The sequence below is a fragment of the Paramacrobiotus metropolitanus genome, unplaced genomic scaffold (assembly GCF_019649055.1).
Source record: "Paramacrobiotus metropolitanus isolate TYO unplaced genomic scaffold, Prichtersi_v1.0 Parri_scaffold0000005, whole genome shotgun sequence".
NCBI classification, from domain to species: Eukaryota; Metazoa; Tardigrada; class Eutardigrada; order Parachela; family Macrobiotidae; genus Paramacrobiotus; species Paramacrobiotus metropolitanus.
The window spans coordinates 301,755-1,353,875 of record NW_026570225.1 but is presented as its reverse complement, the minus strand read 5'-3'; the positions used below and the strand labels follow the sequence as shown (position 1 = coordinate 1,353,875).

General features: G+C 42.2%; 199 protein-coding genes, 6 long non-coding RNA genes, 1 other non-coding gene and 1 pseudogene across 363 annotated transcripts in view; 86 read left to right on the top strand and 121 right to left on the bottom strand.

Annotated features, from left to right (window-relative positions):
* LOC129581097 (uncharacterized) overlaps positions 1-1,663 on the bottom strand; it is a 3,476-nt gene extending 1,813 nt beyond the window's left edge. The window contains exons 1-3 of the mRNA XM_055471985.1: positions 1,605-1,663; positions 1,495-1,526; positions 1-351 (exon numbers count right to left, since the gene is read on the bottom strand). The exon at positions 1-351 is cut by the window's left edge and continues 65 nt beyond it. Of these exons, the coding sequence (XP_055327960.1) occupies positions 1-292 (292 nt within the window). The 5' untranslated portion in view covers positions 293-351; positions 1,495-1,526; positions 1,605-1,663. The remainder of the gene's footprint in view (positions 352-1,494; positions 1,527-1,604) is intronic.
* Positions 1,664-2,706: 1,043 nt separating this feature from the next.
* On the bottom strand, positions 2,707-4,229 carry LOC129581378 (uncharacterized). The gene is made up of 3 exons (XM_055472397.1): positions 3,914-4,229; positions 3,406-3,842; positions 2,707-3,090 (listed from the first exon to the last, which is right to left on the bottom strand). Exons 1-3 carry the CDS (start codon positions 3,925-3,927, stop codon positions 2,930-2,932), a joined length of 612 nt encoding a protein of 203 aa, XP_055328372.1. The 5' UTR covers positions 3,928-4,229; the 3' UTR covers positions 2,707-2,929.
* Positions 4,230-4,507: 278 nt separating this feature from the next.
* LOC129581477 (helicase domino-like) lies at positions 4,508-17,635 on the bottom strand. 2 transcript variants are annotated; one of them, XM_055472583.1, is made up of 25 exons: positions 17,524-17,635; positions 17,329-17,353; positions 16,742-17,156; positions 16,453-16,670; positions 16,156-16,341; positions 15,955-16,095; positions 15,614-15,791; positions 15,245-15,556; positions 15,134-15,186; positions 14,670-14,759; positions 14,074-14,388; positions 12,597-14,008; positions 11,966-12,535; positions 11,532-11,646; positions 11,153-11,467; positions 10,896-11,024; positions 9,598-9,633; positions 8,649-8,838; positions 8,126-8,385; positions 7,800-8,042; positions 7,427-7,733; positions 7,063-7,292; positions 5,757-6,167; positions 5,422-5,694; positions 4,508-5,363 (listed from the first exon to the last, which is right to left on the bottom strand). In XM_055472583.1, the coding sequence occupies exons 3-25, from the start codon at positions 17,106-17,108 to the stop codon at positions 4,848-4,850; spliced, it is 6,867 nt and encodes a 2,288-aa protein (XP_055328558.1). In that variant the 5' UTR covers positions 17,109-17,156; positions 17,329-17,353; positions 17,524-17,635; the 3' UTR covers positions 4,508-4,847. The 2 variants fall into 2 exon arrangements, with proteins under 2 accessions (XP_055328558.1, XP_055328559.1); XM_055472584.1 differs by having other exon boundaries at positions 15,245-15,547; positions 17,329-17,630.
* A 1,193-nt stretch (positions 17,636-18,828) lies between these two features.
* LOC129581033 (exocyst complex component 3-like) lies at positions 18,829-22,349 on the top strand. The gene is made up of 3 exons (XM_055471868.1): positions 18,829-19,727; positions 20,163-20,791; positions 21,098-22,349. The coding sequence occupies exons 1-3, from the start codon at positions 18,960-18,962 to the stop codon at positions 21,972-21,974; spliced, it is 2,274 nt and encodes a 757-aa protein (XP_055327843.1). The 5' UTR covers positions 18,829-18,959; the 3' UTR covers positions 21,975-22,349.
* Positions 22,288-27,031, bottom strand: LOC129581032 (synergin gamma-like). Of its 2 annotated transcripts, XM_055471866.1 has the most exons (11): positions 26,864-27,031; positions 26,552-26,727; positions 26,188-26,480; positions 25,734-25,844; positions 25,451-25,643; positions 25,160-25,291; positions 24,815-25,006; positions 24,356-24,630; positions 23,010-24,129; positions 22,707-22,858; positions 22,288-22,599 (listed from the first exon to the last, which is right to left on the bottom strand). In XM_055471866.1, exons 2-11 carry the CDS (start codon positions 26,673-26,675, stop codon positions 22,369-22,371), a joined length of 2,823 nt encoding a protein of 940 aa, XP_055327841.1. In that variant the 5' UTR covers positions 26,676-26,727; positions 26,864-27,031; the 3' UTR covers positions 22,288-22,368. The 2 variants fall into 2 exon arrangements, with proteins under 2 accessions (XP_055327841.1, XP_055327842.1); XM_055471867.1 differs by having other exon boundaries at positions 26,552-27,031.
* Positions 27,032-27,190: 159 nt separating this feature from the next.
* On the top strand, positions 27,191-28,459 carry LOC129581254 (60S ribosomal protein L18-like). Its single transcript, XM_055472223.1, has 6 exons — positions 27,191-27,315; positions 27,373-27,459; positions 27,530-27,637; positions 27,700-27,922; positions 28,160-28,229; positions 28,293-28,459. The coding sequence occupies exons 1-6, from the start codon at positions 27,313-27,315 to the stop codon at positions 28,366-28,368; spliced, it is 567 nt and encodes a 188-aa protein (XP_055328198.1). The 5' UTR covers positions 27,191-27,312; the 3' UTR covers positions 28,369-28,459.
* Positions 28,460-28,985: 526 nt separating this feature from the next.
* Positions 28,986-43,007, bottom strand: LOC129580848 (protein retinal degeneration B-like). 3 transcript variants are annotated; one of them, XM_055471558.1, is made up of 18 exons: positions 42,498-43,007; positions 40,842-41,064; positions 40,218-40,776; positions 37,941-38,514; positions 37,071-37,208; positions 36,662-36,838; positions 36,510-36,599; positions 36,224-36,340; positions 35,470-35,821; positions 34,736-35,406; positions 34,198-34,500; positions 33,514-33,662; positions 33,154-33,270; positions 31,855-32,120; positions 31,129-31,295; positions 30,837-31,003; positions 30,007-30,135; positions 28,986-29,565 (listed from the first exon to the last, which is right to left on the bottom strand). In XM_055471558.1, exons 3-18 carry the CDS (start codon positions 40,293-40,295, stop codon positions 29,203-29,205), a joined length of 3,858 nt encoding a protein of 1,285 aa, XP_055327533.1. In that variant the 5' UTR covers positions 40,296-40,776; positions 40,842-41,064; positions 42,498-43,007; the 3' UTR covers positions 28,986-29,202. The 3 variants fall into 3 exon arrangements, with proteins under 3 accessions (XP_055327533.1, XP_055327532.1, XP_055327534.1); XM_055471557.1 differs by lacking the exon at positions 40,842-41,064; XM_055471559.1 differs by lacking the exons at positions 40,842-41,064; positions 42,498-43,007 and adding an exon at positions 42,189-42,475.
* Positions 43,008-43,624: 617 nt separating this feature from the next.
* LOC129581070 (huntingtin-interacting protein 1-like) lies at positions 43,625-54,525 on the bottom strand. 4 transcript variants are annotated; one of them, XM_055471934.1, is made up of 22 exons: positions 54,096-54,525; positions 53,649-53,781; positions 49,748-50,014; positions 49,591-49,671; positions 49,346-49,422; positions 48,943-49,145; positions 48,734-48,867; positions 48,525-48,653; positions 48,299-48,435; positions 48,061-48,217; positions 47,633-47,711; positions 47,466-47,554; positions 47,332-47,400; positions 47,125-47,262; positions 46,738-46,918; positions 46,513-46,602; positions 46,358-46,435; positions 46,165-46,272; positions 45,405-45,906; positions 44,242-44,471; positions 44,119-44,180; positions 43,625-44,060 (listed from the first exon to the last, which is right to left on the bottom strand). In XM_055471934.1, the coding sequence occupies exons 2-22, from the start codon at positions 53,742-53,744 to the stop codon at positions 43,953-43,955; spliced, it is 3,015 nt and encodes a 1,004-aa protein (XP_055327909.1). In that variant the 5' UTR covers positions 53,745-53,781; positions 54,096-54,525; the 3' UTR covers positions 43,625-43,952. The 4 variants fall into 4 exon arrangements, with proteins under 4 accessions (XP_055327909.1, XP_055327910.1, XP_055327911.1 ...); XM_055471935.1 differs by having other exon boundaries at positions 54,175-54,525; XM_055471936.1 differs by lacking the exon at positions 54,096-54,525 and adding an exon at positions 53,901-54,068.
* Positions 54,526-55,599: 1,074 nt separating this feature from the next.
* On the top strand, positions 55,600-58,789 carry LOC129580989 (nucleolar complex protein 4 homolog). Of its 3 annotated transcripts, none has more exons than XM_055471792.1 (9): positions 55,600-55,754; positions 56,669-56,859; positions 56,984-57,190; positions 57,479-57,590; positions 57,654-57,825; positions 57,930-58,093; positions 58,218-58,300; positions 58,380-58,493; positions 58,565-58,789. In XM_055471792.1, exons 2-9 carry the CDS (start codon positions 56,737-56,739, stop codon positions 58,700-58,702), a joined length of 1,113 nt encoding a protein of 370 aa, XP_055327767.1. In that variant the 5' UTR covers positions 55,600-55,754; positions 56,669-56,736; the 3' UTR covers positions 58,703-58,789. The 3 variants fall into 3 exon arrangements, with proteins under 3 accessions (XP_055327767.1, XP_055327765.1, XP_055327766.1); XM_055471790.1 differs by having other exon boundaries at positions 55,630-55,648; XM_055471791.1 differs by lacking the exon at positions 55,600-55,754 and having other exon boundaries at positions 56,603-56,859.
* A 71-nt stretch (positions 58,790-58,860) lies between these two features.
* On the bottom strand, positions 58,861-64,400 carry LOC129580988 (leucine--tRNA ligase, cytoplasmic-like). The gene is made up of 17 exons (XM_055471789.1): positions 64,061-64,400; positions 63,897-63,984; positions 63,757-63,837; positions 63,546-63,686; positions 63,196-63,357; positions 63,001-63,113; positions 62,598-62,661; positions 62,468-62,535; positions 62,148-62,397; positions 62,002-62,089; positions 61,664-61,740; positions 61,485-61,538; positions 61,270-61,410; positions 61,047-61,210; positions 60,814-60,962; positions 60,612-60,747; positions 58,861-60,416 (listed from the first exon to the last, which is right to left on the bottom strand). The coding sequence occupies exons 1-17, from the start codon at positions 64,171-64,173 to the stop codon at positions 59,093-59,095; spliced, it is 3,213 nt and encodes a 1,070-aa protein (XP_055327764.1). The 5' UTR covers positions 64,174-64,400; the 3' UTR covers positions 58,861-59,092.
* A 1,542-nt stretch (positions 64,401-65,942) lies between these two features.
* Positions 65,943-70,363, top strand: LOC129581267 (uncharacterized). Its single transcript, XM_055472245.1, has 3 exons — positions 65,943-66,747; positions 69,312-69,631; positions 69,695-70,363. Exons 1-3 carry the CDS (start codon positions 66,344-66,346, stop codon positions 70,189-70,191), a joined length of 1,221 nt encoding a protein of 406 aa, XP_055328220.1. The 5' UTR covers positions 65,943-66,343; the 3' UTR covers positions 70,192-70,363.
* Positions 70,364-70,623: 260 nt separating this feature from the next.
* Positions 70,624-75,663, bottom strand: LOC129581094 (solute carrier family 22 member 4-like). Its single transcript, XM_055471982.1, has 7 exons — positions 74,751-75,663; positions 73,301-73,361; positions 73,051-73,220; positions 72,554-72,984; positions 71,567-71,787; positions 71,307-71,500; positions 70,624-71,139 (listed from the first exon to the last, which is right to left on the bottom strand). The coding sequence occupies exons 1-7, from the start codon at positions 75,297-75,299 to the stop codon at positions 70,927-70,929; spliced, it is 1,839 nt and encodes a 612-aa protein (XP_055327957.1). The 5' UTR covers positions 75,300-75,663; the 3' UTR covers positions 70,624-70,926.
* A 7,669-nt stretch (positions 75,664-83,332) lies between these two features.
* Positions 83,333-88,365, bottom strand: LOC129580873 (uncharacterized). Of its 5 annotated transcripts, none has more exons than XM_055471596.1 (6): positions 87,827-88,365; positions 86,211-86,346; positions 85,366-85,520; positions 84,621-84,708; positions 84,493-84,547; positions 83,333-84,308 (listed from the first exon to the last, which is right to left on the bottom strand). In XM_055471596.1, the coding sequence occupies exons 1-6, from the start codon at positions 87,856-87,858 to the stop codon at positions 83,695-83,697; spliced, it is 1,080 nt and encodes a 359-aa protein (XP_055327571.1). In that variant the 5' UTR covers positions 87,859-88,365; the 3' UTR covers positions 83,333-83,694. The 5 variants fall into 5 exon arrangements, with proteins under 5 accessions (XP_055327571.1, XP_055327572.1, XP_055327575.1 ...); XM_055471597.1 differs by having other exon boundaries at positions 86,211-86,328; XM_055471600.1 differs by having other exon boundaries at positions 86,211-86,328; positions 88,319-88,346.
* Positions 88,366-90,296: 1,931 nt separating this feature from the next.
* LOC129580949 (uncharacterized) lies at positions 90,297-92,256 on the bottom strand. The gene is made up of 2 exons (XM_055471720.1): positions 91,771-92,256; positions 90,297-90,827 (listed from the first exon to the last, which is right to left on the bottom strand). Exons 1-2 carry the CDS (start codon positions 92,037-92,039, stop codon positions 90,452-90,454), a joined length of 645 nt encoding a protein of 214 aa, XP_055327695.1. The 5' UTR covers positions 92,040-92,256; the 3' UTR covers positions 90,297-90,451.
* A 146-nt stretch (positions 92,257-92,402) lies between these two features.
* LOC129580946 (CSC1-like protein 1) lies at positions 92,403-97,841 on the bottom strand. 2 transcript variants are annotated; one of them, XR_008689406.1, is made up of 20 exons: positions 97,487-97,841; positions 97,300-97,403; positions 97,134-97,235; positions 96,864-97,049; positions 96,586-96,697; positions 96,167-96,240; positions 95,872-95,952; positions 95,689-95,806; positions 95,456-95,586; positions 95,265-95,390; positions 95,046-95,193; positions 94,882-94,991; positions 94,697-94,783; positions 94,572-94,622; positions 93,876-94,038; positions 93,706-93,808; positions 93,471-93,638; positions 93,298-93,404; positions 92,749-93,228; positions 92,403-92,684 (listed from the first exon to the last, which is right to left on the bottom strand). XR_008689406.1 is itself a non-coding variant. In XM_055471718.1 (19 exons), exons 1-19 carry the CDS (start codon positions 97,700-97,702, stop codon positions 93,091-93,093), a joined length of 2,325 nt encoding a protein of 774 aa, XP_055327693.1. In that variant the 5' UTR covers positions 97,703-97,841; the 3' UTR covers positions 92,403-93,090. The 2 variants fall into 2 exon arrangements, 1 of the variants encoding a protein (XP_055327693.1); XM_055471718.1 differs by having other exon boundaries at positions 92,403-93,228.
* Positions 97,842-97,966: 125 nt separating this feature from the next.
* Positions 97,967-101,242, bottom strand: LOC129580947 (T-complex protein 1 subunit theta-like). Its single transcript, XM_055471719.1, has 10 exons — positions 100,898-101,242; positions 100,617-100,696; positions 100,423-100,554; positions 100,105-100,174; positions 99,916-100,044; positions 99,569-99,843; positions 99,102-99,479; positions 98,923-98,994; positions 98,699-98,863; positions 97,967-98,365 (listed from the first exon to the last, which is right to left on the bottom strand). Exons 1-10 carry the CDS (start codon positions 101,046-101,048, stop codon positions 98,174-98,176), a joined length of 1,644 nt encoding a protein of 547 aa, XP_055327694.1. The 5' UTR covers positions 101,049-101,242; the 3' UTR covers positions 97,967-98,173.
* A 495-nt stretch (positions 101,243-101,737) lies between these two features.
* LOC129581293 (dCTP pyrophosphatase 1-like) lies at positions 101,738-103,321 on the bottom strand. Of its 2 annotated transcripts, XM_055472279.1 has the most exons (6): positions 103,255-103,318; positions 103,100-103,170; positions 102,909-102,973; positions 102,539-102,837; positions 102,354-102,408; positions 101,738-102,268 (listed from the first exon to the last, which is right to left on the bottom strand). In XM_055472279.1, the coding sequence occupies exons 3-6, from the start codon at positions 102,933-102,935 to the stop codon at positions 101,972-101,974; spliced, it is 678 nt and encodes a 225-aa protein (XP_055328254.1). In that variant the 5' UTR covers positions 102,936-102,973; positions 103,100-103,170; positions 103,255-103,318; the 3' UTR covers positions 101,738-101,971. The 2 variants fall into 2 exon arrangements, with proteins under 2 accessions (XP_055328254.1, XP_055328253.1); XM_055472278.1 differs by having other exon boundaries at positions 102,909-102,974; positions 103,102-103,321.
* Positions 103,322-103,470: 149 nt separating this feature from the next.
* On the top strand, positions 103,471-105,886 carry LOC129581010 (uncharacterized). Its single transcript, XM_055471823.1, has 6 exons — positions 103,471-104,244; positions 104,450-104,776; positions 104,841-104,965; positions 105,026-105,108; positions 105,180-105,378; positions 105,448-105,886. The coding sequence occupies exons 1-6, from the start codon at positions 103,874-103,876 to the stop codon at positions 105,609-105,611; spliced, it is 1,269 nt and encodes a 422-aa protein (XP_055327798.1). The 5' UTR covers positions 103,471-103,873; the 3' UTR covers positions 105,612-105,886.
* LOC129581011 (2-acylglycerol O-acyltransferase 2-A-like) lies at positions 103,494-123,200 on the bottom strand. 2 transcript variants are annotated; one of them, XM_055471825.1, is made up of 5 exons: positions 122,207-123,200; positions 121,841-121,868; positions 106,843-107,089; positions 106,129-106,281; positions 103,494-105,766 (listed from the first exon to the last, which is right to left on the bottom strand). In XM_055471825.1, exons 1-4 carry the CDS (start codon positions 122,835-122,837, stop codon positions 106,171-106,173), a joined length of 1,017 nt encoding a protein of 338 aa, XP_055327800.1. In that variant the 5' UTR covers positions 122,838-123,200; the 3' UTR covers positions 103,494-105,766; positions 106,129-106,170. The 2 variants fall into 2 exon arrangements, with proteins under 2 accessions (XP_055327800.1, XP_055327799.1); XM_055471824.1 differs by lacking the exon at positions 103,494-105,766 and having other exon boundaries at positions 105,874-106,281; positions 122,207-123,199.
* A 935-nt stretch (positions 123,201-124,135) lies between these two features.
* On the top strand, positions 124,136-135,820 carry LOC129581330 (intermembrane lipid transfer protein VPS13B-like). The gene is made up of 19 exons (XM_055472330.1): positions 124,136-124,580; positions 124,682-125,010; positions 125,289-126,016; positions 126,144-126,344; positions 126,452-126,686; positions 127,142-127,318; positions 127,382-127,554; positions 127,774-127,950; positions 128,083-128,404; positions 128,462-128,581; positions 128,699-128,845; positions 128,903-131,264; positions 131,363-131,720; positions 131,879-132,055; positions 132,359-132,502; positions 132,660-133,068; positions 133,124-133,302; positions 133,438-134,984; positions 135,203-135,820. Exons 1-19 carry the CDS (start codon positions 124,528-124,530, stop codon positions 135,612-135,614), a joined length of 8,250 nt encoding a protein of 2,749 aa, XP_055328305.1. The 5' UTR covers positions 124,136-124,527; the 3' UTR covers positions 135,615-135,820.
* LOC129581333 (uncharacterized) lies at positions 135,694-137,902 on the bottom strand. 2 transcript variants are annotated; one of them, XM_055472335.1, is made up of 4 exons: positions 137,851-137,902; positions 137,060-137,209; positions 136,255-136,550; positions 135,694-136,111 (listed from the first exon to the last, which is right to left on the bottom strand). In XM_055472335.1, the coding sequence occupies exons 2-4, from the start codon at positions 137,109-137,111 to the stop codon at positions 136,001-136,003; spliced, it is 459 nt and encodes a 152-aa protein (XP_055328310.1). In that variant the 5' UTR covers positions 137,112-137,209; positions 137,851-137,902; the 3' UTR covers positions 135,694-136,000. The 2 variants fall into 2 exon arrangements, with proteins under 2 accessions (XP_055328310.1, XP_055328309.1); XM_055472334.1 differs by lacking the exon at positions 137,851-137,902 and adding an exon at positions 137,496-137,840 and having other exon boundaries at positions 135,698-136,111.
* Positions 137,903-138,052: 150 nt separating this feature from the next.
* On the top strand, positions 138,053-138,772 carry LOC129581335 (uncharacterized). Its single transcript, XR_008689485.1, has 3 exons — positions 138,053-138,162; positions 138,221-138,325; positions 138,398-138,772. It is a non-coding gene; the product is annotated as an uncharacterized LOC129581335 (long non-coding RNA).
* LOC129581334 (40S ribosomal protein S20-like) lies at positions 138,269-139,535 on the bottom strand. Its single transcript, XM_055472336.1, has 3 exons — positions 139,354-139,535; positions 139,136-139,250; positions 138,269-138,694 (listed from the first exon to the last, which is right to left on the bottom strand). Exons 1-3 carry the CDS (start codon positions 139,360-139,362, stop codon positions 138,438-138,440), a joined length of 381 nt encoding a protein of 126 aa, XP_055328311.1. The 5' UTR covers positions 139,363-139,535; the 3' UTR covers positions 138,269-138,437.
* Positions 139,536-139,647: 112 nt separating this feature from the next.
* On the top strand, positions 139,648-142,177 carry LOC129581332 (U3 small nucleolar ribonucleoprotein protein IMP4-like). Its single transcript, XM_055472332.1, has 3 exons — positions 139,648-140,199; positions 140,786-141,109; positions 141,842-142,177. Exons 1-3 carry the CDS (start codon positions 139,786-139,788, stop codon positions 142,010-142,012), a joined length of 909 nt encoding a protein of 302 aa, XP_055328307.1. The 5' UTR covers positions 139,648-139,785; the 3' UTR covers positions 142,013-142,177.
* Positions 142,024-145,958, bottom strand: LOC129581331 (uncharacterized). Its single transcript, XM_055472331.1, has 7 exons — positions 145,597-145,958; positions 145,165-145,384; positions 144,714-144,997; positions 144,222-144,544; positions 142,779-142,822; positions 142,613-142,665; positions 142,024-142,540 (listed from the first exon to the last, which is right to left on the bottom strand). The coding sequence occupies exons 1-7, from the start codon at positions 145,819-145,821 to the stop codon at positions 142,250-142,252; spliced, it is 1,440 nt and encodes a 479-aa protein (XP_055328306.1). The 5' UTR covers positions 145,822-145,958; the 3' UTR covers positions 142,024-142,249.
* Positions 145,959-153,792: 7,834 nt separating this feature from the next.
* On the top strand, positions 153,793-167,304 carry LOC129581058 (uncharacterized). Of its 2 annotated transcripts, XM_055471917.1 has the most exons (6): positions 153,793-155,131; positions 156,721-156,864; positions 157,740-158,220; positions 163,689-163,776; positions 164,224-165,108; positions 166,268-167,304. In XM_055471917.1, the coding sequence occupies exons 1-6, from the start codon at positions 154,985-154,987 to the stop codon at positions 166,503-166,505; spliced, it is 1,983 nt and encodes a 660-aa protein (XP_055327892.1). In that variant the 5' UTR covers positions 153,793-154,984; the 3' UTR covers positions 166,506-167,304. The 2 variants fall into 2 exon arrangements, with proteins under 2 accessions (XP_055327892.1, XP_055327893.1); XM_055471918.1 differs by lacking the exons at positions 153,793-155,131; positions 156,721-156,864 and adding an exon at positions 156,887-157,636.
* An 855-nt stretch (positions 167,305-168,159) lies between these two features.
* On the bottom strand, positions 168,160-174,236 carry LOC129581038 (uncharacterized). Its single transcript, XM_055471882.1, has 9 exons — positions 173,715-174,236; positions 173,379-173,627; positions 172,859-173,103; positions 171,380-171,815; positions 170,557-170,935; positions 169,941-170,244; positions 169,063-169,664; positions 168,738-169,002; positions 168,160-168,572 (listed from the first exon to the last, which is right to left on the bottom strand). Exons 1-9 carry the CDS (start codon positions 173,745-173,747, stop codon positions 168,452-168,454), a joined length of 2,634 nt encoding a protein of 877 aa, XP_055327857.1. The 5' UTR covers positions 173,748-174,236; the 3' UTR covers positions 168,160-168,451.
* Positions 174,237-175,364: 1,128 nt separating this feature from the next.
* Positions 175,365-182,547, top strand: LOC129580951 (protein strawberry notch homolog 1-like). Of its 3 annotated transcripts, XM_055471724.1 has the most exons (20): positions 175,394-175,460; positions 175,626-175,751; positions 176,044-176,177; positions 176,364-176,840; positions 176,901-177,006; positions 177,122-177,275; positions 177,413-177,486; positions 177,561-177,669; positions 177,911-178,017; positions 178,093-178,280; positions 179,497-179,651; positions 179,825-179,956; positions 180,094-180,513; positions 180,587-180,638; positions 180,727-180,833; positions 180,934-180,976; positions 181,056-181,240; positions 181,309-181,607; positions 181,746-181,849; positions 181,960-182,546. In XM_055471724.1, the coding sequence occupies exons 2-20, from the start codon at positions 175,633-175,635 to the stop codon at positions 182,265-182,267; spliced, it is 3,273 nt and encodes a 1,090-aa protein (XP_055327699.1). In that variant the 5' UTR covers positions 175,394-175,460; positions 175,626-175,632; the 3' UTR covers positions 182,268-182,546. The 3 variants fall into 3 exon arrangements, with proteins under 3 accessions (XP_055327700.1, XP_055327697.1, XP_055327699.1); XM_055471725.1 differs by having other exon boundaries at positions 175,365-175,751; positions 180,934-180,971; positions 181,165-181,240; positions 181,960-182,547; XM_055471722.1 differs by having other exon boundaries at positions 175,365-175,751; positions 181,960-182,545.
* A 506-nt stretch (positions 182,548-183,053) lies between these two features.
* LOC129580869 (5-hydroxytryptamine receptor 1B-like) lies at positions 183,054-184,067 on the top strand. The gene has a single exon (XM_055471591.1). It carries the CDS (start codon positions 183,054-183,056, stop codon positions 184,065-184,067), a length of 1,014 nt encoding a protein of 337 aa, XP_055327566.1.
* A 619-nt stretch (positions 184,068-184,686) lies between these two features.
* LOC129580952 (solute carrier organic anion transporter family member 74D-like) lies at positions 184,687-190,248 on the bottom strand. The gene is made up of 15 exons (XM_055471726.1): positions 189,696-190,248; positions 188,770-188,872; positions 188,332-188,648; positions 188,154-188,222; positions 187,970-188,056; positions 187,786-187,889; positions 187,609-187,720; positions 187,425-187,514; positions 187,134-187,233; positions 186,273-186,440; positions 186,059-186,197; positions 185,599-185,885; positions 185,474-185,538; positions 185,082-185,260; positions 184,687-184,944 (listed from the first exon to the last, which is right to left on the bottom strand). The coding sequence occupies exons 1-15, from the start codon at positions 190,006-190,008 to the stop codon at positions 184,810-184,812; spliced, it is 2,268 nt and encodes a 755-aa protein (XP_055327701.1). The 5' UTR covers positions 190,009-190,248; the 3' UTR covers positions 184,687-184,809.
* Positions 190,249-190,969: 721 nt separating this feature from the next.
* Positions 190,970-199,734, top strand: LOC129581496 (coronin-1C-A-like). Of its 2 annotated transcripts, XM_055472616.1 has the most exons (15): positions 190,970-191,122; positions 191,182-191,373; positions 192,755-192,975; positions 195,849-195,935; positions 196,022-196,100; positions 196,161-196,247; positions 196,757-196,935; positions 197,016-197,132; positions 197,499-197,603; positions 197,662-197,703; positions 197,973-198,140; positions 198,225-198,329; positions 198,392-198,496; positions 199,030-199,098; positions 199,266-199,734. In XM_055472616.1, exons 3-15 carry the CDS (start codon positions 192,775-192,777, stop codon positions 199,407-199,409), a joined length of 1,488 nt encoding a protein of 495 aa, XP_055328591.1. In that variant the 5' UTR covers positions 190,970-191,122; positions 191,182-191,373; positions 192,755-192,774; the 3' UTR covers positions 199,410-199,734. The 2 variants fall into 2 exon arrangements, with proteins under 2 accessions (XP_055328591.1, XP_055328592.1); XM_055472617.1 differs by lacking the exon at positions 199,030-199,098.
* A 134-nt stretch (positions 199,735-199,868) lies between these two features.
* Positions 199,869-203,021, bottom strand: LOC129581494 (SNW domain-containing protein 1-like). The gene is made up of 5 exons (XM_055472615.1): positions 202,339-203,021; positions 201,516-201,824; positions 201,042-201,412; positions 200,562-200,746; positions 199,869-200,505 (listed from the first exon to the last, which is right to left on the bottom strand). Exons 1-5 carry the CDS (start codon positions 202,735-202,737, stop codon positions 200,108-200,110), a joined length of 1,662 nt encoding a protein of 553 aa, XP_055328590.1. The 5' UTR covers positions 202,738-203,021; the 3' UTR covers positions 199,869-200,107.
* Positions 203,022-206,126: 3,105 nt separating this feature from the next.
* LOC129580955 (homeobox protein SIX1-like) lies at positions 206,127-209,607 on the bottom strand. Its single transcript, XM_055471729.1, has 2 exons — positions 208,547-209,607; positions 206,127-206,688 (listed from the first exon to the last, which is right to left on the bottom strand). The coding sequence occupies exons 1-2, from the start codon at positions 209,224-209,226 to the stop codon at positions 206,385-206,387; spliced, it is 984 nt and encodes a 327-aa protein (XP_055327704.1). The 5' UTR covers positions 209,227-209,607; the 3' UTR covers positions 206,127-206,384.
* A 6,836-nt stretch (positions 209,608-216,443) lies between these two features.
* LOC129581327 (uncharacterized) lies at positions 216,444-217,693 on the bottom strand. Its single transcript, XM_055472328.1, has one exon. It carries the CDS (start codon positions 217,633-217,635, stop codon positions 216,556-216,558), a length of 1,080 nt encoding a protein of 359 aa, XP_055328303.1. The 5' UTR covers positions 217,636-217,693; the 3' UTR covers positions 216,444-216,555.
* A 2,034-nt stretch (positions 217,694-219,727) lies between these two features.
* Positions 219,728-221,518, bottom strand: LOC129581326 (probable G-protein coupled receptor No18). The gene is made up of 2 exons (XM_055472327.1): positions 220,567-221,518; positions 219,728-220,199 (listed from the first exon to the last, which is right to left on the bottom strand). The coding sequence occupies exons 1-2, from the start codon at positions 221,264-221,266 to the stop codon at positions 219,766-219,768; spliced, it is 1,134 nt and encodes a 377-aa protein (XP_055328302.1). The 5' UTR covers positions 221,267-221,518; the 3' UTR covers positions 219,728-219,765.
* Positions 221,519-223,219: 1,701 nt separating this feature from the next.
* Positions 223,220-227,562, bottom strand: LOC129581210 (uncharacterized). 2 transcript variants are annotated; one of them, XM_055472169.1, is made up of 4 exons: positions 227,054-227,562; positions 225,576-226,933; positions 224,110-224,377; positions 223,220-223,586 (listed from the first exon to the last, which is right to left on the bottom strand). In XM_055472169.1, exons 2-4 carry the CDS (start codon positions 226,812-226,814, stop codon positions 223,354-223,356), a joined length of 1,740 nt encoding a protein of 579 aa, XP_055328144.1. In that variant the 5' UTR covers positions 226,815-226,933; positions 227,054-227,562; the 3' UTR covers positions 223,220-223,353. The 2 variants fall into 2 exon arrangements, with proteins under 2 accessions (XP_055328144.1, XP_055328143.1); XM_055472168.1 differs by having other exon boundaries at positions 225,576-227,562.
* A 3,057-nt stretch (positions 227,563-230,619) lies between these two features.
* LOC129581316 (uncharacterized) lies at positions 230,620-231,990 on the bottom strand. Its single transcript, XM_055472310.1, has 2 exons — positions 231,763-231,990; positions 230,620-231,259 (listed from the first exon to the last, which is right to left on the bottom strand). Exons 1-2 carry the CDS (start codon positions 231,904-231,906, stop codon positions 230,840-230,842), a joined length of 564 nt encoding a protein of 187 aa, XP_055328285.1. The 5' UTR covers positions 231,907-231,990; the 3' UTR covers positions 230,620-230,839.
* A 761-nt stretch (positions 231,991-232,751) lies between these two features.
* On the bottom strand, positions 232,752-234,384 carry LOC129581328 (uncharacterized). Its single transcript, XM_055472329.1, has 2 exons — positions 234,013-234,384; positions 232,752-233,476 (listed from the first exon to the last, which is right to left on the bottom strand). The coding sequence occupies exons 1-2, from the start codon at positions 234,160-234,162 to the stop codon at positions 233,066-233,068; spliced, it is 561 nt and encodes a 186-aa protein (XP_055328304.1). The 5' UTR covers positions 234,163-234,384; the 3' UTR covers positions 232,752-233,065.
* A 1,047-nt stretch (positions 234,385-235,431) lies between these two features.
* Positions 235,432-237,296, top strand: LOC129581289 (uncharacterized). Its single transcript, XR_008689481.1, has 3 exons — positions 235,432-235,910; positions 236,534-236,967; positions 237,062-237,296. It is a non-coding gene; the product is annotated as an uncharacterized LOC129581289 (long non-coding RNA).
* A 2,002-nt stretch (positions 237,297-239,298) lies between these two features.
* Positions 239,299-247,198, top strand: LOC129580987 (sodium-dependent dopamine transporter-like). Of its 2 annotated transcripts, XM_055471787.1 has the most exons (18): positions 239,299-239,764; positions 239,907-240,090; positions 240,169-240,239; positions 240,453-240,491; positions 241,170-241,265; positions 241,815-241,853; positions 241,935-242,289; positions 242,571-242,709; positions 243,721-243,750; positions 243,811-243,915; positions 244,372-244,425; positions 244,738-244,787; positions 244,869-244,943; positions 245,150-245,444; positions 245,798-245,897; positions 246,129-246,229; positions 246,491-246,658; positions 246,734-247,198. In XM_055471787.1, the coding sequence occupies exons 1-18, from the start codon at positions 239,683-239,685 to the stop codon at positions 246,875-246,877; spliced, it is 2,127 nt and encodes a 708-aa protein (XP_055327762.1). In that variant the 5' UTR covers positions 239,299-239,682; the 3' UTR covers positions 246,878-247,198. The 2 variants fall into 2 exon arrangements, with proteins under 2 accessions (XP_055327762.1, XP_055327763.1); XM_055471788.1 differs by lacking the exon at positions 244,869-244,943 and having other exon boundaries at positions 239,300-239,764; positions 246,734-247,197.
* A 540-nt stretch (positions 247,199-247,738) lies between these two features.
* On the bottom strand, positions 247,739-250,102 carry LOC129581336 (uncharacterized). The gene has a single exon (XM_055472337.1). The coding sequence runs from the start codon at positions 249,018-249,020 to the stop codon at positions 248,094-248,096; it is 927 nt and encodes a 308-aa protein (XP_055328312.1). The 5' UTR covers positions 249,021-250,102; the 3' UTR covers positions 247,739-248,093.
* A 16,782-nt stretch (positions 250,103-266,884) lies between these two features.
* On the bottom strand, positions 266,885-268,081 carry LOC129580868 (uncharacterized). The gene has a single exon (XM_055471590.1). The coding sequence runs from the start codon at positions 268,079-268,081 to the stop codon at positions 266,885-266,887; it is 1,197 nt and encodes a 398-aa protein (XP_055327565.1).
* Positions 268,082-286,284: 18,203 nt separating this feature from the next.
* Positions 286,285-293,437, bottom strand: LOC129581180 (serine/threonine-protein phosphatase alpha-2 isoform). Its single transcript, XM_055472112.1, has 6 exons — positions 293,148-293,437; positions 292,241-292,383; positions 288,745-288,975; positions 287,750-288,078; positions 286,950-287,084; positions 286,285-286,782 (listed from the first exon to the last, which is right to left on the bottom strand). The coding sequence occupies exons 1-6, from the start codon at positions 293,186-293,188 to the stop codon at positions 286,651-286,653; spliced, it is 1,011 nt and encodes a 336-aa protein (XP_055328087.1). The 5' UTR covers positions 293,189-293,437; the 3' UTR covers positions 286,285-286,650.
* Positions 293,438-294,719: 1,282 nt separating this feature from the next.
* LOC129581178 (uncharacterized) lies at positions 294,720-308,809 on the bottom strand. Of its 6 annotated transcripts, none has more exons than XM_055472110.1 (11): positions 308,630-308,809; positions 308,317-308,491; positions 307,756-307,868; positions 305,736-307,205; positions 304,994-305,096; positions 304,581-304,827; positions 301,890-302,031; positions 297,422-298,860; positions 296,595-297,277; positions 295,440-295,532; positions 294,720-295,279 (listed from the first exon to the last, which is right to left on the bottom strand). In XM_055472110.1, exons 4-11 carry the CDS (start codon positions 306,511-306,513, stop codon positions 295,030-295,032), a joined length of 3,735 nt encoding a protein of 1,244 aa, XP_055328085.1. In that variant the 5' UTR covers positions 306,514-307,205; positions 307,756-307,868; positions 308,317-308,491; positions 308,630-308,809; the 3' UTR covers positions 294,720-295,029. The 6 variants fall into 6 exon arrangements, with proteins under 6 accessions (XP_055328085.1, XP_055328082.1, XP_055328083.1 ...); XM_055472107.1 differs by having other exon boundaries at positions 304,994-305,117; positions 307,756-308,186; positions 308,630-308,808; XM_055472108.1 differs by having other exon boundaries at positions 304,994-305,117; positions 307,609-307,868; positions 308,630-308,808.
* On the top strand, positions 307,729-310,999 carry LOC129581181 (uncharacterized). Of its 2 annotated transcripts, none has more exons than XM_055472114.1 (3): positions 307,729-307,882; positions 309,247-309,427; positions 310,108-310,999. In XM_055472114.1, exons 1-3 carry the CDS (start codon positions 307,874-307,876, stop codon positions 310,740-310,742), a joined length of 825 nt encoding a protein of 274 aa, XP_055328089.1. In that variant the 5' UTR covers positions 307,729-307,873; the 3' UTR covers positions 310,743-310,999. The 2 variants fall into 2 exon arrangements, with proteins under 2 accessions (XP_055328089.1, XP_055328090.1); XM_055472115.1 differs by lacking the exon at positions 307,729-307,882 and adding an exon at positions 308,682-308,807.
* A 23-nt stretch (positions 311,000-311,022) lies between these two features.
* Positions 311,023-313,652, bottom strand: LOC129581179 (putative tricarboxylate transport protein, mitochondrial). The gene is made up of 5 exons (XM_055472111.1): positions 313,248-313,652; positions 312,831-312,898; positions 312,055-312,392; positions 311,469-311,763; positions 311,023-311,394 (listed from the first exon to the last, which is right to left on the bottom strand). Exons 1-5 carry the CDS (start codon positions 313,449-313,451, stop codon positions 311,283-311,285), a joined length of 1,017 nt encoding a protein of 338 aa, XP_055328086.1. The 5' UTR covers positions 313,452-313,652; the 3' UTR covers positions 311,023-311,282.
* Positions 313,653-318,987: 5,335 nt separating this feature from the next.
* LOC129581215 (uncharacterized) lies at positions 318,988-321,235 on the top strand. The gene is made up of 2 exons (XM_055472175.1): positions 318,988-320,403; positions 320,666-321,235. Exons 1-2 carry the CDS (start codon positions 319,267-319,269, stop codon positions 320,891-320,893), a joined length of 1,365 nt encoding a protein of 454 aa, XP_055328150.1. The 5' UTR covers positions 318,988-319,266; the 3' UTR covers positions 320,894-321,235.
* On the bottom strand, positions 321,214-324,310 carry LOC129581214 (beta-alanine transporter-like). The gene is made up of 2 exons (XM_055472173.1): positions 323,786-324,310; positions 321,214-323,034 (listed from the first exon to the last, which is right to left on the bottom strand). Exons 1-2 carry the CDS (start codon positions 323,900-323,902, stop codon positions 321,421-321,423), a joined length of 1,731 nt encoding a protein of 576 aa, XP_055328148.1. The 5' UTR covers positions 323,903-324,310; the 3' UTR covers positions 321,214-321,420.
* LOC129581216 (uncharacterized) lies at positions 324,145-329,875 on the top strand. Of its 2 annotated transcripts, XM_055472177.1 has the most exons (3): positions 324,145-324,361; positions 324,571-324,633; positions 324,913-329,875. In XM_055472177.1, exon 3 carries the CDS (start codon positions 325,615-325,617, stop codon positions 326,827-326,829), a length of 1,215 nt encoding a protein of 404 aa, XP_055328152.1. In that variant the 5' UTR covers positions 324,145-324,361; positions 324,571-324,633; positions 324,913-325,614; the 3' UTR covers positions 326,830-329,875. The 2 variants fall into 2 exon arrangements, with proteins under 2 accessions (XP_055328152.1, XP_055328151.1); XM_055472176.1 differs by lacking the exon at positions 324,145-324,361 and having other exon boundaries at positions 324,415-324,633.
* An 819-nt stretch (positions 329,876-330,694) lies between these two features.
* On the bottom strand, positions 330,695-334,311 carry LOC129581213 (beta-alanine transporter-like). The gene is made up of 4 exons (XM_055472172.1): positions 333,913-334,311; positions 332,974-333,412; positions 331,677-332,543; positions 330,695-331,535 (listed from the first exon to the last, which is right to left on the bottom strand). The coding sequence occupies exons 1-4, from the start codon at positions 334,027-334,029 to the stop codon at positions 331,060-331,062; spliced, it is 1,899 nt and encodes a 632-aa protein (XP_055328147.1). The 5' UTR covers positions 334,030-334,311; the 3' UTR covers positions 330,695-331,059.
* A 2,109-nt stretch (positions 334,312-336,420) lies between these two features.
* Positions 336,421-340,221, top strand: LOC129581265 (uncharacterized). The gene is made up of 5 exons (XM_055472241.1): positions 336,421-336,854; positions 336,929-337,241; positions 338,481-338,683; positions 339,022-339,163; positions 339,579-340,221. Exons 1-5 carry the CDS (start codon positions 336,822-336,824, stop codon positions 339,737-339,739), a joined length of 852 nt encoding a protein of 283 aa, XP_055328216.1. The 5' UTR covers positions 336,421-336,821; the 3' UTR covers positions 339,740-340,221.
* Positions 340,222-340,272: 51 nt separating this feature from the next.
* On the bottom strand, positions 340,273-343,853 carry LOC129581266 (uncharacterized). 2 transcript variants are annotated; one of them, XM_055472244.1, is made up of 6 exons: positions 343,836-343,853; positions 343,299-343,538; positions 342,679-342,878; positions 341,470-341,660; positions 340,913-341,047; positions 340,273-340,750 (listed from the first exon to the last, which is right to left on the bottom strand). In XM_055472244.1, the coding sequence occupies exons 3-6, from the start codon at positions 342,868-342,870 to the stop codon at positions 340,660-340,662; spliced, it is 609 nt and encodes a 202-aa protein (XP_055328219.1). In that variant the 5' UTR covers positions 342,871-342,878; positions 343,299-343,538; positions 343,836-343,853; the 3' UTR covers positions 340,273-340,659. The 2 variants fall into 2 exon arrangements, with proteins under 2 accessions (XP_055328219.1, XP_055328218.1); XM_055472243.1 differs by lacking the exon at positions 343,836-343,853 and having other exon boundaries at positions 343,299-343,764.
* A 3,244-nt stretch (positions 343,854-347,097) lies between these two features.
* LOC129580963 (Golgi SNAP receptor complex member 1-like) lies at positions 347,098-349,402 on the top strand. The gene is made up of 7 exons (XM_055471741.1): positions 347,098-347,541; positions 347,618-347,750; positions 347,819-347,906; positions 347,976-348,226; positions 348,306-348,335; positions 348,698-348,780; positions 348,960-349,402. The coding sequence occupies exons 1-7, from the start codon at positions 347,496-347,498 to the stop codon at positions 349,079-349,081; spliced, it is 753 nt and encodes a 250-aa protein (XP_055327716.1). The 5' UTR covers positions 347,098-347,495; the 3' UTR covers positions 349,082-349,402.
* An 85-nt stretch (positions 349,403-349,487) lies between these two features.
* Positions 349,488-350,929, bottom strand: LOC129580964 (60S ribosomal protein L30-like). 3 transcript variants are annotated; one of them, XM_055471744.1, is made up of 4 exons: positions 350,814-350,929; positions 350,647-350,756; positions 350,328-350,473; positions 349,488-349,725 (listed from the first exon to the last, which is right to left on the bottom strand). In XM_055471744.1, exons 2-4 carry the CDS (start codon positions 350,704-350,706, stop codon positions 349,539-349,541), a joined length of 393 nt encoding a protein of 130 aa, XP_055327719.1. In that variant the 5' UTR covers positions 350,707-350,756; positions 350,814-350,929; the 3' UTR covers positions 349,488-349,538. The 3 variants fall into 3 exon arrangements, with proteins under 3 accessions (XP_055327719.1, XP_055327720.1, XP_055327717.1); XM_055471745.1 differs by having other exon boundaries at positions 350,819-350,837; XM_055471742.1 differs by having other exon boundaries at positions 350,647-350,903.
* A 106-nt stretch (positions 350,930-351,035) lies between these two features.
* On the top strand, positions 351,036-352,899 carry LOC129580832 (protein TEX261-like). Its single transcript, XM_055471533.1, has 5 exons — positions 351,036-351,467; positions 351,686-351,765; positions 351,875-352,028; positions 352,202-352,384; positions 352,599-352,899. The coding sequence occupies exons 1-5, from the start codon at positions 351,398-351,400 to the stop codon at positions 352,727-352,729; spliced, it is 618 nt and encodes a 205-aa protein (XP_055327508.1). The 5' UTR covers positions 351,036-351,397; the 3' UTR covers positions 352,730-352,899.
* LOC129580831 (peptide-N(4)-(N-acetyl-beta-glucosaminyl)asparagine amidase-like) lies at positions 352,816-355,368 on the bottom strand. Of its 2 annotated transcripts, none has more exons than XM_055471532.1 (5): positions 354,737-355,368; positions 354,445-354,666; positions 353,881-354,192; positions 353,595-353,729; positions 352,816-353,457 (listed from the first exon to the last, which is right to left on the bottom strand). In XM_055471532.1, exons 2-5 carry the CDS (start codon positions 354,611-354,613, stop codon positions 353,159-353,161), a joined length of 915 nt encoding a protein of 304 aa, XP_055327507.1. In that variant the 5' UTR covers positions 354,614-354,666; positions 354,737-355,368; the 3' UTR covers positions 352,816-353,158. The 2 variants fall into 2 exon arrangements, with proteins under 2 accessions (XP_055327507.1, XP_055327506.1); XM_055471531.1 differs by having other exon boundaries at positions 354,445-354,675; positions 354,737-355,367.
* A 771-nt stretch (positions 355,369-356,139) lies between these two features.
* Positions 356,140-358,678, top strand: LOC129580830 (glycerol-3-phosphate acyltransferase 4-like). Its single transcript, XM_055471530.1, has 7 exons — positions 356,140-356,510; positions 356,573-356,819; positions 357,107-357,392; positions 357,494-357,587; positions 357,652-357,823; positions 357,884-358,095; positions 358,165-358,678. Exons 1-7 carry the CDS (start codon positions 356,355-356,357, stop codon positions 358,363-358,365), a joined length of 1,368 nt encoding a protein of 455 aa, XP_055327505.1. The 5' UTR covers positions 356,140-356,354; the 3' UTR covers positions 358,366-358,678.
* Positions 358,679-358,687: 9 nt separating this feature from the next.
* LOC129580829 (elongation factor Tu-like) lies at positions 358,688-361,451 on the bottom strand. Of its 2 annotated transcripts, none has more exons than XM_055471527.1 (10): positions 361,293-361,451; positions 360,902-361,077; positions 360,686-360,820; positions 360,361-360,527; positions 360,255-360,296; positions 359,836-360,187; positions 359,506-359,727; positions 359,405-359,439; positions 359,143-359,291; positions 358,688-359,082 (listed from the first exon to the last, which is right to left on the bottom strand). In XM_055471527.1, the coding sequence occupies exons 2-10, from the start codon at positions 361,047-361,049 to the stop codon at positions 358,851-358,853; spliced, it is 1,482 nt and encodes a 493-aa protein (XP_055327502.1). In that variant the 5' UTR covers positions 361,050-361,077; positions 361,293-361,451; the 3' UTR covers positions 358,688-358,850. The 2 variants fall into 2 exon arrangements, with proteins under 2 accessions (XP_055327502.1, XP_055327504.1); XM_055471529.1 differs by having other exon boundaries at positions 360,902-361,114; positions 361,293-361,450.
* Positions 361,452-362,913: 1,462 nt separating this feature from the next.
* Positions 362,914-367,651, top strand: LOC129581114 (E3 ubiquitin-protein ligase Bre1-like). 2 transcript variants are annotated; one of them, XM_055472008.1, is made up of 14 exons: positions 362,914-363,096; positions 363,236-363,404; positions 363,557-363,724; positions 363,784-364,045; positions 364,168-364,271; positions 364,336-364,575; positions 364,695-364,820; positions 364,882-365,055; positions 365,154-365,289; positions 365,350-365,468; positions 365,532-365,740; positions 365,799-366,312; positions 366,406-366,756; positions 367,126-367,651. In XM_055472008.1, the coding sequence occupies exons 2-14, from the start codon at positions 363,237-363,239 to the stop codon at positions 367,402-367,404; spliced, it is 2,850 nt and encodes a 949-aa protein (XP_055327983.1). In that variant the 5' UTR covers positions 362,914-363,096; position 363,236; the 3' UTR covers positions 367,405-367,651. The 2 variants fall into 2 exon arrangements, with proteins under 2 accessions (XP_055327983.1, XP_055327982.1); XM_055472007.1 differs by having other exon boundaries at positions 363,227-363,404.
* Positions 367,472-369,535, bottom strand: LOC129581115 (charged multivesicular body protein 2a-like). The gene is made up of 4 exons (XM_055472009.1): positions 368,959-369,535; positions 368,718-368,897; positions 368,334-368,464; positions 367,472-368,006 (listed from the first exon to the last, which is right to left on the bottom strand). Exons 1-4 carry the CDS (start codon positions 369,130-369,132, stop codon positions 367,817-367,819), a joined length of 675 nt encoding a protein of 224 aa, XP_055327984.1. The 5' UTR covers positions 369,133-369,535; the 3' UTR covers positions 367,472-367,816.
* Positions 369,536-369,912: 377 nt separating this feature from the next.
* Positions 369,913-372,641, bottom strand: LOC129581233 (uncharacterized). Its single transcript, XM_055472200.1, has 3 exons — positions 372,229-372,641; positions 371,275-371,718; positions 369,913-371,075 (listed from the first exon to the last, which is right to left on the bottom strand). Exons 1-3 carry the CDS (start codon positions 372,561-372,563, stop codon positions 370,361-370,363), a joined length of 1,494 nt encoding a protein of 497 aa, XP_055328175.1. The 5' UTR covers positions 372,564-372,641; the 3' UTR covers positions 369,913-370,360.
* Positions 372,065-377,365, top strand: LOC129581232 (uncharacterized). 4 transcript variants are annotated; one of them, XM_055472199.1, is made up of 5 exons: positions 372,065-372,883; positions 373,243-373,638; positions 374,242-374,898; positions 375,123-375,604; positions 376,266-377,365. In XM_055472199.1, exons 1-5 carry the CDS (start codon positions 372,868-372,870, stop codon positions 377,127-377,129), a joined length of 2,415 nt encoding a protein of 804 aa, XP_055328174.1. In that variant the 5' UTR covers positions 372,065-372,867; the 3' UTR covers positions 377,130-377,365. The 4 variants fall into 4 exon arrangements, with proteins under 4 accessions (XP_055328174.1, XP_055328173.1, XP_055328172.1 ...); XM_055472198.1 differs by having other exon boundaries at positions 373,240-373,638; XM_055472197.1 differs by lacking the exon at positions 372,065-372,883 and adding an exon at positions 372,894-373,149.
* Positions 377,366-377,760: 395 nt separating this feature from the next.
* On the bottom strand, positions 377,761-386,468 carry LOC129580887 (rabphilin-3A-like). Of its 5 annotated transcripts, none has more exons than XM_055471635.1 (14): positions 385,879-386,467; positions 385,591-385,725; positions 384,800-385,106; positions 382,558-382,827; positions 381,203-381,355; positions 380,917-381,049; positions 380,269-380,812; positions 380,053-380,202; positions 379,665-379,994; positions 379,345-379,424; positions 378,811-379,283; positions 378,527-378,608; positions 378,287-378,383; positions 377,761-378,209 (listed from the first exon to the last, which is right to left on the bottom strand). In XM_055471635.1, the coding sequence occupies exons 4-14, from the start codon at positions 382,671-382,673 to the stop codon at positions 378,079-378,081; spliced, it is 2,289 nt and encodes a 762-aa protein (XP_055327610.1). In that variant the 5' UTR covers positions 382,674-382,827; positions 384,800-385,106; positions 385,591-385,725; positions 385,879-386,467; the 3' UTR covers positions 377,761-378,078. The 5 variants fall into 5 exon arrangements, with proteins under 5 accessions (XP_055327610.1, XP_055327609.1, XP_055327613.1 ...); XM_055471634.1 differs by having other exon boundaries at positions 385,644-385,725; XM_055471638.1 differs by lacking the exons at positions 384,800-385,106; positions 385,591-385,725 and having other exon boundaries at positions 379,665-379,991; positions 385,879-386,468.
* Positions 386,469-388,386: 1,918 nt separating this feature from the next.
* LOC129581323 (uncharacterized) lies at positions 388,387-391,322 on the bottom strand. Its single transcript, XM_055472324.1, has 5 exons — positions 390,797-391,322; positions 389,994-390,140; positions 389,607-389,767; positions 389,005-389,245; positions 388,387-388,826 (listed from the first exon to the last, which is right to left on the bottom strand). The coding sequence occupies exons 2-5, from the start codon at positions 390,133-390,135 to the stop codon at positions 388,738-388,740; spliced, it is 633 nt and encodes a 210-aa protein (XP_055328299.1). The 5' UTR covers positions 390,136-390,140; positions 390,797-391,322; the 3' UTR covers positions 388,387-388,737.
* Positions 390,623-394,813, top strand: LOC129581318 (tuftelin-interacting protein 11-like). Its single transcript, XM_055472314.1, has 9 exons — positions 390,623-390,909; positions 390,993-391,189; positions 391,836-391,969; positions 392,044-392,390; positions 392,630-392,888; positions 393,055-393,187; positions 393,299-393,483; positions 393,558-393,936; positions 394,046-394,813. Exons 1-9 carry the CDS (start codon positions 390,801-390,803, stop codon positions 394,646-394,648), a joined length of 2,346 nt encoding a protein of 781 aa, XP_055328289.1. The 5' UTR covers positions 390,623-390,800; the 3' UTR covers positions 394,649-394,813.
* Positions 394,814-394,818: 5 nt separating this feature from the next.
* LOC129581320 (mitogen-activated protein kinase 14-like) lies at positions 394,819-398,895 on the bottom strand. Of its 5 annotated transcripts, none has more exons than XM_055472317.1 (14): positions 398,682-398,895; positions 397,539-397,721; positions 397,093-397,222; positions 396,957-397,022; positions 396,742-396,846; positions 396,647-396,676; positions 396,446-396,539; positions 396,239-396,257; positions 396,127-396,176; positions 395,899-395,970; positions 395,727-395,806; positions 395,488-395,566; positions 395,245-395,421; positions 394,819-395,161 (listed from the first exon to the last, which is right to left on the bottom strand). In XM_055472317.1, the coding sequence occupies exons 1-14, from the start codon at positions 398,690-398,692 to the stop codon at positions 395,121-395,123; spliced, it is 1,137 nt and encodes a 378-aa protein (XP_055328292.1). In that variant the 5' UTR covers positions 398,693-398,895; the 3' UTR covers positions 394,819-395,120. The 5 variants fall into 5 exon arrangements, with proteins under 5 accessions (XP_055328292.1, XP_055328293.1, XP_055328294.1 ...); XM_055472318.1 differs by having other exon boundaries at positions 397,539-397,718; XM_055472319.1 differs by lacking the exon at positions 398,682-398,895 and adding an exon at positions 397,938-398,248.
* LOC129581322 (N-acetylglucosamine-1-phosphotransferase subunit gamma-like) lies at positions 398,386-400,928 on the top strand. 2 transcript variants are annotated; one of them, XM_055472323.1, is made up of 7 exons: positions 398,386-398,844; positions 398,929-399,151; positions 399,437-399,526; positions 399,600-399,693; positions 399,861-400,058; positions 400,115-400,265; positions 400,477-400,928. In XM_055472323.1, exons 1-7 carry the CDS (start codon positions 398,733-398,735, stop codon positions 400,482-400,484), a joined length of 876 nt encoding a protein of 291 aa, XP_055328298.1. In that variant the 5' UTR covers positions 398,386-398,732; the 3' UTR covers positions 400,485-400,928. The 2 variants fall into 2 exon arrangements, with proteins under 2 accessions (XP_055328298.1, XP_055328297.1); XM_055472322.1 differs by having other exon boundaries at positions 400,115-400,318; positions 400,477-400,921.
* A 45-nt stretch (positions 400,929-400,973) lies between these two features.
* LOC129581319 (ATP-dependent RNA helicase DDX51-like) lies at positions 400,974-403,328 on the bottom strand. Its single transcript, XM_055472315.1, has 2 exons — positions 402,141-403,328; positions 400,974-401,907 (listed from the first exon to the last, which is right to left on the bottom strand). Exons 1-2 carry the CDS (start codon positions 403,175-403,177, stop codon positions 401,112-401,114), a joined length of 1,833 nt encoding a protein of 610 aa, XP_055328290.1. The 5' UTR covers positions 403,178-403,328; the 3' UTR covers positions 400,974-401,111.
* A 165-nt stretch (positions 403,329-403,493) lies between these two features.
* On the top strand, positions 403,494-407,141 carry LOC129580908 (U5 small nuclear ribonucleoprotein 40 kDa protein-like). The gene is made up of 7 exons (XM_055471668.1): positions 403,494-403,834; positions 404,446-404,575; positions 404,659-404,752; positions 405,670-405,958; positions 406,151-406,271; positions 406,420-406,668; positions 406,755-407,141. The coding sequence occupies exons 1-7, from the start codon at positions 403,715-403,717 to the stop codon at positions 406,808-406,810; spliced, it is 1,059 nt and encodes a 352-aa protein (XP_055327643.1). The 5' UTR covers positions 403,494-403,714; the 3' UTR covers positions 406,811-407,141.
* LOC129580907 (gamma-butyrobetaine dioxygenase-like) lies at positions 406,470-410,109 on the bottom strand. Of its 2 annotated transcripts, none has more exons than XM_055471666.1 (9): positions 409,622-410,109; positions 409,343-409,471; positions 409,109-409,218; positions 408,788-409,003; positions 407,861-407,985; positions 407,591-407,792; positions 407,341-407,394; positions 407,094-407,267; positions 406,470-406,975 (listed from the first exon to the last, which is right to left on the bottom strand). In XM_055471666.1, the coding sequence occupies exons 1-9, from the start codon at positions 409,941-409,943 to the stop codon at positions 406,868-406,870; spliced, it is 1,440 nt and encodes a 479-aa protein (XP_055327641.1). In that variant the 5' UTR covers positions 409,944-410,109; the 3' UTR covers positions 406,470-406,867. The 2 variants fall into 2 exon arrangements, with proteins under 2 accessions (XP_055327641.1, XP_055327642.1); XM_055471667.1 differs by having other exon boundaries at positions 409,618-409,795.
* Positions 410,110-411,401: 1,292 nt separating this feature from the next.
* LOC129581414 (RIMS-binding protein 2-like) lies at positions 411,402-429,301 on the bottom strand. Of its 4 annotated transcripts, none has more exons than XM_055472459.1 (16): positions 428,762-429,301; positions 428,328-428,414; positions 422,989-423,042; positions 422,291-422,380; positions 417,731-417,853; positions 417,398-417,502; positions 417,280-417,330; positions 416,735-417,059; positions 416,597-416,669; positions 415,955-416,421; positions 415,506-415,883; positions 414,942-415,436; positions 413,982-414,568; positions 412,949-413,737; positions 412,394-412,714; positions 411,402-412,124 (listed from the first exon to the last, which is right to left on the bottom strand). In XM_055472459.1, exons 1-16 carry the CDS (start codon positions 428,876-428,878, stop codon positions 411,744-411,746), a joined length of 4,443 nt encoding a protein of 1,480 aa, XP_055328434.1. In that variant the 5' UTR covers positions 428,879-429,301; the 3' UTR covers positions 411,402-411,743. The 4 variants fall into 4 exon arrangements, with proteins under 4 accessions (XP_055328434.1, XP_055328436.1, XP_055328435.1 ...); XM_055472461.1 differs by having other exon boundaries at positions 416,612-416,669; XM_055472460.1 differs by having other exon boundaries at positions 416,597-416,666.
* A 6,223-nt stretch (positions 429,302-435,524) lies between these two features.
* Positions 435,525-440,974, top strand: LOC129581415 (PX domain-containing protein kinase-like protein). Its single transcript, XM_055472465.1, has 11 exons — positions 435,525-436,478; positions 437,412-437,780; positions 438,033-438,129; positions 438,189-438,340; positions 438,411-438,494; positions 438,566-438,809; positions 439,044-439,168; positions 439,224-439,423; positions 439,482-439,602; positions 439,831-439,920; positions 440,100-440,974. Exons 1-11 carry the CDS (start codon positions 436,182-436,184, stop codon positions 440,355-440,357), a joined length of 2,037 nt encoding a protein of 678 aa, XP_055328440.1. The 5' UTR covers positions 435,525-436,181; the 3' UTR covers positions 440,358-440,974.
* Positions 440,975-441,496: 522 nt separating this feature from the next.
* Positions 441,497-443,718, top strand: LOC129580993 (methylsterol monooxygenase 1-like). Its single transcript, XM_055471795.1, has 5 exons — positions 441,497-441,998; positions 442,356-442,505; positions 442,614-442,817; positions 442,974-443,181; positions 443,246-443,718. Exons 1-5 carry the CDS (start codon positions 441,822-441,824, stop codon positions 443,389-443,391), a joined length of 885 nt encoding a protein of 294 aa, XP_055327770.1. The 5' UTR covers positions 441,497-441,821; the 3' UTR covers positions 443,392-443,718.
* An 18-nt stretch (positions 443,719-443,736) lies between these two features.
* LOC129580992 (uncharacterized) lies at positions 443,737-446,277 on the bottom strand. Its single transcript, XM_055471794.1, has 5 exons — positions 445,678-446,277; positions 445,469-445,499; positions 445,105-445,202; positions 444,808-445,027; positions 443,737-444,716 (listed from the first exon to the last, which is right to left on the bottom strand). Exons 1-5 carry the CDS (start codon positions 445,890-445,892, stop codon positions 444,084-444,086), a joined length of 1,197 nt encoding a protein of 398 aa, XP_055327769.1. The 5' UTR covers positions 445,893-446,277; the 3' UTR covers positions 443,737-444,083.
* A 3,934-nt stretch (positions 446,278-450,211) lies between these two features.
* Positions 450,212-453,728, bottom strand: LOC129581194 (myb-like protein X). 2 transcript variants are annotated; one of them, XM_055472137.1, is made up of 6 exons: positions 452,587-452,629; positions 452,400-452,427; positions 452,203-452,272; positions 452,097-452,124; positions 451,815-452,026; positions 450,212-451,743 (listed from the first exon to the last, which is right to left on the bottom strand). In XM_055472137.1, exons 4-6 carry the CDS (start codon positions 452,119-452,121, stop codon positions 450,541-450,543), a joined length of 1,440 nt encoding a protein of 479 aa, XP_055328112.1. In that variant the 5' UTR covers positions 452,122-452,124; positions 452,203-452,272; positions 452,400-452,427; positions 452,587-452,629; the 3' UTR covers positions 450,212-450,540. The 2 variants fall into 2 exon arrangements, with proteins under 2 accessions (XP_055328112.1, XP_055328111.1); XM_055472136.1 differs by having other exon boundaries at positions 450,213-451,743; positions 451,815-452,037; positions 452,587-453,728.
* A 1,653-nt stretch (positions 453,729-455,381) lies between these two features.
* LOC129580922 (uncharacterized) lies at positions 455,382-465,775 on the top strand. Its single transcript, XM_055471684.1, has 19 exons — positions 455,382-455,762; positions 456,072-456,451; positions 457,096-457,216; positions 457,579-457,964; positions 458,078-458,344; positions 458,584-458,743; positions 458,829-459,034; positions 460,210-460,367; positions 460,495-460,668; positions 460,741-460,874; positions 461,448-461,617; positions 461,706-461,814; positions 462,135-462,199; positions 462,277-462,860; positions 463,200-463,542; positions 463,609-463,790; positions 464,328-465,053; positions 465,128-465,233; positions 465,304-465,775. Exons 1-19 carry the CDS (start codon positions 455,707-455,709, stop codon positions 465,741-465,743), a joined length of 4,767 nt encoding a protein of 1,588 aa, XP_055327659.1. The 5' UTR covers positions 455,382-455,706; the 3' UTR covers positions 465,744-465,775.
* A 2,445-nt stretch (positions 465,776-468,220) lies between these two features.
* LOC129581049 (lysine-specific demethylase 6A-like) lies at positions 468,221-480,854 on the bottom strand. Of its 6 annotated transcripts, none has more exons than XM_055471900.1 (15): positions 480,795-480,854; positions 479,891-480,078; positions 479,760-479,826; positions 479,371-479,539; positions 479,065-479,114; positions 478,898-478,956; positions 472,917-473,092; positions 472,452-472,806; positions 471,884-472,141; positions 471,649-471,826; positions 470,642-471,004; positions 470,095-470,403; positions 469,643-470,031; positions 468,967-469,429; positions 468,221-468,734 (listed from the first exon to the last, which is right to left on the bottom strand). In XM_055471900.1, exons 2-15 carry the CDS (start codon positions 479,971-479,973, stop codon positions 468,549-468,551), a joined length of 3,105 nt encoding a protein of 1,034 aa, XP_055327875.1. In that variant the 5' UTR covers positions 479,974-480,078; positions 480,795-480,854; the 3' UTR covers positions 468,221-468,548. The 6 variants fall into 6 exon arrangements, with proteins under 6 accessions (XP_055327875.1, XP_055327876.1, XP_055327874.1 ...); XM_055471901.1 differs by having other exon boundaries at positions 479,891-480,075; positions 480,795-480,811; XM_055471899.1 differs by lacking the exon at positions 480,795-480,854 and adding an exon at positions 480,161-480,341.
* LOC129581052 (BLOC-1-related complex subunit 8 homolog) lies at positions 480,704-482,144 on the top strand. The gene has a single exon (XM_055471908.1). It carries the CDS (start codon positions 481,184-481,186, stop codon positions 481,757-481,759), a length of 576 nt encoding a protein of 191 aa, XP_055327883.1. The 5' UTR covers positions 480,704-481,183; the 3' UTR covers positions 481,760-482,144.
* Positions 482,134-489,939, bottom strand: LOC129581050 (NAD(+) hydrolase SARM1-like). Of its 2 annotated transcripts, XM_055471905.1 has the most exons (10): positions 488,947-489,939; positions 487,745-488,237; positions 486,740-487,487; positions 485,134-485,493; positions 484,487-484,730; positions 484,090-484,418; positions 483,836-484,012; positions 483,311-483,768; positions 483,042-483,231; positions 482,134-482,663 (listed from the first exon to the last, which is right to left on the bottom strand). In XM_055471905.1, exons 2-10 carry the CDS (start codon positions 487,753-487,755, stop codon positions 482,334-482,336), a joined length of 2,847 nt encoding a protein of 948 aa, XP_055327880.1. In that variant the 5' UTR covers positions 487,756-488,237; positions 488,947-489,939; the 3' UTR covers positions 482,134-482,333. The 2 variants fall into 2 exon arrangements, with proteins under 2 accessions (XP_055327880.1, XP_055327881.1); XM_055471906.1 differs by lacking the exon at positions 487,745-488,237.
* A 137-nt stretch (positions 489,940-490,076) lies between these two features.
* Positions 490,077-494,908, bottom strand: LOC129581051 (AFG3-like protein 2). The gene is made up of 9 exons (XM_055471907.1): positions 494,333-494,908; positions 493,895-494,180; positions 492,979-493,527; positions 492,661-492,901; positions 492,315-492,468; positions 491,563-492,098; positions 491,146-491,265; positions 490,839-491,033; positions 490,077-490,449 (listed from the first exon to the last, which is right to left on the bottom strand). The coding sequence occupies exons 1-9, from the start codon at positions 494,586-494,588 to the stop codon at positions 490,228-490,230; spliced, it is 2,559 nt and encodes an 852-aa protein (XP_055327882.1). The 5' UTR covers positions 494,589-494,908; the 3' UTR covers positions 490,077-490,227.
* A 316-nt stretch (positions 494,909-495,224) lies between these two features.
* LOC129581284 (uncharacterized) lies at positions 495,225-497,319 on the top strand. The gene is made up of 3 exons (XM_055472269.1): positions 495,225-495,661; positions 495,787-496,099; positions 496,699-497,319. Exons 1-3 carry the CDS (start codon positions 495,604-495,606, stop codon positions 497,084-497,086), a joined length of 759 nt encoding a protein of 252 aa, XP_055328244.1. The 5' UTR covers positions 495,225-495,603; the 3' UTR covers positions 497,087-497,319.
* A 7,515-nt stretch (positions 497,320-504,834) lies between these two features.
* On the bottom strand, positions 504,835-509,740 carry LOC129581133 (GPI transamidase component PIG-S-like). The gene is made up of 9 exons (XM_055472030.1): positions 509,504-509,740; positions 509,049-509,309; positions 508,831-508,981; positions 508,584-508,760; positions 506,083-506,336; positions 505,970-506,005; positions 505,423-505,654; positions 505,279-505,336; positions 504,835-505,186 (listed from the first exon to the last, which is right to left on the bottom strand). Exons 2-9 carry the CDS (start codon positions 509,298-509,300, stop codon positions 505,066-505,068), a joined length of 1,281 nt encoding a protein of 426 aa, XP_055328005.1. The 5' UTR covers positions 509,301-509,309; positions 509,504-509,740; the 3' UTR covers positions 504,835-505,065.
* Positions 509,741-511,186: 1,446 nt separating this feature from the next.
* On the bottom strand, positions 511,187-513,013 carry LOC129581297 (uncharacterized). The gene is made up of 5 exons (XM_055472283.1): positions 512,450-513,013; positions 512,085-512,219; positions 511,616-511,862; positions 511,504-511,531; positions 511,187-511,440 (listed from the first exon to the last, which is right to left on the bottom strand). Exons 1-5 carry the CDS (start codon positions 512,737-512,739, stop codon positions 511,328-511,330), a joined length of 813 nt encoding a protein of 270 aa, XP_055328258.1. The 5' UTR covers positions 512,740-513,013; the 3' UTR covers positions 511,187-511,327.
* Positions 513,014-513,295: 282 nt separating this feature from the next.
* Positions 513,296-517,904, top strand: LOC129581209 (replication protein A 32 kDa subunit-like). 3 transcript variants are annotated; one of them, XM_055472166.1, is made up of 10 exons: positions 513,298-514,053; positions 514,148-514,195; positions 514,617-514,714; positions 514,800-514,907; positions 516,151-516,264; positions 516,328-516,513; positions 516,730-516,897; positions 517,044-517,144; positions 517,258-517,364; positions 517,515-517,904. In XM_055472166.1, exons 1-9 carry the CDS (start codon positions 514,020-514,022, stop codon positions 517,337-517,339), a joined length of 939 nt encoding a protein of 312 aa, XP_055328141.1. In that variant the 5' UTR covers positions 513,298-514,019; the 3' UTR covers positions 517,340-517,364; positions 517,515-517,904. The 3 variants fall into 3 exon arrangements, with proteins under 3 accessions (XP_055328142.1, XP_055328141.1, XP_055328140.1); XM_055472165.1 differs by having other exon boundaries at positions 513,300-514,053; positions 517,501-517,904; XM_055472167.1 differs by lacking the exon at positions 514,800-514,907 and having other exon boundaries at positions 513,296-514,053; positions 517,501-517,904.
* Positions 517,905-518,022: 118 nt separating this feature from the next.
* Positions 518,023-533,050, bottom strand: LOC129580960 (E3 ubiquitin-protein ligase TRIM9-like). Its single transcript, XM_055471737.1, has 8 exons — positions 532,034-533,050; positions 529,285-529,880; positions 520,085-520,180; positions 519,665-519,898; positions 519,208-519,498; positions 519,005-519,143; positions 518,605-518,826; positions 518,023-518,486 (listed from the first exon to the last, which is right to left on the bottom strand). The coding sequence occupies exons 1-8, from the start codon at positions 532,446-532,448 to the stop codon at positions 518,170-518,172; spliced, it is 2,310 nt and encodes a 769-aa protein (XP_055327712.1). The 5' UTR covers positions 532,449-533,050; the 3' UTR covers positions 518,023-518,169.
* LOC129580961 (uncharacterized) lies at positions 521,021-522,372 on the bottom strand. The gene has a single exon (XM_055471738.1). The coding sequence runs from the start codon at positions 521,965-521,967 to the stop codon at positions 521,146-521,148; it is 822 nt and encodes a 273-aa protein (XP_055327713.1). The 5' UTR covers positions 521,968-522,372; the 3' UTR covers positions 521,021-521,145.
* On the bottom strand, positions 522,692-523,857 carry LOC129580962 (uncharacterized). Its single transcript, XM_055471740.1, has 3 exons — positions 523,565-523,857; positions 523,313-523,501; positions 522,692-523,164 (listed from the first exon to the last, which is right to left on the bottom strand). Exons 1-3 carry the CDS (start codon positions 523,629-523,631, stop codon positions 522,929-522,931), a joined length of 492 nt encoding a protein of 163 aa, XP_055327715.1. The 5' UTR covers positions 523,632-523,857; the 3' UTR covers positions 522,692-522,928.
* Positions 533,051-534,007: 957 nt separating the features above from the next.
* On the top strand, positions 534,008-541,690 carry LOC129581016 (beta-1,3-N-acetylglucosaminyltransferase manic fringe-like). 14 transcript variants are annotated; one of them, XR_008689421.1, is made up of 14 exons: positions 534,008-534,756; positions 534,818-534,869; positions 535,055-535,109; positions 535,351-535,425; positions 535,710-535,872; positions 535,985-536,153; positions 536,441-536,535; positions 536,847-536,941; positions 537,062-538,030; positions 538,357-538,411; positions 538,713-538,804; positions 538,902-539,521; positions 540,277-541,103; positions 541,268-541,316. XR_008689421.1 is itself a non-coding variant. In XM_055471832.1 (9 exons), exons 1-9 carry the CDS (start codon positions 537,650-537,652, stop codon positions 541,317-541,319), a joined length of 1,170 nt encoding a protein of 389 aa, XP_055327807.1. In that variant the 5' UTR covers positions 537,139-537,649; the 3' UTR covers positions 541,320-541,690. The 14 variants fall into 14 exon arrangements, 2 of the variants coding, with proteins under 2 accessions (XP_055327807.1, XP_055327808.1); XR_008689419.1 differs by having other exon boundaries at positions 538,713-539,521; XR_008689420.1 differs by having other exon boundaries at positions 538,357-538,804.
* Positions 541,567-544,279, bottom strand: LOC129581015 (sulfhydryl oxidase 2-like). Its single transcript, XM_055471831.1, has 4 exons — positions 543,808-544,279; positions 543,170-543,472; positions 542,807-542,962; positions 541,567-542,669 (listed from the first exon to the last, which is right to left on the bottom strand). The coding sequence occupies exons 1-4, from the start codon at positions 544,142-544,144 to the stop codon at positions 541,732-541,734; spliced, it is 1,734 nt and encodes a 577-aa protein (XP_055327806.1). The 5' UTR covers positions 544,145-544,279; the 3' UTR covers positions 541,567-541,731.
* Positions 544,280-548,363: 4,084 nt separating this feature from the next.
* LOC129580901 (uncharacterized) lies at positions 548,364-553,068 on the top strand. 2 transcript variants are annotated; one of them, XM_055471657.1, is made up of 4 exons: positions 548,364-548,488; positions 548,564-548,681; positions 549,299-549,440; positions 549,643-553,068. In XM_055471657.1, the coding sequence occupies exons 2-4, from the start codon at positions 548,677-548,679 to the stop codon at positions 552,637-552,639; spliced, it is 3,144 nt and encodes a 1,047-aa protein (XP_055327632.1). In that variant the 5' UTR covers positions 548,364-548,488; positions 548,564-548,676; the 3' UTR covers positions 552,640-553,068. The 2 variants fall into 2 exon arrangements, with proteins under 2 accessions (XP_055327632.1, XP_055327631.1); XM_055471656.1 differs by having other exon boundaries at positions 548,369-548,681.
* A 1,754-nt stretch (positions 553,069-554,822) lies between these two features.
* LOC129580935 (phospholipase ABHD3-like) lies at positions 554,823-560,317 on the top strand. Of its 2 annotated transcripts, none has more exons than XM_055471703.1 (9): positions 554,823-555,390; positions 556,455-556,621; positions 556,921-557,300; positions 557,480-557,858; positions 558,267-558,322; positions 558,390-558,480; positions 558,826-559,008; positions 559,158-559,372; positions 559,621-560,317. In XM_055471703.1, exons 1-9 carry the CDS (start codon positions 555,277-555,279, stop codon positions 559,914-559,916), a joined length of 1,881 nt encoding a protein of 626 aa, XP_055327678.1. In that variant the 5' UTR covers positions 554,823-555,276; the 3' UTR covers positions 559,917-560,317. The 2 variants fall into 2 exon arrangements, with proteins under 2 accessions (XP_055327678.1, XP_055327679.1); XM_055471704.1 differs by lacking the exon at positions 554,823-555,390 and adding an exon at positions 556,041-556,184.
* Positions 560,318-560,740: 423 nt separating this feature from the next.
* On the top strand, positions 560,741-564,290 carry LOC129580850 (ethanolamine kinase 1-like). 2 transcript variants are annotated; one of them, XM_055471561.1, is made up of 8 exons: positions 560,741-560,921; positions 561,237-561,477; positions 561,920-562,197; positions 562,776-562,916; positions 563,183-563,331; positions 563,463-563,546; positions 563,605-563,845; positions 563,918-564,290. In XM_055471561.1, the coding sequence occupies exons 1-8, from the start codon at positions 560,785-560,787 to the stop codon at positions 563,976-563,978; spliced, it is 1,332 nt and encodes a 443-aa protein (XP_055327536.1). In that variant the 5' UTR covers positions 560,741-560,784; the 3' UTR covers positions 563,979-564,290. The 2 variants fall into 2 exon arrangements, with proteins under 2 accessions (XP_055327536.1, XP_055327537.1); XM_055471562.1 differs by having other exon boundaries at positions 560,741-560,946.
* Positions 564,127-567,128, bottom strand: LOC129580849 (PHD finger protein 10-like). The gene is made up of 7 exons (XM_055471560.1): positions 566,389-567,128; positions 566,020-566,222; positions 565,209-565,918; positions 565,030-565,142; positions 564,720-564,896; positions 564,594-564,655; positions 564,127-564,531 (listed from the first exon to the last, which is right to left on the bottom strand). Exons 1-7 carry the CDS (start codon positions 566,893-566,895, stop codon positions 564,396-564,398), a joined length of 1,908 nt encoding a protein of 635 aa, XP_055327535.1. The 5' UTR covers positions 566,896-567,128; the 3' UTR covers positions 564,127-564,395.
* Positions 567,129-567,264: 136 nt separating this feature from the next.
* Positions 567,265-570,065, top strand: LOC129581136 (negative elongation factor A-like). 2 transcript variants are annotated; one of them, XM_055472035.1, is made up of 8 exons: positions 567,265-567,715; positions 567,818-568,157; positions 568,302-568,388; positions 568,448-568,632; positions 568,695-568,884; positions 568,997-569,190; positions 569,259-569,358; positions 569,439-570,065. In XM_055472035.1, exons 1-8 carry the CDS (start codon positions 567,500-567,502, stop codon positions 569,792-569,794), a joined length of 1,668 nt encoding a protein of 555 aa, XP_055328010.1. In that variant the 5' UTR covers positions 567,265-567,499; the 3' UTR covers positions 569,795-570,065. The 2 variants fall into 2 exon arrangements, with proteins under 2 accessions (XP_055328010.1, XP_055328011.1); XM_055472036.1 differs by having other exon boundaries at positions 567,581-567,758.
* Positions 570,066-571,513: 1,448 nt separating this feature from the next.
* Positions 571,514-577,335, top strand: LOC129580828 (uncharacterized). Its single transcript, XM_055471526.1, has 5 exons — positions 571,514-573,041; positions 573,513-573,794; positions 573,855-574,698; positions 574,877-576,043; positions 576,284-577,335. The coding sequence occupies exons 1-5, from the start codon at positions 572,039-572,041 to the stop codon at positions 576,984-576,986; spliced, it is 3,999 nt and encodes a 1,332-aa protein (XP_055327501.1). The 5' UTR covers positions 571,514-572,038; the 3' UTR covers positions 576,987-577,335.
* Positions 577,336-580,285: 2,950 nt separating this feature from the next.
* LOC129581340 (5-hydroxytryptamine receptor 1D-like) lies at positions 580,286-584,327 on the top strand. Its single transcript, XM_055472341.1, has 3 exons — positions 580,286-580,314; positions 580,471-581,223; positions 583,621-584,327. Exons 2-3 carry the CDS (start codon positions 580,488-580,490, stop codon positions 584,070-584,072), a joined length of 1,188 nt encoding a protein of 395 aa, XP_055328316.1. The 5' UTR covers positions 580,286-580,314; positions 580,471-580,487; the 3' UTR covers positions 584,073-584,327.
* LOC129581341 (lactoylglutathione lyase-like) lies at positions 584,302-586,420 on the bottom strand. The gene is made up of 6 exons (XM_055472342.1): positions 585,954-586,420; positions 585,800-585,882; positions 585,540-585,680; positions 585,299-585,366; positions 585,029-585,118; positions 584,302-584,656 (listed from the first exon to the last, which is right to left on the bottom strand). The coding sequence occupies exons 1-6, from the start codon at positions 586,011-586,013 to the stop codon at positions 584,568-584,570; spliced, it is 531 nt and encodes a 176-aa protein (XP_055328317.1). The 5' UTR covers positions 586,014-586,420; the 3' UTR covers positions 584,302-584,567.
* On the top strand, positions 586,253-587,595 carry LOC129581343 (uncharacterized). The gene is made up of 2 exons (XR_008689487.1): positions 586,253-586,940; positions 587,130-587,595. It is a non-coding gene; the product is annotated as an uncharacterized LOC129581343 (long non-coding RNA).
* Positions 587,596-589,719: 2,124 nt separating this feature from the next.
* LOC129581342 (uncharacterized) lies at positions 589,720-591,111 on the top strand. 2 transcript variants are annotated; one of them, XM_055472343.1, is made up of 2 exons: positions 589,720-589,843; positions 590,154-591,111. In XM_055472343.1, exon 2 carries the CDS (start codon positions 590,318-590,320, stop codon positions 590,717-590,719), a length of 402 nt encoding a protein of 133 aa, XP_055328318.1. In that variant the 5' UTR covers positions 589,720-589,843; positions 590,154-590,317; the 3' UTR covers positions 590,720-591,111. The 2 variants fall into 2 exon arrangements, with proteins under 2 accessions (XP_055328318.1, XP_055328320.1); XM_055472345.1 differs by lacking the exon at positions 589,720-589,843 and adding an exon at positions 589,871-589,891.
* A 10-nt stretch (positions 591,112-591,121) lies between these two features.
* LOC129581338 (oxysterol-binding protein 1-like) lies at positions 591,122-600,170 on the bottom strand. 2 transcript variants are annotated; one of them, XM_055472340.1, is made up of 14 exons: positions 599,689-600,170; positions 597,986-598,215; positions 597,217-597,452; positions 596,273-596,501; positions 595,920-596,028; positions 594,273-594,480; positions 594,050-594,208; positions 593,099-593,344; positions 592,837-592,977; positions 592,725-592,777; positions 592,474-592,597; positions 592,116-592,285; positions 591,775-591,995; positions 591,122-591,718 (listed from the first exon to the last, which is right to left on the bottom strand). In XM_055472340.1, exons 1-14 carry the CDS (start codon positions 599,886-599,888, stop codon positions 591,570-591,572), a joined length of 2,475 nt encoding a protein of 824 aa, XP_055328315.1. In that variant the 5' UTR covers positions 599,889-600,170; the 3' UTR covers positions 591,122-591,569. The 2 variants fall into 2 exon arrangements, with proteins under 2 accessions (XP_055328315.1, XP_055328314.1); XM_055472339.1 differs by having other exon boundaries at positions 597,217-597,455; positions 599,689-600,168.
* Positions 600,171-600,689: 519 nt separating this feature from the next.
* On the top strand, positions 600,690-604,498 carry LOC129580853 (protein unc-119 homolog B-like). 8 transcript variants are annotated; one of them, XM_055471565.1, is made up of 7 exons: positions 600,690-600,846; positions 600,963-601,119; positions 601,554-601,962; positions 602,868-603,149; positions 603,408-603,624; positions 603,728-603,900; positions 604,039-604,498. In XM_055471565.1, exons 4-7 carry the CDS (start codon positions 602,972-602,974, stop codon positions 604,164-604,166), a joined length of 696 nt encoding a protein of 231 aa, XP_055327540.1. In that variant the 5' UTR covers positions 600,690-600,846; positions 600,963-601,119; positions 601,554-601,962; positions 602,868-602,971; the 3' UTR covers positions 604,167-604,498. The 8 variants fall into 8 exon arrangements, with proteins under 8 accessions (XP_055327540.1, XP_055327543.1, XP_055327547.1 ...); XM_055471568.1 differs by having other exon boundaries at positions 600,963-601,123; XM_055471572.1 differs by lacking the exon at positions 601,554-601,962.
* A 144-nt stretch (positions 604,499-604,642) lies between these two features.
* LOC129581295 (uncharacterized) lies at positions 604,643-607,098 on the bottom strand. The gene is made up of 7 exons (XM_055472281.1): positions 606,899-607,098; positions 606,602-606,684; positions 606,450-606,497; positions 605,967-606,173; positions 605,661-605,825; positions 605,276-605,482; positions 604,643-605,052 (listed from the first exon to the last, which is right to left on the bottom strand). Exons 1-7 carry the CDS (start codon positions 606,986-606,988, stop codon positions 605,022-605,024), a joined length of 831 nt encoding a protein of 276 aa, XP_055328256.1. The 5' UTR covers positions 606,989-607,098; the 3' UTR covers positions 604,643-605,021.
* Positions 607,099-607,260: 162 nt separating this feature from the next.
* Positions 607,261-610,053, top strand: LOC129581113 (WW domain-binding protein 2-like). Its single transcript, XM_055472006.1, has 7 exons — positions 607,261-607,548; positions 607,626-607,728; positions 608,057-608,288; positions 608,396-608,551; positions 608,815-608,934; positions 609,008-609,129; positions 609,527-610,053. The coding sequence occupies exons 1-7, from the start codon at positions 607,493-607,495 to the stop codon at positions 609,554-609,556; spliced, it is 819 nt and encodes a 272-aa protein (XP_055327981.1). The 5' UTR covers positions 607,261-607,492; the 3' UTR covers positions 609,557-610,053.
* Positions 610,054-610,725: 672 nt separating this feature from the next.
* Positions 610,726-614,682, top strand: LOC129581300 (uncharacterized). Of its 2 annotated transcripts, none has more exons than XM_055472285.1 (4): positions 610,726-611,180; positions 611,913-612,984; positions 613,634-614,063; positions 614,492-614,682. In XM_055472285.1, the coding sequence occupies exons 1-4, from the start codon at positions 611,097-611,099 to the stop codon at positions 614,634-614,636; spliced, it is 1,731 nt and encodes a 576-aa protein (XP_055328260.1). In that variant the 5' UTR covers positions 610,726-611,096; the 3' UTR covers positions 614,637-614,682. The 2 variants fall into 2 exon arrangements, with proteins under 2 accessions (XP_055328260.1, XP_055328261.1); XM_055472286.1 differs by lacking the exon at positions 610,726-611,180 and adding an exon at positions 611,508-611,588.
* A 455-nt stretch (positions 614,683-615,137) lies between these two features.
* On the top strand, positions 615,138-618,485 carry LOC129581228 (leucine-rich repeat-containing protein 15-like). Its single transcript, XM_055472190.1, has 3 exons — positions 615,138-615,714; positions 616,230-617,031; positions 617,565-618,485. The coding sequence occupies exons 1-3, from the start codon at positions 615,358-615,360 to the stop codon at positions 618,221-618,223; spliced, it is 1,818 nt and encodes a 605-aa protein (XP_055328165.1). The 5' UTR covers positions 615,138-615,357; the 3' UTR covers positions 618,224-618,485.
* Positions 618,486-619,121: 636 nt separating this feature from the next.
* On the top strand, positions 619,122-621,914 carry LOC129581183 (serine proteinase stubble-like). The gene is made up of 5 exons (XM_055472118.1): positions 619,122-619,514; positions 619,894-620,564; positions 620,638-620,768; positions 620,925-621,310; positions 621,370-621,914. The coding sequence occupies exons 1-5, from the start codon at positions 619,316-619,318 to the stop codon at positions 621,717-621,719; spliced, it is 1,737 nt and encodes a 578-aa protein (XP_055328093.1). The 5' UTR covers positions 619,122-619,315; the 3' UTR covers positions 621,720-621,914.
* LOC129581182 (uncharacterized) lies at positions 620,804-625,733 on the bottom strand. Of its 2 annotated transcripts, none has more exons than XM_055472116.1 (9): positions 625,485-625,733; positions 624,906-625,151; positions 624,627-624,753; positions 624,209-624,565; positions 623,551-623,976; positions 623,368-623,487; positions 623,100-623,303; positions 622,906-623,033; positions 620,804-622,848 (listed from the first exon to the last, which is right to left on the bottom strand). In XM_055472116.1, the coding sequence occupies exons 2-9, from the start codon at positions 625,146-625,148 to the stop codon at positions 622,000-622,002; spliced, it is 2,454 nt and encodes an 817-aa protein (XP_055328091.1). In that variant the 5' UTR covers positions 625,149-625,151; positions 625,485-625,733; the 3' UTR covers positions 620,804-621,999. The 2 variants fall into 2 exon arrangements, with proteins under 2 accessions (XP_055328091.1, XP_055328092.1); XM_055472117.1 differs by having other exon boundaries at positions 620,805-622,848; positions 624,975-625,151.
* A 1,329-nt stretch (positions 625,734-627,062) lies between these two features.
* LOC129580825 (wee1-like protein kinase 2) lies at positions 627,063-631,915 on the bottom strand. 5 transcript variants are annotated; one of them, XM_055471518.1, is made up of 11 exons: positions 631,211-631,915; positions 630,834-630,976; positions 629,822-630,139; positions 629,187-629,655; positions 628,852-629,124; positions 628,667-628,788; positions 628,389-628,535; positions 628,226-628,327; positions 627,995-628,158; positions 627,607-627,872; positions 627,063-627,493 (listed from the first exon to the last, which is right to left on the bottom strand). In XM_055471518.1, the coding sequence occupies exons 3-11, from the start codon at positions 630,066-630,068 to the stop codon at positions 627,358-627,360; spliced, it is 1,926 nt and encodes a 641-aa protein (XP_055327493.1). In that variant the 5' UTR covers positions 630,069-630,139; positions 630,834-630,976; positions 631,211-631,915; the 3' UTR covers positions 627,063-627,357. The 5 variants fall into 5 exon arrangements, with proteins under 5 accessions (XP_055327493.1, XP_055327496.1, XP_055327495.1 ...); XM_055471521.1 differs by lacking the exon at positions 631,211-631,915 and adding an exon at positions 630,677-630,775 and having other exon boundaries at positions 630,834-631,167; XM_055471520.1 differs by lacking the exon at positions 631,211-631,915 and adding an exon at positions 630,677-630,767 and having other exon boundaries at positions 630,834-631,167.
* Positions 631,916-632,351: 436 nt separating this feature from the next.
* Positions 632,352-635,068, bottom strand: LOC129580827 (uncharacterized). 3 transcript variants are annotated; one of them, XM_055471525.1, is made up of 4 exons: positions 635,023-635,068; positions 634,695-634,821; positions 634,434-634,491; positions 632,352-632,749 (listed from the first exon to the last, which is right to left on the bottom strand). In XM_055471525.1, exons 1-4 carry the CDS (start codon positions 635,040-635,042, stop codon positions 632,466-632,468), a joined length of 489 nt encoding a protein of 162 aa, XP_055327500.1. In that variant the 5' UTR covers positions 635,043-635,068; the 3' UTR covers positions 632,352-632,465. The 3 variants fall into 3 exon arrangements, with proteins under 3 accessions (XP_055327500.1, XP_055327498.1, XP_055327499.1); XM_055471523.1 differs by lacking the exon at positions 635,023-635,068 and having other exon boundaries at positions 634,695-634,952; XM_055471524.1 differs by lacking the exon at positions 635,023-635,068 and having other exon boundaries at positions 634,710-634,951.
* Positions 635,069-635,341: 273 nt separating this feature from the next.
* On the bottom strand, positions 635,342-636,884 carry LOC129580826 (translation initiation factor IF-2-like). Its single transcript, XM_055471522.1, has 4 exons — positions 636,675-636,884; positions 636,301-636,556; positions 635,782-635,991; positions 635,342-635,613 (listed from the first exon to the last, which is right to left on the bottom strand). Exons 1-4 carry the CDS (start codon positions 636,783-636,785, stop codon positions 635,582-635,584), a joined length of 609 nt encoding a protein of 202 aa, XP_055327497.1. The 5' UTR covers positions 636,786-636,884; the 3' UTR covers positions 635,342-635,581.
* A 2,646-nt stretch (positions 636,885-639,530) lies between these two features.
* Positions 639,531-641,079, bottom strand: LOC129581106 (uncharacterized). Its single transcript, XM_055471996.1, has 3 exons — positions 640,540-641,079; positions 640,070-640,223; positions 639,531-639,945 (listed from the first exon to the last, which is right to left on the bottom strand). Exons 1-3 carry the CDS (start codon positions 640,993-640,995, stop codon positions 639,785-639,787), a joined length of 771 nt encoding a protein of 256 aa, XP_055327971.1. The 5' UTR covers positions 640,996-641,079; the 3' UTR covers positions 639,531-639,784.
* An 862-nt stretch (positions 641,080-641,941) lies between these two features.
* Positions 641,942-644,751, bottom strand: LOC129581276 (uncharacterized). Of its 2 annotated transcripts, none has more exons than XM_055472258.1 (2): positions 644,457-644,751; positions 641,942-642,518 (listed from the first exon to the last, which is right to left on the bottom strand). In XM_055472258.1, exons 1-2 carry the CDS (start codon positions 644,553-644,555, stop codon positions 642,186-642,188), a joined length of 432 nt encoding a protein of 143 aa, XP_055328233.1. In that variant the 5' UTR covers positions 644,556-644,751; the 3' UTR covers positions 641,942-642,185. The 2 variants fall into 2 exon arrangements, with proteins under 2 accessions (XP_055328233.1, XP_055328234.1); XM_055472259.1 differs by lacking the exon at positions 644,457-644,751 and adding an exon at positions 643,269-643,406.
* A 191-nt stretch (positions 644,752-644,942) lies between these two features.
* Positions 644,943-646,552, bottom strand: LOC129580871 (integrin beta-2-like). Its single transcript, XM_055471594.1, has 2 exons — positions 646,340-646,552; positions 644,943-645,598 (listed from the first exon to the last, which is right to left on the bottom strand). The coding sequence occupies exons 1-2, from the start codon at positions 646,428-646,430 to the stop codon at positions 645,258-645,260; spliced, it is 432 nt and encodes a 143-aa protein (XP_055327569.1). The 5' UTR covers positions 646,431-646,552; the 3' UTR covers positions 644,943-645,257.
* A 639-nt stretch (positions 646,553-647,191) lies between these two features.
* On the bottom strand, positions 647,192-652,233 carry LOC129581191 (uncharacterized). The gene is made up of 13 exons (XM_055472133.1): positions 652,113-652,233; positions 651,865-651,899; positions 651,542-651,604; positions 651,189-651,231; positions 651,054-651,132; positions 650,780-650,865; positions 650,589-650,645; positions 650,185-650,248; positions 649,931-650,006; positions 649,688-649,708; positions 649,333-649,353; positions 648,462-649,226; positions 647,192-648,220 (listed from the first exon to the last, which is right to left on the bottom strand). Exons 1-13 carry the CDS (start codon positions 652,204-652,206, stop codon positions 647,480-647,482), a joined length of 2,145 nt encoding a protein of 714 aa, XP_055328108.1. The 5' UTR covers positions 652,207-652,233; the 3' UTR covers positions 647,192-647,479.
* An 807-nt stretch (positions 652,234-653,040) lies between these two features.
* LOC129581192 (uncharacterized) lies at positions 653,041-655,432 on the bottom strand. Its single transcript, XM_055472134.1, has 7 exons — positions 655,397-655,432; positions 654,669-655,265; positions 654,075-654,446; positions 653,880-653,966; positions 653,742-653,774; positions 653,615-653,667; positions 653,041-653,483 (listed from the first exon to the last, which is right to left on the bottom strand). The coding sequence occupies exons 3-7, from the start codon at positions 654,370-654,372 to the stop codon at positions 653,046-653,048; spliced, it is 909 nt and encodes a 302-aa protein (XP_055328109.1). The 5' UTR covers positions 654,373-654,446; positions 654,669-655,265; positions 655,397-655,432; the 3' UTR covers positions 653,041-653,045.
* Positions 655,433-655,499: 67 nt separating this feature from the next.
* LOC129581190 (uncharacterized) lies at positions 655,500-658,203 on the bottom strand. Of its 2 annotated transcripts, none has more exons than XM_055472131.1 (6): positions 657,614-658,203; positions 657,069-657,112; positions 656,451-656,638; positions 655,856-656,228; positions 655,661-655,747; positions 655,500-655,555 (listed from the first exon to the last, which is right to left on the bottom strand). In XM_055472131.1, the coding sequence occupies exons 1-6, from the start codon at positions 657,871-657,873 to the stop codon at positions 655,515-655,517; spliced, it is 993 nt and encodes a 330-aa protein (XP_055328106.1). In that variant the 5' UTR covers positions 657,874-658,203; the 3' UTR covers positions 655,500-655,514. The 2 variants fall into 2 exon arrangements, with proteins under 2 accessions (XP_055328106.1, XP_055328107.1); XM_055472132.1 differs by having other exon boundaries at positions 655,507-655,555; positions 655,661-655,754.
* A 1,729-nt stretch (positions 658,204-659,932) lies between these two features.
* LOC129581112 (glutathione S-transferase theta-1-like) lies at positions 659,933-662,190 on the top strand. The gene is made up of 4 exons (XM_055472005.1): positions 659,933-660,529; positions 660,713-660,808; positions 660,954-661,014; positions 661,507-662,190. The coding sequence occupies exons 1-4, from the start codon at positions 660,315-660,317 to the stop codon at positions 661,861-661,863; spliced, it is 729 nt and encodes a 242-aa protein (XP_055327980.1). The 5' UTR covers positions 659,933-660,314; the 3' UTR covers positions 661,864-662,190.
* A 1,422-nt stretch (positions 662,191-663,612) lies between these two features.
* Positions 663,613-666,550, bottom strand: LOC129581240 (uncharacterized oxidoreductase YccK-like). The gene is made up of 7 exons (XM_055472206.1): positions 666,259-666,550; positions 665,813-666,067; positions 665,439-665,597; positions 665,010-665,188; positions 664,852-664,903; positions 664,525-664,686; positions 663,613-664,006 (listed from the first exon to the last, which is right to left on the bottom strand). Exons 1-7 carry the CDS (start codon positions 666,385-666,387, stop codon positions 663,911-663,913), a joined length of 1,032 nt encoding a protein of 343 aa, XP_055328181.1. The 5' UTR covers positions 666,388-666,550; the 3' UTR covers positions 663,613-663,910.
* A 451-nt stretch (positions 666,551-667,001) lies between these two features.
* Positions 667,002-677,381, bottom strand: LOC129580836 (uncharacterized). 2 transcript variants are annotated; one of them, XM_055471537.1, is made up of 10 exons: positions 677,072-677,381; positions 673,239-673,400; positions 672,224-672,424; positions 671,983-672,108; positions 671,758-671,866; positions 670,160-670,534; positions 669,686-670,041; positions 668,402-668,710; positions 668,082-668,233; positions 667,002-667,730 (listed from the first exon to the last, which is right to left on the bottom strand). In XM_055471537.1, exons 1-10 carry the CDS (start codon positions 677,121-677,123, stop codon positions 667,440-667,442), a joined length of 2,133 nt encoding a protein of 710 aa, XP_055327512.1. In that variant the 5' UTR covers positions 677,124-677,381; the 3' UTR covers positions 667,002-667,439. The 2 variants fall into 2 exon arrangements, with proteins under 2 accessions (XP_055327512.1, XP_055327513.1); XM_055471538.1 differs by lacking the exon at positions 677,072-677,381 and adding an exon at positions 675,489-675,642.
* Positions 677,382-677,779: 398 nt separating this feature from the next.
* LOC129580837 (transmembrane protein 41B-like) lies at positions 677,780-680,162 on the top strand. Of its 2 annotated transcripts, none has more exons than XM_055471540.1 (7): positions 677,780-677,860; positions 678,201-678,685; positions 678,771-678,899; positions 678,974-679,067; positions 679,205-679,309; positions 679,373-679,511; positions 679,689-680,162. In XM_055471540.1, exons 2-7 carry the CDS (start codon positions 678,519-678,521, stop codon positions 679,856-679,858), a joined length of 804 nt encoding a protein of 267 aa, XP_055327515.1. In that variant the 5' UTR covers positions 677,780-677,860; positions 678,201-678,518; the 3' UTR covers positions 679,859-680,162. The 2 variants fall into 2 exon arrangements, with proteins under 2 accessions (XP_055327515.1, XP_055327514.1); XM_055471539.1 differs by having other exon boundaries at positions 677,796-677,860; positions 678,148-678,685.
* A 1,331-nt stretch (positions 680,163-681,493) lies between these two features.
* On the bottom strand, positions 681,494-700,956 carry LOC129580834 (dynein heavy chain, cytoplasmic-like). Its single transcript, XM_055471536.1, has 38 exons — positions 700,780-700,956; positions 700,380-700,716; positions 699,630-699,723; positions 699,327-699,500; positions 698,990-699,245; positions 698,247-698,654; positions 697,957-698,183; positions 697,745-697,892; positions 697,498-697,589; positions 697,138-697,441; positions 696,784-697,071; positions 696,517-696,723; positions 695,140-696,384; positions 693,031-695,050; positions 692,739-692,872; positions 692,517-692,678; positions 692,157-692,362; positions 691,898-692,081; positions 691,612-691,824; positions 691,302-691,540; positions 690,801-691,203; positions 690,225-690,596; positions 689,875-690,108; positions 689,443-689,617; positions 687,608-689,379; positions 687,300-687,387; positions 687,043-687,238; positions 686,399-686,972; positions 685,979-686,163; positions 685,698-685,914; positions 685,064-685,468; positions 684,747-684,988; positions 684,439-684,683; positions 684,214-684,377; positions 683,021-684,016; positions 682,206-682,797; positions 681,890-682,014; positions 681,494-681,832 (listed from the first exon to the last, which is right to left on the bottom strand). The coding sequence occupies exons 2-38, from the start codon at positions 700,639-700,641 to the stop codon at positions 681,671-681,673; spliced, it is 14,010 nt and encodes a 4,669-aa protein (XP_055327511.1). The 5' UTR covers positions 700,642-700,716; positions 700,780-700,956; the 3' UTR covers positions 681,494-681,670.
* Positions 700,957-701,141: 185 nt separating this feature from the next.
* On the top strand, positions 701,142-702,259 carry LOC129581470 (uncharacterized). Its single transcript, XM_055472572.1, has 3 exons — positions 701,142-701,522; positions 701,725-701,811; positions 701,912-702,259. The coding sequence occupies exons 1-3, from the start codon at positions 701,337-701,339 to the stop codon at positions 702,092-702,094; spliced, it is 456 nt and encodes a 151-aa protein (XP_055328547.1). The 5' UTR covers positions 701,142-701,336; the 3' UTR covers positions 702,095-702,259.
* On the bottom strand, positions 702,196-707,055 carry LOC129581469 (sodium/myo-inositol cotransporter-like). 2 transcript variants are annotated; one of them, XM_055472571.1, is made up of 18 exons: positions 707,038-707,055; positions 706,676-706,782; positions 706,501-706,572; positions 706,261-706,336; positions 706,021-706,049; positions 705,737-705,796; positions 705,406-705,510; positions 705,131-705,249; positions 704,915-704,982; positions 704,607-704,815; positions 704,194-704,458; positions 703,955-704,034; positions 703,780-703,868; positions 703,523-703,652; positions 703,414-703,434; positions 703,142-703,336; positions 702,711-702,986; positions 702,196-702,617 (listed from the first exon to the last, which is right to left on the bottom strand). In XM_055472571.1, the coding sequence occupies exons 2-18, from the start codon at positions 706,760-706,762 to the stop codon at positions 702,489-702,491; spliced, it is 2,010 nt and encodes a 669-aa protein (XP_055328546.1). In that variant the 5' UTR covers positions 706,763-706,782; positions 707,038-707,055; the 3' UTR covers positions 702,196-702,488. The 2 variants fall into 2 exon arrangements, with proteins under 2 accessions (XP_055328546.1, XP_055328545.1); XM_055472570.1 differs by lacking the exon at positions 707,038-707,055 and adding an exon at positions 706,874-707,028.
* Positions 707,056-708,196: 1,141 nt separating this feature from the next.
* On the bottom strand, positions 708,197-713,642 carry LOC129580867 (signal peptide peptidase-like 3). The gene is made up of 9 exons (XM_055471589.1): positions 712,891-713,642; positions 711,760-711,837; positions 711,597-711,691; positions 711,217-711,342; positions 711,055-711,136; positions 709,819-709,940; positions 709,386-709,650; positions 708,973-709,166; positions 708,197-708,895 (listed from the first exon to the last, which is right to left on the bottom strand). The coding sequence occupies exons 1-9, from the start codon at positions 712,908-712,910 to the stop codon at positions 708,699-708,701; spliced, it is 1,179 nt and encodes a 392-aa protein (XP_055327564.1). The 5' UTR covers positions 712,911-713,642; the 3' UTR covers positions 708,197-708,698.
* A 4,117-nt stretch (positions 713,643-717,759) lies between these two features.
* LOC129581287 (uncharacterized) lies at positions 717,760-720,214 on the top strand. 2 transcript variants are annotated; one of them, XM_055472272.1, is made up of 3 exons: positions 717,760-718,129; positions 718,461-718,791; positions 719,161-720,214. In XM_055472272.1, the coding sequence occupies exons 2-3, from the start codon at positions 718,462-718,464 to the stop codon at positions 719,809-719,811; spliced, it is 981 nt and encodes a 326-aa protein (XP_055328247.1). In that variant the 5' UTR covers positions 717,760-718,129; position 718,461; the 3' UTR covers positions 719,812-720,214. The 2 variants fall into 2 exon arrangements, with proteins under 2 accessions (XP_055328247.1, XP_055328248.1); XM_055472273.1 differs by lacking the exon at positions 717,760-718,129 and adding an exon at positions 718,136-718,267.
* Positions 720,215-721,715: 1,501 nt separating this feature from the next.
* Positions 721,716-723,858, top strand: LOC129581227 (uncharacterized). Its single transcript, XM_055472189.1, has 2 exons — positions 721,716-722,368; positions 722,839-723,858. The coding sequence occupies exons 1-2, from the start codon at positions 722,087-722,089 to the stop codon at positions 723,499-723,501; spliced, it is 945 nt and encodes a 314-aa protein (XP_055328164.1). The 5' UTR covers positions 721,716-722,086; the 3' UTR covers positions 723,502-723,858.
* Positions 723,859-726,582: 2,724 nt separating this feature from the next.
* LOC129580933 (T-complex protein 1 subunit zeta-like) lies at positions 726,583-730,352 on the bottom strand. The gene is made up of 11 exons (XM_055471701.1): positions 729,990-730,352; positions 729,767-729,830; positions 729,564-729,698; positions 729,063-729,204; positions 728,749-728,995; positions 728,411-728,656; positions 728,180-728,276; positions 727,912-728,059; positions 727,366-727,608; positions 727,206-727,278; positions 726,583-726,879 (listed from the first exon to the last, which is right to left on the bottom strand). Exons 1-11 carry the CDS (start codon positions 730,124-730,126, stop codon positions 726,795-726,797), a joined length of 1,617 nt encoding a protein of 538 aa, XP_055327676.1. The 5' UTR covers positions 730,127-730,352; the 3' UTR covers positions 726,583-726,794.
* A 1,497-nt stretch (positions 730,353-731,849) lies between these two features.
* On the bottom strand, positions 731,850-735,079 carry LOC129581034 (ubiquitin thioesterase OTUB1-like). 7 transcript variants are annotated; one of them, XM_055471872.1, is made up of 8 exons: positions 734,888-735,079; positions 734,235-734,487; positions 733,566-733,867; positions 733,404-733,496; positions 732,767-732,891; positions 732,629-732,701; positions 732,552-732,563; positions 731,850-732,484 (listed from the first exon to the last, which is right to left on the bottom strand). In XM_055471872.1, exons 2-8 carry the CDS (start codon positions 734,284-734,286, stop codon positions 732,080-732,082), a joined length of 1,062 nt encoding a protein of 353 aa, XP_055327847.1. In that variant the 5' UTR covers positions 734,287-734,487; positions 734,888-735,079; the 3' UTR covers positions 731,850-732,079. The 7 variants fall into 7 exon arrangements, with proteins under 7 accessions (XP_055327847.1, XP_055327848.1, XP_055327850.1 ...); XM_055471873.1 differs by having other exon boundaries at positions 734,235-734,431; XM_055471875.1 differs by lacking the exon at positions 734,888-735,079 and adding an exon at positions 734,488-734,842 and having other exon boundaries at positions 734,235-734,275.
* A 1,983-nt stretch (positions 735,080-737,062) lies between these two features.
* LOC129581421 (N-acetylgalactosaminyltransferase 7-like) lies at positions 737,063-741,791 on the bottom strand. Its single transcript, XM_055472479.1, has 10 exons — positions 740,979-741,791; positions 740,380-740,606; positions 739,948-740,114; positions 739,645-739,852; positions 739,008-739,184; positions 738,763-738,929; positions 738,495-738,637; positions 738,328-738,426; positions 738,057-738,116; positions 737,063-737,969 (listed from the first exon to the last, which is right to left on the bottom strand). Exons 1-10 carry the CDS (start codon positions 741,129-741,131, stop codon positions 737,604-737,606), a joined length of 1,767 nt encoding a protein of 588 aa, XP_055328454.1. The 5' UTR covers positions 741,132-741,791; the 3' UTR covers positions 737,063-737,603.
* A 1,389-nt stretch (positions 741,792-743,180) lies between these two features.
* Positions 743,181-744,340, bottom strand: LOC129581425 (uncharacterized). The gene has a single exon (XM_055472483.1). It carries the CDS (start codon positions 744,180-744,182, stop codon positions 743,493-743,495), a length of 690 nt encoding a protein of 229 aa, XP_055328458.1. The 5' UTR covers positions 744,183-744,340; the 3' UTR covers positions 743,181-743,492.
* A 176-nt stretch (positions 744,341-744,516) lies between these two features.
* Positions 744,517-746,374, top strand: LOC129581426 (thiosulfate sulfurtransferase/rhodanese-like domain-containing protein 3). Of its 2 annotated transcripts, none has more exons than XM_055472485.1 (4): positions 744,517-744,644; positions 745,134-745,325; positions 745,734-745,896; positions 745,982-746,374. In XM_055472485.1, exons 2-4 carry the CDS (start codon positions 745,226-745,228, stop codon positions 746,079-746,081), a joined length of 363 nt encoding a protein of 120 aa, XP_055328460.1. In that variant the 5' UTR covers positions 744,517-744,644; positions 745,134-745,225; the 3' UTR covers positions 746,082-746,374. The 2 variants fall into 2 exon arrangements, with proteins under 2 accessions (XP_055328460.1, XP_055328459.1); XM_055472484.1 differs by having other exon boundaries at positions 744,555-744,956.
* Positions 746,375-746,561: 187 nt separating this feature from the next.
* Positions 746,562-768,128, bottom strand: LOC129581419 (N-acetylgalactosaminyltransferase 7-like). 3 transcript variants are annotated; one of them, XM_055472474.1, is made up of 13 exons: positions 767,902-768,128; positions 767,760-767,814; positions 749,843-750,302; positions 749,182-749,777; positions 748,919-749,085; positions 748,502-748,709; positions 748,173-748,346; positions 747,948-748,092; positions 747,852-747,873; positions 747,663-747,793; positions 747,495-747,593; positions 747,313-747,372; positions 746,562-747,140 (listed from the first exon to the last, which is right to left on the bottom strand). In XM_055472474.1, exons 3-13 carry the CDS (start codon positions 750,080-750,082, stop codon positions 746,781-746,783), a joined length of 2,202 nt encoding a protein of 733 aa, XP_055328449.1. In that variant the 5' UTR covers positions 750,083-750,302; positions 767,760-767,814; positions 767,902-768,128; the 3' UTR covers positions 746,562-746,780. The 3 variants fall into 3 exon arrangements, with proteins under 3 accessions (XP_055328449.1, XP_055328450.1, XP_055328451.1); XM_055472475.1 differs by lacking the exons at positions 767,760-767,814; positions 767,902-768,128 and adding an exon at positions 750,962-751,043; XM_055472476.1 differs by lacking the exons at positions 767,760-767,814; positions 767,902-768,128 and adding an exon at positions 750,456-750,932.
* Positions 761,903-765,808, bottom strand: LOC129581424 (ADP/ATP translocase 1-like; annotated as a pseudogene).
* Positions 768,129-768,372: 244 nt separating the features above from the next.
* On the top strand, positions 768,373-773,153 carry LOC129581422 (zinc transporter ZIP10-like). Of its 2 annotated transcripts, none has more exons than XM_055472480.1 (5): positions 768,373-768,641; positions 769,748-770,042; positions 770,373-770,801; positions 771,670-771,871; positions 772,196-773,153. In XM_055472480.1, the coding sequence occupies exons 2-5, from the start codon at positions 769,829-769,831 to the stop codon at positions 772,632-772,634; spliced, it is 1,284 nt and encodes a 427-aa protein (XP_055328455.1). In that variant the 5' UTR covers positions 768,373-768,641; positions 769,748-769,828; the 3' UTR covers positions 772,635-773,153. The 2 variants fall into 2 exon arrangements, with proteins under 2 accessions (XP_055328455.1, XP_055328456.1); XM_055472481.1 differs by lacking the exon at positions 768,373-768,641 and adding an exon at positions 771,939-771,947 and having other exon boundaries at positions 769,156-770,042; positions 772,196-773,149.
* A 136-nt stretch (positions 773,154-773,289) lies between these two features.
* Positions 773,290-779,610, top strand: LOC129581417 (kinesin-like protein KIF9). Of its 7 annotated transcripts, XM_055472467.1 has the most exons (16): positions 773,290-773,544; positions 773,750-774,063; positions 774,493-774,655; positions 774,834-774,920; positions 775,092-775,184; positions 775,328-775,552; positions 775,714-775,860; positions 776,346-776,509; positions 776,659-776,755; positions 777,067-777,396; positions 777,473-777,686; positions 777,898-778,088; positions 778,200-778,308; positions 778,407-778,609; positions 778,704-778,844; positions 779,199-779,610. In XM_055472467.1, exons 1-16 carry the CDS (start codon positions 773,290-773,292, stop codon positions 779,286-779,288), a joined length of 2,823 nt encoding a protein of 940 aa, XP_055328442.1. In that variant the 3' UTR covers positions 779,289-779,610. The 7 variants fall into 7 exon arrangements, with proteins under 7 accessions (XP_055328442.1, XP_055328443.1, XP_055328444.1 ...); XM_055472468.1 differs by lacking the exon at positions 774,834-774,920; XM_055472469.1 differs by lacking the exon at positions 773,290-773,544 and having other exon boundaries at positions 773,912-774,052.
* On the bottom strand, positions 779,167-781,432 carry LOC129581428 (pituitary tumor-transforming gene 1 protein-interacting protein-like). The gene is made up of 7 exons (XM_055472486.1): positions 781,007-781,432; positions 780,842-780,894; positions 780,613-780,730; positions 780,444-780,546; positions 779,868-779,939; positions 779,754-779,800; positions 779,167-779,629 (listed from the first exon to the last, which is right to left on the bottom strand). Exons 1-7 carry the CDS (start codon positions 781,137-781,139, stop codon positions 779,589-779,591), a joined length of 567 nt encoding a protein of 188 aa, XP_055328461.1. The 5' UTR covers positions 781,140-781,432; the 3' UTR covers positions 779,167-779,588.
* A 53-nt stretch (positions 781,433-781,485) lies between these two features.
* Positions 781,486-785,007, top strand: LOC129581420 (uncharacterized). Its single transcript, XM_055472477.1, has 5 exons — positions 781,486-781,686; positions 781,919-782,305; positions 782,543-783,010; positions 783,462-783,978; positions 784,116-785,007. Exons 2-5 carry the CDS (start codon positions 781,953-781,955, stop codon positions 784,551-784,553), a joined length of 1,776 nt encoding a protein of 591 aa, XP_055328452.1. The 5' UTR covers positions 781,486-781,686; positions 781,919-781,952; the 3' UTR covers positions 784,554-785,007.
* Positions 785,008-785,141: 134 nt separating this feature from the next.
* Positions 785,142-787,384, top strand: LOC129581423 (eukaryotic translation initiation factor 3 subunit G-like). Its single transcript, XM_055472482.1, has 9 exons — positions 785,142-785,443; positions 785,543-785,577; positions 785,660-785,748; positions 785,871-785,930; positions 786,006-786,113; positions 786,176-786,245; positions 786,593-786,688; positions 786,750-786,988; positions 787,051-787,384. Exons 1-9 carry the CDS (start codon positions 785,409-785,411, stop codon positions 787,171-787,173), a joined length of 855 nt encoding a protein of 284 aa, XP_055328457.1. The 5' UTR covers positions 785,142-785,408; the 3' UTR covers positions 787,174-787,384.
* A 694-nt stretch (positions 787,385-788,078) lies between these two features.
* Positions 788,079-788,850, bottom strand: LOC129581225 (cytochrome c-like). The gene has a single exon (XM_055472187.1). It carries the CDS (start codon positions 788,696-788,698, stop codon positions 788,363-788,365), a length of 336 nt encoding a protein of 111 aa, XP_055328162.1. The 5' UTR covers positions 788,699-788,850; the 3' UTR covers positions 788,079-788,362.
* A 236-nt stretch (positions 788,851-789,086) lies between these two features.
* Positions 789,087-791,534, top strand: LOC129581441 (splicing factor 3B subunit 6-like). Of its 2 annotated transcripts, XM_055472510.1 has the most exons (5): positions 789,087-789,218; positions 789,301-789,399; positions 789,601-789,719; positions 790,956-791,094; positions 791,176-791,534. In XM_055472510.1, exons 2-5 carry the CDS (start codon positions 789,376-789,378, stop codon positions 791,257-791,259), a joined length of 366 nt encoding a protein of 121 aa, XP_055328485.1. In that variant the 5' UTR covers positions 789,087-789,218; positions 789,301-789,375; the 3' UTR covers positions 791,260-791,534. The 2 variants fall into 2 exon arrangements, with proteins under 2 accessions (XP_055328485.1, XP_055328484.1); XM_055472509.1 differs by having other exon boundaries at positions 789,097-789,399.
* On the bottom strand, positions 789,985-790,090 carry LOC129581505 (U6atac minor spliceosomal RNA). Its single transcript, XR_008689511.1, has one exon. It is a non-coding gene; the product is annotated as a U6atac minor spliceosomal RNA (small nuclear RNA).
* LOC129581437 (X-ray repair cross-complementing protein 5-like) lies at positions 791,512-796,029 on the bottom strand. Its single transcript, XM_055472498.1, has 17 exons — positions 795,764-796,029; positions 795,529-795,642; positions 795,248-795,440; positions 795,075-795,135; positions 794,840-794,968; positions 794,614-794,778; positions 794,300-794,414; positions 794,105-794,243; positions 793,938-794,050; positions 793,463-793,675; positions 793,234-793,385; positions 792,898-793,161; positions 792,645-792,805; positions 792,424-792,539; positions 792,268-792,364; positions 792,014-792,153; positions 791,512-791,847 (listed from the first exon to the last, which is right to left on the bottom strand). Exons 1-17 carry the CDS (start codon positions 795,776-795,778, stop codon positions 791,827-791,829), a joined length of 2,208 nt encoding a protein of 735 aa, XP_055328473.1. The 5' UTR covers positions 795,779-796,029; the 3' UTR covers positions 791,512-791,826.
* Positions 796,030-796,273: 244 nt separating this feature from the next.
* LOC129581438 (dolichyl-diphosphooligosaccharide--protein glycosyltransferase subunit STT3A-like) lies at positions 796,274-800,428 on the bottom strand. Its single transcript, XM_055472499.1, has 15 exons — positions 800,269-800,428; positions 800,004-800,196; positions 799,880-799,930; positions 799,676-799,807; positions 799,347-799,492; positions 799,000-799,197; positions 798,768-798,878; positions 798,512-798,592; positions 798,124-798,433; positions 797,775-798,025; positions 797,515-797,703; positions 797,260-797,298; positions 797,012-797,192; positions 796,635-796,823; positions 796,274-796,577 (listed from the first exon to the last, which is right to left on the bottom strand). The coding sequence occupies exons 2-15, from the start codon at positions 800,176-800,178 to the stop codon at positions 796,432-796,434; spliced, it is 2,199 nt and encodes a 732-aa protein (XP_055328474.1). The 5' UTR covers positions 800,179-800,196; positions 800,269-800,428; the 3' UTR covers positions 796,274-796,431.
* A 503-nt stretch (positions 800,429-800,931) lies between these two features.
* LOC129581439 (uncharacterized) lies at positions 800,932-803,725 on the bottom strand. Of its 7 annotated transcripts, none has more exons than XM_055472502.1 (5): positions 803,673-803,725; positions 803,205-803,461; positions 802,458-803,063; positions 801,722-802,368; positions 800,932-801,515 (listed from the first exon to the last, which is right to left on the bottom strand). In XM_055472502.1, exons 3-5 carry the CDS (start codon positions 802,708-802,710, stop codon positions 801,153-801,155), a joined length of 1,263 nt encoding a protein of 420 aa, XP_055328477.1. In that variant the 5' UTR covers positions 802,711-803,063; positions 803,205-803,461; positions 803,673-803,725; the 3' UTR covers positions 800,932-801,152. The 7 variants fall into 7 exon arrangements, with proteins under 7 accessions (XP_055328477.1, XP_055328481.1, XP_055328479.1 ...); XM_055472506.1 differs by lacking the exon at positions 803,673-803,725 and having other exon boundaries at positions 801,722-801,858; positions 801,931-802,368; positions 803,205-803,499; XM_055472504.1 differs by lacking the exon at positions 803,673-803,725 and having other exon boundaries at positions 802,458-802,716; positions 802,818-803,063; positions 803,205-803,499.
* LOC129581440 (integrator complex subunit 12-like) lies at positions 803,255-806,268 on the top strand. Its single transcript, XM_055472508.1, has 8 exons — positions 803,255-803,797; positions 804,124-804,329; positions 804,417-804,505; positions 804,609-804,952; positions 805,182-805,380; positions 805,599-805,694; positions 805,784-805,874; positions 805,941-806,268. Exons 1-8 carry the CDS (start codon positions 803,760-803,762, stop codon positions 805,991-805,993), a joined length of 1,116 nt encoding a protein of 371 aa, XP_055328483.1. The 5' UTR covers positions 803,255-803,759; the 3' UTR covers positions 805,994-806,268.
* Positions 806,269-806,497: 229 nt separating this feature from the next.
* On the bottom strand, positions 806,498-811,738 carry LOC129581432 (elongator complex protein 2-like). Its single transcript, XM_055472494.1, has 16 exons — positions 811,449-811,738; positions 811,278-811,383; positions 811,059-811,165; positions 810,515-810,743; positions 810,163-810,239; positions 809,881-810,088; positions 809,624-809,719; positions 809,403-809,506; positions 809,183-809,305; positions 808,928-809,089; positions 808,441-808,623; positions 807,986-808,127; positions 807,796-807,926; positions 807,278-807,598; positions 807,058-807,182; positions 806,498-806,966 (listed from the first exon to the last, which is right to left on the bottom strand). Exons 1-16 carry the CDS (start codon positions 811,575-811,577, stop codon positions 806,735-806,737), a joined length of 2,475 nt encoding a protein of 824 aa, XP_055328469.1. The 5' UTR covers positions 811,578-811,738; the 3' UTR covers positions 806,498-806,734.
* A 157-nt stretch (positions 811,739-811,895) lies between these two features.
* Positions 811,896-826,964, top strand: LOC129581430 (UDP-N-acetylglucosamine transferase subunit ALG14 homolog). Its single transcript, XM_055472491.1, has 5 exons — positions 811,896-812,259; positions 812,498-812,646; positions 812,743-812,865; positions 825,633-825,692; positions 825,823-826,964. Exons 1-5 carry the CDS (start codon positions 812,115-812,117, stop codon positions 825,991-825,993), a joined length of 648 nt encoding a protein of 215 aa, XP_055328466.1. The 5' UTR covers positions 811,896-812,114; the 3' UTR covers positions 825,994-826,964.
* On the bottom strand, positions 826,108-827,138 carry LOC129581431 (uncharacterized). 2 transcript variants are annotated; one of them, XM_055472493.1, is made up of 3 exons: positions 827,055-827,073; positions 826,849-826,975; positions 826,108-826,783 (listed from the first exon to the last, which is right to left on the bottom strand). In XM_055472493.1, exons 2-3 carry the CDS (start codon positions 826,905-826,907, stop codon positions 826,309-826,311), a joined length of 534 nt encoding a protein of 177 aa, XP_055328468.1. In that variant the 5' UTR covers positions 826,908-826,975; positions 827,055-827,073; the 3' UTR covers positions 826,108-826,308. The 2 variants fall into 2 exon arrangements, with proteins under 2 accessions (XP_055328468.1, XP_055328467.1); XM_055472492.1 differs by having other exon boundaries at positions 826,849-827,138.
* An 848-nt stretch (positions 827,139-827,986) lies between these two features.
* LOC129581429 (S-methyl-5'-thioadenosine phosphorylase-like) lies at positions 827,987-831,290 on the top strand. Of its 3 annotated transcripts, none has more exons than XM_055472490.1 (9): positions 827,987-828,045; positions 828,346-828,522; positions 828,930-829,016; positions 829,103-829,161; positions 829,396-829,563; positions 829,692-829,794; positions 830,031-830,189; positions 830,287-830,496; positions 830,789-831,290. In XM_055472490.1, the coding sequence occupies exons 2-9, from the start codon at positions 828,508-828,510 to the stop codon at positions 830,957-830,959; spliced, it is 972 nt and encodes a 323-aa protein (XP_055328465.1). In that variant the 5' UTR covers positions 827,987-828,045; positions 828,346-828,507; the 3' UTR covers positions 830,960-831,290. The 3 variants fall into 3 exon arrangements, with proteins under 3 accessions (XP_055328465.1, XP_055328463.1, XP_055328462.1); XM_055472488.1 differs by having other exon boundaries at positions 828,034-828,166; XM_055472487.1 differs by lacking the exon at positions 827,987-828,045 and having other exon boundaries at positions 828,125-828,522.
* On the bottom strand, positions 831,180-832,515 carry LOC129581433 (H/ACA ribonucleoprotein complex subunit 3-like). The gene is made up of 3 exons (XM_055472495.1): positions 832,141-832,515; positions 832,016-832,058; positions 831,180-831,536 (listed from the first exon to the last, which is right to left on the bottom strand). Exons 1-3 carry the CDS (start codon positions 832,192-832,194, stop codon positions 831,436-831,438), a joined length of 198 nt encoding a protein of 65 aa, XP_055328470.1. The 5' UTR covers positions 832,195-832,515; the 3' UTR covers positions 831,180-831,435.
* Positions 832,516-832,680: 165 nt separating this feature from the next.
* On the top strand, positions 832,681-835,112 carry LOC129581134 (RNA polymerase-associated protein LEO1-like). Its single transcript, XM_055472031.1, has 2 exons — positions 832,681-833,497; positions 834,227-835,112. The coding sequence occupies exons 1-2, from the start codon at positions 832,842-832,844 to the stop codon at positions 834,873-834,875; spliced, it is 1,305 nt and encodes a 434-aa protein (XP_055328006.1). The 5' UTR covers positions 832,681-832,841; the 3' UTR covers positions 834,876-835,112.
* Positions 835,113-836,537: 1,425 nt separating this feature from the next.
* On the top strand, positions 836,538-838,701 carry LOC129581273 (uncharacterized). Its single transcript, XM_055472253.1, has 5 exons — positions 836,538-836,746; positions 836,842-837,261; positions 837,667-837,876; positions 838,060-838,176; positions 838,339-838,701. The coding sequence occupies exons 1-5, from the start codon at positions 836,597-836,599 to the stop codon at positions 838,567-838,569; spliced, it is 1,128 nt and encodes a 375-aa protein (XP_055328228.1). The 5' UTR covers positions 836,538-836,596; the 3' UTR covers positions 838,570-838,701.
* Positions 838,702-838,930: 229 nt separating this feature from the next.
* Positions 838,931-843,216, bottom strand: LOC129581118 (FAS-associated factor 2-like). The gene is made up of 13 exons (XM_055472012.1): positions 843,012-843,216; positions 842,084-842,190; positions 841,873-841,941; positions 841,655-841,806; positions 841,168-841,289; positions 841,057-841,089; positions 840,877-840,977; positions 840,638-840,723; positions 840,480-840,571; positions 840,244-840,421; positions 839,683-839,866; positions 839,473-839,616; positions 838,931-839,371 (listed from the first exon to the last, which is right to left on the bottom strand). The coding sequence occupies exons 2-13, from the start codon at positions 842,144-842,146 to the stop codon at positions 839,162-839,164; spliced, it is 1,434 nt and encodes a 477-aa protein (XP_055327987.1). The 5' UTR covers positions 842,147-842,190; positions 843,012-843,216; the 3' UTR covers positions 838,931-839,161.
* A 394-nt stretch (positions 843,217-843,610) lies between these two features.
* LOC129580861 (DENN domain-containing protein 4C-like) lies at positions 843,611-851,078 on the top strand. The gene is made up of 7 exons (XM_055471582.1): positions 843,611-844,101; positions 844,300-846,361; positions 846,829-849,047; positions 849,249-849,774; positions 849,918-850,004; positions 850,084-850,201; positions 850,413-851,078. Exons 2-7 carry the CDS (start codon positions 844,355-844,357, stop codon positions 850,787-850,789), a joined length of 5,334 nt encoding a protein of 1,777 aa, XP_055327557.1. The 5' UTR covers positions 843,611-844,101; positions 844,300-844,354; the 3' UTR covers positions 850,790-851,078.
* Positions 851,079-851,483: 405 nt separating this feature from the next.
* LOC129580969 (BTB/POZ domain-containing protein 2-like) lies at positions 851,484-856,988 on the top strand. Of its 2 annotated transcripts, none has more exons than XM_055471754.1 (7): positions 851,484-852,851; positions 853,519-853,955; positions 854,359-854,481; positions 854,631-854,790; positions 855,160-855,338; positions 855,493-855,625; positions 855,961-856,988. In XM_055471754.1, the coding sequence occupies exons 2-7, from the start codon at positions 853,789-853,791 to the stop codon at positions 856,627-856,629; spliced, it is 1,431 nt and encodes a 476-aa protein (XP_055327729.1). In that variant the 5' UTR covers positions 851,484-852,851; positions 853,519-853,788; the 3' UTR covers positions 856,630-856,988. The 2 variants fall into 2 exon arrangements, with proteins under 2 accessions (XP_055327729.1, XP_055327728.1); XM_055471753.1 differs by lacking the exon at positions 851,484-852,851 and adding an exon at positions 852,919-853,432.
* On the bottom strand, positions 851,602-852,564 carry LOC129580971 (protein mago nashi-like). The gene has a single exon (XM_055471756.1). It carries the CDS (start codon positions 852,308-852,310, stop codon positions 851,873-851,875), a length of 438 nt encoding a protein of 145 aa, XP_055327731.1. The 5' UTR covers positions 852,311-852,564; the 3' UTR covers positions 851,602-851,872.
* LOC129580970 (5-demethoxyubiquinone hydroxylase, mitochondrial-like) lies at positions 855,341-858,338 on the bottom strand. The gene is made up of 2 exons (XM_055471755.1): positions 857,688-858,338; positions 855,341-857,258 (listed from the first exon to the last, which is right to left on the bottom strand). The coding sequence occupies exons 1-2, from the start codon at positions 857,953-857,955 to the stop codon at positions 856,960-856,962; spliced, it is 567 nt and encodes a 188-aa protein (XP_055327730.1). The 5' UTR covers positions 857,956-858,338; the 3' UTR covers positions 855,341-856,959.
* A 216-nt stretch (positions 858,339-858,554) lies between these two features.
* On the top strand, positions 858,555-867,163 carry LOC129581458 (DNA polymerase alpha catalytic subunit-like). The gene is made up of 23 exons (XM_055472555.1): positions 858,555-858,783; positions 858,846-858,949; positions 859,057-859,225; positions 859,405-859,544; positions 859,786-860,393; positions 860,515-860,672; positions 860,740-860,858; positions 860,915-861,067; positions 861,128-861,439; positions 861,520-861,687; positions 861,774-861,974; positions 862,184-862,353; positions 862,474-862,603; positions 862,673-862,964; positions 863,136-863,416; positions 863,479-863,601; positions 863,678-863,803; positions 864,276-864,478; positions 864,593-864,728; positions 864,917-865,429; positions 865,641-865,766; positions 866,277-866,490; positions 866,720-867,163. The coding sequence occupies exons 1-23, from the start codon at positions 858,714-858,716 to the stop codon at positions 866,902-866,904; spliced, it is 4,701 nt and encodes a 1,566-aa protein (XP_055328530.1). The 5' UTR covers positions 858,555-858,713; the 3' UTR covers positions 866,905-867,163.
* Positions 867,113-868,201, bottom strand: LOC129581463 (cytochrome c oxidase assembly factor 3, mitochondrial-like). The gene is made up of 2 exons (XM_055472561.1): positions 867,797-868,201; positions 867,113-867,596 (listed from the first exon to the last, which is right to left on the bottom strand). The coding sequence occupies exons 1-2, from the start codon at positions 867,808-867,810 to the stop codon at positions 867,338-867,340; spliced, it is 273 nt and encodes a 90-aa protein (XP_055328536.1). The 5' UTR covers positions 867,811-868,201; the 3' UTR covers positions 867,113-867,337.
* A 9-nt stretch (positions 868,202-868,210) lies between these two features.
* Positions 868,211-871,209, top strand: LOC129581459 (RNA-splicing ligase RtcB homolog). Its single transcript, XM_055472556.1, has 6 exons — positions 868,211-868,371; positions 868,438-868,548; positions 868,609-869,018; positions 869,531-869,837; positions 870,209-870,394; positions 870,465-871,209. The coding sequence occupies exons 2-6, from the start codon at positions 868,459-868,461 to the stop codon at positions 870,990-870,992; spliced, it is 1,521 nt and encodes a 506-aa protein (XP_055328531.1). The 5' UTR covers positions 868,211-868,371; positions 868,438-868,458; the 3' UTR covers positions 870,993-871,209.
* Positions 871,210-871,264: 55 nt separating this feature from the next.
* Positions 871,265-873,461, bottom strand: LOC129581462 (ubiquitin-conjugating enzyme E2-18 kDa-like). Its single transcript, XM_055472560.1, has 4 exons — positions 873,232-873,461; positions 873,067-873,162; positions 872,746-872,932; positions 871,265-871,766 (listed from the first exon to the last, which is right to left on the bottom strand). The coding sequence occupies exons 1-4, from the start codon at positions 873,256-873,258 to the stop codon at positions 871,615-871,617; spliced, it is 462 nt and encodes a 153-aa protein (XP_055328535.1). The 5' UTR covers positions 873,259-873,461; the 3' UTR covers positions 871,265-871,614.
* A 435-nt stretch (positions 873,462-873,896) lies between these two features.
* LOC129581460 (uncharacterized) lies at positions 873,897-875,794 on the bottom strand. Its single transcript, XM_055472558.1, has 3 exons — positions 875,551-875,794; positions 875,201-875,351; positions 873,897-874,480 (listed from the first exon to the last, which is right to left on the bottom strand). Exons 1-3 carry the CDS (start codon positions 875,741-875,743, stop codon positions 874,027-874,029), a joined length of 798 nt encoding a protein of 265 aa, XP_055328533.1. The 5' UTR covers positions 875,744-875,794; the 3' UTR covers positions 873,897-874,026.
* A 557-nt stretch (positions 875,795-876,351) lies between these two features.
* On the bottom strand, positions 876,352-878,009 carry LOC129581461 (deoxycytidine kinase-like). The gene is made up of 2 exons (XM_055472559.1): positions 877,084-878,009; positions 876,352-876,918 (listed from the first exon to the last, which is right to left on the bottom strand). Exons 1-2 carry the CDS (start codon positions 877,799-877,801, stop codon positions 876,848-876,850), a joined length of 789 nt encoding a protein of 262 aa, XP_055328534.1. The 5' UTR covers positions 877,802-878,009; the 3' UTR covers positions 876,352-876,847.
* Positions 878,010-879,601: 1,592 nt separating this feature from the next.
* On the bottom strand, positions 879,602-882,243 carry LOC129581102 (deoxynucleoside kinase-like). Of its 3 annotated transcripts, XM_055471991.1 has the most exons (3): positions 881,067-882,243; positions 880,176-880,891; positions 879,602-879,998 (listed from the first exon to the last, which is right to left on the bottom strand). In XM_055471991.1, the coding sequence occupies exons 1-3, from the start codon at positions 881,327-881,329 to the stop codon at positions 879,994-879,996; spliced, it is 984 nt and encodes a 327-aa protein (XP_055327966.1). In that variant the 5' UTR covers positions 881,330-882,243; the 3' UTR covers positions 879,602-879,993. The 3 variants fall into 3 exon arrangements, with proteins under 3 accessions (XP_055327966.1, XP_055327965.1, XP_055327968.1); XM_055471990.1 differs by having other exon boundaries at positions 879,602-880,891; XM_055471993.1 differs by having other exon boundaries at positions 879,602-880,891; positions 882,000-882,243.
* A 956-nt stretch (positions 882,244-883,199) lies between these two features.
* On the bottom strand, positions 883,200-891,622 carry LOC129581005 (neuroligin-4, X-linked-like). The gene is made up of 16 exons (XM_055471817.1): positions 891,111-891,622; positions 890,628-890,968; positions 890,077-890,124; positions 889,970-890,013; positions 889,293-889,466; positions 887,711-887,849; positions 887,354-887,539; positions 886,551-886,580; positions 886,437-886,455; positions 885,809-885,841; positions 885,514-885,619; positions 884,962-885,103; positions 884,696-884,892; positions 884,252-884,517; positions 883,921-883,985; positions 883,200-883,676 (listed from the first exon to the last, which is right to left on the bottom strand). Exons 2-16 carry the CDS (start codon positions 890,788-890,790, stop codon positions 883,291-883,293), a joined length of 1,998 nt encoding a protein of 665 aa, XP_055327792.1. The 5' UTR covers positions 890,791-890,968; positions 891,111-891,622; the 3' UTR covers positions 883,200-883,290.
* On the top strand, positions 884,754-885,869 carry LOC129581006 (uncharacterized). The gene is made up of 3 exons (XR_008689417.1): positions 884,754-884,883; positions 885,035-885,136; positions 885,566-885,869. It is a non-coding gene; the product is annotated as an uncharacterized LOC129581006 (long non-coding RNA).
* Positions 891,623-893,327: 1,705 nt separating the features above from the next.
* On the bottom strand, positions 893,328-894,978 carry LOC129581147 (collagen alpha-1(I) chain-like). The gene is made up of 2 exons (XM_055472053.1): positions 893,747-894,978; positions 893,328-893,686 (listed from the first exon to the last, which is right to left on the bottom strand). Exons 1-2 carry the CDS (start codon positions 894,885-894,887, stop codon positions 893,454-893,456), a joined length of 1,374 nt encoding a protein of 457 aa, XP_055328028.1. The 5' UTR covers positions 894,888-894,978; the 3' UTR covers positions 893,328-893,453.
* A 2,068-nt stretch (positions 894,979-897,046) lies between these two features.
* LOC129581325 (heterogeneous nuclear ribonucleoprotein A3-like) lies at positions 897,047-897,859 on the bottom strand. Its single transcript, XM_055472326.1, has one exon. It carries the CDS (start codon positions 897,785-897,787, stop codon positions 897,254-897,256), a length of 534 nt encoding a protein of 177 aa, XP_055328301.1. The 5' UTR covers positions 897,788-897,859; the 3' UTR covers positions 897,047-897,253.
* A 1,020-nt stretch (positions 897,860-898,879) lies between these two features.
* On the bottom strand, positions 898,880-900,935 carry LOC129581376 (uncharacterized). Its single transcript, XM_055472395.1, has 2 exons — positions 900,509-900,935; positions 898,880-900,353 (listed from the first exon to the last, which is right to left on the bottom strand). The coding sequence occupies exons 1-2, from the start codon at positions 900,872-900,874 to the stop codon at positions 899,022-899,024; spliced, it is 1,698 nt and encodes a 565-aa protein (XP_055328370.1). The 5' UTR covers positions 900,875-900,935; the 3' UTR covers positions 898,880-899,021.
* A 465-nt stretch (positions 900,936-901,400) lies between these two features.
* On the bottom strand, positions 901,401-903,907 carry LOC129581337 (potassium voltage-gated channel subfamily A member 10-like). Its single transcript, XM_055472338.1, has 5 exons — positions 903,602-903,907; positions 902,985-903,442; positions 902,222-902,776; positions 901,821-901,961; positions 901,401-901,725 (listed from the first exon to the last, which is right to left on the bottom strand). The coding sequence occupies exons 1-5, from the start codon at positions 903,709-903,711 to the stop codon at positions 901,604-901,606; spliced, it is 1,386 nt and encodes a 461-aa protein (XP_055328313.1). The 5' UTR covers positions 903,712-903,907; the 3' UTR covers positions 901,401-901,603.
* A 1,187-nt stretch (positions 903,908-905,094) lies between these two features.
* LOC129581434 (uncharacterized) lies at positions 905,095-907,603 on the top strand. The gene is made up of 3 exons (XM_055472496.1): positions 905,095-905,746; positions 906,118-906,189; positions 906,911-907,603. The coding sequence occupies exons 1-3, from the start codon at positions 905,141-905,143 to the stop codon at positions 907,508-907,510; spliced, it is 1,278 nt and encodes a 425-aa protein (XP_055328471.1). The 5' UTR covers positions 905,095-905,140; the 3' UTR covers positions 907,511-907,603.
* A 342-nt stretch (positions 907,604-907,945) lies between these two features.
* On the bottom strand, positions 907,946-911,063 carry LOC129581315 (uncharacterized). 2 transcript variants are annotated; one of them, XM_055472307.1, is made up of 9 exons: positions 910,627-911,063; positions 909,905-910,033; positions 909,603-909,834; positions 909,429-909,502; positions 908,898-909,009; positions 908,761-908,795; positions 908,512-908,643; positions 908,312-908,422; positions 907,946-908,181 (listed from the first exon to the last, which is right to left on the bottom strand). In XM_055472307.1, exons 1-9 carry the CDS (start codon positions 910,663-910,665, stop codon positions 908,077-908,079), a joined length of 969 nt encoding a protein of 322 aa, XP_055328282.1. In that variant the 5' UTR covers positions 910,666-911,063; the 3' UTR covers positions 907,946-908,076. The 2 variants fall into 2 exon arrangements, with proteins under 2 accessions (XP_055328282.1, XP_055328284.1); XM_055472309.1 differs by having other exon boundaries at positions 908,044-908,181; positions 908,501-908,643.
* Positions 911,064-911,825: 762 nt separating this feature from the next.
* LOC129580911 (di-N-acetylchitobiase-like) lies at positions 911,826-921,594 on the bottom strand. Of its 3 annotated transcripts, none has more exons than XM_055471670.1 (11): positions 921,210-921,594; positions 914,941-915,090; positions 914,763-914,841; positions 914,591-914,709; positions 914,264-914,328; positions 913,913-914,132; positions 913,674-913,848; positions 913,171-913,268; positions 912,940-913,104; positions 912,757-912,793; positions 911,826-912,257 (listed from the first exon to the last, which is right to left on the bottom strand). In XM_055471670.1, the coding sequence occupies exons 2-11, from the start codon at positions 915,031-915,033 to the stop codon at positions 912,040-912,042; spliced, it is 1,269 nt and encodes a 422-aa protein (XP_055327645.1). In that variant the 5' UTR covers positions 915,034-915,090; positions 921,210-921,594; the 3' UTR covers positions 911,826-912,039. The 3 variants fall into 3 exon arrangements, with proteins under 3 accessions (XP_055327645.1, XP_055327646.1, XP_055327647.1); XM_055471671.1 differs by lacking the exon at positions 921,210-921,594 and adding an exon at positions 915,204-915,241; XM_055471672.1 differs by lacking the exon at positions 921,210-921,594 and having other exon boundaries at positions 912,940-913,101; positions 914,941-915,197.
* On the top strand, positions 915,375-916,853 carry LOC129580913 (uncharacterized). 2 transcript variants are annotated; one of them, XM_055471675.1, is made up of 3 exons: positions 915,375-915,550; positions 915,620-916,181; positions 916,360-916,853. In XM_055471675.1, exons 2-3 carry the CDS (start codon positions 915,636-915,638, stop codon positions 916,417-916,419), a joined length of 606 nt encoding a protein of 201 aa, XP_055327650.1. In that variant the 5' UTR covers positions 915,375-915,550; positions 915,620-915,635; the 3' UTR covers positions 916,420-916,853. The 2 variants fall into 2 exon arrangements, with proteins under 2 accessions (XP_055327650.1, XP_055327649.1); XM_055471674.1 differs by having other exon boundaries at positions 915,375-916,181.
* LOC129580914 (replication protein A 70 kDa DNA-binding subunit-like) lies at positions 917,044-919,918 on the top strand. 2 transcript variants are annotated; one of them, XR_008689402.1, is made up of 7 exons: positions 917,051-917,311; positions 917,439-917,486; positions 917,690-917,756; positions 917,841-917,946; positions 918,037-918,202; positions 918,745-919,264; positions 919,364-919,918. XR_008689402.1 is itself a non-coding variant. In XM_055471676.1 (6 exons), the coding sequence occupies exons 1-5, from the start codon at positions 917,207-917,209 to the stop codon at positions 918,200-918,202; spliced, it is 492 nt and encodes a 163-aa protein (XP_055327651.1). In that variant the 5' UTR covers positions 917,044-917,206; the 3' UTR covers positions 918,203-919,264; positions 919,364-919,918. The 2 variants fall into 2 exon arrangements, 1 of the variants encoding a protein (XP_055327651.1); XM_055471676.1 differs by having other exon boundaries at positions 917,044-917,311; positions 918,037-919,264.
* On the top strand, positions 920,239-923,570 carry LOC129580912 (uncharacterized). Its single transcript, XM_055471673.1, has 5 exons — positions 920,239-920,886; positions 921,155-921,296; positions 921,404-921,474; positions 922,406-922,654; positions 922,775-923,570. The coding sequence occupies exons 1-5, from the start codon at positions 920,785-920,787 to the stop codon at positions 923,402-923,404; spliced, it is 1,194 nt and encodes a 397-aa protein (XP_055327648.1). The 5' UTR covers positions 920,239-920,784; the 3' UTR covers positions 923,405-923,570.
* A 118-nt stretch (positions 923,571-923,688) lies between these two features.
* On the bottom strand, positions 923,689-924,784 carry LOC129581089 (protein mago nashi-like). Of its 2 annotated transcripts, XM_055471974.1 has the most exons (2): positions 924,518-924,784; positions 923,689-924,443 (listed from the first exon to the last, which is right to left on the bottom strand). In XM_055471974.1, exon 2 carries the CDS (start codon positions 924,350-924,352, stop codon positions 924,044-924,046), a length of 309 nt encoding a protein of 102 aa, XP_055327949.1. In that variant the 5' UTR covers positions 924,353-924,443; positions 924,518-924,784; the 3' UTR covers positions 923,689-924,043. The 2 variants fall into 2 exon arrangements, with proteins under 2 accessions (XP_055327949.1, XP_055327948.1); XM_055471973.1 differs by having other exon boundaries at positions 923,689-924,783.
* Positions 924,785-925,388: 604 nt separating this feature from the next.
* LOC129581294 (chitotriosidase-1-like) lies at positions 925,389-928,146 on the top strand. The gene is made up of 7 exons (XM_055472280.1): positions 925,389-925,631; positions 925,794-925,970; positions 926,113-926,354; positions 926,466-926,572; positions 926,972-927,092; positions 927,387-927,692; positions 927,837-928,146. Exons 1-7 carry the CDS (start codon positions 925,553-925,555, stop codon positions 927,966-927,968), a joined length of 1,164 nt encoding a protein of 387 aa, XP_055328255.1. The 5' UTR covers positions 925,389-925,552; the 3' UTR covers positions 927,969-928,146.
* Positions 928,147-933,401: 5,255 nt separating this feature from the next.
* LOC129580876 (1-phosphatidylinositol 4,5-bisphosphate phosphodiesterase epsilon-1-like) lies at positions 933,402-950,509 on the top strand. 2 transcript variants are annotated; one of them, XM_055471603.1, is made up of 19 exons: positions 933,402-933,452; positions 936,152-936,357; positions 936,709-936,854; positions 939,254-939,950; positions 941,029-941,136; positions 941,367-941,799; positions 943,250-943,554; positions 943,653-943,865; positions 944,724-944,840; positions 944,953-945,114; positions 945,791-945,890; positions 946,016-946,293; positions 946,602-946,773; positions 947,575-947,669; positions 947,855-947,882; positions 947,977-948,104; positions 948,738-948,896; positions 949,121-949,223; positions 949,601-950,509. In XM_055471603.1, exons 2-19 carry the CDS (start codon positions 936,190-936,192, stop codon positions 949,927-949,929), a joined length of 3,741 nt encoding a protein of 1,246 aa, XP_055327578.1. In that variant the 5' UTR covers positions 933,402-933,452; positions 936,152-936,189; the 3' UTR covers positions 949,930-950,509. The 2 variants fall into 2 exon arrangements, with proteins under 2 accessions (XP_055327578.1, XP_055327577.1); XM_055471602.1 differs by lacking the exon at positions 933,402-933,452 and adding an exon at positions 935,025-935,373.
* Positions 950,510-950,596: 87 nt separating this feature from the next.
* On the bottom strand, positions 950,597-956,819 carry LOC129580877 (acetylcholinesterase-like). Of its 5 annotated transcripts, none has more exons than XM_055471609.1 (10): positions 956,603-956,819; positions 955,445-956,040; positions 954,773-954,925; positions 954,218-954,548; positions 952,815-953,017; positions 952,563-952,743; positions 952,158-952,354; positions 951,876-952,011; positions 951,238-951,646; positions 950,597-950,961 (listed from the first exon to the last, which is right to left on the bottom strand). In XM_055471609.1, exons 2-10 carry the CDS (start codon positions 955,808-955,810, stop codon positions 950,844-950,846), a joined length of 2,094 nt encoding a protein of 697 aa, XP_055327584.1. In that variant the 5' UTR covers positions 955,811-956,040; positions 956,603-956,819; the 3' UTR covers positions 950,597-950,843. The 5 variants fall into 5 exon arrangements, with proteins under 5 accessions (XP_055327584.1, XP_055327581.1, XP_055327583.1 ...); XM_055471606.1 differs by lacking the exon at positions 956,603-956,819 and adding an exon at positions 956,267-956,596 and having other exon boundaries at positions 955,445-956,058; XM_055471608.1 differs by lacking the exon at positions 956,603-956,819 and adding an exon at positions 956,267-956,596.
* A 133-nt stretch (positions 956,820-956,952) lies between these two features.
* On the top strand, positions 956,953-959,252 carry LOC129580813 (density-regulated protein homolog). Its single transcript, XM_055471495.1, has 7 exons — positions 956,953-957,077; positions 957,168-957,335; positions 957,415-957,434; positions 957,534-957,663; positions 958,255-958,422; positions 958,625-958,764; positions 958,990-959,252. The coding sequence occupies exons 2-7, from the start codon at positions 957,245-957,247 to the stop codon at positions 959,032-959,034; spliced, it is 594 nt and encodes a 197-aa protein (XP_055327470.1). The 5' UTR covers positions 956,953-957,077; positions 957,168-957,244; the 3' UTR covers positions 959,035-959,252.
* LOC129580811 (replication protein A 70 kDa DNA-binding subunit-like) lies at positions 959,120-963,359 on the bottom strand. The gene is made up of 14 exons (XM_055471491.1): positions 963,038-963,359; positions 962,752-962,799; positions 962,592-962,658; positions 962,418-962,523; positions 962,203-962,351; positions 961,981-962,112; positions 961,728-961,920; positions 961,484-961,655; positions 961,204-961,393; positions 960,958-961,097; positions 960,514-960,739; positions 960,139-960,386; positions 959,858-960,052; positions 959,120-959,617 (listed from the first exon to the last, which is right to left on the bottom strand). Exons 1-14 carry the CDS (start codon positions 963,083-963,085, stop codon positions 959,513-959,515), a joined length of 2,019 nt encoding a protein of 672 aa, XP_055327466.1. The 5' UTR covers positions 963,086-963,359; the 3' UTR covers positions 959,120-959,512.
* Positions 963,360-963,424: 65 nt separating this feature from the next.
* On the top strand, positions 963,425-967,949 carry LOC129580809 (kinesin-like protein KIF20A). Of its 4 annotated transcripts, none has more exons than XM_055471490.1 (12): positions 963,425-963,568; positions 963,763-964,264; positions 964,425-964,683; positions 964,788-965,054; positions 965,114-965,347; positions 965,411-965,582; positions 965,653-965,808; positions 965,889-966,060; positions 966,175-966,258; positions 966,405-966,953; positions 967,195-967,546; positions 967,661-967,949. In XM_055471490.1, the coding sequence occupies exons 2-12, from the start codon at positions 963,878-963,880 to the stop codon at positions 967,666-967,668; spliced, it is 2,640 nt and encodes an 879-aa protein (XP_055327465.1). In that variant the 5' UTR covers positions 963,425-963,568; positions 963,763-963,877; the 3' UTR covers positions 967,669-967,949. The 4 variants fall into 4 exon arrangements, with proteins under 4 accessions (XP_055327465.1, XP_055327463.1, XP_055327464.1 ...); XM_055471488.1 differs by having other exon boundaries at positions 963,425-963,656; XM_055471489.1 differs by lacking the exon at positions 963,425-963,568 and adding an exon at positions 963,571-963,661.
* Positions 967,950-968,055: 106 nt separating this feature from the next.
* On the top strand, positions 968,056-970,804 carry LOC129580812 (deoxynucleoside kinase-like). 2 transcript variants are annotated; one of them, XM_055471493.1, is made up of 9 exons: positions 968,056-968,707; positions 968,839-968,898; positions 969,059-969,179; positions 969,259-969,333; positions 969,648-969,701; positions 969,779-969,942; positions 970,025-970,196; positions 970,263-970,340; positions 970,423-970,804. In XM_055471493.1, the coding sequence occupies exons 1-9, from the start codon at positions 968,616-968,618 to the stop codon at positions 970,561-970,563; spliced, it is 957 nt and encodes a 318-aa protein (XP_055327468.1). In that variant the 5' UTR covers positions 968,056-968,615; the 3' UTR covers positions 970,564-970,804. The 2 variants fall into 2 exon arrangements, with proteins under 2 accessions (XP_055327468.1, XP_055327467.1); XM_055471492.1 differs by having other exon boundaries at positions 968,839-968,913.
* Positions 970,805-973,050: 2,246 nt separating this feature from the next.
* Positions 973,051-980,139, top strand: LOC129580833 (inactive selenide, water dikinase-like protein). Of its 2 annotated transcripts, XM_055471535.1 has the most exons (8): positions 973,051-973,454; positions 973,587-973,690; positions 973,909-974,012; positions 978,024-978,173; positions 978,600-978,712; positions 978,783-978,976; positions 979,130-979,339; positions 979,744-980,139. In XM_055471535.1, the coding sequence occupies exons 1-8, from the start codon at positions 973,291-973,293 to the stop codon at positions 979,926-979,928; spliced, it is 1,224 nt and encodes a 407-aa protein (XP_055327510.1). In that variant the 5' UTR covers positions 973,051-973,290; the 3' UTR covers positions 979,929-980,139. The 2 variants fall into 2 exon arrangements, with proteins under 2 accessions (XP_055327510.1, XP_055327509.1); XM_055471534.1 differs by having other exon boundaries at positions 973,051-973,690.
* A 706-nt stretch (positions 980,140-980,845) lies between these two features.
* On the bottom strand, positions 980,846-981,715 carry LOC129581127 (40S ribosomal protein S7-like). Its single transcript, XM_055472023.1, has 2 exons — positions 981,574-981,715; positions 980,846-981,509 (listed from the first exon to the last, which is right to left on the bottom strand). The coding sequence occupies exon 2, from the start codon at positions 981,481-981,483 to the stop codon at positions 980,908-980,910; it is 576 nt and encodes a 191-aa protein (XP_055327998.1). The 5' UTR covers positions 981,484-981,509; positions 981,574-981,715; the 3' UTR covers positions 980,846-980,907.
* A 494-nt stretch (positions 981,716-982,209) lies between these two features.
* Positions 982,210-988,370, top strand: LOC129581045 (protein PAT1 homolog 1-like). The gene is made up of 19 exons (XM_055471894.1): positions 982,210-982,457; positions 982,526-982,703; positions 982,764-982,893; positions 983,442-983,632; positions 983,829-983,915; positions 984,256-984,306; positions 984,374-984,475; positions 984,532-984,771; positions 985,113-985,444; positions 985,796-986,012; positions 986,077-986,185; positions 986,256-986,446; positions 986,517-986,584; positions 986,658-986,817; positions 986,896-986,973; positions 987,073-987,231; positions 987,319-987,413; positions 987,552-987,678; positions 987,848-988,370. Exons 2-19 carry the CDS (start codon positions 982,659-982,661, stop codon positions 987,890-987,892), a joined length of 2,427 nt encoding a protein of 808 aa, XP_055327869.1. The 5' UTR covers positions 982,210-982,457; positions 982,526-982,658; the 3' UTR covers positions 987,893-988,370.
* Positions 988,371-989,141: 771 nt separating this feature from the next.
* Positions 989,142-992,531, top strand: LOC129581071 (probable serine--tRNA ligase, cytoplasmic). Its single transcript, XM_055471939.1, has 11 exons — positions 989,142-989,440; positions 989,519-989,589; positions 989,703-989,789; positions 989,892-990,050; positions 990,352-990,492; positions 990,564-990,719; positions 991,004-991,225; positions 991,291-991,420; positions 991,697-991,854; positions 991,935-992,064; positions 992,162-992,531. Exons 1-11 carry the CDS (start codon positions 989,305-989,307, stop codon positions 992,272-992,274), a joined length of 1,503 nt encoding a protein of 500 aa, XP_055327914.1. The 5' UTR covers positions 989,142-989,304; the 3' UTR covers positions 992,275-992,531.
* A 367-nt stretch (positions 992,532-992,898) lies between these two features.
* On the bottom strand, positions 992,899-994,820 carry LOC129581261 (NADH dehydrogenase [ubiquinone] iron-sulfur protein 3, mitochondrial-like). The gene is made up of 7 exons (XM_055472236.1): positions 994,692-994,820; positions 994,536-994,630; positions 994,340-994,444; positions 993,946-994,067; positions 993,752-993,877; positions 993,399-993,644; positions 992,899-993,287 (listed from the first exon to the last, which is right to left on the bottom strand). Exons 2-7 carry the CDS (start codon positions 994,612-994,614, stop codon positions 993,072-993,074), a joined length of 894 nt encoding a protein of 297 aa, XP_055328211.1. The 5' UTR covers positions 994,615-994,630; positions 994,692-994,820; the 3' UTR covers positions 992,899-993,071.
* Positions 994,821-994,935: 115 nt separating this feature from the next.
* Positions 994,936-998,580, top strand: LOC129580926 (major facilitator superfamily domain-containing protein 1-like). The gene is made up of 13 exons (XM_055471690.1): positions 994,936-995,279; positions 995,345-995,553; positions 995,625-995,692; positions 996,050-996,108; positions 996,190-996,239; positions 996,301-996,499; positions 996,729-996,811; positions 996,877-996,905; positions 996,977-997,140; positions 997,225-997,274; positions 997,489-997,586; positions 998,000-998,112; positions 998,176-998,580. The coding sequence occupies exons 1-13, from the start codon at positions 995,078-995,080 to the stop codon at positions 998,343-998,345; spliced, it is 1,494 nt and encodes a 497-aa protein (XP_055327665.1). The 5' UTR covers positions 994,936-995,077; the 3' UTR covers positions 998,346-998,580.
* LOC129580925 (uncharacterized) lies at positions 998,545-1,000,804 on the bottom strand. Its single transcript, XM_055471689.1, has 2 exons — positions 1,000,227-1,000,804; positions 998,545-1,000,122 (listed from the first exon to the last, which is right to left on the bottom strand). The coding sequence occupies exons 1-2, from the start codon at positions 1,000,596-1,000,598 to the stop codon at positions 998,767-998,769; spliced, it is 1,728 nt and encodes a 575-aa protein (XP_055327664.1). The 5' UTR covers positions 1,000,599-1,000,804; the 3' UTR covers positions 998,545-998,766.
* Positions 1,000,805-1,001,201: 397 nt separating this feature from the next.
* Positions 1,001,202-1,003,768, bottom strand: LOC129581086 (pantetheinase-like). Its single transcript, XM_055471971.1, has 3 exons — positions 1,003,406-1,003,768; positions 1,002,825-1,003,072; positions 1,001,202-1,002,641 (listed from the first exon to the last, which is right to left on the bottom strand). The coding sequence occupies exons 1-3, from the start codon at positions 1,003,468-1,003,470 to the stop codon at positions 1,001,419-1,001,421; spliced, it is 1,536 nt and encodes a 511-aa protein (XP_055327946.1). The 5' UTR covers positions 1,003,471-1,003,768; the 3' UTR covers positions 1,001,202-1,001,418.
* On the top strand, positions 1,003,378-1,006,787 carry LOC129581085 (U3 small nucleolar ribonucleoprotein protein MPP10-like). 2 transcript variants are annotated; one of them, XM_055471970.1, is made up of 5 exons: positions 1,003,378-1,003,561; positions 1,003,772-1,003,848; positions 1,004,264-1,004,846; positions 1,005,339-1,005,725; positions 1,005,986-1,006,787. In XM_055471970.1, the coding sequence occupies exons 2-5, from the start codon at positions 1,003,805-1,003,807 to the stop codon at positions 1,006,529-1,006,531; spliced, it is 1,560 nt and encodes a 519-aa protein (XP_055327945.1). In that variant the 5' UTR covers positions 1,003,378-1,003,561; positions 1,003,772-1,003,804; the 3' UTR covers positions 1,006,532-1,006,787. The 2 variants fall into 2 exon arrangements, with proteins under 2 accessions (XP_055327945.1, XP_055327944.1); XM_055471969.1 differs by having other exon boundaries at positions 1,003,996-1,004,846; positions 1,005,986-1,006,786.
* On the bottom strand, positions 1,006,574-1,008,689 carry LOC129581087 (recQ-mediated genome instability protein 1-like). Its single transcript, XM_055471972.1, has 6 exons — positions 1,008,481-1,008,689; positions 1,008,255-1,008,389; positions 1,007,999-1,008,157; positions 1,007,701-1,007,823; positions 1,007,477-1,007,610; positions 1,006,574-1,007,163 (listed from the first exon to the last, which is right to left on the bottom strand). The coding sequence occupies exons 1-6, from the start codon at positions 1,008,586-1,008,588 to the stop codon at positions 1,006,860-1,006,862; spliced, it is 963 nt and encodes a 320-aa protein (XP_055327947.1). The 5' UTR covers positions 1,008,589-1,008,689; the 3' UTR covers positions 1,006,574-1,006,859.
* Positions 1,006,914-1,008,090, top strand: LOC129581088 (uncharacterized). The gene is made up of 3 exons (XR_008689443.1): positions 1,006,914-1,007,191; positions 1,007,406-1,007,631; positions 1,007,695-1,008,090. It is a non-coding gene; the product is annotated as an uncharacterized LOC129581088 (long non-coding RNA).
* Positions 1,008,690-1,009,453: 764 nt separating the features above from the next.
* LOC129580865 (zinc metalloproteinase nas-13-like) lies at positions 1,009,454-1,013,169 on the top strand. Its single transcript, XM_055471588.1, has 11 exons — positions 1,009,454-1,009,564; positions 1,009,978-1,010,215; positions 1,010,482-1,010,566; positions 1,010,903-1,010,973; positions 1,011,327-1,011,461; positions 1,011,561-1,011,806; positions 1,011,994-1,012,145; positions 1,012,222-1,012,360; positions 1,012,664-1,012,728; positions 1,012,797-1,012,904; positions 1,013,041-1,013,169. The coding sequence occupies exons 1-11, from the start codon at positions 1,009,454-1,009,456 to the stop codon at positions 1,013,083-1,013,085; spliced, it is 1,395 nt and encodes a 464-aa protein (XP_055327563.1). The 3' UTR covers positions 1,013,086-1,013,169.
* Positions 1,013,170-1,013,404: 235 nt separating this feature from the next.
* LOC129581307 (uncharacterized) lies at positions 1,013,405-1,016,430 on the top strand. Its single transcript, XM_055472294.1, has 8 exons — positions 1,013,405-1,013,880; positions 1,014,032-1,014,197; positions 1,014,455-1,014,508; positions 1,014,583-1,014,637; positions 1,014,716-1,014,860; positions 1,014,944-1,015,023; positions 1,015,248-1,015,424; positions 1,015,759-1,016,430. Exons 1-8 carry the CDS (start codon positions 1,013,520-1,013,522, stop codon positions 1,016,137-1,016,139), a joined length of 1,419 nt encoding a protein of 472 aa, XP_055328269.1. The 5' UTR covers positions 1,013,405-1,013,519; the 3' UTR covers positions 1,016,140-1,016,430.
* A 373-nt stretch (positions 1,016,431-1,016,803) lies between these two features.
* On the bottom strand, positions 1,016,804-1,018,021 carry LOC129580864 (rRNA methyltransferase 2, mitochondrial-like). Its single transcript, XM_055471587.1, has 3 exons — positions 1,017,983-1,018,021; positions 1,017,602-1,017,865; positions 1,016,804-1,017,422 (listed from the first exon to the last, which is right to left on the bottom strand). The coding sequence occupies exons 1-3, from the start codon at positions 1,017,994-1,017,996 to the stop codon at positions 1,016,804-1,016,806; spliced, it is 897 nt and encodes a 298-aa protein (XP_055327562.1). The 5' UTR covers positions 1,017,997-1,018,021.
* A 155-nt stretch (positions 1,018,022-1,018,176) lies between these two features.
* Positions 1,018,177-1,020,203, top strand: LOC129581257 (uncharacterized). Its single transcript, XM_055472226.1, has 3 exons — positions 1,018,177-1,018,743; positions 1,019,089-1,019,345; positions 1,019,677-1,020,203. The coding sequence occupies exons 1-3, from the start codon at positions 1,018,401-1,018,403 to the stop codon at positions 1,019,866-1,019,868; spliced, it is 792 nt and encodes a 263-aa protein (XP_055328201.1). The 5' UTR covers positions 1,018,177-1,018,400; the 3' UTR covers positions 1,019,869-1,020,203.
* Positions 1,020,204-1,020,211: 8 nt separating this feature from the next.
* On the bottom strand, positions 1,020,212-1,025,411 carry LOC129581255 (E3 ubiquitin-protein ligase ari-1.1-like). Its single transcript, XM_055472224.1, has 5 exons — positions 1,024,916-1,025,411; positions 1,022,434-1,022,586; positions 1,021,520-1,022,083; positions 1,021,239-1,021,454; positions 1,020,212-1,021,031 (listed from the first exon to the last, which is right to left on the bottom strand). The coding sequence occupies exons 1-5, from the start codon at positions 1,025,108-1,025,110 to the stop codon at positions 1,020,639-1,020,641; spliced, it is 1,521 nt and encodes a 506-aa protein (XP_055328199.1). The 5' UTR covers positions 1,025,111-1,025,411; the 3' UTR covers positions 1,020,212-1,020,638.
* A 192-nt stretch (positions 1,025,412-1,025,603) lies between these two features.
* Positions 1,025,604-1,032,428, bottom strand: LOC129581040 (uncharacterized). 8 transcript variants are annotated; one of them, XR_008689437.1, is made up of 6 exons: positions 1,031,091-1,032,428; positions 1,030,217-1,030,766; positions 1,029,071-1,029,590; positions 1,028,458-1,028,562; positions 1,027,266-1,028,327; positions 1,025,604-1,026,329 (listed from the first exon to the last, which is right to left on the bottom strand). XR_008689437.1 is itself a non-coding variant. In XM_055471888.1 (4 exons), the coding sequence occupies exons 3-4, from the start codon at positions 1,027,309-1,027,311 to the stop codon at positions 1,025,868-1,025,870; spliced, it is 522 nt and encodes a 173-aa protein (XP_055327863.1). In that variant the 5' UTR covers positions 1,027,312-1,028,327; positions 1,028,458-1,028,562; positions 1,029,071-1,029,112; the 3' UTR covers positions 1,025,604-1,025,867. The 8 variants fall into 8 exon arrangements, 4 of the variants coding, with proteins under 4 accessions (XP_055327863.1, XP_055327860.1, XP_055327861.1 ...); XR_008689435.1 differs by lacking the exon at positions 1,031,091-1,032,428 and having other exon boundaries at positions 1,027,266-1,027,454; positions 1,027,834-1,028,327; positions 1,030,217-1,031,074; XR_008689436.1 differs by lacking the exon at positions 1,031,091-1,032,428 and having other exon boundaries at positions 1,025,604-1,026,343; positions 1,030,217-1,031,074.
* Positions 1,032,429-1,032,638: 210 nt separating this feature from the next.
* Positions 1,032,639-1,035,272, bottom strand: LOC129581175 (uncharacterized). The gene is made up of 2 exons (XM_055472101.1): positions 1,033,947-1,035,272; positions 1,032,639-1,033,314 (listed from the first exon to the last, which is right to left on the bottom strand). Exons 1-2 carry the CDS (start codon positions 1,034,758-1,034,760, stop codon positions 1,032,842-1,032,844), a joined length of 1,287 nt encoding a protein of 428 aa, XP_055328076.1. The 5' UTR covers positions 1,034,761-1,035,272; the 3' UTR covers positions 1,032,639-1,032,841.
* Positions 1,035,273-1,035,975: 703 nt separating this feature from the next.
* LOC129581377 (uncharacterized) lies at positions 1,035,976-1,037,071 on the bottom strand. Its single transcript, XM_055472396.1, has 2 exons — positions 1,036,845-1,037,071; positions 1,035,976-1,036,482 (listed from the first exon to the last, which is right to left on the bottom strand). Exons 1-2 carry the CDS (start codon positions 1,036,953-1,036,955, stop codon positions 1,036,297-1,036,299), a joined length of 297 nt encoding a protein of 98 aa, XP_055328371.1. The 5' UTR covers positions 1,036,956-1,037,071; the 3' UTR covers positions 1,035,976-1,036,296.
* Positions 1,037,072-1,037,746: 675 nt separating this feature from the next.
* LOC129581296 (dynein regulatory complex subunit 2-like) lies at positions 1,037,747-1,041,033 on the bottom strand. The gene is made up of 6 exons (XM_055472282.1): positions 1,040,697-1,041,033; positions 1,040,378-1,040,575; positions 1,039,621-1,039,827; positions 1,039,044-1,039,559; positions 1,038,644-1,038,925; positions 1,037,747-1,038,193 (listed from the first exon to the last, which is right to left on the bottom strand). The coding sequence occupies exons 1-6, from the start codon at positions 1,040,787-1,040,789 to the stop codon at positions 1,038,029-1,038,031; spliced, it is 1,461 nt and encodes a 486-aa protein (XP_055328257.1). The 5' UTR covers positions 1,040,790-1,041,033; the 3' UTR covers positions 1,037,747-1,038,028.
* A 1,997-nt stretch (positions 1,041,034-1,043,030) lies between these two features.
* On the bottom strand, positions 1,043,031-1,045,856 carry LOC129581126 (uncharacterized). 4 transcript variants are annotated; one of them, XR_008689447.1, is made up of 9 exons: positions 1,045,547-1,045,856; positions 1,045,142-1,045,281; positions 1,044,586-1,044,642; positions 1,044,403-1,044,497; positions 1,044,254-1,044,310; positions 1,043,899-1,043,940; positions 1,043,594-1,043,641; positions 1,043,479-1,043,536; positions 1,043,031-1,043,409 (listed from the first exon to the last, which is right to left on the bottom strand). It is a non-coding gene; the product is annotated as an uncharacterized LOC129581126 (long non-coding RNA). The 4 variants fall into 4 exon arrangements; XR_008689448.1 differs by lacking the exon at positions 1,045,547-1,045,856 and having other exon boundaries at positions 1,043,492-1,043,536; positions 1,045,142-1,045,496; XR_008689446.1 differs by lacking the exon at positions 1,045,547-1,045,856 and having other exon boundaries at positions 1,045,142-1,045,493.
* A 718-nt stretch (positions 1,045,857-1,046,574) lies between these two features.
* LOC129581270 (uncharacterized) lies at positions 1,046,575-1,048,758 on the top strand. The gene is made up of 3 exons (XM_055472250.1): positions 1,046,575-1,046,982; positions 1,047,783-1,047,817; positions 1,047,911-1,048,758. The coding sequence occupies exons 1-3, from the start codon at positions 1,046,766-1,046,768 to the stop codon at positions 1,048,412-1,048,414; spliced, it is 756 nt and encodes a 251-aa protein (XP_055328225.1). The 5' UTR covers positions 1,046,575-1,046,765; the 3' UTR covers positions 1,048,415-1,048,758.
* A 662-nt stretch (positions 1,048,759-1,049,420) lies between these two features.
* LOC129581404 (uncharacterized) lies at positions 1,049,421-1,050,549 on the bottom strand. Its single transcript, XM_055472438.1, has 2 exons — positions 1,050,228-1,050,549; positions 1,049,421-1,049,970 (listed from the first exon to the last, which is right to left on the bottom strand). Exons 1-2 carry the CDS (start codon positions 1,050,295-1,050,297, stop codon positions 1,049,555-1,049,557), a joined length of 486 nt encoding a protein of 161 aa, XP_055328413.1. The 5' UTR covers positions 1,050,298-1,050,549; the 3' UTR covers positions 1,049,421-1,049,554.
* Positions 1,050,550-1,052,121: the final 1,572 nt, after the last annotated feature.

The following is a 1,052,121-nucleotide window of genomic DNA, read 5'->3' as shown; positions in this document are numbered from 1 at the left end:
TGACACTGCTCCCCGACGCAGACGAATGCTTCGATCCACTGGACACCATCTTGACGAAATTGGCCCTTCCCGACGTCCCGGACGTGGACGAATGACTGGATGTGTCCAGCAAGATCATCTGGACGGGAGCGTTGCTGCCGGAGCTGGTGGAGGGAGCAGCGATGGTCACGGGAAAGCCGCTGAGAAGCGTCGAACTGCTGGGGAACGACTGGGCCATGCTCATCGTCTGCACGCGGGAATGATTGCCCGACGCTATGACGATGCGGGCAGGATGCGTCGAAGATGAGTCCATCGTCAGCCGATCTGAGTAATCAACGGCAGTCAAATCTCCACCACCTACCAGTAACTTTCCTACGACAGCGAATGCAACATGATGCAGCTTGATAACAATAGCGTACTGCGCATGGTGCGTCTCGAAATAAACACGGTATTTCGAAATTAGACTAAGTAATGCAGTCATCCAAAAACAGTAACTAGCAAGTAAAATCGTTCTGCTGCTGCTATATCATCGAAGCTGTTGCCTTACAATGCCACAGAATGTAATAACTATCGTAGCTTAAAGATAACCGTAAGTATGAAGCATCCAAGAACGAGCAACTCAAACTGGCCCAGATTTTCAGCTGTCCAGTCAACGAAGAACCGCCACCAAGACTAAAGTCCCAAAATTATGGTCGTTCGCGTTCTACAGCGTCTTACTTTGCCTCCAAACGCATATACAAGACCAACACAGCAATTTCTGCGATTCTGATTATTCATCGCATAGAAATACTACCGATTTTGAACAGAAATCGGTGTGTAAGGAAATGCATATCCCGCGTTTACATACAATAGATCTCTCATCGTACCAGCCAGAGGTCCATGGCCCAATAACGAACTAGAACTTCCTGAAATCTTTCGTCGAGCTATTAAAACGATCCTACATATGCTGCTCTGTCACATAAAAACACTCCATGAAACCTGGTCACTTTTGTATTTCGCAAAGTCTTTCAAAATTTTAAAAACATTTGAATCAACTAACGCGATTACACACGCAGTCAAAATTACCAACGATTTGCTTCGACGTGGTGGAGCGCGGCGAATACTGTTTTTTGTCCAGTTCCCCCGCTCAATTACTTTCTGCCCCCCTAAAAAGCCTGCTTCGTTCCGGTCCGCATTAGCAAACGTGCCCAGCAATAAAATCGATGCGTCAATGAAAAATATCACTTCCTGTTTCCTACAGTCTGTAGAGAGAAATCTACTCAGTAGCGCGATCGGTACAAAAAAATGTTTCTGTTACTATTGTAAACAAAGAATCAAGCGACAAAGGTTGCTCTAATCATATTAACACGATATTGCACGTTTTGTTTGCGACCGAGATCTAAGACAATGCGGTACATACTGCGGCGTAGAAGGTGAGACCACAATCACTAGTAGAAGACTAGAAGTGCGTACATACTGGTACAGTGCGTTTTAAAGTCATATGGATAGACAGCAGTCTTGTACACAAGCACTTACCAGAAAAATACGCTAAATCGCAAAAATTTAACTAAAACGTAATGTTCTACACTATGTCAGCGCTTAAAAGTTGAATTCCTTTGAGAACCATATGCCTGAAATGAGAAATCCCACGCAAACGAATGCATAAAGGTGAAAGCGAAATCAAAGGGAATACCGCAATCAGTAAAGTAATAAGTACGGTAACCTGAAAAACCTTACGATTAATAATAAGGATCAAAATCCATCGATCCTTCCAGCTTGTGATTATGGTACGTAGGTGGATCTTCTGAAAGTGATTAGGACTGATTGTAGGCGTGGTTAACCGTTAAGCCAATAAAACAATCAAAATCTTATCTTTGCGATTTATGAATGGGTATCAGTATCCATATTTAAATGATTACTTACTTATATAAGCCATGACCTTCAAAATTGGAGAAAAGCAAATCGCATCGTCGCAGTACCAATCACACAGTTAATATGTTTTATTTATTACCTTATGTTTATTTATTTTACTACACTAGTAAAGAATGAATTATCATTACTAAAATTAATGAAATTGCAATCTTTGCTCATACTCAAGGGTAGAGCGCGGCATTTCTTATTAATATGTACACATACAGAGTAGATGTACAATACTCGTACAGGTGGGCCGTAATATGTCACAATTAATTATAATTATCAACGGTTCCTTTTTTGAAATTTCGATAGAAAACAGTAGTATTAAATGCAACCTAAACCGAATGGTATTTTGATGGCGATTTAAGTACTCAGTGCAGCTTAATTACATATTTTGACCCAGAGAATGCGTACGCAGTATAATAATTATGCAGATTTACATATTTAGCGCTTATTGTTAATATACATAGTACAATAGCTACTGTATCGCGTTCTGTGCAGTGCTTGAAACTTTGGTCAATATCAATGCGACCGCTTCTAATGATTAAAAAAAATTTTACGCTGTGACTGCATGTTTGGTGTTGTAAAAGTACTCAGGACCAATTTGGCAGTATTTGCTATAAAATCAGGTTTCTTGCTTCGAATAACCGCTAGTTTATTAAGTAGTTTTTGACGTTAAGGCTTTTAGTTTATCAAGAAATTCTGCAGTACGCATATGAAAAAAATGAAATTTTGTTGCTGTAATCAGCTGTTTTCGTTTTGCAGTGTATCTATTTTTTTTTTAAATAAACTTGAGGTTATTCCGCAGTCAACGCTTTCTTCAATACTTCTATAAGGCGACCACGATAGGGATGTCAGCGCTGATCATAGTGCATGATGAACGATTTTTGTAACTCCAAAATTAGCTGCGAATGTCAATGACTGACACTGTGAGATCAAAATTGTCAATAAATTACAATCAGCAATAAAACAACCGTGAATAACAAAGTTCTAAAAAGTGTACCAACAGATCACAAAGCACACCAGTTAACTGAATGCAATGTAAATTACACTTAGTTTAAATAATGTCCTCACTTAAGACTTCTTTGGAGCGAAAACTGTTGTATGCCACGGGATGGTGGGTTGGAAATAGTAAACTTTCGAAGTATCTGTGCCGTGACTCCAGCATGATGCACAAATTGAGCAGTAAGCCGACTGCGATCGACCCCGTTATTGCTCCTGCAATCGCAATACAAATTAAATACAAATTAAATCGTGGCCATATGACCTCTACTATTTCAGTTGTAAATCAAGAGATGACACCGGGTAATAATAATCGAAATAATAAGCCTAGAAAGAAAAAATAATAAGCGTTACAGAAATAATAAGCCTCTTGCAAACAATTTAACAGATGTTCAGGTTAGCGTCCCATTCTGCCGAACCTAGCACAGGCCCGTGGTATGTTCCTCATAAAACAATTTTGGTTCAAGTCAATTTAAAATGGCAAATGTATGAATCCGGTGAGCGGCACCATTTACGAATACGGTATCATACCGGTAACAAAAACCAATCGCTGTGTGAGGTGAACGGCTGTTTCCTTCCGCTCATCCGGCACACTGGGCTCTCGGTACATCTGCCGGATATTGGACGCTGAGACCATCGTCACCCACGTGAGCGCCACCACGGCCGCCACCAGCAACCCCGTCGCCACGCGGAACATGGCCTCCGAGCGCCGGTCGATGGACACAATCTGCAGGATCCCAATGAGCATCATGACGCCGCCGAAGAGCATCCACAGCAGCGCCGCCCAGTACACGGAAGCGGAGATGTCGCCGGTGACGCCTTTCAGACTGTCGGCGATGACATCGCGGTCGGACCAGTAGATGAGCAGGCCGTTCAGAGCGGAGAACAGCCCGAAACCGCCCAGGAGGAAATAGTACACGCCGAATAGCAGACTGCACACACGGATGCTAATGAATCTCCCGGCGAATCTGCTCAACGACATTACAACGTCAGCCACCCAAATCACGCATGATACGTGCAGCATCCTCCGGATCCTTACCTGATCATTGTCATAACGTGGCATGCTCAGCTTTATGTGTAATATACGAGCACAAACATGCCCGTCCTAGTTAAACAGATGACTTTGTTCATAATGTTGTCTTTAAAACAGTCAGGTAAGTTGACTGTTTATTTGTGAACACAATAACTGTTATAATTATACAGACTAGAAGCAATTTCTGTTAGTTCTGTACTACTACTGTAATTTTCCAGCGCAACCGTACGTACTAGTGGCACGTGCGGCAAACTCGAAATAAGAACCCAAAAATTTAGTACGAATAAAAATTCATATCATTCTCATTTTAAGTGGACTTACGTATCCACGTCTATTCAACAACCTGTGCCGTTAAATCATCCATATGTACAATAATGCAGAGACCAGACGAATGCACCGCGATGCCCTCAGCAACGTCAACCGGTACACAAACTTGCCACACCGGTTTCGCAACTACAGTAACATCAACATCGCCAGTGCACCATTGCATCTGCTCGTACGGTTACACTTCGACAGTGGATCCCACAAAATACGATTGTTCTAACTTGTTTGTCAAAACTCATGACAACGATGTACCCCGCTCGAGGCTCACAAACCACACCGTTGAAACTGATAATTTTTATTCACAATTTGCATACTTAACAAGAAGATTCACCCATCACTGATCAACCTGTCCAGAAAATCCTTTGGTACACAACATAAGCAACAAAAGTACAGACGGAAACATATGATAAACAAAAACAACACGAACCCCCCTAATCACTTCCCGTGGTGCAGTGCGACACCCAACTATCCTGTCGCTTCCGGCTACCACAATCAAAAATCCCGCAAAGTAAAAAAAGATAACAGCCTAACATAACACTATTCCTCAAAAAATGAACAATCAGTAAAAGCGAAAACAACCATCTCCCACTAAAACCCCCTTTCCCCCATTTCCCTCTCACGGTGCCGGTAGTGTCTGGATGACTGGCGGCGTAGCAACGCCTGGTTGCGGCGGCGGTTGTGACGGTGGCGGCAGCTGCTGCTGGACCACCGGCGAGGCGGTGCCGCGTTCGGCAGCGGCGGCGACCGTCGGTTGGGCACTCTGCAGATGCAGCGGCGGCTGCAGGATGAGACTGGGCTGGCTGCTGTTGTTGGCCTGCTGGATGACCAGCACATTGGACTGCCCGCTCTGGTTGGGCACGAAGGTGATGTGCTGCGCTTGCGGCGCACTTCCCGGGGTGGCCGGCGCCACTACCCGCTGCACCGACATGGTGTTGCCGGCGCGCTGGATGCTGTGCCGTCCGGGATACAGGCTCATGATGCGGTTCAGCTGCTCACTATTAACGTGGATAGCCCCGCCGGCCGGTGTCGCTAGACGCAGGTCTGTCGTTCCACCGCCCCCGCTGGCCGGGATGATCTGCACCGGGACGGTGCCGGCCGCCGACTGGATGGGTTTCGATGTGATGGTGACGTTCTGCAATCAGTCCCGAAGTCTCACCAACACGTGTTAACACAATCGACATCCCTCTTACCGGTGGTGCGCCACTAATTACTGGCCCATTTTTCAAAACGGTCACCGCCGGAGCCGAGGCGTTTCTCCGCACGGCCGGCCCCGGACTGCGTCCAACGATCTGCGTTACTTGCGTCGCCGTTCCTGGTGGCGCGGGGTGCAGACTGAGGCTGATGGTGGGGCCTGTTGCACCCTGCCGAATCCCTGCCGCGGCAGGGAGCCTTACCATGGCGGGCGACGAAGGAACGTTAATAGCGATTGCTTTCGGAACGGTTGCCGCCGCTGCCACCGGGACCTACGAAATACATTGAAATAAATTAAATACATTTCCCCACACTTGTCTCGCTGCTAACATACAGCTGTAGGCGTAGTTGCTGTTGCGGCGACGGTCGTGGGAGTTGCGGCTGCCTGGCCGTCGGCCCCTCTCGATAACGATCCCGACCCGTAGGCTTTGACCAGATCGTTGATCTGCTCTGCCGAGAAGACTATTCCGCGGGACGTCAGAAAATCCTTCACTCGGTTGGCATCGATGGCCGTTCCACTTTGGCTCTCCAGACGACGAAACAGTTCGCGCAACTGAGCGATTTTATTAGCGTTACTAGATACAGAAACGGCCGGACGGATGGCGGGACTGGTTGCGGTGGGTGCCACTGTCGTCGTGGCCGCCGGATTTACTGTACTGGAATTTACCAGTGAAGGAACACTGCTAATCAGTTGGTTAATGGCGGTCGATCCAATTGATGGTAATGGACTTCCGGGTGCTGGTGACTATAAAATACATACACATACACAAGTTGTGACTTTTCATGTTTACTCGCAGCTACAGCGGCTCCTATGGAACTGCACCCGCTGATCCGTAAACGCTTCAAAAATCTTGGTGTATTAAAATTAGTACAGTTTTTGTCACAATATTACTACATAAAACTAACTAAAAAACTATGTTTTCCTCGACAAAATATAATAATAATAATAAACTATATTCGTCGCGCACGGGCTTCATCATGGCAGTTTAAGAACAACCATCGGTGCAGAATTCAAGCCAGGTCGACTTAAAAAATATCAATGCTTACTACAAAACACTAATGCAAATCAGTAATATTTCTGAAAGGTTCTGAAGTCAAAAATTGTCACAAAACCCCAGGAAGTCAAGTGTCTTCAGAGCCGATATGTCGACGTCGCCGTGTAATGAGTTCCAAAAACGAAATGCAGATACCACGTAAGGTCGAACAAAACAGTAAAATACGGGCTAAAACGAATAAGATAATGTCAGTCTGTACGAGAAGCTACTAGCCAAATTTGCAGAAAAAAGCTAGCGATGAAGACCTCAAACCATACGTATAAGATCATACACAACCGATATAAAACTAGGCAACTGATTTATGCCCAGCAAGCCTAGTCGAGCACCCAAGAGCAAGCAGAATTCGATTTATCCACCAGAAAGAAATACAGCATGGCAGAGGTTGTCAGTTGCAAACGAAATCAAAACTTAAAACTTAAGATTAGCCGTCAACAATTGAAGAAACAAAAACAAAAGCAAGCTCACGAGACGCTAAAATGACAAAAGACGAAATGATCCAATCAAACAGCACACCATAAACCAAATAAGGACATACAATCTTGCATGACGGCTTTACCACATCTTTGAATTCCTATTGAAACTCACCGCACTTCCTGCATTGAACACGGGTCGTCTGGCCGGACCTCCCAGCGCGAAGACCTGCGGTGAAGGCAAGGGTGTCCGGGGTGGGACGCCCATCACGGAACTGAGAAGCGGGCCCGGCGTGGTCGGTGTCGTGGCCTGCAGAGTCTGCTGCAGTATAGACGGTGCGGGCCGCGTAGGTGAACAGAGAGCGTTCTGCTGCGTCGGCTGCCCATGTGCATCCACCGTTAAACCTAAAAAAGTTTCGTATCTACATAAAATTTTTAAAAAACGAAGTCCTACATAGTATCCGTGATTAAGTAGGTAAAATAATTATCTCCACAACTCAGCAAACAAGCTATATGCTAGGTATATACGCTCCCCTTACCGAGGGACGCGGCCAGTCGTGTGGTGCTTTCATTTATGAAATTTTTGCTCATATTGGAACGATCCTGCCGTCGTTTCAGGATCATCAGAGGATCCAATGCGCCGTCTTCGCCAACGGCTCCGTCACCCGACACCGTACTGGCTGTAGAGAAATTTCGGGATAATGTGCCGGGTTCCCGAATCGGTTTCGGAACGTTGAAAGCGAAATTTCGGAAGGAACTGCACACATCCCGGTACAGTTGGGTTCGAGTCTTGTTATTATCATCCTGCACCGCAAGAGCCACTTTTTTTGGTACCGACATAGGCAACTAGAAGGGAAACATGTTAGATATCACGCTGCCATCGACATGAAACTAAACCTCATCACAACATACTTTATCCAGAGCCGGATTCGGATCGTCCTTATTCCGTTTCTTCTTCTTGGGTACCGGAACAATCTCCTCATTTGCCAGTTTGTCCTCACGCATCCGGATCGCTTTCAAACGGAACTGGCAATCCCGCACCGGACGAAAGCGTGGATTGAATGCGGCGGATACGTACGAGACTAACTCACAGCTGGTGGCCGACGGAGCCGGCGCGGTAGGCGTCGGCGGTGTTCCTTGCACTAGCGTCGATGTCTGTTCCATACAAATAATCAACATACGTCGTACGGTATGAACCAGTGAAACTGAGCAGATCTCGTGCAACAGTACACTCTCACCATGACAATCTGCCAATCCTCAAAGGTACGGAAGTCAGCTGTAGCTGCTTCTAGTTGCGGCAAACTCTCTGGAAAGTCGGCGCCCATGAGGTTTTCCCGACCACCGCTCATATGCGGTGGTAACCGCGTGCCTCTCCCGTTGGCCAAATCAAAACTGAACTGGAAGGGATTGCCCGCTTTCCGCTTGACGCCTTTGGCAGCGGCGGATAAACTCATGTCCTGGTTCTGCTTTCCTTCCTTCTTTGCTTTATTCTTCATATCTGTGCATATTCATATAATGGTTTTAAAGCAAACACTCATGGATTGTCTCACTCTAAGTATAAGTACTGACCGTCTAATCTATCGAAATACATGCGGGACACCTCTGGTGTCGTCGTTACTATTCGAAAGTATTCGTACCGTGCATAAGTTGTACTGCAAACTGCGTATTTGCCTTTCCATTTTAGATACTGGGTCAACAAGTCACAAACCTAACAGTTACCAAGTACCAGGTTCTCTATTTAAACCACAAACATTAACTTACAGCGATTGTTCGCCCGCTTCGACAACTGAGGGATAAATGGCTCGGGCGCTGGATTTCTGTACAATGTGCCCCATTTCTGAAAGTCTCGCACAATATCATCTCGGGCATCGAAAATGTCCAGATAGTTCTCTTTGTCAGCCATGTAACCCTCTCGTAGGTCAAACATGGGCATGTCAGGATCCTGGTGTTCCTAAACAGCCACCAGTCACCAAACCTTTATTCAATAATCAAACTGCGGCCCTCTTTACATGTGTCTCTCAAAACTTTCTAGAACCAACTGCACCTCTTGTTCCTAATTTCTATGTTATAATAATTAGGTAAGTCAGGAATCTAATGCAGAAACTACTACTGCACTGAAAACTGCTTTACAGACACAAAACAACATCATTATTTATTCTTCGATTCCTTGTTCTACAATTAAAAAACATTCCATGAGAAAATGTTAACGGGACATTTTGAGTTTCACCAATTGTGCGAAAAAGACTGTTAATAAGTTTGTAAATTCTATTATGCTACGTCATAGATGCACTGTCAGCACTCATACATCTGGCAAATTAATAAAACCTGCACAATAAAGCTTACAACCTTTTAATTCCAGGAATAAAAAATGTAAATAACTTTGCGTAATATTTAATTTTTGAAATTTTTCAAAAGCAAAAAAATCACCAGTCATTAAGTTTGAGCCTAGAAATTAAAGTAAGCACATGAATGAGGTTTATATCTCTTTACATGTATCTGGTTTATATCTCTGTTATGTTACTACCATTAGGTACGATTAGGTTGCAGTAGACGTTATGAGTTTACTTTGTCTTCTTGCACGATAAATTATGTAGCATTTCCACTATATTAGATGTATGCATGTAGATATAGGAGAGTATGAATGTAGCAGCTACTCCTCCAGTTATCGCCTTACTCGGATGTCTGACAAGAACTACCCTGCGCGTCTTACCTGAATTGTTTCTCCGGTGTCCAGGCTGTGGTACAACTACAAAAATAAGGTCTTAATATTTTCCTTATCCTAAAACCTCGCTAATAATTTCCTCTTCCTGGACCCAGGAAAGCTTTCTCTGGTAAAAAGACATCCGGTGACGAAAAGTGGTAAGGCAATGGCAATTTTCTGACGTGGTTTTCAAAGAGTTTCTCGTTTTGACCCTTCTGGACAAGGCTTGGCAACCCGAATCGCAACTCAAAACCATTTTTCCACTATTACACTTATATTCCGCTTGTCCAAAAGGGAGAACGAGATAAAACCACCCCAAAAAACCACGTCAAAAACCCCACCAAAACGTTTTGCCAAGCTCATTGTCCAGACGCTTCCGAGAAAAACCAAAACAAACCACGTCCGAAAATACAACCACAACTCAAACCCACCAATCATCAACCGTTATCTTTTATTTCCAGATTGTCTTTTCTGTGGTCAGGAACAACAAAAAATCGAATCACACTGCAAGAAAATCTAGCTTCCAAAAAACCTTTTAGCACACTAATTTAGGTATGCCCCCATCAAAAGAAAAGTGAAAGAACTATCGTCGTGATAAAAAAGCAGAGAAAAACCCCACTGAGCAACAAAAAAAGCAATATCCGGCTACAAACATGTCATTTTGCTCTAACAACTTAATAAAAAAACGAAAACGCGCCCTCGTGAAACTACTCGTCAACACGGCCACGACTCCGCGTTCGCATACGTTCCGGGCCCCCATTCCTTCCCACCGTCGCAGACGGACTGGGAGCGGTTGTTTTGGCCGATCGCAGGGCACCCCGACCTATTGGTATTTGGCCGTTGGGTGTCGGAGGTGCCTTTGCCGGTCGGGAAGGTGTCACCGTGAAATCTGGATCACGAGTATAACCTTTTCCCTTCCGCCCGCACCCGTCGCTCTCAGACGAGGATGTCGACGGTTGCGGAGAGTCAGCGGCGCTAAAAACGAATTTCACGGACGGTGCGCCAGGCTCAAAAGGTGTTTTTGGTATTCTCAATCGGCCCCGTGCCGACCGCGTCACCGCCACTTCCCGTAGTTCCGGCTCAACGGGAGCCGGCACCTGCGGGGTGAAAGGGGCGACCACTACCGGCCTTGGCCTTCGTGGCTGAACCTTAACCATTACGGGCGTTTTTTTAATGGGCGCTGACACTGGCTGGTTCTTCTGATGGTTAGGGGGCGTGTTAACGACCGCAGGGGCTTTAGCAGATGATCTCGTAGTAATAATCTTATGTACAACTTTAGGCGCAGGTGGTGTTGCTGCGCTGCGAACCTTTGCGTCCATTAATGTGCGATCCACAACGTATGGGGCAGCGGCTTCCTCTGCAGCTTTGGCTTTTTCGGCTTTGGCGGATTCTAAACGCATCAGTTCCCATTCTTTTTTACGACGCTCTACTTCTTCCTGCAAGTGTGATGCTTTTCGTTAAGAAGCCACATAAGCACGTAGTGCCACGTACCATAAGTAATCGCTAAAAAAACGTACGCCACCGCAGCGACAAACATAAACAACGAAAGTTAGCATTAACATACCCGGTGCTGAGCCAGCTCATCCATCACATCCTGATCCAGCACGTGAGCCTCAGCAAAACGTACGCCATAACACTGAACAGGCGTAAGCAGCTTGGATATAGCTTTAAATTTGATCTCATCGTCGTCATCATCGTCATCGTTCTCCTCATTTTCATCCACCGCCTTGGCTTCCGCTTTGGCTTTTTTAGCTGCCTCCACATCCGCGCTGTCTTCGGCTTTCGAAATAGCATTCTCATAAGCGAGTTCGTTGATGTCTTCATCCATTTCTGCGAATGTTTCGTCATCTTTCAGTCCAAATATGTCCTTGAAATTTTCCTGTGCAAAAATCGGTCAATCAGCAACAACAGTGCAGAAAGCTGACATGTTCGAATTTGATTACCTTTTTCAGGACAGCCGTCGTGAATTCTCCTGATTCTATAGCCATATGGCCTAACAACCGTTTCTGATTAGCCTTGTTAAAAATGTTCTCCTCCACCGTGGACTGAGATATTAGCCTATAATTAAAAAACAACACAAATATCCAAGCGTTTCAAGAGTAATTAACAACAAAAAATATGCGTCTGCTCAACTGTTACACATAAGTATATTAATTAGAAGTAATAACATATTTCCTACAGCATGTAAGCCATTATACACGCATATCCGTAATATTAGCGACGCCGACGGACAGAAATTACGTTACCGTCAACATGGGAAACTGTAAACTAAATATTACCAATGAACATAGCACATATTAAATTTCGTCGCATCGGATATTTTGCATTTGTTATCGCTGAAATGGATCAACCAATCACGCAAAAATGGATTTTTTACCGGTATATGTGCACATCGCGTGTCTGACCGATCCGATGACAACGATCCTGAGCTTGGGCATCCATGGTTGGATTCCAGTCGCTATCATAAAAAATCACTGTGTCCGCTCCGGTCAAATTCACTCCGATTCCACCCGATCGCGTGGACAAGATGAAACAAAAATATCTCGTATCACGATTAAATCGTTCCATCAATATCTGCCGCATTTCCACACCGGTCGAACCATCCAGCCGTAAATATTTATACCCGTGGTACGTCAAGAACACCTCCAGGATATCCAGCACTCGGGTCATCTGGGTAAAGATCAGTGCGCGATGTTTCTCCTCGTACAACTGCTGAAGCAACACATCCAGAGTCTGCAACTTGCCACAATCATACTGAATTAACCGTGTTTCCGGAAATTTCAATATACGCAAGCGTTCCACAGGGTGCAACGGTTCCAATGCAGTTATTAAAGCTGGTTCGAGAATTGCTTGATTTCTGCATACTGAGCCACTTGATCTTTGGTTCAGACTGGACACGGACAACACAGGAGTATTCGTCAAAACGGGCGCAAAAGCCACCGATGCCCTGAATAAAAAACAGCTCAAAAGGTTTTCAGTATCACACGTTTTACAGGTGTGCGGCTTACCGATCAATCCAGAATCTCATGACCGGATCATCTAAAACCGCTGAAGTCGAGCTACCCATCTCCACTAATCCAGCCAAACCAAGACCACGATGACCTATCGCTAGTACATCTTTCTGTGCTGATCGACAATACAGATAACCGCTTGCGAATCCCGAGCTCTCCTCCTCTTCCTCTTGAATAACCGTTAACAGCCGAACCAGATCCGGTGGAAAAATAGCACGCACTCGACATCGTCCACGATTCACCTTGTCCAGCACATCCAGATGTTCCTCGCGCTGGGTGATTTTTTTCTGTGGAATAACGAACTCGGCGAGCTGTTTCGTGGCAAGGCGCCCCCCAGTTTGGACAAATTTCCGGCGTTTTGCGGTATTTTCCCCCGCATCGTCCGGCATGCCATTCCTTTTCGCGTCATTCTTCCGTACTGGTCGAGAGCGCTTGGTTTTTCCGTAATGGATCGTGACAATCTTCTCGATCTTGCGATCATTTGCTGGAACAAACGGTGGCCCATTCGTCAGATCAACCATATCAAACTCTAGCATGTCTAGCGAAACAGAGAGATTTTTCGGATAAGACAACGCCGAATCTCTTCGTCCCGAATCCGGAACGTCCGGAATCTCTTCGATCAACGGTTTCTTCGGCATCAAATGTCGCATACGCGATGAAAGATTCGATGGGAATTCTGACCCAACTGACCAAAAAGGAGCAGTTATCAGTTGTGACAATTCTTCGATCGGCTTCTTACAGATCGCATCAAAAACCAGGGACGGCAACTCCACTGATAACGGGTGCAACACTAATGGCGACAACACCGGCCGTTCTTCAAACAAATTTGGATGATTGCACACTTTTCTCAGCTGCATCAGAATATTGATGACACTTAAATAGTTTCCCAATTTCAATGTTTCCTGAGTCTTCGTGCGCGACATGTAATCCTCATACAAGTAGCGTTGTCGCTTGGAAAGACGACAATTCAGTACGTGTTCATACTTTTTCGGCAGCTGTGTTTCCACTTCGGTCTTCATGCGGCGCAAAATAAATGGGCGTAACACAGTATGAAGCTGTTTCACGATCGCCGTATCTTGAGGCTTTCGTCCTTCGGACATAGCGGTCATAGGATTAGCGAACAACTGCTGGAACATGGTTAATGACTCGAACAATTCCGGTGCCAGAAAATGCAGCAAAGCCCAAACTTCCTCTAAACTGTTCTGCATCGGCGTACCAGTCAACAGCAGTCGTCGTTGACTCGGAAAATCCGCAATTTTCATCCAACGCTGAGATTTGCAGTTTTTAATAGCCTGCGCTTCGTCTAAGATTAAATAGTGCCAACGCATCCGGCGAAATACTGAAGAATCCTGTGTGGCTATCTTGTAAGATGTGATGCAAATGTGAAAAGAATCTGGTTTCGTCCAGCCCTACAAAGAAGACATAATTTCAAATTACAACGAAAAAACAATTCAGTAACCATTACAAATCCTACCGTTCTCAGCTCGGCTCGCTGCTTCTTATTGCCGTAGTAGGTTTTAATAATAAAACCCGGACACCACCGTTTGAATTCCAGCTCCCAGTTGAGTAGCACGGATGTGGGCACAATAATCAGATGGGGACCCCAATTTTGCTCTTCACATGCCAAATGTGCCAGGAAAGCAATGGTCTGAATCGTTTTGCCCAAACCCATTTCGTCCGCAAGAATCCCGTTCATCTTATTCTTATATAACGACACTAGCCAATCCAATCCTACATGCTGATATTCGCGCAATTGTCCACGGAGCAGAAATGGTATTTTGGTAACGACCTATTAGAGATAACCATGTCAACTGAGCCGACTCCACTAACGTCTAACATAATTCTGATTAAACAAAACCATTAAAGCTGCTATGATATCACAGTTAGAACTAATTAATGTACCAAAAGAAGGTGTCCTAGTCGTTGACAAACAAGGGCTAAGAGCATAATCTAGAGGCAACACTGATGTCCGAACTCAGTAGCACCATCTCGATACAAGTACATCTCAACGGTGACTCTTGGCTCGTTTTAAGTTTTTTAGTAGTTCGATGCTTTGTAATCAATGCTCACCTGAGTACTGGACAGCGAATTTCCCTTTGGACGGAGCTTTTCCAGAGCCGCTTCGTGACTTCGGATTTTTTCGTCAAGAACAGAGCTATCCTGCAAATAGGGAAACAAACATAATGTACCATTCAGACTTGTTCATAAAATCTCGTTGCGAGATTTAAAAACAGTTATCCTCATGGAAGCACTATAACCTCTTCGTGAATCCGCTTCGAAGTTATTTCTTCGAGGTGGCAGGACAGAGGTGCAAAAATTTGTAGAAGCAATCCTTATCCACCAAATAAAAAAGTTTACCCTTATCTGCTCAAATTAAAAAAGCCTCGTTTCACTAGCAAAACAAATGCCTAAGTACATTTTAATTCACCAGCAATTTGGGACTGTACATACTGCACAGTAATAACGAACTGGCTTACAAAAATCATTTCAGAAACTGCATTCGCACATTATGTATGCCCTTCAGGGCTACTCACCCCTTGCGAACCTCCCGGAAGCGGTTCATGGGAATCGTTGACCAGAAGCCGCACTAAATACAACATCCGTAACAGATTATGCCAACCAAGAAAAGGTGGAAAAATATTTACGATCATCGTCCATAGGCTCCTCCTGCTTCACCGAGCTAGCCGAGAGAAGCCGGGACCTCGTCCGCAGCCGCTTCGAAGGAGGTTCGTCATCTGGTGATGTGTTGGCTTGCTGCGATAGCAAGTATTCCCGATAATCGGGGGGCAAGGTGCTCAAGAAATCATCAAGGGGGACATTGGCCTCTTCGGCCAATGCGGCGCCCTCATCGCGTGACTGCTCTTCCATCGTAGACTGACTTTCTTCATCCGAGATTGTATCCTCCTCGTCCGCAACAGATTCATCATCATCCAAGCGGAATTCCAGATCTGTTATGTCTAAAAATTAACAGCCATCATTTGAGTCACCGGCATTTTAAAACAGAATCGTCTTACCCAAATCTTCCTCTGCCTTATGATTTTCGGCAATGGCAGTTTGGCTGGCACTTTTGGACAACACTTGTGCCATTCGACTAGAATAATCCTCCGTTTGATCCATTAGGTGCTGTAAATGCAGATCACGAATCCGCTTCTTTTGGATTTCGATTTCCTCCTTCTGCTTTAGCTGCGCGACCTTCAAGAACAAAAGATGGATGCATTTAGGCACTCAGCTTTTGTGAAACTGTCAGTTCAGCTGTCTGTCGATTTTTACGCCGAGGTTTATGCTGGAGAAAAACTGCTACCCTCAGCACGAGCACAGTAATTACTGCTGACACAAGCAGAGACAGTGCACTCACTTTCCGCACTTCCGTCCACCACACCATTACAGCCGATGACACCTGCTTGGCTATTTTCCGTAGCCGTTGTAGTTCTTCTCGCTGCTGCCGCTCCTTCTGCTCTTCCTTTTTCTCATGCCACCGTTTGGCAGCGTATGCCAGCTACATATCGATCGATCGATATAGCATCGTCCAGCACACAATGCTTAAAGAATGGCAAACCTTTTTGGCCATGGCAATCTTTGCTTTCCGTTCTTTCTCGATCAGGGTAGCCACCCAGCACACTTCCTTCGTGAAGTTCTTCACTCCCCGGCTGAACGGTTCCGGGACAACACAGCGGGGAATGCGCGAATCCTCCCATTTTCCCATTTTGCGCAACTCATTTATCCTGGCAAGAATTTTTGCCTCCTATGCGACCAAGCTTATATTGATAAAGCAGTCAGCATCAAACATTTTAAACCGTAAAGCATGAAACTTCGGATGGTTCATGCCGAGACGGAAAGCGAGTGCACGATATACCTGTTCAACGGAAGTGATCGGCGATGGCGCCTTCTTGACGGCATCCACGACCGACCCTTGTCGTGGAGTTTTCAGAGCTTCTGGCCTATTTGGTCCATAGAGATGAGGCGAGATCCTCACATCAATATCACTATTTGGTATCACAGTATTTTTTAGGGGACTTTGGGATGCGGGACAAACAGGCGTGAAAGCATCATTATCAACAACGGCAGTCACACCTGCAAAAGCCCAGCTCAGTCTGTGACGTATCGATCGCACGGCTACGTGTGCTTCGGACCATCGATGCTACCTTTAACGGTGTCTGCAGCAGGAGGATCTATTTGCATCAGTTGCGCATCTTCCTCATCCTTCGTTCTTAACGAGATCTCCAGAGAATGCCGGAGAACTGAGCTGGTCACCGGGTCGAAGGATGAAACCGTTGCATCGGTTCCTGGAAAATTATGGTCGAAGGCGGAGGGGAAGGAGCTGAAATTGATGGCATCTTTTTTGCTCCATGTCACCCATTTTACACGCTTGGATGGACCATCGGGATCCGTTAGGGTGCCCCCCTGACTGGCCAGGGGCTGCCCGGTCGGATCAGGGGGGACCAGTTCAATCTGGCCCCCCTGCCGCCGCTCCACATCCTCCTCGGGGTCTGAATGCCGAGTGGTGTCCATAATCACGTAACTTGTACCAGCGGTGCTGTTGCAATCATTCCCGGTCGTCTAAAATGAAAAGTAAAAATCCCCATAAAAACTTGAACGCTAAGATTCTGTTTTACCAGCTTGACGTTTTAGTTTCCCGCATTTGTTATTTATCACATCTGCACTGTATAACAGGGAATTCCCGCATATGGGCCATGTGTGAAATACGAAGACCCAACCCGGGCCAACGTACCTGGTGCTAATTTACTGGGTTTGCCCTGCAAATTCAAGCATACTCGGTAAAATTGCCCATAACTGTATCAGCGAACTCGGAGGATTGCCAAAATCGAAACGGGTTGAGGTAACAACAGCCAGTTGATTCAGTTTCACTACTTTTCAACAATGTTCTAATTTTTAGTGAACAATCAAAAAATTGTTGTCAAACTACCTCTTAAAAAATCATAAAATACAGCAAATGTGGGGTAGATATTCCAAATACCACAGGATCTCTTCAAGATGGGTGCTGTACGAAAACCTTGCAACCTCAATGTGGAATAACGTTCATCACGTCAAATTTCCATGAAACTACGAGCTCTGCATGAGCTGACTTGTCTGATTTGGTGAGCCGTTTGCCAAGAATTACAGTGCCGGGCTGTGAAGCTTTACATGGGAGAAAGACTTGAAGTGACACTTCACCTTTTTAGAATGCGGTTTATAACATTATTTATTGCTGAAACCTGAAACATGTTAAGGAAAAAAGACACAGCTATAATTTTTCAAGTTAAATTTCATTAATTATGGTATTTTATAGATCATATTTAACATTATTTTCAGTTCTTCACCATTGTTAAATTACTGAATTCGACACCTACGACCTACCCTAGTGTGTAGTATTATGCTTTTTAAAGTTAATCCATTTCGAGGGATTGTAATGCAGTTATTACATCCAAGCGCTGGGACAAATTAAGTTTCTAGTTTAGCCACTTTTATAAGTAATAAGAATCTTCTGCTTAAATTCTCTAGCATTTGTAATCCTATGAAATTTTTGAGTTGTTATTACGTACAAGTACGACGACGGTACTTGTGTTACGTACGTAATTGACTAACTGCACTTTTGCGGCTGGGTCACTGCCGCTAGAGAAAAAAAGTCGCAGAAATTCTGATGCATTCGGCTCACCATTCGCCCAAGATGGCGGTCGTTGCAGTGAGGTTACCCGATATTGAACTGAATTTAATGAACTTCAAGTTGGCAAAGTGCATAAAGTAGCGTTTCCGAATTTGAGAGGACACATCTTCGGAACCACGTTTAAGAGAATTTTCTAATTTTTAAGTAAAATAACCACATGCAATGTAATGCAATACAAGCACAACGAAACTATATAGTAGACACTATGTACTGTCTACTAGACAGTACATAGTTATCATCCTGCAGTCCGAAGCGTCACCGTCAGTCCATGATGTCCATCACTATGCAGTGCGCTTCTTACCGGCAGAAGTCAAATTTTTAATAACAAATTTACAGACAAAGGGTGCTATAAATTATTTACAGATAATTTATTACGCGCAATAGAATTATACACGTTAGAATCCATTTAACTAGTCTCAGTTGTCTGTAACTTTTGTAAACCTCTGCGGAAATTTCCGGTGACGAAGTGGTGTGCTCGAAATGTTTAGAAACGGTAAAAAAAACCTCTGGAAACAAAAACTCGTTCATACTATATGCCACGGGCACAGACTGCCGCTTCCCGTTGGTGGCCGTGGTCAGGTTTCATTTGTGGAAACGGCAACCTACCCTGCATTTTGCTGTACGTTTTCGGGTTAAGTTTGTTAGTAAACTGTAAACTGTTTTTTTTTACTGTGAAACCATGTTTTCCTAATTCTAAAATGGACCAGGCGAAGTGGAAAGTGATTGAAGAATCCATTGCGGATGGGGCTTCGAAGAATGTGGCCGCGCTTTTGCATCAGCCTAAAGATCTGGACGAGATTCTCCGCGCTCGCAACGAGCAGATCACCAGCGAGAAATCCACCATCGACGTCATGATGAAGACCATGTTGCAGTCGCACGTGGAAGGCGTCCAGCTGTCCATCGGCAACATGGACCATGTCGTGGCCAACACCCGGTCCCTGAAGACCAACTTCCAAGGCATCCTGAAGGATCTGAAAGAGATGAAAACCCTCAACAGCCAGTTCAAGGAGATCCGCGAAGAACACAGTCGCCACAGCCAACTGGCGGCGGCCGTGGAGAACGCCAAGCAGATATTCAACGTGGGAGAAATTGCCGACCGTACCCGGAAGCTGATCGACGAGGGAAAACTGCTGTTGGCGCACCAGTCGATCAGTGATCTGGAGCGATCGCGCGATGATCTCATGTTTGAATTCTTCAAGCAGCCGACCACGTCGCATCTGGATCAGGTGCAGTTGGAGAAGTATTTCCAGCCTGTAGAGTCATTGTCGGTGCAGTTGGGCAAGCAGATCTGGGTGCACATGGGCCGGGCGATCAATATTATCCGCAAAGAACCTGCCTTGATTGTGTCGTGTCTGAGGATCATTGAACGCGAGGAAAGGCTGGATGCCAAAGCTTTGGAACGGAAGGCGGCAAGCGGATTTCTCCCGCATAACCGACCAAAACAGTGGAAGGCCAAGTGTTTTCAGGTAAGCAGTTTATATAGTGCGGCTAAAATAACAAGCGGATTATGTACTTCAAAAGGTAACGTCAATGTAGTTGTGGTTCGATAATAATTTTGTTATGGTTACAAGACGTCCTGGTTTTAACTTTTAACTCAAACAGCTGTTGCCGCAGCTCTATCTGCTGGTTCGGTAGTCTGGTGCGGGGCGATTTGCTACCCCCAGTTCAGTACTTGCATATTTGCAGGCGGTGGCCGGTTGCCTACCTAACACTTTTGAGTGATTTTCGTGTTCCTTTTGGCGTGTGAGTTGTATTAAAATATGTACGAGTAGTAACTTCCGTTGGGAAGTGTTTATGTTCAGTAAAAATTATTGTACGATGTGTTAATAAAGTCGAATACTGTATACAGTTTGTAATTTTTAGGTAGTGTCATGGTGATTGTCATTTGCAAGAGTTTTTAGGTTTTGGAACAATCGGTGACAGAAAAAATTGAAGGATCGCAGTTAACCGATGCTAGAGCAGATAAGACGTGGTTGGTGAAACACTTGGAAATTATCCGTCAAGAAGTGTTGAAAGATCTCTCGGTTGTCCGAAGCGTCGCGATTCCCTGCTTCCCACCAGAATACGATATCATGAACGTGTACGCCAAAATGTACCATAAAGCCATTGCGAAGCAGATTGCGGAATTGATAGAGCACGAGAAGATGCAGGCGGAAGATATCGTGACGCTGCTGACATGGTTGGAAGAGTACGAAGGCGAGAACTGTCTCTCGCATCCTAACGTGCAGCTGGACGTGCGCAGTCTGGGTGCACCGCTGTTGGCACCGAAAAAGACGCAGGAACTGGTGGAGTTGTACGTGCAAGCGACGTCGTTGAATGTGGACAACTATCTGTACCGTGCACTAAACGTGGAGAAAGCGGGATGGTCAAGCGGTCAGAAGCCGGACGAAAGTTCACCCTTCTATCAGACACAAACGCCTACCGATGTTTTCCAGATTTTCGATCAAAATATTAATATCGCGGCGAGAATGGGAGATGAGATTTCCAAGAGGATGTACGTGCTGTGTCTGAGGAAATTGGCCGATTTCAGGTACGCGAATCGGGGTTCTTAGTGGGCCAGATGGGGAATCCAAGTTATAAAAAGTCGTGACTTTTGATAAGAGATCTCATTTCCGCTGTTGCTGATGTAATGCACGTTCGAGCCATCAGAAAAGGGCTTTTTTCGTTTTTGTCAGAGCCTGGCTGTTGCCAGTACATATCTTGTAGAATCTCAAATACCGGTATGCATGCCTGCAACGCATTGTGTAAACCGTTTTTTTAGTGCACAGGGTGATTGTTGTGTAGTATTTGCGGTAGGGCGTAATCCGCTAATGGTTGACTGTTGTTTCGTCTGCAGCGACGCATTGAAGAAAGCAGTGACTGAGTTCAAGGTGGAAAAGTTCAAAGATCGCACCCAGTTTATGAATTACACAGACGTCATGATGGCGCTTGTGAATGACTGCAGTCGCTACGTGGAATTCATCCAAGTGTGGGCACAGAAGAAGAGCAATCTGGGCCACAGTGACAAAGTGATGGAATGTTGCAAATGTTTCGAGCATGTCAAAACGGAAGCTATCAGTTGTCTTTTAGAAGAAGTCATACAAGATTTGCTTCCGAATTACATTTCAGAATTTTTCACCGTCAAATGGCTGCGCTCGCAGTCCCAGGCCATGCAGACCGTCCACATGACGCTGATGGATTACTCCAACGACTACAAACGCCATCTCATGCTGCCCAACTATGTCGAGACCATGGAGGTGGTGCAGTTAAAAATTCTGAAGTACTACCTGCAGGCCATCCTGGATCGGAAACTGCGTTTTCGGAGTAATGACGAACGCCAGGATGCGGCCAAACGCATCAAAGCGGACATGGATATTCTGACCAATTTAAATTTGGACTTGCGGTTTGTCAGCGAAGTCGGCGGTCAGACGGACGATAGACGTTCAGGGCCAGATCAGGTGGATTTGATGCTGAGCTATGATATTTTCGAGAATTTTGCCGAGTTGCTCAAGTGCTCAGAGGACATGATACAGCTAGAGCTGAGCACGTTTGTGCAGAAATTCCCCGATGTGACCGCGCAGCAGCTAGCACGTTTACTGGATGTGCGCGGAGATTTGAAGATTGATTTAGGTGATTTAAATAAGAATGATGGGACCAAAGTTTTGGATGTGATGTCGGCAGATTTAGGAAAGATGAAGGTGAAAACGATATTTTCCGAGGTTACCTATCGCTAATTTGATTTGTCTGATAGTGGACATTGTCCGCACCTGCATCTCGGTGATTTTTTAGCCCTTTAAGTTTCTTTGAAGTTCTGTGTTTTTTGTTACACAAGATTGGAAATTTTAAAAGTTTGGCACATTACTTGTTATTGCTATACTTATGATGGTGCATTATTTACTGTATCCAAATACATGTTGTTCCTGATTCACTGGCCGTGGCTGGTGGTCTAAAAAATTCTATGCAGAATAGTAGAAATTTGACGCTACTGTACTTGCACAGCGTATAAGTGCACCAACACCTGATTTTAAGTTTCACTCTTAATTTTTCAGTGGGATTTTACTTCGGTTTTATCGGTTGCATTGTTGATACACACGAAAGGAAAAATACATTACGACAATATCAAGGTTTTCAGAGATAGTTTAGCCGTGGTAAATTTGTGGTAACACAATTAGCCCAAAAATTAGCGCAAGGCGAATGGTAAAATCGACCATTCCACTCAACTTTCATCCCATCTAATGCATTTTTCCGACTTTTACTTTTTCCATCCACATTTAGCAAACAAACACCGCAAATGGCTGATGCGGGGGGAAGTTGCTCGCCAAATTCACAACCTGAGAAATCCATCGAACCGCGTTGTGGCTGAAAAGCAAGCAGACACTTGATATCAGTTTTACACACTTATCAGCTTTAACATCTCTTGACGAATTTCGCTTTAGATTGTCTATCAAAATTCAAGCATATCGCACCTCCAGCGAACCTATGCTCAGGAAAGCTGCGAAATCCGCCCACGCCTCTTCCGTTTCCTTTATTCCGTCAATGATGTCCTTGTTGTCCATAAGATTACAAATTTTAGCTGCTAAATAAATTCGACGAGCCACCCGGTATATTTCGATAATATCTGCGAAGAATGTATTCGCCATTAATCGTGTTTTCAAAAATAACTGAACAACTGCAATAAGACCACTGACTTTTTCTTAAAAGTACTATTAAATACTGTGAAGTTCAAAGACAGTACGAAAAACTGGGTTTAAAAGTCTGCTTCCGCTTACTCGCTATAGCGCTGGATGCGCGTTCCATTACTGCCACAAGGACTTTGCTGTTGCTGACCGAATTCAATATCGTGCATCCCTCCTGAATAGCATCGGCGCAGACTTTTAATGCTCTCTTCCATATTTCCACGTGATCTTCCATTGCCATCTCGTTGAGTGAGTCACTTGTAAGGGATTTCGGCAATGGGGAAGGCTGCCGGTCTTCATCGTCAAAGGTCAACTGCAAACTCAGAGTAGAGATATCCAGAGAGTTCACAGACTGATTATCACCCGAGGGACTTTCCATCCCCGCTCCTAATTTTGCATCACTACTTTCTTCTGACTTCTCCAGCTGTGTGGTGTCCAGCGATGAAAAAACAGAAGCATCGCTATCGATTATCAATTCGCGAAACGCGGAATAAGGATCCTCTGTCATGGCTTCTTTCGCATGCGCTTTTTGTGCGGGCTCTTCCTTCACAAGAGCAGGAAAAATATTGAGACTCAGGGAGGGCAATTTTGGCGAATTGGTAACAGAAATTTGCGTCCAACTCGCCCAGCCGCCATCGTCTTCGGATTGTGTCGAAGGAACTGCATTTGTTTCTTTGGTGGAAGGATTGCTTAAGCTATCGGCAATCAAAGCTGTCTGACCTGATGCAATGACATCCTTGTTGCTCGTTTTAGCAACACTAACACTGGGGCTGTGTCTGAGTGGTGGCTGAATCGATGGGAAAATAGCTTTTTCACCATTTTTTGCGTTAGTGGTACTTTTGCTGAAGTCTCCAGATGGTGGAACACTGTCGCCTCCTTTTTCTAAAACTTTAGGGGAACTTTCTCTCATTATCCACGGTTTCGATAAAACCGGCTGAGGAGCGACAATCGTTTCCGCAGGAACGGATGCCGAAACGAAATCCGAAAACTCGTCTTCGTCCACCGCAGCTGTCTTGGGCGAACTTAAATTATAGAGTGGAATATCCTCAAACTTCTGTGCGGATATCGGCGCAAGAGGCACATGCACAGGTTGAAGTGGTGCAATTGTTGTCGGCACTTGTTGTTGAGGCGGAGAAGCGATAAACTGTGGAATCGGCGGTGAAGGAATGCGTCGTAATACGTCAATCGTTAAATGCTGGACATCGAAATTACTCTGAAAAAATCTTACTACACATCACAACTCGACGAATTACCTGCTGCCGCACTACAGCTAAACAAACAACGGTCGTGGAAAAGCTGCTAAACAAAACCGCAAACGAAAAAAACACAATGAAAACTATCCCACGCCATACGCATTTGTCACCGTCGTAACAACTAACACAGTGTCTCCATTGCGGCACTTCATTAATTTGAAATTCGGAAGACTCATTTAGTCTCACCTGTGCCAATCCAGTAAGAGCTAATGCAGCACACAACTCATCTCTTGTCAACTGATCGGGCCTAGTGCGACTAGCGGTTTCCCAGATTCTGGATAACGTACTGCGGCTCAGTCCAGACTGACCCAGCAGCGCCAAGACCTTATCCTTGCTTATCAATGTTCCTTTACGAAAATGTGTCAAAATAGTATGGTACACAGGAGGCAACGTGCTGGCATCGGCATTGCACCAGGGCGGAAGATCATCTTGAGGACTAACAGGAGAATTCCCGGAACTGCCTAATATTCAAGCATCCGACCAAAAGGTTTATAATAAACTGTACAAAGTTACTACAAACATCATGCATGTCAGTCACAAGTTTAAGGTAAAGTAACTATGGATGCATCAAAATCCTAACCATAAGCTAAGCGAGCTATTTAGCTACCGCAAATCCCATGTCAAAATTATATATCTCAGTCTTACCGGGTATCACAGTTGTGAAAGCGGAAGAAATATCTTCCGGAAGGTTTTTCCAGTCCCGAGCTGCTTGACTAACACTGAAGCTGGCTGCTCGAGCGGCGAATGTGGCTTTCGGTTGCTTGGGCGGCTGGAAGTTCTTGTTGGTCCCGGAAACGTTTGAGAGATCAGAAAATTTCATCATCATGTCGTTCAAGTCTAAAACAGCACTTTATATCTATACTATATTTCGCAGAAAGTTTCTAAGCTACAAACTTCACCCCCACATTGAAATTCATCAAGCGACGCCAAAAACCATGATATAGTCAATTTATCATCCACTAGGATAGGTATTTTACTGTGTAGGCACACCTGGAACAACGGGGCGAGACGGGATAGCGTGAGTTTCATTCGATCGCAAGATTTCTTCTGGTTTTATCTCTGGGCTTGAATCCTTTAATACGGATGCACTTTGGGGTGAAATCATCGTTGGGCTGGAGGGAGCTGAAGCATGCAAAACGCACATGCTGAGCGCGTTAATGAGAGGATCAGAATGAAACCCTATCATAATAGGGTATGCATTTCGGTGTCCGTCCGTCCGTACACTAAGTCACTTACGATTACGAACAGAAACACCCCAAAAACAGAAAGTATCTTGCATACTTGTTGGTCGCGAAGTAGATTCTGGTCGTTTAGGGACTGGGCCGGTGTTCACAGTCTGGAAATCAGCGGCTATTCTGTTCATCAAAGCATTAGCGTCAACAGTTTTGCTGCGTGATGTATGGAAGGACTGTTTGATTTTCTGCTGTTGTCGTTGCGCTTCGAGACGCTTTCGTTCGTCATTTGAATCCAGAGTCTACACACAGGTCATTTTAAAGTGTTACTACTTAGTGTGCCATAATTAAATCAAAGCAATTTCGCATCGACAAAGATAAAACAAACTTACAGCCGCAGAAAGCGGTTGTGGCGAGGAATCTCTTTCCATTCCAATGGACGATTTGCGTGCAGGACCGCCGGCGCCGGGCATCAAGCTGGAAGAAGGATAATAAGAGGATACCTGGAAAATGAAATTTGTCCATGGGTACTCGCATACTGACCATAAAGTGGTAAGCAAGCAAATAATGAAAAATATTTAAAAAGAGAATAAAACGTGCCTTCATTTGATTGTACAGTATTCGCTGAGTAGTGCTAACTTATGTACATACTGCGAAGAAATTTGAGAAATTTGAAACGTGTCTGTACTGTCACCAGCATCTATCCGATCTTTTCTCTCCATAACTCTGAAGCCGAAGGCCGGTGCAAGCCACACAGGCACACTCCGGACTACCGAATGTCATTAAAATGAGTAATATAATACATGTAGTGCAATTCTTCTGCAAAACGCTTATAAAGACACTGACCGGAAGTGCAAAGCCCTGGGAATTGATATTCCCGCTGTAATACGCTGTGCTGGTATCCTGCACCGGAATAGTGGACAACGCAGGCATCTGGGCGGGAGCTTGAAAGCCCCCACCAGGCACACCCCGAAATTCCACCGTGGGAAAAGCCAGCGGCGTTTCGCCTGTCATTCCGAACGAGGACTGTCCCATGTATCCCGAATTGGTCATGCGCGGTGCACTCGCATGCATCGTCATCGGACTGAACTCGTACGCCTGGTTGATGGGCCATTGCGCCGCTGACTGCTGCTTGGTGGCTGCACCAAAATCGTAAATGGGATAAGTTGCAGCCCGCGAGGATTCCTTCGAAATACGGAAACGTTCTTACCATTTTGAATGGGAGGTCGGGCATTCGGTGGAGTGGAGCTTTTTTTAGGCGCTTCTCCAGTCTTCGTGGGCACAGCTGGTGCAGCCGAAAATCGTTGCAGCTGATCCTTGAGAAAGCTATCCATTTTCCCTTTTTGAGGCCCAGGCTGATTCAGCACAAAAACCAAATTGATTAACCTAAAAAATCAAAATCGTGCAAGCATCCAGCCAACTCTCGTTTTATGAGCCGAATCTGAATTTGACATTTTCATTGTGCAGGTGAATCACTGTTTCAGTGTTTCTCATAAAATCTTAGAAATGAGAAAACTTCTACCTCTGCGCAACTTAAAGCCACAGCGGTTCTTCAAAAACGCTTTAATCCTTAGTAATATTACGTCAATTACTTAACAGTCATCAATTAAATTTTACAAAAAATAATGTTTTATGTATTGGTTATGGCAATTACATAGACAAAATTTTGATTTCATATTTTTACTGGACTTAAATCGTATTTAATCAAACGATTCAACCAGCTTCATAAACAGTAAAAACAGATCTGACTCGAGCAGTCTTGAGAACAGTGCTGCGATTGGTGACGTCATCAACACACTGCTTCTACCGAAACAGGCAGAGTCACTGCAGACTGACATGAAGTAGAACTGCTACTTCGAGTCCGATTTGCTAGTCGGGACCTCATTCAGCCTCAGCAGCCACATTCGGGGTTTTGTCAGTTCTTAGGATTTTTATCGAAAATTTATTTTATCTGCGTTTTTACCATCGAAAATGGTAAGTTTGTCGGCATATATGTAATCCATTTATCACAAATTTTTCTTTGGGAAACAGGGTATCGACATTGTCCATAAGAACGACCGGAAGGCTGTGCGTAAAGCCCCGCGGACCGATGATGTCTACATTCGTCTCCTCGTTAAGGTTCGCCGGACTGTTGCCACGATTGCCTATCCCGTATCCACTAACAACAGCGTGATTTTTCGCATTTTAGCTGTACCGTTTCTTGGCCCGCCGCACAGAAGCCAAATTCAATCAGATCATCCTGAAGCGGCTGTGTATGTCGCGCACGAACCGACCGCCGCTCTCGCTGTCGAAACTGGTATGCTACGCGTTCTTTCCTCTGTTGGTGCGTTCAGCAGACTGATTGCGAATGGCGAACAGGTTTCTTCCATGAAACGAATCGGTCGTCAAGAAAAGATCGCGGTTGTGGTGGGGACCATCACGGACGACGTGAGGATCCACGAGATCCCTAAACTGCGCGTCTGCGCTCTCAAAGTCACGGAGCGAGCACGCGCCCGCATCCTCAAAGCGGGCGGCGAGATCATCACCTTCGATCAGCTGGCCACGAAGTCTCCCCGAGGAGAAAACACACAGCTTCTGCAAGGTGAGGCATTTAGTGCTTTTACCTAGTTTCTACTGGTTTTATGGCAGTTCTGCCTTCGCTACTCGGCTTCTCAAAATAATTTTCTTTGAATAATAATAGTAATAATGCATAGTTAATGTTACGAGTTGTCCGTTGTATTGATTTAAAAGCACCATTATAATCCGTTCACAAAAAAAACTGTTGGAAGTCTTGAGTTTAGAAGCTACTGATGTCTAGAATAACATCGTTGTGTTGTAGGCGCGCGTCACTCCCGTGAAGCGTACAAGCATTTCGGTCTGGCACCTGGTGTCCCGAAATCCCATGCAAAGTAAGACTCAACGCTGATTCTGTTTTTTTGTTTTCATTTTTTCATTGGTGCATTGTCTTTCAGGCCCTATACCATCAGCAAAGGGCGAAAATTCGAACGGGCTCGTGGTCGTCGCAAGACTTGTGGATTCAAAGTTTAATACCGTGTTTTTACTGTTTTCTTTACGGGTCATGGATATTTGTCGAATTGTGCAACGGAGACGAGCTAACTGATTAAAAGTCATCACTTTGGTCGGTCGTGCTCAGCTTTTATCATGAAACTTTCATACGCTTTACTTACAACCCAAACAACAGCTTGGTGTTGGAGAACTCCTTACTCGAGGCGATGGATTGTGATTTCGCAACATACCGTTTTAAACGTCATTCAGGGCCACGGAAGTTGCACTCTCACGATTCTTGCTGTCCACGAATGCTTCCTTTGCCAAGAGTGTCCGTTTACCTTGCGAAATGCACTACTTCCTTGCTTTACGAACTGTAATTTGTGGGGCATACATGAATATCATCATAAATCATAATTATCATGCAGTTGCTTGAACTGATGGAAATCTCAAACCGTATCCATTTCACAAATCGCTTCCATTTCACATTCCACATCAGTTTTTTCATTTGACTGAATGATTTCGCTCACTCTAGCTCTTCCTTGATTAATAAGGAATAAATTCAAGTGCTTTTACAAGCACGCAGAATAAAAGCCTATTAAAAATTTAAAACCCAAAAGTGTGTCAACCGAAAGTGTGCAACGAACAACAAAAGTGTGTCAACCGACATCAATTTGATTTTACTTCTTTTGGCTTCAAAACACAAAAAAGCTTTTACGGTAGCACAACCGTATAAAAAATTTGTGACAGAATACGTCATAATAGGATAATTAAAAGGGCTCTGAGGAATGTCACGAAATCGCTACATTTGAACTAATCTCAAAGTGTACAAGCATCACCGGGCCACACCGTCATGGGAGAACAAAAATTATAACATCAAAATCTGGAAAAAAAGCCTTTCCTCTTTGTCGTACCACCTAAGCTGCCTTTCAATGAGACACTGTCATCTTTTGGGGAGGTTTCCGGGGTTTTGAAGGAGAAGCGCGGAGTGTAGGGGGAAGAAGTGGAGCCACCGGAACTGGGGGGCGGGGATTCCGGCGGAAGGTGGCTAGCAACCGTGGCAGTACCGCGAAACGATTTCTGCATGGACTTATGGCGGCGCACTTCCGGTGCACTGGACGGAGTCGGTAAACTGAAGTTGCCACGACGGATGATCATCCGGCCATTACCCTGCGCTGGTCGGGATCCTCCCGGCACACTTAGGGCGTTGAGATGTGCGGCATACCCCTCCGTCAGCATCTGCAGTCATTGTTCAGATATAGGAATTTGATAAAGTTAATCACATGCAAAACAAAATTTCTTTTTACGTGTCGTCTGAACGCGCTGTATAATATTTGAAACAAAGTTTTAGAAAATGAACTTAAGAAGTTGCTGACTATAAAACCTCAATAATAATTCACGATTCTCCTTCATGTGCATATGCAGAGCTTTGCAACCTTGACAAAGCGTCGTTGCAGCAACTCATACTGATACAGGCACTGCTTAGGCACATCATTATATTAACTGTACTTATTACTCAGCTTATACAATCATTCCAGGTTCCGAAAAAAATACGTGCGTTCATCACAGTTCCTTTCGTTTTCTCAGAATATTCAAAGGACAACAATCATAAGTACCGGCACCGGTAAGGTCAACATATCCTTCGTTATTGTCGGAAACTCAAGTGAACGCTTAACATACCGTTGCTCTGTCTTGAAGCTTTTTTGATGCCTTTCCAATGCAGTAAATTTGATCGGGTTTTAGTCCAACAGCACCGTACACCTGGATGTCTTTGCTTGATCCGTACGCCGCGTGGATGATGACACCAGCCTTCAAAGTTCAAACACATCTTGAAACAGTTGTAGTAGCAATCAGTAGTCTCAATACGAGATAGTACAATACCGTACGTAGCTTACCATTAGTTAGTCAGTTTAGTCAGTTAGTTTAGTTTAGCTTTTTTTAGCTTACATAGTTTAGTTTCTCGTACAGTATATCAGAAGAAACTTGACAAATGTTAATAAAATACGCAGAAACAAAGCACAACCTTTAAAATTTAATAAAAAGAATCACATACAGTATTAATTACTTCAGAATATAGCACCCGGACCAATTTAATTTTTATATCAGAAAAATTCCTACTCGGTAGGTTAGTCTGTATTAAAGAAAAAGCATGCGTGCACACCGCCGTGCAGCAGCATATGCATGTACAGTAGCCTAGGAATTTCCGTCTACCCGTTCCATATCAATTTAATAATAACGGGGGCCTATTCTAGAGTCTAGAGGCCGCCATTCCGTACAATAAAAAGGCATTAATAAACTTCTTATTTACAACCTGAACAAACATAAGCGAAGAACGTAATTCATACAGAAATTTGTAATCTTTAGAAACTTTATAACTGAGCAAACAAACTGATTATCGCGTTGTAATCGAAGCCATCTGGCATCAATCTACCGCCGCACTGATACATGCAAGCTGTACAGGACGACATTACCAAAGAGTGCAGACCACCACAATGACAGAAAACCCTCACCTCTTCAATAAGCGCCCGCAGGTAGTTGGTTTTCTGTCTAAGCGGATCGGCCACCAGACCGTCGCAGAACTGTACCATTCCATGGGGGAAATTGTGATGTGCCAGCCAATTAACCACCGCCTGATGCTGCATATCCGGCCGGCCGGTGATGTAAATAATCAGATAACCTAGCCAGTGACATTGTGTAAGCAACCCACATCCCCACGTCATGTCAGTCCCGATAAGAAGGGGATTCGACTTGATCATCCTAGTTAAGGCTATTTGCCGCCCTAGTCAAACCAACGATGCATACCTAATTCCTGCCAGTGACGCACAATATCCACTGCGCCCGGACGGACTTTAGGATCGCGCCCGGTCACGGACACGGAGGCGGTGAAGGAGCCGTCGATACTGAACACCATGCATTCGGTCTTGGCCGGAACTATGGCTAAATAGAAGTCTACCGATGTGTGGTCACCTCTGCAAAGCAGATGAATAGAACCGTGATATGCACCCAACACACAAAATATTCACATACAGAGTACTGCTGCTACTGCTCTCACTGCTCTGATGCATTTATCTTCTGCTCGAAACGCTAAGATAACCAAATTATAATTAGGTATGTACACTATCTTCCTAACCTTACTTTCACACAGAAAAACGAAATATACAATGAACACTTCATCACACCGTCTGAAACTCCTATGCAGAATTAAGAAAGCTTAAGGTTGCGATCAACGACGGTGAGGAAATAGGAACAGGACCGGCATCACCGGTAATTAAGGAAATTAACGACCCATTAGAACATGGGTTAAGACTTAAAAGTTCCGAACGATAAATGCAGCTTTTTGCAACTAGGTTGTAATTCATTTTTCAACAGATAAATTGCTGAACGGAATGAACTATGAAGTGATAAGTTATGATAATTTTTGACAACCATACGGTACTTCAACTTCGGTACTTGGATACTGACAAGAGTTCCCACATCAGTGCCATTTGAATGAAACATCGATTTTCGGTTAAGTACACAGAAACCCACCTGACAATCATTTTGACAGGATACAATCCCAGTCCGAGTTTCTTGTCATGCGGCACAGTGAAGGTGACGCGACCCTGGCTGGATGTGATTTCCGTGCCAAATAAGACCCACTCGCCGGATGGCGGCTGGGTCATGATGTACACATCCACCTTTTCACCGGTCAATGTCAACATATCGAATGGTCCGTACATGAAGCGCGCACTCAACGCCTGCTCGCAGTTCTCACCCACGACCACATCATTTCCCCGGTGATTTGGATGCATATTCTGCATAACAAACGCAGTATTATCGATTAGCTTTTATTTGATTTCTGCTTTAAAAAAATGTCAAATTTAGTCCATTCCACCATTCATTATTAAGTCTGTGACCGCATTTTTCAATGCATCTCGATCAACCGCATTATCCCAACGCGGTTATTCAGTTTCCGTTTTCCGTGTTATAATCAAAGCGTCCTTATAGCCAAAGCGTACAATAAAAATACGTACATATTATACATTTGCTCAGAATTCAGATAACTTCCGAAAAGGCCAACAATCTAACTCACTGTGCGTTTAACACTCACTACCCGCATCTTTATTTAACGAGTTGATTCTCAAGCAGATAAACGGTGTCAAAGCCGGACCGCTGCTTTAGTTAGTGGGTAAGATTGTCATGACGATTCAAACGTCAAAGAGGATGCTCCCCTTTAAGGAGCAATCATCCGCATTAAACTGGAAATTTTATGAAACGTTAGAGGGACAGCGTCACCATACTGCACTTCCGCCAGCCACATTTCCGCCAAAAATAGCACACTGTTAACGTTTTTTTTTGCATTAATGATGACGCAAATACATGACAGAGTGCGTCACGTGCCAGCCATCAAACAAAACTAACCACATTATGTCAAACGATAACAATTACCAGCAAATCGGAATTCTACAGAGTTTCAAGCACAATTCCTTGCAAAACAAGTTGTTACAAGATGTATGACCAAAATATTATTTACAATATCCTCAGTGAATACGTTCTTAGTACAAAAAGCGTTAGAAAAAAAGTAAGTTTGTGTATAAATATGCACTGAGTGGGAAGATCACACTGTCTGACTTTATTTAACCACCGTAATCCGACCAGGCACGAAAGCCCGGCGTTTGACCTTTAACGCGTGTATTATTTACGCCAAGGAGAATGTCAGCGACACGCATTCGCGTCAGACACAGCTGACAAAAACGCTTCAACAGCATGCCAGATACTCACCAACATGACCGCCAACGATACTCTACACACCGTGCCATCGCGGAATGCATTCAAAATTAAACTAACCTTTAGCTTTATCGAGGTCCGCCGACGGAGCCATTTCTCAGTGGGACGTTGTGAGGAAAAGCCCAAGCGGAATGCGTTATCGTCTTCGGAATGGAATATGTTATCCGGTTGGAAAATCTATGAAACAAATTAAGAATTTTTTTCTCATGATGCACAAGGTAATAAATGCTACAGAGTGCTTATTCCAAAATTATTATCAACTTCGCTAACGGAACCCTTACGCTTACAGGCATGAGTAAAGCCGAATTTATGATAAACAATTTTTCGCGAGCAAAAAGAAATGCTAAACTGTCGCTGCTGATAAAGCACAAGCGGAAGCAGAGATAAAATGGCAAGCGTGACGTCATGACTAGTGCATACTTGGCGGATGATAAAAGCCACCACATCCAGGGATTCCCAGAAACTGGCGTGAAAGAGATGCGGGAGAGCGCAGACTGGAAATTGGCTGGTTCCCTCGGGACAATATAAAGCGTAATCGATACGCTTTGAACCCCACCAGTTTCGCGTGACTAAAAAAACACAACCAAATGTACATTTTTCTTCAATGCCACGCACGCAGGCCATCATATCACGCGGCATGCTTGCATACACTGTATCATTACCTTCCTAACGCTCAACAAGCCGCTAGTTTTAAGGAGAAGCAAACATAGTCCCTTTTTTAATATAGTTATCAAGTATCGGTACAATCTAATATTCATCACAGAGAATAGCTAGTTGCGATCCACTACACTACGATTAAAACTGATTTTCATCGCTTTTGGTGTTCACTAAAAATTATAAACGTCAGCATGAAGCTTGTGTTTGAACTCCCATATATGTTACTTTTTTAGCAGATATCTAAATAATTATAAATTTCAGTACAACACAACCAACTCAAGGAAAGCAATCCACACCATTCAAATAATCCCCTTTTACAGTTTCATTAGGTCAAATCATCTGATCTTCTCAAACGTAAAGTGGTTTTCCTGCTCGGTTTAATATGGGTACAAAAAATCCATTAAGAGATTACCATAGATGGAAGCGATTGCACTGGATGGGACTTACTGTGGCTGACGGTGTTGAGGGAGAACGGGGAGTGATCATGATGGAAAACGGCATCGTTAATCGTCTCATTGAGATCATAAGCCGGCCGCGGTGTGTCCTCAAATAAATGCCGACTATTCTGGATGTGTTCATACAGATAATACGATCGTCCATCACCCAGGGGGAATTTCTGATAACGAGGCACCGAAACCGGCTTGATAAAGGAGAATTTAGCGCTGAGAAGCGGCTCGATTCGCAGCGCCGATGGATCGGTTGGATGGAACAGGTTAAACAGCTGAGCACACCATGGACGCAATGGAGGACCTTCAGAAAAAATAAACAGCAACTGAAATCAGGTTCTGATTAAAACCCAATATCAAAGCACTACGACTAGAAAGAAATTTTTAAACTAGGAAATAATCTGCCATCACACAAAGATATATTGCATGTGCCTCGTTGCGCTTCACTTACAAACTGGCTAATACAAATTTACTGGTATTGTTTCTCTCGTACAGTAATCAATTTATACCACAGCGCCTGTTTTTGACACCAAGCGTACCGAATTTATCGTCGACGTTTTCCATACATTTCCGATACGCCAGCACCAACCCCAACGGACATCCGAATAAAAAGACATCTCCCACGTCAAATTCAAAGCGAATACTGGTGTCACTGTTGTCACTGGCTCTCCTCCCTCCAATCTTATCCACCACCGGTGCCGACAAATACCGTCCCGCATCGTTCAAAGGTGCAAAGGTCGGTACAGTGCCGGCGTTAATCGCCATAGGGGTACTGCTGACTCCCGTTCCTGGATTCGACAAACTCCGTGATGCGGGGTGCATGGTAGGTCGCAGGGAAGGTCGAGCCGATGTTGCGGTTGTTTTTGCTGTATCCGGTGGCACGGTTGTCGTCTCGTTCCGTTCCGAAGACAGACTGGACAGTGAGCCTTCATTGGTACCATACCGACACAGGGCATCGTACACCAGCAACCCCGCCGTACCATCCGCAGCGATATACACCGGACCCTTGTAATGCTTTCCCTCGGGGGTTTTCAGGAAATCCTCATATGTCTGATTAGCTTTCTTAACCACTTTGGTAATGATGTCCCGGTAAGCGGGGTTGGATGTGGCAAAAAGCGGCAACGCGCTGAGATGCGTAAAATCCTGTGCCGCAGTGGGGGTGCTGGGGTCCGAAGTGGACGAGGGCAAGTCCAGACTATATGGCGTCAGACTGCGAAAAAACAGCATCTAGAATCTGCTGCATCACGTGAACGTTCAACGAATGGAAACACACCTGGATAAGACGGTCAAGGCTTCGCCGCAGATGGGCGGACACCTGACATTCTTCACCTGCACGTGTCCGTGCAGTGCCGGGTAGTGGGCGTTAATGACAGTGTCGATGCAGGAGGTGAAGGTGGAGATGTCGGCCCGATTACCGGTGAGATCAATGGTGCTGCCGTTGTCGAGGATACTTCCGCCATGGAAGACTATCAGCAAAACCGACGTCCGGCACACTTCCTCCACAACTTCCGCTTCCCCGCTAGCCGGCTGAGCGTCAGCTGCACCGGGCAGGGAGCGGGGCGGCTGTGTCAATACTAGACGCAATCGATTGGAATCTGATTTGAAGCTGGCCGAGAAAATACTGTCTGTAAGCAACGGTGGGTAAATGTTGACAGCTGGCATTCCAAAAACATTAACACACTTTGAAAGCTGATAGTACACTTTGCATACAGGCTTGTCGCTGATTTAATAGTTACTTATATATTTTGATTGGTAAGTTTCAGGTAAATTTCTGTGCCTCATAAGAGTATTCGAGCAATCAGAATAATGTGAACTGCATCGATGTATACTTCTACCTTTAAAATGTGATAATAATGATACTAACACTTAAAGTGCGAAACAGCAAACGAACGGTGAGACTGTTTGTTTGAGACTCCCTGAATATGAAACAAAAACCTCTATTCCATAATTTGCATCTCGATTTTCTTCCCAATACGAACAGATAATCAGGAACAATTCAAAATTGGCAATATCACGAAATACCGTACCTTCTTTGGCAATTTGTCTGTGTTGAGCACTGACTGGTTCATCGTCTTCGGTTAGCTCCATCGAGCTCCATCTGACTAGTGGCTTGGCTTTGGTTTCTTCTGGCTCATTGAAAGTTTCTACAATTATCGTTAGTGTTTCTTTTTCAGTTATTTACTTCGAATTAAAAGTTTCTAGAAAAACATGCACAACCTTTCTCAAACAGCAAATACATAACATAACAGCGCTCAGACACTAGAAATATTTCAGGTATTCAATTACGATAACTAGATCATTTTCCAGCAATACCTGCGGCATCGAAAAATTCATCATCCGATCCGTCATCGAGATCAGTTCGGAGACCCTCTAATACCCAATTATCCTGGGCGAATGAGCCGGCTAAAGATTAGCAGGCTGTTACATATGCTACGAAAGTAATGTGTACAAAAAGGTCAAATTACTTGGTGAATGGAAAGACTGCTTGGATCCGCTACGTGATCGCTCCAACACCGGACCGTTATTGATGTTACCTGCTGGCGCTGATTCAGCTGATAAAACAGTGCTGTTGCGGCGGCTGTTCACGGTGACGGAAGGGGTGGATACACTTAACAACGGACCTGACGGAGGAGCATTCTCATCTGCCAATACGTGCCAAATCACCAATGAAATATTTGCAAAATTCAAAAAATTCATCTAAAACAAGTTTCTAAGGTCACAAATATTTAACGTCCCATTGTGGCAGTTTGTCAGTTTCCAATAGTTAACTTACGTCGCACTAAAAACTGCGGAATAACCACCAAAATTGAACCGAAAAGTACGGCAAAATTCACAAACCACTGTTAACGAAGAAACGATTACAACTAGTCTTGCCTTGTGAGCCCATTTTGGCAGCCAGCGCCAGCTGTGTTTCCCGTTCCAGACGGCGAATGTCGGCGATGGTCAGGCCATGGTATTCGTCTTGCCAACACCAGGCTTGTCGATGAGCTCGGAGCATTGTCTTCCTCATCGCTAATCGGATACACCAAAGTACACCATTACGAACAAACAAATTGCCCAATTTCCATCACGGTTAATCGTTGCACATGCCAGACCGAAGGCAATCAGTCTTTCAATAATCGTTAAAATATTACGGCAAACAAATCTTTAACGAGTCCACAACACACTGGAGTAAGCCCGCTCGAGCGTTTACGCACATGATACTATTTTTAGCAGGTGGAAAATGATATTTGTGAATTCATTTTTTTAACTGACGGCACTATCACGAATGTCCTGCCCTGTTCACAGAACTGGAACGTGTAGTCAAAACCATGTATGCATAATGCATTGCATTACACGGCCATTCAATCGGTCTGGTATCCGTTTTCGCAGCAACTTTTGCAGCACTTTTGTAACATAATAATTACGAACTGGTGATCAGGAATATTATATAAATAAAAACTAACACAATCGTAACAATTTCGGTGGAAAACCTGATCTATGTAGGAAAGATTAGATTTAGTTAGTCCTGTGGTGAGTCGTGTCACACGTGCCAGGTAGTGCCACATGTTACCGCTGGTGTTACCAAAATTTCCCATACATATTTTTTTCTAAGCAGTGCTCGTTTTTACCAAATAAAATGCAATTGTCCTTCGTCTTTCTGGTATTAAGTATAATATGAATGCGCTACTCAAACTTTATGAAAACCGTTTTTCTATCCGAAAGTAATCTTCTAGAAAAATATGAAGCGAAAGCACGGCTTACCGACATCATAGATGAACTTTTCCGTTTTGCTTTGCACTCCCCAGTATTTGAATTCCACCCGACAGAGTTTATAGGCACACATAATCGGGCCTTTCCTGGGATTGCTGACATACTCCTCCAGCCACTGCACACTCAGTGGCCCGCGCTTGGTCTTCTCCGAGACGAATACCTTGGGATCCTCCTCCTTCAGGTATTCGTGTGCCGGCATCGGATCTTTTACCACATCCACCAGGTCGACCGTGCGCTGACGCAGTTCATCCTCCGACAAATTAAAGACATTATCCTGGGTGCCGGGATCAGGATGGTAGACGGTCTCAATGTCAATGTAGAATTTCTCCATAAAGGGCGCCGTGTAGCGCGTCTTCGTGTAGGGATAGGCATTCCAGGCTTCTTCATGCGCCTGGGGAGAAAACTGCTTGGGCAGGATACTGCGCAGGAAGGCCGGCAGGATGCGGTTAATGTGGTAGACTTTGCGAGTGAACTGACCACTGCCGCCCGGGCCACCTTCGTACGGATGGTTTTCAATGATCTCCACGCCGCAGTCGCGTCCTTCCGATTCCAACCGAGATTTTTTCTGCCAACAACTTATTTATTACAATACATGCAAAATCATGTTCCGTGGGCTATATTATTTAATGTAAGTTGCAGAGACTGCGAATCTAATTGCCTACTTCTAGTCTATAATATACTCCTAGTGGCCAAACACGAAATAGTCTAGCTTTTTATCTTCTTTTTTCTGTATCACTGGGCGCTATCGGTGTTAGATAACAAATTACTGGGAGCTTGAATTGTCTGAATCTGTACGATGTATATGAAAAGCATCTTATTTGCGCCATATTTTGAACACTTGGCTGCCGAAATAACAACAACCGAAAGTACAGACAGCATGTATCCAACTACAGTACAATATTATAATGAATTTCTAATTTTTATCACCAATACTCGTATTAATGATCACGATATCCGACCGAGTGTTGTACACGTATTATCTGTACTTGTATTTCTTATGCGTCAAGTTCTGCAGCTACGCTTCGTCTATAACCACCGATCTAATTAGCGCGTAACTGTGCACGCAGAAGCAAGATACCATACAGGAAAGTGGAAACATAGGAAACAACCACACAATCGAGATTACAAGAAGAAACCATGAAATATAAAAAACCCTGGAAAAAATGCTTTCCACACGAGAAGCATGCATTAAAATAATGCTTTCAAGGTTCAATCAATAAGGTAACAAGCAGCCGGTAGGGTATAGCGCACTTCTTGACGATAACGACATATCAATATTTTCTCAGAAACCATAAAGCTCCGTGCAAACATCGTTATTATCGTCGTCGCTTAAATCGATGACATCGTTTGGTACACGAAAAAAAATTGAGCTTCATATTACCCAACTGATTTTACTTCAACGGCAGAAAACATGCTCGTTAATACTGCATAGCGCAAGCCAACACAAAGAGGCGCTACATAATTCCACTGAATCACCCTGTATAGACGTACAGACTCAGGTGAGCTACTTTCTGAAGTCAAAACACCACGGGAAAAGAAGATACAGAAGCCCAAATCGTCAGAACGACAACACCATCATCCTGAAAATAGTGTTTCAATTTTTAACTGTCCCACATGTGTTCGTCACAAACATGTGACACGAACTTAAGAATTTTCTGCAGAATGTACAGTAGTAATGTTAACTTGGGCAGCGGTTGTTATTTGTTATGCGCTGCAATAAGTAATCCCAAAAACATTTGACTCATTAGATCCGCATCTGTCATATTAACGTCACATTTTTTCTTGAAACACTGTTGGTAACAGAAATGTTGGTGCAAATACACACAACCAATAAACCGGCATTTTCCAATACAAAAACAAACGCAAAATGTGGTGCACCATGTGACATCTATGTATAATTATTTATTACAGTACAAGCGTGCAATAATAATATGAACTTCGAGCAATGCAAGTCAGGCTGAGTCAAAACGAAGTCTGTTCAAAAAGAAACTTGGCAAAATATTCTGCAAGTGATTAATCATTGACCACGAACAAATAAGCACTGTAAAGTAGGAGTTTTAAAAATCAATTCACTATAAACCAGGAAGCACATTCCTGCAATTCACGCAGGCAATTTTTCCTGCATCTCGATAAACAAATACATTCGCTTCTTTTTTTTCGGCTACTAACACTTTTCGCATTAATTTTAACACCACTTTCCCATTATACGCCACAATCGGACCAACGGAATGGAAAAAAAGGAGACCATGTTACACTTTGTAGAGGTACCTGTATCATGTACAGCTGCGCTATCCTGTACTCATCCACGCTCATGGGGAGCGGAATCCTGTACTCCTTAATCAGCATCCTCGCAGTCGTCTTCCGCTGCTTCACATAATATCCGCAAGAAAAGCATAAACTCCGCAACAATAATAACCACCAGCAATCCTGGTCGGATACGCTGTGTGCATACTGTGTGACATTAGTCAAACATAATCACCAACACCAGGCGATCGAGGCTGCAGCAGAACACCACAACGATCCCGAGCCGAAAAAACACACGGGGAAGAGATGGACAATCCCAGATGCCAATATAACGCCAGATTCTCACACTCCTCTGCTCGCTCGCTCTGTCTCTCCCTCTCTGTCTCTCGGCTGCGTTTCGCTGTTCCTCGCCGAAATAAAGCAGCCGATCGCGGGATCCACGCGCAGCAGATCGATAAGGTGCCTGTAATCTTGGGAACAAACGCCGCTTGCGCAGGCCCAGAAAACGCTCACATGCCCACTGCGCTCATCAGCAGCTCTTGTACAATGACGTAAAGGTTTTCTTGTCAATTCTCATGGCGCACTACAAATAAACACACGCACATATACAACATACACACTTGAAGCGGAGGAGAAGAACTGCCACACTCGTGTGTGAGAACGTTTGGCGCAACCACGGAGAGAGGCTTGCGGCTGGACTAAAAAAGTAGGCGGACTTCCGCCGCTCCGAGCCGCCACTGCGTGTGAGTGGCGCAATCTGCGAGCGTTAGCGGTAATAGCGGGGATGTCTTCGGCGTCGCCGAGATGGATATTACGTGTTATTTGTGACCATGACATGCCTTTGTGCCGGATCACGCCATAAGGCACAAGGCTAAAAAAGTGACAGCGGCTCGATATTGTTGCTTTATCACGCTAATAATGTAGTGTCTAGTGTCTTCAGCACACGAAACAATTTAACAAGTATAATAAACAAAAAAGTACAGTTACCTTGTTGGCGTACAACATACTTTATGTTCCTATCATTTTACAGCATGTAACGAAAACCTTATTCAGTTTTCAAACGACAATAATATTTGGTAGTTAGATAACTGATAAGCGATAATGTTGGTTATTGGTTAGAGAGATGATAAAGAATTTCTGCATATTTATATATGAAATCTTGATTAAAATGCAAAAACAGACAACAGATATTGAAGCACGGTTTTTCGAAAACCGAAGAAACTATATAAAAAAACCAATTCCCCTTAAAGAGCAGTTAAATGTTTTTTTATAATTTCTAAAAACTAATATTTAATACCCGAAATGTCACGGAAATACATAAAATGTTTTCAAATTTAATGGTGGACCACAAGTTGTGGTACAAATGCGTCACTGAATCTGTATTATTCATTTTGCTTTGTGTTTCAGACTGAAGCATTATGACATTAATAATACAGTACAAACATGTAACAAACGTAGACACCTATAGATTCAAATATCTAGATTATTTAAATTTATATTTAGATATACTCTTATACTATACGCTCGTACCAGTAGTATGCTTAAATGTTCCTTCTTCTGTTCTACACTAGAATGATGATTCTTAATTTCTTATTACTCTGCTTTTTTCTTCCAGGTTATGTACCAGAAGCCTCTGAAGCCACTAAATTTTACGTTAGTAAAAGCATAATACTAATAATTATTAGTAACGCACATACGATTTACCACAGCAAAGCAACAAAGAAAATCCACATGCACGCAAGTATGCAACTAACGATAATGTAATACCTATATACATAAAGAGAAGTTGTAAGAGATATCGATGGCTGCAAGTTTCCAACCCGCAACCTGCAGCCATCCGAAAAACTGGATGGTACAGTAATTTAATTTTTGTTAATGCCAGACGCCAGTAAATGGGAGAAAGTGTTACTACGTAATATGCATTTTCCGCCAACCTCAAGGAAACACTTTCTCTTGTCTGTACGTATCGAATACTTATTAATTAATTACACTCACCACAGTTTTATATTCGAATACTTATTTTTTTCCAATAATATCATATATGGCGCGAATTATGTCGAATGGGCAGTTCGAAAGAAACTAAAAGTACTACTTAACTATCGTCACATTCGTCATACAGTAAACTCCTACCCAACTAAAGAATCTAATAATTATTGTTACCCACAACAAGAAGTTCTTATCAATGTTGAGCACAGTTGCAACTTGCAACAAGTGACTTGCTGCTTCGAAGCATACTAACTAACAAATAATAATTACACTACTCGTGCTGCAAAAGCGAATGTACTGTACGTAATTGACACTTACCATTTCTCCCGAATTGTATTTCACAGGTTTATAACATTTTAATCTGGAGGTAGACTTTATATTATACTACCGCAGCTATCAAAGCAAATGTCCTTAATAATAACCAGAAGAGTGCAAGAATTCCGATTTCCATGAGACTGAAATGTTCCATGAACCGAAGTTTGTCCACAAATTTCTTGTGACAATGACAATCTAACAACCATCAAGGATATGGATCGATTGCATAAATCAAATAAGTACCAGAACCTCTTTAGCGAACATCAGTAAATATAATTCACTTAATATCAACGCTAAAAGCTAGACATGAGTATTTGAAAGTCAGGATTTTGAAAATAACCGTGGGAAAAACGAAAACAGCTGGCGAAGATGTATTATGTTTACTTGCGAGCAAACGAAAACAATCAGTTTTGTGTGTGTGGTGAGTAGCGACCATTCGCGGTATACGAGCATGATGAGCCTGCTCTCGCATGATACGGTACCTGTACATATTGTGTACGCTGTATTGTACAGTGCACTTCTAACAATAAGCCGCGGTCAATCAGCAGCAGGCTCGTAGTCAGGTACCGTAGGAATATTATTTGTTACCGATATAGTTACTACGTAGTTAATTAATAAAATAAAACCTAATTGGCTTAGTACTAGTACTGCACTTCAGTAAAGATAATAACGAGATTTCAGAAGGAAATTGATTGGGTTTCCCACCAAATACGCGCAAGCGACAACTAACACGATAAGATAGTGCAATAATAAATGTATACTGAATTTCTTACTGCTATAATAAATATCTGTATTATTATAACATATCGCAACCATACTGCACGTACGTACCGTACTTACCCGTAACTATTATAAGTGCAATGTGCATGAAATGATAAAGTAGCTTGACATGTTTAAATGCAATAACGAAGGGAACCAACCCATTGCTTCTATTTGCCTGTTTGTTTTATCAATTTAACAATAAGTGCGCCCTTTTGGGGTTTACCAGAAACACCAGATACTACGTGGTTAATGCTTGTACAGAGCACAATTCCGTAACTTGTTATATCTATATTTTACATTTTCAGCAGTGCCTATAAAGTGGCAGTCTATAATACAAATTATTATTATTTTTCGAGGATGTGAACGCACATAATACAGCCTTTATATCTGCCACTGTCAACTGTCCCATAATTGATTAAACCTGGAACAAATATTGCAAAGCATTACTTGCCGAATTTGGTTTGTCATAGTCAGCGCTACCTGCACGCACACTGGTATATGAGTACACCCCCATTTGTAAAATTTTAAAACAGAACAAAATAAAAGAATTGTCAAATCCCGAACAACCACACAGCAACAGCCAACCAATGTATAATCACATAAAAGTATGCTCAACAGACTTTGCGTTTATCCTTCAGTGTACACCGGAAAAAAACTTCAAAAGAAGCAGGAGTGCGAACAAGATAAAGCGGCCGTCTATGACACTTGTCCTTCTTGACCGGCCATGGAGTAATGTTGGCGCCGAATAGCGCTCAGTTTTTCACGTTCACGCGTTAATTCCGTTTCCAGTTCCAGTACTCGCACCTGTTAAAAATTCCACATACAAGTACAAGCTTCATGCATAACAAAAAGGCTTTCATACCTGGGATTCCATTTCAATTTTCTTAATTTTATGGATAGATAATGCGGAAAAATCTAAATCGCCTAAAAACAAATCAGCCATTAATGAAATAAGTACAACATCGGAATTTTGTTGAAATCGTACTCTTTTCTTCAATGAGTTGTGCGCAGTCCTTAGCCGATGCCACGACAGTTGCCGTAGCCTGAGTAACAGATTTGCTGGCCATGGATAATTCTGCCAATGTTTGGCTGTTCTTATCCGCTTTGACTTTTGACGACACCACTAACTGCACGGTCCCTGCTGATATTTCTTGAGACGCCACCACAAGTTCTTCGAACTTGCCTTTCCCACTCACCACTTTGTCAGCGGCTTCCCTGAAAATACAATGGTTCTTAATACACAGGCGTTGCACTGGAACCATCAGTACTGAACAAAAATTTAAGTATGAAAACATCCTTATAAGTGTTGGAGGGTGCAAACCGCTAAGGTGAAATTCTTTGAATGTGAACAAAAATTACAGAACGAACCAGGCAGGTGAGCTTCAGTATCGCAATCATTTATGGTGAAGGCTCGGCATACCACCTTTATACCATCGTTGACTCCTAGTACCACCTTTCACACCACCTTTGGCTTTTAATACCACCTTTTGCACACCACTTTTGACTCCGCATACCACCACTTAATTTTAAAATTTTAAGCAGAAGTTAAACTGCTACTAAGTGAATTTTGTGGTATCAAGAATCGAGATCCAAATCTTTCGGTATACCAGCTGCAAAAAGACGGCAGTTCGAAGGCGTTCAGGACCGCAATCGACGCTATGGAAAAACAGTATCAACACACACCGGAAGTTCTTTTTCTGGATGCAGTCTATACTGTCAACGTTGCAAACATCGCACACTGAAAGAGGTATCCGAAAATGGATAGTGGAGTGTTGTGAAAAGAAAGAACTTCTAACCCTTAAAACTACATGGCGAGCCGGTAAAAATAAAAATCATGATTTAATTTTAAAACCTCCGATGAAGCATTATATGAAGAGCCGATCTTAAACTTGGCTGCACGGGCAAACCAATCGGATGTCCCAGGTACCATTATTATTTCATAACAAACCAACTGGAAAAAACTTAAATGGTGGTATGCGGAGTCAAAAGTGGTGTACAAAAGGTGGTATCAGGAGCCAAAGGTGGTATGAAAGGTGGTACTAGGAGTCAAAGGTGGTATGCGGAGCCTTCACTATAATTTATTACCGCACCGTTCAAAACTCGCACCACTAGTGGCATAGTACTACACACTTCACGCTTAATCCTTACAGCAAAACATTCGCGCCAAGTCCAACAGTTTTCGCGGCCGACAATAGTCCCTCCGTCCACCGATGATTCTTCTTGTAGAATTCCTTCGGAGATGAGAAACCTTTCCCGGCAGCTACAATCTCCTGCTGTAAAGTTCGTGATTTCCTAACCAGGACCCGTATGGCCGCCATCAGCGTAGTGCATGAATCAAGGATTTTGGCGTTCACTTGCAGCTTGATGCCAGAATCCTGCGAGCGAGAATTAACCAGCATCTCTTCGATCTTCAAGGCCGCCTCCTCAATGGCTTTATCCATATCGTGCAGCTCTTTCTCTACCATGTCGGCCACTTCGTCCACTTTGATGTCCTCTACTTTAGGAATGAGAACAGTGGACAGCTGCTGCAGAACCTCTAGGTTCTGTTCCAGAGTGGCCAAAATAGGATCGGCATCCTGTGGACTATCACGGAAGCGGTCAAGATAATCTACGGAATGCTCGCTTATTTCTTTGGCCAGTGCCGAAAACTCTGCAAAACATACAACTCAGCGACAAACTGTTTGTTCAAGCTGCTCACGAGTGAGGGCTTTCGTTGCAAGGTGCATGTCCCAACATATCTGTACGAGACACATTTAACGAAACTCATACCATTTCATCAAAATAATATCTTCAAGTCTCGCATCGCAACTGAGTTGTTCGCAATCAACACCCGGTAAACTGAGGACTACTTTGTTATGCCTCTGTACAGTGTGATTCTCAACAGGAATTTCTAAAATGAGTCACTTACCATCGGTGAGGTCAATGGGAGCCATGTGGGATGTGGCCATGCATTGGATAAGACAGTGAGATAGAAAATGGAATGTTAACTGTAACTCTTTGGCTAATTCCAGCATTCCTTTTGTAAATTCAAAATTTACATTATTTAAAGCTTAATTCAAATCACGATAAAGGAATCATCCAATCAAGACAGCAGCACTTACTCTCATCATCCTTCTCAACAGCTTTCTTCAGCTGCTGAATATGCTCAATTGCAGGATCAATACAGACCAGCAAAAACTCTGCAAGCACCAGCTGTTAATTCATGACAAAACGCTAACTAATGATTCACAAAATGTTGGTTGTTATCCGGTTTTACCAGGTGTGGCGGTTAATGTAGTGAAAGCGGGCTGTTCCCATGTGTGCACAGCATGTTGAATTTCTTCTACAGCCGACGCAGATATCACATCTGAAGATAGCGTTAGGTTTGACTAAATTCTGAATAAAACTGCATCTTTCCAAATACGCTGAGAGCAACGGCGACCACACAGCAAGAAGAATTTCAAAAATATTACGGACAGAATTAGAGTAGTGGATCGCTTACTAAGTAAACTTTGCCGCAAAGCTTTTTTCTGCAGATTGTGTTGGAAATTTAAATCCTCCAGATCCGCTTCAGAGAGCTTGAGCTGCTCTTGCAGTTCGGTATAACGCTGCAGAGCGGCCTGATTTTCCCGGTGGAGGCTTTCTCGTGAATCTCGCAGTGAACTCAATTCCGCATCCAAATCCTGCCATTGACAGCACCACATCAAAACACCAGTGAAACCAGAGCGAAAAGAAAAATTTCGCAGTGTGCAACTTATGTGTAATACATTTTTTGAAATTTCTAAGGACTTTGTGGTGAAGTTTTCTAAATACAACGGAGTTTCTTTCGAACCAAGGAAGTTACCGAAATCTGTTTCACAATGTCATTGTGATGCAAAACAGCACTAACCGCAAGCCGCCTCTCCAGATTCTGAACCGCCGATGTTTTTTCACTGATTTCCCGTTGCGCGTCGCTGGAAGTGGAATTCAAACTTTTCGTTAACTGCTCTTTCTCCATATTAAAATTCATCACTTGAATATTCAGTTCCTGTAAGGGAAGTAGCATCACAACATTAATTATTAGATGCGTTATATTGTAAGCAAATTTCACACTCACGTTTTTCTGTTTTTCGGTATCCTCCAAATTCTTTTTCAGGTTCTTACATTGCTTCTCCGTCTCGCCATTCTGAAAATCGATAAAAATTTGCAAAAAATAAAGAAACCTGACACTGATACTATCAAGGCTCTTACTGCTCGCAGCAAAACCAAATGCTTCTCTCGTAATTCATTGTAAATATCACGCATTTTCTTGAATTTTTCGTCAGCAACTTTGGATCGTCCTAGAACGCAAAATAATTCTTAATTTGTGCAAAACTAACCAATTGGCAGAAAATAATTCAAAAAAATTCATTGCTTACTGTCCATTTCTGCATAATTTGCCATGACTTGTGGATTTCTCGTTGACTCTTCGATTTGTAGAAGCAGTTGTGCCTTTTCCTATATAAAAATAAAACATGAGTACTCGAAGGCGAGCACTGGTCGCCCGTCAACAATAAGAGCAACATTATCCGTGAAGGCGTAATCACTATAACTAAATTTTTGAAAATTACAGAAGAGGATAAAAAACTCTGAGACAAAGTTAAAGCGATCCGGTGCAATACAATTGCTTCGGGAGACTGTAAGGACATCATGATATGTGACAAAACCATAACGAAAAAAGTGTGAAATAAAAAAACAACACTTTTCAAATTTAGATAAATTTGACTAAAATACAATTAAAACACAGAATAGAAAAGATGGCTATGAACAAAACTATCGCAAGAAAATTAAACCGAAAACACCTTACAGTTTCGTGCTGCGCTCTCAGTTCTTCAAAATCACGTTCCAGTTCGACAATCCGATTGCGGAGATCATCGATGACAATCAGATCATCGGATTTAATCCGATCAGTTGCCTTTTCTAAACTTTCAATCCGCTGCAGTAACTCATCGATCATGCGGTCTCTGTTCACATTTAACAAATGAAATTTTGGTAAATGCAAGCGTGCAGTTAACACTGAACGGAATATCACTACTCTCATATACCGTTCCACAATTTCTGCTTGGGGAACACCGAAATTATCGCCGAAGCCATTGTGGTTGTGATGACCATTGGTTTTCGTAGTGGTCACCATGGCTAGAGGTTCTGTACGAAAATCATTGTCCCGATCGTCAAACGAAACCTGGATAAAATACAAAAATGTCATGCCACGTAGTTCTTCTTGTCGGAGACAAAATTTTCAGAGCGGTCATAGAAATTTGTTAGCTTTACCACAGAGCTTGCAGTATCCACAAGGAATCCTCCGCTTTGATCACCTTCAGCTTCTTTGGTTTCCTGTACCTTAGCTACAGGTGTGACGTGCTGATTAATGGCACTTGCCGAAAAAAAATTAGGTGGTTTCTGCAACAAATGGAAGAAGCTGTTAACTAAACTTGAAGAATGCAAACATCAACAGATTGCGAAGAGAGACAAATCCATACTTCCGGTAGCGATGGAATTTGCAGCAGATTTTTGAAAAACTGTAAATTGCTGGAGGAGTAGTACAGCTGCTGCAACAGCTTGAATTGTTTGTTGAATCGTTCCCTGTGTCCCGACAAGACGTCCTGAGGCAGTGCTACAATACAAAGTTACAAACCATTCACACCATGCAATATGCGTACACTGAAGGCAGGAACCTCACAACACTTACAGGAATGTAGTCGAAACATCATCTTGACGATGAAGTCATAAAGCTGACAGGAATCCATGATGCAAGGAATGAGAACAATCAACCGGCATTGTCCGGCATTTGTCATGGAATTAGCCCGGCTCATATCGAACTGCCCAAACATGACATTGGCCAAATCGAGAATTTGCTCCATGTAGTCAAACATTTCCACTGATAACTGGAAACTAGAAAAAGATCATAAATTCTTAACATATAGCAGTCGTAGTAAAGAAGAGCAGAAAAGCAGAGACTTTATTCTGACAGCAAATAAATTGCTACCGCCAGTGAAACGTTAAATGGCCTAAACACCCTAAACCTTTTACTGACTGTAACCTCCTTCGATTCGAATAAAAACTTCTGCACGACAAGACAAACAGAGACTCACTAGTTATTCACGTCATTCTCGGCCACTCTGCCCAGTTCATCGTTGCTGATCTGTAAATTTCCTGGGAATCTGGGATTCTGCAAGGAGAAAACATGAATATATTCCAGTTAGCATGACGTGATCTCCTAAAACGCCGCGGTGCAAAACTGCAGATAAGCTGAATTCGAACGACCATTATTCTGGACCAAAGCTTCAACATTATAATGAGCTTTTATAAAAAAACGCCGATGTCTCTTAAGCCCCACCTTATTGTGGAAATCCAGTTTGACCGTTAGTAGTTCGCAATACTTAGTGATCAGCGGACCATATCCAAGCTTGAGATGGCCCTGAAACGTCACCGCACAATGGATATTTGTTTCGCCACAATGCAACGAACAAGTGCCCATTCAGCAACCGACTGACCCATAATCGACCCACGTCTCCTACAAACTGCCGGTGCACATAGGCTTCTTTCAGAGAACTTGGATGAGCGTCACGCAGGATTCTATGCAGGACATAACAAAATTTCCACGCCACTACGGGATTCCCTTGCACGGGGATACGCGAATTAATGAAGGTCCAGAACGTATGCGCACCCTTTTCTTGAAAAGTGCCGATAATCAATGTGCGAATGTGCTTTTCTTTGGCCGGTACTTCCTCTGGATTGACGGCCTTTTGCAGGGCAGTCATCTGAAAAGTCCGTCAAACAGCATAAATATACGTTTCTGGTTCGACATGTCCGTAAATAACCGTTGACGTGATGTTAGCAGAGCGGTCAGCGACTCAGCACCCAATCATGAATTATTATCAACAAACGAGTATGGTTCCTCAATTTGCGTCACCCGCCATTTTTATTTCAAAACAGAACGCCTCTGCTTTACACATAATCCCGAGAGTTAAGGAAACGAAATACCATAGCACCTGCTAATATAACGCAAGTTTCTAATTAAATTTAGGTGAAGGCTCCGCATACCACCTTTTACCACCTTTGGCTCCTAGTACCACCTTTCATACCACCTTTGGCTCCTAATACCACCTTTTGCACACCACTTTTGACTCCGCATACCACCATTTAATTTTTTTTGCAGCTGTAGTGTTATGAATTAATAAGGATATCTGGGAAAACCGAATGCAGCCGCGTCCAAATCGACGCGCTGCGCTTCATGTACATATATGTTGCATGGAGGTTATAAAATTAAATCCTGGTCTTTTCAAATTACTCCACTACTACCAGCCATTTTCGGATACCGTGTTCGGTGTACAATGTTCGCAACGTAGCGTTATGTACGAACTTTACGGACACACGCTTCCATACAAACAGTACGAAAACAAATTTCCGATGTGTGTTCGTACTGTTTTTCCATAGCGTCGGTTGCGATACTGAATGCCTTCAACTTGCTAGTTGGTACATACCTTTTTCCAGCCGGTACACAGAAAGATTTGGATTTCGTTTCTTGATGTTAATAAATTAAACTACATAAATTAAAAATTTAACTTTAAAAAATTAAATGGTGGTATGCGGAGTCAAAAGTGGTGTGCAAAAGGTGGTATTAGGAGCCAAAGGTGGTATGAAAGGTGGTACTAGGAGCCAACGGTGGTATAAAGGTGGTATGCGGAGCCTACTAATTTATATTATACGCAACTACCTTAGCATCGCAAAAGATGTTCACGTTGATAAAAATAAGAAAATACTATACAATACACAACACAAACGGCTGAAAAATTTGCATTGTTGTTTTCATACAAACACGAAAAACGTGTTGCATTGTTGCATTGTTGTTGCATTGCATTGAAAATTTGCATTGTTGTTTTCATAGAAACACGAAACACTCTTAATACATAAGGACTTAAGCTTATTTCTTTCGTGATTCAATGGGTGGCAAACACCCATACAAGGAAAAACAGTCGGTTACAGTCAACATTTTCTTGCGAAAACGTACAATTTCAAATTTCTCACTGCTGACAGCAAACACAAACAAACTATAAGTACGACTTTTCAGGAACAGTGGCGGCATAATCTTTTACTGCAATCGTTAACACATTAAAAGCTCAGCTGGTTAGTTTTTAAACATATCACTTGCAGCGTTCTCACTGCATAACGCATGTTAGCCTGTGTCCAGCAGCCCCATAACACCTAGTTAATTAACTTCAGAAATTGTTCTAATTAACTTCAGAAAGTGTGTTCTGATTCAAACAGAAACAGATAGTTTCCTAACGACTTATTCGGCTGAAAAAACGCAATTAACAAAACTGGAAATTGGTCACAGCGGAACGCCTCAGAACGCTTAACAAAAATCTTTTTAATCAACGCACAAAAAGTAAGGTGCCGCAGATTCGCAGACATAAACTTAAGTATAAAAACAACACCATAGCAATTAACAGCTGATTCAGCTCGTTCACTTTAGCTTACAGATATGTATACCGAAAGGAGTAATCTTGAATATTGCCTCCAGGGAGGATGGCCATCCTGTTATCTTACGAATATCACAGAAATAATTATATACTGTTCTTATGTCAGGCAAACACTTCTAAAAATTCGGTTTCAAGCTGAAATTTTATATCTCGTTAGACTTGTATTCGTTCATGTACTTATTATGTCAGCATTCATAAGTGTTTGTGGGCAAAACCGCACCGACGAAGGTCCCTACCTCCGCTTTTTTCACTGCAGTCGCCATGATTTTAGTGTTACAGTTGACGTAGACCTTTCAAGTGTTTATGGACAATTCAAGCGGGGTCTGGTCAATCGGAATACCAAATTATCAAACCAAATCCGGCCGGCACGTTGCACAAAGTTTATTCAACCTGGCATAATCCGCAAGCGAAACAGCTGGTCTTATGCAATAACCACTTATCAAAACACACCGCCTCCAATTGTAACGGTAAATATTTCAATGATTCCTCAAAACATGTACTGGCGCATACTGCAGAGCCTTTAGATACACAAATTCCATAGCTTTCATATTTTAATCTTCGTATGCGCGCGATCCATATGTTTAAGCCGCTCATAAAAGTCACAACCGCCACGAAAAACCATGCGCTTTCCAATCTAATCGCTCACGCCGTTCAAAAGAAAAAGAATCGCCACAACTGTATCAATATAAACCGATAACGATTAAATTCGGATTGAACCGATTAATCCTTCACTATTCCAAATTCCGAAATGCCGACTAATAAACACTTAAAAACCGTTAAGCATGCATGGACTGTGCAAAACAGTTTGCCATGTCCTGTCTTCAAGATTTATTACGTCTGTTTTTTTTAATAAAGGCACCGAAAAACTGTATCGTCTAATCAGAACAAGCTATACACAGGTTCACCTACTGCAAAATCCTCTAAAATTAATGGCTTTCATATATCTCACAAATCCAACTGTAAGCATTGCTCGAGAGCAAATTACAAAAGTATTTATAAGCTACATTATAACAACGCTTGTTCTTTACCGTGTGTTAATCTTCCGCTGGTTTCTTTGGTTAATACCTCAATTTCTATCGCGGATAGTTTATTTATAAATTATTCAAATGTACAGCACGCCAAAAGTTTTGCCAAGTCTGGAATCTCGAAAACGATATAAGTCAGCCGCTTTAAGATTTGACCACGAGCCGTTCCAGTAAGTAAACAATGGAGCACTCTCCGCAACAAACGGACGGAACTGTTTACTGAAGCATAAAAAGAATGTAAACGAAATAAGACTAATATCTTTTAGCACAGCCAAGCCTAGAAAGAATGACGGCCGTTCATAAGGTAATGTTTTAATCTCTTTAATGGAATGCAACAAACACACAACTTTACGCCGCGAGCCAGTTTGCCCAAGATATGATTATGGACACTGGAAGATAAATATGCAAATCTACTCAGTGTCTATTATTGTGGTCCTTATCGTTCTAAGATAAATTTTAGCGCTCGTAAAGCTCCAAACAAAGAATGCGCCCGTACTCCACAAAGTTTTATTAATCATTTGAATGACCCGACAGAAGTAAATTAAACGAAACTGAAAAGCTCTGCGCTTCGAGGATTAACATTTTACTTCAAAAACTGCAATGTTTAACCGGCAAACTTTTACGCAAAGTGGAAGGACAGTTTAGATACGCAAACAAAAAACACGAAAAAGTGAAGGTCGAGAAAAATCGAAAACTGAGAGCTGATTTTAAAAGCTTCACGTTTTACCATCGTGAATCAATTCTGCCACTGCGCACTGAACTACCAAAAAAACTGATGTGGAAACAAAAAAAAAACTGAAAAATGCATACCATCGACTTTTTCGTTCTTGATCATTCTTAATGATTCAAGTCGCATAGTGCTGAGAAACAAAATCTGTACAGTGTACCTGAATCCGCTCATATTCTTCCCGTTCGGCTTGAAGTGGATTGGGCCGAATGATCTTCTGCGTAATCGCCCTCGGCAAATTACTCAAGCTCGACATGATGTTCTCCGAGAAATATTATCCGCTGATTAATCCGCTAAATGGAAAACAAAAATCATCACACCTTGTCACATGAGAGTCAGAAAATTCAGAAATAGCTTTTCCTAATAGCTAATGGAATCACAGTTTTTTTAACGGAAGACGATTTCGCCTTACTTTTTAACATTATGCTCAGCACAACATTTTAGGCTTCGGCAATTCGGTGGCATATTTACAGCTTACTAAAGTATTACTGAAAACTATCCAGATTCCAGATGCACTAAAAAGTATCCAAATGCATGCGTATAACTGATAACCAAGCGTAATCCATTTATTAGGAATAAACTGTTCAAGTCGTCAAAAGAAACCTGCCTGATTAATGCTGCGTTGCTGTTCTGGAGAGCATTAGCAAAAGCAGTTGGTAAACGATGAGTCAGGAAGCGTCACGTACCCTTCCCATAAGATGCGCTCGATATTTTGTGGCGGAGCCTGCCCTTCCAGTAAAATGTCGAACGGTTATATGGATGGATCAATCTACTGTATTTTATGGCTTTATAACTGGCACAGATCGGAGAATAAATAAATATCTGTAATGACATCCGTATTTCCTCTCGACACGGCTACCTACAAGCTGCAACAGTCAGTGTGTATAGCATACCACCCGTCAACACAATAGACAATAGCGAATAATCATAAGTATTTCATTTCGCAACCTCTAGAACAACCGAAAAATCAAGAATGAACGTTCGCGTAAGTACAATCCTAACGCGAAAAATAACACAACAAACCAGCTTGGAAAATGTTTCTGCGTTATCGTTTACGAGTCATATAAAGCACCAACTGCTTTGGCAGGCCGTTCTTGGCAAGAACCAAAAAGTATAGCGAACCAAACGAACCAGAATCCTGCACAAGCAGACGTCGAGAGTCTCGAGACTCGAAACATACTTTGTCTTTCGTATACGTACTGTCATAATATTACTATATACTGAGGTAATTAATCGAGCTTGCACTTTGTACGATGACGTCACGGTGGAGGAGACGCACTGTGTGACGCGTGGGCAACCCGTGCGGGTTTTGTGTTTATCAAAACTTTCAGATTTGTGCAATCCGCTCGTAGTATGGCTTAAAAAATGCGGGAAAAAATTTTGAGTTTGTAAAGTGAAAGTTGGTAAGTAAAACGTTGTCAGGAAAAGGAAACTTTATCGATTTACGCAATTCTTGATTGCCATGGAGGTCTTCGAGGCAGCTTGCCATAGACCTCTATGTTAAGCAAAAATCACTTGTTTTGAGTCAGAGACTCAGAATCAAAAGTTGCCAGTTTTAATGCCTTTGGTCGATAGATAAAATTTTGTCTGTTCTGTTTCGATTGACTGATCAGGTTTTGGGCGTTTCGTTTCATCGAAAACCAAAAATCAAAGATTTTCGTAGATTTTGTTTAGCATGGAGGTCTACGGCAAAGATGCCATAGACCTGTATGCTAACGGGAATAAAGCAAACCATAAAAGTTTCGCTTCTCTGACATCGTTTCCCTTACGAACTTTTATTTTTCCCACTCAGAATTTTTTGCTGCATTTTTTGAGCCATAGTACAAACGAATTAAATGAATTTGAAAGTTTTGATAAACACAAAACCCGCAGGGGTTGCCCATGCGTCGCACAGTGCGTCTCCTCCATCATGACGTCATCGTAGTCGATTAGATACCTTCTAGTTTAGTAATATTATGGTACTGTATATAGATATATCAGATTTACCCTGAAAATTAATCGTAATATTTATCGTTAATTTTGTATGCTAATAATCGGGCCGATTGGCGATTACTACCATAATACCATTTTCAGTATTCTGAAAGCGTGAGTTCTTTTGCGACCTTAATTCAGTTAATTGTTAATTATTGGAACGCGGAATGTGCATTCGGAAACTGGGTGGTATCTGAATTTTTGTATCGGCAGACGGCAGTTGGATGACTTGGATCCATTGGCCATTGTTACGATGTTACCGTAGAGACTCTATCAGCGAAAAACCACTTTTCCTGTATGGCCTTAGTCGTATTTCACATAGGCTTGTTTTGTAGAGAAAAAAATCTAAAACTTTTTAGTGTTTTTGAATAAATTGAAAGAAAAAGATTTCTTTTCCAAAAAGCAGGAATGATGGGAATATACGTCCCACAATAGCGTCTACGAGGAACCGCATTTTTAGCCGTGCCAGCCCGAATATGAGCCGATCTCCACTGCATACTTAAAGCATGGGGCCAGCCACAGAAACTCGTGTGCGGTAGCCCTAATGTCTTAATCATCGTGAGAGACGATTTTAGCTCATGTTCTGTGGCTTCCCAAAATTCTAAAAAGATGTAACAAGCTAGACAACTCAAAATTTTTGAATGTATGTATCAAGTTTTATCAGTTTCAGCAAAGCAGACATGCTGAATGCAAGTTTATCAGTATGCCGTTTGCCAGGGAACCTAACGTACAAAACACCAGATTTCACAGTTCGCACTTATTCCAACACCCGGAGTTTCCCGGGGAGATTTTCATCCCAAAACTGAATGAAATCGAAAGATGATAGAGTTTACAAATTTGTGGATTTGGTAAAGTTGTGGTAAATCGTCCTAGTTCAAAAGATAAATGCAACAGAACAGCAACTTCTGTATAGTGCGACTGGGTCTACAACGTTTATAGTGGCTCAATGTAGTGGTACTCTGGATAAGCCATACACCATTCGATAGAGAATTAAATTCTTTTTCTGATTGGGGCATTTTAAAATGAGACCAATGAGAAAGGCGTGGGGCAGGGCTACGACAAGCCGAGGCATGCATTTTCTCGGTACGAAGCACGGGATTCGAGCCGAAATAGTGCACAGTGTGGTGTATATAGTATACCTACGCTGTTGTTGAGTCTCTATGTTACCGCTTTGAAAATTTTGCTACTTTCATTGCTAATTTTTCCAAGGTTCGGTACCCGTATCTGCAACTTGTACAGTACGTGCAGCTTGCCTCCCATCGACAGAGATTTCCAGAATGCCGGACATCGTCCCAGAAGAAATTTTGCGGAATCCGCCGGTTCCTTACAAGGGGTCGCTGATATCGCTGTTTAGATTGCTGCAGGATTTCATTCCGAAGAACGCGGGTTTCGTTGAACAGGTGCTTTGAAACTGAGTTTTGGTTGGTGTTTCATGCCTGTAGTTTGTTCAGCCCACATACGCCTTTCTTACCGTTTCAAGATCTGTCGCTAAGTTTTCAGAAAAACCCCCTGCATCCTTTTTAGAATGAGAATTACCAGATGCAGATTATTAAACTGTTGCATACTGTGAAACTGGGTGGGAAATCGAGGCGAAAAACAGAAATGAAACGCAATGCCAATGGTCGGAAAGAGCAGGACGGAGCAGCTGATGGATCGACGCACTCAAGTGCCCAAGAGAACATCCTTCGTGAGCGTTTTGCACATGTTTTTATGGAGCTTCTTAAGTTGAAGGTTAGCGCTATGACGCTCTCGTTTCTGAACATATTTCCTGTGAACTCACGCCGGTTACAGTCGGCGTGAGTTCATAAACCACTCGTCTTTGGAAGACAGTGACCATAAATCGCAAATTTTCGTAGTGTAGGGGCATTCTGCGGGGAATGCTCTTAGGTTCCATGTAACCATGGTGGTGTACGTTAAACGCTTCAACGATCCCTTTTGAGTTACAGTACTTGTTCATTGTAACTGACTTTTCTGTAATTATTTTGAAGAGTTTATTCGGTGTATATGTTTCTGTTTTAGCTCTCTCGCGCGGTGCATGTTAAGATCTTGCTCCACATCCATGACCGCATTATACCAAACCTTTCCCGGCCATTGTTTTTGGCCGACTATCTGGTTACAATATTTTCCAAAGGTAAATGCCAGAATAAATTGTTGTTTGTGTGGTACGAACAAGGAATCTTGGTTCTTCTTGCAGGCGGTCTGCTTAGCGTCCTCGCGCTGAATGGTCTATTTACTTTAATTCAAACACATCATTTGGATTTCCCTCAGTTTTATGAGCGCTTCTACATGCTTCTGACGAGTCAAATTTTGGAATCCAAGTACCGCGCGCGATTTTTTCATTTGGCCGATTTGTTCATGGGATCCTCGTAAGTCGTATGGATAATACGAATCTGAAAAAATTTTAGCGCTTTAATTAATGCACACTGCTTGAATAACCGTTTTGCTATGTTTATGAATATTATGATTCTAGACATATTCCGGCATACACGGTAGCCGCTGTGGCTAAACGATTATCGCGGTTGAGTTTAACTGCCCCAACAGAAAGCTTACCTTTACTGCTCATCTTTACAATGAATTTATTAATACGACATTCCAGCTTGATTATTATGTTACATAATCCGGACGATGCAAATGGTAAGTTACTGAAGTTCTTTACGATCGCGCACTGTAAAGCAGTAATTGAATTTATAATACAGTAACTGGCACTCTGGCAGTGCAAGAGAGTACCCATTGTTGATTTTCAGTTTGATTTGTTTAGATATCCGCTCTGATCCATATGTGATGAACGAAACCGATATGCAAAAGTGCCGGGCACTGCAAAGTTCGCTATGGGAGCTAAAAGTAAGCGTCGGATTGTGTCGGCCATTGATGCTACTTTTGTTACAGCTGTTATCATCTGATGTTGATTTTGTGATTGTAGACCTTAAAAGAGCATTATAACATGCAAGTCAGAAAACTAGCCGAGCATTTGGATCATCCGTTGCCAGAAACGGAATTTGATATTAATGGGTATCTGGAATTAGACTGTGAGGAGGTAAGTGGTTTTGACTGGTTTTACTGTTTACTGCTGCAGTTCGGAGGCGTTGCATTTGGAAACTATTACAGATGGTCGACATTATCAGAGAAGATGAGAAAGCAAAGGAATCTTCTTTAGGCGAATCTGACAGGAAATTGAAAGCTAACAGTAATGTTTTTGCCCTGTTTCCGACGAACGGTCTTTGTGCTAATGTTTTTGTGATTTAAATTTTTTAATGTTATATGTGGATATCAACAACGGTATTATTATGTATAATAATAAATTGAACTGCGAAATAAATGTAACCATGATGGTGCTTTCAGTTTGTGCACGAATTAAGATTTGTGATGATACAGAGTACTTTGTAAAAATGTTGTGAGGAATATTTGTTTGAATCCTTCCTAATTCTTTATATTATTAAAATACAATGCTAAGCAGCAGATAAATTGTAAAACCAATAACGTAACAACGTTCCCAACGTCATCATACACACCGTTAGAGTGCACGTTACTACGAGTACTAATAATAAAAAACAAATACTCGTATATTTATATAGACATACCCTTAAATCAAGAAAATATGACAAGAACTTGTACCAAAGCTGCCAACCAGCTGACTTAAATTCCGTTAGCAACGACTTCCGACCGAAATACAATCCGCGGCTCACCCGGGCACAGTTCCTCCACCAAATTAGCATCACCAGATTCCCCGGCATATTTCACCTCCAAATCGCTCACCTCCAAGGTCTGTTTCAAATAGTCCATATTGGCCAATAAAGTTTCCCGCTCATCAAACGGCAATTCGGTAGCCAAGCTCTTCAAGCCATCCGTTTCGAATTTCGTTTTCATCATCTGCACAAACGGCATCACCTTTTTCATAAACTTAGCCACCTCTGCATTCCCCTTGAGATCCTTCAGAATCTCTTTATTGTCCGGTAGCTGTCCATTCTTCTCTGCGTACCCCTGGAGAGTCTTCAACACCGCATTCTGCCAGCTGGGATAAGTCTTTGCCACCCACACAATGGCATGCGTCGGTTTACCAGGTGATGGTTTCCCTTTCAGCGGCGTCAGATACGTCTTCAAACGGATACGGAACTGGTGCAACATGTCCACGACATACTGCGACGCCTGCAATAAGATTGCGTCCACCGGTTCTGCCACTGGAAATTGTGCGTTCATAATACTTCCTTCCTTCCCGAGAATCTTCCAAATGTGCTCACAAACATGCGGACAAATAGGTGTTAATAATAAAGTCTGCACTTCCAAAAATTTCCCCAACAATTCCCGATGCATTTTTTGCTGACCACAGAATTCCCGATACCGACTCAAACACATCTGCATTTCATAGAATCCGCTTTTCAAAGCTTCTTTAAACAATGTCTTCTCGTAATTAGCTTCCGTTTCCTGAATTCTAAAATTCATTTCGTTCTTAAATGCTCGATCATTAAATGTCAGTTCCGCCCGGTCGATCAGCGGTAACTGTGCACTGTCCTTCACATATTCCAACCAGGTAAACAAACGTAAAATACCCGCATCAGCCGTTGACTCAGCGAAATTGGCATCTTCCAACCCATCACCGGCATCGGCCAACGCCAGACGCATTCCATCAGCAGAAAACTTCTCTACTGCTTCCTGGAGTGTTAAAAAGTTTCCGGTAGACTTGGACATTTTTTCCGAATTTAAGAGCACATGTCCATTGGCTCGGATACTCTTCGGCCATTTGGTCTGATCCGTGGGCCACATAGCCACATGGTTATACAGAAAATATGTTAAATGGTTAGGAATGAGATCCTTGCCCGACACTCGCATATCCACACCATACCAATGTCGGAATTCATGGCGCATTTTATCCAAGTGTTCCTTGGAAATACCGGTGTGGTCCGGGTATGCAACGTTGTCGAAGAAGATATAGTCCCACACTTCCGGTGTCATCTGTTCTGGCCTGTTAAGAGTTGCAGCACTGATTACAACAGTCAGCGTATTTATGGAGAAAACAGTATGTACTAAAAAATAAACACAAATGCCGGACATTGCAACGTTTTAACACCAGACAGCGCTACATAGTCGACAACAAAAGAAAAGTACCCCGCTGACTGCCCAGAAGCCTGCGTCCGGCACATAAAGTCGGCGAACATACTTAATGCCAAACGGTCCCAGTTGTGATCCATCCAATGACTTCATCAATAAGTGTGCCACGGCGTAAAAAGCCATATAGATAGTGGAATCTGACAGAGATTCGATCAAGTACTGAGGGTCCCATGGCAGTTTTGTGCCTATATCATCACGCGATATGAAACAACTTCTCAATCAAGCAAATTCTGTCGCCAGGTTTAACTTACCAAGCCCATACGACCGTGAGCAGGCATGGTCATGTAACCAATCCAAAGTGGCCAAAAAATTTCGCCGGGCATCTTCGGAGTATGTATCCAACTGCTCCAGGCACTGGCGTGCTTGGTTCTTCCAATCCTCGTCCCCATAATCCAAATACCTACCAAGAGCGATAAAACACACAATTCAGAAATTGTAGCAATCATATTAGAAGCTGCACAAATGCAATGAAACTAAGCCATACCACTGATCACACAGCGCAACGACGCATTCGTCTCCTGAACGGGAAATAACTTCTTTTTCCGGCTCCATGTACACAACGGCTTCACCGTGCTGAACCAGCTCTTGTTGAATTAATTTTTTAACCTCTTGGACTTTCCTGCCAGCGTGCGGACCAACGATCAAGGTCTACAAATAACAGGAGACTAATCGTATTTTTGGGAATCCCAATGCATCACGTCACGCACCCCTTCGTAAAATCCTTTAAGATATACACGCTCCTTCGCTTCGGCCAGCTTATCTTTATCATTCTGACTTTGAATCTTTAAAAGTTCACAGGCAGTAACAGCGGATAGATTCCCATACTCCGGCACTTCGATAATCGGTATCTAGAAAAATTTAAAGATTTGTATTCGTCCCCAGTCCGTTTTATTCTTGACCTTTCGTAGGCAAGAATCCTTACCGGTTCGTACGGGAGAACCATTTCATCCGTTATTTTATACTTCGACCGCATCGCCTGTAAAGATAAAAACACTGTTTCATATCTCTCGTCTAATATGAGTCTTATTGGTATACACATCATTATATCACAGTTTATCAAGTGAGCGTAAGGGAGCTGTCGTCCCGTCGACAATATCTTACCGGCTTGTTTTTCAAATCTCGCAGAGCAGCATAATCATGAGGAGCATCGGACGGAACGCTGGTAACAATACCGGTTCCTACGGCAAGAAATTAAAATATCAGGGTTTCAAATGACTTGTTGACAAATACTGCATTATGTTTCTTAAAGACGAATGTTGCCTTTTTAATGTCATCCACTTTAAACAAAGCGCCCAAACTAATAACGAAGAAACGCTGTGACAAACTGGATGATAATATCGCACGCGCTACCAGGTATCGAATTCCATGATGGAATCGAACTCGTTATGCGTGCCATTCAGGATCATTCAACCGGAGTTCATAAAAATTGCTACCAATACCTTTGTTTCCCTGCACGTCAAACATAGGCAGGACATAAATGTGTGGATAGGAAGTTAATGGTGCTTTCAGTTTCAAACCCAGAAGATCCTAAAACAATTCCAAATTGTAGAGTTCTTTATCGTGGCATTTCAGGGACAAAACGTACCTGTCCAGTTAAAACATTTCCGTCTCCTTTAAGGTTCACTTTTTTGAATCTGCCAAAATCCTCCGTTAAATCCTGATAAGACGCATTCCGCGCGGCTCTCTCAGTGGAAATAAAAACATCTCCGTTCTTCATTTCATATGCAATGTATTTGACTTTGTCCTCGGGCTGCACCCAACAATTTGTTTGTCCGTACATGGTTTCCGGTCGCATCGTACCGGCAACTAGGAAAACTTTTCTGTCGTTCATGTTCCTAGAAAATACCCTATTTATAGTCTAAGTCGGGATTGTCATCGTTCGTATTCACGGGTCAGAAATATTACTTCCACGTCTCAGGATACGGTTCCAGAACCTGCATTTTAATTAAGGTGTATTCCTGTGGTCCAGCTCCCTAAAACACACCAAATCCTGTTTTCCGATTTCGTATACTATTGCAGTTACAAGCACACGGACCTCGCCGGATGCTCGATCATGATCCATGCATGGCTGATTGTCCAAGGGAGCATAAATCGTATATCTGCAAGAATGATCCATAATAAAATTCCAATTTTGACCACAACAACAGCACGATTTTGGTACTGCTTCAGAAACAACAATATGTCGGCTGTAAACATTCTACGTATTCGACAGCCACTGTATATCACAGGACGTACAAAAACTTTTGAAGAAGGATGTTGCAATACTTCAGTTGCATGTGACCGTGCCACCAAAAATTACGAGTACCAGTAAATCGTTTCCACTACGACCTTTTCTGTTTAGTGCAAAACGCCAACAGACAAAAAAAAATTTTCCGAAAACTTTAATTCACTTTTATTCCAAGTCAAATGTATCGAATGCAAGAGTTTTACGGCCATACCGTTTGCCAAACTGAATCCTGCCACGCTCTTTCAGGCGAATAAACTGCCAGCGCACGAAGGAATCATAAAACGGGTTGGCATCCGTTGTAATAAAAGAACGTCGCCAGTCAGCCTACAACAGAATCTTTGACATGATTTTCAAAAGTGTACAGATAGACATTCCGAACATCGAAGGGCTAAGAGGAATAAAGCACCTTCAATCCCATGCTCTTCAAGTCATCCATGGCCAAGGGTGGGAAATACGTTAACCAGTAAGCGGTGTCGGCAAATTTTGCAATTTCTTCATCCTCGATGCCCAAAGCCTGCATGATGTTCCACTGATATTTCGCCGAACCCGCTTTAGCGACAGCTTTGCTCTGCAATCAATCGAGAATTTTCGGGCTGCAACAAATTCACAAATTAAACCCGCAATAAATTCACAAATTAAACATCAGCAAAAATAGTTCGAACAATAAACGGGAAAGTGCAACGGAAAAACCCCCAAAATCGAAATCCGCAATAGAGAGAACAAACTGCAAACGGGGCAGTACGCGTACTTATGTACCTTCTTGCCTTTGGATTTATCAACAATATCACCCTGTCCCTTATCTTCCACGGCTGCATTTTCCTGATTCTCTTCATCGCTGGGAAATACCGGCGGATTTCCATACAGCTCCATCTCCCGTTTCAGCTTATCCGCACAGGCCTACAATGTGCACATTACACAGCATGAGAAAAATTCGGAAGAACCGCAACGAACCCAGTCGACGTGGTACCTTGATGGGCATACCGGTGCAGTGAAAACCGAAGGGAAACAAGCACTGTTTTCCTTTCATCCGTTGGTAGCCCACAGCAAACTAAACACAGCCAATAACTAATGTAAACCAGACCAGAATTTCCATGCGGTAAAGCGCACCTCGCATTTCGATAACGAAAATGTGTGTCCCAGGTGGAGTCGGCCATTCATGTATGGATAAGGAAATGTTACGAAATACTTGGGCTTTCTGTACAAAAAATTAAAAATCAACAATACAAAACCCAAAAATGAGGTCTGCAGTCAGTTCATGGCGACAACTGTACCCAGATTTCTCGGGAGCGTCCTCCTCGAATACACGTTTCTTCTGCCATTCATTCTGGACATCTTTCTCGATTTGCAAGAGCACGTTCACTTTGGTTCGTCCTTTTTGCTCCATGATGGGATGAAAGTAAATTCTCTACGGCAGCTTATCTCACTAGCACTTAGTTCACTTTGTGCCTGGAGAGAATACCGAGCGGAACCCAACAAAAATCCAACTGTCTGGCACAAAGTTTTAATAAAAAAATGCAGATAAGATTTGTGGACGAACACTTCGTCTGCGTCTCCTCTCGCTACAAATTTGCTGATGAAACTTTTTCCGATATATACATGCAGTATTCACGTCAGTTTCATTATGCAGTACTTCTATCAGTTCTATGCACTGTTCTAGAGTACTGTACAATACATCCAGTACTGTACAATAGTCATGTCATGACTGTCATGTCATTAATTTTGAGTTTTAGATGCCGGTTGGGCTACTTCTTTATTGCAGACTTTCCAGGATATGCAGAAGTATTGTATTTCCATATTTTAATATACTTACTTCTGTAGACGTTGATAGCGATGAATCGCAGTTAAAAAATGTCGATTTCTTGCGTTTACCGCACCGCCCGGCACCGGTACAGTAGAATGTGCATTATTAAGCAGCTACCTTGAGGCTTTATTATAATTTACCAAGAAACTGTGTGGAAAGTTACTAGAAAATTAGAAATTATCTACAGTAAATACAGTTGAACTATAATTACCTCAGACACTTTTATAGAAGCTTTAAAGTCCATAAGATCGTCTCCAGAATTTACACCAACAATGTTTTAGAAATTTTATTTTATTATAGTTAGTGCGTTACAATCCATATACAGTAATAAAATCAAGCAAGTGTAGATGGTTCATCTACCTATATATAGTTAAATACTTGTCGCCAGTTGTCGGACATACTTTCGTCCGGCCGGCATCCGTAGAACCCGTGGGAAAAGCAACACCGGGATGGAAGATGAACGAGTGAATGAAAATTAATAATATAAAAGGTAATTACTGTATGTGCTCGCTGCAGCGGTTTGAAAAATGTTCGGGATTTAATAGCGGTAGTTACTCAAAGTAATTTTGCAATGCTTGGCAATAATTACTTAGCATTTCTAGATGAATAATACACAGTTGTTAGTTTATCAACTTTATCAGAATTTCCCTAACGGTTTCTGATGTTACTGATAAGTTTTGCGTTGCCATTATAAAAATACGAGTATATGCAGTACAGTATAATATTAAATACTTTACATTGTTAGTTAATATGTGGCCATGTTGAGTTAAAATTCTATTCTTTTCATACCGCTGTTCATGCAGATTGCATGCTTTCCTAAATTATACAGTACTAGTACAGTCTGTACTTGTAGCTAGTGGGGAGTAGATGGGTTGTAAACGTTGGATATGTATTTCTGTATAATACGGTGTAAACAAACAACAAAAAGAGTTCAATGTGCACGAGGACGCTGCAGTTGGTTTTAATTTTTTAAATTGATGATGAATGTTAAAGTAAGTCCTGTCCAAGCATAGCGCTTGCAGTGCTCACCTCATTACGCGCAGCGATGTGCTGAGTCTATCTCGATTCTCGACTCTCGAGCAAACTCATGTGGCAGCCGACGCGCATTTTTCGTTGTGCAAGTAATACTTACTTTTCCTTTATTTCTCTTTTGCGGTATGATCGCAACACATTGCGGGAAATTTATAAATAGGTCCACTTGCGCAACTGAAATACAGCCGCAACAGTATGCATATGGTCCACTGTGGAGTTGTGAGCAGTTCTGGACGGGCCCGGAAACTAAACTGCCGCCGGCCAAGGAGCAGAACAGATATGAAGAAGCACACCGTAAAACAGCGTCACCATATCTCACGCTGTCGTGTTGCTCATGATCAGGAAAGTTACATCGTTTTATGGTTCTGTTAGGCAAATTTCACACAGCGGGATAGTTTCTAAACGAGAATGTATTCGGCATTACTTGAACTCTTACAGTCGGAACATTTAACATTCTTATAATACACAGAACAGTTTTCGTCGCGACAAGAGCCAGCTTCTAGCTGGAATCAGCGGGACACTGACCGATTATATAAACTGTCGAATCGAACAGCTTTAATGCTGTAATTTTAAATAGTTTTGATTTTTCTGTGTGTGTCAATATTCTACTGGACTGAAATCACTATAAAACCTTAACTAAACCTGTGCTCCCTTACGAATGGAATAACGCGATAAAACCTGCAAAATAAGCACTGCGCTGTGTAGCAGCGATCATGTGCGAATGATGGAATGGAACAAACTTCCCCGATCACAATGGACATCATCCAGTCAATCACGTGCCAGTATGATGAGATTATCTGCCGTGCCGCATCGTCGTATCATCTTCCTGTTGAGCACATGTTGCTGGCTTTTACTGCTGACCCAGCATCGCCATCATTCCGCACACGCCGTCTCCGTAATGGATCTGCTCAACCTGCAGGAATCCGATGTCATAGATCTGACCCATCCTTTCAACAACCAGACGGTCTATTATCCGACCATGGAGCAGTTGGGATTCACCTTCCAGCTGGGAACGGTGTATCGCGGTGTGGATAAGCGAGGTCATTATAGCGCGGCATATTGGTTCCAAGCTGCCGAACACGGCGGCACGCATATAGACGCTCCGCTGCATACACAGGAAAACGGGTACTTGCACATTGCATGACTGATAAGACTAATTCTTGGAGCATACTATACTTCTATGCATAGAGTAAGTAGTGTTATAATTATAATTAACTGATAATGCTTCCAGTATAACAGGCCTCTTTATTTCATGGTCAGCCTACGACTAGAAGTATGGATAATAAGTATTGCCAAAATTACTTATTATATTAATGCAGTGAATTCCTGATGCCGGTTAATCGTTAATGGAGCCACGTTAAATCATATTATTTGAAATGAATGACCTTGCAACATGCTCGTACAATTTATGTAAGCATAGATCCACAGATCCACGGTCAGGCTTTTGCGTAATGTACACAAGGAATATCCTTTCAATCTGTATTGCTTAATGCGTGGTCTTGATGACGCTAACGAAATTTAATATGTACCTTCTAAAGATATATTGAGTAGTAGCAATTTAAGTCAATTGTGTAGCGTTATAATGAAGTGTACAAATTCCATGTCGTTAAAAAAATTTTTAGATTATCATCTAGAGCCGAATTTTAGATGGCAAGCTCTGCCTAGATACAGCCGTATATCTTAACTTATCGTAAAACAGCGTGTCGATATCTTTCCGTCACCTACGTAAAAAGATACGACCTTTATTGCGATTTCGTCCCTATTCTTATAACACATCGAACTCGGTTGGGCTTCTACATCTGCAGGAGTGGACAGGCCGATTTTGAGAAAACCAATTTTTGGTCTATGTATTTCTATGCATGGCTTTTTTATGAATTACTCAAGTCTCCCCGACAAACCAAGAACCGGCTATCTGTCCAATGTTAATTACATAATAGCTATGTTCACAAAAAGCTTTAAAAGGAAATTTTTCGTGATGAAAAGAATCCGGGAAAAAAGGAGAGCCGGGAAAATTTAAATTGTAATTCGCATATTCGCACCTGTTGATAGCCTGTTTAACGTTAACAGGTGCGAATGTCATTCGGATTTTTGTTGGTTGCCTCTCATTCAACAATCAACGATAGGCAATCAACAAAAATCCGACACCTACAACTACAAGCTATTGATTTACGTTAATTTCTAAAAACAATAGCTCGCATTTACTGTGCATACTCTTTCCGGTATATGGATTGACCATTTATATAGTCTCCTACAGATACAATATTTCTTTGACTCAAATTTGCGAACTGTTGCGCGCAAATGAAGTGAGGCACTAATTCTGTAGCAACCTTTCCGATATGCCGAATATCAGTTTCGATGGCCTATATTTTAATTATTTTGGTCTGTACAAGTACATGACTGTGACCAGGCGCTATTAACCAGCTGTCGATTTACTGCCGTCTTACATCACGTCTGAGCAATTTAGAGAGCGGACGTGTCAGTGTTTCCGCCAGGAAGTATCCAAAAAATACGATGACGTAATGCGGGTCCTGCCCGCATTCTAAGGAGCGCTTTGAAATTATTTTACTACAGCTGCGATGTTCTACAGTGGCGTTGTCGAAAACGTCTTGCGTAACTGCTCGATTAATTTCATAACTGACAATTTTAATTATCAAATAAATTATTTGGACTGCGCAATTTGCGCTTTGCTTAATTTAAAAAAAGCGCACTCATAACACATTCATTTAGTACTTGTATAATTAATGAAAATTTTCTAAACACGAATGGAATAATAATAATGAATGAATGAATAATTAATATAATGATTCATTTTTAAAACATATTCATTCATTATTTTTATAGAAATTTCAAAAAGAAATAACTAAGAACTCGTAGAGCGTAGCTCCCCGCCGTAGGGCAACTTTCTGTGTCGAAACCACTACAAAATTATATCTATATAATGTGAATGGCTGAATGCGTAAATACGACGTACTATACATGAACGAGTTCAGTACTTCAAAAATTGAACGAGACCTCGTGCACATTATTTGGCTTAGCATTTGCATTTTCTGTTTGCGCAATTTTGTTTCAATGCGGGCACGACCACGCATTCGGATCTATCAGCAACGATCCACGATAATTTGGAATAGCAGCGCAGGCGAGGTCATCGCTTCATGAGTACATGCATATTAGTGGCCAAATTTTTGAACTGACAGGGAACGTAAAATGATCTGCCGAACTGACGGTCCATCATCTTAATGTTATGACACTGTTTTTTTTATGTAGCTTAAATTATAACCTGTGTGATGGTGTTACAATATATTAGTAGAAATAGTACAATACGGGAATGATACAAATAAAAACATACTTTGTTTTCACAAGTGAATGCCGAAACAGCTTTCTCTAAAGTTGATTTTGTCGTTTAATTTTTTCTTCTTAACTTATCCAATTTCAGTGCTTTACCGAATTTTTATCTGTATTGTCATTATTATGAAAAGTATTATTATTATGTATTATTACGTATTATTATTATTATGCCATTATCATTATATCATTATTATGTATTGTCATTATTATGAAAAGCATCTGCTATCTCTACGCCCAGTTACTTATTGTTAAGTAATTGCACAAGACGTCGAAGAGTATCTAATTAATTATTGCACATAATTTTTCTAAATATTAAACTATATATATCCATTTATTTTGTGCAGGAGTAGCGTAGAAGGGATCCCTGTAACACAGCTCATAGGCGCCGCAGTGGTCATCGATCTCTCTCGAGAAGCCCGCCGGAATCCAGACTACAAGGTGTCCGTGGAGGATTTCGAGAGCTGGGAGGCGCAGAATGGTCGCATCCCGTCCAATTCTATACTTTTGCTCAACTTTGGCTGGGCCCGTCGATGGCCTAATCGAAACGCATTGTACGGGACCAAACATTTTCCCGAAGACACCGTCTTCCGGTTTCCCGGTGTGAGTATACGGGCAGCCAACTGGGTGCTCCGACATCGCACGCCCAAAGCCATTGGCACAGACGGTAAGGTCACCGTAGGCCGCGCCACAGTAAAATGCTGATAAAAACCGAGGTTTGTACTTTCAGCACCGTCAATCGATCCCGGTAGTGAGCAACGACTCTTCCCGGTGCAGCATCTTCTCGGTCGTGCCAACGTTATCGTGATTGAGTTCGTCGCCAACCTGGACCGGATGCCGCCAATCGGCGCGATCGTCATCGGTCTTCCAATGAAAATCGATGGCGGCAGTGGAGCGCCTGTGCGTCTAATTGCCGTGCAGCTGCAGAATGCTTTCTTTCCCTCAGACGATATGTTCACACCGGCCCCGGTAACCAGACGCATTAAAGGTCAACGCAAGAATGCCACGGCCGCACGTGACCGGCTGGCCGTCACCTCCATCGAGCCGGTCAGTCCAACGCCTAACCCGACCAATACACGCGTCACATCCAAGGGATCTAAAGATCATTTGGACAGATCGAAAATAGTCGCGGCCAACAACAACTGCTGGCGTCCTGCTATAAGCAATAATATCATGCGACATTTGATCCTTTTAAGCATCTATTCCATCCTGTTAACAGTCAGATAGTACCCGGCACAGTCTCGTGAAATTTCGAAGCGATTTGTTTCTAAACATTCTTCACATTTTTAACAAATCAGCTGGCCTAGTACAGCGCATACAAGTTGGTACAGATTATTCATTAAAGCCACCGGCTACTGCACATGTTGGAAGGGATCAAGTTGCAGTTGCGTCGCTAAAGAACCTAATTGACCCGCTTTTCCCCCACTACTGGGCACCATATGCGAAAATGCCCGCTCATTTGCAGCAAATAAACGCACGCATTCTGTGGAGCGTGAATTGCGTAACATTATCCCTGCCAGCGGCATTAGCATCCATCGAATTGATGCGGTCTTTATTAGAATACGCTGACACATAAGGAAAATGGGTGATACATTATTATTACGTCGACAAAATGACTGAACAGAGCAGATCAAATGACTGCATGGTTCCGCATTTTTGCCTGGTTGAGAAGTGGTTACTAATTGCAGTCACTTGTGAGGAACTGGTTCAGCGCATTTATCAGTAATTTTATTCAAACAAATGTTAAATTTTCAAAACCATTAAACCTGACTAGATCCAAACAGAAAACAAATCTAATCACTTGGCAAAAAGGGAACGGATAAAACCACTTGCAAAATTCAACAATCGTAAAAGCTGCCATCCAAACAATTTGGCCAATGGAGAGATTTTTAACAAAACTTTAAACTTTACAGGAGAAGAACACTACACTTCTACGTTTCAACATAGGTCGTCTGTTTTTAGTTACAGAACATAAGGACTTTTTGGGTCCATTTCCGGTAAGTGTTCAAAAACAACTTCGTCTTCCAACTGTCCGAAATCGTGTTGTGCCACTGGAGCATGCAGGTGGTCAGCCACGTGAAAAGGCGGATCATAAGGTAACGCAAAAGTCAAGAAGGAGACACAAACGCAAATAATGCCGAACAAGGTAAACTCCACTTCATAATTAAATCGACCCTAAAAAATAAACATCGGTAAAAGGTAGGAAAACGTAAGCAAAAAAGGTAGTCGTTTGCTCTAAATTTCTATTCGTCGACAAAAAGTTAAATCTATGAATAACCTTACGAGGAAAATGTTACAGTAAGTAGTAGCTAAATCTCGCATATCCAAAAGATCCCACTCACCAAATGCACAAACATGGAACCGACTGCTGCTCCTGCCACGCTCAGCCCGCAAAACATCCCCACTGCGCTGCTCCTCACATCCGCTGGCACGGTTCGGAACAGCAATTCCAATAATAACGCCATCGTGGTTCCCATGCCCACCCGCCCCAACAACACTAGAGCGGACCGGGTGATTTCCACTGTACCGTATTTATCTGAATAACCAATTAAGTTTTCATTGGTTTTTCTATGAATTAAGTTAAACAGCGTGTTTACCATACCAAAACCACCAGGTATTAGTCCACCAGCCAATATAAGCAGTCCACTCATGAAAACGCTGACAAACAAAATTCGAACAATGTTCATACGTCGTACAGCCAGCATAGTGCCGACGATGGCCAGCACGTCCAGAACACCGCTAACGAAAACATTAATGTATACTCCGCCTCCCAACAACGGGACGGAAAGTAAAATTCCATAATGCACCATATTTGCGACAAAACTGCAAAGCAAAAAAAATGAATGAGATTTTTAGTTATATAACCGCGTAATTTACTGTTTTGACACACAAAAACGGGATGACTGGTAAGGTAAGCCTTTTTTACTTGACCGCATGAGTGCTAGCAGAAAAGCATAAACCGGAAAAATGTGGCGAGGCTTTCAAGTGGTACTCATAAATAACCGCATAATTTCCCGATGGTAATAACGTTAAGTCAGAATTTGATACGGATATGTTACGACAGGTAATCTTCACTTTATGAAATACTAACGCTGATAGAGATTTAGGTTGTAGCTTTCTTTCTCTTCTTAGTTTTTTTTGGCATCACCAACTGCCTTTGTCCTTTGTGGTACAAGTACTTACTGTACCACCGTATAAAATAACTATAAATATACGTATTCTGCACATGTATTATGTAAATTCTAATCTTTTCGTGCAGACTGTACATTACTATGCAAAACTGTATCAAACAATCTATGCTAGCAGGAATATCGACTTTTGCCCGTTCGCTTTGCACCGAAATGAAATCGTGCAGTGCTAAAAATTGCAAATACGCACTTATTATTAATTCGAACCATCCCGTTACTCTCCCAGGCGAAATTATCGTAGCACCTCCAAACGGTAAATTGTTGCAATACAATAACTATCGAATTTAAACAGATAAACTATGGCCATAGCATGATACCAGAGCAATGTTTTACCAAAAATTCTTAGAACTCCTGGATAGAAAATCAAAAACAATTAACCAATGGGAGAATTTAATGCTTACCAGAGCGTAACAATACTTGCAAATGGTTTTGATATCGACGACGATGACATCAAACTCGTCCATGATCTGCTGTTCTCCTGAGCCTTAGTCATGGTGACTGTGGCGCCACTAATTATTCCGTCAATTCCCGCCGGGACAAACTGGCGGTTGTTGGCTAAAATTTTGTAGAAAACTTGTTGCGCCGACATAGCCTGATTATGGCTCATCAACCAGTGCAAGGATTGTGGCACCATCCAGCGGTACATCATGCCCACAATACTCAGGACGGATGTTGCAATTAGAATATATCGCCAATCGCGAACAGCAAATGCAACACCCGCTAATACTATTAAACCAAATCCAGATCCAGCGGAAATGACCGCGATAGAACCCAGACGCTGCTCTGACGGTAACAAATCCAAAATTAGCCGGACACAAGAGTAGCGAATACTCTAAAGAGAACAACAATAATAATTATTATAAAGAGATATAAAAAAGAGGCAAATTTGTGTGCTTACATGACTAACTGCTCCCAAAAGGAACCTTATTAGAACGAACAGCCAAAACATTCTTTCGAAACCCAGACCGATGCACAGCAGTATGGTTATGCCGAAACGAGCCAGAAAGTTCATTTTATAACCAAACCGTTTGCATAGCATGTCGAATAAAAATACCCCTGCCAACGCCCCTGCAATAAATAATAACACATTACACAACTTCTGATGACAATATACATATATAATCCTACTCAAAATTCAAAACACGCACCTGCGAAATACAGGAAAAGGGAAAACGAATACAGCCAGAATGCATCGCATGACAAATCCCACTGAAAAAGAAACGAACCATTTTACGACATAACGACCTAACTGACTGTGTCTATACTTCGCAATTAACGAAATTACCACGTACATATGGCACGCATGCAATGCATTGTACGTACACTGTCAGTTGTGAATTGTGAGAAACAGAAAAGCCGAATGACAAACATCCATTATCGCCATAAAAATCATAACAAAACTCTCGGAAATATTTTCTAAAAACTCAGATCCAGACTCAGAGCACATAACGGCCTGCATCCAAAAGACGATCAGTGCCACAAAATTCAGCATCTCACTTATTTTTACGTACTACTAGAGCAGGGATCCAGGCAATCCCCATATTTTCATTGCTCATGATCTTCAAAGTCAACAGCAATCGATTATGGCAGTCATAATTCATAATGTCGTACCTAGCCTCTTATCATTGGAAATACTTCACAATTGCTAGTGTAAGTAGTAGGGCCTTCTTAAAACTCAATGGACCCTGACCAAACAGCGAAAGTAAATCGTTCCCGATTAATAAAAGTTTTAGGGTAATCGTACGCGAAATTTGACTGCAACATGACTAACAGTACTCTATGCCTCGCAGATACCGTACTGTAATTAGTCATTCTGAAAATACCTGCACCTAAAAAAATGATTGCTTAATTCTTTCTTAAACTGATATACCGTAATTATCGAATTTGAAGCCCCCCCCAAAATACAAGCCCCCCCCCCGTAATTAGAGCCCACCCCTAAGGTTGTTTGAAAGTTATAAGCCCCCCCCCCCCGAAATAGAGGCCCATGGGCTTAATTAAATACCGTAAACCCCATATTAAAAAATGCCAAAAAGCTGGTTTGAAAAATTGAAGCCCCCCCCTAAATACAAGCCCATGCCCGTAATTGGAGCCCACCCCGTGGGTCATTTGTAATATTTGTAACCCTGGGCTTCTAATTCGATAAATACGGTATTGCACTGAACAGCTAACCGACGCCAGACACTGAAATTTTGTCTGAAAACGTTCAAAAAAGTGATACGTTGCGCATATATTTCCGGAAAATCACCAGAAGTTAAATCAGATCGAAAGATCGCAGATTCAGTTATAAATTCCGATACTGCATCAAAATTCATTAAAATTCTTTATCAAATACTGTACTTAAAGAATTCACATTTTTAATAAAGATTTAACCTAAAGGTAAAGCGGTGATTTCCTCATCGATAATAAGGTACAATGCAGAGTTCCTTGTCCGACCATACCAGAAACTGTCAATGCAAAATAAAAGGAAGCAAAAAAAACAGAGCGGAATTTGACCGCTGAATCAAAGTGTACAATCAAAATCAAAATATAGATCCTTTCACATCGGCATATTGACTGCAATGAGTCAGACAGCAAACCAAATTGAAGCACAAATCTCACCTGCGCCACGACCGTCCACTCCCTCGTATACGACCACTGCCGCTGCACTTCATACTGACAGGCCCACAACGCACACGCTCCTTTCTCCGTCGCACTTGTATTCCCGTTCTCCATGCGAGGCACAATAAAGCAGTAATCGGGATCCATCAAGGCAAGCAAAACCGGATCGCCATCTCGATGTCCCAGGGTCGCATTGACAGAATAACTCTTCTGACAAGGATCCACTTCCCACTTCCCGTTTTTCGTTTGATGTTCGGGAATCACGCAGTATGTCGCTTTGGGTGGTGTGCTGTAGAAGATGGCAGCAAAATCATGGGTGGTTGTAGTAATTATGCCCAGCGAGAGTAAAAAGATGAGCCACATCTGATAACGCCCGGGTGACGCTAGAATCCGCAGAAGGTGATTGTAATTAGCCTCCGCCTTGTGGGATAAATCCAAATGCTCACTGGGCTCGGGATCAATCGATATGGGTTCGGCTATGGTCATTTCTTCGATATTCCCGGTGATTGTTTCCTCTCCACTGGTCAGTATTTTATGATCGGAATTCATTGTAAAAATCACAATGACACAATCTACAAAAGATTTATGGAGATTTAATATGTCAAATTGGAAAAACAAAGATACGAGAAAAACAGCTCGTATAGCACATATTAAGTGGATAAGGCAGGTTTTCGCTTCGTAACCGTGGAGTAGCGTTTTCAGCAATGGTCCTCGCGCACTTCGCACAGCGCCCCGTAGCGCAATCTCACAAACTGGATAGTCAACATTTTGTTGAATTCAAAAGCATAGCCATCCAAAGTCTCACAATCAATTGCGTCGAATACCGATGTGCAGTAGCACTTGCTAGTTAAACTAGGCTGTAAGCCTGTAAATTATGATACGTTTTGGTTGTACCGTTGTAGTATGAATAAAAAGATGACTCATTCAAATCCAAACATACAGTACTGTTTCAGCAAGCAAACGCATGCCATACCCTGTATGATTAAGGATTATGATACACCTTGGCGAAACCACGAAAGGTGCGGGAACGTTATGCGCGTGCAGGCTCCATTTGCATATCGCCCCTAGGGAAATTCGACTTTGAAATATGAAGACGTATTATTATTTAAGGGATTATTTTGTCCAAGACTCCCAAGTGTTTTGTGGTGGCTATTGGTTTACAGTAGTATACTGTATACTCATGGTCAGTTACAGTATACTATAGTTACAGTTACAGTATGCTATAAATATAATCTGCACCGAGCGCGAAGCGCGAGGTGCTACTCTAGGCCTTCGTCAAGCGATGCACGCATTCATAGCATTCCATAGCAGAGTATACGCTTCCCGTAGCAGAGTTTGTCTGTCGCCCACGAAAAGTGTCAGTCACGCTTTTCCAGTTCCACAAATTTTCATTTCCATTGGCAGTGGTGTTTCATAGCGTACGCGCTGTTTCAAGGATGTCATTAAGATCGTTTTCTAATGGTACTGGAAGCGCGCAATAAATACTTGGTGTCGTCAATACTTTAGCACGAAATTTTCTGGTCAGAATTTCGATAAAAACCATTTGTTTTTATCCACAGCGAAAGATTTTTGAATGTTTTCCTAAATGTACTGTAGTGTTCTGTAGTGTTTTACTGAATGTAGTTTCCCTGATTGACAGTAGATCACGGGATCGTAACAATACCGTAGACTGGAACACGCCAGCGCAAAACTTGCACCAGCGAGCTTAAAATTATTACATATACGCTGGTAACCAGCGGCTGGTTACACCATCCCCGAAGAGCGCCACCAGAACTGGGTTCGCGGTGCGCCATGTCGATTCATAGTTTCACAGCGGACCGGCGCTCGCGCTCGGTGCAATGATGTGGTTAACAACCACCACTAGTACGATTACAATACAATTATTTTTTGTGATGCAATAAAGGCCGAAACCATGGCTATTGATTCTATAATAATACAATCATCAAACATACGCAAGATAAAATACATGGTACCGTGACTACTTCTATCGTCATAGCAGCACTAAAGCTTCGGAGAGGAGATGGTTGGCGAACGACCGAAGTGATACGTGCATGTCGAACGAATTACGCGATGCCAATTGACACTATTCCAAAGGCTGGACCAACAATCCTGATTGGTCGGGTAACACGTGGTTTGGCTTGGCGTGTAGATTTCCTATGGTAGTTAACATGGTCTACACGCCAGCACGTGTGAGCTACGTCACAGGGGGTGGAGAGGAATTGTGTCAATTAAAAGGCGACAAGGAAGAAAGCCGGCAAATGGGCTGACGAATGCTGTCCAGGTTTTACTTACTTACAGACAGTTACAGTTAGGCACTTCGGAAGACGATTGATAATTTACTCTGGATTTTTTGTTTGACTGTTGTTAACTTTGAATAACCCAGTAAAATTGCTTACTCTGGATTAGCTGACACGCAAAACCACCCAGTTAATGGCGATTGTTAGTATTACTAACTAGTAACTACGAAGTACTTCCAATTATCTTAATACTTGACGCTTTATTGAGTATACTGCACCATTACATTGTTGTGTACATACTGTAATATACATAATATTATCTTAAAATAAAAAAGGTGCGAAAAGGGGTATCCATATGAATGCCATTTTTTACAGAAATTGCAATATTTATAAAATACAATTCATTTTTATTTGATGTAAGCTGTTGAAACTTGAAATCGGTTACTGGTAATTTGTAAAAAACAAAGCAACAGGTTATACGACTTGCTAATTCCGTAAAATAGAGAGCGACTTGCTAATTCAAGAAAACAATACAGTACTTAATTTATTACTCTGATTACTAATACAGTACCCGTCCTTACCCATAGGTGTTTCACAGTATCTCCTACTGCTTTGCTAGGTAGTACTGACTCGTACAACAAGTAAAAGCTATTAAACTAACAAGCCCAGCACGGATGAATATTGCCCGATGACTATTAAAAACTAAGTAATTCCAAGGATGTGTTGAGATCGCTTACAGACTGTCATAATATTAAAAAACCCGTACGTATGTTTAGTAATATTATGATACAAGTATCGGCCGCGCTAGCGCGCGACCAGTTGTGTTCAAGGTATGGAAGAATGAAAGAAATTAGAAAATATACTTCGTGCAGCAAAAAAATATTTCAAATATAAAACCCCACCGAGGCCAGCTATAACAAAAATATATTAAACACGTAAAAATGCGGACAGCTTTCATGCTTTCCGGTTAAATCGATCAGTTTACAAAAATTATGATAATCTCTGTAATTTTTTTTGTTTGTCTTTTTCATGTTTTTAACGTAACAGTCGTAACTTTATATTGCCGATCTAGCCAACTGAAAACTTGAATTTTTTGGTACGACAGGTAGTATTTAAACGGTGATAAAATGGATGGCGTGGGATCACTTAAACGATGCCCATAAATGATAAAACACCATTCAGCCGATATTTCAGCGCAGAATTAATGGAAACTTGTGGAAAACAGTTAATAGTTGCCTAAAGTGACCTAGCAGACTGCATCTTTAGCTACTAACTGCAAGATTTTCAGCCATTCAGCCAGCTGTTCAGTATTTAAAAAAAATAGGGAAGTGCACCGCTCCTTGCTGGCACTAAAAGACCGAAGCCAGGCTAGAAATATTTCGAAAAGTATTTAGAACTGGGAAAGTGAATTACACGCAGGGATGTCGATGCACTGCGCAGTTTTTCCTTTACTGACTCTAATATCCATAATAGTGACTATCAGAAGACTGCATAATATCAGACACTTTATTGGATTCATTTATACCTAACATCTGCGAATGATATATTATGTATACTTAGTTAAAAAAGCTGGCGCAGGCGTTCTGTTTTAACTGTCCAGTTATCTTTACTTTTGAGCGGTAGCATTTTGCTGCGTTAATGAACTGCAGAAGATTCAAAGGAAAACTCGATCAATCGCCAATCTACCTTAGTTCTTATGCGGGAAAAGCCGACATGGAAATGCCGACATTAGCCCCTCTCGCCGCAGACTTTACATACATTCTGTAACTTCTGTAAAAGTGAACCAAACAATGTTGTAGTGCTGAATCTTACAAAGCGCTACAGAACAACGACACAGAAACTTAAAATGATGTATCCAGTGTCCAATTCCAGTATATTTTTTTATGAATCTATGCTATTTTTTATGAATTACTATTTGAAAAAAACTTTACTCGTACAGTGCCAAATGGCTCAGTTCCGATGCGTGTCATTTAGGCATCATGGTGTCCACTGTCCGGCTTGACCTATTGTCAGAAAAATTATACAAAAAGTGACTTTCGTAATTGACATTTTTGGTCGATGAATATTAACATGCAAGCCTCGTGAGAGCGAGGCCCCGTAATTCACCTTCGGTGAATACCGGCGTCTGTAATAGTAAAGATCGTTCGCATTGATCTCCAGAAGAGCTTTTATCTACTGTTGCTTCATTATTTTTGTTGATCACTAATAATTGAAGTTTTCAAATCCGTGTTCATAAAACTTCTATCCTCATTTTTTCGAATGAGCTGTCGATATCTGACGTTTTCGGATACAATCAGAAAAACTGGTCGAATGCAATAGTTTGTTTCCGATTTAAAACTAAAGCTCAATTCTTAACTTTTTCTTAGAGTTTCACCTTTTAATTTTTAGGTTAAAGAAAACGACACAAAAACTGAAAAAAGAAGAAAAAAACCAAAAAGTCCTTTCGTTTTACTTGCTGTTACGCTCGTTTCGTTGCGCTCGCTCGCGCCGCAGCTTGGCGTCGCCTTCGGCTCCGCCTTCGATTTCGATAAGGTCAGTTGCTTTGGTACCGTTTGCGTAGTAGGTAATGGTAAACTATTACGGTAACCCGTAATGTTAACCCATTACGGTAACCCGTAATTTTAACCCATTACGGTAACCCGTAATGTTAACCCATTACGGTAACGTAACCCATTACGTAGCCCATTACGAATTGGAACATAATACAGTAACCGGTAACAGTGAACATTATGCTAGCAGTGAAAATGGCAAAAGTAAAAATGAAATTCATATTGATAAAAGCCATTTCGTTTAGCTAGCTGCTCCGCTCGCTAAGACAACGGACAATCTAATTAAAACGTAATGGTAACCCACTACGGTGCCCGCAGTGGTACGTTACTACTTTAGTCCACGCTACCACTATAACGCTGGTAGCGTGGGTAACGGTAGCGGTGGCGCCCATGGTGTTTACGGTTAGGTAACGCTAGGTAACAGTGGTAACGCTCGGTAGGACTGGTATTAGTGGTAACGGTAACGGTGGTTGCTATTTCTGACTTTTCGATACTTTTTCCAGTTGTATCCAGTTTCACTGTGATAACACATTACGGTAACGGTATTGAAGTTCAACGGATTGTGGGCGTGGCCTCGAAGTGAACCTGATGAAAAAACTATGTTACCAAATTGTTTATAGACAGTTTTATTCAGTTTTTCTAGCTGATTCTGAAAAACGAAGAATTTTGGTCATGTGACCTTTCTGTACCATGGTTTCGGTCGTCACGTGACCGTTTTCTGCTTATAACTATGTCCAGTGACCTTTCGATGACCTTAAACCTCGATGATCTAAGTCAACTCGATCTGTCCTTCAAAGTGGTTTACTGGTTCAGGTGGTTCGGTTGTTGGTTCACTGCGTTCACCAAAATCCTTGTGTCAGAGTAACCTTTATGAATCTCGAGAATTTCCTCAAAACATATATTTACAACATACCCTCAAAAGTCTTAGAATTTTGCGAATGTTAATAAAACGTTGGTTTCAGCGATAGACGAAGATGCCGTGGGGGGTGATTTTGATCACTATTCAGACATCACTATTACAGACATAATTTTCAGGTGGCTATTCCCACTCCTTCTTGTCCCCGGGGTTAATAGGTTAAAGTGCGCGGCGAGACGGGATGTATTATATATGCGTAAAGTACTGCACTTCTATGTTACTTTGTGTTATAAATTTCTGGATAGAAGAACGTTAGAGAAAATACTTATATTACAGTGCATACGTAATAAGTTTTTAACGTATATGAACTATGGTAACCACTCCGTACACTACCTTTCCTTATCTTCTACTTCGTACACTACCATTCGGCACTACCTTTGTCTGCGTTCGCGACCTTTTATTGTTTTAAATTTCTTCACGTTAACGATATTTCCGGACCTGCCGTTTTCGTTAACAGCTGCCATTGCCGCGTAAGTTCACGCATTATCACCAGTTGTACGTAAGTAACTCTCGGCTCCCGGATGCCGGTTTTTCTTCGCACAGGGCTTGAAAAGTTGGCATTGCCGTTTTCATTTTTGAACGAAGTTTCGACCAGTTTCGCAGGTTTCTCCTGTACTAGAAGTTGCCGCTTGTCTTTTCAACGTACCGGGCGAAAGGCAATGTACGGAGTGAAAGGTAGGTGAAGGTTGCCGCTTGTCTTTTCAACGTACCGGGCGAAAGGCAATGTACGGAGTGAAAGGTAGGTGAAGGTAGTTAAGGGAGTGGTCACCTTAAGTTATTCTGGGTAGCCACGATTGCGCAATAATTTCTGTGTGCGTGACCGACGTTACAGAAAGTCCCGTTTTCTTGCACACAGAGGACCTTCGCTTCGCTTCGGTCGATAAATTAAATACATATTTATTTTAGGTTAATGACTACCAAAGCTGCTACCAGTATTACAAAGTAACGTAGGTTTGTGAATGCCCAAGCTACCACCAGTACCACAGAGCCGCTACGTTGGTGAATACAGTAAACGGGCCGCGGGCCGGCTCTTAGATATTAAGGAATTAGATACTCCTATAAATTAGACACTTAGACCGTGAGATATTCAGATTTCTAGATATTTTAAAATTTAGAAACTCTGGAGGCTAAAAATATGTAGAGGTAACGGCCCCGCTGCGCGGGGCCGAGTCGAAATATTTAGAAATTCTTGAATTGAAAACGCTTTAAAGCCGACTTTGAAGAATTTGTATTTATTTTGAGGTAATCGAACGGATTTAAGAACGTACGTATTAAAGATTTCAAGAATTAAAAAAATAAAATTATGTTTGATGTAATTGGCAATTTTAGCAATTGTTTAGGTTGCTAAGTTGCGAGTTCTCTAAAAGCTAACAGCATTTAAGTACTACAACTTACGTAGTATTACATTAAAGTACTAACAACATTAATTTTAAGTACTCACTACTACACTGCCACATTTAAGTACAACAACATTAAGTACTGTCTGTACTGACAACCCTTAAGTACTACAACTTTCAAAAAAAATTTGAACCTTCTCCAAAACTTGAAATTTTTTTAAAGATGAAGGTAGGAACGTTTATGGGATGCTCTATTTTATAAAATTAACAACTTACTGAAAAAATCAATGCTGATTTAGGAGATAATTTCCAAAACTAACAACCTTTAAGTACTAACAATCCTTAAGTACTACAGCTTTTAAAAATGTTTTTAAACCTTCTCCAAAACTTAAGATTTTTTAAAAGATAAAGGTAGGAACGTTTGTGCGATGCCTTATTTTATAAAATTATCAACTTACTGAAAAAATCAATCTTGATTTAGGAGATAATTTCCAAAAAATAAGGACGTAAGGATATATGAATCTATTGACACTTTACATAAGTTAATCGAAACACGGACTGTTTGCTTGTACATACAGTACGAGTCGTACATAACTTGCAATGATCACTAACGTGATGATGACTAACGTGTTAAGTTACATGAATTTTTACTTTGTACTGTACTCGTACTTATTGTTAAGTAGCAGGTCAGATATTTCTACCGTTCTGGATCAAGTTGTGTTAAAACAGTGTGCATATCTTATCGCGTCCATGGTAACAAGTTGGTGATTGACCACTGGACCTGGACAAACGATTTTGGCAAAAAGCCAACAATCTTGGATCCACCGCTACGCCTAGAGAATTTTGATGTACTTTAAAGCAACAAAATTGGTGAAGTAGAAGCCGAGATCCTTTGCCTCAAAGGACAGGGGCCGAAGTCCTGGCACAGATAATCAGTATTCATATAACTACCCGTAGTCAGTAAGTACGGGCCGCTACGGTATTAATACATTTGAAATGACCTGATAGGGTGATACATAAGAAGTATCATTAAATTGCTAGTAATATTGAGTCTGATATTCTATTAAAGATTATCAATACAATGCCAGCACGTCAGAAGGAAAATTCGACAGTTTCAATTTACCGTACTTTCATTTTCAATTTATCTTTGCCTCTAATATTTCCGTTTTCCACACGCTGAACACATGATTGTATCCAAAAACGCCATACTATTATATAGCTGGCTTCACGATCCGAGACAATACTGCGTTCCTCAACAGAGCGTATAAATTGTTGTGTATGCAATTATGAATCAATTATGTGGTCGTTAAACTTCGCATACGATCGATCGCGGCTGCTTAGAAATCCCGCAATATCGAACAGTGCACCGGGATCGGAGGCCCCTTCGGCCGGCGCCCGCACCATCGGTTTTACAGAGCTTCAGTAACCCTTCAAATAAATCGGTAAAAAAACGACGGAAAAGCTTCTTGAATTCTGTTACAGTGCTTAGCACTGTAGTACGGCGATAATAATCTGTACTCTGTAGTATCGAAGATTCGAACCGTAAGGCATTAATGTATCGAAGTCACTATTAATTGTTATGTTACAGTATCAGGACACCTACAGCAGTCCCAAACAAGAAATTAATACTGTACTTCGATAAGATCTGCTGCACGCAACCAACTAAACGACAGAGAAACAAATCCCGAAGAAAACAAATCACAAACAAAACATTTTGTCGACGGAAGATCCTCAAACATAGAATTTCTGTTTCCCAGCCTAGTTTTTACAACCCTATGTACATAATTAAAAAACGCAGCAGGAAAACCGTACAATTTAGTTACCATCCCAGTCAACACGAGAAAAGAACATCAGGCACAAGGCGACAATACCATCTGTGCCGCTTCTTAATCCTCCAACAGGGTCTCATCTGACACACTTTAAATGGATGGTAATCTGCTTTATCACAGCATTTCGGGGCACTAAGAACTTGAATGATGTCTCGTACGTATCCGAGCTCAGTCCCCCACTTTCGCCGTCGCCTTCATCGTCACTGCGGATCAACCGCGTCAAGATCTCTGGCAGATCATCACTATGTGCATACGATCCGTGACGACTACCGAGTGCTGGAGCAGACGCGGAAGCGCGCGAATGTGGCGGGCCAAAACGCGCCTGGTAGGTCGTCCTTTGCGGCCCCATCATAAAAGCGCGCTTATTTGGCGCTGGGAGACGAATGGATCCATAATTGATATCATAGCGTTGTATCAATTCGCTAGCACTGCCCATTCCCACAGAAGGTGGGAATGGTGGTTCGGATGAGAGGGAGGACCAACCCATTGCAACTGGATGGGTGGGCAAATCACTGTCTTCTGATCGCATGGGCTGCGATCCACTGTCCCTTCTGTTTCGATGCGGATTCGGGGTGAAACCGGGTGAAGAGCGATGAGAAGGGCTCGTTGGACTACTTCCGCTTGGACTCGTTATAGAGCGGAGATCCTCCAGGGATTCGCTGCGGCTTTGAGGCTGCGTTCCCCTTTGATCTACACAGAACAATTTAACATACGATTAAAATTCGAAGGAATAACTGAGGAGTCAAACCCCTTTCGCGTAAGTGACGAAGGGTAAAGCTTTTCTGTAACGTTTCTAATAAACTGATAAACAAGTTCTGCACCCAACAAGAAATGCTCCTAATTAATGAATTTGGGAAAACTAGAAATCACTTACTTGCTAAGTCTCGCATATGGTGAAGCAATTTATCAGCCAAGGCCAAATATTCATCCTGCAGAAGAGGGCAGCGAAATGCCAACTGAGAGAACGGTATTTAGATCTCTCCGGGCCTAGTGTCTACGTACCTGATTGCGAGACTTGTCGTACAATCGGCTTTCAATTTCTTGGCTTCCTTTACGCAGTGGATTTCCGTATGTTCGAAAAATTTTCTCTCTGAAAAAGGATAAACTTTTTGTTACATCGCTGGCACAAGCGGAACATTTTACCCTACATAAGGACCACTCACGAATCACGATTTGTAGAACGAAGTGACGTCACTATAACCAGCCACAGAGACTCAGAGACAGAAGTACAGTACGAGTATTGAACCAGTAAAGCAATGTTACTAATGTAGGCCCAATATCTACAATTATGTTAAGTTAAATTATTTTATTGTACTTAATGCAAAAACTTACTATTAAAGGAAGTATTTAAATGCTCCCCACCGACACAACCATAATATTAATTTCTGAAATTTAGTCATTGACTGAGACTTTCATAACATCAACAACAAGCAATCGACAGCAATAAAAGTGCCGTGATATTTCAATTAATTTTATTAATAACGGCATTATAAGTTTATAACGCCAAAATGGGGAAGCTGTCAGTTGGGGAAGTTGTCAGTTGTGCAGCTGTAGGCTGTAGCGCCACGAAAACTCAACAAAAGTCCGAAAAGTGCAAAGATGGGCATCGTTATTACGTATTAAGATTAAACTCTAAAAAAGCGATAATAATAACTTAGCACACAGGCTCACAAACTGATATTCAGGCCTCAGGGACTGAGTAATGACTGCTGTGAAGCTGCGAACGTCCGCAAAAGTCATAACTTACAACTCATTAACGACCCAAGCCCTACGCTCACGATGTTCTCCAAGATCCATAACATCCGGTGGACTGTCTTGTAGTCCAGGCACAGCTGGTTTGCGTCTGGTTCGTTCTTCTCTTGGAGGCTCTCGGTAGTCCGTGAAATGTTGGGCCCGATCGTTCTGGAACAGTACGCATTTCTTTCGTGGAACAAGAACGACACACAATAGAAATCCACCATGAAACAAAGTCGTACGGACTCGTACCATAGCAATAATACTGTGAACTTATTCGATAAGGATACATTTCGATTACGCTTGATTTTAGCGCAACCACTCCACATAAGCAGAATCCCGAAAATGAAAGCAAATCATATAGATCATATCATAATAATATTATACCGTCATGACAGCATAAATGGATCACCCAATAGCAGCATCTCGTAAGATTCTCCGTTCGGCGCTACGAGCCACTTAGCGGTAACTACACTACAAGGAGTTTCGATTCAGTGGTAAACCGATGAATAAGTACGGCAGAATACGGCAACGTTCACACATCAGCGCTAGCTGTACATGGATTTCAAGGTCACAAATCCAAATCCCCCAAAATCATAAATTTTCCTCATTTTTATGAAAAAATCATGTAATAGTAATTAAATTACATCTTTTTTATAATATTGATTGATAATGAGCCACCGCACACAGTACAGCTAGGGCTACGCTCGGCCGAAGCTTCCCATTTTCTCACACTCGTTGTCTGCTTTCTAGTTAAGAATGGCAACAATCGGCAGTTACCGCTTAGACAGACGGAAAATGCCCACGTATGACGTAGCGCGCTACGCCTACTACGCTAGTACAACACCGCTTACGCACCCAATCAAATACGGCACTGGTGGGCCGTCTAAGTGATATCGTATGGCTTGTACCGACGCTTCGCAGGCAACTCGCTCCCGGCTGCTGGTTGCGGTTTTCGCTGACGGCGTTATTAGCCCTGGAAAAAAGACGAGCTCTGAAATGGGACAGCACACGAATTTTACCAAATGAAAAATCACGAGGAACAAAGTATTCTGCCAAAATTACCAATAGTTCGAAAGCGTGCACATATGACTATAATAATATAGGGGACTATAATTGCAAATAAGAATTCGATCCACAATTCTGACGGTAGGGGGGACGCGTATCGCAACACAAAGGATTTTGAAGAAACTTGTATTGATTGTATCAGTTTGCACGAAATTGTCTCATAGAACTTTTAACTTTAAGCAATATTATAGTCATGTTTCGTGATTCGTGAATACTGACCATACTCCCTGTAATTTGCTCACGGGATTGCTAATTTTAAGCCATGAAAATGATTGCTAATTTTAAGCCGGTGTAGCTGACATTGCTTTTGTGAGGCGGTAAAATCTTATAATTATTATTTATAATTACTACAACATGGCAGCATTTATAATAACCTGAAGGCCTTATTTGCAAAATTGACAAGAACTATAATGAGCCAGCATCTGCATATTTTTATATTTACCTACAACGAAAACTGTCTCAAAGTGCATGCACAATACCACAGTTCTTGTACTACAGTACGTGGAAGCAGAATCAGAATTATGACAGTGATTACATGTACAGTAAATATTACTGTATGACAGTGTATGTAAACAAGTATAATTCATACTAGAACTTGATTAAGAAAAAAAGCGATTGTTTGATATCGGGAAGGATGAAGTTAATAATTCAGCACCAGTACGGTATTTCCAATAAATGCAATCACAGAGCTATGTTGAAAACGAGATTCAGATGGAACATCTATATATAGATACATAGTAACAAAGGTACAATATATCTTTACCACATCCATAATATAAATACTTAACATTTATATTTATATAGATAATACACAGAACTACATATCTATATACTATATTTATAAACTCTGTATATCTATATTACTGTATATAGATATGACTTGTTATAGTGCGGTTTTACATACGACTCGATACGAGCAATGTCGCAAATTTGCTCCTACAGATATAACACAGTACCTATGAAACATGATTAGTTTACGATGTTGTCAGAAACTAAATGCGAATATCTTCAATATATTAAATAACAATTTCACTTATTAGTTATTGTTAGATTGTTCCACAGACCGTAGGTATCATAATTTATAAATTATTTCTTTGGGGTTAAAATGAAGCTTCCCCGTGTCAGCAAAAATATTTTACAACAACGGAGCGCGTTCCTAATATTTATAACAACGACTAAGGGCAAGAATACTATACTATTCTTATCCTTCACCCTAATTAGGGTGAAATACTGAAAACTTACTTATGTATTAATGTACTGTACAACTATTTTTTTGAAATTTCAAAACATCCGCACTGCTCCCTAGTTTCCGTGTTATGCGTAATAACATTATCCATAAAAAAGGATAAAGTATATTAACACATAATGTGATCAAAAATAATAAATCAGCGCTTTCGTTTCCTCACCCGGTTTGGCCGTTCACAACAGATAATCCCATTATTATTTAACACTGAAAGGTATGAATGATTCATCCAGTAGATTTTTCGTGAACACGCAGCGTATAACTATCCGAATTCAGCTTCGCTCTGGTTTAAGTCGTAAAACGGTGATTTCGGATCAACCTATATCCCTACTAGGAATGTCCGCGGGAGGCGAACTTGGAAATTCTGTGTTCTTAATATTTGCTCGATAACACAAAAATAAAATAAAAATTGTAATGGAGCAAATAATTAAATTCGAGAAAGCCAAAAGTACAAAAATGAAATAAAATATAGTGACTGCAGATACGAAGACATTTTCCAACTTCGGCTCGAATTAGGATAGGAAGTTTGAGTTTCAGTGCTCGTATAAGAGTAGAAAACATCAGTTCGTAAGAAAGCAAAGCGCACCGGAAGATTTATGCAAAAACAGCAAAAATGGTGAAAAAATTTGCGAAATGTTGTTGCGAACTTACTTACTTAAAAACGAAAATTTCATAGAGGCACATCGTTTATGTTTTGACGGCTGAATCTTACCATTAAGTATCGTGGTTATACTGTACTACATAGCACCGTACTTTATAATAGACAGTTTACAGTTTACATACAGCGGTGTTTCAAAACAAAGTACAGTATGTATGTACAGTACGTACTGTATTAATTATTTCAATAGTACTTACATGCGACTGCAGTGCCGCTGCACCTTCAAAATAAAGTACTTACTGTACACAGTGCAATTCTTACGTCAGACAACCTGCATATCGTACAGATACAGTCTGTCGCATCCGCGCCCAGATATACGCGTAATTTCACAAGGAAAATCCCACGCGAGATTTTCCGGGCAAACGGTTCTTGGAACGGTTACTGAGGCCATACTGGCTAGTTTGGTTTTAGTTCGCTAGACACTGCCACACTAACCATAAGGGACAACGTTTCGGTTTCACACAAACTCGTGGAACCGTTTATCCCGTGAATGTGACACCCAGTAGGCTTCCTAAATTTCCGTTTCCCGGTTAAATTTTTTATATCTGTCTTAAGTATTTATTAGCGCTCAAATGGTTTTTGTTCGAGCAGACTTTGGGGTTGTCTGCCCTTGTGCCGTAATAATAATAATATAATAATAATAATAATAATAATAGAGTACAGTATTTGTACTTTCATATTATGCTTCTTTCTACCCTTACACTAACCTTCATTTATAAAGTTCGCGCGGCCTGCTAGTAGCGATTTTAAATTAGCCCATCACATCATAATTTTACTTTACGCTAATTAGAGCTAATTACTGTATTAAAAATTAACGAATACACATAAGTTACGTGTTACATAGAATATTGCTGAATAAAATAGATGTCAAACTAATTTTCCGCATTTCATAAAATTAAGTATTGCTGCCGCAAGTTATTATTGCATGCCTAATAAGAACCCTAAATTATTACCCTAACCATAAATTGCTACCGTAAATTATTACCGTGAGTTATTGCTGCATGCCTACTAAAAGTAACTTAAATTCAAAAACTCCATGCCACTTCCATTAACACTTTTGCGGATACGCTACTGTAGTACATGAACTATTTTTTATTTATTTAGTAAAATTAAGCATTCTGCGCTATGTGACATAAGGGCCATCTCATCGCTCCTACTCATCATGGATAATGCAGTTTTATCATAGTCAGTTTCATGGTTTAACAGTTCTAACAAACCGGCAAGCTTTCTTATTGAAAACATTAAGAAACCGTTTTGTTGTCGCAGCATACTCTGTACTTTTGGAAATCGGGCTGTATGTTCAACCAGAAACGATAACGCGTGCTGTGTCGTATGTACTCCTCGTACCAAACTTCCGCACGCACGGTATAAACTGGTAGTTGGTAACAATAAAATCAAAAGGTACCGTACAGTACGTTTACAATGACATGCATGCCGTAATTCTTTGTCTGAACAGGAAAAATACCACACGGAAATTTCTGTATTGCAATATCGCTGTAGCAGTGCTTTAGAGTTTAGACTGCCTTTAGTGATTCTTTTGGCTATTCGCAATGTCTTGGTAAGTGCTTTCACAAGTTCATGCGCATCTGAATTCTGAAAACCGCAATGCACTCTGTCCGTTTAGCTCTTAATTCTCGCTCTAAAATAATTTTAATTAACAGAGTAATTGTAATACCGTAGTAATACAGTACATCGAAACGATCAATTACATCTAGCAATATATCTACATATCTAGCAAACCCAAACATCAGTCCAAACAGCTCTAAAAACAATATGAAAGATTTTCCAGTTTCCATCTAATCCAATTATTTAATCCTGCAAATTCCGATCATAGGCTATGATTCATAGGCCATTGTTTCTTCATAAAAAATTACAAAGTTTAATATCGGCTTTGAAATATTTCTCAGAACCAAGAATTTGTGTCACAAGTTAACTAACAAGTTACTATGAACTAATATCGATATATATTATGGTGTAGAGTATAAGTGCTGTATGGTGCAAAATGTGCGAATTTTAAGGTCAATCGCCTGGTAGTGCATGCTGGACGAAAAAGCGCCGTAGATGCAAAATTGTAAACTTCCCAAAAGGTAAAAAACCAGGCTATACCATCCGCTTGCCCCTAGCGAACCATTAATCTTCCTCCTCCTCATCACTATAAACAACACCACGGGCAGGTTTGACAATTCTAGACCGCGGGTTCACCACACTCATTCCCGGCTCGGTCTTTGCTTTCTTCTTGGGAGCGCGGTGTTCAGTATCCAACATCGCGGACTGGGTAAACACCCGTGCAGCTGATTCCTCCATTGTGCTCTTGGCAGAATCCAGTTCCTGTTTGACATCGGAATATGACCGCCCGAACGCAAGCAACAAATCCCGCACCAAATCGGCTTTCGGTTCTTTGGGCGATAACTCCAGCGGAATCCTACCCGTTTGGCTACTGGAGAAAGATACAACCACACTGGTGGGGGATTTGGTGAAAGTGGCTGATTTGGACGAAACACTTTCCCTTTGAGAAAAAAACACAGCCTTTAATGATGTGCAAAAAAGGCTTGACATTGAATGTTTGGTGTTTGAAGCCACAAGAAACGATTACAAAACGATGGTGTCACGATTACAAAACTGCAAAGGGCAACGGTAAAGGAGCTTACCATTAGTAGTTCCAGTTTCTACATCGTATCACTAACAATACGTTCTAGGGATAGGCTGACTGGGAGTACGGACTGCTACTGAGTACTCACACTTCCTAGTAGCTACTTATAGTTATAGTACAGTACATGTAACGATGTACGTATAACAAGCGATAATGCCCAAAAAAAAGAGGTGCAGAGTCACTATTTTTAATTTTAATTACGTAAGTCACCACTAGAAATCCAAATTAATATTTTAGTTTTCAAGAAGTTCCTTTAGTCGGCAATAGCCAGTTCACGCTCCGATATTATGCGCAGGTAAACACAACAACAATAAAAATGACAGAAATAATTAAAAAATAATTATATAAAATGAAATGATAGAATTAAAATAATAAAAATCTGAGCGTTAAAAAAATTATTTCTACTGTAACTGAAACCAGCTGATATTAAACTGCTTATAAGCTTGGTCATGGTTGTTGCTGCCAATTTCACAACGGAAGTTTCCTGACCATGGTTCATGATTAAAAGTTATTTAAAACAGGAAGTCAAATTCAGATATCTAGGCGAACGACACAGTGGAAAATCAAAGCAAGAACTGTTATTACTCATGAATGAAAAAGTACAGTCAATAACTATGTCAAGTGGTTTTCAAAAGATTCGATTTTTAAATAGAAAACTATTCCAGATGGCTTTTCCCGTCTTATACGATAATTACCGCTTATCCATAAATTCATAATATATGTAAGTTTGCCTTAGTTTGGTAATTTTTGTAGTAAAGACGCGGCGATGGCTTATTACTCACCGCTTTACAATTCTTACCGAAGCGCTTTGAGGAGTTCCACGGGAGTAACCTTCAAATTTCTGCATTCTTCCTTCAGACTCTGTTCTGAGAAACGGACGTGGGAAATGTGGTTGCTATCAATTAGCCAAATGAAGAGATCCGACGAATCAACCTGATAACATAATACAGCATTAAGCTCTGTTGTTGCATTCCGCACCATCGCAGAACCAAACAGATCCAACTTGGCTTCGTTCAACCACTGCGTCAACATCGTGGTTCTCAAGTGATCACTGATCAAAGTGATCATTAATCTGAATCAAGAAACCATGCCGTACACCTGGACCGTGAGTGCGTTGTCAGAAGTTGCAGAAATCCAGAGATCCGGCACAATCATATAGAATTCGTATACACTTTTAACTTGCTTAATCTTAATCAAAATTTTATCGCTCTATAGTAGCAACTAGCAACTTGAGTAGCAAAAAGTAGGAACTAAAAAGCAAGGTATCTTCACTTACCTTGCTTGCTTTTTGTTAAGTGAAGATACCTTGTAGAAAGTAAGAACTTATAAACGAAGTGCGCAGTGGGCAACCCCTACGGGTTTGGGCTTTCTTTAATCAGACATTTCACCTTTACAGACTGAACGCGTCGGCATGAAAAGCCGGAAAGATCCAACTTACTTATTTTTGCCAGGGTATTTCATCGTTATCTGAGTCAGAATTTCTCGAACGATGCACAAAGCAAAGTTCATGCGTATAAATTATAATTAAAATCAGTTTCAATAAGCTTTCGGTGCAGACAATTCTGTATATTCCATATATTGGCAAGCGGCATCAGAAGACGCAAACTTAAAAGTTATAGTATTTTTAGAATTAGAATAACGACATCGTAAAGCGGCGGCAGATGGTAGCATCTCTTAATCGCAGATGAAGAAAAGCGAGATAAACATCACAATCTGCAAATGCATCAAGTAACTAATCCATCGACCGGCAATCGTGCGCAAAAAATTTCATACGTACCGCCGTGCACGATTCCCCTTTTCCTGGTTGACCACATACCGATAATTAATTTTAAAAATTTTGCATTATTTTTAACAAACTTTTAGGCCATTCCATTATCACATTATCCTTATAATAAGCATTTTTCCACCAAAGGACAATCATACAATAAAGGCACCATTAATTAGCTGGCTATTCGGAACAAAACGACAACAGTTTCTTAAGTACAAAGTACTAATACAAATTATGGAGCAACATCAATATTTTGCAATAACTACAGAAACATTTTTTCCTAAATTTATTGTCTATCGCTCCTTTAAACAAAGTGTAAAGCAGAATTCAACAATTTATAAGATGGGATAATTATGTGTCTCTAGCAGTACGTTGTAAAAGTGTTCGGTAATACTGATGGTGGCGTAGAATGGGCTGGACGAAGTCGTTCTTGAGGGCAGCTTCATTGAGAGAGTGATCTGTTGCATCGTTCCCGTCGATATCATCGAACTGTCAAGAAAATAGCATCACATTAACGGGAGGGCTACTGAAACGATTAAGCCTAAACTGAACAATTACCTCCAGAAAAGAATGATGTTTCCATCCGCCAAGCACAGACATGCAGACACAAAAGATGGAGTACAAGACAAAGGCTGCCAGCAATACTACGGCGCAGGCATCGAGACCTAGGTAATGGGCAGTCAAAAATTACAACATCAGCGCTGATTCCAAAACGTTAAGTCAGTGCGTACCATTTCGGAGAATAAATACAGCGGAGATAAGAAGAAGCTGCAGCAAAAGAATTCCAAAAAACTGAATTACCGCGACGGAATGAGCCGCTGTCGGTGCCGGTGAGCGTTTGTAAATATGGCAAAGCATATACTGATCTAGCATGTATTTCAGCAACAAAGCGCCTACACCTGCAAATACAAATTTTCGAAACAAATTCATCAACTAGAAGTACACCCAGAAATACAATTACATTACCAAACACTGTAATAAGAGGGCTTAAAAAGGAATACGCCACTGTCACTGCGAACACTGCGAGGTACTGTGGATATTCTTCTCCATAGGGAAAATACGTATCCACCTGCGAAACAATTACTGTAACTCAGACACGAACTGCAAAAATCTCCAGCCAAAAGAATGTAGGTGACCTTTCCTGCCATAGCTGCCTCCGCATCTGAACGTGCTTTCCAGATACGCCAAAGGAAGCTTAACACAACGCGTGGCCGAAATAAGGAAAAAGCAGTTGACAGGAAGGCGAAGAATATCAGGAAATGAATGTACACAGCGCCGTTATCCGGAAGATACGTGCATCTGCAATTTAATCATCGTATCTTTTGCAAAATTACTGCATACTTTATAAAGAATTAACGTTTCGCGATCTTCAGACCAGAACAGTTTGCCGTAAATGGGGTTGCTCAGCAGAGGTGGTAAAGTGCAGACCGATGTCCGAACTTGGCAACTGAAGGGCCAAGCTGGTCAGTCTACCGCTTGTGTAACCGTCCGTGACCAGACCCCTTTATTGACAAACCGGATAAATGATAAACCATAGACAATATGATGATAAACGATAAACAGTGTGATAGAAATAGAAGGGTGTGGAGGGCGGGTTTTTTCGCTTTCGACGGCAAATTCTTTTCAAACTATTCCGAAATTAAATAAAATACATATCAACTTATATAATTAAGCTTAATATGCCACGTCCATCGGAAGTTCTGCATAGCAACACGGTAAACTTCCGATCGCACGTTAACGACAGTTATTGCTGTAGCAATAACTGACATTGTACGCAACCGAAATTCCTTGATATAGACGAAAACACAATTCGCGATACTGTCTCAACGTACTCAAGTCGCGGAGCTGTGGCTTCCGGTTTGAGGTGGTGATCATTTGAGAGGCTAAAATCCAGAAACATTTTTGAATTCAGAATACCTTCTAAGTATAAAGATAAAGCTAGCCCAAGTGGGCATACATCAGCAACCCGAAAGAAGGCATGAGGAGCACAGCTAGCACTAATGCTGCGAACACATAGCGAATTTCCGCCACGATTTCATTTGATCTGGGAAAGCAGAAAAGTCATTAAACCCTAAATTTTGGTAAAGCACACGCCTTAAATGCGACCTGTAAATATTAGACAGGCCATAACTGTTAACGCACCTAGACCAATAACCAATAACTTTGACACTCCGGGACACCAACCAAGGTCCAGTTTCCAAAATCAGCCACAAAATAAGCGCCGGTAATATTTCACAAAGCCCTTTTGGGCTCTGAAATTATAGCAAAATGGTTTTTGACTTGTGTTTATCAAATGTTTCACTTACTTTTTCGATCAGATTATTGACAGCCGGCAATGCCTTGGATGCCAGCATAACGATGAAAAATGCCAACGCCACAATTAATCCAATTAAAATCAAATTGACTGCGATTGCTCGTGCATACCATCCACAACCATCAGAACTAAGATTTTCCCTGAAAATATTTGTGATCAAGACCGAGATGCAGAGATGATTAGAGGTGATCCGAGGATGCACGATATTTACCAGTACACGCTCGCTGGATGAGGTGCGGCATACGCAGTCCAGCTACTTGTCTTCAGTTCACGCGAATGCCTTGTTTTTGGACGCTGATGGCAATCGCAACAGCGGCTTGAATAATCACGTTTCACCCTCCAAACACACACCAATTTATAATAAATGCTACGGCAAAACAATATCAACCATTTTGTAGTTACTGTTTTGCCTGGTGTTCATTGGCGAACGTAACGAAGAAAACTGGATTGACCTTTTTCCATCGCTCTAATTCTCCGTGCAGCTCCTTGGCTAACTGCATGCGCCGCGTAGTGTAGTAATCGATCCCATCAGTCTGCAGCAATAATCAACAGTTTCGCCATGATTATAGTAATTTTCTACCTATCTAAGCAGGTGACCTTTTTCCCGCAAACTTGGTAGGTATGGACGCACGTACTTTATCAGAACAACAAAGACAGCAGCCACAACAACTGCATGCTCCGGCTTCGACAATAACACGACGAGAGTGATCCGGTAAAGATGCACAATATTCCAAGGCATCGTTCGTCTCTTTTCTAAACCGAAAACAAATAAGCAAATCAAATTAGGTGCGAAGGACTTGCGCTAAAACGTTTCTTACAGCTTCTTGTCCAGATAAACCAAATAGCCAACATCGTAGGTTAGTTCTATGTTAGCAACATCAGCATCAGGATGAGCCTCTCTGAAATGTACGAAGCGATGTTTATAAGTCACTGATTAATTCTAAGAAGAGCTAAACACCAATGGAGAAGTGAGGATTTCTCTGCTATATATATCAGACGAACTATGTTATAATACAACAGTTAGTACTTATATTGCTCAAGGATGGAGATAATAACTTTCATAAACGTTTTTTTTTAAAAATGGCTTCTATATTACAAATATATACGCATTACCGGAAATACTCCCGTAGGATCTGCTTATTCGCTCGATCAGCAGGAAGTCCACCAAACATCAGAGTATTGGAATACTAATTGTAAGAAAGAAAAAACAGTGACTGCAAAAGTTGCAATCCGGTGCAAAGTATTATAATTGGTCAAGTTCAATATCTGCACCGAAACGAATGATCTACCTAACCAAAGCTGGATCCGCTTAAAAATGACTGCGTAAAATTTAACTGAACTGCGATTAGAGAAAAAAACTGCAACTACAGTACCCAGTGGTCGTTTTTGCAAGGGCGAACGCTACTAGCGTAGTATGATACCAGTACTAATAATTATCGTCCAGCTTCCATTAACTGCCGCCGGCAAGTTGCCGGATATCCGATATTGTTGTTATGAGTACTCGTATATATGTTAGCTGTTGACAGATTTACCGTATTTCGGCTGGGATTTCTTTGTGATTCTGATCCATAATCATACATCGCCAGCAGCCCAATGGGAATAAGGGCCAAGGAAAACAACACGTGAATCCACAAGGAACTGGACCTAGAAAAATGAAAAGAAGAATACAAAATTTGTGGTCAACCACGTGATTTTATGCTCTTCCATCACATTCCGAAAGCGTAAGCTGAAAGCAGCGTCCATAGAAGTATACATTTGACATGAACTTAGCTTCCGCAACAACTATCATAAGCAGAATTACTTGACTTACGATGGAGGTAAATTGACCAAAGAAGTCCGCCCCAGAATATCCAGAAATAAATCGCCGGCAAGATTGACCGGCAGAATAATTATTAACGCTATGAGGCAGATCACAACCGCATACCACAGCAAGACGCGCTGGAAGCGCACATAAGCTAATGCAGCCGGTCCACCTCTGGTCAACAGTTCGTAATCTCTACAAGTAGCAACTCTTGAGATACGTTAACTGACCACAGAAACAGAATTGTTTCACGTCTGACTGTTCTTCTTTTGAGCTTACGATTCGGACAAGCCGTTTCTTAACCCTGTGTACCAATGCCAGTTCGTCGCTTCTTCAGCTATCGACTCGAACGTTCTCTCCCCATAGATAACAGTTTTCCAGCTGTAGACAACAAAATTCACAAACCAGGCGGCTGCTAAGGTCAGTTGCGAAGACCTGCTCTTACTGATTTCTTGTTGGATTCACCGTTTTATAAGCAGCGGACAGCGGCCTGTCAACACCTTGATTGAACATTTTCTTTCGCAGTATTGCAAACAACGCAATGGCGATCTAAAACAAAACAGTCGATCGCGAAATCGCGCCGCAGAAGATGCGAGAGGAAAGAACATTCTATTCAATAATTCAATACTGACCGCCAGTAAAATTCCGCAGATAGTCAAATTTAGCCATATTTTGTGGTCAGTTAGCGTTGATGGTGGCCGTAGATAAGTTCCAGTACCGTTCCTTTCGTACACGGCATCGCATTTCGCCAAATATTCGCGCATAAATGGCGGTGACAAAGTGGAAGCGTAAAACTGCTTCAAGTGTTTCTTTTCTTCGTGTCTAGCAATTTGTCGAAGAAGTGCCATCCTGATTATTGTCAACAACAATTAAATCTCTCAGGATTAACCTCCCAATTCGCAATGATGGAGGTACTATACCAATCTATGGGTCTCCCGTCAAAAAGAGCAAAGCAGTAAGTAGCCGCGGGTATAAACGACTCACATAATCGAAAACCAAAGATACTGCACATAAACGATATTAAACAACGGCGAATTGCCTACAGCAGTAAGCCCTGCGTCCTGCCGGAAGGGCTTTCTCTGCCGTTGAACAAAACTGATAACAACTGCATGTACTGGTAGCGGTAAATTCTTTTCTTATATTAACGAAGAGGAAACATATATTGTAATAAAGTTCACGTATACAAAACCCGTAAGTGGAAAACAAATCATTGCTGCACTTAACGCAAACAACAATAAAACACTAAAGCCGGAACTAGTTAAAGGTAAAAAAAGATTACACGAACGAGAACTACCTTGCTGTAACGAACATATTGTCATTTATTCATCATCAGCATCTTGAGGACCGGTCTTGGGTGGCTTGGGTCCCCCGGCTGGTTTCGCCATAACAATCTTGTTCACTTTCAGCAGGGTATTAGTTGCTCCCACCGCTAGCCTCATTGCTGAACTCTTAGTAAGAAACAGATCAAATATTCCAGCTTTTTCGGCGTCAATTATGGCTTCACCATCCTCCTAGGAAGCAAAAAATGCAAGTGAAACTAAACACTACACCCAAATGGCGTAATACTCAGGCCAGCAAGAGCTACTACTTTGGCACGAGTATTCGCACCCTTTTCAAGCCAACCCGACCGTATGAATCACATGCAGTGGTTATATAACAGAGTCAGTCCAATACATGTAGGTAACTTAGTGTATCCAGAATCCAGACAGAAAAATTCGTAATGTAATGTTTCTTTTGTGGATGTTAGATTACTTACTTTGTATCTGCGTACTGGAAATATATGGAAATCAGTTTGAATTTAATTTGACGTTTAACAGTATAGACCCGATAGACAGAAAATGTACCTCAATATTAAATCCAACATTCTTCAGACCTTCTTGATGGGCGGCATGGAGTTTCGCTAAAATTTCCATGGCTTTCACGCCAGCATTTTCCGCCAAAATTTTGGGAAACACTTCTAAGGCCTGGGCGAATTTCTTCACAGCGTACTGCTCCAAACCGGAACGCGTCTACAAGAATCGGCCAAAAAATGAGATAAACTTCAGACCATACCGACAACTTTCCTTACATCCGCAAACTGCGTCAAAAGCCGAGAAAGCTCCACTTCGGTAGCTCCGGCGCCAGGAAGAAGACGCTCATCCTTTAAAGATACGAAACGTACCAAAATTAACATTCTGAGGTTTACACAAAATCAGTCATTCAACGTATATTTAGAGCTAAAAATAACTGCCAATAAGTTCTGCCTACCTTAGTTAAGACTTTAAAGTTATTAACTCCATCATCAATCGCTCGCTCCACATCGTCCATTGAGTTATCCGTGGCTCCGCGCAATATGATGGTGGAAATAGAGCCCTCTTTTTTTTCCTGCTGGAACACTACCACCGATGTATCACCGATCTCGTCCAGATACACTTTATCGCAATGTCCCATGTCATCGGCTGTCGGAGGGATCAGGTTCGTGAGGGCGATCGCACCAACAGAATTAGCCACACGCCGGATGTCGAACTTGGACGTGAGGCGGACAGCCATGAGTTTGTACTTGTTCAAGAAGTGCAGCGCCAAATCACCCACTTTCCCTCCGGAAACGACAACTTTTGCTCCCGTATCAGCAATCGCTTTGATTTGCTGCAAATCAAGCCAAAATAACTGACCATGAGCACCAATCCAATTGTATCACAAAATAATTCCTACAACCGAGCGGCAATTTGTAATACCTTTTCGAGCAAGTCTTCCTCGTCTTTAGTGTAGTTCAATAATTCATTGGCTGTTTTAATAAGAACCGTTCCCTTGGTCTCCGTCTGATTGATGTCGACGGCACAAGCATAAACCACGACCTTGGCGTTCTCTGCTTTGTTGATGTCGCCTTCGGTTTCACGTTTAAAAACCATTCCATTCATCACTGATGAGGAGAGCAAACCAGAACCCAAGAGTTTAATGGTGCGGACACGATCCACATTGAATGATTTGCCTTTTTCCGGCATTAAGGAAACTAGAGCAGAGTTTCACATATGTACCATCATCAATTGGGACTGGAATACAGCGCAAAAAACTATCAACGTACTGCAGGCAGTGCTGATCAATTTGGTCAAAAAATCTTCGTTTCCATACTGCTTGCTGGTGATGGAAGCTTTAATGGCGCGACTTATTTGGTTTTGATCGCGGAAATCCGTTACAGTTCCGCAAACGATCGCTACAACCAAACGCAAGCTAACAAGTGGTGAGTCGATAATAAGGCAAACGCAAGTCGTACTCTCTAACAATTCCAAGGCTTTCTTTAAAGCTAGCTCGTACCCATCCGTAATATCTGCGACCGAAATTCCCTAAAAAATAAATCTCGAAATCATCACTGCATATTACTATTCAACTACAGTAGCCACACTTATTATTATCGGAGACATATGGGTAGGCCAGTGAAACTGTTTAGTCTGATAGTATGAAAAATAAAGTCACACAACAACTTACATACGTAACGGAAGCTGAAGATGAGGACCCAGTTTTTACTTGTATGTATTGTTTTATTTGTATGCTGTTTTCAAATCTGCATTAACACTTGGTTAAAAGAACCTACCATACGAAGAAGCTCTTCCGCTTGATCCAACAGCGCTCCCGCAAATATCAGAGTAAAGTTGGTGGCATCGCCGATTTCCTTTTCTTGCATTTCAGAGGCCATAATCACCAACTTCACACCGGGGTGCTCATTCTACATGACAACGGCAATGCAACAAAAGAAGCCATGAACAAACCAAGCCATGAACAGCGAACCTCGAGTTCTTTGACAATTGTCGCTGCGTCGTTCGTAATGAACATTTTTCCCAGATGTGTCACCACCATTTTGTTCAACCCTACAACATATCCCACGCGAAAGACTTGTAAGTATCTAGCGTCATATAACAGCAGCAACAGCAGTGTAAGGCAGTAATTTACGAAGTGCGATTCAAATACTGTCATTTCGATTACAATGGATTCTAATTATTATACAAAATTTTATTGCGCCACTGGCATACTATTGTTAACGGCGGGTTCGCCACATTAGACCAACTTACCTTTAGGTCCATACGAAGTACTGATAATACGCGTCAATAAGCGACATGCTTCAATACTCCGCTGCACTGTTTCATCCACACCGGAGTAAAATCGGGTTCCTTCTGTGAGCATCTGCGCGAAACCCGGCGCTGAAGGTACGTGCATCGCCATTCTGACACGATTTTTGAATTCAAAGAGCTCCTCAATGAAAACACAGGAACCAAATACGAGATTATATGAGAAGCACTAACTGGGAAATGTTCTCCAATAAAACAATTCCGTTAATATTTCTATTATTCTAAAAAAATTAAAGGAACTTTGTAATCACTCGCCACTCCTATTGCAGATCTACCTATGTGCGACGATGAGCAAGCAGTCCCAAAAAAACGGTACGACCAAAACTGCTCACAGCTCGATTAGCTGACTGCCTCCCAATGGTGGATTATGAATTGTAGCAGACGCGTTCTTCACCAGTGCCGTTTGTCATTGTGCGGCTAACGCCGCCGGCTACCGTATACGGTATTTGCACGCATTATGCAGCAGGTGTTAAATTGTGGTGGCTTGAGTAGCTAGTACTACCTACTACTAGCTTCCCACAAAAAACGGTTCTAGACTTCCTACAAAAAATGATTCCATTCTAGACTAAGAGGTCCTTTCTGTAATAGTCCACGCTGCTTCCTAAGTACTTTAAGTGTGCAATGCACTTCTCCATTGTAACACTAAACAGCACTTCAACGACAACTTACTTGAAAGTTAAAATAGCAAACTACTGTACAGTATGTTAAAACTACAGTTTGTGATATACACTATTTATACAGGTTTTATCTTAAATATAGATATTCCGAAAACTCAGAAACAGCTCGCCGGAATAACAATTTATCAAGGCAATAAATCCCAGAAATCGATAAAATTGGTAAACACAACAAAGAAACGCAGTTTATACTAACTTATTACTAAGGTGTCTCATTTGTGACAATTTTGTGTTCAGAAGTAGTGAACGTATGTACATATCGACTAAAAAGTAACCCAGAGAAGCCTGGCATTTTAATGAACAGTCGTCCAGTAATGATTTTGACAAGAAAAAAACCATTGGGTCAATATTGGTTTTTTGACTGATACTCCGTATATTTCTTGCTAGATCCATAAACCAAATCAGCCGGATATTTTTTGGCATTCAGCTCCATTTTCCGTTCCGTAACCTTTGGCAGATCTATATTACACTTATCAGCCAGTCGCACGAGATAAATCATCACGTCTGCCAATTCTTCACCCAAACGCTCTTTTTCCTTAGCATCCCAATCCGGAAGACCAGCCTGACATTCACCTTTCCACTGGAACAGTTCAGCTACCTCGCCCACTTCACCCACCAAGGCCAGCAAGAGATTGCGTGGCTGAAAACGAGCAACAATTAAAGCCTACCTATGCACGCTGAGCAGTTTAACAAGGTCAAGGTAAAACAATTTCTTACAATCTTACCGTATGGAACTGATTCCATCCGCGTTCCGCCACAAACGCGTCGTGTTGAAACCGACTGCAATCGTGATTTTTTTTGTCAAGCCCGAGTTGGGTAGAAAGTTTCGTTATTGATTATTCCAAACTTATTGTGATTTGAAGAATCGTTAATTAAAAAGTATTAATTCTTGTTTGAGTTATCAACTCACATGTTCTCCAGCGTCGGTTGGTTGCTAAACTGAAAAGACTGTGAGCATTCGGTTCCATCTGCAAGGGCTCTTTCGCAAGATGCATCGTCTACACTTTCGGTTATAATGGCAGGCTCTTTATCCTCGCTTGTGTCCATTTTCGTTGGAGGAAGGTTTTTCGTGCGTTCTCCATTACAAGTCGCTTCCTGGCCAGACTCACCACACATTGTACCGGATGTACCCTTCATCGCGTCCAAACATCCTTTTTGAATTTCCGAGGAAAGGGATACCTCGTCTGGCAAAAAGCCTTCAGCTTCGCGCTGAAACATGTAAACGCGTGAGCCTGCCTTAACCTTGTTGTCGTGAATTCGTGAGAGTACACAAAAGTTACCCTGCGTTTATTCGAGCCACTTTCCATAATCGCCACGTAGCCGGAATAACACTCTTCTAAAAAAACCTGCAACGAATACCAATGAAAAGTAACGAATTCCACTGTTCCATATTCAAGTTTGGTAACTTGGTAGTTTTGGCAGTAATATGTTATATCACAAAAAAACAGCACGCTAATACTGCACGGTGCATACACTTCGGTTGGTCCGTTCTGGGGTGCGAACGCGTAGTAGAAAGTAGAAATATCTAGTCAAACCAACATCCTGCAGATTTGTCAAAACATTTAAAAATCTCAAATCGCAAAGATAAAATTAACTGCAAATAACAGCAGAGTGTCAAGTACATACCAACTGTTGTCTGTTATTAACTATTATTGGGTTCCACCATAAAAACTACGTACTGCCACAATTTATGATTCAACAATCAACAACGTTTTTAAAAATGACGGAGAGACAAAAAATTTCAGTTCACAGGCCGCGACGATAGTTGTCACCCTGGGCGGTGTCAGGCGAGCCAACACTGCTAATTTTACCGATTTGTTAATTTTACTGATTTATCGTTTACACAACTTTGTAAATCAGTAAATTCACTGGAATTCTCAGTTTTATTGTTCTTATATTTCTAGAAAAGAATTCATTTTTTAACGGGTTTGCCGTTTTCACGAGCTGAAATATTCAGTGTGCCGTAGTGAAAGGAGTTGACGCAGATTTAATGATTTTATCTTGTTCCCTAGACCTTGGCCATTACAACCTACACATGTTTCTTTATTTCTCTTCAAATTTGTGTATTGTCGCATTGATTTGACCAATAAAGTCCAGACACCTACACAACGTACCTACTACCTATCATACGAACCGTTGACTCGGGTAGTCAGTGGTTCGCAGAATCGCAGTTGTTATTTTTAGTGAGTATTTAGCTTGTGGCTGGTTGTGACTGCTGAGAGTCTCTCGTGGTGCAAGATTGACCATGGCAACTTTTGGCTCCTTTGGATCACAGCCGGCGACGTCCGCATTTAACTTCGGAGCCCCAGCAACAACGGCCCCAACTTTATCATTCGGCGCACAACCCTCAACTGGATTTGGCTTTGGCGCCGCTTCCACGGCTAGCAAACCCAGTGGCTCATCGTTTTTTGGCACTCCCGCCACAACAGCGTCCACAACCTTTGGTTTCCCTAGCGCGGCCACGTCTTCGGCTTCCAATCTCGCTGCTCAACCGGGATCCGCATTCGGAGCTACCGCCACAGCCAACATATATCAGTTTCCCAAAAAAACTCAAGACCAAAGTACCAGCACGGCAGGGCCATCACAATCGCAGTCAACGACGACAAATGTTAAAGTGTACGTTGCGTGCGGATGATAACAAAAACTGCTTGAACTGCTATGATTATCTTCCGTTTTCCGCGATCAGCGTCTGTGCGCTGTTAGAAACAGTATAGCAGTGAAGTTTTTGAAGTCAAGTGAAGCTTACTGTCTTGTCGTTGCAACGGAGCGGTTATCATGCTCACTGTGTTGTTACTATTGTGACTATTTTGATTTTTTGCAGGGGATTCTCAGGAATGAAGCCGAGGGATCACATAATTGACGATCCCCTCAAATCTGAAGTACTCGAATTGGAAAAGCGAATTAGGAAATTTCGTGACACCCAGAAGGGGGCCGATGCTTACACTCTGCAGGACGCCACCGAATGGGAAGTGGAAATTAAAGACTACGATCGCACGGCCTCGAAAATCCAGAAGAAACTTCAGGAGACTTTCAGTGTGATCGATGTGTTGCGGAAAAATGCAGCGCGTTTGTATTCCAACACGCTTCTCTCCACGCGCCTGAGTAGCAGTCCTTCTGCGTATTACAGTATTGCGTCTGCCATTGAATCGTAAGTAAAATCATGGAGACTATAACATTTGCTTTTAGTCGAAAAATGACGAGGTTGCCTTCAGATATTTCATGGAAGTGATGTCGGGTTTGCGCACGGAAATGGAAATTCTGGAAGATGAGCTGAATCACTTGGAGAATCTCCACGAAGATCTTTTGCGATCGGGAAATGAACGTTATAATCCGCGGGGTATGCTGCGCGGAGCCTCTTACAAACTCTGTACTTTTTTTATGGTTTTGCTTGCTTCAGATTTGCAAGCGACCTACGCGTATTTGTCCAAAATTGTCGGTGGGATTGCCGTAGCTGTCGATGAAATGTTGAAAATTGGTCAGGTAATAGATGCTAGATTATGCATACATCGTTAAATGGTCCAGAATTGATGTACCGAGGCTTTGGTTTACAGGATTTACGAAAAGAAATCCAGATTATGAAAGGAGGTGGTGGACCAGTTGCCGTCCCACAGCAGGCGTTTATGGCACAGGATGTTGCGCAATTGTCCGCTGCCCGATCGTTGTTCAGTGCACCGACCATCGCTGCCTCTGCTACTCCAAAACATTTATCAGCGTTGTCCAAGTCACCTTTGTTGCAACAAGTGAACGCAGGTAGAATTAATAAAATTTCTCTCGGTTGTTCTCAGCATCTGCTCATCGTGCTTTTTCTCCATCGATTAGACCAACAGTTTACGATTTTTAATCCGGCGATGCGCGCTTTGAATCGAATGGACAGTATGAGCACCCCCGCGAAGTCCACCATTCAAAGCAGCTCTACTTCGTCTGCAGGAAATCGCCTGGGGGGATTTGGATTATTTCCGGGAGCGACTTCACCTGGATTTTAACTACAGTGCGAACTTGGAAGCACTGATGCCTTCGTTTGCCTTGAGAAAGGATTTTTTCTGTACCGTATATCCGGCATGGCATTTGCTTGCTTTTTGTACTCGATCCTTTCATAAGTCGATCATACGGTAATGAAATCGAAAAGATTGTCAGCTTTCTACTGAAAAAAAAATTAAAAACGGTTGAATAAATGTTTCCAGTAAATTGGTAATATTTCATGGTGCCTGACGCCTACCATAGAGCAGAGCAGAACTTAATAAACTGTATTGTTTTCTGATTTTAATACAGCAAATAGATATCGTTTCCCAGCTCACACCACAAACCAACAAGGCGAAAAATACTGAAACAGTCCTTGACTGGAACTATTTGTACGTAGTATAGTAGTCTATTTACAAATGCACATAATTAGAAATTTAGTTACACAACTTCCAAATTCTACCCTAGTATTCAAAAAACAAAAGAGAGCGCAAGAGCATGCAGGGACATGTTCATGTTGTGAAATTATGTACAAATACATACAACACAAGGCCTTAATCCAAGCGCCAAAGCAACATCTTTTTGTTATTCAATGAACTCCAACTTGTCTTCCACGTGTCCGTAAAGGTGCTTATGGGTATCGAAGAGCATTCGCAGTTCATCCAAATATCGTCGATGAGTAATATCAATCTCCTCCTGATTGAAAAAGTTAAAAATCCTTAACAGGTATGCTTGTATGCAAGTCAGTACATGCAGATAACGGTACAATGCTTTATGCAGTTTGAAGTATCGTACGAGTACCATTGCACTAACGATAAGTACTAATCGTAAAATATTTACATAAATTTGATTGTAATATTATTTCTGTTAAATTTTATAAAGAACTATGTACAGTGTGCTGCCTGCAGGCTGAAGCCACTTGATAATTTATTCGAATCGGTTCGGGGTTCAAACCACCCCAAAAAAATGGTAAGGTATTGATAAAAAGGGTACATAACGATGTCCGTAATCTTAATTTATGACTAAAGTACATATACAGTCAATTTGAACAAAGTTTTTGTTTATGTCTGAAAGCAGAGTAAAAACAGCTTGAACGTTCAAGTTTTATTTTGAAGGCTTCGCCGCTTCATTTCTTGAACTTGCCAGAGTGCAACGCCGTAGTTATTCACATTCTGTTTTTTCGATAACATGAATCCTTGTAAATTTGTACATTCCTAGTTACTTCGAATTCAGTAACGGCGAACTAACCACAAGTACCTGACTTGGGTGATCATTTTGAACCGTCGGAATCGGTGACCCCACTACGACGGTGATGGGCCTCCGGTGCGGTAAGATTCCGAAAGTGTAATTGAAAACGCCTCTACCGGTAAACAATACGGGAGCATATCCGGATTTGACCTGGAACAATCGTTGTATTCTGCGAGCCCAGGACCCGGGCTGGCTGTTAAACACCAAACGGTAAATATCATTCTCTCCAAAAGCAAACGTTGGAACCAGATGGGCCCTGAAAAAATGATTAGTGCAGCGTCATAATAATCTGGGGCGAAAATTTAATACTGCTGTACTCCCATGACAGCATAGCATTACGTGGAAGCGTGGCTAGTAAAAGACGCAGTCATCCAGCTCACGCCACTGCCAAAGGTCAGTCTCACACGGCAGTGTGAGATCGATCGACCTTTGGCAAAAGACGACTGTGGACATCTTGCAGTAAGCGTAATCAACAACAAACTGGAAAATGATTATAATCATAATAAACATACCCGCACGAACAAATGGAAAAGCAGTAGTACATAGACCCGTTAAGTGCCAATTGTGCGCATCCGTGCATTTGCAAATGCACGGATGCGCATCTGTGCAATTGCGCACATTTGTATTTGCACTGATGCGCACAAGTATATGCGCATGCGCGTAATATTTGCACGCACATATGTGTGCATCAGTAAAATTTATTTGTATACTGACTGCACAACAAGGTTCGCTTTGGTTGAATGGCCATGTACCATGGTACATGGCCATGTACGATAGTACATGGTACAGGTACCGTTACCATGGTAACACGTACCTGGTGCCCAGTACCAGTCGCATATTAACAGATATGCATTCGACTATGAAAATCTAGTTGGAAATTACAAACGTGTGTGCATTCTATCTGAAAGGTACGGAAGAAAAATGTTTTCAGCCTTTGTATACTATCCAATCTTTTTTGAACCATTGCAACTGGTACTGATTTGTTTATGGGTGTTGATATGATATTGCTGTACTACTCTAGGGATTAACCAGAATTGATAACCAATTACTTTCAAGCTCTGACGGAATAACCGGTAAGGGGAAACAGGCAAATGTTTTTTGTTTGGTTTACTTTCGTTTCACCCTGCATTCCTATCTTGCGTTCTCTTTGTGTTTATATTTAATTGCATTCTTTCAAGCTTTATTGCATTTGATGTACCAGCTTTACGTATTATATGTCGTCTTAGACAACTCTGTTTATCATCGCATCATTTTGAAAATCAATAAACCACAATATCAAACATTCTTTCGTCCACATACGTGACAAAAACAATTGGAAACACCACAATTCCAGTTTTTGGATACAAAACGCTTTTATGTGTGAAAAACCAGACTCTGTAAAGTTTGAATTCCAAGCACCCAGGGTGTCATTGATATCAAAGTCCAGCAGTGCTTCCCACTGTTTGCAAGTATTTAAGCACCGTAGATCCGCCCTTTTTGGTGTCGAAGAGCTCCCGAAATACGGAATGGTCGTTATTGCGGACATCGGGTAGCCTCCACATGGTATTCCGGGATCTGCGGTCTGAACAAAGGACTATGAGTTACGTTCTTTGTCTGGGCATCTCGTTTACCGCCTGCTGGCCATCTCTTGCTGCCTCACCTTTTTGAAGAGACGGAACGCAGGATGTGAGTTACAGCGTCATATTTTGTGTTGTATGATTCCAGGAATCACTTTGTAGAACTTTGCCTATTCCTTCCATAATAACTATAGCAGCAAACACTATAAAAAATACCACGTACAGAATCACTAACAAAACTTTTTCGCATTTCTTCTGGACGCCAACGGCGTCCGGAAGCATATGCTGTAACCCAGCCATGTCATGCACCTTGTGTTGTGTTTGCAGTGCTTAAATAGACTCGTTATTGTTTTTGTGCAGACATGAGCATGCACAGAAGAGCGTTCAAGGGTGTGACCTTTTGTGCTGGCGGAAGCAAGGATTACCGATCGAGAAAACTATGTGCGGAGCCGTGGATAGCTCCTAATTTCAACATCAGATTACTTATTTTGTCGAAGACGTCATTTAAGCACGTAGAACGACACTGAAAAAATTATTTTCAAAAATGTATAGTACTGTTAAAGAATATTCGCGCCTCAGTGCGCCCTTTGGGATGTGTATTTGTGGACCGACCATGTCCGGTAAATCAGAGTTTGTTTTCTCACTAATTGAGCAACGGAACCGCATGATTGATAAACCACCAACAAAAATTATCTATTATTACGGTGCTTGGCAAAGTGGATTCGAAAAGCTGCAATCTGCAAACCCTTTTATAGAATTTATTAAAGGATTGGACGAATTCTTTGCCTGTTTTGAGTCACTAGATGAAAAGGTGCCTACATTAGTTGTTATTGACGACTTGGCGACTGATCTCTGCAAAGACGTGCGGTGTGCCAATCTTTTTACACGCGGAATCCATCACAAAAATGTTTCAGTTATCGTGCTTCTACAAAATCTATTTAAGCAAGGCAAGGTCATGCGGGACATTACCCTCAATCTACAGTATCTAGTCCTTTTCAAAAACGTGAGAGATGTAAATCAAATAGCGTTATTGGCCAGACAGACCGGACTGAAGCAACTGGTTAGTGCTTATAATAAGGTCACAACACTACCGTACCAACCTTTAATTTTGGACTTGCGACCAACGTGCCCAGAATACTTACGTATCCGCTCCCATATCTTTCCAAACGAGCACATGAGAATTTATTTGGATCGAAATTCGTCACAACTGCCAAACTGTCGGAATGCGTAAAATCATTAGCACCCTTTATCATTACCCTACAGAATTTAAAACCGCGACAACGACGCGTTCTGATGAGTTACATGAGTAAACCGCAGATGAAAGCTTTGGAAGAAATCGCCGTCAACATTGTAAAAATACTGTCGCACTGACACCATCCCAAATGGATAAATGTAAACGCCATCGCAAAGCATTAAAGCTCATTGCATTGCGACGCTATCCTCTCAAACAAAAACGAATAATCTTACAACAAGGAGGATTTATTGGGGCTATCTTGCCGGTTATTGCTGGGGTCCTAACATCGTTGATTGGAAATGGATGAGTACTATATTGTTCCTAGACGCATTATGGAAGAGCGCCTGCATGAGAAAATACAAGTTAACAAAGAACCACCAGAAGCCAGAGCTGTTGCTTCTTTGGACGAACTTGTTGCCAAAACCTTACGACGAAGCGATATAAACGAGTATGAGAAAGCCGACCTGCTAACAAGCATTCTGGAGCGTTTTTTAGCATTGAAACAAAAAGTCTTACCTGACGAAAACCCTGTGCAATTCTCGGATGAAACCGTGTTACAACCGGCACCATTAGGAGTACAACAAGAGCTGGAAAGGTATCGCAAACGCAAAAGAACTGACGAAGATGAAATAGAACAAGGGCCAAAGAAACCGCGCCCACAATTATTTCCATCGACGTTGCCAATCAAAGGGCAAAAAAGATATCTGGAAGACGATCGCGATGGTCCAATAAAACATGGTCGTGTCGCCTTGTTTCCATCAACACTTCCAACCAAAAGACAAAAGCGCAAAACCGCGGACGATCATGCGAATAGCCGTAAACAACGCCGTGTACCATTGTTTCCATTGTCCATAAGAAAAAGGAAAACGGAAAGTGCCAACGAAGATACCGGTCGGAAATTGCGTTCCCGAACTGTTCAAAGTGGTAGTGGTCGACATAGGATCCATTGGATAACCTTACCATAATGTCCAGCTTTCTTCCTACTGTTTTGCGACTGTGTCGGGTATTTAAGATCAACTGCGTATCCAATTGTTGCAATAATGGAGAAACTCATGAAAAAATATCTGAACCCTCGCGATCCCGGCGGTCTTGGCGGCGTCGACAGGTTCCGAAAAAGTTTAATGACCAGAGCCAACAAACGGAAAGCACAGGCGATCTTGCAGGAGATCGATGCCTACACTGTCAACAAGGAATCACGCAAACGCTTCCCGCGCAACCGCGTCGTAACAACTAACCTCCGCCAACAGTATCAAGCGGATCTGGCCGACCTAGCCAAGTACTCGAAGGAAAACGATGGATACAAATATTTGCTATTTGTTATTGACTGTTTCTCCAAGAAACTCAGTATTCAACCTCTGAAAACCAAAACGGGTGCTGATACCAAGAAAGCGCTAACCAAAGCGTTCAATGATTTGGGAGAGCCGGAAAAACTGCAATATGATAAAGGTACAGAGATGTTGAATAGAACGGTGGCCAAGTACCTGAAAGACAAACAAATTCAGTTCTTCACTTCCGAGAACGAAGACATCAGGTGTTCCATGGCGGAGCGCGTTATTCGAACCATCAAAACGCGGATATTTCGATTGTTTCGGTCCCGCTTATCGATGCGCTATATTGACAAATTGCAAGATCTGGTGTACTCGTACAACCATTCCAAACACCGTGCTCATGGTATGCGACCCATTGATGTACGGCAAGACAACTCGTTGGCAGTGTACGAGGCTTTGTACAAGCCCTAAGACGTCCAGAAGCCACGGTACAAAGTCGGTGATGCCGTGCGGATTGCGGTGCATAAAACAAAGGTGGAAAAAGGGTATACCTACCGTTTCAAAGAAGAAATCTTCTACATCCATCAGGTGATCCCGCATCGTATTCCGGTCTATCGTTTGAAGGATTACCAAGACGAAGTTATTAAAGGAACGTTTTATGAGCATGAACTGTCACCAGTCTCGAATCCACAGCATAAAGAACACGCAATTGATTTTATTGTTAAGCGGCGCGGAAAGAAAGCATTAGTCCGCTGGTTAGGTTACGGACCCGAACACGATTCTTGGGAACCACTATCATGTTTGAAGGAGCGCCTTTCTACATAACCTTACCCAGTGATGTCGCCACAGAGGCGGCCAACACGCCCTCCAACTGGACTACCAAACTGAAACAACCCATTACCCTGAAGGGCAAATGGGAAATGGCCCTGGTGGAACTGCAGTATTTAAATTCTTTCTATGCTCTACCTACCGAGCAAAAAATTCAGCTGGATATTGTCCGCGAATTTCGGGTTAAAAAAGAAGAAGACTTTATTGATAGCGTCAATTACGTTGTGCACCAAGAAATTTTGACGGTTCCTCCCGGAAACTATAAGAATGCCGAGCTTTTACTGCAAACCGTCAACAACTTAGCTCCTACAATCGGACCGTACATGGTGGATGACGCTGTACATCAGGATAAAAGTGCTTTGCCGGATAACAAAGCTTTCAACTTGCAATTTTTAACCTCAACAAACCATCAAGTGAAATTGCTTATTGGCAACGATCGAGTGTCAGTTACGTTTCCCCCTGGATCCGTTACCTTGCAAAAAATACTAGGGTTTGAACAAGCGGAATTTAAACCAGATGTACCCGCAGAAACTCACTCCAATGCACTGGGACCCTTTCCGTTTGTTACCAAAACCAGTAGCATCAAGTACTTGTCATTCCTCAGTAAAGCTCCTCCACCTAAACTGACCACCTTCTTGTCGGAACGACCGGTGAACACCATGCTGGGGAACCAAAGCCTGTTTCTGTACAGTGATGTTGCAGACTACAGCCTGATTGGTGATACTGCCGCGCAGTTTTTGCGCGCTGTACCTATTAGAGGGGAAGTCAACCAAATTGTGGAAGCACGTTTCGACATTCCCCACTATGTTCCCGTATTACGCCAACATTTCGAAACTATTCATTGAACTATTGCCAACGACCTGGGTGACGACGCTAAATTCCAGACGGGAAAATCACTAGTAAAACTACATTTTCGGCCACAACGCTTGTACTGAAAATGCCCCTCGTTGCCTATGTCCCAGACCCGCGACGCTATGAAAACGTTTTCGTAAGCCAAACGGGAGGAAGTGCTCTCATTCGCTATCGTGGCACACTACAAAATGGATCCGGATTCCCACAAATTTTGAAGAATTTATTTGCCAAAATTACCAGTTTTGCCAAACCGATACTACGCAAGGCCGCACCGCATGCTAGAGCTGCTTTGGAAGCCGCCACCCCTCACTTGCAAGATGCAGCAACCGGGGTTATTAAAGAAGCAGGAGCGGCGATTGGTAAACGCCTAGCTTCACAAGAAGGAGAAGGCGTTCGGAAGAAACAACGTGTTAAACGTAAAGTACATCGCATTTAACGTATTCCGCCAACCAGCATTCCGGACTTTTTCTAAACAATGGCAATGCTCATGATGGAACATTCCGAACCGGCCATGCAGCTGGAAAATCAACTGTTTGCCTTGCCGGCTACATTGACGGACCGCTGGCGTACCGAACACGAAAAACTAAACCCAACAACAATTTTGACCGACAATGGATCTGCTGGCGATATATTTCTTTATTCCACCTAGTACAGCTGGTCTGCTCAGTTTGGCAGATATGATATTGGAGTTGGAAGTGGGTATCAAAGTGCGTAAAACTACCGGTGACTGGGAATTGGTAACCGCGGATGATGGGGTGGCACCGGTCAATAATTTCTTGCACTCGCTCTTCTCATCATGTCATGTTACAGTAGCCAATCGACTGATCTCGGATGCCGCCACGTTCTATCCGTACCGAGCATACTTTGAGTCATTGCTATCGCATAGCAAAAAGGCTCAAAGTAGCCAGTTAACTTCGGCTGCTTTCTATTTGGATACACCGGCAAAACATAACGATGAGACCTCCAATCAAGGAGAAAAGAGCCGCAAAGCCTTATTTCAAACCGGACAATATGTTCAACTTTCTGGAAGATTGTTTTCTGACTTGTTCGATCAAAGTAAACCACTGTGCACGGGTGTTCCCGTCAATATCCGGCTAGTAGTAAGCCGCCCTGAATTTGCCCTGCGTATGTGGGATAAAGATGCCACGAAAACGTTTAAGCCCTTCGTTCGCAATGCTCGGTTGTCTATCCGACGCTACATTCCCTCACCGGATTTTCTGACAGCTGTTGCTGGTGAATTGTTAAAGAAAACCGTCAAATATCATGTCGAACGGATAGTTATGCGCGTATCGGACATTCCGCAAAAGACGCAAAGCACCGTGGTCAGCAATCTACAGACTGGGCAAATACCCAAAGTCGTGTTCGTTGGATTTGTCGATAGCGAAGATTTCCACGGATCTATTAAGAAGAATCCGTTCAACTTTCAACATTTCAACATTACGCAACTTAGTGTGGAAGTCGATGGTCAGAGCTACCCTAGCAAACCTTATGTAAGTGATTTTGAGCACAACCTATCCTTGGAGTGCTACGATGGTTTGCTCGATACTTTGGGATATCGACCGAGTTTGCAAGGCGGACTACCGTTCAACCGCACCGAATATAATCAAGGATATACCGTATTTGGTTTTGACCTTACACCGGGACATACTGGCCGTGGACCTTTGACCTTGATAAAACAAGGAAATCTGAGCGTATCAGTTTCCTTTGCGAAACCATTGACGACAACAATCATGATGGTGTGCATGCTGATTTACGACAGCATCATCGAAATTAATCAACATCGCCAGTTAATTGCGGATTTCTCAACATGAACACGGAGCAGATTCACCACTGTCTGCAGGGAAATCCTGTTACTACCCAGCTGTTTCGCGGTGTGATTGCTAGTGACCAAGTTCCGCCATGTTTAGCTCCGTACCCTGGAGCATGTGTAGTTAACACGGACCCCTCTGACCAAAATGGCGCGCACTGGATTGTTTTGCTTCAAACCCAAGCGGGAATCTTGGAAGTGTTTGATTCGTATGGTAAAGCGTTGGAAACGTATTCTCAGCACTTCTCTATGCTTGCTCAGAATAATACTATTGTCTGTCAAGACGAACAGTTTCAGTCCGAATATAGTACCGTGTGTGGTCAATATTGCTTATTTTTTGTTTTGAGACGCGCTAGCGGCGAATCTTTCACTAACATTGTACATTTATTTACCGATAATCGAATAAGCAACGACAAGATGGTGTGTCAGTATGTAAATTCTTTTTTTGATATCAATACAGCACTAGTTGACGGATCTTTTCTCCGTCAGATATGTCAACGATTAATGAAATAAACCATGCAAAAATGATTTGTTCATGACAATAAATAGAAAAAAAACCTTGTTATACTGTAGTGAAAACCAAAAGATGTATTACAGAAATCCTAAGTTACACTTGGTTCAGAGAGCAGTTTACCTGCATACGGATTTGATTTTCATGTGTATCCAAATACTTCACCACATCCAAACTTAAAGCTTGCTTAAAGCTCAGTTCTTCAAAACCAAACAAAATGCCATGCACAAAACCAGCATCCAACAGACGTTGAACAGCATCTTTCCATTCCGTATCCGTTAACACGTCCCGGAAATCGGGGCATCGTTCATGAACTAGTTTCACCATAGCATCAACAATAGCGTCGCACAACTTCTCATGACAAAAACCTTTCTTATCAGCATCCACATCCTCAACGATTTCGTCCACACTGACAATATGTTTAAAGAGAGTGAAATCCCGTATGAGTTCTTTTAACGCTTCGTAGCACTTCTCGTTCAATGAAATCCCGTTTCTCGTGGGCATCAAATCACCTTCCTGAGACCGCTGATAGCGGCGAAGGATGGCAACGTTAGGACGGCTCCAGCTGAAGTACACCCCTCGGTCCAGTAAGAATAACGGAGGCAAATTTCCATTGGAATTATCCGGATCGGCTTTTCCCGTCAGCAGTAACGATACCAAGCGCATGAATCCTCTTTTGGTAAGGCTAATCGTATTCGCCTACGTCTGTTTCCATTTCCCTACCGGTCTTTCCTTCCCTTCACCAATAAAAATTCGAGTTTCTTCCCACTGATAATCGACATGCACAAATTTCTCGTTGCCCAGACGATACACAGGACGGCCATTTTTTGTGAAGGCTAAACGAGAATGAGTCTTCTCGACACTGCACTTAGTCTTGTTGACGGGTGGCATTTTAGGTTTCGTGTCTGAACGGCGGCGTTTTAGAGATGGTTCCATTTTTGTCAGAACAGAACTCAAAAGAAGTGTATTTTGAGCGCACGCAAGTTGTAAAACAAATGTCTGAAGGTGAACTGTGGTACATGGTGCCAGGTAAAGTACCTGGCACCAGGTACCATAACCCGACGCTGTTGCCAAGTGATAAACGAGTTGTTTATTTCAGTCTAGTCTTGACCATGGCTCTGCCATGTATTTTAGATGCTGATTGGTTTATAATTGAGAAGGTCCCATATATCAAACAGTTGGCCTTCTCGTGTTCAGAAAAACATGACAGTGGGCAGTACACCTTCAGCTTACCACGCTCAGCCAGTAAACACGCTCGCGAGTTGCAGAAACAGGCCAAACATTCTCATGGACTTCTCTGGAGCACCTTTGGTGACTATCGATGCAATCAAGTGACAGTTGCCTTGGAAGACATGTTTAACCGTATTGGCCGTCCTAGTGAGCTAATTTTCTATGCCATGGGTTTGGAAAAGTGCCGTTCACTCGAGCGTTATGTGCCTCAAGTGTTAAACCTTGAAGAACTAGGTTGCCCCGTCTATCACCGTCTAACGGATGCGCCCCAAACAACATTGCGCAAAGCTATTCGGTTCGGCTTGTGGTTCTACTGCCATACCAAACATCATGAATGTCGTTGCCGTTGCGGATTTAAACACTACATTCAATCTGAAAAAGATTGAAAAGAAAATACCGATGGCGCAGTATATTCCCCGCAAATTTTCCGGCTTACTCCTTCGTATTCTGTCTCCCTATAAAGCACATTGCCAACTTTATTCCAACGGAAAAATCACGGTCAATGGCGCTCGTTCGGAGTCTGCTGCCAGAGAATTGGTCGACAAGTTTACCAGCATTCTTCAATCAATTGGGTACCGTTGTATCGTTTCGGGATTTCGAATTGTTAACATTGTTGTCAGTCATGATTTTGATAAACGTATACATATTGAGAAATTTAGTCAACATTACAAGTTGGAATATACTCCTGAATTGTTTAGTGGTTTACGTATAAAATTGCCTTGGTGTACTGCTGTGCTCTTTCCATCGGGAAAGTGCAACTTTTTGGGATTGAAAGAAATGCATGACATACAAATATCTGTAGACTTTGTCGGTCGAATGATTGCAATGCAATAAATTTATTCAATTGTTTATCCGTATGGAACAGTATTCCAGTCTTGCGTAATGCGCCGCTTATCATACGTCACTTGCAAACGCTTAGTAATATCGCTATTGGACAAAACAAGTTTTGACTTTACACGTTTAATAACGTCATCATAATGCACATCAATACAACCAGAAGTATGTAGAATATTCATCATGGACTCCAGGTCAATTTTCTCTTTAATCCGATTATTAATGGTGAATCCCTTGATTTTGACTACCGAATGTCCATTGTTTGCCGTGTAGGCATAGGTCTTGGCGCCCAAGCTGACAAACTGCGTAATATGTTGTCCAGGTTTCAGTTCATCGGTTAAATCCCCCAAAAATCGACCAGTAGGAGGGTCAGACCATCCCGGTTTTGACACAAAGAAAATGGAATCTACAGAGCAAATAAACTCAAAACAATACTGTTAAAACATTTGTTACAGTTAAATACCTGTGTCGAAATACAAGAGGCGCTCTTTAACCATATCCATAAACTGGTATAGATGCAGTCGTGCCCAACAGGTGGTAAACCTAATGTAAAAATAGAGTAAACCTCTGTTTGCTGAGCAAAGTTTTTACAAAACTTACGCGGCCAAGACGACATTCGTATTCGGATTCTGCTCGATAAAACCATCTTCTTTGGTGTACGTGATCTGCACGACGTTGTCATCAAAGAGATCCCAGGAATGCACATGATGTTTGCCGGAAAATAGCATTTCATAAAATGTTTTGGGGTCATGGATGTACATGGTATTCAGTTTGTTGTCCTGTATTCCTAGTCGGCCCCAAAAGCTGTTCAGGCATAACTTGGCTAAAGCACGTAGGCCGGGATTTCTTTGACTTTACTGTAATCTAACTTGACTCCTTCTCGTTCTTCAAAATCAGAAATATAATTTCGCTTTTCAATTTCTGTAGTGATACCCGCTGGCCATCCGCTGGCTTCAGTTTTGATTTTCAAAAAGCGGTCAATGTACTCTTTGAAAAGATGATCATCGAATGTTTCGTAATGCCACACTTCGTATATCCTGGTGACAATGTATCCCCGATCCAATGCAGCATGTAACTCTGGCGTACACCACGTTCCCGTTATTTCCCTTTCCAAATCCGAGTGGTCACATTTTTTTGTGTTCTGTTCTTTAACACATGTTGCACATAACGGAAAGGTCAGCTTGCCGTTACAACGGTATGGTAAAATGGGTAACCACAAGTCTCCCGGTGGTAGTACTGTGCAATGGACCAAACCAAAATATTCACGAATGTCTTGAAAGTTCTTAGTTAAAATAATAGGATGTCCTAGCGGATACCGGCGATTTTTGTTGACAAAAGGATATTCACTGTTGACATCAAAATACTTGATCTGTTCATCGGCAGTCACGGTATGCAACAATCGCACGGCATTTGTCCGACCACCATAAAACGCCTCCCGAGGGTTCAGCGGTTGTGTAATTTTTATGTTATTATTGAATTTACGCATTTCGGAATCGATGCGGACGCTAGCATCAAAATCATGTTCCCAAACAGTGGTTACGGGATGACCCATAGAACGGAGGTAGTGCTCGCGGTCTAGCGTCTCCTGGTAGATGTCACGCATTGGTAGGTTCCGAAAAGGGTGTACTGTCTCTGGGTCCATACAGAACGGGCATCCATGGTACCAGCATCCATAAAATTCGTAGATGTGACCAGCGTTTTCTCGGTATCCATCCACATAGTATGGACCGATTTTCTGTTCGGTCCCGGAAACCACAGATTGAATGACGCAATTATCTTCGTTTTCCATCCACCAAATCCATTTCATTGCCTTGACTGATTGCAAGCGATTGCGGGCAAACCGTTGTTGTGGTACCAAACCAATTTGGTTTGGTTTTAGGATAAAAGAGCGCCAGAACAAGTTGCACAGTCCAGCGATCGTCAGAGCGGAGGTGAAGGGACAAAGACCATTGCTGATTTCCATAAACAAAGTACGAAATTGCTGGCAACATATGCGTAAAACGGTGACATCATTTTCGCAGTAAGTAAGGAATTCTTTGCGAAAATCAAAAAGACCGTTTTTGGCGCAAACATCGGCATCATACCACTCTTTAAATGCGATTTGCGCATTCTTGTCCATCGTGCGGAACCCGTATTCATCCATACTAGGATACGGCACAACACGGTCCCAATTTTCTGGGCGGTTGAACTTGTGGGGAAAGGTACCTTTACTAATGTCTGGTAGTCCAAACGTTGCCGGCCATTTTGCTAATTTTTGTGGATTGTAATTTATGCTGTCACGAAAGTGGATATCATAACCCGGGACGTCCAACTGTAGGATCTTTCCACCGTTCATAATAACTTTGGGGGTTATACCGTTTTTCAAGAGCCATTGTAAAATAAAGTATCCATCAAATGCTTTGAAGTTATGGGCGATTACGTAACGTCCACGGTGATTTTCGTGTATAAGAAATTCGCATAATTTGTCAGTAATGTTCGTCAATAAAGGTTCATTGGCAGACGGAAAAGTCCACTGAGTCCCTGCATCATCTTGAACGACTGCCAAGTTCGGCACTAGTTGACCATCATCCCCGACGAACGTCTCAAAGTCAAAAAACAGGCACTGAGCGTTTTAATTCTTTTGCCATTCCTCCGTAGTCACAACATGCGGTTTCATAAAACACTGGTGCGTTTCCGACAAGACATGGATGTTGCAATTCTTGCAGTAGATTTCTCCGCATTGGTGATTATTGGATCCCTTTCGGTTTCGCAGCGATACCACACACTGACACTGTTTACATACTGTTATCGTACTGCACAGGTTTCTTGCATTCTTGCTCTTGGGAACTGCTTTGTGACGCTGAAAGCATTCAGCTCCATGAAAGGTCCGATTGCAATCGCCACAGTACATCGGGTTTGCTAAATCACGCTCGCAATCCGAACGTAAGCACTGATGGCAAATGCTGCTGCAGCGGTGGGTGCGACGGTCGTTGTAACCTTTGTTACAGTGAAAACACCAATGCGATTTTTGAAAAAAAGCCGGTAGCGACAGTAGCAAATCAAAATGCTGACCGTACAGCAGCAGGATAATATGACGGTCTTGAACTTTACCGCTGTAGACGATGCTGCTCCCTTGGTCAAGACTAAGAACGATAATTTGGTATCCAGGCAAAACAGCTTCAAAACGCGGGATGTCTGTCAGATCATACGCTTTTTGCGGTAGTCCGGCTTTTTTTATTAGTTTCTTGGTTTCATTGGGCAGCAGCTTTTTACCCCGACGAAGCCGTCGACACAGTTTCTTGTCATTGTCAGCATAAGCTTTACCAAACACCAGAGCTCGAGCCATACATGTATTATCAGCGTTATTGATATGCACAACCGACTTCATTTTTTTCAACTTGCGGTATAATAATTGTGGAACCAACCGCCGACACCCTCCGCGTGGTAGTTTTGGTGTACTGCACTGATATTTCAAAAGTGTCGTCTAGAACAAAATCTTCGTTCGACTGTAGTACCTTCTCGACTTCGTCCATCCATCGTTGTACGTTTAGTTGTGACCGCTCAATAGGTGGAGTCCAAATCGGCCGATCCAGTGAATGAGAATCAATACGCAGACGAACTAGCTCTTTGTCACTGATATTCCGCAATACAGAATATAAAATTTGCTCCAAGATAAAAGTCAACACAAACGGAATATCCACAAAAGGGACATGATCGAGCTCAGAAACCTACATAAGGCATTATAAAAATATAGACATATTTATAAGAGGGAGTTACACTGTAACGCATACGGCTAATGCTTACTTTAACTGTAAAGCATCTGAAATGAAGTTTGTACTTCTTGGAAAACTTCTACCCAGTTTCCTCAATAGTAACATGCTCGTCGATATCGAATAGTGGGTTAGGGTCTTGATCCAGGTCATCATCCGATAATCTTCGTCCTCCCATTTGGGGAATGGCAACCAAGTCGTCAACTGCTGCTAGGGTATCACAGACGCGGGTATCCGTTGCAGATAATGTGTAGCGTTCTCGATCATCATCGTACACCCAGTCGTCTAAACAAGCTAAGAGTGCACAATCATCTAGGTCTTGTTGGGATAACTGGTCCATTTTGATACAGAAGGCTCCAGAATGAATTAGAAATTCGAACTTTAAAACATTACTATGAAACGTTACTAAGCATTAGAAACAGCTTTCCCACAACGTTTCGACAGAATTCTCGCAGATTCGAGTTTCACAACAAATTAGATTTTCCTGTTCGTTAGCCTTGTTGTGAAGCTGTGAGCGCATGAACGGTACTTGGCACCAGGTACGTGTTACCATGGTAACCGTACATGGACCATGTACCATGATACATGGTTATGTACCATGGTACATGGCCATTCAACCAAAGCGAACCTTGTTGTGCAGTCAGTATACAAATAAATTTTACTGATGCACACATATGTGCGTGCAAATATTACGCGCATGCGCATATACTTGTGCGCATCAGTGCAAATACAAATGTGCGCAATTGCACAGATGCGCATCCGTGCATTTGCAAATGCACGGATGCGCACAATTGGCACTTAACGGGTCTATGTACTACTAAAACCAATTTCACTAATGCACATTGTACTGTTCGTTGTGCAAACTGAAATGATGTCATTCGGCATTAGTGTTGTAGTCATATATTTTTGGTTCTGGACAATTATTCGTGGCAATGCGACGGACATCCTTGCAGCTAAATTTTCCAGGTGTGCTGCACGGCTGCTTTTGTGCAGAACTTTGTTAGGCTACGATACTTATACAGAAAAATATGTACTTAGTAACGGACGAAACAGATGTGAAATAGAATTATGCAGCATAATATGCAAACACAAAAGTTTTTTTGTTTTTTCTAATCTTACGATCGATAGTGTGGCTTACCCGTGCTGAATGGCCATCTTCACAAAACCTGTAGAAATAGTCTTCCGTTATACGTTGCAATATGCATATTGGGAAATTAAATTAAAGGATGTGTCCCATTCCCCGCAATATAAACGATTACACAATTAATTTTCGCAACACCCCGTACATCGTTACAATTTTGAAATTGCAGCCGGTTTTTTACAACCGGTTATTTTGAGAAATGCGAGATGGTTAGTTAAATCAGTCAGTAAATTAACGAATGTTGCGTATACTGTAGTGCGCAATATGAAACAATCGACAGTTTAATTAAAATGTACCGTACTCGTGTTAAAGGTAAAAGCGTGCTAAAATCTTCGTATTAACCAGTCACCGCCGCGCCGGTACCTTTTCGATTTTTCAAAACCAAATTCGTATTGCCGGGTTGTGCATCGAAAACCTCTTTTGCGCCGCCAACCACAATAGCAATGGCTGTTCCCGGTCCCTGCTTCATCAAGTAGTCAATGCTTTCCTTGCTGACATCACACACACCCAACGACATGACGTATTCCCGATACAGCGGCAACTGATGCAGCAGTTTGAGCGACAACAGATGCAACTGGATGCCCGGGAATACTTTACTGAAATCCAACGATTCCGTAACGAACGAGCACAGAAACCCGATGCCCATGATGCCGTGCGGGTGGGCGCCCAGGATGTACTTGTAGCGAGGATCCAGTTCGGCCGTCTTCACCAGCCGCACCGGGAAATAATCGCGCAACCATCGCCAGAGGGTCAACTGACGCACCCACTGAGAACGACGTCCACCACGCGAACTCCGATCCCAGTCGTACACGTACCACACAGCGTAGAGGAGGGACAGCCAGCCAAGCGGCGTGAAGAGGAGCATGAAAAGGAGGAAGGTGCTGGACAATCCCATAAACAGGAAAGTGCTTACGTGAAACAGCACCGCGAGCGTCTGCAAGCGACGCTCCAGCGGCACATGTAACGGCGCCAGCTCAACGCCCAAAACATGCATAATGCTTCGCCTTACTTGTCTACTAGATTAATAATTACAAATGCAAGCGCTAGAACTCACTCAGCCTAGAAGTAGAGACTTTATTAGTTATTAAACATGAAACATAAACCAACTGCGCTCCTCAATAAAGTGCACATAAGTAGTTAAAACTTGTGACGATCCGCTCCATATATATAAGTAGGTGCAAACGAATTACAGCCTCCAACTTCGAAATAATCACTGCATGTACAGACTTCACTCTAATTCATGTGCCTGAATATCATGTACTTGCGATCCAGTTTAACAGATGCCGAACAGATACATGTATGGGTGAAAAGTTCCAAACCGGACTATTGCATTGTTAGACATATGTACCGTTTATACTTCGAAGTAGCCATGCGGTGTGTTGCTGTGCGTATGCAGTTACGAAACAGCTAGGCGCCTTTCACGGAAGTACCGTAATTAATGAGAGACGGTAATTCACCACAGTCAGATAAAATCGTTTGTTTTTATAAAATGCCCCATAACACTGTCCACAGAAAACAACGATTCTACCATATATGTTTGACGAGAATACCAAAAAAAAACAATAGAATACCATAAAAACAATAGTTTGACGAGAATACCAAAAAAACAGTATGTTTATGTGTAAATGGCTTCTGCTTGTACAAGTTGAAAATAATAAAGTTCATAGTTATATCTATATACGGATAGCAAAGGAATCCGAAAGAAGAAGATTATCAGAAAAACGGCTCCATATTTTAATCGGACCCAGTAATTATTACGGTGTCCAAAGTCTAAACGTCTACCCATTCTATAAATAATAAGACTCAGAGTCTTATTATTTAGAGTACGGGTAGTCTAGATCTAGACTACTGGTTGGTAATGTTGTCGAACGAAAATATTTTCGTATTCGTTTTCGTTACACGTACGAATTCAATGCGTGTTTTCGTTTTCGTAACGAAAACGAAAAGTCACATACTTTTACAGGCAGATGCGCTAAGCATTTCTGAGCAATTACGATTCCGATCAAGACTTTCCCTCGAAGAAATTTCTTAAGCGGACAACTTCTTAACCGGTTTGTTAATAAGTCCGATTAAGGAAATTCGCAAATTTTGCAAATCGGAAAATTCTTAATCGGTAGTGATTAAGAAACTTCCCTAGGAGGTGGCCAGAAATTGGCCCCTTAGTTATCGTAACGATAAAAGTACAGTACACGAAATCCTACACGAAAAGGTTTTCGTTTAAAACGAACGGCAACACTAGCCACTTACTTGCATTTAATCGTACGAGTACACGTACGGTGGATTCCATTCCATTAATCCACGGTGGGGATTGTACTGTTTCTAGTTTCTACTTTTTTGTAAGTTTGTAGGTACGGTATTACTTACTGGAATTTTGCTGAATTGCACTTCGAATTGTGCCACGCGAATGCTTGCTGTGGCATGTGTTTCTGTTTTAACTTCTGTTTAAACAGGAGAAAAATTTAATGTGAATTTATTACTTGAACATCATCGAGCCAAATGCGCGTTGACTGGAAATCTGTTGGGATTTTAATTGGCTAAAAGAACTTCGTGTTTTCGAATTCGTATGAAGAGTGAGATCTTGTGCGCGGCGATGTGACATTTGCTTTACATTGAACGAACATTCGTATGCATTTTGATTTAACTACTTGGGTGGACTTCGAGATGTTCTCTGCTATTTGTTCACTATGTTCAAACTAGAATCCTTCGTCACTCCGTTGTTGGCAAACTATCTTAACAAGTAAGATAAAAACAAACCCAAGTCTGTTGTCCCGTGGCATGGTTGGCAGCTGAAGTGCAGTTGTTTTGTTTCTCGCAGTAATTGACGCGTCCGCTTTGCAGGTACATCAAAGATCTGAAAGCCGATGATCTGCAGTTGTCATTATGGAAAGGCGAAGCCGTGCTGAACAAATTGGACTTGCGTTTGGATGCAATCGAGCACGATCTCGGGCTACCGATAACCTTCGTCAGCGGGAATATACAGGAATTGCGCATCAAAGTGCCATGGACGCGTCTGACCGCGGAACGCGTGGTCATCGCCGTCAACACCATGGAATGCGTCATCAAACTGCGCACGACGGCCAGGACGGAGGATTCCGTCGAAAAGGACAGAGCACGCACTGAGAAGAAAGCGCCCGATGGAGATGCAAACGTTGCACCACCTCCTCCAGGTACGATCGACATTCTGCGAAGAGTATTGAATTCGCAAAAACAAATCGTTAAGTGCTGTGCTCAGTGCACTGCTGTAACGAATGCATAGTTTTCTGCATACCTAAACATTTTGGAAATTGTACTGTTTGTGGGCATTCCATAATGCTGCATGATACATCTTATTTGATTTAGTTAACTTGCAATCGTTTTTCTTTTCTTACGTTCGCTTCCTGGTAAACTTTTGGCAAATGCAAAAAAAACTACGTGTTTTCTTTGATTCATGATTTGAATTGTACAGGATATATGGAGTCTTTAACAACACGTGTTCTCAATAATGTTCACATTCACTTCACCAATCTGATCCTTCGGTATGTGGATGAGGATTTCACACTGAACATTCTAGTCAAAAGCGCCAACTATTTCACTGTAAACAATAAATGGGAGAAAGCCTTCGTGGAAGTGGCGCAGCCGGATTTATCTCTCCGTCGCATCCTGGTGTTCCAGGATTTGCATATTAGCCTGAACGATGGACGCAACCCGGAAAGTCAGCCGCTAGTGGAGCGGGCCTTTGTGACGTGTCGTTTTCTGACCAAATTCGACAGTCCCGATTGTCGGGTGGCTTTGAGCTCGGTGATGAGTGCTTTATGTGATGAGTGTCATATCAGTCTGTTGGACGCACAAGTGCCTATGATAAGGCGGCTGGTGGATCTCGCAGTGGCATTTCAGGCTGGCTTACTGGAAGGGCAGGCGAAATCCGAGAAAGAAGACCCGGTCGACGAGGAGAATGTTTTTGTAAATGCTTTGACCCGATTAACGGATGATTCGGCCCCCTCCGTGACTCGGAATGGCGGTAGTTCCAGTTGGACGTCGTGGGCGTTGTCTTTCATTCCCTCTTCCCCTTCTAGTGATCACGTGGAGGATGTTGATCTGGAAGCGGGTATTGTACCACCGAAAAGTCCGCTTCCTACCCTGGCCAAGGCCACAACAGTTGCGCTGTATGGCCGCAAACTGAGCATCAGCTTTGCGGTGAGCTTAGTTAACCCGTTGTTTAGAATATTTGACAGGAATTTACGATTCGTAATAGGTGCGTTTCAATGCAATGCATTTTCTGAAATAAATCGCTTCTGAAGCAAAACCTCTGTTTTCATCACAGATGGCGATTCCTGGCAGGAATTCGGGGCGCAGTGGTCGTCGATCAGTTATGCGACTAGAGATCGAAAATGCGTTTCTCTACAGCAAATCACGACAAGCGAAATTTTCGAATTTTCGTTTGGGCATTGAAAACTGTCGAATAGTTGCCCTAAATGAATGCCCTTGTGGGCGAAACAATCCATCCGAGAATGTCTTGGGACAGGTTAGTTCTTTCTGCTTTTTGAGTATTTATCTGGTTATTGTAAGCATTCTTCCGATTGTTCTAATTATTATGGCGTGATGTGATACCTGACTTCTCGAAAATTTTAGCCGATACTAACTTTCTCAAATTTCGAAAACCCTCCTTCGGATCGGTTAAATTTTTTGGCGGGCTCGTTATTTGGGACAAACGATGATGAAAAAGAGATTACGGATCATAACGCTCCTTTTGATACTTTCGACAGCTACATGGCTTATAACACCGAAGCGGTGTTGTTAAGATCTTTTGGGACCATAGTGGTGGATTCGGTATCTGTTATTGAGCCACCGGCAGATATGGTTGAGAGTAAGCATAAAAAAGCATAAAAATAAGTGCATAACGTGTATCAAGTACTTACTATAGTGTGAGGAGGACTGGTAACCTACCGTTTGACGTCATCACTCTCGCATACACGGGAGGGCGGCTGCCACGGTGACGGATGCCCGTTTTTTACGGTTTTTGTCAGTTTTCTCAGCATATTTCTTTTCTCTTCTATTTCTAGCCCCTCATGTTTGGGTTTCTAAATTCAGTATGATCTGTTAAAATATCAGAAAGCTTTAGAGCAGAAAGGAACTGAGAATATCTTTAAAAAAGGACAAGAAAACTGTGGGCCTATGGTAAGCAATAGCACAGCAGTGCATTCTGTATGCGACAGTGATGACGTAGTCAACCGTTGCAGAGCCGCTTCCCAGTCCTTCTACCTATAGTAAGTTCTTGCGTGTATGTAACACTTCAGTTGATCCTGTTATTGTCATATTTAGACTTACCGACAATCACTCCTCTGGAATTGGAGTACAGCAACTGGAAACAAAATGCGATGCTTCGTGTTCTAGTGTCGCCACCGTTATTGACCCTCGGCAGCTCCGCATTGCATCGAATATTGTACTTTTATCGATGGTTTTGCAATTATAGACCGGCTAACTACGTAGAACAAACAGGTGCAGTGAAGCCTTGCCCTTTTCGAGATTGCGCAATGTATTCAGTGATATTTTCTTATGCAGATTCACCCAACAGATCCCCATTGGCTGCCCTTGACGAGCACCGCCAATTGCTGACTTACATTCCAATGAAGTCCTGGATTATTGTGATATTAAGACCCGCAGCGGTGCTTTTGCCACCCAGTCATCCTCCTTTACCAAGCGGACTACGGTTCCCGTTTTCGTACAGTTCCAGGGTGAGAATATTTGTTGTTTTCTTAAAGCGGTTATAACGATTTCTTTTGGGCAACAACAAAACCAAAAGAGTAATTAGAAGCTGTTTTTGTTGCCAGACGGCATTGATTTCGTGATTGTAATTGAAATATTGTGTACTTTGTTTAAATAAGATGCGAGGGGCAAACGCAGACATCTGATGGCAGATGGCTAGTATATTTACAGTGTATTTTTCTTTATAGGACATTACAGAAGCTTTGGAGAAAGACACGCCAGCGGTTCTTATTCAAGCCGATCGTTTTGAATATCACCAGACTTCTCCCATTTATTTCAACAGAATCTTGGATGTCGCCGTTACTGCGCAAGGCCTTCTCGGCGATACTTTGCGCCATCGGTGCTACATCGATTGTTCAGCAGTTGTAAGTTCATCGTTTTGCAGGCAAAGCGCAGATTTGCAACAGTAGTTGTAATTGATTCACTAGGACTTGCGTTATTTATGTTTGGGCAAGAATAACATAAAGTAATGATAGATCAGTTTCCCTTGCTTGCAGTTTTCTTCGTTGGAATTGGCATTGGTCATGTTTAGAACACAGGATGCTCCCACGTTTCGTGACATTCGCACGCTGGTGCTGCCGGCAAATGTACACTATTCCGCAAAACGTCCAGTAGTAAAAACAGTTTGCGACCGATTATGGGGGCCTCAGAATCACACCGAACTCACTTGTAAATCGATGGAACTGGGCGCAAGTTTGTCTGAGTTGTTATTAGGTCATTTATGCCTTTTGGGATTGTGGAAAGACTGTGGCATGTTCCTGTCCAATGGCATCCTGGAAATTATTATTCAGAATACGTTCAACATCTCGTACGCGTCAGGTAAATTTGGTGGGTTTTATTTCGGAGGAACTAGTTTATTTACGGGTTCTCTTTTAGAGAATGTATTGCGAATCGATATCAAGTGTGGACATGTGGTGCTCAGCATAGCAGAAACTAATTCGGGTGTTTCCCAGTCAGGGAAAATTGGATCCTTGGAAGTATCGACGATTGTTGGAGGTAATTTTGTGCTTTTAAGTTAAAAATAAAAGCACGTAACGTCTGCTCTGCTTATATGACCACGAGCACCCAGCAAAGTCAGCGAAATTCACGCATGAGGATGCTTATGTTTAATAGACGGAAGGGGTTCAGTTTCTCCGTTTTTGCGTGACCGAGCTTTTGGACTGGCTGAATTCGGTTCGGGTACGGTTAATCAAGATGGAAGGATGCGGCTTTCGGCGTATAACATTACCTTGGAGAAAGGAAGCAGTCTTTCCCGTACCGGTAAAAGCGACAGCTGAATTACCAGATTGCCGTTTTTAATGGATTTTGTTTTTTCAGAGTGTATTTATATGCTACGAATGCCGTCGCCTACGAAATTCACGGTTTATTCTAACTTTGTTCGACCGTTAGTGGATAATTTGAATCTCGGTATTGACTACATACAGCAGTTAAACTATGCTGACATTTTACGTTCCGCTACGGTCAACTCGAATGACGAATCCGGTGAAAGCAACCTTTTACCGACTCGTTTCGAAATTCAGCATGAAAAAATATCGATAGACGTCTTGGATGCCGAATGGGAATATCTGTCCGCCAGTGTCCATTCTGGCAGGTTTGTTGCGCAGTCGCATCATCCGAATACATCCTGGAGCAAATACGACACACGTGCTCTGCTGCTGTATTTGGGTCGATCCAGTCGCGATCCGATACTCGGACCGGTGTCAGGATCGGTCATGTTCCAGTCTTTTGGTGTGAAAGAATCCACGGTCAGTTTCTTAACCGCAGATGTTAGCTTGGTACCGTTACGTGTTGGACCCTTAACGATTCCAACCGCGGTAAAGGTGTGGCATGGAATCCAGGAACATACTAAGATACTGCTTAGTAAATTTCATTCTTCGCCAGTGGCGAATGGCGTCCGCCATAAGGAATTGCAAACCCTGAGATTTGTCGTTAGTCAGGATGATCTGCGCACCCAAAAGTGGATGTACCGTGAAATGGCAGATGGAGAGAATGATCCAATTCCTGATGTGCAGCAGATCTGTTTCTGCGAAACGCCTACCAAACAGACGATGGCCTGGAGATACGGGGAATTACGCACAATATCAAGTGTAGCCATCATTCCCATTCCTTTCCAAGTGTCACAGCTCATCAGAGAGTCAAGTCATGAAATTATTTGTACCTTGCAATATTTCAAGCGCCCTGTAAATAAATTTGTTGGTCTGCGGAGCTTTACGCTGATGGAAAGCAAGGAGTGTATTTTCCAGTTTCCGGATTTGGTTCCTGAAGATTTCGATCGACTGCCGATTTCAGATGTTTGGCGAGTCGAAGTCTCTATTGGAATTCAAGGCGATCAGCTGATTCACATGGAATCTGGATTTCTCATGTCTGTAAAGTCTTTGGCCGGTTGCATGAAGATTAATTCAGCTGCAATTTTGGGAGTTCCGAAGGCTGTGCACGCAAGTTTAAACGTTGGAGTGGCGTCCATGGCATTGATCCATCATGTTCCCGTTTTGCCGCGAACCCCGGGTCACAGCTTAATAAGCGGATATACATATGACTCTTCTTATCCGTCGGATCAAGAGTTTTCCCGAATAAAGTTGGATAAAGTAGTACTTCATGGGCGTTGTGTGGGAGAGGAGAGCCGTGCGAAATTTCATCTTGAGAGCAATTTTTGGGTCGCAATAGATTTCGCCAACTATCGTTTCCTCACTTTACAACCTCTGCTGGAGTCCTGCTGTTTTTCGTCATCCGTGTCGTATACAATGGATGACAAAATGTATATGCAAGTCAAAATCGATTCCAAAACACCTCTGGTTATTCACTGTGGCCAAAATGTTTTGCACACCTTCAGCATGGCCAAAATCGGCTGGCACATGGCGCAAACGGGAAATTATCAGTCTTTGCCAGTTATGAATCACCTCATGATCTGCAACGACACCTGTCATGTGGTACGTGTTCGACAGTACAAAACGGATGAATGTATCTACATAAAACCGAAAGAAATGCATCCTTATTCATGGCGCAGTCAGCGAATTGAGCAGAAGTTACAGTTCAGCGTCGAACCGTATCCCAATCTATGGAGCGAACCACATAACTCGGAGGTATCCTGCCAGCTGTGTTCCTTTCCGGGCGTGGATGATTTCGAACTTGGATTGGTTTGCAATATCCGCGCTTTAAATAATATTCAAAAGCAGATAGTTTTGGGCACTCAGCTGATGCTCAACAACCAGCTGGATCACGACGTGGAAGTGCAGCTGTTTGTCGAACCGGACTATGTGATTAATCCCGTTGTGGATTCGCCGCAAGAAATCATGCTGTTGCCGGCCCGCAGCTACTCTTCCACTCGATGTGTTCCTGTTATTAAAATTAAACGGTGTCGGGTACGTTTCTGTGGGTCGGCGTGGTCGGACTTAATCCAAATTGCTAGCAGCACTGATCCCCATGTTGTCGCGATACCATGTATGGACGGAGGGTGCTTAGATGTATGGTCCACACTGGTTGTGCCTTTGGCTCCGTCCGGCAGCCGTTGGTTGGTCCTGTCACCGTTGCTCCGCGGTTGCTGCCACCTGCCTTATCCTTTTAAGATGGAGTTCGAACATGAGAGTGGCGCACGTTTCGAGTTCGCGTTGACACCCGATGTGGATTGTTATTTACCAGTGCGATATAGCACGGTGGACTATCAAGTCCGATGCCGAAAAGAGTAAGCTTGTTTTGCGTTTTCTGAATACCCCTAACTTGCAATTGTTAGCCCTTGTTTTGGTTGTTTTGACGATTATTTTTGAAAGGTAATTATTGTAGGAACTTTCCGCCACAAACGTTTCAGTTGAATTTGGAAAAAACTCTGCAGCAGTTACCAGTGCGACTGCGGACGGTGGACAGTGCGATGAAAATAGAAAGTAACGATGACAGCCCCATCGGCGGCGGATCTAATAAATCACAGTTGGCAGCAGACAACGAATGTGCTATCGCGACATCCAGCTTTCTCGTGCTTCTGCGCCGGGAATTGCCTTATGCCAATACATTGCGGTTTAGCATAATACCGAACGGTGTTTGCCTTCGGAATGAATATGATGACGATCTGGTGATTTGTGGCGTTGATGACGAAGTGCTGGTTTCTATTCCTAGAAAGGATGCTGCAGTTTTGCCGGTGTATAAGGTAAGTGCGGGCAACCACTGCATGCTCTTCGTTGGAACACTGTATGAGGTGATCAGTTATAGTATAGAATTAATTTGTACTCAATAATACTCATCTGTTCAGTTCGATATGGATTTACAACTGCATGTCGTATTAATTTATCTATGTACATTGTACAGGGGCAGTTGCGCTTGGGCGTACAGAGTGAAGAGACAATTTATTTATCCGAATATTTTGGAGTGAAGCCTTCGCAAACGGCCCGACAGAATGCGTTGGACTGCACGAGCATGGCAATACTCCTTTGTGAAGGTTACATGAACATTACGTTCTGGGAAAAACGGGATGGGCAGTACTTGGTGAGAAAAGTAAATGTGGCATTGGAATAAATAGCCTTCAAAGAATGATAGAAACAGAATTAGAATGACCGATAAAGAATCTTCACACTGACAAAGCATACGTTGCGGTATAAAGTACCACAAAAATGAGTTGAAAGTTAACCTTTTGTGGCTGTTACAGTTATTTGTGCTATTTATGCTATTACAGTTGTTTGTGCTATTACAGTTATTTGTGCTTACAGTATTTGTGCTATTTATAGTAATATGCAGTTATGAAGATGGCCACTTTTTCAGGTTACCTGTACGTAAATGTGAGTTTTGCAGATTCATCATTTGACACTGTCCTTGAAAGACGAAAATATGGTCAAAGTGTTGACTATCCGTAGTCGATACGTGGCGGTCAGGACAACCTCTGATGCAGACGACGTCCTGCTTTCGGCATTTATTGTCCCAAAAGTCCATACAAAAGTAAGGACCTGGTGACTTTAATTTGCCGAAAAGTAATACTACAATTACACTAATTCGGACGTTGCGAATTTTGGCTTGTTTTTTTTGTTGTTCGCTTTGGTGAGCTTTAAGAAAGCGGCAATACCTATATGTGATAATTATTATGCTTTATTTTCAGTTAAACTATATGGATGAACTGAGAAAAATTCCTTCAGACAAGCTGACCAGTCGCATTTTTCCCCTATCACCATTCGTCTACGTCTCTCCACCTAACCACCCGGTAGATGTTGATCCAAATCGCGTGCCACACTTGGCAATGTTTGTCTGTGTGGCAGCGGAAACACCAAATGAACTGAAGTGGAGTTATCCTCGGGAAATCCGAGAAGGGAAAAACAGTCGATCATCTGTGGTCACAATTGTCGCGCCAGGACTGAGCAATACGAATGGGTTTTGTTTTAAAGCTTCGGTTATGGAGGACCATGGCATCTGCTATATTGCTTTCGAAAGGCTGAGTTTGCCTAGCCTCATATTATGTAATAATTGCACATACCCTTTATCTTTTGGCGAGTGCACCAAAAAGGCAGCAGGTATTTGGAAATCGTATGGGTTTTTCGCAGTTATGTTGTTACGGTATTTTTGCAGGCATCGTGACGTTTGAAGAGGCAGAACTGTTTCTACCGCTCCCGAGTGTAGGAGCTGGCGAAATGGCATGGTATGCTCTGCCGAGTCGTGATGAAATGTTCCCTGCGGTTTCAACGACGGGAATCAATTACCGCTTTCGCATTGGTCGAGTAGTACGAACCGGAGCAAGTAACAATGTGGTACGTGGTGAGACTTGTAACTAACAAAATGAGTATACAAGACTGATAATTTAGAAGGCATTTAGTAATTGTGTGTGTTTGTGAAAAAAGTGCACTCGTAAATTCAGTTTGGGAGTGGTTCATAAATTCTTACAGGCTGTGTGGAGTTCCACCTCGGTTGACCCATTTTCCTCTTCCAACGACTCTTTTATTTCCATTCCCGGAATATGCTACTTGAAATTGCATTTTGACCGCCAAAACCGTCACACCGTGCGAATCACCATTGATCCATTGAGTCGAGTGGGCACTCCAATCTTGCTGCCAGGCAATGCATCTCCCGCGCTTCCTCTTCCGGATGTGCCTCCTTCGCCATCATCTCATTTCTCCTTCGACATGTCTAATGCAGTTCCATCTTCAGCCGTGAATATTGGTGTGTCCTGTGTGTTGAAAGGCATTGTCATTACCCTGGACGATGAAATCTCCAAAACCGACGCGGTAGCCGAAGTGCTGAGGCTGTCGCTTGATGATCTCTCGGTGCAGTTTTACTGTGACGGTGATAAAGCGAAAACTTACGAATGTGCTATAAATATAAGCGATCTGCAACTGGACAATCAGTTGTACGACTCGGGGTTTTTCGATTTCCCGGTAATTTTAGCCAAGGAGGCGCCTAAAAGGAACGTCCAGAGTGCAGTGAATTTGCTTTGTAAACTGAATCCGACAACATTTCATCCGGAGAATATACATATTTCTTTGGCGCCGATGGCGTGTTTTGTGGAAGATTGCCTGGCTTTTCATTTGTTGCGTTTAGTGGATACGTTTTTAGCCCCGGCCCTCCTGGTATCGGAAGCGAAGGCCAAACCGCTTGTTCCGCGCAGTCCAGCTAGTGTAACCATGGAGCGTATCCACATTGCCCCGTTGGAAGTGTATCTATCCATACACGCCGCACTCAAGATCTTTGTAGCATTAGACAAAACACCGCTGTCCTTTGGAGAGATCGAATGCTACGACCTAAACTCCACTGTGGACGAAATTTGGCGATTCGTTAGTGCGCACTATGTCAAAGAGACATTGTTAAGCGCTGGTTGGGTTATCGGTTCCATGGATATTCTGGGCAATCCCGCCAACCTTCTGCGTTCTTTGACGTCCGGATGCAACGATCTCTTTGTCCGTCCTTTCAGTTCACTCCACGCCGGACCAGTTTCATTCCTGCAGGGTATAGCGGAAGGCGCCTCCGCTTTTCTCACGTCCATTTCCGCTGGCACAATCTCATCGGTGACCAACCTGGCCGAAAGTGTTTCGCGAAATCTTGACCAGATCTCGTTGGATCAGGAGCATATTATGCGACAAATGGAGGTGAAATATCGGCAGCGCCCGGAGGGATTAGCAAGTGGATTACAGCAGGGTTTGGTGGGATTTGGCATGGGCCTGTTGGGGGCGGTGGCGGGTTTGGTAGATCAGCCGATGCAGGCCATGATGCGGCCGAAGATGACATCAGCCCAGTTTATCACGGCCTTGATGTTGGGCGTCACGAAAGGCGTTGTGGGAGCGGTATCTAAGCCGATCGCTGGCGCGGCAGGATTGGTATCGAAAACCGGACAGGGAATTCTGCGCGGACAGGGATTGTTGAATTTTCCACCGAGGCGCTGTGTGGCCGCTCCGAAATACGCGATTGGATTTGTGGAGTCAACGCTGAAGTATATTTGGTACGTTGCTTGTAAAAGTGTATAAGTACGAATTCGTAATAAAAAATCTTTAATGCATTTAAATTCGCTGAATATATGCCCAATGTTATGTTCCCGAGCTCAAAAGTAATTCCTAGTGCCTACATTTATTTATTGTTAAATTGTCCCTCTGTGTGTAAGTTTTGCCCCAGATTTAGATTTTGATGGTCTTGATCTTAAATTATTGTGTGCGTTAACAGGAAAGTGGCGCCGCTTCTTCCAAATACCGTACATACGCTATGTGTTGTCGAAGCTCTGCCGGTGATGAAAACGCTGGATAAGGAAGCCAACGAGCCCATGTGTTTGTTTCTGACCGATAGTGCGTTGTTTGTCATCAGTTCAGCGGATGATGAGTTCCGGCAAGCTTATGCCCTGGCCAAACTGAATATTCGCGTCAGCACACCATCTGATGCACTGTCGCACACCAATCGAGATCTGATGCAGGTAACCCTGCTGATAGAAACCCGTGAGGCGGACGAAGAAATGGAGGAAGAGAACGTCAGCGTGAATGATGGAAAGGTCACACATTTTGTTAAAGAAAGCTATTTGCTGGAATGGAAAGATGCGAGGTTATTTGAAGAGCTGTTTTTGGTGGCAAAGAGCAGCTCGTAAACAGTCGTTTTGTATCGTTGTGAACCCTTCTTTTTATTTTTGTAAATTTAATTTATTGATTGTGCAGAGATGCGTAGACCAGTTCGCCTATTGTGATAGATTGAGTGTAATATCCTGTAAAGTTTGTGGACTTCGGATTTTTTTTATAGTTATAGTTTATGATCTTTTAAGCTTCGAAAGATGTGAATGAAAATAAAATGTGGCAAATGTGATATTTCTATTAGTATCGTAGGCGCTGCGTAAATAAACAGGAGGGATTCCATTTTTCGGGTTTCACAGTCAGTTTTGCAGTCACTGATAGAATTAAAAATCTGTCATGCGCGAAGTCGAAGATTGACAAAAGGAGGTATCCACACTTTTCTGCCCTCTGACGATTGTTCGAGGGGTTACAATTCGGTCTTTATTGGTTTTGCTGCTTCCATCTCTTTTTGATCGTCGCCTACACGATAGAATTCGGCGGTCCCCGTGAACTGCTTTGGATTCAAAACTCGCACTTCCTGTAAAATGGATATTGCGCATACAGTTTCTGTTTCAAATACGCGATAGATACAGTAAGTACTCGTATCTATGCTCGTGAAAATGTGTGTATTTCATTGAAGGTGAGGTTAGAATTTACTTCCATCTACAGTTAATTACGTACATCGTGAAATCCACTTGCATTCGGTTTAAACGTTAAAGAAATTTCGAATTCCGCGGTGTAGGTGCCCATGAAAAAGGAGAAAGTAGCGAGTAAACTGGTTTCCGTAGGCATGGTGTAGTTATACTGCAGGAACCATCCTTTGGGCAGCGGAACGTTATCCGGCTTCCCCAGTACGAATACCATTTGGACATTGTACGCTGAATCATTGCGAATGACAAACTGCTGATACTTCTCACCGTCGTCCGTTTTATTGAACACAATTCGCTCGCCGGCTTCCACTACGGCGGACGGCACTCCTGACGATCGGTAAACGAGTTACCGAAACAAGTTACAAAATTTGAGATCTTACTTGTGGATTGATGTTGTTTGTACGAGTACAATACAACGATTTAGGACGTAAGATATTCAGTTACACGGTTAAAACAGTGAACAAAATTAATATAAATATGAAGACAAAAGTGATTTATTACGTGATAAGCTGATTTATTACTTTGCTTCAGCAACGTAATAATGAATTACTGTATTCAATCTTACAAAATTAATCATCTTTTATTCGGAACCAGCTAGTACATACAACAATACGCCTGGCAGATTTGCACTACAATGTAATTAAAATCTAAAAAATGTATGACTCAAGCAACAAAGGAGGAAAGACGGCAATTTTTCAGGGTTTTATAAGTACTGATATGTATGTACTGTATCTGTATACAGATATCTACTCGGCTGTGTATGCACATAATAGCGTACATCTATAGCAATAAGTGCGAGCTAATCGTTTAGACATTATTTCCTCATCATATCATACCTAAGATATCACCGGAAAATTCTGCTATCATGTTTCTGGATGACATGTCCATATCGTATACTCCCAGAAACGGATCCAGTGACCATAGGCAATCTCCTTCTGCGGAACTTCGCTGACGCGCCGCTGTTATTGAAAAGCTGACGCATAGAACTACGCCAATAAGCAACAATTTAAAAAATATTGCGACGACTTCATAGTTTATAAGCAGGCGCAACTTTTCTAGAATGGTCTTATTATTATTTTGTACTTGTAAATGTACACTTATTGTATTGGCTAAAGTAATTACTTATACCACCGCTTATGATTTAAATGCCTGAATTACATATACATTATTGTATCATGCAGACAGAAACTAAATTTCAGTGCAACCGGATTGATTACAATTGATAAACAGTACAGATAGAAACAGTTAAAACTTCTGCGTTCCGATACTTACAATAGAATAGGGTAATCCCTAATGCAGTATTTGGGTATTCTGTGCGCATTTCGAATTTTCGGCGACTAAACAATTCACTGCAAGTTATGCAACTGACAAAAAAACCGGTGATTTAATATCTTGCCGACAACCCCGTTATATTGTTAATACTCTGGTATTTCAATAACATGAAATTGAACGGCTGCTTAATTTCGACTGGAGCATGTGTACGACAAAAACCACGACAGTAAAAAAGCGAAAACTGACAATAACTAAAACCTTTCCGAATGTTCGGTATGTACTATGCGCACGGAAACAGCTGAACATGCAATCTAAGACTACCCGGCGATGGACGACACTACATATTTGTACTTACTATTAATGGCAAGGCTAAGGACAACTTAGAAATTCTTAAATGGCAAAACGGATCGGTTTTACCTGTTTCTCTACTGATTATTATCTGCAGCAAACCTTTGCATAGCTAATGTGGTTGTCGTGAATTGCCGGAAGCGATCTGTGCATAATCTCTGTTAAATGTGAAAATTAATATCAACCTATGTGCCTGGGTTCACATACAACAGTTATAAATTTGTTTGATGATAAAACAGCGTCTACTGTAAAATTTGTAAATACAACAAAACGTTTCCGGACAGCGAGCGCGCTTCTCTGCCTCCATTTTGCTTATCGTGTAAGTATCCCTGGTCTCACATACAATATTGTAGGTGTAGTTAACAGTTTATGTACAGGCATATTGTCAAACACACTGGTCAACGGGATATACTCGTATCTTACCACACTACATAAACGGCGATTCAAACACATCTGCAAGCTGTTGTTCCTTTATGTACGAGGTAAGTAAGTAAATCGAAATCAGCAAACAAAATAATCACCAAATCCAATAATGCGGTCAGGTTTTATTTTAGAGTTTCCATTTTGCGCGAACAATTTCACGTTATAAATACTCTACTTTCCTTCAATCGACACCTCCACTTCGACACCAGCTTCAATAGAAAAGGAAGTGATCTGCTTAACAGTGTCAGGTATGCTGAACAGATCGATAACTCTTTTGTGAATGCGCATCTGGAATCGATCCCAGGTCTTGGATCCTTCACCGCACGGCGTTTTCCGGGTTGTAATGCGGAGCACTTTCGTGGGGATGCGGACTGGGCCTTTGGTTCGCACGCGCTTCTCTTTCGATTTCTGAATGAATTCCGTACAAACTGCGAAGAAAATGTCATGCACTGTTGCTTTAAAAACCATTTGACCAAAAGATCCAATACCCTTAGAACAATAATAACACTACCGTCCAAGTTGTACCCGCACATGTTACATGCTGATCGTGAGCATTTGAACACAGTACAATCAACTTTCATTACGAACATGAAATTCAGAATGCAAATGAACTTTACCATATAAGCAGAAAACCCATAATCAGGATACAAGTAAAAATTCCCGTTGTTTTGCCATTACCAAGTAGCTAGTATAACTGCATAAGTAACCGAAAAACCAAAGTAACCAAAATCAAACAAACACTAGTAACTGGACAGAGAAAACCCACCATTTCGTTGTTGATAACAGAATAATGCTAATGCTACCAAATTAGTGGCATGAAATCTGGAAACGAAAAACTTTTGCAGAAGAGACCAGACAAGTAATCGAACCTTTTTCGAGTGCGGCTACATCCGTGGAGGTGAGAGTAATCCGGATCTTCCTAACATCCGCGTGCTCGGTATGTTCCTTGCCCTCTTTGGTGTCATCATAAACTTGGGTCTGAGTCTGTAAAATCCCAATGAAACCATCAAGAACCCACAAAGAACGCTCAGCCACAAAACTGTGCGAAGACTTCCACACGCGCAATTCGCTACTGTGTTTGACTTACCGCTGCCATTGTAGTAGAACTGGTATCTTAAAGTCTTACAGGAAAACCAAGAAGTTCAAAGAAAACACTCAAAACAGCCAGTTTGTGGATTTGTGCGTCCAAAGCGTTATAATAACGGACCGGCGGGCCTCGTTAGATTTAATACAGCAAGGAAACGAGAAATTGGAAATGGTATGTCACCGTATGTGCCCATTCCAGTTCCAAGCAAAATAGCAACCCTACCGGCGACCGCCCGAGTTGCCGCATGCTTGTGCTGCGGACAATCGGCAGGAAGACTGCTTTAACCCTGCCAGCTGTTCTATTATAACGTAGGAATTTACTAGATGACAATTATAGAGTTCCCCACGCTTTTATTTCCATTTTATTATTTATCTTGCGGTTTTGCTCACCACTAAAAGAGCGAAGCGGGTATCTTTATCAGCACCACTAAAGATGATGCGCCGACAAGCTCGTCTGCGGCGTGAGTATCTCTACCGCAAAAGCATTGAGGAACGTCAGCGAACCATTCAAGAGAACAAAGCCAAAGTCAAGAACGCCTTGGACAAGAGCCACATCCTACCCAGCGCACTTCGTAAGGATGCTCTGCTGCTAGCTGAGAAGACAGACTGGGATGACGAGGGCGGTCAGGGAATTGTCACTCACGAAGACGACGAGTACCGCTGGGCTGGCGTGGAAGACCCTAATATCGTCATCACTACATCACGCGATCCATCTGCGAAGCTAAAGCAGTTCGCCAAAGAACTCAAACTAATTTTCCCCAATTCTCACCGGATAAATCGCGGAAGTTACGAGATGACGACTCTCTTGGAGTGGTGTCGATCAAAAAACGTCACCGATTTTGTTCAGGTGCGTCTTCTCTTGCAGATCAAAAGCAGATTATCGTAAGTAACGATACTTATACGTACTTTACAATATTTTAACGTACTTTTCATATTACATACTTTTTATAATATGTTTTTATACTTTTAACGTACTTTTTATTTTATTATTAGTGTATTTATAATTTTATACGCAACTTTTATAAGAGTGTATCTTTGTGAGCGACGCTCGTCCCTATATATATCGAAAAAAAATTTCAGAATATTTTATATACCATACTGCATACTGGAGACCGTTATATTGTTAATGCACTGGCTTAAAAAGCGCTTAATAATTTAGCTCACAATATTACACTAGTTTATTTGGATTTTACTTTGACGGGTCCAAATAATTCTGTATATATTATCATTGCACACCTGTTCAGTAGTTATTTTGTTGTCTTCTGAATTGTCAGTATTTTATGAAATATAAGCTTGTTGTGTTATAGCGCGTAATCGAAATTTACCAGCATTTTTTTTATTATAACTAAGGAAAACCGAAAATTGCATAGTTGTTTTCGCATAAACAGGCATTCGAATTTGTTCAAACATTTCTTGTTATATTTTATTTCCAGGTGCATGAACATCGAGGACAGCCGGATACTTTGATAATCAGCCATTTGCCTTACGGACCGACAGCCATGTTCTCCTTGACAAACGTGATTATGCGCCATGACATTCCCAATATGGGCACAATGTCCCAGCAGTATCCACATCTTATTTTTCACAATTTCAAGAGTCGGCTGGGTCAACGCGTTGTCAATATTTTGAAGCATTTGTTCCCGGTTCCGAAGGAAGATTCCAAACGGGTGATAACTTTTGCCAATCAGGATGATTTCATCTCTTTTCGCCATCATACGTACAAGAAAGAGGATGGCAAAAATGTCGTATTAGAAGAGGTATGCGTTAATGAGAGCCCGAAATATTATTTATAGTTTCTGTTATATTTTTTGTTTCAACAGCGCTTCACTTTTTGTACTTCCGAAGTTCATCTTCTTTCTAGAAAATCTGTTCATGCATTAATTATCTACATGAATATTTTAAAATTTTCCACTTTGGAAACTGATAACAGTACGTAGGTAAGTTGAGTACCGTAAATACGTTACGTTTGTCATGATTCATTCATTCATTCATGTATCAGGAGCAGACAACCCGTTTAACAGGACTTCAATGTCTGGTCGGTAATAATTAAATATAATGTGCGGTACCGAAAAAATTTAACATTCGTACTGGATTATTTGATCTAGATCGTCATTACTAAATTATTTGGTTCAGACAGATCTAAAAAGTATTTACTGAATTATTTGGTTTGGACAGGTCTAACAGTGCCTCCATATGAAGACATGAGTGTTTTTCGCTACGAATTTATCCCCTCCTCGTTTTGCTTTTCATACTTCCTTTTGTTTCGTTGCGTACTAAATAGTGTTTTATTTTGTTTATTGGTATTTCCAAACAAATGCATTTCGCACGGTTTGTAAGCCCGCGGTCTATGTCTGACATGAGTTTTGTATTTTGAATGACAGCAGTATCGTTCCTAAGACTAACAGTACTTTACGGAATCCTCCCCGAAGTTTGAACAAGCGCGTTATTAATGAATTAAGATGCTGAAGATGCATGTTATTAATTTTTAGGTTGGTCCTCGAATGGAGATGAAGTTATACTCGATTAAATTGGGCACCGTGGAGAATATCGACGCTGCCGACACAGAATGGCAGCTGAAGCCTTTCATGAACACGAGCAAGAAACGCCGATATTTAAGCGATGATCCTGGATTCCTTACGAAAAACGCTACTGAAGCATGAGATTTTCATGATTTATGTCTCATAGAAAACTTCTTCCTTGTTTTTTTTTAAGTTTGAACCGATGTTGCTTCTGTTACGGCGGAATGCAGATGTTTGATCATGAGAAAGTAGATATCGACAGTGTTATCAAGACTGGAATCGTATTAAAGACTAATCGGAAATGTGCGGATATAGAATTACGCTCGGTTTCGTTGGACGTTGATATTATTTGACTTCTGTAAATGCATAATCTGTGCGTTAAGTATTAACTAATCCACACGCTTCATTTACGCGATTTTTCGGAACTTTGTACTCTTTCCATGTGATACTCCGTTTCTGCAAATCCTGAAACCATTTCGCTCGCGCCACATGCTTCTGGATGACTTTGTGGTGGAAGAATTGCGGATCCAATGCGCGCACTTGAACGAAGTCGCATTCACTCATGTGCACCCAACGCGGACACTCCATCATTTGGTTCAGGTATTTTTCCCGGTCGTCAAAGTCGGCCTTTAACCATTTAGCAGCCGCTTCGTAGACATCAACTTCCGTCTACAGCAACATAAGCAACTGACCTTTATCCATATGACTGATTTATGATTCTGTTACAAGGATCAGACCTACCTTCACACATATATGGTTACTGGAAAGAAGTTCGTATATTTGCTGGGGAGTCACTGCAAGAAAAATAAATCCTCTTGTCTTCAGAGTAATGCACGTAATAACGTTATTAAATTTTTTATCTCTATCGCGATTTTATGTTTTCTGTACTTGAACGCTGTCAACTTACGATCGGATAATCCTTCGGCTAGCATTCCATACAAAGCAGCAGCTCTACAACAGAATCAGATTGAAATTTCACCATAGAGACAACTCCGCAAAGGTAATCTGCAAGAAGGGAGGTGAATATCGCCCACACCAAAGTTAAGGACGCGGTGGTCACCCATTATTCATCAGTACCAGAATTAAATAATTTTCTTGTATACTCGTACACTTAAGAGCAACAACGGCACGGTACAACAGTCTCGCACATCATATAAAACATCATAACTTTGAAATTAAACAAAGAAATTACAACCGAAATTGAATTTCGATGCAGGAGAGTTTTGACAGTATATAATCTGTGAAGAGGTCATGGACAACGGGTTAATTTCTAACGTGCTAACGTTCATCCAGAGCAAGCAGAAGCGGCGACAATCAAACAGCTGCTGGAGAAGTGCCGCGGAAATATGGGAAATACCGAATACTGAGGAGGAGCGGCCGACAACGGAAACGTTGTTCATACCTGGCATAATCCGAACGCCCCGAGTTTTCCGCCTAGACCAACAAGGCAAGTGCGGCCACAGAATTCTGCTGATGTAGCCAACACATGCTGCTTTAGAATCGAAAACAACTCAAGGAATGGAACGAAAAGTATCCGGTAAACCGCGAAAAAATCAGCCCGTATTGACCGCAGACTGTCACGTGTCCGGGAAACTATTTCTTTGACAGCACAGCGACTGTTGATGGCGCTTCCTACTTGTAAGTCGCGCAAGTGCGGCGGCGCATACTTCCTGATTTCCTATTGAAGCCTTAACAGTTTAGTCTCAGACCTGGCGCTCACATTTTGATTGTTGGAACTTTCTGTTGTGCCTTTCCCAGAGCGAGGAGGATGTCCAAAATGTCCACTGTCAGTCAAAAGACGAAGTTCTAATGTACTTGTTTAGGGCAGCCGCCGGTAAGCAACAATTGTTTATTTTTTTCGTGTAGGCATGTAACACGCTGGTGCGGAAAAAACATCCAGACTGCCAATTGTCGCCCTGACAGAGAATTTCGACCAGGATACAAATACAGCTAGTGCAATGACAAACTGCCGCATGATTAACTGAACATACGCATATTTTTTTTACTGGAATTTTCAGTATTCTATAGTTACGGAGTTTGACATGGTAAAGGTGTCGTGCGGCTGAAAAAAAGCAGTAGAGATATGCACAGAGAAAAATGCCAGCAACACAAGCGGCAAACATGCCAGTCAAAGGAAAAGTCATAATTTTATGAACATGCATTACCCTGTCCATATAAATTTCGTTATGTTGGTTAAGTCTTACGTTAGTTACCTCAATTTTGTATGTTAGCTTTTGAGTCCTTAATTAATGGTCCAGAGTATTAAAACAAGAACCTCTCGCGTATAGGGCTTATCTATTAGACTTGCGACGCTTAGCTATGTTTTTAAAGTAAAAAGAATGGTTCTTACCCAAATTTTTGAGCCTTTCGGTGAACGCGAATCCTTTCCTGTGGAATGCGTATTTCCGGTTTGTCCGGCTTACCCGCGCTGTTCAGACCGTCCTCCGTTTTGCTGATCAATTGCGCAAAACTGGATTTACGTGTGAGCTTAACCAAGGCTTCGCTTGTTCTCTGCGCTGAATACTTGGGATCACATTCCATGGCGGGAAGACTGTCCGCTGATGGCTTTTCAAAAGGGTCTACTTCTTTCGTGCCATGGACGCTACCGCGACCATGACCTTCCTTCTCATTAACCGCGCGTGACAGGTATGGCATATTTAAGCACTGAGCAATCTGTAAAATGTGTAAATGAAGTCTTTTATTTCTTGATTAGTTAACATTTTTTGTAAGTTCCCGCTTTCGGCTAAATGCGGCATCGCATCTTCTAAAAATGTGAATAAATGTTGATCGCTTTGGCGGTAATTTATTGTTGAACGTGACACATAGCAGTTTTCGTTCGTACTTGCCGTATTTGCTCACTTTGGTCGCTAAGTTTTATATTGCCCGTGTACATCCACAGGATGACCTTTTGAAGAGCTTTAGGATCGGCGCTGATATGGTGCACGTTATCTTGTAAGCTTTCCACTTCGTTTGTCGATTTGCTAGTGTACAGCCGTGATAGTACACTGGAGAAGGCGGCGAGCACTGCTTTATGACCAACGACGGTTTCTCCGCCGATGGACAGTTTAGCATCGCAATTATACGTTTCCTTTTGTTGAACGTACAAGCTGCGTCCCAATTTTGTCGCTGAAAGAAAATATTACTCTACTCTAAAAACTTTTGATAGGCGCAAATTTTTAAAATAAATGCAAAGGACAGTAAATTTATTGCGTAATAACACGCTTTACTTTTTTAATAAATTATGATACACGTATCAGTTGTGCCACTGTGTGCAAGTAGGAATTTAGTTTTACCATGATCAGCCACTTCGTTTTCATTATAGCCTAGTGTGCCACGCAATGACAGCACCTGTGTGGTTGTAAATCGAGTGCCTGGATTGATGCTTCCGATGGGAATAAGGAGGAGGTTACTGTTGATGGGGTCTTCATTCAATGGCTGACAGAGTGTGTCGAACTGTGCTAACTGCGCTGGTGGTTTTGTTCGCTTTTTATTGAAGACTTGGTTGATGGTTTCCTGCAAGCCAATATACAGTATATTGTATTTTATATAGAATGCGCATACCGTACTAGCGAACGCTTTAAAACAGCGTGATAACCACATTCATATTAACAGCAATTTACTCATAATTGATAATTGCAGATAATAATTAATAAATTTAAAGCTAGAATTACAAATTATCACTTTAATGCCAAAGTAAAATGTAATCACAGTGTTTGTCTGCCAACCTCGGAGACAGTCTTCTCCAGCAGGTTTTTTGATTTTCTTAGTGCTTCCACCAGTTCAGGGTCATCGTTGAGCAAGACCTCCTCCACGTAGCAGGCACGGTTGGTGGCACCTTCCTTAAATGTAGCTAATCCCGATAGTTTGTGGTCGGATTTGATGACCTTAGTTGTGATCTTCTCCTCGACCTTGTGTGGCAGTTCTTTGACCTTTTTATTCACAGCTGCCATGGTTAATTTCTGCAGACTGCTGCTACGGAGTATTATTCATCAGTTGTCGTATACACCCTTAGAGTCGCAGTCATTTTTTGTGAATGTTTATTACAATTTAACATACGCTGCGTTTTGACACCTTTTAAAATGTAGTATTATACTTCCAGTATTTTGTATCGCAGTCCGACGCTGCGAAATTACCACGGAAACTTTCGAGTTTCCCTGTCATAGCATACATACGGTTAGCACTTTAATAAGTTGTAGTACTGCACTAGTGTTACACAGCCAGAACAGTTGTATACACTACTGTCACGGTCCCAGTAATTTAAAGAGAAAGCTTAAAGCATGCACACAAGGCGGTTCAACCATTATTATTAATTATTCAAACATTACTTAAAATTAACTGTACACGTAGAGTAAGTACAGTAATCCCACGATCAGTACTAGTGCATTAATTACTGCGATTATTTCGGCTTTTCTAACAAAATGATACTACGCTAGCCGGTAGCATCTACAGTATAATAATTTAAGCAAGTATTTTTACGCTCGCCTAGGGCCGAGAGCAAATAATGCTGCGTACAACGAATACATTATTGAATTTACCTTCAGAATGCAAATTTAGATGAGCATTAACTACGTGGACGTGTACGAGAATGCCTCGCACTTCCAACATCTTCCACTTTGTGCTTCGATCAAGCGCACGGACATTAACTAAGTTCCGTTTACCTGATTTTGGTACGTACTTAATTCGTATTAACTTCCAAGGTTCTGAATTCCTTTTATAAATAACAAAAAAGTAGTTTGATTTATAACTTATTGCTGTTATTACTATTATTATTCGTAAGTGACCGTGACACCGTGAACAAGCACTTATGTCAAAGACTCAAATTTATTTCAATGAAATTAACGAGTAACGGAGTAAGTATAACAGACAAAAAACTAAAGTTTACACTGTGCCCTTCCAAAATAACATTCTTTAAATTTAGTACAGAAGTCTTTATGCAAGCTGCGAGCGCTGATAGACGTAGTGCCCAGAGTACTGGAAAAGTGCCATAATTCGACGCGGATGAGTTGATATGTTTAATTAATTGGCATCGGATATCCGCTTCCAATGGTCCAGTCGCAATTTCGCCGGGGCAGCATTCTGTCTGCCACGTCAAATTATCAGCCAGCACATGGCCACGGAGCTGTACAAGATGCAGCATTACTTATGTTACTGGCAATGGGGAGGAAGTGTTCAGATACACTGGGTGATGAGTACAAAGCGTTTCGCCACTCCGACCCGAGGCACTCACTGCGCGGCATCGCATTCCGCAGCGATCGCCCTTCCATAACAACATGACGGTATTTCTGGCCCGCCGCGCTGACGTCACTGGCAACCTAATTTGTGAGGAAAAATATTTCAATAATTCCAGCTGTTTTTTTCCTAATAGTACCACTCTGTAACGTGTCTAAATCTGTCTCATACGATGAGCGCATACGCATCGAATGCCGACTATTTTTAGTGTCACTCAAGTTTTTGACTGCCAGCTAGCACTTCGTGAACAGCTTCGCACCTTACAACACTATTTTCGATATTTTGTAAATACATTTAACTTTAATTAAAATAAGCTCTCTGCAGGAAAATTGTTTTCTTAGCAAAATTAAAAGCAGCGCGCGGCTTTTCGGTATTGAACTTCAAGTTTCGGCCGCATGTTGTTAATATGCAGTGCCATGAAATGGTGCAAATTGCGAGTACGACCTTTGCAAAGTGGTTCTTTATGCTGATGATCTTGTCGATTGCGGTGCTGTAACTGCAACGTCTGTCTTAAGGGAGACCGCGGCGCAGCGACCGTTGACTTTAATCGCAACTTAATGATTTTTTCGGGAAGAAAATGGGAAACGTGGCCGTGATGTATCTGTGTGTCTGTGTGGCGAACGAGATAGTGTGGGAGAGAAAGCGAAATACTGTTGCAAAGGCTAAACATTTGACAGGAAGGCTGTGATTAATAGTCGGCTGGGTAATTACAGAACAGCACCATAAATAATCAGATTTCATGTTACACTGCTTTTCCTTGCTGTATCAGTTGTAGCAACTTAGAGCCCAGTCCCGCCAGAGAGATAAATCATTTTTTCGATGAAGACTTCTACGCGACACACACATGCACGGCGCTTATGCAACAACACCGTCATAGTGTGTGCCATTCAGTATGCGAACGCTTAACGCCAGCGCATTAAGAGTGTCACTGCTTAATCATTGCTATTTTTTGTGGATCGTATCGATTTACCTAACAGATCAATTATTTTCAAAATGTTGAGCCAGTTAATTAAGATGTTCATATTAAGTAATTCCTTATTACATGCGCAACGCTGAACTTTATAGCCCCAAATTTTATTAGTTTAGAATTGATTGTTTTCTGTGCAGGCTAGCTACGAAGATGTAAAAGATGTAACGGCAATACAGTAAAAGCAGATCCTTGTTCTTCATCAGTTACGGTAAATCATGAGCTAGTCAAAAGTGAAATTATTCCAGTATTCGGCTAGCTTTTCGCAAAAGTTTCAAGTAGGATAACCAGAATGCGCTTTTACGCGGCAGATTTCCGATTGAATTATTGATTTAAGATCATAGCGAAAAGAATATGCGTAACGCACACTCAGCAAACTAACAAATCCAATAAAACAATCGACGAAAGGGGTAGACCGACTAGTCCATTTTACTGGCCATTAGCATTTTAATTATCTGCACTAAAACAAACCCATCCGGCGTCTTTAATTTCCTTATTTCGCGTCAAAGCGAGACTCTGTTTGCCGTGTCAACAGGGAAAATGCTGGCGTCGCGTCGATTACAGAAATGTTTACCCTTGCATGAACCAATGTGCGCAAACCGTATGCGCCATTTTTTCTGCCCAACAATACGGAATTTACGCGACATTAATTGTTCAGTGCAACACACTGTGCTTTCCTTTACCCAGTTGTTTAATGGAATAAATTTACGGCGGGCCGCCGTGTATGCAGCGTCTTTTCAGCCTGTATGGGCGGGAAGCTGATCCTAATCGTTTTATACGTTAACTGCCACGCTGACGTCAATGATCGCCAGACTATTGGGCCGGCGCGCAGTGTTGTGTTGAGGATGCGGATCCCATTCGGGGCAGCGCTGAGTTGGAGGCTTGTTGTAAAATATTGTTATGTCATGGTGAAACCATTAAGTCAACTTGCTTTTCTCATCCAATTTTCCTTCCGACCATTTAATCGTTGGTTTCCTTAATTGCATTCTAACCATCACATGTGTGCGAAAAGCACTACAACTGTGTCACCATGCAGTATAACTATGGGTGTCAAAACAGCGTGACCTTTGTTCGATCGATACAATAGCATAGAGTTTCATGATTCGATGGTACATCAAAATTAACTAATCTGGACTCCAAGGTTTTACACACATTCAACTATGAAATTTGTTTCATTTTGTGCTCCAGCGAACTCTGTACTGCAAATTTACTAGGTTCAGTTCAATAATTTAATAAATCTAATATTCATATAGAGTAAGTACTTAAAGTTTTTTGATTGATGCAAAATTCTATCCTAATCAGAAAAACACATTCGTGACAATTCCTCCGTAGAGGAATTGAATACGTAGGCGGTGGTTATATCATTATTACATAATAAAAATATGCAGTGAAAAATTTGAAAAAAAAGCTAAATTTTACCGTCTCACCGAATTTCTTTTGCACGACTGCAGTATTTTACAAAGGAATTCTAAATAGATCGAAAAAGTGCACCCATACCACCGGACCATCGCTTCCAGTGTTCCCTTTCATTATGGCTACACCGGTGACATGGGTGTAGTTTTTCGATCTATTTGGGCTTCCTTTGTAAAACACTGCAGTCGTGCAAAAGAAAGTCGGTGTGGATACTGGATACTGAAGAGGAAAATACACATTTCACTGATGCCAGTTAAATCGGAACCATCCGTTCATCTGCGTATGAGTTGTCTAGTTCCAACGTGGATTTTCTAGGGTAGAATTTCGGAATGCCTGAACTATTCTGGTGTATAGCAATACGTTATTTTGACATGCATTGTTCATCCTGGACACAGCATTCTTGTCCTGGGAAACAAGCAATTAAGTGTTCCAGTTCAATAATTTTTTTCTGAGCGCAGATAGACTGGAGAGTGAGGTGAGTCATCCGCTAATACTGTCGCAGGACAATAAGAATGCAAGCCTGCTGCCCTACCTGTATGATTGTTGTTGGAATACCGACCGTCTAGCTTTGCGATACATGTACTGAGTGCGATATATGTACTGATGTTCAGCATCTCTATGTACAGCGATACATGTACTGATGTACAGCATCTTCACTACTCAAATGGGAATCCGACAGAGAATCGGCAGCTGAACAGACAGGATTGAGGCTAACCTTTAGTGTCCTTTACTTTCCATCTTTTCCCCGTTAGAGGATAGACAGACGCAAAAGCTCAGAACAGACAGAATCATTCTGACCTTTCACTTAGATGGTTCTGACCTTTCAGTTACACGCTGGATCCTATACTAATATAATATATAGACAGACTACGTCTGCCATATGTTATATTAGGCTTGCCCGTTTCAACCGTGCAGCGCCTACGTAAAACTCCAGTAGCAACTGCATTAATATCATTGGGTCGCACTCACCGCCGCAGAATATAAAAGCACGTCGCTGCGTGTTATCATACAGTACCCAAATGCAGATATCTTACGTAGTAATCCTACGATTCCTATCTATGCAGCAAGCAAACCTGCCGGTGTTTTTAATATACAGTAATGTGATGACTGCCGCACACATGTGTTGGTTTATATATGTGATGGTTTTTAATATTCTTTGTATTACGCACAAATATTTTGCACATTCTTGTCAATGCACAAAACTAATATAATGTATAATCGTTTTATGGAACATCATTCCTTAAATAAGGCAGCAGTCATAGCTGGCTGAAGGTGACAAAGCAGTCCACGTCAATATTTCACACTGATTCTTTGTACTACAAGTTCGCATGTGATCGACTCAAACTATTTAGCGCTTTCAAAACCTCTCAAAAACGCAGTTTATCACTATTTGCACAGTTTAACAAAATTTATCCACATGCTATGTATCGTGTACCGTGCATACATGAATGCTTGTAATTGTGATTTTTGTTTCTCATGATCAGGGAATATTATTAGTACATGCAGATGCAAATCATTTCGTTGTAAACCGCACGTGGCGGATTTCTGTCAGGCCCACGAAAACCGCACTTGCAAAAATAAAACAACCATCATCATGGCAACTTATAAATAATGTTCTTAAGGAAAGTAGATTCTTAAAGAACATGACCCAGAAATGCAGACAAGCTGTAAACATTTCGAAACCACGTCGCTTCTTTTGTAAATTAAGACACTGTCAATATTTATGTTACATATTTCATGCTCTTTTGGAAGACTTCGACATACTCGCTGGTCTTGGCGCCATAATTTTATCCTTTAGCGTTTCATTTGCGCGTCACATTGTACGTAACTATTTAGTATAATGCTGAAATAAAAAAGATGCTGTAGTTATTCTGTATTACCAGGGCTGACGTAAAATAGATTAATTCATTGTCGCTTGAACAGTTGGCAACAGTAACCGATTGTTAATCGCTTTAGAAACCGTCCTTACAAGGAAAGATTTTTGTACGATATTATGTAAATGTGAATAATTTATTTCTTTGTTGTCTCGCTTAGAGGAAAAAAAGAGCGCCTTGAGGAAAGGAACGCTTGACGATTGGCATGGTAGAAAATGCCAAAGACCGGCCGGAACAACAGCGGGCCAAAGAAACATTTTCTCTTGAATATGATTAACAAGATAACAAGCGCCAGTGCACACACACAGAACCGTCTCGGGCTAGTCGGATTGCAGCTTCCGGTTCGTATTGAGCCAGCTCAGTGGCCTTATCGGATGATGGATCGGATTGCCGTGGCAGCGACAAGAAGCCATAGTTCCTGTCCTGCTGCGGCCACTGCCGGCGTCTTCCCCGTACACACACATATTTAATATCCCCCGCGCACGCTCGCACTTCTCCACGGCGGAAGTCACTAGCCCGGCCCGGCTATACAACACAGATATGTTTTTTGGAGAGTGCGCGACCGAACAGTGCGCGCATGTGCCCATCTCCACGAAGATGCTATTGAAAAAATAAAAATAGACACTTCGCCATGTATACCAGCTTAATGGCCTTTATAAAAACAAAAAACCCGTCCAGGGCGTGTGAACACGCGCCGTGCGGCTCCATTCACTGGCAAGCGAGTGGGCGGTGCTGGCCAGAGCCGTGTTCACTAGAGTGCACATTTTACTGACGGACGCCAATTGCCATTTCCGAAGTTTTCCCTCGTCACCCACTGCGCTAGCATGCGCGGCCGGAATGTGTTTCGCATGGAAGCAGTTTTTTGTGCTCTTTGCCCGTAGTTGACTCATAGTGGTAACTGGTAGCATGGAGGATTCCTCGAAGGAAAAACTATACGGCTCCATAAAGTACGTCATGGATAGATGCATTTGGCACTTCCGAAACGTCACCTGTGAAACGGGATCCGCGCACTCGCGGGCATTTCTAGACATCTTACTTTCTGGTAATTGCAAGTTTGACGCTGATCTATGCATCACACCAAAAGGGCTCCGAAACTGGCTATTCAGCACAAGCAAAAAAATAGTATCGAAATTTTATAGCAAAGAAAACTGCTTTGTAAGATTGGGTAAGGTGATTAGCGTGACCTTGATGGGTGGTCAAATTTACTCTGAATCGAAGCGAACGAAACGTTAACCGGAAGGAGGCGCCAGCTGTCAAATTCGATTGAAAAATAAAGTTGTTAACAATTTGGACATTATTTTGCAAGTGCTCTGTGCAGTGTACACTGTAATGCAATGCAGAGCCAAATCCGCGGCGGCATTTCGTTAGCTGATGGTGCGATGTGATATCGTTTAGGAATTTGAGCGTAAATGACGCCCCGGCTTTTCTTCCTCATTCTTCGTGGCTTGATGAGCGATACGGACGATTCTGATCCGGCCTAACTCCTTGGATCGGAGAGTGCGCTGGTTAGGCGCAGGCGCGGGCCGAATATTCTTAGTTCCTCATCCTTCATCGCTTAGCTTCTGCTCAAGATCAACGCTCGCTGTGCCGTACACGCATAGTGCGAGGCAGCCATGCGATGCCATCTCCCACCAGTACGCATCTCACTTTCGGCAGGGCACCCGCACACATTCACAATTACCCTGTTTGGCATACTGTCCTTGATAAGTCGCTGGCAACATTAGTGTTCTGGTTCGAGAAGAAAGCCAGTTGTCAGTTTGTGATCGGACGATGAAAGTCACAACGCGAATGTCGAAAATGCATTTAGTAAAGCATTGTGAAAAATATAATATTACGTACTAAAGTTGACCGGTTATACGAGTACAAACAAGCCGGAAAGATACAGAGTTGTTTTCTTCTAAAATTTACTAAAAACATGAGATGTGTACTTTCTTTCTTGTAGCCGGATTAACGGTCATACAGAAGAGGGCTTGGTGTGCTTAGTCAGACATTTGTTTTTCATGGAGTTATCTACAAATATTCATATAGATATAACTACAACAGAACAGAAAATTTCTGTTAAAAAGGTTAAGTAAGACAAGCGACGATAGCTGTAAGAGCGGCTAAAAGGAAAGTATGGAAACCTGAGTGTCTTACATATATACAACGCAACAATCACTATAAATGGACGAAGAAATGAAATGAATGAATATGCATTGAGACAGCGAGGCGTCCAGTACATGTACAGTACAGATATATCGTCTCGATTATGCTACTCACGATCGGAAAACATTCATTTATTCGCGGATCCTCCCAAAGAGTGGTCCGGAACCGGGCTGGATGGGAAATGAGCTAAGTAGGGACGTATGTATGTACCTTATAACACACAACATACTGGCGAGTGGTGCGATTTGAGAGACGATCTCGGAAGAGCGAGAAGAGAGTGTATGAAACTGCATCTGAAGCACCACTAGTTGGCCCGATCGGGCAGCTAGCTGGTAGCGTAACTTCTCCACCGGTACGTATCAATCCATCCTTATTGTATTTGCCAGACGGAAACCGGGCTTTTTTGCCAATTATAACTCCCAGCAACCGTCTTATTCGTACGCCCGCCGTGCCGATTCCGATACATGCCGGCATTTTGCTGTCATTCTGTTCTCCCGTGTATACACTCTTGGTAACTCTTTTTATTGCGCATCCTCCTTCCCATCCAGTTCTCCGTCGCCGCCGTCTCGTTACTGTCCATCGCGCGGCAGCCCAGTGCGTTATTGAGTCTTCTTCGTTGTTGATTCGCCGCCCGTGTGTATGCACCGCTGATCCGTCCCGGACCGTGTTGTATGTGTGTTTTGGATATTATATGATGATATGTGTGCCGCTGCTGCGTTAACGTTGCACCTTGACATGTGCCGTCGACGACCCGGCACTGGCGACATCCGCATGGATAATTAATTAAGACAAAGCGCTGATTCAAGTGAAATCTATGGGGACCAGGTGTGCTTTATCAGCTGCCAATGTCAGTATGGACCCTTTCTTGATCTGCATCCCGTCACCCTTCCCGCTTCTCTTACAGCGTTGCCACATGTTGCCGTCGCTCCTCATAAGGTTAAATCACTTTGCCGTGTATGATTCCATGCGCCCGGGTACACGTTGTCGTGGCTGCCAGAATTGTTGATTTGTGCGTCCCCGCGCTGGCGTTGCCTTGATGCCGGCATTTAGTATTATTATTATATAGATTTCCCATGAAGACCTTTTTGTCAACCCATCGACATTCGGCTTTCAGTATCCTAACGGCCGGCAGCGACACCGGCTGGTGGGGCGCTGTGCATCGGCATCCCGCGTGAATGTCTGCTGTACATAACGGCACATTGACCGGAAACGATCTACGTTCGCTATTTGTCCAGGCGCGCGCCTTTTCTGTGTGTCGCGCGCTCGGCATTGTCCTGGTTATGATCATTGTTTATCTGGATGAGTGGGATCAATGCGGCCATTTATACTCTCTCTCCCTCTCTATGCACGGATCCGACCATCCGCCCAGCGGCTTAATCTTTGATTAAGGGAGCCGACGTGTACTCACCGTATTCCTGTTTTTTAATGCCGCGTTCGAAGTAGTCTGCACCCGATCTCGTCTGTACTGCGTCTGCCTCGAATACAATGCGGAAATTCTCTGCCAACGACAAATGCATGAAATGTCGCTATTATTGCAAGAAGTTCATCGCCTTTCTATTTTCTCATATTGGATTATGTGGCCTGGTGGTGGCATATGTCATACTGGGTGCGATTACGTTTTCTTCTTTAGAGGTTGGTCTGCACGGCAGTGCGCATTCGCTCTGGATATGCGAAAGTAGTGCATAAGCGTACCGCGTAGCATTTAAGGCTGATCGTTGTCTTTAAGGATTGCAAATCGTCAAAAATAACAACATGCTCCTAAACATAATTATCCGCTGCCGTATCCAGGCCCAGTCAGTGTAATCGTACATGGGAGACAACCGTTGTGAAACTATTGCGCTTGATAGCATTTTCAGATGACCGCCATTTCCAATTATAACTGTTCCGTTTATGTCAAATCATCTTCGTCGAACAACAGTTTCTCACTAGAATAAAAATGTGAAATATTTGTCATAAAATATTATTTATTTAGACATAAACTAAAATCTCACGAAAGGTAATTTAACGTGTATTTAACCTTTGTTGTGGTTGTCTGTTCTGCTTAAAATTCTCAATAACTGCTCGTAGTAGTCTACACTTAATTAAGCAGTTGAGCGGCATGCATACAGTGAAATGGATACTTTCAAAATAAGAAAATGATAATTTTAATGCAATGTGTTTATGTTATGAACCTCACAAACTGCTTAACACATCCATTTATATTCATGGCGATTATGAAAACTGGGATATGGCGAATAATGATGTGGAGGATGTTGCGCTGGCATTGTTAGCTTAATTCAGCATGTGATTCTTGGCGCGTACGGATCGGTGCGGAGCCGGGACGGCGAGCGCGCAGGACTCTTGAGTTATATAGCTAACACATTAAGACCGCTATTTATTTAAGCTAAAACTCGCCCTTTTATTCCACTGTACTCTCATTCAAATCAGCCAGAAATTTTCCACTATTCCCTGTTTGTTGAAGCCCTTGTGTTTTATAACAGTACACACGGCCAAGCATGCAGCATGTGAATTACTTGCTCCACTGCTCGTTTCAACGTTGTCCACACTTCAGGGAATACTACGCCGAAAAGAACACTATGGTGTCAAAGGAAATCCCGCGTTCCCCCTTATCAAATTCTGACTTACAGAATTAGAACTATGTGCACAATTTAAAAATCAGGAAAATATATAAGCTCGTGAAATGATACATCTTTCTTTTGATTATAATTGAGTCGTACACGCAATTGCTTGTAAATAATTTAGCTTGTACTGTTTTTATAAAAAAAAACAATTATGCTTGCGACACAGCCACAGCAGTTACTTACGGTAGTTAATACACTACAAGTAATTAATTACAGTTTAAATAACTAATATTTTGAATTACATAACAGAACTTTCTAGGGTTATGTTAGCGGTTAAACATACAGATAAAGTGATAGGGCGGATGATAAGTCTTACGGATTCAGTTAGATATCGCAAAATATTAAATATCTCAAGTTGAAAATCATATCGGCCTGTAGTTTACGGTACTTAGAAATGCATCGTTACATTAGCAAATTTGCGCTAATAGAACTATAAATACAAACTGTATGTATTGTACATACATGTACTTGCAATCGCTTCGGTATTAATGTAACGAAGGAAACTGTGTTTTCATGATGAAATCTGTATAAGGTCACATTCTGACTGAGCTTTTGACTGTTTTTACTGCTTCAGTATTTGGCCTGTTTGCGCTTTTGCAGGCTGAGGAGGAACGGCTGACAAAAGTCCGTGTACAGGAACTACACAATCGGACGTTAGACGACTTTTGGAACAGCACCGTGGAGGAGTGGAACAACCTGAGCCTGGTCCCAGCCGACGACACAGGAAGGGATTATTATGAGCAGGTAAAAGCCCGGCTGACACCACTTCCGGTGGCCGACTAAATAAAAGCGCCACGGTAATTGTTGCCGTGGAGTTGATTGCAGTGGACAAGCCAACATGGAAGGGTGTTGTAATAACAGGAAATTGCGTGTGTAAACCTTGTCAAAATTATCCTACAGTTGTGTTGGCAGGACAGCCAGTTAGACAAGACAAAAGCATCCCGTTAGGATGTCAGTGCACACACTGCCTTGTGTATAATGTAGTATATTGGACAATGTTCCCGGATTTTTCCTAACAGAATTACTGTCATCAAGGCTGGCATCATCGTCAATTAGTAGATCATTCTACAAATCAAAATCGATACTTTGTCTCTGATGCTGTTTCCGCCTTTTCATCAATGGCGATACATCCATACATACTTCTGCATACACCCAACCGAAGATGTGCGGGCAAAAAACAAATGCTTGCTAACTAAATGGACCAATTGAATTTGCTGTGCAAATCGATTATGGAGTGCTGTGTGTTCTACAGCGCTAACGAGAAAGGAAAACGATCATATTCCTTTGTTGGCTCATATTCAACAGGGCTTTTTCTATTGTTCATTCAGTGCGACAGAAATCATTGATCTCATTAATTCCCTGCTCAAATATCACAGCATTTACGCTGACAATTTTCAGGACTTTTTCAATTACGTTCTACGTAAACAATAAAGCAAAATGCTGTCTGTATCATAATCACTTAGGGTCTGTGTCAAAATCATGCGACAAAAAATCGTTAGACGAAAGTGGACTTTAGGTAAAACGTTGTAAGGAATTGCGCATACAATCGAATTTCATTTACATAAAATTAATAAGGACGGGGCAGTTTTTTCGGCTGAGAACGTTGTTATATCTCACAGAGGCCACTTCAGCCCGTTACCAGCAGCAGTGCGACACCAACCATCAATCCGGCCCAATTAGACCGCTTACGGCGGGACGTTACGCGTGACCTTTGGAATATCACATTAGAAATGAATGTGTTATTTGAGAAGAACTGGACGACGCTGGTCAATGAGCGGATAATACAGTATCAGAAGGAATTACTGGCCATGTTGTTGAACGATACTTTGCCGTTGAAGAATGCCTCCTCATCGGCATCCATGCCTAATAGTAATAACAATCTTGTCATAACGCCCAATTATACGTCCATTCAGCACGGGGATTATGCGGCTAGCGGTGCACGAGTAAAGGACTCTTTACGGTCTAAACTGTATGCTTATGAGGCGGAAATCTTCAAGGAAGTCCGACAGCATGGTTATGACGGGGATGCCACGGATGCCTCTATGCAGTGGTCAATTCCGGGTGGACTGCTCTATTCCCTGACCGTAATTACCACCATCGGTAAGCGATCATATGTCCAGATAAATATTTGCTCTGACCCAATGAAAATTCAATCTTCCGTTCAGTTTTCCATGTATCCGCTAAAAACTTTTACTGGAAGTTTATTTTGCTCATGAATTTTTGGATATCACAAGGAAAGCTAGCTTTGCTATTCAATATGCAATATCACCAGTACCATCGCGGTAACGCTACATTGAAGGAAAAAATCCCCGGGCCCGAAATAAGGCACACTACGGCGTCAGGAGTTATTTTCGTTGCTAGTACTAGTACTGAAGCTTTCGGAGTAATATATTAATTTTATGAGACGATTTATGCAGGTATCAAGAGGCGCTTTTAACTGTTTACGCGTGCAGTGGTTATTGGGTAAACAAGCAGTAAATGCTTAAACTAATTACCGGTTGCGATTATGCAACGCAGACCGTATCGCAAAATCCCCTGCAATCCGGGGCTGCCGTAAATTACCAGGGAAAGTTTGTGCTATGACGTCAGGAGCAAGAGCGCTTAATCGTGTGATATAACCCGTGTGAGTGTGCATGGCATATGGTCAATATTAGCCAACACTAATATTGTTGGTTTCGATCTTCTTAATCGAGCTTTTTTTGCATTATGCTGCTCCTTCACTCGAGACACGAAAACTTCCCCGGACATCCAGGGATACTATCGATTAGCTATCTTTCTTGTGTATGTTTTCTTTTGCAACAAAAATGCACTAAACGCGCCTTGCGCAGCGAATCAGTGATACAGAGCGATAATATTTCGGAACCAATGTGATACACATAATTCAGTGACCTTTGCTAGCTGTAACCCTGTACGCTGAGTTCTGGTTTATTTTGTTAGTTATTCAAGGGAGCGTTTACGAATGGTAATTTTGAATCCACGGGAAAAACTTCTGAATCACACTTTTAAAATTTCCACAAATTTTAATGCGGGAAACTGTAAATGTCTGTAATCACACTCGCACAAATCAGAACCGATTTCGTTTCACCGAGCGCGTGCTTCTGTTCTGCATACATCGCCTAAACCTTGCTCCAAGATTTTTTCGCATTCACTTCGTGTTATCCATGAATGCATCTTTTAAAATAAATATAAAAAAATGAAAGTGCCAAGCACCTCAAAATTTTGGAGCTTTTCGAAATTACCAAAACTGAATGCTAAAATTATCAAAATAATGTTTTATTAAAACTGCTATTACATATTACATAAGTACGTAGTCGAGGGAACCGATTTTGCACGATGAAATAAAACGCTTTTATAAAATTTACACTTCTGCGTGGACAGTTCGATTTGAGTTTAATATGGCAAGAATTTTTTCCTTGCATTACTGTCAAACGAACCATAAATCTACTGTCGAACTGCCTGTAAGAATCCCACAGGTTTTAGCGGGAAATAGTGTGGAATATGGGACAAGTTAACGGAAAACTCCTGCTGGGTGTGATTTGGCAAATCACTACTGGAGCAAGTTGCACCAGTTAATTCTGCCCGAATGGCCATCCATCATGCGGTTGTTCAGAGGGGTTAATTAACGCCGTATTTTTCTTTTTTCCTCCCCGATCATGATCGCTGCGCATTTTGCATTACTGCAGATACTGCATTCACAATACGAGTCTTCCATCGCCATTTTCATTTGCATCGTGTCACGCGATCGAGCAAATTTTTCCAAGAAAATTGAGATGTCTTGATGATTTGATAATGGATTTCATACAAAAAAATCGCTAACTTGACTTGTTCTGGAAACTCGTTTTTGTGAGTAACACTTATTATTGCGTCCAACTTCGCTAAGCGCACGCACATTTCAAATCTGAACAAATCAAAATTTTAGAATCTTGTTCTGTATTTGTATGATATAACCGGTGGTTCTAATTATTTACTTGGTTCTAAACGCGTAAAAATACAACATCCACAATTTTTTAATTTTATCATTGTGTATTCATGAAAAAATAGTTTAACACTTGGAAATGGAACAGATATGTCAGATCACTAACCATAAGCACCTACGGTATCCATACTGGACCGTATATGCTTGAAAAAGATGAATTACTGCTAATAGAAGACAGCGCGATATATTTCATCACATTGCTAGTATTACACGACCGTCCATTATAAAATCGCTCTGAGCCTGAGTTGTCGAGATTGTGCTTGGTCAAACTGCACAATTATTACTGGCAATCAGTATGAAAAGGCATGGAACTGTAATTTAATGAACGATGACATTCCCTTCCTTTTTAAGCGGAGCTGCAGAGCCGCGCGTTCCCACTAATAACAAATCGTTATGCTTACGGCCATCAGTTATGGCTCGACATCTATCTTTACCAGCAAAACGTTGTCGCACGACCGTGTTTTTGGCTGTGCACTTCTTCCGACCCGGCATGCCGAGACTTGATTTTTGCTTCTGGATTATCTCGCAAACTAGAGCGTTACTAATTTTCTCCAACCGTTATATAAACGATGCTCGTTGTTTTGGAGTCTCACTTCCTGTCCATTTTAATTGTTTCACTACCACACAACACCAACAGCTTACATAGTTCTCCAGCATTGCGATAAAATTTAGGTTAAATTGTTAGCTTTTCTAATTTCCATATATCTGCAACCAAAACCATTTGTATACTGATTGTGATATGATCATGTGCACTAAAAACAGACGCTTTGATTTTAAGGTTAGCTGCAAATTTGCCGTTTAAAACTTAGCAGCACTTCCGCTTGTGTCAAAAATCCCCAATTTTGTTCAATGAAAATTAGAATTACCAAAAACAAAGAAAGAATAAAATTTGTGCTAGAATTGAGATCCTACCAGGTATCGTTGCGCTTAATTTTTTATGGGCCATTACACTTCTTACTGCTTAGCTGTTGCTTATCAGTTTCTGCTCTCGACCCAAACGGGAAATCCTTTCCCAACCAGTATAACAAATGCTGGAGATCGGCAACCCAGGGAGCGGGTTATTTCATGTGCCGGCGAAAAACGAATGGCCCGCTAATCGACTTAAGTTTGTTTGAATAAGGTCATGGTGATACAGCTGTTATTAGCATATATACCACCAATATTCATCATGCGTGCGTTATGTGCACATGTGCTTACCGTAAACATCTAATATATGAAACATAACTATAAATATATAAAACAGGGTATAGGGATATCGGACATTACATTATAAAATATCCGATATCCATATAATATAGACCCTGTATTATTGTTGAGTAATGATTCGAGTTCGCTCGCTCTGTTTTTGTCATGTGCGCCCTTGAACGACTAATGGGTTGCTGCACATGGTTTTCCGGAAACAATATCAATTTCCTATTACTAATTTTGATAATTGTAATGTGCGAGCAGTGCTGCGGAATATATACGAAAAATCGCTGTAGCTTAATCGACCGTTAATGTCGGCATATTCCTGATTATTATAGTGCCTTTCGTGTCTATCCAAGAAGAAAACTGATAATTGTCATGAAAGACGAAATGGCTGAATTTGAAAAAATATGATATAAAGAATTTAATTTTGTGTGCGGGATGTCGGGGTTGAATAAATCTTTTACAATGGTATTCAGCTGTGCTTGTTGGAAAACTTTTACAGCATTATTGCTGTATATAGACTGATTCCTTGCGCCATCCTTTTAGAGAATGCTCTACGAATCGAACTTCCACAAAGTGTACTTGTAGAAAATTTTGTATATCAGTGCTTTATTAACTTAAATTTTTTGTATTTCTAATTTACACAATTTGCATTCACTGTGAGATGCGTGCCTATCTGTACTTACAACATTAATATGAATGACATATTGCTAAGTATGTGTATAGTGCATAATATTCAAGGCTTGTTAGTGGCATCCTCCTTTATTCGCTGTTATTAAACATGCATTTCGGATAATATTATCTGAATCAAATATTTGCGTATCCCTTCCGGCACGTGAACAAGTACATCATGCCAGCCTATTGTGCCGGCGAACAACACGAATGATTAAATTGGAAGAATCGTGCAATGACCGGGGATAAAAAAGCAGACATTGCTTCTTGGTTGTATGTTGTGCCCAAGTAGAATGTTGCTGCGTATACGCACTGCCAGCTCAGTGCAGGAAAGGCAAAAGAAGGGAATTGCTCGATTATCTATCTGTCTAGGGACGGGAATTGAAAAGGAATGAACGATGCATTTTGCCGGAGTGTTCTGTGTTGCAATAGCTAGCAGCATTACAATCTGGCTTGACATGGCGTTTGTATGGGAATACGTATATGGAGACGCAGTCTATAATGTACATGTCGTCCCGATTGTGCCTCCATTGATTTTCCCTGGCCTGTCTCTATCTCGCTCTCTCTTGGCGGCGCACAGCAATTCGGCTTTTGACCAGAGCATTTGCATTTTAAAAAACACCCAGGACCCATGTCAAATCCTGCCTTTCAACAGCCAACAAATACCCGCTCCCCGGAGTCAACTTTCAAAATTCACATAATATAATCAAGGCTGATTTTCCTCCCTTACACATTTGGCCAAATACATAAATAAATCATTCCACTTAATACCCAGGCAAAAATTTTCTTTCACTCGTGTACCAATGTCGAAACCCGGCAAACGACTGAAAATTTACGTTGTTACTGTTTAATTATACAAAAATTGCTCTTGTAAAATGAACAAATTTAGCAAATAGCAAATAAATTTTGATATTTTAAACTCACAAATTATTTATTCACAAGGCCGTACATCTTGGCATTGCAATATTCTACTTTTATAAATTAAACAAATTTACAGTATAAAAGCGGTACACGTTATCAACATAACTTCTGTGAACATGCTACAATTCCATACCTGTGCAGCTTTCACATAAGTGTTATTTATGGGCACTAATATAAGTGCACGTATGCTTTACCGGCGATCGGGACTGTGAATGTCCGAGTCAGGGTTTGACCTAAAAATCTCGATTTGTAGACATTCGATGCATCAATTAGTAGTTTACAGGGAATTAAAATTGAAAATACCGTCTAGCGTAGTTGACGTATTTACAACTTGCCGTTACGCACTTGGCCGGAATCCGGCCGACTATGCGGCGTTTGGCACGAAGTAGCATTCCATGAGAAAATTTACATGATTAATCATTCCACAAACTTAATAGAGATGTATTGCTAAAGATACACTTCGTGCAAGCCGCGCAAATAGCATAAACAAGCAATTACAGCAGCACGTAAAATTTTGATTACAGATCCAGCATTTGTATCGTCTTAAAGCAGTGACCACCAGCTTGACGGCTGTTGTTTTGTTAAATGGCTTTTTTTGCCGCATCCAGTTCAATTTGTACCACGTAAAGTGCGTTGACAAAATGCATTTGCAGTCATTTTTTGCCACTATAACAAGAACTATGCTAATAATAAATTCTACATCAGCATACTGAAATTTTAAAACAACGCTAATTTAGATGATGTGAACGCAGCGCGTTGCCTTTTGCTAAACATACTGAATTAAAAGTTACTAATTATATCATGTTTGCAGGTTATGGCCACATTGCTCCGAAGACTGTCTGGGGAAAGTTAATAACAATGCTGTACGCCATTATGGGCATTCCTTTGATGCTGCTGTGGTACGTAGCGGGATCTGATTTTAACACAAAGCACGAATTTTTATTGATATTAGTGCAGGCATTTGTGATTTTGGAGGTTGCTACGAATATTTTGAGCAAAAAAGAAGCAGCAACACAATTATTTTGTTTTTGAATGGGAATTACCTTGAAAGGTCAATGGGTAATCTGTACGACAAAATTATCTGTGCGACCAGGATTATTAGCGCATTTTGCAACTGGAATAGTTATATGACAATTTTATAGCTGCATGGTTGGTACGTACTGCTACGTTTGAAGTACGAGCATGGATTAAGTTTTATTACTTTAATAAATTATTGAAGTGACGAGCCAGTTTCACAGCATAGTGGACAGACTGCCTGGCACTGCATAAGCGGTCGCACATGCTTATCTATGGAGCTAATAGGGATACCTTTTTCTGTTTATGATAACAATTCCGTTGCGTTACAGTTTAGCCAATATTGGCGACGCTCTCGCTCATGCCTTCAAGTTTTTCTACTGGAAAATTTGTTGCCTATACTGTGAGATTAAAAAGCGCCGGAAGCGCCTAATGCGCATCCAGAGCGTACGCATGTCGCGCAAATCAAACCGCTCCCCGGTGGCGTCCATGGTCAACAATGTGGGCCTGCACAGTATGCACTCCAGCTTCAAAACCAAACCCCCCTCGGTCATCACCAAGCCGCCTTCCGTCATCATACCGGAGAAGCCGACGGAGCTGCTGCTGCCCAACACCCACAACAGCACCCTCATCAAGATCAGCTCCACACCGGAGAACCGCTCCCTGGACGATAAGTCGCCCAGCTCACCCGACGCGTCGGCGACCACCACCGAGGTGGCAACCACCAGCGTCAACAATGACCCGGCGGCCACCGAGCGCGACGCAATGATCAGCACGAATGGCAGCGATAACAATAATAATCAACTGAGTAATAATCCTTCCGTGGTGGTGCGCGAAGTGCCCATTGCCGTGGCCGACGACACGGACATCATCATCGACCAGCAGGACGACGGCATGACCATCAGCCTGCCGCGGGCGGGTGACCGGAAGATGAGCGTGTGCAATATGCCGCCGGAGAGCATCGACGGGATTGACTACGTGGACGAGTCGCCGCAGCCGTCGCCCACCCATCTCTCGCCGGATGAGACGACGGCCGTGATTGTGCACGATGTGGTGGACGACGATGACCAAATGGGAGGGGATTTTGAGCCGCGCTACGAGAAGCAGTCGGTGCCGGTGTACGTGTGTCTGTTGGTGGTCTTTGGTTATATTGTCGGCGGAGCGATATTGTTTGGATTCTGGGAAGGCTGGGAACCTTTAGATGGTGCCTATTTTTGGTAAGTTGCACATGTCCGTCGCATGTGTATCATGCTGGTTACAGCGTTAGCCGACTCTTCACCTCACAGATCGAGGGCGCCGACAGTACATTTAATCCAATCGGATTTCTCACCCATTTACACTTTACTGAATAGGTTAAGATCGTCTGAGCTTTGTTATCGAAAAAGGACAATCTGTTTTTGTTACTTCTTTTACTGAACGTTAGTGTTTTAAAAGAAAAATATTGTTGAAGATATTTTTTTCGGGTGTACGTCGTTGGAAGATTAATTTACTCAAAAACTGTATTTGGATCGAGCTACATACGTGTATTTTACAGTTCTCACTAGTACTTCTATACTTTACAAGAAAACGTTTTCGATAGTGATCGATGTCGGGTAGGCTTCGTGTCGCCGCTGATCTACCACCAACATTTCTTTAGTTATTCGGAAATTCTTAAGGAGTTGAGCCGTAGAAAGTAAACAATTGTATGCATGCGTTGGTCGCTCAAGCACATTTTTTTGCCCAGTAAATTTATGCCGGTATTGCACATTGACCCGCTTTTCTCCGTCTGCGGTCCCAATGTTTGTCCATAGTTGACATTTTGGAGGGTGAGCTGGTGACGTAAGCAGGGGATGAAGTGTGCATACACAGTTGGATTGAAGAGCGAAATGTGAGCTGGCGCGATGGACGCTCAAGATATAAGGGCGCAATTAAGGCGGCTGCCAAAGGGAGCCTGGCATGGCGTGTTGGGCGCCCTGTTTATAGTCGGGCCGCCGACTAACGACCTTTTTCCGTGCGGCACACACAGTACAATGCGGCACGGGACAGTTTCCGTGCTGACAACGCCTTCTTTCAACGATGTGCATGCTGTTCGCCATAGGGAGAAAAAACACACCGGGTCGCCCAGTTGAATGCAGAGGAAATGTTTACGATAGGGAAGGTCGTGATTCTATTCATCCCTATTTTTATCCATAAAGTTGGCAAAACTTTCATATATAGCAAGCTATTTTCGGAAAATCCATAATTACTCGCGGACCGGTAGGCCGTTGCACGTTGAATTACAGAATTACTAACCGGCAAACCGGGTACTATGTAATTACATGTACAGTAGTCGACAGGTCAATGTGCCGGCAGTTCCTTTTTTTAAGGAATGTAGCTTATTTAATTGTTTCTTTGCAGTTTTATTACATTGACTACAATTGGATTTGGTGATTTTGTGCCGGGTGTGAGCTCGAGCGGACGCAACGTGAATAGCAACAGCGAGGAGAAGTTGACCTTATGTTCCCTGTATCTCGTATTCGGAATGGCGCTGCTGGCCATGAGCTTTAATTTGGTCCAGGAAGCGGCTACGGAGAAGGCCAAATGGATAGCCAGAAAAATTGGGATATTGTCCGATGATTCCGAAGAAGAGGACTAATCCTTCTCAGTATACGAGTATATTCAAAAACAACAAGTCCTTCCTTGCCAAATACACACCATCGCCAATATTACCTGTACATATTTGGCGCATGCATGAAGAGTCTCTGTTCGTATAATTGACAGAGAAATGGATACTTGCAATTGTGATCCACTTTGGCCGCTCAACAAAAAAACCTGGACACTGTGTACAGAGAAAATGAACATTAGCGCATGAAATGCCACATTCGGGGGAAACTTTATCACCGCGCGAGATTGAGACGAGAGAGCAGCACACAACACACGGCAGTTTAGCCTTTGACCGCTGTTTCTTTTCAATGAATCTCCTTTGCTTTCGATGACAAAAAGCATTATTGATGGGGGGAAACGAGTGGCGGATGCCGCTGATGAAGAGAAATGATCCCTCTTTTTTGCCGGCTCTCGTGCGAGACTGTGATCGTCAATCACGGTATACAGATGTGTGCAACTGCCCAACCAGCACACACACAAACTGCATACAGCAACACATACATCTCGGCAAACTCCATTCTCCCGCTAATCGAACGTTGTGTCTGGGATTTTTTGAATCAAAAACACAAATGCTTTGTACATTTGATCTGTCCTACTGCAGTCTGGCTGTTGTGCACACACTGTAGAGTGGCAGCATGTCAAAGCGCTTTGAATACTTCATGTTGTTCATTTGGCCCAAATGATCTTCAGGTTGTATAATAATGACGGTCCTGTACTCACACCTGCTACAATGATACGCGACATCATATGCTATTGTCGGTTGATAATGGCAGACATAAAATGGGAATTAAAACAAAAAACGTTTGCCTTTGCAGCTCGATTTCATCAGATGTTCGTACGTCCGGTTGTCAACAACAATATTGTTAATTAACATCCGCTCTGAGTCGCTCATCTTATACAAATACTCGTACGCGATTTCTTACAATTATCAAGGAAAGGGTCCGTACTACGTAGGCCTCCTCACCGTTTGGAGATCTCACTAACCAAAAATTCCGCCAACCAAAACGCCACTATCAGAACGGCCATAGTCGAGTATTGCGTCTGATGATTTCTAAATACGCCCGCTCAGAATCGTGCCGACGTGATGCTGCAGTTCGCTCAAGGTGACCTTAACAGTAGGAGAAAGTTGTTGAAGGAACTTTATACTTTGCGCAGATATAACGGTAAAAATAAAAAAAAGTATCACCGGCGAGGGATTAACGAATGAAAACCTTATTTCTTACTTTGTTTAGCTAAAGCCACAACCGAAAAAACAACCCAGACACTAATCACAGCTATGAATTTTTTAATACATGCAATCCACGTTTTCCTTTTGAAAACGTTTTCAGTTTAAGAAAACTCACAAGGATCCCGTGGTGTAGGACTGTGTGTATTAAGAATTAATTCTAAAACAAAATTTCAGTTCAAGAACGTTTACAAGAAACCACGGTAGCGGTATGCGTATCTGGTTCTTTTTTACACCTTTCTGAAAAAGATCAGAACCTGATACAAAGGTAACAGAGTTTATGGCATATTATATGGGTAATAAACAAAATGGCTGATTCAAGGAAATTACGATTATTCTAATGATCTAATCAACGGTAAAGATATGCAACCTGGAAATTTTTACTATTAGTAACTACTTTGGATTTCTCAATACTTTGTCACAGCAGGTGATAAGTCGCTTCGCAAACTGATCATACTCAGTACATACCACGTTCAATAATTTTTCGCTGAAATACGTACAAATAATTACTGTACAGTGTAAACAAGCATAAAAAATGGCTGACAGAGTTTCGATTACAAAAATTATAAAAATTTGCAGTTTTAACCTTCGAAGCACATATTCATCATAGCTGAAGCATGCAATATTGTACAACACAGAAAACATTCAACAAAATCTATTGTGCAAAAATTAAAAATGTTCAAAATTGTTCAAAATCACGGGCCACTTCAGGGTCAGTACGAACGCAACGGCTTTCCTCCTGCCAACTGCGATAATTCGACAAAACGGTATCCTTTCTCGAGGGCATCCCTCAAATCTCCCACTATTCGACCACGAATAAACGCCATAAACTCTCTAAAACAAAATGTAAAAAGTAAGTTTTCAGCTATGCTTTTTTTGGAAAGCCAAGGATGCGACAGCTAAATAGACAGCACGCAAAAACAGGACAAATTTTAGCGCACATAATCGCCAACATCACAATTACTTCCAACATGCTATCAAGCAACGTATATAACTTACAAACAGTCTGGCGTTGAGTCCATCGGTATGAAACGCAGACGAATATCGTCGGTAACTTTGTTGGATTTGGTATCGTTGATTTTCACAAAGAACCGGAACGGCTGGATGACCGCGGAAGGCGATTCGCGAATCAGCTGGCCAATCAGTTTTTCCTGCTCCCATTTTCTGCCTTCTGGAGCATCACCACCGCCATCTCGGCCTAATGATTTTCCTATTTCCACACGGTTCCTCCAAGTAGCATACTTTACTGTGTACCACTGTCCAGCTACAGCAAGATAGCAACGATTATCAACACATCACAGTTGCCCAACAGCGCATTCTTTACCATTATGGAAGTTGATTGCATTTTTCATATGCTTAGCGGTATAATTCAGCCGCTCGCAGCAGTAATAATCCTCCAGCATTGCAAACACACCAGGCACTGATTCCCGAAAGAAGTATGTCAGCGGCAAATCTCGCACGCGCAGCGGAACACAAGTATACGTGGAAACTTTAAAATCATTCTCCAACGGACCAACTGATGCTCTGTCATTTAGTCGAGCAAGAACATCAACTGTTTTCTGCGTAGAGTCACTTGCAATCTCCTGGCCGCTTGAGTCGCTGCTTGATGGAGACCGGTCCTCATTCCTCAAAGTTTCTTTAACATCCTTAGTATCATGACCTTTCGCAATAATCTCAATCTCTGACTGCATTACGATATCCGGCTCACTTTCGCTGGATTTCAAATCGGGAGGCGCACTGCCATTTTCCTCTTTCGATTCGGAAGACTTCGACTGAGCGGGAGGTGGATTAACGTAGAACGATTCGCCATTCTGGAGACGATGAAAAAAGTCTCGTGCTGCCTCCATATCTTCCACGGTGAAAGCACCGAACAGATTGTTCCCAAACAACTTGGGAATATTCTTCTGAATGTATTTGGCGAGGTCCCTTAAAATACGCATAAATACACAAAAACCTTTATACAAAGTATAAGTACAAAAATATGAATAAACAAATATACGTGCATAAATACGCAGAAATAAATACAAAATATAATATACGGTATGCATAACACACATACATAAATACACAAATACCCTTAAAATACACACTATCACGTTAATCGATTAAAAATGTAATATTGTGGATAACGCAATATCAACACAGTCCAGTTTTAGTCCAGCAGTAACAGTAAACAAATGAAATCACAAACCAGAAATTTACCGAGATTTTGGGCTGTCGGCTTTGAAAAGCACTCCCATGTACAGCGAATGCCAATCCACAAAATGATTTATGAGAACAATCGAGAACTCCAGTTCGAACTGGCCGTTACTTTTCTCGTGGAGAGCTTGTCCCACCAACATTTCCATAACCCATTTTTGCAGCTTTTCCGGAACTCCTTTCAACCGGTTGTCGTTTATCAGCCGTGATTTGTCACGCGCTGTCCAGGAAGAGTTTGTTGCTTTACAGTCGTACACCGCATAAACTTCGAAAGAATCCGGAAGACTCACATCAGAGCCATAATTGTCTAAAATTGGAGCAGTAAAAAGCTAAATGTCATCAACACCAATGATCGAATTCCAATTCTAAGATACAACTTTGATCATCCTACCGATACAAATAAAACTAATTAAAAACTGCTAAAACAAAATGAGGTAACATAGTAGAAAAATTTTGTATGGATGCATCTCATAGTTTTTGTAGGCCTCGGGAAAAAAATTAGTATAAACCGGCATGCATTAAACTTCAACACGAATGAATTTGCAAAACCGCATTCTGCTCTATCAATCCCACAAAGCAACGCTTTCAAAAATTAAAAGTCTGCAAACTCAGCACTCACCAGAAATGTCTCGTTCTACAATTTCCCACTTGAAGAAATCCTCCAAAATATTTCTACAGATCTTCACTTTGTTACCCAAATAATCCACGATAAGGTCCGCATCTGGACATTTGGAGCGCGACAAGCAGTAATAATTCCAAGAGAGATCTCTATGCTCCACATGATCGCGGACAAACTTGCTTCGGGCCTGCGGCACTTCGGGCGCAGCCACTACCGGATGAACTCGTGTCAGCAGTCTGGTCAATGAGGGAGCTGGGCTGGTCAAGATCTGGATAGCTCTTTTCATCTCATCGTGAAAAGACATAAAGGTGAAAAAATCCACCGATTTGGCAATATTGTGGCTTAAATCGAAAGGATCCTGTACGTTGATGTAGGCCCACTAAACAAGAAAAACACCGGTTTAATTTCAATAATAATTTAAGTACCGTGCACGTGCAATGAGCGCATGCCAATATCCAGTATTAAACGATTACAGCATTAAACGAAAAGTGCTAAACCTGAGAACGGAATCATCAATATGCAACGTCTCAAGCGTAAAACATGCACGAATATGAGTTTAATGCACAGCGATACGATGAATATAAAGTGCGCCATTTTAAACAAGCGGTAGAAGTATATACTGCGATGTGCAAACTATGAGCAAAAGAAAAACATACGTTACGCGCATTATGGTTTTGATTTACATTCTGTAGCTTTTACCGTTCTTTTCGTCTATTAAAAAGTATGATTATACAGTTACGCCATCATACGGTTACTAAGAAAAACGCATCACTGTATCCAAATCTTGAAAACATGCAACATATTCAAATTACTCTGTACATACCTTAAAATCATTCGGCCCGCGAAAATCTTCGGGAAGAAGGATTTTTCCCGATTTTATCTCGATAACACATTGTGCAAAATTGATGTCGGAATAAAACTGGAAAAATCGAAGCAGTAACTCTGAGCAAGTGGCTCCTTGGATGTCTCTAGAATTTTTTCTCCTCTCCATTTTTCGTCCCTGCACACTTTCCGCAGGCGTCGGATCGTGCGCTGTAGGCCGATGAGTCGCTAGAAGGGCATCAGGCGTGGGAAATATACCAGGGATTTGATCACAAAGAAAAAACATAACCAGCATTGTTACACAGTAGCTGGTCAGTCCTGCGGGGCCATCCAACTGTTTATCTGCTATCCAGCGGCGCACAGTGAACACGAGTGGACGGACACGCCAGTCCAGACTGCTGTAATGCCGCAATAGACCCGTATTACGTAGAACCAAACTGCAAAAATAAGAGCCTACTTGAGAAAACTGTGCGGAAAATTACGCAAAAACTGGAATACGAATTATCGCTGTTGTGTTAAATATTGTAATCAATGTACAAAATAAAATAAAATGGCGGGATAATAGTTCAGTGGCCACGGAGCATTGACAGAAAAGAAATTCAGTGATTCGCACTGATCGAATACGGGCATCACACTACAACGTACTAGAACTCGTATTAATAAGACAACCAATACACGATCCCAAAATATCATCGTTCAATGATTAACTCATTAACTGCAAAATCATAAACTAACAATAAGCTAGAGATGGCAACGGCTGGCTTAATGGCTTATCGGCTGGCTGCGGCTGGCTAAAATAGCGAGCCGGCTCGAAAGTATCGGCTCACCTACCTGAGCCGGCTCTAACGGCTCGGCTCTGAGCGCAAGCCGGCTAAGCCGGCTCCGAGCCGGCTTAGCCGATAGTTTTTTAGCGCGGGAAAACACAAGTACTTTTTCACTGAAAAGCACTTTTTCCTGTTCTCTTTTAAGCAAAAACTGTTTTTGATCAGTTTTTATTGGAAAAAGTGGTCTCCGAAACAAAAATTCAAAATTTTTTTATAGGATCATCGATTTTTCAAGTCTCTAAATCGGCTTTGAACGGGCCAAAAGAGCTAAAATTAAACTTTCCAACACATTTTCGCACACAATGCGCAAGCCGTTAGCCGACATCAGCTTACGGCTGGCTCGCGGCTGGCTGAGACTCCGAGCCGGCTCAATCGGCTCGGCTAGTATCGGCTACGGCTTCAATTTTGGGTCGAGCCGGCTCAGCCAAAGCCGGCTTAGCCGCGGCTCAAACGGCTTCGGCTGAGCCGTTGCCATCTCTACAATAAGCCTTTCTAATGCCAAAAAAACTTGACAAGCAATGCAAAGCGAATAATTCTAACTTTATTACACCAATCACAAACCGGTTAAGTTAAGCTATTGCTTAAGCATGAGTAAAAAGGCTTTTAAAAGTACACTATGTACAAGCAGAAAAGAAAAACATTATTTTAACAGTTACCCTCGTCCGGTGAAGGAAATATCCACACTCAATCCGGATGGCCTGTGCAGCATCTTAACAATTGGCGTCCGCGCATGGGGAATTGGCACAACGTCGTAATATCCCGAAAAATTGAGGATTGTGGCTAAATGCATTGTGACTTTATCTTCGGTTACGAAACACAAATCCACTGGTGAAAGCAATGGTGCTCGGCCTTCCAGAATACGTCCGAAAAACTCCATTCCTTTCCGTTTCGACAACTGATTCTGCACAAACAAAAAAGGTGGTAACTCTGCCAACATAAAATGATCGAGCCAAGTGAACAGTCAAGCAAAGTGAATCACCGCAAAAATAATCCGCAAAACTGAAAACCAGTACGTAAAAAAACCGCTTGAAACAGTAACTGGTGGCATGAAGATATAATCTGCTATTCCACTAAACCAGATGTATTAGGACCAGCAAATTTAAAAAAAATCCATCTCGGGCCGGAAGCTGAAGCCTGCGATGCGACCTGCAGATCAGAGCTGGCTTGAAAACTAACCAAAACGTTGGCAACAGGCGGCCGCATGATTCTTTCTCCGGGAAGGGGCAAATGCAGATCCAGATAGAGATCCATATCGCAGCCATGGCAGCCGAAGGTGTTCACCGAGGAACCGTACAAATACAAGTGGCAGGCTTGAAAGACATAGCGCAGCTCCATTTCCAAATCGGCTCGCAATACCTCGCGGAGCTGCACTTCTGCCGGCGTCAGCATCTGTTTCTGCGTCAGATCCACCATTTCGGCCGTAACCTGCATGGCAGATATTCCAATCATTAGTTTCTCAAAGCGAAAACATCGAGGAGATATAAGCAGTCTGCGCCAAGCTCCCACACATACCTGGTCAACTTGCGTACTCGGCAAAGGATCCATGTTCAACACTCTACTGGCAGCAAACCTCTACTTTGTAGCAGTCAAACGGGAATGGGATCACAGTATAATTTATCAACAAATATCAAATTGACACCACATCGGCGCTATTATCAGTGCTCCGACTCCGACCTGCCAGCAGATTAACATTTCCAGATGATTCAGCAAAATCCCTGATCACGTGGCGAAAATGGGATACCAACGTGTTGCAAATTCAAATCCCGATTAACGTTCGGTTTACTACAGCAGAAGTAGCTGCTGTACCTATAATCTACTGCAGTTGCAAAGTACTTGCAGCTTGCTTTACAACAATCACGTTTTCCAAAGAATCCAAGTGTGGTCGACTGACTCGACTGCCTGTTATCCAAGATTCTGAGATGGGATACTTGTGGCTGAGACGTGATGGTAGGACGCCATAACCACAGACAAACAGATAAAATAAAATAAAATTACTGTACTCGTAGTAATTTTGTTGTACTATACGCGGCGTTTTCTAAGCAGATGTAATCATCATTTAACCAAAAGGACCAGAAGTGCGATCGGTCCAAAAAATAATTTTTGCCGTATAAGACTTGGTACAATTTTCGTTCCAAGAATTTAAATTTGAAATGTGATCAAATATATCCCACTTTTCTGGCGTAAATTCGACCAGAAGTGCGAGTTCGCATCACCGTGTACAGTAATTTCAATTTTCTTCAAGAAATCGAACAATGAATAATTAACTCTCATTATTAAGAGGCTCATTATTCCTGTGACTCCTGTGATATTTCACAGAACTGTTTACAATTTGAGTGGTTTTTGGTCACTACTTCACATTTAAAAAAGTACAAGTTGCACTTGGCTGTAGTTTTCCAGAAAATAATTATGCAGAACTGTAGTACATCAAAACTAATTCAAAATTAGTTTGATGGTGAACTAATTCTTTCTGTGTAGAAGAGCGGTACAGCCAAATTAGAAGTACGGTACTCGTACAGCCAAAGTCATCAGAATTGAATTCTGAGAATTCATACGATCTGCAAACTGCGCTTCGATCTGTAACAACCAGCATCCGAGAATCTGCGACCTCACACAGAAGTAATGTTTCGCTTGTTCAGCTAGAGTAGGAACTGAGTATTGCAGAATTAAGCATAAAATTTACGTATGGATTTGCGCCATGTTCCCTGGAATGTTTCTCAGTTAACCTTTTGGACCAGCAAAAACAGGCAATTATATTATTTCAAAATTTCATATTTATTTATTAATACTTGCATATCTAACTAACAGATATGCATGTATGGACACATAATATATAATATTATGTGTCCATACAAACATAAAATCAGATATTATCTGATGGTGAGCACGATCGATGGCTTGCGACGGCGACAAATTGTGACAGTCTTGCAAAAAAAGCACAGCCGTACTGTACTTTGCGATTGCTTTCTTCGGCTACGAATAGTTCTTTCGAAAGTACGCGTGGTCGAAGGTCAATTCTCATGCATGGTTCCGCGCACGTCCAAGTGATATGCAAAGTAGATTGTGTGAGTGATAGTGTATAGATATTACGATTAAATAGATATACGGTATACCTATATACCACGTACAATAACAACCATAAATTATACAGTACTGTACTCTGCGGCACATAAAAATATGTTTTTTTCCGGCATGTGGAATGTTGAGTTTGTGGATTACAAGTTTCGCATGTCTTATCGACTTGGCTGACTTCTGATAATAGTAGGCTTGTGATTTGTGTGCAATTAAGTTCTATGTACAATAGTCTTAACGCCTTAATTGTAAAATTATTCGTAATCCTGCACATTCTTTCGCTAGCAGTTTGACAACTAGCAGTAGTTACTAATGAATTGATTTAGTAATTTGCCGTTGCCCTTGAATGTGCAGCACCGTAATGGCTGAAATATTTTCTCCATACGAAGCAGTAAAATGGAATTCTGGCAAAAAACATCCTGATCCTCTCGTGGAAACGACATCCCTTCGGAGTGTCTGCCCGCCGGACATCCAGTCTTTGTGAGCAATCGTTTTTCGTTCTACATATCAGATGAAGGCATTAGCAGCCCTTCTATAAATATTACTTACAGTTTGTAAACTTAAATGTTTGTAAATATGCCAGTTTACTAATAAATATGTATAATTTTAGCTTGCAAACTAAAATACATTTGTAGTTTGTAATTTAGGTAGATGTAAAGTTACTCATAAGTAAATTAGTTTAATTATGCAAACCTTACGTCATTTATACTAGGGCGGGCAGTATATGGATTTCGTCTGATAATACACGTTGTGTTTTGTTGTCTGCTTATAGCAATTCCTTGAAGTTACCCCAACGAACTATTGATGAAGGGTTACTCTCCATTGTCCAGCTGGAAACCGTCGCCTACGCCTGTCAAATGCATCGTTCGTTTCTGCCGGACGGCTATCGCGCTGGATTTTTAATAGGTCTGCCTTTTGTATCATTAAAATTTCGAACGTTACCTTTATTCGTGCACACTTTAGGGGGTGCAGGATCGTATCTCCAACGCATATAATATTACGAAACGTAAAACTACAGCTACTGATTTAACTACCTATTCGGAGCAGTTCATTTTAAGCCCTATATTTTAATATCGAATACGGATGTCGCAGGCGATGGGGCGGGCGTGGGAAAAGGCCGCACTGTAGCCGGAATCATCCTGGAGAATTTCCTCCGAGGAAAACGGAAGTTCCTCTGGTTTAGTGTATCCACCGACCTTGCAGCTGATGCCGAACAGAGCCTGGAGGAAGTCGGCGCCAGCCATATTCCCGTGCACCGACTGGAGAAGGAGTCGTACGCGTACAACGCACTTGGCCAAAAGGAAGGAGTTATCTTCGCCACATACAGCAGTCTGACATCGGGAACCATCCAGCGAAAAGGCATGTTTCGTAGTCGGCTACGCCAACTTATATCGTGGTGCGGCGCGGACTTCGACGGAGTCATAGCGTTTGACGAGTGCCACCGGGCGAAAAATCTTTATCCCCCACCTGGACGAAGCAGGCACACAAAGCCGACAAAAACTGGATTATTTGTAGCTAAACTTCAACGCGAACTGCCAGAGGCTCGAGTGGTTTATGCTACGGCTACTGGTACGTGTAAATTTCAGCATGGCGGTTCTCCATGACCTTTCTCTAATCCGGTTGCACTAGGGGCATCTGAACCGCGAAATATGGGATATATGACTCGTTTAGGACTGTGGGGCGAGAGTACAGCTTTCAAGAGCTTCAAACATTTTGCAGAATCAATCGATAAACGGTTTGCCGTCTTCACTTCATTAGACGTGGCTGAAAGCTGCTTCGTATTAAACTGCTTCGTAAATGTATGTTTTTTAATTATTTATGTTGTTTAAAATAAATTGTGGTTTTTCTAGCGGAATAGGGGCAATGGAAGTTGTAGCGATGGATATGAAACGCAAAGGACTTTTTCTGGCTCGTCAGCTGAGCTTTGAAGGAGTGACCTTTGAAATCCATCATGTTCCGCTGACCGAAGATTTTATAGCACTTTATAATCAGTGCTCCCGGCTTGTATGTACACCTGCAGTGTCTAGATTTTTCGTTTATTGTAGCTTAGTCCATCGGTGTTTGTTTGTATTAATCAAACTTACTGATTGTGTATTTTTACATGTAAAAACGTATAAGTACTCGTAATTTGCGCTTTATAGTGGATTTGCGTTAGAGAAAAGTTTATGGAAGCCGCACTGATTGCCACGTGGAACTACAAGACATCCACTCTGTTGTAAGCGTTATCTGAGTGCGAAGATTGTTATTTCTTCGAGTACCTGAATCTTTTTTTGTTGGTAATTCATAAAGTTGGATGCGATTTTGGAACGTGCATCAGCGATTTTTTAATTGTTTGTGCCTGTCAGCCAAAGTGGAGGCAGCGGTAGCAGTGGCTCACAGTGCTATTCAGCAAGAAATGGTGAGCGTATATAGTTACTGTATGGTGTTATGTATTGTACTGTACTTTAGATATATTGACCTTTTTCCATTTTGACGTGAACGTGTTTTGTGCTTAATCTTAATGTGCGTTATGATTATCTGAAAAAAAACCAAAACAAATATAAGTTTGTAAAACCGATACAATAATAATTATATGAATGTGTGTACCATACAAAATACGAAATAATTTATTAGCGTAGCGTCTGTAAAGTATGTTGCAGTGTGTGGTTATTGGTCTGCAATCAACCGGGGAGTCCAAAACCAATCAGTTGCGTCTGGTACTCGAAGGAAAGGATGACGAAGCGACTGATTTCGTATCGACGGCTCAGTACGGTTTCAGTGATTTTTCATAATTTGTGGTTTCCTGCAGCGTAATTTTTCTCCAATTTCCCCTTACCATTAGAGCCGTATTCATGGACATTATGGATTGTTTCCCTCTTGTGGCTAATTCTTTTCCTTTTGGAGCGCACCACTGGCAGAGATATGGTTCGGATAACGAAAGTGTGGATAACAGTTTTACTGATGACGAGTATGCGGAGGATTTCTTAGAAGAACGGAAGGATCAGTTTAGGGAAGCCGGTCTCGATGAAAGTACGAGCAAAATTAATTAAGCTGTTCGGTGTTTTGGTGATAATAAGAGGTACAAGAAACCGCTGCGGCTTCGCCTCCGCGTTTCTTGTGATCCACGGCCGCTTTGAACAAATAATTTCATTTAATTCGTTAGCAAATTCACTAACTGACTTCGACTTAGCAGTTGTTGTAAAACTTCTTTAGGCAAGGAGTCTAGCTCGGTCACTTCCTCACCTAGAAATTTTGTTCACTGGACAGTGGGGGTAGCTCGGTCACCCACTAATCTAGCAATTTTGTTCAGGGGGCAGTGGTGGTAGCTCGGCCACTCACTCACCTAGCAATTTTGTTCACTGGACGGTAGTGCTAGCTCGGTCACTCACTCACCTACTCGGGTAGAGATTTTGTTCACCTAGCGATTTTTTGTTCACTGGACAGTGGTGGTAGCTGGGTCACTCACTCACCTAGCAATTTATTCACTGGATTTTAGTCCCTTCGAAACCTGGGCTAATTTAAACATGGTTCGGAAATCAAGTTGTTATTTTTATGCATTTGAACACTCTAATTTGATTTACAGCAATCCGGCTATTAAAATTTAGCATGTTTGCAAATAAAATATTTACATTTTTATTATAGTGCATACTTAATACTTTAGTTAATGTTCTAAGCAACTGGCACTGCTATTATCCTCAAGTCACCTTGAAAGCGTTACCGAAGCCCGTTTTGCCGGAACCGGCATCGGTCCGGTGGGACGGGTTCAAATAATTATTTTAAAAAATAAAATCCATGTGACACAGTTTCTGAACATGCTGAATCTAATGGCCTTTACAGTTTTTTTGATTATGTTCTGGTTTTTCCGATCTCGATGTGTCAGCTTTTTTTGTAGTTATATTATAGATCTAGTTCCTTGATAGTGTATCAGCTACCATTGGATGAGTTCTCTTGCGTTATTTCCTGCTGTATGAGTAAATTATTATTTATTGGTTATGGTTGAATCTCATGTTAATTGCAATCACTCGTATATAATACTATATATACTGCAGTATGGAGTAATGCACGTGTGCGTACAAAGTAATGACAACATCATTACCAACAATTGTAAATGTAAGAGCTTATAGGAGATTTACATACCGCCTACTGAATACGAGTATGGAACATCGCACATTTGAAAGCTGGGAGCAAATATTTGCTCCCATCGACCACTTTGAATGTAATCCATGGTTATGGTATCAAATTTTAGAACTCGTACTGGCTAAACCTGCCGAGGTCGAAGAAAAACTGAAAGAAATGAAAGAAACTCTGCTAGCAGAATTCGAAAGCTTTGCTGATAATTTACCGAAAAATGTACTGGATGAGTTGATCCATCGCCTTGGTGGGAGTGAGAAAGTTGCCGAGGTGAGTACCTGTACACAAAGATAAACTAAAGTAATCGGGAGCGAAGGATAACTTCCTTCGTTCGGTGTTGCACCGATAATGTAATAGTTTTTAGCTACATGATATGGAAATATCGATTTTGCATATCTCCTCTAGCGGATTCGGGAAAATTCACTTCTTGAATAAATTTCCAGATGACGGGGCGCAAAGGGCGAATTCTCAAAGATCCAAACGGACTGGCTAAGTACCATCAGCGGAAACACAGTTCTGGCACTGCTTCCATAAACTCCGAAGAAAAAGAAATGTTTATGAGGGGAGAAAAGTTGGTTGGTATTGCAGTAACTACATGCGTAGTGTACACGCGCAACTAACCGTAAGCATATACAGGACTTTAATTATACACTGACTGCTCAAGTTATCCGGCTAAACAAGTGACCACAACCGTACGGTACATTTTGTTTAGATCGCCATCATTAGTGAAGCTGCTAGCAGCGGCATTTCGCTTCAGGCCGATCGTAGAGTCCCCAACCAGCGTCGTCGGCTGCACATCACCTTGGAGTTGCCGTGGAGCGCTGATCACGCTATCCAGCAATTCGGGCGAACACATCGGGCCAACCAGACATCAGCGCCAAAATACATCTTCTTGATCAGTGATGTTGTCGGCGAAAAGCGTTTCGCTAGCGCAGTAGCCGCCCGACTAGAACAACTGGGGGCGTTAACGCACGGAGACCGTCGCGCGACGAGATCTTGGGGACTGACCCAGTTTAACATAGTTGGCAAGGAAGGTAAAATAGCTCTCAAGAAGATGATGAAGGCATTCACTGATTATGATGAAGACATTCTTGGAGATCATTTCGATGTGGATTTGAACGAAGTAAAAAAGGCAAGCAGATTGACCAGAACCGTAATTGACCGTGACTATAAGATATATAATCAACAATTTTGTTCTTACGCAGGGTTTACAAGGTATCGGCCTTCTTGACAATTCCGGCTGTTACCGCCGAAACGGTACGCTAAGAGAAGCAGATACAAACTACAGTACATTCGCAAAACTGCATAAGAACTTTAGGACATGATATCGCCCAATATTCTTTAGTTTCGTCCGTTAGTCTTATGCTGAATCGGATTCTTGGAATGGAGATTTTGATGCAAGAAAGAATTTTTCAGTATTTCATCAATTTTTATGACAAAGCCATCCGAACTGTGAGTGACACCTGTTATCTGTACACCACTGATTTTACGCTGCCTTTAATTAGTGTTAAAGTGATACTACATAGTTTCATCGTCAGTATTATACGCACAGGCGAAAAGGACTGGAAAGTTCGATTCAGGACTGAAAGAGTATGGTACGCTACTGCACATGATACCATTGTACATAATAATGTAACTATTTTATTCCACTGCGAAATGTTTGGCGTTATGTAGGATCATGCTCACATCCGGCGAAACTCATAAAGCGTTTGACCTTTAAAAAGGATCTGAAAGATGCAAAAACGACCAACACTTCACACGTCTATTCTTTTGCTTTCGATAGAGGAATGTCCTTTGCCGATGCCGAAAACATCTGGAAGGACAATGCTGGCCTTTCTAACGGTTTCTACGTCACAAAGGTAAATAATGATACCGCAGCACTACTCTAGATCCATGTGAAAAATGGATTAAATTATGTTGCTTGAAGAGTCGTGGACGGAAGTATGTATTTTTGGCGGTGCATTCGAAAACTAGACACGAACCTGGCCAGCTGGCCGTTCAGCAGTTTTTTGACATTTATCGGCCAAACACCGGCTACCAGATTGGCCAACGTCTTCAGAACCTGAAAACATCGAATATGGTGGATATCGATTATGCGCGGCAACTGTGGACCAACATTTACGACGATATGGCTAAACGGTGCAGTCATGTTTTTGAAAAAGGGTGGTGCGAAAATGGGCCGCGTTGTGGTATCGGAAAAAGACATCTTCGTGGTCGAATTTTAAGGTGCCGGTAATAAAAACATGTTTAAACACTTTGGGATTTTTTTTTGCATTTAATGATTATCTTGAAGAAAATTCTAATGCGCTATCCCAACAACTATTAGACTTACTGCATATACATCTCTATTTTTTTTGTTTCCAGTGGAAACATATTGAGCGTGTGGAGCACCCTGGAATCATTCGGGACACCATACGAAAATCGCGTAGAAATCGTTCGTGTGGTATTCAGCGCACAGACAATAATTGGTGCGAGTGTGTGTATTAATTATCTGCAGCGACAAAAACTTAGAGCGATCAGAAGCATTCAGAATTTCGTAATTAGTATACGAGCTGCTATATTTCTCTGTACATTGCAGGAGTTTGGTTGCCAGAAACCAAACACAACGATATAGTGACATCACTAACTGAGGTGCTCGGTCAGCCAATAGACGATACGGCAGCTTGCGTAGACGATCTGATTGCGAAAACAGGGCTCGGCACACCATGTCTCAAAAGGTCATGCAATGCCGAAATCTGCGACACTAAACCGGACGACAACGCTCCACCCTACTCCAAACGATTCTGTGTTGGTGAAATAGAAGCAGAACCAAACACAGTTTCTCACCAAAAAAGGGAAATAGAGTTGATTTGTCTGACGTCATCGGATGACGAGGATGTGCAGTAATGGGATGAGTGAGAGACTGCGGAATATGAGCAACAAAAACCACAAATAGCACACACTTTTCTACAGAAAAGATTACCAGCATTTCATTTGCAACCTGATCAATGTTTTTCGCATCGAAGTCGGTGTACAAATATTATTGTGATTGAGCTTCTGTTAAAGTATTAAAGATGACCTTGCCCATAGATGGGCGTGTGCGTGATGTAGGATGTTTTTTTATGATGATCAGCTACAGTACTGCGTAAGACTACATGCATATGCAATATGCATTAACATCGGCAGTGCAATTATGACGGAAACCACGCACGGTGATGTGCAGTTAGTGTACGTATACGAGTGACTGGTGAACGAAACATTACAGTGTTACGGTGTCTTAATTAAAAGAGCTTGGGTGCTCATTACCGCGGTTGGGTACGGAAATTGATGAAGCACAGCAGTCATTACAATATTCCAGCGTATGGTTTCGCAGATTTGCTCAGTTGATAATCATGAGGCGCTTTATCACTAGAGGACGCGGAACGACCTGGTAGTGGTATCATGTAACCGCTCACTAATCAGTTTCAAGCAATTTTTCAAATGCCAGTACCAAATCACCTGTGCATATTCAGAAACATACTGAATCTTGCAGAATCTAACTGATTTCATAACAGAAAAGGGCACGCTAAATCGCAACTTCGGTGTTTCTTTACTGCCCGTAAATCCACTTTTCACCAAAATTCGGACTACTTTGCGTTGGTCGGCGATCTGATTGTCTGTTCATCAGTTTCAAAAACTTCACCGGTCTTCATCATGAGCAACAGTAATTTTAGCAATTTAACGAATACCAGTTCCTTTTCATTCCTTTATGCCCTCTCTCCAGCACCCAACTGGACCATAATAATTGGTCTGAAAGCATTCATCGGCGTGGCATCGTTCATTCTGAACGGAGCAATCTTACTCCTGCATATTCTGCGTCCAACACTAATCAACCCCTTCACCATTTATCTGCTGTTCTTATTCACCGCCAATGTATGCTTCCTGATGATCATCGCCCCGTTAGGAACCATCAGCAACCTGTACGGAGGGGAATGGTTCTGGGGTCATCCGGTGTGCGTCTTCTACATCTACGCACAACGCATTGTGACCGTCATCCATGTCATGTCCCATCTCCTCATCTCATTCAATCGTCTGTGGGCCGTCACGTATCCCATTTCGTATCGCGAACGCCACACGAAGCGAACCGCTGTTTTGATCTATCTCGGTATGCTCGGCTACGTGCACATTATTTCGTTGCCGCCGTTCCTTGTGGAGACAATCCGCTATCAGCGCTCCGATGCCGACAAAGGGTGCCATCATATTGCCATGCCGGCTTGGAGCAGAGCGCAGACGATTATACACCGACTGATGCCGCTTTCCTTGGTCATCAGTATTTACGTTTTTTTGATCGTTAAGCGCTGGCAGAAGAAGCGTCGGAGTGCTGTGTGTGTGGGTGCGGTGGAAGAACTACCGGTTGCGTCGGGCAACACAACAGGTACAGTTGGACAAACAAACACCGGCAAACACGAAGAAAGCCGAATGACCTCATCTGGAAAGCCGATTGGAAGTGGTGGTCAACGACAGGTGCGACCGTTTGTTATTCTGACGATCACCACGATCAGCGTAGTGACCTGTTGGCTACCGGAAGACGTGTTCTGGATTGCTGTGGTATTCTGCAATGTTTGGTTCTCCAGCGCTGTCTTTCAGTTTACTGAGATCCTGTATTTTTTGCAAATGGTTTTTGATCCTCTGATGTGGATTGCTAGTTTACGCCGGACCAAAGCATAGCCTGGCAAACCAGTACCACAGAGCGCAAACCTTGTTGCACTTATTCGTGACCTTTAAAAATCAATATGAATGTTCTACATCAGATCATGTATCCTAGTCGTACGAGTTTTCAAATACGAATAATAGTGAGGCAGATGATGGACAGGAAGAGCTGCTAAAAATACATTTCTTGTCAGTGGCTTGAAATACACGGTATCATTATGGTAAAGCCATGTACAATAGACTGGCACAACAACATCCACATACATTAAATTTTGTTCCTGCACGTGCACGATGCCAAGGTGTGATCAGAATTACAGTAACACGCTCGTTGTTACTGTATTACAATGAAGATATCCTGCATCTATCACAAGTCGATGATAACTACATTTTGGCATTTGTAGTAAGGTTTAGTACCTTCTGATTCCCCGCCGGTTTCGCTATAGAAATACTCGTACAAGTCTCGGGTATGACAAATTAAAAGTTAGTGCAAGTTAGGTTTGCACAGTCAGTAGAATACACTAGTGGCAATACGGCAACAGAATATACTGCATAATTATTTTGCAAGTATTAGTACGCTCAGTACAGATAGAACTATATCGTTCGAGCCGAATATTAATTACATTTTAACAGAAAATGCTGCACGAATCACAGATTTATTTACACCACATATTTCAAATAGACGCGAGTTAGTTTTACATTTACGCAGTTATGAAATAACGAAACCGCTGCCAAAAAGTAGGAATACAAACTTTTCCTAAATTTAGTCATAATTCGTAAGATCTCTTGCGCTTCCGATGGTGGCTACAGTGGAAGCCTGCAGTTCGGTTTTCTCCTCATCTTCTTTTCTTTTCTCGGGTTCTCGGTCAAAGGATAAATTTTTCACTTTGAAAATAACCTACGCCAGACAAAACTGCGTGAAAAGTTTGTAAAATTTGTATTATGTATCTAGACAATCTTCAAAATAATTGTAATATAATATAATTGTTTAGAATTGTATAGAATATTGTAGTTGGCAAATAAATATGTGCTTACATAAATATCCATAATGCAGGCCAACGTCTTTATAACTCCAACATAGAGGTGCATTTTGTAGCGCAGACTGTCTAAATCATAGATCAAGCAGGCTCCTCTCTGACCGCACGCTTGGGTGTTCCATAAACGACATGTGGAATCGATGAGTGCTCCCATAATAATCGGACCAGGAATAAAAGCTGCAAGAGCGAAATATTGCAATAAACTTTCTCTAGCCGGTATAAGAACTTGTTCAATCTATTTTGCTCACAAAGGGTACTCAATGCTGAAATATCAGGACGTAATAACATGCAATGCATAAAGTTAAGTGCTACATCTGGATTATTAGCATATCCTTCGTGTCTTACCGGTATATTTTCTTATGTACTGAAAATATATCATTAAGTACACACCGAAAAGAGAAGCGCAAAATGTTTGCAGGGCTTTGGATAAGGCTTTGAGATCCGGTTCAACAATTCTAACAGAAACACGCACAGTCACTTTCATGGGATTCAAAAACAGTCAGAAATCCGTTTACCGGAAGGAAAGCATGGTGTTTCCAGAGAACGGTAGCATCCCGATAAATTTGAAAGAAGCGCTGATGGCCACATAGGTCCAGAATCCACTGCAGCCGCCTTCGCAGAAACCGCGTTTAACGGTGGCGCCGGGGTACTTAACATCTGCCGGTGGACCGTTGACCAGATCCTCCAACGTGGTGGTCAAGCGTGTCCACAGTGACGTGGGAGTTGGACTAGCCGGCTGAATCCATTGAGGTGCCGTAATATTGAGAAGACATTGACAGTTTTCATAAAACTTTTGTCCCATCTGTTAATAATTGAGCTGCAGAATTATTACAAATTTACACACAAGAATATCAGGATAACAGGAATTATTCTAACACGCCGAAGGCGTTCGTATTGCATTTCGGCCTTTTAAAAAAAATAAGATAGCTCAGCAAAAAAATAAGATAGATCTGAAAATGCAAAAGCGGTACTTACGCCACGTGTGACCGTTGCAGTACACCCAGCGTGGCATGGAGAGTAGTAGTTGGTTTGGGTCAGTTCGTCACAAACCGGAGAAAACGACTTCCCGGCACAATTGCACCCATTACTGCACATCGTGTCGACAATCAGCATTCTGAAATTATAATGCGGGTAGCGGGTCAGTTCAATTTGTACCGGCTGTATGATTTCTGTTTTTTTAACTGCTTACTCATCAGGACCGGGGATGCTGTGTAAATTTCGCGGTTCACATCGGATGAGCATGAGGAAAAAGTAACAAATGGAGATCAGGAAGGATGAGATGGCCAATCCTATGGCGATTTGCTTTGGTGTCATCTTGAAACGCCGGACAATCAGCCCGCCGACCGCCGCTCCTAAACTGTAACAACCATGGCATAGTCAGATTTCATGATATGAAAACGCTGCCATTCAATAAAACGTCAAAGCTAATTAAATTTCGAGTACAACTTTCAGTAGTGATTCATATTTACTATGTCACTGGGACAGTAAAAGTCTTTACTAACGGTTACAGAATGATGCAGAAGAAGCTGTACTATACTTAAGTTAACTACAAACCCTATATCTATATATAAGTATCTGCTCCATTGATACGGAGCAGTACAACAGATTTGTAACCGGAAATAGCAGTAGATAACAGAACTACATACAATTCTGAGCAGAAATATTTCGCCAAAAACAATAAGTAGCAGTTTAAAAATAGAATTAGCTAAGCTAATTCCGGTAAACTCAGCGGAGAGGATTGCGAGGCTAGACTACCTGCTTGACCGATGTCCAGCCGAAAAAAGCCATTAGAGTGTGTCGTTGGGATGTACACCCTGATGCTGGATAAGCAATGCATTTTCGATAGTGGAACTGTATGTCGCATAGCGACATACAGTTCCACAGGTTGTACCGGTGACCAGGTTGTACCGGTGACCCGTGTTCCGGTGCTAATGTGTTCACCCAGTGCCCAAATAAAGCTAAATCGTTGCGTGTCGTTGATGTTGTTATCGTAGACTGCGTTAACTGCATATGGTTTTACTCTAATTACTCGTACAGATATCTAACGTACCCCATGGCTAGGATGCTTGATAAACCGCTGGCTTTGCCGGCCTGTGCGGGCGACATACGGAAGTGGAATTCAATATATTTGGATGAAAAATTGAAATACCCTGTAAAACGTGCACAACCTCTAGAATAAAAATCAATAACAAAATTAAAATATTTGTAAATCACGAACAAAAATGAGTAATTCACAGAAATTAGTAATGAGTAATTAGTATTCGTATGCACACAATAAACGAGCTAGCATTAAAGAAATAAACCAAAAGTAAATAAATAATAATATAGAAATCCTACATACCGGACACGACCAGCATATCGATGCAGTCGTTGATTAACCGACACATGAAAACTTTGTTCACAAGCAGCCGCTTCATATCTCTAGGAAGAACTAAAAAGCAGCACCGATTACAGTAAAATTATAATACATAGATAATAGTTTGTTAACAACTGGAAGCTAGCAAACGGGCAGAACTTAAGCTTACCAGCCAGCTTCTGTGAAAGGCTTTGCTCTTGCTGTGATGTTGCGCTAACTCGGGATATTTTCCGTTTGCCATGTTTAACAAGGTATTCATTTGATAGGTGTCGCGGAAAAAACTGGAAGCACAATAACACAAGATGACGGTGGTAGCCGGTAGTGCCCGTTGGTATTTATAGCATACCCAGTATAAAGTCGAGGTCAAACAGACAAGAGATCCTATTAGGACAAATCCCAAATACCATGCTCCCATCCATCTGGGATCGGTTTGCGCAATGTTAGGTTTTTCTACAGTTGATAGATAAACGTCAGAAACTGCATTTGATCACTAGCACATTTTAACTTTTTCGATAACGACCGGGACTTACTGGTAAGGTCAACGTATGTTGAAAGGCTAAACGAGCCCACGAAAACACCAATCAACGGACCAATAAGACGTCCAGCCAGTCCAAGCGCTAAATGAAAGACAGATAAAACATATAATACAATATAATACTTCGAAGTACGTGACTCGCCATACAGATTTAAGAAGGTACAGATAAAGTTGCTCACCAAAATATACAGCGGTATTTTTGGTCTCCACGTTGTCATCGATAAACGGCATCGCCAGCACAATCGGGGCTGTTATGAGTTCACATTTAGATAACATTGTTTTATGTGCAAATTGTTGTATCGTGACTAATTAAGGAATCTGATATCTTTATAAATTCGGTAACATATCGTTTCTCACCAGTTGTGGCGATTCCCAGTAAAACCTGGGCAACACCCAGCAGGATCAAAGCCCACATGTTATCGTTGCGTATGGCCTGTGATTCGGCATCGCACTTATCAGCGGTCTCTTGGGCCTGTGCTTCATTCAGACAAATCTCCTTATCGATACTGGAATTGTCCATACGAATATTCTCGGCATCCCATTTGGGAGCGAAGAGTTCCGGCGTGGCAAAGGTCAGAATGGCAATGCCCAACAAGAGGCTGGACACCGCTAGCCAGCGTGGACGGTGTCCCTTCCCGCAGAAATGTGCAACAAGTAACACCACAGCAATGTGACTACAAAATAATGTTAAAGATAAGCAAGTCCCAGCGCATGCTTCGGTGTTAAGAATAAAATATTCATAATTGTTATATATTGTATTTTTTAATATAAGGATGCAAGTTCTACAGAATTTACCTGACATCGTTAATTGCAGTAATAATCCCCGTAGTACGGCTAGGAATTTGGAATCGTTTCTCAATGGATGACAAAGACATGTTCCAGTACGAATAATACATTCCTTAAACACAAATCACAGTTTATAAATTCTTTGCCTTTTCAAAAGTGTGTAAATTCTTGCATGAGATACACTTTGGTCAGCTGTAAGTTCTTTATGCGTACGTAATAAATAATAATGGAACTGATTTAATATAATTACTTTGTCGTGACTCGTAACCCAGACAGAGCATAGCGTTGAACATCCTGTACACATATAATTACAGATATAATTATAAAATACTTCAATACTGTAAATAACGTATGCATTATTGTATGTACCATTGAAAATTGCATCCTGAAAAACTTTGATTGTTTTATCATGATTTTTCATATCATCTTTCATTGAAGACTTATTCGGACTCTTCTAATTTAAACAAAACTGTAAACTGAAAGTGGTGCTACATATATTCCATAAATGCAAGTATCTAAAGGAACATTCTCACCACCAACTCTGGCGACTAAACACGCTCAAATACATAATTTGAAAAATTTTACTTGTTTAAGAATGCGGATTGATTATAAATTATGCGCAGCACGAATGCATTATATAGCAGTTCGTAATCGGGCGGATATTTTCGTTTATCAATGTTAACGCAACAACAGCGGGAATTTCTACTGAAAATAAGAGAAAAATGATTATTACTTAGACTCTAAGTATTTCTGTAAGAACACACCACAAAACTGTTTATGTTGCGAAATTTTAAATTCGACAAAATTTAGTGTGCTTGCACAGCACATCTTTCGACTTTTGACGGTTAATTACATACTTTCTTAAGTAGAGCACGCAACGACGGTGTGCTTATACCAGCGTAATTTAACGCAAATGTGAACGTTGCTTTGCCTACCTTGCGTTAGGCCGGTAATAATAAACACCAACAAAAACACCTTCATATTGCGCAGTTTCTGCAGCCAGTTCGGTTTGCAGCAGGCTATCCCACACCGGTCTTCATAGGGAATATCAGCCGGATCTATATGATGATGGTGATGTCCGTTCATCGCAATCCCTTCTTCCGGATCGGAGGTGACAAATGTTTCCGTCATCAGCGGTGTATTTTTGCCATTGTAACTGGGCGGTTGCGGCTGTTGCCGGTGCATGGACACATCGAAGACAGTTTCTTCGGCATCTTCCCCTTTATTGTGTGGATTTCCGTACGGCATTTTGTCGATCGAAAAACGAAGCGAATAACATAAAAAAAAGCGGCATCAGTGGTGGACGATGCTTTCCACTAAAATTCTTGAAGCTTGCACCCACGACGATGAGAGTTGGCACTTTTCAGGTGTTGTTGCACTTTGCATATGTAATGGCACAACAACGGTGTTCAACCTTATCAACGGAATTCTGCAGCATGCGCTGTCGTGCAGTGCGTTCCAGTACAACTTGTCAAGCCGTTAATTAATTAGAAATCAACTAGTCCAAAATTATGCGCATTCATGTTGTATTTCGTGGTTAATTGTTTCGCAGAGCCAGATAAGACATTCGTGGAGAGGACAGATTAGGAAACGTTTGCGGCCGGTGCCGTAATGTCGCCGATTTGCTGTAGTGAGTGCACCGCACATAGCATCTGCAGAGAACTGTTGACACTTATCTGACCGGCACATTCAGTCCACTTTTCGCAGTTTTGCAAAATGTGGTATGCATTTAATTTTCTTTGTAATCCCGTTAGGTCATCCATGCTGCAAGTCGTGTACAAGTACACTATATTTTTCGCTGCCATTAAATGGATCGTAACGAATTATAATAAATTTAGAGTGACGATCTAACTGTGCTACAGCTACCTTCGGAATTATTGATATTTTTTTCGATGTATCTAAAACAAGAAAAACATTTTTAAGAAAAGCGCGTTGTTTTGTTCAGAATATTGTATGTGTAATATGCAAGGCTTTGCCGAGCATCATTTACTGTACAATTTTACAGAACACATTGAAATAATAAGAGAACTAGTTCTACATTACTAATTACGAAGTGCAAGTAATAATTATTGTAATTTACCTAACCATTCCTCACAGTCGCACCTATCGGGAAGGCGGTTACGCGTTTGTTGCTAGTTGGCAACTACTGTGAGTCGGCTCCCTTTAAACGATTTCGATTTCGTTTGGCTGTCGTGATTCGATGCATCTGCTCTTCGGTGTTCAGTCACTTCAGTGTACATGGCCAACAAGCTTACAAGCACAAGGTTTCATTTTGAAAGTTTGCTCAACAGCCGAACAGGTCGGTCGTCTGCACTCTGCAGATTGGTTCATCTTTTTATCGGAGCGGAGGCGTTTTTATTCGGTTCGTAGTGTACTTACTAGTTTCCGAAATTCCTTTTGATGTGTGCAATTTTGTTGCAGAAAACGTGAAACGAGGATATCATATTCGGTCCGTCGGGTTGGAGTTATTGTTGGGTATGACCGTAGGAGGAATCGCACCGTCCCAAAGAGCAGCCGCCTAAAAAAAGTCGATCGATAGAGGATAATTCATAATCGTGCGTCATTTGTGACTTGTACGTCCGGCCTTGTTTTTCATCTTTTTGGGCCTTTTTGGTGAGTAAACTATTTTTTGATGGTTGGTAGTTCCCAGGTCTTAATTTGTCTTAATAATTTTTCAGATATCTTGCAAGTCGTGTTTCATTTTGTTGCAAAAGAATGCAGAGTGAAAAATTAACAACCATAATTTCATAATATCATAAAAAATTTGCAGCGGTTCTTGTTACACTTCGCAATTTTTTAGCGCATTGTGCTTATATGTACCACCGCAAAAGATATTGAGTGTCTGTCGTGTTTGCAAACTAGGATCAAATCACAATAGCTCCTGCGATCATATTGTCAATTTTTCCTTTTCTTTGATTGTTGCTACATCAAGTTGTAGAAGCAGTTTGTGATCGCTGCTGAATAGAAGTGTAAAGCATGGAGAACTTTCGACAATTTTTATATTCCCTTATGGAAGTGAGAAGTATTATCGCCAAGTATCGAATTTTTACTGCATTTCTCTCAAGTTTTGCTCACTATTATATATATCATAATAATATATGTTTTTAATATGTTCGCGCTAAGCTGGCACAACTACGATTAGAATCGCTCAGAAATCTACTTTGACTTTGAAATTTATATGATACTTACTGTTAAATTGTCGGAGTTGTTTGAGATTGTCAATAATTTACTTAACCGAGATATCATAATATTAAAATTATGCACTTGCAATTTAGTTGAACGCCACATCGTAATGACATGGTAGAATGATAAATCGGACTTAATAGCGGATTAATGCCCGCATTCAGTGATCGGATAAGGTTTTTATTTATTTGTAAATATCCAATTGTGGTAAATGAATAAATTAAATAATGACTTTAAGCACTGTAAAAATGTGTATTTTTAAAGTTTGATTGGCGCTTATAATGATAGTGCTCGAATTTGTGTTGCTTGCAAATAGTGTGGCTCGATGCTTTGTGGCCTGTGGGACATTTGATAAGCAGTTACTTCCGGTGGCGAGCAGTGGCCATGAGCAGAAGAGTCACTTGTCCATGCAAATTGACGCTTGACTTTACATAATTTTCCTGCATATTGAGGTTTAAGTTTTTAACAAAACTGGTGTAGGTTCCCTCTGTAATTGCTACTTGAAAAGCCGTATCTATGTGTCTTAAACTGTTTTTCTTCCTTTTAATTGTGAGAGTTGAGTATTATGATTGCTGCCATAACATGTAAACATTCTTCTTAGGATGAGAAATTGAACCGGCTAATTTCTTGATCATTTCGGGTTAAAGAATCTGATTTTGAATGTTACAGCAAATTTTATCGCGCGTGATGCGATAGTTTTCGGTTAAGGCTACAGAACTGCGTGGCATTTGCTAGCTTATTTTGTTTACTTATACTTTTATCAATAATAAATTGCGAGTACTACTCTTATTGCCATATTTTTGCAATTTAGGATTTACGGGATACTAGAAAATGTCGGGAGTTCAAGTTGTGCGACAGAGTAAGATGCGCCATGTGTATGGGCAAGTGGACAAGAAGGAATTCTGTTACGATGATATTCGCGTCACCAAGAGTTCATGGGATTCCATGTTCTGTGCCGTTAATCCCAAATTTATTGCCGTTGTGACGGAAGCAGCTGGTGGAGGTGCCTTCATTGTCCTGCCGCTGAATAAGGTAAACTCGGCGGGCCAATCCTAAATTGTTACATTTCTTCTGCTTGACCGGTCTCAAAACTCAGCTCTCTCTGCGGGATAGTTTTGCTGCGTTTTTAATAGTGGGGATGGGCAATAGGTTCTCTTTTGCTGCCATCTGTCGCTTGTTGATTCTTATCGCCTCGCTTGATTTTTCGACCGATTATGCATGAAATTTTATCAGATTGGTTTTTCTATGGTTTTGGGACGATGTAAGTTTTGTAACAATAACATAGTACGAGTAACTTATTTAAAACCTTCGTTATTCGAAGTCGTTATTCGAACTTCGAGCAACTTATTTCGTGTACGGTTACGCACAGTAAGTTAACGGTGTATCTGATCCGGTGGATGATGATGGATCGGTGAGGAGTTGATTTCCTCAAATCCCGACCATCCATCGTTGTGGCCATTGGAAATTTTGGTCTGTGTATTTACACCTTACAAATTTCTGTTTTCTGTGTGTTCGCTCTGGTTTAATTAATAAAGATTTGTCGATTGCACGTTTTCGATTGGCTGTTCCTGTTCTTTTTGTTTTAAGTTTTCTTTGTCGTCCGCTTTTAAAAATCACAGAAATTTGTTGTAATAAAATTTTTCGGGGGTTGATTTTGTTTCGTGAGAAGTACTCACATGTGCCGGAGGAAACGTTTGTTATTTGAGAAGTGTACGAAACCTTGGTTTCATGTGCTGAAGTTCAGCTTGATTTGTAAATATATATTAAGCAGACAACCTATGTACATAGTATGTACGTTAGGTGCCTATAAGGCGATTTGATTTATTGTTGGCCAGTGAGGGTTTCATATTGTCATACATGATAATCATGCCGCATAAATAGCACCCAATATGGCCAAATGCGTACTGTGCTTGCTCATGAAGTGCGAGTGAAAACCAGGTTGTCTGCGCTGTGCAACATCTCGATACAGTTTTGCACTTTGCGTTGTCAGATACGGCAGTTTTTTGTAGCGCACTTCGAGCGATGATTATGATTGAGGTTAAGTTTGTGTTGTGTGTGTGCGGCTTTTTGGCTTGTATGGAGATGATGCTGTGGCAGTTACAGTATTATTCACCGGGAAAAAAAACTAGTTTGCCCTGTCTGCGCACTGCCATTGGCTTTTCGGCCACTGTTTGTTGTTACCTACACGAAGCATGTCATGCTTTCATTTATGATTATGTCGTTAATGCTGTTAATGTTTGTAGGTTGTTCACATGTTACTCTTCACTCAATAATTGCGGCATAAATACTTTTTTAGGTAACTGGTGAAAACAATGGAAATTTGTATTGTCGTTGTGTTTTGCATTTGTTTACTTCTTTTTTTATACTTATGGTTAGCCGTCTTGATTGGTATATTGGTAACTAGTTACTGCAATACGATAAAATACCGAGGAATGTATTTTTATGCAAAGTTGCTCAGAATAAATGACGGATAGTAGTCGGATACCGATAAAATATCGAGTAGGAAGTTGGTTTCGAATTGTGGCTTTTAAATTGTGGCAGTTTTTAAATTTTAAACTTCGGACAGCTGTACATATGTATGCATTGTATTTGTCTAGTTTAGGGGTAGAAGTATAGCATTTTATACCTGTCTGCGATTTTCGCGCGTGCTTGAATTGAAAAAAATCCTTTTTAACGGGCTCTTCTCAGGAGTTAATGGTTACCCTTGGATGATGACATTAAAGGAATCCGGACTTTCAGTAACGTGTTTGTAATCAGCTGCTGTAAAGTGTACAGATATCTTCGTACGATTCTTTGTTGCTGTTTCCAAAATTTTAAGCAATCTTGAGCAACACTTCTCTTGAGAATATTCAAACTAGAAGTATAGATGTTTGAGAAATGTGGTTGCTTACAAAACGTATTCATCCACAGCCGACCGGCTTCTGTGCAGACGGTAGAACATTATTACATAAAAATACGATGCCTACCAATCGCTCAGCTGATGTTGGTATCTTCAAAAAGCAACTAAGACACGCCAGTACCATTTTAAACATGTCGGATGTGTATGTTGATGTTTTCCATGCGTAAATACTCTTTAATTTTAACTTCTCCAAAAATGGGATCCCGCGCGATATTCGTGTGCCAGTGTGATGTGTGTCTGACTCGTGGCTGCAACTGCTGACTCAATCAAACGACACGACCGGAAACGGCAACACACTGACTCATTGTCTTATTAAGGACTGATTCGCGTTTTGATTGAGCTGTCACTGACACTTAACGCTGTTTTTGTTGCAGTTTTCGTCTCGAAAATTATATTGTGTAATCATAATACTCGTATCATTGATTGAACCTGCAATAAATCTTTTCGAGTGCAGTCTGCATGCGTGTTATCAGTTTTTTACGGGCAAAAAATTACGGGTGGAAGCCGTCACGGACTGATTACGAACGCTTTGCAAATTACATATTGCATGCTCTTTCACGCCTGTTTCTTTAAACCAAAGCCCTACGATCTCTTTTTGGAGCGTTTACAGCGAATACTAAAAGGAAATTTTGAAAAACCATACTGAATTTTGCGGGTGAAGAGATGAAATGTAGCATTTTGTGAAGAGGGAAGGGACATACAGTTAAAACAGTCATGAAATTGCACAAGAGGTGTCAAACAAATCGGTGAATGCTGGAGAATATAGATATAGGACACACGATTTTTTTATGGTTAGAAGACGCACATTAATATACTTGATAAATGTTTTTCTGAGTCTTCGATTTTTTGGAAACAGTGCGTGAGACAGTGATTGTTGCACCAAAGCGGAGGATTATCTTGTTGGCTGCATGGGTTTTAAAATTTTTGAACGATTTTTCATGTGCGGAGGAACACAGTTTACCAGCAAATAAACTCGCATTATTTAAATTTTCGGCTTTGTTAATAGTATGGACGCCAGGATAAAGATAGTCCTATAGTTGGTGGTCATAAAGGCGCGGTGTTGGATATCCAGTGGTGCCCCTTCAACGACAATGTAAGAATTATTAAACATCGATTATTCACATATAGTCATTTACGTAATAAGATTCTTGATTCACAAATAATATTTTGATTCATCAGGTTATTGCCAGCGCTTCCGACGACTGCACGATCAAGATCTGGCAGATCCCAGATGGTGGACTGTTTATCAACATGACAGGTAGATTTAATAAATTTTATCGAGATGTCTGTTTTTTTATCATATGATTGTTGTATTTAGAGCCCATTGTATCCTTGGAATACCATCAGAGACGAGTAGGACAGATCCAGTGGCATCCAGTGGCAAATAACATTTTGATGAGCGTTGGTAAGTACAAGTAAAACCAAAGTACAATTGGCTTTTAGGCTTTTTTTGTGCAGAATTCCTTAGTTTGCACCCTTTGTTCAATGGAAGCGTAGCTTTCAAGAATTGTTTATGTCGCATGCTTTATTTAGATTGTCTAAAAGATTTTCTGTCGCTGATTAAGTCGCAAAAGGTTCTCAGAGTACGGTAATGGATGAACGAATCTTTGGCGATCCGCTTTGGTTTTCGCTATCAAAAAACTGCCACCTGTCTTCGCGTTAGTACATTTTGGTATTTCCGAAAGTAGTCCCATAATTATCAGGATTGTGGCTACGTTGTGGAGTATGGACTGTAGACCATTTTGCATGAAAGTGCATTTCCTTACGAGGTTGTTGCGGAGCACGACAGTCTCGTCACGAAATGAATGAATCTATTTAGGACAGAATACTGATGACAGCTACAAACTGCACTTTAAATGTCTGTTTTACCAAAGTTCTGGTTTGTCTGAAACTGAAATTCTGTTTTCCTTGCAGGTGGTGACAGCAAAATTGTGATTTGGAATATTGGTACGGGTGAACCCTTGAAAGTGATCGAGGGTCATCCCGACATCATATTCTCTGCTGCCTTCAATTATAATGGAAGCAAAATTGTCACAACCTGTAAAGATAAGCTGATCCGTGTTATTGACGCTCGGTCTGGCGAAATATTAGAAGTAAGTTTTCTGAAAAGCATTAACGCCCAGGGTGAACTGTGAACAGATATCACCGTGTTGACTGTATGATGTATTGACAGAAAGGCAAAGGTCACGATGGAACGAAATCCTCGCGTGCCATTTTCCTTAAAGACGGAAGTATTTTCACCACAGGATTCTCGAAAATGTCCGAACGCCAGTACGCTCTACGGGATGAGGTAGGTTTCGTGATAACTCTGTAAAACTCGGTAGTCGCCAGCCAGTACAGTATGTAAGCGGTGTTAGTGGTCCGGGTCCTAAATTTGGCAGTTAATTGTACAAAAAACAAAACCACCAGTTTTTATGGTCCTTGCAACCATAATTAACTATATTTAACTTGGATTTTGGAAAAGTATTGCCTTCAGGTCATGTACTGCTTTCTTGCCAACAGCTAACAATAAGCGGAAAATCTCACTGCGGTAACTGGCTGTTCAGTTTTAACATTGGTTTCTGCTTTCTCATGACAAAATAATAACTAACCACTAACCAATAAATTCAATAACTAACCACCATAAAGATATGCTGCTGAAGATCATTATTTTTAGACAATGTTAGATGATCCGATATCGATGATAGAAGTGGACACTAGCAACGGCATATTGGTGCCTATTTATGATCCAGACAGCAACCTTATGTTCGTTACGGCCAAGGTAAGCGATTCCATTCTTTTTTCATCTTCGTGAGGAAAGTATGGGTGTGGTTTTACAGGGTGATAGTCAAATTCGCTACTTTGAAGTGAACATGGAGCAGGTATAGCAAGGCTGTGATATTTATTCAGACATCACATTTTCTTTAATAATTGTAAAAATTAACGGATGAGTACCATACTTCTGCTAAAGTAATGAATAAATGGACTGTGTGGTGGACTTTTGTTGCTGTCACTTTTTTTTGAGTCGTAATAGTTTTCTTATTGTTATTACAAATAGATTTGCTTGTTTGCATATGCCGTTTTAATTGGCCAGTACAGTTTCAGTACTCGTAAGGAATTAAGAAAATAATAGGTTTGTATTTGATTACAGCCACCTTATATTCACTACGTAAACACCTTCCTGAGTTCCGATCCTCAGCGCGGATTAGGCGTGATGCCGAAACGGGGTTGCGATATTGGAGCTAATGAAATTTTTAGACTGTACAAACTTCATGGAAACGGCAAAGTGGAACCTATAAGATTTTTTGTACCGCGAAAGGTACGACTGTTTTCATTTTGTGTATCTTAAAATTTGCGTTGGGTATTAGCAGGGTATAATTTTGTCGTTCTCTTACTTTTACAGTCGGATTCATTTCAAGAAGACTTATATCCAGACACTGCTGGTGATACCCCTGCCCTCTCGGCTGACGAATGGTGGACAGAAAAAAAGGATGCCAATCCAGTCCTGGTGCGTTGCAGGTGTTTTCTGGTCTACTTTATGCGATTTGAATACAATTTTCAATCACGCAGATCTCGTTGAGAGGCGGCTACCAGGCAAAAGGCGCTCAAACCTTACAAGTTACTAAAAAGTCCAATATCCTGGATAAAATGCCTTCGAAGGGAGCTGCGGGCGGGGTGCGTATATACAGATGTTTATTAAGGAGTTGCTTTCAATTTGTACAGCTTTGTTCTTTTTTTGGTTATATCTATATCTCAAGAGCAGTATATTTGCATATCTATATTTGGGCTTAATGGGGATAGAAATGTAGTGGTGAAATACATTAAGCCGTGGCGCATGGGGAGATTTGGTGTTATCGCGTTGGCCGATCTGTATTCCCGTAATATTATGCATTGCCCTTGGAAACGAATGCCGTTTGACTATGCCCTCCGAGCACTGAATTGCCCAGAATGTCACTTTTAAATTCTTTCTTAATACATTTTCATAAAACCTACGAGTAACAGTTAAGTTCCTGTTGAAATTTAACAGTTAACAATGTTTTTATTGCCTTGTCCGTTGAGGAAAGTTCATAACGCATCATTAAAACCCTAATTAGATGTAACCAGTGCCAGTTGTAATTCTGTCCATGATCCAGTTACCATAATAAATTGGATTTTCCTTGGCATTGCATGACCATGCATGAGTGATGTGTGATAATGTTGGACTGCAGGCTGGAAATGAGAATGGTTGCACGGCCGCTGATGGTTCGCAGACTCCGCGTGAACCTGCTTCGCCTACCGTAAGTGCTGCATGATTACTGTGCCGCGGACGCGACATGGGCAGGCAATTGTCTGATTCACTGGCAGCTCGAAATGGGATGCTCGACAGAAAGCTCAAGCTTCCCTTTAATTCATTGTTTCAGTGTAACAAAATTAATTGGTTAATTCTTGACTGTTTTGTATCTAGATTACGTCAGCACAATTCGAAGAGCTACAAGCCGAATTGAAGACCTTGAGGAAACTAGTGATGGATCAAGAGAAGAGAATAAAGATTCTCGAAGGCGGCAAGCCGGAAAGTAATGGTGAAGTCAAAGAGAATGGTCCTCACTAGCGATAATTTGGAATTCTGGTCCTCTCATGAAGCACTGTTTTTTTTATATTTGAAACGAAAGCCGTTCAATTTGGTCCGTGCTCAATGCAGCAGCTTCCGTGGATAACCGTACACTTACTTATTTTTGCCTTTCATCGTGTGCAGTTTGCCTCTATCTTTTATTTTGACCCGTTATAATTCTTACTTTGTATGTCGCGACAGTCGCGCGTTTTCTAAATATAGATTTTTATTTGTTTCGTTTGCTAAATTATACAATGTTTCATGCCTGAAACTCTAAGGTTTGTTTTCTGTATATTATAGAAATAAATAAATTGTCCGGTGAGATCATGGGGATGCGATCATAATTTTTTTCACTACAATGGGCACAACTGCGGAACTTTCGAAAAATCAGAACGGGATTTGTGTGTTCTTTATCGCAACACGAAAGTATCCAATGGTTTTCTTGCGGTTGGAATAAAAATATTATAACCTGCTGTGTACGAATTTATTTTAGTGGCCTGTACCACCAGGAAAGGGGAGAAATAATGAACATTTTACACAAGCACTGCGATAGTTCAGACAGTTAAAATCCCGAACGCCATCAGTGGAGATATCAGCGCAAAAATGAAAACAGTGGAAATCAACAAGGCGTTAAGTACCATACAACGATGACTCATACGATACAATTAACATCATAAGCAAACGAATAAAACCAATTTTTAACTACCACGGCGCTTCTTGCGATCGTAATCGCGGTCCCGCTCCGGGGTACCGCGACGGCGTTCCTCCTCGTTTCTCTTAGCGCCTTTTTTCGCTTCCCCCAAGAATTTATCCAACCCAAAAGGATCGGCTTCCCGCTCGTCCTTGGCGGCTGCCGCGTGTCGTTCAAACTGTACGGGTCCATCGCGTCGCTGGGCACGATCGGCTCCTTCGAATCCTTTATCTGGTACAAAACGATTGGTCTTGACAATTTCATCAAAATCATCACCGTACACCTCCTTATCGACGTTCTTATTCGGGCGATACAGCGACTGGCCAATGTTCTTCTCTGAACGCCAGGCTTTGTCGTAAACGTTGTAACTTTCGTCCTCTCCGCCTCCGAAACCACTATCCATTCCTAACAAAGCAAAGCATAGTAAGAATTCCGAAATGAACAAGAAACTGTATCAATACCTCGACTCTGGTTAAATAATCTCTGATCGAATGCCGAATCATCGCCTTGGTTAACCTTCGCCGGTATACCCAGGGCGATCTTCTCGCTGATGTCGCGCTCGCGCTCCCGCTGCAGCTTCGTGCGTTTATCGGGCGCGGCCCGCTGAATGTTGCGGTCACGAGCACGCTCCTTATGACGATCGAGTCTGCAGTAATAACCGAAAAATTACATTTCAAAAGCCAACAGAAAAAATCCTGATAATTTGTTTAGTACCACTAACAAGCAACAACCTACTGATAAAAAAATTATCTGCTGGGTTCATGTGAACCGAAGTGACAATAAGAAAGTTTAGCTTGAACAATAACAAGATGATACAAACACTACATTCTACTTAAAAACAAGTCTACACACTGTATGATAACCGCAACTCAATACGTGAAATAAAGATCTGTCTTTGAGGATCCAAGTCAGATTTTCTATGCAAAACATCTACTAAGTACCTGAGTTGTTCTCGCTCCCTAACTTCTTCCGCACTAGCTTCTTCCGGTGCCGTTGCCGCACTGCGAATCCCAGCGCGCTCTTCGCGAGCTTTCTGAGCCAGTTGACGAAGATTTTCTTCCTTCCTCTCCTTCTCCTTCTGTGCCAACCGACGCTCTAACTGTGATCTGGCTTCTACAGCTTCACGGGCCTTGCGATCGGCAATATACAGGGCCTCCGCAAACTTGGCAAAATTTTCATTGATATGCACTTGTTGCAGGCCGCGTCCATCGGCAGCCAAGCGTTTATCCAACGGTATTGTGTAGCCTTTAGCATTCTTCCAGTTGGATATGCAAGGAGGGATTTTCCAGTCGGCTTGCTCTTGGACGGTTACCTAAATCGCGGAAAACAACAGCTATGACTCTCACGATTAAAAAACCAAGTTCCGAGCGTTACTTCAGAACGGATGCACATTTAAACAGCACGATGTGACTAACCTTCCGCGGAGGCGAATGCATGACCGGGGCCGGCGGTGAGGGAGGAGGTTTAGGCAGCTTCTTGTTGATTTTGAATTTCGGTGGCTCCATGGGATCATTCTGCTGTTCGACGACGCGGACGATGCGCTGCTTCGCACCCGAATTGAAGTTGTCGCCCTGCTGAGAGGGTGTGTAGCGGACATACTGATCAGGTCCGACGGCTTCTGCTCTCCTAACTGGCATGGCGGCAGCAATTTTGGTGTCAACGCGCACTTGTAGGGCTTGTCTTGTCTCCTCCGCTAGCTTGGCAATTTCTTCCTCGTCGGGTTTCTGTCGAATCAACCAAAACATGGATTAAACAACCTTAATACTGAACGCAAGTTACTTATTCAAAGCAGGGATAAACCAAATCAACCTGTCTGAACAAGAACATAGCCCTATCGATTCAAATACGTATGTAAAATGAACGCCCATATGCATCTCTGCATCTTATGAAACAAGAAATACATTAATTTCAAAGTTTTTCATTCTAAACACCAACTACAATTAAGACGTTATGTACTACTGAGTAGTAATATAAAAACGAAAACAGTGGAAAAAGTTAAGTTTGCTCAGCAAAGAAAGTACCAGAGGAAACATCACAAACAGTATTAAAACCATAATTAAATTTTAAATGTGTGGTGTTGTACGTTTCTAAAGAACATCATCTTGTGTGGAGTTCCAGAGAACTCCCTTGGCTTTACGCAGTCTGTAATACTCGGAGGTTGTATCCAAAGACATTGTGGAATAGAACATCGAAAAACTAATTCAAGCTGGCTAATGAATGGCATAAAAAACTTGTTACCTGCAATTCTGGCGCTGATTCGTTGCGAATGGGTTTGGGCACCAGATCCTGATACTTGGAATGTATGACTTTATCCGCGCGTTGTCCCTGTCGGAGTAGCGCATCATACTTGATACTGCCCGCCTCATCTACCGCCACGGCCAGCGCATTGGTCTTCTCCCCGCGCTTCCGTCCCATCTCCAGGGGATACTGGGCCACGGGGATTTCGGGAAAAGCGCCTCCATCACCGTAATCTTCGGGAATGCGCGGAATGTAGCCACTACGGTGGCCATACGGAGGAATCTGTTTCTGACGCGATACCACGGCTCGCTGCGACTCATTGGCCACACGCTGACGTTCAGCGTCCCGATCGTGAATGATCAGGCTCGGAGGAGGCAGAATGCGACTGAGGCCTGACATCCCTGCCACTTGGTCGTTGGATCGTTGACCAATCTAACCGTGATTTCTGATGTGAAACCAGAAACAGTCACAGGCTTCGAGAAATAGAATAAACTGATTCCTCGACCGTTCTCACACAGTTGGTCAACTGAATAACAGGAGATTCAAGAATGTGCGCGTACTCGAATCCGCAGACGAAATGCCAGCCCGATAGATATGGTACTATAATTATATTTTTAGTTCAAAATCAAATAAGTACTACCTGTAAACCCCGAAACAGATTACAAGCGTGTGGAACTGCAAAAAAAGGCATGCATGGGCCATGGCATGGTCATGGAACATTTGACGTATGTAACAGTAGCCCGAGAGAGGGTGCTGCATGAGTATTATAGCTATTACTTATTACTGGATTGCCGAATTTTTGTAATTTTATTGAAGGATTGCCGAATTTTTGTAATTTTTTGTCATTTATCTGTAAATTATATTCGGTAACCATAATATGTGGTTAATATTAACTGACTAATTATAAATTTTTCAGTGATGCTAACAAGCATAGCTGTTGGAAATATAGCACGATAATTCGTACAGATCAGACCAGTTTAAACGGCTGCTTTCTTGCCTACCCTATGACAGGGGTCACAGGAAGTTCCGTGTGAACCGACCGGCGGCCTTTGTTCACGGTAACAAGGGATCTTTTCCTGGAGATACCGTTAAGTCCAGAACGAATTGAACAAATAACAAGAATAAAACTATACATTACTTATATAGTTTAAGATTATAATTTAACTTGACTTTAACCTATTTTAAATCCTGATTTGCGTTTCAGCAAAAAAAATCAGAATGTTTTATGCAGGATGCACCTTCTCTCTGCCTAATAATAATAGTGATTGTGTCGACCTAGCCGCCGATAATAATGATTGTTTGGTTTTGTAAAAATCGATAAGCATTGTTAGGGGTTTTGCATACGGTCTACCGGTCTTCTACTAGATGCAAAAAGATGCATGCTGATGCACCTGTATATGATGTCCCATGCTACAATACTGTGATGTATACAGTATGTAAGTCATGATCCTTGACGCCCTTGCGCGGCCAGCTATTCTCTGCACGCCACCATTTAACGAGATGGAGCGTCCTTGTTGGATTATGAAATTCATTACCATGTATGCATTCCGAGTCGGAACTTCCAGCTTGTGTGGTAGACCTCGGTCGACTGTATTTTGCTAAAAACCGTTGGATATGTGCACCTTTTATCACGTGTGTGCAGTGATACAGTATATATACAGGGTGCACACGTCAAGTTGTCATCAAACCTTTTTAAATCTTCTAGATTTTCTGATAAAACCGGAAATATTTATTTATCGTTTTTGTGGTTGCTGTTGTTATTCTTATCGTTTGAGCGGCGAGCCATAGACTGTAAACATGCAGTGAGCGTGTTTCGAACAGCAGCAACTAGCAACCGAATATATCAGTTTTTCTGCCATCGCGAAAATCGCTGTTTTTAGCACGTACTTGCTTTGTTACGTTTTCTTCTAGTCGTCCATAATTAACATTAATTCAGGAAAGTTATGTATGTCCCTGTTTACTTTTAAATCGTTCAGAGGGATCCTTGCCTAATTTAACAATCATTTGAACTTTTAAAGGTCTCGGGCATCTGCAAAAAAATTTTCGCCGCTCGTACCGTTAAACATTCGAAAGCCGGGAAAACTTCCAAAAAAATTTACCCTATGTGGTTTAATGATTCCATTGCGTTTATTGTCTTCTTACTTATTCTCAGCGCTTATTTAATGTTTTTTAGCTTATTTAAACTAATTTCCAGCGTGGAAAGTGCTTTCCTGATTTTCTGATAACTTGAGTATACTGACCAGAGAGACACCACCAAATTAAAGATTCCCCTTTGGATCTGCCTTCTGACAGCAGTTTTAGAGCCAACGGTCAGAAACTAATATCAGCAGGCGTAGAATTTAATTCTGGACCAGAAACAAACAAATAAACTTGAGTTGGTGAACTTCTTTCAGTTTTTAAAAATGATTTACTTTTTGGTGACAACTTGGCGTGTGCACCCTGTATATTGTACTTCTGCTGAGGATCGCCGGCTACGATCAGGATCCGATCCTCGCAATCCTCGGGCCGTGGGAAAAGTTACTCCTGTGACCGTAGTGCTTACTACTGGCTCATAATAAACGAGCAGTCCTGTAATAATTTGCCAGTTTTTGCAACAGCGCACTGCATGGCTTCGACATAGGTTTAGGTTTCTGTGGCTGACTACCAAAAATTAAGTGAACTCTTTCTATTGTGAAATCTACTGGTGACAGTAGATTAGCTAGAACTCTAGAAGTTTTAGTTCACTTGTTGTAGTTTTCGGCATTTTGGAGATTTACATTAGTGAATTAGTTTTTTTAAAGGTAGCTGCAGTTTGTATAGCCATGTACTGCATCTTTGTAAGTATTCAGTGCCAAGAGTCGACTATGTTTGTACTCATATCAGTAGTGCATGATGCTGATGCATATGAAGCATAATTATGTTGCTGCATATATTGATGCATATGAAGGAGATCCTTCAAATGCGCTAGCGAGTAGCCACTACGCTGTTTCCCATTCCATAAAGTATTCGACTGATGCATGTGATCGAACTCGCACCGGCCGGCAAAATGCTTTTGCCAGACACTGCACGAACAATAAATGAGACAAATGAGACATTTGTACAAACAAAGCAGCTGCCAATTACCTTATGTGCTCTAATTATCTCCCACCATTTGATGATTTACTATTATGGCATTTAAAGCAAAATGGAATCCTTAACTAAGTGAAATGAGATATAGCTGACTCCCACCGTCAGTCGATACACTCTCGGCCAAACACTGATTTCCCTTTTATCTCTGCAGTCTTCATAATTAGTTCATTAACTGATGGGTTTGCTGCGCTTGTTCGGACACACCTAACTTGTAAACGATTTATTTCCACCCGACTCCATCACTTTGGCGACGTTCATAATCCTGATGCTTTGGGATTCTGCCGAAGTTTTTCTTTTTATTCAAATACTTATCACAAGGAGAGCAACATGTAGCAAAAAAACCAAAAAGCTGTTAGAAAGATGTTTATTTGTGCAGTATCTGTACTATCGTCGCCAATTTTGAAATCATTTTTAAAGCCAGATTGCTTTAAAAATAGGCTTATAATTTATTACGAGTTTGTACGAGTTACAAAGCAAGTCTTTTGTAAAAGCATACGCTCATATTAATTAATACTTGTATACGTCGAATTTTCTTGTGTTTTTTGTATACATAATTTTACAGGTGCTTGCCGACTCATGATCATGATATTATTCCGTATATCAGGTTATAAATTAAACCGAAACACGGCTTCACTACACCTCTGGCAAAAATAATAAAAACCAAATTGATGCACCGCCGGCAGACGAATAAGAAATTTAATGGATTCGGGCAACCGCGAAATGTTGTACGACATCGAATTACAAGATACGCGCTGTACATGAGATAATTTAACAGAACGCACGCGACAAAAGAAAATCATACTTAATTGAGAAAACGGTCGGTGAAATATGAACACGGTACAGAGCAGTCATATAGCGCATTAAGCTGATTTATTACAGGATTGAGATCAAATTTCCAGTTTTTCCACTCCATATAATATCCGCTCTGGGGATGATTGTTACTCCGTTTTAAAATACTGATTATGATTAACTGATGACATTTTGGCCATTTGAATAACAGTACTGTTACTGTTATCCCGTAATCGAAAATCATCCGCCAACGGGTTGAATGTGCCATTCATATTGACACTACTAATGACAGAGCGCTTGCTGTCCACCGGCTCCATGCACAGTGCTCCCGATACGCTTCCCATAGAGCCGATCGATCCCGTTAACGGCCCACTATCGCCATCGTGCGAGGAATCGTCACCGTCGTTCAAATTGGCCGGATCATTCGATGCTGAATTTGAATTCGGGGATGACCTGCAAGAATCAAATATTTCATAAAAACCAGTTTATTTTGACATAATTGTCATGCACATCTCTTCGACATTTTTACAGTACGTCTTCGATAAACATACGGCATAGATTAATTTTTCTATTTTTTCGTTCAGGCGCCACGCTTTTACTCTAAAGTCTACGTACAGTAGTTTGGCCTTTAAGCGATTACAACACAATTAATATAACTGCAGTTTCTGGCGCTACTTGAAATTTTCTTGTGCTAATATAAAAATCAACTATGTATACAGTAGTTCAGCCTTTGCGATTACAACTCCTACTGCTGAAAGACTGACACCTTATTATTTACAACTGTTAGTGATATATGTATATTAAACACTATTAAATGGCTTGCGGGTGTATGTATAAGTGCGGTCAGACTTTAGAGTGACTTTTGCTACGTTATTTTATTACGTAGATAATTATGTAGCTGTGTTGCCTCTGTTGTTTGAAATTCATTACCCATTGCATTGTACATTACTTTACATCTAAAATGCATGTTAGTTTAATTTGCCGATTGACGTTTGTTGGTTTAATTTGCGCAAAAAACGTTAAAGTGCAGCTGTGTATGTTAGTCGGACTGTGGTAGGTTCGTTTGTGCCGTTCGTACAAGTTGCATCTTGTGGGCAAAGGAAGTTCACAAAGAATAGAAAGCATAACAATGACGCGCTCGGACGGAATTAGGCTAAAGTAACTCGCCTATTGTTTGAGCGGTGAAAATAAACAAACAACGACAAAAAATCAAGTGTTTTGAATGCATGCAGCGTACTAAGAGAGAAAGAAACGGGCGATAAGATTTGTAATGCGAGGACAAGATCTCAACGTCTACACCTTGCTCGTTTCAGAAAGATTTGCATATCGTCGACCATTTTGAAAATAGTACGATACAAGAATTCTTAATGCTAAAGATATTTGCATAATACATATTATTCAACAAACTTAGTTAAGCCAAAAAGAAAAAACAAATCATATCGGATTAAAGTTAAAGTTGGGCCTAATTATGGTGTACCGGTGATGCCAGTAATAAGGATTAATAAAGAGATTTAAGAAAAACTGGAAAGAATAACAGTAGGTAAATGTAATAACGCATATGCAAACGACTTTATTATTTCATATGATTGCATATTTATGGCTATGCCGAAAGTATACAGTACAAATACAGATCACTTACCAAATGATATGAAAGGTCACACCACGAACGACAGACGTATAGCCACAGAGACTAGCATATTCTGCGATCACTGCTTTACAGTGCGTGCTTAATATTTCATTTATGGACTAAATGGTCTTCTCGCACGATTTCGCAAGAAAAAAAAATTTCCAAGGGAGCAACAGCATCAAATCCCGACCCATCATAATTAACATGCGGTTTGCCATACAACGTGCCACGGTATAGTCCATGTGCAAACTGCTGTTTAAAGTGATCGGAGAATTTTCAGAAACAGAACGCAATAATGTCTCTCTAGCTTTTGATATCAATCGATTTCGACTTTTTATGGAGCAAGCTGTCAGTTTTGACGAAATCCAATCGTTTAATGTTAAGAAAACTGCTACCAGCTGCAAAACTTGTGCAAGCTAAGACACCCGACTAAAATTTCATCACAAACAATACTAGATCAAGTTGCCTGTAGTGATAATCATGTGTTATGAACAATATTCCATAATATTTGGTTGTTACACCTTTATGTGTCTTGTATACTTTAAAAGTATGTGATAACGCGACACTAATTTTATAATTGTCCTCTTGCTGTATGTCATCATTCTCAAATTATCATTTTTGCGTTCGACTGATCGCAAGAATGTGTTACGGTAGCACCTGCAGATACATACACTGTTGACTTACCGGCCGTCTTTTTCGTTAGCGGCGCGATCCCGTTGCCGTCGATTTTTAAACCAGTTGGACACTTGGGTTGTGGTCAACCCGGTAATTTCCGCTAATTCTCTCTTGTCTCGTGGCGATGGATATGGCTGCGAAGTGTACCATTCGCGCAACACATTCCTGCTCTTTTCCTTAAAGCAGTAACTTGTCTCCTCGCCATCCCAGATTGTCCTGGGCAGCGGAAATTTGCGTCGTACACGGTACTTCCCCACGGCACCCAGTGGACGGCCGCGCAACTTCTCCGCTTCGTTATAATGCGCGCGCATCCACAACTGCTGTAATTTGGGATGAGATTCCGGACTAAAGTGGTGCGACTCCAGTAGCATGTACAGACTTTTGTAGTCATTGCGGTGGAAGTACACTGTTGCTCGGGCCTTCAGTACGCTTTCGTTCTTCTGGATCTCCGGACAATGTGGCGGCAAGGACCAGAGGAAAGATTCTAAGCGGCCAATATTGTTCGAGTTCTGTAGCACGTCGCATACGCATGCCACTTGTTCGCTGGTGAACATGAAGGGCGGATTCATGTTGATGCGGTTAGTCGGCACCCCGACCATGTTGTAGGGATCGCTAACCATTCTGGGCATAAGGTCGGTCGCGGTCATCTGTACAGATGGTAACCCGATTCCCAGGTCACTGCAGGACATGGAGGAAGCGGAGAAACCCAACGCAACACGTTACAGCATTAAGCAATTTGATAACTGCCACGTCGCGGTACGGGAAAGGACGGAATATGAGATTGCGTTGAACGCTAGCTGAGCTAGTTTTACCGATTTGAATATCGCTCGGGATCAAAAGGCTAGATCGCTTTTAAAATACCATCACTGCTCCTCTCTCTCCTCCGTGTGTGCATGTGTCTGATTTAAACAACATGTGTTGGATTAATTTGTAGCTGACACCAGCGCGAAAATGTGCGGTAATAAAATATTGTCATATACACAGGCCGCGTACACACCCAGAGAACAAACGGCCGCAGCTTAAAACCTGACACTATTGGAAATTATCGCCAGTTATTGAGATATTTCAGAGTCAACTGGGTTCACTGAAGGGAACGTGCAGGAAGAGGCGTGACTGGTACGTACAAGCTTTGGTACTGTATAAGCGACGCAAAATGACGGGTATCCACTATGCAGTGTATTAAAGACCTTTAATCATTTTAAATGGTAGACATTGTGTAGCCCCGCCTATTTGTCGCCGCGATTGGCCAATGTTGGACGATGAGTTAATGGAGATTGACAATCTGGTCGTTACGGCTAAACTTAGCTGCGCACTCTCTGTACCATCGGTACCATCGACACAGTAATCGGATATTAATATCCCTGATTAAATCTGAACATGTGTCGGAATCGATAAGTTTTCCCTGAGTTGGTACTGGTAGCTGTCATTTTGATAAAGCAGTTGATAAACGGCACATTTTTCAGCGATGGTTGGCCACCCTCCAGGTCACAAAATGCTTTGTGATTTCGCTTGAAAACTAAGAGCATATTAGCGAGCTAGTTAACATTCGCCATCTTTAAGAAAAGCTAGACAAATTTTTCTTAATAGTGTCCTGCTAAAAGGAAGACACTTAAAAGCATATTTAGACTCGGTTGCTAATCCAAACAGGAGAAAATGGACAGGAAGTCAGTTGTCAAGTGATGCCGGCGCGGTGAGGCCGCATGATCATAGCCAACTGGCGCCTGAATCATTCGTCGGATAAACATTGAGAATTATTGTATTGGGTTAGTATGCGAGGAGGCTTTTAAGGGTTGAGTGTCAATGGATGGTATTGAGAGATTACCAGTCAGAGCTTGGTTTACTAACAATCAAAATCAAATATTGCCTTTTACTCATTCATGAACTGGTGTATACTCATCATGTGAGTAAGAGACCAATAATAATGCCTACTACAGCACTAACAGCAGCGCTGATGCAGTCAGCCGAAATTCTTGTCAATTCCACAATGGATAAGTTAAAGCTGCTGGGATGTGTGTAAGTGTGTACCGAAGTGCTTCCGTATGTTTACTTTGTTTCCGCCAATTCTGCGCATATTTGTCCTTCCAAATGAGAGTACAGGAGAAACAGCAGTCATGCTGAGCACACCCGCAAAACATTTCGAATCTCACAAAGTGCCCTTTTAAAACGGAAGAAAATTGTCTTAATTACCATGGCTTCTTAATTTCTTGATTAATAAAATACCACGGACTTCTCATTATTTTACCGATGCGATTTTTAAATTTCAACTTCTTCGGTTCATTTTCAGGCCTGGGATATCACGCTATAGTTAAGAAATACTAAGAACGCGCAGCTTGCGTTTCCAGTTCAATTTAATCGTAATCAATTATCGCAGTGTCGTGCCTGACTCTTCGTTATCGTTCGTTCAAGGGTTGCGAACAGGCAGAGCAAGATGGCAGGGGAGTTAAGACGGCAGTTTTAATGGGCTTCCTGTCCATTTACAGTCTTCAGACAGACTTTCCTTTCGTTAGTGCAAGTGTCTGGAAGAGTGGAAAGATAAGGATGCCCGTGTCTAAAGCGGAGTGGCAAGTGTTAGGACTGCTCGCTGCTTCTGGCGCAGTGGAAGCGCCGGTCGGTTGCCATCCAAAATGGAAAATGACCGCAGCCGTGTGTTTCTCCCTTCTTGCCTTTTTGTTGACATAGGCAGCTGAAGCCCATCCATCAGTCTCGAATTTCAGCCTGGTGCAGTGGAAAATGACTGGCGTGCTCACGCTGAGAAGGAAATCCGATCTAGCCGTGGGATCCGCATCTTTGCCCTTCAACACCAGCCGCTCATAGCTGTACAGCTCTCACTCTCGCTCTCAATCAGTACACTATTAGGGAGCCGGCCAAATTTTCCACTTGCACCGCGCACTGCTCCCCCAACGCGCAGAAGAGACCTTGCCCAATAACTCGTTGATAACTCGCTTATTAACAATGCAATTTTCACACTTGGAGTTATTCGGCTAAAATGCCATTCGCATCCACTGTCAAGCACATTTGAGCCGCCGACTGCCTCGTTGCAGCAGATTATTTTTCCACCCTACGTTGCATCACGGGGGCGATAAGCATTTTATTTACAAAACGGAATAATTAATCTAAGACTCCAAATGCCGGTAGTTGGAAATTTTTAATAGCAATCAACCGTTAACCGGCAGTGACAACGCTTGTGACATAACATTAACCGGCCGCGGCAGTCCGAAATGGAAAATATTGACAAGACCGTCTTTTTCTACCGCGCGTCCTACCGCTGATGAGAAAGAGGTTTTGAATTTCTCAAACGGGCACCAGTCATATTATCGGAACGTAATCCAATCTGTTGGGCTAACATTTGATCGCGCACTAGGTTCTGTTAGGATAAATAATGTGGACAAAATTGCTTTTCTCTCACTGTGTACCACTGTATCAACATACTGGAAATTCGATGATGATAATTCTTGACGCAAATTTTCTATTCAATAATAGCTTATTCGTTTTACTGACGCGCGCGCATTGGCTCATAAAAATCTGTCAAAGAAATTCTAGATTCCATATTTTACGAAAGCAGACCTAGTTTACGGATATCAACAACATGATTGGCGGATCTCTTGCCAGAATTAAGTAAAACGGATTTTTGCTGAAATTGTACATGTATTCTTTCAACCGAAACATTTCCGGAAAAATCCTACACGGCAGACTGACGTTGCGATATACGAGTACAAAGAGTTTATAAGTTAGAAAACTTTGTCTACAAGTCTTTCAGACTTGTGTAGACAACAAATGTAGCGAATAAAAGCTGGAAAGATGAAACGATGGCTTTCATCAGCTGTTAACTTTTGTACTGTGAACTAATTGCAAGTAATTCACATAGCGTCTGCAGATAGTAACGAAATAGTCAAATAGAAACAGTTCAGAAATTGTTAAACAGTTACTTGTACTAGTTTTCCGTGCCACCGTGTAATACACATACTCACCATAATTGATTTACAAAGTAATTTGATTGTGTTCGTTGCGGTTAGTGTTTGAATGACAAAAGTTAGGACGATTAAGACCACTGATTCGCTTTAAGACAGTAATCAGGTCACTTATTTCCTGTAATTTAACGCGAGCCCATGGAAAGCGATCTAACTACAGAAACCATACTCAGGCAATCTAATCTCTTTAAACTGTTGAGATTACTGTAAGCGAAACTCGCTAAACGTTAAATCGACAATTTTCCGCTGACAAGTTTACTGTATAATTTGATCTCGCTCTTGGGAAACTCATCCGCAATTTGTACTGGATTGTAACGCCACCAAAGCAGTCTATTAGAATTAATAAAGTTCTATTGTAAAGTAATAATCTGGTTGATCCTCGACGCTTTGGTGGTGGTAACCTTTGCACAGTGCATTGTGCAGTCCTGCAACATCATCGATCTGCTTCGTTTATCAACGATGGATGATGCTTCCCATGGAGCAGATTACTGTAGTAATTCGTAATTATTTGACTGATTATCAAAAAAGTTGGTTACTGTACAGTAGTTTTCATCAAAAACCAAATTATTACGCTTTGCCGAGAAGCAAAAGTCATCCTTAGCTCAAACTTAAACTGCTTGGCTAGCGTAAGTTTAAAAGGCCATGATTAGGCAATTTTTTATTTGGACTTGTCATTCTGAAGTGGCAAGTGGAACCGGTTTTGACCATAGTAAAGCATTTAAAGCATGGCTCGCACTGATCGATAAGGTCACCCGGCAGAACGACAGACAACTGATTGGCAGGAAAAATTATTTTCCTGCCAGCCAGCTTCGTCAGTGATCCGCATAACAGGGCCGTTTGGAACAAATCCTACAAAGCGAAACATTGGTCGATTAGAAGAACAGCGCAATTTTGGCACATTCGCAGTTGAAATAACCGATTCATATGCTCTGGTAAGCGGCATTCTACGTACTGCAATTGATTCGAGTAAAAATACGTATTGAGTATAGACGCTTGCTTAAACGGACACGCGTCTAAAGTTTCCATGTGATTTAGTAGCGAGGGAAACTTGATATTAATGAAAAGGACCGTATGTTAGGGAACGGAACGGCCTAGTTGCTAGTTAAACATGTTGGGCACTTCTCGTATTACATTCACGACAGAAATCCTCTCAACTTGTACAACAAGGAAGAACTCGATTGTTGCATGCAATTTTAGGGTCGCGTCCTATTTCATGCCGGTCAATTGGATTTTTCAAACTGTATATTGTTCGCAGTTTCTCACGTGCAGCTGCGGTATTATCTTGGATAATTTATTTGTTTATTGGTATGATGTAGTAATTAATATTATTAACTTCAAAAATTTCAGTTGCCGCAGCAGCAGTACATTGCAGCATTTCTACAGTATATTCCTGCTCGGCAACTGACCAATTAAGCTGCTCCTGATTTGGTTACAGTACTACAATTTGTTCAAGGAAATGTGAATTTTGAAATAAAATCTATACGTATTTATATTGCACAGACACATTAACAGTAATGGTGACCTTGTAATTAAGTAGCCATTAGAACTTTTGTTTCTTCTATGAATCATCATGACCTGTTTTGTTAACTTGACGATATCAAAAACAAATAAGAGCATAGAGCTGTATACAAATAACACATGTATATTATAATATTATGTACAACTGTATCACTATTTCCATTAATTTTATTATCTGTGTAGGCAGAGCTTTCACATTCGCGTCCGTAAGTCCTAATACTCCACTATTCTGTGATCTCCACATGGGCCGAGCATACAACTGTTCGTAATAATTACTTGCATCATCAGCTCTTCTTCGGTCTCGCAAAATCACTTCTCATAATTAATTTCCTTCATGTGTATGGTATGATTAAATACAACAACTTCTGCCACCATGCACTCCTTTTGCTCGACTACTTGTATGTACGAGTAATTTCAAATTTTCAGTTTTTAATGTGCATGCATATAACCAGTCTGTCTAAAGTAGAGGTAGCTGTCCAAGACAGCGTTAGCCATCCATCCATTTGGCGTGAAAGGCCTAAAAGCGTGCCGATGCTGTACTGTACTTCGCTTATTGACATAGTGTAGGAATATTTGTCAAAAACTGCGTGTTGAGCAAGGCAATAAACATGAAAGGTGTTTTCGTTTAAGATCAGCACTTCAGATGTTGACGCATATTAAAATCGAAGCGTGTTTCCGCTGCAACTGTTGGTCGCATCACTGCATGCTGCCTACTCTGTACAATCGCGTGTGGGTCAGCCGCAATGACCCTGTTAATGAATTGCTATGAAAATTAATCGTGATGCACGGGAACAGGAAGCCCTTGCGCTGCTACGCACTATGTGAGCATTCACTAAAGCACGGGTATAAATTTATTCGTTATTAAATTATTACATGTTGATAACAACATTTAAAATTATGACGATTACTTAAATTACGTTGAGCATTCACTAAAGCACGGGTATAAATTTATTCGTTATTAAATTATTACATGTTGATAACAACATTTAAAATTATGACGATTACTTAAATTACGTAATGGGGGAATGATGCAGAAATACGGTTTATACGAGTATACTTAAGTATAAATAACACTGACAACAGAACAAACAGACACTGCGGTGAGCAAATATCTAGCAAGGTGTACAACCTGTGAGGGTAGCGCTTTGTAAATGTTGATAAAATTTTGATAAAGTTTGATATTGTTGATTTGCAAACTTGCAGATCAACAATATGGATACCAGACTTGGGCCGCCTTTTTGCGGAGCGGGAAAATTCTCCGCCATTCCCGCCCCTCCCCGCTTTTTTGGAGGGCGGGAGCGGGCGGAAGTTTTGAGTTTGGAGGGACGGGGCGGGGAGGAAAAAAGTGTGAGCGGGCGGAAGCGGGATTATTTCAAAGGCGGGCGGAGATCAAGCATAAAATAAAAGTTAACATCATTTACTGAAATATCTTCACTATTTTTTATAGAATTTCTAACGGTTTTGCGGCGAAATTGGTTGTTGGCTTCAGCTTCGCGCAAAATTGGCAACTGGTGTGGTCTTTGAACAGACATTTCTGAAAAAGAACACACGGAAAAAAATTAAAAAAGGAAAAGCACCGAAAATTTTTTTCTCAATTTTGGCGGGCGGGTGGCGGGAAATTAAAATATGGCGGGCGGAAGTGGGAAATTTTTTGTTACGGCGGGGCGGAGCGGGGCGGAAAATTTTTAGCAAGAGCGGGGCGGGCGGAAAGCGGAGATGTCGTTGGCGGCCCAAGTCTGATGGATACACATTTCTTAAGAGTTGAGTGTCCATATATAAAGAAATTTCCACCTGATTGTTTTAGGACCTTTATCGCTTGTACAAGTGTGCACAATAGGATAGATTTCTTATGCACTGTGAAACCAAAATCATCCGCGTCAGGCTTGCCTGCACCGCGCTAAAATTTAAAACATCGGATCGTTATATATTTGTATATCTGCATATCTGCATTACATGATGAATCAATAGGCCTTGTTTATTCAACCATGTTTTTTAATGTAAATGTACATTCATCGCTTTTTAAAATTTTATTTAATATCATCTATGTGCACTCTGCGTACACCTCAAAGCCAGTAGTGAGATCGCACGTGAGAAAGCTTTCAATACGGCAAATTCGTATTTAAGATAATATATATAAGTAAAAATATATAATTGCACCAGTACATAATTGTCGCATGTTATTGTCGATGACTCGATACACACTGTGTAGTTATCTCGTCTGGCCATCCATTTCATTGCGTCTGTTCCATTAATAAACCTAGTGTATGTCCATTCACAAGTTGGAGCACAATAGTACAATTGTACATATACCCGTTTTGGGTTTTGTTCGCTAGCGCTTCGGAAAAGTGCAAATTTTTTTATTTGAAAAGTTCTGTATAATTAAAAGAACATATTACGCTTCTTTTTCTGTTTTTAGTATGTTAAGTATAAAAGTACAGTTAAAGTCAGTGAAGCGGTAATTCTAAACCAAGCTTACTAGAAAGAAGTGCAGCTCTACAAGGGAACCAGACTAGGCCAGCAGAGTAAATGTTTTTAACAGCTTCGAGGAGAATGTTTAAAGAACAGCTTCCTGTCCTGGTATTCTGAGGCGACCAACTGGCTCATCAACCACAATTTGCCGATAATCTGATCTCGCCCATCTTCAGTTTTTCTGGCAGCCACCGTGTACAGCAAGGAATTCGGCCGGACTTTGGAGAGGTTAACGCGGTAATCCAATTTACTCTTTGAGTCCCATCCGACAACCGCATTAGGCAGGAAACGGAGGAGTGTCGGCGCTTTTACCTTTTTCGTGTCGGTGCTGACGGCTGCCGCGTCGTACACTGGCAATCGATTTTCATCCAGCGGTCGGTGGCAGTCCCCTCCCGGCAAAAGCTTTAGTGCTTCGTGCTGGACGGTCAAAATTTTGGTGACGTTGGGATCGAGCGAAGCCGGACGGAAAGTGGAGAACGGCAGAGAGAAAACGTTGCGGTCGTCTCCCTGACCATCGGTACCATGGATATTAAAAGTAAAAATGTTCTCCGATGGCTTTCCATCCACGAGCAGTTTCATTGCGAAGGACGGTTTGAAGCTGGGATTGTTGATGTCACAAGGACCCAAAGAAAATCGAATAATTCCAGGAATAAGCGCACCCGCCTTGAACACTCCGGTGTAGGAGGAATTAGGAAATATCTGTAGCAGCACTTTTCCGCTGCTTCCATATGTATGCGTTAGTTTAGGTCGGTCCATGGGGAATTCATCCCCGCTCATTTTGAACGACATGATTACAAAACTCTGATTAAACAACTGATCGGACACTGGAGGTTTGTGACATTCAGTTGGTAGAGCGTTAGACTGATAAGGTTTTGCTGCGATGTTTCTCCAGAGAATCTCTTGCTTAATCCACGCCGGCAAAGATTCGTAGTCGCGGGACAATGGCGACAAGGAAAGTAATCGTGGGAGTGGCAGTGTTGGCGCTACATGTCGGGTAAGGACGGAAAGGTCATCCTGGTAGTCGTTATCGGGGAGCTGATATGCGTCGAGATCCAGTTGCACGGAGAAGACGAACGGAACCCTTCCTATGGAAAAGCCGCATATGAAGAAGGCTTTGCTTAAAACCAAATACAGCGGTACCATTGTGGTTTCATTGACAAATGAAATTTCTGTAGCTTCTGCTCATAAATAAGGAAGAACGACTGAGGTGACTGTGCAAAGAGAGAGGAGATTCAGGGTCTTTATATATCCTGATGTGAGCCTTTTTTGTGTCAAAGTCAAAATGATTATGTTGTGATAACATCCTTTCTGTATAATTTATAGCTTGAAATGACGCGGGGTAACACCCGGACACCTAACATTTGTTGGATAAGTTAAACAGTTTTCCAGGGCCTAACTGCCAGGGATTCCGTGAGTTACCTGGCTCCTTTATATTTGTCCGGTTTATTTTGCATTCCCTTTCCAACGCGATGACGTCGCACTCGACTAGACGGCTGCTCACAAACCGCGTGTCTAGGCAGTAAAACGTTAGGTCTCGTTTGCATAGAATTGTCGTACATTAACTTTATGATCCATGTATTGAGGTGATAACAATTATTCCTGTTTGTATAAGTGCACTTATGCAATATTTACCTTCATTTTGCCACAGGGAAATATTTATAACGTTCATATTCAAACGGTTAATAGTCAAATCAGAGTCATACTAGCTTACTAGTCAAATACTGGACGATAGATGTATGTAACATGGACCGGTAACGATTGTTAAGCAGCAACAGGTACTGCACCGAATCTCCAAATTATTGTGCCTATGGACTATGATTACTGTACAAAATGGTTAGAAAACAATGGCATGACCAAACACTTTACGAAAGTATTCACGATCGATACTTATGCATAAATGGCTATGGGTCAGCGTACCCTCATATTCCCAACGTCGCACCTACCAAGTCCCATAACGTGAAATGTATTTAAAAAAATATAGGTACTGAAGTACAAAAGGTGTCAAAATGGACAGCTGTCCGCTTCATACACAATACAGCTCCTTACCAGTGGAAAGCGCTCTGGTAAATTGTCATGTATTGCTCTGCACCCTGCATCCATCAGCCTCCAAAAAAAAGTCCTCGGATTCCGAGGAACTGTATAACATGTAATGTACTCGTATTGTTCGAGTTCCTGTGTAGTTTACTTTACAGACACACTCACGACCGAAGCGCTCGAACGTTGCGCTGTGGTCATTGCTTTTGACACTGCCGAAGAACACCTCCCATCCACATTTCCTCATTGGCGTAAATTGATGGTGTTCTGTAATGTGATTGCCGGGAATCTCCTGAGCTCGGTAAATATTTCATTGCAAACAGCCACATTCATGAACCGTTTGGCATTTGATGCTTGTTATAATGCAGTTCTTCATTGTCCGGCACTAAAATGAATGGGCTCGAAAGATTACAGCACCCGCGGTGCTATTTTCTTCTTGAACTTAGGGATGACCTTTGCTCTGTCTACATCGAGTGTCGTAATACTGACGAATTAAATTACAGGTGACTGTTACGCTGCTATTTATTTTGACCATCGCGATCCAGCATCCATAGACAGCCAAGATTTTTTTACTTACTTGTTCCAAAAAGCGCAACTTTTTCTTTTTCGTTGCACTCCTCTCACATAGCGTAAAATTAAATAGAAGTCATCAACAAACGCACATCATTCTGCATGTCGTTTGGATTGCCAATTCTCTCCTCTAAAAACGGAAAAGATTGGTATTTGGAGCCTTGTCTCTGATTTTTGTAAAGGTGTGCTGTTAGATCGGTGAAGTGATCAAATTTGTATCCTATGACACTTTAAAATTCAGTTTGTGCATCGCGAAAATCCGCTTCTTACTAGTACTGTTGGGGAGCACAGAATGCTACTGTACTTGTACACCAAGGTTAAAAAGGTTAAAAATGCTGAGGTCAATTTTAACCTTATTACAAATGCGAGTTTTTAACATTTTTCAGTTTTTAGTTTTAAAATGGATAATTTACAGATTTTATCAGCATTTTCGGCGTGCAGATTATTGTGAAAATATATAAAAATTTGTGGGTGCCTTAATTCTGGCAACGTCTGCTGAAATTTTTCAGTGCTTCTGGCCTACACTAGTCGCTAAAACACTCCTGCATACGATAAATTAAAACAAATTTCGTTTATTTTCAACGGATGCCTTTCTGTCAATTCAACCGATGCCTTTCTGTCAACTTTTTTGTTTTATTCTCGATAAGTGTCATATTACTACGTCTTTCGTTAATCGCCTTTGCTGCAGCAGAGACATTTGTAAAATGCTGCTTTAACGAGATCGTTAATGGCAGCGCGCAGTTTGCCCAAACCAACATAAAACAGCAACGGATTAACCCAGGCATTGGTCAAAATGCAGAACTGCTGCACCGCAAAGAATACTGCGTTCCAGTACTTCGTCGTATACACCATGATCCAGTAGACATGATTAGGTGTCCAGAAGACAATGACGGTCAACACAAGGTACAGCAAGATGCGATTGTGGGAACTGGTTCTCGCATGCTTGGCGCGGATCATACTTGACAGTTTGCGTCTTTTGCTTTCCGCCGTGATTCTGTAAACGCGAATTTCGTGGTCCAGCTCCAGGGAAATGCTGACAGAGCGACGCTTCCGGCAAGCAGCAACTGGAGGATCCGGAAAGGAATTTGTAGCACAAACAAAATCTGGAAAGCGGACCACGTTCATAAATGACGTAGTACTAGCAGATGACGTATGTTCACTGCTGTGGCACTCTTAAAAATTACAAACGAGCCTTAAAAATGATAATAATACAACATGTAATATTTGCATTGTTGGAGCAGTTATTACTGAACAAAAGCGCTATATACATTCTCATCTTATTCGTGATTATTGACCAAATCCGCAGGTTTTGTTACTTTTATGAACTGCTGGAAGCTTCGAACTCAGTGCAGACCATAAGAAACATCATAGTTTACATTATACATATAACATATGCATCTCACAACACGTTACCAGGAAATAGCTACATTAGTACATGACATAAATCATCAGATTAATGCAAAATCGTACCTAAAGGATTAAGGTTAACGCCGCTCTCGCTAGGTCGCAAACGCTTCTTGTGTAGTTTCCAGAAAATAAATGGGCAAGGCAGTAACACCATTACCTCCGTTATTGTGAAACTGAATATCTCCACAAAAAGTGCCGAATAATACTGTACACTTGTATTAACTAAGCACTCGATGTCGTACGGGTCCTTCCAAACTCTTCCCCGAATGATCACCGGTAAATTCAGTATATTGACGAAAGCAAATGAACCGGCGATCAAAATTACCGCCAACTTTTTCGTGTGTCGCTCCTTGTAAGCTACCGGGAAGGTCACTGCCCACAACCGATTTATCGCGATTAGGACATGGCCGTAGCGCACCGCCGCACTGAATATGACGTCACAATATAAAAACGCCCCACAGAGGAAATCATTCCACGGCCAGTAGCCGTAATATTCTCTAATTAAATTTCCCGGCATCGACGTAATAGCCAGTGAAAACTCCAAAATACACAGGTTGGCCACATACATATTAAAAGCCGTGCGGACGTGGCGATAGCGGAGGAACACTAAGATGATTAGGGAATTAAATAGCAATGTGGCGAGGCAGGATATTGCCGTGAACGAGAACATTAGCCCGATGACGCGATCCGTGTTCACACCTTTTTGGCTGGATGTCGCATTTGTGATGTACTCCTCGATTTCTGAAGTATTATTGTTCCACATTTGTTATTAGCAAAGCTTTGGTTGCTAAATTTTAAAACTGCTGTGATCTTTCTCGGCTCCAAGTTTTTTCAAAATTCCAACATGCACACTGGAGCTTTAATGACACGTTGCCAATTGAGAAACAATCATACTAAACCAGTATGAAAACAACAAAAACTGTAAGCATCAGAAAAATATAATATATAAAATACTAGTATATGCAAGGTACTTGCATAGTACCTTGCATGCAGTGGTTGATGTGCTGAACGCAAACGCAAAGCAGGTAAATTGCGCAAATTCATTGTCAAAAAGCAGCAATTTCTAATTAATTGCTTTATACAGTGCCGTATAATTGCAAAATCTAAGTTGTAAAACTACGTTTTACTCCGGCAAAAAGCACTGCACATGAATGTGTTTTCGTCCACCGAAAAAACTAGCTGTTGTAAGTGTCAACTTTCCAAACAGAGCTACTAAACAAAATATATGCTCGGCTGCGCATCAATGTTGGATTATATTGGCCGATCATGAAATTTAATTGAGATTCTCAAGTGGAAAGTTTTGCTGTCACCGGAAAAATTGGTAATATGATCTGAGCTATGGTATGGCTTCCAACCCAAAAATGCTCGTTTCCAAGAAATAAAAGGTATGCTTACTGCTTGATGGCCGTTGTTACTTGCTAGTACGCTGGTAATTTCAAAAACTGTCCTTGTCAAGGAAATTCGTTTTTGTAGTGTAATGTTTTTTCATTTACTGTTCTCGTTTATGAATGTATGTAATTGCCCAAGTTTAACAATTTTTGTTGTGTGGGTAAGTATTTAGGCAGATGCACCATATCATAACACATTCAAGTTCTATAAGGTGGCCGATTTTAACGAGATCTTATTCAAGCTCTTACTCCATTATGCAGTTGCGCTTTATGGAATATGCAAAACGATAAGACAAAAAGTTCATTAATTTTAAATTTTCGTGATCAATGAGAAATCAAAGTTAATAAAATGGGCTTTTTAAAAGAAAAACTGTACTACCGGGTGGCTGAACAAAATGGCGGTCTCATTTACACAGTCGCCCTGGGTCCGTCCAATGTTCGATTGCGATAATTATTTCATTCGAAAGAGCAATGTTTACCGCATACAAAAATTAAACTCGGATTACATTAGGCAGAGGTCTGGTTTTATCTTAAATTGTTTTTAAAAATTGGGCAGGTTTTGATGATGTCCTGAAAACGGAAATCTGAAAACACCTATTACAAATTAAAAATTGCTGTTGTTCAGCAGAGAGCGTTAATGTAATTTACGTTGCTATTTCGGGTTTGGGGGTGGTCTCCAGTTCTTTTTATGTAAAGAACTGCTGTATTCCAGCAACCGTGTTTGGCCAATACACGGAATGACGGCGATTGGGCACGGGACAATTTTCATGAAATTCGTCAGCAGAGATTTTGATAGTAAATTTCTGGCCAGCCCTTCAGACGTTTATCTGGTTCAGCACTGCCTCTGCAAGAGCAATACAGCTAGTAGCTACTGTAAGAAGCTAAAACCGGCATTTTTTGGTGCAGTCCGTAATGCGGGCAAAAATCAGATGAAAAATACTCATAAAAATCAATTAAAAAACCAGCATTTTTTCGGAAAGTTACAAATTATCCTAACTGCATAACTACTTCTGTGAATGCACGATGTCTACAACTTTTTTTACAGTCAAAGTAGACGTCATGCTCTAGATAAGACACTGGAGATTTTTCAAATAGTACGTACGGGAAAGCAATGCTACGAGATTCTGGGTTTTGAGACCTGGGACACGAAAAATTTTCACCCGATTTCAAATAGCTCCAGTGCAAACGACCACGACTAAAAATTTTTAAGAACGCTTTGCTGATTTTGGTAGCTGAATAAATTCTCTTTCAGATGAGCTTAAACAGTTTGCGGTGCGACAACTGGCCCGCAAGCAGCAAACGAAAATCCGAGACCGCCATTTTGTTCAGCCACCCGGTATTTGCTCAGCATATGATTGTGATGGGTGATTGATTGATTTTATTTAATAATATCTCCTTTTCTGTAGTTTTATTGCTCAAGCAGTATTAATCGACAACAAACCGTGTGCCGCTCTTAAACAAGCTATACAAAGATTCCCAGTTGCTTAGTGCGGGACAAATAAATACTGTATTTCCATTCCAACAAACCAAAGCATCCCGTTGCAACCAAGAGAAAGGCGAACAAAATGTACACCTGTACAACGACACACACAAACGCTCGTAGAAATAATCCAAAAGCACATCCGGCAAATTTGAAGGCCATCATGAATGAGTATGATCCCGTCCAGTCGTCAGCAAATATCCTGATCCAAAGTCCTTGAACAAAATTTAGTTGCATGCACTGGGAAATTCAATCAGACTCAGTCGCAACAATTAAACTATTTTCTGACTCTATTTTCATGATTTTGATCAGGGATACGTTCTAGGTAAGAAAAATGCACACTTATAATAATATGTAAATCAGTCCATGTAACCAGTAAGCGTAAAGTTGTATACGTAAATTAGCATTATTTATTCAAATATAGCGGTAAAAATATTGATATCTAATGGGAACGTCGTATTACGTGCGACTGCATATCTGTAAGTACTTTTACTAAATGGTTGATCACCAAAGTCTCCAAGCATATTTGTACATAGGCAACAATTATTGTCAGATAATAACTGTAAATTATACAATTATAACTACAGTAATTATAATGATTGTTAATAATAACTGTTGAAATACATTCGGTATATAGTTTCGAATGAGTGCTTGCATAGGTTTTTTTCTGTTAGTAAGAAACTGTGATAGGATCAGGCTAAGAAAAAGCTAAAAAGTTCGTTAGAGTTATCGAATTACCGGTTATGAGGGCCGAGTACGCCCCTTGAGTCAATCCCAAGACACCAGACATAACGAAGAAGACAGGAACATCATGATTTCCGGGCAACCAAGTAGACAATACAATTTCGATCCCAGCTTGAAAGAACGTGATCCAGATCAAAATGTGCACTCGCTTAATCTGACGACTCATTTGATAAGTTACATATAGGGATAATGCCCAACTTCCGGCGTACACTGCCAATGACCAGCCCACATAATCTGCTGTTAATGCACATTCAATAAAGTCCTGCAAAGCACCATCTTATTAGGGAACTGCCTTTAATTCCAGCCGGCGCGGTGCTTGCTATTCTACCACCGTATTCTAGTGATGCCACCGGCCACGTAATTATTAGCTGTACATGTAATTATGAAGAGCCTTGTTACTCAAAAAGCTAATTATTGCAACTACGTAGTAGCTGAACAAGGCAGAAAACAACTGCTGTTAAAAGTAAGTTAGTTGACTTAGATCGACTAGACGACTTGATTTCAATATCTGCTGTGCTGATATTTCAAATCAATATTTTGTGGGATTATTTCATTGTTTGTATTTTGTTTAGCAGAAACCAAAAGGAATACTGTTGAAAATAAAGTTTTGCTATGCCTAATTCTGCGTGCTTGCTATAATTTGTACCAGCTGCTGCGGCAGTAAGCGGCTGTCGCGTACGTTATGACATTAGTTGCACCACTGCTGCTTTTGAAAATATCATAAATGTTGCACTGTGTGATTGTAGAGGGAACGTCATGTATGTTACTCGTACAGTATGTATACTGCAACATTATGGGACGCGGGAAATGTCAGATTGATTGTGGTGGCAGTTAATGGAGACCGGAAACGGTTATAAAATTGCTTCGATTACATATACGGCAGCAATTTTTAATGCATCAGCTGATCAAATGTAATCGGCTGTAATGCCATTTAGGGCGAAACGTGGCCATTTTAAAAATCACCGCTTTTCCGCTTTCTGCACGCCGCACCCGAAAATAAACTACATAAATTCAAGAAAGCCTTGAAGTAATTACTACTTGAACAGCGACATATATGGATAGCTCTCGTCCCAAAATAATATTAATTGAGCAATTACTACTCCGGAAACATTGTTATTGTTCCAATGTGCGAAGCTTCCAGCGTATCCAGGCAAATAAAAGTACGAGTATATTTTTGCAAAAATTAGACTTGCTAAAGCGCAAAATGTATCGATTTGTCGAAAAGTATCGAACTTATTACTGCAATGAAAAATTGTATCATGTCGGCACCGGCAATATTTCACGGCCCCCGGCCCACTTCCATTCTGAGCACCGGAAATGAACAGTACGAAGTAGCAGTCATCCCCCCGCTGCCCATTAATCACCCCGTACTGTGTACACATACATGTACTGTATACCCATCACACTGCAGCGGGAGCACACCATCCATTGCCCATGCCCATCGAAAGATTATTAATTACCTGTGAAAAGCTTGTCAGCATAAAGGCCCAGTGCAGTCCGATGAGAAAACACACCGGGAGGAGCGTCTGTAATTTATGATTGTAGCACAGCAAGTCAACAAGGCCACGTAACTGACTAATGATCGGCGGGGAGTAGTGCTGTTGCAGCGACGTGCACTCACTGCTGTCCGACGCGGAACCACCGGAGAGCAACTCCTCCTCGGCCGGCTGCTGCTCATGTGACACCACCGCGCGACTGCGCCCGCGCTGCTTCCGGTTGTGGTTAATGTTGTTTTGCGCTCTAGCGAAGCACACCATCAGTCCAGCGGCCAGGCTGCCTAGGCCCGCTACGCAGCCAGCCAACAGGAAGAGAATCATGTTCAGATAATCACCGGCCTCATCCATCATCATCGGGTGGTGCAGCCGCGCGGCGACATCGTGCTGGCAGACGTGCGAACCACAGTGATGCTGCATATCAAGCGGATGGACAATTACTCTCTTGAATTCCGAGGGAATCACCCACATCCGCGCCACACTGCAGGTTATGGCGGCCAGCATTATCCCAGTCTGTAGCCACACTTGCGACCACACATACCATTCTCCCGCCGTGGATTTGGCGTCGCTGGTAGCGTTGACCTTCACATGGGCGTACTGGACAGCGAGACCGATGACCTTTTCCCCCTGCCATACGCTCAGCACGCCCAGCATGCCGCCGCACACGGCGTTCACAGGGATCGTAACGTACACCCCCGGGAAAAAGGTCAAACTGACGGCGTACCCGACGGCCGTTGCCCCGGTGACAATGGGAACACGGTCCGGTTTGATCCAGTAGCAGACCAGCGGGTACAAGAATACTGACGATAAAAACGCGGCCGAATAGAAAACAGTGAGATTAGCATACTGGACGGCGAGTTCGCGGTTAGCAAACAAGGCGAAGACAGTTTGTGTCGTGACAATACTGAGATTGATTAATGTCATAACGGCAACATGGCCGGCGTACATGGTGCGAATGACGGTGGGTCCGAGGGGACGGGTGAGCGGAGTGATTTCGCTGATTGCCGGACTCCAGTATGAGCCGTCATAATGCGCTCCATGGGGATTGTGTAATCGGCAGGTCGTCGTCGGCTGAATGCCGGCGGAATGTGCCGCTGGGGGATCGTTATCGGTTAGTGGTGGGTAATGATGCTTGATTAATGATTTGCCGGCTAGATGACCGTCCGAATGGGAGCGAGCCAACATCGCGGCCGGCATTCTTCTCATCCGTCATGAGCGCAACAGCCGCACGGAACCGGAAACCGGCAATTGACAATGGACATTCTTAGGCCACGCCCATGCTGACCGGCGTGCATGGACGAGTGAGGAGCGCTGCAGCGGATTGCCTACAGGAGATAATCCCATTAAAATGCCGGTTGTGTGTGTTTTGGTATGGGCATAAAATCTCTCTGACATGAATACTGAATTGCACGGGGACGGGATGTTTTCGAAGTAAACAGACGTACTGTGTATATCCACCGATGAGGACAATGATTTATCCACGCGGTATCAGAGCGTTCTTCCCGGTCTGCAGGCCACGGCGCTGGCGTATAACTCTCACTCATTTGAAATTTGACCGCAATGACAAAGAACACTGTATCCAAACGCGCGCGTCAGGGTGTGCTGGGCAAAAAGTGCCGGTCTCGCTTTTCCCGTGTACAAACAATGCCGATCGTCCCCGGCCACAGTATACAGTGGCAAGGCAGTTGAATCAATATTGGCCAGATTGAATGGGATGTGTGTTGTGGGGGATAAAAGGGAAATGTCTCATTTCTTTAAGTGATATGTAGGAAAGTGTTCATGCATGTTATTTATGTGTCGAAGATATCTGACTGTCAGTTACCGTGCATATAAATCGGACCAGTATACGGATAAAACAGTAGCGACCGGCGGAGCGTGCATATACCGCGCGTACTGCTACTTATATGGGAAATTCATGGGGCCATAGCCGTGGAAATGTTCCCATAGAGTGCACTGTCAGAATGACAGATTTTAATTGTATGGCTTGTAATGTGTGTATGTAAATACGAAGTCAATGGCTTATAGCCAGAAGCTGTAACTCCGGAAAAGTGGGAGGCGCACGAGTGGGGGATCGTTGGCGGTGGATGAGCGGGATCATCGCCGACAGCTGCTGCCTGGGTCGGGGACGGGATCTTATGGAGATAGATGTGCTGAGTGTGGGGTCGGTGCAGTGCGGTGCAGTGTAGCCGCAAGGGAAGACCACCAGCTGTTGTATAGTACAGTTCCTGATCTTGCCAATCAGCGATAAAATACGATATTTGTCTAATACTTTTTACATTTCTACCGCAAACGAGTTAGACCACCAAATCTTGCAGCATGCAGACGATTATAATTGTGCGAAATTCATTTAGTGCTATGCGCGGGTTAATGTTGTTATGCAGATACAGTTTTTGATATCACAAAATTTGGAGAAACCCATCTAAACAACTTATCACTATACAGATATACTAATACTACAACTGATCCCGGTGTAGCAAAATAAAATGGCCACTACGCTGAACGGACAAACTACCTTTAGACTTAAACTTACATTAAGTTATCAATAAGTACACAAATTCTGTGCATTTATTGGTAACGTAGCACTAGAAGAAGCGCACAATATAAGCCAGTGCCTGATACGTTCTGAAGGTGTTAATTTAACCTGTCAAGAAATAAAAGGAGCCGGAAATTATAACACACTGTACATATTTCAGTGTAATATTATGAGTGTATATATATTTCTTCAGTGTATATATTCAGTGTATATATTTCTTCATCTACACGTGTAGATGAAGAAATAATATTTCAAATAAGGCTGTTTATTGTTTTTTCATGCAGTGTCATGCAGTTTGGAACAATATGCGCTTAAATGTGTTACAAATGCTTTCATTCTGGTGTAATGCGTTTTATCAAGAGCTGCATTAAAGGAAGATGTCGGAAAGCGTGAATCACGTCGCAAGTTATGCTATGGAATGACCCCACCATGCTAGAAAAAGAAAACGTTCTTCCAGAAAAAGAGTTTCTTTTGTTCCGTGGAAGTTAGTTCGAAGCTGTCCAATTAGGGCAAGAAAGTGTCTTACCTTAGTCTTACCGAAGAGAATTAAAAATTTATGACAGGTGACATGAAAAGAAGTTAACTGCTGCTTAATTCCAAGTCAAACGTCCATTTGTCTGATGGAAAATCCATGCCAAGTTAGTGTGCTTGCAATGTCCCTCGGGGATGTGTATTCATCACTTTTATTAGCACAAGGTTTCTAACGTCAGGGATTCCCAGGCAGCGTTGTGGTCGACCACAATATTGGCTTAACTGTCGAGTGGATGTGTGGATGTTTGTGTGTGTCCTGGACGCGCTCACACTGCCGCGTTATCGTACTCACCATTAGGTTATGCTGAGCCGCGGCTTATGTATACACTGCTGAATCTGTTAAGCATACTTCGTACAGATTTCGGCGTGTAATTGGAAAAGCGCAATTGATTTATGCATATGACCACTACTGTTTCTCTCCCTCCATCCGGATGCGGCAGCGTCCCTCTTCCCGGTCGGCCTCGTCGCGGAACGGGACAGCCACTGGAACATGTAAAAAATTAGACTCGTCAAGATGTTGCATATTATACTCTCTTTCTTCTTGCCTGCCTCACTATGATCATTTCTCATGTATATTGATTGCGCATTGATAATGCGCAGTACAGGGCATGGCTTTTCTTAACCACCGAACATTGATTTAACCGGAAGTTCGCATAGTTATGTGTAAGAAACATATATAGAGCGTTCGTAGCCCTAACGAAAAAGCTCATGTATGAAATCGTATTATACTTAAGAAAAGCAGTCTCCTTAATGCCATGTGCGAACATTCACGCCATGACCTTTGTGATATACAGGAAAATGTGTGATAAATATAATAACAAATTATTCTGAATCAGCACGAGCGTGACATGGTTTACTAGTTCAATATCTTGCCATTGGATTTTTTATTTATAAATATAAGCCGCAGGACTTTTTATTTACAAAATATGTAGTAACTGCTGGAAGATATAATCACCATTTGTGGTAATTACAGCTACCGGTATTTGCAACCCTCACATGTCAATACATGTGATACACTACTGTATTTATTTGGCAATAAAGTTCGGCACCAGTAGTTTGCATTTTCTGAACCCAAAAACCTCGTTACGAGCTGAATGTTTAATGTTAACCTGTATTTTTTACTACGCTAATAAATATCGTTGTAGGGTTCTTCATCGAAGCTGCTCATCGGGTGAGCCTACAGATAAAATATTCCTGGATCGAATATCCCTATGGATCACCGGTAGCAGGTTTAGAGCATTCCTTTGATGTCTGTGTACAACTGTACCTTTAATGTACGAGTATACACTGTCTTGCACAGAACTTAATGCGAACATGCAGTATAAAATTTAGCAATAATTTTGTTGTTTTTCCGTTTGGAAATTATTCCAAATGCTGCTTTTGCCCGCTAGTTGGCCAGTTGTTTTAGTACGAGCTCGCTTTGTTTCTAACGTAAGTCGATAATCTTTATCATTCTGTCGGTTTTTTCCCAGGAATCCGTTAAAAGAAATTCTTTGATACAGCATTACAGAAAACCGGGAGTAACGCAAAGGCGACAGCAACCTAATTAAATTTTGCAATTGGTCCTGTGGATAATGATATATTGCTATTTTTTTAACTGCTAAAATTAAAAATAAAACTGAAAACCATTCTGAGGTATCTTTTTCTACAGCTCCCAGTCTGTGAATTAAGAAGATTGAAGCAAACTGACTGTCCGAGCTACATAAAAGTTTTGCATCGATAACATCATGAATTATGGCAGAACTGTGACTGCAAAAGAAGTGTTTGGACCATACTGTAAATTGCTATATAGAATTCTGTAAGCGGGGGTTATACCGTATGTCCATGTAGAAATCCTGTCTATGTGCATAATTACCTCCAGCAGGATGTCCCTCAAATTAACAATGCTTCGATTAACTCAATTATTCGTTGCTGTAATTTGGTTTAGTAGTCATTCTTCCTTAGCTACAATTCCACTCGAATTAATTGAATCACTTTCTTTTCGTCGTTTTATTAAAATACTTAGCTGGGTGTATTTTATGCACAACGGAAAGGTGAAAGAACACACTGTTTCATATTATTATGCAAAAAAGTTGTATAATAACCTTGTGCTTTGTCAGGTGACACATTGAATTCTGCTCAATCCAAGTGTAGCCTAAAAAAGTGTTCCGTTGATGACAGTTGGAATTCAGGGTTTTTTCCCTTTCGGCTTTTCTGGCTTGCCGGCCGGCTTTTCGTGCTTCTCACCAGAAACAGCGCTGCCAATATCCTCCCCAAATTTGGACGCTTTAGCGACCGCTTTATTCCCAGCGTCAGTGAGGTCCTTTGTCAGTGCATTAATTCTGCTGTTAACTGCATTGGTCTGGTTAATGGATTCCTGAATCAAACCTGCACCTTTGACCGTGGTGGTCTGGAAGACGCTCTTGACAATGGAGAAAATTTCGCCGATAAAGGACACCAGAGAGTCTTGTATGGACGATACACTGCTGATTGCGCTGTCCTGGAAGGTCTGGACGTCGTTGTCGGCGGGAAATGGGGGAATCGGCGGGATATTCATCGCATTGTCATCTGGTTTTGCAGCTGGGTCATGTTTGTCGGATCCAGAAGGCTGTAAAACAAAAAAATTTAAAATCTGTTCCAACAAACAGCAACGGCGCCAATATGCCGAAGTGGCTTCCTTGCTGCTGAATGCTTGTGCTTGCAGACAAAAAGCTTGGACTGAACCGGACGCGATACGAACACAACAAAAAATGGTGGCGGCAAATCGGTGCAACCGCATATATAATTAGAATACCGTTATAACCGTTTTATCGTTCCTTTCTGTTTGTGGAAAATGTATACGGTATTTGTGTCCTTGTCTCTAATAAGCTGTTAATACTGCAGCATATATGCAGTTACTACGTTGCGCATTGTAACTTGTTTGACTATACTAGTGCAGGAAGTATCGGTTCTGGTAAAGGTCATAAACGCATTATTTAATTTCGATCTGTCATAAACAAAGTATTACGAATTTTTCAACGCATAGACGAAATAATATGGACGTGGATTAGAGAAGCACTTAACTGAATTCGTTTTTTCTGGGAAAGTATGCTTATTAGTCTAAATGCTTACCTCGGTGGCATTTGATTCACTCCGCGCGTAGGCGGACCGTGCTTTCGCCGGTTTACCAGCTCCTGGTTTCGGTTTCGGAGCGGCAGAGACACTGGCACATCCCCATAATATTAACAGTGCTGCGGTGAGTACAAAGGAATTCATCCTAAAATCAAGGCAGTCTATCAAAAATGTTTGTAGACAGATTCTGTGTACGTATCTGTAAAACTTATAGACGAACTGAAACTGTCGCAGAATTTGCTTGCGCGAGTGCGGTGCAATGGGTACATTATGAGAAAAACAAGACGCCTAAGGCATAAATTGCGCAGTAATGCACTCTTTTAACTGCAGAATTAATACTCAATGTCTGGCTATTTTTTTTATTGAACCTGCTAGTGATATAATGAATGAAATGCAAATATTATATAGGTGCAGCATAGTTGTACAATGTAAAGGCAATGCAACCGATCATCGTGTGCAAACATATTACCGCAGGTTAAGATTTCATTTACCCCGATTTCAGTTATATGCCGTGATTCTGCAGCTGCATTCGGCGTTGCAGCTGATCTTTTTGTTAATTAACTTAGTGTTTTTTGGCTTAAAATTTGGCTCATCAGAAGCGAGATATTCATTAACGGCCAAGACAGAAGATAATATTGTCAGGAAATTAACATTCCCACTTTGATTTGCTTTAAGTTTGTTGGTGCTTCTCATGATCAAATGTTCCACGTAATTATCTCGGCTTACAGGTCAACAATCCCCACTTATCACTTCGCAAGCGTAAAGCATGCATCGCACGAATATCTCATTAATTACACTATCCTACTTGTTTAGCATTATCACAATAAATAAACAGGCTTATTTCTGTACGTTGTACGTCCATTCAGCTTTGTTATGTCGTCAGTATCAATTTTGTTTTAAATAGCAATATAGTTGAGGCTCGGAAACTGTTGCCCCGTTATTATAATATAACGAAATCGGTTTAAAATGCGCCCATGCTTGTTGTTCGTAAATATTATTCGGACTGAAAAACTTTTAATGCGGTCGGTTGTAATAACCGTACGAGACAGTTTGTAATAGATGTTTTCACGCGTACCGCAACCAATAACAATAGTCATAATACTATAAAACCGTATACGTACATGCATGTGAATGCCACGGCTCGGAAAGAGAAGAGCTTATTGTCATCACTAATATCCAAAAATCCAGTTCATAATTATTTTAGAGCAAAACATCTTTTTGGACAATGCAATACGGAAAGATTTAGTTAGATTTTCCGATACCCGGTTTTCATTAAACCGTACTGGAGTGCGTTTCGAACTGTTCAATCGAAATCAACGTCATCCAGCGCTTTTCCTCCACCACCACGCGAAGAAAAAGCCCCTACTAAATTCTTCGTCAGTTTTGTGCTGTTCTTGAAGGACTGGCTGAACGTGTCCACAATTTCTTTTCCGGTCGCCAGATAATCCGCATTGACCGCATTTGTACGATTGACGGAGTCATTAAGAATGTTGACCACTTTTCCGGAGCTAGTTTCAATCACCTTCTTCACGCTGTCAAAGATACCCGAAAGGAAATTGATCAGTGAATTCTGAACGGTTGTTACACCGCCGATTAAGACACTTTGTACATCGTGCACATCCTTGTCGCGAATTTTCACTGACGGAATGCGCAGATCAGGAACTTCCGGTGTGTGATGATCGGAATCTTCAAACGAAGAAGTGTAGTTGTCCGGCTGTAAAACAAACCGGACGTCTTAGATTATTGTTCGTCAAAGGAAGACAATCAACGATGACCTTTCGCATGTATTTCAACAAGCGCATAACTTAATCACAATCTTGCAGTAAACCATAGAACTAATCTTTGGATAAATAAAAATAATATTAACTAATCGAAATGTATGAATCAATGTGTATTAATACTAATAACAATACATGCACCTTTGCAAAAATACTTTTTTAAACAATTAGGTAAGTTGTTTACTAACCTCTGGCGGAAGCAAAAGAAAATTCCAATTAATCTTCATACTCCGTTATCAAACATACTCGTACCCTTAAAAAGCATTAACAATAGAAACCGGCTTCATACTGCTTCATTAAAGGAATTCAAATTAATTATTGGTTTAATATATGGCAGATTGTTTGGTTCGAAAATTTGGATGCAGATGAGTTATTCCAGATACTTCTCATTTATTTTATGACAGTCAAAACCTGTTCTTAATTCTTAAATAAATTTAAGTTGTAGGAACGTACAAGTGTTTTTTGAACCTACATCTGAGTCGTACGGGGTGTCATCAGTGGCAGCCACTGACGAGCCACCGGAAAAAGCAGATGGAGCCGCCACCACACTTGAATATCCCACAATAACAGCCACTGCCACGAACACAAGGATGTTTCCCGGATGGGTTTGAAAGAAGAGCATTTTGAAAAATATCGGTAAAAGTCCAACTGAAAAAGCAGAGAAGCGTAATAAAAGATGCGTTATACGATAACCGATTTGTTTTCTAATATCAACAGCGACGTCTCCATCTAGTCACAGAGCAGATGTACGAAGCTTCTTTGATTGAGATGCAGCACCTCAGGATATAAGCAGCAACGTAACTCGTAATATACCGCGTAACATTTTAATGTTTTCCTTTAATAGGCCGACAGATGCTTTTATGTCAACATGGTCTGTTGAAACTTGACCGGAGTTTTGTGGCAAATTGCGTGTTTTTCGACTAACCTACTGGTTGCACGTTACTATAAAATAACGATAGTTTGTCTTCCGGCAGACACTTCCAGCAGTCTGCCAACGAGAGGTTGCGTGTGTAACAACTTGCATAAACAAATATAATTACGAGTATTACTGTTACTACCAGACGCTTAATCTGCATATTTTGAATGGTTTTGTCACTCGTCGTTTACCGATAATAACAATTTGGAAACGTCCGCCAAATGCTAAGATTGTGTAGAACATCAGCTACACATCAGCTACAGTACTGCAAATCCAAGACAATTAGTGTAGATATATAGGGCCAACTCTAATAACCTAAGGTTTGGTGCTATTTACAGTAATTATGATTTGAGTGCATGGGTTCGGACATTTACATAGATATACATATGATTCGTGTTATACAATGATTGTAATCATTGTATTATTCCCATGCTATTTCTCGGAAATTGCAAAGCTCTCGTAGGTACGGAATAGCGTATTTTAATGACGAAACTAAATATTATTTAGTATCTTGAGAGCTGAGACCCAGTACCCCGAAAAATGTGGTACCTGATCACTTTCAAAATCCCAATTTTGTCTATTGGACAATAGCCAGCCCAATAACAGAAAATCATACGCGGACTCACTTTTCAAAAGTAAAAACCTTCAAAAACTAAACACAAAGTTCAAGTTTGAGGTTACAGATTTCAAGAACGGGGATAAACTGTCGGACTTTTGTCAGCGCGATAAAAAGCATCCCGTTACTAATAATAAATACAGTAGTCAGTAGTTATATCGAAATGGATTGTTATATATAAACTGGAATAACACTTATATATTATAAGTATTTGCAGCTTGTATTATTTAAATGTATCGTTATAGAAAATTAAAAAAACTGTATCTATGTAATATAAAGTCTCCATCCCAACGACAATGCATTTTTTATTTCGCTAGTGTAAATAAAACACTGAAAGAAGGAAAATTTACTGTCGGGATTAGGATGGTTGCTCTTAGCGAGCTGACTTCCCATAACTATAATCTTGTGATTATAATTATTAACATCGATAAGCACTAATGTCGATTGTGCAAAGCGTAATTGCCAGGCAGCATGGGTTGACCATGAAAAATGGTAGTAAACAAATCATGTGTGATATTTTTACTCTGTCCCATGGAGTGACCGAACGTCTGTGCGATGCCGCTTCCGGCGGCGAGGATGTTGTCTTTGATGGCGGCGGTGCGATTGAGCGTATTGTGCACGGCGTCCGCCACCTTGCCCACTTGCTGTTCGATCAGACTTTTGGCGCCGCCCATGACGAAGGTGATTAAGTGCAGCAGGGAGTCACGGATGGCGGTCACACCGGTTACCATCGTGTCTTTGATGGCCTGCAGTTCCTCTTCCCGACTGGGAGGAATGTTTACAGGCCCTGATGTAGCGTTGTGGATGAGTGCTGCACCATCGGCATTCGGGCTGATAGGTAAGCTGTTTGGCTCGGGAATGTTGGTCCAGCTCTACACAAATTCATTGCATGCGTAAATCACATGCTTCAGTCGTCTAAAAATCTTATGAGAATTTTTGTATCTTATGAAAATTTTCGAACAATACACGTGGGTGTACATTATGTATAACGTGTGTTCTAAGTGATCAAAGGTGACATGATATATAGTCGACCTAGCAGTAAGGCACAGCTGCATAATACACTCTAACCGGCGTCATTAATAAATTGAATTAATTTTGGTATCAAGGTACTTTTGTAAAATCTCTTTTTTGTCCGGTAGGTAATTACTGCAAGTTTTTACGTATAAAGTATTTAAAATAGGCGGACTTTACAAATTCAAAAGCCAAGCCGGTGCATATTGCAGGGTTATGCAATTATGAGGTTATGAGGTTAGTTGGTGCAAGTAAAGATTGCTGCAAGTATACTTGTAAAATACCTGGCTGGTCAGTTGTTCAAAAACGGGTGATTCTGTCGATATCACTTGGGAGAAAGTAGGAAACTGCTGCTAGCAAAACAAAAGAGCATGAACATGCCATAATACACACACGGGCAGTTAATTAGGCAAAATTATGTTAGACCTCAGTAACATACTTGATTCGTAGTTTGATCAAAAACTGGAGATTCAGTGAAGGCGGCCTGCGGAAAGGTAAAAAATGCCGGTGGGCTTGTCCAATCGGTTGCGGGAGGCAGGGTGAAATCCTGGGATGACTGCTCCTCGAATAACGGTGCCGCATGGATTATAGCCGAACTGACCATCAAACTGACAAGAAAGTGGATTAGCAACAGAAGATCTTCGCGCCGTATTGACATTGCAGTTAATAAAATGTCTGAGCTTTCGAGTAATAATTTTCCGAACAATATTTCGCTACTGTGGAATATTATTTTAATTAGTAAAAGTGCTATATTCAGAACAAGACCAACATTCGGAAATTGCCAGACTGTCGGACCGAACGGACAGCAGTTGAATATTCTGACTTGCAAATGACACCGCGTTCATGCAAATATTTTTCATTGCTTGGCTAAATAAACTGAGCAGGTATGCGAAAATAACCACTTGAAGACTCCTAATATTTTCCTGCCTATTCATCATTATCATTATTCTGTTGAGCGTCAAGCTGTTATGTTTTTAGGAATTAGGTCTGATGAATTGTAATATACAAGACGCAAGAAGAAGAAGACGCTAGTCCTTTCCGGACTTCTTAGCATCGCAAAAACATTTTCCTCTTGCGGCTAATTTACATTCTAAAAACGTTTGGTATGTTTTGGACGGGAAGGTATTATTACTTATATATTCACATACAAAATACAATCATATTATTGTCTTCAGCGCTTGGTTTACATTCCCTCATCACAACTTATTCTCATTCATCGCACACTCACGCTGTAGCGGCGAATGGTGTTTTTGCGGTTATTAAAGCAAGCGACGAAGCAGTAAATTTGATTTTACATTGAAAAAATCTCGCATCACGCGCGGCCAACAATGCAGATATTTAAAAAAAATCAACATCACCTTGTTATAATTTTTCAATGTTAAATCTATGGGTGTAAAAAAAAGTTGGCGAGCGTACGAAACTCAGAACTAGCCATGGTGTTTGTTATTATAATACATCGCAGTGGTGTCTGCAATTTGAAATTACTTGCTCATGTTTTCGTGACCTTAAACCGTCGTCGACGAAGACGCGATTTACGGCAGCGATGTGTATCATTATCATATATGCGTTAGCCAGCCAACCCAAAGGATAAGGCTTTTAGTGGCAAATGCTTTTAAAACACTTTATCCGGTAGGTGGGCTACTGCCTTCTCGGTGTCAAGCACCGGCATCCTCCGAGGTTCCAAAGCACGGGTGCTAAGTAAATGGCTCCGGGAGGCTGGTTGTTTGCATACAACGTAATGAATGACCAAGAGTGTTAATGCATTTAAGCACTACAGTCTCGTGTTACATGATATCGATACCGAAACACAGATTTTTGTATTCGGAAGCATGCAGCACAAGCATCGAGGAGCGAACATGCACTCGCCAAACATCTGATATCAAGCAGCAGCAGATCCCTTCGCAGTAAATTCAAAAGAATCCTGGACGGATTATTCTGGGCTTTTAAATCTCGGTGATAGATAGGGACAGTTAATGGTATGGCAATTATGGCTAAGTGTGGACAAGCCCAGCCGAACAATGCGGACAATACCATGGCGGATTCTGCCGCTCTATACTGGCCCATAGTATAATCCCGTCGGGATGGTCGCCTGGATTAGGATATTGTTCCAGACAGATGCAATCAACAGATACTGTATTGAGCTACTAAACTCTCGCAAATGCGTCACGAGGAAGATTCAGCTGTCGCAGGTTACGCGGCATAAAAACAGCGGCTTTTCACGTACGTATACGAGTATTGCAGGTATTCCAAGCCGAGTCGAACATTAAATACTACGATTTACTCTATATAGTACGAGTACTAATAATTATAATATTATGTGGGATACTCGTATACACCAGCGTGGATGCTGCTCCAATATGCATCGAAAATGTCAGAATTCCAAAATATATCGAATATTGAATTTTTGGTATTAAAAACGCATGCTGCACCCGTGTCTCAAAAACTAGACATTGTTTGTAGAACAAAGTACCACGTGTACATCAACTATATCTGCAATTCATTCTGCACTGTATGTCCATAGGTGAGAATCGCTCACAGCCTCACAGTAAGAACAATCAACTGCAGTCGCATGTGATTACTGTACTGACACGCACCAAATGTTTAACGGTGCGAACATAACGAAAATTAACTAAAAAGCATAAATTGTTATGAATGGTTGGTAATAGTTATTAATCGTAAAAGATATCTGGGCATATGCACGCGTCTGAGTCTGTTAAAGGTCGAATCATTCGCGATGCTTGTCACCTGCTAGGCAGTGCTACATTTTACGTATTTGTACACACTTGCTCGTTCTTTCTTAACGTTTCACGCGATGCACCGGTTCTCATGACTGTTTTATGTATGCATAATAAAAATATTTCGGGCTCGAAGTGGTTTAGATAAATACTTGGCTCGCTCGTACAAATCCTTTCTACAATCTGTGTCGGCCAGAAAAGGACTGATATAACGGATACAGTTCCAGAAATGGTTATCCGCTGGGAGGCGGCTACGACGCGAAACCTGTCGTCGGGCCGGGTTCCTCAGTAAGGCGGTTTACTTGGGGTTTAGAAGCGATACATAGTGTACGCATCTTTATAAAAGGAAATAAGAGAGGGTGATCAACAGCAACGAAGAGATCGATCATCCTTTGTACGGACACAGGCAACAGGAAGCTGTTTGCCGGCGCTCACTAGTTACAGTAACCTTGCGTAAAGTTACTTTTAAAGTCACTTCCCATTGGGCATAGTGTGTGTGTCGGCTTTTTTCGTATTACGGATACAGTTATACAGACATACAACTGCTGCACATTATCGGCTAAAAGCTTTTCTTACCTACCGTCAACACCTTTGACAACAAACCAAAACTGATTCCTTCCTTTTTCGCGCTTGCACCAGAGCAAGTCTTCCAGCTTTGGTTCCGTTTGGGCAGAAAACCTATCATTGGAGATTATGTAAGGCTAAATGACGACAACGTGCGACAACAGCATGCATGGCTGTCTTGGGATCCTGCTGCAAGAACGCGGCAGACAAGTTGGGACCCGTACGGAAATTGTAATTTAATTAGATGCCACTGTCAGTGGATATTGTTCAACGTATCACTAGTGCGGACTATCACGCATAATGGTCTACCTCACCAAGACACCACTCGGATCACCGGTGGAAGCCAACGGACCGCGCGATTTTACGCAGAATGTGGATGATGGTAATAGGAAGCAGAGTGTGACCTTTCATGTTTCTCTCTTGTTGGCAATCGACAAAAACATTTTGCTTTACGGATATAAATCAACTTCACCTGACAGGTCAAATAAGCATTCTATACAAGACGTTCTAAACATTGGTTATAGAAAATTTTGACGCAACCAGTCCATTAACCAGTCCAACTGCCGCTGCAACACAAGGCAACCTCCTGACCATTCCAGTCAATAACTTACTGGCAGTGCCCAGTCCCGGTGATCCCGTACGTCGACTGAGTTGCATTACTCTGGAAGAGCGCGTTACATGGGACAAGAAAATTGACTTTTTGTTAAGGTTATTCCAATTTATCGCGTCACAAACTGGATTGTGTTTTGCGTCATTCTCAGTATGTTGCTTTTGTTATCAATATAGTGTAATCGGATTTTCTGTGGATTTATCTAATGTTTGGCGGTTTCCTTACCTTTGCTACAAAAATGGCGGGGGTAAGTTTATGAGTTCCCGGCTGTAGTGACCTTACGCTACACGTGCTTACAGACGTGATTTTTGTACAAAACTGGCTCACAGCTGTTGGTTGACTGTTGTTTGCCTATCATTTATTATTCAAACCTATATAATGTAAATATGCGTATGCTGTTTAGTGTACAATAGATTTTTCCTTCTCCCAAATTAACAGGCGTTCTTTACTCTTTTTCCAGGTGCTTTTTTGGTGCCTTACATGATATTCTTTATACTGGGTAAGAGCAACCGTAAACTATTTTTACTGTCTAGCTAGCTGATCTATTGTATACTATCGTGCAATACACATATACAACTGTCTGCATAGATATATTAATGCTTTAGTCAACATAGTGCACCCCTCTCAATATAATTAAATAATTAAGCGGTAATAAAGAGGCAGTATACATCAACTTTGTTGTGAAATTGTTTTTGAAGTTAATGCTGATATAACTGTACAACCACAACCATACCATACGCTATTAATATACGTAAAATATACGTTAATGCATAACTGTTCGCTAAAGCTAATCAATCCTTGTAAAGATAAGAGTGGTGTAAAAAGTTTGGTAATACAGCATTTAGACATTTTTAATATTTTTTAACTTTACAAACGTTGTCGGAGGTACAGTAGCTTTTATTCCTATATGCGACAATACATATCTGTATGCATAGTGCATGTGACCCATGTGCATATAAAATTTTATTTTCCTTTTGAAGTTGTTATTGAAGCAAAAAAATTCGAAGACATCGAACAAACATCTTTTGTGTCAACATTGTGCTTATATTTCCGAGTGGTACACATTATCCGCAGCTTATCGTTAATCAATAAATAGCGGATTATAGCTATTATGGCTTGATTCAGCCAGTGAAAACGCCTTAATTGCAAGTGTGCCGGAAGTTCTAGCCGCTTTTAGGTGGCGTTCCTTTATTCTATTTGGAGCTGGCGTTGGGCCAGTACAATCGGAAAGGCGCTGTGACGTGCTGGGGACGCTTAGTGCCCCTTTTCAAAGGTATAGTTTCTGTTAGCATTTCTTGCCGAATGATCCGCATGATGGCGAAATATTGGTAAACACCGCCCGTCAAAACCACAGATGCGTATATTACGATTCACAGTGCACTGACATGATACTTTTGTATACCGTAAGAGGCATGGCATATGTAATGTTGTTGTGTGAAATGGCAGCACTTGGATACCTACCGCGCGATATAATAGTACTATACTCGTATAATTCTTTTAATTTCCCTATCTTAAATATGGCAGAGGCATGGTAGTGCTGCTCTGCAATATAATATAATACAATAGAATTTCTAACAACATGGCTGTGAGCAATACCAATATTGATATTGTATCAATGTTGCAGCATTGCTATGAACAACTCACGGGGTATATCAGTCTAATATTATAGTTTTTCTTACTGCATTTACTTGAGAATTATTAATAACGTTAACGTTTCCTGCCAAAAATTACATCAAAAAAAGATATATGAAGTGTTAGCAATTATCGCCCGTATGAATATCGTGCATATAACATATGGATTTAATTGTTGTATTTGTTTTAGGAGTTGGTCTTGCCGTTGTTGTAGTTTCGTTTTTTGTTGGTACGTATCAGTTTGCAGTCTTGTTTGTAATTATTGCCGGCCTACATTTTCCTAACAAATGTTTATTGGATAAATTGGCAGACCTTTTCTACAACCAAATCCTAAGCTGGGCATTATACTTCTTTTTTGCTTCCTTTTCTTCGACACTTCCCTGGGCTACTTGTGGGAATGACTGGAACACCGATGATTGTACGGGGGCGTACGATGAAGTCACAGATGTGTCAGGAGTGTTATCGCATTTCAACTGTGACCTTTCGGCACCAGCCACCAGTCTGGTGCCGCAGCAGATCTCTCCATGTCTTCGCTCAAAGCTAGGTTTTAATCTAACCGCCAACAATTTTACACCCTCCGCCATCCTGGAAGCCTGTCTACTGCTTCAGTCTAACATTTCAATCTCAACGAATCATTGCCGATCGTCTGCTGACGAGTATTTTTAGTAAGCGAAGCTTCTTTGACAGCGGCAAAATTTTTAGGTATCTTTTTGTCTATTAATTTCTTGAATTGTTTTTTCTACAATAACATCACTTTCAGCAAAAACACTTATGCATAACTTCATTCCCGTTCAACTAGCCTATTATTTTGTTGCAATAATTTTGCTAATATTATTACTCTATTTATGTCAATACAGTAAAAAACTTTATGCCGGTATGTAGCAGTGATTCGAAAAGACCAAAATTAAATTAATCTTTTTATAATGTACGCATATGTATATTGCAGTCGCTCTGTCTTGGAGGTGCATAAAAGTTCCGGTCTGGATGATCTAGGAATTGTGCTCTGGCCTAATGCCTTGTGTCTATTAGCCATATACATCATTTGCTACTTCAGTTTATGGAAGGGTGTCTTATCCTCCGGAAAGGTATGGCAACTAGATATCCTGAACAGACTCTAATGTAGTACGGCAGTGTGGGGAAGAATACAACTAGTCGCTGTCACTCAGTCCGCGACATTATAATATTAATTAAATAAGTAAAAACTTTTAGGATAAATAGATAAGGTTGCTGGCATTAACATACGTCTCGTATCCAAGAATTACTAGTACAAAGCCATAGATACCTAGTCTATAGTGTTGTGCCAGCAATAATTTTGCCAGTATTTAATTGGCAAAAATTAAAATATTCTAACGAAAACCTGGCTTATCCCTCAAAACGCTTAACAGGGACTTAAACGCTGAGCGGTATTAAGTACAATAAGTCCAAATACTTTGAAGTATGCATTTTCCTTTTCCAGTTGAAGAATCCGTAAGCATATTTTTGTTTCACGGAGTGCAGCAACTCTAGGCAGTTTGAGGCAATCTTAAATTACGCAAAAGGAAAAAAGGTGTGATTGATACATATTTCGATTAAACATAGCGTGTTCGGCTTCCATCGGGTCAGATGGGATAGAACGGAAGTGTTTAAGCAAGTGATTGACGTGATTGGACGAAATTTGCTTGCGCACTACATGAAAAAGCCATTTTCATGCCTAACAATAGACGCGCGCGGTTACGCTTGCCTGCACAGGTAGATGCCTACTGGATGGTAATTGATACTAAGCGCAAGTTTTGACTGGCTAAGTAAAACTACTTTCTCAGCAGGAGCAATATAGTGGATGTAAACGAAGGAAAGAAAAAGGTTCGCAAGTGACAGCAGGGCACATAACGGGAGATCTGTGTATTGGGAATCGATAAAAAATATCCTGCTTTGATAACATTACAGTTGGCCCGTAACCGGCATGATTGCCGGGTAATGGTCAGATCGATACTTAAAGAGTTACGATTAACAACGAGCTAAACTAACGTTAACGTTAGGGAAAAACTACAACTCATGGTACGTGGCACTGTATCGTAAGGGCCAGTATACATATGTTCATGAATCTTGTTTTTTTACAGGTTGTTTGGTTTACAGCCGTCTTTCCTTACGTAAGTTTCCCGCGAGAAAGTGATGTAATTCATCCTTAACAAGCTAAATTATGGCTGCAGATCGGTCTAATTGCCCTGCTAATTCGCGGTGTAACCCTTCCGGGATCATTGGATGGTATTATGTACTATCTTACACCCAATTTCGAGGAATTATACAAGCCATCGGTAATATTCACTACCGAATACAACAGATAAAACAGTAAACCATTACTATTCGGCTTCTTATGGCAAACACTAAGGATTTTGCTATCAAAAATTGTTTCCTTTACTAAGAAATCTGAAAAATTACATCAACTGATTTGCGGTTTTCATTTGTGCGTATTCTTAGTCAAACAGTACGTACCGTTCTACAATGCCAAAAAATTTCTAAAAGCTTTAATAAGTTTCACTGGCATACCGTATTTCGTTAGTTTGGATCCGGGTCACTACGTTTTCGTAAACCTTCCACGAGGAACGCCGAAAGAAACCCTTTGTTGTGTCTTTAAATAAAATTAAAGCGTTGTTTTAACGGGCACAGTTCCCGAAGGAAGAGGGGTTAACTGATAAAATACGTAACTTTAGGCGCACGCGGTTACATGCCGCATTCACAGTCGCACATATTAATTTTTGAAAATTTTGCAGGTATGGGTCGATGCCGCGACACAGGTTTTCTTCTCTCTTGGACCTGGTTTTGGGGTACGCATAGTTCGATTAGCCTTTGCACATACAAACATAAGTACTGCAGCCAAAACTGATAATTTGCGAGTATTTTGGGTAGTTACGTTATACAATAACAATTACTAATCAGATGCTATTAGTTTAACTGCTTTAAGACATCAGTTTTACGATAACGCTGTAGTGTTTATTGCATCTAAAACTAAAGTTATAGTTTGATTTTACGTCTTCCGCGAAATATTCGATTTTGAAACAGAACAGTTGTAGCATGCATACAATCAGTTTCCTAACAGATCTTGAAATAATTAACACAATCTTTTCCGAATGCTTCAGGTATTGTTGGCGTTTGCGTCCTACAATAAATTCAACAATAACGTTTACTAGTAAGTGCGCACAAAAGAGGCCTATAATACAAACTGGATTGATACTTGACGTACAGTCTTTCTTGCTCAAACCGTTTTCAGCGATGCCATCCTAACAAGCTGTATCAATTTGTTAACTTCCTTCCTATCTGGGTTGGTGATCTTCAGTGTGCTTGGGTAAAGTTTCTGAAGTAAAACGGATTTTGTCACTCTCCACTGCCCTATGCAACCTTTCATGACCTTCACATTATTCGCTTTGTTCTTGGTGAAATACAGTGCTAAATTCTCATTAACAAGTGCCATTACGGGCAGCGTGAGAGTGTACAAATTGAATTTAAAAATAAGCACATGCCAAACTTTTAACATGAAATTTAATGTAACAGCTATATGGCATGGAAAGTGCGTAAGAAGGTGGAGGATGTGGCAAAGGAAGGCCCTGGTCTAGTGTTTGTGGTTTATCCGGAAGCGTTGGCCACTATGCCGGGTTCGGCATTCTGGTCGGTGTTCTTCTTCCTCATGCTACTGACCATTGGTCTGGATAGTTCTTTTGCCGGCTCCGAAGCCGTTATTACCGGTGTCAGCGATGAGGTTCCACTATTTGAAAAACATCGGGAGATTTTTGTCGGATGCTTGTTCACTTTCTACTTTTTCGCAGCCGGATTGGCAACTTGCACTCAGGTGAGAACAGTACAGACTGACTTATAAACTATAACAGCATTTTATATCTATATATTTTAGCCAGTACTTCTGCTAAAATATATCATGGTTATCATGGTTAAAAATTATTCTTGAATCTTGATTACTCCTGGTTTGCCTCCCTATATATGGTAATCATTCACCCGAAATCAGTTAACGTGAAGACATATTGCATATCTTCTACTGCTTATTTCGTTGCTTATAAGAGGAATAAGGCCATGACAAGATTACCTATCCCCTTTTTCGATGTTTAATTCTTTAACCTAGCGTCTTTATATTGTCGTTCTAGTGCATGTTGTTTAATAAACCACAAATTAGTTTCTGAATAAATTTAGGGAGGATTTTACATTGTGCAACTTTTGGATTCCTATGCAGCTGGATATTCGCTAATGTTAGCGGTTTTCTTAGAGTGCATTGCCGTATCCTGGATTTATGGTTTGTAAACAAAATTTCAGGCAGTGAAGATGTACTGTAAAAGTAACGATTTTAAGTCTTCTATCAAATGCTGCATTGTAGGATGGGTTGTAACTTGTCAAATGAGACATAACAATTACGTAGTATCGTAGTCTACCTTGTTTATCAATGTTCAATTTGATGCAGCACTAGAAATTACATTTATACACACGTACAGAACCAAATTTCTGACAAGATGGTCCACATATACAGGTCAAAAACGCATATGCGAGGACATTCGCGAAATGCTGGGATTTACGCCTGGGTTATTCTGGAGAATATGCTGGCGCTGGGTTTCTCCGTTAGCTGTTTTGGTAAGCCATTGAAAACACTATTTCGAAATTCCTACTAAATATTAGATTTTGGATTTCTTGGGTGAGCCATTATAATTATGCTTTCGAGGAACACACCTATATCATTATAAGATTCACTTACAACCAAGAAGGAAAACAGAAACAGTTCACATATATATAAAAGTATGTATGGTCGGCATTGCATTTTTTTGTATAACTGAGCCATATACTCTGAGGCACTTGTTGCACAAAATAGTTTTGGCCTGTAACTGTTTTCACTAGTTTATAATCCTGTATGGAATCTACAACTATGAGCCACTGGTGGTCAACGATTATAAGTATCCGACGTGGGCCAACGCGCTGGGATGGTGCATCGCTGCGGTATCGATGTTGTGCATGCCGGTTGTGGCCATTATTAAATTTATCAGGACGCCCGGGTTACCCTTACAGGTGTGCGCGACCTCAGCAACTCTTGTACATATGTAACTTAATTACCGTGCTACTAATGTCAGCGTTGTTTCGCAGCGATTAAAAAAGCTGATCACCCCATACCGGGATACGCATGCGCAGAAGCGTGCGCGGAGTCGTACCGCCAGTATTATGGCCATGGATCTGCACGCTAATGTCAAGAACAACGGCAACCACATTGCAGCTGCTATGCACACCTAAATCGGAGTTCACTATTTGCTGTATAGTTATGAAACTTAAGCTAATGCACGATTACTTCAAATCGTTTTTCCCGGTATTATGCATATTCCTCACAATTTCATAATTACAACGCAAAAGAAATAGTACGTTACTTGTAGTATCCGTACTTGTATTTAGATCGTGTAGTTGACCTGCAGTTGTGTATTGCGGCAAAACAAAGATTCAGTTTGCTGATCGTTGTATCTGTATTAGATTTTGAAATAATTCGATTTAGATTAGGAAATGCTTTGTTTGTGTAGGTATTAATACAAATAACATATATGATGCATCAAGGTTATTTTGAGCGCTGTCATCGTTCTTTATCAGTATTATGGTGTTTTAATCTATTGTACTCTGGATGGCGTCACTTGATTAATTCTAGTATCTGTAGCTGGATTCCTCAAGCTGTTAAAATGTATACAAAATTAATTAGCAAGATACTAGTACTAAGTACTGCAAGCAGGTCTTGTGAAAAATGATATGGACAAAGTCTAAATGAGAAAATTAATGTGTGTGCACAGTTGGACCGTACACGATACACTAAATCAAGCGCTTGTACAACTGAACCGTATGTATTTGAACATATTATTGACTTGCTGTCAGTACAATATACTTACGATATATAAATGTGCTGTAATTAGCATAAAAAACAATATTTTCACTCACCAGGTGTTGCATCCAATGTTAAAAATCCAATGTTAAGGCAACGAACCGAAAATAACGTTTTATTGGTACTTTGGGCGTATGAACGTAGCTCAGGCGTAGGTGACCGACGCAGCGGATCCCATAAGCCCTTTCTACAACAACCCCCCTCCATAAACAACAAGGGGAGGGTGGGCGGGAGATACGATTTGACAATACATACGGTAATGCTGCAAAAGCAACTGAATCACAACGCTACAAGTACATGCCAGAGGAAATCGGCTTATATAGAGTCACATTAACATTAACAGGAAACCACACATAGTGCTATGTCAAATGACCGCTGTCCAACGAGGAGACATAGTCCCGCCTATTCCTCCTTTGCTGCCTTAACAGGAATTAGCTCCGCTAATTCTCTTTAAGGCAGCGCCGGGCACGAACCGGAAATAACGTTTTATTGGTACTTTGGGCGTATGAACGTAGCTCAGGCGTAGGTGACCGACGCAGCGGATCCCATAAGCCCTTTCTACAACAACCCCCAAACCCCAAACTCGAGTCATTTGTAGGGACGAAGCCCCTCTACCGCCCGAACCGATCGGATGTAGCGGGAGTACACTTGGATCTTCCAACGACCGGCACGTTTGATCCTTGTGGGAGAGCATCCAAGCTCCGACGCGACGGTTGCCGCCCCAATACGGAAACTGTGCGGCGTGTAATGGGAGGCATAAGGAATATCATGCAGCAGTAGTTTAAGAGTACCAGCAAATCGAGACCGTGATAAGAATGTGCCATTAGGATACATGAAAAACGGGTAAACATTAGAAAAGCCAATGCCGCAACGCAGTGCATAGAATTTCGAGATAGCGCGGTATGGACAGACGGAACGCTTAGTAGATGAGAGAGATAATCGAGAGCCGCAGGACATCTGATCTGTTTTTGATCTTTTTATGGTCACAATAACAGAATTCCCACCAAGGATAAGATCAGAAAGCAGGAGAGTGCGACCAGCACGAAACGAGTGAGTGTGAGAGACGGTAAACTCACCAGGACGTAAAAAGCCAAAGAATGCAGCATTACAAGCCGCCCAGAACAACACCTTATCATAAGATGCCAGCTGAGAATCATTAAGGCGCGCCTTAATTAATCTCATAACATCGAGAGATATCGGTTGTCTTTGATCACGCTGATTTGGACGGAGCCGAGCAAACCCTTTAATTGCTTGTTCAATAATTAATGTCTTAGTGAAGTCAGTGTGGCCATGTTCTTTCAGCCAGTTAGAGATGCCGGCAATGTAAACACGTACAGTGGAATATGCAATGCCACGATCAAACAGATGGGCAATAAAGCGAAGTAGAGTGGACCGGTGAAACTTGTAGTTATTCGCTAGACAATACTTAGAGTAAGCGGATACAGCCACACTATAGGCAGAGCGCGACGCATCAGAAATGTGATTTCTGAGTAAACGTTTTATTGTCCGATTCATTTTAGATTAAAAACAAATCAACCAAGACATCAGGAATGAGTTCCGCAACAGCATTAGCATCAGGACACAACTCGTAAAACTTATTAAACTGACCACGCGACAGAGTATCAGCAATGGTGTTATCGCAGCCAGAAATATGTTCGACTTTAAGATTAAAGTTATGTTGTGCGGCGATGTAAAATATTTTACGCATTATCCGGTTAATATCAGCGTTACGAGAGGAAAATTTAGACCACGCTTGAACAACTGCAAGGTTATCGGAATGCAACAAAACTTTCTTGCCGGTAATAGAGGAACCCCATAACACGCATGCAATATAAACAGGAATCAACTCACACAAAGCAATACTGCACTTAGAGATATCAACGCTGGCTGGCCACCGCCCGCTGAACCACTTTCCAGCAAAATATCCACCAAAGCCGTAGGATTTCGCTGCATCAGTATAAAAATGTAAAACATCAGAATTAGACCAATCGATATCAATAAACGAGTTGGTACCATTCCAAGTCGGTAAATAATCGCGCCACCATTGAAGATCGGCGTGAAAATGCAAGTCTAACACAATATCTTTGGATATGCACTGAGGCAACAGATTAATCATACGTCTTAAAAATAAGCGGCCAACGGGAATACACTTGGCAGCAAATTGCAACTTGCCGATAAGGCTTTGCAGTTCTGTGACAGTGCACGAGCTGCGATTTACCCAGGAATTGAGTACAGTAATTATATCTTCTAACTTTTTATCTGGCAGAGAAATAGTACCGGAAACAGAATCAAGTTGGATACCAAGAAATGTCAAACAAGTAGCCGGACCTGCCGTCTTATCGGCAGCTAACGGGAAACCAAGCGCTAAACATAATTCACAAAACTTGTTGTAAATGACCTGGCACTGAACAGAGTCAGTTTTCCCAATAAACAGGAAATCATCTACATAATGAAGAAACCACACGTATTTAGTTACATGAAACAGGATCCAGCGTAGCGCTTCTGAGAAAAGACAGAATAGATAAGGTGAAGACCGACAGCCAAATGGAAGAACGACATCAAAGTAAAATTTATTACCAATCCGGAAACCCAGTAATGGCCAATCATGCCGGCTAACTGGTACTAAACGAAACGCATGTTGTATATCCGTTTTTATCATAATAGCACCTTTACCAGCTGCTTTGAAATGTTTAATTGCGTTATCGACAGTACAATACGATACGGTATATGTAGGACGATCGATATAATCATTTACAGAACAACCAGCTGGACGTGAAAGATTATTAATAATTCGATAACCGCCCGAGTCCTTAGGAATAACACCAAGAGAGTTAACAACAAAATTAGGTAGAGGTGGTTGATCGAATGGGCCAACAGAGTGGCCTAACGATACCTCACGCTCGACAGATTTTAACAAAATATCATGATGAGTATGCGCAGACAGAGCATTGCGCACAAACCAAGAACTGCGTGGTCCAGTATAGCCGATATCCGCTCCAAATAAAAGGATATTAGAAATGTGACGTACGAACAGCCGATCAGGATGTTGTGCTAACATGGTAACAAAAACTTCATGGCGCAACGGAGTTACCGGCTTTTCTGGCATTATGCAAGGCAAAACAGCAATACTGGCCATGGCCGCCTGCGCCGCAGTGGAAGCACAAATGCCGCTTTTTGTTCCGGCATGGAGTGGAGCAAGATCTTTCGTTGTACTCGTAGCAGATATCTTTACGCTCACTGCCGGCGACAGCCGGCCGGTTACGAAAAAGTTGGTTATTACGAGCAGCTTCAGCTACGTCACTCACCAGCTTTTCAGGACAATCCCGGGCCATATGTCCGGTAAGTCGGCAAACATGACAAGCACGATAATCAGTATTACGGCGCGGTCGGTAATCGAAAGGTTGCTGCACATGATGTTGTTGCATCTGGGACGACTGGCGAAGAATCTCGTTGTGCGTCTCTTCCCACATAGCCACATTACCTGGCTGCGCACGTGCGTGCGTGCGTGCGTGCGGCCATGCGAAAACGATAGTCGTAATTTAACCACTGGGCAACAGAGTACCCGCTCAGAACAAGATTTGTCACGACACCAAGATATTTCAACATGGGCAACTGCATATACGGGTAATGGTGAGAGCGATGCGCCATGAAAATTACATAGGCACTAACCCACTGTTCGAACGATGTAATCGCGGTAGGCTTGAAAGCAGACTTGTCGTGAAGACCAGCATAATACTGGAAATCAGCAGCTGCTAACAACTCAGTGAAATCAACAAAACGGTCGTTGCTACGGAGAGCAGATTCCATATTAGGATGAACAGCCGGCAAATTCGGATTTGGACCCAACCGATCTTTTACCGGCAATCTGGGAAAACTGACAGGAACTGAATTGTCACTTACAATTATGCTGGGAGAACGACTGGATCCACATGCAACAGGCTTAGCGGATGTCTGGTTCCGGGAGATTCTCTTCAAATTCTCCAGTTGTGCCGTAAGGTCTTGTTGCTTGCGAAGCAATGATTCCACCGATGGGGATCGACTCTGCCGTGTCAGAACACGAGAACGGGACTTCTTCTTGACGGAAGGGGAACGAGACGCATGGCGCTTATCAGCAACAAAATAGCGTGTATTACCAGAATCCTGCGATCCAGTACTGGACGACGAAGATGATGAACTGGAAGATGACGAACTGGAGGATGACAAAGACGATAAATCCGACTGAGCGGATTGAGATGGAGAGCGTTGTTTCCTGAGTTGAGGCATAGTAATCACCCCGCATAAGATAAAGGTCACCGTTTGAGATACACAGCGTTTGAGATGCGATTTGCTACGTTTGATACGATTTGACAATACATACGGTAATGCTGCAAAAGCAACTGAATCACAACGCTACAAGTACATGCCAGAGGAAATCGGCTTATATAGAGTCACATTAACAGGAAACCACACATAGTGCTATCTCAAATGACCGCTGTCCAACGAGGAGACATAGTCCCGCCTATTCCTCCTTTGCTGCATTAACAGGAATTAGCTCCGCTAATTCTCTTTGCCTGCATGTTAAAAAAGCCTCATATCAGCCGGCGTGTTTGTGATCGAGCAAGTACAAATGGCTTGCAGTTGATCACAAATCTGCGTAATACGTGATTGTGTACCGTATGGGTATGACAATGTGTATTCCGAAATGGGACTGGTATTATTAAATTTTTACAGACGAACAATACCAAATTTAGGTAACCATAATAGATCCTGATAACTACTGAAAACGAAGCACTTACATGCGAGGGGATGTTCAATTTATAAATCCGATCCCGATACTTTCTTTGCGGAGCAAGATGCTAGTTATGCAGGAGCGTTAAGTAGAGATTCTACTGATTTCGACCTCTTTTGACTGTTCTCGCTGGCGCAATGCGTGTCCTTGTGCTGCATGATAACTATGCATTGCACCCAACACTATGATATTTTCACTACTTATATTAGAAGTCTAAACTCGGTTTGGTTATTTTAAAGTGTAAAAGTTACTGATTTAAGGTCGTTATTTTGCGGACGCAATAACAATTCAAGCAGATTTTTTAAATTTTTCATTCAAGAACAGCAGTGTGTTCCGTTAGAATGACTAAAGTATTGTGGAGCGATTTTTCAAAAAAACCCACCCGGTATTGAAAAAAACAAACTTTTTGACACCCAAAGTTACTTTATTTTATATTCTATAGAGTACATAAACATTTTCCACAAAAACGCTTCACAATTCTTTTTGAAAATGATTTTTCTTTAGTCTGATCAAAGTGTGAAATTTTCTGAAACCGATGCGAGTTGTTATTGATTTTAGAAGTTGTTTTTCAAAAATTGTTCAGGATGGGACGAAGAACCTTCTTTTGTACTGCGCTTTCCTTTGGTCTTACCGATTCTGCGCTTGCAGTGCCGCCACACTGATTGTGTGCACACCGAAGAGTGGACTTTGGCCACTCTTTCATGTGCACTCACAGGACAGCGCTGTGTCTTTCCATTCTCTAGCGCCAACCATAACAACCACAAGGCATCTTCTCGAAGCAATCTTTCTTTCACTGGTTTTGACCACAGATGGCAGTAGTGTAGAAAAATACCCCAGCCCGCCAAATTGCTCCTGATCGCCAACCAAAAAACTTTAATAACTTTTTTCGTTGCAAAGTAATTTTACTTAACTTCCGCCCAGTAATAGATATAACCCTTCTTATTACAACTGTAGAATTTCGAAAATCTCGTTTTCCATCTTGCGACCATAGTACAAATTCTCCTTAACGACACAATGTGTCGGCAGATTCGGCTCTACGAAGAACTACCCTAGTTCTTACTATTGCTTTATTTCCGATATATTTATATTATATTTATACAAGAAACCGCTGCGGCTTCGCCTCCGCGTTTCTTGTGATCCACGGCCGTTTTGAACAAATCATTCCATTTGCAGTAATTCGTTAGTAAATTCACTAACTGCCTTAGCAGTTATTGTAGAACTTCTTAGGCAAGGAGTCTAGCTCGGTCCCTCACTCAGTTAGCAACTTTGTTCACTGGACAGTGGTGTTAGCTCGGTCACTCACTCACCTAGCGATTTTGTTCACCGGACGGTGGTGGAAGCTCAGTCACTTACTCACCTAGTTTTGTTCACGGGACAATGATGGTAGCTCGGTCACTCACCCACCTGGCGATTTTATTCACTGGACAGTGGTGGTAGCTCGATCACTCACTAACGGTGTCACCTAGCGATTTTGTTCACCGGACGGTGGTGGTAGCTCAGTCACTCACTCATCTAGCGATTTTATTCACTGGACAGTGGTGGTAGCTCGATCACTCACTCATCTAGCAATTTTGTTCACCTAGGGTAGTGATTTATTGCTCGGTCATCACTCAGCTAGTGATTTCGTTTTGTTCACTGGACAGTGGCGGTAGCTGAGTCACTCACTGCCTTAGTAGTTTTGTTCACTGGCTTTTGTTTCCTTCGAAACCTGGGCTAATTCAACCAGGGGAATCGGATTTTTTAGGCATTTAAAAATTGAACATTTGAACAACAATCAGGCGATTAAAATTCAACATGTTTGCAAATACAATACTACAAATTTATTGTAGTACATACTTAACACTTTAATAAAATAAAATGTTCTAAGCAACTGGCATTGCTATTATTCTCAAGGTCACCTTGAAAGCCTTACCGAAACCAGTTCTGCCGAAACCGGCATCGGTGGGACGGGTTTAAATAATTTTTTTAAGAAATAAAATGCATGTGACACAGTTTCTAAACATGCTGAATCTAATGGCGTTTACAGTTTTTTTATTAGGTTCTGGTTTTTCCGATCTCGATGCCTCAGCTTTTTTTGTAGTTATGTTATAGATCTAGTTCCTTGACAAGAAACATCTGCGGCTTCGCCTCCGCGTTTCTTGTGATCCACGGCACCAATCAACGAATAGCTTGGTTACTCATTCATGTAGCGATTTTGAGCACTTGATAGTGGTGGACCGGTGGTAGCTCGGTAACTCAATCAGGTCAATTAACAATTTTGCTCACTGGACGGTAGTGGTAGCTCGGTAACTCACTCACTCAATTAGCGATTTTGCTCGCTGGTCAGTGATAGTGTCTCGGTTACTCACTAGCTCACCTTAAAAATAATAAATGCGGCTCTTTGCTTTTAGCAGTTGTTTAGAAGAGCGGTCTTACCAAAATCGAACAGCCCGATTAACAAACTTACTTGTAACGCACTGTCCGTATAGTCAACACCTACCATTTTTTACAAATGTGCCGACAACGAAAATCGATAAGTTAACTTATGATTACAGATACTTAATTTTGTGGTTGGTGTTGTACGAAAAAAGTTCAATTTATTCTAGTTAATTTGCGTATTTAATAATGCGGCTTGAAACTTGTTGGATCGTTTGCGGCATCGTGCCGGCACGATTCTGATCGGACATATTCAAAAACAAAAGTCATGTGACGCAGTTCTGGACCACGGCCGATTTAACTGTGGTATCAGATTTTTTTAAAAGTTTTTGGTTAGAGAGATCTCCAGACTGTGGGGAGGCCGTGCGCAGTATTGATCTTTTTCTTAACAAGACATAAACTATTACCTGTTTATTCACGATCAGTTAAGACCGTCTCGAGCACTTCTCGTACATCGAAGAACACACTCGAAACAAACGGCGTGTAAGTGCATGAAATGCAGTTGCACTACTTAACAGTTTACGCACACGATACGTTCATATTTTTGTCCTCAACCAAAATTTTTGTCCGAACTCACAAGGTAAATATGACTACAGTAATTATAATTCATTTTCTACAAATTTGTAACTGTGACAGGCAAGCGCAGAGAGCTCACAGAGTGCCTTTATTGTACAAATAAAGTGGAGCAAATACCGCGTGATTGCGGGGAAAGAACAACAAAGCCAATGTCTGGCGTGAAATTAGCAAGTCAAGTTGCTGCGAGCGAGTTCTAACGCGTAATGAAATGTAGAGATTCTCTACATTTCTACATTAGAATGTGCTGGCGGCAACGGCGTCACGCTGTCCAGACACAAGGAATGTGAGTGCGCAGACTGGACTCGTATCCAACGCGAGCGTATAAGCGCTGAGTCATACAGCGAGAGAGAGGAGCGAGAGAGCAAGTATGCTCAGTGAGTGCGCCCGCGGTGTATCCGCTAGGCGGAGAGTGCAGTGCAGCCACTCACGTACGTACAAGAGAGGGCGAATCAGCATGTGTGCGGTGGTACGCAAAGTGGCGTATCTACCACGCAGGCTGTCGTGCCTCTAACATGCCTCTGGGCGGGAATCCGAGCTCCTGCGAGGATGCTCCGACTCAGTACCGCACCAGGATCGCACCTCTCCGGTCGACCCATGTGGGGTCGCCGGTACGCGTCCTCTTCCAGTGGGAGTCCGGTGTCCTGTTGACCGTCCCATCCATCACTTCCAGACCCATGAGAGGCAAGCAACTCACGGCCGCAAATCTGGAAGCCGCTCGGGGTTTGTTGTTGGACCGGTTTCGCTTCTGTTGGCAGGCATCTTGCTTCTGTTGGCTCGCGGAGAAAGTAAAAGAGAAGTGTAATGACGGTTAAACAGCGCGAAGTAAAAAGTAATAAAGTTTAATCACAATTCCAGTGAGCAAAAAGTAAATGCAAACAGATCTGGTTAGAGATTCTAAGTAAAATACAATTCCATTTGTTAGAAAGTGTATAAAAATACTAAAAAGAGATCTGTCCGGGGGCTTATTCCGACTAGGATGACGTCCACGGGTCTTGAGTTTCCACGGGGTCTCCTGTCTAAATGCAGTCCTGTGTGTCGGGTCCGGGGCGTCGGTTCCCGGGTTACCTAACGTAACCGGTAAATTCGTCCGAGGTCGGGTAAGCACGGCTGACACTTACGTCCGACTCGTATTCATCCGTTCCGGAGAGAGAGGCACTGTCGCTGTTGCGAATGCCGAAGCATCCTCTCTAATTAAGGGGAATGGACCAAGGTCATCGGACCAAGGTCGGCCTACCGGTAAGTTAGCCGGCGGCAAGGGAGTTCGGCTAAGTCCCGAATTCCAAAGGTTCAGGTCGGACAAAACCGTACTTGTGTCATGCGACTTATGTGGTCGCCAAGTGGTAATGCCGATGGAATGTGGTCGGTTAAAACCCGTTAAATCTGCTACCACGAGCCTGGTTAAGACTTTTCCGAGGCGAACTGGCTCGAGGGTCCGGTCGGAATTTGTTGCTCCGTCCATCCGCTGATGATTCACTGTTGTCATCCGACCTGTTGTCAGTTGAGATGGATATCCGACCTGAGGTCGGTCACAATGTTATCCGACCTGAGGTCGGTGATAACGCACCTCCATGGTCGACCTCGGTAACTCGTGTTATTTAGGCCCATGTGGGGCCAAACAAGTCCCGTTAGGTCGAATTCGTCCACTTCGAGGTCGTTTCCAATTCCGTTCTTCAATGCTTGAACTTGAACAAAAATTGAACATTTGAACAACAATCAGGCGATTAAAATTCAACATGTTTGCAAATACAATACTACAAATTTATTGTAGTACATACTTAACACTTTAATAAAATAAAATGTTCTAAGCAACTGGCATTGCTATTATTCTCAAGGTCACCTTGAAAGCCTTACCGAAACCAGTTCTGCCGAAACCGGCATCGGTGGGACGGGTTTAAATAATTTTTTTAAGAAATAAAATGCATGTGACACAGTTTCTAAACATGCTGAATCTAATGGCGTTTACAGTTTTTTTATTAGGTTCTGGTTTTTCCGATCTCGATGCCTCAGCTTTTTTTGTAGTTATGTTATAGATCTAGTTCCTTGACAAGAAACATCTGCGGCTTCGCCTCCGCGTTTCTTGTGATCCACGGCACCAATCAACGAATAGCTTGGTTACTCATTCATGTAGCGATTTTGAGCACTTGATAGTGGTGGACCGGTGGTAGCTCGGTAACTCAATCAGGTCAATTAACAATTTTGCTCACTGGACGGTAGTGGTAGCTCGGTAACTCACTCACTCAATTAGCGATTTTGCTCGCTGGTCAGTGATAGTGTCTCGGTTACTCACTAGCTCACCTTAAAAATAATAAATGCGGCTCTTTGCTTTTAGCAGTTGTTTAGAAGAGCGGTCTTACCAAAATCGAACAGCCCGATTAACAAACTTACTTGTAACGCACTGTCCGTATAGTCAACACCTACCATTTTTACAAATGTGCCGACAACGAAAATCGATAAGTTAACTTATGATTACAGATACTTAATTTTGTGGTTGGTGTTGTACGAAAAAAAGTTCAATTTATTCTAGTTAATTTGCGTATTTAATAATGCGGCTTGAAACTTGTTGGATCGTTTGCGGCATCGTGCCGGCACGATTCTGATCGGACATATTCAAAAACAAAAGTCATGTGACGCAGTTCTGGACCACGGCCGATTTAACTGTGGTATCAGATTTTTTTAAAAGTTTTTGGTTAGAGAGATCTCCAGACTGTGGGGAGGCCGTGCGCAGTATTGATCTTTTTCTTAACAAGACATAAACTATTACCTGTTTATTCACGATCAGTTAAGACCGTCTCGAGCACTTCTCGTACATCGAAGAACACACTCGAAACAAACGGCGTGTAAGTGCATGAAATGCAGTTGCACTACTTAACAGTTTACGCACACGATACGTTCATATTTTTGTCCTCAACCAAAATTTTTGTCCGAACTCACAAGGTAAATATGACTACAGTAATTATAATTCATTTTCTACAAATTTGTAACTGTGACAGGCAAGCGCAGAGAGCTCACAGAGTGCCTTTATTGTACAAATAAAGTGGAGCAAATACCGCGTGATTGCGGGGAAAGAACAACAAAGCCAATGTCTGGCGTGAAATTAGCAAGTCAAGTTGCTGCGAGCGAGTTCTAACGCGTAATGAAATGTAGAGATTCTCTACATTTCTACAATAGAATGTGCTGGCGGCAACGGCGTCACGCTGTCCAGACACAAGGAATGTGAGTGCGCAGACTGGACTCGTATCCAACGCGAGCGTATAAGCGCTGAGTCATACAGCGAGAGAGAGGAGCGAGAGAGCAAGTATGCTCAGTGAGTGCGCCCGCGGTGTATCCGCTAGGCGGAGAGTGCAGTGCAGCCACTCACGTACGTACAAGAGAGGGCGAATCAGCATGTGTGCGGTGGTACGCAAAGTGGCGTATCTACCACGCAGGCTGTCGTGCCTCTAACATGCCTCTGGGCGGGAATCCGAGCTCCTGCGAGGATGCTCCGACTCAGTACCGCACCAGGATCGCACCTCTCCGGTCGACCCATGTGGGGTCGCCGGTACGCGTCCTCTTCCAGTGGGAGTCCGGTGTCCTGTTGACCGTCCCATCCATCACTTCCAGACCCATGAGAGGCAAGCAACTCACGGCCGCAAATCTGGAAGCCGCTCGGGGTTTGTTGTTGGACCGGTTTCGCTTCTGTTGGCAGGCATCTTGCTTCTGTTGGCTCGCGGAGAAAGTAAAAGAGAAGTGTAATGACGGTTAAACAGCGCGAAGTAAAAAGTAATAAAGTTTAATCACAATTCCAGTGAGCAAAAAGTAAATGCAAACAGATCTGGTTAGAGATTCTAAGTAAAATACAATTCCATTTGTTAGAAAGTGTATAAAAATACTAAAAAGAGATCTGTCCGGGGGCTTATTCCGACTAGGATGACGTCCACGGGTCTTGAGTTTCCACGGGGTCTCCTGTCTAAATGCAGTCCTGTGTGTCGGGTCCGGGGCGTCGGTTCCCGGGTTACCTAACGTAACCGGTAAATTCGTCCGAGGTCGGGTAAGCACGGCTGACACTTACGTCCGACTCGTATTCATCCGTTCCGGAGAGAGAGGCACTGTCGCTGTTGCGAATGCCGAAGCATCCTCTCTAATTAAGGGGAATGGACCAAGGTCATCGGACCAAGGTCGGCCTACCGGTAAGTTAGCCGGCGGCAAGGGAGTTCGGCTAAGTCCCGAATTCCAAAGGTTCAGGTCGGACAAAACCGTACTTGTGTCATGCGACTTATGTGGTCGCCAAGTGGTAATGCCGATGGAATGTGGTCGGTTAAAACCCGTTAAATCTGCTACCACGAGCCTGGTTAAGACTTTTCCGAGGCGAACTGGCTCGAGGGTCCGGTCGGAATTTGTTGCTCCGTCCATCCGCTGATGATTCACTGTTGTCATCCGACCTGTTGTCAGTTGAGATGGATATCCGACCTGAGGTCGGTCACAATGTTATCCGACCTGAGGTCGGTGATAACGCACCTCCATGGTCGACCTCGGTAACTCGTGTTATTTAGGCCCATGTGGGGCCAAACAAGTCCCGTTAGGTCGAATTCGTCCACTTCGAGGTCGTTTCCAATTCCGTTCTTCAATTTGATGATCCTTCACCGACCTGTTATCGGTGGTTCCTGATGTATGTACGACTCGAGGTCGGTTACCACGTGACTGGTCCGTTCGAGGGTCGTATTTCGGCTAATCCGCTGATGTTCCAAGCGAATCCGAACGATCCGGCGTTGCTAACCGACTTCTGTGGTCGGTTGGACCGGTTATCCGACCTGAGGTCGGTAATAATGTTATCCGACTGGAGGTCGGTTACTCCAAATCCCGGGTCGGTTGAGGTCGATTCTTTCCGTCCGGAAGTCGTTTTCCGTAATCCTCTTAGATGGTGTGTCCATCCACCGACCTGTTGCCGGTTACTTCACATGTCCGATCCGAGGTCGGTTACTACGTTATCCGACCTGAGGTCGGTGATCCCATGATTCCTCATGACCGACCTGTTGTCGGTTATTCCACTTTATCCGACCTGAGGTCGGACATAATGTTATCCAACCCAAGGTCGGTGATTCTTCATCCAGGTCGGTTCCGTCCGTCAAGAGGTCGGTTTAAGCCTCTGGGCGTCCGTCCAGGCTCCGTAAAGTTGTTTTGGAGCGGTGATCCGGCCCGTGCCTCTAACATGCCCTGGTTCGGGTCCGTAACTTTGCCTCTGGACGGGTCCAAGTTCCGTCGAGTTCGGCAATTCCATGGCATCTGTTGGCCATTCAGCATGCAATCCAGGTCGCTTGTGGCATCAAGGGACTTCTGTGGTCCCACTCCACAAGACAGACTCTTTGGTTTCAGACCGGCGTACGGTTCTCGCGCCTCGGCAGCGTTGTGCCTCGGGCCCCGACTTATGTCAGATTGCCCGTTCCCATCCCCATGCAGCATGCAAACTGAGGTAGAATCAGATCTTCGTTCCCTGATTGAAGTTTCTTCATTCCGTTCCGCGAACCTGTGACGCCTTACCACCTCTGTTGGGGAAAGACGCCACACGTCCGGGGTGGGGTCTGTCTGGGGGTGCAAGCCGTGTGTTCTAACACGGTTTGCCTAGGATGTTCCATTAAGACATGGGGAAGCAGGTCGCGGCGGAGTCGTTGGTACACCAGTAGCCAAATCACCGTCGCTGTTCCTCTTCAGGTAATGGCAGCACGGTCAAGCCGCGCGTAGTCGTGGTCACCGGTGAATCGGTTGGTTTATCCGATATCCTCCGGGGGAGACTGCGATTGGACTCCGGGTACAGGTTCCTAGTTGAGAGCCTGTAGGTCTGGGTTCAAACGGAGAATCCGCCCAGACTAAGATCGTGGTTAGATGCCGCGGTCTGCGGTCAACATTACCGACTTCTGTGGTCAGTAGAGGTTGCCGTAAGGCTATCCGACTTGTGACTTCCGTATGCTTCCCTCAGGTCGACGTCAGTTGGTCGAGTGGTAACATTTCTAAGGTCGGCTACCGTTGGCAAGTCGACTTCTGTGGTCGATTCTAGGTAGCAGGTCATAGTTGACACAGTCCGCCTTGTTGCGGTCGACCGGCTTTTGGTTCTTACTTCCGGAGTCCGGTTGCCGGAGTAAGCCATGGGTGCATTGGCAAGCATGGCCTGGAACACGCCGTAATGCCGTGTTCCGGGCCATGCTGGCGGAATCCTCGCTGGTTTCTACTCCGGAGTCCGGTTGCCGGAGTATTTCCACAGCTCGTTCCTCGGATGTAAAGTTAGAACTTCACCGACTTCTGTGGTCGACTAGGTTATCCGAGTCGTAACGAGGAGGTCCGAGTTCTACCTTGAGGTTGGTTGACTTCCGTGGTCAACAAATGTAGTAGATCGAGGTTCTGTGGCACGGTCTGAGCCACTTCCTTTCTTAGTTTGGCTTCCTCGGGAATGGTCAACTTCTGTGGTTAACTGAGGTAGCGAGACATGGTTAAAGTCGCAATCTGCGGAGTTAGGTCTCTGGGCGGGAATCCGGTTCTTCGCTCCTGCCTTTAATTAATCCAATGCGCCATGCATGTCGTAACAGGTCGGTTTTGACTTCTGTGGTCAATTCCGAACCATGTGACATTCCAAACCGATGAGGATACCACTGTCTGCGGTGACGAAAGTTACTGGTCGGTTACCCGGTCCCAAAGTCGGCCACGGGTGCCAGGCAAACACGGTGTGAAACAAGCGCAGAGACGTGTTTCGCACCATGCTAGCGTAATCCTCTCGGTCTGTACTCCAGAGTCGGTTGGCCGGAGTAATTTTCTTCGGTAGCAGAGCGTGGTTCACGATATGCTATGTTAGCAGGCCGGGGCGTCTGTTGTCTCCGGTCAAAGTAGATGTGGTTGTCGATCTGTTCATGCCATGCTGGGGAACTGAGGTCGGTTGCCCAGTTCGTTCCAGGGGATTCCTCGGGGGACGTACCGGTACGGTGAAAGAACCGGAACACCCAGGTCTTGACCACGCGTTTCCGGGTCTGACCGAAGAATCCGGCCAACTTATGTGGTTGGCTCTTCTGGCTTATTCGTGGTTCACATCTGCTGTTAGGATCTGTAAGAAAATGTAAAAAAAAAATTTCCGTTCCATGTTTCCACGTCATTTCTTGACGGTGCTGTTTCTCAGCTGGGCAGGATCTCTGCCAGGTCGATTCTCGACTCTGCCGTTTCTCGGCTTAGTGTCCCTTCCTTGCTGTTGAAGTGGGGGACTCGGGTTCGCATGTGGGAACCTGTTATCCCAAGGGGACTGAGATCGGCGGGTCTCCACCGAAGTAGTCCTCGTCATCTTCGTCGTCAGGTTTCGGTGGTCGACCAAGGCGCCGGAAGACTTCAGGTTTGCACGTTGCCTGCCCACTCTGTTGGGGAGTATCTTCCTGGCCGGGATGTTCCGCTCGCGCCTTCTTGGCTTTCTGGACCTTCCTACGGAGTTTCTGCGCGTTAGGTACTGCGCCGGGTGCCAAATCGTCCGACATCCCTTCTCCGTACGGTCTCGAGGTGAATCCGCTAGGTAGTGCCTTTTCTTCTCGGTACCATTTTACGAATTCAGCCGCATCATCATCAGGGTCTTTAAAGTCCTTTCGAAAGGCGTACCTGGACGCGTGCCGTTCCTGTATGTAAAGGAGGTCGCGTAACCAAACTGCCAAGATGATGCTTCGCATGGGTGAGCCAAGTTGTGCGACGACTGTGTCGAGTTCTGGTGGTATATGGCCGGTTCGGCGTGCTCCCCACAGGGTGTAATGGCAAAAGTAGTTGCCCAACCTTGCTGCGAAGATATACCGTAAAATGGTTGCGTTATGGTCCTCCGGTCCTGGTTCTTCTTCCGGCAGGTACTGCAGTAGGTCCAGGGCCGCTCGAGCTGCTGCGATGACAAATGCCGGGTGGGCGTCGGTGATGACAAACTGAGCCACGCTCTCCAGTTGATCGCGCGAGTACTCCTGAGGTCCGAGTTGACTTAGACTCGTCCTCTCCGGTGTGGACAGAGGTATGTCCAACAGTGCCGGGTCAGTCACCGCTGGCAAGGCGTTTGCTCGATTGATTGGGTGGTCGACATTAGGATGGTCGTTCATGTTGAACTCACCCATCCAATTGTTCAGTTGGAATCGGGTCTGAAATCCAGATCGGATGAGGAACTGACGCAGGTTTTCTACCATCCGCCAAATGTTTGGTCGGTGTTGTTCCTCGTATCCCAAAGTATTCATGATGTAATTCGTCCGTTCGTTCGGATGTGGCATAACGACTTCTACTCCCTGTCGTCGGGCGTTGTCGTAGCGAGGGTCGTCCTGGCTTGGCACTTGCACTGTTGGCATCGGAGCCATCTGATTTGCCACTTCAACATCCATTCCCTCAGGTTGATCTGCCGGTTCCGCCATGTGGGCTTCCGGTTCCTGTTGTTGTTCAGGTGGGACAAAGTTCCGTTTCGACTTGCTAGTTGAGTCGACAACCAGTCCCATACTTGTCTTCTCCGGACTTGACCGTTTTCCAGGTGAAGGTCTAGTCGCTTCACTATTGCCCTGTCCGGCAGAGGCTCGTCGTTCCTCGATTCTATGTCGAGCATCGTGTCCGAGCCTATGGCGAAGGTCATGTCCGGCCAGTGGTTTGGCAGGTCGGCGCTGCTGTTGAGTCGTCGACGGGGCAACTGGTTGTGCCGAAGGTCCAGGTTGAAGAATCTGCTGGGGAACTGAAGGCTGGGTTTGCGTAACCACTGGAACGACCTTCTGTGGGATCGTTGCCATCTGTTCCTCCGTTGCGGGGTAAAGGGTGACCACCTTCATGGTTCCGTCGTCCTGTCGCATCATCATTTGGATTGACGCGGTTTGTAGAGGTCGGTGGATGTCTCCGACTATTACTTCTCGAACGTCGTGAATCACCTGTTCCGTGTCTGTGCGGCCTTCTGTGGGCTGCTGTAACCGAACAGTGATTTCCGGTTCATGCTTCGTTGGTGGTGGATGGACCTTCATTGTGGCAATTCTTTCGTTGACTGCCTTAAGTTTCGCACGGTCCTCATCCTGGCGCCTCAGGTCCTGTTGCTGACGGTATTCCAGAAGTTGGTTAGTTAGTACCGGTGGTGCCGTGTGAGTCCATCCAGGGTCGGAAGCGCGGTTGCGTTGAATTTCCGACAAGTGATCCTGTTCGTAGGCCCGTAACTGGTTAATCAGGCGTTCGCTGCGAGCCAAGCGTCGGTATGCGCTAATGTTTCCAGCGACGACGTTTATGTACAAAGCCGCTGCTTGCGTCGCGTCACGGCGTCCGACCTGTGGGGTATGTTCGTCCGAAAAGAAAATTATGCAGTCCGCGCATGGGAGTCTGTTGCCCTGCGGAGTTGAGTTTTCTCTGCAATGTCGGCAGTCCGTCGTGTACGCCTCCGTTCGCGGCTGTTAAAAGAAAAATTAAACGATCCGTTTCTCGGATTCGTTATCCTATAAATGTTACACCCTATAATTACAACGGTCGGGCCAGGTCGGTTCTCGAGCTGGTCCAAGGCACTATGTGGTGCCTATTGAGGTAGGTCGGGACATTCTGTTGTGTCCAAGAGGAGGTCGGTAATCATAAGTACTTATGTGGCACTTATGAAGGAGGTCGGTTCTGCGACTCCTTCGACGTATTTCACGTCTCCTCATCCGTTCGTCGATTCCACCCGGTTCACCTGGAGAGAGTCGGTTGACTCCTTCTGTTGCTCCAAGGTCGGTGGATGCTTCGGTAAGTGTCCGTATCGATGTACCGATGGTTTAAGGGCTTCGTATCGTTCGCCTTCCCGAGTCTGGTTGATGCCAAATCTCTTCTGGAAGAATCCCTTGTTAAAGACGAAGTCCAGGTCGTCGCCCAGCATGTACTTTTCGCCTCCCTTAATTCTGTTCGTGGGCTTGTACTTCGGGTCGACTAGCTGAGGTTTTTCGGCTTCCCAGCCAAATTCAAACCGAGCGACCAGCTGGTGTAAGATTTCGCCGCGGGTCAATCCTACCGGGTGCCACGACATCTCCATACACGCTTCAATGGCATGTACCCAACCTTCGTAAGTGGTCGGCGCCGGGTCTCGTTTCTCCGGTGGGAACTCGTAATACTTGCGCTTGGTGCTGGTATATGTCCGTATGATTTTACTTTCGTTATACCCAAGGTTACAGTACCGGTATACGTTGCTCTGGCTTAGTTGCCTCCAACCTCCACCGATGTCGCCGATCTTGTGGTGCCTAAGGAGTTGAAATGCGTTCTTCGGTGTCGCAAACTTCGGTCCACAGGTCGCCAGGGCCTTTAAAGCCGCGAAGGTATACATCCATCCCGGGTGGTATTCCGAGACGCGTGGGGGTAAGGTGTGTGCACGTTTGGTGGCTACCTTCAGGTACTTGACGTTTACAGTTGGTAGTCTCGGAATCTCATTCGGTAAGAGTTCCTGAGTATCCTCGTTCCATTCCGTGAGGAGTTGATTCGGGTCGGAATCTGGTGTTAGCCGTACTTGTTGACGGTAATTCTGAGGAACGTAGACGTCACCACTATCTTCTTCCATCGGCTCATCGGCTTCGTTGCTGTTATCGGCCGGTGGGTCATTCTGACTGTCGGAAATCTCCGGTTCACTCTGCTGTTGGGGTGCCGAAGCCGGTGGAGGTTGATCATCGTCATCATCCTCATCTTCCGATCCCTTTGGTGTTTGATAGTCGTCGTCCTCATCTTCATCTTCTTCGTCCTCGTCTTCCTCTTCCGAGGGCGTCTTTTCCTTGGTCTTCGCCAACTTCTTTGTTGACTTGGCCGGTTTAGGTTGACTCTTCCGTGGAGTCTTACCTTCCGGAGCCGGGGAAATTTCCATCGGTGAGGCCGGTGGGAGAGATTGTGTATCTCTCGCGGCAAAGCGTCCTGTTGTGGTCCGACCTGCCTTAGTCGCACTTGCTCGTCCTGGTGCCGGGGCGGTGTTGACATACGTTGCCGGTTCGAACGGTGCCCGAGGTCGGTTAATTGGTAGTCGTTTCTGTGACGACATACCAGATGCTCGTGCAATGTTCAACATATCCGCCGCTTCTCCGGATGGTTGTTCATCCGTCTCGTTGTATTCTTCAACGGTCATTTCGGTACCTTCTGGAGAGCGCTGTCGATTAAAGAAGGACATCCGGAGTTTGAAGTCGCGTCGTTGCTGTTCCGGTATGAACCGAGGTACTGTGTACCGAAGTGGCAAGTCGCGTTCCGCGTTGATCGTTTGAAGAGAAAATTCCGCCACCATCGTTGCGATGACGGGTCGTAAGAGGTCCATTATTACATCGATGTTTCCCTGACTGTTCTCGTACATCACGTTGTATATACGGGCGATGTGCAGTAGGGAGGATCCGCGAGGGTTTCTGGCGTATCCGATGCATCTTACGATTCTCGTCGGGGGTCGTCTTGATTTCTGGCTGTGGCACTTTTGAGCTTCTGGATGATGTCGGGTGCGATCAGCTCGGCGATCCGTCCCCATTGTCGGTGGACCGCTACGGCTAATCCGAAGTCCAAAGCCCATGCCACTATTGCCATCATAAGTTTCTGTGTAAGCCAAGGTGAGGTCCGACCTACGATCCTTAAGTTGGTCGAGAGGTCGCGTACCATAACTGATAGACATCTTTGCCTTCTGTTCGGGCGTTCCTGACGCTTCGGACTATTTCGACGTGAAGTCGTACTGTATGGAATCCGACTGGTCGGTCGCCAGGTTGAGCGTCGGGTAGCCGCTGACGTACGTCATCAGGGGCTGGCCATTCGGAAGCGTCAGTGTCTTCTTCGTGACTCCATTCTTCGTTCCGATCGCCTTTAAATCCTTCGTACGGATCGGCTTCCCCATGGTCGGAGATTCCATCATCGGGTTCCGAAGGTTTTTCTGATCCGTCGTCCGAGTCTTTCTTGGACGTAGAAGCTTCGCTACTTTGACAGGTGGCTTAGGCGTCGGCTTAGACCTTTCGTGTGGTCGTTCGGCCTCTGTTTTAGTTGCCATCGTACCTGCTCTAGCGATCAGTTCTCGCATCCGTTGTTTGGCTGCGTCGTAATCGTACTCCTCCTTGGCGTTCCCCTTGTCCGGCTTATGTGGGCCAGCGTCGGAGGTGTCAAGGTCGTCTGAGGATTTATGTCGTTTGGCCGGGTTAGGTTTCGGCGTTTTGACTGATGTATCCGATTTGGGTTTGGTCGGTTCCTTTGGAGGTTCCTTGGTTGCCTCCTTTTCGGCTTCCTTTCTGGCCTCTTTCTTGGCCTTCTTCTTTTCCCTCCGTGATAACTTAGCCGAGTTAGCCGAGTTAATCACTTTCGAGTCCAGTAACGGTTCGTCCTGGATTTGCACGGAAGGTTCCCTTACTGGTTGGGGATTCTTCATCTTGACGACCAGTTGACGCGTTGTCGTGGAGGTCGTTTTCGGGTCCTGTGCGAAGAGTTTCTGCCGAGTCGTAGCAGCCTGTTGTTGTGCCGCAGGTCGGGTCTTCTCCGCTCGGAATCGTTCTCCCATTCGTTTCATGACCTCAGCCATCCTCTGCGTAAGGCGTTCATGTTCCTTACGAACTGCGTCGGTGTTTCCAACGAGGCTAGCGCGACGTGACTTAAGTGAGTTCCAGAGTTCTTTGTCCTCTGGAAATGCGATGTCAACGCTCACGTCCTGTTCCGACCTAGTCAGGTCCTGAACATGCTTCAAGGCCGGGTCATCGTGAAATTCGCGCGAGAAGTCTTCAGCCGGTTGCTGCTTCTTCTTGCTTCTCTTGCCCGGAGCTGTTGCCGGTTCGTTCGTTCGAGATTCATCAATAACCAACTTGGCTGGTTCCGAGGTCGATTCATTTTGTGATTCAAGTCCGACCTGCTTCGGAGACGTTGTGTCCATCTCCTCCGGGGTCTGCTTTGGTTTAGTTGGAGTATTCCGGGGCGTAAACCTTCGTGGCTATTCCTTCGGAGGTTGACTCGGCATCGTTGCCGGTTGAGACGCTGCCCGGTTCGGTGAGATCTGTTTCACCGGGGATCTACTCCGTCTCGGCGTTGTTTCAGCCGGTCGAAATCCATATGACGACCCGGAACTTGTTTGTGCGTCCATGAGCAGAGTCTCTTGCCACGTTAAGTCGTCGTCATAGGTTGGGTCATCTTCGATCTGAGCACCCTTTTTGTAGCTGTGGTCAGATTCGTCGCTGCTATCCGACATGACCCATCGAATTTTCTCGGTGACTTGTTGACCGGGTTGGGGGGCCAATTCCAAAGTGTAAGCGGCAGGGTTGATGCGGGGGTGCCGAAGTAGTTGGACTGGCTTGATAATGGCCGCATCCAACGGAAGCTGTCGTAATGCCTGTCTTCCGCACCTTATAAACATCGGTCGGCGTAAAGCCTTATCCCTGTCCTGGATTAGCGCGTATATCCGTTGGCCGAGTGCTTGTTGCTCGTCAATGGATAGCTTTCCTAGCCTCAGTCCCTCTGTTAGGTGGGCTTCATTCAGTATCCGTTCCAGGTCGTAATTCTTGGCCTGTCGGATTAACTTCTTATGGACTCCGGACGTGAACACTGACTTTGTTGCCGGGGTCGGTTTCTGTGACTGACCCGACTGTGTTCCATCCGTTGGAGTTGCCTTCAGGAATTCCAACAGTTGTTCCTTCGTTCGGACTGGTGGAGGTGAAAAGAGACGTCTACGCGGACCTTTGTCGTCCGTGTCGTCCATCCCTTTTGTGGGCTCTTTCTGTGGTAGCCCGGGCAAAGTTCCTGGTCGAGCAGGTCGGACAATCGGCTTCGGTTGGCCGTCCTGCGGTGTTACTAGGGTTTCATTAGTGTCCATGTCCACCTGCTCGAATGCTCCGACCTCGAGTTCGTTCCCGAGTGGCGGTACTTCATCCATGGGTTCATTTTGTTGAACCTCCAATGGTTTGACAGGTTGAACCGGCGGCTTAAGTTGCGCCTTAAGCTTCTTCGCGGCAGTTGATTTTTCCATCTTGCGTTCCGCTTCTTGTTGCTTCCGTTTATAGAAGTCTTCCGCTAAGCTGTCAATTTTGACTTTGAGAATCCGTAGCCGATCCTGGTTCTTGACGGTCCGTTGTGTCTCAGGTCGGAGAATGAACCGGACCTCCTTGGCATTGTTCTCCAAGTGGCCCAAGTTGATGTCGATCTGACAGTACTGCGGAGTCTGCGGGTCGGTTGAGTCCCGTAATTGGTAAAGTTCACCAATCAGTTTGTCCGCGGTCTGCAGAGTTAACTGGATTTCCTTATCCGGTATGGATTGTGGAACCGCGAAAGGGTCTTGGTAAGCCGCTGTGCCTGCGCGTGGTGGCGGGATGGAGGCGTCAGGCGGGTTACGTGTCGACTGGATTTATGTGATCCGAGATCGACGGTCCATTTCCTTACGTTCTTGGTCACGGTCCCGTTCTTCTATGTAGTCTCGGACTCGCGTCTCCAACCATGAAAAGGTCCTAATTATATGGCCTCGTATGCCGGGAGTCTTCGGCGCGTCTGGATGATGGAGTTGGCGGAGGAACTTCACGTTGGTTCCCCAAGCCAAAATATCGCGGTCCAAGTCTTGCGCTAACCGGCTGGTAGAATCACAAAAGATTCGACGGGCCCTCATTTCTGTGATGAGTTCTACCGTCTGATTCACCAGGTTAACCAAGTGGGCTGGTGCACTTGTTGGCATCGTCCCTGGGTCCGGTATTGCTGACATTATTCGGGCTTCAGTAACCGGGGACATAGGTCGGTCGCTAGTGTCCACTGGCTTTGGCTGAGCCGTTCCTACTGTTGAGGTCGGTGGGGCCGGTCCAACTGTTGAGGTCGGCTGAGTCGAGCTAGTCGAGGTCGGTGCTGACTGCTGACTTTGAAGCGCGGAGATTTTCGCTGTTAGTTCGCGGACTCGTTGTTGAGAAGACTTCAGTCGGTCTTCGGCCGTCTTCTTGTCGGCTGCTTGGGCTGGATCATTGTCATCCATGCCCGCGAGTCGTACCGTCAGGTTGACGACGATTTCTTCCGCGTAGCTGAGGGCGCTTCGTAACGTAGCTAAATTCTGTGCTGGTGGCTTCGGTTGAGCCGGTCCTCCTGTTGAGGTCGGTTTCTGATTCGACGCTATCCGAGCCATTGTTCTCCGGTGGCTCTCGGTGCGTAACTTGTCAGTTTTGTTGCAAAGGTCAGAGACGCGTATCTGGGAAATCCTTAGCTGGCTTTCCAGCGCTCTCTTCACATTGGCCATGGTTGGGTCGTGACCTTCCATCTTATTAATCTGAACCTGGAGGTTGACCGCAATCTGTTCTGCTCTGGCGAAGTCTGTTTTTAACTTCTTCATTTCGTCCTGGGCCAGTTCTGACTGTGACTTCGTGGGAGCCGGCCCTGTTCGTTGGGTCGGTGGGAGGTGAACCGTCCGTGGATTCGCCTCCAATATCCTCCACAAGTCATCAACTCGCCTGGAGCAGATGGTGTGCTGATGTTCCAGCGCCACTCTCAGACGATCTTCCGATCTATCCGCTGGGTTGAGATCGCGAAGCTGCTTGGCTAGGTTCTCCAGCACATCTACTGCTTCTCGGTACTGATTTTCGACCTCGTCCAGGTTGACCTCTTGTTGGTCTCTGGCGTCTTCAGCGAATTCAAGTCTATCAGCAGGTCCCGGTGATGGGGCTGGAGATGGCTCCGCTTCAGGTGGCGTCGCCTCTCTGGCTGGTGCTTGTGTTGGCACCGGCTGATATCTTTTAACATGGTCGATTATTGACCGAAGGGCTTCCTCCAACCTTTCCCTGGGTTGGCCGCATGTTGGAACACCCCATTCGCTAAGTGTTTCAGCGAAGTCCAGCTCGATCCGCAAGTTTCGGTCCGTTCGTTCGAGGTCAGTCACTTTCGTCGGTGACATCGGTCGATTCAGCTGGTAATTGTAAATTTCGGCTAAGTCCCGACCAGCATGGTTGATTGTTTCAACGTGTTTCAAGACGTCGGGTATCGGCGTCGTCCGTACCAACGTCATCACTGCTGTTGTGGTCGGTGCTGGCCGTTGTGGAGGTAATGGTGTGGCAATCCGAGTACACGACGGTTCCGAGTCGAGGATTTCTGTGATCCTCTCAACTACCGACCTAAGTTGTCGGCTCTCGGTGTCGTTCGGATCGACCTTGTCGAAGAGTTCTTGGGCTTGCTTTAAGTAAGCAGCCAAGGTGTCGATCTTCTGACGTGCCGTTCTAATGGCATCTGGGTCCGTGGGCGTTAAATGTACGTAGGCCCTTTGAAGGTTGTCGGCCCGACATTGTTGTCTGCTGTTAAGGAGAGGAATACGGCGCGTTAGAATTCTACCAACTCCCGTAAATTCAACTGAAGATGTTCCGGTCAACTGAAGAGGTTCCATTTCGACACCAAAGGTCGGCCTATACCTAGCTACTGTTAAGCTACCTATGACTATAACTTATTCTAAGTTACGCCTATGGCCCTATGACTGAGTCTGTTCTGTTGTGACTGCTTGTTTAGGTGTCTTTGATTTTGCTATTTTGACTGGTTTCTCCGAGTCCGCCCGTCCTTCCGAAATTCTATCGAGGATTTCCTTATGGGCTTCGTCTTCAGCGACTTCAGTTTCCTCCAGCACTTGTTGTGCTGTCAGCTTCGGTTTCTTAACAGTTCCGATTTTCTGTTTCGGCTTGGGCGGTTCGACCTCCTGGTCGGATACTTCGACTTCCGTGGTCGGTGCCGCCGGATCGGTTGGTTTAACCGTTCTCTTCTTGTAAGTCCGTTTTGACTTAGCCGGTGCGACCCCCTGGTCGGCTACTTCGACTTCTGTGGTCGGTGCCGCCGGGTCGGTCGTCTTATCCGACTTCTTCTTCCTCGTCGATTTAGTTACCGACTTCGTGGGTTCTTCCAGAGGTTGATTGGATGGCTGAACCAGTGTTCCGGACTTGTTGTCCGACTCTTTTGGTTTCTCCAAGGTCGGTTTGGGCTCATCTGGTATCACGTTCTGCTTCTGCAGTTCCTGCAGGGCTGGTGTCTCGAAGTCCATCGGCGGTTTCTTCCGAGGTCGACCTCGACCTCTTTTCTTAACCGTTACTTCAGGTTGGTCGGTTAAGTCCGTTTTCTCCGATTGCTCGACGGTTACTTCGGGCTTTTTACTCGACTTACTGGTTGCCTTCCCTTCTGTGGGGTCGGTTCCCAGGTCGTTATCCGGTTTCTTTTGACCAGATGACCGAGTTACTGGTCGACGTGCGTCGGCTGGGAAGTGTTTTACTCGGTCGACGGCAACGGTGTCTTCACGTCCGTCTTCACTTCGGAGTAGCAGATTGTTCGGGCCAACATGACTGATGACCGTCCACTCTCCGTCATATCGTTCCATCCTGGCGGGGTCCTTAGTTGGAAATTCCACCGTTACCTTATCCCGTGGTTTGAAGGTTTGTGACGACTTCTTCTTATTGTAAATTTCGGCACTCCGTTCGAAGGCTTCATCGATGTTGATGCGCGCAATTTCATGAGCCCGTTGAAGTCGTTCTTTAATCCGCCTGATGTAATGTTCTTTGTCCGTATACTGCTCCGGTGCGTTCGTTCCGGCTACCAAGTCCTGGGGCATGGTCATTTCTCGACCATACAGCATGTGATACGGTGAATGTTTCGTCGAGGCATGGACTGCTCTGTTCATCCCGCAGACGACGTATGGTAAGGCTCTGTGCCAACGGTGTCCGTCCTTCATGTTGCAGAACTTTCGTATTCCGTCCCATATCGTCTGCATTTGCCGTTCGACTTGTCCTTGACCTTCTGGGTGATAGGCCGTTCCAAGCGTATGTTGGATGCCGAAGATTCTTGCGACCTTAGCGAATGTCTTTGCCGTGAAGTGTGTTCCTCGGTCCGAGTGAATGAAGGTCGGCATTCCATACTTCAGCAGGACATCTTCCACGAAGAACTTTTCGAATTCCTTCGCGGTGTTCGTTTTAGTTGCCCGGGCGATGGTGAACTTCGTCAGCTGGTCAGTTACCACTGCGATGTATTGGTATCCTTTCGTCTGCGTTCGAGGTAAAGGTCCCTTGAAGTCCGCGTAGATGCGATACCAAGCTTCGCCAACCTCCATCTTTTGGAGTTTACCCGGTGGGGGACGTCGGACCTTGTTGGCCAAAATGCACTGTCGGCATTTCCGAATGTATTCAAAGACATCCGTTGACATTCGTTCCCAATAGTAACCCAACTTCAATGCTTCGACCGTCTTGTTACGTCCGAAGTGGTTTCCGGTTTTCCCAGCATGTAGCGACCGTATGATGTTCGTTCGCATGAAGAGAGGTACGACAAAGCATCGTTCCAGCTTGTCGTTGATTGTCTTCAATCGATACAGGAGTCCTTGAGCCATCTGGTAGTGCTCGGTGTACTTCGATTTGTAGTCGAGTTTATCCAGGTTCTCCAGTTCATCGATTATCTTCCGTAAGTGCGGGTCTCGCAGCTGTGCTTTCCGCAGTTCCGCGTTTGTTGACACGGGTGGTACGAGTGTCTCGCCATGTGGGCTTGACTCGTCCGACTCTTCCGCTGTGTTTGCGGTCCGGATGGTTGGTTCCGTTATGTTCGGTTCCGGCGTCTTCGGAGCTGGTATGTTAACGACCCGTACTTCTGTGGTACTCAGGTCATCCCAGTCCGAAATGACGTTGCATCCGGGGAGAGGTGGTGAGAGTGGAATTTCTGGTGATTCCTTCTCATCCCTCTTCTTCTTCTTGTATGCGTTATCCTTCAGACGTCGTAAGGTGCGTACGGTGCAGACTTTAATTTCGTCCTTAAAGTCTTCGAAGTTAGGCACCTGATCCAACTCTTCGTGTCGTCACTGCGTTCGAGTGGCCACCTCGACAAGGCGTCCGCATTGTCGCAGAATACTCCCGGCTTATACTTGATGGTTATGTCCCGTCCTTGTAAAGCCAGTGCCCATCGTGTAAGTTGAGGGTTGATGCCAGGTCGGTTTGACTCGCATCTGAGCAGGTTCTGCAATGCTCGGTGATCCGTTTGTACGGTGAAAGGTCCATGGTCGATGTAGTGCTTGAATTTCTGCACTGCCCATACCACGGCCAAACATTCCCATTCCGTAACTCCATAGTTGAGTTCGGGTCCGTGTAAGACTCTGCTGGCATAGGCGATCGGATGTCCGTCCTGGGATAACACCGCGCCAAGTCCGGCTCCGCTTGCGTCACATTCGATGACGGTCTCTTTTGACGGGTCGAACTTTGCCAGTACTGGCGCTTCTGTTAACGCCTTCTTAATTTCGTTGAACTCAGCCGTGTGGGCCTCTGTCCAGTCCTTTTTGATGTTCTGGTCCTTCCGTAGGAGCTCGTACATCTTCGATGTCTTCTGGGCGTATCCTCGGATGAACTTCCGATAATAGTTAGCCAACCCCAGGAACGACCTCAGTTGGCGTTCCGTCTTCGGGTAGTCGTGTTGAGCTATGGCTGCAACTTTTTCATCGTCGGTTTGGACTCCGTCCTTACTGAGGACGTGTCCGAGGAACAGCATTTTGTCCGTTCCGACCTCGCATTTGGAGGGTTTGATGGTGAATCCGGCATCCCTGAGGCATTCGAGAGTCACTCGGAAGGCCTCGACGAAATCTTCGAATGTTTTACCGAAGAATATGATATCGTCAATGTAAGCAAACACGCCTTTCTTCCGGGCTGATGCCGTTATCTTGTCCATATGCATCTGGAAGGTCGCTGGTCCGTTGCAGACTCCAAATGGCATACGATTGAATCTCCACATTCCTTCGGTGTTACGAAGGTTGTGTAATCCTTGGAGTTTTCATCCATGGGAATTTGCCAAAAGCCGGACTGACAGTCCACTTTACCGTAGTACTCCATTCCGGCGCACTGGTCCAGTAGCTCGTCCGGGTTCGGTAATGGGTAATTATTCTTTTTCGTTACCGCATTCAACTTTATGTAGTTGATGCAGAAACGGGTTCCTACCGTGCCGTCTCCGTTCCGTTTCGCGGCTAAGACGACGGGGAAGCTCCATGCAGCCGATGAAGGTTCGATGACTCCTTGGTCGAGCATCTCCTGCACATGTTTTTGGATGAATTCACGTCCCTTCCAGCTTGTTCTGGTGGGGTTCATCTTGATCGGCTGTGCACCTTGGACGTCAATGGTGTGTGTTACACCTTTGACGTCTCCATATGGTTTCTTCGAGGTTGGGAAGACGGTCCGGTATTCCCAGGCAACTGCCTTAAGTTGGGCAAGTTGTTCGTCGGTTAAGTTCTTACCGAAGTTCATGGAGTCGATGATTTTTCGTCGTTCCTCCTGGGATTCCGCGTCTTCTTCCTCTACTTGAGCTGAGCGTATTCTCGCTTCTTCGATTCTCTGGTCGTCCGTCATCATTTGGAACGGTTCGACTCTGCCCATGGGTTCGCCTTTTCGTAAGGTGACCTCACGGTGAGTATGGTTGGCTACCATGACGGTAAATCGTCTCCCGTCATGTTTCGTTACGCCATCCATCATTTCGACTCCGTCTCGTTGGGGGTCGGATCCACCAAGGTACATTAGTTTCTGTCCGGTGGATACTGCTACATCCATAACGACATGGGCTTGGGTTATCGCCCGAGGTAGGAGTTTTACTTTCCGTTGAGCTCTGACTCCTGTCGCCTCGAAAATTTCAAATTTTGGTGATGGCCTCGGTTCCGGTTTGGGCGGCCATGTCTTGGCGATTCCATGTGGGAGGTCCCACTCGACGTGTTCGTTGTCGATGTCCGGTTCGTACATGTCGCTGTACTGCATGTGGCCAAGTTTTATGCCCTTCTTCAGTATCTTCGGTTGACGAGTTAAGTTCTGGATGTTTATCCAGGCCGTGTCTATCTGAGGTCGGATCTCAATTTTGGCTTCAATCGGTCGGATAGGTCGGTGCTTCCGCCGTAAAGTGTAGAAGTAGATGGTTCTCATCGGGTCCATTGGTTTAGCCGTCCGTACCTTGATAGAACACGTTGAGTATGGTGGGAGAGAGACGCGCTCGCTGTTGAAGACCACTTGTCGGTCTAGCGGCTTCGAGTCGATGAACGGGTCCAGTGCCAAATGGTGAACTTGTGGGTGCTTGTTGCCCAAGTTCAGCTCCGTAATTGAGTTAACTTTTGCAATGGGCGCGGTTGCTCCGACTTCTGTTGGTCAGTCAAGTTAACCGATGTTGGTTGTTCCGTTGTCAACTGCTGGACTACTATCGTCGAAGGTCGGAGATCGTCTTTCTCCGGTTCACCTCCTCCAAATTCTCTCAGAATTTGAAGTTGTTCCAGTTCCGCTTGTTGCTCGGGATCGACTGGCTTTTCCTGTCCGGTTTGTTCCGGAGGAGTGTCGACTATAAGTTCAGTATGGATGATGGACCGCAATGCTTTTGTTAGCCTGACATCATAGGTCGGTTTTTCATCCTCCTCGGAAGAGTCATCCGAGTCGTCATTCCGCGGTTTGTCCGACCTACAGTTCCGTACTGACGGGTCGAATTCTTCATCATCATCCTCTTCGGATTCTTCCGAAGGTTCATTATCGGAGCCCGTGTCCGGTGAATCACTCGAACTTTGTACGTCCGAGCCATCCGAATCGTAGTCTTCGATCTCTATGGCTGATCCACTTTCAAGGTCGACCTCTGGCATGTTACCATGTCCGACTTCTGTGGTCGGTGGCACATTGCTTTTTGCGAGTTCTGAGGTCGGTAGGTCGGCCGTATCCGTCGGTTGGGTCGGTCGACTTTCTCCTTCCTGTTTCTCCAGGTCGGATGGCTGTGAGCTTATGTTGCTCAGCCAATGGTTAGCTACTAATTTAGTTTTCCGGCTTGAGTTTACCTTCCGATCTGGTTGCGGAGGGGCCGGTGACGACGGTCTGCCGTCAACCCAAGTCAGGTCATGATGGGTCTTCAGCGTCCGGATGACTCCATCAATATTGTCGTTGCAAATTATGCAACATTCTGGTCGGTCAGTTTCGCCGATTTGCGTGTTTTCAGTCGGTTTCTGTAGACTGTTGACAAACTTCACATCCTTCGGTGAGTGTTCCATTGTTGCCGGTAACGGGTCGGGGATCTTCCTTGTTATTGAGGTATCCTCGCCGTACCGTTTCCAAAACGCAGATGTTGTGGATTCTCCATACAACTGTACTTGTCGCATGTAACTGAAGAGTGCTCCGCCCAGTTCTTGGTAGGGTATCTCCAGAGGGCGTGGTACAGGAAGTCCGTATTCCATGTACTGCCGGTGAATTGGGACTCGTTCATCTTCCCATTCCCAAGCCTCATCATCGATGTCTTCGGTGAGAGCTATTACAGGTTCTCATGTCCGTTGTGCTTCCTGTATCTGGTCAGTGGTTACCGCTCCGTTCTGTTGCAGAGTGGCCAACATTTCCAACGTCCGTCGGTTGAGGAAATGTTGAATTCCCGTGAACCAAGTCCGATACTTCTGTTGGACTTCTAAGGTGGCATCCGCTTCCGTGGCGGGTGCCTCTGGTATCGGGATAGACCTGACTACCGTCTTAAGTATGCGTTTCTGCGGACGTAGTTTTCCGGTCCGTATCCTCTCTTCGTACGCTTCGATGGCGTTGTGCAGTTGCATTTCCTCGGTCAGAGTACGGTTAGTATCCCGGCAGTCACGGCAAATGTTGTTGGGCGGGGGGTTTGACGGGTGATCAAGCCGACTTATCCTTGCTTCACTTATTACCGTGCCCGATGCCTCTGGTATCGGGATAGACTGCACTACCGTCATTCCTCCAGGTCGTTCTGGATTAGGAATGGGCGTTAGCACGAAGGAAAACTTGGAATGAAGGTAATCGCATCCAAGTAACACTGGGATGTCCGCGTTATCCGGTTGAACGTGGAAAGTGTGATGGCTCGTAAATCCCTGCAGCGTTACCGGTACGGTGCAACAGTGAGTTACGGTGAAGGCAACTTGTCCGCCTACGCCAAGTATCCGAGTGTAATGGCCGAGAGGTTGTATCGGCAGGTTGTTTTGTTCGCAAAACCGTTGTTCGATCAGCAAAGTCTCCGCTCCTGTGTCGAGCATCGCCATTGTGGGCGTTGGTCCGATCTGGATTGCGTGTGTCCAGGCTCTGACCGTCTTTGGTTTCTTGTGAGTCCCTTTTTCGAAGGTGACTTCCCGTACTGTCGGTGTGACGGGGATTAAGGAAACTGGTTCGCCTTCTGTTGGCGTCAGCGTACCTTGAGTCGGTTGCACTTCGGCTGTGACCACTTCCTGCACCTGAGTTCGGTTAGCTACTCCGTCCTCCAGCACGTCGGTGGTTTCGAACCGTCGTGTTTGCTCTCGTATCCGATCTTGCATCGGGGCTTCTGTTGGCCTCAATTGTGACCACATGTAATCGAAGTTTACGAACGTCCGAGATCCGGCTACAGTTCTTGCCGGTTGAGGTTGGAAGAGGTCCGCTTGCTCCGGCCGAGAGTAAGTGGGTACCTGTGCTTCCAGTGGGACTTCTTCCCATATTTCGACTTCTCCTTCCGGTTTTTCGGTGAGGTCGATGGCTGCCATCGTCGCAGCGTATCGATCCGTTGCGCGTGCGGATGATACTCGGGGGTAGTTTCTGTTGCCCCTTTGCGTGAATCGGCGTCCCGGTCCTCCGCGTCTTGGCCCTTGTCTGGGCTGCTCGGTTGAGTTTCTTCTCACCGGCAGTCCGGTCCAGCTTTCGTGGCCGGTCCGTCCTGCGTCACTTTCTGTGGCGGGCGGCGCAGTCACATTGTTTGTGCTGCGTGGGTCGAGCATTTCTTGCGTTCCGACCTCTGACGTTCCAACGCCAAGTTGATGCGCTGGGTCAGGTAGGTCGGGTATTCGTTGCGTTCCGGTCCGGACCTCAATTTTGCCATTGTTGACAAAAATTCCAAGTCGTTCTGCCATTGTTCTGGCCATTGTGGCTTCTTCTGTTGAAGCCGAGAATGCGTTCACGAACTCTTCTTCCGTACTGTTATGGTTCAGACCAAATTGTGTGACCAATGCATCCATCCGTTGGATGTCTACCCCTTCTGTTGTGGGTTCCGGTGATGTCCGGTTAAGGTACGATTGGTTAGTAATGTTATCCTTGTCCGGTGGTTCGGTGGGATGTCGCAGGTCGAATGAGTCACCGGAGCTCATCTACCTTAGGCGTTTTCCGAGGGGTTTCCCCGAGCCGGCCCGTTGTTGGGTGACGGCGCGCCAAAGGGTTGATGTGGCGGTAACTGTTGCCGCTGCTCCGGGGATCCTTGTTGACCCCCGCTATACCTGCGATTTCCGCCGGACCCACTTCCTGAGCCGGTCTGCTGGTTTCCGTTACCAGCGCCGCCCGAGCCTCCTCCTTGTTGGCGTTGGCGCGGGGGTGGCACGATCTGTGCCGAGTTCGGGTTGGCCGAACCCAACGATCCTCCCGTCAGGTATCGCGTATGCCAATCCTCGTATCAGCGGCGATTCGGGTTGTCCTGTACCCGAGTGCCGATGAACGCGCAGCGTGCCTGGGGGTGGTTCCCGAACTTGCAAAAGTGGCAAGTGAAGCTGTCCGCTAGCGTCCATTGAAGGAACAGTTGTTCCATCTTATCCGCGTAGGTAGTGAATTGCCGAGCACTCTGTTGTGCTTGGGAAGGTCGGTTACCCTGTTGGTTTCCGCCTCCGCCGCGGTTACCGCGACCGCGATTTCCGCCGCCACGTCCTTTTCCGCGACCATAACCTCCGCCGCCGAATCCTTGTGTGGGATTCTGACCGTAAGCGGGGTATCCCTGGTTTGCGTTTTGGTTATAGTCAGAATTTCCGTTATTCTGGTTACCTTCAGAGCCAGGACTTGGGCCTCCGTAGTTATTTGTTGGGGCTCCGGCTACTGGTTGGGGTGCTGCCACGTTGACAGCCGCCACTCCGGCCCAGGTCGGTTGCTGGACCGGCGCCATTTGCGCAGGTGGCGTCATTGGTACGGACGGTTGCACGTACGTTGCCGGTGGACTTTGGTATCCCGGCATCATGTATGGCTGGTACACTGTTTGTACTGGCGCCTGCGGTAAAGGAGCTGGTGTCGGCGTTGTTGCTCGGACCCGGGCATAGTCTGTATCCCGTGATCCCTTCACCACGTCGTACATCTCCTTTCCGTTTACGAACTGGCGTATGTAGTCGCGCAGTTCTACCGGAGTTGCCGGCATACGGATCTCCAAGGCTTCTCGTAACTTGGGTTCATGGATGTTATCCTTCAAGTGAAAGAGTGCCATTTGATCCGTTATGGTGTCGCATCGGGACTTGATGTTCATCATGGCGTCATAGTACTGTTCCGGCGTCTCTTGTCCAAAGCGGTACTTTCGTTTGGCCATGGCGGTTACGGCGTTGATTTCCTTGTTTTTGTCTCCGAACCGCTCTTCGAACTTAGCCAACCAAAGGTTGACTGGCCATCCTCCGGCTGGTTCACTGCCGGCGGTGTCTCTGTGCCATTGTGCGGCTTGGCCTTCGAGTCGCGAGATGAGGTCAGTCATGAATGTGTGATCCGATTCATGCCATTCCTGTGCTTCTGCGTAGAATCGACGGATTTGTTTTAACCATCCCTCAAGTTTGTTATGGTCACCGTCAAATTCCGGCAGTTTCTGTGTGCGTCCGCGGGCACATACACGTATCATTGTTTCCTGAAATGCCCGGTTAGCCGCTTGTTGGGCGTCCATGGCAGGCGGTGGGGGAGGGTTTGCTTCCCAACCTTGTTCCGGGTATCCCCGACCTTGTTGGTCAGGATAGTACTGATACTGTTGATCCGGGTATCCATAATTCTGTTGTTGTGGATATCCCCGACCTTGTTGGTCTTGGTATCCCCGACCTTGTTGGTCTGGATATCCGGCCGAGTATGGTTCCGGCTGAGGAGCTGGTGCTCGTGGGGGCCGTTGTGGCTGCTGGTAGAATCCAGCTGGAAGGTCGTTCACTCTTCCATACTGGCCTCTAAACGGCCTTCTTGGTGGTACTCGACCTTCTGTGGGTCGGAACCGAGGCGCGTACTAAGGATCTTCCGGATGAGTAGCGGGAGGACGTTCCGGATTCGGTTGTCCGCCTTGTCCTGCTTGAGGAAGGTCATTATTGTATGACCTGGCTCGTGTCCGCTTATAGTCGGGGTCGCTTATCGTCAAGCGTCCGTAGTCATCCAAGTTTGGATGTGAGCCTGTTCGCTCTCCCAGTCGCCGTCCTGCGCCCCATTGGTTAGGCGTTGGTCCCTTCGGGTGGGACGTGGTGGGCGCTGGCGCATGCATCGATGTGTGAGTTGCATACGTGGTACTGGTGTAGGTACCTGACGTGGCCGTCGTCGTTGTCGGCACGTTTGACGTTGGCACGTGTGGTGCCGCAGTCGAGGTATTCCGTTCCGGTTCTGAACGGAGGGGCAGAGGCTGTTGCTGCGGTGGAGTTCCGGTGAGTGGGTTATTTGTCACCACACCCATGAAGAAGGTCGGATTCTTCTTCTGCTCCTTAGGTTGGATGTCCCACAGGATATCTCGAACAGTTTGCGACGGTTCAAAGTGGAAATCCGTTGCCATCGAAGTCCTGTAAGATGGAGGTTCCGTCCTGGATTGTTCCAGGTGTTTTGTTTCCTCCTGGAGGCACCGTACCTCCGTATCCAAGTCATCGGTGTATTTGGTCATCTCGTCGATATATCGATTTAAGTCATCGATATATTTATCCGCATCCAGACCATAGTTGTACAGGTCGTTTTCGCGGATTTCCAAGTGTGTGATGCGATTCTGTTGCGCTTCATACACTTTCTGGGCTTCCGCCAGGCTGTGTTCCAGCTGTGCTCGGAGTCTCTGTTCCTCCTTCAGCACATCGTTAAGTCCGTAGACCTGGTCGACCAGTTGGGCGTTTGCTTGTTCCAGGTCGGTGATGGCTCTACTTTGGTCAGGTGAGGCAGGTTGCTGGCTATAGTGAGCCATTAACTGTCGTCCTGCCCTGGCCAAGAGAATTTCCATCTCCGTTTCGAGTTGTTCAATACGGTGTCTTTGCCGGTCGACCTCGTCATCGGCCTGCTTGAGTTCGACAATGTATCTGTCGACCTCGTTCCGGTACACTTCAGCCTCTTCGTTGGCTTGATTGAGCTGTTGGTGGAATGTCCCTGCTGCCAGTTCCGATTCAACCAAGGCTGTTTGTGTGTCAGCCAGGTCTTTTTCCACGGTGGCGAGCCGTCTTCTAAGTTCAAAGACCGATTCCACCGACGTCGCAAGTGTACTTCTGAGTCGTCCAACCTCCTCAAAGTCGTACCGACATGGGTTGTCGGACCTCTTGAGGTGGCTTTCCAGATGTTCTATCCGGCGCTGTTGAGCGGCTATGCCATTGTTGGCTTCAGCGAGTTCCTTTTCCCATCGCCTTCGTTCAAGCTTGTGGGTGTCCTCCGACCGAGACATCTGACTCTCCGTCGAGTGAACGATTTGGTTAGCCAGGATGATTTGAGTTATCAGATCCTGGCATCGTTTCCTGAGTCGATCAACGTCTTCGATCTTTTCTGGAGGTGTGGATGCAATCCACTTCCGTGCCGTGTACTCAAGCGTGCTTGCTTGGTACCTATGGTTACCCAAGTGGGGTGCCACTGGCGTTCGGAAGAATCCATCCTTGGTGTTGGGACGTGACATTATCGTTTTGTCGAAAACGTCATCCATGGGTGGTGGCGTTTCACTACCCGAGTCGCCGAGTTCGAACATTGGTGGCGACTGCTTCTTCAGTAAGTCGACAGGTCGACTTGTTGGCGACTTGTCCGATTTCACCTTCGGCTGAGCTTCTGTTACTCGGGTCGACCTGCCTTCTGTTGGCGAAGGTCGACTCAGCGGTGAGATAGCCTTCTCGTTAGGCATCGGTATGTTGGTCGGTGATCCAGCTGGGTAAGGTCCACTTCGTGGTGGCGCCTCGGTTTCTCCCGTTTTGACCATTAGTTTGGTCGGCTGGACTTCCTTATCCGATCTGTTATCCACTGGCTTCTGTTCCAGGGAGGTCGGTTGTACTTGACCAACTTGCCTGGTTGGCGACTGTTGTCCGACCTCAGTTCCTACTTGTGTTGTCGGGTGAGGTCCGACCTCAGTAGTCGGCTTCTGTTGACCGACCTTGGTCGGTGGAAGTGGTCCGACTTGATTGATCGGTGAAACCCTACCGACTTCTGTGGTCGGTTGGATTATACCAACTTCCTTGCTCCGGTAGCCAACGTCCTTGGTTGGTGACGATTGACCTTCCATCCTGTCTGGTTGAGGATAACCAACCTCCGAGGCCGGTGTCTGTTGGCCAACCTTTGAGGTTGGTGAAGCCCTACCGACTTCTGTTGTCGGTTGGACTTGACCGATTTCTGTTATCGGTTGCCTCCCGACCTTCAAGGTCGGTGAAGTCGCTTTACCCGAGTTGGGCGAGGTCGACATCTTCGCATTATCCGTCTGGTTGGGTGATTTGCGTCCAGAGTCGGTGACTTTCATGGTCGTTACCGACTCCTGAGCTTTCTGTGAGCTCAGTTGAGGTCCTTCTGTTGAGTCCAGGGAGGTCGGTACACCATGTGGGTGTTCCGCCTCGGCATGAGACAATGTGGTCTCAGCCTGCAGCTTCTCCGATTCCCCCCCCCCCCGGTCGGGTGGGACGGGGCTGCTGAGTCAGCTTTGGGCTCGAGGAACGTCTTATCGTGGGCGTCCTCGAAGCTGTCATCCGACGTCGGGTTGGAATCGGCGAGGAGGATCCGCTCGTTACGCTTCTCCCGTGCCTCGACCGACTTCGTTGAGTCCGTTGATGACGGCTGACTCTTATCCTGACCGGAGTGCCGAAGTGAGTACGGCGCGGTTGAGGTCAGGCGCCGCGAATAGTCCGTGTTAAACTCTCGGGCGTATTCATTCTTCTTCGGGTTCGACATTGTTGTCGGGTCAGGTCCGTTCGAGTAGAACCGACGAGAGACTTGTGCTGTTGCACAGTAAATTGAACAATCCCTTATGTGGGGATGTTCAATTGAATCAGGAACGTCTTTTGGTTCAGGAACTTCCGAGGGTCAGGATGATCCGACTTGATGTTGTTGTTATTGTTGATGTGTCTGTGTGTGACTCAGTACACAACGTTACAATACAGTACTATGGTACCGTACAGTATGATAAGGTACTACAGTTGAGTACGTCCTATACTACTGTGCTGACCAGTATGACGTCACAGGGTTAAGTGGTCTTGCACTTCACTGCCTACGTCACAGAATGCGAGCCGCGTGCAAAATTTTAAAAAATGATGATTCACGCCTATGTTAAGCCTGTGGGAAGTTTCCCCTGCACGCTGATTGGCTAGCCTCAAAGTACTGAAAATCGAGCGTTCTGACGTCACAAGGAAGTTCGTTGATTTTCGCGCTTATTTTCGCGGAAAAACAAAATTATTTTTAGGTCGATCAGAAATGTTTTCTGGTCGAAATTTTAATTTCCAACCGTTAGAAATAATTTCTAGGTCCTTTAGAAATTTTTCTGACGGTGGGAAATCCGTCAAATCAAACAAGTAAGAGGATGACCGCCCTTTGGTCAGTTACACAGAGTGGTCCGTTAGGTCGGTAAAAGTAACTTTGTAGGTCGGTTTCTCCGACAAAAATTAACTTTTAACCGTAGAAAAGTAAAATTTCTTCGTTAGAAATTACTTTTAGCCGTTAGAAAGTAAGGATTGTAACTCCTTTCGACCTATAACGACCTGTAACCAGGACTTTACCGGTTTGTTACGGTATCCGTGGAGGTCGGTGATCCGCTGTTGGGAGGTCGAATTCCGCTGTTAAAGTTGCGGGTCTCCGTTCAAGGAGAAGGTCCCCGATTGTTGGGAGGATCCTTGCGCGCTGCAGGCTACCTTCTGAGCCTGTCCCGTCAGTTGCGGTGGGGAAGTTCCCGTTCGTCCGTCTGGGGCAGTCAGCCGAGTTGCTCTCCTTGTGTGGGAGAGGCGAAAGATAGGGCAAGCGAAGGTGACAGGGATCGCTTTTGCGATCAACCTGTTGCTACCACAGTCGCAAGACAGCAAAGACCAGGTTGAAGCAGAGGCTGCGTTCGCAGTCAATCTGTTTTCAACCACGGGTTCTTCGAGTTCTCCGCCAATTATGCCTTTACCGTCTCCTCAAAGGATCCGGTGGACAGAAAACCAGACGATCTGCTTACCATGTGACAGGCAAGCGCAGAGAGCTCACAGAGTGCCTTTATTGTACAAATAAAGTGGAGCAAATACCGCGTGATTGCGGGGAAAGAACAACAAAGCCAATGTCTGGCGTGAAATCAGCAAGTCAAGTTGCTGCGAGCGAGTTCTAACGCGTAATGAAATGTAAAGAATAGAATGTGCTGGCGGCAACGGCGTCACGCTGTCCAGACACAAGGAATGTGAGTGCGCAGACTGGACTCGTATCCAACGCGAGCGTATAAGCGCTGAGTCATACAGCGAGAGAGGAGCGAGAGAGCAAGTATGCTCAGTGAGTGCGCCCGCGGTGTATCCGCTAGGCGGAGAGTGCAGTGCAGCCACTCACGTACGTACAAGAGAGGGCGAATCAGCATGTGTGCGGTGGTACGCAAAGTGACGTATCTACCACGCAGGCTGTCGTGCCTCTAACATAACGTTAAGGTGAAGTTACCATTTTCCGTTCAAATGAACAGTGCAGTTGCACTGAAGCACTTACAGTCTTCAGACTTTTAACAGTTGGCAGTTCATTGTACACCGTCATGTACGCAGAAATTTATTAGTTATTGTTAAAAACGAGTATATAGTCGACCGGAGCGTAGCGAAGGTCCTCTTAATTCAGCACCAATGCAAAAATGTATCTGTGTCCGTTACGACAGGTTGTTACAAAAGGTCATTACGAAAATGTTGCTGGCTGGTTATGTTGCTAAGTTGAAATTATTGATTATGTTAATTGTAAGTTAAAATTGATTATCATTTGCACAAGCGAAAAGCTGCATTCTGCGCTCCGGTCTGCCAATGCACGCCAACGTGCATTTTTCCTAGTTTATTGAATTCAGAGTATCAGTACTACGAGTAATATTCTGCTGGTTTCTACGATTTTGTGTATTTCGCCCTTAAATAAATACGGTGTGGGCACTGTACAGGGCTGCACTGGAATGATTGGACATTTGTTCTATATTTGTACCAAGGCTGATCATGACAAAACTAGCCTAACTCATAAATTCCAGTTTATGCAACAAAATCGGAACATCCTTCTTTTATGAAATACCATAATCAGCAAATAGTGGTAATATCAAAATTTAATACAACCATAATGCATCCTGAGCGGCACTCAGAAGCTTTTGAAATCATCATCAAAACCAAACCGTAGTCATACTCATAGCTGACCTTCTCGGGCGCTTTTGCTAAAACTGCCTCTGCTTGCACCGCGCTATGGCCGCAGCGCAAACTTCCTTTTCTTCTGCATGCCTATCATGCTGCATCTAAACTCCAACAAAGAAAATGAGAGAAAAAATCCGTGATTAACAAGAAACATCCGAAATCAGTAGCCTTAAAACACACGCTGACAGATGGACAAAGCAACGAATAGGACAGCCGTTATGAGTTGCAACAGAATAAGTAAGCCATTGTGCCATAGTAAACGACCCTTATTTCTTTTTGCTTGATTTGGCAAAGGCCGCCGTTCCCGCGCGCGGTGGAGTGATCGGTCGCGAATTGGAGCCAGTACCGAGTTGGCTGCCGCCCGGAGGTGATTTCCTCTTGTCCGCTGGCTTCAAGATCTGCAACCAACCAAAGAAATAAGTAATAACATAAGACTAGCTGTCAGCCAGCTGACCAGCTAAAATGACTGAAAAGTGAAAACCATTTATATAGTTTGTCCGGACTGCTAAACAGCAATAGACGAACGCCTAGTTACGAAAAATACCTAAAGGGACGAACTAGTCACCTGAAAAGAGCACATCAGCGTCTCGTCCACACTCATCATGGCACCAGCATTATCGAATTCTCCGCAATAGTTAGGCGCCGAAAATAGTGTCACGAGCTGACGTTTGGCGAAAAATTCATATCCGTCTTCGACAACCTGCAAATAGTCAAAAACTTTAATCAAGAAACATCACCAATATAGTTGGTCCAAGGCTTTCGCATCACTACTTTCTAACAGAAGCAAGAACCCAGTAATTTAATCACCCAGGCTGACAGCCCGGAAAAAACACCACCATTCCGATATCGATTTTGTTCACCAGAGGAAGAGCAATTGCGTAAGTATATTTCATATGCTGGAATCGCAAGCTGCGTCTAAGCACAGCTTGCAATGTACATAGATTTTCTGTTAAAGAAAAAATCGATCCCAGGGAGACAGCTAGGGGGCATTTTGTGCTGCTGGGAAAGCGTAATCGAACTATCCACGCTCAAAACGCCACAATTCTTGGGCCATTACACCATTCACCCATTCATGTTCACAGAAGGTATCGATAACCACAGAAATGGAAACACAAATAATGCCTACGTCTATTCATTCTAATGCTACAAATGCAAAAATCCGACCTCAGCATATTTTCAGAAAATTCATCAAAAGCTGATTATCAAGGCCAAGACAAAATTTTCTGAATGCTTGCGAGCCATCCATTAAAGGAAGAGGTAACTATGCCGCAGGACGCCCGACATTGACACCGTAAAAATCGTAAATCCTGATCTTGACCAACCACACAAAACTGCTGAACTACCCTCTCTCTTTCAAGAACTTACCTGATGGGCTCTGCAGATGAGATCAAAATCGTGCTTATGAAGGAAGCGCGCGACAACGGAGGGTCCAAAGGTGTAACTGACGCCGCGGTCGTTCTCGCCCCAGTCCGTGGTGTCCTTATCGGGATCCGACCACAGTAGATCGCAAAGCAGCCCCGTATCGGGTACGTCGGTGGGCCGCATGATGCGCCGGATCTGTTCCATGGACTGCAGATCGGGACTGAGACCACCATGACAGCAGAAGATCTTCTCATCAATGATTGCCGCCACCGGCAGGCAGTTGAAACAATCCGTGAATGTTTTCCACAGTTTTATTGTGTAACGCCGTTTGCCTAACAACAATCACGTTTAAACAATTACAGTATTATGAACTCAAACAAACAGCATTATGAACTCAAATATACGTACGCAAAGCTCTATGCACAACTTACAGTAAATAACTCACATACTGGAGATTTCTTTGTCTCCATTGAAACAGCATGGTGCTTAAATTTTAAAGAAAAATTTAACTTATTGTTACTCAATGAAATACTTCACAAATACTTTTTATTCACTGCAACAAAAACATTTTCACCGTGCTAGTTTCTCTGTTTGAAGCGTATGCCGCGTGTGCGTTTTCGGGATAACTTAAAACTTTAACTACCATTAATATTCCTTGAACAAAAAAAAAGATTACTCGCGTCAGCTTATGGCCATTTAGATTTTTATATTATCCACGCTCATTTCTTTTTTTGCAAATGCAAATCACGGCAAAACATAATTACAGACTCCAGGCAAAAGTAAAGATTAGAGCTCCGTCAGTGTCTGAGCAGTGAGCACGTACTGCAGCAGGAACACAAAGCCCCGCCGACAGACCAATAGAACCGTCAGCTCGAGGACCTCATTAAAAACAAGCTGTAAAGGAATTTACAGGAAATGCTGATTTAAAAACGGCATGATCGAGCGTTTAGCAGCTGTAAAAGTAAACTGGCTGCTCATAGAGTGTTCTCCTTTCTTACATTCGTCATAGAAGCCATAAATCCGGTTAATACTGGCGCATTCATGATTGCCACGTAGGAGGAAGAAATTCTCTGGATATTTGATCTTATAGGCCAGTAATAAGCAGATGGTTTCCAGGCTCTGTTTGCCACGATCGACGTAGTCTCCCAGGAATAAATAATTGGCTTCCGGGGGAAATCCACCATACTCAAACAGTCGTAACAAATCGTAGTACTGACCATGAATATCACCTGCAAAAGGAGACACGTCATATTTCACCTTTTACATAAGTATTGCAAATAATAAGGGAATTGGAAAAGTGAGAACAGGCATTTCATATAAGGAAAATTTTCACACACATCATAAGCGTTCAACGCACAAATTAGCGTCACCGGTTACGTACATGTAATTAAAAACGAAAAACATACAGCAAGCAGACTGTTTAAACAACAGAGCAATTTCAAATCAACAACTAAAATAAATTCACCATGCTCCTACAAATCAGTTGCAGATCTTGTGGCGCTGAAAGCAGGCAATTTCAAAAATATGCACTTAAAGTGAAAAGAAAGTGAGTAATTCAGCGGTTAAGCATAATAAAGGCACCAAAAAAATATTATTTAATACTTGACTCCACTTTTCTCAGAATGAGGGAAATCGTCGGCAACGTACACCTCAGAATTACCATATTAATTTTTACCAATCAATGTCCCGGGGTAACTATATTTCGTAAGCCCTCTAGAAAGGGTAACGACATTAGCCGACAAAATACGGTAAAAATCTAGTTACAAGTTTGTAACTAAAAGTGGTACATATTATTTACAGTAATTTCCTCATTAAACAACTGTTTTCATAGATAAAATCGAAGCAGTTTGCGCGATATCCTGCGAAAAGAAATAAGCATAAAGGAACAGTAGTTCCTTTTCGCTTCCGGCTGATAACCCTAATAATAATGTCAGTGACAGTGTGAACGAGCAACTATTAGGAATTTAGGGAAGCCTCAATTCAAGGGCGGCAGCGGGATTCAAATAGTGCCTAGTCCTCTATCACTGACGTCAAAAGAAAAGAGCTGATTAACCCGATTCTGCAATTCATCCCCGCTTCTCGATTCCCATTGCCTTTTCCGGTCTGTTTGCGATACCAGGCAATGCCCAATAATGATAACCGCGTTTGCTTGCATTATCGAAATAAAAAGGCAAATTTTACTAATCAAATTGCTCCAAATGAACGGCTCAACAAGCTAGAAACACTGTCCGATCCGAGCTGTCAGCGCCTTACTGATACTGTAGTTTACTGAATAAAGAGCCTCAACCAGATATAATTATGATACGCATTCCCTGAATCTTGAGAATGTCATGTGATACGGCATCGAAAATTCGATTTCACACCAGGCTTGCATTTAGAAAAAATTCCGATTAATGAACGATATTATTTCTGTGGAATCTCTGCATTCTATTCGTTCGAGCCCTCACGTATAAAGCATCATTTGTTAGGATGTCTACTTAAAGGAAATTTTTCCACCTAAAGGTTTAATGTAGTCTCAGGAGAAAAAGGGATTAATTTCTAGCTGCAGCTAATCCCGTTTTACAGAGTACTGTTGTTGCGAAAACAAGGATCATCCTTCCAGTTGCTGACGTCGATCGATCGCACATAATGCCTGCTCACTTCACTGACAGACTCCGTATATGAGCATCGACATTGCAAAAACCGAATGGCTCATGCAGAAATAAAGACCCATAAATTTTCCATCGCTTTTAACAAAGCAATAAATCGTTTAATGCATCTGGGCCTACGTTCATCATTTATTCAAGTCAGAAAGCTCTTCTAACAAATTCAAGGTAACTACTGAAGGTGTAAAAAAGTAATCAGATAACTACTTTTCCCCACTAAACTAGGAATGCTTTACTTTATGGGCGTGTATTAAATGGACTGATACTAACCAAAACAGTCATCTTAAACCCTCCAAAAAACTTTTCTGGTTTTTCTAAGATCTTCATCGTAAAGTGCACAAATGTATAAATAGCCTGGCACGTGCCTACATATAATTTCCAAATTATTTGAGATCCGTACAGCTTCGCAACCCTGATTTCCCTTGGAAGATAGGCACCAGTAAATCGGAAAACCACGTCAGCATTTCCGTCGCTCGTAGTCGTTCTGTACCAATCAATAATCGGCTCGAATGTCGAGGTGAAGTGCACGATCGAATAAATACCGTCTCGCAATGCTGACTAACATCACCACTAACCACTTGGAAGCCGCGGGGGAATGTGGGATAATTTGCCACATACTCCACGTTCAGGCTGGAGTAATTACTGCCACTCCGTCACACCTGTACACTCTGACAGGTTTACCCGTCATTTATCGACTGAATTATATAGGCTTCGAAAAATACTTCTATCTTATCTTTCCGATTGGGCGAGATTTTTGAAAGTCGGCACTCATTAAAATTAGCCACGCTATCTGATACGTAAACTCAATTATTACAACTTAGCTGCCCAGAAAACACAGAGATCTAAACTGACGGCAGCAACTGCTCATTCACAAAAACTGTAAAATTTCTAACTGGTAACTGGTAAGCTGAATTTTAAATGTAAGTGTAAACTTATGGCTGATTCGTTACGCAAAAAAATAAATTACCAAATTCATTTAATATTAGTCGAACGCTAATTAAAAGTAACAATAAATTGTAACCATACTAAGTCTGAGAGTACGGTAGCAAGAAAACATTCAGCTTTTGCAGCGCGCTTATACAGTCACGACGAAAAGAAACTTTGATCACGTTAATTATTGATGCACGAACTCCCGTATCGATCGCCCCTATGGTTCGTCCGACTGCATGCACACCGAACAAAAACCCATCATTACCGATATTTTTCAGAAGCCGCTTTTTCACATCAGAAATGTTTATTTTTATATGCAACCAGTACACAGGAAATGGAATTCTCGGTCCTAACTGAGTAGCACTATTTTGCAGAATCTCCCGGGAGAAAACTGGAGCAAATGTTTTCCCTTTCCAGGTTCATGTGTCTCTTGTAGCGCTTTCGTCTTCAATACGCGTTTCCCCTTTAAGCAGATCTGTCGTTAATTATTCGCAATTTGAACGAAAATTTCGCCAATTTTGGAAAAAAAACTGAAATAATAAACGAGTCAACAGTGTAGTGTTATAAAAGCAAAGACATAACCACAAGGATTTTATGGAAAAACATAACCGGTAACCGAACATTGCGTTAGCGAAGAGCAGATATTGATAACTAAAGGAAAACACAGTAAACAGTCGTTACAAAAGCGAAAATCAACAAAGACAAGATTCTGTGGAAAAAGATCATCAGGAAATAACCGATCTCACGGTGAACTTTTTTCCTCGTATTGTCAATAGTATCGCGGAAGCTGAAAGCGCCGCGAAAAGCGATGGGCAACGATCCATTGACAATTATTGATAACACAATATATTCTCCTTCACGGAAACATGCTGACGGTTGAGGGTTTGTCAGTTGTTTAAGCAGAAAGACAAACACTTACCACAGATTTTCAAGGGGGCTTCCAGCTCTAACAAAATCGGTTGACTGAGAAATATCTCGCGGGTCTTCAGACACAGGCCACGAATTTCGTTTTCCGTTAACTGAACATTTTTCCCCGGTCGTGATCCACGCACTTCCAGCAGCCTAGGTGGAAAACGGAAATTTTGAGAAACACTCTAACATGAAGTACAAGACCTAATATCCGTACTGTACTTCACGACAACGCGTCAATGCAACAAGATGAAAACTTCGTTAGCCAACTGTAGGCATAACTATTTCATTTTGAAAAAGCAAAGTTGTTTCCAAATTATATACAACTACTAAACTCGATTACGAAAATTTATTCTAACATTGTAAGCAAAAACATTATTTAACTGTTTTACAAATAATATTCTATCATGACAACTATGGTTTTGGTTTCTCAGTTTCTGTCTCAAAACTAATCATAAATCAGTAGCCAATTTACTGTAATCCAAATATGGACTCTTTTACAGTACTCAGTTTTATCAGCACATGCTTAGCAAGAAGCACAAACCAGCTACTACAATTTTACACTAATCACTACCGGGTAGTCTTTCAGTTTTCCGAAAAACGCTCATAAGTCAGGAGAGCGAATGGACAACCAGTCAAGGTAGAAACGAAGAAATAGTTCCGATATCAAAACTTTAAAGCGTCAAACGTACAAAATATTTTAAAGCGCATAGCCTAAGAAAAAAGAACACAGCTTAAAGAACTTCAACAGAATGAGTCAGAAGCCAAACAAAAACATTATGCACAATCACATTCACGTCGCTTGAAGGACTGTTCAAGGTCGCTGCCAAGAAGATTACTCAGGTTCCTGTCTGTCTCCCATGCATCACTGGGGTTCAGGATAAACACATACACGACTGTTCAGTTCAGGGTCTTACCTGCTTATAATACTGTCAACGTCAATTTTATCCTGCTCCATGATAAAAGATGTAAGAAAATAGAATATCAGCCAAACAACAGCTTCTCGTCAGTCGTCAGCAGGGTTTCACCAATATTTTTGGTTTTTCTACCCTTTATCTAAGTTGGAGTGCGGAAAATTTCAGCACAGCTACATCTATGTACAAGTACTACAGAGCTCCGATAAATCTCCCATTCTGCATTTGCCACAACGCTACAGACTCATACAACTTTCCACCCCTAACGTCACGCACTCAAGTTGCCGTGCGACAGGGCACCGTACGCGATCAGCCCCAACGCTCACTGCGCTATGAGCAGTGAGCACTGGCCACTGAGGCTCTGACTGGTGAGCACATTCCCGTACGCTGCGTCGTGCGTACAGTGCGGACGCTGCGGTAGTCTTGCAGATGTCAAGTCGGTCGCGCCAAAATTTATTACTAGTACTGTATTTCACTACTCGTACAGTAAAGTACTTTTAGAAGAAGTAAGGGAGCATCCATAAATTAAGAAGTAGCAAGTACTTAAAAAAGGAGAACAGTATTAAGAAAAAAAGCAGCCGCGATGATACAATGTCATACTATATTATATTATTATACTGTACAGTAATCTTCTCAACTGAAAAGTTCAAACGTAGAAAACAGTCAAAATTCTACAGAATTTGTGTTCAAGTAGAGCTATATATTGTACTTAAATAAATAATCGGACAAGTGTTGGTGGAAACAAGCTGATTGTGATCCCGTCCGCTGCTAGCGGTCCAGAATGAATGCACAATTGGACAATTACTTGAAATTAATGTCCATTCATTCTGTACTTTGCAGTCTTTGCTAGAGCGCCTCACTGCATGGCTTAGCAGTTAGCAGCTACAGTAGTCAACTGACCGGCTTCGGTAGGCGAAAAAATGAGCTGAATGAATATATTGCGTATAAACATGATCGGATGCAGGACCATAGTAGAAATTTGAAGATCTCGATATAACAGAGTGCAGTTGAGTGATCACGGCCTACAGGCCACTCGAGAGACAGCGGAGGAGAGTAGGGATAACCATATGTGCGGTCCACCGAATATGTCCGATAGATATCGCACCAGTCTGACTGGAGACGGTCGAGACTCATGAGTGCCAATCAAGTCACCAGATTCACCACGGAGTTAGTGCTCCAGTTTGTCACACGCATCTGGGTCTCCGTTCAGTTTTTTTCCAACAAAGGAAAGCAGTATGATATGTACTTCTATACGTAGAGATGTAGTGATGTACCAGCGGAAGTCCTGTAAGGTATCAATTTAGTGGGATGCAGTGAGCATCGCACCTCACCAGTGCCCAGAACAAACAGATTCAAATTTTTCCGCTTTATCAAGTGCGTTTGGTTGGTCACCCTAGCGAGTTTGATTGGTCATCTAGTGCGGTAGTCGTATTGCGACTTCCGCATAGCATGTCAATATATCAGGAATCAACAACTGTTTACATATTTAACAGAAAGTGAAATGTGTGGTGAGGTGTCTTTAGGGGATGGTTTTCAGCGGAACCTGCCACCAATCTCTGATTGTTTTGAACTGATTCAATCATACTTTCACTGGAATGCAATAAACAGCAAAGTTTTTAAATCGCATATGTTCAAGTCACAAATTACGAAGCACCATTATGAGCACGTAAACGCGCAGGCTGTAGAAAACAATTTCAAGAAAATAAATCAGAAAACGTTCGTTCAGCAAACACAGCCATGAGACGCCTTAAGCGCAAACGATATCCGATATCAGCTGTGATGTTGCTAATATTAGAATTGCAGCAATATAAAACTAAAAATATTGAAAAAGAACCACTCCCGGTTCCTTATGAAGTCACATTAATGATTGGAAAATATTAAACTTTCAACTCGTCAACGAGCGTTGCAGAAGATTTCCGTAAGTATCCAATGCGACAACGGTCATTTTTCCTTTAGACTGTTGCACATCCATATTATAGTCGCTAACTGAAGCCTGCGTCGCATTTAATGGCAGCCCGATACGAAATGTGGTTGGTACATCCTTATCACCGATGAATTCCCAATAGTGCAGTACGTTGCCAGCCATATCACGCAGTTCTACTAAACGCAGTCCGCCGGGCGCGATTAGTGTATCCCTGAAAAGCAAATTAGCAATATCGAAGGATTCAAAGCTGTATGGTTTTGGAAGTTCCCTACCTTCGTTTTCACATCATGCATGCTGCCATGCATAAGTTGATTCAGACAATTATTTTGTGATTGTGCCTGTACAAAAAGAGCGCTTAACTAAACACTAACCCTGACAATTCAGGTACGGCAGTATGACGTTTGTTTAGGACATCGTCATCCAAACAACTTGCCGAAATTGAATTTTGGTTGACGTTGAACCACCTGAAACAAATACATGTATTGGGGCGTTATCGAAATGAGGCGACCTTTCCAGGGGATTATGTTTTCGGACATTGTGCTGTCCGAACTGCTCTTAATTGTAATTTGTATGCGTTACAGCGAACAGATCTGCGAAACGAACTATAAGTAATATATAATTCACAAATCGGACGCTCCCCTCCGCCTGGACTTCCCAGCTGTTGGACCGATCACTTCAATGAAGCTCATCTTTGATCTTTTGATTCCAACAGTGCGCATTGGCTTACATAATTAAGAGTGCTTATTAAAAATAAAAAATAATATTCTGCTCGTTCGCTTTTAAATGAACTTCTCGAAGAAATAAAATTTTTAGAGAGCTAAAGTACGAGGACTGAGACGGTAAGCTATCGACTTAACCTGCGAAAAGGCACGATTTCGATTTATTGCTAACGTGGTCATGAGCGAAACAACCGATCAAGTGAAGTGATTTTTTTCATTTGTAAGTTCTCGACTGCACGAAAGGGCATGTTGCAAAACTCGGATCTTTATTCAAATTCTGCGCGTGTTACTAGAATCACCTGTGCTTAAGTATATTATATTGTGCACATTCACGTCGTATTCCCAAACTAAAGTTAAAAAAGTACTTACGTATAGTCTGACTATAGCTAAAGCCGTAATACTTGTACAGTACATACTGCAATTACGAGATCGAAGCCAAATAAAAACATGTCATTGTTCACATAAGGTGCCACATACACCACCCGAATTGATAGGTCATCGCGAAATACTGTATGATAAGGGTAGAACGTAAGCATACAAGCTTCAGTTGGTTTAATTTCCAAGCGTTAATCAGCAGCTCTACAGTAATCAGAAGTTGTAGTAGGTAGAACAAATAACTGACAGCACAAAGCGCAGCAAAAACAAGCACAGCATGTAGCAAGATAGGCAACAAGAATCTGCATAATATAAGTACTCGTAAGATGCAAAGAAACGTACTTCTGTGGTATTATAAGTACTCGTACTGTAACCGTGCGCCATACCCGCCTAACAGTTGTGGACTGACTTGTAGCAGTGAACCATACTTACTTGTGGTAGTTTAACAGGGTCGCACAACTGCGAGTCCACGAGGGACTGGCGGCATCGTCGCCCATGGCGACCACGCAGCTGTCCTTGACGGGGATCGGTCTGGGAATTGGCAGTCGGTGTGGCACATCCAAGTCCTCCATGACGCTGATACCTGACGGGGTGTTGATCAGACTACTAGCATTCTGTTTGCCCTTGACGCCGCCTCTCTGACCACCACTACTGCATCCACTGTGCTCCGTATCTCCACTGGTGCTGCAGTTGGACGGCATCGACACCGGGCTGGACGTGCCTTCCAGACTTTCCCATTCATCGAGATCCTTGCTCTCTGAATCCATAGTGCCTGCGGCGCTGTGATTGATGAAGTTGCCGAGATTACCAATCGTATCCCGACTGGAGGAACGCCGGCGCATAACGCTGTTTGTTTGCGCTACGTGGACCTGCGTGAAATCCAACCGGCTGGATGGTGTCCGTATTGTGTCGCGTGTCGGTGAATATGTGGTCTTGGATTTAGCGGACGATTTTTGTCCCCGACCGCTGTTGCGGCGCCGGAAGGAACGACGTTTCGTAATGGCTTTCTTCGCTTCTGATGGATTTTCCGAAGCCGGTTTTTTGCGAGCAGGGATGTTTTCTTTATTTCTTGATGATTGTGTTGACTGGGTAGGAATTCTGTTCTGAATTTTTGGCTAAAACACAACAGCTGGTCAATGGTCAGTTAATGTGGCTACCCATAGTTTGTATGCGGCGACGAGCAAAATTTAATATTACAGTGCGAGTTCTTCCTACATGCAAAAAAACGAAAATCAGTACGAGTACTATTCTCTTCATACCCGTGGATTTGCCAAATTCGAAGCCGGGTGACACCCAGGAGCGGTTCGTAGTGGATATTTCAGTTTAGATTGCTTTTTGCCATTTTCAACAGAAGCCTCAGCTGCTTGATTTTCCTTTGCTTTTGTTGACAGTGTTGGCTTCTGGCTGGTGTTGATGGTGCTCCTCTTTTCTGCATTAGAATGGCGGAGTAGAGGCTTTCTTTCTGCCGGAAGTGATTTCCGAGCTGGCTTCTGCTTTTCCGGCTCTTCTTGTGCTACCCTTTTCATAGTTGCTGCTTTCGTATCAAGCATATCCGCTGATGCACTCCGACGAACTGCGCGTTTTTCCTCTAGGCTTTTGGCAGCTTTTCCACTCATTGTTTTGTCGCGGATCAATGTCTCCGTGTCGTCATGATGGCCATCGATGTTTGCCTCGACAGCGTCTGTTTTCGCCAGTTCCATCTGCTCGTCTTTGGAGACCGTGGATCTTGTGCGGACGGTTGGCTGTGGTTTAGCGCTCTTGTTTTCCTTCTTTTCCGGTGTACTCGATGTGTCCGTATGGTCTGGGAGCTCTGCATCATTCGCCACAGCATGATGCGCCGGCTCCAGCTGATGGATTTTATAGACAACATGTTGCGGTAGTGTTGCCTGCACCGGCTGGCAGTCTTCCTTGCTGAACTTAAAGGAGAATTCCTCAAAAGAATCCGGGCTCTTCGGTCGACATGATTCGTCTTCTGATTCAAAGGTCAACCCGTCCACGGAATTCAGTCCGTCGGAGTGTGACGGGTCCGTCGGCTCCAGCGTCGGACCGCTGGTGAAAATGACCGTTTCCGCTCCGGTACGGCTTTCCACAATGTAATCCACTTTATCCGGTGATTTATTCGATATGTCTTTTGTCTCCTTGGCGTCCAGTTCTTCTTCCTTTAATGGATCCTTTTTCTTACGATTAAACAGGCGCTTCCAGGGGGACTTACGGCGGTGATCATGAGCGCCGGTTTCCTCCATTCGCGCCGGCAGCGTGGCCGATTTATGGATATCTTCCTGAGTCACCTGCACATCGCCCATGGACGACTGATACGACACATGTTTGCTGTAGTGTTTCGTTACCACAGAATTCAGTGGTGTAATGTAGTTGATCGTATGTGTCGCTTCTGGATGGACAGTCCGGTCCACCGCCTCACTGTAGCTCTCGGTGGGCGATTTCAGTCCGGCAAACGAGCCTGACAAGCGCTTGTGCCAGTTGCGGGCTTTCTTGGCAGCGGATAATGTGGATGAGGGCCGTGTGGACGCATTGGATATACTGCGTTCGGGCTCGCATAGACTGATTGCACACGAACTAGTGCTGAAGGCATCATCCGGCATCGGTGATTCCAGGGAGTATTTCCGGTGCGATGGCATTTCTTCGGGTTTGTCGTCCTGGTGTTTGGATGAGAACAGTTTGGAGCGAAAACTCCCTGACACTGTAATACACACAACAGTTTTAGTTATTGAGCATTTTCATGGCAGCGTCAGCGTGAGCAACGATATGCAACTCGTTTACTGAATGTCCGCAGATTGTTTTGCCAATTGCGCGGCAAAGATGATCAAAATTTTCCGCTGATCAAGAACTGGTAACAAAATACCGCTACTTTCTGACACCAAACATACGGATAATAGTCCAAAGGAAACGTCAACATCAAAACGGCTATGATGTGCAATTCAAATCACGTACAGCAAGCCAGATTACAATGGAATTAAAGAATTATGCAAGCCCATTCAACTAACACTGAGGTGTTGCAACGCGCGCGTCTCTTTGTTCTTTTTTGAGAAGCGGAAGTTGCTTACAGTCACGGCGCAATTCGCAGCTCTCAACTGGCCTACGCAGTTTCAATGCGCCACATTGCCAAATGATCAATATTAATAAGAAATCACTAATTTATGCAACAATTCACCTACCAAAGGGGAATACTGTTATTCATACCCACATTCTTTCGTATCATGCAAATTGAGAGCAGAAAACAGTGAGAGCACAGGGCTAAAACAGGACGTCGGAGCTACAATCTTTGTTGGAATCACAATATTTCGCATTGTCTTTTTGCCAGATTATTGGTCAGGGCTGCTCATTTAGTCAAGTAATGTTTATGCGGCACATGTTTCTTACGTTGAGATGTGTCAATTTTTGATCAAGAATCGATTACTAAAGTAACAGACGTCTTACATGCAGATTTTCTTAGAAAAGTTTACGCGTTGTGGGGGGGGGGGGGTGAGCTATACGTAGTTTGCTTGTTTACGATCGACTACTCTACTCTAAAACTCTAGAAAAACACAGTGCACAAGGGTCAGCAGCTTCCGTAAACAACCGAGTATGCCGTCGCATCTGTTCGAGGACTGTTTCAATAATTCGCAAAGAGTGTATATATATGTTATGTACGAGGAATACACGTATAACTATACCGTACTTCTCATGGCCTAGTAAAAAAACGAATCAGTAGGTGGTCAATTTACTAGCCGAGTAGGTAGAAAATAGAAAACAGATTGCCTACACAAGAGCCAGTTACATTATGTGACCCGTATTATTGTCTTCTGATTTGACATTGAAATTGATTTATGAATGATTCAGCTATGAGGCGCTTTCTCACCTAGAAGAATACTTGTAACCCACTTTGCAATCAAGACAGCACACAAATAAACAGCTTGTACCAGCAGCATCCACGCGTGCGCGCGCGCGGTTCAGGTTGAGCCGGTGCAACATCTGCATTAATCTTTACGGCTTTGTGCCGGCTCAACAGATGCCCACAACACGGTCAATTGTACCTGTTGAGTACAGCGTGTTTTTGATCAAGTTCACCCTCTGACAACACCCCTCATTCTCATCGTCGGCTGATGGATCGATTATGCCATTAGTCAATTATTATACTGCAGAGTATTAGTTACTATTACACTGGACAAGTGAACAGTTAAATTAACGCGCCAACGTACATGCGCACACGGGCTGGATGTTGTATTTGATAATATAATGCAATTAAACACTGCAAACAATGTCGATGCTACACGCATTCCGGGCAAGAACACTTGTTTGCTGCTTTATCAGGATGTGAGTATCAGAATAATACCCTAGTTTTCTGGTCCAGTTTGGTTTGGTTCGCAGTTGTGTAGGAACATCCGTAATAAATTAGCGCGGTTTCTACATATTTGACCACAAACATCGGTGGATCTATAAATGCTTGCATAAATTAACGGTCCAACGATCGACCGCGCATTTTTTGCCACTTATTACGGTGCAGTTAAAAGAGACAAAAAAAATATTTTTTGTCAAACGGTTGTATATATTTAATTTACATCTTATGCAGCGACACAAAAATATGACAAGCAAGATGCGTTAACTTCAGTCTATTCACATCTAAAAAGCTTAAGCGAACATGACTTTGAACTTCAAATCTGCACTCTTTTTGCTTTTAGCGTACGTCTACTACGTTTCGTTTTTAGAAAAAAATGTACGCTCTTGTGTCAGCCGTGTGCGCATTGCGTTTTTCAAAGAAGTGTTAACAGATCGGGATCAAATGCAATGTATGCAGGAATCACTAGTATAAGTATCTCATTGCATTGTACGAAACAAACATATAATCAGTCATCGGTAGTACTGAGCACAAACAGTAAGCATGCTGATTATCCTTGATGATAGTCTTTAATCAACCATTTACAGCAACACCGGAAAACATCAGGCTAAACTTGACACTGAAAACCATTCTTGTGCATAGCTCTGTGCAGACTCCTGCTGCTTTTCGAAAAGTCAATATCTACCTGACAGATCCGCAAACCTAAATACTTGCATAATAATACGTACACTCCGGCTACTAATGCTAAAGTTATTTAAAATTTCAGCAATCAGCTCAATTTAACTCCATTGCGTTTTGACTCTAGTATCGCATAACAAGCCCTGCTGACCAGTGAAGCAGTTAAAAATGCCGAGGAAGATACCAACTGCAGGTTTCGTACAAAAATAAGTACATTTTTTACAGTAACTGGCATATTAGTTTACATAAAATGATTTGTTTGTTGATTTGCAATCTTAATATGCACTATTTAGCAGCCAATTTAATTACCAAAAGTAATTTAGAGACGACATAAAAAAATATAAAAAAATTAAGCTCATAATGTCATACTCATGAGTCATAACTCAGGTTCTGAACGGTTCTGTATAAAAAAAAGATAGTGTCACGATATTCACTGTTACACTCGATATTCTTCAGCCTATAGTGAATTATACGGTGTCTGCTACAAGCAAGGGAAATTTAACGTAAATTTGTTTCGAGGAATGTTATGTACAACAAAGAAGCCTAAATTTTAGTGGTTAATCAATTTTCTTTCACCCTTTGCTGTTTATTGCAGAGAGCAATGATTTACAAGGATTTACAAGTCGCTCCTCGTTCATTAATTGAAAATGTGCAGGAGGCCCACAACGATGTGTGAGTGCCGTCCTGTACGTAAAAAAAATCCACAAATCACTTACCTCTTGCGAATAAATTTTTCTCCGAAGAGGATTTTTTCAGCGGACCACCTTGGGTTGCGTTTTCTGCACTAAACGAAGGATTCGTAGAAACTACTTCCATTTTTCTTTCGCTTTTTTCAGGTGATTTATTTATCACCTTGACCTAAAAACATTTTCGTGCATATAAATAAATAAAAAGCAAATAATGAACAGTAAATGTTGCTGTAACGTAGAACGTTAATTCGGCACAAAAATAAAAACAATTTGTTCATAGAAACTTTAAAAGATATCGGGAAACAAAACGTTTATACCGTAAAAAGCACAAACACAGACATTCCCAAAAGTTTGCCGAAAAACAGCAGGCTTTACTGGTTTATAGACACTGGGTTTGCGAAGGGAAAAAGCGCACTCAAAGTTCTTATTAAAACCTGATTACTGTATTTGCTTTATTTGCAAATAATTGATTTAACCTATTTACGGTACAAAAAATACTGTAGTTAATGTAATAATAAAGATAATATTTTGATAGGTCATTTTGCTCAACATGCAGCGCTTATCCCGGTTTCACCGACTATATTCAATTTTTTAATTTTAAATTTTAGTCTTCAGTTTTTAGAAACAAATTTAGTGTAATACTCCTAATCTAAGTCACGATATAAAAAAAGCACTTATAATGATATTGTCATATGATACGGATATTAGTAATAATGTTATCATTATTACAGCGTAAGCCAACAAATACTGATAGCAGGTTCATGACGCAATAACAGTTTACCGCCACACTGGTGCATCCAGCACAATACAAAACGATAGCTTGTTTGGAATCTTTTGAAGATTTGCGCAACGTACTCTGTACGTACCGAAATTTTAGAAAGGCACACAGGGTTCCAGAAATATCCAACAGACAAACAGGGTATAATTTATTAAGATAAGGTAGTGTCAGTATAAGGTAAGCTTGGAACACGCAGGTAGTGGGAATGCTGGTAAGGACGCATAAGATGGCTATAGGGTAATTACGATTAGCAATGCACTGTTAAAAATGAATCAGAATAAATTCGAAAAATCGGTACTTTAAAAATAGGTATAACACAAAATCTGTAGACTTTCGAACAATTTTCCGTTTTCGGTAATGGTCATATGAAAGCAAGCACAAATGGATGCGATACCGGTGCGAGAAAAAACAAATAACACTGCCTTAATGTCGTTAGTTCTGGTCAAGCAAAGCTGACGTTGTCAGTATTACAAACCAGGCATTTAGGTTGGCGGGCGGGAGCAAAGACTAACGTCTGTCGCCGCATTGTATTATCGGCGGTATTCATTAGATTATTATGATGGCTATACTACACATACACGAGCCCAGTGCCAAAAACTGACCATCGGTAATAATCGCGCTTAAACATAACGCCAGCAGCACCAAGCCAATCAGACCGTCATATAATTGAAAATCTTGTCATATATTACATACAAAATGCAACTGTCCCATCATTTTCTTTTAGAACGAGAGAGAAATTAAGTGCTTTAAACCGACAGATACTTGACAAAACTGTAACAAAATGCGTAGCTTTTCGAATAGAATTGCGCGAACGATGCCGCTTAAATCCTTCTCTTGAAAGCCAATATAGTTGTCCTCTTCGTATTGTTTTATGTATCTATAGTTGTCCGTCCGTACATTTCACGCATGGTTGGCACCATGAATGACTCGTTAATTACGGAATATTAGAAAGAAACATAAATCAAAAGAATTTTGAACTCGGTGGAATGAAAAAATTACTGCGCGCGCACACGGTACGATGCAGCCAAAGCCTGCAACAGCCCTCGCATCTGCTTTTATCGTTTTACTACATAGAGAAGTACCTAGGATAGTACTTTGATGTTCGGTAGTACAAAACATAGGACGAGCGAGGAGATTTCATTACTTAATTGCAATCGACACCGAAACATTCTGTTTCGGTAATGCTCGATGATAAACGGGTTGTTATTAAGTAATAAATTTCTTAAACCTCAGAAGAAGGTTGTTTCACATGCATTAGCGAATATACCAAAAAGAATAATAATGCATAATTATAAGATTTACTGTTATAGTGAAAGTAGCAGCATTCGGGCGTTTCACGTATACAGAATTTATATTTTGATGTACTACTTAGTGTGACCAAAGTATAAAATATGTAAACTTTCATCATTTCTGGTGCATTATTACGTAATTCTAACGGCAGTAACTCAATTAGAACAGCTGTAAGATGAACTAATCAAGGTTACAACTTACAAGTATCCAGTAGGTGTATTATATATATACCGAAAAGGTCCAAACAAAGATTGGAAGATGACAGTTTCTGGTGTACTTTAGAGTTGTTTCGTTGTAAATGGCAGAAACTTAAGAAACAACGAAGTAATCTTATGAAACCTTTTTCGAATTATACTAACGTTCAATATTCAAAATTTAATATGTAGCTACCACTATCAGAAAAATGTGAGTCTCGGTTTCAGGTTACTTATATTTTGGTTAGTCAATAATCCAGTCATCGTTACATTAGTGAATAGATATATACGGTAGGTCACCGTAGGACGTACAGTAGCTGTACAAACAATGTACATAATCAAGTGTATACATTACATTGCAGAACTCGCGCGACGCGTACGTAATATCTATATAAATATAAAAAGCATATTTCCGGGCAGTCCAGCAGGCATATTAACTCGCCCATGTACGCTTACCGTAACAAACATTTCCCGAGGAGCGGGAACAACGGTTACGGGAAGATGCAGCAACCGAGAATCACCCGTAGGCTCGGAGGAGAGTCTGTTTTGGAAAACTGTTGGTCTTTCGACGGTGAACTCTTTGTAGATATTGTCAAAACCTCGCGCCATAATTCCCACTGGCGTATGGCCCAGATCAAAGGCGTGTCCTAGTTCGTGGCAGGCAGCCCCTAGTGTAGTACTGTAACAAGCCCAACGAGTTCCTCTGCAACAGAACAACGATCTGTATTCCCCGAATGCCAGCAAATAATCGGCACAGCTAGTAAAATCCAGTCATGATCAAATCAACAAATCTATCAAGGTGTCTTCTCAAAAAAAAAATCGAAAAAATACAATAAATAATGATTGCGTGGTTTATGAATTTAATGTACCTGTATGCACTGTCGTCCATAAAATGGTATTGATTAATGGGTCGTTCATCCGTTAAATACCGTTGCAGATCTGCCACATTTTCCGGCCAGGTATACAAGCATCCTGTACCAAGAAGCGCAAGACCTGTCAAAAGGGCAGTGATTTATTACTGTGGCTACTAGAAATCCACCAGTATAATAATATCAACTATGAAACAGACAACGATATAATTATACGAAAGGTGAAGTCAAGCAACTACTGAAAAAGCGGCGTGGTACATATTATATTACAGTTATAATTTTAAGTACACTGTACGCTCCTTTAAACGGTTTTGTTTACAGGTAGGCACAATTGTTTTGCGAAGGTGCAGTGGCTTAGTATATTTTTTACGATAGGATATTGGTCTAAATATTATTATTCGGAAAACGAGATAATAAAGCGGGTTTTGGAAGAGTCACCAAACAAACTTGTGGGCTGCAGTTGGCAGCTCATAATCTGCAGGGAAAGCCAGATTCACTCTATACCGAACACGTCCGAACTCAGACAGTGTGTGTTTTTTGCAAAAATTAAGAACGGCTTAGTAGCGGCTTTCCGCCGGCAATGAGGCATAAATTGCAGAACCCTTTTAACTGCAAATAAATTATAAGTTACAGAAGTCTAACAAAAATAATGTTGTTGCTGCTTAATGCCATAACGCTGGCAGTTCGATGCATCTGTGAACAGTAAAAAGTGTGACGGTATATATAACGATAAGTTGTTTACTTGATCCTCCCAGAGCAACTTGTCCTTTGACATTATGCAAAACATCCTCATAGAGCTGCGGTACTGGCTGATCGTCTTTTATCCGCTGATAGCGTGTGTCCGCCAAAAACGCTAGGAACTTGCATCTGCCTTTCAAACTCGGAAAGCGCCCAGCCAGTTCCTTCTTCAAGTGTCTCCATATATCCACATCTTTCATTGCGTACAATTCTTGAATTTTAAGCCTTGTCCTAAAAATTGTGCACTTTGGTAATCCGGTTTCGATGTCACTGGAGAGTCGGAATGTCTTCCGGGGATATCCTTCGTCAACCAATTTTTCCGCCGTAAAACTCTGCAGTAGCCCGGCCCCGGTGGCGATTCTCCGTACGGCACTGTGCGGCGAATCGTCCTCGTCCGCTTCAGCTTGGAAGGTCCCGTTGGCATCTCGGCATATCACATATAACGGCATCACAAAGCAATCATTTTGAGCGGTGCGGTAAGAAATTTTGAGCAAAGTTGCCATACGCTGGTCGTCGCTTCCTGAGAGGGTTACGGTGAACTTTACCGCATTGCTTCCGAGAGCTAACGGTACGACCCCCCGGAAGTGACGACGGCAGACTGACCACACGGCGTTGAAGGCATTTCTGTCGTTGCTGATTGCAGTCGTCTTCGCAAAGCTCCCTGCCGGATGCGTTACATACCCGCGGATAATAACAAACGGATAGTCAACAACATGCTCTTTTTGCTCGCAAAAATTTGCGATTATGATACCATTGCGAAAGGGTGTTTGATCATACGCCATGTGCGATAATTGATACAGATCTTCCAGACTTCTTACATCTCACGCTTTAACGCATCGCCTCGTCTGCATAATGCTGCGTGCAGCACAATATTAACACTTTCATTTCACAATGCTGCTCACTGTCATGCATGTCCATGCGGAACCAGACATCCATGTTTTTTATTCAGCAATTAACACAAGTGTACATGATACTAAGTAATCCTTGAAAATCAATAGCTACTCCGCATTATAGACCAAGCTTGTGAAACCACATGTACAATGTAGGCGGATTTGAGTGAGCCACTTTGCTCAAAACAAATTTTCGTTCTAAACAAACCGTTTGCATTTATGCCAGGCAGACGTTCAAGATCAAAGCTCTAAAAATTATGGCATCACAACACTTCCGCTGATCCTGTCGCGCTGTCAACACGCGAGGAGAAGGAGCGATTGTGCAATGGCAAATAATAGTCCCTTAATGTATCATTGCATGTACTCGTAGCAGTCCGCGTAATTGTATGATTTTCTGTAGTCTTGAAGCCAGCAAGCAGAAACAATATTGTGATTTGGACACATGCGATAAGCAGCAGGAAAATTACGCTTCCGGGTAATCAAAACCGGTTACTTGTGGCAAGTCGTTGACCAGTGATACACCGATTACGTATGCGGTTGTGAATGCGGCAGCTGCAAATACATTACACCGGTGGATGTTCTCCCTGTAGTTAAAAAACCGAACAAATTAAAACCAAATTAACATTAAAAACGTTGGGAACTCACAAATTACCCCACTAAAATCTGCGTAATTTTCTCTGTAGCCTAAAATTAATCAAGATTTCGTAGCAAGCTCACAAATAAACAAAGCAAAGTTTACCGTACGGCGTACGGTTAGTACTGACATGGAGTTTCTCCATTACGCTGTTAGCCTCATTCACGTTCTAGAATCGAAAGTTTATTACCAGCCAAGATTCACAATTTTAATGTAGGTGATTTATGGAGCACTTTCCTGTTTTTAGTTGCAGACATTACTGTATCGTTAAATAGCTAAGATAATAATATATTTCTACAAAGGCTATAGGAGCTGAATGTAGTGTACAGACGCCAATTTCATCCAGCAGTTACCCTTAATTACCGCCATCCTGTGAATCCATTTTTTGTTCTGTACATGCTGTTCTGTATTATTATGAAGCAATGCGTTAGCGTCTTCCATGTGCCTCATCTCGCCATCCCCCATGGCCGACCATGGCCAGATGGTTCTTAACTTCTTACAATTATTAGACTGCAAATTCCGATGCAATGAATGGCATGGTCTCGCAAGACAGGTCGTTGGAGTAGTTGTTTGATCAGTTCGCATGGATCCATGCGATGATGCCGTGCAGGACCTAAAATGATAACGGTAAGTTGGAAACCGTGAAAATTCGATGAAGCTTAGTCAATTATAATTAATCATTTCCGTTGACGTGCTTGCACACTTTCCTGCAATGTTAGAATCTGAATGTGTTTACTGAAGCTGGTTTTGAGGCAGTCCTTTTTGGCCAAATCATCGTGCTAGCACCTTAATGATAATCTGGACAAGATTATGCAAAGGAACTGGAAGAAGCAATATATATATATATGCGGCTTGAGTGGTGAGCCTCAGCCGGTGACCTCGGGTTTCCGTTCTGAGGCAGCTCAGAAGCTGAAGCCATCGAAGAGATGTACTACGAGTAATATAAAACGCCGAATATTTCTGCGATGGCTTTTTTTAGATTGCTGGAAGTCTTATTGAAATATACGGCTGAAGGAAAGGATTCAGAACATTAATCAGGAAGCAGCAGTGCCAGTACTTACAATTAAATGGAGGTTTTTGCCGAGGGTAGACTCCCGGCATCAATTTCTTCAGTTGGGGCTGATGTTGTTTACTTTGGACGATTGAAAACACTGGTCTCGCTTTTAAAAAAATTGTGCATATTTCTTGAATTGTATTGCCAAGGCATCGTACCATGTAGTTCGCGGACGTGGGCGCCTCCAAAACCAAAACAGTTCAAATGACAGAAAAATTTCGTCTAAATTTGCCGCCGGTGGTGCTTCTCCATTATACTCGTATACTGTACTTATTATACTTCTATCATCTATACATACGAGGTACTATCGAAGTACTTACGATTGGAACAAGTACTCCTCTATGGGGCAGTTTGCCATGCATTTAGCACGGTCCTCGTTTGTCAGACACTTGTATGCTAAGCGCAGTTGATTTAAATCGTTGATATCTCGTTTCTCCGAAAAAGTTTTACTTGCAAACTTTCCGTTTTCCATAAAAAATTTTTTTCTGCATTTTTAAGGTATAGTTTGAACAGATCGAATGAATCGAAGACTCTCGAGAAATACCGAACCTGCAGGGGTTGCCCAGTTCGCAGCACAGGAGGCATCAACCTTAGCACACTTAGGCCTTGTCCCGAATTCAAAGCGAATCTCGCTATGGTACGGTTGCTCAACCGCACGAGGTGGCTGTATGCAGTGGCCACGCCTACAGATACGGTACGCGAAGCCACCTCGCGAGGTGGAGTTGCTGTATCGCAACGAGATTCGCTTTGAATTCGGGACGAGGCCTTATCCTTATAAAATGCTACGTAAAAAGCACTCGCAAGTCACGGCATAGGTAAGGTAGGGCCAAGGAGCGCATACGTAAAGCGCTGGATTGAGTTCTCCCATAATATTTGTTTTTAGAATCAAAATTTTTTTGGTAATATTAAGTGCTTCTTTTGGTTTCCCTTCTTTTAGTTTCACCTGCTGATTTCCTGGATGGAGAAGCTCTCGAAAAGAGAGCACAATAACATCATTATTTTCTTGCACAGTTGCGGACCTTTAGTTAGTTTTGCTCTTGAGTGCAGTAAGACTTGGTTCCTCCATCGACACTGTTGTTTGATTCGAGAGTGTGTGTGGAATTTGACTTCAAAATCAGGTATGATTTTCGGTATCGTTTGGTATTCCATGTTGATGTTGCCATTCTTTTGGATTTTAATGTGGCTTAGCCATTTTAGATATCAGATAAGTATTTGAAAACCTCTGTAAGAACAGACAGTATGATGATTATTTTATATTTATGAATATCTATATGATCACTCCTAAAAGTCTTAAAGGCTTGGTAATTGTAAGTTCGTCATTTATTTTATTGACAGGCTAATATGATGGCACGAGGAGCAAAGTCTACTGAGAAAATAAAAAAATTTTTCTTTTACTTACCATTAGCGATGGAAACCTCTACTTTGCAGTTTGCAGTAGCTGAGAGGTTTCTGATGAAAATCTTGCACTACATAATTTGCTACAGCTGAATAAGCCAAGATTTACCACAACAGCAAAACAATTTTAACGCAGCGAAATACAGCCTACGAGTAGGTTGTGGATTTGTACAGTTTTTCAACTGTTTTTGCTAGCATATTCAGTACTGCACGCCAAATTAGCGACAGAGTGGTTGCTGTATTCCGTGAGAACTGAAAGGCTCGAGTCTTGTCACTTGTCACCTTGTGTTCTGCAGATATACCTTACATGCTACATTTCTGATCGAGTATTTGCTATTTAAGTTACGCTTACGGCTTAATCACGAGATATTATTTCTTGGTTGATATGATCATATGCGTGTAGAGAATGTGACCGAGCATCCCGTTGAAAACATGCTGGAACCGCTGAAAGGCCCTTTTATTGTGGTGCGCGATCAGGTGCCTCGCGGCCAGGAATCCCCAACGTCCTACAGCAGCAGTAACGGCAACGGTGATACGCAGTCAGAAGCTGGTCAGGTGAACAACAACAACAATGGTCCCTCTTGGATCCTCTCGGAACTGGAGCTGGCCATGGAGGCCAATCCGCCCTTCATCATTGTGGATTCGCTCTACGCGGAGGAAGTGGCTAAGAATATCTACCGCGGAAATCTCTGTCGCATGATGGCGGTGACGGGCAGCGTCATCTCGGCTGGTTTGGCCTTTAGCCGTCCCACGCTGCCGGTTGCGGTGCCCATTCTGTCGATGACACTGGCCACTGCGGGATTTTATGGTGTATTCTACATGCGTGATCCCAGTCTGAAGTATCTGGTGCTGGGCAGACGTTGGCGGACGAGTGGCTTCCAGTTGAACAGTGATCATTTTCTCTACAGTGATCAGCCGCCGTTGATCTTGAAAGCCGCTAATTCACGCTTCCGAAAGGCGCTGAGAATTTTACCCACGTTTCTGCCCCTATTGAGTGTGGGAATTGTTGTCTATCGCTTTTGGAAAGTTTTATCGTGAAAGCCTTACGTGTTCTGTATCTTCAGAACCACAGCTTGGTTTGTTCCCTTTCAGTTATATTTAGAGTTTCCGAAAAAATCTTGAATATTCTCGCATGTGTTTGCTCAGAAATATAGATGAAGTTGCTGTGGAAAGTACGTAATGTTACACAGGCAGGTTGCGCTTGATCTGCTGTTGTTTACATAGAACTTGATAGAAGTATGAATAAAATGCTGCTAACAAGTTTTACCATGACGAATAAAGTTTCAAACAAGGCTACTCGGACGAATTAACGTACGTGTAATAACGAACCAGTTTTAATTCCCCTTGTGCTTGGAAGAGGAGCATCACAGTACACAATCTAAGATACAGAAATAAATAAATTCGAATAAATCTCTCGACCACAAAGCCACCGTCAGACAGGAAAAACCCTTTAAATTCCAACATATACCCAAACAACGCGTCATAAAACTCAAAAACAAAACGTTCCCAAAACTTTACCCAACCATCTCAGACGACACAAACATACCACAAATGCCTGCAGACACCGATCACTCATAATCAGTCCTTCCACACCTTATTGAACATCTCCATAAAGGAATCGTAAATCATAAAGGTAATTCCAACATCCAAACAGACACGTCCCAATCGCGGCACAGTTCCTTTGTAAAATCTATTAATCGTAAAAAACAACATTAGTACATTGGAGTTGTTAGGCCAGCATGTCAGCAAGAAGCAAATACATACGCAAATAGCCCTTCTTTCGTTGCAATTTGGTAGGCACAATCCAGAGTGTTTTTGTATTTGCTGGCTTCCAAGCCCTGCATGCGGGTTTTCACTACATCGAGCGGTGTATTACCAAATACAGATGCAGCCCCGGCAATAGCACCAAACAATCCGGTTAAGGGTTTGTTGATCTTCTGTTTGGAATCGCCGCCAGTGTACCATTGTTTCAGGCTTTCCACAACATAAAACCGAATAGCTTGATTGCTTCCCTGTTTGAGAATGGTCGCCGTCAAGCCTTGGTATGTCCCTTTTATTCCTAAGGAATCGAAAACCAAATTTTCCATACCTTTCAGTCATACTATGGAGTATGAACGTTAATAAGTAATAATCACGTTATCATGTTTCAGATGCCTTATCCAAGTTTACCTCGATTATCTACTGTAATACTGTATCACCACAATCCCTGTCATTATTATACACAAGGCAAACGACACCATCTTACCCCTTTACCAGGAATTCGTTAATTATTAAACTGCTATCCAGTATCTACTAGGTGATTACGTGATAAAAGCCGCTCTACATTTCAGAAACATGATGTTGCTCCCACCTTGTTCCCGCACAATCATTCTCACGCCGTGGAAGAAGCCTTTGTACCGGGGCACCGGTTGGTTTTGGTCATGGATGAATTTGACTTTGACGGTTTCCATGGGGGTAACAGCAAAGATCGCTTCACAAATCCCAGCACCCATCCCGCACAGAAGCCGCTTAGCCGGCGTCAGGTTGCCCTTGGCGTCCACATTGCGCTTCTTGAACTCTTCGAAGGCACCGAAGCGCACAGCCGACTTGGGAATAGACCCATACACTAACACACTCAAGCCGCGATACAGACCCGCCACACCATGTCCTCGCACAGTCTGCTTTACACAGTCGATGACTCCAGTGTACCTGTAGCAATAATAAAAGTGGAAACAAAGATTCAACAAATTGCAGGGTTGTCATATTCAGTACAAACTACAAGCACATTCTTTTCACCGTCATACACCGAAATCAAACGCCGAATACACAAGAATCGATCATGACCAAACTTCGCATCATGGTTTCAGTGGCACAAATAATTCTCTTACTAGAGCCAAAATTAGAAACCAATTCATATTTTTCAAATGTCTCTAAACCAGTAATTAATAAGTTATTATTCCAAACACTTTGAAAATGTCAAAAGGGGCAGCGCAACAACGAAAGCGGCGCAGTCCACTTATGCCCCAATTTGCATAGTTATCTCATCCCAAGACAAGAAATCGACAAATCGATTGCACCTAGGCAGCGTCGTCAGCTCTGCCTCTAACCACAAAGAACTGGGAGAAGACGAGCACGACAATCACTTACTTAGGCTTCGCTGAGCGCTCATCCAGTTGTAGCTGAGTCTTAACGTATTCCGTAGGGAATGTAATGCACTGCAATTCAACGCGAAATATTGCTTACACAGGATAACTGCAATTACGAAAGAAATACACCCAGTGTCCTAACAGCAGGAAACTGCCAGCTACAAGAGTTTTGCTAGCAAAACTCACAGCTTACCGCTTTTCTACTCTACACCGACTACACGCAAACCGTAATTCAGGAAATACGTCCATTACTTGAAAAAAAAAAGCAATAAATAGAATAAACTTTTTCGTATGCTAGACGGGGGTGAAATTACACTAGTAAAAATTCAAAATGACAAGGTAACGCAGTAGCTGCTGCAGGGTACTTATTTTAATTTAGAAAACAAAATTTACTGCCTGTCCGTCTTTTTATACGCACAATTTCAATGCCTCCCGTAATTCCACCAGCGATAATTCCCTTCAAAGCCTTGTGGGATGGCGTCAAGGAGGAAAGCAATGACGGCGGGGGTGCTGGAGGTTCGGGCGGGCTAACAAGATTACGAATCTCCGCCACAATATCAGGAACTTGGGGTTGTGGTTGGTCCTGGTCTGAGACCATGGGTGAGCTCTCCAATACGACCATCCCGTTAACATCCACAACCTAATCTCTCCACGAACTGCTGATCAATTTCCAATTGTGCAATCATACACACGCCGGTTCGGATCTTTCAGTTTCCTGCTGTTATGAGAGCTCCCCCAAGCCAAATTAGTCACACACGAACTACGCGAAAAATGGAAAAGACTACCTGCAGCTGCACTGACAAATGACAACCGAACCAAATTGGCAGTAGCAACACTGCGACGTCATACATACACTACTTACGGTATCGACGCACCACTTGCGCAACGAGCTTTGCCTACCGGAAATGATCGATAGTTGAATTAAAACGATTTGCAGCCTGCCCATAGCCCAATTGTTTGAGGAGCAAAACGGAAGTAGCCGGGATGACCACTTGTTTTTACTGGCTAGTAGTGGCTACCAAACTGTAATGAGATTATCCATGATCTTTGCATCCGGTAGTGATAAATGTTGAAATACGTCCTTGACAAAATCTTGAAAATTAGAAATGACATTGTACGTAGTTTAGTTTGGTTTATTCATTGAGCAGACAAACCCTCGAGGCACTTTCAGGTCTGGTCAGTACAATACTTGGACAAAAACAGAAAAATAAGAACTACAAGAAATTTTTTTGATTTCAACAAGAACAGGAAAGTCTTAGCAGATCCACAACCAAACAACGCATTTCCACTTCCCACTACTTTGTTAAACAAATCTTTCAGCCTCATCGCCAGGGTTGTCTATCCAATTCGTAGCTTTGCCGCAGGTACATCCAAACGTTCTATCCGGCGGAAGTCATACCTCGCGCTAATGTCCTTAAATGGAACAAGGTCACACATCTATGCTGGCACGTCAAAACTGTCGCGGTTTCGGATCTTATACAGCCACACTGCTTCCAATTCTGGCGCCATCGCTAGACTGCCGGTACTATGCCCAGCTGCTCGTACAGTTGCGGTGTTACCCGAACCGTATTGTAGCGATAGAAATTAGATGTACCGCCAGTAGGAGTGTTAATTGCATTTCTCTACCGTTTATTGGTTGTTGTGTTATGAGGATCAGAATCCTAGTTTTCCTACTTTCACCGACCGCATCTCACGGTCAGAAACATCTTGAAATTAGTCTTGCTGCAGCTTGCTCCGAATCTTGCTAACGCGCCTTCCGCGCTTCTTGCTCAACGCTTATGCGTCTTGCTCCTCAGCTTGCGTTGCTCGCCGAATCTTGCTTTGTGTACTTGCTAATAAACTCATGCGATGACCTTGTGTTGTGTTGCGTAATCGCCATGGGATGATCGTGCATCTCCCATCATTGCCACCATGTAAACGGTAGTCAGCTTCCGGTCAGCATCGCTGCCGACCGTGCCAGCCTTTCCCACACTAACAGCCGACAGATCGTGGTAAGGTGGATTAACCAACCCACTAGAACAGCAGTCAAACCGGCTGCTGTTACATGGCGCTCCTGGTTTCCGAACCAACCCGACAGGATACCAGGAAGCCGACCGACGCCATCATTTTGCCAGTTGTCGTTCAGTGAGTTGTTACTTTTTGTAATCATCGGTAGCAGTGAGCACTATTGCGAATTTTCGATTTTAGTGTATAATTCTGGCCAAATTAGACATTTGAATTGCATAATTCCCATTTTGCCGCTGTTTTTTGCATAATCGTACATAACTTTCTGAGTGGCTTTTGTGCAAAAATATTAACATAAAATTTCGAAAGTACATTAGCGAAATTATTTACTAAATTAAAATTGCGAATAGATTGATTACTGTAACTGTTTGGCTCTTAAAAAATTGTTGGAAATCATATTATTTTGGCATTGCCGATAATTTTGCCACACCCTGTCCTTTGTCTACAGTACATATATACAGTACATACTGTAGCAAAATTATTGAATGCCATTGTGTTCCCGCATCCGATGAGACTGTAAGAGCACAGACAGATCTTTTCTCCATGGGAAAGCATTAAGCGTTCCGCTCCAGCAGATCCATGGAATCTTCAGAGAAGATTCTTCTCCTGTCTCTTCTGAACTGTTCGTCAAAGTCAGAGCTGCGCTGGCTTAGCGAACAATTCAGTCTAAACATTAACAAAGCGAAGAAGAAACAGCATTTTGTGGAAAAATTATCTGCATACATATCGGCAAATAATATTCCATTGTCAAGTGTGCAGCAGCATCTGTTACAAGCAACAACAGATGACCCAAAGCAGGCACACCGAGAGATTTCCTTGCACACTCTTCCCGTGGGCAGTCAGACAGCCGTAGTCACAGGCACAGACAGTACACAGCCACAACCCGTGCCTGCAAGTTCCCCCGTTTCCAGCACAGTGAGCGAGACAGAACAGACCACTGAATGGCTAGTGCAGCGTAGCATCTTACAGTCTCTTCCCTGTGAACCTGAGCTGTATAGAGAGAAGTACCAAAATCTAAGTCGTTCGCTAACGGAAGAAAAAAACTACTTTCTGGATAACGCAGTGCTTATGCAGATCCGCCGTGCTGCTGTATCTAGCATTCAGCAGATTGACGACAACTCAGTCATTGCACAGCTATCCGCTGCCCAGCACGCAGCCAACTTTATGCAGTGGCTTAAGCAGCCCACCACAGAAGCACGCACAGATAGCACTGCATGCGCATCAACGGAAGCGAAATTATCTGCGCATACACACCGCGCCCATATTGATAATACGAGTACGAGTAAAATTAACGCCGGTAAATTAAATGTGCGCAGTGCACGCATATTATCAGCTGTTCCATCAGAACCTACATTAAATGAACTGGAAGATTATAAAGCAACCAAATTAAAAGTGCTGCGTTGCAAAAAGTACACAGACGGTACCGATATTAATGATTTCTTTAATGAAATGGAGAAATTATTTTATGAAATTAATCCTGATATGCCGGAAGCACAAAAAGTCGAAGAAATACACCGTGCATTCGACTACAAATTAAAACACCGAAAATTTATGATCGGTTTGAACTTTGAACACTGTTCACAAAATACGATTGATGCTCATAAGATTAGACAAGTTTGAGCATAAAGAACAATCTCGTTTACCACCAGACCCGGTTGAGATTATAACGGCTAACCAACGGGATGATGACTACGACTACACTAGTCATCGGTCAGTACGTGCACAACGCCACTATGCACCTGACCAGCAAAATATTACAATGGAACGTGGTTTTGACCGTTACCGCGACGCCGACGACTATCGATACGAGCACCACACTCCAAAGCAAAGGAACTGTTCTGTGTGTGTTCCCAAAATTACCGAAGAATCCATCCTCGACATATCGACTTCGACAGCTACAGACTGAAGAATGGAAAGCTATTTTGCCCGAAATGCAAAGATTTCCTGCATTCATATCGAGAATGCACAGAAGCCGACTACGACGATAAATACAGTATTCAACGCATATGCCCGGACCATGTCAAAGCCAGAGTACAAACTGCATATGACGACTACATCTCCTACATGCTCTGGAAATATGGAGACGACTTTTGGTTCACCGCTCAAGGAAAACGGATGAGACGTTACGGAAAAGGAGGTCCATATGGACGTGACTACGTTCCACCTGTCTGCTACACTGAAGCCGAAGTTAAATTATATAACCCTCAACGGGATGCCACTACACCACGAAGTACACGAACATTAGGCCAGCGTGTACGGATGCCGACTGTGCATTTCAATGTGTCCGAACCGCTAATTCCTCGGACACCGTACATTAAAACTGATCGCCGTCACTCTTCCAGTGCGAGTCCAAGTTACAACAATGACTCACAGTATCAGCCCACTACGTCAACACCAGAACCTTTGGAAACATTAAGCCCTACACCGCTCGCCGGCACCAGGAACAACCCGCCGCTACTTTCCATCATAAAGTCTACAGTGGACACAATGGATGCCACCGTGACCGCTTCGCCGTCTCGCCGCGACCAGCCGACGTTGCGAAAAGTTAATTCGAAAGCATCGTTATCACCGCTGAATACAATAAGACCTGAAGTGCTAACGCCATCCAGCTGCATTTCCTCTGATTCATGCATCTCACCTTCCGATTCTGAATCGCCGGTAAATGATCCCTACAGACCGCAACCGGCATGCGATTTAACCAGTTGTACAATGGAAAACATTAAAACGGAGAAAGCCGGTACACCACAAAACGGCTATGATTTCGTCACAATCCCAAATGTGCATAAAATTAAAACTGCAAATGCACCCATGTCATCATTACTGCGCCATTTCCGTGCTACACCATGCCACCGGATACAAGCGGAAAATTTTCGGATACCGTGAGGGACACATTTCCCATCCAGTACCACACCAACCTACCACCGCTCACATCGATCGCAGAATCCCGATCGCCTAACATTAGCGATTTCCGTGGAAGATTAACCCAACACCAACGGATCCGCCACGTTTACTTCAGGACCATTACTGGACTCCTACAGCTAACTTCTTAAACTTTTCTAAATTAATTTCAATTTTTTACTATTTTTTAATTAACACTCCCTAATATTATCTTGATGAGACAAGTATATCTCATCGCTACCGTGAGGGATGTAGCGATAGAAATTAGATGTACCGCCAGTAGGAGTGTTAATTGCATTTCTCTACCGTTTATTGGTTGTTGTGTTATGAGGATCAGAATCCTAGTTTTCCTACTTTCACCGACCGCATCTCACGGTCAGAAACATCTTGAAATTAGTCTTGCTGCAGCTTGCTCCGAATCTTGCTAACGCGCCTTCCGCGCTTCTTGCTCAACGCTTATGCGTCTTGCTCCTCAGCTTGCGTTGCTCGCCGAATCTTGCTTTGTGTACTTGCTAATAAACTCATGCGATGACCTTGTGTTGTGTTGCGTAATCGCCATGGGATGATCGTGCATCTCCCATCATTGCCACCATGTAAACGGTAGTCAGCTTCCGGTCAGCATCGCTGCCGACCGTGCCAGCCTTTCCCACACTAACAGCCGACAGATCGTGGTAAGGTGGATTAACCAACCCACTAGAACAGCAGTCAAACCGGCTGCTGTTACAGTATCATCGGTGATGGTCCGTAGGGCGGCGTGCTGTCGTTTCGCTCTCCCAAAGACGCTGCTGACCAGGCCAATGCACAGTAATCTATGTATGGCTGGACAAAAGCGTGGTGAGGGGTGACTCGCTGGGGGATGCTGAGCCCGGACTGTACCCGCTTGATCTTTTAATGCCGTAGTTGATGTTTCGCTTCACTTTCACATACTGTTTAGTCCATTTCAGGTTGCTGTCCACTTCGTAGTGGACAGCAACCACTTCGAGGTTGCTGTCCACGTAGTAAACAATACGTACGTGATACTTCGGTATGTATTTTATAATACTTACTGTAATAATTATATCAGCTACATGTACAATATTACAATAATAATATTACAATATTATTATCAATTTATTACTACTTACCTTAATAATTTATATTGAACACTGCAATCTGCACGGCTGCGCATGTACCGTATTAAAGTAGTACCCTAGTACGACATGCACAGTACATAGTCATACGTGGACACAAACTTCGTATTAAATGCAAATCAAAACGCGCAGAATTTGCACGCGAAATCAGAAAATTCGACCATGCCTGCAGTTTTGGCCTCGATTTCCTGTCGGCTGTCAGAAGTCAGCTGTTTGCGTTGTTATTTCTCGATGTCACGGCTTGTTGGTATTTAATATTGATACCTATTAGTACCAATACAACCAGCGCAATATCCCGCAATCCCATTAGCATGACCAATTAGCATTTGGCAGGTTATAATGGTGCAGGCAGTTCCTCAAGGCACAGACAATCGCGATTCGTGATTATTCCATTCCAGGTTTTCCATGTCGACACTTCGACAGATAGGCAACATGGGCGAGCGGAACTGCAACGCCAAACTCCAAGCCATTGCGACGATCGGATTCGACGCTTTCGTGGATGTTACCACCGAACCCGTCCTCGCTGACGACAATGCCTTGACATTGGTCGGCCTGGAAGACAATTTCCTCAAGCCCAATCGCATGCAGGCACCACAGCCGTGTTTGATGGACCATCCGAAATTACTCGCCAATAACTTCCATTTCCTGCAAGGCATCGATACCGAGCACGCCGTTTTATCGCACGAGCTGGCCTTCGCTGATGGTGTGGCGACGCGAAGTAATCCGACAACGCTGGAGAACCTGCGGACCAAACTGACAACATTGCCTCCGAATTTCTCGGCTTTCAGCGCAGAACAACAGGAAGCCTTCTGCCGTCTGGTGGACGCAGCCGAAGTCAAACACGTCCTAAAGTACGAGTTGAAAAAGAAGGAGAAGCTAATTCGGGATTTGGAGCTCAAGTACTTGACCACGGATTTCGGTCTGGGAAATGTGGTGAACGGGTGGGATCTGCCGCATCCTGGTTACGCAACGGAGCGCCAGATGAGCACGGCGCGCAGTAATCGACGGAAGATTAAGGATTCCGATCGCATCTTCTCGGCGTCCTCGGTGATGTCATTCATCAGTGCGACGAAGCTGTCACGCGCGAAACAGACGGAATCCAGGAAGAAGAAACGGGAGGTGGAGAAGATCCGCAGACTGCGCAAGAAGCAGATGCATATTCAGCGGCAGGGCTTGAACGCGGGGCGCGATAAGAAGGTGGTGGAAAGTGAGGATGATGCGGTGGCATTGGGTGCTAAGGCGTACTCGTGGTTGAAGGAGAAAAAGAGAGAAACCCCGAAGGATGAACTGCTGTCGCCGGCGACAATTGCTGCGGGATCCTCTAAGAAAAAAGCTGGTTCGGGTGTGAAAAAGTCTAAGAATCTCGGTGGAGAACGAGAAGCTCCCGCTACTGGTAAGCATCCGCTGATGATCAGTGCGCCACCAGCACCTGCGACCCAAAGTGCACCGGTGAGCAAACCTGATAAGCCGGTGGAGACGGGTCATCGTCTGCGAACGCTGCTGACCAACAAGACGCCAAGGCCGGCTGCTGCCGCATTTCTTGTGAGTTTCCTGAAAGTTTCACGAATATGAAAATAACGCACGTGCAGAGTTTAGTATCAATCTAATACTTGTCATTTAATGGTAAAGTATGCTGTAGGTATTCAGGTTGCAGTGCTCCTGTTCGATAGGCCTTTTGGTGGGAACACAAAATTTCATATACGGTATACAATGCTACATTTAATTAAATGTGTGTTGTTTTGCTTTATTTTAGTCAGGTTGCTATAAGTGGTTGCTATAATGTGATAGCGTTGTGTTTTTGTAGAACGGGTTCGACAGTCCTCCGCCTCCAACTCAACGAGAGCAAAGCGGTATTAAACTGAAAATCTCCAGAACCCGGTTCGACATGCCGATGAGGGGCGATACAGCTTCCCGCAGTCCAACGGCATCCATATCCGCACTAGATAGCAATCCCGAGACGCCCAGCGCTCCCGGTTTCGCTTCGGGTCTTTCTAAGCGCCACCGTGGTCGTCCTCCACGCCGGCCCAACTAAGCTGTGCATACAAACATGCTCATAACCGTACGATGATAGGTGATGATGGCCTTACATTCTCGTTTTGGAGTTTTACTAGAATATTACGCTACTGATCTTTTTTTCGTACCATGTATTCTCTTCCAGAATACTACGCACTGCCTACTACGTTTGTAGTATATTTCTCTTATCTCATATCTCCATATGTTCCTGGTATTTTCTGTTTCCTAATTATTGTTAATTAAGGGTTCTGACCGGTTGGTCTTTTCTATGGTAGATTGGTTTAATTTGGTAGTAAGTACAAAAATATTCTGTTGTACAAGTACGTCTTTTGTTCGAGCGCCTTAAAGATTATTTCTATTGTTTATTTTGAAGTATAAAAGATAACTACCGTACATATCTAGTTACCATTAGTTCCTCGACACAGGTACACGAATACTCTTAACAAATCTGTGAGCAAATCATCGACTTTTGTGCAAAGACAGGTAGAAATTTAGAAACCACACGTACATAGATGTAAATGTGTAATGCAACCGGGATACAAAAAATCACTGGATAGGCATTGCCTTATCATCCACAGGAACCAAATGATTGCCATTGAGCAGCACTCTCGCCTCAGAAAGGCTGGGTGACCTGTGCACCACCGTCGACTGTGTCTTTTGAGGAAGAAAGCGCAGTCGTTCTTTCCACGTCATGTTCTTGCCGAACGCTTCACCCTCTTCCAATGTCTCGGGCAACATTGTGTTAGCCGTCTCGGGAAGGATCAAAGTTGTTCCACCTCCAACAATGGCTAACACGCCAAAAATAATCAATGGCACGAAAATGTAATGTTTCGCTAAATGGGAGATAATCGGACTGATACACAATCCCACCGCCGACACCGTCTGCGTAAGCGATGCACCGGCACCGCGGACAACTGTCGGAAACAATTCGGAGGCCACCAAGTCCGTCACGAAAAACGAACATGTAATACAAAATTTGGACATTAAGAAAAAGATAACTAGGACGATCTGATTGGCCGTGGTCATCATTGTCGCAGCAATAATACTGAATATGCCACCGGTCACCATGGTGGACATTAAAATCACACGGCGGCCAAAACGGTTGAGGGTCAGGTATAAAATCAGGTAGGAAGGTAATTCGACCAAGGCACTCAGCAAGAAACTCACATGTTCGTCACCCAGATGCGGGACAAAGAAATTTAATCCATTGTACACAGCGTAATTACTAAACGAATTAAAGACCACTAGAATAGTTTTCATCCGCAGGTTTGGTGTTCGGAAAAGATCCAGCAGATTATACCGCCTCTGTGCTTGCTCTTCTTCGTACGCTACTCGACACCGGTCTTGCCATTTATCGATCTGTTTCTCCATCAGAACCACACCGTTCACCTTGGCAATCTTCCGCACAATGACCATCATCTCATCGAAACGCCCCTGCGACATCAACCATCGCGGCGACTCCGGCAAGAGCCACCACCAGAACACAAAAATCGAAAACGGTAATGTCACCGTCAGTTGCAGTGGTATCCAGTCGCGTATAAAAAACGCCACTGTCGCTAAGCCAACCACCCCGAGAGTGTAGAATACAGACATGGTCACGCCGACGGGAGCGCGCTTCGTCGGCCCGATCAGTTCCAATCCCATGATTAACGGCAGAATCCACACCGGTACAATAGTTATGCCATTAACGAAACGGATACAACAGAAGACGATAAAATTTGGCGCTGCAATGGTCACCAGACCGCTGATAAGCTGTAGCATAGCGGCAATGTAGAAGGCTTTCTTCCGGCCGAGTCGGTCACCCAGATACCCGAACAGTAATGATCCGAATAGTGTCCCCAGAGTGTGGATCTCGATGGACAGCGTGGGGAAGAAGTCCCTCGCACAAACCAAATTCCATTCTGTCGCCGCGGTCTTCTTGTACACCGACGTATCATAATCCCACCCATACTGGCACGCTATCGTGCGCGTATGGTTTGGCTGAAAAGTATACAGCTGGGTGGCATTGCTGTAGTCCACGTCGTACATGTCGCACTTGCTCGGTTCGCCATTGTCCAGTGGAGGGATGAAAGACTGCTGGTAGAAGATTGAAAAGTTGTACAAGGTGTTATTTATCGGGATGTGGCAGGAGTAGTTTTCTGGAGTCCCAACGGAAAATAGCTATAAAAAATAAGTCAATTGCAAAAAATAAGTCAATAAATATAAAATTTTTCTTGCCAAATGTTCTGCTTAAAAAGAGTTCTGCACATGATATATGTATTATTTATATCAGCTCAGAACTGGAATCCTTTCCAGCGCCAAGTGTCGTACTTCTATATATAACTTCCGCTGGTTGGCTACAGTAGACACCGGTTAAACTAATTTTATTCCCAGTTGACCTAGATTAAAACTTATCGATCACATTCACTCAGCATTCATAAAGATCATGTTTGAAGTTTTATATCTCCGGTCCCAAGTTGCTCTACAAGTGGAAGCACGGGAAAATATCATAGACTAACAAATTAATTACAGTGTGTAAACAACTAATAAAACTGTTGTACACATTATGCATACTAGGGTATCTATAGTTTAGCGGCCCGGTGTTCGCCGACAATTAAGTACATCTGCAGTAATTTGCAATTTTTAATGTGGAATTCGAGTTAATCGAAGACTAACCCTGTTACTTTACAGTTTCCCTAGGCAAACTAAATTTGAAATTTAAATAAGAAACAATAGATTCTACTTTACAAGCGATCCTTGATTAGAAGAATTCAACATGATTTACTCCAGCAAAACTGCTACGAATCTTTAATTATAATTATTACATTACAATTACAGTATACTGCGATGTTATTATACGGTATATTTTATTCACTATTCTCTCCGCGCACAGTAATAAGCCCTTGCGGAAAAGAATTAGTAAGCACTGCACCTGGGAGAAACCGTGAAATCCTCCTGGTAAACAGGCCGGCAGTATTACAAAAACAAACAACAATTTTTGATAACGACCGAATTCTCCAATATCCTTCAGGATTACATCAAAATCCATCCCCTCTCGAAAGGGGATGTGTCGATAGTCCGCGGGCAATACAAATCAGTATAAACATGCAGGGCAAAAAATACACCGCTCGGATAAGCTATATTTAACGCAACACTTGAATCAATATTTTCGGTCGTATTACTTGTTATTGTTAGTGTTCCAACCAACCAACACGTATCGCGGTATTTTTACCACACAAACAGATACGGACTGGTGTCGATTGTAAACAAGTTTCAGAACGCTAATCAGTCCGTAAATTAATATCGCCTACTAGAAATACTTAGCTGTAAGGTTATAAGTAGGTTTGGCTCTATCAAGAGAACCTTCTGCTGGCTCATCTGTTTGTGAGATAGTCCACTGCCATGATGTTGTTGGACCTGGTGGTTGAGCACATGTGCGGCGGCATGCTCTACAGCGCGTTCTGAACGATAATTGCTGATCCAGCTGACGCCAGATTACAGATTACTGGTCTGTGCTAGTACAGATATAGCGCACAATCGTTCTGTATAAAACATATATTTCTGGCCCGAAACAGTGCGAAAGCCATTATTCTTTTTATCACTCCGCTTGTAATCAGCATATTTATTAAGTAATTCCTGCCAGGGTCAAACGCTTTATCTATATACCCCACGTTACAAATAGATCGCTGCATATATTGGTGGTTCGTTTTTCTTCAGATGTGCACGCTATTCGCCAGCATCATTCATAAACCAATAATTTAAATTGTCCGATAAATAATTGTGAGTACTATTGCAGTTGATCATTGCTCAAATTAACTATTGTACAAAACAATGATATACAGATATAAGATCTTATACATGTACAGCTATATACATTGATTAATTATTATTTTCTTAAGTTCCAGTGTCCACTTACTGTTAGCTGAATCGACTAAAGCTGCTATTATTCGAACAACTTAATTTAATAAATCTGAAAAGTTATCGCTTTTCAGGTTTGCATAAAATAAATGGTTGGTACGATGGTTATTGGTTGAGTAACTTCACTAACTTCGTACACAGGTACACATACTGTATGCTGTACGCAGTGATTCATTGTCGGACAATATCTCGTTAAAGAACTGGGAAGAAGATTGCAACAACACACCGGAGAACTACGTTCGCATGAATTTCTACGAGAGCGCTTGTCTATAGAAATTCAACGGGGAAATGTCAAATGTGGCGTCAGTGTGTAACGGGGGATTCCTGTCTCATGTATTAGTATGTACGAGTATGTGCTTGGTTGTCCCGCCTCTTGTATTTCCTGTTCCTGTACGAGCGGTTTAGTATATATACGATGTATTTCCTGCGGTTTCTTCAGTCGTTGGGTTAGCAATATTTCGAGCAGTATCAGCCGGTTCCGTTGCCCGTTATACTTGGAGTCGCATACCGAGAACGAAAATTTTTTTCAAGTCGATAGTTTCAGTGCCCTTTAACTTTTACCACCGCTACCCCTCCGCCTCCCTGTTGAACAGTGCCCTTTAGCCTTTACCACCGCTACCCCTCCGCCTCCCTGTTTCAACAGGTAAGTCCTTATGTATCACGTCCAATTTTTTGCCCAAAAAGAACAATCTTAACTGTTACCGATCCTAATACTATTTTCGAATTCGGTATTAACGCGCCATTTTTCAAGAAAATTTAATTAACGATCGTATAGTCAACTTTCCGCAGTTGGCAGGCTGTTTGCAATAATTAATAAGTACTAATTACCAGCAAGTCAATATCATGGCTATAGACCCGCAAGCACTGCAGAATATGCTTAACACCGTTAATGCCGCTTCCGCTCAGCAGAATGCAGCTTTACAGCAAAGCCTACAGAATAACGCTACTGCACATCAGAATTTATTGAATTTTTTGAATAACCAGAATGCCGCTGCAGTTACCCGTATAACATCTCTCGAATTGGGTGATTTGCCGAAATTTGGTGGTTTTTCTTACGAAGACGCCCAGGACTTTTTAACACAGTTTGAGACGATGGCAGTTGCTAATAATTTTACACCAGCTAACAGAATTCAACATTTTGCGGTCTGTTTGAGGAACAACGCTCTTCGCTGGTATACCGCAGAACCAGCAGGTATCACATGGCCAGACCTTCGATCCCATTTTTTAACAGCTTTTGGAAAAACCCATTTTGAACTCGATCTCATGAATGAAGGTTGCCGTACACTAGCATTTACAGATCCTCGTACTTTTGTCCATCGTGTCCTTGATTACGTGGAAGCCACTAATCCCGCAGCTACCGAAGCAGAAAAAACAGTTCGTCTCTTCGAAGCCTTGGCCCTTGAATTTAAACCGGCATTCGTGACTAACAGCCCCAGAACCGTAGCCGATTTTTTCAATCGTTTACGTGATGTGTCCGTTAAGCAACAATACAAGCTCGCGATGCAGAATCAAAATTCGTCATACCAGGCGTCCAATAATGTTACAGATCAGTCAAATCTCTCGTCGCTATACAGCCAACCGACAGCGCCTAGCTCTAATCAGATAGAGATTGTCGCTCATAACCTGATGAAAGGTTTGGATGAAAGACTAAAGCATCTTGCTGAACAAATAAAGTGTTTACAGGAGAATAACGAATCACAGGGCAGTTACGATCTTTCTCAGAATTACTTAACGGGTAATGCGAACCAGTCAACCCTTCGACTCACAGATGCGCCAAGCCAAGACAATGGATGCTTTAATTGCGGTAACTATGATCATCTTTCGTATGCTTGCCCGTTTGGAGCTGGCCACTCTACGCAGGCACAGTATGCACAGGCAGAACAAGATTCTGAAGATCGTTATCCGATGTCATTCGGTGCAGCACAGCATCCACCAACAACGCAGCAACTGACTTTTAACACACCCGGTAAATTACCATCTCAGGCGCAGCAGTTTAGGTCTGCAAAATCTCAGGTCACCGGTAGTGCACAACCGGCGTATTCGAGATGGCAGATTTAACTTTTCTGGTCTAATTGTCGTTCGTACGTGAAAATTTGTTTCGGTTTTGTAAACTAAAGTGCTCTTTGAAAATTTTGTTAATATTATATTATTGTACTGAGTTATTAATGATGCCTGCCCGTTGATTTTGAAGGCTGCAGCAGTATTTATTGTTATTGAGAAAAGGGCAGATAAGTGAGAAAATTTTTGAGGTTGACAGCGCTGATTCGCTGAATATTTGTTTGATGATGGCCAGATGTGAAAAGCCTCGCGATGGTAACGGTAATGGTTTATCTCAATGTAATGTGCAGAAATGAATTTTGGGATATATTTAAATTGTTATTGCATATGCGCAGCACCGCTTAAATCTTATCTATCATTAATTTTCCGCCGCTGGTTCGGCTAATGACTTAAAACGCCAGATGTTGTCGTCTCCTTTTGGGCAGCCAGAGATCGTTAATGTCAACTTAAATTATAAAATTTTCAATAAAATCACTAAAACCAGATGTACCATCATTTAAAGTTAAGAATAAATTCCAACTTATCGCATTCCACGAAAATAAGATCCTAAATCTAAATGTCAGCGTTCACAACACATGACGGCATGCTTGGCACAAAAACATGAACTATTATTCGAAATTCCCATTAACTGGTGCGGTTATGTGGTAGTACTGCAATATGCGCATTGATTTTGGTAACAGACAATTATGAATGTTTGCTTCGACTGCAAAGAGAAAAATTGATTGGTTCAGTTTTAAGGTTGTGCAAAGTTTATGGTAACAGTAATGCGCGCATTAATTTGAATAATAATTCCGCCGAACAGAAGACGCAGCTTGATCACCACTGTGTACCACGGCAGCTCAAGTAAGTATTTGTGTTAAACCGAATTACGCTAATTACGCAAAATGAAATTAAAGTAGATCTACGAAATTAAGAAGATCACTGAAAATTTATGGAAAAGGGCTTTTGCACGAGCAAATCTATTTATATTCGCTCATATACGGGTGCGTGCTATAAACGCCCATCCTTGTTTTGTTGCGTCGTAATCTATTTTTTCGATCATATAGACGGGCCACGGCTATAAACGCCTGCCCTTGTCCGTGCCCTCTGTTTCTATTGTAATTGTGTTGTCATCCAGGTGCGCCTATAAACGGTCCCTGTTGGTCTGATTACAGTAATAAAGCCCTCGAGATCCTAATAATTAAATGCGTAACATGTCAGCAAGTCGTGTGACTCGAAAAACAAACGATCGCATCATTCAGAACAGTAAACAGCTGTTGGGATTTTGATTACGCAACCGAGCTCGCCTATTGGTAGTCTACCATCATCACTGCTGCACAGTGCTTCTGACGGTAAGTATTTTGTTTATATTAAAACGCGAAATTTGTTTTTAAAAAAAAATTGTATATTTCGTGCGCATATCGCGGTATTGGAAAGATGGGCGTCCCTTCCATAGTTCGGGCATAAAAAAGTATTTGTTCTGAAGTTATGCATTGTCAGATGTTGTTTTGCTGATATTGGTTTGGACTTAACTCTGGTTAGCGAATAATTTTTTTGTAAAGCAGCAGATTACGACAGTACATTTCTCGACGTGATTTAATCTTTTGTACTTGTTTCGTTAATTTATATGTCATAGTGTAAAGGCGTAAGTACATCTTTTCAATAATTCAAGAACAGAATCTTAACAGATAGTACTGCCACTTCCGTAATATTAACAGTATGCATCTTTTGTTATTTCTTGCCACTCTTTTGTTATTTCTTATTATAATTTTATTAGCAGCCAAACATGTGTCACATCTTGTCACCTATTTTCCTTTTTTTAATCTTGGTTTTGCCAGTCGATTATCTTTTTTAGCCGGTCGTACTATTCTCAGCAATTCTGTATAGCCAGAACAGGGAAGATCATTGCATTCGCTGGATATTCATTTTCCATTTGGCCCGATGAAGCACCTCTCGATTTTATTAGGAAAGTAACTTTGGCCCGATTCTCTCCCCGCTCTATCTTTTCTCTTGTTCACGCCTCACCAGTTCTGAGGTATTCATACCTTCCCGTCGCATCATTTCATGCAAACAGAGAGCACAGGTTCTCTCTTGCCCCTATCATCCTGTCTCCACTGCTGATCCTCATAACTCTGTCTTGCCACTCATCACTCAAATTCACCCCATTGTAATGCACTCGCTTTACGCAGTATTGCTCTAGTGCCTTTGTCTCTCCCCATCTTATCCGCATTGTCTTCTTATCTCGCTCCATTCATTCTCCCTTCATGCGTCATTGTCGCAATATTACGCCATACAATGTTATATACTTCATTGACCGAAAGATTTTCGCAAGGTTTATTTTGAAGGTGGCGTTTCTGGAATAATTTTGATTTGTATTTGCGGCAATTTTCAACAACTGAATCGTTAAATTAAATTAGCGCGTTAATTGAAAATTACAAAACATTTGTAAATATAAGTAGGGTTGCGTCAATGTGTGTTCGAGTTTTTCAGAACCAGAAGTTTGTAATGATTTTCTACTGGTGTACTCACGTCGTGGACATCGATTTTACACTTCCTTTCCCAAGACCAATACGAAACCGGATGTCGCAAATCTATGTGGATAACGTGGTCAATCTTCAGCGTTGGACGGACTGACTTTACCGGACGGATGCAACAACTTATGTCGTACGTGGAACCGGACGGATACAGCAACTATCGTCTCACGTGGAACGCTACGGATCATATTTGCCCTATTTACCTATTATTTTAATACTAATGTTTTCGAACTAAATCTACGTTTTGTACTCCCAAAAAAAAATCTGATAGTGATTTCTCTAATGTTTTTGCACGCTTTGCATTTCTTTTGTATATGTTTTTGATTGGTTTTCCCTGAAAACATTCTGTTTTCAGTTTGGTAAGAGGGGAGTGTAACGGGGGATTCCTGTCTCATGTATTAGTATGTACGAGTATGTGCTTGGTTGTCCCGCCTCTTGTATTTCCTGTTCCTGTACGAGCGGTTTAGTATATATACGATGTATTTCCTGCGGTTTCTTCAGTCGTTGGGTTAGCAATATTTCGAGCAGTATCAGCCGGTTCCGTTGCCCGTTATAAGTGCTAGGCGCGATGGAAGGGCTGGACAAACTAAACGAAATTTTTATGTTGTAGTTTGCGTGTCTTTTCTAATAATTTGTGTATTGCATTTTGATTTGACCAATAAAATCAACCAGATATCGAGTTAACCGGTAAGGGTCTAGTTAACAACACCAATAGCTTTACATGTGTAAGGGGCCAGTGCGCTAAACATCTTCGGTAGCGATTACGAATCCGATTAAGACATTTTCTCCAGAAAATTTCTTAATCGGTCGGGTTTTTAATCGGTTTATTAATCGATTTAACACCACAGGTGCGCAAAACCGATTAAAAAATCAAGCGATACGAAAATTTCAAGGAGTCAAATAGAAAATTCGGCAATATGGACCCCCAAAAAGCACCCCGGATCAGTATCCCTAGTTAGGCTGTCAGACATCGTAACTGCTAGCGAAACAACCCCAGAATAACCGCTAACCGATTAAGACTTTTACCGATTAAGAAAATTCCGAAAATTTCTTGATCGCTTTTGCTCAACCGGTTGCGATTAAGATTTTTTGCAACCGGAAGTGTTTCGGATTGTCCAGTAGACGCATTCGGGAGGTGCGGTCGCTTGAGTCAGGATGAAAAAGCATTAATCGGATCGGTTTCTTAATCGGTTTTGGAGCTTAGCGCACACTGCTTTAACTTAAAAGCTTCTGATTTGTGAAGGATATTTTCGCGACCATGTTTTCCATTTGGCATATGTTTTGCGAAGGCCTAACAATAAATGTGTCGGAAAATACCAAACCATTGTTCTGCATAATGATAAGTGATATGTCTGTCATCCGACAATCCTGTTGATGCGTCCAGTTTCGCGTTAGCAAACGGGCACATGACCTTTATTCAAGGTCATGTGTCCGTTGTTGCACCATTATTCAAGGAAACTTAAGCAAAATAAATATGGTACCGCACTACTTAAGAATTGCGAAATGGACATCACCTTAACTGTACTTCTAGCATCACGTTTCTCGCACTCGGTGCAAATTATGACGACTTGGGGTGAAAACGCTGTAGAATTATAAGACCATTATGGCCAAATTAAAGGCATTAGTATGGGCACGTAAGTATTTAAAAATTATAAAGGTATAACAATAATGTACAAATACATATATAAGAAGAATTTGCAAAACGTTCTGTAGAAAATCAAGACAGAGCTGCACGATCCTGTTTCGACATCAGATAAGTGGCACTGTTCAGACGCACTGCCGCCTTCTTCTGCGGTATCGACGGAAAGGAACGCAGGTGAGCCTTGCGCTCAAATGCCAGTTCGTCGTCCGCATCATCTTTCTCCAGCGAATGAGTTACCAGCGAACTACTCTTCTCCTTGGTTTCGGATGCGCCGATCATGCCTGGGATGGGCTGATGCTTCGTGCTCTCGTATGTTTTCAATTTGAACAGATTGAAACACACCGCTTCACTGCCAAATTCTTCGCCTTCAGCTAGAGTTTCCGGCAGCTTTTGATGCCAGGTTTCCGGCAAAAAGAGCGGAGCGAATCCTCCCAAAATGGCAAATATGCCAAAGATCACCAGAGGAAGGGTCATATAATCTTTGCCTATGTGAATAATAACCGGGCCCAGACAAACGCCCAGGGTGGCGAACGTGGCGCTGGTGGCAAGACCTGAAAAACGCTGTGTGACGGTTGCAGTTGTGTGTGAGTGAACAATTATTTGATTTGTAATTCATACACTTCTGTAACTTATATCACCCACGTATGAAACCCTGATATTTAAATACGGAAACATTTGTCATCTGTACTTACCGATACCGCGAACAACTGTCGGATACAATTCACCGGCATAAACGCAAATCACAAAAAATGACGCTGAAATGCAGAACTTCCCCAGGAGGTACATGACCAGAATGGCGTCGGGATTCTTCTCGGGCAGGGCCACGGTAATCACACAGAGCACCCCGCCACAAATCATAGCCACACACAACGGCAGGCGCCTGCCGAGCTTCTCGGTGACAAACCACACAATGCCGTACGCTGGGATTTCCATCACCATGGACAAAAGATAACTCAAGAAGAGTGATGAGCCACCCAGCGTCGGCGAATAGTAGCTTAATCCCATGTAGACGGAAATATTACTGAACCAAATGAATGTAATCAGGAAAGTCTTCTTGCGAAGATTCGGCAGTCGAAACAAGTCAAAGAAAGTGGGACTGGTCTTTGCTGCATTCGATGAAGCAGCTTCGTGGTCCAGAATCAAGTCTAGCTTGTTTAAAGTGTTAGAACCTAAAATCTTCCCATTAACTTGGGCCGTAAAGCGCAGGAAGTCTTTGATTTCCACACTGCGATGTTTGGCCAGCAGCCAGCGCGGTGATTCCGGGATGAAGAACCAGGCTAATAGAAGCACCAGCTCGGGCAACGAAGTAGCCAACGAGAGGCGACGCCATTCGGGCAAAATGTAGGCCAGACCGGCCAACATAATCGTTCCGACGGCGTACGAAGCAGTGGAGAGAATGCCGACACGGGTACGTTTCTCCGGTCGCACCAGTTCGATGGCGTAGATCATGGGAATGCGCAAAGATGAGGGAACCGTCAAACCAATGAAAAACCGGCACGTACACCATGCAGCGAAGTTGGGAGCGAAGGATGACAATAGTCCGAATATGGCCTGCAGTGCTGAAAAACGAAACAGTTCTTCATCTAAGGTCAACAACTTCGGCGGACGTACTGTTGTGACGTGATCGCCTCGTTACTCAATATCCTCGCAATATCATTTACTGCGTCAAAAGCGCTTCATAATTATAGGAAATCTAATCACTACAACAGAACTGCTTCCACAAAATAATATCTTATCTGTATGGTTGTACGAACATACGCATGCAAGAATTAATATAGGACAATAGGCCATTATATAGATACATAAATTATATCGTATCAACCAAATACTGTACAGCACAACATCTCTGGTTTACAATTAGAGAGGATCTTTGATTTTGGTACGAATAATCCTTTTGTAATTTACGCCTATGTGCTGATGTCTCGTATACTTGTAGACTATATAAATATTTAAGTACGCTAGCTTTAAAAAGGAAATTAGTGAGGTTACCTAGAATCATGAAAATCGTAATCTTCCGGCCAAAATAATCCGACACCAAGCCAAAAACGAGCAACCCACACACACTGCCCAGCGTAAAGCAGACCAAAGCCAAAGTGACCAACCAGTCACGTGAACACACCAAATCGAATTCCGTCACAACACTGTGAATTTGAACATTCTGGTAGATCCATCCGCTTTGACAGGGAGCAATGGGAGACTGTGTAACATTGGTGGCGGAACTGTTTGGGGAGTTATGCAGAATGCCGTGCAGGGCAGTGTAGTTGGCGGTGAACATAGTGCACTGGTCATACTGATAGACTGGGCTTTCGCTTTCATAAAAAAATTGTTTGACGGACCGTGGAATACCAATTAGCTGCATTGTGGCGTTGAAATGTTCGAGTTCGGGAATGTGACACCGGAAACTCTTGGGGGTCACGGATTGGAAGAGCTAGTAAGTGCGATGCGCTTGATTAACTCACAATCAGTTGTTATTTATTAATATTATCGCCTAAAATTTTCGCTTCTCACAGACACGTTGCATTACAGGCTATTGGATAGAAATATGTACGTCGGCCATTTAATTTAGTACTACCGCTTACTAAAATTCCGCGTCACATGTAATATTATTCTACTACAAAAAGGATTATGTATGCACTCTAATATGTATACAATACGTAACGTGAAGCCTGCTTTAGAAGTGTTCTAACCATAAGATTTCCCCGAGCACTTAAGCTTTTCCTGACTCGATCTTCCAAACATTTGTATCGAGCTGCATTTTGAAGAACTTAAATAATTATGCACGTAGGCCAAACCAAAATTAACTTTACACGTGCGGCACAATGCTATGTATAACATTTTAGATGGTAAATTAAATAATATTATGATCTTTACGTCCGATTCTTTGCTGTACTGCTTACTGTTCAGGTTGCAGTAGTACAGTTTTCGTACCTGTATGAAAGAATGTATCCCGGCAAAAAGACAAACTGGCAGGATAAAACCGCACAAGATGAACAACTGGTAGCGGCCATAATCACCAACGTCGAGCAAAATGTCGTCAAATTCCATTTTTAATGTCGTAAGCAGTGCTGTGCAGCTTTATAAACAACAGGTAACTGTAACAAGGATTTTGGATTGCTGTGTTCCTATAATCCACTAATCGCCCTTGCGGTTGGCTGTTTATATAAAGATCAAATACGGAAACAAGTACAGTGAATTTAATTATTTTCTAATATCTCCTTGAGTATGGTGAAAATACTTACTCTTTCAGTTACAAAAGAAGTTTTTCCAGCAATCTATATGCATAATAATTTACTGAGCGCCGAAGTCGTTAGCGCTGTTATTCATTATCGCTAGCATACCGGAAGATTCTAAGGTTTGCTCATAATATCGTTCGAGTAGCGTGTCTTGGGGTAAACTTTGGAACATGCAATCTCTGTTCGATTGTGTCGAGCATAATTGAACTATATTTCCCGGTTAGATTTATTTACCTTCTTGATGGATATTGGACGAGATAATTGTTATACCAATCTTTTTGTAGTACGGCACCACTAAACTTAACATTTCAAATGCACACTTCGTTGTTAAAGCAATCAGCACCTTTATTCCAATTCTAACGTATGCTGTACAGTTCAGTACAACATCATACCGTACAAATTGTATCCCAGTACACGTCTAATGTAAACTGCTAGAACTCCTTACATTTTTAGGATCAAAAAAATTTCTTGCATACACAAATACTGTACAACTGTACAAGTATTTGATGCTTATAATAACAGATATGCATTTTATTCAATATAAAATAGCTACTAAAGAATATAAACGATGGAGCAGTGTTTTGTTTAATCAAGGTTACGATGAGAGCTTTTATTGCTTTCTTTCGGGAGTACTTCCCAGACATTTGACATTCTAATAGAGCATTCTTATTCTTTGTACGCTTTTAAACGCGCTATTGCGGATGATAATTTTTGTACCACCTCGCGGTACTAATGAAAGTTTTTAACAGAAAACCGAACGGCATAAACATTTTATTTATTCTGTTTTCTTTATCGTATTATTTATCATGTATTGCTGCTCACTAAGCAGAGAAGGATTACTGTTGGTACGTACCGCAGGATAATGCACCTTAATTACAGGACCATTATTGTGAAACTTGCAAAATTGTCTGAAAGAGCAGATTGATTCTGTTTATGTATGAAATATGAATATTACCAATATTAATAATGGATAAAATGTATATTTGGTGGTGGGGGTATATTGTTCTACAAACAATCTTAACTTTTCACAAGAATAACAAAGAAGCCGTAAAACTTAGAATGTGTCGTAAAGTCATAAAGAAGCAGCTGTACGTTGTAAAGTTTTAATGGCTCAGTTCGGCCCAAGGCAATGTGCACCCTCTACATCATGCGCTGTTTGTTATGGATTTATCTAAAAAACAAGAATGTTTGTTTATGTGCATTAATGATCCCGCAGATATATTAATTACTGCAGTCAATTTTGCTTTTGCAGTGTAAAGAGCATGCATGCAGTACGGTACAACGGCTGCAAATTTTACCATACAATTGTATTAGTTTATAATTTTGTTAAGGAATTGTGATGCATGTAAAATATGTAGATGCAGAAAAGCACACTATATATTGATGCAGATTGATTCGGTTTATGTATGAAATATGAATATTACCAATATTAATAATGGATAAAATGTATATTTGGTGGGGGTAGTTATAAAGCTTGCGGGCTGACTCCGATTTCTTTGAAACGGTATTTATCACTTTCTTAATAAAAGTTATTGCGAGTTGTGTACGATTACTTAATAGCAAGTGTGCAAAAGGTTTTTCTCGGATGTGCATGCAGTATATATAGCACCACTAACCACTGTAACCAACAAGAAAACCGTGGTAACATCCCAGTTACGTATACAAAAGGTCGTGTGCATGCGGCAGCTAGTATATCTGTACATGGATACAAAATATCTATAGTTAAAAATACCGTACACCCTTAATTAAAGCATGCAGATTCGGTTTTTGGCGGTCAGCGGGTCTGTTCTGTCCACTAGTTTTCGGTTACTTTCTGCTCAACAATTCCCCTGTTAGCAGCGCCGGTGCAGTTTATTGGGATGCAGGCGGCATGCCCCAATGAAATCGTCTGGCTTGTTACTTGTTTCTTAACTGCGTACATCTCATTACCAAAGACAAAATCTTTCTGACTGGTGAGAATAGTATTTCATGCAATACGCCGTCGATACCAAAATAAAGCGCTCCAGGTTTCGTTTCCGCTGCACTTCCGGGTTGTCTGCTTTTACACAGACAGTAAGTACCGTACGGCTTCTGCTATCGTACTCCCTCACTCGGGCCACCCAGTTCCGATCTTAATCAAAAACTAGTGGGCACAGCTGAGTAATCGCTGTTTTTCCAATTCATTTGAGTGCTTTCAAGCCCGGCCTTCCGTCAATTTGCACCAAAATAATCGCCGGCGCATCGTACGCAGAGCGGACATTGCAAGTGTATAATCTTGTTATTCGCCGATACTTCCGGCGGCTTCGTACACTGCCAGCGGGTGTTCACTGTGAACAGGTCATTAAGTTATAATTCTCTGCGCCGCCGCACTGAAAATTTCACCCGGCACCGCTGCTCGAGGCAAAACTGCTGCTGAAAAACCGGTCGATTGAAGCAGAAAAACAGAAGACTAGCAGCAATTTTCGCTTGGAGTATTTCAGCTGTTGCCACTTCGCCAGTATATAGTCGCTTTTTGCGTGATCGAAAGAGAGTCAACTTCGTATTATTTGAGACACATTGCGGCCATTAGGAGGCCTGTGCAGTGCGCACTCGCATCAACGGCTGCTGAGTGTTGCTGAATAATTGATGAACACCGTATCCATTTCTGCGCCGGCAATGGTACATTGAATCTCTATCGAATAATAATCAGGGAATATTTGCTCTTTTATAAATTCAAACACCACTCAATACAGCACGTCGCTACGCAAAAGGCAGCAGCGCCCAAGAGAATGGCCGATCTAACATCATCAGTCAGTGTGCCTGGCGCATCGTCGGCCGCCAGTGCCAGGGCTTCACGTTTCTCACGCGGTGGCAGCGGCGGCGGTCCCAACAGTGCTGCACTGCACGGCAGCATGTCAATCGATCATTATTCGTCTGGCTTCTCCGCATCCAGTCCTCCCGCTGGTATTCCTGGTCATCGCAAGTCCGTCTCCGCTATCATGTCGACACGAAGACCCTCCGTTTCCAATGACTCCGAGTATCAATATTATCCCCCGCAACGTCGAGGTAAGGCGCACAAATGTCGAGCGCAATTAATTAGCAGGGAAAATAAACACAGGCGCTACGCGTGCACTGATTGAACTGATATGGAAGTGCTATGGTTTACGTAACTAACGTAAGGGATCCCATGACGCTTAGAATGCAATTAGCACGCTTTTTAAATGTCTTGCATACTTTCTTTGGGCTGGTATCTGGAAGACAAATAAATGCTTCTTGTGTGGATTGTGGGGTAAACAGCAGCTGCAATTCGCAAGTCAGTATTTCGGTAGATTAGAACCAGTTTCCATTTCTGTTGTGGTTAACAGGAATAGCTATTCAAAAGGCACGGCATTGTTAATTGTTACGCTTAAGTGTTCGTTGTTGTGCGTTTTTATTTGTGGGGCTTTTTAACAAAAGGTATCGGCGTTCAAGGGCGGATGTTAGTGTTAATAGCGATTAGTGATGTCTTTTGAATTTGTTGCACGTGTCGAATATCCAAGATATGGTTCATTAATGTACATACTAGATACAGATAAGTACATAATACGTGTGCATCTGGAAAGTTGCTTTTGGCGCTTTTTGTCACATATTTTCTAGACTATTTGCTTGTTGAGGCGAAATTCACTCTCTAACGGCTGCGAAACTTTCGCATTTTCGTTTCACATGTTCAGTTTGCAACCGAACGAATCTGTGTATATCGCATATTTCCTCCGCTGAAGTAACCAGACTGTCGATATTACTAGTAATTAGTAAATATTTAGTAAATATCGAGTGTCTTGAATACTACTTTTGAATTTCGTTTTCACCAGAAACTTAACGATGCGTTTACTGTGTTAATACTAATACGTACAGCAATTTGAAAAATGCACTGAACATGGTTGACTGCAAGATATTCGAAATTTAATTCCGCTATGATCTGCAGGAAATTTTGCATCCACCATAAAGTAAAAAATTGTGATCTGTGTCCTATAATATTATGGTAGTACCATAGTACAAATACAAGTTATTTTGTAGTACAATACAAATTCTGCATTATGAAATCAGAATGGAAAGTGTTACGATTTGACAACATTAGCGCATCTGTAGTCGTAAAAATATAAATGGCCATTTTAACAGCGATCGTGGAAGCACATAAAAATCTACTGGATTAGGCTAAACTGTACTTAAGCAAAATTTATTGGGATAGCAATAAATTCCCCTGATAAGTGACGCCGCCTAAGCATGTGCATGTAAGTTGATGTAACATATTTTTATGCTGTTATATAGTGATTCTGGGCCGTCCAGCGCGAGTATTTTGGGATCTGGAGAATTGCGCCATCGGTGGTCGGGATTACATGGCGGAAATCATGCGTACTATCCAGACACGCGTCGAACAGGACACCGGCGTGGAAGTCTTTGAAATCTTCGCTTCCTATCATCATGCATCGCATATTCCCAACGAGATCTATCAGGAGCTGGTGGCTTATGATGTAATGTACAGTAAATTGACCGTAAATTGCTCTAGTGTCCCGCTCCACAGGGATTTCACACGGCTAACTCGTAAATCAACTGGAAACTGTTCTATGTATACTCGTGTGAATGGTGCCTAGTAAAAGACCGAGTCCCCGACGACCATCACTGTGATTATTTTTTCTCTATTTAAGTGCTATCCAACCGGAAGTGGGAGGGAGTTGTATTGGGTGTAGTTTACAGTTCTCTTATTGATTTTTAATGCTGTTTAAATGCCCTGTGTGCTGCTGGAGCGTTATGACGGAGCATAGTGTTTGTTTCCAGTCCGCTGGAGTAAGTTGTGAATTTTTTCTTGAAGGTGAACTTCAACAAAGTGCAACTGGTTGAGAATGCCGACAGCAAGAATTCCGTGGAAGATGATATCTACAGAGAAGTTGATAAATTTATCGATACGCAAAGTCAAAGGACACATTTATTTCCATATGTGTTAGTAATTGCCGGTACGTTTGAATGTAACTGTATTTCTAATTCATATGCAGCTCACAATTTTACTAATTCCTATTGTGGACTACAATTGTTACTATCTCTACCGGTGATTTAATAAATTTTAAGAGCATATGTGCTCCCCACAATTTTTTACTGTTTTTTGGGCTTTAAGTATAGGGAATGTTTCGAAATATGTTTCAAATTTTCTGTGTTTTTCGAACCAGCATTAGAGTAGGCTTTGTGGAAATAGTGGCAGAGTGCATAATTCGCCTTCCGTATAATGTTTTAAATTTGAAATAGTTAATAAACAGCTAACTGCATTGTATCATAAAAATCTTAATTTACTGTATCCAGTTGGCTTGTCTTGGTATATTTTTGCGTCGCCATTATGTTTTACATTGCTAAAGCAAAGTTTACAATCCGTCGTAGGCCATGTTTCGTTGATCGACAAGATTGATCCCTTGGAGAAACGTGGCAAAATCGTGTACGCAATAAGAAAAGACAAGGATACGAATTTTGGCAACACACTGGGCAAGCACGTTGTTTATGAGTACTCAATGACGAAAGGCATCCAAAACCGGATCAATTAAAGCCCAGCGTTTTCCAACTTTCCGGCCCGGTCATCAAGCAGTTGAACTGGCTCTCTTTACTTTTATTGAACCACAATAACAATAATCAAAACCTGGCCCGTTTATTGGGCCGTTTGGGACGAAATATTTTGTGGCATTTATGAGATAATAGCTTAATACAAAAAAATCAGTGGCGGTTCATGGTCGTATGATCCATAAAAAACTTCCGCTGCTGTATTGGGTTGTTGTGGATTTTGTGAATCTTTTTGTGTGAAGTATTATACTCAATGTCGGTTTCTGTTTCCGGTTTATTCTGGCAATATACTTCAGTATAACACTGCTTTCGTTCTGATTTGTTGTATTTTATCTTCAGAGCGAGGCTGTCGCATGTCACGGTTGTCCCAGTGTTTTGCTTTTGACGTTGTTTTACTTGCTTTCTAAAGCAAGTATGCTTGGCACGTTGAAAACGTTTTGCAAATTAAGAGCTAAGTATGTTGATGAAAGACTGCAATTAATGTAATGCATTCCGAATGCTGTTTGAAAGAATTGTTTGGTAAAGCTGTTTATACATGAACCTGACTTCAGCCGCAATTACACAGCATATTGTCCGAACCTTGTCCAGTAAGTACAAAAAAAGTAAATTAAAAAGATAAACAGAATGCCTAACCTGGTTACGATATACTAACAGAAAAATGATAATCATGTACGATAATATATACGAGTACTCGTACAAAATTCAGTCAGTGGAGTCAGACAAAATTTAATGCACAAATCGTCGGAAGGAAATGTGGCATTATGTCAGCCGATTATAATTGTAACAAAAGCCGTCGGCTTAGGTTCACTTGAAAAGAATTGCCAGCAAACTATCATGAACGTGCAGCTTTGGTAATCCATTATGAGACGATGTAGGTTTGTGCAACGGTTCAGCATTCAGTTGCCCTTCATATCAAATAATCATCCCGAAAACTGAGAAGCACTTTCGATCGGCGATGATATTTGCGCATTCCGTCCGGAGTTTTAAAGTAAGCATCCCTGCATCAATCAGTCATTACTTATCAGACACATCGGTGGAATAGCGCGGCCGGACAGAAAGACAGAAATTAAACATACGATTATGTAAATAACGCATTGACGCATAAATACAATTACTCTCGGTTAGATATGTATTTCCTTCTTAAGTTTCCTCATACGCACAGGAGCAGGTCAGTGGAAGTGTCTCGAATGGGACCTCCGTCTGGCGAATGATCAAAGGAGATGAGCGGCTCGGAGCAAGGAGTATTCTCCCGGTTACTGGTGGATGTTTCCTTGTCGGACAATCCGGACTCTTCACTGAAATTAATCCACTTATTGCAGTCGCATGCATTCTGTGGCCGCATGTACCAGTTTGCAGTTTACGCATTACTTTTAAAAGTTCTGTATGGAATAATGAAAAATCTTTATCTGATTCATGCACGATATGAGCTTTGCTTTCCGTGAAGTAAAGTATTCAATAGCTTTGGAAATCCAGTAATAGTATGTACATGTGAATAGTACTTTAATATATTTATATACTCGTACTGTATATATATGTGATAATCGTATTGCTTTAGTGTTATCGTCTAAGCACAATACACAGTTCCACCGCATAAGTCTTGCAGATTTTACTGTAGAATACCTTAACCCGACTATATCCCGATAGGTTTATTCTATATATGACGAGTGACGAAGGTAATTTATAAAGCTTGCAAAAAAACAAATTTCAAGGGTAGTACCAGCTTATTAATTGAATTAATGGATCGGATGCCAAGGAAGTTACGGGAGATTCGTGATTTTGGGATTGCATCGATTCTTGACATGTTCCATCGGCCAAAGAAAACTGCTGCCTAATCGGCGATGGTTGGTTTTCCATCAGTCCGTAATCGCGGGCTAACCTCTTTTTGAACCGAAAAGAATTCCGTACTCTCTGCAAACAATACTTTTTACAATGCACTAATTATAATTGTTCAACTGCACGAAATAACAGTGTAATATCGTAGGGTACAGTGTAAGTACTATCATCAACAGTACTTCTACATTCGTTGCGATTCCAAACTAAGCTACATAAATTTTAAGTAAGTTTCGTTTTTCAATAACTAATGTCCTAACACTGCTACTTTTTTGTATGGGTTATGAATGGAAAAGGGTAAGGGCTTTGGAGTTTTTGATGATTTTCGGGTTTTCCGGGGGGAAAAAAGTTTTAAGGGGCAGTACTGCGAAAATTTCAAGGAGAGTTTTATAGCGGGGTGCCGCGGAAGGACCTAACTGATAAAATACGGTGAATATTTAGCAGTTGTTTTGTTTATCAGCGTCTTATTTTCGCTGTGTAATTAGCATCATAATATTACTAAACCTTAATTAAGGTTTAGTAATATTATATATATTAGCATTTACAAGTTATGTATAATTCACACCTCCAGCCTGCATTAGATTAAATAAGATTACTGTAAATAATTAGATTAAATAAGATTAAATAATTACTTTGTACACACACAACCGCACACTTTGCATACAAAATTAGATCCTTTATAAACTGATGCTGCATCAATTAATAAAACATCCAATTTGTTTTTATACTTCAAAGTACTCGTACAATGACATATTGCCGCGCTTCGACCATTCTATTGTCCCTACAGAAAAGGTCGCCAAACAGTGGACGTTTGATAAAGCACTAGAAGTATGGTTAGCAAATCAACGTGAAATTGATGACAAACATTTTTCGATATGTTTTGTCGAAGTTCTACTAAGTTTTTTATAGTATAAGCATCAGCCGCTCTTAAGTATGAAAATACATTGAGCTTGCGTAACCTGCTTTGCGTTTTAGCAGTATTAGCACGTGCGCTTTTACTTAAAACTATCTGTACTTTTCTGTCGCAGTTGTATTATCTTCCCTCACAAAATTTAAAAGATTAAGGCATTAATAGCAATCGCTAATTAATAATTACCTGAACAAATCCAGCGGAAGTATTGCTCCGTTGTGGAAGGTTTTTGTTCCGCGCAAGTGGAACTCTTTCGGGATCCACTTCAATTGGAGTAAATTTTATTGGAGTACAGTTCGGTGACTCCGCTTGGGTGCCATACGGAATGTTGCTGTCATTATGTCGGCCAATCAGCCTCAACAGGGCACTTTTCACCATTTCAGAATCTGCATTCATATGAAAAGAGTGTGAAAAGAGTGGTTCATATCTCGTACTCGAAACTTACAACTTTTGCAGTTGCCATAATTATGTAAACTCGTGCACTGCTAGCAACGGTTTGTGAAATGAAAATATATACAACTATCAGTCCACAAAATTTTGTTATAGGTATTTGACAAAAACACTGTGGAGTATCAGATAGTTCACGGCCAGTCAGAAGTACTGAAATATTTAATAGCATAATACAGTTAGCTGTAGCGTGCACATATAAGCATTAATAGTATAGAAGTACAGATTTAGTGCTATCTTGCCAAAAAGTTTTTAGTAACCTAACTCGCAGCATTATCGTTAACATTAGAACTATAAGTACTGTATGTATCGTGGTAAACCGCCATGTAATGTGACAATACCAAGAGTCAAAAACTTACTACGTCTTCTCGACTTTCTGCACAATCCTATCAATACTGCCGCAGATATTTCTGGAAAATGAAGTTTATCCAGGTTCACAGGCCAAATAGATTCGATTTCGTTCGTTCCTCCGGAGTTATGGAGCAACGAAGACGATCCTAGACCGCTGCTGTCCGGACGATGTCCCGCACTTAGTCGCAATAATATCGATTACTTATTGATGAACGGCGAAATCGTAGCGCTAGCAATCTGTTGTGGGACTATGACGAAACCCGAATTTCAGAATTTGCGAATGGGGTAGATATATTTATTACTGTGTTATTAGTTATTAGTTTTATTATTGGCAAATGGCAAATGGCAAATGATGCTCAACGGTCAGCCGTTATTCCAACGTTTACATGCCATCTGCAAGATGCCCGTACTGTATGTACATACTGTACACACAGCCTATAATATACAATCATAGTATTGCCTATTTGTACCTATACTGTACACGAAAGCCAAAGCACAGAACACAGTTCAACACAGAACACAGTTCACAGAACACAGTTACTTACCATAATGGCACAACTGTGAAACTTATTCAAACACAGACAAACGATTCGAGAAGAATCAGCTATAGTTCACCTACGCTATAAAGGATATACAAAGTACCAAGCGTAACACTGCAAAATTGTAATGGTATTATTTTTTATTTTCTGTTATTATGACCCAAGCAGGATTTTACGCGCGTTTTATTATTTCTGTTTAAGATAGTGATGTACTTATTACTTATACGGTTATACCTGCATCACATGCTCTTGTACGTACGTATTTGTCTCTTGATACAGCAGAAATAATTGAAACTGTAATTTGAATGCTTTTTCAAAGCCGTATCCAATTAAGGGGCAATACTGTATTATTACATACAAAAAAATATGTATTATATAGGATAAAAATACGTAATACAGGGTATATTCCCTTGAGTAATGCACTGGCTTTTATAAACTAATAAAACTAAATACGTTTAAATTATTTTCCCTAATTCATAATAATCACGTAATTTAGCAGAGTATACAACTTAATTTTGTGCAATAACATCCCTGTGACAATGTATATATCACGCATCATGGGACTCTGATATTAAACTTTAATAAGGAGTACAAGTACGGCTCGTTTATGCGATGACCTTTGAACTCTGCACGCTAGTTTTAAGCTGCAGGCATACAGAGTACAATAACAAAATAATAATTGTAATCGTTTGCCGGTAACTTAGCCCAATGATGAAAAAGAAATCATATGTAAAATATCTAGTAATTCCATGATAATTGACATATTCCATCATGAGTGGGTATTGTAATATCTATATATGTGTTTTGACATGTAGAGAAAAAAATTCGGAAAAGTGAACAGCTGTTGGAAAAAACAGTACAGAAAATATTTGGAAATGTGTGAAGCGGATTATACATAAACTATACGAGTACTTCTATATCTTGTCGTTCGATTTTGAAACTAAATTTTGGATCGTTGTCCTATCGTGCATGTATTATTCTTTTTCATACTAGTTGGGTGAGATGATCATGACGTTACTACTACGATCGAGCAGGAAAATGCAGAGGGTATCTACTGTAATATACATGTAAATATCCAGTAAAAAGCTACGACGACACTTATTTATTTTATTATGTCGTTTATTGCTTTAGTTGTGGACAGAAAATGATCATGCATGCATCGACATGCAGACCGACATGCAGACGAAACATTTAATTCTGATGCTGATCGAATGATGTCATGCAAACAACAGACGGTTTGCGAAGAACGGTATACGATAACGGGATTCGTAATCATAGCTACGGTTTAATCGACATTCCACCAATTGCGCGAAAGTGGGGACTTCCTAGTCATGATTAGCGTGTAAGTGACACAAGCAAGTCAGCGTTTTCGGTCAGAGCAGCAGCATTTTCAAATACTTCTATAAGTATTCGTACTATAACATCACTTGTGTTAGTCGGTGGAAATTTCATTTACGCTACATTTTCTAAATTATAATACAACTGCCACAAAAATAAAGATTGTTGGACAGCATTACTCCTAAGAGTTTTTGTTACGGTTTATCGCTACATTCACATACCGCGGCCGCGCTAGCAGCTGTCACCACTATGTCTTGGCAACCTCCTTATAACCCGAATTATAACCCGAACTATCCCCCGCCGCCTCCCTACGTCCCTCCCGGATATCCGGCTGGCTCGACGGTGCCTCCGCCGCCCGGGTACTATCCGCCTCCCGTGTACGGCCCGCCCCCACCACCGGGAGCAGTGTACACAACACACGTGCCCTATTGTCCGCCCCCGACACACCACGTGGTTTACGATCACCACGATCATGGTCATCACGGGATTGTACACGATTTGCTCCATGGGCATCATCACGGCCATCACCACCACCACCACTGTTAGCTGATCTCTGGTTATCTTATATTGGTTTCTTTACTTTCTAAGATCTATATGACAAATTGTCAATTACTACGTATCATACTACAATTACTGCTGAACGGATCGGCCATTTCATAGTATCTGTCTATACATTGTTGATTGTACCTTCGTGACCATATAGCATACAGATACAGTACATATTACTCGTACCATTGTGTATCCAGTGATAATAGCAATAAATGTCTGTTTTATGAACGCATAAGTCAGTTATATAATTTTTAGACATCAAAGTTGCTTTTAGCAACTTATTCATGGATTTATTTTCACAACACGCTATACACGGATAGTGACAGCACTCTTCACAAAAGAAAGTGGAACGAACGCTTCGTTTAAGTTTGAATGTTACGACTCAAATTATTCATATTACTTAAGGAATTCAAAAACAAACTGTGGGGCAGTAGCTTCTAAGCATCACATTACGATTCTATGATGCAATCTTAAACTAGGAGCAACAAAATATTAATCACCTTGAATATTTATTTTTTTTTAAATTTAGCACCTCATGACCTTCTTACCAATTGTACCCCCACCCCCTCCCCAGCATTCACTAGTGTACTCGTATAGGTCAGCAATGCTTTGAGCATGTACTGTTAACATGCCGTTCAAAATTGGAAAAAAACAACTTAAATCTTGACCACTCACAAGCTAAGTTAATTTATTTTCTAGCAAAGTGTCCAAAATAGCTGCAGCATTCGTTTCGTAACAGTCAAACTAATTCCGGTTTCAGCTTTAAGCGGGCTGCTGCTGTGGCTGCTTCGAATTCGCTTATTCCCGGCATCGGGACATCCATACCGGCAGTTCACCATGCCGAATTGGGCTCCACTTTCATCGCGTCATCTTCTCGACTGAGTGCCGTTCCCAACTTTACAAAGAATTTGAATGAAGTCACCTACAGTACCGATTACCGAAAGTTGATCTTCGTACGACAAATTGCAGAACTTAGAAATTTTGGTGACCAAAAACAAAAATCTACTTTAGCTTTCAACACAGAATACAAAACTGATATCAGTTATTACTGTTAAAGGAAGTAATAAAAGGAACAAGCAAAAATATTACGACTTTTATCTACCTACAAATAGTACATACTGTACTGGCCTACTACTATCGTTTTTTGCAGTCACTGTCATCGTTAATTTTTATTCCGTTTCGGGATCACCTGTGCAGCTTTGGGGGGTACTACACCAATCAACTTAGGATCTTTTCACATTTTTAGGGCGCAGATTTCCGGGAAAAAAACCAAAGAGCATTTCATTTAATACGGTAATTCTTTTCTAAGTAGCATTGTACTAGTGTTAAAAATCATTGCTTTTGAAAGTAGCAAAACATTCGTTATTCTTGTTAAATTGCTACTGTACCGTACGGCGTATTGTAAGTACACTTTTGTACAAGTACAGTACGCTGGAACCACGAACGTCAAGTATAAAATTTATTCCGCATCAACATTCAACAATAAAAAAAAGCGAATTCGCTTGCATCGTTGCTCTTTAGTCTTTACCGACCTTACCGTTAGTTTACGGCTTCTTCGTATTATTTAAAATTAATTCTTTCAAGTGCTTAATTTTTAACAGGTGTTCTGTGTCTGCAGAATTGTTATTTTCGGTTTGAGTTCGTTTCGTTTGTGTTTTTGAGTTATTACTGTCTTACTGGTATCTGTGCCTTATGGAACTTATGCAGAAGGAACGAAACATCTGCTGTGCTGACTGAATCTGTGGTGTGTGTATCTGGCATTTGACGAGTCTGCTTCAAATGCAGCAGATACCAATGTCTTCGTGGCCGAGCTCAAAATGGGAAGGTAAGGTTTCCATGATCCGGGTTTTCGTAAGTTTAGCCGCTGCTTTGGCGAGTGGTTTTAAATTCCGTTGCAATAGATCTTCGCAAACAAGCCAGGACGCTCGAGAACGAGATCGACTCGAAACTGGTTAGTTTCAGCAAACTGAGTTCGCAGCATGCAGCCACTTCTAATCTTTTCCCTCGCCCTGACTCTTTCAATCGCATCCCCAGGTAAATGCACGTGCGTATCGAAATAATATGAGTCTTACACTTTTGACGAAGTCTTTGTTTCTTCACAGCGAAGAGAACATTCCACTTATCAATGCGACAGATGACAATCGCGTTTTCGATGCTCTAGCTTCCGAGATCGAATCGCATCTTGCCAAGGTATTCTTGTGAGACAATTTTCAGTAATTCGAAATTATTGGAAGCTCCGTAATGACCGCGCTGTGATAGTTGAGTGGGATAAACGATCAGATGGCCGATTGTATGGAGCGCTTTTCTTCGTCGCCTGGCGCAGCATTGCTGCACACGCTGCAGCGTCATCGCGATATTCTTCAGGATTATCTGCAGGAATTCAACAAGACTAAGGCGAATTTTGAACAGCTACGGGCTAGGGAGGAATTATTTGGCCCCTTGAAGCTGCAGTCGGGCAGCAGTAGGAATAGGCCCGATCCTTACCTTAAAGAGCACGAACATTTACGAAAGTAAGCCCTGTTTAGTGTTTACTTTGTTATTGCTTCATACGAGTTCCTGGCTGATGACGCAGTTTGAATGCTCTTGCAGTTCGGAGAAAATGGTCGAAGATCAGATCGGGTAAGCACTGTCTTTGGAAATTTTGACACTTTTTTTAAACAATGTTGGTATAAGTTTAGTGAAATTGTATTGCCAGCAAAGTGCAGTTGAACGCTTTAACAGCGGCTTGGAAATTTAAGTTATATCCTACTCTAATGGTGTGACGTTTGCGGTATAGCAAGCTGTAATTAGTGAAACAGCGTAATCCACGAAATTAAATTCGTAATCCACTTTGTTATACAAAGGATGATAGAGTGGAGTTTATATTTGTTTTTCTTAGTCCGTACAGTAGTTCGTTGCAGTATTTTTTCCATTCGATCAGAAGATAACTGTTTGCAAACGCTGGAACGAGTTGTTGGTACAGTAGCGTTCTTGTGTTGCAGAATTGCAGTGATGACCAAGGAAAATCTCGCCTCTCAGCGGAATAGTTTACGGAATGTTGTTGGCCGGTTGGGTGCCATATCAAGTACGTGCATTCTTTTTTTAGCGTAATTTGTTAATAACTATTAATTGAAGGAAAAGCGTTAATGAAAATTATAACACCCCTAAATCGATTTTGGCAGAATAAATTTTTGTTTCCTCCTTTGTTGTGTTAATCAGCTATCCGTACCCGTCTTGACGCCTGCGTTCTCCGCTGTCTTGTAGATCGGTTTCCTTCGGTGAATGGACTGATGCAGAAGATAAATTTCAGAAAACGGCGTGATGCCATAATTTTGGGCACTGTGATTGGAATCTGCCTCTTCATCATCATGGTAATTTTGTTCTGATAATTTTGGTCTATCCCGGATTGCCACTTCCGGTCAGAGTTAACGTTTGGTCTTGCAAGCTCGCTCGGCTGCCCTTACGGAATACCGCAATGCCTGTTTGTTAAAAACCAATTTGCTGGGCAAAATGGACGCAGAGGTTAATTATTTGGTAACTGTTTCTGTGGAGCCCGAAAGTTCTAAGGGACGCTTCTGTCTCTCCGATGCTTGGTACTTGTGTAAGAATTGTTTTTATTGGTGAGATATGCTACTATTTCTTTCAGATTATTTTTTATTTACTGCGTAAATGAGCATTAAACAGTGTTAAAAATTTTGCTGCGGTCACTAGAACATCGGGAGCGAACGCCTGGCACGATTCTAATGGGTCGTGCAAAAGTTATGAGGGTGCACCATGAGAAAGAGAGAGCTCTTCCGGTTCATTTTCTTTTATTCCATTTTTGAACATCATGACACAACAGGTTTATTCTCCTCGGCTGTCAATAACACCAGGCATCGTTCTGATAATATCAGAATCTCCCGGATCGGTAATGCTCATCGTAGCCACTCGGAAGTATTTACCGCAGGCGGTGCCCAGCTCGATATTGTTTCCCGTGTAATGATGGACTCCGGTTTTTGCTAGCATGGCATAGTACTCGATCTCCGATTTTCTGTTAATAAAAACAATTTCTGTTAATTAAAACGAACATAAACGAAAGTTAGATCAGACTACTGGTTAGTAACTGTAACTTAGTACCTCAAGAAAACACCTTTGTTTAAAAAAATCCATGAAATAAGCCATGAATCTATAGGCTATGATCGCAAAAGATAATTCAGCCAGCATCTCATTATTAGTCTCAATAGTACCATAAGTATTCAATTTTATTAAAACATAATCATCCTTAAACAAAAAATATGAGTGAATAAATACGTATATAACGCTTAAACAAAGATGGAAAGTTTATGGAAATATTAGACTGGCCAAAACAGCTACCAACAAATTGCGTATCGCGGAGACATATCTGGTGCATATTTGTAGATTTGCTTTCACAATTTAAAGTACTATACATAATGAATGAACTCACGCCAAGTTGTTATTATTATTTACATTCTTAACTATATAGATTCTACATTAAGTAACTACTGACCGTGAGATTTTACAATCTTCTTAGCATTACAGACTGCTATTAAATAATTAACTGTAAACACTAAACAGTAAAAATAATATTCAATAACTTAAATGTTGTAGTTTAAGCCAAGAAAATGTACTCACCTGAGCGCTGGAGTATTGTTAGCAATAATGATAAGCTTGGCTTTTCCTTGACGAAGAGTTTTAAGAGTCTGCTTGTATCCAAGAACAAACTTTCCAGATTTCATCACCAAAGCTAGTCGGGCATTAATATTTTCCGCGGACTTTTTCTGCAACATCGGGCTCATCAGTTTCCAATCACGCTTAATTTTACTTCACTAGAGTAACACGGTTTATCAGCCTCCGACTAGATCGGCTAAGCAGAAATTCAATATCATGTACGCGTATGCTGCATACTCATAACTGCAAAACTCGAGCGCAGAACAAAACAGAATCCCCTTACGGATTTCTTGGATACCGCAGCGGCTTGCTGGGCTCCTCCGGACTGAGCTGGGGCCGACATTGTGATTTAGTTGCAGGCTGTCAGATGTACACCCTTGAATGTTTCGATAACTATAAAAGAATACAGTCAAAAGTTAATATTCAGAAAGTCAATGAGCCTCCACCCACCTTACGGTAGCTTCTCGGGCTCCCCAAAAAAGTGTCGAAAGCAAATGGAAATCTAAGATTCAAATAATCAAATTGATTCAAAACCTTCAACGCGCAAAATCTGCAGTGATTCTGCGGCCGTATCTGTTACAACAGCCATACGCCGGGTTAGACGCATCTCGCGGCGGGTGTCTGTTACACAGAACTCTGGCTGTGCAACAGAGTGAAGTAACAGAAGTCATAATTTACCATTAGTTTATAATTATTAGTTTTTTCAGTAATGTTATTAAAATACCATTTTTGTTTTGTGTCTCATTCTTTTTTGCACTGAAATGAACAGTTGTATTTTTGTGGGCCAGTCTGAGAAATCACCACTACAACCTGAAGTCGGAAAAACGCTTAAATTGCCCTTGTGAAAGTGAATTTCCATCCCAGCTGAAAGCTGATCTCTAATCGAGCTCTCATCAGTCCGAGCATCATTTTATATCTTGACAATTGACATTCCCTGCGTTTTCACTGGTTGATCTTCGTCTGAACTGTGGAGGACTCACATCCATCTCCTTACTTCATTCTATTTGGGTCCGACTCCAGTAAAGAACTTCACAATGTTGTTTTTGTACTGTCTGACCTGGGTATCATATCTGCTTCTTATATGTGGATTCACTTTTGCTTTATGTAAGTCATTTTTACTTTAAATAATTAATTTGTATAGATATTTCCACTGGTATTATTTATACCTTGCTTTATTATTATCTTATATTCTATATACAATTTTACATACTTACTCTTATGTATGGCAGTAAGAACAGTATGAAGAGTTGAAGACTATGAACTATGTCACTGTGAGTACGGTAATGGAATGTACTGCTCATGTTTTACTGTATTTTTTTCAGCTGTTGCCTTATATTTATTGGCGGAGTTAATTGAGGAGAATACCAAGACTTCCGCTAAAATCATCAGGTCCATGATTGTGGTGAGCATTTTCACTAACGCTATTATAAAACCTAAAAGCGTGACAGCTAGTGTAAAATGTAAATTATGCAATACCAGCTACTCTGATACTGTGATAGTTCTATTTTTAGATTTGCACATTGTTGTTCTTGCTGCTTGTTCCACTGGAAAACTTTCCCATAACGCTGGTGGCTGGTGGTTTGTGTGCTCAAGTATGCCATTTTATGCTGATGCAGACTTTTCCTGCGATACAGCTGAAATCCATCTGGTTTGCCGGAACTCTTGGTAGGTCTCTTTTATCAACTGACTGCAAATAATTTGGATCTTGCGAATCTTGCCGGCAATTTACGCTTTCCAACATAATAATGCGAAAATAAAAAGTGCCGGAAATGTGATCGTCTGCGATAATTATTAAAGTGGCAAATTGAAATTGATGTTAACGTTATGGTTTTTTCCAGTGTTCTGTGTTGTAAATCACATTTTGGCTTTCCGTCACTTCACGGAAAACTACTATCCCTTCAATGAAGTGGCAGCTTTTTTCATTTTGTTCATGTGGATTGTTCCCATGGCCCTATTGGTATCGCTCTCAGCCAACGACATGGTGTTGCCCAATTACAATGAAACTGTCCCGCTAGTCAGAAGTAGGCGTTATTAAGGGTCATTCTAAATTAATTAAATGGATAATAATATTGGAAGCAAAATCTTGCTACGTAGCTTATAGGCACTCGTGGTTTAAAATTTATGGAAAAAAGCAGTTAAATGTGATGAAAGTCATGTGATTCATTTATTGTAGTCTGCATTTGCTGACAAATTTGATGAAATGATTAAATTTTTCTACCCACGGTAATTTTGCAGGCAGGGATAATCTTTTGCCATCGCAATATGCCAGCCGGCGGAAAGGTGGATACAGCCTGAAGAATTTTCTAACTCATATAAAAGAAAATTATCTGCCTTTGATTGGAATCGGCGCTAAAAAGTCTTTCTGACATGGTTTTGTCTGTCCGATGCAGCAGTTAATTGGCCGTGCTTTTTTTAAAGAACTCTAAAATTAATGGCGAATAATTTGATAATGCTGATTTTTTTACAACAAAGATGGATACAGAATCAGATATGCGAGAGATTTACAGGACTTGTAAACAGAACAGGCCAAGAGTGATATTAAGTCGAAGTTTTCAGTTTCTCATGGTTTATCTAAAGTAAAAGGACGACATGCTGGGACAAATCAGTTAGAACGCAAAAAATAAAATATGATAGCAAGTCTTAATAATAATATCGGTAATTTATACGAGTACAATCACCAATTAATTATCGTAGCAAGAAAGGAAAGAAAAGTTCGACCGAATGAGAGCGAGCAGATAATATTCGAAGAAATCGGTAAAAATTCATAACTTGCAGTGGTTCAGAAGTTGAGCTGTTTAATCCAGCTCGACGGAGAATCGGAAGGGATAGTGAGCGTCATCCGTTGAGAAAAATCCCGGTTTGAGATTCTGGCGAAAGAGTTGAGCGTGCTGCCAAGCATGTTCACCTTGACCACGGGACAGTTCCGCGATGATAGAAAAGCGCTGAAGTCCGACCACGCCGGAAATCTCTTGACTGCGATCCGAATCTTTAAGGGGAATATTTTCACCTCGCTCCGTAGCGATATAGGCGTGAACCTGACCGTCTTCGTACAGCTTCCATGGGAACTTAACGTGCAGGCGCTTAATTCGTTTTCCTGCAAGATATAAATGTGACGCTGTAATTCTTACCGACATTTTTCGGCATTGGAATTTGGAACTGCAACATGATAACCGAAATCTGGTGGGGATGGTGTTCCTACTGCGGTACTCGTATACCAAATGTTTCACATACCCGCTTCAGTGGAGTCGAAGCGCCATTCAATACGGCCAAACACGCCATTTTCCTTGCGCGCCAAATACGACATCTGGTGATCGTGTTCCACTTTCTGCTGTATGTTTTGTTCGGCATATACCAAAGATCGCCATCCTGAAAATCGAGGAAGCATTGCACAATACTGTAATTATTATGGTATCAAGCACATATCGTAATTTATTCAAAATGCGCTATCCCTGAGCTAAAATATGAATCTGTGTCGTCACTGTCGTGGAACAACGCAGACAGAGAAGGACAAACGTACCGGCAATTTCCTGGTTGTGGTCAGACATGCGGACATACTTGTCTATGCTGGGAGAATATTTCACGTCGAAGTGGTGCTTGGATTTTTCGTGATCACTCAAACGGAAAACATAGCCAACGACGTCCTGTGGACCATACGGCGTTTGAGATTGCATGGAAGGATAAGCGCCGGGATACGGATAAGAATGGGCCTGCGAATCAGGATGCGTGAATGCTGGATTGTACGGCGGCATATTCAGCGCGCCAGCCGGGTACGGTCCACTTCCACTCATGTTGTAACCGGCCGGAAGTGCGCTGGAACTAGTTGGATAACCTGCACACAAACATATTTTTCGGTTAAACTCATATAAAATGTCATTACCCACTCTAATTAGCGATAAACATATATGCGATCAACGATGTACGGAAAAAAATGCAGCGTCATCTACATATATGATCGAGCCGCGCAGTTGCCCAATGCACCATACGGCTGATTCTACGAGGTAATTAAAACAGCATTCTTACACAGTGAGGTGCTGCGATATTCACACTGGTACTGGTAGCTCACCCTGCAAGGATTCCTTACCTGGGGGAAGCGTAGCCGAAGTGGGATACCCAGGCGCCCCGGGTACAGCCCCAGCTGGATATGGTTGGTTGTAACTTCCTGCTGGTGGCATGCCAGTAGTGCTGCTGGTGGGGTAACCCGGAGGCAATGCACCTGCTGGAGTGGCGTTGTACGGATTCTGCCAGGACATTTTACCGCACCTCTTCCAAGACGCTGGCTATTATTAATCTCAAGTGCCAGACACTGAAAACACTGAAATGGTTTGCTAATTAGAAAAAGATACAGTATAATTTTTATTGAAAATATCACCTACAGATATAAATTGTATCAGTCCGTAAATCCGCAACAAAAGCGCACCACACTTGTTGCTTGGCTTGCTGGCGAATGGTCTGTCATCGTCTGTGTAAATTTGTAGCGTATCGGTATCCGTTCTGTGAGCATTTTTGCGCTAGAAAAGGATTACGCCGCAGATCGGAGCCATCCTATGGAAATTGACTCATGCCTTTGGTGGGCGTCATAATCTGTGGCGCACTGGTTAAAGTGTAACCTCACCTGCCACTGCCCGTACAATACTCGTATTAATACTTAAACAAATCATCAGAATTGAAGCAAAATCAAGGAAGAATCGATGAGCATGCACAATATACTGAATTTTGAATTTTACTTATGCTTATACTTATAGTAATTACGTAAATAATATAACTATAATCTATAGACTATAATTACAAAAATGTATTCCCTATAATCCTCTGTAGAAGTATGGCATCTGCACGAAGTAAAGTGTCGTTTAAGTCTAGAGTTAGACAGCTTAGACTGTATAACTGCTATTCAGTCTTATAAAAACCGTATCAAATGAAATTTTAGCGTAGAAATATATTTCTGTAAAAGAAATCGATTGATATGGGTTTATGGTATCAAAGCGTAAACAACGCAATGTTCGCGCAGTTCAAAGTCGGAACTCAACGATGTTGTCGCTGTATCTGCGAACCGGCTACTCCTGCAATACAGTAGTGTCGAATCTCGATGATCTTGACTAACTGGTGTTCGGTCTTAACTAACTTTGTTTAAGCGTACAAAGTCAAAATTTCACGATAATCTGCACGAAACGATGTAATTCCGACTTGAAAATAAAATTATTAGGAACTAAGTAAATGCTTTTATAGTACTGCAAACATCCATATACATATCTATAAGAGATTCATGATATCTATCGACTATCTGCAAATATATGTATATATAGATATATATATATATATATATATAAATATACATGTATATATATATATATATATATATATATATATATATATATATATATATATATATATATATATATATAAAGGTTTAAATACATTATTGTGATAATATAGATCTCAAACTATACTCATATAATCAGTACAGACTTTTCTTTATTAGTTGTTGCCTGTATTGTGCATTTGTAGAAATGGCAATTAAGCACGGAAACTACTATTTATATAGATATTTCGGTATAAGAGATGCTGCACAGCTGCAGCAAAAAAATGGCTGTACCTCCGGTGACCGAACTGCTGTATTAATGCCGGTAAAACAGAAAAACTGGAACCGAATTTCAGGGCGGTTGTTACTTGTTGGCCAATGGCCACTGTATAAAATATCATTTTGTTGGACCACTGTTTTGGTTTGCATGACTCATGTTGCATGACTCGTACAACTGACAACTGTAAGCATTTTTAAAGCAGGAAAAAGATGTGACTTCGCTGCCAAACTAAAAACTTTTACAGTTTTACTTATACTTTGCATATCTGCATTAATAATTCAGTTCTTCTTTTCCTCCCGGGTAATATAAGAAGATGAATAGTCAATAGTAATAGTGATTGATCGAACTAACGGAAGTATTTACATTCATCTAAATCTGTTGAAATTCATGCAGATAGTTCTGTGCTTCTTCCAAGATGATCACTAGAGTGGCGTTCATACTATTTGGAGTTTTAAAATATCTCCTGATAATCGAGTTTTTGATTGCCTTATTTATTATTATTGAGGGAGTTTTTAATGTCAGAGTGGGTCTGCGTTCGGGCTACATTAAAACGATTTTGTGGCTGCTGCAGGCAAGTGGTGCATGAATCCGCCGTAGACTCACGTTTTGCGAAGAAATTCTGTTTCTTGATAGTATGGAAAACGGCGATTGGACTCTAAGCTGTCGGCCGTAGAGCTCTTTCAGCGGCCGGAAAAAACGTGGTCGCAGCTGCAGGCCAGAGCTGATCTCTTGGAAGATGATGCTGCGACTAAGCCACTGCAGGTTGAAGTGGAAGAGATGGAGCCCAGTCAGTTTAAGCTTTCCAGCACGTTCACATTACTCAGATCAGGACTGCGGGCCATTGTGGAAGATGACGTTACGAAGGCTTTCGATGCCGAAGGTAGAGCACACTGATGTATCCGAGATCGCAGGAAGTTTAAAGATGTTTTCTTTGCGCTGGTTTATAATATTGCGTTTATCGTTTTATAGACAGTAATTTTTTATTTAGAACGGAATTAGGTGAATCCTTATACTCGTACGCTGTAATCGGTAATACGCTTTTTTGTATATTATTTTTGCAGCCGCACAACCACTGCGCATTTTTGGTGGTGCTGTAGCTGCTCGTGCACCGAAAATTGCTTTTTCTCTTGCCAGTTTATACGGCTTTGGTTTTGTATTGTTTTGTAGAATTACCATACTGGAATCTCTTGACGCGAACCAACAAAGGCTACCAGTACATCAGCTTCCGGTTGAGCGTGTTGTGGGGACTGGGCTTTCTCTTTCGGCACTTTCTCCTGTTTCCCGTTCGATTGATTGTCTGTATTTTTGGGTTGCTCTTTTTGATTATCACTGCGACAATCTGTTCCAAACTGCGCGACGGTAAAATAAAATCGCGCCTGGTTACATACTCCAGTCTGGTCAGTTTCCGCATTCTGGCCAGGGCTCTGACGCTGCACTGCACCTATCATGATCGGTAATTGGGTGTGTTTTACAAGTTAGCCGTGTCATAGTCGGGCGTGTGCGTACGAATCCGAAGGAATTAATTCATTTCTGCAAATAAAACTATAATTGTAGGCAAAACAAAGCCAAGAAAGACGGGATTTGCGTTGCCAACCATACATCACCGATTGATGCGGTTGTCATGTCCTGTGACAATGTTTACTCATTTGTATGTTTTTCCTTTGCCCTTGTGAATTTTCATTTCAGTGTTTCTGTGATTAGGTTTGTTTCAGGTTGGTCAACAACATGGCGGGCCATTTGGGTTCCTTCAGAACGTTTTGGCCAAGGCTTTTGATCATATTTATTTTGAACGGTCGGAAGCCAAAGATCGGAGTCTCGTTAGCCGGCGTATGCACGAGCATATACTGGATCCGTCGAAACCACCAATCCTCATCTTCCCCGAAGGTGCGTATGGCTGAGCCAGAGCGTTGATGTGATTTAATTCGCCAACCGCACGATTTGCAGGCGCTTGCGTGAACAATACCTCCGTCATGATGTTCAAAAAAGGCAGCTTTGAAGTCGATGCACTCGTATATCCGGTGGCCATCCGTTATAACCCCATATTTGGCGATGCATTCTGGGGCAACCAACCGACTATGCAGGATCACATCTGGGACATGATGACCAGCTGGGCCATTGTCTGTGATGTGTGGTATCTACCTCCAACCCGGAAAATGGTGCGTCTAATATTAATTTATTCGTTATCCCACAGCGTCCGTGTTTTCTCAAATAATTTGGTCGTTTAGCCGGATGAAGATGCCACGCAATTCGCTAACCGTGTGCGCATGGAAATCGCCAAGAAAGGCGGTTTGGTTGATATCGACTGGGATCCTCGATTTTTTCCTGAATCCAAAAGACCTTCCGAGAGTAGGTGGAGAAAAGAGCAGCAGAAAGCGCTGGGTGATAGGATCTCAGGGAAGCAGAGGAATGAACCTTCCTCAGATTGATCGTGGGTTTTGAGTTCTGTTGTTCGGAGAACGAACAATCTGGCAATCGAGATCAGAAATTTTTCAGAATATTAACAATATTTTACATATATTTGACTTTAGAGATTTTATCGCATCATATCGGAAGATTGACAGCAACAGCTTGTTATAATACATTACTGATCAGATAACCAAAAAGCCCCTAATTTTAACTGTCGTCAGTGTTGTTTTTTGACTTTTTGTTGTGGATTTTGTTTATTGTGTTAACAAGACCAAATTGATGTTTGATTTAAGCTTGTAAACTACAAGTTGATTTATGCTAACTTACACACAACCTCCGGAACACTTGGATTGCTTTAATGTACACTATTACACCCAACACGTTCACAAATCCATTGCTGTAAGTTGTAAGTGATAGAGAGATAATAATATATGCTTGGATAACATCATACCGCACTGGAGAACATACAAAAGAGGGAAATAGACTGACGGCACACACTCTCAGACTATGCTTTGGCCTTCGCTTGTTTCAAGTGTCGCTGGCTGGGAAGCACAGCTTTCCCTTCCAGAATCTTCAGTTTCTTTTCTCTGTTCAACGACATGAACTCCTTCTCATTATCCGTCAAATTAGGCAGCATTTTCGTGATTACTCCGGTACAGAGGGTCTGTACGCCAGTGCGCAGGGTAAACCGAAAACCAGGCGCCATTACCATAGGCTTAAGCAGCCTCAACTTGAACCTACAAAGATAAATTAACTCTAGTACAAATAGGTTAACAGATGTTCAAAAGTTTCCGTACAATCCGTTTTCTCCCGGCATAATCATATCTTTTCCTTCGCCCAAGTGGAGTTCGGTCTGAACGTCCCATGTTTTGCAGAACATGTGGGGTCGGAATAGACTGGGAATGGCTTTCGTACTGCCTCCCTCCTCTTTCGTTAGCATGTATATCTAACAACAAGAAAAATGTGGATTACGATTCAATCAAGTATACGCCTTGTAGTTTGTGCTTATGTCGATCCACAAACTGGTCAATGTTAAATTATATTACACTCGTAACATACCTGCGCTTCCAGTTGATCGTGCTGTGTGAATGTACCTACACAAGCAATCTTCATTATCCCTACACCAAAGTACCAAACCAACGAAAATACTGCCTCATTACCTGGTTTGCAGAGGGCCATCCCACGTCGTACTTCATCTCGTTTAATACCGCGAAGGAGGGCTCCCAGCTGATCGCCGGCTTCCGATCGATCCAATATCTGTCGAAACATCTCCACGCCGGTCACCGTGGACTTCACCTGTTTTCCGTATCCAATGATCTCACAAGCATCGCCCTTCTTAATAAGCCCTCGCTCCAACAACCCAGTGACTACAGTTCCACGGCCTACGGAACGACATGATCATTACGAAATCCATCAAAGCGAGTCAAACATGCGTCTGAGTATATGACTGCTCGAAAATCCGGCAAAAGACTTCATTTGTTGCGTCTTACCGGGGATCGAGTGCACGTGCTCGATAGGCATAAAGAACGTTTTGTCCAAATCGCGTTCAGGAATGGGAACATAGCTGTCAACAGCCGCCAGGAGTTCCTTTACAGCCTTCTTTCCCTCCTCTTTTCCTTCCAGAGCGTATAAAGCTGAACCCTTGATCACGGGTGACTCGTCGCCTTTGTAGCCGAACGTATTCATCACTTCGCGCACTTCCATTTCCACCAGCTCAACCATCTCGCTGTCAGCCTGGTCGACTTTGTTAATAAACACCACAATTTTCTCCACGCCGATCTGCTTGGCCAAGATCAGATGCTCACGGGTCTGTGGCATCACGCCGTCCGTGGCCGCCACCACCTGCAACGGTACAATGTAGTTTGTCGTTCCGATCCAGCCAGTTCTGACGCAATCAAACACTCCATACCAAAATGGCTCCATCCATTTGCGCGGTACCCGTGATCATGTTCTACATACAACACTTTCTGTCAAACACACGGACATCCCAAGACCGGAATGTGGACTTCTTCTACCTTAATATAATCCGCGTGGCCGGGACAGTCAACATGGGCGTAATGCCGATTATCCGTGGCGTACTCGATGTGCGCGGCGTTGATGGTGATGCCGCGAGCTCGTTCTTCCGGGGCATTGTCAATATCTTCGTATTTGGCATATTTGGCTTTGTTCTCCTCCGCAAGAACTGAGGAAATAAAACATTTAAAGATCTGTCAGCTTGTAATCGTAAATTTCTTGCCAAAACGCTCAAATTAAGTTTCAAGTTGTCTTCAAAATCAAGAATTTACGGCCTATCCTTTTATTTCGACTGCTCAGTTTTCTAAAGGAAACGACGGCATGTACTTTTAGTAATGGCCGCAGTCAGTGTAGTTTTTCCATGGTCAACATGTCCAATGGTCCCCACGTTGCAATGAGGTTTGTCCCTCGCAAAAACTTTCTTTTCGCTAGCAGGAGCAGCGTAAAATCGCTTGGGTGCGCCTGTTTTAATGAACCGTATGCATAGTTCATCAAATTATAAACAAAAAAACCGGATGGTTTGCATTTCGAAAGCTTGCGTACTTCCCAGTTCTTGCTGGAAACGATCGAGGACAACCCGCGGAAAGCAGCTGGGATCAGTCGCGAATCTGCATTGAAGCACTTTGTAACAACAAGGTCTCTGCGCGAGCGTCAGGCTCCTTTCCAAGCTGGAGAGCAATGCGGTAGCCATCGTTGTCTGGATCGGAGATTTCAAATTCCTATGAATGCAGTCACCAGTAACGGATATGGACCAAGCTAAAAGCAACTCAGCCAACTGAAGTATTTCAACTTCACGGGCGTAGTGATTAGTCAATCAGTGTTCTGCTAACAACTCTAATAACGCGCAGGAAAACTTTGATCAAACTGTTCAAACACCAGTGCACCACGTACAGCAGGACAACAACAACCGATGAGCCAAAATGTTAGCACTAACCTAAACGTCAAAAATTTTCGACGGATTGAACTGCCTCGTAGATCAAACAAAAGACGTAATATTCCTCCTTCTGCTTAGAAAAACTGAAATTCGAAATTTCCCACAACAGAAATTAGCGAACTTGGCAAGCTTTCCCGTTGCGGGTTTTCTTGAATCATTAAAAGACATGCGTAATAGTCAGGATTTGGACGTGCCGAAGCGAAACAACTATTCGCTATGTCAATAGACGGATCTCGCGATCCAAACACGTTTCTTATAATATGCAACTGTAACCAATCAAACCTTCTGAAACGTCCCCATTGGTTACATAGACAATACAATTCAGGCTCAGTGTTGGATCACCGGTCCGCCCGCGGGCCCAGCCTGGTCACTGGTGTCTCAGCCTTTATTGTCCTGTGGTTGGTACAATTCAAGATCGTCAGTACATGTAGTTCACAATTTCAGAAAACAATCAAACAAAGTGCTACGTAATTGACAACAAGGCAACATTTTGGCGCCGCAAAAAAGGGCAAGCCGACCTGCACATCACAAAGGGGCCTAAAAAAGAATGAAGTAGCAAAAGCTGATTGGACAACTCCGCCCACTCCAAATGCCGATGGCGAATGGCAATTGCACAGTCTTTGATGGAATGAGAGGCCCTCCTCCTCGATGTGAGGCACACGGCAGCATGGATGGAGGCACCCGCGTCGTGTGCAAAACGCAAAAGGTGGAAAGCGATGCTGCGTGTAAATTCTGGATGATGCCAGATCCAGGAGTCTTGGCTTACCGGATGTTGTTAACGTCCAAAGTAGGGAAAACAGCCAGATGCTTCTGCTTTATGGTGGGCCAGATATCCAACGGTCGACCGTTATTCCAACAGCGAGGCGTCGTATATCCAGCAGCCTGCTCCACAAATTGCAGGAAAAAAAGGAAGATGCAGAAGATATGCTTCCATAATGAATCTCCATTACCCGATGGGCAAGCTCTAATTAAGAGCGCCGCGTTCAAGTAAAAAAACTCATACTTTGGCAAGGAAAAAACAGTGGGAAAAAAGCGAGAAAAGGGGTACAGAAAAGTTCTAGATTTATTGGCCGTTCGGTAGCTGTGCAGGCCAAGACGTGTGCAGGCCAAGACGTCTACAGTGAACTAGGACTATCTACAGTACTTTGCATCTCATCATATAAAATCCCAAATATACTGTACCCATAAAAAAAGTGATTTGTAATTAGTGTCCTGCTTGGATGCTGCTATCTCGTCTAAGCCTATCGTTCAGCAAGGTGAGACATTTCAGCATGCGCCGAAGGTGTTTTCAGGGGCTTAGCGTAGGCTTAGAATAGATTTCTATATCAGCTCAATTGAGAGCCATCAAATTTGGTAGAATTCGTTTTGATGTGCAAATTATTATAAGTAAGTAATATTATACCATTAAATTATTAAGTATTATTATGCCAATTAAGTATTAAGTATAATACCAGTAAGTATTATTATACCAATTTATTTTTTCTCTAACTCTAATAAATGACACCACGCAAACCAATGAAGAGTGGGTGGGCGGGGTCTTCGATATAGACCGACCCCTTAAGTCATAACATTCTGCGCACTCCCCTTAGTGCTTGTATAATTATCGATTTTTTCCCTTCGCTTTTCACCCATTTCGGTAATATCAATTTTAAGTGTTAGGGTTCGGACCACTTCGGTACTAATTTTTGTTGAAAACATCATAAATTTAAGACTCCAGTTTGGGGTCTAAACTGAAGTTAAGGTTGGATGCGGACAGCTAACGCAGCCATATTTCAGAAGATTTTGATTATCCGCGATCGTTCACGTAAGCAGTACGACTGTACGAGAGATTTGTTCTACTGGACTTGTGTCATGTCTGCTGACTTACTGCTGCTCTATCTATAATATGTACTGTTATCTTCCTGTTCGTTCCTGTTGAAGTTAATTGTTATTAGGTTTAGCAGAATGGCCAGCAAGTCATCGCAAGGCAGTTCTCCTGCATCTCCTACCCCCGTGGAGAATGAGGCATCTACACCAAAATCCTTGAAGAAGTCTGATCCAGCATCTTCGAAGTCCGCTCGAGGAGCGAAAGTCTTTCGCGAGACATACCAGATTGGTCCCTCGTCATCTCTGGTATGTTCATGTTGTGCTTGTCATCTGATTTGTGTACAATCTAATACGAGAGTCGATTAAAAGTTTGGTTAATACTTAAACATTAAAGACCACATTTCCTTTTGTTATTAGTGTTAGTAACTGCATTAGTTGTGACATTTTTCTGGACGTAGGAAGAAATGGAGCCTAAAGTTTTACGCTTTCAAAATCGGAAACTTGCGGAAAGGCTTGAGCATTACCAGACGGTGACAGAGGAACTGCGCAATCGGAATGAACAGCTGCAGCAGCGTCTGGCGTCAACAGATTCGGAAATCTTCATCATCAATCGTCATATGAAATCCGTGAGTGCCATACTGTCACAGGAATTTTATACAGATGTGCAGTACATTCTTGCTTGTAGCTGGATGAGAATGCGCGTCTTTTGGTGAAGAATTTCGAAGATGAGCACCTAAAAGATTCGGAAGCTGCCGAGAATCCCTTGAGTCCCGTAGAATCCTTCGTGACGCAGTTGTCAACTCTGGACGAGGAGGAACTGGATAAGACGATGGCCGGACGAGTACAGGAGACGCGCAATCTCATTTCCAAATTGGTACAGGTCTATGCAACGGTGTGGAATCAGTCGCGCTCTGCCATGGAAAAGCTGAAAAACGCAGAGAATGTCGGTGAGTAATGCAGTTTTAGTCCCTTCAGCAACACACATCCATGTTTTATTTTTATGCAATGCTTTCTTAAAATTTTACAGAATTTTGTGCTGTCTTCATTTGTAAGTAGTTTTGATTTGCAGAGGAACCTGCAAAAAGCGCTATGGAGCAGATGATGAAAAAGAATGAAAAACTGGAGAAGCAACAATTAATCCTTCAGGAAAAACACACAGCTTTCTCCCTGGAAGTATGTATTTTATCCTCTGATCAGTGGAATATGTCAGATTTGTAACGTAATTATGGTTCTGAAGAGTTCCAAATTGAAAGATCGCATTACGGAATTAGAAACGGAACGGGATGAACTAAACAATCGTAAGGCTGATTTGTCTTGGTCGCTGGATAAAGAGCAGACAAGAAGGGAGAAAGCGGAAAATATGGTTGTCGAGCTGCGCCAGAAAGTCATTGCACTGGAGACGCAGCTGGGGACAAAAAAGAAAGAAGGCACATACGTGGAAGTGGCTGCCACCGATGCGAACTTGTCCCAGTCCAAGGTGACATATTTTATATAACACATGTGAAAACTTATTTTGGATTACAGTGGAACTAATGTGAACACGAGGTGGCACGCAGATTGATTTCCAGTGTTTTCAAGTTTTTGAATCTTTTCCAGATGGGGGAAATGGTAACAGAACTGGAAAACTTGAAAACCTTGTCGGCTAATCGATTACAGGAAATTGATAAAATCCACGCAGAAAAAGCGGATTTGAAATCTACAATTGATCGGATGAAAATCCAGGTGGGATAAATATTTTCAGTCTGGAGAAATAGGAAGTTGAAATTCCGCTGTTTAAAATTAGATATCCAGCCCTCCCGATGACCTGGTTATCAATAGCGCTAAATATAAATCCCTTCAGACCAGCTTTTCGGTAATCTTCGTCGAGCATGAAAAGTTAAAAGAGCACTATAAAATTGCACGAGAAGCGGTGACGACGATCCGTAACAGCTACCTGCAACAGCTGAAAGAAGCTCAGGTAAGCTTGATTGTGGAGTGTTTTTCGTGGAGAACACTTACCTGCTGAGTGTTAATAATGGGGAATACCAGTCTGATTGTAATGCATCGTTTGGATAGAAACATGAAGAAGATGGAAGCCAAATGTTTCAATCCTTCTTAAGCAATTTACAAACTGCTACCAATGCGGCTAAAGTGGATTATCAAAGATTAAAAATTGAATTTGAGCAGGAGCGTGCCAGCCGCGAAACTAGCGGTAAGTGCTCCGAAAACTAACCTTTTAAGCTTTTTCTACCGAGTTTATCGTGAATTACAGGGACAAATAAGGATTACGATAAACTGTTCAAATCAATGATGCAGCATAATAATTCCATGCAGAGTGAGGTGCTGCGGTTGCGGAAACGGATTCAGTCAATGCAGGCGGAATTGGCAAAGGTGAAGGTTTGATTTACCGCTTCATAACTTTTGTGAATTTTTTTTTATGAATTTGGTTTGCAGACACAACCTCGTGACGCGGCTCGGCCGAGCACTAAGATCTCTACACCTGAAAAGCGTGGTTTCGATGGTGAGCCAAAAGGGCAAGAACCGGGTAGCGCCGACACAGTTGGATCCTTGCGGCACACATCTACCGGATCTCAGGATTCAGTCAATTCCCCGGATAGCCGGGGTGATTCGCAGACGATTAAAGATCTGCGCAAACAGCTTCGGTATGAGTGTTCGGTATTTATGTATGGAATTCCTCTTAATTTAAGTATTTGTCTTTAGAGACAAAACCAAGGAATACGATGAACTGAAGCTGTTGTATGATATAACCAAGCAGTCCGGTAAAACTACCCGCGAACTGGTGGAAGTGATGGTGTCCGAAAGGCGCTTAAAGGACGAAAATGCTGAACTGCGCAAGCTGGCGGCTGGTGCGGACGAGAAGATCCATGCGGCGGAGTCCGGTTACAAGACCCTGGTGGATACCGTGGATAACTTCCGCTCGCGAAACCGGCAGCTGGAAGAAAAGGTGCATGAGCTGGAAAGAGAAAAAGAGAAGGAGAGAAGTGAAAAAGCGCGCGGTGGTCCCGATGAAGAATTGCAGCGGAAAGTGAAATTTTTGGAAGATTCCCTGGCGTCGTGTAAGAAGGCCCTCCAGAGTCATAAAATTGAAGAGGAAGCAATGATGAGCGAAATGGAAATCACCGGGCAGGCTCTGGAAGATTTGCAGAATCAAAATAAACAGTTGATTGATCAACTAAAGGAAAAGGACAACACTAACCTAAAATGGATGTCTGATGTAAGGGTTTGACAAAGATTTGTGTCGCAATTCATAACTGGGAAAGCATCGTTTTCTGTGCAGATTGCTTGATTTTTGCATATTGTTGTTCAGAATATTCGGAATAACCAAATTATCAAGACCTTGAAAGACGAGAAGATTGCCCAGGAAATGCGCTTTCGCACCGCTGTGGAGACCATACAGAAGTACGAAAAGCAGATGATATTGGCGGAAGAACGGATAAAAGCAATCGAAGACGCCAACACAACACTCGAAGAGGACCGCAAAACGTGTGATTATATGATAGAGAGCTGGAAACGAAAGGCACACGATCAGACGAAAGAAGCGAATGATCTGCGATTGAAACTGGAACAGTTGGAAAAGGAAGTTGAGTTTGCACGCACAGTCCATGCTGACCGGATCAAGTCGCACGAAGGCGATGTGTATAAAACCAAACGGCTCACGGTAATGTCCCGTAATTCGGTTACGTTTTTGTATCAAAAATACTTGAAAAGCCGGCATAGTTCTCCGACACTGTGTTGTAGTATTTGATTCCTCGTTTTATTAAATCGGTTCACAGTCGCACCTTAAGCACAAGTTGCACAACAGCATGGTCCAGCTTTCAGTATACAAAAAACAATCAAAATCGTTACCATTGTTAAGTTTCTTTATCAATGGCAAAGTGCCTGTGCGTACAGTATTTACTCAAAATAAAAACAGTCCCTGCTGTTTAATATCACAGAATGTTTTTCATGTATTGTATTACATGATTATATTGCATGTTCATGGGTTTACAGTAATCGTAACCGGATGTTTAGTGTGTTCTTTTCGTAGGAAGAGAATGCGGAGCTGAAAAGGCGGCTAGAGCGAGCCAAATTAGTCGAAATAACAGGCTCAAGTGAGGAAATATTAAAAGAAGATTTACGCGAATACAAGGATCTCCTGAACTGCCCGTCGTGTAAATGTGCTCGCAAGGATACCGTTTTGACGAAATGCTTCCATGTTTTCTGTAATTCTTGCATATCGAAACGCTATGAAACCCGCCAAAGACGTTGTCCGCAGTGCGGAACATCCTTTGGAGCAAATGATTATCGGCGTCTGTACCTTGCTTGAATCGCAACTATGGTGCAAATTTTCCTTTTTTTATGGACTTCAGTTATAATCTCGATATTGTTCTTGGTGTCACTCCTTAATTTATTGATTCGCGATACGAATAACATATTTTGGTTACGGTATCGTCGTCAGACATTAAAATGAACACAGCACACGTGACTGAACCCGTTGCTGTTCTAATTTTCTCTGTAAAATATGCCAAAAAAATCGGAATTAAATAAAAGCATCGCAATAATGCAAACTTATGCGTTAAACCAAATAAATCTATTTACTATCTGACGGCAATATAGTATATAAAATATCAGTTAAGTACAAGCATTCGCGAAAAAAAATTTTGAACGTAATCATAAATATCGGAAACATGAAAGCAGCACAAGAAAAAAAGGAATTTTCGACGTAGAAAATGTTCCGATTATTCTCGGCGTAAGTTCTCCAATCTCGCTTCCAGATCGGCATCTAAATCGCTTCCGCCAGCCGGCTGGGCGGAAGGCAGTTTCTTGGCAGCACCGGGCGCCACCGAGCCTTGGGCGATGGGCAGTCCACCCACTTGGTCAGCGATCTGCAGGCCAAGCTCATCCAGTACTTTGTTGACAATCTGGTCGCTACAAGGCAGCAGATAAATAAATACGCTTTTATCCAACATGCGGAGCAACGTATGCATGGATAAAGGCTAACCTATACTTATCTAACTTAGTAATAAGGTTTCTAATAATCGATAGAGCAAATTAACGGCACACGGCTGCTGCTAACATAAAACTGTGCTGGAGTACTTCATTTCAGTCACTGCCACTCATATTAAACGACATAATTTGTGATTATATATCAGAATAAATGAGCAATAACGGCAATAAATTAATAACAAAGCATCTTTTACAAAATCATGAAAATTTCTCCTCAAAATCGGTCATAACTCGGAAATACAGACTTACGTTTCTTCCTCATCGTCGTCCGCTCCAATGGCATCGTCCATGGCATCATTCATCATTTCCTCTTTCATATCCATGATTTCAGACTGCTTCTCGAATTCCTGCATTATCTTCTGGATTTGCGGCAGATTCATCTGCAACAACCAGCAACGCGCTACACCAACATGAATTATTACAGTAAACAACCAAAAACACTGGACCGTTATGCCGTCATAAATTTGCAATTTGCAACCGTAAAATAAAACCATAACAACCCCTAGGACAGTCGGGCAGTAGAGTAAAGCATAGAGAACGATAAGACTCATAAGAGATTCATCAGTCTACGGTAAAACCGTAAAGTATCTCAATCCTCCAAAGATCAGGCAGGTCGAGCCAAAATGGATGTACCTGCTTATTCATTTGTCCCATGGCCTTGGCGACACCCTTCATAGCCTGCGCCATAGCGTTAGTGGATTTCAGTCCCGTGATTTTCAGGGACACTGCCTGGATGTTGGCGCGCATCATCATGAACTTCTTCACGTAGCGTCTGGTGCGCACGAGATCTTTGGCCATCACTTTCACAGCATCCTGAAAAGCATGACCAAAACCTTGTTGGTCAGCAACATATGCAGAGAGAACACATTCACACCATCTGGTTATCTTTGGCCATTTTCTTAATATCCATAATAATCTTCTTTTCCTGTTGTTCCATCCGTGCTCGTTCACGATCCAGATCGCGCATAGCTTTGTTCAGCGTGCGCTGATTCTCTCGCATCATTTGCTCAGGAGTTTTCCGTTTACCGAATAGAAATTCAAGTGCCATTTTCGCGTAAGTTACACAACTCCTCGATAACCAGAAAATTAGTCCGAAATAGTAAATAGTCAAGACTATAGAACAAACGCAAAACTAAAACCGTAAAGAGTAAACACGAAGGCAAATAAGGCAATACGCCTTCAAACTGCAAGGACCACACCAAGGGATAAGAACAGCGATAAAAAGGCAACTCTGCTACTGCAGTCAAAACAAAACAAAATTTCGGAACCTGATAAATCAGAATCTGATAAATCTCAAAGCATCCGACACAGCGAGATAGAATTTTAACGAGATACAGTAATAACTAACAAGTGCTATCGTCCAATATTAAACTGTAATTTTTTACTTTTACAAAATTAACTAGGAGAATCGTATGAGAACAACAAGATTTAATTTACAACTAATACAGCACGTATCGATATCACTATGGATTCAGCTTTGTCAGCGTGGCGTCCCGAGCTTACTGCCAGTTACAAGGACCAGTCGTAAGGACACGGAATAACGTGCAACGATGGAACGGCGAGAAAATTTACTTATCTGCTATTACTCAACTTTTAACTGTAAATCGTGTAACTTCATCCTAAAAATTGAATTTTGCGGAAGAGTAAATCCAGAAGGTTAATCTCTGCCGAATGGCAGAGCCAGAACCCATGAGTGACCATGACCAGGGATTTAGCCGTCCATAGTTCGCAACGCTCCCAGCGGCCAGTTAGTCACTCCGGAAATAATTTACCCGACTCGAAAAGCATCGGCTGACGTCGGAAGTGCAATCAAACAGGTGATAAGTGAAAGAAATGAGTAACCAAGATGAAATCATATTTGCAAGTGTAAAAAACCGAACTCGTGCCATTTGATAAGTTTTCTTTCATTCTCCAAAGAAAATGTAAACTAGCGACTAAGGAATTAAAGTTGAAGGGTAGAAAACAGGTTTAAAACAACTGAAAACGAACTGTATTATTTAAATCTTTAAACCTCAATTTTAATGTATAAAAACTAAAACAAATGCACAGAAAACCCGAATCCAAATCCAGGAAAGAAGAGCAGATCGTTTCGGCGAACACCACTTGCAATTACTAACAAGTAACATGATGGTCGAACAAATTTGTCCTTCAGGAGAAGCAGACTTATCGTTTTATGTGGCATACGCCACACGGTCCTTATATAAAGCTATGTCCAAAAATGAACATTGTGTACAAAGAATCACCGTGCGCAACTACCGTTACGCATGCCATTGCACCTAGCCGATCTTTGAATCCCCAATTATAACTTTCTTCGCGATGTTTCTCATAACCGCCATCGGTTTCCGACCGCGCTTCTTCCCCTGTGGCACCGGAATACTGGACTCCACGATCTCCGTTTCCAGTTCCGCAGTGGTGGTGACGGATTCTTCCGGTGTGGCGCTCATATCATCCAGCGGCGTTAATGCATCGATCATGTCCTGATCGCTTGCATTGTGGTCCGAAGGCGCTGCCAGTGTCGCTTCCGAGGCTGAGCTGTCCGCCACCATGTCGCCATCCACTTGCAGAGCCTGCGTGACCGTGGTCAAGCCGTCTTCAAAGGTCACCTGCGTCACACTGTCGCCTAGACTGACCAGAAACGCCTGATCGACCACGTTCAGCGGCGGCACCGACTGGATCACGAGGACCACTTCACAGGACTGGAAATCGAAGTTGAACATGCTCTCCACCATTTTAGTGGACGCGGCGCGGCCGTCTTCCAGGAAATCGCTGTATTTCTGCGGCAGGATGTTGTGGCTGCCCGATGACAGGGTGGCGCTCATGTCCTCCTCGAAGCGCACAAAATCTACCACGGCGCTGTACATTAAACGAGAGTTGTTGCCTTTCCGGACTCGACTGAACGTTATAAAGGCATCGTGCTTCTCGAAAACGGACCAATTTCCCAGATTGTCCGTTGGCGCCGGCGGCTTGTAATACGGATTTCGAATGTGCTTCCTACGACAATATCAATTAACAGAAAATGCAAAGAAATCGCTATGACGATAGAAATGCAAGAATGAGGTGCAGAGAATGCCACAATTATATTATTGCACAAACTATTATTATACAAACAAACAGAAATATAATAATAGTCCGCTTTAACATTTAAGGTTTTGTTGCAGTCAGTGCTAGTAGAAGTTCCAGCATTTGTTACCAAGTTTCTTTGCAGCCTTTCTCAAATCGGTATCGCCGAATTTTCTCCTCATCCGCTTCCACATTCCTTGTTCTTTCTTCAAGCAGTTTGGCGTGAGGCATTTCTTCCTCAGTGCCGGGCAGAAAGCGAGTGGGATAAGCAGTTGGCCGTAATTTGGCGCGGTTTGTATCGAGATCGATGTCATCCGGCTCGAAATGCAGCGAGCAGACGCGGTGATACTTGGAAAACTGGTCAATGTCATTCCGACCACAGGCCATGAACCACTTGTTATACAAGTCCATCGCTTCATCCGACTGCTCGGACAAGGATTTCTGGGGGCAGTAGAAAAAGTGGAGATTCATAATTTGCCGCTCTCCCGTGTAACTGCGGCAGCCCTGCACGGCGCACAGGTTTCCTTTCCATTTCTTTCCAATTCGTACCGGCTTGTCCACATCCCATAATTCACTGCAATGCAGCACCTGTTTTACAGACTACGTGTACAGCTATTTAAACATTGCGTATTTTCTGATAAAGCGATAGTTGAAAGAGCAGGCAGCAAATATTAGAGTAGACACAGTCATAGTAATTCATATGAAAGCGAAAAAAAACCGAATTCGATAATTTTTAAAAATGCCCAATGGTCACGTCACATTTGATGACGTGAAAATTATCTGAACACTGAAACCTGTTTTCCCACTGGCTCATAGCGAGTTTTAAAATTTCGAAGTCCCGCTTACCATTGTTTTTCTGTTAGTAACCTATGTTCTATACCGTAATGCTGTATTTCCGATAGAATGACATTACTTATTTTTCCGAAAGAACGATGCGCAATTTCTTAACATAGCGGTCTTCTTAACAATTACGACCAAATATAGATAGTAGTGTACACATTTTCTTTTGGAAACTGCCGAATTAATGACACAGAAAAACGGTAATAACCTGTTAAGTATCTCTGTATCAGTAAAACGCACTCACGTAATAAGATTCAGACTGGGCAGCGCGTTCCTTTTTAAATGCCCAGATTTTGTTAAATCGTTTTCTGTGAAATGCTGCGAACATATCACGGAGCATTTGGCGACTTCCCCAGTGCGGCTGCACAGGCTTTTGTACACTTCCCTTGCCTCGGGATCATCGGGAACAGAGTAAAAGCGGATTTCTCCTGGTTCCCTACTCAGATCACGCTGGTAGTTCATGCAGGATTTGACAAAACAACGTCGACCACGGTGGAATCGCGGCATTTTTGTGGATGACTCTTCCGTTTCGTCGGATATACCGCTGATAATAAACGCAGCCACATCAGAGCTGGACATTGAGCACTCGCTCTGAAAACTTTTTTCATTCGGAATCAACCTCCCCGAATTCACGGAGAACTCTGCGAAAGTTGTGAACTCTGCACCGCGTGCATACCAGCCGATGGCAAACGACGCTGCTGCCATCTGTGACAGGGGAATGGGCAAAATAACGTGACTGCTGCGAGAGAGCGTTCGACTTAACATTTGATGCCCTAACCGTCGAGCGCCCGCTGTGTGAGTTAAGCCTCCACTGTGTAATGTTGAAGCAGGGCCACAGACTGCCACAGACTGCCACTTAATAAAAAGTCGCTGGTTGAAGTGAATGTTCGCTAATACGAGTAAGTACTTCTTGCATCGTTTTGAAATTATTTTCTCAAAAATTCAAAACGCAAACAAATTTAACATTGTGAGCAGTTCCCTGTTGTAATTATAATTTGTATTGAGTTTATAAAATTATTATTACAGTTTTGGCTTGTACGTGTGCTATAACATGTATGAGGTAATAATAAGTACTGCATGTGTTCCTGAAGAAACTTTAGTAACTACCGTGAGCGATTACTACTAATAACAGAGATGGATGATGAATCCGAGGAATCCTTGCCTTGTAAGCCACTTGACAATGGGCTTCGCTTGTGGCATTCCTTCAGATTGATTGGCAATTGTTTAATAGCATAAAATCTGGCATTGTTTTCAGTAGCAGAGGACCCACCAGCTTCATGCAGTGGCTACCAGCGATTGAAATTATGGAATTATTTCGAGAAGGGAACAAGAAAACACTGCACTAGTAATCATCCGGAAGCCTTCTGCTGTGCTTGCAAAGCAGTGGGGATCGTGGAGGCGCTGCGTGGTGAACGTTTAGCGATGATGCGCCATGTAAAAAAATGCCCGTACATGTCTGCCAGCGTTAAAACTGATCTGCAGTGTGATGCATGTGACACGTCGGCACAGAAGAAACCAAAGATGGAAGCCAAGAAATTGTCTTCCAGTATGCGTCTTCCCATGCCTACCTCCGTTAAATGCGATGAATATGCCGCTCTGCCCGTCAACGACGATGAGATGCAAGGCTCTGGTGAATATTCTGATGACGGTCCGAGTAAGTTGCTTAGTTGACTGCGAAATTCCTAGCCTGTTAATTGAGTGTCACTTCGGTAAATTGGAATAAGTACAGTCGGGATTTTAATAAATTGTTTCAGAGCGATGGGTTATTTGCTGCACAAGACGAACATTTCGGCTAAATTATTATTGGTATGGCATTTGCTTGTGGTTTTTGGCATTTATAATTAAATTTTGCTAACGTAATTAATTTTCAGTTGTTCTGTAATTCATAATATTTCGATTTTGAAAACTTTGTTTCGCTTTTCCGGTCATGACTATTAGTAATAGTCACGACCGGAATAGTAATAGTCTATTCTGTTAAAATTCGCATTATATGGATACGTACATACCGTATACCGGTAGTTAACGCTTTTCCAGTTTTGCGCCCAGAGTAAGCTTGTGCCGACTGTCGGATAGATGGATACGAAGCTTTCTCCATAAATGAAATGTGTAATGTTTTTATATCCAACTATGGAAAATTGATGTAATCATTCCGATTTATCGTATGACGATATACTGCCAGTAGGGAATTTAGGATTATACTTTATGAGACACTTAATTGTCTTTTACTAAAGCTGACGAAGATCCTTGGTTGTGTTAGTGGATCCGGAGTACAAAAGCAATACCGTATTATGGACGCACTTTCGAAAAGGTCCCGGAAAGTATCGCGGCCAACATCACTCCGTCGCTTATTGTGTGGCATGCCATGAACACACTGGAGAATGGGAACCCTTGCGTCGCGAACGGGATCGATTAATGATTCATGTGAGGAGATGTCCGTACTTGACGCACGAAGCTAGGCTGGACCTGACTAATGAAGACCAGATGAGGAGATCGTCCAAGAAGCGCACTTATTCCACGATTAAGCTAAAGGCTCCGGTAAAAGTTGCAGAGAATAACGACGTGCTGCCGCCAGATACGGGACCCGTTTCCGTTGAGTCCACTTCCAGTGCTTCCACAGTCGCTACTACTCTTCCCAGCGCAGTGCCGAAAGTGAAAGCGTTGGACTTAGATGTGATTAAAGCATGTATTTCGGCAGGCATTCCCTTTTCTGCCTTGTCTGATAACCATGTTGTCCATCTCTTCAAAACACTGAATTCGACGGCACTGCTTCCGAGCGTCAGTGATCTGATGGGGGAGGTTTTGGCTAGCGTTGTACTGGAAACAAAGAAGGATACGGTCAACTTACTGGTCGACCAGGAATGTGTGACATTGCATGTTCGTATGTGGAATGATTCGCGGAGTCGCTTTGTGACCGGTATGAGTATTTATGTTGAGCGGGATGTAGAAACCGACTTCTGATCAAAAATAGAAGGCTAGTTAAATAATAATTAACATAATCTATTTTTGCGAAAGGAACTGAATGTACTTTATGGTGCACGCACGTATGGGCAAAAATTATGTCATATGGAAATATGTATAGAAAACATATAAAGTGGAGATTTGAATGATTTATTGGGATGAAGTCCAAAATTCTTGCAGGGTTCGTGGCTTCTGTGCGGGTCGGCAGCATTGCAGATAGCTTTCTCCTGAGTGTTTCCGAACCAGTAAGCCAGGACGCAGCTGCACAGGGACTGACTCAGGAAATTATGCACGCTGTAGAGTTACTGCAGCAAGAACACGGTGCCACTGTGGCGTCCATTGTTTTATCCTCCCTCTGCATTAATATCCACCGTGCTGTGCACGAGCAGATTTCCAGTTTTATCGTTTTGCCATTATATTCTCAGCATTTTGATAAACTAACGCGAGATGCGTTGCAACTGCTGCAATTCCAGCGATGGCTGGATAAGGTAGTCTTGCTGCAAGAATGTCTTCACCGGAGTAAATCGACTGCGGAACTGTTTAGGAAGATACAATTAATATTCGATCCCAGCGCTGAAGAAGTGCCCACTCCTGTTGGACAACGCTGGAATTCATATGTGCAATGCTTCTCCAGTATTGTGGAAAACAAAGATGCTTTGCAGGTGCGTAAGGTGTTGTTCGGGCATCAAAGAGCACGAAAAATCGATGTCTGTCATCTTTAACACCTGTTGACTATAACTCTGTGAGAACCATCAGCCCAAAAGTTATTATGGCTATTCGTATAGATACTGCATAGGGAGAAAGGCTGCGCAATGAGCACGTCAGCTTATTGATTTCATGCAAAAATCTTGCCGGGTCGACCCGTCGTCATTAGGCCTTGTCCCGAATTCGAAGCGAATCTCGCTATGGTACGGTTGCTCAACCGCACGAGGTGGCTGTATGCAGTGGCCACGCCTACAGATACGGTACGCGAAGCCACCTCGCGAGGTGGAGTTGCTGTATCGCAACGAGATTCGCTTCAAATTCGGGACGAGGCCTTAGTGTTAGAGGACGTTACTGCATTAAGAATCACAGATAGATGAGATGAAAGAAAGAAAAAGTTACCCATTATGATTTCTACTTTCAAACACATCTTAGTAGAGTATTATGCAAAAATGTACGTACAGTACATAACTTTCTACATTAATTTTGTATCAGAAAATACGCAACCACGCACTCAATAATAGTGGAATACTAAGAATTATTTCATCGTACAGTTACTGCATTGTATTGTGTCAACGATGCATTGCGTTAAATTAAGAAATTTATGTTTGTTTTTGGCAGGATTTTTCAAGGAGTGAAGATAGCGAATTACCAATAGAGTTGCAACTATTGATGGAAGACGAAACATTTTGGAGCAGTTTGGAGAATCTCCAGCACGTTTTGCTGCCACTTACCAATGCCCAGCGGAGTATTCAGCGTGATAACCTTTTCATTTGCGATCTTCTCATCCAGCTGCAAATTCTGCATAAAGCCTTTGCTAATGTTTCCGATATGCTGGTGAGGACAGCTCTCTTAAACAATCTGGAAACGTTCTGGAAAAATCACTGCGACCAGAAGTTGCTAATTATTGCCTGCGCTCTTAACATTGAAACGCGTTTGTCCATTTTCACGGCCAACACGATCAAATGGACGAAAATCGGGAGCTGGGCATTGAAGTTGTACGAACAGGTATTTCATTGCCAACCGGATGCGTTGCTTCCTTCCATCGGAGCTTACCGGGATGAAGAAGAGCCGTTCAATCAATCCACTATTCGACAATGGAAAGCTCAAGGTCAGATCTACTACTGGAAGTATGTTAAGGAAATCCATCCCGAGCTGGCCAAATTAGCCATCTTTCTGCTGCGAATCACTCCATCGGCAGTGGCTGTAGAGACGGTGTGGAAAGACGCGGAGAGGACATGCCCAGACCTGACCAGTAGAGAAAAGCTTATACAAATAGCTAGAACGAAAGTGAAACTGATGAAGGATGAGAGAAAGGCGAAGAAGCAGGGAAGCACGGAGAATGTTGATTTAAAAGAGGCCGATGTGGTTGGATGTCAGGACGCTGTAGCTAATTATATGGAGAACATCAAGAGCGATGTCCCCGAGGAAGGATGGTTTGGGGAGAGCAGCAGAGTGGCCTCTTTAAAAGAACTATTCGCATGATCTGTACAGAATTAATGATTTTTTTATCGTTTTGACTCGTTGGATTTCTTAGTCGTGACTTTACTATAAAATCCAGTATCCAGTATTTATATTTTTGTTTTATTTTGGATTATTAAATCATTTGCAGAGTGAATACCACGGTGGCACTGTCAGTAATCTGCATGCATTTTCGATGCACACGTCGATGAAAAGCCATTTCTTTAAAATTCGTCAACGCAGCTCACAAGCGCCTTGAATAGTCGCTTGATAGTCGTACAAAATACAATAACTGTTATAGGTTTTAATTTTATGACCAAACGTGTGTAAGTGTACAGACTGTGTACATATCTGTAATTACTGCATTAGAAAAGTACATACTTACATTCGTTACTGTAAAGTATGGCACCAAAAACGCCTACCAAGATTGGATCAGCCCTCGAAAATTCAGGCAGTATGCCAAAAGGAAGGTGTTTACAGTACAGTGTGAACTTACACTGCACACCGTACTGCGTCTCATAAGGATGTGCTCCTTAACCTTAACTAAAAAGGTCAGTTTGGATGGCGTTGCACTAGGCACTTAAAAAATCCCTAATTCAGATGATACTTATATGCCGTAATTCTGTTTAGCTGCATTCTTTGAACTTTGCTCGCCCATCGGTTTATGGTTGTTCTTTTTGCATGATTGCACCGATGCGGATCGCGAGCTTGATGAGCGCGCAGTACGCAGAATTATAACGGCACATCGTTATCTGCGTACATCACCAAGCCATTTTCTGCGGTATGTAACAGGAAGCTGGACGGCAAATAGCTCACACAAGACAATTAAAGATTTACAAATTACATAATAATTACTATTTAGCTGCAATGAAAAAATACCTGATCACAAGCATAACTCACACCGAAAACGATGCGAGAACCTGACTGTAAACAAGAAGTGTACTAAGAGATCAAAACGTAGTGAGCAGCAGCATTAGCAGGATTCTAGAAATTCTTCATCCACCAAACCATGCCATTTTTCATATTTTGTATCGGGATTGCGCAGCATTTCATACCAGTGTTTCAGCTTCTCACCTTTGGAATTTATGCCCATTTGCACGCCACCTATGCAAGGCACGGAAACAAATCAAAGTTTTGATTCACATGTCCAGTTTTGAAATAAGTGATTTAGTTATTGTTACCAATAAAATCGCTGGTTTTAGCGAAATCTTTATCCCACACGGTAATTTCTAAGGTCTTCTTCAACAGATCGCCCAGTTTGATTGGATAGGTAAACTCCTGAATAATCAAAAGGTCGTGCATAACACACATCGATGCTGAATATTTGTGTTTTCGATGTGTCTTGCCTTTGGTGTAAGGTAATTTGGTGAAAGGTCACAGCAAGGTACGTGTACACCTTTACTATAATAGATACAACTTACCTCATTATATTCCGGATTCAGTGTGTGTTTCTTTACTCCGGTTTTGTTCTTAGTTTTCTTTAGCGGATCGGGTTTTAAGTATCTACAGAAGATCGTTGTATACTTGCCAATTAAATGCCACAAAAAAGTGCAATACAATCAAGTAACGAATTTATAATGATCACCAATCACGATCGACGCAACAATGATTGGTAAAACGTGGAAACTAATGTGCATCCGCTGCCGTCAGCTTTCGGATATGAAAACATCATCAGGACTTCGTTAATTACCAGATCCGTTCTTACATTTTAACGTAAGGATCGCTAAACCCATCCCGATCCATGGCCGGCAGTCCGGCACAACGAACAATTCCCACCACCAGAGCCTGTCGTTTCACCGAATACATCAGCCGAATTAGGATTCTCCCCCGTTCTTCCAGCAGTTCATCCCCCTTATCGGCCACCGGGATTCGTTTCTCCAGTACCACATCGAAATGTTTCCACTCCATGGAAGTGGACATCAGTCGTTTCAGCGGCACCCGGGTTTCCCCGATGAAATCGTGCCCAAACGTATCCTCATCCAATACGGCAAGGCGAAGAATTTTGCGCGCCATATCGTCATCCGTCATACCATAGTACGTCAGTGTTTCGTTGAACACCGGGTTGAGCGTCTTGTTGATCGTGTGCGTTCGTTGTTTGTTGGACTTGCTGGCACCGGGGAGCAAGTGTAGTTTTACGTATGGATCCGACAACCCATTGCGGTCCATGGCTTTTAAATTCTTGAAAGAAATTCAGTTCGACAAATAATTTCGCATGCACTAATTTTTCACAGTCACTTACACGTGCACGAATAATTCTGCACTGGAGTGTACACTGCGTTGCGTTGTACATGAGGTCAAATTCCAAATATCCCAGCGATGCTGCAAAGAGCAGCATCAATTATGCGCTGTTTTGCACGGCACGGGACAATAATCACTAAATTATTTACAAAAGTGGATCATTATCCATGCACTCAGCGCGAAGCCACGCTTTGCGTAAGTGAACATCAAGATTCATTTCACAGAAATCTCGTGTCAAGTGTGCCGTAAAAATTTGCGCCATCATTATATTCGCTTCAAAACATGTTGCTTCGAACTGTTTAAATAGACTGCTGTACTTACTGAGGTCATCTTCCGGAGATTCAACAAAACTGGTAGACTGTTCATCCATATCGATGCCATTCTGAGTGGTTCGGTTGGAAGCATGGCTGGAAGCCGAACTGCTGAAATCGACGCTGCGCTTAGGCTGCTTGAGCGATCGAGTCCGGACGGGCGTGGGCGTGGGAGAAGGCGACGGCTGTGGTGTGATGGGCGTGACCGTGGGAGCCAGGGCGTCCTGACGTCGCTCGGGGGTGGATACTGGCACATTAAACGACTCTCCGCGATTCCGCGGTGGAGACGTGTTCGAGTTCGGAGCGGGTGGTGTGGTGACCGGCCGAGAAAGAGTGGCTACTGGAAATCATACTGTCAGTATTGGAATAACAGCCGTGGTGGCACACGCGCTATTTACCCGTTTCGGTTTTACTTCGCATGCGCATACGAAATGACCCCGATGAGTCCTTCATCCGGAATGAGCCCGAGTCGTGATCACCAAAGGATTTCGACGCATCCGATGTGGTGCTATCGATGCTGCCGCGAGCGGACATTCCCGATTCGCTATCTATTTAAAAGATTTAAAAGTACCAACGTTAATACGGAGTTGGTGTTTTGTATCAGTAGTACCAACCGGTATCGGTCTGATGCCGCCGTCGACTAAACGTTCGATGAATGACCACCGTCTCTTCCTGATCCGTATCCGCTAGGATGTGCGCTGGCTTACCACCCGGCCCGGACATGGCCTGCATGGAAGTGGGCGCGGGTGAGGGCGGTGGTGGACCGGGTGTTTCATCTTTGGAGCGATTGGTCATAAAGGACCACATCATGCTGATGGACGGCCGGCGGGATGCCGCTTCCGACGCGGTCAACAGCGGCGTTTTGGGCGGCGACTGGGTGAGATGCGCAGTGGATGGTGAGCGTGACGGGGAGCTGACCTCAATGGCGGTGGTCACCGTGGGCGAGGGCTTGATCTCGCCGGGACCACTAACCCGTTTGTTGGTATTACCCAGCGTTCCGTTGTCGTTCTTCTCGGGCATGATGTGCTTGGGTATTCCTTTAAAAAACCACGCCCCCGACTTCTTCCACACTTCCCGAGCCTCACTGCATACTTTGCACAACCAGATGGAACGCTTCCGTGTATCCGACGTGTCGACGCCGCACTTTGAGCACACTGCCTGTATACGTGAACAAGAACATTGATCTGTTTTTCCCGACTTTCAATATGGCTAAAGCCAGTGCAACCACGAGCGTGACAAGTAACAATGCATGCTCCACACACCTGACCACAGTCTTTGCATGTCTGCGGTGATCCGCCCAGCACGCGTCCAAACTCACGCCCGCAGAATGCACAGTGCGTGATCCCATTGCCAGCCGTCAGTTTCTTCAAATTATCCAGTCGATCCACCAATTTTCTACAAATTACCACGATGCGGTACACATTTAATCAAAAGCTTACGACCAAATTATTTCTTGAAATCATCTCTATACATTTTTAATAAACCTGTTAATCGACGTTTTGTGTTGTACTAATTTGATAGATTATCGCAAAGGTCACGCGGATATACCCGATGCGCTCTTGTTCCTGCTGTTCCATGGCTTCGGCGCGACGGATTACTGACAAGATTGCCTCCTGCTCCTCATAAGTCAAGGGTGCCGGCACGGATTTCTTGGCAGGCGCTGATGCTTTATTAGAATGTACAGACCATCCCGCCTTTAATCTGTCGTAGCAAAATAAGAGATTATGAACACTGGCGCTAGTCAACAAACTATTTTCACCCAGTCCTGGATGCGTGATTTATTCTCAAGTTTTTTTTTTGCGATATCAACTGCGTTCGAACTATCTCATTAGGTTTTAATTCACACCTTCGCTGTATTCAATAAAATACGGTATTTTTTACAAGAGATCGAGAAACGACAACAAACGTATTATTTACATACGCGGAGTCAGAGGTTGATGTATGCAAATCACTACAACACATATATTCAGCCCATTATCTTTAGAAAAAGGTTAGATTTGCTCGTACTTCCGACTCCAGCAGAAAATCACAAATCGAAACATGACTGTTTTTGCTTAATTCTGAGTACAAAAACGTTTGTTGTGCACAATAAAAGAGTAAGACTGCTGCCGGGAGATTCTAAAATACACCACAAGAAGCAGGACTGTAGCATAAAGTACGAAAAAAGTGACGTCTTCGTGGGATCAGTACCCTTCCCAATTCAATTAGAGTCCATTCAATCTATTCAAGCGCTAATACAAAGAGAACTAGACCGAAACCGCTGCAATCCAGTTGTAAACATTTGTCTCATTTTGCTTCTCTGCTAACTGTACAAGTATGGACTGAGGCCATAATTATGTTCCCAGAAAGTAAACTCTACGGCAAAAGTCACTGTTGTATGTTTCTGCCGACTCCACTGTTGCCTGTAATGCTACCCAGAAAACCGAAAAGTAAAACGCTTCTTAACATTCGGAAATTTTTTAAAATTACGGGCGGAGTTCTTTACATTCAGCCTGTGAAACTAATGCTTATGTCAAAGTTAAAAACGAAATTCATGAAATAGTCCAACAAACTGGGCCGTACCGGCAGGGGTCAGCAACTAATCGTAAGCAGCGGTTTGTATCAAATTTACGAATACAGCTGTAACAAAAATGCGCAAATCAGTGTTGGCAGCTCAGACATTTTACGGGATTAAAAGCATCGTTTCAAAACGTACAGATATAATATGAAGAACGGCAGACGGCAGAGAAGATCAAAAGCTAATATATATTAATTCACATTAAGGAAGCCGTTAGCAAAAAATTCAAGAATTAATCAGTTATCCAAAATAAGTATTAACAACAATAGAATCAGGAATAGAGGGACACGTGAGGTCCTCCTATTTAATATAACTAATCACTGGTGTAATTAATGTTTGCCCATACCTTCCGCGTAAAGCCAGCTGTCGATCATCAGGACACACCCACGCGTCGGGCACATGAGGGGTGACAGTGGGCGACGGAAGTCCACCGGAACCTGGAACCGGTGCGAAACCAGCCATGCCTGTTAGATGCACACCGCGCTAACCCGGCCGAGTGACAGTGTACAGGAGGGCCGCTTATTAGCAGTGAACTAGACCGACTCCTGACACTTCCGATACGTCGGCAGTCCTAACAGCTAAGCGGCGTAATTATGATGGATGGAAGGATGCAAATCTGAAAGCACATTTAAATTCATACATGCGGCGCCGACACACTCCTCCATGCTACGGCAGAAATTGTGCAGTACTCATACCGCACCACACTAAAAAACTTCTTTAGCTGCAGTTAAGATTTAAAGTATTTAATTTCTGAATACGCTTTTCTCCTTTTTTCAGTTAGCGAGATCTCCTGAACCAGGCAAGAAAATATTTCTCATAAAATTGTCACGACACTGAGTTAATGACCTATCGTGTGCTTAACCTTTATAACAGCGCCTAAGTCAATTCAATACATAGCAGGAACAACAATAAATAATATAGTCGACGTCGCCGATTCAGATCATGAAAAATGTTTCAAAACTACAAAATGTGGTACGCATATGCATGTATCAGTGCATCCAGGCACCTTCTAAAACAACAGGTAATCCGGCTGTCTTATTTTCTAAATTAAGCTGCAAAAGCAACGCCGCATACAAGCCCAACATATGTTTTTACGGCCGAGTAAACAGCGCAAAATTTATGAGATTTCCGCTGTATAATTTAGTAGAGCGACATTTTCCGACTGGGACTTGGGACTATGGATGTGCGGCAGCGCGGCAGGGAGTGGGAGAGAAAGCGAAATGACAGTTTTACGCACGGATCAAGCTGGTCTCAAAAGGCACCTAATGATCAGCCACAGCCCTAACGAATTTACAACTTGTTCTAAGCTCTGGGCATAAAAAATCCCAATAAACCCATCAGTTGACTCCACACTCTGCCGGCTGTGAACGATTTACACCAGAATTGTTCAAGACCCATGCGCACAGGATTCTGTTTCTACAATTAAGGAAGGAAAACAAAGTAATTATAATGAGCTACCAAGGAATACCGGTAAAATCGACCGACATTGTTAGTAATCAACAAATAAGCGACGTAGCGCTTCCGCAATATGGCAGCGCACGCGTTGTAATACTGGCCTTCCTAAATCTCTCCGCAGGTTTACTGTTGCGTGATTATAACATTTCATGGATTTCACTGAAGCATGCTATGTCTAATCAAAGCTGATGTACAATGTTTGTAGTAATCATGAAATGATACTGACGCAATGTAAGCGTTTTTGGCACATAAGTTTAAATCAACGGAACGGGATAAGTTCATGTTCACTCGTCTGTATACACAGTGTAAAGTGGATATTTTCAAATTTTACGGCATTCAAATCTTATGATGCGAGAAAGTTAAAACGCTAATCCCTCTTCATTTTCCCGAATTTACGAGATCAAGCGGAAAAAATCCCATTTGACCCTGTTGCTAACTCTTCATATGCCTATATACAATGTGACTGTTGTCGCTTGCCGGCTGCCTCTGGTTGCCGACGATGAGGCAATCAGGGATTTGTTGTCCCTGACGCAAGTCATTCAGACGAATGTGAATATCCTGACGAAGGCAGAACACACCGATTATTATCAAAAATGTATAATACTATTAATTGAGGCATTGTAGTCTGCATTTTCCCTTCCTTACTTTTGGAAGATTCCGCTCCAAAATTTGTTTAGAACCTGTTTTCATGGAAGAATACAGTGGAGGAAAAACCTTTCCAGGGAAATCTCTAATGAGGGAGAAACGTGAGATTAATGTACCCTAGCCAGCAATTCTCACTCCCTTGAAAGTAGCGCGTTGGAAGGCGAAAAAGCGCATTAATGGTACTGGTGCGGATATAAAAAGATCTTAATCATAATGTGTCCAGCGCCACTAATCGTGCACCCATGTCAGTACATTAACGTCAAGGAATTAGCATGTGTACTTATATTCTCTGGCCTATCATGGGGGCAGCGATAAATACGGGAGCGGTATCAAAATCCAACTATATATTCTTGTATGCATGCGTTAAAATCGGGGAAAGGATATATACTGCGTGAACACCACCAACGCTCAACGTTTATAACCATTAACCACAATGCCGAAACATTAGCGCCAAGGCCCATACATACACTACAGCAGGCGACACATACCGGACCGGAAATCAATCGATCCGCTTTACTGTTTCCCGTCAGACTTCATTTTCAGTACACTGTTGCAGAGCCCACAGTGCCGTCGTCGTTATCGCGATCGCAGGGCATTGTAGTTAAATTACGTGGGAAAAAAACGAATGCCATCCGTCGACATGAGCTGAATTATCGTCAGCTGATGCATCATTCCCCTCACTTTGATAAACATTGGCCCTCAGGATTATTTTATTACTCCAAGGCCCAAACAAACACGACGCCTAACTGTTTTTGCACTTATCCTGCCGGTCACGGGCTCATCAATCCGGCAATGCTGAAATTTTCACTCAATGTTTGCTAATCAGCCAATAAATCATTGTATGGCTTAACTGCTGATTATAGCGATATCGTAGCACAATACGAGTATACGACAAAAATCGATGTCCCATATGATGAAATTTTATTCAAAAAGGAATTATTTCGAAAAACATTACAATACATAATATCGTTAACCAATGTGACCCAACATGAAAATATAGTCAGAGTTTAATATCAATGTGTAGCAGGACGTTTGCAAAAGGAATACATTAGACGTTAAAAGGAATACATTAGACAGCAGGATGTTAAGGGAAAAGTTTTTCGCAGTATCGGTACGACGGTAGGCATAACTTACATCAGTAGGAGAAGTAAAATATAGATATTACTTAACATAATGTATATCCCTCGATAGCATTTAACAAATTTCATACGCCGGACTTTCGGACTTAACGTGTATTTCGTATAAAAGTATTCATAAAATCGAACTACTGAAACCGTACGTATGTTTCCCAAGAGGAAGTTTTCTAGTAGCGCACAGGCGGTACATCAAAACTCTAGCAATACGACGAAATGCGCTGTTCCATTCGCTGGTCAAACACGGACATTACGTTCCATGTGCTGAAAGTGACCATCCGCTGCGAATGTCATATGATTAATATACGAAGGAACAAAATGTTTTCTCGATGGGATTCAATGGAGCACAACAGAAAGTAGCACTTGAAAATGTAAATTGACCCTTTCAGCATGTAGTAATACATTACACGATCATGATCACATAAAGCACTTACGTTCCTTGAGCCAGAACTCATGACACAGATAGGCAGCATACAGGACGGACGTCAAAATAAAGCAGCATTCATCCAGTGTACACGATGGTGGATTGATAAGAAAATATAAGCAATCCAATCTGTTATGTTATTATGGTGAGAAAATCAAGGTTGGCGTACACACATAACGCTCGGTACACACAGGGAAGCGAATGGGAAGCATATTGATCCTCGACAAATGCCGTGCAAAACCAGCCGACGGAGGGATCGGAGTAGAATGGGAATTTTGTTCATCATCACAGTACACAACACTGTGACACCAGTGACATGCACGATAAACGTTCCAGCGGCTGTTGCTAGTCCCGATAGTTGGTTTTGGTGCAGTACGAATGTAATGCGGTAATGTTGTACACATGAACAGGTATCATGGGATTAGTGCCGCTGCATGCACGAAGGCCTTGGGAAAAAATAAATGGGAGACACCACCAGCCTCTCTCGCGCTAACACAGAGAGATCGCGGCGCCGTCGGGGAGGGATTGGGCAGAATCATAGAAACAGGAATCATCCCCGCAGACAGCAACCAGCGGTCCTGTTGCTTCTCGCTATAGTGCACTCGAGCGCAGAGGCGTAGCGAGACCGCGCGTGGTAGTGTGGTATGCCAATCGCAAAAACCATGTACAGCCTGCGCAGCCACCCGGTGCATGACTAGGCCGCTAGGGTTAGACAGCTTGTTGTTGATGTAAGTACCTGGCCCAGTTCCACTTCCGTGCGCTACGCCTTCTGTACGATGTACGACTCTGCCAGGCATCTTAGGCCTTGTCCCGAATTCAAAGCGAATCTCGCTATGGTACGGTTGCTCAACCGCACGAGGTGGCTGTATGCAGTGGCCACGCCTACAGATACGGTACGCGAAGCCACCTCGCGAGGTGGAGTTGCTGTATCGCAACGAGATTCGCTTTGAATTCGGGACGAGGCCTTATACTTATCCTGGACTTATTACCTTAAATAGAATTCTATTGTAGTACCTTTGCTAATGCGTATAATAGCACAGTTAAGACATACTAATATAGATATAATAGATTCTATACAAACGTATTTTGCGTGGTAGTGTTAGTGAGCACCTGGGAATGATTATGTCTGTAATCTTTTAAGAACCTGTGCTTCGTTTTAATGAATATTCGTACTCAAACCATTAGCGAATCTGGAGCTAACCAGTAAATCAAAGTGTAATATCTCATATGTATATATATATTATGTACGTAAGCCTCCATACTACCGTGTCCATACTACATAATACTGAATACAGCATATCGTAATAATTTGAAATCGAAGCTGTTATAGTTTTTCGGAGTAAAAACTGTGTGATCGAAGTCGCTTTTACAGTTTTACTCATACTGTAGTAGTACAGCACGAGTGGAAGTATAACGGTAGAACACGCATTAATTTAATTTATCATAAAATATTGCAAACTTTTAACTATCTATCAGTCAACATAACCAGATTACCTAGCGTATATATATCGGGTTACATGTGACGTTAAGAAATACCATGCATCGTACAATACATAAGCAAATTTTTGCAAGCGAATTTCTTCGGCCGAAAAGGCTTGCAAATTTATATATATCAACCTTTATTGAGTTCCGTTTGCTGTTATGCGGCAAAAAACCCCTATTACAAATTAGGGGAAAAGGCACGCATAACCTATAGTGCAGTGCCGGCCTACTGCAGCAGACGTACAATACATACGACACACAGTGCCACACACCTAACTACGTCCATTAAATTCAGTCCTTTTATGAAAACTGTGACTGAAACTGAAAAGTGAACTACCACCATTTTTAAATAATTATTGTGCGAATGATATATAACAAGCTACATGGCACGCTAACACATAACAAGCTACTTATTACACTGCGTCATAAACAGAACTATTCTGCAAAAGTAAAACGAAATATTAATGGCTTTATCTAACCCGTAAGATTCAGGTTAGACCTATATAAGCTAAAATGCCGTTTTTTTAAAATGCTATTTTAAATGCCGCATACAATGACATTTTATCGATCAAATCATCAACCGGTTTCAGATTTCAATTTGCCCGACGACAGTTGAACAATGTCGTTTTCACTGGCGATTTTTGAACTTAAATATTAAGTATGTGCTCGATTTCTGTTTGTGTTTACTGCGTAGCGCGTCATACTGCCGGCATCGTTGTGCTGATTGCGAGCAGCTTGTGTGCAACACCGTCACTGTGTATGCAAATTCAAGTCTGAAAAATTGTAATTTACCGCTACGCCAGCATATTGTAATTGAATAATCAATTTTTCGGTCCACTGTGTAACGATCTACCCTAGTATTTACAGTCGTCGTAAGAGCGAGAATCATGTGTACAAATGAACAACCAGATCCAGAAAAATCAGTCATCTCCGGCCGAAACACTTGGTGCCCGGGAACACGACGCGTAATTGCTTCCCTAACACCTGGACGTAAGTGCACACTTGGTACGGCAACCGGGACATGGGACCATGTGGCAGCGCCGCCGACGTATTCTTGCTTACAAGCGAATCAAAGAGATCGCATTGCACCCCTTGTATCACAAAGGAATCGTGCTGAATATGCCATTACGTATGCAAGGACTCACATCAGTCACATGCGATGTTCAAAACAATTATGACAGAAAATGTAATCAATTTTATTCGAAAATTACCGCAGCGCTTTAATATTTTGTTTTAAAAATCCAAGCTTCAAAAACAAAATATTCCCAGCGATTTTTGCACTCGGTCACCGAAACTAACCAATACAGTATAATAAGTTTTGTATTTGTTACTGTACTAAACCTTAAGCAATATTATAACACTAATAACCCTGTAGCTTCTTCACGCTTTACTGTTGTTTCTTCATGAGTGATTCAATTTCAGCGCAACTGCGAATGCACCTTCGGGCCTTTTCCAAATCAGCTGCACCGATGCTTTCTGTAAAAAGGGAGAAAAAAACTGGAATGCCAATTTTTCAAGAATGAAAATAAGCCTGCTACCTTATTCGGAATACAAGAGCGACACGATGTAATTTAAAACGAATGAACCATTGAAAGCAAATCTCAGCATTTTTCGAAAGAAAGTCAGATTTGTAATTTTCCATAAATATACCAACCTGCATGAATAGCGTCTACAGCCCACCCCTCCAGCTGATCGGACAACTGGATTTCTTCATCCAGTTCAGCCAAGATCATGTCTAAAGCCGCATTTCCGGCGCGCAGCGTCAACAGATTCTCGTAATTATCAACCAGTTGAGCCATCTCGTTCACCACTAATTCGGCTTTCCAGTTATCCGGTACAGAATCGTCGTCGAGGAGACAATCAGGCGATAATAAATGGAGATCAGAAACCGCTCTCTATTTCCACAAAACAAACCTGGTTATAACAGTTTACAATGTTACAAATTCAAAAACAAAAAAATAAGCAACTTTCAAGCCATTCGGGATCCAAAGACTGCTGTTTACCTGTAAATATGATCGTATCAGTACTTTCAATTCTTTCGAATGCTTTAACTGCATTCCATAAGGGAAACCGGAAATGCATATATATGTCTGACTCTGGAGTCTTTTGCAAATACATTCCAGCAACTGAAGTACTAATTCTGCTGCACTTAACTATGAAAATAAATGTTTAGCAGCAACTATCAGTAAGTGGTAGCATCAAATTAATTAATTCAAGGCTGACCAGTCAAGGTAAATGGGCAAACGGAAGCCGCACCTGAAATCGCTCGGAGGCGACTGCCACCGAAAGGTTCCACTGAGCCAGAACTTCGTCAGCCATTTGACGAAGTGGGTCTTCCTGGACATGACGGTTTTTATCCAGTTCTCTGAAGAAGGATTTCATGCTGGCAAAAATACAAGCAGATGCCTTCCTCTCCACTAAAACACGACGATTATTCATTAGAAACCGATGCAACAAAAAAAGCAAAAAGCGGACAATCTTCAATATCAGTACTATGTAACAACAATACAATCTTCGTTATTTCATACAGTTGTTATATTGATTGCTGATGGCTGGTTAACAGCCAAATAATTACCATTCTTCCTTGGAACGTAAAATGAAAGTAAACAATGCACGTGTCCACCACAATGCGCTGTAGCTTACGATTTCGATACTCTTCCTGGTTGGCGAATGTTTTTGGATCGAAGTGGTTCAAGAAATATTGTGGTTCGTCAATCTTGCCGTTTGAACGCTCCGCATGCGGGAGGTCTTTCGCTGAATATACCATAAAGTTCTCTTTTTCCATTGTTTCTGGGAAAGGACGAAGCGCCTCAGAAGATAAAATCACAAAGCAGAACGATTGACAAAAGACACGGTTTACACGGTAACAGCAAGATTATGGTAACAGCGAAGACTATGCTGCAGACTGCAGTATCAGTTTTCAGTATTAAACGACTGCAAAATATGAAAGAATCGCATCAAGCCGTAATGTGATCATTTCAAAACTGTTTCTAAAGCTTCTTAAGATAGGTAAGTATGTCCTCAGTCCTCACGAATATAAAATGTGTATAAAGTATAACGTGTAAAAACTAGAACTAAAAGCTCATTGTTTGAAAACATAAACAAACCAATATAACTGATTTTGGGTATGTACCTGCATAAAAGATGGGAAGACTCACCGCCGCGTCAGTAGCAGAGATAAGGCCGCATGGGGCACAAAGTCTGGGGACTTTGTGCCCCATGTATTTTTTGTACCGTGCTTTATTAGTGTGTGATGTGTGTGATCAGTGATCACTGATCACCCACCAGTGGCACATATGCCAGAGCTCCTGTTTATAAGAACGTATATAGCTAACAATAAAGCCTAAAGTTTTTAAACATCTTGATCTGGGAATAGAAAATTACAGAATCTTGTTTCCCTTTAAATAGCTCCAGGGGCACATTAGTCTCTTTATTATAGATCTTACCAAAATGGATGAGGGATACGAGAGATTCGAAGTAACCGCGGATGATCTGGAGGACGCCTTCGATCCAACATCTCGCAAACGACGAAAATTCACCAAGAACGACGCTATATATGGCAAGAATCTCACGTTACGCTTTTATTTATCAGCTGTCTTGAGATTTACGAATTCTAACGACAGAAGAATATCTTTTGTCCAGGGATGTGGGCTGATCACGACAGCGATGAGGAAGATGATCGATCAGGACGCAGAAAGAAGGACTACGCTTCCATGCCAATGAGTTTCGTCAGTGGTGGTGTCGCTCAGAGCGAGGCAGAGAAAAAACGCAAAACTGATCGTGAACGTGGTGAGGATGATACTACTGACTTAAGTACTCGCATTTCCTCCAAATCCAAGGTAGGGCGGCATAAAGTTAGAAGGAAACCAGATGTAGCGTTTGACTGTTGAAAATTGGAGTTTAGCGTTTACTGCGAGTACAGACAGCTTGCAATTGATAAAAGTCGAATTAGCCAGTAGTAGATTTGATATAAAACTCGAAAGATAGTGCCAGTATTAAGCGGATTTTTAGTATGATATGCTGGAACCTCCCGAACTATGATTCTGAGATTCCACGTGTTTGTCGTATTCGTGTCTCATGGGTGTATGTATTTGAAATTACTGAAGGCTTCAGACTTTAGTCTGGTTGTAGCCGTGTTTTGCTTCTTCTGTAGCGAACTCAGAAACACTGTGTGACTTGAGTAGCTTAATACTGCAGTGTCTAGCTCGAGTAATCAGTACGTGTTATTAGAAAGGAATCAAGACAAGGCATCAGCAATACTATTTTCTTCAGTGTTCAGATATTGAACATTTTGTTGTTCAAGTATCGAAAGTAAATATTTTGTATTTTACATTTATGAATATGTGAAATGTTACACCTTTGCTTTCTAAGTCTGCGTTTCCGTAGCTAACGCTATAGCTGCGTACTATAATGTCCAAACAAACGCAGCTTTTATTAGAAATTTGTGTTACTTTGCTGCCTTACCTTACCGTGTTAAAATTCTAGGGATCTTCGAGAACTTCTCACCATGGATCAAAAGCACAGACCTTTGCTGGATTGGGCAAACCGGTCGATAAAGAGTTTGGTAGTTGGGAGCAGCATACAACGGGAATTGGGCAGAAACTTCTCCGAAAGATGGGGTGAGAACCGCATCTGCGAAGTGCGAACGTGCAGCACTCGGTTGGTCAGGTAACGTTTCTGGTATTTGCTACAGATACAAACCCGGCCAAGGTTTGGGCAAGGAAGGAACTGGTATTGCTACGCCGATTGTGGCTACCGTACGGAAAGGAAAAGGAGCCATCGGCGCTCACGGTTCCGAAGGAGTTCGTGATCCTCGAGAGAATGACGAGGTTGCAGTACTGGCGCAGCAGAAAACAGTTATCCGTCATAAAAAGCAGTGGCGAAAAAAGGATGGAGAACAGATGACGGCTTATGATTACAAGACTGTCGATGAGGTTCTGCAGGAGAAGGATTCGCGTCAGGCTGGTGGTTGGGATGCTTCTGAGTTGAGTAAAGTTAAGGTTATTGATATGACCGGAAAGGAAACCAAGGTTTTGTCAGGTGGGTATACTGACTTATTGGTAGAACTATTGTATAATACCAATAACAGACTGCAGTAAGCCAAACTGCTTTTAATGAAGTGATCATATCGGGCCACTAGCAGAAATCCTGGTTAAGTTTGCTAAATTTAAGCTTCATCCGTTGCATTTTTGAGAATAGAGATAGCCGTATTATTTCATTCCTGGTACTATACGTACAGTCTGTTTACTATGGATTTTGTATGGATTAGTTTCTTTCAGGTTATCATGCCATTCACACGCAGAGAGGTTTCGAAGACGCGGATAGCGAGCGGATATTTGATGTGGCTGAGTTGAGACATAATTTGGATTTGCTGATTGATATGAGCGAAGCGAGGATTATCGAATGCACGAAAAAGCTGGATTACGAAAAGAACTTATTAGTCACTTTGAAAGATGAAGAGAAAGGCTCAAAAGAAGCACTGGATAAGGATGATGTGCTGGTTGACCGGCTAAATGCCATTAACGACCGTGTAGAGAGGTACCGCTTCATAAATATGTGTTATTCAAGGTTATTTTTGTAGCTGTTCTGGTATTTACAGAGAATAAAATGAATGATATGTTTTTTAATAAATTTACTATTAATTAACTGTTAAAAAATTTGTTATATTTATTACTGCACAAAACTAGTTGTTCTAATGTTTTAGAGCTATCACGAAACAAAATGAATTGTCCTTGGATGAATGTCTGGATCTTTTCAATGATCTGTTTGACAATTATAATGAACAGTATCGCTATTACGAAATGGACCTGTTGGCTGGATCCACAGTGATACCAATAGTAAGTGACTGAATTCCTTTATTAAAATAATTAATTTTAAAAGCGATTCTTACTGCATTTATACTAGGAAAGATTGCTAATTTTAGCTGGTATGGTAAATTATTTTTGCAGATGCAGCGGTTTTTCGCGGGTTGGAACCCGCTAGTTGATCCGAATTTTGGCTGGGGAGAGCTACAGGAGTGGAAGCGATTGTTGGAGCCACCGCAGCGATCTTTTGAAGCTTCAAGAAATGTAGTCAATTCGTATCACAACATTCTTTGGGAGGTTTGGATGCCATTTGTTCGAACAGCGATACTGTAAGCCATCTGTTACATTAATTATTATAAATAATTGTAAGTAGCAAATACCTATATATGTTCGTATGTTACAGAAACTGGTCTCCTCGAAGTTCTCCCGAAGTGAACCCGATCATTGAATTGATCCATACATGGAACTCCACATTACCGCAGTGGATGCTGGATAATATCGTGGAGCAGCAGGTTCTGCCTCGACTCGTCACCGAAATGGAAGAGTGGGATCCGACTATGGATCCGATGCCGGTGCATCACTGGATACACCCCTGGTTGCCATACCTCGACAAGCGCTTAGAAGTCGTTTATTCCATTCTGCGCCAAAAGCTGGGTATTGCCTTGACACGGTGGCATCCCAGCGATATGTCTGCCAAACTAATGCTACAGCCGTGGATACCGCTTTTTTCTAAAGCGACAATGGATCAATTTCTGATAAGGAATATCTTACCTAAACTGCAGGTTGGAATTTATGCTGTCGAATTGCTTTTATTTTGATTTTGGAATTGTTTTTTTATTTTTGTCCGTATGTGTTTCTGTCAGTTTCTATCTGACTATGTATCTCTTGTAGGAACTGATGCAGACCTTTCAAGTGAATCCGAAACAACAAGAACTCCGTCCCTTAGATTACATTTTTGAATGGTTGGATCTAATGCCACTGAATTCGATGGTAATGCTATTCGAGAAGTACCTATTTCCTCAATGGTTCGACATTCTGTACCGATGGTTGAATATGGATCCTAATTTACAAGAAGTATCCCAGTGGTACCTTGAATGGAAGAAACTCTTCCCAGAAGCCCTCCGTAACCATCCTAACATGCAAAAACAATGGAATGCCGCACTGATGGCTATGAACCAAGCCGCAACTGGCGAAGAAATCACAGTACAAATAGTTGATGCGCAGTTACCGTCCGCGCCTGCGCCGCCACCTTCTCCTCCGGCCAAAGAAGAGAGTGTCAGAGTTGGCTTTGCTAAGACGTTCCGGGATCTCGTAGAAGAAAAGGCTAATGAACGAGGTATACTATTTGTCCGGAACTTCAACCGCAACTATCAGGGAAAACCGGTCTTTCAATTCGGAAAACGAAACGTCTATATCGATAGAAATGTCATTTTTGTACAGGCTGGGACCGCTTGGGCGCCGATTGCGCTGGAAACATTGCTCCAGCAGGAGTGATTTTGTTTTATCTGGTGTGGTTTTTTCGTAATCTTGAATTGCTTTGCGAATGTCGTTTACCACGGCTCTATGTTGTTTAGCTACGCGCGCATTATGTTGCTTATGCATAGAAAGTGGATATAACTGATACATAATAATGATACATAATACTAGTACAGCTGGAAACTTACTGTACGTTATGCACTCTCTATTATTTACTCTTTGAATACTCGAAAGTCAAAAGTTCAAAACCGATACAGAAAAATAAACGATTGCACAGGAAATCGATACATACAACAAAAAAAAGATCAAAAGGGATTCAAGGTATATACAAACACATAACATGAAACTAGAGATACAACCAAAACAAGGGAGTAAAATTACATCCGCATTGCAGCAAAACAGAAAGCACCATATCAAAATTAAAACAGTCAAATAGCTATAACTCAACACAGTCGTCAATAACTTTGCTATCATGCAGGAGGCACTAATGTCATTGGCGAGGGAAAGTCTGCACTTCCTGGAACACCATTTCTGCAAAAAGCGCAGCAGTTGAATTTCGCACCGCAATTATACGATACACAACGGTAGTGCGTCTTGCAGGCAACCACACGTACCACGCCATTGATCAATGGTAAGCTCCAGATCTTCGAAGGCCTGATCATACGGTTCCTCGCAGATCGGTTCATCGCCGGGGTCATGGTAATCATGCAAATACTCGTGAGCCAGAGCATCTTCGGCTGTGACGCGATTGTCCGGATCCAGTTCCAACATCCGCCTCAGCAAATCAACAGCTGCAAAAACCAATGCGAATTATAGTAGCGCTGTCTTAACAGCAACGAAAACCAACGCATACATACCAGCCTCACTTGCTTTAGGAAATTCGCGATGAAAATCTCGAGGAGCTTTTCGGGGCAAAGAACATATATAGCTGCGAGCCTGCAGATGAACAAGACCAAAACGCACAATGAGCACAAGTAACAACAAATTTGGCACTTCAGTGAAATAAATTAACATCCGGAATCAGCCGCAAGTAACGGAGATGCAGAAATTAACACTGCATACTGTAATTCCAGACCAAGCCATTACTATCGCTTACATCCTCGCTTTCAATCTTGTCCAAAAAATGCTGGCTTGGAGTGCCGACCAAATCCAAAATCAAATTCAGCTGGCTGATATCTGCAACAGATTGTGCTTCTGCAACTCTTTCAACTTGTGCAATCACAGAATATCAACATACTGCCGAAATGCCAATCAAAAATACTACTTACGATCCGTGCCCGGAAATAATGGCCGTCCACTAATAAGCTCTGCCATTATACAGCCAACAGACCAGATGTCCACTACAACGAAACGCATTTACATCAAACTTTTGATAAACTAACGCATACATGATTTGGAACACCGCTCTGACAGAGTAAACTGACACAAATGCAATCATCACAAACGTCAAAAACAATCCAAAAAAATGAATGTGACAAATAAGTACAATAACGTACCAGTTTGTGTATAATGCATCCAATTCAGCATGATTTCAGGGGCGCGGTACCTATGAGCATAACTTGCATTATAACCGAGTATCTCTTTTCCATAACAAACCCATTGACGCACCATCGAGTGGCAACGTATCCTAAAATTAAAAACACCAGATAAAAAACAGCAGAAGTTCAAAATCTTCATTTCAATTTGCAGTTGTCAGTGAATTGGTGACTAGTGGTGTTTTATCCCCACCTTCGTTATTATTGTTAGTGTTAACCCAAATACGATGCTCGCGCCTATTTGCGATTATCATAATCGATGGCCACAGTTAATTTTTACCGGTCATTTCATCTTGTGCTTGCCGAGCCAGGCCGAAATCCAAGATGCGCAGTTCGCAGTCTTCATTAACGGCAATATTACCCGGCTTCAAATCCTAAACAGATCACTCAAAGTCAGCTGTAATCCACTTGAAGGGATTAAATACTGCAGTTCTGCACCACACAGCGAAGAGGAGCGGCTACACAGCACGCGGTATCTTACCCGGTGAATCACTCCAGCGGAATGAATATACTATGACATCAAACGTTTGTTAGTGTATGCCAAAAAACAATAATCAGCATCCGCCATCAACTCACCTTCAGTCCACGCAGAATCTGATAAATCAGAAACTGCACATGGCTGTCGCTCAAGATCTGCGTTTTCACTATGGACGACAAATCAGCGCCCATCAAGTGCGTAACCTGCAACAATCAAACCAAACCATAACTGAAAATGAATAATTCATCAAAGAGAGTATGCAAAGAAACCTGCAACGGATTTTAGTTCTAATTGTATTGTATCAGTAACTCACAAAATAAACTTCCTTCAGCTCTTGAGGACTAAACTGTGGCGTAAAAACATCCAACAAACCAATAACCTTTAGGAGAAAAATGCCAGACAGTTAAAAGGCAGGCGCACTGAGCACGAGCTGATGCAAATCTGCATACGTTTTCATGCTTCATGTGCTGCAGCAGACGCAATTCACGGTACGTTCTCTTGGCATGGATTACGGTCTGGAAAGGACGAGCCAGCTTCTTAATGGCCACTTTTTGTTTGGTTATTTTGTCATATGCTGACCTGCAAAAACACTTGCTTCCGAACATCGTAGGAAAAAGGGATACGAAATCTTCGACGACACCAAATGTCGCAATTTTCTTGCTCTAACAGTCAAATTTATTCAAGTGTTTACCATTATATTCTAGAGTATCTACCTACGACATGCAGATGTACCTTGTAAATCCTTCCAGCAACCTATTCATTATTCGAACAGGAGCAGAAAAGCAGTACAAGGCAGCTGAAGACACTTTGTAAAATTTACAGTTAGAATTAACATAACCTAGATTAGGGAAATGACGTCATATCGCCATTAAAAATGGATCGACTTGTCACTTACGCTACATTGCCGTACGCGCCGCTGCCGATCGCTTCCAGACCTTCGTAGCGTTCAGGCACTTCCCATGTTGTACGATGCAGCTCCTTTGTAACAAATTTCACATGCGCCACTTCGTGGTCCACTTCCATAGTGGATGCCTTATCACCGGATCGCAAACGCACCGCAAACCAGTTTCGAATTCTACTGAAAAAACCCATCTTGTACAGGATAGCAGCCTGACAGCAAACAAAAAACGAAACAAATGGCGTATTAGCCATTTGCTAAACAGTATTACGGAAAAAAAGGTAATTACATTTCCGGAACAATACAATAATGATAAGCAATAGTGACGCCAACCCAGAAAAACGGCAGACAACACGACGGCCTCAGCGCAGCCATCAATAATAAATCTGCACTCACATCTGGTCTGATCTTTTATACGGGAGTTTGGCAAGATGTGGGCTCACTGGGCTGCTGTGTGATGTGCAGTCTGCACCAGTCAATGCGCCACAACCAAAACTGGGATCACAGCCAACACAGAGATCACAGATTTAACACAGTAGACTCCAATAAATTAAACAGGAGAACAATTAGAAGCAGCTTCTCTAGTGAACAAACAAAACATGAACAATTTCTCAACAAAATGCAAATGCCAGGTTTAGCAGTGCATGCAAAATAAGGTTCTGAAACTGCAGAAAGCAAAGGGTCCAAGAAGGTGAACTTGAAACCTTCAGAATGGTGTTGTCTAGTCAAAGAAGGCGTCTGCTTCGAAAGGCTGCAGCGCTCAATGATGGTTGCCTCTACTACTTACAACTTTGCATACTGACTGCACCCCTGATTGCACATACGCACATTTCCGGCTCCAAAAATCCGCATTCGTTCCACTCCAAAACTTTTATCTTTTATAGAATTTTTATATTTTTTTTACTGTACGCTAAGCAATTTATTACGCTGTGTGTTACTAAAAGTGAGAAACGAAACAGGTGTTTTGATTCGGTGTTTTATACAACTTATAAGCATTTGTCGTATCATGCTGTACACCGAGCACATCTTACATCCTTCAGGACAGTTCGTACAACTTGGATAACTTATCATTACTTATGGTTAGCAAACAGGCTTGCATGCTGTGGCTACGAATAAGTAATAACAGTAAGCAAAACTTACTCTGGATACATTTTCCGCGGAGAGATAGATCTTGTCGATATCGCTTACGGAATGAAGCGCAGCGGTGCAGTTAACAGTCCATGTGTCCTTGCTGTCGGTTTTCTGCTCTGGACTGCGGTTGCGGAGTTTTGCTATGGAAGCACGGAGTCATCAACAGCGGCAGGTAAACAATGGATATTCAGTAATATATCGTATTTGTTGTGTCCTCGAAGCGCCACAGTATTGACGCTCGTTCGGTTATTTTTAGCCAAATCTGTAGGAAATGATGTGATTAGAATGCGGATTATATCCGATCCAGTTTCCTTAGCACATGGCGCAGTAACGAGGCACGACGAAACGGAAGATGCTGATGACGAAACGGAAGCGGCGCTGGATTCAGCGAATGACAGCCTGGTCATGCCAGCTGCTTTCACTGGACCAGATCATTTTCGCCTGTACGACGGACGATGTTACACTTTGGAAAAATCCAAGTGTGTACTGCAGCGGTGTATTCAGTATTCCTACAGAGTCGGTTTTCGGTTTACATAACCCTAGAAATACTTCTATGGAGAATACGTATGGCTCTGTGCATGTTTTTTTCAAATTGCATACTATATGACAATTATGAGTTCGGAAATATTAAGTTTCATAAATCACAGATCTAAATAAATCAGTGCGATGAGTGTGATCGATATATTGGTAGATTCTTTTGAACCTTTTGTTTTGTCCGCGAGAAAATTTAAAATTGTTTTTTAATATATTTTGCGTTTTTCCAGTTTTGAATACAAAATCTGTCCGTTTCAAAATATCACTCAAAGAGAGACATCATACGCTGTCGGACGGAAGCGGGCGACCAGGATCATTGGGTCTGTCTATCACTATCTTCGTTGCGATCTTTTTATAAATTCTGGGCTATATTTTGCGCTCTTATCATAATAGCATTTGGTACGACTGGATCATCGAAGAAGGGAATTTCGCCGGCTGGAATATGCAGAACGGAGAAATGTGCGGAAATAAGCCGCGATCTGCAAAAGTGCGTACAGTTGAGTTCTGTGGGAAAGATTCTCGTAATTCTTATGATACAGCACTAATATTTTGAAGACCGTTCGCTTTTCGGTCCGATTATTTTGGTGAGACGCAATGTTGAGTAGTATGCATTTGAATTGTTTTGGGTGATGTTGAATAATCTTTTTCTTGTAGGTAGAGTTCGCATGCAACGACGACGCGGGATTATGGGATGTAACTGAACCGCACCAGTGCGCATACCATGCCGTATTTAAACTTCCCCAGGCTTGCTCTCCTGACGCTCTTTTGATCTATCCTATGCTATCCGATGAATTACAAATAAAATGGGATATTTTTGAAACTCAACGGCTGGAAGGGGACCTTACCGAAAAGGTAATGTATCCGTTTGATACAATGTTATCTGGGCTGAATTGTGAATTTATTTGTAGGGTTTCAATTTGCGGTTGATGAACTTAATGAGGCTTGCTGGATTTGTGCAAAATGTAACGGAAACGCCTGTTGCACTTGTTACTGGGGTTACTCCTGAATTGACACAATCGGCAACCGGCGCACCTATGATCCAACCAGAGGTCAGCCCAGGTAATCAGATTGTGTCCCGACGTGTCTTCGGCAGTTTGGAACAATGCCAGAAGGTAACTGGCGTTAAGTTCGTAACACTGGATATGCTGCGGTATTCTTGCGTTGTTATACACAGTTCGAGTGGTTTTGTCGTTACTTTCTACTTTCTCGTGTATTAATACGGGGAACGATCGGTGAATTGACAGTTTTATGAATGAAATGTTTTCCGCAGGAATATGATATCTTGGCGAAACGCCATGAAGGAGAAATGAGGAGAAGTGAAAACGAAATATGAACACCCCGTGGCCATAGTCATATGACTGTGTGGATTCTGCTTTTATTCCATAAGCCGGCCGAGCACACTTCTGCAGTTATTTGGATAGTTTGTGATAGGCTTTTCTGTGATGATCTGATCAGCATTTCATGATGTTAGAAAGTTTAGCAGTTAAAGTTTTGAAATAGTTTGTTAAACAAAAGTTTCATATGCCCTGATGCTTGCTGCTCGTATTATGCTTGCGCATTCTCTTATTGAACTTACGATTAAGTAATCCTGTGGCTGCATCTGTGAACATTTGTCAGAAGTAAAAACCTTGCAAGGGATCGTCTGCCTCACTGCTGATTACTGACATTTGATGACTGTAGACTCTGAGTATAGAGAAGCTCAAGAAGTCTTATGAAACAATTTCCGAACAGAAAGTGGCAATTAAAACGGCACACATCCCTCGTAAAGCGTAATTACGAACAAATTCGGATGTTTTTATTCTACCCAGTTACACCGTTCCACCTTCAACACATTCGGTTCAGGTATACGAGCAATCAAACAATATCCATTATGGTATATTTTATTTGATAACAATATGATATCTGTCAGACTTTCATTTCTAATTCATCTTCCAGGTCTTTCAGAGCCTTCTTGTATCCTGCTTCCAAAGCAGACATGTCGTCAGCTTTCACATCCAGCTGTTTCGGAAACGTTTTCTTCAGCGCCTTCACTAACCCATTGAATTCTTTCTTCTCATTGGGCTTTAGAAGCGTTAGCGTTGTTCCATGTCGTCCGGCCCGCGCCGTTCGACCACTGCGGTGAATATAGGTCTTAGCATGCAATGGCACATCGTACAATATCACGTAATCCACGTTGGGTAAATCAATGCCACGCGCCATGGCATCCGATGCAACAATCACATCCACATTGCCTTTCTCAAATCGTTCCAGCGTCGCTTGTCGTTTCCGCTGGAGCACCTCCGATGAGACTTCCTGAACGTTGAGCTTGACGGGACTTTTGTAGAGGCTTATCAGACGATACAAACGATGAGTGCTTTCCAGGGAATTGGTGAAGACAAGAACGCGTCTCCATGCAAGATTATGAAGTAAATGGAGAACAATAAGTGGTTTGAGACGTGGGTCACACTGCACGAAGAGTTCGTTTAATCCTTCCGGCGTTACATAGGCGCCGACCAGCTCCGCGTCATTACGGAACAAAACATCATCGCCGACGTAGCCGGACACCACGGAGAAGAGCTGAGGACGATAAAGTTTTAATGTCTCAAAGCGTTGCGGATCGTACGATAAAGTGGCCGAAAACAGGAGCTTTTGCAGTGGAAGAGATGGTGTTTCCAGATCCGCGAGGCAATTGTATTGCAGCGCTGGTCTGATTTCAGGGTTCCTGCAAAACAAAAACACATATATTAAGCCGACAAATTACTACAAGATCCGGAAAAAATTCCATATTAAAATAAAAAACTAAGCGGCGACAAAATCCAGTCAACAAATTTAGTAGCACTAGCAAGACAAAAGCAATTATAAATTACCGAAACATAAACGAAGTAAGAAGACTTGCTTATTTAAGCTGTAACAATAAATCACGTCATTATTGTTATGTTCAAAAAGTCACCATACCGAAAAACTGCTCGCTCCAGCAAGCGGAACCAATTATTTTTGAATTCCTCGATCATCCTATCAGCTTCATCTACAATCAAATACTCCAGCGCTTGCATATCCAATCCTTTGGTCTCGTACAAATGGTCCACCAAGCGACCAGGAGTAGCTATTAGAACATCCACAGCAGTGACAGCACTACTCATTTCACTGCTCAAGCCTCCGGGTAAACTTAACGTGTCATCATTCTGCACAAATAGCTCTTTCGCCTCCTGCTCAAATGACTGCTTTCCGCATACTAGAGCAATTTTCACGCGTGTTCCTTTGGCAAAGGTTCGAAACACATCCGCCACCTGAATCGCCAATTCTTTCACCGGCAGCAATACCAGCGCGCGAATGCGATGATCATGACGGGAAATCAAATCGTGCAGAATGGGAAGCACATACGACAGCGTCTTCCCACTTCCGGTGGGAGCGCACACACACAGATCGCGTGGCCGGCGCGCATAGTAACGCTGGAATGTCTGATATCTCAGAATTTCCGGAATCACAGCGCTCTGGACGGGAAAAAAGTTAATCATGCCTTGTTCTCGCAGTACATCGATAAAGTGCGGATTCAAACCGGAAATCTCCTCCAGGGGAACCAAGGAGCTTGTTAGTCCCGCTGCAATGGGAACAGGACTGCTGTACCATGCCGGCAGGAACGGGGGAAGTTTGGCCTTCTTCGCGGGGGTTTGAGCACCAATGATGGTAAAATCCGACTGTACAGTGGCGGCCTGTTTCGGCGCGGCATCGCTCGGCTCTTCGCCGTCCTCTTCACTGGCTGCGGCCAGCCTGGGCTTCTTGGCGTTGCCGTTCGCACGCCTTGAACGCCCACGTATTCGCTTCTTCTTTTTTATCGGAACGACTGCTGTACCGTCTGAAGGAATGGGAGCGTTGCTGGCTGATTTTTCGGCAGGAATAAGTTCTTCTGCACCGTGATTCTCCCGTTTTAACTTTTTTCTGGCTTTTCGTCTTTGGTTCTTCGTTGTGGCATGTTCCATACTCATAGTTTCCATCTCCTCAATTTTTTCAGCAGCCTCAACACAACTCTATACTTTAAAAAAATAGATCATGATCCGTAATTGGACCAGTTTGCTGTAAAAGATTTATATTCATGAATAGGTTATAGGTAAGTATTTCAAATTGTTTTCAATTAATCATTATTAATGCAAAATTACAGTACTGAAATTACTTACAGTCTTACACTATTAATAACAGCAGCGGACTTGTCAGTCGCCATGAGACACCCTTTGAATCGGCAATTACTTTCGAAGTCATGTTTTCCGTTTCCCGTTTACACTTCGCTGTTTCTTCAACTTTCTTGTCAGTCCGTGCCGCGGATCTTTCGTTTGGTTTGGGACTGTTTTTAGTAAAGAAATATTCCTTGCAGTTGCTGTATAAACTTAGTTGAAATAACGGATAGCATTTTACTGGTTGTAGTGAAGATCGAAGGCTGCTCATCGGGCTGTGTTCTTCTTTTTTGGAATTGGCTCGGGAAATTCGTAGTGGATTGACAAAGTTTGATTGAGTGGTTGTCGTTGTCAGCTTGAAATATGGCGCAAGTTGCGAAGCGCATGGGTGAAAGCGACGCCATGGTTCCCTTGGCGAAGCGTGCTCGAAATGAGCTGGTTCCGTCCACAGGCGGAGCAGGTGGCGGCGAACTGGTCTTATCTGTAAGTGCCAGCATCTCACTTTTCAGTTACATTTGCGGTGGACTGCTCTGATGTACGCCACTTACTGTATGCCAGGAGGCGCTTTTGAAAAGCAGTTTGTGGAATTACCAAACCAGCTGCGCATTGGGCAACCCCTGCAGGTTTGGTGTTTTTTCGATTTGTTCAAATTCATACAATCCGTGCGTACCATAGCTTAAAAAATGCAGAAAAAAAAGTTAAGTTTGAAAACGAAAAGTCTATAAGCAAAAAGTTTTGAAAGAAACGTTTGATTTGCGATTTAAGAGAATTTCGTTCAGCATAGCGGTCTATGGCAAACCGCCTCGTAGACCTCCATGCTGAACGAAATTCTCTTAAATCGCAAATCAAACGTTTCTTTCAAAACTTTTTGCTTATAGACTTTTCGTTTTCAAACTTAACTTTTTTTTCTGCATTTTTTAAGCTATGGTACGCACGGATTGTATGAATTTGAACAAATCGAAAAAACACCAAACCTGCAGGGGTTGCCAAATGCGCAGCTGTTTTGGTAATTCCACAAACTGCTTTTCAAAAGCGCCTCCTGGCATACAGTAAGTGGCGTACCTCTGATCTTGACGCACTGAATGTGTTAACAGGGTATTCCTCGAACCTCCACTCTGGAAGCTCCCATTATGCTGTTAGCGGGACATGGTGGCGAAATATTCACTGCGAAATTTCATCCCGATGGAAGTGCACTAGCGTCCGCTGGCTTTGATCGGCAAATTTGTATGTGAATGTATATATCTCCGCATACTAAATGAGAAAGTGTGGTCGGTGCGGAGTTTTGTAATATTGTGCATGTGTTGCAGATCTTTGGAATGTTCACGGTGAATGTGAAAATTATGCGGTGCTTCCCGCTCACAGTGGGGCGATTATGGATCTCCAGTTTTCGGCTGATGGAAAGTAAGGAACTAACCGTAAAGATAATTATTAAAAACTTTATGATTTTATCATTTATTCTTTAATCAGCACTAGGCTCGTGGTCCTCATTTAAATCGATTTTATGCTCCATGACCATTTTTTAAAATTTTCCGTTTTGCGTTGTTCGACTACATCAGGAAGAGCATAACAGTAATGGCCTAATGGGTAACGCTCTAGCTCGTGTTTGAATCATGGTTTTGGGTTTCTTTCCGTACAAATCATGTCCTTCTGGATCGGTATCTGCGTAATTGCAACATGCAACCAATGCAGAATTAAAAGTGCCGTTGACGGTTACCAACTTTAGTGAATTGCGTTACTGTTAAACGAGTATTTTCTAGCGTTTATAAACGGAACCGGTGTTGGATTTTTTATTTTGATGCGAGGAGATAATCTGGTGCGTTTAACTTTTATTTCCGTATTCAGCAACGGAATACTCATTGCTGTGTCGATCGAGTTACAATTCTTGAAAATTAAATAGTGGTCTCTAGGAAGGTGATAACTGACTACCGTACTAACTGTACTAACGAACCAACTCAGATACATCCGCAGTTGTTCATTCAGTGATGTCCACAAGGTGTTCATAGATGTTCTGTACAACACTCGCTTATATACCACAGTTGGTAACATAACAGTCATACATTAGTCAGCACTTCTCCCAGAAGTCTGATCATCATTAGGGATAGGTGTACTGAGTGGACGTTACACTCACTGATCAGCTATGAAGATTGTACACTCATAGATCAGCTACTGATTACGCACACGTAATACATTAATATAATATTTCCAATCCTAACAACAATGGTGCATAGTAATTAATGTATTGATCGGATTTTAATTCTATAATATCGACTGTGTTTTGGCGATATGGTTCTAATGGTTTGTGCCTTGGTGGTTTCTAGAAAAATTTTCACGGCTGCGACGGACAAAACAGTTGGAATATTTGATTTCGAGACAGGCGCGCGTTTAAAGCGTTTTAAAGGCCACCAAATGTTCGTCAACAGCTGCCATTCCAGTCGGAAAGGACCAGAATTGATATGCAGCGCCAGCGATGATGGAACGGTGAAAGTATGGGATCCCCGAAGCCGGGCGTTTGTGCGCTCATTCGATTCCAAATATCCTCTTTTGGCTTGTTGTTTCAATGAAAATTCAGATGCCGTTATCACCGGTGGCATCGATACAGAGATTCGGGTAAGAAATTAGGTTTGGGAGTCGATCACGACAGGTGCCCGTATAGTGATTTTTACAATCAGTTTTGAAATTGTTGCTCTGCATTGTCTTGGTCGGCAATATAATCGCGAAAATTGTTCTCTCGTATACCATAAACTCTGATCTACGATGTGTGGAAAGTCTGTTTCAATTCATATGCCGCTTGTGTTCTAGGTTTGGGATTTGAAAAGCGATAGCATGCACTTCAGTATTCCGGGGCACACCGATACCATCACAGGGTTGGCTTTGGATCCAACCGGCAACTTTGTCCTTTCCAACTCAATGGACAACACGGGTACGAACTCGTCCCTCTGATCTTTTGTCAGAATATGCACACACATTGGATATACAGTAATCATATATTGTTCCAAGAACTTATTTTCTGTCTTCTGTACAAAATATTCCAGTATTCGTACCGATTATTTTTGACCGCCTTATTGTAGCGAGAATATGGGACATTCGACCTTATGCTCCTCCTCAGCGCTGCGCGGGGCTGTTCACCGGACATCAACATAATTTTGAAAAGAACTTATTAAAATGTGCGTGGTCGAAAGACGGGAAAAGAGTCGCATGTGGGTCGGGTGATCGGTTTGTTTACATCTGGGAAACACAAACTCGCAAGATTCTCTACAAATTGCCGGGACACAATGGATCAGTGAACGATGTGCAGTTCCATCCGAACGAACCAATAAGTACGGAACCTGTGTAATGCGTGACAGCAATAAAATAACCGACCCACATGATGAACTTCAGCAGCAAATGTTTTTTCTCTTTTCAGTTCTCTCAGTTTCCAGCGACAAACAGATTTATTTAGGAGAAATTGAACCGAGCTGATTCCAAGAACGGAGTTCCTGTCGGTTCGTTTCATCACATTTTTTGTGCATCTGCTGATCAGAAGCAGCTTTGATTAGCTACATGAGGCACACTGATGGATTTTCCGGCTTTTTTCAGTGAAACTTGCGCTTGAGATTTGAATTCATCGATGTGGACGTAGCATCCCTTGTAAAATAAGAAAAGCCGTCGGACATGTAGGTCTTTTACATTATGTTGTCAATTTTTTATTTCTGCGTTGATTCACTGCAAAACAGTTCTTTAAAATAGCAGTATTTTTCCTTACTTGGAAATGGCGAAGACCGGAGCTCGTAGTAAACGCATTTCTCCCATGCAGCATTCGTCTGTTATTAAATACAAGCACTTCACCAGGTTGTAGCCGGAACTGAATTTTCACAGAAGGATCATGGATAAGTCGCGCGAATTTCCGATAGGCACTGTAGTACTTGGATATTACGTCCTACACGAAACATGATATTTTTCGTACCGTTGTATAAAAATTATTTGTCCCTTTAGGGATTACGGAAATTTACTTGCGTTGCCCTTAGCGGTCCCTCGAACTGAGGTGCCCAGAAGACACTTGTAACCTAAAAGCACGAGCTATTAAACCAACTGCATGGAACAAAGTTACAAAGTAGAATGGTTATGCCTAATCACCACGGAACTCCTAAAAGGTTGCAACGATCTGAATTAACTCTAGCACTGTACACGAAATCTGCATGATTATCAATTATTTTCACTGACACAACACAAAGCATTTGCAATCAGTAAATTTCTGTGTACCTTTTTGTTCGCATCCACTGCTATGTGGGGACGGGAATACCGCATCCACACAGGTAAATCTCGGTTGAAATGGATTTTTTCGAATGTTGCCGGCGTGTTGATAAGGATTTCGGCTTCCTGTGGATACCGCCTGATCATTTCTTCCGCCGCAAATATCCCATCCACCAGCGTACTTTCTCCCCCTTCGACCGTTTCATCAAACCTTGCACCAGCAACCGATTCCGATGCGTTACAGAAGGAGACACAGTTTATCGAACCACACAGACCGACCTTAAGCAGTGCAGCAGCTGCAATCCTGGAGGCGATTCGTAATAAACGAGATCAATATGGGGTTTCAATTCTGCATTGCTGTACGCGACGTTTATCGGATTTGGTGTGGATAAAACATCGAAAATCTGCAAAAATCAGCAAAAGGTCACTGCGAACAGGATGCGACAAATCCCAGAGTCACATTATACCTAGAGATGGGCAAACTAAAATTAGTCGACTAATTAACGGTTAACTTCGGTTAACCTGACCAAAACTAAAAAAATTAGTTTAGCAAACTTTGGTAACTAAAAAATTTAGTAAGAAGCTTTTTAGTGACTAAATATTTTAGTCAAGTTGATTTTAGTTACTAAATTTCCACGGTTAATCGGTTAACCAAAATTGTTTGGTTAGGGCCCTAGCAGACCAAGCCCAAATATACAAAATAAATTCATTCGTGCATTACACTCCTTCCCTGTACTCAGTAATGCTCTAATAATCGCCTCAAGTATGATCAAATAGCGAAACTACGGGCGGACGACTGCAGCAGTACCAGGAGGTGTGTAATGCATCTTGATTTACGGCTATATTATTCCAGTGTCTGAGTGAGCCGCAATTAAATGACTGTTTGTCTACGTGTTCTGTAAAGTTTAAGCTCGGCAACCATAGGCGTACGGCGAAAAGAGCAATATATTTTTACAAATGACAATAGCTTGGACGCAGTAAATTACACTTGATTGGAAAACCGAAAAATTTAACTTCAGTCTCGGTTAACTTTGGTTAACCGGTTAAAAATTTTAACCAACTCGTGGTTAACCGCTAACAAATTTAGTCGCCAGCGTTTAGTTGACTAAAAGTTTTAACCAAGTCAGTTTTAGCAACTAAAACTTTTAACCGAGTTTTAGTTTAGTTTAGTTTAGTTAGATTTAGTTTGCCCATCTCTAATTATACCTCGCCATAAATCGTTTTTTGCACAGGCAGAGCGAAAACGTCTTCGACAAATGATTTCACAGTTCCCTCGGTTGTTGGAAGCCCGCTGACGATGCAAAAACCGTCCAACAACAGATGGTTGTAGAACTGAAGTTTCGCAAGCGTTGCATGGGTTTTATCGGTGCGACTGCCGATGAGCAAACGGTGATCGTCTATCCTGGGCAACTTTTGATTTTGCTGTAAACCAGTCCAACGAAACACTAGTGTAAACACTAAACAGCCTTTAAACGGTAAACTTATGCTGGTCGTATTTGGCATGTTGCTGGATGTGAGTATAAGTACCTGAAACGGCGTAATAGGCAGTTCCCGGTAATGCACGGCATCATACAGCCAATCCAGACCAATCCATCCGTCGTGAGCGTCTTCCGCCCAGCGGACACTCAGTCGGTTACCTGTACAAACAAAGTCACAGCACCGCTCTCAAAATACGTACAATAAAGTGAAAACTATTGGTTGATTTTGCTTGTGATTGGCAATCGTGCGGTATGCTACACAATCCAGCACCCGTGTACCTACCGTCCACAATTGTTGCCTTGCATATGGAGATATCTTCGGGAATATCCGCACAGTCTAGCATACGCTGATTGGACGATGGCTGACGGCACGTATCACACATGCACTGAAAGCGTAACCACTGGGCGTCCACTAAAAAGAGGTGACAGTCAATGGACGTACAAAACGGCCAGAATGTTTTCATAAAGTACCAGGCACAATGGCACAATAAAATGGCACAATGGCACAATATAATAATGTTGTTGTGCAGAAGTTATTCCAGTGCAGAGTCTGCAGACCTACATTCTGACCATGTTCCCCGTTCTTGCGACACATCGCCGCTATTCCACTGTATCAGTAGAGATTTCTTGCCCACTTCGATGTGCTGTGCACTTTTTGGCACAGACGAATTTGCAGTGCGCTGACACGTATTAGTTGTGGCAGCTCCTTGAATCGGTTTCTGGGAGAGTGGTCCAAAAGTTGATCGTGTACGGCATAACAATGTGTCAGTTAAACTCGCGTAGTTCCGTTTGCGCAGAAGCGGTTTCGGTGCTTTGCATATTACCGAAGGGGACGATGGCGAAAGCACCAACTTCAGGACACATTGGCTGCGGATGTTTAGCATTCTAACAGCGATAAAAGCACTGCACCAAGTTCTGCACAAGCAACAAGTGCATTTACACAGAAAGTCTGAAAGCAAAATGCTTTCAAATGCTTTTAAAATGTTAAGCTTTTAAATGCGTAAGTGCGTAAAGCTTTGACTTCTACCTTACGCAAATAATTATGGCATTATTGTATTCAGTGTATTGTATTACTACGATCACAGTATGGTGTGTGTGTACTGTGATATCGGTGTACATGTTGTACTGTGCACATGCATTGTCATGCAATGACAATTTTCCAATCCGTTACAATAAAGCATCTCACTTACGTCTAAAAGTACCTACTGTAAGAGTTCACTTTCTAAGGACTTTGAAGTTTGGAATTGTAGTAGCAGAAGAACAAAACTGTAAAGTGCAAGCACCAGCCCACACCATACGAGTACAGTTAAGTACTCGTATGGTGTGGGCTGTCACTTTAAAGCGCGCCTTTGTTTATCAATGTCACTTTAAAGCGCGCCTTTGCTTCCGCCGGTATTGAAACGGAACTGGAACCACCTGGTACTTGCCTAACCAATGGCAAGCGCCCCGACGGAGTGACTTTGGTCCCATGGGAAAGAGGAAAGATGTTGACCTGGGACGCCACATGTGTGTGCACGGTAGCTTTGTCGCACATCGCGGCAACATCGAAGCAAGCGGGAGCAGCCGCGGCGCGCGCAGAGCAGGATAAAGTGGCGAAGTATCGGGAACTCACTCGAGATTACCTGTTCCGCGCATTTGGCGTCGAAACACTTGGACCACTCGGACCGGATGCTTCTCGTTTGGTGACCGAAGTCGGGAAGATGATACAACAGGAAACAGGCGAGGTACGGGCGACGGAGTTTTTGCGCCAACGGATCAGCATTGACGTCCAACGCGGGAACGCGGCCTCTGTCATGGGAACAGCACCAGCATCGGCCAACTTAGACGAAATGTTCTTTGTGATTAGGCCGCCCATTTCCGTAGTCGGTTGAGGCTGTGTATTCAGTACAATTCTTTTCACTTCTATGGAAACTTGTGACCGTATTAAAGTAATGGTAAAGCTACCACTAAAAAAAAAAAAAAAGTTAAGTACTTGTACTGTGTACATACAAACGAATTATGTACATACAGCGCGAATAATAACCATCAGTAAAATGTAAATTAACCGTTTCTGATAAAATTTGAAGGAAGGAGGATTCGGTGTGGACCGTGGTCATCGCACGTTTCACTTAGCGATGCTTCAGGGACTTTTTGCGCACTGTCGGTTCAGAATGGCAAACTGCATGGTGCTCTGCATGAAACAAAGCTATAATAATCGTCTGATTTTTCTAAATAAATGTTCCTGTTTGAGAGTCGCTGGGTCAAACCACCCAATAACAAACAATTTTACTTACGACAATAAATTGTTTTATTTTCGAGGATTATTAAATAAACTGTAGGTTCTGCGAAATCACGAACTGCAATGCGCACCAAGACGTGGATTATTGATAAAATTACTGGAAAATTCTTTGCTCCTGATTTTCTCACAACAAGGACCACAAGGGAACAGAACACCGGGTTAATGCACCAATCAGGACATCAAATGGTAAAAAATTTGAGAATTTTGCTTATCAACACTGGAAACAACCAACTCTTAGACGGACCGATACGCCGACTGAAACACAACTTATCGCAGATAAGGTCATGCGCTGTAGCAGACATCCTTCGGACCTGAATCGATCCGCTGCGATCCACTCGATCTGCACCGTGTTTTGGGTATGTGTAAATGCACTGCAACGTCCAAATGTATCAACCAGCGTGTGTCGCTATCTGTTGGGATTGAGATGACCAGAGGACTGGCCGTGCATGTCGGGATTAGGCCGCAGACTGGAAGCGCCCGGCGGAGGCGCGCGAGACTGAGCCGTCATCGACTGGGCAGTGCGGGGTGACTGGGCCATATCATGGGGCTCCCGAATGACCGGTGGGGGCTTATTGGAGCGGGCTTGGTTCGTGGAGGAGGGTCCGGAGGGGTTGGGGGGAGGACGGGCACCAGCCATCCCGGGAGGGGGATTGGCACCGGATGCATCGCGCAGGAAGTTCGATGGCACCAAGCCGCGCTTTCCATTCAGTTCACCTTCGAAGAACCCGTCTTCGTCCATTTCACCGCTCACGTAAATTGTGTCACCTTTCTTAAAGGATAATTCCATCTACGACACATAACGAATCTGATCTAGTGAATTAACGAAGCTTTAGCAAAAATGTTTTAGCATTCTGTACAAGAAATGTTCGAAGTATACGAAACTGTTGGAAAGCATGCTCACAATTACGGCACAAATGTTGCCGTCTTCAGAATAGAAAGTCTGTTCAGCTGGGTACACAAGTAAGATCAGTAACGACACAAAGAAACTATCACCAGAATCCGGCTTTCCAGTAGAATGGAAGCAGGTAATCAACCGCAGCGAAACCGTTGCTGTACCTCATCGTCAACATTGGGGGAAGCCGATTTGCTGTCGTAGTCGTACATCGCTACCATCCTTCGTACAGGCCCTTTGGCCGTACGATCCGCCGGCTGGTTCGTGTTTTTTTGGCGGAACTGCACGGTCGCCTGTCCAGGCTGCTTCGTTTCCTTTCCAGGATTGGAGCGAGTGCGTTCTAATGTGGATGTTCCGCTGTTGCCAAGAATGCGCCGAACCGTGGCTTCGTCTGTGACTTCCGAGACAAGATTGCACGGAACCAGTCCTTGCCGTCCTTGTATGTCACCTTTGTAGAATCCATCAGAATCTTTGTCCCCGTAGATCTGCAAATATGTTCGCATTAAAAAATGTGAATGTATCAAAAATTATTAGTGTTTATTAGTAGAGCAAAAATAAGCTCCAGAAGTCGTTAGAAAAATGGTACATTGTAATCGGCATAGGTACTTCAACATTTTACGAAAACGTTTTTATGGAATTCGATGGTCACATGATTATCACTGAGCGATTGCTTTTGCAAGCTTTATATTAATTACATTCAGTCATTCAGTTACATGCACCTTTAGGAGTTGTCCTTGCTTGAACGACAGTTCCTCACTGTCGGCATCGACATTCGGTGACATGGACGCATCGTAGTCGAAATTTGCTCGGAACACTCGTACCATTCTTGCGTTGCGCTCCAGTGTTCCTCCCGTGCGTCCATCTCCTCTCCGTCTATCTAAGGGCTCATTTAATCCCGTTGACCTTTCATCGCGATATCCATCCCTCGGTAAATCCCTCCGCATGTCTTCACCTCTCCGCCTGGCCGCTTCCTCTTCATACTCGTCTTGCCTCAGAGCGCCCTGATCGTACCTGTCGCGTTTCCTATCGCGGGATTGGCTGCGTTGACGCGCTGATTGCCGGTGGAACGAACCGCCTTCTTCCATGCCCGGTGGACTGTTGTACCGGCTGCGTAGGCTGCGACGCGGCCGTTCTTCTTCCCGATCGGAGAAGGCCCGATGTCGGGAGTCCATACTCTCGAAAGAATCGTCCTTGGTGATTTCGATCTGTGGCAAGGAAGACGTGCGGATCTGCATGGCACCGTAGGGTTCACGTGGGAGACGAGGATCGCGGTCGCGGTCTCGGTCGGGTCCTCGACGGAGGAAGTAGTCGTCTTCGTACGGCGCTGGAAAGTAGTCATCGCGACGGTTTTGGCGGCGCATTCCGTCGGGGCCCAGCGGCCGGTCACGAAACCGACCGGGCGGGAAGAACGGTGGCTGGCCGGGCGGCGGTCCCATGTTCATGCCTTGGAAGGATCGAGCGAAGCCGAATTGGGGAGGAGGGAGCGGTGGTCCTCCTGGGCTTGACATCTGTAATTTTCACAGGCGTGTAGAGAACAGAATCACGACAATGTGTTTGAATGTGTCCAACCATATTACCTAGAAATACATATGTTATAATTTTACACCCGAAATTATCGTGTTGCAGGTGCCTTCAATTCATAAAGTACGAAAGGTGTAATTCATTGCTGTACAATCACAATATTTAATCATGTTATGGTACCATGCAGTTATTGTTTTAGTATTTTTTTATAGTATGAGTATGACTTTTTACCATCATGTCAGATTCCGGCAAAGGCGGTTCTCTTCGGCCACCAGGTCGATTCATCAGTGGGCTGCGCAGTCCTCCCCGGGGCGGCATATTCGGCCGGCCGAATTGTGCACCAAATGGTCCCATGCGATGCATTCGCTCCATCATCGCTTCCTCTTCCACTTCCTCCATAATATCAGATAGTTCTTCTCGTTCTGGTGCAACGGCGAAAACATCCGGCGACGGACCCTGTGGTGGAAACATGCCGGGTGAATTACCGGGAAATGGAGCCGTGCGGGAAGGAAAGTCGGAAAAGGTCACTGTTGTCTGGCGATTGGATGGCATGCGGGGCGGATGGCCGCCTGGGGAGGGGTTGAGAGAGGCCGGAATGAGCGGGAGTGCGGTGGATTGTAGTTGCGTGGTCTGAGGTTGTGAGTAAGGCTGTTCGCTTTGGGCTTGAGCAACGGCTTTTACGCGTCCCAGTAACACGTCTTCGGTGACGTTCAGGTAGGGGGAATCGCGCGATAAACTTTTTGAGGAGACCGTACGAACGGTAAAACTGCGTGGAACCGGCGGCTGCAGACGGGTGATGTCCAACAGTGCGTGATCGCCTAGGATATAAATTTACCCGTCATGCAACTCTAGTCTTTATCACAAGATGGAATGTAAGAAGGTACTAGAATACTCGAAGTATCTCAAAGCAATCGAATTGCAGTACCGTGAGTATTTAGCGATATGCACCCTGACAATGCACAGTTTTGTTTTCAAACCCATCTGCTTTTCGCCCAGTATTTTTGATCCTGTTGTTTGAACGGCTTCAGTCATTTTACAACAATAAGTAATTTATTTTTTGGTAGGTCGCCTCTGTTATGAATTGTGCAACATCATGAGCAACATTTTCGAGGAGACAGAGATTTATCAAGTACTCGTACCCTGCATTAACATCCTTACAAGATGACGAATGACCTGAATCGTGTAGTGTACCTGTGGGGCTGTCGATCTGTTTAACCTTTTGGCCGTCAGCGTAAATGGCATAACCAACAACATCACAGTTCCGCTGCGCGGTCACCGGTGTCCACGTGAGCAGCAGAGTGCCGTCCTGCGGCCCACTTTCCAATTGCAGTGTGCTCGGTGGATCGGGCACATTGTCCGGGAGCGTCTTGAATTCCACTTGAGCACAGGCTTGCAGATAACTGGAGTAGTCCAGCGTGGATTTCGGTACAATGGGCACCACTCGCACCCGGTACATGGTGGAGGCCGTCAGATCGGGAATGGTGAAGCGGTGGCTGGATGCCGGTACAATGGCGTACTCCTGCTCGTTGACGAAAATACTGTGCTGATAATTGCTATTGGCCGGAAACCAGGATACCGTGGCCGAATTGGAGGTTATGTTGGTAATGCGCAATTGTGTCGGCATTACCGGACAGTCTTTTCCGACCAGGATGGTGCATAAACTATCCATGGATTCCCTTCCGGTTGCTGTCAGAAAGCCGTTGCACGGTGAGTTATTCGAATGAAACTTAATTTTAAAAATATTTCAACACATACTGGTCTTCGACCGTACGCTAACGCGATGACAGGACGACAGGTCCACTCCCTCGATTAAGGCACGACAACGTTCATTGGCCCCCACGGTGCAGCGTAGATGCCCGTCGACATATACATTGTAGGCGTCTATGGCGCCGCTACTAGGCGGCGGCCTGTTGATCGGAATCATCGCCGGTGACCAGCCGATCATAATACTTTTGTGCATCTGCTTCTCCAGCACCAGATTAACCGGCGGCGCCACCGAGATGTCTTCCTGACCACGGTTGGACGGGTCACGTAAAACAGACGCGGGATGGTGAGCGCTCTGACTCAGGCTCGATGGGCGGGTGGTATTGTTGCCCATTACCGGGGCTGGCACGGAATCAGATGGTATTATACCTAGTAACATCGTTTGTTTTGATTAATTAGTGACTTTAAACTAATAGAAAACTTCCATCGCTCCCACTCACTTTCTTCCTCTCGAAACCTTATCCGTCCGGGCGTTGCAGAAACATGAGCATGGGCGGTAGTAAAGTTTACCCCTTGGAGATTGGCACCGGTAATAATAGGCGGTCCCATACCGGTTGTAGCGGATGCTATAGCCGGGTTATTAGGATAGCTGGCATGAAAATCTACCAGCTCTTCCGGCGGCAGGCGCTCCACATAATTGCTGGGCACGAGACCGTGCCGACCATCCAACGTCTCCGCTTCGTAATAACCATCTTCGTCCATATCACCAAAAACTATCACAAATTCACCCTTTTTCAGTTCCAGCTCCTGATCATGGATATCGTTGGGGGAGTGCTTAGCCGGAATATATGCGAATCGCGTCACAAAGACGGACAGTCTCCCGGATAGGTCACCGGCGGAAGGCACCGTGTCCACGGCGCGGTCAACCGTCGCGGATAGCGGATGATGGATTAAATTGCGCGCCGATCTGCAATGAGAGGGGAAGTGTTCATGTTCACGCTGTAGTAGGCAGGTGTGTACAGAACGCGCACGTGGGCGGTGTCATCATTAGCTCGATTATTGACCTGCACTTGTTACGATAATGACACAGGCGTGGACGCTGCATGCGATATGGATTAATGGTTGTTAAAGGGGATGCTTGCCTTTTCGCTACATACTTTGATGAGCTCGAGTAGTCCTTCCGGGAGGAGACGGATTCGTCCAGACTGGATCCTACTAAAAGCATTCGGTCAAGGACGGTTTCCGTGTATATATGCGGTGTCAGCACTCCGTTAACGTACCAAGTCCGGAATCGCTCTTCTGGTGTCCGAAACGCGGTTTGCAGTTGACCACCGCCTGCCGCTGGGTGGTAGATGGCGTCTCGCCGTTGACCATTCGCGAGCCGGTGGCGACGGTGGCAGTGCCGGTGTTGGTGCCGATACTGCTCAGGGCCGAGTCGGGTGTGGACGTGCCCGATTCGGGAGAGGTCTGCACTTCCGCTGTTGTCACACTGGCTAACGAGCGCGAACGCGACGCCTGCCGTTGCACGGATTCCATCTCCACGCTCAGCTCTTCGTAGCGGACCTTTTGCAGCTCGCATTTCTTTTCCACTTCTCGTAACTTAGACTAAGTGCATAAAATATTGGTCCATTATAATTCAACATATTTCAACAAAAATGCCCGATTTAGTTTCACATATCAGAGCATTATTTAAAGCCCATAGAATAGAGCCAAAACACATTCTTAAATCAGCAAGATGCTAACGGAAGGCCCAGATTGCTGCTCTATATTATGTCTGATTTGAATTATTTTGGGTTCTGATATATATCGGCACAAGTAGACAAACCTCGAGCGCTTCGATTACTTCTTGATGTTTGCGTCGTCCGGCTACTTCATTCTACAAAGAAAGGATAGCGCGCTGTTTACAGTCCTGAAGCAACGCAAACGAAGACGTGTTGCCTAACCTTGTGGAGTTGTTTGATCTCATCCTGCTTTTCGCGAAGCTGGTTTTGTGCTTCCTGGTGCTCTAATTCCAGGTCTTTCCGCCTTTCAGCGGCTTCTCGAAGAGACTGCAACGGCGCAGAACAACGTAAAGAATCTGTCTATGTACGTGGACGTGCAGCAAGCAAGCAAGCGAAGACTTTTCCTGTATACACCGTCAATTCAAGAACCAAGGTGAGACCAGCTGTACGAGTATGTTATGATCGATATTATAAGCAGCATAAATTATTACAATCGAAGTGCGACGAGCTTCAACTTGACGACGATATGCAAAGCGAGTGTGTGCAAACACTGACCTTCACTAAGGAATCCAGGTTGCCGGATTTAGCATAATATTCATCACGTGCACTTTGGACAATCTGACATTCTATCTTTAAACTGCAAACTGACTCCTTGATGCCCTTTAATTCCTTGGAAGCCTACAAAATATAAACAGTACTGTAGTACAATGCTGCAATATTTGCGGACACTGTAAATTGATGAAAATTATTTCCACAAATTACTGCTCATAGCGGCATACTGCAGCTGCGAGCTCTTGCTCTTTATACGAATTTTAATTGTAGTTGCGCACACACGTCACAGACGCTTGCAGCATGCTATCGCAGTCAGTTTCAAGATTATCCCGTCATTGTTTAGATTTCTCTCCAGTCACAATTATTGTCATGTCAAACGTAGCGGGAGTAGGCCACAGTTGACAGGAACATTACCAATGTTGTCAGTTTGGCGGGCCCAGGCGGGGATACTCTCAACTTCCGGGGCAGAACAAATTGAGAAACCGGATATACACATATATATAGCCCTACTTGGCATTAAAGTACCGCATGTGTGTATTTCGGCGCTCGATTTGGCCTCATACGTGTCCGTACGTGAGGAGGTGGCTTTGGCGTCACAAATTGTGTCAACGACTTCCCCCTTTTATTTTCTTTAGCTATAATTAGGTTGCCTCGGAGTGTTGTTTTTATCGAATGAGAAAAGTTGAAAACACCCGTAGCAGGTAACCGGAATCCACAAGTCTGAGATTTACGATATTTTCCCGGAAAAATGGCAACGGGAAAATTAAGTACTACGGTATCACCAGAAACTTAGAGACTCGGTTAATTTTCTACTCTACGGTAATACGGTATCTGTAGACTACAGACTACACAATTCAGAAATATACATAACCACGTTTACACCACAACCGCAAATAATTCTGTAACCGCCGCGAATTGACGAACCTAAGGAAATCAAATACATGCGGAGGAGTTGAAAATGCAGAAAAATTTCAGAATATTCCACGTATGTATACAGCACGAACAGATTTTTAATCAACTTCAGCAAATTTAGCGCATAAGGAAAAATGGTTTTGCCATCTACTACAGTACTTGTACGTCTGAGATTCATATGGTTAGACACGTTGCGAAATCAGAGACGTCCTGCTGGAGTTGTCTCGCTAATGTCACATCGTCGTCACAATGCTCCGGCAATTTACCATCCCTGACTTTATCTGTTTAAGTGATACTTTGGATCAATGTGAATTATATGTCTCCACCAGCAAAATTATCTGAACTCAGACCTCTAACAGCGAATTCATTCAACGGTGGATTGGATAGGATGGGCGTAACAAATCAGGCTTTTTATTAAGCAAAAGCACGCTAAAGATTGCAGTGCGCCAAAAGATGGTGCCGCATCTTGGCGGCGCACATTTGGAGGTTGCAGAAACTACGAGTAGGGGAGTCGAACAGCATACTCTAATAAAATGCAAAAGAATTTTTCCATTCCTCAAGCAAAATCGAGTATGCCTTCACGACACGAATTTTAGTAATTGGTCGTAGTGAAAAAATATTATTATCAAGATAATGTCCATTCCGTCAAAATTTAATGCGACAGGATACTCTCGCATCGATAAGGACATAATTAACTGAGAAGAATTGTGGAATGTCCATTAGGCTTTTCCTTGTCAATTACATTTAAAAGTTACTGACTGCTTTGCTACTTTTCATTGTGCATTAATTGGCCATGCAATCCGGTTAGCAATGAATTCCCGTGGGCATCCCTTTAAGCCACCAATAATTTCCATCACTTTTTCCCCAACGTACCACCCCCATCCAGCGCTTGCATCATCAAGGGATACAGGCACATGCAATGTCAAATGCATAATGACCATTTTGTACCGTGCGTATATCGGCAGATGTACTTTACTGTGTACTGTATCGTGCTGTTTTATTAGTTATCTATTGCAGTAACCAATACTACTATATACACAACACAGACAGCAATAAATGAGTAAGAATAAACTCAGTTGAATAACTCGTAAAGCATTGGCTATATAACAACAACAAAATATTTTGTGGGCCCTGAGCGCACGGAAATCACGATGACATTTGTGACCCAGTATTCTGAAAGTCTAAAGCCGATTATGGCAAGGACGACTAGCGAATTCCCGATTTCCCCAGTCGGATCTATCCTGAATGTGGATTCAGCTGGCTGCGATACATACTGAGTACATTGAATGTGACATAATAAAAGCATGCTAGTGTGACAATTTAATGAACTGTTAACAGTTCCCAGAGCTGCTATTATGTCCAGCACTATGCGCATGAGCAAAATGCTTAAATTCATATGTGCCGCGTAAACCATACACGAATGCTGAACGATATATGTACAATATGATCTCTTCCTCCCATATGCATACATCCTAACTTCTAAGGAATAGTTTTATCGCTTTGCATAACAAAAAACGACAACCAATACGGTGTTGAAGTATTGCGTTGTTATGTTTTGGCCAGGAATTTGATAAACGTTCGCCGTAAATATCGCCAACTGATTTTTGCATGCTCAATATCGGAATACGAAAGCATTAAGGTTGGTGATCATGGTAAAAATTATCTCAATAGCGAGTTCGTTTATCACTCCAAGTACCGAATTCAGAAATAAGGAAGGAGAGCGCAGCAACACTGTTGTGATAAAAAGTTTTTTGCGTTTAAAAGCAAATTTTGAATCAGTAGCAATCAGGAGTCAGAATTAAAATCGGTAATAATCAGTCATACGCTTACAATTTAAATTAATTCAAATACATCCGGTTGCGAAAGTATCCACCGCGCTACTTTAATAATTATTATAATATAATATTATTATGTACATAGATGCAGCTAACCGGTAAGATGCTCGTATGATCTCTACACAATGTCATGGCGCCAGATGTACGTACAGAACCATGACGTCATGTATAAGCAAATCGTATCGTTTTATTATTTTTACTGGGACTGTCCTAGCCAATCCGGTGCCGTTGTTGAAAAATTAATCAATAACTCCTTTTCTCAGCTGAATTGTCAGGGAAAGAAGGAGAAAAAACGTCCAGACAAAGACCGTCTCTTCAGAGTCTATTGACAATTTCATGATCATTCACTGTCCGGATCCGATTCTCGACTTGACAGTGAGCAAAAGAAAGCAACGCAATACTTACTTACGCATAAGGCTCAATGATTCATCTTTGGGATGCTGTCCCTGTTTCTTGGACTCCCTTGGCGTCGGTATATATCGTACGCGCACACTCGCACATACTGTACATATCCATATGCCGGGTGTAACACCGATAACTCTCCGGCCCGGCCTAACGAATTTCGGCACGGAATGCCTAAATGCGTTTGCGACGAACCTTTACAATCGGCAAACGGCATGTTCTTCTGCTTGCTCTAGCTTTTGGATGCAACAACAATAGCATCAGCGTTGTCGTCTTGTGCTAGTACGATCACACAAAGGACCAGTATAATGTGCGACATTTTTTCTCCTGTGTGTGTGGTACTAGTAGGTAGCTAGGCGTCGTTAGTGTAATTGCATGGCAGAAAAGAAACAGGATGTGCGAAAAAAAAAACTTTGGACCTTTTGCCAGTACCGGGATTTGCTATGCATCGCGCTCCAGCAGCATAAAACCGCAGCAGACCGACAAAAAACATTTTAATTTTCTTTTTGGACGATACAAAAGACAGTATACAAATGGCGCCAGCCGCCAGGATAATGATAAAACACGCGTATGAGAGCGAGCACTCAGTTAAAAGTGCAGGATACAGCACGGATGCACAAAACACACGTCCCATCTCATATTCTAAGTCAACACATAAAGTCAACATGGAGGCTGATTCTCTGTTTAAGGCAACCTACACCGTTATTTCGAGGGAGCGCACGAGCGAATTTGACATCATTTTCATGATGGGGGCTGTTATACCCGCAGCTGAAGATAATAATTACATAACACCGCCTGATATGTGGTACACGCTTATTAAATGTGGATGTACAACGGAACCGGCAAATTGCCATTGACACGGCGCACTTTTCTGTCAACGCTTGGATGCCTTGTAATTTGCATCCATAACAGGAAGGGATGCAGGCTATGGTTAGTACAATGTACAACAAAATGGAAGGAATATTTCGTCTTAACTTATCCATGTTGTTAACTGACTAATAAAGATAGATTTCATTGTGACAGACTTGTTACACAGATAAAGATGAAAATAGATTTGTTACATAAAAGTTATACTTTTTGCGGTTTACCATTTAATCAGACACTGAATTGAGTACACCGTTAAAAGTAGGTGATATATACAGATATACCAAGTGATAAAAAAACCTTTTGAGATTGAGCGAATGACAGCCCAGCTTCCGAAAATGCGGACCCCTTATAACGCAGGTACAGGAAGAGTACATGCAGTGCGTACTTTATGGGTGAATTAGTCATCACGTATCGTTATGGAAGCCTAGCGGAAAACGGCAGTGCATCCCGAGCATGAAATCAGTCCAGGACTAATGCAGTGCATGCTTTAACCGCACTACATCGACGTATCTATAATATTATGTACTGCGTCAGTGTTATTGCTTACTTCTCGGAATTCGCGCAGATATTCCCGTAGTTCGTCGGCTTCCTTTTCCAATTCCCTTTTCTCGTTGAAAAGTCTGAAGTACTCGGATTTCTGTCAATAAAAGACGAGGCTAGTGTACAAGTGTTGTGTTTCTTTAATTCCACTGCCTCCATAGCTTTGGATTTCTTCAGTTTTAACATTTCTGGTTTAATTACAGTTGTAATTACAACAGTCTAGTTTTTTCGTCGCAAAGGCACAAGCGCCCTTATAAAATCATAAGTTACACCGTATACTTAATTTATTAATTTTATTAATCAGCAAATCATTATTGCATTAGTTGAACTTGGATACTTAACTGCAGCCTTCCTGCAGAGTTGAAATATAATTTCGAAGAAGCCGAGAAGACGCTTAACAGTAACATACACGAAAACTGGAAAATTTTAATCAATTTCCTATAAACGCACATTGTATGATATATGACAAATAAGGTACTCAAGTTATACACTTTCATAGCATGAAGTTCCTTCGATTACCCGTAGTCAGCCATATGGCTTTAATAAGTTTTTTTCAATTTTGAACATATCTTTACTGGGACGCTACGCGGCTATTAACTTTTCATACAAAATTACTGCAGAATACCTAGAATAGGTTATAGTTAATTAAGAGCAGATGCTGCTTGTATTTATTGAAAAAACGCCTTGCGTAATCAATTAATTTACCCAATAAATATTCTCGTTGTGCCAAATTTGCGACTGCTCCGGATGTTTTGAAATCTGCAAAACGCGAAAGGTGGATGAGTGGTCGACGGTACATACCTACTTGTGCACGTAACTGCTAAGAATACAATACACGATGTTTTCCACAAAACCTAATCCACTGCAAACGGCTTCAGCTACAGTACACGTTCAACTACTATAATTATGATTTTACAAGTATATCTTGTACCTTGTGCATAAAATTAATTTTTGATATGCACATTAAATAACTTCCTAATACGGATGCCGAACAAATTACCTTTACGTGAGCCCAATTCTTTCCGTAAAATGTTGTCAAGCAAGCACATGCAAATCAGTTAAGTGACTGACATCTGCCTGTCTGTCAGCCAATATTAAGGCCAAATTACTTTTCTTTTTAAAAGGTGCTAGAAAACGCATTTTTTAATACATTGCACATTCATTGTGCAGCAGCAATAAAGGAGAAGTCAAAGGGAAGTACTTAAGGAGCCATCAGTTGGCTCCCGGCGTTTTTCTTCCAAGACACTGCAGTAATTAGACTGAGAGGGACAGCGTACTGTGTGCTTATCCAACCGAATTTGCGCAGCAATTTGCCATACCGCCTTTCAAATTTGCCCTCTTCTTTTTAATCTACTTAAAGGCGCCACATGAAACGTTTTCTTAAATGGAAGTATCATGCACCGCAGTTAAAAAAGTTGTCTAACAATTAATCACGTCAAATATGCGGCTTGTTTTGTTTAGGGCCCCCTCAAAAGATGCGCAAGCTGTGCACAACTGCACATGTTTCGTTACACTATCGCGTTAAGCTTTCGCGAGAGCTTACATCACTATTTAGTAGCAAAAATAGATAAAACATTTTATTAACATCGAAGTTAACACAATAAGCAAACAATCTGCCGTGTCACCATTAGTTTCTAATCTGATCTTGATAATTATTTTGAAGTCCAGTTAGGCTGGGAGAAACGTATTAATGCACGTTCACACGTGCGGAGAAAAGGTGTTCTCAATGCCGAATTTTCAGTTAGCTTCACGTGGTCAGATATGTACGCACATCTACTTATTTAAGTTCTGTGTGTGAAGGGCACACGGCACACCGGTACATTAAAGCTGAATGTTGGGAAAAACCACATCTTACACATGCTGTTGATCCAACGGAGAATTATTATTCTAAATACGCCAATATGCAATCTATTCAGAAAAAGTGCCTCATGCAAACGCGGATATTCAATAATTTGTTAAGTGTTTGTTCTTTTTTCATAATAACTACAACTGATGGAGACGGACGCTAGTAAGCAACAGTATAACGCTTGACGCTATTTTATTGCAGCAGCAAAACTGCATATGCAGTATTGATCCGGAACCACTTCGCATAACGATCTGTTGATGATTAATCGATGCAACAAAATAATTAGGGCAGTTCCCGAAAAAACAAATTTCCGTGATTGAACTAATACGTCGTACTCGGACTGACTTTCCCTATAAGGATATCACGCACATGCCTAACTTAATTATTACATTCCCACCATTAAGAAGTAAGAACTGACGTCGATAGTGCCCGGGTAGACGGTAATGTCGGTAACCGATTTTGACAAAAATGTTCACACCTGTCCACCTGTTCCCTAAACAATTCCACTACACTTTGCAATCTGAAGACGTACAAAGTACGTGCGCTATTTCAGCGTTTGATATGAAGGAAGTGAAATGTTCTGGACAATAGCGAACCGAAATATCATTGCCATACAGGAAAAATGGAAGCAGTACGTCTACTGTAACCTGAAGAAGCTATTTACTTCTATAAAATTAAATGGAAAGGCCATCTCGTGCTGTACTTACACAATCCGTAATCTGCAAGTGAGAGAGGGATCCCGTTAGCAAAGATAATAACTAATCAACCCGGCACAGCACCGTGAGTAAGATAATTAATCCGTTTGACGCGTGTACATGTATAATCCGCTGATCAGGGAAGACAGGTTACTTATTAACTATTTTTAATGCATATTTCATCCTCTGACAATCTGAAGGATGAAATCCGCACCAAGGTAGAGGAAAGCACGGATCTGCTGGGTCAATTATTCCGGTAGGAAGATATATTCTGCATTAAGGAACACTTCACCGTAGCCTATAGGCTCTGCATGCACACAGCACAAGAGTCGTTGCATGTAATCCGACAGCTAGGAGCTGCAGCGTTACGCCATCGCTGAACATTTATCCATTTAGTATGCTCACAAAAAACACACTACGTATACGGAATCAGAAGAGCCAATACGCCGGGATCAAACAAACAGGCACAACATCCATGGGTGAATTTATCACCTTGATAACGACGGCTAATCACAATTTTCCCGTTCACTCTCTCTCTTCCCCTTTCTGTCTCACAAAATCCGGCCACACGTTGCAGCCGTATAAGCGCGTTTTTGTGCACGGCGGCTGACAGTGTGAAGGTGTTAAGCAGCGACCGATTGGCCTCTCCAGCGTATATATCTGCGTAATAGGGAAATGGATGTCTTTTGTTGCCAGCACCCCGTTTGGCAGTGTTGCGATTTTAATATCCACGGCAAATCATCAAATTAACAGCTCTCGCACCCATCATGGCAAATATGCTCCCGTCTGCAGTGGACTGCCGAACCACATGCATCACTCACACATATAGGCACACATTTACACGTTCAGACGCAAAATACAACACAGACCGAGAGGAAACCAACGGGATGCAGGCAGGTACTAAAGTGAGCAGAGGAAAATCTGGCTATACCGCTGTGTGTGCTGCAACTTCCCAACTAATCCCAACCGTTAAACGGGCACAATCCAGCATGCCGCGATATAAAGCGCCTCACAGAACATCCTTTAGCGATGATTTCCGGTTAGCAGGGCTTTGTTAAAACGAAAGAAGAAAACTGCGAGGTAGAGAGATGATGACGAGATGTCGACAGAATAGGCGGCTACTTTGGCCAGGAAGAAAAAACAACATAGGAACCAGGTAGACCAGCGTTTTCCACCTAACTCAACGCCAGATAGGTTAATGCCGTCTGCTCACAGCATAACAGTATGTGTGGCGGTAGGGATTTTGCACGTACCAACCCACGATGAACCCTATCAACGTTGGATCAACTGCGGCGCCGTACACAGGCACACGCATCGCATCGCCATCACCGCTCTCCCGTTTTCATAAATCCCTGCCCACCACACACACACACACACTCTAGGCGCACTAGTCCGCATATGTGTAAAGAAGCCTCTTCTATTCTCCCCTGAAATCTGATTTTTTGTTGTGCGATAATTTGACATTTATAAATGTGATTTGTTTAGAATTTTTCATTGGGGATGATAAGCAGAATACTCACATTTGTATCGATTTTACTGGACCATGCGGAGCGGCCGTGACGGGCAGTTCCCTGTAATCGGCCTGTGCGGGATTACTGTGGATGCACCGTAAGCTAGGCCAGCGATACAAGACAGGATTCTCATCGTTTCCGGATTGCAGCGTCTGGTTCGTAGCAGCTGGATTTTGCTGGCTAACAGTTCCCACTGTTGTGCGCGGCGACTGGAGGACTCGTGGATCGATATTGTTCCTTGGGTGGCACAATGCACTAGTAGTGCAGCCAGTCACTAGTCAGTCAGTGTGGTGGCCAATCCGGGCGACTGAACAGTAGAAGTACACACCAAACACAACACTCTGCCATATTCCCCAATACACCTCGTTTAATCGATATAATATTAAACCCGGCGTCGCAGCGTTAAGTAATGGCACTGTAAAAACCCGCTCCTGCATAACCCGTACGCGACCGAGCCGGGCGCCAGCCGATCCCGTAGCAGACGTATCACGTACACTGGTTTTTTGTTCCGTAATTTTCTACACATGCCATGCTGCTTTTCTTGGCTAGTGCGCGTGTGTGCGCTTCTTCCATCGCATTTGCAGGATGACGTACATGCACAACAAATGAATCGATGCCGAATATCTGGTCCCTCTCTCTCTGTCGTTTCCTTTGTTGCGTACGGGATTAAGCGCGCAGCCCAGAACCGATCGGATAGTTTTCATGTAAGTTTTAATGAATGAAAATATACGCCATTCCCGTTCCCGCCCACCTTATCTCCCTTGCATGCCGTTCTATTACATTTACATTGGCCCGCATGAACAGCGCCGCGCGTTTCGCTTGGGCACATGGCAGTGTTTGAGATCAGTTGTCCTGTCACTGAGTTATGTGTGTGTTGGCCTGGCAAACTAAATGATGGGCTTAATTCCCGCGATCGGCTCCCGTAATATAGATGTATATAATTATAATGTCGGGCAACAGCGGCATCAGGGACATAGCCCGAACCGGAAGCAACACTTTAAGCAAGCCAGCACACCATCCTAGAGGTGTGGGTCTCGATAGGCCTCCACAAACACTCTAATTTTGTTATCGCCGCGGCCAGCCACGGAAACATGCGTTGAACAAATGAGCAACGCTCTGGGTGTGGCATGTAATTTACACACAAATAAACTGCAAATCATTTCATGGCCAAACCACAGAAATTGGTGACGTGAATGGATGGGCGATAGAATTTTATATTTAAAGTAAATAAAATTATACCGTATTGTTTAACACTTAGCTATCTATATGCCCCGAATAATCAAAATGTAATTTTTCTGGATGTGTCTGTCTAGATCAGTCTGCACTCTGCATGTGTCACTGATTTGTTGCGTTCTTTGTTGCTTTAACGGGTACGTACCGTAGAAAATAGTCGTACAATACGTAAGCACCTAATTTATATTATTGTATAATACCTATACGAGTTCTCGCGCAGTCCTGCACGTACAGTTATGGTCACGGTGACCCCTTGCAGTATACTGCAAGGGGTCACCGTGACCAAATTAAACAGCCACCGGCAACGCCAGCGCCTAATTATGCTAATGCACTGTACCGATTATTTTTCAAATTTGTATTTCAAACAAATTACTGTCAGGAGATTACAAACTTCTGTCTAAATTTTGTTTATTCAGATTTGGATGTACGAAATACAGTAGTCTTTGTTGGAACTGGTTGCATATTAATATAGTACGGTGCAAAATGCACTCAGAATATTTTTGTGGCGTCGATTGTCAAGTAAGCGATACGGTTCCCCATCGAAGTACTGAATATAGTTACGAAAACCAATACTTTTTCCCTCCTTTGGCTTGCGATTAACTTACTATAAATCCTCGAAAGTCTGGCTACGGTAAAAAATGTCAAGCATATCATTTAAACCATGGTATCGGACTACCGGAAAACACCGGCATTCTCACTTAAATTTTTTTTAATTTTTAAACTTTTGTAGTACCAGTTTTGCACAGGCTGTAAAGTTACCTCTGAAAGGACAGAAAAGCAAAGCTTCATGGTGGACGCTCCACAGTCCTCAGCACAGGCACTTGTAAGCGAACATACGGTCCCACTCTAGGTCAACATACTTAGCGTTTTTGGAGTTATGTATAATGATGAAGTGTTAATTAAACTGCGCAAATATAATAGTGTGATTAGCTACACAACCTGGTAAGTATATTTCACTGAAATTATAAACTGCTAGCTAGCAATGTCGTTGAATACTTCGTGTGAAAGTTTCTGTGAGCACAAAAATTTATTTCGGTGATCAATCAATACTATTTACACCAGATATAAAACTAAGTGTCACCGATATAAAACTAAACTAAACTAAATGTTGAAAAGTCACCAGCAATGGGTAAGACATTGTGCAATATAATTATGTACAATACATACTTCTCATATTACAGGTTTTCGCGTACCCGTGCACTGTTTTCCCGACTGGTCACTTGTTGCTTAAAAGCGTTGTCGACTCTCGATTTCCCATCCAACATATCGTTTCCGAGCGGTTTCAAATCGCTCATTATTAACTTCAGCATGCTGCCACCGCGTTATATTATCATAATAATAATGTTATTGCTTTTAAACGCTTAATTATGATTCTTTAACTAATATGAACTGAAACAACCATCAAGCCGGTACCTAGGTCATCTGTGTCTACAGCCAACCAACATGTACAATTTTGGGTTCCTACAAAATGCTACAAAATACAAATACAATGAAATACTCATATTGCATTTGAAAATGTGATCGAGCACCTAATTTGCACTGTTGCAAAAGCATATCAAGTGGCCACCACCAAATTTCACGATAAACAATGTTGCTCTTTGCACAAACATGCATTAGATAAAGGAAATCCAACCAAAGTATGATTAATAATTATATACAGCTAAAATACAGGTATCACAAAATGCGGTTACGGAAGTTTGACGCGGAGTGGCGCGGAATCAAACCATGACATCCAGATTAATTAAAGCACCATTTCCAAATGGCTTCGATAACCGTCGGTATCAGGTAAGGTGGTCAACTGAAATCAAGAAAAAGAATACTTAGAGTTGACCATAATTCATCCAAATTTCAACCAGTGTTAATTAATTGCAACATATTGTTCTGCAAAGGCGACAAACATATAGATAAGGAGATATTACCATTTAAAATAGTTATTACTATTCAACATACAGACAAAATAAAACATTAAAATATGACGTTAACTAATATTGTATTTAGGTCGAATTTATGCATAGCCATATATGTAGGAGGTCGCGTAATAGCCATAATGATCCCCCTGAAGCATCAAATTTTTGAAGCTGGTGTAAAAGATTATTAGCAACGCATACAAAATGACACTAGGGGAACATTTGATACTTGCAAAATGAAATGTCTCCATACAGCCCTCACAATGAATTAACAAACCATTCCTCTGACGTCGCACAAAAAAACGATTTTTGACGATTATCGCTCGTGGTGTAATAGTAATCGGATAAGATGACTTTTTTTACATCAAATGCAGTCATTTTACAAATCAAATTCACAGAGCCGGCTTCCATGTACACAGAAACAACTATATTTTGAATGCACAGCTGTATATGATTCCATCTTTGGTAACAAAATAAACAATTATCAACGGTAAAATGTGAACGGCCGTAATGGCCACTTTACTATAAGTGCCACGTTATACGGGCAATTTCGTGTTGTTATAAAGGGCACGCGTAATATAAATAAGTGTATGTTGGAAAAAAGCACATGTATGGATCGTTTGTACAGAAACGAGATTCTTCGCTTTCGTGTCAATCGTAGAATGTCTGAAAGACGCTTTTCGTTGTATGCTCTCGGAAACGATATTATCATGGCACAAATAGTGGCAGGAAGATTGAAGCATGGCCGTCAGATGCGATTCTACGTATATAGTTGCTGATCCCTGCAACGCATATTAGCTACAGATCATGCAGGAGGCTGTGTAACAGCTCTCTGGGCTTCTTTTAATTTTTCTACTGAATGAATTTGCATAATTAGTAAAGTCAATAATCCCAAATTGAAGCTTGGTTTGTGTGATCCATCGGCTTTTGACTTTTCCACCTTACGCGCCGCTACTATCCAAGATTAGCCATTAATGTTGCATAACTGCACTTTGTACATGTTAGGCACATACCGTACACTGTTTCAGCGGTTCATGCAGTGAAAAACTTCTTTTTTGTTTTGAAACACAATTTAGCTAAAGTGTACGTATATATATATATCAGGTCCGCGCACTTGGAGTACAGAATGAATGAACATTCCTTGTTCAACCATTCGTAATCTGTACTCCCAAAAAGCGGTCCTGGCCTTGTTCAATCTCCATGTTGTATCACCTAACACGATTTGAGATAATAATACTAAAATATTAGTATTGCAGTTTAGCAGTAGTATATTTCCTTTTTCTCCTAAAGGTTACTGGAATAGAGAGATGTCAATATATACAGAGTAAATATCAGCAGGTAATTTGGGCGTCTACGCACTATCCTTCTAGTTATTCTACGATAAAATTCTGCTTAATAAATGCATGCCAATAAGCAACTTAACTCGCTGGAGTCATTTATTCAGCATTGAATGCTGGAGAAAACCACTGCACAAACTGAAAACACGTGTTTATGACGTAAACTGAATTTATTCAAACGCAAAATGGTTATAGAGAAAGCGAGTGCGTGTACCTTTCGTTGCACTTGACGATTTGCCTTGAGATCGTTGTATTCTGCTGCCGGTCGTGATCTTTGGCGTAACCACAAACTCTTCTCAGACAAGTCCAGTATGTTAACGTTGCTGCTGTTAACGGGTCTAGAATCGATGACGTTCTCATTAGTGCTGGCTGCTGGGAAAGAAGTGGCAAAGTTGTTGCTATTTAGCTGGCCAGATTCCTGCAATTGCTTGACCTTTTTATACATAAATGAATAAACTGAGCGCAACTTTGGGGATATTTTTTCCAAAATCTGACGAATTCCACGTTAGAACTTTTAATATTTCTAGTTTAGCAAGCAAACACCCCAATGTTATCGTGTTGTACTTGGAAAGACTTTCACAACAATTTATTATATGCGTAACATACCGCGATATGCGCATTATGTGTGCTGTTCACTTTTGTTGACGGGATGATTTCCCGGTGGTAAATTTTTCCACTCAACGGGTTAACATTTTGATCATTTTCAGCAGGTTTTGCACGCAACGAAGTGGTCCTTCGAAAGGAGGTGGGACTGCTGGCTGAGACTTCTCCACTTCGCGTCGGACCGTGGAATGATCTGTGGCGAGTCGGTGGTGTGCGTACTGCCTGCCGACTACTGGCAGCGGGGGCAACGTACGCATTACCAAAAACTGGCGTTTTCATCGGTAGCATAGAGGATTTCCGAATAACTTCCTCCTGACGCCGAATGACCTTTTCTTTTTCCTTAATGATATCCTCCGCATGTTTTAGTGTGCGGACCATCTGTTCCGTGGCGGTCTTCTGCTGCAGCATGGCTTGACGAAGTGCCCTCTCGTGGTCAGTTTTCAGTCGGGAGAGTTCTAGTTTCAGTTGGTTATTTTCCTGATTTTTTATCTGGAGTTTGGCCTGTAGTTCGCTGGTGAGATTTTTCAGTCGTTGGATCTGTACCTCATTATTGCGCGTCACGCTGCTCTCGCGCCGTACAGCCGGTTCCGTCTGATGACCGCGAGCCGACCGCGGCGGCTGCAGGGCGGACGGCCGAAAACGGCTGGGAAAGCGGTGATCAAAGATACGCGGGGCCTCGTCGAAATGGGAACCCGATGAGGAATCAGGGTGTGTTGTAGTTGCATGGTTGCCGGTCACCACGGTAATTCCCGATGGAGTCGGTGGGGGAGAGGATAGGGAACGTATTACAGACTGCTTATACATTCTTGCTTGAAAAATATTTCTGATCCAGTGGGATAACACCTGTAACATAGACACACTCGATTTCAATCGATATTTTCACTCGCCTTGTAATATAAGAAAAGAGTTGCGATAAACCAATTTTACGAATTTTAACCAGTCATAGTTTACTCTCAAGCGCATTTTTTGTACAATAAAATGGTTTGCATTTCACGGTTCTAAAAGATACTTAATACTGCATAGTCTGCACAGTAAGTATTTTAAGTACTAGTACACGCATTTTCAAAAAGTTAGAAATTGTAATAACGTCCAATATTTGTTGCAGCACAAGAAGTGAACAACAGAAACTAAACTTATATGCGTGCATATATTTATATATCCGTACGTAGCGTACAATGCTGATATTTCCCATTTCGTACCACTCTATAAAAGCAACCCAATTTTTTTTGCCACCGTATTCCACGTATTTCTACGATAATCTGCTTGTATTCCTCTTGTGTTCCTGCTCCATTCTCCACTTTGCATGTATAATTTCAGTATTCTCTGCCAATGAGCCGGTATATATTCCTGCGTATTCTGCTTGCATTCCCAATGTATTTCCGGTGTGTTTACCATTATCTACTATCTAGTAGAGTGATTTTTAAGCAAGGCTGCAGTCTTTTTTAGTGTATCGCTATATTATTATTTATTATGTATTGCACACGTATTTTGCCCGAATTCAGAGCGTATTATAAATTCTTTAGTTAATAAACCGAAGAATGCATGGGGCACTGTGCACAATACGAGCAGAGTACCTGGTAATACGGTAAGGTGATGCCGGTAGACCGCAATCATTGAAGCGAGGCAAAAGAATCTGGAGAACACTTTGGGAATACAAGTAAGTAGTTATATAAGTGGGAATAGCCGGGCGCACTCTGCAGGCACAATCCACCTTGCTTGTGTGGGTCGTGACTAATTATAACGTCAGGTACATGCAGTTTTTAACAGTTTCCCACGTATTCGCGATGTACATGGTGAATACCGACAGCATAAAAGTAGAATACAGCGTATAGGTAGAATACGTGGGAATACGGTATACACTACAGGAAGACTGTCATCTATATACAAAAGCAAAATAATGGAGAATACACCGTTGACCTTACTACAGACAGAATATAGAGGTATACGACTATACGTGGAATACGGGGACCAAAATAGGGGTCGCCCTTAAAAAATGATATGAGATGGGCAGTACTGCCCATCTCATATCATTTTTTAAGGGCGACCCCTTTTTTGGTTCGCATAATTAGGTGTTCGCACCGGAAATAACTTTCAGTTTGAAAAAAAAACTTCATAATTATAAGCGCTGTAATAAGCGTCATTTCAATATATACATAACATTTCAATATACTGCTTATGCATATATTGTTAGATATTATGCGAACATGGGATCAACAATTTATCTGTACGTACTGCTGGCGCGCTTATAAGCAGACCAAGTCTCACTTACCACTAGAACGACAATCCAACAATGACGCCAATGTGGAAATCACGAAAGGTACTGTACCGGAAGCTGAGATTTTCCACAATGAATATAATTATTTGAGGGAAAATACTAGTGCTGTTTCAGCGTCCTTTGTATTCCAACATAAGATCGATGGATGGCAGATACAAAAATTTGGCTTCCAGTGTAGTTAACGCGTAATTTCAGGAAGGAGTGATCAAGAAATTTTTTATGTGGTTTACATATTGTTATCAGGACGACACTGTCTTATTATCTTTTCCCGTCCAGCTTTAGTACAGCCAAATAATGAGCATATGCAGAGTGGAACACTTAGTAAAAAAAACTGGACTTTGGTGTGCAAAGATGGTGGTGTTCCCGGGGAGGCTGTGGTGATAGGACTAAGACATCGTGAAACACATAAAAAAAGGATAGTCAGTAGAAAAGTTGCAAACAGGCGCAAAAAAACATCCGCCAGTGCATTTATCCGAACAACTGTTGTCAGCCGTAATATATACCTGTACGCGTAATGGTCGCGAGTCTTCACTTAACTATGGCTATGCGAAGCATAAAAATACTAAGACATCATTGCAAAATGATATTCATTGTGAATAATGGTATAATGGAGAAAATGCGGCAGGCGGCCATGACTGATGCCGGCGCGAGCGCGCGGTTGCATGTATATGAACTTGACAAAACATTATACTATTTTTCTAAGTACCCCTTAAGGCAATTAATGCGCTGCAATGAACTTTGCTGCACAGTTGATAAGAAGCTCTTAATGGAAATTAACAACGGATCGTTCGTGCGCTTTTAAACGTTCAAATGTTCGGCTTTAACTAACTGTTTGCATTCTACAAAAGATTGCCTGCAGATCGTGAATACGTTATGCATGCAGATATTGCATAGCGCATACTATAGAATACATGCGCTATGAATTGTACGCACAAACGGCACGTTTCCCTCAAACCTACTCTAGAAATGTTAATGCATAAGATTAATATCGCGAAAGCCGCCGAAAGGGGTGTTGGATGTTACAAGAAAATGGACACGACTGATTTTTTAAAGTGAATCTTGGAACTAAGGACACCTGATATTAAACTTACAATACGATACTGGAAAAGTAATAGATAGTTATTTCGCGTGAAATTTTTCAATTTAATTTTGAAATTCGGTATATTTATGTAATACTGCATACAGCTCGATCGAACGGTTGCCAAATATCCCATACTTCAATATCCAAGTTATTATTGTAATGTTACAGTAAATGTGGGTAGGTACCGGTAACTTCGCATACTGAGCACACGCAAAATGGTAAACGGGCATATGTACTAATATACTGTAATATAGCTATATTAATATTTTGTTTATCAAGTAAGAACAGTGAAGGTCACGTTTACCTGAGTCCAAGTAGTGATAGTTATTGTCTACTCTAGGGATAATTTATTTGTACTTTGCTGGCACTGAATGTGTATGTAAGCCCGACATACAGTAGCGATTGTCTCTTCAGCACCTGGTGGATTTTTCATTATTTTAAAAACTTCAAAGATTGAAAGGCTTATAAAAGAAGAACACTTACCCGGTACACGTGGTAGTCCAGCTGTTAGCTGGGAATTCCAGCTGACACAGCTAGACGTACAAGCTTCCGGTCATCTGCACATTACGCATTCGCCCTGTGGGGCAGTTACATGTTATGCGTTTGGCACTTATGGTTAGTAAGTACTTACACATACACATTACTGTGACGCAGCTCGTCGCAGCAAAGTACGTAGTAGTAGTACGTACCTGCTATGTACATACCGTGCAGCCCCATGCAATCGGTCCCGATATCTCACAGACGCACACATCTAATAAATCGTCACGTCAGTCGTCAGATGGTCGGGAAATGTCTTCCCTTTTAGACTTTAGTCGCTGACTCATCGGTTATTTGGAATTTTTAGTTTCCGTTAAACTCTGTGCCTCAGCCGATTGAATGTAAACAAGCAGGCATTAGTTTATCTTCTCGACTCGATTGTTTCTTTATGGCTGATTTGTAATGTGTTTACAAACGCTCGGTATGTTGTTACCTTGATGGCTTGGAGCTACTCGTACATGAGCCTTGAGGCTGGCATAGCCATTGTACGTAGTTCCTGCTCGTCTGAAACATTTGCGCTGCTATCGAACTATCTGTCTAGGATTTCACATCTCGCAGCGACGGAATTATCCTAAAAACTGTGTTGTCATTCATTTCTTGAAATGGTCTGAATGTGCAAACACGCAAATCTCTTCCAGAATTTCAGTGTGCTTAAAATAATATATTTGTGCGTTGAACGCCAAAATTAACGGCAGATGTCTGGAATCTCTAATCGGCAATGCCGCAATCGTATCAAATCGACGTTGCTGATCGGCTGCATCTGATATTCCTTAGCTGGTTATTACCGGAAATTTAGCTCCGACATGTTGTTTTTAACGCCTCTTCTTTGACTGACGAAGAAGTGCTCACAGACTTGCTAAGTCCAATGACACCATGGCCACCAAGTGGACGACGAACTTTGCAGCGCACTCGGTCTCGCAAAACGGCGCTCCTCTGGCCGATCTCAACCATGAAATGTCCCCTTCCTTGGACACGGCCAGCTCCAACGGAAGCTACAGTGGACCAGAGCAGCCGGAGCGTTGGGCAGATCGTGGCAGTCAGCAGTCGCACCGCCATCATCATCGCGATCCAGCCAGCGAAGAGTTCTTCAATTCGCATCGCTACGACGATCTCCTGCCGCTCTGCCTCGATATCGTGGACGAGCGTAAAGAAAAGGGCAAACGAACGGTGGTAAGTTTTCTTTTTCGCTCTCGGATGGTCAGTTATAAAACTTTTTAGACTGCCCTTTGTTTGGTTGTGCAGACGTGCTGGTCATATTACGGACAGTAATAAGTAACTGAATTATTTTAATCAGTTAACAGTTAACTAGAAGTTAATCTGGAAGGCGCATGCGGAAATGCGAGTCGTGGAGTTCTGATTCGGTTATTGCACTGTGACTAACGCTACCGGAAGTATGTTTTATTTACCTAGAACTTCTGCGTGAGTTAATTTTAATATCTGCCTGCAGTTGTCTTCCTGATTTGGTGCGCTGCCAAAAATAATGAAGAATGTCAGTTTTCGATTTCTGCGTCTGTCTCGCGGAATAAATTAACATGCACGGTGAACTGTGATAATAGCATCGTCACGCTTCCATTTCGTCTGCATAGCAGATCAAGTGGCCTTCGGGGGTGCATAATTAAAATGCGAGGTTTCTGATGCGTGAAAGCGCAACCACATGTGGGGTACCCTGCTTTCAAGGTCTGCCATGACTTTAATGTATGATAAATGTGGACATTTGATTTTGGTAATTTTTTTTGTCCGATTTCAGTTTCAGCTAGTTGCTTTGTAAATTAGAAGAAATAGAAGAATTTTAATGTAGCAGCTCTGACGCTCTGTGTGAATGAAACTAACTGTTTCTTCTTGGGATGGTCCGTCTTGGACCGCTATAACATTTTTACGATTGCCATTAAAAACATCTGATAGATGGAGATGGATGCACTCGGCAAAAGAGCTGTCAGCAAGCACAAATATTTGCAATATGGATATGTGCTCTTTCGGCACAGACACATGAGACACATACTTAACAAGTGTATTTATGCAGAAAGATGATGCAGCTGTTTAGTCGGCTGTGCGTATTTTCATTTCCGCAGTGTTCACGGTTTCCCAGTGTTTGTTGATTTTTAGATGTACACCGTTCGTGTACGAACAGGCCCGTTCAGTGACGCTGCCTACAAGGATTTTATGGTGGAAATTTCCTGTGATGCCCTGCACCAGCTGGCCGCTGATCTCAAACGCGAAGGCTATGCGCCGGGATGTACTCCGGGACATTCTCGAACTCGCAAAACCAGCGGAAGAGAGCGCGAAGAATACCATCACGAGACCGTTGAACCGACCGCTTCACCCTGTCCATCTCCGGTGCCTAGTTTGGCCAGTGATCAGTCGTCCGCGTCCAGTGTCGCCGGGGAACTGGATGTGCTGACAGCACTGCCGACCAATATGGCAACAATGGCTTCGACAAAGCCGGCCATCAATGCTAGGCGCACCTATTGGCAGGTTGGTAATCATGGGAATTATCCTGCTTTACAGTTAATTCTAGTTTCTTGCTATCTGATTCTCATTCTGTGATGCACATTAACAGAGTGCCGAATTATCCCAAGAATTTGAAAATAGTTCGCTTGTTGCTTTTGCTTTAGAAGATGAATAGACCCTCTTGTCTATGTTGGACAGTTTCTTTATGCAGTGTAGCTGCTTGTTGATTATAAATTTTGCAATACTTCAACTAACAGTAAGAATGATTGCATTTAGGAATTTCTGCAGTCGATCTGCACTAGCCTTTTGGCTTGTACCAACCCCTCCCTGCGCTATCTCTTATTTCCGAAGTTGGGTTTGACCGATTGGCATGGTAAGTTTTGTCGTACTATTTGTTTATCGCGATAGTTTAACTTGATAATTTTCTTGTAGGTTTAGCTATGCAACATGCGAAGATGGTACTAAACAGCGAAGGAATATGGGAGATCGATGAGCGATTGCCATGCATTGGCTGGCGGTTTGCCAAACATTACGCTATTGTCAGAGAAAGCCTGAACCGGGATTCCAAACTGATGATGAGCTGGGTAAGGTTGCAAAAAAATCGATTCATCGTGATAATATTCTTGGAGGCAACTGTTTTAATTGCTGATGTAGACCTTCGTGAACCGGAAATACTCGCACGTGGAAGTGAAAGAGCGCCAGGAAGCGTTGAAGCAGCTGCAGGTTTTACACCTACAGGTCACTTGTTGTTGTTGTTTACAAAACGCCTAAACAGGGAATAATTGGGGAAATTTTTTTGTTATTTGCAGCATCCATTGATATTTCCTATCGTTTATGAAAGTTTTCATGAAGCGGGGTGCCTGATTATGGAACCCATCTGCTCCGGTGGTTCGCTGAAGGATCGCATTTATAAATCTCGGTTTACCAAACATTTTCACAAAAAGTATATACGTTGCCACGAACGCCGGCCGTTTAGTTTGGATGAAGTGCGTACATATGGTCGACAGATTTTGGAGGCTTTGAATGTTATCCACGAAGCCGGCATACCTTATGGTAATAAGATCTTTAATGGTTACCTTTTTGCGTGATTTACGTATACTGTGCTTTGGTTACTTTACTATAGCTGACTGGACATTATTAGATGGATAAAAACCGTTATTTCTTCTGTTTTTGTGCGTTTAATATGGACTAGATTACCGAAAATTTTTGTAAGGTTCTGAGTTGCTCTTGGACAAAAGGGCCTTCTGTGGACTGTGTATACTTTAAACGGAAGGGTTTTTTTTTCAGGAAATCTGCACGCTCGTAATGTAATGCTGGAAAGGGGCACATGTCGTCTGGCCGGTCTTCACAACTCCATTATTGGCCTTCCTGCCTATTATCGCCCGTATCTTGTACAACTTCCAAAAATCTCGGTAGGAGATTGTTGCGGCTTTTGTTTATTTTATCCTGACCGTAGATACCTTTTAGATGTTTCCGTCTATTGATGTGTACTGTTTTGGGAGGATTTTATATGAAATGACCTTTGGAGAAGGTCTGGATGCACCGTGCATTGAATCTCTGCCGCCTGAGTGTCCGTCCGATGTTCAGTCCATTCTCAATCTTTTGATCACTACCGAGGCGTGCTTTGTTAAGGGCATGCCAACTGTAAAATTTCTCCTCTCAATTCCGTAAGTAAAAAGTCTTCAGAAACGGAAATGTGGTTTGCATTATGTTTTGTCTGCAAAGGTTCTTCAGCTCGGTGACCATGCAAGTGGAATGTCCGCCCATTCGGCTAACAAGCAAAGTGGTCGGATTCTGTCGTGGGCTGGCCGAACGCATTGAAAAGCGTCTGAGTGAAGGCGAAAAAGTATGCTTTTGTTGTTTCGTTATTCCATGACGCGTTTGATTTGTGTTCGGTGTTCCGGCTCGTTTCTGCAAGCTCTGCTTGGTTTCTGCAATAATCTTCGGTTGTTTCTTTATTCGAATCATATGGTTTTGTGTTTTCAGGGTATCTGATTAAACATTAGGTGTTTTAAAGCAGGCAGTGGTATGTAGTTTTTTCTCATGGGTGTCAACTGATGTTAATATTTGGCAGACATTCCATAATACGGTTGTGAAAGACGGTCCCTTTTTCCGGCCAATTAGTCCAGTTTTGGGACGCGTGAGAAAAAGTGGAAGCATACAGGTTTGTATAGGATTTATAAACACTATAGTCGGACAGTAAATGGTTATGGATTATATATGTAGTAAACGGTTTCATCAGTTGTTTTTGCTGTATTTAATTCCAGCGTTGAAATTCAAGGCGCGAATTGAATTGGTTTGGGACTTGAACATGCTTAAGCGTAAATATTTGTTGCGTTTTAGGTGATACGTAGATTTTTCTCTCCCTCCCATAAGAAACACCGGAGTCCTTCGATGGGCTGCTTTGCTTTAGCATCCGCTAGTGCACAGGATACCGGATCCGAGTCAGCTTCGGACGTGGAAGATGCCCAGGCGCTGGCCTTGCGAGCCAAACAGACACGCAGTCGCAGTTTGGACATGCATGCGCACAAATCCGCGGCCCTCGTGGTGCCAGTCTCCCCTTCTCAAGATGTCAGTCACGCTGCCGTTCCCAGTGTTTGATTCCCACTGATCATCATCATTATTTATTTCCTTTTCGCTTAAATGCGTTGGCTCCTGTCACAGAGCGCAGCATTCAAGAACTTGCGTTTAATCTTTAAGTTCCTCTGGTTTGATCTGATCGTCCTGGAATTTGCCTATGATCCCGTGAATGTGATCACTTAGACCGGCCGATAAAAGTATGGATCGTCTGTAAAGAGTGGGCTAAATTGTTGAGTAGCATGGTGCTGCGTGTCCGTGACGCTGTTTTTTTCCGCAGTACTCTGTATGCGTGCGGCATTATCTGCCATCATCCGAGTTTGGTTTCCCTCATACGCACTTTTGATTTCTGCGCGAAACTTGTTCACGGTTCACAAGTATCGGTTGATGTACAGTACTTATAAGTCTCCATTTTATTTTTGTTGACAGCATCAGACCCAGTGTCGCTTTGTTCAAGTCTGACGGTTAACTGAATATAACGTACCTTCAGCTTGATTCTGCTTTTATTTTTGACATGTCCCTGTGATGCTTTTGAACGGAGTTTGTCTAGCCGGCACAACAGATCGCTAAGGTTCGGCCGTGAAAAAAAAATCTTGATGATAGTTATTACCGGCCGAAACCAATTAAACAATGGATTTAAATGTTGACTGGAAATTTCTTTTAAAATGCAGTTTGGTTTCTGGAACAGTCCAGAACGTGCTGCACGATTTCCAAAATGCATTGACTAATTATAGCTTCTTTGTTACGAGTTAATTTGTTGCAGTGGTCAACAGACTCAACACGGATTTTAAGCTTTGGATACGTACTAGAGTAGTAGTATGGGCCGTATGCGGTTACCACTCATTAGCTCTTTAAACAGTTTTTTTCTCACATACCGGTACCTTATACGAAGGAAATCCCTAGATCATTTCTGTGTGAACTCGGATCTCTCGTTTCTGGTTCTTATCGCGAGATATAAATTGCTAACATAGTACAATTTCAACAATTCCTCTTCTAAAAAGTTTCGGCGTCCTGGCCAGGGACAAAAATACTATTGCACGGTGCAAATCTGCACCCATGCGATGTCTCTGGGCGGATGCCATAGCGATCCGATATTTGTATGGTGAGAGCCATGACGGCAGTGCATCTCCATTCAGCAGATCCAATCAGTCCAAGTTTCTCGTTTCCGCTTGTTTATCGTCCCAATCAGCTGATCCGATCATTCGCTTCAGCGTAGTGGAACCACTTTTCTAGCCAGTTACCAGTCGCTGTTCTGGATTTTGCTCATCTGCTGTTCGGAATTCCGTGTCGAGTACTGCGCAGTAGTGACCGGGTTTCTTTTCGGACCAGTTGTGCGGAAGGAGCATGCAGAAAGTGCTCCACAATATTAGCGGTTTCCAGCTCCCAGAATCTTTGCTTGCCACGGCTTGTCAGTTCCTGTTGAATTCCATTAGAAAAAGAACACGTCTTCCATAGTACGGATTGCTGTTCTGGAGCTCTTGTAGGAAAATGGCAAATCTCGGAATGGTTAATAATACTACTTCTCTTTCGGATGATTTCGGTATTCTGCCAAGAATCATTGCGGATGACTTCTTACGGGAGCCCTTTAGATTTATCTGGGAAAGCATGTTAAGTCGCTACACGAAATTCCAGATCTCTGTTTTTGGATCTGTCCTAGTACACGAAGTGAGTGACAGCATTCTCTTCTAATGTAGCTTTTATGCGGCAGTTACTTTGGGCATACAAGTGTGGGGTATTTCATAGTTTTCATAGTCGGATGTTTTAGTAATATCTATACTATTTACTTTACAAAACAAAGTTTAAAGCAGTAGTCACTGAGTAGTGGCTGGTCATAGCCGTGAGAATTATTTCATAGTTCAGTTTTCGAATTTTGTGTATCGGGGAAATGTTACATTAGGCCCATCTATTTCATGGCTAGAATCTAGATTCCGCTAGAATAGTAATAAACCTTTAGTTGAGATAAATACATACATTATGTGTACCATGTGGTGATGTCCTTTTGCCCGTTTTGCAATGTTGTAGATTGTTTACTTCGGAGCATGCCTGCCGGCGTTTATGTTCCAGTTCATTCCCTTTATGCAGCGCTTTAAAATCCAAAGGAATAAACCTGAAACATTTGAACAGCAGTGGAAATGCTTTAAAAAATTAATGTTTAGCCATTTCTGCATTCAGGTATGAGCCCGTGGATATTGATGCTTATTCAGTTTGATTCCACATCATCCACGCCTGTTTCGCTTGTGCATCTTTTATAAGCCTACTTATTTTTTTGTATGTTTTCAGTTCCCGCTGATCTGCGGGACCTTTACATTTACCGAGTACTTCGATATTCCCTACGCTTGGGATTCCATGCCGCGCTGGTATGTCTTAACGGGGCAAGTACTGGGCTGCGCGGTAATTGAAGACACATGGCATTATTTTCTTCATCGCGCACTGCACCATCGCAGCATCTACAAACATATCCACAAAATTCACCACAATTATCAGGCAAGCATTCGGTCTGTGCCTGATGATGATTTATTAAGGTCGATAACAGCAAGTTTTTGACTGTCTTTCTAATTCATCTGATTTTATGAATGATAAATTGAAAGTCTGTTGTTCTTGGTGTTACAAGCGGTGATTCGCTGTGTTTTGTGTTGACAGGCGCCGTTCGGTATGGTGGCTGAGTATGCCCATCCGGCGGAAACGTTAATCTTGGGAGCGGGATTCTTCATCGGCATTATGACATTTTGCACACACATTATCTTGCTGTGGGTGTGGGTCACTTTCCGGCTGCTGGAAACGATTGACGTGCATAGTGGTTATGACATTCCGTGGATTAATCCGTTTCATTTGGTTCCGGGTTATGCAGGTACTCTGTAGTTATGAACTTGGGGTCCACACAGGCTGGTTTTTAGATGTTGTTTTTCGTTTAGGAGCCCGCTACCATGACTTTCATCATCAGAACTTTACTGGCAATTATGCATCAACATTTACTTGGTGGGATAAATTGTTTGGAACCGATCGGCAGTATAACGAATTTCTCGCCGCAAAGGGTACCGATGATAAGAAAGGCCAGTAATACTATGCGACGAATTGCAGAACCTTGAAATTGAAACGCGTGTGATCCTTGTGGGTGTCAGACTGCTCCCATAGTGGCGCACTGATGATTGTTCATGGAATTTTGTAGGAAAAACACGTTTTTGTTGGACTGTTGGAATTTTTTATATCGATAAAATCGTTTGATTTATCCGTGAATTTTATTACGAACATAAGTGACATTCTGTGATATGAATTTGGGTTGCGCTTAGCATTCTGAAATTTCGTCTGAACTTTTATGTTTTAATTATTCGTACGAGTATGTATTGACATTGTTATCCAGCCAAAATAAACTTGCCAGTAGTCTCTGCATTTGAATACGCCATTTTTGACTGTAGTTTGCCCTTTATTGACTTTACATGCTGATGCGATACACCAAATGTTGCTGAACAAACATTAGTTTTAGTACTGTTGCAAATCACAACCGCATTAGCACTGCTTTGATAAATAAATTCTGTCCCTGTAGGCTGGAAAACCGATATGCAGTTTACTTCCAGTTCCTGTAAACGGAGCGGTCAGCTACTGCCAACCTTTATAATGAAAAGATTACAGTATCACTTCTTATAACGATAGTGTATCAGCATTGCCAGCGTTGGACATTCATAGCCTGGTCGAGACCAGCGATATCTCAATAACTCAAAACAGCAACGTCCGGTGTGCGCGTATTTCACGCTTTCATCCCTGCTTGTTAGGACGTTTCTCCGCAGCCAAAACCGTACCGTTTCTTCCCAGTCTGATTGTTTTTTCAGTATTTCCTGCGTCGAACCGTTCAATGTTTTCCGCAGCATTCGGGGAGTTCTCAGAAAGGGTTGTTTCCAGAGTACTTCGGGACCGGAATTCCGGCGCTTTCGGATGCCGACAACTGGCGGTTAATTTCAGAAAGCGCATCAGATATATCCGACTGACGCCGCAGTAGATTAAGAAATTGACGGAAAAATTGATGTACAAGAACTGGTAGTAAAATATCAGAAATATCACACTGTCATTGTCCGATATATGCGCTAAGCAGTGCCGTTCCAGTATCAGCAGAATATACCAGGATATAAAGGGAATTCGGCAGATAAGAAACAACACCACCGAGGCGGTCAGAAGGCGCACGGTTGTGGCAGCGCGGGTTTCCTTTTGCTGAAAATTTACGACAACTTCTCCTTTTTTGCGTTCCAGCTGGAGGCAGAATTTTGTGAATTTATCCAGGTCAACGTTTCCGCCGGTGGCTGATGGCTGCAGCATGCGGCGCTTGATCAGGATTAACAACACCAGAACGTTGATAATCAACATTGCCAGGAACACCCCCACGGGAATCGCCAACTAATACGGGCATAATTGTAGAATACATTAAAATAACGAACAAAATTTAAATTGATCAGAATGCCCTTGTCTAATGCGAGGGCGGACTTACAGTTCCGATATCCTCAACATCGCGCCATTGCTTAAGCCATGTAGAGTTCTGCGCTGGCTTGTCCTGCGTACCGTAATCGACCATTTGGTAAATTTTGGCAATGCCGGCCAACGGTATTATGCAGGTGATCAGTATTCGAATTTTTGTTTTGGTGTACCAGATGGATGAGAATGGATCAATGACGGTTAGCAGCCGTATCAGACTGAATATCAAAAGTGTCCTAGAAATTTCAGAATTTGTTCCTTAATTTTTATGATGACTATCATCGCTACCTGAAGCGTAAACGTAAAGGCATACCAATCCGAACAAAGCGCTGCAACGTTGCCGAAGTACTCGATGCTCGTCAGTGTCGCCCAGGCTGCTTGACCGGCAATGTTGTATTCCCCTACCCGATCCTGGAAAGTTATAATTACCAGAAATTTAGAAATAAGCGGAAACTGATGCAAGTCAAATTAAATGACGTAGCCAAGTTGTACAGTATACCAGTCTATTATACCCGATAGGCCTTACCAAGGCCTCACTTTGTAAACTTGCAATTATTCCGTAAAATTCCTTATACTGTGCATAGATTGGCCTCTGCTAATTAGAATTGGTATGTACGTAGCACGTTTCCTACACTGTCGTTCCGCACAGTTAAGATTAACTCGTAAGTACAGCTTACCCGGATGTACATTGCAAAAAACCAGGACCACCTGAAAAGGACGAAAAATTCACTGTTAATGTCATGCGTACAGTATGCGTATAACATGCATCATTAAGCTCGCAGGATATGATTATGCGAGTACAAATACAAATATGTACAAATTCACAGTACGTCAGTAACAAAGGAACTACGAATTCAAATTTGATTGTATAGTGTTGCTGGTATACATGAATATCATATCAAAAGCAGCCACTGAAACCAGAAATGTTGCCTGGAACGTGGTGATTTTTCTCAGGAGAATTATGTTGATGATATTGCCGGTTGTGCAGATTAACAGCCAAATTGGACGCAGGACACTATCAGTATATTTGAAGCCGGGCTGGCTATATATATAAATAAAGTTCCGCTCCGGCCAGCCACAATGAGTTGCGTTTTGGCTCATTGCTGCCGTATTAAAGAAATCAAATAAATATAAACAATAATTTTACCCAATAAAAATGCTTTTGCGTCAAATTCACTGTAACAAGAAATGTTACCGAAGAACGCAGTTTGGGTCCGCTAAATCTGAATCTGACTTGCGTACGTTCGAAACAGTAGTTCTAGCGTAGAAGAGTATCTATCACCCATTTGTATTTGGCCAACTGCGTATTTGTAAAAGACGAAAATCAATGTAAGCGTACAGCGCAAAATGTAAGCGGCGAATGACGGCGCGATAGAAACCCAAATTTGACATGATTATTGCAGTAATACGACAGCGCAAAATTTTTCTTAGCCTGAAATAGAAAAAAACTAAACAGTTGCTCACGAGTAAACTGTAATATCGAAGCCGTCCGTTTGGATTAGAAAACGAAAACATGGCCCGGTACGAGACGTTTCACGGTATTGCCTAATTCACAAATAGCATTCTAGCCGCGGGGATATGACTGCGTAAATAAACGAAGGAAAATCACCAAATATTGTTCTAACGGTTAGGTTTATTGTTTCCAGGTAAGTAGCGGTTTTGCAAAAATTACGGTGAAGCTTACGGCGAATGACGGCGCGATTTGCGCAGGATTCAATGTGAGCAAGAACTAGTATGCTTAAACATTATAGCGTATTATTATCATATTATTGATTACATGAATGTTACATAATATTATCGCGCCTGCTTTTTATTACTCGATTGGCTATTGCCTATTAAATTATGTTATTCATTTATTAAACTGACCACTTTCGTTAACTGAATAAAGCAGCGGAGTATCAACGTCATTCGTTGAAATCCAGTGGAGCTACCACGATATCATGGATTCCGTGGTGCTACGATCGTCATCGTAATGTGCGTTTTCATGTAAAATTTGAAGAGGATCGTTTCGTAATGAGACTTTCGGTTCAACTCGATGCGTTGCAACTTTTGGAATTTTGTTTCATTGATATCTATCCAACCAGACGTTGCGTGCGCAAAATGTTTTCACGCCGGTGTAAACAAATCATTTGGCTAAGGAATGTTCTAGAACCATGCAAAAAAGAGTTTGGGAGTGCGCAAAGCAAAAGTTTTTGCACATGCACACGAATGGTACCACGTACTTGTACCGGCACACTTCCCTTAACACAAGGTTTGCAACGATAGCCAACGATAGCGGCGATAGCGATTTGCAACGACAGGGGTAGCCGAATTACGTGGCATCTACTGCATTAAGCGAAATTTTGAGAAACAAAGTGCACAGATGAAGATCCAAATTACAAACAGCACTGAGGTTACAATGAAGTTAAAATGTTTACTCGGATTTGTAACAATATACGAATACATAGGGATATAAGCGCATTAAAACAGGAACAACAAAATTAATATCACACAAGAACTTGTGCACATACTAAAATTAATATCATGCGCTTGAAGTATCACTGAATAATCAATTAAAAGAGTATCATATCTTCGTGCACTGTTTTGTCATGCCGATTGGATTCCAAGATGGTACACCAACGCTGCGTTGCTTGCAACTGAGCATGGGAATGACCTTGCGATATTTTTGTAAAGAATTCTCACGGCAATTTATAAATGATTACATACACCATGCGATTCCATGTTCTGCACGTAGGGAAACTACTTACAATTACTGTAGTATGTAGAACATAACAAGTGTGTGCAACCGAGCTGGACACCAGAAACAATACCTTCCGGATTCGAGTATTTCGAATGTCCGTCACTAGCCACCGATCAGGTATGGCATACACGATGTCGATTAAAAGTCGTTAACTATCTTTGCTTGCTGCAGCATCCACAGCAATCACCGATCCGTTCTCATTCAGTGTAATTGTCTTATCAATCGCCCCATATGCAACGCCATCGTTGTCGAGATTCGCCTGGCCCGATGCTTGACTATCAGTTTCGAAAAAGGGGTTGTCCGAAACGATGGTTTCCGTAGTTGCTCGCGAATTATACACCGGTGGTTTGGGACGTGGACGGCAATGCGTAATTAAATAGAGGAACCGCGAAAAATATGCGCGGCTAACACCACAATAAATTAAAAAATTAACAGAATAGTTCATATACAGAAACTGATAATAAAATGGTAAGAATACTGCGCTCTGATCGTCCGTCAAATGGACCAAACAGTGTCGTTCTGCCTCAATCAGAACATACCATAACACAAAGGGAATGCGGCAGATCAAAAATAGCACCACGGAAGCGCTTAATAACCGAACAGTGGCCGATGCTCGAGATTCTTTTTTATGTGATTTCACGTAGACTTTTTTCTTCGTGTGCTCCAGTTTTAAGGCGAATTTCTTGGCATTTTCCACTCCTACATTTTCGCTGGCTGAACCGGAAACCAACATCCGTCGTTTTATCAACACAGCCACAACCATCGCGTTGATTATGAACATTGCTAGAAACACTCCAGCGGGAATGGCTAACTACAAAAGGTCACAACAATATAACAATCAACCTACATTATTGTATAATAGAACAGGGTAAGGGACTTAGCGGCATACATACAGTGCCAATATCTTCCACCTGTTGCCACTGTTTGAACCATGTAGCATTTTCCCCTGGCGTGTCCTTTACGATAAATTCCACAACAGGGTAAATTTTGGTGATACCGGCCAGTGGAACGAAAGCGGTGATAACCATCCGGATTCCCCGTTTTGTATAAAGGAACGATGAAAATGGATCGATCACTGTCAATAGCCGTACCAGACTGAATGTCAACAAAACCCTACAAACACAAACAACTTAATGTAATATAATGTGCAGTAAAGTAGGGACAATTGAAAGTTGAACAAAACAAGCTGCAAACCCAATACGTAGTTCGCAGAGTGCGGTTGCGTTTTATCTATTCTTTTTTCACTTACTGACTTTTTTCACTTTCACTTACAGGCCATTACCAAGATTTATACGTCTGAGCGAAGCTAGTTTATTAACGCACCAGTCTGAACAGAGGCCCGCCACATTTCCAAAATATTCGCATGTGGTAAGAAATCCCCAAACCGAGTGGTTCTGGATATTTTTGGCTCCAATCCTATCCTGTAAAAACACAAGGACAAATCTTCCTGTAAAAACACAAGGACAAAATCTTCCAGTATTATATATGCTAACGATTTACTGTAGCGACAACATCTGTATGTTACGTACATAAGTATTATAATGTATGTTATTATTAATTATTATTATTTTTCCTTACTCGGATGTAATACACTGACCATGACCACCTATAACAGAAATAACTGTCAAGTTCAGCAGATATTGCACTCGCAGCACCACAAACATCATATTATTAAGTTTTTAGTTTATTGTACTCACATAAACACCAGATCAAAAACAGCTACGGCCACTAAAAACGTTGCCTGAAATGTGCGAAGCTTTCTCAAGAGAATTATGTTAATGATATTCCCCGCAGTGCAAATGATCAACCAGATTGGGCGCAAAACGATGTCGGTGTACTTGAAACCAGGTTGATCCCATATGTAATGGAAATCTCTTTCCGGCCAACCACAATGAGTCCCGTTGGAATCTGCTCCCATGTCGACCTTTTTTGATTCCGGCAGGAAGTAGAGGTCATCACGCCGACATATTTCCGTATAATAATGCGAAAAAGTTCGATAAATTAACCTTGCTAATCATATTGTCAAATATTCTAAATGTTACTTGTAATTGCAATTGCATGTAGAATCGTAGTTAAGGACGCCATCAACGATTCAACATGAAGACTGCGAATTCTTATTCGCCCAACGTTTTTTACGGAGTTGCGGCTTGAGCTGTATTTAAGAACTGGTTGTCTTTACAATTAATTTAGTTGGAGATTTGAAAAGTATTTTGTAAGCTAATTACCGGTAAGCTTAAACAAATGAACCAATATACGTTAGCGTTCACATGTCTCGGTTACAGATTCAATTTTTCGTTGGTTATTGTACAAGTACATGGCTCAGAACGGAATGACGCGAACCAAAATATCTCGCGGCCCCGGTTGATGATATTTGCGGAATGCAGTGACCGAAGGAAACAACCAAATAATCGTGTTTACCAATAGGAGTTAATTATTTCCAAGCACGAAAGCTACCCTTCTGTCAACAGTCGAAGATTTTACAAAACAATCGACGGCAATTTCCCCGTTAATGTATTTTTTACGATTATGCGTACAATTACGTGCATTACAACCCATTGTTAGCTTAATTACTGCAGTTAAATCTAATAGTATTATCCTAACAACCGTGTACAGTAGTCATATTACGAATAGCTAGAAAGGTCGTAAGTGGGTTTTATGTAAGCTTATTTAGTGCATATTAACAAATTAATAGTCTGCAAGGACCCAAAAGTGTGCTCTTTGGTTACTAAAATTAACAGACAAAATCCATTTAACATATTACGCAATAATTGATTTTCTATCAGGCAGAAATATGCAAAACAGAAACAAAGATTGCAGCTGCTGCACCACGGAAACAATAAACAAATTTTGTCCTCCAGTATCGGTAAATATGGAATGGTTGCAAAATGGAGATCCGCATCATGGCTTATATACCGCAGTAGTCACACTGCCGTGCCCCCACGCGTGCATCTGCAAACTGCTGCTAATTATTCATTATTCAACAGGTAGACTGTCCGCTTTTGCATGGCCTTAGCGTCTTCGATGATCTTCTTTGGACACTGTATTGGGATGTTGGGCCCTGCTTCGTGGTGGTTCACTGCTGTTCTGAGGAGCTATTCCGTCTTCGCGCTGTCCGTCCCTGACATCATTGTTAGTATTTCGATTTTCCGCTCTATCTGTTGAGGATTGTTGTTGGGATTTATCGTCGTCTTCTTTTTGCTTCCGAGGCTTTTCATCAACATTTCGTTTTGACCGATTGGCAGATTGTTCGTCGTTCCTGTTCGAAGCGATTTGATTTAGAGATTCCTGCTTCGTCCCTTTTCGCAAATCCCCATCGCCCTTTTTCGGTTTTGCATTGTTCTTTTCAAAACCTTCCTTGTTTGTTCCACTTTCTCGTGGCTGAGATTGTTTTTTCGCTTGATCGTCGCGCTCAATGCTTTCTTCGTCGCTCCAGTCGGAAACTGTTTCCTTCTCATGCTCCTGTATTTCTCCCTTTTCGAGGTCTCGCTTCACTTTCCTTTTCGCATCTTGATTGCTCTCTGCACTATCTCGCCGTTTAACGGGCGTTTTCGGTTGTTTTATATGATCAACCGACGCCGCATCACTCTGATCGGAAACGGACAATGTGTCATCATAGATGATCGGCCTCTCCGATTCCCGTCGCGCCTGTATCTCCAGTGCCCTTTCCAACTCCGCGCTAATGACCGGTGCAGTGGTCATCTCCGTATCCTTGGACTTCGAGTGCTCGGAGTGCCTATCCAAGCGAGATGTCTGCGGGCGTCGACAATGGCGGATCATCCAAAGCGCTCGCGCGAAAAACTCCCGACTCACGCCGCAATATATCAGAAAATTAATGGAATAGTTTGCGTAGAGAAACTGGTAGTAAAACGGCAGGAATATCACACTTTGGTCATCGGTCAAGTGGCCCAAGCAGTTCTTCTCTGCTTGCCCAATAACATACCACGTGACGAAGGGGATTCGCGATATGAGGTACATGATGACGGAGGCCGTCAACAAATGCACGGCAGCGGCCGTCCGCTTATCTCGTCCATGTGATCGCACCGCCACGTTGCCTTTCTTGTTCTGTATGTTTAGTGCCCATTTGCGGGAGTTGATAACACCCACACGCTGCCCTGTTTCGGATGTTTTTAACATTCGCCGCTTAATTAGAATTCCAATGACAATGGCGTTGATCAGGAGCATAGCGATGAACGTTGATAACGGTGCGGCTATCTACAAGTAACATTTTGTCAAGAGACCCTTCCACATTGACAGGGCGTGCAATTTTGACAAAGGTCACTAACGCTGCCGGCATCTTGCACGTGGCGCCAGTTCTTTATCCAAGTGTCCGTGGCCACTTTGTTATCTTGAGTGGCGTATTCCGCTACAGAGAACATGTTGCTGGCAGCCGCAAAAGGGATAAAACACAGAATCACGATCCGCATCCGGCATTTCGTAAAACGCGTCGCCACTCCGAATGGATCAATTATGCTAAGCAAGCGTGTTATGCTGAAAGCTACAAGGACCCTGCAAAACAACAGCATGTAGGTAGGCGCATGGAAGATTTCGTTTTGAGAGATCCGTACCAGTCGGAGCACTGTGTAGCAACATTCCCTACAAAACCGAAACAATACAATTTTGTACGTAATTAAGTCAAAGACTACAAATGAAACATTGTTGAAAATTACTCACCAAAAAACTCGCATGTTACCAAAAATGCCCAGATGGATGGGTTTTCGATATTAGCGGCTCCTACTCGATCCTGTATAAAACAGTCCACTGAGTCCACGATCACTTTTTTTATTCACGCCACATAGTACCTGTTGCTTTGGTGTACAAAGTGTTGTGCATATTTTTCTGTACTAAAATTAGCGGTGTTTTCAACTTACCCTTATGTACAAGGCAAACCATGACCACCTGAAAAAGGTCTTGGGTTTAGTAAAGTATTTACTTCAAGCATACAGAATTTTAGCAAATTAATATGTTCATATGGCTTGTTAAGTTTAACCTGTTTAACGTACTTTAACGTTTATTGCTTGTGTTTTTAATACTGGAAACGCTTATTTCGGTACTTACATATAAATTAGATCAAAGAATGCAACGGACACCAAAAATGTTGCTTGGAATGTCTTAATACGACGCAGTAGCAGTATATTGGTGACATTCCCGACCGTACAGATAAACAGCCAAATTGGACGTAGAATGATGTCAGTGTATTTGTATCCGGGTTGATCCCATATGTACTGGAAATTCCTTTCCGGCCATCCACAATTTGTTACGTTTTTCACTGTTTCGTTAACCATTTTGTTCCCATGCGGATTCCTTAACTTATGCAAACGCTTATGAACAATACTAATACAGTGGAAAAATTTAATATTTCACAAGAATGTCCGCCAGATTAATAATGCGCGTCATCATCCAACTTTCGAGCAACAACAAAATTCAAGATGGCAGAAAAGTAAGCGGCGTATTTGTTGACTAGCCAGTAGCCACGCGGTTTAATGTGACAGATCCGCTCAGTTGCAGAGATTAAAGTACGAGCATGTTCGATGTGAACTCGTTGTATTGCGTCATACGAGTACAATAACTTACAGTACAGGAGAGAACATCTTGTCGTCAGATGAGAAAAATAATAATTATAATATAGATACACGACCTGTCATATGCGTTTCTGCAGACCAGCTTCCAAGATGTTGTCTTGTCAGCCTTTTTTTCGCATACAGCCAGGTTAAACAAAGGCTAAGCAAACAGGAAAGGATAACATTAACAAGTGCAAATGATATAATAATATGTTTTTTGCGGATAAAATTTCTCTAAAAGGGCGCATCGCTAAAAACTGGATGGCATGTTGCTCGATGGACGTGTGAACTGATTAGTCCTTATGCAGATTATTACAACATTCCTGTAGTAATAATTGTGCGGCAGCCGTATAACCATTGTGACATCCATAAATCGAGCCGGCATCTCCCAAAGCATCAAAATGATAATTTATTCCGTGAATTGAGTTCTCTTAGAAACGTTATACCAGATAGGTGTACTACTCAACATTGAAATAAATGGTAAATTGCTGTCACTTAGCGCAAAATACTTTTAACCCAATTTCTGTGTACAAGTAAAGCCGCATATGTATTGAACTTTCATGCACGTGCCGGTTAATAACACGTTTCGTCGTTGATACAGAGTAGTATTGGTCAACTCAAAATCTTCTTGTTTTTCTTGCATTATTGTTGGGGAAAACGGAAACTGACAAATATTCGCGAAATCACTGCCGTGTTGTGTTTTTAGAAATGCTCCCGGCGATTTTACCAGATCGGACATAACCAATCCAATCAAGCACCTTATGCCGCACAAGGATCACGATTTGATGAGGCATTGCTGTATTATATGAACAGAACAGCATTCGCGAGCTTAGCTTATTTTAGTAAGTCTTAATGTTGTATTTGTTCATTTATTATCAAGTTTTTATTTTTTCGGGTGAATGCTGTTTCGCTTATTTAGGTTTTTGGGAGCAACCATTTCGCCTTGCCCTCTATTAAACCCTTTTTTATGACTAGAAGCGAAAAAAGTGTTATTATATGCTTAAGACACTGATGACAATGATTCGAAAACGAAAACTGCATTGTGGTACTCATGTATCTGGTACTGCAGTTTTTTTGTCAACTAATATTATTAAATTTGATTTAGTTTCGGAATACTGAGCAACGCCCTCCCAGAGTCAGTCACTGACCACTTGATTTGGTTTCGTCAGATTCCATACACTTTACTATCGGTACGATGCCGTATATTATTGCAGTGCCACAGAAATATCTCCACACAATAAAATAGAAGGGTAAAAGTGGTTCATAAAAACGAAAGTAGTGCGAGTGTTGTTCGATTTGTACCTGAAAAAGGTTGCTAGCGCAGACGCCAACCATCGCATTATTAGTCAAGGTACTAAAGCAAATTGACCACAAAGCTGACTACTTTTTCGTGATTGACGTTCGGGTGGGATTGCTTGCGCTTCGATCCTCGTAACATCTGCGCAATGTTTATGGTGGCTTGCTTTTCGAGTATATGACAGGTAGCTCGCGTCGCCGACGCTAATTATATTGAGCAATGTTTACGAGAGAGCAGCATGTTCTGCACAATTTTTAATAGTAATCAACCGTGTATCGTACACACTGTACGCTGTACAAAATATTGTATAATTTATATCTATAGCTGTACCTACTAGTACTTACATACATAACATTAAATAGTCAATACTTGTTGCATGTATTTGCAATCCACCGGCTACTCGTAGTACTGGGTGTATGTAGTTATGAATTACTTATACAATCGTGTTGTACAATACAGGCTACTGTAGTACTTGTATACTTGGACATTGCAGACAGTTGTGATTTAAAAGAACAGAATGAAGCAACCCCAGAACCGTTCTATCATTCTGTTATTTTCATACAATACTGCACTAACATTTAATGATGTATGCATACTTCTGTGCACTGCGTACTGGGATTCAATAAATTCGCAACCATTTGATGTACTTAGCAGAAAACGAAAACTACGTACTTACAGAATACGGGTAAATACATCTACTGTAACAGGTACTATTTTAGCGATATTAGGTATTTTTTCGTGTTTCTGCACATGTTCATTGGATAATTGCATAATTATTAAGCGGGCTGACGTGAATGCACAACAGAACCGCAAAATTTTTATGAATTCTCGTGTATCGAACGGTGTGATATGGTACCCCAGCTTGTACTTGGACTTCAGTACTGGCACTACCTTGTTTGATTAATTTTCATTGTACAGTACGTACTGGTCGTTCTTGGTCAGAACTTACTAATGAGCTGTGTTCATAGTTCATACCATTATGGATGCAAGAATCTCTAGGCATATTAATTTTTGCAGAACGAGCTGGTCATGGTTGCCGTGTCATTCATCAACAACATAAGCTTTGGTATTTCCGGCTTAATATTAGTTGACTGCAACGATTAACAAATCAACTTATTACCGATAGTTTGGCGCCTCAAAGTGTCGTCGCTGAGCGCTTGAAAGGGAAACGTTGGGATATATGCGAAAACTTCATTATCCTCTCCTGGATGCAACTGATTAAGACTAGGCTCATTTCCGCTTGCTGTAGATTTAAGCTAGTGAAAATTCTGGTGAAGATGGTGACATCCTCCGCATTCTGTGAATCGTTTTCCCACTACCATGGTTCCATGTTGTGACCGGAAGTTTACACGATTGCCGGTGCCAACACTGAACCGGTACGTACGCGATGCCCTTTTGGCCGCACCAAGAGGCCTAAGATTGAACTGCCAGTTTTATAATTACTATCGTGTCTTGTCTCTTTTAAGCGTGTTCGTAGTTTCGCTGTAATTACAAACTTTGTAATGTCATTAGGAATGTTGCCACATTAACTCAACTCTAAGAAAATGAGTAGTTGTGTATGTTTATGCTCTATACGTGTCCATAAAACAACATACTTTAAGGTCTATTAGCGCGGCATAAAAACTTTAATCGTTCGTATTATCAAAGGTGAGTGCGCGAATTTTGACTTTACTGTATGCCTACAGTTCATCTTGGAATATGCCATGGAAAACTGCAATAATTCCTGCTGTTCTGATATTATTGATATCGTTTCCCAATGGATGCCTTTGTCAGCGACCGAGCAGTGCCACGGGTCGGTCTATCCCGCCGTCAACGCTGAACACCGCCACGGCTACGGTGTCCACTACGACCTCCTCGGTCACTCCTTCCTCCACCGTCGCACCAAGCGCCACCGATGGCCGAGGCAACAATCGCAAAGAAAGCGCGCAGCCGATAAAAGGACCGCACTTTCCCAATATTCCACCCCCGAAAGTGGAGGCCGATCTGATTGATCTGTCTTTCAAAAGCGCTCAACGACGGACTATTGATTTTCAGTCAGTCGAAACACTGATCTCAACCAGCTCACGTAAGACACAATTCTCCCAATGAATAATTATTAACGTTAATATTCATGATCAAAAGGTGCCGAACAAGAACGTTCGTGAACGTTTTAGTTCTAAAGAACACCTTCGCTCAGCGCAAAAGGACAAATCCTCACATAACCATACTATTACAGCTTTTTTCGGAAAATAATTATTTGAAGTGCGCTGTTAGGCGCGTTTACCTTTGGAATAGTACATTGTGAATATGTAAATGGCTAGAAGAAACTTGTGGTAGTAATTATTCGGTACAATATATTATTATTCCTTCTTCTGTATGTTATAGGGTAACAATAGCTGACAACGAGCTGAATTTCAAATTATTTACATATTTATATATACTCTAGGTACGAGTACTTCTACTGCATCAGCGATACTGAATACTTAATATATCTGTATAAGCTTAAACATTAAAGTTTCCCTGCAGTCAGTGTACAAAAAACACATTTAATACGGTAAAATAAACGTAAAAATTCGAAGGCACCACGGGTAGCATAAAGTAGCGATCAGTCGACAATTTTGTACGTGCGGTACATGGTTATTGTTCAGTTTACATATTATGGTTCTTGTGCGACGTTTGTGTTATACCGCGGTAGAAAGTATCAAACAGTCACTCCATTTATCATTACAGGAAGTCTTCCTCGGACACCTGTTGAGCTGGCCAACGTCGAATCCCGTCTGACAGCTGATGCCAAACGCGAATCCCAGCTAGCCTACATTCTGGAAGGAATGCTGGTCTTCATTTCCAACCGGTAAATTAAACCAGAGCAAATTACATGGTTTTGTGCGGCGTGGATCGAGTTAGACGTTATTGGCGTCATGCGCTTTGTGTTGGAATTCGATCAAAAATTCTGCCACACATTTTCTAGATTTTCTTTATGTAACTTGCATCTCATCATTCTGGGTGACTTAGACCCCGCAGCAGAATAAATGCATATAATTATTACCAACAGCTAGCGTGAGCAAAAGCGGATGATTTGCAGAACAACGTCCACGTGCTAAATCACTTTCCATTTCATGACGAGGCGACAATAATAATGGACTGTCGTAGCATGTAATCATTATGCAACGTGTTTTTGACACGACAAGAGCGGCATGTCAGTATTGTGCACAGGTCAAGTCTGCGGCGCGAGCAGATCATCTTCGGCTTGCCGCAAACACCAACCGACCATACGACCATCACTCGTCGCTGTCCGTACAATGTGCCGATTACCTGCAATATGACGGAATTCCGCAGCATACAGGGAGTCTGCAACAACATGCTGAATCCCTTCTGGGGCGCTACAAATACGCCTTACTCTCGCTTCTTGCCACACAATTACTCGGATGCCATTCGGGCGGTTAGAACGGACAGTCGGGGTGGCAGTCTGCCAAATCCGCGCTTCATCAGCTCGTCCGTGCACTGGCCGCTCACAGGAAACCATCCACATGTATCGCAGATGCTGGTCACTTTTGCACAGTTTCTGGATCATGACCTTTCACAAACTGCTGCTTACGCGGGTACAATCATTATTAACCATTCACCGTAGAACATTGTACAGAAGACCGAATCTGCTTTGTCTGGCTGCTGTTTCACCACTTAAATACTGTTTAACATGCCTACATGTGTACAGATTCCAATTTGCAATCCCTGAACTGCTGCAGCGACAAACTAAAAAATCACCCTGAATGTCTGCCGATCGAAGTTGACCCTAACGATTCGTACGATGACGACAGTGTGGATGCCTGCATAAACTATGTGCGCTCGGCTATAGCCCCCAAAACACTTTGCGCGATGGGCCCGCGCGACCAAGTTAATCAAGCTTCGCACTTTCTGGATGCGTCGGCTCTGTACGGCAACAATCCTCAGGATGCCCAACGACTTCGAGAAGGCGCTGGAGGCAAGCCGTAGCTAGACTAGCTGTTTGCATAAAAGCTGCAACGTTAATTATCAACTGCTTACCTTAAAAAAACTTACTGAAATTATTCGCATTGAGTTAAATCTCAAACTGTGATCTGTGTAAACTGTGTGTGTGAACTGTGTAAAGTTACAGATAAAAAATTCAGTAATTTGTAAGTGCCATAGTTTTTACTTGATAAACATATATGTTTTAACGTGTGTACTGCATGCGATTTTAAGGTCGCTTATGGATGACTGATTTTGAGAATGGGAAGAGTTTACTATCGGAAGCCCTCAACAGCAGCGACTGCCGCCCAGCCAAAGATGCTGACACAAACTGTTTTGATGCCGGTGACCGTCGTGTCAACGAAAATCTGCCCATTGCCTCGTTGTACACTTTGTAAGTAGATCTACAAACGGGGGCCCGCTGCGACGAACAAGTGCTACTTCCGCATCTTCTAACCAGTGCTTCCGTTTCTTGGCAGACTAGCCCGTGAACACAACAGTCTAGCTGAGAAACTGGCGAAGGTTAACGCGCACTGGGACGACGAACAACTGTATCAAAGCGCTCGGAAGATTCTGATCGCTCAGCTCCAGCACATCACTTTTAACGAATTTCTTCCGCTGTTGCTGGGCCGTAATGGATTGGCACGTAACGGCATCGAACTCGTGGCCGAGGGCTACTTCCGAGGTATGTGATTAACGACTGTGCTAATGACAGCAGTTGCGGTAGGTGACACTTTCGCTTTGTTAGCAACATGTCACGGCGATTGCCGGTAATTCATTAACAAATGCAAAAGTGATTTTGATGTTGCTCTTTTTTGGGCGTAATATTCAACGCTAAGCAGTTATGCAATCCACAGTAAGTGCAGTCACAAGGAAATTACGTTCTAAACTCGTAGTTCATCTTCCTCCCTCCTTGCACTAGTGTATTCAGTTCACAACAATATTATTTTAGTGTATTAATCAGAGTAGAGATCAGCGGTTTCTTTTTCTTTAGTGGTCTTGTTGAAGTCTATTGTTACAGCAGATTAATAATTAACTGTAAGACCAAAGTTTTAGATTTTACTTTTCGCTGAAGTTCCGAAGAAAATTTTAAAACGAATGTCTCTATAGATATAATATAATTGTATGTACACCGAGGCATCACAATAGTTACTAGTGAGCATAAAACTTAAAAACAGCAAAATTTATGTCTAAAAACCACCAAAATTAACGATCGGAAATCCTAATTTGACGACCGGAGTTTCTTAATAAACAGTCCACAGAATTCGCGGTGGTAAATCTGTTAAATACAGAAAGCACAGTATTTTCTGACAAACCGGTTCTCCCTCGATCTGACTACTCGTACCGTTTGTACTATTTTGTAGACTCTTGCTGGCGCATCCCATAGAAACCAAAACGCAGCAATACTTTTATAAAATTTTAATTATTTATCAGTTTCGAGATTTGAAAAGTTATCACTACCGATGATTTTTCATAAAATCCGCAAGGTGAACATTTTAAAAGCACCCTCAAAGCTTATCTTCGTTCGTCAGCAGCCCTCCCGAAAATGGGTAAAATAATATGAGAGCTAGTCCTACTCACAGAGGTGACGCGGCAGCTGCATTTTTTGCTGGTGATCTACTTATGTCTCTGACGCAAGTAACAAAACTGGAGCAACTGCCCCACAAACTGCAAAGTGCAAACCATTTACGATAACTCTGCGTAAAAATTAACAAAAAATGTTCGAAAAAGATAGAGTCCATACTGGTTCTGGTGAAGCAAAATTTAAAACGCCGAAGTTATTGAGTACATAATTATGTAAACATTTACATACATAAACATAAATTACATAAACATGGTGCAAGAACTGAGCATTTTTAGGTTATTCCGCGGCCGTGAACCCTGGGATTACGAACGAATTCGCCACTGCAGCTTCCAAGTTCTGGTATTCATTAATGGCAAATGGTACCCAGTTTATCGACAGACGAGGGCGTGTTAACTTCAAGCCGTTTAACACCCAATGGTTTCAACCTTATGATGTAAGAGTTATACATTATTGCGTACGCCATTTATCTTGCTGCAAAGTATTATGCCAGCACCACAATGTGCTTTTGCTTCGAAATATGCGCCCTTAAACGGTCAGATAATGACCTTTTGCTATCACAGCTGTATTTTTCTGGCGTACTGGATGGAACTATTCGGGGCATTGCAGACCAACCAGCTAGACCGGGAGACCAATCAGTAACCTCTGCGCTGACGAACAGCGGATGGCTGCGAATTGCGGATGATCCGGCAGCCAACGTTGGACAAAAGCTGGATTTGGCGGCTCTCACCATTCAGGTATCTCGATTGTAGCATACAAAAGGAAAACTGAAAACGACATAAAAACTGTATTATTGTACACAATTTCAGCGTGGTCGGGATCATGGATTATCTAGCTACAATTTCTGGCGGAGTGTGTGCGGTCTGAAGATGGCCACTTCATTCGACGATCTCAGAGACTCCGTCAGCGAAAGCAATATTAAAATATTGTCGGCTGTTTACAGGTATTGTAACTCTACATATTAATTTCAATAGTTTATATACTTGGCGCATGTTTTATAGTGGTTCATGATTCGCTTTCTAAATAATTTTGTTTCCTTCGTTCTTATATACAACTTACAGCTTCGATTGACCAGCGCAAACCCAAGTAATTTGATTCGCAAATGCGATTACGACGCCTGTAATAATTATAATTAAGAACAGTCAAGATTCCAGCGATTTCCGTTCTCATTTTAAAAACTGGTTATTTAATTTTTTCAATATTCGGCAATGCTCTGACACCAAGTGAGTCGAATATGCGTTGGGCTTTTAGCATTCTGCCAAATCACTATTTAGCTGACCGCATCCAATTTCGAACACTTTCAGTTTAAGGGAATCGTCCCGCGTACAGTTATACACTCGTTTTCAGCCGTAACACGCTATACCATGAACAAGCTCGTTTCCTTTGGACTGAAAACTGATCAAAAGTCGCTGTGATGAGTATGATCAACCATTGATGCTTGTTTGTTCTGGACATTGATAATTTCATAACTAGAGCACTACTATCATTAATTCATGAATTCTATTCGTTTACTTAGTACCGTCCATGATATTGATCTATTCACTGGAGGACTATCCGAAATTCATGAGCCAGGGGCATTAGTCGGGCCGGTGTTTTCCTGTATTATTGCAAAACAGTATCGTAATCTGAGGGTGGGCGATCGCTATTGGTATGAAAATGATCTTCCGGAAACCCGGTTTACGCCAGGTATGTTCACTTGTTGCACATACAGCACATGCATACGATGTACACCGATCGAGGGTTTCGACATTAATTACGTATTCTTTGTTGACAGAACAATTGACGGAGATACGAACTACAACCTTGGCAAGAATTATCTGTGAGAATGGCGACAATATTCCGTCTATTCAACCTCACGTTATGCTGCTGCCAGATTCGTTGCTGTAAGTGAAATTGGGAACCCACCGAAACTCGTAATTTCTTCAATTTTTCTGTAGAAAGTGGCAGGCATATCACGATAATTTACATTGTGATTAAACGACTTCTAATAAAAATGCTTTTGAGTAAAGCTTATGTGCAATGAACTAAGTTCTGCAATCTGCATGATTGTTTCTGTAATAAAACTAAACTAAGCGGCGCTAACCCTATACAGCTAATCCGTACTAGAGTTACGAGATACCATTGAACTTGATGCTTAGTCAACATACATTGCGATGCCATTACCTAAATGCAGTATTAATGTATTCATTGTATTGCTGCATAGGAACGCGGCAATGCCTTGTCGGTCGCCGTTTTCTGCCTCCCTGGATCTCAGCTTGTGGAAAGAAGGTCAGTTTCGAGATTTCAAAAATATTAAAAAATGTGATCCAAACAAGTGTAATCAGTTTCAAATTTTCCTGATATAGAAATACCTGCGGATCCCGAAATCTCCCCCGATATCCTGATGAACATTTTGGAAAAGGCCCGCGAAGAAGTGACAGTGACTGCCTTAGCGGATCTTGCCCGAGCACAGGCCCAAGGCAGCCAATCCGGCCGCATTCGTACCGCATTCAACAGCCCGACGGCCGCCGTCCGAGCCATGAATCTCGAGTCCAACGCCTTCATCCAGGGCACCAAACATATTCTTAAACGCCAATTCGTCAACCGGACACCTTCCAATATATCCAGTGTCATGTCCAAGCTGAAGCGCTTTGACGGACTGATTAAGTCCAAACTGGATGGACCAACGGAAAACATAACATGCGCCGAGCGGTTCGTCCCGTGCGATCACACCAGCAAATACCGCAGCATTTCGGGTTGGTGTAACAATCTGCAGCACCCCGAAAGAGGATCATCGGAGAGGATATTCGGCCGTCTGCTCGATCCAGCATTTGCTGACGGTGTCGATGAACCTCGCAATATGAGCGTCACAGGCGTGCCTCTGCCGTCCACCCGGGAGGTCCAACTGGGAGTCGTAGTAGATGTGGATCGGCCGCATCCTCGTTACACGGTAATAAACAATTAATTCGGCTTCTGCCAGCGCACAATTACCTACGCGCGTTTTATCATTCGTCAATCTGGCGCAAAGTTAAGGCAGTTCATGATGAGTTGAAGTCTTGTAGAAGAATTGATAGGAATTTACACAACAGAGTGAAGTATAAACTGAACAATCACCTTTCTTACAAAAAGAGCCAATTCTTATCTAAGTCGAAATTCAAGTAAACCACACACTCGACTCTATTTTTCTGTAACAGAAGTAAGATGCTTAGGGCAGGAATAGGATTGCATTATGCGTGCACGGTACAATAGAGGTACCGCCACCGTTACCGCTTTTTGTTTTTTATTTCAGCACATGCTCATGCAGTATGGCCAGTTTGTGGATCACGATATGACACTAACGCCCATCGCAACTGCTTTGAATGGGTTCAATTTTAATTGCCGATCGTGCAACGCACAGGAGGTGACCAGTGCGAATTGTCGGCCGATCCCGATCCCACTGGCGGATTCAAGTATGACCCCTTTTATCAGCAATACTACGGAGCGACGCTGTTTGGCTTTTATCCGCTCCGCAACCGGACGCACTTCGTTTGGAGCGCGGGAGCAGGTGAACCAGAACACGGCGTATGTGGACGCCAGTATGGTGTACGGCAGCACTCTCTGCAAGACCCAACGTTTGCGGACGTTTGTTGACGGTAATCTGCACATTTATTTTCGGAACTGCAACATTCACGCTTTCTAGCTGTAATTCGGTAATACAGGCAAACTGAATTCTACGAAGAACCCAAATGCCGGTCTGAAGGATCTTCTGCCAACCACCATCGACTCAAACGATGTGGAATTCCTCGAATGTCTTAATTCGGTTCCTGGAAATCTCTGCTTCTTGGCTGGAGATACGCGCGAGAACGAAAGTCCTGGGTTGACTGTTTCTCATACCATATGGGTAGGTGGAAAGGAAATTCGTGGACAAAAGCGTGAAATTGGGTTTGTGTCACATTCGACACAACGAAGCGAAGGTCATCTGCAGGTGTTTTTTGTGGATAAATATTACGTTAGACCTGTGGCAGCTACCATATGCTACAATCCGAGGAAGTTGCATGTGTTGCTCTGATCAGCGGTGTTCCATAAAATCCCCATCTGTCTAACAAAATTCAGTCAGACGAAAAATGCATGATTGTCTCGCTGATGTTAAATGTTCAGCAAACAGGAGCTATTTTGTGCGCGAGAAATTCATAACTGTTCTCGACTGTTTCGGGTGGGACCTAGTGGGTAATAGTGTGGTTTATGTATGTATAGTGTATATCTACTCTAGTTCTCTGAAGTGAGAGTCAGGGGCTCTGCCCTGAAAAACAGGAAAAGTTCGTTCCCAACCCATTTCACTGTCTCTGATTATACACAGCGATCCGATTTAGCGAATATTTTGCTTCTTATGTGTTCTTTAGCGTTTCTAGTATTCTACCATAAAATGAAATGTTTTCAGATGCGTTTGCATAACCAAATCGCAATCGAGCTGAAAAGGGTCAATAGTCACTGGAAAGACGAACAATTGTTTCAAGAATCGCGTCGAATCCTGATTGCCGTGCTCCAGCATATCAGCTTCAATGAGTATTTCCCACGAATATTAGGCGAAGCATTGACTCAAGCAGTTGATCTGAGATCCCGACGTTCCAGTTATTACACGAACTACGATCCAAACTGTGACGCAACGCTGGTCAATGAATTTTCCGCCGCGGCGTTCCGTTTCGGACACACGCTGGTGCAAGGAGAATTTGGCCGGTATGACAACAATTTTATCGCCGGTAACCGCAGCCGGGTGAAATTAATGGAGCACTTTGCCCGCGGGGACATTCTGTACGAGGATTTGGGAATCGATCAGTTGCTCATTGGTTTAATTGTGGAGCCGATGCAGAACATGGACTCTATTGTGACGAAAGCTCTGACGGATCATTTGTTCGAAGATCGCAGTAGAAAATTCAGTGGACAGGATCTGGTAGCCATCAACATAATGCGCGGTCGGGATCACGGTCTCCCGGGATACAATGAATTTCGCGAATACTGTAATTTGACGCGTGCAGCCGATTTCAATGATTTGACTGCATATATTCCGGACGAAATTGTTGAGGCGCTGAAAAAAGTCTACAAGCATGTGGACGACATTGATCTGTACATTGGGGGAATTTCCGAATACAGCGTTTATGGTGGTGTTGTAAGTTGTGACTGCGTCCTTTAAAGCGGCACGTATTTTTAGTTTGTGTCATGTGTAATAAAAGTTCTCTCAAGGTTGGACCTACATTTGGGTGTATGATCGCGGAACAGCTGCATCGAACGCGCCGATGTGACCGGTTCTGGTACGAAACGGGCGACCCTTTATTACGCTTCTCGGAAGGTTGGCGAATTTTTTGCCTTAGTGTTCCCTCCAACTGACGATAAGATAAAAGCGTTTTTTCCCCACACAGCTCAACTTGCCAGCCTCCGCAAAATGACGCTGGCCAAAGTGATCTGCGACACCTCCGACACCGTCTCCCACATTCAACGCTCAGTTTTCGATCTCTCCGATCCCTACATCAATCCCATTGTGGCTTGTGAACAGATCAGCGGACTGAATCTTAATCTATGGGCGGATGTGCCCGCGTGCAATGTGTCGGGAGTGATGTTAGCCAAGGGCCGGTCACAGCGGGTGACCCCTTGCAGCAGTTGCACCTGCACCAGTGAAGGCCTGTTCTGCCAGTCGATGTTGATCAAGAACTGTCGAAGTCTGTTGTTAACCTTCCCGGTCAATGATATTTTGAGTGACAGCGTTTGCAAGACGCAGTGTGCGAGCGTTTTCAGAGAAACAATTACCAAAGACAATGGCAATGTTTTAGCAGCCACTGACCTTTTTGCTGCATTTTTTTGAACTGGTGGAGGAAGGGTCTGATGTTCTTGTTTTACAATTGATAAAATATATAAATACATATATTATTTTTCCATACATTGAAAAAAAATTATACGAAAAACTTGGAACTAATTAGACCATTTCAACCACGTCGCTTTTCTCGCGAACATAAATTGACCTTTGACGTCACTCGCGATGCAGTCGTCACTTTACAGTCTGTGCATCCCATCACTTATTCTGTATTTATCCCAAAAGCGATTAAAATTGTGTTTGTAGGAGAGCACAGCGCACAGGAACAGTGTATGCTGATCAGTTTATTCAGTAACATTGAACACAATCTGGAAAATTTTTTTTTCTCCAAAAATACAGTTAATATTAAATTTTGTCGAACGTAAAGCTGAAATTTTGATTTCCGGCCCTCGCGTGAGTCACAATATCAGTCCTTGATACGGTACTCCCGGGAAACAAGCGATTGATTTCCAAGTACTTCGATTTGGACAACCGGCAAAGACTCTGGTGTGCTGATGACCCGTGCGAAATAGTCGTGACTTGCGCCACAATAGACCAAAACTTTATGGAGTATAGTTGGCGTATAAACCTGGAAAGTACAATGTCCACACGATGGTACTTTGGTCATCTGTGAAATGTGCCAGACAATTCTTCCCTAACTCGACTCAGATATGCCAGATCAAGAATGGAATTCGGGATAACAGATACACAGCGATGGAAGACACCAGCAGACGAATGGTCGTAGCTTCCTGTTTAAAGATGCCGTGCGCTCTGAATGGGCCGTGGTGCGGGTCGAGGTTTATTTTAATCGGAGATGGGTGGAAAGTTGTAGCGTTATTAAGAAGGGGACTGTCCATTTTTCTGCACAGTTTTCGCACATAATGCCGCTGTGCTGACAACAGGAGTACAACGCCGTTGGCCACCACCAGACAGTCGTCGTCAAAGACTTCATGATCAAGGGCTGTTATCCAAGAGCGAGAACCATGATTCTATGTGTCGATAGTGATGTTAGCCAAGGGGCGGTCACAGCGGGTGACGCCTTTGCGAAATATTTAGCACTGGCGTGACCTTTACAAAATATTTAGCACGCAGCTACTCCCGAAAAGTAGGCGCTCGGGTAATACGTTCCTGGAGCTTCGTTGCTTTAAACCAACATCCGGCAGTAGACGATATGTTGCACCACGAATATTACGTACAACACGTTATGTATTTCATATTCGTTTTACCGTTTTTAGTCAAAAGTCAAACAAATAAAATTTTACTATCGACCTTATGCTCCGTTTAGTACAATCACAATCAAAGTCATCATATTGAGCTTACGCTCAGGTGGCCTCATTCGGCGCTAATTAACTTGACACTGGTTGGTTTTATTGCACCAACACCTTGAACATTGCGCCAACGGTGAACCCCACGTGTTCCTGGCGTCGGCGTCAACGCGGGCTGCAAAGGCAGCCGCTTCATACAGATTGGCGCCAACAGCAAATGGGAGAAAACTACAGATCAGTACTGTATTCGCACACGGCATACGGTAAACTATGTGTTGCAGCGGAATGGAATCATGACAATTAAAAATCGACTCAGACTGAAAGAATTAGAACCCTTTTTAATGAGGCTGATGTCAGAATTCAATATGCCAATGCATTCATATATTATTTTGGTGAAAGATTATACTACTGTGGAACTGTGGAAGTACTTGTTTGTATAGTAAGCATGGGTCTTACGGTGACTGTCTAATTACCAGTGCGAACACTGAGCGGCAACATCTCCTACCAAGTGCAGTTAAGTAATCCCGAACATTTACAATTAGTTGAACTTGACATTTAGTTGATAACGCTGCAAGGTTCCAATGCAGAAGAATCCAAGTAAAAATACTCATATGCATTCTGCTTCCCGAAAAATTCGCAGGTCGTTAGAAATGCTAATTAAAATTTAACACCGGTTTAGGGTTCAGTCGATGTTCTCTTCTCCAATACGATCCTAAAATTAAATGAGCGCAGACACAAAATTTGTTCATTTTTCATACGCTATAGTAACTATATATGGCAGATGTTAATGCAACCAAACTTAAAGGATAAGTTCGACATGATTCATTCAGATGTCACTTTTCCTTACTTTGACATATAATCTGGCCACCTACAAATAAGCGCCACTTTAAAAATGAGAAATTTCATTACACAGGAGGAGCCGAAATTGTTTCGATTTAGAGCTTTTGTAATTGATACGAGTACAATAATTTGTTATCTACCAAGCTGCGTCTTCACACTATGTCTATCCCTGCGTATACTGGCGCAGTACAGACTACCGAATGTGAAACCATCGAACGTCGACGCCGCCATTAAATTTGATGTAAATATCTCGTTCGCGTAAACGAAAACACCAATTTGTTTTGCACCAAAATTTAGATGCAGATGCTAGTTGAACTTATTTATTTTGTCATTTTATTCAACGATAAAATTTGGTAAAACTGGTGATAGGCTCGCAAGTTGCAGCATCGGGTTAAAACACAATTGCACAACCATTCTGAATAAATCAGGCGCACAAAAAACAACAAGAAAAAGGCGTACCACAAAAACAAAATATTTCTCCATTATAAGATCAAAAGTTTCAAACGCATCATCAACGCACCCTCACATCAGTACACAACGATACAAAACAACAAATTAACAGCTGCAAACTGAGTTAAGAGCACCATTTTAATACCAAGGGCAGTATAAATAGGCCTGAGAGATCGTACAAATGCAGTAGAATATCAACGCGTCCCCGCCTATCCTACTCAGCGTCCCATCGGACCACGATCCATGCGGAGTACAAAGGGGTTCACTTATCCTCCACCATACGACATCGATCATACGTTTCCATTAATTCTTTGAGTTTGTACTGCTGGAGAACGTAGAACATCTTTAAATCACGATCCATCTTCTTAGCGCAATCGTAACAGCGCACAACGTACTCCGCAGAATCCTTTTCCTTTTCTTTGATAAATAAGATGTTGAATACCTCCAGCTAACAAAACAGAAAATCATGAGACTATGAAATCTAATAAAGTTCAGAAGTATTTATTCTAAACTGCTAATGCTCGCACGAGAAAAACGCATGACCATAAAAGATTTCGCATAGTCAAAACCAAGAAACAATCAGAATTCCAACAAATAAAGCCGCTGAGAATGCGTTAACTGCAACTATCGATCACTTCCAACTTATACTGCATAATAACTGACAGTAATACGTAATTTACCTCGCAGTCTTCACAGTAATGCGCATGTTCATTCTTATCCCGGGCCTGGTGTTTAACACTCTTCCCCACGCTCTTCAGGTGCTCCAGCATGAGGTGGCAATACTTAATCGACCGGCGTAATGTTAACCGGATCAACTTCCACAAGCGTTCGTCCTTTTTTTCGAATACAACATGCACCGCCACCGCCCACGTTAAATGCAGAATCGGCACAATGGACTTGAAGGCCTGCAGTTTATTCCACTCATAGCGCTCCGTGGCCAGATAATACTGTTCCGTAGTGAAAGGACCCACATTCCAAGCAATATTATTGCACCATCCATTAGCCTGCACCCAGTGCACGGTTCCCGCATTGACCCACACCAAATCGCCGGGTCTTTGGGTGAATCGATACACCGGCACGTTGGCGGCTCGCAGATCAGCTAAATTCGGCCACCATGATCCATGCAAAAAGTGCACATCGTTCCTGAAAAAAACGCAGCGTCCAGAACGTATTAATTTAAACCAATTATGATTTTAAAGAATAATTTTGAAAATTAAAAACAATGCCCAACAGTTTATGAAAGGTGCAAATAAAACCATTGAAAAAATACAAATGAGCCCGAAATATATAAGTACTGGTAGTTGTAAATCTGCTGAAACAAGCAAAACAATCTGAAGAAAACATTACGCAACGTACTTGTCGCAAAGCTGTTGTATCACTCCCCAGTACTCATGGGACACACAAAACCATTCACAGTCTCCCGGTCCGATATTGATATTAACCGAGCAGAAGTTGAGATTTTCTTGGTGTCCGGGCGTTCGACAACCCGGCACCTTCATATACAACTGTACACTGTTCATCCCCAAAATCGTATGATCCAGGTAGCTGAGCATATTCTTCGCAGCACGTACTTTCACCAGTGAGGGCAGTTTATCAAGTTCTACCAGCTGATTTCTCCACACCGTGTTGTCGGACAGGTCCAGATTGGTCCCAAATCGAATTGTAGTTTGCCGGCGTGCTTTCTTCATTTGATTCGAGTTATTCGAATCCGAGTCTGATATCGATTTGCTCCCTTCGGACTCTTCCTATACATCGCAGTACTCAGAGGTAATACAATTCTCAGCAATCACATAATCTCATTCAATTACCTGAAGGGCTTTCTGAAACTCTTGTGCCTGGTATATCCCGTACTTATACACTGTCGTATAGGTGCGTACACTCTCGCACTTCCACACGCGCTCTTGTTGATTGTTATCCGCAAAATTATCTTCCGGATTCTGTTTCTTCTGTGTGCGTACTTCGATCTGGTGATCCGGGGCGGTTTCCACAAGATTCTTCGTGGAGAACAGACTCAAGTCCAGCTTGAGCACATTACTGAGGTTCTTCACGATGGCACATGGCTGCTTTAATAAAAACTCTTCGAAATCCTTGGACATGGCTTCCTTTTTGGTCTCCACCTGAAGGAGTGAAAACAAAGAGATGAAAGTAACCTGAACTTAGCATAATTTAAAAGTACAATTTTTGCAACTCTAAGTTTCTAACAAACACACACTGATACCGGACTTGGTAGAAACAGTCGAACTAAAGTCGACTGTAACTCCACAAGTAATACCGTAAAAAGGGATACGCAATTACTGCGGTTAACTGAACTTAATCTGCAACAGATGGTAAGCACTAAGCAATAATTTCACATACGAAAATACTGGGGGTTGTGGGATTGAGTGCCGTTTTGGGGAGGGGAGTTGTGGGGGCCGCCGGGGGGACGGGAGGTGTGGCGGACTCGTTCAAGAGATTGAGTTTCAAAGGGGGACTGGCTCCTTCTTTGTTGTCGCACTCCACCAAGATCTCCGAGGCACTTTTCCGGATCAACGTATCAATCTGCTCCAGACGCTCACTCAGACCAGTATATAATTCCGGGGAAAAAGGAGGCATAGGAAAGGGCTGGTCGCGTAAGGCCTGCACAGCCGCTGCTTTGGGTTTGGTTTGTAGTTGTTGTTGAGCAAAATACTGTTGTTGCATCTGAGCGAGGTATATCTGCTGATTCGGTTGCAACTGGCCCTATAACCCATCGAAACCATAAGACAACTAAGACCAAGTTTACAGGTTTTCGTCCTTATTGTGGTTTACAACAGAGCTTCAACTTTACCTCCTCCACTTTTTCTGGTGAATAATCATCTTTCTCAACCACACTTTCCAACTTACGCTTTCCAGTCATAATTCAGTCAAATCAGTGCAAACAATCAGAAACGAATCGTTGTCAGATACTGACTTTCATGCTCACGTCTACTAACACTGATCAAAAGAAAAGAAAAACGACTTTAACTGTTTATAATCGAAGTCGCTGAAGTTCTTCCTGAACTGCACGGTGCACACCTTCCATGTAATCAATCATTAACCGTTAAAACGTTCGAAGCGTTTGTTCCTTTTTGAGAAGCTGCCCTCGCAATCAGATTAAAAACTCTGTAGCTATTGGTTAACCCATCACGCCATCAATAATAGCCGCAGCAGGCCGACAAAAGAACTTTCCTAATCGGAACTCGTACGACTACTGAAGCTCGTCTATCGAGTATCTCATACCAATTGCTAATCAACAAGAAAGACAGTCGTAACCAAGGAAATCACTCACAGTATCCGAACCAAAATCAACACCAACAAGCCGACCCGATTGCTATTACCATGGATACAAGGACACTGATCCGTACCTCATTCTGTTGTAAGAAATTCATAATCTGCAGTTGTTGTGCAGTGACAGCAGGAGAGTCCGCCAAATCTGGCAGTAAGGAAGTCTTTTTGGCGGGCTGCGGTGGCCGATGACCAGCGGTCAGTTCCGCCGCAATAGGCAAGGAAAGAGCCTCTTCCAAGGACGGTAGGGTCTTTGGTCTGCAATCCAACAGTGTTAGAATTATCACTCCGATAAATGCGAAAGGATGGTCTCACATGGAATCAAAAGCTGCAGCAGAAGTCTTAATAGCCGTTTCCAAAATACCAGCTCGCTGTATGATGGAAGGGGTAGCGGCGGCCTTTCCATGCTTGATCCCGTTTTGATAGCAATGAAACGCATCGGGAAATTGTTTGAGGCTTTCGTACAACATCCCTAAATCGAACCAAGCCGGACTATGGCTCTTATCAAGCTGGACTGCGCAAACATAAGCTTGCAAGGCATCCATCGGTTGGTTTTGCTGCTGATACAATGTTCTGCAGCAAACAATCTCATTGGGTCGTTAAGTCGTTTGCAATTACGAGTATTATCTGTATACAACAGTATAAAACAACAATATCAAACAATACTCGATTAATTCCGTGCAGGACTTCAGGTTATATATAGTTAACAAAGAATGCAAGATAGACTATAGAAGAGCGATAATATCTACAATAGTAACGAACAACCAGCAAATGTATGGCCCGGGTCGTTGGTTTCGTTGCAAATTTTTTAAGACCATTTTATGCGCAACATTTACTGTAAACACACAACTCGCGACATTGATAAACTTTACTTTGTAATTACCCTATGGAACACCAGGTATCAGCATTGGCTTCGGATTTATCAATGGAAGACCGGTAAGCGGCAAAGGCATCGTGAACGCGGCACATAGCGGCGTAGCAACGACCCATAAAATACCATGTCTGTCCGTTATTCGGATCATGTTCCAAGGATTTCTGAAGGCACTTTATAGCTAAATTCTCCCGTGTGTTCCGTTCACCAAACTCCTCTACCGTGTGGAACATCCAGCCAAGCTGGCGCAACACATCGGCCCTGAGTTTGTCATCACAGTTAGGCGACTGGAGGACTTGTTCGTAATACTTTTTGGCTGTTTCATATCGGCCTTGCAATTCGTAGATGTGGCCAATATGAAAATTAACTGAAAAATAAATATTGAAACATCAATTTCGTATTTTTCTTTTGCATCATTATTTTGTCGGAGCCAAGGTGCTATTCAGCAAAATCAAAACCACTGAAAACTGCACTGACCCATCTCTTTGCTCTCGCTGAAGGGATGAGGATCGCTCATGGTTCGTTTGAAATAGCGCAGAGCTACGTCATAATTTTGCAGATATTTGAAGATGATGCCCAAACGGAAAAAGATCTCATTGCTCGGCGCTATGGCGGCGTCCAGATACAAGGCGTGTTGGAAAGCGTACGTGGCCCTGAAAAATATTACTTAATCAACAATAATATACAGTTTTAACAAACACAACTAACAACTGTAAGCACATTTCGAGAACAGAAATACCCAGCGATACAAACGAGAAATTCGTTATATTCTTTCGGATAAAAGCATGCACATTCTACAGAGTAGCAGCACCATTCTCACTACGTACTTAGTTTTGTTGTGCCTAATCAGACGATTTCGACATTTCTGTACTTACTATACTACAAGTTTATAACAGCTTCCTTACGGAAACACTGTTGCATGAATTAACAGTTGCTGATAATTTTTATACAACCATTAATTATGTTATCCTTCGCTGACTGCGATGGTAGTCCGTTGCAGTACCAATAGTAAAACGATAATAACACCAATAATAAAAAGGTGTTCCTCGAACCGAAGCATACCTCTTGCAATCAAGCTGAAAATTCAGTCGCACTACAGTCTTAAGTATACACCATAAATTAGTATTCATTAAACCCAGTTTAACAAAGTCGTTATTATTGTACATGTGTTGGAAAGGTTTCAACCGAATCCTGTAAACTAATCAAATTAAGCCCATAAAAGAGCAAAAATAAAAGAACAATGTTAACTCCAAGCCCTGTAATCATGTTAGCTTGCTAGCAGGTTCACCGCTGATGGTGAAGCACATCAAGTTCACTGTTCGGAAGTCGGTATCACTTCTGTCTGACAAACAGCATGCCTGACGCGGCAGACAGAAAAGAAACAAACACCGAGGGATAGATCATAGGACACCAAATTCTCTACAGCCAGCGCATGGACAAAATGTTATACTCGAGAGAGGCTACCATTTGAGCAACAATGCACTGGGCGATTTTGTCCGGCTACAGCGCTCGTATTTTCAGCAGCCCAATATTTCGTCAGCGTCTATACATTCACTTTTCCGGCATATATTTACAACCATAATTCAGGTCAAATCATACTATGCTCAATGCGCCACGCTCAGCCGAGCCTCTGGTTAAATATTATAATTACTGCCGAAACGCTAAACACGAAGAGATGTGTGAACACCGATCGTGATCAGGGCTATTCTATCAAAATAGAAGATGCACTTTTCCACATGGATACGGTTATCTACACGAACGCAACTAGACACACAATTACAGTTCAAATTCCATGCAAAACAAATTATACGGAGTCTACACCTGTGCAAGTACATAGTCAAATTTGTACTCATTGCTTGTAATACATCCGTGGGCAACGTCAGCCGTAATTACTCGTACAGATACGTTTTTTAAGAAATTATTCACATTGGGAAAACCAAAACAATGGATACACTTTACGATTAAAATTTAATTAGCGACAAAACAAAAAACTGCAAGCACTCTTAAGTGCAAGCACTAGTTTTCGTAGTAACGTGAGTATTTTTGCTACGACAATTCCATTGCGAAATCAGCAGGAAAGCACGGACTGATAACGCTGTTTGATATGGAGAGGACACTAGTGTCACATCCTAATTTCTCAAAGGCAGTTTCGGAAGAGCACAACTTTACAAAGCAAAAAACGCGGAACGTGCACCTTTGATTTCTCACGCCCCAGTAACTATCCCGGTCACTGAGTACATATGCCATAAAATTCCGGCTATTTTTGCTACGACAGTGTCCAGCAAGGTACTCCAGTACTGATAAAAAATAGTAAATAAATCGATATCTAGTAAATCAAATCAAATCATTTCGCCAACGTAAGTAAAATTCTGCAGAAGTTCACATTTTTCCAATTTACGCCAACAATCCATCCCTAAAACTGCGTATCTAAAGCCAATCTTCTAAATCATGTAACAAAATTAAATACTACAAATCCTACAAATTCTAGTGTCTAACTCTCTATTAACATGCGAACCCGACTTCCTACTAACTTACGAAGAACAAAAAGCAGCCATTCCCAAATTTTCCATCAGAAAGATGTCGAAAAACAATCCCAGGATAAATTTTATATAATTAACAAACAAACGTAAAACAACACATTCCGGAACTGGAGTAGGCGTCTAGAAACGTCACAACTAAACCGGAAGAATGCAAACACCGGCTCCTAAAGAACGACTAAACGCGTCATCGCGGGAACGTTTTACCGGCAACCGACTATCTTCGTCCAATAAAACAAATCACCACCCAAGTATACCAAAACCCTTAGTGTGCAACTGTGCATACGCTCGGCGATTGTGGTTTCACACTACAAATCGGATAAAAACCCGGGTGGAACACAGCGGATGTTATGTCGCTTGCTTAAACGCTTCTTATCAGCGACTGTGGTCACGATGACGAACCCTCTGGCCAATCAGACGGACGACCAAGGTGAGGCCGATCGCGACTACGCTACAAATGCTCAAAGGTGCTGTGAGGTCGACTAATTTTTAATGCCAAATTTGTCCACACCTCTTTGTTTACAATCATTCAATTATTAAAAATAATAGACATGAATCACAAACGGTTACGAAAGGCATATGGCGCACCTTCCTCGGACGGTCGCCGTAACATGTGTGTGCTTATGTTGGAGTAATCGAGGTTCACATAAGCACGTTATCAACTTGCACAAAAATACAAATACAGTTCATTCACTTTTCAGTAGCGTGCGCTTCAACTTTCCATGTCTTATCCAACACAAGTAGGGACAGCAGCAGCATTGTGCATCGCTCTTTTCATTAACCACATCGCGGTCTTGAAAAACAGCTGTAATACTGCCGGCCAGCGAAATACCACACGGTATTAGTCCACAATCACATGCATCCAGAAATATTTTACCACGTCTTGTGCGTAAGTTTTAGTTCTTGTTTCAATGTTAGGCAATATCTACCTGCTTCTTATTTAACGATATACAATGCACACATTTGGAGGTCAGTGCCATCCAGTTTAATCATAATATTATTTTCAATGAGAACAATAATGCAGTCAGGGTAACATTACTGAAATAACGAACAAATTCTCAACGGCAAACCGAAACTGACTGAAACAAAAACGTAGCTGAAACGTTTTTATTCAGCATACTTTTAATTCCAAAAGCCTGTAACACTCAGAATATTTTACATTTTTATCCTATAACTAATCGCCACACAGAACAGATCAGTATTAAATTAATATTTTTATGACTTCTAAGGATGCTACTTTCGACTTTTACTTTCGACGCATTTTACTTTCGACACATCTTCCTTTATGACCAACAAAATAACAGTAGGCTTAATGCTGATCTGTTCGGACGGAACTTATTACGAAGATTCAAATTCCTCAACTGATAAACCGGTCACGCATACCGCAACCAAATAACATTCACAGTTTTTACACTTATCGCTACAATTACTGCTTCATGTCATAACTACTATCGAACTAACCATAAGATAAATAATTGGACCAACCCGACACTTGAAGTCGCAAGCTGACAGCGCAGCGGCCTGATAATTCTCAACAACAGAGTATAAAAAATCACAGAATGATACCGACCAAATGTAGAAAACAGCAAACATACTCAAGTTTCAATCGATACCTTAATGTTCTGCAACGGCACTTTTGCCACGCAGCTAGCCGGTGAAAAATAACGACGAAACTAGGCCACGCAATACAAACTGTAAGCAATCGGTTTTACGAGAGAAAAAAAGACTCCAATTTTCTTCAACCTTCGTGACCATATGCCGTAGAGGGTTTTATTCGGCAGCTGATTTTTCTACTCCCAAGTCCCAAACCTAGTCGTTCATAAAACTTCTAATACCCAAGCTTGGTGTTTTTTATGAACGTAATGATACACAATAACAATACGAACTTCTATTTATGAGACTAATTTGGCCAGAAAGCCAATAAAATGCTCCTTATATGATATAAGCGCAATGTATATTGTCAACATTAGCTGTTTAGGACGAAATTACAAAATTAATAATACCTCACTGAAAATCGACTCAGGGGATGAGTGTAAAATTAAGGACATAAAAAAAAACAGTCTGCATAAAAAGTAACCGCTTCTAGCGACTCGCTAGACAGTCGCCAGTGGACCCCAAAAATATTTTTGCAGCATATGGCCACATATACAAATATATGCGTCCGAATCCAGTAACACTTAACAAGTAGCCCACAAAGAAGCATTTAATCTAGCGAAGTGTAATTCCGCAAGGCAGTTCTGATAAGCCATTCTTGCAAACTGTAACCATTCCAAAATTTCCATAAAAACAAAGAGCACACACAATTACGTAAGAGTTCATTTACTGCCAGTCTGCCATCATGATTCATTAACAAAGTTGTGAATAACGAAGCAAGCTACGCAGAAGGCACAACCAAAACACATTTCAAATATCAAAATTTTAGGGAAACTATCCTCATGCCATCCGACGGAACGGCTATGTTTACCTTGCAAAATTTCAGTTAATCCTCAAAACACAATAAATTCCCACAAAAGATAATAATCTCCCATATCAAAACAATAAGATTTAGAGCGCAATCGAAATGGTAACGTACTCTAGGTACTGTTTCCGGGGCAAGAAACTTAACCAGGCCATGCCGAGTTTTAGGCGGAAGACTGTCAAGAACTACAAACGCCAAGCGTACAGATAATCAGGCCGCAAGCAGCCGCAGCAACAACAAGGCAGTCCTATCAGTCGATTTCTACAACCCCGATGCCTCGGTTATTAGTCGAGCACATTGCATGTTATAGGAGGCGACTGCAGTTGCAACATGTGCCAACCATTCACATAAACAGCATGGCAGAGGCATGCGCCGCAGCGAGAGCATCTTTTGACTGAATTCAAGGTATCTTCAAATATACCAGCAAACCGGTTCACATGCGATCACGATCACTATCCCACATCCCCCGCACTGTATCGCTCAACTGTTTTCGTCGCAAGCAGCCTACGCAATTTTCCACTGGCTCAATCAAATTATGTACAATCCATTTTCCTCGCCAATGTGGATTTTGTATGAATTAATTTCCCAAGATAGCCAAACGGTATTTCCGCTCATCTCCACCTGATCAAGACGTCATTTTGATGCCCGGAAAAGCGTTTTTACCAATTCCTACGCGCCAATCAAATCACAAGGCTCATGTTCAAGAAGCAATCCTATTTCTTTCTTTTGACGGCTTTTCATTGCGTCAAAGATAGAATTAGCGTTTTCAAAACAGAGAGCAAACGCGCCCCTTAATTCGACGCATTACTGTAAAATTCCATTTACACAAAAACACACCCGGAAAAACGCCACCACCTGAGCACAAGTATACTGTTTGGTTCAGCGTTAAAAAAGGCCGTTCCTGAATTTACAGTTCACCACGCGACCACACATGGTTATCGAAACCAAGGTCGGATTTTTCTATACTATCTATCGACTCATTAGCGGATAGACTATTATAAGGCTGTCAGCCATGCAGAGGAAAGTTCAGGTAACCGCTTCGCGCATTACCCGTATACAAACGCTTTGCACTTTCGAACACAATTCACGCGGAAACTTGAACCTTTTGGTTTAGAAAAGTAAAATTATAAACCAGACAAGTTCTTTTTACGTTTTTCGGATAACTTCAGAAAAGCAAATAAGCTTGATTGAATGGCTTTTTATTAACAGAACCGTAAAAAATTAACACAACCGGCTCGCCCGAAGTTATTAATCTGTAGCGCAGGACTTCACTCGATGCACCGGATGGCAGATGCAGAAAAATCATCAATCGCCCAGTTTCGGTGCGGTATCAGATCAAACTTGACGCATTCGTAGACGACATGTCACGAACACCGAAATTAAAATTGCATTGCATTGGTTAATTCCAAATCACACCTAACGGTGTAAATCAAATACTACCCTAGTTGTCCGTTTTCACTTACCCTACATAGCACTCCAGTTGCTGATATACGAGACCCAATCCATAATAAAAATATGTATCCTGTAACGAGGAAGACGAGATTCATACAGCACCGGTTCACCGTTTTACAGATAAATCGAAATAATCTCCAGTCCGATGGGAAGCCTGCCAACTTGCGAAGAAACTTACGGTACGAGATAGACAGCTGCTCACGTAATACGTCTGATACGCTGCCAAAGCTGCAAATGGACACTTTATTAGCGAAAACTGAAAAGCGAAAAGCAGTGAAGGCCAGTCGGTCCAGTCAATCAACAATGCTACTGCTTTGATGAAACTCTTACAATTCAAAGCTACTCCTACAATTAAAAAAAAACACAAATGCGATACGATACAGGAATTGAGTAAACTAAAAATGCACGACCGCCGACAACTGCAACTCAGGTCCTCGGAGCAACCGTTCGAACCACGTTCTAGATTCTAGAGTAGTGCCTGTACCTTTCTCCCATTCCAGGACCAGAAGATACATATGACCCAATCGGCAAAAGATTTTTGCACTGAATCGTCGTTCATTATCCACACTCGGAGTTGCTGCGCTCAGACTAGAACCTCCTGCTTTGGCTTTTTCGACTTCTTGAAGAAGGATATTATTATAATGGGCAATCGCCTAAAAAACGGCAGCATAAAAATAAAATACAAGGATCCAGCTAACTAAGGTATAAAATCAATATGATTCGATTATCACAGCCACCCGAATTACAGACAACTGAGTCGATTCACAAAAGGCTAATGTTCGGCCCATTACTACCATTAAAAAATAACAAAGTAACGTTTCACATTGAAACATTGTAATTTGCGCAGGGCTCGAGACTCGAGTGCAATCCTACCTTTCCGATTAGATCCAAAGTGTGGGCTCCTTCCTTGCTAGTCCAGTCGATAGTATCGTACAGTCGACTACATAAAACAATGCCAAGAAATACAATAAATTCGCTATGATCCTTACAATGTCCCTGTGTACCTGTCGAGCTGAGAAATCTGTCGCTGATCGTCTGCGGAGACACCAGGAACCAGATCCATCCACGAACTCGGATCAACAGACATTCTCTAACGATAAGTATTCCGAAATTCGTAAGCGACGTTTTCCAAATCCTTTGCTCGCGCACACAGTCGTGCTAAATTTTTACATGGATTCCCGGGCCTTATCTGCTAAACATTAAAGCATGCCTTAGCATGGCAATCTAGGGAGAATCACACAGGATAAAGAAGAATAAAACAATGAACGACCCACTGCAGACTGCTTTCGAATTCCACTGGCATAACAGACGAAATTATAACCAGAGGTCCAATTAATCAAGATAACAAGTAATAAACATTATACGGTGCAAAAAAGTTCTGGAACAAACGAAAACAGACTGTTCCAAAAGCAGCTGCAAAGGTCGCAAAAGGAATTTTTATCTGGAGACTAGAGCCCCCAAACAGTAACAAATTTTTGTACGGCTACGTACGGTTTCCCCTTACGGCTCCTACGGCTACGGTACGGTTACGGCAGAAATAACTGGATTGACCGTACGGTATACCGTATACGGCAGTACCGTATACGGCAAGCCCATTGTAAAACCGTGTTTTTGACTTACGGTTACGTACGGCACTTTCGTTACAGTACCAATTTTCACTACGGTTACGTACTGTTGTGCCGTACAGTATGCCGTATACGGCAGTACAGTATACTGTTTGGGGGCTCTACTGGAGACTACAAGAACGTTCGAAAAGAGCTCAAGCAGTCAAGCGGAAACAAAAACCAACAACACATGTTGTACATGCTCTGTATTTGGAACAGGAAACTGAGCAGGAAATATATGGTTTCTAATGCCATATTAATCGACAACATATTCTTCGTTTTTTGAACCTTTCTCTGTACTTACTCTGCTCAACTCCTTTCGTTCGCGCAGCGGCGATCGAAGTTTTTTTCAGGATTTTTGTGCAGTGTTAGGTTAACAAGTTACATTCTTTCAAGATTTGCACCTAGAGGCTAGAGCCTACTCTAACGGTTGATGTCATCCAGCAATTCTGAGTTTTTTAGTGGATCTTCTGAGTCAGTTTTGTACTGTCCAATCACGCTGTATCTTTACGGTAGCAATGAACGTGTTATAAACTTGTCCTGGTAGTCTGATAACACAATCATGTGGTTTTACGTCTTTACGGTATAAAACCAATCTGGATTTATTAAAACGTGACAGCTTCACTTATCACTTGGGTTTTTGAGTTTTGAATTTGATATTCTGATATTCATATTATTGTTTAATGCCGTAACATGCAAGCGGGTGGAGAATTTGATCCCAATTTCGACCGAAAAGTGCGTAAAGTTGCGGAGAAGATATCGGAGAACGTGCACAACATTCTTAACGAACCATCCCTCGGTTTATACCGAATACAAGAACATGTTCGCAAATCCATGCCTCTTCTGGTCTCCAAGAAGATGGAAGCGTCCCAGCAGCTACAGCAACTGCAGGGCGCCTGCTACGATATGGAGCTGACGCTGAACGCGACGAAGGGCCTCCTGGACAGTCGCAAACACTTCGCCTCCGTGCACGACATGATGAAAAATTCCATTTTCCATGCACAGCAAATCCAGTACGAGAAGACACGCAGCATGAACGCGGAAATCCAGCAACGGGGACGCGCGGGCGGAAGCAAATTGACGCCCGGATCGATGTCGGTGGATATCGCGGATCGCAGCAGTCGCTTGCCGCGCTCACCAGCCGCCATCAAGGCAAGTCGAACTCTTCACGGTCTCCAAGCGGAAACCGCGTCCGGTGGTGGGACATCACCTGGATCATCGGTGTCGCGCAGTGTTTCCCACGATCTCAAAGTGTCTCCCGCACCGTAGTGCAGGGTGTTGGGGTGCTGGTCGTCGGTGATTGTATAGATTGGTCGATACCTGGAGTGACGATCTGATTGTGTACTCTTTTTTATTGCGTTCCGTGTTTTAACCAAATGTTGTCTGTGGTTGAGTTATATGTACATGATTTACAATTGTTTAGATTAAATCTTGTAATTGACGCCTTTACCGTATACTATACATAAATACAAATTAGGTGATTTTAATTCGTTACTGTATTTGTTATGAGCATCTTTCTTTCAGTAGCCTGAAGCTTCTAGTTCCGGTTCCTTTACCGGTTTACCCTTATTTTTTTGTACTGAAGATTGAAAGTTTGAAGCTGAATTTGGGTGACTTGTACAGTATGCTTGACACGTATTAAATTAATATTTAATTTTTTACCGTGCTCTGCAGTAGCGTTAACGTTTTCTGCTAATAGCTCATGATCAACTACATTGATTATACCAGAAATACGTTCAACAATGACGTCGACAAGTGTGAATGTTTGTATCGAGCAAAAAGACAAACAGGATCGGACCGTGCAGCAGTCGAAATAGCAAACTAGGGCACTTATATAGCATGCTCAGAATGCAGAGCCATGGTAGGAAAGCGCCGGGGTGCCAGAGGAGGGCAGCGGGGATTGAGCGGAGGAAGAGGAGATCTGGCCGGCAGTTCCCGCACCCGTTTGACTGGTGGCCACTGGCGAGTGACCCGCTTTCAGGTTAAGGTCACCGCGGAGGAAGCGCTCCAGCTTATCGACACAAGCATCCTGATAATCGTGTATCCAACGAATACCGTTGAATTTGCATACAGACCGCATGTCTTCCGGGAGAGCATCCGGATTGGGCCAGATGAATGAGGGGTCAGTTATCGGGACGATATTGCATTTATACGACAATGCAGCTGAAATTTCCTACGAAAAAGTAAGATGTCATCACTCCTCACACAAGCTTTAACAATTATGTCTGAATTGTCCTGCAGTTTACTCTAACGTCCGTAATAGCCATTTCAGTTTACTTTTTTTGTTCGCCTTCGTTTTAATTAGACCCTTAAAAAGTTCACTACTCTGCCACCAAGGGTGACTGAAATAAGTTCTCGTAAACAGAAGTAATGCAACTACGCAATCCGCAAGTAACTACCGTACTACGCCGCGTATCAACGACGACAAACTGGTCAATACTATACGCCCTTTAAAAGTCACTAACTTGAACTGTTTTCATAATATAGAACTATAATTTACTACCGGTCTGTGTACTTCCCATTGCTGCTACAAAACTTGTAATCGTCTTACTCGATGTATCCAATCTTTTCGTTCTGCGTCATTGATACATCGGTCCAAAGCATTTGGTGAGAGAATGAGAACGAAATGTTTTGCCAAACGCACACTGTCAATTAATTTTTGGTCGAACGCGCCGGCATCCAGCTTGTCAATATCGATAAAAACGGAGAAACCACGCAGCTGCAGATGCACTTTTAGAAGGCTACAAGCAACAAAAACGCCTATTCTATAAAAAACAGAACCGATTTCCTGAATTTGGTTTCCGCAAATCGGATGTCTACCTCGCTAGCTGAGATCCAGTTGCGCGTCGATAGCTTATGAACACATCATTCTCCGATCTGACTTCCATCACCGCCCCTTTTTCTAAACTACGTCGCTTGCCAATGGCATCCAGAATTTTGGCACGGTGTACGCCATTTTCGATCCAGGCGTCATTTTTCAGATGATCATCATTGACAAAGGGAAACACAGAGGGATCAACACCGGCTTTCAACAGATTGTAAGTATACTGTGCATACTCAGGTCCGATTTGCAGGAGCAGCGAGTGAATATTAAACGGATCACAACTTGTGTAATCCGATATGCGTTTCAGTTGTAACAGGTCACGCAAAAATCGCTGACGCAATATTCGGCTGTGCATATTAAGATCATCCCGTAAGGTCTGTTCGGTCAGTTGCAGAAGAAGGTCACCGTCCACTTCTTTCTCAACAAAGGTCTTCGCGACGGACGAATAACCAACCTGAAAAAAACTAATTTACTTAGTCATGGTTAATTCATGTATAACGGTCAGTATCGTTATCGGCTACCTGCTGCAACCATTGTTTCACGTCCGGCACTGTCCAAAGAGGAACTTGTTGCGATAGCCGATGAGGTATCATTTCGCCCAGCACAGCCAATGCTTCGCCGGCTAATCTACTGGCAACGTCATTTGGCGAACTGGCGCAATTTTTCAAATGTTCTACGGCTCCCACTTCACGGAAGATCTGTATTGGACACAGCAAGTTAGGTTTCACACTTTCATACCTTAAATAAATTTCTTGAAAATGGAGAAAAGGTTTACCTTAAGCTCATTTCTCTTCTTGCGCGCGTAGGCCTCCGTAGCGAAATGAAACGCCGCCAGCTGCTGGGCTTCGGCGATGCGGCTTTCCAAAATCGGCATCAAACGGATGATGATATCCCGCGACTGTTTAGCATCTAGCTGCTCGGCATACTTACTGGCGAATTCCTCGGGACTATTCTCCGTCACAAAGTCATTCACCAGGTCCAGTGTGCCAGATTTAATTACGGCGGCTTCCAGTTCTTTATTGGCGATTAATGATCCCACGCATAAGCAGGCGAAATATTTTGTTGTCTGATCTTGCTGGCCAAATGCCAGTGGGAACAGCCAATCTGCCAAAAACATTTCCTGTTGTTCAAAGTACTGAATACAGACTCAACAAAACATTGAATTTACCCACCTTGAGCGCGTTGCTTGATCATCCGGTGCTGATTGAATTGACCACCGTACAGAGAGAGGTTTAGCAGTGCCAACGCGGAAGAACGCTGTGTTTCCACATCGGTACTCTTGCACGCCTCCAATACGGCGTCCAGACCCCCGTGATTGACCACTTCCGTGCATGCTGCTTCTGAATTGTTCAAAATCTTTTCAAGCAATCCAGCACCGGCTCGCCGCGATTCGGGATTTCCTTTGATCGTAGCAACCTATATTTATAGTAAACCTTGTCGCACCGTAGAACAGCACCACTGCTCATTTACATAAGTATTAGCAATTTAACAGTCACACAAGTTGAAGCAGGCAAATAGGCCGAGTATTTACGAAACAAATCTAAACTCGACATGACGAGCTCAAAGACTCACACCACAAAAAAAAGAGGAAAACCCACGTTTTATGTTAGTTTATTAATTAAAACCATATGACGATGGAAAGGTTCTGTTACTTTGCAATTCAAAGAAATGACTATATTGTTTCTCAGAAATGAACTACTTAAAAAATCAGCTTAATAAAGCCTTTTGTAAAGTATTTAACGAATTTAAATCACCATTACAAGTCACAATGCAATATTTTTTCCATAATTATAAATTAATGGAAATAAAAAGGACCTACTCTGACAATGCCGTCGATCCCCCGTTTCAACAATCTTTCTCTGGCATCGGTATTCATGCATTTGTCCAACATTTTGGCAGACAGCATGCTGACTTCCTGGTCTTGGGAATCGACGTTCTCAATGAGAAGGTCAACGACGCCGTCGTTCTCCAGTTTATTCTTTAGCATCGGAGTGATTGTGGTCTGCTCCTCCATCATTTCTACCATCTGCTTCAGTGTGCTGCGCACCTGATTCTCCAGAGCACTGGGTGTGCCGCGTAATTCCTCCATCAGACCGCTAATGGAACGCTTCTGACTGGGAAGAGGATTTCCTCCACCGGCATTGCTGTACGTGATGCTCTGTACTGTGCCATCTGGATTCTGCAGTCAACGTAAAACAATAGTATAATATTATCATCAAGATCCCAGCACGTCGTAAAAATTATAGGCATTTTTTGCATTAGCAGTTTTTGAAAACTGTATTACTGACAGTAAAACTCGCTTAATAGATCGGTCAAACTAGTACGTACGCCGTAACGCGCAACTGTTCTCCACGAATCTCGTTGAATAGGAGATCCGCTTTGAATACGTCTCATGACAACATTGTTGACAAAGTAGTAGTTAGGAACATGGGTCTGTCTAATAAAAGTTTCAAGATTTAAATTTTTTCGATATAAAATACCGGTTTTGGCAAAGTTGAGATCGACTGCTGGCTTAATTATATATACAAAGAAGATATGGCTACTGGCTACGTATATGAATCTCGTCCCATTCAAGAGTTCTGAATACAAAACGACCAGTCAATATTTTCATAACATTTACTACTGTACCTAGCTGAAACTTATGCTGATCGGTTCACAGCTCCTAAAACTATCAAACAATTAGCGCGTGCACTTTGGCCTTCATTTCTTATCAGCCTCTGGAGCGCAGATGTAGAATACTACTGTATCAATTCGCCGTGATTAAAATGTGCAAAAGCTTATGGTTAGCATCGTGCATATTATCGATTTGATTTTGATAACCCTTGCTAAATAAAAATGGGGCACTTATCACGTTTACATTTATCGAAATACGTAGTCGCATCAACTTCCGCAGTCCGCCAAAGCTACGGCAGTTTCGTTTTATTTGGCTGGTCTTCACGTAAGTATTTAGAAAAAATTATATTTCCAATATGCATAGTGGTGGAAGTGATTCAATTATTTTGTTCAATAGGTGCGGGATTTAGTTTGCTCGAATTATAGGTACTAGTATTTACTATTTACTATAACGCACAACATTATCAAAGCACCTATTGTACTATCTGTATGTACAATACCTATATGCACTCACCGGATACGCTACAAAGTTTTAAGGACGTCTTTAATATAATATTGATCGTTTATAATAACGTACTAGTACTTACTTTAATATGGAAGTACGTATACGACTGCTCCTGGTAGGCTGGTACTCTAATAAGAATAATGACTTATTTCTCGAACTACCACCTAGGATTTATGTCTGATGGTATTAAATTAAAAACGAAGTATAAATCTAATCAATTGCAGTTTTGTGAAAACACTTGTAAAGTGGAAAAAAAAGCGAGAACGGTCGTTGTTTTTAGATGTTTGTATACCGGCGCAGTACTAACCTGAATCGCTCTGGCTCCAATGGTTTCGCTTTTGCTCGTCTGGGTCAGTTCACCGATTCCCGAATGCGATCCGGCATAGCTACTGTTGGTTGCGTTGGAGGAATGACTGAGCGCCGCACACGCTGCCCGCAGGCTCTGTCCCATGCTGTCCAGGGCTTCGATGGAGGCCTTAGCGGCCGAACTGGACGACACTTTGTGGTCAGCATCCACCTTCACTTCCCCGTTGATCTCCGTGGAGTTTATCTTGGATTCCTTCTGATGGCTATTCTGCCGGGAGGCTGAATAGTTCACCACTTGTTTCCCATCGACAATCTCCTGGTACTGCCGACTCTGGTGGACAGTGACGGACTGCGATGAGGACTGGTGGTGTTTGCGCTCCACATGCGGACTGGATGAGCGGCCGTTAGCATGACTGCTCAGTAGATCCGTGCTGCCGAAGCGGGCCTTCGTCAGCGGTACAATCGGACTGCCCGGCTCGGAGATAATGGGTTCGGGGCTTTTAGCGTGTGGGAGACTCATTTTGGGAGGCAATCCCGAGGAGATTATGTTGTGAGTGTGTAAATTGTTAGTACTGTTCACAGCGGCCGCGTCGGCTGAGACGCGCCGTTCGAAGGTTTTTACGGCTTGGAATGCGTTCGGCGGTATATTGATATCGCCATGTGACGAACGCGATGTACTCGAGTCAAAGGATGTCGTACTGGAGTCTGATTTCTTTTTATGGCTGCTCCGGTCCATCGCGTTTTTCAGTCTACATTTGAAGGTCAGGTACACATGCGCGCTAGATGCTAATCGATATAAGTGGCGTTCGTACGCAGGAACGCCGTTTTGTACTCGTACTGTACTTCCGCTGTGTAAACGCTCGACGTGTATTTTTACATCTTATAAAATTTATATCAGACAAGTTGTACATAAATGCACGCATGTCGCCTCAAATCTATACCTAATTGCATTTACATACATACGTTCCAAATTTACTGTGATCAAGACACGACAAAATTTGCTTACGATCGCAGCATTGCGTTTGATCAGGGAAGATGGGAAGGACTTAATCGAGCCTTAAGCTGCTCCGCTTTTGTACAACCACAGCAGGAAATATGCTGAGCCGAGTGCCGGTCAACGCGAAAATTTTTCATGCAACTTAAGCGCAGCGCCCATAAAAACCCGCGCCATTAAGGCAGAATAAAAACTGTGTACCGCTTGGATCACTTATTTGGATATATAAATAAACCCCACGACCGAGACACTCTAAAACTACAATGATAATCGGCATCCAACGCGGCCTGCACTGCAATACTCAGTACAAGCAGAAGCAGCGCAAACTCGCCCGTTTCGCAATCACGTTGGCGTTTTGCAACGACAGCACTCTTTGACGTCCGAGACGCGATCCGACTACTGTTGTGCTGGCGCACAGAATTAAAGAAAGGTAAGTGCTATTTCAAAAACGCAGGCGTTTCAAAGTCCACCGATTCGAGATATGACCAACATCTGGGCTGTGCATCTGCGAACAGATGGAATCAAATTATACTTAACGCTTCCGACACCAACCGAACTGGGTTAAAAAGGTTTCGCGGTTTTACTTACGCATGCAATTAGCCTTTGCACAGTACAGTACAAATCACCATGTCCCTTTAAGCAGAACGGGAATTATGTCAAAAACAAACATTCCGTGCAAACAGCTGGGACAAAACGGAGAATGAATATACAGAATTTATTTACGGTTAAGTCCATAAACGTACACAACAGCGGGAAAACACTTTCGGACAACTGCTTGTTAACAATCCGCAACGGATGCGGAATTTCTGGCGAGTGTGCTATAGCTGACCTGCGCAATGCATGCTGGACAGTACGTTGTCATAAACGCACCATAACCTCTTGCTGGCCCGGTGCACTTACGGTTAAACTTGAAGCGACAAGCGTGCAAAAAATACAGATTGTATTGTGATTCTGTTGATTAATACAGAAAACCAAAACAAGGTTGTACTGGTCCAATGGACCTACAGCCGAACAGATACATATAAATATGCGTGATTATTAGTTATGTATCTGATTAAATTTTAGAATTAGATTATGATCATAAGCTATTAAGCCGTAAAATTGTAAATACACATTGCATATGCAAACTGTGCATTCCTAACAAGACATGACAGGTTACCACAATTAATTTTGCTTCTGTACACAAATTTATGGAGTCAGCATTAAGTACGCACCGCTAACTACTGCGAATATCACACGCGAAAGTCCATAAAACAGTTTAAATCCATAAATTATCCGATGCCGGTTACCGTCGATAAAGCAGTATTATAATCACAAGCGATATGCGCAAAACATCTCCAGCTTTCCGAAATGCAGATTCACAATAACCGACGCTTTTGCGACAGCTTCAATTTGAGATCGTTGGTTTTATCAGACTGCACAGCCTATCCGGCTAACTTCTTCTAAGGATGGAACATCAGAAACTGTCGTCAGTACGCAACACAATTTTTCAACGCGTGTGAGACACGCCACAGTTTACATGCGTCATGCATTCATCACAAAATATGATTGGCAATAAGGCAATTAATATGCCCGTCGACGGCATTAGAAAGAGAGCATGAGAAGATGAGAACGTTCGTGAAATTTCTCCGCACTGTAGCAGTTTTGAGTCATTGGCATTTGTGCTCATCAATTAGGCCAAAAAGAGCGTGGCGCTCCGGCGAATGCTAAATATATACTCTTACATCCGCCCGATATCAGTTTTCTCTGGATCATCTTTTTGGATACTTCCAAAAAATGCTGAGGAAAAATGCGGCCAACACACACCAGATGACAGCGCTACAATTTTTCAACCGAATATCCGGTTTTCGAATGTTGGAGAATCGGAGAAGTGTACGTACAGTATTTCATTTTCCGCTGTTGGTTGGGTTTAGCGGCGGTTTGGGCTACCAACGCTTCCGAACACACGATTCTGCAAAAATGCTTGTACCGTAAAAGTGGAAAACTTGTTCCACTTATACGGTGTCCGCTTGTGTGCAGAAACACTAACTACACAGGTACAGTAACAAAATTTATGCGCACTTCCGAGAATTTTAAAAAGCGTAACAAAATCCACTCGGCAGTATCAACATGAGCCGCAGCAAAGTGCGACATAAAATAAACTGGTTCTTGACTTGTTAGCCGCTTGAATGCAACCAGCTGAGTCAATCAAACTTTACCACGGAAATATAAACGACAACCTAACAGACACCGGTGCGGATTAGTACTGATTCATCTATTCTATCACTGCAATAAAATAACGTAAACAGACCAATGTATTGAGACATGACCAATAAAGTTCCTACCGAAAGCTGTTCATGTACTGTTTAGTTTCTTTCGATTTACTTTCACTTCAACTACCCCAACTTTACACGTGTATACACCATGTTTAACTGGAAAGACTTCGGAACACTCTCCTAGTCGAAATAATAAAAATACGTGATTTACCCACAAATCAAAAGATATCAAAGCAACGCTTAGGCACTGGGAGCTGGGGCGGGTTTTTGTTCGCCGTCTTTCGGTTTTTGCGTTTCATTCCAGCCTTCGAGACCCTTGGGCAGAGTGGTGTCCTCATCAAGGCTGCCAGTCCCCTCCACGAACTGTTCATATGTTGACTTCTCGGGGAAAGGTCGCGCTCCCAGTAATTCAATCATGTCGTCGCGTCCCAAAATTTCCTTCTCCAGCAATCTTAACGCAATCTATAAAAATTATAAGCTTCTTTAGTACCAGCATTCCACAAGTTTTTAGTGCTGCCAACTAAAAAAAATTTTCAGTTTAAAGTAGTTATAAATCCAGCAAATATACACAAGCTTTATAGAATGTTCGAAATATTAAACAGAAAAAAAACATCAGTAAGTACTGCATTCGTACTGCAATATCGATTTCACAGTACGTGCCGACTGAACACAAAAACATAAGGAATGCAGCCTCACAATTTTCCACTTCAAAGGTATTCTGACATGTGAGTAAATATCTATATTTCGCACACATGACATCAAGGAGCTCTTAAACCAACATTTAGATTTCAACTAATTTCGGCGCATACAAGTTTTTATCAGTCTCAGCTATAATTTAATCATGTAGGTACCTTTTCAATCTGTTCCTTTTTTTCTTTGACCAACTGGGTAGTTTTATCGTAAGCAGAGCGGATCAATGTACGAACTTCTTCATCAATCAGCTGTGAAGTCTGTTCGCTGTAGGGTTTGTCCATAGCGAAGTCACCCTGCTGTGGAAGATCGAAGGAGACATTGCCGACTTTCTCGCTCATGCCAAATTGTACAACCTGAAGAGAAAAGTGAGCTGTCAAATAAGTACTAACCAAATAAAAAACAATGCAGGTGTGAGTAAACAAGATGCAACAGCTACAGCGCGTATCAACGTTGCACGTAATGTACCTGTGCGTAAGCACTCTGTGTCACTTTCTTCAGGTCATCTTGGGCGCCAGTTGTCAGTTTACCGAAAAACAATTCTTCGGAGCATCGTCCACCCAATGTCATGCACATACGATCGAATAACTGAAAAGAAATTCCATTTTATGTTGCATGAAACTTAATCAATTGGCCAGTCACTTCATTAAGCGCTAAAAGCAATGACGAAAAAGTCAGGTCAGCCGACTACGAAGATGTCGGAATTAGATAGACTACTACTTAACCATCCAGAAAACCTGAAAATAGGCTTCCAGTACAATTTCTATTATCAGCATTGAGTTCGTTTTTTAGTGGCATTTAAAAAAGACTTGGCGGTTCCCATTTAAACTAGCTCAATGAACTAATTACATTTAAAATATCGACGATAACTGTTTGTCGCCTTACCTGTTCCTTAGAATATAAATACTGTTCTCTTGGTAAGTACTGGGCATAGCCCAGCCCTTTCCCTCTCGGTATAATCGACACCTTTAACAAGGGATCGGCATACTGCAGGAACCAACCCGCTACCGCATGTCCGGCTTCGTGAAACGCTACAATCCGTTTCTCCTCCGGCTGCAGCACCTGGCTCTTCTTTTCCATACCAGCCACCACCCGCTCAATGGCTTGTTCAAAGTGTTTGAGCACAATGGACTCCTGGGAGTCGCGGGCGGCAATTAGTGCAGCTTCATTGCACACATTAGCGATGTCGGCTCCAGTGAACCCTGGCGTGCGCGCTGCTAGCTTCCTGGCCAGGTCATCGATTTCCAATTTGGTTTTCAGAACACGGAGATGCACTCGAAAGATGGAAGCACGCCCTTTAATGTCGGGCGCCGGGACATAGATCTGTCGATCAAAGCGACCCGGACGAAGAAGCGCTTTATCCAAGATGTCCACACGATTAGTGGCGGCCAGAACGACAATTCCGCTGGTAGTATTGAAGCCTATATTGCAAGATTACTAATTTCACGTTCCCGCGAAACATTTTGTTCACTTTCAATTACTTTTATCCATACAGTGTGGTAAAACTCATGTAAAATGGAAAGCGACTGAATGAATGTACCAATGCTGATGACAAAACATTATTCTGTACTGCGTTTGTACGAGATATACACAGTGATATTAAGGCACTGCATTTCAAGTTTCAACGGAATACTAACCGTCCATTTCGACGAGTAGCTGATTGAGTGTATTTTCTTGTTCGCTATGTCCACCGAAATTTCGTCCTCCGCGCTTTCGTCCCACGGCATCGATTTCATCAATGAACAATATGCAAGGAGCATGTTTCCTGGCCATGGCAAACATATCTCGCACCTAATTTGACAGTATGTAATAAGTATCAAAGTAATAGTACATTACACAAGTACGCTACTCCAATCATAAACGATACAACACTAGAAGTATTCCAAACAATCCATCAGCTTTTAATGAGATAACAACCATTCGAGACTACAAAAGGTCTTCGAGCTTCGTTCTCGGTAGTTCTATGCATAATAAAAAACTTACGCGAGACGGACCAACACCGACAAACATTTCCAAAAACTCCGAACCGGATACAGTTAGGAATGGTACATTGGCCTCTCCTGCTGTAGCCTTCGCCAACAGTGTTTTCCCGGTCCCTGGTGGTCCCGTCAAAATGGCTCCTTTGGGAATTTTCGCCCCCAAATCGGTGTAACGATCCGGATTCTTCAGAAAATTAACAAATTCCATGATCTCAATCTTCGCTTCTTCGCAGCCAGCCACATCCCTAAAACAGACATCGTGAGTCGTGCCCATAAACAGTTCCCAGATACCGGCATAACAGATAAATTACAAATGACGCACTTGAATCTGACATTCATCTGGCCTTTCTCGACCAGTTTAGCCGTGCTTTCTCCAACGCCGAAAATGCCTGCCGGCCCCCGGCCACCCTTCCGCAATCCGTTCATCATACTGGCTGATCTCCTAAAACTCCATATCAAAAACGCCACCAGCAGAATGGTCGGAAGATGACCGGTGATGCTGGACGCGTCCAGTTCGCTTTTATACACAACAGGCACAAACTGTGCGGGATCCACAGCCATTTCCCGCTGAACGGCTTCTAAATTCCTCTCAAAGGAATCCACACTGCCAATGTTAAACCACAATCCCTGCGTGCCGCCCATCCGGGCAGCATAGTCAGGATGAACACGGATCCGCACCCATTTCTTATTGACTACTTCCAAGCGCTCTACAAGACCCTTGCCCAAGAATTCGTGGCAGAATTCCTTCCAGGTAATTTCTCGGTAATTCATCTCACGATAGCCAAGATACATAATCAGCAGCACGCTGCCAGCCAGAACGATATTATACCACCGGTTGGGATCATCGGGAGCAAACGGGTTCTTCATCCCCCTGTAAACGTCAACAAGAACGATGCAGAGATCTACCACCAGTTCAAACGTACAGTACAACTTAATAGATATGTTCAGAAGGTGCTAAGAAATCTGAAAATGCGGTCTAAAGCTATGTATTGCAAACTTGACAATCTTGAAAGAAAAATCAATTACTTGAAAAACAGAAAACGTCATGGAAACAATCACTAGAAACCGCGAATAAAATTCAACTGGCAGTCTCCGAAATGCATACTGAAATGCCGCAAACAATGGACCATGACCACTTAAAATTATGAGTCGAGAAACTTCAGGCAGAAATCTTCTTCCGAATATTACGGAAAAAAAGCAACTAATCGCAGTGATTCTAAAGTCGCCTTTATCCTTACTGCATCGGATTGAACCCAAAGCCAGGAGTAGGACTGCCTGAAGCAGGTGGATTAGGTTTCTTTTCGGGAGAAGCAGGATCCTCCTTAGCCGGAGTGTCATCTTTTTCGGGTCTGTGCGTCGGGGCTTCTGGTGGCGGTTCAGCCGATTGTCTGGGAGGTTCACTTTCCCGTTGGGCTTCCCGGTCAGGTTGGGGCGCCTGTTTCCCTTTCGGGTAAAACTTTCCGAATCCCTTTGGAGCAGGTTCACTGGATGATTCCGCACGCTGTAGGGGATCTTTCAGCCATTCTAAGCACGAAGACCATGGTAGAAAAATAACAACTACGAGCTGAATGCAAAGTTGCGTCATTATGCAACTTAAAATTATTTAAAGGCAGGGTCTGACTGTCACGATAAAAACGAAGGTCCAAAAATCGTTTCCATAAAAACGGGATGCTAACCTGCAGCAGCTGATAACTTTTGAACGGAGTTTTGGGAAAATGGGAAAAACACCGACGAAGCCGCTCTTGCCGGTGGTTTGTAAATATAAGCATATATCTGGGAGATCAGTTCAGATGTCTCTTGACGATCCGGTTTTTTTCCACTGGATGCTTTGGCAGAAGATCCTTCTAGTTCCAACAAAGCCGTTCGAAAATGTAATTGCCGCGTGCAAGTGCATGTCACACGAGACAAGATATTTCTGTTGAAATGGTACATCTTCCGCTGATTGAAGTGAAGAAAAGGATCTACCCAGGTATCCAAACACAGAAGGATAGCGCTAGCTCCAGCAAGTTGAAAAACAGTAATAATTTCTTATCGAGTGAAACTTTTAACAGCGACGGCTGCGACGCTTTAACATCATGTTTGTAATCACACTATTCTTCGCTTACTCAATTTCCAAGATTTTCGTCAAAAACCGGTAGCTTCCCAGCGGATCATTTTAATTTAAAAAAATCGTAAAAAACAGAAGTCAAATTTGTCTTGTGAAATAAAAAACAAACAAGATTTCCTATATAAACAATAAAGTCTACGAGCACGCGTACCGAAAATTTAGTCACGTAACCGTGAGGCTGCAAAATCGGAAGTTCGGAACAACTAGGTAGCGGTTGCGGTTCTGTCCGAAATCCGGGCCCGACGAAAAGCTGATAGCGGTAGATCACTGGACTCAACCGTCACTCAGGGCCTCAGGTACTAGTAGTGTCAGCCTGGGCCCTGAGCCTAGTACTTCTAACTACATAACTAACCGACCGGATTGTACCACGGTTTCGTGTTTTTCCGACTGTGATAACCGAACCGGACCACGATTTGGATCGTACTCTAATTTTGCACTGTCCTTAAACAGTTTGACGCGCGAATCCAACAAAATATTTTATTTAAATTAATTTAATATTTTATTTAGTCGGGGTGGTGGGGATCGTTCCCCCAGTTTTTAATGTTTTAAGTTTATTAGTTTATAACTTTATATACAAGTTGAGTTCAAAGCAATTTACCAGTTCAAAATTATTTCGTTATAAGAGGTAACTTGCAGACCGCCGGGTATCCAGTGGGCTCCGTAGCAAAGTCGTGATCTGCTGACTGTGTTTCTCGTCCTTGAACACCGATTTGCGCGAAAGCGCGGGTGTTCTGGAAAGCCAGGAAAGCAAGCCATTCCTTGAGCCGAGCCATGCAGTGAAATTCTCTACTGTCAGTTGTACACGACGTTATTATTTCGAGTGAATGCTGCGCTTGTGAAATGGAACAGGCGGACGAAGATCTGGGTTGGATAAAAGACGAAGATATATACGGGAATGGTGCGTTGATAACTTACCAGTTAGTGTTAGTTACTGTACTTAATCCTAATGTTGGATGTTGTAAACTTGTAATGAGCGCACTATGCTGCAGTGACGAGGGCTTTTATAATTTTATTCTGTTATAGAAATCTACCGACCCAACTTAAAACAGGCTGCTTTATTCATGGAGTTAATATGCAGTGGAACGATGCCCCAGCTGGAATGGCGCTCTCCGGGGCGCGTGCCCATGGCCCCTGCGCGATCACATGCGCATCCCTCGCATTTTCCCGCAGCTGCCATTGGGGTCATGGGAATGCAGCGCAGGATGCATGCCTTCCCTGCGCATCTTCCTAATCTTCCCAAAGAGCAGCCTCCGTTGCATCCCTCGCCTATGCTTCCGCCGCAAGGCCCCCAACTACCCAGAATCGCACAATCTCCGAAACCAGTTGCTGCGCAGGCGTAAGTAGATGCTGTATGTAGGACCGTAGGTGTATGTGAATCTCGGCACTGTTTTTGTAGAAAACTAACTGGGTCGTGCGCTAGACAGTTGCTGAGCGGTTAAGAAAGTTACTAAAGCGTTTTCTAGGATGAAGTGTTTAATCGCATCTAACCATAAGACGCTTCTGTTTTCGGTATTGCTGTGTAATTTCAGAATCACATCAGCATTTTTTATTTCCCAAAATAGTTAATTGTATTAAGGTTTATCTTATTTTTGCCATAAATTATTTTGAAGTTACTGGAATTAAGAAAAATTATGTAAACGGGACAAAAGTGCGAGCTGTACTGCGTTCTCGTCATCTTTCCATTAGACAGTTAAAACTCTCTTGAGCAGATATAAGTAACTAACAAGTAGTACCGTTTGGTATATTGTGTACCTGACTGCCTGTATTGTACACCGTTATAATCGAATAAAAGCTTACATGTTTGGAATTGAGTTGTATGCCGCAATGATTTAGTTTGTTGATTGTTCCTTTGTTTCTCTCCTCTGTTAAGTAAAGGCTTATTGTCTATCGTTTCCTCACTAAATCACATGCCATAGATACTTCATTTATTTTCAGGTCGCCCTTTGATTTTGATGACACAGAGAAACTCGAGTCCTCACTGGCGCAAGCAGCACGTTCTCAAGCTGCCTCGCCGCTGAAAATGGAGCCACGAAAACGTATTGTTGGCAGTCTGAGCAATGTGAGTATGCCGCCGCCACAAGAGAAACCTGGGGATTTTATTCCTGCTGCAATGACCAGCGGGAGTATCAACGACGCCCTCAATGACGCGCCCTTGCCATTGGATAACACTCCGCGTCCGCCCATCTTCGCACAAGCATCTCCTCCGAAACCCGCGATGCAGATACCAGCTGGTGAGATGCCGGCACTGGCCACCGCGGAGGCAGCTTCGGCGTTCCCGGTGACACCCTCGTTGGACAGTAACATTCTGTTGGTTGATAGATAACACGAAAACATAAATTACTGGAAAATATTTTTATCTCTTGATAACAGTGCTTTTTGGCTCTCATTTTGCCCCGATTTCAGTTTTCGTCTTATGCCCGGCTTTTGCTGTCTTTTTTTAAATTTATAGACTTTAAATAGTTTTTTTGATTTTATCCGTAATTTATGGATGTTCTGGTTTCGCATTCAATATTTTTGTTTCAATGTTGGCAGACTGTTGTCACCAAAAAATTTTATGTAAAAGGCTCCTGCTTGTAGCGGACGTCATCACGCGTCCTAAGGCTGAGCGCACGTATCCGCGTATGCGTGCATGTTATGCACACGTATGAAGACTTAGCGACTTTTTAAAACTGAAGCAATTCCAGTCCATTCTGCTTTCACAACATAACTGGAATCTCGAATATTCTGGCACCAGAAGTGAACTCGCACAGCTATGTGCCATAAGAAAATGAAAAAGCAATTACAACTGCTATTAGCTCTTGATATAATTAACAAAAGTGAACGTTTTTTCCTAGTCTTGCAATATTGTTAAAACAAACAGAATGCCACTGAAAAGCAATGCAATTCTTCTTATTCAGACAAATACATTCGGGTACCACCATTTCTGTTGAGCTCATCGTGGGCTTTTGCAAACTGCCTCAAGGCAATAAAATCTCAAGATCATATCATGTTCTTGGAATAATTTGAGAAAAAAACTTTCAAGACGCAAGACCAATGGTTCGCGTTTAGTTCTAAAAAATCCAATAAGTTCTATACATGGCTGTTCTTTAACTGCAAGTCAATCTACAGGCCAAAGTGAAGACATTTTAATCAAAGCGTACCGCATAGTTTATCCCATAGTGAAGTACATAGTGGAGCCCGCAGTTTATCCAGCAGTAAACCCCACAGTGTATTCCGGAGTTTTTTGCATAACGTTTTCACGTGCATATCAATCCGTAGTAAACAATACAATATATTCCACATAACATCTCAAATTTTTTATTTTATTTTGCAATATTTTTGTAGCAATATTTTTGCAGTATTTTTTAAAACACAATTTTTTCAAAAAACATTTATAATAAAGTAGTTTTAAAACGATGATGACTTATTCACAATCACTTCTGCCAGGTAGTTGCGCAACAACTGTGAGCAATTCGTAAACGCTATTATTAGGAACACTGGCAGGCATGTAAAGTAAATTTCTTTGTCTTAGCGAAGCTCCGGCATGTTTGCTTCGGTAGTTCCGTCAAAGAAATCGAATCTACAGCTATGTGCCTAGTCATAAAAGTACTTGATTTATGATATTTTGTTAATGTTTTGATCCCAATAATAATTCAGAAACTGTTTGCAGATCTAAATTTTATTGAAGTTTATGTTTATAAAAAATTATATTGAATACTAAATGCAATAATTCAACTGTTGTGAGGTCACTTATGTATTTACTAGTTGACCCCGCGCAAATTGCGCGAAAAAAATAGGCTAAATAACTAGGGTTAAAAGTTTTTCCGGCGCTTACTTTATTAATAATGGCTAAGTCAACCCCAAAACTATTCTGTTGTAACCCGGTTTTAAAATCGTTTAATATTAAATCTGCTCCTGTACAAAATATGCGTTTGATTACCGGCGTTATTGAATTTTTAACCTTTAAATTATTTTTCACTTCACGTCTATGTAATTAAGAACCCGAAAATAATGAAAAAAGAGCTGATTTGCGACTTGCGGTGATTTTCGGCTTGTTGTTTTTGTTGTAGACTTTTAAAATGGTTTCTTACACTTCAGTTTCTGCTATTACCAAGGAAATTCAAACTTTTCATAACCCTTATGCAGCAACTCGCTTGCTGCTCCGCGAGCTCTGCTTGCGCCGCACCTCGGCGTCGCTTTCGGCTCCGCCTTCGAATGATAGAGATAATAGAAGTAATTAACAATGCCTTGTGAAGTAATTCTAGCCGCTACAAAAAATTAGGTATGTATAATCAATCGGTTTTGATTATTAAGTAAACAATGAGAGAGCACTTACAATATTAATAAAGCCAGTGAGCGGGCCCAGAGTTGCCCCATTTCTGAGTTTCCCATCCCCATTCCCCTTTCCATTTTTTCTCTCCCTTTTCCCCCATTTTTCGCCCATTTTTTATCAGCTAGTACCATTCCTGCTTTGGAACATACAGAAAGCCCATTCCCATTTCCGTTTTAATATTTTCGCAACTGCACACCCGAAACGTAAATAGAAATTACGTTGGTTATTTTTCGCGCGAAGCTGACAATGTTTTTCTCTTACAAACTTTAGAAATTCCAATAGAAATAAATTGTAATTAGAATATTTATTTAAACTTTATTTTCGACAGACTGTTTCCGTCAATTATAATATTCCGCATTTAAAAAATTTATTTGTACGGCTTCCCATTTCCGCGCATTTGGCCTTTTCCCGTTTTTGCCCATTTTGCAAACTTTCCCATCCTTTTCCATCCATAAATTAAAAATAAATAAATGGGAAATGGGGAAAAAATGGGGCCCATCTCCATTTGAAATGGAAATGGGGCAACTCTGAGTCTGCTGTAGTTTAACTAAAATTTTCAGTAGTCATTCCCTGATTTGAATTTTTAGCAGTAACGTGTCCTGACTGTGATTTGTGACTGTGATTATGCTCGAAAACGTCTACTTAACTTTTCCTAGGCTTATATTTGTATAAGGGTTTACTAATAATTCATTAATTAATACTGAAATTGTGTGACAGTAATACCGTGGCTTATGAACTTGTAAATGAATTATTAACCTGACTCTGAATTATTAACCACACAGTACGCACATTATACATAGAACGAAAAAGGGTTTTCGGTTTGCAAAATAGTGTGAAAAATTGCCAATATAAAGTAAGTGGTGCCTGACTGCCTCTGTTCACCACACTTCGTAGAATAAAATGACTGCCCATTCCCATGACAGTACGTACTGTGCCAGGCCATGGTTGGATTGTTACGTTCACATTGAGCATTTAGGTTCGGGAGCGAGCTACGTAAAACGCAGCTAGCTGAGAAATAATTTGTCTTTTCTCTGATTTGTTGCCGCAGTGTTCCGTAGACTTTGCATAGCAAGGTTTTCCAAATTTTATTCGGAAACTTATTTGTTTTTCCAAATTAAATGCATATTGTACACTTTTACCAAATGAGGCTATTAAACGATATATAGAGAGCAGGGATTGGCCCAGTACATCGTTCGTAGTAGGAGCGCAAACACACTGGCCACACCCCCTCTTAATCTTTTATTATTAAGGATTTAACATTGCAGATCACAGAATTCAAAAGTGCAAACGCGAGTCGGCAACTGCATACAAACTTAAGTAGTTGTTTTGTTTGTAAAATTGTATATGCGAGTATCCCTCTGAGGCTCCAAAATATTGCAAAATAAAATAAAAAAAATTTGAGATGTTATGTGGAATATATTTTATTGTTTACTACGGATTCAACTGCACGCGAAACGATATGCGAAGAACTCCGGAATACACTGTGGGGTTTACTGTTGGAAGAACTGTGCGGTTAACTGTGTGGTTTACTGCGGGATAAATTGTGGGATCAACTATGTAGTTCACTATGGGATAAACTATGCTGTACACTGTGACTTGAATGTACTTATACACTTTGGCCTGTAGATTGCCTTGCCGTTAAAGAACAGCCATGTCTAGAATTTATTGGAATTTCTAGAATAAGCGACCAATGGATCTTGCCTTTTGAAAGTTTTCTTAAAATTATTCCAAGAACTTGATATTATGTTGAGGTTTTTATTATCTTGAGGCTTGCAAAAACTCACGATGAGCTCGCAAAACTGTGGTACCCGAATGTATTTGTCTGATTAAGAAGAATTGAATTGATTTTCAGTGATATTCTGTTTGTTCTAATAATGATTCAGGACGAAGAAAACATGTTCACTTTTGTTAATTATATCATGAGCTAATAGCAGTTGTAATTGCTTTTATGGCACATAGTTGTGCGAGTTCACTTCTGGTGCCAGAATATTCTAGATTCCAGTTATGTTGTGAAAGCAGAATGGACTGGAATTGCTTCAGTTTTAAAAAGTCGCTAAGTCTTCAGACGTGTGCATAATATGCACGCATACGCGGATACGTGCGCTCAGCCTTACGACGCGCGATGACGTCCGCTACAAGCAGGAGCCTTTTACATATAATTTTTTGGTGACTGTTGTCTCGCATGCGTTGTTGTTGATCGAAACGATCAATCAAATTGTTGCAAAAAAATACAAGTAAATGCTGCTTTGATTCGAGATCATTGTTCCGTAAAACGAATAATTAACATTGCAGTAGCAACTGTGTAGCTCAAATGGATGTTTCCTCCGGGATGACTTGTTCGTCGGTGTCGCTATCCATTTCCAACTCGGTTTACTCTGAACTAAACAGAAAAACTTCTCGGCATGCAAATCAAATTATAGTAAGTAATGCTACACATAGCGTGTTGTGATGTTGACATCATGTTGTACAGCTCCATGTCATGCTAACTGGGACAAATTCTTCATTTTCAGTAAGTGAAGCTCGCCCGTACATATGCGCATATTGAGAATGAAAGCTTACAAGTTACAATAACGTGAATAAACTTCTTTTCAAAAGAAATGTGTGTAGTAGTACTGTGTACTTTACTTTGGTTTCCGCTTTCGCAGAGTGATAGTGCTGTTTAGCTGTTCACTGACTGTGATAGACGATAGTACTAGTCTGTCTGTTGCACCTATGGATGACTTTCTCGGGGTTACGTTTAATCTAGAGATAAATGTAGGCGGACGAGTTTAAAGCGTTTGCGTGAAAATTATGCAATCCAGAGACGCCCCTCGGGCCACATCCAATTTTGCACTGAATGACCAATAACTTTATTTCCCTTTGGCTGGTTTAAAGCAGTGCAGTCCATATGAAATTGAGCCGTATGGCAACTAACCAAAGATGCATGTTCTTCAAGTAAAACGGCATCTCTTACGCAATACAGGCAAATTTGTCCGTTACTCTAATTCCATAACAAGAACACCGGGAAGCCTCCCGAGCATCCCTTTTAAATTTACACCATGAATAAGCTATCTGCAATAGCTTTTACTTACAGATATATATTGTGCTCTCATGAGGGGCACAAAATTTAATTGGACGCATAACAAGTCGGCAAGATCGAGAGCTATATATTGGAAATATTCTAAAACCAGGAATATTAAGCTGCATCGCCAGAAATATTATTTTATCGTCTATGGAAATGGATTCTAACTGTAAAAACTTGGATGGCTACAGATAAATTAATTTGCAATAATGCCATCGTTAGAACACATTCGCAGGCATAATCATGTTTATTTCAAGAGTACGTGAGTTGTTTCATTAATTAATCTGTTAGATATTTGACGCCCAGTAACAGCAAAAAATGACCTTATGGCTTATGCACATATGTTACAGTATCTGTATTATGATAAACCTGGGAGCGCCCGGAGAAAAGCATTGTGGAAACGTCGGTATCGATGACATTCTCAATGTTACTACATAATTACATTATTTACGTAAATGTATGACTGACTAAGGCCGCAATAGAAAATTACTATGATTATTGAGTAAGGAGTAAGCACAAAAATTACAGTTCCAGATTGCAACTCGCATATTGCGACTGACCCAGTTTTATAGGCTCTTTATCGAAAATTAGAAAACGTAGGGTAGTGATATTGTATTTCTGCTTACGAACGACAAATTAAAACATCGTTGGCAACAGGAAACAAGAGCATACAGCATACAGTAGAAGTATTTCGAAACCGCTCTATCATCACAACTGAAGAACTTACTTTTGTGTCTCCATACAATAAGATCCATGTTGTCCGGCATAACACTCCAGCCCAAAACAACACGTTTGTGATCTCCATTTCATGCCGTAGAGCTTTTGACTAACTCCACAAGGAGCACCTCGAACGGCACAGACCTTCTGTAATATTATCATTTACATAAACGCCACAAAATTATAGTGATGTGCTAGCTAATTACAACACAATGGAAAATCGACCTATAGTAATGCAAACCATAACTAATAAAATAAAATGCGTCCATCAGTTGTGATAGACTCATCTATAGCTGTACAATTCGGAAACGTTTCTTTATGTTTATGGGCGTAATATTATCCCAATTCACAAAGTATGATCCAGCCGGAGTCGACTGTTCCATACATGTCATACGTATTGCCGACAAAATATGAGAACATCACAGCCTCACCGGACGTAATTAACTTGCGCATTACCAACTTAATCAGTATCTAAAATAATTAAGCAACACGCCGGCATACTTACATAGGCAGCTGGACGGAAGTATTCCGCATTCCACTTAATGACCTTTTTCTCTGGATGCCACGCAGCGGCCAGCCATATGCAACAGAGTAGAAGAACCCCCGCTATCCATTGGATGCTGTTAGCTTTTTTCAACAACATTTCGTCGCCAATATTAATTTAAAAAGGAAAAAACTTCCGGTTCTCGAATCAGAAGCAGTGACCGTACTCCTTTCGAACACAGATTTATCGTGTTTCAGCACAAATATTATAAAACTAAATACTGAAGTCAACTGCAAAACAGGTACGCGCACAACCGCTCTGATACAAAGTGTAATGTTAAGTGGATTATCTCAGTTGTCGTAATGGATCATCAAGAACAGTGATACATCTAAAGAGAACGATTGATCCAATCGTGTGCTGAAATCCAGGACTTTTATATGCGGTTTATGGCAGTGGACGGACACATATGCAGCCTACTCGTCGTATGCAGATAGCCGGTAGAGTCGGCACTTGCTCTGGATATATTCGTACTTCTATACCACAAACATAAGCAATCGCTGTGGCGGTCATAAACATACTACCGGATGTGATATCAGAGGTAGTTGAATTAGCCCGCTGCGGATCCCGGCGAATGATTCAAGTTGTGACGATCAATTGGAAGACCGTATTATCTTCAATGACCCGACGTGTGAAATCTGTTTAAATAAATTACGGCATGCTGATTGCTTCCGCATGAGGGATTATGGAGCGCCGTGCCTAGAAGCGGTAAACTAACCGTCACATGGCCACAGTGATACGCTGTGGGATACACTGGCCGTAAATAAACCTCCGTGTCCGATTGTGTTTCTTGGTATTTTTAATGAATTGTCCTTGTTAGGTATTTATTTATCCTACGCATTAGCAGCGTACGCTGCATCCTGCAGGGTAATCCATGCGGTACGTGTCAAACACACACAATGTCTTGAAAACTCAGCCGTAATGCCGCTGACGCGATTTACCACACGGAAAACTGCCAGGGAAGAAGTTATTAATTTGATCCACTAAATTTTGATTCACCTGATTAGGAAATTTACCAATTCAGAAATCACGCCACCTAATAATCATTGGTAGAGATTTGATTATGCGCTAGATCACCACGATAATGTAAAGAGTCTGTTGTTAACATCTGTTGTACAAATACAATGAGTAAGTTAAAAAGTGCTCCATCTTGTTAGTATGGCAGAGGAAGCGCAAATTTAATTAAAAGCTGCAGATAATATAGTTAGGTAAAAATGCTTTTCCGTATCTTAGCCCAGCGGCCCAGAACCTCTGCAAAATTTGATGGCCTGTCAAAAAGTAATTTCCGGATCTAATACTACCGGTGTCGTGAGCAACGTGACAAACTGTTATCGCAAAGGTCAATACGGCTGCTATCGAATTTCTACAGTAGTTGTAAACGGATTCTGAATTTAGGAAAGGGCACTCATCATCAAACGTAAAACGCATGCACATCGCTGATTCATCTTTTCCTTTTTTCTCCCACTGCATTCAGTAGTTGCGGAATCAGTTCTTTCAAGTTATAAAATCAAATAGTGCCAGAAATTAAAGAACATAAGAAAAAACAATCAGGAAAATGGGAAAGCAAAGCATGCAAAATAACATACTTTAACAAAGCAGGCTTGTACAACAAACAATATCACAGTGGCTCAATCCACGTCAGTCCAGCAGCGGATCCTACAAGCCTTCCATTCATGCAGCGATATCGTTGTTCAATCCTGACCGTCTCCGTCTCACCCATTTACTAATCTGTGTTACGGACAGGATGACCGGAAGTGCGGCCGGCAGGAAGAGCGGCACATAAATGGCGAACCTATTCAATCACAGACAACGTTACATATCCATGTGCGCCATATAGGCCAACGAAAACTCCACGGCGCTGCAATCAATCACACATCTGCCTACTTCTGATCGTCGGGAAAGTACAGCTGTTCAAGCAGGGACGGATCGTAAAAGGCGCGTTCTACAACATACACAACAATGTCGTAACCTCCGCCAAGAGGCCAACAGCCAGCGCAACAGATGGTGTACCTATTACCTGATACATACCTGAATTTTCCCAAGCCCGTCGACTGGAGAGCAGTCCAGCGCGTTCGTCTCCGGACGACAGGGCTTGCTGTGCGTCATGGATATGACGCACTGCATCGTAGATGTTCCGGCCGACAATGTCGTTGATGGCGATGCTGCCCATTTGGTCCAGGAGACGCGCCAGTGATTTCAGGGTGGAGATTGAGTCATCCACATTCACACGCGCTCGTTTATCAAACAAACCCGGCAAATCCTATTAACCAAACGCATGGGTCAACATTATCCCGTAACATAAAATTTTCAATCAAACAGAACAAAATTACAAAAACTGAACTGCAATCCAACAGAAGCGCAACTGCCATGCACTCACGCAATCACGCTTGTGTCGTTTTTCACTGTGATATTCTAACAGATAATAAAAGAGTTAACTTCGAAAACTTCAGCTTTTTCCATGGGGACATTTAACATTGACGTTATTAATATTTTTCATTTGTAAAGAATGTATCGCATCAAGTAAGCAACCAGCGCTTTTAAATTATGCTGACACTCTACGTAAATACCTTCTCACCTTAGCAAAATCAATTGCGCCTTCCTGAGCATCTGCCTGCAAAAACATCCCAGTCCACTCACAAAAACCCGAGCACATTGCAACATCATGCGCTATCCAGTCGGTAAGTGTACTTTGAATAGTCCCCAGTGAACAAAAAGTTGGGTCAGGAAGATTTCCGCCACGCTCTGCACGTTCACCTCCATAACGGATAATTCCGGTGTGAGTGTCTCAGGAGAATAGATCATCACGCCGCCCCAGCGTGGAGTGATAATCGAATTAGTGGCCACAACTGTCCCACTAGCATCCAACAGGCGCAGTGGTCGCTGTTTAGCGGTGGGAATGTAAATGATCATGTTGATGATGCGGTGATCGGACGAAAACGAACCTAATCCGGCAACACGCAATGGTAATAAGGCAGACATACCGGAATATAAAACCATACAGTACGATAATCCATCATTTTTTTTATGTTTCATACCCGCAAACACTACCGGGTGGCTGAACAAAATGGCGGTCTCGGATTTTCGTTTGTCTCTTGCGGGGCAGTTTCCGCACCGCGAACTGCTTAAGTTCATTCGATAGAGAATTCATTCAACTACAAAAATCAGCAAAGCGTTCCTAAAAATGTTTAGTCGTGCTCACTTGCTCTGGAACCCTTTGAAATCGGGTGAAAATTTTTCGTGTCCCAGGTTTCAAAACCCAGAATCTCGTAGCACTGCCTTCCCGTAAGTACTTTTTGAAAAATCTTCAGTGTTTTATCTAGAGCACGACGTCTACTTTGATTATAAAAAAAGTTGTAGACATCGTGCTTTCCCAGGAAGAGTTATGCAGTCAGGACAGTTTGTAACTTTCCGAAAAAATGCTGGTTTTTTAATTTATTTTTAAGAGTATTTTTAATCTAAATTTTGGCCGCAATAAGGACTGCACCAAAAAATGCCGGTTTTAGCTTTTTACAGTAGCTAATGTATTGCGCGTGCAGATGCACTGTTGAACCTGATAAACTTCTGAAGGGTTGGCCAGAAATTTACTACCAAAATCCCTGCTTACGAATTTCATGAAAATTGTCCCATGCCTAATCGCCGCCATTCCGTGTATTGGCCAAACATGGTTACTAGAATACAACAGTTCTTTACATAAAAAAAACTAGAGACCACCCCTCAACCCGAAACAGCAACGTAAGTTACATTACGGCTCTTTGCTGAACAACAGCAATTTTTATTTTATAATAAGGTAATTTCAGATTTTCGTTTTCAGGACATCATTAAAACCTGCCCAATTTTTAAAAATAATTCAAGATAAAATTAAACCTCTGCCTTATGTAATCCGAGTTTAATTTTTGTATGCGGTAGACTTTGCTCTTTCGAATGAAATTAAGATTATGGCAATCGAACATTTGACGGACCCAGTGCGACGGTTCAAATGAAACCGCCATTTTGTTCAGCCACCCGGTACTTAACAATACAATGTACCTGATAGACTTCAACTGCGGTCACACATCCCATAATCATAACTGGTAAAAACAACCCAATTCTATCTCCAGCAAATTTGTTTTTGCTCGGCAAAGAGCCTATAACAGCATATTCTCCTCACAATCACTGTACTAAAGCACTTTGCTTCAGGAAAGCGACTTTCTCCTGATCCACTGTCCAGTGTCCACTGAAACTGTGCATCATTCGCAGCTCTTCTAATAATAAACACTCCCAGCGTTTCCACAGCGCATGGGTAAAACCGCCAGTGTGAAAAAACTGTACTGGCGTCGGTTCCGGATTTCTACTTGATCTACCGCTGCAACCGCTGGTGCGACTGCGCTGAAGTATCTGCAGAAAGAGATGTCCCATACCTAGGCGTACAACTGTTTTCCAGCACGTACAGAAACATCCTCCATCTAGAGGCCGGAACTCGCCGCTGGATATTTCTCTGTGCTAGTTCACAGTAAATACTAGCCGTAAAGCAACTCCGGGAAGGAATATCATTCACTTCGGAATAAAGACTCCATCTTTCTTGATAGTGCAGGTATACCAAGCCGTGCTGGTCGCCCGAACTGACTGGAAACACTACACTCGACAATTATTTGGAATCACCACTAGTAATCCAAAACGGACTCCCATAGCGGTTTATCTTTCAGGCAGTCAGTGTCCCTGAGCTGGTCGCCGGTAACGCAGATTACCAAATCATTTCTGGAGCTGTTAGTTGCAGCTTACAAAAAACCCAAAGGACTGAAGCAATGAACGCTCACAATGCTACCACACCTGGGCCGTTATTTTTAACGATTTAACGAAACGCGCGTTATTTCCGCGTTATAACATAACGCTGCAGCGTAACGCGCTACCTGAAAAGCGTAACTGTAGCGTAACGCTACCAAAAATCTATGTTTTACACTATACATTGTAACGTAGCGCGCAAAATAACGCGAAAGTCGGTTCACTTACAGAAATAGCGTAACGCATAGCATTACTGGTACCAAAAAATATGCCTCCTCCAAACTACGCAACATATCTCTGAAAACTTACTATGAATCCCTCATGCTAAGCTATTATGCAATACTTTCATTTACCCCTGTGAAAGCATTACAGCAAAATTCATAACTTTTAAAGGCGGAATAGTTTTGCAGAACAGCAAATACGTGACCTACCCAAACGACTTTCCACGTGGTTGATTATCTTCGAAGCCTCCTGAAGCGAGACAGAATGGCCGCCATTGGCACCGCCGGGTGTTGTGATTAATGGTTCATCCATGAAACGCAGGATTTGTGAGGAAACCGAAAAATTGGCCAGAGGATGCAACAACGACAAAGCTGGATCCAGATACTCTAAATGCAAAACGGATTCCTGTGTATCTGTTTAAAAAAATTCAATTCTTTTACTGCGCTCTTTTCATACTCTTCAGTCCTTCCTGGATGTTCCAGGACACCGTGAGTGCCTCCGGAGTGGGGTTGACCAGCGTGAAAACAATATCGACGGTCGTGCAGGCAGGGACGTTCCAGAAGGTATCCCATCTCTGCTGCAGCGCTGGTTGCACGCCACTGACTTCCTATTGGAAGCTCTACTTATTTAAAAGGCACATGAAACGAAAAGATGGTCTGCCATCCTTTGTGCACCTTTGTGGGAGCGTCACGCATCCGAAGTTCGCCGTAGGTCCGCAGCACGTCGATCTCATCGTAGGGCACGGAAACTCGAGTTACTGTTGTTGTTTTCCACCAAATGGGTACGCCGACCAAACAGAAGACGGCAACATAAAAACAACAGATGGCAATATCGGAAAAGGGACGTTCTTCGAGCTGTTCTTTAACAGTAGATTCCTGAGGCTCACTCGCAGACGTCGTGGGCTCCGCACTTGATTCCTCGGTCATCCTGGCTCACTGCAGACAAGAAACCAATAACAATACGACCACGTTCGGTAAACTAGTATGCACTCAGTGCAGGTGCCAGATGCTTATATTTGGCATCTGGAAAAGGATCCGAAATATAATCACGCCGCGAAAAGTTTTACAAAGAAGTTGCTACCTATCTGCCTATCAGAGTATAGCAGTTCTAGCAATTACGAATATCTAACCTCAGTCGTCGAGACAATAAACGGCTTAATTTCACTTCGGCAGATGCGAGTTTTGAATAATTAAGAAAACAATAAATGGAACGTACTGTAGGTAATATTAACTATGGATTTAAATGGCAATGACAAGGGACAAAAATTAAAAACCGAAAAAGATTTCAGAACCGAAAGGCAAAACGATAACAATGCGTGTTTTTATACATGAAGCATTATTATGATTGGCATTAATTTTGGCACCGTTGTTGATATGTATGCAAATTGCAAAGTCTTGGCCGAGAAAGTACGTGGTCAATACTGCCGGCCTGTGGCGCAAGTCAATGGGCGTAGCCCGCGCGCAGTAACAATCTGTTTTTTGTTTAACCGTAATTAGACCTTGATATTGTTACCACGCTATTGAAATAAAGTAGTACGCAACTTGATCTAGTGAATCTACTATGTATACTGTATTTATCTTATTATTAATATCGGTTTAATCTCGTTTTTCTTAAAAGTTCCAAATTTTATTCATTTTCCTTTGTGTCGTATGCGACGTTTTTTGGAAACTCCCTTGTACATTTATCTGGTCAGGCCAACAATATGTGTTATAGTTTCTGTTTACAATAATTATGTTTTTCCACTTGAACAACATAACTCAATATTTTTATTAGTAGTTGTGCGTGGCTTGCTGGCGACTGCGCCGTTGATACTTGTTACCGGAAGTCCGGAACTATACATCGCAAGAATTCGGGAAAATGAATCTGTAGCAAGACTTGAAACAAAACTATTTTCGCCCCTTTACTAAGTTTCTTCCGGGTGTCACCGGGTTCTAATTATAATAAGAAAACTCTCTAAAACGATGCTAAAAACGAAAGCTGTGTACTAGCCGTATACGCATGCCCTTGCACGATACAGCAACTCCTACGTATTGTACATACCCGAAGTGTCTCTACGGTACTTTCTGACAACGAACGGTGTAATTTTAGGTAAAGTAAACAATTGTTGACACCTTATTACGGCAAATACGTCACCTAGTTTTATTTTTACATGCCTATCAAATTTTGTGTGTGAATCCCATCCTGATGCCGACAGTTATTGCTGTTAACGCGTGGTGTACGATTTACGTATTTTTGTATTTAAAATCTACGTATCATCCCGCAGCTAAACTATATAATTATGCATTTATGCAAGCGTTACCTAGAGCAACCATTTTACAAGCCGGCGCATGGGAAAATTATGTTTTCAGAATTAATGAAATCCCGAATTCGCTTTTCCAAGAAAGTCTTTGGAAATACTAACCATAGATTTTTGTTTACAATTACAAAATCAGTGGGGGACTTGACTGGCTCGTTGAGTTTGGTATCGATGAAATCGGCTTTTTTGTCCGCAGAAATAATCCCACGAAGAACGTTTGCCTGCGTATCGGACAGACGCGCAACTTTGTTGCTAGAGTTAGTACTCGATCCAATGTCAGTCAAAACTGTCCCAGTGCTGCCGCGTCGGAAATCTGGTGTTTCACCTCGTACTCGTATCCAGAAATCCCGCACGTGGGTGCGGAATTTCTTACAAATAGTACAATAAAATATGAAATTCAAGTAGTAGTTGGCTAGAACGCTGATAAGCATGAAAGGTCGTGATGCCTGTTTGGCTTCCGGCGTGAAGCGGTATGTGCAGAAGGGCTCTCTACTGGCTAACTCCAGACATTTCCACACAACGTTCGGGGACTGGAAGATAAAATAGAGGGACACACATGCCGCCAGGAAAAGGAAACTGGTTCGACGCTGCGCCTGGTCGCTGTCGTTCACTTTGGCTGGGCCGGTGACCGTTGACCTTTTTATAACCGTTCGATTGCTACCTCTTCCATGGAGCACCGTTTTCCGATCCTTGTACCGCCTCATTATGACAATGAATATCGCCAGGTTTAAGACGATTAAGACAAAAAGTTTGGCTATGGTAATCCCAGTCTGCAATAAAACGAAGGTCAACCCTCCGCTGCAAGTTCGGTGATAACAATTAATTTGCAGTACTTCCGGTCCGGTCACAACATACGAAAGTCTGTAATGTACGGTATGCTCAGTACTATGCTCAAACGGATTCATGTTTGACCGTAAATCTACATCAGGACAATTTTATAAATACCTCAAACTGAAGCTGTACGTTTTTCCAATTATGAAGCCATGCAGAATTTTCAGAGTTGTCGTTTCCTTTAACCAGAATATAATACCATGTTGCGGCATTCTCCACAGTCGCGGCCAGCGCCAGAATGAGAAGACCCAGCTCGATTATTGCCGTCGTACATATTTGTCTTCCCATCTTGTATTTATATACACGACCCAATGGATTCGAAACCGCAATAAACCGTTCAATGGAAAAAGCGATTAAAGTCCTACAACGGAAAAGTTTTGCTCTTTCATGTCAAAAGTGGTAACTAACTACTCTAGGTTTTAATTCTTGTGTAGTTTAAATCTTAGCCATCACATCATTCACGTGTATGTATATGCCATGGACTTCATTTGGGCAACTTGTCACAGAGTTACAAAGCGCAAGGAAAAACTTAATAGCTATATGTTTATTATGTTATAAAATAGTACAGTACTATCAGCATTACCAGTCAGAAAACTGTATGCATGCTTCCGACAACCACGATTGTGCTCCTCCGAAATTGGCGTAGCCTTCTTCGTCGTTAGGATTGTCCATGGCAGCAGGACTGACTTTGATGATGTAAATCGGAAGATATAGCCAGCTGCAACAAAAAATTGCAGGCGACGAAATAATACAATGCGTACAATACATATATATTGTATGCATTATAACACATGTACACTGCCTCCCTTACAGTTAATACTGACAGTTACACATAAAAATTACGTGAAAATAAGTACAGAACGTGTCTAAGTGTTGCTTGTTGTGTAAACATAACGGCTTTTTATACTACTGATTTATTGTATAAGGCATAAAGAAATATTCACTTACAGGATGCACAAATCGGAAAGGGCTAACCATATAAGAAAAACACTGGTGGTGGTTTTATTCCTCTCCGTTCCCAGCACTAACAGATTCAGTATGTTGCCCACGGTGCAGAAGAGTAGAAGGATGGGGTAGAAAACAAATTCAACCCAGTTAGTGGGGTTATCACTACTTTCGTATGCAACTTGGACAGGAAGACCACATTGTATTTCAATGGATGTAATATTCACACTACCGCTATTTTCACCAGTTGTATTGGCAGACAAATCGAATCCGCCGCTTCCTGATGGATCCATAGCATACGGAGTTGAAATAACGGGAACACACAGGACAAAATGCGAGGGTTTGCTTAGCAGTAAAGTAATTTAACTATAATTAGGAGAATTAAGAAATATTCGCAAAACAGCTGGGTGCAGAAATTGGAAAGCGTTAAGCACATAATAAAAACACTACTTTAAAAAAATTTAAATGCCTAACGTCGATGTGTATCTGTACAGAGTATCAGGAACAACACCGCTTTCTGTCATGTAACAACAGCATATTCAAAGAACTTCATTCGCAACGTGATACAAATCAGCAAATACCCTAATTACTAGTTTAGTTTACGCTGATATGGTGGTTATACAGTAAGTATTAATATACTTATATCAACAAGCATTTTGCCTCGAGCGCTGGCGTCACACCGCACGACAGTAGAATACTTCAACTGCATCCGGTCACATTTATTTTTTAAAGCCCCATCGGCTTTGAGCTGTTATTACTTTTGCCGCTATTTAACGAGCCTCGAATCATAAAATGTTTACTTGTCACACCTAAGACTTCCTCACATGTGCGACAGAATGGCGGATTCTTTCATTTAAATCCACAATAGTTGTTTTTCACAAGTTTTCCGGTTTTACACATTTTCCCTTATTTGTCTGTCAAACACTTTTCCAGTTCGACTCAGTAAAACACTAGAAGCACTTAATCGCGCTGGGGAGATGTTTGACATAGAACAGTACTTCCCTGCGATGTGCATAATATTATAAAAGTTTTTGTACTTAAAAGCTATAAATGATTCATTAGTAATGAATTTTATTGTTGATCACGTTAATTATGTGCCTCAGTGCTTGACAGCCTGTAATATTTGGCTGATTGCTGTTTGCATTTTATAACCTAAAAAAACCTAACCTAGGTCCTAACCTAACCTTTTTTGCAACCTATAAACTTTATCCAGTTTGCCTGGGTCTCCTCCCCACAATGGCAGCGGTTACGTGCCGCTTCGATCTCACATCTACTGCCACAACTTCCACTGCCAGGGCGCGACGCGCGTCACGCGCCGGCCACTGCGATTTCTGTTTCTTCTTTCATTTTTTTGTCCGTGTACGTGATAACATCGTAACAAAGAACTGTCGTAATATTCCGCGCTACCAGTACCACTTTCAGTTTTGTAGTGTTACAAACAGTCAGACGACTGACCAATCTTTTAAAGGTTTTCCGAAAACCGTTTTCGAGGTCCCGACTTCATCTTTGTTTAGTTAGCCAGCTCATAAAAAATTCCTTTGCCATTTGATTGACTGGTTGTCTAGGTTAAAAAATGAATCGCTCCGGTGCTTCGTTTAATTTTGGAGGTACGATCGTTTACTGAACAGGGGAATCTCTTTCGCTCTGATCAAAAGTCTATAGAAGTATAGATAGTTGCATACAGTGTTTTTGTTTATTTAGGAGGAAGTGGCATACCTTGGAACGACTCTTCACGTGCAGCCGGGACAGGTAACAATCGCCTTCGTACGTTTGCTTTGTTAGCCAGTTTAAGGGCAAGGTTCCTAAGTTTAGACCGTCTTCTGAATTTCTTCTTTCATCAGTCTTCATGCTTCACGGTTTCAGTTTTTACTTCAACCTTCGGTCTGTTTCGGTTTGCAGCTAATGATTGTTGGTCGCACATTTTGTGAATCGCTTAAAAAGTGAAGCCGTGCTGTGAAGTCACGTTATCAGTGTGAAACAAAACGTTGTAATTTCTAATAGCGATAGGCCCGGACAGGGTTTATATAATGAACACAGTGAAGAATTCAACTTGACACAGTCGCCATAGCCTTCACAGGAAACAGGAATTAGGATATTGCGACCGAACTGCGCAATATGTTGTAACACGGCGTTATATGTTCAAAAAAATTTATGAGTTGCCTGATTTAAGGTGCAAGTTATCCGCCGGGAGGCAGTCATAGTGTTGGCGGGGGGTTCTTGTCCGGAGATACAGCCACTTCCGCCACCCAAATGGACGGTGCTGTCAAGGTAAAGAAAAACAATTACTGTTGAATGATCTTTGTTTTTTTTTCTTATTCGTCCAAATTTTTCTTAACGAAACGTCGAAAAACAGGGCGTTGGTAAAAGCATGGAAGTGGTCCCGGTTACCATTGCGGAAGTCGTGACCTCTCCCGATCTCAAACACGATCGGATGAAAATCGGCAACATGGAAGTGCATCGCGTAGGTTCGGCCATGTGACTGACTGCACAGTATTACTACTCATAGGGTTGAAATCACGCTTTCACCATTTCACATTTCACTTTTCATTTCACTTTCATTTCACAATCACGCGGACCCTCGCGTGAAATGTGAAAGTGAAATGAAATGAAACGTGAAATGCATGAAATGGTGAAATCGTGAAACCGCTTGAAAAGCATCAAAAGCGGACGAAATTAGAGCGATTCACAATATTTCTTGCAATGAAAATGTTCACTCCGTTGTATTTTTCTGTGTAACCGGTTCTAATTTGATTCCCTGCATTAGGCAGCACTGCGCGTGCCGCGGAGTCATTAATGTTGCAACTGGAAGAGAAAAAAACGTTTTTCGTACGCTTTTAGTGCCGGTAATTTCAGAATACCGAGATCTACCGTAAATGCATAGTTTGCCAAACCGCAAAAGATTTAGTTCTACTGTTGTTCCAGTAATACTAAGAATTCGGTTTAATAAAAAAAAACTATCCGTACTTAGGTAAAAGAACTCGGTTTGTCGAACTGGGATCTGGTGCACTGGATAACTAAACAATGTTTTAGAGGTGTTTACAGGGCAATTAGATCAGATGCAAAATAACGAAATTTCTGGGCTGCTTAGAGTTGAACCTGACGCGGACAAGGTCAAAAGGCGCGCCGCGCGCCCAAATACGACTAGCATGTAACTCGAAGGAAATTCCGTGCCGCAGTACGCTACTGCGCTGCTTTCTTGAATAGAAATGAAAATTTTTTTTGTACGCATTGTTCTTATGTACCGTTTACCATGGTCAAAATTCTGCTCTTAATTTCATTTTAAAATAGTTTTACCTTATTCTGTACTAAAAATGAAACCAAATTGCAAAATCTTTTTGCACTTACTGTATAGTCTGTACTGAATAATAAATTTAGCTAGTAATCCACTAACAACGAATTTTTTCGAAATTTTTTTCGAAACTTCTACAAGTACTGTGCAGTTGCAATATTTAATGTTTTGACTGCTTTCGGCTGTTTACAACCGTAATAAAAGCCAAGATAATCAATTTAAATTAATTTTTTTATTTCACGTTTCATTTCATTTCACTTCATTTCACTTTCATTTCACTTCTTTTCACAAATGGGTCTAAGCCTCGTGAATTTCAACCCTAACTACTCATACATTTCTGCAATTTTTGCGAAAAGGTTTTCTGTGAAATTGCTATGTTGAACTTAATGGCACTGCCCAGTTTTGGAATTTTCAGGTGACACTGGTCGCACAGGTGCGCGAGTGCCGACAGACAAGCACTTACACTTCGCTGACCCTGGACGACAAAACCGGCGCCACCCTTGAAGCCAAAATTTGGGGTGAATCGCAGGTAAAAGATTTTCTAATGGTGTCCAATTCACCTTACGGACATTACGGGTTGCGGTTGAATTAGGAGGAAGTGGAAGCGGCAGCAGTCGCGACGGGACAGTACGTCCGTGTGTACGGCACTGTCAAGTCTGTCAACGACAACGTTATGCTGACGGCCTACAGTGTGCAGCGTGTGAAAGATCTTAACGAGGTCTCCTTCCACATGCTCGATGTAATTCATTCCCACGTGATGATTGCAAAATGCGCTCAGGTTAGCCTGATCAATGTATTCCGAAGGATTGCTGTTGTGGATATGCTCCATGTGTGCGCTTTATTGTACTCATGGAAGCCACACACACCACAGAATCTTGCAACTATTTCTAAATCGTAAAGTAGTCTTTTTTCTACTTATAATTTCACTCAATTTTATTAACCTTTGACATTTGGAATTTGTGTTTTTTAGTTTTTGATTAAGTTTGCTGTTTAGGCTGGACCTGCTGCAGGGACTCAGGAGTTTCCCGCTGCCAGCAGTAGCTTCGTTGCCAGCACGCCAAGCAGAGTGGACTTAATGGATTATCAGGCAAGCGGGATGGACGGTGGCTTTTCCGTTGGGCAGCATTTTGCTCCTCTGGGACTGACGCCTATGCAAAGCGCGGTAAGTTCTTTACTGTTTTGATTTATTGGGATGCGTCGAATAAATTCAAGTTCTTGAACTCTTCCTGCCCTGAGCGGTGCATAGGACTGTGTGCCAGCTTGCAAGGCAGGAGTTTCTAAAACAGCTTTGATAATCTGCATTTACAGGTGTTCGCATACTGCCAGACTGGCTCTGAAACTAATGGACGAGATATTCGGCTAATGATCAGTGAACTCCCTCCGCAGTTCCGGAACAAACAGCTGATTGAGTGAGTGAAACTGGGAAATATGTAAAACGATTCCGCTGTTGTAACACAGTTCATCGTCAGTGCCCCGTGCGTTGCTGGACTGCTGCTGACGTATGTGTTTATGTCCCTCATAGGGATGCTCTGCAGTATCTGTCGCAAGAAGGACAAATTTACAATACAGTTGATGATTTTCACTACAAAAGCGTGGAATACTAGCAGTTATGACCGGCGTCAGTGCAAGGTAGGAGACATATGACATGACATGACAAAATTTGTAATTATTATTATTATTGCGAAGTGACCGTGCGAAACGAAAGTAGGTGTTGTTCATATCGTATCACCACAACAGCAAACGTGTGTCCTGGTCTTTCTCACAGATAAGCTTCTGTAGACCGCGAGATGCTGTTGGTTCCTTTGGAATAACGATTCTTCTTTTGCTGACTTGGAATGGGTTTTTACGTCTCCTGGCACATTTCCTTGTATATTTCCTTGCGTATTTCTTTGCACAAGAAGTTCCTTTTGTTGATTATACGAGAGGTTTCTTTTGTTATAGATTTCACTGAAACTGGGCAGTGTGTTCGAAATTGTTTTTGTTCTGGTTAGATCTGATTACCGAAGATGGATTTTGGATCTGTTAAGATTTTAAGTTACTCTCTACGTACTAGTTGCTTCCGCGTCCATTCTTCAGTCTTTTGTTGGCATTGATTTTGTTGCATACTCGTGTTTGTTGGTCATCTAGTGCGGCTGCCCGTGAGAAAATACTACTGTAATAGTCCGTAATACATAATAAAATAAGTAGTTGTAACCCGTACGTGGAGTTCTGATACTTAAAGGATTTTTGTGCTCCGAAACTCACGTCTGGTCTGAATAACGAATCTTTATTTTTTGTTTCTTCTGCTCTTATGTGTATAAAATATCGTACTTCTATGCAAGCGAAACATATGTGATAGCAAGATAAGTCAAAGGTCAAACAAAAACAATTTTTTACATGTCAGATAAAAGCTGACTTCCAGACAGCAAAGTGCAGTATATACTTAATAACGCAGTTACTCAGGAGATGGACTATAGTGTGATGCGGGCGCGTCTAAACAAGACCGCAGAGTCAACTGGACATTGCGGTTAATAGACACCGCGGGATAGAAGACACAACCGTCAGGAAGATTTTGAAATGCCGGAATGGGAGCTTGTGGCTCATCATTAACAAAGAAGCTAAGGCAGCCAGGTTGTTGGTCCAAGTCCAGCAGCACACCCACCGTGCAGCCGGCAACAATGCCGCCTTCCATGCGGTTGATGTGCTGGTTGTTGTGGAAGCACCAGGAGCGCGCGGCGTCAATATATACCGACCAGCCATGGCTATCTTTACCTAAAACAAGAGGATATTATATAGACTCTATATCGCAAACTTGTCTGCCGTACTTCATGCACGCTAAATTCACAAGTCAGCTGCAGTTATTTTGCCCGTATTTGCTGTTTTAATGTACCTAGCATAGTGTCTCTGCGCACACCGGCTGTAGCCACCCCAAATGCCGGATCGGGATGATTATCGTAGCGATCCACATGGATTTCCCAATAATGAATACCGCGGACGAATCCAGCACTGGCTAAGACAACAATGTCTTCGGAAGCTGTGGATGTCAGTGTTAGATCGGCATTGGTCAACACGATATCACGACTTATCGGCATTTGCTCCCAGGTAAAATACCCTGCAACACAAACTTTATGCAGGCGCTAAATTAGCATAAGTATCAACCTGAAGTTTATTTTACAAAATACTACGAATTCCTCAGGATTAGTATATACTTAATAACGCTGAGCAGTTCATATTTTCCTGAACTGCTCAGCACATTGCGTTTGCACTAGCGATGATGTGCTTTTACGAACCTCCTTCGATATGGAGAGTGATAGGGCTACTGTAAAGACTTTCACCGGCTGCATTAACAGCCTTGAGGCGCGCCTGATAGATCATGGTAGAAGATGTAAAGGTCAAGCAACAGGTTGTTTCCGATCCATAATACGCTCTCTGGAAAAGACACACTCGTTTAAAAATAATTCGTACGACTAATCACTAACCGCCGTTAATTTACCGTAAAGGCGTCTCCACTTTCGGCTACTTCTACAATGTAGAAGTCGGTGTTAAAGGGATCTTCGGATTCCCAGGCGAGGCTAATCTGGCCGTTGACAATGCGGCAGCGTTCTACGTCGAGACGCGGTACGGAGGGCAGGGAAACCTGGTTTAAATGCAAACTTCGCAAGGCATTGGCCACCGACCGGCTGTCCAGCCGGACACTGAGCTCCGGTGTCCAGTTATTTTGGTCCAGTATTTTATCCAACACATCCCCGGTCTCGGCCACTCTTTGATATAATGATGCAGAAAACTGCAATTTCGAAATACTCGTACAATCATTATGTACGAATGATATCGTTCAAATAGCGATAATAATTCATTTACAAAGCGTAAACTATTTGCAAACCGCAAAAGAGTTACAAAAGTTCTCATAATTTTACAAACGATTTTATGTGATATTGATGATTATAGCTTACTTGAAGGAAGTTGACCGCTTCGGTTTCTTTCAGAACCTCGATCCCAAATTGAATTTGAGCGGTGGCCTGCTGCAGCGCAATGGTGCAGTCTGACGCTATCTCACGCGATTCTCTGAGCTTCTGTTCTTTAAATAGTTGCAGTGAGTGCAACAACTGAGTTTTTTGGTCCTCAATGATTTGGACAAGCAGATCACATTGCGCGCTAATACTGCTCTCGATATCCAAAGCGGTTTCCTAAAGGAAATAAGATAACTTTAATTCAAAAATATGCCAGAAGCACTGACGAAGGCTTAAGAGCGTGGGTACAATCGTATGTAGTGCGTAGGCCGTGATTTCGCAAAATATGTCATAGGCTCGCAGTACGTATTTCATCTAAGCCATAACAAGAAATGAAATGTGCCAGTAAATTAAATTTCTTACTGGAATTCGACTGGATGCTCCTTTAACTCGGGATATCCATTCCGTCATGCGTTTGGACTTTTCGGAAAGTGACTGAAGAGCACGTGAGAAATCCGCCTGGAGAAAAGCAACAAAGTGTCCTTCAAGTTAACTAAGCGAAAGCTGCTACAACCTTTTATGGTAGACTATTCAGCAAAAGAAACTTGAATATTTCATGTGTGTATTTTTTACTACTTATTTTTCAAAATTCCTGGCCTGGTCTGGCTTGTGATTAAATAAGATCCCGATTTTGCCAAAATAGTAGTAAACGAATTATGCTGACGGTTGTTTAAGTTTTTTATTTGATCTGTTTCACCGGCGATTTTCATGATTATGCTAAATCCTTGGCAAATGCCAGTAGCTCAGTGGCTGGGCTGATGGCAGACACCCATCGCTATGAAAAAGCAGCAGTAAATTTGGGTGGAACGTCATCATCTATTGGGAAGCGTATGACCTTTAGCAATTCTAAAACAAGCCACTTATTTATAACCACCCGGTACGAAGAGCGTACGAAAGTACCTCGTAGCTAGTGGATAACGTTACGTAGAATGGTGCCAGACATTTTCATGACATGGTCAGGGTGGATTTCCTTCAGAGATCCGCTAAATGCACTGCAGCTGTCCCTTCCGTTACAGAGCGTGGGCACTGAATGCTACGCGTGTCAATCATAATATTAATTGATACAATATTTATTAGAGAGCACATATTACTTGGATTAAAGTTAATTAGCGCTGCCACTCCTTCCAGTAATTCCCGGGCACTGAGGGCAGTTATTGGAATCAGAGTGGGCATTACAAAGCAGTGCGAGCCATAAGCGATCACGTTATCAATTAGAAAAAAATATTTCGACAAACTAAGATGTGTGCAATAGCGGATAGTCATGCTCGCACGTAGAAGTGAAAACACTGACTATGCAAGTCACCGCTGTTTTGTGATTTTTATTGCAGAGTACAGGTCAAAGCAACAAACTTCGAGATTGATGAGATGATCAGAGTGAAGACGAATGTACACTGGCCACAACAAAGGTCATTCAAATTGCAGTTTCACATGCGACTTCGCGGTCCAAACGACGCCCGATCCTCTTCCACCATGTCTTCCGGTCGCTTGAGATCCCGGGTCTTGCGTCGCAACCACGACAAGGGATTGTTGAAACGAAACTTTCTTTTCCCGCTGCTTTTCTGTCCGATGAAGGAGCAGTCAATCTGGTCGAGCTCTTCGGTGGAAATCAATCCCAGTCCGGGGACATGGACAAACTCATCGTTGACGTTCTTTTCGGGTAAAATAGTGCGGTGCACGTACAGAGTTTCCGGCTTACCGCTGCTGCTGCTGGTCAAGCACTGCTCAGATGAAGCCGGCGACGAGAAGGATGACAGCCGGAAGTGCAGGGAGGACACTTCGCTCTCCAGTTTGACGTGCAGCTGGGCAATTTCCTCGCGCAGTCCGTGAACGGCTTTCTTAAACTCCGGAAATGAGGCCTGGTATTTAGCGGCTAAGGAGGTCAACAGACGTTCCTTGGCTTCCACCAGACCGGTCAACTCCTTCGTTTTGGCTTCGACATGAACCAGGACCTTTTGATAGATATTTTCCTGTAACATTACGTTGATGTTCTTTTGTAATTTGTGGCGTTTGATCGACTCCACATCCTTTTGTACGCTCTCCAGGCCGTGCTGACTGGCGGTACGCTGCATCAAAAGGTCACTAATTAAACGCTCGGCTTTGTACACGCGGATGACCAGGAAGAGTAGCGTCAGAAAGTTAAAGATGAAAAGCAGGATAATTTCCGGTTGGATTGTAGTGCGCTGCGCTGGCGTGGAGATCGTCTCCTGACTGCTGCTGCAATCGATGCTAGTAGGGATAACATCCATTTTTAATAACGAAACACGAACGATGAATAAAAGCTGTGTTGGATCGAATAGTACTAGTCCGGGATCGCGGTTAACAGCCGGATGAATCAAAGGAATTTAGGTTAATATGTATTTGTTCAGTGCGGGCCGATATTGATTCGCATGACAATAGTACAGGCTTGTTAGCCGTCCGGAAATTTGGGTATTACAGTCAGATAGTGTACCTTCATTGTGGACACGACATTCTGCTTAACACGGGGGACCGATAAAACTAACCATTTCCGGTGCCCGGACTACTTTCTCCCCAACATTAAAAACAGACGTGCTGCAGCAGCAGCAGCCGATCTCTATATAGTACGCCGCCGAATTTACAGTCGGCTCAAGTGGAACCTGCGCGGCTGTCAATCGACACGGAAACCAGAGTCCAATCTCGTGAGATGTTGACGTCAAAGTTTTTGGCATAGTTATCCAGCTGTCTACAGAGTACTGTGCAGTATTACCTCTTACGTGTCGCCAGTTTTCCTTGCACTTTTACTGCAAAGAAAACGCTACTGCAGCGCAGAGTGAACAAACCAATTAAACCAGAACTCAAACTGCGGCTATTTTGAGCGGTATTGGTATGAGCCACTGATTTGCCTATTAAATAAACCTGGAGAAATGCTTATTTTTACATACAGTCTCCCACTGCTAACTGTCCAAAATGACTGAAGTGCATGTGCAGTTACGCAAAAGTGCCGACGATCAGTCCTCGTCGTTAACATTTTATCAGAGCCCACGCTTATCTAATTTCCAGATGGCTTAAAAGATGGATCATGTGTACACGACCAGCAAGACAGACAAGTTATTAAGAAAAACAAATTCACGTACAGACTGATGAAGAGTAAAACAATATAACTGCACAATTAGGTATTTTCGAATCAACATGCAGTTTGGCTTCTCTACGCAAAATGCAGTTGCCTGCAGTCAGTCATCAATATGAGAACTACGAGTACTTCTCCACATGTGGACTATTGCAGTTATCATAGTTACAAAAGCAAACTTTGCCTTTGAAAAACAGTTTAGAAAATGTGCCGTCAGGATTGGGTGCTGCCGTCAAATCAATTTCACCGAGGTCCACATTATCAACGCAGTGCTTTGACTGCGATTTGACCTGCACTTTGTCTTGATCAAAACCAAATAATTTCATATTATACTTTGACGCGCAGTTCAGCTGAATTCCTGAGGAAAACAATAAAGTTTCATTAAGTACATGTTAAATCAACGGTCATTTTCACTGAAAATTATATTACATATAAAATAGACTTTTTTAAGTTGCAGTATTAGATTTTATAGAACAAAAATTTAAAGAATTACGGCGCAAATATACCTATAGTCTGCTTAATTTTTTCCGATTGCGTCGGCGCTGACTGATTAACAACAGTATGGTTTCCATCGATCTTGATGCAATATCGTGTAGCAGAACGACAAAGCATTGCGTGGTGTTGGTTTGATCCCGGGCACGCTTCCCATTTGCTTTTCATTAGGGAGTTGCACATCATGCAGGACAAGCCCTCAACTACACAATTCAAAATTCAAAACTTTCTAAATGCGACACAAGACAGAAGAATTTCTGTCTCACCTCCATACTTAGTGACCAGTGTAGCACATACAAAAAATAAGAGGAAGGACCAAATCTGCCTGAACATTGCAATTCAGGAATCACAATATAATTGCAGGAAGATTTAAAATGTTGTTTTCACCCTTTGACTTTCAACAAAAGCGCAACAATATTACAGTTTAGCGTGCATAGTACGATAGTACGATGCGGTTGTTCCAAGTTAAATTTCAAAACACTTTTTAGAAATTTACAGACTGACCAGTGCGACTATATACACAGTTAAGACCTATCTTGGTTATAAACTCACGAGTAAGTGAAATAAGTGTGCGCATCTACTGCAATCTACACAGATAGTCATCTAATCGATTCAACCAGAAAAACCACAAAAACATTTTCATGCTATGTGGATATGTATGTGCATTTTACCGTATGCTGCCACCATTCAACTAAGTTTTCTCAAGTCTCAGCCTTCACGTCATTTTTTATTAATCCAGGTTAGCGGAAATCGCAAGCGCGTAAAAGTTTGATCTTATCAGTGGCAAACGTTGTGCACATGTTGTTAAAGAAAATTCTTATTCGCAATTTCGCATATAGAGCTTGCTTTTGCAGATTTTTACGATGATAGTAAAACATCTGTGCTTCAGCTATATAAACAAGGTTTATGGCTACTTTACTGATTGTTAATACAAACCACATAGAAGTACATGTCGTATTGTCAACACCTCTGCCTTCTTGGCGAATGCATATTTATTATGAAATTCCCTAGAATGAATCCTGGAAATGAGATTATTAATCTAGAGGGTAGAACACATGCGTACTGTTAAAGCTAACATTAAGTTAGATTATGGCCGTCTAGCAGTCAAGGTCCTACGCGTCGACTACTCGTACCGGAAGTGGCCAGTTATTTCACACCTCTGCTCAGACCAATATGTTTACCTTCTTGTTGGGACTTTGTCGGTGTGCAAACAAAGTTGCTAATCATCGCGTCATGCTCTCACATCTGTCATAGTCTCATTGTGTCACAAATGTCATCATTTGTAAAAGCTTGACAGAAAAGTTCACGAATTTGGTACTGCAAATACGTTTTGTAATGCAAAGCAAGTGATATTCTGAGATATTTCCTTTCCTATCGAATTTAATGTGAATCAAAACGCATAAAACTCCAGCGAATGGGCATTAAATGAATTACAATATCCATCCACGTATTCTAAGAAAGGCACTGCCATGGAGAACTACCAGCACTTTTGTTTTTTAGCGGCTGCATAGTTTAAAAACTCATGCAAAATTGATGAGAAACGATTACATAGTTAATGTACATATATAGATATAAGATTATTTATCGTGCAAGATAGATGAGCCCCCGGAAATGTACTTCGGCACAACATAGTCAACAGGCTTTAATTCGCGGTCGAAGATGCAATGGCAATGTGGATTAATGGTTCCCATGACAGACATTGCGGAGAAAATTGTCAGATGGTCATCCCACAACTAGCTTCTCATTAGTGGAATAAACATACTTAAGCTGCTAAAAAAACCTTCATCTCAAATATATAATATTAATACGCCTCTCCCAGAGGGAAGCGCCGCCAATAGAAAGCACTTAAAGCCTAAAGGCAATCTCCCGAGCGCCGCTTCGTGGCGCGGTGGTGAATCTGATGTACGACCGTAAATCTTTCTGTGCTACTCAATCTTCTTCCATTTATGCAATGCGAATACAATGCAATAGAAATTTTATCCTTTTCATAAGCCTTCCGTTATTGAAGATCAATATACTAAACCCCACTAACTCGTAAATTATCGAGAAAGGCGCTTACGATGCACGGAACTGTTGTGTTGCATACGTAGCCTTTTATCGTCACAAATCATAGAAATTGTTGACTAATTTTGTCGCACAGCAAGAGCGAGAAGATATGCACACTTATACTGCCCCCAAAGTGTTCTTTTGAGTTCACAGCAAACTCTTACTGCTGCCGGCGGAAATCTCAAAGTGTATTATGTAATTGAATTGATCCGCAAGAAAAACAGTCAGCCTGTCCACAAAATCCAATTATCTATTGCTGCTTCTCACGCATACCGAACCACACTGCTCACCGTCCTAATTCTTTTATAACAGATTCTGTAATGCAATATGCCATGTTGTCTTTCCGCATGAAAAACCAAATTTTGCTCTATTTTACGCTTAAGATCAGTTACTAGTCTACCGCTGACCAATTCAAAAGATGCGCTAATGAAAACACAAAAAGGGTGTAAACCTAACTCGAAAACGCACAGGATGAGATTGTGAGAATGATGGAAGCGAAGGCGAAAAGCAGTCTTATATGACTTCTGATTTTGCTGAGTTTATTGATGTCGATGCAGATAGATAATATTGATGAATATCGAAGCCACAACGGTGTTAAGCGGATATTAACAAAATCTTTAAACAAATGGTTAGCTGAGAAAAATCAGTTGAATCGATCTATTGACAGCTCATCAAGCGGCGATATGTGTACTACTTTACTCCAGAGCCGAATACACCCTTCACAATCAATAATGCTGGCAAATCTATAACATATCATTTTGGCCTAGATACAATTTAGATTATACGGCAGTAGCCGGGTACTCAAGTGACGCAGATATAGGTCATTTACAGTTTTTACTACGGATCTAAACTTTACTTGCATCAACATGCAATAGTCTACGGCTCAAACGAGCTGGAAAAACATCACAGCTAATAAAATGGCGTTCATTAAGTTTTGTTTTTCCGAACAGATCGGTAAGGAATGGCAGCCGCGCCGCAGTGGGAGGCCACTGCTATCCACCCAGAAATCTCTAATGGAGTCCTGAACGGAGCAGTTGATGTCGCGACGCATACCTGATCCTCACGCTCATATAATATTAGGTAGCTCTGTGTTCTACATAGATGTGAGTACTGACAATGAGTACTATCAAAGTGTAGTACAGATACTATAAATTCAGAAGATCTGATGTGATGAGCGATAGGAAAGTAAAGCAATTATCATAATGGCGACCTACCGGTAATTATTGATTTTTAAGAAGCGATCCAGTTATTGCATTCGCCCGATGGATTTACAAGTTCTGGAAATATTTACACTAATTCAATATGACAATTGACATCACGATTTACAGAATTAATCTGAATTATTTTATTTTTGCGTTTAAAAATAAAAACAGGAAATCAAATATATGTACCCTGGATTTAACGATATGTTTAGTTGGTTAGCCAGTACCTGTATCTGGTTATATATTCTGTTTAGCTGCTCAGTACAGTTTGGCGCAACAAGCCTAACTGTGCGTTCTAAAACTTCACAACAGTTGCATATATCTACTGTAGCTTAAATTAGTAAATAACGTGGGAGAGAATCAAAAATTCGCGATGGATAATCTAATGAAAAATACATATCGTCGGTTCGGCATAGATAATGACTTTTTGAACGTTTGACAGCTGAAATAGGATCCGCGTCGGTCGATGGGGGAATTATGCACATTTTGGAGCATGTGCGCTGGCGCCGGCAAGTGAACCGTAAACTTAACCGGGACTCCATGCCGGCCTTGAAGTATTAATCACCTTAATTCATCTTGTCCAGCGGCGGAACCGCGGACACCGCTGCTGCTGACAGATATACGCCAATCCATTGGCCCGACATGCAGGCACGTGCCGCCTCGCCAGCCCCCCTTTAATGGATCAACTTATTTAGGCCATTGTCTTTTACAATGTCTTAATCAAGCAAATAACTGCGTGCCGCGTACAAAGCGTAAAGGGGACTGCTCCTGCCCTTTCAAAGGCCAGACGCGTCTGCTAGTCATAAAATGTACTGTGCCGTAATTGCTGACTGACCGGAGCTGAATAAACAGCAGCTGCAGATGGACAGTTAAGGGTAAGTTGTAACCCTTATGGAAGGCCCCCGAAATGGCTAGTTGTAAGCGAATGTGCGAAAACAGCCGGTAACAACTACTAAGTGTATACACTTAAATCTCAGCGCTGACCGCGAAGAACGGATACTCTGCGTATAATAACAGCTGGAATAAATCGGCGAAATCTGCTTGCATTTCCAATAGCCAAGAAGAATGCGGCGCCATTTCAAGCTGATGTTAATTGCTTGCATTTATGGGTGTGATAACTCTATAAACAACGGCGTTACGGTAGCAACCCACAGGCGCTGTTCAACAGAACTGTGAAATCCCAGTCGTACGAGTATTTGAACGTATCGAACAGGTTTTCCAAAATGAAACGGTGCAAACCAGTGAAACCACAAATTTTCGAAATTAGGTTATTTAACAGCTAATGACTCTCAAAATCTGTTATATGATTTCATAAACAGAAGTTGTATACGGTATATCAGGTTGTGTTGTGTCACTTCTGTGTTCGGTACCATCACAGATACGTCACTTAAGGAACCAAAATCTTTTCGTATACTTGTATACGTAGTAATGTGTATACGAGTATTTTGCATGACAGAATATTGCTTAATAAAAGCAACGCCATAAAGACACTAACAGCAATTATTTGATTTGCCAGCAATTGTCCATCAGTTCACATTAATATGTCCGTTTACTTCATGTGGTGTAGAATTAATGTGAGATGTCGGCGATATGGATTGTTAACGAGCCAATTAATTTTGCAAACACACATTGCTCGTTGACCTCCCCAATGATTTATCTACGGTCTATCACACTACATGTCTGACAGCCATATTTAAGGAGATACATTGTAGTGGTGATTAAAGTTTATCCAACAGAATCACAGTTATTTGCAGGTAAAAGGAAGCCATCATTCAAGAGACGACAACCGCCTACGCCTCTCTAACTTAGTTAAACCACATGTTTCTAACGGTTTTTTAAATGAAAAACTAACTAACTGTAAGCAGCAAAATTGTTCAAACCTGTTCAGGCGGAAATGATACAGAGGATGCGAGCAGAACCAAAAATCCTGATAGTTCACATTGTCGATTTTCGTGCCGGTGACAGTGAACTGCTTCTGCTAATCGCTCTGACAGGAAAAAGGAATCAGGCAAACGTACAAAAGTAATGCACGCTTGTGAACTCGACGTAAGAAAGACGTGATAAATGCCGCATTTAAAATGGCTCTTATCAAATCAAGTTGGGATTGAATGTGTATTTTCTCACGCTTGGATGATCGGTTACGCAAGTGCTACCACAGTTAAACTGCTGAATCTGCCCGCTGGCTATTACGCATCTTCCATATTGTTAATGCACCTATGCATACAATGTCCCCACAATTTCATTTTTCTGACAAATTTGTGCCCGGTGGTGCCGGTCTCACCAATTTGTACGATTATGCATCCATCCAAAGACAGATCGAAATCGAACAATATGGTAACAAATCGTTGGCTAATTTATATAACCGGCTTTTAGCAATCGATTGACGGTGACAATTCCACAGAAAGCCTTATTATATAGATATGTACACTTTGGGTGGCTTTTAGCGTATTAATACTACAATTTTTCCAAACCCAAAAGTTATTAAGGAACATTTCGCTCAAGTTTCAAACGCTATCACTGCCGTTCAGTACTATAATTATTATATACAATGTGGTAACTTACTTGTAACTCGTTGTGCGATATGCAGCACAAGGAGGAATAACAACCACATTTAATTTGATTTTAATTTATCATGATCATGAGTTGATGTTAGCATATTTATCGTGTCTGCTGGATGAGTTGTCGAAGCCTCTTCTTTTCTTCCAAAGTTTTCAGTTGTATTACATAAGCGACAATACCTTGCGGGCTTTGGACAGTCCTTGGAGGCTCTGCACATCGTGCTCTTCCTGGTGAAAGGTCTCACTCTCCAGACACCTCCAGCAGAGGGGCAGTCGGCATGGCGTACAGAACATGGTGTATTCGTGATTGTGAAGTGGGCATTTTTGTTGTTCAAGTGCAGCGGATACGTAGATGTTGTGAAGTTGTTGCTGCTGCTGCTGGTGAAGAATGGCCGGCGGCATACTTGTATTATGGTTGCTATTGCTGTCGCTGCAGTTGATGAATTCATGGCTGGCTAATGGGCCTCTTGGCGGATGAAAACTGTCACGACAGTTTTGGCAGTAAAATATTTTACACTGCTGGCAATACAAGGATGCTGGGCACAGCGGCTCCGTTTCACATAACTGACAAGTGGTGGTATGTCCGGCGGCGCCGGGTGCGCTACCGGTTCCCGTCTTGGAGGTGCTCCCGTAAATGGGACCGGAGAGAAGGGCACTGGTATATTTGGACAAGATTTTCATAAGGAGACGGTTCGGCGGTAAACTTTTCCCAGGCAGTTCATCCGTGAGAAAAACCTTGTGGCATGTAGTGCTTGGACACGTGAGCGTATATAAACCTGTAAAATATTTCAAGCTCCAGTATACAGAGTGCAAACAGCCAGATTTGTTGGCTTTTTCTTGAAAAAGATTACAACCTTTCGGCATAAGCGTATTCCTAAAGACCTGCAAATAATGTTACGGCACGGTATAAAAGAGATAAATCTCGTTTTAGAAATGTGGTTTGAATCGGGCATGTATACATAGAGGCCAGGCAGGCAGAGCGCTAGCGACAGTCTGTCTGCGCCCAACAACCGCACTCACTCCGACTGCTGCTACGATTTATATAAGGCTCACCCATATTCATAATTCGAGTTATGCAAAAATCATAATTTTGTATCAAACCGATAACGAGCATGGAGAGCATAAAAAACTAACCAGAGAATGTGCAATCCGTTTTAAAAAATTCCAAACGGTTGAGGCTGTAGGCCGTGCCACACGTTTACGCCCTTAATTACAACTTGATGCCTTTGACGAAAACATGCCGAAAAGTACTGAATTTTTGTACATGCTAAGTTCAGCATCATTCGCTACCAGAGATTTATCTCTTTTATACCGTGGTTACGGTTTTTGCACGCGCGCGTGCAAAAACCATCGACTGCTGTAGCATTTCGTCGAATTACAATAAATCATTTGCAATCGTCGGTGTTCGTGCAATTAATAGTAACAAGTGTAGCACGATGGTGGTGGTTATGATAACGAATTCAAAACACGGCGAAGGCTACAAAGACAAATACAGTAATATTTATATGAAACTTTACGCATAGTACACGGAATGTGTTGTGTTTGAAAGAATATATCCGAAGTGCGGTTGATGAGGGTCACTTCTTCATGCTCCGTAAAATCAACAAGAGCCCCAACTGAATGGCAGTGGGCAAATAAAATTTCCGCACGCGGAATGTAAACATTCATTGTCCAACGGTAATCTCATCCAGCCCTGCTGCGCTATTGAAAGCTAATTCGCTTTTTATGAAGAGAACAGTTGATCTAGTACAGAATCGTTATACACACTTACGGCATTCATTTCAGTCGATTAATGAATATCGTGCGAAAACTCATAAAATTCAAAGCACGCCATGTAGCTTGATGAACACATGAACGGTTCGCTTTTATGGTATGAAGTATAAAGATAGTTTATGCCAGTGGTAAGAGTTTGCAAAAATTCGATTAGTCGATTCATAGACTTATTCACCAAAGAAAAGCTAAGAATATACGCACTAGCAGCCTATTTACTCGTACATCAAAATTATTCGGGAAATTTGGCTAAGCAGTGATAGCATATACACAAACATAGAACACATACTTACTGCAATACGGCATCCACACAATCTCAAAATAGTATGATGCGAATGGCATATTTGTTTCACTGTGACAACTTCGCTACAGTATTTTTGCCAGGTTGGTATTAAATATTGTAGCGCAGTTCAAAATCAAAAAGCAGACGTAAAACTCACGAGTTAATAAGAGGAAATCAATCATGCGATTAGGGCTATTGCGGTACGGCGGCACTTTAAAATGCTATGCAAGTGTGACTACTGACCAGTGAATAGCTCATTTCTCCCTTGAATTACAAATATAGCGCTATAACCAAAGATCAGTTGTTACTGTTTATTTATTTATTTATTGATTAGTTGTCTGTCTGTACTTTAATAAAATTCCAATTAATGTGGCGCCGCATATGCATCCTAGTTGTCTTTTCCATCACTCAGCTCTTAATGAATTATTTCATTACTAAAGGTATTTTTCTAGTTCGCTCATACTGGAATTTTCCAGTAATCGTCCTGCTCGACTTATCTGAATGCTGTTACAGTGGTTGGGCGGACAGTACAGTAACAGACTTAAAAATTTAAACACGAGTCTACTGTTTTTTTTCTACCGCCTACTTAAATTCGAAATTAATGAGATTTTGGAGAATAATTGTAGCTGCTCGGTAGTTGGTTGAATCACAAAGTTTTGTAGATGTTAATTAAATACGTATAAAAGTATAAAACTGAATCAGTATAAAACTTAGCCAGAAGACGGCAGAACTTATAAGCAACATTCTGTCAGCAGTTTTGTCACCATTCTATGTAGTGTGCATAACAATTTGCACAAATAATTTAAAACGACTGGTTCGCGATATTTTTAGTTATTAATTATCCACCTAAACAGTGCGTTACACCGTTGACCGTACCGTGTTCTGATCCGGTAATGACGAAGCTATCCCGTTTATTCCCGGAACTCCCACAGACCACTCCGCTGTCCGCATCACTGGCCAGACTAATCTGATCTTCCATAATCACTGGCAAGTTGCCGCCGTTGTCCTTATCGGTCTCGTGCAGAATAATCATGGGCGGCAGCTGTGCATGGGATAATCGGGTCTCCTGGAGGGCCGTTAGTTCCTGTGCGAGCCGGCGTCCAGGCGGCGAAACGGAACTGGAAGAAGTGCCGGAATGACTGCTGCTGGTCGTCACGGCGCTGGCGCTGGACAAACACTTTTCACTACATCCGGCGCAAATATTATGACCACATGGCAGCATAACGGGATATTTGAATAGATCGGCACAGGCTGGACAGCGCAACTCAGATTCAATCCGTTTGTAATCCATGGCTCTGATCGCGATCGAGGAGAAGACCACTCACAAATTCCCACACGATCAAATAACCCCGGCCCACAGCTCGTCTTTCTAAACTGTGAAATCTGGATGAATAATGATGCGGCGTTATGCAAATGCTATTGACTCCGCAAAATGCGTGCTATTGTCATTGTGGGAGATGGCTGCACGCGGGATTCCAATACGCTTTTGAGTATTAATCCCAATATCGCTGGCTTATGTAAATGTAGCTTTTTATCGCACTGACGATTATATTCAGGAAGTAGCACTCTGTAGATTACCGGAGACAGCTGAGTTTGCAAAGCGGAAAAGCAACAATCTCCCGGCTGTTGGCGTTAATTGCGGTTAGAATAATATCATAACCATCACGTTTGCACTACTTTCACTCAACTTCGCAGGCAGTGCTGGCCTAAATGTTTCTTACTTCTCACCAGCCTGCACTTCTAAAACATCCGATCAGCAAAACCGACACGTCGAGAAATATGTACATTCCATACCGGCTATCATCTTGTGGACGAAAGAAAAACTTGTACAGGCGCAAAAGGGGGAGGATATGAATGAATGCGATTCTGGGAGAGACAGAGAGAAAGCGAGAGGATACTGCTTTGGCTTTGGGCCAACGAGAACTACAGCGAAACCAAAATATACAACTGATTGATGATGGGGAGGGATTTATCAAAGCCGTTCACTGGGTCGCCCAATCAACGAGTTGATCAGATGCCAGATTCCAGCCACACCCATGCGCGAGTTTCTGCATCCTAGCTAAATGTACTACCCTAGTATATTTTACTGCAAAATCAAAATTCCATTCTATAGAAGTATAAAAAAAATTTTGTTCCAAGCAGTATAACTCGTATTGCATTACATTCGCTGTAGAGAAAAATAACGAAAAAAATTGGAGAGGTACTCGTACTTATGTTGTTATCAGTATCGCGGTGCTCGTATAAAAACAATTTTGTTGCGAGAGCATGTTGCGTCTTCGTTTTATCTGGTAGTTCGCCTCCAGGTTTCATAATTACGCATTTCCGGCAATCCTCGTATAAACTGGAAGAATTATCTTGCATTGTCCAGCTTGTTACGTTGGCATAATTGATTTCATATCAGTATAATGCAGTATACGCGATGAACCGAATCGTTATATGTACACAGTACAGCCTGTACAGGTACTGCATCTTCAAGAAATTCAGAATGTTACAACATGGCACTGTAACTTACATTAGTATTTTTTGCTAGTTGTAATACAATTTTGTTAGTTAGAACAGTGCAAACTACCGATGAATAAACATACTTATTAGCCGCTAATAAGTATGTTTATTCGTCGGTAGTTTATTCGTAGTATTTGCTACACACTTCACCATTACTACCAGTACTCGTACAATACACAAAGTTTGCTATCAGGCGTATGAAAAAAGTTGCCGGTCATTCGCCTTGCATCTGAACTGGTGGACCTCAGCCAATTTGATATCCTGAGGTTGCCCCAAGGCCAGAATCGAAAACGTAGCTGTGTAATGTATTGCTAGAAGATCCAAAACATTTACTTGAGGATCTGTATGAGTACGCGGCAGTAGTGGCCTTTCGAAAAGTTATAGCGATATCATTTGATCCTTAACATACCTTTCATTAAAGCTCCTTTATTATTGTCTATATACGTAAGGTAAGTAAATAAATTGCCAGACGCGGATTTTTTGAAGTCGCATCTTGGTTGCTTGCGATATCCGGTCTGAATAGGCGAAATCAGAACTATGCAGATGACTCTAACGTCGTTTTGTTCTGGATGCCATCTGCTAACCCGCGCTCTACGAAAAACGACGGCGTCTCCAGACGATCGCAGATAATTGCCTGATTTTGCATTAAATTGTTTTGTATGAGAGCAACGAACCTTGAACTGCAGGCTATTTTGAAACCCAGTTGCTACGAACCTCAAAGCATCTGAATCGTTGTATCTTTTCCAAATTGACCTATGGCGGAGGTATCCACATCTTACTCTTTACCTGACTCCTTGAAAACCTTGAACACATGTCTGGTATGTGTTGCGCTTTTCCTGATATGCAGTTTGTTATTACTACCGAATCAGAGCTATTATGGCCTTCAAAATGATGGCACTGCCGCGTCCCATTCCGATACACCGGAAATCTATAACTTGGCTGTTCCAACTCGCCCTGTCAGTCGTGCAAACTTTATGTATTTGAGCATGAAGACGAGTTACAAATTCCACACCTCAAGAATATTACCCTTACTGCAAACATGGATTCCGGTGGCGCTGGCGTTAAAGGATGGAAACGACGATCCAGTTGTTCCGCGGGTGCACATTTTAAATACTAATTAAGTTCACCAATAAGTGGTTTCTATTTAAGTCGTTTCAGGTTTCGATAATAACTGATTCACACCCGGATGGAAATTTTAAGGATAGTCTCGGTTAGTCATTTTAGCCTCAAAGTATTATACTTTCAAAAATAATTGTTGGAACAATGGAATCTGTTCACTGAATATTTAATTTCAAGTACATACGTGTATAACATTCGTATGACCTACATAATATACACGTCATAACTTAGAAAACATAAGATTTTGTGCTTGCTAGTGAAGCAGTTTTTTCGCAGATAAACTTCATAAGGTGATTGTTACATCCACCGATTGCGGGATAACCCATCGCGGGTAAAGTAAATCGGTAATTCAAGCACTTGATAGCGTAGGTTTTGTATATAAGTCGCAGTTTACATGTACACCGGGGAAAAAACGCGAAGTACGCTCACGTGCACCAAAATACCAAGTGCACTCACTAAAACTTGTAAAATGCCTGGTAAACCTGCATATTTTTAATGTTAATAACAAATAAGGGTACATTATAAATTCTGGATATGCACCGTTTTTGTGCAGACTACGGTACTTATTGCAGGGTTGATCTATGTTGCAAAATGAACCGCGAATTCCGTCAGTATTACCACCATTCGATTCTTAATCCTATGCCAAAGTATGAGCAAGTAAAGTCTGGAATAGTTGCTTTTCGCTTAATTTGAACAAGACGAATGCTCGTGTAACTTTATATGTTTTTACAAATGACAAAAGAAATACGTATATAACTGCTTCACCGTACGTGAATAGGTGCAGTGGAGTATAGCCATAGGTGCTAGTTATTGATCGTATAGTTGCACAAAATGCGGAGATCTGATAAAATTTTGTACATTTGTATGGCCTTTCATGAAAATGCACATCGAAGTCGCATCGTTTATTTTAATCGGCTCAGTTTTGTTTCAGGTGGTTCTGTCACTTTGATGACGATGCCTACGTAAATCCAGATATTCTTTATTCGTCTTTGCTACAAATTACTGAAACACACAATGAAAAGGCACATTTATATGTTGGCAAAAGGTCAATTAAATACGGATTTAATATGACCGATGCTATTCAGCAAAAAAGGGTAACCACGGTCCACGACTGCTAGAAAATTGCCAGTAAAAACGGGGAGTTTGATGTCGCGGAACAATTAATTAATACTAATCTGCAACAATATTAAAACCTCACGTTTGCAGGTGAACGTTGTATTTGCTAACGGTGATGCGTATTGTCTTAACGATGTTATGATGCTGCGAATCAGGAGCAGTATGGTAATCGCAAACGATCCGCTGAACTTCAAACACCTTTCCAAAAAACACTACGGAGACATTGGGGATGATGTCTTGTTGGCATTTCTATTGACTGGTATACTTCTACACAACAAAATTAGCAATTTTACGAGTGTATCGCATATCTGACTATCGACCTTTTTGCGCGCTATACATAATAATTATTAACATACCTAACAAGTACCTAAGTTGGATATGGAGGATCGGTTGTATCGGCTGATTAGTGCTACGTATACGCAGAGCTGCGAAATACAATACATAAGTTATTGTATCGATCCGTACGCTACATGCAGACAATCAATCCAAAAATTTATGTTATTAGCATAACAAGCTAATTTTGTCATGAGCATTTTTATGTTGCAGCGTACTTCAACGCAACTTACGTGGAATTACCCAATATCTATTCGCATACCTATACTGATTTGCCTAATACGAAGTGGACTGATGCGTGCGAGGCGGTAAATACATAGCAAATAACGCAGTAAATTGCATTCGGTGAAATTATCTAAGATTTTGTGCATTCTGCCCTTACATATTCTCAGAAATATCGTACCTACAGTTCAGTACTTGTAACTTAATAAATCAATAATTATAACGCCGGTAAGCTAAATTCTTATATTTTATATTTCCATTCGTGCGAATATTAACCGCCATATATATATGAAAATTGAAAACCGTGATGTGGTTTAACATCGATGGATAATTTTTTCCCTTAAAATTTATACTAGTATTTTATGTTCCAGTTGCAGTTACCTAGGCTTTCTTTCAGGTAGCGGTATGCCAAAGTAAGAGCAACTACTTGCACCCTACCGCTGCCGATGGTTATAATGGCACATCTTGGGTAAATCTAACTCACAAACAAAGGTAAGTTGCGATTTTTCAATGATTGAAATACGTAATATAACTAGATATAACCTTGTGTATAAAACGAAAACTAAAGACCTGGGTTAATAGAACGATTTTGTCTTCCTTTTTGTTATACAGAGTCGTGGAGCTGCACAATTTATGCCGTGTCCAAAAAAAGGATAAAAGAAAGATAGTACAAAACCTAAATAAATCGTAAAGTCTTTGTTCGTTTTGTACATTTAACGTTTCAACTATACGAAAAAAAATTTATCCCTTTTCACCTTCCTTTGTATGGATAAATCCTTGCTGATACACTGGCGTCGGTATTAACGCTTTAGCAGTTTACTAAACAGTGATCTGTCGTTTTACGCAGAAAACCATACAAAGCCAACGCAAAAATGGTTTGTAAATTTTGCAAGTGGGTCATTTCTCGTTTTTGGCTGGTTTTACACGAAGGTACCTGAAGGTACCTTCTGTGCGTATTTTGACTGCTTCGAGCGATGTTTTTGTGCTGGAAGCGCTTCAAGTTTAAATAGTGATGCGACACTTGCGACACAAACGTTAACGGTCTCAACATAACATAATTTTATTAAGTAATTCTTGTCCGTTTAATTTGTGATTGTTTGCACTTTTCAGTGAACGTTTTATTGAAAATGAGAATGTGATGTACGGGTGCTTGTATTTTCTCTTCTGCTGTAAGCAAAGTTTTCTACTCAAAGTGAAATAATGTATCAAGGTGGAAAGCACAGAATTTCTCATGATGATACAGTAGTGCAAAAGTACTATAAAATTGGCTGGCGAAATGGATCTCTTTTACCTAAAACTGTGAAAACGTTACTTTTATGCGCAACACTTTTTTGCATAATTCTTTTACTTATTCGTACTTTCCGACCATACCACAAACATCTTTCTGGTTTGTTGTACGTAGTCATCGCACAGGATGGCCAGTATTCGTTGCGAAACAGCGATCAGTCAAACTTCGCATTGTATTTAAGCATTAGAACCAGCTTCCAGTTTCACAGAAAACGACTGCTCCCATTGTTGCAAACCTGGATTCCATTGGCCTTGATTATGAAAGACAATGAAGGAAGACTTGTTGTTCCACAGGTAAAATATACGTATATGTAGCTTCAATCAAGCAATATGTGTTTTTGCCTTGACATTGCACTACTGTATGTATTGATTGCTGTCAATTTGCTGATGATTATACGTGTGGCACAAGAGGAATCAGTGTTATGGCAGCGTAGAAAAAGCTTTTATGTTATTTATCGTTTTTATTATCGCAACATGCAAATGTTTGCTAGTAATCTTATCATCTTAAGTTAGTTTGTAAAAAATGTTGTGGCCGATGAAAATATATATGTACAAAGATGCGCCTTGCAGTTTGTATATCATGATTAATAATTATTAGTTCGAGACTTCGATTTTTTTAGTTTACGATAGTGACCGACGAGAAACCGGACAATCAGTTCATTGATGACGCATTCGGTCAGTGCCATAAAATGAAGAATCCGTGATACCACAGCCCGTACGTAGCAATTAAATAGTGGGCTGTGGTGATCCTGTACTGTAATCGCAATTTCGCATTCTAAAAGTGGAATTATTTATGATGCCGCATATAAAAAACCTTGCATATTTACTACTTTTAGTACTTATTAAGTAATAAAACTGGTAGGAGTGTTAGTTGGGTTATTTTAATGGCTTTTTGCTTGTCCCTACAGTGAAGCTTGTTAAATTTTTGTTAAGAGTTCCTATCGCATTTTGGCCTTTCAGATAAGTGTTACTTTAGGGACAAATGCATCTAGCAAGCTGGCGATAGTGTACTCTGATTGCGAAACTATTCATGGAGGGTAAGCTAAAGTTTGGGTTCAGTTGTTTGCGGTAAGTTAATCAAGCTTGGCTCGAATGAATTAACTGATGGTGAGGTGAAATTTGTCTAGATTTACTACTTTCTCTTAAAAGTTACAAACGATTTCAGGGTTGCCCTAGCGTGCAAAACAAACCAAGAATTTCTGGAGTTTTATGATTTTTCAGCTTCGAATCCCATGCCAAAGTAAGAATTTATAGCACCAAGATATCGAATATAAGTACGAGTCCTGCTATCGAATGTTTTGCATGAATATAATATAGAAAATATAATATAAACCAAATCGTATGCGCGCGATACTTTTTTAATTTATTTGTTAGGGCTGTTTTCATGCTTTATATGTGTGTATGTGCACAATACCGCCTCAGCCGTTTTCTACGCGCTGCTTTTTCCTTTGAACATTAGTTAAGTAGCATTATATTTCGCAACTGCTAGAGTAGTGGATTACTGGCTAGCTAGATATGTTAGATTGCCTTGACCCTGATCGGAAAATTTCAGATTACTAGCGTGAAAATGGATGTTTAGCAGTTGGTGTCGATTTGGGAATAGCGCTCAAATGTTACAGGTGGTTCTGTCATTTTGATGACGATGCCTACGTGAATGTCGATATTTTGTATGCATCGTTACTAAACATAACATCCCAAAACTGGGGCAATCATACACATTTCTACGTCGGGAAAAGGTCACTTGAATATGGATACAACATAAGTGATCTAGTTCGCAATCACAAGGTACGTATACCTAAACTTGGCATCATTGCACGTTTTTCTTGTATTCTGCGAAGCGGGACGACAGCGTTCCGATGTAAAGGGTAGATCCGAGCAAAAGTCTACGGGAGATTTGATAGGTATGGGAGGGGTCAGGGACTCTGCGCGTCATCAAGATGGGTACGTACGCCCGCACGAAAGTGATGCGGAAAAACTATGCTGATTTGGTCGTGTTTCTGTATATTTCCAATTAAACTTTGCGCAAATTCGAGAGTGTTGCTATTATGTAGTTAGTTGGTCGTCTCTAAATCGCATCCCAGGTATGCGCTCAGATACGGACGTTTCATCGCTTGCGCACATTTTAACAGCACTTTGCAGAACGTCCAATTTTCCAACGGAGCTGGCGCGAAATCCGATCGACTTCGACCATTGAATTTCTAGCCAACTGGGCTTTTAATTGAAGGAGAAAAATATGATAGCATAGATTTTTTAAAAGTCGTTAGTTTCAGAAATCGTGCAGAATAAACGAATCCAGAATGCGCACGTTCGCATTCTGACCGCATCACTTTCGTGTGGGGGTTGTACTTGTTATAGGCTGTGATTGGTTGTTAGCTTAGAATATTCCACTCGATTTTCCCCTCCTTATTTTATTGTTTTATTGTTTTATTAATTTTTTTAGTTCTTTTTTATTTTTATTTTTTTTTATTTTTTAATTTTTTTAATATTTTTTTATTTTCTTATTTTTTTACTTCTGTTATTTGTTTTACTTATCTGAACAGCCCGCTTCGCATATTGCCAACTTGGTTGGCCAAGCTCCTCTGTGATTTTTCTAAAGAACTCAGAAATACAAGCCAAAATGTCTTCACTTGTCCAGAGAATCTTGGGGGCCCAGTTTTCCAATGGCGATTTCTTTTGCTTGAACGATGCAATGATGCAGCGAATGAAAAGCAGTATGATGGAGGAGAGCGATCCATTAAATTTTATGAATTTGTCTGCCGCATACAACTCGGATTATGAGGACTTTTTGAATGATGATGTCTTGTTAGGATATTTATTAACCGGTATGTCCAAAGTTTGGGCAGTTAAACATTTGTAGCAAAATGTTCTAGCGTTTGAATATCCACCATAAGGTTGGTTTATCAGGATAGTAAATTGTACTAGTGGTTACAAATTTTGCGTTTGCATTTGGGTGACCAAATTTGTATTGGTTTAATACAAACCTTTGTTGACGTTACCAGAATTTATGAATGCCACTTTTGTTGAACTGCCCAACATTTATTCGCACACTTATGATGATCTGTCCAGAATCAAGTTAGCCGATGCCTGTGCTGCGGTAAGACTAAATCAACTTGCAGTAGTATCCGTAACCAATTTCATGCAAGTATCAACTTATTTGTTTTATTCTGCTACTACAGTGAGTACAGTAGGTTTTATTTCATTGCTGTGCATGCATACAGTAATAACTTCATCGTTGCGACTTTTGAGATGCTCATGCTTTTGAAATACAGGTCTCGGTAGTCCAGAGTGATTCTAACTACTTACGGCCGGATATTACGGAAGATGGTTATGATGGTCCGTCTTGGGCGAACATAAGCCGGACTGAAAGGTCAGTAGTAATCCGCGTATTATTCCCGCACGTACATGTTTCCGTTTGTGCAGTAATTAAAATAAATACGATTGTGCGAATGTACAGCTTACCCCCGATTAAATTATTACAAGCGCTTGTACAATACGTGCGGTATCCAAAACCTTTTTGCAAATGCTTTTCAGGGTTGCAGCACTACATACCGTTTGCCAGCGCGCGAAGGAAAAGAATCTGTGAAAGTCAATTAAAAGTGTCGACAAATAATTTGTTAAATAGGTGCGGATGTATTTGCTTCTAGTAAGTATAATTCGTGTGGTAGTTGGGGGTGAGTGGTTTGTTCTGACAAGAAGTAGAACTACTTGCGAATTGAATATTACTATGCATTGCAATTGATAATCACAACAATGAGTGCTGTTTCCTCAAAGACCAGCTCCAGCTTGCAGGTACGAAATAGAAGAGGGGATCAATCATTAATCTGTTAACGTACTGTGATCTGTGGCTGTTTAATTTTTCGAAATCGAACTGCGTGGCCACATTCTCTGTAGCACACTTTTTCTAACTTCCTGACACTGCTGTACACAATAGCGTATTACAATTGTAAAGGAACGACAACGCAAAAAATAATTTAAATGCTAGCCGCAATGCATAACTATGCGACAATTCCAACGGGCGTCCGCCCATAATAACGCTGCAGAAACTTGAGCACTTCTTGTTCATTCCACACATCCGATGCCACCGGCTGGCTGGTCGCTCGACACCGTGGACACTGAATCGAACCGGGCCACTGCACTTTGGGATGAGCGGGGTCTTCCGACAAATCTCCGGCCAAGCGCCGATTGGCGCTGTTATGCGCTCGCCACAAAAACAATGCGGCATCGGCGTTGGACAAATGCGCCACGTTGTAACGCCGAATACTCTCGGCGTACTTGACAAAATGTCGCGAGCATTCCTCACACGAAAACAAATGCTCGATGTAACTCATGGCTGCGCTCAGTGCTCCATCGTTACCAATGGCATTTTGCGTGGGCGGGTCGGTTTCGTACGCGCGCACCGTCAGCATGTGGAAGGTGGTCCACAATCCGCACGGATATCCGCGTAGGTGCGCCACACTGCCCTTGCAGTGTCCCCAACGAATCTTTTCTTGATCAAAATTAAGGCCGCTCTCGCGTAAGACCTGCAGTATTTCCTCGCCCAGAATGGATGACTGGCGTAGTAAGGCAGTGTCTAATTGTCGGAATGCCATCAGAATATCCGCTCGCACCGGAAGGTATTTGATCACGGCACGGACGAACACGCGTAGGGCATCAAGTGGGCGGCCGGTTACCACCTCGCGACTGGCGACTTCGTGACTGATGGCGTAGATCAGCGCCGCGTTGACATCGGTCATGTCCGCGCGGCTGGGCGGCGGATTCTGCGAGGCTGAAGCCAGGATTGTGGGCCGCGAGTCCTCGATTTCTGTTTGTCCGTACACCGGACCAAGAGGAAGCCGTCTGGGGATTTTGTTGCGGTTCGTCAACTCGGTGTCGGCACGCAAAATGGCTTCGCAGAAAGCCTGTACTGGATCGGATTCGCGGAGAGTATTCAAATCTGCAAGGCATTACGAGTAGTTAACTTACGTACAACGGACAAGTGTTAGCATCACGTTATCGACTATTTAAATGTCTCCATTCGCTCGCACGACTAAATAAGTACCGGTAACGGTAAGTACTGTGAGAAGGGGTCACCTATTATGCCTTGCTGATTGATAAGGTTTCGTTGCAGAAAAACCACAAACGGTGGTTGATGATTCATAGCTTTTAGGCTGTTTAGCAGCTTCTGATTAGTGCTCATCGCTCGTCTGGCGGTTATGGCTTGCAGATTGGGATGCAAATGCATTATGCCTAAAAAAACAGAGACTATTATGAAATGGCTCGTGGACAGTATTTCGCCACCGCCTAAACAGTTTTCTAAGAAATAACTAATGTTAAGGAAAGCTCACATTGCTGCCAGAATTAAGTTTTTCGCAGTTAAATTATTCTTTCGTTGTAATTGAGTTAATTCCTATCAGATCATAATGAGAACTGGTTTATTCACCGGGAGCTGCGTACTTTCTTTCCCTACATACGATCCCAGAGGCTCTACAATAACTGCAAGCGCATCGACGCTTGCCGGTAGGTTAAGCCAGATTTCGTGGATGGGTTTATCGGGCAAGGAGGCTAATTCTTCTCTTTGAGACTGAAATTCCATTAAATCCAGAATCTGGTGCATTATTCCGGTAACTGTCCTCTCTGCTTCCAGCAAATCGCCAAGTGAAGATGAATCGGAATACGGTGCGAATGTGCGAATGGCTGGAGTGGCAGTAATCTGGAAGCGGCTGCACAGTGGTCGATTGAAATTGTACGAGCAGTCCACTGAAGTCCAAGCAACAATATAATAAAAATTATTATTATAGTCAATAAATACACTTAAGATACGCGCCGCTTAATACAGTTTTGCTATTGAAAAAATGGAGCTGTATTCACAGCGGCCGTCACCTACTGTATAATATATATTATCCAAGTTACCAGTAACCGGATTCGACAATAAAAATATGCAGCTCAGGCTAATGATCATGAGTAGATTTTAAATGAAAAAAACAAACCCATTTTTATGACATACATCAGAATTTCATATGATCAGTACACGATAACAAAGATGTTTGTAGTACTTTGTACTACAGGTCTACAGGTGCTCGCATTGTACGTACCTGTCCCAAGTCGCACCACATCTTTCCAATGCTGAAGCTTCTTGGCTAAAGCTTTGTACGTCGGAGCAAACTTGATGCAGTGTCCGCACCAGGAGTTGTAAAACTGGACGATCCATGTTACGTTTCCGGTGGTCCTGTCCTTTCGCATTAAATGACTTCCCGTATACTGATACACAGTAGAATTAAAGTTTTCGTCATTGAGAACGTATACTCCGATATCTACATCAGCATCGTAGAGAGCATAAGCCGAAGTGCTTATGATGAGAATGAGTACTACGTGTCGTAAGGAACGCCAGTTAGGAAAATGCATTGTAATAATGGTGCTAATATGCGTCATAAAAATCGTGGAAAATACGGAAAAGTGGAAAATATACTTCGGAATATATATTTTTGTGGAGTGAAGTAAATGCAGGTATTTTACGTACCAACTACTGGGCTATTCAGCATTTGCGATTTATCGTCGATACGCCAGTAAGCTTCTCCTTTGACGGAAGTTGTTTGGGCAGCTGTGCTTCCGTAATACGGCATAGCTCTATTAACTTGTGCATGCTGGTGCAAAGTTCTATCTCTAGATTTTATCGACACCGTGGTTTCTTAAAGTTATCTACAAAAAATGCGCACAAATATCCGTAATATATTTACAAACTGATTTGTCCATTTGACAGAAAACGCAAGGCTCAGAAAGCAAGTTGGCAACGAAACGTAACATTAGATGCTTTTATAGAAATCGGTTTACTCCTGATGTTTTCCAAAACGTCGAACGTTTTCCAAAGATGATTCGAACATGTTCGAATTTGGCCTTTAACTAACGTGTAGGTAACGTATTTTTTACAAACTGTTTTACTCGGGTCAGGACTCAGGATTGAAGTTTTAGGACTTGTACGACTTTGCACCTACAGTGTGACCATTAATATTTAAATGCAGAAATATTCCAACCAATAATTTAACAACGTATGGTTGTGTGGTGTTCTGACACCGACGACAAAATAAATATGTATACTTTGTACATGATCTATTTACGCTATACTTAGGTGATATATACTTCTATAACTATCTGAACACTTTATATAATATACATTACTATAATATTACTAAACTAACATTATATTATTAATTTAGTAATGTTATGCCAGCACATATTCCAAGTTTTAGCGGTATAAACAGTACGAGTACTGTAAGTAATTTTGTTGTTGCTATTTCAAAGAATATGAATAGCTGGTTCATTAAATAGATTAGGCAGTGCACCGGAAAGCTTCAACGACTATAAAAGAAAATTTAATTGGTCATTTTGAAACCAGTGTTACTTCACCATAGTTGCCAAAATCTATGGCGAAACTGTAGTAACAAATTAACCTTTTTGCACTCGAAAGCGCTTTAAATCCGCTAAGAGGCTAAAATTGAATCATTCACGCTTTCCGGCTTGTTACGCTGTGCATAATTGCCGAAGTTTGTTCAATTACTTAAATAGGAAGTCCGTCCCAATTATATTACATACACTTGTATATTTCTATTGTCGCAGTATACTTCTTGCGTACTTCTTGCGTGTACAGCTTACTATATTTTCAACCAAAAGTATTCTGACATTTTTGGTTCACGAAATAGTTACTGATTACTACTTATTCTTGCAATAATAACGATTACGATTATTGTTATGGTACATTACACTACGTATTCCACATTTGAAAATGTACAATAATACAAACTTATTACGAGGACTTTCTCCGCTCGATATAAAAATATTAAGACAATTGTTTTTAACTAGCCACAATCGCAGATGGTGCAATTAAGCAGTAGATTATGACCGTGGAAGGGATATTATGGAGCTTATAGCCAATTGACTTATATCCTTACGTGTACATCTGTATATCCATGGGAAGTCTGAACTGATTGGGGGATGATGATCAATTCCAGCAAACTCTTATCCGCACAGATGGCCCCGCCCAGCGATAGCCTTCCAGCCCTGGTCACGGCTGGAGTTCGGCCCAGCCATCCATCTACTCCAGATGGTCACTGCGACCGGCATCATGCACCATCCCGGCAGGATGCGTAGCTGTACATCCGCGATGCTACTTGCACAATTCCCTTGACGACACTCTTTCAGGCCGGCACCTCCAAATCCCTTCCTATTTTCCTCCACATCTGCTCGCGTTGATGACAGCACCGTTTTTAGCACAACAAGAATTTCTGCCCTACACCAGTTTTCTTTTTCGCAAAATAAAAGTGTTTCATGTTTTGGTAGATTTTCTGAATACTTAATACTGCAAGTTACGATGACAATAGTGGTATGTGATACAGTATTAATTTTTAAATGGTGGCATTGATGTCGAATGCCAGCATTCAAGCGTTTTATTGTGCTAAAGTACATACTACAATCCGTTGATACTGCCCCGCGCGACCTTTGCAGATATAGAATGAACTACGGACTGTGCAGTTCTCCTACTGAACCATCCGGAGGTTTTTATGGATATTAATTTTGGAGTAAATTTTAAGTAAAACTGCTACAGTAGCAGTTTAAAACAGCCACTTGAAAACTTTAGTGACAGGTCATATCCAAGAGGTTGTGTGCATCCAAATCGCCTAAACTGCTTTAATTTTTCTTTCAATTAATCAACTTATATAATTATACCTCTTGTTTAGTGCCAGGATAATCCACCAGTAAAAAATTAGGTAAGGGTGCTGCTCTTGCCTATTTTTATTTTCATGAATCCAGGCGGTTATATCCCAGAAAGGTCATGCCTTGCTTTATATGTGCGGTTGTACTTGCCTATGTTCTGATAATACGCTTCCGCGTTAAGTACAGAACGCATGACCGAATAATTCACTATGATTATGCTTTGGAAACCTGAATTACTGAAATTTTTGTTGTACGTACATGATTTAAATGCAGGTACAGAAATAGTTTTTCTTTTACAGTAATGCAGTTGTAAATCTTAAAAATTGCATTGCCGTGTAGCGCAGTAAAGCACTGGCATATTTAATTGATTTGTTAAAAAAACTTCCGTGTGATTCTGGTTTTTATTGCATTATGTGACGGAAATGTACGCCAGCATGTTCTAGAACTACACTCCATCTGGCCACGTAGAAGAAAATTGCCAGTTGCAGTTTTCCGGAAATGCCTGACTCATATTCTCAAAATATGTCTTTCGACGACCAGAGCGTATACGATTTGGAGACTTACCAGACTTGTACAGGAGAGGAAATGCAAGAATCTTGTATCACTGGTATGGGAAATATCAAGAGCAATACCGAGCCCCTCAAACTATGCGAATCTGAGCAAAGAACTCGAACCCACAAGACTGGTACTCGCAGACAACGACGTGCTTATAACGGTGATCCTGCTCTGCAGCATTTATCACGAGAAGAGCGCAGGAGAAGGTGAACCCAGCTGGACGCTGCAAAACGTTGTCCATCTGCTAACTTAGTTATTATACTATTATACATTATACTTACAGTACTCGTATAATTATTGCATACTTCTGTAGAAGTAGTTATTTCCGGTAATAATGCACAGAGGTATTTACATATAAACACGACATTAAAAGAATATCCAACAACCTTGAGTACCTGCAAATTGATACTATTAAAATACAGTAACTGATGTGTTTTACATAGGAGAAGATGCACCGAAAAATACCGACACGCTCACGCAACACGGGAAAGGGCACGTATCGAAGCATTCAATTTGGGATTCGCGGCTTTACGAAAACTTTTGCACATCTATCCGCCAGATAAAAAACTATCGAAAATTGAAATTCTTCGTTCCGCCATAACTTACATCGCCTTTCTTCGACATATTTTGGAGTCCTAATGTAGATAGAAGAATGAAAATATATATATTTCCGGATGGATGCATGATTCCATTGGTGACCTTGTTGTGATCGATTATGAAGTATTTATAAGTTTTTCTCCCGCGAAAACGCAGTAGCACTTTATATCGGGGAAGGAACGAAGCAACTCTGTTAGTGTGGACTTAAAAGCATGGACAGATTATATCATTATTGCTAATTTTTACAACTGCAAAAGTTTGCCTCTCATATACAACACTTACAGACTCTGTACCTATTTTCAAAAGGAATGCTCACAAATCATAAACAACAGCTGTAAATCATCATTAAAATTTGGCACTTATCCGCTTTAATTACTTGTCGGTCTTGTCCTAGTACTACAGGGCAACTGTTCAGATCCGCATCCCCAGTACAAGGGCAAACCCGCTCATTGTGAAAAGTATGAGCAAATTCAACTGGTAATAAGAATTTACATATATGCCGCCTAAATAATAAGAATCGATACCTGAAGAATATTTTTTTATGAGATTATTTTCCAGACTATTGTTTTATGATTTTTATCCTATCAGATTACAGCTTTGCTTTTTCTCACTCTGACTGGAAATTGCTAGCTCATGCGAATGGCAAAAATGGCCATTGGCCTGCGATTGCAAGTGTGTGCATCGCGGTTCGAGACAGGGTGCCCCATCAAGATTTAAGCACCAGACAGACCGATAATATTTGTATAATGACACAGCAAATACTTAGTCGGATCCACCCCACATTGCATTTCGCAGGAGTGAGTACAAACAAACGACGAGTATCGTCGTATTCACTTGTCAGTGCTCCCAATGGTTTTCCTGATTTAGAACTTACTGGAACCGCTGGAGCACATCTTGGTACCGCGGAATCTAACAGTAACTGGGAATGGTGTTTTTTCTGTCTGAATTGTGCAATTTCGGAACAGACGTTAATATTCACCTCATCCTCAGAATTCCAGTTTGGCTAATGGAGATTGGAGAGTAGTTTGTGCACACTGATGGACTACGCTACGAGTTTTTTCTCTTAATGTTGTTAAATTTCAAGAACGGACGGCAGTGATAAGATGAAGTAAGTGGATTGGCCTAATTGGATTGTCTGTTCTGCAATACGTGTTTGCGTACTGCAAAGGTACAGATAAAGAAGTTACAGATAAAGTTTGTCTAACTGATGCATCAGCTGGGCAGAAAATATAGAAGATACATAGTACATAGTTAGCCGTTATCGGCTTCTCGTATTAAATGGAACTATGGAAGTGATAAGAGAATCCCATATCGCTTGTTGGTAACGCTGCCGTTGTGCATCAGTAGTGACTTTACGATACTTGCACCGGCCGCAGTTTTAGCGTATTGCGTTTTGGTTTAAGCGTTCCAGACTTTGGTTTTAGACTTTTAGTAAAGCACACTTACCATTAGTACAGTATCGCTTCCATGCTTTTGCAAATCCGTTTGGCTACGGTCCTTGTGGATGTCGGTGGCAAAGTGCTTCATATTAATCACTTTGTCGGTGGTCTATAACTGTGCTGAGATATGCATTCAAAGATTACTTCGAAATCTTTCTATGATAATGCACCATTCTGAAATTGTCTGATACAATTGTATACAAGCGTTTGCTTCAGTGTTTATGAAATGACAGTACATTCATACATGTATTGGGTATAGGGTCATTGTCCACATATGAATTTGTAGGTCGGCTGGATCGCGTTGTTTCGATTGCACTGTTGTGCACAATGTGCAGATAATGCAGATTGACAAATCAGTTTTCGTAACGTCGTCTTACGAAATACCACCTGGTCTGTTTATCAGAATTACGGAGCATGTAAATATGGAGGTAAGGTGAAGTGAGCATCTTTAGTCTTTAGACAAAAAACTTTATGAAACTACCTTACTACTTATTTTTACAAGTTTCTACAGAGTACAGACATATTCTGTATAATCGTATATAGTATAGCAGCATCGTACGCCTTGTTTCCGCTTTTCTGAACAATAAAAGTATTCATATGCTGTTATACCGTAAAAATGTTTTTATGCAGAACGAATTACTGGAGACTGAGCAGTCGTATTATTCTAAACCCTGTCTGAAAGACTGCGTTGTAATTGACATTATGGAGGAAACTGCTTGCGGTGTGAAGGACTTATCCGATTCGGGAATCGGACAGTCGTCCGTGCATTCCCACCTGACGCCTGACTCGCCACCGGCAGATTTGGATTCTCTACAAACGATCACCTTGCTGCCATCATTACTAGAATTTCGAGACCAACTCCTCGAGGAATTCGGGAGATTCTGTTTAGACAATGTGACCACGCAGGCAGACGCCGGCGTTCAGTGGCCTGCGGCATCGAAGATGGAAAGCTGGATCAGTGGTCTGGTAGCCAAATCGGCGCAACTTGAAGACAATACTTCCGGAAAAGCGGCTGTTGATAGTTTTTTGAATGATCTATTGTTGTTTGCTGTGCGGAACGGTCCTGATTCCCTTCTGACTGCTTTGCTCAACTTGGGTTTAGTCCTCCCCGGACAGCAGTTGACGAATAACTTCACCGCCCTGCAGACTGCGGCGTTATGGAGGAATAAATCTGCGCTGGTGCAGTTCGGCCATACAGAACCGGAAGCGATGATTGAGGGCTTTATTGAAGGCTTGCATCTGGATTACTGCCGTGCCAGCAGTCCGCTGGATAGTACCGTACTCGAGCACGACGACACGACGGTCATTCTTAAACCGTTTTATTACGACGTTCCATTTACACTGCAGCTGGTCACCGTACTGCTTCGACTGAAGGCGATGGGTGCCGATGTACAGCTGTGGAATTCTTTACTCTTTTCGGCCGTCAAGAATGGACAGAGCACATTGTGTGAATTGTTGATTGTGGTCTTCGGAGGCGATGTTAACTACTGCGAGGACATCTCCCAGCGGACGCCGCTCCATGTGGCTGCCGCCCGGGGCCATTTTTCCGTGTTCAGACTGCTGCTGCAACACAATGCTAATCCCAATGCCGTTGCAGCGGACAACAGTTTGCCGGAAGAGCTATGTCGCGGATCACTTCGGCACCGCTTTAAGGAAGAGCTAATGCCACTTCGATGGGGGCGGTATCAAACTATAAAAAGCGCTGCGGTTGCTAGTAATTTACTTCACTCTACAGTTTCCGCGTATGATCTGACGGTCACTTTTGGCGAAGAAGGGCCTCTGATTTTCTGGATTTTGGACCAACCCGGAAGCGAGGCATTATTGAAAGATGCGCTGAAAATTTCCCATATGCCACTTAATATTCAACATCCGCAAAATGGACAATCGTTGTTAATAAGAGCAGTGGTTCAGAAGAAGATGATTCTACTTGAAGCTTTGTTAGAAAGTGGAATATGCACGTCGTTACGGGACTTTTCAGGAAGGTCAGCGCTCGACTACGCTGTACAGGACGATAAATTAGAAATAGTCCAGACCATGATGAAATATCGTATTTGTTGGACAGGACTGCAGCAAGCGATCCAGGAAGCCAAATCGGCCAGTGTGTCCGATATATTACGAATTACTTCCAAGAAACGGCAGTCGCAAGTCGTGCGGCCGGCAGTTTTTGCGGCTGCAGCCGGCGAAAGTCATTCCTTGACCGTTCTCGAACCAGGAGACGACATCAACATTCTCAACTCCCGTGAAGAAAGCCCGGTCTTTTTAGCGGCCGGAAATGGTCAGCTGAAAGCCTTGCAAGTTTTTGTTGAATATGGAGGCGATGTAACTAAACGCCATCGTCCAACCATGGACACTGTCCTGCATGCTGCTGCTCGTGGGGGACACGCTGATATCATTGCTTTTGTCGTGCAGCTGATCTGTAAGGAGAAAAGAACAATTTGTTTGAATGCCTTGAATTGTTACGAACAGACGCCAGTATACTTGGCCGCCGAAGGGGGACATGCGGACGCGTTGAAGATGCTGTTGTCGCTGGGTGCCAGTTGTTGCGGTTATTTTCGAGACGGGATCCTCTTGCATTCACGATATGAATCCGTACAAGCCGTTCTGGATGCCCATAGATTACCCCGACAGATCGCCATTTTCCGATCGATTGAGAAAAGCGATTTGAAAACTCTGAAAGCAATGTGGCAGTCGCAGTTCGACCATTACTTTCGTGATCATATCGGTGATACGCCCTTGATGGTAGCAGCACAGTCTGGTAACCTGAAGATTTTGGATTTCCTTCTGGAGAGCGCGGAACAAGAATGCCGGCCTTTTGATGCGGAATCGAAGTCTGTTCAAGTGGATAAAGGATTGGACATAGTTAACATTGCTCAAGCAGAGTATCAAAATGTTGGCGATGTTAAAACTATGCAGGACGCGAGTCGAAGCGGTCGTCAGAACGCATTCCAGTACATCTCCGGTAACACTGAGACCACGAATACTGACTGTGTATTAACGATTTTTCGTGACAACTACACCATAAATCACGTCTCAGCGATAAATGTTGTGGACGGGTGTTGTGCGGTACACCGGGCCATCGAAGTGGGCGACAATGTTTCCGTTGTACGGTTGCTGATAAAAAAAGATCCATTTTGTGCAAATATCCAGGAGCACAATGGTTTCACCCCATTGCATTTGGCAGTTGTTTTGCGGAGAAAAAGTATAATCAAGTATCTCCTACAAGTACCGGAAGTCGATCTTTACGCAACTGACCTTCTGGGACGGTTGCCGGAAGAGCTGGCTTGGAGTGAGTCCATCCTGGGCCGCGTAATGAAAACACGGACGGAGATGTCGACGTCCTGGACGTACATGTGTGATCAACAAATACCGCTGAGTACGGCGGACGGCCTGTCAAGTTGGACACGGAGATTCCGCAGTGTCGGCTCGGGATATTCGGACCACGCCAGTGGGTCGGATTTGGAGCATAACTGCAGCCGCTTCGTGGGTAATACGTCGGCTAGTCAAGATGGTGTTCAGGAGTATCTGGACAGGAAACTGGAGGATCGGTCCAGAAAGCATCAAATGGAAAGAGACGTCTATGAATCTTATGGAAATTATGACTATCCATTACGGATCGGATTTTTTTAAGTTTTAATTACTAGAAATTGTAGTTACTGTACTCGTAAATTTTATGGAATTGATAATTTTTTGGTAAAACGACTCATTTATTTCTTAATAATGAACTGAACAATATTATTTGAGAAAACGCGTTTTGCAAATTGCAGATGAAAATCATAATACACCATTACAAAACTAACTGGTCAGAGTGTGCGACACTGCGACCAATATAATACTTATCGTTATAATACTTATACTTGCCCTTGTACCTACCTAATGGTATGTCTGATTGATATCTATACTTCGAAGTGCCGGAATACAGAATGAAATTATACCTTAGAACTATAACACCGCAAAAATGGAATAAAAATAAATTTTATTCTGCATATAACTGGACAAATATTTCATCAAAACGGTAACGTAATATGAAATTAAAAAAAAAACTTCTGATAAGGATTACGTGTTAAAAGAAAACGGTACGAGTAGTGTATAAATATAAGTAAGTACCATGACCTAACGGTAAGTCACCTAACCACAAGAAACTGATGAAGGAAACTGATGAAGTACTTACTTTAAATAAGTACTTACTTTAGATATTTTTCTATGAGAAAGATATTTGTCAGAATTAAGATATTTGTCAGTAAGTAAGTACAGATCACCATTTTTTCATGATTGTTATCTTCGTTCTACTAAAATACCAACACAATACATAAAGTCATAAACCATAGAAATCTAAGTATTGCAGTAATCAATAGTCAAATCGGCCATAATTTATCCGTGCTGGGCTTGTATCTGCATAATCCTAACATGTATTGGTATTTGTTTGAGTACTTATACGTAAATAATTTTCGTAATACAAATTCTGAAAATAATATATAATTTTGTTAATACAAAATGCGTAGGGCCTGAACAATTTGGCTAATAGCCTAATACAATTCGAGTAACGATGAGCCGCTGTAAAAAAGATCTTGTGATACGATTTTTCTTCTTAGGGACAAATCCCTAGTGAATATTAAACTCATCATAATTATTTTGCTTATAATTTTGATTAAGCTTATCATAATTGGAAATTGATCAATTTTAATTATGATCAGCATAATCAAAATTCAACAATTTTAATTAAACTGGAGCATAATTAAAATTGTCCAATTTTAATTTTGCTTATCATAATTAAAATTCAGTTTTCTTTTGATCAGACTATTTTTATTGTTCATAATTTGACTCAGAATTAAGCTTAAGTATAATTAAAATTGACGAATTTTAATTATGCTTAAGCTTAATTAAAAATGCGCAATTTTAATTATGCTCAGCATAATCAAAATTGCCATAATTTTAATTGAATTAATCATAATGTTTAATTCCCAGCAAAATTAAGAGTTTAATTATCACTAGTGCTTATAATTTTGATTAAGCTTATCATAATTGGAAATTGATCAATTTTAATTATGATCAGCATAATCAAAATTCAACAATTTTAATTAAACTGGAGCATAATTAAAATTGTCCAATTTTAATTTTGCTTATCATAATTAAAATTCAGTTTTCTTTTGATCAGACTATTTTTATTGTTCATAATTTGACTCAGAATTAAGCTTAAGTATAATTAAAATTGACGAATTTTAATTATGCTTAAGCTTAATTAAAAATGCGCAATTTTAATTATGCTCAGCATAATCAAAATTGCCATAATTTTAATTGAATTAATCATAATGTTTAATTCCCAGCAAAATTAAGAGTTTAATTATCACTACAAATCCCGGGAAGCGCTTCTTTCGCTGAACTTGAAATCAGGCGATCAGCTTACGTACGGTTTAGCCAGCGCGATATCGATACCGCTTCGTGTTTCTCAAAACAGGTCATGCAAATCCATATTATTGCTCACCGAGCTCGTACAAACATGTGCGGTTAACGTGTTTATTTGTATGTTTATCGCAGTTATGGATTGACGGCTTTTTCCTGCGCGTTAGGCCAAAAAAATTTTTGATTGCCATAGAGTTTACAGTAAGGATTCAAACAAACGCGGAACGGCAGAAGGGGGATCCATAGTAATGCACCCTCGCGACTCTACGCTCTACTATATGTTGGAGTATATAGTATATTGTGAACTTCGCAACCCACTCGGTGCCGTACTTCGAAGTGTCATTGGTTTAAATCCTCTCTACGTACCCTGGTTGTACCATTGGTTGTACGGTACTTCTCGATAAATACGCCGATATGATATTCCAGTTCGCACTTGTTTCTGTTTTCAAATTTGAGATTTGGTTACTGTACACTGTTACAAGATGTTTTTTGCATCCTTGTGCACGGTGTGAAATCATAAACAATCGCAAAACGATGCCTGCAACGGCACCACATCTCTCTGTTCAGGTTTTGTTAAGTTACCGTAACCAATCTGGTGATTCTGAGATTCTGTGTTAATTGCTCGTTGTAGGCTTGTTGCGAAAGGTACCGTCAAGTACGTATTCAGTTAAAATATTTTGTAGTTCGTGGAAATTGCATTATCTTGTAACTTGTGACTTCTTGTCCGCTGGAATCTGCAACCGTATAGACTGGAAGCCGCGCGAATAGAAGAAGTTCTTATTGCGATGTGTTGAGTGAAACTCTTACTTGCGGTGGTCAGGTCGGCGGCTCGTGATAATTTTATTCATTCGATAAATACTTATTATCATGGAAGAAGCTTTTGCGCTGGCTGCTGAGATGCTCCCGGCCTCCTCCTATTTCCTTTCCGGAATACCGGGAGCGATGTATTACGCGTACTACTACAAAAACTACTGCGGCCAGGTAAATAATGCTTCAAATTTGCAAATTCGGTTGTTGGTAATTTTAAGAATTCCCGACATACATAGAACTTATAGAAATAAGTATAAGAGAATGGTATCCTGCGGTTACTTGATATGATAACTGATAAAGATTTAGGAAAACTTTAAAAATGTGGTCATTATGATTTTATTATTACAGTAGTATCACTTTCGTATCATTTTCAAGTTAGAGCTGCAATAACAGAAAATTTAATGATATAAATTGTATTGACTTAAATAAGTCGGCTGTGGTTTCTCAGTTGGAGGTATTCCGATAATAGTAGGGACTCATAAAAGCTTACTAACTCTACAATTAAACTTTTATACGGATATAATTTTCTTTTATTGTGCCTGTATGTTTTAAATTCTGTTTGGATCAGACAACAGCAGTACTGTAAATGAACTCTGAACCTGTAAAGTTGTAAACTGGGGACCGGGGAATAAGGTAATCAGCGGATTTTCCCGATAAACTGTGCTGCGATGGGTTGGAATGTTAAATTTGTTAGTTTCACGGAAACAGCGCGAAAGACCTCGCTGTTATCGATTGATTCAAGGCCAGCTGCAGCTTTCGCTTGAACAGCGCGCAGGTTCCGTCACGAAAAAAATGGTCTAGGGATTTCAGGGCTCACGTGTGGACTATTTATATAGAATACTCTCATAGTATCGAAATTTAAAGGAGTGTTCGTTTAACATGTAAGCGCAGAAATATTATAAACCGGTCTAGCAGCTCGCACGGATGCCGCTGACAAGGCAGATCCAACTGTAAATAGCTGTAAGGTGCGTTTGTCACGGTATAACCGTATATTTGTCATATACTGGTTTTGTTAAATTTTTTTAAGTTCAATTTGGGTCGAGCTGAAGTGAATTTTTATGTGCTGGCAGTGGTTTTATTATGTGAAGGAAATCCTAAAAATAATAGGTGCATACACCTAAAGCACGTTAAGGGAAAGTTTAAAAACATTGACTTACTGTCACTTACCATAAAATAATTTACTCTACAGGATGCTTCTGATTGTCAGCGTGCATTTACGAAATGACTAATTACAGATTCCTGAAATGTATGGTGGAGAAGGCCCGTTCTTAGAGCTACTCCAGAAAAACTGTCCAATTTTCAAGGAGGAATACCGACCTCCACCGCTCGTTCATGAGTCGCGGCTGATGACCATCGTGGCTGCCGTGGGTCGGCATCGTGGGCTGCAATATCCTTTTGCAAGGTAAGCAAACGTGCCAAACGTGTTGCTTTGTTGTTGGGAAAAGTTTACGATAAACTTTGAGTGGCTCTTATCGCAGCAATTTTAATCGCTCTAATACTGGCAGAATTAGGCCACACTCCGGTCGTTTACAAGCTGACTGGCAGCTGGCAACCTTCTGTCGTCATTTTCTCAAATTTGGTCCGGAAGTGCATCGAGAATGCTGATAAGATATCAGATTTCCGACCTCGAAACGGGACACCTGTTAACGCCCGCTGCTGTGGTGTATTCGACTGCTCGTAAAACCGATTCTTTGGTTTCAGGGAGCTTTTCCGCAATGAGGAAATCGGTGAGATCGCATTGGATTGGTGGGATAGTCGGATGCGGCCAGAGCCGATCACCGCGGTGCCCGGTGTTCCTTCATCCACCTTAGTGGACTCGTTGAGCTACTATTACCATAACCTCAGTCTGCCGCATCTGCGACTGCCCCAAATACCAATACCTCATATGCCGCAGATGCGGATTCCTCAAATACAGATTCCTTATTTTGGACCCTTGAAACGCTCCGCATCGGCTACGGGTAATGAATTCACCCATTTAGAAGAGTCCATTGAAGGTCGGGATGAATTGGATCCGCAGGATGCGGTCGAGTGCGCCTCATCGCCGGATACGGATCTCGCCCGTCGCGACAATATCGACGAAGGTAATCCTATGACGGCATACGCGCTTGATTTGATTTGTATGGGTATGAAGTGGTGCATGGTTTTTCATTTTTATCAGTTGAGACTGAAATGTTGCCTTGTTCCTTATTTGAAAAAGAGCTCGTACAACGTTTTTTGAATTGTTTTGTTGGCAATGTATTGAATATCCCGTTGAAATTAGGCATTGATTCCGGGAGTAGCCCCCGCGATGGGCGTTCGCCTGAGCCCCCGATGCGGGATGCGCATTTTTCCTTGTCGGATATGTCGGATACGGATGAAGCCATGGGCCCGACTGCTTATTCTGCCTCCCCGCCACAGAGTGAAAGCGCCTTGAAGGAAGAAGATGAAACCAATATGGAAATTGATGACGGTGATGGTGTCTTTCTTTCCGATCTACTTCCTGCGTCTATGACGGTCGGCAGTCATTTGAATGTCGACGGAAGCGACGTGACGATTCCCGAACCTAAGGGCATCGTCCTGATTCTTCCTGGCTTAACCGGCGATAGCTCACGGAATTATGTGCAGGGATTGGTGCAAGTGGTGGAACAAATTGGCTACACGTAAGTTTACGCGATATTTATGTTGGTATGATCAAGAGGTCATAATTTGTAAACCTTTGTGAACGATATTTACAAATGAAGTAATGTTCAGTGTCTTGATCCGGCCGGCTGATAATGCTAATAGATAGTCTGTTCTGAATACTGGCCAAAATTTGATTAATCGGACAAGCAGCAAGGTTAACTCGATAGTCAGGCAGCTGCCAAATGCACGAGAGAACGTGCATGCGGCATGGCGTTATCGTAGCGCAAATAAGTAGAAAAGCTCGTTTGGGCAGTTTCCTGTTAAATGTGTGTGTTGTTGTGATGTAATATTGGTTCAGGGAAGTTCAGTGGTTAAGTTTTTCCGAAGTGGAAATCGATGGGATTGGCCTGATCGATCTTATACGCATGTTTTGGGCTGTTTTGCAGGGCCGTGGTGATGAATTATCGCGGAGCTACAGGGAATTTGAAAGCCTGTTTTATGGGTATGTTTTTGTCCTGATTATAATTCAGCTGTTAATAATGTGTGACCCTTTGTATGTGCGCTTTTAGCGGAAGTGTCAGATGTTGCGCAAGTAATTCGCCATATAAAACAACGATATGCCGATGTGCCGCTCGTTGCTGTGGGTGTTTCACTTGGAGGGTAAGAAATTTATGACCAGTACGTGGAATTTGAGATTAGTAGTACTACTTATTCATTATTGGTATTGAAGCTTATATACAAGCCCGTTTCCAAACCTGTAGACCGCTGTAAGCGCGACGCAGTGAATAGCGCACAGTAAGGCTAGATTTTATCTACTCTACACTAGATGCATTGAATGTACTGGCTCAAGCTCACGTTTCTCAAATATCCCGCTTATAGCGGTCTACAGGTTTGAAAACGGGCTTGTACCATACAATATTCCGTACGTACATACATGTGACATTTTGCAATACGAATACCGTTTGTGCCAAGGTACGTGTACGATTTACTGTTGTTATTTCGCAGTATTTTGCTTACCAATTATGTGGCGCGATGTGGCATCAACAACGAAGATTCGTTGCTCCTGGGTGTTATGACGGTATCGGTAGCGTGGAATTTTTTCGAATCGGCCAAAGAACTAGAGCAGCCGTTGAACTACCTCCTCTTCAACAGAATGTTAACAAGAACCCTAACAGATGCGATGGAAAAGTATGTGTACATACAGTATAATTCTATATACAGTTATGGCAAATGTGTGCGGAAATCTAAAAATAGATGAAGTGTACTGGCATACTGCTGCGTGCCGAAAACGTGCTGCTGAAGATGTTGTTTTGCATTATGGTTTCCAATTTTTGTAGGCACGCGGAAGTGCTACAGAATGCCTACAATCTGGAAGGCATAAAGGACATTAAATCGCTAAGGGAATTTGACGAGCGATTTGCCGCAAAAATGTTTGGTTATTCCAATCATGAAGAATACTATAAGCACACCACGCTCCATGACAAAGTTTGCCATATCAAAACGCCATTATTGGCAATCAATGCGGGCGATGACATGTTTTCGCCATACGATGGTAAATGTAGCATTCTGTGTAGTTAGACTTTTTTTCTCGTGTAGAAATGTGAAAACTCTAGCAGCTAGCTGTCTGAAAAGGATAGAAGGGTAGAAACTAAGAAATTAATGCTTTTATTGTTTTTGACAATGTTTTGTAATGTTTCATATCTGAAAATGTGATAATGCTGTTTCATAGATACTCATCACACACCTGATATGTATATATCTGCAGAATACGCATCGCCTTCAGCTGTTTAATTATTTTAGCTATTCCCAAAGATGATGCTAAGAAAAACCCGAACGTGTGTATAGTCGTAACCTCACACGGTGGCCACATCGGTTTCATGGAGGGACGAAATCCCTTTGGAACGAATTATGTGGAAAGAGTCTTTCAGCAATATGCCAAAGCGCTGTTTGATAATCACGATAAAGTCATTGCTTCCCCGATTCCCGATGAGCCTCCCGTGCCGATGACCATGCCGGTTGCAGAGGACAAAGAAGCGATGCCGGCCGCAGTGGCCGGACTGGATATTGCAGCTGATCTTCTTCCAACAGAGCAGTGATTTGCGAGAAGTCTTCCTCGCTGACTTTCTCATCCGTATCTTGAATGAACAGATTGCTAATACGCTGTCGTTGCTTACCGGCTAACAGTCAAATGTCTTTTGAGTTGCATTTTTGATGCTTTTAGCTTTCGTTTGGATTTTTACTTTCGGTACTCGTATGGTATATCGACAGTACCTGCGCTGCGCTTCTTTTGCAACTGGTGATATTTACCGGTAATTTTAAATTACATAATTATTCCAGTCTGTTAATCGCTTCGTGTTCTTGTTTTTTTTGTGGTTGTTGAAACACCATCCGGCGGAAACTGTTGCATTTTTATTTGTTCCTAGATTATGAATGATGATGTATTTGATTGGATCGTAAGAAAATGGATCTCATTATAAAGCTGACTTTGACTGAAAAACACAGTAACGATGTATCTCGCTTTGCTCGTTTCGTTGTTTGCAGGTTTTCCTGAAAAACTCTGCAGTTTTACACTTTGCGGCATAATAGAACAGACAGCAGTTTGGGGTGTGCAAAACAGGAGCACAGCAAAAGATTCGAACAAAACAGTACATACTGATACCGCTATTTAAACTGCCGTTACAAACTGTATCAACAAAAGGTCAATTTTCTGAATAGCTTGAATAATTAGGCACTTAACCGAAAAACATTCTGCAAAAAAGATATAAGCCAGCCGGCCTTTATCAGCAGTTGTAATGTGGGATGCGCTAACAATCCGGTTGGGAAGTGATGGGACGTCCTGAGTCAGCATACTAAACACCACTAGGCAGGCAGCTGTTTTTCAAATCGAGCAGAAATGAATTCGCGGTGATCGAGCGACGTATCGGCTCGGCTGTCATTGCGTAATATGGTGAAATACTGTGGCTTATGATTGATAAGTTTTCGTTAAGATTGCGCTCATTCAGATATTTTCTTTTTGCCACTTTTATGTCGTTGCTGTTTGCAGCTGATTGTGAGCATTGTTTTCTTTTCGCAGGTGAAGTCATTGAAGTGCCACAAAGGCGGTAAGACGTTAAGGCGAAATTCTAAGTGAGTAATAAACAGCAAGTTACCGTAAAGTCCGTTCTAAGATTTCTTGATCCGTTCCACGTACATTGGAATACTGATACGAATACGACAATTCGTTAACATATCCAGTAATACTTACTGTACGGGTACTGCTAGAGAAGTGTTAATTAGTCGTGCAGGTTTCAAAGTTCGCATAATTGCCTATCTTGTCTGTGCCGGTGCTTCCCGTTGATTAGCTGATTGGCAATCGGTGCAGCACGCCCGTATCGTATGTAAATCTCAAAAACCTTGCTCAATCTGGTGTTTATTAGACGGACACTTTTTTGCCTACCACTGATCACAAGAATGGGTCCTCAACCCGAAAAAGGCGACACGACATCCGGCGAAACAGAATCCAGCCCGGTGCATGAATCTCCGAACTGGGAGAGCATTTGCAGTTACTGTTCCTACAGTTTTGATCTTGACAACGTGGATGGCTCGGCGAAGAAAGTCGTGGAGAATTTGCGGCCGGATTTGGTGGAACATCTTAAAAAATCATCGCTGAAAGTTCAGGTGTGTGCATTAAGTATACCGTACTGACTCTTTAATCTTAGTCTTCATGCAATTATTGTACTGCTTCGTAGTTCTCATGAATTCAGTTTGTTTCGGATCCCGAAGTCTTGTGATAATTTCGCTGTACCCATTGATGCTCGTTTTAGAATTCTGTTCTTCTTAGACTCTGTAATTCTGCTCTTTTTAGACAATATAATTTAGATATAGTTTGATTTGTATGCATATTACTGAAAATCTCACTGCGATATTTCTGCGCCGGCTTTTTTGAAATGTTATTATTTTGCATAATTGTTATCATGTTGGGTATGTTCATCCGTATTATAATATGTATATTCTGTGATATTTTAATATAAGAATTTCTGAAATTTAATAGCCATTAAGATAGCTGCAAGACAGCGGCATTAATAATTTCATTAGATTAATTGTTCTGTCGTCGTTATAGGAACTTAGCGGTGGAATCAGTAACAGGCTGTTACTGGTGGATCTTTTGTCGGACGTGAATTTACCTAAGAAAGAGAGGGACAGGATATTGATCCGTGTGTACGGAGAGGAAACGGATAAAATTATTGACAGGCAAGCGGAAGTGCGAACACTGATCACGCTGCAGGAGAACCAGTGTGCCGGTCGACTGTACGGTGTCTTCGACAACGGCATGTGCTACGAGCATGTTCCCGGCCAGACGCTCACTGCGGATTCCATTCGGGACCCTCATATCAGCAGGTTGGTACCTTCAGATTTGTCCGTACTGCCTTCAACATCGTGGGCGTAACGAAATTCATGCGTGTAGGTTTTCTCAGTTTTCGGTTCTTTCTGTGTGTATTGACTGTACTTAAAACCAATAGAAAAAATGTCAAAGTAATTCCCTAGTTAAGTTTTAGTTCAATAATATTACCAAAATGTTATGAACTCGGAAATCATTCGGCTCATAGTTAATCTGCTATGCCCCGGAAGTTCCATTTCCCGTAATTAACTGTGCGCAAATTCTTCACAGAAACTGTTTCCATTATTTTTATCGGTTCTATGTAGTAACCTTTGGAAGTTGAAGAATCTCTGTGTAAAACCGGAACGGCAGACGGCAGTTTTTGTAGAGCATACAAAATTACACAAGCTCCTGCAGCTGATACAAAACATTGTAGCGCCGAACTGCCCAAACGCCACGAATAGCCTAGGCGCATAGGAGTAACCATAATTCAGTTTGTATGTCCCACAGTCGCGGTCACGTTATTGTCCAGTATGTTTTTTATACGTGCAATCACAATGTCAGCCTGTAATTTATCAAATGAATCTTTATGTTCCAGGCTGATTGTACGTGAAATAGTCCGTCTTCATTGTATTTATCAGCAACCAAAAGATCATCCCGCGGTGGACCTCTTTAGTAAAATGGAGAATATGTATGAACAGATATCTCGAGAGTGGGAAAACAAAGATCAAGGTCGCAGGTAGGATAGTAGCAATTTCTTGTTACTCGTATAGTGCAAAGGATCTTCGTGTAGGTTTTATTACTTAGTTTATTTGTTTATTGTATCTGTAAGTGTGTAACTCTGATAGCATGAACCTGATTGTACGAGCACTGCAGGACAAAAACGTTATGCTTTGAGTTTAGTCGTAGTGCATATGAAGCCGCGTATTACGTAATACGCGGCTTCATATGCACTACGGTTTAGTATAAAGGAAAAATTGTTGGCATTGAATGAAGGCGTTGCAGGTTCAAGGAGTATTTCACTCATCCGGAACAATTTCTTGCGGAAATTAAGGAGATTCGCGAGTATATCAAATCACCTAAAGTAAAATCGCCTATTGTGTTCTGCCATAATGACCTTCTGTGTGGAAACATTTTGTATGATAAGGAAGAAGGTACTGTTTCCTTGCAAGTAAAGCATGAACATATTGAGGACTGCTAATGACCTCTTCCAGTTAGCGTTGGATTTTTGTGTATACTCGTACAGTTTCCTTGTAGCAGTGTAATCGTAATTGGTCTTTTGCAGATCGCGTGCACTTCATTGATTTTGAATATGCCGGATTGAACTACCAAGCGTATGATTTAGCCAATTACTTCAATGAATTTGCTGGTATGGCTGAAATCATTTTGATCTTTTCTGCCGTCTTCTTATGAACTGTCTTGTCCAGGTGTCGAGGATTGCTCTTACGATCGGTTTCCTTCCAAAGAATTTCAAATTGATTTTCTCAAGCAGTACTTAGAAAACTGGGATAAGGCACATAACCGTTCAGCCAACACACCCATCAGTCCTGATCGCATCCATGAACTCTACGTTAATGTTAACAAATTCACCGTCGTATCGCATTTATTCTGGATTTTATGGGCGTGTTTTCAAGCTAAAAACTCCAAGATCGATTTCGATTTTTTGGCGTACGTCATTGGCGATGGATTAATAATGTGATATTGATTATGAATTACCCACATCTGAAGTCTGATTTTTAGGTATGCCAGAATCCGTTACGATGAATATTTCACCAGGAAGCGGGAATGGCTTTCGGATTAAAGTCTTAGTCAAGAAGAAAGTTGTGGACATTGCTGGGTGTTTTTGATATTGAGCTGTGCAGTCGCCAGCATGACTCGGTGCGAAGATTTTTTATAAATGCAGTAATTTGTAGCCTAATCCAGCTCTCCACCGGTGTATGGATAGGAACCACCTCTGATAACATCTCATTATTTCTACTTCGCCAGTTAAAGCTTTCTTGTTGTCAGCAAGTGCGATTGTCCGAATGTTCCTGACATTTAGGAGACTCATATCAGTTTTTGCACTCAATTACAGGTTGATAATACCGTTAGAAACGAATAAAGATTTGCATACATGGCATGATTTTGACATTTTGTAAAGTTCATCAGGAGTGATCCGCAATACGATTACAAATCTTTGACAAGAAATTTACGGCAACAAAGCCAGTTTCGTGCAAACTCAATCTTCAGGAGATACTTCCGCGGGTAGCTCAGCGGCGGCCGGCTCCGCGTTGGCATCCGTACTGTCTTCGTTATGTTCTTGTACTGCCGCCGTGTTGGAAGCAGAGCTCTTGCGTCGCGGTTTTCTCCGAGAACTACAACGGCAGTTCAGAGTAGGAACGAATAAGACCTATATTATGATAATTGATGCACTTACTCGAAGCACGGATAGCAGAGCGTGCGAACATCAGTCACATTCCCTTCATCGTCTTCATCCCACTAAACAAGAACAAAGCAAATTCAGAAATTTTCCGAAGCAAACTTTAAGCCCGAAACCACCAACCTCGAGCTGCCAAATCATCGCGCGACCACGTTTGCCTTCCTCGTTGGCTCGGGTCGATCCGCACACCGAACAAATTGCACACTGTTCACAAAGCCAACGTCCACTGGGCACTTTAGGCACCCCCACGCAGAACGAATGGTAACCACGGTCACAGAGATCGCAAAACATCATCTTATCCTGTAACAGTAGCATATTTCCGTTTTCAATGACTAGATGTGACTATACAACGCACTGGAATGACCCAAAATCATTCGAAGCAAATCGATAAAATCACGTAGTGTTGCAATATTTACACTTATATTTTCAGTACCTCTTTGGCAGAACTTTTGCACTTATGGCAGTTTTTACACTCGCTGCACTCCCACGGATACTTTTTCATGCACAGCAATGTCTGCTTCGGCAAATTAACGCAATTCGGATGATCTGCAAAACGTGAAAACTCAACTCTTACAAAATATAAAGCATTAAATATAAGAATCCAACCCTTACACTTCTTTTTACACTTAGTACAACTCAACAGCGGCTGCTTCGATAGCGTCGGGACGTCCTGCACATTGGCCTTTCCTTTTTTCTTCTTTAAAACATCATGCGCACCATCTATCACAGCCACTTCCGTTTCAGATTCCTTTTTGATTTTATCGGATGCCGTTGGTTCCACTGGCGCTTCGCTTCCCGAAGACGGCGGTACCTTATCTTTGACATGGCACACGTAGCAAGAATCCGGCGGCGGCAAATCCGAGTCAGCATCGTAGACATCCTGCAGAATCAAACGATCGTGGGCATCAGACATGGAGTCCATCATGACCGTGACCGGTGTCGGCTGAACTTCCGCCTGGGACGTTTTGGTGCGGTTCGATTTCCCCTTTTCCTTTTTCGCCTTTTTGTTGTTGGTACTGGGTGCGGGAGACTGTGGCGGAGGCTTGTTGAGTAATTCCAAGATGACACTGGGAGATTCGTTCTTGACGGCAAGCGTTTCGGACTCCGCGGGAACCGTGACGACAGATGGCTCCTCTTCCTTCTTTTCGTCCTCGTCGAACAACGAGCACTCATCATCGGAACTGTTTGCCGCATCGCCGTTCAGTTCCAGCTTCCGTTTGCGGTAAGCGTCCGTCGTCATGTGCAAATATTGTGCAGCGCTGGGCGGAAGAGAGTTGACGGCAGTGCGCAGCGGAAAGTAGCCCAATGCGCGACCAGAAAGTCTGTTGCACAAAAAATTGTTTTCCAGTTCGGCATACTTTATACGTGCAGGAGACAAATTTTACTGTAATATGTTACAATATTTTATTGGCGCATTGCTTACACTGGAACACTGTCGGAGAACTGCGGCGGGGATACGGTCAATGTGGCAGGATACGCACCAACGGAACTGCCGTTGTTCTGCTGCGAAGTCACTGGATCAGCAAAGTTACTACCATTTTGATGGGAAAGCATGGTTCTCTTCATTTCCAACAGTTCCGGGCATGGAGGTAGAACATTCACTTCTCGACGAGGTACATGATAAATCTACGATGCAAAGTTGCAAACCAATCACAACAATAAAGCAGTCGAAACTGGCCAGTTAATCATTATCGTTTATCGTGAATTAGGTCAGTGGATTACTGTACTGTATTATATAATTACAAAATTAGCTTTAATTAGGTAAACGGCGAGAATGTGGGAAGACACTCACATTAGTCTGCAAATCATAATAATACTTGCGCTCCGTATTCCGTCGCTGATTTAACTGAGCGTTGTACTTGCCGACCGCTTTCAACGCTCTCTGACGCTGAAATTTCAAGCGATTTTCACGCTGTTGAGCGGCTGATAAAACGATGGATCCCGAAGACTTTTCCACATCCCCTTCCGCAGACTGCGTGGATTCCTGAGATACTTGTGAGAACAGCGCAGTACTACTGTTACTACTGCCCGTCATGAGATTCACGGGTTCATCGCTGAAGGATGACCGCGTAGTTTCCAGAGCATCTGCCAGATTCAGCGGGCTTTTCGGTCGCTCGAAGGGACGTTTGGCTGGCGAAGCGTGAATTTCAGGCGAAGTATCCTTGTTTACGGCTTTCTTTGGGGAAGGAGTGCGTTTGGATTTGTTGGGAGATCGTTTCGTATAGGAGCGACGAGCTCCGGAGTAGGCTCGCACGGGCTTCCTGGGTTTTTTTGCAGGTTTGCTGCCTGAAGTCTCCATTGCTTTGCAATGATGGTATGGTGAGCCAACGCGCTGAAACCGTCAGCGTGAGTTGGGTTTCCCCAGGCCACCTCGATGCTTGTTCACACTGCACAGCAAAACATAATTTTGAAAGCCTACCAAATCAAACTATAATTTTCCTATCTTAAAATAGAAAGAGTAAGCGAACATTAGTAAGGTCTGGAAAACGCGGAAAATGAAGTTTTAAACACGCTAAACTGGCTAAAGTTCGAAATCTTTAATATGTACGTTTTGAGTGACAAGTGACAACTCTTTTGGCAAATTAGATTTGCCGCCGGGCAACCGCCCGGGATTATGACAACAGCAGCCACGGTTTTTCAATATATTTTGATGACTGCCGTGGTGATTGTTTAATTTTTTTTGGACACTTGTCTTTTCCGCCTTTTCGGATACTGTTTTGCTCTGAAAATGTTTGTAGAAGTTTAAGAATGTGGGAATTCAAGCTTTTAAGCATAAAGCTGAACTGATATCTTTTATGGAACTTTACTAGACTAGTAAAAAGTGATCGTTTGAGTTGTCAGTTGTGACTTTATTGCAGGATTTACAGCTGGTGGATTAAATTGAGCAGCTGAGATAAATAAACATGGCGTCTACAGGTGCTGTTGGCGATGTAGTGCAGTGGTTGAACAATCGTCTGGGTAATGCTGAGAAGACCTGGGTCGACGACAGCAGTATCGCTCCATATCTGACCAGAGAACTTCTCGAAGGAATCCTTGACTGCTTTCTCGACCTGCAGACGCACATTAAAATCAAGCTGCTGTTATCCTTTTTGCACATCGTACGACGAACGGTGGAAAGCGTACGTGCCATTGGAAAATGGAGCGTGGTTGCTGTTGCTTTGAGTCTGTATCGGTTTAGTCTGTAAATCAACACCGAAAGCTGACGATTAATTTCTTTACAGCTGCGAAGTGAACTGGAGAGCGTGATTGATCTGGCTGCAAAGGATTCGGATCCGTGGGTCAGTCTGACGGCGGAGTTAATTCGTCATTTCCCATCCAAAGGGGAATTCAATGTGATGGTCAACAGCCCCATGTTCAATGGGATGCGCAGTGATATGATGAAACATTTGAAGCGGCTGTCAGAGCGGACGCGGGAGCTGCAGTTCGTCCCGTATGAAGCGGAATTTATGAATAAGAAAGCCTTAACGGCCACATACGGGAATGCGCCAGCTCCTGTTAAACACTTCACTCTCAAACAGAAACCCAAATCAGCCACACTGCGGGCCGATGCGCTGTTACGAGGTAGAAGCGACACTAAATCCGCTGTAAATTACTGTTCAGTGAACAGTTTGCTTAAAGAGTTTTTGCTGGATTTATGATTTTACCGTTCTTTTTGAGCTGGTATACTTTATTTTTTTAAAATCGACTTTCTTATACTTATTTTAGCGAATGAATCTAAACCTAAGAATCCGGACAATCCTTCTGTGCCGATGCGTTACAAGGACCAAATCAAAGGCATCGATCAAATGCTATGTGAGCAAAAGATCAGAACACTTTGTCTTGCTTCCTTACAATTCACCGTTTGAAAATAGCTGGTCCCAGCCATTCGTCAGCGGCTGTCAAACGTGCGTACGCAACCGGGCCGCACGCCCGTGTGCAGGCCGCCAAAGAAAAATCCCTGGCAGCAGCCAAGGCGCGTCCCAGCATTAAGGTGTTGGATATCAACGAACAGCCGCTCACGCAAGACCAAGGCGCGCACAAGCGGCGTCGCAAACTGGTGGGAATATCGTTGAATCAACCGGAAGGCGTGTTTTCATGAGCTGCGGTGATTTGGTACAGATTGGTGTTCCGGTCAGCGGAAGCGCGGCACCCGGCGGGGATGGGAAAGTCGAAGAAGAAGCTGCGGGTGGAGGAGAAAAGGAGCGAGAAACGTCGCCGCATCCAACGGAAGAAGAAACTGCCACCTCCACACCTAACTCCTCGCCAAAGAAAAGCACTAGTTTTGGATCGCCGAATCCAGCTGAACAGAGTACGGTTGGATTTGTCCGTTTAATTCTGGCCTTAGACAGTCGAAAACATTAGATTTACTTGCTTTGTCTTAACCGGAAATGTGGTTTAAATGTGGTTTTCGTAACTTTTAGCACGGCAGCTATCTCCAGAGATTCCTGTGCCAGCTCTTGTACCGTCTACTGCGCCAGATGACACCACCGCTTCTCCTATATCCAGTGAATCCTCACCCAGCAAATTCACACCCCAGCCGGTATCGTCATCAACACCGCAGGTTATCCATCCTCAACCCGGCTCATTGATGGATTTGAGCAAATTAAAGATTACGGTGAGTATAAGATAGTTTTTTGCAATTATTTGAGTATTATTTGGCTGATTGAATGGTTGGGCTCACAGAAAGAAACCCAAAAAACGATAACGGAAATTTTCGTCAACGCCAATAAAGTTACTCGACCTGAAAAGATTTTAATAATCAACTTCGTTGCTGGAATGCGAGGTATAGTCATAGTCATGCTTGAATGTTTCTTGAATTAAATAAATAAATAGTAGGCTTAGGCAAATGTGTTTATTATCTAGCCAATCCCTGTCCGCATTTGGGCCCAGTGTTGACAGTACGTCTGAGTGAGAACATCGTTCCAGTTACCCTGCCAGATGGACGACAGATTGACGCTATCGTGGAGGAGTATTTCCATATGAACTTCAATACCGGCGAATGGAAGCGCTTGCGCAAACAGAAGCCCCTGACCGTTACTGGACAAGGCGCGGAATTCTATGGAAATGCGCAGACGCAGTCAGCTCCTATTCCGCCGGTGTCGACTCTCACGCCCACGCCTTCCATGAATCCCATTTTACTTCCGGGGACTAATCCTCACAATATGGGTTTCCCTCCCATGCCACACCCAGGGCAGGGAGGTCTTAGCCGGCCTTTTTAATCCGACGCCTTTTGTTGTGTGGTAAAAAAATTGAAATTGAGGAATGATAATTGATTGTACGTTTGTTCGTAAAAAAGAGTTCATGAATTGCTGTTCTTGATACTGCAAACTTTCGGTACGAGTGCGTACGATTTGCTGATTACGTCGTCAGAGTTTGTTGGCTGTCTGTTGAGCTACAGTACGCTTTCCCTATTTTGGCGGTATTTGATACAGTATTGTAGGATCTAAAGAGAGCATCAAGCACGGGAAGCGGTAAATAATAAATGTGAAATTGAGCACTTAGTTTAGAATTGCAGAACTCACTTGTTTTACGTGTTTAAACTAAGTAGCGTTTCTTGTTTTTTTATTTCAGCAATGGAATGTAAGTACATATTACATAATGTACCAATTTTGTCCCGTTTTACACTTAATTTGACCCGTACGCTGTCATATGTGGGAATTATTCAGCTGTTGTACGTCTGAACCTGATGCATGTACAGATATTGCACTCGCATAATATAATTAATAAAATCCTTAAGTTTATCTTTCCATCGGTAGTGTCATTATATTTCATATTTATATTACAGCAGGTAGATTTCATAACTTGCCTAAGTTGCAGTTTGTGTTACGAGTGACCTGCAACTGCAATAAATTAATAATAACCTCTTTCCCGGTAGACAGTTTCTTTGTACCGTGTTAAAAAGTTGAGAAACATAATGGCAGTGATGAAGTATTTTCGAAAAAGTCTGATGTTTCAGACGAAATCTGTCGGATTCTGTCACACAGAATTATAGAACTAATTTCAATTAGACATTAGTACTTAGTAGAAAGGATGCGCTACCACGCCCAACAAAAATAAAGCTGGATGTTTAATTAAGGCCGTGGTAAGTTGTGGTCATAAACATAAACATTTGAATTACAGTAGTGTACTTGTATAAAAACTGAATTATTGAAGCACTTCGTTCGGTCTTCGTTCCTGAAATACATAACGATAAAGTTTCGAGGAATTCTAGACGTGGTCGTAGCTATCACTGTATTTATTTTAAAATATGAGAAAATGATGTTTTGACATCTATAGCATAAGTTAAGCACTTATGATTTTAAGAAATAATCTACCTCTTCCACTATGTAAAAACGTATTCTGTAAGAATTAGCTAAATTTACTTTGCTACTAGAAGCTAAACTTACTTTGCTACTATTTATTACTTTGCTTTATTACTTTATTACTTCATTACTTTATTACTTTACTTTGCGAATTAGCTAAACTTACTTTGCTACTATTTACTTTGCTACTAGAATTAGCTAAATTTACTTTGCTACTTACTTTGCTACTACTACTTTGCTACTTTACTACTAGAAAAACAAGTAGAACTCTGTAATATAAACCGGTAGCTGTACATGTGTGGCCTGTGCGTATCTTTATTGACTTGGCGAAGTAAATAAGAATTTTTTCATAATAGCCACTATAAAATTAACAGGAATTCAGAAATTACATGTACATACGTTACGATGACTGCGACACTTCTGTTTGTTTCGGAATGAGAAGTACAATCTCGTTTATTTATGCTATATAGATATAATAATATGTAACACCGCATAGACAATAAACATTCCTTTATTCACATAACGGGTGATAGCATTCTTTATCTACCGCCTATCGTATTTTGTATACTAACAATAAGCTTCGCAAAAGTTGCAGTGCCTAACAGCTATGGGTAACAATTTTTGAAGTTGTTACACCAAGTTATTTATTTACAGCCGTGCAGGTACCCTACTTTTACTGCAGTTGGTAAAGGTTACTGATATCGGCGTGCTTTAGTGCAGACTGCAGAGCGACAGCCATATTCAGCGCGCACTGAGCTATGACGCTATCGGCCAATTCTGTTTATGTAACACTATCGCCTATCGGGCCATTCGTATTGGCTCGACTGAATCGAATGCATGCGAATTTGCGAATTCGAAAACAAGCCTTGATCCAGTTTTCAGAGTTTCATAACATTTTTCAAGCTGTCAAGCAGAAACCATTTAGTATGTTTCTTATTTGTTTTAACCGTTAGCTGAATCCTTCATAATGGAATTCGGATAATCCAGAATCCTTATCCATCCTGAATGAATGTTTAGAATAATTTTTTGGAGTATGATCAGAATTCTGAAATTCTGATCGGAGACGACAACATGATTGCGGATTTAGTGAGGAGCCAGTATTTTTAGAGCCCCGTGAATAGTTAAAGATTATCACCGTTAGAGTTAGATTGCCCGTTTATTATGGATGAGTCAGCAGCCGAAAGGAATCCCTCCGCGGCCAGCGCTGGGAATTCAGGAGGCGCTGAAAGTGTGTCAGTGGCACACTCATCATCCGCCACAACGCCTCCTCCCCAGTCAGACAGCGCCACGGACCCCCCACCCACCATGGCCGCGGCAATTGCTGTGGCAGACGCACCGTCAATCGTCCCTGATGCTGCCGTCTCAGCAGCAACGACGGCTGACGCCAGCACAACTGCTCCTACGGCTGCCAGCCACAGCGTCGCGGTCAACAGCGCACCGGAGTTCAAGGACACTGAGCGCGCTGCGCTGCCAGCTAGCAGCACGACCAGTCCACCACTCTCCTCCATACTCACCGACACCACAACGTTACAGGACCGCAACGTGTCCGCAGCGTCGCCCGTGGCCGCCGTGACGTCGTCCGCTGAGGAGAACGTCGCTTCTTCACCAGAAGAGTCTTCCCGCGATGTGATTTTGCCCAAGGTCTTGCCTTGCCCCACGACGTCTTCCCCCGCGACCCCTGCGTCGCCCTCATCCCTTGTCGATTCTTCCAGCACGGTGTTCCTCCGCCAGCCCCCGGCCTACAGCGCCATTGAGCATCTGCGCCCAGCACGCGTTAGTCAGCGCGCAAGTAGTGCCTTTTTCCGTTCCCAATTCCGCAGCGGAATCGCCTTTCGGCCGCTGCGTTTTGCGCCCCCCATGCGGGCTCCTCCCCACCGTGGCGGTGTGCCGGATACGCCACGCGCGCGGGATTTCCGTCTGGTGGTGCCGCGCAGTGCGGCCACCGAGTTCGTTAAGAACCACAGTGTCGCCGCGGACACTCTGGCCAAAATCTCCGAATTGGCGGAGATCACGCGCGCTTCCATCCCCATGCCGCCCCTGGAAGACGACCCGGACGGGCATGTCGCCGCCAGCAGCAGTAGGGATAACCCTCGATTGGGATTGCCAAAGGCTTCGGATGCATCGCAGCCAAATACTACCAACGGACGTGTGCTGTCTCAGTCTCGTAAGTAGACTAGTTGACGGGTTTATTGAATCAAAAGCTTGCATATACTGTAACTGATGATAGAATGTTGTGGGTTTGTGATTACAGTATTGTTTTCCGGATCTTTGTCTCTCTTATCGTTTTAACCAGTTTCCTCCGTTTTTAGGACCTTCTGAATCGAATTCTGTTCTTAGTTACCTATGCTATTACCGGTGCCGTTAGCTGTTTTGATTTTGTTTACCCGTGGCAGTCTTCATTTTTATTCATCTGAGGAAGATAAATTTTTAACTATTTTTTTAATGTTTAAATTTCAATTATCGTGCTGTACGCTTGCATCTCTTTTCGCGTGGGTGGCTATCACCACGAAGACATGTCATTAAATATAAAAACAATATGGAATTTTTCGGTTTAGTTGAACGCCATAACCTGATCACCTAAATAATTCCTACATGAAATCCCAATTTCTCATCCTTCCATTCATTGTTATTTTAGCCATCCCCCCTATGAGCACGGCTCCAGAAGAAAGGAGCATCCCGATGCCCATCACCAATCAGCGTGATCAGCAGTATTCCGCGACGGCGTCGCGAGCAGGCGCACATTTGGGAATCCAGGTGGAAGTGGTACACAGTATTTCTCCTGCCCCTCCTGTCTCCATGGGACTACTTCGTTCCCGTTTTCTGGCTATTAAAGAATCGAATTTAGGGTTTGCTAACTTCGCCGCGGCTGTTGCATTCCTCTCTCTGGAAGAAACTCCTTTAAATCCCTTGGAGATTGGTACGACAATTATTTGAAAATGATCTGAGCGCAAGGTTAAATTGAAATGTTTTTCTGTAGAGAGTTCAAAGGATATTCTGATTTCCATCTTCGGGCCAAAAATGACACTGTACCGCTGTGGAGGGTGTGATTCTACCTTCATATTTCGCAATATATTCGCCGATCATTTTTATCGAGGGATTGTACCGTACAGGCTTCGTTGTCAGCATTGTCGCGACACTTTGGTTTTCCACAACATCTGCCAGGTGAAAGATCACGTCAAGTCGCATGGTTTTAAAATCGAATCATGTCGTGGATTTATGCTGACCGTGGGAGAATATGGCGATGAGCAAGTGAAATCCGATAAGGATGCATCGAACGAGCCAATCGTCATAGTGGATGATAATAACAACGATGCGAAAGAACCAACCGTCGATGCTGGAAGGAATAACGAAGCATTGTTGCCACCACGCCCGGCTGCATCCGCTACTCAATTGAGCCGCATTTTAACACAATCCACGGATCCATTGCCGCGTAGTCGTAGCCCTTTGGACATCTTTCGAGATCGGTATCATAAAGTTGCGGATAGCGAAGCTCAGACATCACGGAATAGAGTCGCTGACGAAGGAGGCGGTAATGACGTTAACGCCGCGATGTCGGCCGCTGCCCGCGAGGCTCGAGAATCTCATGCCAATGTATTACATCAAGTACAGCTTGCGAAGGAGAAAGCAGCAGCCGCTCAGCAGAATCAGCGGAATGCTGTGAATTTACAAAGCGCCCGCGCGAATCCTCCGATGGGGCGGCATGGCCCTACCATCACTGTGGGCCAAGTCATGGAGCGGGAGTTTTTCGCCGGTCAGGGAAGCAACGTTTCGGCCGCCGCCAGGCCGTTGGGCGCTTGTGATTGTATATTTTGTAATGCAAGGTAAGGAATTATCGAAAACGCATGCACGCAAGAAGCGCAATGTGTCGGCTGTTGAATTTGTTTATAATTTTATCCGCGAATTGAACCAAAGTAATATGCGAAATTAGGTTAATTTTTATATTCTGTTTTTTTTACCGTTGAAGCATTGAAGTCATCTGCATGTCGAGTCTGTTTTCAGGTTTGACAGCCAAAGTGGTTTGACTCATCATTTTCAAAGATGCAAGGATGTGGTGCGAGCCGGGATGGAGTTTCGCTGTCAAGAGTGCCAGATTGTCTGCTGTAATCCCTGCAGTTTCCAAGCGCACAAGTTGATTCACCAAATTCGCAAAGCTGGCATTTTCCCCTCACGGATGTGTTGTCCCGAGTGTGGCCTGCGCATTAAACACATGGACGACATAAAAAGCCATGTGGAACGTCGCTGTGTCCACTGGTGCCGCATTCTGTGTTGCTCCTACAGCTGTGTGGTGCCGGGTTGTGGCTACCACGTGACCAGTGAAGAGGAGATGCTGCGGCATGTGGCAATTACGCACGGCATGTCGTATGGCCGTGGCATCTGTCCGGTCTGCAAAGTCCAGGCAGGCGTCAGCCCCAACGACGTATTCCGCCATTTGCGCTCGGTAGAAGTAGCATGCCGTCAACGTCTGCTCCAGCGGAAATCCCATTTCTTCGCCTATCGCTGTAATTACTGTGGCGAACGGGAGGCGCCGGTCTATGAAACCAAAGCCGTCATGCGCGATCACATTGTCGGCGTCCATCCGGAAGATGCAAATCCGACTGGACTAGTCAGTCTGCTCCAGTCGGAACCGGAATCAGCGCATCGTCAGGCCAGTTCCTCCTCGGTCGGGGCGGACTTGCGGCCAGTTGGGAAGAAAATTCGCATTGCCGGGGAAGAAGAGGAAGTGATCTCGTACCAGCCACCATCATCGTCCACCCTGCGCGAAACCAGTTCAGTGCGCTGTGTGTTCTGTGGTGACAAAGGTATTGTGGTGCCCAACCTAAAGACTGTGGATGACCTGGAAGCCCATCTGTACGCCAGTCATCTTTCCCCCACATATCCGACGACGTGTTTCCACTGTGCACGGCCTCTGAATTCTTCGCAGGAGATGTTGGCGCATTTACTGCAACAGGTGCTGCGGCTGCCTTTAACCAGATGCGATGAGTGTGATTTCGTTACGCTTACGGCCGGTGGGATAATTCAGCATAAGATTGCTTACCACCAACAGCGACAGGTGCGGCCGTTTCTTTGCGATATCTGTCGGAAGGTGGGTTTCGTTAATCAGATGCTGCTGGTGGACCATAAGAACAAAATGCACTCGCAAAATGGGGTCAGCGGATTCAACCACAGGTACGTATTGAAATTATAAATTCCTACATGTTGCGCTTGTAGTCATTCCTTCATTATCGCAAATGCGGAAAAATATGAAATTTCTTGGGATACCTGTGTGCGCAATGTGACGTCCCGATGATGAAGATTTAAAAATAGCTAATTAAATGTTGGCTGAAGAAATCTCATGTCATTTTATTATATTTTTTCGCTGCAATTTGCTTTGCTTTTTTGAATAACTTGGATTTGTTTTGGTGATAGAGCCGATAGCGATCCCTCATTATACCGCAGCTCTTCGTCAATGGAGACAACATCCCGTTTGATGTCCTCGAATGCCCGCATGTTGTCCTCAGCAAAACGAGCTATCGATCACGACGATCTCCAACAACAGCGGAAACTACCCGCGCGACCACCGGTATTAACATGCCGCTTCTGTAATTTCCAGAGTAATTCAGAGTCTACCTTGCGCCAGCACATGAGCCGTCATGAGGGGAGCTTGAATGGTTCTGAACGGGAACGGGAGCCGCATCTGCCGCGTTCCCCGCGCTATATTTGCAAAGTGTGCGAAGCGGTGCAGATTCGCTTCACCAACGACAATGCGGATGTATTCTATGATCACATTCGCCGGGAGCATCCCGCTCGCGATTCCGCGTTCCAGTGCTCGGAGTGTGCGCTGCAGTTGTTGAGTCTGCCGGCACTGCAGAAGCATCTGCGCGCGGTGCACGAAATGAGCGATCCACTGGGTTTTCTGCGGCAGTCTTCCTTCTACGCTGCATCCAAGATGGTGCAGGTGGGCATGATGACGGCCAGCGCTAACAGTGCGGCGGCGTCCATGTATCAAGCAGCGGGGACGTCGATGAACAACGATAATATAAATCATTCCAATGTGAGGAATACATTGAAGATGCGATTGAATCATTCCGGTAATCGAGATCCCTCGTATGGGCCGTCAAACGCTCAGTAATGTGGAATATTTACAAAGATGCACGACAATGGAATGCGGGGGCAATAGGTTCGATGAGGGATGGTTGTTGTCTGTTTATTGGCATAAGCCACGTTACTAACCGAAGATACGGCGTCATTTGTATTGCTTTTACTGATAAATATGCTGATTAATGTTTGTATTTATAGCCGTTCGAGAAGGCACGTTTGATCTTAAGTTTTGTTGGTTGAAACTTTTAGCTTTGAATGACAGTTGTTGACGAAATGGCATAAGCCGGAATAATGTAATAGTAGACGTAAATAATTAAGCAAGCTTTTTGGCGAACTATAATTCTTTTATGATGGTTGTAGCATCAACCGGGAAAATAAATCCCCAAATAAGGAACTTTTCTGTGCAATTTGGTAGAGTCATTCGCTGGAGAAACACGGAGTTTATCATAGATACTACGTTCGCGGACCCGGGCGGTCTCAGAACTTGCCCGAAGATGAAAATTAAAATACTGCCGTTTGTCGAAGACATTTCAACATATAAATATATAATATTATAATAGATACAGCATGCGTGTTACTTACTAATTATAGAACAACAAAAAAGCAAGCCTATAGCCTAGCATTAATTTATACTGGTACATAACTCACTTCGTTCAAGGAAGTCGAAAATTGTAAGTACGGTAGCGCGCATGTGTTTTATTATTAACGAGGGCTGGTGGAGACAGGACAGTTGCTACGAACAGTTTTGTTAAGAAATGTTGAAACACAATAAAACGAAATGGTCATTACCAAGTGTTCACTGTGTTGTAACTGATGCTTACGATTAGTAATGTATAAGATGCAATACCTGAATCAGGTTTTTAAGGGTAAATGCCTAAATGGAAGGATATAACGAAAAGTTTATCTGCGCTTCGCATTAAAATACCACAATCTTCAGATCACCATGTAAACAGTTTTTATAAGAATATTGTGGTGAATTGTAAGGAACCTGGCATTTTGCCCAGCACCGCAAGTACGGGTTTGCCATTTAACAAGGCTTGTTTATACACCATTGCAACTCTTTAAAAGACGTAATAATTCTTTAAAAGACGTCAGGTAATAAGTACCATTACAATAAGGTACGTCAGGTAATAAGTACCATCTAGAAGCGTACATCGAATTAGAAACAAATCAACAGTTATTTATTAAGTTTTAAAGTGTCTCGCTCAAATGAAGCGTGGTGTGTGCTTAAGTGCCGACAGCGATGTATAGCATTGACAGAAACGTACAGATAAAGCGCTAATTCTGTACAGTCACGTCATGCACAATTCCCTAATCTGAGGACCTTTGTCTGCTCCATGTCGATCATTAATTAAGGCACACGTGAGTGCTGCGGCGTGCTCGAGATCTGCAGCAATCTGAACTGAACAACAGCGAGAGGTACAATAGTACTTAATATTCCAGTCAATTAAAAGTAAACATGACTGAACACACGGTCTGCAACAAGGATAAGGTTGCAACACAACTGCGTTCTTGACTACAAAGCAGATTGCCGGTTGTCATGAATTTCATTTCGAAAATTACAATAATATGCTCGTAATCCTCGTTACCGCAGTTGTTTTTCTGAGCTGCCTGATAAAACTTAACACAGTTTCACACCAAATCAGTTTTACTTAGCAATGCATTCACTTTTCAGTACTGTAATGCATGTTTCGCTTAAAAATATTAAAGTTATCAGGTTTTTCTTGATACACATGTTATGGTAGGTTTCTCTAGTCCATTACCATCTATATATGTTTTAGGTTGTACTTTTAGTTTTGCCATGTATTTGACCATACGTTCACGTGATCTTGAGATACTGAAGATATAGGACTGATCTACTTTTCTAGATCTGGTTCGCCAATGCTAGAATAACCCCGCTTCTTAAATGATCTTCGATAGTCTTTCGTTTTAAATCTAGTTGCACATGCACAAAACAAAGGTCATCACATAATACAAAGCATTTACCGCTCTCAAAACATTTTCCCTTATTCAGTTTCATAAGATAAAAAAACTGCATACGTATATTTTTACTGATTTAAAAATAAGCTGATTCATACTATTAGATAAAACTAACCGACAATAGGCATACTTCTTTGTAAATACATATACACTGAAGTATACTTCTATATTTCTTTGTAAATTCCAGACATGAAATTGCACTGTACAGATATATCGTTAGGAATATGCATCCAGACTACACGCGGTCGAAAATCCAGTCATGACATTGGCGGTACTAAGTGAATAATAATTACCAGGAAGCGCGTCTCTCATGGGTGTAGTTGCAAAAAAGGTGTGCAAGCTGCAGCATGCAACAACAGAACCGGTTAATCTTGGGAAGAAACGATCGCCATAGACCTATAAGTATGCCATTGCCAGCATCTGTTCTGCTTTATTTTCGTATATATACACACTGCAACAAGAAATATCAGAAATTTATTTCTGGTACACCAAAGTGCTGTTTTCATATGAAGAAAAAATAATAGTAAAGTGATACTTGATAAGTAATTCATTAGCCTTTGCAGGAGCGTTGTACTGCGAAGGCCGTAAAGCCGAGCACAATTTTCATATTTTTAGGTTACGGATAAATATTAACTATCATAGTAATGCTTTTAGAATCCTACCGATGCGTTTGATTAATGATCATTGACCTTTAAGCACTTAGTCTCTCACCTGCACAAATGTGAGGTAAAATTTATGTTTGTTCCAAACGCGTACGATTATGAACACAGAAAAACCACAACATTGCTGTACATTTTTTCGACCAGCGAATTCAGCTGAGTCTGAGCTGACACATTTCATCTGATGGACGAGTGTTGACAAGGCCTTATATACGGATATCTTCCCCTAACATATCCGGGTGTGTTAATGGTCTGCCCAGGTCATGTTCGGGCGTCCCAGCGTTGTATGGAAATCATGATTCCCTCTCTTTCTCCTTCTCGATGTGACAACACGTCATCATTTGAGCGGAAATGAGCAGCATAGGTTTCCCACCGCCATGTCCATTATATTATCATTGTATCGTCTTCCCCCGTCGATTTGCACAAGTTTTTTCTTCGTTGATTACAAATGGGCGCTACATAGATACATATATAACTATGCACCATGCTCGCGCGGCGCCCGGATAATAGAGCGCTGTAACGCACGTCAGTCAGTCCTTTTGGCAAAAGCACCTGTACGTGGATGCCGCGAAATCATTTCACTCGATCCTGAACAATATGTTAACTTATACGCGTCCACACAAAGCTAATACGGCCGCACTATTCAGGTGTGTAGTATGCACCCATCGATTCCACAAACGTAAAACTGACTGGGAGCCTTTACGCATATCCGACGTAAATGTACGTAATGCGCCAAGCGTTGTCGTTAACATAGCGACATAATGTTCTCCCTTAATGCAACTTTACGCTAATCACCCACTCCGCGTTGGTCAGAAGCCCAAGAATCCTCGCTAATCCTGTCTTTTTGTTGTAATATTACGTTGTCCACACTTTTAGGACGGTAAAAATGGACCATGAACGAATTTGATGCGCCGGTCAATGGAAGTCGCGGTACGAACTGGTCACTGAAGGGGGCTGTTGGCGACACTTCCGGTTACGGCATTGCCTTACTGGCTGCATCGCAGAATATCTGGGTCTCCATTGTCACCTGGTTCACGGTGTTTTCCTTCTGCGCGTCGCTCTCGCTTAATCTTCTTATCACCATCGTCTTCCTCAAACATCCCCACCTGCGCACAGCATTCAATGTCTACATTTTCAATCTGTGCGCCACCGAGGTGATGATCGCCGTAACGGCCATGCCCATGAATTTCGTGTCGAATATCTACGGCTATTGGCCAGGCGGTGCATTTCTCTGTGGTCTACTGCAGTACAGTAATTTGGTCATCGGTGCCGCATTGCGTTACGGACATGTATTGATAAGTTGCAACCGGTTGTGGGCGGTGGGCAGTCCGATAATTTACAGGCAGCGCCATACCTTCCGGGTGGCCACTGGCGTGGTTTTGACCGTGTGGATGCTTCTGCATTTCGTGCAGCTGCCGGTGGTGGTGACCGGACGCATGACGGTTCGAGCGGCGGATCCCCGGTGTATACTGAATACAGATTCGCAATACGAGATGTCATTGGCGGCTCACATTCTGGGCTTTCTATTCCCGGAAGCTTTTGTTGTCCTGACGTATCCCTATATCCTCTATAAAATTCACAGACGATATTTGCTCAAACGAAATCGGATTAGTAACTTCTTACTAAACGGTAAGTGGCGGTTAATAACTTCCAATATCGAAACGTTAACGAGAGCAGCTATGGACTGTGCTAAGTAATTATAAGATTTAACAGGTGTTAGGCAGTTTCTGTTAAGCTGAAATTTCCGTTCCTAACACAAATTAGGTCACATTACTAGTTATGTCCGCGCTCTTACCCGAGTAAAACAACTTGCAAAAAAAACGTTAACTTGACGTTAGGAAACGGCTAAAATTGACACACATCCGTTCACCTAGCGGTACTTAAATGTTAAACTAACGTTTTTCCTACAAGCTGTTTTACTCGGGTTATACGTCGGAATTAGGTTTTTATTAAATGACTGCTGTACGTCTAACCATAAGTGATGGTCTAACTGAATTCGGCAATCCATCATAAACCGGCATCATCCCATTCTTCCCGAAGGCCGTAGACAACAAAAATTTAAAACGGCGGTGTCACGTTACACCGCCACTTAACAGGTTACTGTACATCGGCTTATCGTTAATTAATCACACGGCAGATGCATAATCGCATATAAATACGAGTATGTAGCAAAGTATGCTGGGCAGCTGGAGATAGGTAACGCAGTTCGTCATTATCATTATTCTTCACTATTTCTGAAAGTATATTTATATAAACAATTTTGTAGTACTTTGATATAAACGGTATTATTAGTAAATACTCTGATCTGCTCTATTAAGGAAATGCGGCAGCAAATCTGGTGCCGACATTAAACGAGGAAATTATACGTCGATAATTTCGGGCTATCAGGCAACAATTTGTTTATCGCTGATTATGAAAATGTATCTTCATGTTCAAAGTTCCGGAGTGATAAATATACTGCCAACGTTTTTTATTATAATTATCCTGTACTGTAAACTATATATCTATATACGTCCGGTACAGTAAACACAGTACAATACATATTACCCCGCATGCGAACATTATTATATGTATGATAAGTAGTTTACGTACATACGTGATCTTCAAATACTCCCAAAATATTTTAACTAAAACGGATCCCACGTGGATCTCAATGGACTATCGGAAGAGTATGAATTATGTCAAAAGATCGCGTTGGGTGTTTTTCTTCGACAGATTTTTTACTGCTCCCGTTCGGGCCACTGTATATTCTCATGCAACATACCTATTTTTATGCAAATAAAGAGGTGAAACCGTGAATGTCAATGGTACAACGATTCGCAGTTTGTTTCCTCGCGTAGTTAATTATGCATGCAGCGAAACAAATTATACGACGATCACAAAATGCAAGAAATGTCCAGTGTCGATAAGCAAAATACTGCTTCCGCTCTCTTTAATAATATGTTTCACAAACTACTCTAATTAGGCGGACAGGAAATCCCAACATGATCATTCAGCATTCTGTTTGCTGCCAGCTGCCGACCGGGAAGGTTATAACAGTATTATTGCAATTTTTTGCTTTCTGAAAATTATTCTACACGAACCCTGAGCTTTATCGATATTCGTTTGAAAACTCAAGACGTTCTACTTTTCAGCGTAACAGATATTGTAATACGACTGCAACCATCCCATCCTCTCACTTTTAACCAAGATGACGTATTGTGAGAGATATTTTAAAAACTTATTACATCGAATTATTATACGAGTATTTACTTGTAGTTAACTTCAGCCACATGGATATTCAACGCGGGCGCCTAATGCAACATACCCTGAATCTGTTTGTAATTCTGTAAACCCGTATTGTATTTTAGCAGGCTTCACATATTACTTATTCGCTACTCTAGGAAGCAAATTATTAAGTAACCTTATGTAACATGTACTCAGTACTTACTTACGAGTTAGTACGTAAATGTGCTCCTACCTGTCATATTAAGAAATTACGGACTAACATATTCAGTATCATCAATTGTAAGTAAAAATAGGGCGACTTCCGCCCGCATTTGCACCGGACGTCTTTATATATTACTGTTGATTCACTATTACTTACATATGCCCTTATATTCGTGCTCCATCTGTAGAAGACTTTTATCGTTTCCAGTTTGTGCCCTTTCTCCGAGAGCTGCCAACGCTCCATGATAGGCAGTTCATAAAGTTCAGTGTTCTCGAATCGACTGTATCGGCAATCATAACCGTCGTTATGAATGACTGCAGTTTTGTCTGCATTCCATTTTGTTATCGATCTACGACTAAAAGGTTCTCCGTAGTGTGACTTAAGAATAATAATAAGAGTAGTATGTAGCAAGACCTATTTTGGCTATACTTAGGTCTTAGGATATCCGATATTAATCATATTAATCATATGCTAACATCATTAGCCTTTTTGTTTAACGCCCTTACAAAAATTTCTATATCAGAGCAAGTAATTACCCGTATAAGGGTTATTTCACTATTATTTCACTATGTTTGTGTATTCGCACCGTCACATAGGTGTCGGAATTTTGGCGGGAGGAAACCGAAAAATTAGTTCCGGCGGCAGTGAACATCATTCATCGCAGGCCAACGAAACCAACACGCCTGTTGCCGGTAATCGCGACATGAACGCGAGATCCCCGAGCAACGGTCGTTCTGCCAGTTCCCAGTTCGGTCGCAGTCCCGATGTGTCCAGTCCCAGCTACTTCCCGCATTTTGCCGCACGAGCCCCGGGTAACCATGACCGTGTCATGCTGTACCTGGTCGTAGCCATCATCATTTGCTGGACACCCAATCACGTCTTTTTCACCATGCAGAGACTGTATAATTACTGGAATCCCATTTATTTTGGGGTTCAGTACTGTATTTTTTATGCCAACTCCTGGATTAATCCCATCATTTGCTATCTCACGCTACACAAAATCAGGATAGCGATCAATGGTCTCTTCAAACGTAAGAAAGCCGCTTAAACTGACGTCTCAAATGGAACTTACAGGGAGAGGGCATTAAACGCAGTTCCAACAACTGTGAAAATCGTCCAGAAACAATTAACTTCCATTTTCTGTAACAAGAGTAAATCCATAAAGGCATTACTGTCGATATCGATGACGATACTCTGCATTGCATGTGCATGACAAGACACTATAGCTAATGGGAACTGGGAAGTATTCTGTATGTGCATGAAATAAACTGATTCGGCCGTGTCAAACCGGTTTATTCCACAAATCACCACAAATCTATTAAACACAATCACGATTTTAAAAGAACGGCAATGTCTTCATTAATGAGCAGTAAAAACGAACCAAACGTATTTCTATGATATTTTACCGGGAGTCAAACAAAAATCGAAAATCAATCGGAAAGCATAAATATGTCCATCAACTGACATTTTTTATAAACATTTCACCGTAGATAAGCAAAAAAACCCAATCAGCACATGATCGAATAATCGAAAGCCCAAGGATTTATGATGGCAGAACAATCTTCTTATTGTTAAAGATTTCGATCCAGTAACCATCGGGATCTTGGATGAAAGCCAAATTCTTCATCTTCCCTACAACGAAGCATGGCTATAAACAAATCCAATCGTCAAGCCCCGGTTAAGGCACTCGGAGCATTTTGCGAAAAGGTGAAGTTCGTATTTCCTTAATTATCGATTCTGTCATGGAATCTCATGGTACTATCCTTTTCAGATAAAACAGGACGAAAAATTCCAAAAGAAAGGAAAGCGCAACACAAGCGTACAGCCGAACGCTGTGTATCGGAGACTGTGTACGATTTATGTAAGATGGAGTAAAATGCAACACACTGCCAACATTAATCCACAAACAATTCTAATACAGACGACTCATGGCTGTCAAGAAACAAACCGGGATGAACGATGAAGTCAGCAATTAATGCACGGTTACTCAAATTGCTCGCTCACCGTCGTTTGGCTTTTTCACAAACTTGACGCCCAGCTTCTCAAAGCGTCCGCAAGCAGCTTCCACATCGGGTACCATTATGCCAATATGTCCTGGAAATCCCACATAGAACTTCAATTTGATCAGAAAACAGTATTAATTAATTAAATACCAATAATACAATAAATATCAATAATACAATAGATACCAATAATATATCATTTATTACTTCATTAATTTTTACCTATTAGCAAAATTATCAATTATTTATTATATCAACGCAAATTCCTCACCAAATCCACGCGGATCTTGATTGCCATTATGGTATTTAAATTCGGGATCGTTCTCCGTTCCCCAGTTACTAGAAAAGAATGTTTCGTAACTCTCGAAAAAATGATACTGCAATATTCCAACAATAAAATATGAACACAAACGCAGTAAGCATCGCCGCCATGTGCGAAGTGAGATTCAGAAGAGCAATTGCCGAAATTCCAACCACCAATCACGCAGATCACTTGAACATTGTACACTTACTGAGTCAGTTCGATGGTTGCTTTACGCGAAAGCGCCCACTCCGCACGGGCTGTTTCGTCTTTGGGAATATCAGCGTCATCCTCGTAGCCCATGAAATAGACGGTGAATTTCATGGAATCGATGCTCATTGCTTTGAGAAGCCTGTGCAATAAAGTGCCAAAAACCATGTCAATTGATTCATAACACTTTAAATTAACAGGCACCGTAACGTTAAGAAGGTTTGTCGAATAACGTCAAAGCACCCGCATACACAGACACACCTCATTCCCAGAATTCGGGAATAAAAATCCAGTGAAACCTTCGGGTCTTTAATGCGGTACATGGTTTGCTGCATAATAAAGTCCTGCAAAGCGGTTGCGGATAAGAGACCGGGGAGAATTTGAAAATGCGAAATCAACTCGACAATGTACTCACGTTGGTAGCCGGATCGCGGGAAGCAACAGCTTTTTTAACCTCTTCCTCCGAAAGAGCCATTTTCCTCTGAGTACTCGCCCCAAAACTTTTGTATAATATCAACACAATTAAATCATAAAACAGCTGAGTACTCTGTATTATCAAAATAATAAACTGCAGTTTACTGTCAAAACGTGCAAAATCTGATCAAGTGTCAACTGCATACACCAACAGCAGAGCAGAACAGCGAAAATATATTATGCTTGCTGAGTGGACGACAACCCCCGTGGACGGCAATTATATGGACGGAAGGGCGGTGCCATATTATCGCTGTCCTGAACAGCTGATTTTGGTTCTGATTTTTTAGATTTTTACTTTTTAGCTACATAGTACGTATCACAACCGGTGTATTACTAATTATTTCAGCAAAATGAAAACATCGCTAAAAGTGGCCACAGTTATTATGTAATTTATGCTGATTTTAATTGTAAGATTCTCTTTACTTCTGTTTTCCTGCTTGTTATTAAGTAAGAGTTTCTCGCCGGCCCCGTGTGACCGCCCACCAGAGCTGCAACCGCGGAAACGCAGTTCTCCAGGCGCAGGCCGACTTTTTATTTTTAGATTCCTCTTACAAGTTAGTCGGTTTGTGACACACCCACGAGGGAAGCTTGTAATCGTTCTGAACGTGCTACACTGTAGGAGCAATCCTGGGAAGCATGAATCATGGAAAAAACTTAGGCAGCTGCGTCAAGTTTGTACATGCGATGCAGCGGAAAGTGATGCCCAGAGCCGAGGAAAACCGCACGGTGGTTACCGTCGGAAACTTCCAAACTAACACGGATCGGCGAGATATATAAAGCTGAGCTTATGCAGAAGATTTTCACAAGTTTCTCGAGCCCTGAAACAGTCCTAAATTGAACGATTGCACGCTCTGACTAGTGAACGCTTAAAACTTAGAAGCGTTGAAGGAGTCATTTTGATTAAATTCCGTTGACCATAAAAGTACCGGTGAGTTGTGACTTTATGCTAATTCGCAAAATCATATATATGGCAGTAATTTTTATATTTACCAGTTTATATAATATACAAATTAGATTTAACAGTTTAAGGAGGTTGTGGCCAAACATGTTGGTGAGAGTTTGTTTTAGCGGATTTGTGGAGAAGGTCCTTTTCTAGCAATGTTTTTTTTGTCTACAGCGTTTTCAAAATGGACAAGAAGGGAGTTGAACAAGGAGTGGAAGGCCCTGTAACCAACCAGAAGGCGAATCTCGGCCACAACAATCCTGCTGGTGACCTTAAGGACAACAGTGGCGGTGGCCTGGAAGCCCACCAAAGGCAGGACGGCAAGACGGGCGAAGACAAAAAACTCGATGAGAAGAAGTAATCCAGACCAAACTGCGTGATGAATGTTTGTGAAACATCTTAATTGATTCTGCTGATTTACATTCTGTATTACGGTGACTTTTAACAGTAACACAGTCTGATCATGATGCATCGCCCGGCAGCATTAAGTCGACTTAAGCTTATATATGCTGTTATTACCTAACTGTAAATATTTTGTTTCTAATATTCGCTGTTTTATATTATGCCGTACGTACGACTCTGGGTTTCAAGACCCAATGAGCACCAGAACAAAAACAACGCAATAAATGAAAGTACAGAAGTGTAGTCTCTGTCTGCTTGTATGTACTGTAGTACTGTATTAGTTATGTTTGCTAATCGACCGGAGCGCAGCGAAGGTCCTCTAATTCAGCGAAAACGAAAAAGTGTCTGTCTGTCCATGTGTCTGTTTGTCCCAAAAGAGCCCCGATGACGTCATTACTGACCGTTCTCTATGACGTCAGCCACCAGTTAAATGATAGTGATGCGGTGCCACGCTTAAACATGCCTTGTAGAAAGCTGTATGTCTATCCATCTGCCTGTCTGTCCCGCAAATGGGAGGCAACTTCGTTATTTCGCAATCTCTTCCTTTTCCCGCTACTACCTTATTAGGTCATTACTTCCTTGTCCCGTAACTTTCTTATTTCGTGAGACGTCAGAATTCCCTTTTAAATCATTGATTACTCCAAAGTCCATCCCATACATGACGCGCAGATAGATTAAATCTACAAACAGATTCGCCACAATGCTGGTGACGCGTTGAGAAAATTGCCTTCGAAAAGCGAAAAGGAGAGTTAACAAATATAAACGAGAAAGGTCATGCGGGCAGGAAATAAGCAGGCTGTGAACAATGATGTGAAAAATCTTGCCGGCCACTGACGGGTGATTAAAGTAGCACTATGCAACTTGTGCAAACATTTATACTGTTCCGTCAGTTTTAATAATTACCTTTACAAATTTCGAGTTTTCCACCCAGAAACATGGCTCCATGGCACTTAGGTTACCTGATATTTGGGTTACAAAAGAAAACTTAGAAGCCTAATCAGCCCAGATAGCTCGAACCCCACCCCTTTTCTTCATAAAGACTGTCATGACCTATTACGTACGTAAGTACTCGTACTGTTTTTTTACCGGTGAATTTTTTTTAAGGCTGCTGTTGGAACAGTGCATGACAAAAATATTTCAAAATCGGCCGGTCAGTTCGCTGTCGCGCATTTTCATCTTATTTTTGTCATGCATCGTAATTTTTCAACTACGCGATAAAATTTCAGATTTCTATGCTAACGTAACCTTAAACATTTGAAGCCCTCTTTCCTGAATAAAATTTTTTCACGGGAAGTAAAAAAAATAGCACGTTCCAGGGAATCTTAAACCTCAGAGGTCGGCAAATCCACCAAGGGAGGCCAAATCGCTGCTTTCGTAGCTTGGCCAAATACTACATTTGAACAATACAATTTTGACCTTAGAGTCGTTTCATACGTTTTGCTATCGTTTTCGTTCTCTGCCTAAGAAATCACATGGGAAGACGGGAAATATGAAATCAACCAAGTGATTACAGGAAGAAAACCTCAATCAACCTGACGAATCATAACTCAGTAAACTCAAATCTCAATAAACTTGACGGCTTGGGCTCGGACTAACTGTAATCAAGTTTTAAAGAAATGAAATGTGAAGACAAGGACTTGAAAGCCGCTTTCGAGCTGCGATAACAAAAACTTCGTATATTGCCATTTTCAAACTTCCCTCATCATTTCGTCGTTTTGCTTTCGGCAACATTTCCGTTTTCCCTTCTACGGGAATGAAGTCGGAACAAACAACGCTTAACCAAATCAAGGAAGGAAATCATTCAGCCGCCTGAAACATTTTTCTGAATATTGTATACAAGTATGCCTCGTTAAAGTTAAACTTATACATTGCAACAGCTTGTCAAGTCAAGTACGCATCACAAACCAGAGATTAACCACATCCAATACTTAACGCCGCGCTCCGGTCTACCAATGCACGCAAAAAGTGCATTTTCCTAGTTAATATAGTTCCATACAACATTTCAGTGCAGTAATTACCAGTAATTACCGACCCTACAAATTTAACAGGGTGCGGTACTTACGCGTACACTGGTATTTTTTAAAAAATTATAATGATTAATTAACTATTTCGTTCATAGAACTACGGATGTATCATGTATGGTACGCTCTATAGTGCTCTACCGAACCTGAAGAAGTACGGCTGATGGTAAGAGGTGAGAACGCGATATATAGAAAGGTAATGCCGTAATGGTAAATTGGTAATGGTATTAAAGAAATTAAAGAAGAAGCAAGAAAAACGTTAATTCTAATAAATGATAATAAAATCGCTATCTGCACATCATACTAGGTACTGTTTATCTATACTTCCACTTGCCACATGAAGTATGGAAAAATTACACATCAGATTCGGACGCCAGTTCATCCACCGTTCACCGTTTTACATAAAGTATGATTTTTTAATCACCGTGCTGCACTCACTGTTATGCTTGGACCAGCTTGGTGTTGGTAAATTTGTTTGTTTTTTGAACTTATGCTTACTGTAAAAAGCATGAGGTATACTTATGAGGTATACTTTAGCATGAGGTATACTTTTGGAGTATACCGCATTACTTTTGTAGTTGTAAACTTGTAGTTGTCACTTCTGCTCTTCGTGGTGTTACAGATATATGTAGCTTTTTTTTGTAAAAACATCGATTTCATTTGAATTGGACATTTTGTAGTTTGTGTTTAAATCCGTGATACCAGGCTGATGAGATTTATGGTTAGACTGCAGTAATATCTGTAGTTTTAAATCGTTCTGCTGCTGTTCCTACAGTTCCATTCTAAGCGAATCAACAGTCATCTCGCTGTTTTGATCTTCCCGCTTCCGCTTTCGGCTAACAGTTCTGATTTCTACTCAGCAAGAACCCCATAGCCTCCAATAATCAATTATAAATTACATTCACCTCCGTATCTCATATATTCTGGCAATTCCGGAAAATGCATTTAGGAAGTGTGCTGATGCGTCCCATGGTGGAGACGGGATACGCGCGACGCATCGCCAAGCTGGTGCGCATCATCAACCTCAAGCCCGTTGATGAACTGCACTTCCAGTTTGATCCCTTCTTCGACGGTAAGGTGGAGTCGATTCGGGAAGCGTTAAGACAGGTATCAGCGGAGAAGATCCAGCGCAGTAATCCCCGCATTGACATCAAGACGACCATCGTTGACGACCGCAGTCAACCCTTCATGCGCGCCAAGTTCGCCGATGGAGGCATCTACAAAATCAAAACCGCCAATCTGACGGGCGTGCAGATCCTCGAGCAGCTGGATCGGCTCATACTCCAACGGGAACCGCGGACATGGGAGCAGACGAGGTTGCCGAGAAGCAGGGGTAAATAATGCTGCGCACAGTGTACAGCTTTGTTCGGTGCCTCTCGTTAATACAGTTGTGAGCTGTCAACTTTGTGTCATCTTTGTAATCGAATTTTGTTGACCTGCTGTTGTACGAGTTGCTTCTCATCGCGAAAAACAAAGCTGGATGGGCCTTTCCAGTTTGTGCAAGTTGTTTTCAGTTCGAAAAAGCCGGCGAGCTCGAATTTTCAAAATGTTTACCTTTTGAGGTAGTCAAGACTTCTCTCAAATTGCAAGAAATTATCACTTTCTTGAAGTCTTTGTAAGCGAGTTTTGTTAATCGCTACTTATTGTATGAGTTCCTTCTCACTGCGAAAACAAAATTAGATGGGCTTCGCTACGCCAGGCAAGGCATAAGTACTTATCCGTAGCAGAACATTAATCGGGAAATAAACTTCCAACAAAAACTGTTAATAATAATTCTGAACCGGACAAAAGGAGTATGAACGAAAACACAAAAAGGGAAAACACTGAAACATCTTCTATCTAGTATCTACCCAATCTACTTAGAAAAGAAAAACAACAAATCCCCAAAAACTACCACCAACCGCCAAAAACCCAACGACAAAAAGCAACATCATCAGCAGCAGCACTGGGCAAAAAAGAAACGAAATAACTCCGAAAATCAACACTTCAGTCCGCACAGATTCTAGCCACATTATGATAAAGTAAACGACCAGCGAATTTAAAACTAGAATCTTTTCTTTCGTGTCCAGCAAATCCAGATGAACATGTAAATATGCACGTGAGAAGGCAATTATCGGTCAAAACTGTCCCAGAACGACGCTTCAGGCCATACTTTTTGCAGCAGGTCAAACCACTGAAACAGCCACATATTTTAGAATATATCCGGACACGCTGACCAATCCCGCTTGGCCTTGGCATCCCAGTAGCGTCCATTGGTGGCCCAGATGGGATTGCCCGTCAGCGGATCTTTCTTCCGCGTAAACCACACCGGTTCCGAGTACGGCTTTTTGCCCACTAATTCTGCATAAAATAAACTTCACTATAACAATCACCTGACTATACCCCAAGCATCGAACCTTCTGGAAGAGGACTATCCGACGCTGACTCCTTTAACCGTCGCACAGCCCGCTGCTTCTCCTCGAGACGCGTTTTGACCTTGTTGGCTTCATCCCAGCTGCCCACTTCCATCAGGCGCTGATCGGGACGATTCCGGCTGTCCGTAGGAGCCACATCATCATCCGGCTCGTTTAGTTCAATGGCAAATTTTCCAAAATTGTACATTTTATCACTATTTGGCCTACAATGACAAGCATGATCGTACCATGTATACCAACGTCTATGACGAACCTTCTGGTGATTCTCTCGATCTCCCAAGTCACCAAACTACAGAAGTCGATAACATAACCAAAATGCTTACAAAAGCTGGTTTTTCTTCCAAAGATTCATCGGGGGATCCGTCTCAATCACCCCTTGATCTTTAGGACTGCTCTGTTCTCCGATGACCTTAGCAACGGCAATGTGATCGTCCCATGTCCCATTGACCACGAACTTCACTTTCCCCACAGAGTCCGTCACAGCGCCCGTGACCTGTAAAAACCAAAGTGGCGAATTACTGCGATAAACATTCACGTCTAATTTTTGTGAAGAAATAAGAAACCATTAAATGGGGAAAAAGCAGTCGGAAACCACACCGCGGCAGAAGGCTATCTCGTATAACACATTCCTGCGCACGGCAGTCCCAGGGTAGCACTCCTACACTTTATTCTAAATGTTACCTTGCGTGGTATGTCACGGGAAAAATAGCTATAGGCTGAGTATTTCAGCATGCAAATATCGCCCGTCTTGTGATTTTTGATTTCCATGTCTCCCGCCTGATCAATCCATAATTTGCCCACGATGCTATATCAAACAGGCAAAACGTATTAACATGAGTTACGTGATACGAGTTTTCGCGTAATCCACTTAAAACGATACAATACTTCTTATTTATTATTTCTAATGAGCAGAGCAGAAAGCCCCTCCTTACATGTTATTCACAGTTGTCGTCACCTTCCGCCATGTGTAATGATTATCCGACTTCTGCAATTGTACTACAACGTAGGGACTCCATTGTTTACACCGTTTTCAACCATCCTTACCCGAAAGACTAGATGCGTAATACCAAGAGGTACCACCTGCAGATACTTCCCACGGAATTTGGTCGATGCTGTGAACTCCTGCCAGCAGACCCAGTCGCGGGACTCCACATGCTGTGCCACCATCGGCGGATGATGACTGACCTACGACAAAGGTTTCCTTTTGGCAAATCCGTCACGCACATGATCGGATCAAACGCAACCCAAACCCCAAGAGACCTCACAAGGTCGGATTCTCTCCTTTCCGCATACACGTCTTGTTTACCTGTTCTGCAATGGCCCGCCAGCCAAAATCATCACGTCGATCACACTCGTAGGTCTCACCGAGCAGCGGGTTAAATGGTTTGTTAGTGCGGACAGCCGTGGTCGCATATGATGAGACCGTGAAGGCTGCCACATAGGCCATCTGTTCGCAATTGTCATCACAGGCGGCAGCACGGTCCAAAATGTCAGAATACTCAAAATCTTCCGTTAAACGTTGCAGCATAGATAATGGTTCGCTAAAATTTACCTATCAAAGCAAAGCACAAAAATCACATGCATCCTTTCAAAGGAAAAAGAAACAACATCATCAAATTAGTGGTAAAGATGTACGCTCTTATTTTCGCTTGAATGCGCAAACTGAAAGCAACATCTCCCACGGAAAAGACCGTAGCTATTTTTCTCTACAGGAACAGGAAATGCTACTCTAAGGCCTAACACCGGGGGCTTTCCAGCACGTGCCTAGAACACAGGCGGCTGGAGCAGCACATCCGTTACGCACCTTCATCGCAAGAAAGAATTCAGAATGCATGCTAATTCTGTCACAGACTCTTGCTTTCTTTTCTCATTAAGCTATGGAATTTCTCCCTTAGCTTAGACCTGCTAAGTTTCGAAAGAATGCACTCCCCAGTACGCATTTTTTCTGAAACTTGTCTTTCAGAAAACTAAACACTATTCTTAGTTTCTGATTCATTTTTATTCACTATTCAAGTTAGTTTTTGTTTCCTATATGTGCGGTGACGCAATAATCACTATCTGACTATCCCTCTACGCGTCCATTATTTTGTATGCTCTTCGAATTTATGATGTGATGGAATGTTCATCAGGTTTCATCGTAAATGTAAGAACAGTGTATGTAAACAATGCCGTAATTATCGCACTCGTTACTGTCAATATCTTGACACAATGCTCACTTACGGATTACAAAGACGACCAAAATCAAACAGTTACTTACGGGCATGGGGATTTTGCTTAAGTCTCGTCCAATACAGTTCTTCATAATACTCCACAAGCTCAAAGTCGCATTTGGACGATTAGGAATTTTGCTGCGCCGCGGCTTGCCTCGCGCTTTCCGATCGCTTGTGAATATGGCCGGTACATTGCGCAACTCTTCCTGTTCAAACCAAACCAGCTCAGTTTACCGTGGATACGGAAAAACACTGGCTGACAATACACACTTCGTGAATGCTCTGAGTCTGGACTGGTGGACGCTTATTGAGTGCATTACTGCTGCTTGCACCCAGTGCTTTGCGTGTAACCACACTGATCTGCCGCTCCTGCCGCTGTGATTTGGATGGAACATCATCGGCATCCTCATCAGAATCCATTTCGTTAGACATGCTGTTAAGGTTTTCACTGCCCAAACTCATACTACTGTCCGTGCGCCTGCAAATTTATCCAGTCAGGATGTTTTGAATCGTATTTGCATGAATACACGCACAGAAGTTGTAATTTGTAACCCAACAAATATTAATATTAAGCTTCACCCTGTTTTTAGATTAATTACTTATCAAGTCATGATGCTCACGGCACAAGCATAATTACAATCACAAATCACAATCATGCATTACAAATGTACACAGATGTAATGCAGAAAAAGTATTCGTCCACGTTTCGCAAGTAATGGTAACAGCCCTCAAACAGCCTCAAAAAAACGTAACTCAAGAGTCAAGACTAACGTTATCAAAACACCAGACTAACCTTTTGGATAAATAACAAACAAAATGGCTACATATGAGAGTTTACCGATGTCAAAAAAATTAATATAGTATGATTACTGCATACAGCATACAGTTAACGGAAACAATTGAGCCGGTGTAACAACAATAACATGAAGACGTCGAGCTTCTGGAGCTAAACAATTCTCGAAAAATAAAGTTTTTCCTTATTTGTAGATAACTAGATGGTAGCGCCAGACGCTCCCGTGCATACCCAAACGTCATAGCGCAAGAATATTCTTACGGGCAGGCAAGAAATAAAATCTGTCTGCCAAACAAAAACTTAACGGGCCGTATCAAATAGTTTAAAACTTTAAACCCTCAACAAATTACAGTTATAACGCGCGAAACACATGAAACTGAATCTAAGTAAGCTCTAAAATGATAATTAAAAATATACAAAAACATCACGCACTGGAATACCTCACAAGTTAGCTGCCACTTCCTCGTCTGCACTTATGAACATTATAAACTGGCGTGGAAGCGATCGTGTATTAAACAACAATTAATCCGTCGTTTCATAGTTTACTGAACGGAAGCCTTCCAGACGTTTGTGAGCTGATAATAATTAACGCTTCATTTCCCTGCTGACAATTATCAAATAACATACTACTGCTAACCTGATAAAACCTTGACTGTGATAGAGCTACGATCCAATAAATTCCAGAAAGTAACACCACGCAGTGCTAAAAACTACCGCTGTCACAGCTCTTTACTGACTCAGCCGCAATCCTGAGCAAATAGGTCTACAAACCAAGAAAATATGGGCAATTACTCACCGACTGCCTAATGACTCATGGGATACAACAATAACTCCTAATCATGTACATACTGACATACATATAATCATGAACGAAGCACTACACTCGCACGTCTTCACGGATGACACCCTGACACCCAGACATCGATAACCGATAACCTAATAAAGATGACATTAAACTGAGACTACTGCAGGATACTCTAACTTGTAAGACCCAGAATCGTAGACTAACTTGATAAGATTGTGTATAATATTTGTACGTACGCGGTAATCACATCATTCGCACCGACACTTCGAACATTTTGCAACTTTTAAAACTAATCACAGTTAAAAATAACGGAACTTACTTGTGTGTTTTAACGGAAGCCCCTTCTGAGTGAGGAATGGACACAGAGACGACAAACTCTTCAGGAAAATTATCCTGCGCATCAAAGAATTCGTCCTCGTCGGATGGACCTGTACAAGCATGCAAAACACTCTCATCACCCTGCAGCAAGACTAATTAACGCACTGCCATCGATTGACGACAAAAAGAAAACAAGCAAGTCAGAAGCAAGGGTTTCGCTACCTCCCGACAAATACCGCTAATACAAAAAGAAACACCTGCTCGCGCATCGATCGATAGGCCACGGCAACGTTTTGGCATCGAAGACGTACTCATGCCAATTGCGCCAAGAACGTCGTACAAGCCCGCTCTCACCTGTGGCAATCGGTTTACCCGAATTGGCACTGCTCCCACCGGGCTGGCTGCCTTTCATGGTGGATGATTTGGCCGCCTCAGCCTTAGCGGCCTCCTCCAGACTGCTGTGCTGCTTGGCCAGCTGCTCTACCATCTCAGCCAGCCGGACGCGCTGGTCGTGTTCATGACCCAGCATCTTCTGCCATTTCTTCCCTTCACTCTGCGCCATAGTCAGGAACTCTTTGGAAGCCTGCCAGTAGGCCATAACACATCTTGCAATACATCGTAATCCACGGTTTAGAAATAAACGGTTTGTAAGTATTTCCTAAAGACACTCTACAGACGAAAACAACACAGCCGGGAAATCTAGTGCAATCATGACTAATCAGCTCCATGGCCTGGTCTTTTCAACCGCAGCACGACCATACAGATTTTCGTTACGAAAATAGTGCGTCATCTCATCATCGCTTCGCAACAAACAAACATGTTATCCCGTCACAATGTAGCAATTGTCAAATCCCCTGCTGAATCTGAAAATTATTGATTACGAATCTTTGAACTTAAAATCAAGCAAAATTTGCGGCGGATGAAAACAGTTTATTCTAACCTTTATCGTCCGTTATAACTAATAGAGAATCGGAACCATAATCATACACAAAATGGACAACCGTTGAAAAAATACAACTGCGCATGAGAAATGGGGAACAACCTTCGTTCATTAAATCAGAATTATCATACGTTATGGCCAAGCTAGAATACCACATAAAGCCGACCGCAGAAAATACCTTACGTTAGTGAGTTTTTCTGCATCCAGCAAATCGAAACACATTTCCCGCAGCACCGGGACAACTAACCACTCTAGTCTGCCATGAAGATTTTTGTCGATTATCGACAAGCATCTCGACCATGAAACATCCACACTCATGTCCCATCACCAGGCACTTAAAAGTCACAGGTAAACTTACGTTCAACAGGGCTGTGCTGGTTAGCCGGAACAATGTGGCCCGTTCGACAACCGCCTTAGCCTTGGCACTGGCGTCCGGCGGAATTGATAAATTCTCCAATTCCACAATCAATCCCTGCAGTGCGCGACCTTGCTTGCTGATCTGTTCGTGGCACGCGTTGAGCTCGTCGATTTTCGAACTCAGATTCCGGATTACCGCCTGAAGATCGCTCTTCGAAACGTCCTCTTCTTCATCATCTTCTGCCAAGAGACAATTCACTGATGTCGAAATGACAGTCAAACTTATTGAACATCGTATAAAACTACAGATAAACTGGAAATAACGTTCTATAACAAGGCCAATATCCCTCCATGAAGAAGAGGAAAAAACAGGAACATCCAATGCATTAAATTCCGATCTACACACCACCGAACATAAATGAATATGCCGACAAGTCAATCTATTTGGAAACACGGTTCGGTGGATTCAAGACAGGTAGCGAATAGGAGAACATGGGGAAATCCTGACTAGCTTAAAATAGTACTTTCCTTACACGATCGAGCGCACTTACGAAATGCGCTCGATACTGATAAGCGAGAAAGATTATGTTATCAACACTATAACTCTAATTACTCAAAGGAGACCATACAGCAAGAAATGTTCCTACTTCCTACGACGGTCACCCGCGTAAACATAAAAGTAGACAGAAAATTCAATTGAAAAACGATACAAAAATACCAAACACTGTTTTACAGTGATTTTAATACAGAGTGACTCCAGTTTTCCTTACCGTCCGGTTCGTTTCCAGATGAATCGTCCACTCCAGCCTTGTTTGCCCGCGTTTTGGCCAGTTCAACCGCGGTAATCCATCGCTGACGTTCCACCTCCGAATTGGCCTTCAAATGAAATGTCTGATCGCCCAACTTCTGAATAGCAAAATTGCACGTGTCGTCAGTGGTCACATTGGCTCCTCTCAGCCGGATGGAACCTCGCGGATGATCCGGCACATCCGAGGGAGACCTACAGTGAAGAGAGTGAATACTTGCGAATCGGATTATTTATCCCTATAAGTGTAAACCTGAACAAAGTGCATTCGGTGCAGACGCATACCAGCTGAGCCCGATGCAGAAAAACTGTTGTGAGCCAGTAATGCGCAAAGCCGCAGACAAGGCAGATATACAGCCCCGCGTATGTCAGGGCTGAGCAAATACCTTACGTCGTCCAGACAGATTTATAAATCACAACAACCGCCTACCACAACCATATTTCCGCCCTGGAACATACTGTATAATGAGTTGCGTCAGTGCCAGCACCGGATTATGTAAAGAACATCAAATGCCCTAAATTTGCCCAAATCTCTGGTACGATTCGAAAAAAGACGTCAAATGCATTAATCCATATCTGCACAATGTGTGCATCTGCCAGATGATGGAGATCCTACCACCGGACAACACTCATCAACTCATACGTATCCGACAAAGCCGATTCCGTACGCTGATTAGATTCCTTACAATCTGGCTTATCCGTACTTATTCACTACCTTCCTGTCTTCACAAGCAATCATTCCAAACCGCTTAGCCAGACAATCCAACAGACAAAGTCACAAATTAAAGGGAAAAAGAAGCACTCTCCGATCTACTTGAGCCGCGTACGGTGCTTCCATCTCCGCTCTGCCCACACCAACAGCATCGATTCAACTTTAAGTGTCGCAGTAATCGATCATAACGTCAAGTAACCATGAAACGCGCCAACCAAGAGATGAACTAGAAAAACAACCTACGGGAAACCCTAAACTCCTTCAGAGCACAGATACAAAGAGTAACTGGAAAGCAAAGTTCCGAAATACAGAAATATAACATTCACTGCCCAGTGGAATAAAGTCAGGAAATCGAACACACAAATTACGCTAAAATGAACTTCCTTCTCAGTAAATCGCGTGAACGACTCATTAAAAAATGTTAAGACTGGAATAAAACTGCACCATGAAAGAGAAAATAAATCAAACTTATCCGGGTACGTACTTACTGAAAATCTAAAACAGATAAATATTTTGCAAATTGCAATACTCTATAATTCTGGACCCAGCGAGATTCCACTGCGACTCCAGTTACACAGTAAGAACTATTTACTGTATTATAAAGTCAAAAAATTCTTTCCGGGAGAAATCAAGCATCTACAACCAGAGATCACAAGCTACCAAAGTAAATACTGACAACAATCACAACAAACAAAAATGTTTTTCTATGTGGTACTGTTTTCATTCCGAGAGTCAGCAAGTAAAAACCATGCTTTTCGAGTCCTCTGCAATGAGTTACAGTCTTCCAGCGTTCAGCAAAGCCCGAAGGCTAATGCGCACTGGCAGAACACGTTGACAGAAAAATTACAAAAGGAAAATTTTACTGGTTTTACAATTTAATTTGCAAACAACAAACGCTACCAGCAACACGAGATTAGACGTAGAGTCAGTCAGTCAGACAAAGCGTCAGTAATTACCGATAGTACGTGAGGACATTCTTGGAGAGGACAAAGTATCGCTTCTGGTAGCCCTTCAGATAATTAGTCCATTTGTACAAGTAGCCCTTCATATCGGGATCCCCGCGTTCCGTGCGCTCACGGGATGATGGCTCTCCCTGACCTTGAGAATTGGCCAGATCCAGATTTGGCATCTTCGCTGCTCGTCCGTGGTCTGTCATTACGGTTTAGTTTGCGATTTCCACTGCCGAAGATAAGTTCTGCAACACCGTTTCGCGCCACACCACAGATAGGTGTATGAGATAAATCGAGCGAAAAAAACACACCTGAACTGAACGAAACAGAAACAGGAAAAGAACCCTACAACTCACAAAACCTACAAGAAAATAACCATAGTAGCTCAAGACAGGAAAATGCCAAGTAACACCCAAGAAATTGAAAAACAATTTACAAATTCACAAAAAGTTAGGCACACGAAGGCAGCGCGTGCCACAAGAGTCTTAAACGTGTGGTCGGTCGTCACGTCTACAGACTCTACACACACGCCATATGGCAATGGTGCACGGACGTTATCCTTTTGATCGTTTATACATAGCACTGGCTGTTGGCACATTGCAAAGTCGAAAAAGCTCTCCAAATGGAAAACTGTGAAATGTATTGCAAATTACTACTGCGTAAAAAAAATCTGTAAATTTTTATTGATAACGAATCAGCAAAAGTCGTACCGGAAGTTACTTACTGGTTACTGCAATAATTATTTAGGCCTCGTCCCGAATTCGAAGCGAATCTCGTTGCGATATAGCAACTCCACCTCGCGAGGTGGCTTCGCGTACCGTATCTGTAGGCGTGGCCACTGCATATAGCCACCTCGTGCGGTTGAGCAACGGTACCAAAGCTAGATTCGCTTCAAATTCGAGACGCACCCTTAGAAATGCATTAGTTATGACGGGAGTTGCGATTTCTAACTGTGCCGCTTACGGTCCATCACTAGATAAAAACTACACCAACAAAATAATGGCAGCTGCTGAGCAAAAATTAATGCGATAATCATACAAGTATTAATTATTAATTTTCCTTTTGAATTTTAATGTATGTAAGTAGTACTGTACTGACTGCCATTCCTGCAATTTTCTTGTGTACTTAGTGTACAGAGTAAATAAATTATTGCCAATGAATGAGGTACGCAACGGCTTAACTTCTAATAATTGTAATTATGGTTTTTATAATTCGGAGGCTGGCGAGCATAGCAGAACTCTTTTGCAAGTGTGTTGACTGTTGAGGGATTACATATATAGAGACCGCGCGCGACTCGGACGCTTTCCATTCCCAAGTATTTCCAGATATCCTTGAAACTCAGGACAATTATTTGTTTATCCTTGGGGGATGTGCAGTTGAGGAAAAAGCATTAATCGATCACTGGTAATCCGTTACATCTTTGGGATCGGTATAGAAGTAAGTACGTACTGTAGTAGTAGCACAATTATTATTACGCTTCACACATCCACAGCTGCTGTATCGCGGCGGAGCTGTGTAAAATGTAAAACGTCGCTGTGTATTGTTGTACAACGTGTACAATAAGTACTTCTGCTGGGTACTCTCTGAGGTGCAACACCAGCGTGCACCATACGATGGCTTTGCTGATCGATCCGCTCTTATCCACGGGACTGACGGGAGAATCGTTCCCTGAAAAACGGACAGCCTAGTACGACTGGAACAGTTTCTTTCCGACTAGTGCTGTCAAGTTGCAGTTTTTGAGGCTTGTGAATACGTATCTGCATATGGATACTGTATGTAAGCAGTAAGCTCCGACTTAGGCTGTTGCGAAGCGATTCCCCTGGCTACCTCTCTTCGTCGTATTAAATTTTTGTTATTCGATGTTCCTGCAGATATATTGATCTTATTTACACCTTTTGTCCGGGGCGACATATTCGGATTTGAAAGCGGATAAGTGAAAGGATCGTCCCGACTCCCGTGCCAGTAGGGAGAAACGAATTCCTCACTAAGCAACCTCCGATTGTCGCAATATCATTGTGGCGATTTGTATTCGGCGCAGCAATGAGCCGCTCGTGCCAACGATGATCAATACAGCAGCGTGCAACTTGGCTTTGCCCGCATAGAGCAGTGCTTGAATAGCTGGTCCTGATTGCTTCCTCTATCCTGGACGTTTACTAAATCCACATCCCTTATTTATCGGAACAAACGATACGGAATTTACACGGTAGTGTTTCCGACACCAGATTACGCTGTTTAACGTTCGCTCTTTTTCGCTTTGGCAACTGGCTTGCACCGTTGCACGTAAGTGCACCTGACTGAGTTTTCGTTATTCGCGAATATGTACTGTAGTATCATAGAAAAGGAAAATACTGTATTTTCCTTTCCTGATACTGTATTTTATAAAGGAAAATACTGTATTTTTTCACAGTATTTTCCTTTTCTATGGTATGTACATTCATAGTGCTAGAGTGTCTAGTGATTAATTACTTTGTAAGACAGTGTATTAATAATGAATACGTTCGATGGGATTTTTACAAAGCTTTAAGGCCACGGTGACAACTCTACCTCTGCTGATACTTATTAATGCTTGTCACTTACAGTACTTTCATTTGCACCGGGTAGCGAAGGGACGTGATAGGTCTGGTGAAAATATTCATTTTCGTTTTATTGTTTTCCCACATTTCTTCCTTTGTGTCTGCCCTAGCATTCTTCCAAAGGTTGTACAAGGGGTTCCTTTTCTGGTCTTAATGTTTGCAGTGATGTGCGTCGGTGCTTTGCAGTGACGTCAGTTTCCGTTTAACGGAATAACCCGGTAATTCAGTGAATCTAATTAACAGGAAATTAGTAAAAAAATGATTTATTTCAGCGCAGTTGAAATTAAGATTTTCTGCCCAGAGTTTTTAACTGATCGTTTTGCGTAGTTTGAGTGACCAGGACGCGTTCACCAAGATGGATACAGTATTCGTTAAATTGTGTGATGACTCGGATACATGTTGTTGCCAGTTAATGGGATGTCAAAGGCGCATTAAACTATTGCAGTACTTCGCAAAGAAAAGTTCTTGATGGTTGAATAAAGATGAGTTTCACCGTTGACAGCGCGGCTAACTTTGATCACATGGATCATTGTGTTGACGGCAGTTGTTGGCGTTAGGCGTTTTTTGCTGTGCAAAGCATGTTGAAGCGCCTCAACACTGTTTTTATTGCAGAATTACACAGGTGTAAATTATCAGCTGCAACCAGATTTTACTGCCAGCCAAGATTAGTCGGATAGTTCTGTCGTTCTTGGTTGGGATTTTATGTCGGTTGAGCCATGCCGGAATCGGCAGTAACGAAGGACGCCATTCAGCGGCCTGTTGGCACTAGGGAGGGACGTCGTGCCGGTATTATGCCACAATCATCCCATCCGGCCTCGACCACGGAAGAGGATCTGCGTCATAAGGAATGTATTTCACCCGAAGATGTCATGAATCTGAATGCAATTACCAAAGGTAAATGGAAACACAGGTTCGCGGTGATTACGTTCCACGATTCCATTAGTATCATTTTCGGTGGAAAGATATCGTTTTTCTTTCTAGTCAGTCTTACAGCGGTAGTTGTTCTCCAGCTGAGAAATTTACCTAATCCACAGCTGTGTTCCGGGCCAGTTGAAAGCTTTTTTGTACAGACATGACGTATTTTTTTATCCTTGTTCCTCGTTGTGACTTGAATGTTAAGTCGCTCTCAGCGGGAATTTATGTCTTTTATAGATTATTTATGCTCGGCGGATGCCAATATTTATGATATTGATTTTATTCGCTTTAAAATTCGTGATATGGAAACGGGAATGACGTTGTTTGAAGTGCAGAAGCCGCCTGGTTATGATGTGAAACATCCCGGTGAGCTGGGCCTGGATAGCGATGCCGGGCGCTTTGTGCGCTACCATTTCACGCCCTCCTTCCTTAAATTGCGATCAGTCGGTGCCACGTACGTATACGAGACATTTGAATTTACACATTTCGAGTCGGCTAGACACGATTCTAGTGCTATCGGGATGTTTTCCCAACAGCTGAAAGTGTGCTTATTACAGAGTGGAATTTACCGTTGGCGACAAACCCTTGACGCATTTCCGGATGATTGAACGGCATTTCTTTCGGGATCGGGAATTGAAGTGTTTCGATTTTGAGTTTGGTTTCTGCATTCCTAACAGCAAGAATTCCGTAGAACATATCTACGAGTTTCCAGAGCTTCCTCCAGATCTGAGTGAGTAGTCATTTACTTCATTGCTGACGTTTCTGTTCTTGATGTAGCGGAATAATTTTTGATAAGTAACCTGTAGCCTGTAGTCCTGTTACTCTTGTATTAATATTATGTCTATATTATAAATTTTTCTTTATACAGTAAAAGAGATGATTGCCCATCCCCACGAAACCCGATCGGATAGCTTTTACTTTGTGGATAATAAGCTGATTATGCACAACAAGGCCGACTATTCCTATGATGAACCGGAAGAATTGATCAATCCATGATTATTTAGCTGGAATATGAAATGGATACCCACGCCATTGGTGGTTCAGTCTGCGTACTTTGTTTGTCCACCTGCTTGGTCAGAATCTGTAAAAATCGTGGTTTTCAGTATTCTACGCCTGTAACTGGAGCAATCGCTTCCGTCCTGTTATACACATCGTTTTTAGGACGTTTTGGCTTTTGTGGCATTTTATGCCAGTTATTCTTTTCTTCGAGAAGATTGTTGGATCGTAGTTGAAGTACTCGTAGCATTCTTGCTTATTTTCGATTGTCTTTTTCTTACATCAGCTACGAAAGTACGTACGCAGATGACGTACATAAAACGATGGAAATGCTAGAAGCCTGGGACTTATTCACACGAAACGAATTGTCTGTCAAGTTGAACAGCAACATTTGTCGAAAACCTTAACAATAAAAATGTATCGAAGCTCTGAATCGGTTTAGCGTTCTTGTTGTTTACTTTGCTTCCTAATATGGGAGCTTACTTTAGTCATATCGAGCATTCATATGTACGTAATATCAGCGTTTTCTCTTGTTCTGGGAGCACAACACCAGTCCACAACAAAACACTACAACAAATTTGCAGCAGAACACTTCAGTAGCACAGAAGAATGACATCGGATATCCAGGACAACATTCAGGATCTCATGTTTATACGTAATAAAACGATGCCGAGTCATGAAGCATTGCTAGATTACTTTAGGCCGGTCAATTACGACTTTTCGTTCGACGTAGGAACATGTTAGGCTGACTTCTTTGGTATTCAGAACAAACCCGTAAGCTGTTATCCTACCCTTTCCCGGTCATCTCAGGATGTTAGGAATCACTTTAACATGCCTCCCGTATTTAAGAGGAAGCTATCTCATGAATGCACCACCAGCCAACAGTCTGAAACGTAACAGGAGGAAAACTGTTTTGCGTCCACAAGATAAATATACAAATTCGGTAATGCAAGAGAGCGGCAATGCATGTACGTCATTGTACATACGTTTTTTGAAATGATTTATTTTGAATACGTAGATGAGGTGCCTTGTTTTGATTATTGTTATTATATTAAAGCTCGTAAGCAGTTGCAGTATTTTACTACTGCAGCGGAGATTGAACATTTTACCCGCCATTACTGGCATTTTCAGGAAGAACCGACTGAGCATCATCGATGTTCATTCTTTCTTCACCCTTGGCTGGATTACTGCTGTTTCTCACAGTTTCCACAGCCTCAGTTGAAATGGACGCGGAATCAGATTGTTCAAGCGGAAGACAGGACACGGGCGGCGTGTAAGGAACAATCGCCATGCACACGCTGGAGACCGGTCGGAGACTGCAGAACAACACCAAATTGACCGATAATTTTTAATCAACTTTACCATACCCTAGATAACCATGCCAACCGAGCGCACATGCTTCTCGTCACGAATTCAAAGGAAGAAGTAACACCATGTTCTTAGTCAACAACAAGGCAGTATAACCACGAAGTACGAGCACAAAACGATACATACATTGTCCCGAGAATGTTTTCAGGTAATGGCGGCTCCTCCGTTTGCTCAGCAAGTTTAATGGCTGCTTTCAGTGAATCGGTCATTTCCAACTGCGGACAACGCCGTCTTCCTGCCACCGTCGGATACGACTGATCGACATCCATGGGATCGTCCTGAAAATCGGCCCTGCGCATTAACACAGTGCGCATCGTTTAATACACGTACGTCGTATGCAAGCTATTGAAGCCAAGCACGTATTACTATTAAAGTATTAAACGTATTATTTATTATTTTTGTTATACGAGCATTCATCTTATCGTCATGTACCAGGTTTGCACATGTTTAGCCAATGCATCGTTTAAATCGGTAGCCATGTCCATCGATGCATTGTTAGATGCCGGGTAATCTGATGGCGCATCAACCACCGGTGCCACACACTCCGAATTCGCTTGCAAGGGACCGGAATTAATCAGCTGCAAATTATCCAGCCCATGGGCTACCTCCGTAATCAGCATCTTGCTTGGTCGGGTATTGCTGGAAATTGGAATGCAATTATTACAGAGGTAGCCAGGTAGATAATAATTATCCCCGCCTCATGATTTTCCTAATTCAGCAGATGCACGTTCTATTTTATCAAAAATCAATGGATTTCTGGGATATTGATTACTGACTAACTTGCTAATCATACCAATTACATCGGGAAAGCAAAAAATCATAATATTATTATTTACTGTTAAACACTATTCTTTCATGCAAAATGGCGACAGTACTGACCAAAACCAGTCCCTTTAAATGCACACCAAAGCTTACTTATTCAACGGCAACTTTCGCTTCTTCGGCATCCCTCCGAAAATAAACCTGTACGCATTAACAGCAAATTAGGTTATTTATTTACTCACTATATAAATAAGCAAAAAGCATCCGAAAAATTCTATACGAATAAAAACAGAATAAAGCCTCACGGGGTATTAGGATCTTCTGGAGGACTGGAATTTTCCATTGCCGTCGGGCAATTTACTGGCAATCCAAAACCATGACCGTAAACCTACAAAGTTGAAACCAGCAATGTCAGTGCGTGGATTATAACGAAGAAATCTATACACTATCAATCAGTTACGGAAAATTAATACTGTAGCTATATACCATCATTACCACGGACGTGTTAACACAAGGTCATAGGTGACTTTGGAAAGACATACAAATTAATGAAAATTGTATAGTACACTGTGAACAACAAAAAACCAAAACACATAGCCTACCTGGTGGCAGTTACCGCTGCACTTGCTGTCGCAGACTCGCATGTAAAAAAACAAACACAGCTCTCCGAGGAGAGAAAGAAGAAACTGCATACGCAAGATTCTGTTAAAAACATAGCTCCTTCAAACTTACAAGTAAGTAAGACAGGAAGAAGAACAAACCTCAATAATTTCTACGTTCCAAATACAGTAACAAATGGCAAAAAATGTTTGGCAATCACTAATCAGCTACGACTCTACGAGGATACGGATCCAGAAGAGATTTTTAACCAGCCTGCCACTCGTGTGGTGGGTAGCAGTTGCATTTTCAGCCTTTAATATGACATCAGTATTTCCTGAAGGCAGCACGTACTGTACTGGAGTCTGGAAGCAGTACTGTACTAAATGTACTGCACTTAGTAGCACGTTTCTAAAATTTCTGGGAATCTTTCTTATTCGGGAATCTGGCTACGGTAGTTATTTATTAATAATTTGACTGTCACAATAAAAGCTGTGACAGACCCATTACTGACATCTTTTTCAAGCTCGATTGAGCACACATCTGTCTGCTTGAAGTATTCTGATTTGTCGCGTAAAGTGCTACGGAGTGAAAAGAATATGGCTTTGAATCAGGCGCATTATAATGGTGGTGTCCTAATCCATTCTGGAGAATGGTGAGTGACTCAGGGTAGACTAGACGTAGACCTGTCTACAATCTCAGAAATTAGTTTGGATGATCCTACTTCTGTAGGATCATCCTGTACTGCGACGGGGTGGAAATGGGCTTCGAAGGATCGGATGAAGTGGCTATGAAGGGCAAGAAGAAGGGACGCCTCTATCTGACAAGCCATCGTGTAAGTGAATCACCACCAATGCAGAGTGCACAATAATGCACTAGCGACTAGTGGAATGATTGTAATACAGTGAAATAATACTTGTACTGATATTCGACGATCACCACCTGAATACGGAACATTCCTTTGCCAGTAGAAGTATTGAATACAGATACTGCTTTGGTCTAATACCAGAATTTCAGTTTGCGTATTACTTTGTTACGAAACGTAAACACGAATGGTTTCCATGTGTCTGTGAAGGAGAAATAATACGCACTAGGTTACGTATCTATTTTTCGGAACTTAAGAAAGTGTTCGCGAGGAGACCAACTGAGTGACGTGCAATTAGGTGATCTTCACCAGCAAAGATCTGAAGGACGCGCTGCAGTCCTTCTCGATGCCCTTCAGCAATCTGGGCTCGGTGGACATTGATCAGCCGGTTTTCGGCGCTAATGCCATCAAGGGCAGCGTCAAGTCTCTGCCCGGAGGCAACTGGAATGGACAGGCCAAATTCCGACTGACCTTCAGCCATGGAGGCGCCATTGAGTTCGGACAGGCTATGGTCCAGGCGGCGAAACTGGGTAACTGCGGTCTTGCTTATTACTGCCTAACAGTAACGTTTACGGACTCGAGAGGAAATAAGGTGTCGTGTAAAAGTTTCTTCAGCGGTGTTTTGCGCGATGTGTAGCTTCTCGCAATCCGCCGCCGCCCTACAGTCCACCGTATACGAGTCCCGCTGAGGGCGGAAACTTCTACCATCCGCAGCCCAAGCAGTACATGTCGGAAGATTCGAACATCAACGGATTCGTCCCACCCAAGGACAAGTTTCCCACGGCCCCACCAGGTACTAACACAGCCATTACCTAATTAAAGTGCCACCTAGGTAGATTTTTGTATTCCGTTCACTTTCTTAGTAATTAGTAGCTTCATTTAAGTAGGGCGGCATTTTGGTATTTCCATTTTTGAAGTGGGTTTGATTTTTCCATAAACGTTGCTCATGCGTTCTAAACCAGGATAATGCTGCTGAGCATTATGGGTACATTTTTTTAAGTGCGGTCATTTACTCTCAGGGACGTTTCGTACATTGTGCTGACTGTTGAATTGTAGCGGGAGAAGTCTGGATGACGGATCAGCCGCCGCCGTATGCATCCATCTATCCCCAGATCCCACAGCAGCAGCAGCAGCAGTACAACCCGTATGGTGCGCCGGCTCCGGCTGCTGGTTACGGTATGTCGAGCGTGTGGATAAGGTGTGTATGCCCGTTTGGGTTTAAATCTTACGCATTTATGGCTTGTTACAGCAATGCCAGCCGGATACGCTGCTCCGTATCCACCAGCAGGAGCAGCTTATGTCAACACGGCACCACCACCCACCTATCAGGGCAACTACCCGCAACAATATCCAGCTGGATCTTATCCATCGGTAAAACTGGCTTGTCGACTTTTTTGTGCTTGTATCTTTGCCAGCTCTGCTGCAACTTCCTTTTGCAACTTCTTTTTATTTGAATTCGTTATGTGGTCTGTATGTTATCGGTGCAGCGTTTCTTCGCTGATCATTCAATTACGAGGACGACTATCCGGCAAAGAGTAGTTTCTTTCTTTTGATTTTAGTAATAATTGCTTTGTATTACTGTTGGAATTCTAAAAAAAGATTATTGTAGTTTGTATGTATTCCGGTAATCAATTTGGTCACGCTTTTAATGTGAAGTGAATGAAAATAAAGTATGTGACTCCCTATGTGTTCATGTGTTTCTTTTGTGGGTGAATCTTGATTGACTAGCTAGTCTGGATTATTGATGGCTGTCGTGTTCTGTTTGCAGGCTCCTCCGCCATATCAAGAGAAGCAGTGAAGTGTCCAGGGTTTGTAAAAAGGAACAACATTTAGCCTGGAAACTTATCCATTTCCATTATGATCGTCAGTTTCATCATCATCGTAACGATATCCCGCATTCCGTTATTGTTACTCGGATTTATGGTAACTATTACCCGATTTATCCCATTGATATCCCAAGAGCAGAACAACCTTGGTTACATGTCAGATTCATGCGCCAGGCCTATACGTCATTTCTTAATCTCTGATTAATCTGCATCATGATGTTAGCCGGAATTTACGTACCTGACCGTGCGAAGACATGCTGTTTTTACGTGTTTTACCTTTCTTAACTTTCTGCTTACTTCGACTTCATTGAACAATAGCTTGGTAATCCAAAAGTTATAGTTCGTAGTAAACAATGACTAGTTTGGTCTTTTATTGAGAGAATCGTATATGTATGCTTTTTGAATTTTGAGCTTGTGTAGGTTTAATAAACGCTACGTATCTAGTCAAATAAAGCTTGCTCACGACCGACGATTGTAACAGTGCTGCACATGATAGGTATTTTGGTTGCCATTCATTATGGAAGCAATAGCAAACTGATAGCAGCATAATTCCGTTGGTGTTTGTGAATGAATGTGAATAACAGGCGAACACAAACAGCACCTGTAATCATGCGTTCGGCGTGGTGTGACTGTCATTATCATCAAAACTAGCCTTACTGCGACATAGATTACCAAGACACCAACACATCCCTAAATTCTGCCAGCCACGCGTACATCCGGCTTCCGTAACAGCCGCCAGGCAGTCGCCACAATCACCACGGAGCTACATTTAAAGGTTATTGATCGATATTAATCGGAAAAACCAACAGAGGCGCTTAACGAGCGGTGGCAAGTGTCCAGTGGCGATTGTACCGGTGTTAAACACTGCGTTCTTGACAGCAGCAGGCCCGGACGCGTAATCACTAGCCTCCCGTCACTGGTCCGAGGCATCCTTCCGGGGGCGACAGTACTCGCGCACACAACAATGCGCACCACAAGCCGGTTAGTTATGCCGGCGTATTTACGCGCCGCCGGACCAGGCCTGTGTAAGCGTGTTATTAAGCAACAAGTGTTCGGTCGGCATTGTTGCCATTGTTAATACCAGATTAACAAATATATACAGTGCACAAACAAGTCGCCGATCATTTGGGGATGGGGATCGAGATGCTGTACAGTGCACTGTATGTCCGCCATTCACTGTAACCGTATTTGCACGATAGTAACCGGCAGTAGCTGGGTTTGTTACATAATAGACCTTCTCGGCAAATCTCTTCAAGGCTGCCCCGTTAGACGCGGATTCGAGCTCTCCTAATGCTTAACCGGCGTCGGTTGTTATAATTATTTTGTTGTTACGGCTATGTTGAATGACATGCTTTCCTAATTGACAACACCGCACATCGCTATAATAGCACATAAGAATCAATTGGATGTGCGATAACTTTTGCTGGTGAATTAATTTGATAGTATTTGTATTTTGGGGACGGAAGTGGGATTCGCTGCATATAGACAGACCCGGTCCATGCCGAGGATAACATGAGAAAGTTCATCTCCAGTGTTCTTGTGACTGCTCTTTGTTCCGCTCTATTCGGTCTATGGAATTCCGGTTCCGCTCTCGAGGTATACTTCCTGCACATCGTTATTATTGCATCCATTTCATCTTTTCACATGTACAGTTTTTTTAAAGTTGTCGTGAGATACTATTAGTAATTTTTCCGCTTAGACTCTTAAACATATTGGCAACACTTGTTTAACACGAGAATTAATCCACTTTTGCATAGGGTTTTTGATATATACATAGTTAATGGTTTTCCGCATTACGCACTGTTTGGTAGAAACTGTGTTTTACTCGTGTAATAATTAATACATATTCCCGAAAAAAGGGATCGTTAAGGTTACTGTCCCATATAGGTGTCTGTACTCCTAGCGGAGTAACTGACAGCTGACGGGCTTTCTGTTTTTTTTTTCAAGCTGCTGTGATATTTTAAAAAGCGCGATTTTTAAGCACGAAAGTCAGTAAAGATGAAGGTATGCATTAGCATTCGTAAACTATCTGTACTTCAGAGAAACTGCTTGCCAGAATGTAAGATCCCAGGAGAATAACATTACGAAATAAAGTGTACTAGTTAACTTCCTTTTTTTGAAACCCCAGATCGGTTTTGTACCATGTAAACTTCTAAACTAACGCAAATGCTGTAAATGCTGTCAAAGTATGAGTTATCGCTGATGATAAGTGCATAGCTTCTGCATGCACCGCTGGCAAAACGGTACTCGGAAAGCTGCGCAACTTAGGTTTTATTGCAGCATATGCTGCGACCTTTGACACTTATCAATAAGCGACCTGCTTTGCAGGGCGCAACACCGGAACCCCGTAACGCTCAGCCTCTTCCTGCTCAACCTCAGTCCCTACTAAACCCCGTAAACCAGAATGGGCTGCCGCCAAACTTCAATCCTTTCGCGGCGAATATGATTAAGGCCGCCCGCAATCCGCCCACGAATCTCCTAAAACAATACTCGTCGGGCGGCAGCTACGGCATGATCGGCAACTCCTACTCACAGCCATCCTACAGCAGCGGCGGATCGTACGGAAACAGTGGCAGCTATGGAGGTGGCGGCGGCTATGGTGGTGGTGGCGGCTACGGGTCCGGACTGGGCATCGGAAGTGGGCTGGGCTTGGGACTGGGCAGTCTCGGTCTGGGTCTGGGCGGCTTAACCGGCCTCGGAGGATTAGGCGGCATCGGAAGCAGTTTGTACGGTTCCAGTCTGCTGGGCCTAGGGGGACTGAGCTCTCTAGGTGGTCTGGGAGGACTGGGAGGACTCAGCAGTCTGGGAGGTCTGGGCGGCTTGAGCACACTGGGCCTGGGTGGTCTCGGTGGTCTAGGCGGTCTCAGCAGCCTCGGACTGGGCGGGCTAGGGCTCGGGAGCTACGGTGGTATCGCGCCCGCCGCCGGACTAGGCTATGGCAATATGGGCTACGGTGGTGGTGGTGGATACGGTGGTGGCGGCTACGGTGGCGGTGGTTACGGTGGTGGCGGTTACAACAGTTACGGATCCAACGGAGGCGGTAATGTCATCATGGGAACACCGGTGGCCTATGGCAGCGGGTCCAATGTCATTGTCGGCACACCGGTCAGTGGAAGCAATGGAAATATTATTGTCGGTACACCCGTTTCCGGGACCACCGGAAGTAACATTGTCGTCGGCACACCGGTCACCGGTTCCACGACCGGCAACGTGGTGGTAGGCACGCCGGTTACCGGTACCACCGGGAACGTTATTGTCGGTACGCCCATCAGCGGCACTGGAACCGGCAATATCATCGTCGGCACTCCAATCGGATCCACCGGGTATGGAAGCTTTGGTGGAAATATGTATGGGAACACGGGTGGTTACGGGGGATATGGATCAATCAATTCTGGTTACGGTACGTTTGGATAACAATAAACTTGTTTCTGGATAACACTGAACCGTCTGTTTTCCTCATTTGATGTAAACTGTCACAAATATCAGTTCTTCAGTTTTGTGTACAAATGTGTACATATGTATTAAATAACTTTAGACATTTTATCACGATGCTTTCGTTTTAACATTTTAATGGTCAAACTGCTTTCTAATAAATTGCGAAAACCCCATTCGTTTCCGTTTGTTTCGAGTACATGTGGAAAGGTCAAGAAAAAACGATGGCAAATGTGAATATCGCATGGCTAATCTAGCAAATTGACACAAAAATGCAAACCATTGATTTATAATCAGTATACTTACGCTGTTATGCAGTCGGAGAAATACTGTAAATTAACATTCACGGCAATCATGCATTAAGAATGATGGAATATTACTTCCGGAACCCGTTTTAGTAGTTAGTCGCCGTACTGATTATGTCGCACGATAACGACGTAATGAAAACTAATAAATAATAAATAAACAGTCGAAAAAACTTCAGTATATTGTCGATGACATAAGGAACTATACTTCTGTATACGCAGAATGCAGAGTGCAATAGCAACAGCTAAAACCATGATTTCAGCATGTGATAAATTTTGGGAGACTGATTATGCGAAGAAATCTATTTATAGGGTCGTACAACTCGTACAACATGCTACCATCGGCATCCAGCGGCGTATACGGCTTGACCTCGGTCCCGGCCGGCAGCAACGTTATTGTGGGCACGCCTATTTCCGGGACGGGGACCGGTGTGGCAACGGCATCTAACACGCTAATCGGCACCCCGCTGGGCTCGTCTACGCCACCGACGGTTATTGTTGGTGCACCATCCGGATTAGTCAACAGCGTGGTGTCGGCCAACACTATCACGGGCACGGTAACCGGCACAAACACCAACGATCCCTGCACCAACTCCCAAGGTCCAACGATTAACGGGCCGTTTGCCTTCCCGCTCAGCGGATGCAGCACGATCTTCAGTGCAATTGCACCAGATACACCGGTGGGAACGGTGACCGCCACTGGTGGGATTGCACCGTTGAGTTGGTCGATTGTCGGTGCCAGGTGAGAAACATATAATTTATACGTAATTGAAATCATGATCATGACAGTACTGTATGGTACTATAATGCTGTTACTCATCGTGAGAAAAACGCCTCGTAACCCTGCTTGCGGTATGCTGGCAATTGTTAAGATTTACCAACCAAGCTTATATCTATATACAGGCGGTATAAAAGAAAGAGTAAAAGGGTCTGCCAATTATACTAAATTTCGGAATAAAATTACTGCATTCAGTCTGTACGACTGTGTGAAGTGCAATATTACTCGTATAATACCTACGATACGAGTGCTAGAGATAGCAGCCTGCGCGCATTATCTGTCATTATAAATGTAAACTTTTTCTGATCTTATTTTTGGTATTAGATTTCGGTGTGTAATCGAAACACGTTGCAGGAGTATTTCATGTCTTATCTTATTTTGCCTTTTTTCAGTCAAATGACGATAAACGCGGCCACCGGTCAACTGGTTGTCAACATGCCGCTTATCGCGGGACCGTATAGTGTTGTCGTGCAAGTGCGGGATGTCTGTGGTCGACTCAGCACAAATACAGTCACCGTGACGGTTACTTGTCCTTAATTTGCAGTGAAGTGGGTGTCTTTTTGTTACTTTAATTTATTTGTTACTGCCACTCAGTTTTTCGGGAATTTGTATTACGACGAAAAAAATTAAACAGCTTGCGGACAGGCGCAAAAGAATGATCCATCCAAAGTTCAAATCAGGGAAGGTGGTAATTGCTGTATAGGATATGGTTAAGTCCGTACATTCCTTCGCTATATATATGGAGATTCCGCTAGATTACTGTAAATCAGTTTGCATTATGTACAATTTGCAACTAATCGAAGCGGCTTCGTTTCATGTCATTGTACCTGTGTCGCAACAGCGATTGATCTGCACACAAACATTTTTGTATTTTAATATGATATTGTGCTTTTGATCTTTCTATCTGTTTCCGTATAACAATCGTCGCTCCGTGCTGGACGGCCATCACCAATAAAATAAGTTTATATAGATATATGTGAGTGATGCGGTAATAGGTCGTGTTACCCTGTTGCATTCACCAGAACGGCGGAACGGTTTACTTACAAAGCATCAATTCCTGTTTTTTTGCCACCAGCTATCTGTTTAAAAGTTAAAAAAGAACGTTGCAATCAACAGCCGTGCTAACATTGATATCATTACAAAGACTTCCTGTATTTTCAGTTAGATACTTTTTGGTGACAACTTCGTGCTAACTTAAGGTCACCCACCCGTGTATTCCATCGAATCTAAAATTAATTCCTTCCCCCGATTAGCAATCATGAACGAGTCTTGGCTGGGAACGATGGTAGCGCTAAATGTGGTCGTTTTCCTTGGTTTGAAGACCGCTCTGGCTCTGTACTGTCCGGCTGAGTGCCGATGCTACACTGATGCGATACGCCGGAAACAGGTTCGATGTGAGAAAGGAGGTATTCATATACCGAATTCATTGGACATCCAGTCAATCGATAGCGATACGGAGGTACTGGTAGTCTCTGGCTCCTGGAATAATCACAATACTTTTCTCCTCGAACCGGAAATGTTTGCGGGAAAGGGTCTCAAAGAGATCCACCTATCTTTTTCCAAGCTAGAGCACATTGGAGAATCACCGTTCCGCCATGTGCACCGCACTCTAGAGGTAAGCATTTGCACTGATAAAAATCATATCATGAATCCGACATTGTTTTTCATGTTATTTGGCTACACTAGCAATAAAGTCTTGTGTACGAATTATTGTGTATTCTACCGAAACTTCTTTCCGCGAAAAAAAAATATTTGTTGAGTTTGTATAATTATGGCTTTATGTCGACTCCTTATTTTCGCCTAGAAAATTTCAAGTTCGTTCGATAGTCTCCATTGTCACCTGCGGCTATGCCGTACAAACAGTAATATACGTATACTACGCTAATTTTCAATTTTAATATGTGCGGCCGTGTAAGATTATGATCTCACAAATAGCGCAGATCATACGGTATCAGAAATTAAATTGTATTCAATCATGCTTGTGCGCTTGAAAGTATACATTCTGAGCAATTTAATTTGTGCCTATCTGCGTAGGCATATTTCACTGCAAACTGACTGTAGCCGAACAGATCAAGATTGTGCGCAATGCGCATAAATGCATTTGATTTTAGCGGGTTATTGGTATTATAGGTGTTGAATCTCACGCATAACCAACTGCGCTATGTCGTGGAACAGAATTTCGGTGGGCCCAAAGTGCCACCTGCAGTCCAACTAACCCACCTCCACTTGGATTACAACAATATTGAACCAATGTTCACGGGCCAGTTTAAGTATGCAAAGGCCTTACGAGTCTGGACAATGTCGCACAATCACATCCGTGAGATGGTGCCTCGCATGGCTTACCCGTTAGAAAATCTGGAAGTACTGGATTTAAGCTTCAATCCTTTGGGCGACCGTTTTGCCGGTTTTCCCGTTAACGTCAACCGGGAACCGCTGCCCAGCACAATTTTCGCCGATATGCCGAATTTGAAGGCCTTGCGGCTAGTTAACACCAGTTCGGAGTCGATGCCGTGGGCGGCCATGGGTGAAGGCTCACCGCAACTGCGGGAGCTTGACCTTTCGGATAATAATATCAAACATCTCGGGGCCAGTGATTTTTCGCTGAATAAGGCACTGCAAGCGGTCAAATTATCCAACAATCCTATCAAAACCATTGACTCCGGCACTTTTAGTGGATTATCACTGCAGTATTTGCATCTCACTGGAATCCGTGCTGGAGCACTATTGCCGGGAGTTTTCTCGAACGCCAATGTTTCATTTCTTGACATCAGCAACACCAGTCTGTCTTCGTTCAGCCTGGAAACATTTGGCCCGCTTGCAGCGGATTTGAACACCCTGGATATTAGTGCTAATCCGCAAATTAAACTTCGGCCCAAGATGTTCGCCCCGTTTTCAAAGTTGAAAAATTTAAGCATGGCAGGAACAATTAAAGGTAACTCAAACTTCCACATTTTTGACTTGTACGCTTTATAGGCCGAAGCAATATACTTATACACTCAGTAATTAGGTTCAAAATTGATTACAAATAATTACTAAGGTGGCTTCGTAACTTATATAGATATTACGCACGAATGATGAGGATGGTTATTAATGATTTTACGCACATACCGATATCTTTGTAATGGCAGCGTGATGTATTATGTACAAAGTAAGTTCATAATATAAGGGCTCATGCAGTTGACCAGTATCATCTATCTTTCAACAGAAGTATATCTGTTTCTAAATTCTAGCCTGTGTTACATATATGAGATAATTGTAGGTAATAGCGAATTTCAGTGTTACTATAAACTTGTACTGCATGTTAGTCCATGTGTAATCGTGTGTGCACACTGTAGTTTGCTGTACTCGTAATAGAATTATGGCACAAAGTATAATATATTGAACTAATTGAAGACTTTACCTACTGTATATACACCACAAGTATGCAAAAACATGCATAATATGGTAATAAATTTATAACTGCAGGTCAAATACCCGATGATTTCTTTGCGTATCCCAACGTTTTGCAAAACCTGGATCTGTCGCGAAATAAATTAGGTAAACTGAGCGACGAATTCTTCAGTCAGACCAAAGACCTGATTAATCTAAAGCTGGGATCCAGTCAGCTGACCGCCATCCCGTTGAGTGTGCAAAATCTTTCCAAAATCCAAGCCATTAGTTTTCGCAACAATCGTATATCCGTTTTTCCGGAAAGTGTGCTCATGGCCTTTACGAATTCCCAGGCACTGGGAGCATTGCGACTAAACCTCAACCCGTGGCAGTGTGATTGTGCGGCGCTCCCGCTGATCCGCTGGTTGACCCAGGAAAAGGGACATCAAATTGTTTGTACCGGAACCGGCAATGCTACGTGTCCGTTGTGCGAAACACCCGATGGGCTGAAGGGGGTACCGTTGGACCGTGCGTTAGTCATGATTGATGCCTGCACAACTACCACTACTAGTACATTAAGTCCGCTTTTTGACGTCAGTGTGGATAACAGTACGGTTATGTGGAATTCAACGGGCGCAGTCGGCAACTTAACAATGGTGGCTGATTCGGGTGTTCTCGTGAAGAGCAGCGGTGGCATCATTGTTTTTTTCTTGGGCGTTCTATTAGCCGGTACCGGCATAATGTCTTACGATTAGATACGAGTATATACACTAGCATTAGTAAGACTCGTAGTTCAAAAGTAGATTCTTTTTAATTTTCTGTTATCACGTTCTCTGTCGCAGTGCAGACTGTTTTAAAGTAACGAATCTGTTTGTCATGATAAAAAATCATAATTAAACAAGGTATGTTAACGAATTTTTTCAGAATTTTGACACAGATGCTTTTAACGCTACATGCAGCTGAAGTTCTCGAACGCTGGTGATGGTAACTCAAAACTGATGTTATGTACAACTCATTTATTAGTTTGGCTTTTTGACTGCGAAATTAAAATATTTTAACCAACAATTATTGAACATTAGGCATCTAGGAGGGTAATTATCTGCATTACTAATTATCTGCATAAGACAGAAAGTGTATACGTTTTCGCTATCCGTTCGCCACATACTCTAGGTTTTGCAAACTTGTTGTTAACTGCACACTGCTCGCTGCATCCGGTAAACGTGTGGCATTTAAAAACCGTCAAACGTACAGTAAATGATGATGTAAATCTATTGTTAGCACAGAATTTTACAGACAATTTTGACGAAATTTTATCCCATGGTTTGACAAAGGTTTGTGAAAAAACATGTTCAACTGAAAGAAAAATTTGATCCATATACTAGGCACATGTAGCGTCTGCATGGGTGCGGTACCGTAATTTATGGGATACTGAACTCGTCGTACATGTACTTCACATTTGACGGTTTAGTGTACATGGCTAATTTGTTGACAAAAACTTGTGCCACTAGGAGCATCATAACAAGGTCCTTTCCGCACATTTTCACGCCTTACTGCTCATGTGAACCCGAGGTGACTTGCTTAACTACTACGTACAGGTACAGGAGATAATTAAGGTCATTCCACCCCGCCGATTTGCTGTGAGTCTTGTCCATTCATCAGCTTTCGATGTTGTCCATATGCGATGATATGCATAAAGACGATAATCTGCATTATTTGTCACAGTCGAAACCTTTTCTTAATACAAAATTAACGTAGTAAATTTCACCTGGAATACAAACTGCTTAGTGGACAAACGTATTGAATGTTTATTGTCTCACTGTGTGCTCAATATTTGTAACTATATAAAAATGCTTATTATTTTAATCTCGTTAGCAATTTCTCTCCTTACACCAAATTTGTGTGACTGTGCAACCAGCACACCTATAACGACAAAATCTACTGCCATGAGTACTCCGCGAATAATTTCATCAACTGCAGGTACTAATCTTGCTACGACTATAACGACGAAAATCAATGGAACGGCTAATGCTGGAAACAACGCAACAGGTATGATCTGCACATTGCATGCCAGAATAACTTACTGCTACATAAATTCACATTTTACACTGCTTTGGTTTGTTACATTTGGTATGCATCGTTGTTAAATTTTAAGTTTCATAATTCAGTTCGTTTGTTACTTAAGTTGCAATAAAATTTAATTTTGTATACATTACAAGCCCAAGGTCAAGGAGTACCATGCATGTGTAGGCGACACTGATTTTAAAAATTTAACTATTGTATGTGCGTTATGACGGTCGGGGACTCGGGGTATTATTAAACCGATAACTATTATTTCAATGCATCAAAATACCAGCAACACCTACATAGTTATACAAATAGCATTAGAAGATGAACACGCATTTCTTTGAAAACGATTCAGTTTTAGTGGCCAACAAAACCGGCATTCTGCCATCGGCTAATTTTTCTTCCAACACATCAGCATCACCACCGGCATCCCCGGTTATCCAGTTACAGCCATCGCTGGTCAGTGTTCCGGGGCCAGAGGAACGTTCTGACATAATCAGCCCGTTGCCACTGCAGTGTGAGGCCAAAGGGCAAGATCCCTTCGGATTAAAAGCGCAGTTCAATTCAGACGGCATACTCCTACTGCACACGACAACGACTACAACGACAACTACGACAACGAGCACTACCACCACGACACCCACCACAACCACCGGCAAAACTACCACAGAAAAGCCAGCGAAATTAAATGAAATATTAAGTGTCCGACAGGGCGGTATTAGTAATGCCGGTAGTGGGAGTAGCGAAAGTTCCGGTGGCATGGATGTGGACGTGATACCCGGCCCCGATGTGTCGTTGGATACCGTGCAGGGTCACGAGAATCTCCCCAAGACATCAGGACTGGTATCGGACGATATCCTTCTGGCCGCGCTAACTCCATCACAAAAACAGAACCCGGCAAATTTCAACCAGAGCTTCTTAAATCGACCGCGCCAGGTAGTGCCACGTATGCTGCGTAAACGCGAGGTCATGCCGAGATCTCGGCAATCCCGAAGTGGCAATGAAGCGCTGCCGAACCAGATTTGTTGGCAGGTAAAGAAACAAAACTGAACAGTTAAATGTATGTATTAATTGTTAGCACATTAGCATAACGAATTCCTTATAGGCACGCCTTACAGCTACGGTTCGCATCTCGACCGGTCGGTTTGCCAAATTTAATTGTGGAGGAGCAATAATCGGCGCTGCCACTATTATTACTTCGGCGCACTGCGTAACCAGTCCTCTTGGAACGACAAAGTATCTTTTTAAAAAAGGAAAATTTTGTGTGCAAGACAATACTCTCTAAATTCAGCCTAATATTAACCACAGCACAAACAGTTCAAATCATCCAGTTTAACTTACGGTTACACAGTGAAATAATTTCTTATACAATACTTTGTGTTTGTGTTGTAGTGGCACAACGAAGATTTTCCTTCCCGGTCAACTGACCATCCGTTTAGGTGACCGTACAGACCAGTGCAGCAGCAGGAAGTTGCCGAAGAACGCCAGTAATTCCGGTTTGCCAGCATCCCGCGTAGCCGACACAACGCTTAGCGGCGATGCCTCAGACAGTGACTGCACTGCAGATACTTATACGGTCAGCAAGGTCATCCGGCATCCAGAGTACAATCCCGTCCTGGCTGACAACGACCTGGCCTTGTTGATTCTCTCCCGTCCCATTCGTCCCTCGCTGTGCAGTCCGTTACCTTGCGCTCTGTGTTTACGAGCCAAAGCCCCGGAGGTGGACGAGCAGTGCATTATTACCGGTTCGGCCGAGGAGTTGGACGTTACAGCAGGCGGTACGGCATTCAATCTCTTTCCAATTCTTCCCAACATCGATACATTGCTCATGTTTCAGGTATACATATTCCCGGTTTTTCAACGTCCACCAAATGGCTAGCTTTACAAGTGCGCCAAGCCAGCCTAACCAGCTCTAACTGCGGCTTTAACGTGGACGACGTCACGGGAAAATCCACCGATCTAGGGAAATTCATATGTGCAGGCGGCCTGAAAAACCAAGAAAGCTGCGTCGGAGACAGCGGTGCAGCGTTGGTCTGTCTGGACCCAACGACTTCCGGTCACTATCTGGCCGGCATCGCCTCCTTCATGCCGCCGTGTGGAGTGGCCATTGGCGCAATGTACTCGCGAATCTCCAGCTATCTGCCCTGGATTATCGCTAACTCGGGATCAGATGTCAGCCTGGCTTAAATTAGCACGGAGATGAATTAGAACAACGACAAACGATAATTTACTTTGGCAACATTCATACCGATTTATACTGGATGTTATGAAGGACAACTTAAAAACATTAAAAAATTGCTAACCGTGATTTGACCTGTACAACACATATTCTGTCGATAGAATGCTTTGCAAATTGAAAAGCAACAAACACTTCAATGAACGGCCAAATCGAACCACAACATACACGCAACGCAAAGCAACAGTAACAATAAAATGACAATCTTTCCTGAAAAGTGTTCGAATCATTTCATCGGCGTGTCCATCTCACTGGCTGCGAAACGTGGACCTTATTCTGGAACAAAAACTCGGCCACCATATGGGGAATCTTCCGGATACACTCTTGGTACTCAACAAACTCAGGTTCTCGATCCGCGTACGTAACCAAAAAACAGATGTCATCTAAGCAGGTAATGGCCAATTCGCGAGGCTTAAATCCACTGATATTAACAACCAATGAGTCCGTCTGTAAACCGGATCGCCCGGACTCAGCTACGCGGACCAATTCGCGGGCGTGCACCCATTCCGTACGCGTATTGGTGGAGGCATCACGAGTTAACCGTGCCGCCGTGCTGGCTGATTCCGGCGAAGACGGACCGCGTTTGGATTTCGCCAAACAAGTTGCAAAAGACGTTGTCGCAACAGCAGCAGCCGGTTGTCGGCCGCGTTCCCGGACGGGCGGTGGTGGGCGTGGTGCACGTGGTATCGGCCGCGTTCCCGCTACCGACGAGATCTGCTTCTGGATTTCGCGTTCCAGCGCTTTACCGTGGGGTAGATTCTTATCCTGCGCTTCTGCTTCCTCCTCACAATCCATAATGGATGCGATCGAGGGCCCAGCATCACGTGGGGGCGGGCGAATGGCCACAATAACAGGTTCATCAGAACTGGTGGATGGCGGCGAAGGAGGTAACTGTTTGCGTTTATCACATATCACAGGCAACACACTGGCTTTGGCTTGAGAAATGGAATCCGTTTGCTGAGTGTCTTGTGTGTTTGCTTCTTCGCTTATCGGTTTATCGAACAACAAACGGATGCGTCCATGGTAGACGGGAGGGACTTCCGGCAGCTCCGGGGAAGGTGGTTTTGCGTCCATACCGTCCTGATAAACAAAAAACGGGGCTATTGGCTGCAGCAATAACTGTTATAATTTTCACACTTGTTTTTCAGGAGAAGTATGAGACTCGTTCACTCCTGCTTCTGCCGACGAAAGCGTGGGGACCGTCGGAGGAGCACTGCAGTACGTGTGGTCCATCTCGAACGTCACCGGAACAATGGATTCCTGATCTACTTAAACAAAAAGGAAGACCTTGATGCAATTCAGCTGTCATCAACTCACCACAGGGTTCCTACCGTTTATAAGATCACCAGCTGCTGTATCAGCAGGTACTTCTGGCGGCGGATGCAGCTGCACAGATACAGAAGCAACCTTTCCCGGTCTCTCCTTGTTCTGCACAGCCGGAACGCCTGTGCGTTTCGCCCATCCAGGTCGGGAATCGGAATTATGATTCACCACTACGGTGCCCCGCAATTTTGGGAGTAGTTTGGATGCTCCAACTAGCCGTTCATCAAGATGAATAAACTATGCAGTAAGATACTTAGCAATTAACTGAAAAATCACCTCGAGGTTTGAGCAGTATTTCCGGTGAGCGACGAGCAGCCCTTCCGCGTTTTAAAACCGCACTCAGATTTTTCCGAGACGTGGCTTTATTACACGGGACAATAAACTGCACACCATCATCTGCAGCCAAAACCGATGCAAAACAATCAGATTCGAATCCAAATCATTAGATGCAAGCTTTACCGCTGTGCGACGATGATGCGTTGTTCTTTTTGGAGAAACTCAAGCTACTGTGGTATTCCCCCAGTGCCGGCGGAATGCCATGGTGTTCAGCGATGACTTCATCTTGTACAACAGGATCACTTTCAGGTTGAGATGAACTGGCTTCAGTGTCCGGTTTCGTGCTCTCCGCCCCTTTATCCCACAAATTAAGCTTTTTGGCTTTAGCTTTCGTTAGTAACTGCTGCTTGAAGACACGCAACGCCTCATTCGTCTTGGGAAAATGCTTCTCCGGTTCCCATGTTAAGTCGTCAAAGCCCAGCCATTTTACGAGGTATCGAGCCCTTCCTTTCACTCCTTTTTTTCGAAGGATTTTTTCCACTTCGAAAGTCTGGAAGCGGGAATCTTGGTCGGCTGCAGAATGCTTTTTCTTTTTGGCCGGCTTTTCTTCTACACACGAGAACAGTTCAATAACGAAGTGTTGTGAGAACCAACACAGCATTCAGACACTCAGGCAGCCATTAAAACTATTTAAAAGTGAAGCAAATATTAAATTCCGACGTCAAATGGAAGCTTATGCCTTGCTAACAATAAGCGTCCAAAACAAGAACCGAAAGGTCTCAGGGGCCCACCAAGCAGCAAAAAGAAAACAACTGCTCTGCTATGAAAAGTCAACACTTACCCAGCTCGGGACTGTCAAATTCTGCAACATGAGTCAGACTTTTACTTCGCTGCCTGTCTGGCGCGTTATCACCGCCTGGTGTATGCTTGCGATAAGATGCGCGTCCGGACAGTCGAGGACGCAGTGAGATCCTGGTAGGAGTGGGAGACTGCGGCGGCGCGTTAGTTGAGGATGATTCTGGCTCCGAAGCCGGCTGCTCATCCACTTTAACAACGGGTGAGTCCACGTTGTCCATGTTTTCCGCCATCGTGGCCGGTTCCCCGGACACATCCAGCGCGGCTTCCATACGAATCGGGATAAAGATCTGCATCCTGGATCCGCTGTCGCGGGAACGATTGCCGACGATCACTGCGTCTCCTGCATCACGCGTTGCACAATTTCACGACAAAATCTCCCACTGCACAAACAATCGTTTTACCATTGGCGTCCGCTGTATTTTCCCGTGGTGATGCTGCATCGTCGATGGACTGAATGGACGAGAGTTCGGAGGATGATGTGGCCGTGGTATGGCTGGAGGAACTCAGTGGCTGCCGCAATCGAGAGTACTGTAAAAAAAACGACCAATGAGTATTCGAGTCGAGTTCCCGATACCGTTAAGAGAGTATGCGTGCAAGCACGAAAGAAAACCAGCCAAGCATGAAAGAAGCCAGTGTGCACAGACGGAGTGGAGCATTTAACGTTGGCAACATAAATTTACTCCATTAAAGCGGGAACAGCGCGGAGGCAGGGGAATTGCTTCATTGAATTTCTTATCCTTCGTTCGTACAATGAAATTCGGCAGCGGACTGGGCAGGATCGTCCGGTACTTGGAGGGCGACCGTCTGACCAGTGGCACGGCCATATTCGATTCCGGACTGTGCGCCAGTGACGACGACTGACTGGAGCCACTGGTCGGTTCCCGCTTCACACGCCATCGTTCGCCTTGTTCAGCGGGGTCCATAACCTTCGAATAACGGACATATTTCACACGCTCCCATAGCAATTGTTAAAATCATTATTCCTGCTCCGTACTTACTACGGATTATAACTTTTTCTTATCACCAAACGTACTGTATGAGTGTCCCAAGAACGTGACAACGAATACAGTAACACAATTGCTGCCTCACTCGAAACGTTTTCTCACTCTTCCCAACCACTCCCGAAGTTCAGCATTGTCAAAGCAACAAATCAAAGCACTTGAAATATGCCCATAATCCATTGAAGCATTACGTAGCGTATTTAGGTCATTTGCACGAGGCAGCAAAAGTGTGTTCGCGTCTCCTTACTTCGTACTTACCCAAGATTAGAAATCCGTCCAAACCGTTAAAAGTATAATAAAAAACAAGATGCTCAAAGAGAAGATCCGTTCACGGATCACTAGAGCAACTGTATCTTCTGACTCTTAAGCTGTAGCAAGTGATCAACAATTCATCATCGGGCTCGCAACGGGCCACGAACAATTTTACAAATAAAGGAACGATTGAAACGTATTTAAACTTCGAAATGCGTTTCATGTATCTGCAATACTTTGGTAGATTGAACACCAAGGTTGCTAGCGCCACGAGTGAAACGTTTGCTACTAGGCTTTTAAAACGATTTCCCTGTTCCATATCGATTCCTGCCGCACGAGGCACGGCTACCGCCTAAACCGTAGTCTAGCTGAATAGAGGCTAGAAGGCAGGGAGTTCAGCTGGACTACGCCTAACTAAAAATGTGACCACGGCATTTGTATAAAAGCTTATCAAAATCAAACTCACTTATTACAGTAATTGTAAATAGGTTAGGCGTACGTATTTTTCTCTTGCATCGCAGTTTTCAGTCATTTGGCGCTTGCATAATGCATACATCACCGCGAAGTTGAAAATGACTGTTAACGTAAGTTATTGACTGCAGGAACATTTTTAAATAAACACGAGAGCTTTTAACATAATTATTACGTCTGTCCGCATGAATACGAGTAAGTACCATGCTGTGTATGCAAAACACAGCAGGTTAATGGGTTACCTGCTACCGAGATGAAACTATTAAACTGAAAAAGAAACAACTGAACGTTCCACGAGTAGCAGTATTTGTTTTTTATTGTGTTGCGGCCCGTGGTAGTATAGGTACATGTAGGTAAGTACTTTTATGCCCTAAACGGGTTGTTTATCCAGTTCCCGCGAAATTACAAAACGCTCTTATGCGTAGAGCGGATGCCTCTGACAATTGGTCATATTCTGTGCAGTGCACACCCACGAAGCTTCGTTAATTTACGATAAGTAAGTAATAATTCCACATACGGAAACGGTAAACCGGTTAAAATTCAAAATCCTCATTTTTCACCGTCAGTTACAAGTTCTTGTAGTTGTGATTTGTTAATGCTGCATTGTCTTGCCCTTTTATCATAATTATCGGTGTATCATCGGCCATGCGCAACCGCCAAATTTCATATTCCAGAACAACCCGGAATGCAAAAAGACAGCGAGCGAGAAACGGCTGGATGGACTGCGCCGGTGCACTGCAACCACACCTGGGTCTGGGCAATCACCAATTGCCTGGGCGTTATGGCTGATTGTCAGCCATGTATTCCCATTTCCCACGACACGTGGCTATTTGTGGGACATTTTCATCTTTTCTCCTTGGCAAAAAACGCATGGGTGCATGGGGTGAAGTGCAAAATTAGATGCCGGCAGAAGGGCACATGAAAGACAGTTCACAGCTTCCAAAAAAAGAATAGCATCACTTTAGCGCGGAGCAATACAGCTAAATATACTTTTAGTTTGGCTGAGGTGTAGTAAAGGCCGAATGAATTCCAGTGCATATCGAAAAAGCTGCCTCTTCGCAACTTTGATCTGGTACGTTAATTTTTGTAGCCAATAAAAATTTACACAAGTCATTCGCCAATGAGTCTTTAACAAAGACTAAAACATGTTGTACCATTCTGCATAAGTTCATAATAAAATGTGCAGTAACGAGCATTCTAAAAGAACAAAAGACACGGGCTCAATACAAGCCACATTCTTTCTACCGTGCTTAAGTAAAAAAAAAGTATTGCAGTCAACGAATCGAAGGTGCTTAGTTCAGACCACTAAAGAATACTGAATACCTTATGGATTCCCCATTTAAAGCCTTCACCCAAGACCATTCGAAAGCATAACATCGGAGCCCAACCGAGATTCTATCCAATAATCTCAAAACTGCGTACTGAAGGCTCGGTTTTTGATAGTCCGACCAAGCAGGGTTATCTTCGGCTTGATGGCCCCGATGCCACGACGCTGCCCGCAGTCGCCCAACACAGGCCCACTTCCCCGACTGGCCTTCAGTTCTCTATAATTAAAATGAGGTCTTACTTTTCATTGCTACGAGCCTTACAACCCGAACACACACCGAAAACAAAGTTTTAACAGTATCAGCAAATCCCATCTTCTTGTATAACTCGCCTCGTAAGAACCATATTTTCAATATGCGCCACTTCCAGATCCTTTTGCAATTCCGACATGCTTTTGGCCACCGGAGCGTGCACGGCCGCGTCATTCAATACTTCATGCATGGATAATCGTTGACAAGGATTCAAATCAGTCATGCGCTGGAATAAAACGTTCAAACTTAAATTCAGGTGTGCTATCCCTGGGATCATCCCATTCCGTTGAGCGACATCCAGCCATTTCCAATCAGTGCCTGTTTCCTCCGTCCGACATACTCGAGCCTGCAAAGCAGAGTGTTGCATTACCTATATCAGAAGTACGTACAGAATAATAGCAGGACATTCTAAATATGTACTAGTAGGATTACGATGTGCTTAACATTCAGCATCTGTATATTATGTACCGTTTCGAATAGAGTAATGCCAAGCGAATAAACATCAGCCTTGGATGGATCCGCTATGGCTTCGCTCATGCAATGCAAAATCTCAGGTGCTAGATACCGCTTGTCTCCGTCATTGTAATTATCCAGGCTTCCACTGCGAAATGACCTTACATGGCCCAAGTCGCCTGGAAGAGTTTCCGCTTAAAAGGAAGTGACAAAAAGATCAAAAACGAAAATCCAACTTTGACTTACCGATTTTATACAGATAACGGCCGGAATCATTGTCGCTCGGCTTAGGTTCGTTCGGCGAACAGCTGGACTGTTGCATTCGCCGGTACGACATAAATATGTTATCTAAAATGCATAATGAATCAGACTTTTTACAGCGATTTCGGAACTGGCACAAAGCTGGTACCTGGCTTGACATCAAGATGTACAAGTTTCTGCTCGTGCAAGAAAACCAGACCACTTCCGGCTTGACGGGCAATCCTCTTAATTTCATCCTCCTCGAATCGCTTTTCAAGAGCTATATTTTGATTTATGTGAGTTCGGAGGCTGCCGGCTACAAATAAATTACAACGATTACAGAAAAAATTATATGGCAAAATTTTCAGGAGAACTGATACAAGGATCGTATTCGTAACAACTCTAGATGTTCATAATACAAAGTTTAACGACTCAATTTCAACAAACCATCACAGTATTCCGACTGGATATAGAGATATCCGTTTTCCACCCAGGAAGAAAAATATCGAAGAACGTTAGGATGCGACTCCAGAGCAGCCAGTGCAAAGACTTCGGTTACAATATCGGTGCTGCAATATAAAGCGCTAAACGTTTGTACCGTTCAATACAATATTAAAACAATTGCAACTTACAAACTTCGTTGCTTCAATTTATCATCTGTACGTTTAATTGCATAAACAACACCATCCAATCGTTTCCTGACTTTGGTAACCACCCCAAAATGGCCATTTCCAACCACTTCTAATTCACTAAAATCGTTGTCGTATCGGCTCAGGGAATTAGAGACACTACTAGCCGACGAACTAGGCGAGCCCAAGCTGAAACGGACTTTCTCAGTTTTCATGTATTTTGGCCTGCTCTTGCACGATCCGTAGCCCGATTCAGGTGGCGATATGTCAGGATTTCTAGAAAATCAAAACACCAATTCGCCACCGCATTAGCTGTATGGTTTCATTGTTTCACTTACAGTAATAAATCTGGAGTCGCTAGCATAGTCGCAGCGGATCGCTTCGTCTGCAGATATCCTCGACTCTCCTGCGCGGCGTCACCACCCACACATCCGACTGCTTTAAAAGGATTCACATTGCAGCCTGAGTCCAGGCCAGTCTGTTCGGCCATTTCGTCTTTCGCGTCCAAACTGAACCTGGATCGATGATTGACGCTCTTCACAGGGCTTTTCGGAGCTTCACCGAATGTACGGCGATGCGGCATGGACGGCTTATCCGCTGGGAAATGAGCCGGTGTAGCAGGAATCGAGGCCACAAACTGAACAACCTTCGGATCGGGAGATGTGCTCATATCATGCAAACCGGATTCATCATGCTCAGACACAGTTGCCAGTGGGCTCGGTGGTGATCCCATGATAGGATCAGGCGAAGCAAAGAAGATCATACTGCGCTCGGTCAGCTCTTCGTCTCGCTCCATATCCATGCTTCCTGAAATTAATTACTTACTAATTACTTACAATTAGAAAAAGCGGCTCCTGACCTAACGCAGTAACTAAACAATTTTCCAATAATACAGAAATAAAATATACATAAAAATCATAAGGAACGTTTCACTACCACGAGAAAATCCATGATCAAACTTCGCTGCACTCACCCAGCTGATGACGCAGTCCACTAACGTCCGCCATAGGCACATCTTGCGAACAACGCTCCTCCGGCTCGGGATTCTCGGTTACAACCAAATCATCGTCACTCTCATCGAAGCTTAACCGTTTGTTAGGCATGATATCCAGATCGGGATCCGACAGATCAGCTTCCCCACTTTCCTCACTGCGACGAAGCACTTTGCGTTGCGATCGCGGAGGTGGAGGCGACGCAAATGGCTCCTCGAGCATCTCCATGCTGCTTTGCAAGTCACGCAGGCTGACGACGCAGTTAGCGAGTGTTTCTCACTACTTTTGATGGATACAATCTTCAATACAAAACAAGATCGTAAGCATCAGCAAACTTAAAGAATCTGAGAAATGGCACATTCTTTTCATACGGAATCCTGTAAAACAATACAACTTCTCTTCTACAGGCTACCATGTGCTTCGCAGCGGTACTGCCGTACTGGTCAAAGTTACAACGAAAAGAACTGTTCAGAAATTCTGGCATTTTGTCACATTTTGTGATTTTAACAACATTTCACATGAAAAATTTATCAAGTGCTAAGTAACGATTTAAACTTCTCTACTATTTATTCGTCAATTTGTAACGATAACGGATAGATTATAATGTAACAGATGTAAGTATAAGTTGAGGTTCTCGTTTCAGGATTGTAAAACACATATCTATATTCAATAATCAAAACTTTCGGTGTTTCCAGATCTCCAACGTCTGGAGCCTGGCTCTTGGCTTGAACATCCAACTTGCGCAAACTAAGGTCAATCACCCAAATCGACCACTTTAACGGGGCTAATAATAATTTAAAGAAAATGGTAAAACTGTCACAGCGTGTGTAATTAACCAGTAACCACTGGGTTCAGGATATACGCTTCAGGAACTGTGCCACCAGTCCACCAATGCGAACAAAATGCTGCCTTCGATTCCGATCCTTACTGCAATACTGTACCGTAAAATAAAGCGCAAAGTCATTAGTTAATACAATCATGACCAAAGCTTACCGTAACAAATCAAACCTCAACTAAGGTGAAGGTTTCCCAGAAACTGGAAACTGCCAACTTATCACTTATGGTTGCATACTATGATACTGGCGATGTTACTGCAGCTGACTGTGGAAAACGGGTCGAGCAGCAAACGTCCAACACTGCAATCAAAATTAATAAACCCAGATGTTTGATCGCTTTAGAGTACGCCACAACATTACAACAACATAATAATAATGTTAACAGGAAATGTCCCCATTAGTACAGTACAGTACTTGCACCAACTCGCGGAAAATTGAAAAAAGATGAAAGAAAATTTTAAAAAAAACCACATTTCACCGAGTATAAAGTACATGTTTGGACTAGTCGTTGACTAACAAGCCATACATACATACCTCTGTACACAAAAGTTCGCTCAACACGCCGCGCAACGGCGCATTGTGCAGAGCGGCACCGATGCGCGGAATCAGGAAATCAGGATTGTGGACGGTGCCCGACGGACGGTCCAGTCTGGACCGTCCGTCGGTCCAGACTAAGACAGACTCCGTCCAGAGTCCAGACTATCGACCGACCTTCTCCGACACACGTCCCCCCACACACACACGTCCCACACCGAAGAAAAGTCCCCCCTTCCGTCCCGAAAAATCTTGAAAATAACTTTTTAGTAGCTGTAGTCGCTGACTCGCTATGTTATTTCACAAGATGATAACTATAACGACGTTATAGTTATCTTCTTGTGAAATATGTTATTTCACAAGAAATATGTTATTTGTGAAATATGTTATTGTGAAATATGTTATTTCACAAGAAATATGTTATTTGTGAAATAAGTTATTGTGAAATATGTTATTTCACAAGAAGATAACTATAACGACGTTATATAGATAAGATAGTTATCTTCTTGTGAAATAACATAGCGATTAGCGACTACAGCTACTAGTCGTACAGCTACTAGTCCTACAGCTACTAAACTGACCAGTGAGTCGTACTGTTATAGACTTCCAAATTTCCAATTCACGTGTTCGAAAAAAATTTTAGTTACTAGTACGTATTACATTCGTTTCGTTACGTTATTTCACTGGAGTCATACAGGCAGACAATTTTTTCTATTGCTAACAGAATTAAAATTTCTTCACGCTTCCGCTGGATAGGACAATGGAAAGTACGCGTAGTAAGTTCGTCCCGGAAAACTCGGTTCGTGTTAGACTTCCGTGACTGCGAATTCAGAAAATCCCAAATCCTCGTACAACTTGTGTCTTGTACTGGTGTTGTAAAAGATTCGCAAATAACCAAAAGTCAAGGGTATACATATACTTTTCAAAAGTGCCCGGACACATCAAAAGCAGTCAAAAAGAACAGCACCGAAGAACAGGAACTTTTGACGAGGAGCACGGATTGCGCAGATTTAACCCACACACACACTGCTTAAACTTAAAGGACGTGGACCAGTTACAACCATTACACTGCAGGTGAATACAAAAAAGCCACATCGCAGAAATATCAACATTTTCAGATACATACGCTTAACAGCGAGACCAACAATAATCTGATTATTTATTTATTTCAGCAAACGAAAAAGAGAACGAAGCGATTAATAACTACAAGACTATACAATGGTCAGCGATTGTAAACTTGTACAAGACCATCCCGTCACTTGTACTGCCAGTCTTTGTCGAAGCCCGATCCCTGACCACTGTCCCACGGGATGTCTGTCTTATGTCCGTGCTCCGCGTCAAAATCCAGCTCTCCCGAAGGTTTCGCGAAATCCCTGTCGTATTCCCCACCCAATGCAATAGGCTTCTCCCCCGAATTGTGCGCTCCAGGCTCTTGCGGCGGTGGATTAGGAGCTCCTTCAAACAACTGCCCGCTGGCGGGATTCGAGCCGGTGATGAACGGCTCTCCTATCAAGGCTTGGTTCCGCTTCTCATCCCGAGCTGAAGAGAAGTGCAATTTTAATCATTATTTCCTTATCAGAATGCTGCTCGACGAATCAGACTGTCCGTCCCTACCGGAAATCAGAACAAAACCATTTTGTAATTGACTAGTTTTTGGCAGTTCGAAAAATAAACAAACAGTCCCAGTCAATTTTTTGAAAAATTATGAAAGCTCATATCTTGTGCAACTTTGCCTACTAAATACATAAAAATAAAACACATACACGAGTGCTTTATCATGTATAATTCTATATTTTGCATCAAACGCAGCGACATGCTGCAATATCGTTAACAAGCTTTCGTCAAGAGCAGAAATTCGCCTGACCCCTCGAAGTGCGTAGTATAACTGTTTTCCAGTTCCTCAAATCCAATAAAATTTTCCAGTGATATTGCACGCGCGCTGTCACGCTGAGGTTGCAAATGATGTGGTTAACAACCACCGCTAGTACTATTATTACTATATCGCCATTCGACACAGGCACTTGCAAGTCAACCGAGGTAAGTAAAGAACACTTCCCGACTTCCGGTCGGGACTCGGAAGTGAGCATTGTGTAGAGCGTACTGTACACCTGTCCCCAGCTCTGCTCAATCCGACAATCTTCTGTAACTGCCTGTTATTTCCTGAACTTTCCTTTGCAAGCACAAGCAACCCAGCTGCCAACTGATCTACCCTGTACAGTTACGTTTCCTGTACTGCTTCCTCCATCGAGATGCTGCGGGCTGTTTGGACATCATGCATTTGCAGCCATGACGCGAAACTCATGGGACTGATTCAAGGCGGATGACTGGAGCGGCACTACAGGGAGGATATTTTGCGCGATATCGTGTTCCCCTTGTACAGCACTCGTGCTACTCACCATCAGTAGTAGGTAGTGAAAAGAACAAATAACAATACTATAGTGGAATGGTAATAATAACAAGTCAACTGCGGTAATCAATCAGGAAATGCATAGTATTAGAAAGGTCGACATAAGAAATTATAAGACAAAGTTCTATGTTTAGAATTATGTACTCATAAACCGGAAACAAGCAAGGTAAACCACAGTAATACGCTGGATAAAAACTGGATATAACCTGCCATCATTCTTTATTTTATATCGTTTGGGAAAATAAGGGTTAAAAACTTGGAATTACTTTTGTATTAAATCGCAGCTGACTAATACGTTACGGGCCTACGGCTAACGAAACAAACACAGAAGTTTCATTTAATAATTAAAATTGTATAAATTAAATAACTTATTAATATAACTTTGCAGACATTATCTTACGACTTCAGAAAGAATACTCGCGTTCGCAGTACCGTGCCCATGGGGAACACGGTACTGCATTCATTTCCACCGCGGATCAGAAGCCATATTATCACAATAAACGAAGAACTCGGAAAGGTATCTCTAAGTCTGTAACCCGTGAAACTGCTCACTGGACAGTGGACGCACCTGCTTCTGTGCGTCTTGCACGCTTCCACCTGCCCCAAACCCTTCATCGTGGAGCGGAGGGATTTCCCTGCCATGCTCGCACGTTGCAGTATGAACGGCATGGCCTGCGTTGTCTGCGTGAAAGGAAGCATTTCCCTGATCCAGGCGCACATCTTTGGCCTGGTTGTCTGCCTGGTTATCGAACATATTCTCCTGACGCTGGGATAAATCCTGCTTCACATTATCCCCACTTTCTTTTGCTGACCCACCTGCTCCTTTTGAACTGTCGAATCCACCATGTGCCGTATCCATGATTTCTTTAGCGTCCTAGGATAGTCCAAATAACAGAAATGTACGCTACGACTATTTTGCTTTCACGTAGAAGCAAAACAATATTTACCAAATATGTATTGTGCTTTTAACAGACACCAATGGTTTGCACTTTAAATATAATCTTTCATCTGAATTTCACGATACCGTATATCTGTATGGTGTCACTGAAATTACAACACAAAAACATACGCACCAACCAGGAAGCGATTTACCGAAGCAAATACAGCTTCAACGGAAGCAATGGAAAAGTCCCAACGACGGCTTTTACTTCCGCTGGGTTGAAAGTTGAAATGGAAATCAATAAGAACTGTGCCAGTACCACACCTGCCGTACATCATACCAATATGAGTCGCAAACTCGCAATGCATATGACATATGACATTATTGTAAAGTGTAATAATTTTATAATCTGGTTCACGACTTCACGCTATGTAAGCAGTATGAAAGTACTTATGCAGATTATATTATACAAATTATCGCTGCTTCAGCAACTGGCATGTACTGTAAGTACATATGAAAAGATACCCGGGTACGGTTTCTGCCATTACTGCGGCATGCACACAGAGTATTGTACCTTATACTATATATAGGGGGAAATCGATAGCATACTATACACCTATATAATAGATATATCAAAATTCAAATTTTAATCTGCAGAATTTTAATCTCCTCAGGGCTGATATCATAGTAAGGCACCAGATTTTTACGATCTTTGTTCCTGTCGAACTTACCTAACGTAAGTACCGCACCATAATTATATGACTTTATTAATATGCACAGTATGTTTATCCACTAGTACACGTCAATTTCTGTTTCCTGCAGACTACTGATTCCCCACAGGTAATTTAAAGCGATTCTTTATTGAATTCGTCACTTTAAGTGAAGCCACAAAACCGCCACCACAACATTAGAACTGCTGTGTTGAAAAAGATCAGACAAATAAAGCGTTAAAAAATAAAGACAACCAGAACCTTGAACCAAGCGCAGATTCAACGATAAGTTAAAGAACATCTGTCCCAATATGGAATTAAAGAAACGAGCGGAAAATCAGCACATCCGGATGATTCACAGGAGAAAGAGAAATTTACCAGTTGGTACGGCTGGTATAAGAATAACCTGCAAACAAAGGGAAGCAATAAAAATCTTAATCCCGACGCTTTTCGTAGTCCCGTTGGGACCTTTACTACAACTTCCAAGATTTGCAAAAAATCGGCTTGGCCTTCTCAATAATAAAAATCAAATTTTTGAATTTTTATAATTTCTTATCATTGTAAAGCTACTTACCGCGAGTGTTGTCGCGATCGTTGTTGCCGTATCCGCCATAATTGCGGCTAGTGTAGTTATCGGCACCGTAAGTTGGACGATCCCAGTTATTAGAGCTGCTGCTGTAATAGCCGCCACGCGCAGTTGCCTCTCCGCCAGTTGTGTAGCGGTTTCCATCATAGCGATCACGATCGTAAGTGGTGGTAGTGTTGGACCATCCGCGATTGTCACCTTCGAAGCGATAAACCAATCAGTGCACATCAACCATAAATATTATCATAAACCATAAAATTATAATACAAGTACTGCCACCAGCCCACAATTAGCGGGCCGGGTTACTTCAGGAATGTTAGTAAAACCATAAACGCCAACGGTGAACCTGGGAAACCATCAGTGTCTTCAAATTTATCTGGTTTAAAATTGCTATAATTACCGTCAGAAAACTTAAACCGCAAAAGTTCAAAGCACTCTTTTTAGAGCTGAATCAAACTTATTTCCGTTTTCCATAATTTAATACAGTTAGCGTTACTTTATACTTACGATCATAGTTGGTGCCGTATCCGCCATAGCCGCGGTTGTACTCGCCGCTGGTCTGGTAACCATATCCTCCGCGATAGTCAGTGCCCAGACGTCCGCCGAATCCACGGTCACGGTCATCATCACGGACATACGTGTTGGTGCGCGTCGTATTGTTGTAATTATAATCACGGTCACGGTTGTAATCGCGGTTAACGTTATAGTCACGGTTGTAGTCGCGGTCGTCGTTGCGGTAGGTAGTGGTGCGGGCGTAGTGATACTACAGTATAAAAAATTTGGAATTTTTCAATAATTACGAGGAAGTAAAAGCTGCTCCAACAGAAGAATTGCAACGTTTAAAATATGCTCCTGTTCTACGCAAGCAAATTATCACTCACGTCACGGTCATCATCCTTCTTTCCCATTCCGAACCATGAGCGCCATCCTCCTTCACGATCCCGGTCGTGATCGTCATCACGGCGGTAAGTATATTCCGATCGCTGATACATGTTGATTGGGTTATACACAGATAAATACGTTTTGAAGAAAAACGAAAATCTTTTGCAGGAAATCTTAGACTCAAACAATGGTGCTGGTCTGCTAGCTCGTCTCGGTCTTTTATACCCAGATTGCAGGGATTTTCCAAATCGATGACAGCGAGAATAGCTGAGGGCGTGCTCGGTCCAGCCTCCCCTTCACTGGCTGTAGATTGAAAGTACAGTACTGTACGCACTGCATTATTATGCGTATTATGTACAATAGGTAAGTACGTACAAACAAGACCGGTTGAAGTTAATACAGTTGAGTTCTTTCGTGTTGTCCATGTGCCGAGCTGTTCACAGAAGCCGGCGCGGCGCTATCAGACGTCTGAAATCGAGGCACCGGTCCATTCGGAACAATACCGATGAGCTGTCCTTGGTTGGATCGGTGAACGGAAGATTCCCAGCTGTGTTCAGGGCAGTTTGTTGCCTTTTTGTCCAGGTGAACCTCTAACAGTTATTCGCCAATCGTTAGTAATATATTATTGCATTCTCATCGTCGCAACTTGATTTCCTTGAATCTGGGAATGCAACAAAATTACTGGCGTTGCTACCCTCGTTACAGTTAATAAACAGTAAACACCACTTTAGGCACGTAAATGAACGATGAAGTTGCAAGCGAAACAAAATGATAAATGATTGTTGAGTACAGATATTGTACCTGGAAAAAATTATAACTGCACTTAATAATTGACACTGTAGAACTGCAATCCTTCAAACTCTTACAGTCGTACACAGTACGTCATGAGAGATCTCTGTTCATTACTTATTTATTTAGGTTATGGCGGGTACTGAGGGCACATCCATTTCCAGGTGCTGCAGCCGAATTGGCAATATTTACTTGCTCTATGATATTGTTGTCTGCCGATGTGTTTGTAAACAAGGTCATTGTCAAGGTTATAAAGCGACAAAAGTTAAAATTTCCACACTGAGGAACGGCCAAAATAAGATAAAAGCTATCGCACTTTTTACAAAAATGTTTTTCTTGGTTTTGTTATTTCTTGGTTTCTTGATTTTGTTCTACCGGCATTCACATATGCCGGGAACCGGGTGGCAGATATCGCTCTCCGATTTTTACCTGTTTCTCATGAGCGGTTTGCCGCAATGTGAACTTGTTAGATTCATTCGATAAAAATTTTCATTAGCTACAGGCCTACAAGCAACAATTAAACTTATTTTAGAAATCAAGACGTCCTTATTAATTCCAGCGTTTATTAAAATCATGTAAAAATTAATTTTGCCCCAGCTCACAAAACACAGAAGCTCGCGTCAATGGTTTACCGTACGAAACACTTCAGTACTTCAAGTGCTTACACCTTTTTTGTTCAGAGAAAGACATCGTTTTTCAATAAAAAGTGAAGTCGTTGACATAGTGTGTGCGCTGGATGGGCTGAGCGGAAATTGCACTTTGTGATAAATTAATGCGACTTTTTTTATTTGATTTTTTAAGAATTTTGCTTACAATTTTTGCTGCACGACACGCTGTAACAAAACAAGGTTAGTTTGTCATGTAATTGTGATTGCCCTTTCAGAAACGATTGCGAACTTGATCAATTAGTGAATCGCTGATAAAGAGTTCATTTTCAAAAAAGCCTGTCAGTGAGTTGCACGAGATGCAAGTGTAATATCTATCAGAATAAGAGAGCTCATAATATAGATGTGTTTCCTTGATATAAAAATTATATATATATATATATATATATATTATATGTATATTTCATAGTTTATACTCGTATACAAAGTATATAGCTGCAGACAATAGACATACAGTACTTTGAACTTTAGAGTGCAATATTTTCGCAGATGCACAGTATAGTAAGCGTTTATCGTAATAGAGGATCAGCAAAGCAAGACATAGTGAATTAATCTTTCAAGCATGTACCAGAAGTGGAGAAACAAGAAAATCAAGATTTCCCGAATTTATGATTTAAGTGAGCCAGGAATGGAATGCTCTTGCGGTGCGACATGCCTTCATAGTTCATGGATTTCATAAACAGCGAAATAGGTACAATATTATACCCGTAGCGGGAGTGGCCCTAGGTAGTTACAGGAAACCGCAGCGGCTTTGTCTCCGCGTTTCTTGTGGCCTACGGCCGGTTTTTCTTCGAATGATTTTATTAGATTATAAAATATTTTAAAATCTTAGGTTTTGGTGAATTTGGGTAAAATATATATAATATAACGAACAAATTCCAAAATCAGAAAAGGCAAAATTTGAAACGAAAATTGAAAACAACTCACAATTCAGATGATTTTACGACATTTGCGAACCTAGCAAACAAAGAGACTAACAAAGACTAACAAAAAACTCAGAATCAAACAGCCAGAATCCACAGGTTGTCAGGTACTACATCAGCGAGCTCACTGCCACCACATACTATATTACGTGCACCACATATTATTATGTACATAGAAGTATAAAAATTTAATAATATCGTACGTCTGTGTTTATGTACTGAACTTACTATACTCGCACCAACATTGTATACTCATGCCTGTTATAGTATCTGTTACTCATATAATAATTATACCTATTTATCATTTCTGTTATAGCCAATTTCACATAACGGTTACACATATCCACCACTAACAAGGAAATCACTTTTCTCGCATTAACGGTAGTTTATTTCGTTTTCGCGACTAACATAAGGTACTGAACAAGTTTCATCTTTCCTAATGCATTACTTCCTGTTAGTAACTACCGTACTAAATCTGTTTATCAGTATCTATTGATCTTTAATACCTCTTGTTCACGGTCAAAGATAATTTCAGTTTACTCACAAAAGCATAACTAATGCACTGCCCCCTCACAATAATATTAGCACAGCATTGAATAGAAACGACTTCAAACGAGCACGCAACATTTAATAAACAAACGATAAAGAATTTATTTCACTGTGACCATAACACCACAAATAAAAAATGAGAATGGAAATTCGAATGGAATCACTGGATCGCACTCGGGTCATTTACATCCAGTTGCGACGATCGCGGTCGCTGTCACGCACAAACGTCTCTCCACGCTCATAGCGTCCACCATACGCCAGATCGGGACGGTTTGGGCCACCGAAACCACCAAAACGATCCACATCTCGGTTACCACCGAATCGGTCACGATCTTCAAAGCGCCCTTTAAAATTAAGTTCTATTTAGTACAGCCGTTGTAATTTACGTCCAGTCGTCCACATCAGCGATAACACTTCCGGCCTTATCGAACTTTGTCTGGTGAATATTTAACTGAAAGAAGATCTCACCTCGATTGTATTCACGGTCGCGATCGGTATCACGCTCAGAACGGCCACCGAACTGCTGCTGCTGTCCATAACGACCGCTGTATTCATCGCCGAACTGATTGCCGCCATGCAGCTGACGATACTGTTGACTGTGAGATTCAAATCCGCCATATGGCTGTTAAAGATAAAACAAAACGATTGCCGGCCGATAAAATACAGAGAACTTACGTTTTATCTATCGAAACTATTATACTGTACCAAGCCTTAAGAGCAGCGCTCAGCCATGAAAAGCTGAAAACATATTTTAAGCGAGAAATGCAGCCATAAAAAAACACATCAGCTAGCTGATTATGCAGTGACAAATCAAAAAACTTATTCTGAAATCTGTACGAATAATTCAAAAATCATAATATGAGCGGTTTACCATTTACTGAGGTTGGAAAGTAAAGATTTATTGCAGTACCGTGAAAATTACATTTTCGGTAACTCACCCCAGAATAGTTTCCTCCCTGGCTGCGTCCCGTATACTGCTGACCGTAAGACTGGTAGTCGCTTCCTTGACCTCCGGCGGACACTTGCAGATCCTGAAGGAGTTGGCCAGCACGCTGCAGCAGGTTGCCCACCTCGCGCAGCTTGCTCTGCACTTCCTGTTGATTCATGGCGCCAGCGGTTCCAGCCGTTCCACGATACTGCTGAGTGCTGCTGCTGGTATCGTAATCCTGCCCATAGCGGCCATGCTGCTGATTCTGGGTGCTGGTTCCGGTAGTGCCTGTGGTGCCGCGGTTGTACGATGCGTAGCTGGTTGTGTCGTCCTGATGGGTGCTGCTGCTTGTAGTGTCCTTGTTCGTGCTCGTTGTGTCCTTCTTGCCTGTCGTCTTGTCCTTGTCAGCGTCAGACGAGCGGACGTAGGTAGAGGTAGTATTTTCAGTATCCTTAGTAGTAGACATTTTAAATCACTCTCACGGAAACGAAAAAAATTTCGAAGATTCTGTGCACTTTGTAAATTGCAAAAATCGAAACATGGTATACAAGGACAGCTACGGTCGGCTTTTATACCGTACACCGTTGACTGAACTCTGCTTTGGGCGTGCCCGTACTCGGTAGACACGCACTAAACTGGAGTATAAGAATCAGCCAATTGCCGAGGGCTCGCTTGCACCCACCGTATACCTCGGATCAGGCAGAAGGTATTGGGTGGCAATGGGTGCTGTGCAATTGATACAAGTGTACGCCGAGCCGACGTACAATAACAACAAACAAAAATGTCCGTGTTATTATTTATGGAATTTCCCATTCATTTTGTGCCCTTTGCAAAGTGTGGGCAGCAGCCAAAGATACTGTATATGCCACCATGGATGAGCTACCGTATGGAGACTCTGAAAGTCTGAATTGTACTGTATTTTGGAGCAGTAGCCACTAGTGTATGATTGTACGATTAACATCACCGAACCGTTCAATGTGATGGATTTTCCTTATGATAAATATGGCTTCGGGAAAATCCGAATGCTTTCACAAAAGAACCAAATCTCGCTTGAAACACTACAGGGAAAACCCAAGCACCAAAAGTGAGTGATTTTCGCGAGCGGAAGAAGCAGGATATCGTTACTTGCAAGTTACGACTTCCGGCATCTGTTGTAACGCGGGAGTTTTGATTGTGACAATGAACTGAAAGCTGCCAGCATGTACGATAGCAAAATAAAACCTTTTTGATCGATAGTTTATTGAATAAAAGTAGCGAGTTCAGCATCTAGCAACTTCACTCTTGAAAACAGCGGGGAAATCTCGATTTTCCTCCAATCGAAAAAAAATGCGGATTCCGTCGGCTATTCTAAGTAGACATAATAAAGCGGAAGTGCAAAGTTCTCGCACTGAACCCATAAAAAACCACTGCAGTTTGCCAATCACAGATTTAATCAACCATATCTCGGTGCAAATTCAGGGTCAACTGAAAAAAATCTGCAGTTCACAATCTAGTGAGAAAATTCGATAGTCTCGGAGGCATTAGCGAAAAGGAATTTGTGCAGGAATTCGAGCTGAGACAAACGAACAGCAACATAGCTAATACGGCAGTTCCAAAAAGCAGCATTCTCAATGCGAATTCTGCAGGCCATGGAAGCACTTTGCTACGGAGTACGGATTAATCTTTCTTCGAATGCCCGCGCTGTCCCTGCACCAATTCATCAACCGTACTTCCCGTCAAAGTCTCCACCACACCATCCACTTTCTGCTTGACTTTGTCCAACAGGCTGTCGCCCTGTGTAGCGCTCTCCGTCACCGGATCCCGCAGTTGGACCGGTTGCCCCAGATCTTCTTCGCGCTGTGCGATGCGATCCTCTACGACCACATCACCTCCCACACGTCCGCTACCAGAGTGGCTGCTCTCTGCTTGCTTATTAGAAGAAGCCGGGCTGAACACTTGCTCTCCAATCCGCTGTCCGTCCGGGCATTTAGCGGGAGTAGCCATTATTAACTGTAGAAGTAAACAATCAAAGTAAAATCCTGAAATTCTAAAGGGAAATTCCACTGACTGCTACTTCGCTTAGTGACGCACTTCTAAAAAAACGAAAAACCTGAACTGATAAATGCTGAATTTGAAATGAATAACTATGATCTCTAGGAACACAAGTTTGCAACCTTGTAAAGTTTAATTATAACCGAAGGTTTATAATAATTCAGTTTATTATGAGTACTGAAGTATGTATTGTACTGTGTATTTGTACAGTACAGTACTGGACTTCTTGTTAGTCAGTAAAGCGACCTGGCAAATGTTTTATTTAAGCTACAGTGACTCTTCTGATCTCAAACTAAAAAATCATCTGAAGTGAAAACAGCATGAGCATGCCCAAACCAAACTTTTTTCTTCAGGCACACAAACTGAAATGGTTGAATTAAAAATTGTCATAATTATCACATATGACATATCTATACGCATATAACAGTTATTGAACTTAGACGAGAATCATGCTACATAATTCACACACATCATTCTGATTCCAATAACTTTTAGCCCAACAAATATTGCTTTTTAAACCGGTAAAGTGGTTAAACGGTTTTATTTAAACCATGTTTTATTATCGATTGTTTACGAATTCTATACACGAAACTTAAACCGGATCTAATTAAAAAAACAGAGCTTTGATATGAGGTAATTCATGACATCTTTTACTTTCTTAGAAAACCTGTGACTGTTTTTTAAACCGTTAATCTGAGCTACTCGTACAATTAATGACACTGCAAATTTCAACAGAAAATTAAGTAAAAAGTATTTATCCATGGCTGACATAATTCATAAACCCTCAGTGCTGTATTACATTCCGCCTCCAAGAAAAACAGCGAAATCAAGCACTGTCATTTTGCCACCTTTACAGTTTACAGATACATACTGGTACTGCCTACAGCACACAAGAAATAGAAGTTGCAGTAAACGAAGATGGATGTTTCCATGCAGTCATGAGCTGCTAAAGTGCTTATGGTTAGGTATGTTCAATTTCCAACAAATATTAATTTCATACACCGGCAGTTTCCAAAATCTGGAGAAAATTTCTTCTGCTCTTTGCCCTGATATCCTTATACGGAAACAGATCGCTCAGTATTCTTCACTTCATAATTATTATTAATTACAACATTATACCCGCAACGATCAAGCTGGTGACACCGTATAACATGTCTGAATCTGATGCTGAGAATATTTAGATTAATGAGATGCCTGCCCGCTTGAGGGCTACAGTTGGTCTTGGCTTTACATTTAGTGCTACCAGCGGTCTTCCCAAAATTTGGAAGACAGTCGAGTGGGAACGAGGTTCAATAAAAACCTTCATTCAATAAATCTAATTTTTACTGAACCCCACTCCCACTCGACAATCTCCACACCCGTCAGAACGCTGTAATTGCATTAAGGGAAATTATAGTGCTAAGTTGTAACTGCTAACCTGGAAATCGTCCATAATTCATAAGTTATACAATAATAATTATTTCGCTGTTAAAAATCTCATAACAAAGTCGAAGCACACGAACGTTCAGCCATTTTATCTGTTACAGATAAAATGGCTGAACGTTCGTTCGCTGAACATTCTTAGTTCTTACGGCTTACCTTCTGTATCTGTATAAAATTACCGTGCGTCGCTGAAGTCCGGACCTACTAGAATAAACAAAGCTATCCACCTCTTTTATGTTCACACATAAGTTCACAACCTTTAGAAAACTTTATAACACTTCCATTAAAAACAAAAAAAAACTGAAAAAGCCTTGAATTGTACAAGTCTAGTGTATGTAGAGTCTGTAGACTGTAGAGATTGCGGTGTTTGCTCTAGTTTCTACCCTAGCTTTCTGCACATATCCGACAACCTCAACCCGAGTGCGGAACACTGAAGGTTCCGTGGAAACACCGTGTTTCAGTGGAAACACTTGCCTGCCGCTCGGCCGTCGCGGGGTGTGACTGTGGAATGTGGCGACTGGCGAGTACTGTACGAGTAAGTGCTGTACTTAATTTATCCACGGATTCAACCATTCTCAAGTGAGTGGACACGGACACGGTCGCCCCATCCCACGTCAAGTCGACTTCCGTTGTGGCGGATTCCACCGCTGCCCAGGCCGAGGACAAGAAAACCAGACTTGGACCAGTTCAGAACTACGCTTATCTTGAAGGCGGACACATTTTTGTCCCGCTAGCTTTTGAAACTCTTGGCCCTAATTCGCTTTGTTCTTGTTAAGAAATACACTTAATGAGACTGGCTTGAGCTAATAAAGATAAGTTCTAAGTTCGTAAAGCTTTTTTCAGATGGATGTTAACTTGTTTGTTAATAACAGACAGCAGTTTAGTTTTTACGAACCCCTACTGCAGTACTTCTATAGCTGACCGTCAGTCAGCAAGTTCGAAAATATAACATTTAACGAGTTCATTTCAAAATTTTTGATAATCTGCCTGCCACTTCAATAAAACACTGACACAAAGGGAAACGAGAAATTCGATTAAACGATTCAAGACCGAATGCAAATATGTATGTCTTCACCACCACCAAAACTGACTGCATCATGTCTGCATGCATTCACTCATGACGTTACAAACTGCAAGCCATTTCCGTAGGAATCGGCCTGTGATCAATTTTGATTATAGTTATACAGTTAAAGTACAAATCACTGGAATGAAAACAACAGAACGTTTATTAGAAAGAGCGAAGTGTGCAGCAGACTAATAGGTCCCGCGCGCCATTCAGTTTCCGCACTGGCAGTTTGCTCCGCACTGACAGTTGTCGCAGGTGCAACCCGGCTTTCCACTTCCCTTCCCCTGCTGCTTCCCGGCTCCCGAGTCGCCACACTTGCAATTGGTTCCGCACTGGCAGTTATCGCAAGTGCATCCAGGTTTTCCGCATCCTTTCCCTTGCTGCTTTCCCGCTCCCGACTCACCACATTTGCAGTTGCTTCCGCACTGACAGTTGTCGCATGTACAGCCCGGCTTTCCGCAGCCCTTTCCTTTGCCTTTTCCCTGAGCGTGCGGATCTTCTTTGGCAGACAGATGAGTCTTCTGCTCCAGTTGCTGCTCCGAGTAATCATCTGAAGCCATTCAAAACCATGCAAACTAAATCCAAAGAAATTTCGTTTTACTATCGTACTTCTCAAATTCGTTCTGCTTTGTGGACTACGCCATGCAGCTTTTGATTTTACGCTAAAGCAATATGCAGTACAAGGAACTTAATGTGTTAAATAAAACCATATTTATTCTTACATTCAGTTCACAGAAAGATTTCACAGTAACTTCAAACACGATCACATTAAGCATCAATCGACAAAGGCGGCCTAATCACAGAGAAAATTTGGTCTAAATTTGCCCCTATCGGTGCTGTCCCCAAGATTGATGCCGCATTTCCTCGTTCGATTTCGATGCTTATCCGCTGGGGAACCATTAACCTTGCTCCCACGCGTATCTCTGTTACTAAAGAATTAGCAAGTACAGGGGGAAATTCTAAGCAGCGCAATGCGAATCCCAAAATTATTAAACTTTTTAATGCTCTCAGTCTCAGGTTCTGAAATACTCTGTAGAGGCAGGATGTGGAGCCGCAAATAATACTTCAAGACTTAGTATCGAAATTTTAAATGGTTTACGTACATCGACAGTAGGCGCGTCTGCAAATTTTTCGTTATCAGACATAAAAGTACTAGTACCGATCGCAACTTTCGACATCGTTGATTACTGAACCCTATTTTCCACTGAACTACCGCACGTATCCAGCGATTCAACATACAGCATCCGGCTGCTGCAGTGCTGCTGCATACCAGAACAGTACTGGCACTTACACGGCTGTGAGGTCCTGCGGGAAAGTTCAGGGATCCCTCCAACACCCTTATCGAGTTCCGCAAAATCGATTTTGTCTCCCTCTTCGGCCATTTTTACGAAGTTAATGAAACGTTAAGACTGATTGTGAAAGGTCAGAAACCGAATGTTTAAAGACAGTTGACAGCTCCAGGAAAATCAGTTTGATTCAATCGCAAGCGACAAGTCAGAAGGTGCTGCGTTCGAAAGGCGCGTTGGCACTTGGCAGTGGTGTTGATAAACATCAGTAGCAAAGATTTCTCCATAAGCCAAGCTCCCTTACCTGCATGGGCCCCTGGAACTGCCTTTATGTAGGCTGTCACAGATGCGGATTTCTGTCACAATGCTGTGTAATGTTTATAGTAGTCTTTAACTCTTTATACTTATTCCAGCGACTGTGTAAAAGTCTAGGGCCCTGCTTTTTCTACTCGCATTCTATTCGAAGTATTCTATTCGCATGAATTCAAACAGGATAGTTGGAGCCTTGGAGGCGCCGGTACTACTTATTGTTTATTCTATAAAACTAATATATTGTACTGTACATAATAATTATCTACTTTATATATTATCGTAAAGAATTATGTAAGGGAGCCTGGCGCATTCGCGCTCGGCACTTAAGTACTGGACAGAGAATAGATTTGGCTTCCCTTTTGGCCTTTACAAAGGTCAAAGTTTTAAAGGGCCTCCTAACAGTAGAAATCGGGTTTGAGAAAACTGGAAATGATGGTCGCCACTATGATGAGGTTTTTGTACATTTTATCACGATATCGAAAAATTACGAAAATAGACCGTAAAAAGTAAGTAATGACATTCTTATTACGATTTCACGAGGCCAATATTAATGCCGCCAAGCACAAGTAATGCACGAGTACTGTAGTCGCGCTTGCAGATACAACACGGAGGAACAAATACTATGGCAGCCATGACATGCCAGCAGCCTCTGGAATAAACTGGAATTCTATAGTCCTTTGGATTAATAAATCCAAATAAGCACTCGAGCGTCTTGAGTAGTATGTGCTGCAACCGTCTTGAGCAATGAGCACTATCTACAACTACAGATACCAATGCGCCTGGAACGGGCTGGAATGGGCAGTGATACCCTAACGCTTCGCTAGTGACTGACTTCAAGCTGCGACACTTGTCGTATTGGAAATAGTTGGATAAGTCGAAGTCGTTTCACCTTTGGAGAGGTAGGTACCATTAAGACTGGCTGTGGTGGAGGTTGCAAACTGAGCCACGGTCGATACCGGCATCTGGTAAACCAACGAGCCTTCGTAGTGCGGCACTGTCACCAAGGGCGCCGGTGCCAGTTGCAGATGCCCGCCAACTCCGCTTCCGGGAGTCTGTTTGAATAACAGCGCTTCCAACCATTTGTTGGCCAACTGCGCGTCCAGTGTTATGGGTCGGGAAAAATCCGGTCCTACCGGCTTCTGCGCAAACCCATTGCCACTGTTTGGTTTGCTAAAAAATAGCTGCTCCAATCCTGATAAATTTTTCCATGAGGTGGTCTTCGGCGCCGGTGTTGTCGGGAAATATTGTTGTACATATTGGGAGGGATCCACTGCGTCACTGGTCGGAATAGGAAGCTGCTCGTCCGCGTATATTTGTGATAAGGCGGCAGTTGGATTTCTTGAGGCCAGCAACAGGTAGTTCTGCAAGCCGGAAGGCAGCGGAAACGGTACATAATGATGGCGTGCGGATATTGGGTGACTTTGCTGAATGCCGTCTTCGATTCCGGTTGTGAGTGGATTAATGTTGGGATTTATTGCGGTCAGAGTACGGAGTTCCGCTACCGGTGGCATAATATCGGATTTTGTCGCGGAGGTCGACCTTTGGTTTCCGGGAAATGTCACGGATGTTCTTTGCTAAATGATATTGGAAGCATTAACGGTAAATTTGGAACAATTTTAAATAGTTGAATCGAAAGAGAGTACGAAGTGGAAAGCTTGAAACATACGATCTACGGATGCACTGTACATATACACATTTTTAATGCAAACTTTAGGGTTTTCACACCTGAACTGCAGTTTTTATATCATAAACTGTTATTCACTATCATGCAACTGCAAGGAATACGTCAAGGATGTGCCGCCATTGCTGATGTACCTCGTTATTATTGCGCTCTGTTTCGGCTTTCAGTTTTTGGTCGCGGTATGTATGGAGCAGCTGGTTGAACGTGGACAAAAACTGATTGTACGCCGCCACATTAGCCGCATGCTGGATGGCCGATATCTCCTGGCTATGTTGAATCGGTTCCGGCGTCGTGGTGGGGGGAGAAAAATTCTGTCCGGTTAAATTCATCCAAGCTAGCTGTTGCATTTGCTTTAGCATATTCGGATACTGATTCAATCCTAAATAATAATCCGCCGGAAATCCCCCGTAGCCAGTGTGCGCACTTGTTGAACTTGGAACTCCGACCATTGATGGGTTTAAGTAGCCCAACGGAGTCACCTTCTGGTCGGGGTCAAACTGCTGCTTCCGTAGTAATTCCGCTAGAAGTGTACCCGTAGAGTATTTGTACCCCATCTTGTCCGAATCGACTCCACTGCGGCTCTGGATGTAAGCCGGGTCAAATACCGGACTGTTGCGGTAACGTTGGGGAATGGCTTCCGATGGGATGTCAACACGGGCCATACCGATCAGCGGCGATGTGTCGCGATCTTTGGCTGCCGTTGTGTCCGCTTCAAGACCAGTTGGCATGTTGTAGTTGAGCAGATCCGACGACAGGAAAGTCATGTATTTCGGGTCGTTTAGATTGGTTAAACCGGCCACTGCAGTAAGCTGCTCGACCAACGCCGCATTAGGATTTACCGATCCGGAAACTGACGAATAGGTGGCAACCGGGGCACTCACGTAAGTGAACGGGCAGCACTGCATATTTGGGCAAAAAACTGTACCATTTGCAAACTGCCCTTTGGCAAATTTAGTTTTTACAAAAGTTTTACTGTTGAATTCCGAAAAGGATTTTGTATTGTACCTGAATCCATGTGAAATGCTCCTAAAAAGGACAATTAATCTTATCACTCTGTTTATATATTAAGGTAGGTTACGAGTACTACTTCCACGCCAGTATTGTCGAAGACTCATATTCGTGGCATTACTTACGCAGTTGCTATTAATTTCTAACGCCGATTTTACACCGACTGTGTTGCAGAAGTTTATTTTACGATGCATTTTAACTGGGGCCGTTGAATTAGTTACAATAGGGAAATCATGCAGGCTTGATACCCGTACGAAGACGGATTACATTGGATATGCAAAGTACTTAAGCTTAAGTAAATAATAATAGTTTATAATTGTACAGAATAATTGCACGGCTTATAAAAGCTTACTTTATTATCCCAAGGATTCACCTGCAAGATACAAAGTTCTGTTTTTACTCCATTCCGAAATACAGCCACGCAATTTACCATTAGAACAAATGTTTATCTACATGTATTGTACGTACTTTATTCTGAGTTAAACGTAATTATTTAACACTAATGGCGATGCAAATACTGCACTGATCTGCCATTTCATGGAGCACTAATATTATTTTACAAGTTAGCAATCCATGTTACCGGTCAAAGACTCACATCCTTTCCAATCCCGGTGACGACATGGTGTGTGTCGCATTTTACCAACCACTCTCCGGTATAGTGTTCTCCAAACCTACGAGTTCTCGATATTAAAATATGCAATTTATAACGAATTCCCAAATTTGTGACAAATTCGGAAAACAAAGCTTGCAGCAGAAATGTACCCCACATATAAGATACACAAATTACGGACTTTTACGGTATATAGCAATACTGCACTCATACGAATGCTACATTTGCGTTACACATACCTGTCAAAGGTCTTCTTGTAATAGCAGCGAGTGTGATCAATCTGGTAGCCTTTCGGTGTCTCACCTTGAAAGTCCAAAAACACATGTAAGATCCAGTTGAAAAATTTCGAAGGAAAACATCACGATGCATTTGTTGCTGATAACATTATAAGCCATGCCATTATTAATTCCTGCAGTACTTTATGTGATATCTGATTAAGGTTGTTTTTAATTAATTAATTAAGTATGGTGGTGCTGTCATGTCAGTGCGATGACTTGCTAGTTACTAAAAAACTTTCAAAAATATGGAATTATGCAGGCAATTTCAAAAAAGCGAACCAGTTTGATGATCCAAACATCTGACGTACATATATGAGTACAGAGTAGCGTAAAGTAGATCATTTCACAAGAAGTTAGAAACTTACAGCATTTCATGGTAGATGGTATGAAGACACGTTGATCATCGGGCTCCTTATAAACTCCTGAAAGTCATGCTTGGGATCAGTTTTTGGAAATAGCATTTCTGATTTAACTTTTGTAATAACTGTATTAATTTTGCAGCATCGACACGGGCACGCGCTGTACACATGCGAGGAGAGCAGAAAAAACCTCATACCGGTTACAAAAAGCTGATCATGAGTGGTGTTAGCATCATCCAGCTGTTCCGCATTCCGGCAATGGTATTCTCCGGCAGATAGGTTGCTGCAAAGAATACGACAACATCCCAAATTGGTCATTTTATCGGAAAACAAGCGTTTTGTAGTTTCATGATAATTTTTCGTTGCTGGATTTGTACACACACCGTAGACCAGAATTCTACACTACTAACAATTAATGCGAATACAGTACTCGTGCTGTATTTGTTGCTACATAAGTAGAAGCACGTTTACCGAGTGACACAGGAAGGGTAGTATGGATACGATCCTCGTGTCGATTCCTTCAATGGGAACAGGAAAGAGCACCATACGCCTGCAGCCGTTGTACATGTACAATACTTTCTGCTTAATAAACTCAAGAACACCGACCGGAAATGCCTTCAAAATGGGTGTCATCGTCCCGGATAGCAACCTGTTGAAATCAGCGATAACAATACAGGAAGAAGCTAATAAAATTCTTCACGTATAAGAAGATCTCTCCAATTTACATATTTTATAGAAATTCACACGTGCATTTACAGTTTGTTAATGCTATGTTGTTGTTCTACCATGGTGGACTTCGATTACGAGTGTACAATACATGATCACTACTCTAATGGTAAGTCAAAAATTTAAACTAATGCTGCTTGGTATTAGGCATACGAAGTAGTACTCGTAGAATCCAAACAAGAGGGGAAAAATGCCGCGCCGTGTGATATTCTATGATGAGGTACAATACATACCGCTCCTTCTCCATCATTGCATTCCACTAGCCACTGGTGCTGCGCATCTTCGAAACCACCATCCTAGAATTTAATAGTTATCGTCCATTAAAGCGAAAAAGTTACTAAATTACCCAGCATGCGGAAGAATTAATGGCTACTTTATAAGCTGTACTTCCGTGAAAGAATTTATACAGAAGTATCTGTACACACACTATGTACGAGTACTCTACTGTATTGCTCGTACCCAAAATTAAACGAACAAGACAAAACAATCTGCTGGACTTTGAATGCAACATAAGTAAGTGTGCACTGGCGTTGGAAAAACAACTTTGCAGAAATACCTGGTTTTTGGTGAACAAATGGCAGTCACCGGTTCCTAAAAGAGAACATTCCGCATAAAGACACAGTGGTTTATACTTCGTATAAATAAAAATACGATAACTATTTCTGACTCTGACGTTGCGTAATGTCACAAAGTCAACTTCATTATTCCATAAAAGGAAAATTTAAGACTTAAACCAGCTTTTTTATTTTTCGGAAGGACACATAAATCCAATATCTCAAAAATCAAATATCCACAGGTTAGTACCGTAACATCTTCGCGACGTATAGTAAGAAACAACCCCGCTAATAATCAAGAATATCAACGCAAAAAAACTCCAGAGTTCAAAACGTGAAAACATTTTGCCGTGTGGCTAATCCAGGTTTGCGAAAACTCCTTGCAAATAGCGCATGCCTTGGTCTAAATTCAGTGCCAGCTGGGCATCGATTGAAAGCTTCCTTTTCCAGTTGGACAGTGGACAAGAAAGAGCTGTGAAAGATCTCACAGTCGGGACAGACAGACTGGACAAAAGAAAAGCATGCACGACCAACTATGCATTAAGGGAAAGTTCGAATAAAGGGTGAGCTGGACGGGCATGTCCAAACCTGACTGAGAACGGCGCCTGCAGGCACACGCTGACCGCACTACCTCCGCATCACTGGCCACTGGTCAGTCGTAATAAAAGTTTGACCGCTTCTCTAAAGAAAGTTTAACAAACAAAGGGATTTTATGGAAATCTCAATAGCTGTGATGAAAACCTTATTCCCCGAATTTTAGTATCGTAAAATCGGACTTAATTTAATGTTTCACGAGTGCATTTGACGTGCAAATATGTATGTATCTGTACACCAGTACAAAATAAATAAGAGAAAGATTTGCACGCTATACGACGAACCTTGCTACGAGTATAATTTGTACGAATATGGAGAACGAATGATGTCAGCTCAGCGTCCACCTGTAATATTCGCTGCGCATTTGATTTCCGGTCCGTCAGCACCAGCGCAATGCGAGAATCATCGTTCATATGACGGAGTAATTTTTTCGTGTAATATAAATTAGCTGAAATCAGCAGTTAAATTCTGCTCGTTCAAAATATCAAGATGTAATTTTCCGCATTGATGCGACCGAGAAGAATACATCAATTGCAAATCCATCATTCACTGATGATATTCAATTGTCATTAATTTTGTCAGTACCGTTTTAGCTAATTTGAGTATTCTGATTGGTATGCCCGACTAAGCTGTCGATAGGTGTAATTGGTGTATGGAGCCGATCCGCTCGAGAAAGCCGGTCGGAAATAAGGGAAGTTTTGCGCATTAAGCTTAAATCGGGGTGCGGATAATGCGACCGAAATGTTGTCCGGCGCAGTTTTCTCAGTTCATCGGGATCGGCCCAAGCAACGTCATCAGCATTCAGACCATTAATATCACTGTTACTAGGAAGTCGATGCAGAGAATTATGGGATCGACGAAGAGGACGCAGTTTAGCCGTTTCGCAGGGATCCCCGTGTGCCAAATCGTCCACCGTTATCACCGGCTGAGTTGCCATGGCCTGTGTTAAGGAAGCGGCGCTGCTGCGCTGGTTATTCCCGCTGTCGTTACTGTCAGTTCCTTCGCCGCCAGGATCATCTGATGACGGCTAATCAGATCAAGAGCAAAGTCAATTGTAGTTATAATTTAACGAAGTCAGGTACTGCAATAGCGCAAGCAGGTATTCCAATATTTGGCGCAATATTCAGAAGTGCGATCGCATCATATACATTTTGTCACCTGAATGAAGTGGTCAAAAACAGATAAACATTTTGCAGGGAACCAACATCCGGCTAAAAACAAAAATATAGTTGTAAATCTGATTATACAGTATGGTGCTATATTTTATTCATAATCGATTATTTACCTCCATCAGAATGTTCTCCATCGTACTGGAACCCTACAGAAACGTATACGAGTTTTACTTACAGTATTCGTACTTGGTTTTACTTACAGTAGTGAACTATAAAATCCATGTTATTGTAATACAGTTTTCTCCGCTGACCTTTCATCACAGCCGAGTTAGAGTGGAACATAAGCGCCAATCCAAAGAAGCCGAAGATGTGACTTAACCAGGCTGAGGTCACAATATCTGTAAACTAAAATGCACTGACTTTTATTTTGTTTCGCTTGTGCGTTACATTTATATGCATAAGTAATGTAGTAATATAAATATGAGAATTTATTCGTAGTGTGGTACCCCATGGGAAAAAGTATTCGTCATACAGCCCCCACACTCCTCTCCACAGGTCAATACTGGCGAATGTGGCTACCGCCATTAGGATGTCTTCGAATACGATTTTGCTTAACCATCGTCCTTGTTGCTCCAGATAAGCAGAAATTACGGAAGATGGTTTTGTAGCAGAACAGCAATCACAGCGATTGCGAATCCGGATAGAGTGGAGATCATGTACGACCAGAACAGTTGTCTTTCCGGCGCCACCACATCCGCAGGAAAGACGATCAGCCAGTCCAGTAAATACCACACGCCGCGCCATGTACTGGTAATCAGAGGAATTACGATGCCCATGGAAAAGATGTTATCCAGAAAGTGCGCAATGCGACTAGTGCGCTGAAATTACCAGTGGAACTACCAGATTTTTATTAATTTATAATCAATAAATAATTACGGCTCAGTGGCTCACGAATAGTTCTATATGCTGCACAAGTAAAATACATATACTTGTACAGTAGATGGCATACAAGTTTAATTTTGTCGAGTACGTTGCAGAGGATTCACACGCTGCGTGTAAAAACACTTCTTATATGCGGTCACGGTTATAAATATGCGTACCTTTGTGCGGAATCTGGTTGGTATCAGGAAGAACGTTTCAGTCAGATCGGAAACGGTTGCCAGAGGAGGCGCGAGAGTGTTACGAAAGCAGCGGGTTAACAACAAAGGCACCAAACCAACCAGTTCAGTACCGTTTTTTTATATTTTGTCAGTACCGTTTTAGCTAATTTGAGTATTCTGATTGGTATGCCCGACTAAGCTGTCGATAGGTGTAATTGGTGTATGGAGCCGATCCGCTCGAGAAAGCCGGTCGGAAATAAGGGAAGTTTTGCGCATTAAGCTTAAATCGGGGTGCGGATAATGCGACCGAAATGTTGTCCGGCGCAGTTTTCTCAGTTCATCGGGATCGGCCCAAGCAACGTCATCAGCATTCAGACCATTAATATCACTGTTACTAGGAAGTCGATGCAGAGAATTATGGGATCGACGAAGAGGACGCAGTTTAGCCGTTTCGCAGGGATCCCCGTGTGCCAAATCGTCCACCGTTATCACCGGCTGAGTTGCCATGGCCTGTGTTAAGGAAGCGGCGCTGCTGCGCTGGTTATTCCCGCTGTCGTTACTGTCAGTTCCTTCGCCGCCAGGATCATCTGATGACGGCTAATCAGATCAAGAGCAAAGTCAATTGTAGTTATAATTTAACGAAGTCAGGTACTGCAATAGCGCAAGCAGGTATTCCAATATTTGGCGCAATATTCAGAAGTGCGATCGCATCATATACATTTTGTCACCTGAATGAAGTGGTCAAAAACAGATAAACATTTTGCAGGAACCAACATCCGGCTAAAAACAAAAATATAGTTGTAAATCTGATTATACAGTATGGTGCTATATTTTATTCATAATCGATTATTTACCTCCATCAGAATGTTCTCCATCGTACTGGAACCCTACAGAAACGTATACGAGTTTTACTTACAGTATTCGTACTTGGTTTTACTTACAGTAGTGAACTATAAAATCCATGTTATTGTAATACAGTTTTCTCCGCTGACCTTTCATCACAGCCGAGTTAGAGTGGAACATAAGCGCCAATCCAAAGAAGCCGAAGATGTGACTTAACCAGGCTGAGGTCACAATATCTGTAAACTAAAATGCACTGACTTTTATTTTGTTTCGCTTGTGCGTTACATTTATATGCATAAGTAATGTAGTAATATAAATATGAGAATTTATTCGTAGTGTGGTACCCCATGGGAAAAAGTATTCGTCATACAGCCCCCACACTCCTCTCCACAGGTCAATACTGGCGAATGTGGCTACCGCCATTAGGATGTCTTCGAATACGATTTTGCTTAACCATCGTCCTTGTTGCTCCAGATAAGCAGAAATTACGGAAGATGGTTTTTGTAGCAGAACAGCAATCACAGCGATTGCGAATCCGGATAGAGTGGAGATCATGTACGACCAGAACAGTTGTCTTTCCGGCGCCACCACATCCGCAGGAAAGACGATCAGCCAGTCCAGTAAATACCACACGCCGCGCCATGTACTGGTAATCAGAGGAATTACGATGCCCATGGAAAAGATGTTATCCAGAAAGTGCGCAATGCGACTAGTGCGCTGAAATTACCAGTGGAACTACCAGATTTTTATTAATTTATAATCAATAAATAATTACGGCTCAGTGGCTCACGAATAGTTCTATATGCTGCACAAGTAAAATACATATACTTGTACAGTAGATGGCATACAAGTTTAATTTTGTCGAGTACGTTGCAGAGGATTCACACGCTGCGTGTAAAAACACTTCTTATATGCGGTCACGGTTATAAATATGCGTACCTTTGTGCGGAATCTGGTTGGTATCAGGAAGAACGTTTCAGTCAGATCGGAAACGGTTGCCAGAGGAGGCGCGAGAGTGTTACGAAAGCAGCGGGTTAACAACAAAGGCACCAAACCAACCAGTAAGGAATACAATGCAGTCTCCCACCCGGATATCGCATCCACCACATCCCACAATCTCCAAACACCTGCAACAATCTCTTGTGCTCATAAGTTTTACAAATATGTTAAACATTTTTTAACTATTAAGAGAATGCTGCATATTTAGTTAGTAATCGCTGATCCATTCCAGAGATCAGCGTGCGTATATTCAAATTGAATAACTTATATATCGTTGTGCGTTTACGTAAAAGTTTTGTATACTGTAGATAAGGATACTGTTGCCGGTGTCAAGGTACTCGTATATCTATATCGTATAGGATAACACCGTAACACTGATGTACCTTGCCGGCGTGATTGTGTTGCCACTTGCCAGTTGTCACTCGCAACGGTTTACTTTAGTCAGTTTAGTCAGTTTAGTGCTAGAGTAGGGACTTCAAGCTCCTTCCAGATGTGCGAATTTACGCAAAGATAAGCATTTAATTTTTAGGCTTTGAACACTGTAATAAATGAACTAACCTTTCCATTCGCATACAACACACCACGCAAAGAAGTAGCTGTACCTAAACGAAGTGGAATCTTTCGTTAAATTTGTGACCGTTTTCTTACTACAGTATATTGGGAAGTTATAGTACTATTAGGCGATGCCCTGTATTGGCTATTCCCGTACGTCGTTAAGAATTAATGCGGATGCTTGTGCAGCTTATAATTATAACGCGCAATAAAATTAGAACTAATGCGCAATAAATGCGCAATAAAAATGATAATTATAATGCGCAATAAAATTAGAACTTTATAATTTTATTGCGCATCTTTAACTTGAGCGACCACAGTAAAGTAAAACGTCTATTCGAAGGGGCTTTTCGCTGTAAAGTATATATTAATACGCCAGTATTTTCGCATACACAGGGCGGTAAATATATGCTTTACAGCAAATGCAGTATGATATAAACATGCTGTGTCGTATGACGATATTTTTTAAAATGTTTAAACGGCCGCTGAAAAAATATTAAGGATATTTATAAAATGTATACGTAGATTTGTGCAAATAAACTGCAGCATACCATCTGCGAATGATCAGCTGTGCAACAGGTGATCGAATCCTGTTGCTAGTTTTCCCCATCCAAACCTGCGTGTAGCTGAACATCAGTCCACCCGCAATCCCTGCTGCTATCTCCAGAAAAGCAGCCAAATACTTGTAAGTATGAAATGTGTTGTAGATTTGTAATATCATAAATCCACCACGCCAGTACAGAATAACTAACGGTGCGAGCATAAACACGGCTATGACATTATTCAACAAGTGCGCCGTAAGGATATTCATTTCTAAATGCAACAGAAAACAAACAGCAGAAACACTCCTGCTTCTCGCCACTCTGCATCCACTCAGATACAGTACTTAATGTTCAAAAGAACTGCGGAATTACAAGTGCTGCAAATGAGGAAGCTTGTTAACGAATTTTTGCGCCTTATAATATATAAAGATCTGTGTCATATTCCCGCTGCTATGTGACGCACGAACAAACTACAAACGTGGCGACCAAGATATAGTTGCTACAAAATTAATTCCAAACTGTTTTATACTATTTACTACAAAGAAAAATCTTCATAGGTTCATAATCGTATTTTCTGTCAGCTGAACTGTATATATACATATAGAATATATATACCACAGAGTATATACACTCGCAACCATTCTTGCAAAAACGGCAGTCGGCGTTTTGGTTAAATCATGTCATACATTAATCACATTTCTCAAGAAAATTGTTAACAAAAGCTGCAACCTCACGGCACCACCAGGCTGCGCAATGTCGTCACTAAACACCTGACAGCCGAACTCGTTTTGCTGTTGAAAAAACGAAAATCGGAGCAGGTGTTCGTATTTTGTCATAACGGACTGCGGGCATATTACCAATCCTCGATATACAGTACTGCGTAATGCCAAATCATCCGCTAAAAAAGCAAAACAAAAAAAAAGCATAATATAAAGGTTTAGATTTAGATTATATAGAACGTCGTGAAGATATTCGATGGTCTGAAACGAGTAAACGCACGGTTTTATGAATCTGAAATAACAATTATACTGCTAACAGTTTTATAATTTGATATTTGGTTTTTCGTAAGTAGATTTGCGGAAGATCTTTAACTGCAGGGTAATGAAAGAATCATTTTGTTCACCTAGGGAAATGAAAAGATCAAAGTAGACCAGTAGAACAAACTGCTCAGCTCTACCGTCTTCATTGTTGTAAACATGCATAGTAAATGTAAAATTAAGTAAACTATAAAATCTATAGTAAAAATGTAGAGTACGATATGTTTAGATGACTGGTGTTGTTTTGAGGTTGTTTTAGTGACTGTTGTTACTGACTGTTTTTTATGTTTTGATAACTGGTGTTGTTTTAGTGTTGTTTTAAATTTAATCTTTTACAGATGCCGGCAAGCTCTTATGGAGTGACCAAAAACTGACCCGGTGAGCAGGTGTGTTGATACTCGTAATTTGCTATACGGTATACTGTAGACCGACGAAACAAATTTTGTCAGTCAAACTGGCAAAGAGTATATACAAGCATTTGCATTACTGTGCGCGATTTATATGCGCTGCGCTTACAGCGGTCAAAGAATTGTTGGACGGGCTTGTACATATATATATGCACTATGTATTAGGTAAAAATTTTTCGTGTTTTCGCGCATAGCAAAAAGCCAGCCAGCTGTTACGCTTTATACGTACTTCACAAAAACAGGCTGCTTTAATGTAGTTAAAATTATTATACTATATTCACCATTTATTCATTGACAGACTTGCATTCTCGTACCATTGCTACAAGTATAGTACGCCGTGCTGGTACTTAGTTAATGCGGCATTTACGATTAAATAAAATCACCGCAAGGTTTCCATCACCGCATATGCAGACAAAACGTACAGGTCATTCAATGTTTGTAACATTTTGCCTCTCTCCCATGCACGTCTTTTGCACGATTGTAGTTTAGCTCTGCCAGGATGTGTGCCGTCGGTTCGCGATATTCCCGATGGATCAGGCTTCGAGGTCGGTTTCCACGGCGGTTGACCATGAAGCAAAGCGGCGTTTGGACGTCATGTCCCATCAAGTCCCATGCTTGGACTTCCGGTCCCGACTGTCTTACCAGTTACAGCTGAAGCCGTGGTAGCCCCAAGCGTCTGTGCACGTGCACTCGTTGTGGATGCATGGATGTGGGACAGTAATCAGTGCTTCCAGGCGCAGGCCAACACCGATTCGAACTGCGGAACATTCAAGAAATTTCCATTCGATGTTGCTGAGAGAGCATCCAGCCAGGCTAGCTCTACTGTCCTTCGTCACATGTACTCGCCTTAATTAACTGGGACCGGAAGTTGAATGTCCAATCCGAGATCACCTTTTATTGGATCTCGGACTACTATCGCCAATTCGGATGACCGGCCAGGATTCGAATGGCGAGACTCCGAGTGGTTGCTTGATAGTACAGTATGTCGACTGTATGTCGACTGTCGATCCGCGTACTAAAAAGTAAAAACCATAAGTATTCGTGTAACTGCCATATCGAGAGAACAGTCTACACTGACAGTTTTTGTTTTTGGTTGCTTCCGATGAACAGCTGTTCACTTATGAAGTGACTTTTCACAGTTTTATGAGTTTTATGCAACATTTGCTTTATGCAGACTTGATTTGTTGAGTGATATGAATTGTAAAGATTGGCTGCTTTCCTTCGAAATTCATTAATTTTACATTCTAAGAATACGTAATAGGGAAGATGTCGGGAGCCGGTGGGAAGTTGAAACTCTACTTTGATCTAATGTCGCAGCCATCGCGCGCTGTGGTGATATTTGCCCGTGTTAACAAAATACCATTTCAAGAGAGACAGATTGCACTCCGCAAACTGGAGCACTTGGATGACGAGTTTGCCAAAGTTAATCCCTTTAAGCGTGTTCCGGCTATGGAGGACGGAGATTTTAAATTGCTTGAGAGGTTCGCAACAACATCAAAGGATGTATATGCATCAGCATGGAGACAGTTTGTAAATTGTCAACTTTTCAGTCATATCATAGCCTTTGACTGTTTTGCTTTTCCGTTTCGTGTGAAATTGTTAAATCTTTGACGTCTGTCACGACGGCACCCTGTTTCCTGTGATTACAACCAGCTTTGTTGTAGTGGGACCATAATGCGGTACTTGGCTGACAAGTATTTGTCGTCTGAGCAACAATTCTGGTATCCCAAAGATATTCGGCTGCGTTCGAAAGTTGACGAGTACGTAATAATACCGCGGCAATTCTGTTTTGTTTTCCTTTACATATGTACTTACCTCAGTTTCGTGTATGGTGTGTCGTGTCATTAAAAATACTGGTAATACTGAGGGAGTTTTGTTCTCTTTTAATGTTTGCTTACTGGTTAGGTATTTGGACTGGCATCATCTGAACACGCGAATGAATTGCGCAGAATATTTTCGCAATCGGGTAATTCCAGCTTTTGGTTTTTGTTTGATTGCATTTTTGTGCTTAGTTATTATTATGTTTGATTTCATAGGTTATAGCACTTTGCCTCTCTTGGAATAATAAATATACCGATTTTTTTCTGGTATTTTTTGTTTTGACTTCTTTTTTATTAAATGTGTTATTTGGGTCAGACTTTGTTTGGAAAAACATATGTACAGAGTACGTACTTAGCTGCGGTTAAGCTCCTTTTGAATTGTGTTACTGCTAATATTATTTTGTAGTATTTATTATGAAATCACTCAGTTGTTTGTACTTTGAGTACGCATGAGATACTCTTTTATTTTTAATACGTAAAGATTGAAAACTGAAGTATTCTGTTGTCTTACGTTTCCGATATTTTTCTGGAAATGTTTCTCAAATGAGAAAGCTAATTAATACCTTATTGTCTTCCCAAGTTTAATATATACTTAGAAGAATTTTCGAAAATATTGTAACACGGCATGCGCTTTGCAGTTTTTGATTCCCTTAATCAAGCAGCGCCCTGTGGACATGAAAAAGCTGGAGTTCTTCCGGAAAGCAGCCGACAAGACCTTGGCAGAGATTCAGTCGTACTTCCTGGCCGATCGCCAGTTCTTTCTGGGGAGCAAAGTCAGCGTGGCCGATCTTCAGGCCTGTTGCGAAATTGCACAATTGTCCGGATGCGGTATCGATTTGGCCAGCAAACATCCCGAACTGGTTCAGTGGATGAAGAGGGTACGGGAAGCCAGCAGTCCGCATTACGACGAAGCCACTAAGTGGATATATTCCACGGGAACCAAAATGCGCCACTTAGTCAAGGAGGCCAAGTTCGATGAAGGATGCTCGGATTGAAGGGATAATCGGTTCCGAATAGACATCTTGTATTGGCTAACAATTTGCTATATCGCACATACCAATCGCATTCGCCGGTATTTTACTGGTGCAGTTTTTTATCTTGAATCCTATAGAGCTGTCTAGCAATATAGCTGTCTAACCTATATATTTTAATGCAGTTTTTTATCTTGTCTATTTATTTTGATCCACTGATAGAATGTGGAAACTTGTCGCTCAAGTCTTGATTTGCGTTCTGCTAGCTACCTAAAAGATACGACAATTTTTGAATGTGTGTTACGCATTTTTTAATGAGTTGTATTATGATGATTGAGAAAGCGCTTTTGACTTCTCAGTGACAGTGTAAACTTCATCTGTAACACAGAAACCAGGAAAAATTTTATATTAAAGCATATTCAACACGGACAGAAGAAACGTTAATTGTAAATTAAATTTTACCTTGATGTTAGTTCAGGTTAGTAATTGTACACACTCACAGTGATTTGAAGTCATTTAATTTTTACCCGGGATTTCAGTTTTTATTGCCCCCAGTTCACTGATTATGGAGCCCTTCGCTGAATTTATCTCTCGCGTTGCGGCTGTCCTTGGTTTGTTGGTGTATTTTGGAATCATAAGACGAGTCTCTTGAATCAGCGTAAGCCTACTGTAACCTGTCTCACAAATGCGAGTTTTCTCACCGTGGTATGTTATAAATTGGCAAAAATTATTTTAGTAATTAGATAATTAAAATAAAGTAATTATTATCGTCTAGTTGCGTAATAATTTATAGATTGTGAAGTAATTCGTTCGTTTATAGTAATTCGTTTGTGAAGTCAGGTGGGCAACTACTGTATACGTATGTAATGTAGGTGGGAATTGATGGCTTTCTCTTCCGGTTTGCAGATTCACTCTGTCTTAAATTGTTATACCGGTTTATTTTTGATAGCCATGCAGCGGATCCGAACCCCGACAACAATGGTAGTACAGCAGCGAGCAGTTGAGCTTTCAGTTAGACACAGGAAACGGTTTGACCGCTACTTTGATGATGGACAGACAGGACAGTTGAGGTGCAACACTGCCTTTAATTAGGCGTTCTTGCATAATTAACTGATATACGCTCTAGTCCTTTATATTTCGCTACCAGCTTTTAAGTTTTGACTAGTCCGATAGTTCGTTATCCTAACGCGGACTCCGAATTTATCCTCTGAATTTGGACTCGGTGATTGGAAGTACTTTCGCATTACCCTGCGCGTGCCCTTTGAAGATCCTGACAGATTCGGTGGAAACCGGCTAAGGTTAATTGGATACTTTCAGTTGTTCGAACCCGTATCCTTGGGACGAACAGATGACGCTATACTTAAACGGGAGATTGTCTGACAGCTCTCACCGGACGCGATGACAGGCTGATGCGATATTGATGTGCTAACAATTAAGCATACCGTACAGGAGTACATTCTGCATTCGTTCTGTGGGTGATGGGAGAGCGCGAATCAAACAAAATGTCGGCATCACGAAGAGGCAGTGCAACCGGTTATATAAAAATTCCAGCGGACCCAAAATGCACTAGATATGAGCTGTTCACGGATGCATAATTCCCCGTAGGATGCTGGACTGAAGGCTTACTGGTTAGGTAAACTATTAATCAATATGCTGCAGTACTGCGGTTATGATTCGCACACACCGCAGTTATTTCAGATATATTTTGCCGAAGCACAAGTTTCGCAGCATGCTGAAGCGTGTTCTTATTTTTACTTTTGGATACCGGAGCGGTGAGTGTAAAAAACATTCGTTCAAAGTGGTTTAACATAATAACCACACAGTTTCTGTTTGCAGCTGTGTTTAACACACTGTTACAATGCATGCAGAAAAGGGCAAACCAGATTATAAACCGTGAAGCTTTTTAAAGCGTTTTGTAGCTTTGAATCCTCGCTAACGAAAAACCGACGACATGTCTGTCAGGTAGTGTATTGTGATTTTAGGAAAATGTTCAACTCTAGCTTGCATAGACACTGAACAGCGAAATTTCACGTCGGTGTTTTGGTTCACACGGAAGAGGCAAAAATAATTTCTATTTTATTCGGGACTCCGCTGCCCACAGGTCACAGTTGGAGCCTATCTTGGCTTTCAATCTATCCGTGGCCGCTCGCAGTCTCTTCTGCGTATCCTGGAAAGTGAGAACGTACAGTAAGACTTGCGAATTCTTCGAATTCGAATTCTGCACCAACTGCCTTTTTTGAATCTAATAACTAACGTAATGTTAAAGATTAGGTATTAGAGGCTTTGAGCAGAAAACACCATAACCATACCTTAACCATCCCTTATCGTTTAGTTGGACGACCGCCATCGAGGTAGCAGTGTACAAAGTATTCAGCGAAGGCGCATAGCTGACTCTGGGTCCCTTCAGATTTAATTTGTTTTCTCGCACTGCGTGAAACGATCTCTTTCCAAAAAATTACATTTACATTCAAAAATATTTTCTCTATTCAAAAAGTGTATATCTGGGGAAGTTAAATTGGGCAGGTGTTAAGGGGAGCCTTTGAAAGTCCATCACCATACGACACGTTTGTATGGTATTCACACTTACCATACGCTCGCACTTAACCATATAGTCTGGTTAAGTGTATGGCTATGGTTAAGTGGAGCAGTTGCTCAAAGCTTCTATTATCAATTGTACGAACTTACCTGGTCTAGATGTGTGATTTTCGTGTTGGCCTCTAGCTGTTCGGGACTGCTACAGCCAACAATAACACTGGCTACATTTTCCTCTCCGAGCAGCCAGGACAAAGAAGCGCTGCTCATATCCAAACCCTTGTCGGCACAGATCTTTCGTATATTGTCGATAGCCTAAACAGAATCCCAATGTGTGACAAAAATTTGATGTAGTTCTCTACATTTACAGTATTAACTATACTCGTGCTGCAAATCCAGTATGATCGTAAATTCTTAAGGTGACTAATAAGGTCACCCAATCTGGAAATTTAATAATTGATCAATATTCAAGAACCGCACTTCGAAAGTTTCCACTTCGGCTCCGGCCTGCCCATGTCGTGCTGCAGAAGAACTGCAATAAAACGTTTATTACTGAAAAGCTGTTCGCTGTTAATCAAAGAAAAAGAAGACAATATGGCGCGAATTATTATTCGAAAACAGCAAAACAAGCTCCGCACCTGTTGCTGCTAAAAAGGCGCGTTCGCTTGCGTCCCGTGGGAATTTCGTCCACGGTATGGTACTTTCCAGTGAGCAGTCCTTGTTGCAGAGGAGAGTATGCCAAAACGGACATATTCAGCTGCTTTACTTTAGGAAGGATTTCATGCTCGATCGGACGCCAAAGCAGATTATATGCCAACTACAAGAATTACGCGTTTTCCAGCGAAAGGAAGTTGTATTTTTGACAAAGGAAAAACAAGGAAAGAAGTTAATACTTAACGCATGCAGCATATGACTTTAAACGTTCTGGTGTTAAATTTTCCGATTTTGTAAATACTTGGTACCGTAAGAAGAATAATTTTCAGCGAAGGAAAAATACCGACACGAACTCGTATATTATTTCCTTTGGTTTCCGAATAAGTACTGTAACCTGTGTTGGTCTGGTCTACCTGTGAACTGACCGCCCTGCCGCCGGCTGCTTCGAATTCATTCATATTTTCTACTCCGAAATTGCAATGGCCATAATAGCGAATGCGCCCTTTCTGCACTTCCCGTTCCAGCTGTTCGACGGCTTCTTTCATATCGGCCACGCAAATGGGCCAGTGAATCTGCAAGAAATATAATATCAATGCCATTTTACAACTTCTGGACGTATCTAGATCCAGAAAATCAGTGTGAACCAGTGACCATCAGACATCAGCCACAAAGCGACACAACACTTTTGCATGCGCAACTACAATACTGTACTACTTACGTTTTTCTCGTTTAACAGTCGTTACCCCTTTAGTGAGTACATTGTACATAGTACATACATGTATTGTACCTGATACAAGTCAATATACGTTGTCTGTAATTGCTCCAGGGATTTCGTGAGTGCCTTCTCTATGTCCGCCGCAGTATAGCCCTGCCGTCCATCCGCCAAACACTGCCCGAACTTGCTAGCGATAATAACTTGGCTGCGCTGACCACTGCCCTGCAAAATACGCCCCAACACCGCCTCCGAATTGGTGTAGGCTTCCGCTGTGTCGAAAAAATTTATTCCCAACCGTAGCGCTTTATCCACAATGGCTTTGGACGTCTGCAGCAAAAAAATTACGTAGCAAAACAACTGGAAAACAGCAGGCAGCAAGCAACTAATTTTCGGAGACATATGAAAACATAAAAGCACCGGTAGTTTCGTCAGATAGCGTTACATATGCGCACAGGACTTGTATTGTCAATGTCGTTCTGCACTTTAATTAGTTCTACGAAAGCGAAAGTACAACTCACGGCTTCGTCTTGACGATCCCAGGTTAAATCCGCGGCACCCCCATTAAACTGCCAAGTACCCAAACATATCCGAGACACATTCAGATCCGTGCCTGGCAGAGTCTGGTAACTCATTGTATTTGCAGACATTTTAATTGCTGTAGAAGGGTTCGATACAAGGAAGCCAGCCACTTTATTAACCAGGACAGAAGTAGCTGAGCTTGGTTTTTCAACTAATCCTACGAAATGCAACAGAATGGTTATAGAGGTTTCGAAGTTGCACTCCTCGTCAAGTTGATCTGTCACTGACGACTGCGCAAACGTTCCATAAGACATAGTAATACATGTACAGTACTTACGTATTGTACGAGTAGTAATAGTTTCTTGTTATCATGCCATCTTATCCGCTACTATAGGCTACTAAACCGGCTACGGTTTCTTTCTCGTATCCACTACCCATCTGCCGATAACGCGCACATGCGCGCCGTATCAGTAATCGCGATGGGCGAAAGTCATCACGCTATACGCATTTCCTGGGTGACTAGTGCTAGAGGACGAATAACTAACTGTACACTGAGACCACAGACCAAACCAAAAAATTAATTAGTAGGCAATTGTACGATAGAGTAGCCGTTCCTACGCGAATATTTTACGTGTTTGTATTACGAGTATTTTATGCCCATCCAAGCGGGCAAGTCACAGTGTCACATAGCACAGTGCCTGATCACAGCGGAAATCGGAATTCGGGCGTTTTCAGTAAGCAGTCAGCAATCATAATTTATTCCAAAATTCACGCATTGGTTACAATTAGTTATCTGAACCTGTTAGCATTCCGTAAAATCATACAACCACACAGACTAAAAGCTAAAAGGAATACCACTAAAACATCAACCGCAGCCAAAATGCAGTGCAAACATAAAATCCACCAGCTGCCGCTTCCAATTCGATTCCAAGCAGAAAAAACAAGAAATCTATAACGAGCTTGGTATCTCTGCCATCGACACCTTGCACTGCACTTAAAGAGAAGGAAATCTTATATTTCAGTGTGCAACAAAAACATTGCTAAAAGGCTAAAAACTGGCCGCAACCACTGGCGACTCAATAAAACTAAACCGCTACTATGTCCCGCGCATTCGGTCCCGTCCGGAAGAGAAAACAAATAAAACCAAAACAGAATACAAAAAACTTATACTTCTCGTTATTTAGACAAAACTTTGGCGCGCTTGTTGCGGCGGGGTGGAGGGTCCGCGGGGCGGTTTGCCGTTGTAATCCGGCACGTAGTGACCAGCGCGAATGTACTCCCCGGGGGGCGGGGCGACGGCATGGTGCACCCGCGGCATTTGGAGGGGCGACGCGGAATGCGGCAGCACTTGCACGGGGGGCGCGTGCGCGTACTGGTGGGGATTGTGGCCGTTGTGGTGGTTGCGCTGGGTGGTGGACTGGGGACTGTAGCTGTAGGCCGGAGGGGGACTAGACGGCTCAGGCTCGTGCACCTGTATCAATATGGCAGGAGTCAAATAATCGCTTGTTCCTCTAGTTGTTACATCTGAAGATACTACCCAACTCCACGGGATTTCTCTTTATTTGCCAAAAAAGTCTAGCGCACAACAGCAAATTCATTCTACCTATTCGTTATGTAGCGCTAACGACAAAACTGAAATGCATGAAAACGAACATTCTATACAAATTTGGGAAAAGCCATCCCATCAAGGACGTTAACATACGCTACTTCTAGTGATACCATCAAGAAACATACGCTACTTCTAGTGATAGTTGCTGATGTTTTAATTTCCCGGACGTCATGGCCATGCACAATACCTGGTCGACTTGTTGAGAATACTAACCTGCATGCTCATAATTACAGCTTTCATGAAGGCTGCCGCCGTCAGCGAAGCATACGGCTGCCACTCCTTATTCCGCATACCGTCCCGGTAGTCGGACATCCCTCGAATGCACATGTAATGATCCTTACGGTTACCGAATATCGATTCCAACACTAAAAGACCAGCACGGTATTACCAGAACGACCATGAGACCTGTATTGTATCTATAATCTACTAACATTCATATTTATGTTTACTAGTTTTCTTTATAATATTTCACATGCACGTTGACTAGCGCAGGGCGGTATTTAGTTTCATCTCGAGTATTAACATAAAGTTACCTGGATCAAATTCGTAATCGAATGCCAGGCAGCCATAGTGGGTTGCGAAATCCTGGCGGAGAATCTGGTCCTTGACCACGGCTCGTCCACCACCAATAGGGCCTAAATGTACACGAGGGCCGGTATCTTTGTTGCTGCCCATATCGTCCACTTCTTGCTCGCCATCGTCCACCGAGGTCGCCCGGATAGGCTGCGGATGTGACACCTGGATCACATCCGTCTCACCAATGCCCATATACAGTTTATCGGTTTCGGAAGGTGGTCGAGCGAAATTCATTTCCTGATTCTGCAGCCGTAATCGTTCCGTACCTGTTAAAACAGTTCTTTGATGCAAAAATCACTTGTCAAACGTAAAATTTATTTAAACAACATTAGCATTCATTGACACCATTTATCACATGTACACTGATAGCTTCATGTTTCAGTTGTGACTAACTGTTATTAATGTGAAACTTGTAATTCTTCAATTGTTTTTATGTGCAATTATATTGCTTCTTAGCAATTTTTACAGCAGTTGTACGCAAATAACGATTTGTTATACATGCTTATATTCTCAAATTCACAATTTCACATGAAGCGAAACAGTTCAGAATGTTATATGAAAGTTTCGAAAACATCGTGATATTGAAAGAAGAAAGCAAAGCAACAAAGATTGCATTGCATTCACATCGTAAACGCTCTGCTTTACGGTGATTTTACTGGCTATTCGGTCCTGTAACCAGAGCTTTGGGATGCATGAGTACATGTGCAGAGAGCGGCAAGCCGGTTTTGCAACCAATAAAAGTAGTAAAAGCCATTTTCTTAAATTAATCGTTCATGTATTTTAAGAGGTTCTGCATTGTGCCTAGCAAAACACCACTTATAAAAGCACTTGCAAAAGAAAAAAAGTATTTCATTTGTGCTAAATGTCAGCACAGCAAGAACGCTTTTTCCAGTGGTACAGTAGTACATGTTACCAACAAAACAGCGGAAGTGATGCTGGTATCAGTTATTCAATAACCTTCACCTGCCTTCAGTTTCCGGTCGTTTCATAACATCTTTTTCGGTTAACTCTTATTACGCCCGCATATTATGGCATTCAAAATTGTCCCAGAAAAAAAGTAATCGCCTTTCTAAACGAAATGGAATCGCTACCTGTAATGTAACAGAATGGCTCGCCTAATCGCTGTTAGCGTTTTCCTTTTAAGGCAACATTTACTTTCGCTTCGTAATAATTGCACAATCTTTCAAAAGATGATTTAAAATTTACCATAATAAATTTCAGATTTTCGTAAACGATTATACCTTCATTAATAAATTCCATCCAAGGATGGAACGTGGGATCAGCTTCGTGTATGCCGCGTAGTTGCTGTGCTAGCATCTGGAGATCCTGTTGAGGCGGTCGCCAAGACTTTGTGGCGTATGTCACTGTGCCAGCTTTGGGGTCCTTCTTAGCTTCATCGCAGAAGACATATATATAGGGATGCTTACTCTCCGCTCCCGAAGGCGCACTGGCGACCACGTCACCTAATCGGACATGCTTCTGATAGGAAGTAAAATGCGGCACCGCACCGCCAACACCCACGACGAAGACATATTCTACGCGCTGGAAAATTCCCAGCAGCCGTGTAGTGGTATTTCCAGCAGCAATTATTGCCGCCCTAAAAACGCAACAACAATCCATTCGAAACAGCACTAATAATGTTCGAAGCCCCTCGACAAAAGTAAGAAAATTACACAATTTATAAATCTAATATTTTTATATTTGAACGAACATACCGGTCATGCCCGACAGCCGGCAGTTTTGTGGACACAATCCGATGGGGGCCGATGTTTCCCAGCGTATACACGGTGCCCTCCCCCTGGGTTTGGTAGCGCACAAAGGTCTCCTTGTTGTCCATCATGGCATCCACTGCCAGCTTTTCGCAGAACAGCGCTGTAATCACCGCAATGGTAGGTTGTTCCCATGGCTGCAGACTGGGCATATGTTTGGTAATGGTAAAGGTAGTCTGGGCTTCCTGTCCCAAGGAAGATTCCGCCTCTCTAGGCGCTGACCAACGAATCCATGTACCATTGTCCAGCTGCTTAATGAGGCCTTTCTGAGCGAGAACCATCAACAACTCGTGTATGTCCGATTCACTGCTCAGAGTGCACCTGCAACGAAGGAAATAATACATCTCTTCAAATTGCTCCATTTCAATTCCCAGTACTTGCATCTGTTTAATGCCATTTTTGCACGTACATACATATAAATTATTCATTGTCCATTCATGTTTGGATACAAATATTTATAATTAATTTTGTCGAAGAGATCTTCGCGTTCGGCGATATTCGGTAACAACTGTTACGTGCGAAAGTGTTTCCCCTGTTGTCTATGCACAAGTACGCACTGTATGGCCGATAGAACAAACATTATCAGTAACACAATATCAGTTTAAATTAGAAAGCAGACCAGTCCATTTAAATATGAGGTCCTGCCTGGTGCACAAATATTTGTTCAACTGTAAAGCACGCCAAAAATAATATCGTTGAGATACCTACAATCAGTGACTAAACGAGACCCCCATCGACCTCGGGACTTTTTTTTAGAGCGAATCTGACCTCGGGATAATTTTCAGCGCATTTTTCTGATATAGAAACCATTTTTCAAAAACTTTTTCGGAAGAATAAATTTCTGACTGCCGGGGCCCCAAACGCCCCTCAAATACGTTGGGCGGCTGCAATGGCGCCACGAAAAAATGTTTTATTTTTGCGTTTTAAACACTTTTTCTAGATAAATCGATATCGCTGATTCTGAATATGCTATCAGAAAAATAGTTTAATTCGAAGAAAATAACTTTTTTCGATAAAAACAAAATTTTGCGAAATTTGTCCAAAAATTTCAAACTTTAAATTCTTCCTTCATATAACTAACACAATTTTTCTGGCAACATATTCAGAATCAGCGATATCGATTTACCTAGAAAAAGTGTTTAAAACGCAAAAATAGAACATTTTTTTTGTGGCGCCATTGCAGCCGCCCAACGTATTTGAGGGGCGTTTGGGGCCCCGGCAGTCAGAAATTTTTTCTTCCGAAAAAAATTTTGAAAAACGGTTTCTAAATCAGAAAAATGCGCTGAAAATTATCCCGAGGTCAGATTTCTCTAAAAAAAAGTCCCGAGGTCGATGGGGGTCTCGTTTAGTCACTGCCTACAATACCTCTTCTAATAAAACCATGTAAATCTAAAACCTAATCAAATGGTGTGAAATAATTTACAAAATCTTTCGAAAAAACTGTTACGGTATATAAAATCAGCTGGCACGATTATCGTGACTTATTTTAAAGAATAATAACGGCCAAATACAATACGAACGGCCAAATACAATACGTTACTAACTTGGCTATATCTTTGAAAGCGAGACCGTTAGGGAAGGCACGCTCAATCATTTCCAACAACGACTCTTCCGTCAGAATCTCAATGCGATTGCTATCGGTTTCCGCGCCAGCTGCAACAAGAGCGACACCAGCCATTCAACACCGCTCGCGATGCGTGACAATGCATAGTACACTCTAGTAATTTGTCTCCGGAGACACATGCCCAACAGATATACAGATAGCTTACGCCAACTCGGCGGCTTCGGTGGCACAGATGGCGGCGGCAATTGTTTTAGATGGATCTTCAGACACGAGATGGTCGTATAGGTTTTCTGCATTAGTTTCATCAACCGGGTAATGAAGCCCACATAGTCTAACCGCAACAACAATGACGTCAAGACAAAGATGTTAAAGATGTTCAAACGGAACCACTCGAAAAGTCAAGCTCGGTCAGTATTAAGTGATGAGAACAAAAGTTGCGGTCATACCCCGTGGGAAGGTCTCCGGATTGACCAGCTCTTTGAAATACTCTTGAGCTAGCCACATCTGTCGCTCCGGATCCACTTCCGGCTTGAACCAGAACCGGAGAAGACGCTTCTCCATCGAATGCTTACTGGTCTTCTGATCCACGAGAAAGACATTGAAGTCCAGCTGAACCTGGCACGGCAAGTGATCGCCATAATCAGCAGCTACAAAACGCCAATCAAAATCATAAAAAACAATAAAATTCAAAAGCCGATAACGGTACAGTAATACAAAGTACAAACTGTCAACTGTACAGTCAACACAATTTGTTGAAGTCATATGCATTAAACATAATATCACATAACTTTAACGTGAAATTTAAGGGATTCAATGGGAAATTTAAGGGATTGATAGTAAAACGAAAATGGTTACAGTTTTACAAATGCTTTCTGTTATCTGGATAATAATAATGAGTGAATATGCCGAAGAAAGGAGAGCGATTTGTCACGATTTTCCAAGCAGTAAGGAAAGAAAATTGTTTTATCAAATTCAAAACCTATTAATTTACCATCTAAATGTTTTTATAGTACTCTTCAGTAATTCCAACATGATTATTTCTAATTAAGACAAGATTAGGATTTGGCGACATGAACTGCATAAATCCAGTGCATCGCAATCTCTTAATCCCTATTTTTCTTTTTGAGGGTTAACTTTTCGAGCAGTCGCATGTTCAGTGTTCACGGTCAGGAAGCCGACAGCACACTGCAATCTCCAATAAAATTAGCATACTAATACTGACAGATTTAACGGCTGGCCGATCCCCAACACGCATCTCCAAGCAAATACACAACCAATATGGAATCGATTTCTCTTTAAATATTAATCGTACACTGACCCACATTCGGTACGGTCAATGCAAACTCGCTAAGAAAGCCAGCTATCTGCAGCGAGCGGTGCACGACAACAACTCATCATTTCCTCAACATGCGCACCACACGATCTTATGAACCACAAGAGGGCTCCCATCTTTGCTCTTACCATTGGACAACTGCCGATTGACAACCAGGCCTTTGTGTGTGCCCCCCGCGACAAAAGCCCCTTCCAGATTCTGCGGTTCGATGCGCTTCCGCTCCAGCTGGAGGATGGTCCAGTCGTCGCCTTTGGCGATGGGCGTTAGGATCACTTTCTCCATGGTCCCGGCTGTAAAACGTGAAACGTCATTCATCAAGCCAACGTATACGTCACTCGTCGCAGACTCACAGTCAAACGAGGCTACTGGGCCAAATCACGCTGCTGACAACTGACGGGATTAATCATTAGATATATTATCATAACCGATATACAGCTCCTGACAATCCTCTTTACAGCTTCCGGTTCAACCAGTGTGCCGGCCACTGGCAACTTTTCTCACCGCTGATACATTATGTGCCAATTTACGGGCAATTTTCTGAAGTGCCGATGCGCAGTCAAATCGCCCATACTTCGGCTGCGAACTGCATGCTCAACATCTTGGCATGCGTACACGAATGCCAAATTTTTCGAATTCAGCTGTGTTGCTAAATGAGTCGGTTAATGTTTTTTTGTCACAACAGAACATTAATTGTTTTTTTTTGAATGGCCAATCTGACAGGAATTACCTAACCAAAATGATTTCAGTTTCTAGAGTAGGCACTCACTCCACTGTCACGTCGCCACACTATTTCATAAGCTATCTAATTCTTTGTGTGCAAATAAATTCCAAATCCATAGTAAATTTTCCGCTATAAATTTGATATTAACACACATGGTAGAAAAGTACTGTAGTCGAATGCCGAATCTCAGTTTAGTAACAGACTCCGGGCCCAGACTTTTTTTATGTCTGCACTGGACTTACATTTTGAAAAATTATTGTTCGAATAAAATATGACATTGTTAGCTCGTTATTGAACGTACAGAATTATATTGTCCATACATCTCTGTGTATTTACTAACCCATGGTGTTTGAATTCCAGCTTTATGCTGTTTGGCATTATTCTTTTAGATGCCGTCTTACAGATACCGGTACTTCAGAAAAAAAAGTGCGCACTGTCCACCTAACGAATTTTAAGTACCCTACACATTCATAAAATAATGCGTACAGGGCCTTCCGTTACTAGTTGACGAAAATCCGCTCAAAATTGACAGAGCATGTCTTACAAGAGAATTGCATTATTATTTTACATGGCTTGTTGATATGTTTTAAACGACTTGACCAGCAACACCATGCGCTGCTGACAAGATTAACGACCCTGAATGTAGGAAAACAAACTGAAGAGCGTTTTAGGTTCATTAAGAAAACGCCAGCGGTGTGCAAGAATGACCGTAGGACAGCTTCTTCTCATGTTTCATCTCCCAGCAGCACTACAAGCACTTTTGTCACATACCATTATGAATAAGCTACACATTTTTCCGATTCAGCATAGATCGACTGCGACGGCCCAGCAGAAAGAAAAAACGATGACAAATTCCGGCAATTAAATCACTCTCCGCTACGCTTCAACAGCAACAATAAAGCAGGTTGGAAAATGCAGGCCTGGGTGAATATGCATGTGCTACAGCTTGTAGCAAGCACGACAATTCAATAAATATGCATCACCGAAAGTCTACAGGTGTCAGACAATCGGCGTACAATTTTTTATCGCTTATCTACACGGAAAACAAACATCCAATCCTTGTGTAAACTAATGACCACTAACGGCGCAAAAAGACTGCAGGTACAACTGCACAACAATCTCAAGTTAGTCTTTGTAGTTTGCACTGTATTTAAGCGGAATAAGAGCAAACAGAAATAATGCAAGAAAACGTCCTAACATTTACCTAGTTTTCCATAGGCAACACAGATAACAACTCTGCATTCCGACTTCGTAGTTCTGAGTTTCGTACCGTTACAATCAGAACATCAATTTTAACTTGTAAGCAACCAAAAAAAATTTGTGCCAACAGAATAAATGTATACAACTGTCCATGTATATATTTCAAGTACCGGTGTGCGCGCATGTTTGGAACTTCGTATTCACGATCAGTAAAAAAGGAAACTTCGAAAAATATCCGTAATCAAAACTTTGATCAAAAAGTTCTTAAAAGCTTATTATTAGAGCATCTTTTTATTATCTTGGTTTCTTCTAATGACCATTTACTATTTTCTAAGGGATTTAAATAATTAGCAAGTTGCAACCCTACAGACATCTCACTCCAACACAGTAACAGTTAAATACATATGAACAAGTGGAAAAGAGAGCTGTACTCGTTCTAAGTAAGTACCGTACTTACTTTTATCTCGTAACAGGCTTTGCGGGCATGAAGCAATAAAAAGCGCAGTAATGGACTACAAATCTTCCAGCGTCGATAAGAAATCAGCAAGAAAAGCCGTTGGCGCATTTAAGCTTTTGCGGGAAAAGAAAATGTGTGCACATGCGCCGTAAATTTAACGTTCAAAGCGCATAAACTTGAACTGGCAACGTCAAGAATATTATGCTCAACAGTCAACACTTCCATTTTCTGGCCGCTAAGCAAATATTTTTTAGATTTGAAATTTGAATAACAATTTCCCAGTCGAATAAGCTATTCTATATTTACATAAAATTGCCTAATATACAGGAAGTCAGTATTTTTAACCAAGGCAGTTGGTTGTTTTTAACCTTCCCATCCAACGAATAATTTTCGTCGAAAATTATCTCTACTTATTGTATTTTTCGACGCCAAAACAATTTCGTCACAGAAGTTCACTCTTCACAGTAGTTCACCAGAATAGTGCACAAAAAGGAGCTTCCGGTAGGAAATCATTCAAATTTCCTTCTGCTTGATCGTTGCAGTTCTTCTGCCAAATACCGTGCGAGGAACGGTGCTAAAATTAATGACATAAACTAATAAAATATTGCACAACTGATTTCGATATCTGATAAACCGGGCCATGATTTCTCAACCATATCAGTTTCAGTAAGCCAGCTCATTGTGCTGGGTTGGACTGGCGACATGCAAATTAATTCAACCAATTCTGTTGACTGTATGCCATACTAGCTATAGAAGCAGCTACAGTAATAACAGTATATCGGCTACGCTTACTTGTTAAAAGAAATGAAGAATTCGATTGAGGCTAAGAAACAAAAACAAATTTTTTTGCATTACCATCATCGTCTAGCATGCGTGACTTTATCATAAGCCGTCGCAAGTTGAAAAATAAATCATGCAATATTATTACTGATCATGCAGTCCTAACGTACTTATTTTTAATACACAAAGAAAGACGAAAACTTGCGGACTATAGGAACTGATTACGAGGAGCTTAATAACCTAATAACTGTAAATTACCGCGTACATCATTGAACACAATGTAAAACGATATTAAAGGGAATTCTATGCACGTCATCGAAGATTCTTCAAAGAAACCAAAACCTTAGCCAGAACAATTAACAAAACGCGTTCAAATGTTAACTCGAGATCAAAACCATCTCCTTCAGTTTCGACACGTTAAAAAACTTGATGAATATTTTGTTAAATTAATTTTAACATGTCTCGATTCATGCCAAGCAGAAACTTTCATATACAAAATTATGAATTTTTTTAAAACTGTAGTGCGTAAGTACCAATTAAAGCGATGGCAGCGTCAACAAAGTTGACAGTGAAGTAAAACCACCATGGTAAACGTAACGAACATTATACTCGTACCGACTACCGATGTGACAAAATAAATTAATAATCACGAAAACGAAATTCGGTTTCCATTTTCCAGGAACATAAAACGTAAAAACACCAGGAACATAGAACGTAAGTGCACCAGTCATAATTTTTTCGCAGTTTTATCCATAAAACTCAATTCATGTAAGAAAAACAAGTATCGGAGGAAAGGTGCTTACCGTCCTCAGTAGGTCGCTGCCCATTGCCATTCGATACAACTTTAGCAGACATTATTGTTATGGAGCTGGTGAATTTTATCGAATAAATATCGACGGCAATATCAGTCGATCGGCAGCCGATCTTCAAAAGAATGATTGTATATCTTCCCGATCCTTGTGTTTTTCGCTCATGATTCACTTCAAGAAGCCATTCAGAATACGTGTTTATTCGGAATCTGTAGGAGCAAAATATTTTTGGTGCTGTAGAACTAAATCGGCAACAATAATCAAGCTATTCAAAGTAACAACGGTGAGGACCGGGTAGACAACTTCCAACTTGCCATTCTGCGTTTCTGCTTGCGGGCCATTCACCCAAAGCAAGCGTACGTGTGTGACTCATATTGTACCGCCCTTAAAGGCTTAAACGCTTCCGGGGCATGCCAATGTGTGCCGTGCTGACCCGTGTATAAATTATTAATATTATTACAAATTTACAAGTATATATTATTCGGCAGATACATAGATTTAACATGCACCAATTGAAGAACAAAATACTTGACCATAAAGTTTGATTATTTTTAAAATTACTGTGACAATGGAATTTGAGAAGTGCACAGTTTTACAGGATGGTAATACATAAGCCAGTAGGCGGTTCTTTTGACGACCTGACGTGCGATAGTAAAGTAGGTGCAGTATTACATAGTACATACAGTACAGTAAATCGCCATTCTGCTAGTGCCAGACTGCCAGTCTCAAGTTCTCAACTTTGGGCGGCGAATCGTTTCCGGCGAATGAATGACTCACGGCTAGGTAATTGCATTGTATGAATTATTAATATTATTATTACGAAATTTTTTTATTCGCTTCTAAAGTTTCGATAATAATATAAGTAGTTCTATCAGGGCCACAGACTGGTTCTATGAAGTGTTTTATTTCTTGATTGAGATTAGTTATTAATATCTATATTACCCTGGGTCTATACTCTACAGATTATTTTTAATTAATTTTAATGGTTCGCTGTACGTTCCTGCTCGCTTTCTTGCACGATTAGTTTTTCCGTGAGATAATCAAGTGGTAACTCGTGAGTTCTTATTTAGTTGACGGACCTGAAATTTGAATGTTCGGTGATATTGTTATTGTTACGTAACAGTGGGGATGTGATACAAGACTTGGACGCTTGTCTTCGAAATTCTGCTAGTGCTTCGAAACAGTTGTGAGTCAGCGAATGCGACAAATTAATGATAATAGAAGATCCATGCTGTGAACTGTGATCAGTGATTCTGATCTGAATGTGAATACGGATCAGCTGTAAAGTGGGGTATTTACTTATTTGCCTTGTAAATTGGATTGTTTGGATCGGGACAGTGGACTTGTTGTGTTACTCAGTTACTAAGTCATACTAACGACGTGAGCCTGTTCATTTTTGCTCCTGCTTCGTTCATTTTGCAAGACAACACGAGTTTCCATAATGGAGATCCACAAAGATTCCCGCACTGAACCCAATTCTCTGGGACTTGAGACCAGTAAAACTTCTGCTCAGGGAACAAGAAGATCTTTTCTAATTTTTGGTTTGATTTTTCTTCTGGCACTTTTGTGTATGGCTGGTGTGTATCTCAGTTTTCCTTCCCTTGAGCCGTAAGTTCATTCTGTTCTTATTTAATCTTCTGATTGATTTTGCCAGAATTCCATAAAGAACTGAGAGTGTTTGTGAATGTTTCAGGCATGAACGAGCCGTGTTCAGATTACCGAAAACGATTGACGATGCTAAAGCCCTCGGTGAAGTGCTCTATCGTTACAAGGCGAAATATTTCTATCAAGTATTTGGTGGATTCTTTTTGACATATATTTTGTGAGTATTCTCTCGCACTTCTGATGAAAATTTATCTATCGGTTGAAGTCTAACAGTGGTATCTGAAATTTCAGTCTACAGTCATTCGCCATCCCTGGATCGATTTTTTTGAGCATTTTATCCGGATTTTTGTTTCCGTTTCCTGTAGCACTGTTAACAGTTTGCACGGTATGGTTGCATGGTTTTGTATTATTCGATTCTGTTTATCACTCAAAACGTGAAACTAAGCTGTGACGCACACCATAACTTTTGTTTACCAAACCTTTTTTGCACTCCTATATCGCAATATTTTTCGTTGTTTTTAGTGCTCGGCCATCGGTGCCAGTTGTTGTTATCTTCTTTCTTTGATGGCGGGGAAGCCGTTGTTGCTGAAATATTTCCCCGAACGTGTCCAGGATTGGACCAGACAGGTAAACAGGGAATTCTGTTACTTTTCCGCATGACTGCAGTGCAGATGGATGGATTTTTAATAGGTGGATAAGCACCGTGACAGCCTGCTGAATTACATCATTTTCCTGCGTATCACGCCTTTTCTCCCAAACTGGTTTATCAATTTAGCCTCACCGGTGATCGGTGTGCCACTGAAACAGTTTTTTCTGGGAACATTTCTCGGTGAGTGATTTTTCTGAATAAATAAGGTCTCATAGAGTCGCATGTCAGAACAGCCAAACGGCCTAATCCAAACGCATTTAACTCAGCATTACGAGACTGTCATTGCGAAAGTCGGTAAAGCAAATTGTTGTTGGCTTGTAAGTTGAGTTATAACGAAACTGTTCACTCGTCGCGCAGGCGTGGCACCGCCTTCCTTTATTGCCGTGCAAGCAGGAACAACATTGCACCAGCTGTCATCCTCCGGCGACGCCTTTTCCTGGACGTCCATATGTCTGTTGGCGGTATTTGCTGTGGTTTCCCTGCTTCCGGTGATCTTCAAGCGGCAGTTGATAAAGAAATTCAACTGACGTCTGACGATATTGTAACTACTGGTAGTTTCGACTTTTGAGATCTGCTCATGTGATAAGTCTTCGGGTATTATTTATTAGGTAACAGGCGCATGTTTTACAGTCAGTACCGAGTTGTTTTTCTGGATGGTTGTAGTAGTTATGTTGGAGATTTTGCCTACCGGTACGCTTGTTCATAAACTTCATCTTTGGTCGATTGTGTAAATCACGACCACCGGCCGCACGAAACCGTGTTTTCGCTATCGGTTTCTTTAATTTTATGTCCAATTATTCACTGAAGCTGAAGAATGATATTTCACGCGTATATGAGTCTTTCTTTACGTTAATTTCATTAAAACCCAGACAATCCTCAAGTGCCCAGCATGAAATCCGAGTTTCGAAGTTCGACTTGCTTTTAGAATTTTCTAAATGTGAACAACTTCCTAATTCATGGCTCCGACACAGAAATTCACTGCAGGATAATTAATAAAACCTTAAATTCACTGCAGGATAATTAATCTCCAAGGATTTGCTGATTTTACCCGCTCTTCCACACTGACACACACAGAAAGAAGAACAGCAAAATTCGATGAAAAGCTCACGACTATTTGGCAAGCCAGTTACGAGCCCGCTGCGGCGTTCTGCAGTTGCTTCATAGCGGCTTCGTCCTGCATGGACATCGCGGTGAGCTTCTTCCCGATTCGGTCGTGCACTTCGAGGTACTTTGCAACACAGCGATCCACACACACCGATTCCCCCTTGGTCAGTTCGGAATCCTTGAATTTCAAGGGAAGACACTTCTGGAAGCATCCGTTAGTCATGCGATGATACATATCCGACATCATCTCAATTTCCAGTTCCGCAACAATGTTCAGCTGCTCCGGAGTCAGTCCCTGCATACTAGCCATGTTCAGTGACTACGGCAAGACGTTAAAAGGCTGGCTTAGCTGATAGGGGCAATGAATATCAAGCAGCGGACAGAAGTGCGAAGAACCGACGGCCGTAAACTGGAATGGAACACACTGTTTGTACACACTTCTTACAAGCTTCCACAGTGTTTCTTGTACTGTTACGCAACCATTAAAACATGCAGACAGGATCTGAACAAAATCGGAAACCTTAGATTGTAGAAGAAACCAAAGGACCAAAAACAGTCAGATTTGTAAAAACTGAAACAGCCAGAATTTTTAATGATTTCCGCATACAGAAATAATCAATAATATTATCGTAATTTGTAGCTGAGAAAACTGAAACAACTGGGAATAGCTGATAGCAATATTCTTGCTCTACGCGTTGTAAACCGCGCACCATCGGGATCACGCTACGTTCATTTCACATGCCATAGGAGAAACCCCTTGTGTCTTACCGTCACCTCACTAAGGTAAGGTGCTCTTTTCGTCAATCACCGCAATATTTTGGGACATAGTGTGCAGAATCTGTAGATCAAGTTCCTCCAAAAACAAACGGAGACCAGCCTTTTTGTCGACGGACCGTCACCGTCACCTAGTCGAGCAGACACGATCTCGAGAAATCGAGCTAACATTCACAACACCGTCTAGGTGCACGTTTTTTTAGTCTTCTCAGCCGTCCGCCTCGTGACGGTCCACACAGCGCGAGTCGACGTAGCTCGCGTAAGAACTATCGGTGAGCCGATAATTATCGTCTTTCGACTTTTTATTCAGAATATTGTATAGGTCCAGTATTTTGTTCAAAATCACCTAAAACAGTAAGAAACTACCACCACATCTCCATAAACGTAAAACTAACACTTCCACAAATAATAAAAATAACATTAAAAAAAACCAAATCTATTAGTGATTCACATCAATTATCCTAGGCCAGCGCAGGCGAAGCAATGACGGCAACACCGCGCTTATAGAATGCCGTAGCCGCAGCCAAACCATCCGGCTGTCGTTTGGAAGCATCCTGCGGCGCGAAATCCAGAGTGAAGAGAAGATTTGCACGATCAGAATATAAATAAACGGGAATAGGTATCTGAAAACAGAAATCTCACTGTAAATATTTTCCATTAAAAAAGGTAAGAAATCTTACCTTTAACGCAGAATCATTCTGTTCCTGTCGGACCCAACGGACGGCACACACCGGCATATCACTAAATAAACTGCCGGATAAACGCAGTGTTTTCCCTTCTGCCAGTGCTCCTTGCAGATGCATGCCTATGTACAGAACACCAAATTAAGCAAATCAAAAAATTATCTAAATCGCGTCACAAAATAACAACCATACGAGTCCGTATGACAAATTTCCTGCAGTTACCAAAGCCAAAATTATCAAAAAGTTATGAAGTAATAAGAATAGCACGACGACAACAGCAACACGCAATTCAAAATAAATTTAGCTTACATACCCGTCAGATAAAAGACATCTTTATCAGTAGCTGCCACTTTTTCTCCCGTACTCAACACTTCCGTATCCAGCTGCAGTTCCTCCAACGGCCATGAATTCGCCTGCGCCACAAACTGCCGCGTCGCCGTAATGCATGCTTCTGGCAAAAACAGTCCACCCAGCCACACACGCAGACTTTTCAAATCCTTAGCCGGTAAACTGGCGATCTGGTTAAGCTGCTGGATTCGCCGCACGAAGTCCGCGAACCATGCATTGACCGTACAGTTGATCGGTACGGTGTAACGCTTCCAGCTCTTGGGAATAATCCCCCGGAGAAGATCACTCACCAGGACGCGGTGGTAATTGGTCTGCTTCTTGATCCCCTTGCAGATCGCCATCAGATCATTCAAATCGCGTTTGACACCAGACAAAATTGATCCACCCAACTTAACTTCCCGTGCAAAGCAGCGAAACAGAGGATCTTTGATATTCTCTGGTGTGCGCTTCATCTGCACCAGATCAGCTGGGAGTGTACGCAGCCAGCCTTGCGACAGGGACTGGATGGACTTCATCCAGGCTGGGCCTTCCATAGATTCACTTTCTTTTTTGGAATCCTGTAAACCAAATTTATGTTAATAGTTTGTAGAAAAAAACCTAGTTAAATTCACAGCCATCTACAACTGACTAAGACGGCTTTGCATTCACCAGGATGTCAATTCTGACCAAAATAATCATTCAAGCGCCAACAAGACTCTAGGTTCTTCAAACAACAGGCCTATTTCGGCAGTGTGAATACGCTAACATTACTAAAATAGTACAATCTGACAGTATACGTACCGTCACTCGCAACGATTCCTCCACAACATCCTTTTCCTCTTCATCCTCCACCAGTTGTAACTTCAGCAATTTAGCCAAGCATTCTTTGCCCTGTCCAATCAGCAGAACATTCTCAGCATTGCCCGGTAGTCCAATCCATTCCGGCGACGAATGGTCACGCAGTTCTCCAATCCACTTCTCAAACTGATCCCGTCGCGATCCATCTGGCACAGGAACATTCGGCATACCTTGTTCTTCGCCGGTAACTAATGGCAAGTCTCCATGGAAAGCTTCTAACGAGAATACACTATCCACAAACACAGTCAGCAGGCGTTGATCGAAATCATTATCAATCTTTCCTCCGTACACACACTGCGAGAGTAGTGTGGCAATTGCTTCCCACGGAATCTTATCCGCGGTGATGTTCGTCCGTCCCTGCGCTGCTCGATCCAACCATGTGTCCAACACATCACACGCCATCCGCAGATCGGCTTCGGTAAACTCATACGCTTTACTCCATCCCAGTGGGACATACCGTAATCGCTCTTGAATGACGCCGTTCAACCATGTCAGTAAAAAGTACAAGCGAGCTCGTTCCACAGGCTCCTTCGTCATCCGGTTCACCGGGATCGAATTCAGAGTTCTCTGCAGATTAGCCTTAATTCCCGTGGACGGCTCAAAGACCAACACCCGACTGGACCGCAGCAAGGTGACGGGGAGGGCGGGATGCATTTCAGCGGTGAGGAACAGCCGGAAAGCGGGATGATGTTGCAGAGAGTGAAGACGCTTTTCCAGACTGACCAACCACGACGGTGCCAAGTGGACGTTCTTCAACAGCACCCAACGACCGGCTTTTGATGCGGCAACAACAGCTTTGTCGGCCTGTTCAAAGCCTTCTGCTGAACCGAGTGCAATGCTGGACATCTGCTTGGTCAAATCGGCAGCTAGATCGTCAACCAACCAGCTAGCATCGTAGCCCGGTTTTGAACACAACATGATCGGCGTCTGAGCTTTCACCTATTAAAAAAACACTGCACTTTTACACCCTATAATCACAAAACGGCACATGAAATACTAATATAGAAAATGTTTATATAGAGGAGTCGGCTACACAGTACTTCTATTTCGATACTAGTACCGAAACACATTTTAAATGGACGATTCAAAGAATCATCAACTCAAAAAAGTTCCAGACCTGCATCAAAGCAGCGTACCTGGTCGTTCACAATGGTGGCCAAATCCAAAACTTCTTTTTCAGGGTGGAGCATCTTTGGACCGAACACTCGGTCAACATATTCCATCAAATGAAGACGCACCAGGTCAGGCCGAACAGCTTGAGTTAGCAACACTTTCAGCAATGCCGCAAATGCCGGATCCGCTATAATTACCGTCCTGTTATCACTGATAGCAGCGAAACATGAAAGATATCAAAAAAATACCGTTAGTAACATGTTCCTTCCAAATTTCCGGGGCCTCCCCACCGGCCTTCTTCCACTTCTGGATACTATCATGATGTCTGCCAAACAATTCCTTCACATTCTTGAAGTATTTCAAATTGCCAAGATGCATGATCTGCGCCGATTCTTCTGCCGTAAAGCCATCCAGTACTGACGTAGCTTCCATAACATCTGCAGCGTCGATGCCCCGCAGTAGGAATTCGAACTCTTCGTCGTGGATGGCATCGCTGTTTTGAAATAAAACATTTTTAGTAACGGTCTCCTTTGGCAGCAAAAATTAAACCACTCACCGTTCGGTGCCGGTATGTTTGGATTTCAAGAAAATTCTCGCCAACAGAACTGCCAAAACCAACTGGTCTTCGTGTTGCATACCACGTGACACCCTTTCAAAAGTGTTGAAGAACAAATCACTGGTTAGACGCTGCAGACGAGCTGCTGGATCTCGGACACTGATCAGATTGGGATTGTTCAATATCGTGTTGTTGAAAATTTCGATGAAGAATTGTAAAGAATAATTGTACAGGAAGTGGACCTACAATTACACAATCATAAAAAACAAACAGATTTTATCCTGATTGATCCCGTGAATCAACTGCAAATTTTGTACCTGATTCAACACATCCAAGGTAAAGAACACACTGCTACAAGCCACGGCCAGCGGCATGTATTCCTGGCTAACTTTCTCAATCTGGCCCATAATCTGGTCAGTTTCGTCCACTTTTTGTTGTACTTCCGCTGCTTCGTGTTTCAATCGTTCCAAAGTGGTCAGGACGTTATCGTCGTCCAGAATCTTCCCTTTGGCCTCGTTCAACGCCTGTAGAAGAGACTGCTCCAAGTGGCGCAGTTTTAGCCGGAATTCTCCTTGCAGCTTCAGCATATTGGTTCGCTTCTCGTCAATGTCCGGTCGTTCTGAGCGTAGCACATGGTGTAGACACTGGCTCTGCAGACTGCTGCGTGTCACCGTGAAGTTAACGAATGTCACTCGAGAACAGACATCAGGAGGGAATTCCACCTATTGATCAAGAATAAATATAGAAGTAGTAATGCATATGCAATCATCAAAAACCACGGCTAAATGCGTAGTCGAATTTACGGCATGCAGCTACAGAATACAGGCGAGGGTATACCGCTGGCTGAAACCAATTCACCAGAGAGGCATACGCCATACAATCTCAATAAAAGCGCTGAAAACCAAGAGTTTTCATGATTCAACAGGTTATGCAACAAAAGCTTAAACTTACCGACGGATCACGTGTGGCCAGGTAAATAGAAAATGTCGGCGACAAATCAATGTCTTGATCCCCAAGCTGGATTAAAATGCGTCCGGCGTTGCGTTTGACTTCCCTGTTCAAAACCGAATTCAAAATTGGATCATAATTTTCCACATCCTGAACCAATAAAGGATTGCCGAATCGGAGAGCGCTTTCCAAATTTTTACGGAATGCCGAATCCAAGAAACTACAATAAAAGAAATCTGTCTACCACGTATTGTATCCAGACCAGCAGGGAAAGCCAGGTATACCTTGTACGAGCAATTTTTTTGGTTTTAAGTTCATTCAGAACGAAATCAGTGGCTTGTCCGGAAGGATCAATAATGAGCGGATATCGATTGAAGCGTGAAAGCATAATGGCATTCTCAATGCACAAATCGTCCGCCGGTAAACCGTTCGCCAACCAGCGCAGTCGATCGTCCGGGGTTGACAAGTACTGAAACGGATAATAAAATCTGTTTAAAACCAATCCATTACGGTAAAGTCCCGAAGTCAAATAGACACCACAACGGATCCTCAAAACAAGAAAGTCATGAAACACAAAGTGTGAACCATTAATCAAAATAATAACCAGTATTTTTCCTAAAGACGAACCAATAGAACGAAAAGGCTGAAATGCCATCTGACAAAAACTATGAAAAGCCAGTCCAGATTAAAAAAAACTATTTTACCTCAGTCAACGAAAGATCCGGTCGGTACAGCACTCCTGAATTTTTCAGAAATTTGGACCAATTTCGCTGGACATTGCTGCGCACGTGTTGATCGTAAAATCCACTGTACGTAATAAACGCGGCTGACAGTAACGCATCTCCAATCAATGTCGCCATCTGATCTTTGAAGTGTTTTTGACTCTCCGTCCAGCGGTGGCTTTCCGACTCCAGGCTCTTCAGCAGCGACTCCGACCGGTTAACCTTAGCCTGTACAGCAGCTGATTCCAGTTTCAGCTGTTCGGCCTCCCGAATCAGCACGGCATATTCATCCCGGAATCCTTGGATGCTCTTTTCCAATTTCACCAGCTTATCACGCACTTCAGCTTCGCGGTGTTTCGAATCCTCAGCATCTCGTTGCAGTGTGGCCATTTTTTCTCGCAATGGCGCAATCTGATTAAGGATTTTAGCGTACTGGCTCTGTGCTATGGCCCACTGTGCCAGTGGACCGCAAGCAGTACTGGCCCGATTGATCTTGTCAACCTGGTAATCGACGTTGTTGCCATACTGCTTGTTGAATTCTTCGATCATGGCATCACTACAACGCCCGTAATTATTATTCACCTCACTTGTCAGTGTGCGATAATACTCGTATAATCCGTACTCACGTCAGAGTTTCTGCTTTGAAATTAAGAATTGTCTGGATAAAATTATCGCGAACCATGACAGTACGGATGTTCTTCCAGTCCAAATTTGTTTCACCCAACAGGAAGCAAACGGATTCGGTGGCCAGTTTAACTAACGGTGGAGGATTCGCCATGGATTTCACTTCCACGAGATTTTGTTTTTTAATTCCCTTGACCGCTGTAATTGTAAAAGTTTAAAGACAGAAACCAGAAACTAAAATGACCATTCATTGTTTCACCGTTTTGGGCGTCCAATAACAATGGTTCCACCGTAGCCAATTCATTCTGGACTTTCTGCTGACTGATTTCAATTCCTTCTTGTTTTCTCTGCAAATATACAGTAGCGGTGACTGAAAAACACACCAAAGGCCCAAAAAATTGTTACTCAACAGAAAAATAAAATGAAAACTATTTACCGGTAACCAATACAACATTCACCGGTATTATATCTGCACCGGTTTTTACCGGTATAGAAATCCATCAATTTAGTTACCGGGAACTAACTACGAAAACCAGTAAAGATTTAAATATTGATCTGTGCAAGTACCTTCAATTCCTCTTTTATTTCTTCGGCTTTAAGTTTGTTCCGTTCAGCTTCCTGCTGATCCGCCAACATTTGTTTCAATTTGGCTGTTGCAGCGTTATCTTTTTCCATTAGCTCCCGTCCCTTCACCGCCAACTCCTTACGCAAATCCTCCACTTGCTCCACAGTCTCTCGTATCTTCTGTAAACCGATATTTAAATGCAGCTGCTGATCCTCTAGTTCGTTTCGTTTTTCGTGATAGATCTTGACAAAATGGTTGATCAAATCCAAATACTGTCGCGGCGTGATAGCCACCACCCTGTTGCCCCGCTGCTGCAGTCGCTGATTCGTACTCTGCAGGGTTTTGTGTACGTAGACAAAAGCATTGACCACCGCCTGCCGATGCGATGGCGTAATCGGCACCAGACCGCATACTGGTGGGAACCGATCCGGTGCTTTGTAATCACCTCGATCCAAATCCACTTTATCAGTCAGCTCACTGCCCACTTGATACATGGCATTCGAAGACCAATCGCCACACCAGTTAACAACGCAGCGATTGAACAAAGCCGGCGACGTTGAGGCCCGATCTTTCAGTCCTTGCGTCGATGGATTCATCGTGAACACCACGTGGAGATTGCGGATGACCTGCCCAGTAAACCACCGATACAGCTCCTCCGGAGTATCCAACATCAGGCCCTCTCGTTGTGAACCCTCCTTACACTGTGTCATCAGGGTAGTATATTCATCACCTTCAAACAAACCAGGCACTTCTCCGTTAGCCAACAATGTATTCATTCGTTCCAGAAAGCTGGACTCTAAGACGTTGGATTCGTCCAAGATGAAGCAGATCTTCTCATCCCGGCATCCGGAACGCCGCAATACATGCCGTAGATCGTCGTCAAAATCTGCTGCGGTGTATTTGCTGTGGGCTTTAATCTGGTATATACTAAGCCCATTCATCCAAGCCACGAAACGGGACAACGTGGTCTTCCCAAAACCACTAATCCCAATCAACAGTACGTGGCCCTGTGGCTGGCGGAAAATGCGATCAATTCGCAGCACATGATCCAACACCTCGTCAAACAGTACCAACGGTACATCCAATTCCTCTTCGTAGAAAACCTTCAGTCTCGCCCGAACGAATTCTCTCAAATCTTCTCTTCCCACCGGCGAATAATTCTTGTTCATCCAATTGCTGTACAAGATCGGCCGTGTCAGCGATTTTTTCAAATCCACCCCGGGGAAGTTGCGCTCGGCTACCCGGTCAATGTTCTCGTCCGTCCAACGACGCTCTGCGTCCTCCACCAACCGATCCTGGAAGAGTCGTAGACCTTCATGCGCCCAGATTCGGACCAACTGATCGGCCGTAACATCATCCACCGGCTGAATGGCTTCGAACACGCCACGCACCCATCGTGTCAATTCGCGGGGGCTGTAGATGTAGTGCGGTTGCATTTCTTGGGTAAATTTTTCTTGAGACTCCAAATAAAATTCCACCATGGCTGTCGTCAGCGGATCGGCATATGAACGGAGCGCCGGAAACAAGCGGAGCATGGCCCGATTGAATGTTCCATAGATCTGCTTCAAAGACGCAGCTCCTGGATAATCCACATAGATGACTGGAGCATGACGCAAAAATCGTTGCGAAAGAGGTTTCCGTCCCGGATCGGTAGGTGGATTGCATGCACCTACAAACTGAATGCGCTCCAACTGGACCCAAGCCTGGTCGCTGGTGCGATAGAAGCCCCCGCGCTCTACCAGCTGCCGGATAAATGAGATGACTCTTTGCGTTCCTACGGTTCAAACCATTCTCAGAATCAAGGCACAAGATCTTCGTCTCTACCTAAACAACTTACCAAATTTATCTTCATCCGGCAAATTGATTTCATCGCAGAACAAGACGAGCCATTTTTGTGTTTGAAGCGGAGCCAAGACGACACCATTAGGGGTCTTGCGATACTCGCAATAATGGTCAAAGGTTTTCAAAAGCAGCTCAGGCGTACTTGCACTGGAGAAGTTAAGGCCGACAACCTAATTATAAAGCAATCGTAAAGTATATTCAACAAATTAGCTATATCAAACGCTTCAAGGAAATTTTATACAACTTACCGTATCTATACTATGAAAAAACACGTAACACGAGTCATTCGAAAAAAACAAAACATGTGAGGATATCAATTAAATCAGCGTGAAATTTTTTCATGAAATTAGCGCGGTAGTTATCAATTTCCCAAATATAAAATACCGCGTAAATACAAATATTACATGCACAAAATTTCAGTAGTCACCTCCATATTTGGTAATGACCGCAGGGCCGAAAAAAGCGTCATTGTCTTTCCGGAACCAGGAGGACCGCATAAAATTAAGGGTTTGTGATCTTGCAACCACGCATACAGAAGAGCCTGATGTCGTACGGTGTCGATTGTCGGGATGACCAAATCAGCCGCAGTGACCCGATGAGTTTCCACTTCCATCTGCGGAACTTTGGACTGCCACGTCGTCCATTCACCATTTATTCCAATCTAAATAAGATATCGATTATAGAACTGTTTAGAAGGTTCCTATAGTGTCATATTAATTCGGAAGATTGTTGCTGGAGTAGCCGATAAACCCATTGTTATCAAAAACTGTAACTTACTTCGTAATCAATAATGGGAACAGCGCTTTGCGGCGGTAAGCGGATTGTAGAAACAGAGCGGACAAAATCGCCTAGTTCTTCTCGCACTTTTTTCTTGGAGTCGCCCGTCAGCGACCATAACATAGCGTACACCAGTGATTTGGTTACGTACTGTTCCAGTTGGTCGTAGGCCATCGGGAAATCTGAGTGCGCTGAGTTGTAGTTGTGCACCTCACGAATCGTCTGATTAATCATGGACAATAAAGCATTTAATGCCCGAATTCTTGTGAAATCCATTATATGTTCCTTCTCGGATGCAAAATCCAAGCAACGCACAACCAGACCTTCTGGAGCAAGATGGGGTCGAAGGATGTTCACAATATCGCGCTGAACCTAGCAAACCGAAGCAAGTTGGCAAACAACATTAAAATTAATTCGAATACTTATGCCAAAAATGCAAAGAAACATGAAAAACGAAAAAATTCCCGAAGTTTTTTTTTGGAAATGATTCATGAAATCCCTTACAAAAACATGGACCAAGTGTACAACTAACTCGACAAGGCTCGATAAAATGAACCGTCACTTGCATTGCCCAACCTGTAGTTCGGGGGAGATGCGTTCTTCCGGTATTTCCGACGTCGGTGTCTGAGGCGAGACACCCGGAATGGCGAATGTGGCCTCAGCTTCTTCCGAACCATATACGACGTTTTGCAATTTGGTTAAATAATTGTAGAACACCATATCAATGGTCACGACGTCCTCGTTGAACCAAATCATTCCGCAACGACTGACAGTTGCCATTGTGGCAAAGCGCAGATCTTGCACTTCGAACATAATGCGCACATTGGGAGGCAACCCCAGACGCTCACCGTTGGGTAGCGTAAGAATCTTGTTGTCATCCAGTACACTGTTCAGATTCTCTACCCAATCCGGATCCACATCGCCATCAAAGATAATCCACTGACGTTTGTGAATTTCACCGCGAACATTATCGACAATCCTGCAAAATGCCAGCACATTCAAACACCAACCGAGACAGCGAAAAAAAACTGAATTCACTACTGGAGCATAAAATAAGAATATTCTGAGCGAGCTCACTTTCGTAGGATATGGGTAAATAATCCATCAGTCCATTCTCGAGTATTCGGATCCAGGTATCCATACAGTGCTTCTTTTGACATTGCTTTCGGGTCAATCACATGTGCCACTCCCTCGACACCTTCTAATCTTGTCAGGGCTTTCAAAAGAATTTGCCAAGCTGCGGTTTTACCCGATCCACTAGGGCCCACCATCATCAAACCGTGATTAACTTGAGAAATCTGGTACAATTGCAAAACCTATAACACGGAACATTAAATTAAAGCAAACGTAATCAAGTAAATACAAGAAGCGCATATGAAGTACAAACCTTCTCCATCCACGCGGCACCAACTCCGCCTTTTTCACCAGCCACCAAATAACTGGCATCACAAGCTTTCTTGATTAGCGCTTTCAGTTGATCCATCTCCGACCTTTCGTATGCCACTTTCGGGAATACATCAGCCAACAAACTGAACATCAACGGGATGTCTTCCGCAATTAACTTCGGGACCATCGTTTCGCAGACACTTTGCACCAAAATCTACACCATGATAAAAATATGCTAAATATACTTCCGCAGTTAGTCCGAAATAATGCAAAGTTTTAAATTTTACCTGTTGTTCAGCGGAAACAGCTCCCAGTGCCGATAACTCCGGAGGCGCTCCATCGCCTTCACCACTATCTTGTATCTTCTTCACGCGCAGACGCTTGACAATACCGGCACTGACTAGAACATACTTCAAAGCCCGCAAACCGAAATCATAATGGGACTGATGGGACAACTGCTCATCACATAACCTACAAACATGAATTCTCTGAAATTCCCAGCTATCAAGGTGATAAAAACATGCAAAATTAGGTTTGGTCGCATACTTGAAAAATGGCACCACCTTGGCGGCAAGTTTTTCGGCAGTGCGAAATCCCTGCGAGAATAACATGACTTCCGCAATAAGCTGCCGGTCGGGTTTGGTCATAGCAAAGCTGCGGAAAAGCTTTTTCAAGTTGTCCGGTAGATTAGAACGTCCCGCATAACCAGGATTCATCGTGACAAAAATGGCCATATCCGGATTGATATGCACCTGCAAAAAGTCAAGCTTCACCAAAACCCCCAACAAGCAAAACTATCAGGAGCAGCTACAAGATTTTAGGTTAGGAACTTTACCCTAATTGATACAAACAATTTCAACAACAACAGTAAACAAAATACTTGTAGTCTTGACTGAATTAACGTACTTCATTTCCAAGAAGATCAACTGGGATTGATTTAATATCACCGCTCTTCAAATCAGCATTTCGACGCAAGCCCTCCTGTATGGTTTGGATCTGCTGTGAGACCGCTGATAGCATCCGCTCTTCCAGACGGTTAAACTCATCAAAACAACCCCACGCGCCAACCTAAAATCATTTATGAAATATAATTAAGTCAAAATAGCAGTAATTGGTAAATAGCAGTACCTGGCAGAGACCAATAAAAATGCGGCCCATGGCTTGAAAATCAAAGGTTTCATCGCAATTAAACACAAGCACGAATCGGCCCATTTGCTGGCCCAGAGCCTTGACTGTTTCCGTTTTTCCAGTTCCGGCAGGCCCTGTAATGAAATACAACTCAACAAAGCACATATAGTTCAACAAACGACGTAACTTAAATTATTCCGAAAGCATTTTGAAGAAAACGCTGATGATATGTCTAAAGCATGACAAAATATTTAACACTAATTACGAAAATGTTCAACATGATTTTATTTACCAAAAGGAGAGCCACCAAGTCGAGAAGCTAACGCCTGGGTCATAGCTAAATAACAACGATCCGTTAATGGAGTTTGCACCAATTTGTCTTGCACTCCCAAATATTCAAATCCGTAGAAGAATCTGGCATTGGCCATCTCAATGTTTAACTGCTTCAGAACGTCTGATTCTTGGGGATTAAACGAAAAGCGCATCTGTTTCAACCACTGAAAAGACGAACGCGAATCCACCTTTTTCTCGATCAGGAGCCTAGTCACATCCCTCTTGTGGACATATTCCGTTATCAAGTTCTCCATCTTCTTTCGCATGATGGGCAAATGGTCCTCCAAAACTGAATCCGCCAAAATGTTCAAAACAGCTCCAATCGAAGCTTCCAATTTCTGCATGGACTCCAAATCAAATCGGCCTCCCGAGCCATCGCCGCCCATTTTCTTGATGATCTCCTCGGTAGCTTGCGACCACTGGACTTGTGCAGCTATCAAAACAATTTGCGCAGGATATTTATCCATCCAGGCGAGATAATCAGCTTTATGCACTTGCGATGTAATAGATCCGGCATCGCGTATACAGTTGTACAATAATTTTGCTAAGGTGCGCTTCATTTCTTTTTCAATAGTGATCAATAAGTCATTGATACTAGAAAATTTTGCAACCACTAATGGTTCAGAAAATTTAACTTCTTCTCCTTCTTTGGATGAAAATCCATCTACGACCGTTTGTTCTGCATCGATTATCAAGGCGTTGATTCCTGCAAACATCTTTTTGAAATGTTTCTGGATTCGCACGAGATTTTTGCTGTTGCCGATAATATCCAATAAATCTTCGTCCCCCACAAAATAAAATCGTGGGAATGATGACCGCTGTCGTTCCAGATACTCTCCCAAAGCCTTTTGAATCTTGGAAAGTAGATCCAAAATTCGCTCCAACGACCGTTGTAAACCGGTCACTCCGACGACTTCCAGTACTTTCGGAGACTTTGCCACTTTCTTCATGACACCCAAAAATTCATTACTGATACTGTGAAATCTTGAGGTTTCCGTAGGAAGCAGTGCTTGGATATCTGTACTTCCGCTGAAAATTCCATCCAGATACACCCAACGCCGCTGCACGTCAATCCAAATATCGAAAACAGAGTTAATCTTGTTCAATTTCTCTTCCCAGGCCACAGCGTCTTCTTCGAACACCTTATAATATGGCGACAATTTCATGGCCTGGAGGCTATTAATATGTTCTTTGACTTTGTTAAACAAATCGTCCCATCCTCGAATCAGGTGCGCCTTATCTTGGTACGGAATCAATTCGAGTTCATAAATCTGCCATGTTTCCTTCACTTGTTTCAAGAAATTCTCCAGGGCCAGTTCTCCCTGTGCCGTCATCATCACATCACGGATAGTCCGTTCATGCCGTTGCAGATTCGTATCCCACACCGCACCCAGCGTCAAATCCGATAAATTCCACTTTACACCCATCTGGCGCATCAGTTGACTCCAGTGTCGATCTTTCAGCGCCTCGGATTTCAACTCCACAATCAACACATTAACCTTTGTGTATGACTGCAACAACTGTTTGACGAAATCATACGAAGCGTACTGGCGCATCCGACTAGGCATCTCTTTCAATTGGCCTAACAAAGTATCCAATGTCTGCCGAACTTTCCGGGGCTGCACTGAAACCCACGAAGTCTCCTTCAGCTCATCGATCTGTTTCCAGATCTTCGCCACTTCCGACCACACGCCCTTCAGATCGTCCAGTTCTTCGATACATACCACAATGCGTTCGAGGTGAGGATCCGCCGTGCCTTCCGGCTGCATATCCAACGCTTCTTTTGCGCGGCTCAAATTCTCGCGTTCCTCTTTCAGTCGTTTTAATCGCTGGTCAAAAGCCGTAATCTGGCTAAGAGCTGTTTCCGGCCGTAAAGCACCATCCACTGGTTTTTCTGTATCCCAATTAGCCAGAATCTCCGTTGTTTTCGTTTCCAAAATTCGGCTTTCACCGGCAATTTTGTTTTGAAGTTGTCCCATCTACAAAATAAAAAGAACATCTATTTAGGCAATACATCCGCCATGAAGTTGTGAAGTATGCATGTAACGCAGACTAAACACAGACGTACTTTTTGTTGGACACTGTTATCCTTCCGCTTCAGAATATCCGTAAATGCACCCCATTCCGAATCCAGATTTTCCGAATGCAACCACTTATTTGGGAATTTGAACCTTTGCCGTTCCAGCAGTTTCTGCCCATCGCGGAACAGTTCCACCTGCTTTTCCCATCCCTTCAATTTCCGCTTCATCGTTTGCATGGAAGTAATCAGATTGACTGATTCTGCGGTAGATGCCGCATCTAACGACAAATGTTCCAATGTCGATCGCTGGCCATTCAGCAGCCCATAGAAATCCTGCATTGTCTGCCCGAGCAGGCTGCCGTACTTGTTAATTACTTCCGTATGCCACTGGTCATACTTCAGCGTCACCTTCGACTGAACTCTGGCAAAATCCACCACAATTGGTCCAATAGTCTTGGACGTATCACTCGTATCGAATGTGGCGCGAGACTTTTTGATATCAGTCAGGATTTGTATCCATTTCTCCATATCGGTACCCAGGCGTTCATATACCATTTCCGGTTGTAAATCCCACAGCGCTTGGTAACGCAACCATTCTTGAACATAAGCTTCCACTTGGGCGATCAGTCCATCCACTGCCGCGAAGATTTCAATAAGAACCTGTGGACTGGGAAGACGCTGCAGCACTGACTGATACGTTGACGCCAGCTGCTCCTCCTCCACATTGACCGACGAGCGATAACGACTACTCTGTAGACGCTTTTGCGCCAAGATCGTACTAGCCCAATTCCATAGCTGAGCGAGAAGATCCGTGCGGGCCTGCGGTACCGGCGGATTGAGAAACATCACCTGGTTAGCGATGCGGAATTCATGAACTACTTTCTCGATTTTCGGTATGGACATGATTAAACTGGCCGAGGTGGGACTGTCATCCGTATCGGTGTTCTGCAGTTCGTCTTCTTTGCCATTTAACACCTTTAGCCATGCAACTAGGGCAGTCTGTAAACGAGCTGCCAGTTTCTGCTCCACTTCTTCATCAATCGTCACAGTCCAGTCAGCCAAATTGCTGTACTGTCGCAAACTAAGATCGTCAATGGTCTTCTGGATTTTGTTCAATATATCCGCGAAAGAACTCGTATTAAACAAACATGTATCCAAAGATCGAAGTTCCACATCAATCTGCCGTTCTAACAAAACCAAATCGTCCACTTTTTCTTGGAAAATCGAAGTTGTTTCTGAAAATTTTTGTACAAAGGCTTCCACGCGATGAGATTCCCAAACCAAGTCGGCACCCTGAATCAGCAAAATAAAAATAACATAACAAATAAAGACATGATTCAATGCCAAAACAATGCAATCACCACACCACACTTTCCGTACGATTCAAATGATACAATAACAAGTTTCTAAAATTTAAAAACGTACTTCAGTAATGGATGCTTGGACGTTGGCCTTCAGTCCGGAAACTAACAGACTGAGGGTTGGTTTACTCGCTACGATGTTGCACGTTCGTTCGTACGCCCGCACTGATTCAATTAACGACACGGCAAATGGATACAGTTGGTTCGTTTGGTACGACTTCTGAACTGTTCCCATTGGCACACGGAATCCGAGCCATTTTAAATTCCGCACCTACCGAAATACTTATAATAGTTATATTCCGACTCACAGAGCCCCGGTCAAAATATGTACTTCTTTCCAAAGCGATATGATCTCTGGGTGAAAATCAATACGCAAACGAAGCACGTTGCTGCCGCGAACTCGCTGATTCTCCACCAGAAATATCCTCCCAGCGATAGCAAGGGGCCGTTGCTGCATTCGCTGGCTCCATGCTTCGAATGTCTCCGTCATACTGTCTTGCAGCTTCTTCCGAAAACTGTCACCATCCGCTTTTAATTTCTGCCCTTCTACGTGATTTTCCCAGCCCCGTCCCAGAATATGCTCTATCCGGCTCAGTAAGACCAACAGGTGCCGTTCAATCTGCAAACGTTCATGTTTATTTTCTACTCTTACAACAAGCACGACATTAGTCAAGACTGTACTGACATGTCTAGTCCACAGAATGCAGCCAGCAACAGGCGGAAAATCTCGTTGTCGATCCGCAATGGCATTGCCAGTGTTCTGGTATCCAACCTTGAATTTGTCATGCAGGTATTCGATATCTTCTTTCACTTTCTGGATCAGCTGCGTCTGATACTCGCGGATAGCACCGCGGATGCGTGGGCGCACCAACAGTGCGCTGTACTGGGAGAAAATACGGAACATCTCGTTGGCGTTCCGTGCCGACCCCAACTGGTCACGCAATCGCTCGGTGATTTTTGATTCAACCTTATCAACACGGTCTTCATACCTATTCAAAACTTTCGTTGCTTATGTAACAGTAGTAAGATGTCACATATTGTTTACCGTTTAATTGCTTGATCCCAAGCTTCCTGACCCTCTTTGGACGTATCCAAACAATCTACTTCCTTGACACATTCATATGCTAAATTAACCTCCTGTATAAACAAGATCAACATGCACAATCTAATACTAATCAAAGATCTCAAACAGTAAATGCATCAAAATTTACGCCCAATTTTAATCACCAATTCCCAGTAGCAACCACAAGTTTAGTTTTGCGAAAAGGCGGTTCACCTAGACGCACACGAACCTCAATCGCTGATGCACTGGCTAATGACTGCGCTTCGTCCGACATTTTATCTCCTCCTGCTAACTCATCCGCACCAACGCTCGGCAGAACTCCTGGTTGCAGTACACGGGTGATAACGGAGCATAGCTGCTGATGACCCCAACGAAATCTAGAACCGAAACATCCCGGAGCAGTGAATGTAAGTTCTTCCAAACGAATCACGTTAGTCATACTTCTTCATTGCTTCCATTCGCGTTTGAAGATGTTTATGTCCAGCACCAGTACTGGCGCGCCAAACCAATTTGACGTTTTCCTCCCGCTTCTTCTTAACCAGATCTCGCATAATCGCGCTTACTTTCTCAAATTCATCGCTCCATGTCATAAAAATGTCTGCGCACTGTTTGATAACTTTTTCGAATTCCGGATAGGTATAATGCATAAGATAACGTGTTCCCAACACCTGATAAAGCACACTTGCATATTAAAATGAGCAAAACTTCGACTGTCAACAGCTGTCGATTACCTTCAACATCTGTGTAGTCATGTCCCGGGATAACGCCTCCACCAGGTGCTGACAACGTGTAACTGGATATTTGGTGTTGCGGATTTTTCGCATATGTATGAAGATCAGTCGAATTGCATCACGAATCTTCTCCAAGGAGGTAGCGGTCAGCAGTTCTTGGATGGGAAAATCCTTCATTAGAATACAGTAGTCCGATACGAGATCGATCATCTGCTGCAGTCCAGTGTCAGCATCGAAGCTCACTACGGCGTGGAAGCGTCGCCCTTGCTTGAGAAGCTCCAGCGTTAAGGTCACTTCCAAACTGTCACGCTTTTCCTGAATTTTTTGCAAAGCAGTTTCCATGCTCAGCCAAAAGGAGATCTCCTGTAGAGTGGATCCAGTTGATGGGTCTCGATCAAGCTTAGTCACCTGCAGACAAGCCATATTTAAAAGTAAAGCTATGTTAACAAAGCTTCAGGAACCAAATCTTATTACGAAAAAGCTACAGTGCACTGCTTCATTCAGTACGAGTGTCGAGTAGTCATTTACCACTGCTCCATTACCGAATATTAAAACGTTATTCAATTTTAAAGAGTTCAACAAATTTCTGCATTTTCAAACTATACCATATAATAAAATCAACATTTTTTGTTATTAGTAACTTATTACATACTCGAGGCAAAAGGTAACCGAAACACCACACCGCCGGTAAATGAAGCGAGACACCATTCGCAAAATTTCAAACACAGGCACACGGTATGTACCTTTTGAATTTCCCTAATCCATCGATTGACCCCATTCTGCAGCTGATTTAGAAAGTTCGGATCGTTTATCCACTGATCAAAATCCTGGACTGTCGCTTTGCGACCTTCTTCCGCGGCTTTCTTAATAACAGCAGCCACAGTAGGATGTGGTACCAGAACAACTTCCGGAATACCGATGTTTTGTTGCAGATGCAAAAAAACAGTTTCCAGCTCAGCCAATTTTTTCTCCGCAGTATTAACAATTTTATCATTCTCTCTGCAAAGCAATTCCACGGATAAGCCCAGTAAAAATGCTACTCACTATCAGGTAAATGGCAGCCGAAATGCGTCAACTAACTTTCCACTGCCACTTTCGCTGCGGATAAATGATTTAAAAAATGGTGACATAATGCCGGCAATAACTGCATGAAACACTTCGTGCGGTGATCCATCTTTCAAGTCAAAAACGATGAGCTGGGACGGAATGTCTTTGTCGACGTCGATAACTGCTCCTCGTTTCAATATCGCCACGCTGCAAAAAAAATGTTGGCAATTACGAGTGCATGAATACTGTAGGAAATACAAAAGATCACAGCTTCTCAAAAAAGACTTCCCCAACAACGGCACAACGACAGTTGGAAAAACTTGAAAAGTAACATACCTGCCAACATTCTGCGCCTTGTATGCGATTTCGGTGGAGATCGTATAAGACACTTCACCAGCAGCATCACTGGCGTCATTTTCCGGTTCTTCATCTGTAAAACAGGGCAGCAGCTATTAATTTTAATAGCTTCTTCGCAGCACATATTCACATGTTCAACCAGTAGCTATGTGCAATACATGCAGCACAGCGCTACATGACACTTACGCCACGTACGAGTAGTTACTCAGTTGAAGTCAGTTTGCCACTTAGAGACCTGTTTCTTACCAGACGATCGGCAGACGATCAATCTGCCTGAAGCTACCAGACAATCACAAAACACAAGATATATCTGTACAATGTACTGAATAACAGGTTAATAATTTATGAATAATTATAAAATTCCGAAATCTACAAAAAAATTCCTGAAAGCATTTTTGTGTAAAATCTAGAAAAAACGTGTTAAATTTAATTTAATTACAGTAATGCAATGTAATTTAAATATAATTTATGTTCAAAAAAATTAATGCGTCTTTATCCCAATACAAAGTACAAAGCGTCTATCACACAATGATGTCAAAAATCGGAATGTAGCAACAAGGTGCGCTCATCTGGATCGCAAAACAATCTAGGTATGCCAGAAAAACGCAAGAACTACAAATGAAAGACCAGATTAACTGATCAACAACACTGCTACGCACTTCAACTGCACGTGGAACCGCTACATCGCCATTCAATATCTATATATTGCATGCCCCATGAAACGCCTACCTTTTCTCTGGACCTTCTGAACCAAAATCACTCGCACCATAGGATCAGTAATGAACTTCCTAACCGCCTCCTGAGATCCTCTGTCTTCAAACAGACCAGGAGACGGCTGCGTGGAGGCGATCTGGCCTGAGCCCAAGATAAGAACCATCGTCTTTCTCAGATAATTTAGGAAGACCTCCATGTTGGCCGCGATGTTCACATCGTCCACGGCAGCAGGTACGGCTGCCACCGCAGCGGGCGCACCAGCCGCCGGATCCTCCATCACCAGGGGAGGATCCAATCGTATCAGTGGAGATACAGTATCAAGGTCACATATGCTTCCACTCCTCAGTGACTCCTGCAACAAATCATCCAGTCTGTTGCGTGTCACATCCTCCATTTCAAGCCACCCGAACCGTACCGTTAGAAGATAATCCACAATTACCAAACAACTTCCTGTTAGTCTGTAACCACTCGTGATACCTGCTAAAGCAAGAAACCCAAAACTAATTAAATAAAAACTGTCATTTAAAATCTATACCAGTCGTTTAACGGTATACCAGTGTAGCACCTTGATGAATAAACAACTTTGTCGGCCGTGAAAATGATTCAATGGAATCTTGGATCAGCAAAAAGAAATCTATTGCAAAATTTGCAGTATGTTTCGTCACGCGACGGACTTTTGAGTCTGGGGGAGTCCCGACCAATGGACCGGCACGCCACGCGAGTCAGGCATTTCCGAGCAATTTTCGTTTTTCGTGCTTTTCGTGTTTTTCTGATTGAAAGTTGTTTTGAAAATTAGTCATTATTAGTGTTCATTTTATTCTCGTTATGTAAAACATTCTGCTTTACTATATTGTTTTGAGAAGCCTCTTTTGACGTTTAAAACATTTTAAAGCAAACTTCACTGCGCTGTTGTTTGTGGGAACGCGTTACGATACTGATAACTACAGTCGTGGTGTTAATATACATGCAGTCATGTCAGACGAAGCGAATAAACGACCGGGAACCGAAGGACAGCCAGATGGGGACGAAATAGATGAACAGCAGCCCGCTACCAAGCTGGATAAAGCCAGTGCTCAGAATGCCGCCGATATGGAAAAAGTGACCGATCTCAAGGAAGAGAAGGAGTTTTCTGGAAAGATCTCCGGCAATGCGAGTGCGGTAAGGACTAAGGATTGATCTGCGGTCGCGGTATTACTTTTCTGACAATGAATAGCGAGAACTCGTTAAACTTACTTGTAATTTAATTCAGTAATGCAAACTAAAGATGTTGCCACAGAAGTTGTACTCCCTGCGTGCTTGTATCAGATATTGTGGTTAAACGATCGTCTTGCTATTTGAGTTTCATCAATGTTTTCTCTAGGTTCTAACAAATGTTGCTTCGGAACAAGCGAAGAGTTCGACGGGCCCAGTTGTAATAACCCTGCGCAAAGTGGATATCGATGCTCTGGTAAGGAAACCAAATATGTGTGGCAGCGCCGACGTTTGATTATGAATCTATGATATCTGTCTGTCATTTTTGAATCTGACGGATTGCGTTGCTTTTATAGGTAGAACATTTCGATGTCAAACGATTGTTTGCCGAGCGGTTGCTCAAGAAGCATCACGGTGATATGCGTAAAGCTGTGCGCGAATTAATGTTTGGCAATGCTGCCCAGATTAACCCTTTCGTATCCTCTTCACATTGTTGTCCTGACCATAGCAGCAATGTCATAAAATCTACGGATCATTAGAAATTAAGTGGTAATTTTTCAACTTCCTTTCTGCAAATTGTATGGAATATCAACTCTTTAACTTATTTCTCTACGTAACTTCTTTTCTGAAGGTTGTTTTATTTTCTGAGCCTGTTTTCGGAAGGTTTGCATTTAATTCTTGTGACATATAAATCACCAACGCTCCTCTAAAGCGTCTTTCTGAAAATTTTACACCATATTCAACCTGCAGAGTGTAATACAGGTTGCAAAAATATGCAACGGCAGAAATATACGTATTAACAGAAGGTTTTAAAATCACAGAATGATATGTTTAGGTACGGCAGCAATAAAATATAATAAGCATCCAGAAATAAATCGCAACAAGAAAAAATAAATTCTATAAACACTTTCAATCACCGGATGAAGCGGAACATTACATGATTCCGCTGGAGAATACAGCATATATTGTTATGCCAAAACTGCAAATCAATGCGACATTAACTAGAAGAATATTCCTAACCCATTTAGGTTGCTCAAGCGACGAAGCTTCCAGTAGTTTTGCCTACAAAAATTGCACACAATTTCGCCCGTAAAAATTGTACGCAATTAAACTTCGCGACAAGAAGCCGCTGCACAAGCTACCAGTAGTACTTACTTCGATTTCATTGGCATCTGGTTGACCTTTCGGAGCATCAAGTCCACAAAACCAGTTATATCCATGTTGCAGCAGTCCTAGCATCATTTTAGGACTGTATTTCAAAGCTTTTTCTGCTGGAATCGTTTCGACGCTGGTCTCTTTTTCGTCGCTAACAACTGCGACGGTTGAATTTGTTGCAGTCAATTCCGTAAGTGACATATCATGTGTACTCGCTGGCAGTTCATCCGGACGTTCGAGAGTTGCAAAACGGGTGGAAAACGTTGTACGTATCAGCTAAAAGTTCGTAAAATTACGACTTTAATTTACCTATTTCAACTAATTACTTCCGAGTAATCACCTTCCATGAGAGCAAACTTACAGAAAATGCTACATATTGTGCTCGTACATACTGTAGTTTTGCAAAACTGTTTAATTTATTGGGCGTTTACCCTGTATGGTTCCAGTTGTTTAGTGCACAAACTGACGAAGATCGCTGTAAATCCACTGAGGACAAATACGACAAATGCATAATATAGGTACTGAAAATCTTTGATAAATGAGGGACGCTCATCCGGTAAGCCGCATTCCGGAGAACGGTAAACAAAATCCAGGATCATTCTAGTGACTCCCAGTGCTAATCCAAGCTGGTGCAACGGACAAATATTACGACCTTTATTCGTTGTTACCGGTTACAAAGCGTGATACGATTAATCGTTCGTACCATGAGACCCCAGAATGCCCCCTGCATAAACGATAAATACAACATTGTGGTGTATTTATATATATTTTTCAAGGTATTTTATATAGTTTTAAATTACTTATCATCGTACCTTTTCATTACACCTGTGCCAGAGAATCGCCAGGAGATATACTGCCGCAATGGGTGGGGCCAGGTAGGCCGCAATAGATTGGATGTAGATATATAACTGACCGCCTTGCATTTGCTGGATTAATGGAATCCTATTGCACAGAATAGTAAAATTAGCTTTTAGCAACGCATTTATATATGTAGCAGGTTCTGCTAAGTCTAATTGTAACTTTGTAAGTAAAATATTCACGTAAACGCTGGAAACAGGAATGTACGCACCAAGCGATTGAAACCGCGAGAAGTACCAAATTGAACACTCTTCCAACAATAAGCATTTCCCTTGGAGTGGCTTTTGAGCGGAAACGTACCTGCGAAACGCATTGTACTAGTACAATAAGTATGCATATAGCCCACACGTGTTTAAAAATGCTAAAATTTATTGATGTACACGTACCCACACATCAATAGTAAATAAGCTGGAAGCACTGTTGAATATAGAAGACAAGTCGGACACCAGGGATGCCAACATGATCGCTACAGAACAATTACAATTATAACTCAGCGTGCGGTACGAAGTTGCTAACGAGTTTAAAGCGCGCAGTTTGGTAATAAAACCGTTACGGTGGTAGCGCAAACCCGCCGGTTTTTCTAACTAACCACAAGATATCGTTCACCAGTGGAGCATTTATGTACCTATCATTAACCCGCGCAGTCCCGCCGGCAATAGACGCATCACGAGTCTGGGGTATGCAATATTACTGCAACCAACACGATTCCCGCAAATTCGTTCACAAATGTCTGGATCGACGCATCCCACTTCGTCCGGCCACAACACACGGCTAATCATACCGGGCATGACCATAATAAACAATGGCAGCAATTTCAAATATCCAGCAAGAATACAGCCACCTTGGGCATGCGACAGAGTTTTCGAGGATAGCACACGCTGCACCATCATCTACACCACACAAAACGCGATTAATATTATTGTTAATTTTATTAACAGCCCCGAAAATCAATCATTAATTACATCTTGAACTGACGTTACAAATTTATACAGTACAATACAATAAATTCCGTAGTTTTTATTCTACCACATAATTTACCTGGTCAGCAGCCCAGTACCATATTGAGGAAGGCGTCTGGCCGATAACAAACCCCAACCACGGCATCCCAGGGTCGCGAATATCGCGCAGCATGACGAAGGAATCAGGCTCCGGATGACCACATTTGGTCAGATTTAACCGTGTAGTATTTGGCACTGAATTCATGTATCCTTCCCGCAAACCGGCATACCCACCAACTTCCACAAAAGCTAACACAGCCGCGATATTTAGGTAAAAGCATATTTAAAATTTAAAACTCAATACTGAACATGAGAGACACAAAGGTTACAATTCTTACAACAACTCACATATCACAGCAATCGAAACGCATCCGATTAGAATTGCGCATGTCTGCAGCACTTCAAGAAATATGGCCCTGAAAAGCATAGAATTCGAGAAAAACATACGTAGAAGCAATTTTTTCCCCAAAGCGCACGGGAAATTAATTCGAAAGTTATTTTAGAATGCAGTTACTAGTGTAACATAAAAGTCCCATAATATACATATGTCATCGACTTACTTACGCAGTGAGCCCTCCTGTTATCGATGTCAATGCGGTAATTCCCAGCAATAAAAGAATAGATGCATACAAATTCCAACGAAGACTTTGATTAATAAACAGTGCGCCAGAAAACATGTCCACCTAAAGAGTTGGTGTGTTTCACGCCGTAACTGTGACCATCACACCATCAAATTTTGTAAAATCCATTTATCCATTAAAATTTATACAGATATACACAGAGAAATATGCCGGGAATACCGTGTTTGAAACGGGTACGACCAACCGGCAACCACTTACTGAAATTTTGGTGAAAATGTACAAAACCAGGGAAAGTGCGGCAAGATAAACGCGAATTCGATTCCCTCCAAATCGTTTGCTCATATATTCTGGCAACGTGTGCACCTGTTCATTTCAAAAATATTCGGCACAAGCAATAATAATAATACACATTCTAAAGTTTTCGAAAAAAGGTCTGCCGTCGGCCGTATGTACGGCATTTCAAGAAGGCGTACGTAAGCGTAATGCAATAACAACCATAAAGTGGACAAATCAACAAACACTTCACATCAAATAACAGTACGAGTCCTAATGAATTAATAGACTAACAACATCCTTTTAAGCGACGAACCTTGCTCGCGATATAAACGGGTAAAAACACCCATCCGAGTAGTTGCAGTATAATTGTAGCCTAAAAACGTAAGTACATTCCATAAACAGTTGGCATCCTTAATAAGTTTGCAGCCGTATCATAAGCAATAACAAAATCTTACTGACGACTTAAAAAAAAATCCAAAATAAATACATGAAAAAACTATTGCGCAAAAGTCGAGTGGACATTTTGGGAACGCAGAAGTTCCACAATAAAATGACTGCCTGCTCGTCTTACACATGACAAACGATTACATATCTTACATTGAACTCGAACGCTCCGACGCTGATGCCTGCGAACAACAGATCACTTTTAAAGGTAAACGATATAAATGTAAACGGCTAGCATTATGAATTATTTCCTACCAAGAAACACATTTCCCACCAGTAATGACTTATTACGAATCATTTGTTAATTTTTCGCAACCTGCACCTGATAAAAGCTTCGCACTTTTTGTCGGAATAAAATATCTGTATAATAACAGACAATTAACAGTATTCTACCTTCTGCGGCACCGGATCCGGCCAACCCGATGAAATGATCACTGCCGATATTCGAAGCGAATAAGCTGGCTCCCACCTGCAGTTACATAACACGAATTAATTCAAACAAAGAAAAATCTTTAAGACAAGGCATCCACAACAAACGCAAATATACTGGTCGATATAATATTTTTGTAATGCACAAATTAAAGTATGCCTTATGAAGATGAAGCAAATGCCGCAACAGCCGTAGCAACATACGATAATCCAGTTCATTTGGCGTCCGGCCAGGAAAAATCCGGATACCGTGCTTCGGTTGGCAAAACACATGGACTGTAGAAAAAACAATTTGGCATTTTTCGTGAGTTTGTAACATTTTCACTGCATCGACAACATGCCCAATTTTTTGCCATATTTTTTAAACAGGCGCATTTACCGATATTCCCACGGCAATCATGACTAGAAAATACAGCACCATTGCCACAATATCCCACGTCTCCAACGTGTCCGAATTGTTCAACATTTTTCCGCAGAACAACAAAACTGCAAGAAAAGCACAGGACGTTCGAAAAGTGTGCTAAGTAAGACGGAAACGTCTTTGATCGCAGCACACATCTACGATCAAAATTCTTACACGAAGTCAAAGTCAAACTAAAGATCATAAAATATTGGACAAAATATTAAAAATAAGTTATTCGGGAATTTCCGAGATCACCCCGAGTCCACGATACACTCGTCAGATTCGACTTGATAAACAAGTCTGCCACAAACGTTACTGGAATTTGTGAAAAAGACTACCAATTTGTTGTCCATCATGCCGGGTGTTTTCATAAATCAGATTTCAGTTTTACAGCCTATTCAAATACGAAGACAAAAGAGTTTATCGCTATCTTGAACCACTATCTACAAAGAAACGCTGATTTGCAAACGCAAGCCTAATATTAAGTACAGTACTTTAGAGTAGAAGTGTACAGCCGACTGACGTACTGTATAACACCATACATGGGTGGAGACATTTGTGGACACATATTGCAAAAGTATTGAGTAGTAAACAATATGACGAAAACGCGTTAAGTTTTTCTATGTTGAGCAAAAGTAATCGATTTTCACTTTCTTGCAGTTCCTCGATTCGTTATTTTTGCCGGCACTTTTGTTGTGCCTGCGTCATATTGTTGCCCGCACGGAAAGATTGCCGGTGTATTAAACGCTATGTTGCTGTAAGGTTTAGCGTGCATGGTGCTACAATACTTACTGTACTTACATATGTGTGTTCAGTGTGTGCACCGTGTAATACTACAGTATATTATATAAGTAAATAAAGCCGCCACTATCTATGTATTACCCTCACTATGTGGTCAGCAGGTCTGTTTTTGTGTCTGTGATCGTGTTTTTAGAAAAGAGAAACCATTTAATGCAGTAAATCTGACCATGAGTAACCGCTATATTATTTTTATAAGACGTAACAGTTACAGTATAAGACGTAATAGTTGTGGTATGTAACCCGGTAAACACCGCAACACGTACAAAAAAAGCTTTGTTGCTCGATTGTTGCTAAACTGAGCCCAGTGCGGTTTATACCTGTACTTCAGTATTGATTTCACTGTGTGAAAGTAAAATTACAATTATTATGATCATTATTACAACAACTTATAGGATTCAAGTTTTTATTAGATAAAATTGAAAACTTACGGAAATACGCGGAAGTTCTAACCTAGTAGAGCAGAAAACCAGTTACGGCAAGCGTATGAACTTACAGTATGAACCTTATTTTCTTGACCACATGTATTTTAAGTTCTTGTTCACGTCCATTATAGCCCTATATATCTGACGGCGTGTTACGTATTGAAATGTAACTGTCAGAAAATTTTTGAATTCGTGAAGAGTTAAAATTTCAAAATTCCTGGACGACATCGGAAATATCAAGCTTACAGCAATAACAAGCAGTACTCGTATCGCATTGCTTTTTTGTTCGTTAATCCATATCACATTGTCAAGCCTGCTGACAAATCATCATCAGCAAAGCCAGTTTACAAAACTGTCGAAATCCTTATACTAGTAAACATCCATCGGAAACCGACTCCATAGTCCATATCGGCATAAGGGTGCCAATACGTTTACATTTTACAGTAACCGATAAGCAGCGCCTACGTAGATCGATGAAATTAAAAATTAACATAAAAACAGCCACAATATATATTACAATACGTGCAACACATGTTATCATCCAAAACGAATAAAATCCCGTTGAAAATTTTCTGATATTTCAGCTTAACAGTGCTTTCTTTGAAGACAACGCACAGTGTAACCTCCCGGCTCCCAATGACCCAACCCAAACAAGAGAGAACCAGCCAATTCGTGCCACTCGTCCGCAACTGACCGGTGAAAGTGAAACAGAGATCATTTGGCATTTGAACCGCACACGACAAGCTAGACAAGCCGGCCCCAATCCGCGCTGATCCTTACACCTCAATGTGTTTGCCAGGATGCGGCCCGTTACCCGTGGAATTGAGCAGATCAAACCCGTTCCACATCCGACGCAGATCGCCCTTCAAGTAGGCCATCAAGAGCAGGGGCAGCAATGTAAAGGGCACCAAATACAGCAATGCCGGCTGGGCTGCTTTAAACAGTTCCGATGAGACGGTGGCCGTCAGTAAACCTGCTCAATCGAAGAGGATTACTCGCCAGATTAAGACGCTATGCAGACTGGTTCAGGAGCTTTGCATCACTAATTACCGAGAAAGTATCCGATGAGTGCGCAGTGAAAGTAGCGCACCCTCTCCAATGAGCTGACCGGACCGGGAAGACCCACTTCGTTACGCAGTTGCTGTTTCTTATGCGCATCAAAACGGAGGACGAAACACAGCAGCAATCCAGGCATGACAATGTCGCCCAGTCCCAGCATAGAATACTGACCCGACGTTTTAATACTGCAAAAATCAATAATAATCAGCAAAATCTGAAAGTCAATCTTACGCGCATCATATTAATTTTGTAGCAATGGGAATCTACTTTGTTAAAGCTAGAAAAAAACCAGCTCATCTATCTCGCAGCAACTGGATTGCTTACTACTTACTTATTTCGCTGTTTTTTTTTCTGCTTAATACAAAGGTAAGTTGCATAACGCTACGAACATCTATCAATTCTACCTGGGAAAAACCAGTTTTCCAGGAAGGCTCAGTTTGGGCGCCTCGTTAATGATGTTAGAGTCCACGTTCAGACGACGCGCCAGGGCTCGCATAGGATTATCGGCGGTACGAGTAGCCACACGCACCATGACATTGGAGTTAAAAATGTAGGATGAGAAAAACACCCAGAACACGTCGTATAACAACAACCCCGTCAACAAGAGCGTCGAAACCTTCAAACTGGGAAGACGGACTAGAGCAATAAACGCCACGCACAAACCCATTCCTGGAAAACATAAACAAACATCGATGCCACTTACAAGAAACATAAAACATTAAGTACAACATACAATTAATAAAAACACTGTACAGAAAAATTAAGTACAGCTTACAAGACAAAATTCAGATATTCAATCAAAGACAAATGTATAGGCAATTACGGGTAATTACGTACCCAGAGCATCCATTAGTAGCCAGTGCCCCGTCAGGGTCCAGATGAACACAATCGGTACGGACAGTCCAAAAGATACCAGTTCCGGGGCGGAAAACCGACCACAAAGAGGCCAAATAGAGTATCTGCCGAAGTAGCCATAAATCACACACAGTATTAGTAAACACTCGTAGAAGCATTTATTTCGTCCGTCCAGCGAAATAAATGCGGAAACCAAGCGAACAAAATGACGCATATTGCATAACTATTTCAAAAATTGATAAAATTATAACACAATGCGTTATAAAAATTTATATTTATATCTAACGCACCAGCAAGCTCGTCATAATTCCGAAATTTTTTACTGATAATTCCTCCCAATCGTAAAAACGTACACATCTAAAGGATACAGTTAACATTAAACAATACATTTCTTTATTGTGTAATACAGGTGTTATTTTTCAGTCGTTGAAACCTGAAAACTCTTACAAGTTGCAGCTGCTAATAAAAGCCCAAACTGGTTTGTCCACCAACTTCGAATGCCCTTATGTGCATTAATATGATTGTATTGTACGGTACGTACATGCACATTAACCAATATCCAATACATCTACGGAAGAACAAGCTGGCCCAACATGCCACTGAAACTCGTTCAACAATCGGAGCAACGCACGAGACGCATCCGTAACAATCAAATATCATGACGCAGACAGAATATACATCGACAATTTCCGCCTTCTGCTCGACATCTACATCTCTCACACTCGATGCAAAAAAGGGTTACTGAAAAATATGTCGCGGTTAACAAAAAACAGACAAATTCGCCGCGCTGGACTGTAGCATGAGCAATCAATCGATTCCCATCTATTAATCATAAAGAAAAGATAAGAAATGTATAACAATAAAAAATGTAAAAACCGAAGCATTCCCTTTCTTATAGAACCAAAGCAGTGCGCGTACTGCATCGCGCAAATAAACGAAACAAAGAAAACAGCGCACTTACAAGGAAAACCAATAAAAAATAATACATAAAAAGCTTTGTAGTCTGCATTACAAAGCTAGAAGTATACGCACTACGCACTACATTGACCGGAAGCAATGCCCCATTTAGTCAGCACTTTCGGCTATTGCCAACATTCAAGTCAAATCAGCAAAGTAAAAACTTGGCCAGTGCTCTATCTCTTAGCGACATCTCCCATTGCTTTGCACAAAAAGAACCATTTCCTTAATAAAAACACTGGCGTGAATGAATGCACTTACGAAGTGTGGGTGGTGGCACAAGGTCGCATGAAATACTGGCACATGGGCAAGAGGAGAAAGGCTAGGGCAATGGAAGCAATAACTGCCGTACAAACATAAACACAATTAAAACCCAACCATGCAAAGCAGACAAAAGTCATCAGCTGGCAGCGTGGCACTTACTGGCTGTACAGGCGGCAAATATTGTTTGCATCGAGTCAAAAAAGAAAAACATCACCAGCAGCGAGACGCTGGCTCCAACCGGAAGACACATAGCTTGGAAGGCATCCACGTCCGTGTGTGAGGAACCTGCTCAAGTTAATCCCATCGGATTACTAACAAAACCTCCCGTGCAAATTAAGAAATGGCACGTCAATCAAGTTATCAATGGAAAAAAATGCACACAAACCTGATCAAATTATCTAAACCAAACAACCACCTCACTGATCCAAGCAAAGCTGTTTTTCATTTACATAACCGGCTTGTGTTCGTGGAAAAATTACTTATCTCCCGTAATAACTACAGTTTCCACAACAGAATTGTTGACATTTTTTTATCCTCACCTTGCGAAGAAGCATCGGCCGCCTTTAGACCTTTCTTATCCTGCTTTGCTTCTTTTTCTGCGTTCGAGGCCGATTGTTGTTCCATATTTAACGACCTGACAAAAAACAATGTCTGTTCGCTAGACAGAGTGTTAGAAGCAGCAATTAAGTTGGTTTAACTCACCGGAAACTGCCGTAGACAATTAGCAATATTGAGATAAGGAAAGTGGACACGCGAGATGAGTCCATGAGAGTGTACGCCCTGAAAACAAACAGAGGCTAGCAAATCTACGAACACAAGCATCATTAAGCAGCATAAAGATGGTTTCGACATCGAATATCAACAAACATTTGCCAGCCAAACATCAGATACCACAGAAAAGCCCTTCGGGCATTATTTTTGAGCGGCAAACTGTTTTTCTTTCTTATCAAATGTATGAACATCTGCTCAAGAATGTCATGACATTAAGGCTGATTAAGCAACACCGTCACTGGTTAACCAGCCCGAATCCATAACTTTACTAAAATCTTCTCAGTACAGCTGGTATGTGTCTGGTATAATAATATTATATTTATCTGCGAAGCTTAATTTCCTTTCGCAAATAACTTTTTTTTACAGTCCGACAGCTAAATCATATCAAAAAATGATTGTGTGATTTTTTATCCCTAATCCTGCGGTAAATAAACAAATACATCCACGTAATTATTAGGGGCATTTTGCACCAACCCACGGCATTCTCTAATTTTCCTGAAATATAGATGTATTATGTACTTTAGGTATTTAACATAACAATGAACAGCCCTAACTTTTTCAGTATTGGTAACCCGTGTACGGTTGTGCCGTGACGATCAATTTACATTATTATAAGTCCAAATAATTCATTTAAAAAACACTGAGCTGTTATAGCTAACGCCGGATTACGACTACTAAACTACGGTAACCGTTCTTATGATCAAAAACATTGAATAGATAATTATACCATGCAACTGTAGAAGATGTTTTTACCGTGGCCAGTTTCGTTTTATTATTACTTTTCTCGTAATAACAGCATTACAATACCAAAGCGGCATAATCATTCATGAAACAAAACTGATCACGTCTGGCCCTGGCTCGGACGAATTCTGATGTGCTTTGATATCATCGCAAATGGATAACGCAACAGATTAACAATCCTCATAATTAAAACAAGCTCAGATTGGCAGCATATTTACTTGCAAAGGCGCATTTCCACAAATAATTAAGCCATAAAACATCTACTGCACAAACCAACCGGAAATAACATCCAACATAAAAACCCCACTTACGGTGACTTACCAATCAAAATCCGAACCCATTTCCGAAGCAGTCCTGGCAGCACGCGCAGCCCCCCGCACAATTGATTATCACTCTTCAGATTCCACAACAAATTATCACAATCCTTTGTGCCATGGGCAAGAATAATTCATCGAGCCCGGACACAGCAACGCATGCACTCCTGTGTTCGGGGTTCCTCACGGATCAGCAGATCCGTTGTAGTGAGGCTGGTGCAGCTGCTGCTCCTGTGCAACTGGGCGCGAGATGCGTATGCCAGAAAGATCCAGTTCTGCACAATAATCAAGCAGTGGCCCATAGCCTCCTAATGTGCACCCGGATGAATGTCGCCGGATCGATCGATCATTTCTCGCGTATGAAGTAGCAGGATCACACGCTGCTGTTTCCCGTTTTTGAACTCAAGGACGAATTACATTTAGTGTCCCCAACACACAGACCGTCATATGTGCAGCTACCGCACACTCCACCGTCAGATGTGAGCACGATGCGAGCATGTCCAAATAAATCAACGTAAAGTTATTATCGGTCTAGCATTTAATAGGCTGCAAATCCTCGTCTCCATTTATCTGAGGAGCACTGAATAAATCTCCTAAAACCAGTTGCTGTTCCCTTGTAAAATGAATTGTCAGATGGAGACAGGATTTCCCAAATGCAGCGCAAAAATAAAACTTACTCAAGCAGCAAGTGAAAGTGGACTTGGTATAAAAACGGAATGTTGTTGTTACTTGCCTTGATCGCTCTCGCCTATACATGTGCAGTGTGCTTATGGTTAGCTTTACACTACTTTACAGTACTCATACATATACTGCAGCGGAGAGGGTTTGGTCTAGTGTAGACCAATGGCACACGGCATGTGGTATTAAAATGATCGCAAGCAAGTTGAAGCAACTATACGAAACTACGATTGTCGCTTGGGGTCAAGAATGAATGAAAACTTATCATCAATGAATGCTCTAATATTAATGGTAAGTTAAATAATACACAACAAACATTTTGCAGTGCATAATAAATGATGCCAGTTATATTACCAATTATGTAATATTATGGCAGTTGTATTTTTATGCTATTGCAAGTTTTTAGCGTTCGACCCCTTAATAGGACCTAACCGTCCGTATGATATAATTCATAACGCATTCCTATAATTTCCGGTCCCCACGATGTATAAGTATCCATTCTTGCACGTGGATCCCTGCTTATTTCGGATTTGTTGCAGATTGATTTGTTGCAGCATGGATAAACTCCTGTGTAAACGTTAAACTCTTTGCAATTATACAAAAATTACATATCTCGCAAAATGTAACCTGATCCATTTTAAAAAAAGTTTGTTGAAAAACAAACTCACCAAAAAACAGGGGAAAATAAAAAGATGATCGAACACGTAGAGTACTGTATGTGCAACGCAGTCATACGCTACAGCCGAAATTACCGGCATCGTATTGATGTTAGTTTATAATGCAAAGTGCGTTGGTTTCGAAATCGGAAGACGATACAATTTGTTTTCCGTATGGTTATGATACATATTAATGCCTTTGACATGGTTTCTGCTTCTTGCCACCGTAACCTGATTTTCTGTTACGAAATCAATAAGCACGCCCAAGCCGTATCTATAAACTCGTTTTGGAATTCTGCTTACAACTGTTAGAATCAGTATCTGAAGGTTTATTGTTAGCGATAGTCGACTTTTAAGTTATAATTAAGGGTACCCTTATAGGCACCCCTTAAAACCCCGGTATATTATAAGCACCCCTTTTCGCACCCCGTTTATTATAGGCACCCCTTTTAGCTTATTATGATATATAATAGATTCAGTGTTCTTAGGTAAAAATGCAGCTTTAATTATTCAGATAATAATTTGAATTTTCAGTAATAATTTTGTTCTAGCGTTGAGTTAAGTAAGTACATCAGGCTTTCCAGCCGATAATCAAATCAGCCAGCTTAGAAATCAACGTTTCGGCAAATCAGCCAGCTTTGAGCGAATTAGCATCGCCTCTTCTACTGTGACCAGAAGGTCATCTTTGGCGTTGGTCAGCTCATTCATGGGCTCCTTCCATTGCCTTCCAAGCTGTTATCACCTTGTGATTGTCTCAGCTTGTCAGACTTTTAAGCCGTTGCTTTTGTAAATCCGATGTTCGCGGGCGATACTACACAAATCATTTCCGCAATGCAGAAAAAAACCATCGGGCCGCACTGATTGGACCCCGGCAACAGAAGCTCGACAACTGGAATGCTGCGGTGGCCGGCTTCTGTTCGCCACCGTACAGCAAGGAGAGCTACAGGTGGACATGCGGCGGCACCGGATCACGCCAGTGTTCCGGTGTTAGACAGCACCACATTTACAGCACCACATTTTCTGCAGATGTGATAACCTATTCTCTACCAAGGCTCTGTACTATCTCTTTTTCTGTATTTCTGATTTTCCGGTAACGTTTTTTATATTCTGTCAGCTGATGGTTATGGTCCATTTCTGGTTCTACCTAATATTCGTGGGACGTGGCCGCGAATGCTGCATGGCTGGAAGCCTGATGCGAGCTGGGCATTGGTTTCGTCGGAAATAAGTGAACACACGAGCCCCAAAGCCGTTCTTTTCGTTTTCTCTAGAGTGCACGCATTCGTAAAACTTTTTTTGTACTTAAGGGAAGGATCCATAGCTTAAACATCTCGGGTCATAAAGTACAATATTAATGTACGATATTAATTAAAAATGGGGTGCCTATAATAAACAGGGTGCGAAAAGGGATGCCTATAATAAACGGATTCACATAAAATTTCAGTTCTTCGCACAATACTATCAAAGCTGCAAGCTTCAGCATGCACTGTAGGAAGAGCATGAAATACAGATTACCCAGTACCCACATTAATGCGATGTGCAACAGGTGCACAAACTACCATACAATACTGTAGTAATAAGTTAATAACTACAGTAATTTACAGTGACGTAAGTTTTAAAACTAAAATTAATAGTAAGATTAGGTATTAGTGTATCTACCTTATAGTGAAATTTCAGTCATCAGATTAAACTGCAGTATAATTATACGACTAACATTGTAAGTAGTACTTATGGTACCCGGGTTTCGATCGCTGTACCTATACGTAGTTTGCAACTAAACTGGGGCTTGGCGCTTTCTCGAAAGAAAAGAGTGTCTTCAAATCTTTCTAAAGCAGCGGATGACAAAAAAGGGTCGAGGTTTACGCAACTGTATCTGCGATCACATTCACGGGAGCCCAGCGGTCACTCCAAAGCTCATTTACAGGAATACCATTGGTGCCAAAGGATTTACATCGGTTTGCGCTTCTACCACGGGCTTAGTGCTTATTTGCGTAAAACTATTTATCACGGAATGTTGTGGAAGGAAGTGAAACAATGTGTATTTATATTAGTACGTCGTCGGTTGCAAATTCCAAAAACAACCAAATTCGTCCTTTTAATTCGAACACTCTAATCCTGCCCGGCAAAAGTGCCTACACGAAATCCTAAACGAAACCTATACGAAACTGCGGCCACATTCCCTTCATTCTCACTAAACTAATGCGCCGCTCCATGAAAGTGGTAGATCGATCCTTTGTTCGGTCTTCTTCCAGAATACATCATCTAAGGAACTGACCATACATTTCGCGGTTTCTTTAACTTCTACGAGTATGCACTAGTCCCATCTCTCATGCTGCCAGCAGGTAAAAATTTAATATGCACCGAGGAAACGGTTCTTCTGTTGCCGCTTCCGGTTCTCCTTTTGACGGACTGCTGTAAGCGATATTCATATTACGTATACTTAAATATGCCCATCAAAAGGATATTTTGAGCGTCAGGTCTATAATTAAGCATATTTTCTCTAGAGCGGATTAAAACTACCGTTTTATTAGCTCAAGCCAGTCACGTCACAAATTTGTAATAAAAACAGGAATAATTACAACAGAAAAATTTCTCTTAAGTTGTTTGTTCCATCGATAGTCCCAAGAACAGAAAATGCGTTGCCTCTTTGAATTTCGATCGATAGACGCTGGCGTAAGAATTCGTGTGACCGAGGTTCACCAGTGTGCTGCTGCAGCCGCTTTCCGATCTCCTTCACTAATACGGATGCCGATTTTCCCCAAAGACCGAGCGTTTCAAAGGCAAGTGGGGCAAAGATGTACCTGCCGTCGAGGTACGCATATAAGCTGATTTTCTTATCTTCGGCTTGGGCAGCGGCAGACCCAGCAGTGGCCGAAGTCGATTTAATATGCGAAGGGGCGACAGTGTCAACGCAGGTAACGTCCCATGCTAAGCATATGCCACGCTTCCAAGCAAACGTGGTGCATCCGTCCGGACGGCGACCTGATGTATGGGATGTGCCGCGGGGTTCAAGCTTCGCTGGGATGCCGGCCGAAACCAAGGATCGGCACACTACACTGTTCAAACCGCCGTGGCGAGCATGCCTTCCCGCGGAAAAGGTACATGACAGTCCGTGATGGCCGTACACGTCGACTGGTTTATGGCATTTCGTGCAAGTGTGTGCTTCACAAATAACTGCGCCCAGCCTAAGCCCAACAGAAATTTTCAGGGTGTCGTCGTCCAGCAGGTTGCCGATATGCGCTGAAGGTAGAGCATTCAACCAGATACCAGCTTCCGGTTTGGATTGGGCAAGTAGGCGCGCTCTGTTGATTTCGTCGTCGCGGAAGACTTCCAGTAGTGTTGAAAGCGATGCATTGCAGATCGGAATGTCCTGCAATGCATCGCTTAAAATGATTAATGATTAAAACAATGCAATGATTAAAACTGTTATGAATTACTGTATACTATTGTAGTAATGCTACTATACGCCAATATTAATTTGCAGTATGTGCTAATTTGCAGAGCATACGAAATTTGGTCACTGTAAAAGCAGAAGCCTGTGCCGGCTGTGCGTACTCAAATTCGATTGCATGGTGCAAAGCATTTCAGCACAACTGGACAGGTTGGAATCAGTCAGCTGTCCGGACTTCTCCAGCTGGTCGAATTTTGAAATTTATTAATGATTTAACATAAGATCACGGGGTCAAGAAGTATGGACGAGTCTGCAGCACGACAAATTACATAGTCGGCATAGTCCACAGCGCAGCTTGCTGATGCAGATTGCAGAATCTTGTGATCAGAGATCCTTGTTACCGTGAAACAGGCAATAGCCGCAAGAAGCCGTCATCGATCGATCGGTATCCCGTAAAATGTAAAATGATGAAAAAGGTTTTACCACTGGTGGAGTGGTGGTCAATGCTCACACTTTACAGGCTGGTAAATGCTATACTTTATATAAATATTGATTATCTGGCGGTGCGACTATAAGCGTTATAAGCCTTAACTGCGTTTTGTACAAGTATTTATCAAATTATCATTGTTACGCTACCTGCGGAGCCGTAGTTACTGTGACTTGTGAGTTTCCTTACTCCTGTCTGCCGTTGCAACGTTTAATTTTATCAGTGTTTTACAATAGTACGAGTACAATAAGTACTTCTACTTAAGCCCGTCTGTGAATTTATTGCTAGCGATTTTCAGAGTCTGGCCTTCGGTGGAATTTATCGAGTGGCGCTGTTATTTCCTTTCATCATGCTGGTGTTTATTGCAGAATGGACAATCAACCCATCCCTGGGCGTACCGCGACAGGAATGATTATGGATGATTTTTCGCTCAGCTGCAGAAAGGAAACAAAAAGTGCGGCTGCTCTACGACGGAACCGTTCATACTCCACTCTTTCCACGATAGACCCGGCCTTCTGCGGAAAGCTGGCACTAGATCTAGCAAAGGGTTCTTGTATTAAATCGTTGAAGTTCTCCATGTGGACAGCCGTAATATTGAGTGTGGCTCGGAATATTTTGGTGATCACCGCTTCAGCGCTACAGTCATTTCGACAGCCAGCTACAGCCAGTCCCAACAATGGCACTAATAATAAGCAAGAGGTTCGGGTGCCAGAATAAGAGTAGATACCTTAATAATTTCAAATGCTAAAGAGCGAACGATTGCGCCCATTGCGATTGCTGTGCGAACACCTACCGGTATAACAAATTCACAGAACTAATACATATGACCATAGTCCATAGTGTACATATTTAATTTACCGTCAGTCCCGGTGGTGAATCAGCTGAATATTGTTGTGATTAATGCCATTTAATGGTAACCTACTATTGGTAATTACATATACATATACAGTATTACTACAAAGTAGTACGTACTAATATCAATGTAGGAAGTAAATTTGCGACATAAGAACTTAGGTAGCAATGCACTGTTGTGTATAATCAGATTTTAATTTTTGATATGTGTTTCAGCTGTCGAGTGAGGTAGACTTCGCCCGTTGGCTTATCTCTTGGACATACACGGGATTCGGCTCGTCCACTTTCGCAGATCCCATCCTGTGTGTGCTTGGTATCCGCGCTGTTAAGAAGCTGCGTGGGCAATGGCTAATTTCGACGACCCTGGCTAATTCCCAATTAGGCAACTCGATGATCTGGAATGCCAGCGACCATCTGGAGAGCTTCGTCCTTTTCCACATGGCGCATACTGTACTAGGCATGGTTTCCGTCTGCACACTCAACGGGATCGTATGGGCATACTTTCCCGGTTTTTTATCATATTTTTGGTGGACTGTCGTGCACGGATGGTGGCATTCAGTCGCGATGAATACTGCGGGTGGCGAATACCTGATAATATCCTGGCCGTATGCTCTGTTGACCATTTGCGGCTTCCTCAATGCTGTTCACTGTCAGCGAAAGATCTCGCGCCTCCGAAAGACCGTGCTGCTCGAGATGTTCCCGGATTACGGTGAGAAAATGTGGAAAATACTCTCTCGTGGCACTTTGGGTGCCCTGTGGGACCGAATGGAATTGCGTTTGCTCGGTCTGACATTGCTTGTTGTTCGCGCTGGAGTCCGGATAGTGCTGGCGCTGCGTCGAAAGGAGGTGTTCTGCGTAAACGAATAACCCAGCCAGTTTTGAAATTGGGAAGGATTTATCTACACGGATATTTGGAGAAGTACCACATGGAAAACGGCGTTTTCAAAGATTCCGGATCTCTTTTGTGGTGATTGACTGCTGCTTGTTTTGTAAAAATCAAAAAGCTGATTACTGAAGTAACCGGGCGGTATAATTCACTGTGTTACCTCTTTTCTTCCTGTTATTTTAGCTTATTGATAGAAACCTTTGTTTCTGTTGTTTTGGTAGTTTAATAACTCTCTTGATGCAAATAAACCATTTTACTCGTATTTGCGCATTAGACGAAGCTCGCACTACTCGTGTTGCGATTCATCCAAATGCTTTCTCGTAATTTCGTAATTGATAATTTTAATGTTTGGGAAATGGCAGCACGCACAAGCAGTGTACTGCGAGAGGGAATATTTGGTAATAATAAAACCAGCGAAAATGTGGGTTTTTGACTATGCACGTACTTGCACGTTTACGAATTTTAAGTAGAAACTGCAATAAACGAGTACGTAACTTCCATAGACTACTCGTACTTCTAGCTTTGTTTTGTTTTTGAACTGCTTCTTACAGTATGGGCCATGCTCATAGACATAATGTCACCACATTTGACAAAACTATACAATAATAATAATAATTTTAAGTTTTCTTGTCTACAAAAATGTCAGAAACTAGTGTCAAATCTACAGTAGAATCAAATGTCCATTTCTGCCAAAATTTGTGTTTGTAATCGTCTGCGCTCCGGTTTGGATTCTGGCGAGGCAGCATGCCGCATTTTTAAAGCATCGTAAAATTCAAAAACGAAACAAATTATGTTGTTGCAGTTCCATAAACTCCACAAAGGCTCCCGTTAGTATGATGGCTTATGCTGCGCGCCTAATTTTTCTGGCGATGCATAACAAGGTGACCTTTTGAGCCCTTGGTACTTTCTTTTATTATTATACTTCCCGTCTCATTCTGGATTTACATTACACTTTTTACTGTTCAACAAGAAATCATATTACTTATGTATAGTGAAATATGGTATGCACTATGGTATATATTTTAAAAAGACGGATTCTGCATGTAGTAAAGTTCTGGGTATAGAGTATTTTGGAAATAAAGCTAAGGTATAGCCACTAGCCAATCTATTTACAGGCAAAGCCCCAAACCATCATCCAAAACAACTGCAGGTCACTTATACAATTACACGGATAATTACTCAGTATCGATCTCTTCAGTTTAAATCTTGTTGGATGTTGCCAGCTGTACATGTAATATTCAGGATACGAACTCATGATCAGTCAACTTGAGTGCGATTCAACTCCAGTGTTGTAAGCCTATTTTTCTAGTAAAATAATAACGTAATTCCATTTTAGGAATTATAGCGAATTGATGGGGATGCTCATTATGTTACGTATAAAAATTTCCATTAATTTAAACGTCTGGTTGTTTTACGTTGTTTATCCTACCCTTTTTGTTCGGTGGTGTAAACATTGGCCACAATTACCGTAAGTTATAGCATAAGTACTTATAAGTTGCTTAATATTTCGACCGTGTGGCTTCTTCCGGTCAAGCATCAGCAAATTACTGATATAATACTTTACTCATTGTTCGCTGTAAAAATTTAATAATCTTTTCGCAATGATTACAGCCTGTTACAAGGACGGACACATCGCTCCACAACATGTGACGAGAGCTTTTACCGCACAATACCGAGGTAAATGTTGAATTTATCTGTTGGCTGTTCTGAAGCTGTCCATACGGGATAAAAATAAATATTCCATTCATTGCGGAGCGTGGGGTATTCATATCTGTGGATTATTTCCGCTGCAGGCATTCAGGTTTATGGAACTGGTTTGCCACATTCGCGTATGATTATCGATTATTTCCCATATGTTTCCTCATATTATTTTTTCTTAACTTAATGTCGAACTACAACAAAAACGCAACTGGTAATTGGTAAAAGCGTCGTTTGCTTCCGTTTATCTCATCTACAGATAGTTATACCGTACAAGGTTTATAGATAGAAGTATGCTTTTGCAATAAAGGTGTGCCGCTACTCTAATAGCTGAATGCATGTACATACATTAATCAATCCACCCGGTGCAGCCGTTTATAAACGGCTGCTTTGCGATTTCCAGTTACGGTAAATGGTTTGCGGAACTGTTTGCGACTGAAAGTCGTTGTGTTGGCTGTTGCTGCTCTACTCTGACCAACAATTTCAGCTTTCGCGCGTTGCTTCGAAAAGCTGAACTCGCGACTTGCCAATGATTTTTGAGCGAACACAAGGGCCAATATGTCTGTTCTGACAACGAGTTCCAGGGATGATTTCTTTATAGAAAAGACTGCGATGGACGTGGGAGCTGTTCGCCTTCGTCGGAGTCGCTCATGCAACCTCACAACACTGGCAGACGATTTCAGTCAAAAAGTCAAACTGGCTGTTGAGAAGCGACGACTCCTCCAGTCTTGCGCTAACCAAATCAGGAATTCTATTTTCTTCTGTGGTGTTCGCAGTGTTTTAATTTCGGTGGCAATTCTTGGATATTACCGGTGCATGCTGATCATTGACAATGAACAAGTAAGTGAATTTGACGGTGGTGCCATCCAAATAACAGTACTCTAATAATTAATAAATTTCCTGGCATGGAAGAATTAGTTACAAATATTTTTTTAACCGTTGACTAATGAACATCTTTTTGGCCGCATGTAAACGATTTACTTTGTTATTTGTATGCCCCCTGTGCGAAATAAATTCGTTTGCGTATATTTTGGTCAGCTTCACATATTTATTGCAGATGCAAAACACATGCGTACTCTTTTGCCGCTGTTATTAAATTCATTAATCATTGGCATACCGCTGTTCGTTAGTCAACAGCCTACGAGTAGAAGTTATATCTGTCCACCTGTTTACATACTCTAAATTAATCTACGTACTTCTGCATTATAACATTCCATTACTTTTCCACTGAAAACAGTTATACAATTAAACACTTACATGACATGTACATGATCATGATGCTATCATTACCGTGAGCTGCGCGTTTTCAGTCCCGGCATCCGAAAAGTTTCCGTGTGTGCATTGCATTAGTGCTGAATGGATGCTTTCTCCTGACGATAAGCGACTTCGTCTGTTGCATGCTGAGCTGGAATCTCCTTCGAACAATGCAGTGCGGATCCTGGCTGGCAGCCACCCTGCTCAGTACCGACCAAGAGTCTGCCTTGCGACGCGTCTGGGACGACTGCAGTCGTTTGGCATCTCACATGGAACTGCGCAGTATGTTGTGCTCCTCAGCCGGTGGGCTCATGGATTTCATATTTCTGGTGTCCCGGTTTTATCTGGACCTTCTGTTTATGGATGCATGGGTGGCGTTCCTTACCGGATGGCTAAGGTCACCGGAAGTGGATCTGGCCGGGCGGGAGTTCCATGTGGTCGGCTGGCCGTTCATTGCCACATCCATGTACAGTGCCAGCGTCGCTGAAAGGAGCCGCAAAACGGCGCGGGACTTGTTGAAGATACTCCGCAAGGAGTTCACTCCGGGATACACGGAAGATCCACCACCAGGTGACCTGGATGTTACTAACGAAATTCTCCGGGAGGTGTCGAAAAGGCTGGCGTTCTGTAGCAGTGTGATCATGCGCTATTCGTATGCTTTCGGCGTTGTGACTCTTCAACTGCTGAAGCGAAAGGAGGTCTACTGCATAAATGACTAGACGAACTAAGCGCTATGAACGACGGTGGAATATTTTTTGGTTTGACAACGCAATACGGTCTCAGAGCGAGACTGGATACATTAATAATTTCGTGCCACATAAACTTTCATAATAGCCCCACCGTTTAAAAGAACAATTCATGTTTGCTGTTGGAGTGATGCTTTTATAAGTATATGTATACTGTCTGTGTATTAATATTTAGGCTGATCGACGATGATTTAAGATTTTTTAATGCACAAATGGTTATTTCCGTCTTATTCGGCCAGAAATTTGAATTTGTTACTAGTCCTGGTACAGCATGTTACATGTAAAGTCCCTTGTTTTAAAATTCAAAGAAATGAAGCTTAAGATCTTTCAGGCGCTCTTGGTGCCCTTTACCATAGTTCGCAGTTCCAACTGAATCTTAGTTACACTAATACTATACAGAACCAGAACATGGCACGCATGAAACGTTTTTTTCTCTACCTAGGGAAGGAAAAATTGAAAAAACTCTTAACCAAGCTTTTGAATTGAATAAAAAATCCCAAGAACGACTCAACATGGTATTATATTTTACAGAACAACGCTATGGAACGCGTTAACAGGCAAGTTGCTGAATACTTTATAACACATACGAGCCGAAATCCACGCTTATGGGGATAATCCCCAGGGGATGATTGGAATCCCCAGGGGATTCCAATCATACGTATATAACCTCGCGCTGTAAACGAATTACTTACGTCCTAATTATATGAATACAAGCCGAGCACGGATGAATATTGGCTGATGACTAAAAGAATTAAGTAATTCCAAGGATGTGTTGAATTCTAGTTGCTTACAAACTGCCAAAAAATTGCGAAACCTGTACGTGTATTTAGCAATAGTTATTTTGACACGCTGTAGTGATTTTACATAAGTTAATCGAAACATATACTCTACATAAGTTGCAGTTTGCGCTGTCGGCTGATACTGCCATTTTATCATGAATTTTTTACTTTGCAGTGTGCTTTAGCCTTTAAGTATTGTTGAGTAGGAGCACAGATATGTCTACTGTTCTGGGTCAAGTTTTGTGTTAGAACAGTATGCATTTCTTATCGCGTCCATGGTAACAAGCTTATGGCTGACCTCTGGACCCAGCCAAATGATTTTGGCAAAAGGTTAACCATCTTAGATCCACCGCTGCGCTGCAAGAATTCTTATGCACTTTAAAGTAGCAAAATTGGTGAAGTAGAAGCCGAGATCCTTTGCCTCAAAGGAGAGGGGCCGAAGTCCTGGCACAGATGATTAGTATTCATATAATTATATGAATTATATGAATACTGATGTGCCAGGACTTCGGCCCCTGTCCTTTGAGGCAAAGGATCTCGGCTTCTAATTCACCAATTTTGTTGCTTTAAAGTGCATCCAAATTCTCTAGGTGTAGCGGTGGATCCAAGATTGTTGACTTTTTGCCAAAATCATTTGTCTAGGTCCAGTGGTCAATCATAAGCTTGTTACCATGGACGCGATAAGAAATGCACACTGTTCTAACACAACTTGACCCAGAACAGTAGAAATATCTGAGCTGGTACTTAACAATAAGTACGAGTACAGTACAAAGTAAAAAATTCATGTAACTTAACACGTCAGTCATCATTGCAAGTTATGTACTGTATGTACAAGTAAACAGTCAGTCATAATAATATTACTAAACATACGTACGGGTTTATTAATCTTATGACAGTCTGTAAGCGACCGCAAATCAACACATCCTTGGAATGACTTATTTTTTAATAGTCATCGGCCAATATTCATCCGTGCTGGGCTTGTATTCATATAACTAATCATCTGTGCCAGAACTTCGGCCCCTCTCCTTTGAGGCAAAGGATCTCGGCTTCTGCTTCACCAATTTTGCTACTTTAAAGTGCATAAGAATTCTCGCAGCGCAGCGGTGGATCTGAGATGGTTAACCTTTTGCCAAAATCATTTGGCTGGGTCCAGTGGTCAGCCATAAGCTTGTTACCATGGACGCGATAAGAAATGCATACTGTTCTAACACAAAACTTGACCCAGAACAGTAGAAATATCTGTGCTCCTACTCAACAGTACTTAAAGCACAATGCAAAGTAAAAAATTCATGATAAAATGGCAGTATCAGCCGACAGCGCAAACTGCAACTTATGTAGAGTATATGTTTCGATTAACTTATGTAAAATCACTACAGCGTGTCAAAATAATTATTGTTAAATACACGTACAGGTTTCGCAATATTTTGACAGTTTGTAAGCAACTAGAATTCAACACATCCTTAGAATTACTTGATTCTTTTAGTCATCAGCCAATATTCATCCGTGCTCGGCTTGTAACCATATACGGACCGGAGCGTGACAGGAGCAGTAACGCGATAAGAATGGGCAAATTTGCCGCACTGTCCACCTCTTCCGTATTCGATTCTATGAAGAATTTAGTGAACAGACACCCCTCGCCTCGTACAGAAATAAACCGATACGGTGCGTGCACGAAACAGTGTGTTTAAACTAGGGTGCTCACTAGTTGATCCCCACGACCCGCCATTTTCACATCTGGAAACTGACGAAAGCATTGTTATGAAGTCGCTTGGCAAGATCAGTTACGTCCATTCGGAGGATGCTGCACATATAAGGCTGCTTGATGCTGGATAATATTGATAGGCAGTTACCCTCGCGTTCGTGCACTTGCGTAGAGCGGAAAGGTCATCACTAATGGTAAGGATTGTGGGCATTGGACAATTAATAGCCAGGCGCGCTTTTCTTCTTCGCTTGGACTATAGGTTCAACCGTTCATCTTGACAGTGAACACACAGTACGCAGTATCCCGCTTTGTAGAAGGGTGCACAACGTCGCCATCTCTCACTCCTACTTTCATCTGCTGCGAAGGAAGGAAGTGCTGTATAATGTAAGAAAGCCAATGGAGCAGATATTTGCCCCCAGTATGCCTTTTGAATTGTTGATCTGTCTTCATGATTCTCCTCTCTCTCTGCGTTTTTACTAATCTGTGTCGACCATACGTTGAAGACCCATTAAACGGACTGTCTCCTATTTCTGTGGTAAACTCTCCTTAGTAATCTACATCTGAAAGAGACTGTTTTAAATTCCAAAAAGGCAACTTTAATGAATAACCTGAATTATAAACTAAGCCAGCAAATGCTATTACAAAGCAGATAACAGCCAACGCACATGATAATCAGAAAAAAATATGTAAGTCAACATTACAGTATCAACAATTTTTAAAAAAATGGAGATAAACGCACATTAGTCAATTAGTAACACTCAAACTATATATTCCATCCAGCCGTATTATCCTTGCCCGTCGCCTTTAAGAGAAGACAATCCGGCACGCATAATTTCGTCCACAAGCAAAAGATTAGTAGCAACAAGGGAGCTGCAAAGAACACCATACTAATTTACATACGGTACTAAAAGTCCATTCGTACTATACAACCGATTACGACGTTATTAACAATCAGTTGGTACAACACTAACAATAAATATCCCATACACAAACTACTAAAGTCAAAAACAGTTAAAGCACAATAATTAAGAAAACATTTTGCAGCTAAATACCAGACAGCAAGATGTTAGTGCAATGCTCAGTAGTCACTACTCTCAACTTGTCAATGAAAGTGCGCAGAAGTAGATGTGTAAAAGACATGCGCAACAAGTTTCAGCCACGGAAAATCATCAGAAGTACCAAAAACAAATGCTTACCATGTGTTTATCTGCTGTTTCTTAACCCTGTAGTTATCCCAGATCCCCATATCGGCAGGAAACATAACGTTACCTACAACACCAACGTTCACGTCAGCGCATCCACCACTAATATGAAATTCCCACAAGCAATCCGGAACTATAATTTACACACACATACCGGTGTCACAGTCGACACCAACCGGCTTTTTGGATTTCCTGTACTCTTCTTCCAGTTTTACTGTTACGTCCTGCGCATCATAACCGGCATTCTGGGCAAGCGTCTGAGGAATAATAAGGAAGGCTTCTGCGTATGCTTCCACACCGAATTTAGCTTTCCCTTTCACCGAACCCTCGCTTACGAACTTAACGAGCTCTTCGCGCAGCGCAAACTCAAATGCGCCTCCTCCAGGCACAACGGAGCCTGCAAAACAGAAATATAAGCCTGCTCCATTCAGTCACTCATATGCCGGTGCTCCGAAAACGCGTCAACGTACAGTACTGTACTTATTCCATATCTATGCTTCGAACATGAAAAACTCCAAAAACAGACAATTATTTCCCTGCACCGATATTTTTGTCGTATCAGACATGTACTCACATTTCTAGCATAATCGATATTTCTTATGTACATGTATCAAATAATCAAAAGTACTGCTTCTATCCTATATTTACGGTAAAAGAAGGGTGAAAAGGCCGCACCAGCAGGGCGAAGTACGGGAATTACCATCTTCGACAGCATTAAGTACAGCTCTCAGTCCATCACGCACTGCATCCTTGACCTGAGTAATGCTGTGCTTGTTTGGTCCACGGATTACGATCGTCACCGACTGAGGATTCTTGCACTCCTCAATGAATGTAAACTTATCTTCGCCCTAAACACAAGCAGAATAACAGAATAACACATCGCCGGAATTTATTCGAGTTATGGAAAATTTCAGTAGTAATTCTGTTTCTTCAATACGTAAACCAAACAAGATTTCGTAATTTCTTACCAATTGGTACTCATAAACGGATCCAGCAAATCCCAACGCATCTGCTGTCAACTCATCAACAGAATTTACGGCCACCCCACCGCATGCAAGTGTCAGTCTGCAAAACCAGAGTTTTTATCGCCGCTGTTTTCGATACATATTTCTGTTTCCTGTACTTGGTACGATGCTGCTACTTGCATACTTTGCGCCGTCGAATACTACCAAAACCCATAGCACTTGCCAAGAACTTACCGCTCCATATTGCGTCGTTTCGCTCGACGCAGAGCCATGATGCCTTCCTTGGCCAGCATATCCAAGGACAACGGATCAATGCCCTTCTGGTTAACAATAACAAAATTCTTATCCTCGCCTGGTTTGCACATTTGCTTCTTCAAAGCGATGATTTTCTCCACTCGACTGATGATGAACTGCCGTTCCGCTGTCACCATTTTCTCGCGTTGTTCGGGGGAGGCGTAGAAAAATCCGGAGTTCACTTCGCTACTCAATAGCATTTACATAAGCAATATCGTAACATCTTATTGAATGGAAAGACAATAATATGTAACCCACAAAACAAGCATATAACTTACGTTTTTTCGTACTCCAGAGAGACGTTACAAGTGAGGATGTAAGCATTGGACACCCGTTTCGGCATGTCGGGATGGCGGGCTCCATGATCGAGTACCAATCCCCGCACGAGAACCGAATCCATCTGGGTGCGATGGATCATCTCCATGATTTCCACCATGTGCAGATCGATCTGCTCATTCTGACGCCTGATCAACAGCACCGCATCCGTAACGATGCTGGTGAATAAATCGGCCACACCACTTTCAACTGATAAAACATACAACTCAATATTCCGATATAACGAGAGAAATCTTTGTGGACCCGTGTACTGTACCTTTAGTGCGCAGTGAAGTGCGAGCCACTTCTAACAATTGGTCACGATCGCCCGTAGATTTCTGGGCTAATTTGTCCAGCAATTCCAAGGCTTTATTTCGAGCCAACTCGAAACCTTCGGTAATTAATCGAGGATGTAGTCCCTGTAAACGTAACTTACTGTTAACATAACCAAACAAAAATCAACAATAAATCAACCTAAACAATAAGAAATTTGTACAACAGTACAGAACAGTTACTAGAACAATCTAAAAATTATATCTCTCACTATACTCGTACTATTACATGTAGTGGTGGCTCAATTTGGCTGTTACAGAGCGACTAGTAACGATCGCAAGCCTTAAATGTCGTCATCACAAATCGACAACTGTCAAAATTCCATTCCTTTCTTGTTTACAATTAATTACCTAGTTTTTATTTAAGATCGACCTTTATAGGCGATTCCGAAAAACCTTTCACCAGACATACGCAAGATCAGCGGAAAAGCACAGAATGTAAGTACCTTGAGAATATAAACTTGCGATTGCTTAAGGAGTTCTCCGATTAGTAAAACAATGGATGTGGTGCCATCTCCAGTAATGTCATCTTGTGCCGTGGAAGCCCTAGCAATCAGGGAGGCTGTCGGATGTTTAACATGCTGGAAGGAATACAAACGGGGATTCTAAAGTGATAAAATTTTCTTCGTTAAGGTCGCTGCAGACTCACTGATTCGTGCATGAGAACGTTTCCATCTTTGGTGATTTTTATATCTCCCGCACCAGATACCAGCCTAAAACGAGATGAAATAACTTGACCACCCTTAATTTCTGCACATGTCAAGAAGTCGTGCGAGTGCTCAAGCAAGCAAACTGTAGTGTAAAAGCGGAACCCCAGCACAGCAAAAGAATAGTCAAATCACAGAGGGAAGGAGCCTCGCTATTCCGCTCACATTTTCAAACTGCCCTTTGGGCCGAGATTCGATTTGACATAGTCCTGTACACCCATAGCTGCTGAGATGTTGATGGCCAGCGCTTCCGACGCTCTGGCAATCTCCGCTTTGGGATTAACAGCAAGAATGGACGCCATGTCAGCCGATGTGGAGTCGCACTTCGCAGGTCGCAGCAGACACCGTAATAACAAATTACAACGATCCCCAAGGTAATATTTAAAAAACGGATGTAAATGTCAGCACACGAGTACAATTAATTCTGCGAAATCAGTGGTTTCTGATACCACACTTGGGAAGGACCGGCAGCGAAATACTGTACTTGCAAAGTGCAAACCAAATGGTTTCTCATTTTTGGACCGCGAAGAAAGTCACTGAGTCATGATTTTGACTCGGCTAGTGGCGAAACGAGGATCGCTAGATTTACATACCCTACTGCCCACCTTGGTGGGTATACAGTACAGAGTACACTGTTAAATACGTGTATTTTATTTGCATCGTTTTGTTTGTTGACTTCATTTATTAAAAAAATTCCAAAAGTCTCTTTCTTCTGCTCGTATTTACGTTTGGTAAAAATTACTGTACTAATATTTTTTGCAGTTTTAGCAAATGAGTGCTGGCCTGCAATACGTACGGATTGCAACACCCGGTCACCCATCCAAGCACTGACCGGGCCCGACGTAGCTTATCTTCCTGTAGACCGATCGGTACAAAATGGTTGTAGACAAATCTTACAATAACAATCACCGTAACAATACAACTTCACTTAATATGAATAGCTGCAAAACAAAAGAAGAATGAGCACGAAAGACAATGGGTCATGGCTGGGAGCGCTTCCGGTTGTCTAACTTGGCAACCTTACGATCTACGGACTCTGCGGTAAGAATCGCGGTTTGTTACGCCTTGGACCACCGGTCATCACCCCACACCGTTTTGTTTGCGGTGAGTGGGCGGATGCCCGAGGGTACCATGGCCTAAGCTGCAAGAAAAGCCGCGGACGAATCCCTGCACATAAATGTCTGAATGCCATTGTGAAGCGCAGCCTCGCATCTGTCGGTTTCGAAAGCGAACTGGAACCTCAAGGTATCTTTCCAACAGACAGTAAACGACCAGAGACGGTGTTACTTTGACACCACGGCAAAGAGGACGAATGTTGGTATGGGACGATACTTGCGTCAACACCATGGCCATGTCGCACATTATTGCGACATCCGTACGAGCGGGAGCAGCAGCATCACTTGCCGAGCAGCTGCCCGCACGATAACGGAACTTGGACAGAAGATCGACAAGAAACCGGCGAAAAACGAGCCGCAGAATATCTTCGCCAGCGGATCAGCACCGAAATCCAACGAGAAAATGCGGCATCGATCATGGGGAGAGCGCCAATGGGAGCAAATTTAGATCAAATTTTCTCTGTGATCAGGCCGCCCCTTGCGATTGATGCTTGACAAGTGATTGTTTTCGAACTGAATGTAAAATTTTTTGTGAAGAGAGTACTGAATAAAACAACAGTGTATCGCTGCAGAGGTCACAACTACTTTGATAACGCCATAACAGTGGAGTAAAACAATTATAATATTAAGGAAGGCCATAATCTAGGAATTATCATTAATTTTTACTGAAAACTTTCTTAAGTGTACCATCATAAATTAGCAAGAATACTGCAAGCTGCAAACTAAGTTATCAGAATAACTACTCGGGTAGCTATATAGATTCGTTGTACAAGTTGCAATTTACAGCTTTTCATGTACAGTACTCGGTACTCCTAGTAAAATATCGAAAGCTCGATAATGCCTGCACGCGGCCACAACGTTCTTCTAAAAGCTAAAAGTAAGTAAGGCAATCCCATTCAGATGATTCTCCTGAGATCGAACAAATTTATTCGTGCCATTATATCAGCTCCACTGTCCCCAGTCAGTTTATAAGAATAAATACCAGTAAATCCCAAAGTAATTTCAAAATAAAGTTGAAAATCATTAGTAAAAGCACTGATGTCGTTAGATCGTGCAAAACACGCTACCAATAAGCTCAAAATCAAAACGTGAGTACAGAAATCTTTATGGCAAACTGTATAGAAAACCATGAAAACGCATTTATGTTCCTTTTTTATACAAAATATCATAATGACCAGGCCGGTACAACATGAATATTTCCGGTTCAGCTTCGGTTTCGGGAAAATCGTGGGCAATCACCGAGGAACTTCCACCACGATCCATGTATTCCACGCGTATTTTGACACTGAGCAACGATGCTACGGCAATGATGTGAATGTGGTCGCTTTCGCGAAACATCACCTCAACTTCGGCTCTACAGAAATCTTCCACGTTGGCATGATTCTCGATAAAATTCCCGTAAAACTCCGGATCGCTGCGTAGCTGCAACACGGTAAGGAATCTAAGCCACACAACAATAAAATCCGAACATCCCTGATTATTGAAAATGTCCAATAATTCCTCCTCTGTCGGAGTCTCCATCAGACGTGTCAACTGATCGTTGAACTGAGAGAAACAGACATAAAAATTATAATTATAAGAATCCAGATTTTATTAATCAGCGTTCACTCACGTTGTCCAAAAACTATAAACAAAACCAAGAGACAGTTACAACCACACCATACAAATAAAGCAATTCATATTTCTTACATCCTCCATGGTCAACTTCGGGTAATTAAATTTGAGTATCCGATCTTTGCATTCCACCATTAAGGCTTTCAATCTAACAGTTACGAAAATTATGGTAATAATAGTATTACACCGGCATGATAAGCTGCATAGTGAAACCTTTCAGCTTTTTCCTGATCGCCAGACAGCATAACATTTTCAAACAAGGAAAACCCCAAACATCGATAAAAACAGTTCCCGTCTCCACGAGTGCGACGCAGCCACTCGTACTTCATTTGCAGATTCTGAAAAAGCGATCAATTCAGTCATTCAGTCCAAAATGTGCAGTATCAATCGCCCACTGTGAGCCATCGCAAGGTCACGTAAGACAACGTATTACCAAGTAGTACTTACCATTTGTCGAAATCTCAACACTTAACTTGTGCCCGGAAACAGAATTCGAACACCACAAGAAATAATTATGTAGAAGTAGTATTCGTTGTAGAAGTGAGTGTTTAGAACTAAATAAATCTTAAGATAAGATATCCACCGAAAACAGACAAAACATCAAGATCCACAACAGCAGAAAACAATTTTAATGTCATTAAAATTATACAATTATACAATTAACTGTGTGTCGATGTGCCATACCCAATACAAAAATTACCCATAACACTAAAAAATGCAAAAGGTGACACCGTGATTGACTGCAGCACGTACGATTCTTGAATTTCTTAACTCTGGATATGGTAAATATTTACATAACAAGTTGAGAACGGTATTAAAACAAGCAAGTACCGTTGAAATAATTGCTTACCGCGATTTTCTGAATATAAACCGGGTCAGAGTATTCCTCCTCCAAGATGTCCAAACTCTCTTTCACAGAGACGAAGGGAACGTGTTCCTTAATCTGTCCAATCACACTTTCGTTACGAACAGAGGAAACCCTCCTTCTGCCATGACTCACTGCAGCCAGTACCTCATTCTCAATACTCAGCATCTGCTGCTGGGTGCGTTCGTCCACATACTGCGGCTCGACGAAGTCCAGCAGCGCCTGCAGGGGCTCGCCGCGGCTGCCAGCACTAGTCGACGGCTCCTCGTCCGCGGGCCCATCCCGCACATCCACGGCACCGGTGAGATCTGCTGGCTCCGCTGGCAACTCGCTCCTTTCCGGACCACTGGACATGTGCGCAGTGTAATACTCACTGGAGGAATCCGCTTCGCCGTATGCAACCTTGTCCTCGATGCCGTTCTGACTGCTGCCTTCCGGCTCGCTGTCCACTGCGAAACAGCTCCCGATTGAACCATTGGTCTGACTGGGTTGTGCTTAATTCGCAACATGCTCAACGAACAGTGGTAGCTCTACTCTACTGCTAGGGTACGCGGTTATTACTACGAAGTACGAACAGAAGTCCCACGACTCTCACCAAACAGAATGTTGCGAACAGACGCTGTTTTTAACTCACTCCTGATCGTATCGGAAGGCATTTCTATTAAAAACACCTAACACAGATTGTGGCAGTGAAGCCATTCTAAAGGCTTAACATGAAGCGCTCACTGCCTACAAGTTGCGAGTCTTGCGACTGCATTGCAAGACGAGAGGACAACCTTATTATACTAGACGAAATTCAAATAGTGACTGGGGCACCTTTTATCTTTTTCGGAAGGGTTCCTTCCACAGGCATCGTACTGCGGTCCATAGTTAAGACAAAGAAACAAGATCAATCCACGAATAAAAGGGTATACGATTAGCTGGCTTATTCCGTGTCTAGCAAAACTACTGCGCCATCGACAATCACTGTGGCTTTGCGAGCATTCAGAGAATACTGGAAGATGAAATGTTTCCTGTCAAAGGCACAGAAGTTTGTGTATACGCTCCCGTCAAAGGTGTAAGACAATACCTAATCAATAATATTGCTTCATTAAACAGGAAGCAGATCCACAATCGGCAATCCGACTTGTAACAAATGTAAAAACGATAACAATTTTCAAAACAGACAAAACAATCTTGACAGCAGTTCACTTATGTATGGAACAAGACTTACAAGAGCAACTAAGTACTCTGCTGCGGCTGCTGCATAAGAAAACCATCCGCAACATCCTCGGAACGAAAAAAAGCCATTTATAATTTTGTGGAATGCCGTTTAGCACAAATTATGCTGAAGGAGACGCAGTGAGCTTTAACACCATAAAATTTTAAAAGCCGTACTCGTACATACAGTTAACTTGTACCTAATCCCTTAATAAAATTTTAAATGGGTGGGCTAACTTAATCGTAATAATTGTTTTCTTGTTACTTACCATGTGGATTTAACAATCATAGAAATTCTGTTATGCATCTGCTGAACTTTATGACGTCTATTTTAATTTTAATAAAACTGCGCTAACATTAGCGCTGCTGCCTGCATAGTTTTCTGATGAAATCTGGCTATACTCGTACGCTTCGGTCATGCAGTGCCCACAAAAGGCGAGTGCCCTTTATAGGAAAAACAATTTCCTTAAATATACTTGTACCTATTTTAATGTTGTTAAACTACGTCACTAATCCATATTCTTACTGGAAGTGGAAGGCTATATGCATAAAATTATTGTGTGATTTATTCTGTATGGAGCACATAATTACTCGTTATCACATACAGTAATTAATCGTTTTCGGCTACCTACTTACAAAGTTACCCTACTTGTACACCTAATTGCATGTACAATACTAGTAATAATAGTGACGTCATGCCGATTGTCTGCAAAGTTTCATGTTGATCTACAATTTCAGCAGGAGTGCCGGTATTAGTAATCTGCGATGATCTAATCCGAACCTTGCATAAAAACCAGTGTGATTCATTCCTCTATCTTTATCACAAGTCCACGACCGCGAGAGTAATCTCGCGCGGATAACAAACAACGAAGATGCAGTGTTGTAGTCAAGTAGAATTTTTATCTCAGCTAACCAGTAAGCATAAACAAAATTATGACGCACTCACTCGATTGTTTCCAACGAAATTTTTAAAGTTTTCCACTCTTCACCCGCATTAAGGAGACGGCGGTGGAATTACTGTACTTGTATATCAGTGGACAGTGGCAATAACTATGACGACTGTATGCCAATAATGCAATACGTATACGTTACTGATCCGCATGGTCTACAAAACTTGTACTGTTCATCCGCGAAATCCCTTATCTTGCATCCTACCCTGAACTGCAAGATGTTCAAATCTTGCATTTCCATCAACACGTGCCGAAATTGCGCTGCTCTAGTTCCCCATTCTCCCTTATTAGTAAACAATTGTGCATTATATCGTTTTGATTATGATACTGCATTTGCGGACATGAGATGATGAGGATAAGTATGAGTGCGCTCCCTGCTTCCGGTGCTGCCGTGCTGGCATCCATTCCTGCTATCAGAGTATCAGTGCTACCTGCTCGTAGTAGAGCATGGCGTACTTCAAGTATGCATAAAACTTTATTATCATAAGCAGATATAATTTAGCTTTATTCAAGGTGCATGCACACAGTTTAGTACTGCACGTGATTATAGCCTCTGTAACCGTAAGTTTCTATATCTCGGTCTACAAAGAAATATATTTATAATTTTTTTATTATACTTTTTATATAAATTAGTTTAAATACGTAGACAGATACAGTACCTACTCGAATACTCGTATAGTATGTACATGAGCAAAACATAATATTTGTTACGTGATCTGACAACAAATTACCGTATAACTATAGGCCGTGCGATCATGTGTACGTAATATAATACAAACACAAATTTAATACAGGTTGTGATTTAGATTCTTGGAGTCGTCCAGAAAGTTGTCAAGATATTTCACCAATTCTTTCCTCTGTATTCTCACCAATAACAGTGTACGCTTGACCTTTTCGGGATGGAAAATGCAACGCGGAAAATACGTATTGTTCCATTTTGTTCTAGAATAACCGGAACGCAAAATGAGGTAGTTGGTTACACCGATTCGAAAGCATACGGTTACACCTTTTGTGACCTTTGCTAAAGCTACTCGAACCGGATGGCTGACTAGCTCATTTTGGTCCTCTACACGATCTGCCGCACATGGCAGACATCTTAAAGACCACAGGTAACCAAATACAAAGCCGCGCGAGATTTTGGATACCTACGAGTATATGGAGTTCTGACCATTTATGTCTACATCGTTCTATTTTTATGATAATTTATGTAAGTAGCGAGACTGCTTGTACTCTACATCGCAGGAACAGACGATTTCATAATGTTAAAACAACAAACACATAACTCTATGAGTTTTTAAAAACATAAATTTTCAGTGGCTAAGCACTGTGCAGTATTATCTGCAAGTCACCTTTGTGAGGAGGTGTGCGTTGTTCAGTCGTTAAACTCGAGTCTTGTCAGCAATTTTAGGACGATTGCTGTCAGCTGTCGGCCATTCTACTGTAGGTGCGACAATTAGTAATTATTCCAAACATGATATGTACCGGTATTAAACTTCAATTTATTTTCTAACAAAACTGTCAGCAGTCAGGACTTCGCGCGTATCGAGCAAGGCTGCGCACGAACCGGTAACCGTAAGGTTACAGAAAAAGTTTTATAGCAATAAGTTCTATTTGCAATAACCTGCAGTGTCTGTGCCAATGAAAACAACACGACAACGGGAACCCTACAATAAGCTTAAGCGACTGCAACGATCTTATAGCAAGTGCTGATTTTTTTAAAACAAGCAGCACAAATATAATAATAACAGTAACAATTTTTTGAGAGAATACGATTGCGGCCTCGTAAACATAACAAGGGCTAGCACAACCATATTCGACAACGCAGAAACAAAATGGACTCTGGATGGAATATTCAACGTCCCCTCCGCTGTTTGGTAAGACAGCAGCCCGACATAACCCAGACGCATAAAACTCTTTGAGCAAACCTCCTTCCACCCTGTTTAAGGCACCGGAATGTAGGCACAAAATGGCGGTCGAGAAACCCACACTAAAAGTTTCCCATATTAGAAGGCAGAAAGCAGCACCACATATCAGATCATTTAGGATGAATCTCCTTGAATTCCCACAGCTGCTCCTTCTTTGTCGAATCACAGTCTCTCACCCACAATTCACTTTTATCGTTCATTTCCGCGCACAGGTTTTTCGTTTTGTGCTTAAAAAGATGTGTATTTGCATCTAAATCCCAGGGACCGTCCACACGACCTTTCGGGCAGTCCTTCATGACCACTCGGTTGGTATGGTCCGCATCTATACAGCGTTCACCAAAACCAAGCTGTCCTTCGGCATTGAAACGGAAGAACTGGTTTCCACCCCAACCGTGGCAGCCGGATACTCCCAGTTTTGTTGGTACATTGCGTCCAAATGTATCGAAGCATTTCGGGCTATCACCCACACTGCGCAGCTGCAGCAAATAAGTGACCGAACATAAATACTTCAAATTTCGGAACAGATGGGACAGAAACTCCACTACACGGATATACATAATTACCTCGCCGAAGAAACGATTGGCAGGAAGCAAAGGGAAATCTTTAACAACATCGTACGCAATCTGCAAAAGGAGATATAACATTACTTATCACACAGTACAACGTAGTTCAGTAAAACCATGCGAATTCCTACAGCAGTTCTCATTGAGACTGTTTATAACCTTTCGAGTTAACTTTTTCGTTATTTTGTGTAGAACAACATCAAAAAGTTTTCAACCTGTCACCTTTCACTCTCCACTTGAGGTTTACTATATAACCAGTTTACTAACGTACGTTCTCCATGAACCATTTGAAGCTTTTGCAGTTTAGTCGCTCCCGCACTGCTTTTTGTTTGCTAATGTCGCCAAAATCCACGTCAGGCATTAACGGTTCCTGTAAACAAGGTGAACGCATGTTACTACAGAAATATCAAAATATCCGCCAGTGTGAGGAATCCGTACTCTTATATAAACGTATTCCTTATATTCATCCATCCAGGTTTCAGCAACTCTGCGGTGATTCAAGTGCACTAAATGACCTTTCTTCTGTAGTTTTTCCGGAAGTGGATCCTGATGGATGGACGATCGTTTTTTGTAAATGTGACCTGTATATCACCAATACGACGATTTTCAGCAGTCAGTCAATGAATGCCCAGAACGTCGAGGTTATGCGGGCCAAGAAACAGCCACCTCGTGAATCATCAAGGCAAAATCAATGCCGCTAACTCACCAATATGCGAACACGGCACCCATAGCAAGCTGCCCCCGCACTGCCACACTTTGAAGGACAGCTCATACTGCTCGCCACCCCAGATTTCCAGACCTTCGTCATACCATCCCAGCTCTTCAAAATAGCCACGATGGATGGCAAACAGGCCACCAGCATGTGTGGGAGACCTATAGTGAGTCACATAATCGAAAACAAGAGCACATCCTACAAACTAGACCTACGAGTATACAAAGTTGTCCACATACCGGTATGGTTCGCTATAGTGCTCGTGCCGACTGGTTTCTCTTTCAGAGATTTCAATCTCCTTGTACAACATTCCCCATTCCCAGATACCCGCAAACATTTTTTTGCCTTGGTATACAGATTCAATCCGGAAAGTATCGGCATCGATGCCGTCAATAATCGGTACAGTCATTGTCGTGCTGCAACAGAGCGCATAAAGATGATACTATTTCATATCCTAATAATAAGTACTAGTGCTCGTATTTGTACTTGTCGAGAAGCACAAATCACCGAAAACCATCCCGACAAAATTAATACTGTCGTTTCGCTAAAATCCACCACGCTGCTCGCCGAATAATAAAAGAGGCCCATACCGACTGTTGTCAAAATTGCTTTAGAAGTTATCACCATGCACTTCAACCATGTTCTCTTATTTGGACATTACGTCCTCATTGAATGCACGGTTAAGTATCGGAACCAAAATTATATCGCGGAAATTACGAGCACATAATATACAGATATAAATGTATTAAGTACAATACATTAACTAACTATATGATCAAGTTTAGGAACTAACTATCCCAGTCCACATTTTTTCAAAGCGTAAAGCGAACCTACAATTTCAAAGCATTATGCCGATAGCTACTAGCAGACACGTACCGATCTTTTGCAATAGGTGCGAGTAGTGGTGGCAACCAATTATATCCAACTTCACAATGCGCATCCAGAAAAATAACCACTTCCCCTCGAGCCTCTTTAGCTCCGATGGTGCGGGTTCGAATCAAGCCCTCACGCTCTGCATTTCTGACCAAACGCACTTTTCCATCAAACTTCGCAATGGTATCTTCCAGTTCTTTCTTTAATACCTCTACCAGAATTTTTTAGTTACGTTCCATCCATAAACGGCGATGTGCAACAGGAATGCCTCAAACAAGATGAATGAGCTAACAGGAATTCGCTAACCTCGATTGCTTGCATCATCAACGAGCAAAACTTCTTCCAAAAATTGAGGTGGACTGCGATTCAGAACACTATGCACAGTGCGCAGCAGCGTCGAGGGCATTTCATTGTGGAAAGCGACAACCACCGATGCCTTGGGCAACGCTTCCGGATAATGCCACCACTTGCATCTAACCAAAGCAGGATTTGATTAGCAAAATTTTCTAGGTGGTGTTACATTAACAATCTTGTACTCCATCTGCAATCGCCTATATCAACACTACGGCACTACCTAGAGTACGTAAACTCGAAATTTACTGTATGCATATAATCCGTAATAATCGTTGTTGATTATTTCAGTATTATTGAGGCCCATAACATAAGTTAAAACAGTCAACAACTGTAATCACTCCTAAAATATGTGCTGAATTTTATGATTTTATCAAGATCACATACTCTGGAGGTCGAATGTCCGGAATGGCTCGGTCTAGGGAAATTTTCTCGCTCGCACACTGGTTAAATCCCCAGTCCTTGACACATTCATCCCCATAATTCACTCCTCCCTCCACCTGGACAGGAGCACCGTACTCTCCAGGGCCTTCGCGTTTCTCTTTCTCCACATACTCAAAATTGCCCAGAAATTGATCTTTAAACACGGTTTCCACGTTATGGTCGTGTCCTCGCTGCCAAAAAATCCACAAGACAGTCAATGAATGCATGCAAAACTTGCATAAAAAACAAATAACAAAAAATGTTGAAAAATATCTCCGTCAATTATACGACATTCCGCAATCTTGTAAACAGGACGTATATGCATGCAAACCTGAGTTTCCAAAAATACTTAAATTTTTTGCAATCATATTGTAACGTTACAAATTAGGGTCCATAAAACAGAAATAATTACAGTGGTTACTGAATATTCTTAAATGCAGGGATCTCGAAAAAATGAAAGCGGAACAAATAAAAAAACAAATTTCAGTAAAAGTGTAAAAGAATTAAAAAGGATAAAGACATCATAAAGTTATTTACTTATCTTAACTATAAACTTTATTTACCTCTTCCATACTCTTGCCATTAAAAGGCCCCGCAACCTGAGATCTGAAAAGCGACTGGAGTATGCCAATCAGCAGCACAATAGCAACAACGAGTGCGATCTTGACGTAAAGTTTGGGAAGACGATACTGCCTCGAAATACGAAAATTTGCCATTTTGATTGCTGCTCCACACTTCCTGCGGCAAATGCAGAACCAAATTTGTTTAACCACCTCGAACTTCACAAATGACGACTGTTGAATCAAAGCAAGATGGAAATGCCAAAAAAATGGAGATCCTCCAGCAGTTAGTGCAACAATTCCAAGGCTGCGCGAACTTTAGCCTTTGCTGAAGCTGGATGCAATCATGCGCCTGCCATCAGTGTTCCCAGTCATCGTCCCACGTCGGATTTAAATCATTTGCAACCAGAAACGATATCAAGAATCTCATAAAATCCAAGGAACTCGTCGCGTACTGTGGAGCAATCCGTCTGCGAGCACGCAAACGTGCCACGTATTACGAACAAAACTCAGAAGCGGCCAACTGCTGAATGTGAACAAGTACCTAGAGCGCACCACTGGGTCTATTTGTACATCTCGTTTTGAAACTCAGTAATGAGTAATGTTAGAACAGATTCAGGAACACAGCACTATTACTACAGACCAAAGACATTATTATCAAGTGAAAACTCTCGCAAAATGCTTTCGTAAAATTTCATAGAAAGGAAAGAAATTTCTCATTTAGAAACATAATTCTGGACATTCTCGGTTTACTGATGTAATGCGGCACCATGCATTTTGGTGGCAGATAGCCGATAGTCTGAAAATATTAATTGTGAAGTGTGTTCGCGTCACCAACACCGTACCGGTTGCCCACATAAACATTGTAGACGAATACGTCTCTGACAGTACAAGACCTGCGGCCAACACACCGTTCAATAGAAGTTTTTAACTCGCAGTCATAAGCAAAAAAACTGCTTCTTTTTCACTTATGGATTTAGAAGTATACATAATTAACTGCAAAGATTACCAGCTTAGAATGTCTGAATGTTTCAAAATTTAATAATCCGATCTGCAGTACTTCAGTATTCAAAGACAATCTCGCCAATACGGCACAACAGCATAATCGCCCACCGGTGTCTGAAATGCCGGTACCACCGGCAGCATACTCTTACATCTATACGTTATAGCATAATATTACTAAATACTGTTTAGTTTAGTTTAGTAATATTATGGTTACTTCGTATAGATATATATCTTTTAATTCGGCAATGGCCAGTTCACATAATAATAAGCTTACGCTGGTAGAAACTAATTAAAATGATTGAAAATGTAAACAGTAAAAACAGACTGCTGACCCTCCTTGGGGGCAAACATCCACTCACGCACCCCAATGTTAGGGGGCCAGTTTTCAGGGGCAAACATCTTATCCGATTCATGAGCAAATGAACCAACACGCGCAAAGAGATTCTTGCGGCCCATTTTAGCAGAATAGATAGACACAAATCTGACAGAGATCCCGTTTGATTCAATGACGCGTTTGAGATCTTTGCTGTAATCATCTAGTGACGAATGGTTGGTCTGCTCCGATATATATTAACTTTTAACTAAAGGTAAAAGTAAGTAAGTCCGTTGTACGCAAATTTAAAATTTACAATAGAAACCGAAGTATAGTGACTGATTTTCGATTAAGCAAACTTGGAACTGTTAGAAAAAAATTCGACTCTAGGAAAACCATTTTGAGATATATGGTCATGGACAAACTGAATACGTGAATTGTTCGGTTCTTGGCGACTTACTGTAATGTACCACCACCGCATTTTCAAAACAGCTGGACATGAAACAAAAAAGCGTAAAAAACTGCAAAAACCATGAGGATCGAAGAACGAACCGATGAACGGATCTGTCGGCAAGAAACTACCCTAGCATAACAGTCTACACGTTACAAAATACCTAAATATACCTAAAAATACCTATACGATATAATTATACCTATACGTTTGAAAGTTGTGACTCGTGAGTCGTGACGACGGTCACCTAATAATAGTACAAGGTACTAGTACTTATTGAATTGATTGGTAGGACTGCCTGAGTCGTCCCAACAAAAAATAAAATGGTAATAAGGAAACGGAAAATTAACGCAAACGTTGTATACGTAATTACCAAACCAAAAAGCATAAACGAAATAATAAATTAATTACATGATATAAAAGCTCGAAATCTATATAGCGATGGGAAATTTTTTATCGCAATGGTCAAATATTCCAGTCAACAATTTAAAGCTGCTTAAAGAATTAAAACTCACACAGGATACGAGTAAATTCACTCTTAAAGGGCAGATACATAGCACAAATCAAAATAATATATAATATTTTCAAGCAATGAAGTGAAAACCAACCCATGTCTTTATTACGACTACGACTACGCATACATCTCTCCCATATATCCCACGCACAGCCAGCATAGGTATATTATCTGATCGTTAAATCAACCATTAGCTCACATCAGAATTATTACAAACAGCAGCAACTGCTGATTTCAACACGTCGGCGACATGTTTGAAGTTTTGCCCCAACCAGGCTTTTCTTTGTTTTTTACATTGGCTTTAACATCACTGGATTCCTGATGCTTCCCGCCATCCGTTGACTCTAAACCTTCTTTCCCAATAACCTGCCCCACAGGACTCTTCACTTTGGGCCTTTGGCCGCCGCTGGTTTTGGCATCGTAATCCACATCATGGTCTGGCTTAACTCCTTTAGCGCCCGTCACAGGGGCTGCTTCTCTGCACTTGCAAACATCCGTACTGAATTTCCGACCTCTGATCCCGGGAAAAATGTTCATCGAGCCCATGAACGTGGAATAGCGGCGTCTGCCAACTGGATCCTTCTCCGCGGTTGATTGATTACCGGTGACAGGCTGTGCATGAACAGCACGTTTCTCCATGCCTCCATCCTTCACACCACCTTCTTCGTATGCCTCGTGCAAGATTTCCTCGGCGCCCTTGAAAGCTGGCCCCCTCCTGTTATCGTTTTCTGGCTTTTCCTGCATAAGGCTCTTTACAGCGGGTCGTTCCTCGCGGTGGACATTGCCAGGCAGCTTGGCTGAGTGACCAGGAGAAGTACGCGCTCGTTGATCGCCTGCAGACACAAAGCGGACGCTGGTAACCTGAACCGTGGTGGATAAGCGCTGTCCCACGCGAAACATCAGCACAGGCATGGAAGTAGTCATTGGTGCGATTTCAGAAGAACGTTTCCAAAATTTAATTTTTTTAACTTAAGGAAATTCACAAGTTAAAGATACAGAGAGAACTATAATCTGCAAAATCTGGGAGTCACAAGTGATATGCAGATCAGGACAAACGACCAACTGAAATAGACAACTGGTTTTTCCAAACTTTTACACGCACGATAAACCATAAAACAGCTGTGTTTTCCTTTCTGCGGAAAATTCCACGACATCTAAAATCAACGTAAATCGCGTGCCAGGATAGTTGCAATAGTCCAAGCTAGGCAAGTACGCGAACACCCTTTGACAACTAAATGAATATTTCGCACCCTTCTTGATTTGCACTTTTGCAGTTTTGTTGACTGACCAGAAAAAATTAATAATACAATTATTAGTAATTATAATTTATATAAAACTGTTTTTGGAGCAGGAGCTACAGATACTGTACGCATTACGATTTACGAGGTACAAATATTTGAAGACTCCTTATAAAATTTATTAGCTCCGAACTCTTACTTACACTGACGCAAAGGAATTCTTATCGAAATATGTTGCCTTTTCGAGTATTGCGTCCTTTTCATTTTGCTACGTCCCTACTGCAGTCAGCGAGTCGCCTCAAAGCAGAGGAATTGGTTTTACGCAACTGCCGATTTATTTCTTCGTCCGTTCTCTGTGATCGTAATTCCAGTTTTCCAACGGTTACATCTCGAAATGTACTGTCCTTAAGTGGCATTTTTCCCGCCACAGTCAGTGGCAAACCCATTGCGAGATACAGCAGTACGTGCAGTTTATTTGGTCTGATCAATGGCCGATGAGCGGGATTTTAACTTACTCGTAAATATCTCGTGAATTTGCTCACGGGTTACAGATTACTGAAGATGTTTTCAGATAATAGCTAAAGCGAAAATGTATTGAACATAAACTTCTGATTTGTGGCATTTTTCACGCACGCAGAGCGCGGATACCAGTCCACTTTCAACCATGATGAAAAATACAATGTGACATCAACGGACCAAATCGAGATTGTGGATTACAACTACGTCAAGATGATGATTAAAGGGAATCTAGGAGTAATTATCGACGTCAGGAATCCCGACGAAGTACGGGGTCCGCAGGGAAGGATAAAAGGCTCCATCAATATTCCTCGTAAGTATAGGCTGAAGGGTTTAAAGTTATTTCGGGAAAATGAAGTAATTTGGGGTAGTTTCCTGTAAAACCATATCAGAATTAGGCTCGGTTAGTCTAAAGTCACTAATTAATCACTTAAACAATATATTTTTATGTTGCAACGGTTTTGCTGTAAGGGTTTAACGAGAGCAGACATACTATAATATGTCTGCTCTCGTTTAACCAGTAGAACTGGTTTTATTGTAAGGGTTACATTGTCGTCATATTTTTGAAGAAATAATTTAAATTTTAAATTATACATTGCTTTCCATCGTTCAGCGCTTGTTCATACTGTCACCGACATTGTACTACTGTATATTTACTTGTTATATGCGTTTTTACCGTGCTTTTTATTTGGAAGTGTGTACCATATGCTTTGATTTGCAGTTAGCGATATCCCGGAAGCTCTTCGGATGCCTATTAAAGATTTCGTAAAGAAATATGAAATTCAGAATCTGACAGATAAAAACGATGAGATCGTTTTTCACTGCAAAGCGGGTGTGCGCAGCGAGCAGGCTTGTAAAATCGCGAAATCACTGGGCTTTGTGAAGTTAGTACATGAATTACGTCTATTGACTTCCTTATTTCCTTTGGTTTTTGTCCGAAGCCTGATTGTGCAACGTACGTATTTACAGCGCTAAAAACTACAAAGGAAGCATGGATGATTATTTCGAAAAAGAAACTTCAGGACAGGTGGATCCCCTCAAGTATTACCCCTTACGACCGCTTGCTTGAAATTAATGCCGGTGCGGTAGGATGGCCATTACTTCCAATTTCTCGATTGTGGAAGGTTGACGAGAGGCGTACACACTATGGGCGTACTTACAAAAGTCAGCACACATACAAATAGTTTTCATTTTCGTCTTTTCATGCTCCCATGTCGTTCGAAAAATTATATTGCAGGATAATTCTTTGCTAAGTTTGCTTTAATTTTCCCCTCTTTGAGTGTGCATTGTGTAAGATGGAAAGGGTGCTGTTACGTTTTAGTCTTTGATTTATCGTTCTTCATAAATACTTACATTCATGGAGTTTGGCCACCTTCTTACTAAGTCTATAACCGCTACCAAAAGCATCTTTAGTCTGTACCCATTTCCGCATTGTACGGTACAGTACAGACGTTTGTTTGTAGGTATATACTGCTGCTGTTTGGTTCATCGGTAGCAGTTCTAAAAACCCTGAAATGACTTCACATGCTAGCCGCAAGTCATAACCATCTGGTTTACATAATTTTGATTCTTTCTTAAACGCATTCAGACAAACTGAACAACACCTAGAAGACGATTTTCCCAACTTAAAATTAATACAATAGCATAATTAAAAAAGAAAACGACAACAAGCAAGCCAGATTACGGGCATTTTTGAAAGGCACTCGGTGTTATCATAAACATTCACTGGAATAATGGAAACACAACCTAGCAAACGGACAAGGTTTCGTTATCTCTCCACAATACCAAATTCAAACTTCTGCGAATTATTCTCTGGATTGCACGGTCTGAGGTATAGCGTATTATCCGACATAACTTCTACGCATTTGGCCTTGGTCTTGTGCCTGACCAGAAAGGATTTCTCTATCAGTTCCCAAGGTCCATCCACTCGACCCATTTCACAGTACACTAGTTCCACCTGATCCGTACCGGATGCTTCCACACAACGCTCTCCAATACCAATCTGCCCTTCCGTGTTCAATCTGATCAACTGCTGGCCTCCAGCGTGCGTACACGGTCGCATTTTTAGTTTGGCTGGTGCATCGTGCTCGGAATCCCAACACTGCCAGCCAGCGTATGAGCTTCGCAACTATGAGTATAGAAAGCAAATTTCCACGAATGTTTTGGCGAATTGCTATATCGGCAGGTTACCACAAAATGCACAAAATAATAAGTTGTAATCGGTTGTAACTTGTAAGTCCTTGGCAGTACACAGAACAAATACACCAACAGTTTAAGGATATTCAGTGATATTACTTTACCTCTCCCCAAATTTTGTTAGGAGGTAAAACTGGATACTTCTCAACAACATCGTAAGCCACCTGAAGGAAAAACAAGAGAACTTGAAGCTGATGGTGAGTGAACAGTCCTCATTACAACATGGAAATGAAATCATAAGCCAGGTAAGTCACAACACTCAAAGCGAAACGCGAACAGAACTTACGTTTTCCATATACCATTTAAAGCTCTTGCACTGTAATTTTTCCCGTAGAGCTTTCTGTTGGGAAATGTCACCAATTTCCAGATCTTTGACCAACGGCTCCTGTGTGATCAGCAAGAATACTTGTATACGAGACACGGTTAAATCTTCAGAAAAAACAGCTGCTCATACACGAATATAATAATATTCCTTGTATTCATCCATCCATATCTCAGCAACACGTTTGAGATTCTTCGAAACGATTGGACCTTTCCCAGCCAGCTTCCCAAAGCCATACGGCATGAAACCGCGGTAAATATGACCTGAAAATATTTAGATTGGGTCGTTTTCGTGGTAGGACGATGTTACAGTCTTGCTTACCAATATGCGAACATGGCACCCACTGGAAAAATAAAAATTCAATTCCAAAATATTTTTAAACGTACGTTTCACATGCTGTGATGTTGATAATTTTACCTCGATGCTTCCGCCGCACTGCCAAATTTTAAAAGACAGTTCATACTGCTCCCCGCCCCAAATTTGCAGTCCTTCATCGTAGCCACCCAATTCGAGAAAATATGCTCGATTAATAGCAAAAAGCCCCCCGGCGTGCGTCGGAGATCTATACAAAATAAAACTTATTCAAATACCTATTTGCGTTCAAATTTTTTACCACAAATGTGCATACTGAACATCACTCACTTATACGGTTCAGTATCGTATCGTCGTTGGGCCTTTTCCTTGATCGGCAGTTCCGTTTCTTTGTACAACAAACCCCATTCAAAAATTCCTCGGAAGAGTTGCCCTTGATACTGAACATTAATCTCATAGGTTTCCGAGTCAATTCCGTCAATCACGGGAACTGTCATAACTGTCCTGCAGAGCGTAACGACCGAATGACACATAAATTTTCAAAAAGGATATTCTGCACCGAAGTTTATTTACGTTGACGACAATCAAAATGCTTCGCTACTTACTGAAGGATACAGTCAACAGCGAACTGTATGAGCAATCTGACTAACAAAAGTTACCTGTCTTTCGCAATCGGGGCTAACAACGGAGGCAGCCAGTTCACGTTCACTTCGCAATGGGCATCCAGAAAAAAGACGACTTCTCCGACAGCTTTCCGAGCGCCAATGCTGCGCGTTCGAATCAGGCCTTCCCGCTCCTGATTGCGGACGATTTTTACTTTCCCTTTAAATCGCGTGATATATTCATCCAGCGCATCTTTCAGTCGAACTGAGAAAACCAAAGCAACCGGCATCAGAACAAAAAAATATAACAGTAACATTTTACAACATGTTAGATCTATTTAAAAAGTTATAGGAGTAGGTATTTTTTGCTGCCTACGTTCACGGCGCACACTAAGCCACAAAATGCGGCAACTGGTTTTTCACAAATCAATGCGCACAAACTACTGTTTACAATTTGTTTATAAGCAATATTACCTTTGTCGCTAAAATCATCAACAAGGAGAACTTCGGCCAACAGATGCGGTGGCGTGCGATTGATTACACTGTGCACGGTTCGGAGCAGTGTCGACCACATTTCATTGTGGAACGCAATCACAACGGAGACATTCGGAAGCTTCGAAGGGTAGTGCCAGAATTTGCACCTGCGAAAACAACAGCAGATACAAATTAATTTCGTCCGTAATCAGCTCCGAAAAAACAGTATTCCACATCGGCATACCGCCACCCGTTAGACCTACTCTTTTGGCCTCGTATCGGGAATGGATCTGTCAAGAGAGATTTTCTCGCTGGCAACCTCATTGAATCCGTATTCATGATGTGTCTTTTTCGCTGCTCTCTGCTCTTCCGGTGTCAAATGCACCGCAACGCCTAGTTCGCCCGCACCTTGTCTGGGTTTAGCCACCACTTCGTAACTTCCCACAGTACCATCCTTAAACGAAGGTATGGATAAATTATTCTCCGCTCCGGACTCCTTGGCAGCATTTTCATCGGCCACATCCTGCGGTGGCAATGTGTCCAAATTAACATTGGGTGGCACTTTAACAACCGATTTGTATTTCGTTGGCTTATTGATTCTCGACTCTATTTCATTCTCCGTTTTGCGGACAACGGGTGGACGGATGTTGCGTTTCTGTTCCTCGCCGGTCAGATCGCGGATCTTCCCGTGCACCTCCGGACTCTTGTCGCCCGCCGGAACAGAATCAATCACAGCTTGCGCGCCGTGCAGCAGTTCGTTGTTGTCAGCGCCGGGCAGTGCAATCTGATTGTGGCCGTCGTTATTCTTCTCCTCATTCACGCCTTCATGGACAAATTCATTGCCCTCCGGAGATTCGACCTTGGTAATGATAAAAACTGTTGCAAGCGTGAACGCGAGAGGGAAGCAAGTGTGCCAACAGTCACCTGGTTGTCGCGTGGCACATCGTCAATGTCGCTCCGTCGCAGGACGCGCAGTTTGTGGTTGCGATGGGCATCCGAATCCACGTTCGTTCCCACGAACGCCTCGCGCGAGGAGAATGGCACGATGAAAATTAAACACAGAATGGACACTAGGATGCCGATTTTGAACCAGAATGCCAAGGTAAAACGAGGAATGCGGCGGAAATATCGCGATAACGTGAATCTGGGATTGTGAGGCTTCATTCTCGCGCAGACGTGCAGAATGTACGTGGATGAAAGGCTGGACCATGCAGGCAATCAGTGGCAGCTGCTACTCACATATACGTGCCCGTTCCTTGGCGAAACTGAAGGTTCGTATTATGCATGACATAAATACTTGCGTCAAAGTCCGTGTCGGCTGCAGATTTGGCAGGTGCAAACAGAAGCCGCCAATCCGTCAGAAGTAAGGACTAGTCACTACCATCTAACAACAAGGAGTGCTTTCAGCTTTCAAATTACGAAACTAACAAAAGCCAAGAAGGTAGCACTGAAATGGATGGGCCGATGGCTACGAGTATACTTTAAGACGTTTAAGGACTTATCAACGACGAAGATGATTAATCAAAAGCTAATGTACCTAGTGCGATTTGCTCCAAAGCAAAATGCAACCGGAAGTCGAAAATGATCGTGCTACCGAAAATTGAAATTGACGTCACGCCAAGGAAGCTGTGATTGGTCAGAGTTTTAGCTCGGCTCGGAAATTTGCCAGGCTAAGCATTTTGGCTGAACCTGTCATCTTCTGAAAATTCCAAAAAACCGAATTTTTGGAATTTTCATTTTCCCGTCTTCGGGGAGATGCCGAGAGTGTCTGAAATTCCAAATCTACTGTGTCGTCGTGCCGTACTCCCGTTGTCTAGCAGTTACGAATAACAATCTTTGAATTTATGTTTCTCCATGCATATTGCTACTGCCTTTTTTCAGTCGCACAGCACCTTTACCATGTCAAACTGCTTAACTTAAAAATATTGAAAATTCCAGTAAAAAAATGGGCGTAAATCCAATTAATGGTGCATTTTGAATTTTGCCACAAGCAGCACTTTGTCATCGCACGCGGTCTAATAAAACATATAAAAGTTACAGTACTTTTCAGTGGTTCCGTAAAGACATTTCGATTCCGTTAAGCATGTCCAGAAAATGTAGTTTTCCTATCTTCACAGGGCTTGTCTATGGCGTACAAAACGCGCAAAATTAAAATTACGTGAAGTGGTGAGTTATGAGTGGTGAGCTATAGGTAGTGAATAATAACGTTTCATTAATAACTGTTGATTTTAATTAAATCGGTGATCTTTAAGTGGTGATTCAAAATGGTGAATCAATAGTGCTGATTAAATAGTGCTGATTAGATACTGCTGATTTAACAATGATGATAAGACTGGGGTGATTAAAAAGTGGTGATGATAGAGTGGTGATTCAGCAACGTGACTGCCGCCTCGTCAACCGGAAGCCTAATTTCCGGACTTATAATTTTTTCTGAGTTTTTGTAAATTCCCATTCCACCCTACCAGTTCCAATGAGTGAGTGGAATTTAACGTATTTTTTGGAAGTGACAGTTATTTGTACTGGAAAGGCTCTTCTAATGGTACTACAGTATACTTAGTGAATCTGGATTAGTTGGTGATCCATTTAAGAGCAAGTCTCTAATGTTTTCAGTGTTTACTTCCCACTTTATTTGTTAGAAAACCAAGAGAAATTTGAAATGGATCAGTTTTTGAGTTTGCGTACTCGGTTGTAAGACGTGCGAGCGTTATCTAACAGTCCAGAATGGGGATCAAGATCAAGATGGGGTTGACGGAGCGCTGACGCAGATGGATTATTTGCTTGGGTAACTTACCCAAACAGCAACGGTTGACAAATCAATTTGTTGGAATTTTGAATGTTTTATTTGTTAGATATACTAGAGATATCTGCGAAAATGTTCCGGAGGAGCGGACGGTGCAAGCGCAAGAGCTTTTTGATGTTTTAATTAACTACTCCAGTCGCTTACGGGATCTACTGCAAGAAGACGAAAACGGGACTGCGTCCGTTTTTCCCATCACGCAGCACACCAAAGTAGATGGAAAAATATTCCTTCTGGAGGATGATTTAGCTGAACTGCGGTTCGAGGGATTTACTGTGAATGATATTGCTAAGCTTTATGGAGTTTCTAAGAGGACAGTCACGTACAGATTGGCAGATGCTGGCTTGAATAGGAAAGTAAGTGTATGTGCCAGCATCACGGCACGGTTGGGTGCAGTACTCGTAGATATTTTAGTTCGTTGCAGATTTGCATTGGTGAATTTTTACCTTTTTTGATCATTATATACGTAATAAGCAGGCTATGTGTTAATTTAAATTCGTTTGCTTTTTCAGTATTCGGAATTGAGTGATGTGGATTTGGATCGCGTAATTGTGGATATTTTAAATTCGTTCCCGAACGTAGGATATCGTTACATTAACGGCCAGTTAAAATCAGGAGGTTTAACAGTCCAACGCACGAGAATTCTGGCTTCTATGAGAAGACTGGATCCGTATGGCATAGCTAATCGGTTTTTCCATTTTGTCCCTCGCCGCATTTATTCAAATGCTGGCCCAAACGCGCTGTGGCACATTGATGGCAATCACAAGTTGGTTCGCTGGGGATTCGTAATACACGGGATTATTGACGGTTACTCTCGAATGGTTATTGCTCTCGTCGTTGCAACGAACAATCGCGCAAGTACAGTGCTGCAGGCCTTCCTCGTTGGCGCTGAAGCTTGGGGAGTGCCGTCCAGAGTGAGAAGCGATTGCGGCGGTAAGGTGTACAATACTGTTTTGCGCCTTTGTCAGTTTTGCGATTGTTGCTTTTCATCAGTGTTTTTCTGTGTATGAGTTGACAGTTTTCAGTTCTGACTGATTTTACTATTTTGTATAACTAGGTGAAAATTTCGGAGTTGCACGCTGGATGGAGCATTATATGGGTCCGAACCGCGCCAGTATCATTATGGGACCGTCAGTTCACAATCAGCGGATAGAACGGCTGTGGAGAGACTTGGGTCGCGTTGTGATTAAATTATTTCGATCTATTTTCATTCACATGGAAAATATGCAAATTTTGGATATGACGAGTGCCCGCGACATGATGGTTTTGCACTTAGTATTCACGGAAAGAATACAGAATAAGCTCAATAGCTTCATTTCTTTTTTTAATAACCACAAATTGCGCACGGAGGGCGAAAAGTCACCAAGGCAGTTGTTTGTTCTCGGCTGCAATCAGAAGGGACTGAAAGGTTTTCCTCTGGAAGAAATCTTATCGGTCGACAATGCACTGCCTAACGCCGACGTGGATGTCGCAGAAAATTTCCCTCAGTACTTAAGAAATCAAGTTGGCCATTCAAGGGATTCTGTCCCGGTGTGCGATAAAATCAGCAGTTTCCCTGTTGAAGCTCAGGTAATTCGGGCTAGTATGGATCTGATGCGGGATGATGGATTTCATGGAATTCAGGTTTTTTGCGAAGCGAAAGAAATGTTACAACATTATTTTGGTTAATGGTAGACTGACAAATCAGTGTGTCCGAATTTTAGAAAAAAACCTTAGTACTGCTTTCCGTTGATAATATTACTACCGGCAGTGTTAGAAGCTAGCTAATCTTTCAGAAAGCGAAAGTGAGTTTATTGCTTTAGTAAGTTAGCGTTGTAATTGACTGCTTCTGCTGAATTTAACGTTTTGTAATTGTTGGATGCATTGTTTTCATGGTGAAAACGCAACACGGCTTGGTGAGAATTAAATTTGCGGCAAGCATGTTAACTGAGAAGAAACCGCTGCGGTGACAGAAGAATTTTTAATACAGTACGCCGCCTCGTGAAAATACGTGTACGTTCCGCCGGTTATTAACGACACTTACACGTAAGTCCGATGAAGAGCTGTTCCGTACATGCCCGCTGTCAAAACTTAAGTTACAAAGTATGTGATAGATTGGTGTGCATTATTTTATTGTGTCGGAATTATTATGCGAATTGATCTGGTTTGCTTCTGGTCTCGTTCAGCTGCGTTAAGGAAGTTTGGCATCCTTGCAAGCACGCGGGATCGGTTGACTTGGATAACGCTTCAACAGTCATCTTCCCATGGATATGAAGACCGGCAGAAATTACATCGTTACTTATTGTGGCGTGCAAAGCACTCGTGCTGTTGGACAGTCGTCCAAAAACGTAATTTTCCGAATGGCACCGGAAGAAGTTCCTAAAGACGTGCTGAATGCTTATAGATCCCAGAGGGGCGGAACATTGGACCTTGGTTTTCCAAAAGCGGGACCAAAAATGTGCGGAAGAGTTTGCTCGCGCCTTCCGTGACGTCAGTCAAAGTTCTGGCATGCGGTTCGGAAATCCGCAGATTATCATGCTAACTGCCGATCAAAACATCACATATGCCCATAGCATTGCTAAAGCCGCGGTCGAAGACAAAGTATAATATTTTGCTCTAGCTTAAAATTTAAACAAGGTTTTCTATGGATATCACACTTCTAAACTTGTTTAATCGCTTCACAGGTCATTGTGAGTTGTACACTGGGAAGAGCAGATCGTTTGCGCGCAATTGTGCAGAAAATCGCTTTGCAAATCAATTGCAAGCTGGGTGGATCCATTTGGCGCATGGCTAAAATGCTGACAAGGTAAGGTTAAATCTGCTGTTATGAAGATAATGACAACAAATTTCGTATTGTTAATTTGTTTTTCAGAAGAAGATCAGATGAGCCTTATGGTGATTGGAGTGGACGCCTATCACGACATCAAACGAAGAAATTATTCGATCGCAGCTTTGGTGACTAGCACGGACGACGATTTTACACACTGGCATAGTCGTTGTAATTTTCAGCCACCAAAAACGGAATTGGCATCAGGGATAAAGTTTTCATTCGCTTGTGCAATGATTTCGTATCGCAAGGGTATGAGCGTTTTAGTAGAACATAACAGATTTGACTTCCTCAGACGTTTTGCAGGAAGACCCGGTCAATGCCGTTGATTTATCAAGACCAGTCCATTTCGGAATCTCACATCCATACTCGGAAACACTGCAGTATTTTTGATGAAAGTACAGTATTGCTGACGGAAGGTCTTGCATTTTTCTCGCTTGCAGTGTATTAAATTCGTGTATTTTGCAGTGTGTTTTCGTGTTAATATTAATTTATGCTTAAAAAATACCTGTTAAGTATCTCATGGTCAGCGATGGTCAGAAAGTCAGCGCTTACAATACTGTACTGCAGATTACGTTATCCTTTATGTTACCACTGCCGTAAAGTCCAAATAATATTTACATGGCTGTATGCATCGGATTGTCTGAATAAAAAAGTTCAAACTTGTGAATGTTTACTTTTTTTGTTATGCTGTTTTTATTGTTGTGCAGGTGTCACATGCAACAGCTGGTCATTCACGGCAACGATCGGCATGAATTCTGGGAATCTGTTTGCATGTCGGATGTTAAAAAGCAACCGGAAAACAGCGGCACATTAAGTTTGTTAACCAACGAGAACGGTGGCATCATTGATGATACGGTGTAGATGAATACCAGTCGCGGACATCTCTTCGCTGTTGTTAACGTCGGTTGTGCGGCAAAAGATCTAGAATATTTAACGAAAAAAGTCTTGGGCTTCCAGAAGAAAGGGAAGGATGCTCAAATTGGCATCGTTACTGTGCAGGAAAGAGCTTTGATTGCTGTTCAAGGTTTGTTGTAACGGAAATCTGCATTCATAATTGCTGTTCGGATTATATAAGTAATTGCTCACGTTCTGTTTCAGCATGACGACGTTTAAAAAACTGTTAAAAGTATGTATTGGCATGGAGTTATCATATTACCGATAAAAACAGACTTTTTGTCAGTATTGTACCTATTCGGCATTATGTTAAAGAAAAATGTGCTTTCGATTTCGTTCGTTTGATTCGAAGTTACGGTCACAGTGACACTTAACCTTTTGCCGTATATATGTCCTTTTTTCAGTGATTAGGACCGGAAATGTCAAGAGTTATTCAGCCCGGCTTAAAGGATTCGGTGGATAGCTTGGAATTCATGCAGACTACGTTTTGTACACTGTACGGATTTGAGGGATGCCGAATTACCAAATGCGGCTACACCGGCGAAGATGGCGTGGAGGCACGTGCTCAGTGCTTACACGATGGACGCTCTAGTGTTCCCATGCATAATTCAAACTTGCTGCAGATATCCTGTCTTTCCAAAGATGCTGCGCCTTTATGTGATATATTGTTAAAGTCGCGTGGTACGTGGTACGTTAAGGGGCAGGTACGAATGGCTGGTTTGGAAGCCAGGGATTCACTCCGGCTGGAAGCCGATCTGTGTTTGTCCGGAAACGATATTAACGAACAAGCGACACCGGTAGAAGCTGACCTGACCTGGACAGTAGGTAAACCTATTAAAGCAAGCAACGAAATTTCAAAGTATTCCCAAAAATTTGTAATTGTTGGAAATATATGCGTTATTGTAGGAAAACGCCGTCGCAAAGAGGGTGGATTTCCGGGTGCAGAGAAAATACTTCCCCAAATCAGAGGGGGCGCGCAGAAAAAACGTGTTGGAATTATTTCCACTGGAGCACCTGCCCGAAGTGTGAAAACTTGCGGCCATATTACGCACGAAATTGTATGGATGCGATTTATCAACTGGCATCGTTTGCATGTCATCGAAACAGTGCCTTTGCAAACTTGGAGTTTGTCCGTAAATGTTTTGTAAATCTGTATGTTCTGTAAGTTTTGTGTTCTGGAAATATTAATGGATGCGAAATCCAGATTTGCTGTGACTTTGTCTTTTTACCTAGAGCTATGCTATTGTCGACGAGAAAGAAGAACAAGTTGGCAAGGTTACTAGTGGATGCCCCGCACCGTCCTTGGGAACAAATATTTCGATGGATTATGTGAACACCTCGCTTTCAAAGCCTGGTACACCTTTGCGAATCAAAGTGCGCAACCAGATTGTGGAGGGAAAAGTTTCGAAAATGCCTTTTGCGCAAGCAAATTAGTACCATGCCAAAAGACATAAACAGAGCTAAGGTCTGTCGTTACAGTATTATAACGCGCTAAGTAAAAGTATGTAACTGGCTCACCTATGATTCCGTTATGTTTTTGGTTTCGCTCTCGTTCGTTTTTTAGCCTGTGCAAGATAACGGGATCGTCATAACTGCATCATCATAACTGCACTCGTTTTTTTGCTACTAATTGTTAGTTGTTTGAGTAATCCTATGCTCAAAAAAACCAAAGCTCCATAGTTGTATTTGACCGGCGGTTAGCTTCGTTTGCCGCATAATGTGTTGAATGCATTGCAAATAAAATTTTATGTGTTTTTTACAAAGCGCATGATGTTACTGCAGAAAAATACTTTGCTGAATCCTAAACCGGAACCGTGTGCGACGAATGAATTACTCTGCTGATTTATTTTACTTTTTTCCGCAAAAATCGTTTCACAAGAAAGTTTGTTGTCGAGAACAATACGCGTATGGTAAAAATCGGCAGTGGAACACGACTAATAAGCGGAAGCCTTTGTTTTATGCCGGCCAAAATTTGTAGACAATTGATTTGCGAGCGGCATGGAAGAACTAAGTTACCGCAAGTGGGCTGTCTGTTCTTGTTCCCACCAGCATGCCGCTATAAGCTGCTGTGGCGCCAATGGTTATTTATTCGCAGCTTGCTCGTAGCTGGTCAGTTATTGCCACGCCTTACGCATGGGTTACTGTAAGAACTGTCAAACTTATTTTAAGCGGCAGATTCAGCTTAATTCACATCAGTCGGTTTCTTTTAAAGTGGAGCGTAGAAACATCGAATTTATCTTATTTTCGTTGACAAAACATTTTTTTGTTTTGCGTTTCCTGTGTGTGACTAAAATGGTTGATTTTAGCTATAAATGTGGGGTAAGAGATTGCCCATGTGTGATCCCATTAAAGGCTGACATCGATTTTTCCTGGAGCGGACCGTTGGGCGGGCTTAAATGCAGTGTTTTTGGATGTAATCACGAGTACGGTCTGCATGTTCGCTGTAGTTTATCGGCAGCTGTTAATCTCGAATTGAATTCTTACATGGGAAACTCCGCTAGCCATCGCTCCCTTATAAATGAAAATGCTGCAAGTATCACCGGATCCACAACTACGGCCCAGCACGCTGATATCAGCCCGCAAGGAAGCGGAGCACAAATTGTTCAGCCGCCAGTTTCTGGAAGCAGAGCTCAGGGTTTCACAGGAAATGCGGGGCAGGGTCAATATCAAGCCTTTAGTATGGAACCTTACGGCCTGGCAAGTAGTACAGTACATCCATTGCGAAACTTCCAGCAGCGTGAGTTGCCTTGGAGTACATTTGGCGGTGGACAGCCAGGCATTCCAAGAGCACCGGCACGTGGATCTGTACCACCTGGATTTTCAAGCAATTCGAATGTGGGAATTTTATCTTTGCCGGTCGGCAGTGGCCGGGGCAGCCGGCGAGGCCGTGGCGGGCAGCAGTATGCAGTCAAGCGACCCAGAACGGAGGAATTTCGCTCAATGACCGGTTCAAACCAATTCGGACAGCCAGTGAATCAGAGGCCAGTAGTACACCGTAAATATCCCATGGAGATTTACTTTTTTCGTAGCGCCGAAGGAAATCAGATTCCGTCCCAGCGAGTGGGGTTGTGAATTTTGTGGGTGTAAGGGTTTCTTATTAGAGAACAATTTAAATCTTAAATATCTGTTTAGTTTTAATTGAAAAATAAAATGTTTGTACTCTAGTTGATTTTTAAGTACGTTTTATGTTTGAAATGTATACGTTTTCCTCATAGCTGATGTTATTTACAGCGAATATCAGATGGAACTAGATTTCATGCGGAAAGCGGGACTAATTCGGCAAGTTGAGTTTGACGTACTGGAAGGTCATCACATCTACGCAAAAATTTCCGAAACGTTTGGGGATTGTCTTGGCAACCAGGAATGGACGTTGTTGAGCCGACTTGATGAGCCGGGAAAGCTGAAGAGTCCGTTTATTTGGCCAACAGATTTGGATATTTTATCTCCATCGTGGGCGGATCAAGACTTGTACGTACAAAGTGAAAAATGTTAAAGCGGTAATTTCGCATAGAATATTCTGCTGGTTTGAACTGTCGCATACGATTTTCAGATACACCGAGAGGGCCGTAAACCAAGCGCGAAGACGCATGTATATCGCTCTAGCTCATGGTACACTGAATATTCCGCGGGAAATCTTTGAGGAATTTGCTGCGGTAAATAGTTTGTATTAACGAAACGATATGACGTATGCCGCTATGATAATATGTGTTTACAGGATCAAGGAAGAACTGTGGAAGAACTGGATTTACGAAACGTTCCAAGTAAAAAATACATCCGAGGTCAAAACTATATTGCTATCGTTACTGAAGAAGACTTTTCCAGCTGGTATCACAAATCCCCGATCGCTTTTTGGTCTGCGAGAAACATCCCGTGCTTCTACATCCGCTTTGGGGAGTGCCTCCCGTGCTTCTACACCCGCCTTGGGGAGTGCCGACCGTGCTTCTACGTCCGGCTTCCGTAGTGCATCCAGTGCATCATTCGGCTTCGGGAGTGCATCCAGTGCATCCTCCCGCTTCGGAAGTGCCTCCGTTGCTTCTACATACGGCTTTGGAAGTGTGTCTGCATCAAGGAATTCCTTTCGGGGACGGTTAGACGATACTTCTCCGTCTCCGCCGTCTTCACCGGATTTGCCTCGCCGTCGTCGCGGTCGATTAATGTTCAGCGATAGTGCTTCTGGTCGTCAATTAAACAATAACGTCATCGTACTTGGTGACTCGGATAACAGCGAAGCTGAAGAGGAGAAGAAGAACGTTGTCGCGGCCAGTAGTCCCGCAGTTACAGAACAGGTTATTGGTTTTGAACGATTAAATCGAACAAAAATTTATGCTTTTTATTTTGCAGATTATTGAAGTCGCTGAATTTCCTGAAGTTGACCCAGGCGCAAGTGAAATATCGATTGAAAGCATGAGATCTCGGCTGTGCTTAAAAGTTACCGGTCAGCGACCAATGGTCAAATCCGACTTCGTATTTGTTTGGATTAAAGGAAGCAGCAACGTACAAAATTTTATCGACTTTTACTATGCGCGTGCTGATGGTTTGGCTTATGGCGGAAGAATGGAGGTGGAAATGGATGAGTAAGTGTAATAACTGTGCTTTTCAGTTTGAAGATTTTTTATTTTTGACATGTATATAAGCGCGCTACTGTAACAGACACGGGTGTATCTGTGAGCTGTATTATGTACTGTAGCCGCTAGATGAAGTGAGACCACTGTTAGATCCGGGCGCTGCCTTCCACTCGTCAGGCATTGAGCACGAGCCTTCCTCCCACCGGGCGGCGCACACTTTGCATTGCATTTAGTATTGTGCTGCCCCTGCCAGGGGCACCCCAGAAACCACAACAAACCAGATTTATAAATAGAAAACTATTAGAGCTGTGTCATTGTGCTCTTAAAACAAATATCTTTCGTTGCAAAGAATTAAAAAATAGCAAAGAACAGTAAAACATGTCAAATGTTGGTAGAAGCAGAGGGAATCAAAAACATTTTTGCATGGAGCAAAGTACATATATTGGGCGTGCATTTTTCCGTACACCAGACTCTGTGGTCTCACTTCATCTAGCGGCTACAGTAGTTTACGCGCCGGTATTGAAAACTGTGTTAAAATACGCCGTGTTAAAGATAACATGCACATAAAAAGTTTATTCTTGTAGTGCGTCGGATTTTGACGGGCCTTTCAAAGAATGTATCACGGAGCTTTTGGAAGGATTCCGCTCGTACAAGATTCCGGATGTTGATATGGAATTATTCGAAGTGACTGATGGGATTACTTTGGTAACCGGAAAAGCTATTACAACAGAAGGCGGCATCTCGGCTTTGCGGGCATTTGGATTTCTTCTGCGTGAAGCAATACTTCATGGGAGTCCGTTTCCTCAGTGGTTTAATAATTCCGCTTTCCGGTACGTTCTGAACTTGCCAGTAGAAGTGAATGATATTTTCCGCTTCAACGTTGGAACCGGCGATACCATCAAGGACATCCTATCGGGCACGGGGCCGATCGTCTGGGCAAATGAAACATCCTTGCAGACTTGGGCAGAGAATCATCCAGCTTTCCCGGTAAAATTCGACGAAATTGCCCTATAATATTAAATTTAAGAAAACTGAACAACTAACAACGTCTTTAAATTGTGGATAGCACTGAAGTGTTATATTGCAGACTGTTGCGTTGGTGCAACAAGGACGCCAGAAATTGTGTCGACACATCGCCGAGTATGAACTGTGCGGGAAGCGAGCCTCTAATTTAAAATATCTAAGTGAAGGTTTGCTGGCCGGAACGATGGGAAAGGTATGAATCACTTTTTTCAGTGCGTGTGATTGCTCTTACTTGCAATAAAATCGTTGTAGGAGCTGAGAGAAATACGTGCTCAATGGAAATTCTTCGAGAAAAGCCTTTATCGAGAGTTTGAAGAAGGAGACGATTTGCTGGAAGAGTTTCTGCCGTACAATGAACATGCCGAAGATATTAGCGATGAGCTGATGGCTGAGCAGCTGCAGATTGTGAACTGGTTTGATGAAATTGTCAAACACGACCTTAGCCACCATGAACGACGACAACTGCTCCGTTTTGTTACTTCCGGGTACCGCATTCCGGCCACTCCGAAAATCGCAATTGTTTTTCCGTTGGACGAGAAGAAGAACGTCGCCCTCAGGCATCTACATGCAGCCATAAGCTTATGCTACCCATCGGATGCGAGTCCAAGGACAAACTGCGGCTGCACCTTCGCGAGTGCATTTTATCTGTAGACAGCGAGATGGCGGGATTTTTCCAGATGAAATGAATAACGTGTAAGGGAAATTTACTTTATTAATGACTATTTGAATTTTTAACACCCTAATTCAACCATAAATCACATAATTAAATTAAATTATTGCTAAATCGCTGTATTTTTGAGGGATTGTTAAGCGGTAGCTGGGCAGTCGTGTGGAGTGAGAAATTACGGATTTGTTTTCGTTCCTGTTTTGGGTGGAATAATCAACTGAATTTGTATCCGACTTGAATGGATTACGGAATATTGGACTTCATTTAGTTTTGCAACATGCTGTTAATGGCTTTGATAACCGTTAAGTGGAAATCTGTTTGGTTTTATAGGAAATTCTCCAGCACATTTTGCTGGCCGCATAGCATATGAATAGCCGCATGGCATTTGAGTACTAGTTCCTTCGGCAACGGGAATTTTCTTTATGTTCCAGCGTAATTAATTTCAGTAATTTGTTATCCTTGTTTTATGTTATGATTGAGAAACTGAACTGATTTTAATTAAACGCGACGTTCGTCAGCCGAAAAATCTGTCACCGACTACTCGGAGCCAACTACAATATTTCCCACGCGAGACTTTCAAACTTTTAACCGGTACGCATACTTAAAAAACATCTATTATTACTCAAATGTTAAGCGCGCCGCCCACCTGGATCATGATCTGTGCGGCTCATATTAAAAACATCTAACAAATAAATTTGACAGAATTAAGTATGTAAAACATAATGATTTCTTTACTACAATTGTTTTTTTATACAATTGTAGTAAAGAAATCATTATGACAAAGGAATCAAATACATCAAGAAAATCTCGAGCTGAACACTTCGATAACTGCGGTAATCGGAAATAGCAATCAATTCCACACGGTGTCCAGTTAATGACCGAGCTTGCTCGCACCTGGCCGCAGTTCCATAGCGTGTCTCAATTCATCGAAAATAACTAACACCAGCGCACCACCAATGCCACGGAACATGTTGGACAGGGCGCCCATAAAGGATGTCGGGAAATCTTAATTTTTGGCAATTTTCATCATGGCGTCCAGTGAATTCTTGTAGAAAATTTCCTTGCCTGCCGACTACATCATCACGCGTCGTCGCACGGTATCCCGCGGATACCTAAAGCACAAACAAAAATCAGAAAACGTACTTATAACGGAGCTGAGTTAGAATTACGCCATAAATTCGGCAATCGCCGTGACGGTGAGGGCGATCATAAAGTTAAGCATGATGGGCACTTTGCCTTCTTCGAAGTAAATTTTAAATGTGTCAGATACACCAAAATATGCAGCTCGATAAATAAATATTCCCTGGATGGAAACGTTGAAGCTGCGATACAAGCCGCGAATGCCATCGGTTTGGTAGGTTTTTCTCATACAGTTCCATAAACCAGTGAACTCACGAGTCCCCGCGTTTTTACTGACATCCACTCCTAAAAAACAGCTCATTTCATACGTAGTCAGCCAGTCAGCCAGCAATTCCATGCATGTCCGATCTACTGTACTAAACTGTTGAAATCTTTTTGCAATACTATTGTACAATATTTGTGTTTACTGTTCAAATTCCAAACTTCTGAGACTAAATTATGGAAATCACATAACATTACACAACAAATGATGTCAATTCCGAAAAACACTGTTGAAAACAGAAAGAGGGATTGGAACATACGTCTTAATGTAATTAACTCGGAATCCAAGTTCTAGACTGTAAGCTGCTATAATTCCATAAATCTATTAATTTTAGAAAAATAATTCAGTTACTCGCAATAACGGATAATCAGCAATTTCGATCCGGTTAAATGGAAACGACGAACTAAACTTTCTCGCAAAGAGCCAGAAAGTATATAGTACTCGTACAAGTACATACCAAGCAGAGTTCGGGCAAAATCCAAGGTAAAACCAGCGACTTCATACCAGCTGCACCCCCGGCCAGAACCTTGCCCAAGAAGAAGGAGAAAAACTGTTTATCCTTGTCATCGCCCGACAAGAAGATGCGCTCACATTGGCCTTTAAATGCAAAATTCAAGGCTTGCGTGGGGAAATAACGAAAGACGTTGGCCTGATTACCACATCAGAAATTGATTTATTCCCGCTCTTTCAAATACAAATGAAAGCGCCCATCATGCTTTATAGCGCTGCTGCTTTCTATAGTCTTTCTGCACCTGTTTAATGAGCTTGACACGCTCTAACGGGGCTACAGCCGTTTTGAAAATGGCTGCGGCAATTCCCCCGGTCATAAAATCCTTGATTACTGCTGTCGCATCCATAATGAAGGTATCAGCAACGTCAAATTATCCGAGGGAGGAACCAGCGATATGCAGCCCTACGAAAATATAAACGTACGGATGAGCACCTGCGGCGGCCGCTGTCTGTATGCACAAGCAGGTTTACAGTGTCAAGGGGTACAGAGGCTGAACACAGCATTCAAATCAACTTAATTATGACGAAAAAACATCGCTAATTACAAACAAAAGATGTTGTCCAAGATGGTACTGTTGCAGGAATTGTAGCAAATCAAATACCTCGCAATTCTCATCGCAAGCATGGCAAAGTTTACGATAAACCGTTCATCGTAGGCTTTTACGACAATTCGTTTAAACGCAAGAGCACTGGTGGTACTTAAATTTTAATAAAACGACACGTAGCGAAAGCACTTACAATCAAGTGACAACCAGTGGCGAAACGTCTGTAGTCGCGCCTGCCGGCCGACTTTGGATGTCACGAGCACGTCTCACGCCAAGGGTGGGTGATTATGGTTAAAATTTAAAATTTTACGTATATTTATTTACTTTTTTATTGTATTATAGCCCCAACCCGGGAACAAGAAACCGAAAAAAGTTTTTAAATGGTGAAATCCAAACGTAGCTGTGTTTGTACTGGGTGGCCGAACAAAAATGTCGGTCCGTTCTTTGAAGTGTTGCTGGTCCATCCAGCCTTTAATTGACAGCTTTCTAGTTTCATTTGAAAGAGCAGTGTCCGTTCCATATAAAAAACAGGAGAAACCAATATCATACAAAGCTTTGAATTTTTTACAAATTCTTTTGAAAAAATGGGTGAAGTTGGAGGATGTCCCGGAAACCAAAACTGAACTTTGTCATTTTTGAATTCAAAATTGCCGTTATTCGACGAAGTATTTTCATGGGTGTAACCTTACTATTTCGGGAGGGAAAATGTTTCTTGTTCATCTCCTCGCTTTACAAAAGTAAAAACATGTGACCTTTGCTGGATGTGTTTGGGCTAAAAGCGGTAAGCACAAAGTACCGCACATACGATTCTCGTGAAATCAGCTAGCCGGTGTTTTAATAACAAATTTCTCTCTGACGCTTCAGAAACTGACAAGGCTTAAACGTATTCCCATAAGAGCAATCATTTAGCTAAATTTATCAGCCGAATCGGCTTATCTGGTTGCAGCCTGTTTTGGAGCAAAAAATTTTCCCTAAAATAAGCGAAAAAATCTGACAAAAAACTTGCAGTTTTTCGAAAGGTCACAAAATGCGGGAACTGCATAGCTCATTCAGAGCATGCACCATTTGACCATGCAAACAACCTGTTTTTCTTTAAAAAGCAGAAAGTGTTCGCTAAGTAAAACAGGTGAAAAAAATAAAATTTTGCGTGGTGGAAAAACGTAACACCAGGTTCACAAGTTTGCGAGCGGGACAAATAAATTTCCACACGTTTGTATTAACACTGTTGTTAATCAGCATGTTTTAATTTTCTGAAACAGATTTTACTGTTTCTGGTAGCTAATTAAATTTTCTATCGAACGCCTCTAACTACTTTACGATAGGACAAATGGTTCGCGAGAAACAAACCAAATCAGGAGACCGACATTTTGTACGGCCACCCGGTAAACTGCTTAAGTATTGAGTAATACCCAAACACGAAAATGCCACTGCATATTGCGGTGGTTTCTATTCTCGAAACACCTACTCTATGTACTACGTGTACATTAATTATTAAACGATTTAACAAGCTGTAAGATTAAGAAAGAAAAATGGGACTGCCATTGAAGAACATATTCGTATGATATTTTATTTAACACTACCAAATTAAAACCAAAAGTCCCGAACCGTCGTTTGACGCTTACATCCTTTATACTAAAAGAATAAGAAGTGCTCAAAATTCAACTGCGGGGAGTCAGCCCCAGCCACACACAAGACCAAACTTCGATATCTTGCTATCGTTCGATAGCTCTCATCATGTAGTAGAGCCATCAAAAGTTAGATCTGAGAAAAACAGTTCCAGTTTCATGAAAAAATTGAAAAAACGTAACATGCCGAGTCTACGGGAGAAGTGAAGAATCCACCATTGCAGAACCGACCACCTCACCATTGTCTCAAATAAACAGCCAAAACCTTTTTGCTGCCAAGCAGCCACGGGCTTGCACAACGTTTCACTGGAACGAAACTTGAATGTTTATAAATGCGTTTCTAATTTCTCATCGAAATTCAGACTCCGAAAGAAAGGAGGGTTTGATGAAAAAAGCAACGAAGAGTCGAAGCGTATCGCGCAGTTCAAGCATGATCATTAAGACAACTGTCCTCCGCAGAAGTCTGACCAGTTTTAAAGTAGCAGCGCGCCCAAGGGCAGCAGCTGGTGACTGGTGAGCATTGGAAGTACGCATTTTTTGGCAGAATTTGCCGGCTCGAAAGCAGTAACAAAGGATTTTCTAAAATTTCTGTTTTGTAAAATCTGTGACAACCAGCAGAAGGCGAAGCAGCCTGGCAGAAAACGTTTTAAAAATGTAATAAAAATCAGCAGCAAAACATTATCTACAGAACGATATGAATTACGAAGCCGATTTAAACCGCGCGATTTGCACGGGGTCTGTCATTCGATACACATCTTACATATCAAAGTCAGCAGCAGAGCCAGCAAAAGTTTGATTTGAGAAGAGTAGGCAACGGTGGCTCCAGATGTCACGGATCATTAGAGTAGGTTTTTCCTTTGCGTCATAAATTTTCAGAAAATCTGATTGTTCTCCAACGTGTGGAATAAGAACCGAAGACAAAGCCGCAGGCGACGCCGAGCTGCGGCGCGAGCGGGGCATCAAGTGAAACATTAATCGTGGCAATTTTTTTGCACGGGATTGCATTCCGCTTTCCCACCATTTCCCATACTGATATTTTCGGATTTAAAGGGCATGGGTGGAAAAATTATTTTTACGGGTGGGATATGCAGAAACCAGAAACGTCAAATGAGCAACATGTGCTCCATAGTTCTGAGTCATAGTGCTGTTTCCGGCATCCGACCTTGGGAATTTACGATTGCTCCAAGTTTGTGACGTGGCCATGAAAAATTATTCGCACATACAATACAACGCATGATACGAAAAGTTAACCGTGATATTTTTCATCAAAAATAAATAATAATAATCATGATATCCTTATGATTTTAAATCGTTCCTATTCCGTAGCCGGTAGCCTATATATTGCGCGCAATTTGCGCGGGGTCTACTAGTCACTTAATAAACCGTATACGTACTCACCAAAACAAAAGCACACGATTAAAATCAAAAGATGCGACATTTCCATTAATTTAGAGCAAGCCATCTTTAGCTGCTGACATCAAAATTCTTTTTATAAAAAGATGAGGCAAAGCTCATAAGGAAGCAGAAAAAGATCAAGTAGGATAAAAATTACTGTGCAAAAAGATCTCAGAACCTGATTCAAAAAAAAAGTAAACGGAAAAACCGTGGTACTACTCACGCAGCACACTTGACTTTGTGCAAATTATCTTTTATCGGAACAACACTTAAACCATAATTTAATCACAAATTTAGTAAGCTTATAAATACTTATAAAAACTGAAAATTGATTTTCAAATTTCGAAAAACTTTAACCTGTTTAATTTTACACAAACCTCAACTTTATCGTTCTTCATTTTCAGCACGCCCACAAAAAAGTCTTTCCTTCAATATCAATCTCGTCCGAATCCACTGCAAGCGTAACGTCCTTGCGCGCAGCAACTTGCACAAGACAACATCATCGTGTAAAAACTTTAACTGTATCGAGTACTATCGACCACGCAAGCTGGCTGCACACCGAAATGCAGCGATTACGAGCAAGATGAAAATCCTTAACTTTTCACAAACCTTTTTAATCTTTTCCACCATTTCAGCGGTGAATTTATCCCAGCCTGACTGCAAGCTGCACACGAAATAAACCGTTTTATATTAGAGACTTTCAGATAATCACATAATTAAATGATTATTAATTTTGGATCAGTGCACTTACGATTAACTTTCCAGGAAAGCAAACTTCAATAGGAACCTCGTCATACACTTCGGCCAACTGGTTCTCTGGAACAGTCGCAGCTCTCGACGCAAACACATCTGCAGGCTGCAAAGTGATATCCACTCGTAGAGACATACTGTGACATCAACGGAAACCCAAAAAATGGGAAGAACGGGAAGAATCCAGTTTTAAAAGCTAGACGCATATTCGCAAATCGCAAGTAAGTACTGTAAAGTGTAAAGTGTAAACAGTAAAACTAGCTGCTAGCACAGCTGAATGACAGACACAGATGACTCAGCAGAACCACAAAGGTCGTAATCGCTTTTCCGGTGCACAAGGCGCCAGTTACGTTACTAAGTCACCACATTCAAATCACCACTATTACATCAGGAGTTTAAACTCACCGCTCTTAGCTCCCCGCTCTGAACTCACGCATATAAATTACCAATTAACTCAAAATCACCGCGTTCAAACCATCACTTTCACATCACCATTTTCTAATCAACACTAATCTATCAGCAGTTATTATTCACTAATTATAGATCACCATTCATAACTCACCACTTCACGTAATTTTAATTTTGCGCGTTTTGTACGCCATACTTGTCGTCGTCGGATAAAATTCAAAATCTGCAACCTCAACGAAAAGTTTTTCTTGACACGCAACCAATGTTCGAACAGCCAATCCTACGGAGGCACCCCTTGCGACATAAGCACAGCACAACTAATCTGTATAATAGGTAAGTATGAAAGCTAATACAATTTTACAAACCCTCGATCGCTTGAGTCGGCTTGACCAGAAGAATTTTTTGCTAAATATCAGGATTTATTTTAAATTCCATAATTTACTATAATACTGTACTTAAGATTATTTTACAAGGTAAAAGCAGAAAAACTCGTTTGGCCGATACAGAACGTTTGGGAGCTTTTCTTTTTCCGTGGCTTTTGTGGCAGTTTGAATTACGAATTTACGAGTATGCACTTAGTATTAGTTACGGTATGTCCAGTCACGACTCGGCTAGATTCCTACTTTCTAGTTTGGAGTAGTTCCGGACTTCCCACTCCAAGATGGGTAGCTTTTATCTCATAAAATTAAATCAAGAAAAGCCCTTTTATGTTCAAGCATGAAGCATCCACGTGTCGTTCGTTTCCTTCGTTATCACGATTCGGGACAAAGACCAAAGGAAGTTAGCGGTTGGCAAGCTCCCTATTAAAGGCAAACGACCCCGTAATCGTAACATGATGGACAAATTATATTCTGCTGGCAGGAGGTTCGGCACGGTACACTCCAGATCTCCAGCCCACTGTTCACAGTCAATTTTTTGGGTTTCTAAAAGCGTTCGGTGCATTTTGAAGCAATTCCGATACTCATTTTGGCTTTCCCTTTTTTTCTGACGCTGTTTTATGATTAACGAAATTTCACATCTAATTCTAGACACTGGTATAAAAATTCTTTACGCCGGGAAAAGGAGCACGACTGTTGTGGTGATCGCGCTGTTTCCAATGGGGTCGATGCTGACGCTCGTACATACCCAGTACTGCTATAATTTGCGGAAACGCTTTTTGGCGATGAAGTGTCATCCGTGACTCGTGAGCGTACTAATTTTATCAGCAGTCTGTCTGGGTGTTCATTCAGTTGTCGGTTCTTTTGATTTACTGTTCCAATCTGTGAATGTAATCGCTGTAATGTTATGGAAATTTATGATTTACCAATCGGAAATGCTTTTATATTACGATTTGCAGTCAGCTAGAGCTGCTAGACGTTAAATTATGTGTGCTGTGTTGCTTCACCTCTTGCCCATCCGACCGAGCAGGCTTATTCGGTGTTAAAATCTCCATCTATTAGGACCTGTCCAAACAACGAGGCCATCTGCAATCTAACAAGCGGGTGTAATTATTCGGAAAGCTGCCCAGATCCCCGGAAAAAATGAGCGGCCATGGTTTGGAGGGGCATGCGCATTCGATGAAAGAGGAAACCTACAGTATTCACCACTGGCAGCCATGGGTATTCGCGTCGACAGCCATTCTGGTCCTCAGTCTTGTCGGCCTCTTGGGAATACTCCTTGTACCAGTTGTCAATCGGGTGCTGTACAATCATCTTCTGCAGTTTCTTGTTGCGATGGCTGCTGGATCGCTGGCGGGTTCGTGAAGCTTTTCTGTATATTTAGCCGTGGCTCTACTCTGAATACACAGATGATCAGATCATCGGTGCTGTGGCTGCACACCCATGTTTGTTTGAGAAATTTTTAATGTGCACTTTGCTTAACACTGTAAATACGAGCATATTTTTGAAATTCTTTTGGCACCACTATACCCCTAAGTGCACGGTTCAATAACTGCAGTACTTGTTTTTTCTGAAAGTTCTTTGATTATTGTGTTGTATTTTTACCATTATGAATGGCTTTATCCCAAAATTTAATGTCGTAATAGCGTGAATTGCAAGTTCTTTAGCATTTCAGTGTTTATTTTAGGGGATGCACTTATGCACTTGTTGCCGGAAGCACTGGGTCTTCATGTGCATGCTCCGTCGGCTGGGGCAGTGCATAATCATGGCGATAATCATCACCACCACGATCATGCGGAGAACGATACATTACATAATCACACACTGTCATCCCCTGCCGTCGCGGCACATACGCATGATGACGCAGCCAAAACGGCAGCGGTCTGGAAGTGCTGTGTGTGCTTTGCGGGCATCTACATATTCTTCCTGATTGAACGTCTGATGGAGATCTTCCGTGAGTACAAGCGCCGACGGGAATTGGCCAGTGTGTCGCTGAGCCGTGTCACACACGACCCTCACGACCACCCCCACTGCCACACGCATGTTGTCGGATTCAAATTCTCCGGAACGGCTGATCAGTGCATCCGCACATGTGACGATGAAAATGGCAAAAATGGTGAGATTACCGATTACGGCAGTAAACTGCTCTTATCGGAAAGGATGGTGATAACTTGCGCTTTTAATGGTGATGGAAGTGTCTGTAAACAAAGGTGCAGCGTTTCCTCTTACACTGACACGTATTAAGGAAGTGCTCACTCAGGCTCAAATTTCGACCTGCATTTCAGGATTTTCAGCATGTACAATTTCCAGTGGAACAAATTTTTAACTTCAGTTCTGTCGTATGCGTGCGTACTGCTTAAAATATTTAAGTGTAAGCACAGTATGCCTACTGAAAATTACCTGCTAGCGATATCGGTTAAATTGTGGCCTCCAGTACAGTCTTTGCAGCGTCGACCGTGCGCATGTTCTCCGTTTTCATTTTTAAATTGTCTAGTGTTTGTGTGGGACTTCATGAGCCGAAAAAATTATCAGCTTATAGTCTTGTACTCACCACGGGCTGGGGTGTGTTAGGCCAAATAGCTCGAGAATTAATTAGGTTATTTAAATGTAGTTCAGATACTAGCCTAGCTTGATTCCTAGTGAAAATCGTTGCATGTGTAACATATCCCTATTGCTACAGTTTGAGCAATAAGCAGTTGTTCTTCAACAGTCCACACGTGAATTATGTAACACTAATGCTGTGATACTCTCGGACAGTATATCGGCCAAACTTCAGAAGCGACTGCGAATTTGTTACTTACTTATCAGTACTCCTTTCCAAGTACTGGAAAACTTATTTGTACACTGACTGATATCAACAAGAATAGATGGTTTTGCATATCAGTTGGTTTAATAACTTTAATTAAATGCCGCTCCTTTATCTCGAAGATTTGGATACTTTAACATACTGCAGAGCTCTTGTTGACATATGATATCACTTATAGGCATTTCTCGGAATCCGGCTGATAGCTTGGTTATGGAGACCCTTTTGGAAAAGACCAAAAAAGATTATGCCGCGAACGATGGACATGATCATAGCACCCATTCTAACCACAACCATCATGGTCATTCCCATGGACGAACAGCATCTCCGGCTCCAACGAATATAGCATCGGTCGCCTGGATGGTTATACTGGGCGATGGAATGTGAGTGTGCAATGTCATAGCTGAGTATACGTACTTATCTTTTTATGATGCATTTTGTTGCTTTCAGACACAATCTGTAAGTTAATCCTCCCAAAATAAACTGGGCAGAAGTGCGAAATATGACTGAACTGAGCAGAATTTGACACGGACGCATGGGATTGATTATTGTTGCTGGGTTTGCAAAGTGATACGTTTGGCGCATTACTCCATGAGTGACCGCGTATAAACAGGATTTATTGAAAGATTTATGAGATTTGTCTAAAAAAATCTTTCATTTTTCTGGGGACATTTTGTGGGCGTTTTTATAAATCGTTTATTTTTTAGAATCGATGGATTGGCGGTTGGCGTGGCTTTCCGTACGGTTTCCGGCGGGATGAGCACGTCACTGGCCGTTCTCCTACACGAAATTCCCCACGAATTGGGTGATTTTGCGGTGTTGCTGAAATCCGGCATGAGCGTCCGTTTGGCTGTCTTCTACAACTTAGTCTCCAGTGTCATCAGTTTTGTGGGCATGTGCATTGGTGTGGTACTGGGCCAGAGCCATGACGCGACACCGTCGTGGATTTTCGCTCTGGCTGCCGGTGGCTTCCTATACATCGCTCTTGTGGATCTCCTGCCGGAGTTACGACCGGTGGAGGCGCGCCGCGATGAATCGCCACTGTGGCATCTGGGACTGCAGAATCTCGGATTGTTGGTCGGTGTGGGCATTATGGTGGTGATCGCCAGGTTTGAAGGGGACATTGAAAGAGCCTTTGGAGCATGAACGGGTTTGTGGTGCAGATGGAAGCGGTGTGTATTTGTTGCGTGATCAGTTTTGGTAGCCCTTTTTTATTGGATAATGTTCACTGGGGACGATTTTTTTTAAATGGGAGGGAATTGTTGCGCTTGTCGATTCTTTCAGTGGGTCGGCAGTTTGGCGATCTTGAAGCATTGGGTTTTTATGAATTGTCTTAATTGTTAATGTTACGGCCCTACGAAGAATGTTGTTTTTGCTGCCATGGAATCGTGATAATATTTGTGCACTAATGATTTGTTATGTTATTCACGGGAAATTTTAACTAGACAGTGCTTACTAGATACGGGGTAAAATTGACCGAATCAGTATGTGTACAAGCAGAATACTTGATCGCGATTTACGATATATCACTACAATACTTAATGTTTAAATGTGTTAACACGTTATTTACGTATTCTGTTAATAACTTGAGCAGAAGGAGAAAAGTTGATTAAACCGTTGCTTTTTATGTTTTCTTTCTGGACTTCGGTTTCAGGGCGATTTCGGATTTGATACGTAACCGACATTGTCCACATAGCTATTTCTGGGTGCAGTCCTCATTATTATTATTATTCACAGCTGCAGCATTCACAATGCGGCGGTGAATGTGATTAGAACACTACTTAATATAACACAGGATTAAATGGCAGCTGCTGCATCATCCCCAAACAAGAAATGTGTGAACAAAGTGCTGTGGAATATTTTACACTCGAAATCACAACCCCTACGTGCACCGAAGAAAAAACCCTTCAAACGCCTGCCACACATTCCCAGAAAAAATTTTTCGGACAGGAAGAATGTCGTGATAGCCGCGAGCGGGAATTACAACGTCTTGTGCCGCATACGTCCAAGTACCCATTTTGATCCAAGGGCGCTGGTAGTTGACGACAAGGAAAAAGTAAGGCGGTATCCGCTTTATGGTGACCTTTCGGTTCGTTCATTTTTTTAATTGACTTACACCGTTGCATCGATCGCAAGTGCAGTCGGAATGTAAGGATTGTTATCGCATTTGGCTAAATTGGCGTGAGCTAAATTCGCTTAACTTGCCTGTACAAACATTAAATTAATTCTTGTAACTATCTAGCTGGTATTTTTATTTTAAGATCATTCGCATTGCACCTCCATCTAAGCCCTATAGCGACCCGTCCGGGGTTTCTGAGGTTGTGTTTCGTGGCATACAGTGCGTGTATGGCGGAACGCAGCGGCAGATATACAATGACGTTTTGAAGCGACATTTTATCGACGCCCTGGATGGGTTCAGCAGCGTCGTACTACTGTGTGGAGCAAATAATAGTGGCAAAACATTTTCCGCTGTTGGGGAAGAGAATTTCGATTTCCGCGGAATGATTCCTAGGGGAATACAGGACGTTTTCAGCGAAATACACGGTCGAAACGCTGATTATGACGTAAGCATAAGGTATCCTTAACCAGCCACTCAACACCGGTACCAGTTTAGTTTGTGTGCACAGTGCACACTGCACAGCAGGAAAAGGTTACTGTAACTAATTTAGTCGCATACCAGCTTAACTGGGTACAAATTTAAAAATCGCAATACAGTTACGTATATTTTGCAAAAAGCCAAGCGAATAATCGGGTATAATAAATTATCCTTGTAATCTGTTACTGTTCACGCCTTACTCTACAGTCTACTTATGGTTAGTTGATCTAGCCGCATCTACAGTAGGATCTCTATAATTATATGTGAGAGTGGTACTTGTAGATGGCTTTTTAATCTTGTTTAACCGTTTAACGGCACAACATGCACGTCCGCTAATTGTATGAACAGCATGCGTATGGTAAACATATAGATATAATATGCCTATCGTTTAAAGCAAATCTTTAATAGCATGTCCTGTTTTGATATGATTGGAAACACCTTAGTGGACCTTCTGGCTGCAGAAGCCGTGGGAACGATGACCATCCGGAGTTATCATAACCTGAGCTATGTGAAGGAAGTCGGTTATACCCGTGTACGCGATGAAGAAGAAGCGCTGTTTGCTTTGTACACGGTACTTCACAGATCTTCTAATTGTTAATTGAAGTAGCACTATCTTTTGCCTTGCATAGTATCAGTTTAAGATCATAAAAAAACTTACTGCCAGCAGCTCACGCAATTGTAGATGCAAAGATATATAATATGCAGATCAATTGTATCCGTGATTTGATGCGAGTTGACTTTAACAATAGGCGATTCATAACCGGAAACGGTTTTTTAAGCGATTTCGGAATGGACCACCCGTGGAGTATCACAGCATCTACAATTTCTTTATTCAGGTGTGCATGCGACGATAAACAGTTAGGTAAATATTTGTGACTACTGTACATACGAGTGCACAAATTTTCTTCCGGTGTTTATTTGGAAAAGCAACAAAATTATGATAGATCCCATGAAACTTGTTTTAGCATCAGCAAGGTTGCGTCGAGTACAAATAAACTTTTATATAGACAGAATCGAAACTGTTGACCATTCCAACATTCAAAGTTTCAAAGGTCAGCATCATCAGACTGGGAAGCTTTACCAGCCTTCAGGACAAGCCGGTGAGCAATAATTTTATGAGTCATTTTGGTCGTAAGGTTTGTACAAAACAGAAAAAAACGGAATCTTTATGCACTACCTGTACGAAGTATATATAGAATTACTGTACATAAGTCGCCACTGGCTTAGTGTCAAAATATTACAGCATATTTCAATGGAGCAGCATGGGATGTTGCTGGATATGAACAAAACATTGGGACATTTGGAACAAGTGATCAAATCGCGAACACAGAAACACAACGGAGCGCATTCCGTTTCTTGTCGTCAAACTCGACTAGCGCATTTAATGCAAGACATTCTAACAAAAAGATCGTCAAGCGTTTATGTGATGGCCTGCATTTCCGGTGACGCAGCATTCCTTAAAGAATCGGTAAAGTACTGTGCCTGCATGTAATTGCAAGCTAAAACTCGCTTAACGGCCAAAACCAACATCGTTTTGTTATCTTTATTATGCACGGTTTCCCCTTTTCACTGCTTCGGCGCAAGGGTCATCATAAAATAAACTATTTGGGAAACCTTGGATTTTGACAGTTAGCGACACTGCAGTTTGCATCGCGACTATCGGGTATTAATTGCTCGCCCGCCGAACACAGCATAACTGATCCAAAAAAATTCAACACCTACCTGAAAGAAGAAGCGGAAATGCTGAAAATGGAACTGCGAATGTATGACTTGTTGGTAAAGGTTTCCATATGTGTTTAGTTTTTATCGTAGCTCCATTGATGTATGACAGTATAAATCAAAGTTGTAATCCGTGAAGTAAAATGTAAGCGGTTGTACATTATCGAAACTGTGCTAGCTAGTACTATGCTGCTGACATAACGAAACAGCAGTTCATAAAATAACGACAACATAACGAAACGTGTATTGTATATAGATATAGATATACATAATGAAAACAGCAGTATATCTATACTTGAAGTATACGTACAGTTATACACATTAATACATAACGAAAACAGCAGTTCATAAAATTAATGGAATTCGCCAAAGCGTCAATTAGAACGACTCTTACGTTTCTATCCTTGGAATTCTTTGCTAGCTGATCATCGCTGAATGATTTATCCGTATTTCCTAAGATTCAGTTATATATACAGTAGGTACTGCCGAGTGCCGACCGTGCTTCAGCTGATAATAAAGTAAGCAAGATATGTTTTTTGCAGAATGGTCGAGAAGCTTTGGATTATTCGCTTAAATCAAAAAACAGGGATGTCTTCCATACTGCACGGGAAGTCAAGAACTTCGTGGAAGGTCGCATCGCTATGCCGAAATTTGCAACCTTAAAACAACTAGAGGAGTTTATGGGTTTACTCAAAAGACTGGCAAAGTAGGCGCCAGATTTGTTTCTCGCTGGCAAACGGCGAAGTAATAAGAAATGTCTACGGCTGTAAAATCGAAAGGTCACGTGTCAGAATTTCTCGTCTCGTACACTTCTACTTTTGTTACTCAATGATAAGGCAGTCTGAATGGGTGCAGAGACGGTGACATTCCCACTGATCCACCGGATATGCTGGACTTGCCCAATCGAGAAACCACTCAGATTGGCGTTCTTGAAATCGATGCAGATGGGAAGGTAACGAAGAAATAACAGCAGCAGTAGAATTTCCGATAGTGAGTCGGTTTTCATTTTCATTGCTGGGTGTAGTAACCTGCACTTGACAAACCTGTTATTGTAGAAGTACAGAGCTTTCATAGAAATTTTCATGCAATCTGTACAGTTTTCATTTACAGATACGTATCTGTAGAAAATTTTCTCGTGCCTTTATACATCATTCGAATGAAACCACTGGCATGCCTGTTTACTAGTGGTGCAGGACGTACTGAAAGGAAGCAATGCAAAAAAACGTAGTTTTACAAGCATGAGATGCTAATTGCGTTTTGTAGTCAAGTCCACCAAAAGAACTGCTAGATATCGAGGGAGTGGGCGATTTGGACGAACGGGAAGGAACCGGCGTTGGCACACCCGGCAGCACTGTCAAGGGAAAAAATGTAAAACCTCTGATGAAGAAGAAAAAAGACGACAAAAAAGAAGAGAAGACTAAACTGGAAAAGATGAGTGTGGTTACGCCGAAAAAGAACGGGAAGGAGAATACGTCAGGAAAGAAGAAAGAACGTGAGGCATCTAAAGATGCTAGTGCCATTTCGCCGGGAGGAGATGTTCCAGTGGAATCCCAGCGGAAGGGTGAGACTAACAACAAGACCGATCAGAAGCCGGTACAGTTTTCACAGCAAATCCCAAATACAATAAATACATCCTGCTGCAGTGCATATTTTGCAATTGTCGATACAGACTGATACCGGAGCCGAATCACCGAAGCTGGACTCTTCGCCGGAAATTCGGCAAGGTTTACCGGACAAAAATGCAGTAGATGTGGCTACGCCTGGCGTTGCCAGTAATGGCAATCCTGCGCCGAAATGCTTTACCAAATCAGAAGCTTTTCAAGCGTTTGCACAGGACGTGCCAAGCGCTATGTTTCTTAAATCCGAGATCACAAAAACGCGCGGTAAGATACAGTACTTAATTATAAGCAATTTTTATTAATTGTATATGATTGTAGATATTTATGGATTTGCATCTGTAGAGCGAATACAGGGGTACTTAATTGTAAAGCAACTACTTGCTGTCTGAAGCCTAGAGGGGGCAACCTCTCTGTTGCAAGGACAATAAACTTCCATTATCCTACTTCGTAGTACAAATATTCGCTTTTTTTATAGCAAACCTAATTCAAAGCGAAAAAGATGCGGAAGCATTAGTCGACGCGCTCAACAAATGGATCGACGAGTTGGAAACCGCTAAGACTAATTACGATCGGTTGAGATCTGATCGGTTGATGTATCGCCCGCAAAATACCGGAGAAACACCGGTTGTGACCTTCGAAGAATTCAAAAATAACAAGAAAATCAAGGTATGCGGTTCACAGAGATGAACATTCTGTAAAGTGCAAATTAGCCAAAAGGACAATGTTGGGAATCCATATGCGCGTAAAACTAAGATGATGTTATATTTTTATTTATAGTATCTACGAAACCTAATTGAAACAGGATACAAAGATATCGAGAGTGCGAAGAATCAACTATCTGATTTACGCGAAAACCTATCGAACCATCGGAAAAAAATGTTTTACGGTACTAAGTTCTAGTTCATGCCACACATACGAGTTGACAAAAGGGTGCTGGCGAGAAGCATTATTACGGGCTATGGCTGACCTTTTCGTGTATAACAGAATTCGAAGACTGGTTTTCCCGTACATATGTTGAGCTCTCTGCAAAACCGGTCACAATGGAAACACCTGATTTACCTGCCAACAATAATATCGCGGTCACAGCAGACGGTCCCCAGACTAATGCGGAGTTGGAACATTCTGGCAAAGCTTCGAAGCAAACAAGCAGTCGTGATCCACAGATTTTCTGTTTACGCGAGCACCCGGTATATGTGTCTCGCTGACTGTCTTCGCTTTTGAAGTTTGAAAAGACGTGCTGGCATTGACCGTAGTAAACTGAATGTTATATTATTGTGACAGTTTGCCAGTGTAGCGGAACGCTACAGACATGAACTAGCCGAACTGGAAGATCGCCATCCCGAAGCAGTTGTTTTCAATCGGGCGCTTAATCGCGTTCGAGCCGCGGCCAGAATTCGCCAGCAGAATCACGGAGCATTCATGGTAGGTGATCTTTTCTGTTTTTCGCATAATTATGTTCAATTTCTTACTGTAGAAAGTTCAGCTGCTGAACTTCAGCAGCTACTTCTGTAATAAAAAAATATCACAAAACGCAGACTTCTCATTTATTAGACAGGCTTAGAATATCTCTGGAGCCACGATGTTTATCATCTGGTTGTGTATTTATACTTTCTACATAATTATAGCGTAAAAATAAAATATAGATATAGACTGTATGGAATACGAAAGGTTAGTGGTGGTACGTAGGATTCAAGCGGTGGTTTACACTTCATTAGCACCTATCTAGTAAATGTGGAAAATGCCGCAAGATACCACCAAGGTTTAATACTGTTGCAGGCCAATGGACATAGCAAATTGCAGCTGGACTCCAGTCTGAAAATTGGTGAAATCACAACTTTGCCGTCAACGCTTGCTCATACATCGTGAAAGATTTCTTCAGATCGTCATCTGGCCGAGTGCTGTGGTACACGGGCAAAACAGTGGAGCAAAAAAGAACCGCTCAAGCAGCCATAATTCGGAAAACAGTTAGAAGCAAAAAAACGAGAAAATTACGAAGGACGTATGACAGATAACGTGCAAATGGTACAAATTATTTTGATAATCCGGGTAAAGCGATAAGTTAACCCTTGAGTTTACGATATGGATAATAAACCACGGCAAGGGCAGACTCGCGCTTTCCTTCGCTCTAAATTCCAAAGTGTTGCCCATAAAATGAGCGAATCCTCGTTAAGCCATCCGGTTGTACGAAGACGTTTCGCGATTAAGTCCTGTAATCGATAAGGCAAAAGCGATAAACCTAACAATGCTCAAATACCGACAATACAGAAATCTGACGTTCAATAACAGAAGGCCAGATCAATGCACAGCAAGATGTATCGATGTTAAGCATACCATATTTCTGGCGAATCGCGTCCATCTTTGCTTCTCGTTCAGCACGTCTGCGTAACGAAATCTCTTATACAAACAAGGAACACCGCAGTTATAATAATAAATTAATTAGCCCACCGGTCAGCGTGACGCTGCTCTCGTTCTCTGGTTTCCCGTTCCCATTTTAAGGTCGTCCGATCCACCACGGAGCTGCAAATAATAAGTACAGTAACGACACAAGTGAAATAGAGATACACGACACAAGTGAACGACGACACGAGTGAAACAAGTGAAATAGTAACGACACAAGTAAAATAGATCCGAGAGATACACAATCGGTTCGAGTGCAAGAAAACAGTGATATCAATCATTATTTACACCGAGAGCGATTCAATGGCACACAACATTGAATGCCTATAAAAACTAAACGAAACTATAGATTATAAAATAAATAAAACTTCGAGAAAATATTTTGAAGGTAAAAAGACCAGTATCATCATCATTTCTCACAGTGAGTGGCATATCTAGGCCCAAGGGAAACGTAACAGATCACCTTTTTTGTAAAAGAATTAATAATTTGAAGTTCAAAACACATCAACGCATTAAAAGTTTGAAATGCATGATTACAAGCATTAAAATACTGGGATAATTCATTGGGAATGTTTTATGCGGAGCATTCAACTGAATACACTTAAATCTTTCGACAATCGTTACCTGCGCTTGTTGCGGCAGCAGCAGCAATAGCAAGTCGTTACAATGGCAATAAGCAGAACCCCGGCAATGACTGACATGGCGATAATCAATGCCTCAAAATTCACTGCAACATCATAAAAATCCGTGAAAATTCCACACTGACTACGGATATCTGGGTAGGTTTATGCACCCCAGCAGACGCCCCAACGCGCTTCCGACAGAGGACAGTCATCGGTAGGGAAGACTTTGGATGCAGGATACAGACGACATCCGTAGTTATTGGTCTGATTGTTGTGGCAAAAGTAGCACTGCCAACAAAATAACGAAACGCCATTAGGTTCGGCTCCCCCGAGTGCAGGAGCAAACAAACCAAAACCACGGAAAATGGCAGTGCATACTGGCTACTGCATAGTGCGTACTTTTGCGCCTTCCACCGCCACGCATTCATCGCAGGTCGACTTCGTGCGACAAACTACAAACAGGAAGATCAAAAACGCCTACAGAGCAGCTTACATGTTACGGATTAAGAATTAATATGCAAACTAAATCTTAAAACTTAAAACGATAAGAGTTTTTTGGCTTACGCTGATCTGGTGTTAAAGCAGTGGTGTTGACAATCGGAGATACCGTAGTCGGTAAGTCTGTGACCTGACATTGGGAATAGGGAACAAACAGGACAGCAAAACAGATCAGCACGGAAAAGAAGCGTTGATCCATCTCGAAAAAGGGAAGGATGTGGTTCGCGATGCAAAATCGTCCGCTTTCGTTACAGTACCTCAGAGAACTAATACAATGTCGCGAAACCAATGCAGTCAGAGTCAGATTAAGCCATGATCATTTCGCCACAGCTAAAACAAGTTATTCCAGTTTCTGCTTTGTGGTAAGCAATCAAATGGATATCCAAAATTTTATCGTAAACGGTAAACTCGTGGAAACGCCTACCTTATTACTTCTAGAATGGAATTTAAAAGTGCACGTGAAGGTGAACGAGATAAAATGACAGCATGTGAGCACTGATTGTGAGCTGCTGCACTGATTATGAAACACTTCAAAATCACAACATTGGTGGTGTGACGTCGCAGAGTACAGACTCTTTTTGGTCGTTACAAATAACAATCCGTAACATTTAACAATCGTAGATTTCATATCGTGATTCATGAATTCATAAATTACTCCCATGGAGCATGTCGGTAGAATCTTTTGGCTTTTTGAAAATATGGAAGTATGATTGTTGTTAATTGACTCGTGAATGCCGGGGTACACCGTACGTAATTACTGGAGTTACCTACCTACAATACATATTATTACAAAGTAACAAAGATGTATATTGGATATGGGATATTTCCTAACTTAATCGGACGGAATAAACAGCCGAACAGAAAGCTCTCTTCGAGAGCAAGACTCAGAAAGTCTACAATTAGAAATCTTAAATCGCTTCCGGACGCGTAGTTCTTCAGTGCATGTCTCGGTATTAATATTACGTTTCGTTTGCACAGTTGGTCGTTACCACAATTAGCATAATAAATCAGAATGGTGAGATGCGCGGTGTGCGATGGTGCGAAGTTCTTCGAGAAGGACGGATTGTATTATTGCGACACTTGTTCCACACAGTGTGCAGATCTCCATATCACTGGCGTCGATGCAGATGAAGCGATCATTGGTTATTCCAGGCGCTTCCAGATTTCTGCCGCTTTTGCACCGAGCGAGGAAGATGCTCTTGAGACCAGAACGGTTCCCGAAGGCAAAGGGCTGTTTAAGGAGGCCACGCCAGAATGTCGTTTCGTGCAAGCCAGCACTGTGTTACGCGCTCAGGTGCAATGGCTGATAGATAACGCCGGAGTCAAACCAGAGCTGGATGAAATTGTCCAACATATTTGGATAAGGTTTGTGCAGGTTGATTTCCATGCCTCTTGGCATTGTGCTTGTGTGTGTGGGCGCTGATTTTGGTTTAGCGCTTGCAGTTAATGTAAAGCATGTAAATTAATTGTAAATAATTGTAATTTGTGGCACAAACTATTTCAGTATGATGTTTAAGGCAGAATACTTCAGTGCAGTGCAGAGTGTTATCGGTTCGCTGGCTTTTGATAATTCCACAGCCTAAATTATTTATTTGCTTTTAGCTATGTGGAAAAGTCTTTGCCGGACATGAAGGCTTTGTGTGATGGAGTCTTTATGGACGAAAGACGGTTCAGCTTGTTGCATAAATCCGATTGGCAGGTGCTGTTCGCTTGCCAGGCAGACGAAGTGAATGACATGCTCAGACTCCATCGCGAGAATTTCCAGAATAAGAACGACACGATGGATGTCCAGTCGGCAACGTCCATTAAACCGGAACGCAAAAGCACTCATCCCGAGCGGCTCACCCTGCCGCGGATGCTAGCGGTACTTGTGACGGGATTAATGCACTGCCGAGAAGATATTCTGATTAGCGACATATTACGATGGGTTCGTCTGATGCTGTTACCGTGTGCTATGCCATCGGATTTTATTCCAGCAGAGCAGATGCATATTTATTTGGATATCGCTCGTGTTCAGGGTTTCGATGTGGAGTACGCCTTTCTCGAATGGGAGTTGGGGAATCTGAACAGGTCTGTGGTTCTATAAGGCGACTACCCTAGAGTTTAATGCTGGCTTTTCGTAATAAGTAATTAATAAGTCTCTTTTTAGCAGCCTCGTATTTACTTCCTTTTTATTACGCTGTCTCATTATTTTTTTGTCACAGAACTCAAGCATACCTTATGGTTAGCTTTTTGCAGATGATGTGCCTAACAGTATAATCTTTGAGTTTCTTTTGGCTGTTTTTGATTTTGTAAACAGTAAAACTGTAAGTGATAAGGTAAAACCGCAATATAACCTTGCTTCGATATTTTACATATTCTCTGTAGAGTATTCTGTCCATCGGTTTTGGTTTTTGTGTCCTTGTTCATTCGCGAAACTTTTTCATTCCGCTGTACCTACGTCAGGCTACATACGTGTATGCCTACGTGTGTTCATCAATGATTGCGGCGCTCGTGTGGTTAATGCTTGAAATATTTTTAGGCATTTGAAGCTTGTGCCACCAAGAGTTGAAATTATGTCTGTAGTTACACGCTTTCTGGAGGAATTAAATCTGCCGGCTGCGTTGGTGCCATTAATAGCACAAGTCATAGAGTGTTCCGGCTGTTCGACATATGAAATTCCACATCCAGTCGCTTCGCGGGACTGCATGCGTGTTGCGCGAAATCCTGAAGCCGTCGCAATGGCTTTGATTGTCCACACTTTACGAATTCTTTTTGGATTTGACGATGTCTGGGAAGCGATTTTAGTGGAAGCAGATAATTTGGCACGTCTTATCGACGGTGTTGCTGTCTTCAGTCTGGCAGAATGGATTGACTACATAAATTTGCGTCGAATAGCATTGTTTAAACATACGTCATTGCTGCAATCCTGTGATGGCATAGCTATGATGGAATTTATGCGGGAGCAAGCTGACTGGCATAAAGGGATTAAGAAAGGCATCTTGGAAAATAACACACAATATGAGAAGGTTTATGGCGACCTTTCCCGTGCTTTCAAGGTGAGAGAAAATCTGTTGTTAAAAGTTATGAGCGGTTGAATAAATCACCGGTCTTACTTTCAGAGTAAGAAAGAGTGTTAATTTTAAAATAATAATCTTCCATTTAATCGAATGCATTAATCGTGCACGATTTCTAGGATTCACGAGGAGTTAATGATTTGGTTTCTCGTTTTGTTACCGTTCCCGTAACTCTGCGACCATTTCGAGCTTGCACGCAAGAACTTGCCGTTTTGCATCCGGATCTGGCATGTGACTTTAGTAGTCATTCCATAAGCTACCTTTTTGCTAACGACTCCAACTGGCTTCCCAGGGGAATGCCGGATGGAGAAGCCAAAGAAATTCTGCAATCTTTGAAAAATATTCACCTGGCAGGTGTTGAAAATTGCCGAAAATCAATTACACTACGCTCGCAAGTTATGGTTAATGAATCTCACGAAAAGTTACCTTTGCGATACTTGCCACAGCCACTGCGATGGCTGTTGACCACTTGTGCGGAAATAATTGAGCAAAATCCCGCTTCTCTGTTGGGTCAAGTTCTGTTGATGGAAGAAAGCCTCTACGGGAAGGACAGTTGATACTTCGACGGAAGGATCGTTAGAGAATGTTCCCATTTTACGTGCTTTCAGTTATTGGACCCGTGATATTATGCATTTTTGGAATGTTAAAGTTTTATACTCGTTTTACGCGTAATGTTTATAGTTTTCTTTCTCGCTGTAAAGCTTGAATTCAATTTCACAACACTGGCAGTGAAACAGCTTGGTAGTACCAACGTACTGTACTATATGTATCATGTGTGTACTGCTGTATTATATTATGTAGTTAAATAGTTTTTTTTTATTTTTTTGCTGCCTTTCTTTTTCAATGCTGTATATCTACATGAAAAATTTACTTGCCAGTGGCTAGAATTTCTGTTTCGTTGAAAACAGATAACTCAACAATAAAACAAACAGCTCGCGCTTCACCAGTCGCTAGCTCCTTTTTGACTTCCGGCTGATTACAGTATTGTTGGCCAGTAGCCATCACTCGCACCGTCGCACAAACCTACGACCCCTTGGGCCCATACCTCACTACGCCGCTGACTCTCAGTCAATGACTGCGTTATGTTTCCGAAAACTTACGTACGCCGTACGGTTCTTAAAAATCAAGGAAATTTGAAATCACTGTGTTTGAATACGAGTACTTAAAGAAGAAAGATTTTTCCGGGTTTTTCTCCGAAAATAATATTATTTGCCGAATAGATTGTCTATTACTGTGTTACCGTTTTAATCACAACGAAATATCGGTGACCAGTATCCCGTTCCAGCTTATTACTCGTACGAAGATCTTGTTGCTCGTTGTCAGGACCGTCATTTTGACTAGAGGCTCTGTGAGGGAACTTGCTTGCTTTTTGCTTTAGTCACTTTCTGACTACTACGCAGTTTCCGTTAAGAATGGCGCTTTATCCAGAAAACACCGAAGATCAACAGTAAGCAGTTCGTCAATCTGCTAAAAATGTGTTTGCTCTATTATTACAACTCAAGTGAGTACGCACAATCAGCGCTTTTATACTATTTATTTTTTATAGGATCGATTGGGCCGGAGAGCTGGAAGATAAGCTTGGTAAGTTATCTGTAATTATTTATGGAATTATGAACCCGTAGAACGACCGTTCTAATATTATCATGCCTTGTGTCTTGTGCAGAAGGACCTAAGATCGAAATAGGAACGAAAATTATCGGAGACCGTAAGGTGGTAACCGAAATCAGAGAAGAAAACGGACAGAGACAGAAGGTACCTGATTGTGTAACGACGCTAAACTGTCAACCTATCATAGTAACGTGGTATTGGTGGTTTATCATATGCTAAGACAGTTTTGGTTTTGGTGTACATGAACACAGCTGTTAACTTTGCAGGTTGTTTCTGAATACAAGATTGTCGTGAAACGAGTCCCGAAAGCTGTAGCGCAGCGTAAAGTAAGTGGTTCAGATTTACGTTGGATACTCAAGGAAAAAATCACTGACGGCTACGTGTTTGGCGTGGTTTTCTAGTTGTGGAAGAAATTTGGAGATGCGCTGGATGATCCTCCCGGTCCGCAGACGGCCACTACCGTCGTCGCGGAAGAAATCCAGATGCAGTTTATCACCGGTCGTGAAGATGTGCGTTTTCGCTATCATTTTGTTTATTAAGATTTTGCCGTAACAGTGCTCGGCTTATTCAGGTAATGGGCACTGACGCTCCGACGATTGGCATTAAAGACAAAGCGCAAGTCCTTTGCCGAACTTGCGGAGGTAAGAATTTTATAATTAACAGCCGTCTAATGACTACACTAACAATAGTTCTGGTAAAATACTGTACCTTATTGTCGGTATTCATTATAACAGTAATAGGACATTTTATTAAGATAAATATACACTATAAATATATATATATATAGTATAAATATATATATAGTAAATGAGAAAATGTTCGGCATATACGAACACGGAATGCCGCTGTCCTATGGTGGCAATAATATAGCAGTCTTTGTTTCACGATTGTGTTTTCTGTGATTGTTATCGTTGTTGTCAATTTTTTTACGTACGTACGTAAGTACCAGAATATTTAAACTGCCCCTCAAAAGTTTCTGATTTTTAAGGAAACCACTGGACCACACAGTGTCAATTCCAGGGCGCTACGGAGGCCGAAAAGGCGCAGATCCGCCAGAAATTCTTGGGAGTTACTGAACCCGAAAGTATGTCATTTCGCTTTGTTTTCTTTCTGAAGTTTGTGGAATGTGTCTGCCTCTAACGCAGCGTCAACAATGGATATCTCCGCCCCGGAGCCGGGTGGCGGTGGGAAGTATGTCCCACCAAGTCGGCGTATGGGCGCGTCCTTGCCGACATCCTCCATGCAGCAGGATTCATTTCCGTCGATTCGGGTGTCCAATCTCCCGCAAGACGTCAAAGAAGAGGATCTTAGAGAGCTGTTTGATCGATTCGGCAGAATTAAGAAGGTTTATCTCGGCAAGGACAAAAAGACAGGCGATTTTCGGGTAAGGAGAAAATGCCTGTGATCTTTGATGTCGCGTGTTGATACATTTTGCTTTGTTTGTAGGGCTTTGCTTTTGTTACATTCTATGATCAGACCAGCGCGGATAAGGCTATCAGTGCGGTAAATGGGCATCGCTATTTCCATATGGTTTTGAACGTCGACTGGGCGAATCCGGCAAAATCTTGAATATTTTAAGATTCATTTATTCCGAATTGAGAAATCTGATTCCCGTGCTTTGGAATTGTGTCGGGAAATCTAAGTTTTTTACGTAGTGTACGCCAGCAAATCTTTACGCTAGTTTTCATGTTGGTTGATATCGACTTGTCACATCTGCTTTTTAGAACGGCTTAATTTGTGTCTTTACAAACTGTCGGATTAACAAAAACTGGTCTTTTTCCGCATTGAAATAATTATGACGACGCAGGCGAAAGCACCCGTTCCCCAGAATCTTTAGTTAGAAATAACGTTAAGTACTGTACGTATAATTCACAAATTCAATCTGAAAGTAAAACCTGCTAATTACATAGTACGTGGTCCACGTGCAGTATCGGTTAATCCAGTAGTACACATTTAATAAAAATATTATAATATTATCTATTATTATACAATACTATAACTATAAAATAATAAAAATTATGTACTGTACTGCACTCACCTGGTTAGTGCACAGTACATGCTCGTTTAAAGTAGATCATTCATCATTCTGTGAGTTCACTGAGTTGTTAATTCATGTACTCACTTAATAAATTGGTCTACCCTTGGATTATCGCTATCAGCTTATCACACCCTGTAGAAGTGCGTACTTACGATTTTAATAAAAATATGATGCAATCAATTCTGTAGTGTGAATTTTGGTAATTGATACATCTTCGGGATGGTAATATAGATATATTACCATTTTTTCAGGATTACATCGAGCATACATGGTCGATAGCAGAAGATTGTACAGTAGTTTCGCCGTAATTAGCGCTACACTACAAATTATTTTGTCATGGGCGTCGCCTACGTTTACCGGTATCGTAGAAATTTATGGCCACCTTATTAAAATGTATTCTTTACTCTTTAGTGTAATTTAAGTGGCGTTTCCCACGCAAGTTCAGTCCAGGACTCCCAGACTGAAATCAGTATTTTTCTTTCAAGATCAAGGGATTAACAGCATGAGCAACTGTCAAACTCAACAAACCACGATATGCTTCAGTCTTCACAATCAACACCAGGAACTACACGACAGTACCGCATTTCCGAACTCCACGACTGCAAGAGGGCTTGCAAAACTGCACACATTAACTACCCACAAGAACAATAACTTACGATAAAAGAAACTCAAACAACGCATTACATCCACGAAGAGAATTACTTGCTACGACTTCCCTTTCTATTTCTTTGTGGATTCTTCAAGATAAGCAATCAAATGTCCACGCTCGTCCTTCTTCTTCAATCCCGCAAAAACCATTTTGGTACCCGGAATATATTTGGCAGGATTCTCCAGATAGATAAAGAGCGTATCCTTATTCCATGTAATGCCCTTCTTCTGGTTTGCCTCAGTGTAATCAAAACCAGGCGACTGGCCTGTTTTCCTGCCTATGAGACCGTGCAGGTTAGGTCCTGTCTTGTGCTTTCCACCCTTCTCCACCGTGTGACACTGGGCGCACCGTTGGACGAAGATCTTCTTGCCCTTCTCCGCATCGCCGGCAGGAACTTCTTCAGGCATGATGAACTTCAGGAAGAATCACGAGAAAGAGAATACTAAATCAGATCTGCCGAAAGCTACCGATATGGGAGTACCCAGGGAAAGTCTCGACTCTCAAGCAATAAATTGTATGATGTAACGTGCCGTGATTTTGTACCAGACTTACGCCATGGTCTGTATATTACATACGCTGTTTCCGGAAAATCTATTTTTTTAAGGTTATTGCGTAGCAGCCGTAAGGCGTGACAGTTGGCAAAGACAAATGAAAGCAGCTGGATTGAAAGAGGTACCGCCTAAATAGGATTATGTTCACCAATCACAGGAGCGGACGATTAGGTACGCAACTCGACGTAGGCGCATACGCGAATGTCCATACGTATCGTGTCGTTGGGCGAATTGTAAACGTTTTTCGATTTCTACCTCTTTTTTCTTCACTCTTCCGCTAAAAAATTAAAAATAGCAAAAACAAAAATCAATTACTGTAGGTTTGTCATTTGCCGTTTATGTTGTCAGAAAAGGGTGTTTCGACCGGGGCAATCTGGTAAATCTAACAGTAAACATAGTTTTGAAGCTTCTCCATTTTTGTTGATTATCTAACACTAACTGGAAGAATGTGCTGTTAGAAGCACGGTCTTTTGGAAAACCACCGCAAATCTCCTGCCTTTCCTGCTTGTGTTTGGCAGTAAGAATCATTCGTTATGGCTCTTCTACAAAAAGCAAAGGTAAATGAGTACTTCCCCCTGTGGGAATTCGAACATGGTTTTTTATGTCTTTATTTTCCGTAGTTTCGAAAAAGATGAACGAAGAATAGTTGTTTATTCAACGAAGAGTAGTGATTTCGTGGAGCAGTCATATTGAAATCAGCGCAAAAACTAGCGTAAACGTTCTGCATAGTTTTTGATTATTACAAATTTCCGCTGTAGGTGCGCTTGCCGCCGGAAGTCAACAGGATATTATACGTTCGCAATCTCCCGTACAAGATATCTGCGGAAGATATGTACGATATTTTCGGAAAATACGGACCGATCAGGCAGATACGAGTGTAAGTAAAAGAAAGTTGAAGTGGCTGTAGTGCGTTAGCTCGCTTCTTTGGTGTTATTTATGTGAAAGGCGCAGTAATAATAAGTTGCTTACATTTTCTGATTTTTCCCCATAAATTTTAAAAATAAAAAAATCATTGTTTAATGATGTTTTGGTCGTGTGGTATAGCTGTGTGAACTCTGAGTTTGGTTCGTGGTGGTCAGGACTCAGGACCTTATCAGAACATCGACTTGACAGTTTAAAAAGTATTTTTCGCAGTTTTGTATGAAAAAAATTGGGTACGGGAGCCGCGAAGTAGGCGACTGTGCCACCCCGTATTTGTGTCCATCCTTATCAAGGGGAGTGCTGAAAAGCTCTCCTTTTCTTCGACACAAATTGAATACGGCTGAACGCTCTTATATAGCGCCATAGGATCCAAATAATGCGAGGTCTTTTAAGCCCCATTCCCATGTCACGTTTTCTCAGCTTTCAGATCCGTTAGCAGTCAACTTTAACTGTGGATGGATGCTTAAATTAGCTGTTGACATTATCAAATCTTCGTTCTTTCTTAAAACTGTACAGGTGCATTTATTGTGCTCCTTGCGTTTACAGTATTATCGTTACTCGTTAGGGCCGGTTAGGCACACCGATTTCGAAAAAAGTCAAAAAAATTTTTGAACGTATTTTTGTGAGCGATGCTCATCTCGGGAAGAACTCTGGAAGAGTATTTATCGGATCAATTCACTTTAAAAATTTTCGCTTTTTGCTGGTAATTCATAGCTACAGAAGTAGTATTTAAAATTATTGTATCGTATTACAACGGCCGGTTATGGCTGTTCTAATGGGTCAGCGTTCCACGATCTTTATTCTGTCGGCTGTTAGTGGGAAAGGCTGGCCCGTGTGACCGTGTCGGCGATAATGCTGACCGGAAGCTGTCTAACGTTGTAATACAGCTGACAATTTAAAGCTGGGATGCACGGTCATCGCATTGCGCTTAGGCAATGTTACGCAAGGTCATCTCAAGAATATATAAAAGCAGGTACACACAGCAAGCGAAGCAAGCTGAAGAGCAGAAAACGCGGGGCAGGAAATATGCAAGAAATTAATTAAGTGTTTTGATAACTTGATACTCAGTTGCTGCACAAACAAATTGTACAGTACACCCATGCACAGTCGATGCACTGTATGAAATACTTAGTTTTATTGCACCCTGTTAATAAGCACTTCCCCTAAAATCTTTTATTTTCTGTTTTTTTAGGGGCAACACTCCAGAAACCCGCGGGACTGCCTTCGTCGTGTATGAGGATATATTCGATGCAAAAAACGCGTGTGATCACCTTTCGGGATTCAATGTGTGCAATCGTTATCTCGTTGTCCTCTATTACCAGTCTAATAAGGTACTACTCAAACGCGCAGTGATAAAGACCGTAATTATACGTAATTAATTCTAGGTTTTGTAATCTGCTTTGTTTTTTAAGGCTTTCAAAAAGATTGATACGGAAAAGCAAGCTGAACAACTCGAGAAAGTGAAAACCAAATATGGTTTGAAAACAGCAGCGTGACGTTTCTTGGGATGCTTTTAGAGCTTTGTGCACATCCTTGCTGCTAGATTCCCCGACATTTGCAAATACGCCATTCCAAAAATTTATCGAATGGTGGTGTTCAATTTGTTTCCAAAATCCAAATAATGTATTGCATGTTACGCGCTCGGCGCTACTGGGAATATCTGATGAACCTGTCAATTTCTGTACTCGTTGTGAGAATATCAGCTGTGGTGTTCGCCTTCAAGGAAAAGTGCGAATACTAGCTTTAATAAAGTACGTTATTTTATTGTAAATGTTTATTACTTCCAAATTAAAGCGTTGTCGCAATAAACATCATACAATACTAAGTCATTCCTTTCTTACAACATCAAACCGATAAAACAATAGAAACCACAACCATGGTTTTCTTCACAGCGTTAACGCAACGAACGAATCGCAAAACACGAGACTCGCAAAATTATTTTCTGCTTTACACGAGACAAAGAATACGTATGTAGCAAATACTTTTTTGCTTCACAGTGGCTCCATGAAACATGACAGGAAGAGCGGGAAAACGACTCTGGAACGGAACCGGCGGACTCCAATTTAGCTGAACATTTCATCGAACTGCAAAACACAGATCCACATGAACAGATCTGAGCCATATCATGAGACATGAGCATATGGTCAACACTATACTATAGCTACGAGTACACATTATCTTACTATACATTTGTAGAAGTCCGAAAGTGAAAATTATAGAACGATCTTCATTCGAGATTTTGAGACCTACCATATCGTCCTCTTTAGCGGCAACTGGAATATTCTTCTTTTCCTTCGGCACCTCTTTGCGTGACTGGAGAAATTCTGTAGCCTGGTGGGATGACACTGTGCTGCTTGTCAATTCGGATTTCGATATGAGGTTGAGGTTTTCTACAATGTTACCACAGCCAGTATTTAACCATCCCCACACAGCGAGTAACATACCGCAGTAATCATGCCTGTCGCCATATTAAAAAAGTCTGTACAACAGTGTTAAGCGCATACTTGCGACAATCTTATTCCACACATCATCGAAATTCTTCTCCAATAGGTCATCTTTGAAAGATCGCAGGAAATCATTGAATGAACCGGGTAAATTCCGCTAAAAATGTAAAACGTCCATGAATTTCGTATATGCGGTAAAGAAAACCGTACGCCTACTTTGACAGACTCTTCCCGCATAGCGTACAACAACAGGATCACTTTATCCGCATACACCGATCCCTCGAAGGTTTTGAAGATGAGCTGGTTGATAATCGCAACCGCCTTTTTCATCACTGTTGAACAAATCAGAAATAAAACTAATACTGTATCGTAGTAACATCTACGAATAACCCGAAAAGCTTTAAAGCCGAAAGTTGAATCCGAAAAGAAAGTTCTACCATTTGCAAAGTGCCCATCATCGGCTTTGCTAACCATCACCCGGAAATCATCAGCCGGTGCAATGGTACCGATGTTCTTGACCGTATCCTGGGCTGCCTTGGAATCATTTTTGGTATCGGATGCGACTACACTCGAATTTCCGTCATCACCAGGATGCGCTCTAGTCATGACGAAAAAACCAACAAAACTTAAAACACCTCAAATCTTTTTTATACTATACAGATATAGTACAGACTACAGATATGGACTTACTCATCTTGGAAAACGCCGCCGTTTTTAAATCGTGGCTTGGTTTCGACTTTTTTCATCGGGAACAACCCTGTCATCTGCTCCACTTCCGCTTTCGATAGCTTAACCAATCTATCTGGCATACGGAGTTTATCCAGTAAACGCTCGTCTAAAGGAGGCACTGGTTCGTCAGGCTTAAGCGCTCTAAACTGCAGAGCCAAATATAAACGTTGCAGATATGGATTGTTGATCTGTTTTGGGCTGGTAGCTTCGAATTCGTCGTTATCTCTGCAGATACAACGAAATTCGATCAGTAATTTAAAAAAAGGTAAGAGCAAAAGGGTTCGCTGCAGAACGTACTCTGTCAGCGTTAGCTTGTCAATGTAGGCATCCATGGTAGTCAATTGTTCGGCGTTCGGCTTCGTGTTATCCTTCTGATCATCGTCGGTCAGTGATGGAAATGTGAACATACGGAGATCATCGGCAAACGGTAAATAATGGAAGTACAGTCCCTGCAAGTGCGATGTTATGACGCAAAACTTCAGCATTAAACATAATTCAAACCATTACGCGGATATTTTTATCGTACTTCGAAGTGTTCTTTTTCATCTTCGCGTATGTGTGGGGAAAGGGATACCAGTTTGGGGGCACTGATGGCATTGTATCCAAACCGGGCAATAACAACGGCTTTCTCTTTTTCCAGGGCGTGCACCAGACCGGATAGCGCTTTCTGAGCGGCTTGGTCGCCTTCGGGTGCTGTCATCACTTTAACATCACTGCCCATATATAGATGGTTTTTCACCTAGATGAATAATTCAGTTATCATACTATTTGCGTCTCTTCGAAACAATCTGCATTTTGCACAATTAATGTTGCACGTCTGACGTTACAAGTACAGTGCAAAAAGTACGTACATGTCATCATGAAAGCTTTATTTTGTGCGATTTGTTGTTATCTGCGTTCTTACAGATCGATCGCTTTTAATTTCCTATACTTCTACTTCTTTTAAGCTTTCGGCTACACTTCTTTTAAGTATGGCTTGTTACTAAAATTACCCCATTTACCTCATCGGCAGACGCAAATCCCAGTACTTTAAGGCATTTCCCAATATTTGTGAATTTCATGGATAACTTATCGTCGGCTGTGAAAGGAACCAATGTGCTACCGTATTTATGTCCTGCAGAAAAGAAAAAATTATAATCAATCAAAATTCCTTCGACAAACAGCGTACCCTCAATCACGTCTTCTGGTTTGATCTCTTCTCTCTGCAGCCCTTTTTGAATGAAGTATTCGACTGATTGCTGAATGGGATTATTTACATCTTGGGCGATGGCTTTCTTCCAGGTCTGCTTAGGCGCCGCTAGTTTTACCTGAAATCAGCACTTTGTTATTTTAATGCCATGCAGATCGCAAGGATGTGTCCCACCTCTGAATACGCTACAACGGGAATTTTCAATGTTTCGCCTAGTTCCAATAAGGCTTTCCATGGCGTTGGTCGGACAACACGAGTTGTAAATTCCGTTGAATAAGCCACTGCATCTCTATAAATTTATAATATCAACGCATTTTTTGCTTTCATAAACGATCAGTCGTAAAAACAGAAAATCCAATGCGAAGCGCATTATACGATATTTGATGCGCAGTTATTTATATCTCCATGCAGTAAACTGACAGCAAACTAAAACTCAGAGAATGAACGCTGTAAATTCATTTTCCAGGTTCAAAAATCGTCATGCTCACTCGTAGGAATAGGATTCTTTTGTGTCCTGTATTTTCAATGAAATCAGTTTCTCGAATAAATGATTCATCATTTTAGCGGCATCACTGAATCCCTTCGCTTGTTTCCCGTGCGTTTTATCATTTCTGACAGCCGGTTCCATCGGGCCAGCATCCAGATCACGACCACTACAACAGCGCGCTGTCAGTGAAAGATCAAGCCAACAAATCATGAACGAATCACTCGTACATCAGCTGCAACACGCCGACATTGGCCTGCTGCAAATCTTTGGCCAGCGTGTCCACTTGCGAAGTGCTGAAGGCGGTGGGAGACTTCAGATTACTGAAGACAACGATTCTTCGGCTGGCAAACCGCTTCCTGCAAAAGGAAAAAATTAACGTATGACGAAAAATCAACGATAAAAACGAAAGATATCTAGTCAATGCAAAATCGCTGTTCTTTTTTTTGGGACATTTTCCTTTACCTTTTCGACGCAGCCGCATCTTGTTCAATAATGTCCAGAGCCACTCTAATAGCGTCAAATACTGCAAAACATTCAACGCTACGTACTGCCGAATGGAAGGCAAAATGAATAAAAAAACCTGTTACTAATAAACTGTTTCTAACAATGAGCTGTAATCAAAATTAAAATCGTACCATCGCCTTGGATAGCTGTCGGCTGGTCCTGGTTGACCATGGATTCCAGCATTTCCCAGCTAACTAGTTTCAGATCTTGCTCGGTTTTAATGTTGTCGTAACGCTCATTCGCGACATCGCTGTTCAGCCGATTTTCGGTTTCCTCAGATCCGCACAGAATTAGGGCGAATTCATCTTTGGATTCCGTGAACAGCTACTCAAATAAGCAAACCATGAAACCTCAAGCAATCTGAAGAATCCAGCAAATAATTATCAGCGAGATAATTCGAGCTGGAACTCACTTTATTGTGCAGCATTCTCGTCATACACGTCGTTGAGACTTCCAGCGCAGTCATTTTCCCTTCCACTACGTCTTTCATCCCCGCACCCACATCCAGAACAAAAACGGTTGCTTCCTAAAGTTGCACAGCGATTTAGAGAGCGGCGAAGATTCAACAGCCGTCAGTGCAGTCATCTAGATATGTACTTACTCCAAAGTCACAAGAATCAATTAGCTGCGCTTAAATACCAACTTACTCTGTTCCACGCCATTTTGGTAATGGCAAGTCGATCAAATAAGAATATCCTTCTATTCAAAAACGTCTACAAAACTGCAAAGAAACGGTGCAGAGTGAAAATTGCGTTAAAAAACTCGCTGCTTTATAAAATCCCCCTTTGTGATTACTGATGAACCATAAACCTGGGAAATGCTCTTAAATAACTCACACCGCGCGGCATATAAATACGAATACTACGCACTGTACGAAACAGGAAACTCCGCTTTTTGTTCGGGCGCCATGCCCTGCGCGACTCGGGCTTTCTATACGTGCAATGCGACTTGTTATCATTAGGACACGTCAATTTTGTACTGGACTGTAGCGGGAAAAAAAACTGCAGATTCGCCGTTGTAACACGTCTCTGCATGTTTTAACGTGTTGAATGACTCAGCAGATTACTCATCCGACGGAATCTAAAATCTACGTAGGCGACATGGGTCCCGGGTGAGGTGAGAAATATGCTAATTGAAGGACAATCAAGGTTATGGAATATTTTGAGAATTTTTTTTCAACAATGCGTACAATATAAAATCAGAAACAATTAACAATCTCCCTCGCCAAAACGGCATAAAACCAACATACAAATCCCACGATCAGCTGACAATGCTTTGAAATGATTGCACAATTTCTTGGCAGAATTAAAAAAATTCAAATTCCTCTGTTAGGCATTTTCTTCACTCTGTAGATACGCACGAGCCAGTGCTCGGAAGTAAAGGCTTCTTCCAGTTTATCCAGTTCAAAGTCCTTGTTACCAATCTCCACATTGCGCACGCGGTCGTATCCGGGAGGCTTGCCTGTAAAATGGAGTACGAATGAAACACTAGAGCTGCAGTAAAACACCATGAACTCACCCCCTTCAGTGTAAACATCGCCGAACCGGTAATAACACAGTTTATACATAAGACAATTCAGCAGAGTGGGAGATCCTTCTCGATCAACGCGGAACTCTCCGGACGGCGTGTAATAATCAGTTTCCTTAATATCAGCACCTCTTTCCGTACTGCCTCCGATACGTACCATCCACAGAAACTTGTTGATATCTGGAAGAAAAGCCCATTAAGTTCCTGACCAATTTCCAAAAAATAATAAACAATTGCAAGGGAAAGAGAAGGCCGAAAAAAATTGCAAAAATTTAGTGCAAAGCAAAATCATAAACTTGCAAATGTCGTGAAAAAGATTACTGGCTGCTCTTGACTACTGTTAATTTGTTAACATTCGGTATACATACCATCAGAAGAATATCCTGTCAGCCCGCCAAATATCACTAGCACGTAATCCACATCTAGTTCCTGCATTATCTTATACGCTCTGTCCTCTGGACGCGACATGGCTTGCCCAACTTGTGATATGTGTGTATTATTCCATGTATTGTTATCCACTAGAATAGTCCGATTTGCCATGGCCGTAATCTGTAATTATTATTTTCGGTTCAGTCCAATTCAAAGCACACTGCGAACTGTGTTAATGCAAACTTACCTGATATCCATAATCCCACCAAGACATAACTTTCGCATCCTACGAATAAGCAGAACAATTTTAATCTAAGATAATCAATTTGTTGTCCTGTTCGTAATAAGCAGCTCCCTAGTATGTAAAGAGATCTGGAATAGGTCAAACAGCCACTAAAAACAATCTAGCGAGGAGAAAAATTGGACACGAGATGGTGCATCTCGGCACAGAGTGCTTCTCGCATTGCATTCCATTGTGTGGTACGAAAACTGTTATACGAACCTCATCTGTATTCATCCGCAACCAATAGTATGCCTCTCGAAAATCATCAAAGATAATCCGATCGCCATGACCACCACGTGCTGATAGCACGATCGAAGGACTACTGTAAGCTTCCGAAGTCACCCAGATACAGTGCCACGCGTATGACGCCAAGAAAACTGTCATCATGCAACACACAGCGGTTCCGATCTAAATAATCGGAAAATTACGGAAATTAATCATCTGAACTACTTTTCTCAAGTTTATCAGAGAGAACTCACTTCGCTCTTGAACCAGTAACTGGTCTCTCCGCCTTTTTTCCCCTTCTTTTCAGCGGAAGTGTCCGGCTCGGAGTTACGAGCATAAATATGAAGGATGGAAGAAATTCCGATACCCGAGAGCACGCACATAACAGGAGCCAATACGAGCATCAGACGCACCATGACTCCGGCAAAATAAATGCTCGTCACACCGTACATGATGATGAAAATGTTGGCATCGGTCAGTTTCTTGAAGCAGTAATACATTCCAACTGCAAACGTTAGAACATTTCGAAATTTTCTAAATGTTACATGAAACGGTTGAATCGCACAACAAACATCGCTGACTCATGCTCTTTCCAGTTTATACCTGGAAACATAAAGACCAAGAGCTGCAGATCGAAGTAGAACGATGACCATGCAGTCGGCTGATGCTCAGAGACTGAGGCGATGATGGGGATGTTGTTTTTGGCGTACGATGGATCCAACAAAGAGTAAAAGCGTCCAGTCCAAGGAGCAATTTTTCCCGAAAGGGATAAGATTAATCCGGCAACACCGATAACGCCCACAAACACCATAGCAACTGACCGCAACAAAGTTTCAAAATTTTCCTTGGTCATTTTTGAGCGCAAATACTCCACAAAGGCATATAGCTGGCAAAGTCCAAATACTCCAAATGCCTAGTTCACCACCAAACGGAATTGCAATAAGAAACACGCTGCTTTATATACAAAAAAACGAAATTTAAAATATCTTACGGCCATATGCTCGCTGGACTGCACAGGCTGGAAGCCAACGAACGGGATCTGCATGGACAAAATCGTTCCAATGCAGTAAACCTGAAAATATTAAGGCATGTTTCAATCGGGCACGCTTGACAACAAGAAGAAAGTGACAAGCTTGGTTCGACGACAAAATTTTCTAGCATGATATGATTAGGCACAAAACCAGGCGGATCTGTGCATTGTACGTTCATGCGACCAAAAACAATTAGAAGTTAAAAAAACAAATTACCGTTGAGTAGGCCACGTATATCCTGTGTGAAAATCGTCCGGTGAAGATGAGGGCCAACACATGCAGGGGTATCAAGTTGATCAAAAAGACGTAGCCTCCCCAGCTTGACACCTGGCGACGGCAGATTAGCGGGTATTAAGTAATAATAATAAATGGGTATGCAAAAACACAGTGAATTCGAAATGATATTACATGTATCAGAATTCAGAATCTCTGAAAAAAATATCAGTACCATGTAAAAGTAGGCAAGAGCACACGCAGTCGACCAATAGATCGATCCGGTTTTGACTGACTTAATCCACAGATAATACGTCAGCAGCATGCAAAAAATGGCAATGCCCTCGTTATCATATGAGCCAGCCACGGATCGTGAAATATACCCTGGGACGATGGAAATCAGAGCGGCGGCTACTAAACCGGCACCGGAATCCTGCGTAAAAACACATCTTATGAGTGCACTCATCTTATCAGTGAACCGAAAATTGGATTGATTTGGGCTGTTTTAAGAAAAACCAAAGAAAAACTTACAACAGCGCAGCGACCTTGTACTGCCGTTACAAATTGAAAAAAATACGATACCTTGAGTTCCTTGGTGAGGAGGTAAGTTACGATGGTGGTGAAGCTGGAAAACAGTGGCGCGAAGAACACGCAGACGTTTCGCACATCGATACTGACGTGCAATGCGTTCATGATGTAGTGCAGCGCTGAGGCGGTCACCATCAGCCCTACCGAAAAAATAACTGTATCCACACAAAACATATCCAAACAGCAACAACCATTCAGAAGTCTGTTCTGCGTGGGTACACTTTTGCGAGGGTGTGATTTTACACTGACTAATTTGCAGTCAGCATGTCGAGCTCCTCGCTGCACGTTTTCGACCGAACACGATGCAAACAATCTGAACTCACCTGGATAAATAGTCCCACCGATAATGCGTCCCAGAGGGTACCAGGCACGGTCATCGAACCAGTTGTGAAATTTATAATATCCCTCTTCGGCGAGATACTTTGTGGTGCGATAATTAAAATAAGGATCAAATTCTGCAAACAAGAAAAAACAGAAATAAGTAACTGCAATGTTTTAACACTGTCAAAATCTGCAAAGATGCCTACCGTGAATAACTGATTCATATCGCAAAACTGAAAACAATCTTGTGCTAAAAGCTGCAAAATATTTGAATTAGAAAAAACATGGGCAGAAATCGAGATGTGCATGAAACAAGGAAAATGCACTTACACATAATACAGCTGACAGTTAAAATTAAAAGCTTTAAATAGGTTTCCTGCTGTTCAGTGGTCAGATTAAGGTATTTGGATAAAGAGTCCTTGGATTTCTGGAGCGTGAAAGTGTTGCCATTAGTCTGGGCAGCAGCAGGTCCAGCCGCGCTGGAGACAGGATTCTGGCGAACCATGGCGCACACGCGAAGAGCCTACAGCATCCACAGCTTCACAGTAATGCAAACCATGCAGCATCGCGCTTGAGTCAAAGCAAAGAATATTACCTACTGCCCTGTTGGGCTGAGTATGCCACAATCCGCTTCCGAATCGTAAACGCTGGATCTTTAGGATGAAAAGATAAATATCCAAAGATTAATTATTATTTGCACTGAAGCCAATCCATGCGCGGATTGATTTAAATTTTGACGCAGCGTCGCTGCACCGGCCGCGGTGAAAAGCTGACGTGGCTGTCCACATCGATACGGCCACTGCCGTACCGCATCTTCGGTGTACAATTGTAGGTGTCTGTACGGCTACGGCGTTACGTACAGTAGACTGGTCGTGCCCGGAAATTTTCTTTTCTTTTGGCGACCTTTCGAGCTTACTCGTTAGTCCGATACGTTACAACGCCTTGGCTTTCTCGCCTTTACTAATAGTGAGAAATATTAAAAGTTAGATACTGTCGACATTCAAATACTTGCACTAACCGCAGCCGATAGAAACAAACCACGACTGGCATCTGACAGATCACCTGCCAACTCGGTAGTTGGTCAGCTGGCAGTTCGTTTGCGTACTTACCGGTTTTAAGAATAAGATACTGGGCTTCCTTCTATTTTCTGTACTTACGAGTTACGGTTAGACACGTAACACACTTCTTCCGCGCCATTCCAAGTTTTTCGTACGTTACCACTTTTATTGTTAAAACGCTTTGAATGTTATAAGCTTGTGCTAGAACGGCATTTGCAGTTGAATTTACACATCCTGCTATGTATAACTTTCCAATTCGGAACTTTAACAGATGGTTACAGATCTTTAACTCAAGAAAATGCCGGCACTGTCAGTGATGTGAGAAGGAAGCAATTTTTGTTAAAAAACAATTGAATGGGTCATAAGATTTACGCTATATATGTCATAAAACCAAACGACTGTGAACGTAACAGAATCAAATTTATAACAGGTAGAAAGTACGCGACCGGTTCAGAGGAGCACGTTTTTTCCAGGTCACCGTATAATCGATCGCAATACTCCAGAATCGCGTCAAAGCAGGAATTCGCTCCATCCGGATGTGGCCCGAGATGACCGTATCCCGCCACACCTCGAATTGCTCATGGGCTGGCAACGACGCCACGGTCTGCATCCAGTGTGTTGGACGGGACTGCGGTCCGGTGGAGAAGCACCATCCGTTCGGTAAATCAAAGAATGCATCAAAGTAGAAGACGAAGCTGCAGAAAGTCGCGTGCGCGGGCGCGACGATTCTAAAATCCGCATCGACTTTGACTTCGTCCTGCTGGATGTAGTACATATCCACTGTCTGCAATGGGATTATCAACAGCAGTTCAAACGGTCTAAAAGTTCTAAAATTAATGCAAAACATGAAACTCCGTAATAAAATACATGTAGCCATTAGCGAAAAAAGAAAATTATAATATACAAACAGTGTAAGAAAATCTGTTTCATAATAAAATGCAATGTTCACCACCATTACAGGTCTCATTAATAACCGTGTGTTAAACCAACCTTCAACTCTGCGTGATCGGTTATGATCTTTTTGAAAGATGCAGTACGATTGGTAGCGAAACTGACATCGGCCTCAAGCAGAAACGACAAATCCACCTGATCCATCGCTTCTCTCATCAAATTAGCCAGTTTTTCAGCTAAAATCTCACGCATTCCGAGATCAATTCGTGAAAAATTATTTTTATAAAATCCGCTATGGTCTGCTTTACCGTTCGCAGGATTTAACGCTGGGTGCCGGGCAGACGCCGATCCAGCCACTTTCAGCACGAACACATCCGGCAAAATGAAGCCCCCAGAACGCAGAAATCGCTGCCGGGCCACGATGACCGAATCCAGCATAGACTCCTTGAACAAGGCGTGCCCCATCCATTCACTCACGATGACGTCCACTTCCTTCGTCCCGTCGGGAAATTCCTGGAGATCTTCGATCCGTTTGTGGATAACGGTAATTTTGTCTTCCATTTTATTGTTCCGCACCAGCAGTTCCGCTTCGTGAATGAATCCGCAGGCATCTACAGCATAAGCGTGTTTGGCGCCCCCTTCTTTAATGGCCAGGACAGATAAAATGCCACTTCCGGCGCCAACATCCAGAACCGTCTTATCTTTGAACAAATGATAATTTCGGCCGAAGGCCATCGCGAAAGTTCCTAATATCAACACAGCAAGGTGAAATCGTTTAACAAGTGATACTGCACTGCAGAGCGCTAGAAAAATGTAACGGAAAGTCGCCAATTACCAGTACGAACCGCGTCGTTCACCATCGTGCGGTGCGCTTCCGGATGCTCATACGAAGCAAAATACCAGGTATTTAACGAAGCGGTCATGGGCTCCGCCGAGCCAATCACTTGCTGCTTCCTTTCCTCTTCTCGTTCGGCTTTTTCTTTAAGCTGAGCTATGGCAGCTTGCAAGTCCAGCGTGAAATGTGGATGAAATTTCTGCTTGTATGGTCGGAGCTTTTGCATTGCTGTTGGTTTCGGTAGGGAATCCATCGCAGCCTGAAAAGCCGTTTCCGATATAGATATGATATATTTACTGTACTCGTTGACCCTAATCACTCGTTGAACCCCATGCAGACAGTACGGTCTACACAGCACACCCTGTTAAAAATTGTACAATTTACGGAAAAAAGCACTTCCAAAGCTCCAGTTGTCCAGCTCCAGCTGAAAATGCTTTGTCTGGATTATGATTATGTCTGCAAGACTGCAACACATTTTTCTTCTGTTGCTCTCCTGTCTCCTCTCAATCCTCTGTGCATTGGTTCCAGTCGTTCATTGCCACCTCTGGTGGTTGCCGCGCCACAGCCAACTCCCTTGATAGGCAGTCAAAGGCAAAAATTTTATGCCTACAAGAATCAAGATCGACCGATTTACTTGCTCATTTACCGATTTACGTCAAATTTTCCGAAGGACGTAGCGCTGCATACGTCAACGGGTATATATATATATATATATATATATATATATATGTATATACGAGGATATACCTGTAGGTATGGATCCATGTCGAGTCATATTGTAACTTGTAAGTTTGTAACACAGGACAGACAGAACGTTTACTGACAATAGAGAGAAATTTACTGTAAACTCAAGAGAGACAGAAATGCTGTAACTCAGGATGGGCAGAGATGCAGAGGCAGAGGTGGAGCATGTATGTGAACAGTGAAAGAACGCACTGAATGTCATCGTCAGTTGATCCAAAGTTTCAAGCACTAGTTTTTCGTTTACCTTTCCATAAAACTTCCTAACCAACATCTCAGAAGATAGAAAGAAAAATTTGACGCTTTTGATCTCTGATAAGTGTTTTTTTGTGGGGAACCAAGAAAGTTATGCTTGTTTTGGTTTCTCGTAGACATAGCATAGGGTGCAAGCAACGCCTCCATCGGACGGACCTATGCTAAGTCTACGAGAAACCAAAACAAGACTAACTTTCTTGGTTCTCCATAAAAACCTACTTTCAAAATATCAAAAAATTCTAAAATTTTATTCTCTATTCTGAAACATTAACTGGGAAGGTTTGTTGAAGTGACAACGAAAAACTGATGCTGCAAGTTTTGGAGATAGTGGCAGTCGGAATCAGGTACTTACTCGTACGTCGTACCCAAAGTCGAGACTAATACACGTATGCGCGTACGCGAGGTGGTTGCACTTGCCGCAGACTATTTCGCTAAAATAGCCGTCCAGCTTGCACTCAGGCAATCTTCCCACAGAAGTTTTTTCCAGTTATTATGTAATAAAACCCGTCCTTCGGAACAGTCCCCACGGGGGGACGCCCCGCTAGGGTTTTGTAATAAATCACTGTAATTTTTCAGTGTATTATTAATAAGTTCCATCATTCTCATACTGCGTGTAGATTTTTCAGTTCTAATACAAATTTAATAAAATTTTCATCGAGTGTATAACTAGAATGGAGGCTGACGTAGAAATGCGGCAGATCACGAGTGCTGCACCCGGAATGGCAACTGAGGATCCGTCAACTCTAAGCGCAGTTCCTTTGAGTCAAAATGTTGTTCGACCCAACCGAGCATCTTCTCCGGATTTCCCGACACATCCATCTCCAGAGATGCCTCTTTGGCTCACTAAATGCCTTAAGCTGCTCGCTTTGCATACCCGTAAGTAACGTTTTCTGTGGACTCATTTTTTGTTTGCTGTAAACACATAAATTTCATGTGCGACTTATTATTTGTATGCCATTGCAGCTGAAGCTGGCGAAGAAATTGGGCGCATGATGGATGAAGCTTTGGATAGGCGCTCAAAATTGGACGAAGCCGCCGCGTCCGGAAATCCGGTATTACTTCTGTTGGAATTAATTACAAAAAGCGTTTGCCGTTATTTTGTAAATTGTTGCTCCTCAGCAGCCTTGATTTTTGCATGTGTCGCTAACTTTACAGATGCCCAAAATCATTCCTCTCGCCAAAGCAGCGGTCCCTGGAAAAATTCCCGCTGCACCGGTGGTGAAGAAACCGGACTTCCCGGCGAAAAGCAAACTGCCAACGAAACCCGAAGGCCAGCCGATGGCCAAAAGACCTAAATTCAGTCCGTCATCCACTCCCGTTCCTCTCGGTCCGAAAAGTTCCTCTGATCCGACTATGGCTGCCTCGGTCTCGCCGGCGCTGGACGATGATGCCTCTGTGGAAGTGCTGGTGTCGGGCACATCTGGCGACAACGTGGACGACACCGAAGTGGAGACGGATCTGTCCGCTTTGCTCGGCGAAGATGCGTGTACTGTGTGCGGGTGTGTAGCGCAGTAGCGGTGCTTGCATTTGGTGCAATATCACTCACTTTACTGTGCATCTGTTTCACCTACGGATGCCATTCCTAAAATATAAACGAGAAAAAAATATTTTAACAGTTATTGAAATCGCTGTTTTCGATTACTTTCATCAGGTTACAATAGCATATCATAGTCAGAATCTTTTTTTTTTCACTAAAAACTGCAGCTCAGAATTCCTCGTTTTTTTCAGAGAGACTAATCAGTCGAGTGGAAATGATCTGCTTAAGTGCTACGAATGCAAGAAATATTATCATCAGCTGTGCCACAAACCGCCTCTGGTTGACGTTAATCCAGATGACCCGCGATTCGTATTTTACTGCAGCGAATGCACGAAGAAGCAGAAGAAACAGTCAGAAAAAGCGGAAGCCAAGCCCCAGTCTCCGACAAAGGTATCTGTTGTGGTTGGGGCAGAGATTTTGTGCTCCGAAACATAGTTTGTCGAAGTTGAACATTGTCTGCAGGGCCGGCAGAGTCGAGGTGTTACACGCTGGCAACATGCCATCGTGTCTTACTCCTGACCTTTACCTTGTTAGTTGTATTCAGTTAGCGGAAGATTCACGAAGGTAACAGTGATTTGTGGTTATTTATTGACATATTGTTTTTCCAGATTGTGCCTATTCCATCGAAACCGAAATCAGCTGCTGCATCAGGCCTAACACCGTCGAGCAGTTCGTCACAACTCTTTAAACGCGCTGAACCTAAGGTACGATATGGTTGCCTTGCTTTCATTGATGTCGGACATTTTTGCTTAGTAATGCCGTCGAATAATTACTTAATATCGGTGTCTTGCAGGCGACTGTAAGTAATATTTCCGCTACCGGAGCTGGATTAGCGAAACTTGCTGCCGGTGCGAAGACCGCTAAACAACATCGCGGCGATAAAGGTACTGAAAGTGCATTACAGTGATATACTATTGACGTTCTGATTGCTTAGGCATTCGTTTTTGTAGATGCTAAAAAAATTAAACTCATTGACCCACCAGCACCTCCAAAGAAAACATAAGTTCAAGATTTTCTCTGCTGATCTGCAGTCAGGAGATCAGTTGGTTGGCTATTTGGACTGTTTTGTCGACGAAAGTAGTTTATAAGGAGTTGCGCCCTTGAAAACTTTTTAACTGCCCGATCTGCTTCCCAGGTTGTAAGTTCCGTGTCTTTACATTAAATAAGTTGTCTCCGGCATTCCTTGGAAAGCTTCTGTGTTTCGCATTTTGTGACGCGAGATCTGCGAGTTAGATAAAGTGCTGACATGGTTTGTCTCCTGCGTTCCGACTCGATTAAAACTTGAATACAAATAAAATACATTAAATTTTGTTCAACACGCTTGCCGGTTCAACAAACTCTTAACCTAAAACCAGATAATATCTGAAAATTAAGTGATTTGTAACCGAAAATTGTAATTAACGAGCTGTTTATGTAATCGGTTACTTATAATTTCGTTAAAACTGCCATTTGAAAGTATTTGTAATGTCCAGTGTTCACAGTCTTAAACTTCAAATATGCGCAAATGTAACGCATATGGTTTTTGTTAAAGGTTATGGCTCTGGCTAATATAGGTAACTTATTCTGCCTTTCTGTCCCAAATTAAAATCCAATTTCAGTGACCAACAAACAATTTCAATTAGAACAATAAAGTTAACAAACCAAAAAAAATTCTATGCAGATGTAGTTATAATGATAACCGCAAGGTCCGCAACTGAATATCACACATACAGATGCAGCAGTATTATCAACGAAAAATATTTTGTCACAAGGTCTTGCGCAGTTTAAAAATTTTTACTGCTCGGTCCATTCCACATGTTGCAAATTTCATGAAAGTACAATTGCTGACTTCCGGCATCGGTTGGAACGCTATTCTGTTGAGTGTCTTGTGGTGTGAGTGGGACAAACTGCTAACATGACTCGGCTCCTCCGTTCCGGCGCGGTTGAATGTGAACATTTGTAAACTGCCGTTATCGCTTCCAACTACCATTAAATATCTAAAACAAAACAAAATCGGGAACAATAATCGGAATGGCAAAAGATTATACAACTCAATCGCAAGTCGGCAAAGGCAAAATACGGCGTTACCGTTCAGCGTCTCCAAAAAGAAGTTCTAAATCTATAGCTGTCACGGCTTCGGACATGGTCAATCGATGAACAAGATCTACTTTTGGATGATCAGGATCCTTGTTGCTGACATGGTATACAAAGATCTGAATAACAATGAATATGTCTCATCACATGCTCCACTATTTCGGGCTGTACGATCATGCAACATCATTACGCATTTTTGTGTTAAGCATATTACCGTTTTGTCACGCGATCCTGTTACAAAATATTTATCATCCGGTGTCCAGGCGCAAGTCCAGATAATCCGGCTTTGCTGTTGGGATTTATCAGGACGCAAGCACAACTGATATGGAACACCGTCATTTTGGCGTTTAAAAAGCGACCATGTACGATCGCGAGATACCGACAGTAGGAAATCGTCATTATGGGAAAAACACATTTGAGTGACCGTTAAAGCATGTGCGCATAAGCGACCAGAAAGCACCCAAGACGTACTAACAGCAGCATTGTGTGGCTGTTTAGACCAGAGGAAAATCTCAGCATGCTCCGGATGGTTGGCCTACGAACAGCGTGTCCGCTAATGCTTAAGCATACCAAGATAAAGATATTATTCTTATTCTCATTCATACTATTACCGCCAAAAAATGGTACCGAATCAAGTATTTAATTACAGCAATAAGTAGTGTAAATGTCAGAAAATATTTCCATAAACTACTGCTTTGCATTTACGATTAAATTTTTGAAACCTTTTTTTACCCTTGATGCAGAAGCCAACAAGGTAGCAGCATGGTTACATGCCAAAGTGGAAATTTCATAACCATGACCATAGAGCTTGTTGGTTTCCGGCCATAACGTGTTCTGTATCAAATCTTCTTCGGGTGGCGGGCCTATAAGAAATGTATCTCCAAATTTTTCAGATACACCGAAATTGTGAACTTCGACTTACAACTTGATCGCACGGGAACATAGGAGAATTCTGCATACCGGTCCGTCGGATGCCGTTGATCTCCTTGGCCCTCTTCTGCCGGCGACAAAGCTTTGTTGGATAGACCGAGAGCAGGAACAGCTGCACCCTCCGCTGCATTTGGCTATAAACATTACAACAATATTACACACAAATGCATCTAACCAAAGCAAAGCCAGCACGGCACAGAAGCTTATTCCTTAATATGAAGAAACAATCGGGAATTCATAAAGTATGGAAGTTTCGATTAGAAATTACGGCGTATAGTGAAAACGTAACAAGTACAGTAATGGTATGTAATTACAACTGCACCGTAGAACCATCGAATAGAGAACCATAAATGAGTTTGTGTGATCGCCCAAGCCGGTTCCTCTCTGTCAGTCTTGACAACCTAACACAGAGTTACCCCTTTAATAAAAATTAACTGCGCGACCTACCAGTTCTTTGTCAACATTGACTTTCGATATATCCGAAAAGTTTTCCAGGAAACTGCGAGGTGCTTCAAACAGTCGGATAATTTTCTCGTCTGCACCGGATGCAAAACTGAAAAATCCAGTGCTTGCCAAACAAACCAAATCATAACCGTGCACTTGTGGACGACTAATCTCGTGCCACTCTTCCTACGACGAGAACCAAGAAATAACAAACTGAAAAAATAATAAAAAAAATATAAAACAAATTTGCTGTATGTACCGGCTCGTACTCCTGGCCTTATGAAAAAAATATATCAATAAAAAACATAATTCAGCTAAAAGATTTCATGCAGAAAGTAAAGTAACGATATCAAGTAATTATTGAAAGCCGGATAAATCGTATTGACTTGAGAGCCATGGTCTTATTTTTAGACGCCGTCATAACGTGCTTGTGAGTACAGTATGTAGATTTGTGCTACGTTAGCTAAAGTTAGAATCATAATGTAAATACCTGGAACCGTTCGCCGTCCGTATGCACCCAAGGAGCATGCAGCCTAGTAGTCTGATCCTGACTGGTCGATAGCAGATAAAGTCCACGTGAATCCCAGACGATATCATTTACAGAACTATAGTGACCACCGCAAACAACGCCTGGATACCATGCGTCCGCTGACTGTAAAGTACACCCCGGTAACAAAACTGAAAACTCTCCTGTTCGTATGAATTTTTTACAGGTAATCCGAATATCTCTGCAACAAATAATCACCTCGTCGTATCTCCACATGTGCAGACTTCCAGAATAACTGTGCGAAATCAGGCAGTTGCCAGTGGGATCAAACTGACAACCATAAAACCCTAAATTGTTCCCACCGACTTCACCCATTCGCGCCTGTTGGATCACAAAATTTTTAGGTCAGACAATCCCAGTAGTCATCTGGCCTGCCGTGAATATTTCAATAAAATTGCGGCTAGCCTGAAATGCATACAATATCTGTCCACACACCCCCGGTGTCCTGTTGAGACTGCCAAACGATGATACTTTTGTCCATGGAAGCCGAGACAATTCGCAAAGGTTGGCTCGCGTCTTTTCCTGCAATCAGCAGGTATTACGTAATTGTAAACGATAGTTTAAATATTCTGGCTTATGGTACTCATCAAATATTAAAGTAAAAACATGGAGAGGAACAAGCAAAAATGTCGATTCTACCATTTGGACGAGCTGGACTCCAGTGAGCACCATATATCCATCCTTCGTGTCCAAAAATTAGTGTATCGTACGTGACTTCGTAATTGGCACTGGACCCTATGAAAGAAGACGAAGTACTAATGGCATTCAATTAAACCCCATGTCACGGCATGTGTCGCTTCACGTTCCCACATTAATGCGACACCGGTTAAACACAAAGTTAAAACTGTTTGTTTTGTCGAAGGAATTCAACAGCAACAATGTCAGATGTCAAATACCTGGGAGCCGCATAACCTTCTTGTTAACCTTTGCCCATAAATCGTCATCATCTTTTTTTTCTGGGACTGTTTCGTTTATCGTCCATAATCGTATGGTGCTGTCCTGTCCAGCGCTCAACAAATGAATAACTCCCAGCTGATCCACCCCCGAAAATTCAACACATCGAATCCAATCTTCATGCCCCGACAAAGCAGTCAAATTTGCAAACTAAATAGCGGAAGTTTGAATGAAATACAGGTCATACTTCCCAAAAGGATCAAACTAAAAAGTAGCCTCCTTACCGTTATTTCATTGTCGTTAATGCACAGCGTCGACAAATGAATTTTTCCGTCATCGCCTCCGCAAGCTAACAATGCATCTTCAAAGAACGTACACAGATTAAACTTTCTAAAGTTTCAAATAGCCTATATAAAGTAGCTGCATTGACAATAAAGTTTACAGATCTTATCTGGAACTTGGAGAGGGTAACTGTAAATTAAGGTAAAACAGATAAATGAAAAAAACCATAAAAAATTTAAGACGCGCAAATAAGTCTTACACGGGTTGGTTGTTAGCTTGCCGCAACTCAGTGTTCCAAAAACAGTTATCTTAGAGATACCGATCAAGATAATCCCATCGTAAAAAAATACGAACTCACTTGTTGTACTGGGCAAAACACCCAATCCAAGTCCAAAATTAATGTTCGCCCGAAATCAATGGTTTTGACGATTTCAAATCCAACCTTGTCTTGGCGATACCATAAATTGACCACGCCGTCGATATCAGCAACAGCAAGAAGACATTTCAATGTATCGCCGGGAATGTAAGTCGCCTTGCCCACTTGCAGCGCTGCTTTCGCTTCCATAAACTGCACCACCGAAAACTATATAATGAAATAACAAATTAAACTCGATTAAACAGAAGATATGCAATCCAGTCCTGCAACAATCCCATTTTTAATCTGCGGTCAGTCTTCATTGTTTACTGTTTAACACTTACGAACATGCACGTAGAAATACAAACCACTTCGTAAAATTTATGGCTGTAAGCAATAAAATTTTCCAAATTTTACAAATGGGTATGGATATACCAACGATTGCAATCTGATTGTTTAGATCTAATCTGTTTTCAAAACAACAGAACAATAATTATAAAAGCCTGCGCCTGAGATTTATTGTTATATATTTTACCGGTTTACCCTTCGATTTTCCAAGGAAACATCATTTCCACCAGCATTTTCAGCAGTCATCGACCAAATTACACACGTTTTGTCCGACGACACAGAAATAAACTCATTTTCTAATCCTACAAAGGTCCAAAATTAATTAAAAAACAAAACGAGCGAAATGAAACAAAAAAGCGCAGTCTATTCAGTTAAGCAATGCAATTTTAGAACTCGTACTGTATTCGTTCGTACCTGTCACACAATTTTTTATCCATCTGACGCAGTTCACTGGCTCACTATGATTTCGTAGAGAGTGGCGAGCTTGAAACCCCGGAGCAATTCCTTCTTTTATTCGGTCCTGTACAGCGGAATTCTATGTGAAAACAAACTGAATCAATTTTATTTAGAGAAAAATAAACTTACCGTAATGTGCGGATCACAAACGATAATATTGGCATCGCTAGCGTAGAGAAGAACTCCATTATCACCCCATGTCAAACAATGCGGTGATGTGTTGCAGCCAGCGCTCAGATAAATCAAATCAGTGTGCATTTCAGTTCGATCATAAGTCGGATTTTTTTCAATCTCCGTAAAACCCAGGCATCCAAATAAACCGACAATTCTCCACAACCCAAAAAGGATATTTCGAATATCGTCGAAAAAACAAATTAGTTTTAAAACCTCGAAAAGCAAGCACTTTGCAGCTTGCTCACTGCCGAATGCTTAACCTTCGGGCGTGCGAGCCGGAGCTGGAAGTGGGCGGCAGTGCTGTGCGACAAGTTACAGGGTTACAGCCATCTCAGCCGTGTGACTCGGCGCGCTACGCTAAGTAACTTATTACACGTAGCTGCTGCTACTTCCATTAGCTTTAATACAGTTTTTATAATTTCAGTTTTTTTATTTTTTACGCTTGCGTCTTTCGATCTTACAGTGAAGTACGTGGTTCAGAAATTATTTGGTGCTTATTTCAGACGTGAACCTTGATCATTTTCACTAACGTTTTCTGAAACCATTATTTTCATTTCGAAAAGCCTCATTTAATCTGCACAGGATTGGTTTCGAACCACCGGATAGTGGGGAAGAGCGAAAATGTTGTGGATAGTATCCTTCGTGGCAGCACTATTGTGCATCTTCGGATTCCGCTTTGCTTACTTTTATTTGTGTGTGAGAGGAAAATCCGAAAGAGTATCCAGGAAAGACTTGCCGTTGCGGCTGATGGTTATACTGGGTTCAGGTAAAACTTTGTTTAATGACGAAACTCTGTTCTATCAGCGCTTTCTGATCGAATAGAAATTAGTTCGTAAATATTCTTCGTAGACCGTAGTTATAATAAGTTATTACTTATAACTTATTGTTAATATTGCTTTTTAACTTTTCCTTAAGTCGCATTTTGATATTTTACAATGACAATTTTCTTCCACACCGATAACCGGGAGTCTAAAAATATGCCCCAATGGAAGTATTACTGTTAGGAGGCCATACGACTGAAGCTTTGTCCCTGTTGTCACAAATGAGCGCTAGCAAATACTATCCCGTTACGTTTGTGTTGGCGGACACGGATAGCACGAGTGCCATGCGCGCTGCCGTCTTGCAAAGGCTGGATGCAGAGACCAAAGAAGAGGTAATCAGTAATCAGTGTGATTACTAATCACACGAGGTGGTGAAACGTTCCACAATTGATTGAAAACGTATCTGTATGGTGTGGTTTTACGCACAGGCTAAATTCGTCAAAATTCCTCGGAGTCGAGAAGTGCGACAGGCATGGTTAAGCAGCGCTTGGTCGACACTGTATGCCACCATGTACGCTTTGCCAATAGTGATTACCGAGCGACCGGATGTGGTATGTTCACGTATATCGTGCGATTGTCTTGAGCTGCAATTCAAACTGATCTAAGCATAAGAACGGGTGTGTGTGTGTGTGCGTGTGTGAAATACCAAAGGAAAACTCGCACTGCATTTCCAAAAATTAATCGACTGCACCAGTACTTGCAGTCGTAACGCTTAAAATACTGTACATTCAAAGCTGTTAGCCGTTAACCAAATAAGCTACTTCTGTGAGCGGGAATCTTGGTTTTAAAATGGGTGATGCTCTTTTTTATTCCCTGCGGTAACCCGTGGGCGGTACTATTAAAATAGTACAATGTTGTTGTGACAGGCAAGCGCAGGGGACTCACAGTGAGCTTTATTGACAGATAAAGGGAGCAAATACCGCGTGATTGCGGGAGAGGAAGAACCAAGAGCCAATGTCTGGCTATGCAAAATCAGCACGTCAAGTTGCTGAGAGCAAGTTCTAGAGCGTAATGAAATGTAGAGAGAGAAGTGTGCTGGCGGCAACGTCGTGCTGTCCAGACATGTCGAATGTGATGCGCAGACTGGACTCGTATCCAACGCGAGCGTATAAGCGCTGAGTCATACAGCGAGAGAGGAACGAGAGAGCAAGTATGCTCAGTGAGTGCGCCCGCGGTGGATCCGCTAGGCGGAGAGTGCAGTGCAGCCACTCACGTACGTACAAGAGAGGGCGAATCAGCATGTGTGCGTTGGTACGCATACGCAAAGTGGCGTATCTACCACGCAGGCTGTCGTGCCTCTAACATGCCTCTGGGCGGGAATCCGAGCTCCTGCGAGGATGCTCCGACTCAGTACCGCGCCAGCGTCGCACCTCTCCGGTCGACCCATGTGGGGTCGCCGGTACGCGTCCTCTTCCAGTGGGAGTCCGGTGTCCTGTTGACCGTCCCATCCTTCACTTCCAGACCCATGAGAGGCAAGCAACTCACGGCCGCAAATCTGGAAGCCGCTCGGGCGTTTCGTTGGGCCGGTAATGCTTCTGTCGGCAGGCATCTTGCTTCTGTTGGCTTCGGAGAACGTAAAAGAAAAGTGTAATGACGGTTAAACAGCGCGAAAGAAAAATGTAATAAAGTTTAATCACAATTCCAGTGAGCACAAAGGTAACACAAAACAGGTTTGGTTAGAGATTATTCCGACTAGGATGACGTCCACGGGGTCTTGAGTTTTCACGGGGTCTTCTTTCCAAATGCAGTCCTGTACGTCAGGTCCGGGGCGTCGGTTCCCAGATTACCCAACGTAACCGGTAACTTGTGCAAGGTCGGGTAAGCACGGCTGACACTTACAACCGACTCGTTTCCGTCCGTTCGGAGAGAGAGGCACTGTCGTTGCGGCGAATGCCGAAGTATCCTCTCTGAATAAGGGAATTAGACTGAGGTCGGTTGACCACGGTCGGCCTACTGGTAGGTTGACCAGCGGCAGGGGAATCCGGCTAAGTTCCGAATTCCAGAGTTCAGGTCGGACAAAACCGTACTTGTGTCATGCGACTTCCGTGGTCGCCAAGTGGTAATGCCGATAAAATGTGGACGGTCGAAACCGTTCAATCTGCTACCACGAGCCTGGTTATGACTTCATCCGATGCGAACTGGCTCGAAGGTCCGGTCGGAATTTCTTGTTCCTTCCATCCACTGATGATTTACTGTTGGCATCTGACCTGTTGTCCGTTAGGATGGATATCCAACTTGAGGTCGGTCTTAATGTTATCCGACCTGAGGTCGGTGATAACGTACCTCCATGGTCGACCTCGGTGACCGTGTTATTTAGACCCATGTGGGGCCAAACAAGTCCCGTTAAGTCGAATGAAACCATTTCGAGGTCGTTTCCAATTCCAATCTTCAGTTTGGTTATCCTTCACCGACCTGTTATCGGTGACTTCTGATGTCCGACCTGAGGTCGGGTATAATGTTATCCAACCCGAGGTCGGTGGTAATGTTATACGACCTGAGGTCGATTACCACGTGACGTTAGTACTGATCCGTTAGAAGGTTGTAATCCGGGTAATCCGCTGGTGTTCCAAGCGGTTCTTAACGATCCGGTGTTCTTAGCCGACTTCCGTGGTCGGTTAAACCGGTTATCCGACCTGAGGTCGGTGATAATGTTATCCGACCTGAGGTCGGTTATTCCGTGTCCCAAGTCGAGCAAGGTCGAATGCATCCTTCCGGATGTCGTTTTCCGAGGAGATCTTCCAAAGGATATCCATCTACCGACCTGTTGTCGGTTACTTGGCTTGTCCGACCTGAGGTCGGGTACGATGTTATCTGACCGGAGGTCGGTTATCCTGTTTCCCAGGTCGACCGAGGTCGATTTCGTCTGTCCAGAAGTGGTTTTCCGTGGACATCTTCAATGGTGTCTCCATCCACCGACCTGTTGTCGGTTACTTCACGTATCCGACCTGAGGTCGGTTACAATGTTATCCGACCCGAGGTCGGTTATCCTGTGTTCCAGGTCGACCAAGGCGAGTTATACTTTTGTAGGTCCAAGTGGGACCATACAAGTTCGTTCTGGTCGAATTCATCCGTTTGGAAGTCGTTTTCCGTTAGAATCTTCCGTCCACCGACCTGTTGTCGGTTATCCGCACATGTCCGACCTAAGGTCGGTTACAATATTATCCGACCTGAGGTCGATGATTCCATAATTGCAGGTCCAAGTGGGACCACACAAGGTCGTTTAGGTCGAATCTATCCGTCCGGAAATCGTTTTCCGTGAAAATCTTCCATGGTGAGTCCATCCACCGACCTGTTGTCGGTTATTCCCCATGGCCGACCTGAAGTCGGTTACAATGTTATCCGACCTGAGGTCGGTGATTCCATGTTTAACCGAGGTGTTTTGCGGTGTGCAGGCTCAAGTGGAGCCATACAAGTCCGCTTTGGTTGAATCCTCCTCATAACCGACCTATTGTCGGTGACTTCACTTTATCCGACCTGGGGTCGGGTATAATGTTACCCAACCCGAGGTCGGTGATTCTTCATCGAGGTCGGTTTCGTCCGTCAAGAGGTCGGTTTAAGCCTCTGGGCGTCCATCCGGGCTCCGCAAAGTTGTTAGGAGCGATGGTTGAGTTTGTACCTCTAACATGCTCTGGGTCGGGTCCGTGTTCCGTCAAGTTTGGCGGTTCCATGGCGTCTGTTGGCCATTCGGCATGCACTCCTGGCATTCGTCCGAGCTCTGTTGTCGGTCGCTTCGCTTTATCCAACCTGAGGTCGAGTATAATGTTGTCCAACCCGAGGTCGGTGATTGTTCATCATGATCGACTCCATACATTAAGAGGTCGTTTCAGGCCTCTGAGCATTCGCCCAAGCCCCGCAAAGTTGTCTGGAGCGATGGTCCGGTTCGTACCTCTAACATGCTCTGGGTCGGTTCTTAGTCGCTGTTGGTCGGTTGTCCCGTTGAGCCATGTGACATCAGATTTTTGCCTCTGGACGGGTCCAAGTTCCGTCGATTTCGTCAGTTACCGTGGCGTCTGTTGGCCAGCATGCAATCCTGGTCGCTTTTGGCGTCAAGGGACTTATGTGGTCCCTTTTAACCAGGTAATCCCTTGGTTGAAACCAGCGTGCAGTTCTCGCGCCTTGGCAGCGTTGTGCTTCGGGCCCCGACTTATGTCAGACTGCCCGTTTCCATCCTCAGGCACATGCAAGGTTTTGAGGTAGAATCAGACCTTCACTTCCCTGGTTGGAGTCTTTTGTTGCGTTCCACAACCGGTGACGCCTTGCCACTTCCGTTGGGAAAAGACGTTACCCGTCCGTGGTGGGGTCTGCTTGGGGGTGCAGTTCGCGACCACTAGCGCTTTGCCTAGGATGTTCCCTTGGTATGTCCTGGGGAAGTGGGTCGGCGGAGTCGTTGGTACACCGGTAGCCAACTAAACCGTCGGGAGCCCCGGCCAGACTAAGGTCCGGCCAGACTAAGGTCGTGGTTCCCGCGGTCTGCGGATGTCGTTATCGACTTCTGTCGTCGATAAAGGTGGCCTGTTCGATGAGGCGATCCGATTTGTGACTTCCGTATGCTTCCATCAGGTCGAGGTCGGTTGGTCGAGTGTTGACGTTTTCTTAGGTTGGCTACCATTGGTAAACGACTTCTGTGGTCGATTTTGGGTAGCAGGTCGTAGTTGACCCGATCCGCTCTGTTGCGGTCCAAGTGATTCTTGGTTCTTACTTCCGGAGTCCGGTTGCCGAAGTAATTGATACGACTTTCTTCGGATGTAAAGTTGAAACTTCACCGACTTCTGTGGTCGGTTAAGTTACCCGAGTCGTAATGCGGAGGTCCAAGTTTCCACCTCGGGAATGGTCGACCTCTGTGGTCGACTGAGGTAGTTGATCATGGTTAAAGGCCGCGGTCTGCGGGGTAAAACCTCTGGGCGTAATCCGTTTGTTGGCTCCTGCCTTGAGTGTGCCGCTTCTATCATGTCGTAACAGTTCGGTTTTGACTTCTGTGGTCAATTCCGAACCATGTGACATTCCGAACCGATGAGGATACCACCGTGTTCGGTGACGAAAGCCACTGGTCGGTTACCCGGTCCCAAAGTTGGCCACGGGTGCCAGGCAAACACTGTAGGGAACGCTCGGAGTCCGGGGTTCCGTACAGTGTTAGCGTAATCCTCTCAGTCTATGCTCCGGAGTCGGTTGGCCGGAGTTATTTTCTTCGGTAGCAGAACGTGGTTCACGATATGCTACGTTAGCAAGCCGGGGCGTCTGTTGTCTCCGGTCGAAGCAGATGTGGTTGTTGATGTGCCCATGCCATGCTGGGGAAGTGAGGTCGGTTGCCCAGTTCGGTCCAGGGGATTCCTCGGAGGACGTACCGGTACGGTGAAAGAACCGAAGTATCCAGGTCTGACCACGCGTTTCCGGGTCCGACCGAAGAATCCGGCTAACTTCCTTCGTTCTTTCAGAGCTGTGTCCTAGTACGGACGACGCTAAATCCCAAGTGGGGACATGTAACATAGTCGTAGTTGACCAATTAACGGGTCGACTTTTGAGGTCGACTAAGAAAGCGAATCAGGATTATGGTCGCGTCTGGGCAGCGGTCTGCTCCTTTCGACTTCTTCGGTCGTAGTCTTGGGTGGCCGGGCGTCTGTTTGCTCCGGTTTCTTCTTTGATTCGGCCGGCTCAGGCCGACCTCTGCGTGAGGTCCTACCCATCAATGTGGTCGACTTTTGTGGTCGACTATGGTAGCGAAACGGCATTACGGTGCAGTCTGTTGCGCTTGAGGCGGCCGAGCATCTGTTGGCTCCAGCCTTTTTCGCTTTGCCGGCTGGACTTCCGTATCCGACCTACTATCCGCCGGCTTTTGTTCCAAGAAGGCTAATTGTACTTGACCGACCTCCTTGGTTGGTGACTGTTGTCAGACCTTCAAGGTCGGTTGGAGTTGCCCGATCTCAATTCCGACTTTTGTTGTCGGGTGAGGTTCGACCTGTTCGGTCGATGGACATCCATCCTTCTTGGTCGGTGTAATCCTTCCGACTTCTGTTGTCGGTTGGACTTTACCGATTTCCTTGGTCGGGGATTGTTGTCCGACCTCCATCTTCTGTTGATGCTGACCGACCTTCAAGGTCGGTTGCTGCTACCCGACCTTGGTCGGTGAAAGTTTTCCGACTTGGTTGGTCGGTGAAATCCAACTGACTTCTGTGGTCTGTTGAATTTTACCAACTTCCTTTATCCGTGACTGTTGGCCAACGTCCTTAGTTGGTGACGATTGGTCTTCCTTCCTGTCTGGTTGAGGATGACCGACCTCCGAGGTCGGTTGTTGTTGACCGACCTTCGAGGTTGGTGAAGCCCTACCGACTTCTGTGGTCGGTTGGACTTGACCGACGTCCGTTATCGGTTGTTTTTGTCCGACCTTCAAAGTCGGTTGCTGTTGACCGTCCTTCTAGGTCGGTGAAGTCGCCTTACCCGAGTGGGGTGAGGTCGACCTCTGCGCTTCATCCATCTGGTTGGGGATTTGCGTCCGATGTCGGTGACTGTCGTAGTCTTTACCGACTCCTGAGCTTTGTGTGAGCTCAGCTGAGTTCCTTCAGTTAGGTCAGAGAATGTCGGAGCGCCAAGTAGGTGCTCCTGACCTATTTCGCTTTGCCGGGGAACTTGGCTGTTTGCACGGTTCTTTCCGGAGGATTCCTCGGGGGATGTGACGTTACGGTGAAGGTGCCGGAGTTGCTCCGGGTCTGACCCTCGAGCCGAATCCAGCCGAAGAATCCGACTAATTGCTGGTCAACTGTCCGTGCGGGCAAGAAAAAGGTTAGTCTTGGGGGTAAGTTCCGGGTATCCATGTCGTTTCTCGACGTTGCTGCTTCTCAGCTGGGCCGTTTCTCGGCTTTCAGTCCCAAGTGGGGACTGGTTGATAATTGCCAGGCAAGGGATATGGGTCGGTCATTGGCTATTCGTCCATCCAGTACTCTTCCACTGATATCATGCCGGCCTGTTGCTTTTTTGTTGGTCTTCCCACCATTGGTATCGGGAAAGACTTCATCGTCTCTAGTGCTGATCCGTGCGTTCCAACGTGGTGGACTTTTGATGCTCTGGCGGCATTCTGCCCTTCACCGGTGCGATCCTGGCAGGTGAGACGGGTGTCTCCGGTGTGCACATTCCGGCTTACCCGTGTATCGACACTGCCCGATGCCTCTGGTATCGGGATAGACTTTGCCACCGATGTAGACGGTTTCAAAGTCCGACCAGCAGGTTGTTCCGTTTCGTGCGGATACTCCGTTATGCTGGTGACCGGTGGAGCGGGTTGGCTTCTGCTGTGCGCAGTTGGACAGGTCGCGATCCCATCGTAGTGCGTACGAACATCAGCTCTCCTGTAGTCAGCGGTTGTTGTTGCCGTAATGCGGTTACCTTCCTCAAGCCCATGGGAGGTAACCATGTTCGCAATTATGGCAGACAATTTGACCGGAGTTTTACCGGGGGACCATTCCGTACTCTTGGCGGAAACTCCCTTCGCTGCACTAACGGTGGGGAGTCCAGGAGGCGTTATTGTGTCCTGATGAGTCGTGGGGCAACATTCGGCTGTACCACGAGGTCCGGTTGCCGGGGCGACATTGTTGGCGCCTTGCAGTACGGGAGGCACGGTGTCGTTATTGGCACGTGCCGGTCTGACGACGTTATTGCCGTCAGGCGATGCGGATGGCAGGGCGTCGTTACTGGCGCCGGCCGGTCTGGCGACGTTATTGGCGCCAGATAATCCGCAAGGCACAGCGCCGTTATTGGCGCTGACCGATCCAGCGCCGTTATTGGCACCAGACAACCCGGCAGCGTTCTTGCTACCAGTCGGCTCAGTTCCTTCGTGGGCACCGTGCCGTCCAATCGGTGGCCTCTTATTGGACAGAGATGCATTGAAGCCATTGTCGGCTTCCGAAGTGGGTTGAGGCATCACCGTTACTAGGTTACCTGGAAACTCCGTCGTCGAAGGTAGGCCAAACTTTTCCCGGGTAGTCACAGACCATATCCGGGGCGATATGACGGCGTTATTGTCGTCAAGCATGCGGGCGGCTTCTGTTGTTACAGATTGCACGGTTCCTTTGTGGGCTCCGTGTGATTCGACCATGGTCGTCTGGCCGTATGATGATTCACCGGCACGTCTGTTGGCGCTTCTAGTGAATCCAGCTGCGGTTGGCTTTGCGGCATTGACGGTTAACACGGTTCCTTTGTGGGAACCGCGTGGTCCAATTGACGTCCTTCTGTGGGATGATGATTTACCGGCGCTTCTGTTTGCGCCTTTTGTGGATTTCGTAGCGGTTTCTCTCGCTCTCCCTGTGACGCTTTTGTTGCGATACACAGGGTTGTCTTTGTCCGGTGCTTTGGTGGGTGGTAGGAGGTCAGTTGAGCCACCGGTGCTCACTGACCATAGTCGTTTTCCGTCGGATAGACCAAGGTCATTCCGCCGCCGTTATTGGAAGGAAAGACAGTCGGTCCATAATATGAGGGCTGCAGAGCGGTGGGCTGCTGCATCTGACCGGTGAAATTCTGTTGTTCATCCGATCCATAGTTGTGTCCGCCGCCATCCGGTAGGTTTCCACCGTTGGCTCCGTTTCCGGTGCCAGGCTGCCAGTTCCGGTTGGCTCTGCCACTGGGTCGACCAGCGCCATGTGGGCGCGGTGGGACCAAGGCCGCGCGGTTCGGATTTGCCGCGCCAAGTGGGCCGCGGGCGTCGTATCTCTGACGCCAGTCCATGTACCAGTTCCGGTTTGGGTTACAGGCCGGGTCAACGTTGGCGTATGCGCAGGCATTGCTGTGGTGGTTTCCCCACATGCAGTGGCCGCAGGTTATTCCGTTCTGGAAAGTCCACTGCCGAAACAGACCTTCCTGTCTGTTTATATATGCGTCCTGGTTCCGCTGACTCTGGTTGGGTCCAGCGAGGCTTTGACCGCTCTGTCCGGCGCCTCCTGCTTGGTCGCGATTTGTCCGGCCGTTTCCGTTGTTACGTCTTCCGCCGGAGTTCCCGTTCTGGCCAGCGAGTGGCTGAGCCGTATACTGACCCGAGCCTCCGTTACTGCCGAAGTAGAGCAGTGGGGCTCCGGGTTGCACGGGGGATGACCCATGTGGGGTCACATAATACACCACCTGCGGTCTGTCGTGGGCCAGCGAGTGGTTCTGTCCGATGGTTTCTCCATACGGTACATCGTATTTTGCCTTTCCAGTGGTGTATTGTCGGATGTACTTTAGGAACTCTGCCGTAGTCGCCGGCATCCAGATATCCAGAGCTTCCCGTAGTTTGGGTTCGAGGATGTTCTCCTTTAGGTAGTGGACCGCCATTACGTCGGTGATGGATGGGACTCGAGATTTGATACTCATCATGGCATCGTAGTACTGTTCCGGCGTCTCTTGTCCGAAACGGTATTTCCGCTTAGCCATCGTTGCTAAAGCGTTAATCTCCTTATTTTTGTCCGCGAACCGCTCCTCGAATTTCGCAAGCCACAGATTTACTGGCCATCCGCCAAGTGGTTCGTCGGCTGCAGCCAGTCTGTGCCATTCTTCAGCCTGTCCTTTGAGTTGGGCAGCAAGGTCGGTCATAAAGCGGATATCCGACTCAAACCATTCCTGGGCCTCGGCGTGTAGGCGACGGATCTGTTTCATCCAACCATCAAGTTTGGTGTGGTCGCCGTCGAAGTCCGGTAAGGGTTGTCTACGTCCGCGGGCACATGCTCGTATCATCGTTCGTGTGAGCTGATCGCTGGGCCGTCCCTCTCCCTCCTGATTAAACGCGTGTCCAGCCTCCGGATGCTGAGGGTGTTGAGGTGCCACTGATGCATTCTGTTGTACATCCAGGGCGGGTGGTGGGTTGGCGTTTGGTATCCGACCTTGTTGGTCCGGATAACCTGCCAGATAACGAGCCGGTTCTAGTTGACCATCGTGTCCGTTCGCTTGCGGAGGTGATACTTGAGCTGATTGTGGTGGCTCCGGATAGAATCCCTCAGGTAGGTTGGGGACTCTTCCGTATAGGCCAGGTTGCAACCCAAGTGGAGTCTGTCGACCTTCTGTGGGTCGATATAGCTGCACCCGGCTGTGTTGTTCCGGGTAGCCGGCCGGATCAGGTTGGCCACCATACCCGCCTAGTTGCGAGTCGGCCGTGTTGTATGACCGAGTGCGTGCTCTCTGAAGGTTGAACTCCGGTTGGTTCAGACATTTCGGATCGTCTATGTCAAGGGGGAACTTGTTCGTTCCATGTGTGGACTGGTTTCTCCGGCGGCTGCGTTATGGAGCGCGGACGGGTAAGAGGCCGGATAATGCGGCTGTGGTGCTGTTGACCACGGCACCGACGTGTTAGTCGGCGTGATGACCCTTCCTTCGGGTGATGTTCCGTCGAAGGTCACATATTTGGTCGGCTGTGGCTGCTTATGTGGCGCCACCGTTGCCGGTCCGTGGTTCTTTGGACACTGAACTACCGGTCCGGTAGGTACCTGCAGCGGCAGTCCAGTTGGCCGGTTCGCATCCGTCCAAGGTGGTTCCGACTGATGCTGCTCCAGATCGGAGATCCGACGGTTTAGCGCGTCGACAGCCTGCAGAGTTACGGTGTGGTTCTTCTGCAGTGTGTCGACGGCTTGCAGGGTTTCGTCCTGACTCCTTTGTAGTTGGAGCAGGAGGCCAGCAATCTGTTGGTAGAGTGGCGCGTTTTGTTCGCGCTCCTCCGCCTGGTAGGGTTGGCTGTCCGGTCCACTTCCGTACCTGGGGTCCGGCTTCATGTTGCCGTCCTCTAGGCCGCTGTAAGACTGTACGGTGGCCGCTGATGGATTCTCCATCCGCCGTTCCGGGGTTCTGCATGCGATTTGCCGGTCGACCACTGTCAGTGGTGCTGTCGACCGCGTCAGATGCACCATGTCATAGTTGGGCCGGGTTGGTGCCGGGTAACCGCCTTCGTTGACGACCGGGACCAAGCCGTTCTCGTAGGTGTCCTGGAGGCCGCTGTCAAATGCGGCGAATCCGGTCGGTGGGATGCGCTGGTCGCGCGCTCCCGGTACCTCCGTTCGCCTAAGTGGGCTCGCGGATGGCACCTGACGACCGACTGGGCTGGCATGTTGGAAGCTGTATCCACCCGCCTTGAGTGGCCCAGGTTGGTGAGCGTAGGTGTTGTTGACCAACGCGGCCATTTTCACAGTCAGCTGGTGATGGCCCGGGTATTTGTTTACCTCGGCCGAGACGAACGGACGTTAATCCCTTTTGTGGGGATGCCCGTAGACACCAGGTCCCTTTTGTTAGGGAAGCCGGCGGTCTGCACTGGTCGGTTGGACTATGTCCCAAGTGGGGATGTCCGTTTGGATCCGATGATGTACAGCACCGTCAAAGTGTGAAAGGCTTGAGCGTTCTCGCTTCAGCCAATCAATCGGACAATCCCTTATGTGGGGATTTCCGATGAGAGCAGGAACTTTTTTCGGTTCAGGAACTTCCGTGTGTCCGGTAGATGTGGGCCAACGTTGTTGATGGCGTAATCCTGTGTGTGACTCAGTATGGGTTACAACACAGTACTATATTACAGTACAGTGCTATGTTACAGTACAGTAGTATACTACAGTACATTAAGGTGATACGGTTCTACGTGCGTCCTGTACTACTGCCAATGACCGGTGTGACGTCACACGAAATGGTCTTGCTGTTATCTGCCTACGTCACGACGTTAGTGCCGTGCGCACAAAAGGCGTAAACAAGTATGACTCACTACGACGGTCACTATGTTATAAGTATGGGGACTTTCCCAGAGCTCTGATTGGTCGGCTCTAAAGTACTGAAAGTAAGTCCTTCTGACGTCACACAGAAAATCAGAAATTTTCGCGCTAATTTTAAGCGGAAAAACAAGTTATTTTTGGTCGGCCAGAGTTGTTATCTGGTCGAAATTTTAAGTTTTTAGCCGTTAGAAATTAATTCTAAAAATTTAGGAATTTTTCTGACGGTGGGAAATCCGTCGAAAATGAAAATCAAGAAAATGACCAACCTCTGGTCGGTTAGCCAGAAGTGGTCGGTTAGTCAAAAAAAGAGGTCAGTGAAAGTAAGTTTTTAGGTCGGTTTCTCCGACGAAAATTTATTTTTATCCGTTAAAAAGTTGTTTTTAACCGTTAGAAATTAAAGTTAACAGTCAAAAACTAGGAATTCGACCTAGTTTCGACCTGTTTCGACCTGTAACCACGACTTTACCGGTTTGTTACGGGTCCGTGGAGGTCGGTTATCCGCTGTTGGGAGGTCGGTGATCCGCCGTTTCTCGGTCGAAATCCGCCGTTAAAGTTGCGGGTCGCCGTTCAAGGCGAAGGTCCCCGTATTAATGGAGTAATCCTATCGCGCTGCAGGCTATCGTAGCGAGCCTGGTCCGTCAGCGTCCCGTAAGGTCGGGGAAAAAACTGTCCGCTCTTCTTATGTGGAAGAGTTAAGGAACTGATGCTCACCGATTGCGTCAGGGATCGCTTTTGCGGTCAACCTGTGCTTCCACAATCGTAAGACGGCAAGATCTGTCTGATCAGCGGTCGAAGCAGAGGCTGCGTTTGCAGTCTATCTGACTTTTACCGTAGGTTCCTCAGGTTCTCCGAAAAATGCCTTTACCGTCTCCTCAAAGGGTCCGGTGGATCGAAAAGCCAAACGATCTGCTTACCATGTGACAGGCAAGCGCAGGGGACTCACAGTGAGCTTTATTGACAGATAAAGGGAGCAAATACCGCGTGATTGCGGGAGAGGAAGAACCAAGAGCCAATGTCTGGCTATGCAAAATCAGCACGTCAAGTTGCTGAGAGCAAGTTCTAGAGCGTAATGAAATGTAGAGAGAGAAGTGTGCTGGCGGCAACGTCGTGCTGTCCAGACATGTCGAATGTGATGCGCAGACTGGACTCGTATCCAACGCGAGCGTATAAGCGCTGAGTCATACAGCGAGAGAGGAACGAGAGAGCAAGTATGCTCAGTGAGTGCGCCCGCGGTGGATCCGCTAGGCGGAGAGTGCAGTGCAGCCACTCACGTACGTACAAGAGAGGGCGAATCAGCATGTGTGCGTTGGTACGCATACGCAAAGTGGCGTATCTACCACGCAGGCTGTCGTGCCTCTAACATTGTCCTTTTGCCTTCTGATTTTTGTGAGACTGCACTCACTGCAGCGCATAATTTTTGGATCAAGATTTAAATTAACATAATTATCATTTATTTTTTATTTTATTTTGGATTTTTAACATAATAATTTTTTGTTAAAACATATCCTCTGGACTCTGATTAACAGTGCCTGTTAGATTTCTGTGTTTTACCGGTAACATTCGTTTACCGATAGTAATTTAAGCAGACAATTCATAGTAAGTCATAATATGCTCTGACTTTTCAGATACTGTGCAATGGACCCGGGACTTGCGTACCCATTTGCTTGGTTGCCTGGATTTTCAATGTGAGCAGTGTTTCGATTGAAGGACTGAATTTAAATATCAAATCATTGTCTGCTACAACAGTATTCTAAGTCATACACGAACAGTTTACAGATTGTTTTTGGTACTAATGATTTGCCTTTTTTTCTGCAGATTGTCGGATTACGGAGAAGTATAATAACTTTTGTGGAGAGCATCTGTCGCGTTAAGTCACTGTCATTGTCTGGAAAAATCCTTTATTATGTTGCCGATGTGTTTTTTGTTCAGTATCAGTACTTGAAAGAGCGTTATCCTAGAGCGGTTTTTCTTGGACGTTTGGTGTAGAGCGGTTGTTGTTTGGGCGTAAGATTGTAACTCGTATGCTGTTCTGCAATATTTACGACTGCTTCTAACGACAGTACATTTTACTTTTACTGGTTATCAGCACTTCTATAAATGTAAATGAACTTTTTGTATGGAAACTGGGTTTTACCTTTGCTGGACTTGTGGTTACTTACTTGTTAGTATCATAGTCAACGCGGCATTCGTTCTTTAAAAACGGTGATGATTAAATACTGCTATGCGCATGGTTTTCCATAATTCAAATGTCTTGATTGTAATTAAGTACTACTGGGTTTCGAGAATGACATCCGGGTTTTTTTACCATGCTTCATACGGAAGTCCAACAGCTTTTGCCAAGTCGGACTGCTTCCTCGCTTGTTTTCCTACAGATGGAAAATCATAAGTCGGGCCATTCACTAGCCACCCATATTTCCGGCTCTCGGTTTTAGGGAATGGAGGCGCGTAAGTTTCCAGCTTCGGTTGGGATTCAGTATGGACATTGCGGACAATGTGTTTCAGCGGTCGCTCGGGCAGATTAACTTTGTAGGATTGCAGTTGTGGGTAGACATGGTGGGAATGCAGTTGTGGCATGTGGAAATGGCGCTGAATGAACCGATTGGAGAGGTCAACCTGGATATCAGGATCATAGTGCATCGGCAGCCGACCGCGCACCGGTAGACGCAATGGTTTCTCTTTGGTTAATCGGAGCTTGGGTTGTGCTCCCAAGAGAAATTTTCCGTATCCTGCTTTCCATCGTGCTTCACGACGAACTTCGTCCAGGCAGTGGTCGCGCCTGTAAATTTCAGCAGCGCAAATTTACTTCTAGCTAGAGCCTGTGCTGTCTGTTTTTTTACTAACCAATAGTTTGCTTGGTGAACGGGGTTTTTCTGGTTTGCAGATTCAGTTTTGGGGGGCATGATGTCTTACCTGATGACCTTTAATCTTGATCACCATGTGATTATGTGAATATCCACTCATTTAAAGCCTATGACAACGTATTCAGTAGAAGTGTCGATAGTCAATATAAAATTATTATGTTAACAATAAAAGCAGCAAGTACTTACTAGTTACTACAGATCATAAAATTTAATCAGGAATTTAAAAATATATTCCGACAACCTATCAAAACACAAAATTAGCGACCCCTGGTTCTATAGTTACTCGAGTAGGCTCTCAGCAAATTTATGATTTGGTCACATGAAGTTAGTAAGTTACTACTTACTCGCATTACCCTGTACTGTACACAGTGTACAGTGTACAGCTCTTTTTCGACTTCGAGAAAGTGATGTACAGAATGAATGAGAACTCAGATTTCCATAGAAAGTATGAAATACGAACATTACCGGGTAGAAGCACAGTTGTGGCATAAAAATGTTCATAATGTTCAATATTCATGTTTTTTTAAAAGAAAGATATTCATAATGTTTTTTTTCGTGCATCAAACTGCCTTCTGCGCTGTGTACGGATTAAACAATAGTTATAATACGAATAAAAATCCATAATTATTGCCTCTAATGTTATTAAGTCTACTGTCTACTACAAATCTCTACAATAGTAGTTCAGTTCATACTGTTAAGTACTGTATGGACTAAATTAAACTTAATGATAATTACGTATTCGCAGTAAAAGTAATATAATTTTTGTCTTGTCAAAACAACATAAATTTGTCATACAGTATACTTCGCTATGTGGTATGCATATGTATGACAATATATCATACTCTTATCATACAATATATTTATATATCATACAATTATATTTATAGAACAGTTTACGCTCTTAGTGGGAAAATACAGAATTGTCGAAACTGAAATATGACAGTCTAAAATGCCACTTAACCATCGGTTGGCACCAACTTTGGTGCCACCAAGTGATTATTATTAAATGTCAACCGGCAATTAACGCCCCAGGTGTACCATGTGCCGGTTTAGGCGCAAAGATACAGTACGTGAGTAACTTATTTATATAATTATGGTCAATTTCTATACAGAAACGTATAAAGTTGTGTATTTGCACTTACACGGATTAGGATACATTGCACTGCCGGAACTTCATGTATATAGTAATTATAGATTTAATGAATTTCTTACAATAAAGTTTGCATTATTTGACAACTTCTCTTCATAGAGATATTTAATAGTTTTACGCCTACTCCATCTTGCACCACATTCTCTTGGTACTGTAATTGGCAATTTGGCAGTGCGAGAACAAGCTCCGGCATTTCACTGTTTAAAACGATCAGATTTTCGGTCGCTGATAACATTAATGATAAATTGATAATACATGTAGGGCTTTTTATCCGGCACGAAGTTCGCAAAGGTGCAATACCGTTAACCGCATCTGTTCATATTGCAGCCACCAGACACCAGCGGTTACTAGATTTTCGAAGCTGAAAGCTCAACCCTGGATGGATCGCAATCACCAGTGCAGCCACATCACTGCAAGCGCACTGCAGAACACTGAAAAACAGAATTTATCAACTTTTTATGATTTATCTTTGAACACAAGCAGAAGGAGATGCAACGAATCAAGGTGAGTTTTATGCTAACGATTACGCTCAACGGCTTTGTATTAGTGTTGCTGTAGCGGCCTATTGCGTTGATGCCTTATCGATTCACTGCAGATTGTACAAGAGTGATGGCGATTTTTAAGTCTATATTCGATTGTCAAAAATCTCCTGCGTTCAAATTAAACTAAGTATTAAAGTAAGTACTCGTACAGTTAGCACCTCCTGCCGTATTTAACCGGTGACGGATAACCTGTTGCATTGCATCGCCGTGGCAGGTTGTCCTTAAATGATCGGTGTATAACCTACAATGTTTGGCCTTTAAGATCGGCGCACTGTGGAGCTGATTTGTGATTACTTGCTAAAAAAGAGGATAGTAATTGTATTTACTACTACTCTACTTTAATTAACTTAGTGCGCGTTATATGTACAGATTGGAATCATCGGTGGAACCGGTTTGGATGAGCCGAATATTTTAAAAAATCCTCAGCGCAAAGAAGTCACTACACCTTGGGGACCGGTAGGTTAATAAATTTATTAACAGCTGTAACGCATAACGTGTTGGCATCACAATACTGGAAAAGACGTTTCTGGGATGTTTTGCAGCCATCGGATCGGTTGGTTCTTGGAGACATTCATGGAGTTCCCGTGGTCCTTCTGGCTCGGTAAAACGAAAACTGAGACTAACAAATAGTAACAATAAGCTCCGCTTACGATTTTCAGTTGAAATTAATTTTGTCAGTCTGTTCGGGATACATACGCTTGTGAGCATATGACCATTGACCATCCGTACCAACGCCGACCGCGGCAAAAAATATACTGCTTATTACATTTAATTTTGATATGCAGCTTTCATCGTAATAAGACATAATTATTATAATTTCTTTTCACATCTGCAGACATGGTCGACACCATTCCATTCATCCGGGCTTAATCAATTACCGTGCCAATTTATGGGCACTGAAAGAAGAAGGATGCACTCATGTGATTGTTACGAATGCCGTTGGCTCGTTGCGAGAGGAAATGCAGCCAGGAGATATTGTCTTACTTGACCAGTTTATTGACAGGTTATTTCTCGTAAAATGACAATTTTAACAGAGATGCAATAATGGCAAGTTTATAAATGATAGACTTAAGTGCTGGGCTGGAAGGTAATAAACTTATTTGAGTACTTATGTTTGTTTCTTTGTTGCAGGACAACCAGACGAGAGCAGACATTTTACGATGGAACGCCGACCGGACTTCCGGGTATCTGCCACATTCCTATGGCCACACCATTTTGCGAAGAGACTCGTCAAGTAAGATATGCAACTTCCGCGTGAAGACTACTCGTCATATTAACGATTATCTTAATGATAACACGAAACTGATAACTTCTATGAACAAACTTTACCTAACGCTATGTAAAAACAGTATACTTTACCTTCACTGTGCTGCTGTGCAAATGTACACTAATTTTACGTGCTTTTGAATAATGCAACAAAAATTTATTAATATATATGCTTTTATTTAAATGTTTTTCTTGTGACAATAGGTGCTCTTGTCGGTGATTCGATCAATGAATGTGCCGGTTCGACTCCATGAGCGCGGAACAATCATGGTCATCGAAGGGCCACGTTACGCCTCAAAAGCCGAAAGCCATCTGCATCGGCTGTTCAATTGCGACGTTGTGGGGATGACGAGTGTTCCGGAAGTACGGTTTACTTTTGTGATGTTAATCATTAAATTAATTTCATTGCTTACTTCGCTATTTCCTTATTATACTGCAGTTATTTCTTGGCTTTGTTTAGGTGGTCCTGGCCAATGAGTTAGGATTGTCGTACAATTCCATTGCGCTGGTTACCGATATGGACTGCTGGAAGGAAGATGCGGTACATGTCACCGCTGATTTGGTAGTGCAGCGTTTTAACCAGTTTTCCAGGATACTGGTGGATGTTCTGCATAATGCTATTCTGAAAATGAAGGAGTATGATTGGGAACCGATGATCAGACAGAGACAGGTACAACTCCGCATTCTGAGAATTTTTGAGAAAAGCATCGGATGCAGCCAAGCGTTTTTCTGGTGGCACGTACTAATTACTGCTTCTGAAATTGATTAGCATTATTATTTTATTTTGTATTTGATTTTACTTCCCTACTATGTTATACGACGTGAGGGTAAGAATGTGATAATATTATGGCATACAAACGCAAGTAATTACGTACTCAAGATACTCGCTGTAATATTGATTCTATTTCTGTGGCGATATTCCGTTGGGTAAATCACCGTTAGAAATTTGAATATCTTTGCAGTTAATGCTACGCGATGCAATCATGTTACCGAAAGCGAGCGAGAAAGATCATCCGTTTGTCAATCCAATTCCACCGGCAGATGTTTCGATCCCGGATGATAAGCGAATCCCAAAAGTGCATGGAAATGAAAAGAAAAAGCCGGCCTCTGGTGAAACCGCTGATCTGCCATGAACGAAGCTCAATAAATCAGAAACTGTTTAAAAATTCCCTTTTCTGATATGAATTATATAAAGGCCTAAGGCTGACTATTATTTGTTCACGCTTGTATTAGCTGCATGGTAAACTGATCGTTTTGTCCATGTTTCTTTTTCACCGGAGTTTTTTCTGCAAATCGTGCAGAATGTAATACCATTTGCAAACGTTCAAACTAACTGCTAAAATCTCCTATTTTATGGTACTGTAAAACTTATGGTCAGCAGGATTTTAATTAAGTAGTCTTCCACCAATTTACTATCGAAATGTTATAAACGGCATGGTTGAACGGTAGAACCTGTGAAGACGTTCACGGATTGAACAATACCGTATTTAAACGACATTAACGCGAAACAACCCACTGCAATAAGCTACCAAAGACCAAGAAAAACGACGGTCTTTCCCTTTCGTTCTTCCAAAAACAGCCAAAATTTCAGTCGATATAGCCGTATCGTTTACTCCTCGGCTATTTTGGGGTTTTGGGTTAGTAACAGGCCAAAACGCTTCTTGATGGTAATTCTCTGACGGGAATACTTGTCTTCCGGAGAAAATTTCGCTACGAGCAAAAATTCAATGATAATTAATCCCAATTGTAACGTTTGAAATAATAATAAGATAATAATAATAATTTTGAAATAATTGAAATAATAAGATATTCATTACAATTTATTAACGATAACATACTGACTTCTACAGATCAAAACCAAAAAGGGACCGGCTAATGTTTTCACAAGTGTAGAAACAGTAATCCGCAACGAAAATAATAAAAATCAAAGAAAGAAAGACTGAAAATAAAGTATAACATGAGAATAAAGAATTTAACCAGTTTTCGAACAACGTTCTTCCGCTGCTGAAAGTATTTTTCAAAGTATTTTTCAAGTCAAGCTGAAAGTATTTTTCAAGTCCAAACTTTACACGAAGACGAAGTTATGTAATACAGTAACGTTTTTAAAAAAAGCTGGAAAGAAGGAAACGACTGCTCAAGCTCCTGCATATCTCGTTTGGAATTGTACGTAGCAGCCTGTAAGTACTCACCTGGATGAGCGGTGTGAGTAGGTCTTCCATCAGGATCGAGTGCCTATGACGAAATTCAATGTTCCAGTTCCGAAGACTAAGGATATGCGTATGCCATGCAAGAAGTGTAACCACTGCCCACTTACTTTCAGGGTGTACACCCGAGTGTTATTCTCGTCCAAGTAGAATCTCAACAACATTTTTCGAAACTCGAAAAGCAGAAAATAACCAAATTCTGCGCAAAACGTAAGTGTTCAGACTTTACTGTCCTTGGTCCCGTGCTGATCTGACAAACTGGCTGACAAACAAACAAACTGCTGAACAAAATTAAGTACTAGCGGACACCGATAAGTGAAGTTGTAAGATGTTGCTAGTTGAGAAGAAAAAAGTGTACTCCAGAAATTTAATAAGATGTCCTTTGTAAGAATCTTGTTAGTTGTCAATTTTAGGTACAATACAACGTTTGTAAACACTAAGCAGAAAAGCGAGAGAGAAAAGAGAAAACCATTCAAAAATTTTCGTTTTTGACCGGTATCCGTATTAAAAGTGCAGCAAAGATGATACGAGTAGCGCGACGAGCTGGCTATGTTATTGCGTAGTAGCCAACCGCCATCGGCTGAAGTGCCATAAATCGAGAGATCTGCTTCAGAGTCAGCCTTCTCTAATTATTACTACGTATACGACTCTGTACTGTATCCCCATTAAATTTTCCCCAAGAGTACTACAAAAAATTGTGTTGATTCAACTTGATTGTAACAGTTGTTGCTTTTTCACCTTTTGAAACCTATTTAGAAGGCTATACGGAGGCTGTTTAAGGTCTATATGGAGCTCCGCTCTGTATAATATTATGGCAGCCAGTAAGGACAATCTGCAAGCGCTCTTTGGATCGGACAGTTCTGACTCTGAAGAGGACTCGCGTAGACCCAAAGCACCGCGCATCGCTAGTTCACACGATGAAGCTTCGTCTCCCGACGCATCTCCTTCCCGCACTCAAACTGACAACGGGGAAACACGCTCGCCAGCTGAGGCTGAGAGCTCCGCGAACAAGTCATCGGATTTCCATCTTCTTGCTGACGAAGAAGACTCTTCAGAATCCGTTCAGGAAGAAAACGAAGTTGTGAAGGATGATATCGGCGAGACCATTGCGGAAGAAGGGGATCTCGAAGAGCAGCCCGTGGGGGAACAGATTCCCGCAGAGGGCGACGGGGAAGATGACGAGGAGACACGGATTGAAGTGGATATCGCGCGTTTGACTCCGAACCTGGAAGGACGGTTTATATACTGGAAGATGCCAGACTTCATAAAAGCGGAATCTAAGCCCTTCGATCCGGAAGGATATGACGACGAATTTGAAGATTACGACGAAGATCCACCTCCAGAAGTGCAGGATGCAATTCGACAGAAAGTGAAAGGCACCCTACGATGGAGATGGTCGACGTTGGCGGATGGATCTCGTGGGGGACCGGAATCAAATGCGAAACTGGTCAAGTGGTCAGATGGAAGGTGAGTTTGAAGAAATCTTTTAGCATTTCGGTTTTACATCACCAGTTGAAAGAGGGTGAACCATTTTTTTGCGAATCATCGCTGAAAATTAGCTTTATTGGACTGCGTTTGCGTCCAAAAATAAAATTACTTATGGCTTTACAGTAACAGCGTTAGCCACCAACATTGACGAAAACGTTCAGAAAGCCAGAAATCATAAATCAAGGGTCTGATTCAAGACGTGCAAAAGTTTAACCATTATCCTAAGATGGTGAAGCTAAGCTCACAAATTTAACTTTGCTAAGTTTTCGCATTGTTTTTATGAATTGGTTAAGTCGATATCAGCAGTTGTGGATAGTAATTTTGGTAATAAATTTTTTACATTGAAATCATGATATGGTGGAGCAAATTTTCGTGGTGAAACAATAAAAACTATTAATTTCCTAAGTAATTTTTGGTTTAGATAGATTATGGCTTACAATTTATTAGCACAAGCTGGTTGCCAATACGGAAGTTGTTGTTGCAAATCGTTGAAGATGCTCTACAGTCTACAGTGTACAGTATTGCTGGAATTGGTCATTTGCTAAAAATTTATCGATCGACAAACGCATTTAGTGACTCTGGAAATTCAGATAGGTGTAACTTGTAGGGGTGTACTTGTAGGTATCAACTTACTTATTGTTAGTTAGATAAATGTTGCATTCAAATAACGTATCATTAGTAAAATCAAATAAGGCGTTGTTTTTGCAGCACTTCGATCGTAATCGGAAACGAGTATTTCGATGCGTCTCTCATTCCGTTCAAAGGCGAATACCATCAGCTATTCATTCGACAAGGCACTGGTTTACAGGGCGGAGTGATCTTTCCAGAGAAGCTGACTTTGCGTCCGGCTGTGGCCAACCCGTTATCAAGGAAATCACGCATGCCCACTCGTGTGTCGGCAAGCGGACGGCCTGGCGCCAAGGATCAAGGGCCAAGCCTCGTTTTTCTGCACGATGTTGGAGCAAACAGCAAAGACCCCGAGAAATTACGAGCGGAGTTGATGCGAAAAGAAGAGGAGCGTCTTAAGGCGTCCATTCGGCGCGAAACCCAGCAGCGGCGCATTCGCGAACGAGTATACAATCGGGGAATCACTAGTGGCTTTTTGGAAGGGAATGATGAAGAAGACGATAACACTATTTCGTTATCGGCTATTAAAAATAGTTATAAACGAGGAGATTATACGCGGCCTGCATTTTCCGATGAGGAGGAATCCGATAGCGAAAGTCGAAGGAAGAAACTGGAGAATGCGAAGGATGAAGAGGACGACGATGACGATTTCGGTGTGAAGAAAAAGAAAACAGAAGAAGGAGGTGCGAAGAAACGTGTCGCGATTATTCAGGATGATGACGAAGAGTAGTTGCAGTTCTATTGTTACTGTACTAGTTATTACAGTAATTATAAATTGATACGAGTATGTTTTTTGTGGTATAACTGTTTGTACACTGTGCAGATCTTTGTCTGTAGAGGTTTAATTGCTGGTTTAATCCGAATAATTGGAGCGAGTGTATCGTGAATTGAGTTTTTGTCAAAATGTACCGCTTTTCATAATTGAAAATATGAAAAATTTTGAGAACTTCCGCGCTGGTTGTATACGTTCAGGAGAAAAATTTTAGGGATTGCACTTTGCCAAATGTATATCTGCGTAAGAAATGATAATTTACAGTTAAGTAATTTAATTAATCCTTCGATCGTAAATTTGAAATTTTTAATTAGTGTCTATCAGCGCAGGCTTGTTGTTCTGTTATTAATTAATTACTATTTCCTGAAAAAAGTATAATTTACTTACAATAATTTTTACAGTATACGGGTTTTAATATCGTTGCATTGTTATTAAATATTATTACTAAACTAACATTACTGTAGCCGCTAGATGAAGTGGCTCCACTGTTAGATCCGACCGCTGCCTGCCTCTGGCCGGGCATTGAGCACGAGCCTTCCCCCCACCGAGAGGCGCACACTTTGCTTTTCGATAAACTGTTGCCTGCCCCTGCCAGGGGCACCCCAAAAACCACAACAAACCAGGTTTATAAATTGAAAACTGTCAGTGCTCTGACATTATGCTCTTACAATAATTATTGTACTTTGCTAAAAAATAATAAAACTCAGTAAAACATGTAGAACGTCAGCATCAGAGTCAAAATTGTTTGAAACCAAAAACAATTCTGCACGGAGCAATGTGTGTATATTGGGCTTGCATTTTCCCGTATACCAGACTCTGTGGAGCCACTTCATCTAGCGGCTACAGTAGTTAAAGTAATATGACATGTAATAATAATAATATTATTATTAGTTTAGTTTAGTAGTATTAGTTTTGTTTAATTAGTTTAGAAATATTATGAATATATATGAATATATGATTGTAATTATGGGGATCAGAATCATTGTGCAGTTCTGGGATTAGCGCAGGCCTTGAGACCACGCGGTCTGGACATCGCCCAATGGACGATACTGGCACATAATAATTATGCTATCTGGTACACATACTACTGTCACCCCTGTTGTATGTATTGTATCTGTATAATACTCCGTATTACTCGTAAAAAAGGTGATGCGCAGCACACTCACGTTCGCAAAATTCGTTTATGGAACATATTTTTGACTTTTGAAGATATTGCTTATCAGTAAGTACTTCTTTCTCCATTGCTTTCTCCATTCCTGTGTGATTATGCAGTCGTAACAGTGCTGGCGAGTTTTGAATTTTCACTTTTTCTGCTTCTATTAGTTCTATATACAATGGACTATGTGCGAAAACAAGCTGCCAGGCGTGCCGAATTGAAGCTGCCTGGCGAAAATCTTTTGATTGGTCGGAGCTGCCAGGCGTGCCGAATTGAAGCTGCCTGGCGAAAATCTTTCGATTGGTCGGTTTAATTAGAAATTAATTAAACCGACCAATCAAAAGATTTTCGCCAGGCAGCTTCAATTCGGCACGGCTGGCAGCTTGTTTTCGCATTCGCGTCAATATAATATATATAACTCGTAAGTACTAGTACTTGTACACTTAGCACGGTAGTAATTTTACTCCAATTGTCGCACAGCCAATTGTCGCACAGCCTCGCACTGCAAAGCAAAAAATCACAAATGTCGTTCTTTCAAAGCACTGCGACCTATGATTTTTTATGGCAAAGTGTGTGTGGATCTTGCGAAGAGCCATGCAGAGAAAAAGTTTCGAAATTGGCTTCCTTTTGTGAAAGTATCTGCAAACTGAAAAAGAGCTGCGCGCTAGTTACGGTAAGTTCAGGAACCAGTACTCTTTATAGAATTTGTTCACTCTTTAGTCTTTTTGGTTGTATTATGTGTGCCTTAATCTCTACTTTAATTCACAGAGTGGTGGAACGCGTGTGCCGCTAGAAAAGAATGCGGTGCGTTTCGTTGAAAACTTCAGCACAGGAATGCGCGGATCGAAATCAGCTGAATATTTCCTAGAATCTGGATTCGCTGTTGTTTTCCTGTACAGTCGGAAATCCGCACGGCCCTGGTTGTGGCGCTTTGACTTTGATCGTTATTGCGACACCGTGACTGCAAAAAGCAAGTCCGATTCCGCTGCAAATGAGATCTGTCCCGTTCCGGAATCTACAGGGAACGGATGTCACAATTCAGTCGACGAGTCATCTAACTCAGCAAATAACAGTGCGGAGTCCGCAGTGGCACTTGCCGAAAGTGCGGCGGAAGAAGTACAGTCTCACCCGAAACAAAATAATGAAGACCAGAAGACAAATGCGACAAACATTTCAAACCCCTCACAGGTGAATTTATTGGGAAAACTATTTTTTGTTCGCGTAATGCAGCTAGTTTACTGCTTGGCAGTTGGCAGTGGGTTGTGTTTTTAATAATTTTTTTAATGACTAAGGAAGTGATGAGATCTTTAACTACGCGACGTTAGATTTTTAAAGTTCAGTCTGCTGTCATTTTCGGCAATGAGTACGCGACGCGCTTTTCGGAAATGGAATTCCGCGAATAGTTTTGCTTTCGTTGTTATTTTGAATTCTTACTGAACTGCGCAGTCTGAAATTCCATTTTCATATGCCATGCAGTTCGAAAATTGCTTGTACTAGTACTTTACTTGACACGGATCTTACCATTCTTATGATAAGTAACTGAAATTTTTTGGTGGAATTTGTATCCGTTTATCCATCCAATTTTTTTTGTAGGGAAATGGCACTGACATTGACTGGGATATGTTTGCTCTGGAGAAACTTGCCGAACATAAAGCCAACACGCTTTACCTTGAATATGACGATCTTGACGAATACCTTTTTCTTCTTCGGCGCTGTTGTGAATATCTCAACGGATCTTTCGAAACAAGTGTCCTTTATTTGGCCGCAGCGGTATCTGACTTTTATATCCCTTTTCGACATATGGTAAGTAACCGTATGTTGAAGTGATTATATTTTACCAGTTAAAATATTTAAGGGTTTGCGCATTGACTGGCCGCTGTGATAACGTACTAGTAACTAGTACTTGATATTCTGTTCTGTGCGTTGTTGTACGGTTGTACCAACTAATGCCTGCGCACTAGATCGCAGTTTCTATTTATTTGTTAGCCTGAAGACAAAATAGAATCGGGCGGCTCCTTGAATTTGCATTTGGAACCAGTTCCGAAATTTTTGGGAGCAGTAAAAGCGGCCTGGGCACCAAAAGCTTTTGTGGTCGGATTTAAGGTAAGTGCGAGTAATTATGTATATTTCAGTAATTGTAACTTGGGCAGATCACGCAAATCGCATACAATCGAATGGAAGTCCTAAGTACAAGTACTTCAAAGCCGCTGTAATATGAAACTTACAATCCACGATTCAAGTTAACTTGAACTGTTGTTTTTACAGCTGGAGACAAATGTCCATGTTCTTCGCAACAAAGCCGAACAGTCACTTCGGCGTTACAAACTGGATTTAGTGATTGCCAATGAACTTGCCACACGTTACGAGTGCGTACATTTTTGTACCACTAATGGTTTCGTTACGCTTAGCGCCAGAAAGGATCTCACACAATCCGATGAACCGATTGAAAGGTTGATAGTTGCGAAAATTACGGAAATGGTTAAGGGTGCTGTTTAGCACATTTCAGTTGTTTTTGTTATTGCCCTGGTTTGATATCGTTTCAAATTCCAGTTGCTTTTGCATAACTGATATAATATGTAATGCGACGTTTTTTCGTTGAGGTACCGAGTTTTTTTCGATAAAGAACTGCTAAACACACGGAAATGTATAACAACCGTACCATTACTATTATTATTTCTTTTCACACTACAGTAACCAAACTCCATTAACGGAGATATGTTACCAGGCGGTTGGAAAATTTTTTTGCTTAATTCAGAAAATTTTATACTTTTTTTGGTTAAATTTGATGAGATGAAAGTTACTCAACCTACTGAAATAGGAACTGCGAACAGGACATACAATCTTAAAGCCAGACGTACTACTACCACAAGTAATTCACTGAATGCGTTCGATACCACTGCTCAATATTGTGAAATAAAAACAAATTTACAGAACCCTTAAAACACCACAGATAAAACTGCCAAACACCACAACAAGTAAAACAGATCAGTAATGAAACCAGACGGAAAGTCTACAGAACTGATTTAACGTCCAAATTCACTAGGTCCAATCTGACCGACAGTCACAATGAGTAGTGAAAGTCCAGTATTCATCTGGGTGTCGTCGTTCGTAAATCACTCTCGGAATCACTTTCCAGCTCTTTCTCTTCTACTATCAAGGCAATTGCGTTCCCCGGATCAAGCGTAGCAATCACCTTATTTGTATCAGGTTTACAATCAATGGATTTTCGAGGGTAACTGGTGAAAACTTCGAAATGCTCTGGAGCATCCGGTTGGGAAAAGATGTAGTTATACAGATCCTGAAATTCAGAAGCAAGATTGTATAAGATCTGTACAACCCAGAGCAAACAAAATTGCTTACAAAACAAACCCAATCTGCTAATTAAATAATCCAACCTACCGCAACTGTATCGGATTTCAGAAATCGTCGCTTCAAATTTTTCCCATCCGGTAATTTTATACTAACTCGGCACATATCCGTGGCATTTTCTTCGGGCTCTCTTGGCATTTTTTTAAAAGCTTCTTGTTTGCGGTATGCCAAATTCTAACGCAAATAAGATGAAACAATCATATATGGCTGGAAAAAAACTTGACAGAGACAACTGCTTACCTCGCCTCGCATTTTTTCCTCTCTTTCTTGACGCTCGGCTTCTTCTCTTTGGTGCCTTTCCTCCATTTCTTTTCGCATTTTTTCTTCCAACTTAGACCGTGCCTTATCCTGGTCTGCCTTCAAAGACTTCTGGTACGCTTCGTCTTGCTCTCTTCGTAATGTTTGATTCATATCCAATTGCCGGCTACAATAAAACAAAAACGTGAAAGCATGATAATCCTTAAAACCAAGTCAATATAACATATACCGAATATCCATTTTAAAATACATATATTATTATGTTCTTTTTTCTTGAAATTATCGTCAAATTGGATATACATGTTTTCATACCACTAAAAATTTTGAAAAATCCATTGTCTATCGAATCTTCCTAACAGCTTTTAGAAAATCCATTGTCTTGCAATTGCGACAACAGACAAGTAGCCCTGAACCAAAATATACCTCAAATCTGTTTCAAAAATATCTGTGAGCTTCTTCATTCCTCCATACCGTAAGGCTTAAAGACAACTGGTCGCCGGACCATCACGAATACATTACAGATATCCGTATATAATTACTTACCGTTCCATCCGCGCGGCGTTTAAATGCCGATCATTGGCGGAAAACAACTGATTCAGTCGATCAATCAGCTCCCGTGGAGCATGATAGCCATGAAGACGTCCCACAAGGGTCATTTGGCCACTTTTGCAAGCTATCAGGCCCAAGGATGGGAATCGAGTAGCTTGAAGCGCTTGAGCAACTGCAACACAAACATTAACTAAACTGCTACAGTCTGACAAACCGAGTCATTAATCCACCTTTGTATCCCTCCGACAACTGCGTAGAACAAGCCCAGAAGAGTGTTTTAGAGTTTATCAGTGCCACAACTTCCGGGTTGGTTAAAGCATCTCTACGAAAACACATTCGTACCGATAAAAACGCAATGCAGCAGACTAGTCAAAGAAGCATGACTCACGCGCAAAAACGATCGGAATCGCTGTCGCTATCCTGATGCAAATACAAGAGAAGAAAACGCAGCTCTTTCTTGGCATCGCTATATGCCTGAAACGTCAGATGCGAAACTCTTCACATGCCGAAAATCGTCGAGAAAACAATCTCCGGAGAAAAATATTTTTCAAAAAATTATCATGCAATTTATGCAGCAGTATTAAACGGCAACCTCTAAAAAAGATAACAAGCAAGCAAAAAACGCACCTCTTTGTAACCTCCGCGGTAGAAAACAGGATGTTGTACACCATATTTGTGTTCGAAGTCCTCGATAAACTTTTGAACATCTTGAACTGGAGTGCTGGGGGCTATGAGAAGCTTATATATTAAGCATGCTTCGAGAAAATAATAACAATAATAATCCACAAGCAAAGTTACCAAGCTTACCAAAACGGGGATTTCCAGACGCAAAAAACGACCCTACAAGACCGATGAAGTATTACGTTAGTACGATCGCCGCTGGCAATAATTAGAATATTTTAGAAAGCCATGGCTTACACACAAACTTCAGAATCTCGTATATCGAGTTGAATACAAAACGGAAAGGAAACACCGCCCCGGCCCTGACCCATTCCATCCAGCCCCACCGTTCGATGGGGGCTGGTCCACCTTCGTATGACCTAACAATAAGCAGGAAGATAAATCAGAATGATTTTCGTTCAAATCTTCAATCCATTCATATCTGCATGTGATGCAAAGATAGACACGATCAATAAAATGGCTACCTGAAATGGAGGTAATTAATTGTGCATCTCATAATGTGATCGAAATGCAAAAAAACAATATTAACTTTTTATGTTAAACGCAGTCTCAAACGACTGGAAAACGTCAGATGAATCAGCATTGGCAAGAAACATCAGACCAAAAACGAAAAACCCAACTTGAATTACTGGCTTCCATTCTGTTCTTTCCGATGAAAAACAAATTCAACTAACTTTAATTTAAAACTGCAACTTAAAATTGCAAAAAATGTGCTGTTCCTTACCTGTGAGTGGAAGGAGATATGGCAACGCGGGGCGTGGCGGATGCAGGAGAACGTGGAGACACCGGTTCATGCAGTGATCCTTCTCCCATTCCTCGTTCTTGGGTATCTTCGACAGCTGGCTCTGGCTCACCAAATATGTGTTGAACGGCAATCTGCAACATCCAATAAGAATGAAAACCAGCTTTTCAAAGTATAAAATAAGAAGAAACAAATGTTACATTCGGATCCCAGCCACTGCGTTCTAGGATCTGTCGGCAATGATTTAAATCGTCTAATCCCGATAAGTTCTGAAACAGATTACACACCACAGTCCACAGTATATCTTAAAAAAGATTTCAAATTTTCGGCTCCAAAGCCAGGAAATGTTCCACTGTGCAAACTCAAACGGAAAACAACGCATAATGTAAACAGAATTGTAGGCAATTGTACCTGAAAATTAATCAAGATGTCAGTCTGCTCTGCGGTCAATTCCTTATCCTCATCCTCGTCCATGGTATTGGATTTTGGGTTGAGCAACCCACACGAGAGCGCAACAGCTTTAAAAAGAAGAACATTTCCGGTTTTAATCTCAACTGTATTAATTATTAGGTGAGATACAAAAACGGTGGCGCATGCTTGTTGGCTCACGCAACACTATAATGGATTTTCAACATCATACTAAAGAAATGGCTTGTTTATCGCGTATGAAAAATTGTGACTTTGGAAAGCATATTATAATGTATCACCACATTGACTGGCAACAAGAACATGAAAGAGAAGTCCGGAAAATTATTTTGACACAAATTATTACTACCCATTGCTGTCTGCTTAACCACAGCTTTTACTGCAGCCCACCGCTAGTTAATTTCGATACAAATATAAACTAAATTTCGAAAATTATGAACATAATCAATAATGCTATCATACCTCTCATCTACATAGGAGTAAAACTGACTGGTAAGTATGATAATATATCATAACCAAAACGCTAACAAATAACCTACGGTTATTCGTTGGTGACACTTTTAAAAGGCTTCATACCTTCGCATTTCAATCTAATTGTAAATTGTACTCGTATGTAACAGCTTCAAAAACTTTTCCCCGCTTCTATTCTTCATGTATAACAGTATAAGTACTTTATACTCGTACAGATTATACGGCATGCAAACATCTTCAGGCTCGCGGATTTATATCAACACCCTTTATACGTACACAGGCGTTAATACAATACAATATTTCGAATTAGGTGACCAGAGACTAGTTAGAGGAAAAACCACACGACAAACGACACTTTGCCATTTACGAAGTGAAAACAGAAAATTTAATATCAACGAAAACAAGCAAAAATCAGCAGTGTTCGAATTTCTTGCTCACCCACCTTTGCCCAAGAATATCCAGACTTAAATGACCATCGCGCTGATCAACGAATTCCAAAATGTCGAAACTGCCTTCTTACACTTAAAATCCAAGAATAACGACCATGGAAAATCTAAAATCACTTATTAAGTGTTTAAAAATTTATGAAACTTATGAGAAAACAAACTAAAATTTAAACGAGAAATCAAAAGCGAAAGCTGCACGGCCTGGTGACGGCCAACGAAGCGATGACGACTCTCAGTAACGAACGCTAAACCTCAGCCTGAGCCAATACCCCTGAGTTCACAAAATTTAACAAAATAAGCAGAACAAAATAATTCGTGACAAGCTCTCACATAATTACGCGAGCTACTTTTCATAAAAATAATAATAAATTAATAATTATGAAAATTCCATGAATACAATTCAGTACTGTAATATATAATACATTAATATATTATATATAATTATTACACATTTTCAAAAAAATCATTGACATTACGATGTGCTTTACGGCTTTCGGCAGTAGTGCACGTCGCAGGTGCTCCGGCACATGCGCCAAGTTCAAACTATGGAGTGGCGTAACAACGTCGGCGTGTTCAGTAAATCATTAAATTACGGACAGGTTAATTTCCTCTGGGTTTTGGCTTGATTTACGACACTTGTGCGATAATATCATAATATACAGCATTTGTGACTTGCAGACTGCTTTACCGTTTTAACTTACAGACTGGTACAGTAGTTGTTTCGTTGCTTATATAATTTTATGTTTTTTAGGAAACGCAGTAATCGAGAAACGTTACGACTCTACGGCATCAAAATGATTGAACTCAATGGATTACTCTTTAGAAAAGATATCGTATCTGGATCCAGGAGGATATCCGTGCATCACTTAGAAATTTGATCTCATTGACAAAATGACTAATCACCCCGACGAGCCTGTGATCGATACTTTAAATGACTTTGACTTTATTAATTTTGGATTAAAATAAGCTACTGCCGCAAGCTGACGCCTCACCTTGATTATTTTTTCTGCCTGTGCCATCCGATCTATCCACTTTAGTTTTCTGACATTTATCGCCAAAAATAACTCCTTGCAGAATGCTGACGAAGTAAGCATAACGTAACGCAATGAAGAATAATATTTGTCGGGCAGCATTTTGCCGCGCATCTATTCGCTTCTTTCGTAGTGACTGTAATGTCACCAGCAGTGATCGAGAATTTCTAAGGGCATCTTGGTTTTTTAGGCGTTTTAATCAGTTAAATGGTTTGCTTGGCGTAATATTTTATGATTGTTTTCCTGTTTGTAGAAACGCTGAAATTCTTGTTTAATTTTCGTGCATGATGAATTAATTAATCGCTGCCATGGAAGATCAGCGTGTCGCAGATTATTTTATCGTGGCTGGATTGGATGAAAAGGCGGATTTATTGAAGATATCTGACGAGGCAGAAGGCGATACCAAGGAGAACATCCGTGATCCCATTACTGATCTGGCCATTATAAACCGCTCCGACCACGAGACCGTTCCCGATGGATACTTCTGTGTGGAATTAACGCCCAGCGGCGTGACGGCCGATCTGAATTACGGAAGTTTTCGCTGTCCGGAATTGTTTCTGTGTTATCGTCGCGGCCGCGATAAGCCGCCGCTGGTGCATATCGGCGTGATCTTTGAAGGCCGCGACAAAGTGCTGCCGCAGTGCGAGGTGATCCGCGAAACCCCGGAGGGGCGCTGCGCCAACGTCAACAACACCACCTCCCACCGCACCTTCATCACCTTCAAACGCGCCAGTCCGCGCTCCAATCCCAACGACCTGGTGGTGACGGAAGTGTGCGTGGTAATTAAGGACGAAAAGCCACCGCACACGTTCTGGAAGATCAGCGATCGCAATCTGAACAATGCTCTTTTTGGGTCGGATGTCTTTCTGTGCTACAAGAAAGCGACGGGGAATCGGAATTTTTTGACTTATCAGCCGGCACTGCTGTTCCGTTATCCACAGCGGAATCATGCGTCAATGGCGCTGCCGGATGATGTCCAATCCTTCTCCATGCCCATGGGCGCGTCATTGGAGGCTTGGCCGCGTGAAGCAGAATCGCCGCGGCCGATCTTTGCCAAATTTGTTCTGACGGTCTCAGGCAATCGGAATCAAGTGTACGGTGGTGGTAAACTGGTACAGAAGCTGTACGGTGCGGCGTTGACATTTTATGAGTCGTATCCACGGGATAAATTGACAGCTGAGCAGAAAAGAGACTTGCTAAAAACGCTGCGCGACGAAGAGTCGAATTTCTTTGTCAATAAATCCATCTGTATTTTATCGAAATGGCCGTTTTTTGACGTCTTCCAGTCAGTTTTGCATCATTTGCTGACAATGTGTTTCTCCACAAGCGCACATTCCGTTCCCATTGAGAGAGTGATTTCGCATTTTATCCAAGAAGTACCGTTTCCCTCCGCATACCGGCCCAAGGTGCAGGTGCAGTTGACAAGTAGCAGCAGCACTCCTGTCATCACTTTGACTCGACCCGGGGATTCTCCGATTCCGCTCAATGGAGCTTCATTTAGCACTATGGTGAAGAATCTGTCTCCGGAGAATTGTGCTCTGATATTGCTGGTGTCATTACTCGAACAGAAAATTTGTCTGCATTCACTGCGACCGGATGTGCTGACAGCTGTAGCCGAAAGTGTTACCACAATCATTTTCCCATTTGTTTGGCAGTGTTCATATGTTCCCTTGTGCCCGTTGAAATTATGCGCGTTACTGCAAGCACCGGTGCCGTTTGTCTACGGGGTGGATTCCCGTTATTTTGAATTATGCGATCCACCGCCGGATGTGATTTATGTCGATTTAGATACGAACAGTATTGAAATACCTAAAGAGAAATTTGAGTTCAATCTGAAAATGATGCCCAAGAAACCGATGAAGGCCTTAATGGAAAAACTGGAGAAGATTAACCTGAAAATGGCGAAGGATGCCGCCAAGAATCTGATGGAGCGTAAGAAGGCTAGTCCGGCCGCGGCCATGCCCGGTGAAAAGGAATTCAAGCAGAAAATTAGAACACGTCAGTTTGACATGGAAATTCAAGAAGCCTTCCTTTCGTTTATGGTATCGATTTTGAAAGGTTACCGTAGCTTCCTTAAACCGATGGTGCGGGCGCCGGCCGAGGGGGCCACCGATCCCGGTGCACTGTTTGACATTGCAGGATTTCTAAAAAGCCGCGATCGATCGTATGCCAAGTTTTACGACTCCTTGATTCATACACAACAATTTATACGCTTTATTGAAGAGCGCAGTATCATGTCGGATCGTGAAGCCAGCTATGGTATGGCGTTCTTTGATGAATGTGTTCAACGTGTGGAGAAAGAGGGCACATTAGAGGTAAAGATAGTTTGTAAAATAAATTGAAACTGTCGAATTTTCCTTCTGACATGATGGTATTGTATCGATAATATTGAATGTTAGGCTGTCAAATCTAAAGTAGTAAGGCTTTTGTTCGCAACCAGTTTGCGTGCCCTTGCGTGCAGTCCGTAACCGGTAAAGCGTTAAATATCGTATACCGGTTTCGCTTTTTATTATCTGCCATAACCCATACTGATATATTGATTCTTTTACCACGATTTTCGTGCTGCTTTTCTTCACTATTGGGTGTTTGTTAGGTTGACAATACACCGATTAAGATCGCTATTCAGTCGGTTTTTAAACAACCAGTTGTAAAATTATGTTTTATGTAGCGTATCGTAGCAAGACATGAATTCCTATTTTGAATGGATTTCAGTCACAATCAGTAAAAGCTTAGCACATTAACAATGACTTGCATTATACGTCAACACAGCTTGTATTTTCAGATTTCGCTACTTGATACGGATGAAATGGTAAACGAGCGGACGGTGTTCATTCCCCCTCCCGAAAATGAAAAGTCAACGGAGAAATTCGTGTACGGCAAAGGCTTCCCTCCGCTTCGTTACGAACTATTCGGCAATGCTCCTTCCGAATCGGGACTCCAGACACCGGAACTAGGGGAGCGGGAATCAAAACCAACCGGTACATCCAACGATCTGGTCACTATGCGCACAAAACAGGAGGTGAAAACTTTTCAATCATACGCTCAGATGGCCAATCAACATACGAAACGCTGGGCGAAATGTTTGCTGTCCACTGGGTACGCTCTGTGGTTCATGTACCTTCCCTCGCTTGTCGCTTCCTCCAACTCACCCTCCCGCACACTGCGCAATGCATTTGAAACATTGAAGCGAATGCTGCACGCTAAAATCCAGCCGTCTGATGAAGTGGCGTATCGCATCATGATGCAGCTTTGTGGGAAGTATAGCCAGCCGGCACTGGCCGTTAAAGTCTTATCGGAAATGAAAAATTATAAAATTCAGCCTGACGCGGTGACGTACGGATTTTATAATAAAGTCGTCTTCGAAAGCACCTGGCCATCGGCATCGCATTCGCCGTACATGTTGTGGATGAAGACTAAGCATGTTATCCGTGGAGTGACACTGTTCCGAGAAGCCGGCGCACAACGACGCCAGAATCGCTTGAAAAGCGATGAAATCGATGCAGCGAGAACTCAATTGATTGCGGATAACGCATCCGACGAAGGGAAGGGTACTCGAGGATCGTCGGATACCGGATTCTTTTCGTTGGACCAAGACACAAAAAGGAACAGTATGATGAGCTTGACCAGTGGAGAATTCATGGCGGCCATTGCGGAATTGAAACCGAATGAACCGGCACTTGACGAGAGTTCGGCGGATATTACGCTAGATACTAGTGCAACGCTAGTGCCGGATTCGAGTCCCACAAAATCGTCAGAAGTCCCCGAAGCTGTCCCTTTTGATATGTTTCCCTTTGAATCGAACTGCATTGTTCGAAAATCAGCAGGTTCGGCTGGAAAGAGCAGAATTCCTTCGATCGGCAGTGCCAGGGCGGTGCAGAATGAAAATGATACGGAATTCAATTCTGCTGGTTTGTTGATGGTGCACCGCAGCCGACGTCACACTGCAGAAAAAACGACGAGCAATTCGTGGCGACCTAAGCATCGGCGTCACAGGAGCTGGACAGAGGGAACACGGCATTCAGTATCGGCTTCGAAGCGCAAACATTTGAGTACTTCCGGTCTGGCATTGTCTCCACAGCACCTCAAACGATCTTTACTGAGCCGGAAGAGTTCCAAATCGGAAAGTACAGTTCCCATGCAAACCCCGCAACAGCGGGCTGTTTCGCCACTAAACAAGATGCATCTTTCCAGTGAAACCGTCGTTGTACTCGAAGAAACGGTTCGCACGGTGGAGATACCGTCACCTACCTTGGATTTCCCTCCCGAAGACGATGAAATCACTTTCGGATTTAATAGACGGAATAAAAGTATGTCGGTGCCCCGTGATTCCGATGGATCCGATTCCGTCTCGCGCCTTCCTGGATCATCTTCCATCGAGTTCGCCTCAACAACCCTTCCGAAACTCGGAGCTTTTATTCGTAATTCGAAATCATATTCGTCCATTAAGAAGTTCTGGAATACCGGTGATCGGAAAAAATCTCGGGATGGCGATATGGGTATGGAATCCGTAGAGACATCGCCTCTGGTCAAAGGCAGTGCGGCACTTGTATCCGGGATGAAATCGATGACTTTGGCATTAGGGAAAAAAATTGGGGAATTATCGACCACTTTGACGACAGCTTCCTCAGAAACCGGTTCTCCCAGCCGCATCGGATCATCTCTTCGCGATCTGCCCGGTGCGCTGAATTTCACAGATTATGGCTTTGATTCGTTTGGGCCAATGACGTCATCGCAGGACTGGGAAGAAGAGGAGGAAGAAGTGAGCGGTAGGGATGACGTTGATGCGGGGCTGTCGTCCAGTAAAAGTTGGGAGTTTCCGGCGTACCATTTTTCGCCCCGCCATGCGTATCGGCTTGATGGAACGGTGCACGGCATTGATGGACACGTTTTAGTCCATGTGGATATGTGCAGTGTAGTAGCGTGTCATAAATGTGAAACTGCCGTATATGACGAAGAGGTTTTGGCTGGATTTTATCCGGACGAATCAAATCTAAATGCAAGGTGAGTCATGTTTAGTTGATGACAATACCGTACATCGTTTTGAGTTTTAAATTAATTTCACTGCCATTAATTTTTTTTTTCGACAGTTTTGCTTTACATACGTGAATGCATTATTAGATCGTCAGATAATTAAGTAGAAGAATAAATGGTTACCGAATTTCGAAAGTCGGGTGAGGTTAGCCTACGTACAAAATGTTGTAGGTGCCCTTATTGTGCAACGAAGTTTCTACCAGTATTAACAATTGTCGTGCATGATCACATCGAGGTGGAGGAGGAAAAAGACGAAGATCCGAATGCCGATGGCTACGATAACAACTGTCCACTGCTAAAGCTTTCCTCAAAATCTACAAACGCATCTGTCTCTACGACCGATAAACGCTCGTCATCCTTATTTAGTTCTCAGGATAACATTTCTGCGCACAATGCTTCTATTAACACGGATTCGGAGTCCACGGAGACGGGTGTTGTACCGGTCGTCGATACTCTTCGAATCGAAGAGACGCTATCCGTGAACAGTGGCCAGGGTGTTCCATCAGAAGACATATCCCAGTCAAACAGTATCTGCGGCCGGAGTAACCGGTGTAAATTGCGTCAAGCTATCACGGTGCCATACCTTAGTCCGTTGGTTATGCGGAAGGAACTGGAAACGCTCATGGCTAACGAAGGGGATACTTGCTTGTTGGACCCGGATTTTGTAAAATCCCATGATATTATTTACTGGAATCTGGTAAGTCTTCGGGTTTGATTCGACAATTTGTACGTAGGTATTATAAGTGGGGCAGTCGTTATCCCGGCTGATTCTTGTTGATTGACGAAATTCATCTCAGATGGACTTCGATTGAAATGGCTTGACTACAACTGCTTTTTCAGCTCTGGTATTGTGAACGAATGAACCTGCCACAAAGTCTGTCCGGAATGTTGCTGGATGCTAATGGATTGCGTCTCCTTTCGCAGTTGGTACGTTTACAGTAGTGTAGCACTTTACTGGTGTGTGGGATTTATAATTGTTTTTACTAATGTTTGTGTTTTGACTCAGGGCCATTCTGTGACACTGACGTCAAGAAGTCGTTATGTTTTGGTCTCATGCCGATGGGATAATCCTGAACTGCATCCGCAGCTAGGCGTTCCCATGTATATCAGCTACACCGAAGAAGGTAGCAACGAAAACTCTCAGATTTCTTACTATGTAAATGACAATAATTATTGTTAGCTTGGAAATTATTTTTAGTAAGCTGGTGTAATTTGCCATCAGAAAGACGTTCTTTCGATTTGTTCGGTGTTGTGTGATTCGTTTGTTCTTAATGTTTATCGCTAGCTGTCAGCGTTCGTTCGAAACGAATATCAGTTATGAATTTATTCTTGTAGGTTCGATATCTTCACAGTTGAACGCTTTGGGAATTGAGGATACGGGCCTGAGTTTCTGCCGCAACTTAATGGACCAAATGTTGGCGCGGATCCGCGATGAAAGCGACCTGGAGTCGCCCATGCGGCTTTTCCTGCATGAACTGCAGAAGCGGCCGGATCAGCGCCATCGCAGCATGTACCGGGAATTGTTATTCCTGGCCATCCGTGCCCTGGACTCGGAGAATATTGACCGCATGGCATTTGATAAAGTGTACAAACCCGCCTTCCAGTCGCTGCGGAAGGACGAGGGCTTCATTAGTATTCTACAGGCCGATGATCGACCGCCCAGTGTTACGGCTACCTGGTGCCGTCAGGCATTTCGACCGCTGGAAGTGTGAAAAAATGTGGTGGTTCTGAAGTGGCCGGTGATTTTTTGTTTGCGAGGGTGGGGTGGTGTGGCACCGTGGTCACATTGTGTTGATTGCGTTGTCGAAGATCCGATATGGTCTGGGCTGTGATAAGAAGTGACGGGTTGGGTGTTGTGTTGTAACGAATCCGCACCAGTGGTACAGTGCACTGCTTAAGCGTGTTCAATTGTTACGGTGTTACCTTACATTTTGAATGTTGTTTTCTAGCCAGTTGAAGTTTTCTTCCTAAAAATATCGTACCAAAAATGACAAAGCAACAGCTTCTCTGACGGCCGATTTGTATTCACGGAAGCAGTTTGATGGCATTTTTGCACTTGAATCGATAAACTTACAGGAGAGTGCGCTAAGCAATTCTGAGCGATTAACGAAAAGCGATTAAAAAGGTGTTCCAGAGAAACTTCTTGATCGCTCGAGTTTTTAATCGGTCTGCTACCAACCGATTAAAGAAATTCGCGAATTTCGTTAATCGGAAGTTTCTTCATCGGTAGTGATTAAAAACTGCCACTGGGAGGTGGCTTGAAATCTACAAATAGTACCGTTCTGAGTCTGAGTTCTGAGTCAAGCCGCTTCTGGTAATTCGTAAAACTCTTAATCGCTCAAGTTTTTAATCGCTTTCGGTGCTTAGCGCACTCCCCTGTTAGATAAAGCCATAAAGGTGCGTAAAGGTTCGACAGTTTGCGTTTTTTATCGCATTTTGCCATTTACCAATAACCTAATATGGCAGAGATACTCCTCAAAAAGGACAAACAAATCTTCACAGAATTCCATTTGAGTAGCTCGAGTCTGACTTGTTGTTTTTTATTAACTGATCATAAATGGCTATTACGATTGATAACCTGTAGCCAGGTTTCAGCCACGCGTGGAGATCATAACCGTAAAAAGTGGAAAAACTGATTACTAACGATAGCAGTTGAAGTTACACACTTCGCCATATGTTCAAAAATGATTTGCTAATAATCATTCGGACACCTATAGCCAACAGGACGTCTGATTCTATCAGCGAGCTTAATCTTATACGAGCGAAATCGAGAGACGTCAGCACATGAAACAGAATTAGATGGGTTTAATCTTGAAGTGCAAGGCGATCAAGGAAAAGACCAGGCACTTGAGATCCTGCACCAGATAATAGAAGCAGCGCAGTCCTTCGGGATCGGTGCTGTTATTGACGTCCATCAGGGACCCGATCTTACTGGTGGTGAAGGAAATATGCTCCGAGCCCATGAGAATCTCCAGCTCCTGACGACCCACACGATCGGGAACAGGCCACTTCTGATCGTTCTCCCGCAAGATTTCGCTCTCGGAGATGATGCGGCGCACCTCGTCCATCACGGCGGGATGCACCACTACTTCCTTGCGGATCATCGTGTCGTTCTTGTAGTTGGAGTTGTTGGCATACCGTAAGCGTCCATCAGGACGAAACTCGAACTCTAGGAACTCATGCCCAAATTTTCCTTTGTGACCCACATAATAACGCACATACAAGTTGTCCATTTTGCTGCAAACACCAGTTTTTCAATCTACTTAATGACAGTAGATCTTTCCAAATTATCAAAAAATATTTTTTCCGGTATAGCACTAAGTCTTATTAATTTATACACATAAAGAAAATAAGTTGTGAACCAGTAAAGCTGAGTAAACGGTTAAAAATTTAACAATGGCGACTAATATTTCACAGCCTATGGGCCAAGTCGCAGTTCGCAGGTACGCCAGTAACGCCACCACAGCGTACTGCGTTTAACAGGCATCTGTTTAACCGAGTACGGATGATGATATGATCCGATGGGCCTGCAGAGGTTGAGATGCCACATACCAAACTGCCGCCCGCGGCAAAATTCAAGATGCGCGGCTAGTCAAATCGAGATCCACCCTTCCAGCGATTGTCACCTTCGAATAACTTCGGCTATGACTTCGTGAACCATCGGAACCACTTTCTGATGTCCGACTCCAGTATCGGCACCACTTTCCAATATGTTGCGGGCGCGAATAAAAGGAAAAGCGAGACACCACTGATGCGATGGTTTACAATTTACACGTTAGTGACTTTACAGTGTATAGGATTCTGGTAAAATAATAATATTTCGAAAACGCACTATACAAGTACTGTAGCCGCTAGACGAAATGGCACCACTTTTAGATCTGGCCGCTGCCTGCCCCCTGCCGGACAACGCACACGTTACACCACCGTGTGCGGTGTTTTCCGTGCACCAGAGTGACCAGACTCTGTGGTGCCATTTCATATACATCGATGTATAGCGGCTACAGCACATTGTATGTACACTACATTCGCAGACCGGCTTTAACTGGCAGTCTCCTTTTTATCGACCGGAAGTAGCTGACAAGCCTGCCGCTCACCGTGCAGTTTATCGATTGCGTACTGCATGCAGTAGCTGTTTTTGTTTAGAACATACGAGATAGAATACCAATGTTTCGAGATAGAATTTGCAAAAACTCCAGTATTTTGTTAATATTAACTGTGTTTGCAACTTTGCGTAAGGCTGCAATTAATTATAACTGCAGTTTGCGCATTATTCTCGTAAATATATATCCATTGATATCATAAATTCATAATCCATATCCGCTGCTGAGTATATTAATTTCCTGTCAGCTTGTGAGGTACGGCACTTGTAGATGGCCGTGCAAACAAACACGTATTTTATGGACAAACCCATTTTACTCGTACTTTTATAAGTTTTATTTAGGTTATACAACTCTTCAAACATTTCCAATGCATTTGTAACTAGTTCGAGCGGAGCATGCATCGGGGATGCCATTGATCTGTACATACAAATCAAGTGCGGGTTTCATCCTGCTTAGCTATTTGTTGCAACTTCGGCAATAATTAATTTTGTGAGCGTTGTTTGGACTGGAATACTGTAGAGTGCAGTCTACAGAGCGAAAGCAGAGTTGCATGCGAGCTGGACCCGGAAGCGAGAGTGGAAGACATCAACTGAGGATTAAATACGCGCACAATGGACAGCACAACGATAGCGGCATTGGACTGGGGCTGGCAGGGAAAAGGCTTAACCTTCAAACTGACCGACAAGACCAAGTACGTCATCGAACACCAGGCTGTGCCGGGCGATGTGATATTTCGCGTGGGCAAGACGGGCGAGGAAGAGGACATTCCTGCACATAAGTAAGCACTACGTCAACCGTCGAGGAATTGCCTGGGCGAAATTAGTTTGTCAATTTGTTGCGAGCGAAATGGCAGTGTCCATGATTCATGACGACGTTATCCCGATACAACAAAATCCACCCGAGCCACGCTGCGCAAACCCAGTGTTTTTGAGCGGCGTGGCTCGGACTGATTTGGGTTGAATCACAAAATTAACAAAACCTAGAAATGAACTGCAAATCGGTGTCTGTAAAGTGCAAAAATACGACAGCAATGATCGATGTAAAATTAATAAACATCTGTACAAATGGCTTAGCGAAACACTGGGTGCGAGAAAGTTACGGTAATTGCGCTGGTTAAAAATACGAGTAATTTGTAACCGTACTTGCAATAATTCACGTACATGTGCTGTGTGTTGTTCCAGATCGATCATATCCATGGGTTCGGCTCCCTTCTACGCCATGTTCTACGGCCCAGCAGCCGATAAATCGGAAGACTGCATTCGAATTCCCGATCTCGACGCAGCGGCATTTAACAACCTTATCCGGTATCATTTATTTGTTAGATATACACTAGCGATTGATGACATGCTTGCAGCCTGCCCGTTATTAATAGCCATGGTCTAACGTTCACAGCCTGCCGTTTTCACAGCAATTACTGTAACTGAGGACAATTGTATAATTATTGTCGTTGTAGCTTTTTGTATACGGAGTGCACGGATCGTGTAACGTGGGAGAATGTCATGGGAACGTTGGCCTGCGCAAAAAAGTATGGCGTGCCGGCACTGATGACCGCCTGCCGCTATTTCGCCCAAGAGAATATTTCTCCATACAATGCCTGTTATTTCCTGGTCCAGGTGCGCATATAATAATTAGTTTTGCCCTATATAGTTTTGCTGCGGCACAGTGCAGTGCACCAAGACAGTTGCAACTGTCCCAACAATTAAACCATCCACAATTTTACTTTTTTATTAGGTCTACCGAATAGCTGCATGAGCGCTAGCAATTAATACTAAACGGCCAATTAATACTAGCAATTAATACTAAAATGCAGATAGAAAACGAATGTCTTACAGAATAATCTACAATTGCAAATAGGAAATATGAATACTACACAGTATGAAGTATTCTAGAGTATAAACATGAACTGAAAGTACAGTACTTCCGATGGGATAAAACCTGAACGAACGATTTGGCTAATTTGGTATTCTGTTTTCTTTGAATAGGCTCGAGGTCTGGATGAAAACGACCTTATTGTCATTGCGCTGGCGATAATTGATCGGCAAACGCGAGAAGTTTTTGCAGCAGAGAGTTTTACCGACATTGATCATGATTTGCTTTGCGAGATTATTTCCAGGGATACACTGACCATCAACGAACTGGATCTCTATCATGCTGTTCACCGGTATGTCAAAACTGATTTAACTGACAGGAACAGTTAAGCTGAATGGTAAAATTACAGTACGAGTATTGTACACCTGACTGCAATTTGCAGATTCGTTTCATACGCGAAAATGTTAATAAACTTGCACGGAATCCTTTCCGTGAATTTGTTGCAGATGGGCTGTGGAAGAGTGCAAACTGCACGGTGAAGTGACGGCTGACCGGAAACGCGAAGTACTGGGTCGCGGCATCGGTCTGGTTCGTTTTCCGTTGTTAACGACAACCGAGATCGCTGATGGACCTGCGCAGGTCAAATATGACAACCACGGCGAGATTTCTTACTAAATTTCATTATGTTGCTGCCACAAAATAAATCATTCATTGCTAGTACGCTAAGTGCCAAACTTTGATTTCCGGCAAGCAGGTCCTGACCTAGTAGTCCTCCCGCTGTATCTTCATGAGTTCCGAAATCATTAAAATCACATAATGCAGTCATTGCAGTGCCTCGCAGAGAACGTTATCGACCGTTTAATGGCGCCCTTAAATTAATTGCTATTCACGTTTACTTTCGGAGACCGTTCCAGTTATTCACTTAATTTGCTATCATTACTGAATGCCATAATGAATGCGGTTTCTATATGTAGGACGGTATCCTGACGATAATCGAAGAAAACAACCTGTACCGGCATTTCCTGGCCAGCCAGAAGCCTCCATTGCCCTACACAATGGCCCCTCGTCTTCCCCGTCCCCATCTCCTCACTGTTAAACTGAACCTTTGGCGCGGCATCAACAAACCCAACGAAACCGATGAAGACACCCTGGGCCGCATTGTCATCGTCTTCCGCACCGACATTGCCCCGCACGCCTGCCGCGTCATCCAGGACATCTGTTCCAAGAGCCGCGATACCATCCGCGTGCACTGGGGCCCGGCGCCCTCCGTTAACGAACTGGAATTTGACGGAAACTACGAGAGTGTGCGACCGCATCCGGCCATTCCCATTGAGAACTTCGTCTTGAAGCACGCCTATGCCGGCATCGTTTCACTGGAGTCGACCAGTTCCACGGGCGATGGGAAGGTGGATCCCACGCGTTGGTGGATCTGTAAGGGACCGGAGCCGGAAAAGGATGGACGGAATATGGTTGTGGGGAAGGTCACGGAGGGCCTGGAAATCCTGGATGTAGCGCAGGCGTGGATTTCGCGACCGGACGACGATGGGGTGTCCATTTGGATTGAAAGTATTGTTGTGGTGGATGATGAGGAGGAGGATACGGAGGACGAGGAAGATGTGCCGGATGAGCGTAGCGATCATTAGTCCAGACATATATCCAGCGGCACAAATAAATCAAAATTAATAATCTTTCATCAGCAATATGCCTTTCATTTCGGTCAGTATACTATTTTCCATCTCCCATTACTTTTTTTAACATAAAGAGCAAGCAGAGTTCCAAATTTTCATTAAATCCTTTCTGCAGAGTGATACTGTACTTAATCAAGTATAACTGCACAAGATTTTTAATCCGTTGGCTGAGCTCCGAATTTGTGAGTTGTGTTGTGCTCCAAGTAAAATGTACAAAACGATTTTACACCCGTCGTGCAAAACTAGTTAAAATCACTTCCAAACAAATCAAAATTTGCGCTTAGGTCAAACCCTTTCGGAGATCCATATTGCTGCTTTGCAACCAACTTGCACAAAATTTTTCAAAGTTTTATATGCAGGCGCTAACTCAGCATCATGTTTCAGTCCCGTGTCCAAATGCTCCAGTTCTTCATCACGAAACTTTTTCAAGGTCATTAAGAGATCCTTAAATTGGCCAGGATATTTTTCCATGATGTCGCGAATCTGGTTATTATAATGATTACCAATCGTTTCCTCCACGGCCACCGTACAGGCCATGGCCGCTTCGGGGCCCAGTAGAGCCGTTCCAGCTCCCAAAACAAAACCTGCCAAAAACGGTTTGCTAACAAGATTTGCGTGACTTCTGAGTTTTATATGTGAACGGTTGCTCCCGGTTGCTTAATAAACCGATTAAAGATATTTTTCCAAAGCCTTTTATTTACGGTTAGCATTTTGCAAGCAGTGGCAAAAATGTCAGACCTGACATCAGTCAGATACTCAGATGTACAATTTATTTATGGCATCAAATTTCAAAGAATTAAATTCCAAAATTTATTATCCAAGAATTTTCAAGTAAATCAGCACGGCAGTAATAACCCAAAAGGTGGTCAATGCTAGTTTAACATTATTTTAACAACTCAAAATCTGTAATATGTACTAATACCATAGTACCGTACTCGGCAATAGCCAATAAGTAGTGTTTTTATGAGATACGGACTATACGTGTCATAACGTATGTAGCATATCTCCTGCACCTGCAACATTCCAAAAGGGAAGCAAAGCTGTCGGCCTGGCACGGTGTTCGCGGATCAATCGTTCAAACGTCTCTCGGTGGTGGACCTCTTGCTCGCGCATTTCTTGAATAACGGGACCAACGGAAGTTCGCCCGAGGACTGCTAGTTGGCCAGCGTAAATCATATCAGCACCCACTTCTCCTGCATGATCCACTCGCAGCACGCGGTCCAGCAGAGGATTGTTTCGCGCGCTGGTATGCACTGCTCTTGACAGTCTTTGTATTAACATGATCAGAGCCTCGTGATTCGTGTATGATCTGCTCAACACCACATCAGGAAATCAACAGCAACGCACGCAGTCCATAGATATGAAACTGAAGAAGTTGAAGAACCCAAGCAAAACACGAAAGTAAAGACTGTAAAGTCGTAAAGACTTTCGTTTGTAATTACACAATCCGACGAGCGCCGTCTGAATTGAAATATATTAAATGCTGAGTCCGAACCCAAGTCCATACTGTGCCAAAACAAAGTTCATAAAAGTGCAAGTATTAAAAAATAATTAATCTAGTTATACAGTCAATCTAGGGTAGTGTTCTACCAATAGCTACACTCAATATGACATATCTATATTGAGTATGACATAATTATTGAATTTGTAAACAATGTAAAGATTTACTTACAGTATTTTTAAAATTTAATCGTAAAAAAATGTGAATTTCTTCCTTTAAATTGCACTTGGCGCTGGCCCTGTGAAAGCAGCTACCGCTCTCAGGATGGTGGTTTTGAGGCTTTTGAGAGATTTTCGGCACAATTTTATTGGTTCCCGCTTAACACGCACTAAGCAAAGTTGTAGTATAGTCACATATGTAGCGCTCTAGCTCGCCTTCTGAATTTTACAAAATATTGTGTTTGCAGTTTAAAATGAATTTGAAACCTGAGTGAAACACCTCTTGGAAATCAGAATGGTGAATTTATATTGACAGCTTGTTACCTTTATTAATTTAGTTGCTGGTCTTTGCTTTGCTTGTTGATCTTTGGTTGGTCACAATGCCGTCAGCCGTGCATTCCGAAACAGACGATGGCGCGAGCCATGTGAACGAGCAGGGACATGATGCAGGTTGGCTGTTAAAGTGCTGCAAGAACTCAGCATATATTTGTTAACATTCTTACGGTTCCCAGGACGAAACCTACGAAAATCCCGAAATCCAAAAGCTGCTGTTAAGGAATCTCGTTTGGATGAACTGCGTCGTTTGCGCGAAGAGGGCAAGAAAAAGAAGCACGAGGTTTGATCCTCCAGATTTGAATCATTGCTTACAGTTACTGAGTTACAGTACTTCCATAATTTGATGATGGTGAACTGAAGAGATGCTTTTGAAAATAAATATGGCAGGTGGAAGAAGCTAAGCCGGTTTACGACTACGTTACCGAGGAGGAGTACGAGAAGATCGTTCAGAAACGCCAAGAGGAGAACTGGATCGAGCTGAGCGCCACTGACGATGCGGATTACTACGACGATGGTCGAGAAATATTCGACGACGAAGAGGAAGATCGTAAACGTGGTAAGTAGCCACATGATTTGCATAAATATTTTGGGGATCTTCATTTGCCAGATTAATTGATGTGATTGTAAAATACAAATCAAAATTCTCTTCTTTTGTCATTTATACTGTATCATCTATGGTGTGTTGGTGCTTTTGTTTGTTATCGACTTAATCGAAGCCTTCTCTGATTTTCCCAGATAAGAAAAATAAAAACGATCGGAAAACGAAGAATGGAGCAAAAGAGGCCCGCGGCGAAGAAGAGCGACCAGATATTTGTTCACCGGATATCAGAAATTTCATGATCGCTGGACCGTCGGGAAAGCCCAAAAGCAAAGGCGTAAGTGAATTCACTTATTGTCAGGAATTAATTCTGGAGTAATGCAATTGCAGCGTCGTCAGGAACAGGGATGCGACAGTTTAATTTCTGTTACATCTTAGAGCTTATAACATAAATTTTTAAGTGCCAGCTTTGGCAGTCATTTTTATTCGCTAATAATGGGTTTAATTTCGTTATGTATTATTAATCGTTAACCTGAATGCCTTAGTGTGTTAGTCGTTATAGATGTTATAATCCGTAGTTGGCTCCGTTGACCAAAGGAAAGGAAATTCTCCTTGACGATTTGTTGGATGAGCTGCAAGGCTGCGTCCCGGAGCCTAAGCAGCCCAACCGTTTGCAGTTGTTCTATGGCGATAAGGCGCCTTCTTTTGCATTGGCAAGACTGCAGAAAAATCAGCAGAAGCCCAGTACGGATACCAACAAATCGCCCTTTCAGTTTAACCAACCTGATTCCGTTCAGAAAGACCAGAGTGATGCCAGTGTTTTGCCGCCTGATATGGGACTTGAACCGCAAAGCCCGGTATTATTCCCAACTTCCCAAGAGCATCCTACCGAAAGAACAAAGCGCCCTGTGTCGGAGAGTCCAAAAAAACCGGAAGAAACGGAAGTGGTGGCGCTCAAACCGAAGATCACGGCATTTGCAATGGATCGGCCGTTGAAGAACAGCAGCAACAATGGATCAGCAAAGAAAACCAAACCGAATACACCGGTGAAGAAACAGTCTTTTGAATCCGACTGGAGTGGGGATCTGGATTTTACGGAGGATTTGGAGATCAGTCTGAATCTGGCTGAAAACGTTGGGGCGGCAAGTGGACACACTGATAGTCATCAGTCAGAAAAATTAAATCGGTGTGTAAAATTGAAACAGAATTCGTTTGTTAGATCTTGTATTATTTATTGCATTTATTTAACATGACAGATCAGTTTGATTTCAGAAACTTAGGTTGATGGAATTTGTTGTGTTTCGTAGAATGCCGGTTTTGACGAAACAGTTTGAAGCGTCAAGGGATATTAATAGCGCACCACAAATGGTTGTGGATTTTGACGAATATTTACACGACGAAAATTCATCAGATGGAGCACGAAAATTCTACTGGCTGGATGCTTTTGAAGATGTCCATCATGAAGGTTTGAAATGCTTGAATACATCCACATCTCGGCTTTTTGGTCTTTTTTGTCATGTCCTCGTTTCTAGGCTGCGTTTTCTTGTTCGGTGTTTTTATGGACAAAATTAACTCCAGTGACGGCACCCATCGGAGTTGTGTAAAAATCGAAGGAATTCAGCGTCGGCTTTACTTTTGCTTACGCGAAGGGGTAAGTAAGATTTCGTTTTCTGTCAACGAAATTTGCAAAAGTTCCGACGGGTTTAGGCGGAGATCGCTGATTTGAAAGCTGAAGTTGCCGAAATTATGCGCTCCAAAGGCAAAACTGATAACTACCGAGAGAAGGAAGTGGATAAAAGTTATGCCTTTGACAAAGTCGAAATTCCTAGTAATGTTCGATGTCTGGAGGTTCGCTACTCGGTAAGTAAATGTTTTTCAATAGGTATAATAGTGAACACCCTGGAAAGCGCCTTTTGTCAGTTTAAAGATCCGATACTTCCGGAAAACATTGCTACCGAAAACATCAGCCATGTGTTCGGGCGCAACACTTCCGCTCTTGAAATCTTTTTATTGGATCGCAAATTGCGTGGGCCTTGCTGGCTGAATGTGAATGCTTTAAAGCCACAGCAGCATAAGATCAGCTTGTGCAAACATGAGTTTATTGTGGAGAAACCTTCGCTGGTTTCCATTATACCCGATACTAAGGATAAAGCTAAAGTCCCGGCACCTCTCGTTACCATAATGGCTCTGCAGCTGCGCGTGGTTGTCGATTCGAGGACCAAGCAAAACGAGGTAAATACATAGAAACCGATCGAAAATACGTAGTGAGTATAAATGTCCTTCCTCTGCCGTTTAAAAATCGAAAATTACAGATTGTGGCCGCCGCGTTATTGTGGCGGAAAGATTTCCCCTTGGATAATACAGTGAAAGGCGAGCTGTATTCTGACCATTTGATGCTGCTGGCTCCGACTGTGGACACTCCATTTCCTTGTAGTTTTAACGAAATGGAAAGCGTTGCGGACATCTGGAAACAAAGAAATGTAGGTTCCATGCGCAACTGCTGCCAATAGATATTTGCGTATTTCTGGCATACTTGCGGTAAGCATTGTGCTGTATTTCTGATTAGGCCTTGAAAGTTGAAGTTTGCCGGAATGAGCGCCAGTTGCTCAGTTCGGTGTTTACGCGCATGCAACAAATTGATCCAGATTTTTTAATATTCCACGATGCTTTGGGATACCAACTGGACGTTCTGCTACATCGTGCGACTCGACTGGGCGTTCCCAACTGGTCTCGATTAGGCAGACTCCAGCGTAAAGTCATGCCTCAAGTAAGTGGACATCTTTATTGCAGTGTTATATAGGAAGTGTAAAACCTGATTTACAATGCGTAAAAACACATGCAATATAGTATAGGTGGAAGTTTCGTGTGAAGCCGGTTCAAACTTTCAGTTTAGTTTAGCTTTGCGAATTTGTTCGTTACATGAGTAAAGGTGGGTATTAGTTATACGATTACCAACTACATAAACACTTTCAATAGGGCCGTCATGCCGTGCAAGCCGTAACAGCTGGCCGGTTGATAGTCGACATTCGACGTTCTGCAGAAGAGCTGATCCACTGCAAAAGTTATGACTTGAATGAACTGGTGTGGGAAGAACTGAAGGAAACCCGGAACGATCTGGACAGTGATTTAATAAAGGAAATGTACAGGTATGGTGGTTGATTTACGGGACACCGCCGATAAAGCACTTGTCTTCGTTCTGCCTATTTGGACTCTTTTAAATCTTGTTACAATTGTTAATCGCAGAGTTGAGAATTTTATGATTGCAGATCCCTTGATAACTTGAAACTGTTAGTGGATTTGACCCTTACCGATGTCCTTTACATCCTGCGCATCATGTGCAAACTGGACGCCATACCGCTGGCATTGCAGATAACCAAAATTGCCGGAAATATTCTTGTAAAGCAGTTCTATTATGTCTGTTCTCATGATTCCGCACCTATCCGTTGATATATTCCGAATTTGTAGTCGCGGACGTTTCTTGGTGGTCGGTCGGAGCGCAACGAATTTTTATTGCTCCATGCGTTTACGGAGAAAAATTTCATATGTCCGGACAAAGAGTGGAAAGCGCCGCCGAAGAAACAGTCAAAGAAAGGAAAAGAGCAGCAGAGTCAGTCGACAGAGGAAAAGGAAGTGAAAGAAGAACCCCACCGCGAAGACGAGGTAGAAGAACCAGAGACTGTTCATGCCGATGCACCAACGACGGGTGGAAAACGGAAACCGGCGTACGCAGGAGGTTTGGTACTGGAACCAAAGAAAGGTTAGCGCCATATAGACATCTAGTTAACAATATTTGTACGACTTTATTTTGATAGATAAATATATAGCGTTCAATTCGATTTTGCTACTAAAAAAAACGATTGTCTTTAGATTTTTCTAATCCTTATTACGCTAATGATAGTGTTTAAAGACCTTGCATTAATATTTTCAGGCTTACACGATCATTTCATCTTGTTGATGGATTTCAACAGTCTGTATCCGTCGATCATTCAAGAGTATAACATCTGTTTCACAACCGTGGACCGTGCTATTTTGTCCGAGGAGAATGCGGATGTTATTCCAGAATTACCTGATAAGCCCGGCAAAGAAGAGAACAGTAACCGGGGAGTTCTGCCAGCCGAAATCTACCGTTTAGTGGAAGACCGGAAAGCTGTTAAAAGCCAAATCAAATCGGAGACCGAAAAGAATCCGCAGTCCGATCGTTTGAAACAAGTTAGTTTACCTCGATGTGAAGGGAGCTGTAAAATTAGGGGGTAAAACGTTGTTTTTTGCAGTTGGAGATTCGTCAGAAAGCGCTGAAACTAACCGCGAACAGCATGTACGGTTGCCTCGGATTCGCCAGTTCGCGATTCTTTGCACGCCCACTAGCTGCACTCATTACCTCCCAAGGCCGCGAAGTAATAATGACTTACAGCTGGATATTAAAACCATATGATGCTTTGAAATAATAAGTTAGCATTTAATAATTGATAGATCTTGAAAAATACCAAAGAACTAGTGGAGAAACAAGGGTTGGAGGTCATCTATGGTGATACGGATTCCATTATGATTAATACCCATTTGGACGAATACGATAAGGTTCTGGAAAAAGGCAATGAGGTTGGCGAAAAATGTAAACAGTGTGTTTCTGCTGTCCTGTTAAAGGAAAGCATAAATCAAGTAGCTCATAAACCAACCTATCAACTACATACGAGTAGCATGTTTCTTTGATTAGTGCGACTGAAGAAATGTATATCGGACCGTGTATTATAAAGTGTTACGGCTTATCAATTTCTCACTACTGTATCCGGCGGGCCCAACATACTTTTTCAGAATGCTTTTTGAAATTCAGCGTTACAGAATCTTGTGAAAAATCTCCTATTTATTTTTGATAGATAAATATATATTATTATATTTTATCCGAAAAATAATACATTAAACGATATTTTTCACCCATGCTTAAATTTTGGCACACCAGGATTGATTGTCCGGGAAATTGATCATAGAGCATCTGAGGCGAAGCCGATGTTAATTACTCTTGCTACAACTGAAATAATTACTGTAGTGTGGTGAATGATGTGCCATGCCACAGGTTAAGCATAAGGTTGGCCGGCAGTATAAATGCCTGGAACTGGGAATCGACGGGATCTTTCGCAAGCTGCTTCTGCTGCAAAAAAAGAAGTATGCTGCTCTGGTGGTCAAGAGGGAGAAAAATACGCTGAAATATGATCGCGAACTGAAAGGTCTCGATATTGTAAGACGTGACTGGAGTGAATTGGCCCGCAAGGCTGGCAGGTAAGTAAATCACTGACGAGTTGTGACGGCGTCTTTCGCGCACTACATCGGAGCTAAATTTTTAAAAATTAAATTAAGTTGAAGTCTGGTTGATTGAAACCTTCGTTTTTACAGTGAGGTTGTGGAGCAGATCCTTGCTATCCAAGATATGCCAACGATGTTGGGAGAGATTCAGGCCATCCTGCAAAAATACAACACCAGAGTCACCAATTTTCAAATGACTGATGTGGAGTTATATGTTATTACAAAGGTGAGTCCTGTAGATCGCATCAACTAAGGGTTATCATTCCTTCAGATGCAGCATTTCAACGCAAAATTTTCTTAAGCGCACCATTCCTCAGCACTCAGACGCTACGTCCAAATGTAAAATTACAAGAAATCGAAAGGTTAATTCATGGAAAACTGACGAAAGTGATGTGATTAATGGTTTATTTACAGCAACTAACGAAGGATCCGTTGAAATATGCCGATTCGAAAGGTCAGCCCCACGTGCAAGTAGCCGTTCGCTGGAACGAATCCGGGCGCAATGCAAAGAAGCTGGGCGCCGGTGACGTGGTGCCCTTTGTCATCTGCAACGAGCCACCACCCAAAGTGGCGGCGGTCGCTTCGGGTCAGAAGATCCCGCACACACAGCGCGCCTATCATGTGGAAGAGCTTTTGGCCAGCAATGGTGCGCTGACTATCGACAAGCAATATTATTTGGCTGAGCAGGTGCACAAGGTGGTCAACCGCTTGTGTGAGTTCGTGGAAGGCCTGGATTCCGCGACTATCGCGCAATTGTTGGGTGTAGATAGGAGTCAGTTCCCGCAGTTCTTTGTCGTACGCGTCGACGAGGATGATGCAGCTGGCGCTGTACCGGATAGTGAACTGTACCGGAACTGCCAGCCGTTGCAGATTCTGTGTCCGAAGTGTAGCGAACGATGGGAAATGGCCGAACCTGTTTATGAAAAGGTTAGTCGTTTTTCCGATATATATTAATTAGTAACATGAATTCTGATCTTACCCAATACGTGTGCATAAAAATTCCTTACGCTTCTTTTCCACAATACACTGTGGTAACTGTAAGCAAAATGGATACTGTATTATCCGCGAGGCGTATTGCGCCTGTCGCAAAATTGCTGCGGTAAAGAATTTCAGATTGGACTTGTCTTTGTGCTTATAGGACGGTCAGTTTTTTCTCAGCCTGGCAAAATGTTCAGCCTGTGACGTTGTTCCCATGAACTATATTTTGCGTATTCGAAACCTACTTACGCTGGAGATTAACCGGAATATCCAGCGGTATTATGAGGTGAGGCCACACCAGCGCATAGTAAATTCAATAAACTGTTTCTTTAAAAATTTTATACATTTAAATTTAAAATTTATATTAGCGATATGTAAGCTACTCTTTTTTGTTATTCGGGTGACATTCGCCTGTCAAAGTTACCAGTATATTGGTGGCTTGTCCGGGTCGATTGCACCCCAGGCCCGTCTTTAAGGGAGGGGGGGGCCTTCGGGAGCGAAAATTTTTGAAAAAGTATTTTTTTGCGTCCGGAGCTGGCGCAGACGCGAGCAAATGGGATTGGCGCAGGGGGCGCACCGAAATTTTTGAAGGAAATCGTAGAAAAGTGGCTCAAAAAAGCCACTTTTCTACGGTTTTTCTCGAATTTTCGGCCATTTTCCAACTGGCGCGAAGTCATTGCGTACCCCCTTCAAAAAACTAAAGACGGTCATGAATGCACCACATCCTTTCGGAATTCCTAAGTACAGAGAACATTTACCGGTTATTGCAGATGCAGTTACAAAGGATTTGTTTTAGGTTAACTTTGTTTGCGAAGATGCCGATTGTCACTTTATGTGTAATTTCATGCCGCCAAAGTTCCATCGTAGTCGGCCAATATGTCCAGTATGCAATAAGTCCGGAATGAAAGCCGACTTCACCGAGAGGGATTTGTATTTACAACTGGGTTATTGGAGAAATGCTTTTGATCCGTCTCGGACAATCGAAAAGATAAAAAATCAGGCCGTAAAAGGTATGGTAAAAGGTAGCAGTTTGTTTTTTGGCCTTTCTGTTTGTGGATAATCAACTACAACAAATGCCCCTTTCTTAATCGTTAATAAGGGGCATTTCTACAACGACCGTAATGATATACCAGTACCACAATTCTCTCTGAAAAGGTCTCGCTTTGTTTACTGTTTCATAGTCACTGTTGTGGTAAGGAATCGCTTTTGTATAATGTTCGCTTTTTTTCGAAATTGCAGATAAGTTGAAGAACGATTTACTGAAATTCAACGCGGGGCAGTTAGCAAAGATATACGATGATCTTGCCGGCGTCATCAAGATGTATATGGATCGGAGTGCTTATGCAGAAGTCAGATTTGATACGTTTTTCTTAAGAAATGAATTTACTAAACTGAATCTGGGCCAGCGTTTCAAGGACATTTGAATTCTGAAATTTTTGAAGTTTAAATTTTTTTCGCTTTGTGTAAAACATTGAGAACATATTACTGATTTATTGTGCATATATCCGTGTAATCGGAAGCGAGACTTTTCGCGTTTCTATCCTTTTTTCAAGTATTTTTTCTTTCTCGTGTGATTTTGACTATGTATAGGCTGTTTTGAATTAAGTACTGAAACTTGAAAACGGCAACGACAGCATTTGCTCACTGTTAACTGCTTTCGATTAAAACTGTAGGAAACAATGATTTCCAGAAGCTAGACTTGCTACGCATAGTATTACAAGTAGAAGAATCCAAAGTTATAATCCAAGGTAAACTGCTGACAGTAGGATATTGTGGTACAAGAGCAAAGCGATCAACACTGCAAACATTCCTATCACAAATGCAGAACGAACTACTGATAAAAACAAGAATAATGCACTAAGCCACTTCTTCCCTTTCCGGTTCGTTCAGATCATCCAGAAAGGTTTCCTGACTGACGGCCCACATGGAGTAGCCGTAGATGGCCAGGACAGTGCAGGCTATCGCCCCTCCGACCAGGATATTCGCTCGCAGCAGCTGCTTGCGTGCCAGAACCCGTTCGCGGTTCCAGTTTTCGGCCTTCTTCATGAAATCCTTCTGCACTTGCGTCGCGCTCACTTCCTGTCGCACTGACGTCGGCACAGCCATCAGCAACCTTCTATTCGTTAAACAAGAATGCTGTCATCCTGTTCTTTCCAATGGCAATATCGTGTTTTAACATACTCCATTCAGTCATTATTCTATTATTTTCAGGCAAGTTCTCAAACAGAAACGAAATCTTCGCCATGAAAGTTCAAAGAAAAAGTAAGTAACTTGTAATTTGTACTATACAGTAAATACAGTACTATTCGTACTCGCCTGAACAACCACATCCTGTGATTCGATATAGATCCAAGAATTTGTTGCACCGTGTGTATCTCGCAAGTCGCAACAATACTTAAACACAAGGGCAGACTAACGTCTCACAATATCCCAAGGAGGAAAACAACGGATAATATTGAAAGCGCTAATTAAGTGTGTAATTCTGGAAAACTAGAAAACCCGATGTGTGCAGACCAGCAGTGGCTGTCTGGCTATAAAGTTGCTGCAGAATTGAACGGAGCGGACTAACTATTCTCCAGAAGGACAAGAATTAATAACCAATCTAAAATCTCAAATCAAAAGCTTGGAAAGCTTAAAAATTGCAGAAGATTAGAAATAAAAATTGAGCTTCCTGGCTTCCAAGTCTTACCGGAAAACTTCTGATTTCATTTAAGTTTCCATTCGGTAGTCTTCCTCCGCGAGCGGTATGGGTACCTCTTCAAAAACAGAAGACGCTGCGCTTCCAGCTTGCTGTTTACGTTTTTGCTGGTCATAGTTTTTCGGATTTTATATTTTCATTTGTTGCCAGTGGGGATTCCCATCAAAATTCAGATCAAGAGTTTTTAACCTCCGTAAGCAGATTCAATTTATAAGTAGTTCAATCACAATTAATAACGTTATCTCTTTAATATTTCCAGTCCGCAGCTTCAAAACCAGAAATGAGGTCCTACGACGAGGAATTACAGTACATTGACAAGATCTCAGCGTGTTCTTGGCGTATCAAGAAGGGATTCGTTCCCAACATGAACGTAAGACTCGACAACTCCGAAACACCTACCCTGGTGTCATGATTCATCCATGTTTTCCAGGTGGAGGGCATCTTCTACGTGAACGAGCATCTGGAGAAGCTCATGTTCGAGGAGTTGCGCATGTCGGTGGGTTCCCGGGGCGGCGGTGTGGGGGGATTTCTGCCCGGAGTGAAACAGATCGCCAATGTGGCGGCGCTGCCCGGCATTGTGGGGCGTTCGGTGGGGCTGCCGGACATCCACTCGGGATACGGATTCGCCATCGGGAATATGGCGGCGTTCGATAGCAGTGATCCGCTGGCGGTGGTGTCGCCGGGCGGAGTGGGATTCGATATTAACTGCGGTGTGCGTCTGCTGCGCACCAATCTGGACGAGAAGGATGTGGCGCCGGTCAAGGAACAGTTGGCGCAGAGCTTGTTCGACCATATTCCCGTGGGAGTGGGTTCCAAGGGGGTCATTCCAATGAACGCCAAGTTAGTGAGAAATTTTGGCTGACGAGATTTTGTTACAACAAATAATGACGTTCGTGATTTCGTGGAAAATTATGGTTAAAAAATGCTATATCACCTTATGAAATACCTACCTCGTATTATCTTTTTACAAGAGTCATTTTCGGCTTCGCCTCATATGTTCATGTGGTCTACAATCATTTCCCTGAAATACAGTTCTTGTAATCCGAAATTATACAGTGCGCTGTTTTAATTATTTGCGCCTTAATTATAGTGGTAGTATAACATTTCTTATCTTTTGCAATTATCGTGGGCTTTCTGAGTGTTTTACTTTATTTATACCAAATATTTTTCACAATATTTTTGCTGGTGTAACTACTAACTACTAGCAGCAATGGAATTTTTATGAGGTAATTTTATCTTATGCTTGTGCAGAGGCAGCAGAACATTGCAGTTGTATATACAGATAGCTTGGTAGCATTAAAGCGGAAATGAGCATGAATTGCCCTCGATCGGAAGCGTATATTGTGTTCTAGAGATTTGGAAGAAGCCCTGGAAATGGGCATGGATTGGTCATTACGTGAGGGTTACGCGTGGGCGGAAGACAAGGAGCACTGCGAGGAATATGGACGCATGCTGCAAGCGGATCCCAGCAAGGTGTCTTTACGTGCCAAGAAACGAGGCCTCCCACAGTTGGGCACACTGGGAGCCGGCAATCACTACGCGGAAATCCAAGTAGTCGATGAAATCTACGATGACCACAGCGCCCGAGTCATGGGCGTCGATCACAAGGGACAAGTTTTGGTTATGATCCACAGCGGAAGTCGCGGTCTGGGACATCAGGTAAGATTTCGCATTCGCTGTATTTATACGATTACAGCACAACGATGCGAATTGTAAACCTCAACGCAACTATCTACGATCACTTTTCTTAAAAGAGGTGTTAAGAAATGTGCTAAAGGGATAAGCGAATGAATATTTCGATTGCTACAAATCACTGATGTGACAGTCGTTTTCTGTGAGTCGACTAATTACTAATTTACTATCAAAGCAACGAAAATGGTCCGTCAAATCAATAGTGCTCGTAGTGTTGCTGTGTTGGTTTTAATATGAAGAATTCCAGAATACTGCTTTTGGGTAACGCTGTAAATAGGCACGCGTGTTGCTGATGGTAAATGGCATTGTTTTGTACTTACTATCATTATAATTTATAGGTAGCCACAGACGCTTTAGTACAAATGGAGAAAGCCATGAAACGTGATCAAATAGAGGTGAATGATCGCCAACTAGCCTGCGCCCGTATCAGTTCTCCGGAAGGACAGGATTACCTGAAAGGAATGGCAGCGGCTGCCAATTTCGCTTGGGTCAATCGCAGCAGTATGACCTTCCTTACTCGCCAGGTATGTTTGATTGTACATTTGAACTATTGGGCCTTTGGGCGCGATTGTGAGACCGACATAACTTTTCCAGGCATTCGCCAAGCAGTTCAAAACTGCTCCCGACGATCTGGACATGCATGTGATCTACGATGTCTCCCACAACATCGCCAAATTTGAAGAACATGTTGTGAACGGCAGCCAGCGCACACTACTCGTGCACCGTAAAGGAGCCACGCGTGCCTTTCCGCCGCATCATCCGCTCATTCCCGTGGATTATCAGCTAACCGGCCAGCCCGTGCTGATTGGAGGCACGATGGGAACATGTAGCTATGTCTTGACGGGAACGGAACAAGGCATGATTGAGACCTTTGGATCAACGTGCCACGGTGCTGGCCGGGCGTTGTCCCGAGCGAAATCGCGGCGGAATCTGGATTATACTGACGTACTGGCCCAGCTCCAGCAGAAGGGAATCTCCATACGCGTGGCGTCACCCAAACTGGTCATGGAAGAGGCACCTGAGTCCTACAAGAATGTGACAGATGTTGTGGATACTTGTCACATGGCTGGCATTAGCAAAAAATGTATGAAACTCCGTCCGATTGCTGTGATTAAAGGCTAGTCGATCGAACATGTGAACTGTAATCAACGGTTTATGGCGTCACCCGAATCTGATTTACCGGTTTCGTTTTAGTAGTTCTCTTTTTGTCTTCCTAATTCTTTTGCAGTCCATTGGAGTATTTATCAGTTTTCGCAAGTTTGTACTTTTTTCTGCGGTGTGTTCTGCACAGGCAAATAGTTCACTGTTGAATAAATTTAATAATATGGATGCAAATTCATAGTTGTCATATTTATTTATCGATATTATTATGGAAATATCTATAACGCACCGTACAAACTTGGAAATTTATGGACCCGAACATAATAATTATAGTAGGCAGCCAGCTTGACTAAAACGCATACAGCAGATCGACAAACTACCAAAACAGAATATTGACAAAAGCGCAGCATACAACTAAAAACGAATCTATCTTTATCTTTCGTTAGCCGCGCGAAAATTCAAACGTAAATACAAGCACTCTACAGCGGAAGTGGAACAAAAAATCCTGATAACCCATTACAACCCGTTCGTGGTCGCCTATAATCTCAAAGACAGGAAAGGAACGAGACCACATTTTATTCAGCAAAAACCGAGCTATCACGTGTGTAGTTGTACCATGGTTGGGACTTGGGAGGCACTGTACTCATTCGGGGCGCTTCTCCGCATTCTTCTTAGTGAACTCTTCGGCATTTTTCATGAACTTCTTTCGGTCCTTAGTGTATTCTTCAGCTAATTCTGCACGCAGGGGATGTTCTGGCTCCGGTTCGGCAATGAGATCCAAAAGCGACTGGATGACTGCAGAATACAAGACAGTACTAGTTACTACTACTAGTATCGTAAATATAAGTACATAATAAACTTACTGCAACGGCAAACCGTAGGAAAGAGAGAATTTTTCAAAGGCATTTGTTCCATGCATTAATTTGATTATAAACTAACACCTCATCCATATACATATTATAACACAAACACACAAACAAATAATATTCGTAAAAATTCGTCACAATTTAATAAAAATCTGTGGATGTACAAACACAATTAACCTCGTAAACTCGTTTCAATTAGAAATTCTTTTCTTGTTTTTAGCATAAATATTTGAAGATCCCTAGGAAAATGATGACATTCATACAGAATAAAGCCATAAAAGGCAAAAACAACCCATACATTTCAACAAAAAATGCAGCCACATGAATTGCATTGCATGTGATGTTATCGATGAATGAATAATAATATCAGACTAGGCGGAAAACATTGGTGCAACTGCAAACGTTTACGCTCTTCACGGTGGCTCACACCTAGAGGATGAATGGATGATGTCACACGCTTTGTACTGTCATTCAAGCGATGTCACTTTCAGTTCGGTCGCGAATTAAAACAACGCACGCGGCAGACGAAGATGGAAATTCACATGAACTCACAAAATTTACTTACTTACCGAAATATCAACGTTACAAAAGTAAAGAATACCGTAACGTCCCACAACAGTGGTAAAATTTTGTAAAAATACGAAAACTAACGCAAGAACTACGAAATCTCATCTGATTATCGTGGTCTGCTCACAGCAGTCTTCTCGTGAGTACTCGCACTGGACTGGGGCCGTAAAAACAAACGTTGCTCTTTTTTATCGTTAGAATAACTATAAGAGAGATTCAGTTCTGTTGTTGACTGCATAATACGAGAAGTGATACAAGGACAAATGCTGCTCCATGGTAGCCAGCGGCTGCGGAGCATATGACGAAACCAACCTTCCGAGTGTCCTTACGACGAATCATACCTTGTTCAGTTTTGGTAGCAGGCTTCCAGTTTTCAGCCTGAATAATGGGCAGACAGACGAGGCCCTTTTCATCGATATTGGGATGATAAATCTTCGTGCGGAAATTGATCTTGGGAGGCTTGAACGGATACTCCGCTGGGAAATTTATCTCAATGCGGAAGGCCCCCTTATTGTACGGCGGATTCTCCTGCACGAAACCACAAACATTCATAAACCCACAATGAATACGGTGAAATTCAAATTTTCCAGACACAAGTTGGCAAACTTGCAGACTTGTCAGTTCACGATGTAAAGGCTAATAAAGCATGTCTGAACACGTACAGGAACCAGAAGGCCCTGCCATTGAAGGATATTCGATTCATCCACTTTAATGTCTCTGAAGTACTTGGAATTAGAGCTCTGAAGGTCCTGAAGTTCCTATAATGAAAATTGCTCAGATTATCACCGGTCAGTCACGGCCGTGAAGGATGAATTAGTCACGCATACTTTAGTGAGGCGTCGTGTGGCTGCCATGGTTCTCCAGCACTGAAATTCAAATAAACAGTCCCCAGGAAACCAAATCTTATAAGGAACACTAAGAAACCAATTGCTGCTAGATATCCCAATTGAAAAATGAAAATAACTAACTTCGACAAAAATAATCACAAAAATTACCCCTACTGATCAGCAGTAAGATTTTATTCCCAAAAATTCGCCTTCACAGTTTTGAGGAGTCTCACCAGTCAGTCAGTTTGCCTTGCTTGCATATGTTTGTAAGCTGAACGGGTTGCTATTGTACACATATGATGAGCTAAATGGGACATAATACACTGTATAATTATAAACTATAAAGTGTAGTGCACTGCAGTCTGTAGATTGTGCATGCGCAATGGAAGATGTTTACTTTCGTAGTAACTAGTAAGAGAACAGTACCAGTATTCGTTTCAAAATTTCACATCATCAAATTTTTGGTACTCCACATGCGAGCGATTTTAAAGAGCATATGTTTTGCCCAGGAAATATAGTATATTTACGGACTTGCACCAAATGCTTCTTTGATAAACTATGAAGTAAAAGAGATGAGGTTATTATCGTTAGGTATTGTATACCGTACTTGTATATCGCCGTTAACTCTTAACATATACGGACTGTATACAGATATGAATTTCCTGTAGTATACTCACTCCAGTTTATAACAAAATGCGATGCGGATTCGTTTCTAAAATAAAACAGGACCATAAAGCAGAAACAACACAAATTCGAACTGAACCTATTTAGTATCTACACACAAGAACCATCAAATCAGACAGGCTTTGGTTGGTTTTGATTTGTCATCATTTTTGCCCGTTTGGCAAGCGATTCCGCGCTCAATTCTGGATACGTAAGTTTGTCGTGGACCTCTTCCGTAGCCGATCGGTAATACGCCCGGGCTTCCGTCCGCGTATGGTACGGTTCATAAGGATCATCAATGAAATAATAAGGCATTCGATATTCCCGCCGGACCATCCGGTCAAACTTTTGTGAGTTTCTTTTCGTAACGAAATAATGCATGTCCTTATTGTAGCGACCCTGGGCGTTCATCTTCCACATGGCTTTATGGGCGGCCGGGAAGCGGCGCAGCCAACCACCCCAATGAAGGCGGAAATAGCGCTTGGGGATTTCCTGGTCGGTCTGCTTCTCACCGTCCACCGCGTCGCAGTGCACAAACGGTCGACAAGGCACGAGTGAGATGGCGCCGGGGTGGGTCAACAACAGCCTATCGGAAAAAAACGCTGCATTTTATAAGGGTGAACTTGTGGTGTCATTTCGATAAGGTATAACCGTACAACCCAAACAGAGTTACAATGGTCTTATAAACCCAACAACAATAACAAATCCATTACTTACGGTGATAGAGTGACTTATCAGGCTCTTCCATAATCGGCCTTCGTCATTTTTTCGAAAATGTGTACGTGCCTGTCGTCAGGTTTTATCATTTTGATGTCCGCAAGTTCATTCGTAAGTACCATTACGGCATTACCAATAATATGCTAAAAACTCTATTCTTAAAGTTAACAAACTTAACACATCGTTTTAGTAAATAAAATTACTTCATTGCACTTTTAGAGATATGGACATTTGTACATATTAGTATACAGGATGCAGTTTTTAATACCGGAAGCCGGAACTACATGTATACTCGGTGTGCGTTGATTGCGTTCATACCTGCACTCACTATCAATAAAATTTGGAGACAAATTACGAATTCACTATCAATAAAGTTTGGTAACAATTTACGAATCCAAGAACCCGTACAGGCAATTAAACAAACCACAAAAAAGCTGATTGTAAGCGAACGAAAAGAAACGGATTAATCTATCATTAGTTTTAACTTTCACGCAGACGAGTACAGAATGAACCAAAAATATACATTCACCGACGGATCAACAACTCCAAGTGGAGTGGAACACAACAATGTTTTCCGTTTTGAACTAACCTGTTTCCCGCCCCATCTAGAGAGCGTCCTAAATTCATGGGATTTCCAAAACTGCGGGAGACACTTGAATGAATCCAGGAGCACTGCGAGAACAGCTTGGAGCGCATGACCGACTCAACGGAGTTAGAGTGTCGCCAGTGGCCGTGCAGCACTAAATAGCAAAAAACTCAATTTAGATTGCACCAGCAACTTGATTATTATCAGACAGAAACCTTGCATATCCATAAAGCACAAAGATGTATGGAGCGAAAATGAAGTTATTTTTACGGTTTTCTGTACTGAATGTACCCGTATTTTAAGGTAACTGTTTTTCGAACTCGAGTTACCAGACAGTCAAAGTCCAGACTTACGTCGATTGCAGGTTTTCCACATTGTCCACGATGGCAAACTGCACCGATCTGCAATAGTACTAGTAACACGACAGCGGCTTCCAGAATTATTACTCAGATCTCGAATAACGTTGATGAAAAGGAAAAAAAGCGAGAAAACTGTACCGTATATGAATTTGATCGGTATGATTATACCATGTGCGTGCTTTGGCATACCAAAAATTTTCAAAAATTCTACATTCTTATCATTATGGAACTGATGGAGCGTGTTCGTGGCTTCGTGCAGTGTTCAGCCTAGTGTAGCGCGCAACCACCACGAGCGACCATAAGCACGGTCCGTGGCCTGGGCCGATTTTGAATGTTTGTTTATGCATCACAAAGATTTTTTGAAGTTTAAACAACAGACAACGAATCGATAATGTTAATCACCTATAAATGACGTGCTAATACTTGCTTTTTCTCTGCACTGTCTGAAGCCGCCTTTTCGATCTGATACAGAAAAAATGAAACCATAATCAACATTAACATTCGTAATTCTGTCCCTTGCAATGATACTGCCGGGTGTCCGATTAAGAATCCAGATCAATGCGTAATAATTGTTATGATTGAAACCCTTCTGCAAGTTCAGGAGTCTGATACGGTAACATTGACACCCCGTCAAAGAGAGCATAGTGCTTACCGACATGAGAAGTACCGCCGTAAAGAATCGGTGACAAAATTTAGCGATTAGAGTGCGGTCAATTGTGGTGTTGCGTACCGCCGCACCTGGAGAGCACAGCACACTATGCTAAATCGTCTACTTCTGTAAACAGCATAAAAACATTCAAAATAATTCTTTAATGATACTGATAAATACGTTTGGAATGTTCAGATAATTAATATTTGACTTGTTGTCAAAAAAGTCAAACTCAAGTACGATTACCCAACCAAGCTGGAAAATACAAGTACAGATTAGAGAAAGTTTGGGAAAGTCATCAACGTTCAAAATTATAGTCTAACCATAAGAATATCGTTGTCGGTCGTGTATACACCAATATTCAATTAAAAAGTTTTTAACAAAACACTATGCCAGCTTAACCCATCAGACCACCGGCACCAGGAAACCGAAGTGAAATTCTATACAAGATCTGCCCGACAGTACAGCTAGAAGTAGAGCCACTGCCGTGTTAAATTTACAAAACAAAATTAAAGAATGCTATGATTACTTACAGCCTTATACTGTACACAACTTATTTTCTATTGAATTTACATAAACCGTATATAATTTGTACAACATGGGACAATTTCCAGTTCCTCGGACATCCATCGGACACTCGAATTACCGTTCCTTCACGCTCATAGAAAACTCTTTTGTCCATGACCTTTCGCTGGATGACGCAGGAGGTCGGCCTGTAAGGGCATCGATCACACAAACTCAGCAAGGCGCTGACGGAAGATACGAATAAAGGGGAAGTAGTAAAGTACAGAGAGCGCCGAAAGACTGGTCAAACAGTCTATCTTACTCATCATCAACGGGAAAAGGCAGCGGTTTGTGACTTTTAACATGAGTCGTACCATTGAGGAAGAGCTTAGATTCAATGAAGCGGATAACGGAGTCAGCCTTCTTTTCCACACTCAGTTCTTCTTGCGTCTCGTCCATCACTGACGCGTGACCTCGAGAAAGTGTACCATCGCGGTTAAAGTACTCTTCGTGCGCTTCAAACAAGCGCGTCTCGTACTCCAGATCCAGAACGTTCGCGTTTTCATCCAGACCGTCTCCACCATCAGCTGACAGCGCGCAGCGGGCCAGTCGTCGCTTACGGCAGATCTCAGGCGGTGTGCGCAGATAAATCATAGCATCCATTTTCTTCAAATGACCAGAGCGGATACCGGCGTCACAATGGTCCTGGATAATCTGCAGATCACGCGCACTCGTGTATCCCATTTTAGAATTAACCACGGAGAAAATGTGTGCAGCCGACACAGGCGACCTTTCGTAGATGTGGATTTCACCGGGAGGTTCACTGCCATACAGCTCCGCATAACTATCAATCACCACTTTTTGCAGTTCGCGCGAGTTTTTGCTATCAAACTTGTTATCGTAAAACTGTTTCAGATAATCGATTCCATCGGGTCCCCAGCAACCCCAGCGTTCTATCGGCTCTTCATGGATGCTCCAGATAGGCCGCAATTCCCGTATTCGATGCAAGAGGCTTGTCTTTCCAGCTCCGATGCCCCCCTCCAGGGCAAATCGATAAACACGAGCACTGGCCAAATCCATTTCGAAATGCATCGGCTTTTTAAACACTCATAACAGCTGCGCAGTAATAATTGCTAAGAATTATATTGTCCAGTATCAAATTGACAATTATCATGAAATTGAGCAACTCTGTTAAAACGTATAACCAAAACGAATAAACCTTTTTTGTGAGCAAATAAGCAAGTATTGTTTTTATTAAATTTTAAAAGTGCTAATTCATCTGCCTTTCGTAGCCCAACCAGCCAACCCGAAATGCACCCGCATACTACAGTGGTATTTAAAGCTCTAGTTCAAGTATAGTACAGTGATTACTACTGTACGAGTACTCGTACTTGTACTAGCGCACTTTTAGCTATCGGGAGTATTTAGGACTACTTTTTAATATTGGAGTGTAGTACTGTACTTACGGACTTCCTAAAGTGTTCGATACTTCTATTGGTTTTTAGTATAATTTTACCACAGACTACGTATACAGAGCCTGACCGTGAGTGCACTGGCTTGCAATTGGATTCTGCTGTTTCGTTTTTGGCGGATTTCGGATTTTAGATTTATTTTGCCGGGAATTTTCTTTTAGTGATTTCTATAGTAGAACTTCCAGTAGACGATATAATAATGCATTTATAGGATATTACTAGTCAATAACACTCGCGTTTCCACCACGTTACATTTTGACGGTAGCTGACCGATATGTTCCTTTCGCACCGGTCAGCTGTTGTTAATCCAATGTTGACGTTGCCGCGATAAGGTGCATAATGATTTGTCGTTTATGGGTTATGGTACCGCAGCTACCGCGGTGTGAAGTTATGAATGCATCAATTCCGGCACGAATTCCGGCACGATGCTCGACAGCATCAATTTTATTGTTCGTAGCGGACAATAACGCAAATACAGTACATCTATTTTATTAGCAGCATCATGTACTGACAGTACTGTAACAACATCATTAAATTTTTGTTAGCAGTCGCAGTATGTAACCCCTTGCACTTGTGTAGATTAATTTAAAGACTTTGATAAGACTTACTGGCTACTGCAAAAACATACTTCATTACAACTCTCTAATCTGTTATGCAGTAGCGCGCAGTACTGTACAATCAGCGTGAACATGTTGGTCAATGTTGGTCCTTTGTGTTGTGAACGTGTTGGTCACTCTGAGTGAACATGTTGGTCACTCTGAGTTCAGGCTGCGAGTGCACGGCCCGCAAGGCCTGTGTGCGAAGTGCTTGGCTGAGGCAGCAATACCACCACGGAGACGGGCACGGGAGATGGAGGATCACAATACCACCCTGGCTACTCAGTAACGGCTTGGACTGAAAGGCCTGTGATGTCCGCAGTACCAATCGTGCCAAATGGAAGGAGACAGGGAGATCAGTCGAAGCAGAGGATTGGCGCCTTCCCTAGAGATGTGCTTGCTGTCTACCTGTTTAGAATTCTCTTAGTCTGGTTCTGTTGAACGTCTTGCTCTGCCCGAGCCGGTTAGCGCCATTGCGCGTTAAAATAAAGCTGGCGCTCGCGTTTGCGAGCTGCTGCATACGATCTGTCTGTTGCAGTGTTATAGCCTCCATTGTAACTCTGCGTGAATGAATTACCGTACTTTGCACAAAATGTTCTGTCTGTCACCTGATTAATGCATTGCTGAACATGTAAACCGAGCCGTTTTCGAAACAACTAGCCGCATAAAGCAATCGCAAAGTACCGGCTGTGTTTTTTTTTTTTGCAAAATAGTAAAACTGCTTATTGTACATTCACTTGTTTGTCATAAATGCGGTATACGTTAGTGCTAGATTACATCTGTCCATTAAATTACTATCGCGATCTGGATGCTGCTACTCTGTATATGAGCGAAATCACTTCTTGACCATTTCTCAATCAGCCAACTGTCAAATCAATGAAAAATAAAAAATAAGAACACCATCAGAGCTTGAGCAAAAAACACCCTAAGATTTATCTAACGACAATAATTATACCCAGCTCTGACACACTATAAAATCCCAAACGTAATAGGTAACGATCCGTACAACCCATTCAAATTTGGAAAAGCCCTAACACCGTATCATGAATTTAAAAACAAAACAGCGCAGTTATCTATTACCCAGCTAATTACATTTTGTTGCATAAACTGTACAGCATAAGGAATGCATTTCCAGTCCATCAGGGACTCAGGTTACCGTTCCTTCGTGTTCGCGCAATAATTTCTCATCCATGACCTTTAGCTGGGTGACATGTGGTCAGTCTGCAACGGCATCCATCACACGTACAAACTCATACAAGGCGCTGACGGAAGTTATTTCAGCGAATATTAAAAGGAATTGTAAAGCACAGAGAGTCGTGAAGGACTGTCCACACAGTCCTTCTTACTCGTCATCAACGGGAAAAGGCAGCGGCCTGCGACTTTTCAAACAAGTCGTACCGTTTAAGAAGCGCTTCGATTCGATAAACGAAATGATGGATTCAACCTTTTCTTCCACACTCATTTCGCCGTAGGTCTCATCGATAACCAATGTGTTACCGCGAGGAAATCGACCATCTGGGTTGAAGTAGGCTTCGTGAGCGTCGTACAGGTGCTGCTCGTACTCCAGATTCAGTACGTTTCCTCTGACATCCAAATTGTCACCGCGAGTCAAGCGTCGCTGACGGCAGAGCTTCGGCGGTGCGCGCAAAAAGATTGTCCCATCCATTTTGGGCAGATAACCGGAGCGCACACCAGTGTCGTAATACTCTTGGATAACCTGCAGATCGTCTGCACTCGTGTAGCCCCGCTTGTGATTAGCTGCGGAAATGATGCGGGCCGCCGACAAAGGAGACCTTTCGTAAATATGGATCTGAACTGTGGAAGGCTCACTGGCATATAGCTCCGCATAGCTGTCCATGATGACGAACTGCAGTTCCCGTCCGATTTTGCTGTCCAACTTGTTATCATAAAAGCGCTGCAGATAGTCAATCTTGCTCGGACCCCAGCTCCTCCAGCGCTCGACTGGCTCTTTATTGATGTTCCAAAATGGTCTGTATCGTTCAAGACAACGCGAAATTTCAGTTTTTCCAGCTCCGACGCCTCCTTCCAGGGCAATACGAAAAACCGGGACAATGTTCTGATCATGGGGCTTATCCATCTTGGAGGATAAAAACCTAACCAACGCAGACCACTTGGATAAAAACTAATTCTTACTACGTACAACAATATCGGTAATACATTGCTGTATAATAATAATGTTCGTTATGATTATGGTAACACGTCCTTAAATCTTAGAAAATAAACTTCTCTGAGTTCTCTCCGCAAAACGAAGGCCTTTTTTACGATTACCTAGTGAATTCTAATCCGTAAATGGTACGACTCTTGTGCCTGCTATATGCACTGACCACAATTAATAAGCATACACCTAAAGAAAAACTTTTTTGCATTGTTGTTCCTAATTCTACTCTGCGCCGTGAGTGAGCATGCAAAGCAGCGGTAGGCACTATAAGTGTAATGATTATAATTATTTTGTGAATATAAGCGTCACCTGATGATGGCGGAGAATGCACGCACTGCACCTGCGTGCGCAACTCACAAGTCATGATCATCATTCACAATCAGCTGTCCGCGGCTCGCAGTCGTTTATTGTTTAAATTAGTACGATTTCATTATTTTGGTATCCTAAAATTCCAGCTAATTTCATTGTGCGTTCGCAAATTATAAACGTAACCACAACTGCGAAAATATTCAAAAACTGTTATACTATAATAAATTATCAGAATACGAATTAGATGGACATCAAGCAACAGCAACAGTACGTACTGCGCGCGAAGTCAAACACATACATATCAAAATTAATTACTGTAAAACAATATACCGGCTCCTTTCACATAAAACGGAGCAAACTGCATTTGCGTTACAATTAATTAATGCTGATTGTCTGTGATAAATATAATAGTATTGACTACCTCACCCTTTATCGTACCTCACCATCGTAGCAGATGTTAGTATAATTTATTATGCCATCAGCCATGTAAATAAAACTGTACCCAGTGCAATGCATAACACATTTTAATTATACTGACACGTACATTGCCAAATTATGTTAATACACTATCTGCAAAATTTTTGTAGTAGAAATCGGTCTTTGTTCCAAGCGGTAGCTGCATTCCCTTGCAAATGGAATAATGGAATATGCATACGACTGATACGAGTACAAAAAATGAACAGATTTTTTACAGAAAAAGAACATTCTGCTACGGTACAGGTAGTTGTGCTTACCTGAAGATCGTTTTCGTAGTTTCGCGCATGCATAAATGGCCGTCGTCTTTTTCGCAGTTCCTTTCATGCATTTTCATAACCAGAAAATCCATACAATATTTAACCGGAATACCTAAAGGGCAACTGATTCTGTGCAAGCAGTAAAACACAATTACAGGAATGCGCTTTAGCTGCTTATGGGTTCGACAAGCGTCAGATCAGAACATTTATGTTACGACGAAGCGGATCAGAGCATACTTCTCGACTGTTCGAGACTGACGCAGAACTATGTTTATGAAAGAGTTTTGAGTCATTCTTTGCTCACAAGTGGTTCCACAAGCTTTTCGACATATCGGCGATTTTATGGTAATCGCTGAGTTATCGGTAAGATCAACAACAATAAGCGTCCTTTTGTGTACTGACAACATTTTATTGACAGCAGCTGACCGGGCGAATAGGTAGCGGTGTCGATAAGGATGTGATATCATTAATTTGCGGGCAATAATGCAACATGGATTTTGAAGCCCTACTACAGTCTGTAGTTACAAGTGCATAGTACGTCATAGTTATCGCATACTGCCAATTAATAAACGGCGCGTAGTAGGCATACGTAAATTACAGCCAATTAATTACGGTAGAGCAGTAAAAATTAAAATTAGGACGCCGGCTGCAACGCGCATCGGATTTTTTTTATTAAGCTGTACAATCGATCACTCGTACGATATAGTACTGGCTCTACCGAGAATGCAATTTTTAATTTTATTCTTACCATTAGTTTTATCCTTACTTGTGCTAATGTATTTCGACGTAGAAATATACAGATATTAGTCTAAAATCTATCTGTATGAAGTAAAAGTATGAGCTATTTCTTTTGAATTACAAAGATTAATGGCAAAACTTTATTTCTGAAAACGAAATTATGACAGATGCCGCTGGCTCTGCTTGTTTCTTGCATGCAGTTTTTAGAAATCATCCCGTATTGTGCCTCTCCATAGATTTGCAAGCATTCCATAATTCTGCATGATATGGTGTAGCATTGTGCATTGTTATAATGTCCAGCATTATTAATCGTAACAGTAAGTACTAAAAGTGTATCTGCGCAACCTTTACGTTGATATCGCACACCACCTCCCTTTTAACTTATTATGAAAACTAAAATTAATTACGTTAAAATCTTTTAAGTACTCACTACTCACGAGTCAGTTAGCTCGAACTTGTATCGGTTACGAAATTAACAGAGTTGAAAGTTATTCAGCCATCCACTGTCAGGTACTCCGCCAAGGTCAATTGTACATTTATTTTTTCGGTGCATTTACACTCTTTGTGGAACATCAAGATATCTGGAGGCACTTCGACCACTCGTACTGGCATCAGAATGTGGCCCATTCTGATGGTCACCGGCATGTTTGGTTCCTTTAACAGTATAGTCGGCATGTTTGCCCTTTCGCAGGTACACAAACTTTACAACAAGGATAACAATGATAAGAAATAATAAAATCGCAATGGCCGCCGCTAACCACATCATTGTCATGTAGTATTGCAAGGAGTTTGAAGAGGAGCTAGTGGCCACCGCGTCGGACTTCTCCGTGCCTAGACTGGCTACAATGGGCATGTAGCTGTTCCAGAATACCACATGTTCGTGTCGGTAATATTGTTGTCGTCGGGGCAGTGACGCACTGATGTTGAGGTAATACTGACCTGTTATGAGCAAGCAATGGTGCCTCATTACTTCGATTCATTTATATTAATTGAAGCAAGTACAGTGACAACATGCAAAAATAAATAATAATGAAGCTATGACTTCAAACGTCTGCAACGATCGAGCTACCAATTCGCTAACAAGTACAAGTTTACACTATAATTGTTACGAAGGTGGATACATGTAAATCATGCTTTGAAAGCCTGTGCAGTTCTTGTGTAAAAAAATGCGCATTCGACTGACCAGTATCGTGACGGTAGGGAGACCATCCAATTTTCTGCGTAAAATCATTCGAGTTTATGGGATCTCTAAAAATAGCAAATAATAGCAATATTTTCGTAAATCTGAGTATACAAGTATACGACGTATTACTCGTCAATAAATAAAATTTTTTTTTGTATTCGCTTCCGATGCTATATATATATACGTATTCACTGGGTAGACTGTACCGTCTGTACGAAAGCCGATTATACTGTATTCCCCCAGTAAGAACAAGGGATATGCTAATGCTACTAGTCCTGAAGTGCTCCTGATAACTCCATAATGAAGATAATTAAATTAGAAAATCACGTACCCATTCTGTGCGAAATTGATCCACAGCTTCATCATTAAATCACTAATGACCTTATCGAGTTCTTCCTGCAGTTCACTGCTGCCCTGGATGAAGGGACACCCGAAGAGGTACTTGAGATCCACTCCATGGTAAGCGCCGGTCCATGCCGGCAGACTGTCGTTTTGACTGTGGTAGTCGAAAACAAAAAAGTACGTGGGTATCCCAATTTGGGAATGGTATTTGATCGATCGCAGGACGCCGGATGTGAAAATAGCATCAGTAAGCATCTGGAATAACACAATTTATTGTTGACATTGGTTTACTTTACAAACGACTGCGCTGTGTCGTACGATGTACCACTTGGGAGATTTTGTACATGTCGGCGAATTACATAGTACAAATGTACCATAATACATAACTGTACATGCTTGCTTTGCTGTACGACAAAATGTCACTACTGCATACTTGCGCGTAATTTTGTCTCATTGTGCCGACTGATTCTTCTCGCGCTGTGTCAATATAATAAAATTTGAGAGCTGCCTCAATTTCGCGTGGATTCTTGTAGCCTGCTTCCTCTACCAGCCGGGGTATGACCTTGTCGATGACGAACTGTTTGGTCATGTTGAATGTGCGATTGCGCGCCTGCACGCTGGGTAAGTTATCTGCCAGAAATTGCTTTCAATCGAAATTGTGGTTTTCCAAAGAAAAACATGCGAGATGGAGGTGCTTACACAGAACAATTGTGGCCTCGTCATCCGTTACGCCGATAATCACCGATTTGTTCTGAATGTGACCTTTCTGTAGGAGAATTTCCGGTTCCTCCATAATCCAATCGCGATCCACAACCGGCGCCCACGGGATACTGAATAATTGCTGTAAATTGGATAATATTCGGTCGATTACTAGGTCGCGTGCACATCTTGCTTATTCTTCCGCGCCATGAGGGAAATAACTAACAGTAAATTACTGACACTGGGCAAGCTTTATTAATTTATGCCACCGCCATGATGCAATGCTTTAAAAATTGATGTGTTGAATTATACTTATATAATGTCACTGCCTGGTTCAGTATCGAGTCTACTGCAGCATCATGATGAACGTACCGGTACAGCCAGAGATTCGCAGTCAAGCAAATAATATTATACGGCATACTGCTAGAAGTTGACGGTTTTACTCGTCTATACGAATATGGAACCAGAATTTAAAAAAATTATGAAACTTCGTTTAGGGATTCTTACTGATAATACCGCGCTTCACATGATATAGAAGAAAAAAATACGCACCCCGAGATCTGTAAAGCCCAGTATCTCCGATTCATTCTTATTCCTTAAACAGGAAACCATAACGGATGAGGGCGAAATAGGACAGCCAACTGCTTCCGCCAAGACACTAAAGAAAACGCCACAAAGAATGACAAAAGGATAACTCAACAGCTACGATGATGGAGGTTAAATACCGAAGCAAATGTCATTTGCGTTATTTGACATGCTTAACGGCATGTCTGTATAGATGTACGATAATGCGAAAATCTGGAATCTACAGTTCCGCACTTCTGCGTCATGACATATCTGTACGTACCGTGCGTTAGAACTCGGCATCCGCTGGATCGCCCTTTAAAGCAATAAAATAATAATGGTACATCAAGGGGAAAGAATAGAGCTGTTGTTATTCGGTTTTAAATTAGATAAATAAAGTTCTTGCACAAAACTAATAATTAAGTTTTTTTCACATCCACCATCTACGATTACTCATCAATGCAATTTAACCATATCCAAATACAATAAATTATATGAGTCTTTTGACACTGACAAATTTTTTGATAACATTCGAACTGCAGTTTATACTGAATTAAAAATGTACAGTTTTTATTTAACGTTATTTTTAAGATTTATCGTTAAGATCGGTGAAGTACATAATTTACGTACTTTTTTCAGAGTTTCTAAGCAGTCATGTCTGTTTAAGGTACTTAAAACAATGCTTACCATACGGTTAGTGAGAATCACAGTACGTGCAATGCTATGTAGTTGCTAAAGCGTTTAATGAACACGGTTGAAGTGGTCAATGGTCATATTTTATTTAAATGTTACAGAATTAACCTAAACAATTATCCTACAATAATTTGTGGTAAATTCGATCGTTAATGAATTCTATAAATGGTTGATCAAATTTTCTATTCTTCAAGTCGATCCCAGGTCGAATCACCTACCATGGCGCTAGTCCGACACCTGTAACGTTAAGTGCAAATCAGCCATATTTTGTCATTGCGTGTTTCGTGCGTGCCGGCATCACATGCACGATGCATTAATATGGAAAAACATACCGCTGTGCATAATGGCTGTGGTGAACATATCTGCAAACAAAATCACGAACTGTCAAGCATGGACAATGACATGTGATAAACGATTTTAAAGTCGCTTGCTCATTTCTTCCTCGGGCTTTAATGCCAGTTGGGAGAGGAGTCCCGAATACACACAGGCAGCACACACAATACACCGGCCTGCACTGACAATCTGATCTACTTCACTGAACAAATTAAAAAGCCGCCGCGCACTACAGCAACCCGGCAAAGCGGGATGAGGCGCGCTGCATATGCGCATTGCGCATCAACGCAGCCCTGCGTGAAGGAAAAAGTATCATTTCCTTTCAATTGCAGTAACATTCAAACACCATGTCAGATGTCACTGGCGTCCGACATTAGTCCGGGAATATTTGCTAATCTTTCTTTTGTCGGCACTTTTACTGCCATTGCTGATGGTAAAACATAAGCAAATTTTTCGAAAAAAAAAACTGAAAAAGGGTAAATTTATGTTACCCTTTAGCGTGCATGCAACAACGTATCCACCGACTATCAGAAAAGAACGCCCAAAAAGTTATGTACATAGAATTTTAAGTTCAAAAAATAAAATTTTCTGAGGGTAGCAGTATTACTCCTTTTTTTATAAAACCAAACTGGCAGCGATAATATTGCGTATGTTATGTAAAATGTATATACGATCGCGATGCGTAAAGTCAATTATCTAACTGAGAAAATAGAAACTGCTTTTTATAATTTGGCCAAGTATTGTACATTAATCACGTGATAACATGCGTTACTGCACTGAAAACTCCCTTAAAATTGATTACCTTTGGTTTTGTTGGATAAGAGATGCAGATGAACCGCCGCCGCGCCGGCCGATTGGCCAAATATCGTAATATTTCTGGGATTTCCACCGAATAGAGCAATGTTTTCATGGACCCATTCCAGTGCCATGACCTGATCCATCAGACCGTAATTTCCCGGGGCTGCCGAATCAGCCGTACTCAAAAAACCTTTTAAAACATCTTGTCATCTTCAGCACGAGCTGCACACTTACACTCTAACAATTATTGTAAGACATATACGGTCGAGTACAAAGGCATGCATGCAGTTCTACGTATACTCATCGCCCAGAACAGGCAGCTAGCGTAGTGAATGTCACGTTTTTGGACATTTTTCTTTACCAAAAACTCCCAGCCGGTAATTGAAAGTTACAACCACTGTTCCCATGTAGGATAGTCGTTCGCCCGGATGCAGTCCTCCGGCACCCACAATGTACGAGCCGCCGTGTATAAAAAACATCACCGGATTAGAACCTGTCAGCTGCAAAAAATAATTCCAACATATACTGAAAGGATACGCTTTCTGTAACCAGTTATTAAGTGAAACTGTATATAAGTAATAAGTATTTGCAGAATATAATATTTGGAGTGCTGTGTTCAAACTTTTCAATAAGAGCGCATGCTAATTAGTATTAATATTGTATGTTGCTTGTTTGCGGTTTTGGTGTAAACAGTAAATGTATACAAATGTGCAAAACATTGCACCGGTTTATTCTTTTGCTTTACGCCTTGACGTTGTACTCTGTATGTTCTTCCGATCCCGTTATGTCATAGCTTTTAGCAAATAAAAAGTCTTAACAAATCAATCCGTTTCGGTATGTACCAATTTGCAACCTGGGATGTGGACAGCCCGATTCGGTTTCGACCGGCGACCAGAGCCACCGACGTTAACCGTGAATTCGAATAACGTTTACATGGGTGAATTCTGTTGACGCTGTGACAACCATAATTAGTGTCCATGTGAAATTGTAGTCAAACTAACATTTAAAAGACCAATTCACCAGATGACATAACCATTTAGACAAATTGAAACTTGCCCAACACGTAACAATACGTTGGGGCGTGCTATTTGCAAGGGCAATTGATGAATTTCTGTTAGGCACTGCGGCGCGTCGGTACATACACGCAGCCATTTGCCGGAACCGGGAGAAAAAAATCGATCCAGTCTGCATGTACAGTCTGTTGCTACTACTGGTAAGCTTAATGGCTCCTTAAGCTTTTTAAACAGATTAGGATATATATTATAATGTTCGCAGCCGGCTAAATCTGCTCGCCGGGAAGATAGATTGCCCTACGCGCACCCGGCGAAACGGGATACATAAAGCGCGATCATGACCGCCGGCTGCACTTTGTCATCCCGTATATGCCGCTGCATTAAATCAACAGCATTCTTGAGAACGATTTACGCCATAAAAAGATTATTCTTTGCAAAGTAAAAATGTACAATGCCTATTTCAGAAAACACATGAAACGATTCATGGCGTAGTTCCACTGCAGTGGGTAATCTATCAACCACTTTCTTGCCATTTTGTAATCTAACAAACTCTACTATGTCAGGATGACCTTTTCCTGTAATTTTAAAAAAATTCATGGTGCACAGTATTTTTAAAACTGCTTTCTAGTGTTTAAGTTAATTTATTTTCATGCGGATCTTTTATGTAAGCTAACTTATTTTCAGGCTTTCAGTGAACTGGATTAATTTTAAATGTAACTTTGACAATTCAGATATAATTATGTTTGTTAACGTGAAATTGGTCAACAGAGCCCTGTGGTTCAGTGCTAAAAAAGTTTTCTTATGACAAATCGCAACTTCACCAGGCCTATTATGACCTATTAATTTGAGTAAAGTATATTTTAAGCGCACGATTCAAATTAAGTGCTCAATTACTTTCAGAATTTGATCCAACAATGATTTGGTACGTACGTTGGGTGTGAAAATATTTAGGGTTAAACAGTCCTCGCTTTGATTGAAGAGCGCATATGGTGGCGAAGTCCACATCCGTTCACAAATACTCGGCATTTCTCCTGGCTGGAGACAAACTGGTCCAAAGCGGAAAGCCTCTAGGGTACTGTTCCAGTGTGCTTTCTTCACTGGTGGCTACAACAGACATCATGACACTTTAATTATAATATTCGCGAAATCATCTAATATGAGCTCTGTATACATGCATTTGCAATATATGATATGCCCTGCCTAGATGGTTTTTTGCCTGCAAAAACAATCTCAAGGATCGCAGAAATTACATCAGTTCGTTTGTGCACAGATATCAACCAACACAAAGTCACCTTTTTTCGTGATTTGGTTTGTTTATTATTTTAATTTTCATAGTCTTATGACGGCCTTGCATATTAAAGTCGTGTCGGTTTAGTTGTATGCGTAAAATGTTATTGTAATAATGTGAACATGGCTGTTGTTTGTGCACACACGACGCACGATGTGTGGATACATACACAGAAACCGATTTTTCCCCTTTGTCAAGTGCACTCGTATGCACGTGGGACTGGGTGTATCGCGTAATTGGGTAAAAATAATTTGATACGCCAATATTGGCAAATGGCTCATATTTCAGCCGGCATAATTTCTGTTTGTAAAAGAGTTACCCGGAATCGAAGATTATTGAGAGGCGGCTCCGCATATGGTATACCTGAAAAGCTTCATCTTATTAATTCATTCCGCAAATTAAAAATTAAATGAAAAGTTAACCCACCCAGGAAAGCCATGACTCGCTCATTCTTTGATATACAGGCAGTTGTTCCTGAAAAAAGAAGGAAAAAAGTGGTTCACAGAACAAATCATACTTGTTTAATTATAAAACTAAGGCATTTTCAAACAGTACTTTTACTAAACGATGCTTTATAGAAGGGCATGTAGTTAGTAAGGTTGTAATTAATAATTATTATTTGTTAAATCAGATTGGTTTGTGATGCTAGTGTTTGCCACACAGACACTCATAGCAAATGAATTAGCGGACCTGTTAAAGAAATTATGCATATCCGTCCTCGACGCCGCTCATTTTAAAACATCATGCCTTTAATGTCAATGATCGCGTGCATTAATATTGGTGCTGTAATATGTATCTGTAATTATGAATTGGTGGCGCATGTATCAAAGCATACTGTATGCTACGCAAATATGAATATAGATATCACTGCTATACGTATTCAGTTTCTCATATATCTATATTCAGCTACTTTTCTGTAATGTATACCTTTAATAACAAGCAGTCGATATTCCTGCCTAATTAAATGTTGATCATACCTTCCACTGGACCCGACGTGGTATGGACCATTAACCGGCGTTTGTGGTATTTTGAGCATTGTAACCGTGTTGTACCATTTCGTGCACTCGGTGTCTTGGAAAAAGCGTAAGGAACGTCCAGAAGATAAAGTACCGGTAAAACATGCAGCCAAAAAACATTCATCTTCACACGATGATACAAAAGCACACGTCGGCGCTGGCCCTTGATGTTGGCTGTTAAGAAGCATTTATGCTTCTCAATACACCACACTCAATAATCCCATCGTCGCTATTTTCCATCCTTAAACGTGTTTATATGCCACTTCAATTCCCTGTTCAAACGGCATGGAAAGGGACTTTGACTATATTAAGGAAAAGAGTCCGCAATGTATTTTCAACGGCGTTTATCGTGTGTCGATGAGGTGTATACAAGTGATGTTATGGCTGCACTGACTATTCATCCGCGTCTCACATTTCACAGCGACGAAAACGGGAACAATATACCTTATCGTGCCGATGTCCGCTCACTCGCCCCGTTAAGCTGCTGAAGAAATTACCATAAAATGACATGGAGATGAATTTTCACCTGGATGATTCTTCCGGAAAAACGGCACAATATATGGATGTAGAGCAATTCCTGCAGCGCGTGTGTTTAAGTTTGAAAACAGTTGCATTTCATTCACGCGGCACAAGCAGATTCAGTAATTATCACTGAAGGAGAATAAATGCCGGTAGTCTGTATACCGAGCACATGACAAAAATTCCCGGAGATTCCGGCGACGAAAACAAAGTATGATGTTACCAATCATTAATCAAGATGCACAGCGATCAACCAGAATCCATTTTCATCAGAGTGACCGCACACAGGATTCGTGTATTTATACTATTACGCAGCGTGTATGTACAATTGTACAGCATTTACATACGGTATAGGGTATACGCCGAATGTAAATTACGCAGTGGCGTCTATTCATTGTCAGCATAGCGACATATGATTTTCCTTCAACCGGGCAATATCACGCGTATAACAGCCTCCGTTGTTGCCGCGGTGGGAGGAAACGTTGGCCTGATCAGCTGCTCCGTCTGTCCTGTCTGCCGTCGTTTTTATCCGTTCTCAACTGAGCCGAGCTGAGACCGGGACGTGTATCGCTGTGGCGGAAACTTGGCTATTCTCCAGCGAACATCAGCAGTCGTCGGGAAGAAAGCAAAGCGGATGCCGCTATCACGTTAAGCTACCGTACATACATATGCATACTGTCGCTTCACTGGCCGACCGGCCTTTCATTCCGCGATGAGGATTTAACGTTTTTGCACGGCATTGTTGTGCCGACAACAAACAGAGTGCGAGCGCTCGCGGGATTTAAATACGAAGGCGGCACCTAAAACGATGGGGATGAGCAAAAGCAGCGAAACAGTAACACGGGAAGTTACACTGGCACAGACTGAGAAGAAGAGATAGTGTATGGGCGGAATTTTGGAAGGTTTACAGAGAATAAAAAGGATTATGCTAAAAGCGTCAATCAGAATATTACTGACAGCCGTATATGTCAATGCATAATAGTTAATACCACACTCGCGCGTATATATGCAAATGCTGTGTAGACTTTAAAAGAATTTAATGAGTTATTCACCTGAACACTGAAGCTACACAAACACACGCATTAGAATAGTATTTCGATGATTCTATCGCCTCAATACATAATGCATTTCGTCCAACCTCTTGTCAATACAGAACGCTTCCTAAACACAAGCAGCACTGCCCCGCAATAACGCAGTACGCGCTGTTTCGCTGTTTCAGGAACTGGGTGGACCGCCTTTTTGTGTCCATTCAAAAAGCATCTTGCCCAGGCCACCGATCTTACGTTTAGCCTCTTTGCCCCAGGCCCCCATGTATCCATAGTTTCAAAAACCAGAGGAGAAAAATGAAGTTATCGCAAAGAAGGCCATGTTTTGGGTGTTCCTTTGTCTGTGCATGCCATAGCGGCGGCAGTGCCTGCTTCCTGGGACGTCTTGGCGATGTACAGTACGTACTACGTAGGGGGTGGCCATGGTGTTTGGGCAGATGATGTCCCAGACCCAAGATTTTCCTTGGCTGAACGGGACCGAAGTCATACCATCCGGTATTTTTGGCTGTCACGGTACGAGTCTGGTGGTTCCAGGAAAGAAGGGATGCAGGCTGAGCCACATGCGCGGTGCGAGCTATAAATGCTTAGGCACAAAATTTCCGGTCTACGTACCACACTGACCGCGAAGGGTCACTGTTCTTTACGGTACCGATGCGATATCGTTGATTTTATAGTTTCCAGCTTTAATGATAAGTGAAAGAAGAATTAAGTGCGAATATCTATTAATTACTAGGATGTGCGTCACAGAAAAAAAGAAATCATGCAGCATTCAAAAACTACTCTGCTGGTCTCACTGTATAATTATAGTGCCAATTTGGTAATATTGTACCGTAAATATACCAAAGCTTTACACCGAAATACACATTAATACCGGATTTATATCGAAAATATAAGCGGTCTTCGTATACAATACTTACTGGTACAGACATCTATTAGTCCTATTACGTCTTCCATATTACATACTGTCTTTCTTCGTTATTTTAAGCTTGTAGAGACAGTACGGTATATCAAATATGCAGGTTTTTATTAAATGCACCTAATAATACACTCTGTAACTTATGGTTATATTAGCGGTAAACCCACCGAGCTAGCGCTAAAACAAGCAAAAATTCGTAATGTGACACTTTATTTCGTTTGCACTCTTTATTCCTGTTCACAGTTCTCCGATAATGAATACGTACGAGTATGCTGCACAGCATTACTCGTACGAAATGTTGATTGGTTATGAAAACCCGCTACTCATAACAGAAGGACCATTAAAAGAAGTCTGTGAACCAGTAGTCGCTCCTGCGCCGAAACCAGGATTCTGGAAGCCCGTCTGACCGCTGTTCTGGAACTGTGATGTGCCTGTCGCTCCTGGGAATCCCCCGCCAAAGGACGGCATATTCGTCGAACCAGACGATGTAAAGGGCATCTGACCTTGCTGACCAGTGGTCAATCCGCTCTGCATGCTACCTGGAAAACCGGATGGTTGTCCCGTAGCAGTACCCTGCGATCCAGAATTAACAAACCCACCACTCTGGCTGCTCCCAGGGAATCCCGACAGCTGTCCCAGCATTTGGCCGCTGGAACCGAGACCCTGTTGGCCGGTCAGTGTTTGTTGACTGCCACTGCCGGGAAATCCTGGCATCTGCATTTGTCCCGTTCCACCGCTGGCCGAGTTGAAAAACTGTCCACTGTTTTGGCCGGAAACTCCACTTTGACCGCTGCTCGCCATCTGTCCCGGGAACTGCATCGTGGTCGCTTGCCCGTTGGTGCCGGTAGACTGACCCGGAAAACCAAACTGCCCGGAATTAACAAAACCGCCCTGTTGGTTGGTGGACCCGGACATACTGCTGCTGCTGGGGAATCCCGGTGGCATAGGACCGAAACCGGAAGTGAACTGCGATCCGGATGTTTGGCCGGTGTTCTGGAAACCCCCAGGCTGGCCGGGAAACTGCATGGTATTCGTCTGACCACTCGACTGACCGGAGTTCTGACCAAACGTTTGACCCTGCATTCCCGGAAAACCGGCGTTCTGGAAACCGCTTTGACCGGGCATGGTGTTTGTATTCGACTGAGTCGATTGCCCGGAAGTTTGTCCAAATTGCTGGCCCTGCATTCCAGGAAAACCAGACTGACCTGGAAACTGCATGGTGTTTATTTGACCGGTTGTGCCGGTGCCAGTGGATTGGGAGGGGAAGCCGAACTGCGGTTGTTGGAAGCTGTTACTGTTTTGACCAAACGAGCCTCCAGGAAACCCGTTGGATGTCTGACCGGTGGAAGTCGTTGGCATTCCTGGAAAACCGTTAGATGAGCCCGTTGGACTGCTCACGGCGCTTCCCGACGAGGTCACACCCGGCATACCGAACTGCGCCTGGCCGGTTGTTGACTGCCCGGGAAAACCGCTGTTCATGGTGGGCGGCCGTCCGGCGACACTGGTTTGCATATTGGTGGCTCCTGTTTGTGTGACCTGAGCGCCGGTAGTGCCCATATTGGGTGGTCCTCCCATTTGCCCGCCGAATTGTCCACCTGTTGACCCGCTCATCTGGGGTGGTCGGCCGCCTCCGGACTGCCCGCCCATCGGGCCACCTTGGCCGCCAGGTCCGCCAGGAGGTGGCTGGCAATAAGTCGATGAAAATAACACTAAAAATGCAATAAAACCTCTTGAAAGCATCGTTGCCGCTTTATTTAACCAACGAAGAAATCCGAAGAGGTTAAAAAGAGAACAGTTTCCAAAGACTCGTTGCTACCAAACACGGCCAAACCACTGGCTAATATGCTATCCGTAGAGAAAGCCGTGATATATATGCCGGTTTAACAAAGGCCATCTGAGAATTGCAGTTTTCTTTTTTAAAAATGTTGCATTGGCATTTCTGTTGTGTAGAGGGTTTTGTCCCGTTGAAGATGCGTCAAAGTCGCCTGACTGAACAACGGTCGTTGTATCGATGCGGAATTTTCTTTATAAACTTGGCTTTTACTATCAGCAAAACCGGTTCCATTTCAACAAACTGCTGTGATTTTATCTATGGAATCATTTTCTCTTTGTATTAAGTACTAAAAATACGTAAATGGAGCATCTCCTGGATTCATTGTTATTTGTTTGTTACTTGTAATGTAATAAACTTTGCCCAATCATTCGATGTACATATATTGGGCATTCTGCGCGGGACCGCTGGTTGACGATAGCGACAATACATGTACAACGATGAAACAACCGGAAGTTCTTAAGGTACAAAATTCTGAGCACTACGGAACAGACAGCAAAATTGCTTTTCATCATTGCTACCCAACCAAAGCCATTAATTCAGTATGTAATGCGAGTAATATTTGTATAATAACTGTTGTACAGTAATTTACGGAGCATCTTTGGAATTAACAATGGCAGCGGCATTTACCGCCGCCTCCGTGCCATCCACAAAAATTCCGCCACTAAACCCTGTCGAATTAATCGCTGTGGCATTAGCAGAATTGTCAAAGCTGTTTGGTGCAACCGTGGACACTGCAACGGGGGTCATTTCCGTCGTGGCAGTCACACCAACCGGCGCGCGCGGTACCATTCCATTCCCGGTCATCGCAGGCGCACCACTCCCCATCCACGGCCGTCCATTGGCGTTAAACGCACCCTGTGATGCGGGATACGCATTTCCACTCATTCTCGACCAACCTGCTGCGAATGTCTGGGGAATCATCGGATTGTAGGGCGCATTTGGTCGCTGGAGATTTCCCATTCCCATCGCACTCTGGCCTGGGAAACGGCCGTATGGAGCAGCTGGGAACTGCGGCGGAAATGGTCGCATGCCGGGATACGGTGCGGCCGGCTGACTTGGAATGTTCCAGTTGTTGTTGTTATTGTTGGGGAAGCCGTTAGGGAGAACGTTGAATGCGGGGTTGAATGGATAGCGCTGATCAAACACCGTTCCACCGGGAAACTGCATCGGATAGTTAGACTGGAGTGTGGCATTGCGGGTCCGATTGGCAAACTGTGTCGCGGTGTCTGATTCGGTCGGCGCCGCTTGGGAGACATTTACAACGGTCAGCAGCGTTATGATAAAAGACCGGAAGTACATTTTAAATAACGATGGAACTTAAAAAGCGATTCCTTTAAAATATGACAGGCGATGGCAAGTATACTACACAGCCAAAGAATAATAACTATCACGTACAAGAAAAAAATTAAAGTGTTTTATATGATTATATGTTATTGTTATAATAAAAAGTTTGGAAATCTTTGTAAGTTTAGCAGGTTGTTATGGTTAACCAAGTACTGCTTGGTTCGAATTTATACTGTAGTTTGCCGGCTGCATAAATGCAGATGCAGATGATTTTAGGCTCGTCGTGTTTGCGTATGTCTGCGGCTTCTTGGATTTGGCGGATTTATCATACAGAAAAACAAAACAGTTCCATGATTGCGGTAGAGAAAAGCGCCGTGTCAGCCAAAAAAAGCTGTAAGTGCAGGGCTTATCCCAGTGGTGACTGGCCGGCAGGCCAGCCTGTTTCGCCATATAGTCCTACAGACTGTGTACCCGATACGTAAGTGCACCGGTAATTTCGCCGGATGTTTGTGAAGTCTGACAGTGTCCCTATGAGTCATACATAAAGGTAAGAAGTGATAACCGGCTAATGCAGTGTTGAATTAAATTTAGTACGAGTACTGCATACGAGTGTAAAGACAGACGAATCCGCAAATAAAGTTTCCAAGTTCACCAACACTATCATACGGCCACATCTATTCCCATACAATTAAATTTTAAAACATGAAATGATAAAGGTACTACTCTGTATATAGTAAGTAATGTCATCATGCGGGATGGTCACCACCTCGTTATCAAAACAAAACCATCCAACACGAACTCACACTGCTTTTTACTCCAGTTCAAACTGACAGTCGCCAATGTTTTTTTTCGTGCTGTAACTTGTACGTAAGAACAAAGTAAATCGTATAAAGATTCACCGTTTAAGTTACTAAAAAAAAGCGCAGCGACTCAAGCAGCATATAAAAATCTGTTAGAATTAAGCAGTTGCAGACAGGCACTAGCAAAACTAATATCGTCCATTGCTTCCACCGTACTGGTTTCCACGCTGACCGCTTCCCGAATTATACTGCCCCGATCCGCCAGCGTTGTACTGTCCAGACCCTCCGGAATTATATTGCCCTCCTGATCCTCCGGAGTTGTACTGTCCACCATTTCCGGAGTACTGCTGCGATCCACCACTGCCATAGATCTGACTGTACCAACCCGGATTGGGATTACCCAGAAGTCCATTGTAGCGGATCCACTGCTGAGCCACATCGCGATAGTCAGGCATATACAGATCCGTGCCGCCAAAGCCCCGCCCTTGACCGTTGTATCCGCCGCTTCCGCCGCCGCCGTTGTACTGGCCACCACCGGAATTATATTGTCCACTTCCTCCGGCATTGTATTGACCACTTCCGCCACTGCTTCCGTATTGCTGCGATCCCGATCCACCACCGTACTGCCGGGCACTCATGTAATTGTTGTTGTAATACTGTGAGTATACGGCACAAATTGTACCGAAGAGCAGGAACACGGTCAATGAGGAGATGGCGGCCATTTTGAAGAAACTGGAAGTTGTTAGTGAGCGACTTTAGATGATGAGATGAGCTGATATTTTGCATAAATTAGTCTGCATCGCCAGGCTTTATATATGACTGCCGATTTGGGATGGTTATTGTGTGTGCGAAACCGGTACCGGTAATAATGCAACACCGTCGTTTTCTTGTCATACAACATGTTATGAAAGTAAACATTATTAATTAAACCTCTGCAATTTCAGCAGATTACAATTTTTCATTATGAGTATTACACGCATTGTTTGAGCTCAATAACGAAATTAAACATGGCAACAATGGATTACCTGTGCGTTGTCTGCCAATCGAAGTAAATAAACCAGCATGCAATATGCAGGGTCTTTTCATGTGCAGTATAACCAAGTGCAATGCGCTAGCACTGCATGCCCATACGGTAGAAGACGAGAGCAATCTACAAAAAATCGCTGCAGCTTCAGTATTTTTTATTGCCGATGCTGCTGGTTGCACATGTTAAATTATGCTAAATGCACATGTTAAATTACTGCTGGTTATGTTAAATTTTAAACAAATCTTATTTATTATACAGGGTCGCTGTCTGGATTATCATAGTGCATATACAGGAGATTAGATACAGAGGAAGGAGAATATACGCGGCTATTCATATGCACTACGGGATGTACTTTTATTAATTACTCTCTCCACCAACAATTTTACATCAAATTCGAAAACAATCAATTAATAAGCACCAAGGGGCGCAAGGACAGAGAAAATTTCATTTAAATTTGCTCCCATCGGCGCTGTCCGCAGGTTAGCGCAAGGGCAATCGCAGTGACACTAGTTTTACATTACATATATTTCGTTAAATACATTTCATACTGATTCAGTACACATACATTACTCGTTTGAGTGGGACGTAACCATTTTTCGAAAACGAATTCGCAACGGAATTAATAAATCAGTCAGTACGCCTGCGGCATTTTACTCCATAAAATTGGGGTGCAGTACAATGGCATCTACCCGTTCTGATATTAAAAGTGTCAACACCTCACTGATATTATCATTGCGGTAGTTGTACTCGATTTAGCCGGCTGACTGACTTTTGGTCCTCATAATCATTGTGTTGCTATTTGTATTTATTTTCATATGGTAACGAATAAGTATTAACCGTTACAGAGTTCAGATCTGGTCGGTTGCTATTTCAATGTACCGCCGTGGCGGGCGCAAGCGCCTAAAGTCAGTAAAGGTCACATAAGAAATTCATACTGGTTCCCGAGTCCAAGGCGTATAATAACAAAAATGGAGATTCATGGTCTGCCGATCCGTCGATGTGATAAAGGGAAAATTCCCGGACAGTACACCCTTCCGCAATGACTGAATCCTAAGCGCAGATTGCATTCCCTGTACCTTTTGACACTGCGCACCGGTAGACAGCAAGGTAAACGGTGCGGCGGTCGGCAGAATGATGGCTTGATCGACGGCCCGATCATTGCGGCAGCAAAACTCCAGCGAATGAGATGAACCATCGAAATTCCCATCTGGGAGCGCGTCATTGGCTAGCGTGACCCGCGCATATACTGTCGTTATGGCGCCCTCCGTGAAACCCGTCGGACAGCGGCGCTTCTTGAACACACAGTATGAACCGGCCGGCCACTCGTAGCTGCCCTCCGTGGTGTCCGCCAACTTAACACAGAAGCGCAACGTTAATTCGCCGTTGGGATTTAAATCCATGTCGAATTCCGTTGGTGAAAGGGATAATGTGTAAACTTGCAGCGCGTCCGGCAGAACTAACGTCCCGGGACCGTACCACACATGGCTCGGCCCGGTTTCCGGACAGTTTTGGTTTTTAATGAGAGCGTATGTGCCTTTCGGCCAGGCCAATTTAAAGGTACGTGTGAATGGATAAGCGACGGCCGCCGCTGTATAAATGGGATAATCACAAATCGCCCGTCGGACGTTCGCTTGTACCATATTGAGCACTTCGGGCAGCAGCAATTGAGGGCATTTCTCCGATGCGGGACCTTCTGCGTAATCCCTGGCAATGAAATAGTCCAATCGGCGCAAATTCATGTGGATGGGAGCCGGAACCGCGTCGGAGCCGGTGGAAAATTTCCACTTAGTGATTACACTGTCTAACTCGCTGGTTTTCACCAGTAAATCGATCAGCGTTTGAATGGTAAGAATATCTTGGAAGTCCGAGGAGTTGTAGGAAAGTGTCGATAGAGCGATGTCCATTTTGGACATTTTCGTCAGGATGGGAACACGTAGCATGAGATTATTGAGGATGTTGAAAGGGATTTTATAGCGGACAATATCCAACCGGCCCAGTTTCGCGGCCACCATCACATGGCTTCCCCATGACGCAATGAAACGGCGGTAGACTTCGAACTTGTATATCAATGGAAGATCGCAAAGCTCGGTGACAAATTCCGTTGTTAGGCGTCGATTTTCTTTGTAGTTAAACCGAAACTCCGACATCACTGTCAGCTTGCGTTTATCTAGAATAATATCACCGGTTTTTTCGATGACGTCACGGGCTTCTTTGGTCTGTGGGCTTTCCATGCCGGCGTAGACACTTTCAATGGGTAGCAACTGAATAAAATGAAATGGACATTGGACAGCAATGGTATGAAAACAGGATCGCAATTTTACAAAGAGATATTCATCAGTGTTCAGCAGGACAGTTAAAGCGCCTGGGGTATGTGTAATTTTTGCGAAAAATGTGAATATTCAATTTTATTTGTTACCGGCTCCTCGGTGTCATAATCCCAAGCTGTGGAATACAATTTCTGGAACTGTTCCAAGTCTGTTACGAGAGCGTATTGGTCGTCGGACACATCAGATGCCACTTCGGTACAAATGGCTTCATCCGGACAATAACCAGTCGACAGGGTTTTCTGCAGAATAATTTTTGTTGGCAATAGACCAGAGTCCGGCCCACCGCTGGTCATGTGTGAGCCATCGGGATTCCCGAGCAGCAAATTGTAGCCAGATCCCACATACCCCGCTCCGGCGCTCATTATGCGCGCGGTGGCCGGTTGCATGCGTACCGCATAAAGATACAGTAGGATCCATAAATCTACACATAGCCGCGTGGAACCAAATTGCTGCATCGTTCTTGGAATCCTGGACAATTGTTCTGAATGCAAGAAAATTAAAGAAGAAAGCGCTAGAGTTAATGTTGAGAATATATAGAATTCGCAATGCGGTCTGATGTGCAACCATTAATATTTTTCCAACATGTACTTGCTGTTGCAGAATTCGATCGACTTCACCTGTATCGGCACAAACTTTTTTACAGCATGACTAAAACTGTTCTTGTTCTTACTCTAACGATAAAATAGGCTAACGGAGACGACACTCAAACCAATTATAATTACCTAATTATTGTTTATTTCATGAGCAACAGCAGTAAGGTGAATAAGTCGTCACTCGCCAGAATCTATGGCATTTAGAGTTCATTTGTAATACAGTTCTATACAGACGATACACTTTGACATCGGTTTGAATTTCGTAGCTGCAAAATCATTTGGTCAGATCGTATCTTTGGTATTTGCAACGTCTAACTATTTGACTAATTTAAAAAATTCAGTAGGTCCACAATGATGATAGTACACCGAACTGAGCAAATCTGCGTGTTTCATAAAATTATTGTTTCTTAATATTTCACAAAATTGTTGCAATCAGTACTAATAATAAGGTCAGATTTGCAATTAACCGTATACAAAGCTTACAATGAGTAGCATCAGTCAACGAATATGTTATGATATTGTACAATTTCTCGCACACACAAAGGTCTGCTAGTAAGCTAGAAGTATAGTTGTTCAATTATTGTTAGCAGATTAATTTTGGTTACGGATGCCGGCCGCTGCAAATGATTGCCGCCGGATTGATTCTCGGCGTTCCAATATGTATATGCGGTGTTCTTTGAAAACTGTTTCGATATCCTTCATATTCTGCACACCTACAAAATAGACTGTCATTAAACTTTGAAATAATAGTAAATCACTCCACTCATTTGAATCATGTCTAGTGTTTTAAATGACTATTTTAACATACGATAGAAGAAATGTTCGAATCTTCGCACTACTGGCGGGATTATCAGGCCTAAACACAACACTCCCGTCACGGCACAAACACATCCAACAACCTTCCCACTTCCGGTTCTTGGGTAAGCATCGCCGTATCCGATGGTCGTCCCTAGCATAAATAATGCATGTAGTGTATATATTCCACGCCTAACAGCCCCAGACAAAAAATTTGATAAAACATTGTGGATGATCATACAGATACATATAAATACGTATATCTACGGTTCACAAATTAATTTTGTCTTTTGATTTTCGGTTTGTATTTTGAAATCTAAATCGTATCCTTGGATGGAATAAATGTTTCAATGAGAATAGATGCGAAATTTTATTTCTCTTTTTTTTTTAAATTACTGCAGAATTTTAACTTACACGTGATCACGGCCCACCAAAATGATGCCGGTATACTAGTGTAATCAGTGATGGGCACTCCACGTTCGGCGTAATATATACTCGCACCGAAAAAGATCATGCCCGTAATTAAGAATAACGCCATTATGCCCAGTTCCCGGTGGGCAGTTTTCACGGTGTTGGTAAGAACAGCCAGGCCATCAGAATATTCATCCATTTTAAATATTCGGAACATGCGAAACAACCGAAGGATTCGAAATGCCACGAGAAACTGAATGGAACCGGCATTGTACACTTCGTTGGTAGCGTATGAGACAATCAAATCCAGGAAGAACGGGAGAATGGAAACGATATCCGCAAATACCATAAAATTGCAGAAAAATGATCTCTTGTTGGGCGCAACAACTAAGCGAATGATGATATCCATAAGAAACCAGTTGTTACAGGCAATTTCAATGCAAAAGAATGGATTAGTGAAGCTGTTGATGACGTAAGCGTTGGATTGCTCCACAACTGTTCCGTTGGGAAAAAATAGAAAGTCTTGATACTCCGGTAAGCTGCTGATGGACATCGATACTGCAAATAAGGGACAAGAATACATTTAACTTGGGACAGCTAATAAAGCGTCACCTCACGTGCACCAAGTTCCGATAGCAATTATTTAATGAATCATTTTACTACGAAAAGTCAAGGTATCGATATTAAGCATGTGTAGTCTGTTGTACAGTTGGCTCGTTTCTAAATGATTAAAGGATTACAAAACAAATACGTATTGAATGCTTACCGATGGCTAAAGCGACGACCAGAATATCCAGTACCGCAATGATCTTTGCCGCAAAGGAGCTTTCCGGCGTATTCAAAAGGTCGTAAAAGAACCTGTGATTGGGATTCGTCGGTAGTTCTACTGGTTCATCCAAAAGTTCTTCCTCTCGCAGAAAATCCTTGACCAGCTCATCGCCAAGATCGTAGAACAGCAATTCGCGCACGAAAAGGTGGATGGGCACTAAAGGGCTGCGTACTATTCTTCCCGACCTGTAGCACTCCAGAATGGCATCAAATGCTAAACGATCGCGATCGAAGAAATATTCTTGTAGTGCATTGTTATAAAATTCCGCTCGACGTTTGGGACTGCCCAAAAGCGAGTCAGGAAATCGCGCCAGTGTCCTTTCGTATGTTTGGTAGCGGACGCCGCCGACGTTTATAGTGACCAGCTCCCAGCTGTCTAATAACGCAGTGATGGACCTATCCATTAATAAGTAACAGGGACAATTTAATACCCATTTTATGCAGTATAGTACTAGCATGGTATACTTACTCAAATGCAGCTAATGCACCTTTGCAGCTAATGTATCTCAAACAAACCATACTATCAGGCGTTGATGCTAAACAAACGTTCCATACCTTTCATCATCTGCAGCGAAAGTGGAATTAGCCGACACCACAGAGAACTTGGATTCCGAACGTAAAAGGTCACTCTGGGATTCGGAATTTGTTACAAATCTCAGCTCCATGGTCGTGCTTTGGCACTGACAATGGCAACTTATACTTATTACGTACAGGTTCTTATTACACAGACAAATAAAACAGACAAATTCATGCAATAACCCTGCATTTCAGTAACCATGTTCTAGGAGAACGATTGTTAACTCATCAGCTGCACCACATTTACTACTTTGTTGTTTAGCAGAATTAGGTATGAATTTAATTCACCGGTATTTTCTGTGAATAACACTGGTTCTTTGACAAATGCTATCATTGTTTCTGCAGATTTGCAAGAAAGTTCATATGTGTTAGCTGTAGAGAAAAGAATCGTGCAGGTTATGAATGGAACCCGCAAGATCAGCGACAACCGCTGCGACTTCTTCTTATGTTTTGACTCGGATATGCATTATGCGTTTGAACTTCACCGTTTGAATATATTTAACGATATATTAGAGTTGTATCATGTTTCCATTGGTCTGCATTTTTCATTTCATGAAAGTTGCAGTGCGCAACGGCCAGAAACAAAATGCAGTACTGAACTCGCTGAATGGCAGTATTGTACAGAAATATATGCTGCATATGGTTGGTTCAGGACCGCGCTCCAGGAGTAGCACATACGAATGATACGAGTACAGAATCGAAGGAATGCATAAAGATACTGTACCTCCTTTCCTCTTAAAGCATGATCGTGAATGTTCGATCATTCTTTCTGTATTCCTAGAGGCGGTTATGGTGGGTTATTTACAATACGTACATTACTATATTCGTAAGTTTAAATTATGGTAACAATAGTAAGTGTTATTTATTATTTAAAATTTGTATTTTGTAGGTCCCAATTAAGTAGCGAATCATGCTCCATATTTTCCGGTTTTTTAGTTGGTAACGTTATTTTTAAAGTGTTTGCTGTAAATGCATAGCAAATTAAACTTCATGCGGTAAACATTTGAAGTATAAGTACGTTTTTAAAGGTCATCAGATCGCAAGCTCTGGGGAGTGATTATACCGGTAACCAAAGCACATAGCACTTTCCATAACAAAGCGTATGGTAATTGGTAACTGAGACTTACATCGCATCTTTACACTTGAACATACTGGATGGAAACCTCATTTAATAATTGTTTGTAAAATTAATGTTGAGTGCGCAGTAGGTAAATGCAAAACACGCCTGAAGGTTGCCTGTATAGAAATCCCTCTCTTTAGGGATATCAAAAGTACAGTAACAACTGTAAGCAGCAAAATTACAAACTTTCACCCGCGGTGGCGGGTGCCGTCCAGTGCGAAATGACCAGTTGGTTTCAGTTTTCGTTCGAATTCTGTAATTGCAACGCTTTCGCGCACAAGGCATGGGTATTTGTTACATGTGAATTGTCCACACCGAAATTTTGTCTATTCCATCAAATTGCCTTCCCATAAAATTCGCCGAACTTTTGTCTATTAAATCGAATAAATTCGAAACAAATGTTTAACAGCAGTATTTGGCGCTACGGCACCGTGGATGTGAAGGGCGACAACGGGCTAGTTCGTCACGGGATCATTACTGACCTGATCGATCCTCGGCTCTTCATCGTCAATTTCGACTATCCCGATCATCACACAGAAGAAGTCTCTTTTTCCCAGCTGCTCTTGTGTCGAGATGGATCCCACAACATTGCCGTCGGGAATCGTGTACAGACGCTGTATCGGACTTCCCCGAATCAGCCATGGTGCTGGCATCCTTCCACACTCTTGGCGTACTCGTTCGCTGGCCGTTACGCTATTGTGGAAATCGATTGTGATTGTGGGGATATCGATGGGGCAGTGCTGCGGGAAGTCGTAGCGGAGGAGTGCGTGCAGGCGCAAGGGGAATGGTCTGCGTTGCCCTGGACAGAGGACTGTGTGCGCCATTGGAAGCATTGCGTCGCGTTGCCACCGCCGAACCCGGAAGTAACGGCACTGGCGAAGAGAAACGAGTTTTGGCAACTTTGGAATCGTAAGACGCGCACCATCGGTGTGCAGCTTGATGATTGCAGATTGATTTATATCGCGCCCATGCAGGATGGGGCAGCCGTGGAGGATGCGGAGTGCGTAAGTGGAAGTCAGGATCGAACCAGTTTGATAATGATAAATTCGTAACTGCACCGTTGTCGCTTTCCCACTCTCATATTTCTGTTCTTTCCCGAACTACGATTTGTAACCATTACAACAAATTTTCCAGGTTGGATGATGTTCGTAAATGTTGTTAAGTCGGGATGGGATGGCTGTTGTAACTGTCATGTGTTGTCATGTTGTAACTGATCGATGCGACAATATGCATAGTGAAATTTCGCTTTTACGATCACGTCGTGGATTCGCGTTAGTCTAACATATACTTAGCTCTTTTGTCCACATTACAATATCGTACTCCATAATAAAAATTTCCTTGCATACGGCAGCTAATTTATTCGTTTCTGACGTAGGCAACCCTCCTTCAACGCTTATATGGAGAAATTGCATCGCGAAATTCAATTCAGATCGCCAGTTCAGCGTTGGTAAGGGATCGTTAACGCAGTCTACGGTAACAACAACAGCAGCGCGTAACGATTCAATTTTATTTGGGCATTGGATGAAGACACTAGCACCGGAACACGGGACACCGGCGCAACCGGCCCCGTCGTCCTTGCTAAAACAACCCCCCATCTCCTCTCCAAAGAGGGTGGGCGGGAGGGAAGAACAACTTGTAACACGAGAACAATCTTTACTCCAACACAACAGGAACTGAAAATGCACTAACAGAAATGCACAAACACTACACATGAAACATCCACAACCAAAACTGCATTGCTTATACAGCATCGGGATATGCATCGCAAGACACACCCTAATGGGTTTTCTTGGCTGGACACTGGTCAACAAAGTCGTCCAGCCTTGCGATCGCCTCCGCTGCGTTAACCGGAATTAGCTTTGCTAATTCTATTTAATATCTATATACGTAGAAGCACGGATAGCAGCTTCGGTGATTTCTAATAGCTTTGCGAGAATTGTTTGCAGTTTCGGTAATAACTTGTAATCAGATTACTACTAGTTTCTTATTAAATGGTACTGTTATACAGTTTGCATTTACACGTAAATACAGCTGCTCGCTACAGGTTTTCAATTAGCGTTTTATTCCTGTCACCCTTATTCGGATGCAATCGTATTACTAATTTCAGTGTACAGCACATATGCATGCATAAGCATAACTTTCATAGTAATATTCCACGAGCCTTGCAGACGGATGCCGACACATCGCCAGCAGCTTGTATGAACTCCTATCTGTCAAGGGAAATTCTCTGCACAATCTTTGCATTCTTGTCCATTGACGAACAAGTCAAGTTCCGTACGGTATCCAAAAGCTGGGATGCCCTTCTCATGTCGCACCCGGTGTCGTCCCGAATCGACATCGAGTTGGCCGATTACCGTCTGGAAGCGCACAATTACCGGCTGGCGGTGATGCTTCACCGGATGGTCAACAAGTCCACGAAGACACTGTTCATTACCGGACGGTCGGCATTACGCCTGCGAATCGGCTGCCGGAATCACTGTCTGATGAACACCATCGCGGATGTTCTGCAAGCTAAAAACATTCGCATCCCCTTAATTGTGATCTCCGAAGTTAGCGGACGCTATCTGACGTTTCAGGGTGATTCATTGTCGTCATGGTTTCGCCGAACGCACTGGAAGTGCATTTGTCTGCAGCTATTGTTAGAGAAGATTGGAAGTGGGTTCTGGAGAGCTGAACTTTCCAAACATTTTGAAAGTGACTACGCTGTTTCCTGTGGATCGAAGTGGATTAGAGTTGGCTTTGGTCATGATTTGGCTGGTGGAAAATGATTTCTCTTGATAGAAAGACCAAAGCCATGTAAAGTACTCGCAGTAAGGCTGCTTGAACTTGTACATACAATGTAGTAAGAGGTTTGCTGTATAGGTCCGGTAATATGGCTTTAGACTTTAGACATATATGTCTAACGGTTTCCTGGTACGAGTGTTATTAAAGTTTTCTCTTGTGAAATTGGTTTTGTTCCGTTTTGAATTCTGAAGTTTCCTTTTTTAAATGTAGCAAAACATTTTTTGTATTCTTGCGTATATTTTATGTCTGTACGTGTCCCTAATGCTTTATATAACGTTTGTGCCGGTGTGTTCGCACAGTAACTGCACACAGTCATCCTGATAAGAACAAAAAATCTACGCAGTTCACAGTATTTTTCTCAGCTGTAAGACGTGTTTGTCTCTGAACACACAATGCAAAAGTTGAATTTTAATGCGAACAAACGTTTTATAGCAGGCAATTTGTGAAACAAAGTCAAACTACATACACGAGTATCGAGCATGGCACTAACACTGCTATCCAAAGGTCACACTTAGAACCGAATTATGTGCATTTTTCGGTACAGATCTTGTTATGTGAGATCATCTCCGAATTTGAAATAAAGAATAACAGCGAGAATTTTTAATACTATTATTCCAGCAGCAATTCCCAATTTTACATCCCGTCGTAGCTGTATCTGGAACAAAATGCAATACACTTTTACCGGAACATGCTACCGTATTGTAGTAATTATTGTTAGTATCGTACTTCTCACAGTAAAACCCATAAGTACTACACGAAGTGTGTAACCTAACGCCACTACTTACTCTTCTTTTACGGCTCGTCCGTATTATAGCTTTGTCAAGAAGCGGAACGGCAGACCGCGTGGTTTCGGCCGCGTTGTGGGTTTGTTTTTCGAGTATTTGGACAGATTTTGCCTAGAAAAGCAGCGTATTTCGCATTAATAAGGTCGCCCAGAAAACGATGTTAAAACCAAGAAGATACGAACTCTTTACCAGGAATTCACCTGCTTCTCGATCGTTTCGGTATAATAGGCGATGTCCGCCATCAAATCACGGATTTCGCGAAGATCAATTTCCGCTTTATCAGAGTCGCGTTTGTAAAACTGTGTCATATCAATATCACGCGAGTTGGACAACTGCAAAAAGGAAAACTGTTTGCGCTACTGATTATAAGATGCTTAATGAGTGATAATCACCTACGTACAATATTATAATAATTATTATAATATTTTGAATTCAGCGTGCGCACGTACTTCTGTTTCTTGATGAGGCTCGATTAAAGGACAACCTTAAACAAACCAAAGTATAAAAAATTAGTGCAAATATATTGCGGGCTACCTAGTATTGTACAGTAGTAGTACGAGTACAGGAAATTTGATAATGGATTTACCAACTTCTTTGTCCATGTCCGGAAATGTTGCCCTTTGCCATTCTTCATATTGTTTCTGCGCCTCGGCACACACTGCCATCACTTCCGCCAGTTTGTTCACCATTCTTATATACTGTTGAAGGCAAACAAAATGTTTCGAAATCAGCAAGAAGGTACTTGCATGGTTACTATGAGCAAAATTGGATAAGCAGTGGTTGTAAATGCTACATACTAGAATTCTCCTATAGGTAATTGAAATTTTAAGGTACGCATATACATAAGATGAAAATTACGAGTATATTCTTGGTCACATATATCGTGTGTCGTGTATTTCGTGCCTATCTTGAAAGTCGTAATCAAACGGCAGAGATGGTTCTTCTGCAGGTAAAACAATAAAAAATACTACGAGTAGTTTTTTCTATGCAGTTAGCATTTGTTTACAAAATTATTTCTTCATAAGCACTGCGAAGTTAATTCTGATACGCGTATTAACCATAACCATATGCACCGGTTGGACTACGACATTCGTGTGCAGTGGTATCATGAACTTACATGGAAGTTGCAGATCTTATTCTCTGTACTAGTACTGCTCCATGTATACAAACTAGGGATGTCCGGTGCAATTTCTGGAAAACGAAACCATAATAATCATAACATACGTAGATATGTCAGATATCAAACGCCAACGGTAGCTGTGATAAAAATAATATTTCATATGTTTCCAACCTTGTAATTTTTCTTTGACAATTTCGCAGTGTTTCTTGACTTCATGGACCAGTGTAGGAAACGGCAGTGACTGAAAGGTGTGATGAAAAGGTATTACGCATAACGAGTAGGCGAGATGCGCGACCGCTGACGAATTGGCCGTTCTTCCGGTCCCGGTTATCGTTGTAAAGATCTCTTTCAACGCCCGAATATTCGTATCAATCGCGTTCGTAATGTCAATCACAATTTCTACCTTTGAAAAAAATGTATATTGGAAAGCAGTTGCTTCGAAGGATCATCTTATTGTTGTAATTTTTGCTCACTCTTGTCAAAAACCACTCCATCGTTCGATCGGCAATTCCATCCGAGCCCGTTTGCACTTCGATGACAGTCTCTTCGCCTGCTTGATTGGACGCTGGAGTGTTATCGCTGGTTTTTACGGACGCTCTAAACTGTAAAATTAAAAGCAAGCGGCTTTTAATATCATATATAATTTGCATTCGCAAATTGATACAAATAATATAATACTTACCATTGCTGCGTAATCTAGTGAGTAGTATCACAGAAACAACATAATAATTATATTGTACCTAATATATTAGCTAACTGTCGTACGATTGCATAGTTGAGGTGTAACATCTGTACAAAAATCTATTCCAATTCATGTCAAATGTAGTTTCCAGATTAATATTATGATTATTACTGATATATTATGAATCGTGTGTTCTGTTGATTAGTTATTATAATAATTTTACGCGGCACGGATGCGACCGCAGTCAAAGGTGTGTTTTATCGATGTTATTCGAAAATTAACAACTGTGAACTAATTTAACAATACCTTACAAAGCAAACAGTTGAATTTCTTCAAACCTCTCGAACGTAAAGTATTAGAATACCAATCGGCATACCAAGGCAGAATAACACACTATACACTACCGAAAGTGTTTCATTATGTATTCATGAAATATGTAATTAGACACTACCAGGTAGTGTATAGTGTATTATTCTGGATGGAAATGGATGAATTTCTTTATATAGTACTTACCCCCCGGTAATCCCTGATTCTGTCTTTTATGGTGGACATAATATGGCACGCGTATGGTCAGACGACATATAGAAGTATATATAGAGTCCTATACTATATTAAGATCCGGAGGAAGGTGATCGTCGAATCACTTTCCGTGCATTGGCTTTCAGAATTTCGCACAGAAAAGCGTGCACTAACCGTAAGCAGGTAGCAATAAATTAATGTGAGCAATTATTCACAATGGCTACAACTGTCCGGTTTCCGTGATTCGACTGTATTCCAGTTCATAATACGGATGGCCTCTTGGAATAAGATCAACCGCGATAAATGCAAACTATAATATCTCTCCCTTCGTGCGGAAGTACATAATTCGAATTTGCATATGTGAACCGTAATGGTTAGTTAGCGCCAGTGTTAGACTGTTTTGTGCTTCTCAGGCCCAATCGGCCAAAACATCGTCCATTCGGCATTCGCTAAACGCTGCATCTTCATAGCTGCGTCACTTAGTTTCCTTTTGGTGTGTAAAAAATTTATTATGTGACTAACTGTCCACGCCTTGTGAAATCGATTACCGATACGTGTATTACTCGGCACCAGAGTTGCACAACAAGTTTGCACCCATTCTTGTCAGTGACAAAATTTCGCACAGAATTCATTAACGTTCAGATGACCGCATTACGATGCCGGTGAAAGACTATGTGTGTAACAGCAGTGAAAATTCCCGCTTACTCCAGCAGGAAAACCGAAATCATGAATAGCAAGCACGGTAGGAAATTTTTACGACTACATGTTTAAAATCAAGAGCAAAAATGAGCAGCTTTTGAAAAATATCGATTGCAACCGATGATGTATTGTAGTAGAACAGTTTTCCTCCGGCGGTAAATTCAGTGCCGGCTATCAACATCAATCAAGACCATGTTAAGAAATATTTCTTCAGGGTACGGAAAAGTGCCACCTCTTCTGGACTTCAACATTTGTCATCCCGCATCCGCGATATACACATGCGCAGACCATAAATCACGACCAACTGAACTGTGCCACTTTTTCTCACAATTCCGACATGCGTGCCTAATTAATCGTAAGTACTCGTAGCATGGTACTCCAGGAGAAAAGGCGCTGCTAAACGTCTTCGCGAATGCCGAATCCTGTACATACATCGCAAATTCCTTTCAGCCAAATTTTTTTGCGAAAACGTTACGTCCACAGCGCCACGTATCCCGATGAAATTCATTTTATTTAATTCCGGTATCAGAAAAAGAATCACTTAAAATGGGAATGAAGATTCATGGGACTGTTTAACAAAACTAATGAAAGACAGTGTCAAATGAGAACGATTTGCCAGATCAACTGGTCCACAATTAAAAGAGCATCAAAACCACGTGTAACACGCTTCAGTACCTTCCATTTAAACCCGTCTTCGCAAGAGTGCCATCATCGATGACGGCTTAATTTGGCTGTGGCATTGGACTGGTGCTCGGCCACGTAACGATCCCACGATGCAGCACTGGGAACCAAATCCCACATCTGCTTCCGCAGGGCACTCTTCTCCGGAGTTTCCATATTAGTCATGCAGCCCACGTGCCAAAATCCCACGCCGTGCATGTTGTTAGATACCGCGAACAAATATCGTAACACCAGACTCTGCGGATCTGAAAAGTAAAAACAATCAATTTCTTATCGAAAGTGCGCAATAACGATCCAAAAGACTGTCGCAGATGATATTAGTTTATCATAATAACCGTGTTTTCGCAATAACAAAAAATACCAGGAAGTTAAAAGTTAAAAACTAGGTAACAGTATAAGAAAAAGTTTAAAAACGAATTTATTTCTTTGACTTATTCTCGACATGCGATAGTAACCCGTTCATAGCCGAACACAACCAAGAGCGTCTGCCAACCAAGCTGTATTCCTTTATGCGTTCCTGTGATTGGATTCACTGCATAAGGCAGCAGATAATATTAAAATGAAATTCAATATGTAAAGTGCTAAACTTTATAAGAAAAAACGAATACCTGACAATGAAATAAGTCAAATGTTTATTAGCAATCAGATTACGTAATTTCTGCACATAAAAAATGATATGTAATATCAAGCATACTTCTACGAGTACATATGTATACGAGTATACAATATCGCTGCGATACTCACCATCGTAATGCACTTGCCGTATATGTCCAGTAGCATTCTGCAAACATCAACGCCCAGTGAAATTCAATTTCCACTCAAATTTACGACAGCCACTTGAAAGCAAAGCAATTAAGTGAGGAAACCGTAACAAACAGCTTCCTTATAAACCATAAATAGCTTTCTATCGATTAATGCTGCCGCAACCTTGTAATTGAACTGCGGTGCCTCTCCATCCAAATTCCACTGCCGACCATTTGTACTGTTCTCCATTAAAATCATTATCTCATCAAACTGTTTCTGGTTGCCGACCAGGTCCGAGCAGGGGGCACCATGGTAGGTTGCCCTTGGAATTTCGCAGATATCCTTCTGCTAACACGATACATGCATAAATAAATGCATGAAATTGTATTTTAGGCAGCCAAGCAGAAAACTTACGTCAGATAAACTGACGCACGGATAATCGTAACCGTACCAAGGTAAACCCAACACCATTTTTTCCGGAGAAATGCCTAATGATAAATATCCGCTGATGCCTAACCAAAAGAAACAAGAATGAGAAAACTTCCTATAAATGTAGCACCGACAAGGCGACAACAACAGCTCCTACAGAACGCAAGAGGCAGTTCCAACGATTGTTCAGGAATATCTTTTAAGTAGAATCGTCAATAGAACTAAATCGATTTATCTTCCCAAATATTTTTGAGAAAAATGACGATAGCCAAGCGAAGAAGTAATAGTGAGTCGGCGGTATCGGCCGTAAACCGCAAAACGAGCACCGCTTTTAATCAAAATTACAGAGTTAGACAGAGCGTGTGTCTAACGAATTTCTGTCTGCTCCCTTGATTAAATGCGTTTTACGGCGCCCGCTTGCTTCCCCAGGCGGACATCGCCGACTCACTAATAAGTTAACGCGTAATTTCGTAGGTTTTTTGTATTACCATCCACCATTTTATCGTAGGGCGTATTGGACATGGCAATACAATCCGGACCCCAGATCTGCCCCTGAATATCGTAGGACATGATAAACAGCCAATCAGCCGCATCGGAAAGTCCTTTGTAATCATAACAGCGATCATCCACGCAAAACGAAGCCCATGCCGCATCGAAACTGACCTAGTTCGGCAACGTACGATTACGCGATTAGAAGTGCGGACAATGTTTGTCGCGGCACACTAACCTTGGAGTCCGGAAGTACTTTTTTGAGTGCCAGTCTGGTTTCATTGACCAGATCAACAAGTGCTTGACGTTCAGGGCTGCCCAGAGCAATGCCGTACTCGGGATCGTAATTCAAACCGTCCAGAAAACCATTGGTGATGATATCAACTTTCTGCTGAATGTAAGTCTTTCGCCATTCCGGATCGGTCAATTTGTCTTTGGGAATTTCAGATACTACCAAACTGCAAAATGAACAGTAGGAATTACACAAAAGTCCATGACTGTTGAAATCTGGCTTTTAAAAAATGTATGATTTGAAAGTTTGTAAAGCCGTAGAACACATTCGCATAACGTAAGAAACACTTTCACTTACTCAAGCCGCACCCCTTTACTGTGAGCATAACACATCAGTTCATCCGTAAATTCCCACATGGCTAACTGCAAAAAGATTGATATCTCATAAGTCCTCCTTTTGCACCTTGGAAGCCGAAACTTTCAACATCAAAAATGATCGAAAAAGCAAAAAACAAAGGCGATTCTACCAAGTGGGCCATAAGCCAATAACGGATGAGCATGCAATCTGCGCAAAGCATAATTACGTTCACACAATTAAGCGAATAAAGCAGTCCTACAATCATGGCATTAAATTTTCTTGCCAGCGGATATAGCAATGACAATCCAATGAAGAAGGTACACGTACCGAAGTCAATTTAGACCAGTCATATTTGAGATAAACCTCTTTCTTGGTGTTTGTTGCGAATCCATAGACTTCCTTTTTGGCAATGGATCGCGCCGGAATAGGTTTACATAAATCGGCATCTGCAAATACATTCTGCACCGGCGATTCCCAAAACAAACTGCTGGACACATACTTTCACAAGGGCAATGGCGAGTGCCAGAGTTATTCCTAGTCGGAACCTTCTGCTGGGTGGCATTGTCCGTTCCCATTCCCTGGCGAACACACCATGCATAATGTTACCGATTGCACAGTCGCAAGAGGCAAAACTATTATAAGGATATCACGGTGGTGGCGTGTCAAGTCCAACTTACCCATAGCTGACAAAAAACGCCATTCTGTGGCGACTTTCCACAAAATAACAAAAAACACCCTAGTGCAGGCAATAGCGTCGTTATCCGAAACATGGCATCAAGTGTCGCAAAACACGCTGTTCCTATAGACCTCGCCTTGTGTTCAAACACCTGCAAGCCACAGCTGATAATTGCTGACTAACACAGATAAATAGCGAGGTACTGAAAGTTGGACTTCCTAAATGTTTACGAAGAACATATGGATGAATGACGGTTGTTGTCACCTGTTTGATACTTTGATTGCAGTCGACTCACATCAACAAATAAACTGTTTGTGCAAAAGAGCTCCGCTGTTTGTACGTCTTGGCTTGCCATTCACCTGAATATAGCTCGACTCACCACCTCACCAAAATGGTGCACCGTTCGTTCCTTGTGTTACTGCGGAGACGGAAATCATCTGTTCGGCTTTGTTCGGTATCTGCTGTTTTGATTTTTGTTCCGCAAAAAATTACTGTATTGTTATGTTGCTACCGTATATGAATGCATAAATATAACGAATTTAGTTTATATTTGGTTAACCGTTAACTGTTGGCTGTTCTCTGCGGTAACGGTCGTAGCAGTTAAGCTCAAGGTTCGAATTCCTTTCTGGTCGTTCGGTGTTTGTTTTGTAACTTTTGTTTGGTGTTTGGCGAACTGTTAGGTATTAATCGTGAAGTATGGAGACCAGCCGTGAGCAGCATCCTTCAACTTGCACAACGCAGTACTGGCTGTACGAAATGGACGAGCGTTTCCATTACACGGAGTGCGATGGAAAATGGATGTATTTCTTCCCACGATCCGTCATCGATGATCGCTGGAAGGAAGCTGTCGAGCTCTACAATGCAGGCAAACTGCCAGGCATTGCGTCCATGAAAGTCAGCACAGCGGTACCGAATCCGCGCGCCAGCAGCAGCTCCCATGTTCTCATCTTCTACTGTGGCCCTCCGAACAACGAAGCCCGGGTGAAGGAAATCGGTCGCAAACTCGTGGCTGCCTTTCCACCGCCTACGAAAATCATCTATTATAAATCGGACGAACAGACTGAAGGAGGAACTCGTGCCACGGGGCAGAAGAAGAATTCCAAATACAGCTTGACGGACTGTGTTGTGCGTCCTAATCAGGTTCGTGCTCGCGATGTGCCAAGCAAGGACGGAGAAGAGGCCAAGAACTCGACGGGTGCGACTCGTTCGTTGGAGGGAGCACCGAAGGCCAACGCAGTCCGGGTATGCTGTTACTAGTAATCCTCTTTTGAGTTGTGTGTGCACTTAAAATTTTAAACACAGTAGTGAGTAGTACAATACTACGTGCAGTTCAGAAAGCGAAGTGCGTTAAGTGTATACATACTTAATATATTTGACTATCTGAAAAAATGGATTTTCATTGTGGATGTTTCATATGCAGGACGACGAGAATGACGATATCGTGTTCATTCAAGATGTCAAGAAGGCAAAAACCAACTGACTGTTTTTTTTGCGTGGTGAGAAGTTGGAAACTTGGGGCGATGGTATACCGTGGATGATTTCGAAGGTCTTGAGTCGTTAGTTCAGTTTAGTCTAGTTGTTGCATTGTTTTCCTCTTTCAGCTAGTACTAGTACGTCTTTTGTTGTTTCATGTATTTTTTGATACGATGATAGGTGGATTAGTTTCAGATTCGGTCGAAATGGTGGGGTTGCACCATTGCATTAGACTTTGTAATCTCGGTCTCCTTTGCACATTTTTTATCGGGATGTGAAACCTGATTTCAGTGATTTGGTAGTCGTGCAGCAGTGAATTAATTTTGATTTTTGAATCTAACCTGCTTTTGTTGCTAATTGTTGGTGATGGGAATACTGATTTTGGGGATTTTTATGACTAATAAAATCAAGTTTCAGGAATGCAACCAGGCTGAACCAGCTGTAAAACAGACTTCGGGCAAGATTTTGGAAAACAAAACTGAAGTGTTCTACTTCTACGAAAGGAAGCGGAAATGCTGATTTTGTATAACAGATGCAACCCGCCCGATTTATTTTCAGGCTACCGCCCTGAGTTGGCAATTTTTGAACAGTCTAAACTCTAAAGTTCTCTAAACATGAACAATACGCGAGACACAACGCAAGTGCATTTGCTGCCATGATTTACATCTAATCTAATCTCAACTCGGGGAGTTTCGTTTGTTCAAAAATTGGCTTACTGACAGAGTCGGGAAAATCGAGAATTTTTGCATTAAATTTGTCTGCCAGTTCTGAAAGCTGCGAAGAGGCAAGTGGATATGGCCTTTACAAATGGAGATCGTCCAGAGCCTGATTTGGACCACTGGGACGAATACTGTGAACCAGACGTTGATCCAAATGAAGTTGACGAAGGATCCCTTGCCGTGAGTGTATATTTCTGGATTTATCATAATTGATTTGGTTATGTTAAAAGGGAAAACGGAACTCAAGATACTCTGGAAAGCAGTTTATGGGACATATAGTAGGTACAACTTGTTGTATTTTGCACAGGAAATTTTGGACGGTAAATTTCCCAAGGAGCCTCGTTTGCAGTTGTTGGTAAGTACTTATCAAGATTTATGAACCAATCGTGTAGGTATTTTATGGGTCGGTGATGTTTAAGTGTCAGATGGTGAATATTTGTGAAACCTGGCCTGTAAATAAATTTGCGTACTGTCGTACATAAAGGCTGATGAGAATTCCTGGATGTCAATAACTTTGATTATTTATATTAATCATAATGGTGTACGAATTAATTCTAGGATCTGGAACTGCTTCAGCAGCAGCGTTACAGGCTACTGCTCAGTGACAGACGGAATACTTATTCTTGTACGTAATCTGCTCCTTGCAGTTTAATATTTGCGGTAACTAAAATTGGGAGTAAAGTGTGCTAACATGTATTTGATATTGCAGTCGCTATGCTGGCCTTTACAAAGAACAGTCTGGTTGATACAGGAAAACTGACACCGTTTTCCATAATCGTACTAAAAAGATATTTAGTAGATGTTCGCCAAAAAAGGTGAGTGCACTGGTTTGGACCTGTTTCAGTATTCCGGAACTAAATGCTTGCGGCAGTTGTTCAGTTTGTCTGTGTTTTTTTATCTTGGAGGTCCCTTATTATAATACTGGATGCCGAGGTCTGTGTTCCCGGCGATCAGGTTAGCGAAAGGTTAGGGTCACCCGTTTCATTGGAAAACGACATGTCGGTTGCGGATGGAGCTTCGGGCGAAGGGAGGGGTTCTGCGAAGCCAGCTCGAGTTTCCATGGAAATTTGAGTACATGCTTTAATTCAGTTTCCAGAATATTTTTAATACAAAAATGTCGGCATAAGAATTATTTTGTGATATCATGATATTATAGAACAATAACCGAGATCACTATTAATTGACCAGCTGATCGGTGTATTTTGCTTTGATTATTGACGCGTGTGAAGTTGCCGCATGCTGCAAGATGCTGACTTACTTTTGACTACAGTGTTCCTTACATTAAACAATCCGGCCACTGTCACCACGCCTTCCAGCTACCGGTGTCCAAAATAACCCACATTGTTTCATATGGAAATTTTTTTTTAAAAACTGATTTAATGATGTGGTTTATTGTCGTTATACAACTTTATCTTAAAAAGGGAGACAGTTTTGGAGATTTATAAAAATTTACGATATTTTGCTGGAGGTCCGCTAATGCAGTACAATGGCCGGAATGACGATTTGTGGAAGTGGTCAGAATGCGAGAAACATTGAAGCATTATAATTTTGCGGATTAATCTACTCGGTTGCGTAGTACTGTGTATTTACTCAATCTGTACTTTATCTTGCAGCGCGAACTTCCTACGCACATTTCTCCTGATTGTTCGAGAAGGATAAGCGTTGTTTTTCGACTATGGTTATCAATTCCGGGGCAAATGGATGCATTTCTTTTACCACGATTCTGTATTTAACGATCGGCGAGAAGAGTCAGTAGATTTCCTGTCCAGAGTGCAATTCTTATCCAGTTTTTATTCAATGGAAGTGAAGTTGAGTTGAACCAATGGATGTCTTCCTCAAATATTCTACTGTGGTCCCGCGGATGAAAGGATGGAGATAAAGATTATTGGCAACGGAGTTGTCGCCACGTTCCCACTTCCCTCGATTAGTAAAATCCATCGATTGGTAAAATCTTTACCACGAATCCGATGAACGACATTTGGAGAAGCGGGGTGGGAAACGAATCCTGATTACAGTTTAACGGGCAGCAGCGTATACCCAAATTTAAGTCTGCGGCTCGATCTATTCCAGTAGAAACAGGAGGAAAAATAAAGCTGGACATTGCCCTAATACGATCTTTCATCTTTGCTAAGGGTGAGATTTTAAATTGGCCATCTTGGGTGATGTTAGCGACTGCTACGTAGCGTGTAATCAATGCGATTAAATATCTTTGTATGCATCTGTATGTTTTAGGTAAAGGGAGATTTATGAGGTTGTGCAGGGTATTTCGGAAGACGAAGGCCTTACAGTGCGTCATAACGCGCGGACTTCATTGACCTTAGCGCACATTATTGTTGCTCTAGATGACTTCGATACTCGTATCGCAGCTGGGATCACTGATCCTTCCGACTAGCAGTGGCTTTCCTTTTGCCGAGATTTTTGATTGTTTTTGGACTGTGTCGCTTTGTCCGAATGACAAAATTACTTGCATGGATCTTTCCTGCTTAGGTTAGTTACCTTTTGTGTTAATGGTATCGTTTGTTTGGGGTTTGTGATTTTCCCATCAATAATCCCGTCTGTCCATTCCCGTCAAGATGTATTTAGTGCGTACTATGTTTATGTGGCCTTTTTCTAAATGCTGGTCAGTGGTGCACGGCCGAACTATCAGAAATTCTTTCAAACTTCTGTATCACCACTTTTTTAACGTTTAAATTTGAACCATTTTAAAGTGCAGTGCCACGCAAGCGCGCCTTTTATTGCTTTGATGGCTGTTATCAAATACTTAATAAACGTATTCGCTACCGCCGATCTTGCCAGAATCTCAGTACTGGCAGTAGTGTAATTATTGTCTTTCGGGCCTGTGTTTGCGCAAAGTGAATGCCTGAATGGCAGTGAAAGATTGTTTATTGTACGGTAGCATTTTTACGTTGACGATTTGTTGAGAGCGAAGGGTTTTTCTCTTCCAGCTAGAAGGTAAGTTAGCTCGTCGGGAGGGATGTGTTCTGTAAATGAGGCGCTGCTATACATGCAACACACATATGCACATGTGGATCTGTTTTGTGATACATCTGCAGTGATCTGCTACCACGGCCATAGAAAAAACTTAACGCATGTACTACGTGAATTAAAATTAATAGCCGATTCCTGTCTTGCGAAAGCAACCAAAATTAAAACTAAATTTTGCTCTGGTAGCCTATGTATATTTTGCATTGCATCGTACAAGGATGGACCGTGCCTTAACCTTACAGCAGTAATGTATTCGAAAAGCATGAATGCGGAGTGACCTGTGAATAGCAATTTAGAAAAACAAAATGTGGCTGCCCGGAGGTTGCGCCGCCACTTCTTCGAAAGATGGATTTTGTTATTGTGGCCTACACGTGCAACAGCACATAATGTTATTAGTTATTACCACTAACTTTTCTTTCCTTGCACTTTGCAGCCATCGAACTGAAAACATCGGCACATGAACCTACTTTATCGTTGTTGCAGAAGTTTTTTTCGGTTAAAGGTTAAAACGCTTTCTCATTTTATCCCGAGTATCTAATACTGTATTTTTACCGATTTTGGTGAATTTTGAACTTCAATTTTCCTACTCTGATCTGTGCATTTTTTTTGCGCTGGCAAAACTGATTACACCTTCCAGTTCATCGTCTGCAGACTCTGCACCTTCCAGCATGTGTTGTACCGCAATTGCAACATCCATATCTTGGAGATCCGTACCATTAATTACGCTTTGCATCTTATTCTCCTTAAGTCACAACCTGAGAGTGACAGCGGTACGTTTTACCTACTCTAAAAAAACGTTCATCATTTAATCCAGAGAAATTTTCCATAATTCCCCCGATTATTTCCGTATATTATAATAAATCTATCAGACATTTCTTTTTAATAAAATAATTTTTATATCTATATTATTGTCCCGAATCTCCCGATGCTTACTGATTTTACAATTTTCATGTTTCGGCCTTGCAAGTCATGTAATACTTACAGTTCGTCTAAGGAGAATGATTACGGTATAGCATAAAACTTTTATTCTGAAATTAGGAGATAGTGGACAACGATGCCCAAAAGATAACAGCTAACATAAGTCAAGCCTTACCCAATGTCACACTGATATTGCATCCGCCGGTTATGGTTCCCGCAATCAGCCTACCCGATAGACAGGAGATTCAGGCCGCCGCGGAAGGTAACAGTTTTCGAGTGCAGTTTGTCCACTCCGCACTTCCAGAGACTGAGTCTTGACAAAATCGTATAAAACAACCTCGATCTTATTCCATAATAACTGTGTTTCAGATGCTAACAAAATTCATGGAAATAAACTGACTGAAATTGTGAAAAACGATACTCTTACAGTGACCCACGCAGTAAGTTGTTATTTTGCACAGACTGGTAATAATGTACTACTGGAAGTTGTATCATAATAGCATCAGTTTGACAATATTGCACTGCAACAGCACGATTCGCGTTTAGCTTACAGCATTTTGGCGTCACGCTTTTGTAGTTCGCAAAATTATCACTTGTTACATATATATATACAGAATTCTGCGTTTGCCAGGAGATCTGAGATGCTGGATGTCGGCGATGCCAAATTTATGCCGTAATAAAGTTAACAATTACCTCTTATAGCGATAACTATGGTACAGCACCTGATGAAATGTATAGTACGCACGATTGCACGAATATCTAGATCTTTTCTTATGAAACTGTTTCTGTGAATGTATGATTTATGCGCACATCAATAATACGATTACTTATACAGTGTAACATTAATGTCATGCAGTCAAGTTCGTGGTTATGTAAATTATTTAATTAATGACAGGCAAAAAACACACTTAAGCTTAACGCGGCACACATGTACGTTAAGCAAGCCTAACTTAACCATATTAAGTAGCTGTCTCGATAAGAAAAACAAAATATGGAAACATGTACTGTAGTTTATCAGATATATAAAAATTTAAATATGTAAGCAAATACGGATTACGATTAACGAAATGCAGCCGCTTAACTAATGCAAGTACTGCAGTAACCTGCTGAAGACCTTGTTAAAGCGATTTACATACAGGTCTACAATTACGACGAATTGTGCGCTCCTAACATCGTCTTAGAGAACGTTCAATTGTCTTCTTTAGCCAGTACTTGCGTAATTTTGAAATGTTACCAAATTAATTTTGTAGAAAAGAAACAAGGCATTAGTTGTTGCCAGCACGCGGGAGTGCTAAAGCGCCAGAATAGAAACTGAGTACTCGCAGTGTAGTGTTACGTAACTTTACGCTGATGGTAGACATGTTTTGGTAGGTGTTGCAGGCGGTCGAGCACTTAACCAACGTTTCCCAGGAAAACCCGGCAATGGCTCCGCCCGTCATACCGGTGGCACCGCAACGCTCCCAAAATGCTTCCGGTTCGTCGGTATCCGTCGTCGTCGTTCCGCTAGTTCAGAACGCCTTTGACCTCGTGGATCATAACACATCAACACTTGCACAAGCTGCCGCGGAAAATCCTTTGGTGATCAGTTCGAAGAACGGCAGTCACACCACACTTCACGTGGTAAGTTGTGAATCTGACGTCATCAAGCACGACACGAGAGACCACGTCGCGATTATTATTTATTTTTCTTGGTCAACGACCATCACAACCGGCATTAATCAAGCAGCAATACTTTGACAGGTGGTCAAACGTGAATCTGCCGACGCTAACGTGCACAACATCACGTCAGCCACGGATAATTCACATGGACCGCTCAACACTGACGTCGATCTCAGCGCCAGTGCAGTGCAGTCACTGCCACGGTCACCGGTGCTGATAATCGAGAAGAACGCAACCGGACCGCTTTTGGCGAAACCGGCCGAATTGGTCACACAGAAAGTGGTACCGGAGACTAACGCCTCTACAAATGTCGATGCGGTGCCCTTTGCCAAAGTGACCACTAACGCGACGGAGGGAAATACTACCGGACCAGGTGCACCACTCCTGCTGCCGTCGCTACTGGTACCGGCTCCCGGTCCGGTGATTCATCTGGCGCCGCAGCTAGGATTTCTCCCCTTAATCAACGCATCCGATGTGCCCGCTCATGTCGCAGATCAACCACAAACAGCGGCTGTTGACCATGAGGCGACGACACAAGAAATGCTATCAAATAATTTTACGGTCGGCTTACCGACGTTGTCGCCAGTACAGATTGCCAAAGTTGCACAACCCAGTCAGGTCAATCCACTTCCTGTCGGAACGTTTGCCTTCATTCCCGACAAGAATCAGAACAATGTCTCTCGCACAGATTTGTTGCTACATCTGCAGTGATGCCGTTATGCTTATTATTATTATTACCACAAAAGACATTATCTTCGCATTGCAAAATATTCAACGAAGAGCAGTTATCGGAATTTATTTTTAGAATACCGAAAAATAAAACTACTGAACGAAACAATAACGGGACAACAAATTAACGGTTCACGTAGAAATATCGACAAGGATGCAATCTGTTCATACAGTCATACTTTTGGTGTTTTTCAATGCTGTCTAGTTATGATTTATGTCATACGTTTAATATGTATCGATAACTAATCATAATTTCATAGCAAAGCTGAACTTCGGATTTTATCATCTTTCCGTTAGAATGAGGAAAATGTATGTGCCATCACGATCGACATGCTTCTACCAAAAGGCGTCCGCTACAACAATAATCTTCTCGCAACAAAAATAACATAACCGTGATCAACAGTACAAGACTAACAAAATGTAACAGCAGAAAAACAAACCATCGAACCATTAATTTGAGGAAGCTGGAGTTGGATACAGTGGACAAAGCCACTAACAGACTTTTAAAGTGTTAATTTCCGAACAGTGTCGAAACCCCAAACCCGGACTTAATCCATTCAATTACCTTATGTCCTTCCTGACTTATATAAAACAAAGGCAGTGTACACACTAGCGCTGAGATCAGATGGGCTTTATTTTGAAGTGCAAAGCTATCAAGGAGAAGACCAGGCACTTGAGATCCTGCACCAGATAATAGAAGCAGCGCAGTCCTTCGGGATCGGTGCTGTTATTGACGTCCATCAGGGACCCGATCTTACTGGTGGTGAAGGAAATATGCTCAGAGCCCATGAGAATCTCCAGCTCCTGACGACCCACACGATCGGGAACAGGCCACTTCTGATCGTTCTCCCGCAAGATTTCGCTCTCGGAGATGATGCGGCGCACCTCGTCCATCACGGCGGGATGCACCACGACTTCCTTGCGGATCATCGTGTCGTTCTTGTAGTTAGAGTTGTTGGCATACCGTAAGCGTCCATCAGGACGAAACTCGAACTCCAGGAACTCGTGCCCAAATTTTCCTCTATGGCCCACATAATAGCGCACGTAGAAGCTATTTTCATTCATCCTTCCAGACTCAAAAGTACGAGTACTCACGCAGTGGAGTGGGACAAGCTCGTTCACGTTGTAAATGAGTAAATCCGTTGTCAAGAAGCTGCTGATGGTTCACAAAACCAGCGAAGACAGCAATATGGTGTTTTCAATTACAAATATCCCAACTCAAAGGCAAAAATATCAAGCAATAAAAATGAATGTAAGGTTTGATCCGTTTGAAAGAAAATATGTTTACGATTAATAAATATAAAAGTTAATGTTAATCATAAGTTCATAAATCATAACGATAACATCATAACACTGATCACAGTACCGTAGCATAGAAGAGGAAAATAGTACTACTACTTAAATTCCCGTAGTATTCTCTATACAAACGGTAAAGAAACTGCCGTCCGCAGCGGTATGCTCACTCTTAAATTAAAATTTTAATATTGCTTCCTGGGACGGGTAAATATTGTACATACATACTGTACGTGGTCGACCGTTTTTCGTGATGCGTATGGTGTTGCCGTGTTTAGCCCTGTTAAAAGCCCTTCGTAACACTTTTTTCCAACCCATGACGTCGACTGACCATGAGGTAAAATGACATCAATGTAACCGGAAGCGAAATCGCTTTCGGCATTGTTTTACTACGAAACATTTCTAAATTTGAATTTCTGATTACCACAGTATTGTAGACATGTAAACAGCTTATAACAGCAGTTTGACTTGTAGTAACAATATTTTTACTGATGACAATAACAAATTAACAACTGCCGACCGCAACCTTCGAACCACAGTTATCGATGCATGCAGTAAAACAACTGCTGTTAGCTTAAAACTGCAGCTGTCAGCACTTCGTAAAAGTATTGGGTCACCGTTAAAGTATCCATAGTTAAAGGAGACAGCGCATAAAGGTTTTGAAGGTCGTACTCTTACAAGAATGATAACCTGGTCAAGTGGTCAACCACAGCGGGTATATATAGAACCCGGTGCAGCTATCGGGTGGTTTGTGTCCGGTGATTTCGTAACTTCTTGAGCCCAGTAATTTTCCCAACTCCATTGTTTGCGTCGAGTCAGGGACAGGATTGAACCACCATGACCTTTCTCTCCACGCTGATATTCCTTGGCATATTCGGCCTCATCCTACCTTCGAAGAGTGTGGTTGCAGTATCAGGTGACCTTTACACTAGTATATACTACAGCTGTTTTTTCGAAATTTTTTGCAATTTTGCGTTGTTAGATGTGACAGAGATAATTAATAACATCCTGTGCAGGTACGGAATTTAACCTGTTGTTTAAATTAGATCGATTACCAAAATTTATTTTGATTCTTTAGTGCCAAGTTTCGACTTGCCACATCGCGGATGTTATTTCACCAACTGGGCTCAGTATCGCACCGGAAATGCCAAGCATACCGCCAGCGACATAGACGCCAGTTTATGCACCTACATTATGGTGGCTTTCGGAAAAATTGACGGAGGTCAGCTGGCTATTCGTGAATGGAACGATGAAGGTAATGAACGATCAGCTTTGGACATGTACTACAGATTGGACTACAAGCCTCGCTTTACTGACGTTAATGTTAGCACGTAGCATAAAAAGGGTAGCTCTTCCTTAACTCGGGTATGACAATAATTTTGTCCGAAAATTTTCAGCGACCTTTGCAACACTAAGCAAACTTCGCTCCGCCAACCCAAAGCTGAAGATTTTGCTGAGCATTGGTGGTGCCACAACGAGTAACCGAGTGGCGGATATGGCAGCCGCGCCAGCGGCAACGCAGCAGGCTTTTGCTAAATCCGCTGTGTCGCAGCTACGAAAGTGGGGTTTGGATGGACTGGACATTGACTGGGAATTCCCAGAAGCCGCACAGAAGGTCCAGTTTGTTAACCTTGCCAAGGTTAGCATATTGATATAATCATCACAATGCACATGAGGTGCGCTTCACAATCAGTTGGTAACCGAATCTGGTTGGCATCTTCTTCTGTAACACGATTATTGCAATTGACAGACTCTGAAAAATACATTCGAAAAAGACGCAAAGCAGCCCCGCTTATTATTAACCGCTGCGGTCCAGGTTACAACCCACAAGGGATACGATGGTCCAGCTCTTAACGGGTAATGTATTTTCCAAATGATTGGAGGGTGAGAGCAGCACTACAACTGTGCCGCAAGTTAAAGTTTAAATTAATAATAAGTATGTTGTATAATGCAATACTGTATCTGTGCTAGAACTAGACCACCCAGTTATAATATGATAGGACTACTCTGGATCTGTAGAATACGTCCACGTTACACTGAACAAATTGACGATTTTGGGCTTTACTACGAGTAGTGAATATTAACAGCAATGGTAGTGGCGACCGTAGTGCGCTTCTTGTACGTAATTCATTTGATTACTATGAAAGAATCATAATAAAAAGGTTTTTCTTAATTTAATGCGAATACATTGGTTCTGCTATCAGCTATCTTATATTTTACCAGTTCGAAGTATGTAAAAGCAAATTAACTTTGCAGCTTGCTCGATCTGGTACAAGTTATGGCCTATGATTTATATGGAGCGTGGAGTCCGTCAAAGACCGGTCACGAAGCTCCTTTGCTGAAGGGACCTTTTGGTGTGGAAGGTGATCTGTCCGTGGTAAGAACTGCTGACATGCATGCTTGATTTTACTTTTGACTGTTGACTATTGGTAAATTTTTTGAGGCACTAATCGAGCCTGTAAAATTACGTACTTTGTTGAAGCGTGAGCAACGTCACTTACTTAATGATACTGTTTGCATTCTTAGCGATTTTGCATCGGTGTACTATAAAACACCAGCGTACCAGTTCTGATAAATAAGTTCTGGGAGAATTAGTTGTCGAATGTTGATTTGTGGGAAGTTGACAATAACAAATTTTAACTTGCGGTGATATCGTGGTCTGTACTCGTAGGCAAGTGTGATGAAATCGTGGGTTGATCTGGGTTTTAACAAGAGCAAGCTCGTTGTGGGTCTGCCGCTGTACGGACGCGGCTGGACAGTGTCGGGGAGCAGCGTTGGGTTGGGTGGCGCGGCTACTAGCGCTATGCCCGCCAGTAAGTATACGACGGAAGTAGGCAACTGGCCGTATTACGAAATCTGCGAATGGATCAAGCAGAAGAATGCAAAAGTGACCTTTGACAACAACATCAAGGCATCGTATGCTCAGGCTGCCGGTGTTTGGGTGGGCTACGACGACAAGGCCACAATTACAGAAAAGGTGGGTGCAACTGTGGTAGAGTTAGCGTATGTCGGCTGAGCTAGAATTCTACTAATTAAAACTAGCAAGAGACCTCACTGAACAGAAGTACCGTAATTACTGTACTACGATTTTGTGTACTTCTACGTGAGTTGCTGCTTACAGACTAAATGGGCTAAAGCAGACGGTTACGCTGGGGTGTATGTTTGGGATCTTGCCCAGGACGACTTTAAAAATATTTGCGGTGAAGGAAAGTATCCTCTCCTGAATGCCATCAAGAGTGTCCTCAAACCATAAAGAAAAATTTTTAAGTCGAAGGATGTAAAATCCATTTTTACACACGTTGAAAATGCATGATTCTCACATAGCGGTAGGGGGAATGGTGTGGGTGTTTGGTTCAGAAATTAGAACGGTGGTGGACCTGATTGCTGCAAACCGTTCATGCATGCTGCAAGCAGATTATGAATTGTTATTTCATTTTAATGCGTATCTTAAAATCATCAAAAATGTGTACGCGCTAAACAAATAATGCGCATAAAAATGATAACACACTTGATTGAGTGGTGGTATTATTTACACACTAAATGGTACGTAAGCACTACGCTTCCTTAAATCTGTTGAAAGAGCCCGAAGGATCAGTTTTACACGACTTCTGAATTTCACGAGGTTTTCGGACAATTTTTACTGATGCTTCAAAGACTGGGATGCATGATTTTGATTTATGTTTTAGTTTAGAATCAAAGACCTTAACATTTTCTAAGCAGAACGGCAGATGGTACTCAAAACATTTCCAAGTTTCGTTCTACAGGAGTTATCGCAAATATAGACTTACACTTTTAAACTACCGTATGATAAACTAACGTATCTTACCATTAAGGATATTGCGGCAGATCGTCAAATACAGAGCTGTTGAAACAGCGCGAAAAGCTAAAGATAACTCGTGTTTTGCATGGGTTATGCAAGGTGTAATTAGGATGTTACAATTTGCGGAATTCTGACTGCCACCTTATTGTGAGCAATTAACGAAGCGTGCAATATCAATTCTGTCATCAGTCATGGTTTTTTTTCCAGTTGTCATCTCCCGTAGCTGTAATCGGGTCGGGAGTTAATAAACCGGAAAAATTCTTGAATAACGGTAACGAATAATTAATCAACGCCAAGTTAGATTTAGCAAGATTCCAGGGAGTAAGAATAGTTTGTCGTGTTGTGTGGAAGTATTCCAAAACGTGCGGTACGTAAATCTTAGATTTAATGAGATGGGAAACGATATGGCTATCACATTACAATATTTTACTATTGAATGTTGATGCTGATTACGGAAACCTGTCAGCTGTCGCTGTAAATAGTTTTGGCAATTCGATTACGAAATTACCATGCTCTTTATACGTAATTCGTCGCCTTGTCCATTCAAATATCAAAAGAAAAGAATGTTGTCATTTTTCTCACTGAATTTTGATATGGAGGAGGCGGTTGTATTTGGAAATCTGGAACGTGCACGTCAAAAGTGAAATTGAAAATTGTGTTCTGCGGGAGTTGAATTACTAGTGCAGTGTGCTTTTTTGATAGATACGCTTGGTCTGGACAAATGTTACATCATTAACTGATACCCGTGCACAAATAACTGAAATATTTCTGAAATGCAGCGTCCGGAAATATTTTATTTTGCACTTCCGTTTTATTTTACTTTAGTCTGTACTTACTTCATTTGCTACTTTCCAATATTATTTGACACGTACGTCTCATTCGTATAGGTATCAAAATATTACGTTTGAAAATTTGTTCGCAATTTGTCATAACCACGTAAGTGTTTTACCGTACGCGTAAACAAACAGGGAACGAAATATTAGATAATTATGATCACTAGAAGTATAAATACCTATACTACAGAGTACTAATGCCGTTTCTCCGAATGGAGAGGCCTTTTGATGTTGTTAAAAAAGTCGAAAACTGAACGTTCAAGTGTTACTGTAATGTAGGTGATGATTCAGCTAGCACAAAAAGTTACTGTACATAAATAGTGACACCAATACACGCATAAAAAGAATCAAAATATTTTTTAGTGTCATGCGTTATAAAGGTTACGGTCAACTTAATGAGCCGGCATGTGTGATCCTACATTAGGTACGTGCGATTGCGGAACCGCCCTTCGACATGGGAAAAGTATGACTTAATCGCCAGACTATTTCTTGCTGACGGATTGAGGATCTTATCGTTATCGTATGTCGAACTAATTTACAGAAAAAGAAACAGGAGCCAGTATGACTGGATTGATGGTAATACATTAGGAACATAACATACCGAGAAGAACAAGTACGGATGCGTAACATGTAGCGCCACCGGCGTGAAATGATCTACATAGATTATGTGGATTTTGGCTAGGCTTGGATGAACACAGATTTCAACACTCCCAAAGTTTTGAAATATATGTACTCCCACGAGAAGCAAGGTGGCCTGCTCTACAAGGGAGCCGAGGCTAATTATACGCCAGATTGGAACAGCTGTTCTAATCTTACGATTATAAGGACGTCTTGTCGTGTACAAGTACTTTGATATATAATAGCGGTTTTATGTTTCATATATCGGGATCACATTTAGTCAAACTCTCATTTCACACTTCTTCGTTCCAGTCCGTTTATCGACTTCCGTATCCATGTTATGAAGTAGCCGATGCCCTTGAGCGTTTGTACAGCTCGCCGTAGCCAAAGATGGTGAGGCGGAAGTCGGAGGTGTTATAAGCGGCCAGAGTGAAGAGGCAGACCGTAGTCTGTGTTACATCTGTTTCAAATCCGAAAAATGATGGTCAATCACCCTATTCTTTTGGGCGAACACGCCTAATATTCTCGAAGAATGCAGAGTAAGTAGCATACAAGTATAGAAGAGTCTCTTTAATTAATTTAAAACTATTAAAAGACAAAATCTTTGATTCCTGTGCGCCACTATCTATTTATCTATTTTTTTTACTATACGTTACTTTTTTTCTATGAGCTAATGTTTTATGGGCCATTATTACTATTATTTTACTGTTTAGCTACTTTTCTGCAACCCGGTTCGCAGTATTTTGAGCTGTGTTTGTGAAATTGCAATCGCTATTTTATTTTGCTAGCTAGCAAAAGCACTATAATAATAAGCCGGTAAATAACTGCGAATCAAAAATACTTGATTACCATAAATGACATAAACAGTTATTTTAACTCAAAAATAGCACTATGGTAATTTTTGTATGTGCATTTCTGTGCCACGTGCTTTTATACACACATGTAATACTTGTACGCGTACAGATTACATTCTCATGCAAAAAAACTGTTTTTTCAAGCGAATGTTATTTTTAGAAATGTTGTCCGCTTATCAGTAGCACATTCGTAACACACTGCATGAGTTAATTGTAAGTGTTCATGAAATATGTAATTAGCTACTGGTAGCCAATGTGTTATTAGGTAAAGCATGCAATTTGTACATGGTGCTTGCAGTAAATTAAAACTGTAACATTTTGAACCGTGATATAAGAAGAGGAAAAAATAGTGACGTGACATTTTGTGGGCACATTTAATGGACACATGGTTTACATAATTTTTGTCGTCCTTGAAATATATGAACCGGGTGGGGATTTTGTAATTCTGTGCAATTTGTCAGTTGAGCGGATTTTGGGTTAAGTGGGTCGTATGTGTCCATTATGATGGGGAAAAATTTAGCTCATAAATCTCGATAAGACGGCGCTAGTGTAAGATACACTTCTGATAGACTGTTTCGGCTTGATTGCTTCTTTTTGGCCCCGACGACAATGACTTTGACACACATCTTCCGGATTATAACGATGATAACAGGAGAGCGGCCCAAGGGCGGAAATCAATGCCGACATGTTATGTGAGTGATGAATTTCCTGCCGATCCAGCGGCGAGATATTATATAGGGAACAGATTGATTCTGCCGCGAAAAGTTAGGTCACTGTCGGTGGTGGAACACAGAAACTAGGTTTACTCCAGCGGCAGTTGGGAAATTCTTTACGTAAGATAATCGTATCCCCATTGCGATGTGATGTGGTAATCGGAAGTCAGGGCAGTTAGCATACAAATCCTGATATCTTACTGATCCAGTGACATAATAAGCATTGTGCCGGCATGCATGGATCTCGAATGGCGGCGAGTGGTACCCACAGAATGCGATAAGCGTAAATTACGTTACTTTTACATTTTGCACATTGCATAAAACTTCATTTAGGGATTAACTTTTTACAACGCTGAAAGCGGCGATTAATGGGAGTAAATCGGCTTTCACTCGGCTGACAGATGAGGGGATAATTTTGTTTGTCCAAAGTGTCCCGTCTTAATACAGTTGTAAAAAAACTAGGTTATTCCGCAATGTCAGTGTGTAATATGTATCGCCGTCCTCTGTTATCATGTTCAGTACGGCACTGGGAATCTGAGAACTGTCCAGGGCATAGTCAGAAATGCCATTGATGACAGGATAACTGTACTTCCCACGCTCTCCTTTTTTAATTGTCCCGCATCGTTTCCGGGACGATTCACTAGCTGTGTCCCTTAATTAAATGCCGAGCAATTATGGTGTCATTTAAGTCCGCTGTTGTCCTTGTCTGGCGTCTTCCGTTCTCTAGACGGCGACGTTTTGCGTACCGGTCACAAGAATGATATTAAAGAAGGAAAACAATTGCGGTAAACTGCGTATCATGTTTTGCATAACAGGATGGCAATTAAGGTTACGTGGTTTCCAATGGGCAATGTCTCCATGTGAAGCTTTGTTCAATTAGGAATTCCGAATTACAAGTGTATAGTGGTATTTCGGGTCGTTTTTTCTTACTGTTGTAAATTGTAACCAAATCCTTATGGTTTTCTGAATCATTTCTTACCACATTGCGTCTACAACAATATGATTAATCAATAACGCTCACAAACGGAAATATACCAAATGTTATTTTTTTACACTGACTGATAAATTCTGTATCGCTGGATCATGGAAATACTGCTTCACTATCATCTACACATCTGTATCTGTACGTCTGTAAATTTTTGTCCGTCTGATGCCTACCGTTTGGCATTTCGTAGTGCCAAACGGTAGGCCGCCAGCAGTCTACCGGCGATTTCCATAATTATTCTAACACACTGTATCTGTACATATGATTATGATAGTACTTATCCAGAATATAAAACTACGAGTACACAAAATATAACGCAATCCCTGCGCGACGCAGTACTTAAAAAACCTCATTAGAAAAACTTAAAATACAAATATTTTATACGAGCAGAGGATGCGAGAGTATTTGATGAGAATGAAATGCTGCATGAGAGTACGTGCACTTTATCCACGCAGACGTCTTACGACGAAAATTAACCACAGAGTCTTTGTACGTACACACTGCTGCTTCTCGATAAAGCTCTGCAGCTCTTATGGTTAGCCGCTTTAAGACGTTGTCTGCAATAGGGGCAGCGCAGTGCAGTTGTTTTTTGTGCCACATCATACAATAAGTGGCATTGTTACGCGTGTATCCCAGATCCCATCCGATGCCGCGCATTGGTGGCATTCACAGTAATTGGGGAATGCGCTGACAGGAGTCGAAATAATTGGTTTACAGATGCGATAATTTGTGGTTTTTTGCTCAGATCGAGGCCCGAATTGATGTAAAAGACAACCGGAGCAAAAAACGCCATCTAATTCTATAGTGGACAATGCCCACAATCCCGCAGTTGATGGGCAGCTTTCATCAGCGCTTACTGCAGTTGGTTGCAGGCGCACGAAGCGATCAAAGAGATGGACGCAATGTACCTCTGGGTGAGTTTTTATGTTGCACTGCGCAATAATTATGTGAAATCAATCTTTTAGCGCCTGCACTTTTGTTATTCTGGTGACTATTGCCTATTAAATAATAACTACATATTTTGCAACTGCATACCTTTAGTAACCCAAATTTTCACTAGATTAAAATTAACGCACATTTAAATCTGTACATGTTTTTAGCACAAAAATAATACCTATCTGAAAATATTTAAAATAAATTTTAATTGGTATACTATCAGATAACTGATAAGCAAGCCTCAGCTTGCAAGTTCTTTGTAACCATTATTCATATTGATATGTTATCAATATAGAAGTATAGATATATCAATATACTGTATATATATATTGTAAGTATTTATAAAATTTTTAAACAGTAATACTACATTTAAAGTTGAGCAGCGAGGCAAGAAACGTCAAACTTACAACAGCAGGTTAAGCGTGAGCGTGACAGATCTGTATTATTCTACCTTGCTTCCCCTTTTGATTTATGTACATAGTTAGTGAACCTCTAGTTAAATGTGCCTGATTTCATAAGGTCATGGGTGGTGTTAAAAACTGACAGGAGGCTGATAGTACGAGTATAATTATGCAGGATAGTGACGGGTACCATTGCAGAATTTTAGTTTTGTTCCAGTAGTTACTAGTTAGTAATGAAAAGTTTAAGTTATAACCATCGTCACGGTCAGATTCGTGCTTAAATAGACGGACAAAAATGTGGCGTGCTTATGAAAATCTGCTCGTGCACGTAAAAAAATAAAAATATACGTGGTCTTATACAGAGTCTGTTATCGGTCGACGTATTCTCCTGAACTGCAGATTAGCAGTTGCATTGTAAGTACATAATAATTATAACATGAGTACACATTATAACACGACGAATATCTAAGCGGCTGGAAGATTTACTGTATTGTAAAATATTATATCGATGCCGAAACCGAATACGATGTCGATATTATTACCGAAGAGTATTAGTTATTAGCAATAATAACTTAATAATTTGTTTGTAATAACGCTTGAAGGAGCCGCACTTTTTCGGTTCTATTACTTATAACGACGAAGTAACAAATGAATAAAATTATTGGTTAATATGCAGGTACAATATGTAAAATAACTGTCGTAGTTACTTAATCAATACCTGAAATAAAGTATTGTGCGATATTAACAGGAAAGAACAGTGGCACTACCAATAGTGTGTAAAAGCTTGAATTTCTTCCGCATAACATCAGCTGATCTTTACTTGGAGTTTGTCTCGAAAGTTAATATGAACACCAGTTGAAAAATTGGGGTGGGTAACGGTTCTCCGTATCGAGTGGCTATCGTTAATTATACAACCTGTTTATTCATGTATGAATACCAGGATTCGTAGTAACTACATCATACATGCGTATGGTATCACCAGTGTTGCTACGTATCCCAGTATCCTGACTAACGTAAGGCATCCACTGCAACACCAGTGATCATAGGCACAGCGCCGATCGCAACGTCTTCCTAATTCCCACGCCGTTTCCGGCGACACACGTACGGTCATACAGTGCCATAGGCGCGATGAGTGCAGAGCCGTCGCTTGTATGATTATACGTCGGCGTTTCCGCGCACTCTTCTTTGCTGATGGTGATCCCAGAAGCCAATAAGTTAAATAGGAAGTTGCTTGATTAGCGAGATGGCGGGATCCAAAACAAGCCGGTGGTGATGAGGACTACATATTTAATTCGTCTTCATGGCCACATTCGGGTGTCAGAATAACCATTTATATTTGACCTATGGCCCTCCCGTATTGTCGATGGCCGTTTAACTTTGCTCCGTGGATTATTTGATATGACGTAACAAATGCTGTGTTGGTTTTCTTGACGGGATGGCAATGATCTGATCCTACATGTATAATCGTGTTTCGGATAAGTGACTAAAAATCTTGCAGGTGAGGTAACCTTTGGCTAACAAAGTTGTTTCCTCACGGTCAGTGAGACAATGTCGTAGACTCGCTGGGCGATTTCTGCTTTAAGATCCGGTGTTATAGTAATTTGATTGTAATTTTGCTGGAAGATACTGTTTCATTTTTTCATTTATACATGTCTTAATTGCCACTGAATACTTTATGATTAAATTATTATTTTATATACTATATACAGTAGTTAACCTTTTTATACATTTACTCTGTAGCTGTCATAAATTTTGTCTTTCTGGGGCAATAGACAAAAGTGTTTGTGCAGTATGTAACACGAAGCCGTACATTTGGGTTTAACGCATAATGACACAACCCAGCACAGGAAGTGTCAAAGATTAATCAAAAAAATTGCTTTTTCTGTTTTTAACTAAATGTCCAACTATCGTCTTGCAGTTAAGGCATAAGTACCAAAAATGATACATTACTCAGCCATGATGAATGGACATGTTAATTCTCCATGTAAATGGTAATAAAAAACATGCCGGCTCTCCCGGCATCTGCCTAGCTGCTGACCAACTTTACCATTTCCGTTTCCACAGTATGCATGCATATAATATTTCTTCCTTCGCTTGTAAGTAAATTGACAGATTGGCCTACATTCGTCTAGTGTCATATCACACTTATATTGATTTTGCGGTCATGGCATTTCTTTGTACATTTCCCCAGTTACATATGCGATTATATATTGTAGTATAATTTTAGCTAGGGTAAAAATGACTTGCACGAGTACACATCTTCCCTGTCGCTGCAGGTCAGTCCGGTGTTTGCTTCGCAGAACAACGCGAACCAATGGAAAATCCTAAATCCTCCCGACCGGGACAGTCATCGCTCTCCAGCAGCTTCCGGGCTGCTAATTGGCCCAGGTCCCAATTAGATAGGTGGATTACGACTTTTCCCGAGGAGATTGCACTGAAAATTCATAAGGCAAAGACAGAGGGCGAGAATGTCAAGATAAAGGTGAACAAAATATCATTAGAATAATTACACTTAGTCGGAGTAGGATAGCCTTAGTACGGATATGGTAGAGATGCTACAGAAAGATGAGCACTGCACTATTGATAACCGAAGTTATTCATACTCTATAATGCCAATATAGGTAAATATCGCATCGTATTTCATATAAAGTCACGTTTTGCTGTCGATTGCTGTCTGTACTCTCTAAACTTTCATATACCTAATTATTTTACAAACAATTCGCTGTTTTTCCAAAAAAAATTCGGAGTAACACATAATGTTGCTAAACCATAAAGAATTTTTGAATAAGTGTATATATGCAAACAATTGCAGTTTTATCTGATTGATTTTCAGCTTCCAAAGTGGACTGCGCAAGTCATACTACAGCAAACCAGCCATGCTGACCGCAAAAAAACATTAGCGGCTCTGCTCCGTTTAGTGGATGCTTTGCGGTCCAATTACGATGTGGATGAAGCGGATAGTCTTGTAAAAGGACTTGAGTAAGCACTGCTGTAATGTTGCTTAGCGCATAATAAAAAATTATTCACACAGCCGGATAGCGAGCGCAAACTATGTGCACTTTCCCTTATAATTATGATAACGGACGATCCACTTCACACAAATGTGGTACCATATTACAGGCTTATGTAGTTCAGCGGGTAATTACATCGGGGATAGGATGTCCATACCGTAATGTTCACGGTCAGACATGGGGCGGGGTAATTCAAGGGAATTTACATCGCCCAAATTAAAGTGAATTGTCTCTCCCGAAACGTCGTTAATCTTCCCAACCGGCGACATGTTCTTATTGTTGGTATAATGTAAGCGCACTAACTTGCATGAGTGTTAACAAATTTTGAAACGTTATTGTTTATTTACGTGTTCAAACCCTATAAATAACGAAAAATAAATTCTGTTTACGTGATATATACATTGTAGCTTTTGCTTATCAAGAAAGCAGTCTTAATGGAGTCAGCAAAGATGAAATAGAAAGCCGCGAGCTACGCACTAATAATTTGTGGTGATGTTACGTCTTCCTGAACAAATGAATATGCTTTACTGCACCTTATCAAAATACGCAAATGAGGGAAAAACAGAATAGCACAATTTTCAGTAGCTGCAATGGCGCACGTAAGGAAGCATTTCCGGCACATGGCGTCGGCAGCCGCTAATCGATGCAGTCTGTAACCGGTAGTGTGCGCCCATTAACAAGCCAGTGCCGGCTTTTCCATGGGGACAACTGCTGCGGTGGCGCATCTTCCAAATATATGTATATAAACGATTTTTTAAGAACTGATTACAGCATCATCTATAGCCTATGATTGGCGTTTTATGAACAGGTTTTATAACACTTTGGTTTTGGGGATTATCGTTTTACTACGCTTCCTTGGGGGCAAATTGAAAGGAAACCAACGCTTGGTTAGACTGTTACACAAGTGCTGAAAATACAGTCTACTCTCTACGTCCCCGGTTGGGGCTTTTTTTCCGGCCAGCATCTGGCTGTGCTGGAATACAGCAGTGACTACTGACGCATAAACTTATGCGATTTTTATGCTTGACATACGGGGGAATTTACTGGTAATTTGAGAGGATAGTTGAGGGTCAGAAAATTAGTGCTGTTAGGCAGGGGCGTCACAGGTTCGGCAAAAGGGGGGTGTCAAATTTTGACAGGGGGGCAAAATTTGACGGGGGGCAATCGGTTTTGAAAAACATACTCTGTCTGCTCTCTTCAGTATTACTCTGTCTGTTCTCTTCTAAATTTTGACGGGGGGCAATCGGTTTTGAAAAACAGGGGGAGTCAAACTCCGAAAAATTGCCGGTTGACACCCCCTCTATGACGCCCCTGCTGTTAGGTAACCAGTTTATGCTGTTCTGCGCTGCGCATTTGTATATGTACTGTACTGTATATACATACAGAACACCCAGATGATGGAATGTCCCTGGGAAGAGCGCTTGAATGTGCTCATATCAAAGCACAACATTTTTGACAGAAAAACGATGATTGGCTTGCTTGCTAAGCAAAGTCGAAAGGAAGATGTTATGAAAAATTAATTCCAGACAGTTTCACTCGAAAATTTATGTTTGATAATTTACGGTATAGGTATAAAATAAATTAAACAATATAATTCGTGAACTTACCTTTTTTCTGAAAGTGAACTGACTGAAAGTCTTTTTTACCTGCTAAATGCGTACTTGCCTATGAAGTTTGTATTACACATACTTGCTTAATGGTTCAGTTACTAGCATGCAAATATTTGTTATAATTATATTTTTACCGGCAGACATATCGGTTGCTGATTATTCGCATAAGCGTATGTATCTGTCACACTCTTGTACTGTACATATACAGAGTACTAGTAATAACACACTTGAAGTTGATCAATGGGGTGGCACACGTGAACAAAAGCCAAACACGAAAAACACTCCAGAATCCATAACAGCCCAGTTCACACTTTACAGCTGCAACAATATCCTAGCGTTAGCGCGCCTACATGTACATGTACTGTACAACTCATGACCGGATATATTATCATATACACACACAAACAATTAGCCAAAGTGTTTATGTATGTTTCTTTTTTTCGGAGCCATTCCTAGAATGTCAACACTGAGTTGACCTTTGGGATATTATTGTAAATCAGCCGCGCATGCGTTGTTGAAATTTTTTCGATGGGTTGGGGAAGACCAGAAAGAGAGACCAGAGAGAAGGCGAGTTAACCTTGGGATGCGGATGTGTCGCTTTAATAAGCACCGGGTCGGGTTATAATCCGCTTGTTTACATAAGCGAGTTATTCAACAGTTCAATGCAGAAGGGATATAGGGTTTCATAAATCATTCCCTCCATGGGATGATACACTGATGAATGATAATGTGATATATTTGGAATCCCCTTTTGCAGAGCGGATGATCTCAAGCCGGTATGGTTATCCTTATCTGGACTGGCAGTGCCGCCCCAGCTCGGAGCCGCCTCGGATTCCGACGTTGAGGAGGACGTTCATGCCGGCACACCCACCCCTCCCCCCGCGCCGGCCTGGACGCGCATCGGCGTCACGTGCTACATCCGACGGGACCAGTTGACCCATCCGACACCGTATAAACTGTACATCGACGATGATAATCTGACCCTGGTGTGGATAGAAGCCGGCTGGTGGACATCCAATGGCAGCGGCAACAGCCTTACCACGGTGCAGTCGCTGAAACGCCGGCCACAACCACTGCTACGTCCAGGGGAGCCGCCCGTGAGCGGCGGTGTCAGTGCCGGTAATGGATCACTGGACATAACGCTGATCAAGGAGCTGTTCGTGCAGCGAAGTGGCGCCGGCGGCGGTGGTGGTTGTCTGTTGGAGGGGTTTCAAGTGGATGATCTAGTGGTGTTAGTGGTGATCTACGGCGGCTGTTTGTTAGCCGACAATAAGGCTCTGACACTGGTCCTCAGCCGGCAGTGTGCCGATGTCTTTCTTAATCAACTCCAGGATGCTGTGCGTATGGCGCGGATGGATCGCAAGAGTACGTGGTTACGCAAGACATACTTTCAGCTGCAGCAGGCTAATGAGTTTAGCCGGGAAAATGGACCGAATATTGCCGCAACGATTCGGGTGAGTTTGGATGAAAAATGCTAGGGAGAAACAAAAATAAAAATCGTTGTACTAGTAAATCGTAGCGTTGAGCGATGCAGGCTGCATGCGCGTTCGATCTGTAACACTGTGATCACCTGGGTAAAATTTTCCGTGCATTAGATGTGGAACCGTGTACGCTTGGAATAAATTTCTGCCGATTTTACTGAGATAAAGTTGTGTGAATTTAATTAATCGCTACGAAGAATCCACGATAGTTTCTCGAATTGTGCATCATGTATATTTATGTATCGTGTGTACAGAGAATGCGTTTAATATAGGCGTATAAGAGCCAAGGTAATGGAGTATATGTTCATTATTCATATACTCATTTATTTCGCGATTTTTATGGGAAATCAAAAGATCTTAATATGTAATATTAAATAGCCAGCTTGTCAGTTAATCGGAACGTACTTTTCTGTAAGGATAGACTTATCTTATTAATCTTTAATGCTCGCACGCCACCCACCCAGTGGTTCTCCTTTCCTGCCTTCGGGGAATCTTCATGGCGGTCTCCGCATTTTGCCGTAAAAGGTCTGCACCAATCATTCATCGGCACAGCAGCTGGTAAATCTGGATAAATTTGCTCGGTCTTTTGTGGGAATTGAAAATCCTGCAAAATGCCGGCTCTGTGCTCCATGGGTGGGCAATCACGCCCGGCCCGTTACATCACCTTGACAATTTTGTCCTTGACATTTAGTGGGATAGCAGCATGACACATGGATGGGGCCCATTCTTGTGAAACAAGTGTCATCTTACACCTTATTTGTACTCAAATGCGCAGCACCAAATCAATAGCACCCTATAGCTAAGATTAGGCGCTGCTTACGCAAGTCGAATGCTAAATAATGCACTGCATTTCCGTTGCTTTTCGGCTGTAGTGTGGAAATTCTAATATTGCCGCGTTTGTTCTGGAGCGTTTTATGTCTATATAAATATGCAATTCTGAAGATCTAAGACTATAAATAGCTGAGAGTTGAGAAGCGTCCTTTTGAATTGCTACGGTGAAATTTATACATTTTCCAAAGGTTGTGTAGTAAGGTTCTGATTGCTTTTATAGGCACTTGGCGGGAAAGATTTGTCTGCGGGTGCCAGTGTGAACAGGACAGCCACAGCTGTCGCTAATGCTGCCTTATCATGCACGCGACTGGGCTCAGTCGCAGTCGAGGTATGTCGCAAATCTGGCACCATAATAATTATTAATATTAGTACTCGTACATAAGAAACATGGACAAATGCATACTTCTGCTGGTAGTAAAAAAATTATGCGATTGGTGAGAATGACATAATTAACCAAAATGTGAACAAATTATGACCAGCTTCTCTTATTGTTCATACAGCTGCTTAATACGGCACTCGTAAAATGTATAATACGACGTTTTTCATAAAAAATTGTAGGTGCATGGATCGTCAGCGTCGATTTCGCCCATTCCTCTACGACGCGTCAGTACACCGACCCGAGCATTACGGGAGAAAGATGCCTCGAGTGGATCACTGACACTCTCTCCCGCGCTGCAGCCGACGACGATGGGCAATCGGAACAAGAATCGCCGGCAAAGTGAGCCCAATCTGCAGCATATGCACACGCTGCTGCGGTGCAGCGCACTCAAGCCGCCTTGCGCACCGGAAATGGATCTTCTTCTGCGTCGCGTGAGCACCAGTCAGGGCTTTGCCGACATGGCGGAAACGCTGCACGGATTGGACTTTTTTGAATTTGGCGAATTATGCGAAACATTCTTCACACAATCCCGTAAAGATCTGCGCGAGATCTTCTGCCGATTAATGAACACCGACCCACCCAGCGCGTGCTGGCCGCTTCCGCTCAAGCAACGTGAGTACTGGCTTTTTCTACTATGTAGCTAGAACTCAATATTCGTGATGCAAAAAAAGGAGAAATCTCAATATCCGCTACAAAATCCGGATAGGCTGCAGAAATACGCTGGAAAGCATTTTTACTTTCAAGCATTAATTACTGGAGTTGTATTTATCATTCCACAGATGTGGCAGTCTGTTATTTCAGCGCCTCTGTTGTACACTTTGGTAACTCAAGCAAAAATTGATTTTCATAGCAAAAGTATTGTCAAAGGAACAGCAGCTGTTCCGAGCCATTTAGAAAAGTCGAAGAAAATCCTTGAAAATTGAATACATTACTGGAACTGCGGATGCGATATTCGGGAAATGTAAATTCGGAAAATGGTTCAATACGCTGCATCAATAGATAGAAGCAGACGAATTCTGTAAATAATTAAGCTCATCGTTTTTGTGCGGACAGTAATAACAGTAGGTGTGCCCTGACCTGACAACATTTCCGTGCAGCTCAGCAAAAAGTTTCCCATTTACAGATGCGATTATGGTACTTTGCTGGTAAATAATTAAGTGGAATTTCATTTAACACTGAAGCGGATATTTGAACGCATTCCGAGTGGGAACAAAGTATGCGTGCCGTGTTTTTCTAGACCCGGCATTCCGATTAGACTCATAAAACGATGGGAAAGCATCCATCTGATTTATGATCCGTCACCGTGTCCCTCACAGTGCGGCCGTTTATTGAATGCCATTTTTCAAGTTCATCCCGCAGTTTAGCGCATAATAACGCCGGGTTAAAGAACCGATGCCGGCCACTTAAATCAAATTCCTGCAACTGCCGGACTGTTTTTCACCGTTCGACATGGAAACGCGCCGTTCAAAGCAGTGGTCAGGGTCAAGATCGCTTGAATTACTGCAGTTTGGAGTCGTTCGATGCAAACAGAAACCCAATATATTGCGTAACTTTCCATAAATTAGATAAATCGCACACAATACAACAGCTGCCCTAGCATCTTTATGACAGTATGGTACGATCTGCGTTATTCGGAGCGCCGGCAAAATTAATATTCCGAGCTGATTGTATTCTGGTATAAAGAATTATTTTCTTTCTCTGTTTCTGCCACGTAAATATTAATGGAACACAGAATATATTACCAAACTTTATTACCTGAAAGTGTTTTCATGCGAGCAATCACTTAAGCATGTTATAATATAGGTATGTTCACTGGATCCTACAAAGGTCATGAAAAATTGTATAAATTAAAGATGAAATTGCAAGTGTATAATAATTATATTATATCATGCAACAGCACATACGGTATGGCAAGAAACTTGAAAAAGGGATGTTGGTTTATCTTGTTGCTGTAGAAAGTTGAGAAAGCTTTTTCATTACTATGTACGGAATTTTACTGTAAATGAAGGGTGTACATGTACGTGTACATGTAATTTTGTATTTTAATAACATTTGATAATAGGCAACGCACCCGCGGACACACAACAGATCTTTGATGCCGTCTGCGCCGCCAGTGTCCTGTACAATTCCGCCGGTGTGGAACCACCGCGCCGGCGCACCGCCTTAGACGTCAATAAACTGTGCGAATTTTTCCGTGAACACCAAGACATCCCGCTCAGCAATCAGGAAGTGGAGGATCTCATCGACAAATACGAAAGTGATCAACACCTGCGTGATGCCCGCCAAATGTCATTTGCCACGTTCGCCAAGATGATCCGCGACGACGGCATGTTCATGATTGATGAGGAACTGCCGTGCAGCGATAAGGTCGGTACTCTGCACACATGCGTGCTGACACTTTCCCCCCAATGCATGCTTATTACGGGGTGTTTAATTGTCGTGGCTGAATTCTTCGTGTGGATTAGGACATGCACTGGCCCTTTAATGAGTACATCATTGCCTCCTCGCACAATACGTATCTGACAGGACATCAGCTCAAAGGGGACTCTTCCGCCTATAATTACTCACAGGCGCTGCTGAAGGGGTTCCGCTGTGTGGAGTTGGATTGCTGGGATGGAGAGGGAGGACTGCCGGTGGTTTACCATGGCCGCACGCTGACGACCAAAGTTCCACTTAAGGTTAGTGTTATCGTTGCAAGATACCGGAAAATTAAATTTCATGATACAGTTGCCAATCGGTGTTTGTTTTTTTCTTGCGCTTTAAAAATTATATTTTAAAATAACCTTTTGCATGTGACTCTCTGCTTGCTTGCGCATGGATAACATACACTTCGAAACCGCGTAAATAGCTGATTTAAGTTTGCATAAAAGATCTCGCGATAGGTGCTATGCTGTTACTGTAATTGTGCAGGTAGACTGTCAAATGCGCAACACTCGAAGCTAATTCATTGCTTGAAGCTCTAAGCTTGAAGCTGCGCACATTTCCATTCAGTTATATTATTAATTAGCTTTATAATAGCATTTCTGCAATACTTCATAAATAATTCTTTGTCACTATAACTGCTAGTGAGTAAAAGATTGATCTATCTCGCTCTGCGAAAACACAATTATGCTGAAATGCACTTATGATTGGACACATATGCAATAATTATTGATCACACTAGTTATCTGTACCGCTAGCGCTTTGTAAAACAGTCCCTTCCATCTTCCTGTTGATGTGCTCGTAGCCAATTCAAACCGAATAAGTCATGATTATTTTTCGAAAATAAAAAGGTGTTATATAAGTAGCCAGTTAAGTTGTCGGCGCTTGTCGCGGTATTTATTGACTTTAAGAAAGATACAAGACTATGCTTTTAACACCAAGTATGTACACTAGTGTTGTGAACACAGTAGTGCTTGACATGCTAAGAATCTCTTACATAAAGGCAATGTTTAACAGTGATCTTGCCGATTGTGGTGTTGTATGTGTTTACTTGGTTATAGGGCACACATGTATACAAAGTGATAACCATTAACTGTCATTTTATCATCCTTCAGAAAATCGTGGAAGAAATCAACCGGACAGCTTTCGTAACGTCCGATTATCCTGTAATCCTATCGATTGAGAATCACTGCTCCCTGGTACAGCAGCGTAAAGTGGCTGAGATTTTCGAAGTACGTATGTTACTGTATTTACATCCGTAGTACGGTGCAACACCGGCGCGGCAGTAATTGAATGGACTCATGTCCGGTGCCGTAATCACTGCTGACACATACGCCATTGCAGGAAATCTTCGCGGATAAGTTATTCCGAAATTATCTACCCGACAAGACCTACTTCCCCACTTCGGACTGCCCGTTTCCATCTCCGGCACAGCTTAAACATAAAATCCTCATCAAATGCAAAAAATTGGTTCAAGATGAACTGAATTGCCGGGAGTTTCCTGTGGTTAGTATAAAAGGCATTAAGCCGACAATAATGCGACAGCATGTGGGCCAACATTTCAAACAAAGCAGGAATCAATGCAATTTATTCATCAGGCCTCGACATTTCTTTATGCAGTGCATCAGCAAAATTATTGTCAATTAAACTGAATGATTTAGATACTGAAATTAACTTAACCCGTTTGTGTAGTTCGTGTTCACTGGGTGCTTTTAATTAATTTGCTTAATTTCTTCCAGTGGCATATTAGGTTATTTACTTATAGCTATAAAGCAAATAAACAAGGTAAACTGATATGAAATTACTCAAAAATCGCAACAACTATTTTAGACTCTGAATCACCAGTGGCAAACATGAACCATTTGTGCCATAGTAGTGCACGAAATTTTTTATATTTATGCAAGCACTTTGTGACTTTTTTAAACACCGATCTTCACGAATGCTGCACTATATATTACTGCAACACTTTGATTTGAATTCGGAAACATGCATGGCAGTCTTCGGTTTTTTGAGTCAAGAAGTAACGACTCAGATTCACGGAAAAATTTTTCATACATGTGTGGATAAAAGTAAGCGGAGACAATTGCCTGATTTGCTAAATCGGAAAGTGTCACAACTGCAGCTACGGTCAGGAATTCCGTAATTACTTTGTCAGATTGCATACACAATGTTTTTTCTTCAGAGCCGGCAGTCATCCATGAGTGACGAATCAGGCCTTTCCGGCGAAGTGGGCTACACGGCGCTGGATGATGACCTAGAAAACTGGGGAGTCAGCGGAGATGGTAATACTGCTATATTGTATATTATTTGCCGCAGTGTATTCTTTACAAGGCCCGGATATTGATGATCCGATCAGAGCGCGACTAATGTCCTGTCTCCCATCATTCCCTATGTTCTGATGATATAGAGCTGGACGAATACCCCGGCGGTGATTGCGCATTGGGCGCCGAGCTGGAGGCCGGCCAGGCGCCGTCGCCCGTCATGACCCGGCACATGTGTGTCCGCCGGCTGAGTGAATGCACCGGCGACTACAGCGGCGCGGAGATGGAGAGCTTTGATTCGGGTGTCTGCGACATATCCAGTCCGGTGTCGGCGGAGTACGCGCGGGGCCGCTTTCCGCTGGCGGTCAGCGGGAAACTCTCCAGCAGTACGGTGGGCAGCTACCATCGGAAAAGCCGGAAACAGGTGAAAATCAAAGAACGAATTGATTTACAAAATTTTTTAAATTAAAAACATGTCAAGGAAGTATTTATGGTAGTAATTTTCTGACCGGTTGAGCAGTGTTTAATATTGAAAGGGCGAAGAACTCAGTAACAATAAACGGAAATAATTTAGCACATCAAAATTAGGAATGTCTTTTTTGAGCCCAATATGCGACTATTGAATTTAAAGCAGCAAGCTTTGTTGGCTTTGTTTTGCAGTCTAAGCAGATAGTGGTAACAGATACCTAACAGACATGCACAGTCTTGTCGTATTATTTTTGTTAACTGCAGGTGGATAAATTTACGTTGGCCGTGGAACTGTCCAATCTGGTCACGTACTTCCAAGCGGTGAAGTTCCAGCCCAAACTGGAATACCATTTACCCGGGAAATTCCATGTGGTGTCCATGAATGAGCTGGCCGCCCGGAAACTGGCCAAGAAGGCCCCGGAGGCGTTCAAATCATATCCTTTTTCTTACGACCACAAACATTTAGAGCAGGTTACAGTGCCATCTATCAAGAAATTAGGGTTTGTAGTTTATCCAGTCAGTACACAAGATTGGACTAGATTTCCCTGTTCCCGAAAAAAATTAGTACACCCACTGTCGTAATTTGACGGACATTTTGATAGTGTAATTCGACCACAATATCGAGGTTTATAGGCAATAATTTAACTGATGAGATAATGACAGTAAGTAACTGTTTTTCGCAGCCGCAGCGCTTAGTGATTTAGAAAAACACTGTGATTAGGGAATCCAGTAGCGTAGTTCGTCAATTGTACCATTAGCACATGTACAAGGTGCGGCAAGTTTGACCATGTATAGATAGAGCATTGTTGTAGTTAATTGCCGGTGTATTTTAAAGTGTTTCCTACACAGTGGTTACTGTAGTACAATAATTATGCAAAATTGCAAATCATTCATAATAAAATTAGTAATGGAGCGAAAATTTTGTCAACAGTCAAAATATTGCGCAAAACATTTTGCTAAAGGTTTGAAATGTTCTGAAGTGACTCACATATGAAGTATATTTCTATCGTACAAAGAAAGTACTGTTAGGAAATTGGTGATTGTATAACGGGTTTGACATCATTTCCCTGAATTGTTCATGACCGTGAAAATATGTAAATCGAATTCGTATCTATTATCGGAATACCCAATGGCATTGACCCTGCTCTGTCAGATCGCGATGCTACTGCGCTGATCATGTTACAAATGCGGTTTCCTTAACGCTTGACCGGCTCGTCGTTTTAGCCGGTGATTACATTGGTAGCATCATCCATAATCCGCGTTTACCCGGCAGCCACGCGTATCGATTCCAGTAATTTCAATCCAATCTCAGCCTGGATCCTCGGCGTGCAGGTACACAGCAGAGTAAATGAGACGTTAACAGAAACAGCACATACAATAGACAGCCTATCTAACAACATTTTGTAACGACAGTGTATTCATAGGCCGCATGAACCTCATTGTTAAGTTAAGCGCACAATTATTTCTGGCCCATCATTCCACTCCACTAGACCAAATTGTTTTTTTTATTTATACAGATGTCGGCGCTTAACTGTCAGACTTCCGGTAAGTGGTAACACATATACACATTACCGTTTGCCGGCAAAAATGGGAATGAATTGACCTGGTTTCTGCTTTTCCGGCACTGTCCATGGCGCAGATGTTGGCATGCAGATCAATAACGCACTCTTTGCCACAACCGGTGGCTGTGGTTACGTTCGCCGGCCGGGCTTTATCCTCGGTAAACAGGAGATGGCCGAGCGGAAGCCGGTGGAATGCCAGATTACGGTAAACTACTTAACTGTGGTCGGGGCGCGCGGCCCGACAATTATCACTTGATCAGCATAAATGCCTTAATGTCCTTGTTTATCCATGGGGCTTTTAAGCGGCCCTCTTATTCCGTAAATGTACGATAATTGCACACTTAATGATAATCAATACCTGTCAGACTAAAAAGCCGGTAATAATCGGGAAGGTTAAAGTGGTATTGCCGAGCATAATTGCATCCCATTGCCATTAAAATGCAGCACGGTATTACACATTATTAGATAAATGCATTATTTAATTTGTGGCACATGTCTTTTGTCTCTTTGGGGATTTTGCTGCAAAGGTCACTTAAACGGAACTCTCGACAAACAAACTATGAAAGTTCAAACTATGAAAGTTTAGTGCTCTATGCATATAATTCCAAAGCTCCTTTCCATAATATACTAACCTGACATGGTATATTTTAATTAACTGCATTGTTCATGATAATTTCAACTTTCAAGTAGGATTAATAATGCGTACATTAAGTACTGCATATGCTACAATAAAATGAAAACTTTTAACGCCAATTCATTAATATAACTGAGACCCAAAATTTAGTATATTTAAAAAAAAGATGGTTGTAAGATTTTCTTAATTGTTTACACTTATTAGGTTGTTTCCGGTCAGTACGTATTAGGTGACCTGATGAGCGGAAGTCCTGCCGTGGAACTGGAAGTGTACGATGGATGCGCCGAGCCACGACGGCATAAAATCAAATGTGTTTTGAAGAATTCCGTTAATCCTATTTTTATGCACAGCCTAAGCGTTGAGGTATGGAAGAGAGCAGTTCAGCTCAAAAATAATACACAAAGTAATTACGGTCGCTGTGGAATTAACCCGGCCCGTGTAATGCAGCGTGTGTCGGTATTTTCCCTAAAGTTATACCGTAAATACAGAGACTTTACGTCTTCTATTACGCATGCGGTTTCACGAGGTCAGTCAACAGCAGATAAAAATTAATACTTTGATGCTCTATGCCTGTATTCATTTTGCAGATCGTTAATCCGGAATTGGCGTTTTTGCGTTTCCTCGTCAGCGATGCCAGCACAAATCAGCTGGTCTGCCAACGTACTTTGCATTTTTCCCTATTCAAAACAGGTTCGTCCTATTCCGCTTTTTTATCAGCTCACCGGAAATCGCTTCCGCTTTTCGGTCTTGCGTCGCAGAGTCATTGACTTCCTACATTTTACCACATGTCGAAGCCGCGAACGTCAACGCAATCAATCCTTGTAGCATAGTATTGTATTACAACCGAATGTTGCACTTTTGAAAATAACCTGTCTCCGAAAAACGCATGATTAACAGTCGTTACTGGTTACAGCAGTGTTTGCTCAGAGTACTTGCATTTGTAAACGATACAATTATTGGCAGAAATCATAAAAATGGCTCGATTTTGATGAAATTGTTCAGTATATATACAATGTACAAAGTACGCATTTTACGTTACTAGTGCAGTTAAGTCTCTGTTTTTTCAGGGTATCGCCATGTGGCACTCCACGATTTGACTGACGATATTTTGCCTTTATCGAAGCTGTTCCTACACAGTAGCTACCGCTGCAAGGAACCGGCAACGGCCTGTTCCCGTCGCGAATCCATCGAGCCGATCCAGGAGGTGGACGTGGAGGAGGACAGTTCACACGCCGCCTATTCGGTGTACAGTCGTACAATGAAGGAGAAATCCTCGGTCGTGCAGCGCCTGTCCATGCGCTTTCAGCGTTTTGCCGGCTTTGTTGAACTGCACCGCTCATCCAAGACGGAAACCACGAAGCGCACTTATGTCGCACAGTTCCATAAGAATACGTGAAACTCTGTGCGTGGAAAAGGAAAGGGGTGATTATGGATGTGCCATGAAAAACGAATGTTGCCTGACAAGGAACTGTATCATTGTAAAGACGTAAAATATCCTGCTGTAGCAGTGCACCCGGTATTACATTAATAATAGTGGATCTCACGTGGAAAACCGGCTTCCCCTAAAATTCTTTGGATATATCTGCAATACTGCCCCCGCTTTCTGTGTTGGCTTGCACTATTTTTTTGCATTTTATTTGCGCATGGTTGCAGTTGACGACTTTTTTTTGACAAGACGTTTTGGTTTTTAGTTGTTCCGCTTTCAGAAACTGTAGGGACAGTACAGTATTTCCGGCTGGTAGCGCTTGACCGGCTTTTTCGCTTTCTAGTCGATTGCGATATGATCACGGATTAATTAGGCTTATTTTCGCGCTGATAGCTAGTTTTGTAGCAGCATGCTGAATTATCTGGGCATTATTGTTTAATACGCGTAGTATGCATTATCGGAAATTGTTCTTACTCCTAAACAAAACCCAATTGTAAAACGACTATTTTATTGATCAGACCGGAAAATGCGGAAATCAATAAAAAGATGGTGCGAGTGTGCTTCTTGCGTGCGAGTTTTGCGCGTTTTGGGAGTGAACTAAACAGCAGTCAAAAATCGCGGTTTGGACACTCGAGGGTAATAGTGCAAACAATATTTCCGTTAAAAGCAAAATAAAACCAAAACAAAGACTAAAAAACCGAAAAACTGCAAATAAGAACAAAATCACAACACAGTGAATAATATTAAAAACGGCAACAATATATAAAAATAACTTCAGCTGGACTCTCCCAGTGACATTGACGAATCTTTGGGATCGGTGAGACTCTTTGGTAAAGCAGAAAGGCACAGAATTTAATAATCAAACAGCTAAACAATGTTTTTTTCTAAAACTCCATTTCGTCCAGCCCCTTCCGTTGCCTGATGTACAATGTGCACACCACAATTAGCACTATCAAAATAATTCCTCCCAGCACTACCGTTGTATATGTGGCGATCATGTACCTGGAAATTGAGGACAGATTAGTAAAAGCGCAAACCTTTTTGCCACTGATCAACTTTGTCATAGAAGCCAAATTAAGCCAGGCAAATTATTTGCGCAAAAATCTGCTAATATTTCCAAAAAATTTCCCAGTGTGGTAAAAAGTACTATGCCAGCCACACAAAACTTGAATCGCAGTTAACTTATAAATCGGGAATCAATATGGCAATGCATAAATCTGGAATCAATAACAAAGCAACCCTTATGTTTGGCAGCAAGGAAGTATCATATTACTATACCTCCGTCGATCAAATTCAATGGGGGATTCCGTCGGCCACGGGGCCATCGTCGTGGGAAAGAACTGCCCGGGAAGATAATCAATCCAGAAGGCCGACTCCAAGGGCCTGTAGCCCTGGTAGATGTAGCTGGTATTGGTCATATTCAGTACCAGGTAGGAATCGCGCATCAGAGTGTATTTCTCCCAGCTGGTGTTGCATACTCGCCACGGAGTGGGGTTCTCATATTTGGCGAAGTTAGCCCACATCTGCATCATGAAATCGCTCATATTCCTATCTCCCTGCTTCCAGTCGTAGCGCCTCAGGGTTGGGGGGACGACGGGCGGCGTGTAGTTGTCATGGCGAGGATCGTTCAAGAAGGGGAATCCAAAAACGAAATGCAAGTCTTCCATGTGCGGAACAAATCCAAAAGCTATCAAAGCGAATTTTCACACCATTAACGCCCACACGTAAGCACAACCTGTTGCAAAGTGAAAAGTGCGCAAACATCTTCTCCTGTTCAAATCGATATAAAGCAAATACCAGTAAATTTATTTAAAATATCAAATTCGTTGTAGGCAGTACTAGGTACAAGGTTCGTTTAATTATTTTTCGATTACTACAAATTGTGCCTAAAATTCTAATTCTCAAAATACACCTACAAAACATCGGATCGGTGATATTCCGCGTGGCTTCAATCGAGTAATTCAAAACATATTGGTATACAGGGGCGCCAATGGAGGCGCGAAGGTTGATGGATTTGTATGCCGGTGATTTATAATAGATATCCGAGAACAACTGCAACCATATTAAGAGCATCAGATCCGTGCTTTTAATTACGTCAATTGTGGTTGACATTGTTTACATCCGACAGATGTAGCATTGAATACTTCCGTAACAGTTATCGGTGCTGCTGGAATTAATAGTTTCCTTTGGTTTCTTACGTTAACGTATTGCTTCCTCCGCATTGTTTCGTTTTTCGGGTCTGGCCAGTGTGTATACATAAATCGCACCGCTGCCTCCACGGCTGCTGCATTCTGCGTGTAGTTTTCCCTCTTTAGTAGGTCCCGGATTGCGTCATCCATGTCAGCCGTTGTAATCAGATAGTTTACACGCTTTGTCTTAGCGATATCGTTGTTTTCTACAAAAAAAGATGATTGTACAAAATGCGACACAGAAGACAGGGCAAATCGTTGTAACGTACTAATAATAATCGTTGTACGCATTATCACAGAGGCCTGGTTACGAACGAGAAATCAAAACTGGTTACTGGTGCACAATAGGAACAACAAAAAACCAGAAATTTCGGAATGTACAAAATTGACCAAACCAATGCCATTTTTATTTACTTAAGAAGCCATATCCTTCGTCTTCGGTAACACCGCTCAAGAACGGCATTCGTGAATCGTATGCGCCGCTCCTCAGCAAAACCTCCGGTTTATTAGGAAGAAACTGGAAATCCGGCGCTAATATACCGCGATCCTGGGGGATATCCACAACCGGCGCAAATCCAAAAAGCCCAATGTCGGGCTGGAATACCGCAGCAGTTGCTGAGAACGGCAGTTCAAAAACGGTTTACTTTTAATAGTAGTTATGCTTACCTGAAAATTTTCTACCGCACGAGCCAAATCCACTTCTGAGCGACTATATCGCAGACAGTTAACCAATCGATCAGATGAATAAGTCGGACAATTGACATGTTCACCAAATTTTCGACTGTTATTCCAAGCGTGCTCCCAGTGCTTAATTACGGACCAGGGTGCCAGCTCTGACCCGCTCTGAGCAATCGCAGATCGAAAAAGGCCTAAAACATCCCAGCTTGTTCATCGAGCAAAGTACTTAACTGAACTACAAAATCAATACAAATACGAATAAAAATACATTTTAATACTTTTTTAGTAAATAACAAGATTTCGCACGACTTTGTTGATATAAAGGTCATATCATGCTGCAACAGTTTGGCAATTGGCGATATACGAGTATAAAAGGGGATGTTTCGATTTTTCAGCAAAGAACCATGAAAAGAACTTTCTACGCCACTAACTGTAAGGCCTGCCAAATTAACTATAATGAGCAAAAGCCTAAAAGCGCCTTCGTGGACGAAAAACCAGGCTATTAACTAGGTGTACGCTCTCTCTGTCGCGCAAAGCAGGCCTCGCGTGAATACAGAGAGTTTAACTCTTCCGAAAACATGCAAACGCAGTCAGGACTCGAGTGCAGCAAAAGCCTTATTGTGGACGGATCTTCTCCAAGTTTTACATAGAATTACACATGATAAGCAAATAGAATTTTTTGACACAGAACGGGAATGTTGGCATTTCAATTTCAAAATGAATTCCAAAAAATTTATCATTAATTTTACATTTCAAAAACCTGATGGAAACCTGGAACGGCGTCAAAAAAAACTTTCGCAGAACTGCATATTTGCGTTTTTACGAAAACGTTGTGCTGAATGTTTTCAAGGAGAAGGTCGATAATGAGACTTTTGGTGCACTCGATTGCATGAAAACTTCCTGGAATTTTCTTACAGCCATAATTTCCCAGCCGGATGGTAATCTCACAAACGGTTTTTTTGTCAGCGTATACAGATCATTTCGCCACGCCGCGTCATAAGATACCGTAAAAACCTGTTTGGGAGGGACGTGGTGGACGGAGCGAAAGGTGGTGCCGGGAAAGGGTAAAAGTAAATACGAAATGAAAGGTAATGCGAAAAGGTCAATATAGTGCAATGAGTCAGGATTGTGAACTCCGGTGTCCACCAAAAGCAAAAAAAAAATCTCGAAGTAGTCGTCGTGTCAAAACGTGCAAACCAGAATTTATAAACATGCCTTAGAGCCATTTAATATGCTGCCAGTTGCTCTATGCTGTTTTAGTGAAACTGCTCCACGGTTTTCTCTAGTTTCGTATTACTACTGCGTTTATAGATAGAAGTACGCTTCCTTTGTTCAAAGTACGCTTTCGAAGTACGCTTCCTTCCTCCTTCATCTTAGCACTTGCAACAAACCTCTGGAACGGAAGGATAAAGTATGGAGGCCGACAGATGCCGCTCCGGAACTTTGTCCGAATATTGTTATACGGTCGGGATCACCGCGGAAGGCGCGGATATTGTTTTTCACCCATTCGATGGCCATCCTCTGATCCAACATACCATAATTCCCCGGACTATTAATATCCCCGGTGGACAGGAAGCCAAGAGCGCCCAAACGGTAATTAAAAGTAACCACAACGACGCCCTGTGAGGCGGATAAAACATGACCGGGATATATATCACTGGCGCCCCAATAAAATCCTCCACCGTGGATGAAAACCATTACGGGGAATGTTAATTCCGTTATCTAAGAAAACCAACAGCCTTCATATTACAAACAGTTTATGGTACGAAGTAAACAAACGCCATTCTTTAAGTTTTAAAGTTTGTTCAACAAACTGCAGACTCCGTAAAAAAGACTAGCAAATCAAAAAGGGGTAAGGAAATCATGATCAATAATATAGTTTTAAACAATACTTAAACTTAAATTACCGGTTATCAAATTCAGTGTAGAACTGTAGATGTACCTACATTTGGTGTGAAGACGTTTAGATATAAACAATCTTCGCTCATGTTGAACCTATTTTTTACGACTTCGATGAATCTCTCCGGTTGCGGACACACAGCGCCGTAGCGAATGGCGGGGAGAGTAGCCGGACGCCAAGCCGGCTTCTCACGTGGGGGCTGAAAGGGTAGACGGTGTTATTTTTGGAATACCGGCGTAAAAATAACCTATTTTTAAATTACACGCGTCATAAGCATCACATGTTCAACATCTTGCGCAATTCTAAAAAACATAATAAGTAAAACCAATGTCTGCAACAGCATGCTGAAAATTTGCAAAAGGCCAATACTTTATCAAATGCAAAAGCCACATCAGACTGTACATAATACTACATATAGATATACAGTTCTGGATTACTTGGGTAAAATACACAAATCTACGATTATATTACGATTTACGATGATGTTAAATTGTGTAATGCCTAAAGCCTCATTCTAGTCTCTACGTAGTCAAAAATAAGCACCGAACTAGCATTGATAAAATTATAGACACTGGATAAAACCTGGCAATGCCTTATTAGGCTACTCCGGTTACGAGTACAAAAAAAAGTTTTGCTGATTTAATTTCGTTCGTACAAAGCTTAAACAGTAAAAGCAGTAAACAATTGCTCCAAAAATAGTACGTCATAAACACATTACCATGAATCTGAGATCTCTGAGCGGTGGTTCGGCATAGGGAATACCCAGGAAGACGGTCACATTGAGCCAGGGCATATAAGGCGCCTGGTTGCTGAAGGCCAGATGCCGCTTGTCCCATTCCCGACCCGGACCGTCATACAGCCGCACCACGCGCCCCGTCACTTTTCCCTTCGTCGTCTCCACCGTGACAAACACGTCGTCCGACTCAAACTGCGGTTTGAAGAAGGGATTATTCGGTTGGTATAAGTTGGGACCGGGATAAGGATAGCGCACGCCGATACTCTGCGGATCCGCAAAGCCGAACTGTGCGTCGGTTAAACTGGCGAAAACAATTACTAACAAAAACAACCAATAATCAGCGTCCATAGTGTTAACTGTCGAAGAAAGATGTGGCAGTGTTCACGGGCAAAAATCAGCAGTGGCCAAAAATTCCAAATTCCACGCTTCAATGACGTGCCGTGCATCAAAATTTCACAGCAGACTCTGATGAGTTACGATATAACATTGACGGTTAACTGCAGCGAAGAGTGCGATAAACCGATGCAACGATGTCAAACTTTGGTCCGCCGAAATCAGTCGTTGTCATGTTCGGTAGCCTTCGAATTAACAAAAATCTAACGAAAAAAAGGGAAAGAAAAGACAACTAGTGAATAGTTTAACGAAAATATTGCGATACCGATTTGTGAAACAGCATCAATATTACAGTAATCTATGTACCATCTACTGGATGCATGCCATTCAACAACTGCACTACAAATTTTAAAATTAAAGCTTAAACAACCAAACCTTAATTACAAATTGTCCATTGTCGGTTACCCTTACTTGCGTACCAACACGACAATCCGTCACAACCCAGAGAACAGTATAGCAACAGCTTCAAATTAGAGTAGCCGGAAATGGAATCAATAAGCCAAAGGATGTAAAATGGAAGGGTAGCGAACAATCCACATCAACCACTCAACAGCACCAACTGGCAAATCTTCGCAAGTGAAGGTTATTAGTGAATCTGGCTTTTCACTTACGATTATTACACTGAACACTACACTCAGAGCTGCTGCTAGTGCTATCCCCAGTTTCCACGCATGAATACAGAAACTACACGCATTTGTTGCTGGTCCTAAAAGTAGTACCAGAATACCCTGACTCCGCAAGCCTTACTTATCCGTTTCTCCACCGTGTTTGCATGCAGCATGAAGTGTTTAGAATGACTCACGTCCTTATCAGTAAAGTGAAAAGGCCCCAAACCTCTAGCCAGCATCATGGATATGCAATAGTTTCAAGATCAGTCAACAGTAACTGTCAACTACACAAAAATAAAGAATTGTTAAAACAAAAAAATTGCTAATATTATGTTTTAATAAAGTAATAAATACTGTGCGCCACTAAACTGGCGGCAGCGTTTGACTGGGAGTTCTGGCAGTTGGTCATCGTTGGTCAGACAGGCATTTCGAAATAGGTAGAAGGGAGACAGAGTCAGAGACTGAGAGAGCTATGATTCAACGGCAACCCCCCGGATGCGGCAGCCATCAAAGTCCTGTCGCACACAGTTCGATAGGACGTACAGTATCCGTTTTCGTATTTTGGAATATTTGGATTTTTACTTCGCTTCGCTTTGCTGGTTTCGTTCATTCAGGTGTTTCTGAGGCAGTTTCTCTTAACAAATCTATATGTGAAAATTTTTTGTTTTTACAGCTTACTGTATTTGTGAACCTTTATAATTTAGGCATTGGGAATATCGAATATATCGACCGAGAGCCAGAATACGTATAAACGGACTCAGGTTGCATCAGGTTGGCAAACATGTCGGGTGATACAGCTGTTCAAGAATTTCCTAATCCAGTCCTTCCGAATCCCGAAACGAAGTACCCTATTGTTGTGGACTACTGCGGAGGTAATTGGTTATGCATGAAGGTTTTGAAATGAATTTCTGCAGATTCTTCCTTAACTTAACATTTACGTTTTATTTGCAGTGTGCTCGTTGCCAGTCGAGGTCTCTGACTTTACTTATTACATCTCGTTCAACTTACAGGCGTACATTTATTAGTGGTAGATCCGCATATTAAATTTTGATCTTTGTCGTCGTTGCTAGTATTGTGATTATTCCCCGGAGCCAGAAAAGTGCAAAGAATGGTTAAAGCAGAATCTTCCCGGTCAATTCAAACAGCTGAATGTGGGCGCGGCGGAAGAACCTGCAACAACTTCGACTGCAGACGAAGACGGTGGGTATTCACTGTTCCATATTCGATCTAAAGAATAAGAAACGGATGGCTGAGAAACCAGTTTTTCGTTGGAATTTCACATTTAAACTTTTGGTGCATCAAGCTAAGCGTTTGCAACGTTGAAAAATACGTAGAATTGATTTGTAAATTTTTTTCCAAATATTTTTGTGTCCAAAAAAATTGAAAAAAATTATTACAGAGATTCAGGGAATATAAAAACTTAACTCCCAAAAAATGGATGCTAAGCTTTTATAGTCGTTCTGATACAGTGTGACAGTAAGTACTTAATATGCTAAATTGCTAAACATGTTTAATCCGATTCGAATTTCGTTATTATTATTGTAAAATTGGATTGGCATGGCGTTAACGCTAAATTTTCGATGCTTAAGTACTTATTTATATCCCCTTCCCGGGCGGCTTATGTGCGTCGGTACGACCATGGTACGACTGTACGAGTACTAGTACAGTTTAAACAGTTTCCGTGTCAAGTGTTAAGCAAGAAGAGTGTGTAACTAAAGATAAAGGATACTTCGTACTTCATGCAACCTGAATCAATTTTTTGCCTTTCGAAAACGTTAGTGTTCCTCTTAGGTGACGGAAAGGAAGAAGAAGCTAAGAAGCGGCAAACTCGAGGTGGCAAAGCGCGCATAAAACTCCCTGCAGCCGAAGAGAAAAAGAAGCCTGGCTTGATAAAATTATCCATTGCTTCGCGAGGAAAAAAGAAATACGTTACTCTCATTACAGGCCTGGGAACTCATGGTACAAGTAAATTGCACGCGTCTTTTATATTTCAGTTTTTTTAGAGCACTGATGGTAAAAGTATTCATACATACTTTAACTGACCAGTATGCAATGTAAACATTTGAGTAACTGTTCTAACTGAAAAGCGGTTTAACAAAGAAGCGAGTTACGAATTTCCTGCCAGATTCTCTCACCATTAGTGCTGTTTTTGCCTTTTTAGGGATCGATCTGAAACTTGCAGCAAAATTTTTTGGACAGAAATTTGCCTGTGGTTCCTCGGTTACAGGAGAGGATGAAATTGTTATCCAGGGCGATGTTAAGGATGATTTATTGGACTTAATTCCAGAAAAGTGGTCGGAGGTATAACTGTTCTTTACTCTTAGTCTGTGATAGGCTTTGCACAGCTAACGAACGGGCAGAAGAACGTTAGTTAGATCGTACCTCTGTTGTTCTTGTAAGTTGTATTGGCTTCGTTTTATTTGAAGTGTCAGCAATTTAATTACTGGAAAGTAGTGAGTCGAAATGTACAACTACAGACTAAAGAGCACATGTAGTTTTAATATTATAATTATACTGTTGTTGCAGATTGATGAAGATCTGATCGAGGATTTGGGAGAGCAAAAACGATGAGTGCGGTTTTCCGCTACCGTATTTCTTCGAGCTGACCTTTTTTTCAGTTGCCAGTTTTATTCGTAATATTTCATTAGAGTATGTATTTTTGCGTCCTTTAATTTAGATAAGTCATTGCATGCGGCATGTATTAAACATACTGGAACTGTCTGGGAAATCAAAAACAAAATTGTGAATGCAGTCAATGCACTGGGTAATAAATGCGCATTCTGAAATTTTTTGGCACAACGAATAATTCGCTTCTCTCCGGCTATACAAGAACAGTTGCAAGTTTCTAACAAGATATATAATGGAAAAGAAAAAGAATAAACGCAGAAAGATGTACTCCATTTACGTTTTTGGAAGATCAGACGGTAATAAACAAAGCGCACTGAAAATTCAAAATCTAACAAAGGCACACTTAACTCAGTTTAACTGTGCTATGTACTGAAATGGGCACAGTATACTGGAAAGGAACACGCCAGACATCCATCAAAATTCATGCGATTCCCATATGGGCCAGCGCTTCGCTTAGCCGTTTTGTTTCGGCTACAAAGTTTAATGGCTCAGCCGTGATAACGGTGTACTTTCGCCGCCATTCGTCCTGCAATCACAAAAGTGGCAGGTCGGCACTGGTATAAAAACATATTCTTTGGCTGTTTACATAGTTTGGGTGCAAAAAACTGTCAAAACACAGTCAATCACCAATAGTAAGGAAAACTTTAACAGCCATATTTCTAACGGTTAGATGAACAAAAACACTGAGAAACAGGTGGAAGTACAAAACCAAAGAGTACATGGAAGTACCAAACTACAGCAATAACAAATTTACAGCAAAACTTACGTTGTAGTTTTCCATTTTCACCTTCATCTTGAACATGAAAGCTAGAAACTGGCAGTTATTAATGGCCTTTTCGAACACCGTGGCGTCCTGGGTTTTCATTTCGCCGAGTGCTTGAGCGTCCTGCTGCAGAACTTTCTCGGCATTTTCTTGAAACAGCGTAGCATAGGCACCACCAGTACAATCCGACACTTCAACCTGAAAAGTGAAAACTGAAAAGTATGTTGATATGAACAAAATCAGTTATCACAATAGCTATTAAACAGAAAACCAAATATCCTTACTGTTAACATCAACCGCCAGACAAAACTATCGTTTTCGGTGTTGCACTTTTCGCAACGGAACGTCCCGTTACCCTGGTCCGTAACCTTCTTATTGCAGCCGCTGTTGATGCAGGCTCGGTACAAGGTGTTGTCACGTGCAAATGCCTTCATAATAACAGCACGTATCATGAAAAAATCCGCTTTATCCCCGTTACCCAACCCTTCGGCTTCTATCTGCCAGAAGCACTTGAACGGTGTGGATCCTGATCCTGGAAGCAGCCATACAAATACCGGTAAACACTTCTGATAATACAATAGGCTATGCTATTTTAATTAAAAATGAGAACATTATGTCACATTTAGCGAAATAGAAAGCTGTGTGTACATACTACATACCGAAATTCCCGGACATTCCTGCGCCCATGAGTGCTTGCGTAGCGACATTGCAGCCACCGCTATCGTACCACCCACGCAGTTTGTGGCCTTCTGGAATGTCGGGATCCACTTCCACTATAGCGTCGAACGAGGTAGACAAGCTCCGAGTGCCGTTGAATTCCGCCAACCGGCAGCCGTGTATGGCCAACACCTTATTTAGCACTACGTCCTTATCGTACTTTTCCGCCTATGTGAAAGAGAAGCATCGGAACTACTGTAGACTGTTCACCATGTTCAAACGAAAGAACTGAATTAACTGATCTAGCCAACCGGTGAACTACACAACCGATTAGGAGCTGAACAGCTCATACGCAGTATGGGAAGGCTATACTTCTATGTGGTTTCCAATTAATGAGATGGCGCTTACATATATATCCCAACAACATATCGGCAATTGGTCCTCACCTGAGACCCCCATAATGTGACACGCACGCTAGTACTGGTGTCATCTACGATATCCAAATCGCGTTTTGTAAAATCCCGTCCACTCTGGCGACTCTTTCCTTGAAAGAGTTCTCCAGCCGATGAACAAACTCCGATAACATCTGCAACATATTAGAAAACGGAACATGATCCAACACGTCGTGCGTTAATACCTGCGTATTCGGACCATTCGCGTAACAACATATAATGAAATAACACAATACAAACCGATGTTGGAATCTCCGCTGATTGTTAGCAAAGAATAAAATGGCACGAAGTTATAGCGGATTTTAACAGGTCCCGCATCCTCCAGACACTCTTCAACAATACTTTCCGGTTTAAGATTGAGGTCATACATACGGCCCCGGCTGAATTTCGGATCGGCGTTTTTAACCAATCCATTTTTGATATAATAAGTCTGTTAGGAATGCAAACAGTACAGTAAGTATTAAAATCAAGCAGTGAGTAGGATGCACAGATTAGACGAAAACGGATTGAATGACCGCACCTTGCCCACTTCAAACACGTCGTAAAACCGATCGACTTCATTATTGAATCCAGATATTTTTATTTCGCTTTCCCCGTCGGTTACCAGAACACTGAACACTTTGCCCTGAGAATTGGGCTTGTTCCAAAACCGAATGGAATCTTTACTCATCACTTTAGCTCTGATAACCCAGCTAAAACCATACCAAACTTGAGCAACAGTAGTTTCTAAACAACACCAGATATTAAGAAAATGCATTACTTACACGCTGTTGTAGGGATTAAGGGCCGAAATCGGGTGGATATTCTGGGTATCGTTTTGCGAGAGCGATGCGGATCCCGTTGGTGGCATTGTCGGTTGCTGTGCTTGGAAAGATCCTCCCGAATTATACGTTGCCGCCACTGGGACGTTTCGCGCACCAAAACTGTTATTCCCCATGGATGGCGAGCCCAGATTTGCTGGAAAAGCAATATGATTATTCGAAGCCTATAGAGTGCATCGAACACTGCTCTACATACGACGTTTGGCAACTGGTCCCCCTGGAAACTGAGCAGGCTGTTTTGAAGGGCTTTGGAATGAAGAGCTGTTGAAAGTTGCTCGATTCGGGAATCCCTGTTGTGGAACAGGGGGACGTAATGCAGCCGGCGCGACTACAAATCCAAAATCAACACGATAACTACAATCTCACAATTCACGTAAACCTAGTTTATAAACTCAAAAATGAGTGAGAAAAATCGCACCAGCTGGACTGCCTGCATGAGCGCTAGGGTTTGCATTGGGTGCTCCAGTTGGCATCCCATTGTCCCCCAAGGAAACAGGAGAGCCGAGTTTTCTGCCAACTTGATCGCCTGGAACGGCAACTTGTACTTCCAACAGGATAATAAGGTTCCTACAAATGCCAGATTAATACAATTCGAAAATTAACCCTTCTCCCCAAAAACTGCAAGAAACTGACTTATTTTGCTGGTTATTCACGACGTATTTCTTCATAATGATGACAGAATATGGTGTCAAGGTGTTGTTGTCCACGAGGTGATTCAGTTGGGTGGCCAACATGGCGACTACAAGTTTTCTAATTAATTGCCAACTAACTGCAACTTCCCACGAACTACACGTATGACTTCCTTACAGGAGTACGTATTCCGTTTGTCGTTGATCAAAAGGCGATAACGATTCTGGTTGATGTTACGGGCTTCCTAAAGAGCGCATACCATTGATTGCATTGAAGGAGATTTTACAAAAAAACAGTGAAATGTTCAATTATTACCAATTAATTACGTAGTACGTACCAGTAGCTGCACTCGAGGTTCCTTGATGTCAACACTGTTGAGAATTGCCTACAGAAATCGAAAAACAGCATAAGAAGATACGAATCGTTTCAGCGAATCAACCAGCCGGAAGTAAGAGTTTCTATCACTACACGGTAAGTTTTCATTTTCATATAAATAACTGATGGTTAGCCGTGAGGTAAATTATTAGCAGTTCTGAGTGCTTGGACGATTTTCATTTTTGTCTCCGTTTCCGACAGATGAGAAAGTAAAAACCATTCAGTCTTCCGATATAATCTAAGCTTACCCGAATACAGCCTTCACTCAGCTCCGGTTCGCCCGTCGCAAATGCCATGGTTTGTATAAATTTCTCGAGCCAAAGAGAAAAAATCGAACAAACCAGATGTTGTGACTGCAGCCTGCAAATTGCGCCCAACAATTCCTGAAAGGCTCAAAATTCAGAAACCGCAAACGCTGGTGATCACCTCAGTAACTTCTTAAAAGATATGAAACTGGCGATAATAAAGCAAAAAAATTCCAAAAATACCAAAATCGTTCACAGAATTTTCGAAGAAGCTCCAAGTGATCAAAGCTTTCCGTTTGTTTTGAAAGCATATAGCATATTCTTCCATTTGCCCGCGATTTCTGTCTTCGCTTCAACATGTTCTCGATTGATTAGTCATTCCCTCCGCGCGCGCTAGTGCGCCGGTGCGCCACCTTAGTCACTTACATAGCAAAGATTCAAAGTGTACTCTGTGGTAGTTGCATTGGTGCAAGGTATTTGCGCATGGTGCGTACTGTGCCCTTGGTGGAGTGCCTTTATACCCGTACGAATAGGGTAAGAAACGCACATCAAGGAACTGTCAAGCCAACGAACTTGCAGGAACTTATCTCAGCTGCCATCTTCCTCATCATTCTGGCTTTAGGTTACGTATGTTAATCAATTTAATATTTGGTTTTTATCAGTGGGACTCTGGGACATAAATATTCTAATTTATTCTTTATGCCTGATATGATTTTCTCTTTGGTTAGGAACATCCCGTGAAAGAGGCTTATGAACACCTGTATTTGAAGCCTTGTAGTTGATCGGGTTAGCTGCCCGTTAGCATTTATTTTTTCCCCAAGCGCATTTATTAACAGCGAAGGCATGCCGAAAACGAAAGCAGCGTCTGCGACCCGAGCCAAGAAAACCACCGGAAAGAAAATTCCCAGTTTGGCTTCCTTATCAGCTTCGGCGGGAGGGGGAATCAGCGGTCACAGTACTCAACAACTTGAAGAGAAGGAGAATGTGGCAACGCCGTCTGCGCCCGGGCCAAACGGTGCAGCGCAAACGCCAACCGCCATTAGTACGACATACTCAAAGAAAAATCTCCGTGAATTGTTCTCCGCTGAAGAGACGATCGTGGAGGATATCTCTTTGCGTAGCACAAAATCCCGACATGGCGTCGCTAGTGCGCAACAGTCGGAGAACATGGAGATATTCCTGCGAGTGCGTCCATTCCTGCCGCATGAAATAAAGGGTGGAGAAAATAAGGTACTAGTATGTGCATCGTGTACGTATCTGTATAACGGTGTTTTGACTGGATAATGTAATATGAATATTTTACTCTTGTATTGGTTTTTAAGTGTACCACAGTACCAGTTATTGGTGAAAGAAATTCTGAAAAGTGGTTGATGAGCCGTTTTTGTGCCAGAACTGCTTCGCCTTGCTGCCCAAAAGCCGCGGCATTGCGCTCAACCCGCCAGTGTCTTCGTACCAGTACCGACGTTTAGCCAATTCGCAGAATGGGAAGGTCTGTTATGAGTTCACTCGAGTTCTGGCCGATGATATGACGCAAAAGGACGTGTTCGAAATGACGATGCGGAAGCCCATCCAGCAGTTTCTGTGTGGAACATCGCAGCTTATATTTACTTATGGAGTGACCAATTCAGGAAAGACTTATACTTTGTTAGGTGAGGAATAAGTTTTAGCTTAAGTTTTGTATTTTTACGTTTGTTTAGTGCGCGATGTTAGATTGATTTTCCAAGATTGCGTTTGATAGTAGTAATTTTCGTAGGTCCAAGAAGCAACCAGGGGATTTTGCCCCGTGCGTTGGAGCGCATTTTCAGCGCCCTGGGAAATAACGTCACCAGGCGGGCCACTTTAAAGCCGAATAAATACGAAGATATTCAAGTCCTGGAAAAAGCATCGGAAGATGATTTTTTGGCCCGTCGTGATTCACTCTTAAACCTGAAAATTCCAAAGTTTCCCAAAGTCGCCGAGACACCTGTTGTCACAGCGTTGCAGCAGATGCCTGCGCCTGCCAGTGATGGCCTTTCACTGGGTAAACAATTTGGTGTTCCCAAAAAAATCAGGTTTTTACCTGCTTGATGTCGGTTGTAGACTCACATGGATTTTTCGACTTTCGGCCAGTTTCGCAAGCGGAGGAAGATGTCCGTGAAGACCGCGACTGCATTGACCCGGATGCTCAGTATTATGCTTGGGTGTCTTACGTTGAAATTTACGAAGATGTTATGTACGACCTGCTGGAAAGCGGAAGTGGACACAAATCGGGACGAGTGCTGCGGAGTGGTACATTGAAATTGTGCGACGAAGGGAACACTTGTTATCCTAAAGGTAACTGGAAGGTGTATGCTATCGGAAAACGTGAGGCGATGTGATTCCCTAATTTTCTTACAGGGGTCGTGGAAGTTCCAGTGTTCTCCGCTTCGGAGGCCTATCATATTCTGGGTCTGGGACGAAAGAATTTGCATGTTGCCCAAACGAAACTTAACGAGTATTCCAGCCGCAGTCATTCGGTGTTCACCATTAAATTAATCAAAAGCAAGGGAAAGGAGGCCTCGGTTACGCAGTGAGGATGTTGTTCACAAAAAGCCCAAAAGAAAATCGGCCTTGATGTTGTCTTACCTGTTGCTTCTTAGGTTGGCATTTTGTGATCTAGCTGGCACGGAACGTGCTAACCGCACCGAAAATATCGGAACACGCCTAAAAGAATCTCAGAATATCAATAAGGATCTGCATCATCTGAAGGAATGTATTGAGGCCTTGCGAAAAGTAACGGTGCAACCAGAAAAAAAGTAAGCCACCGGAGATCATTGTATGCATAACTAACGCAAGCCGAATGAGAGTATATTTGTTTAATCTTCTGTGATTTCAGGAAAGGCCGCAAGAAGGATCTTGTGCCGTATCGAAACTGCAAACTCACCCGCTTGTTCCGCAGTTTCTTTTCGGGAAAAGGTTCCGCGTCCATGATAGTTAATATCAGTCAGTGTGTGTCGGATTTTGACGAGACCGTGCAGGCCATCAGATTTGGCTCATCCGCTTTACGCGTAAGATAAACTTTGTTTCGAGGATTGGTTGCCATTATTGGATGAACACATTTGATTCAACATCGCTCATCATTGGGTAAACAGTAAACTTTGTACTTCTGTAATGATTTGCAGATCATGATCCCCATGACGCGCCGTGAAAGCATCCTGTTACAAGTTCCCGATCTCGACGGAATAGATACGACAGTGATTCAACAAGTATGTGGGATTGTTTCTTATTGTAGTACATATACGACAGTCGTTTGATTCCTGTATCGTACATATATGGCGAAAACAGAAGCTGGTTTAAACAAGAAAATGTTCGTTTGTGCGTAATTTTTGAATTTGCCGACTGTTTTCCGTAGAATGTTGTTAGCGTCAAAGTGCGCGAAGCTATTGACGATTACATCGAAGAAGATGAAGAAGAAGAAGAAGAGGCGGATTCGGAAGAAGAAAGCTTGCTGAATACGGTAAAAAAGCAGCCACGTCGTCCACAGATCGGTAATACCACCGTTGTATTGAGTAAAGCCCTCGAGCCTCAAACCGATCCAAACGCTACCGTGGTGAAAAAGCCGGCTGCCAGAAAGGGTTCAACAGGCAGTAAAACGATCATTAAGAAACGCAATGGAACGATGAACCGTACCTGGAACATTGAAGCATCAGGCGAGGATGTGCCACAAGTGGACACAACCTCTGAAAGCTCGGACATATCAGAAAATGAATCAGGACTGTTTTCCATTCCGACGGACAGCGAGGCAGAAAGCAGCACCTCCGAAATAATTGAAGATGAGGATAATGTCGCCGATCTCACTCTTGGCACGGCAATGTCAGGCACTTTCGATATACCGGATGATTACTGGGAAGGCCACTGTCCGTACGAAAAATTCATGAACGAGAAAGACAGCCGCACCAGAGTAAGTGCGAACCCGAACTACAGTTATGCGTTTTTGAATGATTAAGTTTCATCCCACATATTTCCGCATCGGACTTATGGTGATGGTGTTTACTTATCTCATTTTAACTTTTACCGAGTCAAGAAGTTAATTCGGAATAAGAAGCCTTGTATATTTGTAATTTCAACTGTATTTAGAATATAATATTTTGTGGTCTTTATGCGCTAAACGAAACGCTGAAATGGCGGAATTTTTCTTGCAGGCGTTGCTGTTTCTTCTCGCAGAACTGCAGAAACAGCTGAAAACAATTAAGGGACGCAATGCCTACGGTGAAATGTTATTGCGTAACGAATTGTGCGGTCATTTTGAGAAGCAGATTGAAAAGCAAGCTAAAGAACACCGTGATAAAATTAAGAAGATGGAAAAAGAATTTGAGGATGATCTTAACAAACAGCTGGCCATGCAAAAAGAGCAGTTGGAACGCCAGTATATGATGCGTGGAGACCCATCGTTGTTGCGTTTTGAGAGTAACGAGAAAAGTGCGGAAATTGATGCGCTTAATGAAGAGATTACTGCTCTCAAAGAGCGTATTGAAGAATTAGAGGGCGAAAAAGGTGGGTTTAAGCTTATTTTTGTAATTATAAACTCATGCAGTGCATCTGTTGTCCAGTAAAAGCACTTCCTGAAATAAGTGGCTACTGAATCCTTGATACAAATTCGTTTTCTAGCTTCTTAAATTCTACACCATCTGGATGAAAAAGCTCACGCGGATAGGCAACAGAAAAATTTGCGGACATGTTTTGGACCATTATATGTACAAACGTTACTGGTAATTGAAACTTGGCTGATTTTCATTTTTTCGGTTATTATGTTTTGTAATTATACAGTTTGGGTAGATAAACAAATACAGGTTTGTTTATCAGTTTTGTATGGCATTCTAGATATGTGAATTTGTACGCTATATCTCTCCGTTGAGGCATTTCCGCGGTTAATTTTAATAAAAAGTCGAAATGATGACCTTACATGCACCATTATTTTGGAATTAAGTGACAACCCAACTTGTAAGCACTGTGCAGTGTGAACGTAGCCGGCTAAATCCGATAGCAAGAAACTTAACTTTGAGCTCTCCGAAAAAAAAATCAATTACTTATTGTTAAAATCATAAAAATTAGTTAGTTTTTGTATGTCTGAACAAACATGCAGTCAGTATATCTTATGCTAAAAAAATTTGATAGCGCAGAACTGGAGAAGATGTTGCTGGTTAGTGGTTATTGATAGATCTGTAGTAGAGTAGATTTCTTTCGCACGCTAGAAAACCTCAGTCGCAGATTTCCCCAGCCCAGATTTGGTACGAACTAGTTTTCACGGGAGTGTGCTCGGTGTGGCACGGAAATCGGAAGTTCGGAAAAGAGCAGCACCCGCTGTCTACACGTCAACCGCCCGATTTCCAGAAATAGGGGTACTGCAGAGTGCAGAGCGCAGACTGTGTATTGTGTCACATTTGTGTGGACCAGTGCGATCTGTCTTGCATCGATGAAACGACGATGCGTCCTCGTGCTGCCAGTTGAACGTCTACTTTTGACTTGTTGATTTTACGATTAATTGAGACGTTCTACGAATGCTATCTTTTTCGAAAGATTCGAAAATTTGAAGGCCAGACTCTTTCACAGTTTTGCTCATTATATGGCTTTCTCCACCGCATTCAGTAAATCGTTTAGGATTATTCTGAAGATCTGCTTTCGCTCTACCAGATCTGCGTTGAATGATGGTTCTCGGTAAGTGAGAGTGAGGCACTGCCAATCTGCCATCCTGCTTTGTACTGTACTGCTGAGTTTGGCGCTTAATTACCTCAGCTAGATTTTTGTAAGTAAATAAAATTTAAGTTGATAATTGTTAATCGTTGTAGCTCCTTTTTGTCGGTGGAGCACTCATCTTTGCCTAACTCGAGAAGACCTGCACTCAGTCGGTACGACAGACATATGTACGTACGCTACCGTTGTATTGTATGTATGCCGTTATAGTTGAAATAAGTTAAACTATTACTAATCGTGAAGTCGTCGGAAGACCAGGGTTTTTTTTGTACATATTAACCGAGGAAAATTTTAAAATTGAAAAGCTGTTGTTAGAATGGAATTCCCCTCATGCCGGAGAAACTTGTCAGAGACTTCCAACAGCTTGCATACGAGGACGGTTCTTGCATCAGACGGGCATCCCAGCGCTCGGCTGCAGAATTTAAAGCATTCAACCGTAAGAAGAAGAGATTTTACGTATGCGCCGTAATATTCCACGTTTTGTCTGCGTAGCAAGAACCTTTAACTTCATTCAGATTCTCGTTGAGGGAAATATTGGTTGTGGGAAAGCTGAGTTTCTTCGATATATCGAAAGCGAGCCTTCTGTACAGGTATTTCTTCCTTAAAATTATTTTTGGCAATTGTTCTGCCGCTCATAATTTTGCTTAGATTCTTATTTTCTGGAAATAGCGTTTTCTGGTTCGGATCGTTTTTATAAGTTGTGAGTTCAGTTCTTTTTGGTTGACCAGTGACCACTGACGACTGACCGATCAGTATTTACTATCTACTGATTGTGGAATAGAGATTGCGTATCCAAAAATAGCATTCCAAAAGTATGAAAGTGAAAATTTTGTTATAGAATTCGAGAATCGAAATTCTGTTGATTCTAAAAATAGTTCAGCCCTTGAGACACCTTTTTTTACAGGTGTCAGAAGAACCGATAGATTTATGGAGAAATAAAGATGGTCAAAATTTACTAGTAAGTGATCCTGTTCGTTGAAGTGCTTTCGCATATTCACATGATTAATATTCTTGCTCGGCTTCCTTCGATTTCAGGATCTCATGTATAAAGATCCGAAGAAAAACAGTTATAAATTTCAGCAGTATGTTTTGGAGACTATGGTCGATCAACATGACCGAAGCACCAACCGGCCAGTGCATATTTTGGAGCGGTCTTTCTATAGTGCTCGATACATCTTTGTGGAAAATTTATGGAGAAAGTGCGTGACCACTTCACATATTTATGCGTGCTCATCAAGGTCTTGATACATAAATGAAGGTTCATTGGTAATTTTCTGCTAGTGGTCTGATGTCCAGTGAAGAATATCAAGCGTTGGACCGGCAGTTCCGAAGTTACTTGGATGGATCTCGGCATGTCGATGTTGATTTGATTGTCTACATTCGAGCTTCACCGGAAACCGTGCACAAGCGCATTTTGCACCGCGGCCGAGAGGAGGAAAAGAATATTTCTGTTGTACGTAGAGGACGTTACTGACCGTTTTGTTCGAGGCTTGCTTTGATTTTCTGTCTCCGTTCACAGGCTTACTTGTCGCAGTTGCATAACCTTTATGAAGCCTGGTTAATTGACCACAAATTTCCTGTTCCTGCACAAGTGCTAGTAAGTTCAGAATTTGAATTTGGATTTTTTGCAAGAAGGTGGTGTGTAATTAGTAATCCTAATCTTTTTGATTTATTTACAGGTGATTGACGGTGAAGCGCCACTGGAAAAAGTTTTCCAACAAATCAATAACGAAAGAGAGCGCATATTATATAGCCCTGCATCTTCTGGTAGCTTGGGCGAAGTGCAGCCGTCTGCAAAAATTCCTATTGTAATGACTTGAAATGGACTGGAATCTCAGAATCATGATCATTCTTTGTAAAGTTGTGATAAAACTTTGTTTATGCTGAGTACGAGTAGTGAAAATAAAATCTTCAACACTGTTAGGTACATATTTGCATCAACTGCATGTTAGGCTATAGTATCATGTATTATATTGCGGAAAACTTGAATTGTTTCGGACTTTCTCTTGTTGCTTGATTTTTACTTCCGTGGACATAAAATGATTAAAATCGTAGGTGTGTCACCGTGTGTGTGGGAAAATATGGAAATTATTACTGACTTCGGGTCGTAGTCAATAATTCTTGCTTGCATCAGTGAGGGCTACGGCAAATCTCAGGGTTGAATTAGTCATTAAACTTTTAACTGTTAACTTTTCATATTCAGTCTTGAAATGTTTTTCTGCGTGCCTTTCTCAGCTATAATTCTATGTAATCTCCCCGTAATCTGTAATTTAAATCTGTAATTTCTGGTGTTCGTTGCGACGTCGGCCAAGTGCAATGCGGGTGACGTCGACAAGGCATACTACCTCCGGATGTCGCAACACCGCAATAGCTTCACTGTGTTTAACTATGCAGTTTGCAGTCTCATAACTTATTTCTGATTTTTTAATCGAAAATAATTAATTTTTAATACTTTTGTCATTTGATCTAACAATAAGTTGATAATTCCAACAAGTGCCAAATTCAGTAAATTGCTAATGCTGTTTACTACGTACGTCAAAGTTTAATTTATAATTCGCCGGAACATTCCACGAAATTCCAGTTTACAATTTTAAGGAATAAGCCCTTATATTCTGGCTGATAGTGCGTTATAGTAATTTCGCGAAGCCTTTGGATTTTTGTGAAATGTACCGGTGAATTATAAAATTTTGTGGCGAATTTCGTGGAATGCACCGGTGCATTACTGACAAAATTTTTAGAGAGGCACCAGCATAAAAATGCACCTTCTGACTCCACATTTTTTTTAAAAAGTCCGTCCAGAAAATTTAAAATCTTCATTTTCTTGCATTCATCGAGTAAAATTTTCGCTACGCTGAAGATTTTGCCGCATTCTTTGGATCATTCTTTTGCAATAACTTTGCATTGAATTGTAGGTCGAAAATAAGCACTTCGAAGAGGGCAGATGCCGGCTTCCACAGTACTGCGGCTAAATGTTTTTTTCACTAACAATAATAAAATCATACAGTCTAACATTTTACAATAATATCAATAGTACCAAATAATACTTCGTAAGTTACACGTACATACCAGGAAAATAATTTTTAAGGAAATGGGCTTGCAACATCAGGCGGCTAAACGTAATTAAGGTTATTTTTTATTTGCCAATTACCATTAATCAGGTGCTGGCCGAAAGCCGACTACTCTGTATCACTAGTGCAGGTTCCACATATACTGTTACACATATAATCCCTGATGTGGTATAACTATATCTGCGAAATATAACGCAAGTGAGATGAAAATTAATATTGCAACAACAGCACACTTAATTTTGAATAAAAAAGTTTTGAACAGCCGCAGGGTAAAATTATGATGCCGGCTAGTAGGTGTCACAAGCGCACCAGCACTATGCGCTAAATGGCGCTAAATGATTATTTTCAGAAAAGTCAGGAATCATTTTGTGGTGCACAGTAATCAGCATTTGGAGACACCGTGGTGCACAACAATGCTGCACGACTAGGACTTGGTCTGCCATAAATTCATGCCGGAAACGAACGGTCTGTTTGCCGTCCCTCCAAATGTTTTGGTGTATAAACGAGATAAAGAAAGTTTATCGTAGCGCACAAGTGCTTATACAATTACATTTAGTAATCATAAATGTATAATCTGTAAGTGTCTTATCACAGTGCAATCATCTACAGTGCTATTTTTTTAATTCTCAAAATCTGTAACATACGTAAACTGTAATTATATAACGAGAGATTCACTATTAACTAAACTGCATGCGCGAGTATTTATTGTTAGAGCTTAGCATTATAATCGGGTTCATAAACACTTAAACAAAAGCAAAAGTTTTGTTTAAATAATTTAGCATAGCATGATTGAAAGTATTGTACGGGCTCTGAATGTGCACTAATTATTGTAATATTTTTGAGATTTTACAAAATTTGTGAATACAAAATTAAATCGACAAATTTTTAAAGTGAACTACTGAAATCGACAACAGAGTAGAATTATGACATTACTAGCAAACTTTGACGTACAAGTGCGCAGTGAACAGCATTAGCAATTTACTGAATTTAGCACTTGTTAGAATTATCAACTTATTGTTAGATCAAATGACAAAAGTATCAAAAATTAATTATTTTCGATTAAAAAATCAGAAATAAGTTATCAGACTGCAAACTGCATAGTTAAACTGTTAAACACAGTAAAGCTATTGCCGGTGTTGCGACATCCGGAGGTAGTATGCCTTATCGACGTCACCCGCATTGCACTTGGCCGACGTCGCAACGAACACCAGCGCGCTCAACGCATTGGCAGTGCAGTCGTATGTCCTTACTCGCATCTGTCTGTGTATTATACACAGACCATGAACAGTTCTAAACCAAGTTATAGTACATACTTACTAGACTCTCCATCTGTTTTCCGTTCAACGTTTCCAATGGGTGTTTGTGGCTCTTTGATTTGGTGCCTCAAACTTTCCTGAAAGAGTACGAGTACAAAAATTTGACTTTTTTGGGTGCATCGGTTTGGTCACACGCTTCAAGTATAGTCGCAAGTTCAGCAACATGGCGACGGTATCATCCGAACCTGAAGAAGTCGTTCGGGTTAGCGAACTTCTCGAGACGAGCTACGACGTCAATCTCCTGCACATCCAGAGCAATCTGTTTGATCCTGTCCAGCACGGTCTGAAACCCGAGTTCAGACTGACCAACTTCACCGATCTGAAAGGGTGAGGATGCAAAGTCCCTCGTGCTGTGCTGCTGAAGCTCCTCGAGGGACTGCAGCATCATTCTACTTCTGTACACATTGCTCCCGAGTCTGCCTCCGACATTAATAACTATTCTGACGGATCTTCATACAGCGTACAACCGCCTGATATAAACGGATTTCCTAATGTTCATCACGTACATGCCAATGCTCCCGTTGGAACGGGAAATCTTACCAGTGCTTCGTTATCTCCGATTGGTAAGAACATGGAGCTATCTGCTGTCATAATATTATTCTTTCCTCTTTCTTTCATATTGGGAGTTCCATTTCGTATGTCGAAGATGTTGTGGTTACTTCAACTTGTTAATACAAATTTTGATTTAGAGTACTTGTTTGTATTTCGTAATAACTATTGTATTGCTTGAATACGTTCGTCTGACAATCGCTTGTAAAGTTGTATGTCTTCGCTTTGGTAGGTATCGGTCTTGATTCCTGCCTCATTCCATTAAGACATCTGGGCTTGTATTTGGTTCAGACGACAGATTTCTTCTATCCGTTGGTGGATGACCCGTACATGATGGTTGGTATATGCAGTGGCGTTGGCGCTTTATTGATTCTCGGAATTAAAATGTTCTTTTTTCTGCTACGTGAATCCAGTTACTTACTTGGGAGAGTGGGAGAGAATAGATAAATAATCAAGCGGGCGAGCGAAGCGAGCCCGCGTTTCTAATTCAAGACATATTGAGGGTTCGATGCGACGGGGAGTACCCATGACCTTTGGGTCGCCGCTTGACCTTTGGGTCGCCACCAATTTTCAAGGTGATTCCTATACAGTTTGATGTGCTGAGTCGAACTGAAGTACTCGGAGACCTCGAACCCGGGTCCCCGAGGTCGCCCCCACGATATGTACTGCAAACGCACAGTTTGACCTGCTGAGTCGAACTGAAGTACTCGGGGACCTCGAACCCGGGTCCCCGAGGTTGCCACCACGATATGTACTGTAAATGCACAGCTTGACCTACTGAGTCGAACTGAAGTACTCAGGGACCTCGAACCCGGGTCTCCGAGGTCGCCACCACGATATGTACTGTAAATGCACAGTTTCACTTGCTGAGTCTAACTGAAGTACTCGGAGACCTCGAACTCGGGTCACCGAGGTCGCCACCACGATATGTACTGCAAATGCACACTTTGACCTGTAGAGTCTAACCTAAGTACTCGGGGATCGCGAACCTGGGTCCCCGAGGTCGCCAAAAAGTCTTCATTGAATATGCATATGACACTCGGGGACCACGTCGTTGGGGGCGCCAAAGTTCCAATGTGTATTTTTTAAGTGCTCAGTCAAAGCGAAGTCTTCGGAAAACTCGAATTCGGATCCCCGATGTATCATTTATACTCGTATTTACGCACTTTAGAAATGCTTCGAAAACGTGGGTCCATCTGTAGCCGCTATAACCACATCTGAAGAACAAAATGAACTTCTCAAAATTTTTAAATATTGTTTTTTTTCAAATTTTTAAAAATTTCTGAATGTTTTTAAATATTTCTGAATCTTTTTCTAAATATTCTGAACATTTTTTCATTTCTAAATGTTTTCATTTCTATAATATTTTCGTTTCTAAATATTTCTAAATCTTTCTAAATCTTTCTGAATATTTCTAAATATTTCTAAATATTTCTAAATACTTCTAAGTATTTCTAAATATTTCTAAATATTTCTAAATATTTCTAAATATTTCTAAATATTTCTAAATATTTCTAAATATTTTTAAATATTTCTAAATATTTCTAAATATTTCTAAATATTTCTCTAAATATTTCTAAATATTTCTAAATATTTCTCTAAATATTTCTAAATATTTCTAAATATTTCTCTAAATATTTCTAAATATTTCTAAATATTTCTAAATATTTCTAAATATTTCTAAATATTTCTCTAAATATTTCTAAATATTTCTAAATATTTCTAAATATTTCTAAATATTTCTCTAAATATTTCTAAATATTTCTAAATATTTCTAAATATTTCTCTAAATATTTCTAAATATTTCTAAATATTTCTAAATATTTCTAAATGTTTCTAAATATTTCTCTAAATATTTCTAAATATTTCTAAATATTTCTAAATATTTCTAAATATTTCTAAATATTTCTAAATATTTCTAAATATTTCTCTAAATATTTCTAAATATTTCTAAATATTTCTAAATATTTCTCTAAATATTTCTAAATATTTCTAAATATTTCTAAATATTTCTAAATATTTCTAAATATTTCTCTAAATATTTCTAAATATTTCTAAATATTTCTAAATATTTCTAAATTTTTCTAAATATTTCTAAATATTTCTAAATATTTCTAAATATTTCTCTAAATATTTCTAAATATTTCTAAATATTTCTAAATGTTTCTAAATATTTCTCTAAATATTTCTAAATATTTCTCTAAGTATTTCGAAATATTTCTGAATTTTTTCTGAACAGTTTTAAATATTTTGAAGATTTGTAAATACCGATGTTATATATTTTTAAAATTTCTGAATTTTATTCTAAATATTTCTATATCGCTTGATATTTTTGATCATTTTAAAATATAACTAAATTTTAAATGTGTAAAAACATTCATATTAATTTAACTAACCGAATATCTACACATTTAACCAACCGGATACGTAAGGTGCAAAAGCTTTTGCTGCGTTGTTAAAGGTCTAAAAAGTCGTGCAAAAACACTAACGTAATAGTTTGTTTTTAGATTGGTTTTCCTATTATTTTTTCCAATAAGTCGATCAGCATTAAATTAAAAGCCCGAAGATGCAAAATTAGGTTCTAGCAAATTTTATTCCCGGTAAAAATGCCAAACGCAAAATGAAATGAATAAAATTATAACAAGTCCCCGTTATTTATTTATTTGTTCTTAATAAAAATGCCAAATTATAAAATGGTTTATGAATTTCAAAGTGAATATTAAACTGGTGCTCCCATCCTTCTAATTAATACGAGAATCATTTCTCAAATCCAAGGCTCACTGAAAAACAACCCACATATTCTAAAATTTTTTGAGGTTTAATTTTTTAAAAATTTTCTTAATCAATTTGTTAAATATGCATTCAATTTCAAATCAAAACCGGATTATATTTCTGATTTTAAGTTGTGGATCCAGTGTCTATCAGTTTCCCACGTTTCTACTCCAAAGTTGATGTCATATTTTTTAGTATAATTGTCGAGACGTGGTTTTGGTTTCGAAATCAGTATTCAGACTGATAATTTTCTAATCTATCAAATTTCTTTTCTTTTATAAATTTTTAAATTCTCTTAATCTATTTGTTAAATATGCATTCAGTTTCAAATCAAAACCGGATTATATCTCTGATTTTCAGCTGGTGGTTTGGGTTTAAATTTCACCCACTTCCAAATAGTAGAATATACTAATTTTTCGACTTTATGCTGGTTTGGTAAATTCTGGAACCACCAAAACAGTTCTTTTAAATGGTTACTGCAAGTTTTTGGTCATCTAAAAGCCATATTAGCCTGCCTCAACGTGCTCCTCAAATGCGTTCTGTAAATTAAAATCCCGGATATTCTGTAAAAGCGAAACTACCAAATTTGCAGCGCCGAATTTTACAGGAAGCGATATCACAAAACTCTAAATTTCACCAACTTCCAAACAGTAGAATATATTAATTTTTCTATTGTATAGAGCGGTCGCAATAGACAACACCCGGTTAGTGGCCGATCGCGATCGTAACGGTTATTCGCGATCAGAATAGTGAACCCGAGAAATTTAGGTAATCCTGTTTTTAATTCACGACTATCGAATTGCTCGTTCCGCTGTAATTTTGCTTTTTGCCACTGATGGTTTTTTTGCTGTAAAAAAAATTAATTACAACAACGTAGGGAAATTTTACATCCGGTTAGAGTGATTTTAGACAGAAGTGACGGAACCACTGTTACGGTATTTTTTCCAAGTTTTAAAATAAATTTTATAATTTCTGAAATCTGTTTCAAAATTGAGAAAAACTGCTTAGAGCCGTTGTTCGGTATACACACGGAGTACAATACACACATACTTTGTGGACTAAATACTTATGTGCAATTACATACAAGATTTGAGCAAGTTGGTCGATAATGAGATTTTTTCTGTACCGGGTAGCTTTGAAACTTATTGAAATTTATCTCGCCCATCCTTCTCCAACCAGATGTTGCGTCGACAAATGGCATTTACTTCAGTGTCGCAAATTATTTGTTCACAAAATGTTACTGAGGAGTGAGGACTGTAAAAAAGTTTTTGGGATGGCGCAAAAGCGAAAGTTTGCACCGATTTAGCAACATGCACGCGGCAGTTCCTTTGAAACTAAATGTTAACTACCAAGGCCAATTTGCAGCTTTCGTGTTTACATGTTAGTGAATGCTTGCCGCTTGGCACATTTGCTGCCTTATACATTTAAAATTAAAGACCGCCGCCCGCTTGCCCTAAGGGCGTATGAGACCTTATACTAGTACCTGTATTTGATGCCTTTCTTTTGAGTGTGTGATTACTCACTAATTAGCTACAGAGTGGACAATAATCTGGGTATTTTGCATTTTCTCTACAGGGTAAAATTGCAGCCGCCAATGTTCTCTCCGACCTGTACGCCATGGGTGTGACAGAATGTGATAATGTACTGATGATTTTGGCCAGCAGTCAGAAGTTCACCGCAGAAGAGCGCGATGTGGTGATGCCGCTCATCATCCAAGGCTTCAGGGTATGCGAAAACTTAATGTTCGTGTGTACTGTGTACTGACCGCAATGGTATTATTACTTACTAATGAGCTCGTTTAAAACAGCGCTGAAGATCTCTTATTAAATCGACAAAAGGAAGAACCCGATTGTAGTTTAGAAATTATACGAGTACACATATTATTAAAGTAATTTTGAGATGGTTCAGAACTTAAGAAAAATATTTGTACGTTCGGAAAGCTTGTCTGTTGCATGCTTCTTTCATCTTCTGGCCTCTTGTTTTGTTTTATGTAGCAGCCTTATGTTTGCTGTAGTGACTGTTTGCTGGGAATTCGCTTTTTGAAACGACGTTTATGTGATTAATTTACGATTAAGTAGCTTTCCGCAAGCTGGAATCGGAAATTACATGCTTCCTGCTGTAATGTTAACTGTTAATGCTGTTGCACGATAGGACTGCGCTGTCGAAGCTGGCACTTCCATCAACGGCGGCCAGACTGTGATAAACCCTTGGGTAACGATTGGAGGAACTGCATCGTCGATTGTCAGGGCGGAAGAGATAATTCCGTAAGCGTTCCCTGTTCCGCGTGCTGCATTTTAAATTTTGTATTGACAAGTACAGTACTTGTTCGGTTAGACCGGATGGTGCACAGCCAGGTGATGTGCTGATTTTGACAAAGCCTCTCGGGACACAGATTGCTGTAAATGCTCATCAGTGGCTAACAACCAATCCAGAAAAAGCTGCCAAAGTACGAACTATTCTAACGGATGAGGAAGTCAAGCAGGCGTACCTCCGTGCGATGCACATCATGGCGAGATTGAATCGCAACGGTAAAGAGGGTAGTGTAGCACGACGTGAACATATGAAATTTTTGAGATTGACTTTTTTGCTTTAAGCAACCTTCTATGTACGTAATATATGGATTTTGGTTGAATTTTTCTACAATTAGATTAATTCGGCTGCATTTAAAAATTTATTTTTAGCGGCAAAATTGATGCATGTCCATGGAGCCCACGCTGCAACGGATATTACTGGATTCGGCTTGATGGGCCATGCTGAGAATTTAGCGAGAAACCAGAAATGCGCTGTGATGTTCATCATACAGAACATGCCAGTCATCGCAAAAATGGGTCAAGTGGCTAGAATGTTCCCAGGGTTCGGGTTTCTACAAGGACGATCAGCCGAAACCTCGGGTATGTGCACTGTACTTCGGGATCTGCGTAATGCCATAATATGTTATAACTTGAAACCATGAAGTGTGATTTCCCATTTTGATTGCATGGTAAGTTTCTTTGCAAATTTGTTCTGTTCATGCACCGGCATAATTATTACAGTTAACCTGTTTTATTCTTGAGAGACATTTGCGTGCCTCCGAATCGAAATTTTCGGTGTATGCCAGATACCAACTGTATCTAAAAAGGTTTTTTTTTACTTATGTAAGTACTTTTTGTACAGTAAATTTTGATAAGAACTTTACTTACACCGGTATGGTACTATAATGGTAGGGCCAGGGAGGCACCGATTGCACGTATGTACTTTCGAACGAATTATTATTTGCTGTTGGTGTAATTTAATGAACTTCAGTGTGGCTTTTCAGGTGGCTTGTTAGTTTGCATGCCAAGGAACAAAGCAGCAGGTTTCATTGCTGATTATAAGCGACTGGAAGGCCATCCAGCTTGGATTATCGGCAGTGTGGAACGAGGTGACCGCAATGCCAAAATCATTGATAAAGTCAGAATAATCGATGTTCCTTCTCATGATACTGCGGATAAGCTGTGGTAAAATTATGACTTATTTTCAGTTGTTTTTTTTATTTTGCACATTAATAAATGCATGTAGTTCGTTATATGCTTTCGGGAGGCAGACTTGAGGTTGTGGACTTCGGGGTGGGTTACTTTTTTCCGGAAATGTAGTTATGAAGTTTGGCATCGAAAGGTGTAACGGCCAGATGCTTGACGGATGCCCTACTGTCCTGTTAAAAGCTTTTACGCTGTACATGTTGTTTCGTTCGGTTTGATTTGTTAGAATCATGGGCAAGAAAGTACTAGCATTTAATACTAACAATAAGTGGTAAACGAGAACTTTTGTCTCGAGCTACTGGCTTGTGGTATGGACTCGTGACTCAGGTCATTTCGGCATCCTCATTATCATTGTTTTGTGCTAGCCGTCGAAAAAAACGGAAGCTGCTGCGATTTTGTAGTATTGACCGTTACAGTTCATAAATAAGTACAATCCTTTCACATGATTATAAGTAGCCACAGCAGACTAAACGACACACAATAACTATGAAAATAAAATTGATCTCGGTGGCGCTTCTTAATCATGCAATTCTATTGTATTACAATTAACTCGACTATTTGAACTCCAAATTTTAAAAGTTATTACCAGAGTTGTACTGTTTACATTAACAATTGTAAGATAAATCAGCCATAGGCTGGTGTACTGTTTCATTTTGAGTTAAGTATTTTTGAGCCTCAGTATTACTGTGTCCCTTCAGACCTGCATTCATCGCTCATTCGCGTGAGAAATGACCACTTGCAACTTATCTGAAACGGTACTGGAATCAAACGAACCTACTGCTAACTGCGATGGTCACAAGTTCACAACATCCTTCCCCAGTACTGACATAGGCGCCACTCTTGCACGAGTAACAAGGTAAAAATGATGGAATGTCAATTAAACCACACTAAAACGGTGGCCCGGAATTTACGAAATTTTTTATTGAAGAACAGACAGAAACCAGGTAACATCCAGCGTCATCTTAAAAGATCGGCTCGGGAAACTCGAAACTGACAGCTTTACCTGTTAACTTTTTGTATAACGATGCGAACACATCAGTCTTATGCTCGACATGGTTCAAACTAGCTTTATCCAGATGCACCTTAATCAACCGCGATCCGTCCGTCTTGATGCGGATCCTCTTGCCGACAATCTCCGCAGGATAGACAATATCGGCCAGCATGTTTTCGTGCACCGCTGTCAATGTGCGGGACCGTGGGCGCTTCTGATTGAGCTTAACGGTCTTCCGGGTGGGTTTGGGCAGCATACGGCGCTTGGCGATGAAGATCACGGTCCGTCCACCCAGCTTCTTCTCCAGCTCGCGCACCACCCGCACATGGATCTTCTGCCAGGCCTTCAGCTGTGGCGGTGGTACCAGCAGAACGATCACGTTCTTTCCGCCGACTTCCATCTCCTTGGCTTCATTGACCAGCAGCTCCTGCATCTGGTTGCGCAGGTCGTTGTTGTTCTGCTCGAGATCCAACAGCAACTGACTGACCTGGGATTCAAAAGGAGTGGTCTTCTCGCCTCCCTGTTTCAGGAACTTGCCTTCAGCCATGTTGATCCGATGGGGTCTTCGACAATCTGCAACGTTCACGTTTCACAGCCGTATTTTCGCGAATTAATTTCGATTTTTTAGTTGACTCACATTTTTAACTTGATGGTAGATGGAGGAAGTATGAGGAAACAATGAGTTCCTTCCGTTTTTGAAGAAAGTTCGTGAAATACCTCTCCAACAACTGGAACTGCTTTTAACGAGAACGCGAGGACCGTATGCCGCTACACTGGCATATACACACGTGTCTGTGCAGCTATCGCCAGCCAGATACACACTCTGCAATTACAGGGATATGCTCTGGTGGCCTGAATGCATTGTGACATTCTCTTGATTGCCGCCTGCGGGGGCGATGCATTCGATTCGCACGGTATTAAAAATCAATAAATGACTGGTACTGTACAGTCTGTACTGAATGAATTGCGAAATTAATATATAGTATATTAAATTAAATTATAAAATAGTAATAAAACCGTAAAAAATCATTGCATCATGCCTTCTGCATATTTATTGCGTGTAATAAATTATTAGCCCCATAATCCCATTTAAACAAGTACAGTATTTCCTGAAGAGTGAAGAGTGCAGGCGACAGAGCGTACAAGTACAGACTTCCCAACCGGGATAATTATGATCATTTGGAATTTGGATAATAAAATTGGATGTATATATTGTTTTGATATTAGGTCAGGGACATGACAGATCGCGATAATAAACTTAATTTTAATTCATGCAAAAAACAAAAAATTGCGGTTATTCGTTTGCTTCGTAGTTTCTTGGGAATCGTTCAAATTGACAATGATGATTTGATCACTTCCCTGTAGTTTTTCCATAGGTTGCTGTTTGCACTGGACCGATTTTATCCAAACTATTTTTCGTGTACGAGTACGAGTAGTACTTTAACTGGCAAAGTTGTCAACGAACAGAAGAGAAATCCTTGATTTCTGGTTTTTTTCGTCCTTTGACTTTTATTTTCCCAGGTATCGTAATAATAGACGATATGTAGGTCTTATCAAGATCTGTCTTTTGATCTTTCCGTGGTCTAAAGATTCGGATATGCTGCCGAATCCCATCGTGCGACGTTGTTTTCGTGGATTACTTTTCCAAAACACTCGGCAGTGTGCTGATTGACTGACTGAGCTCTGGTTGCATTGGTTTCATTGGTTTGCAAACTATATGAAATGGAGAATTCAGATTCTTTTTTTGGATTTGATACGCGGCTGCCGGTAAGAACTAATCTGTTTCTGATCCTGATGGAATAAGCCTGAATATGGATTATTATACAGGAAGATGCGGAGAGAGACTCCATAGGCAGTCCGGAGAACTTTGATTTTCAGCTGACCAATCTTGCTTCGCTGCAGCTCGACGATAGTGTCACGAGTGTGCCGGACGTTTCGGAAGCAGGAAAAACATCTGGTTAGTAATGCGGCTCTCTGAGTGTAACGCTGCATGGAAATTAAATTTCCGGTCGAGATCGTTTTCAAGAAAACGTGAAAATTCTGATTTTCAATTTTTTAAACTAAGGAGTTTTTTGTAGTTATTGGTAGTATTTTGAGCTGTAAGGAGACAGATGCAAATCGTATTTTTACTTTAAGTTTATGCAACATTTTAGGGTTGCGATTTAGTCAGATTAAAATTTTTGGAAAATCCCCTTTCCTTGGCGTTTTATTCGTTTTTAATTTCTTAAAAGTTAAAAATAGGAATATTAATGATGTCATAATGTCATTATCATAACTTACAAATTAATTCATGTAAATGTAGATTTGGAGAATCGAGGCTGATTATGTTGCATTGTAGCGCTAATTAGCACATCAAAATATTATTAATAATTGACTGAGGCAGACTGACTGAATGAACGGCGTTTTTTGTGACCACGTGCGTCCACGATGGCCAGTGAACCCGATACCGGAATAAGTGACTTTGTGAAACCGAAAATGCACGAAGTCTTATTTAAATTATTGTAGGCTCCGATCCATGGCGGTCCGCAGCCGCTGAACTGGACAAAATCGCCACCGGAAAATTCTTTTCCGATTCTCGTAGTTCCCCGTCCAGCTACCTTACTGATCTGCGATCAAGCAATTCCGGCTACACGTCCTTGGATGCTGACTGGCGCAAGAGCTCACCCAAGCCGACGGGCGAACGAGATATCGAAGAGGTAAATTCCGTTATTTCTCCTTCTTCTAAACGTGTAGTTTTAATTTTTTCCGTTCCGACTGGTTTAGCGATTGTTTTGAAAAAAAATTTGTGATACCGGTAATTCTTCTTTTTATGAAAGGCACAATCAATGGATAATGTTGGATCCGATTGCCTGATCAGTGTTGACGTTAACAGTTTACTCACAAATGTTGTAGAATTTGGCGGATACCCTTGCACGTATGATCGACGAGGATTCCTTCTCCTCTGCAAGGATTGAGCGCAATTATATGGATCCTTTTGAGGTAAAACTTTTTATTGATTACTGTACCAGTTCTTTCGGCAGTATTTCGAGCTCTGCTTGCTTCTATTATTCTATACGTGTAGTATAATTTTATAATAATTATTTTGTTGATAAAAAAAGCGTTGCCGGCTTTGGATTGACTGGTAAGATTAACTATCTTGAAAGCACAAGTATTTCGGTTGTTTCATTTGGGGCGTATTCGGTTTTGATCTATTGCCTGGTTTAGGTAAAACACTGTATTTATACAGTGTGTGCACATAAACCTCATTGATGTACTGAATTTGATACTTTCACTTTATGAATTCTATAATACCGAAAAAATAAATAAGGTTGCTTTTTAGGGGGAGTTCGTAAATGACCGTACTCCTGATGCACCGCCCAGTAGCCGCATTGTGAGATCAGAATCGTTATTTTGGAAAACTCATGCTGAAATAGTATGACAAAATAATACTTCTTTAGGATTCCTTTTCTCCGTGGGGATCGACTGGCTCGTTCGCCACTCTTGGTGACTCTTGGTCAAAACGAGAGAGCGTTGTCCATCCAACACTGGTTAACTCACAGGTATTGTATTGTGAAGTGCCGTCACTAACCGCTTCCTGTTAATGAGAAATTTACAGTCTTCTCCTGCAATTCCAACTGCTGCTGTCAGTGGAGCTCAGGATGCTTCGTCCAAACCCAATGTCGTGAGAAAAGTGATGACTTTAGAGGAACTGGAAGGAATGATATTGCCAAAAAGCCACGACGGTGAAAAGAAAGATATGGAACGGTCCATACAATCTCCCGTGCGCCTTCCGTTACATCCGCATGAACCACCAAGAGGAGCTCTGAGAACTATCAGCAACCTTCCATATGGTTTGGTGAGCTCAGTTTGTATCTGTCAGACATCCGTATCATTTCCCTATAAATTCGATTTGACGACCACTTTATAGAATTTGTATCGTTTGTATGCGCATTTTGATAGAGCATTTCAAAAATTCGTCATTGCCATTTCCGAAAATTGACCTGGTAACTGCAACTGGCAGTAAACGTTGAATCGTACATTTCGTAGATGTTTTTCTTTTAGCAAGTACTAATCTAGTGGATTTGTTGTAAGTCGGAGCTGTACAGCACAAAATTAATATTCCTCTTAAATTAAAACTTGGTTTTTATTTCTTTAATTTTCGTGGTTGAATCATGACAGACTTGCGGCTTTGTATAGAATATTCCCACTCCTACCGGCACGCCGGGCCCTGATGGGCGATATGCTCCCTTCGATATGGGTGTACCTCTCCAACAGCGGGATGGCCAGTTTTTCATGCCTCCGTCTGCTCATTTGCGTTACCCTCCTGGCATGCCGCAGCCGCCTCTTCCCCACGCAGTGCCTCACAATGCTCGATTCCCTGCTCGGCCGCAGTATCAGTATTATCAGTCGCGCGTGTTTGAGAACGCCAACCATGCTCAGATGATGCGTATGCAGAATGGAGGCATGGGGCAAGCACGGTCACCCCTGCCGCAGTGGATGCCGGGACACCACCAAATGCGCGGAATGAGGTTCGTAAGTAAAAAATTGTAGAACCTAGATTCTTGAAGTTCTCAAAAAGAGGAGCTTTTAATTAGACCAGTGCTGTAATACGAGGTATTTGATTTCATCGCATTTTGTTGGCGGTTCTTTTCGGCCACTTTGTCTTACTGTGAGAAGATATCTTTCAAATCTTTTCTCATTTCGAAAATTTAGAAAAGTAACTCTGTCTGTAGTACTCGTACGGTTACTGGACGAAAAGGTAGAAAAATCTCAAATTTGAAGCTTAAACTCGGCTGTTCATTGTTGCAATACACATAGTTATTATTATTTATTTTTGATTTTCGATATATTATCATTCGGACAATTGTTCTGGTGTTTAGACCAATGCCTATGAATCGGTTCCATCCGCAAACGAACAAAGGAATGCCTATGCATAATCAGTACATGATGCGCATGCCTCAGTATGGAATAGAGAATTATGACCCTGAAGAAGAGAACTGCGGATGGATGACTGAACGGGAAAAAGAGTGGGTCATTAAAGTGCAGCAGTCACAAGTCAAAACCGAAAACCCGTATTTGGATGACTACTATTATTACGTACGTGACGTTTGTTTATGTTCCACCTGTGTCAGATTTCTTTCAGTTTATGATTTACTTGTAGGTGCGCTCTCTAAAGAGATCCTTAAAAGATAGCGGCAAACAGCATTTACTGAATGAGGATTTCATTTTTCCTGCGCGTGCTGCTAACGAGCCAAAAGAAGAACGACCAAGTAAAGAATATTATTTATGAATAATGAAAATTTACTGTATATGTACCGGAAATCTTCTTGCGTTTTTTAGATTTTTTTGAGGGTTCGCTGGGAAAGGTTTGCATATCGAGTGTATTTAATCCCCGCAAAACTGTGGATGTCGATCCCGTTAACATTGCCAAAACCCGTCCGCCGCCGACGAATCAGAAGCGTCGATGGTTTGTGGATCCTCTACAGAAAGAAAAAGGTTATTCGAAGGGATTGCTCTTAGGCATTGAGGACGTGAGTGATTACAAGTATTTTACGGTTTAGATACAGGCTTCGATGTTGATATCGAACTTTTCGGTTACAGTTATATAAGCTCATCCTAGAGTTTCAAGATTTCTCCCGGGAGATGGCCGCACTTCCGGCTGATCAACGGTACTGCAACTGTGCAACATAGCTTGGGAACTAGGTGAAACTTTCGAATTATTGGTTGTTTGGCGTTATACAGGGAAGAGAACTTGGAAACGCGGCGCAACATTGTTAACCTGATTTTTGACAAATTAATTCAGGGCACTAGCCCTGATGCCCGAGCGCGTAACTTTTCCGAAACTTTGAAAATTCGCAAAGGACGAGAACTGGTGCGGCGTGCAATGCCCGTTTTATTCAAAGTAAGATGAACCTTTGTGCGGTTAATGTACAGAATGTGAAAGTTAGGTGCACATTTCCGAAGCGGTTTCGTTTTTTAGGAGCAGATTGTTATTCTTACCGGATATTTTGTTCGTGCTTTGCCAGTTCTTGTCGAACCTCTCGTCGACGCGCACGAGGTGTGTGTCTATCTGTATATATGTTACCGCATTAGGATTTATGGTGCAACGAACATTTCTTTAATATTCGATTTGAAATGTGCGATCATATGTTTGAAGGGATTTTTCTGGTGTCTCACCGTTATTGGAGAATGTGTTCGTTCTGTGAAGTTTGCATCGCTCGTGGACATGATTCTGCCGTTGGTCGAAGCGAAGCACGGCATGCTGGATACTGCGTACAGTGGACATAGTATTCTTGGACTAGCTGTTAAATGCCGGGTAAATTTGCTCCTTATCTTGTGGCGATGCGTCCTTAGTATATTAATTAGTGCGTCTTAATTAACGTCTTTTCCATCGTTTTCTCAGTTTGCTTCCAACTTCTTATCTTTACTGATTGCTCAAGCCGAGCGATGTCATCAGGCAGAGTGGGAAGATTTGGAGCCGGAAGAGAAAAATAAATGGTTGGTTGACTTCATAAGTACATCTATGAAGAATTATTATATTTATATATACTAAATACTGCAGGTAAACGGTATTGTATATTGAATAGAAAAAAACATTAGATATTAAAGACTGAAGAACTAGCTATTTATTTGTAGGACGTTGTTCATTACCTACTATCTGATTTCCCTTTCGAAAACTGATTCGTCGGATGTCGCCACAATTTCGGATCCTGAGGTGTATTTGGCAGTTTCAGTTCACATTGGACGCTTTCCTTTTTCCGCTGTACGTACGAATCTACGAGAAAAGCGTTGGATTACAGACCGGGTGTACCAGATTTAATTTATTTGCTGAATAAGCTGCAATTCTGTAATGATTGAATAAGCTGAAATTCAAAAGAAATTGCATAATGACAGCGAAGTGTATAGAAATAATTGTTATGTTTCGTTTGTAGGATCAGATTGAAGGGTGCCGTGAAAAACTTCGGAACCGCGATTGATTCATTACTTCGAACTTGCAATGGAATTTGAGCTTTTTTTGGCCTGTCAGGATGGATAGTGAATGTTTTATGTTTGGCGATAGTGGTAATATATCTTTAACTTTCTGTTTTCGTTTTTAATTAAGTACCTATACGCATTTCGTCACAGTTTGCGGATGTCGCTACATTAATGTTAGGCCGGCCTCCAGAATTTTTATTTAAATTTGGAAACTTTGTTTGTTGGATATTTGCACTGTGAATAATTTGATTCGCTTTGGTCTGTTTTAAAGTTCTCTGTTCTTTCAGATGGTTTTATAAGTTTTTTTTGTTTGGCCGCTTATACACAGCCCGTTTCACGCATTGCGTATCACATCTGTGAAACTGTGCCAGCTAAATTAATCGTTGATTGATTGAATTATGAGTAATTTGACCGTGCAATGTTTTCGGTTAAGTAATAATGTGGGAATGGATGTTTGAAAATGAAAAATGAGATTCCAGATTAGTGCTGTTGATTGCTCTTATCTGTACATGTGACTGATGTACTGTAAGTGTCAACTAAATTGTCGTCGCGTAGGAGAAATTATTATGGAAAAAGAACCAAAATAGCAAAGATGGATGCAAAGTAAAACAGCATTAATTTAAATAGCAATCAGAAATGTACTGTAGCATCAGCAATAGTTACTAGCAATAGCAATAATTATATTGAAATTTAATTTAAAACTCACACTCGTCTATGGTTTAAATACACGGAGTTTTCTTGTGTGCCGTGTAGGCGCAGCCCATGGGTTCGTCCCAGTCTGGTGCAGAACGATTTAATATTCATGCAAAATGTTTTCTACGCTTAGTTCTTCCTTTTCATAAAGCACCCAAATACAAAGAATTGGTTTTGAATCGGCAAACCGAATTTGAAATGAAGTGAGGACTTCGCAAAAAAATTCGCAGCAGAGCCAAATCACGCTGCCACACTGGGAGGCTGCCATTTGTTCACCAACCGGAAGCGGTTTCTAAGTTTTCAGTTCACCTCGCCCTCGTCCATGTGCCTGAGAGGCACATTTAATCATTCAAAAATTCATGGAACGTTACGCTGGCTGTTGACTTCTCCCTACCTAACCTGAATTCCTCGGGAAATTTGTTTGCTTTTCACTTTATATTGAAACAGTTAGTAAAAATAAGCGAGTGTTAATAGAAGAAAAAGAATTAAAATTTAATAGCGGTCGATCGCTTGGTGAGGCGGCTACGTTCGGTTTTTGTTGACGACGTCACGCCAGTATCTTTACGTGCACGAAAAAAACTTCCGGTACTCTTCTCGATGTTCTCACATTGATTTCAGCACCACAAATTTCATCACCTCTGGCTCTGGCATCTCGTTTTTTACCAATTCTCGCTGCTCGCTTTTTGTTCTCAGTTTGAAACTAGTCTGTGTAATTCGCAAAATGGTTCTGGATATTGATCTGTTTCGCGAGGAGAAGGGGGGAAACGTTGAACTGATTCGCGACTGTCAGCGCAAACGCTTTAAAGACCTTGGTTTAGTTGATCAGGTCCTTCAAAACGATATCGACTGGCGCAAATGTATGTGGTTCAGATTGCTTATTCATTTATTTATCCCCATTGTTACAGCAGTGTAATTTGAAGTGAATTCTTCTCTAGACCGTTTCGCTGTCGATCAGTGGAATAAATGGAAGCGGTCTGGCAGCAAGGAAATTGGCGAACGCATGAAGGTTCGTTTAATTACATTATTACAGTATTAATAATACTGTATTATATATAAGTCAAAGTGTTATATTTATGCGAATTCAGAGGCAGTATAACGTTATGGTTGTTGATGTCGTAGAAAAAAGAGGCTCAAGATGGAACCGATGGAGGCCTTCCATCTTCCTTGGAGTTGGTGTTGGAAGAAATGTCCTTGGAGGAAATCAAGGTTTAGTAATGTTATTAATACATTTTCATAAATGTATGTTTAAATAAAAATATGGAACTATTGCTATTTTTTTGTAATGCCCTAATGGTCAGTTTTTTGTAGACTCTTAACATTCCCCAGCTGAAGACTCTGGGCTCAAAGATTGACGAAGAGATTGACAAATGCACCAAGAAAATGGAAGAACTGGACGAGAAGCGCAGTGCCGCTCTGCGAGAAATCGGGAATCTCCTTCACGACAGTTGCATCATTAGCAATAACGAGGTGATTGAACTGACCTAACTTTTCTCTCTGATTCCCTTCTGTAATTTTTATACTGTAATCTTAAATCAGTGTTGCTGCTGGATGGAATCGACCGTCAAGCGTTGGAGTTGTCGATTCCAATTTGTTTTGTTATTATTGCTGTTTTTAGTAATAATATTCATACAGTTCACGGACTTTTATTTGCTTTTTCAGTAATATCCGCAAATTTTTCCTCTTATTATCGTTTTTTGTTTTGCCGCGTGGATGTGTAACGTTTTGTTTTGCCGCGTGCAAGTGTAACCGAATTTTCCTTAAATTTTAGGATGAAAATGGTGTGGAGCGAACGTTCGGGAATATTGAACAGAAAAAAAAGTATTCGCACGTTGATCTGATTGCGATGGTGGATGGGTTTGATGGAGATCGCGGCTCGGTTGTTGCCGGTGGTCGCGGATATTATCTGTTGGTAAAGACGCTGCTTTCATTGTGCGACGTTGCGTTCAGATTTTATTTACGCACTTTGTCTTATCTTGCAAGGGCCCCGCTGTCTTCCTCGAACAAGCATTGATACAACTTTCTTTGAGACTTTTGGATAAAAAAGGATATAAACCGATGTACACGCCCTTTTTCATGCGCAAGGAAATCATGCAGGAAGTGGCACAACTGTCTCAATTTGATGAAGAATTGTATAAGGTTCGTTACAGCATGGGGTGGTTTTTTATGCTTGTTGTACCTTTGCCTTGACAGAGGTTAAATTACAAGTTTCATATGTTGTGTCAGCCAAAAGTCGAATTTGTACTGTAATTTTTTTTGGCTTAATATTTTGGACTACGCGTACTGGTTCCTTTTTTGTGTAGTTCAGTTGGTTACTTTTCGCTTTATTTTGTGTCTGATATATTCTTTGTTTTGGAAGTATTAGGCATGTTTGTAAACTTGACATTTCCACAATGCGATATTAGCGGCCTCATTTTCGACAGGTTGTGGGGAAAGGCAGCGAAAATAAAGAGGATGTTTCCGTTGATGAGAAATATTTGATTGCCACGTCTGAACAGCCCATTGCGGCGTTTCACCGGGACGAATGGATTCCCGCTGATCAGCTACCCATTCGTTATGCTGGTATTTCTTCGTGTTTTCGCCAGGAAGTGGGATCGCATGGACGTGATACGACAGGCATCTTCCGAGTTCATCAATTTGAAAAAGTATAATTCGGTTCGCCTTAACCTGTATTATTGTTCTTGAGCATGTAGTTATGATGTGCTGGTAGGTTGAACAATTTTGTATTACTTCGCCACATGATGGTGAGTCTTGGAAAATGATGGATGAAATGATTGGAAACGCGGAAAACTTTTGCCAGGTTCTCGGTATTCCATACCGAATTGTTAATATTGTCTCAGGTATGGTCTTACATTTTAGCACTCGTGTATTTCAAGGATAGGGATTAGATTTGAGAAGTTTGAAAATTTATCGCCCGCGATTGAACAATTTTTCACCTGGTCTTCGATTGTTGTCGGCTTTGTTTATAGTAAACACCTGCATCCACGATAATATGTTATAATAATAATAGTTATTCATAAAATTTATTTTTTTGTTATGTATTTATTAATAATTGTTGCAGTTGTTCATTATATAGTACTTGTCAGTTATAAGAATTGTTATTTGTTTTGTTACAGGAGCCCTAAACAACGCTGCAGCCAAAAAACTGGATTTAGAAGCTTGGTTTCCTGGTAGTGGCGCTTTTCGAGAGCTGGTATCATGTTCTAACTGCACCGATTATCAATCACGTCGTCTCGCTATACGCTATGGGCAAACGAAAAAATTGAACGATAAGGTGAAGAATTTTGTGGTTGTGATGTTCCGTGATTAAGTGCAGATCAGAGTTTTTAAATCATGGCTTTCTCTGTTAATTAGGTGGAATACGTGCATATGCTTAATGCCACCATGTGCGCTACGACTAGAGTGATTTGCGCTATTTTGGAGAATTTCCAGGATGATAACGGTATTGTTGTTCCCGAACCACTGAGACCGTATATGCCTGAAAGTAAGCCATTTTTTATTGATATCCATTGGCTTGGATGTTATTATTAAAAGTCTGTCAGTGACAGTGAGTCGAACATTGACGATATTTCTTGTTGTAGGATATAAGGAAAGAATTCCATTCGTAAAGCCTGCTCCTATCGATGAAATTGCCAAGAAACAGGCTGGAAAATCAAAGACGAAGGAAGATTTGGCTGGAGGTGACTCGAAGTAATGCGATTCAAATGGGTTTTAACTCGAAGTAGTACTTAATGTTTCCGCTTTTTTCGGTTTCTTTTGTGGTTTTTTCTTATTGATAAGATCGCTCGCTTTTGCAGTAACACGCGCAGTTTCATGGATTGCTGTTTTATCTTGTTTGCAGTCATTAAAGTTCAGTAATCGCAAGTGACTGGTATAGATGAAAATACCCTTGTCAAAAAATTTGGTAGTACGATGAACACCTGCTGGATTATGTCCTTGCAGGGAAGCTATCGATATTAAAAAAACATCCTTATACTGTTACATGTTCGTGTCTATGAAAGGCGAACTTTAGCGAAGGCCAGCGTAAGCTGGTACTGGGTCCAGTTGCGTTTCGTTTTCTGTGGAGCATCCGCGGTGATGTTTTTGTGGGCGAAAGAGCCAAACATTAGAATTTTTGACTGACTCTTGAACTTTGTCCGTATATTGCCCGGTACTCTCAGTAGGCTACAATTCTGACTTTTTGGATTCTGATCGAATTGTGAAGCTGACCGTCAGTACTGCTGCTAACCATATCGGGTCAGTAAATTCCATACAAAAAGGTTGCATTTAAAAGTAAATAAAGTAACTACAGCAATAGATTTTCAAATAAATCTGTAAGCAGACGAAATTTGTAACTTTTATTTCTGCCTGTTAAACCCTACTGTTTAAAGTTGCGTAAATACACTAGTTTGGAAGGTTCTTCCAAAGCAATTTAATATTTACATTAAAATCTTGGTGGCAAAGTTATGATAAACAATAAAACAATAGCTATGATAACCCTCTAAAACGCTGTTACTTCTTTGGTGGTGTATTAGCCGTTGGTTGCTGCGGAAGTCCAGGCGTCACTTGCGGTTTATCTTCCGGTTTGCCAGAGTGCAGTGGAACTTCCATTGATTCCCTGAATTCAGGAAACACTTCCCATGGACTGGGCAGGTCGAACTTCCGGTATTCCTGAGTGAGTTCCAAAGGCTCCACCACCACTCGCGTCGCTTCGTCATCGTATCTCAACTAGAGTAGAATTTACAGTTTCATGTTTTCAGAACTTACTTTCAAAAGTCAATCTCAGAAGTTTAAGCACGGATTACAGCACTGCAATGCTCTACTTTACACTTCACCAACCTCAACATATCCGGATAATGGGAAATCCTTTCGGAAAGGGTGGCCTTCGAACCCGTAATCCGTCAATATTCGTCGCAGATCGGGATGATTATGGAAAAACACTCCGAACATGTCCCAGGCTTCGCGTTCGTACCAGTTGGCCGCCGGAAAAATGGGACAAAGGGAATCAATCGGCGTCATTTCGTCGGTGTAAGTCTTCACGCGGATGCGAGAGTTGTATTGTAGCGACAAAAAATTGTAAATGATCTACAGAATTAACACAGAATTAACACAGAATTAATGCAGAATTAACACAGTTTCACCATTTGCGCTGATCATGTCTATAACAAACTGCGCATGCATTTCCAGTTTACCTCAAAGCGGTACTTTCTTGTGGGCACATCCATTACAGCAAGATCCACTAAATTCCAAAACATACACAAGTGATGGTTTTTCAGAAACAACATCACGGGAAGAACACCTTCTGGAGCAATCAACACCTGTGAATGCGCCAAATACAAATATGAAAACCGATCACGGATGCGTTGGAGAAACTTTCGCAACAAACCTCGAGTTCATCCGTGCCAGTAACCAAAACCTTCTGCACATACTTGGGCAAGCACTGCGCGACAAACTGCCCGAACTCTGTCAGTCGTTCCTTCAAGGCCTTATCGTGTTTGGCAACAGTGGCTGGAACACAGCAAATTTTACAATTATTTATAGTACTCTGTACGTCCAGAGTACTATAAATATTCTGTACTCTGTATGTCCAGAATATGTAGCACTGTATAGTGTATACAGGTAGCGCATTCTCATTTATTCAACAATCGTCTGTTGTGCAATTCAAACACTTGCACTTAGAGTCTTACTGCTTACAGCTTACTAGTCTATCTGCAGTTAATAACATGTCACCAGTTATCAAGTACTTTTTCCCGTTTTTGCATATCTGCTCTTCGACTTACGAGCATGCGGAGGAGCTGTGGTGGGGCCTGCGCCAGGTGCAGGATTGGCAGCAGGGGCAGTTTGCCATCGCTGCTGCTGAATGCCCAGTCGAGGAGCCTGGCAGCCTGTTGTAACATATTGGTGTTCAGAAACTCAGATTAATCTGGCGGTTCTGGACACAGAATCTGGTTTGCAGATTGAGTAGACCAAAAGTACCTGTCAACTTTAGCACTGAATTCCTCGCTGTTGCATTGAGCACGGTCTTTGTGAACAATGATACAGCTCTACCAGCCATAATGAGGGAGAGAAGACTACAACATGCAAATCCGTAAAGTAAATGCACACAGAAATAAAGGATACCAAAGTACTCACATAACCTCAAAACCAAACAAACAGAAACTCAGAAATGGGGAAATATTTTTGGATGTACGGTAATAATGATATCTGGACTGATTCTGGAATCGACAACATTTACAGTACGTGCTAGCACGCCTTTTTAACTGCTTTCCTTGTCGTAGTGATAACCCCCGTAAGGTGTGAGTGTGGTGTAAAAAACCATTATGAAATAACTCACGCCTCCAGAATTTTGCAAAATTTGGTAGCTACTAGCTAATCGTTCAAATTGATTGACTTGTTTTGCGGTTGCAGTTTAGACTGCAGTTCACAAATTTTAATCAGTCAGCTGATGTACTCATCACTAGGCAGCACCAGCCATCTTCCTTGATATTCCCGTTGTCCGTCCGCACTTCGTCAGTAAGATGGATAACGTCAAGACAGATGAGACGCTGGTAAAATCATCGCCAGTTCTGTGTGACAGCGAGGATGACGATCCTCTTTTGGATGCTGTCCACAAAAGTGGCGAAAGTTGTGATGAGGACCACAATCCCGCTGGCTACTGCCATCCTGCCAGGTTTGGTTACAGATTTGCCGTGCTGGTTCTCGTGTGCCTGACGAGCTTAGGTAAAATCTGCGTGCAATCGCTTAGCCAGGCAAAATTGTTCGAAAATTTTGTTTATCTTAATTAGGCAGCTATTTCTGCTATGACAATCCAGCGGCACTACAGACGGAGATTATCAAGGATATGAAGATCAACACCAGCCAGTTCCAGCTTCTGTATTCGTTGTACAGCTGGCCCAATGTAATCGTATGCTTTTTCGGTGGCTTCCTTGTGGATCGGATTTTGGGAGTGCGAATGGGAGCGATTATCTTTGGCGCACTATTGCTTGTCGGTCATGTACGTGCTCCTATTGTGCAAATTGGATTTATTTCCGGTTCGTTAATATTTGAACTTTTTTTTCTTTGTAGTACATTTTCGCCGTGGGGGCCTTCGTTAACAAGTTTTGGGTGATGGAAGCCGGACGATTTATTTTTGGGTATTAGTTCTGTTTGAATCTGTGCTATTCTTGCACTTAAGATAGAATTTAAATATATTTGTAAGTTAAAACGATCATACAGATATTTTGGCCAATAAGCTCGTTCATCTTAAGTATTACTGTACCACTGTACAATTGAAAGTTTTAGTTATGAATTTTTTATCATATCTCTACGCGGTTGGGGTGAAATTTGACAGAATTAAGCTGGAGTGCAGTATTATTTGCATTCTTATGGTTGGCTTGCAAATTTTATCATTTGTACTTGTACACTGATGTCTGGCGTGATACAGCACATACACTTTTATACTAAACAACTGTATTTTTGCAATTTTGTACTAAATAACTGTATCTTTGCAGTCTGGGTGGAGAGAATCTGCAGGTGGCAGTAAATGCTTACGCTGTCAATTGGTTTAAAGGTATTGTCAGCTCTTGTGCACGTGAAGTAACAATTTAATTTGGTGGTGTAAGTATGTAATAAACGCAATTTTTTTGTACAGGAAATATGCTCAACTTGGTCATGGGGTTGAGCTTGAGCGTCAGCCGAGCAGTAAGTGGGATGAGCTGCTTCTCTCGTCGTTTTTTTTGCCTGGCATGCACATATTTTATAGGGCAGCGCCATGAACATGAATTTGATGGAACCCATATACAATGCTCTGAAGACACATTATGCGGGATACATTTGTCTGGGATTGACGCTGTTTATCGGTGGAACGACGCTGATTTTCTCGCAGTATTGTACTCTTCAGCTGGCGTTCCTCGATAAGCGTGCCGAAAAAATTCTCAAGCCCAAATCCAAGATTGCTGCCGGTATCACCATAATAGTCTGTTATTGAAAGCTGTATGCTGCTTCATTAATAAACTACTATTACCTACGTATATTAAAACCTATGAAGTGGATGTTATAGCATTTGATCAGGGTATTGAGAACCGCTGCCAGCTGACGTTCGTGCTTTTCTGCACTTGCATATGGATGGCTTTGAAATTTGCAAAGTACGCTGAACATGACTGGTAAGCGGATGATTTATTTTTCGGATAGGCGAGAAGATATCTTTCCGGGATGTCCTGAAGTTTCCTCTGAGCTTGTGGCTTATATCCATCATTTGTGTTGGTTACTATACGGTATGTTTCGAACATTCACCAATTGTGTGCTAAGTTTTCATTTAATTCTAAATTTTTTGCTTTAGGCGATTTTTCCCTTCATCAGCCTTGGACTGTAAGTACTTGCACTATTAGATTTATTACTGTAAACTGCTGGGCGTTAAACTGTGATTTTTCTAATGTTAGAGTATTCTACGAAAGCAAGTTTGGAGAAAGTTCCTATACGGCTCAGAAAATCAATAGCCTTGTATTTTTGATTTCCGCTGTTGCTTCACCTCTTCTGGGCTTCACGATCGACAGAGTCGGGAGGAACGTTATGTGGTGTCTGGCCTCTATTTTGCTTACATTGCGTAAGTCAGGCATTACTGTGTGGCAGTGTGTGCAGTATTAAAAAAATGAAGGCGGTAAGAATAATATAAACGGCTTTTCTGTAGTTGCCCATGCCCTCCTATCCTTCACCTTCTGGAATCCATTTATTGCCGTGGTAAGTGCATTGCTAAATTTGCAAGTTATGTAATGATTAAGTCAAGTTCTGTTTTTGGTTGTTAGCTTGTTTGAAATAAGTGCTTACTCCTGCATTGGCTCTCACAAAAACTTCATATCAACGTTTGTTTTCGAATAAACTGCGGTAGTTTCACTGGGTGCTGTATTTTTATGATTCGCACTTCAAATAAATTTATTTTAAATATTTTTTGCAGTCGATCATGGGAATTGCATATTCCATGTTGGCTAGCTCCTTATGGCCAATGGTTGCTTTGGTCGTCAAAGAAGAGCATCTCGGAACAGCTTATGGAGTGTAAGTACGGAGCGTACGCTGTTATTGGTTTGTAATAATAAAAATTTCGCTTTTGCATGATTGTGATGCATGAAATTAAGTGGATAATACGTACTCTGTACATATACCAGTTAATAATCATGAAAGGGGAACTTCTGCTTAAGGAAATAGCTCCGAAGGAATTGACCGAATGGAATTTAGCTATGTCTACCGAATTTACCTGAGCAGGGCTTTGAACTTACATTCCTTCGATAACACAATCATACCAATCAGATGCTAACAAATTACATACTGTACTCTGTCCCATCGTGTTGTAAGGTGTAACAGAAAATGTTTTTTCGCCAGTTCACTTTTGTTTTAAAAAACGGTAAGTATTGTTGATTGTGGTTTATTGTGCAAACGATTCATTATTGCACTTGTGCCTTTTGATGCAGGATGCAAGCTGTGCAGAATTTAGGGCTGGCAGTCTTCTCCATTGTGACGGGGGTGATCGTGGATGGCGCTGGGTATCTGATACTGGGTGTTTTCTTCTTGGGTTGCTTATGCGGTAAGTGCAGATTACCTTCAGTTTTTAAGCTTTTTACTGCACAATCGTGGTACCTTGATTTAGTGGCTCTTCTTGCTGGAATCGTACTATTTCTGTACAACGAAAAAGTCGATGGTCTCCTCAATTTGTCCGCCCGCGAGCAACACGAAAGGTTCAAAAAGCACCAAGAAGCCACGGCTGCCCAAGCCGGCATGGATCACAGTGAAACGGATAAGCAAATTTTAGAAGCATAAACCGGTGTGTTGATTATGCTCAAATGTTATTGTGATTGATGCTCATTCATTGTTGACTCATTTACGAGTTCCGCGATTGCTTGGCCAGCATTCGTTTACGTTGTGATACTTTTTATTTCGTATTGTTATATCTTTTATATTTGCTTTCTATGTATACCTTTTCGGCAGTTTTATTCACTTCCGTTACACGGATGCAGTGTTAAGCAGTTAAATTAAAGGAAACGCGAATAAAATATTGGTTGTTTTTGTCGGATCAGCAATTAGTTTCCACTGGAAAGTGCGTATTACGTCGTCATTTGACGAAGTTTCACAAACGAAAATTAATTACATTGTGTTTGTCATTGAACGGCTTTGTATGACTGCAAATGCATACGTGTGTTCTAACAAGTTTGCGATGCAGAATTGCAATCGTTGCCGATTTCTATGGTTCATTTGGCTGATAATAACAAAAGTAAAGGCGCATTAATCCAAGCACGCCCCGTTGCCGGCTGTTTGACGTTATGTACGGATGGATTCCCGACAATTCACCTTTGCGAAAACTCTGCACACGCAGACTTGAACGCATACCTTGCACTTTCTGGCACTGTCCTCCGCTGGACAATAAGGTGAACGGCTGTGTTGTCGGCAAGATAATGGCTTCGTTAATAGCCCGATCATTTCTGCAACAGAACTCCAGATTACTAGTGCGGCGTAAATAATATCCATCTGGCAGCGCATCGTTCTCGAGGAAGGCTTTCCGCGACCGAATACTGATGGAACCGACGGCAAAACCTGCTGGACATTTATCTTTTTTGAAAATGCAGTACGATCCCATCGGCCAGTCATACCGGCCATTAATTCCATCGGCGTATTTCACACAGAATTTCATGGTTAAATCCGCCCGATTGCCGCGCCGCGGCGTTAGTTGGACGTCGAATTCCGTACTGGGCAGGGATTCTGCGAACATCCCAAATCGATCGCGCAGTCGCAGTGATCCCGCGGCGGACCACATGGGAAACGTTCCGGTTTCGGGACAATTAGTGTTTTTGATCAGCGCATACGTTCCATGCGGCCAATCCAACTGAAAAGATCGCGAAATCACTCCAAAACTCGGTGAGGGAAAGTACTGCGGGTAATCATACAATCCCTGTCGCATATTTGCTCTGGTCTGGTTAAGTTTATCCTCTGCGGTAATGTAATTTGGACAATAAGATTTCATATTGGGATACGAATTGTCCAGCAGATTCTTCGTCAAAAGAGTATCGATGCGCCGAAGAGTCAGTTGAATGGGCGTAGGTGCGGAGGGCGTTCCCCGTGTGAACTGATGTTTGATGGTGCCGGAAAAGTTGCCCTGCTTGGCTAATTCGATTATTTTTTCCACAATAAATGGATTCTGGAACGCGGAACTGTCGTACGACACGGACGAAGTGGCTACGTCCAGATGGACGATAGATGCCAGGGACGGCGCTTTCATGATGAGATTATTCAGCGAGGTCACGGGGATTTCGTCGCGGCTGATGACGAGACGACCGACTTTCACCGCTACAACGACGTGTGTGCCCCATGTGGAGAAAAACCGTCGGTACACATCGCGGTTGTAGTCTGCCGGGAGATTGCAAAGATCGTTAAGGAATTCAGTGGTTAGTTTTCCGGTGGATTTGTATTTCATCCGCAATTCCGCTACCGTAATGATGTTGCGAGTATCCAAAATGACATTGCCTTTGGCTTCCAGTACTTCTTTCGCCTCGTTCATGGTGGCGCTGCGGCTTCCCGCTAAATCGGTTTCCAGAGGTAGTGGCTGAAACGGAAACAATTACATACGTGGGTACATCTGCCGCATTATTACTGATGTAATCCAAAACATTAATTTTGATACAGGCAAAACTATCAAGTTTGTATTACCGGCTCATCGGGATCACTGTCAAATATCCATGCAGTGGCATATAATCTTTGCAGCTGCTGCAAATCCGCCACTACCGCTTCCTGATTATCCGTTGTTTCCTCCGCCGATCCCATGCATACGATACTCTGGTCGGCACAGTAGTCTTCGCCGGGTGCCGATGCCAGAACTTTGTCCAAGATCATTTTTGTCGACAGCATGCCGGCGTCCGGTCCACCGCTATAGCTAAACAAGTGGTCGCCGTCGTTATTGCCGATCAAGATATTGTAACCGGCGCCCACGTAGCCGGCTCCGGCCGGTACAACGTAGCCATCGGAAGCTGACAGCAGAAGCGAAAGCACAAGAACAGTTTGCACATTCTGCGGTCGAGGCATTATAGAGTGTATAAGTAGTGATTACCCAGCTTACAAGTTAGGTAATTACGTCTGTTATTTCCGATCTGTTTGGTGTTTCTGCACTCTGAGATGGTTTAAATAAGACTTATTGCTGCGGAAAATAATTAACTGTAAAATCATCCACTACCGTTTAACTGTAGCTACACAGTTTACGAACATAAATATTATTCAAAGTGAAACGAAGAATTTTGTCCAGCAGCTTGTGTTTCAGCTGGGTTAATGCAGTAATTATGCATGTCTATGATCAACAATGCGTACTTGTACATACATTCGGATAACAGAAATATCATGGGTGAAATACAACTTTATACAAACCGGAATGAGCAACAACGCAATCGGTCGCGTTAGTGCCATCGACAAGCAGTTTGTAATAACATAATATGAGGTTAAGCGATTCACAATGGACTTATTTAGCTGATAATTTTATAGGTTGAAGCATTGTAATTATTATGACTTTACATCGGCGTACTCTTATGCTTGCTTGGAAGTTTTTCTTTAACGGTTTACAATGCCTTGAATTCTAGATTCTGATTAGTTTAATTTAATAGTGACCGTAGAGTAATGATTCATACTGATCACACACTGCACGTTAAATCTTTTAATATGGATGTCAGTAGTTTCGCCATAACGGCACAAAGCTACGGCGAATTGCAGTAAATTATTTACAATTAGTACCCGTACTTTTGCAACAAACCGGAAAACGCATGCTAAGTTCTACTGACACATTGGGAAAATGAGAATTCCTCGAGAAATAATGCAAGCTTGCTAAACAACAATTTTTAACTAGCAACCAAATAAATCAAGAACGATCCTTGGCAAAATTTCGCCCATATAAGCCAAACACAAGGATGCTTTTCAACGATTCTGACCCATGCAGCACTTGGCGTGAACGATCGAATCTCCATTGCCCGGCACTGGCCAACAGCGCATTATCCACCAGGACAGTGGGATAGGCGTAGGAACCAGAAGAGAAATTGCCGGTCAGGGATAGATCGGAAAGGCCACCAACGGCCGACGCTATACCATCGCCACAATGTCGCTCATCCAAACACCGCACTACCGCACACATTTCGTTATACAGTGTATAATTCTCGGTATGCATTCCGGAAAATAATCCTAGAGCGAAGTAACCTGGATGTTGTGGCTCCTGTTTGTATGTATAATTAACTTGGCAGCACAGATTATCCCGGCAAAAAATGGTGTTTTGATTTATACCCTCTCCTAGAGCAGTGTACCAAAATAGATCACCGTTTGTCATCGTCTGAAATGCATGCTGGTCATTCTCGTGGGAATTCAGTATTAACGCTGACGGTACGGCTCGTGATTGACCTTTTACTGGCATCGGCAGTGGGGCAACAATTAACTGTCCACCGGAACTGACGTCAGTTACATATGTGTAGTCAATAACACCATCTGGACCAAAAATCCCGCTGCCGACATGCGCGGTGATGGGACTGTGCACATTGGCCACCAGCAGGGTGATCCCGGTGCGCACTGCCCATCCTTCGGCGATCTCATACAGCGCCAGAAAAGGAATGCGGTTAAACCACAAACTAGGCAACACAACAGCGTCCACCCGGCGCTCTTGGATTAAGCGCAACAAGGGATCACTCTGCAGCAAGTCAAAACAGGTGCCCACTCCAATCACGCCCCAGGGGGTGGTAAAGGTCACAAAGTCCAATGGCGGTGTATCGAAAAAGCGTTCACCGAAGAGATTGTATTTGTGATAGACGGCGATGATGGCGCCGCGCTCGTTGAATACCAGATTGCTGTTGTACTGGAAGCGACCGTCGGGTGGACATTGCGGATTACTCTTGCCGGTGTGGTTGCACCAGTGGATGGTGCCCAAGTTGACGATGATGGTGAGGCCATGAGATTTGGCTAGACAGGAAATTTCTTTAATGACTTCGCTTTCCAGTGCCGAAGAAGATTCACAAGGGTCCGGGTCTGTGGGAATTTGTTGTAAATATTTTAGCAGCTGATCCCGAGATGAATAAGATGCTGTGGAAAGCAGACCGTATTCTGGAAATCAAAGCACTGCATATTTAGAATCGGTGTTTTCGGGCCGTAAACAAACAATAATAAAAATTATCTAAAACTGCTTTTTTTCTTTTACCGTTTAAAGTATTTTTATTCAGAGAGTCTGAAATGCGCATGCGTGATGTTTTTGATGTTTACAGGTATTACACGGAGACATCCACGCACCTGGAAACACAATCAGTCTGGCTCCGAGCGCGGCGGCTTCCGTTGCGGCTGCTGCATACGCGCGCAAATTCTGCAGCATAAGCTGCACAGGTGGATCCTTGCCGGTGCCTACCGGCTTATGCTCATAAACGGCCACTTTCCAGTCGGCTTTTGATCGATCAACGCTATTTTGGCCATTTGTCCACCGAATATTGGTCAGAAAAAGCAGTGGCAGAAAGAGGAAGAGCAACATGATCAGAAGTTCCGAACTGCGGTGAAACAATAGCGAACTGATATACACGATCGAGGCAAGCCTTCGAAATACTTGCGTACAGTAAATCAGTATTTGCCAGACACTCAGGCTCCCAGTCAGCTGAGTGTCCCGCTTAAGATTCCCGATACTGATTGTAAGATTTTTGATATTTATATCTATATGCTGTGAGCCTGTGCAACTACTTTAATCACTTATCAGTTTCCATCTGTGATACCATTTAGCAAGAGATAAGGTATTCGACTACTCGCAATGTCTTAATCGGTACTTATGCGGTTATTGTTAGTACTTACTGTCCTTGTAACTCTATTAAAATTAATGGTAAACGCACTTTTGGCAGTTTCTCATGATGTCCACGACAAGTTTGTACGTTTGCTCGTAGTCCATGCAGCTCATGTTGCCATAATTATGAGGACAAAATTGATATTTTCGTCGACTGCTGAATATCAATTCGGCTGGCTTGAGAGCGAGAAATTATTTCGCTTCTGTAAGCCGTACACGGTTGTCAGTTTCATTTATAATGATAGAAGTATGATTAACTCTTGGATGTAATAAAATATCACAGAAAAGAACTAGCAACGAAAAGAAGCTAGATTGCCCCGATTTAAAAATAAAAACACTTTTTGTGTCATGTTTTTAAACAATGTTTAAAGGGTTTTGAAGTAAAAACAAAATATTATATTTTATATTTCATTAGGTAACCGGAACTGGAAGTCTGAACTCTGGAGTTATGCTCGCAGTGTCGCACACACAGCGTAGATCGTGTGTCGCATGGTAAGCCGCACAGGTAGTCGGGAACTGCCGCAGTGACTTACGTATAACTATAACAGTAGTTTCAAAATACTTACTGCGAAATCGGAAATCAGAATTATTTTCAAGGTTTCCAACTTCCTGCAGCAGTTTTAAGTTTCTCGTTTGTAGGTTTATTGGACATTGTGCAGCATGAAATGATCGAGCAAACTTATTTTTGAAGTGCTCATCATACCGTAACTGCATAGCTTTGGCAATAAGTAGCAATTATGGCTTTGAAAACTCCGGGAAATGTAGTTTCTAACTCGTGCTTGTTATCTATATCAAAGGATTTCGAAAGCCTGACAAGCAGGCCTTCGGAGTTCTTAGCACCAAAGCCCGAGGTATCGGGAGATTTCCGCAAAGTTGCTAAGCTCATTTTTGATTTTATTCATACCAGTGATGGCGCACAGCTGCCTCACTCCACCGATCTGCCAGAGCTACTGGTTGATAAGTGTTTTGATGACGAACAAGTGTGGACCCAACTGGAAGCGGATAATCGCCTGAATATCGACTCGGCAGTGAAAAACGCGGCCACATTACTCGTCCAGTCAGATAGTGAGTTCTTCGGAATTGCCTCTTTGGCGCCGTCAGACGTTACTGACGATGAAAGTGAACCAGAGGAAACCCTCCGGGAAGAGGAAGATGAAGAACACGGTGACGTCGAGGCAAACTCAGATGACGATGAAATCAGTTTACCGCTTGAAGATCGGCGGGAATTGGGGAGTGAAGATGATGAGGATGAAGAAGAGTTGGATGAGCGGGAAGAGACCGCGAAACCGTCGCGAGTCTTTCCCAAAAGTGTAGTTGATGACAAGTTTTTCAGGCTGGAAGAAATGAACGATTTTTTGTTAGAAAACGAACGACAGGTTGCTAAGCCCGATGAGGAAATTGATTATTTTGTGGAAGAGGACAGCGAAAGCGAAAGGGAAGATGTTAAATATGACGATTTTTTCGACCCGCCGCCCGATGTTTTGCAGAAGGTATTTTCGCTCAATTGTTTTACGCACACTATTTTAATAATTTATCTTATGGACTTCGCTTTTCACTAAAATAACAGATTATCAATAAGTATTTGCTTGCAGCTGGCAGTTGTGAATTGTTTCGTAAATCTTTTACTTTTGTTTTGTGATTTTTGCTTGCAGAGTGTCTATGTTGTATGTTGTAAACGCAAATTTCAGAATGTACGTACAGTAATTGAATAGTTTAAAAAAGTTAATTTAACAGTTTTGTACTTAAGAGATGTAATTCGATCCCACTCCAGATTCATTACTTTTAGCCTGTATTCCTAAAATTCATCATGCGATGGACAACGAGAAATTGATAAATAAATTGTGAAAATCAGTAATTGAACATTTCGTGAATTCGTGGTTGTCGGAAATTAATACTGATGGGAAATTCTGTACGAGCTTTACTGCATCTGGTTGTATTGCATTTCTGTCATGTCGGATTTGTTATTGTAACGATTTTACCAGGAACAACGGGAAGAAAAAGATAAAGTTAAATCCACTTTTGAGAAACGCCAGGAAAAACTCAAAACCAAAATTCAGGCCATGGAAGAAGAAGCTGTTTCGGAACGGCCATGGCAGCTGAGTGGCGAAGTGGCCGCTAGTAAACGGCCGGAGAATTCTCTGCTGGAAGAATTTCTGCAGTTTGATCATGTTACGCGACGAGCTCCGGTGATTACGGAGGAAGTCACGCAGACGCTGGAGAGTTTGATTCTGCAGAGAGTGAAAGATAAAGCGTTCGACGATGTGCAGCGTAAGACCAAACCCAAAGATGTGGATCCGTATGAATATAAAAAGAAGCTCATTCTGGACGATTCCAAACCTAAAATGAGCTTAAGTCAGACGTACGAACAGGTGAGACATGAGGGCTTGTAGTGGCAGATCTGTTACGAACAACCAGTTCATCATTAATTGTCTTGTGTTTATGAATTAATTCTACGAGTGTGAGTAATGTTTGCTCATCGTTATTTCTTGCTAGGTTTACTATCCTCTTAGTTTTGCTTGATAAAAAGACAACACAGTACAATTCTTAGAAATACACCAGATGTCAGGGATTCCTGTTTGCTTTTCCGTGGGCTGTTTGATTTTTAACGTGTGTTTTAATGTTATTTTAGGAATATCTGAAGAAAACTGCCAAAACTGAGCAAACCGAAAAGGAAGAACACCGCAAAATCCGCAGTGCTATCAATGAGCTGTTCGTCAAATTGGACGCGCTAAGTAATTTCCATTTCGTCCCGAAACCGGTGGCACCAGATATCAAGATTATCAACAATTTGCCTACAATTGTCGTCGAAGAAGTACAACCATCCGTTGTTTCCACCGGTCAGCTCTTAGCACCTGAAGAGGTGCAAGCCAAACGGAAAGAGGAACTCAAAGGTGCTACCGAAGCTACGCGCACAGATAAGAAACGAGCACGGCGGAAAAAGAAAGGCATGCAGAAAATGAAAGCCCATCACCAGAAGGAGAAGATCAAGGACAAGGACGCGGAGAACAAAAAGCGTGACAAATTAACGGGAAAAGCGGGCGGATCTTCTACGGCGTTTTTTAATAAATTGCAAGATACTATAAAGACGGAGATGCACGCGAAAAATGGTGAAAAGAGTAAGAAGAGGAAAAACGATTTAAAAAAGATACCCGGCGGGAAAAAGATTAAATTATGAAGGTTGCAAGCTGTGTATGCCCTCTTTTATGAATTATGGATGTTTAGTATCGTTTTCTGAATGGTTGTTTTAACAGCACTGACTGTTGGAAAACGCGTTTCAAACTTTCCAGCAGTACAGTGCCATGTGTTTCGAATACAATACCACCTTACATCTTGCGGTTGCTTAAAGAAACATAGGTAATAACAGAACTGAGTTTGTGATTAATACTGAATATTAATTATACTGTGGCAAAACGGACAAGGTTTTCTGAAACAAAGTTGATTCGTTCAAGAAAGGTGCAACATCAGATACAAAGTTGCAGTAATAGTAGCCAATATTTAATTTGCTAGTCTATGATTATCACATTATCAGCGGAATCCGTATTGGGTGTTAGGTTCTGCGTTTCGTACGCGTCGAGAGCCTTAGACAGGAAATCATCAGTATCGACAGAATCCATGGGCAAGAATTCGTCCATAGGGAGAGCTGCCATAAAAGCATCTCCTTCCGGGTCAAAGGCAGAATCACCGTCCGCAGCCTGTTGAGCACTAATCGTTGTAGCAATGGTGGCGTCCTGTCTAACTGTCGCTGTTGGTGGAGGACAAGGAGGCGCTGCCTTTTCCATTTCGGCCAGAAAACCCTCTTTTCCTTTCCTGAAAGTCAAATCTCAAGTACTTACAAGTAAATCAGTATTTTGTATATATAGATATAACATTATCTAAAGCACATGAAACACAGCGTGAGATATATCGTGAGAGCATGAGTCCATAAATCATGAACATTCAATTTTATAACCGCTAAAATTTCCGAAACGTGGACATAACATTAATAAAGCATATATATCTATAATGATAATATATAGCAATAAACGCTGATATGCATTTGTGTTAATTAGAATATTCACTGAGAGCAAAGATTTCCGTTGAATTTGCTTTCATTATCCTTAATTTCCGGGTGAACACTCACAAAACGGAGGCCAGCACGTATTTTTGCGCATGTTTTGCGCAGAGTTCCGGGACACTACCGCCAATGAGTTGGATATTCGCACTCTTCAACAGCATCATGCCTCTTCGGCATGTTATCGGCGGCAGCAGCCGAACCTGAGTGCGAGCGGAGTAACGGTAAACAAAATTAATTAAATAAACGCGAGACAGTATACTAATTGTTGCAATTGACTGTTCCAGAATTACTTTAGTGCCAGGCGGAGTGTATGTGCTCAGCTGGCTAATGGGATTATACTCCATGCCGCGAATAGTTGTCACACCATCGGTAAACTCAACTAACAACACACGCTTTCCACTGCTTTCCTCTTTCTGCAATAAATCACATGGTTTGGGCGATTTAAAGATAATTCTAAAATAAATGCTGAAATGTATTGCTAAAATAAATGCTACTTCCAGAGCAAAAAATTTTGCATATCTCAAATTAATGTACGTTCTTCACTTTCCCGTTGGCAAATTTAACGATAAGTTTTTTGTAATTACTTACTGTTTTGTTTTTGTTGGATACTGAAGCAGTTGTTACGGTTGTATTGTCGTGAGCAGCTGCTTCCTGTTCTTCGGAGACAAGAACATTTTCACCAAACCGATTGATCACTTTCTGTAATTGTTGGTATGCTGGACGACTGATATCGCGGAGGAAATCAATCTACGACGCCAGAAAAACTCTAAAACAACCGTACAGTCAAACCTCTACTTACAAGAAGTCAACGGATTCAGTAAGTCGAGCCTGCAGTCAGTCAAACCTGTAGAATGATCGACTCAGAGATCTCAAACACCGTCGACTTCTTCGTCACTTTGGCTAAAGGGGACTGTTGTGGAGGAAGATTCCATGCCCGCAGATCGCTATTCCTCCATAAATCAAAACACAGGTGCTCTATCTAGGAGCAAGAGGCACGATTGTCTCAGACTGTACTCTAGATGATAAACCAAAGCCAGCAAAAATTAATGTTCACTCGTCGTCAAAGATACCTCGCGTTCATTCAAAGACTGTGCTTGGGCTGCTCTACAAAGCTGAGACAGAACAGGCTCCGGGAGGATAATGTTTTCTTTGGTAAAATATGCTCTCACTTGCAACATACTCGAAGGTAAAATTCACTTGAACTAAAACCTCAACAACTAAAACAAACTAAGCGCAAACCTAAAAAACTTCAAAAACAGTAAAAATCAGTCCGCGCGTTTGGAACTCTGGTTTTTGGACGATCAAAGCAAAATAATGAATGGTCAGAGACCGCTGCTACGGGCGGTAAGGCTGTATGCACGATTGCTTGGTTTATAGGTTTGTGAATACTGAATAGTGACCAAATAAAAGAGGAGCATCCGGGTGTCCTCTGAAGCTGTTTTGAAGGCTTTTTCGTCACCGTCACTTGGCTCTTGTTAATGCATCCCGATTACGGTTTTGATACTTTTTCCAAATGGCAAGCCACTGTTATAAACCAAACTATCTTGCGTGATAAAATCTAAAGATTTGCCGCTCGCGTATTAATTATGACAATAGTTATTACGTGAATAATCCTTGTCAGCAAAGGTCATAAGAATGTATCTTAGCACTATTGCAACATTTATTATATACTTTTCCACGATCCTTGTGGCATCTACGCTAAGAACCCGACTGCACCGGACCGATTTAGATCGTCAAATTCACCCGTGGACTGATTCGCGCGAGCCTTTCACCAAGAGTAAGCAATTTTCTGAGATAATACAGGCATTTTTTTAAAATTAGCAGCCTGGACATACGGCCTAAAATGTAAGAATACAAGTACGTAGCAAGTAAATTAGCAAGTAAGTAGTCTATATAAAGACCATCTTTCATTCAATTGTTTAGATCTGGATCCTTGGGAGCAGTTGAATCGCACACACCCCAACTGGCAACCAAAAGTGTCTCTGAACTACGAAGAAATTTATGGTGATTTGTCATTTTAAAATTTCGTCAGTTTCTTCATTCATGATCAATAAGGAATTTACGACCAGTTTTCCAGGGAACGAGGGAATTGAAACATTGGAGAATGATATCATAATAACAAACAATTCTCTTGTCGTTACGGCAAATGGAACGGTTAGCAATTAAACTCGTACATATCTTCTGCATCGAATACAGTACTGGAAAAAATGCAAATGCTCGTTGTGGAAAATATCCTATTTTTGATAGTCCTATATAAAAACCATTTACAATTTAATCGCATTCGCGTGTACGCAGCGATATTATTATTATGTTGCTTTGCTATACTACGTAGTTATTAATTTATACTATACTTCTATGCTTGTTTAAAGGTGTTGAACGACGTTATACCTACAACTGTTAAACCTACAATTAATATAAAAATTATTATTTGCTGACTTGAAAGTTAAAAAAACGCCTAAAAACCTTATTTTTGTCCTAAACACACCTAAATACCTTATTTTCCTTTGGTATTGCTTGTCAGTTTCCGCTAGAATAATTTACAGCAGATAAACATTCCGGCTTTGCAGATCGAAGCGAAAAATTTTGTTTCCGCTCAGCTGTTTCACTGGCCGAGTCATCGCATCCCGGTGGTCATCGATCCTCAAGCACCGTACTCGAGGGCGCAACGTGCACTGATTCTCGATGCACTACGCCAGTATCACCTCTACACCTGCATCCGGTTCGTACCGCGAACCACCGAGAACGACTACATATTCATCACCCATAGCCCACAGAGAGGATGCTCTTCTCACGTCGGAAGACAAGGTAACACTTATTTATTTAGATAAGCGATTAGAAGAAAGTACTACTCAGCAGTGTATGTAGTATTAATTTATAGATTAGTTAGTACATATCGCGTTTAGCATGTGTTTCGTTAGTACAGTCACTATCTTGTGAATATCGACAATTAAGCATTTTTTTTCATCCACACGTTAACTGTGTACTTGCCGGCAGCTTACCGTTGTTGCAGTTTGTAGTTGCTCGATCAAGCGTTATCACATTTGAGACAAGTACAACTATCCAATTTGCAGGAGGAAAACAGACGATGTACTTGAAGATTCCCGGTTGCGTGACCCTAATTGGAACGACAATCCACGAAATACTGCATAATATTGGGTGAGTTATTGATTATCATACCTGTAATGATAGTGCATACTAACATCATTGTATGCATAGATCGATTCTGTTTTAATGACATGCATCTTTGGATATTTACGGGTCAAGCATTCACCATTATGTACAGTAACGTACGTTCTTTCTAAGAATTGCGGGCTATTGTACGGCAGACTGTGCAATATTTACGGCACTTTGGGCGTGGAGTGGCATTAATCGTAAATACTGTGTTGTGCTGAAATCTTTACATCGCAGAGCTACAGTTACAAATACTCGATATAATTGCATAATGCATGTAATCTGCATCTATCACTGACCTTGAATACTGTATTATTCTAGATTCTTTCACGAGCATTCGCGACCAGACCGCGATGCAAACGTTAAAATTATCTGGGATGACATTTTGCCAGGTAAATCTACCAACAGCATATTCGATAAAACCTAGTTATAATAATATGCCGCAATAAAAAGATGCGAAATTGTCTAAACTAAACCGGGAAACCATAGCAAAATACGGTTAACTTTGTGGCCAGGTTATATTTTCGGTTAGAAACCGGTGCACTCACAGGTAAAAAATACACAATGGTAAGTATAGTGCTATATATTAAACCAATATACTGAACTAATTTCGAGGGTTTTAGCTGAACAACCCAGATAATCAACCCGACATAAATAAGAGTTTACAAAGAAATGTTTCTGTATATAATGCCGACGTTTTACTGTTACGTGTATTGCAGCTGTTTCTAACACGCCTTCAATGCAGGTTATGCAGCAAATTTCCAAACATATGCTCCATGGACTGTGGATACTCTCGGACAACCATACGATTACGATTCGGTTATGCACTATTCCGCTGTGGCGTTCAGCAAAAACCGCGCATCTTATACAGTCTATCCATGTAAAAATTTTTACGCGGTTCATATTTCGACTGAGCACATTTTTTATGCTGTACTATACCAAACTGTTTTGTGCATTACTTTCACTACTTCTATTGCAGTCAACGCACGTCCTGACAGGCTGGGACAGCGTTTAAAACTGAGCGAAATTGACATTCGTAAGGTCAATGTGGCATACAGATGTCCAGCGGTACAACAAAATACGCTGCGCGATGTCGGTGTGGATAACATTACTAACCTTGCGCGAAAGAAGACCGTGGTATTTGTCGGCACACCGGCGATTTGCAATAGCGGAGGTCGCATCGACGCTGTGCTGTGGAACGACGGAGAGTTGTTTTTATTCAAAAGTACACCAAAATTTACAACAGCCATTATTTGTAATTGCATTTTCATCCGTTTTTCTGCTCTGAAAATTAAATTAATCAAAAGAAATTGTGCAACAAACATGTGGCAACGCATCTGTATTCAAAGGCAACTAAAAAGTAAAAATTAATGAAATGCTGAAGAGATTGCTTATATGTTTCGAATTTGCAGAAGGATATTACTGGATTTTTAAAGAAGCAGGGCTCGGACGGTTTGTGACGTCGTATGTGAAACCACGCTCGACTGTCGAGCTGAGCGGTCCAGCGGTTCCGAAGCGCTTTGATGCCGTGGTTTTCTTCGAGAATAACTTCTACTTTTTTGAAGTATTGACAGCGCCAACAATCATTTTTTGGTTTTTCTTAAAGGTCGAAACAACCAAACTAACGCAGAGTATTTCAGAATGGAACCACCTTCGTACTGCCATCTTTGGAACCGGATATGATCTCAGATGCCGCACCCACTCTACAGTTTTTTGCCTTGCCCAACATAACGGTCAAGGCTGTTTTTGAGTTCGATAACCAGTTATATTTTTCGGACGGTATGTGGAATTTTTTGAAGTGCAATGACCACTTACAGTCTGCGTCAAGCACGTGAATGTATTACCATATTCTTGGCGTGTGTAAATGTGTGTTTTATTATTTCAAGTACGGAGGACAACGCCATTAAAATATCATCAACAAAAATTTAACACTTTATAATGTGTAAATTGTAGAGTATAATACATGTTATATGGTGGCGGTGCATAAAGGCAAATAACTTGCGTTGGTTGCCCAATTATGGGATTTTGGATTTCCCAGTTTAATTAACACTACTTTTTATCAACCGCTTTTGCTTTTTTCAGGGTCGACCATTTACCAATACGAACGCACTAATGATGCAATTTTGCAACGATTTCACTTCACGCAGGTAAATCTTCTGTTTCTCTGAGAACCGAATCCATTTCTTTGTAATTAATACTGGAACTGTTTTGACAGCAATCCGGATTGCCTCTTCATCATGATCTAATCGTCAATGTTGCCGATGGACGCCTGTTGATATTTCGAGGGAATCAGATCTATCTAACAAAACGGCATATGCTTCTGGTAATGTCCTACGACGTTGTTTATACTTTATAGACGTATAGTATACGTCGACTTTGCTGTATTCAGTGTATTGTAAACGCGTAAGTAACCATTGCATATGCAGAGCTTTTTAATTTTATTTATCTGAATGCAACAGGTGGAGAATGGGTTTCCCAGGAGTTTCCAGTCGGCATTTTGCTGACAGCCAAGCAGCTTGCCGCCTTTCAAATTCAGTTTTATTGTGTTTTACGTAAACCATATGGTATTGTTATGATTATGATTAGAGAGATGATTGATGATTTTGTTATGATTTGAGTTTTTGATTTTGAGTGTGGGTTAATATTAAAGTGATTGTGTATTTGTATCAGTTTTGTCAGCATTTTACGAGCACAGTACGTATTGCACAGATGTACAGTTGTTGCATTAAAGATGCATTATAAAAATATTAGTGGTTACTATGGATTGCAGATTGACCAAAGGTCATCTACAAATATTCCGGTCACGCTTACCTAATAAAACCCTCTCTTACTATTTTTGTCTGGGTGTGGCTAAATATGTGACACTACTGTTCTGCAACAATGCTTTATCAGATTCTGTAAACCAATAATAACGCACGTTGATGTTGCGTCCGTGTGAATGGTGCGCACTGTGCCGGCCGAGATTCCTGATCTGACACCGGATGTCCAGAGAGCGCACATTTTACCTAGCCCCACAGCACGGGTACTTGATTCGCATACCGGCGAACGCTGCACGCTGACTTTGCAAAATGATGCAGTCAAACCAGTCGCCCACGTATCCTGGACGAAAAGTGCCGTCTGCAAGCCGACAGATTGGTACGAGAAAATGGAAGCATCCTTGGATCAACCAATGGACAGCAATCCGGATATGCATGCACTGAATATAGAAAATGCAGAACAAATTAATTCTGAATTTAGAAGTACCGAGCAATCATCCGGTACCACTTCTAAAAATCGACCAAGCAAAAGTCGCACCGGAAGTGAGTGTTTTTTGCACATCTCAGAAGTTAGAATTATTAAAGGCCATGCAAATTCATATGTGAAGGAAATAATTTACTTACGTGAAATATCGTACTACCGTTACTTACTTTATATAACTGATTAACTACCACTTTAAAATTTTGGAGTCAGAAACGGATAAGAAATTAAACGGTGTACTTCGAAAACGCAATCCGACTAATTCGGGGGAATCTGAAGGAGAACTAGTTTCCGATGGCGGAAAAACCTTCTACAATCCTCTGACTAATGATGAACTACAACGAATGGCTTTGGAAAAAGTCGCCGAAGTGCATAAAGAGTGAGTGGCAGTTAACTAGAAAACGTATTTATATGCAGTACTTCGCACGAATATTAAGGAACTGCATTAAAATTGAAGCTCTCGAGTACACTTGGAATTATTTAATTAAGGCTGTACCTCCAGTACAATACCTAATTTGAAATTCTAACTGATTTGGAAATCTTCTTGATTCTTTCAACAATGGATAGCATGCCTTACAAAGTGCACTTAATTAAGTTTGATATTAATTGTGCCTTGCCTTTAGAAATGAATTGCAGTCTCTTGCAGTGTGGACAACAGGAACAGCGCAGTAAAGAACGGGAAACTTACCTGTAAATTCAGCGTATCATTATGATATTCAGTTTACTTTTTGTCACCCATAACCTTCTCTAAACATTGTTTTCAGACTGAAAAACAAAGAATGGATCGATGATCAAATTCACTCATTTCACCGTGAAAAAGTACGATCATTAAGCAAAAATATTCTATGATCATCAGGGATACTCATGTCAGATACTGCAATGAAAATGCAATTTCAGGAAAACTGTGAGGAATTCTTATGTAATCAACTGGACGAACAGGAGACACTGGAATCGTTAACCCGCGAGCAAACAGAGAATGTCCTTCAACGGATACTGGACCAACGCCTGGCTAAAGCCGCTCTCTTTGCCGAACACTGTCAAAGTCAAGTGAGATAAAACTGCCACTTCCGGTCGTCCAGACACACGACGGTGTACTTACGTTGCGTTTTGCGTGTACGACTGCAGAATGGCAACAAAACCTGGTGGAAAAACAGGAAGAGATACACATCAAGCTAGCTCAGTATCACGCCTGGAAAGCCTGGGACGTAAGCTTGCAATATTGCATGCATTAACTGGCAAAACAATAAAATAGATGAATTCATGTTAATTCAAGTTCAGCAATAATCTGTGTTAAATTTGCATAAGTACTTATGCGTACCATTACTTATAGGTAGGGTAACGTTTGACTACTGTAATTCCACATGCAATATGCTAAGTATACGTATTATTTATAAGTACTAGTACAATTATTACAGTACGCGGTTTGCAGAAAACAGAGAATTTCATGAGGAAACAAATAAAGAAGTTTTCGGCGCAAATCCCAAGAGAGAAACAAGAGAGATACCGAGATTTGAGACAACTTCGGCAGAAATTTCAGGAGCTGAAAAGATTGTGGCAAATTGAACATAACCGGCGAATGAGCCTGCTTGATGTCGCATTGCGAAAAGTACGTGTGGGCTGGTCCGGCGCTAATCACTGCCAAAAAATCCATTCAAATTTCAGACCTTTAATTAACCTGCATATCTATATGCCTTCCACTGTAAAAGGTGTCCTTATGAATATGCAGGTTAATAAGGGTGGGTGGGTTTTTTCTGTTCTTTCAGTAGAAGTACTGCGTTACAGCGTGGTTTGGTTTTACGCTCTTATGTTTTACGGTCTTACGGTACACAGTATTACAAACGAGTACCTGTCTGGCAATAAGTGGTTCTGTAACTTCTGTTTATATAGGTACTCGTTTATCTATATAGAATCGTATATAAGTCAGTTTATATGTCTGCTAGGAAGGGACAGTGCGAGGAGCAAACCATGTGCAAGCGAAACAAGCCGTTTCTGATACGCAACGAGCGAAGTACAACGTCCTCTTGAAGGAGGTTGAAACCTGGGAAGAAATCAAGCAGCGATGGTCCAAGCTGTTGGAAGAGCACGTGTCAGCGGATCCCGATCTGCTACAAGATTTGGACAAAGCCCGCCTACCGGTGGTATACGCCGAAAAGGTCACTGTTCGGTCTCCGGTGTTCCAAACTTCAGCACTGTGCCACCTGGATCAAATTCAATCCAATTTGGCAAGAGTTACCAAGGACCTTGATGCACATAATAAAAAATACGACATTCCACTAGAAAAATTAGTATGTATGCCCCCTGGCGCACTGGAAAAAAGCTGAACAAACGGCTACAGGCATCAACACCAATGCATCGTTTCTGGACAACAGTAATTTCTGCGACTGCAACTGCTACTGATGTTACCGTGCGAAATCACTTCATGTATAAGTTATAGCTAACACTATTCATCGACTGCAAGTGTATTAATTCAAAAATACCATTATGTACAAACACAGTACAATACGAGAACTGCCCAATATTAAGCTAATAATATGTGCAACAGTTCCTGTTCTAAAGGGCTGGAAGAGTTGTTTTATTTGTTCTTGCTAGCCGATCTTTTGAGTTTAAGTGAAAATGGCATTTTGCTTGTACAAGTATATTAATAAAATTTGTTGATTTCTTTGTGCAACAGTTCGTAAATTCAGGAACAAAAAACGAATTGGCAGTATGCCAGGAAATGCGTTGCTACAAATTCATATTAATGTTATCCAAAAGTCAATATTATCCAGAAGTGCAACGCAAATAGATTTCCAAAAAAAATTCCTGAAATCCTTTACTGCCGCTGCGGCAGTGCCGCAAAGCAGAACGTAAAGCAGTTTCCGAGGCTTGGTTAAAGTAACAACCCAAAACGGTCAGCGAGCTGTTGTGAGAGTGAACACAATACGTAACGCTAATCAAAGGGTAATTCTGAGCCGCAGTTTTGGTCTATTCGAGATGTAGAATTACCTATGTTGCAGCGGTTTTATTTGCCAAAAGCAAGCTTTTCTGAAAGCCAGTTGCCAATACGTACTTTTCCGAGGAATCATCTCGACTGGCCGGCGGCTTAACATTCCGCACCATTTTAAAATATTGCTTCAATTCGGCAACAAAATCTGTCAATTGACGGCCATCCCACACTTTACACAAGAACACCCCGTTCTCCGCCAGCACTTTAAGAGCAAACTGCAGTGCCGTTCGGCACAAATGGATAATCAGATCGTGATCCATTTCCCGCATTCCCGACGCATTGGGCGCCATATCCGACAGAACCACGTCCACCTCCTCGCCCTTCAGCAAATCCTGCACGGCCTGCTGAGTCTTGGGCTTGGTAAAATCGCATTCCTGAAGGAAAATGGCACCGGGAAGGGGATTAATGGGCAGCAAATCCACACCGATGACGAGGCCGTTTTTCGCTTGATGCTTCGCTTTCGGTTTGGTCAGCGCTTCTCGCAGCAGATCATCTGGCTCTCCCTCATAATAAAATTCGGTTCGGTCTTTGTCGCGGACCACCATGCGGGGTAATATTCCGCTGGTGGCCACTTCGGACGGTGTTACAACATTCACGGCTTTCACAGTTACTTGACACCTGCAAAAAAATACATGCATAAAAAAACACAGTTGTCGTCCATTCGATTTCTCAAAAATTTGTCTTGCATTCCTCATGCAATTTGCCTCAGAATTCCAAACAAAAAATTTCAAGGGTGCCAAAGATTTCTTATTGGAGAGCAATCTGCAAAATAAAAAGCGTTCAAGAATTTCCCATACCAAGAACCCGGAGCTGCTCCAAGATCCACGACAGTTTGCCCTGGCCGAAATATACGGTATTTTGCATCCATTTCCAACAGTTTGAAAGCACTTCGGGCTCGATAGCTCTCATACTTCGCTTTCTTCACATAGGGATCTTTCCTCTGCCGCTCCAACCATTCGTGTGAACTGTGAGCACGAACGAAAGCAACTATACATTTTTTACAAGAATCCGATGGGATCGGATTCCACTCCAGGAACCGCTGCAAGACCGGATTAATTCGCCTGGACATAGAATAAATTAAAGCCGGATAATGTATTCTGCAAAATCAAATCTATCTAGATTTAAAAAGCTACTGAGTAAAATTTAATTAACTGAAACCAAAACAACAAATAACTTACTGTGAAAGAAACATAAGAAAAATTAAACTAAAAAGTAAAAATTCCACGAGAAAGGAAAACTGCAAAATACACTACTGTCAAAAATATTTCAGCAGTGTTATCGTGTCACCCGACCGTGTGCGGTTGACAGGAGACCAAGAGGCCAACGATGGTGGCGAACGTTTTTGGTCTTAGAAAACTATTAGACTTTTGTCTGGCTTTGTTGCTTTGTCAGACTGTGGTCGTGATTCGTGAATTCGCTTTTCACTTCCTGGTCGGTTAAACTGTGACAGAAAATTGAATAATCCGATTTTTTTGGCACTGCTAAAAATTCCTTTAGGTCTTGTTGACCTGTACGAACTGGGTAATTAGCAGTCTGCCGCATTTTGTTCGGCTTGTTGGCTCAATACGGCAAAGGTGGTCTTGCCAAACGGGAATCATGTCGATGGTCTCTACAGCTAACCTTCCCACTAAGATGGCGAACGGGAATGGGATAAAAAAATGTTACAGAGGACACTCGCACTTGTCGACATCCTGGACGATTTATGTTGTGGATCCGGCTTGCAGTCACGATGTGGAAACGTATGGAGAAGCTTTGAGTCCCATCGACGCATTCGATACGAAAGAACAAGTGGAGACGCTGTACAAACTGCCAGCATTTAAACCGGGCCCGCCGTCGTGGTCGATGAATGTCAATGGTGGGGCTATCGCGATTTTTCAAGGAGGAAAGTATGGATTTCCTGTTGTGAAGCCTGAATGGGAAGATCCGGCCTCGCGTAACGGTAAGGAACAAATCGAACCAAGGGATGTAACGATACGCAGGCGCATTACGAATTGTTACATCGTATAGTATAATACTGCCACTGGTATGCATAATGATACATTTACAGTTCTAATGTTTGTCTTCCGCTTTTTTGTCTGCATTTTTAATAATGTGCTGACTTTGATGCCCAATTGCCAACGAATGCACTCGAATATTATGTTCCACTACTATTAATATCTATATTATTTTCAGCTTTTGGATGTATAAATATTTCTTAATTGTCAGTAAAACCCTGATCCACAAGCAACAAAACTAATGTGATTAGTTAACTAGTTCCATTATTGAATCGGTTGTGCTGTTGCAGGCAGTGAATTTCGTTTCCAGTTTGACCCACAGACGGATCCGTTTCTGGTGTTGGACAAGGCCTTCCACGCGCTGGTTACCTGGATGACCGGGCATGAGCTGTACGAAGAGACTCGTCTGTTGGGACTGTTTGTTAAGAACACGAATCGTCCAGGTAACCGTGATCCGGCCAGCATTCAGTTCCGCCTTTGGACTTCGAGAATGCCCGATGCAGACATTTTCCGCTTGGCACGCACCATTGGCAACGATATGGCCGAGGTGAGCGGTATACTTACGGCACTCGTATTCTGCATACTTGCGTACGCATTTGTTGGGTCTCACTGCGCTTATTTCATTGTTTACTGTTGATCGACATGCTTGACTACCAGTAGTGTTTGCAGTGAGAACTTTGCGGTGTTTTTTTTAATAAAGTGTGTGTGTATACTGCTCATAGGTTTGGCAGTTCTGTGCTCAAGCAGTTATGCATAACAATTCCTTGGACTAATTCGAAATATTGTGCTGCGACAGGAGTATGCAACGTTAGGAATAATTACTTACTAATTTCATTAATCAGCGAAACGGTAAACATATTTTTGCATTAACCTTTCAGGTGCTGGGAAAAGTTGGTGCTCGAGGTATTATCAACTACAAGGGCTTGGACAACCTGATTCGCCGTGCAAATGCCACCACTCAGAAGGAGATTGAGCAGGACAGCAAGGACATGAATGCCATTCGACTGAAATTCTTTGTGCCATCTCGTTCGCCTCGAATGAACGGTCAAGAACAAAATCACGGTTATTGAAGAGGATTGCGGAATCTCATTAGTTGCGTTACAACTTACCGTTGTGACCAACATTTTCTGTTGTAAAACTCAAAATTTTGTTATATTATTTTTGGGAATGGTGTATCTTGGTGATCGGAAAACAGTCCCAGCGGCCAGTGAGACTAGATGACCATGGCATTCAGTTAATACTGTTCTTAGTTCTTGATTGCGAATTTTGATTAAATGTGCCGTTGTACCGTGAAATTACTGCTTACAATTTTTTTGTATTTTTTTTCTAGCAGTAAGCGCTGTATTTTAAAGTTAAAGGTGTATAACGGTTTGAAATTCAAACCAGCACTGTTACTCGGTAATCTATTCCGTCTTAAATACTCGTACATGTTGTTTACAGTTCCCGAATTTTCACAACTCAAAAGATTAATCAGCAAATCCAGATACTGTCAAAAAACAACAACCTAGATTCATATAAAGGCTAAACGCATACAACTGCAGCAACATGATAGACACTGACACAAAATAATGTAATCAATTTCCGTTTTCTGCCGTTACAAATCTGCAAAGTGTTAAAAACTATAGTTCTACTGCTATCTTATACAGTGCAGCGAGTGCGCCGCAGAGCTCTGAAAAATCGCCACCGAATTATTGTTAACACAACCGTTCATCAGCAATCCTTATTGAGAACAGAATATCTGTACATTTTCGAAAGCGTTTCATGATGTGCGTATGCAGAGTCCATCAATAAATCTTTGGTTGCGTAACCGTGTAATCCATCCAACCGGTCAAACATTGTGTCATGCCACATCATCAAACGCCCACCAATTTTTTGAAAATCCTTCAGCAATGTGCCCCATAAGGTGTTTCAATCGCATCTGGCATTTTCCCGACAACGTCAATGTTTTTCCACGATACTTAGAGAAAAGCTCCAGATTGGGAGACAGAGTCTGTTCCAAAAATCCCGACAGCTCATCGACGTCGCGCTCCAGATTTTCAATATTATGGTCGAATAATTCACGGTGGCGGCTAGGTTTGACGAAAAACGAAAATCCAAAGCACTGCCACAAGTGGCGACGACACGTCTCCAACACGCTGACGGCGTGTCCAACGAATTCTGTATAATTTGCAGGAGTAGATGCATGAGCCGGCTCCAGCAATAGCGTGCTCACTTTGGTCGGCAGTTCTTTAAGCTGTAAATGCCATAAGTCTTCGTCAGATTCCTTACATCACTTGGCTATCCCGGACAGAGCTACTTGCTTCGTCTCAAATCGTCCCAGTTATATACATATCAAGTGTGGAACATTCATAAGATTCACATCCAAACAATCAAGCAACGCATTTTGCCAAGATATTCTGATAAAATCTCAAAATCAAAGTATCAAAACAAAACAACCTACCGGTTTCTCCTTAAGAATGTTATCCATCTGGTTGGTGTAGCGGCTAGCATAGAAAATGAGCCGCTCCATTTGCTCCCATGCCTTGGCAGTGAAATTCTCCCCCTGAGCATCACCACAATACTGTGTGCAGTTCGAATGGCCTCGCCACTGCTCGCCACACATCCAGCAAAATTCATTACGGCAATTTCTGCATGTCATATGGTTACATCCACCGGTCTAAACGAAACATTTCGTCACTTAGAAAGACGCAATAAATTAAGAAGCAGACACAACGACAATACCTTTTCGATGTTATACTTGCATTTGGGACATTCTTTCGTGTTGCTCATTAGCCACTGCAGTGTGGGCTGGTCAGTATCCGAACCCAGTTTCTTAATCCATTTCTCGATCAACCAACACGGCAGTCCTTCGTGACCCTCGTTCGTGCACATGCTGCACTGAACATATCCACAAATACACTTCAGATCCACCGCATTACGTTCCTGGTCATCAGCGCTTATGTCCATGGCGTATGTACAGTCCAATCCACGGCAGCTACGCAGCCGGGGAAAACTGTCAACGTACAGCTTCTCAATCTGCTTCCAGTAGACCGTCGCCTGTCGTGTGTCTGCCAACTGCTCAATACACTCATCGCCCAGCAGCATTTCGCATTTGGGAAACATGCATCGGATGACAATACGTTTGTCCATTTCGCCGTCGATTTGCGAGTCAATGTAGTTCCGCCAACAGCCAATACAATAGATGTGCAGACAAGACAGCGACTGCAGCTGGTTAGCATAGACTTCTTCCAAGCAGATAGGACAGGCACTCATGATCAGACCGTGCTGGCGACTCGCCTTCTTCTCCTAACAGAACAACGCAATTTTGCGCGACATGATCAACCAGCTCACGACATAAGAAACGCAGCGTCTTATTTTTTCGCTGTAAAGCGCACAAAAAATGGAGCCCACCAACTGTGGCCGCCGTTACCTAATCTTTTCGCTAATTATATTCGAACATTTTAACTGGATGAAGCATTTGGCAAGAAAAACGCAGATTACATCATTTCGCCGCAAACGCATTATTCTGTACAAGAATACCGGGTACAAGCTGGATTACGAGAGAGTTTGGCGTTTTCCCTACAATTTCCGCAGTTAACCGTAAATAACACGAATGTCCGAAAATTACGCCAATAATACGACTGCCGAAAACTTACACATAAAGTCCATTCGTGCAGTCGCAGCGACGATACCGGGATATTGATAAGGTTCGCAAGATATTTGTCGGAGCGTTCGTAGCACATTGCCGCACAGTCGTCCACATTCCATTTCTTTTGAGCAAGAAGCAGTCTGGCACACGTCGGGGATATCTGATAACAATCCAACACGTGAAAACCATTTCGCGTACACAGTATGGATCTGCGAGCAGTAAAACTTGCAAAAATTAATGAACAACCGTTAATTTGCCTTGGAAGTACTTATCAGCATCGCGCAACGTGCGTACACGGTAGAGATAGTTATTCTTTATTAGGCATTTTCGTGCCAAATGCCAATCGTCAACAAATAAACAGCTACGCAACAAATAACTAGGAAAGTGCACCGCTAGCACTATAAGACCGAAGCGAAGCTACTGCTAGAAACAGTAAAGGGAAACATAACCTAACGGGCTTCCTATTATTTCGTCCACCATTCATTTTGTCCATCATTCATTTTATCCACCATTCATTTTGTCCACCAATTACTTTGTCCACTAATTATTTACTCCTTTAAACTACAGAGAACCGTTTAAAGTTCAAACCGATGAATACCGTTAAAGCCGAAAAGAATTACTACCTAAGAAAACCTAGGGTAGAATTACCTAATGAATCTAAGAAATCCTAAGATAACCTAAAGCACAGTAATCGTTCTCACTTCTCAGAATAGTGTTGAGGGTTGCGAGGTGTTGTATATCGTTTAACCTAAACCACTGTAATCGTTTCAGCACAGAGTTAGCGTTTGCGTAGGTGCAGTAAAGTATAAATCGAACTCGGTAGTGTGCATCGAACTGTATGGTGGACATAATGTACAGTGGACAAAATGAATGGTGGACGAAATGAGTGGTGGACAAAATGAGTGGTGGACCAAATGAAGGGACACGACCCAACGAGGTCATACGTTCATATCTGCTTGCCAAGACTTTCGTACTAAGACTCACCATTCTGTATAATGTAAGTAATACAACAAAGTCCTTGAGTACGATATTGATTACAAGACTGTATGTGTTTCCATAACATTCGTATACTACAGATTAACGTTCATTACTCACCATTAGTACAAGATGCACGGAATATTAATGCCGCTTACTGCTAAAAGTACGAGTAAGTGACGCTTTTCTTTTTAAGTGGAAACGTGCTTACCGAACTCTTTATACGTACTGCAAGTGATACGAGCAAGTTTTGGGCGCCAAATAAGAAAAAAGTTGCCCGCGATAGGGGCGTGGTCCCTCATTACAACCTTGCGGCAGAATGCCCTGTTACGCGTTTTCACGAGTTGCCGCTCAAGATTTGTCTGCTAACTGATTGACTAACAATGCAAACGTAAGTCAATAGATATCACAATGGACAGAGGTCATAAATACAACAAAGGTTACGGTTGCTACGACATCTCATTTACCGTTCTGCAGTTTCTTAATGTCTGCGCCCCTGCCAATCCACTGTTTCTTAGCAGATAGAATTGAATCAAGCTGAATCTAGGAATTTGCTGGACTACATTCCCTTTTACTGTTCCGACTCCCTAGCTTAGCTTCGGTCTTATATGCTAGCATAGAACGGTGCTACTTCTATGTCAGTAATAAATGATACAGGAAAAAAGGATAGGGGTTGCTTTTTTGAATATAGAGGGTCTACTATCACTTCAGCTGCTAAATCAGTCAGCTGTGCGCTGTTTCTTGGTAGTTAGTCTAAGGACATTCTGTTAGTACCGTGTTTAGTAAAATTTGCTCTTAGGACTCACAAAACACGTTAGTAAGCACATTAGTGTTTTGGTTTAATGCGCGGTTACAGGTTCCCCTACGTTGTAGTGCCTAAATGTTATTGAGCGCCTAGCAGTCTCATCTAAGTGCCCCTAAGTGTCGGTCACGCCCTAACTACTTAGGGCGTGACCGACAACTTAGTGCGTGACCGACGTGCGTGACCGACGCACAAAAATTCCCGTTTTCTTGAACATAGAGGACCTTCGCTTCGCTTCGGTCGATTATCCGAAAGAAATTCAAAGTGCAATCACGCTTTTAGATTGGATTTATCAGTTCCCTCAAAAGCACACCCAGCTTAATTTGTACAAATATAACATGATACGGTGATAGCATTTATCTAGCTTTGTTAGTATTAAATGTTATACGAGTGAGCTCATTGTTTATACCTTGCTTTATCGTAATGTAATTAGGCCGCTTAACTTAGTCGCTGGAAGAAACGGTTTCAAAACCGATTATCGCTTCAGGTAAAGGAAAATAAACAGTCTGCAAAACACGCCCTTGGCCTCATGCATTGCCCCGCAGTTGTGATTTCCTTGTAAAAAAAACTGACAGAAACACAACAGGTCAGACTCTGCTTTCCAATAAAGAAAAAAAAGCAAAATTTAACATTGGTAAGTATACCGTATACAAGTACTTGAAAAGGAAGTGAAAAGCGTAAACTAGGACAGTATTTGCAGTTATTTTACTACCTGGAGCACATCAGCTGTTTCGCGAATCTTGATGCGCATATCTTCAGCCAAATGCTTGTATGGCTGCACGGTATACTCTGCTTCCGTCGTCTTCAATGGCTTCGTGAGCGTGTATTCCATTTCCCAGTCATAATCATCCACTCCCGAAGCCGTCCCGGGTGCGGAAGAGCGAGGAACCTTGACGTGGCGAGCCATGGTCGCGGAGACCGTTTTGCATTGATCAATAAAACACCACTCCAAGCGAAACTCCGCAGTTACTGTACGAGTTACAGTTACTCGTATTAAATTACGATTTTCGCTTAGTTGGTAGATGATGTCGTTCGCAATGTTATGGTTACTTCATAGTTCGCTGACAAAATATGATCCACATACCAATAACGTTACTGAAATCATGATGCCGAAAGAATGGGAGTACATGCGACTTGTTGAATCTGCAAATGTTTATCAGGGAGACGTTTTTGCATTGTTCGTGCACGATACTGTGAGCGCGCGTCTGACGGACTCTCGATGAATGAATGGCAAAACGGTTTGCTGTGAGATCACAGTGAGTCATACTATACAGTCTATATTGTACTGGTGTGTGATCACAGTCGTGTGAGTATGCCGACTTGGCGGCTTCTTTTATCCGCATGCTTCAGGCTCTGTGTCTTATAGTAATGTGTCAATTGTGAGGTATTGTTTTCTCCAAATCTTGTTTCGGTCGTCACATACGTAAGGAGCCCCTTTTCACTCACATAGCGAAAAAAAGGTTTTCTACAACATTAGTTTTTTAAAAAGTTGTTGTTGAATCAATAAGGTCACTTTTGGTGTGAATAACCGTGCTAGTAGACGAAGTGAGTATTAAAGTACTTAACCAGGCATGGACATTTATTAACTTATGGCAAGCTCGTATTCGGAAAAAGACATGGATGTGGCAGTATACTGCCGGAGTGCCGGTACATCGATTATAGAATCAAACCATCCTTGCACTGTGTACCACAAGGTTGAATTCCGGACTAGTGAAATTCTGTGCGGCACCTTCAATAATCAGCGCTCGGCTACCGGAAGTTTTCTCATACTCGCTCCGCCGCATCGTTCCCAGTACCGCCGTCGTGATGGTCATCACGCCGGTAACGAGGAATATAAGCAGAGCCACTTTATGGAGATCCCAATTGCCCATCCACATACTGAAGATAAGTGTGGCTGACATGTAGAGAATGGAAAAGAGGAAGAGGCTCAACAAGCCACCGAAGCCCAACGGATCCACCTTCTCGCCCGGCACCGGATGGCGGGCTTTATTCAATGCGCCGCAAGCGCACAACTGCAAGACCGGCAGGGCGAGACCGTCTAGAAGGATCCAGCCGGGATCCAGGAAGTCGGTGAGGTCAACGAGGGAGGTCAGGCAGCCTCGGTCCCAACAGTTGGACGCTAGACTCTGCAAGATAGCACCTGATAGCAATTGAGTGGCACCTATTAAGTTGGTTAATATATTGTATTACTTACTTTCGCTACCGTAACGGCCAGCGGCAGCTGCTAAAAGAGTAGTTAACCTACTTCCATCAGTTCCATATGCTAATAGTATTTGTTTTCTAGAAAGGACTTTTTATTGGGCATTGGCCAATAAAATGACATAAACCGCAAACGCGGACACATTAGTACTTTACAATTAAAATTTCGAACATAATATTAGTTATTCTTCTTCTAACTATTTATTAGTTAATTCTTAGTTATCCTTTTATAGGTATTTTTTTGAGTTATCCTTGCCAATATTATTAGCTATCCTTTTTCTTACGAATCGGATTATTTCTACGAATGCCGTGCGAAAGCACAAAATTGTTTCAGAAAGCGCACTGTGCTAAGTAATGATAATTATTGTACTTTGTATACGCCATTGCTCCATATTCCAATGCCTTGAATCACACTTCAGAAGACGTTTCGTGCACACTGCGTAATATTATAATTCGCGTAATATCATAAAATACGGTAATAATTGTGCAGAAGCGTAAGTAACAAATAAGCACTACACTCGCGATCGAACTACCAATATTATTATTCACCACAAATAAATTACAGGTAACATTACAACCTGAATAAAGGTGGCTCATGATAGTACTATAATAAGAACTTCCATTCTTTTTACGTTGAACTTCCAACTGGCAGGCAGTTATAAAATATGTGCTTCCCCCTGAACTTTTCGTATGATAACATGTAAAGAAATTGCCGCAATTTGAAATCACATAATAACTACTCAGCATTCCTTAGGGTTAATATGACGAATATACAGTACATTGTAAATGTTATAATCAAATGGAACTTATAAAAATTATTAAAATTGCTTTTACCATTAGGTTGCTACAGTTTTTACACTTACCATGCACAGAAGATGGCTGAGCAAATAGAGGAAGCTGCACACGCATAGCACATCAGGCAGAAGTGATTTAATTGCCGTCATCCTTTTCCGCGGCGCAGTCAAGCGCTGTCGCCGATCAACATTTCTCTCGGCGCACTGAGTCCAGATTCTTCCTTGCACTTTTTCGGCGACCGATTGATTCAAGTCAGCCTTTAAATTAAAATTAACGCGCCGGTCAAATTGGCGACGACAGCAACTTTCTAATCTATCATGTCGGAAGCCGGTTAGTACAGATCTGTACTATGATCACAACATTCGAAAATGGATTAGATTTGCGGAATTCTACAGAATAATATTCAGTCGGCAGGCAAAAAGAAACCCTGGCAAACTCGTATCAAATTACGTTTACATCGTTGGATTGTGATTGCAAGTACGGCTAGAAAACGGAGGATCTCAACCTCAAAATCTTTTTACACTTTACCACAGTGCATCGTCATTGTGCACACAACATGTTCAAAAGTGACAACACACACCCTACCATGCTAATCAGCCTGTTGATGTTCTCGTTGTTGTATACTGATGTACTTACACTGCGCAGTCGAACTGAAAGGTTTTTTCACTGACAACAGTACATTGATCGGGATGCTGCGAGAGAAATCCAATATGTGCCAAACTAATTTTCCCGTACACCAATCAATATACTTGTTATGTCTGTACAGGTGTACTGACATCAATACTTTGTACACTTTCTGTTCGTTCTTAACCTTCACCGCGAAGCCGCATAAGTCGACCGGTCAGGTCTCCAACACCGAATCACAACAGCTGGGCACGATATTATTGCAACGTCATGGTACTGCTCACCAGAGACCGCGGGATATCGCTATACGTTTACAATGCCAAAGCCTCAGCTACATCCAGTAATGTGAAAAAGGTGTTTGATCTGCTTCCTATGTACTCTGGTGTGTTTATGAAAGAGTTAAGCCGATAGATTATGGCCGGACGCGTTTCCGGTACCGGCTGATCATGACGATGAGCATCCTTTATATCAGATTTCCGTCTGTAGTATGGTCGACGTATATGTATCTGAAAAGCGTGTGCCCGATAATTGTAGCGTAATTTCGGGAAATTGTATTCGATAATGCAATTATGCAATTACAAATAATGGTGCTCCATTTAAAAAGGAACTAGCTCCAAGAGTTGAAATATGTGTTACCATGTGCAGGATTAATTAGGTCTTAATAGCTGGAATCGCGGTAACCAAACTCCAGATAACCCACAACTGGTCCTATTCGTTCGTCGTTCACACAATATCGTAAATCTGTAAACCATTCGTTCAGATTATACAAGAGGTAGCCGATTTACTGTAGATTGCTTCAGTGCGCCCCGGGATAATTTAATTAAAATAAGTATATTCTACGATTGGCACTTAACTCTTAACTAGTACGTAAATTAAACCGCAGTTTAGATGATCGATTATCAATAAAATTATTATTATGCATGTTACCCAGTAATGCTACTCCAGAGGGTAAGCTTTGTTGTAATTGGTTGTAACTGAAACATCTTCGAAGCACTCTAGATCTACTCTGTAGAGCATGATAAAAAATTTGTTAAAACCTTTATGTTGATCTTTTTATTCCAGATTCGCTAAAAATAAATCATGAATAAAAATGGAAAGGATTGCAGTATGCACACGTTATTTACACAAAGCAAATTTCGAAATATTGTACAATAGAAAGACCGTGTTTACATTTATATTCTCTGCGTTATTTTCAGTCCGCGCTGGGATTATCGAGAATTACAATATATTAGACAAGCGAAATTCCCACCGGATATGAAAAATGTTCATTCGGGGCAGGATTGACGTGTGCGGTGACGGCGCGGCGCTTCATTTCAATCAATCCCGCCGGCCATGTCTACGAACGCATCTATGTACAGCTAAGACGAAACGATAGCTCTGGGCTGTTTGTGCAATGGATCCGGTGATATAAAAAATGGCGGCTGGAGCAGTCCCGATGGCGTTGCGGGCTTTTTAATTGCCGCTACGTGTTGTCTGATGACTCGATAATGGGAGATTGTAGTTGACCCTCCTCTGTTGATTTCCTGAGGTTGTTCGTGACCTTTCAATTTTAGATTCGTCTTAGCGGATGCGGGACGTTTCTGCTGGGTACCAAATTTGATTGGAGCAGCGTAGTCTGAGTGGTACAAAAAACAACGCGATCCATGACGTTTGCGTAATAACCTCTTTAGTTGCTCGTCCGGCTTCTCACCATCCGGGATGATGTGTTGTGTTTCTGCCACGAGCGTTTTAGGTGGTTGCAGCTCGCGCTGACCAAATGAAAAGGCTAGCTGAAAAAATTCAAGCGAATGCACAGTAAACATCCAAGCGCTGACTAGCTGTACAGTACATGTATAATACATGTATGAAATGCAGAATAACTCTAATCTATATAACTCTAATTTATAACTCTGTTTTTAGACGGAATGGTTCGCAAATTTTGGTAAAGTGTGGTACAAGGAGTTGTGGGATTACGTACGGTATTAGAAATGTAGAATTCCAAAAGAACATCATTATTACGTAGAAAGCACGGGGCGTGGTTAATTGAGCACGGCCAAAACCGAGCACACAAAATTTAAATTGAAAAAAAATTATAAAAGCTTTCCTGTTTGTATACACAATGCCAACAAGCAATCATAGTACGTGTTCTTAAAATAAAATGACAATACTTGTATAAAAATAAAAACAACAACAGATAATACTCTGCGTGCGTTCAGTTTCTACAAGTGACAATAATAGTACAAACCCGCGCGTATGCGAGCTTTCACATAAAAAAAGCAAGCTAGAAATTTCCAACTCGGTGCAGTTTCTTAATCATTAGTAGCATAACTGCTATAATTAATTTATCAAATCTCGATAGCACCATACTGCACGCTTACATACATGTATCACATTTCGCAAAGAGGTCGTCTCGTACGTTTTGACTGGTGCCGTACATTCCCTGAAGAAGTTGTATGAACGATGCAGAATAGCGTCTCGCGTACACTGGAGTAGCCCGCAACACCCCGCCCTTCCGGTCGCCCCTTTCAGGCACAAACTGCGGTATGGCTCGCGGCAGTTTCAGATTTGTAAGCGCCTCATACAACAGCATCAGCAGTACCGCTTTCGCAGACTGGCAACCTTTAACAACCGCCGCTACCAGGTCAGCAGAGAAGCGTGGCAGGCTATGCTTCCGCAGTACCAGATCCACCTGACTCCAGATCTCGGCGTATTCGTGACGGCTATGTGGTGTCCGGAAAGCCGTCATGTTGATATCGCGCGGAAAGTAGTGGTGCAATAAGCACCAGGCGATGTATCCGTCGCCAAAGCATTCCGGGCGGCTCCGTTGATGTAAAGTCAGAAGATCGCCATGCTGGGATTCCATAAGGCATTTATTCAGCCAATGCTCAACGGTGGTCGGTAAAGGGAGAACGGTCTTGGCGGTGACCGTAATCTGATCGGTAGCCATGCTTGGTGGAGCGGATGCTCTATGATAAATTTCATAATATGATTACTTTACAATATCGGGTTCGGTCGGCATCTTTGCATTAACGTTATTCAAAATTCTTCTAAATTAAATTAAAGGTCGTTCCATGTTGAACTTCACAGATCGAGCTACAGTTTGCAGCTGTTACTATGCCAATTGTCTTCAGTTTTATTGTCCATCGATCGCTTAATTATGGCGTTTCTTTCAAATTTCAAATTAAATACCGGTGCTGCCGTATAGCTAGCCGTCTTAGTAATTACTCGGTTCTCATTTGTAAAAAAATATAGAGACATTTGGCCAATATAGAGGCCGGGCCAATGCATACCTGTAGATTTCAGCATTTCTGTGCTTCTAAATATATTGCGAAATATTCCACACTCCATATTAATTTTTTCGATCATAATTCCATGCCTGAAACGCAACTCATCGCGCGCTATTCTGGAGCGCGACCACTACTTATATTATATTATTGTATATTTATATTCAGAGTATAATTATATCTGTAGTTGCAGAACGGAAACACCACTTTCAGCCTTGCAGGAAGCGTTCACATCCTATTATGCGCAATGAAAGATTGCACTGATTTAGCTATAGAAGTACTGAAGGGAAGTGGGCCGGTACATAGTACCAAATTCGTGTACACGCACGAAAACTTGCACTTTCGCGCACTCCCAAACACATTTTTGTTTCGGTTTATGAAGTTTTGTAGCCAGAAGATTTATATACACTGGCGTGAAAACAGTTTGTGCGCGCAACATCCGGTTCGCGAGTTATGGCGTTCTTCGTGGTTATGTGCATTTACGTGGAAAATTTGAGGGAGATCGGTCCATAATGAGACTTTTGGTACACCTGAACGCATTTAAACTTTTTGGAATTTTGTAACAGCCATAACTCCCGAACCGGATGTTGCACGCACAAACGGTTCTCACGCCAGTGTATACAAATCTTCTGGCTGCAAAACGTCATACCTAATCCGAAACAAAAAAGTGTTTGGGAGTGCGCGAAAATGTAAGTTTTCGTGCATGTACACGAATTCGGTACCATGTCCCGGCCCACTTCCCTGAAGTGATTCAAGATTGACGATGACCTGCCTAAGAATTAAATGAATACTTTTGTTCGTCCAAACTCCTGTGGTTTAAAGCATTCCACGGTTGCTAAATAAATTTCTCCTTCGTCCCAGTATGTAGTATCAATCGTACGTACCAGTTTACACAACACGATTATACGTATATTCCGACAGCGACTTTCGTTGGAGATACAGCGCGCAAATGCAACATCAGTTATGGGTACAATGGAGGGGACGTTAAAATTAATCGAGGTCGTTCTGTAATGATGTTTAGATTTTTTCTGTTTTTCTTATTGTGTTGATTGTTTTTTACCCAGACTTTTGGTTGTGCCAGAAATCTTCATGATCAGGTGCGAGTATTGTTTCTGGTAGCTAGTACTAGCTACTGTATTTAAGGCACTTCGAGGTTATCACAATTGAGCTAAAGCTGGCTTGAATTATGCATATTCCATTGTATAGCATAGGAGCGTTTTTAATTATAACTTTCAATGGATTCCACGGTTTGAAATATTTATTCACACTTTCACCGATAATTAAAAGAACCCACGGAGTTGTACCTTTAATTCTATCTTCGATCGTGAACAATCTGCCACATCATTAAGTGCACGACACAATAATGTGCCGAAGTGCGCACCATTTACACTGCGTGTATCTGTAATTACTTACCATTGTTAGGTACTACGCATTTTGAATGCATAGTTCATGCTCCTGACCAGCAAAACTCATGCAATTATTTTAAATGGATTAATTTAATTAACCGTTATTTATTCACATGTTTATCTGTATCTCTAACTGACTTTGGTGTTTCCCCTATCGGTTGTAGTTTTCTAGTTTACCTGGAGTATTCCGGTGCCAGTTACAGTACTGACTGATCTATTCCTAAATTACGATACTGCCTTACGAGTTTCGTAGTTACTGCAGAACCATTTTAGTTTTACATATTGTGACTACCATGGCTACGGCTTATTTTTAAATTTATTTGTCCCGCTTTATTATAATTTATAATTATTTTAGGCTCTCATGAAGCGCAGAGATCTGCTGCTCATCGAGCGCCTTCGACTTGCGGAAGTCAGCAGAATAAGAAAGGCACAAGCGGCAACGAACAATATAAAATACAATACCAGTGCTGTTGATTTCAGCCCGATCAACGCGCTGATATCACCCGGCATCACCTCGGGATTATTCGGGATTCCCGTTGTGGTAACGGTGGCATTTTGCGCCGCTGACTGGGCCGCCACATATTCCCTTTGCTGTCGCACATGATAGGCTAGCAAGGCGGCGGTAGCGCAGCAGAGGATGAGCGACTGTACCATGCAGATGATATTCATCACCATGTTGACAATGTTCAGTTTTAGTTCGTAATCTTGAGCAACTTTTATGGAAGCACAAACGAGTCCGGTGACGCCCGTGGCGATTCCGAACGCGCCAACATAGATTCCTGCGTATTCTTCTCCACCGATTGTACGAGCAAACAGTCCGCCGGCTGAGAAAAAAAGAATTAATTACTAATGCGATCTGACGCGTTCATACCTGGAAATACTGCGTGTGTTGGATAGGGCGAAATACAATACCCGTCGAAAACGGTTAGTAACTGTCACAGATTTTGGCTGATCAATCAAAAACTCAAAGTTATGGTACAAAAATACACTTTAAATGTTTCTTACACACCTGCCGTCTCTTAACTGTTCTGTGAAAACGGCTATTTAAAAGGGGAAACAGGCGCAGTTTGTAATGCAGGCTTAAAGTCAGCTAAAATACGTAATTAATGTTTAAAATTCTTCCTACACTGAGTACACTCTTTAATGTTATTGTTAATTTTTATGCTTCTGTCTTCAAACTGCTCTTACAATTTTTAGCGTTTGAGTTACATATGGAACTTAAGTGCCGGTAAAATACCGCAGATGCGCGCACACTGATTATAGTTACTGCAATTGACAAAAGTTGCAGTCATCGATATGAATAGAAGAATATGTAGTCTGCATGCATTCTTAGCAAATGTACATGTAGTATGCAGGTGGCAACAGTGGGTTACTTACAAAGGTATATTTTGCTGGACAAAATGTAAACACTACTAATTTTCCATTCGCTTTTTTCGTATACGTATACAACACTTACTGACACACTCGATGATAATGATGGCTAATCCAGCGAGTGCCTCGATGGCAAACACAATAAAATACGGTACACTGGCTAATCGCGTTGGAAATTTTCCCGCTGTGACAGCATCAGTCGCATCCGTATTTTGCTTTCGCGGTTCAGGACCGATTACAACCACCCCGCCGTTTTTATTCGCGGTGGCGCTGCCGTTATCCTGCACCCGATTGGCACTGGCCACCGACGGCACGGACATGTGCGACACACTGTGATTCATATCCGGCCGCGAATTGCCGCGATCCAGCGGTGGGCGGGGCGATTTCACCGCCACGGCGCCGTAGAACACTTCGTACATCCCGTTGGAGCCGCCGGTCAAACCGTGGTGTTTGGCCAAATAATACCACAGAGATTCGCTGTAGATGTCGCCCGCACGGCGGACTTTCAGCGTGACCGGTCCGGGCGGCAGTGAGCGCAGCCAGACGGCAGCCGCATGCCGGTCCATGTTCGTTACGATCTCGTCGTTCACCTCCAGGATTTCATCGTTAGGCAGCAGACCGTTTAAACGCGCCGACGTATCCTCCAGCACATAGGCCACATAAATTCCGTTCTTCTCCGGGCCTTCAATGATACTGAAACCCAGTCCTTCGTTGGCCACTTTGGAGATGTTCAGCCGCATAATCTGCGCATCACTGGCCGTGCGTTCCACAAAGTTCTCATTGTGCAGTGGACCCACTTGGGCGAAGGTGTTGGCAGCTAAAAATAAACGTGTGATCCCCGGCGCACGATTGGGATCCGGTGATATGTTTCCACCATTCTGCATTTCCTGCTCCGTCATTTTATCGTTTCGCTGCAGATGCTGCCGCCACACGACTATTCGCGGCCGCGTTCATATGTGGCAAGCGCAGATTGTGGTTAATTAGGTCGCAAATAACTGGCGATAACCTTTATCGGTAACAGCATTTTCGATTGGACCAAATAACATAATCCAAAATCAGCAACCACCAAATCCAAACAAATCATACATGTGCATGCATGACTGCAAGCGTGCAATTAAAACCACGGCTAAACGGCACCTTCGCGACTTGTTTCTTAAGCGGTGAAAAATATTTCTGATAATTCGCCGACTTTTTACATATTGTACAAGGTACAGGCGTATGTTGTGCCGTATAGTGGTGCAGTCGATGATTGCCGGTGCCGTAATCGCGTTGCTTTGATGACAATTGTGCCGCGTTGTAACACTTGACGTTGAACCTGTTTGGTAAGTGGTCTTGTAAACTACATGTAGGTTTGTTTCCGTATGCTGCGATGTATTGCAGTATGCTGGGTTGTAAATGACACCTACGCGTAAACGGTATTTTCGTACCGGCACGGAAATGCGCCGATTCCGTATACACAGGTGTTATCAAATAACCCGGAAATATTCGAGAACTGTTTTACATGGGTTACAAGCGTATGTTTTGAGCATGTATGGCAGAAACTAATTCATAACCTGTAACAGTGTAACAGTACTACTATACAGTATTCACAATGACACAATCGTAATACCTTCAACATTGGCACTGTGATTACCGAAATGTATGTAGGCATGCGTTAATTTTTCATCAGCAGGATGGTATTGCTGCATATCTGTAGTTCTAAACGCTCGTATACGAACAGTTGAACAGTTGTATCGTGAAAACAGCGTATTTGCTGGCTGATTGTGTACGTATCTGTATAACATGTTGTATGCTTCGGATTGTCCTTGTTAGCTCAGTTACTACAGTACATGTCTGCGCATTGTTTGATTAGGAATCGCAATTTTATAAATCGTTTCGATTTGTAAATAAGGCAGCAGTTTTCGATTAATGTCGATATTTACGCGCTAGGACGCCCATCAACCAGCCGCACAATGCATAAACCGGCACAGTTTTGCTACAAGCCATTTTGACCGAAAAAGCGATTTCAGGAAGACAGTCGTATATTTGACAAAACAGAACAAAATTAACATTTTATACAGTTACTGTACTCGTATTAGAGTACGGTACATAGTATCATAAGCTGTGTTGTCAGCGAATAATTACCTTTCTAATACTGTCTTGCAGTTTACAAGTGTTAACCAAGCACAAGTTTTCTCATATGTTTCAGCTTATTAAAAAGGCTAAACGTATTTTTATTGGATTTAATATGTTAGGTTTAGATGAAATTCATGTTATACGAGGAACAACGTTGCAACCACGAGAAGTATTGATCACTAACAACATAGAAAAAATATTGATTTTGCTGCTCGCGCACAGCGGAAAATTAGGCACGTGCACGAAGCATGTCAATACAAAAGCCTGTACCGCAGGTGTTGCATACGCAAATACTTATTCGAAAGGTCACAAACATTTTCTTAGCCTCTTAAGCGGAGTTTCGCCGGAAGTCCGATCAAAGTGTTGAGGATTTCACTGTTTCGTTTCATCGGTCCCGCAGAGTACACCTGCGACTGAGGAAAGCCATCCGTTGGCATTTGAGCGGGAATCGGACTGCCTTGGGGATAGTGAGCGTACAGCTCCTGGGCAGCGCGATCGAAAATATCCTAATAGCACACCAATGCATGATACTATCGTTTTGATCGTTGTCGTTGTTAAAACTGCTGTTAAACACACTAAAAATATGCTAGAATTTCAATACTGTAATCTCGCACTCGTTATAAAGATACGCCGTAAAAGATACTTTGCAGAAGAGCTGCGAGTAATGCTCGAGTTAGATATTCCCAATAACTGTCAATCCTGATTTAAAGTACAGTATATTAAATTACTGCACACTTATTTGATGACTCTTTCAGTTATTGACAAGTAATACAGGTAATCAGGTTTTTTACGAAGAGACAGCATTGCCGTAATTAATTAATAGAACATCTAGCTCAATGCAAAAATGTTCTTGTACTCGCACACTTACGGCATTCTTGTTTAGGAAATCAGCTTCATAGCGTGGCTCAATGTAAATCCAGACAGCGGAGCCGTAGCCAGCAAATATCATCACGGCAAAAAATAAATGGGTGACCTCCATGGTGAAATGTCCTTAAAATTACTTCCGGTGGATACGAACTTTTATCGAAAACCGTGAGAAACGCTAAACTGTTTTTGCCGGTGGCAGGAGAAATGGATCGGTATTTGTGAATTCAAACCGTATAGGACGATCTATATATAGGTCGGTAATTTGCCAGGATAGCGTAACAATAACCAGTATTTGCATACAAAACTAAAACAAGCGCGTCTGGACACGGCCAACCTGTCAAGACAATTTGAAATGAACTGGAAATTATTGCGAAAAGAACGCCAAACGTTCGTGAGGATGCGTCAACATGAAGGCGTAACAACAAAAAGTGCACCCGAATACTAATTATCGCAGTTACTCGTATATGTCGGCGCGCAGATTACGCCGGAATCTGGGTGTAAATCCAGTGACCATCCTAAAATTGCGCGAAACAACCCGATCTGCATGCGTATAATGTCCGGACGACTGCGCGGACTTATCCCTCTGTTTTGTAATTTATGGGGAAAGCCACGCATCGGCAGTAGGTCGCATCACAGGATTTAGGAAGGGATCTGGTAGGTTATATATGGGAACCGCGACAGCAAAAAATAAAATAATTTAATGTTATGCATGAACTACATTATAGAATACGATGGATGTCCGGAATAATGTCTCAGTTTCAGCGATATTGATTTGTAGTTTTCTCTTTTTTGTGTGTACTGCTCAACGGGTAGCGATCGGTACAAACCTATTCAGCCACTAATTGTAGTAATGTGAGCCCAAAAAACAAACATTCATATATTTCCAGTTTTGGTATTGCGACTGTTGTCGAAATGCGATACACACTGTATACGTAGCTTCTGTAGTAATATAAGTGGTATTGGTAGTGACCCGGCCAGGCTCCTACTTAGCTCATTGCCAGAAGTCAAGAAATTTCAAATTTTTAAAACACAACATGCAAACTTCTAACGTAAGCATCAAGCGCGCAGTTGTTTGTCAACCACGATATTCGCTCTTAATTGCAGCTGTCTGGAGCGGCGGAACATTGTAGCATATTTAATTGCAGAACAACGCTATTCCATAATTCCGAGCTGTATGTAATTAAATCAAACTGTCTGCAAAATATCCATAGCTTGACCAATACGTCCAATTTCGGTGTGCGTTGTCGAAATCCCCGGCATCTGCGGTTGGAGCTCCAGATCAGCTGGATCGATATCCAGATTGTAATTCTCCATGATGTATCGCAGTGATAAGAGTGAATCATTGAAAACCTAGATTTCAAGAAATTCATTTCCGCTTTGCAGCTATATCATGCAAGATGGAAATTTCAAGGATTTCCAGGTACCTACTACAGCACCCTCTCCAAATGTACGAAGATAAACTAGTACTTGTAGCTTGCATAATATGCATTACAAAAATAACAAATCAACGGTGAACTTTGTTTTAAATTTCAGAACATAATAAAATTTTAACCTTTTTTAGCGAAGGCTGCAAATTTTAGAAAAATGTGTTTCACGCATGCTCTTGCTATTTGAAGAACATTAATATTGATACTATAAATAATAAACAAACAGAAAGGGCTTGTCTTCACAGTAGAGTGAAATCTGACGAAGTCTTCAATATTTTGTGAGATCTACGAATACAGAGAGTTACGGTTTCTACACACACAATTATGCATTGTGTTCAGACATAATGTACCATTGTATGGTATAGATACATACCTTGGCCATCTTGTGCACGGTAGCTTCCATGTCTTTCTGTTTGGCAAGATTCTGTGCGTACTCCGTCTCAAATTGTTCCAGCTGTTTTAAACTTTCCTCCGCCGAATCACAGTCCGCGTTATTCAAAACGGCTTCCCGCAAAGCACTTTTGATGGCCGTGACCTTTGCTTGGAGCTGCGCAGCTTGGCTGCGTGCTTCGTTAGCCGTGCAGCCGATTTTGTGTTTGGCTTCGGCAATTCCGCTGAAATAGTTATCACTGAGCAGTTTCATATCGGCTTGAATCTGAAAAATTTGCAGCGTTTATCAGCCTTCTGCAAAATATTCATCGGCATTACAGCACAGCATTTCAGACTGTTCAAAAAACTGGATTTCGTTTGCGTAGAAGAAGCGAACCACAGACCTTTTCGTATTGCTCACTGCATTCCTGAATTTCCGAAATTAGTTTCGCGCGTTCGGCTTGAAAATCCCGTATTCCGGCTTTCGTGCGCGTTAGGGCCAATTTGTCTTTTCTCAAAAGCTGCACTTGTTTCTGAACGTTTTCTAGGTGCTGGGTTTGCAATCGTACCGGTTCTTTTCTGGTCGCCGTGGCTTTCTGCACTTCATAGAATCTTGAGCACAGACCGCTGAAATGGTCTTTCAGTTGGACAGCTTGACCACGGAGATCGTCTATCAGCGCCAAGTTATGAAAGGTCAATTCCTGAAAATATTCTTTTGCGTCTCGATAGTTGCGCTCAAAGTTTAACTGCAGATGGACAGTGTTCTCTTGACGCTTCTGATCAATATAGCGCTGACATGACTGAATTTCCACCGCGGTGTTTTCCTGCATTTCTTGCCGTTCAGAATTTAAATCTGCCATCCGATCCTCAAATGCGGCCGAGTAGTTTTCGACAGCGGCTTTATACCGTTTCGCGGCTTTCTATGAAACGCTTCTGTGAACAAAGGGGGAATTCGTTTAACCATATTATTTCTTTTATTACCGTCGTGCATTCTTTCGTGTTTTGTTCGTACGCTTTTTTTTCCTCAGAGTGCTTGATTTTGAAATCCGCTCGTTGTTTGGCGATGTCATGCAAAATCTCCATATGGCTTTCATAGCTCTGTTTCGTTAGCAGATCTTGCTGCTCTTTGTTCTCTTTCAGCTCACGGTCCAGAAGATATCGTAGGTAATGAACTCTTTGGCGGAAAACCTGGAATTTCTTACAACTGAAACGCTTTCCTGTTTGGTAAATATTTTCAGAATTGTCTTGCGTGTGCCACGCGATGTGTGTGAAGTATTGAATGAAGTACAGGTAATAACAGTCTTCGAGAATCAAGGAATTAACCATTGTTTATATGATAAGCGACTGCCCTGGATGTTCAAACATTAATAATGTTTATTAATTAACTTAAATAATCTAATATTTATTAATCAACTTAATCACTATGTACACGTTACTATAAATTTGTTGGATTTATAAAAATTAAAAGTGTGATCGAAAAGCTTAAACAACTTACAGTATTAGCAATGTACGTAGCGCTAGTGGGACGCAGATGTTTCGGTTTTATAAAAAGTAGTGTAGCAAAATCAGGATCGATTTGACCTAAAAAGCCAGTTACTGTCTGACGCGTTAATACACTAACAGCTGTAACTGCATTGAAATACAGTATGGCTTCGTGGACAGTTGCATTTGAAATTATTTGCAACGTGTTATTTTATATTTATTATGTAATACAACACATATAGCGCATTATACATACCAGCACATCTCCATTGTGTTCAGCCGTTAGGTCTTCCATATTTTTTATCTGGGCTAAAGATTTCTGTTCGTACTCGTCCAACTTGGATCGAGCCAATTCAAGCTGGCGAAGCACAAGATTACGTTCTTCTTCTTCGAAACGATTTTGCTTTTTGGCATCATATAGTTGTTGCACTTCCTTAACAAGGTACCGCAATAGCTATATGTAAATAAAGCGTTCATTTTAAATGTAAACTAATATTACATTATACTTTACCTGGCAAATTCAAATATAAAACACTGCGACTGTACTCGGTTCTGCTTTACAATACATCGCTAACCTTTTCTTGGTCCATAGCGCTGATGTCGATACCATCAAGAATTATACTTTGATCTTGATTCTTTTTACCTCCTTTATCTTTCACTTTGGACATTTTTTATAAGTATTGTTAAAAATGCATTTGCAGAATTACAGTGAATTGCAGATGTATTTGTAGAATTTCCTTATCTTTAATAGAAGCTCGTTGTACGTTGCAGAAACAATTCAGGAAAGGTTTGATAAACTGCGATATTGCATCGAAAATAAGATTTAGCAGCTGGGATTAACAAAACGCAAAAAACGTCAATATTGTTCAACAGGGTTCAATCTTCAAACGTTTTTCCCTTTATCATACTATAAAAGCTTTATTGGATTTTGAATTGGATATGGATTTTGAATCTGATTGCGCGGTATACTGAAAAGGTCACCCTGGTAACTCAAACGCGAATTACAGCACAAACCGTTTGTACTCACGTATTATTAATGTTCGTGCAATATGAAGTTGTGATGTACCTATAATACCATTTTAGAAACCAATATGTACTGCCATTCGTAACACAATATGTACTGCCATATATGTTTTAAATTCGTAACACGTTCGTAAATACCGTATATACTATATAAATTGTTTGTCCTGGGTTCGATTACTGGGTCGGGTAACCTTCCGTCTCATAAAAGCAAAACAAAAAAAGTATACAAATTTCGAAATTAACGCAAAAATTTTTCAATAGCCTGTTAAAGTCTAAGTAAATGGAGTTTGACTACTGTGACTGCAATAATAATAATGACAATAAGAAATTATATATACTACTAGTAATTACCGTATAGCAAAGTGACCATGGCCAAGGTCTACTGGTAAAATATGTCGAAATCGCTGCAATGTCGCGAAATCTTGCGCTAGTGCCAATTTCTTGCGCCTTACGGCACCAGAAAAACAATTTTCCCGAGTGCCTACACGGAGACCGGGGAAAGAAAAAAAGTCCTTTTTGAGTGTACCCCAAGAGCGGATTTTATATTTTAATAAATTACACAGTCTATTGAATACATGACCAGTTACTCTACAGACTCGAGCATGATACAAAATAATCTTAAGTCGTTATAACAAGATTTTACATGCACATCGTACTGTATAGTCACAAAAGTGTATATTATCCACCTGGCCCATCTAAGCTTTTCACTGTTTAACTAGTGGTTATTAGTTTTCATAATTAATAATTCATAATTTTTGAAAATTTTGTTTTTTTCAAAATTTCATGGGAGACATGTTTAGTGTAAAATGAAAGTTTGTCGGTCAAATCTGGAAAATTCTGATGTGTTCATAATTTTTAATACATTGTCAGTGTTTTGGTTCCTGCTTATGAAACATCCTTGATTAGTTAGCTGTATTAAGGGGTTTGCGAAGGCTAAGTCGTTCGACTCACTTCGACGTGCTTGTTGAAGTCAGGTATGGGTTTCGTACTCACTGTGATCTGAATCTCGACGGCTCTCTCTTGGCGCTGTGGTTCTAACGCTCTCATGCTGACTTGCTCCGTCTTACATTTCACCTTTCTCTCTCCCATTTAACGTGGCAGTCAGCGTAATCAGGCATCGCAATCCAGCCAAAACTCCATGCCTTTCCTCCAAGCGAGTGCATGAGTATATGTTTAATTGATTATGTTCATTTTTTTATGTGGTTGGTGTGTGTTGCATTGTTGCGTGCCATACATCCCGCATAATTTGTATTGTGATCGTCCTTTCCTTACCATTAACCACTATAATTTCTATCTATTTTAAAGTTCTTCTAGAAAATACCAAAAAAAAGATTCATGTGTAAAGTAGTGGAGAGCAAGCGGTCTTTTACCTTATTGTTGCTTCCGTTGCACGAGTTTTGTTTACAAAACTTTTAAAAAAGAATATGTTATGCGTGCCTTTTCCCCTAATTGTAATAGGGGTTTTTGCCGCATAACAGCATACGGAACTCAATAAAGGTTGATATATAAATATCAATCCTGTGAAAAATAGACAGCTTCGATGGTGCAATATACAGTAACACCTCATGAAAATTTATTCATAGAATACTGAAACGTTGACTCTTTGCTTTTACCCGAGTAAAACAGCTTGTAAAAAAAACGTTGGTTAACCGTGAAACCACCGGTAGTTGAAGGTTTATAGTGACTTGCACAGCCCTTCATCCAACGGTTAGCCCAACGTTTGCTGAAGGGTCTGGGACCGTTGGAGCACAGTCAAAATTCGTGCACGGAAAACCGGTGGGCCTACGTTATCCGACGCAAAGTACAACGTGATTTCTAGGTTTTCCCAATGTTTGTTTTTTGTTCGCGAAAGCCGTTTCTACCGTACTATTACCGTTGCACAACCGTCAATTTTACCATATTTTATTATGATTTTCCTGGCTTGAAGCCTGCTCAACAAACGTTTCCGTAACAGAAATTAATCCACAGTTTTCGGCTTTGTGCCTTCAAAATAAAAGCAACCGTAACAAAAAATAAACATAAAATCATTCCACCTTGCGTCTACGCGATGAATGCGTGAAAACACAGAAAAATGCTGTACGACAACAGCTTACAAAAAAAAATATTGGCAATAATGCCGGCTGCGGCTCATGGTCGAAGTCGACGACATTCCGCGTGTGCGCAATTTTTTAGGCTGCTTGATCCGCACGGAATTTTCCTTCTGGTTTTTGGATCTGCGTGTCCGCAAGCTATCCGGTAGCGGTGTCCATTGTGCTTCTATATAAGCTACAATAAAATACTGTTACTGCAAATCCGCCGAAGCATAGACCGTTATGAGTGAAAAGGTTCACTCACTTTAGGGACTTACTCCATCATTTATCCAGTTCAGATTCATTTAGATCGTGGATTACATCTGTAAAAGTGTTCGTGGTAAAAGTATTTACTGAAGTGAATAAACAAGCGTACGTACGGCAGCTGGCTAAAGCGTGTACCGTATCCGGCGTGGCTCTGTATCTTCCTAGAAAAATACAATGGCATTTAGGTTTCAAAAAACTGTAAAACTTGTTCAGCGTGTTACGCATGCAGGCCCTGAGATTTCTCCGCGTCAAAGCGTTTTTCGGCCTTCTAATTCACTATGGCAAATTAATAAACTTTATGGTTGACGTTATAAAATAATCAAAAAACTTAATATACAGTTTAATATATACTCAATAATCAAAAAGTGCAATGCTTAAATTTTTAAAAACGAAATATGATTTACATATGCATTCATACCATTTACGGTTTCGACCAAAAGCCGCAGTGGGAAATTTACACCTGAAAAGCACGCGCGAAGTAGCTTTAACAACGCGTATGCGCAAATAAGGGATGTTAGCTTGGAAATGCACAATTAGAATTATTGTTCACGTATAGAAAGCTGTTAGTGCGTGTGCGCCGTTTTGTAGCATTTTAGTCCCGTAATAATTGTTTGAAACTGTTCCTACAAAAGAGCGTCAACAAGTTTTCCAATCACAGCTATTTCACCGTTTTTTAACTCCACTTATGACAATATTATTAGCTGTTCCAGATGCAAAAAGTGTACAAATGGAGAGATTTAAAAAATCATAAAGCAAGATAGTAATTTACGTACCGCTTTGGCTGTTATCTTCGTCCTCAATAAGTCTGCGTATCGCCGTATACGGTGGACCTGTAAATGAAGCTTTCTGCATCGTAATGCGTAAAGTGCTTGCGTAAATGCGTTACAAACAAGCTAGCGTAATCACAAGTTGCTTAACTTACTTCCGACAGCAGCGCGCGCATTCGCCAGCTGGAGTGTTTTTCCCCCAGAGAATGCTGCATCAAAATGTTTGCTTGTTCGAGCAATGTGTTGAAACCTGTAACAGAAAATATTTCATAAATTTTGGTCATCGCAGGTGATACGTTTATGTTTGCAGCCACCACGCATTGCAAACATTGCGTTACCGTTTTTGTTAAGAAGATTCCTTAATCCCGATGCTTGCAATTGCGCTGAGGCTTCATCTACAGTGAAAATGTAAAACGCAGCGTCGCGTAAACGGCAAATACGTTGAATGCGCATATTCAAGTTCTCAATGAGACACTACTCATGCAGCATCGCAGGTACTGTACATTGGCAGTACCAAATACCATGTACCTTTTATGATGCACCTTTTATGATGGAAGATCGAGAAGAAGAACTTTGCAAAATCCTTCTCAAACCAAATAAGAACAGACTATGCTAGTTAAAACCACCCCGTTGATCACAGTTCAAATAATCACAAATGATTTTGGTTTGAGAAAACAACAAAGTGAGTAAGGTTTAAGATAATCTGGATTTATTTCCAATAAACCCTGTACGATAAGCATAAAAGCAGCTAGCAGTAACAGAGAAATACTTAGTTAAATGTCTCAGCGAACTCGCACTTCAGTAAGATTGCTGGCTAAAAATCGTGATGCGTGCCTTTCTATTTTCCACTTTTGATATCAGATCAAAGCAAGACACCAATAAAAATGAATCTACCTTTGGTTTTCCAGTGTCCGGATAGAGGAACTGTTGATTGCAGAATTTGTAGCAGTTTCGCCAAGAACTCCTGCTTGCTGTTTTCCTCAGCAACTTTCGCGATTGGTCTCTTGATCTTCGTGCGCGAAAAGCCATCTTTCCTGCAAAAATAACGTGCTACACAGAGCGATATGTAAAAATCTCAGCAGCCTAAACAGACTTTACAACTAACAAGTTTAAAATTTTCAGTAGAACTCAGAAAGAAGAAAACTGTACAAAGCAGAAACCGAGAAACACTTCAAATGCGGGCACGCAAAGTTGTGGCGACTGGCGAGTAACGCTTGCAAAGTTGAAAATATGATACGCTGTTGAGATCAGAATACCGAGTTATGGTTAGCCGTCAAGCATCCGCGAGCTACCACTTACCTTTTTTAATTTTTCGGATGCGCAGCATGCAAGAAACAAATCATCCAGAAGAGACAAATAATGAAATTCGTTAATTTTATTGTTTTGGAAATTGGGTCAAAAACCCGAAAAAACGATGACAGAATAAAGATAAATTCCGACTTGGCTGCTTTTAGCTGGCGCACAGCTGTACGTTACGCTGATCAGCGGTCACGCTGCGGCGCTGAAGCCACCGTACAAAATACACTGTTCAGGCCTTAGCCAAATGCGTGCGCGCTCGCTTACGTATACGTAATGGTGGCGCAACGCAGGTCTTACGTATTTCCGCCAAGCTGTTTTACTCGGGTTAGCGACTCATCCAAGATCAGATTCTACAGAATGAAAAAAATCACGTCACGGTCAGGTAAAATGTGGGTGGGTAATTCGGTTTACGACAACCGTGTGCAACGGTCAGAAACGTTTACCCCAAAATTTGCGAAATCGTTTGCACAAAATGCGTACAAGCATGAATTACGTAATAGGATTACTTACTGTAAGACTAGTGTAATGGAGTACTTAAATCATTTCAGCACAGAATAATGCGCACATACAATAGTGAATACGTAAACGTACAATGTATTGTGCGGTACATACGTATTTACACGATTTCCGAGGATATACAACATTTTGCAATGTTAATTACGTCGATTATGTATTAAGTATCGTACTCGTATCCAGTTTTGCACACTTCAAATCTGCTGATTTTGCTGGACATTTTCCATGCTCATAATTCACACACAGTGCAGGTGCAAACTGGCATGTAAACAACTTCCCATAAAGTTACAAGCCCAACATGTTTTCCCTCCCCAGTGTGCACAAATATTCGGTGAACATGTGCATGTGATTTGTTTGTTGTCATACAACCGTATACACTAGCGTTCTGCCTGCATGCACATTTAACGTTGCCGGAAACATGCAAATGTTGACACAGGATAACTATAAATGACTTACCTTAGGTGTATTCGGGCTCTAAAACACCAATCAAAAACCAATATTATGCTGACTAACCACTGGTAAAGTACCATTCGGTTGTGCCCAGCTAGAATATGATTTCTTTCTCGTTCGACGCAGAGATGTATTAGAAACTTAGGTGATGCTGGATCAGCGTTTTTATAAAGAAAACGCCAAAACTTAGGCAGATTAGAATTCTTCTCGAACAGAGTGTGTTGTCAATAAAGAAATCGTGGCATTAGTGGATGTTATGGCGAGAAAAGAAAAGTCGCATAAAAATATGTCGAAAAACAACCACGAAGTGGAAACCACCGTGTACCATCACGGTGCCGGTGTACGGGAAGTTGTGCCGGTTACTGTTGTATCCGAATCGGATTATTCGCCGGTTAAAGGGCACAAATGTCTAGCAGCATTGGGCGTACTGGAAGTATTGCTGGGATTATGTATTATTGCTTTGGAAGCGGCATGTAAGTTTTTTCTTGCCCGTGGCACTAGATTTAAGTTAAAAATTCAATTACAGATATCAATAATTTATAAATCGATATACGCATCTAACCTGTGTGGTTGATGTGTTTATTCAGTCTGTAAAGGGCAAGAGCCAGGGTTAGTTTCAACGTGCGACTGTATTACTATGAATTGTTTTGTTCTATATTTATGAATAACGTAGATAATTATAGTTAATGACCGTTTGCACAATTTAAAAGTTTTTGGGTAATTGTTTTGAGGTACTAGTATATGAAAAGCTAATTTTAAGCTACGTCGACATAATAATATTATAAAGCTAGATTTCACCATTCTTTCAGAGTTCTCGAAAACGCGCGGTAAAGTGGCTTTGTTATTTCAGGGTTTAGAATAAGTACTCGTACTGAGCCATAGTCTGTAGTCTGTACAATACAAGACAGCAGTTTATCAAACATCTGTATGCACTTTAAACTCAGTATATTATATTTCGCTATGACTTATGAGTTAAATTATAATACGAACAAGTCTTTCAGGATGCAGTAGAATGCGAGTTCCTAGAGTGCGACTTACGATACGAGTACGATTCAGACTTCGTGTAAAGAACTGCAGGAGCGACGCTGTACTTTGTGAAAAAATTGAATCAGATAGTGTATAGGGATTACTGATTTGAGAACTACTCGTAGTTATTCACATGCTAATTATCGTAGAATCTTGTTCAGAATGGCGTATTGTGAGTTTGTAATTAAAAGGTTACATGAACGACACCTACTATACGACAAACCGCTAACTGTATTATTTGTTATAGGCGTCGGGCTCGATTACTTTCTGGAAAAGAGCGCTGTAAGTTTTTTTCTAGATCAAACTAGATCCGTGTCTATTTTGGTTCGGACTAATAAAACACGAAGAAAAATGTAAGAACCATTGTTATTACAGGTCGGTATCTACGTCGGATGTTTTACATTTATCACCGGCCTCATCACCCTGGCCGCCAGTCGGTCGAATTCGACGAAAGGCATGGGAAGGTGCTGTTTCCTCATTGCCGTAGTTTTCTCCCTGTTCTGCGCCCTCAAGGCCTTCATCATGTTCTGCGCATCGGCCGCCATGCTGGCCATTGTCCTTACTTGGTATTATAACTACCGCAACGGCGGCACTTTGAACAATACATCCTTTAATTTCCTCCCCACAAATCCCTTCTTTAACAACTGGCTGAGTCCCAACTACTATCTGTCATCGGGACGGTATGGAAATAATCCACAGGTATGGCGCGAGATGATCGGTCTGGAAGCGACGGTGATGACCTTATACTTCATACTGTTTATGCTGGCCATTATTGCCACCGGCTTCAGTTGCTGGAATTGTTGTGCACAGCGCAAAGAACGCCAGATGATTATGACTGTGTATCCGGACCGGCAGCGCGTTGTTCAGCAAAAGGTGTAGATTGCCTTGTGAATCATTTCCGCTCGTAAATTTCCTGTGCGTATGGTACAAATCGTCTGTGCGTTTGTAGGCCGTAACAGTGCGATGTAAACGATGTTTTATGAAGGATTGTTGTAGGTGTACGTCGACTTATCAAATTTGTTTTCTTTCTACTTTATTTTCTCAGTCAACTATAATGTTAGCTTTGGTCCATATCTTTTTATTTGGCATGTCGGATGCAACAGGTCATTGCTACTAACAAATAAAATTACATAAAAATTTGACAATAAATTTATTTGATACATTAATTTTCGAATCGATGTCTATACGAGCGAATTAATTTGCTTTAATACGGGTGCTTTATAACCGATTAGCTTCTTGTCACAATATGGACGTTAAACTGTGAGAATTACTTACGATAGATCAATGGAAACTGTATTACCAAATTCTATCTGTAAAGCTAAAGCTGCTGACAGTACCGTACGCATACGTATTTGATTATGTTACCATTACTTTACCTTATAACAATAATATTATTACAATGTAAATTTGCAAAGATATTACTTCGCATACATTTGTAACAATTAATGAACAATACACAATGAATTTGCATTCTGCGCGGCTTAATTTGTTCATGGGAATTTACTAGTACAGAGAGCCAGTACTAGAATAGAGAGATAAATAACGTCATGCACATGCACAACGAGTTGGTGCCGTATCATCGGAAGAATTTTAAAAGTAACCGATTGCACGAAAACATATGCCCGTAGTCGCTACACTGGTTTAGTCTTACAATCGCAGTAATGCCAGTACTAATAGCATATGGTAGAATTTTTGAACGACTTGTTCCAGAATACATCTAGTAGATGTTTCAGAACTAGGTTCGATCATATAACGTAGTGTACAGCCGCAATAGTTATAACTTAAGTACAAAGTGAATTTTGAGAGAAAAAGGCGAATATTAAAAATGCGCCAGTATTTTATTATTTTTTACATCCACTGGAAGCAGAGATCACTTAGAGCATCCGTAAGTTTGAAAAGTAGTACTGTATATTATACCGAGTCAATTTGCAATTCTAAACAAATGCAGTCTGCTGCGGAAAAACGTGCGCCGCAGACGCAGACGTAAACACTGGGTATCGATCCCATTTTTCGAGTTCCTTATACCTCGGTTCGGTGATTATGCCGCCGGTTTACTATCGCCGAGATTATAGAGATGATAAAGATAATCAAATACAAAAGCGACGCCACTGCCTTCATGACAATGATGGCAACAAAAGGAATAATGCTAATACCGAAAAACTGCACAATCACTTCCACAAAGGGAATGGTGCCGAGGAATGCAAAGACAAGAATATACACGGTGGTGGCCAACAGCGAGCCGGTCAGCATACCAAATTCGATGAGGATGGTGATAATCAGCATGACATAATCCACTGTAAAGATATTCTTGCGCGTGTCCAACGGGAAGTCCTCCTTGTAGGTCATGATGCCCACAATGTTGCTGAGGATTATGGCGATACATGCTAAGATGCCCAAAATCTCCAGTCCGATAAACGTGAAATAAATTATGAGAACTGCAATAAAATCAGCTAGCAATTGTCATTATCTAATTAAATTCGTAAATGCACAACAATTATTGCTAAAGATTTCACAAAGAATCTACTACTTTCAGGCAGTAATATGCCATATTTTACAATTATAAAAGACAAATAATTATTCTCTCTTCCCTTCGATATACAATGCATTCCGTTAAGCACAACTCGCACGCTTTCAATTTTTGAAATCACCATACAGATTGTTCTGTTCTGTAATATAGAACAATTTTGCTTACCGATTACTTCGATTCCAATTGTGACTAGAGATAGTCCAATATTTATTACAGCTAACTGCGGCCTAATCATCTTAAATACTTTAGTTGACGTTAATTAAGCATAACCCAAACTGATTGCACGGCCGCTAACGTAAGTTCAGACGTCTAAAATTACGAAAAGCCGCCGAAGAACCCTTGTACGTACACCAAAGACTTCATTTCTCATGCTGCAGACAAAAAGTAGAGGGCTAGCAGTGATTACTACCATGAATAGACATATCTTTTTGAAACATTTACCATCACATCTGTGATCTGTCAAGGTAGACGCTATGTATACCTTCAATATGTGCGCATCTCTTATACAAAAACATTCGAGATTTAATGTGACACACACAAGCAGTGCATCATCCGTGACTATCCCAGTCAGTCAGCGCACCAGCCTTACCGGCATCGTTTTTTATCGATTTGTTGTAGCACTTGTTACTACATTACATGCATACAGTAGAAGTACTTGTACCGTACAACAGTCCATTTGTGCACGGACAGTAAGTGATGAAAAAACATTTAATGAAGCCCTCAGAATTAATGAAATTGATTAAAAGTAGTTAATCAAATTAATAACTTTTATAATTAGCAGGCCTATCTTCGGGCCGGTTCCATATATAGGTAAATACGAGTATTTTACAGCACAAAATTAAATACCAGTTCATGCGCACTGTGCACGATATGTAAGTTTTTGTGTTTTCATGTTTTCACTACATATTTATGTAAGTTACTTTATTATTTATGTAAATTTTTATTTTTTCCTGTTTTTACTACATACATATTTATATATGCTCGTTACAGTTTATGGAAAGTTAATTCAGCTTTAACGACTGCATAGTTGTGATAGCACTTGAAGAATACGCACAAACGCCCGCATATCGTACTTACGTAATAGAGTGCAATAATAATATTCTTGTTTCTATCGCTATTTGGCCATGGTGTTTCACTGCCGCTTGGCGTCCTCATTATCAGTTCTAGTTTCTAGATCTGCGTTTCATCAGTGATTATAAGAAAACTTGCTGGTTGAGTAAAGAAAAATAATCGTAGGATCATAAAGCACGCTAATATAACAGTTTTAATTCGAATCAGGCGAGCACTTTACCTAAACAACAAATAAACGCCTGCAAACAACCCTATATTGGATGATTATGATCTGGTTAACGGAAGTTAGGATTTTTCTGATTTCCTTCCGGTCATGATAGTCATTTGAATCGCTGCAGTTGCTGCTTGTTCAGACTAAAGAACTGGATCAAAAATTTCAAAAGAACTAGAAGGGTGGAAATTTGGTATATGCATTATTCGCCCTAATAGTAGGAGTTTCAGAGGTTGAATGATTTTAAAACTATACAATATTGTATCTTAATGGAAATCACTGTTATATCTATATAATATTGCGGCAGGGGTAAGTATCTATAGTTGTATAACTTGTATGTAAAGACGCTTTTATTAAACATGGAGTGCTGTGCCGGCCGGCTCGCATCGGTTTCGGGATCAGTGATTTTTGGGATTCATTGTAAAGCTGGCGCAAGAACTCGTACCTAAAACTCTGAATATGTACAAAAATAGTTATTATTTGCTGAATAAACAGATGATATCTGAGCTAATATTAACAAGAGTCATTTTCGGCTTCCTCTCAGATGCTCTTGTGATCTAAAATCACATATGAAGGAAGTAATTTTTCAAAAATCGTGAGATATTTGTACAAGTTAAACACTGACAAAAGGAATGTTTGTATATATTCCCATTGATTTACTTAACAGAATCCTGAAATAGTTATGTAAAGAAAAATTACCAAGTAAATTGTAAAATTGTCGGTTTTTCGTTTCGGTCAGTATTAGCTTAGTCTCGCTACGAGGACGTAGCGAAAGCT

What these genes read in the sequence shown, in the direction of transcription:
- LOC129581015 (XM_055471831.1), bottom strand. Translation starts at nt 544,144, where the DNA reads ATGACGCATATTAGCACCATTATTACAATGCATTTTCCTAACTGGCGT. An exon ending in TGTGGTGCGACTTGGGACAG is followed by an intron (nt 543,473 to 543,807) that starts GTACGTACAATG and finishes CTTGGACTTCAG; the next exon opens with TGGACTGCTCGTACAATTTC. An exon ending in ATCGTATGTAGGGAAAGAAA is followed by an intron (nt 542,963 to 543,169) that starts GTACGCAGCTCC and finishes CTGTTTTTTTAG; the next exon opens with GCATAATGCATTTGCATCCC.
- LOC129581240 (XM_055472206.1), bottom strand. Translation starts at nt 666,387, where the DNA reads ATGTCTGCAAATACAATGAGTTACCAGACTCTGCCAGGCACGGATCTG. An exon ending in GGGATCGTCAAGACGAAGCC is followed by an intron (nt 666,068 to 666,258) that starts GTGAGTTGTACT and finishes TTTTTGCTGCAG; the next exon opens with ACGTCCAAAGCCATTGTGGA. An exon ending in GCAGGGCGGTCAGTTCACAG is followed by an intron (nt 665,189 to 665,438) that starts GTAGACCAGACC and finishes TAATTCTTGTAG; the next exon opens with TTGGCATATAATCTGCTTTG.
- LOC129580901 (XM_055471657.1), top strand. An exon ending in CGGAGCATGTAAATATGGAG is followed by an intron (nt 549,441 to 549,642) that starts GTAAGGTGAAGT and finishes GTTTTTATGCAG; the next exon opens with AACGAATTACTGGAGACTGA.
- LOC129580933 (XM_055471701.1), bottom strand. Translation starts at nt 730,126, where the DNA reads ATGGCGTCCATTCTTGCTGTTAATCCCAAAGCGGAGATTGCCAGAGCG. An exon ending in TCTCTGGAGTACGAAAAAAC is followed by an intron (nt 728,657 to 728,748) that starts GTAAGTTATATG and finishes GCTATTGAGTAG; the next exon opens with CGAAGTGAACTCCGGATTTT. An exon ending in CCGTTTATGAGTACCAATTG is followed by an intron (nt 728,060 to 728,179) that starts GTAAGAAATTAC and finishes GCTTGTGTTTAG; the next exon opens with GGCGAAGATAAGTTTACATT.
- LOC129581225 (XM_055472187.1), bottom strand. Translation starts at nt 788,698, where the DNA reads ATGCCTGAAGAAGTTCCTGCCGGCGATGCGGAGAAGGGCAAGAAGATC.
- LOC129581429 (XM_055472490.1), top strand. An exon ending in CCCGTGGTCCTTCTGGCTCG is followed by an intron (nt 829,162 to 829,395) that starts GTAAAACGAAAA and finishes TCACATCTGCAG; the next exon opens with ACATGGTCGACACCATTCCA. An exon ending in CGATGATCAGACAGAGACAG is followed by an intron (nt 830,497 to 830,788) that starts GTACAACTCCGC and finishes ATATCTTTGCAG; the next exon opens with TTAATGCTACGCGATGCAAT.
- LOC129581094 (XM_055471982.1), bottom strand. Translation starts at nt 75,299, where the DNA reads ATGAATTCCGATCATAAAATACTGACCAGTGGAGAGGAAACAATCACC. An exon ending in ACTAATACCTGGTGGTTTTG is followed by an intron (nt 71,501 to 71,566) that starts GTATGGTAAACA and finishes TTGGTTATTCAG; the next exon opens with ATAAATACGGTACAGTGGAA. An exon ending in GTTCCATGTTTGTGCATTTG is followed by an intron (nt 71,140 to 71,306) that starts GTGAGTGGGATC and finishes TTTATTTTTTAG; the next exon opens with GGTCGATTTAATTATGAAGT.
- LOC129580925 (XM_055471689.1), bottom strand. Translation starts at nt 1,000,598, where the DNA reads ATGCCTCGACCGCAGAATGTGCAAACTGTTCTTGTGCTTTCGCTTCTG. An exon ending in ACAGTGATCCCGATGAGCCG is followed by an intron (nt 1,000,123 to 1,000,226) that starts GTAATACAAACT and finishes TTTCCGTTTCAG; the next exon opens with CCACTACCTCTGGAAACCGA.
- LOC129581334 (XM_055472336.1), bottom strand. An exon ending in TGTAGCCGCACTCGAAAAAG is followed by an intron (nt 138,695 to 139,135) that starts GTTCGATTACTT and finishes TTTTCTTCGCAG; the next exon opens with TTTGTACGGAATTCATTCAG.
- LOC129581430 (XM_055472491.1), top strand. Translation starts at nt 812,115, where the DNA reads ATGTTGTGGATAGTATCCTTCGTGGCAGCACTATTGTGCATCTTCGGA. An exon ending in GATGGTTATACTGGGTTCAG is followed by an intron (nt 812,260 to 812,497) that starts GTAAAACTTTGT and finishes TATTACTGTTAG; the next exon opens with GAGGCCATACGACTGAAGCT. An exon ending in TGGTTGCCTGGATTTTCAAT is followed by an intron (nt 825,693 to 825,822) that starts GTGAGCAGTGTT and finishes TTTTTTCTGCAG; the next exon opens with ATTGTCGGATTACGGAGAAG.
- LOC129581287 (XM_055472272.1), top strand. Translation starts at nt 718,462, where the DNA reads ATGGACAATCAACCCATCCCTGGGCGTACCGCGACAGGAATGATTATG. An exon ending in GCACTAATAATAAGCAAGAG is followed by an intron (nt 718,792 to 719,160) that starts GTTCGGGTGCCA and finishes TATGTGTTTCAG; the next exon opens with CTGTCGAGTGAGGTAGACTT.
- LOC129581425 (XM_055472483.1), bottom strand. Translation starts at nt 744,182, where the DNA reads ATGACTACTTCCATGCCTGTGCTGATGTTTCGCGTGGGACAGCGCTTA.
- LOC129580955 (XM_055471729.1), bottom strand. Translation starts at nt 209,226, where the DNA reads ATGTCCTGCAGTGACCTGGGAATCGGGTTACCATCTGTACAGATGACC. An exon ending in GCTAACGAAAAAGACGGCCG is followed by an intron (nt 206,689 to 208,546) that starts GTAAGTCAACAG and finishes TGATTCTTGCAG; the next exon opens with GTCATCCCCGAATTCAAATT.
- LOC129581049 (XM_055471900.1), bottom strand. Translation starts at nt 479,973, where the DNA reads ATGTCTGTTGATCCGAGTTCGTGGATGGATCTGGTTCCTGGTGTCTCC. An exon ending in GGTCCTGGAATGGGAGAAAG is followed by an intron (nt 479,115 to 479,370) that starts GTACAGGCACTA and finishes GTCCATTTGCAG; the next exon opens with CTTTGGCAGCGTATCAGACG. An exon ending in ATTACTGTGAAGACTGCGAG is followed by an intron (nt 468,735 to 468,966) that starts GTAAATTACGTA and finishes CTGTTTTGTTAG; the next exon opens with CTGGAGGTATTCAACATCTT.
- LOC129581085 (XM_055471969.1), top strand. Translation starts at nt 1,004,094, where the DNA reads ATGGCTTTGAAAACTCCGGGAAATGTAGTTTCTAACTCGTGCTTGTTA. An exon ending in CGCCCGATGTTTTGCAGAAG is followed by an intron (nt 1,004,847 to 1,005,338) that starts GTATTTTCGCTC and finishes CGATTTTACCAG; the next exon opens with GAACAACGGGAAGAAAAAGA. An exon ending in TAAGTCAGACGTACGAACAG is followed by an intron (nt 1,005,726 to 1,005,985) that starts GTGAGACATGAG and finishes ATGTTATTTTAG; the next exon opens with GAATATCTGAAGAAAACTGC.
- LOC129581333 (XM_055472334.1), bottom strand. Translation starts at nt 137,544, where the DNA reads ATGCGCACAGAATACCCAAATACTGCATTAGGGATTACCCTATTCTAT. An exon ending in AGGGATTACCCTATTCTATT is followed by an intron (nt 137,210 to 137,495) that starts GTAAGTATCGGA and finishes TTATTGGCGTAG; the next exon opens with TTCTATGCGTCAGCTTTTCA. An exon ending in ATGCAAGTGGATTTCACGAT is followed by an intron (nt 136,112 to 136,254) that starts GTACGTAATTAA and finishes TCCATTTTACAG; the next exon opens with GAAGTGCGAGTTTTGAATCC.
- LOC129580877 (XM_055471609.1), bottom strand. Translation starts at nt 955,810, where the DNA reads ATGGACGCTGATTATTGGTTGTTTTTGTTAGTAATTGTTTTCGCCAGT. An exon ending in TAAACGTCTTCACACCAAAT is followed by an intron (nt 954,549 to 954,772) that starts GTAGGTACATCT and finishes TGGTTTTCTTAG; the next exon opens with ATAACGGAATTAACATTCCC. An exon ending in ATTGAATTTGATCGACGGAG is followed by an intron (nt 950,962 to 951,237) that starts GTATAGTAATAT and finishes CTCAATTTCCAG; the next exon opens with GTACATGATCGCCACATATA.
- LOC129581127 (XM_055472023.1), bottom strand. Translation starts at nt 981,483, where the DNA reads ATGGCTGAAGGCAAGTTCCTGAAACAGGGAGGCGAGAAGACCACTCCT.
- LOC129581112 (XM_055472005.1), top strand. Translation starts at nt 660,315, where the DNA reads ATGTCGGGAGCCGGTGGGAAGTTGAAACTCTACTTTGATCTAATGTCG. An exon ending in GATTTTAAATTGCTTGAGAG is followed by an intron (nt 660,530 to 660,712) that starts GTTCGCAACAAC and finishes GCTTTGTTGTAG; the next exon opens with TGGGACCATAATGCGGTACT. An exon ending in CTGCGTTCGAAAGTTGACGA is followed by an intron (nt 660,809 to 660,953) that starts GTACGTAATAAT and finishes CTTACTGGTTAG; the next exon opens with GTATTTGGACTGGCATCATC.
- LOC129581440 (XM_055472508.1), top strand. Translation starts at nt 803,760, where the DNA reads ATGCTGCAAGTTTTGGAGATAGTGGCAGTCGGAATCAG. An exon ending in GCTGCTCGCTTTGCATACCC is followed by an intron (nt 804,330 to 804,416) that starts GTAAGTAACGTT and finishes ATGCCATTGCAG; the next exon opens with CTGAAGCTGGCGAAGAAATT. An exon ending in ACAACATCGCGGCGATAAAG is followed by an intron (nt 805,875 to 805,940) that starts GTACTGAAAGTG and finishes TCGTTTTTGTAG; the next exon opens with ATGCTAAAAAAATTAAACTC.
- LOC129581265 (XM_055472241.1), top strand. Translation starts at nt 336,822, where the DNA reads ATGAACACCGTATCCATTTCTGCGCCGGCAATG. An exon ending in TTATCCCCCGCAACGTCGAG is followed by an intron (nt 337,242 to 338,480) that starts GTAAGGCGCACA and finishes GCTGTTATATAG; the next exon opens with TGATTCTGGGCCGTCCAGCG. An exon ending in ATATGTGTTAGTAATTGCCG is followed by an intron (nt 339,164 to 339,578) that starts GTACGTTTGAAT and finishes AATCCGTCGTAG; the next exon opens with GCCATGTTTCGTTGATCGAC.
- LOC129580963 (XM_055471741.1), top strand. Translation starts at nt 347,496, where the DNA reads ATGCAGCAGATACCAATGTCTTCGTGGCCGAGCTCAAAATGGGAAG. An exon ending in TCGAATCGCATCTTGCCAAG is followed by an intron (nt 347,907 to 347,975) that starts GTATTCTTGTGA and finishes GCGCTGTGATAG; the next exon opens with TTGAGTGGGATAAACGATCA. An exon ending in ATGGTCGAAGATCAGATCGG is followed by an intron (nt 348,336 to 348,697) that starts GTAAGCACTGTC and finishes CTTGTGTTGCAG; the next exon opens with AATTGCAGTGATGACCAAGG.
- LOC129581477 (XM_055472583.1), bottom strand. Translation starts at nt 17,108, where the DNA reads ATGGACACCACTCGGCATTCAGACCCCGAGGAGGATGTGGAGCGGCGG. An exon ending in TAAGGCAGAGGAAGATTTGG is followed by an intron (nt 15,557 to 15,613) that starts GTAAGACGATTC and finishes GTTAATTTTTAG; the next exon opens with ACATAACAGATCTGGAATTC. An exon ending in AGGATTGGCAGATTGTCATG is followed by an intron (nt 8,043 to 8,125) that starts GTGAGAGTGTAC and finishes TGTATGGAACAG; the next exon opens with ACATCGACGCTAGTGCAAGG.
- LOC129581178 (XM_055472106.1), bottom strand. Translation starts at nt 306,513, where the DNA reads ATGGCGTATGATCAAACACCCTTTCGCAATGGTATCATAATCGCAAAT. An exon ending in CTCGGGAAATGTTTGTTACG is followed by an intron (nt 302,032 to 304,580) that starts GTAAGCGTACAT and finishes AAATGTTTTTAG; the next exon opens with GTCAAGGTGATAAATAAATC. An exon ending in GAAAAATTTATTCGCAAGAG is followed by an intron (nt 298,861 to 301,889) that starts GTAAGTGATTTG and finishes TGTGTATTACAG; the next exon opens with TGTCAGGGAGTTTTCGCTCC.
- LOC129581194 (XM_055472136.1), bottom strand. Translation starts at nt 452,813, where the DNA reads ATGGTTAACGAAACAGTGAAAAACGTAACAAATTGTGGATGGCCGGAA. An exon ending in GCTACACAGTGCTCCGACTG is followed by an intron (nt 452,038 to 452,096) that starts GTACGGATCTCT and finishes GTTGTTTTGCAG; the next exon opens with GGTCCTTGTAGCTTTCAGCA. An exon ending in ACGTGCAAGATGCCGGCAGC is followed by an intron (nt 451,744 to 451,814) that starts GTTAGTGACCTT and finishes TGTTACTTGTAG; the next exon opens with ATAGCCGCACCGTTATCAAC.
- LOC129581300 (XM_055472285.1), top strand. Translation starts at nt 611,097, where the DNA reads ATGAGAAAGTTCATCTCCAGTGTTCTTGTGACTGCTCTTTGTTCCGCT. An exon ending in ATTCCGGTTCCGCTCTCGAG is followed by an intron (nt 611,181 to 611,912) that starts GTATACTTCCTG and finishes CCTGCTTTGCAG; the next exon opens with GGCGCAACACCGGAACCCCG. An exon ending in TGGTCGATTGTCGGTGCCAG is followed by an intron (nt 614,064 to 614,491) that starts GTGAGAAACATA and finishes GCCTTTTTTCAG; the next exon opens with TCAAATGACGATAAACGCGG.
- LOC129580830 (XM_055471530.1), top strand. Translation starts at nt 356,355, where the DNA reads ATGATCACTAGAGTGGCGTTCATACTATTTGGAGTTTTAAAATATCTC. An exon ending in GTGACAATGTTTACTCATTT is followed by an intron (nt 357,588 to 357,651) that starts GTATGTTTTTCC and finishes GGTTTGTTTCAG; the next exon opens with GTTGGTCAACAACATGGCGG. An exon ending in TACCTCCAACCCGGAAAATG is followed by an intron (nt 358,096 to 358,164) that starts GTGCGTCTAATA and finishes TTGGTCGTTTAG; the next exon opens with CCGGATGAAGATGCCACGCA.
- LOC129580992 (XM_055471794.1), bottom strand. Translation starts at nt 445,892, where the DNA reads ATGAGCCAAAACGCAACTCATTGTGGCTGGCCGGAGCGGAACTTTATT. An exon ending in GCAGCGCTTTGTTCGGATTG is followed by an intron (nt 445,028 to 445,104) that starts GTATGCCTTTAC and finishes TGAAATTTCTAG; the next exon opens with GACACTTTTGATATTCAGTC. An exon ending in ATGTTGAGGATATCGGAACT is followed by an intron (nt 444,717 to 444,807) that starts GTAAGTCCGCCC and finishes TGCCCGTATTAG; the next exon opens with TTGGCGATTCCCGTGGGGGT.
- LOC129581233 (XM_055472200.1), bottom strand. Translation starts at nt 372,563, where the DNA reads ATGTCCAGCTCTGATGTGGCTGCGTTTATTATCAGCGGTATATCCGAC. An exon ending in CCCAGTCTGAATCTTATTAC is followed by an intron (nt 371,719 to 372,228) that starts GTGAGTGCGTTT and finishes GCTGCATTGCAG; the next exon opens with TGAATTATGGGATGTGGACA. An exon ending in AAAGGCTGCAAAGAAACTTG is followed by an intron (nt 371,076 to 371,274) that starts GTAACAAATGCT and finishes ATATTGTCGTAG; the next exon opens with GAAGCACATTCGAAATCCGT.
- LOC129581102 (XM_055471990.1), bottom strand. Translation starts at nt 881,329, where the DNA reads ATGATGATCATGACTTGTGAGTTGCGCACGCAGGTGCAGTGCGTGCAT. An exon ending in TACGGATTAGAATTCACTAG is followed by an intron (nt 880,892 to 881,066) that starts GTAATCGTAAAA and finishes TGCGTTGGTTAG; the next exon opens with GTTTTTATCCTCCAAGATGG.
- LOC129580962 (XM_055471740.1), bottom strand. Translation starts at nt 523,631, where the DNA reads ATGTTCAGGCAGATTTGGTCCTTCCTCTTATTTTTTGTATGTGCTACA. An exon ending in ACTGGTCACTAAGTATGGAG is followed by an intron (nt 523,502 to 523,564) that starts GTGAGACAGAAA and finishes TGAATTGTGTAG; the next exon opens with TTGAGGGCTTGTCCTGCATG. An exon ending in AAAAATTAAGCAGACTATAG is followed by an intron (nt 523,165 to 523,312) that starts GTATATTTGCGC and finishes TGTTTTCCTCAG; the next exon opens with GAATTCAGCTGAACTGCGCG.
- LOC129580951 (XM_055471722.1), top strand. Translation starts at nt 175,618, where the DNA reads ATGTGCAGCACCGTAATGGCTGAAATATTTTCTCCATACGAAGCAGTA. An exon ending in ATTTGAACGAAGTAAAAAAG is followed by an intron (nt 180,514 to 180,586) that starts GCAAGCAGATTG and finishes GTTCTTACGCAG; the next exon opens with GGTTTACAAGGTATCGGCCT. An exon ending in CGGCTGTTACCGCCGAAACG is followed by an intron (nt 180,639 to 180,726) that starts GTACGCTAAGAG and finishes AATATTCTTTAG; the next exon opens with TTTCGTCCGTTAGTCTTATG.
- LOC129581341 (XM_055472342.1), bottom strand. Translation starts at nt 586,013, where the DNA reads ATGGCTCTTTCGGAGGAAGAGGTTAAAAAAGCTGTTGCTTCCCGCGAT. An exon ending in TCAAGATCCGCGTGGATTTG is followed by an intron (nt 585,119 to 585,298) that starts GTGAGGAATTTG and finishes TGGGATTTCCAG; the next exon opens with GACATATTGGCATAATGGTA. An exon ending in TGTGAAAAAGCCAAACGACG is followed by an intron (nt 584,657 to 585,028) that starts GTGAGCGAGCAA and finishes GCTTCGTTGTAG; the next exon opens with GGAAGATGAAGAATTTGGCT.
- LOC129581332 (XM_055472332.1), top strand. Translation starts at nt 139,786, where the DNA reads ATGATGCGCCGACAAGCTCGTCTGCGGCGTGAGTATCTCTACCGCAAA. An exon ending in ACGTCACCGATTTTGTTCAG is followed by an intron (nt 140,200 to 140,785) that starts GTGCGTCTTCTC and finishes TTTTATTTCCAG; the next exon opens with GTGCATGAACATCGAGGACA. An exon ending in AAAATGTCGTATTAGAAGAG is followed by an intron (nt 141,110 to 141,841) that starts GTATGCGTTAAT and finishes ATTAATTTTTAG; the next exon opens with GTTGGTCCTCGAATGGAGAT.
- LOC129581254 (XM_055472223.1), top strand. An exon ending in ACATTCGTCTCCTCGTTAAG is followed by an intron (nt 27,460 to 27,529) that starts GTTCGCCGGACT and finishes TTCGCATTTTAG; the next exon opens with CTGTACCGTTTCTTGGCCCG. An exon ending in AAACACACAGCTTCTGCAAG is followed by an intron (nt 27,923 to 28,159) that starts GTGAGGCATTTA and finishes GTTGTGTTGTAG; the next exon opens with GCGCGCGTCACTCCCGTGAA.
- LOC129581378 (XM_055472397.1), bottom strand. An exon ending in GCGATTGGTTTTTGTTACCG is followed by an intron (nt 3,091 to 3,405) that starts GTATGATACCGT and finishes TTGCGATTGCAG; the next exon opens with GAGCAATAACGGGGTCGATC.
- LOC129580825 (XM_055471518.1), bottom strand. Translation starts at nt 630,068, where the DNA reads ATGGAGATGCTCGAGGAGCCATTTGCGTCGCCTCCACCTCCGCGATCG. An exon ending in AAATTGAAGCAACGAAGTTT is followed by an intron (nt 628,789 to 628,851) that starts GTAAGTTGCAAT and finishes TTTATATTGCAG; the next exon opens with CACCGATATTGTAACCGAAG. An exon ending in CCAGTCGGAATACTGTGATG is followed by an intron (nt 628,536 to 628,666) that starts GTTTGTTGAAAT and finishes ATTTATTTGTAG; the next exon opens with CCGGCAGCCTCCGAACTCAC.
- LOC129581070 (XM_055471934.1), bottom strand. Translation starts at nt 53,744, where the DNA reads ATGTCGAGCTTGAGTAATTTGCCGAGGGCGATTACGCAGAAGATCATT. An exon ending in AAATTATGCAGAAATGGACA is followed by an intron (nt 47,555 to 47,632) that starts GTAAGCAATGAA and finishes TTTGCGTTCTAG; the next exon opens with GACGATCCAAAGTTGCTGAC. An exon ending in ATCTGGAGAGGCGGCTTGCG is followed by an intron (nt 46,919 to 47,124) that starts GTTAGTGCTGTT and finishes TGTCAATGGCAG; the next exon opens with GATTTGGATGCGGAATTGAG.
- LOC129581322 (XM_055472322.1), top strand. Translation starts at nt 398,733, where the DNA reads ATGAAGCGCAGCGGTGCAGTTAACAGTCCATGTGTCCTTGCTGTCGGT. An exon ending in GGAGTCATCAACAGCGGCAG is followed by an intron (nt 398,845 to 398,928) that starts GTAAACAATGGA and finishes GGTTATTTTTAG; the next exon opens with CCAAATCTGTAGGAAATGAT. An exon ending in AAGGGGACCTTACCGAAAAG is followed by an intron (nt 400,059 to 400,114) that starts GTAATGTATCCG and finishes ATTTATTTGTAG; the next exon opens with GGTTTCAATTTGCGGTTGAT.
- LOC129581423 (XM_055472482.1), top strand. Translation starts at nt 785,409, where the DNA reads ATGGCGCTTTATCCAGAAAACACCGAAGATCAACA. An exon ending in GAAAACACCGAAGATCAACA is followed by an intron (nt 785,444 to 785,542) that starts GTAAGCAGTTCG and finishes TATTTTTTATAG; the next exon opens with GATCGATTGGGCCGGAGAGC. An exon ending in AAAACGGACAGAGACAGAAG is followed by an intron (nt 785,749 to 785,870) that starts GTACCTGATTGT and finishes TTAACTTTGCAG; the next exon opens with GTTGTTTCTGAATACAAGAT.
- LOC129580946 (XM_055471718.1), bottom strand. Translation starts at nt 97,702, where the DNA reads ATGGCACTTCTTCGACAAATTGCTAGACACGAAGAAAAGAAACACTTG. An exon ending in GTGAATCCAACAAGAAATCA is followed by an intron (nt 97,236 to 97,299) that starts GTAAGAGCAGGT and finishes TGTTGTCTACAG; the next exon opens with CTGGAAAACTGTTATCTATG. An exon ending in GAAATCCCAGCCGAAATACG is followed by an intron (nt 96,241 to 96,585) that starts GTAAATCTGTCA and finishes TCTTACAATTAG; the next exon opens with TATTCCAATACTCTGATGTT.
- LOC129581215 (XM_055472175.1), top strand. Translation starts at nt 319,267, where the DNA reads ATGTCGACACTTCGACAGATAGGCAACATGGGCGAGCGGAACTGCAAC. An exon ending in CGGCTGCTGCCGCATTTCTT is followed by an intron (nt 320,404 to 320,665) that starts GTGAGTTTCCTG and finishes GTGTTTTTGTAG; the next exon opens with AACGGGTTCGACAGTCCTCC.
- LOC129581337 (XM_055472338.1), bottom strand. Translation starts at nt 903,711, where the DNA reads ATGGAGCTGAGATTTGTAACAAATTCCGAATCCCAGAGTGACCTTTTA. An exon ending in TTCGCTGCAGATGATGAAAG is followed by an intron (nt 903,443 to 903,601) that starts GTATGGAACGTT and finishes ATTAATGGATAG; the next exon opens with GTCCATCACTGCGTTATTAG. An exon ending in ATTCGAACATTTCTTCTATC is followed by an intron (nt 901,726 to 901,820) that starts GTATGTTAAAAT and finishes TCTATTTTGTAG; the next exon opens with GTGTGCAGAATATGAAGGAT.
- LOC129581439 (XM_055472502.1), bottom strand. Translation starts at nt 802,710, where the DNA reads ATGGATTCCCTACCGAAACCAACAGCAATGCAAAAGCTCCGACCATAC. An exon ending in GAACGACGCGGTTCGTACTG is followed by an intron (nt 802,369 to 802,457) that starts GTAATTGGCGAC and finishes TGTTGATATTAG; the next exon opens with GAACTTTCGCGATGGCCTTC. An exon ending in CCGATCACGCAGAGTTGAAG is followed by an intron (nt 801,516 to 801,721) that starts GTTGGTTTAACA and finishes ATCCCATTGCAG; the next exon opens with ACAGTGGATATGTACTACAT.
- LOC129580952 (XM_055471726.1), bottom strand. Translation starts at nt 190,008, where the DNA reads ATGCCGTACGGAAATCCACACAATAAAGGGGAAGATGCCGAAGAAACT. An exon ending in TATTACCGGCCTAACGCAAG is followed by an intron (nt 188,873 to 189,695) that starts GTAGGCAAAGCA and finishes TTTGTGTTTAAG; the next exon opens with GAATGTATTATTCGTACTGG. An exon ending in AACACCATGCTTTCCTTCCG is followed by an intron (nt 185,539 to 185,598) that starts GTAAACGGATTT and finishes TGTTTCTGTTAG; the next exon opens with AATTGTTGAACCGGATCTCA.
- LOC129581494 (XM_055472615.1), bottom strand. Translation starts at nt 202,737, where the DNA reads ATGTCAGGCCTCAGTCGCATTCTGCCTCCTCCGAGCCTGATCATTCAC. An exon ending in AATCAGCGCCAGAATTGCAG is followed by an intron (nt 201,825 to 202,338) that starts GTAACAAGTTTT and finishes TTGATTCGACAG; the next exon opens with AAACCCGACGAGGAAGAAAT. An exon ending in AGGGAGCGAGAACAACTCAG is followed by an intron (nt 200,747 to 201,041) that starts GTACTTAGTAGA and finishes TTATTACTGCAG; the next exon opens with ACTCGATCGTCATAAGGAGC.
- LOC129581433 (XM_055472495.1), bottom strand. Translation starts at nt 832,194, where the DNA reads ATGTTGTTGAGATTCTACTTGGACGAGAATAACACTCGGGTGTACACC. An exon ending in CTCGGGTGTACACCCTGAAA is followed by an intron (nt 832,059 to 832,140) that starts GTAAGTGGGCAG and finishes ATTTCGTCATAG; the next exon opens with GCACTCGATCCTGATGGAAG. An exon ending in TACTCACACCGCTCATCCAG is followed by an intron (nt 831,537 to 832,015) that starts GTGAGTACTTAC and finishes TTTTGCTCGTAG; the next exon opens with CGAAATTTTCTCCGGAAGAC.
- LOC129581431 (XM_055472492.1), bottom strand. Translation starts at nt 826,907, where the DNA reads ATGCCCCCCAAAACTGAATCTGCAAACCAGAAAAACCCCGTTCACCAA. An exon ending in GTTCACCAAGCAAACTATTG is followed by an intron (nt 826,784 to 826,848) that starts GTTAGTAAAAAA and finishes TGAAATTTACAG; the next exon opens with GCGCGACCACTGCCTGGACG.
- LOC129581422 (XM_055472481.1), top strand. Translation starts at nt 769,829, where the DNA reads ATGAGCGGCCATGGTTTGGAGGGGCATGCGCATTCGATGAAAGAGGAA. An exon ending in GGCTGCTGGATCGCTGGCGG is followed by an intron (nt 770,043 to 770,372) that starts GTTCGTGAAGCT and finishes TGTTTATTTTAG; the next exon opens with GGGATGCACTTATGCACTTG. An exon ending in CGATGAAAATGGCAAAAATG is followed by an intron (nt 770,802 to 771,669) that starts GTGAGATTACCG and finishes TATCACTTATAG; the next exon opens with GCATTTCTCGGAATCCGGCT.
- LOC129581470 (XM_055472572.1), top strand. Translation starts at nt 701,337, where the DNA reads ATGTCAGACGAAGCGAATAAACGACCGGGAACCGAAGGACAGCCAGAT. An exon ending in TCTCCGGCAATGCGAGTGCG is followed by an intron (nt 701,523 to 701,724) that starts GTAAGGACTAAG and finishes TGTTTTCTCTAG; the next exon opens with GTTCTAACAAATGTTGCTTC. An exon ending in AAGTGGATATCGATGCTCTG is followed by an intron (nt 701,812 to 701,911) that starts GTAAGGAAACCA and finishes TTGCTTTTATAG; the next exon opens with GTAGAACATTTCGATGTCAA.
- LOC129580865 (XM_055471588.1), top strand. Translation starts at nt 1,009,454, where the DNA reads ATGATCAATAAGGAATTTACGACCAGTTTTCCAGGGAACGAGGGAATT. An exon ending in TTCTCACGTCGGAAGACAAG is followed by an intron (nt 1,010,216 to 1,010,481) that starts GTAACACTTATT and finishes TCCAATTTGCAG; the next exon opens with GAGGAAAACAGACGATGTAC. An exon ending in AGAGTTGTTTTTATTCAAAA is followed by an intron (nt 1,011,807 to 1,011,993) that starts GTACACCAAAAT and finishes TCGAATTTGCAG; the next exon opens with AAGGATATTACTGGATTTTT.
- LOC129581417 (XM_055472467.1), top strand. Translation starts at nt 773,290, where the DNA reads ATGGCAGCTGCTGCATCATCCCCAAACAAGAAATGTGTGAACAAAGTG. An exon ending in TGCGAATGTATGACTTGTTG is followed by an intron (nt 775,861 to 776,345) that starts GTAAAGGTTTCC and finishes TGTTTTTTGCAG; the next exon opens with AATGGTCGAGAAGCTTTGGA. An exon ending in AAATCGATGCAGATGGGAAG is followed by an intron (nt 776,756 to 777,066) that starts GTAACGAAGAAA and finishes TGCGTTTTGTAG; the next exon opens with TCAAGTCCACCAAAAGAACT.
- LOC129581209 (XM_055472166.1), top strand. Translation starts at nt 514,020, where the DNA reads ATGAATCGCTCCGGTGCTTCGTTTAATTTTGGAG. An exon ending in TTCACGTGCAGCCGGGACAG is followed by an intron (nt 514,196 to 514,616) that starts GTAACAATCGCC and finishes GCCTGATTTAAG; the next exon opens with GTGCAAGTTATCCGCCGGGA. An exon ending in TGATTGCAAAATGCGCTCAG is followed by an intron (nt 516,514 to 516,729) that starts GTTAGCCTGATC and finishes TTTGCTGTTTAG; the next exon opens with GCTGGACCTGCTGCAGGGAC.
- LOC129581316 (XM_055472310.1), bottom strand. Translation starts at nt 231,906, where the DNA reads ATGAATTCCTTTGTACTCACCGCAGCACTGTTAATATTATGGGGATGT. An exon ending in GTGAATCAAATGCCACCGAG is followed by an intron (nt 231,260 to 231,762) that starts GTAAGCATTTAG and finishes TTTGTTTTACAG; the next exon opens with CCTTCTGGATCCGACAAACA.
- LOC129581216 (XM_055472177.1), top strand. Translation starts at nt 325,615, where the DNA reads ATGGCTATAGACCCGCAAGCACTGCAGAATATGCTTAACACCGTTAAT.
- LOC129580887 (XM_055471635.1), bottom strand. Translation starts at nt 382,673, where the DNA reads ATGGCTGGTTTCGCACCGGTTCCAGGTTCCGGTGGACTTCCGTCGCCC. An exon ending in CAGGAACAAGAGCGCATCGG is followed by an intron (nt 381,050 to 381,202) that starts GTATATCCGCGT and finishes GGTAATTTGTAG; the next exon opens with AAAATTGGTGGATCGACTGG. An exon ending in ATCTCCGGAAGATGACCTCA is followed by an intron (nt 379,425 to 379,664) that starts GTAAGTACAGCA and finishes TGCTCTTTGCAG; the next exon opens with CATCGCTGGGATATTTGGAA.
- LOC129581342 (XM_055472343.1), top strand. Translation starts at nt 590,318, where the DNA reads ATGCATTTAGGAAGTGTGCTGATGCGTCCCATGGTGGAGACGGGATAC.
- LOC129581426 (XM_055472484.1), top strand. Translation starts at nt 744,728, where the DNA reads ATGTTGCCTTTTCGAGTATTGCGTCCTTTTCATTTTGCTACGTCCCTA. An exon ending in ACCCATTGCGAGATACAGCA is followed by an intron (nt 744,957 to 745,133) that starts GTACGTGCAGTT and finishes TCACGCACGCAG; the next exon opens with AGCGCGGATACCAGTCCACT. An exon ending in AGGCTCCATCAATATTCCTC is followed by an intron (nt 745,326 to 745,733) that starts GTAAGTATAGGC and finishes TTTGATTTGCAG; the next exon opens with TTAGCGATATCCCGGAAGCT.
- LOC129581330 (XM_055472330.1), top strand. Translation starts at nt 124,528, where the DNA reads ATGTTCAAACTAGAATCCTTCGTCACTCCGTTGTTGGCAAACTATCTT. An exon ending in TTGGCAAACTATCTTAACAA is followed by an intron (nt 124,581 to 124,681) that starts GTAAGATAAAAA and finishes TCCGCTTTGCAG; the next exon opens with GTACATCAAAGATCTGAAAG. An exon ending in TAACTACGTAGAACAAACAG is followed by an intron (nt 127,319 to 127,381) that starts GTGCAGTGAAGC and finishes TTTCTTATGCAG; the next exon opens with ATTCACCCAACAGATCCCCA.
- LOC129581261 (XM_055472236.1), bottom strand. Translation starts at nt 994,614, where the DNA reads ATGGCTGGTAGAGCTGTATCATTGTTCACAAAGACCGTGCTCAATGCA. An exon ending in CTGGCACGGATGAACTCGAG is followed by an intron (nt 993,878 to 993,945) that starts GTTTGTTGCGAA and finishes GCGCATTCACAG; the next exon opens with GTGTTGATTGCTCCAGAAGG. An exon ending in CATTATCCGGATATGTTGAG is followed by an intron (nt 993,288 to 993,398) that starts GTTGGTGAAGTG and finishes ATTCTACTCTAG; the next exon opens with TTGAGATACGATGACGAAGC.
- LOC129580837 (XM_055471540.1), top strand. Translation starts at nt 678,519, where the DNA reads ATGGAGATCCACAAAGATTCCCGCACTGAACCCAATTCTCTGGGACTT. An exon ending in TTCTTTTTGACATATATTTT is followed by an intron (nt 678,900 to 678,973) that starts GTGAGTATTCTC and finishes CTGAAATTTCAG; the next exon opens with TCTACAGTCATTCGCCATCC. An exon ending in CACTGTTAACAGTTTGCACG is followed by an intron (nt 679,068 to 679,204) that starts GTATGGTTGCAT and finishes CGTTGTTTTTAG; the next exon opens with TGCTCGGCCATCGGTGCCAG.
- LOC129580922 (XM_055471684.1), top strand. Translation starts at nt 455,707, where the DNA reads ATGGTTCCATGTTGTGACCGGAAGTTTACACGATTGCCGGTGCCAACA. An exon ending in TGGCGGCTCTCACCATTCAG is followed by an intron (nt 460,669 to 460,740) that starts GTATCTCGATTG and finishes ACACAATTTCAG; the next exon opens with CGTGGTCGGGATCATGGATT. An exon ending in GGAAACCCGGTTTACGCCAG is followed by an intron (nt 461,618 to 461,705) that starts GTATGTTCACTT and finishes CTTTGTTGACAG; the next exon opens with AACAATTGACGGAGATACGA.
- LOC129580809 (XM_055471490.1), top strand. Translation starts at nt 963,878, where the DNA reads ATGCCGAAAACGAAAGCAGCGTCTGCGACCCGAGCCAAGAAAACCACC. An exon ending in TTGGCTCATCCGCTTTACGC is followed by an intron (nt 966,061 to 966,174) that starts GTAAGATAAACT and finishes AATGATTTGCAG; the next exon opens with ATCATGATCCCCATGACGCG. An exon ending in ATACGACAGTGATTCAACAA is followed by an intron (nt 966,259 to 966,404) that starts GTATGTGGGATT and finishes TGTTTTCCGTAG; the next exon opens with AATGTTGTTAGCGTCAAAGT.
- LOC129580912 (XM_055471673.1), top strand. Translation starts at nt 920,785, where the DNA reads ATGTGTTGTACCGCAATTGCAACATCCATATCTTGGAGATCCGTACCA. An exon ending in ACAACCTGAGAGTGACAGCG is followed by an intron (nt 920,887 to 921,154) that starts GTACGTTTTACC and finishes TTCTGAAATTAG; the next exon opens with GAGATAGTGGACAACGATGC. An exon ending in GTCACACCACACTTCACGTG is followed by an intron (nt 922,655 to 922,774) that starts GTAAGTTGTGAA and finishes ATACTTTGACAG; the next exon opens with GTGGTCAAACGTGAATCTGC.
- LOC129581180 (XM_055472112.1), bottom strand. Translation starts at nt 293,188, where the DNA reads ATGGAGCAGGATAAAATTGACGTTGACAGTATTATAAGCAG. An exon ending in TCATCTGCAGAGCCCATCAG is followed by an intron (nt 287,085 to 287,749) that starts GTAAGTTCTTGA and finishes GACTATTTGCAG; the next exon opens with GTTGTCGAAGACGGATATGA. An exon ending in CGCTGATGTGCTCTTTTCAG is followed by an intron (nt 286,783 to 286,949) that starts GTGACTAGTTCG and finishes GGTTGGTTGCAG; the next exon opens with ATCTTGAAGCCAGCGGACAA.
- LOC129581462 (XM_055472560.1), bottom strand. Translation starts at nt 873,258, where the DNA reads ATGGCAGCCACACGACGCCTCACTAAA. An exon ending in GGCAGGGCCTTCTGGTTCCT is followed by an intron (nt 872,933 to 873,066) that starts GTACGTGTTCAG and finishes GGTTTCGTGCAG; the next exon opens with GAGAATCCGCCGTACAATAA. An exon ending in TGCTACCAAAACTGAACAAG is followed by an intron (nt 871,767 to 872,745) that starts GTATGATTCGTC and finishes TGTATTCTGCAG; the next exon opens with TCATCCAGTCGCTTTTGGAT.
- LOC129581315 (XM_055472307.1), bottom strand. Translation starts at nt 910,665, where the DNA reads ATGTCCACCATAAAAGACAGAATCAGGGATTACCGGGGG. An exon ending in ATAAGATCTGCAACTTCCAT is followed by an intron (nt 909,010 to 909,428) that starts GTAAGTTCATGA and finishes TGCCTTCAACAG; the next exon opens with TATATAAGAATGGTGAACAA. An exon ending in GGACGAGCCGTAAAAGAAGA is followed by an intron (nt 908,182 to 908,311) that starts GTAAGTAGTGGC and finishes ATTTTGTTCCAG; the next exon opens with ATACAGCTACGACGGGATGT.
- LOC129581438 (XM_055472499.1), bottom strand. Translation starts at nt 800,178, where the DNA reads ATGGTTCGCCAGAATCCTGTCTCCAGCGCGGCTGGACCTGCTGCTGCC. An exon ending in CGGTGGGACTATTTATCCAG is followed by an intron (nt 799,493 to 799,675) that starts GTGAGTTCAGAT and finishes TTTTTTCGGTAG; the next exon opens with GGCTGATGGTGACCGCCTCA. An exon ending in CGATGTTTACACTGAAGGGG is followed by an intron (nt 796,578 to 796,634) that starts GTGAGTTCATGG and finishes TCCATTTTACAG; the next exon opens with GCAAGCCTCCCGGATACGAC.
- LOC129580969 (XM_055471754.1), top strand. Translation starts at nt 853,789, where the DNA reads ATGGACAGCACAACGATAGCGGCATTGGACTGGGGCTGGCAGGGAAAA. An exon ending in CCTGTTATTTCCTGGTCCAG is followed by an intron (nt 854,791 to 855,159) that starts GTGCGCATATAA and finishes TTCTTTGAATAG; the next exon opens with GCTCGAGGTCTGGATGAAAA. An exon ending in TCGCTGATGGACCTGCGCAG is followed by an intron (nt 855,626 to 855,960) that starts GTCAAATATGAC and finishes TTCTATATGTAG; the next exon opens with GACGGTATCCTGACGATAAT.
- LOC129580867 (XM_055471589.1), bottom strand. Translation starts at nt 712,910, where the DNA reads ATGGGTTCGGATTTTGATTG. An exon ending in ATTGTCTACGGCAGTTTCCG is followed by an intron (nt 711,692 to 711,759) that starts GTGAGTTAAACC and finishes GTTTTTTGTCAG; the next exon opens with GTCGTTAAATATGGAACAAC. An exon ending in ACTCATCGGATACTTTCTCG is followed by an intron (nt 708,896 to 708,972) that starts GTAATTAGTGAT and finishes TCGATTGAGCAG; the next exon opens with GTTTACTGACGGCCACCGTC.
- LOC129581032 (XM_055471867.1), bottom strand. Translation starts at nt 26,675, where the DNA reads ATGGATAGCTTTCTCAAGGATCAGCTGCAACGATTTTCGGCTGCACCA. An exon ending in CCCAGGGCTTTGCACTTCCG is followed by an intron (nt 25,845 to 26,187) that starts GTCAGTGTCTTT and finishes TTCATTTTCCAG; the next exon opens with GTATCCTCTTATTATCCTTC. An exon ending in TGAGCATAGGTTCGCTGGAG is followed by an intron (nt 22,600 to 22,706) that starts GTGCGATATGCT and finishes CTTGCTTTTCAG; the next exon opens with CCACAACGCGGTTCGATGGA.
- LOC129581295 (XM_055472281.1), bottom strand. Translation starts at nt 606,988, where the DNA reads ATGCAGTTTCTTCTTTCTCTCCTCGGAGAGCTGTGTTTGTTTTTTTAC. An exon ending in GAAAACATTCTCGGGACAAT is followed by an intron (nt 605,483 to 605,660) that starts GTATGTATCGTT and finishes GTTGTTCTGCAG; the next exon opens with TCTCCGACCGGTCTCCAGCG. An exon ending in GAAAATGCCAGTAATGGCGG is followed by an intron (nt 605,053 to 605,275) that starts GTAAAATGTTCA and finishes GTTACGTTTCAG; the next exon opens with ACTGTTGGCTGGTGGTGCAT.
- LOC129581267 (XM_055472245.1), top strand. Translation starts at nt 66,344, where the DNA reads ATGATGGAATGGAACAAACTTCCCCGATCACAATGGACATCATCCAGT. An exon ending in CTGCATACACAGGAAAACGG is followed by an intron (nt 66,748 to 69,311) that starts GTACTTGCACAT and finishes TATTTTGTGCAG; the next exon opens with GAGTAGCGTAGAAGGGATCC. An exon ending in CAAAGCCATTGGCACAGACG is followed by an intron (nt 69,632 to 69,694) that starts GTAAGGTCACCG and finishes TTGTACTTTCAG; the next exon opens with CACCGTCAATCGATCCCGGT.
- LOC129580960 (XM_055471737.1), bottom strand. Translation starts at nt 532,448, where the DNA reads ATGGATTACAAACGGATTGAATCTGAGTTGCGCTGTCCAGCCTGTGCC. An exon ending in CATTACCGGATCAGAACACG is followed by an intron (nt 529,881 to 532,033) that starts GTACGGTCAACG and finishes AATATTTTACAG; the next exon opens with GTTTATATACGCTCACGTGT. An exon ending in AAAGTGGAGACGCCTTTACG is followed by an intron (nt 519,144 to 519,207) that starts GTAAATTAACGG and finishes TGTCTTTTCCAG; the next exon opens with AGAGCGTATTATGGATCGGA.
- LOC129580907 (XM_055471666.1), bottom strand. Translation starts at nt 409,943, where the DNA reads ATGCTAAACATCCGCAGCCAATGTGTCCTGAAGTTGGTGCTTTCGCCA. An exon ending in TGCCTATTACGCCGTTTCAG is followed by an intron (nt 409,004 to 409,108) that starts GTACTTATACTC and finishes ACTGGTTTACAG; the next exon opens with CAAAATCAAAAGTTGCCCAG. An exon ending in AAAAAACGATTTATGGCGAG is followed by an intron (nt 407,986 to 408,787) that starts GTATAATTAGAG and finishes TGATTTTTGCAG; the next exon opens with ATTTTCGATGTTTTATCCAC.
- LOC129581040 (XM_055471885.1), bottom strand. Translation starts at nt 1,030,747, where the DNA reads ATGGCTACCGATCAGATTACGGTCACCGCCAAGACCGTTCTCCCTTTA. An exon ending in TGTACGGCACCAGTCAAAAC is followed by an intron (nt 1,029,591 to 1,030,216) that starts GTACGAGACGAC and finishes GAATTTTTTCAG; the next exon opens with CTAGCCTTTTCATTTGGTCA.
- LOC129581414 (XM_055472459.1), bottom strand. Translation starts at nt 428,878, where the DNA reads ATGCTGAAGTTAATAATGAGCGATTTGAAACCGCTCGGAAACGATATG. An exon ending in TAGCGTACGGTCGAAGACCA is followed by an intron (nt 415,437 to 415,505) that starts GTATGTGTTGAA and finishes GCTTTCTGACAG; the next exon opens with CAACCGGAAGGGAATCCATG. An exon ending in ACAGATCGACAGCCCCACAG is followed by an intron (nt 414,569 to 414,941) that starts GTACACTACACG and finishes TTTATATCCTAG; the next exon opens with GCGATCACGCACTGTTGGAC.
- LOC129581071 (XM_055471939.1), top strand. Translation starts at nt 989,305, where the DNA reads ATGGTTCTGGATATTGATCTGTTTCGCGAGGAGAAGGGGGGAAACGTT. An exon ending in GAGTTCATCAATTTGAAAAA is followed by an intron (nt 991,226 to 991,290) that starts GTATAATTCGGT and finishes ATGTGCTGGTAG; the next exon opens with GTTGAACAATTTTGTATTAC. An exon ending in CGAAAAAATTGAACGATAAG is followed by an intron (nt 991,855 to 991,934) that starts GTGAAGAATTTT and finishes TCTGTTAATTAG; the next exon opens with GTGGAATACGTGCATATGCT.
- LOC129581327 (XM_055472328.1), bottom strand. Translation starts at nt 217,635, where the DNA reads ATGGTACCGCTGTATTTGGTTTTAAGCAAAGCCTTCTTCATATGCGGC.
- LOC129581136 (XM_055472035.1), top strand. Translation starts at nt 567,500, where the DNA reads ATGGCGTCTACAGGTGCTGTTGGCGATGTAGTGCAGTGGTTGAACAAT. An exon ending in GCCGAATCCAGCTGAACAGA is followed by an intron (nt 568,885 to 568,996) that starts GTACGGTTGGAT and finishes CGTAACTTTTAG; the next exon opens with CACGGCAGCTATCTCCAGAG. An exon ending in TGAGCAAATTAAAGATTACG is followed by an intron (nt 569,191 to 569,258) that starts GTGAGTATAAGA and finishes TTGGGCTCACAG; the next exon opens with AAAGAAACCCAAAAAACGAT.
- LOC129580988 (XM_055471789.1), bottom strand. Translation starts at nt 64,173, where the DNA reads ATGGAGCAAAAAGGACGAACCAAAGTGAACGTGCTCTTGCAAATCGAG. An exon ending in ATAAATCCAAAGGCAAGAAG is followed by an intron (nt 63,358 to 63,545) that starts GTACATAAGTAC and finishes GATTGATTGCAG; the next exon opens with AGCAAAGCTGTCGCTAAAGC. An exon ending in TGAAGAGCATGGGATTGAAG is followed by an intron (nt 63,114 to 63,195) that starts GTGCTTTATTCC and finishes ATTCTGTTGTAG; the next exon opens with GCTGACTGGCGACGTTCTTT.
- LOC129581033 (XM_055471868.1), top strand. Translation starts at nt 18,960, where the DNA reads ATGGACCAGGCGAAGTGGAAAGTGATTGAAGAATCCATTGCGGATGGG. An exon ending in GGAAGGCCAAGTGTTTTCAG is followed by an intron (nt 19,728 to 20,162) that starts GTAAGCAGTTTA and finishes AAGAGTTTTTAG; the next exon opens with GTTTTGGAACAATCGGTGAC. An exon ending in AGGAAATTGGCCGATTTCAG is followed by an intron (nt 20,792 to 21,097) that starts GTACGCGAATCG and finishes TTTCGTCTGCAG; the next exon opens with CGACGCATTGAAGAAAGCAG.
- LOC129580833 (XM_055471535.1), top strand. Translation starts at nt 973,291, where the DNA reads ATGGCGACGGTATCATCCGAACCTGAAGAAGTCGTTCGGGTTAGCGAA. An exon ending in TGGATGACCCGTACATGATG is followed by an intron (nt 974,013 to 978,023) that starts GTTGGTATATGC and finishes TTTTCTCTACAG; the next exon opens with GGTAAAATTGCAGCCGCCAA. An exon ending in AGGGCGGAAGAGATAATTCC is followed by an intron (nt 978,713 to 978,782) that starts GTAAGCGTTCCC and finishes TTGTTCGGTTAG; the next exon opens with ACCGGATGGTGCACAGCCAG.
- LOC129581050 (XM_055471905.1), bottom strand. An exon ending in AGAAGAGAAATGAGCTTAAG is followed by an intron (nt 484,013 to 484,089) that starts GTAAACCTTTTC and finishes TGTCCAATACAG; the next exon opens with ATCTTCCGTGAAGTGGGAGC. An exon ending in GAAAAGATTGGATACATCGA is followed by an intron (nt 482,664 to 483,041) that starts GTAAGACGATTA and finishes ACTTTTTCGTAG; the next exon opens with GAAATTTCAGCTGCATTGTC.
- LOC129580853 (XM_055471572.1), top strand. Translation starts at nt 602,972, where the DNA reads ATGCCGGAATCGGCAGTAACGAAGGACGCCATTCAGCGGCCTGTTGGC. An exon ending in TCTGAATGCAATTACCAAAG is followed by an intron (nt 603,150 to 603,407) that starts GTAAATGGAAAC and finishes TGTCTTTTATAG; the next exon opens with ATTATTTATGCTCGGCGGAT. An exon ending in TTGCGATCAGTCGGTGCCAC is followed by an intron (nt 603,625 to 603,727) that starts GTACGTATACGA and finishes TGCTTATTACAG; the next exon opens with AGTGGAATTTACCGTTGGCG.
- LOC129581428 (XM_055472486.1), bottom strand. Translation starts at nt 781,139, where the DNA reads ATGGATCAACGCTTCTTTTCCGTGCTGATCTGTTTTGCTGTCCTGTTT. An exon ending in TGCTTTAACACCAGATCAGC is followed by an intron (nt 780,895 to 781,006) that starts GTAAGCCAAAAA and finishes TCCTGTTTGTAG; the next exon opens with TTTGTCGCACGAAGTCGACC. An exon ending in GAGCAGCGTCACGCTGACCG is followed by an intron (nt 779,801 to 779,867) that starts GTGGGCTAATTA and finishes TTCGTTACGCAG; the next exon opens with ACGTGCTGAACGAGAAGCAA.
- LOC129581328 (XM_055472329.1), bottom strand. Translation starts at nt 234,162, where the DNA reads ATGCTCTTCTTTCAAACCCATCCGGGAAACATCCTTGTGTTCGTGGCA. An exon ending in ACACCCCGTACGACTCAGAT is followed by an intron (nt 233,477 to 234,012) that starts GTAGGTTCAAAA and finishes TTTGTTTTACAG; the next exon opens with CCGGACAACTACACTTCTTC.
- LOC129580831 (XM_055471532.1), bottom strand. Translation starts at nt 354,613, where the DNA reads ATGTCCTGGCAGAATCCGTACAACGCCACTCCAGCAGGTGCATTGCCT. An exon ending in TTCGGCTACGCTTCCCCCAG is followed by an intron (nt 354,193 to 354,444) that starts GTAAGGAATCCT and finishes GTTTGTGTGCAG; the next exon opens with GTTATCCAACTAGTTCCAGC. An exon ending in CTTCGACTCCACTGAAGCGG is followed by an intron (nt 353,458 to 353,594) that starts GTATGTGAAACA and finishes TATATCTTGCAG; the next exon opens with GAAAACGAATTAAGCGCCTG.
- LOC129581005 (XM_055471817.1), bottom strand. Translation starts at nt 890,790, where the DNA reads ATGAATGTTTTTTGGCTGCATGTTTTACCGGTACTTTATCTTCTGGAC. An exon ending in TAAATATTTTCACACCCAAC is followed by an intron (nt 887,850 to 889,292) that starts GTACGTACCAAA and finishes TATTTTTTGCAG; the next exon opens with CTGACAGGTTCTAATCCGGT. An exon ending in TGGGCTTTACAGATCTCGGG is followed by an intron (nt 885,104 to 885,513) that starts GTGCGTATTTTT and finishes TCCAATTTACAG; the next exon opens with CAATTATTCAGTATCCCGTG.
- LOC129581255 (XM_055472224.1), bottom strand. Translation starts at nt 1,025,110, where the DNA reads ATGGCTCGCCACGTCAAGGTTCCTCGCTCTTCCGCACCCGGGACGGCT. An exon ending in TGCACGAATGGACTTTATGT is followed by an intron (nt 1,022,084 to 1,022,433) that starts GTAAGTTTTCGG and finishes TTGTTCTGTTAG; the next exon opens with GAGAAGAAGGCGAGTCGCCA. An exon ending in ACATTCTTAAGGAGAAACCG is followed by an intron (nt 1,021,032 to 1,021,238) that starts GTAGGTTGTTTT and finishes TGGCATTTACAG; the next exon opens with CTTAAAGAACTGCCGACCAA.
- LOC129580964 (XM_055471744.1), bottom strand. Translation starts at nt 350,706, where the DNA reads ATGTCGGCCCCAGCTCAGTCCGGAGGAGCCCAGCAAGCCGCTGCGGTA. An exon ending in CTGCGGTATCCAAGAAATCC is followed by an intron (nt 350,474 to 350,646) that starts GTAAGGGGATTC and finishes CCGATGTTGCAG; the next exon opens with AAAAAGTCCGCGGAAAATAT. An exon ending in AACAATACTCCAGCGCTCAG is followed by an intron (nt 349,726 to 350,327) that starts GTGAGTACATTT and finishes TTTTATTAACAG; the next exon opens with AAAATCGGAGATCGAGTACT.
- LOC129581191 (XM_055472133.1), bottom strand. Translation starts at nt 652,206, where the DNA reads ATGTTTTCACGTTTTGAACTCTGGAGTTTTTTTGCGTTGATATTCTTG. An exon ending in CCATTTTGAAGGCATTTCCG is followed by an intron (nt 651,133 to 651,188) that starts GTCGGTGTTCTT and finishes CAACGGCTGCAG; the next exon opens with GCGTATGGTGCTCTTTCCTG. An exon ending in TACAAGAAGACCTTTGACAG is followed by an intron (nt 650,007 to 650,184) that starts GTATGTGTAACG and finishes GAGAACTCGTAG; the next exon opens with GTTTGGAGAACACTATACCG.
- LOC129580828 (XM_055471526.1), top strand. Translation starts at nt 572,039, where the DNA reads ATGGATGAGTCAGCAGCCGAAAGGAATCCCTCCGCGGCCAGCGCTGGG. An exon ending in TTTAAATCCCTTGGAGATTG is followed by an intron (nt 573,795 to 573,854) that starts GTACGACAATTA and finishes GTTTTTCTGTAG; the next exon opens with AGAGTTCAAAGGATATTCTG. An exon ending in TGTATATTTTGTAATGCAAG is followed by an intron (nt 574,699 to 574,876) that starts GTAAGGAATTAT and finishes GTCTGTTTTCAG; the next exon opens with GTTTGACAGCCAAAGTGGTT.
- LOC129580873 (XM_055471596.1), bottom strand. Translation starts at nt 87,858, where the DNA reads ATGGGATTATCTGTTGTGAACGGCCAAACCGG. An exon ending in GTTGTGAACGGCCAAACCGG is followed by an intron (nt 86,347 to 87,826) that starts GTGAGGAAACGA and finishes GTCCCATTTCAG; the next exon opens with AGCTCGTCTTTTTTCCAGGG. An exon ending in CCATATGCGAGACTTAGCAA is followed by an intron (nt 84,309 to 84,492) that starts GTAAGTGATTTC and finishes TGTTCTGTGTAG; the next exon opens with ATCAAAGGGGAACGCAGCCT.
- LOC129580829 (XM_055471527.1), bottom strand. Translation starts at nt 361,049, where the DNA reads ATGGCTACCGCATTGCTCTCCAGCTTGGAAAGGAGCCTGACGCTCGCG. An exon ending in GACTGCGGCCATTACTAAAA is followed by an intron (nt 360,528 to 360,685) that starts GTACATGCCGTC and finishes TTATTTCCTCAG; the next exon opens with TTCTTGCGGAGGAGAACAAA. An exon ending in GCCACGCGGATTATATTAAG is followed by an intron (nt 360,297 to 360,360) that starts GTAGAAGAAGTC and finishes TGTTGTATGTAG; the next exon opens with AACATGATCACGGGTACCGC.
- LOC129581118 (XM_055472012.1), bottom strand. Translation starts at nt 842,146, where the DNA reads ATGGACGAGGATGAGGATAAGGAATTGACCGCAGAGCAGACTGACATC. An exon ending in GTCTGGAAATCCCCGTTTTG is followed by an intron (nt 840,978 to 841,056) that starts GTAAGCTTGGTA and finishes AGCTTCTCATAG; the next exon opens with CCCCCAGCACTCCAGTTCAA. An exon ending in AACGCCGCGCGGATGGAACG is followed by an intron (nt 839,867 to 840,243) that starts GTAAGTAATTAT and finishes GTTTTATTGTAG; the next exon opens with CCGGCAATTGGATATGAATC.
- LOC129580935 (XM_055471703.1), top strand. Translation starts at nt 555,277, where the DNA reads ATGGAAGAAGCTTTTGCGCTGGCTGCTGAGATGCTCCCGGCCTCCTCC. An exon ending in CTGCAATATCCTTTTGCAAG is followed by an intron (nt 556,622 to 556,920) that starts GTAAGCAAACGT and finishes CTTTGGTTTCAG; the next exon opens with GGAGCTTTTCCGCAATGAGG. An exon ending in TTTGAAAGCCTGTTTTATGG is followed by an intron (nt 558,323 to 558,389) that starts GTATGTTTTTGT and finishes GTGCGCTTTTAG; the next exon opens with CGGAAGTGTCAGATGTTGCG.
- LOC129581496 (XM_055472616.1), top strand. Translation starts at nt 192,775, where the DNA reads ATGTCGGGAGTTCAAGTTGTGCGACAGAGTAAGATGCGCCATGTGTAT. An exon ending in TTGTCCTGCCGCTGAATAAG is followed by an intron (nt 192,976 to 195,848) that starts GTAAACTCGGCG and finishes CTTTGTTAATAG; the next exon opens with TATGGACGCCAGGATAAAGA. An exon ending in ACTGTTTATCAACATGACAG is followed by an intron (nt 196,101 to 196,160) that starts GTAGATTTAATA and finishes TGTTGTATTTAG; the next exon opens with AGCCCATTGTATCCTTGGAA.
- LOC129580961 (XM_055471738.1), bottom strand. Translation starts at nt 521,967, where the DNA reads ATGGATGTTATCCCTACTAGCATCGATTGCAGCAGCAGTCAGGAGACG.
- LOC129581192 (XM_055472134.1), bottom strand. Translation starts at nt 654,372, where the DNA reads ATGGCGCGGCGTGTGGTATTTACTGGACTGGCTGATCGTCTTTCCTGC. An exon ending in CGAATACTTTTTCCCATGGG is followed by an intron (nt 653,967 to 654,074) that starts GTACCACACTAC and finishes TTTAGTTTACAG; the next exon opens with ATATTGTGACCTCAGCCTGG. An exon ending in TGGAGAACATTCTGATGGAG is followed by an intron (nt 653,668 to 653,741) that starts GTAAATAATCGA and finishes TTTTGTTTTTAG; the next exon opens with CCGGATGTTGGTTCCCTGCA.
- LOC129581434 (XM_055472496.1), top strand. Translation starts at nt 905,141, where the DNA reads ATGTTTAACAGCAGTATTTGGCGCTACGGCACCGTGGATGTGAAGGGC. An exon ending in CCGTGGAGGATGCGGAGTGC is followed by an intron (nt 905,747 to 906,117) that starts GTAAGTGGAAGT and finishes TTTCTGACGTAG; the next exon opens with GCAACCCTCCTTCAACGCTT. An exon ending in AGATCGCCAGTTCAGCGTTG is followed by an intron (nt 906,190 to 906,910) that starts GTAAGGGATCGT and finishes CGAGCCTTGCAG; the next exon opens with ACGGATGCCGACACATCGCC.
- LOC129581320 (XM_055472316.1), bottom strand. Translation starts at nt 397,795, where the DNA reads ATGGCTAATACGCCATTTGTTTCGTTTTTTGTTTGCTGTCAGGCTGCT. An exon ending in AGCTGAAGGAAGTTTATTTT is followed by an intron (nt 396,847 to 396,956) that starts GTGAGTTACTGA and finishes TGATTGTTGCAG; the next exon opens with GTTACGCACTTGATGGGCGC. An exon ending in TACCATTGATCAATGGCGTG is followed by an intron (nt 395,162 to 395,244) that starts GTACGTGTGGTT and finishes CGCTTTTTGCAG; the next exon opens with AAATGGTGTTCCAGGAAGTG.
- LOC129581147 (XM_055472053.1), bottom strand. Translation starts at nt 894,887, where the DNA reads ATGCTTTCAAGAGGTTTTATTGCATTTTTAGTGTTATTTTCATCGACT. An exon ending in CCCTGGGAGCAGCCAGAGTG is followed by an intron (nt 893,687 to 893,746) that starts GTGGGTTTGTTA and finishes CCGGTTTTCCAG; the next exon opens with GTAGCATGCAGAGCGGATTG.
- LOC129580947 (XM_055471719.1), bottom strand. Translation starts at nt 101,048, where the DNA reads ATGGCGATGCACGTACCTTCAGCGCCGGGTTTCGCGCAGATGCTCACA. An exon ending in CGGAAGAGCTTCTTCGTATG is followed by an intron (nt 100,175 to 100,422) that starts GTAGGTTCTTTT and finishes TTTATTTTTTAG; the next exon opens with GGAATTTCGGTCGCAGATAT. An exon ending in TTTTGACGCAGTTTGCGGAT is followed by an intron (nt 98,864 to 98,922) that starts GTAAGGAAAGTT and finishes CGATTCTTGTAG; the next exon opens with ACGCGTTCCGGTTTGGAGCA.
- LOC129581461 (XM_055472559.1), bottom strand. Translation starts at nt 877,801, where the DNA reads ATGCATTTCGAAATGGATTTGGCCAGTGCTCGTGTTTATCGATTTGCC. An exon ending in ATCTAAGCTCTTCCTCAATG is followed by an intron (nt 876,919 to 877,083) that starts GTACGACTCATG and finishes ATGCCCTTACAG; the next exon opens with GCCGACCTCCTGCGTCATCC.
- LOC129580836 (XM_055471537.1), bottom strand. Translation starts at nt 677,123, where the DNA reads ATGTCTGCTAAAGTTGTATCGAATGGCAATGGGCAGCGACCTACTGAG. An exon ending in GCAGCGACCTACTGAGGACG is followed by an intron (nt 673,401 to 677,071) that starts GTAAGCACCTTT and finishes CACGTTTTACAG; the next exon opens with CCGGGACCATGGAGAAAGTG. An exon ending in GCTTTCAAAGATATAGCCAA is followed by an intron (nt 670,535 to 671,757) that starts GTTAGTAACGTA and finishes CCTTCGTTGCAG; the next exon opens with GTGCACTCTGAGCAGTGAAT.
- LOC129581376 (XM_055472395.1), bottom strand. Translation starts at nt 900,874, where the DNA reads ATGCAGCAATTTGGTTCCACGCGGCTATGTGTAGATTTATGGATCCTA. An exon ending in ATTATGACACCGAGGAGCCG is followed by an intron (nt 900,354 to 900,508) that starts GTAACAAATAAA and finishes CATTTTATTCAG; the next exon opens with TTGCTACCCATTGAAAGTGT.
- LOC129580813 (XM_055471495.1), top strand. Translation starts at nt 957,245, where the DNA reads ATGTCGGGTGATACAGCTGTTCAAGAATTTCCTAATCCAGTCCTTCCG. An exon ending in TGTGCTCGTTGCCAGTCGAG is followed by an intron (nt 957,435 to 957,533) that starts GTCTCTGACTTT and finishes CGTCGTTGCTAG; the next exon opens with TATTGTGATTATTCCCCGGA. An exon ending in TTCCAGAAAAGTGGTCGGAG is followed by an intron (nt 958,765 to 958,989) that starts GTATAACTGTTC and finishes CTGTTGTTGCAG; the next exon opens with ATTGATGAAGATCTGATCGA.
- LOC129580868 (XM_055471590.1), bottom strand. Translation starts at nt 268,081, where the DNA reads ATGGACACAACGTCTCCGAAGCAGGTCGGACTTGAATCACAAAATGAA.
- LOC129581421 (XM_055472479.1), bottom strand. Translation starts at nt 741,131, where the DNA reads ATGGCAAATTTTCGTATTTCGAGGCAGTATCGTCTTCCCAAACTTTAC. An exon ending in CCGGACATTCGACCTCCAGA is followed by an intron (nt 740,115 to 740,379) that starts GTATGTGATCTT and finishes TGCTTTGGTTAG; the next exon opens with ATGCAAGTGGTGGCATTATC. An exon ending in TGATGATGCAAGCAATCGAG is followed by an intron (nt 739,853 to 739,947) that starts GTTAGCGAATTC and finishes AAATTCTGGTAG; the next exon opens with AGGTATTAAAGAAAGAACTG.
- LOC129581010 (XM_055471823.1), top strand. Translation starts at nt 103,874, where the DNA reads ATGGCAACTTTTGGCTCCTTTGGATCACAGCCGGCGACGTCCGCATTT. An exon ending in ATTGCGTCTGCCATTGAATC is followed by an intron (nt 104,777 to 104,840) that starts GTAAGTAAAATC and finishes GGTTGCCTTCAG; the next exon opens with ATATTTCATGGAAGTGATGT. An exon ending in TGAACGTTATAATCCGCGGG is followed by an intron (nt 104,966 to 105,025) that starts GTATGCTGCGCG and finishes TGCTTGCTTCAG; the next exon opens with ATTTGCAAGCGACCTACGCG.
- LOC129581459 (XM_055472556.1), top strand. Translation starts at nt 868,459, where the DNA reads ATGAGGTCCTACGACGAGGAATTACAGTACATTGACAAGATCTCAGCG. An exon ending in GATTCGTTCCCAACATGAAC is followed by an intron (nt 868,549 to 868,608) that starts GTAAGACTCGAC and finishes CATGTTTTCCAG; the next exon opens with GTGGAGGGCATCTTCTACGT. An exon ending in GTCATTCCAATGAACGCCAA is followed by an intron (nt 869,019 to 869,530) that starts GTTAGTGAGAAA and finishes ATTGTGTTCTAG; the next exon opens with AGATTTGGAAGAAGCCCTGG.
- LOC129581276 (XM_055472258.1), bottom strand. Translation starts at nt 644,555, where the DNA reads ATGGTTGAATCCGTGGATAAATTAAGTACAGCACTTACTCGTACAGTA. An exon ending in CCGCGACGGCCGAGCGGCAG is followed by an intron (nt 642,519 to 644,456) that starts GCAAGTGTTTCC and finishes TTACTTCTACAG; the next exon opens with TTAATAATGGCTACTCCCGC.
- LOC129580832 (XM_055471533.1), top strand. Translation starts at nt 351,398, where the DNA reads ATGTTGTTTTTGTACTGTCTGACCTGGGTATCATATCTGCTTCTTATA. An exon ending in TGGATTCACTTTTGCTTTAT is followed by an intron (nt 351,468 to 351,685) that starts GTAAGTCATTTT and finishes TATTTTTTTCAG; the next exon opens with CTGTTGCCTTATATTTATTG. An exon ending in CTGGTTTGCCGGAACTCTTG is followed by an intron (nt 352,029 to 352,201) that starts GTAGGTCTCTTT and finishes GGTTTTTTCCAG; the next exon opens with TGTTCTGTGTTGTAAATCAC.
- LOC129581469 (XM_055472570.1), bottom strand. Translation starts at nt 706,901, where the DNA reads ATGATCTTTAGTTTGACTTTGACTTCGT. An exon ending in ATAACAGGAGGGCTCACTGC is followed by an intron (nt 704,983 to 705,130) that starts GTAAGTAAGTCG and finishes TATGCTTTTCAG; the next exon opens with GGCCATATTTCTTGAAGTGC. An exon ending in TATTTACTATTGATGTGTGG is followed by an intron (nt 703,869 to 703,954) that starts GTACGTGTACAT and finishes TGCGTTTCGCAG; the next exon opens with GTACGTTTCCGCTCAAAAGC.
- LOC129581460 (XM_055472558.1), bottom strand. Translation starts at nt 875,743, where the DNA reads ATGCCAAAGCACGCACATGGTATAATCATACCGATCAAATTCATATAC. An exon ending in GTGGAAAACCTGCAATCGAC is followed by an intron (nt 875,352 to 875,550) that starts GTAAGTCTGGAC and finishes TTTGCTATTTAG; the next exon opens with TGCTGCACGGCCACTGGCGA. An exon ending in CTAGATGGGGCGGGAAACAG is followed by an intron (nt 874,481 to 875,200) that starts GTTAGTTCAAAA and finishes TTTTTCCGATAG; the next exon opens with GCTGTTGTTGACCCACCCCG.
- LOC129581115 (XM_055472009.1), bottom strand. Translation starts at nt 369,132, where the DNA reads ATGGCACTTGAATTTCTATTCGGTAAACGGAAAACTCCTGAGCAAATG. An exon ending in TGGGACAAATGAATAAGCAG is followed by an intron (nt 368,465 to 368,717) that starts GTACATCCATTT and finishes TGGTTGTTGCAG; the next exon opens with ATGAATCTGCCGCAAATCCA. An exon ending in GACGACGATGAGGAAGAAAC is followed by an intron (nt 368,007 to 368,333) that starts GTAAGTCTGTAT and finishes GCTGCCTTGTAG; the next exon opens with CGACCAGATTGTCAACAAAG.
- LOC129581294 (XM_055472280.1), top strand. Translation starts at nt 925,553, where the DNA reads ATGACCTTTCTCTCCACGCTGATATTCCTTGGCATATTCGGCCTCATC. An exon ending in TCGTGAATGGAACGATGAAG is followed by an intron (nt 925,971 to 926,112) that starts GTAATGAACGAT and finishes GAAAATTTTCAG; the next exon opens with CGACCTTTGCAACACTAAGC. An exon ending in GATGGTCCAGCTCTTAACGG is followed by an intron (nt 926,573 to 926,971) that starts GTAATGTATTTT and finishes TTAACTTTGCAG; the next exon opens with CTTGCTCGATCTGGTACAAG.
- LOC129581038 (XM_055471882.1), bottom strand. Translation starts at nt 173,747, where the DNA reads ATGGATCCTTTGCCGAGTACGCAAGTTGACCAG. An exon ending in GCCGACAGCCCAAAATCTCG is followed by an intron (nt 169,665 to 169,940) that starts GTAAATTTCTGG and finishes GCGTATTTTAAG; the next exon opens with GGACCTCGCCAAATACATTC. An exon ending in TGCAATCAACTTCCATAATG is followed by an intron (nt 169,003 to 169,062) that starts GTAAAGAATGCG and finishes ATCTTGCTGTAG; the next exon opens with CTGGACAGTGGTACACAGTA.
- LOC129581307 (XM_055472294.1), top strand. Translation starts at nt 1,013,520, where the DNA reads ATGGTGCGCACTGTGCCGGCCGAGATTCCTGATCTGACACCGGATGTC. An exon ending in GTCGCCGAAGTGCATAAAGA is followed by an intron (nt 1,014,198 to 1,014,454) that starts GTGAGTGGCAGT and finishes AATGAATTGCAG; the next exon opens with TCTCTTGCAGTGTGGACAAC. An exon ending in TTGATGTCGCATTGCGAAAA is followed by an intron (nt 1,015,425 to 1,015,758) that starts GTACGTGTGGGC and finishes TATGTCTGCTAG; the next exon opens with GAAGGGACAGTGCGAGGAGC.
- LOC129581323 (XM_055472324.1), bottom strand. Translation starts at nt 390,135, where the DNA reads ATGGAAAAAGAGAACTTTATGGTATATTCAGCGAAAGACCTCCCGCAT. An exon ending in CCAGGAAGAGTATCGAAATC is followed by an intron (nt 389,768 to 389,993) that starts GTAAGCTACAGC and finishes GTCGTGTTTTAG; the next exon opens with TGGAGAGGAAGGCATCTGCT. An exon ending in TCGCCTCCGAGCGATTTCAG is followed by an intron (nt 389,246 to 389,606) that starts GTGCGGCTTCCG and finishes TTGTGGAAATAG; the next exon opens with AGAGCGGTTTCTGATCTCCA.
- LOC129581297 (XM_055472283.1), bottom strand. Translation starts at nt 512,739, where the DNA reads ATGGATCCATCAGGAAGCGGCGGATTCGATTTGTCTGCCAATACAACT. An exon ending in CTTTCCGATTTGTGCATCCT is followed by an intron (nt 512,220 to 512,449) that starts GTAAGTGAATAT and finishes TTTTTGTTGCAG; the next exon opens with CTGGCTATATCTTCCGATTT. An exon ending in TGCATACAGTTTTCTGACTG is followed by an intron (nt 511,863 to 512,084) that starts GTAATGCTGATA and finishes TTTCCGTTGTAG; the next exon opens with GACTTTAATCGCTTTTTCCA.
- LOC129580908 (XM_055471668.1), top strand. Translation starts at nt 403,715, where the DNA reads ATGGCGCAAGTTGCGAAGCGCATGGGTGAAAGCGACGCCATGGTTCCC. An exon ending in GCGGCGAACTGGTCTTATCT is followed by an intron (nt 403,835 to 404,445) that starts GTAAGTGCCAGC and finishes ATGTGTTAACAG; the next exon opens with GGTATTCCTCGAACCTCCAC. An exon ending in CCATCCGAACGAACCAATAA is followed by an intron (nt 406,669 to 406,754) that starts GTACGGAACCTG and finishes TTCTCTTTTCAG; the next exon opens with TTCTCTCAGTTTCCAGCGAC.
- LOC129580971 (XM_055471756.1), bottom strand. Translation starts at nt 852,310, where the DNA reads ATGGACAACTTGTATGTGCGTTATTATGTGGGTCACAAAGGAAAATTT.
- LOC129581441 (XM_055472510.1), top strand. Translation starts at nt 789,376, where the DNA reads ATGGCTCTTCTACAAAAAGCAAAG. An exon ending in CCGATCAGGCAGATACGAGT is followed by an intron (nt 789,720 to 790,955) that starts GTAAGTAAAAGA and finishes CTGTTTTTTTAG; the next exon opens with GGGCAACACTCCAGAAACCC. An exon ending in TCTATTACCAGTCTAATAAG is followed by an intron (nt 791,095 to 791,175) that starts GTACTACTCAAA and finishes TTGTTTTTTAAG; the next exon opens with GCTTTCAAAAAGATTGATAC.
- LOC129581257 (XM_055472226.1), top strand. Translation starts at nt 1,018,401, where the DNA reads ATGTCGATGGTCTCTACAGCTAACCTTCCCACTAAGATGGCGAACGGG. An exon ending in AGATCCGGCCTCGCGTAACG is followed by an intron (nt 1,018,744 to 1,019,088) that starts GTAAGGAACAAA and finishes GTGCTGTTGCAG; the next exon opens with GCAGTGAATTTCGTTTCCAG. An exon ending in TTGGCAACGATATGGCCGAG is followed by an intron (nt 1,019,346 to 1,019,676) that starts GTGAGCGGTATA and finishes TTAACCTTTCAG; the next exon opens with GTGCTGGGAAAAGTTGGTGC.
- LOC129581404 (XM_055472438.1), bottom strand. Translation starts at nt 1,050,297, where the DNA reads ATGATTAGGCCGCAGTTAGCTGTAATAAATATTGGACTATCTCTAGTC. An exon ending in AATTGGAATCGAAGTAATCG is followed by an intron (nt 1,049,971 to 1,050,227) that starts GTAAGCAAAATT and finishes ATTTTATTGCAG; the next exon opens with TTCTCATAATTTATTTCACG.
- LOC129581326 (XM_055472327.1), bottom strand. Translation starts at nt 221,266, where the DNA reads ATGTGGAACAATAATACTTCAGAAATCGAGGAGTACATCACAAATGCG. An exon ending in CGTTAACCTTAATCCTTTAG is followed by an intron (nt 220,200 to 220,566) that starts GTACGATTTTGC and finishes TCCGCTTTCCAG; the next exon opens with ATTTTGTTTGTGCTACAAAT.
- LOC129581227 (XM_055472189.1), top strand. Translation starts at nt 722,087, where the DNA reads ATGTCTGTTCTGACAACGAGTTCCAGGGATGATTTCTTTATAGAAAAG. An exon ending in TGATCATTGACAATGAACAA is followed by an intron (nt 722,369 to 722,838) that starts GTAAGTGAATTT and finishes GCGCGTTTTCAG; the next exon opens with TCCCGGCATCCGAAAAGTTT.
- LOC129580926 (XM_055471690.1), top strand. Translation starts at nt 995,078, where the DNA reads ATGGATAACGTCAAGACAGATGAGACGCTGGTAAAATCATCGCCAGTT. An exon ending in CGCTGTCAATTGGTTTAAAG is followed by an intron (nt 996,109 to 996,189) that starts GTATTGTCAGCT and finishes TTTTTTGTACAG; the next exon opens with GAAATATGCTCAACTTGGTC. An exon ending in GGAATCCATTTATTGCCGTG is followed by an intron (nt 997,275 to 997,488) that starts GTAAGTGCATTG and finishes TATTTTTTGCAG; the next exon opens with TCGATCATGGGAATTGCATA.
- LOC129581336 (XM_055472337.1), bottom strand. Translation starts at nt 249,020, where the DNA reads ATGAATCGGACAATAAAACGTTTACTCAGAAATCACATTTCTGATGCG.
- LOC129581089 (XM_055471973.1), bottom strand. Translation starts at nt 924,487, where the DNA reads ATGAATGAAAATAGCTTCTACGTGCGCTATTATGTGGGCCATAGAGGA.
- LOC129581214 (XM_055472173.1), bottom strand. Translation starts at nt 323,902, where the DNA reads ATGGATTTTGATGTAATCCTGAAGGATATTGGAGAATTCGGTCGTTAT. An exon ending in GATTTCACGGTTTCTCCCAG is followed by an intron (nt 323,035 to 323,785) that starts GTGCAGTGCTTA and finishes TATTTTTTATAG; the next exon opens with CTATTTTCCGTTGGGACTCC.
- LOC129580827 (XM_055471523.1), bottom strand. Translation starts at nt 634,865, where the DNA reads ATGCATTGCGAGTTTGCGACTCATATTGGTATGATGTACGGCAGGTGT. An exon ending in CTTCGGTAAATCGCTTCCTG is followed by an intron (nt 634,492 to 634,694) that starts GTTGGTGCGTAT and finishes GGACTATCCTAG; the next exon opens with GACGCTAAAGAAATCATGGA. An exon ending in CGACAGTTCAAAAGGAGCAG is followed by an intron (nt 632,750 to 634,433) that starts GTGGGTCAGCAA and finishes ACTTCTCTTCAG; the next exon opens with CTCGGGATGAGAAGCGGAAC.
- LOC129580970 (XM_055471755.1), bottom strand. Translation starts at nt 857,955, where the DNA reads ATGTTAATACAAAGACTGTCAAGAGCAGTGCATACCAGCGCGCGAAAC. An exon ending in TCCCTTTTGGAATGTTGCAG is followed by an intron (nt 857,259 to 857,687) that starts GTGCAGGAGATA and finishes CGTTTTTGGCAG; the next exon opens with GTTTTGTTTTGGGAGCTGGA.
- LOC129580871 (XM_055471594.1), bottom strand. Translation starts at nt 646,430, where the DNA reads ATGGCCGAAGAGGGAGACAAAATCGATTTTGCGGAACTCGATAAGGGT. An exon ending in CCGCAGGACCTCACAGCCGT is followed by an intron (nt 645,599 to 646,339) that starts GTAAGTGCCAGT and finishes GAATGGCTTCAG; the next exon opens with ATGATTACTCGGAGCAGCAA.
- LOC129581415 (XM_055472465.1), top strand. Translation starts at nt 436,182, where the DNA reads ATGGCCACCAAGTGGACGACGAACTTTGCAGCGCACTCGGTCTCGCAA. An exon ending in CTAGGCGCACCTATTGGCAG is followed by an intron (nt 437,781 to 438,032) that starts GTTGGTAATCAT and finishes GATTGCATTTAG; the next exon opens with GAATTTCTGCAGTCGATCTG. An exon ending in TGCAGGTTTTACACCTACAG is followed by an intron (nt 438,495 to 438,565) that starts GTCACTTGTTGT and finishes TGTTATTTGCAG; the next exon opens with CATCCATTGATATTTCCTAT.
- LOC129581318 (XM_055472314.1), top strand. Translation starts at nt 390,801, where the DNA reads ATGGATGAGGGATACGAGAGATTCGAAGTAACCGCGGATGATCTGGAG. An exon ending in GCATTTCCTCCAAATCCAAG is followed by an intron (nt 391,190 to 391,835) that starts GTAGGGCGGCAT and finishes TTAAAATTCTAG; the next exon opens with GGATCTTCGAGAACTTCTCA. An exon ending in ATTAACGACCGTGTAGAGAG is followed by an intron (nt 392,889 to 393,054) that starts GTACCGCTTCAT and finishes CTAATGTTTTAG; the next exon opens with AGCTATCACGAAACAAAATG.
- LOC129581338 (XM_055472339.1), bottom strand. Translation starts at nt 599,888, where the DNA reads ATGACAGACCACGGACGAGCAGCGAAGATGCCAAATCTGGATCTGGCC. An exon ending in TAAGCAAAATCCCCATGCCC is followed by an intron (nt 593,345 to 594,049) that starts GTAAGTAACTGT and finishes TTGCTTTGATAG; the next exon opens with GTAAATTTTAGCGAACCATT. An exon ending in GGATAGTCCTCTTCCAGAAG is followed by an intron (nt 591,719 to 591,774) that starts GTTCGATGCTTG and finishes TATTTTATGCAG; the next exon opens with AATTAGTGGGCAAAAAGCCG.
- LOC129580861 (XM_055471582.1), top strand. Translation starts at nt 844,355, where the DNA reads ATGGAAGATCAGCGTGTCGCAGATTATTTTATCGTGGCTGGATTGGAT. An exon ending in AGAAAGAGGGCACATTAGAG is followed by an intron (nt 846,362 to 846,828) that starts GTAAAGATAGTT and finishes TTGTATTTTCAG; the next exon opens with ATTTCGCTACTTGATACGGA. An exon ending in TGCGTCTCCTTTCGCAGTTG is followed by an intron (nt 850,005 to 850,083) that starts GTACGTTTACAG and finishes GTTTTGACTCAG; the next exon opens with GGCCATTCTGTGACACTGAC.
- LOC129580826 (XM_055471522.1), bottom strand. Translation starts at nt 636,785, where the DNA reads ATGTATCAGCGATCGGAATATACTTACCGCCGTGATGACGATCACGAC. An exon ending in ATACGGCACCAACTATGATC is followed by an intron (nt 635,992 to 636,300) that starts GTAAGTATAAAG and finishes ATCGCTTCGAAG; the next exon opens with GTGACAATCGCGGATGGTCC. An exon ending in CGATCGCGACAACACTCGCG is followed by an intron (nt 635,614 to 635,781) that starts GTAAGTAGCTTT and finishes CTTTGTTTGCAG; the next exon opens with GTTATTCTTATACCAGCCGT.
- LOC129580949 (XM_055471720.1), bottom strand. Translation starts at nt 92,039, where the DNA reads ATGATCACTTTGATCAGTGATCACTTGAGAACCACGATGTTGACGCAG. An exon ending in GAACTCCTCAAAGCGCTTCG is followed by an intron (nt 90,828 to 91,770) that starts GTAAGAATTGTA and finishes TTTTTCTCAAAG; the next exon opens with GGAAAGTGTTTCGTCCAAAT.
- LOC129580864 (XM_055471587.1), bottom strand. An exon ending in GGAGCAGCTCCGGGTTCTTG is followed by an intron (nt 1,017,423 to 1,017,601) that starts GTATGGGAAATT and finishes ATTTTTTTGCAG; the next exon opens with GTGTCAAGTAACTGTGAAAG.
- LOC129581458 (XM_055472555.1), top strand. Translation starts at nt 858,714, where the DNA reads ATGCCGTCAGCCGTGCATTCCGAAACAGACGATGGCGCGAGCCATGTG. An exon ending in CAGTCAGAAAAATTAAATCG is followed by an intron (nt 860,394 to 860,514) that starts GTGTGTAAAATT and finishes TGTGTTTCGTAG; the next exon opens with AATGCCGGTTTTGACGAAAC. An exon ending in AGTCCGATCGTTTGAAACAA is followed by an intron (nt 863,417 to 863,478) that starts GTTAGTTTACCT and finishes TGTTTTTTGCAG; the next exon opens with TTGGAGATTCGTCAGAAAGC.
- LOC129580911 (XM_055471670.1), bottom strand. Translation starts at nt 915,033, where the DNA reads ATGTTTCGGATAACGACGCTATTGCCTGCACTAGGGTGTTTTTTGTTA. An exon ending in AAGTACTTCCGGACTCCAAG is followed by an intron (nt 913,849 to 913,912) that starts GTTAGTGTGCCG and finishes TTGCCGAACTAG; the next exon opens with GTCAGTTTCGATGCGGCATG. An exon ending in CACCGCAGTTCAATTACAAG is followed by an intron (nt 912,794 to 912,939) that starts GTTGCGGCAGCA and finishes TGATGTTTGCAG; the next exon opens with AATGCTACTGGACATATACG.
- LOC129580811 (XM_055471491.1), bottom strand. Translation starts at nt 963,085, where the DNA reads ATGGCATTTGCGACGGGCGAACCGGAGCTGAGTGAAGGCTGTATTCGG. An exon ending in TCATGCAGGCAGTCCAGCTG is followed by an intron (nt 962,113 to 962,202) that starts GTGCGATTTTTC and finishes TTGGATTTGTAG; the next exon opens with TCGCGCCGGCTGCATTACGT. An exon ending in GGGACCAGTTGCCAAACGTC is followed by an intron (nt 961,921 to 961,980) that starts GTATGTAGAGCA and finishes TTGCTTTTCCAG; the next exon opens with CAAATCTGGGCTCGCCATCC.
- LOC129580812 (XM_055471492.1), top strand. Translation starts at nt 968,616, where the DNA reads ATGGCTTTCTCCACCGCATTCAGTAAATCGTTTAGGATTATTCTGAAG. An exon ending in AAAGCGAGCCTTCTGTACAG is followed by an intron (nt 969,334 to 969,647) that starts GTATTTCTTCCT and finishes CTTTTTTTACAG; the next exon opens with GTGTCAGAAGAACCGATAGA. An exon ending in GTGGAAAATTTATGGAGAAA is followed by an intron (nt 969,943 to 970,024) that starts GTGCGTGACCAC and finishes ATTTTCTGCTAG; the next exon opens with TGGTCTGATGTCCAGTGAAG.
- LOC129581284 (XM_055472269.1), top strand. Translation starts at nt 495,604, where the DNA reads ATGGAACAGGCGGACGAAGATCTGGGTTGGATAAAAGACGAAGATATA. An exon ending in CGAAGATATATACGGGAATG is followed by an intron (nt 495,662 to 495,786) that starts GTGCGTTGATAA and finishes ATTCTGTTATAG; the next exon opens with AAATCTACCGACCCAACTTA. An exon ending in AAACCAGTTGCTGCGCAGGC is followed by an intron (nt 496,100 to 496,698) that starts GTAAGTAGATGC and finishes ATTTATTTTCAG; the next exon opens with GTCGCCCTTTGATTTTGATG.
- LOC129581270 (XM_055472250.1), top strand. Translation starts at nt 1,046,766, where the DNA reads ATGGCGAGAAAAGAAAAGTCGCATAAAAATATGTCGAAAAACAACCAC. An exon ending in TATTGCTTTGGAAGCGGCAT is followed by an intron (nt 1,046,983 to 1,047,782) that starts GTAAGTTTTTTC and finishes TATTTGTTATAG; the next exon opens with GCGTCGGGCTCGATTACTTT. An exon ending in ACTTTCTGGAAAAGAGCGCT is followed by an intron (nt 1,047,818 to 1,047,910) that starts GTAAGTTTTTTT and finishes TTGTTATTACAG; the next exon opens with GTCGGTATCTACGTCGGATG.
- LOC129581045 (XM_055471894.1), top strand. Translation starts at nt 982,659, where the DNA reads ATGGAGAATTCAGATTCTTTTTTTGGATTTGATACGCGGCTGCCG. An exon ending in CAACACTGGTTAACTCACAG is followed by an intron (nt 984,476 to 984,531) that starts GTATTGTATTGT and finishes AGAAATTTACAG; the next exon opens with TCTTCTCCTGCAATTCCAAC. An exon ending in GACGCTTTCCTTTTTCCGCT is followed by an intron (nt 987,679 to 987,847) that starts GTACGTACGAAT and finishes TTTCGTTTGTAG; the next exon opens with GATCAGATTGAAGGGTGCCG.
- LOC129581181 (XM_055472114.1), top strand. An exon ending in GAATTTGACTTCAAAATCAG is followed by an intron (nt 309,428 to 310,107) that starts GTATGATTTTCG and finishes ATATGCGTGTAG; the next exon opens with AGAATGTGACCGAGCATCCC.
- LOC129581182 (XM_055472116.1), bottom strand. Translation starts at nt 625,148, where the DNA reads ATGGACCCCGCTGAACAAGGCGAACGATGGCGTGTGAAGCGGGAACCG. An exon ending in GCTGTTCCCGCTTTAATGGA is followed by an intron (nt 624,754 to 624,905) that starts GTAAATTTATGT and finishes TTTTTTTTACAG; the next exon opens with TACTCTCGATTGCGGCAGCC. An exon ending in AAATACAGCGGACGCCAATG is followed by an intron (nt 624,566 to 624,626) that starts GTAAAACGATTG and finishes CGCGTGATGCAG; the next exon opens with GAGACGCAGTGATCGTCGGC.
- LOC129581340 (XM_055472341.1), top strand. Translation starts at nt 580,488, where the DNA reads ATGAACGAATTTGATGCGCCGGTCAATGGAAGTCGCGGTACGAACTGG. An exon ending in TAGTAACTTCTTACTAAACG is followed by an intron (nt 581,224 to 583,620) that starts GTAAGTGGCGGT and finishes ACCGTCACATAG; the next exon opens with GTGTCGGAATTTTGGCGGGA.
- LOC129581179 (XM_055472111.1), bottom strand. Translation starts at nt 313,451, where the DNA reads ATGGTCGTATTGGAGAGCTCACCCATGGTCTCAGACCAGGACCAACCA. An exon ending in TTACGGGAGGCATTGAAATT is followed by an intron (nt 312,899 to 313,247) that starts GTGCGTATAAAA and finishes GTTGAATTGCAG; the next exon opens with TGCATTACATTCCCTACGGA. An exon ending in GAGCGCTCAGCGAAGCCTAA is followed by an intron (nt 312,393 to 312,830) that starts GTAAGTGATTGT and finishes TTATTGCTACAG; the next exon opens with GTACACTGGAGTCATCGACT.
- LOC129580869 (XM_055471591.1), top strand. Translation starts at nt 183,054, where the DNA reads ATGAGCAACAGTAATTTTAGCAATTTAACGAATACCAGTTCCTTTTCA.
- LOC129581087 (XM_055471972.1), bottom strand. Translation starts at nt 1,008,588, where the DNA reads ATGTTGCAAGTGAGAGCATATTTTACCAAAGAAAACATTATCCTCCCG. An exon ending in ACACTCCGCCTGGCACTAAA is followed by an intron (nt 1,007,611 to 1,007,700) that starts GTAATTCTGGAA and finishes GCTCGCACTCAG; the next exon opens with GTTCGGCTGCTGCCGCCGAT. An exon ending in TACGTGCTGGCCTCCGTTTT is followed by an intron (nt 1,007,164 to 1,007,476) that starts GTGAGTGTTCAC and finishes TTTGACTTTCAG; the next exon opens with GAAAGGAAAAGAGGGTTTTC.
- LOC129581319 (XM_055472315.1), bottom strand. Translation starts at nt 403,177, where the DNA reads ATGGAAACTATGAGTATGGAACATGCCACAACGAAGAACCAAAGACGA. An exon ending in CTGGAGCGAGCAGTTTTTCG is followed by an intron (nt 401,908 to 402,140) that starts GTATGGTGACTT and finishes TTTGTTTTGCAG; the next exon opens with GAACCCTGAAATCAGACCAG.
- LOC129581437 (XM_055472498.1), bottom strand. An exon ending in GTCGGCGTGTTGCAGCTGAT is followed by an intron (nt 794,779 to 794,839) that starts GTACGAGTGATT and finishes GCGCTGTTGTAG; the next exon opens with TGGTCGTGATCTGGATGCTG. An exon ending in TGCGGGAAGAGTCTGTCAAA is followed by an intron (nt 792,365 to 792,423) that starts GTAGGCGTACGG and finishes TTACATTTTTAG; the next exon opens with CGGAATTTACCCGGTTCATT.
- LOC129581273 (XM_055472253.1), top strand. Translation starts at nt 836,597, where the DNA reads ATGTCGTTCTTTCAAAGCACTGCGACCTATGATTTTTTATGGCAAAGT. An exon ending in AGAGCTGCGCGCTAGTTACG is followed by an intron (nt 836,747 to 836,841) that starts GTAAGTTCAGGA and finishes TTTAATTCACAG; the next exon opens with AGTGGTGGAACGCGTGTGCC. An exon ending in ACATTTCAAACCCCTCACAG is followed by an intron (nt 837,262 to 837,666) that starts GTGAATTTATTG and finishes TTTTTTTTGTAG; the next exon opens with GGAAATGGCACTGACATTGA.
- LOC129581325 (XM_055472326.1), bottom strand. Translation starts at nt 897,787, where the DNA reads ATGGCCGCCATCTCCTCATTGACCGTGTTCCTGCTCTTCGGTACAATT.
- LOC129581228 (XM_055472190.1), top strand. Translation starts at nt 615,358, where the DNA reads ATGAACGAGTCTTGGCTGGGAACGATGGTAGCGCTAAATGTGGTCGTT. An exon ending in ATGTGCACCGCACTCTAGAG is followed by an intron (nt 615,715 to 616,229) that starts GTAAGCATTTGC and finishes TTGGTATTATAG; the next exon opens with GTGTTGAATCTCACGCATAA. An exon ending in CATGGCAGGAACAATTAAAG is followed by an intron (nt 617,032 to 617,564) that starts GTAACTCAAACT and finishes TTATAACTGCAG; the next exon opens with GTCAAATACCCGATGATTTC.
- LOC129581213 (XM_055472172.1), bottom strand. Translation starts at nt 334,029, where the DNA reads ATGGAATTTGACGACATTTTGCTCGACGTTGGTGATTATGGCCGCTAC. An exon ending in TACGATTTTCATGATTCTAG is followed by an intron (nt 332,544 to 332,973) that starts GTAACCTCACTA and finishes TTCGTTTTTCAG; the next exon opens with CACTGCAGGCCATATTCGGA. An exon ending in GACAGTTGTTCGCGGTATCG is followed by an intron (nt 331,536 to 331,676) that starts GTAAGTACAGAT and finishes AGCGTTTTTCAG; the next exon opens with GTCTTGCCACCAGCGCCACG.
- LOC129580849 (XM_055471560.1), bottom strand. Translation starts at nt 566,895, where the DNA reads ATGGAGACTTCAGGCAGCAAACCTGCAAAAAAACCCAGGAAGCCCGTG. An exon ending in TTCTCCGACAGTGTTCCAGT is followed by an intron (nt 565,919 to 566,019) that starts GTAAGCAATGCG and finishes TTTGTGCAACAG; the next exon opens with ACTTTCTGGTCGCGCATTGG. An exon ending in TACTAAGTGTAAAAAGAAGT is followed by an intron (nt 565,143 to 565,208) that starts GTAAGGGTTGGA and finishes CACGTTTTGCAG; the next exon opens with ATCATCCGAATTGCGTTAAT.
- LOC129581210 (XM_055472168.1), bottom strand. Translation starts at nt 226,814, where the DNA reads ATGAGAAGAATGCCGGCCGCGATGTTGGCTCGCTCCCATTCGGACGGT. An exon ending in TGCTGACAAGCTTTTCACAG is followed by an intron (nt 224,378 to 225,575) that starts GTAATTAATAAT and finishes GGTGCTTTGCAG; the next exon opens with GACTTTATTGAATGTGCATT. An exon ending in GTACTCGGCCCTCATAACCG is followed by an intron (nt 223,587 to 224,109) that starts GTAATTCGATAA and finishes ATTTTGTTCAAG; the next exon opens with GACTTTGGATCAGGATATTT.
- LOC129581051 (XM_055471907.1), bottom strand. Translation starts at nt 494,588, where the DNA reads ATGTACCATTTCAACAGAAATATCTTGTCTCGTGTGACATGCACTTGC. An exon ending in CACAGAGTGCTTACGCACAG is followed by an intron (nt 491,034 to 491,145) that starts GTACATTACGTG and finishes TTTTCTCTTCAG; the next exon opens with GTTGTACAATTTGGCATGAG. An exon ending in AAAAGGAACAGATTGAAAAG is followed by an intron (nt 490,450 to 490,838) that starts GTACCTACATGA and finishes TAATTTTTATAG; the next exon opens with ATTGCGTTAAGATTGCTGGA.
- LOC129581016 (XM_055471832.1), top strand. Translation starts at nt 537,650, where the DNA reads ATGTATCAAGGTGGAAAGCACAGAATTTCTCATGATGATACAGTAGTG. An exon ending in GAAGACTTGTTGTTCCACAG is followed by an intron (nt 538,031 to 538,356) that starts GTAAAATATACG and finishes CGATTTTTTTAG; the next exon opens with TTTACGATAGTGACCGACGA. An exon ending in AACATAAGCCGGACTGAAAG is followed by an intron (nt 541,104 to 541,267) that starts GTCAGTAGTAAT and finishes AATGCTTTTCAG; the next exon opens with GGTTGCAGCACTACATACCG.
- LOC129580993 (XM_055471795.1), top strand. Translation starts at nt 441,822, where the DNA reads ATGGCAAATCTCGGAATGGTTAATAATACTACTTCTCTTTCGGATGAT. An exon ending in GATCTGTCCTAGTACACGAA is followed by an intron (nt 441,999 to 442,355) that starts GTGAGTGACAGC and finishes GCAATGTTGTAG; the next exon opens with ATTGTTTACTTCGGAGCATG. An exon ending in TTAGCCATTTCTGCATTCAG is followed by an intron (nt 442,506 to 442,613) that starts GTATGAGCCCGT and finishes GTATGTTTTCAG; the next exon opens with TTCCCGCTGATCTGCGGGAC.
- LOC129580989 (XM_055471792.1), top strand. Translation starts at nt 56,737, where the DNA reads ATGCCGGACATCGTCCCAGAAGAAATTTTGCGGAATCCGCCGGTTCCT. An exon ending in GTTCGCTATGGGAGCTAAAA is followed by an intron (nt 58,301 to 58,379) that starts GTAAGCGTCGGA and finishes TTGTGATTGTAG; the next exon opens with ACCTTAAAAGAGCATTATAA. An exon ending in TGGAATTAGACTGTGAGGAG is followed by an intron (nt 58,494 to 58,564) that starts GTAAGTGGTTTT and finishes AAACTATTACAG; the next exon opens with ATGGTCGACATTATCAGAGA.
- LOC129580848 (XM_055471558.1), bottom strand. Translation starts at nt 40,295, where the DNA reads ATGCTGATTAAGGAGTACAGGATTCCGCTCCCCATGAGCGTGGATGAG. An exon ending in GCAGTCTTTCCATTCACCAA is followed by an intron (nt 36,600 to 36,661) that starts GTAATTTGACCT and finishes GCTAATCTTTAG; the next exon opens with CCGGCTCATTCGCCCAGGAT. An exon ending in GCCTTGACCGTCTTATCCAG is followed by an intron (nt 35,407 to 35,469) that starts GTGTGTTTCCAT and finishes GTTTTTTCGCAG; the next exon opens with TCTGACGCCATATAGTCTGG.
- LOC129581133 (XM_055472030.1), bottom strand. Translation starts at nt 509,300, where the DNA reads ATGACCGAGGAATCAAGTGCGGAGCCCACGACGTCTGCGAGTGAGCCT. An exon ending in CCACGTGGAAAGTCGTTTGG is followed by an intron (nt 506,337 to 508,583) that starts GTAGGTCACGTA and finishes TTGCCGGATTAG; the next exon opens with GTTCGTTTTCGTCCGATCAC. An exon ending in TTCACTGGGGACTATTCAAA is followed by an intron (nt 506,006 to 506,082) that starts GTACACTTACCG and finishes ATGTTTTTGCAG; the next exon opens with GCAGATGCTCAGGAAGGCGC.
- LOC129581086 (XM_055471971.1), bottom strand. Translation starts at nt 1,003,470, where the DNA reads ATGAGCTGCATGGACTACGAGCAAACGTACAAACTTGTCGTGGACATC. An exon ending in ATCATGAGAAACTGCCAAAA is followed by an intron (nt 1,003,073 to 1,003,405) that starts GTGCGTTTACCA and finishes GTTTCACCGCAG; the next exon opens with TTCGGAACTTCTGATCATGT. An exon ending in CAGACTGATTGTGTTTCCAG is followed by an intron (nt 1,002,642 to 1,002,824) that starts GTGCGTGGATGT and finishes TTTGATTTCCAG; the next exon opens with AATACGGTCTGCTTTCCACA.
- LOC129581175 (XM_055472101.1), bottom strand. Translation starts at nt 1,034,760, where the DNA reads ATGACGGAGCAGGAAATGCAGAATGGTGGAAACATATCACCGGATCCC. An exon ending in CATTATCATCGAGTGTGTCA is followed by an intron (nt 1,033,315 to 1,033,946) that starts GTAAGTGTTGTA and finishes TTTTTTTCTCAG; the next exon opens with CCGGCGGACTGTTTGCTCGT.
- LOC129581232 (XM_055472196.1), top strand. Translation starts at nt 373,119, where the DNA reads ATGGATGATGAATCCGAGGAATCCTTGCCTT. An exon ending in ATCCGAGGAATCCTTGCCTT is followed by an intron (nt 373,150 to 373,239) that starts GTAAGCCACTTG and finishes CATTGTTTTCAG; the next exon opens with TAGCAGAGGACCCACCAGCT. An exon ending in ATATTCTGATGACGGTCCGA is followed by an intron (nt 373,639 to 374,241) that starts GTAAGTTGCTTA and finishes TGGTTGTGTTAG; the next exon opens with TGGATCCGGAGTACAAAAGC.
- LOC129581052 (XM_055471908.1), top strand. Translation starts at nt 481,184, where the DNA reads ATGCAAGCGGGTGGAGAATTTGATCCCAATTTCGACCGAAAAGTGCGT.
- LOC129581113 (XM_055472006.1), top strand. Translation starts at nt 607,493, where the DNA reads ATGGCTTTGAATCAGGCGCATTATAATGGTGGTGTCCTAATCCATTCT. An exon ending in GGTCCAGGCGGCGAAACTGG is followed by an intron (nt 608,289 to 608,395) that starts GTAACTGCGGTC and finishes CGCGATGTGTAG; the next exon opens with CTTCTCGCAATCCGCCGCCG. An exon ending in GTTTCCCACGGCCCCACCAG is followed by an intron (nt 608,552 to 608,814) that starts GTACTAACACAG and finishes GTTGAATTGTAG; the next exon opens with CGGGAGAAGTCTGGATGACG.
- LOC129581034 (XM_055471872.1), bottom strand. Translation starts at nt 734,286, where the DNA reads ATGGACCGCAGTACGATGCCTGTGGAAGGAACCCTTCCGAAAAAGATA. An exon ending in TTTATATTCAGAAAATCGCG is followed by an intron (nt 732,892 to 733,403) that starts GTAAGCAATTAT and finishes TCGCTTTTTCAG; the next exon opens with AATCTGCAAATGAAGTACGA. An exon ending in GATCAGGAAAAAGCTGAAAG is followed by an intron (nt 732,702 to 732,766) that starts GTTTCACTATGC and finishes CGTAACTGTTAG; the next exon opens with ATTGAAAGCCTTAATGGTGG.
- LOC129581011 (XM_055471825.1), bottom strand. Translation starts at nt 122,837, where the DNA reads ATGCATGTTTTGGGCGTTGAGCTGGCGCCGTTACATGTGCCGCTGGAG. An exon ending in GGTTTTGAAAAATCGAAAAG is followed by an intron (nt 121,869 to 122,206) that starts GTACCGGCGCGG and finishes CTATTTCTACAG; the next exon opens with GTTTTGTGAAGATGGCCATT. An exon ending in AAGATGGCCATTCAGCACGG is followed by an intron (nt 107,090 to 121,840) that starts GTAAGCCACACT and finishes TCATTTTTTCAG; the next exon opens with GGCCCATCTGGTTCCAACGT.
- LOC129581432 (XM_055472494.1), bottom strand. Translation starts at nt 811,577, where the DNA reads ATGCACACTGATTTGATTTATCTGAGCGCTGGCTGCAACACATCACCG. An exon ending in TTAACGACAATGAAATAACG is followed by an intron (nt 810,089 to 810,162) that starts GTAAGGAGGCTA and finishes TCCGCTATTTAG; the next exon opens with TTTGCAAATTTGACTGCTTT. An exon ending in CAGGATCGCGTGACAAAACG is followed by an intron (nt 807,183 to 807,277) that starts GTAATATGCTTA and finishes ATTGTTATTCAG; the next exon opens with ATCTTTGTATACCATGTCAG.
- LOC129580913 (XM_055471675.1), top strand. Translation starts at nt 915,636, where the DNA reads ATGGAGACCAGCCGTGAGCAGCATCCTTCAACTTGCACAACGCAGTAC. An exon ending in CGAAGGCCAACGCAGTCCGG is followed by an intron (nt 916,182 to 916,359) that starts GTATGCTGTTAC and finishes TTTCATATGCAG; the next exon opens with GACGACGAGAATGACGATAT.
- LOC129580987 (XM_055471787.1), top strand. Translation starts at nt 239,683, where the DNA reads ATGGTCTACCTCACCAAGACACCACTCGGATCACCGGTGGAAGCCAAC. An exon ending in TCTGCTGACGAGTATTTTTA is followed by an intron (nt 242,290 to 242,570) that starts GTAAGCGAAGCT and finishes TGTATATTGCAG; the next exon opens with TCGCTCTGTCTTGGAGGTGC. An exon ending in GTGATCTTCAGTGTGCTTGG is followed by an intron (nt 244,944 to 245,149) that starts GTAAAGTTTCTG and finishes TTAATGTAACAG; the next exon opens with CTATATGGCATGGAAAGTGC.
- LOC129581419 (XM_055472474.1), bottom strand. Translation starts at nt 750,082, where the DNA reads ATGAAGCCTCACAATCCCAGATTCACGTTATCGCGATATTTCCGCCGC. An exon ending in GCCCCGATTGCGAAAGACAG is followed by an intron (nt 748,347 to 748,501) that starts GTAACTTTTGTT and finishes TACGCTCTGCAG; the next exon opens with GACAGTTATGACAGTTCCCG. An exon ending in TTAAATGGTATATGGAAAAC is followed by an intron (nt 747,373 to 747,494) that starts GTAAGTTCTGTT and finishes TTTTTCCTTCAG; the next exon opens with GTGGCTTACGATGTTGTTGA.
- LOC129581296 (XM_055472282.1), bottom strand. Translation starts at nt 1,040,789, where the DNA reads ATGTCCAAAGTGAAAGATAAAGGAGGTAAAAAGAATCAAGATCAAAGT. An exon ending in ACACGAAAGAATGCACGACG is followed by an intron (nt 1,039,560 to 1,039,620) that starts GTAATAAAAGAA and finishes AGCGTTTCATAG; the next exon opens with AAAGCCGCGAAACGGTATAA. An exon ending in GCAGTGAGCAATACGAAAAG is followed by an intron (nt 1,038,926 to 1,039,043) that starts GTCTGTGGTTCG and finishes CAAATTTTTCAG; the next exon opens with ATTCAAGCCGATATGAAACT.
- LOC129581377 (XM_055472396.1), bottom strand. Translation starts at nt 1,036,955, where the DNA reads ATGGAGGTCACCCATTTATTTTTTGCCGTGATGATATTTGCTGGCTAC. An exon ending in ATTTCCTAAACAAGAATGCC is followed by an intron (nt 1,036,483 to 1,036,844) that starts GTAAGTGTGCGA and finishes GTGTGCTATTAG; the next exon opens with GATATTTTCGATCGCGCTGC.
- LOC129580850 (XM_055471561.1), top strand. Translation starts at nt 560,785, where the DNA reads ATGATTGATAAGTTTTCGTTAAGATTGCGCTCATTCAGATATTTTCTT. An exon ending in AATCATCGCTGAAAGTTCAG is followed by an intron (nt 561,478 to 561,919) that starts GTGTGTGCATTA and finishes TCGTCGTTATAG; the next exon opens with GAACTTAGCGGTGGAATCAG. An exon ending in TTTGTATGATAAGGAAGAAG is followed by an intron (nt 563,332 to 563,462) that starts GTACTGTTTCCT and finishes GGTCTTTTGCAG; the next exon opens with ATCGCGTGCACTTCATTGAT.
- LOC129580914 (XM_055471676.1), top strand. Translation starts at nt 917,207, where the DNA reads ATGGCCTTTACAAATGGAGATCGTCCAGAGCCTGATTTGGACCACTGG. An exon ending in AGCCTCGTTTGCAGTTGTTG is followed by an intron (nt 917,487 to 917,689) that starts GTAAGTACTTAT and finishes AATTAATTCTAG; the next exon opens with GATCTGGAACTGCTTCAGCA. An exon ending in GTAGATGTTCGCCAAAAAAG is followed by an intron (nt 917,947 to 918,036) that starts GTGAGTGCACTG and finishes TTTATCTTGGAG; the next exon opens with GTCCCTTATTATAATACTGG.
- LOC129581331 (XM_055472331.1), bottom strand. Translation starts at nt 145,821, where the DNA reads ATGGCAGCTGTGAATAAAAAGGTCAAAGAACTGCCACACAAGGTCGAG. An exon ending in TGGAGAAGACTGTCTCCGAG is followed by an intron (nt 145,385 to 145,596) that starts GTTGGCAGACAA and finishes ATTGGCTTGCAG; the next exon opens with GAAACCATCAACCAAGTCTT. An exon ending in AGCCGAAGGATTATCCGATC is followed by an intron (nt 142,666 to 142,778) that starts GTAAGTTGACAG and finishes TTTTTCTTGCAG; the next exon opens with TGACTCCCCAGCAAATATAC.
- LOC129581058 (XM_055471917.1), top strand. Translation starts at nt 154,985, where the DNA reads ATGCGGAAATTCTCTGCCAACGACAAATGCATGAAATGTCGCTATTAT. An exon ending in TTACGTTTTCTTCTTTAGAG is followed by an intron (nt 155,132 to 156,720) that starts GTTGGTCTGCAC and finishes GCGCTTTTGCAG; the next exon opens with GCTGAGGAGGAACGGCTGAC. An exon ending in TTAGATGGTGCCTATTTTTG is followed by an intron (nt 165,109 to 166,267) that starts GTAAGTTGCACA and finishes GTTTCTTTGCAG; the next exon opens with TTTTATTACATTGACTACAA.
- LOC129581266 (XM_055472244.1), bottom strand. Translation starts at nt 342,870, where the DNA reads ATGGTGAAAAGTGCCCTGTTGAGGCTGATTGGCCGACATAATGACAGC. An exon ending in CTTCCGCTGGATTTGTTCAG is followed by an intron (nt 341,661 to 342,678) that starts GTAATTATTAAT and finishes TATTGTTTGCAG; the next exon opens with AGAGTACGGAATTCTTTTCG. An exon ending in TTAATTCAATTAATAAGCTG is followed by an intron (nt 341,048 to 341,469) that starts GTACTACCCTTG and finishes GATTAATTTCAG; the next exon opens with TGAAGAGTCCGGATTGTCCG.
- LOC129580834 (XM_055471536.1), bottom strand. Translation starts at nt 700,641, where the DNA reads ATGGAGGATCCGGCGGCTGGTGCGCCCGCTGCGGTGGCAGCCGTACCT. An exon ending in TGGGATCAAGCAATTAAACG is followed by an intron (nt 697,442 to 697,497) that starts GTAAACAATATG and finishes AGTTTTGAATAG; the next exon opens with GTATGAAGACCGTGTTGATA. An exon ending in TTTTTATTGGTCTCTGCCAG is followed by an intron (nt 692,679 to 692,738) that starts GTACTGCTATTT and finishes AAATGATTTTAG; the next exon opens with GTTGGCGCGTGGGGTTGTTT.
- LOC129581293 (XM_055472278.1), bottom strand. Translation starts at nt 102,935, where the DNA reads ATGGAAAGTGGCTCGAATAAACGCAGG. An exon ending in GTGGCTCGAATAAACGCAGG is followed by an intron (nt 102,838 to 102,908) that starts GTAACTTTTGTG and finishes TACATGTTTCAG; the next exon opens with CGCGAAGCTGAAGGCTTTTT. An exon ending in CAACCGACGCTGGAGAACAT is followed by an intron (nt 102,409 to 102,538) that starts GTGAGTTGATAA and finishes TCACGATTGCAG; the next exon opens with TCGGTTTCAACACGACGCGT.
- LOC129581134 (XM_055472031.1), top strand. Translation starts at nt 832,842, where the DNA reads ATGGCAGCCAGTAAGGACAATCTGCAAGCGCTCTTTGGATCGGACAGT. An exon ending in GTCAAGTGGTCAGATGGAAG is followed by an intron (nt 833,498 to 834,226) that starts GTGAGTTTGAAG and finishes TTGTTTTTGCAG; the next exon opens with CACTTCGATCGTAATCGGAA.
- LOC129581190 (XM_055472131.1), bottom strand. Translation starts at nt 657,873, where the DNA reads ATGAATATCCTTACGGCGCACTTGTTGAATAATGTCATAGCCGTGTTT. An exon ending in CAGCTGATCATTCGCAGATG is followed by an intron (nt 657,113 to 657,613) that starts GTATGCTGCAGT and finishes CACTTCGTTTAG; the next exon opens with GTACAGCTACTTCTTTGCGT. An exon ending in CGAATACTTTTTCCCATGGG is followed by an intron (nt 655,748 to 655,855) that starts GTACCACACTAC and finishes TTTAGTTTACAG; the next exon opens with ATATTGTGACCTCAGCCTGG.
- LOC129581106 (XM_055471996.1), bottom strand. Translation starts at nt 640,995, where the DNA reads ATGTCTACTACTAAGGATACTGAAAATACTACCTCTACCTACGTCCGC. An exon ending in AGGGAGGAAACTATTCTGGG is followed by an intron (nt 640,224 to 640,539) that starts GTGAGTTACCGA and finishes TATCTTTAACAG; the next exon opens with CCATATGGCGGATTTGAATC. An exon ending in CGACCGTGAATACAATCGAG is followed by an intron (nt 639,946 to 640,069) that starts GTGAGATCTTCT and finishes TTAATTTTAAAG; the next exon opens with GGCGCTTTGAAGATCGTGAC.
- LOC129581420 (XM_055472477.1), top strand. Translation starts at nt 781,953, where the DNA reads ATGGTGAGATGCGCGGTGTGCGATGGTGCGAAGTTCTTCGAGAAGGAC. An exon ending in GTCCAACATATTTGGATAAG is followed by an intron (nt 782,306 to 782,542) that starts GTTTGTGCAGGT and finishes ATTTGCTTTTAG; the next exon opens with CTATGTGGAAAAGTCTTTGC. An exon ending in GAGTTGGGGAATCTGAACAG is followed by an intron (nt 783,011 to 783,461) that starts GTCTGTGGTTCT and finishes AAATATTTTTAG; the next exon opens with GCATTTGAAGCTTGTGCCAC.
- LOC129581114 (XM_055472008.1), top strand. Translation starts at nt 363,237, where the DNA reads ATGGCCAGCAAGTCATCGCAAGGCAGTTCTCCTGCATCTCCTACCCCC. An exon ending in GAAAAACGCAGAGAATGTCG is followed by an intron (nt 364,046 to 364,167) that starts GTGAGTAATGCA and finishes TTTGATTTGCAG; the next exon opens with AGGAACCTGCAAAAAGCGCT. An exon ending in ACACAGCTTTCTCCCTGGAA is followed by an intron (nt 364,272 to 364,335) that starts GTATGTATTTTA and finishes ATGGTTCTGAAG; the next exon opens with AGTTCCAAATTGAAAGATCG.
- LOC129581183 (XM_055472118.1), top strand. Translation starts at nt 619,316, where the DNA reads ATGCTTATTATTTTAATCTCGTTAGCAATTTCTCTCCTTACACCAAAT. An exon ending in TGCTGGAAACAACGCAACAG is followed by an intron (nt 619,515 to 619,893) that starts GTATGATCTGCA and finishes ATTCAGTTTTAG; the next exon opens with TGGCCAACAAAACCGGCATT. An exon ending in GTTGGACGTTACAGCAGGCG is followed by an intron (nt 621,311 to 621,369) that starts GTACGGCATTCA and finishes CTCATGTTTCAG; the next exon opens with GTATACATATTCCCGGTTTT.
- LOC129580876 (XM_055471603.1), top strand. Translation starts at nt 936,190, where the DNA reads ATGGAAAATCCTAAATCCTCCCGACCGGGACAGTCATCGCTCTCCAGC. An exon ending in CGGTGGAATGCCAGATTACG is followed by an intron (nt 948,105 to 948,737) that starts GTAAACTACTTA and finishes TACACTTATTAG; the next exon opens with GTTGTTTCCGGTCAGTACGT. An exon ending in TGCACAGCCTAAGCGTTGAG is followed by an intron (nt 948,897 to 949,120) that starts GTATGGAAGAGA and finishes TTCATTTTGCAG; the next exon opens with ATCGTTAATCCGGAATTGGC.